General features: G+C 52.2%; 3 protein-coding genes, 1 long non-coding RNA gene and 1 pseudogene across 21 annotated transcripts; 2 read left to right on the top strand and 3 right to left on the bottom strand.

Moving 5' to 3' along the window:
- Window positions 1–71,848: 71,848 nt before the first annotated feature.
- Window positions 71,849–643,973, top strand: SORCS2 (sortilin related VPS10 domain containing receptor 2). Of its 8 annotated transcripts, none has more exons than XM_045392082.2 (27): window positions 71,849–72,405; window positions 279,036–279,103; window positions 430,840–430,939; window positions 536,404–536,568; window positions 555,270–555,343; window positions 562,946–563,010; window positions 566,807–566,925; window positions 569,704–569,793; window positions 578,314–578,493; window positions 584,787–584,933; window positions 591,496–591,598; window positions 599,362–599,438; window positions 605,369–605,460; window positions 606,260–606,367; window positions 613,715–613,835; window positions 615,211–615,344; window positions 616,155–616,283; window positions 618,988–619,159; window positions 625,013–625,199; window positions 626,428–626,561; window positions 628,052–628,175; window positions 629,590–629,702; window positions 630,829–630,954; window positions 634,611–634,710; window positions 635,539–635,641; window positions 638,326–638,429; window positions 641,526–643,973. In XM_045392082.2, exons 1-27 carry the CDS (start codon window positions 71,917–71,919, stop codon window positions 641,588–641,590), a joined length of 3,489 nt encoding a protein of 1,162 aa, XP_045248017.2. In that variant the 5' UTR covers window positions 71,849–71,916; the 3' UTR covers window positions 641,591–643,973. The 8 variants fall into 8 exon arrangements, with proteins under 8 accessions (XP_045248017.2, XP_045248014.2, XP_045248015.2 ...); XM_045392079.2 differs by having other exon boundaries at window positions 638,326–638,471; XM_045392080.2 differs by having other exon boundaries at window positions 638,323–638,429.
- On the bottom strand, window positions 314,593–317,245 carry PSAPL1 (prosaposin like 1). The gene has a single exon (XM_005554416.5). The coding sequence runs from the start codon at window positions 317,219–317,221 to the stop codon at window positions 315,656–315,658; it is 1,566 nt and encodes a 521-aa protein (XP_005554473.3). The 5' UTR covers window positions 317,222–317,245; the 3' UTR covers window positions 314,593–315,655.
- On the bottom strand, window positions 550,613–555,284 carry LOC141410276 (uncharacterized). Its single transcript, XR_012434636.1, has 2 exons — window positions 555,004–555,284; window positions 550,613–552,036 (listed from the first exon to the last, which is right to left on the bottom strand). It is a non-coding gene; the product is annotated as an uncharacterized lncRNA (long non-coding RNA).
- A 15,021-nt stretch (window positions 643,974–658,994) lies between the features above and the next one.
- AFAP1 (actin filament associated protein 1) lies at window positions 658,995–850,580 on the bottom strand. Of its 11 annotated transcripts, XM_065544722.1 has the most exons (19): window positions 850,375–850,580; window positions 835,108–835,246; window positions 779,507–779,635; window positions 775,943–776,040; window positions 761,499–761,607; window positions 748,466–748,677; window positions 743,638–743,817; window positions 726,032–726,127; window positions 722,948–723,029; window positions 715,304–715,453; window positions 705,350–705,561; window positions 700,404–700,549; window positions 692,660–692,777; window positions 687,860–688,111; window positions 685,023–685,137; window positions 680,967–681,131; window positions 676,950–677,140; window positions 673,034–673,198; window positions 658,995–663,808 (listed from the first exon to the last, which is right to left on the bottom strand). In XM_065544722.1, the coding sequence occupies exons 3-19, from the start codon at window positions 779,631–779,633 to the stop codon at window positions 663,782–663,784; spliced, it is 2,445 nt and encodes an 814-aa protein (XP_065400794.1). In that variant the 5' UTR covers window positions 779,634–779,635; window positions 835,108–835,246; window positions 850,375–850,580; the 3' UTR covers window positions 658,995–663,781. The 11 variants fall into 11 exon arrangements, 10 of the variants coding, with proteins under 10 accessions (XP_065400794.1, XP_073895458.1, XP_065400793.1 ...); XM_074039357.1 differs by lacking the exon at window positions 687,860–688,111; XM_065544721.1 differs by lacking the exon at window positions 835,108–835,246.
- LOC135970853 (uncharacterized) lies at window positions 849,758–850,769 on the top strand (annotated as a pseudogene).
- Window positions 850,770–851,681: the final 912 nt, after the last annotated feature.

Raw genomic sequence — 851,681 nt, 5'->3', positions numbered from 1 at the left:
AAAGTGCTGGGGTTACAGGTGAGAGCCCCCACACCTGGCCAAGATGAACTTTTTAAATTGATAGAAAAGAAGACTCACTTATTAATTGATTAAAAAAAGAAAAGAAAAGAGCCATAGACGGGAAGTGAACTTTCCCATGGGGAGAGTAGAGTTGGGGATTCTTGCCCCCTTCCGCTGCTCACCAAGTGCAGAGCCACATCCACCTGCCCATTCCCTGAGACATCGGCAGGGCTAGCCCTGCACTTTCAGCCTCCTCTGGCTGTTCTGCCAGGTCTGGGTGATGTTCCAGTTGCCACGGCAAATATGCATTGTCTATTATGGAGCACAATGATTAATGACCAATTATCTAATTATTAATGTCATTTCTTGGTGGAGGCCCCATGCCCTCTTGGGCCCTGAGCCCTTGGGCGAGGCAACGACATGAACAAAGGCGCCGAGGAATCCCCGCAAGGGAGGAGCTAAACGTCCAAGGGGTGACGATGATATTTGGGGGACTTAGTGCGATCAGAAAAAATGAAGTCAGAAAAATGGAAAGAATTATTAGGCCAAGGCGAGTTAGGCCAAACTCTTCACCTGAGGTCAGGAGTTTGAGACCAGCCTGGCCAACATGGTGAAACCCCATCTCTACTAAAAATACAGAAATTAGCTGGGTGTGGTGGTGCACACCTGTAGTCCCAGCTACTAGGAGGCTAAGGCAGGAGAACTGCTTGAACCTAGGAGGTGGAGGTTGCAGCGAGCTAAGATTGTGCCATTGCACTCCAGCCTGGGCAACACAGTGAGATTCTGTGTCAAAAAAAGAAAAAAAAAAAAGAATTATTAAACACGAAACGAAAAAAGGATGGAAAGAAGATGTAAGCCAGAGAGGGCAATATTGATGGCAATGTGGAGGTGCTGTGGAGTAAAGCTCAGGCGATGTGCAGGTGTTATGGAGGTGAGGGGGAGGGACGCGGAGCTGCTGTGGAGTAAAGCTCAGGCGATGTGCAGGTGTTACGGAGGTGAGGAGGAGACACGTGGAGGTGCTGTGGAGTAAAGCTCAGTCGATGTGCAGGTGTTACGGAGGTGAGGAGGAGGGATGTGGAGCTGCTGTGGAGTAAAGCTCAGGCGATGTGCAGGTGTTACGGAGGTGAGGAGGAGGGATGTGGAGCTGCTGTGGAGTAAAGCTCAGGCGACGTGGAGGTGTTACGGAGGTGAGGAGGAGGCAGGCGGAGCTGCTGTGGAGTAAAGCTCAGGCGATGTGGAGGTGTTACGGAGGTGAGGAGGAGGGATGCGGAGCTGCTGTGGAATAAAGCTCAGGCGATGTGGAGGTGTTACGGAGGTGAGGAGGAGGCAGGCGGAGCTGCTGTGGAGTAAAGCTCAGGCAATGTGGAGGTGTTACGGAGGTGAGGAGGAGGGATGCGGAGCTGCTGTGGAGGGGATGTGGAGATACCGTGGTGGTGACGTACAGGTGATGTGACGGTGTTATGGAGGTGAGGGGATGTCACTGTGACACTGTGGAGGTGACGTGGAGGTGACATGAAGGCACTGGATAGGGGATGTGGAGATGACAACGTGCAGATGCCGGGGAGGTGATATGAGGGCAGTGTGGAGGTGATGTGGAGAGGATGAGGAAGAGCCATGGGGGCATATTGTGGTCCCAGCCCTGCTTCCACCCCCTTCTGCCATGTGACTCGGGCCTATATTCCTCCTAGGAGATGGGGCTCACCAGGCTTCCTTCTGGGCTGTGGGAGAATCCACCGAGCTGGCAAGCCGAGCTCCAGGGTCATCATAGCGGCCGAATCACTTCTGAGAGGAGCAGGTGAGTGTGATGTCACCTGGGACTTCCCCATCTATCCTGCTCCTTCGCTCTGCATGGCCGGTGACCCCAGTGGCTTCTTGGCCCCTTGCTGCTGTCACAGGCTGCACCTTGGGCTCTGTTACCTGAAGACTTCTCTGGGGATGTCTGGGGCAGGGGGCACCAGTGTTGGAGTTTGATGGACCCAGGTTTTAACCCCCACTGGGCTGTGTGGCCAGGGGCAACTCACTTCCCCACACCTCTTAGCCTCCACTTCCTTACCTAAAAACAATGGGGGACACCACAGGCCCCCAGGACATTGCGTGGGTTCAGGGAGCTACAGCCCTGCACGGGGCTCATAGTGCACACTCAGTGATAGTGGGCACGGTTGCCAGTATTGCCCCTGAAAGGGCACCGTACTGGGCTGAAGATGTGGACACCTGTTCCAGGAACATACACACACTGAGAGGCTGGTGTGTAGTTTGTGCCAAGGACACATGTTGCTGGTGTCAGCCGTCCTCTTATCTGGACCCCGCAGCTTGTGGTCTAGGGGGCACTGGCCACTGATGTGGCTTCTCTGGGCTCTGTAAGATGAAGTATTAAGAACCCAAACACGTCATCTGCCAGGTGTAAGACGACAGGGTGTCATGGGGACTGTGGCCGACTGGGTGGAGCCTGCAGACCCCGTTCAAAGGTAGGACTGATACACGGCCTGCATGCACTGACATGGCCACACCAGCTGTCAAGATGATCAAATGCTTCTGCACTGGATGGTCAGAAGCTATGGCCCTTCACCCCTGATTACACTTCTGCTGCCCTGGACCCCCAGGAACCCCTCTGGACTCAGCAGCTAAAGGGCCAGCCCCTGGCCAGCAGGGCCTTCTGGAACCCGCTCCAGTACCAAGGCTCGAGTCCACTCTGATCGGTTGGTGCTGGGCTGTTGCAGTTATTAACGATTTCTGATTTCGCTCCTGACTAAAGACATTCAGATTAACGTTTTTAAAAAGATGGGGCTGACTCAGTGAAACACATCCAAGTTTTGGTTTGTCCTTGGTTGGGACCTCCAGTGGTGGGGTAAGGAGACACTGATGATGGGGGTCTTGGAGTTCCAGCCCTCACCTGGCCGTGGCTAGAAACACAAGCCCTGCTCTTTCTTCCCAGCTAGGGGTGGGCGGCCTTCATGCCTCTCCCGCATCTTTGGTGGCTGTGGCTCTAAGCTCCTCTCTCTGGTTTTCTTCACTAAGGCCCACACTGGTTGCCCCTGGTGCTTATCTCCCCAAAGTTGGGGACCACGTTTTCCCCAGATTTCAGTTCTACATCAAGATTCTCAAAGGGGAGCTTAACTCCCCATCACAGCCCTCTTCTTCAACCCTCTCTCTCCCCATCCCTGCACAGATGCCCTTCCCTGCAGCCCACATGGACCCACCTTTAGTCCCTCGAACACAACAAGCAGTTTTGCAGTGCCCTGTTTTTCCTCTTGGTGTGAAATGCCCATTTTCTTTTGCTTGGGTGCCGTATTCATCCTCTGAGATTTGGATCTGGTGCTACCCCCTCCAGGAAGCCTTCCTAGACAATCCTTGTGTGGGCTGGGTGCCTCCTGGGTCTCCTCAGACCTCAGTGCTTCTTTCTGTCACAGCCCTATTAACTTTTACCAAGGTTGTTTCTGTGCTTCTATTTTATTGGACTGACTTTCTTGAGAGTGGTGCCCAACACAGAGGAAGTAAATGCTTGTTGAGAGGATGGACAGACAAAAGTACAGAGGGATGGATGGATATTGGATGGATAGATGGATACATGGATACATTGGATGGATAGATGATGGATGAATGGATGTATGGAGGATAGATGGGTGATGGATGGGTGGGTTGGTGGGTGGGCGGATGGAAGAATGGATGGATGAGGAATGGAGAGATGGACGGGAGACAGATGGATGATGGGTGGGTGAGTTGATTGGTGGGTAGATGGAAGGATGGATGGATGAAGGAATGTTTAGATGGATGGTGGATAGATGGATGGAGGGATGGAGGGATACTGGATGGATAAATGCATGGATGATGAATGAGTGGATGGATGAGTGGATGGATGGATGATGAATGATGGATGAATGGGTTGGTGAGTGGGTGAATGGATGGATGGATGGGTGAATGGAAAGATGGATGGTGGATGAATGGATGGAGGGATGGGGGATATTGGATGGATAAATGCATGGATGATGGATGAGTGGATGGATGGATGGATGATGAATGGGTTGGTGAGTGGGTGGATGGATGGATGATGGAGGAATGGACTGAGGAATGGTGGATGGAGGGATGGAGGGATGGAAGGATGCATGGATGCACGGTTATATGGATGGATGGAAGGTTGCTTGAGTTCAGCACATTTTGTTGGCAAGTCTCTGGGGGAATGTGCTCTCTCTAGTCTCAGGTTTACACTTCATTTAGCGGAGTCATCTTACCCTTCTTTCACTTCTGCCCTTCCCTTTCTTTGAATGTCTAAGTCCTGGTCTCTTGAGGGTGTTTTGGTTGCCCCAAGTCCCCTCCACCATCTTCCACAGGAGGCCTTAGGGATTTGATGCCAGCGTGGCTCCTCTGGTCCCAGGTTCTCAGGGTGAGCATGCAGTCTTGTGCTAGACTCCTGCTGCACTTCCAGCTCCTAAATCTGGCAACTTCCTGAGCCTGGGGCAGGCAATACAGACGGCAAGGAGAAGGCTGGCTTGGTTGCTTTACTTGAAACAGGCTCTACTTAACTGTGTGGCCTTGGAGAGATTGCTTATTTTCTCTGAGCCTCAGTTTCCTCATCTGCAGAATCGTGTGGTTCTGTGGGAGAAAGAGGCCAAGAACAAAGTGCAGTCATGTGAAGTTGCCGTCCCCCTGGCAGAGGACGCGGGGTAAAGCTGGGGTCTTCTTCAGAAAGCTCACCTTCCCTCCTCCTCCCAGGGCTGCAGCTGATTAGCTCCCAGGATGCAGCGCAAGTCGGGTGTTTTGCTTCAGTAATGGAGAGGAAAATTGCAGTGGTGATGGTTTGAGTTGTGCTATCACTTAGCCTTCACACTCTGAGGGTCAGCAGTTTCTGAGGGTTTATAACCCAGGCACATTTTATAAATCAAAATATTACCAGAGCACAGTCAGGGCTGCACCCTTCAGCACCGAGAGGAAGTCAGTGAAGCAAGAAGCGCACACTGGGATCAGCCGTTTGCAGAGCCGAGGTCCTGCCCAGCCTCGCAGATGGCTCCTGGCCGCCTTGGGGAAGATGCCGAGGGACCAGGGAAGGCCTGGCGTCCAGAGCGTGTGTGGTGATCCATCAGCGGGGTGGTTGCCCCTCCTGCACCCTTGTCCCTGTTGTGAGAAAATGGCGTGCCCGCCACATTTTGGGGACTGTAGGATTGTGTGGAGTCTGCAGAAACACTGCTCCCCCTTGATGTGGTTGGGGTGGGGACCTGGTGTGCAGCCCCTGAAATCTGCCTCAGGTCTGAGGGATGAGTGGGAGCTCTGGGAACAGGAGGGAGGCTGGGTACAGGCATTGGGTAGCTGTGGGAAGTCAGAGAGGCCTGGGAGGAGGAAAAAGGGAAGAATGAAGATGTGGGACAGGAAAACAGGCTGTGTATCTAGAGCCCCCTCCTTGTGGTTCTGGCTTCTGGGTGCACGGGGGTGGGGGTGGTTATAGTCACTGGGTCTGAGCTGACCATTTGTAGGTAACGTAGAAAATGACTTTAGCTGCAAGTAACAGAAAACCTGCCTGCTAGGTTTGAACCCACAGGAATTCGTTTCTCCCGCAACAGTAAGTCTGGAGGGTTGGGCTGCTGCATCATGCCACCAGGGCTGAGGCTGCTGTGTCTCCAGACATCACATCCACGTCCCAGGCAGGAAGATGGAGGACAGGAAAAGGCCGTTTTCCTCTTGAGGTCTTTGCTTTTGCCTTCAGGAAGGAAAGCTCCTCCCAGCAGATTTCCCTTATACCTCATTGGTTACAACTGGGTCATATGCCTGCCTTTTGACCAATCATGGACGATGAGCAGTTACCAGGGCTAATGTGGACCAATCAGGATTCACCCCCTTTTACTGGGGGTGGACCTTACCTTCCTTGCGATCTGGAAATCTCTGGGGGTTTCCTGAAAGTTTGGGGTTTGGAAAGCAGGATGGATGGTGGCTACTGGGGAGGTGAAGGACAGCGCCTGCCACTCTACCCACCCTGAGCAAAGCATGTGACACACACGACCTGATTTAGGCCTCCAACCCTGTTTTCATTACCCCCATTAAACCCTCTCTGTGGGTGGGCACCCTTGCTTGCATACCTCCAGTGACGGGGAACTCTCCATCTGCCCAGGCCTGGAGGCTCGGGCCTGTCAGAAAGTTTTTCTTTGGACTGAACTGAATTCTGGCTCCATAGGGTCCACCTGTCAGTGATGGGCCCTCCCTGGCCATTCTCCTCACCGTGGTGGCTTTTCATGTGGTGGCCATTCTCCTCACCATGGTGGCCTTTCACATGGCAGAAGGCTGCTCCCACCATCCTTACGAGTCAGGTCTCCTTCAGGAAAGGCCCTGGCTGGTCCCACTGCTCCCTGTAGGCCACGGTCCCAGGCCCTGCAGATTCCTCCCGGCAGAGTGGGGAGTGAGTGGGGCGGGTGCCGAGGCTGGAATGGCCAGGCCAGGGAAGAGCTGGGGCCTGGAGCAAGGGTGCGTGGCTCCCAGCTCAGCTCTGTTCCTCACTCGCCCGCACCAGGCACGGTGGGCACCGGGAGGCCCTGCCCGCCTTGGAGGACCTCACAGTCCCTGGGGCCACTGGAAAGCAGCCACGATAGAAATCCAGTCTGGAGAGTCTTGAGTGCACTTCAGGCTCTGGTCCAGGCGCCGAGAGAAAGAGCTCAGAGGAATGAGGCCCGCCAGCCATGGCCACAGTCAGGGCTGGCTGGTCCAGCCCCTGCCCCTCATGCTGTCCAGTTGTGGACAGGGCCTCCTGCTGGGCACATGGGCGGAGCGGGAGCCTCTGCAGCCTCCCTGAGCCCCCCAGGCTTGGAGCAAGGAGTGAATAGGACCATAGAGGTCTTCAGAAGGTGTGTCTCTCTCTCCCTGCCGTCTCCTCTTTTTTTTCTCTCTCTGTCATTTCTCTCTCTCTCAAGCTATATGAGATTCTGAAAAAAAAAAAAAACAAAAACAAACCCCAAAGCCACGTTGTGAATTTCCAGGGCCTGTGCTGAGCTGCCAGGGAAACCACAGCCTCTGGAAAGCAAACCCCAAGCCAGTGGCGAGGCTCCTTCAGCCCACCCAAGGGAGTGTCCCAGCAAAGATCCAGGCCTCCACCTCCCTCCCGACCCCCCACAGACAGAGCCCCGTCCCCAGGAAGGCCTGAGGAGGGGGCGCCAAGGCCATCCTCAGCGGGGTGCCTGCATGCAGAGGGCAGCCCGCTTTCTCCTGAGACACCTGAGAAGGGGGTGCTGCTGTGCTGGAGACTCTGAGCATCACCGTTTCTCCTAGACCCTGCCGAGGTGAGGTCTGTGTCCCCAGTTCTGACGGACGGCAGGGGCAAGAAATGAAGGCAAGCGGAGGCCCGAGGACACGGAGGGGCTGGGCAGGCTTGTGTGCCCTTGGCTGGCTCATGGTGCAGCCAGAGCCCCCACCACAGGCCACGGCCTGGTCCCTGCTGTGAGGCACAAGCTGCAGGGAGCCTTTAAGGTTGGGGGAGGTCCCCTTTCTCCCTCCGTGTTCTGTCCTTCTCCCTCCCTCCCTCCTTGCTGCAGCGGACTAGGTGGTTAAGAGCTTGTGCTCAGAGTGAGACAGCTCCGAGGGTCATCCCAGCCTGCCATTTCCCGGCCTGTGGCCTCAGGCGACCCATTCTGCCTCCCTGGGCCATGATGCCCTCACCTCCGAATGAGGCTTCTAACCTCCAGCTCCACAAGTCATGCTGCTGCCACAGGTGACGCCAACCTCCAACCAGGGGCTTGAAGCAAAGGCCTATTTCTTGCTCAACTTCAGTGCCCCTCATGGGCCCGGAGAGGCCTGGCTTTTTGTCTTTGGGTTCCCAAAAGCCAACCTTGAGATAAAGCTTTGCGTGCAAGTAGGTTACTTGGGAGACGATCCCGGGAAGTGCCAGGAGGAAAGTGGAGGAATGAGAGAGGGAGAGGAAGGAAGTCAAGCAGGGACGCCTTCTCCGGGGCAGGTGACCACCGTGGGTCACCGGGGAGAGGGAGGGGAAGGAGCCAAGCAGGGGCGCCTTCTCTGGGGCAGGTGACCACCGTGGGTCACTGGACTCACTCCCACTGTATGGAACCTGCCTTGGAGCTGCACTGCCCAGGGGCAAGAAAGCTGGGAATAGCCCTGCCCATCACAGCCTGGGGGCTGGTCCCAGAGGTGGTAACTCCCCGGCATGCCCAGCCTGCCCTGCACAAAGACACAGGTGGCAGGCTCTGGGCAGAGAGAACTCTTTTTTTTCTTTTTCTTTTTCCTTTTTTAATTTTTTTTGAGGTGGGGTCTTGCGCTGTTGCCCAGGCTGGAGTGCAGTGGCATGATCTTGGCTCACTGCAACCTCTGCCTCCCTGGTTCAAGCAATTCTCCTGCCTCAGCCTCCTGAGTAGCTGGGATTACAGGCGCCCGCCATGCCTGGCTATTTTTTTGTATTTTTACTAGAGACGGTTTCACAGTGTTGGCCAGGGTGGTCTCAAACTCCTGAGCTCAGGTGATCTGCCTGCCTCGGCCTCCCAAAATGCTGGGATTACAGGTGTGAGCCACCACTCTCGGCGGAGAGAACTCTTATCTAATCTTCAACCTTGGCTGCTTTGTGGGTGTGTCGTTCACAGACAATTGTTTTACTGATACTATCCTGGATGCTTCTGGAATAGCTACAATACAAAATCACAAGAGATTCATGGAAAAGACAGTACCCCTGCTGGGACTCTCCAGCCCAGTAGTCTCCCTTTGGTCGATATGCCAACAATTGTCCCCCAGTCTCCTTTCTTTTCTTCCTTCCTCCCTCCCCGTTTCTTCCCTCTGCTCCTTCAGTATGTTTTTAAGCCCCTGGTTTTAGCGTTAGGTGCTCAGGGTTCAGAGGTGAATGGATCACCACTCTGCCTTTATGTAGTAGGTCATTCCAATTCCAAAGCAGGGCGCCAGAGGTGTGTGATGACCTGAATGTGAAAGGAGCCTGGAGGGGGAGAGGCCGCCAGGTGGGAGGAAGGGTTCCTGGCTCACATAATTAGGAGGCGCAGCTGCTGAGCTCTGGGCTCTGCTGAATCTGGACGGTGGAAGCCCCAGGTTCGTGCCAGATTTATTACTTTTTAGTTGGACAGTGAAGTAAATCTCATCCGTACTCCATCCCCATCTCCAAAATGGGCCACTATGTACCTGCCAGGTTGTTCTGAAGACGAAATAAGACAGCTGCTAAGATCTTTGTAAATAACAAAAACCTGTACTGAATGTTGCCTTGTTGACTCCTACTTCCTTGTGTAAATGGATGTTTCTATTGAAACTTTTTTTTTTTTTTTTTTTTTTAGATTGCAAAACTGAAACACATGCATTGAAAAAACTGGAACCAACACAGGGCAGGCAAGCCCCAAAGTGGAGCCTGGCCTGCAAGTGTTCCTGGCTTGGCTCAGGAAATACTTCAAGGACAGCCAGAGGTGGTAGAAAACAGCTTTACTGAAGTGGCAGTGTTACAGCTCCGTGACTGCTCCCGCAGAGCAGGGCTACCCATGGGCAGTGTTACAGCTCCGTGACTGCTCCCGCAGAGCAGGGCTACCCGTGGGCAGAGAGTAGCAGCCATATTTATACCTACTTTTTTTTTTTTTTTTCAGCCTGGTGTCACCCAGGCTGGAGTGCGGTGGCGCGATCTCGGCTCACTGCAACCTCCGCCTCCCGGGTTCAAGCGATTCTCCTGCCTCAGCCTCCCGAGTAGCTGGGATTATAGGCACCCACAACCACGCCCGGCTAATTTTTGTATTTTTAGTGGAGATGGGGGGGGGGGGGGTTTCACCATCTTGGCCAGGCTGATCTTGAACTCCTGACCTCATGATCCACCTCTCAAAGTGTTGGGACTACAGGCCTGAGCCACTGTGCCCCACCTATACCCACTTTTAATTGCTAAGATCTTTGTAAATAATAAAAACCTGTACTGAATGTTGCCTTGTTGAATCCTACCTCCTTGTGTAAATGAATATTCCTGTTGAAACTTTTTTTTTTTTTTAGATTGCAAAACTGAAACACATGCATTGAAGAAACTGGAACCAACGCAGGGCAGGCGATTAAGGGAACTGATTAAGGGGCAGTTCATGCAGAAACTTCTAGGGAAGGGGTAGTAATCGTTGGGTCACTGCTGTGAAAAGGGGTGGTAACGTCTGGGTGTTGCCATGGCAACGGTAAATCGATATAGCCTACCGGTGGGGGTGCCTGATTGAAAGCTGCTTTGGCCCAGTCTATTTCAGCCAGTCCTCAATCTAGTCTTGTGCCCAAGCCCCTCTGGAGTCGAGTCCCGTCTCCTACCTCCGAACCACGTATAAGTTGATAAAATATAACATGGAAGGGCTCACTCTGAACCTCGAAGACTGCTGCTGTTAACTCTGTAACCTCTGCAAATGCAGAAACAGCTAAAAGGCAAGGAGGCTCGGTTGGGGTGGCTGGGCCGGTCCTGGCCTGCCTCTACTCACCGGCTGTGCGTTCTTGGCAAGTCACAGGAGCGATTGAGGCCTCACCGGTGTCACCCTTATGGTAGGGAGGAGAACGGCCCCACCTCACTGCCTTCGTGAAGGTTGAGCGATCTCGTCGCCTGGCTCGGTGAGGGTGAGTACTCAGGCAGTGCCGCTGGGCCCACAGCTGTGGTTTCAAAGTGAGGGAGATACTTTGCTGAGCCGACTTCAGTCATGACTATTATTTTTGCAAAGGCCAAAGGATTCCTGTCATGATTCCAAGAGCAATTTCCACAGCAAATAAGCCGGGCGTGTTGGGCTTCACAGTTTTGTTTGCTGAAGTCGCCTGATGTTTTCCGTGCCATATATTTCAAGTTTATGCTTTCCAGGTTTTTGTTTTAAATTGTGGTAAAACACCTAACATAAAATTTACCATCTTAACCATTTGTAAGTGTATAGTTCAGTGAAATTAAATACATTCATGATGTTATGCAGTGATCAGCACCATTTTTCTCGAACTCTGTCCATCTTCCCAAACTGAAATCTGTCCCTATTGAATAACAACTCCCCAGGCCAGGTGCCGTGGCTCACGCCTGTAATCCCAGCACTTTGGGAGGCCGAGGCGGGTAGATCACCTGAGGTCAGGAGTTCGAGACCAGCCTGGCCAACATGGTGAAACCCCATCTCTACTAAAAATACAAAAATTAGCTGGGCGTGGTGGCACGTGCCTGTAATCCCAGCTACTCAGGAGGCTGAGGCAGGAGGAATCACTTGAACCTGGGAGGCAGAGGTTGCAGTGAGCCGAGATCGCGCCACTGCACTCCAGGCTGGGTGGCACAGCCAGACTCCATCTCAAAACAAACTAACACCCCGAACAACCCAACAACTCCCCATCCCCCTCCTAGCCCCTGGTACTCACTATTCCACTTTCTGCTCTGTGAGTGTGACTGCCCTAGAGGCCTCATGTCAGTGGGATCACAGAGCATGTGTCCTTTGGTGACAGCTTATTTCTCTTAGCGTAACGTCCTCAATGTCACGATGTCCACGCTGTAGCATGTGTCAGAATTTTCATTTTTTTTTTTTTTTGAGGCAGAGTCTCACTTTGTCACCCAGGCTGGAATGCACTGGCGTGATCTCAACTCACTTCCAGCTCCACCTTCTGGGTTCACGCCATTCTCCTGCCTAGCCTCCCGAGTAGCTGGGACTACAGGTGCCCGCTACCACGCCTGGTTAATTTTTTTTTGTATTTTTAGTAGAGACGGTGTTTCACTGTGTTAGCCAGGATGGTCTCGATCTCCTGACCTTGTGATCTGCCCGCCTCAGCCTCCCAAAATGCTGGGATTACAGGCATCAGCCACCGCACCCGGCTTTTTTTTTTGAGACAGAGTCTCGCTCTGTCACCAGGCTGGAGTGCAGTGGCGCAATCTCGGCTCACTGCAACCTCCGCCTCCTGGGTTCAAGCAATTCTCCTGCCTCAGCCTCCTGAGTAGCTGGGATTACAGGCACACGCCACCATGCCCGGCTAATTTTTGTATTTTTAGTAGAATCGGGGTTTCACCATGTTGGTCAGGCTGGTCTCGAACTCCTGACCTCATGATCAACCCTCCTCGGCCTCCCAAAGTGCTGGGATTACAGGCGTGAACCACCTAACCCTGCCTTGCTGCCACCTCTTGGCTATTGTGAAGAATCCTGCGATGTGCACAGGTGTGCACGTTTCTGTGAGACCACCTTTCAATCGTTTGGAGTTTACATCCATCCAGAGTTCTTTTAAAGCACTCTGAGGGCCAGGTCTTGTGTTAGGTGTTGAGGGTAAGGAGGTGAGGACGAGGTTCCTCTTCCTAAGAAGCCTTGGTCTGGAGGGAGAGACCCTGGGGTGTGGAGACACCAATGCATCCATCTGCACAGCGCTTTTGACTTCAACGTGCTCTCACCTGTTATTTAATCCGTTTTATAGTGGGGAAACTGAGTCACAAGACGATGCAATGCCCTGGCTAAGCTCCCCTGGGCAGTTAGTTATAAAACTAGTGCCAGAATTCAGGTCAATGGAGCCCAACCACGGAAGTATTCTCAAGTAAGCCCCGCAGGCAGCTGGTTTTTGGACATTTTTGGCAGAGGCTGCAAATGCAGGTCACTGACAGCAGCTCATGCCAGCTCCAGCAGAGACGGACAGACGCTCAGGTGATTGGGACATCCAGGGGTCGGGCTGGCTGTGGGCTCTGCCGGATCTGGGGCCCGGGGCTGTTTTCTTGCGTCTCTCTCCACCTCCTGGGTCTGCTATCCCCTCTGCCTTGGCTTCAGTTTGCAATTCTTCCATGCAGCGGGGGAAGCTGACTGCCAGCAAGCTGGGTCTCTGCGGCCCTTAGGACTCAGATCCCAGAGCAGAGCAAGCCCCAACACCTGCCCCACCCCTTCCCGGGCCTGTGCAGCAGATTCTAAGACACTCTTTCAGACCCAGGTTGGTGGCCAGGCTCACACGAACCAGTCAAGGAGCTGAGCAGATGTGGGTTAGTTGGGAGGCACTGGGCAGGCCCCAGGGTCAGGGTGGAGAAGCGGACTGGCAAGAAAGGCATGGCTTTCCCCGCAGGGTGAGGAGAGCTGGGGCACGGAGCCCAGACGAGAATGGAACAGGAGCAAAGAGTCTATTACGGGCAGCAGAGCCCCACACGCTTTTCATCTTCCTTGTGTGCGAACCCACTCTGCAAATTGATTGAAGTCAACACAGCTGCCTTTTCAAGTACCTCGTGAAAGTTTAGCATCCAAAGGGATTTCTGTAGGAAAACCTTTCATGTTTTTTGGTTCAATATTTTAACTTTGTCTTTTATTGTGGATGCAGTCGTCTGCCAACGTTTCAGAGCAGGCAGCTCTCCTGTTCTCTTCCTCCGTATCACCCGCTGGCCCTGCCCACAATGTGCGTCCCAGTGGATGTGCTGCTGGGGGAGGGTGCCCGGGACCTGCAGCCGGAACGCGGGGGCTGCTGGCCTGTGGTTTGTGAGTCGCCTCCACACCAGTGACGTGGGAATAGTCCCGCTCAGCTCACCGTGGTGAGGCTGAAATAAAAATAACGCCCACGAGAGCGCTTTACAACCCGAGAGACGGAGTCAATGTGGGGGGATCAATCACCCTTTTTCCTCTGGCCCACCCTTCTAGAGGGTGGCTCGGGCCCCAGCAGCCCCTCCCTCCAGGGACTTTTGCAGAGTTACTGGCTGCTGGGGGCTTTCCTTGGCTTCTGCAAAAACCTCAAGTCTTTGGGAAGCCGATGCTCTGCGGCCCGGGCCTGCAGCAAGGGAGGGAAGAGGGTAGGAAACCTGGCTTGGAGATGCCATATCAGGGTGGGCAAGGGAGGACTCGGGGGGTGCAGAGGGTTCTGCTCCAGAACCAGCGAGGGCTGTGGTGCTCCTCACTGATCTGGGTGGGGACTGTGCGGGGAGGGAACAAGGCTGTGGTGCTCCTCACTGGTCTGGGTGGGGACTGTGCGGGGAGGGAACAAGGCTGTGGTGCTCCTCACTGGTCTGGGTGGGGACTGTGCGGGGAGGGAACAAGGCTGTGGTGCTCCTCAGTGGTCTGGGTGGGGACCGTGCAGGGAGGGAGCCAGACTTCCGTTTCTGCTGTGCGTGTGCCTGTGGGAGTCGAGGGGAAGCATCAGCCTGACCTTCAGATCCACAGCACCTGTTTTGTTCATGGCACTTTCTGAGGCTGCTAGTCATGGCCCCTCTTCTGTGGGGGGGTCAGGAACCTGCTTTCCATTCCCGCCAACCCACCCCACGTGTCTCCATCTCCCAAATAGGTTTTAAGCTCTGGCGAGGTGCTGGCCCTGTTTTAGGTGCTGGGGATACAGCTGAAAACAAAACAGCCAGAAGCCCCGCCCTTATGATGTGTTGTGTGTGTGTGTGTGTGTGTGTGTGTGTGTGTGTGTGTGTCGGGGGTGGGGAGTGACAGCAAACAATAAACAAGCTCATCGCCTCCTATGCCAGGGGATATAGTGGTGCGGAGAGGAAGGGGAGGGCAGGGGAATGGGGCCCCGGTGCTGGGGCTTCAGGTAGGGACCAGCCTCCTCAGAGAGGTATGAGAGCCGAGGGAGGAGGAGAGAGCGAGGTAACCGAGGGGTTCCTGGGGGAAGGGAGTCCAAGCGGAGGGAGGGTTAGCGGGAGAGAGCCCATGCTCTTCCTGGCGGGCAGCCACGGTCACAGTTTCGGGCTTCACCTCATCCTACGGTCACCAGCCCAGTGCCTCTTGACTTTGCTAGGAAATAGGGTTGCCAGGTAAAATGCAGGATGCTCAGTTATATTTGAATTCCAGACAAACAACGAATATTTTAAATATAAGTATATCCCAAATAATGCATGAGACACACTTAGACTAAAAAAGTATTTGTTTACCTGAAATTCAGATTTAACTGGGCATCCTGTGTTTTTATTAAATCAGCAGCTCTGCCAAGGAGAGGAGGAGACCCATGGGAGAGAGTCAGCTTCGAGAACAGAAAGTGAATCTCGCACAGGGCTGGGGTTGCCGGCGCCTCTGGGCTGCCACTGTGTCTCTGATGATCTGTATCTGAGTTACTTTATTCATATCCAGCAAATTGTTTCTACAAAGCTTACCTTAGTTTCCACTTGTTTCTTTATTGATTCAACTTTATTGATTCAATTGTCTCTTTATTGAAGCACCTACTCTGTGCCTGCCACGGTGCAGGCAGGAGCCGGTTCCTTCCCAGGTTGTTGGGAGGAGACATCCACCAGGAGTGCCCTCCCCAGTGCACCGTCATGGTTCCCCCTCGCAAGGCAGCCCCATGAGACCTGGGCCCGTGGGCTTCGCCGCTGCCGCGGGGCTGCTACCTGGAGCACAGTCCTGGACATGGCAGGCTTTTGAGAAACATTTGTTACGTGCGTGGCTGAAAATGTGCACCAAGCGCTAACAGTTTCTCAGGAGACTCAGCCGGAGCTGGGCAGGGTCATGGAGTCAGAGCATCCCTTGCTTGGGTAATTTTTTAGGAGATATTTTTGGGGAGATGTGCTTATGTGAGATTGCACCTTTCAGCTATTGCCCTGACAGCCACTGGGGTTCCCTCGTTTCATCAGTGATCACTGTCTTCTGTACCCCATGGGTTCTGGGGTGGCTTCCTGCAAATGTCACTGGGGCTGCTGTAAGCTTCACACCCCGGGCTCCCCCTCCCTGCTGGAATCAGGGGTCTCAAGGTGGCTTCAGCCTTGCCCAGTGCCACTTACAATAGACTGCATGTGCCTATTATCGTTGGACCATTTGGCAAATATGAGGAGGACTGTGTTGGAAGAAGCATCTGTTTGTATCTTGTGGGCTCCATGAAGCAGGGACCAGGATCAGGGTCTGCCTGGTTTCCCACGGTGTCCGCAGCACCTGCCAGCGCCTGGAATGTGGTGGGTGCTGGTTAGTGAGTGTGGTGGGTGCTGGTTAGTGAGTAGGTCAATGAGTATTTCCCAGAGTCACCCTTGATTCGACTTAACCTGCCCAGGGTGGGACCAGAAGGCAGCTGTGAGTCCCTATGTGGTGTCTGGGCTGTGGGCAGGGGTGCAGTTGGCACCTGGCTGCCTTTGGAACTGCAGTGCCTGGACCTCTGGCATGTGGGCACAAAACCAGCCCCCACCTGGTTCATGTCCCCTTTCTCCTGTAGCCTTCAGATGCCTCCTGGGCTGGGACTGCTGCCTTCAGGGTGGTCCCTGGTTCTGCCCCCACCTCCCTGCTCTTCTGGGGCCCACTGACCTGCCTGTAGCCAAGTCCCTCAAAGACATGACCCAGGACATGGTGGGGTTGCTCTGATCCGGGGCAGGTCTCCTGGGCCCCCCTCCTGCTCGGCTATCTGGTGGCCCGGTATGGTGCTGTGAGACTCGGCAGGGCCTCTGGCTGCCCTTGGGAGGGGCCAGCAGGTCATGTGTCGCTATAATCGTCTCTCCGCGTGGCACCTCCTTCCCAGGCTCCAGTGCTTTCTTTATGGCCGACTGGGGGGCAGGCTGAACGTTTTCTGGGTTTGCTCCATTTGTCAGTCCCTCCTGACAGTGCCAATCATGGCCTCATGACTCCTGTGCTCCCAGCTTCCAAATGCGCTCCTCCCTGCTTTCCTTTATCAGCCTTTAGAGGGAGGAAGGGGACGCCGAGGGGAAGGGAGTTATTTTTATTCAAATCTGCATGAGGGCCCACACTGCACCTCCTAGGTGTTGCCTGCTTCACCTGCCAGCAGTTCTGCAGGGAGGCAGGAGCACAGCCATCCTCACTTACACAGCAGAAACAGAGAGGCTGAGGGAGCACCCAATATCACACAGCAAGGAGCAGAGCAGCTGGCATCTGAACCCAGGCAGGTGCCCGTCTATGCTCCTCAGCTTCTCATCGCTGGTCAGCAATGGCCTTATTACCAGAGAGAGTCCACATGAGGGGGCCAGAGGGACAAAGTCCTTTGTCCAGGCAGCCATCTATTCAGCAAGCAATTCTGAGACCCTGGACACTGGAAATAGAGATGGGAACAACATTTTTTTTTTTTTGTATGAATTCATTTAAACTTCCATAGTTAACACATATAAGGTGCTTTTATTAACTTCATTTTCCAAATGAGGAAACAGGCACACAGGTGTTGAGTGACTTGCTTAAGGTCACACAGCGAGTAAGTGGGGAAGGAAGACAGGATCTGGCCCCAGCTGTGTCTTGTCTTGGAGACATTCAAAGCTAGCGGGGAAGACATGAGGAGTGCGCCTGTCACCACGCAGGGCTGTAGGATCCCAGGGGAGCACTGGAAACCCAGGTAGGAGCCTACTGGGCAGCCTCCCAAGAGGTGAGGACAGGAAGCCTCCGTGTGCCGAGGCCTGAGGGTGCCCACTTTCCCTGGAGCCCCACTCACCCTGCACCTGAGTCCTGTGGCTGCTGTGCGCCAGCCTGCGTGCAGTGCTGGGGACACAGTGAGTGTGGGCGTGGCCCCTATTCTCTGGGGCTCTTCCAGGATGAGGGACTAGCAGGGCTGGCCCAGCTGCTGAGGACCGGGTGCCAAGGCTCCAGACAGCACAGGCACAGAGCCCTTCATTCTGCTGGGGGCTGCCTCGTCCCGGGTGGGGTGGGTCGGCAGCCAGGCACCCCTTCTGTCGGGAACATGAATGCTTTAGTGGTAGAGGCTGGCATTGCGGACACCCGGTGGCCAAGTCTCCAGCAGACCAGACCGTTTCCCTCCCACTCACCCCACTGCCATCCCTCGCTACTGTCCATGACCTCATCTGATAGAAAGCAGCTTTGCAATTGGAGGCCTCATTTCGTGGAAGCACTAGGGGTCCTTCTTCAGTACTCGTGTGATGTCCACACTTGAGGTCCCTCACTGTCCTCCGCACACTTCCGGGCCTCCAGCTTAAAAGGAAAGGCCGAGGCCGGGCGCAGTGGCTCAAGCCTGTAATCCCAGCACTTTGGGAGGCCGAGACGGGCAGATCACGAGGTCAGGAGATCGAGACCATCCTGGCTAACACGGTGAAACCCCGTCTCTACTAAAAAAAAAAAAATACAAAAAACTAGCCGGGCGAGGTGGCGGGCGCCTGTAATCCCAGCTACTCGAGAGGCTGAGGCAGGAGAATGGCGTGAACCCAGGAGGCGGAGCTTGCAGTGAGCTGAGATCCGGCCACTGCACTCCAGCCTGGGTGACAGAGCGAGACTCCGTCTCAAAAAAAAAAAAAAAAAAAAGGAAAGGCCGGGAAGAACAGTCCACGGTTGGGAGGAAGTGACTGCGACGGGCAGATTGAGGGGCAGTGCTGGGACTTCTGCCGCTCATGGGCTGTGTGACTCCTAACCGCTCTGTACATCAGGTCTCAGGGTCAGAGAAACCCGTGGGGTGGGGAGGGCTATGGCTCCGCTGTATAGAACGTCCAACTCCTTCATGCCTGAAAACCTTAGGTTTTTGTTTTTGTTTTTTTTTTTTTTTTTTTTTTTTTTTTGAGACAGAGTCTCGCTCTGCCGCTGGGGCTGGAAAACCTTAGTTTTAACCAGAGTCACATTAGTGGAAGGTCTCCCATCTGACCTGTGCCTATCACCACTGACCCAGCCCTGGTTCAGCCCTTTGGAGCAGGACAGAATTTTCTGTGTATCGTACACATTCCACTGGGTACACAGGATGTTTGCCACAGGTGACAGCTTCAGGGCAAACCTTTTGGGCTGATGGAAATGTTCCTTATCCTGATCATGGTGGCTCCATGGCTATATGGATTTGTTAAAACTCATACAACTATACACTAAAAAAGGTGAGCTTCACTGTGTATGTATTATACCTCCATTAAAAAATTCTTCATAAAGGTTTTACATATATTTCTTAGATTTTTTTTTCTTTTTCTCTTTTCTTTCTTTCTCTTTCTTTTTTTTGAGATGGAGTCTCGCTCTGTTGCTCAGGCTGGAGTGCAATGGCGTGATATCAATCACTCTACCTCCCAGGTTCAAGTGATTCTTCTGTCTCAACCTCCCAAGTAGCTGGGATTACAGGCGCGCACCACCACACTCAGCTATATACTTTTTTTTTTTTTGTATTTTTAGTAGAGATGAGAATTTGCCATGTTGCCCAGGCCGATCTTGAGCCCTTGACCTCAAGTGATCCACCTGCCTCAGCTTCCCAAAGTGTTAGGATTATAGGCATGAGCCACCGTGCCTGGCCCCTTATGAGAAACTATTGGTTTGCATATCTTGTTTTAAATAGTGGAATTCTTCAAACTTTTAATTTCTTTATGAGTCAGTTCAGTTATGGTTATTTTTAGAAAAATGTATATTTCATTTTACATTTAAAATGTATTAAGATGCTTATCATTATTTTATTAGTATTTTAATCTCTAGTATATCTATCTGTACTCATGTTCATGTTTTTACTCCAAATATAGTTTATTTTTGCATTCTCTAATTTTTTCTTGACTGCTCTTGCCAGAGATTAGTATACGTATTTATCAGTCTCCCCAAATAACATTGTTGTTGATTTTTCCTATGGTCTCTTTGTTTTCTGTTTCATTTATGTGTCATCTTCTTTCTACTTTCTTTGGGTTTCTGTAGTTGTTATTTCTATTTTATTGGATACTTGGCTTGTTAGTTTTCAGCCTTTCTTTTCTAATATAAAATATTAAGACGGCCGGGTGTGGTATCTCATGCCTGTAATCCCAGCACTTTGAGAGGCCGAGGTGGGCAGAGTCAGAGACCATCCTGGCCAACATGGTGAAACCCCGTCTCTACCAAAACATAAAAAATTAGCCGGGCGTGGTGGCAGGTGCCTGTAGTCCCAGCTACTCGGGAGGCTGAGGCAGGGGAATCGATTGAACCCGGGAGGCGGAGATTGCAGTGAGCCAAGATCACGCCATTGCACTCCAGCTTAGTGACAGAGCGAGACTCTGTCTCAAGCAAACAAACAAAATATTAAGGCTACCAATTTCCCCCTTAGAACAACTTCTGTTGTACTTTGCAGGTTTTGATATGTAGCGTTTCCCCCCTTACCATATGATTCAAGGAACTAGGAAACATCCATGTATTCCCTTGAACCGTGACGAACTTTGTTTTCTGGAAGAGAGAAACAGTGGGGAAGTGAAGCTTCTGGTGCGGGTGACTCACAGGTCCTGTCGGGGTTGTTAAGAGGCCTCGGAGAAGGCATTTTTTGTTTTGTTTACTTTGTTATTTAGCTTAGATTAATGCAATGTTGAGAGAAGGAGCAAATTGCGGAGTTATGATTTAAGTCATTTAAGTGCATTTTTAAAACACAACATAATTCTCTATTTTCTTTATGGACACATAAGTAGCAAAAGTAAAAACAGTGAAACACTGGCTGTGTACCAGCTTCCCGTAATCGTTGTCTGGGAAGAGGGAGGAAGGACAGTGCCCTCGGAGGAGCACGGAGCAGGTCTGTTGTAGCCATGTTTTATTCCTTATAATGAAAAGATCTCCTCCGAGAGGCTGGAGACAAAAATAAAACATAAAATACAATAAAAAATTAAAAAAAAAAAGGATCTCAAACAACTGTAAGTAGCCAGGTGTGTGCCGCGTTGCTCTGCCCGTCTGGGGCGGTTTTCAACACTGCTGCTGTGTGGGAGTTGAGTAAGGGAAAATAGAGCCAAAATAAAGCCAAGGCTGATAGTAGCCCCCAGAAGCGCGCACTGTGGAGTCCGGAGGCTGCAGAGAGGCCATCACCCAGCTTTTAGGTAGCCACTTTGAAACAAGCTTTTGGAAGGTGATTTGTCACTGTTTCTCGAGAGCTTTTCTATTTGGTTTAGAAATTCCACTTTGGGGAATTAAGGGAAGAAAGAGAATTTGGACAAAAGCAAGAGAAAAGATATTTATCAGAATCAATATTCTGATATTTATTGAAATATTTTAATCAGAATTCTTGAAACAATAGGGTATAAGTAATTATTATATATTTAAATGCTAGAAAATTTTATATCATTTTAATAAAAATGGTGATGGAAAAATTTAGTAACACAGAAAAATACTTATGGTTACTTTTTAAGTGAAAAAAGCAAAACAGAATTAGGCATACCATAGGATCCATACATGAAAAAAATATGAAGAAAAATCATCCTGGAGAAATGGACCAAAATGGTATCAGGGCGTGTCCAGCTGTTAGTAGTTACTGCCTTATGTTTCCCAAGGTGTCATATTTTTGACCTAATTTAAGAAGGCAGGTGCCTTGGGGTGGCCTTGTTAGTGTGATGGCAAGAGGTGGTTCATTTCCAGCCAGGTGAGGCCTGAGTGCTTTTCTTCCCATAATCTCATGGAAGTCACACAACATTCCTACTGGCAAGCCGTGTTATTGTCTCCATTTACTGATGAGGAAACTGAGTTCAGTGGCTCACCTGAGGTCACACAGCTAGTAAGTGGCGGAGTGGAGGTCCAACCCCCAAGTAGGAGCGGGAGCTTCGAGGCCACCTGCCGCCGGCTCAGAGCCCAGATTCTCCTGAGTTGACCAGGGCTGGCCACACCTGCCTTCGCTCCCTACTGGTGGCTGGGTCTGCCTGACCCGGGTTTCTCCACTTCCCCAGCGCCCACCCCATCTTGATGGCTTCTCACCTGTAAGTTCTCAGCCCTCCTGCTCCTGTCCTTGCTGCTCTCTGAGCACTGGCCTCCCTGGGAGACCTCGCTGTCTTCCCTGCCTGTCCCACCTCGCTCCCCTCATCCCCAATACAGTCCCTGCTCCCAGAGGGAAGGTTCAGGCCTTCCCGGCCTCCCATCATCCCCCATGACCTTGGCGATTGCCTGAGGAGGCATCTGTTCATCCCCTGTGATTCCCCAGCATGGACGCCTAGGATGGGGTCAGCCCTGAGCTTCCCAAGAGCAGGGACGTGCCTCGTTCCACTATGAAGAGGGGTTACCACTCTAAGTTCACAGGTGAGGAAGCGGAGGCCCAGCCATGCCCATGCAGATGTGCCAGGGTCTCTCAAGTCTCCAGCCTGGTGTCACTCCTCTGCTGCCCCTGGGCAGCTAAGCCTCCTCCACGAAGTCCACGGGCCTGCCCTTGTCACCAACCCTGTGATTCAGTATGTGCCTCACAAGCCTGTCTGTGAGGACAGTGCCTTCGGAGGAGCTTGGAGCAGGTCTGTTGTAGCCATGTTTTATTCCTTATAATGAAAAGATCTCTCCGAGAGGCTGGAGACAAAAATAAAACAAAATACAATAAAAAGTTAAAAAAAAAATCTCAAACAACTGTAAGTAGCCAGGTGTGTGCCACGTTGCTCTGCCCGTCTGGGGCGGTTTTCAACACTGCTGCTGTGTGGGAGTTGAGTAAGGGAAAATAGAGCCAAAATAAAGCCAAGGCTGATAGTAGCCCCCAGAAGCGCGCACTGTGGAGTCTGTGTCCCAGCACCCATGCCTGAGCCTGGCGCTGAGTGGGGGCCCAGCATGGGGGAACGATGGATGAGGGTAACACCCCTGAGATCTACTCCCTGCAAGGATGTCCCCTCAGGCTCTCACAGCCCTGGGGCTCCCTTCTAATGGACACCAATGGCTGTCAGCAGGAACATGAGCCCATGTACCCACCATGTCCACGTGGAGGGAATCCTGGTGAAGCAGGGTCATATTCGGCACTCAGAAACACAGGGCTCCCAGCTCAACCTGAATTTCAGATTTACAATTAACAATTTTTCAGTGTATGTCTCATGCAACATTTGGGATATACTGAAAAATTATTTGTTGCTTATCTGAAACTCAAGTTTAGCTGGGCATCCTGGTTGTATCTGGCAACCCTATGCTGGACTGACATCCAGTGCCCGCCCCGCCGTGCCTCCCTCCCCAGCCCTTTTTCACCTTCCTTGGGAAGCAGGAGGGACTCCCAGATAGTGAGTCTGGCGGGGAGGATGGCATGCTCAGCCCCTTCCCTGCTTTCCTACTGAAAGGCAGTCTGCAAGGTTGGGGGCGAGTGCCTGACCATCTGGGTCCAAATCCTGGCTGCGACCTTGGGCAACTTACCTCACCTCCCCACCTTGGTTTACTTATCTATGAAATGGGCATTGCACTATTGAGAGGGTTCTGAGAATTATTACTGACCGGACTTAGAACGGTGCCTGGCATAGAGTAGGTATTTGTTATTAAGGTTCTCCGGGATCTGCCTGGAGAGAGAAAGAGGGTGAGCTTTGGACTGCCCTCAGCTGCTGGGGTGAATGGAGGAGGCCCGTGGTGGTTCAGCCCTGCTGAGTGAGTTTCATTCTGGGGTAGAGCAACAAGGAGCCCCTTCTTTCATCCTGGCCTAATTGTAACAAAGCCCACACTCTGAGCTAGGAGAGTGTGAACCCTGCGTCGGGCTCTCGGCTGGACAGGAGCATGGGCCGAGAGGAGAGGGGCTGTTTATCCTCCTGCACACCTCACTGTGGGCTCCTGAGGGTGGTACTGTGTCCTCTGAACCACATCCCCCCACCAGGCGGGGCACACAGGAGCCCCTAAGGACAAATATGCCCTCGATGGTTAATGGAATGTGTCAGCTTGGCGGGGCCACGCTACCCAGACATGTAGTCAAACACCTGGATATTGCTATGGAGGTAATTTTTTTTAAGACAAGAGTAATATTTAAATCACTGGGCTCTGAGTAACGTTAAGGACCCTCCACATGTGGGTGGGCCTCATACAATCTGTTGATGACTTTAAGAGGAAAAGCCTGACCACCTCAAGGGGGAGAGAATTCTGTCCGTGGGCGGCTCAGGACTCAAGCTGTGACATCTGCTCCATCAGCTCTTCTCTGGGTCTCCAGCCTGCCCTGCAGATTTTGGACTGGCCAGGCACTACAGTCAGGTGAGCCAATTTCTTAAAAATAACCAGCCCCTCTACTCCCTGTTCTCATTCTGTTCCGTTCCTCTGGAGAGCCCTGACTACTACAGGCGCATTTGAGGGCCAGGTCACAGGACCATCAGCCCATCTGTCAGTAGCAGAGTCCTGCATCCCCTACTGTATGTGCCAGTTCTGGGCACCAAGGGCCTGGCTTCCCACACGTGGGCAGGCCCCGTGTTAATTGTCATCCTGGGCCTGGGGCTGCCTGTCTCTGCTTCTCATGGGGCATTTCTCTGCTACCTGGCAGGCAATCCCTTCTAGACTTTAAAAAGTCATTTCTTACAGACTGCTTGTTCATTTGTCACCTTTTCTTCCGGTGTCACCCGATGGATCAGCCCCGCAGTGGAATTTCTCGGAGCCAGTGTTCCCCCCCTCCATGCACCTCCGTTCTGACACAGTTTCCCCCTCTGGCTATCCAGCTTTGGTTTCTTGAATCTCCCCTCATCAATCACACCCCCGGCTATTCATCATGTTCGTGTCTCGGAGCCATCGTTCTATGTCTCCCGTGGGTAACAACGCTTATCCCCCTTTCCTGCCCCAAATAGAGATTGATTATCTTCACTTGTACACACAGATGAGAACTGTCATCCTGTGAGTTCAGACTGTGAGAGGGTCTGGAAGCTCAGTGGGTGCAGGGATCTGCCTCCCAACACACAACTCCCACGTCTCCTTGGCGCTCAGTGGCCTCGTGCATGGGCGGCCCGAGTGCTCCACAGGGCAAAAGTTGAGCCTCCAGATGGCCGTGGATGGCGAAAGATGGCGTGGACGCTTCCACGCCACCCTCGGCCTCATCCCGCCTGCTGCAACAGGTGTCGGTTCTTGTTTCTCCCTTCTAAAGAGCTCTCACCTCTGTGGCATCTCCCTTGTCCCTGCCCAGGCCTGGGGCCCCCATCACATACTTGGATCTCCAGAGCCGCCTCCTTCGTCGCTGGCCTCTGTGTGCCCTTCACACTTCCGTGGGAGTGAGTCCATCACAGGCAAGCCTGACCCTGTAGCTCGGCGGGTCCGGAAGGCCCAGGTCTGTAGCCTGGCTCTGCAGGGCTGCCTTGGCCACGCTCACCCAGGCTCCCCGGCACCCTGGCTCCAGCCCTTCGGCTCCTGCGATCTGGGTGTGTTGCTGCCCTCCTTCTCGCCTCTGTGCCTGAGCACAGGACACTGCCTTTCCTGGTTCAGGTTTCAGGTTTCAGCTTATGGCAAAACAATAGCAATAGTGACAATGATTGCCCGTGTTCATTGCTCTCTTCCACTGGGCCGGGAGAGGAACTAAGTAAGCTCTTGCCATTCATTGTCTCAATCCACAACACCACCCTGTGGGATTGCTGTGACTTTGGGCCCCAATTCACTTGTGGGAAAACAGGCTCAGAAGGTTTAAGGGAATGGCCTAGGTCTCATAGCTAGCACAAGGTGGAGCTGAGATTTGAAACCAGGCCTGTCTGAAGCCAGCATCTGCCTGTTTAACCAGGATACTCGGGGCTTCCTTCGTCCCAGGTTCCTGGTCGGTGCCCCTCCCGGGCTTCCCTATCTCCCCTGTGTCACGAGTCAGTTTGATTCTCACCCTGGGACTCAGCTGCAGAGCCTGGCATGCCGGTGCCCAGGAGACCTTCGTTTGGAGCACGGGAGAAGATTGTGTGAGTTGGTGAACGGCTGCTGCTGGCATTGCCCTGGGGTGACGAGCAATTGTCTGGCCCATGGGAATGTGAGGGACACAAGGATGTGCTGCGGTAACAAATAACCCGAGAGCTCAGGGTCTGGCACCGAGGAGCCCGGCGTGGGAGCTCCTGGCACTGGCCCTCCTGGCAACTCACTCTAAGCACTGGCCCTGGACTGAGGCGCCCTCCCTCACAGCTTCCATGGGGAGTGGAGGTGGACCGGGGAGCGGGCGTCACCCGTGGGATGTTCTGGCTGGATCCCAGAGTAGTGCACCTCACATCTCCCCACACTGCGGGAGGGGGTAGACCCAGGCCCATGGCCCTACCCAGCTGCAAGGAGGGCTGGGAGGTACTGCTCGTCTCAGCCTGGAAAGGGGAGGGGAGAAGGAAACAATGGACCTGGATGGACTCTGCCACCGGAAGAATGTTCTGAGCTTCACAGCTTCTGTCAAAGGAACCTCCCAGAAATACCTGGGGGTTCTCACTCTGCTGAGTGAACGGAGATGCTCAGTGCTGTGGACTGACTTGTGTCCCCCACAGATTCCGGTACTGAAGCCCTAACTCCCAGGACCTCAGAATGAGACTGCATTTGGAGACAGAGCCTTTAAAGAGGTCATTAAGTCCAGGACAGGCGCGGCGGCTCATGCCTGTGATCCCAGCACTTTGGGAGGCCGAGGCGGGGAGGATCACTTGAGGTCAGGAGTTCGAGACCAGCCTGGCCAACATAGTGAAACCCTGTCTCCACTATAAATACAAAAATTAGCCCGGTGTGGTGGTACGCACCTGTAATCCCAGCTACTCTGGAGGCTGAGGCAGGAGAATTGCTTGAACCTGGGAGGTGGAGGTTGTGGTGAGCCAAGATGGCACCACTGTGTTCCAGCCTGGGTAACAGAATGAGACTTTGTCTCCAAGAAAATAAAAAATAAAAAAATAGGTCATTAAGGTAGAATGAGGTTTTTAGGGTGGAGCCTGATCCAATAGGACTGGTGTCCTTATGGAAAGCGATTAGGACACATGATTAGGTTACGTTTCCTGACTTGGCACTGGAGGTGGCTTTTCTGGGTGGGTCAGAGCCTCACAGGAACACATCCGACATCTGTGGGGGAGGCCCTGGTTGGCATTGGGGGAACTTGGTGTCTGTGTCCAGGGGCCTCAAGCCACCTTCCCCTGCTGCTGTTTCACATGGGCCTGGCTCTCTGCACTCACTGGGGTCCCCAGGCTTCATGTAAACCCGTCAGGTGAAGTCTTGCTGGGGAAGGCCAGTACACATTGGGAGCGCACATTTGTTAAGGGGCGTGAGAGTGAACGCCTCTCGGCCCTGCTGCCTGCTCGTGCTCTGGTCTGCTTGGGGTTTCCAGCTGAGCTGAACTAAGCATGAAAGTTCAGCTTCACCACAGAGGCCCCGGTGTGCCCTGGGCCGGTGCCCAGCCAGGTTAGGGCTGGGATTCTTACTGGGGTGAACCTTGGGGAAGGAGGAGGCTGTCTGTTGGAAGAGCCTGTCTTTGGCAGGGACTACTGCCCTTGAGCAAATGAAGACAAAAGATGAACCCCATGAATTCATCCCTAATTGAATTCATCCCTAAATGAATCCCTAATTCATTGGGATTAGCTAAACACAGAGGACAGCGGGGCTCAGGAGCAGACCCACGGAAAGGGCACCACACTGACTGAACTGAGGACGCTTCTGCCATTTTTCCTCCTGAGGAGAAAGACCCCTGATGAACGTTTGCTTTTGCCACATGTGTGTGTCCAGAAGCAGCATCATGCAGTTCTGAGCAGCTAAAGGCCAGTGGGAAAACTGGGGTTGCCAAGATTTACGTCTTGGCACGAGGCCTGGGGAATCCGCCCTAAGCTCTGGCCACACTGATGTTTCTGAGAGCTGCCAGGAGAAGCTGCTTGGAACCTGGCAGGGTGGGGCTGACGCGCCACAGGATGGCCCCTTCAGAAACAAGTGTTGGTGGGACTCGCCCCTGGCCTGGGCCACAGGCATCTGACAGCCACTCTCCAAGGTGGCTCCAGCAGGGCGGTGACGGAGGACGTGGTCTCATCACACGCCATGTGAAGTGCGGACGTTCATGGGAGGCAGATTTGCAGGTCCCCTGGCTTCTCCCGCTTGTGCCGCAGCTTTGTCCTTAGAGACGAGTTCCACTGGGTGGGTGTCTGCCATCCACGCTCCAGTGGAGCAGCTCGGGGAAAACAAGGTGGCTGCTGAACGATGCTGGGCTTCTCCCGGGATGGGGAACCCAGGGCAGGGGAGGCCATCAGCTGTCAACCTTGCTTCCCTAGCCCTATGGTTGCCCGGGCCCCAGAGGGGAGCAGACAGCCCGTGAGGGGGAGCTTCTGTCTCCTAAGGTGGGAGAACCAAGTCACCATAAACTGGCTGCCCTCAAATGACAGTTCTCATAGTTCTGGAAACCAGGAGTCCAAAGTCTAGGTGTGGGCAGGGTTGGCCCTGCCCGGGACTGAGGGCGGGTCTGATTCACGACTCTTGCCGGCCTTCTGGTGGCTGTGGGCCATCCTCCACACTGCTTGGCTTGCGGCTGCTGCACTCCAGCCTCCGCCTCCGTCTTCGAATGGCCTCCCTCTGTGTCTCTGTCTGTCTCCCGTCTCCTCTTTCTGAGAAGAGCACCAGTCATTGTGGGTTTAGGGTCTATCTCAGCTAGAACTATCTCATCCAGAGAACCTGAGCTATATCTGCAAAGACCCTATTTCCAGAGAAGGTCACAATCACAGGTTCTGGGGATTAGGGACCCCTTCCAGAGGGGCCCGATGGAAAAGGGACTAATGAAAGACTGTGGAGGCGTGGTGAGGCTGAGGGGCCCCTCCAGGTGGGGGAGGCACTGGCCTGAGGAGGCCGAGGATGGGAGGCTGTGACCCGAGCAGTGAGGCTGTGGGCGGAAGAGGAGCACGGTGGCTGCAGATCCCAGCGCCAGCGCCGGAAGTGGGGAAAGTTGTGGGGAGCAAATCCTCTACCCCACCTTCCTGCCTCCAGTCTCCCATTTGCTGAGCCCACCTGGAAGCCAGAGGGCAGGGGAGGTGGGGGTGGGGTCCTCAAAGGTCAGAAAGGTGGGGTATCCACAGGGCAAACAGGGACCAACCAGTGGAGGCCCCAAGAGAAGGGGGAGAGAAGTGGTCGTGGCAGTCAGGCAACTCCCTGCCTTCCTCCCGTAACCATATCTGAGCTACCTGGGTGATGGGGTGATCTGTGCAGCAAACAACCATGGCACACGTTTACCTATGTAACCTGTGTATTCTGCACATGTGCCTTGAACTTAAAAGTTACAGGATAAAAAAAGAGATGAGTTGACACCTTTGCAAACCTCAGTGGCCCCCAGACCTGTGGGCGTAACTGACAAGTAACTTGCTAACGACAAGACAGATGACTAAGAGCCGGAGGGATGGTCTGGTGGTGACGGGCTCCCACCTCCAGCCCCATGGCGTCTCAGCTGAGTTCTAAAGGTGTGACAAGAAGCCATCCGGGAGGGAAGGAGCAGCAGCTGGGGCCGAGGTGTGTTCTTCACCCCAAGGGGAGCTGTGAGGGCAAAGGTTAGAGCAGGAATCTAAGAAGCCCTGTCGTCCCAGCTCAGCAGGCCACACTGAGCGCTGGATCTCGTTCAGCCTTCGCTGCACTCTCGGAGGTCACGGCCCTCCAGCGGGTGATGAAACCACAGTCTTTCTGGGGCTGGGCTGCAGGTTATGAGGGCCAATTGCAGGGGCTGAGCTGAGGAGGTGTCCGGGAGAGGGGATGGCTGCTAGAACAAGATTCTGGAGGGGAAGTTGAAAATGATCTTGTCCGGCTCCTCGAACTGCAATCTGCTAGCAAACCTGAGACCCAGGGCCCGGTTCATTCCTCCGGAACTGGGAACTGACCCTCCCGCTCCCAGCTTGCAAACTTTCTCAATGTGCAAACAGAACTGACGGTCGTGAGGGGTTTTACCCTGTTGCATCTCATGATAGGGAATTGAAATAGAGCTTTAGACTAACTCTGTCCCAACAGATGTAAACCATATGGGAGGATCTTTTATACCCAGATTTCATTAAAAAATTGCAGAAATGGTGTGTGCCTTCCGTAGAGAATGTAAACGTTAGACGGGTAAAAAAAGAACACCCCTGGCCGCCTAACTCCACTCCAGCAGTGACCACTCGTCACGGTTTGGTGGAGTCCTTGAGATGTGCTGCGAATGCATGAGGTATTAAATCATAATTCTACGTTCCAGAGACACGAGGGTGTGGGGCTTGTGGTTTAGCACGTGGCTCTCCTGCTCACTCTGTCGATGGCTTTTCCACTGTAAGTTTGCACAAAGCCGCCTCATTCTTTAGTGGCTGTGGGGTCCGTCTCCATCGGCTCGACCCTCCACTTATTTCACAAGTCCGATGTGGAGAGACGCTTTTGTGTTTTCCAGTTTTCTGGCTAGCACACACATCGCCGCCTCACCGTCAGGGGACATCACGCTTGTGTGTGCCTGCAAGTCTTCAAGTATTTTTCTAGAAGCAGAATTTCTGGGTCAACGAAGTCACATATTTAAAGCTTCCATAGGGATTGTCGAAATGACCGCAAAGGGCCGTTCCAATTAGAGTCCCATTGCACAAGGCACAAAAGTCCCCATTTTCCCACACTTTTGTGGTTCTGAATGCTGGCAACCTTTTAAATTCCCACCTATCTGACAAGGGAAGGCACTGGCTCTTTTTGTAACCCAGTCTGGCCACCATGGCCTGGGGGCTGCTTCTGCCCTCTAGTGTCCCTTTCACCTCACCCCCTTGATTCCCCTGTTCTGTCATCAGTGGCCAACTGTTGAGTCTGTCGTCCACCTTGGTTCATGGCACACACTTCCCACGGGCCTCTCGCACATCACGTCTACCTGGGCGTTCACCTTTATTTTACCCCTCTCTCCGTCCACTTCAAGTTTTGTGTGCGTTTTTGCTTATGTACGGTGTGCGTGTGTATAAATCTATATGCATGTATTTTTGGGACAGAGTCTTGTTCTGTCACCCAGCTGGAGTGCAGTAGTGCAATCTCAGTTCACTGCAGCCTCAACCTCCTGGACTCAAGTGATCCTCCCGCTGCGGCCTCCCAAAGTACTGGGATTACAGGCATGAGCCACTGTGCCCGGTTGTAAAGTGTATATTGATCGCTAATAATGTGCATATATTTTGAGTGAACTTTTAATTGAAGAATAACGTACATATAGAGAATACGTATGGAAAAGTGCACAGGTCATGTGCACAGCTGGAAGGAGTTTCACGAAATGGACTGGCCTGTGTGATCAGCACCCAGTTGGAAAAACAGAACGTCACCAGCATCTGTGAAGACCCCCCTTGCTCCTCCTTCCCCAGACTATTTGTTCTACAGAGGATGGGTACTGGTGGTTTCTGGTTTCAGGCTATCAGGCACGGTGCTGCTGTACCTGATATGTATATGTGGCTCTTGGTAAACACCTGCATAGGCATGTAAGTTATATCCACGTCAATGGCATTGTACCGTACAGCTCCCAGTTACTTGCTTTCACTGGGTTGGGGTTTTAAAGCTCCATCCCTATTAACTTCAGGGGCATCTCTGCTGCCTCCAGAGACCGCAGCATAGCCTGTGGTCTAACCTACCTTGCATGCCAGGAAAGGATCCCAGGCCATCTCCAACTCCTACCGCCCTGAATAACGCTGCAGAGTTACAGGGTCCTCACCCAGTCCCCTCCCCATCCAGTGTGTGGTTTTCTTTGGTACGTACGACCAGCGCTGAGCAGGTCTCAGGGTGGCTGCCTTGGCTGCTTCACTCTGGTTCTGGTGGCTTCAGCAGTGAGCAGCCTTCTCTGTGTCCCTACATTGGGGGATGATGATTGGGGTCCAGCCACACCATAGGTGCTGGACGGAGCTTCTCCTGTTAAGCGGAAGTCGAAGCCACATACTAGAGGGAGGTGTGGATGGCGAGGCTGGAGGTAAGGAGCCCCTGGTGCAGCAGCAGTGCTGATCCGTCCTGCATGTTCATCTCATGCCCAGGTCTGTTCACACTCGCCTTACACCCGTATCCAGCTCTATCTGGTATCTAGCTTGGCCTTCATGCTTATTTTAGCAGCGGTCACAGCAGGAGTCTGCTATGCCAATGATGGTGAGTTTTCTGTGTCCCTGTCCCTGTCACAGAAGGTGGCTGGGCTTGAGCCACCTCTCAGGTTCCCTTTCCAAGGCAGTTGGACAGCAGGCAAGGATGCCACCAGCAGTGACCCCGGGAGCTGGGGGTTGGGGGAGGGACCCACCCCTGTGTAAAATGGCACACAGTCCCCAGAGAGCCAGTGACAGCAGCAGAGACGGGAAGGACGAGAATCCCAGCTGAGGCCATGGTGGGTCTGGGGTCCCTAAAGGCTCAGGAGGGAGCAGAGCACAGAGCAGAGGGTGGGCAAAGTCAGATGTGAGGTGGGCAGAGCTGTAGGGCCTCAGGGGTGCACCTTGGCTTCCTTGACCTGGGGTTTTCCTCGGGGCTGCCCACTCCTTGCTCTGTCCCTGACTCCCCCCCAGGGATGGGGCGGTTACCTGCAAGTTGGCTGGTTCTCTTGGCTCCACGTTTCTGGATACCAAAGGTCCAGGGCGTGGGGTAGGGGGATCTTTGGATCTGCTCTCCTTTCTGCTCTACCTGGTCCAGTGTTGCAGGAAGCGGAGCCGAGTGTGCAGAAGCAAACTGTTCAGGGGCAGGCTGCTTCGGTCTAGGCTGGGTATGACGCTTAATCCCCATTCCTTCCGGCCCCAGTGTCGCCCATCTTCAAGGTGACTTTTTGTTCCCATCTGCTGGCTCCTTCGTTCTGTGTCTCAGCTGGTTCAGAATCAGGGCAGGAAAGTGGGGGCAGCTTATTGGATCCCTTCCAACACCCAGCTGCTCCCAGAGCAGGCTCTGAGTCTTGACTTGATCCTGAGAGGCAGGGAAAGGGGTCAGACAGCCCCGGCCCTACATTTTTATTTTGGAACATTGAAAATCTAGAGAAAGTTTGACAACATAGAATCATGTTCATCTGTATGCTTTTCCCTCGGTCTAGCAACTTCAGCATTTAACCGTGGTTGTTCCCACTCTCTCTAGTACATACATACATAGAAAAAAATGCAGAATATATACACACATATACATAGGATATACATGCACACATGTTCTATGTATATGTGTGTGTATATATTCTATATTCCATGGGCATATGCACATGGAATAGTATCTATAATACATGCACACACGCCCACATGTGTGCACACACACACACTCTGTTTGGTTTGCTGAGCCATTTGAAAGTGAGTTGCAGACATCATGATGTTTAATCCCCAAATGCTGCAGCCTGCACCTCAGGAGCAAGGATGTTCTCCTGTCCAGTCACAACACAATTGTGTTAGTCAGGGTTCTTAGAGAAACACAACCAGTAGGATGTGTAGATACGTAGAAACAGATTTGTTATAAGGCATTGGCTCACATGAGTATGGAGCCTGCAGGTCTGAGATCTGCAGTGCGGGCCACAGGCAGAGACCCAGGAGAGCTGATGGTGCGGGTGGAGTCTGAGGGCGTTTCCGGGAGAATTCCCTCTTGCTCAGGGAGGCCGGGGTTGTTTTGTGTGAGCCAAGTTTTCTGAAGACTCATGGGAAGAACAATTCTTCCTCTAAGGTGGCTTGAACTGACCTTGTTTCTGAGTTCCAGGACCGCTGACTTGCTTGAGCTGGAGAAAGCATTTGAAAGGGAAAGAACTGGCGGGGAGGGGGGCAGGATGTGACTTGAGGAGCCTGGGCTCCGCAGCGCATGTGCTATATGGCCCTGCTCAGTTTCTCCTGAGTTCGAGTTCTTAGGCACAGTGTCATGCAGGTGAAGGCTGCAGGGTCAGAAATGCTCCAAACCGTGGCTCTGCCGCTCACGGGCTGTGCCGCCCTGGCGGCCTACCTGTCGAGCCTGTTTCTCCATTTCAGGGTGATGATGATGGTCTTGACACCACAGGCTTAGTGTAAGAGTTAAAAGAGAGAATAACTGGGAAAGGGCCTGCCCGGACTCTGTCACCTATTTTTGTAATTAATAAATAATGGCTCTAAGTATTACCAAATGGGGTAATGATTATCAGCCCTAAAGTGGCTGTAATTATGATGAGTTGTTGATTTTTAAATTAAAACCATGGGGACTAACAGGAGTCTACTGTCAATGCTGGCACATAGAAAACCTAATGGTCAGTCCTGGGAGGCTCTCACTCGGGACCCGACTCCCGCCCGCGGCCACTTCAGCACAGAAAAAGTAAGATGCACTTCTGTTTCCTGTCGGAGTGGGATGGACCCTCCCTCCAAGGACAGCTAGAGAATGCAACAGCAATAACAACGGGGACCTCTGTGTGGGGGTGTTGGAGAAGTAACGAGACAGTGAGGAAATGGTGGGGCAGGATCCAGGGAGGAGAGAGGCTCGGGGGGTCGGGGCAGCATTTGGGGTACTGTGATTCTAGACCACGCTTTCTGAGACCCTGGCGGGGGGCTTTGACAGCATCGTATGGCTAAGGGATGGGAGTCCAGGGCTGTGGTAGGCTGGACCCTAACTATATCAGGTCCTGGTCTTTGGAAACTAGACTGTTAGCTCACAGGGCAGGAGGGACTTTGCAGCTGTGATGAGGGGTCTTGAGATGGAAGAACATCTTGATCAGCTGTGTGAGCCCCGTATGTGGTGACAGGCTCCTTGTGAGAGGGTCAGAGGGAGACTGGACCCTCCAGGGGGAAGCCACGTGACCACCGCAGTAGGATGCAGTGCTGCTGGCTTTGAAGGTGGAGGGAGGGCCACGAGCCGAGGAATGTGGCCATCTCTGGAAGCTGAGAAAGGCAAGGAGACAGATTCTCCCTGAGGCCTCCCGAGGAAGTGCAGCCCTGCCCACTCCTTGGCTTTGGCCCAGTGAAAGGGATGTTGGATTTCTAGCTTCCAGAACCATAGGAAGGTGAATATGTGTTGCTTTAAGCTGCCAAGTGTGCAGTGGTTTGTTAGAGCAGCCACGGGAAGCCAATGCAAGGACCCTTCCTGGGACACTGTCCTGGGAAACCTGCCATGAGCTGGAACCCCGAGGGGCTGGACCACACTGGTGAGAGTGAGCCAGAAGTGGCCAGATCCTTGCAGATGTTGCACTGTGGCAAATCATCTTAATAGGTGAAGTTGTAGTGAGGCCATCCTGGATAGCCAGTGCCCCAGGCCACCAGCAGACAGAGATGACATCAGAACACTTGCTCGGAGCAAAGGCCTTGGAGTCATCCTGGAATGGCATCTCCTCCCATGCCCCACGGTCAGAATGTTAGCACAGGGGGCCGTCCAAACGTACCCTCTTCTAGTCTCTCTTTTCTTGTTAATTCCACCCTGATTTAAGCCCCTGCCCTCTGATAGCTGGATTACTGAGACAGCCTCCCTGGCCTCCCTGCCTCCACCATCACTGTCCTCTAGTCTGTTTTCAAGTCAGCAACCAGAGTGATCTTTTTAAAACTGAAGTCAGACCACATCATTCCACTGCTGAAGACCTCACAATTCGGGGTATGGACAAGGACATCTGCCTAGAATCTGCCTGGAAACGGCTTCCCACTGCACTCAGACCAAAAGCCCAAGTTCATGATGGTTTCCAAGGCCCTACGTGGCTCCCTCTCCAGCCTCCTCTTGATAGCGTCTCCTATTCCCCTCTTCCTTGCTCACTTGCTCCAGCCACAGTGGCCTCCTTGCTGTTCTTAGGAACCAAGCAATGTTCCCATCTCAGGGCCTTTGTACCTGCTGCCTCCTCTGCTGCAGTGGATGAAAGTTTATGTCTTCCCCAAATTCAGGTGTTGAAATCCTAGGCCCAAGGTGATGGTTTTAGGAGCGGGGCCTTTGGGAGGGAGGAGGTCGTGAGGATAGAGCTCTCACTGATGGGATCAGTGTCCTTATAAAAGCAACCTGAGGGGATGCATTGGCCCTTTCCACTGTGAACGGAAAATATCTTGGGCCCCTCAAATCACTAAGAAAAGTCCAGCTGGAAAGTGCTTAGGGCAAACCTGCCTCCCCTCTACTCAAAGTGATTCCTCTGCTCACTGAGACAGATGCGTATCTGATTGCCTCCTTCGGAAAGGCTAATAACAAGCTCAAAAGAACCCAACCCTTTGTGTCTCGCCTACCTGTGACCTGGAAGCCCCTCCCAGCTTGGAGTCTTCCTGTCTTTACTTCATGTTGTCCCACCTTTCCTGACTGAACCAATGGACTTCTTACATATATTGATTGATGTCTCCTGTCTGCCTAAAATGTATAAAACCACGCTGTGCACCACCCCCTTGGGCGCATGTCGTCAGGACCTCCTCAAGTTGTGTCACGGGTGTGTCTCAACCTTGGCAAAATAAACTTTCTAAATTAACTGAGACCCGTCTCAGATGTTCTGGGTTTGCGCCACCATGCAGGGGACACAGTGAGAAGTCAGCAGTCCACAGCCTGGGAGAGGGGTCCTCATAAGCACGAGACCATGCCGGCACCCTGAGCTTACACTTCCCAGCCTCCAGCATTGTAAAGAATAAGTGTATCTTGTTTATAAGCTGCCCACTTTATGGTATTTTGTTGTAACAGCCTGAAGAGACTAAGACATCTGTCTAAAACACTCTTTCTCCAAATAGCCACATGGCTTCTTCTCTCTACTCTTTGAGGTCTTTGCCAAATGCCCTTTCTTCACGGGGTTGCTGCCTTCTTGGAATGTTTATAATGACTTCTTGTTGGAGCTACTCCAGAAAGCAGAGTCTGAGGCTGGGATTGGGGTGTTAATGCTTCATTTGGGAGGTGCAAGCCCCGGGTGGTGAGGATGACGAGGAGGGGACCCACATGTTCCCAGTTCTATAATGAACCGCGATGGCCGTCCCCAAAGCACTGGGCCGCTGGGTCTGCAGCAAGCAGGAATCCTGCAGGTGTTCGCAGGCAGGGATCACATTTGGGAGGCGTCCACAGGTGACAGCACACGGCAGGGGATGCCTCTGTCCAGCTCTGTCATCTCCTGTTTCTCACTGCTTAAGTTTCACCTGCAGGGAGCACATTCACCCGCAGGCCGGGGTATTTTCTCCAGCTCCTGGCTGGCCCTTCGGCAGGCAGTGGGTGTGATGTTTTATGCAAGTGTGCAAGTGCAGGGCGACACAGATGGGTGTCAACTGAGAGAGAGGGAGGAGACAGGCCAGGGAATTAGAGACCCAGCCGCCTTCACCCCACTCCCACCCTGCCCTCCACCACCTTCCTTACCCGCTTTTCAGCTTAGAACCTGGGGTCTGACATGCTTAGGGTTTTACTGATTCTCCATTGATCGTCCCTCTCCCCACACTGCTCACTTTCTGCTGTATTCACAGCCTCATTCCCTGCAGTTATGATCGTGCTTGACATGTCCGGCACTCGAGAAATACCTGCTCAGTGAAAAAATGAAAGAGGACTCTGCGACGGACGCTCCGACACTCCTTTTTTGGGATGGCAGTGTCAGTGCTGTAGGATTACGTGTTTTTCTCTATGAGTCTAATGCTGTTTCTTTTTCAATTTCAGAGACAGGGTCTTGCTCTGTCTCCCAGGCTGGAGTACAGTGGTGCAATCGTAGCTCACTGCAGCCTCGAACTACCGTGCTCGATTCATCCTCCCACCTCAGCCTTCAGAGTAGCTGGGACTACAGGTACACACTACCATGCCTGACTAATTAAGTTTTTTTCTTTTTTGGTAAAGATGAGGTCTTGCTATGTTGCCTAGGCTGGTCTTGAACTCCTGGCCTCAAGTGATCTTCCCGCCTTGGCCTCCCAAAGTTTATAGGTGTGAGCCAACACACCTGGCTGCCATTTCTGGGTTCCGTGCACTGCAGAACATTAATTTAACCATATCCTGATGAGCGCCATGTGCTGGGTTCCATGGCTTAGAATCTCCTCCTAGACAAAGTACACAAGACTTCACTGGAATTAAAAGGCAGAGTGTGAGTGTTTAACCGAGAGGTTGTAAAATAAATCAGTGTGTCCGTGTGTGTGTGGGGGGGTTAAACGTCTGGGAGGTTCAACACTCACAGGTTCACAGTGGCTGGACTGGGGAGTGGGGGCGCTTTAAGTTTTTACTTTACACGTTTCTTTATATACCTCTATATTGTCAGGGTTCTTTTCTAACAAGCATGCATTCCTTTTACATTAAGTATTTTGTTTTTAAATAGAAAAATAAAAGCCCAATTTGAAGATCTGGAAGAGTCAGTGTCAGTTCTGAGGCCAATCCAGGCCCTGGAGTCAGAGGCTGCAGAGAAGCCCAGGGCAGAGTGGCCTGACCAGGCCTGCCTTGGGGCTGCTGCATCTCAGGCGCTGGGAGTGCTGCCCCAGAGGGAGGCTGGCTGGAGCCAGAACTTGCTTTCCAGTCAGCACAGGTGGATCACTGCCAGCCTCACCACTCCATAGCTGCTCTTGCTGAAAGATGACAGTGTTACAGGCTGGCACAAGGCTGGATGTAGAGAATCCAGGATGCCTGTTCCCGGGGAACTGGCACATATCTCTAGAGTGGCTGCTGCCAGGGAGGTGATGTGCCCTTGCAGTCAGAAGTACTGGGGCTGTTAACTATGTGTATGACCCTGGACGAGTTCCTGCATGCCTTTGTTCATTCATTCATTCTTCAATCCCTGAAGGCCTACTTTGCACCGAGCCCTGTAATGGGCACCATGAGTGAGGGTTGCATAAGACGTGGCCCCTGCTCTCAGGGGACTCCCAGGCTAGTGGGGGAGACAGACTTGCAAATGGGAAGTGCCCAGAGCCATTCAGTGGGTGCCAGTCTCCCACCTGGTGGCAATGCCCAGGCCAGCTGTTCTAGAGGGCAGGGGCTCAGCGATCTCTGTCTGCACTCAGGACAGGGAATCAAGACTCAGGAATCAGGGTGGACTTCCTGGAGGAGGTGGCAGCTGAACTGAGTCTTTGTGAAGTCAGACAGTCCAATGTGGGAGGAGGGGTGTGAGCAGGGAGATGAGGAGGCAGCTCAGAGGAGGGGAAGCTGTGCCCAGGAGCGGATTTGTCACTGGTCTGGGTGGTGGAGGCGGTAAATGAGATGAGGCGTGGAAAGGCCAGCCCAGGGCGGTGCTTGGTGCATGGGTTAGCCCTGCCCCAGCAAAGCGCCTGTACTTCCAGCTACTCAGGAGGCTGAGGTAGGAGGATCGCCTGAGCCTGGGAGGTCAAGGATGCAGTGAGCCCCAGCAGTAGGGCCGTGAGCTTTGCCACCAGTCCCAGCTATAAGAAATTTTTTTTTTTTTTGTATTTTTATAGAGGTGGGGTCTCACTGTGTTATCCAGGCTGGTCTCAAACTCCTGGGCTCAAGCGATCCTCCCACCTCGGCCTTCCAAAGTGCTGGGATTACAGGCCTGAGCTACTGCACCCGGCCACCTGGGTGTTTTAAAGGGAGAGTGATGGGATGGGAGAGGGTGAGCAGAGCCAGAGAGTGACACATTACAGAAAGCAGAAGGGGTCAGTCCCTGTGAAACCCGCCTGAGTCTGCAAGCTGGTGCCTATTGAAGTCAGGCTCCTGCCCTCCCAAGGGGCTGGGGGATGGGGCTGTATCTCTGGGCATGGCAGGAGCCAGCAGCAGATTCTTCTGGCAGCTTCGAGTTTCTCAGGCAGGCACTTTCAGGGAGCTGGCGTCATCCTAGGAATGTGGCCTTGAGCTGTCAGAAACCACGTGGGAGGTTATGTTGTCGTTGGCCAAGGTTGAAGGCTGCTTGAGAAGAGGCTTTGGAGGGCCTGGCTGGAGTGTGGTTAGGGAGAGAGCCTTTTCCAGGCTTCTCTCCTGGCTGTTCGTGGTTGCTGGCAATCCCTGGCGCTCTGTGGCTTCTGTCTCCCTGACCCCTGCCTTGCTCTTCACACGGCGCTCTCCCTGTGTGTGTATCTGTGTCCAGCTATCCCCTTTTTATCGGGGCACCTGTCCTGCCGGATTAGGGGCCACCCTCCTCCAGGGTGACCTCACCTTAACTCATTACATCTGCCACGATTCTATTTCCAAATAAGGTTCCATGCTGCAGTACCAGGGCTTAGTGCTTTAGCATATGGATTTTGGGGGTACACAGTTCAACCCATAACAGGCAATTATTATTTTGAGATAGGATCTGGCTTTGTCACCCAGGCCAGAGTGCAGTGGTGTAATCTTGGTTCACTGCAACCTCTGACTCCCAGGCTCAAGCGATCCTCTTGCCTCAGCCTCCCAAGTAGCTGGGTCTACAGGCGTGTGCCGCTATGCCTGGCTAACTTTTGTATTTTTAGTAGAGACAGGGTTTCGCCACGTTTCTTGGCCACGCAGGTCGCGAACTCCTGAGCTCAAGCGATTGGCTACGTTGGCTTCCCAAAGTGCTGGGATTACAGGCATGAGCCACTGCGGCTGGCTGGCCGGTTATTATTTTTAACCTCACTGCTTCATTAGCATTTCCATCCCACCATGCCGACCGTCTGTGAAGACTGGGAAGGAAGGATATCCTTGGTGCCATGCTGAGGCCTCTCAGGGAGTGGAGGAAGACGGGTGGGCCGACGGCCCCAGCTCAGGCCTGTTTTTAGCTCCGTGCCCAGGGAAGGCTTGGCCTCCCTGACACTCCTTTTTCTCACGGGGAGCATGGAGCCCACAGCAATTCCTGCTGTCCTCTCCCCTGTGACAGCCCCGAGCATCCACACGATCGTGGATGGGCTTTGTGACTGCACAGCACTGATTCTGGGTTGACGGCCACCACAGCCTCGTAAGGGGAGGCCCCAGTTGCGAGGAAGGGGAAGTGCTTAGTTTGTGTTCGTGCTTTTACCAGGGTACTAATGGCTGGTGCTGAAAGCTCTCCCCGGGGGACACTGTTTTGGATTAAACATCAGCACAGTTTTGTCTCTGAGAACAGTTGTAAGAATGACTGCAGGAGAGATGATCAGGAAACCAGGTGGGAAAAGCCCACATTCTGCCTAAGAATAAATTCTTTGAGCTGTCTCTGGTGAGAACAGATCCTCAAAGGTTTCCAGAACAGAGAGGTGTGGTCCACTTGCTGTGTAGACCAGAAGTAACTCACACCACTGTTCCCGTGTTACTGTGCCTGCTGCAGTTGCATGACTGGGCTCCTTAGGGGCCTCATCTATAACTCATGGCACACGAAACACACTAAAGTGGTCCTGAGGGTTTCCCATACCTGAGGCAGCGTGCTGGAGTCAGAACACGGATTCCCTGCTGGGAAAACTGGATATTCACATGCAGAAACACAAAATGACACCCCGATCGCTCACCGTACACAAAAATCAACTCACAACGGATTAAAGACTTACATGTAAGACTTGAAACTACAACTAGAAGAAACTACTAGAAGAAAACAGGGGAAATGCTTCATGACATTGGTCTGGGCAAGGGTTTTTCTGGATAAGAACTAGAAAGCACAGGCTACAAAAGCAAAAATAGACAAGCAGGGTGACATCAAACTAAAAAGCTGCACAGCAGAGGAAACAATCAACAGAGTGATGGGATAACCTACAGAATGAGAGAGAATACTCGTAAACTGTACATCTGATAAAAGGTTAATATCCAAAATACATAAGGTGACGGCTGGGCGTTGTGGCTCATGCCTGTAATCCCAGCACTTTTGGAGGCCAAAGTGGGTGGATCACTTGAGGTCGGGATTTCAAGACCAGCCTGGTCAACATGGGGAAACCCTGTCTCTACTAAAAATACAAAAATAAGCTGGGCGTGGTGATGAGTGCCTATAATCCCAGCTACTCGGGAGGCTGAGGCAGGAGAATTGGTTGAACCTGGGAGACAGAGGTTTCAGTGAGCCGAGAAGGTGCACTGCACTCCAGCCTGGGCCACAGAGCGAGACTGTCTCAAAACAAAAACAAAAACAAAAACCCCAAATATATAAGGTGTCTGACAACTCAACTGCAAGAAAAACAAATAATTTGATTACAAAATGAGTGAAGGAGAATAGGTACCTCTCAAAAGAAAACATACACATGGCCAAAAGTACGTGGAAAAATGCTTGACATCATTAACCATCAGGGAAAAGCAAATAAAAAGCAGAATGAAATACCACTGAATCCCAGTTAGACCGGCTAAGATCAAAAAGACAACACATAAAGGCTGGCATGGATGTGGGTAAGAGGGAGCGCTCATACTCTGTTGGTGAGAAGGTAAATTATAGAAAGAAGTATGGAGGTTCTTTAAAAAATTAAAAGTAGAGCCGGGCGCAGTGGCTCAAGCCTGTAATCCCAGCACTTTGGGAGGCCGAGACGGGTGGATCACGAGGTCAGGAGATCGAAACCATCCTGGCTAACACGGTGAAACCCTGTCTCTACTAAAAAAAATACAAAAAAAACTAGCCGGGTGTGGTGGCGGGCGCCTATAGTGCCAGCTACTCGCGAGGCTGAGGCAGGAAAGTGGCATAAACCCGGGAGGCGGAGCTTGCAGTGAGCTGAGATCCGGCCACTGCACTACAGCCTGGGCGACAGAGCGAGACTCTGTCTCAAAAAAAAAAAAAAATTAAAAGTAGAACTATCACATGATCCAGCAATTCCACTACTGGCTGTTTCTGCCAAGACAAGGAAATCAGTATGTTGAAGACAGGTCTGCACTTCCATGCCCATGGCAGCATTCTGAACAACAGCCAAGATATGCAACTAACCCGAGTGCCCATCAACAGACGAATGGACAAAGGACTTGTGGTCTAATACACAATGGAATATTAGCCATGAAAAAGAATAAAATCTTGATACTTTTGGTAACAAATGAAGGACATTATGTGCTGGAGGACATGTGAAGTGAAATAAGTCAGGCACAGAAAGACAAGTGCTGCATGACGCCACTCATATGTGGGAGCTAAACAAGTGGAAGGCTGGGTGTGGTGGCTCACGCCTGTAATCCCAGCACTTTCAGAGGCCGAGGCGGGTGGATCACAAGGTCAGGAGTTCGAGACCAGCCTGACCAACAGGGCGAAATCCCATCTCTATTAAAAATACAAAAATTAGCCAGGTGTGGTGGCATGTGCCTGTAATCCCAGCTACTCAGGAGGCTGAGGCAGGAGAATTGCTTGAACCCAGGAGGCAGAGGTTGCAGTGAGCCAAGATCACACCACTGTACTCCAGCCTGGGCAACAGAGTGAGACTCTGTCTCGAAAAACAAAAACAGGCAAAACAAAACAAAAAACAAGCTGAAGTAGCAGAAAAGTGGTCACTAGAGGTAGGGGAGAGGGTGATGGGAAGAGATTTGTTAATGGGTACAAAATTCCAGTTAGGAGGAATACGTTCTGATGTTCCTTTTTTCTTTTTCTTTTTGTTGGGGACAGGGTCTTGCTCTGTCGCCCAGGCTGGAGTGCAGTCCACCTCAGCCTCCCGAGTAGCTTGGGACTACAAGTGCACACCACCATGCTTAGCTAATTGTTGCATTTTTGTAGAGATGGGATTTTGCCATGTTACCCAGGCTGGTCTGGAACTCCTGGGCTCAAGCCATCTGGCTGCCTCGGCCTCTCTAAGTGTTGGGATTCAGGTGTGAGCCACCACATCCGGCCAAGTTCTGGTGTTCTGCAGCACGGTAGGGTGACTGTAGCTGGCAATATTACAATCATATTTCAAAATAATGGAAAGAGGGTTGTGACTATTCTCACCACAAAGAAATGGATAAACATATGAGGTGCTGGATATGATATATCCCCTGATGTGATCATCACGTATTGTGTATGTGTAGCAAAACATCCCTCCATACCCCATACAAATGTATAACTACTATGTGCCAATTAAATACAACAGAAAAGGAACATTGATTCCCTACTGCCCAGGGGCCAAGAGTGCGAGGGCTTCTGGGTGAGGAGGAAGGAGGCAATGCTTTGCCTGCTTGGAGCATGTTTCCTTCCTGGGCTGCTGTCCAGTATTTCCTTCCTGGTTTTCTCCTGGGACAAGAGGGCTGGATTGGAAAGCTTCTCACTGCCTGTTGGCCTTCTGTGCATTTCTTTCATATTTGGATGTGGTTTGGAGTGGAACAGGTCTGAACTCCAATCTCGGACCTGCTGTGTGACTTGATGGGCAAGTCACCGAATGTCCTCACTTCGCACCTGTGAGGTGGGGACCTTGGACAACAGCTGATTAGGGCTGTGAGGAGGTGACTCCAGGTGAGGGTGACCCGAGGACTGTGAGGAGGTGACTCCAGGTGAGGGTGACCTGAGGGTTGTGAGGATGTGACTCCAGGTGAGGGTGACCTGAGGGCTGTGAGGAGGTGACTCCAGGTGAGGATGATGTGAGGACTGTGAGGAGGTGACTCCAGGTGAGGATGATGTGAGGACTGTGAGGAGGTGACTCTGGGTGAGGGTGATGTGAGGGTTGTGAGGAGGTGACTCTGGGTGAGGGTGATGTGAGGGCTGTGAGGAGGTGACTCCAGGTAAGGGTGACCTGAGGGCTGTGAGGAGGTGACTCCCGGTGAGGGTGACCTGAGGGTTGTGAGGATGTGACTCCAGGTGAGGGTGCTGTGAGGGCTGTGAGGAGGTGACTCCAGGTGAGGGTGACCCGAGGACTGTGAGGAGGTGACTCCAGGTGAGGGTGACCTGAGGACTGTGAGGAGGTGACTCCGGGTGAAGGTGACATGAGGGCTGTGAGGAGGTGACTCCGGGTGAGGGTGACCCGAGGACTGTGAGGAGGTGACTCCGGGTGAGGGTGACCTGAGGACTGTCAGGAGGTGATTCCAGGTGAGGGTGACATGAGGACTGTGAGGAGGTGACTCCAGGTGAGGATGATGTGAGGACTGTGAGGAGGTGACTCCAGGTGAGGATGATGTGAGGACTGTGAGGAGGTGACTCCAGGTGAGGATGATGTGAGGACTGTGAGGAGGTGACTCCGGGTGAGGGTGACCTGAAGGTTGTGAGGAGGTGACTCCAGGTGAGGGTGACCTGAAGGTTGTGAGGAGGTGACTCCAGGTGAGGGTGACCTGAGGGTTGTGAGGAGGTGACTCTGGGTGAGGCCGATGTGAAGGCGGTGGGGAGGTGACTCCGGGTGAGGCCGATGTGAAGGCCGTGAGGAGGTGACTCCGGCGAAGTTTGGCTAATGGGTGCCTCAGGGACGGCATCCAGAGACAGCCGGCCATCCCTCTGACACTGAAAGCATGCCCTTGAGAAGAGAGCTTTAACTTTGCTTCCTCTCTCTGAAACTTGCCTTCTGTGGCTACTGCCAGCTGGAAAACAATGTGCCCTTCTGCAGGAACGTCCCGAGTGCAACTCTTGGCCGCTGTGATCCAGCCGTCTCGCCCGATGCCCTCTGCCTTCTTGGGCAGAGACACAGGCTTGCAAGGCCGGCTCTGGAGGCCCTGGCTGCCCCGCCTGTAATGGCTCCAGCAGGAGACCCCTCACACCTGCCGCCTGTAGCACAGTCTGTGCTCATACAGGGCAAATGGATGCCAACTGAGCTGTGCAGGGTGGTGGGACCCTAGCTCCCAGGTGGGATGTTGAGTGAGAACCTCCATGGTGACAGGCCCAGCTGAGCTCTGGGCTCAGGTGCACACTGGGGTGTAAAACTACAAGGCACAGCAAGGCAGTCACAGCATCACAGCCTGGGACCGGTCCCCTCTGGGGCTGAGGAGCAGGAGGTGCATCCGGGGCTCTGGGGCGGGGGAGGCTGTTTCTGAACCTGGCTGGTGGTCCCGGCTGTGTGGGCCAATGCTTCACGGTCATTGGGAAGCTGGGCATGTCTGTCTCGTGCATTTTTGTGTGTGTATTATATCGTGTTGTGGGTTCAAATGTTGTCTCCTCACCCCCAGATTCATGTGTTAAAGTCCTGACACCCAGGACCTCAGCATGTGACCTTATCTGGAGACACAGTCTTTACAGATGATCAAGTTAAAGTCATTAGGGCAGGCTTAATCCAGTATGCCTGGCGTCCTTAGAAAAAGGCAGACTTTGCACACACAGGCACGCACGGAGAATGCCGTGTGCAGGTGAAGGCAGAGGTGGGGTGAGGCTTCCATAAGCCAAGGAACTCCAAGGGCGGCCCCCAAAGCACCTGAAGCCAGGGGAGAGGCCTGGGACAGAGTCCCCTTGCAGCCTCAGATGGAGTCAGCCCTGCCCACACCTGGATCTCGGACTTCTGGCCTCCAGAGCTGTAAGAGAATACGTTTCTGATGTTGAAGCCACCAAGGCTGTGGGACTTTGTTACAGCGGCTTCAGGATACATAAAATGTCTTGTATTCAAGTCTCAGGCCGGGTACTTTGATTTAAATCAGGGTGGACAACGGAACCCAGGCCCCAAACCCAAATGCCCTGGGTCATTCTCTCAACCACCTCTTTTGTTCTGTGAAGCTCCGAAAAGAAGCTTTGCTCCTGAGGGAAAGGCCACGAGGGAGTGTAAGGGACCCTCACTGGTGCGTCCTGGCTCAGGCTTACCCCATGCCCTGGAGTTCTGATCTGGGGAATATGAGGCTGCTGTCTCAGCAGTCCCCAGTGACACAAGGGGTGGCACAGACTGTGTCTTGCAAGGCATTAAGCAAAGTTCTTAATAAGGGCCTTTTATGGAGCAGTGGGAATGAGACTTGCCCGGTCTGGCTGGGAGTCCATCAGGCCCTCAACATAGGCTGTGCTGGTGGCAGCCACCTCATAGTGTGCACAGCGGTCTATTACCTTGTAGCGTTCAGGCATTGCTGGCTCAGCCTGGATATCCCCACACTCGTCAGCTGGGGCAGCAGCATGGCTGGTGGCCCGGCCTGGATGCAGGTCCTGAACGGAGAAGGACCTGGCTTCTGTCCCAGCTCACCCTTGCTGACTATGCTGCTCCTGAAAGTTCCTTCGTGTCAGTTTCCTGCGCTGCCACACAAAGCCCCACAGACCCGGGGTCTAGAACAACAGGAATTTATTTTCCTATAGGTTTGGAAGCCAGAAGCCTCAAGTCGTGGTGACGGCAAGGTTGGTCCCTGTGGAGGGCTGCGAGGAAGGCTTCACTCCTGGCTTGCACTTCTCCTTCTTGGCCTGCAGCTCCTGTCCGGCGGCCCCTCCTATAGCAACAGATTACCCTATTTACCACGAACAGGCCCCTCCCCTTGTTCCTTCAGGCCTGGAAGAGGTGACATCTCCTGCTGACCTGGGCAGCTTCACCTGCCTCTGAGGCTTCGTGGAAGCCAGCCCACGTGGGTCAAAAGTCCATCCCTTGAACCATCTCCATTGCCCCTCTGAGTGAGGCACACAGGCAGCCTTGCAGGTTTTTCCTCAGTGCGCGATGATTCTGGAATTACCCAGTGCCCAGCTTGGTGCTTGGCTTAGAGCCAAAGTATGCAGCCAATGTTCCCTGAATCCAATTCAAGATTTTCAAAGGGCCTGAGGTCCTTTGGATTAGAGCATTTAAAAAGTGCAAAGGTATGTGATTCACGTGGGGAGTCTTGGAGTTGCAGCTGGCATGGCCTCCCTGGCTTTCTGGAGTCTTGTTTGTTTTCTGTAATGAGAGCAAATGCCCTCTCATGGCCTGGCCTGAGCTTTCTTTACCGGCGCTTTTCTGTATGATCATCATTGCATGAGTAGGGTTGAGGCAAAATCTACCTGAGGATAAAAATGCCTGGAAACCCAAGGGAAAAGAGCGAGTCTGGGTTTGGCTTCCCAGAATGTTGCAGGGTTGGGGTGGATTGCAGGCAGCTACTCCTGGCATTGGCCTAGGAGGTGACACTTCTTGGAGAGAAGAGGAATGAGGTGGTGATGGAGGCTGCGAGGGCACAGAGTCACCCACCAATGTGCCAGGTGAGCAGCCACCAGAGACCCTTTCTGAAGGCCACTGGGGGCGAGCCTCTCCCTGCCTCAAGAACCCGCTGTGGCTCCCCACTGCCTTTAGAGTAAGGCTTGAAGCCCTCAGAACCCTCCCAGCCCATCTCGTCAGCCTCACGCCCACTGTGCCACTCCCTGCCCACTGCACAGCAAACCCCTCCCTAAATTATTTATGTTTTCCTAAATTTATTGTGCCGTTCCACCCCTGTGCCTTTGTCTGTGCTGTGGGCTCAGCTTGTGATGCTGCCTCTTGCAATTAAACTAATCTCAACATAAAGAAAAATGTCAAGGGTAAAAGAAAGAACAGCTCACTCATTTGTGAGTGAGTGACCAAGAGCTTCCACAGGGAAGACACTGGCTCTGGGACCTGAGTTCTGGAATCAGGGACGATGCCTGGCTCTCTGTGGCTGCCCAATGCCCCTACTCATCTGACTGCCTTCTTGGTGGGCCAGACCCTGGTGAGAACCCCTAGATTTGGAGTCAGGCAGGCGTGGGATCCAACCCCAGCTCTGCCACTTGAAAGCAATGGGGCCCTGAGTCAGTCCCTCTTGGAACTTCAGTCTCTTCATCTGTGAAATGGTGGTGCTGATGCCTGTCACACAAGACCCAAGGAGGTCACTGGTGTTAAGAGCTGGCTTGAAGGCCAGCACACAGGACTTGCTCAATCAATGGTTCTTGTTGTGATTTTAGGGCTGGTGTTTGGCGATAGAGTGCGACTCCTGTGTCTGTCTTGGGGCAGATTTTAGGGTGGGGACTTGCTTTGCAAAGTCATGGTAGTAAGATCCTTGAACTGGAGGTTGGGCTATGAACTAATGATAATGTGCTTAGCTGGATTTCAGTCTCCTCCAGTCCCCCTAGACTTAAGAGATGGTCTGTTCCTACCTGTTCCCAGAGCCTATGATGGGGCTGAACTTGCAGGTGGCAGCCAGAGACCCCCATGCTGAACTCAGTTCCATAAGCATCTATGAAGGCTATTCCGTGTGGTTATGAAGGGCCATCACTCCCAGGCTGTGCCCTGGAGCAGCTCATGGTCCAGTGGGAGAGACAGACGTGCAAACAGACAGTGACAACATAGAGAGATGGGACCTGCAGGAAGGCTGCAGGAAGTGGTGGTGGTGGTGGGGAGAAGGGTGAACCTGGTCAGGATGTGGGTGGTCAGGGCAGACTTCCTGGAGGAAGTGATGTTGCATGAGCATCACTTTTAAAAGGAGAGTAGGGAGGAATTAAACAGGGCAAAAGAACAGGACAATGTGAATAAAATAATTGCCCAAGAACTACTGCAGGACGTGGAGGCACTGGGAGACGGATGGTGGGAACCTCAGCACTTTGGTGTTGGACAAGTCACTTCTTTTTACCTGTACGACTTTCAGGTGAGCAGATCAGAGAACGGGTAATGTTCTCCAGTTGAGAAAGAAAGCTCCTGGCCGGGCGCGGTGGCTCACGCCTGTAATCCCAGCACTTTGGGAGGCCAAGGCGGGCGGATCACAAGGTCAGGAGATCGAGACCATCCTGGCTAACATGGTGAAACCCCGTCTCTACTAAAAATACAAAAACAAAATTAGCTGGGCGTGGTGGAGGGTGCCTGTAGTCCCAGCTACTTGGGAGGCTGAGGTGGCAGAATGGCATGAACCCGGGAGGCTGAGCTTGCAGTGAATTGAGATGGTGCCACTGCACTCCAGCCTGGGTGACAGAGTGAGAGGCCATCCCCCCCCCAAAAAAAAGGCGTCCTGAGGCCACCCATGGTTAGGTTAGGACAGGATTGAGACTGGAAGCCACCTCTCCAGTTGCCTCTATGGCAGGCTGAGCAAACAGCCCCAGATTCAAACTTTGGATTGTCTTAGTCTCCCACGGCTGCCATAAGAAAACCCACTGATGGAGTGGCTTAAACAACAGACATGTATTTATTACAGTTCTGGGGGCTGGAAGTACGAGATCAGGGCACCAGCATGGTCAGGTTCCGGTGAGGGCTCGCTTCCTGTGTTGCAGACAGCTACCTTCTTGCTGCATCTTCACATGGTAGAGAGAGAGAGAGAGAGAGAGAGAGAGAGAGAGAGAGAGAGAGAGAGAGAGAGAGACAGAAAGTGAGGGAGCATGAGCAAGCTCTCTGGAGTCTTCATATAAGGTAGCAATCCCATCAGATCAGGACCTCACCCTCACGACCTCTTCTAACCCTAATCACCTCCTAAAGGCCCCATTTCCAAACACCATCCCCTTGGGTATTTGGGTTAGGATTTCAGTATATGAACTTTAGGGGCCACAAATATTCAGTCTATAATGGAAGGGAAGACCCAGCTTCTGGCCCGTTTGCCTCTAGGTCTTTCAGAGCACCATGAAATCAGCTTTCTCGTGTATTTGAAATTTGCTGATTTTACCAAATGTGATCAGCCACAGGGACGCGCATGTCCTCGACTCTGTCCTCTCCCTCCTTCCCTGTCATGCTGGTTTCCAGCATGGATGAGGGGAATTGCACACTGCAAAAGATCTGTGCTTTGGAGAGGATAAAACACCTTCTAAATGCACATTATTGTTATTTTTATTATGGGCACCCGAGCAAAACTATCTGTTCATAAGAACTAATTTAGTTAGATCAGGAATAAGTGCTACTTGAGATGAAAACTCATTCTCCTTTGCAATATTTTCTTTTGGGTATAAATCAAGAGAAGGGCTTTTAAAATATTTTCAGTATAAATGTATTTCAATCATATGGTCACTCACCTCTTGGCACAGTTATCTAACAGATCTCCATGTGATTACTGAAATTGAACTTGCCTTGACAGCTCAGCAATCCTTTTCTCCATTCAAACCATATTTGATTTCATCGATTTGGAAAGGGAGCAGGGAAAATTACCTGTGATTCTGCATGGAAAATCAGATGTCCTGCAGGCCGATGGAGGAGTCCATTGCAGACCTGACCTCTATGTGGAATTGGAAATCAGCATTGTAGTTTCAGGTGGGGGCTCCGTAAAAGTTCTGTCTCCTCTCTCCTCCTGTCCCTCCCCAAAATAACTCTGTCTGTTATATATAGTGCTAGAAATTTACCCACCCGGCATGCAACCCCCAAGCCTTCCACTAAAGTCAAATGTCTCTGAGAGGCTGAACACCTTAAACCAGGACTGTGAATATGCCACACAGATGCTGACATTTCCAAGCCCAGGGCAGACATTGCTAATTGATCAGGCACAGTTTTCCACAAAGGCTTATTTTTGACAGGGAGCTCCAGGCAGACATTCCCAATGGATCAGAGTCACTGCATGGATGGAAACTATTAGCTATCTAGGCCTGAAACCATGGTGGAGATGGAGATGATGAAGAGGAAAGTATTCAGCTTCCAAAAGCCCTGCTTTCTCTCTTTTGTTGTTTCTTCTTCTTCTTCTTCTTTTTTTTTTTTTTTTTAGACAGAGTCTCGCTGTGCCACCCAGGCTGGAGTGCAGTGGTGAGATCACAGCTCACTGCAACCTCTGCCTCTTGGGATTGAGCTATTCTCCCACCTCAGCTGCCTGAGTAGCTGGGACTATAGGTGCACACCACTACACCCAGCTAATTTTTGTATATTTTGCAGAGACAGGTTTTGCCAAGTTGCCCAGGTTGGTCTAGAACTCCTGGGCTCAAGTGATTTGCCTGCCTCAGCCTCCCAAAGTGCTGAGATTATAGGCATGAGCCATAGTGCCAAGTTTGTTTTCTCTTTTCTTTTCTTTTCTTTTCTTTTCTTTCTTTCTTTCTTTTTTTCTTTCCTTTTTTCTTTTCTTTTCTTTCTTTCCTTTTTTTCTTTTCTTTCTTTTCTTTCTTTTTCTCTTTCTTTTCTTTCTTTTCTTTCTTTCTCTTTCTTTTCCTTTCCTTTCTTTCTTTTCTTTCTCTTTCTTTCTTTTCTTTCTTTTTCTTTCTTTTCTTTTCCTTCCTTCCTTCTTTCTTTCTTTCTTCTCTTTCTCTTTCTCTTTTTTCTTTCTTTCCCCTTCCTTCCTTCCTTCCTTCCTTCCTTCCTTCCTTCCTTCCTCCCTCCCTTCCTTCCTCCCTCCCTCCCTCCCTCCCTCCCTCCCTCCCTCCCTCCCTCCCTCTCTCCCTCCCTTCCTCCCTACCTTCATTCCTTCCTTCCTTCCCCTCTCTCTCTCTCTCTCTCTCTCTTTCTTTCTTTCTTTTGATGGGGTCTCGCTCTGTTGGCCAGGCTGGAGTGAAGTGGTGTGATTTCAGCTCACTGCAAACTGCACCTCCTGGGTTCAAGTGATTCTCCTGCCTCAGCCTCCCAAGTAGCTGGGATCACAGGTGCCTGCCACCAAGCCCTGATAATTTTTTTTGTATTTTTAGTAGAGATAGGGTTTCACCATGTTGGTCAGGCTGGTCTCAGACTCCTGATCTCAGGTGATCCACCCGCCTCAGCCTCCCAAAGTGTTGGGATTACAGGTGTGAGACACTGCACCTGGCCTCTGTTGTTTCATTTTTAACATAAAGTCCACCACACCTTTCCATGTCCCCAATATTCACCATGACATTTTGATTTCTGTTCTAAGCAGATTCACTCTAGGTGGCCTTTCTCCTGTTACCGGTTTTGCTCATGTAATAGGAGTCTCTTATTATAAAAAAGGCAAGGAGCTTGCAGTTAAGAAAGGGCAATCGGGGGCCAGCAGGTCAATGTTATAATGTCTGATTTTCTAGAAAACATAAAACCATCCACCAAACGCCTCTGGCTGACTCAGAGAGAGGGGTCTCCAGTTGATTAATTGGGGAGACAATGAGGTTTTGGCTCAAACACAAATCTGGTTTATCTGAACAGAACCAGTTTGTGCTGAACCCTTATGGGGCCAGTCCTGGGTTGGGGAACAGGCATGAACTGGGCATAGACCCTGTATCTGTTTCCTGGGGCTGCCGTAGCACAAGACCACAAACTGGGCAGCTTAAAAGAACAGAAATTCACTCTCACAGTTCAGGAGGCCGGAGGTCCAAAGTCAAGGTGTTGGCTGGATCAGCAACTTCTGAGGCTGGGAGGGGAATCTGCTCCAGGACCCTCTCCTGGCAGTTTCTGGCAATCTTGATGTTCCCTGGCTTGTAGATGTGTCACTCCAGTCTAGGTGTCTGTCTTCACACGGCCCTCCTCTCTGCATCGTATTTTCTGTCTCTTGTAAGGAAACGTGTCATTGGATTTAGGGCACCCCAATAACCAAGCCAAGGCAGAGAAGGTGTGTGCCTCTGAGCAGGGGGCAGGAAGCTCGACACAGGAGCAGGTATCAGAACTGAGTCCTGAAGACGGGCTGGGAAGTGGGGAGGCGGAGTGAGAGGAGCCGCGCTGCAGGGCACAGGCGGTGTGAGAGGGCACCATGGCTCAAGGACGGCTCTTCTGCCTCTGCTCATGGCAGGGCGAGGGCAAGCTTGTGCGGCAGGGGCATCTGGGCTGACTCTGTGGTCATGAGCTGGGTTAGGATGGGGGGTCAGAAGTGTGGACGGGGCTGCGGGATGTGGAGTTCAAAGCTCAACTCTTACATGTAGCAGCTCGTGACTTTGGACAACATCTTGACACCATGGAGCCTTACTCTTCTCACCTGTGAAATGGAATGACAGCGATCATCCCCACTTCACAGGCAGATGAGTGCTGACGAGGGTTAAGGACAGAAAACAGACACAGTGACCTTTCAGCCCTCATTAGCCACTTGCAGTGTTATTTCAGCCTTGTACCCCCAGCTGCTAGCACGGAGCTGGTGCAGCCTAGACGCTCAAGAAATGGCAGTTGAACCAACAAACAATAAAAGCCTAAAGCACGTTGCTTTTTTTTTTTTTTGAAAAAAGGCAGCTTTATTGAGGTGCAAATTATGCACCATGAAATCACTCATTTTCAGTGTATCATTCAATGGTCTCTAGTCAATTTACGGATTAGCGCACCCCTCCTGACGTCCAGTTTTGGAACACATCCATCACCCTAGTTTGTATCCTTGCTGCCACTCACAGTTCCCATGCCCAGCCCCAGGGAACCATTGACCTGCTTCCTGTTTCTGTAAATTTGCCTTTTCTGGGCATTTCAAATCAATGGAGTCACACAACATTTCAAATAAATGGAGTAGTATTCTGTGGCTGGTTTTCTTTTATGTGGCAAAATGTTTTTGAGGTTGACTTATACTGTAGCATGGATCAGTTACTCATTTCTTTTGATTGATAAATAGAATTTCATTGTATCCATCTGCCACTTTTTATTTACCCATTGCTCAGCTGATGGCATTTGGATGGTTTTCAGTTGTTGGCTGCTGCGAATCGTATTGCTATGAGCGTTCACATGCAAGTCTGTGTGGGGATGCATGTTTTATTTCTCTTGGGTAGGTTCTTAAGAGTGAAACTGCTTTCACATCCCTGCGATATGGTACTATTATCATCATGCCGTTTCACAGATGAGGAGGGTAAGGCTTGAGATGTTGAGTAGGGTGGCTCACACCTGTAATCCCAGCACTTTGGGAGGCTGAGGCGGGAGGACTGCTTGAGTAAAAGAGTTCAAGACCATCCTGGGCAACATAGTGAGACCCTGTCTCTACAGAAAATAAGAAAAATTATCTGGGTATGGTGGCACATACCTGTAGTCCCAGCTACTCGGGAGGCTGAGGTGGGAGGATTGCTTGAGTCTGGGAGGTCAAAGCTGCAGTGAGCCAGGATTGTGTGACTGCACTCCTGCCTGGGCAACAGAGCCAGACCCTGTCTCAAAAAAATAATTAAAAATAAGAGGTGTTGAATATATTGTGCAAAGTTCAAGTTAACTTTTTAAGAAACTAAGTTTATTTTTTATTTTTTAATTTTGTTTTTTAAGACAAGGTCTCATTTTGTTGCCCAGATGGGAGTGCAGTGGCATGGCCTTTGCTCACCGAAATCTCTGCCTCCCAGGCTCAAGCGATTCTCCTGCCTCAGCCTCCCAAGTAGCTGGGATTACAGGTGCACACAACTCTCGCCCAGCTAATTTTTATATTTTTAATAGAGATGGGATTTCACCATGTTGGCCAGGCTAGTCTTGAACTTCTGACCTCAAGTGATCCGCCCACCTCGGCCTCCCAAGTGCTGGGATTACAGGTATGAGCCACCGCGCCTGACCTAGAATCTAAGTTTTTTCCCAGTGTGGCTGTGCTGTTGTACATTCCCACCAGCCACATGAACTTCTAGTTTCTCTGTATCTTTTTCACGTCTGTCTTTTTCATTGTAGTCACCTTAGTGGATGTATGATAGCAACTTATTTTGGTTTTAACTTGCGTTTCCCTAATGACCAACAACGTTGAGGATCTTTTCCTGTGCTTAGTAGTCATTTACGTAGGTCTACTTCAGGAAGATATCTTCTTAAGTTCTAAGAGTTCTTTATATATTCTGGATACAGGTGTATCCTTTTCCCATTGAATTGTTTTGGCACTTTTTTCGAAAACTAATTACCCATAATGTTTGTAATTCTGTTACAATTCTGTTTTGCCGATCTATACATCTATCCTTCCATGAATGCTCCGCTGTCTTGATTATTAAGGCATAATATTAAGATTGAAATCAGGGAATATAACTCTTCCACGTCCTTTGCCTTTCCATATAAAATTTAGGATCAGCTTATCAGCTTCTACAAAAAGGTTCCATAGTATTTTGATAGGGATCACACTGAATTTATAGGTCATTTTGTGGAGAATTTGCTATCTAGATGATATTGAATATTCCAATCCATGAACATGGAATGTTCTTCCATTTATTTATGTCATCTTTAATTTCTCTCAACAATGTTTGGTAGATTTCAGTGAAGATCTTGCACTTTTGTTAAATTTATTCCTAAGCATTTTATTCTTTCTGATGCTATTGTGAATGGAATTATTGTCTTAACTTTATTTTTGGATTGTTTGTTGCTAGTATACAGAAATACAATTGGTTTTTGCATATTGATCTTGTATTGTAGAATCTTGCTAAACTTGTTTATCCTATGAGTTTTTAAATGAATCTCTTGGGATTTTGTATGTTAAGGATCATGTCATCTATGAGTTAAAATAGTTTATTTCTTCACTTTGAATCTTGATACTTTTTATTATTTTGCCAGATTGCCCTAGTTAAACCTCTAGTAGTTTGTTGAATAAAAGTGGTGAGAGTGGACATCCTCGCTTTGTCCCTGGTCATGTGGGGAAAGCTTTGTGTTTTTTTCATCATTGAGTGTGATCTTAGCCGTGGGTTTTTTGTAAATGCCCTTTTCCAGGCTGAGAAAGTTCCCTTCTATTTCTAGTTTGTTGAGAGTTTTAAAAAATCAGTAGGTACTGAATTTTAAAAAATACATTTTCTTTGAGATAATCGTGTGTTTTTTCCCCCGCTTTGTTCTATTAATATGATGTATTAGATTAATTGATATTTGGATGTTAAACTAGGCTTGCATTTCCAGGGTAAATCCCACTTGGTCCTAGTGTCTAGTGCTTTTTATATGTTGCTGGATTCAGCTTGCTAATAGTTTGTTAAGAATTTTAGCATTTGTTTAATGATGAACATTGGTCTGTGGTTTTCTTCTCATGTTTTCGTCCGGCTTTGGTTAGGACAATACTAGCTTCATACAATGAGTGAGAAGTGTTTCCTCCTCCTCTATTTTCTAAAAGAATCTGTGAGGGATTGGTATTATTTCATCTTTAAACATTTGTTAGGATTCACCAGTGAAGCTATGTGGATCTGGCTTTTCATTGTGGAGAGATTTTTAATTATTAACTCAATTCCTTTATATTGTTGCAAGTCTGTTCAGATTTTGTATTTTATCTTGAGTCAGTTTTTGTAATCTGTGCATTTCCAGGAATGTGTTCATTTATCTAAGTTGTCTCATGTGTTGGTATTGCATTGTTTACAGTATTCTTTTATAAACTATTAATTTCATATGATTGGCAATGATGTGCCTTTTTTCATGCCAGATTTTGGCCATTTGTATCTTTTTTCCTCCTTTTTTTTGGCTTATCTGCTAAAAGTTTATCGATTTTGTTATCTCTTTAAAGACCCACCTTTGGGTTTCATTGATTTTCTCTTTTGCTTTTCTGTTTTCTGTTTTGCTGATTTTATTCTAATCTTTCCTATTTCTCTTCTTCTGCTTGCTTTTTGTTTAGTTTGCTCTTCTTTTTCTAGCTCCTTTAGATAGATGCTTAAGCTATTTAAGACCTTTCTTTTTTTCTGACATAGGTGTTAAAAGGTATAAATTCCCCTCTATGTACTGCTTAGCTGTGTGCCATGCATTTTCATATATTGTTAGCATTTTTCATCCACTTCAAAATATTTTGTAATTTCTCGGGTAATTTCTTCTTTGACCCTGGAGTTATTTAGAAATGTGCTGCTCATTTTTGAAATATTTGGGCTTTCATAGACTTTTGTTAATATGTGATTTAATTTCATTGTGGCTAGGGACCATGCTTTGTATGATTTCAGTCTGTTGACATTAATGAGGCTTATTTTAAGGCCTAGCAATGTTCTCTCCTGGAGAATGGTCTATGTGTGCTTGAAAAAAAAAATGTGTATCCTGCAGTCATTAGGCTAGTTATGTTGGTTTGGTCAATAATGTGTTTAAGTCTTCTATATCTTTGCTGATTCTTAGCCTACTGGTTCCATTGGTGATTGAGAGTGGGATTTGAAATCTCCAACTATTGTCCTTTTAATATCATTAGTTTTTGTGTCACATATTTTGAAGCACTGTTATTAGGGGTGTATACATTTATAATTTTTATATCTTCCTGATGTGTTAACTCTTTTATCATTATGAAATGTTCTTCTTTGTCTCTAGCAATATTTCTTGTCTACAAGTTTCTTTTGTTTAATATTAAAATGATCACTCCCAGCTCTCTTACGGTTTATTTTTTCATGGTATATTATTGTCCAGTCCTTTTACTTTCATCCTATTTGCATTTTTGAATCTAAGATATGTCTCTTGTAGATAGTATATAGTCACATCACTTGTTTATGCAGTCTGGCAATCTCTGCTTTTGATTGGCCTGTGTAGACTATTCACATTTAATGTACACTTAATGTACTTTATATTACCTTATGCTTACATTAACCATTTTGGGTTTTCTATACATCTCTTTGTTATTGTTGTTGTTATCTTTTTCCTTTGTTCCTTCTTCATTACTTTTGTTTCTTTTAAATAAATATTTTTAGTATCCCATTTTAATTCCTGTTTTTTTTTTTTGTTTGTTTGTTTTTTTAAAAACCTTGTATTTTGAGTTATTTTCTTAATGGTTGCTTTAAGGACTACGAAATATGTTTAACTTGTCATAATCTACTTCAGATTAACACTAACTTACTTCTGACCAAATACAGGAAGTTTGCTTCAATACAGCTTCACTCTTTTCCCCTTGTACTATTACTGTCATGCATATATTACATATATATTATCTAAATATCTGTATTTATATATTTTTCTTATAAACCCAACAGTGTAGTGTTATAATTATTACTCAAGTCTTTTAAAGAATTTAAGAGAAAAATATATTTACAGAGTATTTTATATTAACTGTAATATTTACTTTTTTTTTTTTTTTTTTTTTGAGACAGGGTTTCACCCTGTCGCCCAGGCTGGAGTGCAGTGGCACAATCTTGGCTCACTGCAACATTCATCTCCCAGGTTCAAGTGATTCTCATGCCTCAGCCTCCCAAGTAGCTGGGACTATAGGCACGTGCCACCACGCCCAGCTCATTTTTGTACTTTTAGTAGAGACAGGTTTTCACCATGTTGGCCAGGGTGGTCTCAAACTCCTGGCCTCAAGTGATCTGTTCACTTTGGCCTCTCAAAGCGCTGGGATTACAGGTATGAGCCACTGCGCCTGATCTAATATTTACCATTTCTAATGCTTTTAATTTCTTCATGTGAATTTAAGTTTCCATCCATCTGCTATCATTTCCTTTCAGCCTCATGGGCTTCCTTTGGTATTTCTTGAAAGGCAAGCCTGCTAGCAATGAATTCCAATATTTATTTATCTGAGAATGTCTTTATTTCACTTTCATTTTTGGAGGATAGTTTTGCTGGATATAGAATTATTGGATGACTTTTTTTTTTTTCCATTTTGAATATGTCATTCTACTGCCTTCTGCCCTGTTTTCTTCTGTGATGAGAAGTCAGCTGCTTGTCACATTGTTTTCCCCTAATACATGATGAATTGTTTTTATCTTGTTTCTTTCACAATTTTCTTTTTGTCTTTTAGCCATGTGATTATGATGTGTCTAGGTATATATCTCTATGTATTTAACCTACTTGGAGTTGTTAGGTTTTTCAAATGTTTGGATTAAAGGTTTTCATCAGTTTTGGAAACGTTTTGGCCATTATTCCTTCAAGTATTTTTTGTGGCCCCTTTCTCTCTCTCCTCTCCTCTGGAACTCCTGTTAAATGCATATTGATGTGCTTGATGTGCTACAGGCTGTTGGGGCTCTATTCATTTTTCTTCGCTCTTTTGTTCTCTTTGTTCTTCATATTGGTTAATTTTTATTGCTCTGTTATCATGCTCACTGATTCTTCTACTATCTCAAATCTGCCACTGAGCCCTTCTGGTGAATTTTTCCCGTTCGTGTACTTTTCAACTCTGGAATTTTCATTTGGTTTAAAATATTATTTCTACCCCTTTATTCAGATTCTCTATTTATTGATTTATTATTGTCATACTTTCTGTTAGTTATTTGACTATGTTTATAATAGTTGCTTTGAAGTTTTTCTCTACCAAATCTAACTTCTGGAGACCCTCAGAGACTACTTTTCCCTCCCTCTGACCCCCTGGAGTATAGGTCATATATTCCTATTTTTTTTTTTTTTTTTTGCATTTCTCTCTCTTTTTTTTTTATTGAAAACTGGAAATTTTAGGTAACATATTGTATCAACTTTGGATTTTGATTTTCCCCAAGAAGCTTGTTACTGTTTGTTGCTTGTTCATTTGTTTAGTAACTTGCCTGTGCTAAATCTAGGAAATTCATTTTCCTTCCTGTGTATAGCTGCTGATGCTCAGATTTTAGAAAAATGTGTATTTCTGGCTAGCTGTGGTGGCTCACGCCTGTAATCCCAGCACTTTGGGAGGCCAAGGCGGGCAGATCATTTGAGGTCAGAAGTTCTAGACCATCCTGGCCAACATGGTGAAACCCTCTCTCTACTAAAAATACAAAAATTAGCCGGGCGTGGTGGCACGTACCTGTAGTCCCAGTTACTTAGGAGGCTGAGGCAGCAGAATCACTTGAACCAGGAGGTGGAGGTTGCAGTGAGCCAAGATCGTGCCATTGCACTCCAGCCTGGGTGACAAGTGAGAGTTCATCTCAAAAAATATATATATATATAAAATATGTATATATTTTAGCCATATATATATATCTTTTTTTTTTTTTTAACGCCTGGCTTTTGTTCCCCTGTGTGTCCATAGTATAGAGGTCAGCTGGTGTTTGATCAGAGGTTATTCTCAAACACCTCAAGCTAATAAGGCTTCTGTATTCTGTTAAAGACCTGTACACAGGTAGGGGAGCACATTCATAATTCTGGCCACTTCCAAGTCTGCCCGGCTTTTACTTCTTACTAGGCTGTTCATGTTTCCTGTGTGTGTGCACGTGGCCTTAGGGTCATCTAGCTAGAAATCATGGCTGGCTTGGATCCTTTCCAGTCTCCATTATGTATAGACACAACCCCGGCTATTCCACACAGCCTGTCAGATTGCCACTTTTGCTGACAATGCCATTAGGCGTGAGCATTACCCATTGTTTCAAATTGTGTGATTCCTGTCAACTGTGGCCCACCAGCTGCTGGTCCTCAGGGCCTGTCCTGCCTTAAAGAATCTCTAAGTCTATCCATCTGGGAGGGCAGTATGGGAGCAGCCCTGGGTCAGAATTTTACAAACTCCCACTGTTTCTAACTGAAATTCAGCAGTTTTCAAGAATAAGCACTTCTTGGATTGGTGAATGCTGTTGGATGATTTTCAGAGTGTGGAAATGGCTGGGTTTTTTGGTCAATTTTATGCAGCTGTATACTTGACTTTTGCGGAGAGGATTTGTTAACCTCCTCGCTTGGCCATAGCTGGGAATCCAGAAGTACATTCCTGACTGGGAAATGTGGTGGGCAAGATGAACGTCCTTGGCAGGATAGGGTAGGGGAGAAGTGGTTGGATATGAGGCTGAAAAGATTGCCTGGGGCTGGATGAAACCTCATTTAGTAGAGGAGAAAAAAGAGGTAGCACCCTTGGGGAAAGGGATTTTCCCAAGTTCTCAAACCTCAGTCAATGGAGAGATGACACTGGAACCTGGATCTCCTGACTCCCAATCAATTGCTTTCCCCCCATCCACCAAATTGCATTAGTAATTGTAGTTTAGAAGTCCACATCCAGTTTTCAGTATGACAGGCACATCCATCCATCCATCCATCCATCCATCCATCCATCCATCCGCCCACCCATCCACCCATCCATTCATCCATCTACCCACCCATTCATTCATCCATCCACCCACCCACCCACCCATTCATTCATCCATCCACCCACCCACCCATCCCCCCATTCATTCATCCATCCACCCACCCACCCACTCATTCATTCATCCATCCACCCATTCATCCATCCACCCACCCATCCATTCATCCATCCACCCTTCATCCATCCACCCTTCATCCATCCATCCATCCATCCATCCATCCATCTATCCATCCACACACCCACCCATCCATCCACCCACCCACCCATCCACCCATCCATGCATCCATCCACCCACCCATCCATGCATCCATCCACCCATCCATGCATCCATCCATGCATCCATCCAACAAATACTGACTGAGTTCCCACTGTGTGCCCAGCATTGCACGCAGCTCTGGCAATACAGAGGTAAATGAAAACACAGTCCCAGGGCTCATGACCCTTATAGTCTCAGATTGGGGACATTTCAGTTGCCAGAAAGGGCCTTGCAAGAGCTAGTTTGAAGAAATGTCTCATGCTGATTTGTCAGTGTTTATTAAGGATATAGCTCTTCCCAGGGAAAACTGAGTTTTAATTGACTCCCAAGCTGAAATGTCTCAAACCATGATTTTCAACCAAAATTTTCTCTGTGAAAAATTGCAAATGTGCAACACATTTAAATAAAAAATCAATTTCATAGTCAAGAGTTTGGTAGCAAAAATGTTGATTTCCAAAATGGATCTCAAGGGCAAGAATACCGTGGGGTCTCTTTCAAAATGTCTGTTAAACTTGAGGGCTTTGAAAATCTCTCCTTGAGAAAACCTATCATCATGAGGCCATTGGCCCTTCACGGTGAGAATGTCATGGAGTGGCCTGATACTTAAACACTTGCCAATTACTGCTAGCTTCCTATGCGATGCCAGGCAACCATATGGAAACTGAAAAATTCAGCAAAAATCTGGATGCCTTTTCTATATGACAACAAATAATCAGATATTTGGAAACAAGAATTTCTTTTTTAACTAAATTTTGAGTCATCCTCTGGAAATTTCTAAATACAACCTCAGAGGAAGTTATGGTGTTACTCATTTTATCCTGTCCTTCTCTGTTTTCTTCCTATCCTGTTTTCTTCCTGCGTGATCTCATTCAGCAATCATGCCCAAATCTATATCCCAAGCCCTTAAAATCTCCTGGTCATTTCCAAAGACCTCCCAAGCTTCCGTGATAGCAAGGTAACACTTTAGGCATATTCGTTCAGATGAATAAATTCTTCCCTCTCTCTTCCTTCTGCATTACTCAGCACATATTTCCATAATGGTCTGTGGTCGCTAGGGATCACCAAATGTCCAGTGCTCCCACATCTCCTAGCCTTGCTTGTAGGTAGAGGCCGTGAACCTGGGTCTGGCCACTGGGATGCGAGGGATGGAGCGACTTCTTGGACCCATCCTTGTAAAACATCCTGTGTGATTCTCTAGCTCTGTCTTCTCCTGTTATGTGACTTTAGAGGCCTCTTGTTCCAGATTGCAAAGCTACAGGATGGAGGAGGCCACCTGACTTTGCATTTGCATCAGACTTTGTGAATGAGTGAAATGAACCTTGCTTGGGTTACACCACTGACATTTGGGGTTAATCTGCTACTGCAGCCCAGCCTGGCCTATCCTGACTCATACCTCCAGGATGTCCCACAGACACCTCAGAGGCCACATGTTCAAAGTTGCACCAGGAACTTTCTCCTTTACGTGTTCCTGACCTAGGGAAGTGGCATCATTGTTCCTCCTACCACTTCCGGGTTGTGTTTGACTCCTCCGTTTCTCACTTTGCACAAGAAGTGGTTCTGGGGACCCACTTCTGTCTCCTCGTCTCCACATCTCCCCATGGCCTCCCAGCTTTCAGAAGCTGACAGCATTAACTTTTAAAAACACAAACCTGACCATGCCATTCCTTTTCTTAAAATCCCTAGAAGGTCCTCTTTGAACTTAGAACAAAGCACAAACCCTTTAGCACCCAAGACCTGTGGCCTTTGGGCCTGCCTCCCTCTAGTCTCAAGGTCACGGCTTGGCCCCACACAGTGGGGCCACTTGCCACTCCCTGTGTGGACCACACGCCTTTATGCCTTTGTCCCTGTGTGTGCTGCACTCTCTGTTTCACCTCACCTGGGATCCTACTCACCATCCAAGACCTGCTCCTATGTATTTTTCTCTGATGCCAACATGTCAGGTGAATAAATTCTTCCCTCTGTCTTCCTTCTACCATACTCAGCACATATTTCCAAAATGGCTTATGTTCTCTGGGGTGTAACTAGCTGTTAAGCAGAAATAAAAACCACAGGGTCAAAGAGTTGAGGGACAATGGAATTAATCAAAGTCAAACAGGTTTTTAAATTGCAGAACTTTGCAGGCCTTAATATACAAGCATCACATGACTCTGTAAAAGGTATGATGGAGGCGGGGCGCGGTGGCTCAAGCCTGTAATCCCAGCACTTTGGGAGGCCGAGACGGGCGGATCTTGAGGTTAGGAGATCGAGACCATCCTGGCTAACACAGTGAAACCCCGTCTCTACTAAAAAATCCAAAAAACTAGCCAGGCGAGGTGGCGGGCGCCTGTAGTCCCAGCTACTCGGGAGGCTGAGGCAGGAGAATGGCCTAAACCCAGGAGGTGGAGCTTGCAGTGAGCTGAGATCCCACCACTGCACCCCACCCTGGGCGACAGAGCGAGACTCCGTCTCAAAAAAAAAAAAAAAAAAAAGGTATGATGGAGCCCATGGTCCTTCCTAACACAGCGCATTTCTAGAGAGCACCTCCTAAGGCTAACGTTCCATGAAAGTCCTAATGTAACCTGCCCTCTCACTTGAGAGAAGGGGAAACTGAGGCCTGGAGTCCACAGCTGGGAGCGGCTAAGTGGAGCCAGCTGGGAGAGTGGGTTGAGGAGGTGAAGTGTGCCTGCCGGGTGGCTGCTCTTCGGGCAGGTGAGGGACTCAGTGCTCAGCTCCCAGCCTTGGGAAGCATTGGCCTTGTGAATGAATATGCACTGTACCCCAGCGAGGCATTTCAGGGGACTGGAATGAGACTTCAGAATAGACCCCATGGACTGTCATCACATAGATGAGGTGGTGTGATGCAACGGGGATTTACTGTAGGTTATCTCATCATAAGTCCATGTGAAGACCCCCTCTGCAGCACACAACGCAGTCAATGCCTTCCAGGTGTTCTGAGCATTACATAGACACTCATTTATCTGCATGGCAACCTACAACCTAGGTACCATCATCGTTCTCATTGAACAGATGAGGAAACTGAGGCACAGAGACATTCGGTGATTCATTTCCTGCAGGGCCAGGACCTGAGTTCAGTCTCTCTCGACCATCTCTGTGAGCTCATTAAAAAAAAAAAAATACTTATGACACACTGACTGTGATGGGCGCTTTCACCTACAGAACAATCACTTTGTAGGCAGGCGTCATTACTGCCCTCACTACCCCCTCTGCTATGGTTGAATGATAGTGTCCCTTCCAAAATTCATGCTGAAATGCAATCTCCAACGCAATGCAAAGTGGCCTTTGGGAGGCGATGATAATGGAATTAGCGCTCGTATTAAGGGCTCGAAGTGGGAAGGTGGACTCTCTTGCCCTTCCAACCTTTCCTTCTCTTCTGCCAAGTGAGGACACTGTGTTTGTCCCTCCAGAGGGCACCATCCTGGAAGCAGGAAGCAGCCCTCACCAGACACCAGTCCTGCTGGCACCTCGATCTGGGACTTCCCAGCCTCCAGAACCGTGAGAAATAAATTTCTGGGGTGTTTTTTGAGACAGGGTCTCTCTCGCCCAGGTTGGAGTGCAGTGCCGCAATCGTGGCTCATTGCAGTCTCAACCTCCCAGGCTCGAGGAGATCCTCCCCCTTCAGCCTCCTCAGTAGCCGCAACTACAGGCATGCACCACCACATCTAGCTAATTTTTAAAAAAATATTTTATATTGAAAAATATAAAATGGGGTCTTGCCATGTTGCCTAGGCTGGTCTTGAATTCCTAGGCTAAAGTGATCCTCCCACCTCAGCCTCCCAAAATGCTAGGATTACAAGCATGAGCCACTGCACCTGGCCTGTTCTTTATAATTACCCAGTCTGTGGTATTTTGTTGCAGCCCTTACAGCCGCCTCTAGGCAGCTGTTGTTATCTCCCCTCAGGACCACCTGGAAGGGTGCAGTCAGCACTCTCATCCTAAAGATTTGCCCCTTTCAGCCATGGGCCACTTTCCTGGACTTCCCTCAGTGCCCATCAGGAGAGGACCATGTGTGGTCCAGGCTCCAACGTGGTGAGGGTTTCCTCTAAGAAAGAGCATGCTCCCGCCCAGTGAGAATAGGAATGTCCGATTGGTGGGAGGAAAAGAAATCACTCCCTGCCTCCAACCTACACTGGCCAGAGCTGACTACTGCCCCCTGCTCTCCATTCCCATGACACTTTATATGTGTGCACAGGGGGCTGGGCAGCAGTGGGGTTCAGGGTGGGCCCATGCTATGTGCTGCAGAGCTGGTGGATCACAGTCGGAGCTCTGCCTCAGTCTCCCCAGGTGTTGGTGGTGGTAATAATCATCCTAGCCCCGTAGGGTCGGGTGAGGATTGATGCATGAGAAAGTTGAGGCAGGGGCCCTGGCATGGAGCAGGGCTCAGGCCACTCGTCACCCAGGCCCATGTCAGCCCTCAGGAGCCAGTGGGTGTACAGGGGAAGCGCACGGGTTCTTCAGCTGGATGGACGGGTTCAGGGCCCGCTGATGCCCCTTGCTGGTTTTGGGACCTTGAGCAAGTCCCCTTGCCTTTTGGTGCTGTGCCTTGGTTTTTTCTTCTATAAGAAGGAGGTGATGATGCAACCCACCCACCCAGCCCCACTCCCCCCGACATCGGGAGAGGCGGCGAGCTAGCACCGTGGCACCAGGAGCGGAGCTGGCCCCTGGCGGGCCCATGTTGGAGAGGCATCGCCATCTCTGCTGCCCCCCTGTGGCGTCATATTGACCTGCCAGTCCCCATCACCTGGTGTTAACCTCCCAGAGGATGGGGACTGGTTCTGATCACCTCCTGGCTTCCAAGTGCCAGCCACAGGGCCTGGGACCCCTGATGCCTCAGTGGATGCTGGGCAGACCTGGGGAGGGTTGGTGTTCACTACCTGCTTCCACGTGCTGAACTCTGCCGCCCTGCGGCTCTCTCTCCGGTTCCTCAAAGGCCCCTGTGCCGTCTGTCTCTGGGTGTTTGCACCGGTTGGTTTTCAACCCCCTCCACCATCTCTTCCCCAATTCCTTAAACACTGCCTGTCCTCCTAGGTTCAGCTTCCGAGGCGACTTTCTTGGGTAAGCTTCCAGTGACCGTCTAGGTTACTCATGCCTCTCTGTGGTCCTGCTGCCTGCAATCCCATCTTGGGGCACCTGTCCAGCTGGAGGCTGCTAGAGCTGCTTCTCCTTGCCTTTTGTCTGTGTCCCTACCATGGCGTGAGTCCATGAGGGCAGGGATCTGGTCGAGTTTGTTCCCTGCCATCTCCCCAGGGCCTAGAACAGTGCCAGGCACATAGTAGGTGCTCAGTAAACATTTAGTGAATGGAAGAAAGGAACCGACCGTCGACCGTTTTGTGGTGCATTAACTGCCCCTCTCACACATCAGGGGTCCGGCTGGTCCACAGAGACGATGTCCAAGGGATAAGAACCCCTTGCATCCATTAAAACGCAACAACCCCTCTAAGAAGAACTTCTGAGCCTTCCTCCCCTCCTGCCCTCTGTCTTCTGGTTGGACGCAGCCGGTAACCTCTTCTGTTTCCCTGTGGGTGCCTTTCCTTCCTCCACATGTGGATACGCTTCCCTTCGGTCTCCACATCAGACTTGTGCTCCTGGCCTGAGTTAAAGTCCTGACCGGCCAAAGCCACTGTCTGGCTCTGTTTCTCCTGACAACCTGATAACGAGATTGTCAGCTTGATCCTTCTCGCTCAAAGCTATCCCCTCTCACCCCTTGCTGTTTGCTAAAGTCATTAGGAGATTTCTCTGCAGGTCATTACTCTCCTCCTGCCCTGACAGCAGGTATAAAACTTGTGAATCTTGCTCAGGGCTGGCCCAGAGGCTTCCCCTCTGGGGAGTCCAGCAGACCACCAGCCCGTCCCTGCAGCGCTCCCACCTGCCGGGTCCACAGCATTTCTAGTGAACCTCATCACGGATCCTTGACATCTCTGAGGCAGGCCCTGCTTAGGGAGCTACACAATTGGAGCTTTGTCACATTTATAAAGATAAATTAAAATATCACTAGAGACCTTCAGTAATTTAGAAAACCTGGGATTTTAATGAGCAAGTGGTATGATTAAAAGTTGGAAAGACAAAGTATCTCTTGGATTAGGAGGCTCGCCATGCAATGGGGAGGCAAGTGCGGCTCTTGAAGCCAAGAGGCTTGGACTGGGGCTCACTTGGCCCCAGCAGGTATTGGAGTCCTACTATGTGCTGGGCGTTTGGCATTTCTTCTCATGAATCCTGATGAAAAGTCATGCCATGGGGCAGCATGCCCTGCTGGTCACACATTGGCATCACGTGGGGGTAGTTTAGAGAAGATGGAATAACGGGGCTCCACCCGCACTGAGCCTGAGGCAGAAGTGGACCCAGGAAGCAGGAGTTTTCTAAATGTCCTCAGGTGATGCTGCTGGGCAGCCTGGGCCTGGAACCACAGGGTTAGCCCAGTGCTTCTCAAACTTGTGGGTGTACCAGAAGCACAGGAGGACATGTTAAAACAGATGCCTGGGCCTTACCCCAGAGTTTCTGGTCTGGGTAGGGCCCAGGAAGCAGCATGTCAAATCAGTTCTCATTAAGGCAGATGGTGCTGGTCCCATTTCTCAGGTAGGCAATTTGAGAAACAGAGAGGCGAGGGTGAAGCTGAAGGGCCTCACAGCCAGCACATGGGAGAGGAGGCTTTGAATTCTCGAGGTAATTTACTCAATCCCTTTGTGCCTTCACCTTCTCTATCTTTAACTTGGGGAAAATAATACCTACTCTATATAGATGTTGTGAAGTTCAGCGAGTCCTTCCATACAGAACAGTGCCTAGCCCATGGTAGGCGTTCAGTAGCATTTATGATCATTGCTGTCTCTATTACCTGGCAGGATAGTTGAAGGGTGTCCTCCAGGCAGCCTTCCTCCCTCAGCCCCAGACAGCAGCTCTCCCTTCCCTTAGCTCCAGGCACCTCTCTGGGAGCACCTGTTTCCCTAATGTCACTCTCTGTTCACCTGTGTGCCTCCCCCATCATGTTGTGAAGTCCCCAAGAGCAGGCACCAGGTATGATTCAGGCTGGAGCCCAGTGCCCAGCCTGGAGCTGGGAGAAGGGAAGGAGACAAGGGAGCAAGGCGGGGCGTGCTGAGGGTCCTGGCTTTGTGAACAATTGTTAGGTTTCTTAGCCCTGGACAGCGTTTACTATTGACCTGATGCACTCGGGTGTCGGATGCTGAGCCCAGGCATCTGCACGTGGCCCCGTCAGTCTTGCAGCACCTGTGGGGGCCTCACAAACAGTGACTCCATCAGCCGCTCATGCCCCCATGCTTTCTGAGCCTTTGGCTTCCTCAGTGAGCACTGCCGACACCAACTCTGTGGCTTCGGAAGACGTCCCGTGCGCTCTTCCTCCATGAAGGCAGGCCAGGAGGGGTCAACCGGCTCTCTTTTGCTGTCTACACTCTCCCATGTCTTTCCCTGGCACTGGAGCCCCTGAGTCCCTGATGTGGGTCACGAAAGAGGGTGAGTGCAAGGCTGGTGAGAGGCGCCTAGGAGTGGCACATGGGTCCCTGCAGGTTTCCCTCCATTCTCTCCTCCTCTGTCACCTGCCAGCTCCCAGCCACCACAGCCTCTCTCTGGACCTGGGAGGAGTAGCTTCCTAAGTGGTTTCACGCACCTGTCCTCACTGTGGCCAGAATGATGGCTGTAAACATGCCGATAACCTCAGCCCACTGCTTAAAGCACCCCAGCGACTTTCCATCCGACTGTGAGTACAAATCAAGCCCAGCACCTGCTCCTCCCTGAACTTGTCAGCTCCTGCATCAGGGTCGCCATCCCAGCTCTTCCTGTGATGCCTGGGTGGGTCCTCGATCCTCAGCTCAATGTCACTTCCGAAGGGAGCAGGGCTTCCCTGACCCCTGAGCACCCCTCCCTCTTCTCGGATGGCCGCACTGTTCTCTCCTGGGCACTTAATTCTAACTGACATTAGTTTTCCCCACTAGGACAGAGGCTCCTTGTGAGTGTGGGAACCTTGTCTGTCTCCCTCATCACTGTGTCCACATGTCCAGCAGGTGGGGACTGAGTGGTCTAGGATAGTCAAAGTGGCTCTGAACTCAGACCCACAGAAGGGGAGAATCAGCCTTGCTCTTTCCAATGTCTTGCAGCCTCATTTAGGGCAGAGGCAGCGATTATTCTGGAAAGATCAGTAGCTAGGTGTGACACCAACTGCATTCCTGCTCGGGACCCTCTCCCCAATTCGCTGGGGACTTAACGTGACTGACCAAGTCACTCAGCAACTGAGCCTCCCCTTGAGCTGAAGGGTGGTGGTGGTGAGCTCATTTTACTGCCCTGTCTGGCTAGGCAGCCCAAGTCTGAGCCCCATAGATGTAAGGTGCCTGAGAGCCCGGAACACACAGATGACAAACGCACGATGGCAAATGCACAGATGACAAGCAACTGGAGGTGGTGTAAAGAGTGCCACCTCGGGGTTAGAACACCTGGGTTGGAGTCTGGCCTCTGAAACACACTGACCAGGTGACCTTGTGTAGTCAAGGAATGTCTCTGGGTCTGTTTCTTCCTTTGCGAAATGGGGACAGTGACACCTGCTCTAGCTTGGTCATGAGAATGAGATATGATGGCCTGCAACAGCAGCCCCCAGAGCAGAGACCCATCATCCTCTCAAGCCCCTGGGAAAGTGCCCAGCACCTGGCAAGTGCTTAATAACTTACACTGTCAAGTTTCCCCTCCCTCCTTCTCTCCTTTCTTTCCTTCCTTCTTTTCTTTCTTTCTTTCTTTCTTTCTTTCTTTCTTTCTTTCTTTCTTTCTTTCTTTCTTTCTTTCTTTCTTTCTTTCTTTCTTTCTTCCTTTCTTCCTTCCTTCCTTCCTTCCTTCCTTCCTTCCTTCCTTCCTTCCTTCCTTCCTTCCTTTCCTTCCTTCCGTCCTTCCTTCCTTCTTTCCTTTCTTTTTCTCTTTCTTTTTCTTTCTTTTCTCTTTCTCTCCTTCCTTCCTTCCTTTCTTTCTCCTTTCCTTCCCTCCCTCCCTCTTCCCTTCCCTTCCCCCTCCCTCCTTCCTTTCTTCTTTCCCTCCTCTCTGTCTCTTTTTCTTTCTTTCTTTCTTTCTCTTTCTTTCTTTCTTTCTTTCTTTCTTTCTTTCTTTCTTTCTTTCTTTCTTTCTTCCTTCCTTCCTTCCTTCCTTCCTTCCTTCCTTCCTTCCTTCTCTTTCTTCCTTCCTTCCTTCTTTCTCTTCTCTTCTTTCTCTCCTTCCTTCCTTCCCTTCCTCCCTCCATCTCCTTCCTTCCTTCCTTCCTTCCTTCCTTCCTTCCTTCCTTCCTTCCTTCCTTCCTTCCTTCCTTCCTTCCTTCCTTCCTTCCTTCCTTCCTTCCTTCCTTCTGTTCTTTCTCCCACACTGCAGTGCAGCGGCATGATCTTGGCTCACCGCAGCCTTGACCTCCTTTAACCTCAGCTTCCCAAGTAGTTTGGACCACACTCAGCTAATATTTTAAATGTTTTTTTATAGAGACGGGGTCTCACTGTATTGCCCAGGCTGGTCTCTGACTCCTGGCCTCAAGCATTCCTCCCAACTTAGCCCCCCACAGTGTTGGGATTACAAGTGTGAGCCACTGCACCCGGCCAAGTTTCTTAAGGGTAGTACTTGGAGGCCTTCTTTATTTAAAACAAACAAAAACAGTTAACACTGAGAGAGACCCCAGAGATTATACAGCCTCTTCCTTTACAGTTGGCAAAACGGAGGCTTGGGTGTTTGGGGAAGGCCCCGTGGTGGTTCCTGTCTAAGCTGGGGTCGAACCGAACGGTCTCTTCTCTGACTCCATGTGCAGTGCTCTCCTGCCAGCCACCGTCTGCAGCCCTCTTTCGGTCCCCTTTTCCTCATCTCCCCTCCCCTCCACCCTCCACTGACCCTGCTCTGTTCTTCTCTGCTTCCTGTATGAGACCAGATGTTCCCACAGCTGCAGAGTCCTCCCTTCCCTCTTCCCATTGGGTTTGAGCCTGACAGGTTCAGGATTTACATGGTGGGGTGAGAGAGGAGGGCACATTCGGAGTGTGGGACCTTCTTGGGCATCTGGCCAGACCTCCCCCTCCCCAACTCCCAGTGCTGGGCACAGAGTGAACGCAGGTAGCCTGTGCCCAGTGCTTTGGGATATGATTTCCTGGGGAGGGCGCTGGGTGCTCCAATTCTTTGAGAGCCAGAGGGAACCCCCAATTCTCTATCTTTCCCAAATGTTCCAGGCCTTGCCCCTCTGCCCCATAGGCTCTCTCTGGAGCCAAGAGACCCAGCTGGGAGGTGGGGTGTGACAGGGACCCCGGCCCAAGGGCTTCTATCTGGCGCAGGGCCTCTGGGGAAGGCGGGGGTCAGGGTGGCCCTGGCCTGGCAGAGGCTCTGTCCCTGGCCTTGGGAAACGCCTGCCCTGCTTGTTCCTGGAGGCCTGTCTGACACTCAGGGTGGGTGCTCTGTGAAGTCATTTTTATCTCTACTAAACTAAAGTGGCCACAGGACCTTGGGTGGGGACTTGCTGTGCTCTGAGCCTCAGTTTCCACATTCCTCACTGCACCTGCCAGGTCCCTAGGACCTCGCCCCCTGCCCCCTCCCGACACCTCCCTACACAGGGGCTTGTCCTGTTCAGGGTAGCTCCCTCGTGGCCCCTGGGTTGGAAGATGAAGCCACTGCACGTCCTGATGTCTGAGTCAGTGGCCTGGCTGTCCTTGGGGCAGTTCTGCTGAGGACACCTTAGGGGCCTCTGCACTTCCCCCCCCCCCCCCACTCCCCTCCCGCTGCCTAGCAGGTCTCCCCAGGGACCTTCATGGGCCTCAACCTCTCTCCACTGCCACCTCTTCAGAGACCCCTTGAGGAGAACCCTTTATAATCTGCGCCAGGAGCCCTGGTTCTAGCTCAGGGTTCTTTTGCCTATAAATGTGTGCTCTTGGGTTGGTCTGTCTCCCTCAGGCTGTCAGCTCCTGGACGGGGACCTGGCTGTTCCCAGCGGGAGTCCAGAGCCCCAGAACCATGGCTGGACCTGGAGAGAGGGACGAGGGAGGACGGCAAGAGGTGGGAGAGCCGGGAAGGAGGAACCACCGAGCTGGGAAGGGGATCCTGGCCTGGAGGTGTGGCCGCGCTCCAGAACCCCGGGCTTCCCAAGAGCTTCTGGGCGGCGGGCCGGCCGGCAGGTGGCGGTGCGTGCTCGGCGTCGCGGGTGGCGCTGGAGCCGCCGAGTCCCCTCCTCCCGCCGCTCCCTCCCCTCGCCGGCTCCTTTCTCTGCGCTCTTGCTCGCGCTCCCCAGCGCCCTCCCGCTCTCCCGGCCGCGGTCCCCTCGTCCGCGCCGCCCCGCCGCCGGCTCCGCCGCCGCCCCTGGCGACCATGGCGCACTGGGGGCCCTCGCGCGCCCCGAAGGGCCCCGGTCCCACAGCCCGAGCCCCGAGCCCTGGGGCTCCTCCGCCGCTGCGCTCGCCGCGCTCGCGGCCGCTCCTGCTGCTGCTGCTGCTGCTGCTGCTGGGCGCCTGCGGGGCGGCGGGGCGCTCCCCCGAGCCCGGGCGCCTGGGTCCTCACGCCCAACTGACCCGGGTGCCACGGAGCCCTCCCGCGGGACGCACGGAGCCCGGTGGCGGCGAGGACCGGCAGGCGCGCGGCACGGAGCCCGGGGCCCCGGGTCCGAGTCCCGGTCCTGCTCCGGGTCCCGGTGAGGAGGACGGCGCCACCGCCACGGGCTACCGGCGCTGGGAGCGGGCGGCGCCGCTGTCCGGAGTGGCTTCCCGGGCTCAGGTCTCGCTCATCAGCACGTCGTTCGTGCTCAAGGGGGACGCGACGCACAACCAGGCGATGGTGCACTGGACGGGCGAGAACAGCAGCGTAAGTGACCTCCACGCGCTCGCCGCGGCCCCTACCCGGGACACCACGGGACGCCCCGGCGGGACCGCCACGGCCCCCACCCAGAACCCCCTGTGGTCATCAGGGGCATTCTTGGAGACTTGGGCAGTTGGGTCACCTCGGCGGCGCCCCTACTGGCCTCTGGTCACCGGTTACTTGGGGAGAGGTCCTCAGATTCGTGCGTTTGTCTCACCGCAGGGGACATTCCCACAGATTTCGGGATCCTGGGCCACCTCCGATACTCCCCCGCTGGCCTCCAGGTCCTGGGTTACGGAGGAGGTCCCCAGAGGCTTCGGGAGCCTGCAGGTCCTCGAGGGTCACCCCAGCTCGGCGTTACCTCTCTCGAGCCCAGGCTCCCCCAGCTGAGCCTCGCGTTCCGGGATCCTTCCCTCCCTGGTCTACCCGGGACTCCGCGGTGGCGTCTCCGCAGGCTCTGGGACTTCCCCGGTCAGCTCGAATCCTATTCTAGGACTCTGGGATTTCTGGGTTACCCCTCTCCCTGGGGTTCCCTAGTGCGACCCGCGGCTGTCTTGAGCTCCTGCTGCCGGCCGCCCCGCCTGGATGCACTGGGGTCCGCGTACCCCCTTGGGTTCATCCCCACACTGTGCTGGGGACCTGTGTGAGGCTGGCACGGCAAACTCCCTGCCCTCCCCCCACGTTCCCGGCTACTCTGGCTTTGCTGCAGCTGGAAGTTTGCCACCTCTGTTGGGGACCTCCTGTTCCTCTACCCACAGCGTGGGGCTCCCACCCTTCCCAGATCCTGCCTCCTCTGGCCTTTGTTGGTGCCTGCAGGAGGCAGAGGGTCCCCTTAGATTATTCTCCTGGGGGCTGCCTCAGCCTCACTCCCCCTCATGCCCAAAAGGGCCGAGGGTCACTCTGAAGTCACCCTGGGGCAGCTCTGTGGGTCTCTAGTTTTGCAGTTTCCAGAGAAGGATGGGGGTAGGGAGGTGGCAACCATGAATCCCCAGAGGATGGTACATTTGTATGCGGAGGGGAGACGGGAGCCTCCCCTCATTCCTGTGCCTTGCTGTCTCCTGGGGTCCCCTAGGAGACCTCTTCTTGCTTCCCCAAGGGCCAGGGTTCCTATATGCACTGGCTGTGGCCTGGGTGGGGAACACTGGCCTCTGGAGCCAGGAAAGGGCATAATTTGAACAGTCACTTGTGCCAATCTCCTCTGTCCGGCTTTGCTGGGCTACTCCCAGGCAGCTGTGATTTGTGCTGGAGGAGGGACGAGGTGGGCAGATGAATACGTTGGGGTAGGGGTAGGGGCAGCATTGAATGAATGTAGTCAGCCTAGAGCCCAGCTCCCCAACCAGCCAGCGTCTATCAGGGTGCAGGTGCCAAGTGTCTGGTTTTGGGTCATTCCTGGCATCTCCAGCCTGACTAGCAGCCTTTCGAGGGCAGAGCTGGCTCCCTGGGTGCAGTGGGCCAGCAGGGGGCAGTCAGGGTGCCGGCTGGGGTGCCTTGCAGAGGTGGCAGGTGCCACCTCCCTAGAAGAGCACTGGGAGTGTTCTCTCCATCTGCACCTTGAGAGAGGGGTCAGATGCCATGTGTCCTTGTGAACAAACGGTGTCTGCTGTACCATCAGCTCTAACTCAGGTGGAAAGGTAACCCAGAAACTGAGAGCTCAAAGGACCAAATCAACACAAAAAGCAAATCCCGCAGGGCCAGAAAGCTCTAATCCCCTACCCCATCTGCCGAGGTGGTTGATCCTGAAGCTTGCTCCTGCCCCTTTGTCATTTAGCTTCCTGGGGCGGGGGTGGAGGAGCCCCATGGGAGGGGGCAGGCTAGCTGTCTTTGGGATAGGCTGACACCCAGCCTGCCTCTGACCTGACCTCACAGTCCGGGTGCAGGGCAGCTTCCTGGGAGAGAGTTGAGGAGGGAGCTTGGGCCAGCAGGGATGGGGTACTGGGGGTGGGGGGCAGTCAGAGGAGCCTGTGTGGCTTTGTTCCTTGAGGGCGGCAGCTGGGTTGGGTGACTCCTCTGTGACTGGGTGGGCTTGCGTCCTCACTGCTCGCAGGTGTGTGTGTGTCTTGGGGTGGGGGGTTGTGAGTGGGGGGCAATGTTGGCTTCTCTTTAGTGAGGACAGAAAGTCCAAGGAACCAGCGAGGAGTTTTAAGGGATGGATGTCCTCTGGCCAGCAAGAGGCGAGGGGCAGGGGTGAGGTGTGGCACACGGGGCATACCCTGACACTTAGCAAACACTCGGGAAGTAGAAGCCAGGACACCCTCATTGTGAGTAGTGGGTGTGGGTGTCCGTGGGGTCAGATGCTGGACCAGGCATTGGGCTTCAGCACCTTCCACTCCTGCCTCTCCACACACCCGTTCTCCGGACTGGGCAGTCAGGGAAGACCTTATCATCCTGCACCTCGGGGAGCAGGGGAGGCTGCGGGAGTTTCACCTTGCCTGAGAAAACTCAGAAGAGGCAAGCAGCCCGTTACCTTGAGCTAACTAAGTAAAACTGCTTTAAAAGAAGAAATCACTGCCTTAGTGCTTGTTGCGTGCGTAGTATTGTTTTTTCAGCACACGACGTGTCTTAGAAATGTACTCTGCTCCCTCTAGTCTCATCTTGCAACCACAGGACTAAAGATTGTAGCCGGGATTTGGCAGTGGGTTTCACGTCTGCTTGAAAGCACCATCTTTGAAAGCTACAGCCAGACAGAAACTCACACAGCTGGTTTGCCGAGCAGTCTTCCTAATGTTTTATTTCCTTTAACTTGCTCACCGCCCTCTGCAGATGTGGTCAACATGAACAGAGAGCGTGTTTACTTTACCATATCAGGTGTTCTTCAAAATTAAAAGGACCATTTGATGAGGGGGATGGACTTTAAAACATGGCATTTGAGAGCATCCCGCAAGAAGGAGTTCCAGGATTTAAGCCCCCGTCGCTGCAGTTGCGTTAACATTATGTGGGTTTTCCTTGCAACGGCTTGGTTCTGCCTGCTCCCATGGCGATAGAGAAGGGGACTTGCTTGCAAGTTCAAACACTGCCTCCCTGTCTGATGTTTAGCTATAGAAACAAATAGTTATGTGTGTTATGTGTGAAATTAATGTTTCATTGAAACATTGCGTTTTTATGGATCTAGAGTGGGCTGTGCACACACAGCTCCGGGTTTTGCATCTCCGGAGCTGCCCTTGGAGGCAGCGGTGCTATTTGAAGGTGGATAAATATTACAGAGTGTGGCTCTCAGCCTCTGGGGTTGTGGTTTCATGTTATCCCTATGGGGAATGTACTGTGCCCCGTCCTGTTCTTAATGTTTCTGGGAAATCGTGGGCTTATTGTGCTTATTTTAAGCACAGCTCACCTGGGCTCCTTCCCACAAGGCACTTGATCCTCAACTTTGAAGCTGAATGTATCATTTGACTTGAACGTGAGCTTCCTGCAGCCTGGTCCAGTTTGTTCACCTGTGTCATTGTTCCCCAAGAAGATCAGTACCTCCCTCCCCTCCCCTTTCTCCCCTCCCCTTTCTCCCCTCCCCTCTCTCCCCTCCCCTCTCTCCCCTCCCCTCCCTCTCTTCCCCTCTCCTCCCCCCTCCCCTCCCCTCTCTCCCCTCCCTCCCCTCTCTCCCCTCCCTCCCCTCTCTCCCCTCCCTTCCCTCTCTTCCCCTCCACTCCCCTCCCTCCCCTCTCTCCCCTCCCCTCCCTCCCCTCCCTCCCCTCTCTCCCCTCCCTCCCCTCTCTCCCCTCCCTTCCCTCTCTTCCCCTCCACTCCCCTCCCTCCCCTCTCTCCCCTCCCCTCCCTCCCCTCCTTCCCCTCTCTCCCCTCCCCTCCCTCCCCTCCCTCCCGTCTCTCCCCTCCCCTCCCTCCCCTCTCTCCCCTCCCTCCCCTCTCTCCCCTCCCCTCCCCCTCTTCCCCTCCCCTCGTGCTTCCTTCTCCCTCCCTTCCCTCTGCCCATTTCCCAAATCTGCTCTGTGCTGCGCCACATGGTTGGTGCTGTCCAAGGCAGTTGAATGCTGAGGTGATTCTGAGCAGATTACCCATACTCTCTGTTCTGCCATCTTGATGGACCTGATATTTGTGTATACTTTATACCCAGAGAGCTAGAGCAACACGTCAGAAGAGCTTCTCAAACTTGTTTCTCTGAGTTAAGAGGTCAAGAACTAGCGGTCTGTGGCAGCATCTTCTACTATAGTACCTGTGGCCTCTCCCCAAGTTTGCGTGAGATTTCCATCATGACATCTGCCGGGCGTCGAGTTCCTCGAGGGCAGGTGAATTCTCTTTCTAGGGCTGCCAGGGCAAAGTGCCACAGACTCTGTGACTGAAACAACAGAAATGTATTTTCTTGCAGTCCTGGAGGCTGGACGTCAGAGATCAAGGTATTGTTCAGGTTGGTTCCTTCTGAGGCCTCTCTCCTGGCCTTGCCATGCCGCCTTCTCCCATGTCTCCACATGGTCTTACCTCTGTGTGTGTCTGTGTCCTCATCTCCTTTTCTTGTAAGAGCACCAGTCATACTGGATCAGGGCTTGTTCTAACCACCTCATTTTAACTTAGTTACCTCTTTAAAGGCTCTGCTTCCAAATACAGTCACATTTTGAAGTGCTAGGGATTAGGACTTCAACGTATGGATTTTGGTGGGGGGACACAGTTCAGACCCTCATAGCAGGGAAGGGGTCTTAGCTTCCTTTGCATCCCCTGAGTTTAGTAGTGGATCTCGGAGTAGTCTAGTGGGAGATGAACATGAACTGCTAGGATATGAGGGGGCTAGTGTCACCCTCCCCTGATAATGCTGATGGCAAAATCAGGGAAGACTGCATGGAAGTGGTGGCATCAAGGCTGGCCTAAAGAATGAGTAGGTGGAGTATATAGGAGATGGAGAACATTCCAGAAAAACAACATTCCAACTTGAGCAAGATCTGGGGGGTAGGAATTTTGAAGGTATGTGTGTGTTATATAAAGTGAGAGTGAATGCATTATGCATGGAGACAAACCAGAGAAAAGAAGTTTGGAAAAAACAGATTCAAAAGCTCCCGACGGACCCCAGATGTGAGGCTGAAGAGTCAATGTGGCGGTGAGGCGTGGTGGACATTGCGATTGAGCTTCAGAGACAGCCTGCCCGGGTCTGTATCCTGGCCCGGCTGCTCTCTGGCTCTGGGATCCAGGCAAATGGACTAAATCCTCTGGACTTCAGTGACCATATCTTGAAAATGGGAGAAGTAAGGCTCACAGGTTTGCGGTGCAGGTGAAGTGAGATCTTCCATGTGAAATGCTCAGATCAGAGCCTGGCCCACAGCAGGAGCTCAGCAAATGACATCAAGAAAGAGCCCTGAGGCAGGGTGGGGGATGGGGCTGGTGAGGGCTGCAGGGTAAGACATCTGGACAGAGGCTCAGGGAGGAGCTGCTGCCAGGGGGAGGCGTGGACCAGGGCTGTGGAGGGGGCTGAGGGAGAGGAGGAGAGTGGATTGGAGAGAGGTGCGTGGCTGGATGCAGAGGACGTATCTGCCTTGGCTCTGCAGGCCTCTCTCCGTCCTGAGTGGTGCTGGGCTTCTAGGCTCCAGGCCAACCTCCAGAGTGTAGAGACCATGTGAGTTCTTAAATGAACGGGTTCAAATCCATGACAAAGCTGACCTGTAGTCTTGTGTCTGATGCTTGTGGTTTTGTGATGTCAACTCCAGTCCACCTTAGAGGACAGCTTGGTGGCTCCAAGCTCGGGGTTTTGCATTTAAGTCTGCTGAACTTGCCGTGCGTTACCCTGGAATTCTAGGCCCCCACAGTGTGGGCCTCCCAGCACTAGGGGTGGGGGCTGGATTGGAGCTCAAGGTGTGGCCCCTGGTGGCTGAGCTGTGGCTGGTCAGCCTGTGAGTACTGGGCCTCTGTCTAGAGGCAGTGCATCTCTGTCGTGACAGCTCATCACCGAGGGTGTCCAGCGGCCACCTGGAGAGAGACAGAAGTAGGCAGAGGTCAAGGGATGTGGTGACCAGGGCTGAGTGCCTGTCATACTTGCTGCCAGGAGCTGGCTGCTGCTGGGGCAAACCTGTCCGGGACCCTGGGCCTGGCGGCTGGATTAAGAACCGTGAGGGAGCCAGGGACTCTGTGTGGAGAGAGGCAGCAGCACATGGGGACATGCAGAGGGCGGGCTGAGTCTAGGGAAGTCTCAGCGTGCAAACCGCAGGCTCACGAGTTGACCCAGGGCTTCTGCCCTCGCCCCGGTCACTGACATTCGGAGCATGGGTTGAGAGCTCCCAGCAGGAAGGGGAGGGTGTTGTGCCCAGAACCCTCCACGTGGCCTCACATTTTGCCTCCAAATCAGCTGCTTTTAGGGTGAAGGTAAGAAGCAGCCGCAGGCCTCGTTTCCTGGGTGCTTAGCCATGGGGTCTGCTGAGTGCACTGCGCAGAAGTGCTTGTCCTTCTGGTTCTCCTGTGAGCCAGGAGGATGGGGAGCCGTGCTCTCTCTCTGCTCTCTCTCAACTTGGGCCCTCGTTTGGTCATCGTGTTTCAGGTGTCAGCCCTGGGGTGCAGAGGAAGGGCCTGGAGCCAGGGGGATGGACTCCTTCTCTTGAAGTGCTTGTGGCCCAAAGTGGGGGTGGGGTGGGGCAGAGAGCCCCAGGGATGCAATTCAGGAGGAGTGAGGTGGGGGCCGGTGTGGAGGCACAGGTACAGGGAGGGCAAGGCGGGGCGGGGAAGCTCAGTTCACCTGGGGAGCGGTCACATGGGCCACAGGTGGAGGAGGATGAGGACGGCTGACAAGGCTGGGAGGTGGGACTGAGGGGAGCAGCAGAGATCTCTGGGGTGCAGAGGGCAGGTGGGCTGGTGGAGGGGCTGCCCGTGGCCATTGCCTGTGCCATGAAGCAGGGGCTGTCTGAGCAGGGCTCCTGCCCACGGTGTTTCCTGGCTGGGGTCCGAGGGAGGCTTTTGCTGTGGTCTGGCCTGCACAGACCCACTCCATGGCCTGGGTGGTGAGGGCCGCTCAGGGATGGGGAGCTGCGCAGACCTGCTTCCCTGGCCTCAGTGGTGTAGGAGAGAGGCTCTTGCTGTGGTCTGGCCTGCACAGACCCACTCCCTGGCCTGGGTGGTACGGGCCGCTCAGGGATGGGGAGCTGCCTTTCTTTGTGTTCTCATCCAAGTTTAGCAGGTGAGACCTTGACCGTGGATCCCCCACGTTCTGTCCTCTCTTGTGTACCCCCTCAAGTGCTGGTCTGTTCCTGTCGCTTCTGAGGACCCCTGAGAAGCTCCCAAACCCACTCTCCCACTCCCTGCAATCAGTTCACCTGACCTAAGTTACCCTGCCTTGCTGGGTCCTAGCCTGAGGGGCCACCACTCCCGGGGAATGTGAGCAGGAGGGGTTATGGGATAGAAACCCAGCTTTGGGCTGGAAGCCCACCCCTCTGGTGCACAGTGGGGAAGCGCAGAGCTGGATTGTTTCAGCTGCCCCACGTGCAGGGCAGCGATGTGGATGGGCTCTCGTGCTGCTCTGGAGGCCCTGATCCCTCCTCGCTAGAAGTGCTCAAAAGGAAGCTCCATGTCCATGCTGCAGGCCAAACTGCAGGGGCTTTCGGCTTGTGGGGGAAGCGGGACCACCAGTGGCTGACTGAGGGGTCCAGAGTTGTCGTTGTGAGCCTAGATCCCAGCTGGACCCAGGGGTGCGCTCCATGCTGCTCCGTAGCCTCTGGCTCTGACCCCTGGGTCCCTCCCCTGCCCTCCAACATGCTGGTGCTGCTTTCCCTCTCCTCCCTGGGGAATCCTGGGTTATCTCCCTGCATCGCTCAGCTGGGCACTCACCCCTCCCTTCCCATCATGCTGGCCACCCCTGTACCCACTCTTCCCCAGGCGTCAGTTTCCCCATCCGTAAGATGAGCATCAGGACTAGACCATCTCCAAGGTCACTACCAACCCGGACGTTGTCTATGTTTAGTACACATTTGCTGATTTATTTGTATTTTATTTATATGAATGGAGACAGGAATGAAGTAGAAGGACTTTGGAATGCCCAGCCCAAGAACCTCACTACAGCCTCTTTCAAGTAGTCACGAAGGAGGCAGATTTCCATGAGAGTTGAACTTCAGGAACGGCTGGTCTCACCTGCTGTTCATGCTTGGATGAGGACTGAACCTCTCTGAGCCTTTTCCCTAATTTATCAAATGAGGATAATGGTTTCTGTGTGTCAGGCCAGTGCTGGGGCCACGCGCTCCGTGGATGGGGGCCTGGCCAGCAGACCCACCAATGTCCTCCTTCACCTTGTTTCCTAAGAGTGCTGACCTCGCTTGCATCTTCACTGTCTTCTGGAAACTAGCTCGAGGCCCAGCTCGTGGTAGCTGTTGACCTCAGCTCTTTACCGAGCTTCTCTGTGTGCCTAGCGCTGTTAGGTGCTGAGGATACAGCGAGCCTGCCCGGGTGACATGTTTGGTCTGGACAGGAATTCATTGCAGCGCGTTCTAGGTGCTGTGTGAGTCTGCGCTGGGGAAGTCTGGGGAGGTTTCCTGGAGGAGGTGAAGATGGAGCTGCTCCGCAGGATGAACAGAGTCCCGGGCTGAGAAGCAGGTTGGGATGCTGAGAATATTAAGGCTGAAAGAGAGGCCTGGGGGCTGGAGCAGCTTGGAGCGCCCACGGGCAGAGGAGAGACTCAGCCGTTCATCAAGAAGCCTGGCTCGAAGGCACGGAGACAGCCCTGTTAATAAAGTTCCTGAGCACATTTCACAAATCCACTTTTACTTTAATAAAGGGCGATTTAATTTGTAGTTGCGTGGAGGTTCCTGAGAGCATTCTAAAGAGGTCATAAATTAGCCTCATTCCTCGGCACGCCCCTCCGATGAGAAGGCAGCCCAGAGTTTGCGTGGGCCTCTCGGCGTAGCCGTCACTTTATTTTATGGTGATTTTTCAGAGTCAGGCTAAGACTTGGGCAGATGATTCGAAGGAGGGCAGGCTGGAGTGACGGGCAGATCAGCTGGGACGCTGCAGAGAATCCCTGTGCCTGTTCTGGTGCAGGAAGAAACGGAGGGGAAGCTTGTACATTGCCTCCTCTCTGGGGGCTGCCTTGTCTTTCTTTTTTCGTACTCTAAAGGATGAGTTGTTTACAGGTTCTTGCCAACGGCCCACTTTGTCCTCGCCCCTCCTTCGTTCCTAGTTTGGGTGGGTGCTGTATGGATTGCAGGGATGCTGATGAACTGAGAAGCCTGGCTGTGGCTGCAGCTGCTGTTCCTGACCAACGTCTTCCCCTTTTGGAAGTCCAGGGAGCAGAGATCCCTGGTTCTGGCCGCCGGGAGGGCAAGGTCTCCATCTGTAGCATTGGAAAGGTGAAGGCATGCGTTCTGCATTGCTTCACATCCTGCTTTTTCTTGGAAAGCCCCGTCCTGGATGTGAGCTTGGATTCTGGGTGTAAAAGAAGTGCAGACATGGGTCTGTCAGTCTAAGTGGATGGTGGGGGTGGGAATGCCCTGTACCAATCTCCCCGCTCCCAGCAGGTTCCCACGGACCATCCCTGACCTGCTCTGCAAGGTTGTAAAACACAGACTTAGGCAACTTGCTCGCTGCTGATTGATATACAGCCCGCTGAGGGCAGCAGCAACGTCTTTTCCATTCAGCCCACGACTCAGGACAGCTTCCCAGTAGGCATATGGTACTCGTCACCTGTATTCCAGTTAAGCTCCATTTGTCATTAACAAATGGAATAGGGATACTTGAGTGAGTGAGGACTCTCCTGGAAAGACTGGAAAAAAAATGTAAAACTCCAGTGTCCTTTTGAGGTGGAAAAGCTCCTTCTTATTTTGCATTTCTGTAGCAGTCAGTTACTGTATTTGCACAGAAAATTACAATCATTTAATTAGTTTCTTCTCACACCAGCTCGAAGATCTTAAAATAACAGCACTCTCTTTCCTTAGTAATTTTCTTGCAAAAGCAGATAATTTCCTGCAATGTTGAGCTTGCCTTCACTCATACCGAGTACATCACTTGCAAGTCACCATTTCCCAATGCTCAGATAAATGAAGTTCAAATGAGAGAAAGAAAAGAGCCAGGCAGAGTGTGGCTGCTTCCATTCAGATCAGTTTTAATTCAGAAAGAATTCTTTATGAGGCTTTTTCGCCGTGCATATTTCTGAAGCATCAGAAGTAGAGATAGCATCTCCCAAGCCTCAGCCGGGGAGATCCGGCAGTTAGGATCACCTCCCAGCTTCTGCTTCTGATGTAATTTAACTTAGAATAATAATCCCTCACTATTTACATGGAACCGCTGGTTAGTAATAATAAAGTTAAAAATCACAGCCCCGCAGGGCGCGGTGGCTCACGCCTGTAATCCCAGCACTTTGGGAGGCCGAGGCGGGCGGATCACGAGGTCAGGAGATCGAGACCATCCTGGCTAACACGGTGAAACCCCGTCTCTACTAAAAATGCAAAAAATTAGCTGGGCATGGTGGTGCGCGCCTGTAGTCCCAGCTACTCGGAGGCCTGAGGCAGGAGAATGGCATGAACCCGGGAGGCGGAGCTTGCAGTGAGCCCAGATCGCACCACTGACCTCCAGCCTGGGCGACAGAGCGAGACTCCGTCTCAAAAAAAAAAAAAAATCACAGCCCCCATCTAGGTGCCGGATGCTGTGTCAGGCATGTCACACCCACTTATTTTATTTGCTCCTATAGAGAGACCTACACAGTAGATACCATGATTATATGCATTTTACAGCTGTGGAAAATAAGGTTCGGCGTGGCGGGAGGACTTGCCCCCAGTCACACAGCTAGTGAGGACCCGAGATGTGGTTCGAATTCCTTCGCTCTTGAGCCCGAGTTCTTTTTAAAATTCTTTTTTTGGCCGGGCGCGGTGGCTCATACCTGTTATTCCAACATTTTGGGAGGCTGAGGCAGGCGGATTACCTGAGGTCAGGAGTTTGAGACCAGCCTGGCCAATGGTGAAAATTTGTAAAAATAGAAAATTAGCCGGGCCTAGTGGCGCATGCCTGTAATCTCAGCTACTCAGGAGGCTGAGGCAGGAGAATCACTTGAACCCGGGAGACGGAGATTGCAGTGAGCCGAGATCGTGCCACTGCACTCTGGCCTGGGCGACAGAGTAAGACTCTGCCTCAAAAAAAAAAAAAAAAAAAAAATTCTTTTTACTTTATTACTGTTTTAAAAATTGTGGTAAAATATATGTAACATAAATTCACTGTCTTAATACTTTTTAAGTGTATGGTTCTAGGGGCATTCAATTCATTCATATTGTCACGCACCTGTCACCACCATTCTTCTCCAGAACGTTCTCATCTCCCCAAATGGAAACTCTGCCCCTTTTAAACGCTAACCCCCATCACCCCTCCTCCAGCTCCTGCCACTCACAGTCTACTTTCTGTCTCTATGAATTTGATGCTCTAATGACCTCATATAGGTGGAACCATACACATTTGTCATTTTGTATCTGGTTTATTTCACTCAGCGTCATGTCTGGAGGGTTCGCCCAGGCTGTGGCAGGTGCCAGAATTTCCTTCCTTTTTTATGGCTGAGTAATATTCCACCATCTGGACAGAACACATTTCCTGCCTTTGTGTATCTGCGGATGGACATTTGCGTTGTTTCCACCTTTTGGCTGGTGTGAATTAGGCTGCTGTGAACATGGGTGTGCAGATATTTTTTCGAGTCCCTGCTTTCAGTCCTTTGGGGTAAATGCCCAGAAGTGGGATTGCTGGATCATATGGTAATTCTATGTCAATTTTTTTTTCTTCTTGAGACTGGGTCTTGCTCTGTTGCCCGGGCTGGAGTGCAGTGATGCGGTCACAGCTCACTGCAGCCTCAACCTCCCCCGATTAAGTGATTCTCTCACCTCACCCTCCCAAATACCTGGGACTACAGGTGCACACCACCACACGTGGCTAATTTTTGTATTTTTTAGTAGAGATGGGGGTTTTGCTGTATTGCCCGGGCTGGTCTTGAACTCCTAAGCTCAAGCAATCCACCCGCCTCAGCCTCCAAAAGTGTTGGGATTATAGGCATGAGCCACCGTGCCTGGCTTATGTTAAGTTTTTGATCAAGCCCGAGTTTTTATCTGCATCAGAAATCACCCTTGTGGCTGCCTCGTACCCACTTGCTGGTCAGTAGCATAATTGCAACCCCCAAGGAAATCCACAGGAGGAGAAAATACGTGGCGTGAGGACAATCCGGTGTCTAGAAGGGACACAGTGGCAAGGCTGCGTTGTGGGAGTCACCTTTCTCTGTTCTGTTCTCATAACCTCTGAATTCTGCTACTTGTGACCCAAGGAGGGGTATCTCTCTGAGCCCAGGAAATCCAGATCTGTCAACCTGGGGAAGTCAGAAATAGGCTGGTCCGGTGCCGGGCCAAGGGTGGAAAAGGAAACCATTCCTGGAGGTATTGCTCGGCATGGCCGCTCTTGCTAAGGGTAACCGTTTGCCTTCCAAGTTCAAGCCCATTTCTCCTCCTCCTCTGCTTTTAGGCACTTTTCCCAATTGACTACCTCATTGACCAGTTAAGTAATTCAATTTTCACTCTGTAAAAATCAAGCACTCAATAAAAACCCTATGTTTTTCTCAATTTATTCCCATCAATACCGCGTAACCCCAGCCAAGTTTGTTTTCTGATTCTTCATTTGACCGTCAGATAGGCCTTCTGGGCATCCACTTTGGGTCCTGCAGCAGCTATGATGTCAGGCGGCTGCTGTGTACCTGGCTGTGTTAGGCTCCTTGGGTGGACCAAGGACACACACCCAGCGGTTTTCTGGCTTTGAGGACCCCAAACTGGCACGGGGGCTCTTAGCTCTCTCTGTGCCCTAGACTCCTGCCCACCCCAATCCTGGAGAAGCTCATGAAACTTTCTCAGAATGAGGATTTTATAATTAGCATAAAACAAAGTATAGATCCAGAGGAAACCAATTTCATAGCAATGAAGTTATCAAAATACTAAAACTAATTTCTTCAGTAACACTTCCATAAGAACTTGCAGCAGGTGTGATGATTTCCATAGTTTGGAAGTTGTGCTGAGTGTAAGCAATACTTTGAGATCGATAAGAACTGTGATCCGGCCTTGGAGATATCTGTGATTTCTGTTGGTGACACCCAGGTACTGATGATATGTTTGTGACTTGTTGCCTGCTTCAGAATGGAAGGAAATGCCTAATTTCAGCTGGGGCTGGTTGAAAATAAAAAGGCCATTGTTTCTCCGTCCAAGTTCATGGGGTCCTTGAAGAAAGGGCAAGCAGAGAGAATCAGGAACATGTAGAAATAACGCCACGAGGCTGCACGCGGTGGCTCACGCCCGTAATCCCAGCACTTTGGGAGGCAGAGGCAGGTGGATCACCTGAGGTCAGGAAGTTCGAGACCAGCCTGGACAGCATGGTGAAGCCCCGTCTCCATTAAAAATACAAAGAAATTAGCTGGGCGTGGTGGCACATGCCTGTAATCCCAGCTATCCTGGAGGATGAGGCAGGAGAATCGCTTGAACCTGGGAGGTAGAGGTTGCAGTGAGCTGAGATCACGCCACTGTACTCCAACCTGGGTGACAGAATGAGACTCCGTCTCAAACAAACAAACAAATAAAAAAAGCCAAAAACCAAAAACACCATGCGAGGTAGGACTTGGCTGGAGGGATGCGATGGGGACAGATGGATCCCATGGGAATGATGCAGTCCTGTCCCCTCTGCCGTGCCCCAGTGTCCCCATCTTCCCCAGGCCTCCTGTCTGGTCTCCCCTGCCCACTAAGGGTATGGACTCTAGCGGCTCAGGGCTTTGGTTTGTTTCATTCCCTCTTGCTCCCCACGCCCCTGGCGCTTAGTAGATGCTCAGTAAAATCTGGGGACTTCTGAAAGGAGGAGCTAGGAGGAGGTCATGGGTCCTGAAGCTCAGAGGCCTAGTTTCCCTGCTGGGGAATCTGGGGAGAGTCGAGTCCTCGCAAAGCTGGTGAGTGAGGAGCTGGGCTCCTTGGCCCACTGCCGGCTCCACGAGTAACCTGGGAAGCTCTTTAATGCACTAATTAATCTCCCCCCCGTGGGGTGGGGATTATGGCACATATCTGCAGAGAAGAGAGCTGGCTGCCAGAGAGACATAAAGATTTGTCTCTTGCCTGAGAGGAGCCCTGGGCAGAGGGGAAGCAGTCTAGCAGCCGCTGACTCACGGTCGCGGGTATGCAGCCAGGCTCTGGTGACGCCCACGCCTCCACGGCGGGGCCACTGGGTCAGCCAGGAGCCAGGGTACTCCGTGGTGAGAAAACACCCATTCCCAAATTGAATGAGGGCATTTAAATAGCATCCTTGATGATCCCAGCCTCATCTCACCCAGCAAAACAAAACAAGACAAAACAAGAAACCCATGAGATGGGTTTGCTCAGCTTTCAACAAAGACAGAGGACTTGGGTGTAGGTTGAACTATGGGAGGGCTTCCCCAGGGGACAGCAGGTTTGGAGAGACCTGGGCTTTCTGATGGAAATGCCTTTGCAGCATCACCCACCTGCTCACTCACTCACTTATCCATCTACGCACCAGCCCCGCGCCCAGCATCACCCACTGCTCACTCGCTCATCCATCTACACGCCAGCCCTGCCCTGAGCCTTCCCTCTGGGCCAGCTTCGGAGGAATCACCAGTTTCCGAGTTCTCGGGGGGCCTTCTATGGAGGGAGCCCTGAAAATGGCCTTTGTCCACGTGTGGGGCCTCGCTTTTCATTCTGTGTCCGTGACTGTCTTTTCTTCTAATTCACATCAACACGTCCCTTTGAGGAGGGCTGGAAAGGTGCAGTGCTGAGCTGTGGCTGGGAAGGCTTGCTGCTGGCCCTGCCGAGCCCCTCCCGCCCACACAGCCTGGGCTGGGAGCCGATGTGAGTCACTGGGCTGCTCTCTGCGTTCACCCAGCGCCTGGCCAGGGCCCAGCTGCTGGGCTGGAGTGTGGTGGCCACCGTGGCCAGACGGTTCGGGCTCCTGGAGGCGGGCAGGTTCAGCGGGCTGCGCTGAGCACTGAGCTGGGGCCAGCTCCCCAGTCCCCTAGGCCTGGGTTCCCTCATCCGCCCTGGGGCTGGCAAGACCCCTCCCCGTGGAGGTAAAGGTACAGGGAGCGGGGAGGATGTCTAGCGATGCGGGAATGAGCTTCTCCAGTCCCAGGGAAGACTGCATCGTCGCCCCTAATCAGAATGTGCCTTCTTTCTCTAGGGGGATTTTATGTGGTTCCAACTTCTTCCCATTTCCTGAATAGTTTGCTAAAGTGGAACAAAGCCCAGCGTATTTCATGAACATTCAGCTCCTCCAGTTTACTTTTAAAGAAAGTATTTCTCGTTGACATCTGGTTTTTCACAAGTTTCCTGATATGAATTATTGCCTGGAATTCTCACCTCTAAGATCAAGTCGGAATTTCTTTCCATCTCACCCGTGGCCGAGCAGAGGGCTGGGCAGTGACGGGGAAATCCAAAACCTGGGAACTTCTGAGACTTGTCAGGAGTGGGAAGGGAGCTTTTGGGCGGCTTCTTCCAGGATCCCACCTCCCGCAGTGTCCTTTGGCCCCAGGTGGGAGCCAGCCTGGCCCATGAAGGCACAGCTGGGGTCCACCTTCCTGACTCAGGAAGGCAAAGAAGACCACCGAAGCGGCCCCCAGCTCCCTCCCTGGCCTGGTCTTCTCACGCCCCGGGACATGCCGAAGGGCGTTGGTGCTGGTCACCTTGGCTTCTGAACTGGGGCAGGTGGGGGTTGGAGACCATCCCAGGAGCATGTTGGGACAGGACGCACATTGCCCCCAGCCCTCCAGCCCCCACAGGGTTTCTGCCTCCTACGGCCTTTCCAAACGGCCTCCCCAAACGGCCTCCGGTGGGTACTGTGTGCTGAAGACTTAGAGGATTATTGGCAGGCAGGGGCTTGGCAGGGGCTTGGCAGGGAGGGGAGGGAGGCAGGGCTGGTCTTCTGCCCTCTGACCTTTCTTTCTCTGCAGACACATTTCCTAAGGCCCCCTGTGTGCCAGACTGTGTGCTAGGCACACTGGACAGACTAGTGAATGATTTCCTCTCTACACCCCAGCAGCCACAGGCAAGGGATGACCATGGCTGTTTCAAGGGCGAGAGGTTGCAGCTCTGTCCTCTCTCTGTCCCAATCCCAGTCCCAGTGGGATGCCGGGGCTTGGCTTGGCCCTGGTTGTGTCTCCCTCAGCCCTCTCTTGCCTAAGGTCCCCCAAGTTTTTCTTTTTTTTTTTTCTTTTTTTTTTTTTTTTTTTTTTGAGACGGAGTCTCGCTCTGTCACCCAGGCTGGAGTGCAGTGGCCAGATCTCAGCTCACTACAAGCTCCGCCTCCCGGGTTTACGCCATTCTCCTGCCTCAGCCTCCCGAGTAGCTGGGACTACAGGCGCCCGCCACCTCGCCCGGCTGGTTTTTTGTACTTTTTAGTAGAGACGGGGTTTCACTGGGTTAGCCAGGATGGTCTCGATCTCCTGACCTCGTGATCCGCCCGTCTCGGCCTCCCAAAGTGCTGGGATTACAGGCTTGAGCCACCGCGCCCGGCCAAGGTCCCCCAAGTTTTTCTAGGGGATGCACTGCCTCATCTCCTGCTCACCAGGCACCCCCTCTCTCTAGTCCTATAGGGTAACCCTGCAGAGAGCTGCCTCTGCCCTGGGCGCTGGTCTCAGTCTTCTGAGCACACAGAGGGACTCTGAGAGGCTGCGTGACCCGTTTGCGAGGCCAGCCTGGTCTGTGTGCCGCCAACCTGGCTCACCTAACTCTGGCCGGGGGTGGACAGCGTGTGAAGGGCCCCACCTTTCCAGCAGACAGCCTGGCCTGCCCCAGGGGGCCCCTGCCTGCGTCCCTCACCCCAGACCATACTTCTGCCCTCCATGGAGGCAGCCCCTCTGCTCTGCTGCCTCCTGGCTTCATGTGGCCCTGCAAGCTGCAGACCTCGTGGAACTTCATCTTTCTCTTTCCTAGGAGGGAAAGGACACTGACCTGGCCTTGTTGTAGATGGGAGCACATCACATGTGGAGGTCGTGGCCTGGTGCTGGACAGCCAGCATCTGCTCAGATGCCCCCTCCTCAGCTGGCTCTGTCACCCTGTCCTTTAGGGCCTGAGAGCATGCCCCTGCCCCCGTCTCAGAGGACTTGCTACTGTGCCCCTCACCTTGGGCCTTGCTTGCCTCTGTATCTCTCATATCTTTGTGTCCTGGGCTCTGACTCCATCCCAGTTTCGGGGTGGCCTGGCCCATCCTGGGGTCTTGAGATACTCGTGGCCTCTGGGGTGCGAGGACTTGGGAGGCCGTGTAGAGAGTCAGGCCAGGCATCCCTCTCTTTAGGAAGCTCCCAGCCTCCCCTGCTGGCAACAGCCCCTGCCAGGACCCCAGCGTGTGGCCTGCCCCCCTCCTAGACTGTTTTCGGTGGGCTTGGCCCCTTCTCGACTGCGTGTTTGGAGCAGTCAGGGACAGAGTTCCTGAAGTGCAGGCGCTGATCTTTGAATTTTGAGATCACTTCCAATCTGTTTTTTTTTCTTTTTTCTGTCTTCTCACTCACCTCCCTGCTGTGGGGTCTGGTTTTCGGCATAATCAGAGAAGGGACGAAGACCAGGCAGAACCTACTGACGAACTAATCCACGAGTTGTTGTTGACATCACGATTGCTGACATCTACCGGGGTTTGGCCCAAATTTGTGTTTGCCCCAGAGAGCGTTTTGGGAGGTGTACTTGGAGCGGCTCATGCATTTAGCCGTGAGCTATGACTCTGGGCCAGATCCCCTGCCAGGGGGAGGGGTGACGTCCGTGGCTCGGACCAAGCATGGTCCATGTCCTGGTGAGGTTACAGCCCTCTGGGGTGGGGGCAGATGGTGACCTCGGGGCCCCAGGGCAGGAGCCCATGGGGGGGGATGCTCTGAAGCATGCATGTGTGATGGGGGCCTCTGACTGGGGTGGCATCAGGGAGGGTCTCTCAGAGGAGGTGGCATTCCCCAGAAAAGGACGTCATCAGCCTTGTGTAGTGCCAGGTGGGTGGGGGCGTTTGCGGATAATGTGAAGGCTGGGTCCCCAGTCGTCTTCGGTGCCTACCCACTCACTTCCTTTGTGGGCTGAGGGCTGGGCTTTCTACCCTTGATCCTTATTATCACCATTATTTAAAATAGAGGCGGGGCTTCTCTGCCACCCAGGCTGGACTGCAATGCTGCGATCTTGGCTCCCTGCAACCTCCAACTGCTGGGCTCATGCCCTCCTCCTGCCTTGGCCTTCCGAGTAACCCAGGCTGGTATTGAATTCCTGGGCTCAAGGGATCCTTCCACCTTGGCCTGCCAAAGCGCTGGGATTACAGGTGTGAGCCACCATGCCCGGATCAAATGCTTGACCTTGATGCAGTGCCCAGGATGGCTGGCTGCAGGTGGCCAGTCAGTGACCATCCCAACTCTGCTGCTAATGGCTGCCCGCCCTAGGCCGATTGCCTATGCTCTCGGAGTCAAGTCTTTCCTGCAAAATGCAGGTGTATGGTGCCCACCTGATGAGACTGTCGTGGCTGTGATACAATGAGGGCAAAAGTGCTGGGTTCCGAGCTTGCACCAAGCAGTGTCCGCTTCTCTTGTTCCAGGGAGGAGGCCCAGACATCCATCACCTACCAACCCCCAGTGGTCATTCCTGAGCCCCCAACGAGAGAAGCTTTTTGGCAGAGGCAGGCGGAGGGTAGTTAGCCAGCTGCCAGTACCTCGGTGACCCCACAGGGCTCTTCTGGGAGTGGAGCTGTGACCTGGCCTGGGTGGAGTGGGCCCAGGCTCCACTGCTCCTCGGCACGCCTGAGGGTTTGTAAGCAGGGCTGAGTCATGGCCACAAAATCACTTGTGCAAGAAATTTTTGCATTTCTGCATTTTTTTCTTAAGTCAATAAATTCTGACTTTGAGTTCTCATTCTACTGCAAGAAGCAAAAATTTCCCTTAAACCTTGCTGTCTGGAGAAATTTGGAAAAGCTTCTCAGAGGTGGCAGGAGGAGCGGGAGGGAGGGAGGGAGGGAGGGAGGCATCGCCAGGGTGCAGACCAGAGCTGGAGCAGAGTTCAGGGACGGCAAGAAGCGCCAGGAGGGAGTGTCCAGGGGGTGGGGCAGGCGGTGGCGCTGGGATGGTCACTCCCTAACATTTGTCAAGACGCCACTGATTGATTATTTATTTATTTATTTTTTGAGATGGAGTCTTACTTTGTTGCCCAGGCTAGAGTGCAGTAGTGCGGTCTCGGCTTGCTGCAACCTCCGCCTCCTGGGTTCAAGCAATTCTCCTGACTCAGCCTCCTGGTAGCTGGGATTACTAGCGCCTACCACCACACCTAGCTAATTTTTGTATTTGTAGTAGAGATGGGGTTTCACTATATTGGCCAGACTGGTCTTGAACTCCTGACCTCAAGTGATCCCCCCACCTCAGCCTCCCAAAGTGCTGGGATTACAGGTGTGAGCCACCACGTCCAGCCTAGGACCCCTTTTAAAGACAGATCGTCCACGTGAAGTTCCATCAAGGATATACAGACCATTAGGGAAGAAGCAGGTGTGAGAAGGTGGGGGCCCCTGTGAGAGGAGGGGTGGGAGCAGGCCTCACTCTGTCGGCTAATCCCTCATCCCTTTTACTGTCTCCCCACCTGGAGGAAAATGCCATAGAAGTGTTTGTTGTAGTATTAGAAGGAGACCGTGAATGTTATCTGGTGTCTGTTTCTGCATAATTCTATCAGGAATGTTCCCAGTCATCTGTGTGGCTAAATCCCCTTTGGTGGCCTGAATTTCCGTGGCTGCCCTGGCCCAGGTGCCTGTTGATCCAGAGGATGGGGAGAGGTATTCTTCTGAAAAGAGAAGATGGGAGCGGACTGCAGGAGGGCTGCAGGGGACATCTTTCCTTGGCTCCACCTTTGGAAGTTGCCTCCTCTTACCGGGCCCTCTGGGGTTCTCCTCTCTCCCCAGACCCTGCGGAAATTGTAGCCCACACTGCACAGGTCAGCATGTGGTTGTGCACTGGCTGATTGGGCAGATCTTTCCTGTTGGTTTAAAGTTACTGGGGGGTGGAGAACACGTTCCTATTTCCTGTCTCTGCCTTTATATCTCCTGTAATGCCGTGTACAAAAGGATGTGTTGAGCAGAACTCTTGGTGACAGGTCACAGAAACCCCACTCCAACTAGCTGAAGTGAAAAATGGGAATTCCTAAGTTCATAGAATCAGTATGTCCAGGGGGCTGGCTTCAGGCATGGCTGGCTCCAGGGGTTCTAACGTAGGCACCGGGTTTGGTTCCTTATCTGTCTCCATCTCTGGGTTCTGTTTTCACTGCATGTGGGCTTCCTTCTCAGGCAGCCCTTCCAGGTCCTGGTCCATGGGAAACAGGCTAAAGAGTGCTGTTGTTTGTCCCTGCTCCTAAGGGAAGCCAGAGCTAAGGCTCCCTGGCCTGGTTGGGTCACATGCCCACCCAAACCCTTCATGTTGGCCAGGAAACTGAAACACTTTGATTGCCTGGCTAGGCCCACGCACCCAACCCTGGAGCCACGCTGACGGAGCCTGGAGGAGGAATTTGGTCTCCAGATGAAGATCAAGAGCTGTTACTGGAAGAAGAGAGTGCAGGTTCTGGGCAGGAGCCCACGGAGGGCAGGGTGAGGAGTTGGAGCAGGGCTTAGCAGCAGTCTTGAACCTCTTCTGGCCTTGTCACTGTGGAGTCATCTGCCCACCCATGGCCATTGGACAGTGCCCTCCCCACCTTGTGCTGCCTGGGTCTTTAGAGGTGTCAGCTCTGGGCGATGTGACTTCCACTGGAAAAGGTGACAGAGCCACTGCCATTCATGTGGCAGGGCCACGCTCGTCCCCTCCTTCTGCTTTTGTGGTTGCTGTCTGGTGGATCCTCAGTCCTCCGCTCTGCTTGAGTCACATCCACGGTGATCTGGCTCACGAGTAAACGCAACCCCTGGCATGAGGTTCCACCGCCATCTCGCCCGTGGGCTGCGGCATCTCCTCCGTGGGTGCTTGTGCCATTTGTAGCCACTGTGCTCTGTGGAGCCACTGCAGTGACAGGTTATGGGATGGAGGGCACTGGGAGGTGACATGCCACACCAGCAAAGGCAAGCTGTCTTGGGACAGCTGGGATCTTTGTGTCCAGGGCATGGAGGGCAGCCTGGGGAGGACTGGAGGTGGCTCCATCACATGGTGCTGTGGACTGAAGGCAGTCAGGGAAATGGTGCAGACCACTGAAGGTGGCTGTCGTAGCCGTGGACATGGAGGTGTTCTGTGGCCACACATTCAGTGTTGATCTGAGTCTTCCGGTGCCCTCAAGCTTGCTGCCCCACTCAACCCAAATAAGCCAAGAATCGCTGTGTTAAGTCAGGGATTGCTGGCATTGCAAGGACTTCAGGAGCCTGGCTGGGTTCTCATTTTACAGATGAGAAAGCTGAGGCCCAGGAGGTGAGTGCGTTGGGTAGAGTTCTCTCCCTGGGAATGGCAGAGCTGGGTCTAGAGCCAGGTCTCAGTATTCTCAGGCCAGTCCCCTTTCCAGATGGAGACCTAAAGAGTCTCCCAATGGCCCATCCCTGGAAAGGCACCTGGATGCCACGAGCCAGCCCTGGCTATCGTGGACTCAGCCACATGTCTTCAGGAGCTGGGCTGGGCTGGAAGCTGGCTTCTTGGAGCTTTCTTCCACATCCCTGCCCCAGAGCTGTGAGGTTCCTTATGAGGGAACCCATGCACAGCAGTGAGCCATGGGTACGGGTTGGTTTCCTTCTGCCAGGAAGTCAACTGGGAGTGCTTGTTTTTGTGTGTTTGCCTCCAGCCTCCAGGTTTGGGGTGTCTGTTTACAGGAATTGTGGGAGAGAAGGTGAGTCACAGTTGGGGCTCCTCTTGTCTTCCCTAAAGGAAGCCAGCCTTTGCTTGCAGCTCTCCCCACTGCGGGGACAGCTGGTGGGCGGGGATACTGCTATGGCTTGAAACCCTCCTAAACTCATGCTGAAATTTAATTGCCAGTGTAACAGGGTTGGGAGGTAGGACCTTTGAGAAGTGATTAGGTCATGAGAGCTCTGCCCTGGGGAACGGATTAATGCTGTTATTTCAGGAGTGGGTTAGTTCTCATGGGAGTGGCATCCTGATGAGGGGATGAATTTCAGCTCCCCTTTTCCTCTTTCTTGCCCTAGCCTTTCTGCCTCCTACCATGGGATGATCCTCGCCAGAGGCCAGCACCGTGCTCTTGAACTTCCCAGCCTCCAGAACCAAATAAACTTCTGTTCTTTATGAATTACTCAGTCTGTGGTATTCTGTTACAGAAAGAGGTCTAAGGCAGCGGCTGGGCAGATTCATTCAGCCCAGTGCCAAAATTCCACATGGCACTGACTGTGTGCAGGAAGGTTGCTAAGGAGTGGTCCTGGGATAGACTCACAGGAGCTCAGTTCCCAGGGTGCGCAGAGGTCACTGTGTTCCAGCTGGGATACCTTCAGTGATGGGAAGCTCACCCCTTGTAGAGACAGCACATTCCAGCATGTCTGGTTTCTGCAGAGAACTAGTGAGGTCAGCCCACAGCTGAGGCTGTGGAAAGGTGATGAGGCTGCCAGCGGGGCTGCTTTTCTGGTGGCCACGAAGGACGACTGTCTTTGCTGTTGTTTCCAGGCTGTGGGTCTGTTCTGCTCACGAACTTGAGGGACAGTGGGTTTGTGGGGGTAGTGCCAGGTGGTTCCAACTTTGCTTTATTCCAGGGTAATCTTTAGAAAGCAGCAGTGAGGGGAGATGCGCTTGCCTTGTACGTGGGAATGGTGAGCTCCACCGCCCAGCCCAGCACTGCTCCACCTGGGGTCTGCAGTGGTAGACGGAGGGGTCCATGGCCACAGGCCATTCACTCCAGGCCACATCTCCCTGTTTTAATCCTGTGGCTGCTGTAACAAACTGCACAAACTCCGTGGCTTGAAGCAACACAGCTTCATTCTCTTATGGTTCTGGAGGCCAGAAGTCCAAATTCAGCAGCACGGGCTAATGTCAAGGTGTCGGTGGGACTGGCTCCTTCAGGAGGCTCCTGGGGAGATTCCGTGTCCTTGCCTTTTTCAACATCCAGAGGTGCCCACATGCCTTGCCTCATGCTCTTTCCTTGTATCCCTCCAATCTCTGCCTTCGCGTCTCCTTCTCTGGCTCTGACCCTCCCGCCTCCCTCTTATAAGGACCCTCGTAATGACATTAGGGCCACCAGACAATACAGGCTCCTCTCCCTTCCCTAGAGCCTTAATCACACCTGCAACATTTCTACAAGGGAACCCATGCACAGGTTCTGGGATTTGGATGGGGGTGTCTTCTTGGGGGCTGAGATCAGCCTGCCCCGCCCTCCAGCAGCAAAGCCAGAGATGAGATGGTGGTTTCCGTGGTTCGCCTCCTGGGGACGCAGAAGCCTGAGTGACTCCTCCAATCCTCCGTCCACGTTGCATGGCGGTTCCTGTGGCTCTTCCGACCCTCCATCCACACTGCAGCTGCGCGTCTTTGGATGCTTGGATCTGGCCTCACTTCTTAGCTTAAAGTCTTTCAGAGCAAGTCTGGCCTTGCTCCATGGGGCTCATTTTTCTCCTTCACCTACTCCATGCTGGCTGCTTGCTGGGTCCCCTCCTTGTCAGGTCCCTTCGCCCGATCTGGAAACTTCCATCTCACCCCTGCCTTCCTGGCCCTTGCCCCATTGCCACCCCTCCATGAGGCCCGAGGACCCTGCAGCTTGCTGGTGCCCTGGCCCTCGGGCATCACAGTGCTCAGTGATGTCTGTGGGGTGGATGAGTGGATGGATGAGTGGACACTGAGCTGCAGACAAAGGAAAGTTATTTTTAAAGCACACGTAACCGACTCGCCTGGCACGTGGCATCTCGGTCCATCCTGCCTGCCGGTTCCAGGGGCCAGAGCCTGCAGCAGGAGGCTCACAGGTCATGTGCTTTTACTTAGAATGAAGGTTTTTTAAGGCACTTGGAAGCAAAATTTGGCAAAACTTCCACCACTCTCAAATCAGCAAATATTTACTGAGCATCTGCGAGTGGAAGGCAGTTCCCCAGGGTGGGGCAGAGTGGTGTGGCCACCACACCCTCCATAAAAATGCCCACGGCTGGGGCCTTCGGCTTTCCCTGACTCGTTATGTAGCTGTGTGTGGGGGTGTGTGACAACACACACACACAAAGAGGAAAAGTCTCCAACTGTTAAATACAGTGTGAGGATGAAGCCACGTGGGAAGCCTGGGGGGTGGAGCTGTGGGGACCTGAGCTGGGCTCACAGGGGCAGGGTTCTTGAAGGGATTGTGTATTTTTAGTGTGGCGAGGGTCGAGAGTCTAGGAGAGGGGACAGCTGTGCCGGCCGGGGTCACAGTGCACAGGGTCCCAGGCTGCCTCCCCCCGTACGGCTGGGTGATGTTGGACAGGCCATTGCATCTCCATGGCGGGGCTTCCCCAGTTGTGTGGGGAGGGCTCTTCAGGCATGTGCATGAATGGCCAGGGTGGGCAGAGCTGCTGGATGGGTTGGGGGTCAGGAGGAGCCCTCCTGAAGCCAGAGTTTATCTTTGGAGGTTTCTGAGTGGGCGGACTTGGCCCGAGTAGAAGGTCAGATTAAGCAATTAGAGAAATCCCCAGCGAGGAGATCCTGCATTCCTCACTGCACTTGGCCGGCTCACCTCCCATCCAGGCAGGTGTCACCTCCTATTTGTGCTGCGTAAATGGATTCTAATCACCTTCTTCTCCTCCATCACTTCAAGAATGGCCTCGGTAGCCATAAAGGAAATTAGTTTCAGGTGGAAGCCTATTTTTTTACCGTGGCGGAGACCAAACTGTTAATTACCTGGAAATCGCGTGAGGATTTTTGCCTGAAAAGTTTTTTCCTTGGGTTTAACTTTTCATAGATATTAATTATAGATATTGGCTTTAGCCCACTGAAATAATTCCTCTCTCAAGAGATTAAAGGCATTTTAAAAAATATTCCTTACGAAACCTAATGCATATTCTTTGTCTCTATTTATGCTCAGTATATGGGATGGAAACAGGAGATTGGGGATGTGAACATCATTAGACACCTTTTCTGCATTTAACAAAAGGTTGATTCCAGACTACATGTGTTTTCAGATCTCTGAAGCCAGTGGGAATTTGAGGGCAAAGGGCAAGAAGGCAACCCTTCAATATTATAACGACGAATCCCAATAGGAATGTCAGGACTTGCCTCTATGATGCCTGTACTATGCCACCCACGTTCATGTCCGGGAAACGCTGTCCTATGGCTTTCCCAGCACACTTAAGATAAAACCCAAACACTTTCTCCGGCCCTTTCTCATTTCACAAATCTTACTGCACTGCCCCCAGGCACTCTGCCCTGGAACACAGTGCTCCCGTGCGCTCTGCCATGCTGTGTTCTTGTAGCTTCCAGAACATGCTAGGCCCTTCCTATCTCAGAGCCTGTGCCTGGGTGACTCCCTCTGCCTGGCATGCATAGCTGGCTCCTACTTATTTTGGGGACCACTGTGTCTCTGTACCATCTCTGCTTCCTGCTCATTTCCTTAATTATATTCTGCACATTGGATTTAGCTGATCTTTTTGTCTATTTATGCTGCGTGTGTGTGTGTCCATGTCTATGAGAAATAACAGCTTTCTGAAGGCAGAGACAATGTCAGACTTCAGGACCATGTTGAGTTTGAGGTAACCCATGGGACAGCCTGTGTCCATGTCCCCCGAACCCAGACTCCGGGTTCTCTAACTTGGCGTTAGAATGTCTGCTGTCTGGGCCCCATGCTGGGAGCCAGGTTTAATGGGTCTGGCCTGCGGCCTGGGCATCCAGATGATTCACTGTTGAAGGCTGTGCATGAGTCTGTTCACACGCTGCTATAAGGACTTACCCAAGACTAGGTCATTTATAAAAGAAACAGGTTTAATTGACTCACAGTTCGGCATGGCTGGGGAGGCCTCAGGAAACTTACCATCATGGTGGAAGGGGAAGGGGGAGCAAGGCACCTTCTTCACAAGGTGGCAGGAAGAAGTGCAGCAGGGGAAATGCCAGATGCTTCTAAAACCATCAGATCTCGTGAGAACTCACTAATCTGAGAACAGCATGGGGGAACCACCCCCACGATCCAACCACTTCCCACTGGGTCTCTCCCATGACACAGGGGGATCATGGGAACTACAAGATGAGATTTGGGTGGGGACACAGCCAATGCATATCAGGCTGGGAATTTGGAGGGCCTGTGGATGGCCTGCAGGGTAGGCAGGACCCTGTTGTGCAGGGTACAGACCTTGTCCGCAGCAGCTGCACGGTGAGACCCTCACGCTTGCACTCCCGTCTTCTGCACCCTCATGTTCCACCGTGATGACTCCACGTCGTCGTGAAAATAAAGGAATGTTGGGTTTGCTGGATTTAAGAGGCCAGGAATTTGTGTCATGGATTTCAGAACTAGTTCCGCCAAGAGTGTATACAGTTTAGAACAACAGCTGTTCATTGACCACTCAAAGCGGAGGCCTTAGTTTTACTGGAGTTGGACTGAGACTTCAGATTCCGAGGCCTGAGCTGTCTGTGTGCCAGGCTGGTGGCAGGCAGCTCTGATGTGCCAGGTGGTCCTGCACTGAGGGAGCCAGCTGGGTGCCATGGGGCCCAGCGAGGAGCTGTCCTCCCGGCCTCCCGAGGCAAAAACCAAGGCTTGGTGGTTGGTGGGGGGATGGCCACCCTCTCCCTGGTGTGTGTCATGAATTGCTGATGGGTGAGCTCCTGCCACTGAGTGTGCAACGTGGAGTCCAGGGGCCTTGTCTGAATCTTCTCTGTACCCCACTGTTGGATTTAAGGCGTGGTGGGGTAATGGAAAGAAAAGGAATGGGTGGATGAAGGCCTGGCAGAGGGAGAAGGAAGATGCCATTCTCCTAATTCCTGATGCCAAGCAGGGCCAGTTGGAGCCAGGGGCTTGTATGATTTCCAAGCTTATTTTCTGGAAATATCTAGTAAGCATTGGTTTAGGTGGGTGAGGTTGATTCAGGCAAGAGGTTGCTGTCTAGCTCAGAGGGAGTGGGGCCAATTGATATTTCCCCAGTTTTGGAAAGTTCCATGTGTGGGGACCTGAACAAAGTGCCTGTGGCTCCTATTTCCCACCCTGTTTTGCACGCTGTGGGGTGGCCTCGCCAGGTGCATCCCATGTGTGAAACATGACACTTTCCAGCTCCTTCCCAAGGCCAAGCTCGGTCACCGAGCAGTGGGAATTGACTTGCGGATGAATTTGCGAGAAATTTCCAACACCCCCCACGTTTAATTCCTTTTATGTCTCCAAGTTGCATGATTAATTAAGCAGCACCCACACAGGTTGTTTAAAAAAGGAATGATTTTTCAAAACAAAGTAATGCCCCAATGGTTTGTCAGAGAGAGAGGGAAGAAAGCTTTAATAAGCAGAATGCTGTTTAGTAAATCATAATTATTTATGTGGGCAAATGCGTCAGCTCAGTGACGGCACCCAATTAAACATCTAATCATGTTGACTTTGCCCTTCATACTCACAGAGCCGACCATGTCCCTGTGGGTTGACCAGATGTCCCCACATTCTTGTGGGCAAATATTATCACCTTTCTTCCCCCTGAGTTTTTGAACTGATGTCCTTGAGGAGTTATTCCCAGACTTTGGTGTGTATCAGAATCTCCTGAGGACTTGTTGTAAAGGCAGAGATGGGAGCTCGCTGCAAACATCCTGGTCCCACCAGACCCCGGGCCTGTGCGTGGGCCCAGCGTCTGCAGTTTGAATGAGCTCTCTGGGTATTACATGCATATGTCCTCGGGTGAGCCTTTTTCAGGCTGCGTGACCAGCAGAACCAGAGAGCTCCGTAGTGACCTCCTGTGTGGCTGGGAATACCCTTGGCGCTCTTCTTGTTCAAGGTGTGCAAGAGCTGGAATTGAATTGGGGGCAGGTTCGGATTACCCCAAGTCACCCACCTCTCAGCAGAACTTTGCAACCACAGGGATGTCGGGTGGGACAGTGGTTTGGCAAAAGCCATCCAGCCCTTAACATGCTTTGGGCCTGCGAGGGCATAGGGGAACAGGGAAGGAAAGACAGAGGCTTTCCCTCCTGAAGCCCACAGTCCAGGGAGGGGAAGCAAAACCCAACACTCATCTTCTAGAGCTGCTGGACCGTGGAGTGGACAGCTCGTTCCGTAGGAGGCCCAGGCAGACTTCCTGGAAATGGAAGCACTTCGCTGACTCTTGGAGGAAGATATTAAGTTAAGCATATGTTTATTGAGTATCTTCTGAGTGTTTGGCCGTGTGGTAGGAGGCAGTGGTTCAATACGGACCAAACCATTCAGATTCTTACCTTCACGGAGCTTATATTTTTTAGCATGGGAGAGAGACCAAAAACCTAAAAACAGTGAAATAAGTTCAGATGGGGCTAAGTGCTATGGAGAAAATGGAGCAAGTGATGACCCACCCGGGCCAGGGTGGTCGGGATGGCTTTGGAGCCCCCCAGGCAAGGGGAAAAGGCGTTTTGGGACCTCAGATGATGGAATGAACTGGGCATGTTTGAGGGACAGAAAGTGTCTTGTGACTCAGCAATCCCCTCCTAGGTATAAACCCCAGAGAGATGAAAACCCGTGTCCCCACTATGGCAAGATTCATGGTACCCAAAGGTGAGACCACCCAAATGTCCAGCAACAGACACGGAGAAACCAAATGTGGCTCATCCACACAGTGGAATATTATTCAGCCACAGACAGGAATGGAGCCCCGACACCTGATACATGATGGGCCTTGAAAACAGGACACTCAGTCAAACAAGTCAGCCACGAATAGCCACATACTGTATGGCTGCATGTCTATGGAGTGTCTAGAATCGAGACAGCCACAGAGATGGAAAGCAGGTCAGTGGTTGCTTGGGACGGGTGGGGGTGGGCACGGGGGTGGTAGCTAACGGGCATGGTGATGGAAGTTCTCTAAAATGGACTGGTGGTGTGTGTGGGGATCTGTGAATATGCTAACAGCCACTGGCTTGGTGCACGTCTGGCACGCGAATGCGATTCCAGCTGTTTAAAAACAAGGGTAGTGCGACCAGGGCAGAGGGCTGGTGCAGGGAGGGAGGCCCCGTGCTGTGGTCGGGCTCCCCAGGCCGTGGCGGGAGAGAACGGGAGGATCTGGAAAGGGCAGGTGTGGGGAGGGCCGGGGTGTGCACACCTGTGTGGGGTGTGAGCACTAGGCACGGCAGCTGTGGTCTCCCTAGGGTGGTCATGGGGCCGGCCTGGGGAGGGGTTTCTGCAGAAGAGCTGCAGGGAGGCTGGAGACCATTCCTCTTCTCCCTCCACCCCACCTCAACTCATTCACTCAAGAACACGCAAAGGCTCCTTTGCTTTTTTCAGGCAGGCCCTGGCTGGGTTGGTGGAGGGAGGGCTCCTCTGCCTGGATCCTAACTGGACCCTAGGACGCTGAAATCCCAGACTTCCTGAGCCTTGAATTTGCCAAGATTTGTATTGTAATAAAGACAACGACCAACCAAGCAACAAAAAACCCAGACTCGTGTTCTAATGAAGGACAGGACTCATGCTCGTTTTAGACCTCGCGAGAGGAAAGGCCTAAGGAAAAAGAAACTGGACATGACCCACATTCTCATTCCTCACAGATACCGATGGCCAGCTTTTTGGTGCCTTCCCATCCCATTTTTCTTCTGTGCAAAGATAAGGACCTTAGTGTATATGTATACACACACACACACTCACACACACTCACACACACACACACACACACTCACACACAGAGTTTGGAATTTTTCTTTGTGCACCTAACATTATATTGTATGCATTTTCCTACCTTGGTGAAAATCCTTTGGAAAGGACAGGTGGCCACATGGTCATTTCTTTATTTTTCTATCACCGTGTCCTTGGAATGATGCTCATTTTTACGTTATAAATAATTATGCTGACGTGCATTAACCCAATTAATACCCTTGGACATAACTCTTTATCCATGTGTCTGGTGGTTTCCTAGGATGAATTCTCTCTGAAATGAAGTCTCAGGGCCAAAAGTCAGGAATGGGGCGTGTACTCGGTGCCCATGCGGATGTTCTCTAGACATGTCCACCAAGGTACCCCAGAATCACAGCATGACCCGTGTGTGCTTACGCCCCCAGTGCAGGCGCCTCAGGGGCCTCCTGGTGCCTTCCTGGGAAGGGCTGGGCTTGGGAAGGGCATCTCAGAAGATGCCTGGTCTGGCCTGTGGCCCACACCTGTCACCTGTGCAGTTGTCCACCCCTGGAATCTGACCCTGGCTGCCTCATTCTGAAGTCCATGCTGTCAAGTGTCACGTGAGGTGAGTTCACTCCTCTGGGCCTCAGTTTTCTCATCTGTTCAGAGGGATGACTGATACCTACCAGGCACCAGGTAGGAACTCAATGGCTGTTGCGTTTTATTAATTGTAGTAGCAAATTAAAATAGCGATGCAAAGAGGGTGGGGCTGCTGCGTGAGCTGGGGGTCCCAGGGCTGGTGGGGAAAGGCTGTGTGGCTTGACATGCTGGTTTCCAGGGCCCTGCTAGGCACTGCAGCAGGATCCATCTTCTGGGAAGTCCCCTGGAAGCTCGGCTCTGGCCAGGTGGCTTGGGAACCTTGCAGGGCTGAGCCCCAAGGGGCAGCCCGGGGAGCGTGGCTGAGCCAGGCTGGGGAAGGCAGGTCTGACAACATTTAATTTTCTCCTTGAAATCAGCCTCGTGCTTAATCCTCCTCGAGTGTGAAGACAAATGCACCATTAAGGCACCAAACAGGGAAGGTGGAATGGCTTCTTGATAATTTGTGATGAGTGTGAAGGGTGAGAGGAGGCGGGGCTGGGACTGTAGTCCCCGGGAAGCTGCAGCAGCAGGCTTCGGCCGAGTCGTGTTCTGTGGTCTCAGAAACCTCGCCTTCTGGAATTCTGGCCCTTTGCTTTGGTCAGCTGCTGCTTCTGCCCACACCTCATGACCTATGGTGGCCCATGGCTGGGGGAGTGTATTAATCCGTTCTTACATTGCTTTAAAGAAATACCGGAAGGTCGAGACGGGCGGATCACTAGGTCAGGAGATCGAGACCATCCTGGCTAACACAGTGAAACCCCATCTCTACTAAAAAATACAAAAAACTAGCCGGGCGAGGTGGCGGGCGCCTGTAGTCCCAGCTGCTCGGGAGGCTGAGGCAGGAGAATGGCATGAACCCGGGAGGCGGAGCTTGCAGTGAGCTGAGATCCGGCCACTGCACTCCAGCCTGGGCGACAGAGCGAGACTCCATCTCAAAACAACAACAACAACAACAACAACAACAAAAACCAAAAAAAAAAAATACCCGAGACTGGGTAATTTATAAAGAGAAGATGTTTGATTGGCTCGTGGTGCCACAGGCTGTGTAGGAAGCATCGTGGCATCTGCTTTAGGGGAGGCCTCAGGGAACTTTTATTCATGGTGGGAAGCCTGCAGGTGTCTTACCTGGCAAGAGCAGGAGAGAGAGAGAGAGAAAGGAGGGAGGGAGAGAGAGAAAAAAGAGAGAGAGGGAGAGAAAGAGAGAGAAAGAGGGAGAAAAAGGAGGTGCTACACACTTTTAAACAACCAGATCTTGGGAGAACTCACTTCCTGTACAGTGCAAAGGAGGGTGGTACTAAACCATTCATGAAACTCCATCCCCGTGACCTCCCCACAGGCCCCACCACGAACACTGGAGATTACAGTGAGGCTTGGGTGAGGACAGAGTCAAACCGTAACAAGGAGCAGCAGGTGTGGCACTCGGGAGGGATCAGGGGCTCCTGTGGACCTCCCACTCCCTCTGCTCCTTCCCATTCCAGGACGGTCCTGGGGCTTGGTCCTCTCTCATGAGCTCACTGGGGGCTGAATGGGCCTGGAGGACCCCAAACTTCATTAATTATGAGTTGTTTTTGCCAAGGACATTTCATCTATGACATCTTTGCTTTGGTGTAAACAGACCAGTCTTCCTTCTACCTCATGGGGAGTGATGTATGCAATGTATGTTCCATAAAATGCTTCAAAGGGAGAAAGAAAGATAATATGATCCAATTATACAAAATATGTTGGCAGACTCCTATTGATCCTTCAAAACCCTAATGCAGTATTGCCTCCTCCATGTAGACTTTCCTGATTACCCTGACAGAGTTACAGGGTTACTCACATCTTCCCCTACCCGTGCTGTGCTGCACGCACATTTCTGCTTCAGGGGAGGCCTCAGGGAGCTTTTATTTATGGCAGGAACTGTGGGCACTGTGATCGTGGCTATAGTCGTGGCTCCTGGATGCCCGCATCCAGCCCACTGGACCGTGAACTGTGAGTGGAGGGACCAGGCCTCTTCATCTTTGTGTGCTGTACCCAGCCCTGCTCTTGGCTCAGAGCAGACCCGAGTCATTCTCTGTTGAATGCAAAGGAGCACTGAGAACAGCATTTTGCCAAATCTTAAGCATGACAGAAACGTTTACTGCATCATCTCATTGAACTCTTCCTCCGGCTTCCCCTCTCTCAGTTGTTCTGAACCAGCATGGCGTGGCCAACGCTTGGTGATGGCTGCAGACCTGGGAAGGGGCTGGGACCGGGGCTCACCGCTGCTCACTCTGTGGTTCAGGCCCAGTTGGGGGTTGAGGGTGATCTCCACTTGAGCTCCCCGTGTGGTTGCTGCTAGACTGGGCTGGAGTGGTGCCTGGGGGCTGCATGGATGTCTCTATCCACATCCTGTGAGCTGGCCCACCAGGCTGCTCACAGACATCTGTCTCTCTCCTCTTGTGCTCTTGGGGCCCCTGTGGTTGTTCTCTGCTATGGACCAGTTGGGGCTTCCTTCCAGCGTGGTGCCCGTACAGCAGTGGAACTGCTGCCATGAGGCCTGGGCTGCAGCGAGGGGGTCCCTGCAGAGAAGGCAGAGGCTATGTGCCCTTTTGGGTCCCAGCCGTGGAATCCACAGAGTATCACTTCCACAGTCAACCTGTCAGAAGACCGCCTGAGTTCAAGGGGAGGGAACAAAGGCCCTGTCTCTCACTGAGAGCAAAGTCAAAGCATTTGGGGCTGTGTTTGAACTCTGCCACCATGAGAAAAACATGGCTCTGGAGGGCCTGGACCCCCAAACCAGCCTCCATAGCCTGGGGAGACTCTGATTCTCCAGTGATGGCTTTCCTTGCTGCTGGGAGGGCTGGAAGCTGCAGTGCCACCACTGAGGGAGTGTCTATGGTGGCAGGCACCAGGCATGCATTACCTTTTCTGCTCCCAGACCTGGGAGGTGGCCTCACTGAGCCCTTTTGGGACTGAGGCTTGGAGAGGTATGTGGCCAGCCTGAGGTCACAGAGCCCAAGGATCAGAGCCTGGATTAGAACCTGGGGCTGTCTGGCCCCAAGCCTGGCCTTGCTGGGCCTCCACGTGTCCTTCCAGGGCAGGAGCTGACGGAGCCCTGTTGAGCTGCAGTGCGCGCCCCATAGCTCACGGTCAGTGCCATTCTGTTTGCTCCAGGGTTAAGTCCAGACGTCTGTGACAGCCAGGCAAGTGGGGGTGGGGTGAATGTATGAGGGGACTCATCCCAAACAGGCGGAGGGCAGAGGGGCTGTTTCTTCCGGGCACACTGACACAAGCCATGCGAGACAAAGAAAAGCCCGGCCCCTTCCCCCGAGGCCACTAATCCAGACTGCCATCTGTCCCCAGCTTTCACAGGCCACCTCCTTCAGAGTCACCGCTGAGGTTAAGATGCAGCGGCCCTGCGGCGGCTCAGTGTGGAGCTGTCACTGTGCCAGAGCTCACGGGCAGGCCCTGCTCCGTCGATGGGGGATGGAGGGGGGGGGCACACCTGCTTCCCAGGCCACATCTTCAAGCACAGCCAGGAAGTACCGGGGCGTGGCCCGTTTCTGTTTTCGTTTTCTCCCTTCTGGGTCTCCTCGTCTCCAGGATCACACGCACGAATTGAATGATGCCTGGCTAGCGAGTGAGTTCCTTGATGCATCCCGTGCAGCTGAAAGGCAGTGGGGACATCCCTGACAGTGCCACCAGCAGGTCACAGCACCCCTTGCATTTCATCCACACCACCGCACCTGCTCTTGTGCACTTGTGCACTTGTGCCATGTTCATGTGCATGCTCACACACATGCGGGAGGCCCTGCGGGGCAGGACGGAACATCAGCTTGAGCAATTCTGGGATGGAACCCAGAGGCCGGCGGTGCTTCAGGCCTCTCGAGAGCTAGCCAGGATTGGCTCCAGCCTGGCTCCACACCCGCCTTGCAGCCTGAGGGCCTCCCCGAGGTCTGTGTGTCCCCCGCGTCTGTGCTCATCACCGCTGAGCCTGGGTTCCCCGTGCTCTGGCTCTGATCCTCTCTGCGTTAACCGAGGTGAGGGAGCCACTTTCTTCTCGACTTCTCCGGAAAACTGCCGAGTGTCTGCTCCGGGGCAGACGAAGCCTTCGTCTTGTCCTCCACAGCCTCCCCAGCAGCCCGCAGGTTGCGATCCTGTGTTCTTATGGGGCCTTGTGGGTGAGGTGGGCTTTCTTGAGATTTGGTAAAAGGTGGCAGGGGACACATTGCATCCCTTCCAGGCAGACACACTTGGCGCCCCTCTGCATGGTGGCCTGGGGTGAAGAGTTCCCTCCAGCCCCATTGCCAGGGAGTCGTTTCCCGGCCTCACCCACTGCTCTGCTCCCTCCCTCCTTCCTCGCCTTTCACCTCTCTGTCCTGTTTCTTCTCCCCAGGCCCCAAGAGCAGTGAAACTAAACCCTCTGGGTCCTCAGGCACAGTGGCTGAACCCTGTTTTGTGGCTGTGGTGCCTGCTGTCCCCTCTTTCAAAACATTCCTGTCAGGGTTTTCCCAGGGCCGGCTGGTGCCCCCTGGTTGGACTGCACGGGATCCCAGTCCTGCTGGCCAGGCCGGGGCTGGAAAGGCCCATTCCTGTGGCCAGGCTGCCCCATCCTGGCCCCAAGTGGACTCGCGTGAGGCCTGTGGCACCTTGCCCTGCTCCCTCCCTGGAGGCACCGTAGGCTCAGGGTGCTGGGGAGGGTGTGGACGTCTGCTTTCTCCTTCTCTGGGGCTCCTCATCCAGCTGTGACGCAGGGGGTGGCGGGAGCTGAGGATGACCGGACGGGAGGAGGCGGGAGCTCACGGGTGGCATTTCTTGGCCATAGTGTCCTTTGCCTGGGCTGCTGTGACAAAGGACCGCAGGCCAGGGGCTTCCACAGCGGAGGCTGATTCCTCAGTCCTGGAGGCTGGAAGGCTGAGACAAGGTGTCGGCAGGGTTGGTTTTCTTCCGAGGCCCCTCTCCTTGGCTCGCAGATGCTGTCTCCTCCCAGCATCCTCGTCTGTGCCTGTGTCCTAATTTCCTCTTCCTGTGAAGACACCAGTCACACTGAGTCAGGGCCGTGCTGACCCCCTTATTTTAATGTAATCACCCCATTTAAAGGTCCTGTGTCCAAATAAATACATACATTCTGGGGTGCAGGGTGTTAATTAGGCCTTCCACAGGTGGGTTTGGAGGGGACACAGTTCAACATGTGACAGTCACCTGCATGTGTCAGGTGCTGTGGGGAGGCCCGAAGCTCGGCGCCTAAAAGCAGAATCTCAGCAAGGGTGGATGTGGTGCAGATTCTCTCTCCAGTCTCTACTGGTCCTAAGACTTGGCATATTCCTTGCCTTCTCTGTCCTCTCTTGAAGATGAAGGTGATCGTCCTGCCTACACAGGCTCACGGTGAGAATTATGCAGAGGACATGGACTTGGCCTGGCCCCTGCATGGTGAGGAGTGGAGAAGGGGCCATCTCCAGGTCCAGCTGTGGGAGCTGAGGGCACTCAGGACCTGATGCACTCCTGAATCCACTCCAGGACGCTCAGCGCTGCTCTGTGGTCAGGGCTTGGGGCCTACGACTCTGTCCAGCTGCACTGGGGCCGCTGTGGCCACGGGTGTGGGGCTGGGTGGCTGGGCCCACTCCCGAGGGCCTTCAGCCCATGTGACCAGGGCTACCATCTAAGAGGGGAGTGCCCCGTAGTGTTCGTCCACAGCGTCAGCAGCCGGCTGGTGCCCCCTGGATGGGAACCCAGTGTTCCTCCACGGCGTCAGCAGCCGGCCGGTGCCCCTGGATGGACTGCATGGGAACCCAGTGTTCCTCCACGGCGTCAGCAGCCGGCAGGTGCCCCTGGATGGACTGCATGGGAACCCAGTCCTGCTGGCCAGGCTGGGCCTGGAAGGGCCCATTCCTGTGGCCAGGCTGCCCCATCCTGGCCCCAGGTGGACTCGCGTGAGGCCTGCAGCGCCTTGCTCTGCTATGCGGCCTGGTCTGTGTGGGAGGTTCCGACACACGGGGGCCCCTTTGATTTTGTTCCTCTTGCTATTCCTTGGGCCCCGTTCTGGGTCTGCCTGTGAGGGCGTCCTTTCTACTTTTGGGTATAGGGGCAGCTTGCCGTGCTCAGAACCCACAGGTGGGAGCCTCTCCTCCAAGGGCAGACCCGTCTCTGCGTACCCTGTTTCCTCCCCCAGAACATCTCCTTCCCCCATAATTCTCACACGGTGAAAGCTTTCCAACCCTGCCATCCCATGACCCATTAAAGAATGTCCCTGCCACCAGCTGATTGGAGCTCCTCTCCCTGGGAGGTTCTTGGTGCCAATTTCTTAGCCCCCAGGACTGGGAATCAAGAGGGTCTAAGGACTCCGTCCTCTTCCCTTGCTCCAAGGGCTCTAGGAGCTTTCCAGAAAGACAGCCTCTGTCTTGTAAAGTTGGCCTTCCGTCCCAGGGAGAGTCCTTGCTGGAGAGCACCCAGGCTTCCAGCACCGATCGTCTGAATTTCCTCCTTTTGTAGCTTGCCTGGACTCCCTCCCATCATGATTGGACCAAACCTTACTTGGCTCATGCCCAGGGCACAGAGGGCTGAGGTCATTCAGAGGCCGAAAAAGGGCCTAAGAGCTTCTACCACAGGGTGTTGCAAGGTCATGGGTGTTCGATCTGTGTGGTGTTCTCATGGTCATGTCTGTGATTTCTTTGGGAAGGAGCGGTGTTGTGTGCTCTTGTATGAAGGAGATGAAGACGCCCAGTGCATTGGTCAGGGTTCTCCAGAGAAACAGAGCCAGTAGGAAGTGTGTGTCTAGATCTCTTTCTGTATCTATATCCATATCCATACCTGTATCTGTCTATATCTAGAGCTTTTCATGTATATATTTTCATATCTATGACAGAGATTTGTTATAAGGAACTGGCTCACCTAAAGATGGAGGCTGGGCGGTCCAGAATCTGCAAAACCAATGTCCCAGTTTGATCTGAAGGCTGGCAGGCTGCTGTAGAGCCTGGATGAGTTGATGCTCCAGGTTGAAGGCTGTCAGCAAGAGAATTCTCTTTTAACTGGGGGGAAGGTCAGCCTTCTCTTCTATTCAGACCTTTAACTGATTAGATAAGGCCGGCCTTCATTGTGGAGGGCAATGTGCTTCACTCAGTTTCCTGATTTATACATTAATCTCATTCAAACACACTCCTGCAGAAACACCCAGAATAATGTGTGACCAAATATCTGGGAACCCCAAGGCCCAGTCAAGTTGACACATGAAATTAACCATCACACCTGGTAATACCATCCACCCATCCACCCATCCACCCATTACTCATCACTCATCCATTTGTCTGCATCTGTCCGTCCATCCATCCATCCATTCATCCATTCATTTGTTCATCCACTTAGCAAATGTTTATGGAACTCTACACTGTATTGTGCACTGGGGACCCCCAGGTGAACAGGGAGTGGGCCATCCTGCACCAGGGGCCAGGCAGCATCCAGTGGGGACATAGAGGAGAGGGTCATTCTTTTTGGGGGGAGGATTTGGGAAGACTCCATAATGGAGGTGGCCTTTGCACTTTAAGAATGAATGTGATTGCCATGGTGTGCATAGTCAGCAGAGGAGGCATTCCGAACTGAGGGCATGAGGACAAGGAGATAAGTGTGGCACGTGGGGGGATTGGGAGAGACCCAGGCTCTCGGGGTGGGGATGAGACTGGGGTGTAAATTGGGCTGGATCATGGAGGGTCACTCACAGGGTGCCCAGTGACCCATGGCATCCACAGCACTTGGGTGCTGCTGGAGATACAGATGTCCTGGCCCATCCTGGAGCTGCATTCTGACAAGGGCCCTGTGATTGCTGGGAATGCCGACATCTGAGCAGCAGAGCTGAGATGACGGAGCTGCGGGTGGCCTCTGCGGAGGGTGGTGGGAGAGTCACTGTCTTGCATAGCTTGGGGCACAGCGTGGGGCAGGATTGGGGGGATGGAGGCTGTAGGCCCTGGGAGAACCATGGGCTATGGTGAGCAGTAGCCTAGGGGAGCAGTGGGGAGGCCTGGGCTCCAGCAGGATGGATGAGGGGAAAGCTGCCTGGCGGCCAGGAGTAAGGGGGACACCCCAGTGACCCTGCAGCCTTTTCCTGGGGAGGCTGCTGTGGTCTGAGCCAGCCCAGTGCCCATTCCCCGTGGGCTCCGCTCCTGGTGCTGCCAGACTCCTAGGACCCAGGGCCCGGCACCTGTACGCCGGAGAGCGCTAGTTAGCGAGCGAGGCATGGTGTGCCAGCCTCATTATGTCACCCCCCACAGCAGCCCAGGATGGCGGATTTATTCTTTTCATCATCTGTACAGCCCCCCGGGGTTCTGGGCCCAAGCTCTTCATTTGCTTCCCTGCCAAGCCTCATGGTCCGTGACCTTTAGACTCCCGCTCAGCTCCTACATTTCAATCTGAGCCCTCGGCGCTGGGGCTTTGCATAATGTGGGGCCTCCCGACCGACCGCGCCAGCTGTGCCATTTCGGTGGAGGACGCCACACTGTGTCGATGCGTGCCCCTCCCCCACCCTGCTGGGAGCTGCCCTGGGCCCCCTTGGGAGGCAGGGATGCTGTGGGTCCCACTCTGTGGACAAGGATGCCATGGGGGTGCCCAGGGCACCCGGTTCAATTCTGCCCAACAGACTGTCATGTGTCAGCTTCTGGGGGCCGAGCATGGTCTCAAAGTCAAGATTTGGTAAGGTACTGGGGGACCCCTGCCCTTGGAGCGTGTTTGGTGCCATGGGGACACTGCTGCACTGTCAGAGACAAGGCGTCAGTGATGGGCGCAGTGTAGGACGGCCATCACCAAAGCTCCCCGCTCCTCTGCACCAGGCACTTCCCCGAGGCCTGCTGGGGCACCGGTCAGCTGAGCCCAGGAGTCAGGCTTCAGTGCCCACGCGTTCAACTACTGCCTCCCTGATGGAGGAGGCTGGGCTGGGTGCAGGCGGGGCCCCCAGGCGCCTGAGGGAGGCCAGGCACTGCCACTGCGGGCAGCAGGAATGGCACGGCAGAGAAGGGGGAGGCATCGTCCAGCCCCCAGAGCTTGGAAGTGTGGTGCGGGACCCAGACGCAAACTGTGGACTAGGCCTGCAGAAGCCACAGTGAGGCCAGGAGCACATCCAGGGTGTCATGATGACAACGTCTCCTGGCACCGCTGAGCACCTGCTCCAGGGCAGACATAGCCCTCATCACGTCCTCCACAGCCTCCACAGCAGCCTGCAGGCTGCCATCCTGTTTCCATCCAGGGGCCTGGACACTGGGCCATGGCACAGTACAGACGCTCGCTGGGATCAGGGTGATCAGGCGCTGGCAGCTGTGGCGGTGGGTGGACGGGGGGTGGCCAGAATGGGGACTCAGGAATGAGGCTGGCGGTCACTGTGCGGTGCAGTGCTTCTCAGGTGGGGAGTTCTAAAGCCCCCAGGCAATACTGGCCTGGCCCCCCGTCTGACACTGCAGGGTGGACTTCTGAGTCTCAGAGCCCGGCCATCCTGTGTCTGAGTCCTGTCCCTGGCTCTGTCCATCTGGGCCTCAGGCGAGTCTGTATTCCTGCGTGCCTCAGTTTTCCCATCTGTAAAATGGGTGCCGTGGGGCAAACATCAGAGGGTGGTGGGGAGGAGTCTGAGGTTTGCATTTGTAATACACTGTCCTGTCCACTGTCCCATCCCCTTCTCTGGTCTCAGTTTCTGCATCTGTAAAAGGAGGCCGTTGGGCTCAGGAGCAACATGGAAAGGGGTGGGGGAGGACTGTATCCCCGAGCCTCTCCCAGGAGCCCATGCATCTGTGCAGGCACAGGGGTTAATGGACCGGTCACTCCCACCGAGCCCTTGAGCCTGGAAGCCCCATCTCCCCAGGTGCTGGAGTTCCTAGGACAAGGACCTTGATCCGACGCCAGAAAGATGCCTGGGATGTGGGCTGTCATCACAGTGGCAGGTTCTTCCCTCACCCTGAAATGTATTCATTCTTTTGACACCTTGATTTCGAGACGTGCTGGGGCCGAGCTCCCTGGGGCTGAGCTGCCTGGGGCCGAGAATGGTAGCGTGGACTTTGCAGTTGTGGGGCACTGCAGTTGTGGGGCGCTGCCTTCTCCACCGCCCGCTGCCTGTTCTGCTGCTGCAGAAACAAGGGTGCTGAGTGATCTCAGAAGTTTCCAGTCGTTGCCATGCTATTGGTCTTTCATTACTTTTAGGAAGCAGGTATTATTTTGAATTGCATCCTGTGCTGTGCAAGGGTTGTTGGTCTGAGGACTTCCAGGTACACTCTGTGGCCCAGTGACCCGGCATGGTGGCCTCTCTGGGGTATCACTGGGCGGCCGATGTGGCCACATTGCCCAGGGCTGGGAGGCTGATGCTCTCGCCCTTGGGTCCCTGAGCTTGGAGGAGATCCGGCTTCAGTTCCAGTCCTAGGCTCTGCAGGTCTAGGTGGCCTCCCTGGCCATCATCCTCTAGGATCTGTCTCCTTGGCTGGCTCCCAGCAGCTCAGGTAGGGCCCTGTCTTTGCTGTCACGGTGCCTGGCATAGAGTAGCAGCTCAGCACATGCTTGGAGAACTGCTGTTCTCAGGCCCTGACAGGACTCTCCAGGTGTCTGATGACAGTCGCTCCAGGCTGTGCCCCTCAAGGCAGCCCGTCCACAGCTGCCACAGTTCAGGAGACAGACTCAGGGACGGCCAGTGCTGGGGCTGGGAGGCCGGGGAAGGCCTCGCTGAGGAGACAGGAGCTAGGCTGGGCCTGAAGTCTTGTGGAGTGTGTGGCGGGGGAACTTAGCCCTGGGGAAGGCAGAGCAGGAGAGAGTTGGGCACAGGGTGGAAACTGAGGCTGAGCATCTGGAGTTGGGCTCTGCGGTGCATCCCGTGAGGATCTGAACGCTGTGTCTATCTGGCGTTCTCAGTGATTTCCCCTCCTGGAGCCTCGGTGTCCTTGCCCGTGAATGGTACTCACAGCAGATAGGCGGGAGGAGCCGCCCGTCAGCCGGTGGCGAGTGCACAGTACTGTGCCAGCTTGCACGAGGGCGCCCTGTGCAGCCACACCAGTTATTACCCGACCCTGCTGCTCCCTGTGCCAGGCTCAGCTGGGGCAGGGAAACTGGGCGTGGCTTCGTCGCCAGGCCCCTCCTTCTCAGGCAGCCTCTACCTTCTTCCCTCCAGCAGATCTTTGGGGCAGGAACTGGTAAGACCCCATTCTCCACAGCAAGAAATGGAGGCTCAGAAAGGCATGGTCACTGGCCTGAGGTCACACAGAGGGTCCAGTCCTGGTCCCCTTGGCCTTGAGGGACTGTGTCTTGGCTCTAGGCCCCCCAGGTTTCTGTGGTTGCAGAGAACACAGAGCGGGTGGATGGGGAGTCCCCTCTGGGGGTGATTAGTGGGGAGGTGTTTGTGACCTGGTCCCTGAGGGGGTGGCTTCCTGGGGAGGTGGTGATGGGCACTGGGGTAGAGTGCCCCGTGCACTTGGGGCCCATTCTGGCTGTCTGCATGGCTGTTGAGAGGCCAGGCCTTGATTGTGAGTAGGGACGGATTGTACCACCTGAGTCGGTCTGTGCCCGCTCCGATGAGCACTTAGTGGGCAGAGAGGCTTGGAAGAGCAGGAGAGCGCTGGTTCCGTTTGCTGCAAAGGTGAGATGCCTCCTGGATTCCCGGGCAGCTTATCGTGGCAGGCGATGTTGCTAGTGCTGCAATTCCATGTAGACCGGCGTGAGCACCGTGAAGCTCTAGGTACCAGCGTAAGGGTTGCCAAGCCCTGAAAGAGGCTCCACACATGCACAGATGCTGAGGATGGAGCAGAAAATGAAGAAATTGAGAATCCCTGCCCACTGGCATTCTAGTGGGGAGGAGGCATGTGATAGCTTCCGATGGGTAAACACGTGCCTATCGGCCTTCAGACACTTCTGTGTATGGACATTCACGTGGGTACACAGACCTGCACAGGAATGCATTCATGTATGTGAGTGTGCAATGGGGAAAACAAATAGAGAAGGGGAATATGAAGGGTCTGGAAATGGAGGGGCTTGGCATTTTAGGTAGGGTGGCCAGAGGAGCACTCACCGTGACTTTTGAGAGATTCTGGGAGGGAAGTGAGGGTAGGAGCCATGTGGGTATCTGAGGCCTGAGCCCTCCAGGCAGCAGAACAGCCAGCGCAGGGGCCCTGGGGCAAGGGTGTGTCGCCAGGCTGAGGACTGGGAGTGTGTCTGTTGGCAGCAGGAGAGTGAGGGGGTCTGAGAGTCACAGGAGAAAAGACAGGAGGTGCTGGGGCAGGAGGGGTTGATGGCGTAGGTGAGGGGCATCGGAGAGAATGTTCTTTGCTGCTGTGCTGTGTTGCTGCCTAGCAGAGCCACTGTTACCGGTTTCTTACCATGGTTTGTTTGTTTATTTATTTATTTATTATTTTCTGAGGTGGAGTCTCTCTCTGTTATCCAGGCTGGAGTGCAATGGCACAATCTTGGCTCACTGCAACTTCTGCCTCCTGGGTTTAAGCGATTCTCTTGCCTCAGCCTCCTGGGTATCTGGGACTCCAGGCATGTACCACCATGCCTGGCTAATTTTTGTATTTTATTAGAGACAGGGTTTCACCATGTTGACCAGGCTGGTCTCGAACTCCTGACCTCAGGTGATCTCCCAGAGTGCTGGGATTACAGGCCTGAGCCACCGCACCTGATCAGTTTTGTTGTTTTAATGCTGTCTCATCTCACAGAAGCGAGAAGCTTCTGTTATTTTCCAGATAGAGAACCTGGCCCTGGGGGAGTCCCAGGGCTCCGTTGGGCTCACCTGGGGAAGACTGGTTGGGTGAGGCTCTGAGATAGCCATCCTGAGATGCTGGGCCTCTCTGACCAGCGCACATGGTCACTGGCAACTATTTTTAGTTCCTGGCAGTGCTATGGGAGGAGTTTGGGGCCTCAGGTCCACAATAGTAATGTGAAGTTTCTGACAAGCAGCAGATAACATGGGCAATTTTCATCTTCTGTAGTAAATTCAACTTTAACAAAATTGATTGCAATACAAATAGACAGCCTTTTCGAGATGCCCAGGAAAACCTCCTAAGCCAAAGGGATTCCTGCTCAAAACAATCTTTATCTTGTTATTTGAAGAAAGGCTTTATGCTTCTGGTGGCCTTCTGGTCTGTGTCCACTGGGCTGCTCTTTTTAGAAGGGACCCCTTTTGGCTGCCAGTCTCAGGTGGCCACAGTGACCCACAGTGGCTCCTCCCTAGGGGACCCTGTTCACATCCTTCTCAATATAGCTGCACCCTGGGAGTGAACCCTGGGCTGCAAGACTAGGGGCTGACTCTAGCATGTAATACTTTTATGTATCTATCTATTTATTTATTCAGCATCTTTTGCAAAAGACCTACTATGGATCAGGTATTGAGCTTGGTGCAATGGGTGCCTTTTTGAGGAAAGCAGACAGGATTCTGTGTCCTGGAATATTAAGTCTTATGTTTCAGCCTCTCTGGGCCTCTGTATCCCGTCTATAAAGTGGGAATAATACTACCCAGCGGGGAGGGCCATGAGCTTACGTCAGATCCTGGTTGACAAAGCTCTTTGGAACAGGCGGAACGATGGGCCCAAAGCGGGGAGCTTCGTTTTCTCCTTCTGCTTGACATGCTCTATTGTGGATGTTTTTTCGAGTGTGGTTTCTCTAGGATTTGTACCACGATCCATCTGAAATGTGTGTGCCGTTTTCCTTTTGCTTCTGAATTAGAGATCAAGCAAAAGAGCATGGTGCCAGCGTGCCCAGGGGTTCTTGGGATGCCAGCGGACTGTGGTCCAGGGGTGCTGTTGGATGGTTGTCATCTGCGACGTGAAGTGCATCTTCTTTTGGAATCAATGTTCTTTTTGAGGAGACGGCGTTCTGTTTGACTCATGGTGGGAATGAAGAGGCCACGTTTGCAGAGGCCGAATGACATGACTGTAATCCAACTCTTCCATGAACCAGATGTACTCAAAAGAATAAACAATGATTTTATTAATTTTGGATGCTGGTGCTTGAGGAACAACAGATTTAATTAGAAGAGGCTGTGGAGGTAGAGGGAGTCTGGAGGGGGTCGCTGGTACTGCATACAGCTTTGTGTTGCTAGTGATGCTCTTGCTTGCATAAAGTTGAATCCAGACTGAGGCTGTCATTCCATTGTTTTTAAGGCATAGCAGCCATGCTGCTAATAGGGCTCCCAGGTCCTTGCCCAGCTGGGAAGATGGCTGGTAGTGGCCATAAACCAGACAGTTCTCACTGGTCACTGGGTGGCACTGTGAGCCCAGAGCAGCTTGGTTGCTCTCAGGAGTGAGGGGCCTGTGCGTGCGTGCTCACGTGCATGCACGTGTGTGTGTGCCTGTGTGTGTGTGTGCAGGTGGCATCAGTGGGGAGGGTGGAAGCTGGGCCTGCACCCTCACGTGGTTGTGTTTGTGTTAAACCGTGGTGTGATTAGGAGCGTGAGCTGCTGTCCTGCCCGTGTCTGGGTTTGAATCCACCTCCTCCTGTCACAAGCTTGGTGCTTCTGTTTTTGCCTCTGCTCCCTCTCTGGAGTCTGTGGCTGACCCCTGTCCCCCAGTTCCAGGTGCACACGGTCTTCCTGGGTTGGGCTGGGCTGGTGAGCCCTCTGAGGTCTGTCCCGGCCACGTGGCTGTGGTGCTCTTTACTGCTGCCAGCCCGTCACCCCATCACCCCTGTGCCCTCACTGCAGCTTCTTCATCTGGGCCGTCCGTGGCGACCTCTGTCCCAGCGGCTCCACCACTGGGAGCACTAGGTATGGCCCACGTCCCTGTGGAGTTCAGCAGGGAGCTGGGCACAGCACTGGCCTCAGCAGGAGACTCCCCCATCCTCTTGGCCTCTATGGCTCCTTCCTTTGCTCCCCAGAGCCTCCTTTGAAGTCCCTGTCCCTCCTTCCTCCTCACTGCTCTCTGCTCCTGCCACTCTGCAGAAGGTTCCTTTGTGCCCAGGATGCTGCTGTCAGTTGAAGGGGGACCTTCTCCTCCTCACTCACGGGCTGCCCGTGGCTATGTTGCCCGCTTCTGGGCTTCTGCAGAAAGGCCGGGGCCCAGCACTGAGCGACCTGGGGCAGGGCTGTGGCCGTGAGGGCCCCTGACCTCCTTTGGGCTGCCAGGAGCAGCTCCCCTGCTGGTCCTCATGCCTGGCTGGAGCCCCCGTGGCCAGGACAGTGGCTCCCGTAACCATGCTCAGCTGCCCTCCTCTTCCTCTCTCTCTTCTTTTCCTGGACAGTTTTGGTTTTCCTATTTGAATCTTCCTGGCCCCAGGCCCTTCCCTGGGTGAAAGTTGCTGTCACCAGGCGACTGACTGTGAGCCTGGGATCTGGAGAAGGACCTTAGGGAGGGCTGGTTTGTTTGCTAAAACGCCCCCGGAGTGCTGGGGCCGGCCTTGCTGGGTCGCTGGGTGAGACTCTAGACTCGCACTTGGCCCCCAGGATAAGCCTCTTATGGGTCATTTCCTTCGTGTAAAACAAAAAGCAGGGGTTCTGGCTGAAAAGTTCTGAAAAGACCACTTTTGCCATTTCGGATTTTGCCATTAGGGAAGAGAATAAAAGAGAAAAGAACTAACTTTGATTTCTTTATCTTTGAAGATAAAAGCCCAAGACTTTGTCAAAGAGGGTGAACAGCCCAGCGCTGCCTTCATCTTTGTTGAAACTGCTTTGGGGAAGGTGGACATTGTTCCTGGAATGGTCGGAATCTTGTGCCGTCTGTTTGGCAAGCACAGCCCCGAGTGTCTCGCGGTGGCTGCTTGTCTGTGGGGAGCACGGGAAGGCTCTGCTGTCCACAGAAGGGAATCAGAGCTTCCTCGCTGTAGACCTGGGTTCTAATCTCAGCTCTCGCCCTTCATAGCTGGGGCCTGGAAGAGTCCGCCTGACGTTGCTGGGCCTCCGTGTTCTGGGCTGTGATGACCCCGGCCCCACGGGACCGTCGTGATCCCGGAAGGAGATATTGTCAGGGGAGCTTGCTGCGGGGGCAGAGAACAAAGCACCAGGTACTGGTAGGTGTCGCTTGCACGTACCACCTTGTCACCTGCTCCGGAAGGAGAGAGAGCGGAGAACACTGCTGAGCTTCGTTCTCATCAGGTTTTACTTCTGTAAATTACCTCGATGAGTCCTTCCTGGGGATTCGTAATTTGTTTGATACGTAACGCGGGGCCATCCAGGGTGTCAGCTGGAATGAAAGATACACTTTAATTTGCCGGGGAGCTTGGAGGCTGGAGTGACGGTAATTAGAAGTGATTATCTTCCTCCAACTCTGCCTGGTGGAGGTGGGAACTGCGCAACGCTGGGAAAGGTTGTGACTGCCCTGAGGCCCAGCTGCCCTGAGAGCTTGGTCCTGTCCTTGTTTTCTGGGCTGGGCCGTGTCTGCGTGTTGAAGGGCTGTCTTTGAAAATGGCCTTCACTTTCTAGCCCCAGATCCTGTTGGAATCTTGAAGCTGCGACTTGTAAACCTCCCCCTGAAGGGGCAGCGAGAGTAAGTTGCCTGGTGACAGCAACTTTCACCCAGGGAAGGGCCTGGGGCCAGGAAAACTCAAACCAGAAGACCGTGGTACTGTCCCTTTACCACGACAGGGACAGTAAGAGCATCTGCCTGCTGTGGTGTTATCTCCAAAGCACCCTGAGAGTTGGGCTGGCGGCTGACGTTGGGTGGTTTACATCCCCCTCGACCCTCTTTATCTTGCAGTTGCCAGATAAAATGTAGGAGTCTCAGCTCAATTTGAATTTCAGATAAGCAATTAAAAATGTATTATTTTTTGGAGGCAGAGTCCCATTCTTGTTGCCCAGGCTGGAGTACAGTGGCACAGTCTCGGCTCACTGCAACCTCCGCCTCCCGGGATCAAGAGAGTCTCCTGCCTCAGTCTCCTGAGTAGTTGGGATTACAGGCTTGTGCCACCACGCCCGGCTAATTTTTTTTTTTTTGTATTTTTAGTGGAGACAGGGTTTCACCATATTGGCCAGGCTGGTTTCAAACTCCTGACCTCACATGATCTGCCTGCCTTAGCCTCCCAAAGTGCTGGGATTACAGGTGTGAGCCACCTCACCTGGCCTAATTTTTGAGTATAAGTATGTCCCAAATATTGCATGGGACATACTTATACTAAAAATTATTCATTGCTTATTCAAAATTCAAATTCAAATATAATAATTCAGATATTATAATGGGACATACTTATACCAAAAAAAGGATCTGAATAATCTGTTTCCAGATTTAAGTGTGCATCCTATGTTCATATTTACTAAATCTACAGCCCTGCCCTTAGTGGCCTGGGACCTTGGCTGGTTCCATAACCCTCGGTTCTCTGTCCTTCCTCCATGTGACAGATCATGATAGTTACAGCTGCACTGACTTCCCAGGGTGGTGGAAGGCAGTGAGGGCCCAGATCCGGTGCAGGTAGGACCCCATATGCATCCCTAGTCAGGAGATTCTCAGCTCACCCTAAGGTCCCCTCTACCCCACTCTTCTCATGAGCCCCTGTCGGCCTCAGAGTTCTATCTAGAGTCTACCATTTCCTGGGGGGCTGGTGGGCCTTGGCTGGTGGGCAGAGGACACCCAGTGTTTTAAGGTCCTGGCTTGTCCAGGCTCACCGCCCTCTGTGTCCCTGGTCAGTGCTGTGGAGAAGCGGTGGGACATGGGCCCTGGTTTTGCGTGATCCAGCATGAACGTTCCCAGCAGCCCTCTAGACCACATTTCTCCTCCTTTTCTTCACCTGGATGTGGAACGAGGGTCTGGCCCGAGTCCCTCCTGTTCACTCGGGTTTTCCCTTACTGCATACTGTTCCATGTCAGGCACTGTGACGGGCCTGGTGCATGGCAGTGATGGCGTCAGATGCCGCCCCTCCGTGCCCTTCTGGGGTGCATGGTTTGGTTGGAGGAGGCAATTTGCAGTGAGAAACAAACGAATCCGCAGGAGACGCACTGAGGACTCTGACAGTCGCCAGCACACGATGCCATTCCCTCGTCTCTCCCTGGTGAAAGTGGTTTTCGTTTTATTTTCCATTCCCATTCCGGGTGCTTCCGAATGCCTCACGTCCCTTTGCTGAAAGTGCTGCGGAGCGACTGAGTGCGTGCGTGGGGAAACGCGCGAACGTCTCTCTGCGTGTGTGTGTGGCCTCGCTGGGTGCTGGGATGGTTGCTCCCCAGGCTGTTCAGCGGACGGTGTTGAGTGTCTACTCCGTGTCTGGCTGTGGGGACGCAGGAACAGGTGGAGTTCACTGCATCCCTGGCTGCAGCCAAGTGCAGCTTGACTGTTGGGGGTACCGGGCAGCGGCTGCTGTTTGACTGGTGAGGAGGCTACCTGCTTCTCAGTTATTATATCACCTAGGCAGCTTCGGGACCCCCAGACCCACCCCGGCTGCCACACTGATTCAGCAGGGCCTTCCACCTGCTGTGGCTGGTCCTTAGGGCCACCTTTCCTCTGTGGCTGGTCCTTAGGAAAGCAGCTGCATGAGGGTCACCTGGGTGTTCCCTCGGAGCCTTTGAGGCCCCCCGTTGTCTTCTTCTGACAGGGTCTCATTCTGTCGTCCAAGAGTGCAGTGGCAGAGTCACAAATCACTGCAGCCTTCAACTCCTAGGCTCAAGGGATTATCCAACTCAGCCTCCCGAGTAGCTGCAACTACAGGCATGCACCACCACACCTGGATACTTTTTTTTAAATTTTATTTTTGTAGAGATGGGATCTCACTATGTTGCCCAGGCTGGTCTCGAATTCCTCGGCTCAAGCAGTCCTTGCACCCCAGCCTCCCAAAGTGCTGGGATTATAGTGTGAGCCACTGTCCTGGTCTTCTGAATCAACCCCTGAATCTGTAGCTCACTGTGCATCCTCCCCAATCCCATCTCTTCCTCTTCCTCCCCACCTTTGCTGGCCACCTGGGCTATCACGTCCTTTGCTCTCTCTTTCTGGAGTGAATTTCTCCCCCTTCGTCCTGCTTTCCCAAGCCCGCCCACACTTCCAGGCCCAGTTCAAATGTTAGCTTTTGGGTAACGCTTTCCCCAGCCCACTCCGAAGTGCCTTTTCCCTCCCCTTCCAGACTCCACGGCCATTACTTCCCCCAGGATTTGAGCTGATGCTCGGTCAGTCTTGTACCAGAGTTAGTTGCAAACATGTCTATGAGTGCCCCAGCTTGTCACCTGCAGTGGGCAGGGATCACACCTTATCATTCCCAAGTTGTCCTCACAATCACTTGGCACAGGGCTCAGCACCGGGAAAACGCTGGTTGGATGGGAGGCACTGAGGTGCCCATGGTGGGCTAGCAGCAGCACATGGTGGTGAGTTTCCAGAGGACGGTCAGCCCTGGTCCTCCTTGAGTGTGTCATTGGCTGCAGGGCCCCTGGGGTTGAGGGTTGGCTTGGCGCCCCGGTGAGGTGCTGACCCCACCCCAGGGGCTTTCTTTCTCCATGAGGGGTGTGAGTTCCCCCTCCCCATCCACGCACAAGCTCTGAGAGATTGCAGTTAGTTGTCACGTGGGATGTTATGGTCTCGCCAGCATTGAGACGCTCTCTGAGCTATAGAAATAGCAAGGGCTGGATTTAGGAGGTAGGTCTTGGCTTTTGGGCAAAGGTGGGGCTAGGGTTGAGGGGATCTTGGCCATCCTCCTCCCTGACAGGCTAAGCTGAGAACTGAGGTTCAGAGAAAGTGGTGTGATTTGTCCACTGTGTGATGGTCTCCAAGACCACCCCTAGGAGTGGTGATTTGCTAGGGGAACTCCCAGGCCTTGGCAGTGAGAGGAAAGAGACAAGACCAAACCAGCAGAGGGAAAGGTGTGGGGAGTGAAGGCTGGAGGAGCCCGAGCTCCGGCTTCCAGAACCCTCTCCTGGCAGAGCCACATGGCACATGCCTAATTCCTCCGGCATCTCATCATGACACCTGTGAAACACCATCTACCAGGGAGGGAACTGGCCGCACAGGCACCCTCGCCTGACACACCCCAAAACTCCAGATTCTCAGAAGGTCAGTGGGTAGTCATTGGCATGAATCATGTGGTTTGCACAAACAGCGAAGGCACGCTGAGCCCTGCTTCTCAGTTGGGGGGGGATCCGCCCCCAAACCCAAGTTTACAGATGCCAGGCGAGCAGGTAGCTTCCCTGCGAGGGCAGGCCGGCCTCTGGGTCAGCACCTCACCAGGGCACGAGGCCAAACCCTGCCCTGCTCTCTGTCTTCACATGCATTCCCCTCTCCCCAGCATGCAGCAGGCCTGGCCCGATGAAGGGATTCCGGTGGAGCTGGGTGTGCACCGGGTAGGCCGGGAGGGTCATGGCCAGAAGGAAATGCTTGCCCTGTTCTTAGTGTTGAGTCATCTCCTCTTTGCTCAGCGGAGTCACCTCTGTCTCTTTGCCCCTATTTGCCGTTGACTCACCTCAGCCTTTCCTGCATGGAACAGGAAAGAGGGTCCCCACTTCTGGAGCACATGGGAAGGGGTGGCTTCCCTGGGAACAGGGGCCATGCTTCTCCCAGCCTCCAGAGCCTGCCAATCTCTGTTCTTGGAGCTGACAACTCCCAGCTTGGCTAAACCCCAGCAGCACTGCGAAGGCTCCTCCACTTGGAACCAGCTTGGGGGGTGAGTTTCTCCAGCTCATGCACTCACCCCGCGTGGTTATTTATCTCCAAAGTCATTCTGAAGATTCATGGGCAAGGGCTTTCAGCGGCCTCCTATTCCCCACAGACGCCAGCCTGCCTGGTGGAACGCGGTGCTGCTCCTGCAGGAGTTGATGCCGTTCCGTCTTCGCCACCACATCGCTGCTGCTCCATCCCTGCCCCTCGGCCGCTGCTGCATATTAAGTGCCGGGAGCCAGGCTGGCCTGCCAAGGCCTTTTCAGGGCCCATGTGTTCTCAGGGGAGATGAAAAGCGTGAAGCAGGCGTGGCGTGGGTTGGCTTTGGCACTGCACCCCTGGTTCCAAGCACTGAGGGCCCCCTAGAATCCTCCTGGGAAGACTGAGGGCCCAACAGACCCCACTCTGTGGTTGCTCCTACTCTGACACCCTTACCCACTCCTACCCTGACTCCCACCTGCCTCCCCCAATTCTTTTTTAAACAATTAGGGGAGAACTCTTTTCGGCCGTTACGAAAAGGCGGCTGCAGCTGGGACAGGCTCCTCAGCAGCTTTTGTTCTGCTCAAGAGCAGAGTTTTCTGAATCTTGGTGAGGGAGCGTGTGCTTAATATGCCAGTCAGCGAGGCCAGACCTGAGTACCCAGCCCAGCCCGCCGCCCCCTCCTTGGCCAATTGGCTGAGAAGTGGGCTGTTGGCGGTGGGGCTCGCTGGAGGAGGGTGGAGTAAGCTGCCATGGGAACCCAAGGTGGCTGCCTACCTGGGCCCAGTGAGCTCAGGGTCCAGCAGGCGTGGATGGGGACGTGGGTCCTGTCTCCTGGCAAACCAATGGGATGTGGACAGTGAGAATGGGCAGGAGGCTGGGCCGCTTCCTCCCCTTCCCCCTGGAAGCTGCAGGAGCCTGGACGCAGGTCTCTTCTGGTCCTAGTCACCTTCCTACCCTCGTCAAACAGAGTCTCTTTGGGTAGAAAACGGGCAAAGTTATGTGGTCCACCCTCCACCCCAGCTTGGCTTACCTGGACCTGGTGCGCCATGGACGTGGACAAGCGCGTCTCATCCCTGCTGCACAACGGGAGGCGGCCTGGAGCTCCTTGCTCCTCCGGACGCCGTTTTCAGGGCTGATGTGGAATTTTTGTTGTGGAACAATTAGGTTAGCACAGTCTGATGTAATTTCTTTCTGAAATAACTTGGGCTTTAGAGTCAGAAAGACCTGGATTCAACTCTGGCTCTCGCTGGTTGCGTGGCCTCGGACGATTCTCCGGCGTCTTTGGTTTCTCCATCTGTGAAGTGGGAACAATGTTAGTGCCTCCCGCTGCAAGGTCGTGGTGAGGATTTCAACTGTGCATAGACGCGTGAGTGTCAGCCATTGCTGTTGGTGGTGGTGGTGGTGTTATGGTTGCCCCCAGCTCCAGTGCCCAGAGCGGGGCCTGATGTGGGGCAAGTGCTTGGTGAGTGTGGAGCCGAAATCAGTGACGCTCTGCTGGGTGGAGAGGTGACTCCCAGCCTGGGGTTTAGGGACGAGTGCTGTCCCTGCCGTGAGGACTGAAGGGCAGGCAGGACCACCTCCACTTTACCGACGAGGAAACTGACTTTCAGAGATGGCAACTGACTTGTCCAGGGTTGCACAGCTGGGCTCGTGCTAAGAGTAAATGCAATGTTGCATGCCACGGACTGTGGCGTTTGGTACCCAGCCTTGCCATGACACTCCCAGGGTGCATTTTGCCTTGATGCCTGGTTCTGTCAGTCAGAAAGGGATTGTGCCAAATCCCTGAGTATCTGGGAATTCCCTGAGATTCCAGTTTAAGGGGGCTTCATGCAACTTAGCAGTCATTCCACACTATGCAATTTCAGTCCCGGGTGAGTACTGACGGCAGCCACAGCCGTGCAGAAAATGCACACGTGAATGCCGGATCATTCTATGGCCTGGGTCCTCTGTGTCCCAGCACACATCCCCCTGGATTCTGGGTACCTGACTACGTCCATGTAAGGAACCCCCATCCACCTGTGCCCTTTGACACTCTGACCAAACACATCTGGGCCCCTCCAGGGTGTTGTTATGGCTTAAATGAACCCACAGATCTCACCCGGGGTTTAAATGAACCCACAGATCTCACCCGGGGTTTAAATGAACCCGCAGATCTCACCCGGGGTTTAAATGAACCCGCAGATCTCACCCGGGGTTTAAATGAACCCGCAGGTCTCACCCGGGGTTTAAATGCACCCGCAGGTCTCACCCGGGGTTTAAATGAACCCGCAGGTCTCACCCTGGGTTTAAATGAACCCGCAGATCTCACCCGGGGTTTAAATGAACCCGCAGGTCTCACCCGGGGTTTAAATGAACCACAGATCTTGTCGGTGGCTCGAAGCCAAAGCATTGGTGCCAGGGAGTGGGTTCCCGTTCTCATGTTGGCTTGGGCCTTTGCTGCTCTAATCCAAGGAGCAGTGGTGGGAAGCCAGGCAGCCTCTGGAGGGAGATGGGGCTGGGCAATCTGCGCTCTGAGATCCGAGCCTTCCCTTCCCTGGTGAGAGATGCTCCTCATGAGCTGTGAGCGTGCGCTTTGGAGGTGGAGCGTGCACACGATGGCCTTGATGAGGGCCTAGAACTCTTTCGCTGTGGCTCAGCAACCGTCCACCTCCCTGCAGCCTCCTGCTGTCTCCGGAGGCACAGTCCTCCCTCCCTCCAGGCTCTACCCACTTGCCTCCTCCTCCAGGGGGCCCTTCCTTATCCCCCAGCTAGAAGTGGATTCCTTTCCCTCCTTGCCCTCCCTGCCTTTACAAGGGCTCAGGAAGTGTCTGCACAACAAGCCAAGGGGGGAGGGCCAGTGAGGTGTTTGGTGAGGGGAGCAGTGGGCCCATCTGACCTGATTAGGCCTTCACATGTCCGTAGTTGCTTTCTGAGCCCGGGGGTCACCAACGAGACCCCTGGTGTGGCAGGTAGGAGCACGGGAGTGTGGTGTGGTGTGGCTGAGTACAGAATTAGGAAGGCTTCACCCACCCGTGACGTGTTTTCATTGCAGCCCAATGTGACTAAGAATTATATACTATAAATGGATGTTTCTGTCTTTAATTTTTTTTTTTTTTTTGCATTTATTGGAGGCTTTACTGTTTCTGGGTAATGAAATCCATTATCTGGTTTTCAGTGGAATACTTAGAAGATAAAATTATTGAAATGAATAAACAATGCAATATTCGTACCTAAACATTCCTTTAAAATATGATGAAAAACATTTCATCAACGCTTGCAGTGTTTTGGTGGTTTCGCCAACCATAAACGGCGTCATAAAACAAAGCAAAGAAGCAAATTTGTTAATCTTCATGAGGACGATTCCTGTGCATTTTCCGTGGAGAATCTGGAACATAAACAGGGCGTGTTAGGATTCCTGGAGGGGCGGGAGGGGCAGTGCTTTTTGTGTGTGTGTGTGGATGTCAAAGCCAAGGCCACGAGGGTGCTGGAGGTGGGCAGCGGGGCGCGGCCTGGGGGACCCGGGGACCCTGGCGAGGGGCATGGGCAGGGCTGCTGCTTTGCTGAGCCCTAGCTCCTCATCTTTGAACTGGGGGTGTAGGTGATGTTTCGTGGGGAAGCCGCCCTGGGGGACCACTGTGTGGTCAGATAAGCTGGTCGGTGGGAAAGTGCTGAGCAGAGGCGGAAGGCCTGCACCCTGATGACAGCGCCTACTCACATCCTAGGAGGGCGCGACTCTGTCCTGTCAGCAATGGGATTCCCCCAAACTCCTTACTCCATGTATGACAGGAAGAGTCCCTCTGGGGACAGGACAGCCCTGGGAAGGGGCGTCAAGAGAGCAGGGTGTCCTCCCCACCTGAGAACCGAGCCCCATCGCGCACACAGCCCCGGGGCCACGGGCTTCGTGAAAGGCCTGGCCGGGCCTGAGCCCGGATCCCAGCTCAGCTGCTGACTGTGTGTGGCCCCCCTACCGAGGGAGGCTGCACAACCCCAGGCTGCTCTCGGGAAAGCTGGTGATTCCGTGATCACCTGGGGTCCTGGTGGGCTCCGCTGAGAGGCTGTGCATGGAGGGTGTTTTGTCAGTTGGAGAGCACTCGACACCCGCTAAGGTTCCAGGCCAACTCTTCCATCTGCAAGTGTACAGGTCGCGGTGGAAGGGCCCCGGGGTGGATTCAGCCTTCATAATCACCACACCAGGTGCGTGTCTTAGCTGTGTGACTTTGGTCAAGTTACTTAACCTCTCTGGACCTCCAAGTCCTCATCTGTAATAAAGAAGATGATGACCTTTCTGTGTTGCTGTCCTGTGAGAATTGAAGACAGCATCTGTGAAGGGCCTGGCCTGCCAGAAACCTTCCGTAACAGTAGTGATGATCACTGTCATGGCGTGTGACCCTGGGCTGTGTGCCTGTCTTGTCGCATTCTCAGTTTTCTCATCTGTGAAAGGACAGAATTTGACTTGTCGATTTTTAAAGGTCTTTGTTCTTTATTTGATTTTATTCCTCTTTCCAAGTGTACACTACTTTTTTAGTCATCATAACATTTGAAACCCAACGCTTTAATCAGACTTTGGCAAAAATAACTGATCACCTTCAGAGAGACAAATGTTCCAGAGATGGAGAATTCTGCTCGTGGCCTGAGAAAGGCTGGCATCTGTGTTAGGCCAGGGTGTGAGGATAGCTCAGGGGGTGGGAGCCCTGAGAGCTTGTGTCTGGCACTGGAGGGATGGGGACTTGATGAGCCATTGGATTAGGTCAGCAGGGTTTTGGCCATCTCTGGAAGCATCATGGGCCCCTTTGTTTGTATTGTAAGTCAGTTTGGCACTGGTATGTGGGATTATGCAGTTTGTATCAGTCAGAATAGGTAGATAGTGCTGTAGTAACAAACAGCCCCAAATCTCAGTGACTTAAAAGAATCATGTTCTATTGTCTCATGGTTATATGGGTTAACTGGATCCCCTGCATAGTTCTTGCTTGCTTGTGGTCAGATGGTGGCTGACACTGGAATCCTTTGAGGCTCAACCAGACTGGGTGCCCAAGCTGGTTTCTTCACTGACATTTTGAGTACCTGGGCTGGAATGGCTGGAAGAGCTTGGGACTGGCTGGTGTCACTCTCTCTCCTGCAGCCTCTTCATGTGGCTTGGGCTTCCTCACAGCATGGTGGTCCCAAGAGTGACTGTTCCAAGAGTGGAAGTGGAAAAAAAAAGTGGAAGCCACCCGTGTCTCAAGGCTGCAACCAGAAGCCGGCACAGTGTCCCTTCAGCTGTTTTCTACGGGCTGAGAAGCTGCAGAGCAAGCCCAGGTTCAAGGGGAGGGGGACACATTCACCTTTTGATGGGAGGAGTGTCAGATAATTTGTGGCCATCCCTACTGTGCCACTGTCATTTGTGAGGGTTTATAGGGCACCGGGTCCTTGTCTAGGGGCTTTTCTGTGTCACTTCATTCATGCCTCAATGACATCCTGGGAGATGGGACTATCACAGTCCCCATTTTACAGATGAGGAACTAAAGGTGAAGGGGGAAGTAACTTGCTGAAGCCCTCACACGAAGTATGTGGCACAGCCAGATTCAAACACAGAACTCCCTTCCCCTGCTGCAGTATTGACCTGTGCAGTATAGACTGCAACAAAAAAGATGCCAGGAGCTGCAGGTTTCCTCTCTCTGGTAAAAGCTGCATCTGTCCACTCAGATTTGCTCTCCGTAGCCCCTGAGCAGGGCCCATGGTGTGTGTGAGCATGTCCTCAGCAGGCTGAGGCAGGAGTGAGTCTTCTCTAAGAAAGAGGGGTGGGCTAGATGGGGTGGCTCGCACCTGTAATCCTAACACTTTGGGAGGCTGAGGTGGGTGGATCACTTGAGGCCAGGAGTTCAAGACCAGTCTGGCCAACATGATGAAACTCCATCTCTACTAAAAATACAATAATTAGCCAGGCATGATGGCATGCACCTGTTGTCCCAGCTACTCAGGAGGCTGAGGCAGGAGAATCACTTGAACCCGGGAGGCAGAGGTTGCTGAGATCGTGCCACTGCACTCTAGCCTGGGCAATCGAGCGAGACTGTCTAAAAAAAAAAAAGAAAGAAAGAAAGAAAGAAAGAGGGGCGAAGTCCTGCTGCTTCCACCAGCAATTCTCCCACCACCTGGGCCTCTTTGTCTTTGAAGGTTTCTTTTCTGCAGGCCGCTCTATGCATCATTTTAAAAAAACCCCACGGATCCCCTTTAACGGGAAACACACTGGCTCTTCTGGTGTGGTTTCAAGTCAGCTGGCTTATTCCAGAGACATTTCGTTGTGAGTATTAATAAAAACAACATGCATTTTTGTGTGTTTCCATAGAGACTTCCCAAGATTTATGTCCCCAAGACATATCGTTGGATCCTGTGGAATAATTATCTTCCCAGCGTCCCCTGATATTCTGCAGGTCTCCCCGGCTGAGAGGCAGATGTTGAGGCTATTTGTGTATGAAATAGAAAAAGGACAGACTTAACTGGCCTTGGGGTCTTTCATGTATTTGGGAAGCGTGAGGTGTCGGGGTACAAAGAGGCGAGGCCGAGGAACAGCTGGGCAAGCAGCACTTTCACGGCTGTGGCTGGGGCTGTTTGAAAGTGGACTGTGTCTGCCAAGAACAGTGGGTTCCCTTTCACTTTGTTACTCAATAGGAGAAACCCAGGCTTTCACTGAAGGCGAGAAGAACGGGGTCTTTTAATATGGACTCGTTGCCGGAACCGCCACGACACCAGGGCAGGCTGGCCAGTGGGCGCAGAGCCAGCCACCAGAGGCAACATGGAATTCTGGTGAGGATGCTGGAGTGGGCATTAGGAGGGCAGAATTCTTGTCCCCGTCTGCCGCCAAAGACTGGGTGACGTGGGCTAAGACAGAGCTCTGTGGATCTCAGTATCCTTGTCTGTAAAATGGGTGCACTGGGGTAAGAGCTTTTGATTTGCAGGTGACTGAAGCCCAATTCAAAGAAGCATGAGAAAAAAGGAGGGGACTATATGACTTTGCATCATGGAAAGTTTCAAGGGTAGTGGCCAGCTTCAGGAGTGGCTTGTTCCAGGGGCTCAAACAATGCCTTCGGAGCTCTGCCTCTTTTCTTGCTCTCTGTTCTCTGCGAAGAGATTTGCTCTGGAGGTAGTAAGGAGTTATCATCACATTTTATTAGGGAATTGAACAAACAAGTTTTTTTTTTTTTATTAAAACAAATATACATATGAATATTCAGAACACGGAAAGAGGGTTGGGGGGACCGGGACTGATTTTCACCTTGTCCAGTTGTTAGAGCATCTCACGTCGTAGTGTACAGGAGGGCTCACTGTAAGCTGTAACGTGCTGTTCTCAAGACTAGGAGTTATGTCAACACGATAGCAAGAAAGCATTGGATCCAGATGACCAGGATTCTGACCTTGGCTCTGACACTTTCACAGGTTCTGTGACTTTGGGCGGGAGTGTGTTCCTGCCTAAGCCTCAGTGTTCCTTTGGGTAAATGGGTATGATAGGATCTGCCACACCCCAGGCATCAGGTCGGCATTCCAGGCAGGAAGAAGGGGATGGAGAGGTGAGAAGTCCTCCAAAGACCGAGGCTTTTTAAAAAGCAGTCCCAGAACCCCTACCCTGTGACTTTGCTTATGTCTTATTGGTCACAACCGGATGACATCGCTACCTCTACAGCTCCCTTGGAGTCCAGGAAGAAGGCGTCTCAGCTGAGCACATTGCCCTCGGGACAGAATTGGGTTTGTGTGGCAAGGAGAAAGGGGAGAGCAGGAACTGGGCCGCCCACAGTCTGGGGGCAGGAGCTAATGATGACAGCGGCCAGTACTTACGACACGCATCCCTCTGGCTGAGCCTCCTCTAAACATAGGGTGCCAGTCATATCACTCGCAAGGTAGAAAGGGGTCTGGTAAGGCCTTGAGTCACCCGCCTCCCTGACCCCTGCAGTACCACCCTCAGCAGTGAGCCCCTTGCCCCTGGCCCGAGTCACATCGCAGAGCTGAGATACCACCTGGCAGCTGGGGGGCCCCAGTACTTGTGGAGGCTGGGGAACCACCAAGGGAGCCTGAGGCAGGAAAGTGGGAGGGCAGGGTCTTCCAGACAGAGGGTGAGCAGGGGCCCTGGGGGACGAAACTCCAGGAACTGAGGGGCCAGCGTGGCTGGGAGGGAGGGCATGCTGGGGCCAGATGTGGGCAGCTTGGGCCCGGGTGGGGCAGGGCGGAGCTCAGGGGCCAGGAGTGCATGGACTTAGAGCAAACCGCAAGACACTGGGGGCTGGTCAGGAGGGTGGTCCGTGCTCCTCACCTCCTCCTCTTTTTTTGGAATGTTCCTGTGATGGTTGAACTTTTTCATTGAACATGTGTTACTTTTATAATGCAAAAGAGTGATTCGACTTTTGAAAATAAAGGCTCTACATACTTCCCCAAATGTTTTTGCACCAGACAGCTCCTCTTCATTAGTCCCACCTTCACAAGCCCCGAGTGACCGCACAATTCATCACCCAAACCAGGACGCTTCTGAGAGGGCCTGGGGGTGTGGGAGGGATTGGCACTGTGCCGGTCTGACACGCATCAACCGGGACTGTTGCATGCATGGAGGGCCCTTTCTCACCTAAACCCCAAACTGATGAGGCTTCTAAAAATTATTATAGATGAAAATTTCCAACAGGCCTCGTTCCTCATGAGTGGCAATCCAAAATCATTATTGTATTTCGTTTAGAAAAAATTGAAACTGTCGAATGGAAAATCCCCCTTAGCTGGCTGGGTACGTGGCATTATCTCTGTTCCCCAGCTGGAGCCTCAGGAAGCTGCATGACTGGTCCCAGCTCAGGGCCAGCACTTGGGATGGAGACCACAGCTTGGACCCCTGACACTGCCTGGACTCAGCCCCTGAATCCCCCAGTTGGGCTCAGCACCCCATGGCTGTTTTTTCCCAATTCAAGAGGCACCTGGAGGATCAAGGGTGTCCTGGTGATCACAAAGCCTGGCTGTCCTGGCCTTTGACCTCACCCGAGCAGCTGGGCTAAGGATGCCAGCTCTTATCGCCATCCCTGTCTCAGGCTCCGTTGTCCCCAGGAGCCCTCCTGACAAGCGTTGCTGCAGGGATGACCTGAGCCTTGCAGGGGAGGAGGGACCCTGGAGCAGCTCTGGGGTCCAGGGCCCCAAGGCTCCGTCCTGAATCCATGGCCCTGTATCCCTGCCTGCCTCTGGCCCCCTGCTGATGACATATTCAGTTTATTCTGAGTAATGACATGTGCCATCCTCCTGTTGTCATTAGGGATCTGTAGCTCATTCCAGGCCCAGCGAAGGCGCTACAGAAGAGGGATGGCGCTCCCTGCAGGGGCGCACGAGGACCCCTCCGGTGCCTGCCTTTGTTCTCCAGGTGTGTGTTAAGCCCCCACTGAGCGCTGTGGTGGAGGAGGTGGCCAGGGGCCAGGTGGCCAGGGCGCCCCAGCTCCCTCCCAGATGAGGTGGTGTCATAGGAAGGATTCAGGGGCCCACAGGGACACTGGGGAGGAGGTGACACGATCCAGGCTGTGAAGGCAGTGTTCTATGGTGACAGGTGCCCACCTCCTGAGGGGCCAGGGAGGACACCCTGGCAAGGCAGCCCCTCCAAGTGGGCAGGAGGTCCCTGCCCTGCAGGAGGATACATGCCCTGAACCCACCTCCAGAAGAAGTCTCAGGGTTCCATGGATGGAATTCGCCTCTTCCCATAGCTGGGTGCTGGTTCCTGGTGACCCGGGTTCCAGGCGGCTTTGTTCTCAGGGTAAGAGTTACATGGAAAAAAGCTCAACATTGCTCTTCATCAGAGAAATGCAAATCAAAACCACAATGAGATATCATCTCACCCCAGTCAGAATGGCTGGTATTAAAAAGACAAAAAATAACAGATGTTGGCGTGGATGCAGAGAAGAGGGAATTCTTAGGCCCTGTTGGTGGGAATGTAAATTAGTTCAGCCACTGTGGAAAACAGTATGGGGATTTCTCAAAGAGCTAAAAATAGAATGATCATTAGATCCAGCAATGCTACTATTTGGTATCTACCCAAAGGAAAGGAATCAGTGCATCAAGAAGATACCTATTTGTATGTGTATTGCAGCACTGTTCATAGCAGCAAAGCTATAGATCAAACCAAGTGTCCATCCGTGATGAATGGATAAAGAAAATGTGGTCTAGGCACACTATAGAATACTATTCTGCCGTAAAAAGTATGAAAACATATCTTTTGCAGCAACATAGATGGAACTGGAAGTCATCATCTTAAGTGAAACAAGCAAGGTACAGAGAGTCAGCTGTTGCATGCTCTCACTCATAAGTGGGTATGAAGAAGTGTGTGTCCATGGGCTTATGAGTGTGGAGTGATAGACAGTGGAGACTCGGGCGGGTGGCGGGAGCATCATGACAAGTTGGTTGATGGGTATAATGTACATTATTTGGGTGATGGATATGCACACTATACCATCTATGTGTATCACAAAATTGCACATGTGCCCTCTAAATCTGTACAAATCAAAAGGAAAAAAAGAGGGGTGGGTTGATACCCAGGGCCTTGGGAATTCCATGGATGTGGATTTGGATGTCCTGAGCAGTGCTGGCTGTATGGGCTTGGGCCGGTGACTGGGCCTCCTTGGACCTCAGGTTCTGCATCAGGAGGATTCTAATAACAATGACTGTGTAGCACTGTTGAGAGCAGCATCTCTCACATCTCCATGCACACAGGCCCCCGGGGACCAGTCAGAGTGCAGATCTGACTCAGCAGGTTTGGGCTGGCTGTGTTCCCATGAGGTCCCAGGGGATCTGATATTACATCTGCAGCCGGGAAGAGCATGGGTGGGAGGTGTCTGCTGTGCACAGATGAGTATGTGAGCATGTGTGTGAGCGTGAGTGTGTGAGTGTGCATGAGAGAGTGTAACAGAGTCCGGAAGGCAGGAATTGGCTTCTCAGGCCTCCATTCACCCACCCCTTCACTCAGCAAGGCACCGAGTGGTCAGGTCAGGTTCCTGCCCTAGCGGAGGTGACAGTCCCATGCAGAAGAAGGTAAGCTGTTCTCAGTGTAACCAGTGCTTCCTGGGCAGTTCCCGTGGGCCCTGGGAGAATCTAACAGGAGGCTAAGCAGGGAGAGCTTCCTGGAGGCGGCGGCTTTCAGCTGGGACCTAAAGGGAGATCCTTGTTCATCTTCATATTGTGCTGTACTTCCTGGCAGACGCAGAAGCCTCAGTATGAATGGGTTCAGATAAATAGAACGGAAGTGAGTTGGAGCGAATTGTCAGGGAGTGTGGGAGGCAGGAATGGGAGATGGCATTGGAGACGGTGTGCTGGGGAGGCGGCCGTGATCAGGGGCCAGCCCCTCTGAGTGGATGGATTGCTTGAGCCTGAAGCCTGATGCCTTCTCCCTGTCCAAGTGGTCCAGAGACAGGCCTGAGTTCTGGGGCTCAAGAAGCTGGTTAGCCTCGTCCTCTCAGGCTTGGATCAGAGGTCAGGCGGGGACCGGCTCCTGGGGAGCTTCTGCTCACAGCCATAACTGAGAAACCATCTGTTTGTTCTAATCTTTCGTCTAACTAGTCCTGTGGTATTTATCTGTCCACCTGCCACAGACAGGCCAGGGCATGCCCTGGGCAGAGCGGCTGTGCAGTGGGGCCAGGGGAGCCCTGGGGTTGGAGCGTGGGGCCCCTGGGTTGAAGCGTGGGGACTCGGGGTTGGAACGTGGTTCCCCGGGGTTGGAGCGTGGGGTCCCTGGGGTTGGAGCGTGGGGACCTGGGGTTGAAGAGTGGGGACCTGGGGTTGGAATGTGGGGACCTGGGGTTGGAATGTGGGGTCCCCGGGGTTGGAGCGTGGGGTCCCCGGGTTGGAGCATGGGGTCCCCGGGGTTGGAGCATGGGGACCTGGGGTTGGAGCGTGGGGACCTGGGGTTGGAGCGTGGGGACCTGGGGTTGGAATGTGGGGTCCTGGGGTTGGAGCGTGGGGACCTGGGGTTGGAATGTGGGGACCTGGGGTTGGAGCGTGGGGACCTGGGGTCGGAACGTGGGGACCTGGGGTCGGAATGTGGGGACTCGGGGTTGGAGTGTGGGGACCCGGGGCTGGAGCGTGGGGCCCCGGGCCTGGCCCTACTGGGGCTGGCCTTGCTGGGCCGATCGTGCTGTCTCTGTGGGTCTCTGCCTCCTTGCTTGCCTGGGGTCTACAAACTCAGTCCTCTTCAGCTGCCAGGAGGCCATGGGTGTCAGGGGCAAGTGTCCTGAGGAACAGCCCTGGGGCAGGGAGAGGCCCTGGAGAGTGGGGAGAGCGGCCTGGTGAGCACATGCCTGCTCAGAGGTGGCCGCGCTTCTCTGCTCCAGCCAGGGCCGCCGCAAGGGACCATGGAGTGGCGTTTCCAGATCTTTTGATTCTTCTAGAGAATCTGGAAGTCTGTATTGTAGGGGGCTTTCCTGGTTTTAAATGTTGACAATCAATTAAAAATTAAAAAAAAAAAACACCATGTGTGACAAATAAAAGCCACCTGTGGCCCAGGCTTGGCCCCTCAGATGGCAGTTTGCATCCTCTGGCAGGAACTCTAAACTGTGGGGATATATTCAGTCGTTCGTTCACTCACTCATTGATTCATTGAATACCCACAAATGCGAAGGCCCTTGCTAGGCACTGGGGGGTCACAGAGCTGAACTGGAAATGGATTATGCCCTCCAGCTCGGAGCCTGGGCGGCAGGAAAACCCCAAATCTCGGATGCAAAGGTAATGTGGTTACCATGAATAGGCGGGAGAGCTGTGACGGCTGGACCTGGCAGAAATCAGCTGCGTCTTGCATGGTGGGGGGTTGGGACTGTGGGGATGTCGGGAAAGGGGGTGTCCAGGATGAGCAGACATGCTGGGGGCAGAGTGTGAGGTCTGTTGGGGGAAGAGTGGGGAGCTTGGTCTGGCAGAGCCGGGTAGGGCTGGACGGGTTTGCGATCCAAGTGAATTGAATCTCTAGGCAGAGTGTGGGCACCGGCCCTAGTCACCCGTTCCTTGCATCCTTTGGATGTAGGTGTCATCGGTAGAGACTCAGGGGTCATTGATTTATGGCTCCCGGGCATTTGCTGGTGATTCGAGAAGCTCAGGAGGTACTTCTCAGTCTTTCTAGAACACAACGAGTTTTGCTATTTTAACATTTGGGAGACCTGTGGGGCAGGAGAGGGCGAAGGGATATTATTAGAATGTGTGAATCTTGGTCGGGCTTCCTCGGGCCCTGGAGCGGGCAGGTGGCCAGAAGACAGAAGTGATGTTTCACGCAGATGGTGGCCTCCCCAGGCCTCTGCAAGCCAGCAGGACGGATCGGCGGTGAGGTCAGGCTCGTGTGCCCTGCGCCAGGAGTGCCCACCAAGAACCCTAAATGGGTGAGGGGCTGGTTTTGCTCAGCACTGACCTTGGAGAAGGCTGTGTGAGGGCAGGGAGACCCAGGCCCCCGGGGGTAGTGGGGGTGGGGAACTCCCAGAGGCTCCAAGAGAAACCAGTGTAAGTGTGGACCCCGAGAGGCGGCAGGGCAGGGAGAGCCTCTCCGCATCGCCATGGTCACAGAGTGGCTCTTCCTGGCAGGGAGCCCAGTCAAGATTTGCACATTCTAATACCCCTTCTCCCTTTCGTGCCCCACAGGTCTCCCAGATGTTAAAATAGCTTGTGCCCTGCACACTGACCGAGAGTGTATCCTTGACAAGTCCCTTCACCTTCCTGAGCTCCAGGCTTGTCACCTGTAAAAGGTGGTGACAGGAAAAGAGGTGCACATGTGGGAAGCTCCCAAAAGGTGCCACGTGCTCTACCCCATGTGTGCCCACTCTCCTCTGGCTTACCCTAGCCCCTTGTCCTTCTCTGCCTGCTCTATGCCCTGGAGGTGAGTCTGTAGCTTGCTCACCTGGCCTCCCTGGCCCTGGCCTCCCATTGGGTTCGGTCAATGGGAGGCTCTGACAGGAGATGGGAGGAAGGAGAGGATGGGGGATGGGTTCCTGCAACTTTCTCTTTGAGGCCTGGGGTTGCCGTGTTTGCTGCATTTCTCTGTCCACAGCACGCCGGGTCAGCCCTGGCCCATGGCTACAGCTCTCACTCACCCAGGTACCTCTGCTGTGTCCTCTTCCTCCTTTAGTGTTGGGGGAGTGGTGACTTCCAGTGGGGTCAGCGTGCTTCCACTGCATCCCCTGCTGACTCCTTGGCTCTGTCCACACCTCTATAATTAGCCGTTTCTTTTTTTTTTAATCTTTTTTTAAATTATACTTTAAGTTCTGGGGTACATGTGCAGAACGTGCAGGTTTGTTACATAGGTATACACATGCCATGGTGGTTTGCTGCACCCATCAACCCGTCATCTACATTAGGTATTTCTCTTAATGCTATCCCTCCCCTAGCTCCCCACCCCCGACAGGCCCCGGTGTGTGATGTTCCCTTCCCTGTGTCCGTGTGTTCTCACTGTTCAGCTCCCACTTATGAGCGAGAACATGCGGTGTTTGGTTTTCTGTTCCTGTGTTAGTTTGCTGAGGATGATGATTTCCAACTTCATCCATGTCCCTGCAACGACATGAACTCATCCTTTTTTATGGCTGCATAGTATTCCATGGTGTATGTGCCACACTTTCTTTATCCAGTCTATCATTGATGGGCATTTGGGTTGGTTCCAAGTCTTTGCTATTGTGAACAGTGCCACAGTAAACATACGTGTGCGTGTGTCTTTATAGTAGAATGGATAATCCTTTGGGTATATCCCCAGTAACGGGATTGCTGGGTCAAATGGTATTTCTAGTTCTAGATCCTTGAGAAATTGCCACACTGTCTCCCACAATGATTGAACTAATTTACACTCCCACCAACAGTGTAAAAGTGTTCCTATTTCTCCACATCCTTTCCAGCATCTGTTTCCTGACATTTTAATGATCGCCATTCTAACTGGTGTGAGATGGTATCTCATTGTGGTTTTGATTTGCATTTCTCTGGTGACCAGTGATGGTGAGCATTTTTTCATACGTTTGTTGGCTGCATAAATGTCCTCTTTTGAGAGGTGTGTGTTCATATCCTTCGCCCACTTTTTGATGGGGTTGTTTTTTTCTTATAAATTTGTTTACGTTCTTTGTAGATTCTGGATATTAGCCCTTTGTCAGATGGATAGATTGCAAACATTGTCTCCTATTCTGTAGGTTGCCTGTTCACTCTGATGATAGTTTCTTTTGCTGTGAAAAACCTCTTTAGTTTAATTAGATCCCTTTTGTCTATTTTGGCTTTTGTTGCCACCCTTTCTTTTTTTTTTTTTTTTGAGACGGAGCCTTGCTCTGTCCCCCAGGCTGGAGTGCAGTGGCTGGATCTCAGCTCACTGCAAGCTCCGCCTCCCAGGTTTACGCCATTCTCCTGCCTCAGCCTCCCGAGTAGCTGGGACTACAGGCGCCCACCACCTCGCCCAGCTAGTTTTTTGTATTTTTAGTAGAGACGGAGTTTCACCGTGTTAGCCAGGATGGTCTCGATCTCCTGACCTTGTGATCCGCCCGCCTCGGCCTCCCAAAGTGCTGGGATTACAGGCTTGAGCCACCGCGCCCGGCCTGTTGCCACCCTTTCTTTAAATTCTGTTAACTGTGTGGTTTCTTGTGCGGACCCTGGCTGACACAGATGTCTCTTATTTAATCCTTACCATATTCAATTAAAAAGTGATGCAATCATCCTCATTTTACAGACGTGGAAGCTGAGGTCCACGGAGTTCAATTCCATGACTGGGGGATTTGAACCCAGGCTGTGGGACTCAGGATCTCCTCAGAACCCACATTCTCAAGCACAGATAGAGTCATGGGGCTAACAGGGGTTGTACTCTGTACTCGTAGGCCCAGGGCATGTGGCAGGTGTTTGAGAAATGGTTGCTGTGCTGAGGGTGCTCTTCCTGGTGAGAGCGCTGTGCTTTCCCTGGAACAGGAGCTGTCCCTGACATCAGGCCCAGGGGTGGCCCTTGGTGCGGCTCCTCCCAGGAGCCCTCTTGCTCCTCATGTCCTGTCCAGGCCAGCCCATCCTTTGATGTAGCTGTACCTGCCTGCCCTCCTGCCTCCCTCCCTGCCCTGGCTCTGCCTGAGGAGGAGGTGGTTGTAGGCCCCATGCTGTCTTGCATTTCCTGTTTCTCTCCTAGTCATCATCTCATTCACACTTCACACGCCCTTGGGGTTCATAGCATCTCCCCATCTTACAGATGAGGACCCAAGACTCTGAGAAGAGGAGCCAGTTCCCTGCATTGCTGTGGATGAAGGGGAGGAGTGGAGATTTGTTCATGTGTGGGGCTGACTCCAAAGCCTGTGTGTTCACCATTGGGCCACCCAGCCTGTTGGACAGGACAGAGTTTCCTCTGGCAGCCCAGGCTGGTGCAGGCAGGGGCTGAGGGTGATTTGGGGGAATGACAGAAGCTCCTGCATCTGTGCTGCTGCCCACCATACCCCCTCACTCCCCTCTCCTGCCCTGCTGCCCACCACACCCCCTCCCTCCCCCTCCTGCCCTGCTGCCCACCATACCCCCTCCCTCCCCTCTCCTGCCCTGCTGCCCACCATACCCCCTCCCTCCCCTCTCCTGCCCTGCTGCCCACCATACCTCCTCCCTCCCCTCTCCTGCCCTGCTGCCCACCATACCCCCTCCCTCCCCTCTCCTGCCCTCCCAGGCCTGGGTTGGGGAAGGGCAGAATAGAGCCACCTTCTCCCCTTTTCCCTGTCAGGACTCGGCAACCAAGTGAGAACCCATGCGTGGGAACTTTTCTTTTCCCTGTGGGTGCAAGGGGACTGAGCAGCCAAAGAATGGGGAGGGGGCAGCCGCCCGGGATGCCCAGAACCTTCTGGCCAGTTGCCCCTTGAAGGGTTGGATTTCTTCATCTCTGTGGCCACTCGAAGTGGTCTGCTGTGTGGGTTTATCATAGGAGGGTCAGAGGAGCCACACTTACCCTCTGCCTGGGCTCCTCTATCTGCCTCCAAGCCTCCTCCCACCACCCCACTGCCAGGAATGTTGAGCAACAAATTGCTATGATTGATCCATCAGTGGATTGATTGATTGACTGGTCTAGGAGTCACTCAACACACATGTCATTTGCTTTACCTACCCTGGGCCTGTGGGCTTTTAACAGTTGTTTGTGGCACGAATGAATGAATGCATGAATGTGTGGACAGGAGTTGTGATGGTTACTACCCCAAATGATCATGGGCTGTGTTGGAGGTGACATGCCAAATATAGGAACTTAAACCAGGTAGGGAAGCTCTCTGCCTCTTAAGAGACACAGAGTTAAGGGGCAGCTTTGCGGGTGGGAAGGTCAGTGGCAACTCAGGGTGGTAAGGAGGGCAGAACCACAGAGACTCCTGGAGAAGGTAGCATTTCAGCAGGGTCTTGAAGGCCCACTAGTGCTGGAGACGCAGTGGTGAAAGCTGGGAAGACATGGTGTGACCCTCTTTCTCATGCTGCTCCTTCTGTCCTTACAACCTCCCCCGAGCAGGGTCTGTAAGCCCTTTCACGGGTCACCGAGGCTCAGAGGGGTGGAGAGTCATCCCTGAGGCACTCATAGCGCTGAACTTACTTGATCACGGATCTCTGTTTTGTTGTTGTTTTTTTACCTTAGAGCACTCGTCAACATCTGTTGGATGCTGTGTGGGAAAAGCTGTCTCAGAGAACTGAAGTTCTAACTCATGGTCACGCTGGCTTCCCTCCGTATGGTCAGACACCGTGATGGGTGCTGGAGCCAGCCTGGGAATTCTCTTGCTTTCTGTCCCCTTATGACCTTGTATAATTGGCAAATGTCAACTGCTCTGTCGTCTAACATTACATTTTGGCAGGCAGGCATTTGATCCAGCTTACGGAGGCCAGGGGGGCTGGTGATTCTCTCGAGAGAATTTGGACACCCTTCAAAGGGAAGAGATGGGTCTCCCAAGGCAGCCCAGACAGGGCTCTGCGACGGCCATAAATGTGTCATATGTAGCTCTGTGGCCAGGCAGACGGTGTTGCTTCGTTAGGAAATGTGCTGTTTGTCTGCCATGCCTACGTGGCCGAGGCATGAGATTATATTTATTGAACGCAAATCTTACCACGGACATTTATTTCTCTGCCTTGCTGTTTACTCCTTCCTTTCTCTCCAGCCCAGATTTATGAAACATATGGATCCTGTCTTTAAACAATCCCTCAAAAACTCTGGCTTGCAAATTAGTTCCTTGAATGATCAGCTGTACATATCCTGCATTTAATAAATTCAGTTATGAAGGAAGCCGCAATTGATTATTCAATTACAGTGGATCGGGAATCGGGCTTCTCGGCAAGCTGCCTGAGGCACTGGATTGAGTAATAATAAAAGGAGAGAACACCTCAGAGCCGGCCTTTCCACCAGTGTTCCCGGCTGGTGAGAGAGCTCAGAGGCTGTGCCCCGGGCTTTGCCTGGGGCAGGGGCCCTGTGGGCATGGTCCCTGATGCCTTCTGACTGTAAAGAAATTAGTGAGCCAGCTGACCGAGGATCCTTTCCATTTGATTTGTGTCGATTGGGAAATTTGCATTATGTATGAAATTTGCAATTTGCATTTCATTCTAAGGAAAACCCTGAACAATACTGATAAATACATTTTATGTATATACAAAATAGATTTGAGTAAGATATGGGGGTTCTGGGAGTGAAAGCGTATGTGATGAAATTAGCTTTGTAAACATGGCATTCATACAGGGGGAAGATAATGGAGGTACCAAAAGGTGTCAGCAGAAATGAAGGATCTGATCTGCCCATCTACCCATCCATTCACCCACCCACCCACCCACCCATCCATCCACATATCCATCCATCCGTCTACCCACCTACCCACCTATCCACTCATCCATCCACCCACCCACCCACCCACCCACCTACCCACCCACCCACCCATCCATCTACCCACCTCTCCATCCATCCACCTATCCATCCATCCACCTATCCATCCATCCATCCATCCATCCATCCATCCATCCATCCATCCATCCACCCACCCACCTATCCATCTATCCATCCACCCACCCACCCACCCACCTATCCATCTATCCATCCATCCATCCATCCATCCATCCATCCACCCACCCACCCACCCACCTATCCATCCATCCACCCACCCACCCACCTATCCATCCATCCACCCACCCACCCACCCACCTATCCATCCATCCACCTATCCATCCATCCATCCATCCACCCACCCACCTATCCATCCATCCACCTATCCATCCATCCATCCATCCATCCATCCATCCATCCATCCATCCATCCACCCACCCACCCACCCACCCACCTATCCATCCATCCACCCACCCACCCACCCACCTATCCATCCATCCACCTATCCATCCACCTATCCATCCATCCATCCATCCATCCATCCATCCATCCATCCACCCACCCACCCACCCACCCACCTATCCATCCATCCACCCACCCACCCACCCACCTATCCATCCATCCACCCACCCACCCACCCACCTATCCATCCATCCACCTATCCATCCATCCATCCATCCACCCACCCACCTATCCATCCATCCACCTATCCATCCATCCATCCATCCATCCATCCATCCATCCATCCATCCATCCACCCACCCACCCACCCACCCACCTATCCATCCATCCACCCACCCACCCACCCACCTATCCATCCATCCACCTATCCATCCATCCACCTATCCATCCATCCATCCATCCATCCATCCACCCACCCACCCACCCACCCACCTATCCATCTATCCAACCACCCACCCACCCACCCACCTATCCATCCATCCATCCATCCATCCACCCACCCACCCACCCACCTATCCATCCATCCACCCACCCACCCACCTATCCATCCATCCACCCACCCACCCACCCACCTATCCATCCATCCACCTATCCATCCATCCATCCATCCACCCACCCACCTATCCATCCATCCACCTATCCATCCATCCATCCATCCATCCATCCATCCATCCATCCATCCACCCACCCACCCACCCACCCACCTATCCATCCATCCACCCACCCACCCACCCACCTATCCATCCATCCACCTATCCATCCATCCACCCACCCACCCACCCACCTATCCATCCATCCACCTATCCATCCATCCACCTATCCATCCATCCATCCATCCATCCATCCATCCATCCATCCATCCACCCACCCACCCACCCACCCACCCACCTATCCATCTATCCAACCACCCACCCACCCACCCACCTATCCATCTATCCATCCATCCATCCATCCATCCATCCACCCACCCACCCACCCACCTATCCATCCATCCACCCACCCACCCACCTATCCATCCATCCACCCACCCACCCACCCACCTATCCATCCACCCACCTATCCATCCATCCATCCATCCATCCATCCATCCATCCATCCATCCATCCATGGACTGTTCCTGTGGCCACTTCTTAAGCAAACTGGGATAGCATGGTAACAAGACAGACATAGGCCCCTGTCCTCTCAGAGCTTCCAGTGTAGTATGGAGGACACCAGATGAGAAGCAAATCAACAAATATGATTCCCAGGTAATTGCTTGTAGTGATAGGTTCTATTAGGGAAATACACACAAGGTGATCAGCAAGAAGCTGACCAGGGGCACTTTGGTGAGGTGTTCAAGGAGGGCCTCTGAGGAGGGGGCTGGGAGTGTGCAGCCATCCTGCTGAGGGTTCCCATGGGGGACCACTGGGCACACTGACAGCGACCTCCACACAGCCCTCAGCAGGGACTCCCTGTCCGTGCATCCTAGGTCTTGTGTGCCTTTCAGCCGGGATTTAGGCACTGCTTTTTCTTTAGGCTGTGTCTGGGGAAGGTGGAGGGACTCAGGACACAGCCCAGACATTCTTGGGAAAATCACCACAGAGCTCAGATGGCCAATGTGGGACCTCGTCATTCAGGTTTGAGGAGCTCTGGGAATCCCACAACTGAGGTCTCTGCCCAGTTTGGTCTCAGGGACTTGTCCTAACAGTTTATATGCCTGCCTTCTGCTCCCGGACTACTGCAGAGGGAAGAACAGGGGCTTTGGAACCAGAGACCTGTGATTAAATCTGGAATCATGTCACCCCAGTGAGCCTTGGTGTCTTTACCTGTGACACGGGCACAATGCCACCCCCACCCCCTCATGGGCAAATGCAGGTGAGGGAAGTAACCAGATTGCTTTAAATCCTCCATGAATGACAGTTGTATTAGTAACAAGAGGACTTTGAGTCATTGTTGAAATCTGTAGAGAGGTCACATGGAGTAATGGGAGGAAAATGGACTGAGAGTTGGGAGGCCGAGGAGTCCTGTTCTCTCCCTGGTTTCCCTGAACTCACCTGTGAAAAAGCCCAGCCTGGAGGAGCAGGAAGCACCTTGTCAAAGAAAGCACCCGTCGTTCTGGTTCTGTGATGCTGGTGGCACAGGCCGGGCAGGACGCTGGCCGGGTGTTTATCATCGTCTGCCTCATTGTCCTGGGAAGGAGCCGGGCGTGTCCGACCTGATTGCGAACCTGCTGTCTGTGTGAACTTGGTGTGGAGTTCCCACGGACTCCTTCCTGGCTCCAGGTTCCCCTGCATTTGGCCAAGAAGCCTTATTCAACAGCTGGCTTCAGCTAAGTCTCTGCTGCCCGTATGTCGAGGTGGCTGGGGCACAGGGCTGTCCAGCAAGGCTAGTGACTCTCCTGGGGACTGCTGCTTGGCAGCCTCCTCCTCCCTGCTGATGTGGGTCTGGCCAGACTCCACTGTGGACACCCAACTCATGGTATCTCAAAAAAGCCAGGGCTGGGCCAGTTCCTTCATGGTCAGGTTCCACCCCGACGTGGACACGGGTTCATCCACGGAGCGTGCTGGGCACCCTGGATCTTGGTGTCTCGTTCCCACTGTGGGCCATGGTGTTGGCAAGCTGGAGAATGTCATTCACTCACTCACTCACTCACTGACCCATTCATTCACTCCCTCTCCTCACGTGTCCTGAGGATCCAGTGTGGTGCCAGGCCGAGTGCCGGGTCCTGAGGTCGCAGAGGCCCCCCTCCCTTTGGATGGGAGCAGAGAAGTAGAGAGACAGTGACCACACAGGGTCACCGTGCTGAGGTTACGGGAAGCAGTGGAGACTTCGAGACTCAGAGGTGAAATCCCTAAGTCCCCTGCCTAAGAGACGTGATGAGGGGCAGGTTTTGGCCGATGTCAGTCATCAGAGGGCAGGTGTTTTTCCAGCAGAGTGAGAAGGGAACAGACCTGGCTCTGTGCAGCCCATGTCCCGCAGCTCCCTCGGCGCCTGGGTGCCTGTCTGTGCGGTGAGGGGTTGGATGCCCTGATCTCCTAGACCCTGGCCCTCTCATCCTTGTCCAAGGGCATGGGATGAGTGACTGCAGGTGTGGGCATCCGTCCCTTAGCTGGCCTGGCCTTAGGTGTCCCTGAAAGCACCAAGCTGCCGCCACTGCTGCCTGGATCCCGTCGAGTGTCTCCCGACCACCGGCTATCCACAGCAAATCACAGGCGAGCGCTCGGCCCCGGTCTGGGAAGGCTTCTCCGTGGAGTGATGGTGAGGTGGTGTCCTTCTTGGGAAGGTGCTGTGTGGCCCGTTTAATTGAGGGTGCTATTCTTCTTCTGTGATTGAAACTAGGCCGGGCTCTTGCCGGCCCTGGGGCATTGGGTGCTGGGAGCAGGCGGGGGCTGGCCTCCCTGTGGAAAGCCCCTCACCACACGTGGGTCTGCTCTCTGCAGTCCTGACCCCCACTCCCTTCCAGCTGCAGACCCCAAGGGTGTAGGGGAGACATATCCCCTCCAGGCAGCCCTGCTGCCCGGCGATGGCCAGTCCTGCCCTCACCCTGCCGTGCCAGACCCCAGCCTGAAGCTGCTCATTCCCCTGCAGTGCCTGCCTTGTGCCATTGTTCCTGCCTGGCTGCTCCTCCAGCGTCGCTGCCCCTCAGAGTCCTTCCCAGGCCCTGACACCAGCTCCCATGCCACCCTGGCACCAGGCTTCCCCGATGCCACAGAGTCGGGGCCATGCTCCACACGGGGCTTATGTTCCCTTTGGGGGTATGTTAGTTTCCCGTGGCTGCTGTAACCAATGACCACAAACCGGGACGGCTTAAAACAACAGAACTTTATTCTCCCACAGTTCTGGAGGCTGGAAGTCAGAAAGCAAGGTGTGGGCAGGGCTGGTTCCCCATGAAGGCTCTGGAGGAGGCTCCTGCCTCTCCCAGCTTCTGGTGGCTCCAGACGTTCTCTGGTTGCAGCGGCATCGTCCCAGTCTCTGCCCTGTGGTCACACGGCCTCCTTACCTGTCTTCTTGTTTGTGTCTCCTATGAAGACATTGATCCTTGGCGTTAGGTCCACCGGGGGTAATCCATCGTGATCGCATCTGGAGATTTTTTTTTTTTGAGACGGGAGTCTCGCTCTGTCGCCCAGGCTGCAGTGCAGTGGCGTAATCTTGGCTCACTGCAAGCTCTGCCTCCCGGGTTCACGCCATTCCCCTGCCTCAGCCTCCTGAGTAGCTGGGACTACAGGCGCCCGCCATCACGCCCTGATTTTAGTACGGATAGTATTTCACCGTGTTAGCCAGGATGGTCTCGATCTCCTGACCTCGTGATCCGCCCGCCTTGGCCTCCCAAAGTGCTGGGATTACAGGCGTGAGCCACCACGCCCGGCCTCATCTGGAGATCTTTAATCACAGCTGCAAAGACCCCTTTTCCAAATGAGGCCACGTTTGCAGGGGCAGATGGCAGGATATGGACATCTCTTCCGGGGGTTGTGGTGCTGTCCACTGCTGGGCCTCATTCCCTCCCTGCAGAGGGAGGGGTCGGCTCTGCTCTCTGTTTGCCATCCCCAAGTCCAGCCCAGGACCAGGGCTCAGGCTGAAGTTGTTTGTCGAAAAACAGCCTCTGGCTCATCCTCCTCCTCTTCCTCCTCCTCCCACTCCTCTCCACTTCCCCAGCCACCTCCTCTTCCTCCGTATCATCCTCCCCCTCTCCCTGTTCTCCTCTCCCGGCCCTGCACTTCCACAAGGCTCAGACCTGACCCTGAATTTCCCCCTTTTTCTGGAGCCCAGGGTGTTTCTTGCCCGGGGCCTGGTGCCGCAGAGCTGAAGGATCCTTTTCTGTCCCTCAGAAAAGCTGGGTCCAGCTCACCCCAAATCATGAGCTCCCTGGAGCTCCCAGCCAACAGGCCTGGGCAGGCCCGTGGGTGGCCTGGTCTGGGAGGGCACAGCTTGGTGGGAGCAATTCAGGATCCCTCCGTGGAAGTTGGGGGAAGACGCTGGACTCCTCTGGTGAAGTGTCGGAGCTTCCTGCCCGAGCCCTGGCCTCAGTTTCAGGAGCGGCTGTGAAGGGAGTGGAGGGCTGAAGCACCCCTCATTTCCGCCCTGCCCTCCTCCCTTCTTTCTTTCAGGAAACCTGTTGAATACCTTCCCTGTGGCTCCTTCTGTGCTCTGAGCTTTCCCAGGATGTCTCAGATCATCTCCAGGGGTTTTCTGAAGATCACTTGGAAACAGTAGTTCCTACCCAAAGCATCTGGAACCCCTGTCTTTGCTCTCTCCACAGCCCGTTAGCTGTGATTCATCCATTCATTCATCAAGCACCTAGGTGGTTTCCCACAGTATGAGGATGAAGCAGACTCAGCCCTGCCCTCACCATTCCTGCAAGGCCAGCTCAGATGCCCCCTCCCCCAGAAGGCCCTCTCTGATTGCCCAACACCTGTGGGAACTCTCCCTTCCACTCTGCTGCCTTGGACCTTGGCTAAGACTCTGGCCACGTTCTGCCTCGGTGGGTCCAGCATTGCTGTGCTAAGCCTAAAACACCAGGGTCAGGCTGCTGGGCTTGGGTCCCAGCTAAGCCGCCTATTGCAAGGCCATGACTGCCTCCCAGCGTGTGTCCCCTGCAGACAGTGGCTCATCACAGTGCCAGCTTTTTGGGCAGTCTGGAACAATCAGTGTGGGGGCGGGTGGGCGAGGTGTAGCAGGGGAGGGCCACAGACAGGGAGGGAAGCCCTCTGAGCGCAGGCTGGTATTGGTACCAGCCTGGATCTCTGCAGCCCCCACAAAGCACGAAACATTTTCTCAATAAATATTTACTGCATGAATCAGCGAATCAAACTTTCTAATTCAGCAGAAACACTGAAACCACCAGGGATGGGACAGACGGAGTGATGATTAGAGATGAGTAGGCATTTTCCTTTCTCCTAAGCCTTTCTTACTCTTCTGGTATAACTACTTCTTCCCCGTTTTACCTAAGCGTTAAATTCGTGGATGCTGATTTTCGATTCTTAGCACAAAACACCTGCTTACTTGAGGGCAGAGCCTGGGAGGTCCCGAAGAAGCCCCTGTGGTGGTGGAGTAAGGGCTTGCCGCAGCTCTGAGGGTGGGTCGAGCAGGACGTCTATCTCCCCGCCCCTACCCAAGTAGGCTGGGGCGAGGCCTCTGCAGGTCTCCTCCTGGGTACCCCAGCCCTGGCCTGTAAGCAGAACTTGCTGGATACATGGAGGAAAGATGGAATGGATGAAAATACCAGCTCAGCTAGCTGGGCGCCATGGCTCACACCTGTAGTCCCAGCACTTTGGGAGGCTGAGGCAGGCAGATCACCTGAGGTCAGGAGTTCGAGACCAGCCTGGCCAACATAGTGAAACCCCGTCTCTACTAAAAACACAAAAATTATCCAGGTGTGGTGGTGGGCGCCTGTAATCCCAGCTACTCGGTAGGCCGAGTCAGGGAGAATTGCTTGAACCTGGGAGGCAGAGATTGTAGTGAGCCGAGATCATGCCACTGCACTCCAGCCTGGGCAACAACGCGAGACTCCGTCTCAAGAAAAGAAAATACCAGCTCGTCTGGGTCAGCGAGGGGGCTGTCAGTCAGTTCGTCAGTGAGTGATGAGAGGAGCAGCTCCTGTTGTAGGAAGCTTGTCTTGGTGACAATGGCACAGGTAGGTGACCTTTATGCTCAGGGAAGTCTGCACGCCTTGAGGAAGTTGGAGCCGGAAGATGCAGGCCCACTGGTGCCAGCTGGGTGGGGTTTGGGCTTTGAGGGTGGGGTTCGAGGGTGGGGTTCTGGTTGTCTATACAGCCTGAGGTGTGAACTGAGTGGCGGGCCCAGGCCCCTGGAGCTCCCTTCTCCCGCTGTGGGGCAGTCCATGGCCTTGGAGGACCCCTGGATTCAGAGGACCCTCCGGGCTGAATCCATTGCATCTGTGAGAGGGAGCTATGAGTGGGAGTGAAGAGATGATGGTTTCTGTCCTTCGGTAAACATCCCTGTGGATCCTGCCATATTGTCTAAAGGATGCTTCCTTGAGTTTTTCAACCCTTTACCTTAGTGGGGAGCACGTAGGGAGTTGGCAAAGGCCTTTTCCTGGAAAGTAATCGACAAGGAAGGAGCCAGGGCGCTTCCTGTCGGCCACTTGACAATCAGTCGATCCCTCTCCCATCCCTTGTCACCCGGCATGCAGCAGGGCCGTCAGACTGAAGGAAGCTGTGCTGACGGCCACCCCGGATCAGGTGCCATTGTTAATGAGGCTGCCAGGATCAGGCGCTGCTGTTATTAGTGGTAACTGCAAACGTCTAAGGACCCATGTGTGTCCTGCTGCTTATCAGGGGCGATGCAGACACTGACGCCCAGGGCAGCCTGCGGGGCTCTGCACAGATGAGTGGGTGACCACCTGTGAGTGAAGGGCGTTCCCAGGATGGAGGGAGCATAAAGGAGACACCACCCTGGCCAGGGAGTGGAGGAGGAGCAGGGAGGGCTTCCAGGAGGAGGTGATGCTGGAACTGCTTCCATCTGAAAACAGGTGCAGCAGGTAGCAGGCTTATGGACATCCCAGGGAGAGGGCCTGGAGGGGACCTCAGCCTAGGGCATGAGTGAGAGGCCACGGGTGGAGGCGGCTGATACTCAGGGCATTTTAGGATTGAGGGGGGATTCGTAAGGCAGAGGGAAGGAGGGAGGTGGCAGGACTGGAGACCCGGGCTCCAGGGAGGAGGCCTGGCCTGGGAGGGAGAATTCTAGAAGCACATGGGCTGGGGCCTGGTGGTTGGCAGAGGGGAGGTTGAGGTTGAGGGGAGTAGGTCTAGGAGCCCCACAGGCAGCTGATTCAGTATCAGCGTCGCAGGGCGTCGCCTCTGTCAGGCCCTGTGCTGGGCTGGGCTGGGCTGGGCAAGAGGGCTGAGGGCCTGGTGGAGCTTACATTCCAGTGCTGGGATGAGGGCCGGTGATGCCAGGGTGCTGGTGTTGCCAGGGTGCTGGGATGAGGGCCGGTGATGCCAGGGTGCTGGTGTTGCCAGGGTGCTGGGATGAGGCCTGGTGATGCCAGGGTGCTGGGATGAGGGCTGGTGATGCCAGGGTGCTGGTGGTGTCCCGGGAGGATGGCACTGTCATTCTCTGGAACAGCAAAGGTCCTGAGTGAGACAGGCAGGTGACCGGCAGGAAGGGAGCTGCAGTTGTGCAGGGCTGCCAGGGCCCCCGGTTGCACCATGACATGCGGCCAGCTGATGTGTGTTGGGGGTTTAGTGGTGTCCTCCGAAAAGAGATGTCCATATCCTCACCCCTCCCAGTGTCTTTGAATGTGATCTTATTTGAAATCGGATCTTTATGGATGTAATCCCAGTGAAGGATCTTGTGATAAGATCATCCTGGATTTAGGGTAGGCCCTAAATCCAATGGCTTGAGCCTTATGAGGAAAAGGAAAGGGAGCTTTGAGACATTGGTCACATGGAGGAGAAGGCTGTGTGAAGACAGGCCAGATCAGAGCGATGCGTCCCCAAGCCAAGGTGCGCCAACAATGGCTGGGAGCCACCAGAAGCCAGGGTGAGAGGTCTGAACGGCTTTGTCTCTGAGCCTCCAGAAGGAACCAGTCCTGCAGCCCCCAACACCTTAATCTCAGCCCAGTGATACTGATTTTGGACCTCTGGTGCCCAGAACTGTGATGAAAATAAATTTTTGTTGCTGTAAGCCATCCACTGTGTGGTGATTTGTAGGGCAGCCTGGAAAATGAATATGACATGGATTTTACTATTTATTTTTTATTTTTGAGACAAAGTTTCACTTTGTCACCCAGGCTGGAGTGCAGTGGCGAGATCTCGTCTCACTACAACCTCTGCCTCCTGGGATCAAACAATTTTCCTGCCTCAGCCTCCCAAGTGGCTGGGATTACAGGTGCCTGCCACCACGCCCAGCTAATTTTTGTATTTGTCAGTAGACACAAGGTTTTACTGTGTCGGCCGGGCTGGTCTTGAACCCCTGGCCTCAAGTGATCCGCCCACTTTGGCCTCCCAATGTGCTGGGATCAAAGGCATGAGTCACCATGTTCATGATGTGGCTTTTAAATCTCATCCAGAGGCATCTGTGATGCTCGGGGATGCTACCTGTGAACAGGGCCGCAGAGCAGGCGGCACCGGGAGCTGAGAGCACATGCGTGGGTGCAGCACCTGCCAGTGTGCCGCGTTCCAGAAATAAACGGCGAGTGGCAGCTCTCCACGGCTGCATTCACCCTTGCAGGGGGAGCCGTGCTGGTCCTGTCTAAACCCCGGCTCCAGGAGCCACCTGTGCTGGCCCTTCTGTTCGCACCACCTGATTATGGTTTGGATCTGGCCTGGGGTCTGGCTCCCTCCAGCGCTGGCAGGACCCTTCCTCTGAGGGAGCTTGGAGGGATTTGCCTCCGCAGCCACGGGTCCCGCCACCACATCCCCCTGAAGCTGGGTGTTTGAAAAGTCATGTCTGGGGACTAATTGTTGCTAAGAAGATTGTCGCTTAGAACACGTAACCTAAAATTAAAATGTGCCTTCCCGCTAAAAAAAGATGCCTCCTAGATCCATCCGTTGCCCTTCAAGCCGCTGTCAAGAAGGTGAAGACCGAAATACAGATTTCGTTTGCTTTTTGTGAAGCATTTACCAAATGTGAAATAAATAGAAATTTCAGGACTTAAAGAACATCAAGGAAAAAAAACCAAACACTTTATTTTCTGAGTTAGAACCACGCCTCCCACTGGGGAGTCAAGTTCCTGGTTAGAAACCCAGCTCCACTAAAATGAAACGAGGGGTTTGTTTAGGATACTTACGTTCTCTCTTGTTCGATTGTTGGTTCGTTCATTCATTCATTCATTCATTCATGCCCATGCTTGACGCTGCTGTACGCACTGGGCGGCGTATGAAAGAGTGGAGCACAGCTCTTGCTAAGGGAAGGGGACGTTTCCATGACGACCACAGGCCAGCTCCCAAGCGATGAGGCTACCGTGGGAAGTTTGATCATGGAGGTTGGTGGTACTTGGATGACCTCCTGGCTGGCCCCCTGCTCCCACCCTGCTGCTTCTGTCTCCTCTGTCCCCAGCAACAGCCAGAAGGACCCTGTCAAAACATCACCCTCTGCCCTGGGGATGTCGCTCCTCCACTCTGAGCCCTCTCGCCACTCTCCGGTGCTCTCAGAGAAGGAGTCTAATGATCCCAGTGGCCCACAAGGCCCTAACAATTCAGCCCCTGTTCCTATTCAGCCTCGTCTCCTGTTCCTCTCTTCCTCCCAGCTGTGTTGGCCTCCCTGCTGCCCCTTGAACCTGCTAGGCGTGCTCCAGCCGTGGCGCCTTTCGTGCCTGCTGTACCCCTTGCCTGGAATGCCCTTCCCCACTTCCTTCAGGTCTATACTCTAATGCCACCTTCGCAGGGAGGCCTCCCCGGCTGTTCATCTAAGATGTCAACACTCCCAGCCCTTTCTCACTTTTCTTCCCAGTGACATTTCCCTCTAGGGCACCTGTTATCTAAAACGCCATCCACTTCGTCATCCTGTCCATTTTGTGGCTCCCCTCGGCCACAGGAGGGGTGTGTCTTGTTTGCCATGGTGTCCTCAGTGCCTGGGATGGGATTCAGTGTGTGGCAGGAGCTAAGTCCACAATGATGGCATGAGTGGGCCACCCAAGGTCTTGGAGGATGAATAAGAGTTTTCTGGGTGGAGAAGAGCTGCAAGTACGGCCTGTGCAGGGGCCTGAGACAGCAGAGAGAGTGGGTGTTTGGGGGCATGAAGGATGAACCCTGGTTGGGAGCCCCAGGATGCAGAGGCAGGTCCCAGTGGGTGATGAGCCCTGGGGGTTCGCTAAGGAGTCCTATCCTTAGCCAGGGGCAGCAGGGAGCTCTGTGGGCTATTTAAGAAGAGAAACAACATGACTGGCATATGGGAAGTATGTGTGTGCACACTTATGTGCCTCCACGGGGTAATGTGGATGGGGTTGCCAATGGGAGGTGCTTTTGAGGACTCATGAGACTCATCCTGGATAACTTGATTAACTGCTGAGCACAATTTCTTACCTCTAGTGCAAATTCATCTTGAAGGACTCCATTCTCATTACGATAAGATAGTATCAAAAGGCTGCGGCAAGTTTCTCTGAGCTAGGAGAGGTAGAATGACCACAGTAAAGAGGTGCCATCTTTGCTTTGCTGTCTCTAAAAATTTCAAAGCACATATTTCATCTCATCTAAAAACTCTCTTGGATGCACTCTAAGTTGCATCATTACTTTATCCACCCCTGAAGAATGGCATTGATTATAAGCCACACTCTGATTTTAGAGATGTTAAGTTGTGGAAAATAAATGGAGGTATTAGAATCAATGAAATATGGTAATAATGGAATGTGCAGATATGTGCCATAGCACGCCAGTTTCTTTTTGTAAATGCATCCGGTCAAATTTATGTTCTGGGGACTTAAGTGAAACGGGCTAGGACCTGCTGTAAATCACTAGGCACGTGCCCATGCAGGCTTCCTCAGAGGTGAAACCTTCCAGCTCACTCTGGAGAGCTGGCCTGGGAAGCATCTTGCGGGGGAGTGGGGCACCCCACCAGCATGAGTTGGAGCTTGGGAGTTTCCAGGGGATGGACAATTTGCGAAGGAACAATACCATCTGCGGCGTTGCAGCCTTCGATAATCGCAATCAGATCTCGCGCTTCAGGGCGTAAGCTGAACTCTGGTGGAGGTGGAAAGGAATGTTTCTTCAAATAGAACCCTGCGAAAGTTTCCAGAGCGTTCCTGCTCCAACTTCCCCCACCAGCACAGGCTCTCCAAGACCCTCTTTGCTCTGTAATCATTTCTTCTCACCCCTGAGGGCTGGTGATTCCCCCGCAGTGGGCCCTGGACCCATGTGGTGGAGTTCAGGGATTTGCCACATGGAACAGAGCTACGGAGCGGGAGGCTGCAGGGTTGTTTTTGGGTTGGGGGCTGCTACCTCTCCATGTGCCTCAGTGGGTTTTAGAACACGAGCTTGCAGAGGTGGGGAAGGACTTCTAGTTTTCAACAGCATCTGGCTAGCAGCTTCCAATGAGGCCCCTCAGCATCCCTTAGGAATATTTACAAAGACACAACACAGACACAAATCAAGGAAAACGAAGAGTAGCTGACAATCTTACCCCAATCAGGGAGAGAGGACCTGTCAATGGAAGGCTGAGGAAGGTGGATGGAGAGGAGAAAGACTAGCCCTCTTTCCTGGTGTGCCCAGCAGGAAGCACCCCAATCCTTGTCTCAGTCCTCCCTCTGTCTTGGGGACCATGGCATAACCCAGCTGAAAGTCACTTGCATCCATCACCTGGCTGAAGGGCTGCTTCTGGAACATGGGTGTCTGCCAGGAGTGGGCTGAGGCTGCCTCCATGGCCAGAAAGGAGGTTGAGGCAGAGAGAGAGACTCATGTGTGCCCAGTAATATCCCTCAGCATGTGGGGGTGGATGTCTGGGGTAAGTGGACACGGAGGACCCCATCCTTCCACCTCTGCACCCCTACTGAGAGACTGAAGCTTCCGGAAAGGAATGGGGCTGGCCAGGGATTTCCAGGAGGCATGCAGTCTGCAGGAGACAGCATCCTGAAGAATGAACGCAGACTGTGGCTTCAATGTGGATTTGGAACTGGATGTCCAGGGTAAAAGCTGGCTCTGTCATTTGAAAGCTCTGTGGCGTTGAACCTCGATGTGCCCAGCTGGGAATGAAGCTTGGAGGCTGTGCCTCCCTCCCCCAGGCTGCTTGGATGCATTTAGTGCCCCAGGGATTGGTTCAGAAGTGAGCTTGTTATGTGGGTTGGGGTGTCAAGGGGATCATGCTGGGGGCTCTGACATGGAGACAATGTGGCCTCCAATATCCCTCAAAGGCAGCACAGACCCCTCCCTCTGCCTTGGACACTGCATTTTAACATCCCGGACTCTCGGTTTGCAAACACACGTGGATCTCTTTCTCCTGTCCTTGGCCTGGATTTTATGAACTTGGCAATGTTCCCTCCTGTGACGTTTCACCCTCTCTCCTCTCTTCCTGGCATCCAATCTGTTCATCCAGCCCCAAAACAGATCTGGCTGGATAGACATTAGACTGGGAACCCCTTTCCCCATAGGCAGATGCTGTGAAGTATTGAAAATACTGAAGTGGGGAACTTTGGGTGCACTGGTTTGGAATTGTTGGAAGAGGGCTCCACCTCATTTAGCCATCATGGATGAGGGAATTATATTAGTCCTTTCCCATGCTGCTGTAAGGAAATGCCTGAGACTGGGTAGTTTGTAAAGAAAAGAGGTTTAATTGGCTAAAGGTTCTGCAGGCTGTATAGGAAGCATGATGCTGGCATCTGTTTGGCTTCTGGGGAGGCCTCAGGAAACATACAGTCATGGTGGAAGGCAAACAGGGAGCCAGCACCTCACATGGCTGCAGCGGGAGGAAGAGGAAGAGTAGAGAGTGGTGCTACACACTTTTAAACAACCAGATTGTATGAGAACTCACTCACTATCACGAGAACAGCAGCAACAGGGAAATCCGTCCCCATGATCCAATCAGCTCCCACCAGGCCCCACCTCTATCGTTGGGGATTACATTTCAACGTGAGATTTCGGTGGGGACACAGATCCAAACCATATCAAGAAGGTTTGTTTGTTCATTTGTTCATTCTAAAATTGTGTGTGTGGAGCCTGCTCTGTGTGGGCCTGGTGTATCCCACATCAGTGTCTTCCAGGGGAAGGGGTGTCAGACTGACTCAAAGGGAGATGGGGAGTCTGGGGTTCAACTCCCTGCTCCCCCATCACGTGGTGCGTCCTGACTCTGAGAGCCGCGGCGCCCGTGTTTCCAATGTGGCGTGCCCACAACATGTGCTCTGCGGGGTTGTCTGTGTGTTTAACAAGATGGTGCATGTATCAGCACCTGGGCTGTCACCACCTAAGCCTGACACATTTTACTGCCAATGCGTTGCCTTTTCTTTTAATGATTTTTGATGAGAATCTCTCCAAAATGCATCATATAATTTTCCGGGAGTAAAGGGGCATCTTCGTGGTTGCCAAGTGTGTCCTAGTTGGGCATAAGTGTCTCTAGTTTGTGGGTTGCTGGAGGCATTAGAAAGACGATGTAGCTGCATCCAGCAGGCACCTGCTTGGAAAACAAATAGGATTGTTACGTTTCTCCATGACTTGGAGTCATGGTCAAGAGCATGAGGACAGAGCTGTAGGGATAAGGGCTCTGCAGATAGGTCTGATCACAGAGTAGTTTCCCATCAAATGTATCCAAATAAACCTGAGCAATCAATTTATTGATCCCTGATAGAGTACCTATCATGTGTCTGGCTCAGGGCTGGACACTGGATGGTGCCTGGAACCACCCGTGTCTGCTCTGCGACGTTGCCAGAGGAGACTGGACTGGGTAAACGGGCGACTTTGTAGAGGCCGAACGTCCCCAGGCTGAGAGGTCTTGGGACATCGTGGATGTGGTTTGCAGATCTCCTTTCCTTTAGAATTTGGAGGCCAGACTTTCAGCTGCCACTTCTGTTGCTGCTTGTGTACCTGGCTCTAGAATTTCTTCCTCTGGTGATTTTATGCTTCTGTTCTCCTGTGGTCCAGAAACCCGGATTGCTGTTCTTACTAGTGTTGCAAGCAGACTAAGGGTAAACGGTCTCTGAGTAAGGAGTGGAGGCAGTTCTCCAGCAAGGTGCATGAGCTTTGATGTGTGGTATCATGATGCTACTGTGCTTCCATGGAGGGTCTGACTCTCGCCTGTCTCATTTATTCAACCATTCATTCATCAAATGTATATTGAGTACACACTCTGTGTCAAAAACCTGGGATTCCTAGTCCCCGAAAAAAGAACGCAAGATCAAATGCATCCAGGCAAGTGCCTGGACTGAGGCTCGGAGAGTGTGAGACGGCGAGTAAAAACTTCGGGCTCAGTGGGGAATCGTTCTGCTCATAATGTGTAACGGGGGCAGTTTCTGCCAGTTACTGGAAGGTAACACAGGTCCCTCTGTGTGAGCTCAGCAGCCACTGTTCCAAGTTCCCTTCCAGCCACCAGCCCCGCTCGTAGCCTCTGTGGCTCCATAGAAGCCCTGGGAAGGGGCTTGGGGGCTGTCGCCTTCAGTCCATGTTGCAGGTCAGTGCGTGGATAATCCTCTGGCTGCTGCTGAGAGGTCTGGGCTGTGGAAGAGATTGCTTTTCCTGGGGAGGCAGCCTGCCCGCGCCCTGTGCTGAGGGAGTGCCTGGAGTGCGGGAGGCCTGGGACCCCCATCTCAAGCTGTTCCCTCCGGCAGACAAGGCAAGTCCCCAGCTCCACCTTGGGGCAGGCGTCCTTCCACTCGCTGGAACGGGCTTCATGTTCTGTCTGTTCTGTTCAGCCTGCAAAACCAAGCTGTCTCCTGGCCAGCCCCCTTGTCCTGATGTAGAGGAGGCCCCTGTATCTGAGAGGGCTGTGAGCCCCTTACTGCTGCCGCTTCCTGCCTCCCCTGCTCCAGGCCCCAGGAAATGTGCTGGAAACTCAGGTGGGCCTAATTCTTGGCCTACAGCACTTTGCACCCAGGGAGCTTCCTAAAACCACTTCCTCGCTTGGAAGCTTCCAGCCCTCCCGGACTTCCAGATGAAATCCAAGCTCCTGAACGTGGCTTAGAAGGCGGGCCAGAGCTGACCTCATCTCCGTCTACTTCCCCTCCGGAACTTTCTCTCCAGCCACACCCAGTGGAGCAGAAGAGCTTCCATTCATCACACGCCAGACCCTGTGCTCAGAGTTGATATGCGTGGGTGCAGCCGACCCTGTGGGGAAACTGAGGCACAGAGCTCCTCCCAGTGGTGGGGCCAGGATTGGAAGGGAAGCCATGTGGCTCTAAATCTCATGACCAGTGGGCTGTTCCGTCCACACTAGAGTGACCCTGTGGCTGTTTCCTGCTTCTGGGCTTTTAAACACCTTGACTGTGTTAACTGTCCAGCCCCGGGACAGGAGAAATCTCCTTCAGGGGGTTCTCCCTGCCCCCAAGGCCTGAGAGGGTCTCTCCTGGGCTCCTTTGGCTGTGTATGGAGGGTGGGTGGGTGGGGATTCTGTTTTGCTTCCAAAAGCTCAGTATACATTTTCCTGCTGTGAGGAAGGAGGCAGGGGCGGGAGGAGCGGGAGAGGAGGTGACGGCAGTGGAGAGAAGGGGGTTCATTTCCTTAAGTACCAATATTCCATGGAGGAGAAGGAGCTTTAAGCCAAAGGTTTCTGCGACCCTGGCTGCAAATGGTCCTCCCCATCCCCACCTCGCTGAGCGGGGGTCTCTGTCTGCGTGTGTCCCACACCACAGCAGGGATGAGTGGGTGTGCAGCCTCTCCCCAGTACAGACGGGCTTTCTGTGAAGAAGATGAGAAACATGGCCCCAGTAAGGTAACCAGGAGTCCTGGGGAGAGAGTAGAACTTCGAGGGTCAGCGAGGTCCTTTGGGCTTGGGAATTTCTGGGGCAAGCTGGAGTTTCATGATGTGCCGGCAGAAACTGTCGATTTGCTTGAAAGTGAGGGAGAGAGATGATTGGATTAGACTGGGGAGGATGAATTGCTGCCTGTGCTCTGAACACGACTCCCTCCGACTCTGAGCTTCTGGGAGCAAAATAGTTTGGGGGTGGCCGCCCACCCTGGCCAGTCAGCCTCTGGAGGCCCCATCCTGGGATGCTCCGAGCCAGCCTGCCCACCGTGCCCGTCCTCCTGCAGAGCGCTGGGTGCAGACAGTCATCCGCCGGAAGCTCCTCGTCTGCGCACTGGGGCTTTGGAGCTGATGGTGGCTGGGAGTGCCTAGTGGGAGATTCTGCAGCTCTGCAGAGTTCAGAGACAGCACTGCGGGAGGCTGTACCCATGGCCCTGGACGTCGCAGTGTGCAGGAGAGCGTCTGAGCACGCCTTGGCTTGGCTTGTGGGTACCTTGTCATTGGTAGTGGGCCTGATCATTATGCCTGTGACAGATGAAGAAATTGAGGCACAGAGAGGCTCAGCAATTGGCTGAAGATTGTAGAGCAGCGGCAGAGCCAGGTCCCTATCTGGTGGCTCCCTGGTGCCCTCTTCTTCATCTACAGCCCCACGCTGCACCCTGGGCCTGGCAGGATCTTGTTTATCAATCGCGTGTAAGTCCCCACCTGGTAGAGGGTGCTGCATGGACATCACAGCCTCTTACACGGGCATCCCTCTCTCCTCTGCGCAGCCTGGAGTCTAAGCGCATTGCCAGCACTGACGTCTACCTGGTTGGGATGAGTTCACTGAGCGTGACGGGGTCTTCATTCTTCTTCATCATGAACTCCTCAGGCATCACAGGGCTTTGCCTCTGTTTTGTGAGAGGGGGCGGGGGGCAGGCTATTGCAATGTCCCAAGAGTTGTTCATGAGGAAGGCAATTTCCGCACAGCACCAACAGCCCAGGGTCTGCTTAGCCCTCCCTTGCCCACAGGTCCAGCTCTGTCTGTTGGGTGATGTTGACACAGGGCAAGGTGCAGGCTCTGCGGTGTTAGCGCGCCCAGTGTACATCTGTTTCATAGACCCGGGGACATTCCTCCTGGCCTGCCTTCAGCAGGCGTCTCCGAGCGCCTCTGATGTGTGGGCCCAGCACATGTACTCATGGGACCGGCTGTCCTCGGATGGGACAGGGACATCCAGCACAGAGAGCAGACTTACTTTGTGTTCTGTGGTTGCTGCCACCAAATGCTCCCTGTTTTCAAGCAAAATGGGTCAGCTGGGATGCAGGTGCAGATAAAGGAGACCCCTCTAGCTGGCTTACCCAGAAGGGATCTGACACAGGAATGACATGCTCTCAAAACCCTTAGAAAGGCTTGAGGAGCAAGCTGAAGCCTGGATCGCCTAGATTGGGCTTCCAGAAACCCCCGCAGAGCTGGCCACAGTCAGGAGGATAGCCATTGCAAGTCCTCATCCAGGGAACGACCTTTGAAGCCACCATCTACCCCTGCAAAACGAATACCCCACCCACCACCTAATTTAAGTTTTGCTCCAGTGCTTCCTATGGGAGAACTGAAATCAGCTGTGATCCTAGCTGTTTGCAAGGGAGTTCTGGAAATATAGTTTACACATTTTTCTGTATTGATACACCCCTCCTCCCTTTTTTTGGTTGTTGTTCAAAAAGAGGAATTGAATGGCTTACAAAGATGTAAAAACCGTGTAAAAATAAAATCAGCAAGAAAAAAAGGAAAAAATCAGATGGAGCTAGGGACAGGCTCAGTACGTAAAATACTTACTGTGTTGCTAAACGTGGGACAAAATTTGTTGCTGAGCTTCCCCACAGCTGAAGTAAAGAGGAAAAGAGGAAGAGGTCAAAGTAAACCAGTTGCTCAGGAGAGCTTTCCTGAACTGGATGGTGATGTCAACGGCCATGGGGCTGATCCCATACTCTTACAATAAATGCAGTGGTCAGTTCCGTTTTGCTGTTACTTATAATGGCTCAAAATGCAGTTTGATGGCTTCATCCCCAAGCCTAGTTCACTAAGATGTCCCTCACAGAAACCAAGACAGCCGGTTCAAGGGCACTCTTCCCTGCATTATCAAGGCACGGCGCAGCCCTTAGGTTTGACTCTGTAAAGCAGGAAGTACAAGATTAGCATCCAGCTGTGGAATTACAGGGAGGTGCGTGGGAAGGAGGGTAGAGCCCATTCATAGGTCTGCTGCGTTTGCAGAAACAGACGAAGGGAACATTTTGTACCTGTTGTGGGTAACGTTTGTATTACAGCTAACAGGACCAACTATAAATTTGGGCAAAATATCTATTTCTGGATGCACCTCCCCTCCCCCACCCCCCAATTAATCCACTGTGTTACATTTTTGCAACTCTCAGACAAAGGTGTCATCATCACTAGGGAGACCCTTCCAGTTACATCCCAACTCCCACTGACCTTAAACTTCAGACCTCAAAGCTCTCTTTCCAAAAACTGGACTCAGATCAAATGGCGTCGGCTGCAGCTTCTGATAACTTGGGAGCATTCACGGTGCTATGAAGTTATCAGTCTGGAATTCAGGCCTCTCTGTCTCCTTCTTGGGTGGTGTGACTTATATTTCCTAAGGACAAAAAAGTCAAAACTCAGGCAAAGCAGCCCTTACCGGGTCACATCTTCTACTGCAACTTCATCTCGGGTACCCACAGAGAAAGAGGGGCTCAACACACAGGAAATCACACGTGATTTCTGTGCTCCGGTAGGAAGAGGAGCACTGGGTCTCTCCCGGGGCTTTTATCAGCCATTTAAAAAAATGCACCCTGGAGAGGTGAGGATGGGAGGACTGGACCAAACTTGACCTTTGGAAAATTCCAGGGTTTTGAAACTGTTGTTATGTGAAGGAGGGTGTTCCTTCTTATTTAAACCATGGCAGGGTGAGCATTTGGGGAGCCCCTGTCTTTTACTTCTTACAGAAGGATAACCCCATCATTGTTCACTCACGGGAGGAAGTACTGCATGTCATTCTGGGAGGGCCAGTGTTTGGATGGTGTGGCAAGAATATCCTTAGCTCTGCAAGGAACTGCCAGACTGTCTTCCAAAGTGGCTGTGCTGATTTCAATTCCTCCTGTCAATGAATGACAGTTCTTGTTGCTCCACGTTCTCGCCAGCATTTTGTGTTAGTAGTGCTCTGCCTCAGTTTCCCCTTTTGTAAAATACAGAGATGACTAGTACTGCATACGATGATTGTAGCAAGGGATGGATGCACTACAATGAATGAATGAATGAATGATTGATATAACCCAAGTACAGTGCTCAGCCAGCACCTGGTACCCGGTGAGGACTTACGAAGTGTCATTATCCAGCACCCAGTAGGCACGAGGCCAAGCCACACAAGGGAGTTAATGTGTGAATGAATACTCGAAGCCCTTTCTCCCATTGCCCAAAGAGCCCAGCGTGAGGACTTAATTAGTTGAGTACAGCCCTGCCGCACCACAAATGCGAGTCACGTGTCTGCGTGTGCCCTGCCCACAGTATCTCTAAATTTTTGAAGCACAGCCTTGTAAAAGGAGAGCTGTGATAAAACCCGGCAGAAGACACCCGGAGGCCTTCAGCGTTATTCATGCTGCACAGAAGTTTTTCTTGTCAGGCTCACTGATGGAAGCAGAGCCTGGGGTCACTTACCACAGCCGTGTTCTTGAGAAGGGGCTGCTGTTTCAGCGAGAAATCGTTCTCTCGGGCGGACCATTTTGCCCATCTCTGCTTGTCAGTAATGGTGGCTGACATGTGGGCAAAACTCTCTCATTTCTCCACAGCCCCATCAATCGGAGCGTCCCTCCTCCAGGCGTCTAACTCACGAGGGGCTGTGTCCTGCAGCTGTGCTCTGGAGACCTTGCCCTTTCTTGCGCCTGCTGCGTCCCCTCTGCCTCCAGCACGTGGGCCTTTCTGTCCTGCCGCTGGGCTGTGGGTGGGTCCAGTTGTCCTGCTCTTATTCTAGAGCCAAGCAAGAGTGTTCCATCCTTTGTGTGTCTCTGGTCACTGCCACGCACACGCATGTCATTGCCATCTGGTTCTTGCAAACCAGACGAACCTGAGAGCCTCCGTTGGGCCATTTGTGTGGGCAGTGAGTGGCCAAACCCCAACCTTGATGGCAGCCCAGGGGCTGCAGGCTCCCCCGTGAGAATAATTGTGCTGCAGTCCATCCTTCCTCTCACCTCATGCCCTTCCCTTCTGGTTTGATCCTGCGTGCTAATCACAGCCGGGGCCTCTGAGGTTTCAGTGCCGTCTGTGGGTGGGGACTGGGTTCCTTCTTAGTCCTTTGCATGTCGGAGATGAGTGCCGAGGGACCGCGTTTTCCAGGACTCTTGACGTAGTGGCTGGCTTGCACTCCCAGGTGCCCGGGCACATGCCAGTGTGCGGTGGAAACTCTATGCACCCACTCCTGAAATTGCTTCCCTTGCCGCTCTGCCTCATGGAGCTCCTGAGGGGAAATGGAACCTTACTTGGGCCCCCACTTCGCTCCAGACTCATTCTGACCGCAGGACCTGGTTTTTACTGTGGTCTTTCTCACGGAACTCAGCCCGGGCCACCTTCATGGCTCGGTTCTGGTTCCCGGGGAGGGAGGCTGTCATTACAGATGGGAAGATACTGTCAGTGCCGGCTGCTGCTGTTACTGTCTCCCTGGCCTCTGGGGGCTTTGCTCCGTAACGATATTTAAATATCAACATGTGATTCGAGGACTTCCTTGAGGGTTCACCAGAGTGATAGACGTGTTTTTAAGACAGGATCTTTTCCTCCACCCCTTTAAAAAGTAGATCACATTGTGATGTTTGGGAAAATCTCATGGTTTCCATGCATAAGCCTCTATAATACCTTATTCATTCTGAATGCAAAGAACTCAGGATCACAGGGTATAAATCAACTCAGTTTGGATTGTTGGACTGTTTTGTGCCATATGCTGTTCTGACTTAATGAGGATGTAGCTGTATATTATAAGGATCACCAAAGCAGCCTAGATCTGAGAATCTATTCTTAGCTCCCCACTAATCATGGGGTGAGCCTGGGTGGGAGCCGGCGGGAAAGGGTAGCACGGCCGGTCTTCGGGTGGTGCCCATCAGGCCAGTGGCTGTAGGCCCCTAGGTTGGAGGTGTTTGGTGCATAACACACAGGTGAGGAAGGAAGCTGGGGCTGAGAGTGGTGCGATAGTCTCACTGCCAGGCTCACCCAGCGGCAGGTGGTGGAGTTGGGATTCACACGCTGCGGGGTCTCATCTTATGGAACCCAGGGCTTTTGTCAGCAGACACCATCCACTAAGATGCTTGTCCGTGCCAGGATGGCTGGGAAGGGGTGGGTTTCAGCATCTGGGGAGGGAAGTCTAGGTAAGAATTTACTCATTCACTGATTCATTCACAATCATCAATTCACTCATTCACCCATTCATTCCTTCACTCCTTCACTCATTCATTCATTCATCCATCCATTCATTCATTCACTCATTCCTTCCTTCCTTCATTTATTCATTCACTCATTTCTTCACTCATTCACTCCCTCCCTCCTGAAACACTTGTGGAGTATCCACCATGTTCCAGGCACCTTTCTGGGATACCATGGCGAGCAAGACCGGGTCCCTGACTCTTTGGGCTTCGTGTCCAGTGGGGGAGACAGATATTGAGCATGCATGTGTGATATGACATAAAGCGGCTGAGAGATGGAGGAAGTTAGAGGACAGTTTCCCTGCAGGAGAGGGTCGGGGAGAGAGTGACCTGAGGAAAAGGAGACTCAAATGTAGGCAGTTCTTTCCTGGGCTGCTTTGCAGGGGAGCAAAGGCTACTTGGCTGGAAGCAAGGCTGAGGCAAAGTACCTGACACTCAGAAGTGCTTTGGTAGGTGTTTGTGGATTTAATGGAGAGTGCTTGGAACTGCTGCAGAGCCTCAGGGTGGGGGTCTGGAGTGACTTCAGGTTCCCCAGCCGCTGGATTCGGAGTCTCAGCTATTGACTCCAGGAATCGTGTCCCCCCGAGTCTCAGCCATTCACTCCAGGAATGGTGTCCCCCTCCTCTGGGATCGTTTGATTTTGGCCACTGCTTAGAGTTTTGCACAGTGGTCTCTGACCACCTACTGTGCCTGCCCTTGTGGGGTGACATTGGGTTGACGTTTCTGCAGCACAGCAGCTCAGAAAAGCACTGTGCAGTGGGCAGTTCAAAGCCAGGGTTTCCACCAAACATAGGTGGGGCCCACGCAGGAGTTGGGAGGAGTTGGGTCTGGCTATAGCATCCAGGTGAGAGGGTCCTGGGGAGAGAGGAGATGGAGGAGGGGGCAGGACCAGAACTCGGGGAGCCTTGGGCAGTTTTGGCTTCTTGTGTCGGTGCTGCGAGCCACTTAAGGACTTGGTCCATAGAAGCGAAGGATCCTTTGCGTTTTGATCTTGCCCCTTGGCCTCTAGGAATCTGAGTTTGTAGGATCCTTCACTGGTAGCCCTGATGGGATCACCAGGGATGGGGATGTACAGCGTCGCTACAGCATCTGATCTAGGGAGACCTGAAGTGCACCATTTTGAGCCATCACAAGGTCAGAGGATCAACTTGCAGGATCGCACCCAGGGAGCCTGTGAACAGCCACAGAGGGGGCAGACCATGCCCCCTTCACTCAAGCACGAAGCTCCTTCCCCGGCCATTTTCAACTGGGACAGAGCAGGAGGGCATCCTACTGAGGATGGATGTACAGTTTCCTCATCCAATTATTTCTTTCTCCAGAGTCTGGGAGGTGTGAAGGGACAGCTGAGGCTGGGGTCAGACGGTCTGTGTTCAGGTCCTGGCTTCCCTGCACACCCACAACTTGGCTTTGAGCCACTTTATCAACCTCCCTGAGCCTGTTTCCATGCCTGTGAAGTGAAGCAAGCCGTGCATGGCCTTCAGTACAGTGCCCGCACATAGTAGGTGCTCAAGAAATGGCAGCCATTCACTGTGGGAACCCAGGACTTTCTTGCTGTGAGGACCCCAGGAGAGCTCGAGGTTATGACCTGGCAGCTCCATGACCCTCAGTCCGTCCCTCAGCAGGTGCTCCACGAGGTGAGGACAGCGTTTGACACAGAGGCCTGAAGGGGTCATGTCTCCACGTCCACTTATGTTCTGAAGTCTAGAGGGTGCCATGCCTTGGAGATCATACAGGCTGTTTATGGCAGAGGTGGTTCTAGAACTCAGGTCAGCTGGCTCCTGCCCACCATAACAAATCGCTACAACCTGGGTGGCTTAAAACAGTGGAAATGTATTATCTCATGGTCCTGGGGGCCAGAAGTCTAAAATTCAGGGGTCCACATGGCTGTGCTCCCTCTGAAGGCTCTGGGGGGAGATTCTTCTGGCTTTTGGTGGCCCCGGGCATCTCTTGGCTTGTGGCTCCGTCGCTTCACTCTCTGCCTTCGTCTCCACGTGGGCTTCTTCCCTGTGTGTGTCTTATCAGGACGCCTGTCATTGCATTTAAGGCCTACCTGGCTCACCTGGGACCATCTCCTCATATTTACTTTCTTTCTTTTTTTTGTTTTGAGATGGAGTTTCACTCTTGTTGCCCAGACTGGAGTACAGTGGCAAGATCTTGGCTCACTGCAACCTCCACCTCCTGGTTTCAAGCGATTCTCCTGCCTCAGCCTCCCAAGTAGCTGGGACTACAGGCACCTGCCACCACATCTGGCTAATTTTTATATGTTTAGTAGAGATGGGGTTTCACCATGTTGGCGAGGCTGGTCTCGAACTCCTGACCTCAGGTGATCCATCCACCTCGGCCTCCCAAAGTGCTGGGTTACAGGCAGGAGCCACTACGCCTGGCCCCATCTCCTCATCTTGACATTCCTTCATTACAGCTTCAAAGATGCTTTTTCTAGATAAGGCCACAAGGCAGAGTGTAGACATTAGGATGTGGACCTGTCATGTAGGAGGCCACCATACAGTCCTCCACACTGTTCACTATCTCATGCTCCACCCACCACTGCATGGAGCGCCTGGTCGCAGTGGGTGGTTGATTTTAATTTTCTGTTGAGTACATGGTTTTCCTCCATGGCAGACATGGCTTCCACCAGCCGAGACGCGAGCCTCCCTCTCCCCATGCTTTCTGCCATTTGGCTTCCAGCCCTGCCCTCCAGACAGCTGGCAAAGGGGATGGGGAGGCACCGATGCTCCCAGGAGGATTTTCCTGGGACCTTGTCCTTCCTTCTCACTGGAGGACAAGACCGCCAGCAGAAGCTTCCGGAGCACTCTGGGCTGAGTCAGATCCCTGGTTCTTTTAGTCTGGTGTGGGCTGCTGAGTCTGAGGGTGCGTACGTGTGGGGGCCCTGGGCTGTTAATGCAGAGTGAGTTCAGATGCTCCTGCCGAGGGGGCCTTTCTCTGATGCCCGGTGCAGCCCTGATTTAGGAGCCTGGCGTGAGGCCGACAGCCTGGGGCTGCAGTGCAGCATGGAGGTCCAGTGCTGGGACCAGCGCCACCATTAATCAGCACGGCTGCCGGCACCGTGCTCCATGCCCTGCTGAGAGCCACCTGCCCCACTGGATGCTCCCTGCCTGCCCCCCATCCATCTTCCTGGTGCCTCCTCATGGTGGGTGTAACTGTCACCGTCCTTCCTGTCCCCCTCAGTCCCCTGAAGAGCTTGGTAAACAGTCTCCTAGAGTCACCAGCTGGGTCCCCAGGTCTGTGCTGGTCCTCACTGCACGACTTGGACCCTGAGTCTCCTCGTGTGGGAAGTAGGCACAGCCTCACGGTGCCTCCGTGGAAAGGGAGAGATAGAGGATGTGGGAGCCTGGCCAGCCAGAGCCGCTGCTGGGGAGAGAGGGCCTGTTGTAGGAGCAGCGGAAGAGCCTGGGGTGGCCCTGGGGCCGGGTGGGGGAGCCACCCACTTGGGCCGGGATGGAGCAGGGTGCAGGCGAAGGGAGACCTCCTGGAAGGCAGCCACAAGGCCTGATGTTGGAGATGCACCATCCTCTCAGCCCCGTTTCTCTTCTGAGGTTTCCAAGACAAAGAGTGGCAGGCTGGCTGGGCCTGGCGTTGGAGCTGGGGTCGGTCCCAGGACCAGAAGGGACACGGTCCCATTCAGTCCCAGGCCAGGCCCCGTATCTTACTGATGGAGGACACAGGCCAGGGGGGAGAGGTGCTCACGGTTGCCAGGGTGAGAGAGAGCTGGGACTCGACCCTGGGCCTCCTGCCTTCCGGCCTGGCTCTTTCCCCACAATGCCTCAGAGGTCGCACATGTTCACAGGCTTCAGTTAACCAGAGCAGATGATAATTGAGGCAGACTGGGAGGCGTCTTGCGTCTCAGACCATGGAGCCTGGGTGCTACTTTTCAGGGTACAGGAGCTATGGAAGGTCCCAAGAGGAGAGTGTCCTGACAGAGCTTCAGTAGCTGAAAGTGCATCTGAATGAGGAGACACAAGTCAGCAGAGGCAGAGAGAGGGACCAGGACCACTGGCACAAACCCTTCTTGCATGAGGTGGCTGCAGCCCAACCTGGGAGTTGCTGCCTCCTCCAGGAAGCCTTCCTTTCTCTCCTCTGGGTTTCCAGGGCTCCCTGTGCGGCCCTGGGTCACAGCCTTCCGTGTTGACTTCATCTGTGCACTCCCTGAGGGCAGGATTTGGGGTTCCCTTGGGGGTCTCCTGCCTTGCCCAGTGAGGGGTGCAAAGTGTCCTTAATGACCGACCAACTGGAAAATCCCAGATAAGAAAGATCAAGGACCCACTTGGGAAGAAGAGAAGGCTCTAGGTGCCACAGACCTTGGGTAGCAGACCACAAGACGAGGCCCTGGGAAAGGTGGGGTGTCCGAGAGGCTCTGAGGCCCCCAGGCAGCTGTACCCTGGCCCTCCTGGGCCCTCCCATCTAGGTGCACCCCAACGCGTTCTCAGTCTGGCAGTCTCTCCCAGAAAGGTTGGAGCCAGGAAGGGAAACCGTTCCTACTGGGAGGTGGGTGTGGGGGCACATCACCCTTGCCACGGCCCCCAGGCTGGATGGGTGGGGAGTTGGGAACCTTGTCTCTTTTGGCAGCAGGAGCCCCTACTTCACGGCCACTTGCGCTTAGCAGGAGGGAGCACGTTCGGACTTGGGGCAGGGGCTTTGTGCCGTCCTCAGGAGGGAAAGTCTAATTTTACAAGTTTAGAGTTCAGCCAGCGGATTGTTTGTGTCTTTTATTTTAAAAGGAGGCGACAATGCTGGCATTGACCATCTTTAATTTGACATTTGACTGAGAGAACAGCCCAGCTCCTTAGTGACTCTGGTGTACTGATCCCGTGCCGTGTGCGGGCGTGGGTCTGCGACTTCCTGTCTGGGGGAATGCAGTGCCACGGACAGACTTGATTTGTTTAAAGGTGGTTTTTACTTTGAAGGAAAGGCTGTTTCTTCCGCTACGGTAAACACTGTTTTCTGGTTTGGAGAAAAAGTGTGTAAACCCTCCACATGCGGGCCGGTTGGAGCCCACCCTCTGAGCCGCGTCTGACAGCTTCACCAGCCCCTCTGGGATGGCAGAGCCCATTGCTGGCATTGCTGACCCCTCCCTCGATGGCAGGAGGAGTCCTGAAAGCCAGCTCATGCCATGTGGCCTCCTCTGGTGATTTCAGATGGGGGTCCCCGGGATTTTGATGCAGGGTTTAAACACTCAAGAGCTCGGCTGCTTAACGAAAGAGTTAATCTGTGGGACGTGCGGTGACTCAGCCAGAACTGCCACCCACGTCCTCAGGATGAGCACCTGAAGGAGCAGGCCAGCTGGACCATGAGCACTTGAACCTCACGCCACACTGCGGTCTGAAATTCGGTGCCTTGCCGAGACATGGGGGCCCCGTGGTCCCACCTCCATGGTGAACTTCTTTCGTTTTGGAAGCTATAGAGGCCAAGAGGGGAGTGAGGGCCTCTGTATTTGTCAACTGGGGCTACTGTAAGGAAACACCACAGACCAGGCGGCTTCAACAACAGAAATGTATTTCTCGCGGTCCTGGAGGCTGGATGTCCAAGATCAGGGAGAGGCAGAACTGGCGTCTGGGGAGGACGGCTTCCTGGCTTGTAGATGGCAGCCTCTTCACCGGGGGGTGGGGGAGGAGGGGAGGAGGAGGAGAAGACAGAGGAGAGAGGGGAGAGAAGAGAGAGAGAGAGATCGCGTCCCACTTCCCCTTCTTCCAAGGCCACAGTCCTATTGGATTAAGTCCCTACTCCTGTGACTTCTTTAACCTTAATCACCTCTTTACAGTCCCTGTCTCCAGATACAGTCACATTGGCAGTGAGGGCATCAATACAGGAATTCGTGCAGGGGCGGGGGTAGGGCACAGTTCAGTCCGTCCTCAGCATGCACCCTTTTTGTTTGAGGTGGCTGCTGCCCTGACTAGGTATCACTTCCTCCAGGAAGCCTTCCTGTCTCTCCTCTGGGTTTCCATGGTGTCTGTGCCACTTCCTCCAGGAAGCCTTCCTGTCTCTCCTCTGGGTTTCCATGGTGTCTGTGCCACTTCCTCCAGGAAGCCTTCCTGTCTCTCCTCTGGGTTTCCATGGTGTCTGTGCCACTTCCTCCAGGAAGCCTTCCTGTCTCTCCTCTGGGTTTCCATGGTGTCTGTGCCACTTCCTCCAGGAAGCCTTCCTGTCTCTCCTCTGGGTTTCCATGGTGTCTGTGTCATGCTGCCCTGGGTTGCAGCCTTCTAGGTTGACTCTATTGATCAACCATCCCTCCCCCCGGGCTTGGCACTAGATTTTGGCAGAGCTAGCAATGGAAAACACCTGTTCAGTTCATCCAGGTGTAGGTGATATATGGATGTCTGTCATCCAGGGAGCCCAGATACAGTTGAGGAAGCATTATTCCAGCAGTTGAGTGCTTTCAGGGTTATGACTGAGGTTCCTTCCTTCTGGTCCTCTGCAGATGGAGGTCTCTACTTGGAAGATCCTCTTTTGCCTTTGTCTGGCTCACTTCCTCTCCCTGGGAATCAGTCTGGGGTTTCCTCCTCCAGGAAGGCTTCCTGGATTTCACAGCTTGGAGCCCACTGTGCCATCTCTGACATCACATATCCGTGTTTGGTCCCTTGCAGGCAAGGCCTGGCTTCATCCCCATTGTTTTGCAGAGCCTGCCACCCTGCCTAGCACTAAGTGGGTGCTCAATCAATATCTGCTGATGGGATACAGGCTCCTAGTGCCTGGAACAGTGCTGGATGCTGGGGGCACGTGAAAAATGTTTGATGAATTGAATTCATTGAAGTCAGCACTGTGGATTGGCAGCAGCTGCTACAGAGACCGAGCTGCAGTTAATAAAGCCCTCCCAGACCCGGGGCACAGGGAAAATATCACAATTTATGGAAAGCTTTTCATTAAAACTCTGCGGGGAGTTTCCTCCAGTATTAGCATTTTTCAGACCCTCCTATCAGCAGCGCTTCGAGGCTAGAAGCTGTGAGCTGCAGAGGCGGACGTGGGTGAACAAACACAGGCTATTTGCACATCCCAAATAGAGACGGCGGCCGGCTTGCGGCCCATCCTCCCGAGATGCTGCAGGGCCTCACCCTTGCTTATGCCTTCAAAGGACCCTAAGACATTCTGCATCGCCATTGTCACCTGCAGCACCCTGATTGCAGCCAGAGGACAAGGACAAGAGTCCCCTTCCGATGGCCTGAGAAGCCGTCCTCTGAGTTGGCCCTGGCACTGCCAGTCTGTGAGGGAGGACTCCGCACGGGAGGGCTGGGGAGACCTTTGCTGCCTCTGAGGGGCTCTGCCCCAGGGGACTCACGTGAGGGAGACTGCAAGCAGCTGAGTGACCCGGGCTGGCAGGAAGCTGATGGCTGACCCCAGGGGAGGTGGGTTCACACCACATGGCCCAGCGCCCTTATGTATTAGTCAGGACAACCCACGGCAGCCCTCGTAACAAACACATCTCGTTGTCTAACAAGAGCGCCCGTGTACCTGGCTCTCAATGGGCTGGCTGCTCTCTGAGTAGTGATCTGCCATCTGGACCCCTTCAGCTGTGGGTGCCACTGTGTGTCACCTTAACTTCAGTGTGTGGACAGGAAGGAAACACCGATGACCCCACAGGGTGCTCAGGGCTTTGACTGTCCCCCAAATCCAGGTTCTTGTGGTGTGACTCGCAGGGGAACCTCGTTGATATTTTCCCTTCTAGGATTTTTCTCCGTTCTCCCTGCTGCCGACAGAATCCTCCATTAGTTTCTCCAGGTCTTTACACCCATTGCCCAGGTGAGGAAATTGAGGCCTAGAAAGGAAAAGGATTTGCAGTGAACCATACTCAGTCGGAGCATGGAGACTTAAATCCAGGTCTGGGAGCTCCCAGGGAGTGTTCCTCCTGCCCCTCATCCATGTGTGCACACATGTGCATTACGTGTGCGTTTGCATGTGTGGATGTGTGTATGTGTGTTGGGGAATGGAGGGCAGGGCTAGCTCTCAGTTGATTTGTTGACTGTAATGACTGCAGAGGTTGCATTCATTCATTCATTCAGTGAATGTAGGTTGAGGGCCTGCTATGCTCCAGGCAGGGCTGAGGAGACAGTGAGGAATGGGACAGACGTAGTCCCTGGCTGGCTGGCTGGCTGGAGAAGCCATAGTTAAAGAATGAATTCTACTGTTCTTTATTTAATTACCCCAACCTGATCACTGCTAGAAGGGAGACAGTCCTGGGAGCATGTTTTACTCAGGGGTTGGGGAAGGCCTCTTTGAGGTGGGGACATCTTAGAGAGATGGCTAAGTGGAGCATAGGGCATGGAGCAGTGGGGACAGCATGTGCAAAGGTCCTGAGGTGGGAGGGACCCTGGGTGTCCAAGGCAGAGGCACCTGTGACATGAATAGAGGTGGGAGAAAGGGCTCGGACGAGGCAGCAGTAGGGGCAGAGCTCAGGCTACATAGCTGGTGAGAGGGACTTTAACTGAACAGCCATGGGAGGCCAGGAGAGGGTTTAAAAGCAGGACAGGGGTGTGGTCGTTTGCTTTTCACAAGAGCTCCATGACTGCAGGTGCAGCGGAGCCTGGGAGGAGCCCACGCCTGGCCCATGGGAGGCCTCTGCTGTCCACATCAGTGCTGGTGGTCGGGCCATCGAGGGGCTGGTGGTGCTGTGAGCGAGAAGGCGTTCACCATGAGGACTCCCAGGGTTCTGGCTCGGTGGTGGCTGGTGGTGCCCTTCCTGGGAGAGAGAGATCACATGGCATTTCGGGCCCTGGGCTGTGGGATCCAGGCCAGCGTTTCTTCTACAGCAGCAGAAATGCCTCAGCATGAGCATCAGTGCTCGGTCAACTGCACGGCTGGGTCAGGGCTGCCCGCCAGGGGAGCCTGGTGTGTGAAAGAGTCTCTGAGACAGGAGAAACCAAGGAAGGGGACTGAGATGCCACCAGCAAGTCCTGTGGGCCCGTCCCTGTCTTACATCTCATCTCTCCCTCCCTCCTCCCTTGTGATTCTCACCAGAGAATGCATCTTTATGGACACGGAAGCCAATATGCAAAGAGGAAGTTATCCAGGGTTTTCCAAGATCACCTAGCTCATAAATGACACAGCTTGTTGCCATTCAAGTGGGACAAGCCCCTCAACCATAAATGTCCTCACGGTAAAACTGAGGAGGCAGCCACACAGGTCTCACGGTGCCAAGGCAGGGACGGTAGGAGATGGTGTAGGGAGATGGTGCTCCTAACTGTGACTGTCGTCTGGGGGAGGGTTCCCTGGGGCTGGCCCTGGAGGGGACCATCATGGAAAACCAGACCAGCCTCACAGCAACTGAGCTCGGCCTGGATCTCAGCTCTCTCCTGCTGATCTCCAGGGCAGAAAAGCTGGGTCACCACTTCGCAGTCCGTTCACCAAGGAGGCTTCCCCTGCGACAGCTCCTGTCACTGCATTAAGTGCTGGGGAGATAAGAAGAATCCAGAGGGCTGATCCAGGCACTGGATCTCAGGCAGATGCACTGGTGTGGACCATGGTGGTGATGTGTTCACAGTTAGTGTGCTCCGGGGACCTGGGCTTGGCCTGGGCAGGGAGAATCAATGTAACTTCAGGGTGCACAGGAGAAAAAGGTTATATTTGTTTGGGGTTCTCCTTTATTTATTTACTCTTTTAACACTGACTGCTGGCTGTTAAAAGGAGAGAAGCCCTGGATCCCTGACTGGGAGCAAATCTAAAGGTTCTAGGGGCTTTGGTGACATCTGTCTCCCTGTGTCCAGCTGGGATGGCTAGAGTCAGGCAGGGCAGGGCTGGGGACCTGGGTCGGGAATCCACTGCTGTTTTGGAGAAGTTGCCGTGGTGCCCTTGATGAGCTGCCGTGAGCACGGATCGCACGCCTTGCCGTGAATTTGGACAGTGTGCTGAATTTCTTTTCCAGAAGGCACTTCTTAATTAAAAAGGAAAAACAGCCCCTGCTTATTAGAACATATGGAAAAGCAGAGAGAAGAGTGGTCCATGCAGATAGCGTCTGCTGGGTTACCTCTGCTGATTTCCTTTGTCTCTTTCTCTATTGAGGAGTCTGTGACTTTGAAAATGGTGCTTGAGATGTCCCAGCCACCGCCTTTGTCCCCTGATCGACTTCTCTCTTGCTTCTGTCATACACAATCTCACGGCCTCCTGCGGTCCTTGTAGACACGGCTTTGTAGAGCGGTCTACATCTCCCTGGAGTGGATATCCCAGAACGTCTCCGGTGATCCCTCTGCTGTTGGTTATTTTCGGCTCCCTGCGAGTGTGAATGCACCGTTTGCAGAGTTTAAGATCCTTTCCCTAGGAGAGATACCTGGCAGTGGAGTCATTTGTCGAAGGTGGTGAATGGTTTTGGGGACCTGGGTAAAGCCAACCTCTTGCTTTCTGTAGGCAGGGATGGCACAGACAGGTGGGCTGTGCTGGGGGACACAGAGGTCTCCCCAGGCTGGTGGACACCGTCAGTGCCTTGGATTCTCTACTGACGGTCCCTACATAGAGGGCGTCTCAGTGCATGGTACCCAGCGATGGGCAGCTGCCTGGGGGAGCCTAGAGGCTTCCTTTGGTCACAGTAGGGCATTAGGGCATGCCTGTATTGGCTCCTTCCAAACAAGTGTCTCTCTTTTATTAGTGCTTTTGGTGATAACTTTTCAGCCAGGACTTGGCTATTCCGAGGCCACGTCCAGCAGGGTGCATTTGGATGGTATTGCTTGCTGGGATTTCCCCTGTCCACCAAGAGCGTGTTGGTGTATCCAAATTATTGCAATTCCCTTTTCCTTTTATTTTTATCCTCGCTCCCTGAGACTCCCCATGGCTCTAGTGGTGTGTTCTGCCTTCTGGAAGGTCAGGTATGGCTGCAGCCACAGTTGCCTCAGAGGCTGGGGAAGGAGTGGCTTCCGGTTAATTATGTCTCAGCAGCCGAGAGGTTCTGGGCGTCCTACGTGCACACGCACCGCTGATGCCTGGCGGTTAGGGAAGACCCCATGATGAGGCAGTGCCGGGGCGTGGGGGAGAGGAGCGTTTCTGTGGGCAGATTTGGGGTGGGGCAATTTCTAATAGAGGGTAAAACTGGGGCCAAGGCCTATTTGGGGGACAGATATAAGAATGGGCATTCTCTGGTGTAACCAGGACAGGGCTAGGGGGTGCAGGGGTGGAAGGACGGGGAGGCCGGAGGTAGGGCAGGAAGCCGTGTCTCCCCACAGCCGACCTTCGGGGAGCTGGGGCCTGCAGACCTTCAGATCATCAGAGAGGCCTCTGACAGTGCGCAGGGCACCTGCCCCAGGGAGCGCCTCCTCTATGCCCGGGGGTGCAGGGGGTGCTCTGGGACTCTGGAGAGAGGACTGCTTTTGTCTTCTGGGCCCAGCCAGTACTTGCCATGGGCAAATCCTCCTAGTTCACCTTCCCTACCCCCCCCCCCATCCTTCTCCCTATCCCTCCTCCTCCCCCCTCATCCTCTCCCTTTGCTCTAGTTCCTTCCTTCCCCTTCTCCTTTTCCTCCTCCCCCTCCTCCTCTCTCTCCTTCGCCTCCCTTTTACTTTCTCCCCCCTCTAGCCCCAGCCCCCTCTCCTTCCCCCTGCACCTCCTCTCTCTCTCTCCTCCTTCCCCTCCAGAGGACACCATTATGGCCGCCCACACAATGAGGCGATTGTGCACAGCACCCCCTCTGAGCCCAGAAACATGGCGGAGGCCTGATTTTCATGAATAATCAGACTCCCAGCCAGGACCGCAGCGGGCAGCACCCTGAGCTCCGCCGGCCGGCCGGGTGCGTTGCTACTGGGCTTTGTCGGGCTATCAAGAGCCCCTGGCTGGGTGCCCTGTTCCTTGGCAATAGGGTGGGGACATGGGGCCGGCAGTGGAGCCTGGTCATTGGCTCGAATCCCCCAGGCCTGGGAGCAGCCGAGAGGGGCCGGAACCCTCGCCCGGGGTCTGTGGATGGGAAGCGCTGGTGGGGGCTGGACTCCAGCCTCACGTCCACGTCCTCTGGCCTTGTGCCTGGGAGCCCTGGAGGGCAGCCTTACCGTAGGCATCTGTAGGGTTACTGGTGTGAATGGGATTGTTGCCACCATGTGGGGTGGGGACATGCCCAGCATTGGATATGGTACCCACCATTTGAGGCGTGGTCTCCTGGGACGGAGCCTCGGTTTCCTCACCTGTCCGGTGGACATTCTCATCCCTCTCCCACCTGGGATGGGCTGGGCTGATGGAGCAGCATGCCCAGCACACAGTAGGTGATCAGTGTGGAGAACGCCAAGATGGCGGCCGTCCCATGGCCAGGGCTAATGGAGAAGCCCGTCCCAGGGGCTTCCCTGGGGTTGTCCCAGAGCAGAGTCCTGTGGGAGCTGTGTCATGACTGTGTGTGTGGCTGGGGTCTGTGCTGGGGGCCACAAGGAGAAATGAGATGCAGAGAATTGGAACCCAGCACCTGCCAGCCTGCCTGGCCTCTTCCTCTTGGCTGCAGTGACACCTGCTGGTTGCCCCACATTGACCTTGTTTTTGTGGCTCCTTGGGGTGCTTGCTCTGGGGTGCCCCCATCTTCCTGGACATCCATGAAAACACCCAGGAACCCCTGCCTCCTGCCCTCGCAGCCTCCAGCAGCTGGAAGTGTCTTTTTCCTGGGGCAGGCGCTGTGCACCCTGATTTTCTCTCTGGCTTCAGTGATGAGCTCGTGTTAGTGGGCAGGCTCATGCCTTAGCAGGGTTTTATGAGCCGAGGCTGGGCTTGCTGGCGGCAAGCTCTGCCTCCTCTCCAAAGAACTTGAGGTGGGACTCCTGGGGTGCTTCAGGCACAACCCAAATCATGGGCAGGGTGGCAGGGACAGAGAGCGTTTGGGCCCTCTGCGGGACCCCACCTGTCCTCTCCCCACCCCACCAAGGACATAGGGTTCAGTCCTGGTTGAGGCCTTTTCTCCTGCGAGCCACAGTTGGAGGGGGTGGCTACAAGCATGGACCTTGGGCAGCTAACCTCATCGCTCCAAGCCCCAGTTTCCCTCTCTGTCATTTGGGAATCGGAGTAGCCCCAGCCACTGAGAACTGTGGGGAGGGGTGAACAAGTTAATATTCACTAACATGGGACCAATACCAGGCCTGTTCTTTGCAGGTCAGCAGAGAAGACATCAGACTCTTTCTAGAAAGGTGACTCCCCGCCCCCTACACACATACACACTGTGTGGCTTCCCTCTATCGCTCGGTAACCCTTGGCTATTGGGGACAGAAAAGGCATGGGTGCCTCGACTCCCCAGTCCCAACTGGCTAAGGTCCGTGTGCCCGGCCTGCTGTCCGAGGTGCCCAGGCCAGCTTTGTAGTCCCCCTCCCCAGACACCAGCATCTTCCGGCCTCCGGGGATTTGCACTTGTAGCCGAACACCTGGGACACTCATGCCCCTCTGTCTTCTGTCTCTAGACTCAGTTGACCTCTCTCCTCGGAGTGCCTGGGGGATCCTCCCCGCCTCCCCTGGATGCCCATGGGTTCCCTCTCTGGGCATGTCCTCTGTGTTAGGTGGAGGGGACTGGGATTCCTCAGTATCCCCCTTCCCTTCCTGGAGGGCAGAGGCTCCGTCTGAGTCGCCCCAGCACTCCCAGCTCAGGGTTCCGCAATGTGCTCAGTGCCTAAGGGAGGAATTGGTGAATGAGCCCCCAGAGTCGGTGGGGGGGCTGGAGGGAAGAGCCACACCCACTTCTGCCTCTGCCTGTCCTCAGTCTGCAGCCCTGTCCCCTGCATGAATGCCACTTTTGTGTTTGTTCTGCAGGCCCCCACCCCTCCCCCAACCCCACCCCAGGGATCTTGCTGGGTGGGGGATCGGAAGAGCTCTGGGGGTTGGGAAACCGACTCTGCTCCTTCTGTCCAGACAGCCTGGGCCCTGGCCATGCCCTGCCCCCTGCTGGGTCTCCCTGAGTGAACTGGGGGCGGAGAGGCCTGTGCTCAGTGACCGTAAGCTCCCTGCCCCCTGCTGAGTCTCCCTGGGTGAACGTGGGGCAGGGAGGGCTGTGCTCGATGACCGTAAGGTCCCTTCCTGTTCCCAATTTCAAGGGCTCCTGTTCCTAGATCCTTGTCTGAGGCTTTTGTAAAATGAGAACCGTGCCGTGTGGTTCCCAGCCTGAGATGAAACAGCTGCTGTGTAGAAGGGTCTTAGACATGCAACTCCAGGAGTAAGGCTGACTCACACTCAGGCCAGCCTCAGGTGACATGACACTTTTGGGCCCATGGTGCCACCTGGGGGCATGGCACTGCCTGGAGGCCAGGTGTCCTGGGCTTTGTGCCGGCCCCACCCTCCAGAGGGCCCAGCCCTGTCTGTCCTCTGGCCATGACTCTCTGCAAGGGCCAGAGAGTCTGTGGAGCTGAGACAGAGCCCCCTTGGGCTGGCATCTGCCTTGTAGGCCACATCTGGATAGCCAGGACCCTGTAGTTCTGTGCCTTGCTGGCCCGAGCTTGTTTCCAGGGCCTGAGCTGCCTCTTCCCCAGGTCCATCCTCCCAGAGTGGGCTACACAGCCAGTGTGTGCACTTGGAGTCCCAGGGGTGGGCCAAGGAGGCTACGGGGCTGGGGGCAGAGGGGCACAGAGCGTGCCCTTGGAGGCCGTGTGTACCGCAGGCATGCAAGACCTCCTGCGGTCCGGGACAGGACCATGGTGAGAACAGAAAGGGGCAGTTTGGGGACATCTATTTGTACTTTCGGGACTCTGCACATATGAGGGCAAGGCACCCAGCCGGGGTGAGTGAGGAAGGGTTGGGGTATTGGAAAGGGAGTATGGGAAGTTAGAGGGGGGCCTTGTCTTTCTTGGGGTCTTTGGTTTCTGGAGTAATTTCAGAGGCCAGGGTGCCCTGACATCACAAGCGACAGTGCAGACTTTTCTGGAGAGGGTGCCGGGAGCTTCCTTTGGCCTCTGATCGGTCAGCGACCCAGGCGAGGGTAGAACTACTGATCAGGGCGCCCTGGCAGCTTCAGAGCAGGCTTCTTTGTGGACAGCATGTTTCTTGGAGCCACCGGCGGCTGTGAAGGACGCAGGTGTCTGCCGCTGCCACGGTGACGGGAGAGGCCTGCCCGTCTGATCTCCAGCCTCTGCTCGTGCTGCTGGTGTCATGGACGAGGAGGAATCAGCACTCCCGCCGTAGCGTAGGGAATGGGGCTCATGTCTGTGTTAACCAAAGACCTGGGCAAACATTTGTGAGCCTGAGGTCCCCGGGCCTGGCTGTGCCCAGGCCAGGTGCTGGGCCCCTGTCCTGCCCACATCCTTGAGATCCTCATGCTGTATCCGGTACCCCGCTGCAGAGCCTGGTGGAATCGGCCCGCAAGCCCGCCTCCATTCAAACGAGTGTTTGTCCTCTTCTGGGACAAGGCTGGTGGGAAGATAATTAAAAGTGACCCAGCATCGCAGAGTTGTGCAAATTGCAGGATTAGTGGGGCATTAGCAGGAGGCCTCACAAAGGGCTGTTCTGGCCCCGCCGCCCCCCCTTGGGTCCCCCAGCTCGGGGGTGGTGGTGAGACTGGCTAGGGGAGGAAAGTAGGAGGAATTAGCGTGAGGTGGGATGAATAGGGATGCTTTGCAACCAGGGCAGCCTGTCCGGGGCTGGGGGTGGGCCCCCTGGCAGCCGGAGCCAGGCGAGGTGGGGGCCGAGGCTGTGAGCGGGTGTGGAATGCGTCTGAGTGGATGGCAGGTTGTGCCCTAATGAGAAATCGGTGCTGCCAATCAGGCATGGCCCACTGAGCAGCAGCCCAGGGCCCTGGATCCCAATCAGCTCTCCGCCGCTTGTCTTCCCCTCAGATGGCTCTGCCTCTCAGCAGTGCTAAGTTCCTTTCTGTATGGATCGCATGGCCTCGGATAAATCTCTCGGAGACCATCTGGCCTGGAACATCAAAGAACAGCTGGAAATATCTGCTTTCCCCTTCCTTTTAAAAAACAAAGCGAAAGCACCCACACGTCTAGGAAGCGAGAGCATGTTAGATCCTGGGGCATTTTCTACTTGGTTGGTTTCTGTTGTCCTTTCTTCTTAAAGGTGTATGGGAAGGGAGCACATCTCATCCCTGAAAGGCTGTGCTCACCCTAATTGTCCTATCATCTGAAAACAAGGGAGATGGGGAAGCCATGGTCCAGGCCTGCGTCTTCCCGGCAGCCCCCCTCTCTGACTTCCCATCCCATTTTCCTGGGGCCCGCTGCCGCGGGGCGTTTCTGCTTCCTGGACTTCAAACTCCGCAACGGACCCCTGAGCTGTGTGTTCCCATCTTACCATCCAGCCAGGCATGAAAGCAGGAAAGCTGGCATTGGCCTCCACTTGTCCTTCTCCCAGAGCCCCCTGGACACTCAACCCTGTTCCAACTGCGGCTGACTTCTGAGCTGAGGCAGCCAAATTCAAGCCCCTGCTGAGCTGTGACAGGCAGGAGTCAGGGCTTGGTCAAAGCTGCTCTTTGTCCTTGGGGGTTGATAAGACAACTAAAGCCTGGCAGAATCAGGACGAAAGAGGATGGCGTGCCCTCCGCCTGCTGAGGACCGGGAGGTGGAACAGGCATCGTCCCATCCTTTGTAGCCACTGATAAGTGGGCGATGCAGGAGCCGAGCTGGGTTCTTGCACTGAGGCTGCAATGAAGGCACAGTCACTGCCAGGAGAGCTTCCTGGAGGACGCGGCCCAGGAGTGAGAGGTCCGGAGGGAGAAGTGAGGGTCTCTTCCCGGGGATGGGGTGGGAAGTACTCTGGGCAGAAAAGCGGGCAGAGGGTGGGGGGTACTTTTCTGGGAACCCAGCAGGGTCCAGGGCAGAGAGAAAAAGAAAGCGAAGGACTTCTGCGAACTCACCGTGCGGTGATGCAGAGGGTGTTCTAGCTTCTGCACCGCTCTCACCAAGCACTGCTGAGCCTCTGCTGTGACGTGAGGCACCCCTGCCTCTGCTTTCAGTGATGAAGTGGTGGTATTAGTCCCCACCACCACAGCACTATTGTAAGCACCGTGCACACATTGACACAGTAGGTTCTTACAGCGACCTTTGGAGGAGGTACTGTCATTACGCCCATTTGGCAGACGAGGACACTGGGGCAGAGAGTGGGGAAAGAACCCAGTCTGTGAATTTCCCTGGTCCAGCATCCATGCCCTTCAGCCACTGCAGGCAATGCTGCCATAGCCTGAGGCTACCCTCTCGTGACCCTCCTCCCTCTGGCCTTCCTCATCTCCAAGACTTGCTTGATTTCTCTCTGCAGCCAGCCTTGACCTGGCATAGGGATCTGAGCCAGTCCTGTGGAAGAGCCCTGTTTGAGAGCCATTTGTGTCTGGCCACTCAGCCCCTCAGGGTCCTGTTGCATGTCCCGGTTGTCTCCTGTCTGCCTCCATGCCTTCCTGCCTCTTCTGTGTGGCCCAGCTATCTGTGAGGTGCTCAGTCTAAGGTCAAGCCTCAGTCTTCCAGAGCTGGTTTAGCAGCACCGCTGTGGGCCCCGCCTTCTCCTTGTTTCCTCAGCCCAGCCCTGCCAGGACTGTTTCCTTCCGGCCCTGCTCAGGCCCTTCTGGCTGCCTCTGGATCCCACAACACAGCCCCGATCTTGGCAGTCACTGTTCCCCCACTCATTTCCTTGTTTCATTCTGCCAGGGTTTGCTTAGCACCTACTGTGTGCCAGTCACTGTGCTAGACGTTGAAGACACAGCAGCTATGGAAACAGAAACACAGCCACCCTCATGGAGCCACAGCCTGGTGGGGGAGCTGTCGAGGAAATGCTGAAGTCCACCCACCCTCAGCACAGGCCCAGGGAGGGACGAGGGCAGCCAGTGCACCTGTGTGGTTGAATGAATGGATGAAGGAGTGATCTCAGATCAATATCACACAAAGTTCTTAGCAGCTGTCTTTATGCACCAGAGAACTGAGTCCAGGGCTCAAGGGGCTAGACCGACCCCTGAGTATGGTGCCAGGAGCACGGCAGGCAGAGCACACTCGACCCTTCTTCCCACAGGGCAGAGGCCTAGGCTGGCGCCTGCTGCCAGTTGGAAGCCGGGCAGCCCGAACCCTCTGACTTCCTCAGCAACCCAGACTGAGGGTTGTGAATCTTTGTGGCCCCAGCAGAAAAAGCATTTCCTGAAACCACCAAAATGAGGTGAAGATGGGCAATTTCTCTCCTTTTCCCATTAACTGCGCTGGCCTCCCTAACGGTGGCGCCCTGCCCCGGCCTCCCTGACGGTGTCGCCCTGCCCTGGCCTCCCAGACAGTGTCGCTCTGCGCATTTCTGGATTACATTCTCCTGAACTGGAAGGATGGGGTGAACACCTGGGTTCCGTTCCCCTGCAGGGCTCTTTCTTGGATACATTCAATATACAGAGAAGCATATCAGTGCAATGGCGCCTCTGCATCCCTTCCAGCTCTTGTGCCTGCACTCCTATGTCCTCTATAAAAATCACTGTCTCCTGCAGTGGCCTCTGTGTCCCACCAGGATGCACAGGCAGCGTCCCTCCTGGTTGGGCAGTGGGTGGGCAGGCCAAAGTGTTCTTGCCTGCAGCCCAGCTTGCCCGGCTTGCCCGGCTTAGTACTTGATGACACAGCATTTTATTTTGCTCAATAGTTCTTGTCTCTGATCTCATCCGTGAGAGCTGAGCTCTTGATCTGATGGTGAGATCCTCACAGGCAGGCACCGTCTTGTATTTCCAAGATTTGTGGGGCAGGCGTTTGCAGGGATGCCAGGTGCAGACAGGAGTCAGACGCAGTGCCCACCCTCAAGTAGCTTGGATGTTGCTGGGGAAATGACAGATAAGTGACTAGCGGCTGTGCAGTGGTTCCCATCTCACTCAGAAGAAAAGCCAAGGTCACGACCAGATCCTCCGTGCTGGTCCATGGCCGTGCTCATGCTCCTGCCTCAGGGCCTTTGCGCTTGCCATTTCGCCTGCCCAGAATGCCCTCCCTGTAGCCAGATGTCTGCCTGGCTCTCTGCCCCTCCTTCGGGAGCTGCACGGTCCCCACTTTCCAGTGAGGCCTCCCCGACCGACCGCCTTATTTAAAATTGCAACCCAGGACCCTCCCTGCATGCCCTGTGCCCTGACGTAGACTTGTTTTTCTCCATGGCAATGACCACGGTTGGACCTAACCATGTATTTTCCCTATTTATTTTGTTTCTCATCTGTCTTCTCAGTAAAGCTTAGCTCATTTTGTCCATTTATTCACTGCTGCGCCCCCAGCTTTGAGAGCAGTGTCCGGCATCTAGTAGGCAGTCCACGTGTGTGTGTGTGTGTGTGTGTGTGTAGGTGTGTTCTCCTATATACTCTTTTACACACAAGGATATTGTATAGCATTTTATGGTATCAATAAACAAGAATGTCATCTAATTAGCACCTCCAAGTTCCCCTGATCACACATTAATAATTTAGGTTTGTGTGCCCCTAGCTGTGTGGGGGCCCCAGCCAAGCGGCAGTTTCACCTCCAAGCCTCCGTGGAGGGTCTCTTCGCCCCTGGGGTGCTGTGCGCACAGTGGAATGTTAATGTGACCGGCGCTCTGGGCCACTCCTCCATGCGCACAAAACAGAGCTCAGACGAGGTAATAAAAAGCAAACCTAATTTAATTTTTCAAAATTAGTGCCCCCAGAGGACCTTTTTAAAAAGAAGCCGGCATGGGGTCAGCCGGGAGACAGCCACGGCGCGGGAAGTAAACTCCCGAGGGAAGCCCAGTATCCAAACCACTGAGGCGTTCCTGCTTCATTGAATAAAGGATGGCAACTTTTTAATTGTGTCGGGAACTCAGTTTTCAGAGAGTTATTCATGGATGCTCTCTGCTGGTGACGATGACAGTGAATGTTTTGTTTTTTTAATGCATTTCCAGTCCTCCTGTTTCTAAAAAGAAACCCGTCTCATCCCTTTTTGCTGTTTCAGAATTCCTCTACGCCCCTTTTTAGTGCTTGAGATGCACTAAGTGTGAATTGACTTCATCTGAGATGCAATCAAATGCTCTCAGTCAACTCTTGTTCTTTCTTTTCGTGTTTTTATCTACGCTTGAGTGACCTAGAGCTTAAAGGAAGTGAATTTTGGCGTTTGGTGATGGTCTTGGCACCTCGCAAACGATTCTGGGAGCTGAGGTGTGTGGTGCTGAATATCAGGGTATCTGTTGAGTTGGCGAGCTGCCCACCAGCCTGCTCCCCATTTCTGGGGTCTCAGAGGCAGCACACAGTGGGTACTCAGTCATCACTTGCTGAATCGTGGGCGAAGGAAAATACCTTCTAAGGCCAAGTCAGAGCAAAGGACGCAGACCTTGGTGTGTCTCTGTCCGGCTGCCACGGAGCTTGCTGTCTAGGCAGGAGAGAGCAATGTTCGCTGTGGACCTGTCCCGAGAGTGTGGGGAGAGAAAGGATGGCGGAGGCCGGAGGGGCCAAGGGATCACCACGGCTGTGTGCCCATTTACCAGGCCCTGCACATGTGTGATTTTGTGGGATCCTCCGAAGAACTGTGAGAGGCAGGTGCCATTGTCAGCCTCAATTTACAGATGGAAACCCGATGTGGAGTTTCTTTTCCGCACCTTCATATCATTCATTTATTTAACCAATATTTGTTGATGCATATATGTGCCAGGCGTGCATGGTTCCCATGCTGGAGATAACAGCAAAGAGCAAAAGACCAAACCCTGAGTCTTCGCTCTTTCCTTCTGGCCTTATGTTCTTGCCTCGGAGTCGGGGAGACAGCTACAGACCCAGAGAAGATGAGGAATAACAAACAGCTCAACAGACGTGGGCTTGTCAGGCTCAAAACGCCCTTTCTCATTAGCGACGGGCCAGGTGATGGTTGGTGCTCCCTCTATCTGTCCCTCTGCCCTTCCCTCCCTCTTTTCTGCCTCCTTCCCTGCTCTTACGCATCATCCACATGCATCTATTTAGCATCTCTCTTGCAGGAGAATTAATGGAGAAGAGGCGGATGCGGGTGGGTCCGGCGGCCCTCCTCCCTCCCGTCCATCCCTGTCCGATGTGTTTGTTGAACAAATGTGCATTGAGCCTGGGCTCCCTGCTCTTCGCTGGGTCTGTGAGAGCCAGGTAGCATTCATGAGCCTCATCAGTGCTCAGTAAACTCATGTCCCCTCTTAGCCCTCGATTCTTCCTCTCAGAGCTGCACCTTGAGCTGGGTGGAGGGAGTGGAAGCTGTGGATGTGAACAGGCCTGGAGCTCCTGACAGGCGGCTCCACTGAACAAGAGCTTGGAGGTTGGCAGGGACCTGGTGTGTGCAGAGCTTGGTGGGGGGCCTCAGGCCTGCAGCAAAGGGCTCCAGCTGCAGAATCAAGTCCCACTCATTGCTTCCTGCTCCCTTTTCTCCTTCCTAAGAAGAAACTCACCGTGAAGTCAGAGCATTTCCAATGTTTGGGGCTGGGGTTTCCTGTGGGCAACACCATGAGGCTTCGTGCTGGAGGCACCCCAGTTCCTGCTTGCAAGGGCTTCTGGTGGAGTGACACCACCATTGCTGTCGGATCCAGAGTTGTTCCTTACTCAGGCCAACGTTCTGGCTCTTCTTGTCCCATTTCTACTTTAGTTTTTTTTTTTTCTTGGAACATTTTTTCTATGGAATACAATGTGAGAAGCAGGGGTGCCTGGCCAGTGCTAAAAATAGAGACGTGACGCGGCCCTCACCCATCCTCCCACATGGCGCTCAGCTCCCCTCTCCGTCGTCTGCTCCTTGCAGTGGCCTAGCAGGTGGTGGATGAGGTTGGGGGATGCATTTATCACGGAAAACACTCATGGCTCTAAGTCCCCCCAGCATCTCAGGGGCTTAGTGTGAGAGAAGCTTTTCCTGCTCATATGAATGGTCACAACTGGGGTTCAACTGGTAGCTTCCAAGGTGGTCCAAGACCCTGGGCTCTGCCCACCCCCAGGTCTAGGGGATCCTTCTCGATGCCATATGGTGGACGGTGGAAGAGAGGGGTATGCAGAATCATTAGAGGTGTCCCTGGGCTGGGCCCGGGCACGCCCACACTCTCCTGCCTGGAGCCCAGTCCCCTCCCTGACCATCCCCCCAGATGCTGCCTCCGGCAACTCACTACATCCTCCAGTTCACTGGACAGACACTTATGGGCGCAAACACGTATGGGCTATGCTGCTGAAACAATGAGGCAGAAGATCCCGTGCGCCCTGCGCAGGATGGCCGAGGAGGAGGGCACGGTGGCTCCCAGGGCCACCTGGTGTGCCCTTGCCTGCAGTTACTCCCTCCCTCGACACACTCCTGGGCTTGATGTGAGCTGGAGAGAGACTGGTGGCGGGATCCCGGTGCTCTGTTCCACCTTTTCCCTGTCCCACGCTCCCTGAAAATGAGTATCCCCAGACAGCTGCGTGTGGGGTTGGGAGCAGGTGCAGCAGTGGGCGCTGGGGGCACAGATACCTCAGCGCAGGCTCCCTGCAGAGCCCACAGTGGGCTGGCTGGCTCAGGGCACTGTGCTGGGGCAGTGGGCTCCGGAGTAGGCTTGTTGATGGCCCGGGGGTTGAGGGGGAAGGTGCCATCTGGAAGGAAGTCCAGAGTGCTGGCTTCCGGTGGGGGTGGATATGTAGCAGGATTGGGTCTGAAGGAGCCAGAGCAGGGGAAGGGGATTGGAGAGGATGAGGGTGGCTGTGGCCCTGCTGTGTCTGAGGGTTTGTGCTGTGGCTGCTGCATTTTGTTCTGAGGATGGCCGTTGGAGCAGAGGGAGTTCGGAACAGAGGGTCTGGGTTGGGAGGGTCTGGGTTGGGAGGGTCTGGGTTGAGGGTGTGAAACTGTCGTCCGCGCAACACTCTAAGGAATATGGCTCTCGGGCCACAGAAGGGCGGTTCCTGTGGGACTAGGCACGCCTGGGAATCTCCTTCAGTTCCCAAAGCTGGTCCTGGGAAGGAGGGTGGGAAGTGCTCTGTGCTCCCCAGTTGCTGGCTGGAGGTCGGTAGGGGACCGTTCCTGTGGATGGATCTCCATGCAGTGCACCGTGCAGAGCTGCCCAGAGGCTGGAGTGTGGCCCCATTCCTGGAGGGGTGCAGGCACAAGTGGCAAGCAGCACATGCTGCTTGTGGGGTCAGTGGGACAGCAGGCAGGCGGCACTGTGGGGGACCCCCTAAAATGGGACTGGAGGGCTGGACTGGGTGACATCTCCATGCAGAGCACCTAGAATTAGTTATTTGACAAAGAAGGGTCTCCCCTGCCGTGTGGCCCGGAGTGGTTTTGGTGGCTGGGAGAGTCTGCAAGTCCACAGTGTACAGCTCTGCAGGTTTCTCGAGACATCCAGTTCTCAAGAGGTCCTGCCGTGATTGGGAGAAACCGAGGCTGGGGAGAGACTAAGAGCCTCTGTGCCTGGACTAGAAGCCCGTGCTGGACAACCCTGAAGGGGACACCAGCCTCATCGGCCCTCACATTCTCTTCTCTCCCCTCTCCCCAGGGGACGTTCAGAGCCAGACAGAGGTACTCCTGTGCCCGGGAGGGATAGCTCACAGGTCCTGGGAGGGGATTCTGGAAGATTCCATGCATGACTCTCCTCTCCTTCACTTCTGAGCCGCCTGGAAGTTCCTTTCATAAATGATTCTTCCAGAAAAGAAGAAAAGCAGCCCCTTGGATGTGTACAGCGTCCTGTCCCTTCTTTCCTACCGTGGTCCATCCAGGCCGGGGGAGGCTGTCCCTCATTTCACAGATGGGGAAACAGAGGCTCAGAGAGGAGGAGCAAATGCCTGCCCTGTCCGCTTGGGGGTGGGGAAGGGCAGCAGAGCCGCGCTGGGGCAGGTCAGGGCTCAGCTGCCACGCCTGTCGAGCTTGGCAGCAATTCCTTCCTTTTGGGCTGAGGTCATTATTTCCGGTATTTTCCATCAGAGGGAAGTGGCTGAGGGTGGGTGCTGACAAGTGTTCTGTAAGCACTGAGGGAGAACAGAGCTTCAGTGGGGTTTGCAGGGGCAGACTGAGAAGCTCTGAGTGGTGTGTATGTTCATGAGTGTGTGTGCCCATGAGTTTGTGCATGAGTGTGTGTGTGCATGAGTGTGTGTATAAGTGTATGTGCATGGGTTTGTGTATGTGCATGAGTGTGTGTGTGCATGAGTGTGTGTGCATAGTGTGTATATGAGTGCATACACAGTCCTGCGTATGTGTGCAGTGTGTGTGCATGAGTGCGTGTATGTGCATGGGTTTGTGTATATGTCTGTGCATGAGTGTGCGTGTGCCTGAGTGTGCGTGCACGGGGTGGTATGTGTACACAGTGTGTGTGAGTGTGTGTGCCCAGGCCTGTGTGTGTGCACAGAGTGGCAGGTGGGCTCCTGCCCACTGTCTTTTTTCTAGGGGCCATCTTTGGCTCCCTACGGCCCCTCTGTTTGTGCTGCTGGTACAGTCAGGATGCCTGGAAACCTGTTCCAAGTCAGAGGTGTTGGGAGCCCCCAGCTGCTTTCATCCATGCAGCAACCTCAGGGCAGTTCCTAAAGATGCCCACAGGCCACCCGCAGCTCCTTGCCCACCCCCGCACATCTCCTCTTCACCCCCCCTTCCCACCAGCACCCTGCCCTCTCTCTCCAGCACCCTGTCCTCTCTCTCCAGCACCCCGTCCTCTCTCTCCAGCACCCCATCCTCTCCAGCACCCCGTCTTCTCTCTCCAGCACCCTGTCCTCTCTCTCCAGCACCCTGTCCTCCTCTCCAGCACCCTTCTCTCTCCAGCACCCTGTCCTCTCTCTCCAGCACCCTGTCCTCTCTCTCCAGCACCCCGTCCTCTCTCTCCAGCACCCCATCCTCTCCAGCACCCCGTCTTCTCTCTCCAGCACCCTGTCCTCTCTCTCCAGCATCCTGTCCTCCTCTCCAGCACCCTTCTCTCTCCAGCACCCTGTCCTCTCTCTTCAGCACCCTTCTCTCTCCAGCACCCTGTCCTCTCTCTCCAGCACCCTGTCCTCCTCTCCAGCACCCTTCTCTCTCCAGCACCCTGTCCTCTCTCTTCAGCACCCTGCCCTTTCTCTCCAGCCCTCCGTCCTCTCCCTCCAGCACCCTGTCTGTCCTCTTTCTGCTCTTCCTTGTGCCTCCCCAGGAGAAAGCCACAGACCCTGCCGGTGCACAGCAGCAGCAGCAGCCACACGTGTCCTGGTGTGGCACCCTCCACGCCAAGACCTCCTGCTCTCTGGCCCTCTCCTACTGAGAAGAGTTCTGGGGCCCATGGTTCCGATATTTTGGAGCTTTTCAGAGCCCGGGGCGGAATTCTCCCTCCTCTGCAACTTCCCGTCCTGCCCTGCGCACCGGACTGCGGCGTCTGGGGCTAGCACCGGGCGGGCTGGGAGCCCCTTGGTTGTCAGGGTTGTCAGCACTTGGAAGGGTCTACATCACCGGGTGCCCGCTGGCACTTCTGTGGCACCTCCTGCGCTGCAGGTGTTTCCTCTCCTGTGTGCAAGTGTGGAAGCCCCGGAGAGGTTAAGTGACTGGCCCTAGGTCGCCCAGTGAATCGGAGATGCCACTGGTGATGGAAAAGCTCAGGCTTCCCGACTTCTAGTCTCGTTTCCTAGCAACGCGGGACTCAGGGACCCAGAGCTCTTTTTATGCACCTGTAAACCACACGGGAGCTTCAGCCCGTCTGGCAGCCAAATCTATCTTTAGCAAGCGTGAGAACGCTGAGGCCTCTCTCTTGCGGCCGGTCCCGATCAAAAGCTAGTTTGGACTTGAGCAGACGGGCCTGGTTGACACCGGGCGACACAGATGATGGGCTCTTTGTCCGAAGCGTTTGAAATGGGGGAGTGAGAACCTGCCCTCCACACAGGCGTGTGGCTTTGACTTGCTGCTAAAGGTTTTTGAGGTATTTTCAGCTTTTTTAGTGCTTCTGAAATGGAGCTGCCAAGCAGTGGGAATGGAATTCGGTTAAATGAGTGGTTACCACGCACCTTCTTTCCTCAAGGCTCTGGGCTACCTGCTGGGGTCAAGGGTGGGCAGGGATGAGAGCTGGCCCAGCTGTGCTCTCGTGTAGCTGTGCCCAGGCTGGGGAGAGGGCCCGAGGCCTGCGTAGCCCGCCAGGAGAGGAGATACCCAGTGAGTGCTGTGGTCGCCAGGCCTTGGTAGGTGCCAGCTGGATATTCTGCGAGCTTGTGCCCTCTCTAGAGCAGCTCTGCAAGCCAGGGGTGTCCCCCGCAGTGGGCAGGGCTCGGAATGGGGGTTCGAGGAGGAGGTGCTGGGAAATGGGGGGATTCAAACTCAAAGGCTATGGGGTTTCCATTCTGGAAGGCTTCTTAGAGAAGGATAAGGAATGGGTGGATTTGGGGAATTTGGAACTGGGGAGAAAGGGCTCCCAGGAACAGGAGCAACAGGGAAGACCCTGGGGGATGGAGAGCCAGAAGTCATGCTTGTGCGTGGAGAGCTGACGGCTCTGGAGTGCTGCCCCGGCTGGGCCTCTGCGAAGTAGCATAACTGCGTCATTATGTTTAACCTGCTCTACAACTCATGGAGGTGGACACTATCATCACCCCCCAGTTTAGAAATGAGGAAACTCAGTCTCAGAGAAGTTAAGACAGTTGTCCAAGGTCACACAGCCCTGGATGCCGGGAGTGACACCAGCAGGGCCAGAGGTGTGTGTTCCTCAGAGCAGCCTCTCTATCCACATTGACCGACTTTAAAAATGGCATTTATTAAATACATTTGCATAATAATAAAGTACGACTTCAGTATACTTTGCGAATTGGCTTTTACGAAAGACCAACTCACGAAGTATACCGAAGTCGTACTTTATTACAACCAAAAACGGTGAACCACCGGACTAGTTGCCCCGTGAGGCCCCGTCTGACGGGGTCAAGTTCCACTTCCAGAAACGCCAAAATGTAGCCCGGAGACCTGTTCAGCCTGATGCACACACCCCAGGGCGGGGGCTCAAGGGAGATGGGAGCTGGAGCTGAGTCTGCAGAGTCTTCCACGGTTCCGACCTTGGATTTGAGTTTATCCATGAAGATTTTAGGCTGCAAAGATAGATAGAATTTTATCAGCAAATCTTGGCCAATCTGCAAAGAGAAAGATGTGAATGAAGCCGCTCCCATGACTCAGTAATGCAGCTCAGTGTATTTCAGTGCAAAGCACTCACCATCAGCTAGAGCAACATGCCAGCTTTCTGCAGGGTTTCAGAAGAACGGTTTTATTGAGGTATACTAGAGATATAATAAATCACACAGATTCAAAGTGCACGACGTGCTGAATTTTGACGTATGTTTATTTCTCTTGAAACTTTAGCCACAATAGGTAGGCGCCATGTTCATTACCCCTAAAAGTCTCCTCTTTCCCCTTGATTATCTCTGCCTTCCCTCCCTCCTCAGCCTCCTCCCAGACACCCACTGTCTCCTTCCCACCACTATAGATCAGTCGGCCTTTCCTAGAGTTTCGTCTCTGCAGCATCCCCCTCCTTGTCTGGCCTCTTCTACTCAGCATCTCTGTTTCCAGATTCAGGCACGTTGTCACATTAATCAATCAACAGTCCGTTCCCTTTTATTCCATCCTTTCTACAGACCACAATTGGCTTATCCATTTGCTTGTTGATGGCTGTCTGGGATGTTTCTAGGCTTTGGTTATTACAAATGAAACTGTTGCGAACACTCCTATATGAGCCTTCGTGGAGATGCGTGTCTTCATTTCTCTCGGGTAAATATCTAGGAATGGAATGGATGAATCCTCTTAGGGATATGTTTAGGTTTTTCAAAGACTGCCAAATTTACCCTTTTATGTTTCCACCAGCAATGAATGGGAGTTTCAATTCCTTGGTGTCCTCGTGAAGACTTTACAATCGTGTTTTTAATTTTAGTCCCCTAGCAGGTGTGGAGTGGATCTCATTATGGTTTTGGTTTCCATTTCCCTGATGATGAATGATGTTGAGCTTCTTTACAGGGGCTCATTTGCCATCCATGTATATTCTTTGGTGAAATGTCTATTAGAACCTTTTGTCATTTTAAAAATGGTTGCTTTTGTCATTGTTATAGCATTTTGATAATTCTTTATACATGCAGGATACGCATCCTTTATCATATATGTGATTTGCAAATATTTTCTCCCAGTCTGTGGCTTGTCTTTTTCATTCTCTTTTTATTTTATTTTTATTTTTATTTATTTATTTTTTAGACGGAGTCTCACTCTGTCACCAGGCTGGAGTGCAGTGGCACAATCTTGGCTTACTGCAACCTCCACCTCCCGGGTTCAAGCAATTCTCCTACCTCAGCCTCCTGAGTAGCTAGGACTACAGGTGCGTGCCACCACACCCAGCTAATTTTTTGTATTTTTAGTAGAGACGGGGTTTCACCATATTGGCCAGGATGGTCTCTATATCTTGACCCTGTGATCCGCCAGCTTGGGACTCCCAAAGTGCTGGGATTATAGGCGTGAGCCACCGCACCCGGACATCTTTTTCATTCTCTTAACTGGCTGCTGGTACTTTGTTTGGTGAAGTGTAATTTATCAATGTTTTTGTTTGATACATTACCAAATTTGATGCATTGTGCATTTGGTGTTATAGCTAAGAAATCTTCTCACACTCAAGCACTGATCAGCCCTGAGCTGGACCCTGAGAAGCTCCCACTCCGGTCTATTGATCTTGTCCTGGCTCTGCACCCAAGCTAGGATGCCCCTCATGGAGTTTCCTTGGGTCAGGGACCCTCTGATGCCTCTGCCCGTTTCTCCCTTGGCCCCCTTTCTGTTCTCTTTCTCATCCTGGCTCCCCCTTCTCAAGTACCTACCTGTCTCTGGTGTTAGCAAGGCTTGGAGCATTTTTCTGGGTCTCTCAGTTTCTAGCATGGGCCAGCATCCTCTGCCCTCCGTCCCACGTCAAGCTTGCCCTCCTTCCTGTGCTGCAAGTGTGGACATTTGTGGAGCCAGGCTATGCAGAAAGGGCTCCTGTCCATTACCTTGGGGTTGCCCTCCTGTGCGCCAGGCACGTTGCAGAGTACCCGGGGCCAAGAAGGAGTAAGTGTCACGCCCCTGCTTACAGAGGAGCTCTGGCTTTCACTGCAGTTCAGGAGGGGTCCCCAGCCCTCTGAGCTGGCTGCTCTGCAGGTCAGGGGTCTTTTCTTTGCAACACGAAGTGTGTTCTGTGTAATTGGGTGTGATGGGACTTCTAAACCAGCGGAAGGGCTCCGTGGATCTCCAGGGCTCCCTGCAGAGCTGCAGCTGACAGAGCACTGACTGTCCTGCATAGCTGGCTCCAGGGGGCCTGCTGATCTTCCGAGACCTCGGGAACAGCATGTGTAGCTGAGGTCTGCCAGGACTGGGGGTCCTCTAGGACCCCTGAGAGTCAGCCTGTGTATATGGATTCCCTGCTGTGCTCAGGGTCCAGACTGTGGGAGTACAACATGGTTAATTTCACCCAAGCAAATGAGTTACCTCGATGACGGATTCCATTTCCGATGCATTCATTGTGCACCAACGTGTAGGAAAGCAATGGGAATATAAATATGATGGATTCAGCTAAACATGCGCTGTGGGTATGATCTGGTTTGGATGCTCATGCATCATTCATTCAGTTGTTAGAAAATCACAGAGTGCCTCCTGAGTGCTGGGCTCTGGGGACACACGGCAGGGAAGGCTCAGTCCTCCCCCTAAAGCCCTCACCGTCTGGGGGAAGACAGGCCCAGAAGAGGGGAATGCAAATGTCAGGCTGCTGTCTGGGCTGCGCAAGAGAAGAATGAGAGGGTGAAGGGAGGAGGAGCGGAGATGCTGGGGTGGTCACTGGAGCGGAGGTCAGGAAGAGGGTGTTCCAGGCAGGGGGAGGAAAGAGGGGCTGAGCCCGGGGACAGACAGAAAGACCTCTTTGGGCCATGCCAGGGATTGTGGAAGGGTGGTAGATGAAACTGGCCTGGACAATGTCTCTTTTCCAGAAACTTGCCCGGCCTTGTCTATTTGTTTTGGATGGCCACACCGCCGGCTTCACTGCCTCTTGCCTTGCCTTGTCTCTGATCTGACAGTAATGCTGGCCCTGAAGGATGGGTTCAGAGATGAACTGGATGATGTCACCCCCCTCCCTGCTCAGAACCCTCCAGCAGCTCCCCTGTGCTGTGAGATCAAATCCCAGCCTCTGTGACTTGGCCCATCCTGTTTTCAGGTGCCCTATCTCTTCTGTTCCCTTAGCCTGGGAGGCCGTATCCCATTGAGGGCAGGAGTGGTGGCATCTCCATCTGCTGCAGACCCCAGAGCCCAACATGCCCCAGGTGCTCAGCGTACAGGAGTGACATTTGGGGACATGCCTGCGTGGCAGCTGGGATTTTGTCCAGGAAGCTTCCAGAAACTTTCCCAGAGGCTGGAGCCCCCAGATCCCTGTCCCGTGGTGCTTCCAGCTGCACATCCGCTTCTCTTTTTTGCCTGGAGTTGGGATCCTCCCTCCCGTGTGGTGAGGGGGTACCAGCTGCCAAGCCGGGTGGGGTCGGAGAAGAGGCTGGGCAGGGCCACGTTGCTCTCAAACTCCACTTCACAGTGGCACATGGAGAACGAGGCAGCAGGATGTGAGATGCAGGGCTCCACATTCACATGGACTCTCCCCAGAGTTCCTAAGAAAATCATGGACTTTCTTTTTTTCCTTTTTTTTTTTTTTTTTTGAGACGAAGTCTTGCTCAATTGCCCAGGCTGGAGTGCAGTGGCACGATCTCAGCTCACTGCAAGCTCCGCCTCCTGCGTTCACGCCATTCTCCTGCCTTAGCCTCCCAAGTAGCTAGGATTACAGGCACCCGCCACCATGCCTGGCTAATATTTTTTGTATTATTAGTAGAGACGGGGTTTCACCATGTTAGCCAGGATGGTCTCGATCTCCTGACCTCGTGATCCACCCACCTTGGCCTCCCAAAGTGCTGGGATTACAGGCATGAGCCACTGCACCCGGCCAATCATGGACGTTCTTAATACATCTGGATTAATTGATTAATGGTTAAGAAATGTGAAGTAGAGAGCAAGCAGGGACAAGGTCTTGTCACTTGGCTTTGCTGTGACCACACAGGGCTGGTGTGAAGACCCAGGGCATAGCTGGGATCCCAGGAGCCTGCCCACTGTTCTGTTTGTTTGCTTGTTTGTTTATTTATTTATTTATTGAGATGGAGTTTTGCTCTTGTTGCCCAGGTTGGAGTGCAGTGGTGCAATCTCAGCTCACTGCAACCTCTGCCTCCAGGGTTTAAGCGATTCTCCTGCCTCAGCCTCCTAAGCTCCCCAGTAGCTGGGATTACAGGTGCTCGCCACCACGCCCTGCTAATTTTTTGTGATTTTAGTAGAGACAGGGTTTCACTATGTTGGCCAGGCTGGTCTCGAACTCCTGACCTTTGGCGATCCACTGGCCTCGGCCTCCCAAAGTGCCGGGATTACATGCATGAGCCACCACACCTGGCCTTGCCCACTGTTCTTCTTGTACCTCTCCCCTCCACTGTGGAGGGCCCTGACCTTTGAGTGAGCCTCCCCAGGCTCCAACCCAGCCTCTGCAGCCCCTGGTTGGGTAGTGATGGCCAGGCCGGCCTCCCTGTTTGTGAAATGTCAGGTCTGACCACGATGGGTTGGTCACAAAGTTCCTGAGATCATGCGTGTCCCCCATGCTTGGTGTGCAGTAGGTGCTCAATACATGCTTATTCTCATTTCCATTCTTGCCACTCACATTCTTGGCTCTGGCCAGTGGCCAGGCAGCATGGCCTGAATCAATGCAGGCTGACTGGCTGTCTGCTCCGGGGCAGGCCAGGGCTGGTGCAGTGGAGGAGAGGAGAGGAGCACCGCTGGTTCTGCACCTAGAATAGCCCAGGGTCTGGGGAGACACAGACCAGGAACGTGAGGACTTTGCTGGGGTAGCCGCCTCTCTCCCATCCTGTGATTTGCTCATGTCCTCTTTCTTCCCAGGAGGAGCCTCCCTGCCCCTCTCATGGTGATTTTTGCAAGGACAACCCAAATGTCACCTCTTTCATGAAGCCTTCCTTTCTCCCTATGAGGACTCTCTCACCTCTGAAGGTCCTTGGCTGCTTCTGCCAGCTGCTCTGGTTACTCATGTCCATAGCTTTTCTCCCCAGTGACTAGTCACTCTACCTCTTTCTCTTCCCCAGCAGTGTGGGGGAGTTGGGGAAGAAGAGGGGAGGAGCCTGGCATACATCATCCAACTTACCATTTCTGCCTCCATCTGTCACCATCTGTTCATCCACCCATCCATCCTTTCTGCCTTCTATCTACTCATCTATTTATCTATCCATCCATCCATTCATACATACATCTATCCCATCTACCCACCCATTCATCCATCCAACCATCCAGCTAGCTTTCCTTCCTTCTGTCTGTCTGTCCATCCATCCGTCCGTCCATCCATCCATCCATCCATCCTTTTATCCTTTTTTCCTTCTATCTACCATCCATTTATTCATCCATCCATTCATACATCCATCTATCCCTCCTATCCACCCATTCATCCACCCAACCATCCAGCTAGTTTTCCATCTATCCATCCATCCATCCATCCATCCATCCATCCATCCATCCATCCATCCATCCATCCATTCATTTATGCATCCATCCGTGCATCCATCCTTCCATTCATGTATCCATCCAAACAAACAATTTTTTTTTGGACATCTCTAATATCCCAGACACTGTGCTGTGTGTCTGGGATATAGGAAAGGACATAGAAAGGATTTCATACCATGAACTTCCATTGAGCGTCTTCTATATGCCAGTTTAGCCTCAGCCCAAGCACAAAAGGTCTGGGATAAGTAATGGATACAAACGAAGGGCTCAGGATGGTACCCGGTACGTGCTCTGCAAGAGCTGGCTCTCATGTCCTATTATTACTGGCAACAGGACCCTGGACAAGTTATCGGACCTTCCTACGCCTTTACACGGATTAAATGTGATAATGAATTTAAAGTGCTTGGCTTAGAAAATGTTAACTCTTATTATTAGCTATTAAGGATGACAAGGGTGAATTATGGAAGAGCGCAGAAATGTTCTGTTCATTGTAGAAATAAATGGGGACTGGAAGGCTGAGTTCTTGTACAGTTCCCAGCCATTCCGAATGTGTTACCAAAAGCACTAGCCCACGCTCCCCTGTGGAGGAATCATAGCTGGCTAGAGGCATATTGACACCTCCTGGGGAAGAAGGGAGACCCTAGGGGCTGGTGACCACTCTCGAGCTCCTGAGTTTTTGAGTGAGGGGATTTGAGTCTCTTGTGGCTTCTGGTTTTGTTACCAGAACCATCTCCCCTGAAAGCAGACAGACTTCCACAAGTTCTGTATGCAAGCCCCTGGGGTCAGGAGGTCTCATGGAGACTCTGTTACTCTCTCCAAGCAGCCACAGAGTCAGAGACTGCTGGGGCATCAGAGCACAGCTTCAAGGTCCCCAGTGTCCAGAAGAGTCAATGTGTACAGATCAACAGCTTGCTTCGTCAACATTAATAAATGGCCATGGTGTGCCTGGTGTAGTGCTGGATGATGGGGACCCTACAGTGACAAAGCTGCCAGTGACTATAGTAATAATACAGAGTGCTGGGGGCTACGGGAGCCCAGATGAGGTACCCAGCCTGGGGGCGTGGAAGGAGCTGTTAAACCAAGACCCAAAGGATGAATAAGGAGCCGACAGGGTGTGGGCCTGTGCATAAGGCTGGATATGCCCTCAAGGGTACCTCTGTGTCAATGGAGGCATCCTCAGAGCAGATATGGGTCTTGTTCCATGCCTGGCACAGTGATTGGTGTGATGTTCCAGGCATGTCCAATCTGGGTGGGCCTGCCACCGCCCTGTGCTTTTTGCTCCTGAGCCCAGCTGGCCGCTTCTTCCTCTGCCATCACAGCCCCCACCTCCCTCCGAGCTAGCCCTTTCTCTTCTCCATGGGCCTGCAGCACCTCTGGCTCAGTCTGCCTTCCTGTCCCACCAGAGGAATCAAAGCTTCTTCACCTCTGTTTTCCAGGACTGAGGCTTAGGACTTGGGGGCCCAAGTCTTGTCTCAAACCAGCTGTGAGGCAGTGACATATGAATTTCACCCATATCACTTCCGGGTTTCCAGGAGTACCGTCTGAAGGTGAGAAGGGGCTTCAGACAGTCACAGGCCACCTCCACCGTTCAGCTGATTCTACAAATGTACAGAAACCCGAGAGCCCAGTGAGGGCCACAGGAAGGCCCATTAAATGCTGAGCAGGTGCCCCTGCCCCCGGAATTTATATGTTGAAGCCCTAACCCCTAGCACTTCAGAATGTGACAGAAACTTCCAGCAAAGGTCTGGAGGCAGGAACCACGAGCACAGAGTGTTCATATAGCTCTCCAGCCTGTTTGATGTGAAGGACATAGGGCAGACAAACAGTTTAGGATTGTGCAAGATGAAACAGCAGCAGCCATAACTGGAACCTCATTTATTGAGTACCTACTATGTGCCACACATTGGCGGTCATTTTGCCTATATACTTTGTTTGGTCCTCTTGTGATCCTGTTGGTAGGGATCTGCACTTTACAGACAGGGAACCTGAGGCTCAGGGAGATAAGTCCCTAAAGATTATCCAGCTAAGAGGTGGCAGAGCTAGGTGCTACACCCTGGTCACCTCGTTCCGAGGTGCTGGTGCTCAAATATGGTTCTAGCTGGGTGGGACTGCTGGTGTGCAGCTCCTTGCAAGGCCAAGGCACCATACTGGATGCCAGAGACTTGATGGGGAACCCCATCCTGCCCTCAGGGGCCCACAGACCTCACATTGCAAACCCTAGGGCCTGGTGTCACTTTATCCAGAGCACACACTGGGAGTCAGACACACCTGAGCGAACCTGGCTCCCCCACTTGCCTGTGAAACTCACTTTACCTCTTCAGTGCCCAGTTTTGTTGGTAAAATGTCTATGGCATCTATGCCTATGTTGGGAGAAGAATTAAATGAGCTAAGCCATTAGTTCAGTAACTGGTACATGGCTAGTACTTTCTCAATCATAGCGGTTACTCAGCTGTTACCTAACACAGCCCCTTATCCACAGCCTGACCATTCTTTTTTCCCTTCCAGGTTTATTGAGGTTGAATTGCCGTACCAGAAAATGTGCCATTTTAGGTGTACAATACTATGAATTTTGACAAACTTATATAATCACATCAATACCATCACCATCAAGATATAGGATAATTTTGCCACTCCCCAGAATCCGTTGTGTGCCTTAGTAGCCAGTCTTCTTCCATCTTTATCTCTGACAACTACTGATCTGGTTTTGGTCTGTATAGTTTTGCCTTTTCCAGGATGCCAGGTAAGTGGAATCATATAGCCTAGAGCCTTTTGGGTCTGGCGTCTTCCACTTAGCATAATGCATTTGTGATTCATACATGTTGTAGTGTGGGTCAGTAGTTTGTTCTTTTTTACTGAGGAGCAGTATTCCATTGTATGAATAAACCACAGTTTGTATTTTCATATTCAGCATTTAGGTTGTTTCCAGTTTGTGGTGATTATAAATGAGGTGTATTTTTTTTGACATGTCTTGTAATTTTTGGTTGATTGTTGGACATTGTGTATAGAAGAGCTATAAATAGTTTTATGCCTGGAAATAGGCCTGCTTCCTCTTTCATCAGGCTCTGGGTATGTCAAGTTCAGTCCTTCTAATCATGAATCGAGCTAGGTTTGGCTTTTGTTGCCTAAGGACCAAATTGGACCCTCGGACTTGTCTTATCTGATTTACATGGCATTTTCCATCATATAACAGTATGAGGCTGGGCACAGTGGCTCACATCTGTAATCCTGGCACTTTGGGAGGCCAAGGTGGGAAGATTGCTCAAGACCAGGAGTTTGAGACCAGTCTGGACAACATAGTGAGATCCCATCTCTACATTTAAAAAACAAAAAAGAAACAAAAAAAACTAGGCATAGTGGTGCATGCTTGTGGTCCTAGCTACTCTGAAGGCTGAAGCAGGAGGATCCCTTGAGCCCAGAAGATTGAGGCTGCAGTGAACCATGATTATGCCACTGTCCTCCAGCCTGGGCAACAAAGTAAGGCCCCACTTCTAAAAAAAACAAAAACACATGACATTTAACCTAAAATATGGAATGGCTCCTTTAGAAAAATAAAAGTTTTGCCATCACTGGTGGTTCTGTGTTACACATGTTAGCAGTTGGCTTTTATGGACAAGTGACTGCCCACCTTGGCCAGGGACTATACTCTGCTTTTCTGCAGACTCCACTACTCCTTAAGGCTTCCCCCTACCCTGCCTCTTTCCTTTATGTTATTTTCCTGGTTCTTACAGATAGTTGAGTTGGTGGTGTGGAGATACCGAGTGATATTCAGTGAACTCTTCTAAAAAGATAGGGAGGGACAGGTATGGTGGCCCATGCCTGTAATTGCAGCATTTTGGGAGGCCGAGGAGGGTGTATCCCTTGAGGCTAGGAGTTCAACACCAGCCTGGGCAACATAGCAAGACCTTGTCTCTACAAAAAAATGAAAATAAAATTTAAAAAAGACAGGGAAATATATGCATCACTTAAAAATATATTTCTACCTCAATGGTTAGAATTAAACTGATAATCAAAAAAAATTAAACGCTGGGGAACACTACTTTTCATAAAAGTGAGCTCAGAGAAAGGCTTGCTTTTCTAGATGGTGTGAGTAGCATAGGTGAATGTGTGCCTTCTACCATCCAGAGATGTGGTTTTAAGGACGGACAATGGATCCCCACAGAGGAGACGGCATTGTACCGATGTCTAGAAAGGATGAACATAGAAGAGGCCAGGTTTTCTTACATCCACCTGGGGAGTGATATTACCTGCTGGGAAGATTCACATTTGACATTTTACTTTGAGGACGCAGCTTTCTGAGTCTGTTGCCAGGTGGCTGGTGTGACAGCTGATGTCTGCCAGACGGCTGCAGGTGGGGGTTTAGAAACACAAACACAGCCACACGTCTGGATGGAGGCTGTTTCCCAGTGGAAGGCAGGGCCCCGTGACTCTTTGATGAGGCTGGCCAGAGTCATTCTGTACACCTTGGAGGAGGGGCCCTTCCTGTCACTCTCAGCTGTCCTTGGAAGGCTGGGGAAAGGTCAAGGGTGAGATGAAGAGTGTGACTGGAGAGCCAGGATGCTCCTACTCCTTTGTCATTCACACTCAGTTCATGCATTCAGTTAAAGAAGGTGATGGGACTCACCCTCTCTTCCTCCCCTCCCCTCCCCTCCCCTCCCCTCCCCTCCTCTCCTCTCCTTCTCTCCCCTCCTCTCCCCTTCTCTCCCCTTCCCTCCCCTCCTCTCCCCTTCCCTCCCTCCCTTCCTTCTCTTCCCTCCCCTCCCCTCCCTCCCTCCCTTCCTTCTTTCTTCTTTCTCCTTTCTCTTTCCTTATATATATAAAATAGAAATAGCTTTTGGGGTACAAGTGGTTTTTGGTTACATGGATGAATTGTATAGTGAGGAAGTCTGAGATTTTAGCAGCACCCCTCACCCGAGTAGTGGACATTGTATCCAATATGTCATTTTTTGTCCCTCAAGCCCCTCCCTCCCATCTCCCTCTTTAATGTCCATGATACTGCTCTGCATGCCTTTGCCTACTCATAGCTTAGCTCTCACTTGTAAGTGAGAACCTAGAGTATTTGGTTTTCTGTTCCTAAGTTACTTCGCTTAGAATAGTGGCCTCTGGCTCCATCCAAGTTGCTGCAAAATACACGATTTTATTCCTTTTTATGGCTGAGTAGTATTCCATGGTGTATGTATACCGTATTTTCTTTATTCACTCATTGGTTGATGGGTACTTAGGGTAGTTAGAAAACCTTAAAGACTCCACCAACAGACTCCTAGATTTGATAAATGAATTCAGTGAAGTCTCAGGTTATAAAACCAATGTCCACAAATCGGTACCACTGCTCTACACCAACAATGCCCAGGCTGAGAATCAAATCAAGAACTCAGTCCCGGGACTCTTCCTGGCACTGGGAAGACAGCGGTGGATGAAGGAAGATGCCTGCTCTCATGCAGCTGACATCTCACAGCGGGGTGGACAGGACCGAAGGAGACAGGCCAGGGAACAAGAGAATTCCCAGGAGGCACAAGACCAGGCAGGCTCCAGGCCTAAAGAGGGCCGGGCTGGTGGGGAGGGTGATGGGTATGTGTTTTTGGATGGTGTGGTTGAGCCACCTGGGGGAAGAACATTCTGGGCGGGGGACAGCTGGGGCATATCTCTGAGGTGGGAATGTGCTTTGTGGAGTCAAGTGCCCCGTGAAGGGGCATGGAATGAGCCGGGGCCTGAGGATGGTTCCGATTCCCTGGAAAGGTGTTCAATTTTACTTTACCTGCAAGGGGCGGCCATCGGGGAGGTGGCATGGCTTGGTATGCATTTAGCCCAGGTGGCTGTGTTGACCATGTTCCTTCCATAGCAGCTGGGGCTGGTTGATTTGGTCCTAGTGAGGCTCCTCCAAGAAATAGGCTTGTTCCCCCTGAGCCATGAGGCTCGTAGAGGGCCTCTGCCATCAGACAGGGGGCGTTTAGAGCAGGTTGTCCAATGGTGTGCTCATTAGACCAGATGCTGCTTGACCAGAGGGGGCCGAGATGTGGGCCAAGCCCCACCCCTGGATGGCCAGGGCCTGGAGACCCAGTGCTTGTCCTAGGGGCAGGGATGGAGTGGGTGCCCAGACCTGAGAGTGGGAGCAGAGGGGGCGGTGAGGATGAAGGAGGAGCCTTGTGGTGGCCACGCCCCCTCTGTCCTGGGCCCTGGCATGCAGCTGCTGTCTCTGGACACTGTGCTCCCGCTCTCTGCCTCCCGGCCCAGCCCAGCTGCGGTTGCTGAGCCTGCTCTCACCTTCCCGGGGCCTCATGCACTGGGGCCTAAGGTGTGCTGTGTCCCGCTGCACGGGAAGGCCAGAGTCGGCCTCATCTCAGTTCTACCACGGGCCCGGCAGGGCTGGCAAAGTAGTTCGTGCCCAGGGGGTTCACTGGGTAAATACTGTTGATTGACTCACACAGAACTGACTCACACAGAACAGAAGTTGGAAACGCAGGAGGAGGGGCGCAGACACCCTGAGAGGCCGGGATAGCCCAACCCCCTTGTCCAGCCACTCAAGAGTCTCAGCACCCAGGCCCTCCCCGGGCTGCACACCCTCCATGGACTACAAGCTTGGCAAATATATTTTCTTCTCGAGAGAGTTTGTGCTTTGGATTCAGATGGGGGAGGACCTATTTGACTTTCAAATGAGGCGCTGAGAGGAGGGGCTAAAATTCCAGTGCCCTCTGCAGAGATGGCCGGGGCTTTAAGAGCACTGACCAGCTGCAGCTCCTCAGCCCCTGCCTGCCTGGAGCCTGCCTCCCCACCCCCATCCACACTGTTTCGGTTTCTGCTGAAATCTGCTAGGGCCGTGAGGACGGCCCTGCCCTTTCTGTCTTTTTCAATATTCCAGTAGCTATAGTTCCCAGTTCTGCCCTCAATGGGTGTTATCACACACAGGAAATGTCTTTATGAACTGTGCATTATTACATAATTATCACTCAGCAATGGGGTTCAATATTATTTATGTATTAATAACTGCCAGTTTTGCAAATGGCCTTCGGTAGCTTACTTGTGTACTTATACTTCACTAAGATAACAAATAGTTGAGGGAATTAGCACAAAGGGCGCATAATGATAGGAAAAGAACAAAACTAAATGTAGGATGAGGAGCATCCTAGCAGCCAACGTGAAAAGGAGGACTGGATTGGTTATAGTAGTCCTGTGGCAGTGTAAGATGAGGAGCATCCTAGCAGCCAAAGCGAAAAGGAGAACTGGATTGATTAAGTAGTCCTGCAACCCAGAGATAAAGCAAGCTGGTTTCCCAGGAGAATCGTGACTTTCTGTGGATGCTGGGATCGAGTGAAATACAGCCCATGGACCTCCTTAGGGGCTTATGTAAAACTGCACAGTAATGTCCTGCTGGCCTAAGGAACCAAGAGGTAGACTGTGACCTTGAGGAAGCCACATTCAGACTCCCACACCCATGGCTCTGAGGGGGTTCAGAGCACCAGGAGGGCTGGGAGGATGTGGGGAGGCTCCTAGGAGGTGGCAATTGTGCCCTTGCCCACTCAGTCTGTGGGGGTTGAGGGCTGGATTCCCACTCAGAAATCCGTTCAGTCACAGGCAGGCCCACTGCCACATGGCTAGGGGTAGTGGGTGGCATTCAGAGTCAGCCCCATCTTTCCCTGTCCCTCCTGGGGTCAGGTCCTGGTTTGCTACTGTCTCTCTACCCTGGATTCTCCCCATTTCCCAGTTTCCCCCCAAGCCCTGAGAAATGACAGCAGAAACCCCCCCCCCACCGCACCAGGAATCCTGGGAGGGAGAACTTATTCCAAGCCCCAGGAGAGCTGGGCACGTCATTCCAGCTTCAGTTATTTGAAGGACTGCACTCTTGACACCGGTATACACCACACATCTCATGGGAGGGGACAGGGACTAACATTTGCGGAGACCCCACTGTGTACCACATGGGCTACCTGGGTCCTAGGATCTGAGGCCCACGTCATCCTTGTGCGACGGGTCTCCCACAGGGATCTCCTGTTTCCCAGCTGGGGTCCTGCAGGCTTGGGGAGGAGGGTGCCCAGATCCCACAACCAGCAGGTGGTGGGGCTGGGATTCAAACCCAGGCAGTCTGGCTCTAAAGCCCATTCCCTTTCCACTAAGCCAGGCTGCCTCGGCAGCCTCCGTGGCGAGATGGCTTTGGGTTTTGCTCTGCTTCTTCTCCCACCTGGGTGTCTTGCAATGGTGGCCTATCACGTAGCTGGTGGTGAGGCAGGTGGCTGCAGGGAACTGAGACAGGGCTGCAGTTGGAGGAGAGATTTGGAGTGCCAGAGCCTCTTGGGGTGAATGCACAGGACTCCTAAATGCTCCCCACCTGGAATCTAGCAGGTGCCCCGGCAGCTCTGACCGGGCAACAGGCCGGGGGAGGGACTGTCTGCCGGCATCACCACCCCCACCCAGCCCAGCTGTCATGAGAGGATGTGGGAGCCACGCGGGGTTAGTCCTTGACAGGTGGGACCGTGATTCGCCTCTGCCGCGCTCACTCTCCCGGCACACTTTAATTACAGTGAAAAGCAGGGGAGAGACTGGTCCCGTGGCCCCTGGGCTTGTCCTCTGGGCCCCTTGGCCAAGCTGGCTGGACACTGTGCCTAGGCCACCAGGCCAGGCAATGGGCCCTTTGCCAGGAGACCTCCTCCACCCTGCAAAAAACAAAACAAAAAACTCCACCTTGAGTTCCACGTGCTTTTGAAGCAGACGGAAAGCGTGGGTGTGAGGTGGGGAAGCCAGGGGTGAAAAAGACACAAAACCCATCACGTGTAAATGGAGGCACAAGAGCTGTCATTTTCCTTTCAACCGGAGGGCGGCTTTGTCAATTCCCCAGTCGATGCTGCTGGTGACAGCACAGGGTGCCGGTTGAGCCCACAGAAGCTGGCAGCAGCTCCCGGATTTGACTCTGGTTCTGCCGAGTGGCCTGGCCTGGGAGGAGGAGCCTCAACATTTCCGTGAGATGGGAGGGCAGAGGGCAGTGGGGATGTGGGTGGCACACAGGACCTCGGGCTGCAGGCGAGGCTGCCATCCTGCTGCTGAGTGCAGGCACCAAGCTCGTCTGCATCATCTCCCCAGGCCCCCTCGGGTGGGGCAGGTGTTAGTCCCATCTGCAGATGAGGAGGTACAGGGGACTGGGGAGCAGGTGGGGGGCTTTTCACCTTGGCTCCTTCCCTCTGGACAAAGGCACTTCAGTTGTGGTTCCAACACCTGCCAGCCAGGTAGCGTGCTTCACCTCCATGAGCCTCAGTGTCTGCGTCTGTTAAATGGGGCTGACTGCTGAGGTTTAAATTAAATTTTGGCAAAAACCTACCTCCTGTGGTTCCCAGCACATCACAGACCCCTAGTAAATGAATGAATGAATGAATGAATGAATGAATGAATGAATGAAAGCAGGCAAGAAGGAACAGCTGGAAAAGCTAACTGATTACCTTTATCCCTGGAAGGAGAAATTTGGGGAAAACTGTTGGTCTCACATCTGCAGGGCTTTAACTGGGTACCCTAAGGGCCTAATTGGGGCTGGGGGCAGCTCTATGGAACTCAATGGTTTTAATTCTATGGATCTAGACTGCGCTTTGCTGTGAGGTAATGAGTTCGCTATACCTTGGGGGCATGCACGGAGCTCTGGAAGGCCCCTAGGCAGGGCTTTTCCAGGCCTGGTCTTTCTCAGATGGGGGAATCAAGTAACTATGAAATGTCCCTGCAGCCTGAGCTCTAGGACCTTCCCCCGCCGACACCTCCCCAACTTGGGTCTTCTTGCTCTTCAGGCACAGAGACACCTGTTACCACCCTCTAAGCGTCTGTTGAGCACCAGACATAGGCAGTGACGACCCAATGGGATCCATGTACTGGTGGCAGGCCGGTGGGGGCGGAGGTTGGTGCGCGGTACAGGGGGAGCTGAGAGTGTGGGAACCTCAATGCCGCTGAGTGGAGGGCATGGGAGTGAGCAGGGAGGGCTTCTTATGGGAAGGGTCTGTGATGTTCCAGTGGATTTCAGGGAATGGGGCAGCAGGGAAGGGTGTCAGGATGAAGAGATCAGCGTTAACAGAGGCTCAGAGGCAGGTGATGAGGGACCGTGTTCTGGGAGCTTCTGGGGAGGGGTTTGACCACATCACAAGATAAATAGTGGGGATGGGAGGCTCCAGGAGAGTTAGGATCACCGAGGGCCTAAGACAGAGGGTTCTGTCCTGCCAGCAGGAGGGTGTGTGGGTGCTCAGCAGGGCTGTCAGGATCTGGTTCACAGAGTCCTTCAGTCCACAGGTCATAGTGTGACCCTGACATCAGGTGGCTTCTTGCTTCTGTCTCGTCTGTGAAGTGGGTACAGCAGTGCCCCCCTCTTGGTTGTGAGACTGCAATGGTGAGGCAGCACCCGGCCTGGCGCCCACAGCCCTGCCACCCCAAACCTAAGCGTGAAGCATATGGCTGCCGGCATGGGAGCCTTGCTGAGATCTGTTTTCTTAGGCACACTCGTCCCCTGAGCCGAACATCGGGGAATCTCTTTGTCCAGGTCGATTTGGAGCTGGTGCCAAGCACCCAAGGGGTGTGGAGGCTCAGCAGGGACCCCGGCCTGGTGGTGGGTGCACGCCACAGTGATGACAACCTCGCCGCCAGGGCCTGATGTCCTCGTCACCCTCTTGTCACCCTCCCAAGCCTGGGAAAGCAGAGAGGCTGGAGGCACTGTGACCCGGACCCTGGCCAGGGGCCAGCCGAGCTTCCGCGGGCCCAGTGTCCAGGGCAGGAAGCGCTGCCGGCCGGAGGTGGAAAGACAGGGCAGCTCCGGGGCCGGGGAGAGGCTGGCACGAGGCCAGCACACCCTTCCTGCTGAACAGCCCCATTGATGGCAGGCAGCGGGCAGTCAGGGTGCAGTGGCCTCTCTTGTTGTCCCCTGGTCACCCGTGGCTGAGGGCCTCCGGGCCTCCACCCCTGCGACAGCTGCTTGGCAAGTCCTCCCAGGCTGTGTCACTGTGACCTGGAGCCAGCTCTCCCCTGTCCCCATTCTGACCTGCTTCACGGGCGGCTGGCAGGCCTGCAGAGTTAGGTGCTCAATCAGCCCCCTGCAGCTGCTGCCACAACGTTCCACCAAGCTGGGGGCGTCAAACAACAGAAATGCATCCTCTCCCTGTTATGGAGGCAGAAGTCTACAGTCCAGGGAGTTGTTGGGCCACCTGGCCTCCCAGGAGTCAGGAGGCTTTAGGGGAGGATCCCCTCACCTCTGCCACCTCCGATGGCTCCAGCAAGGCTCCGTGCTCCTTGGCTTGCACTGCATCCCTCCGTCTGGCTCCCTCGTCACAGGGCCTCTCCCTGTGTGTCTCAGAGTCCAGACCTTCGCTCCTCTCTTGTCTAAAGACACAGGGATGGGATTAGGGTCCATTCTAATGTAGTATGAGCTCATCTTTATGTGGTTACATCTGCAAAGACACCATTTCCAAGTAAGGTCACGTTTTGAGGCCCTGGATGGATGGTAGGTGCCACCCTGCACTCAGCTCCTGCCCCCGCTGGTCTCCTGGCTGCGCGGCTGCTTCTGCCCCAGTGTGCGTCCCTGTCCCAGAACTGTCCTGTGCTCATGCTTTCTGGGTCCCTCCAGGCCTTTACCCCTGCAGTCCCTCGCAGGACGTCTCCTGTCTGTCTGTCTCCTGCAGGCCCATCAGACCCTTTGGTGTCCTTCAAGGCCCAGCCTCCCTGTGGTTTCCCCAAGAAGCCTCTTTTCCCTTCCCGAGTGCGTGAGGGCTCCGCTCGTGTGGCAGCTGCTCGCCCTCCCCCACCGGCAACGTCGCTTTGGCTGCTCTGGGGCTGCTGACCGCACTGTCCTGGCCAGGGCATTTGATGCCTATTCTTGTCCCCCTCTAGACCAAGGGCTCCTGAGGTTGGGGACTCTACTATGACACGTCTCAGGAACTTCCTTCTCTTCCTCATCCTCAGAGGACCTACTGTGTGCCGAGCCTTGTGCTAGGCTTTTTTTTTTTTTTTTTTTTTTTGAGACCAAGTCGCCCAGGCTGGAGTGCAGTGGTGTGATCTCAGCTCACTTCAACTTCCCTGCTCCTCACAGCTGCAAGGGGCCCTGGAGACCAGGTCCTGGTCTTGACACTCACCCTTTCTGTGACCCTGACTAGGGGCTACCCCCAGCACTTGCAGGCAGAGTCGCCTCAGCCAGCCGATCTCTACCACCCCTTCCAGCCTGAGGATGAGCATCCACGTTCAGCAGCCCTGCTCGCCGGCACCCTCGCCAGTTAGCTCAGGGGAGGGACTGGGCTCCCGAACCCCAAGCACCCTCCACAGACTGCTCTTGGCTGACAGCAGCTGGTCAGGTGAGGTACATGGCCCCCCGCGTCCAGGCCCACTCAGAGCCTTCGCACAGGAAGGCCATGCGTGAAGGCCACACGGAGGCGATTATCACTCTGAATCCCTGCCAAGCCTGTGCCCCAGCCCTGGGAAAGAATCCACAGGCGTTCTCCAAGTCCGGTGACTCAGAGCTCCCAAGCCGGGAGCACAGGGCCAGCTTCCTCCACTGGTAGGGGCTCTGAATGGCCCATAGAGCCCTGGTTTGCAGGCGGGCCCGGAGCCTGGGAGGGCGTGGTGTCAGGCTGTCCACGTGAGCCCGGCAGCATTCACACTTAGCAAGAGGACAGCCACCAGTCTCTGGGTGTGTGGAAGCCAGGAGAAGCTTCAGGCAGAGCAAACGTCATCAGAAAAGACCCTTCCCACCCACAGAGGACACCTCCCGGGCCAGCCACCCTGAGCCACGGTGGCAGTGGTGAGTGTCTGCGTTGATAGTCATGTGTGCCGCTGAGGAGTCCACTGAGATGCTGGACGTGGCCTCTACCCTGAACACACAGCAGCCGCAGGTAGCTCAGTCTAGGGGAGAGGCCTGTTTATGGCACGTTTCTTTGGTAAAGAACTTCAGCCCAGTTCTCCTGTCAAACACATTGCAGGAGAGAAACACGAAGAAGCATATGTAAGTTTCCCACCATTGCTGTAACAAACGTCCGCAAACTTACTGGCTTGAGACAGCACAAATGTACAGACAGCCCCCAACTTACGATGGCTCAACTTAACGTGTTTTGACTTCACAATAGTGTGAAAGTGACACCCGTCCCGCAGGAACTGTACTTCGAGTACCCACACAACCATTCCAGGTCAGCCAGGCTCGGCCGCGGTGTTTGGTGGTCAAGGATAGTAAATGCATTTTTCACTCAGGGTATTTTCAAGTTACATTGTGTTTATCTGGATGTGGCCCCGTCAGGCGTCGAGGAGCACCTGTTTGGTCTTAAATTTTGGGAGGTCAGAAGTCTGAGATGAGTCTTAAGGGACTAAGATCAACGTGTTGGCAGGTACGGTTCCATCTGGAGGCTCTAGGGGAGAATCTGGTCCCTTGCCTCCCCCAGCTCCTTAGGGGCCGCCGGCGTTCCAACCCCTTCCCTCACATCACTCCAGCCTACTCCTACTTGGTCATCAAATCTCACTCTTCCTCCTACTCCACAGGGACACGTGTGATTGCATTAGGGCCATCTGGATAATCCAGGATAATCTCCCCATCCCAAGAGCCTTCACGTAATCACATCTGCAAAAGCCCTTTGACCACATGAGGCGATGTTCGCAGGTTTAGGGGATTAGGACATGGACACCTTTTAGGGGCTGTGGTTCAGTGTACCACAAAGAGCTTCTTGGCAAATTTCAGGTCAGGGCAGCTGTGCCCAAAGATGCCTGCGTCCTCTCTGAAGGATGAGTCAGGTTGAGCTGCGATTCCTACCATCCACCCCCACGCACACTCCTGACATCCAAGTCCAATGCTGCCTGACTGATGGGAAAAGAGCGAGTCGGTGTCACCCCAGGGCTTGTGACTGGGGCAAGTCCTCAGCTCTCTTGGCTCCTTCTGCTTGGCATGGCGCCTCTGGAATTTAGAAATGAAATGGACATTTAGAAACAATGGCTAGAATTTAGAAGTGAAAGTCGATGCCCGCTGTGCTGTGCAGTGCAATTTACGTCCGTGCTCACCTCGCACCTGCCCTGAGAGACAGGATGTCTCCCTTTGCTCAGGTGACCGAGGAAACAGAGACTTCCAGGGAAGGAACATTCCTGAGGTCTCCCAGCAAGCCCTTGGCAAGCTAGGTTGCCCCCTAGGGCTTCCCCCAATGCCTCTCCCACCACGTGTGTCCACAGGACTCAGGGCCACCATGGACGGGACGCCGTCCTCATGGACGGGATGCTGGCACATCTGTGAACAAGGCTCGCTGCCACAGCCTACAGGCGCTCACCCTCCTGTGAGGGAGAGGAATGTGGGTGCTGAGGCTGGGGGTGAGAAGATCCAGGGCGAGGGCTCCAGGCAGAAGGAATGGCAGAAGCAGAGGCCTGAGGGAGCCTGCGCTCGGTGTGCTCCGGGGCCAGGGAGGGCCAGGGGCCGGGGGTGGGGACAGGGTGGAGGAACTGGTGAGGAGGAGGCTGTGTCACATGGTGGAGGGCTTCACGCCCAGGGAGGAGTCTCCGTTTCATTCTCCTTGGGCTGGAGACCACTGGGGGCCTTGGCATGCACCTAGTGTAACCCGGGCCTGGGCTGGGGCAGGTTCTTGGGGCTGGGGTGGTCGGGGTGTAGGTCATCACTCTTGGCAGGGTGATGGTTGGCCGAGACAGCTTGGAGTAGCCCTACAGCAAGGCAGGGGTGTGGGTGGGTGATCGGCGCTGGCTGCAGGTATGGACCCCACACCGTGTGTCTTCATGAAGCCGGGAGTGACAGTACCTGTGCGGGAAGGAGGTATGGACTGGGGCTCCAGAGAGACCCTGGCAGAGCTGATGCCTCAGTTCAGCCACAGGTGGGAGGAAAGGGCTTTGGAGCCAGAGCCAGCGAGGGATTGAAAAACCCAGCGGGGTGTGGGAGGGAAGGGCCTGTCTTGAAGATCCTCTGCAACAGCAGGTCTCCCGAATGCCTACGCCCCCAGGGTCTTGTTAAAATGTAGGTTCTGATTCGATGAGTTGGGGTGAAGCAGAAGAGTGTTTCTAACGAGCTCCCAGGTGGCTGACAAAGCTGGTCTGCAGAGCGTCTTGGGAGGCAGGGCTCAGTGGCTTCAGTCTTTATCTCCTGTGAGCCCTGGACCCCTGCCGGGAGGACGGCAGGAGCCCCAAGTGACAGGTGGGGACGCTGAGGCTGCTAGAGGGAAAGGCGCTGTCTGAGACGTCGCAGGCATTCCTACAGGGTGTGACTGGGGCCGGAGCCCGGGTCTGTATCCAGTGTCCGCCCTCTGCCAGGCCGTCCTGAGAGCAGGAGACTCCCAGCTAAGGCTCTTCCTGGGGGTGAGATTGGGGGTACGGTTTGTTAATGAAGAAACGTCCACAGGCCGGCCAGGGCTCAGAGGAGAGGGAGGGAACGCATGTTTAATGAGCACCAACTGCGTGCCTGGCACTTGCTTTGTCCCTGCTACAGGAGAGCATCCTTATCTTTGCTTTCAGTGCTGGGAGCTCAGGAAGGGCCTGCTGCCCTGATGTAGGGGGCTCTAGCCAGTCCAAGGTGACCAAGAAGTGCCAGCTGGGTGCAGGATGCTTTGCCACATGCAGGCAATCCTGGGGGCCCTGTCCGCAGGCTCCGTCCACGTCCCAGCTCCTCTGAGGCTGTTTGCTCTCTGAGAACAGGACCACGGAAGCACCCGGGCTCCTGCAGACGCTGGGTGTTCTCCAGGTAGAAATGTGGTGGCCCACAGCCAGCTCCCATGATACAACTGCCTCGGCTTCTGTCCAGGGGAGGATGGAGGAGTCACACTGAGCCTGGAGAAATTGGCTTCCCCCCACCCACAGTGACCCCCGGCCCTGTCCTGGGCAACACTCTCTGGGCTGGGTATGTTGACGGCAGACTTCACCCCACAAGGCAAAACATCTAGAAGCATATGAGGGGTGCCCACCCTGAAGGACTCAAAACTCACCCCATCCACTGGGCCACCTGTCTAGAGGCAGATGGGGAAGTCATCCTGTGTAGGGCTGGAGCCTCCAGATCCAAATAAACCCGTGTGAGTACAAGCCTCTCTTGGCTCCCAGTGCTGCCTGTGGATGACACGACCTCAGCCTCTGATGGGGACATGGGGACCTGGCCACTGGAGATGGGGCAGAGTGTGGGTGAGGCAGCAGGAGGGTGGGATGTGGACTCTGCCACACCCAGGCTTAAGTCCCAGCTCAGCCTTTTACCAGATGTGGCTTTGGACCAGTCTCAGTTTCCGCATCAGCAAAACCGGGAGAGCCGTGTTTACCCAGCGGAGTTTCGAGGAGGGTTAGAATATGTGTTCCACCTGGAAGGCACCCGGCACGGAACAGGTGCCTGGGGGCTGGTCTTTATTCACGGAGGGTATAGCCTGTTGACTGTGGTCATCACAGCAGGACAGCAAGTGGACAGGACAAGGCGGTGCGGCTGTGCAGGCAGGAAGGCAGCCTGCCCCACCTCTCCCTCTGACCCCACCCCACTAGGGCATCCCATTTCTGACTGGCTGAGTTTCAGAGGAGTAGCCGAGGCAGGACCCTGGTGCCCACACCTGCTTCTTGGGTTGGGTGTTGCTTCCTCTGCCCCAGGGCTGGAGTGACTTCCTGGCTGAGTCCCCCTCACACCTTCTGCCTAGCTGGCTGATGAGACCTGGGTGGGATGTGCTCCCTAAACTGCACAGGGCCCAGCCTGCAGGAGGCGCTGACTCGGGGGACTTTCTGGCCCAGCCTCTGAGATTCAAGATCGGGAGACTGATGCCCAGAGAGGGGCCACCGGATGCCCAGGGCCCCTGTGGTCCACCTCCCTGCCTCACCTGGGGACTGGCCAGGCCCCTGACTACGTGTGCTGTCACTTCCCCCAGACCCTGACTTAGCCCAAGCCCAGGGCCCCAGGTCTCCCCGCAGGTTCCAAGCCTGTTATTTCCAACCATCTGAAAGATATAAGGAGGCAGCTCCGGGTGAGCTACGTTTAACATGAAGTTGTATCTTGTGGTCAGTGCTTTCTGTCAAAACGTTTTGCCTCACTGAGCTGGGCTGGGGAAAGGGGCCAGGGAAGTCACACTTCTCCAGCCAGAGCTCACCGTGGGAGCTGGCTGCTGCCTAAGAAGGCAGGAAGAGGGCAGGGCTGGCCTCTGGTCCCCCTTCTCCCATCTCTGCCCCGTGGGCTTAGCCTCCATACTCAGCTGGGGGCAGCGTCCCCCGCTGCCAGAGCTGACTGGGACCCTGTCCAGCCTCAGCTTCCTGCTTTGGGCTGACAACCAAGCTCCTCCCAACCTTAGTACCCCAGCCCCTCGCCCTCCTCTCAGGAGCCCGCAAGGGCGGCACAAGTGAAACGTCCAGGGTGCAGAGTTTAAGAAGGTGCTCACACAGACATGTTGGGTACAGGGCTGGGCCTGGCAGTGAGGCTCTTCCCAAACTTTGTGCAACCCCGGTCCTGGCCCTGCTCTCAGCCCCCTCCCTGCAGCGACCACCTTGGACCTCCTCCTTCCTCAGCCTGCCTTCCTTCCCCATCACGTGGCACCTGGCGCTCCCCCACACTCCTCCCTGAGCCCTGGCCAGTCCTCTCACCCACCCCTCCTTCCCCAGATTCCATAGCCCCCCAGGTACCTAGGGGTGCTCAGTGAACATACTGGAGGGGTGATGGCTGAGCTTTTGTTTGTGGGTAATTGGCAGCAGACAGTAGGGTCACCTGGACCTCCTCAGTTCCTGAGCAACGGATTCAGAGGCGGGGAGTGTGCGCAGTGCTGAGGACACAGGGGAGGTGGACACGGTCACTGCCTTCCTGTGGTCACCAACCAGCCCAAGGCAGCCCACGATGATCAAGTGGGGAGGGTGCCACGGACAAAGTGCCTGGGCCCAGACATGGGGGACCCCTCCTCCTGGCCGCCCTGGAAAGGCTTCATGGAAGAGGTGACATGTGAGCAGGCCCTGTAGGATGATAGGAGTTGGCCTGTGGAGCTGGCGGGGTAGGAGTTCTTGGTGAGAACAGCGAGTGTCAGTATCAGGCATCTTCTGAGAGCGGAGGGAAGTTCTCTGAGGCCGGGGGTTAGGAGACGGGTTTGGAGGGAGGGAGAGAAATAAAGCTAAAGGGATGGACGGAGATGCAATGGGCTGGGCCATGGGCTTTGAACCTGATCTCAGTGGCAGTGGGGAGCCATGGAGGGTTTTACACAGAGAGCATCGGCGTCCCTTCAGCTCCCGTTCTGCAGCACCGAGCCCAGAGCTGGGAATCTGTGCCGTGGTCAGATCCAAGTTTACGTTAGCAATTCTGAGTATCCTCGTCCAGGACACACCCCTAGTTTTCCTCTCTACATTCAAGTTTTCACCTCTTCAAGTTCCAGCCACAGGGCAAGAGATGTGTTGGTTTTCATTGTCTATGTACAAGTCTCCACTTAGTCTGGGAAATCAGAAAAAAGAGAAAGTGTTTCTGTTCTGGGCCCTCCCTTGGGAGTCAAGGGAATTTTATGGGGAGGGGAGATGCTTTGATAACCCAAACATTTTGCAGAGAACCCAAACATGGGAGAGGAATTCCTCCAGGCCCGACAGACCCCACACGTGCTGAGCACTGCCTTCCCAGGATGCCTTTTCCTTCTCTCTGGGCGGGACTCACCCTGCCCTGCCTGTTGCTCTGGCCCGAGGCCTCATCTTTCGGGGCACCCAAGGACGGCCAGTTCAGGAGGTAGCTGCCGTCTTGGCTGGAGGTGGGTTGGGGTGGTTTTCCAGGGCTGTTCACTGGCGACCCCCATGCCTCCATGCACGCAGCTCCTTCTGGCTTTCTGAGCTCACCCACTGCTCTCAGGAATGGCGTCTGGCCCGTTTTACCTTCCAGGAGGTTGAAGCTCAAGGAGGTTGAAAGACTTGCTCCGGCTCCCAGCTGGGGGGTGTGGCGTGGCGATTGGAACAGGGCCAAGTGGCTTAGATCCTCTGCTGCAAGGAGGGATGCCTGGCATGGAGTGCGGGCGCAGGGGTGAGGCTTGGAGGCCTGGGCTGGCCTGGCAGGGCCTGCCGGTGACCTGAGCTGCCAGGGTTTGGGCACAGACCCAGCTCATGTCTCAGCTCTGCCCCCTCCTGGCTGGGGCTTGGCATGCACCTGAGTCTGTCCTTTGTGACTTGGGGGACGATGGTAAGGTGACTTCTCATCACCATGAGGGCTGTGTGCAGGGGCTCACTTGCTCTCCTGGAGTGTCAGGTGACAGTTGTCAGCTTCCGCGTCCCCAGGTGTGCTGTGATTCAAGGGTGTTGGAAGGAAGGAGGGCACTGATAGCTGAGGCCCCACTGCCCCTGCCCTGCGTCCTGGTCGATTGCTCCTGGTGGAGATGGCCCCTACTCTCCCTCACTGGGATTTCAGGGAGCCATCTGCTCTGCTGAAGGGAGGAGAAGCATCCACTGGGCAGCTCGGGGATGTTGCTGGCTTCTGGGTGGCAGTGTCCCCCAGTGGAGAGCTCTGAGTCTGCGACTGCCGTCCTCCTGCCCGGAGACCCCCAATTCCGCAGTGCCCGGAGGTCCTTGGCCCGGGCTGAGATCAATGTGAGCAGATGGATGAAGGACCCTTGTCCCCAAGGATGTGGTTTCCAGGGTCACAGGACCTCCTCTTCACATCTTGGTGGAAGTGCCAGGAGCACCTTGGGTGAGCCATGCCCAGACGTGATCCCTGAGCAGCGTGGGTGGCAGGCTCCAGAGGTTATTGGAGTTGGCACTTTGGGCTCAGGGCCCAGTTGGCAGAGGTTGTGTCCCCATGGAGCTGAGAATGGAAGGCCCTGGGTCTGAGTCCAGGTTCTGTGTGATCCTGGACTTGTCTCTGAGCTGCCCTGAGCCCCAAGTTCTCATCTGAGAGTGAGAATCATGACTCTCCTTTCAGCGCGGTGGGAGGATGGATTGAGCTGACTTACATCAAAGTGCTGGGCACGCGCTGGGAATCACACCCAGTCATGGCCGAGAAGAGAGAGGCTGGCCGGCTTTTTGTGCCGAGGTCCAGTTCTGTGTGTCAGAGTCCGTGTCATGCCCCACTCCCCTTTTGAGCCCCCCCAAGGGCAGATGTTTAGTCTAGAATTGCAGAAGGTGGGGCTGGAAGGGATTTTAGAGTGAATCCATTCGTTCATCCCTGCGTTCAATTACTCATGACGATTGATCAAACACCTACTGTGTGCGGGGCCTTATGGGGAGACCTGACGGGGAGGGATGCGTCCCAGCGCACCTGCAATGTGCAGTCTGCTGGCTGAGAGAAGCACTCAGCAAATAATGGCCTGGGTGGTTGTCAGGGGGCAGGAGTGGTCAGGCTTCATGCTGGGAGAAGGTGCTGGCACTGGATCAGGAGGCCTTCCTGAGCAGGCGACCTTTAGACTCATACTCAGCAGAAGTTCAGGCAAAGATCGGGGAGAGTTCCAGGTAGCAGGGAGCGCAGGTGCACCGGCCCTGAGGGCAGCGGAGACCTGGCTTGTTGGAGGAGCTGACAGGAGGTCAGGTGGCTGACAAGGCAAGGCTGGTGGTAGAAGGCCATGTGGGCCTTGCAGCCATGGCCAGAGGGTTGGATGTTGAAGACGGTGGGAAGGTGGGGAGAGCTCTACACCCGCATGCTGGGGCAGCATTGCTCCCTGGCTGCAGAATCTAATGGAAGACGAGGAATCCCAGCTGCCCTCAGCCAATGCGTACAGTGAAGTCCTCATTCCCTACCAGGGTTTGCCTGGCCACCCGCAAGCCGGCCCTGTGCCCCCGACCTTCACCTTCCCCGCTGTCACTCCTAGCTCCTCCAGAGCTTCCAGAGCAAGCCTGCCACCCACACCTGCTCCCACATGCTGCCCCCTTGCTGGAAACACCCAGCCCTGCCCTGCAAGCCCAGGGTTCCCCTGCAGACCTGCTGCCCTGTCTGTGGTCCCTGCAGATGCCCTAACCCTGCTGCTGCATCCCTATCACCTGGGCATTGCATCCCCACTGGGTTTTGAGCTCAATGGTGACAGCATCAGGTCTGGCACCTAGAAGATGTTGGCTGGCTGGCTAGATGGATGGGTGGATGGATGTTGGATGGATGGATGGATGGATGGATGGATATTGGATGGATGGATGGATGGATGGATGGATGGATGTTGGTTGGATGGATAGATGGATGGATGGATGTTGGATGGATGGATGGATGGATGTTGGTTGGATGGATGGATGTTGGTTGGATGGATAGATGGATGGATGGATGGATGTTGGATGGATGGATGGATGGATGGATGGATGGCTGGATGTTGGTTGGATGGATAGATGGATGGATGGATGTTGGTTGGATGGATAGATGGATGGATGGATGGATGTTGGATGGATGGATGGATGGATGGATGGATGGCCTGCCAGGCTGCCTACCTAAGGCTGAACAGAGCCCATAGATGAAGAGGTCATCTGTCCCTGTCTCTCTGTATTGGTGGGCAAACTGAGGCCCAGAGTCACCCAGCAGGGCCAGGGTGGGGCTGGCCAAGGGGCTCTGGGACTCTTGGTGCAGTGCTCCTTTTGTTCAGTCTCCTGCCCTCCCCAGTTTTGCCCACACTCCCGTCCCCATCCCTTAGCTAGTGCATAAAATGTTAATGCTCTCATTTATTCTTTAAAAATTAATTTAAAAGTATTTTATGTGGTGCCTCCATCACAGTTGGAAACCATTTAATTAGTCCCAAGTGGCAGGACACCAGACAGCTGCCGTAATTGTTATAATTCTTCTGGCCCAGAGGCCTGTTTCAAAGCTGTTGCTCCTGGGCCTCGAAGGCTCTGTGGACGGCAGTACCGTGGAAGGCGCATGGTCATGCTGGGGTCATGAAGCCATCCCCGCTCCAGGGAGCTGCCGGTCTCTACAGTAAACCCCGGGATACCCAGCAACCCCGACACACTTCTGGTAGGGCAGAGCCTGCCAGGGGCACTGCACCTCTTGGCCGAGACGGGCTTTTCCGTTCTGCTGGAAATTCACACAGATGTGGTATCACCTGCCATTTTGCTGTGGCCTGGATGTGAACTGTGGCCCGGATGTGAACTGTGGCCCGGATGTGAACTGTGGCCTGGATGTGAACTGTGGCCCGGATGTGAACTGTGGCCTGGATATGAACTGTGGCCCCTGAGGTTGGGGGCAGGAGGGCTGCTTTGCTAAGGAGAAAATCAGCCCATGGAGTGTGGCCCTTTTTCTCACCCCTCCGTGTGCACAGCTACTAGGAACCAAGGCTTTCTCTTTGAGAAGTGGCCATCTGTGGGACAGGAGGCACCAGTGTGAGTGACAAGCAGCTGTCACTTGATCCAAGGATGTGCGCAGGAAGGAGGACTCCTGACCGCAGTGCAGCAGCTGGTGCAGGAAAGTTGTATGAGTCAGCGACGGCTGCGTAACAAAGTACTGAGGGCAGTTCTGGAGGCGAGAAGCCTGAGATCGAGGTGCCTACAAGGTTGGCTGGGTTCATCTGCAGCTGGGTGGGGGCATCTGTTCCAGGCTGCTCTGTAACTTCTGGGGGCTGCTGGCCATCCTTGGTGTGCATGGCCTGTAGATGCCCCACCCTGGTCTCTGCCTGCATCTTCACGCGGTGTTCTCCCCAACTGCATCTCTGTGACCATTTTTGTAAAGACACCCAGTCATAGTGGGCTCACCGAATGACCTCATTTTACCCTGATCCCTTCTGTAGAGGCCCTATCTCCAAATAAAGGCACATCCATAGGTCCTGGGGGTTAGGACTTCCACATAGGAATTTGGAGGAGCACAGTTCAACCCATAAGAGGGAGAAAGCCAAGAACCAGCTCAGACACGTTCATATTTGCAAATCCTGGGTTTGGGAAGTCCTGGGAGGAGTGTCTCCTAAAAGGGAGGGTCTCCAGGAAGATGCCAAGGGAGGAGGCCCCGACCCAGGCTCCACCAAGCAGCAGCTGCCATGCATTAGGGCTGCTTTCCACGAGGCCTTGCCCCACTTTACAGATAAGGACCCTGAGGTGAGGAGAGGTTGGGGGCCCACCCAGGGCCAGAGATGGTGATAATTAGGAGGCCACGTATGAACGGCCTATGGGATGCTGGCCTGGGTGCTGGGGCTTCCAGGCCACATGTTCAGGACCCAGAAGGGCCCACAAGATGAGTGGCCTTACCTTCTTCCTACACATGAGTGGCCTTACCTTCTTCCTACACATGTGGACAGTGAGGCTGGGAGAAGCGGATTTGCAAGGCCTGAGGCCCCACAGTTAGTAAGAGGCCGAGCCAGTGCCACAACCTAGGCCTGCACAACCCCCACACTCCGCTGACCATGGCCCTGTCCCGAGCGATGGAGAGTGGCTATGCCATTCTGCATGGTGGGGAGGGCAGAAAGGCTGGGCAGGGGCTGGGACTGAGTGGGTGTCAGGATGTGAACTGTTTGCTGCTAAAACCAAGACAGTCCAGGCAGACAGAGACAGCTGGTCACTGTAGCGAGGCAGAGCCTCTGCATGTCCTGGCGTTTGTGGAGGGCAGCCTGGATCCTGGCCAGCCCTGGGAGGTGCCGGCTTCCTCCAGGAAAGGCATCCCCCGAGTGGGTTCTGTGAATCAGCTGAGGCTGCCTGCCACAGTCTGCGCCGGGCCCCTCCCTCACTGCTGGGTCTGAAACAGCCTCTTTCTGAGGAATTGGCTTTGAATACTCCTCTGCACTCTTGTGCTTGTGCACACTGGAACTTGCACACCTGTGGGTGGAAACTCCCTGAGCTCCGGCTGCCAGCCTCACTTGGAGCTAGAGGGCAAGACCGAGGAAAAGAGAAGCTGTCAGTCAAGGGGACACACGGGGCACCAGAGGACGTTGAGTGATGCCCCCTATTCCCATCCTGCGCTTGGGACCCATCAAGAAATAAGACGCACAAGCCAAACATTAGAGAACAAAGGTCGGCTTTACTATTGGCAAGGGTGGCTCTAGGTCTGCAGCCGGGAGGACTTGCTCCTCCCTCATCCCTGAGCCCCATCACTGGCCAGGCTGGACAATTGCAGCCATCCCTGCTGCATGGCCAGAGCAGCTGGAACAAACCCTGCCTGCAGGCCACAGCATGAGCAGCAAAGAAAGTGTGAGGAGTGAGCAGGAAGTGTGCCACCTCTCAGAAAGGAAGATACAGACATGCACAGTGGGGAGGATGGTCTTGTTGACTGTAGCGTCTCAGTCCCTGGCTGTAGGTCTGGCCCAAGGTCTGCGTGCAGGAAATGTTGGCGGATGGAAGCGTAACAATGGTGTGGAGTAGATGGTGGGCGTATCTGTGGGGAGCTGAAGAACCTTCTGCGCACACTGCTCTGTTCCAGCCCCTGGGCCTTTGCACACTCTGTTCTTTCTCTCTGGGGTGCCCTTCCCCCTCGGCCTGTCCAAGGCCCAGCCCCAAGCTCCTCCTCCAGAAAGTCTTCCTGGTCCTGCAAATGGAGCGATCTTCCCAGCCCTGAACCCTGCGGGGCTTTGTCCCTCTCCTCGTCTTGTGTTGGCTGTTTGTGGCCAGGTTGGCTTTCCTGGCTGGATTCTGAGCTCTCTTTGCTCATTTTTCTCTCTGCCCTTCAGCCTGTAAGAGGCCTGGCAGCAGGAGGTACCCATGCCACCTGGATGATCAAGGGACTAGGAACTGTCTTCTGAAGTGTGAGGCCAGAGGGCTCTGTGATGACCCAGCCACCATTTTCTGAGGGCCCATGAAGGGCCAGGGACCACACGTGCATGACACCATTTAATCCTCCAGGCAGCTTTTCTTCTTTATTGACATGAAATTCACATAGCATACAATCAATCATTTTGAAGTGTGGCTTCAGTGAGTGGTATTTAGCGCATTCACAGTGTGTGCAGCCACCACCTCAGCCTGGTCTAAAGCATTTTCATCTCCCCAAAAGGAAACCCCAAACCTATTAGGCACATCCCATTTGTCCTTCTTCTAGGCCCTGGCAACCACCAATCTGCTTTCTGTCTCTATGGGTTTGTCTATTCTAGATATTTTATACTGATAGAATCATGTATGATGTGGTCTTTTGCTTCTGCCTTCCTTTACAAAGCACGATATTTTCAAGGCCCAGTCACGTCACAGCATGTGTCAATATCCCATTCCTTTTTCATGGTTGAGTAATATTCCATGGTGTGAATAGACCACATCTTGTGTATTCCTTCATCTGTTGATGAACAATGTGTTGTCCATCTGGGGTATTTGGGGAAGGCCTCACCCATTCAAGGACTGAGTGCCCACTGGGTGCCAGGCTATTCTAGTGCTGGGAACAAGGGGCTGCAGCTCCTAAGGGCCAGGGACAGTGATGTGGACATAGGTCTGCCTCCTTCCCTGAGCTACTCACTGCATCCTGACCCTCTGTCAGTGGAGAGCTAGCTGCCTCTGACGTTGCTCCTGGCCCTGTGCTCAGAAGGGCCTGTGCTGGGTTTATTGCTGCTGCTGCCATCTTTCCCTTCTTAGTCATTTCTGAATGAGGGCCCACGTTTCATTTGGCATTTAGCTTTGCAGATTCCACAGCCTGCCGTGGTGAATCTGAGGGGGAAGCATGCCCTCCTACCTTTCTTCTTTCTTTATTCAGGGCAGGAGGGGCCACTTGGGGCTGTCCTGTGGGCCAAGATGTGTCCTTTCACCCTTGGAGATGCGGTGTGAAAGGGGGGTGGAGGCGAACCTTGCAGGGACCTTGGTGCCTGGCCTGCTCACACCCCCCAGCTAAACACAGGGAAGAAGCCCTGCAAAGCTTCCAGCAGCCCTCTCTTCAGGACTTCCGAGGCCAGGGTAATGGTGTGTCCCCTATAAAGTTTCGTATAAAATAATCTGCCTTAAAGAATGGCCTGAGAGGGGTAATTGGCCGCTGGCGTGGGCGGTAATTATAACAGTCGTTAACCCACAGAGCTGTGAGCAGGCAGATGGGACTGATTTGATCTCTTCTGTTGTAAATTGCAGTTGCCAAGGTGGAAGGAATCAGTCATTCCCTTGAAGGTGGTGACGCCTGCTTCCCTGGGTGCTGGCCAAGATCTCTGTCCTGGCTGTGTGGCCTTTGGGGGTGCCTGGAACTGAGGGACGTAGGGTGGCTGCAGACAGGCCTGGGAAAGGGAGGGTGGAAAAGGGGACAGAGCAATGTTGACATAGTCCCCGACCGTGTAGGCCCCGAGCAGCTCACGATCCTCTGCCTATGTTCTTCTGGTCACAGCAACAGGGGCTTTAGGAAGGCAGACGTCTGGGTCCTCCTGTCTGCAACATTGGCAAACATGCCAGTTGCCCTCAGACATGAGGTGGGCTGGTTGGCAGCATGGGCTTAGGGTGTCACAAGGGCCCATACCACATCGTCGCCGGGGCCTCCCACGTTTGGGTGTCATGCCAAAGTGAGGGCCTGGGACATTGGAACCAGCTGGGTTTGGGTTCAGCTTCCTGCCTGACCACTCGTTCAGTGAGTGACACTGGGCAAAGCTGCTTTAGCTTCTTCACATGTAAGGTCGGCATCCCTGTCCCTGGACAGGGCGGGCTTGGTGCAGGTGGCACGCACAGCCCTGGGTTCGGCACAGGAAGGGCTTTGACGAGTGGATCTCCCCATCCTGGTGCCTACTTCCTTTGCACAGAGCATTGACCTCCACAAGCGCAGGTGGGAAGCTCAGCCACTGAGCGCTCAGGCTCTGGGGCAGATGCCTGACTTCAGACCCAGTGTGGCTGCTTTCTACCTGGGTGACCCTGCCTACCTCAGGTTCCCCATCTGGAAAATAGCCCTTAGGAGGTCAAGAGGAAGCACTATGGCAGACGGGGCCACCAATAGCACCCACCTAGTGTCGAGTGGGTTGGTGCATGGCATAGAATAAGTCCTCAAGATGGGGGCGGCTCTCCACTCCCAAAGCACCTGAATTCCTTCTAGCTCTGCTCCACGAGGAAGGTGGACAGGCCCTGTTGGAGGGGACCTTGAAGTTTCCAGGCTCTGTGAGTGGCCCGAGGCCCTGCAGCTGGGAGGTGGCAGTGCCGGGGGGGCTTGCCGTGCTTCCCTGTAAGGCATGGCCATGATGCGTGGTTGGGAGGATTAGTTGGCTTCTAGGCCCTGGTACAGATCCAAGTTGCCCCAAGATGTCCTTTCTCTTTGGCCTGCAAGTGAATACTGACATGGAGGTATGGGGTGGGTGCAGTGTGGACATGGAAACTGACACCCTGCTCTGCCTACACACCTAAAGGTGCACGTGTCTGCTGTCCTTTGACTTAATGAACTATCAAGCAGTGCCATTAGCCCCCACCATGCCCCCAGTACAGGGTCTGGGATGGAAGGTCTCAGTGGGGTCCTCATCCGCTGAGTCCCATGTCATGGAGCCTTCTTTGCAGACGCTGAGCAGTTGTCCAGATGAGGAGGGTCACAGGTCCCCAGGAGCCGGGACTAGCTTATCCCATGGAGCCTTCCAGAAATGACAGGAAACCAGGCACCCTGCCCAGCACCCAGGCCTTCACTGCTGGCCGGAAGGGAGACGGATGGACGGAGCGCCGGGTCTGTGTGCTGTTTCCTTGCAGCCTCTGCTCAGCTCCTTCATCACCTGGATCCACAGAACAGCCGTAGTGAGACCCACTGGAGGGCAATGTGCGTCCCCATCAGGGGCTGGGAATTCAGGAAGTGGGTAGGGCAGTGGGGAGTTTTCTTGCGTGGGAGAGGACAGGGCAGTTTGAGCAGAGAGGGGACACTGAGGTGAGGGGCAGAAACATACCTGGGACCAGCTGAGTCCTCCCACGCTGGGGCAGGAGGCGAAGAGGAAGCACCATGCTGGATGGGAAGCTGGGTGAATGGGTTGGTTTTGGGGACGGAGGCCTAAATGGGAAAGCAAGTAAACCCCCTCCCTCACCTCACCCCTGATTCCCCTGTATACTGACTCACTGTTTATCCTCGAAAACAGCAGGCAGCACGGCCAGAAGTCTGTGTGAGGAGCACGATGGATCGGAGGGGGAGTTTGGAAGCTTTTGGCTGTGCCCTGTAGCTCTGGGGGCCACCCAGACCCCAGTCTCATTCTCCAGGCCCCTTCAGGCTGCTTTTGACTCACCAGTGAGACCTGGGGAGGCTTGGCCTGTTGTCCCTCCTGCTGCCGGCTGGAAGGGTAGGCTGTTTGCCACAAGTTTCCTCCCAGGGACTTGGATGGATTAGAGGGGGAAGGGTGGGGATTTTACCTGGTGATGAAAATGTCGCTCGTACTGTGCTGGACCCCAATTTTCAAAGAAAAACTTTGGAGTGGTAGAAGCTTGTTCCAGAGAGCAGAGACTGTTATTTATGTCTTCTCGGTATCTGCTATGAAATCTGAAAACTTCTTAATGTTGGGGCACAAGACAGACTGAGCAGTGCTGAACTCGTAAGACCAATATTGAGCACAGAAAGTGCACATTAGGTATGACTTCAGGACAGCTGAAGGACCTTAACTTGTCTCTTTGTTTAGAATCCTTCATGCCGTTGTTAGAAGGGATTGTAGGAGCTTTACAAATGGTTCCATCAGTTTGCAAATGAGGTCATGGTCCTCAGTGAGGGGCAGTAACTTGGGGGTCTCCTGGCTTCCCCCCAGTGCTCTTCCAGGCTATTTTGATGAAAATAGCTGAGTATGAGTCCAGCACTGCTGCTGGCTAGCTGCGTCACCATAGACAAGCCCTAGGACCTCTCCAAGCCTCCCTTTCCCGTCTGTGAGATGCAATGACCTTTAAAACCTTAGATCATAGTATCTCTTTTCTGCTTACAATCTTCTAGTGATGGCTTAATGCTCCTGGGGTGGAACCCAGCACGTCAGCAAAGCTCACAAGATCTTTGGCAACCCTTTTTCCTTCCCGCCGCCCTCTCTCCCCAACTCCATGCTCCAGTTTCTGGAGTGCCTCTGTGTCCCCTGTCCTCTCTTGTCTCTGAGTTTTCCCTCCGGTGGGTACCTCCCCTTAGAATACTTTCTTCCTCATCTGCCATCTTGTCTCTGGCCAACTTCTTCTCCTCCTTCATGCTCAGTCTAGCCAAGAGGTCTCCCATTTCTGTTGATTTTCTCAAAGAACCAACTCTTGGTTCCATTTATTTTTCTGTCATCTATTTCATTTATTTCTGCTCTGATCTTTATGATTTCCTTCCTTCTACTTACTCCGGGTTTATTTTTCTTTTTCTAGCTGCTTGAGGTGGAGCTTAGATAATTGATGTTAGGTTTTTCTTCCTTTTTAATACCAGCATTTAAAGCTATAAATTCCCCCCTTCGCACTGCTTTAGTTGCATTATGATACGTTGTGTTTCAGTTTTATTCAGTTTAAGATATTTTCTAATTTCCTTAGTGATTTCTTCTTTGAGCCATGGATTATTTGGAAATCTTTTGTTTATTTTTCAAATATTTGAGACTTTCCCAAATTTCTTTCTGTTATTGATTTCCAATTTGGCTCCATTATGATCAGGGACATATTTAGCATGATTCCAACCCTTTAATATTTATTGAGACTTGTTTTATAGCCTAGCATGTGATCTATCCAGGAGAACGTTTTACGTACACTTGAAAATAATGTGTACTCTGTTGTTATTGGGTGGAGTATTTTGTAAATGTCAATTAGGTTAAGTCAGTTGATAATGTTGCTCAAGACAAGAGCTGCTGATCTTCCACCTACTTGCTCTAACAATTATTGAGAGTAGGACACTGGAATCTTCAACTGCAGATGTAGAATTGTCTTTTTTTTTTGTTTTTTTTTTTGTTTTTTGAGACGGAGTCTCGCTCTGTCGCCCAGGCTGGAGTGCAGTGGCACGATCTCGGCTCACTGCAAGCTCCGCCTCCTGGGTTTACGCCATTCTCCTGCCTCAGCCTCCTGAGTAGCTGGGACTACAGGCGCCCGCCACCTCGCCCGGCTAATTTTTTGTATTTTTAGTAGAGACGGGGTTTCACCGTGGTCTCGATCTCCTGACCTTGTGATCCGCCCGCCTCGGCCTACCAAAGTGCTGGGATTACAGGCATAAGCCACCGCGCCCGGCCAGAATTGTCTTTTCTTTTTTCAATTCTGTCCATTTTCCTTCATGTTCTTTAGGGCTGTGTTGTTAGGTGCATATATATTTGTACTTGTTATATCTTCCTGAAGGATTGATCTTCCTTCTCTTTCTTCAGTCTCACTTAAAGCAGTCTTCCCAGATGTCAGACAATGCTAGTTTCTTGTACCATGAGTTCCCAGGGTGTCTTAGTGTCCATCATAACATTCATCAAACTGTATTATAATTGTTTGAAAGTTTCATGAGTTCAGGGAGCATGTCAAGCCTGTTCAACTCTTTATGGTCAGCACCTAACACAAAGACCATACATACATAGTAGTAGGTGCCCTGTAAATATTTGCTGGTTGGATGAAGAATAAGGTCATATCTATGAATTATATTAATAGTGGTTGTTTAAAAAATTTAGTGCTTGAGGATGGCTATGACCCAGCCCACCTAGGTGCCATATCAGGATTTCTGAACATAATTGCGTTAGGACAATGCCTTTACCCGAGGGAAGCTGTCAGGCAGCTCCTTCAGGCCTTCGTGTTTGGGACCACACAGGGTCACTTGTCTCAGGTGGGGCACCTGTGCCAGTCTTACCTTCTCTTTGGATTGGATCTGGCATTGGCTCATATGCTGATATTGTCCACCTGTTTCTCTGCAAGCATTCTCCTTGGCAACCCTGGATCAATTTATGATGGACTTCCCATGGGCCACGCCTCGTGCTGGATGTCAAGGACATATCAGTGACTAAGAATAAAAAGCACCTACTGTGTGCCAGGCATTCTGCTGGGCCCTCTATATGCCTGTTTCAGCCTCGTGATGACCCAGCAAGATGTAGGGACTCCCATAGCTCCTTGCAGACAAAGAAATCGAGTGAGGCCCAGGGAGGCTAAGCAGTTTGTTCAAGATCACACAGCACTTAAGTGGTAGAGCTGAAAAACTCACCTGAGTGGTTCCAAATCCCACACCTATCTCCACTCCTCCCTTCTCCCCAGAGAGGTGAGGGATACCATTCCGATTCTGTGGATTTGTGTGGACACTTTCCTCCCAGATTAAAGCACCATGTGTTTAAACCACAATATCTCAAAGGAAAGGGGAAAATTTCTGTAGTTACTACATTTTAAGGCAAATTAACCTTGATAACATCTTTAATGTCATGTATTAGACTATTTTCCCTTAGTAATGCATTAAAACTGTCAGACTTGATATGATCGCACAATTAATAAGATTGCACACAATGTAAATTTCAATTCATTATTACAGTGTCTGCACTAATAGACTTGCGATTAATACCCACAAACCATGCTAGTTCAAAAGGACACCTTTCTGTGAATCACATGAAATGAACAGGCAGAGGCAACCACAATTTTGATGAACGAAATTGAGGATGATTTCTGAGGATAATCTTGTCTAATGATTTACTAAGATTAGCAGTAAAGACAGAGTTAATTAAGAGAGTCCCTTGCGTCGGGCCAAGGAGCGGGAGGAGCCGATGTGAGACACGTCATCCTGTGAATTTCTCCCTGGGTCGCCCTTTCGGAATTCCTGGGGAAATTACTCACCATTAACTCTATGTCCTTCGGGCACTTCATTCTTCCAGCGCTGCCAGCTTTCTCGCAAGGATTATGAAATTAGAGTTCAGTCAGAGAAAGCATATCGTGCGAGGAAACTGTTCTGTGAACTTGAAGAATGATAAAAACAACTGTGATTTCTTGAGTGCTTATGTTGCGTCGGACACTGCGACATAAGCACTCAACTTAGAGGCTCTTTCTTGTGGCATGCATTCGTTCACTTGCTCCCCCACAATTGCCCAGCTACTGTCATCAGCCTCCACTTTACAGATGATGAAACTGAGGTTTGAGGATGGTAAGCGCCCTGGCTAAGACCATGTGGCTCATTAGGAACAAATTCCAATCTTGTGGGTTTTTTTTTTTGAGACGGAGTTTCACTCTTGTTGCCCAGGTTGGAGTGCAGTGGCACGATCTCGGCTTGCTGCAACCTCCGCCTCCCGGGTTCAAGCAATTCTCCTGCCTCAGCCTCACAAGTAGCTGGGATTATAGGCATGCACCACCATGTCGGGCTAATATTTGTATTTTTAATAGAGATTGGGGTTTCACCATGTTGGTCGGGCTGGTCTTGAACTCCTGACCTCAGGTGATCCACCCGCCTCGGTCTCCCAAAGTGCAGGGATTACAGGCGTGAGCCATTGCACCCGGCCGAATCTTATATTTTTAATGACTGTGTTTTCTACCTTTTTGCTGTTGGAAAGCGACCCATCATATGAGCAGCCTCACCTTGTTGGAAACACATTTGGAACATGATAGCAGCATTCTCCTTGGTTACAGACAGAAAAGATGGAGATACCCCCTCCCCCACCCCCCGTCTTCCATGCACTTATTTGACGTTGATTGACAGCTACCAAGGGGGAATTCAACTTAATTGCACACCTACCTCATATGCCAGTCACTGAGCTTAGTGCTTGCAATATGTTAGCATACTTCCTCGTTGTAGCAAGATTTGGGGTGGGCGCTGTGTCTACGAGGAAGCTGGGGGCCAGGGGCAGCATGGCTGTGGCTGGAACTCCAGTCTGTCTCATTGCAACACTCATGCCCTGCCCACTCCTGCCATGGGCAGCGGAGGGCCCCTCTGCCCCAGTGATGATTCTGGATGGCTGTGGGTCAGTCCTGCAGATGTCTCAGCATTCTCATTGTAAACATCTTGCTGAGTCAAGGTGTGGGGGCTTCCGGGGGCTGCCACTGGAGCACAGGGCCAGTGGGGTGGGTGTGGCTAGGTGTCCTGTGCCAGGCTGCAGAGTGAGACCCTAGACTTTATCCCCAGGCCCTAGGGAGCCCAGGAGGTCACAGGGTCACAGGGCGGGGGCCTGGCTGAGCTGGGGGCTGGGCAATGTGGTAGAAGGAGCAGTCAAGCAGAGCAAGGAGATGGGCCCCCCTGCCTACCCTGCTGTGGCATGTCCTTGGCCACGCAGTGAGGGCTTGGACAAAGTGAGCAGACCTCAAGCCAGAGGGACGTGAGGTTCACCCAGTGGGTGGCTTTTGGGCCACACCAGTGCCCGGGGTGCTGTGGAGACCCAGGCCTGGCCTTTTGTTGGCGTTCCTTGCTGGGTATCAGTGCATGGTCCGGAGAACCGTTGGACTGAACGCTTTGTCGTTTCTTTACGGCTCAGCCCTGACTTTCATTCTAACTGGACATAACGCCCCTCGAGCTGCATTTCCAAACAAGGGGATGAAACAACTCTCCCAAGTGTTTGGTGTTCCCAGCAGACACTGATCTGCTGTTCTCCTGTTTCTCCCACCACTGGACAATTTCAGTCCCCAGGAATCAGTTAGGATTCTGTTTTATATCTGGCCCCAGTTGTCACCAAGAAATATCTGGGACATTAAAAAAAAAGAGCCATGAACAAAAGGTAGTGTCCAATGCTAGCCGAAGTCTGGTGAAAAGAGTATTTTCATGCATTTTTCTGCCAGTGTTGTAAATGGACACAACTCTTGTTTTAAGAAGCACAACCCACCCCGTGGCTGCGGAACCCACTCTGCGAATGTCTTAAGGTAATCTATCCTTCCAACCAGGAAAGCACTCCCCATAGGCAGGTGTTTGCAGCAATGTTATTTGCAGCATCCACAATTAGGAGACAATGTCAGAGTTCCAGAGTGGGGCTACAGTTCAAGTCAATCTGGCCACCTCCCATTATGAACGATGTTAAATCATCAAATATTACAATTTTGAAAGCCAGTGTGGAACAGAACTTAGCAATACATAGATAACTGGATCTGGGGAGGGCTTCGGGTGCACTGCTTAGGAATTTTGACCTTTGATGTCCAAAATCCTGCTAGATGGGACACTCCCAAAGGGCAGCATGGCTGGTCCTGCAGTTCGCAGTTCCTGGCACCTAGCGTGATGGGGTGCGCTGGCTGCTGGGGGGATCCAGTGGATTGGCAGGCATGACCCTGAAGGCCAGGACTCCCAGCAGGTGGTGGGTCCGGACAGTCAAGATGGGAGATGTGCACCTGGGCGGTGACCAGGTCTGTGGGAGGGTGGGCTTGAGAGATTTTCACTGATACCACTTGACAGCCCTTCTCTTGGGCTTTATTAATGAACATGCTGTTGGCCACACTGCTTTTTGCATTGTCTAGGTATTCACTGCTATTGATTACTGATGCCAGCTCCAACCTCCCTGGAGAGTCTGGCTCACTTTGGAGCACACCAGGGCGGGTCCCCTTCATCTGTATCCACTCTTTGTGGCTGCTTGGGACACAGGGGCCCACACAGCTTCATCTTCTCTTCCCTGTGCTGCTGTCTAGGGTTAGGACGAGGGAAGGAATGGGCTCCCTGGGGCACACGTGGTTGGGGTCGGGGTGTCGAAAGCTGGCATTTACAAATCAGGCTGCCCATATTTTTCCGCTGTGCTCATGGCTACCGTGCTTGCCCTGCTCCACGGACCAGGCTGCAAGGGTGACCAACACAGGCTGCACGCCCCCACTTACCCCTCAGCCCCTTGCCCATTGGCTGGTGGAAGCCCCTGGCCTTCTGCTACCGAGTCACTGTCACCGCAGTGTGATTGTGAGCACAGGGACTTCACATCTGCTGTTTACTGACACATCTTCATAAAGTGGCAGAACAGAGACCTGCTCACAACGGAACCTTGTCACAGCGGGTGTTATAGCTCCCTTCGTGTTCATCCCGACCCCTGCCTTAGCCTTTCTCCCTCCTCTCCCCACCCCCATGGCTGGTGCTTGCCTGTTCTCTGCTCTCCTTCCAACTCTGCTCTGTCTGCCTGACAGGGTCTTCACACTGTCTTCCTCTGTCTCTTCTCATCACATCCTTCTCTCCTTTCTTTCTGTCCTTGGCTTATCTCTGTCCTTCTGTCTCTCTTGTTAAATAGTTTCTGGATAACGGTTCTCTGGATCAGGCCCTTGCTGGCTTGAGTGAGCTTTTATAAGGACACTGAAGAGAGGACAGTTCATGCTCCTCTGAAAGATCAGAGGCCCTTGTCCCTCCTCCTATCCCTTCCTCTCCCTCTCTTCCATCCATCCATCCATCCATCCATCCATCCATTCGTCCATCTTCTACCCATCCATCTTCCCATCTATTCCTCTCTCTCCCCAATCCATGCACTCATCCACCCACCCATTTATCATCTATCCACCTATCCATCATCATCCATTCATCCATCATCTACCCATTCACCTATCTACCCCCACTCATCAATCCATTCATCCCCCATCCATTCACCCACTTGTCTACCCAACTATCTACTCTCCATCTACCTACTCAGCCCCTCATCTATCCATTCAATCACCCATCTATTTGCCTACTCCCTCTCCTGTCCATCTATCCATCCACCACTTACCCATCCACCCCTTAATCCATTAATCCATTTATCTGTCCGACCACCCACCCAATACTTGCTCTGTGTAGGTGCTGGGATGCGGTGATGGACAAGTCAGGTGGGGTTAGTTGCTTCTTCTGGGCTCACAGAAGCCTCTGTGTATCCATCTTTCAGAATTTTCATCCCTCTAAACTGTGAAGTGTTCTCTGCAGCTCTGCCTTCCTCATGGGATTGTGAAGCTTCCAGAGCTTGGGCTGGGTCTCCTTTATCTCTCAGTACTGAGAACTGAGGTGCCTGGCATATTGTAGGTTTCCAACACATTCAAGTTTGAATGAATGAATGAATGAGGCAATGACCTAGTTCAGTCATTCAGTTGTACAATGAGGACATGAGCTCAGAGGTATGTGGGCCTTAACCAGTGCTACACAGTGGCTTTGGGCAGTGTTAGGACTCACCCCAATCTCCTGGATGCCATTTTGGAGCTTGCCCCTGCGTCTTGCTGTCTCTCAAATTGTGAGCTGGGATTGGGTGTGTGTTGCAGGAGATCTTCCTTAGGCTTAGTCCTGGTGGAGAAAGCCAGTGGGCTGACCTCTCAGCAGGTATCTGGCGGTCTCTGAAGCTGGGAGTGGAAGGCAGCGCTGGGCACATCTGCTCGGGCTCCAGGCTCTGCGTTGCGTGCTCACTTAGTGAGCTCACTTGGCACCGCATCCTCAGAGGACACCTCACAGCCTCACACCTGCTGCAGTTGGAATGGCAGGAAGGGGAATCTTTGGAGCTGTCAACAGGGAGGGAGAGGCGGCACGTTCTTATGGGCCAGGGACCGTGTTTCAGAAAGAAAACTTTGGTGAAGTCACGGCCTTTGTCATCTGGGGGTATATATGAGTCTGATCCCCACGTAGGTGGCTGAATCTTATAACCATGGTTCCTTGGAGCCTCCCAACACCCTGGGCAAGGGTGGGGAGAAATCACAATGTACCAGATTAGGAAACGGAGGCTCAGAGAGATGAGGCCTCTTGCTCAATCCGAGGTTGTGTCTGAGGTCCTGTCTCCCTGGTTCTAGAGGTCATCACCCAGCTCTGTGACACAGGGATTGTGTAATGGTTCTCACTGGGAGGGGGTAGAGGAGGATGGAGTCAGCCACCAGAGGTGGGGGCCAAAATCTAGGGGCCCAGAGAGTGACTGCCAGTGAGGGCAGGGCCATCCCTGCAGAGGTGATATGGGAGGTGCCGGTGAGCACTGACTAAGGCAAAAAAGTGGGGGTGTCTCATGGCAGATCTCCGGGATGCTGGGACCCAAGCAGGCTGGCAGGGCTTCTCTCAGGGCCCAGAGGAAATCCACTTCCAGCCATGGCTCCACATGGGACCTGTAGTCAGCTACCAGGAGCACTTGATTCCAAGCTGAGCATAGGGTTAGAAGCAGACAGGCACTCAGAGGTGGGAGGCTCAGCCTGGTGTGTGGGTCCCTGTGCGAAGGATCTGCAGGGCCTGGCAGTGGGGCTCTGCGATGACAGTCCGTGGCCCAGCACGAGGCCTGGCACTTAGTAGATGCGCAGTAAATCACTGTGGACTCTGGAGCAGAAGATGGGTGTGAGTGTGTGCCTCCAGTCTGTTCCCTGGGCCTCCTGCCCTGAGCTGTGCTCTCTTTGCTTCAGTGGCACAGGTGAAAGGATGGCCCCGGATGGCTTTGGGAAGGCAGCCCTGACTGCTTTATGGCTCTTCTGGGTCGTGTTTGTCAGGGAGCCTTAGGGGCTGGCTGGCTAGGGGTGGGACTGATGGAACTAGACAGGGGTTTGAGCAGTTGAAGTCTGACCCTTATGTTATTTTAGCAGGACTTTCGGTGATGAATTTTTCATTAGCGGGGAAGCCCAGCACTGGTGAAGGTCTCCTTGGGAAAGTGTAATGATTTCATCAGATAAATATTTAAAACTCAAGGATGCCAATCACAGCTTCCTGGCAAGAAGCCCCTCCCTGTTCCCTACTGGCAGCCCAAGAAGTGTGCACCGCCTTTACCCGCACCACCTCTCTCTCTCTCTGAAATATAAGAACAGTTCTCAGCACTGGCTTTGTGCCACGTTGCGAGCATGAGTTGAGGTCTCTTTGTTCTGTTTTGTTCTCTGCATGGGCCCCACCCTGGGGCATTGCAATGACCTTGGAAAGAGTCCCTGGTTTCTGCTTAGCCTGTCCTGGTCCAACATCCCCCAGGGAAAGGCCAGGGCAGAGAGAGGGTCCAGTAGGAGGACTGGACACACTCACCTCAATGTGAGCACTCACCTTGGAAGTATCACCCCATGGTAAGGTAAGAGGACCTGCCCAGCGCTGCCTTCTGGCTCCCAGAGAGACAGCAAGGTGCAGGGGTAAGCACCAGCATAGGATTCAGGAAATTGGGGTTAGTCCTAGCCCTGCTCAGGGCCACTGTGCAGCCCCAGCTAAGGCCCACACATCTCTGCGCTCGTGTCCTCTTTCGGGATTTCTCTTCTTGTCACCTCTGCAAAGGCACCAGAGGTCATCTGGGAGCTTCTGCAAACCAAAGTGGGGAAGGGCACTAATTAACTAAGAGAGCTCTGCTAGTGTGGGGTGGAAAAGTGAGAAGGGGAGAGGGAGAGAGAGAGAGAGGAGAGCAGCACAGGGGGTATCTCTGAAACTGGGGGCCTGGTCCCCACAGCACGAGGAGCTCTGGGGCTCTACACTGAAAATTTGAACCCCAAAGTAAGCGAAACCCAGACTTGACGTAATTTCTTGACCACCCCATGGGTGTACTCTTTTACATGATAAGGAGGTTTATCCGTGATGATATTCAGCACTTCTTACATTTCATAAAACATTAGGTGGCTTTCATCAATATTTTGTTTATCCTGATCTCATCTTTTGTTTCCAAACAATATCAAGTGATAGAAAAACACATACATACACAGAAAAAAAAAAAAACAACCCACATTTTACTGACAACACCCAATCTGTTCTGTATGTCGGTCCAGCTAATGATGTGTTGTTCATTTGTTTGCAAAATTCTGGATTTGTGGAAGGAACCCCGGGCTCGCTGGGAGGAAACTGGGCCTGAATCCCCACTCTGCCCCCGTGATCTGGAGCCCAGGCACCAGCACCAGCGAGAGGGTCCCCTTCACTCTCCCCTCTTCTTCTCCATCTGATTTTAGCCTAACCCCTCTGTGCCCTTCTGGGTTTATGGCACCCCAGCCTGCCCCACCATCACACAGATCTCTCTGGCTTGAGATAATCTTAGAACCTCTTTAGACAGGTTTTGTCTAAAGAGACTTTTGACACACAACCTGTATTTGTCAGAGGAGGCTAACTGCTGCAACAAAAATCCCCCCAAAGTTAATGGCTTATGCTATAAATATTTACTTATTTTTGTTGATGCAATCAGTCAGAGTGGAGGGTCCTGGTGGGTGGATTTCCTGCAGGTGGTGATGCAGGGCCTCAGGTGCCTTCACTGTGTGGCTCTGCCGTCCCCAGAGGCCTCAGCGTCCTTCACTTCCCATGTATGGGTGGGAGGGAGACAGCGTGGAGGGCTGAGGAGATTTGCAACAAGGAAGCCAAAGACTGAGTTGATGGCAGCTTTGGAGCCCAGGGTCTGGGCCCCCAGAGTGCGTGGAGCCTCGGGTAAATGGGGAAAACGTGAACTTGACTTCAGCGGTGCTGGGAAACGCCGTCTTGCTGTGAGCCGGAGGAACAGGAAGCGCCTCTGTGGAACGCACAGGATTTCTTTGCTTCCAAATGTGCTGCGCTGCTTTTCTGAGTGAAATCCAGAAATCAAGGGCCGTGGGGCTTCCTGGCTGACGGCAGGCCTGCTGGCAGGAGGCAAAGCTTCCTTGGCTGGAATCCTGCAGTGTTCCACCTGCCTTCTGTCCTTCCTTCCCTCCACCCTCCCCTGGGTTTCTCGGCTGCAGCCACTCTGGCCCTCTTTCTGTCCTTTGAGATGCCCATGCTTGTTGCTGCCCCAGGGCCTTTGCACCAGCTGTTTGGGGCACTGTTCCCCATCTTCACATGGCTGGATCCTCCCTGCAGGTCTCAATGATCACCCGTCAGAGAGGCTCTTTCTCCTGCCCCCAGCCCTCGGGGCCACTCACCCAGGACAGTTCCCCCTTCTCAGCTGTATTTGTCCCTGCGACTTCTCACCACCAGATGCAGTATGCATTTTGCTGCCTTATTTGGTTTGTTTTCTGTCTCGGCCCCTGTGTTAGTTTGCCTCGGCTGCTGTAACAGAATATCACAGACAGAGGGCTTCAACAACAGACATGTGTTTCGGACTGGGAAGTCCAAGGTCAAGGCTCTGGTTGGGTTTCTGGTTTCTGGTGAGGGCTCTATTTCCTGGCTCGCAGATGGCTGTCTTCTCACCGTATCCTCACATGGTGTTGGCTTAGTGTGTGCACACGGAGAGAGAGAGACAGATTGATCTCTTCCTCCACTTATGAGGGCACAAATCCACTGTGAGGCCCCCACCCTTGTGACTGCTTCTGTACCCACTCACCCCACAAAGCCCTCACGTCCAAATACCATTACGCTAGGAATTAGGACTTCAACATGTGGATTTGGGTCAGGGGACACTGACATCCAGTCCGCAGCAGCCCCTCTCTGTGTGCTGTAACATAGGCTTCATAAGGGCAGAGAGCCTGGCTGTCCTGTTCAAAGCCACGTCTCCAGAGCCTCACAGGGCACCTGGCGCCTGGTGACTGTTTGTTGAATGAATGAACACGTTGATGAATGAATGATCCCCGGATCTCTGGAGAGGGCTCCAGGCCTGACCTGCTGGCTGGGGCCAGGGTTGTCCTGGGGTGACTGGATAGCCACTTACTCTGCAGAAACACATACTGAGTGCTCAGCCAGACCTTTTATCTCCCCTTTTCTCATCCAGCCTTCCCAATGAGCAGAGCAGGGAAGGCTCACTGCAGAGCTGGGGATAGTGGGCTGCAGGGAGGGGCTGGAGCTGGCCTTGAACCCTGTCTCCTTCCCTGCTTACTGTGGCCTGGTGTCTGGCTGGAGCCCTTGCTGGGCCCAGATGGTGCAGCCACGCTTCCTCCTCTACCTGTGACCTTGGGTATACAGCTCGGGTATCTCCAGCCGTGTGTCTCTGATGCCTGTCCCGGGGACTCGGGAGGGACCAGCTCAACTCTGCCTCCAGCGCTCGACCTTTGCTCCTTTATTTGAAAAAAATCCAATAAAAAATATGAAATATGACCAGATCGACATGACCAGTGATTCCTAATCCCAGCTATGAGAATTTGGATTTTTTCTAATGAAGGGAGAGAATAGATAACAGACTCATAGGCACCAGCAGTTTGTCTGATACTGTGGGAACATTGGCCTACAGGTCCCCATGCTGGTGGAGCAGCCTGGCTGCTGGAGCTGTGGGGATGGAGGCGTCTGCTAATGGACTAAGTTTCAGGAGGCGTTGATTATGCAGTTCACGCGGTAATAATTGCTAATCTTCAACAGTGCTAATTGAGTGATAATTCTGCCCTTTCAAGGTGATTTAACCTGTCAGAGGCCCAGGCTTTTAGGAAGATTACGTGAGATAATACAAGCTCTATTGGGGGAAATGGAGAGAAGTCAAATACCTTTCTTGGTTGAAAGGAGAGGTTTCATTTTGGCGTGATGCCTGCTACACACTCACCCACTTGGGGCCTGGCCGGGGAGTGGATGCTGGGGTGGGTGGAGATTTCTCATTTCAATACCTGAGGGCCTCGGGCCTTCTCCCCATCCTGCCCTGTCTTTGGGGTGGGTGGGGGCTTCTGTGCACACTCCAATCTGAAAGCAGCAGATTCTGTCTAAATATGGTTCAAATGAAAAGGAGCAGAGGAACGTGGTTCCTCTGGTTTGAGGCCATTTGCAGGTGGGCCTCTGGGGTCTGCACCTCTGTGCATGCTTCCTCCTGAAAATATTTGTGTACCCGCCCCCATTCCAAGGAGAGGAGCGCACCGGCTCAGGTTTCCAAGAAGGGCTGGAGAGAAGATAATACACCCGGTCTCATGGATGTGGAATTTGTTTTCACAGGAAAGGGCACAGAGAATGAATGTTTCCTAACACCAGTGTGATTTCAGAGCTGCCCAGAGTGCAGGCCCATAGTGTGGGTGAAGAGGCAACTGGTTTAACCTGGTTAAGAAGAGGGGCCGCTGATGGACATTTGCAGGGCACCTGCTGCATGCCAGGCACTTGCTTGCGTGATCACTGATCCTAACAGTAGCCTCCTAGGCTGCTGTCAGTGATACCATTAACCTTATTTTATTGGTGCAGAAATTGAGGCTCAGAGAGGTTAGCGTTAGTTCCCAAAGTCACCCTCCTGAGAGGCTGGCATTCCTGTGATGATGATGATAATTTTTCCATTTCACAGTAGAGGAAATTGGGATGTGCAGGTACCAAGCTTGCCAGGCCCACATGCCCATGAGCTGCTGTAGCTGGATGCATTCCCGTCCCGGATGGTGACTCACAGTCTAACTTTCATCTCTTGAAGTGTTGCACCTTTGACCCACCATGCATGACTCGTGTCCTCTAAGTAGTGTTTCTATTTACGTCACAGATGTGGATCTCAATCTGACCATCTGCTGAGTGTGGGGATCAGCTTGAAAATAGTGAAATTAATTTTTCTCAATACAGTTTTTGGAATGTGTTGAGATTTTCTTCCTGAGCAATTCTGGGGAATGTCCCATGGGCAATAGAAAAGATGGTTTGTTTTGCTTTCAGTTATAGATTAGCACTATGTTTTTATTTTTTATGTTTATTTATTTGTTTTAGAGACCGTGTTTCACTCTGTCACCAGGCTGGAGTGCAGTGATGTCATCATAGCTCACTGTAGTCTCAAACTCCTGGGCTCAAGTGATCCTTCTACCCAAACCTCCTGAATAGCTGGGACTACAGGCGCACACCACAACACTCGGCTAATCAAAAAAATTTTTTTGGCCGGGCGCAATGGCCGTAATCCCAGCACTTTGGGAAGCCAAGGCAGGTGGATCATCTGAGGTTAGGGGTTCAAGACCAACCTGGACAACATGGTGAAACCCACCTCTACTAAAAATGCAAAAACTAGCCAAGTGTGGTGGCGGGTGCCTGTAGTCCCAGCTACTCGGGAGGCTGAGGCAGGAATTGCTTGAACCCAGGAGGGGGAGATTGCAGTGAGCCAAGATGGTGTCACTGCATTCCAGCCTGGGCGACAGAGCAAGACTGTCTCAAAAAAAAAAAAAAAAAAAGAAAGAGTCTTGCTCTGTCACCTAGGCTGGTCTCAGACTCCTGGCCTCAAGCGATCCTCCCACCTGGGCCTCCCAAAGTGCTGGGATTACAGGGATGAGCCACTGTCCTCAGCTGAGCAGGTGTGATTTTAATAATATTGTTGGCCAGGCGCGGTGGCTCACGCCTGGAATCCCAGCACTTTGGGAGGCCGAGGTGGGCGGATCACGAGGTCAGGAGATGGAGACTGTCCTGGCTAACATGGTGAAACCCCGTCTCTACTAAAAATACAAAAGATTAGCCAGGCGTGGTGGCGGGCACCTGTAGTCCCAGCTACCTGGGAGGCAGAGCTTGCAGTGAGCCGAGATCGCGCCACTGCACTCCAGCCTGGATGACGCAGCAAGACTCTGTCTCAAAAAAAAAAAAAAAAAAAAAAAAAAAAAAAAAAATTAATAATAATAAATAAAAATAAATAATATTGTTTAGGGCTTTTGGGTCTTTACCTGTTTTCTCTTTTCTTCATCTGTTAAGACTTGAGAGCAAGAAATTAAAGGATTCCACTACAAACGCCCTTCTATTTCTTCTTGCATCTATACCAGTTTCTGTTTAATGAATGCTAATACTGTGTTAATTGGTGACAGCTTATTCTTAACTATTGTATCTTTCTTGTAAGTTACACTGTTAGCACGTAAAATGCATTTACCAAGTGCCTGCCACGTGCCAGACATTGGGCTTGATGCTTATTTTATGGAAATACAGACAGTAGGTACTCACTGCAGAACATTTTGGAAATGCACAGAAGTACACAAAATAAAGCAGATGCCTTTTTCATCGTGATACCTCTGCCACAATCCTACAAGGTAGATGTCATCAGCTTTGCAGGGGTGCATATCTGAGATTCAGACAAGTTGAGTGGCGTGTTTGAGCTCCAGGACCTACAGGCTGAACCCAGACCACAGTGCTGCTTGTTAGGCTCACACAGGGCTTCAGACACGCATGTTAGGCTGCCAGGGCTGCCAAAACCAAGTCCCACAGAAAACAACAGAAACTGGCTGTTTCATAGTTCTGGAGGCTGGAAGTCCAAGATCAAGGGGTCAGCAGGGTTGGTTTCCCTTGAAGCCTCTCTCCTTGGCTTGCAGATGCCATCTCCTCACTGTGTCCTCACAGGGTCATCCCTCTGTACATGTCTGTGTCCTAAAATGCTCTTCTTATAAGAACCCCAGTCAGACCAGATCAAGGTTTGCCCTCAGCCTCATCTCTGCTTTGAAAAAGCAGTGTCTCCCACATGCAATCCCATTCTGAGTTACCAGGGCTTAGGATTCAATGTATGAGTTTGGTGGGGACACAATTCAATCTATCACATTTACCACCTTTTACAAAGTGGGATCTTTGGCTTCACAGTCTGGGCTTTAGTATTTAAAGGCCCAGCCTGGTCAGACAGCGTCTTCTGCAGCCTCCATCGGCTGGCCTAAGTCCCAGACACCTCGTCTGTGGTGTCTCCCTGTCCCTTGATGCATTACTGTTGGTGACATTTGGGACCCCAGTTGAAGACACAGGCTCTAGGGTCTGTCCCATGACCTAGCAGGTGACCTCCAGCCAGGACCTCCAGGAGGCTCCATTGCTTCGTTGATGAAGTCCACGGAATTCCCACTCATGGGATGATGATGGGGCTAACACGAGGCAATCCTTGGTGAGCACTGAACTGTGCAGGATACATGGCAAGTACTCAGTCGGCTGTCGTGATTATTAATCACAACAACACATCCGGTCCCAGGGTGAGGATGAGGAATTGGGGAGTCAAAAGCTCAGACTTGAGGTGTCCCGTTGCAGAGTCCCCTGTTGCAAGCACATGTCACAACCTCATTTTACTCAACAATTGCTGGCGCCCACAAACGCCAGGCTCTACAACTCTGGTCATGATTTTCTGTTTTTTGTTTTTTTGCTTTTATTGTTGTTGTTTGAGACAAGGTCTCACTCTGTTGGCCAGGCTGGAGTGCAGTAGCGTGATCTCAGTGCACTGCAGCCTTCACCTCCCGAGCTCAAGTGATCCTCCGACCTCAGCCTCCAGAGTAGCTTGGACTACAGGTGCACACCACCATACCCAGCTAATTTTTTTACTTATTGTAGAGACAGGGTTTCACCATGTGGCCCAGACTGGTCTCAAACTCCTGGTCTCAAACTCCTGGTCTCAAGTGATCCTCCCACCTTTGCCTCCCAAAGTGCTGAAATTACAGACATGAGCCACCGTGCCTGACCCAAGTAATTTATTTTTAGGAAAAGTCATTCAGGAAATGTGCTCAGGGGAGCTGCTGTTTGTTTAATTGACTTTGTGTAAGCAGAAGCCGTGGCGGGATCTAAAAATCCCCGGGCCGAGTGCCTTGTCTGCACCCCGCATCCAGAGGCCCCGTGGAGGTTCCAACGATTCGCTCCCGAGATCCCGGCAGCGTGCAGCCAATGCATTCTGTCTTTGACCTTTGCCTGCTGCTGTCAGAGCATCATTCTGCGAGAGTGAATTTATTTTTCTGCTGAATGTATTCCATTCTGTGGCTGTAGGCATTAATGTAGCTGGGATTAAAATCAGGTCAACAGGATTGAAAGTAAATAGCCCTTTAACCTGAAGAATACAGACGGGCCGCTAAAAGGCAGCCCTTTGGATCTCGAGAGGGTGATCTCAAACAGCTGGCACTGCAGGAAGTGGCCCAGGGACAAGTGAGGAGGGCAGCCTGGGGCAAGGGAGGGTCTCCTGTTGCTCTTCACTGGGAAAGGAACCCCATGGTAATAATCACAGCAGAGTAGTAGAGGTCACAGTTGCTGTCGTTCTGAGAGCTTGCCCGGTTGCAGTCATGCCCTAAAACAATTACATGCATTATTTTAATGAATCCTTATAGTATTTTATTGTTTTAACGAAGGCCCCTGAGGCAGATAATTATCTTCTTAATGTTGCCATCATTGATCTAATATTAAACATCATTGATCTGCCTACTCTGTGCCCCACAGAATACCAGGCAGTTTTTCTTTCTGCATTCGCTTGTACAGTCTTCGTAATCATATCATGTTATTGTTGAAGAAGGATTCTTTCCATTTTGCAGATAAAGAAACTGAGACTCAGAGTGGTGAAGTGACATACCCCAAATTTCACAGCAGGACGGTGGCAGGGAAGGGGTCCCAACCCTGCCTGACACGAAACACTGCTGTTCATCCTGGTGGTCCTTTGCCACACCCCGGCAGGTCCTACCTCCCATGACCGGAGCTTGGGCCCTGTGAGCCATTCTGTCCTGGGATGGCTCTCCCTGAGGCTGTGGCTCTTGCTGCTGCCCTTCTGAGTCCCAGTCCAGGTTCTGTGGCATCCTGCACTGTGCTACTTCCCTAAATACCCTCCCAGTCCCCTTTTTTTTTTTTCTTTGAGACAGGGTCTCTTTCTGTCTCCCAGGCTGGAGTGCAGTGGTACGATTATGGCTCACTGTTGCTTCAACCTCGCAGGCTCAAGCAATCCTTCCACCTCAGCCTCCCTAGTAGCTGGGACCACAGGCACATATCACCACACTCGGCTAATTTTTGTATTTTTTATAGAGATGGGATTTCACCATGTTGCCAAAGCTGGTCTCGAACTCCTGAGCTCAAGTGATGCTCCTGCCTCCGCCTCCTAAAGTGCTGGGATTACAGCTACTGCCCAGCCCACCCAGTCCCTTCTTCATGTATCTTTTTACTCCCCTTTGGAGGCAGGACCACAAGTCTTGGCCATGCTGGGCTCGCCTGCCTCCTCCCCTGTGGCCCTTGCATCAGGCTTCTCCATCCTCTTGCAATTTGAAGCTCCCTGGAGCTTCTGTGACAGCCATGCTGCTTTGAGGAACCTCTTCTGTTCCTTTCTCCTTAGCGTTTTTATCAAGCTCTGCACGGCAGCCTCATCCTCCACCACTTCCCTGTCTTCCCCACGTAGGCCCTGTCAGTAGCTTCATTATTTAGTTAACAAAATACATAATTTGGAGGTAACTTCATTATGCCTAATTGTGCCACATAGATGCCAAGTGGATTTTTCAATGATGATTGTGCATGACACTCCTGGTGGAAATATTGTCAAGGCAATGACTTTGAAAATGAGCCTGTGTCCCTGATGCTGCTTCCCCCATTAATGTCATCCCTTGACAAGAAGGAGAGGGGCAAGGCAGCGAGATCTGATTTGGTGTCAGCATACGCCTTGGAAAGTGAACGCCTACAGCTGTTGCCCAAATTAGCAGCTCCTCCTTGGGAGCACGACTTGGCAGCCCTGGCCTCAGTGCAGCCGCCGGGAGAGAGAGGATCTGGGCTCCTCATGCTGGGCCACTCGACATGGGCTGGACACTATAATAGCAGCTGCAGGCCCCCTGCCTCTGTTATCATAATCCCTGAGAGTCAGTGATGGTGAATAACACTCTTTTGTAAAGGGAAAAAATAGAGCCTGCTTGCCTGACTCCAACACTCCAGCAGGAGACACGCCCACAGGGAGAGAAGGGGTGTGGGGGCCCCGGGGAGGGCTGGGGGACCCCACTGCAGGCAGCTGTAAGGCTTTTATTAAACTGATCTTCACACAGTGGCTAAGGAAGGAAAGAAACAACCAACGCAGGTGGAATGCTAATGCTGGGCAAGGCTAAAGCAGCCTCCAGGCCCTCCAGGTGCTCAGAGAATCTTCTGAGTGTGGCCCTGGGCAGGCACAGAGCAGAGCACAGAGCACAGCGAGAAGTGGTGGGAGGGAGGACGCGGGGAGGGCGGTGGGTTGGGGGGTTCCTACCCCAGGTCCTACCTGCTGACTTCTCTTGGTTTTGACAATCTATTCTCATATTTGAAAGGTGGAGTAAAGTGGTGGGGACAAAGGACAGCAAACTTGGGGCTAGGAAGTGTGAATTTGTCCTTGCCTCTGGGATGGGCTCTGTGATCTTGGTCCAGGGAAAGAGCGTGGAAGGGCCTAGGGAATAGCCTGTGCAAAGGCAGGTGGCTATGAGAGAACAAGATGGCAAGATGGGATTTGAGGTGGAACAAACTCGTATCCCAAATATCCATAGCTGCCAGTCAGCCTCTGAATGCCTAAGCCGGGTGACATAAGGATCCCTGGTGTTTTCTTAGACGAGCTTCAAGGCTTGCTAAGAATCAGGCATCCCTACATAATAGAGTCCTTACACGCCACATCCTACCTCACCCTCATGCCTCTTCCAGGCAGATAATTTTACCTACCTAGTGGAGGATCTTAGGCCCTGATCTCAAGCCCTGGAAAAGTTGTCGCCAGCACTTTCTGCTGTATTTGACTTTTCAAGACGAATCCATTGCTAGGCACTCACTGAGCTGGTGTTATGTGCTCAACACCCATCTGGCCATTGGACCAGTGCCTAGGCTTCTAGACAAATGTGTTTGTGCTGGAGGCCTAGACTCCAGGAAGAGGGCCCTGCCCCTGGAAAGCTGCAGTTCCAGGGGTAACCTGACCAGGGAGGCTGACTTTGCCTATGGCAGGGTGTGGGCAGTGCTACCATGACTACCATCACCATCTCCACCATCATTACCACCAGCACTATCACCACCATCACCACCATCACCATCTCCACCATCATTACCACCAGCACTATCACCACCATCACCACCATCACCATCTCCACCATCATTACCACCAGCACTATCACCATCATCACCACCATCACCATCTCCACCATCATTACCACCAGCACTGTCACCACCATCACCACCATCACCATCTCCACCATCATTACCACCAGCACTATCACCACCATCACCATCTCCACCATCATTAACACCAGCACTACCACCATCATCACCACCATCACCACCATCACCACCATCAGCACCTCCACTGTCATTACTACCGGGACTGTTACCATCATCCCATCACCATCATTACCACCAACACCACCATCATTACTACCGTCATCACTATTACCATCATCACCACCACCATCACCACCTCTACCATCATTACTACCATCATCACTATTACCATCACCACCTCTACCATCATTACTACCATTACTACCATCATTACTACTACTATTACTATCATCATCACCATCACCATCACCACCACCAACATTACCATCATCATCATCATTACTGCAATCATCACCACCGTTACCATGACTGCCATCCTACTACTATCATCATCACCATCACCATAACCATCATTAACATCATCACTACCACCACCATCATTACTACCATCATACATCATCATCATCACCATCACCATCATAACCATCACCATAACCATAACCATCATTAACATCATCACTACCACCACCATCATTACTACCATCATACATCATCATCATCATCACCATCACCATCACCACCACCACCACCATCATCACAATCACCACCATCATTACTATGATTACCATGATCATTATCGTCATTACCACCACCACCATCATTACTATCACCACTCTCACCATCATCTTCACCATCATTGCTACCATCACCATCACTGTCACCATAACCATCATCAATACCATCACTATCATCACCATCACCACCTATATTACTACCATCATCATTATCACTACCAGCACCACCACCATCACCATCATCACCATCACTGCCATCATTACTACCATCACCATCATTACTATCACCACTATCACCGTCATCACCATCATCATTATTACCATCACCATCAACACCATCACCATCACCATCACCACCATTGTTACTATCATCATCATTGTCACTATCATCATCATCATCATTGTCGTCGTCATCATCATCGTCTATATAATTTGTGAAGCCATATGCACAGGCTGGGGATTAGAATCCAGGTCCAGCCTGGGTCTTGTTGGCAGTAAGGACCCAACCCACTCTGGATAGTCTGAAGTGAACTGAATCCACTCTCGGGCAGCTTTCTTTCCAAGTGAGAAGGTTCTGAGTTGTCTTTGGACAGGGAAATGCGCCTGTCTTTTCGGTGACATCTTGTTCTTGTTTCTCTCAATGTAATAAAAAGCAGTGTGACTGACATTTTCTCTCTGGGCTGGATCCAGAGTTCTTGCAAATATGACTTAGCAAGGCTGCTGTGGGGGTGGCAGTGGGCAGCTGTGGGCTTCAGGTGCTTCGGTGGGGTGTACTCCTACAGGAGGCCTGTTCTGGGCAGTCTCCTCCTTCCTTGGGGCAATGCACAGAGACCTAGCTCATGGGTCAGGAGGAGGTAAAGGGTCTTGGCAGTGGCACTCTCTTCCTTTGAGAGTGGTTTTTGTTTAATTCCCTCCACAAAACAGAATGCAAGTCAGGGAGCAAGCTAACATTGGCTTGAGCACTTGGCAGGTGCCAGGAGCTGTTGTGAGGACTTCATGTCACCCTGGCAGTGACTATCCAAGGCTATGGGTGTTAGCTCCATGTCACAGAAGAGAAAACTTCAGCTCCCAGAGCCCAGGAACCTTGCCTGACATCACAGAGTGCACGGATGACAGAGCCTGTGTTCAAAGAGCATTCATAATGGGGGCATTGGAGCTCCTGCATGCAGCTCAAGGAGCTAGCCTACCTGGGTTCAGGACCCGGCTCTGCTGCGTCCCAGCTGGAAGCTTCATAACCCTTTGTGTCTCCAGGATCTCATCTGTGGAGTGTAGGTAAGGCTGGTCCCTGCTTCACAGAGTTGCTTTCAGGCCCAAATGAGTGGTTTCATGTCCAGCGCGGAGCACTGTGGCCAGCCCATCACCAGGGTTCTTGGCGTTAGCTGTGATTTGTATTGTCAGAGAGCTGAGTGGGTCCAGAAGGTCGGGGCTTTGCCGCCTGTGCTAGCAGCAGTGAGAGGCTGCGGAGGTGGGCTGATGGGACTGGCATTTTGAAAACATGGCCCTGGCTGCAGCACGGAGGATGGAGGAAGGAGAGGCGGCTGGAGTGACGTCAGCAGAGCTGGAGGGCAGTGCAGGGTGTATGGGGAGTCCAGGAGGGCGCCAGGCTTGGTGGTCACTTAGGCATGCAGGTGAGTGGGGAAGGGGTGTGTGGTGAGGAGGACCCCTAGGATTTTGTTTGGAGGACCAGGAGGGTTGGGGTGCCGGCTCAGATGGGGAGCTGGGATAAGAGCCAGGTCTGGGGTGTCCACCAGCGCTATTAAGAGTTCAGTTTTGTATGTGGGGGTTGTTGCTTTCAAATGTTTTTACAACCCAGAACAGTTTTTCAAAACAGGATCATCAGACAGCACCCTGATGTGTAAAACAGAGACATGTGGGGTCCCTGCCATCAGCATGGAATAAGAGACACTGCCCGCCTGCCTGCCCAACGGCTGCTGACACTCAGGGTTGGTGCAGGCAGTGGGCGCCCTGGCGTGCAGGCTTTGTGCCTGTTGAATCTGGCACACCTGCAATTTATGGTCACGCCTTTTGCCAGGGCTGTGCTGATGATAATAAACAACACGTGTGTCATTTCGCTGAGCCTCCTTGGGTAGTGAGCTAGGCACCTTCTTTGCAAAGAGTCAGATAAACTCACAGCCACCACCATCTGTCTTACTTGGCAGGGACCAGGGATGTCATTGCCAGGACTGGGCTGCCCTTGACCCCCATGAAAACAAAACAGCACCCAGTAAAACGAGTCCGGGAAGACAGTGTGGGGTGTCCTTGACAGGTGCAACAAGTGGGAATCTCTGTCCCCTGTTTTTATGTGTCACAGTGACATCCATCAGCGCAGGCCCCTCAGTTCTGTGCCAGAGGCAAACGCAGGAGGAGTGCCAGGATGCGAGTCGGGGGTGGCAAAGGCTCCCCGCATACCCCTGCCACCTACTCCTCCTTGGCAGGCCCCGTCATCTCAAAGGTTAGGAAGGAAAGGCTGGAATCCTTCCTTCCTCCCTCTCTTCCTTCTCCTCCCTTCCCTCCTTCCCTTTCTTTCTCTCTCTCTCCGTCCTGCCCCTGTCCCTTTTTCAAACCTGCATGGACAGTAGTGGCTCCGCCTGGCCTCGCAGCGAGTGTGTGGAGGCTGTAGCTGCAGCAGAGTGGAGTCCCCTGCTCCCCAGCAGCCTGGGGGCGGATCCTGCACCCTGGGCTCAGCACAGGAGGCGTTTCCATTCCATAGGACAGTCCTCACAGTGGGTGCCCCCTTTAGCTTGCCCCTCCCGTCTCTCTCGCAACACTCCTCCAGCCTTCCCCTCCTCCCTCCCTTCCCTCCCCTCCCCTCCCCTCCCCTCCAGCCTCGCCCCCTCCTCCATCCTCATCAAACCTTGCTAGTTTCTGTCTTTGCATTGGCAGTTCCCTCTGTCTGGAACCTCCTCCTCCTCCAGCCTCTCATGCAGCGGCTTTGAGGTCTCAGCTCCTTGTCACCTCTTCTGGGAGACTTTCCATGTCCCCTGCCCCGGCACCTCCATGATGTTTGTCACCATCAGATGGCCTGTGTGCTCACCACATGTGTTTCATGTCTACCCCCCACCCCAACAGCTTCACAGGGCAGGGACCTGCCTACTTCCTCCTCAAGTGTGTCTCTGGCACAGAGCTGGGTGCATGGCAGGTTCTCAGGAAGTCGTTGTTGAGTGAAGGCATATTCCTTTGCTCCTTTATTCATTCATTTATTCTCAGGTGTACTGAGCGCCCACCCCTGAGAGGCCAGGTTGGAAGGACTTAAAGTCACCGGAGCAATCTTATCAGATGGATGTAGGCTAGTGCAGTGAGCTTCCCAAGCCAGTTGCCCCAGAAGAAGGCACCAAGCGTTTTCCCAGCGGTGGTGGATGTTAGAATAGCCTCTGGGTCTCCTCAGAGTACAAGATCCCCAAAGGGGAGCCCCATGATGTGGCCCCAGCAATGACATTATCACCTTGGCTGCATTAATAGAAGTATAGGGTCTGTGGCAAGGGAGGGGATAGTCTTGTACTCGGCAGTGACTTGGCCACACTTGGAACACTGTTCAGGTGAGGTCACACTACTTCACAAGCAGCAGCAACAAACTTGAGTGTGTCCAGAGAATGGTGACTTGGCAAATTCATGTCAGAGTGGGGAAGCACAGGCCGTTTGGACCCTCACAGCCTGGGCTTGAGTTCCTGCTCTGCCACTTGCTAGCTGTGTGACTGTAGGCAAGTCATGCAACCTCTCTGAGTCTCCAGTTCCTCCTCTGTAAAGTGGGAATGTGAGCCTGTCGGTGCTGCAGGGTGGTTGTGGGAGCGTTAAACAGAGGACCACAGTCAAGGCGGTTCACGCAGCAGCGGCACCCGGGTTGCAAGAGCTAGAGCTATGGTTGCCAGGATGCCGGCTCTTCTCGCTCAGGGCTGGGCTGTTCAGGCTGCGCTCTGCGTTGGTGGGATTTGCCCCCATGGGGAAGCCCCTGCCAGGCCCGGCACTTGCACGCTCAGGAGCCCGTGTTGGCTCCGATTCTCCCTCGGAAATTGCTTATTATGGGTCTGTGAAAGCGTGCATTGAATTCACGCAGTTTAATTTTAAATAAATTTGGGGAAGTGGGAAAACAAAAAGAGACAACTTAAAAAGAATGTTCTCTGAGTGTAAGAAAGACTTTGGCAGGGGCCCAAAACCTGACCCCAAATCCCAGCTCAGGGGCACAGGTAGAGACAGCCCCCAGCCCTCCTGCCACCCGGGCCAGGGCTGTGCATCAGCCTAGGGTTTCAGCTCCACCTCTGAGTGCATGGGCTTCCCATGCCCCTAAGCCCTCAGCGCTGGGTTTAATGGAGACTTAGGGGATTGGAGCACTGCTTAAATACCATAAGCTCCTGTTTTTACAGAGGACTTACGACCCTCACCCCACGCACCCCAGTTCACGTGTGGTGGTGAGGCGGTTGGTGGGACTTGGGGTGATGAATGTGCCGGAATCCTGTTCCAAAGCTGGGTGGCCATGAAGAGTGGACACAGATGAAGGGGATCCACCCTGGTGTGCTCCAAAGTGAGCCAGACGCTCCAGGGAGGCTGGAGCTGGTATTGGCAATCAATAGCAGTGAATTCCTGGGCAATGAAGAAAGCAATGTGGCCAACAGCACATTAACTAATAAAGCCCAAGAGAAGGGCTGCCAAGTGGTATCAGTGAAAATCTCTCAAGCCCACCCTCCCACAGACCTGGTCACCACCTAGGTGCACATCTTCCATCTTGACTGCCCGGACCTGCCGCCTGCCGTGAGTCCTGGCCTTCAGGGTCACACCTGCTAATCCACTGGGTCCTCCCAGCAGCCAGTGCACCTCATCACCATGCTAGGTGCCAGGAGCTGCAGGCCCAGCCCGCTGCCCTTTAGGGGCTGGTCCTAGTGGCAACCCCAGGTGCAACTCCTAGAGAGGCCTGCGCCATGGAGGACAACCTCCCTGGTTCATGGGAGGGGCCAGTTCATGTTCCCTGAGTGGCTCAGTCCCTGGAAGCAGTTTTAAGCTTGAAATCGGCCAAGAGTATCATGAGAACAAATGCATAAGTGATGTGGTTTGGCTGTGTCCTCACCTAAATCTCATCTTGAAGGGAACTCCCACAATTCCCAGGTGTCCTGGGAGAAACCCGGTGGGAGGTGATTGAATTATGGGGGCAGGTCTTTCCTGCATTGTTCTCGTGATAGTGAGAGTCTCACAAGATCTGATGGTTTTAAATACTGGAGTTTCCCTTGCACATGCTCTTCTCTGTGTGCATCATGTGAGCTTTCTGTTATCATGGTAAGGCCTCCCCAGCCACGTGGAACTGTGAGTCCATTAAACCTATTTCTTAGGCTGGTGTAATGGCTCACGCCTGTAATCCCAGAACTTTGGGAGGCCGAGGCGGGTGGATCACCTGAGGTCAGGAGTTCAAGACCAGCCTGGCCAACATAGGGAAACCCTGTCTCCACTAAAAAATATTTTAAAAATTAGCCGAAAGTGGTGGTGTGCACCTGTAATCCCAGCTAGTTGGGAAGCTGAGGCAGGAGAATCGCTTGAACCTGGGAGGTGGAGGTTGCAGTGATCCAAGGTCATGCTGCTGCATTCCAGCCTGGGCAACAGAGCCAGACTCTGTCTCAAAACCAAACCAAAACAAAACACCAAAACCCTCTTTCTTTTATAAATTGCCCAATCTCGGGTATGTCTTTATCAGCAGCGTGAAAATGGATGAGTACAATAAGTAAGTGTCCACTATGAGCTGGTCTCTCCTAGGTATATATCAATTCCCTGCGGCAGTCCCATTGCACGGATGAGCAAACTGAGGCACAGAGAGAACTGTATTTGTTTGCTAAGCCACACAGGCTCCAGAGGCTTGACTTGGGGGCATTTGGAGGCTTGACCCGGAGACCCTGTTTGGAATTTCTGAGATGGAGAGTTCGGTTTGGAGTGCTCGGACTGGGAAGCTGACACAGCAGGACTAGGGGAGTGGCCTGGCCCCAGCTTTGCTTAGTGCTCTCCTGGAGCATTAGCCCTGGAGGTCCTGGTCAGCCCCTTCCACACGCCTCCGGTCAGCTTTGCAGGTTCTCCCTCCCCACGGAGCAGATCCACCCATGGATTTCATCAGCCCATCTTCAGCCTCCCCACCATGGGCACGTGGCAGGGCAGCCTCCCTACCTCGATGCTCACACACATCATCTCTCACACAGTTCCGCAGCTTTTGTACACATTGTCTCCTCCAGCTCCCCCTCCCCATGTTCCTGCCCCCTTCCCTTCTGGAAGGCAGGAAATAGGAGCTGTGTGACCTTGGGTAAGTTACTTTCCCTCTCTGAGCCTCAGTTTCCTCCTTGATAAAATAGGGATAAGAAGAAGCAGCCATTTGAGTGCTGGAATCATGTAGGAATGACCTCAGTGCCCCCAGCTTAGCTGTTTGCAGCTCTGCTTCTGGAGGGAGTGTGTGCAGGGGACCCAGGTGAGGCCGTTTTTTTTGCTTAATCCCTGGGCTCTTTCTGGGGGAGACTGTGCCCAGAGAGGGCATAACCACTAGGCTGGGCAGGGTGCTTGGGCTCCCTGACCTCCAGGCCAGGCTCTGCTCATGGCACCAAAAGGGCTGAGAGCTGCTCAGGACTTTCCTTCTATTTGGTTGTCGGAGCCTGGGCAGGGGCAGGGGCAGAGGAGTGCTGGCCCCCAGGCTACCTGCTCTAAGCATGCAGCTCGGCTCTGCAGAGGAGCGAGAACAGGAGGAGGAGAGAAGTTTGTATTCAGAGGACAGCCTGGTCCATCTGGGATCATCATCATTATAGTTCTTCATAATTAGTTGCAGCAAAGCTGAGTAGAGAATTAACAACTCAACTAAGACTTTATTTAAAATTAAGGTCCTTGGCAGCTTGGCTAATATTTTGTTGAAAAAATTACACATCAACATGCTCAATGATCTTCCAAAGAGAAATAACGTCACCCATCATCCTCGTGGGGCTCTTCCCTTGTCACAGCCCCTTCCTGCTGGGTGCCGTCCTGAGCTGGTGTCCCCACGAGGCTCCATGGCCCTGACAACACCCTCCTGTGCCTTGGTCCTGTGTGACATTTCTCTGGGTGGAGGGACTGGGCCCCCTTTACTGGTCCTCTCTGGCTGGTCCCTGCCTTTGCACACAGTAGCCTGTGGCTTCCATTCTTACTGGCTTTTGCTCTGCTCTTCCATCCCCGGCTGCCTGCCTCGCACGTCCCCCCAGTCCCCTAGGCAGCTGCTGCTGATTCTTGAAGACTTGCCTATGGGGTCCTCCTGTCTAGGAACCTGCCCTGGACCCCAGTCTAATGTGGGTCCCTGCTGGGTTCCACAGCACGGCGTGTGATCTTGCCCTTCTCCCCGGCTCTCAGGGCCCCTGGATGGCAGAGCTGGGGTCTCCTCAGTGCCACATCAGGACCAGGTCCCTGTTGAGTGGAGGAAGCACTTCACCTAGAGAGTTGGGGCACAGGATGTTTGTCCAGAGGTGGAAACGTGGGTGCAGGTGTCCCCTCGACCTTCCCGCTGCATTCCTGCGAAGGTCTGTGGGACTCGTGCCCACGTGTGTACCTGTGGCAGGTCTGAGAGCATCCTGCGTGTCCCGCGGCTGCCTGTGCCCTCTGTGATGGTGGATCAGCCTCTGCTTCCAACCTGGAGCACATCTGAAGTGACTCTGCCGGGCCCTTCTCGAGAACCTTGCCCTGCTCCCCTGGTTTCCATGGCAATGTCCGTTTCCCATTCCGACTGCTCTTCAGAGGGATTATACACTCATTATTTCATACTTAGGCCTCACACTCCGCCTTGTTCTGCTTCCACATTTCGTTGTGTTGATAGGACACTCTTCATTTATTATCTGACACAGAAAAAAACGAATGAGTTAGAGTGTAGGTTCTTTCTTTTTCCCAGAGCCCAAGGATTGCCGTGTCCGAGGAGCCAGCACACTGTGACATGCCGGCGTCGTGCTCTGGAATTCCCTGTGGTACATGTGGGTTCTGGAGCTGTCGGTTTTAATTACTTGTGGATGAACTGAGCTGCCACATAGCCACCTACACACTGACCCCGGGAGCCACGTGGAGGCGGGTGTGTGTCGGGAGCTGAGCTTTGGTGTCAGCTCACTGTGGGTCTCTCGGAAGCTGCACGCCCAGGCCTCTGACGGAGGTGCTGTGTTGGACTTCACTTCGCGCCTCGGTTTCCACCAGCCGTGATGGCCACAGATGAGAGAAAGAGGACGCCCGCATGCTGGTGGCCTCTAGAAGGGCTGTGTTGGCTCTGGCAGGAAGCTCGTGGGGCCGGCGGGGGAGTGAGGGAAGATGCCCATCCTGGCAGCTGGGCAAAGTGGAGTGGTATGGGCGACTTGCGTGGACAGGGTGAACAAGGGGGTCTTGGGATATTCAGTCTAGAAACAGGCAGGACATGGGTTCCTTTCATTGCAGCCCTCGCTGGTATGGGTCAGTTGGCTTTGGATCTGGGCACCCCAGAAACCAGAAGGTATGCGGAGGACGCATGTGAATCTGGTGTTTATAAGTTGGGTGTTTGTAAGTCAGTGGTTGAATGCAATAATAATGATTAAGTTTTCTTTAAAGCTAGGTTTATTGAGGTATAAATTACATGTAGTAAAATTCACTTTTTGTTTTTGTTTTTAAGACAGTTTCACTCTTGTTGCCCAGGCTGGAGTACAGTGGGGTGATCTCAGCTCACTGCAACCTCTGCCCCCTGGGTTTAAGCCATTTTCCTGCCTCACCCTCCCGAGTACCTGGGATTACAGGCACACACCACCACGCCCAACTAACTTTTGTATTTTTAGTAGAGAGAGGGTTTCACCATGTTGGCCAGGCTGGTCTTGAACTCCTGACCTCAGGCAATCCTCTCACCTTGGCCTCCCAAAGTGCTGGAATGACAGGCGTGAGCCACCACACCTGGCCCCTTTATATATTCTGACTACAGATCCATTGCTGGATGTGTACTTTGCAAAAATTTCCTCCCAGTCTGTGGCTTTTCCATTTCTTAGTGTCCTTAGAACCTAAGTTTTAAATGTTGATGAATTCCATTTATCTATAGATTAATATTTTTTAATGATTACTGCTTTTATGCCTTATCTAAGAATTTTTGACTAATCCAAAGGCACAAAGATTTTTTTCCCCCCTTGTTTTCTTCTAGAAGTTTTACAGTTTCAGAATCTGCAGTTAGGTCTAGGATCCCTTTCAAGTTGATTTTTGTCTGTGGTACAAAGTTAGGATTGAGATTCTTTCTTTCTTTTTCCTTTTTTTTTTTTTTTTTTTTTTGAGACAGAATCTCGCTCTGTTGCCCAGGCTAGAGTGCAGTGGTGCGATCTCTACTCACTGCAAGCTCCGCCGCCTCCCGGGGTCATGCCATTCTCCTGCCTCAGCCTCCCGAGAAGCTGGGACTACAGGCACCCGGCACCACTCCCGGCTAATTTTTTTGTATTTTTAGTAGAGACGGGGTTTCACCGTGGTTGCCAGTATAGTCTCGATCTCCTGACCTCGTGATCCGCCCGCCTCGGCCTCCCAAAGCGCTGGGATTATAGGTGTGAGCCACCACGCCCAGCCTCTTTTTCTTTTTCTTTCCAAAGAGATGTTCAATTGATCAGCACCATTTGTGGGAACCACTATAATGACTAAGGTATTGGAAAAAGATGTGGGAGAATTTCTTGGGAGAGGGACTGAGTTGGCCCAGCAAGGCTTGTGGTGGGGAAATGCTCCTCCCCTACGTGAGAGAGGCAGAAGGGCAGTGCAAAGCTGAGCTCGTGCTGGCCTGGGTCTGAAAGTGGCACACTCACTTCGTGAGCAAGGTGGATTTCTCCCACCGCGATGAAAATCGGGTGCCACGCTGGCAGCAGTGGCAGGAGCACTGGGACGTTCCCCAGACATTGTGTGTTGCTTTTCCAGGTACAGTGACTTGGCCTGCCCACTTCTACTCGATTCACACCATCTGGCCAAATTCACCTTTGTCTGTGCCACAGCCAGGCCCTGCCCCCCTCCTTCCCGAAGCCAAAATTGCTTTCTCGGTAACCACCAAGAGCTGGGGTCCACGATGGCTGAACAGTCCACACATTTGCAGGAACTATTCAGAGGCGGCTTGTACAGTGTCTAGGTCACCTCCCTGACAGGCTCAGGCTTAGAGTCCCACAGTGTCATCCGGCCCCACAGCCATCTGGCGCTCCTTCCAGCCTCTCTGCCTGAGTAGACTCCGGGTAGGGGAGGCTTTTCTGCTGCAGTTGGCCCCGTGCTGGGTGTGTGGTCTGCATGGGCTTGTGGACAAGCCCGGGAGCTGGGCTGGAGCTCACCTTTACAGTGGAGACTTTGCTGTTGGGGTTGGGATTTTGTTCCAGACAAATTGACGTTTGTATCCTCAGAGAACAATGTCCGAACAAATCCATTGATCACTGGGGTCCCTGGCATAGTGATGAGGGAGTGGAATGTGCAGGGTAAATCATGGTGATTCGAGGAGAGAGGGACTTTGAGGCTACCTTGTCTAAGTCTGGCTTCCGGGACTTTCCCCTGCAACGCCCTGTCCGGGTTGTTCCCAGGTTCTGCTTGGACCGCCGCCATCCCCATGTAGTGGAGCTCCCTACTCTGATCAAAGGGAAAGTCCGCCTCTGACAGAACCTCTGTGTCCTTTCCTAGTCCCTTGAGTCAGGCATGGGGATACGGAATCATTGAACAAGGCTGTTGGACATTTATATCGGTGTCTCATTCAGACGATAAATGGGAATTCTAGAATCATCAAGGCAACTCTATGCGCCTCTGTCTCTGGGCATGGAAACGCTCATGCTACGTCCCATGTTGGGGGAGAGATCTCAGTTCCCTGGGCCTTGCAGCATTGCGGGGCCATCAGCAGGATACTGTGGTGGGATTTCTGAAGCAGGATGTGGTGTGGCTGGGGCCAGCCAGTGAGAAGCCTTTTCTCACACATGTCCAGTCATGGGATCCATGCTCATGTGCGTGGGTGAGTTGCCAAGCTGCACTTCCTCGATTGCGTGGAGGAACATCTGAGTTCAGGCTTGACTGCCCAGAACCAGCCTGAGCCAGCTTTGTGTCACTCGTAATAGCAGCTGAAAACAGTTAAGAAAGAGAAACCAAAACACAAATGCATGTGCAATACTGCAATACACATCCACTCCAAAGCCTATTAGAAGTGACTGTGGGGATTATTGGCTGCCGGCGCTGTGTGTCCACAGAGGAGTGGACAAGGACAACTGTCTCGGGTTTGTGTTGAGTGGACGTGGCTTCTTCATCCATCTCATTCAAGTCACTTTCCCTATCACAGGCGGCTTGTTATCCGCGCGCAGGTTACTTGCCTCTCTGGGCCTCAGCTGCAAATGAGGATAAAAATACCTAATCAGAGGTTGTTATGGAGATTAAATGAGGTGAATGCTTATAGCTTAGAAAGTTCTAGGTAAATGCTTGTGACGCAAACACATAAGCCAGGTGACTGTGAGAATCAAATGCAGGCAGGTCTGGAAGCAGTTCTTGGCACATGGTAGGAGGGCAGTTGGTGACAATTGAACTCTATATCTCAGTTCACGCTGAAGCCTGTCTGGGCAGGACCCTGCATCTGTGTGTAGTGGGAATAAACAGGATCTCTTTTGTAGTATAATTTTCCCCTGGTTGTAAGTATAAAGCATGCTTATTATAGAAAAGCTGGAAAATATGCAAAGAGTGAAAACAACAACAACAACAACAACAAAACTGGCTGGGCGTGGTGGCTCACACCTGTAATCCCAGCACTTTGGGAGGCCAAGGCTGGCGGATCATTTGAGGTCAGGACTTTGAGACCAGCCTGGCCAACATGGTGAAACCCTGTCTCTACTAAAAATACAACAGTTAGCCAGGTGTGGTGGTGCACACCTGTAATCCCAGCTACTTGGGAGGCTGAGGGAGGAGAATCGCTTGAACCCAGGAGGTGGGGGTTGCAGTGAGCCAAGATTGCACCACTGTACTCCAGCCTGGGTGACAGAGCAAGACTCTGTCTCAAAACAAAAACAAAAACAAAAACAAAAACAAAAACAAATGAAAACAATTCACGAATACCCAGAGGTCATTATTTTCTCACTCAGGCATATTTTTTTCTGGTTCATTTTCTGCACGTGTCTATGTGTCTATATGCATGTCTTTGTGGGTTTATACATAGGTATGCCTGAATAAACTTTTTGAGACTTACAAAGAAAGGATCATGACCAACACTCCAATCAAGTTAAACAGGTATTTGCTGCCCATCTAGTATCTAGAATTTCCCAGAACAGCAGGCACTTCTAATCTCAAGCCTCCCCAGATGTCCTCTGGAAGGGGCAGGGTCATTCCTGACCCCCGCTCCCACCCAGCCCACAGACATTCCAGCCCCAGTGCACAAACCCTGGCCTGCAGTCACGTGCAGCCTGAAGACCAGCTCTGCCCTAGGATTCGGGCTGTGAGAGTGGTTTGTGCCTGCAAAGAGTTTATATTCTCATAGAGGAAACAGGCATCTAAACAATATATTTTCTGTGTGCATGTGGAAGTACAGGGAGGACACGCTGTGTCTACAATTTCAAATATTTGTTCATGTCACTTGTACCATGGGTATTTTCTCAGATCATTGTTTGTCTTTTTCTTTCCTCCTGATTTGTATCGTTGATTGAATGAAATGGTTATGCTATGGTTTATGGAACCGTTCCCCAATAGGGGTTGTTTCTGGCTTGTTATAAACAACTGGTGCTGACGAGCACATAGATACAGCTTCAAATGTTGACAAGCAGATGTGTTCGCCCAGTCCCAGAACTGGAGCTGTGACGGGGACAGATCAGACCTTCTGCCAAGGGTGTGATTCTGGTGGAAGGGAGAACCGCATGAAGCCACATGCCACGCTCCCAGCAGGCGCTCAACAGACATGCATCATTTCAGCTTCCCCTCTGAAAGCCGAGACCACATCCTGATGCCTGTTTAAATAGTTCTGCCAAATTTGTTCCATCATTAACTTTCAATCACTGTTAATTTTAGACAGGGCTCTTAATTCAAGTTTTTTGTCTTTGTCAAGTTGATGGAGATGGCTCTGTTTTTAGCCCTGATGTGATGGCGGCAGGGCTCTCCTTCACCCGGGATGGCAGAATGCCCTCCGCCACAGCTGGTAATGAAATGCCAGGCGTGTGATTTAGCTCAATCAGCTCAGGAAGTTTACATGGGGAGCCTGATTTGACAGGTCTGTTTTATAACAAGTCGCGCCAGTGAAGGGAGCCTTCTATTTGATATACTTAAGGCAGAATTCAGCCATATGTTTGGGTCCCAGCAGAATCGTTCCCGTCCTCGTCCTTCCGTGGAAGATACATTGAGTTCACCCTGGGGAGATCTTTTAAATTAGATTTCAAAAATGAAGATCTTGTTTTTTGTGTCCAGAAACTTAACCCTTCCATGATTTTCTTCTCTCCAAATAAGTCACAATATACCCCGATTTTCATGAAGAAGGATATATGGTTTTTTTCCTCTGCTTTTAGTTATAATTAGAGTAGCTGAACTACATGGAGAAGCTAAAGCTGCATTTATTTGTTACAGGCATATTTATATCAAATACAAATGGGGTGGAGGGGCTCATGACTCTTCATTGCCATGAAAATGAAATGAATTTGGTCTCTGAAAGTAACCTTGGGTGAGACTAACATCTCTGTTGAAATGGACTTTATTGCTTCTCTTCAGGCTAATGTGTATCATTGGAGGGGTCCATTCAGATAATGTAGGGCACCTTTATGAGGTTCTGTATTAGTCCGTTCTCATGCTGCTATGAAGAAATACCCGAGACTAGGTAATTTATAAAGAAAAGAGGGATGATACAGTTCCACATGGCTGGGGAGGCCTCAGGAAACTTATAATCATGGCGGAAGGGGAAGCAAACATGTCCTTCTCCACATGGCATCAGGAGAGAGAAGTGCCAAGCGAAGGGGGAAGCCCCTTATAAAACCATCAGCTCTCGTGGGAACTCACTCACTATCACCTATCATGAGAACGGCATGGGGCAAACCACCCCCGTGATTCAATTATCTCCACCTGGTCCCGCCCTTGACATGTGGTGATTATTACAATTCAAGGTGAGATTTAGGTGGGGACACAGAGCCCAACCATAACAGGTCCTCCTCTCCACACTGCTACCAGAACACCTGTGTGCTATGCTTTACATGTGGCATCCCCGAGGCATTGCTCCTCATCTCCACCCCTGGCCACCTCCCTCAGACCACTGTGGGAGGCTGAGTGTTATCCCAGGTCTGTCCCCACCAGGTCCGGGCCCATTCTGTGACCCTGAATTAGAGGAAAGACCACATCTCCTCTTCTTATCCTATTGGCCACCATGGACACGGATTCATTCTTGGTCTTTTTAATTGACCTTGGCTGAGTGGGACGGACAGCAAAAGAGAGCCTCTCCCCAGATGCCCCTTCATTCTCGGCTTATATGCATACCCCAGCTTTTGTTTTATCCGTGTGATTTACATGCTGATCACATGCATCTAAAGCAGATGTGCTGGGTTACTGTGAGATTCTGTTGCCTCCTAGATCCTGTGCTTGGGATGTGGCTCAGGATGGCAGGTTGGAGGGAAGTACATCGGAGTATGGGCCAGCTCTCCATGTGGGCCTGCCTTTAAAAGGAGGATTCTCTCAGAAATCACACCTGTGCTGCGGTTGACTCCCCAGGGTGCAGCAGGTTCAGCAAGAGTTGGGGCATTCTGAGCCTTGGGAGGGCAGGAGGGAGGGCAGGTTCACCACTGGGCATCTGCAGAGCCGCCTTGGGGAGCAAACATAGCCTGTGAGGTCACACCAGGCAGAGCTGGGGTGGAGGTATATTCAGCTCAGCATGAGGAGGGCTTCTGGGAGGTGGGTGCCCCATCATGTGAGGTGTGCACATGGAAAGGCTGTTGGCTGAGCTGCCGCAGTTACGGTGATGTATGGCTGAGGTTTCCCCATCCACGAATGGTTTTCTTGTGTTGTCACTTCCCCCACTAAACACCATTCACAATGGGCGTGCGGATACTATGGGTGTCCATTTTGCAGACGGGATGATTGCAGAGGGACGGGTAACCTGCCCAAAGCCATGTAGCCCAAATGAGGGAGAACCTTCCATATCCTGTGGCTTTTTAGATTCATTCTCTGAGCAGAGGCAAGGGACTCACTGGGAAATATGTTGCTTTGTTTGTCGGATTTATACCAAGACCTCTATGAAAGGCCCGTATTCCTTCAGGCTGTGGCGTGTCTAGAAAATACGCTGAAGGCGGCTGTAGAAACTTGCTTTTTAGACATCACCAAATGCTATTTTTAAAAAGCTTTTCTTAAAATACTTCATCTCAGACATTCAGTGCGTGAGTGTGATGATTTTTCTCCTCCCAGTCCCTGGCTCCCCATCCCCAGTCTGCCGGTTCCCTTCTGCTTTCCCAGTGCCCAGAGCCTGGCTAAGGACAGGCTTGGAAGAGTCACAGGTCCCCAAAGGTTGCTCAGCAACGGCCATTTCCAGAAACTGGGCAAGGTAGAGAATCTCCGTCCAAGTGGCACGGGCGACGGTCTTCAAGATGGCCTGGGTTATGGCTGCTCATGCCTCAGAAAGCCCGGAGATGGGTAGACGGAGGCCATGGGGCGCTGCTGTCAAAGACGTGCTGAGCCCCAGCCTGGGATTTGGGGCTCACCCGAAGCCTCCACAGGAGCCTGGTTCTGAGATCTCTGCTGTCCGAACATAGGGATCTTGTCTGGGCGCTCCGGAGGTGTTTGGCTTTAAACAGGTAGCGTTCATAGGGGACAGGCTTTTGTGGTTTCATGGAGAAGCTGAAGGTGCTGAGTCCTGCGAACGGTCTCACAGCTGTTTCCTGCCATGTTGGAGTTGCATTGGACATGCAGTGAGCTCCCCGTCACCAGATTCCTGGGCTATTACTGGGGACTGGTGAGGAAGCTGGTGTTGGAGATTCTGAATTCAAGAGAAGCTGAGTGTTTTCCAAAGTAAGGTAGTTCTGCTGCTGAGGAGGGGCTGGGACAGAGCATCTGATGGCTTTAAAGCCCAGGGCGAGGACGTCAATGTGGTTTCCGTCGTCCTCTGCTGACCCGTGGCTAGACTGCCTGTGGCAGCTCCCTCGTTCCTCCTTAGTAAAGTCAGGGCGGGCCATAGGCCTCAAGCTTGTCTTAGGCAAGCTATTGCTATTTATTTTTACAGTTACCTTCTATGGATGACAAGTAATGTTTGTTGTCTATTTATGGCCGTGATGTGAAACTTGCTTACTTGTGTGAAAGAAGTGGGTTAATTGGGCGCGGTGGCTCACGCCTGTAATCCCAGCACTTTGGGAGGCCAAGGCGGGCGGATCACGGGGTCAAGAGATCAAAGCCAGCCTGGCCAACATGGTGAAACCCCGTCTCTACTAAAAATACAAAAATTAGCCAGGTGTGGTGGCAGGCGTCTGTAGTCCCAGCTACTCAGGAGGCTGAGGCAGGAGAATTGCTTGAACCCAGGAGGCAGAGGTTTCAGTGAGCCGAGATCGTGCCACTGCATTCCAGCCTGGGTGACAGAGTGAGACTCTGTCTAAAAAAAAAAAAAAAATCAAGTGGGTTACTTAACAATGACAGCTTCATGATGTATCCTCCTGGTGGGCGATTCTGGTGCAGATGTTTGAAGATAGTCCCTGAATGATCAGATATTGAAGATAGTCCCTGAATGATCAGATGTTGGGTTTCTTGAGCCGTTTGGTCAATGACATGACAATGACTCCTGGCTCTCTTTGGAGGGGATGGCCGCTTCGACCCGTAGGTCCAGCTGAGAGAGCATTCCAGCACAGGGCTGCCAGTTAGACACATGGAGCAGAGAGCTGGAGGGTGCGGCCCCAGAAGAAGAGCGCACTGTGCCCAAAGCCACACAGTGTTAAAGGCCAAGCCTGAAGCTGACATCAGAGGCTGCCCTGTGGGGGCTGCCCCTGAAAGGGTCCCTCCCTGCAGGAAGCCCACTTTCCCAAAGGCTCTTCCTCCTCCTCCCTGGTGAGGGCTGTCCCCAGTGAGTGTGGTGTCCCTGGCAGAGGGAGGGTGGCTGTGCAGGTGTGGATGGAGAAGAGGAGTCCCTCAGGCAGCCAACTCTCTTACTCAGAGAATGATGTAAACCTTCTCTTTGAAAGAATTTCCCAGAAGAGCAGGCACTTCTAATCCCAAGCCTCCCCAGATGTCCTCTGGAAGGGGCAGGGTCATTCCTGACCACTGCCCCCACTCAGCCCATGGACATTCCAGCCCCAGTGCACAAACCCTGTGCTGCAGCCATGTACAGCCTGAAGGCCACCGCGTGCCAGGTGCTGGGAGCCAGGGCCAGAGAGCCTTAGGCTCCAGGAGGTGCAGTGCAGAGGGGACAGGCCACAGCCTTCAACCATCAGAGCAGGCAGACAGCAGAATGACCAGGCACCAAGCCCTCTGTTCCACTAGCATCTCTGGGCCAGGCCTGTGGAGTCTCCAGAGGAAATAGGCAGGGGAACAGGACCAGGGACACAAGGAAGGAAGGGAGTCAGGTCAAAGATGGGACCTCATTTGAGAAAGTCCCAGGCATGAGGGGCTCCAAGGCCTCCAGAAGGACCTTGAAGGGCCGGTGGCGCCGCTGGTGGAGTGGGGCGGCATTTTGGATTGGGTGTGGGGTGAGCCAGCCTTCAGAGCAGGGCAAAGCTGATGGTGCCTAGAGCTGAACAGGGAGCGATGGGGGCCTTGGTCTCCAAGGGTCTTGACCGCAGGGATGGGGTTTGGACTTTAGCCTCTGGGCAGTGGGAGACCCTGATCATGTCTGAACCTGGGAGTGACGTCACCATCATCCTCGCTGGTATTTATATAACATCCCTGGTTGTAAAGTGAGTTCCCAGGTGACATCTCCGGCTGCCCCTGGGTTAATGCCCCTGTAAGGTGCAGAGATCAGACCCCTCCTGAGACAGTCCCAAGACTGGACCAGATCCCTGCATTGAGTCTGAAACGGATTGTCAGTCCTCCCTGCCAGGGAGTCGGGAAGGCCTTATTGAACCCATGGACAGATTGGGTCCCAGACTGGACTGCAAATCCTGAAGGGGGGTAGGAAATTACGCTGACATGCCTGTATGTTTAGTACTTTCCTGAAATTCTTAACAGGGTCCACACCTGGAGAAAATGACAAAACTCCTGCCCTGAGTTAGGGGAGGGGCATCATAAGAATCAGCATACGGGGGCTGGAGGAGACAGTCTGCAGGTCTAGGGGGCAGGGCTGGGGCTGTCCAGTGGCCCAGGGAGAGAAGAAGGGGCCAGAACTAGGGAAGGTGGGTGTGAACGGCTGCAGGGCCCACGCCTCCTGCTGGCACAGGGCTCCGTGCCAGGGTCCGCACAACACTGAGGGGTCCACAAACATGTTATAATTTCCTTTAAAATCAGAAGAAGAAAAATGAACTTTTAGGTCGAGAAAATGCTTTGATCTATAATATGAAGATATGCTATTTTTTAATACCAATACAGCCATAAAATATACATTCTGATTTTTTTTTTAATGGAGGAAAAGGCCACGAAGACTCCAGCGCTTCGATCCCGTGGAGTCCTCATGCCCCGCGGGGCTGCTGAGGGGCGGATTTCAAAACAGGGCCTTGTGTCACGGATGCGTCTCCCGGCAGCTTTCTTGAGTAGATAATTTGGTGCGGAGCTCAGAGGGCTCTTAATGGCTTCTTCCCAAGCTGGCATCAGAACCTCCAACCAACCTCTACCTTCCTGACGATTCTGAGGGGTGGGCCTTTAGAGGTCCACAGCCTGCTTGGGCTTCCTAAGGCCAAGGGACCTTGTTCAGGGGCCGCTGTGCCCAAATCTGGGTGTTCGCAGCTGGATGCAGGCAGTGACTTCTTCCACCCGCCCCTCCTCCCCCTGCAAGAGGCAGCGCTTGCTTTGTGCGTGGCACCTCTGTTCAGACACGACAGCGTGGTTTCTAAAGAGAAATTCTTGGAGGTAATGAACATATGGTTGTCTGGCTGGGCACCAGCAGGGAGAGGGAGAGCACTGGAGTCTGGGGAAGGATTTCTGCTTTAGAAACAGGATCAGCAGTTTCCAGCCACCTCCCGGAGACACCCCGGGCACTTTTTATGTTGAAAGACGCTCAGCAGTAACAACATCACAGCTTATCCAATTACCTTTTATTGCCATAAATAGACCTGAGAAATGCCAGCCCTTCCAGGTAGAAGCACATTTTGAACAGCAACGACAAAAAAAACCAAAAACAAACAAAAAAAAACTCACCAAAAAAGCAGCTTGTAATTTCATTAATAATTTTACTTACAGTGACTATTAAAAAGGAGTGATGGGTGGAATTAAAATTCAATCAGGTTATGAGAAATGGAGAGTAAATAATATTTTCAAAGGATAGCTGAGGTGGAAAAGTCTACCAAGACCCACCTATTAAAATACACATTATCCCTTAAACAGATTTAATGTAAAAATGCAATTTTCCACAGATCAGCAGCGCCCGTCCGTTTACTTGCTGCTGACTGATTTTGATTTATGAGGCCCTTTCTTAGCTTCATTCTCAGCTCTCTTTTTTTTCCAACACTGGGTTTCGTGCCTGTGAAGGTGTCCGATGGGTGGAGGGGCTCAGTGCCCCGTGTTCTCTACGCCAGCACAGCCCGAGGCGGGACCCCAACATTTCAGGAGGCAGAACTTGGGGAGGGAGAAAGTGGGGTCCCCAGGGAGCTGGGGTTTGGAGGAACCTCCCAGTCTGCCCTTCTGGAGCCTTTGAAAGGGTCAAGCAGGGCCCCATGGTGACCCCAGCCCTGACAGTTTCCAGCTGTGTCACCTCTGGAAAGCTGAGCCTCACCTGTACGATGGGCCAGTGCTGGCATAGGTTTGCTAAGATTGCCATAAGAAGACACCACAAAGTGAGTTGCTCAAACAGCAGCAATGTATTGTCTCACCATTCTGGAGTCCAGATGTCTGAAAACGAGGTGTCGGCAGGGTTGGATTCTGCAGGAGGCTCTGAGGGAAATTCTGTCCCAGGCCTCTCTCCTCGTCTTGATGGCTTCCGCAGTCCTTGGCTTTCCTTGGCTTGTAGAAGCATCACTCCATGTCTGCCCCCGTCTCCACCCGGCCTCCCCCTCTGCGTGTCTCTTCCAAGGACGCCATTGAATTTAGGGCAAAATCTAGGGTGATCTCATGATCCTAAACTTAATTGTAGCCCCAAAGACCCTTTTTCCAAGTACGGGCCCATTGGCAAGTTCTGGTTGCACCCATCTTTGGGGGCCACGGCTCCGCCCGCTCCATCCAGGGTCTGTGGGACTCCAGAGAAAGCGCCAGGAGGAACCGGGAGGAGTGCGGGTGTGCCGGGAGGGGCAGAGGATGCAACCTGCAGGCTAGTAGATAAAAGCAGCTAGCGGGAAAGCGCTGAAGGTGTGGAGGGTGGGTGCCTTCCAGGCGAGCTACCATCATCAGGCATGACGCATTCATTCATTCCACAGACCTCGCCCAGTGCCGGCTGCAAAGGCAAGTACAGGAGACCCTGCCCCGGAGAACCAGGGAAGGGGCCCACATGCACCCGAGGCCTATCTACCTTTCACAGGACTCTCAGTGCCCCGCAGGGGGCGGTCCAGCAGTGGTCCTTGCCTGGCCCAACCCTCCAGGCCCACATTTGTGGTGGTTTTGAGCCCTTGTAGATAAATCACGCTCCGAGTAGCTTTGGGGTTGGACGAGGGCTCTCAGGAGTGGTGAGATATGACCGCGGCGTGATCTGAAATGGGAACCGCAAAGTATCCTTATGCAGAGCCAGTGGCAGGCGGCCCTGGGACCTGGTAGGGGCTGTTCAGTTTCACAGCACAGGATCGAGGCCAGGCAAGGGGTGACATTTACCTGCAGCCTCAAGCATGGCCCTAACCGACTGGCTTACTGGGCAAAATCCTCAGAGGTCAAGAGAAGGCCAGCCATGGTGGGGTCTCCAGGGCCGACCCTGCTCATATGTGGGCTGCCGGCCAGCACTGGGGTCCCGGAGCTGGAGTGTACGTGAGCAGAGCCGGGCTGGGCCCTGTGTATAGTGCAGGGCTGGAGGCTGAGGTTCAGCACGAAGGTCTGGGGGCAGCAGGAAATGCGCCTGTGCATGCCCATAGTCCCTGCGGAGGCCCTTGGTGGAGACCCAAGGGCTGCTTGGTGGAGTCAGAGGCCCCAGCTGCCATCCAGCCCTCCTTGTGTGAGTGGCGAGACTTGGGACAGGTAATGCCTCTCTGGGCCTCAACTCCCCCCAGGTGGGGACAACATGGTTCCCAGGGACAAGGCCTGTGGGGAGTTAAATGAGATGATGTCCATAGAGCGCTCAGCATGCGGCTCAGGGCAGAGGAAGTCATTTATTTTAATGAGACAGTGACGAGAAGTGGCGGCTTTTCTGGCCCAGGCACCTTGGGTGAGGCATCCCGCCTGCCCGCAGTGCACCCCCACTGCAGGTCAGACCTTGGGGGGCTGGGGCTGGCTGTGGGAAGGAGATGGGGATTAGGGTGTGTACATGGAGCCCTGCAAATGTCTCCGCCTCAATCGCGCTGGGTAACAGGTGTCAGCGAGGTGACTTAAGGCAAACCACCTGTGTCCACACCACAGGGCTGGAGGACATCTCCCAACCCAGCTGAACGTCTGGCTCCACCCAAGGCCCTTCTTGGGAGACAGTGTATTCTGGGTTCCCACCTCCTTCCTGGCCTCTCCCAGTGAGGATGGGCCATGATCCCTAGTGGGTGGGGTCACAGGTTTAAGGCCGTGGCTCACAAGAGCTGTTCCTCTTTCTTCCTTCTCTCTTCTCTTTTATAGCCTGGCCCGGTTCTGGTCCCCAAGTGCCAGTGACACCTGGGCAAGCCTCCTGTGTGGAAAGGAGGCCCACCCTTCTGGCTGTTCCGTGGGTGTGGGGGACAGCCTTAGTCTTCGTCACGGGGCTGGCTGGGTCAGGCCTGGGCCTGGCCACAGCCTCTGGAGCCCCTCTGGGTGGGTGTGTCCCAAAGTCACAGGGAGATGGGAGGGAGGCAGTGAGATAGGAGGCTTGCATTTTCTCAAACTTTGTAAATTTTGCATCTGAGTGTCTATCAAGTCACTCTCTATTACAACTTTCTACTTTGAAAATAGTAAGTTGCAAAAATTGTACAGAAAGTCCCCTGCAGCTTTCTCCAGTGATACCAGGCCACATAGCCATAGTACACTGTCAAAACCAGGACACTGGCCTCACCCCCCTTTTGCAGAGAGCGAGTCGTCAGTCTGCCATGGCAGCTCAGATCCAGGCGGCCCTGTGTCCCGTCTGGCCCAGCACCCTTCCATGTCTTCTGCACAACATTCCTTCCGAGAGGGAGGGGCATGAGTGCCCTCAGCCCCACCCTTATCAGACCCTCTCCTCTCCTCTCTGGGGGTGCCAAAACCCTGTTCCGGGCTCGTCTAATTGTCTTGGCAGCAGCTTCTGAAATGAGGCCCTTCCCGGTGTGGGGGCATATTCACCTGCAGAGAGCAGTCCCAGCGTTCCCTGCCTGCATCTGCCCCTGCCTTCCTTAAGCATGGTGGGAGCGGAGGGGAGGGGAGGAGGCTGTGTAGGGGCTGCCAGTGAGATAGAGCCAGGTCCAGCGCAGGTGCACTGGGTGACCCTGACATCTGTTCCTGCAGCTGGTCTGCTGCTGGGCCCCTGGCTGCCAGGACAGAGTGGCCGGGTGAGGGGACAGCTTTGTGGCCTGGGGAACTCAGAGTGGGGCATGACATCTCCCAGGGAGGCCTGCACCTGCTTATCTGTTGATGGCAGCCTCGGCCATCTCTCACCCTCGCCACTGAGGGAGGAAGGGGACTCTCATCTGTGGCATCTGTGGAGCCCTCCCCTGCATGCGTGTCACATTCATTTAGCCACCCCGGGATCTGGGATCCTTACCCTCCATTGTTGCCAGTGAGTCCACGATGCTAGAGCGAGGAGAAGCCGCATAGCAGGGGCACTCACGTGGGTGGGATGGGCTCTGAGGCTGTGCAGGGCAGGGCAGGGGACCTGGGGACACTCTGTTGGTATGCTCCAGCTCATGCCTGCTGAGGGAAATGTGGGTTTGCTCAAACACCAGCAACCTGGACTGGAGACACACCAGAAGGCTTCCCAGAGGCGGTAGTATCTAGGCTGGCCCGGTAAAGAGGTTTACTACCTGAAGCCAGGCACGGTGGCTCACACTTGTAATCCTAGCACTTTGGGGGAATGAGGCAGGAGGAGCACTTTTGCCCAGGAGTTCCATGCTTGCCTGGGCAACATAGTGAGACCCCATCTCCAATAAGAAATAAGAAGAAGGAGAAGGTTTACTACCTGAGTGGGTGGAGAAGGGAAGGGTCTGTGCCAGAGAGAAAGGAGGACAGGCTTAGTTAGAGGCAGACAGCTGTGTGTGGTGGTGGGAGGTGCATGGTTCACTGACTGATTGACACATACGACAGACACTCGCTGAGAATTCTCCCGTGCACAGTAGCATAGACCAGACTGGACTGTGACCACAGTGTTTCTCACGTATGTCACTAAGCAGAACCCAAGCCTGCCAGCTAAAGCAGCCTCACAAAGACAGCACCGAATGGCGCAGCAGCATCAGCCCCACCCAAAAACCAAGCACAATCCAACGCTTACTGCAGTCCTATCTCACAGAAAGCTTAAGCCTGACCTTAAGCCTGACCCTAACTTTAACCAAAGCCTGAGACTAACCATAACTCTCATTCAGCATTCACTCTAAACCTCACCCTACACCTAACACTAGCCCTAACATCAACTCTGGCCCTGTGCTTAACCCCAAACCAAACCTAACCCCAACTTCATTCCCAACTCTAACCTCTAGTCCGCCCTACCCCCGAGCCTGGCGTCATGGCTGACCCTCACCCTGCATGGGTTGCTCCCTCTGGACACGCTGCACGGCTAACTCCCTGCATCCTTGCCTCAGCTCTGAGGGGCTCAGTGGCTTGCCCAGGAGGGCACAGGAGGCACGGGCACGTAGAAGGGCCAGGACTCAGAGGAAAGCCCTTCGCGGAGGTGCCTGAGGGCAGGGGGCCCGGGACACTGCATTTGAGGAGGAATCAGGCAGGTGGGTGCCCAGACTCGCTGGCTCAGCATCAGCAGAAGATTCTTAGAGGGAAAGGCCTGTGCTCACTGCAGCTCTGATGGTCTCACTTTGGAGGGGGAGCCTTCAGGGATGCTCTGCAGGCATTTGTGGATCTCAAGCTTGGAGAATCCAGGAGGGCTCTGTGGAGCAGGGACCAGGGTGGGTGGCACTCAGGGTGTATGGGTAGGACCAAGCCCTAGAGTCTGCAGTGTGGGCAGCGGCATTGGCAGCAGCGTTGAGCGAGGCTGCATCCCTTGGAGAGCCAGCACCTCCTGTGGCTTTCTGAGACTAATGGGATACCCACCCTTCCCCTCAGGGGTCTTTAGTAGAAAGAAATGATATTCCTCTCCCTGGTAAATAAATGCAGGATCCATTTATTTGAAATGGAATTGATTTCTTCGTAGAGGATGCATCTTGGGATGCACATTCCTGAGGATGTGCTTCCTCAGGGAGCACAGGATGGGCCGGCGCAGCCAGCACAGTTGAAGGGAAGGGGCCCACAGGAAGGACCCTCTTTCATGCGGGCTGGAGAGAGCTTCCGAGGCTTCGGTCCTAGCTCACAGGGCGCTGGTCCATTTTTTTTTTTTTTTTTTTTTTCAGGGAGCTGGTCTTGGCCTCCGGCTGATGTGGTTTGAGTCCAGCGCAGCTGGAGCTTGAAGAGTGCCACTCTGCACTCGGGAGGAAGGCCCCTGCTCCTCCATGGGGTCCGATGCCCGGCCCCACGTTAGGAAGCAAAGCTGGGCCTGGGTGAGGGTGACCATCCTGAGAGGTGGGCAGCTCGAGCCACCACCGTTCCCATGTGGTGAGGGACAGACACCAGCTCCCGGGCTCCTGCCTCAGGGCATCATCGCTGATCCAACCCTTGTTTGGTACCACCCGAAGGGCAGGGCACTGCCAAGCCAGCCTAGGCCACCCGCCTTGATTGGGACCAGATGTCTGAAGTGGCCCTTGTTAGGGGAGAAAGGAAATGCACGTGAATGGAGCACCGACTGAATGCTTCCATCAGCATCTAGTCTTCCCCTTTGCCATGCGTACCAGCCCCAATGGCATGAAAATGAGCATCTTCTTCATGTTTTGGAGGCCAGAAAGGAGGGAGGCTGTGACCAGACTGGTGGACGCCCACTTCGCCCAGTGGAGCAGCCACACCTTGGAGTGGCTCTGTTGCCTGCAGCACACACACATGCACACACATACACACACACACATGCACACACATACAGGTACACAGAGATACACATGTGCACATGCACACATACATGCACACACACATGCATACACACACGCCCACACATACACATGCACACACATACATATACACAGAGATACACACATGCACACACACATACAGGTACACACATGCACACATGCACAGACATGCACATACAGTTACAGAGATATACATGCACACACATACACATATGCACGCACATGTACACAGATACACACATATGCACACATGCACACACACAGATACACGGAGTCACACATGTACACACATGCACACACATACAGGTACATGGAGGTACACATGCACACACATACAGGCACACAGAGATGTGCACACATGCACACACACACACATACAGATACACAGATACACATGTACATACATTCACACACATACAGATACACAGATACACATGTACATACATTCACACATACAGATACACAGAGATAACACATGTACACACATGCACACACATACAGATACACAGATACACATGTACACACATGCACACATATACAGATACACAGATACACATGTACACATATGCACACATATACAGGTACACAGAGATATGCATACGTACACACACACCCACACATGCACACACATACAGACACACAGAGACACATGTACACATGCACACACATACAGGTACACAAAGATACACATGCACACACATACAGGCACACACACATGCACACAGATACACAGAGATACATGCACACACGAGCACACACACAGATACACATAGATATGCACACGTGCACACACACATGCACATGCAGTTACACAGAGATACACACACACATGCACACACAGACACATGTGCACACATATGTGCACACGGACGCACACATGCACACAGATGCCCCCACACCTGTAGCTGGGAGACAGGCAGACGGCCTGCAGAAGTCGGCTACATGTTGGCCTGGCTCCTCCTAACTAGAGCAGCTGCAGCGACTCGGAGAATAAACTAAACCCCAACGACAGACTCAGCCTGAATCCCCTCCGGCTGCTCTTGGTGGAATCTTAACCAGCAGAGAGCTGGTCCTGGGTGGTTTCGGCCAGATGAGAAAACCACCTGTGTTCCTGCCCGATGGAGGAGGGGAAATGGGGGCTTTGAAAGGAGGAGTCTTTTTTATTTTATTTGAAAAATGTTTTTGAAATAGGTAATACAGCCAAATGGTTCCAAACATCACGACTACTAAAGGGTCTCTAGTTAAAATCTCCCACTCTCCCTCCTGGTATCCCTGCCCGCTTCCCCACCCACAGGTGTCCACCTGATCACATTTCCTGTGTTTCCTTTCAGCATGCCACCGTGTATCTTCAAGCAGAGGTGAACACAGATTGTTTTTAAATTGAGATAAAATGCATGTAACACAAAACTCACCCCTTTAGCCATTTGGAAGTGGCCTTCACCTCTCCCGCTCGTGAACATAAGAGTGGGCACGGGAGATCTCCCTGCATCGGCTCTGACACATCCTTTTTCAGCCTTCCCATCCACACAGGTGCCCTGGGCTGCCTCGAGTGGTGAGCACCCCCGGCGATCCTCCCAGGCCCTGCTGGTGGGTGCGTGGGCTATTTCTGGTCTCTGGTTGTTGTGGTGTGGTAAAGGACTTTGGGCATCCCTCATTTCCCATGCATAGCACTTCACTGGAATAGCTTCCCTGAAGTGGGATCTCCAGGCCAAAGGACACACGGGCTTGTGCTTACCTTGGCGGTTCTGCCCATGCCCCACTGCGGGTGGATCATTCCTTCCCCCACGGGCAGTGCGTGTGAAGGTCTTGGAAAGCGGCTCGTTGGTGAACAAATTCTGTTCCTGCCCATCCTGCCTGCGGCTCTTCCCCTCAGTCCCTGGCAGCAGAGCTTGTGTGGTTGGAGGTCTTCGTCCACCTTACCTGGCAGGTGAGGTGGTCTCTGGACCAGTAACTCTTTAAGAACAGCTCCAGTTGGTGGGTGTGGAGTGAGTGATGTGGAGTGAATTTGGCCAAATCCTGTGTGTTCCCAGGACAGATGAGGGTCTGAGTTGGGCCTGAGTGATGTGACCTGTACCAGCGAGGCACGTCTGAGACTCAGGTGGGCCACTGCCCACGGACCCCACTGATGGGATTTCTTACAGACTCCAGAGCCCATGTCCACACCTGGGCGACTACACAGGTGGGGTGGGGATGAGGAAAGGCCTCACCAGGAGCGGGTCTTGGCTTTTCTGAGTCAGCCTGCTGCTGATGAATTCACTCAGCAATGATGATTCAGACGCTCCCTGTGTGCCAACCCTGGCGAGACTCAGGAGGTGGAGGTGTCTGAGGCTGACGCAGCTCCTCCCCTCCTGGGGGACACAGGGTAGTCAGGGAAGGCTTCTAGGAGGCGGTGGCCTTGAGAATGAGCAGGAGGGAGACAGTGCAGTAGTGAGAAGGGGAAGAGCACAGCAATCCAAATATGCAAAGGCCTGCGGGTGGTGACAGAGTCAAGGCGGGAGCTCGTGGCCGAGGGGGTGGGTTTGGAGTGGAGTCCGCGGCAGTGAGAGTGGAGGGAACAAGGCTGCTGAGTGACAGGAGGGGCCCCAGCTTCCTGATGAGGCTGACGGACAGTGAGCAGGGGTGCGGGCCTCCCACCTGGGGACACCTTGCCAGGGCAGCCCCTCAAATGTGAGCGATGAAATGAAGCTTCTGCAGGCCTGGGGTGGGGCTGCCTGGAGGTCTGCATTTCCAGGAGCTCCCGGGAAGCCAGTCCCCGCTGTGAGGAGGAGGCCCACGGCTGTGCGGCTTAGCCAGGGAGACCTCAGTGACGCTGGGGGCCTTCAGGGGCCTTGGACGCTGACCTCAATTTCTCCGTTTTTCAGTGGGGTGTTGATTTTGGAGTTTGCCATCAACACTAAGTTCTTGCAGTCTTTTACTATTAGTAGTAGTATTTGGTGCTTTATGTGTATTGATTGGCAACTGAATTGGGCCCGAGTCTGTCTTTTTTATTATTCTTGAGCCCCCCAAAGGCAACCACGTGTAAGGCTGCTCCACGATCATTTCCCACTGGCTCTTTGGAAGGCTCAGTGTCCTAAATTGGGGGTGCTCAGAACGTTTCTCGCTTCTTGTCCTAAGAGCGGCACATTTGAGGAGGCGATGGCGAGCGCTCCCGAAGAGCAAACGAAGCTTAGGGGAACCGGGCACTCATGCCGGGCCAGGGTTCAGGCTGGCTCAGAAAAGCTCGCTGTGCGTCTCTCCGAAGGGATTATTGCGCGTCTCTCCGTAAGGAGCGTGTACCTGGGGCCATTGCCGTGCTGCTGAGTCAGGCCCCGCTGCACAAGAGCAGAGGGAAGTGGCCCAGGGTCTCAGAGGAGGCCCAGTGAAGTTCCCTTGGATGGTACATGGTGAACCTGATCCCTGGATTATGGAACAGCTGACCTCGTTCCTGGTGGATGCTGGTTACGTTTGGGGAAGGATTTGGTGGAGCAGTTTATGAAAATGGCCTTTTAGAAACTCCCAGGGCTTATTATTAGGTTGTTTGGAATGGAACAGATTTCATGATGTTTGGGGGTTCTAAAGCCATCAATTGGCTCTAGTTTTTGGAAGGGAGCAACTTCTCCATTTGACAGGTGGAGAAACTGCAAACTCTGTGGACTTGGAAATGTGCCAGTGGCCACTCAGGGAGGAGGAGCTGAGCGTCGGGTGTCTATGTTCTGATTTCTGGTCTAAGTTTGTGTGGATAGATGCAAAGAGATGGGGAGACCCTCCCGCAATCTCCCAGTTAGCACCATTTCTCAGATCAGGAAACCAAGGCTCAGCGAGCTTGGCCACCCTGCATCACACCCTTTGTTTTGTTTTAGTCCATCTGAGAAGTGCTCACTCTGCCAGGGCCACCTGGTAAAGACAGCGTTGACTTCCCAGTTCATGCTGTTCACAGGTGAAGACGCTGACGACTTTGCTCCTGGCCCATCAACCCTGAAGCTGAGACTTCCTTTGTGCCAACCCCCGTTCCCCAGAGCAGCAGAAAGTCCGGTTAATGCCATTGTGGGTCCGAGGCTGGTTAGCCTCGGCTCCCTCCCACTGCCAGAGCTTTGAGAAGTAGCCCAGGCCCCTCATCTCCAGGCAAGTTGGACGGCTCAGTGCAGAGCAGAGGACCCTCCTGTGAGCCCAGCACAGGGCTCGGCATTGAGTTGTATGGTGGAGGTGGGGGCTGGCTATGGTGATCAGGGCGGGGACACCATGGCCGGCCTAGGGTCTCTCTAGGAACTGAGTGTGGACTTCAGGGCTCTTTTCCTTCTGGGGAATGGCACCCTCAGTCCCTCTCAGGGAGGGAGCAGGACCTTCCCTGGAATAAAGCCAGAGGCAGTGGACGCGGGGGCCAGGCTGTGGATGTGGACTTACCAGGACCAGGGTCTGTCCCCGCCGTGCCCTTTCTTTTCTCTGAACCTTAGTTTCTCTGTTTCTAAAGTGAAGCAGTGGTGATGGCATCCTGAGTTCCCGTGAGCTCTGTTGTTGAATCTGACACACCTCCTTCCAGCCCCTCACCCAGATCCGCCCTCACTTGCAAGGGAGGTAGGTGCACAATGAGTGAATAAAATCGGGGTGCTCTGCAGGCACACAGTCCTTAACCATTAGCGGGGCTGGAGAAGCACTGAAACTCGCAGATGCTAGCGGAGTGGCAGCTGCTGCAGGACCAGCTCCATTATTTGCAGGGCTCAGTGCAAAGTGAAAGCACAGGGCCCCCGTTCAGACATTCTCAAGAATTTCAAGACGGCAACAGCAGAGCATGAAACCAAGCTCAGGGGCTTCGTGGCTGTGCAGGTCGCAGGCCAGTCGCCTGGCCCTGGCTATCTGGAACACTCCACGCTGGGGAACTCCTCGTGTGGGCTCTCACTGGGCTGAGGAAGATGAAGACTTGTGTCTCCCAGGGTTCTGGAGCCCCTCCCCTGAGGGTTAGGATGGGCATCGCTGTGAGGGAGCCCTGGGCCTCTAGGACAGGGCATGTTCCCTACCCTTAGGTGTCAGGAGGAGCGGGTGATGGACTCTGCTGGGAGTCCCCAGACATCAGAGGCTTTGGCGTTGGCTGGGACTGGGCCTGAAGGACTGGTTCTGCCTCCTGTCTGCATCAGCTGCTGTACAGATGCTCATCCATGTCCTCATGGACTCACCCACTCATTGATTTACTCAAGGAAAGATTGATGGATTTTTCTGCTCAGTGCTAGGCCCATGGGGGTTTAGGGGTGGGGGAGTCCCCACCGTCATGGCGCTTACTGCCTAGCAACCTCAGGGGCGGGCAGGTAGGTTCGGGAATTCCAAAGAGGCTGACGTCTCTGCCAGGGCTGCTGGGCTGGACCTGGGTGGTGGTGCCTCAGAGGAACCCTGGGCATCTGCTTGGCCCGTGCTTACGAGGCAGGCATCACAGAGGCGTGAGGGCAGCAATGAAGTGGAGACCCATAAAAGCCCTGGGCCTGGGCACAAGAGCTCCTGGCTCTGCTGTGTGCGATGCCAGGCAGGTCACTCGGCGGTTCTGTGCCTCAGTTTCCTCAGCCGTAATGTGAGTACAGTAATATCAGCCCCTCCCAGTCGGGGGACGGGGGCTGCGAGAGAGTGGATGAGTCCATGCTGTCACAGGCTGAGCCGGCACAGATTGGGAGCCCAGCACCCTGGCACCCTGGCCCATTTGGTAAAATGACGTTGGGATAACAGGAACAGATTCGTGCACTGCCTTCCCCACAGCCGGGAGGACGGGAGGCGAGAGGATGAGACGCAGGGTGATGTGTGCATCCTGAGGAGATTTTGAAGTAATGAGCGGTGGCAGCGGCTGACCTCTTGCGGGCAGCAGTAGCTCTTCTTTCCTCGTCTTCTGCTTGGACATTCCTGGCCGTCTGGGAAAGATCCCTGTGGGCTGCGGGCTCAGGCAGCCTCTGGATGGGAGGAGACCTTTGGCAACGGCCGGGGCTGTGAGGCCCTGACTCACATTCCCGATTTTTCTACCACCCGGATCAAAGAGCCCCAAAGCTAACACACCCGCCACTGAAAAAACTGTCCTGGGATATTTCATTTCCAAAGCTGTTAGCCGAGGGCCCAGAAGGGCATGTCATAAGTTTTGGTTCTTCGAAACCACTTTTAGTAGAAGTTTCTTCTGAAAACACAGGCTTTCAGCGTGGCAGCAAAGAGCCCGAGCTTGACGTCGAACTGCTTGGGATCAAATTCTAACTCTGCCACTTGCTGAGTGTGTAGTTTTTGGCAAAATATGGAAGCGCTCTCTGCTTTAGTTTCTTCATCTGTAAAACAGAGATCATAACACGGGGCTCCTGGGGGCGTGGGGGGGCAGTACATCTTCGGCCTCCCTGGGGCATGGGGGGGTTGCTCTAACTGTGGGGCTCATCGCGGAAACCAGTGGTTGTTAGCTATCGTTATTCTTAACGGTGACAGGTCCTATGGCTTATGGGTCATTTCACGTTTGCTACTGAATATTTAATCATCACCATGGCATCATCATAGACTGGAAAACCGAGATGTGTTGAAGTTGAGTGTCTGCTAGTGCAGAGACAAGCATGGAACCCGGGTGGTTGGACCTCACATCAGGGTTCTTCTGCTTGACAACTGCAGAGTCAGGTCGTGGTGGGGCTGCCTTGCTGTCTGGCTCCTCCAGCACTGGGCCTTCCTGGGCGACCTCCTTGTTTCAGCCCCGGGCAAAGACAACCCCCACAGGAACCCAAAGTCCCATTTGGCTGGGCCGGTTGAAGCCAGTAGAGCGATTCTGTCCCCAGGACAGGGTGGAAGGAGTGTGGTGATGGTGGTGGCGAGTGGGGCACTGGCCTCTGCCCAACTTCACTGCATACATGATCCTTCCTTTGGGTAAAGCCACCTGTATTTCTCTCAGCGAGTGGTGTGAGTGCTTGTTATACGGCAGGTGCTGTGCCCCGCACTGGGGAGATAAACAAGGTCCCCACCCTTAACGGTTTATCACTCAGCAGTGGACGCAGACCCTGTGAGCTGTGTGGGGTTGCAGGGAGTCCAGCGGGGCTGGAGGGGGTGTATGGAGGGGGCACTGAGCCCAGTGTGGGGGGCCTTCCTCGGGGCAGTGTGGGTCAGGCTGAGATCTGAAGGTTGAGCAGGAATTCACTGAGGAAATAGGGCTGGGGGGTTTGGGAAAGAGCATCCCAGGATGAGGAACGTCTTGTGCAAAGGCCCCAAATTCTGGGGTTTAGAATGAGGGGGTGGGCTGGTGGGGACTCTCCCCTTAAGGGAGGGCGGGGAGGAAGCAGTCTTGCTGGGTGATTGGGTGACTGTCCACAGCAGCAGAGCTGGAATGTACAGGCAGGAGGGACGGGGACGTGAAGCCAGCCTCACAGCAGGGTGCGCCCCAAACCCTGCAGTCTGCAGAAGGGCAGGGTGCCCTACAGAGCTGAGCTCCACCCCTCGAGGCCAGGGCAGAGCCTGGATCTCACTGCTCCAAGATCAGATTGGGGCAGGGATTTCCTCCTGGATGAGGCCGGATCAAACAGACTTTGAGGTCCCTTCTGGCTGCCACACTCTGGCTGCACAGAATCCCCCCTGGGAACAGCGTGACTATATCAAATATGAATCAGTGGGTTCAAGTCCACACCCCGTCAGCTCCCCACGCCTCGGAGGGACCCGGCTCCGACGGCAGGCTGTGAGCTGACAAGAGAAAATCGCTTTGTTCCTGAGCATGGCGTAGCCAGCCTGGCCCTGATTGACAAGGCCTTGCTTTTTAAAATCATCACTGCCTGGAAGATGCACCCTGTCCCATCTCGGGCAACAGCCCCTCCTCGTGTCTTCCCTGCTCCAATCACCAGGGAAAGAAAGACAGGTCAGCCCAGCTGCCATCGGTGGAAACGGCACCTTAGGGCCGAGCGCAGAGAGCTCTGCTTCCATGGAGGAGCCTGACCCTTGGGGCTGACCAGGGTGGTGACCCCAAATAACCAGGCGAACAGCCTCTCCAAAACCCAAGGCTGTTCCCATCTTACCTCCTGGGGGCTTCCCTGGCCACGGGAGTGTTAGGAACAGCTAATGGAGACTGGCAGTGAGTGAAATGAAATTTGATGTATGTGAAAATGCAGTGGCCAGTGCAGTAATTGGGAAAATCTTTTTCCCGTCAGGGCTGGTGCATCCTTATTCCCCACCCCTACCCTTTTTTTGTTTACACGGTTGTTTCAAAAAACAATTTGATGCTCCTAAACACTTTTATTTTCATTTTTATAAATAGTTGCATTTTCTGCACAGGCCTGAAATGCGAACAGCGTGGTCAGGTAGGGCCCTGTATGTGATAAATGAATGAATGAATGAATGAATGTGTGATGAATGACTGAATGAATGAATGAATGTGTGATGAATGAATGAATGGTCTCAACAACAAACACAGGTGTGTACCACCAAGGACTCCTGGGCCCCCAGGCGTCTTGGCTGTGCCTCCCCAGGCACCACTCCAGGACAAGTAACGACAGACGGACCACAGGGACTTGCTCTGGTCTTGGGTTGCAGCCCTGGCAGCTGTTTCCAGCAGGCTCAGGAGATCCTCTAATGTGCTGGTGGAGACAGAGCCCCATCTCCAGAAGCCTTGCCAAACGCGCTCCGTCCTCACTCAGGGACCACTGCCCTGGCACTCCCTTTGCCACAGCTTGGGATTTTCCAGGGCTGGATTTGAATTATTTCCAACAAATGGCAGCTACTGTGTGGATTTCACTGGATTCAGATGTTCCCAAAGTCATTCTGCAGAGCACAAGCCAGTCCTCAGAGCAGAAATAAGCCCACGTCTAAGGGCTCTCATGCAGGTTGGCCCAGAGCCTCCTGGGGAGACTGACTGAGAGAGGCCCCTCGGCAGCTGATGTTTAGAGACCCCAAATTCTGGCAGGGAGTGGTGTCGCTGTACCTCTCTTTGAGAACCTTGGAACCCACTGATTTCTGCCTTTTACTTTCTGTTAACACCACAGGTGATCTTGATCCTGACGAAGTACTACCACGCAGACATGGGGAAGGTTCTGGAAAGTTCGCTGTGGCGGTAAGTCAGCCCGATGGCAGGCCTTTCTCTTATGCACCTGCGCGCCATCTTCCCAGGCTCTCCGCTGAGGATTGAGATCCAAACGCCTCGCTCTCGTAGCCCCTGTGAGTCGGTGGCCGCGCAACTTTTCTTTGGCTAGAAAATGCATAAGGGAAAAGTTGAAAGTAGCTTCACAGTTTGGGCAGTGGGTATAAATTGCACTGCGGAATAGACAGCTGTTCAGAAAGCATCTTGGCTTTCTTCTCTTTTCTTTCTGTTTTTCTCCCCGCTTCCTTTCTTTCCTCCCCGGAGGAGGAGGGTTTGCATTGTGAATTCAGGTCAGTGCACAATTTCCCTTCACTTGTGCTCAGAACTTCACACGCAGCTCCTGGAGTCCACCAAAGGCTCTGATTATGCTCATTGTTTGGACACTTTTCTTTCTTCCAGGCTTAGCCAAAGAGCTTGGTAAATAAATAAGCTGCTGGCGATGGGGGATAGCTCTTTATGTGTGAAATGTGAATCCAGCCCAGGAACATTAGGTTGCCCCTTTTGATGTTTTAAATGAGATGAGGAAGAAGGAGGTTTTGAGAATCCATTTTGGTTATCATCCTCTTCAATATTTACATCCACTAACCCAGGAAGGGTACAGATGGTTCCCAGCCTCTGGGCTGTGGTTTCAAAGCTTTTCTCCCACAAAAGATTCTCTTTCTTCCGTGCACCGATTACCACCTCCATGTTCTCTGGGTGTGAAACCATTTTGCTTTCCAACATATGTTTCTCAAGTAATAATTAATTCATTTTTCTATTTGAAATCCATAAAAAGATGCCTGTCCCTGCTGATCAGGACCTTGAGTTGGTTTATTTTCCATTTTGGCTTTGCTTTTAGCTAAGGGGTTTGGTGATTCATTCTGTGGGTTCTTAGTGAGGGATTTCTGCGATGCGCTGGGAAGTTATTGAAACAGTGTCTCGAGTTGGGTTCTTGCTTTGCTGTAGAAGGAATGACATCGCCTGGAGCCCACGAGCCTGGTCATCTGTGCTGCTAATGAGGCCAGACTCAGGGGTTAAGACTCTCACAGTCCCCTGAGTGGTCCTCACCTGCTCCCCAGCAGAAACACGTTTCCTAGAAGCTCCTCTCAGTGTGGCTTCACCTCCCAGACCCACTGGTCTCCTCTAATTCCACCGTCACCACCAGAAAGCGGGGGGCGAGTGATGGGCAGCGTCCCTGTGTAGAGGACAGATATTCCCTGCCACGGCCTCCCGTTGCTTTATGTACCGGTGAGTTGCTTTGAAAATGTCTCGTTCCTCCAGTGCTGGGCAAGGCGGCGTTCACTGCTTCCAGACAAGAGCAGAAAACCGTGTAAGCTCTGTGGGCCTGTGAAATCTCATTGCTGCTCTTTGAAAATGTAAGTTCCAAGGCCCGTTTTGGGGCCAACACTCCTGGACAGGGAAGGCCGAGAGAGGGTGCCCTCGCTGCTGGGCAGGGGGTCTCAGGGTGGGTTCCTCGGTGACAAAGCAGATGGAGATGGTCAAGTCTTCTCCTCCTTCCAGCAAAGGCCCTCCGTTACCTGATTCGTCCCAACTCCAGCACGGCTGTCAAAGCACTGGGCCGCAGCCCTCCTTGGCATGGAGGGATCTGCCTGGGGCTACCCACCTCAGAAGTTTCCAGAGCACCTGCTTCCCTCCCCTCACTGCAGCCTCTCAGTGTGGCTGGACGTGGAGGTAGTGAGACTGTCTGAAGCATCGTCTGAACAGGGAGCGATCTTTCCCGGTGCGATCTGCACTTACACGACAGAGTTGCTGGCTTCGTTCACGTTTGCTGGAGTCCTTGTGCGGTGGGGGTGGGGTGGGACTGACTGTGTCTGGCATGGGACCCAAGACCCCTCACTTACAGGCTCCAGACAGGATTCCTCAGAAGCAGGTGGCAGCGGAGAGGCCAAATCACCCACTCACAGCTGCTCCAAGGGCCGGGTAATGGGGGCTTCCTTCTCCTCCGGAGAGCCTCCGTCCATATCTGTTAAATGGGGATAAGATGCCTCCAGGGGAAGTTGTGAGAACCGAATGAGGAAATGTGTGAAATGTCCCTAGAACAGTACATGATCTGAATTCAGTTTTTCTCCGAAGCAAATGGACAGATTTTAATTTTCCGTGTTCCCTTCTCATCACCGTCTCTCATCACCAGATGTTTCTTTGCCATTATTAAAAATGCATGCGGAGACATTAGCCATCTCACCAAAGTTCATCCACATTGCTACCCATCAGAGCCGTTCCTTTCTTTGTTTATATTATCTTTTCTGATGCTAACGTATTTATATAGGTAGAGACACAGAATGCAGGCTTTTATTTTTTTTATCATTTGTAAAATATGTTTCTCATTTTTCCACGTAGTGACAGGATCTGCGTCGTCATTTCTTTTATGGCTGGTATGAGCCCCTGGAGTTGGTTCAGTCTAATACTTAGCTGTCCCCTTATTGATGCTGCCATAAAAAATTTAAGCAGGTAGTTTTCCTTTTCATTTTGTTCCCTGGGATGAATCAGTTACAGGACTGAACCAGGGAGTGTGAGTGGATTTACAGCTGCTGTGCGGTGGCATTCAATTCTTCCTCAAGACGAACGTGCATTCCCACCCAGGCAGTGCCCTGCGTCCTGCCAGCGACTTTTCTAACTTCTGCTCATTTGACAGGAGGAGCTGAGGGCAGGAAGCAGACGGCATCATTGCTTTAATTTGCATTTTTTTTGTTTGTTTGTTTCCTAGTGAGGAGGAGCAGTTTTCTGTGTTAATTACTACTCGCATTTTCTCCTTTGCACATTACCTGCTCCTGTCCTCACCCTCTGTTTAGGGACTCATGCAGGAAGTTGGTGTTGAGAGTTGAGAGCCTGCCATTGGCCTCCTCCCGCCCCCGCCCTGTGTCTGTGTTTCAGGCCCCTGTGGATGGAAGGCTGGCGGTGCCCTCGTCTGGAGAGCACATATTAAATAGGGCTATTAAAGACACAATTAATGAATGTGCACTGCGTCTCCTAAGAATCCTTCTGTGTAATTGCAATAGATACACTGTTAATGACAGGTACGGTGTTTTCATTCTGGAAGCGGCTCTCTGAAATCTAAGCTGAATGTGTTTTTAATTGTCCTTCATTTAACCGGCCCCTCGTCAGCGGCACCCCCTCCTGGCTTCCATGATGGTTCAGTGCTCTGCCCCTTTCTTCTTGCGGTGGTGATGGGGGTCTTCTGCTCAATCCCGGGCCCCCTTGAATCGGTGCAAAAGGCTGGAGGTGAGGATGGGAGCACCATTCTTCCCTGGAAAGCCCCTGGTTGGCATCAGGTTTGAAGTGTGCAGGGCATGCTCCTCCACGAGGTCTCGCTCACGCAAGCCACAGAAGCCACAGAAGGTTGAGCAAAGCCCGATGTGTAGACTGTGGGGTCTTAGCAGAGGCACAAAGAAGTCACTTAGAAAAGCCCTTAAAAAGCGCTGCAGCTTGGGCCAGCCAGGGAAGGTGTGGGTTCAGGGTAGGTCCTCCCAGAGGTTTCCCGGGGGAGGAGCATGGGAACAGCAGATCTAGTGCAGTACTTCTCAGGTTCCAGAGGCACTCAGGGCTCCTGGGATCTTCCTGCAAGGAGCACATGGTCAGACTCCACTGGTTTCCCGGGTGGCCCAAGACTTTGAATTTCTAACAAGCTCCCGAGTGCTGCCCATGCTGCTGGTCTGGGGACCATACTTCAAGTAGCTAGAGGTTGGGCTGGTTAGGACTGAGGTTTAAAATCCTTCCAGGGTACTTGAAATAACATACAAGCCATACCGCCTGCAAAGACCCCACCCCTGGCTCCTACCCCATCCCCAGTCTCAGCTCCTCCCACTCCACCTCTTACTGTTCAGTGTCCAGTGACAGTAGCCTCTTAGCTGACCCTGGACTACACCAAGCTCAGTCCTTGTAAGGGCCTGTGCATGCTATGGCTGCTGCCTGGAGTGCACGTGGCAGCAACCCCAGGTACTGGATCCTGTCCCCTATTCAGTCTCCCCATAAACCTCTTTTCTTCAAAGAGGCTTCCCTCACTACTCAGTGCAAAGAGGCCCCCAGGCATTCTTCACAACCTCTCTCATTGAAGTGTGGGAGTTCCTGTTTATGGTTTCCCCACCCCCCCCCCCACCACCCCTAGAACATAGGCTGGTTGAGGATGTGAGCATGGAGACCTGCCAGGTTTATCTTATTGATCACTAGATCCCTGGAACCAAACTCAGATCTGGCACAGGAGATACATGGTGGGCATTGGATGAATGGATTGATGGATGGGTGGATGGATGGATGGATGGATGGATGGATGGGTAGATGGATAGATGGATGGACAGATGGATGAATGGATTGATAGATAGATGGATGGACAGATGGATGGATGGATGGATGGATGGACAAATGTATGAATGGATTGATAGATGGATGAATGGATGGATGGATGGACAGATGGATGAAAGGATTGATGGATGGAAAAATGGATGGGTGGATGGATGGGCAGATGGATGGATGGACAGATGGATGAATGATGGAAGAATAGATGGATAGATTAATGGATGGATGGATGGATGGACAGATGGATGAATGGATAGATAGATGTATAGATGAATGGATGGATGGATGGACAAATGGATGAATGGATAGATGGATAGATGAATGGAAGCATGGATGGATGAATGGACAGATGGATGAATGGATTGATAAATGAATAGATGAAATGATGGACAGATGGATGGATGGATGGACAGATGGACAGATGAATGAATGGACTGATGGATGGATGAATGGATGGATACATGGGCGGATGGATGGATGGATAAATGGATGGACTGATAGATTGACGGATAGATAGAGGAACAGATGGATATATGGATGGATGGGTGGGTGGATAGATGGACAGATGGATGGGTGAATGGAAGAAAGGATGGATGGTGGTGTGGTTTTTGGGAAACACTGCTGAGACCTAGAAGACCCTTTACATTTACAAGGTCATCTTAGGGGATGCTGTGGAAGCCAGGAAATTAGAGTTGGCTCTTATTCTTTCAGGAGGAGGAAGAGGGTTCTGCAAGCATTCTGAGCTAGAGAGAAAGCTTACCTTGGGCTGCTCCCTATGCCCTGCCTCCTGCTGTGATGCAGCCTCAGGGATCACCCTTGCTTCACACCGAGAACGGCTGTTGGGCAGAGTGGATTTGAAACAGAGGGACAGTCCTATAGACCAGGGGATTCTGCTCCTGTGCCATCCCTAAACCAGGACCACACTAATGCTGGGCCAACCCTACCACTTCCTGGGTGCATTTGACTTCAAGCAGGACCTTCATCCAGGGGCAGTCTCAGGATAATTGGGAGTGGAACTGGTCCCAGGTTTTCTATAGGATAACTTGGTTGAATCCTCTCCTTTTTGTTAGGGATAGGAAGTGATTCTTTTTCTTTATCTTCACTTTAATTAATAAATCTTGAACATATCCTGAAAAGTACAGACCATAGTAGGACACATGCCCAGGTACCCACGAAAGAGAGCCAAGTGAGTGTTCACTAAATAATCCATAATTTCCTTCGTCCCAGTCTCCCTTGTGGTTAGTTTGGGGTCACATAATTAGTGCGGGCCAGTGGATGGTGAGCAGGAATATTGTGGGTGCCACTGAAATTTAGGGCCTCAGTTTTTACCACACCAGAGCCCAGTCCAGCTCAATGCCTGTAATCTAGCTGTCATCAATGTCAATTTTTTCCCTATATGTTTCGAATTGCTCTCTCTCAAAGAAATACACTAAGATAGATTCTGATGAAGTTCAACTCTCTCCTCCATCCTCTCACACCCATCCTCACCACCCACCTGGAAGTAACCTCTACCCTGAAATTGGTGTGGATCATCCCCCTTTTATATTAAAAACATAAAACACAATATACAAATCATAATTTATCTTGATTGTCGTCTGTATGTATATATGTATGTCTACCTGCAATCAATATGTTCTACTGCTTAGCTTGTTTTGCAAAGAATGACATTACTTTGCCTTTTGAAGTTTGCTTTATCTGCCCAACTTTGTGTAGGTAATTTGTCCATGTAGCACGTGTAATCTATTTGATTTATGTTTTCCCCTGATGTGGGAGTGCTAGGATTTCTATCCTGAGATTTTTGCCACTCCAATCAGGGCTGCAGCAAGCATCTGTGAACACATCTCCAGTCAGATGCTTGGATAGGGTGGAAGGTGTGTGCGTGACTTCCTTTTTCTCTACCTATTGCTAACTTATCTGTGAGGTGACTCACTGCTCCACACCTTGGAGTTATCAGACTTTCCATGTTTGCACTCAAGTGGGTGTGAGATTACAGCTTAATCTTGCTATTTTGCATCTTCCTGATACCTGGAAAGATGGAACATATTTTTCTGTTTATTGACTTTTTGATTCTCCTCCTCTGTGACTCATCTGCTCATATCTCATGCCTGTCTTTTTACACTTGGGTTGCTTAACTTTTTCTTGACCCCTACCTCTCCACTCTGAAAAGCCTATGTCATTTCCAGGCCCCTTACTTTTAAGATATGCCCTCCAAATGTGTCTTGAACTCCTGCCAGGTGCCATTCATTCTTTCCTGACACCTTCTAAGAAGGTTTCCTCCTAAGAATGTTTTACCATGCCACATTTATGTCTTAAAGTGCAATGGTTAGAATAGCAATTCTGACGGATGGTGTATTAGTCAGCTATTATAACCATAATGCTATGTAACAAACCACCGCCAAACCCAGTGGCATGCACTCAGCATTTATTCTCACAACTCTGTGTTGACTGTAGTTTGGTTGCTTTGGTTAAGGCTTGGCTGGGTGTTCAGGCTGCTGGCTGGTGGGCTTAGGTCTGCTTCATATCTGTGTGTGCTTGGACCCAAGTTGATAGGAACAGGACATAGGCCACCAGGACATGTTCTTCTCATGCCGAACACCAGAGCTCAGGAGCCAAGCTCAACCACACAAACACATTTTAAGACTTCTGCTCACATCATATTTGTTAGGGTTCCATTTGCCACAGCCATGGTCAGGTTCAACATCAGTGGGGCAGGGGGAGTACAGTTTGAGGAGGTTGGTGGGGTGGAGGGAAGGGAATGCTTCCTGAATGGTAATTTAAGGTATTTCAAGTAATAACTGTTTCCAGAAAATACATATTGTGTGGTCATATTTGATAAACATATTTTAGGGAAGAAAGTTTCAGATTTACTTACAGTAGGATTTGTTAAAGTCTCTGATACACTAATACACGTTATACTTCTCCAGGAGAAGGTTATACAACATTTCTCAGTCTCATTTAATTCTGTAATCTTTAATTTTTATTTATTTTTTTTGTTTATATAAATTTACGAGGTACAAGTACAATTTTGTTACATGTGTAGATTGCATAATGGTGAAGTCAGGGCTTTTAGAGTATTCATCACCCGAATACTGTGAACTGCACACATGAAGTAATTTTGGATATTCCACCCCTCCATACCCCTTCACAATTCCAAGTCTCCATTGTCTGTCATTCTCTCTGCTTCCATATGTATATATTTTTTAGTACCCATTTATGAATGAGGACATGTGGTATTTATCTTTCTGGGTCTGCCTTGTTTCACTTAAGATGACAACCTCCATTTCTATTTATGTTGCTGCAGAAGACATGATCTCATTCATGCTCATGGCTGAGTAGTCTTCCATTGTGTATATATGCCACATTTTCTTTATCCAGTAATCCACTGATAGACACTTGATTTGATTCCACATCTTTTCTATTGTGAATAGTGCTGTGATAAACATGAGTACAGGTATCTTTTTGATATCCTAATTTCTTTTCCCTTTTCCTCTGGGTAGATACCTAGTAGTGAGATTGCTGGATCTAATGGTAATTCTACTTTTAGGTATTTGAGCAATCTCTAAACAGTTTTCCATAGAGGCTGTACTAACTTATATTTCCATGAACAGTGTACAAGAGTTGCACTGTTCCATATCCTCACCAACATCTGTTATTTTTTGTCTTTTTATTAATACCCTTCTGACTGGTGTAAGATGATATCTTATTGTGGATCTAATTTGCATTTCTCTGATGATTGGTGATGTTGAGCATTTTTTCATCTGCCCATCGACCATGTGTATGTCTTCTTTTGAAATATGTCTATTTGTGTCCTTTGCTCACTTTTAAATATGATTATTTGGTTGTTGTTGTTGTTGTTGAGTTGTTTGAGTTCCTTATAAAGTCTAGATATTAATCCCCTGTTGGATGAATAGTTTGCAAATACTTTCTCCCATTCTGTAGGTTGTCTGTTCACACTGTTGGTTATTTCTTTTGCTGTGTGGAAGTTTTTTAGTTTAATTAAGGCCTATTTGCCTATTTTTGTTTTATTTGCCTGTGCTTTTGTGGTCTGAGTCATAAATTCTTTGCCTAGACAAATATTCAGAAGGACTTTCCCTAGGTTTTCTTCTAGCATTTTTATAGTTTTGGACATTACATTAAAATCTTTAATCCATCTTGAGTTGATTTTTGTATGTGGTGAGAGATCGGAGTCCATTTTCATTCTTCTGCGTAGGACAATTCAATTTTCCCAGCACCATTTATTGAAGAGTGTATGTTTTTCCTAATTATGTTTTTGTCAGCTTTGGCAAAGATGAGTTGGCTGTAAATATGTGGCTTTATTTCTGGGTTCTACATTCTGTTGCATTGGTTTATGTGTCTGTTTTTATAACAGTACCATGCTGTTTTGGTTACTGTAGCCTTGTAATATAATTTGAAGTCAGGTAACGTGGTGCCTCCAGCTTTGTTCTTCTTGCTTAGGATTTCTTTTGCTATGTGGGCTCTTTTGGGGTTCCATTTGAATTTAGGGTTATTTGTTCTAATTCTGTGAAAAATGATGTTGATATTTTGTTAGGAATTGCATTGAACCTGTAGATTGCTTTGGAATGTATGGTCATTTTAACAGTATTAATTCTTCTAATCCATAAGTATGAAATGTGTTTTCATTTGTGTCATCTACAATTTCTGAAGAGGTGTTTTGTAGTTTTCCTTGTGTAGAGATCTTTCACTTCCTTAGTTAAATTTATTTGTAGGTATTTTTCTGGTAGCAGTTTTAAATGGTTTTGCCTTCTTGATTTCATTCTTAGCTAGATCATTATTGGTGTAAAGAAACACTGCTGATTTTTGTTCATTGATTTTATATCCTGCAACTTTATTTTATCATTTATCAAATCTGTTTTTTCATGGAGTCTTTAGTTTTTAAAATAAAGACTAGTCTTTAGTCTTAATTTTAACTTTCATTTATCAAATCTGTTTTTTCATGGAGTCTTTAGTTTTTCCAGCTATAAGATCATGTCTTGAGTCAACAGGGATAATTTTACTTTCTGTTTTCCAATTTGGATGCCTTTCATTTCTCTCTTGGCTGATTGCTGTGGCCAAGACTTCCAGTACTATGTTGAATAGGAGTGGTGAAAGTGAGCATCTTGATCTTGCTCCAGTTCTTAGAGGAAATACTTCCAACTTTTCCCCATTCAGTATAATGTTGGCTGTGGGTTTGTTGTATATGGCTTTAATATTTTGAAGTATATTCCTTCTATGCCTAGTTTGTACGTGATGTATCACATTTATTGATTTGCATATGTTAAACCATCATTGCATGCTTAGTATAAAATCCACTTGATCGTGGTGTATTATCTTTGTGATGTGTTGTTGGATTCAGTTTGCTAGCATTATGTTGAGGATTTTTGGATCATTATTCATCAGTGATATTGGCCTGTAGTTTTTTTTGTTGTGTCCTTGTCTGGTTTTGATATCAGGGCAATGCTGGCTTCAGAGAATGAGTTTGGAAGTATTCCCTCCTCTTCAGTTATTTTTGAGCAGTTTGAGTAGGATTGGTATCAGTTCTTCTTTAAATGTTTGGTAGAATTCAGTGGTGAAACCACTGGGTCCTGGGCCTTTTTTTTTTTTTTTTTTTTTGGATAGGAGACTTTATGACAGCTTTGATCTCATTACTAATTGTTGATTTATTGAGGTTTTCTATTTTCTCATGGTTCAATCTCGGTGGGTTGTATGTGTCCAAGAATTTATCCATTTCTTCCAGGTTTTTCAATTTGTTGGCATATAGTTGTTCGTACTAGTCCTAGTAACTCTTTATACTTCTGTGGTCTCAGTTGTTATGTCTCTTTTCCATTTCTGATTTTATTTATTTTGAGTTTTCTTTTTTCTTTTCTTAGTCTAGTTTGTTGATTTTATCTTTTCAAAAGACCAACTTTTCATTTTGTTGATTTTCTGTATAGTTTTTTGGTCTCAATTTCATTTATTTCTGCTCTGATAATTATTATTTCTTTCTTTCTATTAATTTTGGATTTGATATGTTTTTTTCTAGTTCCTTGAGGCATATCATTAGGCTGTTTATTTAAATATTTTCTCTTTTTTGAAATAGATGTTTATTGCTATAAACTTTCCTCTTAGTACTTCCTTTGCTGTATCCCATAGATTTTGCTGTGTTGTGTTTCAATTTTAGTTTGTTTCAAGAAATTTTATAATTTCTTTCTCAATTTCTTTATTGACTCATTGGCCATTCAGGAGCATGTTGTTTAATTTCCATGTGTTTGTGGAGTTTCTGAGATTCTTCTTGTAATTGATTTCTAGTTTTATTTATTTGTGGTCAGAAAAGATACTTGATATGATTTCTACTTTTAAAAATTTGTTCAGACCTGTTTTGTGACCTAAGATATGGTCTATTCTGGAGAATGTTCTATGTGCTGATGAATTCTATAGCATTTGGGTGAAATGTTCCATAAATGCCAGTTAGGCCTATTAGGCCTAGTGTGTAGTTTAACTCTGATGTTCCTTTGTTGATTTTCTGTCTGGATGATCTATCCATAACTGAGAGAGGAGTGTTAAAGTCTCTTACTGTTATTGTATTTCAGTCTATCTCTTTCTTTAGATTTATTAATGTTTGCTTTATAGATGAGAGATTCGTATTGAGGGCATAGGTATTTAGAATTGTTACATCCTCATGCTGCATTGACCCCTTTATCATTATATAGTGACCTGCTTTGTCTCTTTTTACAGCCTTCGATTTGCAGTCTATTTTATTGGATATAAATAGAGCTACTCCTGCTCTTTTTTGGTTTCAAGTTGCATGGAATAACTTTTTCCAGCCCATCACTTTCAATCTATGTGCCATTATAGGTGAAGTGAGTTTCTTGTAGGCATGATATAGTTGAGATTTGTTTCTTTATCTGTTCAGCCACTCTATGCCTTTTCATTGGAAACTCGAGGTCATTTACATTCAGTACTATTATTCATAAGTAGGGACTTACTATTGCCATTTTGTCGCTTGTTTTCTGTTTATTTTGTATATCCCCTCTTCCTTTCTTACTATTTTTCTTTGTGGTTAAGTGATTTTCTCTAGGAGTATGTTCAAATTTATTGATATTTATTTTTATTAAATCTATTATAGGTTTTTGCATTGTGGTTATCAGGAGGCTTATAAAAACATCTTATAGATATAGCATGTTATTTTAAAGTGATGATAATTTAGATCACAAGGAAAAGAAAGAATAGAAACAAACAAAAATTATACCCTTTATCCTCATCTCCCCCATATTTTTACTTAGTTGTTTCAGTTTACATATTTCTATATAACCTATTTCTTAGCAAGTTGTTGTAGCTATTACTGTTCTTAATAGATTTATCTTCTGGGCTTCATAGTAGAGTTATGAGTGGATTGTGTATTACAATTACAGTATTAGAGTATTCTGGGTTTGTCCGTGTCCCTAATTTTAACAATGGATTCTAAACCTTCAGGGTGTTTTTTATTTTTTATTTATTTTTTGCATGCTAGTGTTTTGTTTTTTTTTCTTTTCAGATTGAAGAACTCCCTTTAACCTTTCTTCTAAGACAGATGTGGTTGTGGTGAATTCCCTCAGCTTTTGTTTGTCTAGAAAAGACGGTATCTGTCTTTCATATTTGAAGGATAACTTTGCTGACTAAAGTATTCTTGGATGACAGTTTTTTCTTTTAGCACTTTGAAAATGTGTTTCCACTCCCTCCTGGCCTGTATGGTTTCCTTTGAGAAGTCTGTTGCCAGATGAATTGACGCTCCTTATGGGTTATTTGTTTCTTTTCTCTTGCTGCTTTTTAAATCCTCTCTTTGTCCTTGACCTTTGAGAGTTTGATTATTATATGCCTTGGGGGCAGTCTTATTTAGGTTGAATCTGTTTGGTGTTCTCTGACCTTCCTGTACCTGGATATTTATATCTTTTTCAAGTTTTGGAAAGTTTTCTGTTATTATTTCTTTGAATACGATTCCTACCTCTTGCTCTTCCTCTACTTTCTCCTAAACACCAATAATCTTTACATTTGCTCTTTGAGGTAATTTTCTATATTTGCAGGTGATCTTTGTTCCTTTTTATTCTTTTTTTCTTTTTTCTCCTCTGACTATATTTTCAAATAGGCTGTCTTTAAGCTCACTGATTCTTTACTCTGCTTGATCCATTCTGCTATTGAGAGCCTATAGTGAAATTTTCAGTTCCACAGGTGTTTTTCTCAGTTCCAAGATTTCTCTTTGTTAAATTACTCTGATAAATTTCTGAATTGCTTTTCTGTGTTATCTTGAAGTTTTCTTAAAAATGCAGTTTTTAATTCTTGGTCAGGGAGCTCACATATCATCTCATTGGAGTCAGTTACTGTTTTCTAACTTTGTCCATGTTGGGAGATCATGGTTCCCTGTTTGCTATTGTTTCTTGTGGATGTATGTCAGTGTCTTTGCATTAAAGGATTCATTATTTATTGCAGTCTTCTCTGTCTGACTTGTTTTGGTTAAAAATTCTTTACTGCTAGGCCACTGCTTCCTTTTTGACTCTAAGTGGTACCTTAAGCCCAGGTTCTCCTTGGCTGTAGTAAAGACTGGAGTGCTGCCCTTTCCAAATGGGAGAGGTATCAAAGGGGATTTCTGGGTAGTGTGGGGATGGTAGCTAAGGGTTCATGCCCAGGGGACCTGTGGAATAAATCTCCAACATCATGGTGCTGCTGAACAGACACTCTGATTTGGAGTCTCCTTTGGCCAAATTCCAGAACAGAGTTTTCAGGGCTGGACTTAGTAGTCCTTCCTCCCTTCTTTGTCTCTAATGTCCTCAGGGATATTTCTCCCTTCAGCACTTGAAACGTTTTCTGTGGATCACGGCCGGAACAGTCTCCCGCCAGAGAACCCAAGATGATGGGGAAGCTTGTTGTCCACCTCAATCCCACTTTTTCCAGGGCAGAAACAGTGAGTTGGCAGTAAGTTTTCTGCAGGCTTGATGCCAGGCAGGATGGGGAGAGAGGCATCAAGGACATGGAAGTCCAATTTTCTTACCATCTGCTCTGAGTCTTTTCACTTCAGTGTGGCTCTGGGAACGGTCTCATCTTCATATTTGCATTCTGAAATATTGCTGGTGATCATCTCAGTGTTGTACATTTGTTTTCAGTTTTCTGCAGGTGAGAGTGAAGCCAGGTTGCTTCTATGCTACTATTTTGGAACCAAAAGTCTCCTTGTTTTTTCTGTCTTTTAATGTATAGAATTTTAACATATGTTGTGAATGCAGTCTGAGGAATTTGAGCAGTGGAGTCCAACAGCAATGCAGCATCCTCTGACACTCACTGATAGAAAGAAGCATCAAAGTCCTTCTCTGCAGAGGCCAGTGATGGCCTTGGGGGACATCCCCATGGTGTGACCATGCTGAAATTGACAAAGCCTTCTGCAGAGTGTCTTACCAGCCTGTGGGCTGTCCTGGGTACCACAACATTCCTCTCTGTGTCCCCTAATGTTGGAGCAAACAAAGAGCTGTCGTGCTGATTAGGCCGTTCTTGGTAGATAATGCTGAGAGTTCATAGCCAGTTTTCAGATGGGAAAATTTAAGAGATTATGTGCTTTGCCCTTTGGTCATTCAGAAAGAGTGGGACTTCAGAGAGAAACAGTCTTACACTGTAAGGGGAGCTGTACCCTTAAGGTGATGAGAAGCACGGAAAGTCCTCTGTGCACACAGACAGGCCTTTGTTTCAATTCTGGCTCCATATTTCCCTTCTTGGTGACCTCTCTGAGTCTCCTCTGTAAAATGAGCCTAAACATTCAGACCTCATTGTAGACCTCGTGGGCCCTTATGAAGATGACAGCAGATAATGCGTGTAAAACGCTGGGTCCTTAGTAGATGTCAGAGGTCTGTTTCCTTCCTTCTCCCGTTACCTTAAAATGTCCCGTTGGCTTTTCACCAGCTGCATTTTTGCTCCCAGGCCAGTCTCCCTCAGTGTTTGTTTTAACATCACCATGGAGATCTGAGTTTGATTTAAACAAGAATCACAGCAGATAGGGATCGAGAGAGAGGCCCTGACTATAAAGCTTTCGGGGTTACAGTCTGTTCAATAAATAATTCACTGTGAATCAATGGTTTGATGAGGTTAGGCTGAGAGGCCTTGACGTGCCTTTAAAATGTTCTGGGACAAGATCTGAGGTGACTGAGAAATAATGAGAATTTGAGGAAATTTCTCAGCATTCCTAGCCCCTGGCCCCAGCAGCCTCTTTTCTCCATCCTTTTTTTTTTTCTTTTTTGAGACAGTCTCACTCCGTCGCTAGGCCAGAGTGCAGTGGTGTGATCTCGACTCACTGCAACCTCTGCCTCCTGGGTTCAAGTGATTCTCCTGCCTCAGCCTCCCGAGTAGCTGGGACTACAGGCATGCGTCACCACGCCCAGCTAATTTTTGTATTTTTAGTAGAGACAGGGTTTCACCATGTTGGCCAGGATGGTCTCTGTCTCTTGATCTCGTGATCCACCCACCTTGGCCTCCCAAAGTGCTGGGATTGTAGGCGTGAGCCACTGTGCCCAGCCTCTTCTTTCCATCTTGACTTTAATACCTGCCCTCCCTTGGGTCCTGGCTCCAAGGACCCCTCTGTCACTGCTTCTAGCTTCTCTACCTACTGACTTTCCTTCTTTTTCTCTTTCCTCTCTTTCCTTCTGCTTTCTTCCTTCTCTTGCTTCCTCTTCCCATGTATCCATCCACCTATCTGATCAACCATCAACGCTTTCTTCCTTCCTCTCATTCCTCTATCTTCTCTCCTCATTTCTATCCACCCTTCCCACCTTTGTTCATCTCTCCCCCCTTCTCATTCTTCCATCCATCTGCTGTCCATCCCCCATCCATCATTTACCCATCCATCATCTTAACCATTCACCCATCATCCACCTCTCCATCCACCTACCTGCCTTTCCTCCCTCCATCCATTTAGGCTCCGGGGTGGAGTGAGCTATGATAACTGATATCTAAGACTCAGAGTTTAGTAGGGGGTACAGACAAGGAACCAATCCATGACAGTGGCATGTAATCTATTGTACAACAGGGCTGAAAGAACCAAGGAAGCCTCAGACACCCCTACTCCATTGGAGCAGAGGAAGTGGTAGTCAGGGAAGACTTCCTGGAAGAAGATTCGCCCTGGTCCCCAGACACTACAGCCTCCCTTCTCTTAAAGCTGCCCTCCGTATATAGTGCTTTCAACACTGCTACAGCCACAATGGCTCTTTGTGTCTGCTCCTGGCCCAGCACACCCCTACCATCCCTAGCACATATCCTGCCAAGGTCTATCAAGTCTGTGTAGCAGATGCCAGCCATCCTTCTGTAATCCTAGGCTGCATGACAGAAGTGCAGCTGCTGGCCCAGGAGGTGGTAGGGACACTCTGCCCGCTCTGTACTCTGGCTGGGCCTGAGTCCCAGCTTCTGCTGTAGGAGCTGCCCCGAGTGTGTCGCGGCCCATTGGGGTTCACCCTGGCATTGTGTGCCACCCGCGTGTCACTCTCCTTTCCTCCTCTCCATCCTGCTCACTCGGCCTTGCTCCTGCAGGCCGATGGCCACCCCCTGGTGCTAGTTCTCAGGGAAAAAGCAAACTGGGACAGAAAGGGGTCTCAGCTTCTTCTGAGTGAGGCTGGCAGCTTCTGCCCCAGCCAGAGCGTTTGTTCTGAATTTAGCTTTCTGACAGTGTGTGCATGGGGGTCTGGCTTCTCTCCCTGGCTGGGTGACAGCCCTGCCCATCCAGATGACCCCGTGCATTCTGAGCTCACAGCCGGCTTCCCAGCCCGTAGGATTGTCTCAGATGCTTTTTTTCAGAACTGGAGGACAGATGCTCAGTGGGGAGGGGGAGCCTGAAATGTAGGGTGATGATTTGATTCTGCACCTGTGCTCAGCCGAGAATCCTCTCTCAGGGTTGGTCTTCCCAGCTCTTGAGGATTCTCCCTCCAGAGTTTTCCCATCAGCCCCTCCCCACCCCCGGGGCGAGGGCCCTCCCTGCAGGTCTTGCTCCTCCTGCTGGGTCTCCCCAAGCACGCTTGCTGCTTCACCTGTCCCCCTGGGCTCAGCTGTCCTTTCTCCATGGGAGCCCTTTTGGATCCCTCCTCCCACCCGGGCTTTGTCTTGCCCCACCCCTGGGCTCTCCCAGGGCCTCTGCCACAGTCCCCATCCTGTCCCCGCCATGGCAGGCACCTCCATGTCTCTAGGGTCTGGGTTTTTGTGTTCTCTGCACCTGGCAGAAGCTCCGGAACCGCCATGAGCCCGGGGGCTTTCAGAGTGGAATCCGCATCCACGAGGCATTGTGCGTAAATTTCAGTGATAACCTCCTCCCATTTCCTCAAACCAAGGTACTGGGTAATGCTAGTAGCCTTCTTAAAGTTAAAGATTGTTAATATGGGCAGTGCCAAATTCCTCTCCAGAAAAATTCTCCTGCAAAAAGTACCACATCTTCAAATATTCTAATTATAATTTGCCATCATCATAAATACGGCATGAAAACAATTCCCTGTGTTAACCCCACTTCATGAGATTCAAACTATTCATATTTGAGATGAATAGTCTCACTAGTCTTAAGATGCAAATATATAAGTGATTTATACATTTTGAATTCCAATTGAATTATGTATTAAACATTTTCTTATGATCCTCCATATTTTCACAACTGCTTTTTTTTTTTTTTTTTCTGAGACAGAGTCTCGTTGTATTGCCCAGGCTGGAGTTCAGTGGTGTGATCTTGGCTCACTGCAACCTTCGCCTTCTAGGTTCAAGTGATTCCCCTGTCTCAGCCTCCCAAGTAGCTGGAACTATATGCGCCCACCACCATGCCTGGCTAATTTTTGTATTTTTAGTGGAGATGGGGTTTCGCCATATTGGCCAGGCTGGTCTCAAACTCCTGGCCTCAGGTAATCTGCCTGCCTCAGCCTCCCAAAGTGCTGGGATTACAGGTGTGAGCCACTGCACCTGACCCACAACTGCTGTTTTTTAATGGGTGTATAATGTACTCTCATCTGAAGGAGGTATTGTTTACTTAACCAAGTCCTCGTTTTTAGACCTCTGAGTCATTTCTGATATTCACTAACGCCGAGATGTAAAGGGAGCTGTGGTGAGTGTCCTTGTACATACACTGGCCCACGTCTCTATGTTCTTAGGGTAAGTTCTTCTGTGTGCCCTTTTCCTCCTGCATATCGGATTGCAGGGTGCTGGGATTGCAGCATGGCTTTGGGTGTGTGGAAGGCCTGTCTCTGAGGCTGTTGCTGATGTTACTGGAGGATGTAGAGACTAAAGGGCCATTTAGGGAAGAGGTAGTAAGTACATGTGAGATCGGCCTCCTTTCCTCGTGTGAATACGTCTCCAGCTAAAGGAAAGCTGGACAAGGCAAGACAAGGATATGCTTGCTGTTCTATAAATCCCATTAACGGATGCAGGCACTGCTTTGGGCATCAACAATTCAGACTGCACAGAACACTGGGGCCAGCTAACCAGGATCCTGCCAACCAGCAGGAGAACAGAGGACCCTGGGTGGTAGCCCACGGTTGCACATGGCAAGGCCTGGCTGCACTCAGGTGGCATGGAGTCCCATCCTACTCCTGGGCATGCTGGGATAGGTTCCCCTAGGAGGGATTTTGGAAGTAGCTTCTGAGGGATGAATAGAAGTTTTCCAGGCAGAGAAGGGCAAGTGGAACAGAGAAAGACAGTCTAGGCAGCGGGAGCAGTGGGGCAATGGCTTGGAGGCTGGGAACTGTCAGGGTTTTGGGGCATGCCCTGGTAAGTGCATAGGCTGGTGGCCAGGATGTCCTGTTTTCCAGTCTGCCATAAAAATGACCACAGATGTAGGACCTGAAGCAACACAGGTGTGTCGTCTTACAGCTCTGGATGCCACAAGCCCAACCAGGTCTCACTGGGCTCCAGCCAAGATGTGGACCAGGTCATTTCTCTCCCAGAGCTCTAGGAAAGAATCCATTCTCTTGCCTTTTCCAGCTTCTAGAGTTGGAATGCAGAGGCTGCCTGCTGTCCTTGGCTCAGGCCTTCCCTCCCAAGCCAGCAGCGTCACCTCCCTCTGACCCTTTTTTTTGTTGTCCCACATTGTTCTCTGACCACAGCCAGAAAAGGACCCCTGGGGTGACTCCCTTTTAAGGACCCCCTTTTAAGGACCCCTGGGCTGACACTGGGCCCACCTGGATAATCTAGGATGATTTCCCATTTCTAGGTCCTTAATCAGACCTACAAAGTCCCGTTGGCCAGGAAAGGTAATATGCTCATGCTCTGAGCATTAGGATGTGGCCCTGTTTTGGGGGAATTTCTTCTGTTGAGCGCACAGGCATGAAGGCACCTAGAATGGTGGCCAGAAGTTGTCAGTTGAAGGCCTGGCTGGGGCACCAAGATTGAACACAAGATGTGAAGAATCGTTTCTCGATAACCTAATTTTGTAAACATTCTTGAGCATCCCCTCTGTGCTAGGCACTTTGCCAGGTCTTAGGATTGACCCACCTCGACAATGAGGAAGGGATGGATAGGGGCCCAACATCCATTGTTGAGAGCCCTGCAGAAGGGGGCAATTGGGCACTTCAGAGATGATGTCTGAACGGGGCTTTGAAGGATGGATAGGAATTTTCAGGCAGACAAGGGAAACATGATGTGAAGAAACACAGAGGCATGAAGCAGCCTGGTGTGGAGGGACCCTAGGGAGTTTAGAGCGGCTAAAACGTGAGGTGGGAGGAGGGTGGCGGGAGAGTGCACTGGTGATCTAGCCAGGGTTGGATTAAGGAGGCCTCGTGTGCTGGCCAGAGGGGCCTGGACTCTATTCTGTAGGTGATGAGGAGTTAGGCCTGGGATTTCAGTAAGTTAGGCTTGTGGACCGGAGCACACATTTGGCTGCAGCATTTGGAGGGGACAGGGAGGAGGAAATTGCAGGGTTTAGGGAGACTCTTCTTCAGCCAGTGGGCAAAGGAGGCGTGGTATTCGATAGGGTACTGGGCCCACTGAGCTCCCCCTCCTCGCCCTCCAGGACACAGTTGAGTGCAAAGTCCTAGCACGTGTGTTCCTGGAGGGGCTGAGTCAGGGGCAGGACTCAGGACTTTGCGTTCCCCCACTCTCACTGGTATCCTGAGTGCACTACATACACACACTAATGCACACTCACGCAGACACACATGCTTCCTCCTCCATACTGACACGCACACGCCTAGACTTGTGCATGCACATGCACACACACACATGCAGACACACACTCACACTTGGGTGCACACACAGAGACACGCATGTGGACAGTCACACACAAGCACACACATGCATGCACACACACTCATACTTGTACACACAGACACACATGCATGCACACACACACTTGTGCACACACTCAGACACACACATGCATGCACACATACTCATACTTGCATACACACAGACACATGCACACACATGCATGCACACACACACTTGTGCAGACACACTGACACATTCAACACACGCACACATACTCTCACACACACACACCCACACACCCACACACCCATGCCTTTGCCTGTGGTCTGCAGAAGAGCAGAACTGGGTCTCCTGCTCTTTGCATTAAAGTCACACTCTGCCCTGAAGATGTGCTGCATTTTAATGAAACCCCCCACCCCTCCCCCTACCGCAGGGTGGGAAACACGAGAAAACTGTCTTTGTTTTCTGTTATGTAGTAAACCTTGCTTGAGCGAGCACTGAAGGATGGAGCCATAAACCTGTTTACAGGGCAAGCAGCATCTGGGGATGGTGCCGGTGGCCGAGTGGCATGGAGGGCGAGCTAGACTTTTCGAGGTATGATGCTCTTTTTATAAGGGTCCTTGTGGAGTGGCTAAGAGATGGCAGCGCCAGGAAGCCCAAGTCCTGCCTTTCTTGGAGCCCTGCTTTTCCTGTCCACAAAATGGGAGCTGGCAGGATTGCATGGGCCACTCTGGATGGAGTTTGCTTAGCACAGGGGCTAACACAGGCAGCAATTTTTATTATGCTACGGATGTTAGTTTGGGGGTAAAAGCGAGTGTTTGTCTGAGTTTGGGAGAAGCATGGGCACCCTAATTCTGGAAGTCCCAGCTCTGCCATTTATGAGTGACCTTGGGCAAGTCCTTTGCTGTTTCTAATCCTGTTCTCCCACCTTTAAAATGGGTCTGCTGAGATGGGGCAAAGGTGTTTTGTGAGGTCTTCAGTGACTGTGGGACCTGCTCTTCCTGGAACATGGCCCTTGGCCCCTATCACTACCCCTGACCCTGCTGGGCCTCGGCTTGCCCAGGCGTGCACTCTGTGGTCCCTGCATCAGGCCTCTCCCACCTCTCCCATCTGCAGAAGATGCAGAGAGCTGAGTCGCCCTTTTCAATTCAATGGGGAGTGAGAGGAGGAGGCCCCTGAGCCAGCCCCAGTAGGAATGGGGCAGCGAAGGCTCCCAGGGCACGTGAAGGGTGAGGGGGAGCAGCCCCACCAAGGGGAAAAAGTTTTCAGTTGATGCCACAGGAAAACATAAGAGTGAGCCAGCAGAAGGCTAGAGGGGCCCTGGGGGCAGTGGAGCTTCATGGCTGGTGTTGTCTGGCTCATCAGATGTTTATGAAGCGCTTACCAGGCACTCGGCCTGTGTCAGGTGCCATCAGCCAGAGGCTCTTACCAGTTATGCTGTCACTTCTTCCTCCTCCTCCTCCTCACCCCACCCACCTTCCCTTCCTCCTTGCCTTTTTTCTGAGTTTTTCTGAGCACTCAGCACATTCCGGGTGTACCCTAGACTCTGGAGATTCAATGTTGAAGGAGGCAGGCACAGCCTCTGTCCCCATGGGGCTCACGTCCTAGCAGGGAGGCAGACAAGTCACCGGGTGATGTCCATTCAGTGACGTGAGCTGTCCTGTAGGGAGGAAGTGCTGTGGAAGTGCACGGGACGCGGCAGCAATGCAGCCCCAGGGGTCAGGCTGGCTGGCCTGGGGGAAGCGCTCTCCCGCCGAGACTTCAGGACGAACCTAAGTCAGCCAACAGTTAGAGGGAGTATTTCGGAGCAGACCACCCACGCAAAGTCTGAGAAACTGACAGTGGATAGGACATTAAGTGCAAGGTGGAGTTGGCGGGGCGCAGGACTGTGGGGGTCACAGAGGTCATTGTCTGCACTCCACGAGGACCCTTATAAAAATAGAGTCATGTCCCAAAAAGTCTAGTTCAGAAATTAGAGGCGCCAGAAGCTGTGCCCTTTGCAGGATGAACCATTGGAGGTGCAGTGATGGTGATGTATCAGTTAGCTTTTGCTGCATAACAAATGGCCCCCCCCAGATTTGTGGTTTAAAACAACAGCCATTCATTGAGCTTATGATTCTGTGAATGGGCAATGTGGGCTGGGCTCAGCTGGCTGGATCTTCTGTTATTGACTGGGCTCCATCGTGCATCTGTAGTCAGCAGCCAGTTATCTTGGTAGCTCTGTTTCTGAGGCTTGTCTGGCCTTTGCTTGGGGCAATGGGGAAGACTGGGACACATGACTCTTATCCTTCAGCAGATTAGCCTGGGCTTATACACAGGGCACTTGGGCAGAGGTTCAAGAAAGAACGGCAGCACATAGGTCTCAAGGCATGGACTTGGAAGTCATGTAAGATCACTTCTGCAAATTTAATTGACCAAAACAAATCACAAAGATTGACCTTTATTCAAAAAGTGGGGAAATAACTCCACTTATTAAAGGAAGGACCATTGCCAGTGAGTATGGATACACAGAGGGGATGAATTGCAGCCATTTTTTTCAACAGAGGTATTTGGTCTGGGGAAGAGAAGGTATGAGGTTAGTTCCCAACTGCTGAGTGCTTTCTGGGGTTCAGGAGACAGGCAGTGCCATGGGGTCCTGAGGGCAAAGCTAGGATCCAGGACTGCATCTAGAGAAGACCTTTCTACTGGGTGGAGGTCTCTCATGGGGTCTGGCTGGCCTTGGACACTGGAGGAACCAGGAAAGGCTGTGTGAGCCTTGGTGAGAGACACATGGCCGGAACTCAGGTAATAGAGAAAGGGTGGCCTCTGAGGTTGTGGCAATGGACCCCATATTGAATGGACCACATTCTCTGGTTGACTTTGCCCAATTCATGGGTTTTGATTTAAGCCTTTGCAGTCAGTGCTCCAGGAGTCCAATCCTCCGCCTATTTGCAAAGCTTTGTAATAAAGAGCCCATAATCTCTGGAGACATGGATTTCTTCCTGTGGAAGCTCATCAGTTTCTCAATTTTCCTCTGTAAACACTGGCGTTTTGAGTCAGCCTTCTTCCAGGGTGAGCTGGTGTCATCTGAACTGGAGATTGGCAAGCCCATCTCAGACAAAGAGGCCTCCCTGCACTGGTCCAGGGACTTGGCTGAGACACGCTGGGTCTGCAGGAAAGTGTAGCCAGAAGCCAGATCTCTGGATCTAAGAGGCAGCAAGCTTTGTCAGGGTGGACTTGCTGCGATAGCAAACAGCCCCAGTGATTCAGTGGCTTCCTAGGATGAAGTTTCTCACTTGGGCAGTGTTTCAATGTGGGTATTCCTAGCCAGGTGCTTCCTGGGCAGCTCTCCTCTGAGCAGTGTGATGCAGGAGCTCAGATTCCTTCCATCCTGTAACTCTACACACTCTTCTCCCGCTAACCAGGACCTGAGAGTCCTCCAGTCTAGCAGGCAGGGGAGACGAGAGCATGGATTATACACAGAGGACTTCCAGCCGTACTCTATTGGCCAGATCTCAGCCACTGGGCTGCTCCCATCTGCAAGGGAGGTTGGGAAATGTCGTCCACTGTGTGCCTGGGGGTCAAAGGTTTGGCTTGTGAACGCCCAGCTGGCTCCAGTAGAAAATGGCCGCAGCAACACCACTTTGGAGTCAGCAGACCTGAGTGCCAAGCGGGCTCTCCCATCTCCCATCTGGGGCTCTCTGGGCCCCAGAGTCCGCATCTGTAAAATGGGCACGGTGATATTCCCCACCTTGCAGGTTCGTGGGAGCCTTGGATGAGATCAAGCAGTGGAAGCACCAAGCCATATCCTGGCTGGGCACAGGCCCTGGGAGAGCTCACTGAGACTCCGAGAGTGTCCAGGGCTCAGGTCCAGTTGGCACAGCAGGCCAGAAGACTTGTGGGGGCACTGAAGAGGTTCTGGAAGCTTCTTTCATACCCAGCTGGAGGCAGACCTCATGGGACGCAGGAAGACAGGGGGTCCGGTGTGGCCACGGAAGGGGGTTTGGTGTCACTGGAGGGGCTGCACACCTTACCTGCTTGTCCTCTTTCCTGACCCCACTGAGCCCATTGCCTCCTCTGAGCCCCGGGCCCCATCTTGCAAGCTAGGGCAGTGGCAGTCACATCCCTGGGGAGGACTCTGGGATTCAGGACCCATGTGGTCCTGAGACCGCTTCTCAGACCTTATCCACCATGCCCCACCAGCCAGCCCCCCTGCCACCATCACAAGCTGGAGCCCACACAGCATGCATGATGCCACTCAAAGATCAAGTAGGTTCTCGGCTTGATGCAGAGCCTCCTGCTTGCCTTCTTCACCCACCTGTCTCCTCTGCCTGCTGTTGCAGGGGACAGCAGGGTGCCCAGTGCCCCACTCAGCATGTGCAGATATTTGCCATCACCGTGTTTGGTTCTGTTCTCCTCCTTGGAGATGGAGCCCCAGGCCTGGTTCCCAGTTCTCTCTTAGGTGCTCAGGGACCCTAGGGCTGTTTCGCTCCATCCCTTGCCCACACAGTGTTTGCGTTTAAACTTCTGCTTGGGTCTCCAGCACAAGCTGTTGGCGAAGGCCCAGGAAAGGCACTGGGCTCTACATTGAGTCAGAGGGGACACCCCACCTGGGTCATCTGGTGCACCATGCCATGCGTTTCCCATAAGAGTCCCTGTTCCCACAGTTTCTCCCTTGTCTCCTGTCTGCTCTAGAGAGAGTGCATGAGAGATGGCTAAGAACACAGGCTTGTGAACCTGAGAGATCTGAGTTCCAGTCCTGGCTCTGCCTGTTGTTTACTGTGTGGCCTTGAAGTGACTTTTCCCCTCTGAGCCTGGTTTACTCCATCTGTGATAACAGGGTTGCCTGGGCTGCTTGGTCCTTCGGTAATGGATGTAAAACACAGAGCCCAGGCCTGGCTTCTAGCCAGCACCAGGGAATATTCGCCATCGTGGTTCATGGTCATTCTTTAGCAGCACTGTACTTCTTGACAATGGGAATGTGGAGGGTAAGGTTCTTGCGCCCGCACCCCCGTAACTCCCTTTGTGCGTCTCCAAAGCCAAAGCCTGGACTCCCTCTCCAGCAGCCCTGGGTACAGTGAGTGACTGTGCACAGGCCCGGCCCTGGGGTCTGGAGCCTCCGTTGGCTCTGTGAGACGGCCACTGCGGCCCCTCTCTGGTCTCCCTGCCTCTGCTTGGGCCTCCTCCAGTCTGGAGGGCTCCTGTCACTGAGGCCTCCTGCCTGCCACCTTGCAAATGAAATCCAGTGGGCTTGTAGGAGAGGGAGAGCAGTGGCTCGGTGGGGCTTGCAGGAGAGGCAGGGCAGTGGCTGGGGCAGGGCTGGGCATCATGCACCCTCCCCCATGGTCGACCTTGAGGCGCTTACTTCCCTTGCCGACCCCCAACTCCTCATTTGTGAACTGAAGTGGGAGGGGTTGGACCAAACCAGTGCATTCCAGCCTGGTCGGTGCCCCCTTTGCTACTTTTCCTCCATGAGCCCTGCATTTTGGAAAACCAAGTCCACCACCTTGTACGGGTTAATCATCACCCACCTAACGTGGTCAGACACACCGCCTGGGTTCAGCATGTCAGAACCTGAGTCTCTGTCACTATCCATCCTCTGACCTTCTCCTGTCACCGCCCTTTTGAGTGGGCCACCTGGGCTGCTTTGTCTCAGAGCCCAGCTCAGTCTCCTCGGGCCATGCCCTTCTCTGGGACAAGGGGCGCCCAGGCTGGGGGAGTGTGCTCCCCAGAGCCTGCAGCCTCCTCTAGGTCCTGGATGCCCTGCCTGCTTCTACAGCCTGGGCAGACCCCTCCCCCGGCCTTCCTTTTCATGGACACTGCCCATGGGCCCACGATGGCTGCCTAGGGAGGGAGGTGTGTGGACCGGGCTGGCATGTAAGGGCTGGGGTCCACACTCAAGTCTGAGGCCCCCTGCAGTGAAGGTCAGAGCTGGGGGCAGAGATGGGATGGCCCCAGGCCCCCTCAGTGCTCCTGCCCTAATCCCCTTATGTGTGAGTACTGGGCCAGGTCGCTATCCAGGCCATCTCTCAGACCCACACACTCCTTAGTGTCTCCCTCATCTTATCCATCTGCAATTCTTCCAGGATGTCCCGGAACAGGGACCTCCTCTCCCATCCTGTGGCACCGCCGTCTCTCCCCTGGATGCCACAAGCCAGGTCTCCCTGCGCCTGCCCTTGACCCTGAGAGTCCATTCCAACACCAAAGTGAACTTTCAGAGAGCACAGAGGCCTCGTCACTGCCTGCTGATAACGAACCCAGGGCTTCTCAGCACACCCGGAGGTCCATGCAGCCCCCAGGGCACCCCGCAGGGATCCGCAGACCATGGCCCCCCTCCATGGCCGGTTCTCTAATGGCCCTAGTATGTACTGGCCCCAGCACCTGCCATTCCTCCCCCACCCCCGCCCTCTCTCCACTTCCCAGCCTTCACCCAGCTCATCCCTCCCGGGGAACTGCTCCTGATCTGCTGGCTCTGATTCCTCAGATGCCAGCTGAAGGCCACCTCCTCTGAGCCACTCCCCTCACCCATCCAGTCTAGGGTGCCCTCCCCGTTGGAGGCTCTGGCTCCGTGCTGTTTTCTCTTCCTCGCACTGATCATAACCGCCCAGGACTTAAATGCATTATTGATGATGATACTATTTTAATGCAGTTTCCTGTTAGAACATGATGATTGTTATTATTTCTTTATCTGTGGCCTGTGTGTCTGCTCCAGTAGGTGACAGGCTCGGAGCAGCATCCCTGGCTGTGTGGTTCGCTGTTGGATTCCGGTGCCTAGAGCCCTCCCATGGAGCGGAAAGCAGGGGCCGGAGGTTTGTGCTTTTTAGAGACAGGGTCTCACTCTGTCGCCCAGGCTGGAGTGCGGTGATGCTTATAACTCATTGGAGGCTCAAACTCCTGGCCCCAGGCAGTGCTCCCATCCCAGCCTCTCTAAGTGCTGGTGTTACAGGTGTGCACCACCACGCCCAGCTGAGACTGGACATTTCATTTGGCCTGAGATGCTGGCCTACGATCACTTTTTGGGGGACAGGTCAGTTTCGTGCCTGGGACCAGCACTGCCCTGGCCTAGCACCTGGCGTGAGTTGGTGCTCAGGGAGACCCAGGCTGCCCCGTGGTGATCTCTGGGGTGGATGACTTTCTTTGGCTTGTTTCTTTAGAAACAGTGGTGTGCTGGTGAATGTCGAACAACCAGCACTCCGGGAAAAACAAACAATCAAACAAACAAACAAAAAAGAAAACAGCAGCACTGATTTATAAGGTTGGCCAGTTTTCGTGGTGTAAGTTCTCCCCCCACGGCGGCCAGCGTCAAGCTGCCAAAGTGACACCATCACATGTGGCGTTGGGAAGAGGCATGCTCCTCTCTCCTCAGCAAGGGCCCCGGCATGCAGTGGCTTAGGAGGATGGCAGGGCGCTCTGTGTCCTGGCATCCGTGGGTCTGTGCACGGCTGGGAGATGTTGCTTGCCAGTGGAGAGTGGGATGTTGCCAGCTTTTCCCAGGACCTTGGGCCCTGGCCTATCACCCTGGGTCTCACATTGTTCCTGGCCATGTGTGAGGAGCGGGTGGTGGGACAGAGCTGCAGGCTTGACCCAGCGTGGGGGCTCTGCCATCGTTAGCTGTGTGACTCCGGGCAAGCTCTAAGCCCCCTCTGAGCCTCTGTTTCCTCGTCTGAAGGGTAGGGTGGGGTGGTCATTGTAGATCCTTCAGGAAACCCCATGATGGCAGGCAGTGGTGGGCAGGAAGGACTGGCAAACTGTCTCCAGCCTGGGCTTTCTGGGCCTGAGCTCTGTGTGACCGTGGAAACATCCCATTGTCCCTCTGGCGTCACTGCCTCTGTCCACCCAGTGTGGACACCGTGTCCGGCCCCTTGGCTATAAAATCCGGGTCCACACAGCCCTCTGAATTGGGGGAGGAAATGGAGGCTTGGAAAGATCTAGAGGCTGTCCCAAGTCACCCAGTGTGTGGGTAGCAGAGCCCCCCTCTTTGCCGCTCCTCACCTCCTCATGGCGGCAGGACCACCCCCTTCTGCTAACGTGATGTGTGATCCCCGCCCTCCACAGGGCTCACAGCAGCTCCCCAGCCCAGAGACCCTGTGCTGGGGCTCTCAGCAGGACGGAGCAGGGAGGGTGTGCGGGCAGCGTGGTGGGCGTTCTGCATGGGAGACCTCCTTAAGCCCTCCCTGCCATGCCTTCAGCACACACGGACCCCCACATGCCCAAGGAAGGCTGCCCAGTGCGTGCATGTTGGGACCTGCCCTAAAATCGAGGCTTGAGGGACGCTGGACCCACACAGGGCCCGGCACCACCTCCCGAGGGGCAGGCACTCTGCTCCCAGGACACTGGCGTGGGTGCTGTGTCCCAGAGGGCTGCGGGGTCAGCAGAAAGGCAGAATGGATCCCCGGCCTTCTGTGACCTTGCCCCATCTGTGGGCCCAGCTCAGGAACACAAGATGTTGGTGCAGTTCCGGGAGGTGCCGGATTCCACAGGCTGCAGGGGCACCTCCTCCCTCCTGCTCTCTCCAGCCTCTCACGACCCAGAGCCTCAGATCCTCCCACACCAGAATCCGCTAGGAACAGCACACCACGCAGGGGACTCCATCTTCGGTTTTGCTGAATGCCCCAAATCCCTGACCCTTGATCGCTGTGGGGTGACCCCGGGCTCCGGAGACCCCAGGACTGGCCTGTGTGGCCTTCGGCAAGCACCTGCTGTCTGTCTCCACAGCCACAGCCTGGGCAAGAGACGTCCCCTTGAGATGAGATGACCCCAATAAACGGCCTTTGCCTGTGGAAGGCGCCTTCGCTTCTGCTGTCCTGGTTTCGGTTTCCCGCATGTCCTGGGAATGTCAGTCTGAGAAACTGGTTTGGGAGTGGAGACAGTTTCACTGGGAGTGGAGTCCCCTTCATTTTGCAGTTACTCCCACCGTCCTAAATAAATGATACCTAACCCCTCCCGGTTTAGGAACCTGACACCTGAGCGGCTCTGCTCCCTTTCTGGGTCTCACAAAGAAACGTCAGAGGCTTCTGAGCCATCAAATGGTTGTCAGGAGGCCCAGGCGCCAAATCATACTCATTTTACAGCAGGAAATTCAAGGCCTGCAGAGGGCCCAGCTGAGTCTTCCGGTGGGTTTGGTTTGGCCCAGCCCGCAGTGGACCAAGCTGTCAGCATTTAGCAATTGCGAGTTCTCACATGAGCAGCCTGGGGTCCCCACCTCGCTGGAGAAACGAGGAAGGGGCGGCAGCAGGCCAGCATTCTCGTGGGGCCTTGACGTCCCCCTGAGGCAGGGACGGCCCACCGGATGGGGCCTAGGCTCTGCCTCATCCACACTTCCGGGCCCTGGGACTCTTTGAGCCTGTGCCCCAATCTAGTCCAGCCTCTTCTGGTTACAGAAGGGAAACTGAGGCACAAAGGCATGATGATCCAGTCCTGGGGAGTTAGACCCGGAGCACGGGTCTTGGGAGGGCCAGCCCCTGGGTCTTCTCCCCTGGGGTGCAGGAGGTGTGGAAGGTATTGTGGTTTTCATTCTCCATGCTTGCTGTTCATCAGCGTATGTCCTCCAGAAACAGATGTACTCACAAGGCTGCCCTGTGGCTGTAGACCCAGAGGAGAAGGTGGGGAAGGCGGGAGTTGCGGGCCAGGGCCTGTGTTTTACCTGGGGCGGGGAAAGCCCTGGGTCTGCTGTTCCTGAGACATTTTTTCCCAACCTCAATGAGTGGTCCATCGGATCCCGGGGCTGGTAGCTGTGAGCCAGGGGAGGCCCAGGGCGGCTTTGCTGGCTTTGCAGGCCAGGGAGACCATGCAGCTCTTGAAGAGGCCTTCCCAGCACACACTGCCCTGCTGAGGGTGGCTCCTGGGGGCCCATTCCTAAGAACCATATTGCAAAGTGTCGTAGGCCAGGTGTGGCTCACACTTGTAATCCCAATACTTCGGGAGGCTGAAGCAGGAGGGTTGGTTGAAGCCAGGAATTTGAGAGCAGCCTGAGCTGGACCCTCCAGCATTCTTCCTCGCTAGGAAGCTCAGGGAGGGTTGGTGTCATCAGCTAACCCTCTATGGGAATAGCATGTGTACTGGGTGTCTTGTATGTGCCGGGCCCTGGGGTGTCCTCAGTGTGGTCACCTCATTTCCTCCCTGGACACACCCACAAGAGAGGGGACCTTTACCATCTGTGTGTCCTTATGGGATGCCTGAGGCTGTGGGTCGGTCAGTGGCTTTCCCAGGGTCATACAGGTAGCGAATGGCGAGGCGAGGCCCTCCCACCCTGGCGGTGAAGCCCGTGCTTCTCTGTGTTACTGTCTGGCCTCCCAGAATCCACATCTGCTCCGGCAATGCCCAGTTGTGCCGAGTGGGACCTGCACCCGGATAACAGTGGGGGACGTGTTTGGAGCAATGGGGCCCTGGGACAGACCTCCTGGGGGCAGCCATGGAGGCTGGGCCCCTCCCTCCAAGGAAGGGGTCAGTGGTGAAGGGCGCAGGGGAAGTGCGCTGCTTCCATCCAGCACTTGCCTGCCCTCAGCCACCGCCTGCCGGGGCGACAGCCTGGATCTGGAGAGTTTAGATGTGCTGGGGAGAATCCTGGCGCAGCTGGAGCGCCAAGGCAGCATTAATGGCAGCATATCTACTGCGGGTGCATGGAGGGTGATCTAGGGGGCCTCTCGGTAGGAGAAAAGCAAAGTCTTGTGTGGCTGGACTCGGACTCTTGGGGGGCTTTGAGTCACTGAACGTGGCTGTTTTTACCCCATCCCTTTATTTGGAGCCAGACCCTAAATGTGATCTAAGCATGGGCCTGGGGCCTCGGGCAAGAGCTCCGTCCCTCCCTGGGCTGCAGAGGTTTGGAAAGAGAGGGGGGCCTCCTGTCCCCGACTTCACTCCTGAGCTTCAGCAGTGGGAGGATGGGCCAGAGCGCCTGACGGTGACGGGACGAGACAGTGTCGGGGCCGAGGAGCTGGGGTGCGCCTGGGACTCGGAGCGTGCCTCCTCCTGCCTGTGGCGGCTGACCATCTGTGTGAGTGCGTTCTTGGGTTGCTATAAGGAAATGCCCGAGTCTGGGTTTCACTGGTTATGCAGGACACCCCAGGAGGTGGGGAGTTGGGGTCTGCCTCATGTGAGCCTCGGGAAGCTTCTAGTCATGGCGGAAGGTAATGAGGGAGCAGGAGTGTCACATGGAGAGAGGGGGCAAGAGAGTGGGAGGCAGATCTCACGTGAACTGAGGGAGGACTCATTCATCACCAGGGGATGGCATGGAGAACCGTTCCTGAAGGCCCCACCCCCACATCCCACACCCCCCACCAGGCCCCACTGCAACACTGGGAATCACGTTTCAACACGAGCTTTGGAGGGGGCAGGCACCCGAACCATATCACCACCCCTGAGGGCAGAGGGATGGAGGTTGAGATGCAGCCAGAGGGCAGGAATAGGCTCACCCACCTGGGGTCCGCTCTGTGGGCTCTTCTGGGACCATGCATCTCCCTGGGTTTCCACACCCAGGCCCCACCAGCCATCATCTGTGGGTCCTGGGGTGGGGCCCATCTGCCCGTGCCTTCGCCTGGGCCATGGAGGACAGCCTTGTTTTGCACAGCGTCCCTGGGGCGGCTGCTGGAACCGAGCAGAACGGATTCATCTTCATTTATTGAAAGACGGGTTCCGTATCATATAACTGGAAGGTATGGCCACGGCTAGGCCTTCTGAGAAACATGCGACCCCAGGGCGGCGTCAGCACAAAGGGCAGACCAGAGGGCTGCAGGTGGTGCCAGAAGAGTCAGTGCTCATTCGCTCTTGCCCTGCCCGTGGAGCCTGTTCTACGCCGGGCTCTGTCTTGGTGACAGGACTGTGGCGGAGACCACTGAGGTGAACTCCTGCCTCCTGCAGCTCGCATTCCAAGGGAAGCCAGGCCGCAGCCAGATAGCCGAGTGGAGTCAGCTCTGGGGCCGAGGGCGGTAAGGGCAGCAGAGACTAAGACAAGTGTGGAGTGGTGGGAACAGCAGGTGGGGACTGGAGGTGATGCTGGGCAGAGTTCTGCAGGGAAGGCCGGAACCACAGGAGGGACTGAGAGGCGCATGTCTAGGGCCAAGCAAAGGCCCTGGGGTGGGCCTGAGGGGTATACCAGGTCAGGGTGGTTGGAGAGGAAGGAGCAAGGGGAGGGGCTGGGCTGCGCCCGGGTGGGGTCCGCTCGGGGGTCCACACACAGTCCAACCCCACTGCGACAGTGCCACAGGGTTGGTAAGGGCCTCAGCGGACAGTGCCGCAGGGTTGGTAAGGGCCTCAGCTTGTATCTGCTTTTACTGGGAGTTGAGGAGGCTGTGAGCTGGCCTGGACTTAGATTTTGTCAAGATCACGGCTGTGATGAGACTAGACAAGAGGGGGTGGTGGGGTGTGGGAGCCCGGACCCCAGGAAGGCACCTCTTCACCAGTCTGAGTGAGCCGAGGGGCTGGCTCACAGGGTGTGTCCACTAGCAGGATTCGTTGTCACTGTAACCTGGTAACTATGCTGTTGGATAGGCACGTGGGGCTGCTGTGACCATTTCACAGATGAGGAAATTGAGGAGAAGAGAATGCAAGAGTTGGCTCAGGGGTGGCAGAGTTGGTGACTTTTGACCTGGCACAGAACCATCTACATTGAGGCACATGCGTGCATGTGTGCATGAGGTCGGGCCTGCACACCCCCTGCCTAGGGCCTTGGGGAAGGTGCCTTGTGACATCACGAGGCCCCTGCGGCATGGCTGGAGTTGAGCATGAGCTTCCTAGGTGCCGCCGTATTCCACCGCAGCTCCCCAGAGACGTGGCTGGGGGCTCACAGCAGCTGGACGTCCCTGCAGCCCTGCGCACTCTCAGGGCCTTGGCATCAGCATTTGACTAATTTACCAGGTCCCATCGCCTCTTCCACTCTAAGGGCATTTAGTGAGGGAGACGTGAAGAAAGCAGCAGCAGGGAGTGGCTACGGTACTCTGGGAAAGTGAATCTGCCTTACCAGACCTGGAAATCAGTGTCACTTAAAGATCTGCAAAAATGGCGCCGGGCGCGGTGGCTCACGCCTGTAATCCCAGCACTTTGGGAGGCCAAGGCGGGCGGATCACAAGGTCAGGAGATCGAGACCACGGTGAAACCCCGTCTTTACTAAAAATACAAAAAATTAGCCGGGCGCGGTTGTGGGCGCCTGTAGTCCCAGCTACTCGGGAGGCTGAGGCAGGAGAATGGCGTGAACCTGGGAGGCGGAGCTTGCAGTGAGCCGAGATCGCGCCACTGCACTCCAGCCTGGGCGACAGAGCGAGACTCCGTCTCAAAAAAAAAAAAAAAAAAAAAAAAGATCTGCAAAAATGTAACACTGAAAATGTATTTTAAGAGACCAGCTGGAAAAACAGAAAAGACAGAGGTGTCGTGGAAGGACGTGCCTGGCAAAACCCCTTCGTCTGTGCAGGCACCCAGCAGGCCCCTCCCACAGGGCACCCTCAGTCCTGCGGAGGAACCCGGGGAGGTGGGGTCACCCTGGTTAGGGATGAGGACTCTGAACCCAGGCCCCAGAGTGGTGGGATCAGGACTTGCACATGGATGCCTTCTGTGTCGCGGGTGTGAGGACAGAGAACACAGGCCCTGAGCCTGCTGCTCCCTCCACTTACTGGCTGTGTGGCCTTGGGCAAGTTACTTCTCCAGCTTCAGCATCCACCTCTGAGGAGTAGAATAAGAATAGTCTCTGTCTCATGGTGGCTATGGGGCGAGGGAGCTTGAGTGAAGCCAGCGCAGCTCCTGGAGCCATGCCCAGCAGGCTGGCAACCCTCGTCCGGTGCACAGGGGCCACTGTCCTGGGTCCTGTGGTGCATGGCACTCAGGTGTGCGGGGGAAGCTTTTCCAGGCCCGCTTCTCGTTGTAAGGAATAGGATTTAAAGTTCATCCCGGGAGGTGAAAGTGGGGGAGGGAGCGTGGACAGCATGGGCTGTCCCTGACGTGTCCCTCCTGGGCACAGGGCTCACCGTTCCCACATTGAAGGCGGCTGTGCCCACGGACTGCTCTTCCATGCTTTCCAGGAGAGCCCTGAGTTTGTATAAATTATTCACCAAAAAAAAAAAAAAAAAAAAAAGAGAGAGAGAGAGAACATCATTGGGTGTATTTGTATCTGGTTTGAAGTTTCTAGCAACACATCACTTCTAAGAAAAGCCCCAAGCCAAAAACAAAAAAACCCTCCAGACCACCAAACCCTTTTCCTGGCTGCCCCAGCCCCTCTGCACCCTGGTTTGGCTGAGAAAGCACGAGGGGCAGCATCTGTAGGTGTTCTGGGGCGTCCCAGGTCTCTGCCTCACGACGGCATCTGAAGAATGCCCGGCGTGTGTCTGGCTGAAGGTGCGGGTACCTGCCCAGCTCTGGCAGCCCGGCGGGAGCCCTCTCCCTCCTCCCAGGCAGAGACGCTCCTCTGCGCGGTGCAGTCACCACCTCTGGGAGATCCATGCTCAGCATCTGTCTTGATTTCCCATCCTTGTTGGGATGGGTCTTCCAAACTTCTAGGCCCAGTAGGGCTAGCTGCTCTTCTCCCGGGCTGGCATCTCCTCTCCCACAGCTGGGCAGTTACAGGGCCTTCTCCTGAAAAGCCTTTTCCAGTCTGAACGCAGTGCTATGGAGTCGTTTGGATGGACTCCTTAAGCCTCGGTCTCAGTGCTGAATGGTGGTGCTGCCGTCAGCACCAGCGGGCCCGTCCCTTTCTCCTCTTGCCTCTCTGCCTTTAGCCCCCAAGGCAGCCACCCCGCGCAGACCCTTGCAGAGCACCTCCTGTGTTCTGGGCTTGGTGCCGGGCACAAGGGATGGAGGTGACTGGGACCCTGCCACTTTGGTGGCAGATGAGTGAGTGGAGGGGTCAGAGGGCCCCTGTGGGGGTGGGGCAGGGCTGTGCTCATGACCCGGGTGTGCAGCTGGGCCTGTGGGATCATGACCAGTGAGCTCGGTTCATCATGGGCAGCCATCTAGCGGGGATGCATTTGGTCAGTGGCTCTGTGGGAGGAGCTGGTACCCAGGCCTGGGGGGTGGGTGGGGAAGTCAGCTCACCCTGACCACCCGCTGTAGGTAGCTCTGGGGTGGGGGCAGGTGCGCTGAACTGGGGCAGGTGCGCTGAGCTGGGGCAGGTGTGCTGAACTAGGGCAGGTGCGCTGAGCTGGGGCAGGTGAACTGAGCTGGGGCAGGTGTGCTGAGCTGGGCCGCCTGGCAGGTATAGCGCTTGCCCTCTCCCGGTCTCTCCCAGGTGACCTGTTGGGGGATTTCAGGTCATGTCATACACATCCTCCCAACTCACAGCCAAGCCAGAGGAGGGCCTGTGGCTCCATCCTGTCCCAGAGGGTGTGTCCGGCGGGGACACCGACCGGCAGGCAGACCAAGAGCCTCTGGGACTGCTCCTGGAGAGGGCGGGTGGTCTCAGGGGAAGAGGCAGATACGGAGGCCCACAACTTCAGGCCCTCTGTTTTGGAGTCTGGTGCACATCTGCCTTCCCATGGCCCATCCGGTGGCCAGGTATGACCGCCACCCCTTGCTGGCCTCATCTTTTGTGGGACTGCCCAGCGGGCCCAGGCCTGATCAGCCAACAGGGGCCACTTTTGAGGCATCCAGAATCCAGGCCAAGTGTGCCTGTGTTCCTGGGGCGGTGGCCCAGGCCTGGGACATTTACTTAAGAGCTCGGGTGTGGCCTCTTGGAAAACAGTACCCGCTCACATCCTGTCCATCCAGGCCTGGCGTACCTCTTGCTCAAGAGGAGAATTAATCCATGGGCCTCAGGTGAAATGCCAGCTTCCACCCCCGGGACTCATGTGTGTGGCTCCCAGATGTGTGAGCACCTGCTGCGCGTGGGTGCTGGGCCAGCTGCAAGGACACGGCAGGCTCATACCCAGGGACTCCCCTGGAGCCACACAGCAGGAGCAGAAACCACAGGAGCACTTGAACCCACCTGGAAGCCCCCAGAGGCTTTCTGCCGGAGGGGGCACTGGGGCAAGGTAGAGGCACCAGGGCAAGATGGGGGCTGTTGTAGCAGCTCTGGGACCTGCGCCTTCCCTGCGAATAAAAACGCGGCACACAGCATTTGGAGAACGCTTGTGGTTTATACAGCACGTGCACAGCCAGATTCTCCTGGGTGCCCCGCTGACCCCCTGAGATGGGTTTTCTGGTCCCAGCAGACTCATGAATGCCGGTCACAGGGGGAAGGGGCTCCAGAACATTTCTGTGAATTGTCTCAACATTCTTGTGAGGCAGGTATGATCATCCCCATTCTACAGATTAGAAAACTGAGGTTCAGACAGCTGGAGAGCCGTGATCACTGTCTTTGCCCTTGCTGCTCCACACCCTGGTGGTCACCCCAGACTCCTCCGGCTTTTCCCGGGGGCTTTTGCCTGGCATGTTTTGCTCTCCTGATTTTGAGCACACCCCAAGACTTCCCTTCTGCTCGTTACCAAGGCGGCAGAGGGTCTGGGGCACAAGGAGAGAGAGGGGCCCTGTGGTGGCCGAGACATGGGAGGGACTGCTCCGAAGCCCAGCAGCCCTTGGAGAATGTGGCCAAAGTCCCAGACCTCCCCCAAGAAAAGTCCAGGGATACGTGTCTCTCACACACACCTTTGGCAGCCATCCCCAGGGACTCCAGGTTGAGAAGCTCTGGCCTGAGCCACCCCCAGCTGTTGACAAGAGGTAACGACCCCACTGGAGACAGGCCCTCCACGCCTCCATCTGCCTCTGCCTCTGCCTCTGCCCACCCCGGCCATGACCCCAGCCTGGCTCACAGCCGGATGTCCATCCAGCAGAAGGTAAAGGGGCACCCGAGGCCATGGGCAGGCTCTCATGGAACCACCGGCAACATCATAGCCTTGGAGATGAAGGGGCAGCCTTGGCTGGGTCGGGGACAGGGCACGTGAGTTTGCTCTGGTCCAGTAAAGATGCTTTCGAGGCAGCACAGTTGTTAAAGAGAGAGGCCTTCGGGGTCAGGAATACCTGGCTTTGAACTTTGGCTCTGCTCCTTCCCAGCCTTCCTCCTCAGAGCCTCAGTTTTTCATTTGTGAGATGGGGATGGGAAAGCACCCACCTCATGGGGCTCCTGTCAGGTACAGGAACCTCCTGGGGCCTGGCTAGCAGGCTCTGGGTCTCTGGCGGCCACGGTCATGCGTGTTCCCCGGTGTGGAGGGGCGTCTCTTTCCATACGTGCTTCTGGCAGTGTTGCACAGTGTTGCACAGCTTGGCGGCCTCCTGGCTCCTGCACCAGAAGCTTGGGCCCAGGGCACACTGGTCTGTGCCCAGCAGTGGGGTCCTGGGGCCGTGACAGGCCCCCACCTTCTTGCACACAGCCACAGGGTCCACCATGTCCTTGAGACTCTCGATGAGCACAGGCTCATACTGGGTGACGAAGTGCTTGCACTGGATCATGTAGGGCAGCGGCAGGATGCTGCAGGCACCCTTGAAGGCCATCAGGATGTCTCGCTTGGTGCTCTTGCTCTCCAGGTTGTGGGAGGACACCGTGAGCAGCCTCTTGCACCCATTGCAGAAACTGCCGTGGTTCTCCGCGTCCCACTCTGGGGACGGCACGACGGCATAGGCGTCAGGGAGCGCTCGGGACCGCCTCCGGTTGCCACACAGACGGATGAACCTGCACACCTTCTCTGGGGTGATTTTGGCCACAAGCTGCACCAAGGAGGGGCTGTAGGTGTCCACCAAGATGATGCACTCCTTCCTGATAGAGGCGGGCATTACCGAGCACACGCGCTCCAGGGCGTGGGTGATCATGAGCTCAGAGCTGTTGGACATGAGCCAGTGGTCCAGCTTCTGCACCACGCTCATGCACACCTCACAGGTCACGCCGGCCTTCATCTGCATCTCGCTCTGTTTCCTTGGCAACCCCAGCTCCAGGGAGGGGACCCCGTCCATGGCCACTACTTGAGTCAAGTGGGCAGGTGCCCCTAGCTCCTCACAGAATCCCCCCTTCCCGCAGAGCTCCTGCGCGGGGAGAAGGCTCAGTGCTTGCTCAGCAGGGACGAAAAACTGACGGAGGTAGTTCTTGCAGAGGACAGCCAGGCCAGGCCCCAAGGACTCACACTGCTCCTGGATGTTCAAGTCTGCCAAGGACAAGTTGGACCGGACAGCCTCCTGGAGTCGGTAGACCTGCCGCACACAGTGTCGGCACAGAGCTCCTTCATGCACCTGGGGAGGGTGGAACCTAAGGGGTCCATTGGCCATGAATGGAGCCACAGCCTCAGAGGTGTCCCCTTTGGCAAGTGGCCCCAGGGTGGCCAGGTGCCTCTGCAGCGGCTCACAGAGGCTGAGCGCTGTGCACACCTGTGCCGGGGCGCTGTCCGGGTCCCCGTGGAGCATGCTCAGGATGGCTGAACTGTGGGCATCCACCATCCACTTGCATCCGGCTGAAGACTCCTGGCTGGGGAGCCACTCACAGGTCTTCATCACCAAAGCCAGGATGTCAGACTCCGTGGCGTCAGGGTTCAGCCGGTTGCCAGCGGCAGCTGCTATGTCCTGGCATACGTCACAGGGCAGAGACTTCACGGTGGGTTTGTTCCATACGGCCCCTTGGCAGTACCCCACAGCCCCACACCTGGCAGCTGCCTGCAGATCCTGGCACCACACCATGGAGCCCTTTGCACACTCCTGGGGGCCTGAGGTGGGGCTGGCCCTGGTGGCCCCCAGGAGGCTGGGAAGGAGGAGCAGGGCACACAGCATGCTGCCCAGGGACTCTCCGGCTCCAGAGCACGCAGCAGTGGCTGCTGCTATAAACCCGGCTCTCCTGCCTGGCCCCAGAGGCGGTGCAGAAGGGCGGCCCCACCTCCTGGCCACTCCCACAGCCTGACACACACCCTGTGCCCGGGGGTTCCTGGCCTCTTGGCCTTTGCTCTTGCAGTGCCCGGAACACTATCCCTCCCCTCTTTTCCCTTGGATAAGACAAACTCTTACCAGTTTTCTGAGCCTAGTTGATAAGTGAATGAAGCTCAGCTCCTAGGAAATCCTCCTGGCTGGGCTGCGTCCCCGCCTCCTCCTGCTGCAGTAGTTCCTGGGGTTCCCTTCTCTGTGGCTCACTGTCCTCTCCTGACTTGTTTGTGTAGCCTGGGTCCTCTCTTGGAATGTGAGGCCCCCTGAGGAGTCTCTGCCCCCATTCTGGGAGGTACAGAAAAGGATCCTCTGCTTTATATTTGCTGAAGATTGAGTGATGCCAATGACTGGCCACCCCCTGGATGCCACTGTTTTCTAATGTGGCCTCAGGGCCATGTGCCCAGCCGGGGTTCTGCCAGGTCCTGAACCCAGCCGGTGTTTTCATTCTAGAAATGTCAATCAAAGGTTGAGTGTGGGCTGGTCCGTGGTAGGTGTGGATTAAATGTTTGTTGAAGGCACACACACACAAAAGGTGTTTGTTGCATTTCTGTGTCATCTGTTATCTTATCTTTTTCTTCTTCCTTAGTTTTTAAAATAGTTCTTAGGCGAGAGAGTCAGCTGGGTGGGCACGCACAGGCGCTTTGTGTCAGATCCTGTTCATTAAATGGAGAATTCTGGAGTCAGCCTCACCTCCAGCCTAATTGCCACACAGTCAAGGAGTGGGCAGGCCAGAGGTTTGATGGCAGGGGCTCCCCTAGCCCCCCATGTGGGTGTCCTCAGCTCAGCTTCCTGGGCTTGGGTGCTCCGTAGGAACACACTTCCCAGTTATGTGGGTCAGGCAGCCCGGCCTGAAATTGCAGCAGCCACTCATGAGGAATGCGGTAGTGCAGGGTGCTTCCTGCCAACCCTCCTGCTGGGTGCAGGGGTCGGGAAGAGAAGACGGAAAATAGGATTTACTGAGTTCTTGCAGTGACTTCCAAGGACTCTGGTTGCTGGGGACTGGTGGAGGGGACGGTCTTAGGGAACAGGTGAGTCTGGGTGTGCTTAGCTGCAGGATGGCAGCTGGCCAGCACCTCCAGGTCATACCCCAGGTGGGGCTGGAGACGTACGTGGGTGTCCTTATCTAGACTTGACTCAGCCAAGCGCGTGTTGATGCATTTCTACAGGCTTATGGTGGGCCTGCCATTCATTCAGTCCATCGCCTGACATTTCCAGGGCACCCACTCACATCCCACCAGGACTTTGGGCACCAGGCTGAAGCAAACAGAAGGCCCTGCCCCTTGGCGTGAACACAGCTGCATGCCAGACTTCCTGCGAGTCCCTCCAGACCCAGCCCCCACTGCGCTGCCTTGGTCTCTTGCACTGAGGGGGTGCCATCCAGGAGGCCAGAATGTCCTCCTCATCCTGACATCCCTTGAGCCTAGCACAACACCCCGATAATGAAGGGCTTCTTGGCTCAGCCTTGTCTTTACAAGATTGCCCCATGCTGCCGTGTTTATCTGTAGAGCCGACATTCTTGTTTCTGGGTAGAATTCCACTGGGCAGGTGGAATGCCCCGCTGGGTCCTGGGTGTGTATTAATTAGGTCAGTGCACCACTATGGCGGATTTGTCTACTCTATCCTTGATTGGCCTTTGGGCCAGTTCCACTTGGGAGCTAGTAGGAGTAATGCTGCCCCGAACACTTCTGTGTATGTCTTGGATGCACACGTGTCTTCCCTTCTCTGTTGGGTATTCCCGGGGAGCGGCACGGATTGGGCATGCGTAGTGCGTGTGTGCTGAGCAGATACTGCTGGATTGATTTCCGAAGTGGTTGTGCCCGTTCCCACTCCCCTCAGCAGCATTTGAGGAATTCCGATTGCTCCATGTCTGTTTTGTTTCGGGGAGTGGGGTGTTTTCCAACACCAACGACCGATTCTTACAGACGCCAACTGGGTGCCCTGTAATTCCTTTCAGTTCTGACACCAACTACCCGGAGTTAGCACAGGCCCCACAGGTTAAGGGTTCAGCCCCCGCTTTAGAAGCTATAATCACAGGTCCAAGGTTGGCACCTGTACTTCTGATGAAGTGGCTATAAATTGGGGTCCTGCAACCCCCTCCTCGGGTTTGATAGTTCTCTAGGGTGGCTCACAGAATTCAGGAGGCCCTTTGCTTACATTTCTTATTTATCATGAAAGATATGACTCAAGAGGCCATGCACAAGGCAAGGACTAGGGGCCGGGGTGCAGGACTCCCACACCCTCTGGGTGTGCCACCCTCCTCACGCCCCCATGTGTTCACCAACCAGGAAACTCATCAAACTTCTTTGTCCAAGAGATTTTCGAGGGTTTAATCTCCAGCAGCCCCCACTCCTTCCCAGAGGCCAGGGGGTGGGGCTAGACAGTCCAGTCCTCGAGTGGCTTGGTCTTTCTGGTGACCAGCCCCATCAGAGGCCATCTAGGGACCCCACCCTAGGTCACCTCATTAGCATAAACTCAGGTGTGGTCAGAGGGGGTCGTTATGAATAACAAAATACACTTCTGTCACTCAGCAAATTCCAAGGGTTGGAGCTCTGTGCCAGAAAGTGGGGACAAAACCAAACACATTTTTTTTAATATGGGGTGGGGGGGATGATGCTGGATTACTTAAAGATGGCTGCAAGAACGGTGCAAGGCACTCCCAAGTACCTTTGCCCAGACGCACCTGCCCCACTTGCTTCGAGGTTCTCACTGCTCCTCCCTCCTTTCCTCTCACCTGTCTGTCCACCTACCTAGCCACCTACCTGTCGGTCCACACATGTATGTATTTGCACATATTTGTTTTTATAACCTTTGAGCGTAGGTGGAGACATTATATCTCTTTACCCCAGTTACTTTGGTGCCTATTTCCTAAGGACCAGGACATTCTCTCATAACCAGGGTGCATTTATGAAAATAAAGAACTGTAGTGTGGATACAATACTAGAATTTAATCCACAGCCCGGTTCAGCTTTACCAGCAGCCCTAGTGCTGCCCCATGTGGCATTGATTTCCCAGGTCTAGCCCCAGTCCAGGCACCCTGGTCATGGTGCCTCAGTGGCCTTCCATCAAGAGCTGATGGCAGCTTTGTGTTTTCTTTTGTAGCACTGGGGAACCAGCTGGTAATTTTGTAGAATGTCCCTCGCTGCAGGTCTGGCTGGGCTTTCCTCGTGACCAGACCCAGGTCATGCATTGCATAGGGAGGCTTTGTTGATTTATCAACATGCATGATCTTTGATCACCTGGAGAAGATATACCAGTTTCCTTCACTGTAAAGTTATTTCCTGCTTGTAATTAATAAGCGACATTTAGAAAGGTATCTTGAAAATATGTAACGATCTTATTCCTCATGAAATGTTTGTGCATTTATTTGAACACCTGCCCATCATTTTCTAGCCCTGTCTTCCTTCTATGTTAATTAGTTTGTATTCTTTTGTGAATAAAAAAAGCTTTATCTCCCCTTCCTCTCTCCTTCCTTCTGTTCCCTTCTCCTCCCTCCCTGCCTCTCTTTTTCCTTCCTTCCTCTTTCCTTTTTTCTTTTTTAAAAGACTCAGAATTATTTTTTACTTTCTTATTTTTTTTAAAGTTTATTTAGTAGACTATAACCCAACACACCTGTCCCACTTGCTTCGACGTTCTCACCACCTCTCCCTCCTTTCCTCTCACCTGTCCACCTACCTACCCACCTACCCAACTGTTCCTACACATGTATATATTTGCACATACTTTTTTCATATCATTCATTGCTTTTGGTGCCAAAATTATCCCAGATGTGATCTATGGGAGTCCCCTCAGGCATCATTCTTTGGCACTTCCGTACTTTCCGGCACAAGACATATTCCAGGCTCATCTTTTGCATTCTTTGAACCAGCCCTGGAATCAGCCTGTTCTCCAGGGATCATGGTGTTTAGAAACCAATATTTGGATATGAAATGTGCTCATTGCTCCTGTGCTGTCATGCCTTTTAGGCCCTCTGAGTGAAAACCTTACCTCTTCCTGACATGGGGTGAAAGAGGAAGGAGGGAGGGACGGTGTGCACAGGGAGAAATGTAGAAACATTCGCAGACATAGAAACAATATATATATACACACACATGCACACACACACGTGTATATGTAACATATTCATCCATCCATCTTCACAAGACTACGAGTTCACACTGTTACTTCCAACACTCAGGGCAGTGTAACTCCCCTGCCCAAGAGTGAGAGGCTTGGCTCCCATGATCTTTAACCTATTTACCCCTTACTGAACCCTAGAATATAACCAAGCCATTTTAGAAACACCACTGTGAAATGCAAACCCTGCTAACTAGAGCTCTTTCTTGCTACACATTTCTCTTTATTCTGTTGAGATAAATTTCACATACAGCTAAACGCACACATCTTCACACACCTGCAGAACGCACACCCCAGTCAAGGGGCAGAATGGTCCCGCGTGCTTCTTCCCAGTTACTTGTCAATGAGAGCAAACACTTTTCTTCCACAGATTAATTTTGTCTGTTCTTGAACCTCGTATTGGTGGAGTTGAACAGGAGGGAATGGATGTCCTCTGTGCCTGCCTCTTTCGCTTGATGTTATGAGATCCAGGCATGTTGTTCCCATGACTGTAGGCTGTTCCTTTACCTTGCTGGGCAGTGCTTCATTGTGTGGCTTTCCCACACTCTGTTCATCCACCCTGAGCTGGTGTGGGGTGGTTTCCAGTTTGGGGTTATTCAAACATGGCTGCTCCAAACAACTTGGTGACATCGGATGGTGTGCAGAATGTTTCTGTAGGGTGTGCACCTGTGCGGGCAGGTGGGTGTGTGCTGAGCAGGTTCCCCAGGACTTCTCCGAAGTGGCCACACCAGCTGCTGTCACCCACCCGTGTTGCTGGTGCTGGTTGCTGCATGTGGCTCTGACTTCACCCCTTCAGAAAATGCAGAGAATGGTATCACAGACATTCATCCTCCACCCACGCTTTAACAAATGCTACCATTGGCTGTATTTTTTTTTTTTTTGTAAACCCCATTTTTTCAAAAAGTTACGTGCAAGGTATTCGCGTTTTCTCCCCAAGTGAAGACGAGCCTTGCTGCAGTGGAGTTAGGGAGGGTGGGAGGAGACCGCCTGGTGGGTAAGACCCTGACCTGGAGCCTGGGGCCAGGAAGGAGGGAACAAAGAAGGGGGCTCTCTCCCCAAATAAGTGTTCTGGGGGGACAGAACCTGCTTGCGGCTTGCTTCATGGAGAGGCATCTTTCGGAGAGAATAAGGGAGGCTTTGATGCTGACCAAGGGAGAGCGTGAATGGGAACAACACGCTTACCTCCGATTTCTGAGGCTTTGGCCCTTTCACCCCCATTTCACCATTGGCCCTTGTGGTCCTGCCGTGCAGAAGGGAAGGGTTACCCTGTGTACACAGTGCCATGTGCTACTGTTCCTCTCTCTGAAGGAGGAGGTGCAGGGTAATGGAGTTGCCTCCTTCTCCTGAAGCCCAGTGGGGCTTGCCCAGTCTGCTGTGGAACTTGGGACCCAGATAGTGCCATCTTTCCTGCCCCCCATCCCCTCTGCCAGGTCACCAGCTGCTGCCACTTGCTCCTTGCCCACTCCCATGCTTCCTCTCCTCCCCTCTGCCCTTCCCAAGTTTCTTGGGTGACCCTCCTGTCCCTCTCTGGGGCCCAGCTTCATTGCCCAGCCACATGGGGCCTCGAAGGTGGGAATCATGGGTCACTCATTTCACGAACATTGTCCAAGCCCCGCTGTAAGTTGCGGGGTGGGAGCTGCTGGGTACTAGGGGCTCAATGGGGATGAAGATAGATGAGGAGTGGCTCTTTGGGGTGGGGAGACAGACCATGAACGAGTGAACATGAAGTGACCACTCAAGTGGCAGGCAGAAGGGAGTTCCGTGGGGTGAGACCGTGGGGGAAGGTGGAGATTTGGGGAGAGGTGGCGCTATCGGTCCCTGGGAAGCAGGTGTGAGCTCAGCATGGGGATGAAGTGGGTACCCAGGGGAAAGCACCCCAGGAGGGGGACTCAGCAAGGGCAAAGGCCCCAGTGTGGGCGCGAGCTGCTAATTGAGTAGCAGGGATGTGGCAGGGGGTGGGCATAGGTGGAGGGGAGGGTCGGAGGGCAGGTGAAGAGTGAGGCTGGAAGGAGTCGTTGGCTGCTTCTGGGAAGGTGGAGGTGACATTTCCCAAATACCGCCTTTGTGAAAGCTGGAAAGAGTCACACCCCAGGTGAGGGGCAGCCTGAGGCCAGGGTCGGGGCTGCTCCCAGGTGAGCACCAGTTGTGGGAAAGGCGCTGCACACAGAAGCCTGCTCCTGCCTGGCAGAGCTGGGCAGCAAGTGGGGGCAGCCTGATGAGCTGGGTGAGGGTGGCTGGAGGCTGAGTGGGAGGCCCTGACTCATACCTGAGCCGAGTGTGGGTGCCGAGGTCCAGGCAGGGTGCAGGGGAGGTGCAGGCTGGCATGAGAGGGAAGCGCCCTTGCCACAGCCCCTTCCCCGTCAGAGATTTGAGAAGCCAGGGAAGGGTAGAACCTGTGAGCTGCCCAGCCCAGATCACCCTCCACCTCCCCCAGATCACCATCCACCCCCTCCCCCAGCCCAGATCACCCTCCACCTCCTCCCCCAGCCAAGATCACCCTCCATCTCCTCCCCCAGCCCAGATCACCCTCCACCCCCTCCCCCAGCCCAGATCACCCTCCACCCCCTCCCCCAGCCCAGGTCACCATCCACCCCCTCCCCCAGCTCAGGTCACCCTCCACCCCCTCCCCCAGCCCAGATCACCCTCCACCCCCTCCCCCAGCCCAGATCACCCTCCACCTCCCCCAGATCACCCTCCATCTCCTCCCCCAGCCCAGATCACCCTCCACCCCCTCCCCCAGCCCAGGTCACCCTCCACCCCCTCCCCCAGCCCAGGTCACCCTCCACCTCCTCCCCCAGCCCAGGTCACCCTCCACCCCCTCCCCCAGCCCAGATCACCCTCTACCTCCTCCCCCAGCCCAGATCACCATCCACCCCCTCCCCCAGCCCAGATCACCCTCCACCCCCTCCCCCAGCCCAGGTCACCCTCCACCCCCTCCCCCAGCCCAGATCACCCTCCACCCCCTCCCCCAGCCAAGATCACCCTCCACCTCCTCCCCCAGCTCAGGTCACCCTCCACCCCCTCCCCCAGCCCAGATCACCCTCCACCCCCTCCCCCAGCCCAGATCACCCTCCACCTCCCCCAGATCACCCTCCATCTCCTCCCCCAGCCCAGGTCACCCTCCACCCCCTCCCCCAGCCCAGGTCACCCTCCACCTCCTCCCCCAGCCCAGGTCACCCTCCACCCCCTCCCCCAGCCCAGATCACCCTCTACCTCCTCCCCCAGCCCAGATCACCATCCACCCCCTCCCCCAGCCCAGATCACCCTCCACCCCCTCCCCCAGCCCAGGTCACCCTCCACCCCCTCCCCCAGCCCAGATCACCCTCCACCCCCTCTCCCAGCCCAGATCACCATCCACCCCCTCCCCCAGCCCAGATCACCCTCCACCCCCTCCCCCAGCCCAGGTCACCCTCCACCCCCTCCCCCAGCCAAGATCACCCTCCACCTCCTCCCCCAGCCCAGATCACCCTCCACCCCCTCCCCCAGCCCAGGTCACCATCCACCCCCTCCCCCAGCCCAGATCACCCTCCACCCCCTCCCCCAGCCCAGGTCACCCTCCACCCCCTCCCCCAGCCCAGGTCACCCTCTACCTCCTCCCCCAGCCCAGATCACCCTCTACCTCCTCCCCCAGCCCAGATCACCATCCACCCCCTCCCCCAGCCCAGGTCACCCTCCACCCCCTCCCCCAGCCCAGATCACCCTCTACTTCCTCCCCCAGCCCAGATCACCCTCTACCTCCTCCCCCAGCCCAGATCACCCTCTACCTCCTCCCCCAGCCCAGATCACCCTCTACCTCCTCCCCCAGCCCAGATCACCCTCTACCTCCTCCCCCAGCCCAGATCACCCTCTACTTCCTCCCCCAGCCCAGGTCACCCTTCACCTCCTCCCCCAGCCCAGGTCACCATCTACCTCCTCCCCCAGCCCAGATCACCCTCTATCCCCTCCCCCAGCCCAGATAACCATCCACTCCTCCCCCAAACCCAAATCATCCTCCACTTCCTCCCCCAGCCCAAATCACCCTGCACTCCCTCCCCGAGCCCAGCTTGCCATCCACCTCCTCCTTCAGGTCCCCTCCTCTCAAGCAGGGACCCAGTGACTCCTGGAGGGAGGGAAAAGTGGTGCTTGAGAGAGTCAGGGGCTGCTGGGGGTTCTGGCCCTTTCACAAGTGAGTGCTGTGGTGAGGAGGACGAGGACCCCCTCACTCCTCCTGGGGCCTCTCCTCCCTGCTGACCTGATACCCCTACCTGGGATAGCCCCACTGCAGAGGTCAACTCTGAGGCCGTGTTTTCGTCCCTGTTTCATGATATCAACAAAGCAGAGAGCAGCACGTGCAGCCCAGCCCCAGCACATGGCCTTTAGCAGGCGCCCTGGAACTCCTCTGAACAGTATGGAGGTTCCTCAGGCCGACAAAACAATGTACATAGATGGGGTGGCTGAAAACAACAGGAGCTCCTTTCGCAGTTCTGGGAGTCTGACGTCTGAAATCAGGGTGTCGGCAGGGCCGTGCTCCCTCCGAAGGCTGCGGGGTGGCTCCTTCCTGCCTCCTCCCAGGTTCTGGCGGGGTCCGGCGATCCCCGCCGGGTTTGCAGCTGCATTGCTATAGCCTCTGCCTCCGTTGTGGCTTTCTTCTCTGTGTCTCTGTCCAGATTTCCTTCTTCCTATGAGAATACCAGTCATTGGATTTAGGGGCCACCCGAATTGAATATGACCTCATCTCAACTAATTACATCTGCAAAAACCCTAGCTCCAAACTAGGTCAGATCACAGGTAGCAGGGTTAGGACTTGAATGTACCTTTTTTTGGGAGGAAGAGGGCACAATTCAACCCACAACTGATGGGTTCTGGGCACTAGTGACCTTGATGTTAAACTCGACTGTGGTTCAGATCCAGCCTTGGCCCTGAGAAGTCTGGAGCAGGGAGGCCCCCCGTGGTGCAGAGCGTCTGGGGTTAGGGCAGGCACCTGAGAGTTTGTGGAGCACCTAGGACTCACCAGTCTCTAGCTGCTGCCTCTAAAGTCCTTCTGAGCACGTGGCCACCATTGGAACCTCAACTCCCTGAGACCACGCAGGCCTGAGATGCAGGGAGTTTTGGGAGCCAGAACCCCAGTTCCGTAGTCCCTACAACCTGAAACCTTGAGAGGCACTGAAACTTCCAGCCACAGTGGCCCCAACTCCAGGCACTTAGAAGCTCCGTCATAAAGCTTAGCCTTGTCATAAGGTGCAGAGACCCAGGGTCTGTGACATAAGGACCAGAGACCACAGAAACTTAGGTGTTGAGACTCAGGACTTTGGGGCCTTGAGGTCACACCTCCAGAGCCAGAAACCTTCTTTCCAGAGTCTCAGCACCTTGGTGTTAGAGGGACAAGTACAGAATGCTGGACTGGCCAAGCATCTCCCATGCGCCAGCACCTTGGGCAGCCTGGCTTCCTCGCTTCTGAGTCTGTGGCTCAGGAAGGCCCGCAGGTGGGTTCCCACAGGGGTCCTCCCCAGTGCGGGCATGTCAGCCTCCACCTCCCTGGCCTGACTGTGGCTGCCGGCCCATCTTAACACAACAGGCCCCACACGCCCACCTGCCCCCAGAAGCTCCTTGAGCAAGCTGGGAGTGCCTCCCCCACAGGTAAAGGGGCTGTCTCATCCCCACAGGTGAAGCTGAGGGCTGGCGAAATGTGCAGAATCCCTCTTTCCCTGTTAGAAGACGGGACTAAGCAGACCCTCAAAGCAAACACTTGTACACTTGCACCATGTTTATTGGTCTTTATTTTCATACACGTATTCAGCAATTATTTACTAAGAGCCTTCTATGTGCTGAGTGCTATTCTAGGTGCTGGGAATATTTAAGTTAACAAAACAGACAGAAACCCAGCACTCTTGGAACTTCTATTCTAGCGGAGGAAGCAGAAATTAAACAACACATATCATAAGTGTTACAATACGGAGGAAAGTGGTGAGCGGGGTGGAGACATTGTATAGGTTGTAAGTGGACTGGAAACAGGAGCGTGTGTGTTCAGGGAAGGCCTCTGTGACTCAACAAAACATCTGAGTGTAAACTTGGAGGAGCTGTGAGAGAGACAGGTCAGTGTCTGTGCACCAAGCAGCGAGGCCAGCCTATGCAAAGGTCCTGTGGCAGGCGGGTGCAGAAAGAACAGGGGCCAGGAGACTTGAGCGGAGTGATGGGGGCGGGAGCAGAAGGCGCCGCGGTCACAGCGATCCTGTGAGTGGGTCTGGCTCTTCCTCCGAGGGCAGTGGGGAGCCAGAGCAGGGTTTTGAGCAGAGAGCTGACATGATCCCATGATGCTTCTAAAAGCACCATGTTGGGCTTAAGTGCAGGGGCCACGCCTCTTTCGAGCCCCTGTTCCTGGCATAGAAGGGGTGCACCGTAGCATTAGTGCCAGCTGTGCCAGGTATCCCTTAGCGGCGGCCACCAGGATCTGGGGCCAGGGTGGAAGCAGGGAGCATGCCGAGGAGGAGTCGGAGGCGACTGTGGTGATCTGGAGGAGAAGCCACGGGGCCTCGGGTGGCGACGGTAGGCGACAGGCTGCAGATTCAGCACCTGCTTGAAGTTAGAGCCAGTCAACAGGATTTGCTGATGGTTCGAATGTGGCATGTGCGAGAAAGAGAAGAGTCAGGGACACACCAAACGTTCAGACAATGAACCGGAGGAGGGGACCCAGGCAGGCAGACCTGTTGGGCTGTGGTTGCAACACCCAGGTGGCCTGATCCAGGGCGGGGAGCAGAGGGAGGGTGGGGAGGGATACAGGACTGGGCCATTGCTGTGGGCAGTGAGAGGGAGGAGTCGGGGGAGGCCCAGACTTGTGAGATGGGCTGGCTGTCTCTTCTCCTAGAGGTCAGGACTGGGTTGCGGGAGGCAGATGGGGACCTCAGTGCCAACATGGCGAGGGCGAGAGTTTGTGGGACATGCCTGCAGAGGTGCCCTTCAACAGATACTTGGGACTTGGCAGTAAGGACCAGACCCAAGGAGAAAGTACAGAAATCACAGGCTCTGGCTGGTGTTTGAGGTGCTGAGGCTGGGGACATCCAGGGGGAGAGCGGGGGGAGAGGAGCCAGGGTTGATGGGGGAGAGCCGGGTCTGGAGGGGCTGCTGGATTCACAGCCTAAGATGTGGGAGGGCATCGTTAGAAGAGCATGAGGCCTCCTGCCAGGGAGGAATTTGGGTGATTTTGAGTCACAGCTGCCCTCCATGAGTGGAAGAAGGCCTGGGGCGCAGCAGCAGGTCCTGTGGTTGGAGCGGGACCGAGGGGAAGCACCAGGGCTGGACTCATCGGCTTCTGTTCAGGAGCTGGGCACTGAAGGCAGAGCAGAGTGGGATGGAGGCCAGGATGGGGGCTGCAGGGAGGCCAGAGGAGGCGGCAAGGGCCTAAACGCTTCCCTAAGCTGCACTGCTCAGGATATTGTGGCCCTGCCAGTCACTCACCTGCCAGGCTGCCCTTTGTCACGGTTGTGGCAGACCCAACCCTCCTGGGTTGCTGGGGGCTGGATACGTCAGGAAGTGCAGGACTCCAGAGGGGCCCAGGGACGGCCAGCTGCTTTTCCTGGTTGGAGCTGTCATCCCCGGGGCCACAGGCAGCATCTCCAGTGGCCCTGAGAGTAGAGGGACGGGGGACAGGTGCCCACCTACCCAGACCCACCCCTCACATGTGCACAGTTCCTCAGGCCAGAGCCAAATGCCTTGAAGCTGCTTTCTTTCCTTTTTCTTTTCTTTCTTTTTTCCTCCCATCTCTCCTTCTTTCATTCCTTTCCTTTCATTTCTTCCCCCCTCCTTCCTTCCTCCCTGTCTTCCGTTTTCCCTTCCCTTTTGGTTGAGCTTAAAGCCAATGAGAGAGGTCAGACTGGGGGTTGGAGGGATGGTGATAAAGGAAGGAGGTGGGAAGGGGAGGGGAGGGAAGAAAAGAACTTTATTTCCCAGCAGAGCTGAGCATCAGTAAGCCTCTGATGTTGCACAGTGAGTCGGAGGGACACAAGCACTCGGCCCCATGCCCCGCCCACCCCAGGAACTGTGGGCGGCTTTCAGCACCGCCCCTGCCCCCCCAACCATGGCTCCTCACAGCGGCCTCCGAAGCATCAGGGGCCGCAGGTGGCTTCACTGGGGATTAGGGCTTCAATATATGAATTTAGGGGACACAATTCTACCCATAGGGTCATCACTATTTGTGAGTATTGGGGTACCTGCTGGGGATTGGCATCTGAGTAGGATTGTTTCAATCAGCTCAGATGCCTGGGACGCTGCTGAGGGGCCGCCCCTGCTGCTGGCCTTTCCTGAGCCCTCAGGAGGGACTGAGCCTGCTCCTCTGGCCCCAGCATGACCCTGAGCAGCCTTGTTGAGGTGATGATGGCTGGGATCCAGCCCTGGAGTTGGGGCTTGAGCACAGGGACCATGGCTCCTTCGAGCCCCTGTTCCTGGCCTATAAGGGGTGCACCCTAGCGTTAGTGCCAGCTGTGCCAGGTATCCCTGTCAGGTCATGGCAGCCTGCTGCAGGACTAAGGTTTCCCTCACCTTCAGCCGGGCTGTCTCTGAGCCTGGCTCACCTTCTCACCCCACTGAGCTGAGATACATCCGGGGCTGGCTGTCCCGGCACAGAGGAGCTTGGAGAAGCCGTGTCACCTTTACTGACAAGTACTTTTCTTATAGAAGTGGGTCCCAAAAGGACCCTGTGTGCTTAGTTCGGGGGGCTAGAAGTCCTAGATCAAGGTATGGGCAGGGTTGGTTCCTTCTGAGGCTGTGAAAGTGGTTGCATCCTCCTTGTAACTCTCTGCAAGGAGGTTACTGGGTTGCTGAGGGGAAGGGTGCTTAGGCCCGGGCGACGGAGAGTGGAGCGTGTCATCCTGGGCATCCCCTGCCTGAGTGAGCTGACTTCTGCCTCCAGGCCTTGCCTTGTGTGTAAAGAAAGGATCCTACTAGTACCTGACAAGAGTTAAAAGTTAGAACATCTGGCTAAGTCCCTTGCACCTGGTAAACCCTCAATATAGTGTCCATTTTACAGATGGGAACACTGAGGCTTAGGGAAGTTCAGAGCCAGGGTTGACCTGAATTTAGATGTCCAATGAAGCCAGTATGTGCACATGGATCATCGTAGATCCATGATTTCTATTTGGATTTTACTCCCATTCTGGAAAGGGTTCTGTTTTGCAGGGAGAGATAGATACGCAACTCACAAATGAGTCCATCCATCCACACATTGGGACTGTGGACCTCAAAACTTGGCTGCCAGAGCACGGGGGTCCTCCAGGCTCAGCAACCGCGGGGACAGGCTCGGGGCAGGACCCTGAGGAGGCTCCTGTTCTTGGAAGATGGAGCCTGGCATTTTGAAACTGGAATTATGAAACAAACTGTGACCCAGGATGGAACGGAGCCTGTGCATCCCAGGATGTCCCAGAGATGGGAGCATTCTGCACGTGCATCTCGGGTTGTTGAGAGAAGTGAAGCACTGCAGATACAGTAGACGCTTTTCTCCCCTTCCTCCGCCCCGTAGACGTGACCTCCACGCGCGGGCTGATGCTTCCCGTCCATGCCTGCTTGGTTTCGCCACATATACCACTGTGTCACCGGCCTCAAATGTGTGTGAGCCGCTCACGCTGGGGGCCGGCGGAGGCTTGCTCTTCTTCACTCTGTTATGTCCAGAAAACGCATCCCTGTAGGTAGGTGAGAGTCCACTGTGGGAAGAACCAGCAGTGTGGCTACTTTCTTTCTGAGGCACAACTGTGTTTTGTGTCCCCCACTGTCCTGCTGCTCAGGGCCCTGTGGCGTGCAAGCAAGCGGGGAGAGCGGCCCGGGTGTGGCGCCTGGAGGTGGAACTGCGGCGCAGGGCAAGGGGCATCTCCCGCGTCACTCAGTGTGGCCAAGGCGTGCTCAGAGCCCTGCGCCAGCCAGGCACAGAGAGGAATGCTGGACTCTAGGTTCCTGTAGTCCAAGGAAGGGTTTTGCCTGTCTTCCTCCCTTCCTTCCTCTTCACTCCCTCCCTCCTTCATTCCTTCTCTTCTCCCCTCCCTGCTCTCCTTCCCTCCCTCTCTCCCTTCCTTCCTCCTTCCATGTCTCCTTTCTTTTCCATCTCCTTTCCTTTCCATCTCCCTCCCTCCCTTCCTCCCTTTCTCTCCCCTCCCTCCCTTTCTCTCCCCTCCCACCCTTTCTCTCCCCTCCCACCCTTTCTCTCCCCTCCCTCCCTTTCTCTCCCCTCCCTCCCTTTCTCTCCTCTCCCTCCCTTCCTTCCTCTCCTTTCCCTCTCTTCCTCCCTCCTTTGCTTCCTTCCTCTATCCCTCCCTCCCTCCCTCTCTCCCTCTCTCCCTCTCTCCCTTCCTTCCTTTCTTCCTTCTTTCTTGCCTGCCTTCCCGACTTCCTCCATCCCTGCCTTTCTTCCTCCCTTCCTTTCTCTCCCTGCCTTCCTCTCCCCTCCCTTCGTCCTCCCTCCCTTCCTTACTTCCTCTCCCCTCTCTCCCTCCTTTCCTTTCTCTCCCCTGCGTTCTTCCTCCCTCCCTTCCTTACTTCCTCTTCCCTCCCTCCTTCCTTTCCTTTCTCTCCCCTCCCTCCCTCCCTTCCTCTCTTTTTCTTCTCTCCCTCCCTTCCTCTCTTTTCTCTCCCTCCCTCCCTTCCTCCCTTTCTTCCCTTTCTTCCTTCTCTCTTCCTTCCCTTCTTCCTTCCTTCTTCCCTCCCTTTCTTCCTTCCTTTCTCTCCCCTCCCTCCCAGCACCTTCACAATAGCCCAGGATGGAACGTACAGACTGACCAGGAAACAAACCCTTGCTTTTCTTCCTACCTATGGGTGAACTTGGGCAAGTGACCATGTGACATTGTGCCTTTGGTCTCCCTGCCTGTGAGATGGGGATGACACTTCCTGCCTGACAGGGCTTCCGTGACCCAGCACCAGGTGCAGGAGCACCTGGCACTTGGTAGATGCTGGGGCTGCCATGCATTTGTTCATGGAGTCACGTGGGGTGGGCTTGGCTCTGTGCAGAGTCCTCCGGAGCCCCCATATTCTACTCTCCACATTGGCCCTGGAGGGAAGCAGCTTCCCAGAAGACAGGGTCTGTGCTGTCTCCAGCCATCGTTGGCCTGGAAAATCGCTCCAGTGTTCCCGAAATCCAATGGCAGCCCCCCAGCCAGACATTCCTCCACACCCAGGGTCCCCAGGAGCCGCCCCTCCCTCCCAGAGAGGTTCATGAGGAAGGTGCCTGGGGCTGGTGGGAGGGGTGGGAGCTGGGGAGACATCTGGAAATTCTCCATCCTTGAAATTAGTTAAACAAATAACGTTTGCTCTCCCGCTTACCCTCCAACAATCTGAAGAATGGGGCCCCTGGGACGCGTGGGGCTGTGCATTTTCCTGTGTCTGGTCGGGGTTTCTCCAGAAAGGAGGGTCCCGGGATGGATGTGGGCAAGGCCCTTGGTGTCTTCGGGACCCGGGCTCTGCAGACTGCGTGTGGCCTCAGGCAGGCAGCCCCCAGTGCCTTGGCCTGTGTTCTCATCTGTTCCTGGGGTACTCCTGGGAGGGTATTTAAGGACCGACCCCCTGTCTGTGACTCATGAGCTCTGCCTGGTGGTGCCAGGCTCTCTGGAGTGACACGGTGTGTGACCCTCTAGGCTGCGGGAGGAATTAAAGGAGCCAGGGAAATCATCACTTGGCTGCCAGGCTGGAGGGGACAGCTGCAGCCCCCACACCTGCTCCCCAGCCCTTTCTTGGGCTCCCCAGGCCCCCCAGAAGTTGTCAGCCATCACGGTTGAGTCTCAGGCAAGGCCCCATCATCTTTATGTTTGCTCAGCAGCCTCTGGGTAACTGCGAGCCACATGCCAAGGCCCCCACTCCGGGTGAGGCTCCCAACCTCACCCCGCAGGACTCACCACGGCTGTAGGTACCCTGTGTAAGGATGCATCCGTGCCTGTCTCTCACACACATGTGTTCCCCAGCTGTCCAGGGCTCTCCTGCCCTGAGCTCCAGTACCTGGATGAGGCCTGGCACATGGGAGGTATCCATCCGCAGTAGACTGAATGAATCTGAGTGAGTGAATGAGGGAGTGCATGAATGAGTGACTGAATGAATGAATGAGTGAGAGAGTGAGTGAGTAAATGAGAGAGTGAATGAGGGAATGAATGAGTGAGGGAATGAATGAATGAAGGAATGAGGGAATGAGTGAGTGAGTGAGTGAAGGAATGAGGAATGAGTGAATGAGTGGATGGGAGAGAGTGAGTGAATGCATGAGTGACTGGGTGAATGAGTGAGGGAGTGAATGAATGAGGAAGTGAGGGAATGAGTGAGTGAATGAGTGAATAAGTGAATGGATGGGAGAGTGAGTGAATGCATGAGTGACTAAGTGAGTGAATGAGTGAGGGAGTGAATGAGTGAAGGAATGAGGGAGGGAGTGAGTGAATGAGTAAATGAGTGAGTGAGTATGAGTGAGTGAATGAGTGAATAGATGGGAGTGAGTGAACGCTTGAGTGACTGAGTAGGTGAATGAGGGAGTGAATGAATGAATGAGGAAGTGAGGGAATGAGTAAGTGAGTGAATGAGGGAATGAGTGAATGAGTGAATGGATGGGAGTGAGTGAATGCATGAGTGACTGAGTATGTGAATGAGTGAGGGAGTGAATGAATGAATGAGGAAGTGAGGGAATGAGTGAGTGAGGGAGTGAAAGAATGAGTGAATCAGTAAGCAATGAGTGAATGAATGAATGAGCAAATGAGTAAGTGAATGAATGAAGTAGCCTGGGGCCTGGGCCTGGGTCTTTAGCAGCAGCAGCAGCAGCAGTGGGGCCTGGTCTCTGGGAGGCCCTGCCACACCCCAGCTGGGAGTCCTGAGGCCAAGCCACTGCCCTCCCTGGGCCTCAGTTTCCCATCAAGGGATGGGGAAATGGTTTCCAGATTCCACCCTCTCAACAGCTGACAGCTATCCATGGGGCACACCTCTGTGTCAGCCCAGTGCTGGGTGCTGGGAATACCCAGCTCTCAGACCTGTCCCCGCTCCTGAAGAGTGCACAGTGGTGACATGGGGGACCAGCCTTCCACACACCCGACACTCCCCCACTGGGCCATGCACGTGCTGTGGGCACACAGGGCAGGGCAAGCCTGAGTGGCATGTAGTCTGCCCATGGGCACAGGTGGGGTTCAGACCCTCAACTGCCACCATAGGAAGTCTGGGCTTCGCTGCTGGGGTGCTGGGGGGACTACAGAAGTGTTCAGAGTGGGAGTGTGCCAGGCTGGTTTTGTGAGTCCCAGACCCCACTGGTGCAGGATTGCAGAGCAGTGAGGGCCAGACTGAGTCAGGGAGCTCAGAGAGCATGCTGAAGCCCCTTCAGGCTTCTCAGGGCCAAGGCTGGATCTGAACACTCCCCGACACCTGGCAGGCAGCACCTTCCTCCTTCCGGGACAGGAGCGAGATACCCTGAAGTGCTTGCGCAAATGCACGTTTGGCCAAGGCAAGAAGCATCCTTCACAGTGTGACCCAGGCCCTATTCCACGCCTTCTCTCCCCAGCTGCCCGGCTCTTCCTGCTCGGCACAGCCCTCCCCTCAGCACCATGAATTTTCCTCCTCGTGCCACACACCCGACACCACTGACCCTCGGCTCCCGCTCTGCCTTCCTTCTGGAAGGCTCTTTTCTTTTTTTCTTTTTTTCTTTTCTTTTCTTTCTTTTTTTTTTTTTTTGAGATGGAGTCTTGCTCTATCACCCAGGCTGGAGTGCAGTGGCATGATCTTGGTTCAGTGTAACCTCTGCCTCCCAGGTTCAAGCAATTCGCCTGCCTCAGCCTCCCGAGTAGCTGGGATTGCAGGCATATGCCACCACGCCTGGCTAGTTTTTGTATTTTTTAGTAGAGATGGGGTTTCACCACATTGGCCAAGCTGGTTTCTAACTCCTGACCTCAGGTGATTCGCCCGCCTCGGCTTCCCAAAGTGCTGGGATTACAGGTGTGAGCCACTGCCCCTGGCCTGGAAGGTTCTTTTGTTCCCCCTCTTCTCTGCTGGCCAACGTCTATGATGCTTTTCCACTTTCAGCCCAAACACACATCACCCTCAACTGTGTCCAGTTTTCCAGGCGCCCTGCCCCAGACTTCTGCAAGCTATGTGCTCACCTGCTGACTCATGGACCAGAGGACCTGGACCCCTGAGGACGTGGGCAATGTCCCAGCCTCTCTCTAGCCCCATGCCCAGCAACTGGCTTACCACTCTGTGCTTCAGTTTCTGCCTCTGTAAAACGTGTCGGTAGCAGGACTCAGCTCCTAGGATTGCCAGAAGGATGAGGCGAGCAGCGCCCAGCAGAGTGTAAGAACTTGGATATGTTAGTGTCAGGCGCTGTGTTGGGGTCAGGCACCACGATGGGTTCAGGCTCCATGTTGGGGTCATGTGCTGTGTTGGGTTCATGCTCCGTGTTGGGGTCAAGCACTGTGTTGGGGTCAGGCGTTGTGTTGGGGTCAGGCTCTGTGTTGGGGTCAGGCACTGTGTTGGGGTCAGGCGCTGTGTTGGGGTCAGGCGCTGTGTTGGGGTCAGGCTCTGTGTTGGGGTCAGGAGCTGTGTTGGGGTCAGGCTCTGTGTTGGGGTCAGGCGCTGTGTTGGGGCCAGGCGCTGTGTTGGGGTCAGGCGCTGTGTTGGGGTCAGGCGCTGTGTTGGGGTCAGGTGATGTGTTGGGGTCAGGCTGTGTGTTGGGGTCATGGGCCACATTAGGGTCAGGCTCTGTGTTGGGGTCAGGCGCTGTGTTGGGGTCAGGCGCTGTGTTGGGGCCAGGCTGTGTGTTGGGGTCAGGCGCTGTGTTGGGGTCAGGCGCTGTGTTGGGGTCAGGCGCTGTGTTGGGGTCAGGCGCTGTGTTGGGGCCAGGCTCTGTGTTGGGGTCAGGCGCTGTGTTGGGGCCAGGCTGTGTGTTGGGGCCAGGCTGTGTGTTGGGGTCAGGCGCTGTGTTGGGGTCAGATGCTGTGTTGGGGCCAGGCTGTGTGTTGGGGTCAGGCTGTGTGTTGGGGTCAGGCGCTGTGTTGGGGTCAGGCTGTGTGTTGGGGCCAGGCTGTGTGTTGGGGTCAGGCGCTGTGTTGGGGTCAGGCGCTGTGTTGGGGTCAGGCGCTGTGTTGGGGACAGGCTGTGTGTTGGGGTCAGGCGCTGTGTTGGGGTCAGGCGCTGTGTTGGGGTCAGGCGCTGTGTTGGGGCCAGGCTGTGTGTTGGGGCCAGGCTGTGTGTTGGGGTCAGGCGCTGTGTTGGGGTCAGGCGCTGTGTTGGGGTCAGATGCTGTGTTGGGGTCAGGCGCTGTGTTGGGGTCAGGCGCTGTGTTGGGGTCAGGCGCTGTGTTGGGGCCAGGCTGTGTGTTGGGGTCAGGCGCTGTGTTGGGGTCAGGCGCTGTGTTGGGGTCAGGCTGTGTGTTGGGGCCAGGCTGTGTGTTGGGGTCAGGCTGTGTGTTGGGGTCAGGCTCTGTGTTGGGGTCAGGCTCTGTGTTGGGGTCAGGCGCTGTGTTGGGGTCAGGCTCTGTGTTGGGGTCAGATGCTGTGTTGGGGTCAGGCGCTGTGTTGGGGTCAGGCTCTGTGTTGGGGTCAGGCTCTGTGTTGGGGTCAGGCGCTGTGTTGGGGTCAGGCGCTGTGTTGGGGTCAGATGCTGTGTTGGGGCCAGGCTGTGTGTTGGGGTCAGGCGCTGTGTTGGGGTCAGATGCTGTGTTGGGGTCAGGCGCTGTGTTGGGGTCAGATGCTGTGTTGGGGCCAGGCTGTGTGTTGGGGTCAGGCGCTGTGTTGGGGTCAGATGCTGTGTTGGGGTCAGGCGCTGTGTTGGGGTCAGATGCTGTGTTGGGGTCAGGCGCTGTGTTGGGGTCAGGCGCTGTGTTGGGGCCAGGCTGTGTGTTGGGGTCAGGCGCTGTGTTGGGGTCAGGCGCTGTGTTGGGGTCAGGCGCTGTGTTGGGGCCAGGCTGTGTGTTGGGGTCAGGCGCTGTGTTGGGGTCAGGCGCTGTGTTGGGGTCAGATGCTGTGTTGGGGCCAGGCTGTGTGTTGGGGTCAGGCTGTGTGTTGGGGTCAGGCGCTGTGTTGGGGTCAGGCTGTGTGTTGGGGCCAGGCTGTGTGTTGGGGTCAGGCTCTGTGTTGGGGTCAGGCTGTGTGTTGGGGTCAGGCTGTGTGTTGGGGTCAGGCGCTGTGTTGGGGCCAGGCTCTGTGTAGGGGCCAGGCTCTGTGTTGGGGTCAGGCGCTGTGTTGGGGCCAGGCTGTGTGTTGGGGCCAGGCTGTGTGTTGGGGTCAGGCGCTGTGTTGGGGTCAGGCGCTGTGTTGGGGTCAGGCGCTGTGTTGGGGTCAGGCGCTGTGTTGGGGCCAGGCTGTGTGTTGGGGTCAGGCGCTGTGTTGGGGTCAGGCGCTGTGTTGGGGTCAGATGCTGTGTTGGGGCCAGGCTGTGTGTTGGGGTCAGGCTGTGTGTTGGGGTCAGGCTGTGTGTTGGGGCCAGGCTGTGTGTTGGGGTCAGGCTGTGTGTTGGGGTCAGGCTCTGTGTTGGGGTCAGGCTCTGTGTTGGGGTCAGGCGCTGTGTTGGGGTCAGGCTGTGTGTTGGGGTCAGGCTGTGTGTTGGGGTCAGGCGCTGTGTTGGGGTCAGGCTGTGTGTTGGGGCCAGGCTGTGTGTTGGGGTCAGGCGCTGTGTTGGGGTCAGGCGCTGTGTTGGGGTCAGGCGCTGTGTTGGGGACAGGCTGTGTGTTGGGGTCAGGCGCTGTGTTGGGGTCAGGCGCTGTGTTGGGGCCAGGCTGTGTGTTGGGGCCAGGCTGTGTGTTGGGGTCAGGCGCTGTGTTGGGGTCAGGCGCTGTGTTGGGGTCAGGCGCTGTGTTGGGGTCAGGCGCTGTGTTGGGGTCAGGCGCTGTGTTGGGGTCAGGCGCTGTGTTGGGGTCAGGCGCTGTGTTGGGGTCAGGCTGTGTGTTGGGGCCAGGCTGTGTGTTGGGGTCAGGCTGTGTGTTGGGGTCAGGCTCTGTGTTGGGGTCAGGCTCTGTGTTGGGGTCAGGCGCTGTGTTGGGGTCAGGCTCTGTGTTGGGGTCAGATGCTGTGTTGGGGTCAGGCGCTGTGTTGGGGTCAGGCTCTGTGTTGGGGTCAGGCTCTGTGTTGGGGTCAGGCGCTGTGTTGGGGTCAGGCGCTGTGTTGGGGTCAGATGCTGTGTTGGGGCCAGGCTGTGTGTTGGGGTCAGGCGCTGTGTTGGGGTCAGATGCTGTGTTGGGGTCAGGCGCTGTGTTGGGGTCAGATGCTGTGTTGGGGCCAGGCTGTGTGTTGGGGCCAGGCGCTGTGTTGGGGTCAGGCGCTGTGTTGGGGTCAGATGCTGTGTTGGGGTCAGATGCTGTGTTGGGGTCAGATGCTGTGTTGGGGTCAGATGCTGTGTTGGGGTCAGGCGCTGTGTTGGGGTCAGGCGCTGTGTTGGGGCCAGGCTGTGTGTTGGGGTCAGGCGCTGTGTTGGGGTCAGGCGCTGTGTTGGGGTCAGGCGCTGTGTTGGGGCCAGGCTGTGTGTTGGGGTCAGGCGCTGTGTTGGGGTCAGGCGCTGTGTTGGGGTCAGATGCTGTGTTGGGGTCAGGCTGTGTGTTGGGGTCAGGCGCTGTGTTGGGGTCAGGCTGTGTGTTGGGGCCAGGCTGTGTGTTGGGGTCAGGCTCTGTGTTGGGGTCAGGCTGTGTGTTGGGGTCAGGCGCTGTGTTGGGGCCAGGCTCTGTGTTGGGGCCAGGCTCTGTGTTGGGGTCAGGCGCTGTGTTGGGGCCAGGCTGTGTGTTGGGGTCAGGCGCTGTGTTGGGGTCAGGCGCTGTGTTGGGGTCAGGCGCTGTGTTGGGGTCAGGCGCTGTGTTGGGGCCAGGCTGTGTGTTGGGGTCAGGCGCTGTGTTGGGGTCAGGCGCTGTGTTGGGGTCAGATGCTGTGTTGGGGCCAGGCTGTGTGTTGGGGTCAGGCTGTGTGTTGGGGTCAGGCTGTGTGTTGGGGCCAGGCTGTGTGTTGGGGTCAGGCTCTGTGTTGGGGTCAGGCTCTGTGTTGGGGTCAGGCGCTGTGTTGGGGTCAGGCTCTGTGTTGGGGTCAGATGCTGTGTTGGGGTCAGGCGCTGTGTTGGGGTCAGGCTCTGTGTTGGGGTCAGGCTCTGTGTTGGGGTCAGGCGCTGTGTTGGGGTCAGGCGCTGTGTTGGGGTCAGATGCTGTGTTGGGGTCAGGCGCTGTGTTGGGGTCAGATGCTGTGTTGGGGTCAGGCGCTGTGTTGGGGTCAGGCGCTGTGTTGGGGTCAGGCGCTGTGTTGGGGCCAGGCTGTGTGTTGGGGTCAGGCGCTGTGTTGGGGTCAGATGCTGTGTTGGGGTCAGGCGCTGTGTTGGGGTCAGGCGCTGTGTTGGGGTCAGGCGCTGTGTTGGGGCCAGGCTGTGTGTTGGGGCCAGGCTGTGTGTTGGGGTCAGGCGCTGTGTTGGGGTCAGGCGCTGTGTTGGGGTCAGGCGCTGTGTTGGGGTCAGGCGCTGTGTTGGGGTCAGGCGCTGTGTTGGGGCCAGGCTGTGTGTTGGGGTCAGGCGCTGTGTTGGGGTCAGGCGCTGTGTTGGGGTCAGATGCTGTGTTGGGGCCAGGCTGTGTGTTGGGGTCAGGCTGTGTGTTGGGGTCAGGCGCTGTGTTGGGGTCAGGCTGTGTGTTGGGGCCAGGCTGTGTGTTGGGGTCAGGCTGTGTGTTGGGGTCAGGCGCTGTGTTGGGGTCAGGCTCTGTGTTGGGGTCAGGCTGTGTGTTGGGGTCAGGCTGTGTGTTGGGGTCAGGCGCTGTGTTGGGGTCAGGCTCTGTGTTGGGGCCAGGCTGTGTGTTGGGGTCAGGCGCTGTGTTGGGGTCAGGCGCTGTGTTGGGGTCAGGCTCTGTGTTGGGGCCAGGCTCTGTGTTGGGGTCAGGCGCTGTGTTGGGGTCAGGCTCTGTGTTGGGGTCAGGCTCTGTGTTGGGGTCAGGCACTGTGTTGGGGTCAGGCGCTGTGTTGGGGTCAGGCGCTGTGTTGGGGTCAGATGCTGTGTTGGGGCCAGGCTGTGTGTTGGGGTCAGGCGCTGTGTTGGGGTCAGATGCTGTGTTGGGGTCAGGCGCTGTGTTGGGGTCAGATGCTGTGTTGGGGTCAGGCGCTGTGTTGGGGTCAGGCGCTGTGTTGGGGCCAGGCTGTGTGTTGGGGTCAGGCGCTGTGTTGGGGTCAGATGCTGTGTTGGGGTCAGGCGCTGTGTTGGGGTCAGGCGCTGTGTTGGGGTCAGATGCTGTGTTGGGGCCAGGCTGTGTGTTGGGGTCAGGCTGTGTGTTGGGGTCAGGCGCTGTGTTGGGGTCAGGCTGTGTGTTGGGGCCAGGCTGTGTGTTGGGGTCAGGCGCTGTGTTGGGGTCAGGCGCTGTGTTGGGGTCAGGCGCTGTGTTGGGGACAGGCTGTGTGTTGGGGACAGGCGCTGTGTTGGGGTCAGGCGCTGTGTTGGGGTCAGGCGCTGTGTTGGGGCCAGGCTGTGTGTTGGGGCCAGGCTGTGTGTTGGGGTCAGGCGCTGTGTTGGGGTCAGGCGCTGTGTTGGGGTCAGGCGCTGTGTTGGGGTCAGATGCTGTGTTGGGGTCAGGCGCTGTGTTGGGGTCAGGCGCTGTGTTGGGGTCAGGCGCTGTGTTGGGGTCAGGCGCTGTGTTGGGGCCAGGCTGTGTGTTGGGGCCAGGCTGTGTGTTGGGGTCAGGCGCTGTGTTGGGGTCAGGCGCTGTGTTGGGGTCAGGCGCTGTGTTGGGGTCAGATGCTGTGTTGGGGTCAGGCGCTGTGTTGGGGTCAGGCGCTGTGTTGGGGTCAGGCGCTGTGTTGGGGCCAGGCTGTGTGTTGGGGTCAGGCGCTGTGTTGGGGTCAGGCGCTGTGTTGGGGTCAGGCTGTGTGTTGGGGCCAGGCTGTGTGTTGGGGTCAGGCTGTGTGTTGGGGTCAGGCTCTGTGTTGGGGTCAGGCTCTGTGTTGGGGTCAGGCGCTGTGTTGGGGTCAGGCTCTGTGTTGGGGTCAGATGCTGTGTTGGGGTCAGGCGCTGTGTTGGGGTCAGGCTCTGTGTTGGGGTCAGGCTCTGTGTTGGGGTCAGGCGCTGTGTTGGGGTCAGGCGCTGTGTTGGGGTCAGATGCTGTGTTGGGGCCAGGCTGTGTGTTGGGGTCAGGCGCTGTGTTGGGGTCAGATGCTGTGTTGGGGTCAGGCGCTGTGTTGGGGTCAGATGCTGTGTTGGGGCCAGGCTGTGTGTTGGGGTCAGGCGCTGTGTTGGGGTCAGATGCTGTGTTGGGGTCAGGCGCTGTGTTGGGGTCAGATGCTGTGTTGGGGTCAGGCGCTGTGTTGGGGTCAGGCGCTGTGTTGGGGCCAGGCTGTGTGTTGGGGTCAGGCGCTGTGTTGGGGTCAGGCGCTGTGTTGGGGTCAGGCGCTGTGTTGGGGCCAGGCTGTGTGTTGGGGTCAGGCGCTGTGTTGGGGTCAGGCGCTGTGTTGGGGTCAGATGCTGTGTTGGGGCCAGGCTGTGTGTTGGGGTCAGGCTGTGTGTTGGGGTCAGGCGCTGTGTTGGGGTCAGGCTGTGTGTTGGGGCCAGGCTGTGTGTTGGGGTCAGGCTCTGTGTTGGGGTCAGGCTGTGTGTTGGGGTCAGGCGCTGTGTTGGGGCCAGGCTCTGTGTTGGGGCCAGGCTCTGTGTTGGGGTCAGGCGCTGTGTTGGGGCCAGGCTGTGTGTTGGGGCCAGGCTGTGTGTTGGGGTCAGGCGCTGTGTTGGGGTCAGGCGCTGTGTTGGGGTCAGGCGCTGTGTTGGGGTCAGGCGCTGTGTTGGGGCCAGGCTGTGTGTTGGGGTCAGGCGCTGTGTTGGGGTCAGGCGCTGTGTTGGGGTCAGATGCTGTGTTGGGGCCAGGCTGTGTGTTGGGGTCAGGCTGTGTGTTGGGGTCAGGCGCTGTGTTGGGGTCAGGCTGTGTGTTGGGGCCAGGCTGTGTGTTGGGGTCAGGCTGTGTGTTGGGGTCAGGCTCTGTGTTGGGGTCAGGCTCTGTGTTGGGGTCAGGCGCTGTGTTGGGGTCAGGCTCTGTGTTGGGGTCAGATGCTGTGTTGGGGTCAGGCGCTGTGTTGGGGTCAGGCTCTGTGTTGGGGTCAGGCTCTGTGTTGGGGTCAGGCGCTGTGTTGGGGTCAGGCGCTGTGTTGGGGTCAGGTGCTGTGTTGGGGTCAGATGCTGTGTTGGGGTCAGGCGCTGTGTTGGGGTCAGATGCTGTGTTGGGGTCAGGCGCTGTGTTGGGGTCAGGCGCTGTGTTGGGGTCAGGCGCTGTGTTGGGGCCAGGCTGTGTGTTGGGGTCAGGCGCTGTGTTGGGGTCAGATGCTGTGTTGGGGTCAGGCGCTGTGTTGGGGTCAGGCGCTGTGTTGGGGTCAGGCGCTGTGTTGGGGCCAGGCTGTGTGTTGGGGCCAGGCTGTGTGTTGGGGTCAGGCGCTGTGTTGGGGTCAGGCGCTGTGTTGGGGTCAGGCGCTGTGTTGGGGTCAGGCGCTGTGTTGGGGTCAGGCGCTGTGTTGGGGCCAGGCTGTGTGTTGGGGTCAGGCGCTGTGTTGGGGTCAGGCGCTGTGTTGGGGTCAGGCGCTGTGTTGGGGCCAGGCTGTGTGTTGGGGTCAGGCTGTGTGTTGGGGTCAGGCGCTGTGTTGGGGTCAGGCTGTGTGTTGGGGCCAGGCTGTGTGTTGGGGTCAGGCTGTGTGTTGGGGTCAGGCGCTGTGTTGGGGTCAGGCGCTGTGTTGGGGTCAGGCTGTGTGTTGGGGTCAGGCTGTGTGTTGGGGTCAGGCGCTGTGTTGGGGTCAGGCTCTGTGTTGGGGCCAGGCTGTGTGTTGGGGTCAGGCGCTGTGTTGGGGTCAGGCGCTGTGTTGGGGTCAGGCTCTGTGTTGGGGCCAGGCTCTGTGTTGGGGTCAGGCGCTGTGTTGGGGTCAGGCTCTGTGTTGGGGTCAGGCTCTGTGTTGGGGTCAGGCACTGTGTTGGGGTCAGGCGCTGTGTTGGGGTCAGGCGCTGTGTTGGGGTCAGATGCTGTGTTGGGGCCAGGCTGTGTGTTGGGGTCAGGCGCTGTGTTGGGGTCAGATGCTGTGTTGGGGTCAGGCGCTGTGTTGGGGTCAGATGCTGTGTTGGGGTCAGGCGCTGTGTTGGGGTCAGGCGCTGTGTTGGGGTCAGGCGCTGTGTTGGGGCCAGGCTGTGTGTTGGGGTCAGGCGCTGTGTTGGGGTCAGATGCTGTGTTGGGGTCAGGCGCTGTGTTGGGGTCAGGCGCTGTGTTGGGGTCAGATGCTGTGTTGGGGCCAGGCTGTGTGTTGGGGTCAGGCTGTGTGTTGGGGTCAGGCGCTGTGTTGGGGTCAGGCTGTGTGTTGGGGCCAGGCTGTGTGTTGGGGTCAGGCGCTGTGTTGGGGTCAGGCGCTGTGTTGGGGTCAGGCGCTGTGTTGGGGACAGGCTGTGTGTTGGGGTCAGGCGCTGTGTTGGGGTCAGGCGCTGTGTTGGGGTCAGGCGCTGTGTTGGGGCCAGGCTGTGTGTTGGGGCCAGGCTGTGTGTTGGGGTCAGGCGCTGTGTTGGGGTCAGGCGCTGTGTTGGGGTCAGGCGCTGTGTTGGGGTCAGATGCTGTGTTGGGGTCAGGCGCTGTGTTGGGGTCAGGCGCTGTGTTGGGGTCAGGCGCTGTGTTGGGGCCAGGCTGTGTGTTGGGGTCAGGCGCTGTGTTGGGGTCAGGCGCTGTGTTGGGGTCAGGCTGTGTGTTGGGGCCAGGCTGTGTGTTGGGGTCAGGCTGTGTGTTGGGGTCAGGCTCTGTGTTGGGGTCAGGCTCTGTGTTGGGGTCAGGCGCTGTGTTGGGGTCAGGCTCTGTGTTGGGGTCAGATGCTGTGTTGGGGTCAGGCGCTGTGTTGGGGTCAGGCGCTGTGTTGGGGTCAGGCTCTGTGTTGGGGTCAGGCGCTGTGTTGGGGTCAGGCGCTGTGTTGGGGTCAGATGCTGTGTTGGGGCCAGGCTGTGTGTTGGGGTCAGGCGCTGTGTTGGGGTCAGATGCTGTGTTGGGGTCAGGCGCTGTGTTGGGGTCAGATGCTGTGTTGGGGCCAGGCTGTGTGTTGGGGCCAGGCGCTGTGTTGGGGTCAGATGCTGTGTTGGGGTCAGATGCTGTGTTGGGGTCAGGCGCTGTGTTGGGGTCAGGCGCTGTGTTGGGGCCAGGCTGTGTGTTGGGGTCAGGCGCTGTGTTGGGGTCAGGCGCTGTGTTGGGGTCAGGCGCTGTGTTGGGGCCAGGCTGTGTGTTGGGGTCAGGCGCTGTGTTGGGGTCAGGCGCTGTGTTGGGGTCAGATGCTGTGTTGGGGCCAGGCTGTGTGTTGGGGTCAGGCGCTGTGTTGGGGTCAGGCTGTGTGTTGGGGCCAGGCTGTGTGTTGGGGTCAGGCTCTGTGTTGGGGTCAGGCTCTGTGTTGGGGTCAGGCGCTGTGTTGGGGCCAGGCTCTGTGTTGGGGCCAGGCTCTGTGTTGGGGTCAGGCGCTGTGTTGGGGCCAGGCTGTGTGTTGGGGCCAGGCTGTGTGTTGGGGTCAGGCGCTGTGTTGGGGTCAGGCGCTGTGTTGGGGTCAGGCGCTGTGTTGGGGTCAGGCGCTGTGTTGGGGCCAGGCTGTGTGTTGGGGTCAGGCGCTGTGTTGGGGTCAGGCGCTGTGTTGGGGTCAGATGCTGTGTTGGGGCCAGGCTGTGTGTTGGGGTCAGGCTGTGTGTTGGGGTCAGGCGCTGTGTTGGGGTCAGGCTGTGTGTTGGGGCCAGGCTGTGTGTTGGGGTCAGGCTGTGTGTTGGGGTCAGGCTCTGTGTTGGGGTCAGGCTCTGTGTTGGGGTCAGGCGCTGTGTTGGGGTCAGGCTCTGTGTTGGGGTCAGATGCTGTGTTGGGGTCAGGCGCTGTGTTGGGGTCAGGCTCTGTGTTGGGGTCAGGCTCTGTGTTGGGGTCAGGCGCTGTGTTGGGGTCAGGCGCTGTGTTGGGGTCAGGCGCTGTGTTGGGGTCAGGCGCTGTGTTGGGGTCAGATGCTGTGTTGGGGTCAGGCGCTGTGTTGGGGTCAGATGCTGTGTTGGGGTCAGGCGCTGTGTTGGGGTCAGGCGCTGTGTTGGGGTCAGGCGCTGTGTTGGGGCCAGGCTGTGTGTTGGGGTCAGGCGCTGTGTTGGGGTCAGATGCTGTGTTGGGGTCAGGCGCTGTGTTGGGGTCAGGCGCTGTGTTGGGGTCAGGCGCTGTGTTGGGGCCAGGCTGTGTGTTGGGGCCAGGCTGTGTGTTGGGGTCAGGCGCTGTGTTGGGGTCAGGCGCTGTGTTGGGGTCAGGCGCTGTGTTGGGGTCAGGCGCTGTGTTGGGGTCAGGCGCTGTGTTGGGGCCAGGCTGTGTGTTGGGGTCAGGCGCTGTGTTGGGGTCAGGCGCTGTGTTGGGGTCAGATGCTGTGTTGGGGCCAGGCTGTGTGTTGGGGTCAGGCTGTGTGTTGGGGTCAGGCGCTGTGTTGGGGTCAGGCTGTGTGTTGGGGCCAGGCTGTGTGTTGGGGTCAGGCGCTGTGTTGGGGTCAGGCTCTGTGTTGGGGTCAGGCTGTGTGTTGGGGTCAGGCTGTGTGTTGGGGTCAGGCGCTGTATTGGGGTCAGGCTCTGTGTTGGGGCCAGGCTGTGTGTTGGGGTCAGGCGCTGTGTTGGGGTCAGGCGCTGTGTTGGGGTCAGGCTCTGTGTTGGGGCCAGGCTCTGTGTTGGGGTCAGGCGCTGTGTTGGGGTCAGGCGCTGTGTTGGGGTCAGGCGCTGTGTTGGGGCCAGCCTGTGTGTTGGGGTCAGGCGCTGTGTTGGGGTCAGGCGCTGTGTTGGGGTCAGATGCTGTGTTGGGGTCAGATGCTGTGTTGGGGTCAGGCGCTGTGTTGGGGTCAGGCGCTGTGTTGGGGTCAGGCTGTGTGTTGGGGTCAGGCGCTGTGTTGGGGTCAGGCGCTGTGTTGGGGTCAGGCGCTGTGTTGGGGTCAGGCGCTGTGTTGGGGTCAGGCGCTGTGTTGGGGTCAGGCGCTGTGTTGGGGCCAGGCTGTGTGTTGGGGTCAGGCGCTGTGTTGGGGTCAGGCGCTGTGTTGGGGTCAGGCGCTGTGTTGGGGCCAGGCGCTGTGTTGGGGCCAGGCGCTGTGTTGGGGCCAGGCGCTGTGTTGGGGCCAGGCTGTGTGTTGGGGTCAGGCGCTGTGTTGGGGTCAGGCGCTGTGTTGGGGCCAGATGCTGTGTTGGGGCCAGGCTGTGTGTTGGGGCCAGGCTGTGTGTTGGGGTCAGGCTGTGTGTTGGGGCCAGGCTGTGTGTTGGGGCCAGGCTGTGTGTTGGGGTCAGGCGCTGTGTTGGGGCCAGGCTCTGTGTTGGGGCCAGGCTCTGTGTTGGGGTCAGGCGCTGTGTTGGGGCCAGGCTGTGTGTTGGGGCTAGGCTGTGTGTTGGGGTCAGGCGCTGTGTTGGGGTCAGGCGCTGTGTTGGGGTCAGGCGCTGTGTTGGGGTCAGGCGCTGTGTTGGGGCCAGGCTGTGTGTTGGGGTCAGGCGCTGTGTTGGGGTCAGGCGCTGTGTTGGGGTCAGATGCTGTGTTGGGGCCAGGCTGTGTGTTGGGGTCAGGCTGTGTGTTGGGGTCAGGCGCTGTGTTGGGGTCAGGCTGTGTGTTGGGGTCAGGCTGTGTGTTGGGGTCAGGCTGTGTGTTGGGGTCAGGCTCTGTGTTGGGGTCAGGCTCTGTGTTGGGGTCAGGCGCTGTGTTGGGGTCAGGCTCTGTGTTGGGGTCAGATGCTGTGTTGGGGTCAGGCGCTGTGTTGGGGTCAGGCTCTGTGTTGGGGTCAGGCGCTGTGTTGGGGTCAGGCGCTGTGTTGGGGTCAGATGCTGTGTTGGGGTCAGGCGCTGTGTTGGGGTCAGATGCTGTGTTGGGGTCAGGCGCTGTGTTGGGGTCAGGCGCTGTGTTGGGGTCAGGCGCTGTGTTGGGGCCAGGCTGTGTGTTGGGGTCAGGCGCTGTGTTGGGGTCAGATGCTGTGTTGGGGTCAGGCGCTGTGTTGGGGTCAGGCGCTGTGTTGGGGTCAGGCGCTGTGTTGGGGCCAGGCTGTGTGTTGGGGTCAGGCGCTGTGTTGGGGTCAGGCGCTGTGTTGGGGCCAGGATGTGTGTTGGGGTCAGGCGCTGTGTTGGGGTCAGGCGCTGTGTTGGGGTCAGATGCTGTGTTGGGGCCAGGCTGTGTGTTGGGGTCAGGCTGTGTGTTGGGGTCAGGCGCTGTGTTGGGGTCAGGCTGTGTGTTGGGGCCAGGCTGTGTGTTGGGGTCAGGCGCTGTGTTGGGGTCAGGCGCTGTGTTGGGGTCAGGCTGTGTGTTGGGGTCAGGCTGTGTGTTGGGGTCAGGCGCTGTGTGTTGGGGTCAGGCTCTGTGTTGGGGTCAGGCTCTGTGTTGGGGTCAGGCTGTGTGTTGGGGTCAGGCGCTGTGTTGGGGTCAGGCTCTGTGTTGGGGCCAGGCTGTGTGTTGGGGTCAGGCGCTGTGTTGGGGTCAGGCGCTGTGTTGGGGTCAGGCTCTGTGTTGGGGCCAGGCTGTGTGTTGGGGTCAGGCGCTGTGTTGGGGTCAGGCTCTGTGTTGGGGTCAGGCGCTGTGTTGGGGTCAGGCTCTGTGTTGGGGTCAGGCGCTGTGTTGGGGTCAGGCGCTGTGTTGGGGTCAGGCGCTGTGTTGGGGCCAGGCTGTGTGTTGGGGTCAGGCGCTGTTTTGGGGTCAGATGCTGTGTTGGGGTCAGGCGCTGTGTTGGGGTCAGATGCTGTGTTGGGGTCAGGCGCTGTGTTGGGGTCAGGCGCTGTGTTGGCGTCAGGCGCTGTGTTGGGGCCAGGCTGTGTGTTGGGGTCAGGCGCTGTGTTGGGGTCAGATGCTGTGTTGGGGTCAGGCGCTGTGTTGGGGTCAGGCGCTGTGTTGGGGTCAGGCGCTGTGTTGGGGTCAGGCGCTGTGTTGGGGCCAGGCTGTGTGTTGGGGTCAGGCGCTGTGTTGGGGTCAGGCGCTGTGTTGGGGTCAGGCGCTGTGTTGGGGTCAGGCGCTGTGTTGGGGCCAGGCTGTGTGTTGGGGTCAGGCGCTGTGTTGGGGTCAGGCGCTGTGTTGGGGTCAGATGCTGTGTTGGGGCCAGGCTGTGTGTTGGGGCCAGGCTGTGTGTTGGGGTCAGGCGCTGTGTTGGGGTCAGGCTGTGTGTTGGGGCCAGGCTGTGTGTTGGGGTCAGGCTCTGTGTTGGGGTCAGGCTCTGTGTTGGGGTCAGGCTGTGTGTTGGGGTCAGGCTGTGTGTTGGGGTCAGGCGCTGTGTTGGGGCCAGGCTCTGTGTTGGGGCCAGGCTCTGTGTTGGGGTCAGGCGCTGTGTTGGGGCCAGGCTGTGTGTTGGGGTCAGGCTGTGTGTTGGGGTCAGGCGCTGTGTTGGGGTCAGGCGCTGTGTTGGGGTCAGGCGCTGTGTTGGGGCCAGGCTGTGTGTTGGGGTCAGGCGCTGTGTTGGGGTCAGGCGCTGTGTTGGGGTCAGATGCTGTGTTGGGGCCAGGCTGTGTGTTGGGGTCAGGCTGTGTGTTGGGGTCAGGCTGTGTGTTGGGGCCAGGCTGTGTGTTGGGGTCAGGCTGTGTGTTGGGGTCAGGCTCTGTGTTGGGGTCAGGCGCTGTGTTGGGGTCAGGCTCTGTGTTGGGGTCAGGCGCTGTGTTGGGGTCAGGCTCTGTGTTGGGGTCAGGCTCTGTGTTGGGGTCAGGCGCTGTGTTGGGGTCAGGCGCTGTGTTGGGGTCAGATGCTGTGTTGGGGTCAGGCGCTGTGTTGGGGTCAGATGCTGTGTTGGGGTCAGGCGCTGTGTTGGGGTCAGGCGCTGTGTTGGGGTCAGGCGCTGTGTTGGGGCCAGGCGCTGTGTTGGGGCCAGGCGCTGTGTTGGGGCCAGGCTGTGTGTTGGGGTCAGGCGCTGTGTTGGGGTCAGATGCTGTGTTGGGGTCAGGCGCTGTGTTGGGGTCAGGCGCTGTGTTGGGGTCAGGCGCTGTGTTGGGGCCAGGCTGTGTGTTGGGGTCAGGCGCTGTGTTGGGGTCAGGCGCTGTGTTGGGGCCAGGCGCTGTGTTGGGGCCAGGCTGTGTGTTGGGGTCAGGCGCTGTGTTGGGGTCAGGCTCTGTGTTGGGGTCAGGCTCTGTGTTGGGGTCAGGCTGTGTGTTGGGGTCAGGCGCTGTGTTGGGGTCAGGCTGTGTGTTGGGGTCAGGCGCTGTGTTGGGGTCAGGCGCTGTGTTGGGGTCAGGCGCTGTGTTGGGGCCAGGCTGTGTGTTGGGGTCAGGCGCTGTGTTGGGGTCAGGCTGTGTTGGGGACAGGCTGTGTGTTGGGGACAGGCGCTGTGTTGGGGTCAGGCTGTGTGTTGGGGACAGGCGCTGTGTTGGGGTCAGGCTGTGTGTTGGGGACAGGCTGTGTTGGGGTCAGGCGCTGTGTTGGGGCCAGGCTGTGTGTTGGGGTCAGGCGCTTTGTTGGGGTCAGGCGCTGTGTTGGGGTCAGGCGCTGTGTTGGGGACAGGCTGTGTTGGGGTCAGATGCTGTGTTGGGGTCAGGCGCTGTGTTGGGGTCAGATGCTGTGTTGGGGTCAGGCTGTGTGTTGGGGACAGGCGCTGTGTTGGGGTCAGGCGCTGTGTTGGGGTCAGGCGCTGTGTTGGGGTCAGATGCTGTGTTGGGGCCAGGCTGTGTGTTGGGGCCAGGCTGTGTGTTGGGGTCAGGCGCTGTGTTGGGGCCAGGCTGTGTGTTGGGGTCAGGCGCTGTGTTGGGGTCAGGCGCTGTGTTGGGGTCAGGCTGTGTGTTGGGGACAGGCGCTGTGTTGGGGTCAGGCGCTGTGTTGGGGTCAGGCTGTGTGTTGGGGACAGGCGCTGTGTTGGGGACAGGCGCTGTGTTGGGGACAGGTGCCAATTTAGGGTCAGGCGCCAGGCTGGAGTGAGGTTCTTTGTTAGCGTCAGACGCTGTGTTAGTCCACTCAGGCTGCCAAAACAAAATACCTGGGACTAGGGGCTTCAACAAGAGTAATTCATTTTCTCACAGTTCTGGAGGTCAACAGCTTGAGACCAAGGTGTCGGCAGGGTTGGTTTCTCCTGAGGCCTCCCTGCCCGGCTTGCAGGCGGCCGCCATCTCCCCGTGTCCTCACGTGGTCGTTCCTCTGTGTGTGTATATCCTCATCTCCTCTTCTTATAAGGACATCAGTCCAGTTGGACTAGGGGGCCACCCAGATGTCCTCATTTAACCTTAGTTACTTTAAACGTCCTAGTTCCAATTACAGTCATATCAGGTGCTGGGCTTCAACACAGGCATTTCAGGTGGACACAATTCTGCCCAAGATAGGAGCTCACTGATGTTTGTGATGTGAATGAATGAATGAATGAATGAATGAAATTATGCAAATGAGGCATTTCCCTTCTGCTGAGGGAAATCACAGCCACCAAAGAGCTGGTCTCTCAGGACCAGCTGCCCATCCACCTTTACATGCTTTTGTTTTCCTGTTTCCCACCCATAAGCTTGAAGGGTGGGAGGGGAGGGCCTCCTTTTGAGGACAGCAACATAAAACGGCCCAGGCACTGTTGTCTCTCCCCAGCTGAGGACAACAGTGGTGTCTGGAGCTCGGGGGATGCTTGGGGAAGAGGGTGGCTTCTGTGACCAGCAGCTGTCCCCACCTGGGAGAGAGGGTAACGCAGGAAGGGGCTGTCAAGAGCAAACCCTTGGCTTTTTGCTCTGGGTGCAGAGGAGATCTGAACAGAGGCCTGCTGCTCAGTGGCTGTGAGACAGACCCTGGGTGCCTGCTGCTTGTCCTCCTGTGGCAGGGGTAGGGGGTGGAGGGTCATCTCTCGACAACCAGTATGGAGGGAAGGATCGCAGGTTTGGGGGCCTGCAGAACTCCACCCCACCCCACCCTACCCTGGCATTTAGGAGTGGTTGGCCCTGGGCAAGGCTTCACTGCTCCGGGCTCCATTTCACCCCTGGTTGGGTGCACACAGCCACCTCCAGGGTTGTGGTGAGGGGTGAGTAGAGGAGGTCAGAGTGAAGGCCGAGCCTGGCGCTGGGCGTGGTGCAGGCAGAGACCTTTCTGTCCATCCCTGCTCCTTGACATTCCAGCACTCCTCAGGACCCAGCACACAGTAGGTGTCAGAAATGCATATTGATTGACTGACAGAGTGAACAGCACACCGCAGGCCCTGGGACAGATTCCCTACCACCTGTTAGCTTTTCCTGAAGAGTATTCTGTCTTCTCAGCCCCCGTGCGCTGGGCCTGAATCCCAGCCTGTCATCTCCGCATAGATGGCCTCGGTGCTGGGTGAGGTGACTTTATTCCTGAAAGGACACGCAGCCAGGCCTGGAGGCAGAGGCTGGGGCTGCAGGTCGGGGGGGCAACAACAGTGCCCGGGCCCCCAGTTGCTTTTGGCCAGGGAGCCGCGTGCCCCAGTGAACATCGCAAGCTGACAGGTGTGAGCCGCGGCCAGAGGGCCTGGTTCACACCAGGGATGGCATCAGGGGCATTTTCCTTTTGTGTCTCTGCCTGAGCTGCTCTGCTTCATGGCCTCTGGGGAAGAGGCCAGAAAGGGAAACTGGAAGGCCCTGGGGGTTTTAGTTTTTTGAGCTGACACAGCTGCCTGTTGGGCCTCTGGAGAGGTCAGGAGGGCCGCAGAGCGGGCTGTCCACACAGCTAGCCCGAGAGGCCGCAGGGCAGGGGTATCTGGCCTACAGCTCCTGCGATGCCTTGGTTACCCCAAAACAAAACTGCCCCATTGACCTGGTTGAGTGGGTGCCCAGCTCCCCTCAGGAGTGCCATGGGTGACACAGTACTTCTGAGGAAAGTTCGAGGGAGGGAAGCGTCTTCCAGGAAGAGAGAAGATCTTGTGGGCAGCCCTGTGGCCTGGCCAGGCAGTGCTGAGACCTCCTCCTGTGGGGTGGGGGAGGCGGGGCTGGCAGGGAAGTTTGACGTCAGAGGCTGGCACAGGCTGTAGATTGGAGGCAGGGAGACGGTACCCACTGCTGTAGGTACTGGGGAGACATTGAGGGTTGTTGAGCAGGGGGAGGGCTGTGCCTCAGCGGAGCAGGGCTGGGTGCAGGTCTGGTCCTGTGTGTTAACGCTAGTAGTTTTCCCGCTGTGCTCCCCTGAGCGCTTTGGGGGCCCCTGAGCTAAGGAGGATGTGGGGAAACCATGGGGAATTCCCCCATGGTCCCCATTCCCCAAACCAAGCAGCCTGACGTGCATGCTTCACTTCTTCTACATCGTGCTTCCAGGTTAGATTTCATTTTGGACAAAACTTCCTGCTGCTCAAAACTTATTAAACACCTTTGCCTAATGAGATTGATGTGGGATGATTTCATTTTCATTTATTTGCTCATCAAACTTGACCTGAGTGTCCTTTCTCTAGGGCCTAGGCTGGACAGGAGACTCAGGTGACCGAGACAAGGTCCCGGCCAGGAGGAGCCCACTGTCCTGTGGGACAGCCTGGGGCTTAGGCTGCCCCAAGGGGATCCCGGGCACCATAGCAGGAGCAGCGGAGGTGTCCCCAGGGGCCAGGGGAGGCTTCTTGGTGGAGGCGATGCTTCATGGAGCCCTAAGGAATGAGCAGAAGTTGGCGTTTGGGACCAGGAGAAAGGGCATAACTGGCTGAGGGACCACGTGTGCAAAGGCTCCTGTGCTGGCTGCGGGGCCTGGGCTTGGGCCTGGTGGAGTGTGGGGGCCGGCAGGGGGTGCATGGAAGGGTCAGAGAGAAGACTGCCGGCCTCCTAAGGTGCATGGCAAAGGCCACACACTCCCCTGATGTTGCTCCCTGGCCTAGGCGGCACACTCTTCTGTATGCGCAAAGTTGTGGCCCTGAGAGGTACGGTGAAGACCTTGTGGCTTTGGACTCATCCAGCCACACAGAGCTCAGATCCGAGCCCTCTCCGCCCCACCGTGGGACCCTGGTGAGTCTCTCCACCCTTCTCCGAGTCTCTGTTTCCTCAACTATAGAAGGAGGGGGGATCCTATGCACCCCCAAGTGTTGCTATGAAGAAGGCATCTCTCCGAACCCCAAGCACATAGCAGGCCTCATGCTAGGGAGACATGAGGCGGGGGAAGGCACGGAAAGGCGGCGGTGTTGAGGCTGCGGGCTTGAGCCCAGCTGCTGAGTTTGAGGCCCTGCCTGGCTCCGTTTCCTCATCTGTAAAATGGGCTTTACCATTTCAGTTCCTGTCTCCCAGGTGGACGTGAGAGTTGAATAAGGTGACACCTGTGACGGCTGGGCCCCATGGTGGTTAGGGAGGCCCATGATGATGATGCCACGATGCCTGGCCCCGGGAAGTGAGGCAGCCGCCTCTCAGAGCTCTGAATTTCCCAGGCATCTGTCCTGGCGCAGCCTGGAGTGTCCAGGCCACTGGTCTCTGGTCTCAGCATGCTCAGGAACACTTCCCAGCATGGTCTCAAGCGTCCCATCTCTGGACAAGCCTCTACAGGGCCAGCCCTGCTCTCATCACCCTCTGGGACTTCGCCTGGTTGGGTTCAGGAGCCTTGGGGGTCCTGTGAAGCCAGCCCGGTCACATTGAGGGCACTAGCCAGGGCCGTCCACTTTGGGGAGAAGTGCCCGAGCAGGTGGCCTCTGCCCCCAATTGGCAGGGAGGGAGAGAGGCAAGGAGCAGCTGGGAGCATTGGCAGAGTGGGTGGCGGGGGGGACCACGTCCTTCATGTTATCCAGGGCCACCCCTGCAGAGTCCAGTGGCCCTGACCATCCGACCTGGCAGGCGAGGGGCGTTTAGGGAGGTTGAGCTGCTGCGGGGGCGCTCCTCTACCTTGTCAGGTGGCCCAGCAGCCCCCACTCCCCACACGCGCCCAGTGCTATTTGGGGGTCTGAGCCAGCCAATGGGGTGAGAGGACCCCCGCCCCCCTGTCCCCTGTGCCAGCGAGTAGAATCCTGGGCGGGCCCTAGGGAAATAAGGCAATGGTACCTTGGAGTCCTCACGCTGAGCGATGCCATGCCCTAAGCCCCAGAGGACATGGTCCCCGATGCTGCCATCTTTCTGTGTCCCAGGATCCCCTTGGGGCAGCCTAAGCCCCAGGCTGTTCCACAGGACAATGGGCTCCTCCTGGTCAGGACCTTGTTTCGGTCACCTGAGTCTCCTGTCCAGCCTAGGCCTTAGAGAAAGGACACTCAGGTCAAGTTTGATGAGCAAATAAATGAAAGCGAAATCATCCCACATTTCCCTGTTCCCAGGTGCCCACCTGGGCACTAACCAGCCAACCCCAGTCAGTGGCCAACGCAGTCTCCAGGGGCCCCTGCACACTTCCGCGCCCCAGACATTTGGGGTGCCAGACTCCCCCAGCTTCAGAACAGCCCTGTGGTCAAAAGGCAGCCTGGAGTCCCAGCCTCAGGAAATTCCAGCGTACCCCCTCGCCTTTCCCAAGCCCACCTCGCACCATTGTGTCTAGAGCCGCTCCAAGGCCCTCTGGCCGCTTAGACCCCACGGTGCGTTTTCATGGCTGGAGTGGCATCCGTGTCTGTGGGAGCAGCTGCAGGCCTGTCGGAATTGCATGCCGAGAGCTGTGTAATCGAGATTTGGCGACATTACTTTCTTGTAGGTGGGAATTTGGAGGGAAAGGGAATAGGACCTGGCTGGATATTCAGATCTGGGGAGTAACTCAACGCACTGCCTAATCCTTGGTGTCCCACGAGGTCACTTTTCAGCGGTCACCTGACAGCCCGATGTTGCATTTTCACATCTGTGGCCGTGACCCTGCCGTGAACTCGCAGTCGCCTCCTGAAGCCTGGGCCGTGCGTTGGCTACACACGGCCAAGCTCGCAGCTTGAATTTTTCATGGGACCACACTCAACACAGGTGCCCGTTTTCCATCGAGGATTTCATTTCTCCCCCGTCTTTTTCCATCATCCTCGTGCTGCTCCTCGCCACCTGCCACCTGGGGAGTGTCAGAAATGCCAGGCTGCAGGCAGACCTGAAGCTCGCTGGAAGCTTCTTCAAGATGCCCTGCCACACACGTCAGGGGACATTAGAGAGGAGGCCGTGTCAGGACTGAGGATGCAGTGATTCAATCAGTGGTGCGCTCTCTCCCCAAATTAAATTATTCATCATTTCATCATTTCCTGGTCCTTAATAAAATAATTACTGCCTTCGCTCTTTCCCTCCGCCGTAACAGGACTTGCTTCCATCTCTGAACGTGAAAGATGCCGTGCGGGCATCTGCAGCCTCTGGAGCTGCAGCCCCCGCCCTCCTTCCCCTCTGCCTTTACCTTCCTCCCCCCAGGTCCCGCCTCACCCACTGGGGGATGGCCGAGCTTCCAGCTTGACCTCTGGGCTGTCAGCCTGGCCAAGCCAAGGCCTCCTCTGCCTGGTGGCCGCACACTCCGTGTGATCAGTGGGGAAACGTGTGGCGCCCCCGCGAGCAACATGTGTTCGTGGACTCCTGCTGCACTGTGCTGGGATTTTCATGCACGTGACAAAATCACATCGCAGACAGAAAATTTCCAAGGACAAGATGAGAAACGAAGTGGCGCTTCTCACGTTTGCATGATCCGAGGAGCGTAGCAGCAGCCTTGCTGTTGGGGTGACAGAGAAAACCCAGTGAGGAGCTCTCTCCCCTGGCCCTTCCATGGTCTGCGGCCATCCTCGGGATACAGCCGAGAGGCTGGGGCAGTGCATTCTGGGTGCCTCACCTCTGACCCCTTCTTAGCTCCCCAACCCCTGCTGCCCAAAATATGGCCTGGCAATCCACACATCAAGCCCCGCCCCACATCTGCCCACCTGTCATCTGCATATTAACAAGACCCCTGGAGCTCCCAGGCACACCTGGGAGGGGCTGCCCTGCAGGCTTCAGCATCTCTGTTGTCCCGTGGCAGCTGGACACAGCTGGCATCTGAAAGGCACTGCATCAGGCTCACCTGTCTCTGTGCCCAAATTTCTAAGGAATTAATGGAAGTATCAAGAGAAGCCACAGCGCAAGTGAGTGTTGGGGAGAGGACACCCGGGGAGCCACCCAGAGTGCCTTGGAGCCTGGCCTGTGTGCTCTGCTCTTCCCTGGGCTCCGAGGTGGGGAGGCGAGCTGACGTTTGTTAAGGCTGTGCTGGGTGCCAGCTCTCCTGCCCGGTGCTTCACGTGGGGGCAGGTGGATGGGAGACTTTGGATTCAGTCTGGGACTTTAATCCCAAATCTCTCACCCGTGAGTGAGAGATGTGAGCAAATCACATATCTTCATGAGCGTCAGCTTGTTCATCTATAGAATGGGGCAGAGGGCAGCGTGAAGGATCTAAAGTCGGGTTTCGGGAGGCTGGGAGCGGGACTAAGAATTTTGGCCTTTGTTTTATGCTTCTTATGGGCCCATTGTAGGCCAGGGGTCCTTGATGTGCAGGAGCCCAAATAAAAATAGGCAGTGCTGGCCGGGCGCAGTGGCTCACGCCTGTAATCCCAGCACTTTGGGAGGCCGAGACGGGCGGATCATGTGGTCAGGAGATCGAGACCATCCTGGCTAACAAGGTGAAACCCCATCTCTACTAAAAATACAAAAAAAAAAAAAGAAAAAAAAATTAGCCAGGTATGGTGGCAGGCGCCTGTAGTCCCAGCTACTTGGGAGGCTGAGGCAGGAGAATGGCATGAACCCCGGGGGGCGCGGAGCTTGCAGTGAGCCGAGATCGTGCCACTGCACTCCAGCCTGGGCGACAGAGCAAGACTCCATCTCAAAAAAAAAAAAAAAAAAAGAAAAGAAAAGAAAAGAAAAAATAGGCAGTGCCCTCAGTGTACTCCAGAGAGGTTGTCTCTAAGGCCTGGGTTCCTCCCCTCCTAGTGCACCTGGAGGCCACACACACTCCAAGCATGCATGGCACCATCATCTGTTTCCAGAGTGCCCTCTGCTGTCAGAGTGACCTTTTCCAGGGATGGAGCCTCTTGTTCATCCTGGCGACCTCAGTCCCCAGCTCTGGGTCTGGCACCCAGGAGGAGCTAAGTGAATAAAGGAGGCCAGCTGGGCCCCAGCGCCTGTGCATGGAAGAAGCCGGTGCACGCTTTCAGAGTGAATGAATAACAATAGCGTGTTGTGAGCACTCACTATCTGCTGTCACAGTGCACTCGCCAGAGGGAGCGCTCACAACATGCTATTACCGTTTCCCAGTGAGTTCCAAAAAACAAATAAAGAAATGAGCCACTGTCGCCAATTCCCCATCCCATGTACCAGTCTCGCCAATGTGGGGGCTCAGGAGTGCCTGTTTGAGATCACCGACCACTGCACCTCCCTGGTTTCTGCCACCGTATCTCAGCTCCCAGTGTGACAACAGGCCCACCACAACCCCTCCAGTTCGGTTTTCTTGTTATCATCCTCATTGTACAGTTGAGGAAACTGAGTCACTGACTGTCTGGAGCCCAGGGATCAAGGGGCAGTGGGCCAGGGAGCCTGGTCCCGAAGGCTGGTGCTGACCACTCTGCTCAGAAGCCTCCTGAATGAATGACTGCAGGATTAAGAGGGGAGCTGCTGGATTTGGTTCATGTTACAGGATTTGCTGCATAGCCTGTTACTCAGAAAATGGGGCTGTGATATCAGACCCGGTTTTGAAACTGGATATAGTCCAGCTGCGTGAGCTTGGGGATAGGAAGGGAATGGTTATTTGGCTTCCCTGAAGCTTCGCTCACATATTCTGAAAAGCGGATTTAAAAAGGAGACTCCAGCGCATAGTAGGTACTTAGCAAATGTTTCCTTCCCAGAGTGGAGGTGTGAGTTTTAGTTGTTGAAAATCACTGGGGGTGGGGGTGCGGAAGCTCTCGACTCCAGGGCCTCCAGGAACAGACCCCTAGTCTTGGGAAAGGCCGTATCCTTCTCCACGTCTCTGTTAAAACAATCAACGCTGGAGGCTGGCAAAGCAATTTGTTGCTTAACTTTAGTGGAAAAATAGGATCAGTGATTTGTGCTTGCTGAATTTGGAAATAGTAGGGAGGAAAGTTGGGCGGGCTGGGGGAGACGGTGGTGCCACTCTCCTCCACAGTTCCAGAGTGCCACGCAGCGCACACAACGGCCCTGATTAGTGTTTCAGCAGGAGCCCTGCGCCGCCTGCATACTGATGCCTGCCGGACTGGCATGGAATTGGTTTCTCAGTTGTCACACTGGGAACCAAGGAACCATGCAAGGCAGAAGGCCTCAGTTGTCACAGCAGAGAATGGGGAGGTGTGGAGGCCAGCGATTTCAAACAGGCATCCCTGAGCCCCCACACTGGTGAGTCTGGTATGTTGGATCGAGAATTGGCAAGAGTGGCTCCTTTCCTTATTTGGTTTTTGAAACTGACTGTGAACCAACGTATTCATTAACTCATTCACCCAGGAAGCGTGTGTTGAGTTTCTACTCTGGGCTGGCAGTGAGCTGAGAGCTGGATGCCGTGGTGGACTGAACACAACTGGTCAGCCTGGAACTTTCCATCGTAGAGGAACAAAATGGGCCAGGCAGCTTCACCATCAGGCGATGTCACAGTGCTGGGATTCAACCTGCAGAACCCACCCAACCACCCATGAGTGACCCCCTAACTCTAGCTGGAGAAGCCAGAGAAGGCTCCATGGGGGTGGAACAGGTGGGATCTTTTGTGATGGGTATTGAGGGATGAATAGAAGTTCACCGGGAGAAAAAGAAGGCATTCTGGGAGAGGCTACAGTCTGAGCTCTGGATGCCCTGAGGGAGGCGCTGTGGTCTATTCAGGGAAATGGGAGCTGCAGCCTATGGAGAGCTGGTGGGAACGGGTGGTTGGCGCATGCAGGGCGTGGAATGCTACACTAACTAGGTTGGACTGAGCCCCGAGGGGAAGCGTGCTGCGGAGGGATTTGCAGCAGAGAAGGGCTATGTGGTTAGATTTGTAGTCTAGGAAGGTGTGTGTTGCATCAAGAATGAATTCTTTGAGGATGAGAGTTTGTACCCATGCAAAGGTAGGACTGGGGACCGCTGCACTTTTGGGGATTCCAAAAACCGGTGTACTGTGACCATTTCCATTGGTATCAATGACAAATAAAAAACAGAGAAAGTTCACCCCAAATTTCTTCCACAGTCCAGACTTTCTGAACTTCCGGCACTATGGAATGTACTGGTGTGTGCTGGGCATCAGGGTAGTGCCTAGCACAGAGGAGGGGCCCGAGAAAGGCAGATGGGGCGAGGTGGGCAATGCTATCTTCCTTCTAAAAGCTGGCGGCTCCAGTCATGGGTCCTGCCAGCACAGCCTGAGCTCCACCGTGGCTCCTCGATACAGCCCAAGGCCGCGTGGGGTCCTGACCTTTGCCCACAGTGCTGGGGGTTCTGCCCGGGTTATGTCACCTCTCTAGAAAATGAGGATGACAAAGCATGCTCCTTGCAGGGTTTTTGTGGTGAAGTGAGGACAGTATTAGCTTCTCGTGGGTGAATGATATCCAGGGCTGCTGGGCAAAAGAAGGCCCAGGATGCTCCGCTGGGGCCAGGCGATGCGTGCAAGGACCAGGCGGCCCGAGCAGGAGACGTCTGCTGCGCGGCAACGTTCTCCCACATTTAGCCCTCGGGAGCCGCCAGGGCATGAATATTTAATCTCAGCGGTTGTCATTTGTCTTTGCACTGTTAATACTATTTTTCCTTTTTAATTTACAGCACGGCATACATCTTGAGAGTTTCTTTACATGTAAAATTTGTGGTATTCAGGCTTCATCCCAGCTGCTGTGGGAGCTGGCCGGGAAGGCAGGGTGCGTGGGCTTTCCCCAGTGGCAGGAGGTGACAGGTTTCCCTGTGGGAGGTGCCAGGGTGGGCACAGGCATTGTGAGGAGCCAGGAGCTGGAGCCGTCTCCTTTCTGCTGGTTTTGGTGTTTATAGTAATGTGTGTCCCCCTCTGCAGGGGCTTGTGCTGGAGATATGCATGCACTTTTCTTTTAAGTTCATTTTTTCTCCTTTATAAAGATGCGTAGACATTCTAGAACATGTAGAAAAGAAAAAAATTCATACATGGCCCTACTCACCAAGGACACTAAGGCTTCCCCCCTTCTAATAGTTATGTGTGTACAAGAGGTTAATATGTAATCTCCATCAAGATGGTAAATAGAACACAAGCCCAGACAAAGGCGTGACTTGTTAGCAGCTGCCGTTGTTTAGTGCGGGGCTAAGGGTTTACAGGAGTAAACCACGATGACCCTGGGAGGTCTGTTCTCTCATTCCCGTTTTGCAGACGAGGAAACGGAGATGCAGACAAGCCAAGGAACCATGCAAGGCAGAAGGCCTGGGGCAGGGCCAGGGTGCGAACCCAGGGCTCCAACTTGATAGAAATTTTTTGTTAACTGTCCCAAATCTCACAGCTTGAAGACTATTGCTATCCACATGACAAGTATTCATTTCTCCAAATTTCTTCCACACAAAGGGATATGAATATGCAAGCATTCTCTGAATGGTTTCTGCTGGAACAAATGTCCCCAAACCAAAAAGTGTTTCCTGATCTTGTCCCAGTCTGATGAGAACCTCAGGGCAGGTGGAGGTGAGAGTACATCTAGTTCACTCCCCTGCAGTCACTCAGGGGCCCAGGTTCCTGCCTCCTTGTGGCTCTGCCCTCCTGCAGATCCGGGGGGCAAGGAGAGGCTGGCAGGATTCCACAGAGGAGAGTGTTATGGGCCAGTCCACTGTGGCACCCAGGACTCTGCCCACATTCCACTGGCCAGAGCTCAGTCATGTGGCCATGCCCCACTCAGAGGAGGCTGGGCAATGTGGTCTTGGTATAGGGGTGGGGGGTGCATGGAGAGAAGCAGTTTAGTGAACCAGTTCTGGAGACTGCATCATCTCTAACACAGGCACACACTCACCTGGCCTCATGTCCATCCATACCCCATTCTCCCTCTGGCTGCAGTGGAAACATGTGGAAAGGGGCAGCCTGAAAACACAGGGTCCTGTAGGGGGTGGGTAGCTTGGCCCAGGCAGTAGCTGAGCCCAGGGAGCAGGGAATACAGGTGGGAGGCAGAACCAGTGGGTAACCCACTGTATACAGGGTGCAGAAGAGGGCAAATCTAGGCAGACTCCCAGCTTTCTGGCTGGGCGATTCCCTAAGTGGTTCCAAAATCGGGCCGGGGTGCTGGGAGGCAGAGGCACTTGGGAGCCCAGAACCTGGTTGGATGCTGTCACTTGACCTCTATTTGCCATGTGCTTAGACAGGGCTGGGATGAGAAAGGACCTAAATGCCAGGGGAGGCACCCTGCTGCCTTTCTCTTTGGAGATGGGTGGGGCTTGTATGGAGGCAGGTGGCTCCGTGGCTCCATGGCTCCGTGGCTCCGTGGCTTGGAGCAAACAGCCCACACAGAGGTAGAGTGTTTGGAGGGAAGACACTGAAGCATTGCGTGGTTTCACCTCAGCATCTAAAGCCCCCACCACGGTCCAGCCTGGCATCCCCCCGGGCATTTGGCAGCTGCAGTTCTCCTGGCCAGAGCACATCACAAGTGGTCCCCTGGATGTCCAGGAAACAGCAAGGCCTATGTGCTGCTGTTGGAAGCTGCCAGACATGGGCGAATGACATGTCATCCACAGTTCCCACGCTGCTGCCTTTGTCCACATCCACTGTGGCCAGGACAGCAGCAGAGGGTGGAAGAGTCCTTAGGGCTCCCACACAGATTGGCCATCCTTTCTTCTTGGGCCCGGGATGAGGAGCTCACCCTGGAGCCTTCGCTTGGCCTCTGGGTTGGGTGATCAAGGAGGTGGCGACTGCCAGGTCACCTTGTCCTCACAGCTCTCATCATCACTCTGGCCTCCAAGTCAAGTGACATCTCATTCATAAGGTGACAGAAGTCAGAAGGCAGCTGGCCCGGAGCCCCCCAGCTCCTCCGGAGTGCGGGCCTGGGCAGTCTGTGCCACTCAGGGGCTGCCTGCTCCTCACAGCTCAGCAGGGCCTGCACTAAGCTTCAGAGGCCTCCTGAATCTTGAAGGAGCCAGGGCTCTGGCTCCCTCAGCCCTGGGCTCCAGTCCCAGCTCTGGCCTCTTGGGGAGATGCCACCCAGCTCTTGGTCTCAGCGGCCACTGTCAAAAATAAGGGGCTGCATCCCAAAGTACTCTTTAGTGCTGGCTCCTGGACCGGCCCCAGCACAAGGGTTCCTCTGCATTTTCCTGGCTGCTTTTCTACCTCTCAGGAAGCTGTTCTGCTGGGGGGTCCCTGGGAGGCTCAAGTCCCTTGGCCCCTTTATCACAGGAGATAGCTGCCAGGTTGGGTTTGACTGGGCTCCTGCCCAAGGGGCTGGCTGTGTCCTGGCTTCAGAAGCAAGGTCTGTGCCTTTCTGCCCCATGGAGCCACACTGAGGTATGCAGATGGCAGCGGGTTCTCCCTCAGTGCCCCCAGCTCCCACATCTGTTTCCATCTCAACTGTCCCCTGCAAAACACAGGTGTTCTCTGTCCCCACTTCACTCTGCCACCCTCTTCTGAGCAGGCTCTGGTTCTCCTTGTTCCCCCTAAGTACTGATCACAAGGCTTATGTGTGAATAGCTCCAGGTCTAAGAGGGACTCCACCATCCTCCTTCCAGGTATGGAGCTACCACTATTAAGATCACCATGGGTCACAACCTTGTTGATGGTGACTGAGTCCTGCAGCACCCAAAGCCTCATATACATGGCTGTAACTCAGTTGCTCCCATCCCCCTCATGCTATGTCTCTGTCCTTGCAGTACCCATGGGATCAGCCCAGGGCCTGGAATACGGCAGTTGCCTGGGACTATCTATTTTAGAAGAATACACTGAAAAAAGTGTGTGTAGCATCGAGAGTGGGGGTTACTTTCTGTCTGTGTGAGAGCCAAGAAGCCTCATGGTTCTGGGTGCAGTGGGGGCTCTCAGAAAGGTTCGTTGAATGCATTAATGCATAGAGTGGATGAATGAGTGCTCTTGTGCTTTCACAGTGCAGCAGCAAGGCCTTGCATTGTACTCCACCCAGCTTCATCTTGATCACTTGAAAGGCACTCTCTAGTCCCAGCTGCTTGTTTTGGATCCTAACCATCTCTTTCATCTGTTGACAGATTCTTATTGTCAGCATTGTGTCGGGAAGATTAGGTTTTTGAAGGGCGAAGGTGTTCTCTGACATTCAGGGGTTTGGGTCTGGACGTTGCATTTGATCTTCCCCTTCCTATCCAAAACACCATATCTGTTGTCAGGCAGCTCCATGTTTCACTCCCCACTCCACATCTGGTGGCTGTGTAACCTTGGACAAGTCACTTAACCTCTCTGAACTGCAGTGTGCTCATTTGTAAAATAGGAAAAATGAACAGCGCTACTCTGAAGAGTTGTCGTGATGGTAGAAATGAGGAGCACTCCTAAAGTGCTTAACACAGAGCCTGACAATGAGTTAAGACATGATGATGATTATAGTGAGGCTGGCGGTGATGGTGGTGGTGGTGATGGTGCTGATAGTGGTCATGGTGGTGCTGATGATGGTGGTGGTGATGGTCTGGGTGGCAGTGGTGATGGTGCTGTTGATGGTGGTAGTGATAGTGATGATGGTGATGGAGGTGATGGTAATGGTGGTGATGGTGTGGTCATGGTGATAGTGATGGTGATGGTGATGACGGTGATGGTGGTGGTAGTGATGGTGCTGATAGTGGTCATGGTGGTGATGATGATGGTGGTGGTGATGGTCCTGGTGATGGTGGTGATGCCAATGATGGTGGCGGTGGTGATGATGCTGTTGATGGTGGTGGTGATAGTGATGATGGTGATGGAGGTGATGGTAATGGTGATGATGGTGTGGTCATGGTGATAGTGATGGTGATGGTGATGACGATGATGGTGGTGTTAGTGATGATGATGATGGTGATGATGACAATAATGTACCTCATAGCAAGGGACTGGAAAATTGAATGCAGAGACAGTGTTCACAAAAGTTCTTTCTCCCAGAAATTCAGTCCTTTGGGAATGCATTGGTTGCTTTTGTGCAAACCCTAATTCCAATCTGTGGTTAGAATGTGCGGTTCATTTATCTTCCCTCAGGCTCCCTGGCAGGCTAAGAGCAGGAGGTGATGTGTCAGAACCTCCAAAAGGAGCCCTGTTTATCCAGGCAGAGCCTGCTCTCAAAATGTCTGCCTGAGTCTGTAGCTTCCTTCCAGCCCCGCTGAGGCTTCCAAGTCTCTCGCCAACAGATCCCCAGTCTTAGCTGCACATGAGTCTCCTGGGCAGGTCTACAGATTATGAAGCCTGGACCCCACCTCCAGAGATTCTGATTAAATTGGGTTGGAGTGGAGCCCCTGTGTCTGCTTAAAAAGCTCCCCAGGTGATTCCAATCTGCAGCCAAAGTCTGAGAACCCCTGCAAAGAATTTCATTCCTTCTCATTGCAGGGCTGTTGAAAAACAATCACTGCCTAGCATCTAGTAAGCAGATGAACACGTTTCTGAGATTAGTGGCACAGTGAGTGGTCTGCTCAGTTTGTCACCAGAGATCGGAAGACAGTTGTTATCAAACAATGGGTCTTCATGCTCAGCACTCTTAAAAAGAAAGAAGAGTGGAGGCCAAAGGCCACAAAGATGGACTGAAGTCACTGGGCCAGCAGGTCCAGTGTCCTCCAGGGAAATTCATGGCCGAGGGAAAACTCTCCTCCTTCTTGAGCATTTTCTAATAAATGAGGAAAGGTGGCCCAGATTGTTTCATTGAACTCTCCAGGGTCACACAGTGAGTTACTATATCTATCCACCCATCCATCCATCCTCCCATCTCCCCATCTATCCATCCATCCTCCCATCCATTTGCCTTCCCATTCTTCCATCCATCCATCTATCTATCCTTCCACCTTCCCATCCACCTTCCCATCCTCCCATCCCTCTATCCATCCTCTCATATATCTATCCATCCTCTCATCCTCCCATCTATCTGTCCATCCATCCACCCATCCATCCTCTCATCCTCCCTTCCATCCATCTACATATTCTCCCACCTTCCCATTCATGCACACATCCATTCACCTTCCCATTCTCTCCCATCCATCTATCTATCCTCCCACCTTCCCACACCCACCCATTCATCCTCCCATCCTCCCATCCCTCCATCCATCCTCTCATATATCTATCTGTCTTCTTATCCTCCCATCCATCCATCCACCCATCCATCCTCCCATCCCTCTATCCACCCTCTCATTTATCTATCCATCCTTTCATCCTCCTATGCATCCATCCACCCATCCATCCTCTCATCCTCCCATCCTCTCTCCCATCCATCTATATATTCTCCCAACTTCCCATCCATCAATCCTCTCACTTATCTATCCATCCATCCATCCATCCATCCATCCATCCATCCATCCACCATCCTCCCACCTTCTCGTCCATCCACACATCCATCCTCACATCCTCCCATTCCTCCATCTGTCCTCTCATATATCTATCCATCCTCTCATCCTCCCATCCATCCACCCACCCATCCTCCCATCCTCCCTTCCATCCATCTACATATTCTCCTACCTTCCCATCCACACACACATCCATCCTCCCATCCATTCACCTTCCCATTCTCCCATCCATTCATCTATCTATCCTCACACCTTCCCACCCACCCACCCATCTGTTCTCACATCCTCTCATCCCTCCATCCATCCTCTCTATAGCTATCCATCCTCTCATCCTCCCATCCATCCATCTATCCATCCATCCACCCATCCATGCTCCCATCCTCCCTTCCATCCATCTACATATTCTCCCACCTTCCCATCCACCCACACATCCATCCTCTCACTTATCTGTTTATCCATCCATCCTTCCATCCATCCTTCCAGCCAGCCAGCCATCCAACCATCCTTCCATCATTTCACTCATCCATTCATCCAGATGGGATAGGGATGGACAACTGCATGGGTTCTTCATGGAGGCTTTAACTGCCAGGCAAGAGGTTGGCTCTGCCTTGTGGCCAAGGAGAGCCATGTGAGCCACTCTAGGAAGGAGAACCTGGTAGCTGCTGTGATGGTCTGGGCGATGATTGGAGAGACACAGATGATGGTCTGGGCGATGATTGGAGAGACAGGGCTCTGAGGAACAACTTAGTGGAAGAACAGTCAGGACTGAGCTTGGGGACAGACAGAGCCCTGGCCCCAGCCCCAGCCTGCATGGAGCTCACAGGCCAGTGGGAGGCACTGTGACGCACTGTGACGCACTGACCACCCACTGTTTCACCTGCATGAGCTCATTGCTGCATCCTCACCTAAAACAGTGCTCAGGACCTGGAGAGTTCTCTGCAAACATCTCATGCTTGCAGGGAGGTGATGTCACAGTGATGAGGAGGAGGCAGGTGAGAGTGGGCCGGAGTAGTGACAAGAGGTGCCATGTCAGACGGAGTGGTCGTGGGGCCTCTACCGGGAGCAACAGTCTGAGCTGAGCCCCAGATGAGAGGGCTGCCTGTGAGAACCCAAGGGAGGAGATTTCTAGGTGGAGGGAACAGCTAGGGAAAGGTGAAGGCATCTTTTTCTCACCCCAGGACAGGGCTCCTGCAGGGACAGACGGGATGGGAACAGGTCAGCGTTGCACCCGCCGGCTATCGGAGCCAGCATCCTGCATCCTTCCCTGCCAGCCCCGCCTCCCCGCTCCGCTCAGCTCCTGCCTCACGCAACGCCATCTTCAGATTTCACGGAACACATTTCCACTCTCAAAGGGCAATGTTGTGGCCTTCTCCCCTCATGAGGAGACAGTGGTTCTGTGCTCCCCTGTGATTATCTTTTCAATTAAATCCTCAGACATGGCCAGGGCACCATTTATAAATTCATAAGAAAAGCCTGCAGACCCACGGTGGCTGTCCGGGACCTAATTTGCTCTAAATGGCAATTTTAAATGATACGACGCAGGCCGGGCAGCTGGGCCACGTCCCCTTCGTTCCAGGGAAGAGGGACAGAACGAAGATCAGCAGTGGCCCTCCAGGGACGCTTGCCACCCCTACCCTGTTCTCGGTTCCTGGACTCATCACAGAGCGAACTGGCCGGGACGCTAGGAGAGTGTGGAGCCAGGTGCGTCTCTCGCACCCAGAGCCCAGGTTCCGAGTGAAGGCCTGTTCCGGAAGTGGGTGGGTGTGGAAAAGAGGGCCCTCGGTGCTGCTGGCCCTGGCTGGCGATCAGGCCCTTGTCTCTGGGCCTGGAAGCCCCCTGCTGTAGAGGTGATGTCTGTGGAATGCAATCTTCAGGACGCCCAGGCGGAGTCTCCCATAGTGGGGCAGCCTCTGCACAGGTTTTGCTGGAGTCTCCACTGCACTGGTCTAGGTCCGAGCAGTCGCAGCACTGGCCCCAGCTGCCCTTCCAAGCCCTGCAGCCTTGTGGATTAGAACCTGGCCTCCTTTGGGAGAAAGGCCCAGGACCCGATTCAGTGGCATCATTCCCTAGTGCTTGGACCCTGACCTCTCTGAGATGGGGTCTATGCTGCAGGGATGAGTGTTCCCTGCACTGGGAGCCTGTGGCCCGGGACACTCAGGAATGCTCTGTGCTGTTAGCTTGTGTCCCTGGCACTGCCCTGGGCAGGCTGCTGCAGGCACAGAGGGGCCTCAGACCCAAAGAGCGGCGGGGACAGACAGGTCCATGGATGCATCGGGACAGAGGGAAGGACCTGGGGCTGGCTGCACAGGGCCACTTTCCCCACCTTCTGGGTTGGGGAGGATTTGGGGCAGGCTTCTAGGAGGAGGTGACAGCTGAGCAGAAGTTCACTAGGAGGGGAAGGGCAGAGGAGCGGGGGCCAGGCGAAGTGGACGGCGTGTTCCCCGCCTCAGGGGGATGAGGGGATGGTGTGGAGTGTCCAGAGAGCCCGCAGCTGGTCAGGGACAGGCATTGCAGGCCTAGTGGGTTGTAGCAAGAGGGGGACAAGATCACAAAGGACTGTGGCTTTGACGCCTAAATGCACGGCCGCTGCCCTTCCGGAGGGTCCTGGGCAGGAGTAGACGAAGACCATCTCCCTCCTGCCCCTCACCGAATGTTTCTTTCACACACGCCGCGCTTCTGGGAAGGACATGGGAGGGCAGACTGAAGCTGGAAGAAGTGGGAGGTGGCAAGGGTGTCTGGTCACATCCCGCTGGCCCCATCCCATTAAGACGAGGCTCCGCTGAGACTGGTCACCGCTGGAGGGGCCTCATTATGTTTGTAATTGACTCCCCGCTGTGAGGCTCCCACTCTAGGACCTGGTTTGATTGGGCCGAGGGCGGAATTAACAGAATAAAACTGCGTTAGCTCAGATCATGAAGAAGAATTCACAGCCTGAGTGGATGGGGCCAAAGCGTTCATCATAAAAAAAAAAAAAAAAAAAAAAAGCCCTGAAGACCGTTATTGTCAATTCTACATTTTATTTCATTGACTCCTTTAACAAAAATGGTATGGAGCCCCTGGCCTGTGGGGTTTTGTATGCTAGACACGGTAGAATTTGCTCGGGATGTCGGCCGACCTTCCTTGTGGCCATTGATTATTAATTTTTGTAATGTTAAAGCATCAAAAGAGGGAATATTCTTGGGAACACAAATACTAATGACCAAACATCAGAAACTGCTTCCAGAACAAACGTCCCATCAATAAAACATCCACAAATATGTGTTTGCCGAGTTGAATGTAAGGGCTCGGGCTGCAGCCGGGAGCCTGAGGGGTGGGGTCTGCCTGTGCCGGAGGGGCTGAGAGGAGAGGGGAGGGAGATGGCGTGTTCCCAGGGAGCCTCAACCAGGGGTGATTGGGTGCCTACAGGGACCCTGGCAACGTGGGATTGGGTACAGGGATGCCCGTCAGGAGAGCTGACCTCCTTAGAGGGAGTGGCTCCAGAAAAAGGGCTCCACCCCAGGGGTTAGGAAGGGCTGGCGGGCGTGCACCCCAGGCAGAGGCAGCAGGAGATGCAGACATTTAGAGGCAGGATGCCCACGGAACCTTCTAGCAGCTTGGCAGGTGGAAGCCTAAGAATCCTGGTGTGGGGATGAGACTGGAAACCCAAGACAGAATCGGGTCACAGAGGGCCCCGAATGCCAGGCAGAGGCGTGTCCGTCACCCCGGAGGCAGTGACGATGGCTGGGCGGTAGCAGGACTAGAAGGGCCTTTTGGGAGGAACTGCTCCTGGCTGGGAGGCTGTGGCTTGGCGGTGGGGAGGTGGGAGGGTGGGCACGGTCCTGGCATGGGTCACCAGGGACCCGGAGGCTGATGCAGTCACTGCTAAGCAGGATTGAAGAGGCCTGGCTCTGGCGGGGTCTCGGGGGAGAGGGGTTCCCCGTGCCCACTTCACCTCCCTCCAGTGCATTCTGCACACGGCAGCCAGAGGGTGTTTCGAAAGCAGCTCATTGGTGATGTCATTACCCGGCTTTAAAAACTTCATCCAGGGTTCTCTGCTGCACCCACCTGAAGCTCCCAGTGAAGCTCCGTGCCTTGGCGTGCGCTGAGATGCCCCATGTCTGCTCCCCAGTCTGCTGGTGGCCTCCCCCTTGGGGCTGGGGCCTCTGTGGTTGTCTTTGCTCACTCCTGAGTCTCCAGGGCCTCCCAGAGCCTGGCACCTGCTCAGTGCTCAGTAGATGGGTGTTGGATGAATGAATGAGTGGATGGATGAATTAATGAATGAATGTGGGAAGGGCCAGATTTGAAAATGGGTTAGAGGCAACATCTCCAGAAACAGCAGGCCAGGCAGTGAGGTCAGCGGGCAGAGCCCCCTCTGCCTGAGTGGCTCCTGTCCCCTCTCCTGCCTCTCATTATGGCTTGATAGGCTGACGGGCATCCATCCCTTCAATGTCAGGGAGCTCTTATGCAAATGACAAAACCCCACTCTTCAGGTATTGGACGCGTCTTTACCAGGTGAAGACTCCGGGCCAGCCCTGGGGGCTGGTGTGCGTAGCATGGTCCCTGGCTACAGGAGGGCACGGGCCAGCAGGAGGCTTGGAGCAAGTGCCACAGAGTCCCCAGCTCTGTACATTCTGCATGGGGTGCTGGGTGGGCCCAGGTGGGAAGCCCAGTCCACAGTGTCACCAAGAAGGTAGCCGGGAACAGAGTCAGCAGACAAGGGAGAGTGTGGACGAACACCCTGGGGAGCCTTGTGGAGCGAGACTGAGGTCTGGAAATTCCGGAAGTCTCTGTCTTTGCTTCCTGGGGCCGCTGTAACAAATGACCGCCAGCCGGGAGCTTAAAGCAACAGACACTTATCCTCTACAGCTGCGGGAGCCCGAGGCCTGGAACCCAATGGTCTGCGGGGCCAGGCTCCCTCTGTGGGCTCCTGGGGAGGACCCTTCTGGCTGCCCCACCTCCTGGTAGGCCCGACAGTCCGTGGCTTACAGACTCCTCCCCCAGTCACTGTCTCCATCTTCACATGACTGTCCCCCCTCTGTGTGTCTTTGTCCACATGACTTTCTTATAAGGACACCTGGCCTTGGACTTAGGGCCCACTTTACCCACTCTGGCCTCCTCTTAACTTGGTTCCATCTGCAAAGACCCTGTTTCCATTTGCCAATGCCAGGTGTAAGGCCTTAAACATACCTTTTCAGGGTACCCGACTCCACCCACAACCTTCCTTTGGGAAGTGGATCCTGATGGCTGGAGGTTGGGGGCAGGGGGTGCTGCAGTGACTGGGGCTGGGCAGGTGGAAAGGCCCGGGCAGGAAGGACCTGGATGACAGGCCAAGGAGTAGGGACAGTGGGGACCATGCAGAGCTAGTCATGGTGGGAAGACAAGGACAGGTCAATGTGTGGAACACCTGCCACAAGGGTGAGGGTGTGAGCAAGGAGGAAGTCCAAGTGTGAGGAGGCCCAGATGCCTCTGAGGTCCGTCCTGCATGTGGCAGGCTCAGCCGGCCCCACGAGGGCGTGAGCATTCTCCCGGTGCAGCAGCCACAGGAGCGTCCCAGCCTGGGAGCAGAGCGAGCAGGAGGCTGAGACAGAGCATGGCCAGCCCAGCTGTCTGCGCTCCTGCCACTTGTCTCCCAGGGAACCCAGGATCCTGGAGCCACTTCCCTGTGGCTGCAGACACGAAGAGCACATCTGAAGGGGAATCAGAACTCATTACTGTGTGTGTACCTACACATGTGCACACATGCATTCATGCATGCTCATGTTCACACACAACACATAAACACATGCACACATAAATGACCCCTGCTCCCCGCTCTTACTGTGGTGCTGTGGTTTGGGGCCTAGCCCAGGCCTTTGGAAGACTGCATGTCCAGTGACAGACTCAAAGTTAGAGAGCACACTCAGGCCAGGCCTCCACTGTCTGAAGATACCAGTCTGAAGGACACTGGGTTCTTGGATCTGGTGCCATTGTCATCCATGTGCTTGTCCTTTAGGCTGTGATGAGGGACTCCAGTCTCCATGGCTGGGGCTGGGGGCTTCCCTTGGCTGCCTAAGAGAGTGAGTGAGCCCTGTGGCCCCAAGCGGAAGGAAGGCAGGCAGGGGCTGAAGGCTCTCGCTGGCCAATACCCAGGCACTTCTCTCTCCTGAGTGCCACAGGCTGGTGGGCTCAGCCATGTGCCAGCCAATGTGCTCCGGGGAAACAGAACCACAGGAAGTGAATGGTTAGGAGCTAGCCAGCTAGCTAGACCACAGGCACTCAAGGAGAGGTACAGACATCGGGAGGTCGAGGTCGATACACAGATACACACATAGGCACAGATTGATACATTTAAGAACTTGGGCCGGGCGCGGTGGCTCAAGCCTGTAATCCCAGCACTTTGGGAGGCCGAGACGGGCGGATCGTGAGGTCAGGAGATCGAGACCATCCTGGCTAACACGGTGAAACCCGTCTCTACTAAAAAATACAAAAAAACTAGCCAGGCGAGGTGGCGGGCGCCTGTAGTCCCAGCTACTCGGGAGGCTGAGGCAGGAGAATGGCGTAAACCCAGGAGGCGGAGCTTGCAGTGAGCTGAGATCCGGCCACTGCACTCCAGCCTGGGCGGCAGAGTGAGACTCCGTCTCAAAAAAAAAAAAAAAAAAAAAAAAGAACTTGGCTCATGCCGTTGTTGGGGTTTATAAATCAGGAACCTGTAGGTCAGGTCTGCAGGCTGGTAACTGAGGCAGGAGTGGGTGCAGCCCACGGCTGACAGGGGCTGAGTGGGGCAGAGTTTCTTCTTTGGGATGCATCGGTGTTTGCTCTCAAGGCCTTCAATGGATTGGATAAGGCCCCCATGTTATTTTGGGTGGTCTCCTTTACCTAAAGTCAGCAGGCTGCCGAAGGGAACCACAGCGCCAAAGCCCTCCACAGCCCTCCGCGGCAGAGCCTGGATGACTGCTTGACTGGATCACTGGGGACCGTAGCCTAGACAGGTTGACACATAAAACCCGTTACCTTTCCCTGCCAATAAAGGTGACAGGGACCTTTTCCTGATGAAAAGCCGAGTAGAAAATGCCCCCAAGAAGAACAGCACTGGGCCAGCAGTGCCCAAATCAGCAGGGTGGCCATGCCTCCCGCCAGAAGTCCCGTCTCCAATCACAAGCCCTCCCCTGCCACACCTGTCTAAGCAGGGACGTGGCCCAGCACCTGCTCTGTGCTCTCCCTCTGCTTCCGTTTCCTCCCTGACTCTGGTCATGACTTGACATCCTATCCCATGGGCATTGCCTACTATCTGTGTCTCTTACCAGAAGGGGCAGGTCTTCCTTAGACAGCCAGGTCCGAATCTCCATCTCAGTGCTAAGTGGGCTAAGAAACTCACACCTGCTGAGCCCCCGCGCTGTTCAGGCAAATTCCCCAAGGTGCTCTGAACTTATCAACCTCCTTTATGTCACCCCCAGGGCCCCAGCTGCAGCCACGGCCAGGTTGTGACTCCTCCCATGCAAGGCCTTGCAGCTGTCAATGACTTCAGTGGAGGAGAAACAGCCCGCAGCGTTCTGCCTGGGCCGTGGGGAGGGGGCTCTGTGGGGCTGAGTCTGTGGCAAGGCAGTGCTGTGGACAGGTCTCTAGATGAGACGTGGCCTCTGGCATCAAGGCAGGTCCAAATCTTGGGAATAGCCTGAGTCATTCGGAGTCAACCTGCTGGCTATGGGGACAGCTTCTAGGACAGACTCATGGGTAACAGTGGGGTTTCAGTGGGCTGACCATGGCTGACGGAGGTTGACCATGGCTGACTGGGGCTGTCCAGGACTGACCACAGGTGACTGGGGCTGACCATGGCTGACCATTGCTGACCGTGGCTGACCGTGGCTGACCGGGGCTGACCGGGGCTGACCAGGGGCAAGGGCTTCCTGGCAGGAGAGCAGAGTGGCCCAGTGAGCTGGCTCCCATTCCAGATCCAATGCTCTTCCAGCCCCCACATGCTCACAGTCAGACTGGCTCAGAGCTCTGCAAAGCCGGGGTCCAGGGCTCCCCTCTGCTTATCTGACCTCCGGAGCAGAGCTTACTGTCAACAACTGGAGTCTATTTCTGAGGAGGCTCAGAAGGCGGGAGGACACGGATGGAGACAAATGGCCATGAGATGAGATTTCCTGCCCCACTGTATGGAGCCCAGTGAAGCCGAAGAGAAAATGTGTGTAGGACCATGAAGATCCGCCCCAGAATTCTGTCTCCAGATGAGTAAGACAAGCGTGGAACAGACTGGACTTAGTTCCTGGATGACCTGGGCCACTTTCCCTTCCAGAGTCCCTGAGTGGAGGGTGGTGGCCATTGCACCCATTTCACGGTGAGGTAAACTGACGCACAAAGTCATCGTGTTGGCTATCGTGCACACCTGCCCTCAGATGTGTGTCTCAGAATGGCGCCTGGGACACTTGTTCCTGCTTCTAGGCTGCTGGGGCCCCAGGGCCCATCCCCAGCCACCGGGGGCCTCTTGAGCCCTTAGAAAGTTAGACACAGGGTGTGGCAAAGGGACAGTGTGTTAAGCAGCCCCTCCAGAGGCTGGGGTCCCGCAGCAGACCACCCGTAACGGGAGCCATTTGCCCAGTGAGGCAATGTGAGAAAGGCCGGGCGTGTAGGCTGCAGTGGGTATGCAGTGATGTGGGGGCGGCAGGCAGGAAGAAGGTGAAACACTCCGCCTGCAAAGGAGGCTCACTTCCTCTCAGGGGCTATGGGCAGCCCGGGAGACCCCGCCTCATGGTCGGCGTGACTAGCTACCCCTTCTCCAGGGCTGTATTGAAATGTGCCTTCCAGGTGAGGCCTCCCACATTCCCTTATTTAAAATAGTACCCCCACCCCCACCCTCACTGTCCCCACCCATACCTCAGCCGCTTCTCTCCTGGCCCCGACCCCTGCTGAACCCTGTAATTCGGCTATTCACTGTCCATTACTCTTTCCCGTGAGGCAGGGGTGGAGTCTGTTGTGTTCTCCGCTGAGTCTCCAGAGCTAGGACAGAGCCTGGTGCCTGACAGCCCCCAGCGCTTGTTTCCGAATGATTGAGCCATCTGGGCCTCCCCCTGAGCGTCGCCTGCTCTGACCCGGCCGCCACGGCATCCCCTGAACTTTGCACACGGCTTCCTGAGTGTGAGTGCCTGATCAATATTTGGCCGATGAATAAGAGTGTCTATAACATGGAGAAAGTGGTGTGGGGGTCCCTGCTTTCTGTGATCACTGGGAAGGGGATGGACTGGGCACACGGCATGGGTGCTTGGCCCCTGAAAGGGGAGACCTCTCACACAGCTGGGCACTGAGGCCCGGGTCGGGGGGCCCTTCGGCTCTGTGTTGTCAGGGGGCCTCCGCCAAGTCGCTCAAAGCCTCCATGGCCCGGTTTCTCCTCTCCTGACAGGCTCTCCTGAGAGCTTTGTGTCACCCAATAAGAATGGCTTCCAAGGGTTCCCCACGAGCCTCCACAGAAGTCTGATAAACTGTGTTCCTCATGGCAATGCTCATTACCAGGAAAGGTGACAGGTTAGGATCAGTAAAGGGACAAAGGCACACAGGGCAGAGTCAGGAGGAGCTGAGCGCCAACGCCCAGCTGCCCTCTCTCTAGGTGGACTTCTACGGGTGCCGTTTCCTTCTCTGGGCAAGGGTATGTGACTGCACACGGGACACAGGACATGTTGCCAACCAGGGAAGCTCAGCTGAGCCTCAGTGTCTGGGCCTTTCCCTGGCTCAGCCACATCAGTGTGACTGACTGTCCACGTGGCCGCCCTGGGCCTCCAGCCCTCCAGAGGCCAAGTGGAGACCACGTGTCCTAAAGCCTCCAGATAAACAAAACTGCTCCAATTAGACAGGACATCCTAAGGCTTAGCGATCACTCCCAGAAACCAATCAAGGGCCAAACCTTTCTTTGCAATGTGCAGTTTGGACAACCCAGCCCTGTGGCATTAGCCTCTTCTGCACTCCATTGCCAGGGAGGGGCTCTGCCCTGGAGCCCCCCTACCCCAGCTGTGCATGCTTGGCCTGGCAGGGCTTGGGCCTCTGCTGGGCTGCCCTATTCCTTGTCCAGGGCCCCACCGACCCTGGCAGTGTTCGCATTGGGGGGACGTGTCCCTCTTCTCCTTCTCTCTGTGAGCTCTTGGGACAGACCCCATGACGCTGAGTCCCAACTCTGCATGGTTCTAGGACACAGATGCTCTGCGAATGAACGTGAATGTGAACGTCCAGTGGTGGGTGCAGTGAGCAGTCAGCCTCTCCCTCCCTGACTCACCATTTTAATGAGCAATTATCTGGTACCCATGTGTGCTGTGTTAGGACTGGGGATGCTGTAATGCACAATACAGAGGCAGCCGTGTCCTCCAGGCTCAGTGGCCAGCCCTGGGCACTGTTTATTCCATCATACCTCATACCTGGTGGTGAATGCTGCTGGGAGAAGCTCAGGGTCCGCTTAGGCACCTGCCAGCCGCGCCACATGGCTGAGCCTGAGCTGAGTCTGACCTGTGAGTGAATCCCTCCTTTGGGCAGGAGGCCTCCTGCCTGCTGCAGATGGCTCGGGGTGGGCCTGGAGTGGAGTGGCCGTGGCTCACAAGGGTCTGAAGTGTGGTGGAATTCTGGGCTTTGCCCTGAAGCAGGGACATGTCTGTGACCAGGTGTTGAGCCCGAGAGTTTCTGATGGCAGGTGGGCTGCAGAGTGACTGCAGCACCTGGCACTGTGTGCAAAGGATGGATGCTGGTGCTTGAGAGAGGCCTGTGGCTCCATTATTTACACTAGAGATGGACATGGAGAAGTGACATTCCCAAACTCTTCCCACTCCTTCCCCTCTGGTACCCACAGAGCCAGCACAGCAGTTCACAAAATATAGCCTAGGAGTTGGAGGAACCTGACCCACTGCAGGTGGGAGACCATGCTGTGAGGCTGGGCAGCGTGCTGGGAGTTCAGGCTGTGTCCAGAACAGGCACCCGCCAAGGGGGTGATGGGAGGGGACCCAGCTCCTGCTCCACCCTCAGGCTGTCGTTGGCCTCAACAGAGTGAGGACACAGTTCCACGTGGCACAGTGAAACTGGGATGGCAGGCACCCCGAGTAGCCCGGAACCGCGGCCAGAACCATGTATGATATTGCGGCAGTTGTGAGTCCACCTGGAGTTGTGGGGAAGGCACTGACCCTGCAGACGCGTCCCCTCCACCCGCTCCAGGCTCCCCAGCTTGCCAGGGCCGCAGGCCGGTGCCTCAGAGGCTTGGCTGGGACAGGAGTTCGGAGCAGGTGTCCCCCACAGCGTGGCCTCCCCGGGTGGGCTCACAGTCTTGATACTTCATTGACAAAATGAGTGTTCCCTTTCTGGATAAACAGGTGATATGTGGGGTTTTTAGGAAGAAAAACAGAAAAGATAGGCCTGCGGAGGTGACAGGAGAGGTGGCGACATCCTGAGGTTCTTCTCCTCCTAGATCTACTGTCCAGTCCCCTTTCTTTGAAATCAAGAGAGCCCACCTGACTCCTGCTAAGTACCCCTAAGAGGCATTCCAGTGGCCCTGCCTGGAGAGCCCTCTGAGCCAAGCCTTGGCCACACATGGCGTCCTCTTTACCCAGCATGCACCTGAGCGGGAGCCACAGACTTTCCTGAGTGACAGACGTGGCAAGGAAAGGGCTGGGACATGGTGTCTGTGGCCCTGAGAACAGGAGTATGCGCTCCGTTTACAGAATGAATAGTCCACTCATTGTGCTCACCACACAGGGGCCTTCGCTGCATGGGGATGGCACAGCCCCGGGAGGGAGCTAGGGCACAAGACTGCCAGGCAGGGCTGGGCTTGGTCAGCAGGGAAGGAAAGAGCTGGGTGGTGGGATTCTGCCTGGAGAACAGTGGCCTCTAGGTGGAGGTCAGCCGGGGGACCCAGGAGACCTGGGAGGGATCGGGGAGGTCTGGACATGCGGAGTCAGCATCTGGCAGGGAGCTTGGGCTCTGCAGAGTTTGGAGAGGTCGGGGAGCCGAAGGGGACGGTCCTGAATGTAACCTTGACCATTGGTGAGCCAGCGAGGAGCCTGCTGAGGCTCTGATGTCCATATTTGAACGTTTAACTTCGGACCAGCTTTCGGGGCTTCCCTGGAGCCGTAGGGAAGGGTCTCCTGAGCCGCAATGGTGGGGAGGGAACTACGGAGAAACTTACATCCTTGCGGGAACACAGAGCTCAGTGTCCTGGGAGAGAACCCAGGGAGATGCTGGATGCCACCAGAGCAGAGGAGAGTGTGCCCAGTAATGAGAGAGAATGCTGGCCACGGTGACCTTTATCACGGTGGATGATTCTGCCTCTCCCCCATCAACCACCTGAGGCTGTTCAGACCTCCATCCCCACTGCAGACACACCTGGCTGATGTACTGGGCTGTAGAGGCTCCCTCTGAAATTCACACCACCGGGAACCTCAGAAAGGGACCTTCTTTGGAAGTGGGGTCTTTGCAGATGGAATTAAGGGCAGGTCCTACTGGAGTAGGGTGGGCCCTAAATCCAATGACTGATGTCCTTATAAAAAAAAGGAGAGACAGTGAAGAGAAAGCCACATGGCAGATAAAGCAGGCAGAGAGTAGAGTGAGGCAGCTGCCAGCCAAAGAACGCAGGGGATCGCCCGCCATGCTGGATGCTAAAAGAAAGCATGAACAAATTCCCCTGGAGCCTCTGGGAGGCACGTGGTACTGTCGATGCCTCGATCTGGGACTTCCATCTCCTGAACTGAGAGAGAATAAATGCCCACTGTTTATACGCCACATAGTGCAGGGCGCTTTGTTATGGCAGCCTGAGGGACTGAAACAAGCACCTCCTGTACACGGGGTCCCAGGCCAGCAATGCCCACGTGTCTTCTAAGGGGCTCACAGCGTCCTGGGAGGGAGCATTCCTGTGTTTCTGTGCCCTCTTGGGAAACTGAGGCCAAAAGAATTAGAGTCCCCAGGGGGTGGGGGCCCAGGGGAGGGAGAGCATGAGGACAAATTCCTAATGCCTGCAGGGCTTAAATCCTAGATGACGGATTGATGGGTGCAGCAAACCACCATGGCACATGTATACCTGTGTAACAAACGTGCACGTTCTGCACATGTATCCCAGAACTTAAAGTAAAAAAAAAAAAAAAAAATTGGAGTCCTTCAGAAAGTAGCCGATTTGAAATTCAAATGCACATCTTCAAAGCCCAGGCTGTCCTGGATCTATAGATGTTATATTCTGACTTACTTCCTTTGAGCATTTAAGTGTTTTTACCTTGCTTTGCTCGCCTGGTGTTTCCTAGAAAACACAGTGCAATAAAAATCAACATACAATGGGAGGCAGCTTAAAGTTACCCATCCCAGCGGCCTTTGTAATCCACTCTCAGAAACCTTCCGGCAGCCCAGGTCCCTGCGTCCGCAGATCGCCGCTGCATCTGAACGTATGTTCCGAGGTGATGGGTTTACATGTGCTGAGAATGACATCTCTGTCTTCCCACAAAAGGCCACTGTATCTGTCACCCGACTTTTACATTTTCACATTTCTTCATTCGGGGAACCAAAGTGACCTGCGTGGTATCAAGTTTATCTTCCTCATATTTTATGAATTCCTTCGTCACAGGTCCCAGCCGGAGCGGCCTGCTGGGGATCAGGGTGGTGTTGCCGTGGGAAGGAACACGGTCCAGGGCAGCCAGGCTTTAGCGAGATTTGTGGAACAGAGAGGAGGCTGGGCTTATAAGGATAGAAAGGGCTTTGGCCAGAAGGTGCTGACTCCAGTGTGGAAATACCAGGAACACGAAGGCCTCTGCACTTGGGGAGCTCTGCAAGCGATTCCTCTCCTTTCTAACCTCCTCCATTCTGATCCCAGTTTAAAAGGAAAAAAACAAAATGATCCTCGCTTTAGAGAACTCTGAGCTGGGCGGGCATTTACAACTTAAATAACAGCCTGAGGCTTCACTACACACACCACCTCCTGCACCCAGCCCTCCTCCTGCACCCAGCCCCGCTCCTGTACCCAGCCCGCCTCCTCCACGCAGCCCGCCTCCTCCACGCAGCCCGCCTCCTCCATGTGGCCTGTCTGCTGTACCCAGCCCGCCTCCTCCACGCAGCCCGCCTCCTCCACACAGCCCGCCTCCTCCACACAGCCCGCCTGCTCTGTGTGGCCTGTCTCCTGTACCCAGCCCCACTCCTGTACCCAGCCCACCTCCTCCACGCAGCCCGCCTGCTCCATGTGGCCTGTCTCCTGTACCCAGCCCCACTCCTGTACCCAGCCCGCCTCCTCCACGCAGCCCGCCTCCTCCACGCAGCCCGCCTCCTCCACGCAGCCTGTCTCCTGCACCCAGCCCCACTCCTGTACCCAGCCCGCCTCCTCCACGCAGCCCGCCTCCTCCACGCAGCCCGCCTCCTCCATGCAGCCCGCCTCCTCCACGCAGCCTGTCTCCTGTACCCAGCCCGCCTCCTCCACGCAGCCTGTCTCCTGTACCCAGCCCGCCTCCTCCACGCAGCCTGTCTCCTGCACCCAGCCCCACTCCTGTACCCAGCCCACCTCCTCCATGCAGCCCGCCTCCTCCATGCGGCCTGTCTCCTGCATCCAGCCCACCTTCTGCACGCAGCCTGCTTCTTGCACGCAGCTCACCTCTTGCATCCAGCCCGCCTCCTCCACACAGCCTGCCTCCTTCGGGCCTCCTGGCTTTCCTTCTTTTTCATTTATTTGCACCCCTGTGCATTGCCTGCTGTCCCTGCTGCCCAGGCCCTCCCCGACTTGTCAGGACTTCTGGCTGATTCCTGCAGGGCAGGCTGTCTGTTCATCCTCAGGGGGCGTTTGTTGAGTGAATGAATGAGAGATGTAATTTGGTCACCTGTCCTGTGCCCACACACCCTCCTGAGGGTCTCACTCCACACAGCACACACTCCCACTTTTGTTTGCTCACCTTCCAGGGCGTCACAGCCCTCGTGAGGCCCTTTGCAGCCTTTGGTCCCCAGATGAGATCCAGGTCTAGTCTAACCCAGCATGCCCCTCCCGTCACTGTGGGCAGCTGTGTCTCAGTCACTCGGACTCCACGTTACCAGGAGCGTGCTGCGTAGGGTGGACAGTTCCCAGGCAGAGCCCCTGGGCCATCCCAGCCAAGGCCCAGGAGCTGCCCCCATAACTATCCCATCACACCAGGGCTGGCTCAGGCTCTGCTGAGGCCACTCCACCTGCACCAGGTTGGTTCTGCCACCCCGCGCCCCCCCGCCCCACAACCCAGAGCCCCAGGGCTCCCTGCCAGACCTCGTGTCTGACTTTGGAGCCCCATGGGAAGCCATCTCTAGCTCTTCTGGAATCTCCCAGCACACTCTTGTTATTTTTCCTAACAATGGAACACACAGGAAGGAAGCGGAGGTTGTGGGGTCAGGTGGCTTCAGGTTGTACCAGTCAGGCCGTGTGGACCCAGCAGGGGGTGGGAACTGAGGTTCAGGCCTGGCACCCCTGGAAGGGCAGCTTCCCTGAGGGTGGTTAGATGCAGCTGGCAGGTGCCCGCTGTGGGCCCAGGGGAGCCTGATGAGGCTCCCAGAGGCAGGAGGGAGAGACATGTGAAGGGAGGGTACCAGGGTGAAAGGAACCTGGGAAAGAAAGAAATGAGTAGGGAGGCTCAGGGCGGGGAGACAAGCTCTGGGATGCGGCACCACAGGGCTTCCTCTGCTGGCCGCAGGGAAATGCCCTAAACCCAGCGGGTCGGGGGCACCCCACGCCTGCATCCTGGCACCCTCACTGTGGTGGCCTGTTAGCTAGAGCCTGACATCAGGCCCTGCACACAGAAGCCCACAGATGTCACCCGCAGCACAGCCTGGGGACAGCAGCTCCCAGCTGAAGCATCCCTTTGTCTGTCTGGTGGTTGCTGGAGCCCCTTGTGTGCCTGACGGGGACCCGCAGCACCTGCCTCCTGAGGCCTCTCCCAAAGCTGCTTCTGCTGTTGGAAACAAGCCCTGTCTCATGGGAGGGGCTCTCCGGTGGCCCTGCCCTCCTGGCCCAGGTTACAGTCGAACCTGAGGGCCACCCCACAGTCAGCTGGGTCCTCACTGTTGCTGTTGGAGCTCCCACAGCCTGGCTGGGCCACTTTGCAGAACCAGGGTGGCCGGATGGAGGGGTCTTCCAGCCTCCACCACACACAGGGCAGGATGTGGCCTCCACGACCCCCGGCCCTAGACAGGGTCACTGGGCCCGAGTCCCACGTCTCGCGAGAAGGTCCCATTCAGGGACCCTGATACCTGTTCCTACAGGATCCGAGGCTGAACTATCCCCTTATACCCCAGCTGAGGGCGCTGATAACGTGGAGCCTGTGGTAGCTTCCCGGGGCTGCCAGAACAGATGACCCCAGACCTGACAGCTTCAAACAGCAGAGACGACTTCTCTCCCAGATGCCTGGAAGTCAGCAGTCACAGTGTCTGCAGGGCATGCTCCCCCTCGAGCCTCCAAAGGAGGATCCCCCCTGGCTCTTCCAGCTTCTAGTGGCTCCAGGTGTGCATCCCCCCAGCCTTTGCACCTGCCCTCCCGTGGCATCTTCTTCCTGGATCTGTCTCTCGTGAGGACACGTATGCTTGGATTTAGAGCCCACTTGGATAGTCCATGATATGATCTCATCATTAAGACCTTTAACTTAATTACATCTGCTAAGACCGTTTTTCCAAATAAGGTCACATTCAGAAGCTCCGACTGGGATGTGGACATGTCTTTTGGGTGGGTCACTATTGAACCCTTTACCGACCTCAGCGGGAAACGGCTGCATTTGCAGGCTGCCTGTCTACCGGGTGTTCCCAGCCCCAGTGCAGCCCTGTCTCCTACCTCTCCGAGGGCCAGCCCTGGAGAGCACAAAGCCCACCCTCCCAGGTGGTAACGACGTGACTCACCCTCCATGTGTGTGCTCAGGGGGCCCCTGCAGGACCCCTCCCTGCACCGAGAAGCCCACCCTAAGGAGACCTGCAAAGCCACTGGTATTGAACAGCTATGGAAGGCTTCTCTGGATGATAAATCGAAGTTCTGTTTTCACAAGCTGTCTGTTACATTCCCTCGGCCCACAATGGCCGGAAGATCCTGAAGTGGGCTGTGTTATCCCCGTCATACAGCAGAAGGGGTGGCTCCTGGATGAGGCTGTGACTCCCTGTTGCGGAGTGGAGCCCAGACCTCCACTTCCCCCTCCCGTTGTCTGGGCTGCCCTCAGAATTGCCTCTAGCATGGACACCTGGGTGGTGGCTTGTTGAATGCGATGTAAATTGTAAGGAAAAATATGACATGGAGCTGTTTAAATTCTCTCTCCTTTGCCTGCACCAGAGAGAGCACGCTGCATGCACCTGGCCTCTGCACTTCCACCGTCTGGAGATCACCAGCCTGCAGGGAGGCCGCGTGCTAATCTCAGCTTCCCCTAGACTCGCATAGCGGTGATAGACAGGGCCTGTTCTGAGGACCTCAGAGCCGCCTTGGTGGGACTTGCCTCCCCCACCCCCAGCCCCATGCTGTCTGGCCGGCCTCTTCTCTGCATGTCTTTCTCTCAATTAATCCCCAGCAGCTACGGTACCGAGGGCTCTGGCTGTGTTCTCTCTGTGCTTTAATTAGGGGTCACTGCGAACGGTATTATTTCCCAGGCTTGCCATGATTCTATTAAAATTTTCCTTTGTAGACATCAGGCACAGCCTGATGTCTACAAAGGAACAAAGGAAGCAGGAATCCAGGGCAGAGCTGCTCGCTCATCAGCAAGCGCTGGGCTTTCCTCCCCGTCACCGCCTCCAGCAGCGTAGCCTGGCGATGGACGGTCGGTTTTGGCATTTAAGGTAATGTACATCTCCTGGTACCTGAGCCCTGTGCTAGGAGAGATTCGGAAATTAAGGTGATCTTGGCAGCCAGGAGTGTGGTCATCAACTAGTGACCAGTCTGCCATGGTCTCAGGCGAGGGCCGGGCTCCCGCGGGCCGGCTGAGTGCCCTCCCCAGTCGAGTCCTTCAGTTCTGCTGTCCTGTTTTGCCATTGCCAAGGCATTGCTTCCAGCCCAGAAAAGCTCAATGAGGTTCAGAATAGCAGCCGCAGTTGTGCAGTCTGTGGAGAGGGTCCTGCTCCTGGCAAACAGGGAATTCTGAGCTGGGTCAGGGACTGAGATCCTGGGGATCCGCCTCAGTCTCAGGCTAAGGGATGAGGTCAAAGAAGGAGCAGTTGTCCCTGTGAGCGCTGCCTGGCTACTGCATGTGGTGCAGATGCCCCCTCTACATGGGCTGGACACACCCACTCTCGCTGGTACAGACCCTGCCTCCTGCAGATCCTCTGCCACATTTCCCAGAGCATCCTCCACAGCGACTTGCCCAGACCTTCCCTGCCTCTGTCCCCATGGCCTCCTTCCACTCACCAGGACAGGAACGGCCGTCTCATTGACCGATGTGGAAATGGGGGCTCCATGAGGGGGAGGGACCCACGAGTGTCTGAGCCAAGACAGGCACGTGTCCGTCACTGGCCATGGCAGACATGGCCGCCCTATTGTGCCACAGTCAAACACATCCTGACTGCTTCCTGTTGCTCCTGTCTTCTGAGAGCTTGGATGAGATGAGATCCTTGCATCTTAAATTAATTTATGAAGCTGTTTCATAATTGAGCCCAGTTTAGATGCTCAAACTTCTGAGGCAGCTAAGGCCCCCTGTGCCATTTGACAGGCCCGCACTTGCTTGGATTACCACAAACAGTCACTAGCTACATTTATGTATTCATGCTTTTTCATTCATTCATTCATTCATTCATTCAATGTTTACTAACCATTTAAGGAGCACCTCCTATATGGTCAGCAGCACGCTAAGGCTGGGATACCTTCATGAACCCACATTCCAGTTGGGCATATGGGCGCTAACCAAACAGCTGCACAGACAGCAAGATGGAAGCTGAAATCCATGCAACGCCGGAACCAAAAGCTAGTTCTCTGGACCCTCTCATTTGGCTCCTTAACCTTCTCTCTCTGGGTGCTGGGTGGCAGAAAGCTGGAACTGGTTGCCTAGAGTCATGCGCTCTGGGCTCTTCCTCCTTAAATTCCTTCCGCTCTCTCAGATGCTGCCATTTCCAAGCACCCTAAACTGACTTCCTAATTCGTGGCTGCATCGTCGCTGGTGCCTTCTTGAATTGATTTGCCTCTCCCTGTATTGCTTTTTGAGTTCCTCGACTGCTTGAGTTCTCGGTCATTGCTGGTGTCTAGGCAGCATTTACAATTTCAAACGATCTCTTGAAGGTGTGAATAATTTCTCAAGATGTCTTGGTGGTAAATAATCCGTGTAAATTGTCCCCGGCCCTCCTGGCCCCTGCAGATGTTACCTGGTATCTGGATACCTGTATTTTATATTGTCCCAGACAGTGTTCTAATGCAAACAAGGTGACAAGTCCGTTATTTAGAGTTTGGAAATCCTGTCTCTGCATGAAAATCAATGCATGTAATTTCTGAATCAAAATAATCGCACATAATTTAGGTAGATGCTGCATTTCTGGTGTTCACAGAGTCTGTGTTTTGGAAAACACAAATGCCTGACAGATCCCTGTCAAAAGCCCTGTTCATCAGGAAAACACTTGTGAGCTGTGGTTCCCGTCCTCTGGTGTGACTGGGGCTGGGTGAATGGTGACCGGGACACTGACAGGGCTCTGGAGCCACAAGGAGGGGCATTCCAGCAGAGCAGGGTGGCCTGTGGTTAGGCGGAGGGTGAATGCCAGGCTGGGTTCTCTATCTATAGGTGGAGGGCTGAAACAGGAGGCTGGTGTTATATTTCAGGTCTAGAAAGATCCCCTGGCAGCAGGAGGACCCTGATAAAAGGACACAAGATCACAGGCCTGGAGATCAGTGGGAGGGCCCTGGGCCGAGACCCCGGGGGCCTGGCTGGCTGGGGAAGGGTGCTGGCCTTGTTGCCTTCTACAGCAGGGCCCAGGGGCCTCTCCCAGCTTCTTGATGCTCTGAGCGTTGCCTGCCTCTGGGACAGCTTGGGGAGCTCCTTCTTCACCCTCCTCTTGTGGAAAAGACCATCTCCCTTCTGACTCGGCCTGGGAGGGGAGCCCAACACAGCTCAGGACAGTCGGGGGTCCCAGCCTGCCTCCCTCTGCCAGGCCTGGTCCAGTGTAGGGGGTGAGGCTGTCATGGGCAGCCTTCCTCGTGGGATGGGCAGAGCTGAGGGCTCCCATAGATCACGGAGCTCACCCACAGGAAAGGTCTCTGCCCCTGGAGGATTTGGTCTTTTAGAGCCTTTGTCGTAGGGACGATGCTAGCGTCCCAGAATTGCCCCTGCCAGGGAGGGGGGCTGCCTTGGAGCTTAGAGACCACCTTTCCTTGAAGGAGGGAGAGGGAGGACCAGCGGGGGTGAGGTTGGCAGACGTGCAGAGATGACAGACAGACAGATGGCTCCTCAGACAGCTGTTCCCAGTTCCACGTGCCGTCCGTCCTGGCCCCAGCAGGGGGATCCGGTGAAAGGGGGGCAGGTTGTTTGCAGGTGGACACCGGCCAGTGTGTGTAGTGGCTATGCCTGCAAGGCCCTCTCTCTGGCCAGCTGGCACCTCAGTGCCCCAGGTCATCTCCCTTGGGGTGTCCCTGCTGCACTCCTCCCAGGCCTACTTCTCCCTGGGCTCTGCCCTGCTTCCTCTGTGCCCTCTGCCCGTGCCTTAGCCCCCAGGCCACCATCTCCTCCCAGGGATGTACCTGGCACAGGGCAAAGGCTCCACAAAGGCTGGTCTTTGTTCTTATCAGCTACCCAGCAGCTGGTCTTGCCCCTCCTCTCTGTCCCCGCCCTGCCGCCCTTCCTGTGGCTTCCTGAGACATTCTGCTGTTTTCCCTTTGTCCTCCCTTGAGACATAAATCAAATCCACTCCCCGGATCTCCTGCCATCTCTCTCCTCTCCACTCCTCCAGTTCTAAGTTCCCTGTACCCTGAGCCTTCCTGATGTCCTCTGAACACAGGGCACTGATTTTCCCTTCCAGGCCTTGGCACATGCTATTCCCTTTGCCCTCTCACCTGAATAACCCATGCTCAGCCTCCAACACGGGTTACTCATAGCTGACCCATCCTCCAGGGGGCCGTTTGTGGTGCTGTGGCCCTGAGGCTGCACTGTGCTGGGGCACCCCACCCCTGCTCCTGTGGCAGTTCTACACACCTGTCATGAAGCCCTGGTCTCCAGGACCTTGCATGAGCATGCCATCTCTACAGGCAGGTACAGCAGCTGCACTTTTCACACTGGCGTCCCAAGATGCCCGGCACCAGCACATGGCATAGCACAAGCAGCTGCTCATTTCACGCTGCTGACTGAATCCATGCAGAGGGAACACCTTGGCTAGGACCTCTCTGGATTGACTTCTTCACATTGACCACCTGGCCGGCAGGTCCCTTGACCTCTCCAAGCTTCCGTGATCTCGTTTGTAACCGGAGGTGATAGCAGTCAAGGCTTGTGGTTATGAAACCTTTATTAAGTCGGCGTGACCCACGCTTCTCTGAGCCCCTCTGTGCAGCAGCCCACCCACCCCCCGTTAAGGCAGCTGTGGCTTGATCCCCATTTGTCAGGTAAGTGCAGGGAGCCCTGGGAGGATGAGGGCTGGCTCGGGGGGCCCATCAAGTCAGGAGGGGTAGAGCAGGTGCAGATGCCACAGTGGCTGTCCAGGGCTGTGCTCCCAGCTGTGGGAAGGCAGACAGCAGGGGCTGCCTGGAGCAAGCCCAGTGCAGTGCCTGAGCACCATGAGTGTTCGCAGCCACCCTTTCCATCCAGTCTTTCCCTCCTGGAGGCTGGGCAGGGCAGGGGCTGAAGAACCAGGGCCTCTCCCTCCTCCCTCCTTTTCTGGTCTATCTTCTGCCTCCAGATGCGTCCCAGGCTGAGCCCCATGGGCAAGGAATTGGGTCCCTCTCGAGAGACAGGTTCACACTGCTGCTCCTGGCAGGCCCGACAGACTGGCCCTCCTTCCAGAGCAGGGCTGCCCACCTTCCATGGCCTGTAAATACGTGATTTTTCTTGACATCTCCTGAGTCCTCCCTGCCCCGCCTAGCGCCTGGTAACTACCATTCTACTCTCTGCTTCTATGGGTTCCGCTCTTTAAGAAGTTGAATCTGGCTGGGCACGGTGGCTCAAGCCTGTAATCCCAGCACTTTGGGAGGCCGAGACGGGCGGATCACGAGGTCAGGAGATCGAGACCGTCCTGGCTAACCCGGTGAAACCCCGTCTCTACTAAAAAATACAAAAAAGTAGCCGGGCGAGGTGGCGGGCGCCTGTAGTCCCAGCTACTCGGGAGGCTGAGGCAGGAGAATGACGTAAACCCGGGAGGCGGAGCTTGCAGTGAGCAGAGATCTGGCCACTGCACTCCAGCCTGGGCGACAGAGCGACACTGTCTCAAAAAAAAAAAGAAGTTGAATCTATGAGGTCATGCGGTATTTGTCTTTCTGTGCCTGGCTTGTTTCACTTAGCACCATGTCCGCCAGGCCCATCCATGCCGCTGGGAATGACAGGGGTGGTTCCTTCTTTGTAAAGGCTGACTAGGATTCCACGGTGTGGATACACTAGGGTTCTTTATGCACTATCTGTTGGTGGTCCCCAGGAGGATTCCGGATGAACATGAGAGTGCAGGGACCTCTTCTGCATTCTGATTTTATTTCCTCTGAATATGTACCCAGCAGTGGGGTTGCTGGATTTTATAATAGTTCCATTTCTAACTTTGAGGAACGTCTGTACTATTTTCCACAGTGGCTGTCGTTCTGTAAATAATTAACCGACGAGTCCTTCCCCAGCCCCTGGGAGACCGGCTCCTGACAAGCAGACCGGAAGGGAATGGTTTTAAAAATGTAAATGAATGTTTTATTTAATACGGAAGTCAAAATGCTTTCTTCATAGTACAGCCGGGCTTCTGGGAGATGCAGCACCAGGAGGAAGGAGGTGCCATTTCCCGTGCACCTGCGGAGCCTCTGACCCCAGGGCAGGCCCGGACTCCTCATCTCCCATATTTTCTTAGGAAAGCAATACTAGCTACTGCAACATATAAGCCCCCCAAATATATAATCGCTCAAAGGTAACACAAGTTCATTTCTCACTCGCATAAAGTCTAAGTGACGCTCCTTGGCAGCAGCCTGTCCTCCAGGCAGCAACTCAGGGACCCAGGCTCCTTCCACCTGGGGCGTGGCTGTGCTCCTGCCTTCTCATGCCCATCCAGAATTAAGAAACAAATGAGTGTTTCAAAGTGCCCATCTGTACTGGTAGAGGGGAAAGAGGATGAGAATCTCAGGTGGGAGGGTTTGAGGCCCAGCCTGGAAGTAGCACATACCATTTCTGTGCACATGACCCTGGATGGGACCGACCAAGTCTCAGGACCTAAGTTTAGTGGAGTTTAGAAAAATGCAATCAGCTGTGGCAGCCTAGAGAAGAGAGGAGATGGGCTGGGGAATCCCATGCAGTCTCTTGCCAGATTTTCCTTCTGATTCTTCAGGAAACAAAAGAGGTTCATGGAGGGGCACAACGGCTTCCTGAGGCCTGGATCCTACTGGATCTGTCTGACTCTTGGTGTCTTAGCAGCTGCTTGTGACTGTGGGTGTCTCTGTGGGCACATCCGAGTCACAGTTTTGGATCTGCTGGTGGTCGTGGTTCAACTTTCTAAGTTGCTGCCTTGGGCTTCGGTTTCCCCAGCTGGAGCATAAAGTGGTTGGACCAGATAACCTCTGATTACCGGCTGGCTACCCTGCTGTACCCTCGCTGAGCTCTGCCCAGGGTGACCTGAGCTCTTGTGAGTGCGTGTGTGTGTTCCAGTAGGGCTGGGCTCCAGCCGGTCAGGGAGAGAACACGTGGGGCCGTGTCTGGAAAGTGGACACAGTGCCATATAGAAGACACCACTGCTCAGCCTGGATGGGTCTAGCTAGATGCCATTTTTAAAAACATTCCTTTTTATGATTTCAATAGTAATGCATATCCATTATGTGGACATTAAATGACATGATACACCCTCAAACCAGGAAGTAAAAGTGTGTTAACACTGGGACACAAGCCTTTTACTTTCCATCTGGTACATTATATTCAGTGCCCACTTACACACAGCAAGAGCTATACACACACACATTCACACACAGACACACACTCATACACTCACACACACATATACTCACACATTCACACACACACAGACATACACAGATACACACACATTCACACAGACACACATTCATACACTCACACGCTCACACATATACTCACACATTCACACACACAGACACACACACAGACACACACATTCACACACACTCATACACTCACACGCTCCCACATATACATTCACACACACAGACATGCACACATTCACACACATACACTCACTCACACATATACTCACATTCACACACACAGACACACACAGACACACACACATTCACACAGACACATTCATACACACAGACACACAGACACACACATTCACACACACAGACACACATTCACACACAGACACACACTCATACACTCACACGCTCACACATATACTCACACATTCACACACAGACACACACAGACACACATTCATACACTCACACACTGTCACACACACATTCACACACAGACACACTCATACATTCACATGCTCATACATATACTCACACATTCACACACACACATACATTCACACACAGACCCACACTCATACACTCACATGCTCACACATATGCTCATACATTCACACACACAGACACAGACACACATTCACACACACACACACGCTCACACATATACTCACACATTCACACACAGACACACACAGACACACATACACAGACACAGAGACACACACATTCACACACAGACACACACTCATACACTCACATGCTCACACATATACTCACACATTCTCTCACACACACACACACACAGACACACACTTACACTCATACACTCACACGCTCACACATATATTCACACACACACACACTCATACACTCACACACTCACACATTCACATACGGACAAATGTCTGGATGCACGTGAGTGTATTTCCATAGCCGAGATCTTATTCCAAATATAGTTTGTATCTTTTGTACAAATACAGTTTTGTAACCTGCCCTCCTTGGCATCATTTCCCATACGATGACAGACTTTGCATAAGCTTCCCCGTGAGTGGTCCATGCCATGAGCCTGTGGTGACTGGTCCAGCTGTTTCCTGGTGTTTATATAATCTGTGTGGTTTCCATGTTAGTCCTTTAAGCAATCTTATGGTGAATGGCTTAGTCCTTGCGAGCTGCTATAACAAAATACTGTAGACTGCAAGGCTTAAACAACAGCCATTTGTTTCTTAATTCTGGAGGTTGGAAGTCCAAGATCAAGGTCAGGTTCTGGCGAGGGCCTCTTCCTGGCTTGCAGATGTCTGCCTCCTCACTGTGTCCTCTCATGGTGTAGAGAGAGAGAGAGAAAGCTCTATGGAGTCTCCTTTTATAAGGGCACTGATCCCCTTGGACCAGGGCCCCACCCTCATGACCTCATCCAACCCTAATCACCTGCCAAAGGCCCCATCTCCAAATACCATTAAATTGGGGGTTAGGGCCTCAGTGTGTGCATTCTGGGAGGCTACATTCAGTCCATGAAACAGGGAGCAGCTTTGGACATCAGTCCCTGCCTGATTTCTGGGCCGTTTCCTTAAACCACATCCTTAGACATGCAGTGGTTGGTGTAAGGGGTGTCATCAGGTCCACAGCTTGTGACTTCTGCAGCAAGGAGCAGGGGATTGGAGCTTTGGGCTCCGGCTCATCTCTCCCGCTCTGAACTGGAAGTGGGTGATGGAGCAGGAAGGTGCTGGTGCCCACAGCCTGTTTCACTGGGCTTGGAGCTGCCTGGCTGGGGGCAGAGTGGAGCGGTTGTGAACACAGCATTTCTCCTGGGTCCTTGGCCTAGTCTGGCTTTGGTAAGGAAGAGAGAGGCAGAGCAGGGCCCTGCGACCTTGAAATGGATTGTTCTTCTCTAGCAACGGTGCCTGTCCGCAGCGCTGGTACCGCAGTCGGCTTAGAAACCGTGTGGCCATCACTGCAGCCTCAGCATCACAGCCTCGCTTGCCCCAGACCAATTGCTGGGGGAGACTGATTTGCCAGAACTCCACCTCTCCTTGGAGCTGCATCAACTCAGGCTCCAGAGCCTGTCCTGGGGACCCACGCTGGCTAAAGGAGGCTACGACAGAAAGCGAGGCCAGGCTGGGTTCTAATGGACATCTTCCTCTTTTCTGTGCAAGACTCACTTTCCTCATCTGTAAAATGGGGACTGTCGTGTTCCACTCACAGGACACTGGAGTGCCCTGGGGGAGATGCGCAGCACATCATCTGTGCTTGGAAGGTGTTACTTCTTGTCCCCTCCACTCATGAACACGCTGGCTCCGTACTTGTGTCTTCTAAAGCTAATCTTCCGCCCACCCGAGGAGATGGGGCTGACAGTTAGCTGGGGTTGGGGTAGGAGGGCTTCCAAGTGGGTGTCAGCTCCCATGATCTGCTTCCTGGCATGGCAGGTGTGGTGGGCCATGGCCTCCTCCAGCCTTCTCTGAGGCTGCCCTCTTCGGGGGGCCCTCCCTCCTGGTGCCCCCGCGCCCCACCCCCAGATGGTTACTGGGAATGTGCCCACCGACCCTAGATGGCTGAACTTGGTGTCTGGAGTTCCCTCCCCCCACCACCAACCCAAGTATAAGTCCCTCTCTAGCCCTGACCAGCTGGGGGCATGGGCAAGTCAGTGCTCCTCTTGGAACCTCAGGATCTTCATCTACAAACCAGGAGTGAAAAGGCTGGCCCGCCTGTCCCACAGGAAAGGAAACTCTCATTTACCGAGAACCTGCAACATGCCAAGCCCTCTCCCCTCAGCCTGGAGGCAATGTCTTGAGGTGCAGGGAGGGTGGGTGACTTGTCCCAGGTCACACAGCTGCCTCGCAGCAGAACTGAATTCAGGCTGAAGTCAGCCTGCCTCAAAGGCCTTTGCCTCCCAGGCCCCAGGCTGCCTGCTCAGGTCACCACGTTCATGGTGTCAGAAGATCTGCCTTCCTCCTGGACTTCTGAGCACAAACGGCTGCAAATGCAGCAGCTCAGCGTCCACAGCACACAGAAGAGAGAGGCAGCTGCCCTGCTTAGGGGAGTGGAGCGAGCTCGGAGCCCCCCTTCTCAGGTGCCGGGCCTCACAGTCAGCCCACAGGGGTTTGGGGAAAAGTTCTCGCCTTAAAAGAATCATGCGGGATCACACAGGGCACACCCAGCAAGTGTGAGCAGACAGAGGCAGGAATGGAAAGCCCCTGGGCATGGGAGCCGGAGAGGACGCAGCCGCAGAGCTGAGCCCCTGCAGAGCTGAGCCCAGGGTTGCCTTTTGAGGGTTCTGCTTAATCCATGTGTGCCAAGGAAGAACTGGGTGCAAATCTCTGCCTCCCCCGCCGGCTGGGACCTCTGGCAGCTCTTCTATGTTCTCTGGGCCTCAGTTGCCCCATCCATCAGTGAGAACAGAGTTCCTTCCGCAGAGCATTGTTGTGAGGTCAGCACAGGCTCCACTGGTGACAATTTTCTCCTCAGCACCCTCGTCAGACCCCAAGCCCGGGGCCTCGTCGTACATCATGGAAATGAGCAGTTGTCCTAGAGCTCACAGGCTCACGTCATCTCACAGCTGGCAGGGCAGTGGATGTCAGTCACTTCATTGTGCAGATGGGGAAACTGAGGTCACCAAGAAGGGAGCGGCCTCCCATCTCCATGATCCTGATGCCTGGGCCGAGGCTCTTGAACAACGCAGGCCCTCTGCACGTCTCCCTCAGCTCCCTGATTGCATCTGAGCTGCCTGGCGACCCTGCAGAGGAGCTCCAGACCGGGGGCCACAGCCCCCAACCACCCAGGGAGGAGCTGAGGCCCAGGGAGCCTGCATGCTTTACCTGGGCCACCCAGAGAAACAGGGAGGCACCTGCTGGCCTGGCCTAGCAAGACTGTCGGGAGTGTTGCCTGGGTGAGGGACAGAATGTGGGCCGAGGGTGGAAGGATGGGGAGGCTTGGCCACGGAAGGACTTGGAAGGCCAGGCTGGCTGTCAGTTCCAAAGTGGTGCAGAAGAGATTGGACGTGGGTGGGGATTTGGAGCTCTGTTGAGAGTGAACCTGTCCTGCTTCCGGAAGGTTCTTCCGGTGACTCATGAAGTGTGTCTTGGGAAGGGAGGGAGGAGACCAAAGCAACCTGACTGCCCGTCTATCACCCTCATCTCACAACACCCTCCCGGAACCTGCAAAGAACTTCTGTCCTCCCTGCTGCGTAGATAAGGAGCTAGAAGCCGGGAGAAGTGAGATCCAAGCTCCGGCTGCTCAAGCTGGAGAGGAATGAGGATTTGCACCTGGGTCTGACTCCAAGGCCCTTGCGCTTCCTACCACACCACCCAGCCCCCAGGAATTAGAACTTTCTGGAAAGCTACTGGAGCCCCCCCCCCCGCCCCACTCCCCACCCCTTCCCCATTTCCCGTCTCAGGGCAGTGAGCCAGTAGCACTCTGCATGGAGGCTGTAAAATTAGCAACTTAATTTTGGGTGTCAGGAAATCAGTTGAGGGGAAAATGTGTTTTCAAGGGATTAGTTTTCTTACAAACCAGCATGATAAAAATAAAGAGAAAGGAGAGTGGACGGGAGAAAGGACGGTTTCTAAATTTATAACAGGGATTCATTATTCATGGGCCACATCTGAAAAGGCCAAAGCTACAGAAAGGAGCGAGGCGTGGGTGGGAAAGGCCGCGGCGGAATCCGAGGCGCCTTCACCAGGCGGGAGATGACAAAACAAAGGACCTTCCCATCCAAGAAGGGGGTGAGCGACTGGGGACCGCAAGGGCTCCAGGCACAACTCAGCTTATCAAAGAAGACACAGCTGCTTCTCCAGGCAAGGCCAGGCGCCCCGTGCCAGCAACCCAGTGCCCGTGCAGAGGTTTAGGCTTCTGTGATTGCCTGGCATGTAGGAGAGCAGGATGAAGCTGGAGTGGGGGCTCTTGCACTGATACACATGGGCTAATTGACTCCAAACAACAGTGTTGTGGATGGATGTTGGCCATTCTGCAGAAGAGGAAACTGAGGGTCAAAGTGGCGAAGAGAGACAGCCAGGGTCAGGTGGGTGGTGGCAGTGGCTGAAGCCTCAGGCTGGAGGATCTGAATGGTGCTCTCTTCCCTGCCCCTGCCACACTCTGGTCTTGGTGCATTTAAGGGCTGAAAAACAAGGAATGTGTCAGGAGACCCACTGTGTGCCTCTCACCAGGCCGGGGCCTCCCCCGAGGAGGGCCTCATTCAGCCTTTCCCACAGCACAGTGCGGCAGGGTTGGTGCTGTTGCCAGAGGAGGACTGGGGCTCTGGGATGAGGGGAGCTTGCCCAGGACTATGCAGCTTCTAGATCCCGGCCTGTCCCCGGCCCACTCAGTGAAGGGTGAGGCTGTCTCGTGCCTCCTCCTCCCCGGAGCAGCCCAGCTCCTCGGCAAGAGATGGACCTGTAGAGACTCCTCACCTGGCGGGGACCAAGCCAGGGATCAGGCAAATCACACCACCACCCTCAAAAGAGCCCACAGTTAGGACTTCCCCAGGAGTTTGTAATTCTGGCCCCTGCTGTATGTTGAGCACCAGCTCTGTGCCTGGTCCTGCAGGAGGAACCACACGTTTCACTCGCTTCATCTCCACATGACCCAGGGAGGTAGGTGCTGTCATGGTCCCCACTGCATGGGTCAGGAAACGGAGGATCCATAAGGGTGAGTGAGTTGCCCAAGGTGACTCCCTTGTGGGAGAACCAGGCCTGGACCCAGATACTGTCCCTTTCTGGAAAATCCATGGCCTAAAATGCCAAAGCCAGAGGACCAGCAGGAGCTTTGTAGAAAAGGCCGACTGACAGGCATAGTGGAAGGAACGTTTTTAAGAAATGCGTTTCACTAGAAGTGGGTGATGGAGCAGGAAGGTGCTGGTGCCCACAGCCTGTTTCCCTGGGCTTGGAGATTCATCTCCTGCAGTTTGACCAGGCCCCCGTTTTGGGGCCCTCTTCCTGGATGACGTCCATGTACCCACATTTCAAATGGCTGCACTTCTGGGGGGCCAGGATGAGTCCGGAGTCCTGGAAAGGGAAGGATTAGGGTTCCTCCTAGCCCTCCCTTAGCCCATGAGGCTGAGGACATCAGTGAGATACAAACCCCTGATGACCGTGGGCCAGCCTCTCATGCCCAGGACTCAGAGGTTCTGTGGACACGGGTGACCCAGTCCCCTGCCTTGGCTCATGTTGGGGATCGCAACCCAGTGCAGGTAAAGGGGAGGCCCAGAGTGGGAGCATCTGTCCAGAGGCTGTGTTCCTTAAGTAACTTAAATTACACAGAGAACAGTTTCCAGAACGTACAGGCAAGACACCAGCGGCAAATCAGTGCTGGGTGACAACACTCTGAGTGCTGGTGCAGAGCCACTTTGCCACGAAGTTGGGACCCATGTGCCAAAATCCCAGCCCCTCCCTAGCTCTGGAAGGGGTGCTGAGAACGCGCCCTGCCAAGGTGGCCAGGCAGAGCTGGGTGAGGCCCCGCCTCCTAGGGACTCAGGACCTGGGCAGCAGGGGACCAGCACTGCTGCCGGCCTCATTGCTCTAAGCCCCTGGCCCCAAGATCATATGAGGAGGAAATGAAGCCGCATGGACCAAAGTTGATGCCTGGAGCAGAAGTGTCTACACCACAGAGCGCCTGCTGGATGTCAGGGCTGCCTGGGAGCTGGGAATGCCAGCATGAGCAACCCCTGGCCCTCCCTCCACGCATGTCCTTGGGAGTGCAGCGCCATGGAGGAGAGGGATGAGTGCCAGGGAGCCCAGAGCCCTGTCACCCCCGGCAGGGGAATATGTGAAGCTGAGCATGAAGTGGCTTCCTGGAGGGCAGCTCCTGGGCCAGTATCTTGAAGGCTGCAAGAGGGAGCTGGCTGAGGCCGGGGAAGGGGGACAGGGGCAGCACCGCGGAGACAGTGGGGAAGGACACGGCACAGGGTACGTGTGTGCGCACAATCACGTGTGCATATGTGGGAGTATGTGCGTGTGTGTGTATTTGAGTGTGTATGAGTGGGCAAATGTAGCACGAGTATGTGTGTGTGTGAGTGCATGTATGTGTATGCATGTGTGTGTACGTGTGTTTGAGTGTGTGCGTGTCACCCCCAGGAGTGGCATGTCTGCAGCGTGCACCACATGGGGCAGGTCGGTGACAGTGAGACGAAGCTGGACTCTGGATGACACAGGAGCCTGACTCAGGAGGGAGTTTGATGCTGGAGGCCATGGGGAGCTATGGAAGGTACTTGATCAGAGGAGGGCCCAGACTTGTTCTTTCCCAAGGACTCTGTGGGAGTTGCATGCAGGAGAGGTTCCAGGGATGCCGCTGCAGGGGCACCAGTGAGGAGGTGGGCCCAGAGGTGAGGGGCCTGGTCAGGGGAGACAGCGTGGGGTGGACTGAAAAGGATAGTTTTGAGAGGAGGGTAGCAGGTGGTATCCTGGAACTTGACACTGGCTGGGGCTGGGTGCAGGCACGGGAGACAGGCCATGGGGCTGGGCTCTGTTCTCCAAGATGGGGAATCACACAGGGACATTGGCCATCCACCCTCATTTTGCCCAGCTGAGCCATGCCCTGGGAGACCCTTCGTGGAACGATCCTCTGGTCTGCCTTCCTCGCTCCTCAAACACTGGCATCTGGGGAGAAAGCCCGCAAGTCACTAAATCACTGCTTGGCGAGGTTCACGCTGCGGCGATGCTGAGAGCAAACACATGGGGGCCGAGCCGGCGGGTGGACACCTCCCGGGCAGCGCGCAGTGGCGAAGGGCCGTGGGGAAGAGGGTGCTGGGTGTGCCAGGTCCCAGGGAGGCAGGCGGCTGGGGAGCCAGCTGTCCTCCTTGGAATCCTGGTTTCTCGGCCGCTTCATTCGGTCTATTCGCTGGACAGTCGTGAGTGTGCGCTGTGCACCCAGCACTGTGGGGACCCAGCTGGGGCCCCAGATGGACACAAGCGCTGACCTCATGGGCTTTCTTTCCAGCTTCTGGCACCCCCATCCTGCCTGTAACCCACTCCACCATCACCTGGAGTGTACCCCTGCCTGGTGGCACATCCAGCTCCCAACTGTCAGCTCCCTCCACTCTCGGTCCCATGCACGAGCTGCCCAGCCTGCCCGTGGAGACCCCAGGAGTGGGGGAGGTCACGCCTGGAGGAGCCCTGAGCAGGGGTGGGCAGGATGAGGTGGATCAATACCCACCTTCCTCGCTCCCAGGCATGCTCTGTGCCAGCTCTTGGAGGTCCCTGGCAGTGCTGGACCCTCTGCCTGCCTTGAGGGCGTCCTGCAGACGGGCCCTGGAATGGGGGCTTCCCCCCTCTGTCCTAATGTCCTGCTTTTCTACGGGTGCTGCCCACACTGAAGGCCTCATCTGCTTCTGGGTGGTCTGGGCCTCAGATCTGAGGAGACAGACAGTATTCAAGTTAAGAAATAACCGCCGGGCGCAGTGGCTCAAGCCTGTAATCCCAGCACTTTGGGAGGCCGAGATGGGTGGATCACGAGGTCAGGAGATCGAGATCATCCTGGTTAACACGGTGAAACCCCGTCTCTACTAAAAAATACAAAAAAACTAGCCGGGCGAGGTGGCAGGCGCCTGTAGTCCCAGCTACTCGGGAGGCTGAGGCAGGAGAATGGCGTGAACCCGGGAGGCGGAACTTGCAGTGAGCTGAGATCTGGCCACTGCACTCCGGCCTGGGCGACAGAGCGAGACTCCGTCTCAAAAAAAAAAAAAAAAAAAAAAAGAAATAACCACAGAGAGTATCAGTGTGCCAGATGGAGAAATAACCACAGACAGTGCCAGTGTGCTGGCTGGAGACTGGGTGTGATAGAGAGGAACCGGCTTTTACATCGCGCGTCCGAGAGGACCTCTCTGAGCTGAGACTGTAACTCAGGGAGGCCCTGGCTGCTGGAGGGCGGTAATGAGTGGGGGCCTCAGGGACCTCCCCACACCCCCAAGGGCTGCAAGTTGCCTCTCACCTTGACGCTGGGCGCCAGCGTGCGGGCAGCCCCAGCAGGATGAAACCGGGGACAGAGCCCCAGGCTCCATCGCCCCGACTCCGGTGATTCCACTGGGAGGCTTGGCCTTCCCGGGGAGCTCTGCCCAAGCTGGCATGGATCCAGCTCCACCCCACGTGCCCTCTGAGCCGCTGCAGCTGTGGCAACCCGCACAGGTGATTTCATCTTGGGACCCTGAGCCCTGGAAAAAGCACCTGCATTTTTCTCAGGGTGCTGACCTGTGAAGGTGTAGGTGAGAGGAATCTTGCCCCACCCCACCCAGCTGCCTCAGCACTCCCTGTTTGGACACTGTCCCCACCCCTGCAGTGTCCGCCCCACAGCCCTGCTCCCATCACCTGCTCGGTCCCACGGCCTCATGGGCCAGCAAAGCCCAACTCTCCTTACAAAGAACCTTGCTCTGCTCTTGGTTCCTTAGTTGCAATCAATCCTGATCTTTTTATTGTTCTCTTTCTTGGAGTGAAAAACGGAAGCAGTGCACATCCGTGATGACATAACCAGACATTCGTGCCGATCCGGTCCCCTTCAAATCAGTAGCGCTACTTACTGTAGAACACGGTGCCATGAGCTCCCAGGGGACAAGATTTATGTGGTTTGAGGATCCAGTTCCAAGGCGAAGGTACCAGGGCTGGCACTGGTAACTGAGAATGGGCCTCCCTCCGCCTCCTGGCTCAGCACTTCGCTTCATGCCAAATACATCAAACTGAACCCTGGCAAGGCAGAGGCTTCTGCACCCGGTCTTCCTGTGTACAAGGCAGGGTGTTCAAGACGCTGCTGTTGCTGCCCTTTGCGTTGGTCTCACTGTCCCTGTGTGTCTGGAGACTGAAGGAATCGGCAGGTATATTTTTCCTTCTCCCGCTCTCTTTAAAATGCATCTCGACCAGGGAAATACTTTCCCACTAAGACACAATTAAGTTTCCTGAATTAATTATGTACCTGACAGCAGGATTAGCGATTTTCTTAATTTCCACTGTAATTACCTTGGAAGAGCAGTCACCCCTGATTTCTCTGGAAGGAGGGCTCCCACACCGAGCACAGCGTCTGAGGCACCTGCCGTGAAGCTCCCGCTCTGCAGACTTGTGGGCGCACTCCCGGCTTCTGTGGACGCTGAGTGAGTCCTGGTCCCGCCCCTGCAATGCAGTTCTTCTCTGTTCAACCAAGGCTTCCTGAGCGCCAGTCACATGTGCCCAGGCAGGGAGGGAAGGGTGCGTCTGTCACAGGGACACCCTGGAGTGGCTGGGATGGTTGTCTCCTTTCATGGCTGGGGCCATCAGAAGGGAGGAGGTGACCTCTAGATGGCCTCTGGTGCTCAAGATCTACCTGTCCATTAAAACAAGGAATGTGCCCCATGAGAACCAGAGGGCTTCATAGGGAAGAAGTCCTTGGAAGCAGCACAAGGCTTCGCCAGGCTCAGCACCAGTGTCTGAGGGTGACACCTCCCTGGTGGGGGAAGAGGATTCTGTGGTCATGGTGGTCCCCGTGGGGCTGATTAATGATTCTTCCCCCTGGGCTGGGCAATGATCTCTGTTCTCAAGGGGATAATTTGTGTGAATGAGAAGGAAAGTCATCAAAAGGTGGAGATGGAGATGGGGACATTCAAGGGTCTGGTCAGAGCGGCTACTACTTTTTATAAAAAGGAGCCATGTGGACATGTTTGGTCTGACTGTGGGCCTCATCCCCAGCAGCCTTTGTTGCTCCTCCTCTTGATGTCCTGGCTCCCATGATCACCTTGTCCACTTCCACGCAGCACACCAGATTCATTTATTCCGCTGTGGTGACCGAGGGAGAGGAGAATATTATAAAACCATTAGGGCCGGGCGTGGTGGCTCACACCTGTAATCCCAGCACTTTGGGAGGCCAAGGCGGGTGGATCATGAGGTCAGGAGATCGAGACCATCCTGGCTAACACGGTGAAACCCCGTCTCTACTAAAAATACAAAAAATTAGCCGGGCTTGGTGGCGGGCACCTGTAGTCCCAGCTACCTGGGAGGCTGAAGCAGGAGAATGGCGTGAACCCGGGAGGCGGAGCTTGCAGTGAGCTGAGATCGCGCCACTGCACTCCAGCCTGGGCGACAGAGCAAGACTCTGTCTCAAACAAACAAACAAACAAACAAACACCATTAGGGTGTCAGTGACCCAGGGAAAGTGGGACTGATTTAAATGCCATTTCACTTCTTTTAAGAATCTGTCTATTCCTTTATCTCTTGGTGCATTTACTGGACAGGTTCCACCCGATTTCACGTTTTAAAATTAATCAGCCGAGCAGAGAGGCCCTGCCAGCGGTTGCATCCTGCTTCCGGGAGCACAGGCGCACAGGGGCTGGGGAAGATATCTGGGGAATATATATCAGGGGCCTAAAATATATCTGTCTGTATGTGTATATATGTGTCAGGAGCCCCAAACAGGGAAAATGTTCTTTCATAGAGCATTCAAAATCTAAACTCAAAAGGGAAAAAGCCGCACATATGTATGTCACCCACACTCACAGCCCTGGAGCTCCTGGCCTAGTTAAAGAAAGTGGTGAGGCTGCCGAGTTAGAAATGAGTACCAGAGTTGTCTGTAAAAAGTTTATCTCCTAGAAGTTTGAGGTTGGCAGTGACCTCGACTCACATCTGCTACACACAGTCTTCAGCTTCAACCGCATGGAGCTGAGCTAGAGACCGAGATGGAGACAGAGACATAGAGAGACAGATAGAGAGACAGAGATGGAGACATAGAGACACAGAGACATAGAGACACAGAGGTAGAGATGGAGCAGGAGCTGGAGATCCCTATGCAGATGGAGACACAGATACAATGCAGAAACAGTAGCAGCTAGAGAGGGTATACCTAGGATGCAGGGAGAGGCACAAGTGCAGGTGGAGGTGGGGGTGCACATGGAGGTGGGGGTGCAGATGGAGGTGGGGGTGCACATGGAGGTGGGGGTGCACATGGAGGTGGGGGTGCAGGTGGAGGTGGGGGTGCACATGGAGGTGGGGGTGCAGATGGAGGTGGAGGTACACATGGAGGTGGGGGTGCACATGGAGGTGGGGGTGCAGATGGAGGTGGAGGTACACATGGAGGTGGGGGTGCAGATGGAGGTGGGGTGCACATGGAGGTGGCGGTACAGATGGAGGTGGGGGTGCAGATGGAGGTGGGGGTGCAGGTGGAGGTGGGGGTGCATGTGGAAGTAGGGGTGCACGTGGAGGTGGGGGTGCACATGGAGGTGGGGGTGCAGATGGCTGGAGACACAGCTAGAAACAGACATGCAGATGCTGATGCAGACTGATGGGCCGTGTGCTCCCCAGAGGCTAATGCAGGCCCAGAATGATGTTCCTGCAACGTGTATTGAACAAAGGAGACCGCTGGCCCCTGGCTTGCTGGCTATCTCATTTCAATCTTTCTCGTTGCAAACTTCACCAAGAACCACAGGCTGGGCGCCACGCGTAAGCAGCCTCTGGGTTGGCAGCGTGCGGGTGCTGAGGTTCTGGCGCCCTGGAGGAGAAGGGCTTTCCTCTGCCAGCCCCTCTCTGTCAGACTTGGTCTGTAGGTAACCTGCTCCCCCGCCCAACTCCACCCAGAGAGTAGGCCTGGAGCTGAGACGAGGAGCTTGTGCTCTCCCACTCCTGACCTCGAACCCTTGCAGGCCTCACCCTGATCACTCACTGCAGTCCGGGTGCCAGGAGTAGGGCCGAGGCTTCTGCTGCAGCTCACGGCTGTGCTCTCAGAAGCTTCTTGCTCCGGGACCCTTGGGAATCACACACTGGGGTCCTCCCAGTTCAAGCCTTTTTCTCCTGTGTGTACAACTGAAACGGACATCTGGAGGCCATCACGGTGATTCAGACTCAAATGCCTTTGCCTGGAGAGCAGGAGTGTGGAACCCAGAGGACCCGGTGGTTTTGGCATTCAGCTCAGCACCCCAGAGCGCCTGTGACTTTGCGGAGCTCAAGAGTGGAGAGGTGTGAAGTCCCTGCTGGGTGCTGGGCACTGCACTGGGCCCTTGGAGGCAGAGGAATTCATTTCCTCTCAGTAAAAATCCTTAAATACTGTTCATTTTATAAGCTAGGAAACCAAACTCAGAGAGGTGAAGCGGTACCAATGTCACTCAGTTCACCCATGGCTGTGGTGGGATTTGAACCCACATCCATCTGGCTCTGGACCCAAGGGCTGGCTTCCCAGCCATGTGGCCTGGGCAGTCGGCCACACAGGGCCACATTCAGGAGGGCTCCATGCTTGTTAAATGCTATATGCTGTCGTTATCATGAGTAGTAAGTGCAAACCAGGAAGCTTGAAGACGGGGGCCACATTTCATTTTGTCTTGGGCCTCACCAATGGCATACCCAGTCCTGAACCATGGTATTTCCTACACAATTTAGCGCCTTCCTGCTCTGGTCTAGCTGGGACCCGACTCTCGGGGGCCACAAAAGGCCCATGGTGAGCAGAGAAGCTAGGGAGCCGTCTGATGGCCGTGGGAGCCGATGTCCCCCGCCAACCTGTCGTGCACGATGCTTCTTGAACTAGAAAAAGTCCACCTCTGAGCCGGGGGGCGAACCCTCCACCTCCCCCTGGTAAACTAAAGTCAATGGGGTGAAAAGGATGGAAACCTGGAGCGCCAGGAGGGATGGGGAGCAGGACTGTGCAGCCCATGGTGGAACGGATGAGCCAAATGTTCCAAGAAAGCCCGATATCATGGAGCTCTCCAGGGTGGGATGGGTGACGAGCCTAGCACTATGGCTTCTGAATTTTAAAATAAGCTTGGAGCATCCGTGGAAAATGCTTTTTGATGGGAAAGGGGTGTGGATGTGGTATAGGGAGATCCAGTGGGGCAGCTGGGGCTTCCACGGAGCCGGCGGGGAGCCAGGCACAGGGCTGGGAACTGTTCTCAGACGGTCTCACCGGATTGTCTCACTGACCCCAAGAACAGCTCAGGAGAGCTCTGTGCGCACAGAGACACCTCAGTCCCTGCGTCAGGGGGTGGGACCACCCCTGAGATGGGAGGATGGCTCCAGCTCACAGGCATGGAAGCTGAGCCCAGAGAAATCGGGGGGTCCCCCAGTGAGTCTGGGTGGCATTGGAGCCCTCTCTCTGTCTCTCCTTTTGCATACTAGTGATATTGATGCCCTCCTCATGGGCATTCTGGAGACAGAGAAGTCACACGTACAAAGCAGTGTGCACCCAGGGTCTGACAGGGCCTGGTACTCAGATACCCCCGAGAGCCTGGCTCTGCCAGTGGGGACACAAGAACGCAGCAGCAAGGCCCCAGAGCTGGGCAGTGCCAGTGAGAAGCCTGGCCCTTCCTCTTCCTGACCCTGCGATCTTCGAGAGTGGTGAACCCCATGAGCCTCAGTTTCCCCATGGGATGAATTGGGATAATTGTCGCGCTGCCCTCATAGAGCTGGAGTGAAGATTCAGTGGCAGTCGATGGACAACACTGAGAATCAGGCCTGGTGTGGGACGTGCCAAGCCCCTAGCCTTCTGTGCCTCCATTTCCCTGGCTGTAAAACACCCAACTCCCAGAGTCATTGCGAGGAGCCCCGGCAGGGGGCACGCACGGCTGTGCAGTAGCCTAGTGAGGGGTTCAGTCCCTCTCTCTACATGGGGCGCTCATTTGGCGCGGGGAGGCTGTGGAAGCCAGCAAGAACTATCACGGTGATCTCGGCGGTAGGGACACCCCAGGGTCTGTGTCTGCTGACAGCCACAGCGTCCTGTGTGGGAGAGTCCCAGGGAACATTGCGTGAGAAAAGGAACTTCTTTTAGTCTGAGTGGGCCTCCTCTGCCAGGGCTCAGGAGCTGCCATAGTCTGGGCTTAATGAGGCCTAAATCTGTCAACAGTGGAGGCTGCTGCTTGTGGTAAATATTTGGCGTACAGCTCCATTTGGCAAGGTTATATTTGCTCCACTGGGGGAAAAATAACTCTCTGTTTGCCATGGTGATGGATTTGTCGTTCTCCACTTAGAAGTTGCCAGCAGCTGCAGGCAGAATTGCTAAATCTGCCTGTCTGTCCATCCGTCCATCCATCCATCCATCTACGCACCCACCTACCCACCCACCCATTCATTCATTCATTTGTTCATTAGCTGACATCCTGAGATCTACTCTGTTAGGGAAGCAAGATGAACAGTGGAACCCCTAAGCCACAAACTGGCTGCATGGCCCTTGGCTTGTCATTCCCCCTCCTCTGGGCCTCAGTGCTTCTTTCCCTAAAAGGCAGGTCCTTGTCACTGAACTGGTAGGGCTGTGGGGAGGCATAGATTAAACATTTTTAAAGGACATGGGTGTGCATTGACTAGTAGCCCAATAAACATTGCTGGAGACTTGATGTAGTCAGGGAGGGCTTCCTGAAGGTAGCACACCCTGAAACAGATGTCAAGTGGATAAGTAGACACTTGTCCCCCAATACACAGACACAAAACAACAAACAAATGAAACAAAGCAGCATAGGTAAGTGCCATAAATTTAAAATGATACCAACCTATTAAGACATGTAGAGAGAGAGTAGGAAGATTGCCAAAAAGGTCAGCTGGTTTTTACTAGACCTCTTGAGCCAGTGAATGAGTCTGCAGCTGACTGTCTCGGGAACCCCCGCTATGATACTGGCAGGAGGTCGTGACTGTTCGAATTGTTTCTGAGCATTTATTGGCTTCATCCAGAATTGTGGCATTTTAGACCCAACCTTTATTTAACCTTAGGTTTAGATATTTACATGTATAAAAATGAAAGGGGATACATTCTTTTTTTCCTTTTCTTTTCTTTCTTTTTTTTTTTTTTTTGAGAAGGAGTCTTACTCTGTGGCCAGGCTGGAGTGCAATGATGCGATCTCGGCTTACTGCAACCTCCACCTCCTGGGTTCAAGTGATTCTCTTGCCTCAACCTTCCGAGTAGCTGGGATTACAGATGTGTGCCAACATGCCAGGCTAATTTTTTGTATTTTAGTAGAGATGGGGTTTCACTATGCTGGCCAGGACGGTCTTGATCTTCTGACCTCCTGGGTCCACCTCCCTCAGCCTCCCAAAGTGCTAGGATTACAGGCGTGAGCCACTGTGCCTGGCCGATAAATTCTTTTAAAGTTTGTGTAGAAGAATAAATGTCTAAGAATAGAAAAATTTTCTAAAAATAGAAAAACCAAAGAAAGCGAACTTGCCTTAGAAGCCACTAAACGTGCTCTAAACCAAGTGGCATGAAAGTAGACGGTGAATCAGTGGAGTGAGTCCGCTCAGCACCGTGACACACACACTGATGGACAGACCCTGGGAAGGAATCATGAGAAAGGTGGTTTTTCCAATCAGTGGAGAAGAATGTCAGTGGTCCATTTTGTACTTCCAATGGGGGGGAAAAAATTAAGGCATGCTGTGTCTCTCATGAGGGAGCTGGCTGGGAACACGGGGTTGGGTCTCTGGGTTCAAGCCATGCACCAAAATAGATTTTAGGCAGATCTAAGAAATAAACATTTTAAAAATCCAAATATTATTAGAAAAATGAGAATATATATAACCACTTCAGCGACAAGAAGCTCACAGCTGCCGAAAGAAAATGTGGGCACTTTTGAGATGTAAAACGTGATTGTTTGTAAGGCGAAAACACTATATACAAAAATCAGTGGATAAAATGGATTCATGACGGGTTCAGGTGCAGGTGTCCATGTTGCGTGTCTGCGAGCCTAGAGGAAGTGGTCCCGGCCGGGGTGTTTGGTTTGGTTTAGCTGCCTGGGAGTGGGTGGGAGAAGCTTTATGGGAAAAAAATAAGACTGAATTTTAATAAAGCATGTAGGAAGGGAGGGAGGGAAAGGGGTGAGGAGGGATGAAGGTCGGGAGGGAGGGAGAGGGGAGAGGGAAAAACAGAGGGTGGCCCTAGCACCCAGTCACTTCTTTCCCACTTATCTGTGACAATGGTTACCTGAGGGTGCTGAGATTTCAGGCTTTTTTTTTTTTTTTTTTTTTTTTTGAGACACAGTCTCACTCTAGCTCAGGCTGGAGTATAGTGGTGTGATCTTGGCTGACTGCAACCTCCACCTCTGGGTTCAAGTGAGTCTCCTGACTCAGTTTCCCCAGTAGCTGGGACTACTGACACCTGCTAATCTTTGTATTTTTAGTAGAGATGGGGTTTCACCATGTTGGCCAGGCTGGTCTCAAACTCCTGACCTCAGGTGATCCACCCGTCTTGGCCTCCCAAAGTGCTGGGATTACAGGCGCGAGCCACCATGCCTGGCCTCAGACTCTGTATACTTACTTTTCTTCTATGTTTATTCATTACTCAGGCTTTTACAGTGCACGCGTGCGATTATGTAATCAGAAATAAAGCCACAGAGCTATTTTCATTGCATTTTAAAACGTGGCTGTAGTATGCATCAGTGCTCAGAGGAGAGGCCCAGAGGACTGAAATTAAACTCAATATTGATAAATAGGGGCAAAGAATACTGTGAAAAGAAAATAAAATGGACCCAAAAAGGGAAGGCTGAAATCTGGAGGGAGTGAGCAGAAGTTCTGCAGGGGGCCCGGCTGCAAGCTGCTTTCCCTGGGGACGAGTGTGTCTCGGGAGATGCAGCCACACTGTGAACCGTGCGGAGACCGGGGCCACCAGGTCACGCTGCCTCGGCACAGTGACCTTTCCTGGGTAACCATTCATCTGCGTGCAGAGAGCAAATTTCGGGGCCCAAACAGGAAATCGGTACTTGCTTCTGTCCATAGAACAGAGCGTCAGTTACACGTGGCGGAGGAGACCCTGGGGCAGCCTGGGACAATGAGGCAGCCCACATTAGAGCTGGGAGCAGGGGGACAAAGGGAGATGGTGAGGTCCCTGCAGCCTGGGGACCAGGGCCACCTAACAGGAACCAGAATCATGTGGGCCACAGAGGGGATGCAGAGGGAGAGAGGGAGGGATACCCAGAGCCTCTCTTCCTCCTGCTGGAGCCTCCGATTGTGGAGTCCAGTGGGCAGTTGCAGGCCACGGCCGGGGCCAGGCAGCCATAGGGGCCGCCTCCCAGCGCTCAGCAGAGCTGGAGCACAGAATGGGCTGGGGGCAGCAGGGCGATGACAGCACAGCCAGGGCCCAGGTGTTGTCCAGGAGGCATTTCCACATCCATTCTCACCCGCACTCACCACTCACGGAGGATTCTGAGGTCGACGCCGGGGCCTCCATCATCCCCGCTTTCCAGATGGGAAGCGCACAGCCCCCGGGGGCTGGAGTGAGCCACCAGGAAGAAGGGGCCTTGTGGGGCGAGGAGGGCCACGGAGAGTAGGATGGAAGGAGCTGGTGTTAAGGGGAAGCCACGCTGCTGCCAGGCCATGCCCCATCTGGGCTCTGGAGAGAAGGCTGGGGTGGTTCAGCCTCCGCCGCCCACCGGGGCTGTGTTCTAGGGCTTGGGGACACACTGAGGACAGGCTCTGGCTCCTGTCTCAGGAGGGGCCCTGACATAGGAGGCGGGGGTGGCCCCCTTGCCCCAGCCGTCCAAACCACAAGCTCCGAAGGCAGCTGCTTCACGGACGCGAAATTACATCTCTCTGAAAATACCCCTTTCTTTCTTCTAATTGCCATGGCTCTAATAATCCCACTCTATCTTCTCTCTCACCCTTGACGGTGAATTTAATTTAATAGACTGTAACTGTGCTGCCTCTGATCTTTAAATGCCATGTTTATTTGCCTCGTTAGAACGGACTCGATGATTGAGGAAAGTGTGGCGATGTCTTGCGAAGTGGGTTTTGACCAGTGCGGGTTTCGGCATTACTGTGTCCACAGTCCCAGATTGAAACCGATGTGGATGCAAATGCCTTCCATTCCCGTGGGGTGGAGCGGCCAGCGGGACTGAGGCCCCCTCTGCTGAGTGTCCGGGTGGGTCCTGAACCGGAGAGGCCCGCGCGGACCCCGGATTCGGAGTGAGCGCCCTGCCCTCCCCAGCTGTGGGCAGCCTTGTCCGTGCGGTGTCCTCCGAGCTGGCATAGTCCGGGAAGGCGCCCTGCCCTGTCACCCGGCCGTCAGGGAAGAGCACTCCTCACGCACCAAGTTGGCCAGGACAGCCGAGGTTAATATCTGAAGTGCGCCTGGCTTCATGGTTTTGGCCAGTTTCAGGTCCCCAGAGGCCAGCGGCCATGGGCAGTGTGGCCAGGGAGGGGCGGCTCCTTGTTCTCCGTGGGGCATGCCCAGGAAATGCGGCCCCGGGGCCGGCGTTTGGTTCTGTGTGCGGCATGGCCAGGAAACAGAACCTTGGGGCTGGCGCCTTGTTCTGTGCACGGTGTGCCCAGGAAATACGACCCCGGGGCCTGGACATGTGCTGTTCGGCTTCCCAGATACCCACGTGGACGGATGCTTGCTGCATCCAGGTCTCTGCTCAACGTCAGCTCACTGAGTGGAGTGTCCGGGCCACTCTGCACCCCCATCACGCTCCGTCCTCCTCCTGTATTCACAGCACATTGGCCACCCGACTTCACACTTTCCTCCTTTCTAGCATCTGACCGTCCCGTGGTGGGCAGCTCCCAGGGAGCAGGAGCTGGCGTCTGGTTACCCACCAGGGAGGTTCGAGGCCAGAACTAGGTCCCCTGCTTTCCCCGTGGTGGGGAAGAGAAGGCTGCACACGGTCCCCAGACCTTTCTGTTGTGGGATGTCCACTCTTGATACTATCTCAGGGTGGAAGAGGATGAATGAGGGAGAGAATGGCTCACACAGAAACTCAGAGACATGTGGAAAAGGACAGATCCAGAGAGACAACGACAGACCGCATCCATGCAGAGCCCTCCAAGTCATAGTGAGACGGAGGAATGACACGCCCAGAGACATGGACATGGAGAAGTACAGGGACAGAATGACAGGCCAGACAGAGAGCCAAGTCTGTGCAGAGAGAGAGAGAGAAGGAGTGAGAGAGGGTTGGGAGGGGAGACACAAACACATACACAATTAGAGAGAGGGAGGGACACAGAGAGGGAGAGAATGAGAGGTGCACACAAAAAGCCAGAGATCCCTGCAGAGAGAGAGGAGGGGAGGGAGAGGGGTGGGGAGACACACACACACACACACACACACACACACACACACACAACTGGGGAGGAAGGATGGAGAGAGACAGAGAAACAGAGAAAGAGATGGAGTGACAGAGAGACAGAGACAGACAGAGGGCCGGGGGGTTGAGGAGAGAGTGAGCCTGGGGTCATTCTGGCTCTGGACTCTGGGTGTGTGTTTCTGTAGAGCTGGTCTGGGCGTGCCCCGGCGAAGGCCTGTGGTACCTCTGGGGGCTGGGGACAGGTGGGGACAGGGCTGGGTGAAGGCTGCTGCAGCCTGTTTCTTCCTGTGGCTGACAAAGCAGCTCCTCTGACTTCCCTGTCTAGAATTCCAGCCTGTTAGCTGTCTGCTGCCCACCCGGACGCTGAGATGCAGAAAATTCAGACAAGTTTTGGCCTGGCCTGTTTCCAGTTAAGACTCTGTCTTCAGGTGGGAAATGTCCCTAATGGAAAGGAAAACAGAACTGGCATTACCCAGGGCCCACATCCCACCCTTTCTCCCGTAGTAGGTCCTGGAGAGGCACAAGCTGCTGTGGGAGACACGGTGCCCTCCCCAGGAGGCACAGTGTGGACACCGCGGGTCTGTTCTGCGCCACACACAGACAGCACACTGGTGCCTTTAGAATAGAAAAGTTGAGTCACATTCTGGAATCAACCCAATAACAGGTCCTGGGATCTAGGAGACCACGTCATGGCAGAAGCAGGTATCAGAGGTGAGCAGCTCTCCAGGCAGTGTCATTAAGGGAGAGCATCTGAGAGGCTCACTCAGTCACTCATCAACCCATCAGCCGTGCCCAAGGCATCTCCGTGGCTGCATCTCAAAGTCCAGCCCAGGGCCAGGCACATAGTAGCTACCCAGTAAGGTGGAGTTTGAGTTTGATCAATGGTTGGAAGAAAGAAAGGAAGGAGTGGAAGGAGGGAGGGCGGGAAGGAAGGAAGGAAGGTGAGAAGAAGGGAGGGAGGGAGAGAGGAAGGAGGGAAGAAGGAAGGAAGGAAGGTGGGAAGAAGGGAGGGAGGGAGAGAGGAAGGAGGGAAGAAGGAAGGAAGGTGGGAAGAAGGGAGGGAGGGAGAGAGGAAGGAGGGAAGAAGGAAGGAAGGAAGGTGGGAAGAAGGGAGGGAGGGAGAGAGGAAGGAGGGAAGAAGGAAGGAAGGAAGGAAGGTGGGAAGAAGGGAGGGAGGGAGAGAGGAAGAAGGGAAGAAGGAAGGAAGGAGGGAAGCAAGGGAGGGAGGGAGGGGGGAGTGGTGAGGAGAGGGAGGACAGTCATTGAAGGAGGCAGGTAGGAAGTGTCCCTAGAGGGCTGGGGTGGCCAACCAGAAAGGAACCCTGAGTGCCACAGGCGCCACACACTGGTCTACAGCATAGATCCTCAGGATTAGGCCCCTCCCTCAACCTCAGGTCCCCAGACTCCATCCTTACCCCTTACTTCCCTCGGACTTTCAACAGGCAGGACAGGAGAGAAGGCCTGCCCCTCCCCACCGTAAGTACCCCTCCCGCCTGCTCAGTCCCCTCTCCTCCTCACTCCTGTCCTTGTGGGAGGAGTCAGCCACCTCCTCACTGTGGAGACCTCTGCTTGGCTCCACTCCCTCAGGTGTGACTGTCCTTGTGTGAGCCCCACCAGGGGACACATGGGCTCCTTCATCTCTGTAAGGCCAGAAACCCTGAGGAGGGCAGCTTCCTTCCAAAGCCCAGGCTGCCCTGCAGGCACTGCCGCTCCATGGCCTTGGAGCTGTATTTCTTTCTTTTTCTTGGCAGATTTTCATACCTCCCTCCAGGCTGCAGGAGAAAGGAAAGGCTGTAGGAAAAGCCCACGTCACTGTTCCTGGAACACAGGAGGTGCTCAAAGGACCATAACCACTGCCTTCTCTGAGGGCAGAAGGGGAAGGTCGCAGCCTGAAGAATCAGACAGACCCGGGTTGCCCCCGCCTCACACTACTCGCGGAGAGGTTCTGTGCAAGTCTCTTCACCTCTCTGAGCCTCAGTTTTCGAATCTCTAAAATGGGACTGTATGTGGCCACAACGTGAGACAGCACACAGAAAATACTGTGCGCTGCAAGTGTCAGTTACACATTAGACCGGGTTATTGCCGTGGATGAGGGGGAGCCATAGCCACAGCCTCCTAGCTCACTGGTCAACAGGTGGCAAAGCACCTGCCCCCAACCCTGCAGAGGTGGGGCTGCTGAAAGAAGCTCCCCAGAAGGAAAACGGGGCTTTGCCTTGGATTCAGGAATGAGGGCTCAGCAGGGCCTGGAGTTTAGGATTCACCTGCAGCCTTGGGACACTTGGCTCCTAAGCCAGGCCAGAGCCGGGATTGCTGACCCCCATGTGGAGGTCAGCCCACAGCCTGGTGCTGGGGAGTCAACAGAGACCCACTCAGCAGAAAGGGGGTGGGTCCTGCTGGTAGAATGAGGTTCCCTGGCCCTGAGGACTCCCACGTGCTTCCAGGGAGATGGATCCCTGCAATACCCCAAACCCAGCGTTCGGCCTCCCGCCTGTCCCAGATCCTGAGATCTGTGGCTGGAACAATCAATTCTGTGTGCTTGCTAAATGACAGCCTTCCCTGGGAGCGGCTTAACTCATAATTTTCAAGCGCTTAAAGGCATCTTGTCATTATTTAACTCTGAAATGGGATTCTTAAGAATTGGAGAAATACGTTCTGCCAATTTCCCCGCCTTTGGTTTGCTTGCCTGGAGAGCAGAGCGCATTAAGTTATGATGGTGCTGTGGCTGGAGGCGGGTGACGTAGCCGTGCAGAGACTGAATCAGGGCGGTGGAATGTGGGTGGCTTTCCCTGTACATTTACTGTCATTTGTTGCCTTTATGGAACCTGTTTGGGCATCGTTCATGCATTTCAGCAAACTTTCGCTGGCTGCTTGGGCTGGGAGCCAAGGACACAGGCGGGACAGGTGCACAGACCTGCAAGCCGCAAGGGGTGGCTGATGTTGGAAGCTGGAGCCAACAGCTCCATGGCGTGAAGCAGGGGCCACTCAGCAGGTCCAGACCAGGCCACAGCGATGGGCACCTGACTTGTGACCAGGGTTGCTGTGTATAGCATTGAGGGAAGGAAGACTTGACTAGGTGGTTCAGGCACCCTTGGGTGGGCCTGGCTCACAACTAATACAAAATCAAAAGGGAGCTGTCAGGAATTGGTCCTTCAGGGCGGGAAGAGGCTGCTGCTGCTTCCTGGGGTGTGGGGTGTGGGGTGACCAGACACCAGCGCTCCTGTCCCTGGGAACCTGACACTGTAGAGGGGCAGACAGACAATAGCAAAACAAAATCCATGCCTGTTGTCAGGTAGCAATATGTGCTATGAATAGAAACCAAGCAGAATCCCTGATAGAGCCATGGCAGGGCTGCTCATAGAGCCATGGCGGGGCCCCTCATAGGGCCATGGCGGGGCTCCTCATAGGGCCATGGCGGGGCTGCTCACAGGGCCATGGCGGGGCTGCTCACAGGGCCATGGCGGGGCTGCTCATAGGGCCATGGCGGGGCTGGTCACAGGGCCATGGCGGGGCTGCTCATAGGGCCATGGCGGGGCTGGTCACAGGGCCATGGCGGGGCTGCTCATAGGGCCATGGCGGGGCTGGTCATAGAGTCATGGCGGGGCTGGTGGGGCTGGTCATAGAGTCATGGCGGGGCTGGTCACAGGGCCATGGCGGGGCTGCTCACAGGGCCATGGCGGGTCTGGTCACAGGGCCATGGCGGGGCTGGTCACAGGGCCGTGGTGGGGCTGGTCACAGGGCCGTGGCGGGGCTGGTCATAGGGCCGTGGCGGGGCTGGTCATAGAGTCATGGCAGGGCAGACACTGGCATGCAGTGAGGGGCTCCCTGTGGGGGGTCTGGGGAGGAGAGGAGCACAGGCAAAGGCCCTGAGGTGGGACCCTGTGTGGAGGTCATTTCCTGGGGTGTACCACGGACAGTGCTGAACTTGAAGCAGCGATGTTGACAACACCATGAGGTGCCTGCCAACCAGGGACACCCCTGTGAGCCTTGGTGTCAGGGTTTCTAGGTCAGGTCAGTCACGCAGGCCCAGGTGGCTGATCTTGATCTCAGTCCCAGGGTGAGGCTGCATGCCACGCGGCCCAGGGCCCCCACCATCAATGGGACTGTTGGCATACACTGTCCACATGACCTGGAGCCCTGGTAAGCAAAGCCACTCTTAACTGGTAGGATGTTCCAAGGACTCAGAGGTCACATCCCGGGAATGATCAAGGGCCAGTCAGCTTTTGGAATGTGAAGGACGTGGACAACCCAGACTTGTGGCTTAGTTAACCCTTTATTGCTCAGCTGCCAGAAGCCTTTTGCTTCTGGGAGGGGTGGGCAGGGAGGGGACCCGCCACATCCCAGCCAGTCACTGTGTGGGGAGGCTCCCTTCGTCTGACCCTGGAGATAACTCTGGGTGGGAGGCATGGCTCCCTCCACTGTACAGAAGGGACACCTGAGGTCCAGTGAGTGGAGTGGCCAGCTCAAGGTCACATAGCTTGTCAGCACACCTCCTCCATGGGAGCCTGACATGGGCCATGGGCACACACGGCCGTCTTGGAGTTATGGCGTTAACCATGGAGGCGTCCAGTGGGAGACTGGGTCAAGGGAGGATGAGGCCTTCCCTAGGGCTGGCCACCTGCTGGGGTTGGACAGGGCACTGGAGCAGGTCAGCGAGCTCTGCTGGGTGGCCTTGAGCAAGCCAGTGCCTTCTCAGAGCTGTAGCCTTGGCCCTGGGCCCTCCCAGAGCCTGGTACGAGGGCTCAGTGGGCAGCTGGGCGGAGGAGGAGCAGCAGCTTCCTCTGCACATTGAGGAGGAGGCTTGGACACCGTCCATCCTGCTGACTTCCCAGGCTGTGGGGCAGATGCTGCCGCTCGGAACCCACCTGTGCCCTGCAGATGTAAAGCCTTCACTCTCGATTGCTTTTCTCTCCAGCGGCATTCACGGACCAGTTTCTGGTTTCTCTCCAGCAGCACTCACGGACCAGTTTCTGTTGAATGCAAGGTGGGAGGGGCTCAGTCTGTTTCATCTTGACCATAGGTCACAGTAGGGAACGATTTTCACATCTGCCCTGCAGCTCTCTGCCTAAGGCAGCCTGAGTAGCCCTGGCAAAGAAACGCTGACCTCAGGGCTACTCTAGACCTCAGTTAAGATCGTCTGCTGGGCTGCTTGGTTGCCGTGTGACTTCAAGCAAGTGACTCCACTTCTCTGGGCCTGTGTCCTCACTCATGGGAGGGGTCCAGTGGAGGCCCGGAGGTCTCAAGGGTGCTCTCGGCTCTTGTAGCAGGGTTTAGGGGCTGGGACCTCAAGTGGGCACTGGGACCCCACGATGGTTTCTGGGTGGGCACTGTGTTGTTCATTCATTTATTCATTCAACCCACATTTACCGGTCATTCATTCAACCCGCATTTACCGGTACGCACTCCATGCTGGGCGTTGGGCTGAGAGGTGGCTAGAGAGCTGGTCAGATGCAGTCCTGGCCCTCGTGGAGCTCACAGGCAGCTCCAAGCAGAGGAAATCCATCATTGATGAGACAGGTGTCACAGGTCACTTCGGGCAGAAAGGGAGTGAGAAGGCCCGGCGGGGCGTGGGGAGGGACGGCAGGCCTCTCACTCTTGTTTTCGCCTTCCTAAGGCTCTGCCCCTCCTCTCTGAACCTCCCTTTCCTCCCATCTGGCCTGTTGTTAGGGGCTCCGGCTTCATCCTGAAGGTGCTGGGACGCTGCGGGTTGTTCAGAGGCTGATTTGCACCATGTGGGAGGAGAGGCAACTGGAGTGGGTGGAGGAACAGAGAACGGCGGGTGTTTTGCTGTTGCGTTTGCAGATTTTATCCACTTGCAAAACAGTTCCATGTTTTGCAGGGACCTGGGGGGGCGGGGGCGGTGCTTCTTGTCCTTGGTGGAATGCCCTGGCCTTTTTACGCAGGACAGGCGTCAGGGCTGCACGGAGGCTGGGACTGTGGGGAGAGCGTGTTTTCTCGGAACACGGCCTGAAGTTCCCAGAAGGAATTGCGCCACACTCATCCCCCGCTCTCAGCTGAACTGGGAAGGGAGCCTCCCCTTCTCGGCATGGTCCTAGCTGGGGTTGAATTGTCACTGTCTGCCACGTTTGCAGGTACAGGTGTGAGAAGTCTCCTCCCTCATCATCCCCTTCAGGCAGCAGCTACTACTGACGAGTGAGGGCCGCATGTTGTGGGGACCCCATGCACAGCTCAGGATTCAGGCCATGGTGTTCAAACTCAGCCCCTCCACCTGCTACCTCCTCCTCTGGTAGGTGGGAGTGTGCTAGTCCCCCTGGCTGGGTGTTGAAGGGACTCAACGAACTAACACGTCCAGCATGCCCAGCTCTTGGAAGTCGACACAGGTGTGACTGAGGGGATTTGTCATTGCCGTGATTACTAGTACAGCTGCCCGATTTACTGCTGTCTTTAAGAGTTTTCAGGCCGGGCGCGGTGGCTCAAGCCTGTAATCCCAGCACTTTGGGAGGCCGAGACGGGCGGATCACAAGGTCAGGAGATCGAGACCATCCTGGCAAACACGGTGAAACCCTGTCTCTACTAAAAAATACAAAAAAACTAGCCAGGCGAGGTGGCGGGCGCCTGTAGTCCCAGCTGCTCGGGAGGCTGAGGCAGGAGAATGGTGTAAACCCAGGAGGTGGAGCTTGCAGTGAGCGGAGATCCGGCCACTGCACTCCAGCCTGGGCGACAGAGCGAGACTCCGTCTCAAAAAAAAAGAGTTTTCTAATCAGACACACTGAGGACACGTATGGTGGCGATGTCTGTGGGTCACTGTCAGTGTTAGCTACTCAGTGTTGCTGTTGACTTATCCCTTGTTTTCGATTCCGTAACATCTTCCCACTCAAAACTTTCAGCCGGTTTCCACAATCGCACGACTCGAAGCATCCTCTGAGCTTTCCGGAGAGCGGGAGTTGTTTGTGTTAATTGCGTCTTACTTCCTAATGAATTTTTGTATCTTGTGTGTAAATATGATCATGCACGTTTTAAAGCAGAGTTCCCTTTCAGACGGCTCTGTCCTCATCTGCTTGTGTCTTGGGCATTTTTTTCCTTCTCTTTGAAAACACTCAACACAGCATTTGGACTGCCTTCAGCAGAAACCGAACACAGTCAACAGTGCCTCGAAAAATCAATTTGGAGTGTCAGATTCTATAATCTGGGAACTGGCATGCGAAAATGTTATCATTTTGTTCCAGGACCCCCTAAGAGCACATGGAGGCTCTCGTTTTAAAAATATTGAGTTGTAAGAGTTTCTTGGATCTAAGAAGACATTTTTTAAAAAGCCGCACGGAGGCTCAGAGCATCTCACTGAGGAGCCTACCTCCTAGAGCTTCGCGCTGGGAAATTACCCAGGACACAGAGGCTGGGGAGGAGTTAAAATAATGAAAATGTTGTTCCTGAAGGGCATCGTTGCTTGTCACAGCAATCAAGAGAAAAAAGTGGATTTCCACCACACACAGCACGTGGTAGGCACTCTGTTTGCAGAACAGATTTGAAAAAGTTCATCCTGAGGAATGACCTGTCAGTAACGCCACACACTGGATGGAATATTACACAGCAGGCAGGACATGCTGCGCATTTTGTGATAAAATCAGAACACAGGTCTGTGCGTACCTTGTAACTGGAATTATGTTCACACAGGGACCAGGGCTAGACAGGAACAGAGGAGGCAGTGGACCTGGTGGATGGCTAAGGGGCAGCAGCTTCTTTTTTTCTGGTTAGCGTTGTTCTCAATTGTTTCATTATTCTTAAAGGATTCCAAGAAGAATTGAGGATGCGTTAGCATATCAGGAAGGGCTTTTATTTGATCGTATGTGGATTGCTACATTTCAGGAAATTTTCCTAAGATAGATTCCAGGTCACAGGGTAGATTAACCCACTGGACTTGATCCCAAGCCCAGTCTCTGGTCTCTGACTTGGCGGCTCACACGCACCCTCTTTGGGCTTCTTTCCAGCTCTGCTCTGTCCTTCAGCCCATCCCGCTTCACTCCTGCTGGGAATTCCTAGGCGAGTCCTCTCCACAGAAGGCAGCTGCTGGGTGCAGAAGCTTTTTCGCTGTGTGTCTCCTGGGGTCTGCGGAGTCCAGCTAATTCCATTGTGTTGTTCTTTGCCTCATTCTGTTTGGGTGTTCCTGCTTGAAGTAACACTCTGGGGTTTAGAGTGGTTTCCATCCTCCCAAATAGGTTGGTTCCTGGGGACAACGTGGGGCCAGTGTGACTCATGCCCAGCAGCAGGAGACAGAGGTAACTACCCTGGTCCATTCACAGGAGGTGCTCATGTGTCCTTCCCGACCAAATGCAAAGCAATAGGCAAAAAGAGGTAACTACCCTGGTCCATTCACAGGAGGTGCTCATGTGTCCTTCCCGACCAAATGCAAAGCGATAGGCAAGCGATGGTTTTCTCCCAGCGCCTGTGTGCCCTCCACCATGTCAAGAGGGCCAGAGACTCACCTCTACCTGGCCATAAACTCAGCCTGCCCCCTCCAGCCCCCCATCAAACGCCACTTCCCCAATTAACCCAGAAGTCACGGGCTGTGTCCGGATCATCGGATGGCTGCTTCGCATTGAGGCACAACACAGTGTCAAGTACAGCGGCAGCCTCGCACCTGCTGCCTGTGGGAGCTGCCAAGGTAACTGGCACCTCCTCCCCTCACACCGGCTGCTGCTGGCAGCCTCGGGTTTGCAGGCTCTGGCCTCCCAGCTGACTGGCATGGGGCTGGAGGGTGGCTCCGTCACCCACCGTGGCTCTTGGAAGTATGCCCGGCGGAGGGCTTGCAGAGCAGCTGTAGAGCAGGCGTATCTGCTGGAGGCTGACAAGGCCCTGCATGCCGAGGGGAGCACAGGCAGCTCTGCCTGTGCCAGGAGCATGACTGGGGCGCTTCCAGGAGTTCGGGCCTCATTCACCCTGGATGGTCATACCAAATTCTAAAGACTCCATCCTTTGGGACAAGAGCCATTGCAAACATCCTACCTTGTGCCATTTTAACACCTCCAGATGCCAGGCACGGTGACTCATGCCTGTAATCCCGGCACTTTGGGAGACCAAGGTGGGCGGATCATGAGGTCAGGAGATCGAGACCACGGTGAAACCCCGTCTGTACTAAAAATACAAAAAATTAGCCAGGCGTGGTGGCGGGCGCCTGTAGACCCGGCTACTCGGGAGGCTGAGGCAGGAGAATGGCGTGACCCCGGGAGGCAGAGCTTGCAGTGAGCCAAGACCTTGCCACTGCACTATAGCCTGGGTGACAAAGCGCGACTCTGTCTTAAAAAAAAAAAAAAAAAAAAAAAGACCTCCAGACATAAAACCAGCCAGAACCACAGTGCCACTTCCCTCCCACAGAGCTGGAAGCCTAGAGCAGATGCACAATTTGGAACTCGGGTCAAATAGAGTCTCGCTTCGTCCTTTCTGACCCTGGACGAGTGACTTCACATCATGAGTCTCAGTCTCCCTGTCTGCACAGGAAGAGCCTGGAGTGAGGATTAAGGAAGCAGCTCAGCCAGTGTCTGGAAGAGACCCAGCACGTGGCGGCCACGGTGAAGCTGTGCCCGCCATTTTCGCCTTCCAGCACTGCTCTCTGTGCCTGTGAAACTTGGCTGCTCATTGCCTTTCTAGAACTTCTGCCTTCATCCCTTCATTGCTGCTGGCATGGAGCAACCTGCTTCCTTAGCCAGCACTGGCGGATCTCAGGGGAGTTCCCTGCAGCACCCACACCTCTTGGTCTGACCCACTCTGCCCCTCCTTCTCCCTCAGCTCCTGCAGCTCCTTGGCCGGGCCTCCCACAGGGTGCACGTGGGGGCTCCTGCCGTGCGAGAGCAGCAGCTGCGTTTCAGTGGCCTCTGTGCCTGCTCTTAGCCCCACAGGATCCTGGGCTCCCCTGTTCAGCAGCAGGGCAGGGAACATCAGTCACTCATAAAGGAGCTGGGGCAGCCTGGAGTTAGGCCCCAGGGCTCCTGCTCTGCCAGGCTTACCCCCTTCAGTGCTGGTCCCTGAGGAGGTGCAGGGGGCAGCCTGGAGGAGGAGGGCCCTGGCAATGAGGGCCCTCGGGGGTGGTGGGGTGGCACTGTTGGCTGACCGGTGTGGACTCACTTCCCAGTTTGAGCCGCTCGTACAGTTGCACTGGCACCGATGGCTGCAGAAGTTCCCTGCCCAGTCATGTGCACGCCTGGTCTGGACTCAGCCTGGCACCGCGTCGGTGCTCAGGAGAGGTCTGGAAAGGAACTCTGGCACTGGAGGGGTTCAGTTACCCGGAGAGTTTATAGATAGCGAGGGATTCACTAAAAAGGACCGATACTCATACAGTCAGCGAGACACAGCTGGCCAGGAGTAAAGTGAGGAGGTGTGTGCTGGTTTTCCGTAGGTCATGTCCGAGGTCGTGCCCCCATTTCCATCCCTAAGGTGTCAGTAAAAACTGCAGGCAGGGGCACTGACAGTGGGGGAGGGGTCCTCTGGGATTAGGCCTGGCCCAGCTTCATTCTGGAACAATCTGCTAGTGAGTGTCACAGCCTCCAGCACCAGTGGGCTCAGAATACCAGCAAGCCATGGCAGGCAGCTGAACCCACATGTGGAAGGGCTGGGTCGGGAGATGCGGCTCAGGGCGTGGATGCAGAGAGGTGGGCATAGGCACCGGGGGTGGCCATGGGGGTGCTGCCCCTGTGGGTTCAGACACAGAAAATCAGCTGCCTCTGCTGGCGCCAGCCCTCTCCACCCACAGGGCACACTGCCAGTCCGGGGCTGAGGTGGAGTTAAGGAGATGCTCTAAGCCCACGGGTAGCTCACAGCTGAAATGACATGGCTCTTGCACTGGGTCGGGCTGCAGTCAGGGTCCAGCTGCTGGCATTGGAGAATGTCAGAGGTGCCCAGGACATGCAGGGCAGGTGCCACGCCACACCAACCCCTCTGGGGCACGGTGCACAGATCAGGGGACAGCCTGGGAAGCTCAGAGAAGACAAGCCTGGAGCCACCGCATGACCCAACACTGAGTTTTCTGATGTTGCTATAATCTTGGGCCAGTTACTTAATGTTCCTTGGGACTCAGTTTCCTGGTCAGTGAAATGGGAAGGTGTTTTCCTGTTCTGATGTGATTGTGAGGTCTCAGTGAGGTTCCCTTCACTCTGTCCTCTGCTGGTGTCCGGGGCATGGTGGGCACCAGTCTTGCTAACTCCTCCCCACACAGCTTTCATGCTGAAGGGCATCCTGCTCTCTCCCCGTATCTCTGTGGTTGTGGGTTCAGATCCTGCTGCCTTCGCTGCCGTGTATTTGGGTGACTTGCCTGGCAGGGTCTCCTCGCCCCCAACACTTGGCACCCCCTCCAGGACCAGGCTGCATTTCCTTTCCCTCTGTTCACCCACCTCGCTGGCGCCCGATGCCACCTTTCACACTCAGAATCTAGAGTGCCTTCTGGAAGTTTCTTGAATGACTTCACTGCCCCACAATCGCCCTATGTCACCTTAGTTCCCTCTTCCTCTCTGATCCTGGGAGGGTTTGTTAGAAAGTCTGGGTAGCGGATCAAAGCCTCCTCTTTGCGGGTTCGGTGGAGCCATCAGGTCCTGGGTGCCACAGCAGCCCGTGTGTCTTCTCGTCTCACAGCACAGACTGAGCCTGACCTGGAACGCGACCGAAGCTCAGAATGATTTCCGCTGGGAAGACACATCTGCAGCACCCATCGCCTCTGCTGAGACCGAGGTTCCAGTCTGGGGCTCCCTTTGGGCAAGTCCCTTTCCTACTGGGCCTCAGTTTCCCCATATATAAAGTGCAGGCGTGCATACACGTGCCCGCGAGGGGGGTTCTGGGGTCCACTCAAGGGCCTTTGCAGCTGCCAAATGCAAGCCTCGTGGCTGTTAGGGACACACATGTCCACAGTGGCTGCACCTTCGAAGAAGGGGTGGTCCATGCTGTAAGCAGGGGACAAGCCAGAGCACACCGGCTTCCGTTAAGTGGCACAGTGACACAGGCAGTGCCACCTGCCCACCACTCCGTTCCTACTTCGTGCATGTCCTACACACACCTCTGGAATCCTCAGGACAGGCACAGGAGGTCCGCTTCGTTAACACTTTGTTCAGATGAAAGAAACCTAAGTCTCAGAAAGGTGTAAGCCTTGCCCAAGGCCAGAGCTTGCAGGCGGGTGCTGCCTTTCACACCTGCGCGTGGCTTCCGGGTTCTCAAGTGGGAGTGGGGCGAGCAGGGGCTCCTCACCCTGAGGAGGAGGGGTGGGCACAGCATATATGTCCCCGCCAATGGAGTAATTATAGGGGAGGAAAATGGCTTCATTAAATCATTTTTTAAAAGTGAGTATGTACAAACACTCAGCAATTAAGCAGCCGATTTGCAGACAGCAGTTTTCCAACTGCGCTTGCCTTCCATGTTTCTATTTGCCCGGTTTTAGACTCTGGTTGTTATTTTTAATTGGAATAAATATAGACTGGAATGATCACCTCCTGAGTTGCTGGGTGCAGTTAAAGAACTGGGTGATGGTGCAGCTACTGAATGCTGGGGAGGTCCCCTGGGGGACGGCACCAGGCACAGAGAGGAGAGGTGCTCAGTGAGCACTGTGGTCCTCCTCCCCTCCCGCCTCTTCCCCTTCCCTGTTTCCCTCCCTCCTCCCTCCTCCTCCCACCCTTTCTCCCTCCTTCTTCCTTCCTCCCTTTCTTCCCTCTTCCCCCTCCCTTTTCTCCCATCCTTTCCCTTCTCCCTTTTTCCCTCCTTCCTTCCTTTCTTTCCTCTCCCTCCTCTTCCTCTTCCCTCCCTCCCTCCTCCTCCCTTTTCTCCCCCTTTCACTCTCCTCCCTCCCTCCTCCCACCTCTCTCCCTCCTCCTCCTCCCTTTTCCCTCCCTTTCTCCCCTCCCTTTCTCCCCTCTTCCCTCCTCCCTCTTCCTTCCTCCCTCTTCCCCCATCCTTCCCCTTCTTCCTTTTTCCCTCCTTCCTTCCTTTCTTTCCTCTCCTTCCTCCCACTCTTCCCTCTTTTTCCCTCCCTCCCTCTTCCCTCCCTCCTCCCTCCTCCCTCCTTCCTCCCTTTCTCTCCCCTTTCCTTCCTCTTCCCATTTCCCTCCTGCCTCTGCCTCCTCCCTTCCTTCCTTCCAGACAGGCTGAGCTCTCCCAGGGATTCTGACACCGTCCAGAGATTCTAGGGAGAATTCTTCCCCAGAAGGGCAGGCTCAGGAGCCACTGGGACCACTAAGGAAGATGTACAGGAATTCGATCCACAAGTGGCAGTGCTAGTGCTTAGACTCAAATACTCAAATCCAGTTCCCATATGTTCAGTGGGAAACTGTGGCCTAGGGAGGGAAACCTGTTCACCTGAGGTCACACCGCCTTTAGGTCTGGCACCCAGAGCACCTCCAAAGGAATCCAGCAAGCATTTATTGAGTGCCAGCTGTGTGCCTGGCCAGTAGAGGCTTGCATCCCCACTCTGGCCGGGAGATCTGCGTGGGCTTCAGGAGGGGGTAGTATTGGGTTTGGAGTTGATGTGAGGGTTCTGTGCTCTGGCAGTCTGCTAAGAGACAGGCCCAGCTGTCTGATGTAGGGTGCTGGCGGCACCCCTTCCCTCCCTCTGCTTCGTCCACCATGAGCCGGGGCAGCAACTGAGTGGGCCACAGCCTCCATCACGCTGTCCCTGCTGAACAGCCCTCAGTGTCCCCTGCCCACAGGCCGCTGTTATGTGGTTGGACTCTCGACCCCTAGCTGCGTCCAGCACCCAGCACTGAGCCCGGCGCCCCGCAGACACTCAGCACATCACTGGGGGTCACACGGGCCCCTCACTGCTGCACCGTGTTCCTCGAAGCCATACACTTAAATCCTACCAGGCCCTCCAGTGGTCCCAGCCAGAGGCCCCCTCCCTCCTCGGGCCCTTGGAGCTTCCCACTGGCCTCAGACTCTTCCTGGGGGTGACGTGCTGCCTGTCTTCATTCCTTCATTGAAAACCAGGAGCTCCCCAGGGGATGCAGGGAGATTTAACGAAGTAGGCAGGTGAGGTGCTAACGCAGAGTCTTCCTCATGTAGAATAGACAGTCAGTGCAACTACCCATAGAGGGATGAATGGAGTCACCCCCAAAATCTGTGTCCACCAGGAACTTCAGGGGTGACCCTATTGGACCCAGGGCCTTCGCAGATGTAATTAGCTAAGGATAGAGGTGAAATCAGCCTGGCTTTAGGGTGGGCCCTACACCTAACGTGAAATTGAGATAGAGAGTGGCGCAATGCAGCCTCAATCCAAGGGACGCCTGGAGCCCTCAGCAGCTGGAAGAGGCAGGAGGATCCTCCCCGGGAGACTCCAGAGGGAGCTCAGGGCCCTGCCAGCACCTTGACTTTGGACTTCTGACCTCCAGAACTGTGAGGGGACAAGCCACCTGGATTGTGGTATTTGCACACAGCCTGGGACCCTAGCCCATCACCTCAACTCACGCCCTGGCCCTGCCCTCCTCAGCACACCTCTAGAACTGCATTGTCTGGTTGAGTCTTGTTGCTTGCACAACATTGAAAACATACAGCAAGAGGTCAACATGCTGGTGTGGGTTTTCTTTTTTTTCATGTTCTTTAAAGGAATGATGTTTAGAGTTTAGAATAATGGCCAGACAAGCAGTGCCACCGCCTTTGTTCTTTCCCCAGGAAGTCGGGTGCGGCAGCACCTCCTAACCGCATCTCTCTTCCCACCGGCCTGGCCTTCCCAGCACCCTGAGCTGTCTGATGGAGTCGGGCGGTCCCCCTCCGCCCCTTGCCGCCACTGCTCACCAGCCAGTTTCAGGTTTTCTAACCACGATCCAAGAGTCTGAACTCTTCCGAGAGTCCAAGCTTGGCAAGTGCACTGCAGAGCGAAACGTGCTCACCGTAGAGAGACAAGGCCATCCATCATTGAGGATCCTGTCCCCCGAGCACCCCTGGTCTGCAACAGAAACCTGGCATGTTCCAGAGAGCGGGAGCTTAACTCGGGTCCTCCTTTTTTCTGACACAGCTGCGGGGAGAGGCAAAGGCCGGGCAAGCCCGCTGGGCGTTCTCCAGCTTTGTTCCTTGCAATAAATCTTCATCATTAGATATCATCGTGGCTGCACTTACTTATCTGAGAAGCAGATGCTCAGAGGAAATAATGCGGAGAGAGAGACTCTTGAGTTGCCCACCAGGAAAACGCAGTCAGGGCAAGAGGCTTCTGGGGAGAACGGATCCCTTTCGGGTCTCTCGAAAGGGGCTCTCGGAGGCTGGATAACAGGACACTTGTGGGGTACGTGCAGGTTAAGGGTGTGTGGTCGCAGCCCTTTTTGTTGATGGGGACCCCGGAGATGCCTGATTCCAATCCTCTGATGCCTCAAAGAAGAAAACTAATGCTAAAATCCATAGTGGGCTGCCCAGGGAGCAGCAGTGGGTGGACATGAGCCCAGACCCCCCAACCGTGCTTCGCCCAGGGGCCATCCTGACTCCCAGCCCAGCCCTCCACTTTCCTCCAAGCATCATGGCACCTGAACAGTGTCACCCCATCTTCCATGTCACCTGGTGTCCCCTCCTTCAGCCTGACACCTTGAGCAGCCCCAAGTCATGCCAACTCTACTTCCTGGGCCTACACCTATCCTTCCTCTCACTCCTCCACCTCCTCAGTCACCTGTCCTCACCTGCAGTCACCTGTCCCCTCAGTCATTTGTCCCTACAGTCACCTGTCCCCTCCTGCAGTCACCTGTCCCATTCTCACTCACCTGTCCCCTCGGTCACCTGCCCCCACCTCAGTCACCTGTCCCCTTCTCACCTGTCCCCTCGGTCACCTGTCCCCACCTCAGTCACCTGTCCCCACCTCAGTCACCTGTCCCCTCAGTCACCTGTCTTCACCTCAGTCACCTGTCCCCTCCTTAGTCACCTGTCCCCTCCTCAGTCACCTGTCCCCTCCTACAATTACCTGTCCCCTCCTCAGTCACCTGTCCCTCCTACAGTCACCTGTCCCCTCCTGCAGTCACCTGTCCCCTTTTGCAGTCATCTATCTCCACCTCAGTCACCTGTCCTCTCCTGCAGTCACCTGTCCCCTCAGTCACCTGTCCTCTCCTTAGTCACCTGTCCCCTGCAGTCACCTGTCCCCTCCTCAGTCACCTGTCCCCACCTGCAGCTGCAGCACTCTTCCCAAACAGCAGTAATGAGCCCTGCTTCACATGTGCCACGACCCAGGCACCATTCAGCCAGATTCCACACGGTCACTTGCTCATCTGCTGGGACCGCGTTTTCCAGGGGTCACGTGCCCGTCCACTGCAGAGCCCCACACCTTCCGAAGACGCCCACCGCCTTGGCATGTTGTCCAGACCGGCGTGTCCCTTAGGAATATAATTGGAGCCATGGGGGTCTTTCTAAATGTTCTAGTGACCACACTAAAAAGTGAAGAGAAACAGGTGACGTGGAAAAGCATGGACGGACCTTAAGTGCATATCACTAAGTGCAAGGAACCATATGAAAAGGCCGTGAACTCCGGGATTCCAAGTGGTCACCTTCTGGAAAAGGCATAACTATGGCGATGGTAAAAGGATCGGTGGTTGCCAGGAGGCAGGCGGGGGAGGGGATGAATCGGCGGAGAACAGAGGATTCTTGGGGCAGTGATGCTGTCCGTATGATACCACAGTGTAGGGGCCCTGTCATCCTACAGGTGCCCAGACCCATAGAGTGCAGGAGCCCCCAAGGCTGGCCCTGACCTGAACTCTGCACTCTGGTGGCAACCACGCGTCAGGGCGGCTCACCGATTGTACCAGCGAGTCTCCGGTTGGGGCGCTGACGGTGGGGGCAGAAGGTATACGGGAACTCTCTCATTTCTACTCTATTTGCTGTGAATCTGAAACTGCTTTAAGAAATAAAACCTGTGGGTTAAAATAAAGAACAGGTGAAATTAATGTTAATAGCAGCTTTTAATTAACTCCGTATATCCAAAAGATTATGTCAACATGTAATCAATATAAACATTATAATGAAATATCTTACATTCTTTTGAATGCTAAGTCTTTGAAATCAGTTTATATTTCACAGTCCCAGGGCATCTCCATTCAAAAGAATTCACCATATTCCTAGTGCTAGGCGGCCTGCGGGTCAGTGGTGCTGCCCGACGATGCGGGTCTGGCCCTCTCTGTGGCCGTGGGGACCGCCCACCCCACCCACCTCCAGCCGCCCTGTTGTCTGTCACAGCTGACGCGGGGACACTGCTCCCGAACCAGCTCCTACACATGCCTTGGACCCGGCTCAAATGCCCACTTGTGGTCGGCAGAGCAACGCCTCCCACAGACGTCCACATCCTAATCCCCGGAAACGGTGACTATTGCTACCTTACATGGCAAAGGGGACTTTGCAGATGGATTAAATGAAGGATCTTGGGATTATCCTGCATTATCCTCGTGGGGTCTTTGTAATCACAAGTAGGGAGCCAGAGGGACGTGAGACTGTGGTAGTCGGTGCTGTGAGGGAGGCTGTGACGGGAAGCAGAGTGGAGCGACGGGCCTCGGGGCGAGGACTGCAGGAGGTCAATAGCAGGGGGGAGAGGCAGGGCGTGGGTTCTCCCCTGGAGCTTCCAGGAGGTGCCCACACCTTGATTAGCCCTCTATAGACCCCCTGCAGACTCCTGCCCTCCGGAACTGTAGATAATGAATGTGGCTGGTTTGCAGCCACTGAGTCTGCGGGCCTTTGTTACAGCAGCCATGGGAATCTCACAGGCCCCCCAAGTGCAGTCAGCCTGTCGGTGTTTGCACCCCCTCCACTGAGCCTGGGGCCCTCATGCCAGGTGCTCCTCGTGCACAGACGGGAGAGGAAGGGGACCTGGACTAAGGTGAGCAAGGAGATGTAGGGATGGAATTTAAAAGCTTTAGGAGGAAAAGTCAGCCGGTCAGTGATGGATTAGACCTGGTAGTGGGGGCAGCCTAGGGGACTGAGGATGGCACCCAGACCCCCTCAGTTTGATGTCCCCTATAGTGTCTCCCAGGACTCTCTGGACGTGCCTGTTAACATTGCTGCTCCTGGCTGCAGGGTCTGTCTGCTTGTATTCTCTCTTTCTCTCCCTCTCCCCACAACACCAGCCAGCCTGTCACCCCCATGAGTGCAGGGGACAGTGTCCGTGCTGCCCATGGATTCCAGCCGCAGTGTAGTGATGGGACACACAGCAGGAACTCAACATGCACACATCATGTGAAAGATTTGAATGAGGGGGTGAATCTGGATTCCTAGGCCCGTAATATGGGCCTTAAAGCATAAAACGTTAAACAAATAGAGGGAATGAATGGGTGAGTGGGTGGATCGATGTTCCTCGTATCTGCAGGAGTTGGACTTGGGAGTCGTGGATATCTGAGGAATTGGGTTTGCATTGCCTGCAGGGCGAGGGGCTTCCTAGGCACTGGCAGCTGCTAGGTTTTTTCTTTTCTTTTATTTTTTTAGATGGAATCTTGCTCTGTCACCCAGGCTGAAGTGCAGTGGTGCGATCTCAGCTCACTGCAACCTGTACCTCCTGGGTTCAAGAGATTCTCGTGCCTCAGTCTCCTGAGTACCTGGGATTACAGGTACCTGCCACCTTACCCAATTTTTGTATTTTTAGTAGAGACGGGGGTTTCACCATGTTGGCCAGTCTGGTCTCGAACTCCTGACCTCATGCCTCGGCCTCCCAAAGTGCTGGGATTACAGGCATGAGGCACCACGTCCAGCAGGGACTGTTCTTTAAATGGACCCGCCTTCCCTGTCCTCAGGGCCCTTGTACCTGGAATGCAGCTGCCATCACAAAGTACCACCGTGGTGATCTTTTTCTTGGGGTCCTGGAGGTCAGAAGTCTGAGAGTGTTTTTCTCGGAGGCTCTGAGGGAGCCTCTGCTCTCTGCCTCTCCTCCCAGCATGGCTGCCCGGGTCCTTGGTACCCTCAACCCGCGGCCGCATCACCCTACTCTCTGCCTCCATCTGCGCACGGCCTTCTCTGTGTGTGTATCTGTGTCCCAATTTCCAACTTCTTATAACACCAGCCATACAGGACTCAGGGCCCACCCTCATCCAGCATGACCTCATCTTAACTAACTGCATCTGCAGAGATGCTGTTTCCAAATTAGGCCACACTCATGGGTTCCGGGTGCACAGGAACTGGGGAACACTACTCAAGCCTGTCCAAATGCCTTTCCCCGGCCAGGCACAACCTCTCTGCTTCCTTCCGGGCTCTGCGCAAACATCACCTTGTCCAAGGAGCCTTTCTACCACTCTTGTCTGCAACCCAGCAGCCCCACCGCCCCTCCCTCACCATCCGCCTGCACCCCCACACTGTTGATTCTTCTTCCCACCCTCATCGCATTTGAGGCTGTCGTATTTTTGCTTCTTTCCTTGTTGTCCATCTGCCTCCCTCCATCTCCCCTCCTAGAAGAGCCCCTTCGTAGAGAGCAGGGGCTTTGCTCATGGGCCCTTTCTGCAGGCCACACCTGGCAGGAGCTCTGGAGTTTGCAGGTGTGAGCAGGCTCTTCTGGCCCAGGGCGGGGAGCAGGACTGAGGCCGGCTGGATGCTGAGCTAAGACGAGCAGTGCCGGGAGTGAAGGGAAGAGAGGAATGAGAGGTATTTGGGAGGCAGGATCGATAGGCAGGTCTTGGAGATGGCTCAGCAGGGTGGGGAAGGAAGGGGAGGCTTCCCCTGTGTCAGGCTCGTCAACACAACCATTTGTTTCTGCAAGGGCCCTGGAATTTTCTGGGTCTCTGGATCAGATCGATCCTTTGCTAATGGACCTCTCTCTGCGTCCTTCCCAAAGAAAATCAATTCTCTGAGGTTTGAGAGTAAGTGCATCCTAATTACACCTCCACTGGGCTTCTTTGTTCGCTCCCGCCTGGTCCTCCCTGGGGAGGCCAGGGGCAGACAGAGGCCAGATGGGTCCTGAGGCCCCTTACCATCCTGGGGAGGGGCTGGCCCCTGGGAGTTAGAGGGCTGGGGGTTGGGGGTCTGCTCTTTGTCCTGGCCTAGGAGGAATCTTGTGGCCCTGAGGCCTGTGAGGGACACACATTCTGGGGACCTGTGGCCACGTGGCCAGCATGCCCAGAGATGACAAACAGTCTACTTTTCTGGAGCCTCAGGTTCACTTGAAGATGTAGGAAATGTCTCCATGTAGAAACCACCAAGGATGTGTTATAGAAGGGCACGAAACAGCTCCCAGTGGGTGGGGCCTTTATGCTAAAGCAGCTCCAGGCCTGTCCCCTCGGCCCCCAAGGGACAAACTGGGTGAGTCTGAGAAGCACTGGCCTCGCAGTCGGGCCACACACGTCAGCGCAGGTTGGGCTCGGAGCCAGGTGCTGGGGTCTGAGGCAGGCACTGAAGCGTGGTTCCAGCCCAAGGCCTCCTCGCCCAAGCTGGGGAGTTGCCCCCAGTCCCCCGAGCTCAGCTCCCCGCAGCATATCTCGGCAGTGGTCGGACACGGGGAGGCCCTGCAAGGCATGCTGCCCACGACAGGAGCGCCAGGGTCGTGCGTTCCGCCCGTGTTCCTCTCCCCACCGTGGGTCTGTGTCTGGAATCTGCATCGATGGAGCAGGGGTGAGATGGGAAACGCTTCCCCGAGCACCTCTCTGATCCTCTCCAGTAGAGTCAGGGCGTATTCTGCAATCCCAGTGTATTAAACAGGTGATGATAAGAGGTGTTGGTTCAGGGTCTCTGGGACTTAATCTTCAATGGAGAATTAATTCCATGTCCTGATGCATGGACGGCTTCCGAACAACAGATATGAAGTTGCCTTTGTGGCTTATCTCCCTCTCCTTGCTGGGGAGCCAAGGCGCTTTAAAGCTCGGTGTACTCTCAGATTCTCACTTGGCCAGGAGGGCCTTGCCCAGGGAGGTACTGAGTGGATAGCCCTGTCTCCCAGCACGAGCCCAGCAGACGCCACTCCAGGGTGGGCACAGTGCTTTGGGTCTGATTTCCAGCAGCTGCCCGAGCTCTGGTACCTGCGTGCGGTCCCCTACCATCCTGTGCTGCAGGTGGTGGTCAGGATAGAGGATGAGGCTCCCTGGAGGAGTTCAGAGTCCAGAGAGGGAAAGAGGCAAGCAGACAGGCCACAGGAATGCCTCAGCACAGCCGTCGGCCTGAAATCAGACAGGCCAGTGTCAAATCCTGAGTCAGCCACTTATTAACTAAGTGATTTCAGGCAGAGAACTATCCCTTTGGAGGCTCCTCTGTCAGCTGTGAGATGCATACGGTAACCTAGAGCTGCCCAGCACATAGGAAGCACTGGGGAGGAATGACTGGCTGGGATTTGGAGTCAGAAGGACCTGACTTTGGATCCTAGCTCTGGACCTAAGCTCCACACCTGCGTGAGTCCTCAGTGTTCCTGAGAGAGCCCGGTCTCCTCTCCTGCCTTGTCGGGATGCACTGCCCCCAGGCAGAGTGCCCAGAACTGCACTCAAGGTGTCTGAGGCGCCCTGCCCACACGGTCACAGGGCAGGGGCCGGACACCGTGTGGGCTGATGAAGGCCGCACCTGGAGGGCACGTGGCTGATAGCTGTCCCCCTATTCCCCCAGGTCGTCGGATTTCGGGACGTCCTACACCAAGCTCACCCTCCAGCCTGGCGTCACCACCGTCATCGACAACTTCTACATCTGCCCGACCAACAAGAGGAAGGTAGGTGCTGTCCGGGGGTGGCCACTGCTCCGGCTGCAGCTCTGGCTCTCGCCTTGCGCCGCTCACTCTGCAGGGCAAGGAAGCTGCTGCCCTGCCTGCTGTCTCCTACTCTGGACCAGGCCGGAGCGTGAGATGTTTCCCTCCCGGCTCTCGCTGCCACCCTTCCCAGTGCCACCTGACACCATTCTGTGCTTTAAGCCAGAGGCCAGGCTTTGGACGAAGGCGCCGCCTGCATACCTGGGGCACATTTGTCTTCCCCCCGGTTGGGGGGTAGCACACATCCATCAGGGCATAGCAGGGAGGAGCTGTGGGTCTGGAAGCAGAGAGAGAAGCAGCTCTCTTGGGTTGGGAGCCCTCGGAAGGCAGTGCTGAGCAGGCCCGTTCTCCGGAAGTTAGTTGTTGATCTGGTTTTGATTAGGCTGTGATTTCCACCTGAGCTCTCCTCGCTGTTTCCTGGGTCCGGGGGAGCTTCCTGACTTTGTTCTCTGGCTGGCTGTACAATAGGAGAGAGGGGTCTTTCCGAGGCTGCCCACCGTGGGTTCTGTGAGAAGACCCCTCCTGCGAACGTGTGTCTGTGTCCTGGCCCACCCCGAGCCCAGATCGAGGTCGGCAGAGGCACCAGGACAAAGCCGTCCTGCGAATCTGACTCCGTTCAGCAAAGCAGTTCACGGTCACAGAAAGGGACTCAGACCAGTGTTTGCATCCCGGCTCCCCTCTCTGTGCCTCAGTTTCCTCAAATGGGATGTCACCCACATCTCGTGCAGGGAATCGTGAGCTCTAGGATCAGGCACCCAGAGCTCCTGCATGGTGCTCGGCATGAAGTGGGCACTTAGGCCCCTGGGCTCAGCTCTAATGGTGACTTTGAAGGAGAGATCTGAGCAGCTTGGAGTCTGTGAGAACGTCCGTAAATCAACAGAACATCCAGAAAGGGAGTCGTGTGGGATGGTGATGATTCCAAGGGTGCTGGAGCGTTTCGATGATTGTGCTGGTGGCAGGTTCACAGGGGCTCAGAGGAGCTGGGTGCACTGGAGCTTGGCAGCTTCTGCTGAGACCACAGGCCTGGCAGCAGCAGTCCGTGGCACAGGGGGCCTGAGATGCGTGCAGCCTTGATTGGGACGTCTCAGTGGTCTCAGCCATGTTTGTTCATGGGATGTCCTCCCTCTTCCTAAAGCAGGTTGCTTTGCTGGTTTTGTTTTGTTTTGTTTGTTTTCTCTTCTTGATGTCTGCTGTAGGAGCTTCCAGTCGGACAGACTTGGAATGCAGAGGTGGGGAGGATTGCAGAGGGGAGGCGAGGGAGACCTGGCCCTGGGGACACGAGAGGCACCTGCTGGAAGGCCATGTCTCGGCATGCAGGGAAGAGGGGTGGTTTGACCTGAGCCAGCCCCCGCTTTTTCCCGGCCCCAGCCCTGGGGATTCACACACCTGATCTCTTTCCATCCCGCAGTGGCCCAAAGAGGGAGGCATCATTGTCCCCCTTTCCAGGGCAGGACATGGGACAAGAGGTGAGATTTGCTCAGTCTCACACCTGGCGGGGCAGGGGGCCGGATCTGAACCCAGCTTCCCCGAGCCCAAAGCTGAGGGTGGAGGGCATTGTCCAGGCTTGGCAGCGGTGAGGCCCGCACCTGCTGGAAAACCCAAACCGTATGGGAGCAGAGGCAGATGCTCTGCCTTCTGGCCCGGCCGTCACCCCTTCTTCCGGGGACTGCTGTCATTCAAATTTGAGGCAAAGATGAGTGGCTTGGGGCTGGCACTGACCCAGGTGAGGGCCCGCACTGACCCCAGATTCCCGCTGGCAACGGAGGAGGCCACGCCCCCCACCTCTTGGCCCAGGCTTCAGTTCCTGTCCCTCCATCCAATCCAGTCCAGTCCTGGTGGTCTTCCAGCGGCTACCCTTCTCCACTCCATGCAGGGGACACTCCGCTCCTGTCCATCTAGTCACCAGCTAGGAGAGTCCACAGGTGTCTGGGATGTGATGGTATCTCCAGGGTCAGCCCCGCAGGCCACGTCTGTGTTTGGAAATGTGAAGAGCAAGGCAACAGGGGCAGTAACGGAACCAAGACAGACTCTGAGGCCCTGAGGTCAGGGAAGGTGTCACATGGAGACTGGGCCAGACAGCACGAGGTCAGAGAGAGCATCTTCCGCACAGAGCAACCTGGGGACATGGCCATGGCCTCCGCTGAGCCTCAGTTTCCTGGCCTGTAAAGCGGGCGGGTGGGAGGACCCATGAGATGATACATAGAATGTGCATGGGGTCAGCAGAGGGGTTTCTAGGCGGCACCAGACCTTCTGTGCAGGCCAAAGGCTGGGGCTCCGATTTGGGGTACTCAGCAGAACTTCCTCTGCAGGCAGCACGGGGGAGGCGTCTGCAGTCTTGAAAGCAGACAAACCCTGAGACAGGTTATTTGAGTCCCTGGGCACAGGCTGGATTTCAGAGCCAGGACAGTTTGGACGTTTAGCCTAGAAATATCACTGCGGGTACAGGATTGGGTCTGTTGGCGGCCTGGCCACCAGCAGAGAGGCTCAGCTGACTTTAAAGGGATGGGATGAATGAATGAGTGAATGAGTGTCACAAACAGCAGTGTGTGCTGCCCAGCAGACGCTGTAGCCGCATCGGGTTTGCCTGGGTGCAGACACTGCATTTGCAGGGTGGTGTAGAGGACGGTGCCAGCACTGGGGATTCCCCGTACTCAGTTCCGCTCTGCCAGGTGCCCCCCATCAGGGAGCTGCAGATGTCTTACGTGTAAAGGGGACAGTGATCAAGGGTGGGCTTGACAGGTGAGCGCCTGGCAGAGCCTTACTCAAAATTGCCATTTGCTGTCAGCTGAAGAGAAGCCCCCAAAGATGTCCCAGTCCTGACCCCTACAACCTGTGAATGTCACCTTCTATGGCAAAAGGGACTTTGCAAATGGGATTAAGTGGAGGATGTTGTGATGGGAAGGTTCTCCTGGGTTGTCTGGATGGGCTCAGCTCAGTGTCATCACAGGGTCCTTGTGGAGGGTGGCAGGAGGGCTAGGGCTGCAGGGGGAGCTGGCAGATGGAGCAGAGGCTGGGGCAGGGCCTGGATGGGGCCACAAGCCAAGGAAAGCAGGCGCCTCTGGAAAGAAGTTGGAAAAGCCCAGGAAATGGACTTGCCACCGGAGCCTCCAGAGGAACCGGCCCTGCCAACACCTTGCCTTTAGCTTTGTGCCCTCCATGGCCAGAAGAGAATGAATTTCTGTTGTTTCAAGCCACGGAGTGTGTGGTGATTTGTTGCAGCAGCCACAGGAGGCTGATACAGCCACTGTTTTGAGGAGGAGCTGCAGGGGTGGGGCTGGGAGTGGGGAGGCCGGGGCTCCTGCTCTCCCCTCACCCACACTGTTCTGCCCACCCCACAGCCCCCCAGATGGAACTGGCCTCCCGTGGGCCCTCCTCCTCCTGCTGACACATGGATCCTGATTCCTGTTGGGCCCCAGGTGGCAGGAGCAAAGCCACAGGTGCAGACAAGGCTGGGCTTCTGGATGCCCCGGTTTGGGACTGTTCTCACCTCTCCCCACCCACCTCCTCACCTCAGGACAAAACTGACCCTCTCTTGGGAAGGCCATGATCCCCTAGGTTGGAGCCACCAGGAGCCCCACCAAGGGCCTCGGTGAATCTGAACTTGTTGCTTCCAGAGCCCCTGATGCTGCAGGAACTGCTGTCTCGGAGGCAGGCAGGGCAGTAACGGTGCGGGGCCAAGAGTGCGGTGGACACAGGGCACCGGGGAGTGGCAGGGGAATGGGATGAGAGGCTGCCCTGAGGCCAACCCCCTGGCTTTTCTGGCTGGGGCATAGGGGCCTCTGTCTGGGTCTGAGTCTGGCCCCGCAGCCTACCTGCTCTGAGACCTTGAGCAAGTGTTAACCACCCTTGTTCCGGGCTTCCTCATTGGCGAAATGGGGATAGTAGCAGCATCTACACTGTAAGGCTGATGGAAGTAATGAGGTGCTCCTTGTCAAGTGCTCCGATCAGGGCCTGGCCCAAGGGAAGGCCCCACGAGTTATTCGTTATTCCTCTAAGGATAACCCACTGTTATCCTTAGAGGGAAACACTGAGGCCCTCCTGGCCAGCCATCTGAGACTTTAGGTTAGGAACTGGCTGCAGGGTGACAAAGCCTCACACGTGTGGCCCCAGTGGGCTGTGTCTATTGGAGGGACCAGACGTAGCCATGGAGCAGAGGCATCCGGGTGGCTGTGCCAGGCATGGGGGGCATTGCCCTGGCCCTGCTTATCTGCGTCTGGGTCAGGCTGCTTGCTCTTGGCATAGTCTGCCCACACCTCTGTGTTTAGAGAACACATTAATTCTCAGTGATGGGAACCAGGGCAGCGATTTGTTATCTAACTAACAGGGAGGCATGTGTTTCCCTGTGATGCTCCTGGCTTCTGTCTTGGGAGAATGAAACATTGGCTCCTGTCTGCCGAGGTGGGACGGGCCACGTGCTGAGTGGGGCTGGGGACAGAGGTCGGCGGGGCCAGAGAGCATGTGGACTCAGAGGCCAAGGGCGGCAGAGGGCCCAAGCTCCAGGCAGCAGGCTCTGCTGCTCCTTCTCTAGTGGTACAAACTGTAGGCAAGTTCCTAATCCGCCTGCGCCTCAGTTCCTTGTCCGTAAAGTGGGGTCGTGATGGTGAATAAGGATTACTTGGGCTAATGCATATACGGTACCTAGAATCAAGCCTGGCACACAGTTTGATAGTGGTCTTGCAACAAGTGGGAACTCAGGCTGATTTGGCTTTAAACGCATTTAGAGGCAGAAAAGTCACAGTTATGATTCCACATAAAACGAATTTGACTTTACATGTCAAGTAAGGAGTGGGGCAAGCCAGAGAAGCTGGTTAAAGCAGAAAAAGAGACTCAGGGGGTACAGGGCTGGTCTTCAGACACCTGCATGGTGGTCCTGGGGAACAAAAGCAGCCCATGACTGGGGCAGAGGCCAGGCATGATTCCTCCCTACTCCTCAGCCGTGCACAGCCCCTGGCACTCAAACGGAACTCAGGAGAGAAGGATGTGATGGGCTGGGCTGGGGCGCATCTGGGAAAGATATTTCAATGTAATATGAAGCAAAAATGGCCTTTATCATTGCATGAAACTTATCCACTCGGAGTTTCTTGATCCCTCCTGCTACCCCCTCGGTGATCATTTTCGGTGTATCAGACTTTTGGCCGGAAGCAGACGTCCCCATACTCAGATGTGTGGGCGGGGGCAGGGCCCGCCTCAGGGTCACGATTTGTTCACTTCCATTACCCAAAGCAGAAAATGGAGGCTTAGGGAAGCTGGAAGAGTCATCCAAGGTCACCCAGCCCGTAGACAGAACAAAAACAATCACTGACACATGATGCTTGAACCCAGGTCTGCCAGCCCCTACAGTACCCCTCGTCATGCTCCGGGCTCCCCAGGCACCCTTGCAGCTAAGTTCTAGCGAGCTGGTGGGGCTTGCTGTGTCTGTGCGAGCACAGCCCTGCCCACTTGGCTAGAGGCTAGAAATCAGCAGCTCCTTACTGCACACCGGGCGCGGTCTGAGGGCTGCTGAACTGTGTAACTCTGGGCAGATCCCATTTCCTCTCTGGGCCTCCATTTCCCCATCCCTTAGATGAGGCAGCTGAACTGATCTAGCTCCACTATCCTAGCCTCTCCTGGTCTCCTCCCGGGGCGATCCTCTGGGAACAGTAGCAGCCATGAAAGGGGATGCCCGTGCCCTGGCCATCTCCGTGGTGAGAGGGCAGCTTGAACGGGGTCTCTAAGCCCCTCCCAGCACTCACACCCACCCATTCAACAGATATGGGGCTGAGGCCCTACTAGGTGCTGGGCTGTGTGCCTGGTGCTAGAGAGAGCCTTCCCTTTGTCCAGTCTTATAGAGAGCAGATACAGATTAGGTATCTACTATGCACTGGATCCCTTGCTGGGCACTGGGGAGCAAAGGTGAACTGGACAAACAGCTCTAACCTTCTAGAGCCTCTGAGGGTCTGGTGGGGCCCTAAGAAACTGAATCTCCCTGCTGCACGTTTATAGAAAGAATGAGAAAAGGGTGGCCAGATGCAGTGTCTCACGCCTGTGATCCCAGCACTTTGGGAGCTGAGGCTGGAGCATCGCTTGAGCCCAGGAGTTTGAGACCAGCCTGGACAACATAAAAAAATAAAAATAAAAAATAGCCAGGCCTGGCATGTATGGTCCCAGCTACTCAGGAGGCTGAGGTGGGAAGATGGATTGAGCCCAAGAGGTTGAGGCTGCCGTGATCTATGATCCCGCCACTACGCTCCAGCTTGGGTGACAAAGTGAGACACTGTCTCAAAAGGAAGAAAAGGGGGCCTTTAGCCAATAGAGGATTGACCCGGGTGACTCTGATTGGGAAAAGACCACTTTGTTTACAGGAGTATGTGCCGTGCCAGGTCCGCCTCTCTGTTATTGGATAACGGATAGGTTTTGCAGGAAGATGTGAATACTATTAGGAGTCCATTTAGCAACAATTACAGGCGGAGCAGCACTTTATAGCTTCTTGGAGACCACTTTGCAACCTGTCTTAGGAAACGAATTCCCTTTTATTTTTGTCTGACCTGCAGTAGAATCAGCACCCCCTGGCCTTGCTGCTCCTGGCCAGGCATCCTACTATTGTCATGGCCGGACCCGAGACCCTGGGGGCCCTGAAGACCCCACACATTCCCTGCAATGCTCACATCAGCTTTGGGCCAACAGCACGTTCCCTTCCGACTTGGCCCCAGGAACCCTGTGGCACGGGGAAGTGTGAAGGCACGGCCCAGAGGAGCTGGCCCAGGCATGGAATTTCTTCCAAGCATCGTGTTTTATATGAAAAATTCATGTGAATTTGCATCTTACTCCATTATATATCAGTGTTGGCTTGAATATTAAAATCACACACACACATTTTCACCCAAAAATCTTTATGTCAAGCTGGTGATCTGGGAGAAGGCCAAGTCCTGGGGCGCCCTGGCCCATGCACCATATCACCCGGGCCCTTGACCCCAGATATGAGAAGCACAGGGTTAGGACAAAATCCCCCTGAGTTCACCTCTTCCCTCATTCCGCTCACTTGCCCATGTCTTCGTGGGGGAACTGCCATGTGCCAAGCACTCAGGATTGAGCAATGAATCAAGTGAAAATTTTGTTTTTAAGAAACTCAAAGTGTTGCAGAAAGTAAAAACTTCCACTTGGCAGAGGCGCGTGGTCATGATAAAGAATGGCCCTGTGTCCTGAAGGCCTTTTATGAAAGGCCTTTTATGAAAGTTCAGCCGTGGTCTCCAATCCCTACAGCAGCCCTGCAGGGTAAGGATGCTCATGGGCCATCGCACAGGCAAAAGAAATTGAGGCCCAGAGAGGCCAAGTTGCTTCCCCCAGGCCCCATGGCGGGTGGGCTGCCGAGTCATGACGTGCCCCAGGTCTAAGGGCCCCTATCAGTGCTGCCCTGTCACCACCGCCCAAAGCCTTCAGCAGCTCTGTACAGACACCAAAAACCCGTGCTTTGGGCACAGGGCCCTGCCCCCAGGGGGAAACCTGAGGGGTGGGGCACAGGCTCTGGAGCTGTGGATCCCCCAGTACAGGTTCCCAAGTTCTCTGGACCTCAGAGTCCTCACCAGGAACACAGGGTGGTGATACTGCCTGCTCTCCAGGCCCCAGCTTCATGGGACTGCGCCATTCAGGCCGAGCCGAGTCCCAGGCTCCTCTTGAGGCTGTGCCCATGTCCGCCTCCTGTGGACTCTTTGAGTGCCTGCGAGAACACAGGAGTCCAGTACTTTGTTCTGCTCTTTGTCTGTGGGTCTGTCTCCCACCCATGTGTAGGGTGGCCGCTTGCTTCCCCACCACACTGGGCTCTAACGGCTCACCCTCCCTTCTTGTCTTCTTCCTTCTCTTTGTCTCTCACGCTGTCTGTCTCACTCTTCCCTCCACTCCGAACCCCTGCCTTCAGCCCTACAAACTTCTTCCCAGTGCAAGGCCCCGCCCCCGTTGTTGAGGCCCCACCCTCTTCCTGCTGTGGTGGCCCAGCCCCTCCCTGTTGTGGAGGCCCCGCCCCCTTTCTGCTGTGGAGGCCCCTCCCTGCTGTGGTGGCCCGCCCCTCCCTCTTGTGGAGGCCCTGCCCCTCCCGTTAAGGAAGCCCCGCCACCTTTCTGCTGTGAAGGCCCCACCCTCTCCCTGCTGTGAGGGCCCTGCCCCTCCCTGCCCCTGCCTCTCCTTCCTGCCAACTGCTGACCTCTTAGACCGGCCAGGGTTTTCTTTCCTCTCCTTCTGGACCTGAGCTGTGCATGGTGGTGCTCAGAGGCAGCCGACATTAGCCCGGGTCCCTTGGACATAGGACCCCAGCCTTCTGTGGCTCAGAACCCCTGTGAGTCATGTACTGTGTCCAGCAGGGGATGGCAGCACCCTGTGGCTGCTTTGCCACTGCCTGTGTTTTGTGGGACCCCCACTGTGTGTGCAGGAGCTTGGGAAGCCCCAGAATCTGCCCTTGCACTTCACGGCTTTGACCTTAAGGCCTTCTGAGCAGCGGGAGCCAGGCTGCATGGTCCCATGGTGCCGAGATGCTTTCGCGCAGTGCTGCGTCCTGCTGTGCAGTTCTTCCTGCAGAGAGTCTGGCCGGCATCACCCGCTCCCCGGCCACACATCTGATGAAGAGTGAGTCATGAGGGAGGGCAGGGGGACAGAGTGGGGAGAACGGGCTTTATGGAGACTCGACCCCAGGTTCCCCATTTCCTGGCCCTCCGACCTCTGCACCCCAGGTGTGAAGTGGGGATGAGCATTACCCAAATCATCCGGTCCTCTGGACTATTAAATGGGAGGAGGCCTGACTCAGCAGCACAGGCCTGGCCCTGGCAATCAAGGGAACCGGCCAGCGCCCCACCCACGAGGCTGTACTCAGGTCAGAGCCAGTGTGGGAGGCGTGAGGGTACAATGCCAGGCACACAGCTGGGGCTCAGACAGGACCAAACTATCCCTTCTGTGTCTTCTCCTGGACCCGCCATCTGCCATGACCATGAACTGACATGCCTGAAAGCCAACCCATCCTTTCGGTCTCCCCGTGATGGGAAATGAGGGTGAGACTGGCATTATGCTTCAGGAGGGGAGTCAAAGGGTGCCATGCCTGGGCCTGGGTTGCGGCAGGGCTGCCATGCATGCATCTGTGGCCTCTGGTGGCGTAGGGGTGTGGGCAACAGTGTGCACCCTCGTACAGACTCTCATCCACGGTGCTCAAGCTCAGGGTGCCTTGTGGGACCCCAGGACCTGGGCACAGGCTGGGGCAGCCACCCGCGGGGGAAGCATTGCTAACTTTCCTTTCTGCTAGTGATTTGGGCTGCCAGGGAGGATTCCCGGTGCTCTGAATGGCCATGCAAACATTTGCAAATTGTGATCATTCTCTGATGATGGTCTCCGGGCAAGACTGGCCATCAGGGGAGGGGCATCGCTAGCCTCCTCAGGAGGGGCGATCACTCGGGAGCCCTGAGCCAGGCTTGCTCATGGGCAGTGGCTCACAGCGGTGGCCAGGGTCTTGCTGGGGGTGCCCAGCCAGCCAGGCCTCTCCCTCAAGTTGTTTGCCCTTTTTCTTGAGGAGTGGACATCAGAAGCATCTGTGGACATGGCTGAAAGGCCACCTTTTAAGCATCATGTTGCAGACCAGAGACACAGCTAGGCTGGGAGGTGGGGAGAGTGTGCAGGGTCAGCACCTCCACACGGAGCCCCCCTAGTTTCGGCCTTAAATATGCCGCACACGGGGCTTGTGGACATGGCGGTGCAGCTACACCAAAGAAAAACGCAGTTAGGAACCAACAGGAAAGCTGGCGTCAACTGTTTTGATTCCAGGACTCCAGCTTGAAGGTCCAAGCGTGGCCAGCAGCAAGGCAGCTCACCAACGGGCACACTTTGGGTGCTTCTGGCTCCCCAGCCATGTGCAGGACCCCCTGCCAGCTCCCCACTTTTTGGCCCCATTCCCCTTTTGTAACAGGGGTGAAGGCAAGGCACTTGCCCAGCAGAGCTCCAAGACCAGGAGAGCTCCAGAGAAAAGGAGCTTTGCCTGCTTCGGCCAAACCAAAGGGCCCATTGGAAGCCCCTCCTCCTCACCCCTCATGGGCGGGGGTTTGGGGGGGGTCTCTGCCCTGCCTGCCCTCTCTTAAACAATTAGTGATTGTCAATTGTTGTGACAGCCCTGCTCCTGGGGCTGCACACAGTGCTTTGGGCTGAATTGTACCCCTTAAAAAGATATGTTCGTGTTCTAACTCCTCATCCTTGCCAATGTGTCCTTCTTTGGGAATAGGGTCTTTGTAGCTGTAATCGAGGTAAGATGAGGTCATTTCCAACATGACTGGCATTTTTATAAGAAAAGGAGAGGAGACTCAGAGACAGACAAGACAGAGGGCAGGTGACATGAAGACATATGGGGAAGAGGAGAGGGCCAGGATGACAGAGGCAGAGGGGAGTGAGGGAGCTGCAGGACGGGGCGCCTGGGAGCCCACAACACTGAAAGCTAAAAGGAAAGCCTGGAATGGATTCTGTCCCAGAACCGTAGGGAAGCACTGCTGATACCTTCCTTTTGAACTCACAGTCTCCTGAATTTTAAGAGGACACATTTCCGCTGTTCGAAGGCACTTTGTCTCACATGATCCTCAGAGCAATGACCAGCATGGTGGTTGCCCAGTTTTGCAGATGGGGAGAACAAGGCTCACTGGGGCTGAGTGATTTGCTCAGGGTGGGTGGGCAGGGATCCAGCTTCCCGCCTGTGAGCACAGCACTGCCTCCCACGCTCCACCCATACTTTCTCTTCCCTCTTAGGAGGGATGAAAGCAGGAGATGACAGGCCCCTTCAGACCCTCACCCGGCCCAGCGACCCACAGGGCCAGGCCATTTGCAGGAGGGAGAAGATGGCCTTCTTGATGGGGGAGTGGCCTACATGGACAAGGAGGGCCAGGCTGGCTAGCACATGTCAGTGGCCAGCACATGGCAGTGGACAGCCCAGGTTTTGGGGGGCCTTGGAAACCAGGCTGAAGGACACAGGATGGCACAGAGCTCCAGAGGCTTCCATGTCAGGGGTGATGGGATCAGATGTGCTGGTTGGTTGGTTTGCCTTTTAAGAAAGTCCACTTGCTGCAATTGGGAGACAAACGGGGTGAGGGAGAGTGAGAGGCAGGGAGGGTTACCCATCCAAAAGCATCCCTCCATTCAGCTGTTGACTCATTCATTCATCAGCCCACTAATTCATTCATTCATCTATCCACTTATCCATCCACCCATCCACCCACCCAACCCACCCATACAGCCATCCATCCCCCCACCCACCCACCCACCCACGCTCTATCCCTTCATCCATCCATCCATCCATCCACTCGTGCATTCATCATGCATCAACTTATTTATTCATTCAACTAATATCTATCCCATGGCCATCTATGCTGCTACTGACAGCTGTGAAGTGACATCTAGGTGAGAGATGATGAATTGGTAGGCAGGGACAGGGTTAGGATGTTCCTTGTTGATTAGGTGATGTGTTAGCTGTGGGTGAAGGGGATGCTGTTTCCTGAGATGGGGAGCCCTGGAGAGGTGGCAGAGCTTAGTGGGAGCATGGAGGCTCCAGGATGGGACAGGCAGAGTTCACCAGCCTGGGGCATCTGAGGCAACATCCCACAGGCTCAGAGCGGCCAAATGGGTGCTGGTGCATGGTCAAGGCCAGCAGTAAGAAGAGCTGCATGGGGCCCCTGCCATTGTAGATTCCAGGGGTGAGCTCTCAGGGGATGCTTCCTCCAGCCTGGGACAGCCTCCCTGGTCTCTTTCCTGGTTCCACCCTGAATTCTCTGGTCAGCTCAGCACAAAACAAGAGACGGAGGGAGCTGGGGTATTGACCCCTAGCTACTGGTGAGCTAGTTCAGGGCCCTTGCAGGCCCTGAGCATCCACAGCTCCCTGAGAACAAAGCCGGGCTCCTGGAAGTCCCTTGCCATCCCCACGTCTCCCCCATGCATGGCTGAACACTCAGGGTGTGGCTGGTTCCTCTGAGGGCTGTTACTGTGACGGGTGGGAGCCCCTGCCTGGTGGGAACAGAAGCCTGAGTGTGGAGCCCTGAGGAGGGCTAGGAAACAGAGCTGGGGCTGAATGGGCCATCCCTTCCAATCAGCGATGTTCTCCATTTCCCTTGATCGCCAGGCAGCATCCCCTGTGCCAGAGAAAAATGGCTCAGTTGGGCTTGTCGCTATACAGAGTTTTGTCTCAGAAATAGAGTGAACCCTGGAAACTTCAGCTCTAATGCGTGGAAAATTATTCCCTCTTAAAGTCAATAGATTATTGTAGGAGAGGAGGGAAAAGAAAAAAAAAAAACTCGAGCTTTTCAGAAAACAAGTCTCCGGGGTCTCCTGCCCCTGGAACTAATAAAACGGAGACAGGAAGGGACTCTGGAGTTCCTCCCTCTTCTGAAGAGCATGCGGAACCGAACCGAAACACTGGAGCCAAAACCTAGAAAGTGCAGAGACCCCAGGCTCAGGGGCGCACACAGCGGCCGGGGAGCTCCAGCCTCTTCCTCAAGGGCTCCGGGGACCCACCTGATGGAGACTCACCATGTGCTGGGTGCTGAGCTCAATGGCTCTTCACCTGTGTCATCCATCAGGGCCAGAGGGAGTGGCGGGGGGACCTAAGAGAGACAGGCACCTGCCCACGGGCATAAGCAGTATCCCCCAGGACAGTGACTGTGACCACCATGTTAGAGACAAGGAAACAGTCTCACGGAGGCTCGGGGACCCATCCAGGACCCCAAGTCAGCAAGGGACTGGGTGGTGAGTGAGATTCAGACCCACGGCTCTCTGAGACCCAAACCCAGACCCACCCCGCTACATCAGCAGACTCTAATCTCACCCCACAGGCCCCGGAGAGCCTGGTGTTTGTGGGCACCTGCCTGCCTTTCTGTGATTTCTAAAGTAAGCCTTCTGCTGCCTCTGTCTTCCGGGAAAACCAGAGTGTGCACCCTCTGCCTCCATCAGCTCAGATGGCTCTCACAAAACACTCCAAACTGGGTGACTTAAACAACAGACATTTATTTCTCATAGCTCTGGGGTTTGAAAGTCCAAGATCAAGGTTCCAGCAAGGTCAGGTTCTGGTGAGGGCTGTCCTCCTAGTTTACAGGTGGCCGCCTTCTCGTTATCCTCACGTGGCAGAAAGAGAGCTAGCCAGCTTTCTGGCCCCTTCTTACAAGGGCACCAATCTCATCACGAGAGCTCCACCCTCAGGACCTAATTCCTCTCGAAGGTCCCACCTCCAAATCCCATCACCTTGGGATTAGGGGTTCAGCCTATGAATTGGGGAGGAATACAACATTCAGTCCATTGCAGCCTCCTTGTCCAGACCACCTTTCTTCTCTCACGGGAGGTGGGAGGTCACGTTGCAGCAGCAGCTCAGAGGCATCCAGGGACCAAGCCTGGGTCACCCAGCAGTGCCAGGGTTCAATTCAGCAAGGCCTCCCTCCAGATTCTGCCTCTTCTCCCCTTCCCCGGCACCGGTGGCGCTTGCTTAGCGGCAAACTCAGCCTGCCCAGAGGGAGGCCTGCTGCGGGTGGCGGGGAGGGGGCTCTCTCCTCTTCTCCTCTGCGCCACCCCCCACCTCCCTGCCATCTTTGCCTCAATATCGCATGTGGGTTCCATCACAGTGAGTAATCCCCAGCTGTCTCAGCCCACAGTAAATAATACACGGTGCTGTCCTTCAAGTGGGAGATGAGGCAACAGGTTCATTATCTTGTTCCTGAGAGCAACTGAGGGACCCACATGTGCAGGGTGACCATGACACCTGGCCTCAGAGGTCATCAAAGGTCACAGGTGCAGCCAGTGATGGTGGGCCCCTGCCTCCTCGCGGGGACGCTGCCATGGGCTTCCCACAAGAGCACATGTAGCCTCGTTCCATTTTCCAACACTGTAGTCACGCAGCTTCCCTGTTAAGCAAGAAGTGGGATTTAAGGGAGCTCCCTCTGATAGGCTGTGCTTGCCATGGCCAGAATTTCATCCCTCTTCCCTGCAAAAACACATATTAGAAAATAGTGACAAATCACTTTCTTATCCCTTGTGCAGTAGGGGCTCTTAGAAAGCCCGAAAGATCATTGCCTGGTAAAAGTAGCTTAAATTCCCAAGTGATTTCTGCAGTGGGGAATCCCCAGGTCCAGGGAGGCCCTGGTTGGGACAAGGGTAGTTCCAGCAGCTGCTGCCTGTTTTTGCTAACAGCCCCTGCTTTCTGGTGCTGAGAAACACCACCCCAGCACTGCAGATCCACTCATCCCCAGGCTCATAAAACTGGGCTTCTCCAGGTGTTTATCACATGAACGGTGCCACATCTACATGGGGACATAGGGCTTCAGCACTGCCCTCTAAATCTCATCCATCCTGGACACCCAGGAGTCTTAATACTGGGCCCCTCTCCATTTCCTCACTGCCCCCAGCCCATACTACCTTCACTACTGTCTTCTCTCACCAAGCTGACTCCAGCAGCCTCCCCATGGTCACCCTGGTCCTCCCTAGCCCACTTTCCTCCACTTCCAGAGCCCAGCTCTGCCTGGGCCACTGCCATCCCTGGTCACATACTTAGAGCCTTTTGCCAGCCTTCTGATGTCAGTTACTGCAAAATCCAGGCTGCCTGAGCTGTGCCTGCTCACCTCTGCAAACTCATCTCCATACCTGCAGACCTGTGCCTGCTGACCAACCAGCCATCAGAGGTGGGTCCTTTCCAGACTGGGGCCTTGGCCCATGCTCCTGCCATGCTGGGACACATCTGGCCCCACCTTTCCTACCCCATTCTTTGTGGTCAAATCCTGCTTACCCTGCAGCTCTCGGTTCAGATCCTGCCTCCTTCCACCCACCTCCCTCCCAACCCCAGATCAGCTCAGGACCCCAGTCACGGGATCTCTCTGCCGTTCCCCGCATGCACAGACCAGTTTGCAGTGAGACCTGCATGTGTCTGTCTGGGGCCGTGCATCTGTCTTCCTTGCCCCACAGATGCACCCCAGGGCAGGAATTCTGTCTCTTGCCTTTCTGTCCACCGGCACCTGGCACCCTGCCTGGAACATCATTTTGAACAAACAAACGCATGCACGAACAAACTGATTAAAAAGCAATCATTAATGAAACCCAGTCTCTACAGGCTATGGCCCACGTGTCTGAAATGTTCACTGCAGGCCAACATCTGTGGATTCCACTTTGGGCAGTGAACTTTCTTCCTGATTTTTTTCATCATAAGCAATGTAGGATCACACTCCTTTGTGCCAAGAATAGTAATTATATTTTCTGAAAGCAAGGAGGAGAACATTCCTGCAGATACATTCCTTGGTTAGAATTGCTGGGCTGAAAGAGGAACGCCTTTGAGGGCTCCAACACGTATTACCACCTTGCTTTTCCAAAGTGACCCCTATCACCAGCAGAGAGGAATGCTCCTGTGACCACTTGTCTGAAATACACTGGGAAGCCACCTTTGATTTTACAGGTAAGGAGTCTGTGCAGGGCTAATCCTTGGCCTCATGGGCAGTGATTCCCATTCCTCAGATGCTCTGGCCGGGTCTGATGTCTGCCATCCACTTTGGTACAAGGTGGGATCCTTCCTCATCACAGAGCTGAAGTCATCATGGAGCTCTGTAATGAGAGCTGCCATGTACTAAGTGCCTGCTGGAAGCTGAAGCCAGGCACTCTGTGGAGTGCTTCCTGCCAGGGGGATTGGTGACATGCAAGCGTGATCATCCCCACCTACAGACAAAGGGAGGCCCAGCCCAGGGAAGCGTCTCCTTCGGTGACACAGACGGGAGCTGAGCTTTGAACCCTGGGCATCTTGTGCCACAGAGTGTCTCACGGTCATGTGACAATGTGCCTCACCCTGGAATGGTGGGTGTGAGGCAAGGGCCCTGTGTCCAAGCAGAGAGGGCACAGCAACAGGAACGGTCACACCCAGTGGGCTGGTCAGTGTCCACAGTGACCCAGGGAGGAGGCAATCAGGTGCCTTTCTGCTGCCATTTTTCACCAGACGAGCAAAGAGCAACCACATCTAACATGAGACACTGAGGAAGGCGATAGCCTAAAATCCTGGTCTCTGCCAGGTTGACAAGAGAGCCGGCCTTTAACACCCAGCAGGTCACTTTCTGAGCCAAGATGCCCCATTCCAAAGGCATCAGCATAGCCTGGGGAGCTGATCCTCTGATTGGCTGGGCCTGGGTCACATGTTCTCCATAGAGGCGGGGTCCATCCACCCACATGGCCATGGCGGGAGTCAAGGGAGGAGGGTTCCCCAAGCCTGGCAGTGGGCAGGAGCACACCCCCAGCAAAGGCAGGTGGGAGAATGAGAGCAGCTTGCGTCCCTGCATCCACAGAGAATTCCAGCAACCAATGATGCTCTTGGTACATTTCTTCTATCACTACTGCTTTTTTGTAAGAAAGCATTCCTTATTTTAAGACTTTTAAAAAAATCTCCAACTCCTTCCTCCTGCTTCTTTCAACTCAGCAGCAAGTCTATCGATTTGAAGCTTGAAAGGAACTCCCAGCCTGCCTTTTCAACCCGCCTGCTTTCCTGGGGAGATGTCCCAGCTTGGACAGCATTCTAGATGTTGGCCTTTCATTGATGTGGTGGGGCATTGGGTGGGGGACTGGGGCAGGGAATGGATTCCCCAAGTCAGAGGCCCCTGAGCCCAGGCCAGACTAGGTGACCACTAGTCACTGGTCACCTAAGGACTCGCCTCCTTCCCCTTCACCTGCTGGCCATGGGTCACTGGGCTTCTCCTTTGTTCTTATTAGGACATGGATGGTTTCTGCACAGAAAGGGAGAAATTTGATAATGCTTATGACGAACCCAGCACTGGTGCAAGCACATAGTAGGTGCTCAGTTAATTCTTGTTCCTTTCTGCCTGCCCACAGGCCACTGCAAATTCTCTCCTGAATGAGTTTGAACCCCTTGGGGACCAGCACCATATCTTATCCCTCTTTGCCCTCAGGACACACCAAGGGCAACCATATAACACTACCAGTGAATTCACTAGAATGAAACACATGAGCCCCCCCATCGCGCCAGAGGGCCTGCGAAAGCTCGCCCTAGGCAGTGGGATGGGTTAGGGCAGAGGGAGATGAGCTCTCATATTTGCTCCCAAAGACTGGAAGGAATTCGATGTAACTAAAATATGAATCCACTGGTGGGTGAACGGAGCAGGGCCAGGGAGGGCTGGTGGCAACTGGAAATAGCAGCTCCTCTTCAAACCTGCCGGGAGCTGGTGTGTTTTTTTTTCCGTGTGTGTGTGTGTGTGTGTGTGTGTGTATTTCTTATTTCTTTTTTTTTTTTTTTTTTTTTTTTTGAGACAGAGTCTTGCCCTCTCGCCCAGACTGGAGTGCAGTGATGCAATCTCGGCTCACTGCAAGCTCCGCCTCCCAGGTTCATGCCATTCTCCTGCCTCAGATTCCCAAGTAGCTGGGACTACAGGTGCACGCTGCCACACCCAGCTAATTTTTTGTAGTTTTAGTAGAGACGGGGTTTCAAGGTGTTAGCCAGGATGGTCTTGATCTCCTGACCTTGTGATCCGCCCGCCTCGTCCTCCCAAAGTGCTGGGAGTACAGACGTGAGCCACCACGCCTGGCCATGTGTGTGTATTTCAAGCAGCTGAGGCTGCAGATGTTTGATGGTCAACCGCAGTTGCCTTCCTGGCTGTGAACCGCCCTGAGACTGTGCTGTCAGGGAGTATGTCTCCCTGGGCAAAGATGAGGGTGCCCAGCAAGGAACTGGGGGCCTGAGTTCTGGGCCTGTCCCTGCTTGCTCCTGCTGGGGGCCATCTTCAGAGGACGACATTTCCCAGGGCCTTAGTTTCTGCTTCTGCAAAACGAAATGGAGCCTCCTGGGACTCCAAGGCGCTCTGGCACCACTGCTTTGTGGGGCGGGCAGCCAGGTGGCTTTGGTGGGGATCAGCAGACACCAACACAGACTCACAGCCGCAGAAAGGGGTTTTATTGGCAAGATGTCAGATAGAATTGAAAACAGGGAGGTGTCTGGGGAACCTGGCTGGCAGAGGGCAGGGGACCCAGAGGCTGCAGGAATCTTAGTAACCACACAGCTGCTGTTACAAAGAACCCAATGACTGCCCACCCTGTGTCTCCGGTAGATCATGGACTTGTCCATTATGAAGGCAGGAAACTTGATGGACTCTTCCAACAGGACAATCCACTGTAGGGGAGAGGTTATCCTTCATGAGGAAAATGGAGTAGTTTCACCAGACAAAGTGGGGAGTGTGTGCTCAGTGCTCATATGTTCATTACCACTTGGGGTAAAACAAAGCGTCCAAGTGTCTGAGCCCTTTGTCCATCTGTCTCACCTGCTCATCTGCTGTCTTGGCCTTTGCTTCCCTCCCAGGGCTGTGAACCAGCTGAGCTTGTCTTTCCTGCGGTTGCCTTTTCGTTAAGCCCATCTCATTTCAAAGCTGGGCTTGGTTTACTGCGCAAAGGGGTAGTGACCGCTAATGACTTGGCCTGGTCTTTCCTGCTCTGAATTTGTCTAGGGAAGGCCACTTGGTTCCTAGAAGTTCTGCCTAGCCCATTGATTGCTTGCTATTTGTCATGGCAAAATATGCTGGAGCTATAGTTTCCTATGTGATTGAAATTCTTAAGGGAAAATCGGGTTGATATTGTTGGTCAGGGTCTCTCAGCGGAGCCTCCTCCCCATCTCACTGCAAATAAAAGGATTGCTTCGTCACTGTCATCCTCAGGCCAGAGTTCCATGGGGCTGCTTCTTCCAGTTTGGTTCAGCAGACATTTCCTGAGCCCCTATTGTGGCTTGGCATCCGCTCGCTTATGCTACTGTAAAATAAGGACCAGCTAGGGATCCTACCACTGAGACATTCAGAGTCCAGTAGGGAAGACAGGCAAGAAAATGGGTGATCCTTATGCCACGTCGGCCGTGCATGCTGAGCCAGAGGGCAGTCAAGGGCTGTGACACGCACAGAGGCCTTGACTGACCCAAGCCGACGCAAAGCAGGTGATGCCCTGGGCTGAGGCTGCTGCCCCAGGAGAGCCGCAAAGAGCCCACTGAAGTGGGGACAGCTCTGAGTGTCGCTGTGATGGTTTCTTCCTGTCCCAGTGACATAAGCTGGGTCTTCTCTGCTGTCAGGGCCATGAGGTGAGGCGTGTGTCCACAACACCCTCACCCAGAACCTTCCCTGGCTCTCCATTCAGCATCAAACTCCAGGCAGCCTGCGAGCCAAGCTCTTTATCAGATGACTTTAATATTATTTAAAAACATTGATCAGCGCCTCCTGGGCTGGGTCCCAGTTTGTGAAAGGAGACTTTGACTAGGTATATGAACAAATTGTAATATACAAATAATACCACCGTGTAATTACTCTGGTATAAGAGAATAATTAAATGGGTAATTATGCATCATAATCGGCAGCATTGCCTGCTCTGCAAATCATGACGTCCTTAATGGTTGCAGCCGCATCACTGTGCTCCAGGCAGCTCATAAATAGATGCCTAAGGATGCGGCCGCAATATGAATCCTAATTGTCATGTAATTAGAGAGCAATTAAATAGTTATTTGTCCCATATCAATTAGCCATTACACATCCTCCAAAGTCCCGCTACACTTTGAACAAAATGTGGCTCTCTCCCTCCCTGACAGGAAAATGAAAACCTGTTTCCCAAGATCCAGGGCCCACGCAAAGTGGGGCAGGTGCATTGCTGAGGGTCCTTGGCTGTGGTGTCTTTGGGATCTCTGACCTCAACAATGACTATATTCCTGGTCATGGTTGGAAGAGAAAGAATCCCAGGAAGGTGTGTCTGTCCCCTGGGGTACCAGCACTTTCGGCAGGGCAAAGAGGGTGGCTGAACCCTAAAATCTGGACCAGGACGTGGAGGGCTGCCCACACAGGGCTCTACTAGAGAGTAACCCTGATTTCTCTGACAAAAAAGCATTGGCCCCAGTCCAAGCTTCCCCAGGTTCCCTCTGAACTGACAATGAAGACAGAGCATAAAATAGCCAGAAACAAAGAGCGAGACCATGCCAGCAGCTGAGGCCTCCCGCTGGGTAGGTAGAGAAGGCTCATGGAGCTGGGACACCCTGGCCCATCGCAGGGACCAGGAACAGCACTTCATCCTCCTGCCATGGCCATGGCTGCACTCAGGGGAGTGGGCATCTCCTCACTCACGCACACTGCTCCCGGGACAACTAGATGGCTTTTCCTCCCCACCTTCCCGCCTCCCCACTCCAGCACCCCTGAGCTCTGTATTTGTGCAGTCTATAAGGCAGGAATAGGGGTATGGACGGGCCTCTGGAGAGGGCTTATTCCCTGCAGTGTGCAGTCTCTGTAGAAGTACAGTGGTGAGGAGAATGGATGGAAGGTTAGAAAAATGGATGGAGTGGAGAGGCAGCTCTCAGGGAAGAAGGCAGAACTAGGAAGGGAGCGAAGATGGGGGTGGAGCAATTGTAAGAGAATAAAAGGTTCAACCACGGAACGAGAGGTCATTTTGGAAGCCTGAGAGCGCAGAATGGACACTGCAGGAAAAAGGAGTCAGTGATGCAGAGGAAGGGCTGAGAAGGGGTCTGGATGGCCAGGTGGCAGTAAGAAGATGCCAGGCTAGGAGGGCAACAGAGCCAGCCTGAGAACCTCAGGGTACTAGGGATATCCAGACCAAGTCACAGATGTGTGGGTGGTGGGGTGATCAGGGGAGAGTCCCTGAAGGGGAACAAAGCCCTGGTTAAGCCAATCCTCACCTTCTGATTTTTTTCTTTAATTATGAGAGGGGGAAAAAAAAAACCTTGTACTTTTTCCTCAAAAAAGAAAACATTCTGTATAAAATATAAAAATGGGTCATTACAAACATATTTTCAATACTGAATTTCAAAATGATAAAATGGAGTTGAATGCCTGTAGATAGGTGTAGAAGAAGACTGATTTCAGAATTTTATACCTAGCTAAGCTGTCCTCTGCAGGCTGAGATAAAGGCAACTTCAGATAGCAGAACATCATGAACTGTATGCCCAGGGACTTGTCTTCAAAGGAGGCTGCCTGGAAAACGTCTTTTGCCAGCAGAGAGATGAGTGAGGCTCCATGTGGGGAAGGTACAGGTGTACAAACCCAGGTATGGACGGAGGCCAGGTGAGTACCAAGTTCAGCCTCAACAGCTGTTGTTGTGAGAATGGATAGAAGCCAAGCATACATATCAAAAACATGTTTCTGAAAAAGGAAAGCTATTGTCTCAAACCTGGTTTATGTCAATCAAGATTGTGATGTCCAGGAAGGGGAGAGGAAGGTGAAGGTGGGCGGAGAGACAGCTGGGCCCCTTTCCTGATACAGAGGGCTATCAGAGGCACCACTTTATCACATTAGTTGATGTGAAGTTGAAGTTGAGGAATATTTTGAGAAATCCTGAACAATCTTTAGTTAAATCCAATCAGAAGGGTCACCGCCCACATGGCTGGAGAAGAACACGCGAGGAAAACAGCCATGGGCAAGAGACTCAGGGCCTACGAAACAACCAGGAAGTGTCACAGATCAGAATGTTCGTGAAATGAGGGAACAAATGCAAGGCCAAAAAAATCACTGATGACCATAAGGAGATGCTAATTCCTTGCCTCAGTCTCCTAAGGGGGCACTACGTATCCTGGGGAGGACAGGATCAGGGAGGATGGTGCTAGAGGGGAGCTGCACCCACTTTCAAATACTCCCCAGAGTCTGGCGGAATGCATTCCCAATGCTGCAGGATTGACTGTGATGAACCCAAAAGTGCTTTGCAAGCTGTAATATAGGAGAGTTGTTTATTATTCAGGAGGAGGCCACCCACAAGTGTAGACCACATCAGTGAATGACATCATGATATACTTTGAGAGACTACATGTGGGACCTTCCTCTTCCTGCTCCCATGTCCTCTCTGTGCTGACACCCATTGGCCCTTCCCCAGACCCCCTACTCTTGACCAAGAATACCTTCCCTATGAGACAGTCCTGGTGCTAGGCAGCCCACCGTTAGGATATTAAGTACCCCGATAAATTCAGCAAACACCATTGAACTGTTTGGAGGTGAAGTGTTTAGAATATGTGGAGGTAGAAAGATGAAAAAGATGACTTCCTTGTGCTCAGGGCATCTTTGATGCCTGGCAGAGATGCATAAGATTCTGCAAGATAACAGGAGTGCCAGTATTGAGATTTGTAGAGCACAGCTGGAGCCCCGAGGAGGAATGTCCCCAAAGAGAAATGCTGTGTGGGCCAAACTCTCCAGAGACAGCAACGCACAGGATAGCAGGAAGGGGTGCACGTAGGACCCCATGAGAAACATGCTGGCTCCAAATGTAAAGGGATATTGGAACACCTGCCTCCAGAGCACTAGGGCAGAGTTCTCAGGAGAGCTGAGGACATGGGGCAGGTGGAGTCCAAGACACAGAGGCTCAGGTGCAAGTGCATCAAAGTCATCACAGTTGAAATTGTGTCTGGAATCAGCTGCTCAGCCCGGCCGTTCACCTGGCAAAACTCATGAGGATGGGAGCAGCATTGACCACAAGGTGTCCTTGTTCAGGTTTCTCTCTGGAAACCGGAGTTCAGGTCTAACCTACGCAGACAACCTCCAAAGACCTCTTCAGGGTAAACACTCTATGTGAAAATGATGGTAATTGCGTGAGACGGACCATTCCAGAACCTCTGGCTGTGTAAACCAGTTGCTATTAAACTGTCTTGTTTTAATGGCCACTTTCCCAAAGAGCAGTTAGGTGCAATCGGTCTGAAATTGCCTGCAAGTAGCTAAAAGCAGGCAGCATCCTCAGGGCACTTTCTGGCAGGGGCCATTTCCAAAGACACCTCCAGCCATGGTCCCTACCCACCTGTGTGAGCCCATGTAGCCTGTGCAGGAACACAAATGCCCTCCACCAGCCCTTGCTGGCAGAGGGATGATGAGGCATCTGAGACACAGCCCAGGCCCTGGTGCCTCAGCTCATCTCTCCACCCCACACCCACAACCACAACTGGGGAGAAGCCCTCATTTCTTCATTTACCCATGCAACTATTTAGTGTCAGGGTTGGGTATCGGATGAAAACAGACATAGCCCCTGCTCTCATTCCCTGAGGGAAACTGACGTTGATTAAAAAAAACAAATGCATCAAATTGCAAACCTTGGTTGGGTGAAGGAAATGTGCGAAGTGTCAGGAAAAGGCATGGATTTAAAAGTTGCTCTAGAAAGGGGTTATGGGGGGTTTTCCCTGCAAAAGTGGCATTTGAGCCTAAACCTGAAGGTAAGAGCTACATAGGTGAAGCGAGCAGATGCAAAGGTCCTGAGGCTGGAGAGACCTGGAGAAGGTCAGTGTGACAGCAGGCAGCAGAGGCAGAGCCCCCAGGGAAGCTGTTCACAGGGACAGATGAAAAGGTGTGGAGCTGGCACAAAAAGTGCCCACTAGTCCAGCACAGGGTGCTTCTGCAGTGGGTAAGAGTCCTGGAAACAGTGCTGATATTCAACACAAAACTCACTTCGTGATGCTCATTGACTCCTGGCAGAAATGGGGAGCCAGTAAAGGATTTTAAACACAGGATGCCAACGTTAGGGTTGTGTTTGAAATGATCCTCTATGGCTGGGTAGGAGGGGACCTGCTGGAGGCTACTGCCTACATTACCAGGCCCTGCTGGGGGTCTGGACAATGGGGCTGGGTTTCAGCAATGGGGAGAGCGGGGTTCCCGTCCTTCTTCCTGAAGCCGGAGACACTGGAGGAAGAGTGGGCTTGTGGGGACCCATAATGAGTTTCCTCTGAGGATGCTGATTTTGAAGGTGCCTTGAGGCATCTGAGTGGGGAGCTGACATTCCGTATATCCACAAAGAGCTCCAGGAGGGGCTGGGCTGGAGACACTTGCGCAGCCTCTGTGGCTGTAACCTGGGCCCAGAGGAGCCCACTCAGAGGGGATATGGGGAGCAAAAAGAGAAGGAGGACTGGTCCTATCACTGGCAGGGACTGAGCTAAACACGTGGAAAGACCCAAGAGGCTAAGACCCAGTCTTGGGCTCATGGAAAATCTGCACAAAGTTCACTTTTCATGAGTATATGTATGCTTGAAACATGTAGTCATATAACTAGGATCTAGATGTTTTTCCATGTACCCATCTGTCCATCCATCCATCCACCCACCCACCCACCCATCCACCATTCATCCACCCACCCACCATCCATGTGTCCACCTATCTATCTACCACCCATTCACCCACCACCTATCCACCCACCCACCCATCCACCATCCATCCATCCATCCACCCACTCACTCACATATCCATCCATCCAACCACCCACCTGTTCATCCATTCATCTATCCACTTATGCATCCATCCGTCCACTCATCTGTCCATCCCTTTACTTTCTTCCCCTGTACCAGGCATACCATTGATACGCTCTCCTCTCAGTGGGAAGACAAGTATGTAAAACACACACCCAAGGAGGGCAGTTGTTGTCACAATGCAAATGCTTCCCATGGGGACACTGAGAAAAGGGCAGTTGAATTTACCTTTGTTCAATCAACCAAGAAAGTTCCCAAGGTCTTTTCCTCTTCGTTTCTCTTACAGTGGTCTTAGCTTCGTCACCCAGTTGGGTGGAGGGATGGTGGCGGGGACGTGGGGGCGGCACAGGCAGATGAGGGAGAGTGACAAATGGCTTCTCATATCTGAGCCTCAATTACTTCATCTGTAAATTGGGGTTGGTGACACTACACTGGCATCTGGTTATTGTGAGATCCCAATTACATAAGGATAAGAAAAGGCTTTGAAGATGATTGTATGCTTTATAGACTGTAGAGTGTCCTAGCAACACAAGGATTCGCTGTCTTTATCACACTTTCTAAGTAGATAGAGATGAATAACCAACTGTGGAGACTGACAATTGGATTAACTGCTCTGGACTAGATTCTATTATCATAGTGATCATCGCTGATTCATCCAATGAGTTTTTACCCAGTGCTTTTCCATGTCCAGTGCCTTTAAAAAGGATCATTCCTATGTATAAGTCATTTGAAGCACCTTGCTTTGCAAATGCCCCAGGAAAGGGCACACAGGCAATCCCCAGGGCCTCTGAAAGGGGCAATATTTTGAGCTGAGACTTGGCCTGCCCTGATGTGATGCCTTCCTTGGGGAGGAAATGGAAGTGGGGGCACAGTGCCCCATGCTGATGTGAAGAGCAGCCCTGCACCCACGTTCCAAACAACCTGTACCCACCAGCACATTTCATGCTCTGACACCGGCTTCGCAGATGAAGAAAAGGAGGCTCAGAGAGGCAGAGTGACCTACTCACAGACACCGAGAAGACAAGACATGGACTCAGGATCCAGCCGGATGGGGTTCACATTGAAACCTCTGAGGTTTCCTGCAACACTAGAGCAGGAGTGGGTGTTGAGTGAGGAGGGTTCCTGGAGCTCCGTCACTGCCCGCTGCGTCTCCAGAGCTGCTTTGGGGTCCTGTGATCAGTCACCTCTTCTTCAACTGGCCAAGGGGTCCAGAAACACTTGTATGGGAGAGGAACACACAACTGACTCCATTTGGGAAACAGATTCTCTTATACCAGGCTCTCTTGACTTTCGCACTGTTAACATTTGGGGCTGAGGAATTCTGTGTTGTGGGACGAGGCTATCCTATGCATTGTAGGGTGACCTTGGCCTTGGCCCGCTAGATGCCAATAGTACCCCTCTGTCAGTTGTGACAACCAAAAATGTACCCAGATATTGCCAAGTGTCCCTTGGGGGCAAAACCTACTGGGGTGGAAAACCACCACTTTGGGCTGAGGAATACCCAGATGATCCTGCTCCAGGCGATTGGGGCCCCACTCTCCTGTAACAGGGGAAGAACCTGGCTTGGGTCATAACTACAGGTGAGATGCCAGCTCCCCCTGTGCTGGTGCGGTGACCTTGAGCATCTGACCGTGCTGCCCGGGCAGTTCATTCCCACACACATGAGCTGACATGAGTGATGTGCCAAGCCTATGCCTGGCACAGGGACACCCACACCCTGCACCACTATCCTGTGCCTGCATGGTGGGTCTGCAAGTTCACTTGGTGCCTACCCCAGGTGGCTTTTGGCCTGGCCCAGGAGGCCAACTCATACACCCCCTCAGGCTCAGATTTCCCAAGAGGGGCTGTCCCTGCCCCCCGCCTCACCCTAGGGCCTCTAGTCCAGGGACCTCTGGCTTAACCCCAGAGCCAGCCCCTAGAGCCGTGGCTCACCTTCCTAGGCCCCCACATGGCTAACCTCCAATGACCTTTTTTGTCCTCCTCTGCCCTGCCTTGTCTCCTGTTGGCTTTTGCCCTGCCCGATGTCATTCCTGCCCCTACCGGGCCTCAGCATTCCTGGTCTTCTCTGTGTGTGTTTTGAGCCACTACTCGCTTCCTCTGCGTCATTTGCTCTTGTTGGGAGGTGAGTCCCTGGTGCTCTGGCCCAGCCCTCACTTTCCCAGGGAGGGGCTCCCTCTGCCTGGAATGGCCTTCTCCCATCACCCGCTGCTGCACTCTGCCCTGACCTCCGAGCAGCCACGTGCCTCACTCCATGAGGGCTGTGGCCCCTGTGCCGGCAGTGCCTCAGGCTTCCATGGCTTTTTGTGTGAGACTGTGCAGCCCCTACAAGTTCCCCACAGACACAGCCACACGTGGATTATCTCGGGCCGGGCCCAGCTCTTAAAGCTGGATTGAAGCATCCTGAGCCACTCTAGGGGACCGATGGTGACATGGGCACACAGGGGTCAGGGCGCATCTGGAGGAGGCCCAGAGCCCTCCCGGCTGAGAAATTCTGCAAGATGTCGTGGAGGCCGATCCCATTGGTGGGTGTGTGCTCCTGGACGGACAGGAGCTGATGGGGGCATCGGAGGCTCTAGGGAGTGGTGCCAGTGGGGGCCCAGGTTGGGCAGTCCTGACCTGTATCAGGAGCTCCAGCTGCTGGAGCAACAAACATGGCTGGGATTGAGGCATCAGCTGGAGAAGGCACAGGTCCAAAGGGGCCTGGGTCTGAGCCTGTGCTGCACCTGCCCACTATGCCATCTGGGGCAAGTCCTCATCCCGCTCCACACCTCAATCTCCTCACCTGGGAAATAGGATGACAGTAGTTCCCCCTCCGGGTGGTTGTACAAGATGAACAAGCTACTCTCCACAAGGGCATAGCCCAGCACAGGGGTCCACTGACCACTTGCAAATACCCATTGCCGTCACCATTGTCACCGGTTGGGAGGCATGACCTGCATTCATACTTCAGGGCTGGAGCCAGGCGCTATGGAGTTGAGACTTTATTTCTCACTATTCTGGTTGGGGAGCAGGGAGGGGACCTACCCGAACCACTGTCCTTTAGATGTGTGCTGGTGGCCACCTGCTGGATTAAAAGTGGGGAGGCTTCTGTGGAGGCCCTGGCCTGAATTCTGGGGACAGGCGATGGTCTGAACAAATGCTCCCATCCTTGCAGGTTAGGAGCACAGGAAAAATGCCAGCTGCCAAGGCCACGGAAATGGCTTGTAATTACCTTTATTGATCTGTTTGTTCTGTCTCACTCATTCCTATCCGAGGTGGCTGGGGCCGGGAAGCTTCCGGCAGACTCTCGGGGTTTGACAGTCTTTATTAACTCAGCTCCTAAAAAGAGCCTCAGAGAACACACTGTATTATGGGGTGGGATGGAGGGCGAGGGATGAATGGATTTTTACCTGGAAGGTCATTTCTGAGGCATTCCTCTACTGGAGGCAGGTGGTGGTGGAAAGAAAGAAGACAGACCCCCCCGTCAGGTAGACAGGGGCTGTGCTTTGTCTCTCAATGGCTTGGGCAGGTGACAGCGGCCACCTCTAAGGAGGAGGTGACAGTGCTGCCCCCCGGGAACCACATGGAAGAGCACAGGAGGAGTGCTCATAGGACGTCTGAGGCCGTGCCAGCACAAGGTGCGCCCCCAGCAAAACACAGGCTCTTCCACCCCGGGCCCCTGCACTGCCATCTTCAAAAGATAGTAAAGAAATAGGGACGGCTCCGGGTACATGGGCCTCAGCTGCCAGGACCACTCAGCACCTGAAACCCTCACACTGTTGTCTTCTTACCCATCCTCAAGCCTGCTGGAGAGGGGGAGAGGGAGCTTTGCCCAACATTCCATTCTTCTTTGGATATTGATTCTTGTAAGGCTGGGTAATGAGGTCTCCATTAGCATGTTGATAAACTCTGAGAGTTATACACTTATTTCCCTATCAACAGAGGTTCCTGTGGGTGCAAATGTAGTCTTGGGAGGTAGGGAAATGAGGTCTGCCAAGCGAGATGGGACAGGCGACAGCCACTCTTGTCCGTGGCTGTAGAAGCAAGATGGAGCTGGCTGCCATATTTGGGGACTGTAGTTAATGGATGGGGGTAGCAGTTGGGGCATCTTGACTTGACCCCAGGTCCTCTGATGCTGCGTCTTTCGATGTCACCTCCTCTCCATAGCTTTAGGAGATCAAGGTCAGAAGCTGAATCTCATTCATCCCTGGGTGTCTAGAGTCCTACTCAGTATAGATCTGGGCCCAAATGGGAGCTTCGTGACTCGTTATTCAAACCCTCTCAGTTTTTAGTTTGTCATTCAGGGCTACTGAGACATGGGAACAAGAGAATCACTTTTGTGTATTGGAGCCAAGGTCTAGGTGGGACTCCAGGCCAGGTAGGAACCTAGGACTAACTACAGACATGGAGGGGAGAGGCTGGAAGTCCAGGCTAGCCTGGGGAGCTCCTGAAATTAGATTTTTCATCCATACATCCATCTACCCATCCATCCATGTATCCGTTCATCCATCTACCTATTCATCTACCTACCAATCCATCCATCTATTCATTCATCCATCTACCCATCTATCTACCCATCCATCTACCCATCCATCCGTCTACCCATTCATCCATCTATCCATCTATCTACCCATCCATTTATCTACCATCCATTCATCTACCCATCCATCTATCCATTCATCCACCTACTCATTCACCCATCTATCCCTCCATCCATCTGTCCATCCCTCCGTTTGCCCATCTGTCCACCCATCTATACATCCATTCATATACCCACCCATCCATCTGTCCATCTGCCCATCCATCAATCTACTCATCCATTCATCCATCTACCTATCCATCAATCTATTCATGCATCCATCTACCTATCCATCCATCTATCCATCTACCTCTTAATCCATCTATTCATTTATCCATCTACCCATCCATGCCACAACTATTTTTAGAGGATGTACTTGATCTGTACAAAGCGTTGTGGTGTTTACTGGTGACTTAGCCACAACTTAGTGTGGGGGCAAGCAGTAGGTGAATGATCACCAGTTAATTACACTTATCTATTTGTTATAATTCATTACCACTAACTATTAATTGTACTTAATTACCCCATGATTGTGTTGGGAAAAGGGAGGTCAGCGTTCTCTGAAGTAGAGTCACAATGTGGTCAACCCAGGCTGTGGGGAGATGGGAAAGAGGTTGCCCTGAGGAAGTGGTGCATGAGCTGTGATCAGCTGTGTACACAAAGGCCCTGGGGCAAAAAAAGGTGGATGGTCAGTGAGTGAGACTGAGCGTGGCAGGAGTGGTGGCTACAAGAAGGAGGGATGGCCTGGGATGAGGCTGGGAAGACAGTAGGCTGTGAATGCTGGGATAGTGATAGGGAGTTTGGATTCTACTCAAGAACGGGTTGGCAAACGTTTTCTGTAAAGGGCTAGATGGTACATACTTTTAGCTTTAGCAGCAAACACTGTCTGTGTTGCATGTTCTACTTGGTTTTGTTTCATTTTGGTTGGTGTTTGGTTGGGACATCTCGACCTGACCCCAGACCCTCTGGTGCTGTGTCTTTTGATGTCACCTCCTCTCCATAGCTTTAGGAGATCAAGGTCAGAAGCTTGCTTTAATATACAACCTGCACCTGTGTCCCGTGGCTGCCATAATGAAGGACCACAGATTGGGTGGCTTAAAGTAACAGAAATATGTTCTCACACTGCTCTGGAGACCAGAGTCTGACATCAAGGTGTGGGCAGGCCACAAGCCTGCGGCAGGTTCCTTGCTTGCCTCTTCCAGCCTCTGATGGTTACTGGCAGTCCTTGGCGTCTTCTTAGCCCCACAGCTCCATCTCTGCATCTGCCTCTTCATATGGACTTCTCTGTGTGTGTTTGTCCAAGTTTCCTCCTTCTTATAAGAACACAGCCATTGGATTTAAGGTCTAGCCCATTCCAGGATGACCTTATCTTCACTAATTACATCTGCAAAGTCCCTATTCCAAAATAAGGTCACATTCTGAGGTTCCAGGTGAGCATAAATTTGCCTATGTGGGGTACCATTTAACCCAATATGCCATGCTTTAAAAATGTACAAAGAAGTTCCTAGTTCCCCAGTCATACCAAAATCTGTTCTGTGGATGGGAGTCTGCTGACCCCTGGTCCTCCCTCTGCATTGGCTGGGGGTGAAGGCTGAGATGGCAGAGTGGGGAGGAAAAGGAGAAGGTTCCACACCAGGCATGCCCAGATGTGCAGAGCTCTTCTCTTCCTTTGCTGAGGGACTCTTCAAACAATGACTGCATGCCACCTCCGTGGGCCAGGGCCTGCTCTTGGTCTTGGGCGTGTAGCAGTTAACATCACGAGCAAGAGGCCCTCAGGAAGACTTCATCCTTCCTTTCCATTTTCCTGGAAATAAAACTGAGGCTCAGGGGAGTAAGCGACCTGCCCAGGGCAAGTCCAGTGCAACAGCCATCTCTCTGTCTGCCAGAATTTCCCACATTCGCAAATCAAGCAGGAGTTTCATGGAGGGGATTACTTTCCCTGCCACTTGGACTCTTCCCATGCCACTAGATGGTCGTGGCTGAATGAGAGGAGTGCCATCTCAGAACTCTGGGGTTTGGAGGGAAATCTGGCCCAGCTCCCTTTCTGGGAGCATGTTCCTTGACCAGATGCCATCTACCTCTGCTTACATACCTCCACTGATGGGAGCCTCACTGACTCTAATGCACAGCTCAGCTGGGAAGCTCCGTGCTGCAGGTTCCAGATTACACAGATGGAGTTTATTCCCTCTCTGGGCATAACCAGAGAATCACACTTGTTTATCTCATGTGCACATACTGTTCTAGAATTCAAACTGGTCTAGTCATTCTTTAATTGCTGTGAATTCCGAGGGCCTTGTTGCTTTTGACTATTGCTAAGCAACATAAGTGAGAACAATTTGGCTAAAATGTAAACAACCTAATTCCAGGGAAATGGCCCTTGTTAGAAATTACTTTATGACACATAAGATGTCAGGTTAATTTATGTGAGAACACATTCCTCCTTGGCTTGTTTCACATTGGGTATTTTTGCATTTCCACAAAAGAAGCCTGCCAGGGAAATTGCACAGTTGTTAGCTTCAACCCAGGAGGATGTTTCTCGTGGGGATGGAGGGACAGGTGTCTCCCGGCTTCACTGAGAGGTTGGCTTGTGGGCCATGAGGCTGCAGGCCCAGCTTCAAGTCTCTGCTTTTCTACTGTCACATACACACTGAGGCCATTTGTCCCTCTGTGAAATGGAGATTCACATTCTCTCCACTTCTCCAGCCACGCTGCCCCTGTGGCCCCCTCTAGGGCAAGGTCCTTCCTTGCCTCTCCCAGTTCTGATGATTGACTGACTGTCCCTGCCCTTCCTCTCCTGAGAGCTCTCTGCCTTCGTTGTCACATGGTGTCAGCCCTGTGTGTGTCTCTGTGTCCAAATTTCCCCTTTCTGTAAGGACACCAGTCATGTTGGATTGAGGCCCACTCCGATGACCTCGTTTACTCAGTTACCACTATAAAGATTGCAAATAGGGTCATGTTCTGAGGGAGTGGAGGTTACAACTCAGAATGTGAGTCTGGGCACATTGCTCCCAGTGTCCTGGGTGGTGGCATGCCTGCTTCACATGGAAGGAAAGCAGCTCTGGGAGCGACGAGGAGCTGGGCTCGAGCTCACCAGCCGGGAGGTGGCCGCTGTGCTGGGATTTGAACCCAGCGTCCATCCCAGCTTTCAGGCTGTGCTTGTTTCCGCGGCAGCCACTGCACAAAAGCTCTGCAGAAGACAGACCACATGCCACAGTCACTGTTACAATGAGTATTACAAACATTTTATTCAAGAAAGAAAAGAAACAAATGGTGCCAATAATTCAGAGAAAGTGCCCCGATTTCTAGGCAGCTGTCTGGCTTTTTTTTGTCATCGCTTGCCTGAGTTACCTGTATCAACAGGCTTACTTCTTCTTACCTCACCGCAGGAGCTGAACTTCGGAAGTGGCCGCTGGCCATCCTGAATGAGATGTGGTGCACCGGCAGGCTTTGGAAATTAATTTCCTTCACCGGATGCTCCTCCTCCTGTCACTATTGAGGCTTGTGTGTTAGCTACCTCGAGCCCAAGGTGCTCAGAGGGAGGGGGAGCAAGGGCTGCCTGGCATTTCTGGATTCTGTGGAGATTCCACTCGCTCAGGCTGCATTTGTTTCCTCTGACCGAGGATCGATGAGACATGATTTTTAAAATAAATAACTAGTCCCAGAAGAAGTGCTGTTTCCAAACAGCTTCCCCGGCTGACCCTGAGACAGAAACTCCCGCCCTCCTCCTGGGCTCAGAAGTAAGAGGATTATTCTGCTCTTGGGATAAAAGCTGTGGGTTCTATTCTCACTAGAAGATGAGGAGGACAGTGCAGATGGTAATGTTGTGCTGATAGTAGTATGGTGATTAGAATTATGAAGGTGAAGATGATGATAAAGAAGATCATAGTGATTAGGATGATATGATGCTATAATAATGATGATGAAAATGATTAGGAAAATATGATTAGCATGATGATGATACAGATAATGATTATGATAAAGAAGATGATGGTGATGTGATGTTGATGAGGCCAATCATGATGATGATGGTGACGATGAAGTGATGGTGGTGATGGTGACGATAATGATATGATAATGGTGATGATGATGGTGATGATGGTGATTGTTATGGTGATGATGGTGGTGATGCTGATGACATGATGATGGTGATGTTTATGATGATGGTGGTGGTGATGGTGCTGTGATGGTGATGGTGATGATGTGAGAGTAATGGTGATGGTGGCAGTGGTGACGACGTGATGATGGAGATGATGATGGTGATGGTCGTGATAGTGATGATGGTGATGGTGATGATGGTGATGGTGATGATGTGATGATGGAAATGATGATGGTGATGATGGTGATGGTGATGATGGTGATGATAGTGATGATGGTGATAGTGATGATGGTTATGATGATGGTTTTGATGATGGTGGTGATGTGATGGTGATGGTGATGATGGTGATGATGTGGTGATGGTGGTGATAGTGATGATGTGATGATGGCAATGATAATGTTGGTGGTGATGGTGATGCTGTGATGATGGTGATGATAATGGCGGTAATGGTGATGATGGTGGTGATAATGATAGTGATGATGGTGAGGATGATGGTAGTGATGGTAGTGATACCAGAGATGATGATATGTGATAATGGTAATGGTGATGTTGATGATGGTGGTGATGGTGATGGTGGTGGTGATAGTGATGATGGTGATGGGGATGATGGCAATGATAGTGATGGTGGTGATAGTGATGGTAATGATGGTGGTGATATGATGGTGATGGTGATGATGGTGGTGATAGTGGTGATGGTGATGGGGATGATGGCAATGATAGTGATGGTGGTGATGGTGATGGTAGTGATGGTGATGCTGTGACGATGGTGATGATAATGGCGGTAATGGTGATGATGGTGGTGATAATGATAGTGATGATGGTGATGGTGATGATGATGGTAATGATGGTAGTGATGACAGAGATGATGATAATGTGATAATGGTAATGGTGATGGTGATGATGGTGGTGATGATAGAGATGATGATAATGTGTTAATGGTGATGGTGATGATGGTGGTGATAGTGATGATGGTGATGGTGATGATGGTGGTGATAGTGATGATGGTGACGGTGATGATGGTGGTGATAGTGATGGTGGTGATGGTGGTGATGGTGATGCTGGTGATAGTGATGATGGTGATGGTGATGATGGTGGTGATAGTGATGGTGATGGTGATGAAGATGGTGATGGTGATGATGATGGTGAAGATGGTAGTGATGACAGAGATGATGATAATGGTAATGGTGATGGTGATGATGGTGGTGATGATAGAGATGATGATAATGTATTAATGGTGATGGTGATGATAGTGATAATGGTGATGGTGATGTGATGATGAGGTGATCATGATGGCGGTGGTAATGGTGATGATGATGATGACTCTGCTACTGCTGCTGCTGAAGATGAAGATGATGGGTTGATAATGAAGATAGTGATGGCCATCACAGTTAATATTTACTGAGCCTCTAATGGATGCCACATAACATTCTTATTTTTACCACCACTTTACTGATGAGGAAACTGACTATCAGAGGCCACACAGCAGGTTAGAGTTGGAGTAATTCATACCAGCTGCAGTGACAAGCAAAACTCCAAATCTCAGTTGTTCAACACAACACAAGATCAATTCTCGCTCAGGGAAATCCCAGGGCTGCTGGTGGTCCCCCTTGGCTTAAAGGTGACACTCTGGTTCTAAGTTCCCCTAGGAAGTGACATGCATTGCTCTTGCTCACAGCCAACTGGCTAGAGCTAGTCACATGGCCTGGCTTACCTCAATGGAGGCTGGGAAATGCAGAGGGGGCACCTGGGTATTTGGTGAGTGCTCTCTGCCACCCAGTTAGGAAGGACCTGAGCTTAGATTTGGACATAGGTCTGCTAACTCCAACACCCATATTTATTTTTATATTTATTTTTCAAGTGCATTTTAAAATAGTTTAAAATTTTATGACATTTTTAGGTTTACAGAAAACTTGTAAACATAGTATAGAGTTCCTATATCCCTTGCCCCCAATTTCCCTTGTTATTAACATCTGACATTGGTATGTACATCTGTCATAACTAAGGAACCAATATGGATGCATTAATGTTACAAGTGCAAACTGTATTCAGATTTCCTTAGTCTTTACCTAATACCTTCATCGGTCTCAGGATCCCACCCAGGACTCCACGTTACACGTAGTCGTTATGTCTGCTTTGGCTCCGCCTGGCTGTGACAGTTTCTCAGACTTCCCTTGTTTGTGATAACTTTGACATTTTTGAAGAGTGCTGGTCAGGTGTTTTTAAAAGAATGTTCATCTGTTGGAATTTGTCTAGTGTTTTCCTCATGGTTGCACTGGGATTATTACGGGTTCCTGGGAGGAAGACCACAGAGGTGCAGTGCCATCCCCATCACATCGCACCAAGGCCACACCCTGCCAACAGGACTTACCACTGTTGACCCTGACCCTGGTCACTGGCTGACGGGTGTTTGCCAGGCTTCTCCACCATAGAGTTTCTCTTTGGCTCCCTTTGCACACTGCCCTCTTTGGAAGGAGGTCGCTATGGGCAGCCCACATTTAAGGAGCGAATCTTCCTCCCCTTGAGAGCAGAGGACTTCCATAAATTATTTGGAATTCCTCTGCGTGGGAGGTTTGTCTCTTCCCCCCATTTATTTGTTTACTCAGTCATGTATTTATTTGAGGATGAACTCATGACTATTTATTTTCTCCTTTCAGCTATAATCCAATAGTACTTTATTGTTTAAGCCATTCCAGCTTTGGTCATTGGGAGCACTTTCAGTCGGCTGCTGTGTCTCTTTGACAAATTCCGATCACTGTGATTTTGATTTTGTTTGTAAGCACGTCCTTGCTTTCTGGCCTTACAAGATGCTCCAGGCTCATCTAATATATTTCCTACCCAGTCTGAGCATCAACCATTTCTCCAAGGAGCTCTGACTGCTTTTATTGGAGAATGGTATTAGAAACCAAGGTCAGGATGCTAGGCAGCACCCCTAATTTTCCCCACTACACCAGAGGTTCCAAAACTTTCTCAGCTCACAGTTCCCTTTGTGGCTCAAAAATCTTTCACAGTACACTTAGGCCAAACAAGAGACAACAGCAACAACAAACACCTAAAAGCTTCACTTATGAAGCAATTAGTTTCAAACAACTTAATAAGTATTTATGTCCTAATAGCGTAAGTATTTATGTCCTGATACCTACTAGCATAGGTATTCTTTTAAAATGGTACACATAAATCAAGAGGAAAATAGTGTTTTTCTTTCATTCTTCACCATTGCTTATTGACAGCCTGTGCACTTGCAATGTACTACATACCCTCCCCAAACCTTGGAACCAGACCCAGTTAGATGCTTCCATCCTCATTTCATGTTCCACATTGATTTTCCTTTTTATCACAGCAACCACCGAAAACCTGACTTTGCAAAGAGTTGGTATCACTGAGAGGGATGTGGCATGATCTAAGGTGGAAACCATGAACAACCTGACTGGTAGCTGGTGCAGGATCCAAGAAATGTTGGTCACTGTGTTTCCCTCAAAAACTTAAAATATCCCACCACATTCTTGTGAGTTGAGTATGGCTAGGATGCCTCAACCCACAGTTTGGGAACTGTAGTGCTATCCAGTAGAAGTCTATTGCTATTAAAAGGTAGTGGGAAGGAATTCCCTAGAAAGCGACTGATCTAGTTCTTTTCTTCCCATAGGGGTCAGGCATGAGCATGGAACCAGATATAAACCCTTCCTAGGCTTGTTCCTCAGAATCTCAAAGGTGGTCTGGGAACAGCTCACCAAGGCTGGACTCCACCTTGGCTCAGAACTCCCACCTCACCTGTCTTGGATCTGTGTCAACTCCTGCCATCCTATGGGGGATCTATGTTTCTTGGGGATGTCTGTTTCTGTAGCTGTGTACCAAGCTGCAGGAGCTCTGGAAGCTGCTCCCATTTCCATGGTATTTTCCAGGACTGTGCCATCTCTGTTGCCCAGCTCTTGGGCTACCTCCCAGGCAGAAATGATTACAGCAGGAAGTGAGAGGTGAGAAGGCTTGTGCTTTGAAGAGCCTTGAGAAATATCCACAGAAGCTAGGCGTGGTGGCTCACGCCTGTGATCCCAGCACTTTGGGAAGCCGAGGCAGGCAGATCATGAGGTCAGGAGTTCGAGACCAGTCTGTCAAACATGGTGAAACTGCATCTCTACTAAAGATACAAAAAATTAGCTGGGTGTAGTGGCACACACCTATAATCCCAGCTACTTGGGAGGCTGGGGCAGGAGAATTGCTTGAACCTGGGAGGCAGAGGTTGTGGTGAGCTGAGATCATGCCACTTCACTCTAGCCTGAGTGACAGACAGGGCAAGACTCCGTCTCAAAAAGAAAAAAAAGGAAAAAGAAATATCTACAGAAGGAGGATAGTGCTGTGTATGTACAATATGCCCATTTTACAATAGCATATTCTATGTGCAGAGAACATGTGTGTGTGTGGAGGGCACGGGTGCAGATGCTCTGTGACTTCGCCATGGGTTTATCAGGACATGGAATCCTAAGTTCAGCCACCACAGGGCGGGGCTGTCTGCATATGGGTGCACGTGTTCTATACACACGTAATACAACATGTACATGTATGTACAACACACACGTCTGATGAATGCAGTGAGGTACAGTGTGAAATAGATGCTTCTGCAAAACTGTGAGACACTAAGTGTCCTCAGCCCAAATAAATGTCCTCCGGAGCCACTGGGTGGATGTGGCCTCTCCGGAACTTCCTCCTCCCCACCCCCATGGATGTGGCTTTTAGAGACACTTGGGCTGCTCTGGTAGTGACTGGATGAGGTGCTTTGTTCTTCAGCTCTGCTGGGCAGGGGACAAGAGCTCCCAGCGTTTCCAAAGGGAGGAGGCATAATCCACTGCAGCTGAGAGCAGGGCCCCCCGACATCGGATCCTGGCTCTAAATGCTAACTGCTTGGTCTAAGGTGTTATTGATAGAGCCGGAAAGGGGAGCGAGGAGATTCATTCTTTTGGATTTCAGTGGCTGCAGAGGGGAGGGCAGTGAGTGATAGATTAGAACGCAGCCCGTCTGCTGTGGAGTTCCGATTTGTAGGCCCATAAAGCAGTGGCCGGTGGATCCCATGCACAGACAGGCAGCTGAGACTGCGTCCCACTTTGTGCTCACAGCCTCGAGGCAACCTCCATGCACAACGGCGCCTCATGGCTAGGGCCTCCTGGGACTCAGACCCTCCCACTCCCACTGCCAGAGGCTGCTTCCGGGTGGGCCCTGTCACTAGTCAGTGAGGGTCCCCTGGGTGCTCTGCCCTGCAGGCTGGACGCGCCCCCAGCAGCTAATGGGACCTTGGTGTGTGTCCCCATCTCCGTATCACCGTTGTCAAAGGGAAGCCAATCTGCTCCCACCTGCCTCCCACACCGCCCTGCAGATCCACCACCCTGCACAGAGAGCAGTGCCCACGGAAATGGGAGGTGGGGCCCAGGGATGAAGTGAGAGCACCCAGGGAGGCATTGTGACTTGGAAAGTGGCTTCCTGGTTCTGCTTTTGTCCCCTTTCCTCCCTGCCAGACCCCATCTGCCACGTATTGTCAGCAAACCTTTTCATCTCTAGGAGCCCCCAGTTGTCATCCAGAGGGGAGGGTTTTAATCAGTGTCCGAAGCCAGGGTCCAGGGCTCAAATATTGGCAGGGGTGGGGCGTGGGAGGGAGACAGTGATACAAAACTAAATTCCTGACAGCTGTGAATTTGCGAAAATAACACCACGAGTTCATTGTCATCCAACCAGCTGGGGGAGGGGCCACATCTCCTGGCTGCTGGGTTTGCTGTTCTGCCCCTTTTCCAGGCCCCTGCAGGCCACGGAGACTTCAGAGGCGCAGCTGCTCTCCAGGGAAACCCCTGCCTGCGGCTTTAGTGAGAACCCCATTACACCGTCCCCATCTCCCCAGGCGGAGCATCCTGGATTTATTAAAATAATGAATCAGGTACAGCGGCCCCCAGCCCTGGATACCTCTCATGCTGGTGTTTGTTCAAGAAGCAAATAGAATGCAGTGAACCTGGGCAGCATTTACTCATTAGGTTTTTCCACAGATGCTCTCTGCACATTGCCTCTGGGCCAAGCCTTGTGTTAGGTGCTGCAGCCACAGAGTGGCCAGACATGGCCCAGCCTTAGCAGAGGGCTGGCCGGAAAAGCAGAACCTGTGTGCCTGGTGGAGAAGAAGGGAAAGGGCATCCTGGGCAGTGGGTATGACAAGGGCAAAGACTTAGAGGTGGGAAACCACATAGCAGGACCCCGGATGGGTTGGGGACGGGAAATTGAGTTCACTCCCCCAGTGTTTGATGAGTGTGGCTCTTGCTATGCCCTGTGTGGGTGGGGTAGACTCTGAGGGGATGGGATGAGGGACCCGCAAAAATCTACCTGGGCAGTCCTGTGGGACTACTATGAGAATGGAAAGTGGGTCATGGAAGGCTTCCTGGAGGAGGTGACAGTGGGCAGAGGTGGTCTGCCCATTCCCTGAGCAAGTGGAAGGGGGCTAGGGCAGGGACTGGGGCTGAGAGGGAGGGAGCCCCAAGAAATTGGGGGCCTGTGCTAGCAGAGCATGTCACCAGGAAAACGGGCCAAGGCCAGCAGCTTCAAGGCCTCAGCACCAAGTGACGTTGAATTATGGACGTCATTCAGTGGTAATCATGGTGATTATCATCAGCAATGGAAAAGGACAAACACATCCCAGTAACAAGTCCAGCTCGTTAGCTTTCTGGGACTTGCTGACCCCCTTGCGGTGCCAGAGCCGACAGTTAGCTGCTGACAGTGTTATCCGCTCAACTCCGCAAACGTGCCCTGCCAGTTGCCTGTCCACCAGGCACCAGGCTCTGTCCTGGGCCTGCGGGAAGAACCTGACAGTCTGTGCTTTGTCCCCACATATGTCTGGGGGCAGCTGCTTGGTTTGATCAGAGCATCCTCATCTTCTCTCTGCCAGCTCAGGCTTCACGAAATCCAAGGAGCCTCCAGCTCTTGAAGCGCATCAGTTCCCTGTGAGCCGAGTCTTCCTTGAGGCCAAACATACAAGGTGCAAGAATACAGAATAGGGCTTCCGAAGCTGAGGCTGAGGCCCCGAGCTTTTTCAGTCACCTGCCCCATTACTAAAATATACGGGGTATGCACCCCTACTGTTTCTTTATTTACATATATATGATATTAACATACTCTGCTAGTATAATCTTTGTAAACACACACAACTTACACATTTTTAAAAATGAGCTCAAGATGAAATCATTTTAATCCAAGTTTCTTTACGTGAATATTTTTGGAATTTAAACTGTAATATTAAGGCATATTAGTGAGAGCAACAAGATATGGAATACTGCCTTGTTTTTGAAAACTTTCATTCTTTGTACTACAGCAAGACTGAGCCCATGTCGGCTTGCTTCAACGCTTGATGCTCGTGGCCTTCAAAGATGAAAAGCGTTCTGCACAAAGATGTGTGAGGTTTGTGGGAGGAAGGGCTTGTTGCCATCACTTCCTAAATCATCAGCCTCATTTTTCAATTTCATTTAACAGGACTGCAAAATTTTATGTTGAAGTACGGCTGCTACAGCTCCCTCAGTTGTCAATCAATTTTCTTGCAAACTCACGGAAAGGCGTTGCATTTTTAATATTTTTAACACATTGGCTAACACATCTGAAGCCCCTTGGTTTGGAAGATTTTTTAAAAGGCTAATAAATGTTTATTTCCAGGATTTTAAGGACTGCACGTTTGAGAGATTTTATAAGCGACAGACAACATTTCATAACATTGGGAATATTTCCAAACATCCATTTCTAAAGTGCCCCGTCATAGCCTAAATCCCTTTGGAAAGGAGAGCTTTCTGTCACTTATCATCAGAGTGGCTGTTGATCTTGAAGGGACAAGCTGCGTGTGTTGCTGCTTTTTGAAAACGTAAGCTGAGCGGCAGACATGAGAACAGCCTGCCTTCAATTCCCATTCAGAACTTGCGTCTTTTGGTAAAAGAAAACTGTGTAATTCACCTTTGAGTTCAACAGCTCTTGAAAGTATATGGTTTATGAGATACTCCTCCAGCTTCAAGAAGCACACGAGATCCCTGCGGCGATGCCCATCTCATTTTAAAAGTCTCCTGTTGAAAGATGTTGTCTTCATAAAATTAGCCACCCCAGGGACATCCCTTTGCATACAAATGGCAGGTCCCAGTGGCAAGACCTCGGTTACTGTGTGGCAATACAGGTAGAGGGTGCCAGTGTCAGTCTGGTTCCTAAGTAAAAGTAAAGGCAAACGTTTCCTTATTTTTCCGATAAAATAGAGGCGTAAATAGAGTTCTATTAGCATTTTTTTTTTTTGAGACAGCATCTCGCTTTGTCGCCCAGGCTGGAGTGCAACGGTGCAACCTCCGCTTCCCAGGCTCAAGCGATTCTCCTGCCTCAGCGTCCCGAGTAGCTGGGATTACAAGCACGCACCACCGCACTCTGCTTTAAGGAATTAGGACAAAAGAAGCGGTGAAGGGGGAAAATCTTTATGCACCACACAGGACTGGGGCCAGAGGCCAGAGCCCCGCCAGGCTCCTCCCCTTTGAGCATCGTTAGGGTACACAGTGGACCCTGTGGCTTCAGACCTTAACTTTGGGGGCTCGCCCGTGCAGGATGAATTTCAAACGGCTGTCCGGCACCCACTGCCTCCCCGGCCTCCTCACTGTGCTTGGGAAGCAGCAGGCCTGTTCTTGCTGGTGCACCCGTTCACCCGGGGCACTTGGTCCCAGAAATCCTTGGCTCTTCATGTCTTTCCTGAATGTCACCTTCTCAGAAGGCGGCCCTTGTGCACTGTCTAGAACCGTACCCTCCTCCCTTGTTTCTCCCGAGTCCTTTAGCATTGCTTTATTCTCTTCACGGCTCTTGTCATTTTCAAAATTACCTTATTTGTATGTTTCCTTGTTCTCAGTTCCCCCCAGAAGCTGGAGCATCAGCTCAGAGAAGCGGGTTGGGTCCTGAGCACCTTTGCGGCCCCAGCACAGGACTGTGTTCCCCACCCTCGGAGGTGAGGTGCGGCGAGAGTATGGTCCCTTCTCCCATGGGATCACCTTGATGATTGACTTCCCCCATCACAGAGATGGACTGCAGTGAAGAGAGGTCCTCCCTGAGAACAGCTTGCATGTTTACAGCCAGGTGCATTTTTTAACATAGAAAATAGTGATTGTTTACAGCCATGTCTTAGAGAGTGATGACATGCTCTTCCAGCTCTCGCCCCTGCCTTGCTTGGCATGACATTTCCTGCCATTTGAGCTACGTGTGTGTTATGCAGAATGTCAGGGCAGGGCAGTGGGTGGGACCACTTCTCATTAAAGGAGAGAGAGAGGGGAGAGGAGGAAGAGAGGGAAAGGAGGGAGGAAGAGAGGCAGGGAGGCAAGGAGGGAGGAAAGAAGGAAGGAGAGAAGGGAGGAAGGAAGGGAGAGAGAGGAGATGGCTGAGTATTTACTGAGGAATCGGAGTGAAAATCGTAAGAAAGTCACCAGGGCAGGGCCTTTTAGGTCAACCCCCATCAGCAGGAGAAAGGGCAGCTCCTCTGACTGCATCTGTGGGGCTGCCTCATTCATCTGAAAGATGGTGTGTGGCATGCTGTCCCTAGGGGTGACTTGAGTGAAGGCACCAGTCAGCAAGGCCTCTGTGTCCGCTTGCCCGACTCCTCTTTACACCGCCCCTTCTGCAGGGGAGAGAAGTCGCCATGTCCCGACTCCTGGGCCCTCCTGCAAGAGCACACCAGATGCCTGGGAGCCCCATTGTCTGACCTCAGTGAAGGGGACAGAGGGACAGAGAGGTATCTTCAGAAGACGAGGGGGTCTCTGCTGTGAGGTCACTTGGTGAAGATCCGGGGACTGGCGGCGGGAGACCTGGGGCTCCACGTGGCCCTCTGGGCTTCATTGCTGTAGCTGGCATCCCTAGAACCTGGCTGCAGCCTGTTCAGTCCTCAAATGAGACTCTCCTCCTACTTCACCCATCCTGGCACTCTCTGGGCTCAGTTCCACAGAAATATATGAGCCATGTGTGTAATTTTAAATGTTCATTAGCCCTGTTCAAAAAGTAAGGTGAAACAGCCAAAGTTGATTTTAACAGTATATTTTATTTAACCCAGTATATCAAAAATATTATCATGTCAGCAAATAATTAACGTGAAAATTATTGAGATCTTTTATGTCCTTTTTTCCATACTAAGTTTTTGAAATCCGGTGTATAATTTAGATGCATCTATATGTAGGGATACATATAGCTCTGAATTCAACTGCTACATTTTTATTGGGAATTACTTGTTCTATATTCAGATTTCATACAATCGACAGTTGTAAAAGTAGGTTCACATACGCACATCGTTCCAAAGACACTTAAGTTTCGCAATAACAGAGTTAAGTATCAGTTTTTAAAATTAAATTTAAATTAATTTAAACTAAATCAAACTAGAATGTGAGTACCCCAGTCACACTTTGAGGGCTTGATGACCGCCTGTGGCTGGGAGCCACTGGACTGGACAGTTGCTCCCGTGTCCTTGTCTGCCCATGGCGTAGTGCTGACCAGTGTGTTTACGCATCAGGATCAGAGAGGTTAACAGATATTCTTGTTGTTTCTTCTTTTCCAAGTTGAACCCAGCAGAAGGTCTGTGTCTGGCTATGAGAGGTTGATGGTCCAATATTTGTACTTGGCGAAGGAAGGTGAATTATCTGTTGTTTCTGTTTCTGTTCAGTACTTTGACAAATGAATGATCTGAGTTCGTAATTAAGAAATTAGTTTTTTGGAAAGCTTGGTTGATTCTTGAATTGATGAAGTTGGGACTGTCAGCATTCTAGCAGAAGTCACATATCAGTGAACAAACAAGACTTCAGCGACTGGTGCGCAGCTGTGTGTGAGGACGAGGAAGAGCTCCAACAGCAGAGTGTTCTTAGAAAGCAGGATTCATTAGCATGCGAGGGAGAGAGAGGTCAACACCGCTAACATTCTCCTTCTGACCAAAGCCACGTGCTCAGCTGAATTGCTGTTTCAGCAAAGAAAAAGCCATGTTTCCTGGCCCCAGGAGTCATCAGGAGGCATGAGTTGACTGTGTAAAGTCAAAAGTCAGTAGAGATCTACTAATGAGCAATTGCATCCTAAAGATATGAGCATCCTTCCAGCAATCACTTTTAGAAGACCTTTTTTAAAAATGAGCTGATTGCATTAACTAATAGCATATCTTTGGATTTAGGAAAAGAAAGCATTAGGAAAGGACAAAGCAAGTCACAACAGCCATTGAGTGCCTGCTAGAGCTAAGCCCTGTGGTACTGAGAAGGGGTTGAATTCACCCCTGTGTGCATCTTACTACCAAAGGTGACATTTGTGTTGGGTATTGAGGAGTGAATAGGAGTTGGCTGGGAAAAGACCCAGAGAGCTGGTGCTCAGAGGCCCATTGATCTAAGACGTGACAGAGGGACACGTATGGAAGGTATGGACATGGAGAGGTGGTGAGGGAGAATGGAGTGTGGAAAATGGAGCGACTGTGGGCGAGGAGGTTCCTGGAATGCCATGGTAGGGGGTTGAGAGTCTGTCATAGACAGCAAGGGGCTGCCTGCTCAGGTGGCCACAGGGCCCAGGCAGGTGCTGTAAGAACTGGAGCCGGCCTGGCTTATGGCACATGAACCCATGTGTGCCCCACCCAACGGACCACAGCAACTCAGTTCTGTTCAATTTTACCCTCTGGAAACGGGGCCGGGTTACCGCAGTCTTCTGAGATTGCACGGGAAATTAGCAGGGTGGGTATCGCGTGAAATTTCATGGTTGTTGAATCCCCATGAGGACAGATGTGGTCTTCTGGCCACCCCTCTGCCATGTTCATTAGAATTCGGCCGGGAGAGGTTTAGGCACAGTCCTGTCAGAGTTGAGTTCCTGTTTTAGAGAGATCACAGCTACTGTGACAAGAACGCTCAAGTGGAGGGTGAGAGCTGGAGGTGGGTCCACATAAGGGAGTGTGATGTTTGTCCAGAGCAGGGAGGGGAGAGAGGATGAAACTGATGGAAGTAAGGAGAGGGTTCCCTAAAGACAAGGCACGTCTCCCAGCACCAGTTCCCTGGTGGGGAGACAGGTGAAGGCAGGTGATACAGGCATAGTCAGGTGGGTCTACAGATGAAGTCATGCAGCACACAGGCGAAGTCAGCTAGTGCCATGGCTTGGAGATGATTTGTCCCTGCCAAAACTCATGTTGACATTTGGTGACCAAAGTGGCCATGTTGGGAGGGAGGCCTAGTGGGAGATGTTTGGCTCATGAGGGCGGATCCCTTCTGAATAGATTAACGCCCCCTCAGGATTGAGTTCTCGCTCTCTCAGAACTGGATTGGTTACCACGAGAGTAGGTTGTACGTTTCATGTTTGGTCTGTTTGTGAACAATCATTTCTACTTCTGTGTCCACCGTGAGTTGAAGTAGCATGAGACCCTTACCAGATGGGCTGCCTGATTTTGGATTTTCCAGTCACCATAATCATGAGCCAAATAAATCTCTTTCCTTAATAAATTACCCAGTCTCAGATACTCTGTTTATGGCAACACAAAATGGACTGAGACAGGTGGGTAGACAGGTGAAGTCAGGTGGGCAAACAAAGGGACTCTTGACCTAAAGTCCTTTGAAAGTTTTTCTGGTAACCTGCCAGCAGCTCGTGTCTGTCCCTGTGAATTACAACCAAATTATCCATCACAGTTACTTCCAGTTAATTTGTCCCGCTAAGCCTGAGCTGGTTGATGAGTTTCCTTAATTTTGATCATATGCTCAAGGGAACATTTACTTCTTTTACGTGTGAAGTGTGTCTAACGGCAAACAGAGCCGAGAATGAGTGTTGAGTGCCTGGGCTGCAGTTCCAGTTTCATGACAGGCTTATTCCCACCCCGACTTGATGGCTTTGACAGGTCACATGACCTCTCTGGGACTCAGTTTCCCCATCTATAAAATAAAACACCTGGAGGATTTGATCTTATAGTTTCTCCCAGTTTTGGAATTCGACTCAATTTCATTTCTGCAAAATGTGAGTGATTTAAACCTTTCTGTTTGCTGGATAGAAGCCCACCTTATCCCTAAGTTTACTACTTCTCACTACTTCCGAGGTCTGGCTGTGGGTGGATGTCAGGAAGCCTCCACTTGCCTTCCCATGATGCCCCCTCCACACAAGTCTCTGCATCTCACAGGCTGGGATGAGTGCATGGGCAGATGGCTATAATCTCACTTCAGTTTTTATGGAGCCTGGTAATGCCCACATGTCCTCTTTCTAGTTACCCCCAACACAAACCCATCAATCCGCAGACTCACACATGGGGCTGCCTTGGATCCTAGGCTATATATCACATACTTGTGTGTTTCTTCAATGAGGAAGTCTCTTAATCTGTTGTTATTTTTCCCATCCATAAATAATGATGCATGGATCATTTTAATATATATTTGTATTATGATGATTATTTTAATTCTATTTCATAGTAACCATATACTGAGTAGCTGAGTACCTACAAAATCCCATGCACTGGGCTAGGCCACACCCACCTGTGTGTGTCTGTGTGCACGCACGTGTGTGCAATTTCATCATATTCTGACAATATTAGCAGGTAGGTGTTATTAAATCCATGTATAGCTGAGCAAACTGAGGCTCAGAGAACTGATTCTCCCCAAGGTTCCATGCACATTAAGTGGAGCAACCAGGACTGGAGCCCTCCCTTTGGTCCTCCAACCTCCTTTGGTTGCTCTCCTGGATTCTACTCATCTTCTAGGGCCTGATTCAAGTATCCCTGAGGCCTCAGGGCCAGTGAGACATGGAATCAAGCCTCTTGTGATGTCTTCTTTTTTTTTTTTTTTTTTTTTTTGAGACAGAGTCTCGCTCTGTCACCCAGGCTGGAGTGCAGTGGCTGGATCTCGGCTCACTGCAAGCTCCACCTCCTGGGTTCACGCCATTCTCCTGCCTCAGCCTCCTGAGTAGCTGGGACTACAGGTGCCCGCCACCTCGCCCAGCTATTTTTTTGTATTTTTAGTAATGACGGGGTTTCACCGGGTTAGCCAGGATGGTCTCGATCTCCTGACCTCGTGATCCGCCCGACTTGGCCTCCCAAAGTGCTGGGATGACAGGCTTGAGCCACCGCGCCCGGCCGTGCTGTCTTCTTTATCACTGACACTGAATGTACTTTCAGCGAGTGCTCGTTCTGCTCTGGGCCTTGTGTGAAGCATTCGATGTGCAGAGGTAGATGAGTTCTGTTCTGTGTTAAGGAGCTCGACTTCTGTCAGAGATTTAAAAAAAACAACCTATGCACATCTGGGGCTCCTAGCACATCAAGACACAAAATGCCAGGAAATTATACACATAGAAATAAATCTACCTAGAGGGATCCAGGAAGGCTTCCTGGAAGAAGAGGCAACCGTGCTCACAGTTAAGAGCTGGGCATGGTGTGTTCATGCAGGAGCAGAGTGGAATGAACCCAGGCAGAGGCAAGGATGTGAGCAGAGGCAAGGAAGTGGGGACATGCTTGGAGTCTGCAAGTAGATGTGTGTGTTTATGAGGGTATATAAATTGTAAATGGGTATTTGGCTAAAGCAATCACTATACAGGCTATGTAGGCAAAACCCAGGCTTACTGCAAAACCTTTCCAATTCCTATAGTAGCTTGTCATTTTCTACACAACTAGATGATACAATACTTTTATTAACTGATAGAAATTGCTTCCCACAAATGGGTGTGGTGGCTCATGCCTGTAATTGCAGCACTTTGGGAGGCTAAGGGGGACAGATAACTTGAGGCCAGGAGTTTGAGACCAGCCTGGCCAATGTGGTGAAATCCCATCTCTACTAAAAACTAAAAAATAGCCAGGCATGGTGGCTCAGGCCTGTAATCCCAGCTACTCAGGAGGCTGAGTCATGAGAATCGCTTGAACCTGGGAGGCAGAGGTTGCAATGAGCAGAAATCATGCCACCACACTCCAGCCTGGGTGACACAGCAAAACTCAAAAAAAGAAAAAAGAAAAAAGAAAAGAAATTGCTTTGCATAGTTATCTACTTTTCTAGAAAGTATTTCTTGGCCATTTAAAATTCCTCTCACAGAAAGTTTCAGGGATGTATTAATGGTAACACTATTCTTACAGTAACAACACTCCACAAACAGTGTTTCACGTCTACCTGTTTGGGAGCCACTATGGACAGCAACAAGCGTCCCCCGGGAACAGTGGAGCCGTCCTTGGGGGAGATGTGGGAAGAGTTGTGCAGGAACCAGGTGTGGAAAGGATATGAATCCTGAACCCTTGCGTAGAGAGAATGTCTTCCATCGTGTAACAGTTAGACTAGTCAGAATGTGCATGTAAGTTTTAGGAGGTGAAAATCAATGGAGGAGTAAGAGTCTGGCGAAAGTTTTCTGGGAGGCCTCCCCCACATTATGATTGATATGCCCAAGGGTGTTTATTCTTTGTTTTATATACATTTTCTAAAATCCTTTCAACAATCTTATAAGGAAGACATGATGTCATCATTTTTACAGATGAGGAAACTGAGGCTCAGAGAAGAAAAGCGATTTGCCCACGATTATCAAGCTAGAAATGGTGGACCTGAGAATTGAAAGCTGATATGTCTAATTCAAAAGCCTGCATATGTCCTTAATTTAAAAAAAAAAAAACCACAGTAAGTTTTTTAGTGGAAAAGGGTATTAAAACTATGTACAGAAAAATATAAATTATAATATAAATTCTAATTATCACATGAAAAGAGGCTCAGCCTCACTCTGAATGAAAAACAACTATATGTCATTTTTACTTCTTACATTGGCAAAAAATACTAAGATAACGATAATAACAGTATCCAGTTTGGTGAGGATATAAGGAAATGAGCATGCTTCTATTCATCTTATTGCATATATTGCTGTTATTTTTAAAACGAAAAGTCCATGTCCTTTCGATCACAGACCACAGTAGACCCCATCCTAGAGAAAAATGAAAGCATATGTTATGCATGTGCCTGCAATGACATCTGGGATGGAGGAGCCCCCCATTGCGAGTATGGTGGTGGGGGCAGGGGCACCTAGCTGTAGCCAGGCCTGGTCGCTTGAGGCTCGGCAAACTCCACCCAGGGCAGGAGCTCTCATGCAGATTGGGTCTTGGCTGCTGTGGGTGCTGTCCGTGGTGCTGACCTAGCTACGCCTCTCAGGTTGCTTAGCGTCCTCCATAGCTCTATTTCAGCCGTCCGGTACACGGTGTGGACTCTTGCTGCCAGAAACCCATCCAGGGTCTGGATGCTGGGCCCTAGCTCTGCCCCAGTGCTTGCTCATTACAGCCAACTAAAATATCAAAAAGCAGGTTGCTCGCCTGTAAATTTACTACCTGGAAATGCTCTTTTTAAATGTCTTAATATAGCTCCTTCTTGTCTTTTTCTATATATCTTTCTTATATAGTCGAGACATTTTTATACTCTGAATTTTTGTCATATAAGTATCTACCCACATTATCATGAATGCTTTGTAAGCATCATTTTAGTGGCTTCAAAATAGTCTATGATTTAGATAACGATGATTTGACCATTTTTGTGGTCACCTACCACTTTTGGGAGACATATGATATTCTGAGAATTTTATGCCATTTATAGCCATTAATTCCAATATGCAAAAGAACTATGAAATGAAGGCATTATTATTGCCAGTTTCACAGATGCTGAAACTGAAACTCAGCGAGGTTAAGTTGCCCAAGGCCATACAGAACAATAGGGGCAAGATGGTTTTGAATCAATGGACGTCTGATGACAAAGACCATGATCGCACCACTGCACTGTCTCCCAAAGTCCTTTGTGTGAAATGATTAAATACATCACGGTTATATCACACTTCACTGACCCTTCACCAGGTAGTTGAACATCTAGATGATTTTACATTGTCAAATACAAGGTTTTTAACAATTAAAGGATATTTAAAAAATGGAGATTGGGAGACCCCTGAGACATAATCAATGTCTTGCAACATCTTTCTCTTTGGCCACACCACATCCAGCAAGAGCATCTGCCTCTACTTGAATGCCTCCTTCCACCTGGGTCACCAGTTCCCTTAGCAGCCGCAGTAGCAGTTTTAACCTGCCGGCAGCCTGATTGGCCCAGCTGGCCATGCCCATCATGTCACTTATCACTGCCCTCCCTACTGATTGGTTTCTCTTGGGTCAGGTCCCCACCCACCATGGGCTTATTCCTTGTACACAGGGCTGTGGCTTCCCAGGACTTGGCACGTAGTAGCTGTTCAATTCACATTTGTTGAAAAGAAGAAAATTGGGTCAGCGTTCCTGAGGACTTTGGCAAATTGGCTGAAACCCAACTCTAGAAAATTGCCCAGAAAAGGCCCTGCCCAGGTCAGCCTGGGACAGCAGCCACCTCTGTGGGAGGAAGTGGGGGTTGCAAAAAAGTTCTACTGCACCTGCCTTTGTCTTTCTGACCCCATTTCAGGTGCCTTCTAGTGCTTGAAAGAATTGCCAAGCATCCAGTGTTCCTTTTCTCATGACCTTAAAGGCACCATCGGAAGGCATGCCCACTTTCGAGAGAGGGCAGACGTCACTGATGGTTTGCTCCAGAAAAGACCTTAAGAATCATGTATTCCAATCCCCCTACACTCTCTAGAAAAATACCCCGGAGCTAAAACAGGAACTCAGCTTACCCAAGTCATACTACCTCGTAATAACAAAGTAGGCCTCCCACCCAGGTTTATCCTCAGATATGGTTTGGCTGTGTCCCCACCCAAATCTCATCTTTAATTGTAGCTCCCATAATTCCCTCATGTTGTGAGAGGGACCTGGTGGGAGAGAACTGAATCATGGGGGCGGTTTCCCCATACTGTTCTCGTGGTAGTGAATAAGTCTCACAAGATCTGATGGTTTGATAAGTGGAAACCCCTTTCACTTGGCTCTTATTCTCTTGTCTCCTGCCATGTAAAATGTACTTTTCAACTTCTGCCATGATTGGGAGGCCTCCCCAGCCATGTGGAACTGTGAGTCCATTAAATCTCTTTCTTTATAAATTACCCAGTCTCTAGCATGTCTTTATCGGCAGCACGAAAACGGACTAATACATATGAGCTCTTTACACCCATGAAGCTCAAATGTGGTTCAATTTTATTCCCAGCTTCAGCATAGCACAGAGCACTTAGGTCTGGGGCCAGGAAGACCAGAGTTCTGCCTCTAATATGCTATGTCTTATATGCAGCCTTTACCCCTTGTTGTCTCAATTTCTTCATCTGTAAAATACGATGAATAAGACCTGCTCCCAGAGGCTAGACCCTTTGAAGACTGAGACGATGCATGTGGCTGTGTCTTGCGGACACTAACATAAGGTTTTTTATGAGGACAGCATCTTCGTCTTCATTCACAGTCCACATGTTGAATCCTAATATAGAATCTGTTGCATTGCAGGTGTTCTATAAATGCTGGTTTGCTAAACCATTATTATTAATAGTAACAAATAATTGTCAGGGGTAAGAGGAAAGGAGTCCAAGCACATGGGAATCCCAGTGGCCTCTGAGTTGGGGCAGGGAGGAAATATGGATTAAACAGAGAATTGGGAACCCCAGAGGTCCAGTTTCTTGACTCTACAGTTGGGTCTGTGCCCAGTACTGGCTGTGCTTTGGAAACTGAAAGAGTACATTTAAGAAAAAGTTGCTTCCATGATGGGCTGAAGGCACAGATACTTAGTAGACATTTAGGTCTAGAAAGGAACTCAGACACTCTCTAGTGAGACCCCTCCAGCTCACAGGGAAGACACCTGAGGTCTGGTGAATGCAAGGAACTTACCCAAGGTAGCACCATGACAGAAATAGGGACAAAGGTTTTTCTGAGTGACAAGTCTCTCTACTACTCTCACTCTAAGAAACCAGGCTGCCTCCACAGTAGATACACATGTGCAGAGGAGGTCTTACACCTGCATCCCCTCCCAATTCAGAGCCTAAACCATAGCAGGGCTCGGCTGGGGGAAAGTTGCATCTGAGATTGAGCAGTTTTGCAGGCACAGTTCCAAGAGCGTCATAATTCTGCAGCCCTCACCAGACTGTGTGTAAGATTTCCAAAGTGAAATAAATGCTCCCATTACCCAGTTGAACTGAGAATATCGATGTCATTAGCCTAATTATGTGGGCTGTGTTTATAGACTCCCATGCTAGGCTCTGGGGAATGTCAAAACAAAGCAAGCACATTGCAAAACACGAAGGGGGTTGCAGCGGGTGATGGGAATCTCTTGTTGTGATTCCTGGTGTGACTGCATTTCTCAACATGCACGCCCTGAGAGGGAGAGAAACAGCAGCCATCCTGTCTGACACATCAGAGGGTCTCAGAAATTGCTATGTTGGATGGACAGGAGGAAGAGGGGGAAGGAGAAAAGATCTGAGACAAGCATATAAAACTGAAGATATGCTTTCCTCTCTGGGACTTATTTTCTATAGTGGGGAATGGGCATGATGGTCGGGGAAGGCTCTTGTATCTCCCTGAAGCAGGTCCATCGGGGCCTGAGCTATCTCAGGAAGAATGAGTTGGGCTAAAACCGTCAGCTCTAGTGTGGCCTGCGTTCCTGCACCAGTATCTCAAAACCCGCCGGACTTCAAAGGGGTGGTTTGGGCCGCGGTGTGGGAGGGGAGTGTGGATCACTGAAGTACACCAAAAAAGGGAACCCTGCCTGAGGCTGCCTCTGGGGTCCTCAGGAGGCGGCCCGGCCCCCTATGTCAGGCAAGTCCCTCCTGCCACATTTCTGAAATCCACCTGTGGCCTCACCTTGCTGAAACCGCAGAACAAATCACAGGACTGTCAGGGGACTGGGATGTCTCCCGTCTACCACTTCAAGGTATTGTAGAAACAACTTACAGACTACTCACTAACTTATCACTGTTTCATCCTGTACCTTTTGTGTTCATGAACTAACTGCACCATTTTCATTGTTTTATGCGAATGGTTTCAATGCTCACAGCCTGCTCCATCCTTGAGTCAGTAATTCTGATTCACCTCTCAGCTGGCTAGGGTACATCTCCAAGGACTGTCTGGGAGGATGCATGTGGGGGACTGGCCTCGCCTGTAGGATTTTCCTTTTATTGACTCCATCCCTGTTGAAGGACAGCTTGAGTGAAGGTGAGATTTCTGAGTCATCTCTCTTCCTCACAGACATCCGAAGGGGTTGCTCTGTTTGCTTAATGCTTAGCCTTATAGAGGGACCTGTGCTAATCTGAGAGTTCATTTATCTCGCCTGGTTTTCTTCCTCCTTATAGTTAAATATTTTCATTGGGGTGGGTCTGATGTTTGCCTCTTTTTCATGTTGACCTTCAGTCTTGGACATGCTGAGCTGCCTCACTCTGAAGGCATCACTCTGTCTTTGGCGGCCACTCTGTTCCAATTGTTCTGGCTTCTCTGTTGGGAACCCCTATGATTTGGGGCTGGATATCTGTGCTCTCATCTTTAGGGTCATTTTTTCACACCTATTAATTGACTGATTTGCCTCCTTCTGCCACCTTCTGGGAGAGCTTTGCAAGTCTGTCTGTCCGGTCCCTGATTCTGTTTCTACGTTTTCATTCTGCTTTTCACTGCCCCCAATGACGATGTTTTTTCTTCAATATTTATTTTAAATTCCAAGGTACATGTGCAAGATGTACAGGTTTGTTACATGGGCAAATGTGTGCCATAGTGGTTTGCAGCGCAAATGAACCCATCACCCAGGTATTAAGTCCAGCATCCATTAGCTATTTTTCCTGATGCTCTCCCTGCCCCCATGCCCCCAACAGGCCTCAGTGTGTATTGTTTCCCCTGCACTGTGTCCATGTGTTCTCATCATTCAGCTCCTCCTTGTAAGTGAGAACATGTGGTGTTTGGTTTTCTGTTCCTGTGTTAGTTTGCTCAGGATGATGGCTTCCAGCTCCATCCATGTCCCTGCAAAGGACATTAACTCATTCCTTTTTTATGGCTGCATAGTATTCCATGGTATATATGTACCACATTTTCTTTACCCAGTCTATCATGGATGGGCATTTGGTTTGATTCTATGCCAATGACAATTTTAATGCCACTTTTACTCAGATATTTTTCTTTCAATCTTTTGTCCTTGAAACCTGTATCTTCTTACGTACTCCTCAGGAGATCAGCCAGAGTTTACATTTTCTCCAGGTGCTGCAGGCAAGTCCTTTCCAGAGACGGCATCTTTCGCTGGGTCTTTGGGATAGCGTTCTTTTCTGCTTGGATGCTCTGTGTTGGACTGTAGAACTCAGAGTAAATGCAGGGGAGTGACAGAGAAGCAGACTTCAGCTAAAACTTAAGAACAACCTCGTAGCAGCTACAGTTGATCAGAGATGGGCAGGGCTGCCCTGGGAGGTAGTGAGCTCCCTGTCGTGAGAGGTGTGCAAGCGGGAGCCGGACAACCAGCCGGAAGACCATAATTGCAGTCTGTCCTGCCTTGGATGCCCTTCAATTCTCTGATGTGGAGTTTCTAGATCTTGGTGCCAGTCTGGATTAGAAGAGGAGGAGAGTTGAGGAGTTTTAGGTAATATCTGGCCACTCAGATCCTGCGCTGAGCCACAACCTGGCTACCACTCTGCTCTGCAGCTCTGTGACGTCGGCTGAGCCTGAGTCCCCTCTTCTGGCAGTCGGGGACCGTAGTGCCTACGTGGTCAGGTTGACTTTTTCATTGGTCCTCGCACACCTGCCACCCCTGTCCTGGGAATACAGTGAGACAGGCCAGAGAAGAGCCAGGCTCCTAGGAGTTTGCATTCTGGCAGGAGACTGTCGTCAGGGTTGGAGATGAGACTGGTGATTGTGCTTGGTTCCGGGCAGAGCCTTGATTAGGCCCAAGGAGGGCCCAGGGTCTGGTAGCAGAAAGACCCATGGGGTTTCCGTACAGACCAGGCCACCTGGAGTTGCCTCTGTAGTCCTCAACTCTGGCACCCACGGCAGCGTCTTCACCTCCCAGGGGAGGTAGGGGGCACAGCTGCAGGCTTGGCCCAGGCATGTCTGCCCACCTCCCTTCACTTGAAAAATATAAACTGGCCTGTCAGGGACTGTTTGCCCCCTCCTTCCAGCCGCAGGGTCTGTCAGGATGACAGCCGCCTCCCCAGTCCTGGCCCTGCCTCTGGAGCACCCTGTTAGGCCGGCCCATCCAGGGAATTTGATTTTAGAGTCCATTTGTCATCTCTGTAGCAACAACAAAAAGATGGATTGCTTTCCTGTGACAACAGAATGCACTTTATCGGGCCTTTAAAACCAATTTCTCTAACTGTAAAAAGTGGTCCCGGAGGATTCATCAGAATGCCTGGGGGCAGAGTTTTTTGTCTGTTTGACAGCCCACAGTGTCCTTGGTCCTCCAGTCCCTGGGTCCCTGGAGAGAGGAGATCAGCGGGCATTAAAGTGAGAAACACCCGTCTGGGTCCCTCTGAATAAGCAAATGGCTTGTTAACCAGAACATCTTCTGCGGTCGGCAAATCCTTTCTTTCCTCTCGGCCGCCAAACCGCATTGAGAGCCCATTTCTCAAGTGTCACATTGGAGCCGGCTTTGGGCTGTGAAATGTCTCCCACGAAGCTGCCCTTGGTTTTCTTGAGGCTGACGGAACATGCGGCTGTTGGTTGTGTTTTGGATGAGGAGGAAAGGCTGTATTTTCACCTGGCCTCTGGGTAGGTGTCCTCTTGTAAGTGGAAATCCCTGCATTTGTCCTGGGGGGCTGGGCTTCTGCCAAGGCCACATTGGAGGAGGACCTGGGGAACTGGCCTTTGGAGCATGAAGGTCAGGGAAGCCACAGCTGGAGACCCAGTTTTGAATCTGCTGAATGCCACTAGGAGGATCAAGTTCTCTCTGAGGTTAAAGAGCCGCCTTCTGACCTCGGTTCAGGGGAATCGCGTGGGCTGACCTTACCAGCAGACGCACTGTGGCAACTGGGATCTAAGAGTCCTTGTAAAGGCATTTTGTATCCTTCCTGGAAAACGAGTTGGACATACTTTCAAGGGAAAACTAGTTGGGGTTCCTGTCCTGGAAGAGGAAGGGAGCTGGGAGAGAACACTGACATTCATTCATTCATTCATTCATTCACAATACAGTACAGTGAATGCTCATATCATGGTATGAGCAAGACATTTTTGGTATATTTTGCTTTTTTGCTTTTGTTTGGTTTGATTATTTTTCTAAGCGCAGAGCAGGTGGCTACTATTGGAACCACTTTCCAGAGGACATGGACATCAAGTTGATTTTATAGGGATTTTGGGCAATTCAGAGAAAAGTGGATAAGGGCTGCGGGCCTGGGGAACAGCACGTGCAAAGACACAGTGGACTGAGAGAGCACAGCCTACTGGGGACACAGCGAGCCGCCGGGTGGCCCTGGTGCACAGGAGGTGTGGGGGAAGGGGTTCAGCAGGCTCGGATTTGGTTCTGAGTGCTCTCAAATGCAGTGCCAAGAGTTTGGCTTTTCCTGGTAGGAGCCTGCAAAGTCTATCTGGGAGGCCAGTTAGGAGACCCTTGCAGCAACCCAGAGGTGAAAAATGGCATCAACAGTGAGAATGGAAGGAGAGGTCAGGTTTGGGAGATACTTCGGGCATAGAACATACAGTATTTGGTGGCTGGTTGTCAGCGATACCAACAGCAGCAGTAGTGAGAATAATAATGACCTTTATGGGCATGCTGTCTTGGCTGAGACACGTTTTTTGGTTGTTTTTGTTTTTGTTTTTTTTCTTTTTGTTTTTTTTGTTTTTCTTTTTGTTTTTTGGGGTTTTTTTTTTTTGGTTTTTTTTTTTTTTTTTTGCTTCTTTGTTTTTTTTTTTGAAATGGAGTCTTGCTCTGTGGCCCAGGCTAGAGTGCAGTGGCATGATCTCAACTTACTGCAACCTCTACCTCCCGGGTTCAAGCGATTCTTCTGCCTCAGCCTCCCAAGTAGCTGGGACTATAGGTGCCTTCCACCATGCCCAACTAACTTTTGTATTTTTAGTAGAGAAGGGGTTTCACCATATTGGTCAGGCTGTTATCGACCTCCTGACCTCGTGATCTGCCCACCTCAGCCTCCCAAAGTGTTGGAATTACAGGCGTAAGCCACCGCACTCTGCCAGCTAAGCCCCGTTCTAAGTGCCCTGTGTGTAGTAATACACATGAGGATGTATGCGGTAGGAACTATTTTAATCTCCATTCTACAGAGAGGAACCTGAGGCTCAGAGAGGTTAAGTAACATGTCTGAGGTCACACAGCAGGGGAAACAGCAGAGCCAAATTTGAACCTAGACACCTGGATCTGTCTGATATCTAGAGCAGCACAAATATGGAGACTCAGCAGGTCTGTGTGTGAACCAAGGTGACTGCCTGGGGCATGGAATGGCGGGGCTCTTGGAGTAGCAAGGAGACATGAAAGAGAAAGGGCTGGAGGAGGCATTTATAAAAGACAGCCGAGAAGGGGAATGGCTATTTATTGCTGTTGCAAAGGTCTGTCTCTTAAAACCCGAGTTGAATAAGAGAAGGAAGCTAGTGCATTCCGGCAGCACAGACACCCTGCCAGGGACCTGCCTTGTTTATGAAGAAGAAACAGTAAACTGAAAACATGACCTCCGGCGATTTGTCCCAACATTAAATAATGACTAGTTTGAATTTAAATATGTGGCGGAAAATGATGGCTCGGATCCCTTCCTCTGGAAAGGGTTGGGGTGTTTGATGACCGAATGAGTCATGCATATTCATAGCTGCGCTTTCATCTTGACAATCGAGTCCTCTTAGTTATTTGCTGACTTGAAGAGGGAAAGGGTTTGTGTAGACTGTGAAGGTGGCCTTGCTTCTCAGGTCCTCTCCCAGGGAGAGAAATGCCTCCAGGGCAAGAATGAGCTCTGGCTGGAGAGCCTAGCAGTGGACTTCTCCCCTCCGGAGCTGGGCTGGGACGTTGGGTGTCAGGAAGCATTCTCACGTGCTTTGTCAAATCCGAGCCTCAAAAGCTCTGTAGGTGAGGATGGAGGTAGACGTCTCCATTTTTGAGATGTGGAAACTGAGGCCCAGAGACAAAGGGGCAAGGTCACAACGGCTAATAGGGAATGGGGCTGGGTCCACCCATGGTCCCATCCCTGCTCCTGGGAGACGTCATTCCTAAGATTCATAAAGTTCAGGCGTGAGCCACCGCGTCGGCTGCTGCTGACACCTTGATTTTAGCCCAGTAAGATCCATGTGAGACTTCCGGCCTCCAGAATTGTAAGAGGACAGATGTGTCTTGTGTTAGACCACTGAGGTTGTGGTAATTTGTTACAGAAACCATAGAAGACTACGCATCACCATATCTATATAGGGTTGAGCTTTCTTCCTCAAAATGTAGAAAACACCTTCTTTGTAGGTTTGCTGGCAGCTTCCAGTCAGGAAAGGGATTTGCAGGTATGGTGGCCCTGTGGTTGTACGGCTATCATCTCCCCACAGCACACTCCGCGGGTCTCAGTGGAGGAAACTGACGCTCACAGCGCCTAGCAGATGGGATGAAGCGGGCGCCGGGCCAGCGCTTGTGTCCTTGGCCCACTCTTCCTGCTTCTTTCTGCATCCTTCTCCTTCCATTTCCTCTTCCTCCTCCCGCCTTCTCCTCCCTCTTCTCTCGTGCTCAGCCTCCTCGGGCTCTCCCCTCCACCTGCTGCCGCCTCCTCTCTCCTTCCTTTCAAGGTGTCTCACCCCTCCCATCAGTTATGGTCCCGTTTTACAGCTGGAACCTACCAACTGCCCTGCCAGAGTCCCAGGGCTGGGAGGGGTTGGATTAGGGCCAGAGCCAGGGCTGCCTCCCTCCAAGCCTGGTGCTACCCACTGCCAGCTCCATCAGGCCATCCAGGGTGGACCAAGGGGGCACTGGGAAGGGTTTCGGGGAGACAGGTGGTGCTGGCAGGCTGGTGGGGCCTGATCCAACGAATGGTAAGTGTGGGCTTCTGGCCGTGGCAGAGCCGATGCTCGTGCTGTCTCAGGTGGTCATGGGTCAGACACCCAGCACGCTGAACCCTGGGCACTCTCTCCGGCTCTTGGCAGTAGCTCTTTGGAATTCCGGCTCACGAGGATTAAAGACGACGAGGGGGGTGTTCGCTTTGAAGAAAATCCCGATCCTTCCCCATCGCCCCCGTAGAGCCTCAGAGAGCTTTCTAAACTGCCCCATGGCAGTGATGAATCCCGGCGGAGGCCTCTGACCCCGGCAGGGCTGTCGTCAGGGGTGCCCGCCGCACGGATGGACGGGTTTCCTTGAGCCCCGTTGCCTACGCTCTGCGGTGTCTGTGCTTATCTGGGATTACGCTTTTCAGTGCTTGTGTGTCAGACTCCAGGGGACATTGGGGACCTCCTCAAAGGATTATATGGGGCCATTTCAGCCGACCAACAGAAAATCCCAGCAGGTTGCAGATGAGAAAAAAAAAAATCCCCCTTTAAATTGGCAGAGCAGCTAGGAAAATGCTGAGGCTTTCATTTGGGGGCTTTTAAGCACCGCATGCAGCCCTGAGCTTCTCCCCTTTATACTTGAAAAAGATACGCTTCGAGTTTATCCCTCTCGACAAAGCCCCTTTCATTTTATTCAAGGCTCCGTTGTTTACGGCGGCCTTGCCTGGTCATTATTTTGGGGGGCTCCCCCAACTACCCACTTTCATCCACAGCTGCTGCTCTAATTTTTTCTTTTTTAACAAATCCAGGCTGGATCTGGGCACATTGTCATTTTGGAACCAAACAGGCCGGTTCTACAGTTTCCTTACTACCCCTGGTGACTGCAGTAATGAGCTTAGGCTTAGGCTCTGAGTGTGGGTGTCCTCATTCAGAAAACGGGAGAAAGGCTCAGTAGAGAGCATGACCAGTGCTCCCCAGCACCCAGCTCCCTTCTTTCTGGCTATCTGAACAACTGTCCTCCCCAGCCCCCTTACAGCCAGGCATGGCCATGTGGCTAGCTCTGGCCAGTGCCATGGGGGAGCAAGTGGTGAGAGTCACCTCAGGCTAGGACCATGAAAAGTCCACGTGCAAATCTGCGGTCTCTCTCCCCATCTCAACATCTGAGATGGAGCTTCTGTTACATGGGGTCCCCGAATGACTGTGTGGAGCAGGGCTGTACCAACCCACTAGGGACAAATAGCATGAGTGAGACAGAAGCCATTGTGGTGATGGGTTACTGAGACTTCAGGGTGGATTGGCAGCAAAACTTATCTTATGCATTCTAAAATGTAATCCCTACCTCACAACATTGAGGTTTATTAAATGAATGAATGAATGAATGAATGACATAAACCACCAACCAGAATGCCTGGCTCATAGTAGGTGTAAAGCAAATGCTAATAATTTCTCCACCTGAAGGTGCATGCCAGGGAGGTGCTGCTTGGGTTGATCTGCTGTGTGTGTGACAAACACCCCAAACCCTACTGGCTTGAAACACCAATTTGTTGTTAAAGCCTATATAACTTATGGATTGATAGGGCTCAGCCAGAAAGCTTTTGCTTGGGGTCTCACATATGGTGGCAGTCAGGAGGTTGAAGTTTCAGTGAGCCATGATTGCAACCCTGCACTCCAGCCTGGGCAACAGAGCAAGGCCCCATTTCAAAAAACAAACAAAGAAAACCAAGAGGGTCAGGTAGAAGTGCAAGGTTTCTTATGGCCGGTGGAGCCTCAGGAGTCCCAGGGTATCACTTTCTGCTGCAATCCTTTGGCCAAGGAAGTAGCTAAGACCAGCCTAGAATCTGGAATGGAAATATAGACTCTGCCATTTAACAGGGGAGCAGCCAGGTCACGCGCAGCAGAGCAGGTGAGGTGGGAGGCACTGTTGCAGTCTTCATTGGAAAGCAGGCTGTGACAGGTGCCTGCAGTCAAAGGGCAGAACTGCTTCCTGGCAGAGGGACTCTCCGTCTAGCAAGGGCCATGAGAGACCCGAGTGTCCTGCTCCTCTTCCAAGGCCCTTCCTCCTCTGTCCCCACACTCTCATGCTTCAGGTAGTGGCTCTTCCATCTTTGTACCTGGCTGAACCTCAGTAGCCGCTGTGTTCCAAGCGGTGCTGCTGCTGCTCAGAGCCCAGCCGAAAACCTGGCCAACCTGGGGGCCAGGGCGGGGGTGGCCCCAGGTAGGTAATGGGAAGCCAGAGCAGATGTTGGCAGTTACAGGCAGGGGTGCCACTTGCCAGCTAACACAGGAGCACTGTAGCTGAGCGGCTGTAACTTATTTTACAGAAATTGCCCAATTTGGAATGAATAATATTGTCATTATGGTTAGACTCATCAACTCCAGCGATACCTCTGCCCCTCTCGGGAGCCCCGGCAGAAGAAGGCACCACTCGGAGACTCATTACTCATCAACCAAAGTGCTCTTGTTATGGGAAATGAAGACCAAATGGGCATTTATTGAAATCCATCCTGACAGCCTCCACTGGGAGGCCATTTTTAGTTAGTTCATTTATTCAGCCTCTCTTGAGCACGTCTGTCTGCCAGGACCTGGGCTAGGTCTGGTGCTACCAAAGTGAAAACACCCAATTCCTGCCCTCACAATGCCCCCAGGCTCTAGAGGAATAAACAAGACAGACAAGGATGGACTAAGCTGTCAGGGCGAGAGCTGATATTCTGCCCACTGCTGCCTCTGGAAGTGCTCTGGCCTCGGAGTATCCCTGTCTATGGGATGAGGGCCATCATCTACCTCTGCGGCTGTGGCAAGGCCCATGATCATAAAAGCTTGTCACCTGCCACAGCGTGTGCCACAGTGTCTGCAAGTGGCCTGGAGTGGGAAGTAAATGGGAATACAATTTTTGGAAATTACAGAATGGATGGAGGTCTTCCCTTCTCCCTCAGCACACACACATAGCCAGCAGGCAGCTGCCGCTCAAGGAAGGGCAGGCTTCTTGCTTGGCTGGAAGCCCCAGATGGGCCTGCTCTCCTCCTTGGCGCTGTCCTGCCTGCTCCAGGGTGGGTGTGAGATCAGAGCCCCAAAGGATGGGACCCACAGCAAACAGACCTGCCCAGGGCGCACCCTGGCTCTAGGACTCTGGGCTCAGCGCCCTCCCTCCTTCTCTTCCTCCCTCCCTAATTTAGGAAACCCCTAATTTACAGTGTCGAGAGGGGCTTCCTCTTCAACTCTGGCCACACAGAGGTGTTTGCGGCAGAGTCTTCGTGTCTACAAGTGAGTGTCTGGGAGTTCAGCATCTGGGTCCACACCACGCTTCCAACGCTGTTCAATGCTCATCCACAATGGGGCGAGGGTCAGAGCCTCGGTGTGCCTCCATTTCCTCATCTGTAAACCAGCACAACAGTAGCAGCAAATCCACTGATCTGCTCTGAACTTGAAAGGAGGTGGTACATGCACTGTTTTTACTCACAGCGCTCTGATACCGAAATGTCTTTTGCAACACGTCTCCACCTCTGCAATGCCAGCTGGGTGTCCCACAGCTCAGTTCAATTCTAACGCCATCCACCTGGAGTTACCATCAGATCGAGGCTTGGTCTCCCACAACTGTTCCCACTGCAGATGCCAGTCACGAGTCCAGACTGGCACTTCTGCTGGATTGGGTGGAAACTCAAGGGGTTTCACGGCCTCGTCGTGTGCGGTAATTCGCCGCACAGAACTCAGGAGAGCAGTTTCCTTGCTATTACCAGTTTATTATGGATACAACTCAGGAACAGAGGAAGAGAGGCATGAGGCAGGGCATGAGGTGAGAGCTTCTACACCCTCTCCAGCTGTGCCACCCTCGAAGCACATCTGTGTTCACCAACCCAGAAGCTCTCCAACCCCATCACCTAAGGGGTTTGTGGGGGCTTCATTACATAGGCACGGTGGATTAAATCACTGGCCATTGGTGACTAACTCCATCTCCAGCCCCTCTTCCCTCCCCAGAGGCCAGGGGTTAGGGCTGAAAGCCCCAAAACTCGAACCCTGCCTTGGTCCTTCTGGCTACCAATCCCCATGCCAAAGCTGTCTACACCACTCCCCATCCCCGCCCCACACCAGCCATTTTATTACCATATGAAAGACATTCTTGTCACTCTGGAGATTCCAAGGGTCTTAGGAGCTGTGTGCCAGGAACCGGGACAGATACCAAATATCTATTTCTTCTTTTGCCTTAGGACAGGAATGTCCTGCGCACAGGGCCTGGCACCTACTCAGTTTTCAGTTCAGATTTGCTGCCCTGGTTCTGTGATTTCATTGACCTGGATGGGTAGGGACAGTGGTTCTGACTCTAGTGTTAATGCATTAAGAATGTTCCTCAAGCACTTTCTAGGCACCAGGCACCATCACCTGAATATTCCATGGTGGACAAGCCTGACACAGACTCTGATCTCAGCAGGGCTCATGGTCTGGGATCCACATTTCCCTGGCCCCATGGGGAACGTGAAAATGCCTGGCAGCTGCCCTTTCCCTTTCCCCATCCTGCATTCCTGCTGCAGCAACCCGCAGTTTCTCATTAAGACTGGATCCTCACAAACCGTGGTTCTAGCTGGCATGAGGCAGCACTCATCCTCACAAACCTGACTCAGCATCCTGTTGTGTCTTTTGATCCGGTGTCTGCTGCTGTCGGAAGACATAAGACAATGCCACACGGTGTGAGGCAGAAATAAGTACACGATAGAATAGATTTGTGAGTCGTGTATAGAGACATGCAATCTAGGATGTCCAAAAATAGGGAAGAGGGCTTTGAAGATTCCGGTGAGATTCACAATGGCCAGCTTGGCTGGCACGGTAGATGGTGTGGTTAGCGGCTCCCCTCTGCGAAGAGAGCTTCATTTTCTGGTTGAAGTGCAGACAGTGTGCTTTTGACTCATGTTGCTTTTTATAGGGACTTGCTAGACCTGCATGTCAGATTCTGTCTGCAGAGTGCTCTTTGGGTGCCAAGACTCCATTTTTTTGACTCTGGGAAAACGCTGTTTAATTAGCAGACTCAAAAAGATACCCAATTATGAGTGAAATTGGGCTGGAAGAAACTATTCTTTCAAATTTTCTCTCCTTTTGTGCTAGAACCCATTTCCATCCCCCTCAGACAAGCTAGTTAATTTCTTTTAATGTAATTTGCAAAGGACGTTCCAGGAGAAATCTGCATTCCTTTGGAAATCGGTCAAGAGCCAGCTTCCTTTAGCACCTCCTGGCAGGGCGAGGGTGGAAGTTTCTCCACTGGGCACCCAGGGCTCTCCATTCTCTGAGCACCCACCAGGTACCCTCAAGGTGCAAGGGGCTTTCATGTTTCAGGAAATGGAGCCTAGGAGGGGCTTGGACTGTTCAGGCCACACAGTGAACAGGTGGGGGACTTCAGTGGAGAGACCTAGAAAGCAGCCACATTCAGATCATGAAGGTCTCACAGGAAACCCTGGGGTGGGGGGCGAAAGAGTGAGGGGCTCAGCTCTTTGAATCTGGAAAAAGCTGCTGATTAGAAAACCACCAAGAGCCATGATGCGGTTGTGCACTGGTGACAGTGCCACCTCTCTGTGCCCGGGGGCTGGTTTCCTCTGTGAGATAAAAAAATCAATGCAGGCTTAGGTAAGGAAGGACTTGAAAGGACTGTTGCAATAAGGGAGGAGGCTACTGCAACAAGGGGGGAGGTTATTGTAGTAGGGGAGGGACTATTACAATGGGAGAGGGGGCTATTGCAATAGGGAAGGAGGCTATGCGATAGGGGAGGGACTATGCAATAGAGGGGGGGCAATTGCAATCGGAGAGGGGGCTCTTGCAATGGGGAAGGGACTATTGTAATAGAGAAGGGGACTATTGCAATGAGAGAGGGGGCTGTGCAATAGGAAAGGCTATACACTAGAGGAGGGGCTATTGCAACAGGAGAGGGCTATTGCAATGGGGAGGAGGTTACTGCAATAGGGAAGAGGACTATTACAATAGGAGAGGGGGCTATTACAATAGGGGAGGAGGATAGGCAATAGGAGAGGCTACACAATGGGGGGGCTATTGCAACAGAAAGAGAGGGCTAGGCCGGGCGCGGTGGCTCAAGCCTGTAATCCCAGCACTTTGGGAGGCCGAGGCGGGCGGATCACAAGGTCAGGAGATCGAGACCACAGTGAAACCCCGTCTCTACTAAAAATACAAAAAATTAGCCGGGCGCGGTGGCGGGCGCCTGTAGTCCTAGCTACTCAGGAGGCTGAGGCAGGAGAATGGTGTGAACCCAGGAGGCGGAGCTTGCAGTGAGCCGAGATCGCGCCACTGCACTCCAGCCTGGGCAACAGCGTGAGACTCCGTCTCAAAAAAAAAAAAAAAGAAAGAAAGAGAGGGCTATTGCAATAGGGGAAGGGGCTATGCCATAGAGGGAGGGGCTACACAATGGGAAGGAGGAGACTGCAAGGAGGGAGAGGCTATTGCAATGGAAGAGGGGGCTATTGCAATATGAGGAACATTCAACATTGAGATCTGTAAGCAGCTCAATGGTCAGGCAGAAAGGGGTTTTCTTTGCTCGGGAAGAGAAAGCTCCATGGAGCTGGTGAGGGAGGAGGGGTGAGAGCTGCGTTCTGCTCTGTGGTCAGCGGATTCCCAGGAAGGGCCATTGAGGAGGGGAACTGGTGTCCAGGCTGGTCAGTGGGGATGACAGTTCAGCCAATCTTTTTTTTTTTTGAGATGGAGTCTCGCCCTGTCACCCAGGCTGGAGCGCAATGGCACGATTTTGGCTCACTGCAACCTCTGCTTCCCAGGTTCAAATGATTCTCCTGCCTCAGCCTTCTGCGTAGCTGGGATTACAGGCGTAAGCCACCCTGCCCGGCTAATTTTTGTATTTTTAGAAGAGACAGGGTTTCACCATGTTGGCCAGGCTGGTCTCGAACTCCTGACCTCATGATCCGCCCACCTCGGCCTCCTGAAGTGCTGGGATTACAGGCATGAGCCGCCGTGCCAGGTCAGCTAATCTTTTATGAAATAGAGTGGGGAGGTGGAGGGCTGGGGCTGGCCTTGTCCTAGGCTGCCCGACAATGCCCCAGAGAAGTTCTGTCCTTCTGAGAGGAAGGGGCTTCTGAGGGGCTCACCTTGCTGCCAAAGCAATAAGGTCACAGTGGGGTCATGTCTTTATCTCCTCCCTGCATTGATGTAGGAGCTGATGAGCCCCTCCTCCCTCCGCTGTGGTCATGTGTCACAAACTCCACATGTGGGAAGCTCCACCTGTGGGTGGATGGATAGACGTGCATGGAAAACTCCTACCGTGGGCAGGGCACGGCGGCTATGTGGGGCAAGGCGGGAGGCACAGGGAAAGGGTGGTGCTTGTGTGCCCCTCGCTTGTGCTTTTCTGCCATAGAAACCTCCTTTTTGCCAATCTTACCTAAGCTTTCCCCATGAAAACCTCACGCAATGGCTTCTGTCTTCCAATAGACACAATATTCTTCAGCCTCCAGAAGTGGAGTGTGAAGGCCACCATAATCCACACATAGGTGACGGTGTTGGGGGTGGGGACAGGGGCTGCGTTCTCCCCCAGGCTGTGCTCATGCTGAGCTCTGTGTCCTATGGTTAAGGTGTCTCTGCCGCAGCACAAGGAGCCCCACAGCGTGTCATGGGGGCCTTGCTGGCCATAGCCTGGCTGTTGTTTCCATTGCACGGTGCCCGTGTCCTTGCAGGCAGCAGGGTTGAAGCAAGGGCTCTTGAGGAGGCAGCCAGGAGAAGTGGGGCGACGAGAGGTTCCTTGCTTGAGTGGAGCCTTGTTGAGACCCATCCTCCAAGAACACAAGGGCTGTTAAGTCAAGAGGGAACAAGGCCTTCCTTCCACAGACTTCTCACGGCCGCCTTGCAAGACGGCGGCCCCGGCTCACTCGAGGCCTACACAGCTCTTGAGTTGCTGAGTGGAGTCAGCCTGACTCCACAAGGTCCCTTCTGACTTTCAGCCTCTGCTCCCCTGCCAGCCAGTACTGGGAGCCAATTGGTGTGGTCTCCCCTGGAGCTCGCCTGAGGACTGAAGTAGCAGTGATCCATGTGCCAGGTGCTTGGCACAAGTGGTTCTGTGCAGCCTCAGAAACAGCACCGTCCCCACCCAAGCCCGCCGTGCTCCGTGCAGATGTTGATCTTGGGAGACAGGTTTAGGAGGTGGTACTGTCATGCAGACGCAGGTGGCCGCTAATGCCTTCAAAGGGGAAGTTGGATAACCCCAGGCCCCACGCCTGGATCACGAAGCCAGCTTCTGACACCACAGACCCCTTGGCTGCTGTTGACGTCTGTCCCTGCTTCCCTGCAAACTGTACATGTGTCCTACATGCCCGGTTCCATTCAGGTGTCTCTCCCTGTGATTCTGGCACAGCCTGGGGGCAGGTCTCGCCTCCCTCTGAGTGTCCCTGGAACACAGCATGGATGACGAGGGGCTGTGAGAGGTGACATCGGAGGGCAGGTGTGGGCTGGGTGTGCCTGGTGTGGGATCTTTGCCCAGAGCTTCATCCTAAGAACTGTGTGGTGGATTTTCTTTTTTTTTTTTTTTTGTTATTGAGACAGAGTCTTGCTGTGTCACCCAGGCCGGAGTGAAGTAGCATATCAGCTCACTGCAGCCTCTGCCTCCTGAGTTCAAGCAATTCTCGTGCCTCAGTCTCCCAAGTAGCTGGAGTTACAGGTCTGTGCAACCACAACCAGCTAATTTTTGTATTTAGTAGAGACGGTTTCATCATGTTGTCCAGGCTGGTCTTGAACTCCTGACCTCAAGTGATCCACCCATCTCGGCCTCCCAAAGTGCTGGGATTACAGCCATGAGCCACCGCACCCCACCCTGTGGGGTAGGTTTTCTAAAGGTTTACAAGCATGAGGGGTGTTTGTGTAACCCTCTTTCTTTAGCTTCTGATTTGATCAAAGGTTGAACCAGTTGCTGTCACAGCTTACCACAAGCTTAGGGGCTTGAAACAACACGCATTTCTCTTACCATGCTGGAGTCAATTGTCCAAAATGGGTGTCACTGGGCCAAAATCAAGGTGTCACTGCTACAGCACGTGGAGCCCCCACAGCGTGGAGGCTTCCCTCTAAAAACCCTTGGGCAGAACCTGTGGCCCCACCTTTTCCAGCTTCTCAAGTTGCAGTCCTTGGCTGGGCACCCCTTGCCCATCTTCAAAGCCAGCAGGTCCACATTCTCAACCCCTCTTTCTGCTTCCATCGTCATGTCTCTTTCTCTGACAGACAGACCCCCCTGCCTGCCTCTCCTAATGACCTCTGTGCTCTCATCAGACCTACCCAGGTAATCCAGGACCACCTACCCCTATCTGGATCCTCTGCTTCATCCCATCTACCAAGACCCTTATGCCACATGAGGTGGCAGTTGCAGGTTCTGGGGATTGGGACGTGGACAGCTTTAGGGCGCCATGATTCTAAACACCTCACAGGTAGCCAGAGGATGTGACCAGTCCAACACAAGCCCTTTGAAATCAATAGAAACTTGCTTTGTGACAGAGTGCATCCTGAATCATTCTGAACGTTCTGTGAGTGCTTAAACGAACCCTGTGTTCTCAGTCACTGGCCAGAATGCCCCAAGGAGGTCACTGAATCAAGCTTGTTGAGACTGTTGTTCAAATCTTCTACATTCTCACTGATGTTTGCATGCTTGACCATGAGTTGCTGAGAGAGGTATAAGAACATTTCTATTGAATAGCTGACACATCATATTTTTACTTGTAGTTCTATCAGCTTTTATTTTGAGGCTATCTTTTAGGAGATTAGGGTGTTATACTAATCTGAAGTGGCAATGATCCACGTGCCAGGCACTTGGCACGAGTGCTTCTGTGCAGCCTCAGAAACAGCACCGTCCCCGCCCAAGCCCGCTGTGCTCTGCGCGGATGTTGATCTTGGGAGACAGGTTGAGGAGGGGCCACACCAGTCAGCTCCCAGTCACAGCTGGCAGGGGAAGCAGAGGCCCGGGTCACAGCTGTGCTCCTCTGGGGAAGCCTGGGAGCATTGCGAACCCGGGGTCCGATAGAGGGAATTCCTAGCCTGGAGTTTTTAGATTAGGATGAGATATATAAATATATGTAACTTTTGAAATTGATTGTAATGAGGTTCTGAAATGGTAAATTCTCTGTTCTGATTTGTGGACCGATTTTCATTTATGTATATATATGTACGTATGTATATACATATACACACACAAGATTAGAATGCTATTATTATTTTTTTCTTGTAAATTGAATCTTTTATCATTATATTAGTAATCTTTATCTCCCTAGCAAAGATTTTGCCTTCAAATCTCGTATGAGACTTATGGAGATACGCTAGCTTACTTTGGTTAGTTTCTGCCTGGTATAACTTTCCCTATCTTTTTATTTTTAATGTTCCTCTGTCCTTATATTTCAGGTTGGCTCTAATTAACAGATTTTTTTTCTTTTTTTTTTAGTTTCCTTCTTGTTGCCTAGGCTGGAAGGCAATGGTGCAGTCTTGGCTCACTGCAACCTCCACTTCCCAGGTTCAAGAGATCCTCCTGCCCTAGCCTCCCGAGTAACTGGGATTACAGGTGCCCACCACCATACCTGGCTAATTTTTGTATTTTTAGCAGAGACAGGGTTTCACCATGTTGGCCAGGCTGGTCTTGAACTCCTGACCTAGTCTTTTAGTTTTATCCTAGAAGTTTTAACAGACTGCTTAATGAAGTTTGGAGTGAATACATATCTTTATCTTCCTCTTAAATAATGCAAAGACCTCCCTTAGAATATTTTAACTCCGAATAACTGGTCTTGATTTAGATGTTGTTTTGCCTAGGATTTTAGTTGTATCTTTTTTTAAACTTCCCAAATTAAACCTCATTGTTATTGATGCGTAACTCAGTGTTTGTTTAGATCACTCCATATTTCCTAACACCTTTTCTCCCTGTTCCTTCTTGTATGCAGATATCTTTCTGTTAAAGTTTCCTTTAATGTTGGAAATTGATTGTAATGAGGTTCTGAAATGGTAAATCCTCTGTTCTGATTTGTGGACCGATTTTCTCAGTCTGTTTTCTGTGCTGTGATTCTTGGTTACGTCTTCAGCCATATGATATCACTCAAGAATTCTCCCTAGTGTCCTTCGTTTTCAACCTCAATTATGATGTCCTTAATTTTTAGAAACAATATTTGACTCTTTTTCAGAGCTGTTTATTTTCAAGTCTTTGGTTCCTATTCATATTTTATTCTCATCTTTATTTCTTTAAACATGTGAACATCATTATCTTTATCTGATAATTCCAATATTTAAAGTCTTTGGGGGCCTAATTAATTCCTCTCTCTACTGTTTCCGTGCTTCTTGCTTACAGAGCCTCATTTCTCGGTATATTTTGTCATTTTTCATAGTGAGGTCATCATGCTGTTTGAAACCTGATCTGCGGGGATTCTCTGAGGCCTGGGTCACACCTGTGCTCCTCTGGGGAAGCCTGGGAGCATTGCTAACCAGGGGTCCAGTAGGCAGAATTCCTAGCCTGGTGTTTTTAGATCTCACATGCAGCTATAAGAAGGCTGCCTTGAATTTACACATCTTTGGGAGATATTTTTAGTTTTAATAAATAAAAATTTATTAAGTTTTAGTAAAATTCGTACGTGCAACTATGTTGCGTGTGACTCTGTTGTGTCTATGTTGTGTGTTGTGTGTGACTTGTACGGTGTGTGTGACCGCTGTGTGTGTGTCGTGTGTACTTTTCTTCTCCTACCACGAACAAGGCAGAGATGGGCAGGTCTCCGGCCACAGGGTGGCTTTAGGGATTGCTATGGTTTGGCTCTGGGTCCCCACCCAAATCTCATCTCAACCTGGAATCTCCATGTGTCGAGGGAGGGAAGTGATTGGATCGTGGGGGTGGGTGGTTCCCCCCCATGCTGTTCTCATGGTAGTGAGTGAGTCTCATGAGATCACTATGGTGATGGTTTTAAAAGCAACCGTTGTTCCTATGCTCGCATTCATTCTCTCTCCTGTTGCCTTGTGAAGAAGGTGCCTGCTTCCCCTCCTACCATGACTGTAAGTTTCCCGAGGCCTTCCCAGCCATGCAGAACTGTGAGTCAATTAAAACTTTTTCCTTTGTAAATTACTCAGTCAAGGGTATTTCTTTATAGCAGTGTGAGAACAGACTAATACAAGGCCAGTTCATCCTTACGACAAAGATGTCATCCTTTGGGGTCCCAGCTTCAGGCAGAGGGATTCTCCTTAGCTGGCTCCTCTCCTTGGACTTGTCTCTTGACCCCTACGCCTCATGCAGATGTCAAAACGGAGGTTCAAGATATCCCGCTGAGTTAGGATTCATTTCAGCCACGAATAATGTAAAATCCCAAACCAGAGTGACTTAATTAGGATAGAAGCGTGTTTCTCTCTCAGGATCCAGAAATCTGGAGGAGGTCAGCGTAGGACTGGTTTGATGTTCCTCCATGTGACGGATCCACATTTCTTCTTCTTCTTTTTTTTTTTTTTTTGAAACGGAGTCTCGCTCTGTCGCCCATTCTGGAGTGCAGTGGCGCAATCTCGGCTCACTGCAAGCTCCGCCTCCTGGGTTCACGCCGTTCTCCTGTCTCAGCCTCCCAAGTAGCTGGGACTACAGCGCCTTCCACCATGCCTGGCTAATTTTTTTGTATTTTTAATAGAGACGGGGTTTCGCCGTGCTAGCCAGGGTGGTCTCGATCTCCTGACCTCATGATCCGCCCGTCTCGGCCTCCCAAAGTGCTGGGATTACAGGCATGAGCCACCGCGCCCAGCCACGTTTCTTCTTTATACTTCACTCTGCCTGGCTTCCACTTCCAACAAGGTCCAGAGTAGCTGCAGCCGTCAGCCATTGTCTACATATCCTAGTTGTTGGAAGGGGGGAAAAGAGGTGAAGAAAGGCATGGTGGTGGTTTTGAGGACACTTCTCAAGTGTTTCACACAGAACTCCTGCTTGCATTCTTTGGTCACATTGAGTATATGTTCACCCCGAGCTTCAGGGGAGGTTAGATGGTGCAGTCTCCATTCCGTGTGGCTGTATTAGGAGTTCTGTTCTTCAAAGAGAGGATGGGTGTTGGGAGACAACTGCCACCTGCCACTCCAGGGGTACAGGGAGAGGACATTGGCCCAGGGCTAGCTCAGCTCTCTGGATTTCCACATCCACTTGGGGTTTTGGCCTCCAAAGAATCCTGTTTTCTTGCAAGCTTAACAGTGCACCTTGAAATATCTTAAGGTGTGTTTAATTCAGCTTTATTTTTGTTTCCCATGGGAAGGATCTGCATGGTACTTAGGCCACCATATTGCCAGAAAGAGGCCGTCTCGCTGGTGGATGTTTTGGGATCCCTTGCTGTTTCACGTCTGCCTCTGCTCTCTGTTCCATTTCATTCCCCCACACATTCGTCACACACCTGTGGCTCAGTGCTGGTCCTCGGGGGGTGGGTCTTGGGGGTGGGGAGCAGGGAGAACAGCTGGATTACAGAGACCTACCCAGTGGAGGCTGCAGCAGAGAACACCCTCCAAAGCCCACAGACAGTCCCCCAGGTGGTGGTCTCTGTGGAGGTGACCCCCCAGGACCTGCACCAGTGAAGTAACAGATGCTGAAAAGATGCACGTGCAGCCACATGGGGAAACAGAAGAGCCACCGGAGTGTGGGGACACCAAGTCAGGGATAGGTGCTCTGGCCGGTTGCATGAGTGGGGATGGGGACTCCTTGAATTCTGAGCATTGAACATTTCTGCTCCCATGAACCATCCCTTCTTGATCATAATTTACTCTTTAAGACTGAGTTTCAGTGCCTTAGATGGAAATATCTTACCTGAGAGCTCTTTGAAGGTGAGCTGCAGGAGAGTTATTGCAGTGAGGAGCTCCTGTAAATAACAATTTGCTCTTTACAACCTGCTGGAGAATAGAGCTAGGGTTGTTTTTAGTGATGGAGAATATGCACTCAAGCCCATTTGACTGTGGATTGCATTCTTAAATACTTATTAAATGATCGTGTCTGTGGCCGTCAGACTCCTGCAGCTTTGATTCCACTGTTGAAACAGTTGCACGGTCTCCTGGCTCCTCATTCCGACTCCTCATCCTTCGGTTTTTGCTGGAAATGGTCACCTCCCAGACCTGTAAGATTCACTTGTTCCTCTCAGAAGTTCCCAGAGCTCCTCTATCAGATGTCAGGCTGCTAAGAACATGTAGCTCCTGAACCTCCTCAGGAACAGGGAGGTGCGTCCTGTGGCCTCGAGGGCCGCCTCTGTGGGTTCGGGCTGGACTTGCCCTATTTGGATCTGTACCATCCTGTGCACTTGGACATATGTTCACCCTGAGCTTCAGGGGAGGCTAGACGGTGTGGTCTCTATTCTGCGTGGCTGTATTGGGAGTTCTGTTCTTCAAGGAGAGGAGGGCAGGTGGTGATGTCATCAGGAAGCGAGGGCAGAGCCCCTGTGGATGACCCCAGGGGTAGCACCCGTGGACATGCAATTATTATAATAATGCACCCATAATTACTTTTGCACCAACCTAATAGTGTCACGGGGCCCCGAGCTGTTGAGGATCCTTTGGATAAACAGGGCGGGGACAACAGCTATTTCTGAATTTGTCACCTGCCAAGTCCAACACTTTATATGAAGCTTTTTCTCTGAAGTGATTTCACTACCAGCCTTCAGCTCAGAGGCAGAAAGCCCCCATCAATTTTTCTGTCACCTGTTTGCCGACATAAAACCCTGACGATGGATATCAACTTTTAGTATTTCATTGACTTCATGGTCTGGCCACAAGACTTACGCTTATGAAGCTGCAGGTTCCCACCTTCAAAATTGATCTTTCTGTCTTTCTTGTGTTATTATTTGTCTCTCCTTGGCCTTTTAATCATGAAAGTAAAAATGTGTCCAGCATTTCAATACTTGGATCTGAGACAGATGCTCCACACAGACACTTTTGAAGACTTACTCTGTCCTGAAGGCATGTGGATCCTCCTGGGGAGGTGGAGAGGGTGCATTGGGGAATTTTTATTCTGCAGCCTGCCCCGCCGCCTTCCAGATTCAACACCTACCACTCTTCCTCCGTGAAGCTCTCATAAGCCCTCTCTGACCTCCCGCCCCACCTGTTTGTCACTGAGCACTTCCTGGGTGCCTGGTGTTACAGCAATGGCCCATCTCATCCTTACAACAGCCCTGTGTGTCAATCATTAATAACAATTTTGTCCATCTCACGGACAAGATTGGGGCTCATGGAAGGAAGCAGCTTTTTCCCCAAGGCAACTGCATCCAATCAGGGGTGGTCCTGAGAATCCTGCCAAGTCTCTCTGGCTCTCTTCCCTGGGCCACCCAGGATTTCAGAGCAGATGGACTCTCAGAGCAGCATAGCTCCCATGCTTGTTGATGAGGGGGTCAGAGTTCAAGAGGAAAGTTGCGTTCCCAGGATCACATGGCCAATGAGTAGCAGAGATGGGTGCTCCTCAGCCCCCGGCCCCAGGGCTGTCTTTACCGCATCAACCTGCACCCCAGAGTGTCTTGGTGGCGTCCTCAAAGTCACAGTCCCCGGCTGGCCGTGAGTTTGTTGGGGTTCCCCTGGGCTTTGGTTTGGGCTCTCACAGAAGCAGACCCTGAAACGAGGATGTGCGGACAAGTATCATGTTTAGGAGAAGACTCCTAGGGCATGGCATGGCAGGGGAGTGGGAAGTGGCACCGAGAAGAGAACGAGGCCTCCACAGTGGCCAATACCCAGCACTCAGTCCCTCTGGGCACCCTGGGAGCCAGTGTATGGCACACGCGGTTGTCCCACCAGAGCGAGGAGTGGGGGTGTTTACACACGAGACTCCCTTGTCACTTCCTGCCTGCCATGCTCCCTGGCAGAACTGCCACCTGGCAGATGGCACTGGGGCTGGCAGGAAATGGAAATGAAAAGGTTCAATTGTCACTCCTCAGAGAAGGCTGCCAGATTGCATACCCCAGGATCTCCGGACCATGCCACTCAGTTTCATCATCATCGAGGACTTTTGACCTCCTGAAGCTACCTTGCTCATTACCGTGCCCTGGCTTATTGACACAGAACTCAAGGTCCACACACCAGGGGCCATCTCTGTCACTTACTTGCTGAGCCCCTTGTTTCCCTGGACAACACCTGGCATGTAGCTGTCACTGAAAAATATCAGTTCAGCAGAAGCCCAGATCCTTCCTGACAAACATGAGGGAAGTGGGCATCCCATGAGGGCTCCCAGGAAGAGGTGTTCGAGACGCTTGCCAGCCAGGGACAGGGCACTCAGTGATCGGGACAGAGGCAGCCAGCACCTGGAGGTGCCCACTGGCAGCTCCAGTCCCCAGGGCCTGACACCAGGTTTCTGTGCTGTCTGTGGGCTGCCCTCTGGTCATGCCCACAGGCTCCCTGCTCCAGGAACATCATCTCAACTGGGCTTGCACACCTTCTGTTGTCTGTCGCTCAGCATTTACTGAGCACCTGATCTGTACCAGATTCTGCCTGGGGCTGGGCAGGATTTGTCACAGTCCTACCCTCAAGGAGCTTCCACTCAAAGGGAGCCGCTCATATGTGAACACACCAGGGCCGGCATCAGGCACCAGCCGAGCACTAGTCATCCTTTCCAAAGTCACTTCCCAAATCCCTCTATGCCCAGGCCTGCAGTGGACAATGGGGTGAACATGAGGTTCGGAGCAGTCCCAGGGAGTCCCAGGCAGTCCCACTAAAAGCACTAACAGGCTGCATGAGGGGCTGGTAAAGAGTTAAGGGCACAGGTGTGGGGTTAGACCCTACTCACTGGCTGTTTGGGCTTGTGCTCTGATACTTAACCTCTCTGAACTTGGTTTTTTGTTTGTTTGTTTTTCCTTTTCAAAGTGAGTAACAATCCTTGCCTTGCAGGGCTTTGAAAGGAATACATTGGTTAAAATCTTTCAGTGCCTTACACACAGTAAGTTCTAAACCAGCCAAGGTTTCTGTTAGCACTGTTTCTCTGCCTAATAGCTCCATGCTTACCTGGAGGCACCGCCCTGTGGATCAGTGTGGCAGTCAAGGAGCAGTGGGCCCCGAGTGTCTGCAGAAGGAAGGAGGGGGCCAGGCCCCGATTAAAATGAGGAGAGCAAGGAACTCATTTTGGGTGCAAAATGGAAGGGGGTGCCAAAAACCACAGTCATCGAGGTAAATATTATTTTAAGGCCCTTTGAAAAAGCAAAGTTAATGCAAAAAAGGTCAGGATGAACAAAGTATCAACATTTTAAGTAGAGCTAGGCTGCTGTTTTACGGCCCTGTCTCACAGTGTGCCAGGAGCAGTCCCGGGCCACGCACACCTCGCGTCCCAGCAGGCAGTTTACCAGGGCTGAGGATGGCTGAGAACAGGTCTGGGGGGGCAGGCTGCACAGAGGGGCATGGTTTTGATTGTGCTCTTATTAACTTTTTCACTTGGTTCAGAGCCTGGATGGATATTTTGATAAGTGTATAGCAACGTGTGTGTGTTTCCTTTGGCCTGAGGCTCCAATATGGCTCAGCAGGGAAGAGTGGGGAGGGGAGGGGAGGGGAGGGGAAGAGGGCAGGGGAGGGAAAGGGAGGGGGAGAGGGGAGGGGAACAGGGGAGGCGAGGGGAGGGGAGGGGAGCACAGGCTGCCCTTGCCAGGCTCTGTGTGCCCAGCCTGCCCCATCTCCACAGTGACTCATAGTGGGCCCTGGCCCAGCACTCAAACTTGCATGAAACAAACACATTCTGGGGGTGGTTTTGGGACCAGGCATCCCATGCTCAGCCAGAGCAGCAAATCTGGAGAAGGTTCCAGAACCACAACTATGTGGTTCTTCCTCTCTGCTACTGCAAGCGCCCTGTCCCGTACCCTCGAAGCAGTGAGCAGCTCCAGGCTGACCACAGTGGCCGAGGGCACAGGAGGGGCTCATTCTCGCCTCCCTTTAACTGCTTCTGCCATGCAACCTGGTTTTTTTCCAGCCAGCCAAGAGACAGGTGAGCGGGGCTGGCTTAGGCCTCTGTCCGGCCTTGGGTTTCTGAAGGTGGTGGCCCCTCATAAAGCATCAGGTGACACACATCCAGGTCTCCGTGTATTCAGAACTCCAGAACATAGCAGTCACTCCTGATCGTGGAGCACACTGGACTGACCCCCCTCGCTGGTGCTTTCCAAACGAGGCTGCTGGGTGGGAACCGGCGCATCTGAGGGCTGTCACTGGCCTTTCCCTAGAAAAATCCATCCTTTCCTTTGAGGGTGAGACCTTCCTCCTTTGAGATAGTTAAAGCATCCTTTCTTTATGAATTGGTGGTTGAAGATTCTGATTCTTTTCTTTTACTAATCTCCCTTGGAAAAATAAAAGGCGGTAATCTGGTGTGGATCCCACATTTATAATTTTGTCAGTGGTGATCGTTGTACCGCGAAGCCTCAAAGCCGGGGAGCAGGGTCCCTCTCCAGCCCTGCAAACCTGCCCGTGTGCCTGCGGAGGCGCGGAGGTGGCTCGCTGTGCACTGGTTACCGTCCTGTCTGAGTCCAGGTGACAGAACGCACTCACACGCAGTGGGTCACACGAGCGGGTTTGGTACTTGCAGACGGGCAGCGAGGGACAACAGAAGCTGAGGATTATTATGGGCCGAACCCCCAAGGCCCAGAAAAGCTACCCAAGTCTAACTGCATGTGTGCCATGTGCACTGTGGACAAGGGACCCCGAGAAGCAGTCCGACCCTGGTTTTATGCCCCGGGGACAATGTGATTCACTAAGCAAAAGCACTGAGAGTCGGCGTGTTTCTAGGCCAGGCCTGGGACAGTCCCGCCTCATCTCACGATGCTGCATTCCCAGCACATTCCACGGTTCTGTGTGGGAATCACAAGGGAGAAAGAGAGGAGACCGGGTTGGTCCAAGGCCTCCTGGAGAACACCCCTGCCATGCCCTGTGTCGCCCATGTGCCCGTCACCATCAGGCCCTCTGCCTCCTCCACCTTCCCTGGGAAGGTCTGCCCTTTAAGATGCAGCTCAGGCGTCACCTCCTCAGGAAGCCTTCCTGGACTCGCTGCCAACTCAGACCCTCCTCTGTGCCCTCCCCTGCCCAGCCCCTGTGGTTTCTTCTTGGTCAGTCCTCTCCTTGCCATGTGAGAAAGGTTTTCCTTCTCCTCCAGACTGAGTCTCACGGAAGGCAGGGGACACATCCTGCTCTGTGTCCTTGGCCTAGGGCCTGGCACATAAATGACAAAAATGGAAGGGTCCCAGGGCCAGGGCGACGGGGAAGGTGGATGTGAGCTCCAGAGAGCGGCTCAGGAACTATTCAAGCCACCCACCCCCACCGCCCCCATGACTTGAGAGCTCAGGATGGCCCTTGGGATGACACGGGTCTCCGCTGCACTCTCTCGTGGTGACTTGTCTCTCGTATATCACTGGTCAGCCCGTCTGCCCAGCACATGGAGTCTGCCTGACCCCAAACTCCAACGCCATCTGCCCTGCACTTTGCATTTTATTTTTAGCAAATGCAGCTGAGCACCCTGTTTTCCTTCATTCCTTGGCAGTTGTGCTCGGGGCGGACAGCGCCGGTGAATGTCTGACCGTAATCATCCACAGGCCAGTTTTCAATCATGAGGTTGATGATTAGCTCACTAACACCCACTCCCCGGACAGTCTCCTTGGGGCCCCCAGACTAATTACTGCAAGACGCGCTGAGTAAAGTTCACAGTGCCAGGGAATTGAGGGGAAATCTTACCAGCTCTGAAATTACTGAACGGTAAATGCGTTCAGAAGATGCAATTAGCCATGGTTGGGATGGGAAATTGTTGGAACGGGACTCTGCGGGAGTCACGCCCACCCCTCCCCACCACACGTGCCCTCCCCACATGAGAGATGCTGGTGCCAAGTTGCCAGTTAAATGAGGACACTCGTGGGGGACGAGGACGTGGGCTGAGCTCCAGAGGACTGGTGTTTCCTTATCTCCGTGGGAGCCTGTCCTCCACCAGGGCCCCCAGCCCACCTCTGTCTGTGCACACCTCCACCGTCACTCCAGCAGAGCTTGCACCAGGCCCCCGGGTTCATTGCATGGCACGTTGGCAGAGCCAACACCGGGCCAGGGATGCAGATGAGCAGACCTGCCTTGTCTCAAGAAACAGCTGGGCCATAGCTGAGGTCTTTCCACTGGAGGTGGGGAGTGGTGGGGGGGTCCTTAAGTGCCTTAAAAATGTAGCCAGAGTGGTGTGGAAGGGGCATATTCAGTGCTCAGTTTTTCTAGGCAGCAAATCTGTTGATTCCATCAGATTCTTAAAGGGTTTAGAACCAAAAGGGTCAAGAGCGATTGATCTAACAAAGGAGCCAACAGGTGAGTAGAGGACAGTCCGGTGCAGTCAGTGCTATGATTGACAAAGTCCCGGGAGCCAGGGCGGGCGGAAGAGCAGCCCCGATCCTGTGGACGGGGATGGGGAAGGGGAAGGCAGGGAGGATTTCCAAGCAGGGGCTCCCCGTGATGGGCAGGTCTTGGTGCCAGGGACTTTCAGATTCATTCATTTAGTTACTGGCCATTCAACATCTCCAGGCATCAGCCCACTCTCACACGTGTGCAGACACAAAGACACTGAGAAAGCAGGGTGGCACTGCCCATCTGGCACCACAGAACTAAGCGGGATGGCCTGCAGCCACCATGCAGCCCAGCACCGACACGTCTACATGGGCGCCCACTGCAGCTACTGAGGCTGTGAAAAACAAAAGCCCACGTGGAGTGAGTGACAGCTCTTTGATAAAGGCAGAAACCATGGGGCTTCCTGGCCTTGTTTTGAGTGTTGGATGAAGCGGTAGCTTGGAGGTTAGCAAAATCCAAGGAGTGTAGACCATGAAGCCAGAGAGCCCGGGCTCAAGTCCTGGCTGAGATGAGTGGGGTTGGCTGCAGTTGGAGAGTCATGGGACCTGCCTACACACAGATTCCTTCCACCCTCTCAGCCCCAAGGGAAACCGGCTGGCCAGCACCCCGAGACTGCCCAGCACGGTGCTCAGCCCAGGAGCTGTTGGGAGCAGGTCTCTGGTTTGTCATCCATTGTTCATGTCTATCTGAAACATCACCCAAGGCATCAGCCTTCAGGGCCCCCTAGAAGGTGAGCCCCAGGAAGCGGGGGCCTTCCTGGCTTTGTCCACTTTCCAGTACATCAGGGTTTGTCCCTGTGTAGCCACAGGTAAAACTGGTTGTTAGGTTTTTAAATGGTTGGGAAAAAATTCAATGGTTGAAAAAATGAGAAGAGGAATCCTTCACGGCACATGCAAACGATGTGGAACTCTGTTCCAGTGCCCACGAATGCCTCTTGCTGGCACAGCCTCGTGCACTTGCTTACACATTGCCAGGGGCTGCACCGGTGCTGTTAGGACAGAGGCCATATAGCCTGCAAAGCTGGTCCTCTCCAGACAGCCCTCAGCCTCCGTGGATCCGTGCTGAGATGCCAGTGAGGCGGGAGGAAGGGTCGGCCCCGTGCCCAGCTCTGGGCTGTGCCCTGGGTTCTGCTTTCATCTGCTGTGATAGGGAATGTGGCGTGGGACAGAAGAGGACAGCGGAAGGTGACACGCGTAGCTTTGCAGGGGCTGTGGGAGGAGTTGTGGTGTGTGGGTGGAGGTGCTGGAGGCTGACAGGCCGAGCTTCCAGAGCTCAGAAGGCTGGGGAGTGAAAACTGAGCATCACTGGCCAGGATATGGGAGTTTCATCCTGAAAACGATGAGGTCACCTAGACAGGACACAACAGGAATCCAAAATGGTTTTATGGAGGCCACAGGGGTGAAAGGAAGGCAGCTTGGGTCTGGGAGGAAGGAGAAGGGCACGGAGACAGCGTGGGACAACTCTCCCAGCAGGGCAAGGATACATGCCTCTGCCACATCCAGGCACCCTGCTGTGCCCTCTGGCTGCCTTCTTCCTCCATCCTGGCCATGATGGGAGACAGGGATCTGGTTCATCTCCATCTCCTCAAGGACAGGCCTCTGCCTGAGTCACTGGTGCCACTACATGGGGTATGGCCAGGCTTGGGCTGGAGGAACCAGTCCCCAGCCCACCAGGAGCCTCTACTTGAACCCACTAAGACCCCAGCCTGCCCTGCTCCCCTGGGCCCCATGCAGTGACTCGGCTGGGTGTGCTCAGCTCCTGCAGGAGCTCTTGCCACCTGCCTCAGCCTTCTGTCCAGGACCCAGTCTGCTGGAAGGGATCAATGTCAATAACAACTGTTCATGTTGCCGCAGAGAATTCCAATCCATGCACACTCCATTATGCTGCATAATCCCACCCCACGGGAGATTCCAGGACATGGGAGAGAACGAACGTAAGGCCTGGTACAAAGCCTGGCCCATGGCAGGCACCTGAAAAGTGACTGCTTAGCTTTGGAGGGGACGGGGAGCAGGAGGAGATGGGAGGCGAACAAGGAGAAGGATTGGGGGAGGAGACGCCATTCTTCAAGCTGGGTGAGGGACAAGGCCAACAGCAGGGACTGGCCTTTGGGCCACTGCTCGCCCTGGCTGACTGCAAGGCCCCTCTCTCCACCTCTTTCTGCGGGGAGGAGCCACAGGCTCTGCCTACCAGGAACTTGAGGTCCCAGGTCTGTAGACCTGCAGAGCTCACAGACATCTCTCCTCTGAAGGAGGTGACAGCCTTCCAGGCAAAGGGAGCGTTTGGTGAAGGGCTGAACAAGCATCAGAACATCCCAGCCTGGGTCTGCTGCCTCAAAATAGGTCTTTCTGTAAAAATACATTTATTGATACTCTACATCTGCAGAAAAGAAATGTAAGGAGGCCCAATAAACCAATGAATGAGACAAAGGATGGGAGAGTGAGGAAGAGTCGCGGGTACTGTCTGTTCAGCGGGGCTCTGCGTGGCCCAATGGTTCCCTGAGCACTGTCCCTTGCAGCCCCCTGGTAGCTCAGGTTCCAGGAAGCTGCTAGCACTGCAGGGACCCAGCTGAGAATGTCAAGTGCAGCAGGGTAGGCCTGGGCCGCCCTCCACCCAGAGGCAATAAGTCCCCACTCACTGGGGTGTAATAAGGCATGACTAGTAACTAAGGAGCACTCTGGGCCCTATGCGAGGATAACTCCAAAGTTAGCCTCGGAAAAAGTGGCCCACTAACGACCAAAGAAACACATGCACCTCACATGGCTCACCAAAAATGACCCACAGAGACACTGCTTGTGGAGATATCTCCTGCACTGGACAACCAATTCCACACTCTGTCATCGATTTCCTAGTGTAAGCTGCTACTGAATGCCCAGGTATGAGGTCCTGGATGGCTAGCCTAAGCCCTACCATCCTTACACTTGCAGTTCATCCATCCACCCATCTACCACGCATCCACCAATCCATCTTTCCATCCATTTATCCATTCACCCATCCACTCACTCATCTGCCATCTACCCATATATCCGTTCACCATCCATTCATTCACCATCCATCCATCCTCCTATCCACTCATCTAACATCCATTCATTCATTCATTATCCACCCATCTACCACCCACCCATCTAATCCATCTATCCATCCATCTATTCATCAACCATACACCCATTCACCATCATTCATCCATAATCCATTTATCCATCTACCTATCCACCAACCACCATCCATTCATCCACCCACCCATCACCATCCATTCATCCATCCTCTTATCTACTGTCCATTCATCCCATCCATCCATCTACCCATCCACCATCCACCCATCAATCCATTCATCCATCCACCTGTTCATCCACCTATCTACCCACCTATCTACCCATTCACCATCCATTTACCCATAATCCAGGGACTGGCTCTCGGGCCAGTGCTCCACGTATCTGTTCATCTGCTTCTCCATTCATCCATCCATTTACTCATCCATCTACCTATTCATCCATCTACCATCTCTCCATCTACCCATCCATCCATCCATCCATCCATTCATCCACTCATCTGTTGTCCATTCATCTGTTCATCCATCTGCCATCCATTCACTCATTTATTCATCCTTCACTCCATACTGATTTATCAGAGATTTACCTGGCATTGCTGTAGGTTCTGGAGATATAGAAGTGAGCGAGAAAGACAACGACCCTCCTATCTGGAATTTAAGCTTGAAGTAAAAGCATTGGGCAAATTGTGCATTGCACAGGAGCAATTAGCTGAGGACAAATGGGGCTATGGAGTGAGCTGCCTTGGCCTGGAGAAAGAAAAATATTTTTCCTGGTATAAAGGGGTTAACCATTATCCAGGCATGTGCCAGGGAGGGAGGGGTGCCTTTTAAAATGTAGGTAAAGTCTTCGACCAGGAGAGCAGCAGCTCTGTTGCACTCTGGGGTGATCTAAGAGGGACATAGTTATATACCTGCTCCCTCTCCAGTCCCACCACCTTCACCTCCACTCTTGCCACATCAGGTGTTCCTGTGCCTGCTCTTGCTTTTCCATCACCTGAAATAACTTCCTCCCACAGTAGCTTTCCCCAACTATTCTTCATCCTTCCGGTGACACTTCCAGGAAACTACAGATCCCTGGGGACTAGTCGGCTCCTCTGTGCTCCCGCAGACCTGAGCTTCCCTCTTCACGGTGCTCATCACTTACAGTAGAGAGCAAGGAGCCTCTGCTGGTCTCACTGCTGACCAGAGGTGACCAGCAGCCTCCAAACCCGCTTCAGTGGCTCCATTCCCTCATAGGGCTGCCAGCTTAAACAAAGAACTTTTTAACGGATGCACAGTTAAATGTGAATTTCATATATCAACCAGTTATTTTAGTGTATCACAAATATTGCATACTTACACTAAAATTATGTGATGTTTGGGGCATAATCCTTACTTTAAAAAGTTACTCATTTAATGGAAATTCAAATGTAACTGGATGTCCTATATTTTCTGGCATCCCTAGCTTCAGCTGGACTCTAGCCTCTAGGAACAGGTTTTTAATAAGGGATGGAACCTGGCAGGTGGCCCCAAAGCCAATATAGCTGGAATCTCCCTGAGCTCCCCACATCTCACACCTAGCCAAAGAATTACCTTCATCTGGAGGCTTCTTTGATCCTCTCACTCCTGGCTGAAAAAGGTGCCTCCTCTGAGTGCCCCCAGCCAACCCACTCACATATACATACACACCCATCCATCCACCCATCCATCCTTCCATCCATCCATCCATCCATCCATCCATCATCCATCCATCCACCCATCCATTCATCCATCTATCCATCATCCATTCATCTATCCATCCATCCACCCATCCATCTATCCATCTACCCATCCATCCATCCATCCATCCATCATCCATCCACCCATCCACCCATCCATCCACCCACCCACCCACCCACCCATCCATCCATCCATCCATCCGCACACCCACCCACCCACCCATCCACCAACCCATCCACCAACCCATCCATCCATCTATCCATCTGTCATTTATCCATTCACCCATCCACCATCCACCTATTCATCCACCTATCTACCCATTCACCATCTGCTCATCCATAATCCATCTACTCATCCACCCATCCACTTATCCACCATCCATCCATCCACCCATCTACCATCCATTCATTCATCCTCTAGTCCCTGGGCTTCCCTTCATCCAAGTGGGGTCGTCATGTGTCCTTGTCAGACAACCGCCTCCCTCAAGGTGATCTCCTCCCACAAGGACCCAGACAGACAGACCCTGAGGAGCCCTGATCTCTGTGGGTTGGTTGGGTCACAACAAGCTCAAAAGTGAGTGAAATAAAGTGGCCTCAGCCCCGAATGGATGTTTTTTCTGCCTAATTATAGAAATACATTGCAATAGAAATCACAAAACAGAACAACTTGATTATTACAGAGACATGCTTTATACTCATAACTTAAAGAGCTTGTTTTAAAAACTGACTATAAAACCATTTAATTACTTGGTTTTAAAGCCAGCCATGTGGAAATTATGTTCCCTCGATGGACATTTGGAGGTGATTCCTGGCAGAGAACTCTGCGATGGTGCAGATTGCTCCAGGCTCCCTGGGGCTGCCTGACATTTACACAGCCCCACAAGGCCCCTGAGCCATCTCTTGGCCCTTCTGAGCTTTGCAGGGCTCCAGCAGGTGGACAATTAGTTACCCTTCTCTCCAAATCAAAGGTGAGGATCCCAGGGCTCAGCAACATGGACCTCGTGGTGCCTGGTCCAGCAGCTAGTCCAAAGTGTGGCGAGGGCAGAATTCTGAATATTTTGACTACAAATCCTGCTGCCTTCTATCCATCCATCCAGCACCCACTATCCATCTAGCCAAGTGCCATTGATCTATATATTTATCTATCCATTGGTTATCTCATCTATCCATCCACCTACTCACCCATCCATCCATCTATCTATACATACACCCACTCACCCAATTATCCATCCACCCACCCATCCATGTGCCATTTATCTATATGGTATTCATCTATCCATTGGTTATCCATCATTATAAGCACCTACCCATCCACTCACCCACTGGTGCATGCATATACCCTTTCCGTCCATCCATCCAGAAAGGCTTTATAGAGCTCCTCATATGCCTAGTTTCTGGGCAAGCAGGGGTGTAGGGTGTGTAGACTCCACTCTCTGACATCAAGGAGTTCACAGCCAGTGAGATTGTGAAACTACTATCCTAACATAGAAAAGGTTCTAAGTGGAGGTGTGTAGAAACGGCCACAGAACCATGGTGGGGGATTGGACACAAGCATGGAGCAAGGAGTGCTTCATAGAGGAGGAGACATTTGAGTTGGCCTTTGGAGGATGTACAGGAGTTGGCCATGTGGAAGAAGGGTCAGACATTCTGAGCAACTTTTAGTTCAAGTTCAAAATCCTGAAGCTCAGAATCTGGCTTGCCTGTCATGGGCTGTGTTTATAGGGACAAGCCTTGGTGTCTTTGGAGCTCAGTTTCCTCTTCTGAGAAAGGGGGAGAAGTGGGGAGAAGTGTTCTTCCTCTGAGCCGCCTACCGGAGCCCCCCAGCTCTGCCTCACCTTCCAGCTGGGGCTTTCTCTCTGGGATTTGCAGTCAGGAGTGGGATGCTCACCCACCCCTCAGTTTTTCCCTCTTCCTCCATGATCCTACCCAGTGTCATGGCTTCAGATAGCATGTCTGCACCCCCACCACTCCCCAGCCCTGTTGCCTCAGTCAAAGTCCAAACTCAGATCTCCTGCTGCTCCATGACACCCGCCTCCGAGGGCGGACAGGCATCCCTGATTCATCACGTTGCTGTCGGAACTCTTCCACCTGCTTCACAGAAGCCTCCTCCTCAGGCTCCTCTCAGGAAGTGGTCCCATCCCCCTCACGCTGAAAGCTCAGAGGCCATCCTTTCCCCCTCTATCCCCTCACTCCACCTCAGATGCACTAGGGAGTTCTGTGCTGCAAGTGAGTTCTCCAAACCACCAGACCTTTGTCCACATTTCAGCCCAAGGCCCAAGTCACGCCCATCTTCCAGGGCTTTTTCCAGGACCCCGGCCCGTCTGTCTGCACTCCACGCCGCACCCGCAGGGGCATTCACTAGGGAAATCAGGTTATATCTCCTCTGCTCGAGGGCCCCAAGGTCCCCATCCCACGTTGCAATCAGACTCCTCGTGGGACTCCCAGGCCCGCACCCTGGCTGCCTCTCCACCCACAGCACGTTCCGCTTGCTCCCTCATCCCTCATGCCTCCAACTTCAGGACTCCTGTGGTTCCTCCAAACGCCAAGTTTGGTGCCTCAGGACCTTTGTGCGTGCTGCCACTCTCCCTAGCATGTGCCCTCCCCTGTACCTAGGAGGCTTTTCTGCCTCAGGAATGTTTTTCCTTACCCTCCTTTCCCAAGTCACAACCCTCACCCCACCCTAGGACTTGCATCTTCTTACCTTGCTTTATATTTGCAGTGACTTTTTTCTGTATTTGAGAGTATATTATTGCTTTTTCTTATTGTCTGAGCCACGCACACACACACACCACTGTCCTGGAAGCCTCGGGTGGCAGGAAGCTCACCTGTGCCATCCATGCCTGTGTGCACAGTGGGGGGGAGACTGCTGGCACCCACAGGTCCTCAGAAGCACCTGAAGTTTCTAACCGGCAAATGTGAGAGTAGATGCTTTTCTCTGAAAGGTACAGGTGACAGATGCACAATCTGTGATGTGCACCCAGGTCCTGCACCTGTGCTGTGTGTCTCTGGGCAAGTTCAGAGCTCTAGGAAGCTACCACCCCTCTCGAGGATCAGCTGTGGGGGTTCATGAGACAAGATGCGTGTGCCACTCAGCACCTGGCTAATAGAGGCTGCCCAATACTTAGTAGCTACCCTTAAGCCGGTGGCAGCTAACGACGGCCAGGCGTAAGGGATTCATCTGGCCAGTCTGGGAAAATCTAACATTGTTTCCCTCTATCAGGGCAAGGCATCTTGGAGCATTTTTATTGGGAAGTTTATCCAGTAAGTCCAGGGAGCAGAAGGCTGATACATCCTCTGTGAGGAGCATGGCCTCTCCAGACATTTCCCTTAAAGTAGCCCGGAAGCTTCTGGCCAGTAAAACCTCACTCTACCCTGCCCACTCCACGCTGGCCACCTCTTCAGTCCACACTCAGGAACATGAGGGGCAGTTTCCAGATGTGCGGGGTCTTCTGCCCTGGAATTGGCATTAGGCAGCCAGGGGTCCCAGCTTGGTCCCCAAGGAGTGTGGGCCCTGGAGAAGCGGCCTCGCCTCCTTGGGTGCTAGTGTCCTGATGGAGGTTGGACTTGATGTGCCCTCCCTCTCCCAAGTCCTCATGACAAGAGCCTTCAGTGGGTTTCCCTGCCTTCTCTCTCAAGGGGGCCTGGAGGCTCTGCCATGAGCCCAGCACACAGGTATCAGGCTGATACTCACATGGCATAGTGCCCAGGTGGGAAGGGATGGCCTTTAGGAGCACAGGCATGTGCGCATCTATGCACGTGTTCATGTGTGTGTGACATGAAATGCCAGGATGTTTCCATGAGGAATAAAGAGGGTCTCGGCAGATTCGTCAGCCCCTGCCCCTGCCCCGTCCCCAGGCACCTGGTCTCTCCCACTCTGGAAACAGCTGCATCTAGTTATGCCTCTTTTTTCTCCTCCTCCTCCTTCCTCTTCCTCCCCTTCCTCCTTCATCCGCTGGGCTGGGGACTGCTGGACGTTTCTCCTGCACACCTGCAGCACCTCTTCTGCAGACTGCGATCTTGTTGGAGCAGAACAATACGGGGTTCTTACAGGTTTCCCTAATCAGCCATCCTTCCCACAGTATCACCATGTATTGTTTTCTTTGGTCTAAAAATAGGAGACCCACAGTCGGGCTTTGTTGGGAATAAGGCATCTTGCTGTGTTACGTGGATGTGGCCCATGTGTGGCTGCAAGTCTGTGGCAATCTCTCGGCTTTTTAGGGTCCCGGCTTTCACAAGACATCCCACTCCTGCCTGCAGCCCATGCTGTGGAGTCCCACCCTGCTGTGTACCAGACCCTGGAGATACAGCCCTGGTCCTTCACCCCCACATCCATCGGGCATCTGTCCATCTGTGGACTGCCTGGGGGAAGGTTAACTTCCCAGCAAGGGGCTCCTGTCAACCGAAGCAGATTCCTGGGGAAGCGGGCAGCTGAGTTCTGGGCAACCAACAAAAACAGTAGCAGAGTGTCCAGCGGCCACAATGCCAGGCTCCAGGCACCGTCACTATGGAGGCGGTGGGGGTTGGGTACACACACTCCATGCCCCCGACAAAGCTGGGTTTGTGCAGCTCCTCGTAGGTTGGCCTGGAAGGCTGCGGGGCAGGAGCTCTTTGCCTTCTTCTTGCAGACTAGACACTGAAGCTGAAGCTGAGGCCGGGGCCAGTGGGGAAGGCGCTGAGGGTCTCATGGTGGGGGGTCTTCCCTGCACTCAGGGCATTTTCTCTGACCTGGGCAGGCGGGCATCAGTCTCCTCTGTTCTCCTGCTCCTCAGCCACGAGGTCAACCCTGTGTATTCCAGGCCCCCGAGTGTCCCCCAGGTGCCCTTCTCCTGCTGTGACCCCCATGTTAACCCACCACCAAGAGGCCCAGGGAGGCAACGGCTGGCAGGCACGGGAGGTCACTGGCCATGGGGTCCCAGCCGGCTCTGAGACCCACGACTGCTGACCACAAGGAGGGGGTTCCCAGGGCCTCTTGACCTCAGGCACCTCCCCTGCTGGGGGTAGGTCATGTCCATCCTGGGCAGTGTGACCAGGCCCGGCGGAGATGTGGCAGCCTGCCAAGCCCTGAGCCCTGCCTGGGGTGGCATGTGGGAACTAGGGGCACAGGGGTCTTTCCTGGGTTCTGAAGCCTTCCTCTCCCACTCCCTCCCGGCATCTCACGCCCTTCCCTGCATCTGCAAGTGTGTGTGTCTATGGGTATGTCTATGTGTGTGTGTCTATGTGTGTGTATATTGGGGGTGGTGCTGATCGGATGAAATCAAAGGTGGTGAAACATTTTTTTTAAAACATGAAAACACTTTTGCTGAACAAAATCCTACACAGAAACCTAGTCAATAAATCTAATCAAAGACAGGCTGCTGGGGCTACGGACTGGTGGGGTTTGGCACGCTGTCCATCGAGCTTCCCTGTCACCTGCTCGGCTCTGTCTGAACCAGGCGACCTCCGGGTGAGATATTCACCTCTCTGAAAAGCAGGGCTGGCAGCAGCCCAGCCTCTGGGGCGGTGTCTGGCCTGGCGAGAGCCTGCTGGTGCTGCTGCCCAGCTATGGGGGTTGTGACAATCACTGCCCGGCTTGGTGAGCTCTATCTGCTTGTCACGACAGCGCTGTGAGTTATTAATCAGTACTCTCAGGACTGATGTCCATCTGTGACTTTAATGACATTCTGGTCTGAGTAAGGCCCACATCCTGCTCCAGAGCACGGCCCCCGGGGGAGATGCTACAAAGCAGCCTCAGAAAAGCCAGGATCCCTGTGTTCCTCAGCAGGCCCGAGGCACCTCCTCCCCTCACCCAGCCCCTACTCCAACCTGTAGCTCGGGTGGAAGGAAGAGAGGGAGCAAGAAGGAGGAGGGTGACCCACTTCAAAAGGGGCAGGATCGAGGCTCCCAGAGACTGCAGAACTGACTCGCCGTCTCGCCACTGTGTGTGCATGGCCAAAATTCATTGCAGGTGAATTCTGAAGCCTTTTCTTCTGTGTCTTGCAGGGTTGAGCTTGTTATAAAGAAAACACTTGCACAGGCAGTGAGGTAGGGAGCCTGTTGCCACTGGAGGTATCCAAGCAGAGAGGCTGGGGCACAACTGCAGTGATTCCAGCATCAGAAGGTGTGCTGGTCCAGCCGGCCCCTCTGCTGCTGCCTCCTGCTTCCAGGTGTCACCACGTCTGGAGTCCCAGGAAGGGGCTGGACTGCAGTGCCCTGCCTTCCCTGCCCACCTTGCTCTTTGCCTGTGGGAGGGGGCCCTGCCGGCCTCTGTCGTGAGTGCTCTGGCACGGGGTCCCAGGAGGCTTCATGCAGGATGGACATCCGTTCTTCCAGATCTGGAAGCACCAGCACTGATGCTTCTCACAGGAAACCAGAGCTTTGGGTCACATTGGCCTCCACAAGATTGCAGAGAGCCCCTGGGAAATCTCCCATTCCAGAGCTCTTTCCCCAAGAACCTTAATTAAATCATCCTTCATCTGTGGTAGGAAGGAGGAGAATAACTTGACAAAAGAGACACTCATCTTTCCCGCTATGCCTTTGTTCAGTTCACCCACCGCTCGTGATGCATCTGCTCTGGGGTCAGCCCTGCCCAGACCCAAAGGCACTCCCTACCACTGAGGAGTGGAAACGCTAGGACTGACTGATGACCGATGGCATATGGTTAGAGGGCAGATGAAGGACAGAAGACGGTGCTACCTCCCACCCCATCCCTTCCTAGGGACCACTAGCCCCCCATTGGCAGCCAGTGGTGCCTGGGGACACTGATACCCCATCGCTGACAATCAGTAGTACTCAGGCACACCAATGCCCTGCCTTTTACAATCAGTGACACTCAGAGACACTGATACCCCACCTTTGACAATCAATGGTACCTTGGGGAGATACCAGTATTCCTGCCACTGGCGATTACTGGTGCCTGGGGACACCTATTTCCCACCATCGACAATCAGTGGCACTCAGAGACACCAGTACCCCGTCTTTGTCAATTAGTGGGGCTTTGAAAGCACACCATGCTTGAGCTCTTGGTGACTGTCCCATGACTTCTGCAGCACTGTGCTCTCTGGTCTTCCTCCTGCCTCTCCGGTCACTCCTTCTCAGTCTCTTCTCAGCCACAAGGAAGCTACCAGGTGTCTTTGGTTCACTGTTTTTCCCCCAATGCCCAAGATAGGAGCTGGGGCCTTCCAGACTCCCTGTTGTCCTACCCGTGGCATCCAGTCCTGCTCCTTCCACCTTTTCACATCTCCTGCAGTCATCTCCTCCTCCCCATCCCGTGGCCTCCTCGTTCCCTTCCTGCTGGATGGGTCACCTGACCCACCTTGCTGTCTCTGTGGTCTTGCCCCACTTCCCCGCTTGTTCAGTGACCGAGCCCTTGCTGGGGTGCATAGCTGCCGCTTACATGTTTTGTCAGTCTTTGCCTCTTCACTAGACTGTGTGCTCCATGGAGCCAAAGACGACGAGGTTGTTCCGCCCTCCACCCCCAGCACTGGTTCACACAGTTTCAATGGAGGCTGAAATCAAGAGTGGAGGAAGAGCAGCATGCGTCCCATATCCACCTTCGCAGCAGCGGTCAGGGCTCTACCCCATCAACCCCTAAGCCACTGGGCAGTGACTTGGTGACTGCCCTCTCTGGGACTCACTTCCTTGGGGCCATTCAACAAGGATAATAATAACAACGGCTTCATCAGAGGGTGGTTGAAAATATGAAGAAAGCATTTGGTCTAGTGCCCGGCATACAGAAGTGCTCAATAAATGCTATGCACAGCTATTTGTTACCAGTATTGCTATACACTCCATGCAATGCAAAAGTTCTTCATTCATGCCGACCATGATTCAAGCTGCTATCACCTGCAGACCCTGACTGGGGCTTCTCCAGACAGAAGTGTAGCTTCCCCACCCAACTATGAGGAGCTTACATTCACGGGCCTTTCAGCTCTGTCCTTATGGGAGTCTATGACCACGGAATACAAATTGGTCCCTAAATGGATGACCATGACCTTGGCCATTCAATGCAGCCCTTGGCTCACTTTTTGGCTTCAGACATCTGCTTCGTGGGAACGATAAGGAAACGATAAGAAAACACTAAGAATGGCTTCTAGTTGAAGCTGATGCAAGATTTTAACCAATTTGACCAGCAGCCACAATACTATCGTGGCTTCTCATCACAAATATTTGAAGAGAAAGTCTTAGGAGATTCCACAGTTATTTCTAAAAGCTGTCGTCTTCACCCAGGAGGCTGCCAGCACCGCTGTTGGAAAGACCTAACACAAAGCTACCGAGATACATTCCCTTGCCTTCCACTGTTCAATTAGGGGGCAGACAAATGAACAAATTGTTCACATGTCCAACCATAGATAGTTAATGCAACCATCCTGATAAAAGACAATCTTCCAAAACACCATCACTCCAGAGAATTAGCCATCCACCGCACTCTGCCCAAGCAAACAGGCTTTTAGCATTGTCTGCAAAATGTCCTCAGACAGGCAAACAAAACACGATTAAACCGTATTCACTCCAGAGCCTCAGTGCAAAGCCCCTTAAGAGAACTGAGACCATCAATGATCGTGGAGGAGGAGCACGGCAGGGGCTCTTGTTCTCACAAATGCTACACACAAGATGATTAATAAATCAAGGCTACAAAGTATCGATGATGAGTTTTTTTTTATGCTCTGAAATGTATTTGCCTTATTTAGTTATTATCGATCAAACCCGAGATTTTCCAAGTCAGCCTTCTGGCCAAAGAGAAAAGGTTTGCCTTGCCATTACATTTACAAATGTTCTCAAGGATGTTTCCTGGCATTTTAGCAATTGTCAGGCCAGTAATTAAAACAGAACCAGCCCTTTCCTGACAGTCAATTCTGTAATCGTGTTTGAGTGGGTGTTTTACTAAATTATGTTGGATGCCTGTCAGCTCAAGCCTCAGTGCAGAGGCTAGACGCCGGCTCCGAGTCAGACAGAGCTGGGTCTCGTGCCAGCATCGTGGCTCACAAATTGTGTGGTCTTAAGTGGGTCATCTCACCACTCCAAGCTTCTGTTTCTTTGTCTGTAAAAGAGAGACAAGAACATCTCCCACGTGTAGCCATTGTGAGAATAAAATGAGGACTGTGGGAGCTAGTGCCTAGCACAGAGCCAGGCACACAGTCAGCGTCTCTCACCCCACTAGAAGGAGTTCAAGTTCAAGCAGAGATGAGCCCGGGAGCCAGAAGCCACTGGCACCCATGACAAGGAGGTAGGTGCAGGAGCTGGGTTGCATGGAGATGGTTACAGCAGGTGGCCACAATGGCCACTAGACTCAAAGCACCCAGCACTACTCTCTTCATGCACCCTTACAGCCACTCCCCAGTGGATGGATGGATGGATGGAAGGATGGATGGAGGGGTGAGATGAAGGAAGGAGAGAAGGAAAAAAGAAAGGAGGGAAGGAGGAAACGATGGAGGGAGGGAGGAAAAGAGGAAGGGAGGAAGGAGGGGAGGAGAGTGGAAAAGAAAAGACAGTTGGATTGAAAGTATTGATAGGCTGGGCGCGGTGGCTCACATCTGTGATCCCAGCACTGTGTGAGGCCAAGGCAGGCGGATCGCTTGGGCCTAGGAGTTCAAGACCAGCCTGGGCAATATAGAGAGACCCTGTCGCTACAAAAAAATTAAACAACAATAGCCACGCATGGTGGTACACACGCGCCTGTGGTTCCCAGATACTCGGAAGTCTGAGGCGGGAGGGTGGCTTAAGTCTGGGAGGCAGAGGCTGCAGTGAGCCGAGATCACACCACTGTACTCCAGCCTGGGTGACAGGGCAAGACCCTGTCTCAAAATAAATAAATAAATAAATAAATAAATAAATAAATAAATAAATGAAAGTATCGAATACTGACCATTCACAGATGACCTAGCAGGAAACCTTAGTTCGTAACAAGTGTCTTGCTAACAGACTTTCTTAGGCTTTTGCTTATAAACACATTCCTCTTTCATAAAAGTCTGTTACTTATTGGATTTTTTCCTAATTACAAATGTAACACATTCATTTTAAAATATTGACTTACAAAAGTATATTTAATCATTCCATAGGTGTTTCACACTAGGCTATGCGGTACAAACTAGGAAGTGTAGCCAGAAACATTCTCCAAAGAAACAAAAAAGTACCATCGTCTCGTCACCCAGAAACAAATAGTGCTGTTAACCTTCTGGCCTGCTTCATGCCTCTGTCACTATAGGTTTGTTCCTACATATGTACATCTCTTTCTATAGCACATACATATATTTGTGTGTATCATATGTATGTATTTGTGTATGAATGCATGTATATAAACACATATACACATGTACATTAGTCATTGAATTACCTGATTCTATCTTGTTCATGGAACCCACTACCATCTGAAACGATCATGTTCCTGCGTTTGTTTTCCTACCTGTCTTTTGCACTCAGCTATAAGCCCATGGGAGGGTGATTTTGTCCTGTCCTGTTCTGTCCTGTCCTGCCCTGTCCTATCCACAGTCATAACCCAACAAGTAATACAGTCCTTGGTGCTCAGTGCCTAGGTGCTGGCTTAATGAATGAAAAATTCGAGTCCCACCTATGTTACTGTTCCTCGTCCTCATCCTCGATGAAAATTTTTCTCTTGACTTTTCTCCTTTGTAGGATTTTATTTATTTTTTATTTATTCATTTATCCTATTTTATTTTATTTTTTGAGACAGGGTCTGGTTCTTTCATCCAGGCTGGAGTGCAGTGGCACGATCTCAGCTCACTGAAAACTCTGCCTCCAAGGCTCAAGAGATCCTTCTGCCTCAGCCCCTCAAGTAGCTGGGACTACAGGTGCATACCACCATGCCAGGCTAATTTTTCTGTACTTGGAGAGACAGAGTTTCGCCTTGATGCCCAGGCTGGTCTCAAACTCCTGGACTCAAGCGATCCAACCACCTCGGCCTCTCAAAATGCTGGGATTACAGGTGTGTGCCTCTGCACCCAGCCTTTTCGTGGGTTTTTCAAAATTCCCTCAGCTAAACAGAGGACAGTGGGAGGCGTCCTGCCGAGTATGCCAGGCCCTACATATCCCTACTCAGGAGGGATGGGTGATACTGCCGCCCAAGCCCTGGCATCATCTGCTTGGCTCCCAACATGTTTCTCAGAATTGTGCATGAACTCCCATGCCATGGGGGGCAAATGGGGCCCTCGCCCGCCTAGTTAGAAACCATGAATGCTGACAGATCTCTCCACCTTGGCCCTGCCCCGATTCCCATTTGGCCGAGAGCTTTATTTGAGGGGCAAAGCTCTCATTAACTCATGATGTGCCTCTGTTGGCTGAGGAGCCACGAAAAATGCCCTAGCAAAATTCCTGGGTCTTGGCAGGGAAGAGGATAGGCAGTCTCAAGACCTTGGGCAGGCTGGCATGAAGGCATGCTCTCGGTCCACACAAGAGAAGGGTTCAGATCAACTCATTTTATTTGGTAAAATAGTTCTAGATCCAGTGATTCACAGGCGCTGGTTAGAAACCAGTTTCGGTATCTAGGGGAGGAAGGGGTTTGACACAAGGACTTGGAGGCTTCCTTACACAGTAGACACTGAAAATATCAGGAGGTCAGGCGCGCAGGAACCTCGAAAAACAGCTGCCAATTCTCAGCTCCTGCTGCACCCGAGCGGGTGGGCCTGGAGAGGATGCTGGAGACCCTGGCACAGCCCTGGACCTGCCTGCAGCAGCTGCTGGAGAACAAGGTGCCTCCACTCTTGTGCCTGTCAGCATTCATGTGAAGGCAGCTTGGGGGTGGAGTCTAAGGGAGGCGGGGGCATGTGGTCTCCAGGCTTCCAGGCTCCTGGGCTTCAGGTGGGGCTTGGAAGGTTTGAGACATCAGCGCACAACAAAACAGAACGGAACGGATCGGAACAGAACGGAACGGAACAGAACAGAACGCCACCTCCCTTAAATGTTAAAAGTTCACCGGAAGTGAGAGTTAAATATATCCCATCAGCATGTTCAGCGGCACTGAACACGTGTCCTGAGCACCGACTACGTGCCGGGTGGGGCTTGGGATCCGGCAGTGAACAAGACAAACCCTGTTCCCCGACCACGGGGCCTCGTGGGGGGTCGGCCAGGAAGTGAGCACAATAACACGAAGGGAGGGGGTGGGGAACTGGGCTTCCCGCCCGGGGAGCTGCAGTTTGGGGTGATGGAAAAGCTCCGGAGAAGGACGGTGGTGATGGTTCTAGGGCAGTGTGGAAGCCGAACGCCACTGAACTGTACACTCGAGAAGGGCTCACAAAGGAAATTTTATGGTATGTCTATTTTGCCACAATCAGAAATAATAATATAAAAGGATGTTTTCAGAGAGGCTTAATGATTTCTTTTTAAGACAAAGGATAACCAGGAGGCAGGGCCCATTTAGATGGTGTGCCCAGGAAGGGCCCCTGAGACGGTGGTATTGGAGCTGCCAGCTGTGGGTTAGGAGGAGCCGGTCATCTGGAGTTCGCTTCTCTCTCTGTTTCAAAATTTCACATGTCTCATCTCAGAAAGCAAGTGGGTGAGGCTACGGCTGTGTTGATTAGCTTGATTTAATCATTGCATGTTGTGTATTGTGTGTGTGTGTGTGTCACACACATGTATCAAAATAGCACATCGTACCCACAAATGTATACAATTATGATTGGTCCGTTAGAAGTGATATTAATAAAAATAAAAATAAATTTTTAAAAAGAGGGAGCCAGCCACACAGCCTCTGGGAAGGGGCTCCCCAGAGCCAGAACATAGAGTGAGCCTGAGGCTGGGGTGGCCAGAGCCACTTGAGAGGGACCATGGGTGTGGAACAAACATGGGTATGAAACAAGTCAGAGAGGCTGTGGCAGGGCATGCCCAGCTGAGAGGTGAGGGAAGGAGGAGGTGGGAGTCAGGAGGTGGGAAGGCCGAGCTCTCTCCTCCTGGCCTGCTGAAGCCCCTCACCTATCGCCACTCTCCAGCGGCCCCTCCCACCCCCCCTCGCTCCCCACCGGCTATCTCTGCGGGGTCCCTCTGATCTCCATCCCAGGCCAGTTCTTTTTCCCACTTCCTGCCATGCCTGGATGAGCTCATCCTCTCCGGGGCCCCCAGCCAGGAGTCTGTGCACGGAGCTTCCGAATGCCTACCCACCATGCAGATTTCCTCTCCCATCCCAACCCCATATATCAAACCCCACCCCTCGCTCCACTCGGGGGTACCTCAGGAACCTCCGCAGCTCAAACTGACCTCAGCTTCAGCTTCCCCCAAACCAGTTCTTCCTCCTGCATCCCCATCTCTGCAAAGCACCATCAGCCACCCTTTGACCCAAGCCTGAAACTTAGCATGCTCTTGTATTTCCCCATTTCATTTATTCCCAGCAAAGCCTCTGAACTGTACCTCGAAGATGTCCTTGACATCTGCCCTCTCCCCTCCAGTTCTCCTACCCTCTGCCCAAGGCCAGGTCACCATGTTATCTCACCTGGTTAACCACCACAGCAGCCCCTGGCATGCCCCCCTGGGCCCTACCCTGCAGGCAGCCAGAAGTTGGCCAAGGCATCCAACAAAGGGAGACCCGTTCATACGCAGACTGTGAGGGTATGATGGGCCTCTGGGACCTGGACACAGCCCAGGACTACTGGAGCGCAGGATGTGTGGGAACCACGTCCGCAGGTGAGGATGGGAGTGAGTCTTGAATCCCAGGAGCACCTGGGAGACCCTGAAGGGCCCCAGCAGGAACGAACCTGCAGACCACCTGTGAGTTCTTCACGAGTAGATCTTTCTGGTTGAAGAAAGCAACAAGTAGAATGAAGACCCTTCATATTTCTACACTTGCAAATGTTTTGCCTCATTGGGAACCTCAGCACAGAAGAGATTATCTCCAATTTGAAGGTGAGGAGACGGACTTGCCCAAGGCCACATCTCAGTTGGACTCTGCACTCTGGGACCTCTACAGCCCTCAGGGTCAGCCAAACATGACCATCACAGGAGTGACTTTCTCCTAAAACACCAAACTAGCCGCTGGAGTGTGTGCTGAACATCCAGCGAGCTGTGTGTGTTCAGCCACAGGGGAAGCACTGGGTGGGAGAATGCTTTCTGCTCGTTCTGACTCACACAGGCTTGGATGAGACACTCTGGGAAGGTTCTAATTTCAGATCCGGGGGTGGAGGCTGCAGTGTTTGTTCGCCTCCACTGTTTGCCTCTCTCAGCATCAAAGCCAAGTTGTGTGTACCCTGAGCTGGGCGCATCTGTCTGGCCAGAAGTAGACTGGGCAATTGGGTTTTAAATAGAAAGGCAAACCCAAATGACACCAATCCTTAGGGCTAAACTTGGTAAAGGGCAGATTAAAAGCATACTCCCTGGGACAGAGATTTGTGAATGGAAACCAGAGTTCTGCAGAGGCGAGTGTGAGCCAGAGCCCTAGCAGAGGTGAGAAGTAGTTTCTGGATGCTATTTGTTTTCCTTTTTTTTTTTTTTTTAACTTGGAGAGTTGAGAGTTAGGATATGATGAGCTTAGCTGCCAGGCAGACTGGGACATTGGCACCACCTTTTGGAGGAGATGGGTTGGAGCCCTGCTGGAGGAAGATAACGCAGACCAGGGAAGGGAACTTGGCAGCGTCCTGCGGGCCGGGGCAGAGTCACCGCTGGCTCCTGCAGGGCTCAGTCACAGGGGTGCTTCTGACAAGCAGGTCCAAGCAGGAGACCAGGTGGGATGCAGGTCAGGGAGGCAGGGAGGTGTGGACTCGTTATGAAGAGCCAGAGAAGGGCGTCCAGGCCTCGGCTTCAGGCGGACCCCCTGGCCAGGCAGGGAGGGGATGGGAGGGCCAGCTCAGCGTCTCCCAGTGTCTGCCCTTGGTCTCTCTGGGGCATCTTTTTGCACAGTGTCGACTCTGGCCCACCCTGTGTGAGCTGTGTCTCATCTGCAGAAACGCTCCTGATGGACAGCCTCTCCTCCACTTTGGCCCAGCCTGGGTGAGGGGCCCTCTCTGCTCGGGGCTGCCCTGATTAGTACACCTCTCAGACCTACTCGGTGATGTTTCTGTCTGCTGTGATCCCCCCGGGGGGCCAGGAATCCCATGGGGTTCAGCTCCTAGCCCAGGGTTCCGCACATATGGACTGAGTGAGTCAGTCAGTCCCCTCCAGAATGGGCCAAGGGGCCAAGAGGGAAGAAGGAATGGGAGTCCCTCCCTCCCAGCCCCCACCCACTTCCCTCTTCACAGGGTCAGAAATCCATCGCGAAAGCCCTGGACGGACCTGCCGCTGCAGACTTCTGGAAGCCACTTCCAGTCTTTGAGGGTAGGAGGGATCTCTCTAGACTCTTCCAAGCCTGTTGCATCAGGACCCCCGTGTTGGCCAGCTGCCTTCTGGGCAGGTGCAAGGATACCATTGGCCGAGGTGCTTGTAGAGGTGACACAGACATCGGGAGAAAAAGCGGTCTGTGCGATCTCCTACTGGGCACACAGGCTCTCTGGCCTCAGTTTTCCCACCTGAGAAATGGGTATAATCGCACCTACCTAGCTGGTATGCTGTGAATATTTAATAAAATAAGGGACTCGCCTGGCCCTGTGTCTGCCCCCGACCATGTGCTGGGCCCCGTAAGCTGTGCACCTATTTCTTAGAATTAGTCTTCGAATAACTGGCCGTTAGTCATATGAATCTGTCAAGCATTTCTCTTTACCATGTTTTAGAATGTCGCCTCTAATTTCAAAAAACCAGCCTCCTGGGCCCCCAGAACCCAGTGCAGGTACCATATGTCTCCCCCAGAATAGTAAGTGGTAAAAATACACCATTTAAAATAGAGGCTGGTTCCCGATTTGGAGGAACCACTGCCAGCTCCGCCTGGCACGATGCTAATTGATTTGTTTTCTTTGCTCCAATAATCCTTTCCTGTCAGCACCTTCCTCTCCCGCTTCTTTCCTGGCTCACTCTCCCAACTCCGCACCAAAAATAACCCCGGCCCAGATTGCCGGGCCCCAGGTTGGAATCACTTCCTCGGGCTTTTTCTCGGCTCGCCTCTGTGAGAGCCCTGGGCCTAATGGAGGGTGTGGACTGTGCAGAAAGGGGCTGTGATGGAGAAGCAAGCCCTGTACCCAGAGCCCCCCTGGCTGTGTGTGAATGATGCCAATGCCCACTCATTGGGATCACAGTGCTGGGGGGAGTGGCAGTGCTGAAGACATGAGCACTGCCAGGCTGGGAGGCTGGCCGCAGAAGCAGACCCACCAAGAGGACACCAGGGTCACCAGGCCTGTGTATGCACAAGATGCTGGAGGGGGCAGAGGAAGGAGTGGAAGAACTCCCTATCATAGAGGGCTTCCCGGAAGAGGCGAGCTTTGAAATGAGTCTTGCAGAACAGGGTGCTCGACAAGCAGATAACAAGGGGAAGGGCATCTTATCATCAAAACAGGCTCACGTGTGTAAACAAGAGGCATTTGGGTTGGTTGACGTTGTTCAGAATTTTGTACTCAGAAAATCTGAAAGAAGCTATTTTGATGTGATCGCACATGGATTTTGTGTCATTTTGAAAGTGAAGGTTTGGTTCTGAGTCACCAGTGGGAGGGATGGGGGTGTCTTGGTCCCACTGTGCATTCCACGCAGAGGGAACAGTACACACACAAGTGGTTGTCAGGATGTAAATGGCCTCCACTAACTGGAGACACACAAGGAGTTTGCCGTGGCTGATGCCAGGAGCCTGAATGGTGGGAGGTGAGGCTGGAGGAGAGGCAGGGCAGGGACCCCCATCTACTTGCCTTTGGGGTCGTGCTGTCCTCTCTGCCTGAAGCCCCATCCCCCAGGTCTACCAGTCAAATTTCCGTCTATTTTTCAGGGCTCATCTGGGTGTCACCACCTCCAGGAAGTCCTCCTACCTGCCTTTGTACCTGCCCAACACCTGGGTGCCATTTTCCTTCTTCTGTGCTCCCACAGAGCCCCATGTTTACCTGAATTCTTGCTTGAACCATGTGGTCTTGCAATGTGGAAGAATGAATGAATGAATGAGCCTTCATTCATGTGCAAAGCTTTGAGTGTCAAAGATGAATAAGGGGATGAGCTTTTTTCTATGAGATTTGCTCTCCAGGCTACTTAAATGTTCATAAGGGCTGTTTTCCTCCCAGAGGCGAAAAGCAAACACACAATTCCCTTAGGGGTCGCAGACTGAGACGGCATTGCTCATTCGCTCATTCCTGCATGCACTCCTTCATGTGTCCATCGGGTGGGATTAACAGCCAGCTCCGTGTCAGTTCTGTTTTGCTCGAGGTACAAAAATGGCACACAGGCCAGTGAGGATGGTGGACACATAGTTGCCTTGTAAGAACATTTGAAGAACTGTATCATGGAAAAAGCGCTTTAATGAGGGGAATTTGGGCTTCCCTGGCCAAATGGCACAGACGTGTGGGTCAACGTTGAAAGCATGATGAATGAGCCAAGAGGTCCTGAGCCAAGACTTCCTTCCTTTTTCCTGGTTATCTGGGGAATCCACGTGCAGTGTGTGCAGAACTTCGGGAGGGGCAGGCCAGGCACTGTGGCTCACGCCTTAATCCCAGCACTTTGGGAAGCCAAGGTGGGTGGATCACCTGAGGTCAGGAGTTCTTGACCAGCCTGGCCGACATGGTGAAACCCCATCTGTACTAAAAATACAAAAATTAGCCAGGTGTGGTGGCGGGCACCTGTAATTCCTGCTACTCAGGAGGCTGAGGCAAAAGAATCGCTTGAACCTGGGAGGCAGAGGTTATGGTGAGCCAAGATCGTGCCGCTGCACTCCAGCCTGGGCAACAGAGCAAGACTCTGTCTCAAAAAAAAAAAAAAAAAAAAACAAGAAGAACCTTGGGAGGGAGAAGGATGATGAGGGCCTGTCATAGAGACACAAGGCCCAGCTGAAAGGGTTCCCTGAGGCCAGAGCTGGAGCTATTTGAGCAACAAAATATCAGAACAGTCTGAAATTACAACTGAAGTATAAAATAAATATTTATAAGCTCACAGTGATATAAATAAATGATTGAATGAGTAAATAATGGAGGGGAAGAGACAAACGTCTCCCATGCTAATGAATTCCAAATCATAGATGTGGCTCTTCCATCTTCGAGGAGGAGGGTAACTCCCACCCCTCAAGCGTGGGCTGTGCGCGGTGACTTCCTTCCAAGAGGACAGTGCAGAAAGGAGAAGAGTGACTCCACCAGGGAGAGTCTGACATGCAGGACCCTGGCTGGGAAGGAAGGGCAGTGCCATCGGTGACAAGTCTGCTGACGGCCGGCGCTTGGTCTGATGTCCCTCACTCACCCCTGCAGCCCTCCTCCCAAGAACCCACAACCCCGTCTGATGCCCAGAAAATCATCAGACAGACCCACGTTCAGAGGCATCCTCCAGCATGCCTGGCCAGCTCTCCTCAGAGCTCACAAGGTCACCCAACACAAGCAAAGCGACCAAACTGTCCCAGCCTAAGATGTACTGTGGTGTCCTGGTGGGATCCTGGGACAGGAAAAGGAAATACTGGCGGAAGCTGAACAAAGCACGGCGTTTGGAGAACACTAACGTGCTGATGCTGGCATCCTCCTTGTGGTGAACGTCCCAGGCTAACGCAAGGTGTTAATAACGGGAACTGCGCATAGCGTAGACAGGAACCGTGAGGCTCAGCTAAAACGCCCCATCCTGTGTGGAAGCATCCTGCAGGGTGTGGCTAAGAACAGGGCTCTGGAGTCAAACACTCAGCTCCTGACCTCGGCTCTATCCTGACCATCTGTGTGACTTCCCTGTGCCTCACTGTCCCTGTCTAGCAAGCAGGAACTCGCTCGGCTATCTCTGCAACTTTTCCGTAAATCTGAAACTATTCTATCAAAGTAAAAAAGTAAATTCCTTCTAGCTCCACCACTTAAGACCAATCATTCTTACATCCCACCAAGCTGCCTTCCATTCTTATTTCTGGCCATTTCCCATTGATAAAAATATACCTACTTACCCACTCACTCGTCATTAACAGAATCCTAACAGACCGCGTTATCACCGTGTCAATGTGGTATGTACAGTAAGCGTACTTCCTTGTAATTTTGCATCCTGCTGTTTTTCATGAGCACATAAGCTCCCCAGTCATTACCTGTTCTTTGCCAACATTATTATGTAATCGAAGGCTACCCTGAGTTCTTCCTTGTTTTTTTTTTTTTTTCTTACGGATAAACCACACCAAGAGGCACAGCTCTGAGCACACACCTTCATCCGCATTTTGGGGACCAAAGTCATCCAAGGAATCGCTCTCCATGGAGGCCACGTCGTTCTTCGTCAGGCCCTTGGTGTGGTGGGAGAGCAGGGTTTTGTGTTAGCGGAGATTAGTGACCATAGCGGGGAAGTTCATGAAGGTTTCCCTGGAAAGAAAGGATCTATGGGATCACCATTCATTCACTTAAAGGCAGGCACCCCAGGCAGCCTATTGATTTTGGCTCCATGAGTTTAATTGTCTTCTGGAGATATTCTGGGGTCTGGCAAGGCCACCATAGTCGCCTCATGCCATTGCCCACTGCCCTCCCCAGGAAAGCTGTGCTCATCTTCAGCAGGGCTGGTCCTACCCAGCCCCACGTGAGGCCCAACTTAAACGCCCCATCCTGCATGGGCGCACCCTGCAGTGTGTGGCTAAGAACAGGGCTCTGGAGTCAAACGCTTGGCTCCAAAGGGAGACTTCCTTTGGGACTGGCTTTGGGTCCCCTGTTAGGATGAGAACCGTGTCCAACACAGCCACAACTGCTCCCGTGCCTCACCCCCATCCCTGCAGTACCCAGTGCCTGGGTAAGCCAGGACTGTACATGTTTGTTGAATGAGGGAATGAATGAATGAATGAGGGAATGAATGAATGAATGAATGAGGGAATGAATGAATGAATGAGGGAATGAGTGAATGAGGGAATGAATGAATGAATGAATGAGGGAATGAATGAAGGAAGGAAGGAAGAAAGGAAGGAAGGAACAAACGAAAGAACAAACGAACACTGTGTGCTTGTAGGATCAGAGCGAGGGGTGCACACTCAGTCTCTGGGTAACCTGATTCAAATTCCATGGCTGTGTGACCTCAGGTAAGTTTTGTCTGCCGCCTTGTCTGCTAATTGCAAAACAAAATGGCCCCGGGGCCACCTGTGAGTGTCTGGGTGTCTGTCATTCTGAATGTAGAGATGCGATGTCCCGAATCTGACCAAGCCACCAAACCCAGCTGGGATAAGGGGATCTCCTCCTAAATGACCCACTCCTGTGTGAGCCCCTTTGAAAATCTAAACCAGGCCACCCCTCCCTTCATCATGCCTCCCTAGAGACCTCCCGCCCCAAATAACAGGATCCCCGGTTGGCAGAGCTCTTATGTGTGTTTCCTGGGGTTGCCATTGCAAAGACCCACAAACCAGGGGGCTGAAAGCAGCAGCAATGTATCCTCTGACAGTACGGATACCGGGAGTCCAAGGTGTTGGCCGGGCTCGTACCTTCTAGGGGCTCAGAAGGACTCTTCATTCTGTGCCACTCCCAGCGTCCCGGGCTGCCGGCAGTTCATGGCCGTGGTGACGTCCAGGTGCGTCCCCCATCTCTATGCCTCTCCCAGCGTCCCGGGCTGCCGGCAGTTCATGGCCGTGGTGACATCCAGGTGCGTCTCCCGTCTCTGCCTGTGTGTCACCTTTTCTCTGCATCCCTACCTACCCTCTCCGTATAAGGACACCAGTCATTGAATTTAGGATTTACCCTAAATCCAGATGGCTTCATCCTGAGATGCTTAGCCACGTCTCCAAAGACTCTATTTCCAAATAAGATCACAGTCCCAGGTGCTGGGTGTAGGGATGTTGACGGATCTTTGTGGGGTCACCATACAACCCACTGTACCACTGTCCGAGGCTTTGCAGACCCAACCCCCCTGGCTGCTGCTCCAGCCCCATGTCTGCCTCCTGCTCAGTTCCCTTCATCAGCCCCTCGGGCCTGCCCCTGAGTTCCCCGGCGACCCCCAGCTCAGTAATCTCCTCTGCTGAAGGTAGTGGGCCCCACCCAGTCACTCCCTCCCCGTCCATCCCTGGTCCTGCTTTGGGGCAGTTTTCCCTGAAACAGAATTTTAGACAGGGTTTTTGAGTGCTCACCTGTCTTGGCTCTCAGGAATGGATTCGAATTCACAGCAGAGGCCGTGAACCCTGCATTTACAGTGGAGCCTCAGGGCCCAGAACAGTGGCCTGCACTCCATGAATGAATGAATGAATGAATGAATGAATGAATGAATGAATGAATGGCTATGATTAGCACTGAACCAGCTGGGTTTGGGGGAAACCTGCCACTTCTGCAGCACCCACTCCCTGGCGTGTGGGGGTGCCCCAGCCCAGGCACTCATGAATGAATGAATGAGTGAATGAATGAATGAATGCCTAAATGTATGGCTACAGTTAGGCTGAGACGGCTGAGTTGGGGGTTGGACCCGCCATTTCTGGGCACCCCTCCCTGGTGTAAGGAGAAGCTTGACCCAGGCACTCCATGAATGAATAAATGAATGAGTGAATGGCTGTGATTTGCATTGAGCTGGCTGGGTTGAGAGTGGACCCACCATTTCTGGGCACCCCTCCCTGGTGTGTGGAGAAACCCGGCCCAGGCACCCCATGAATGAATAGACGGATGAGTGAATGGCTGTGATTCATGCTGAGCCGGTCAGGTTGGGGGTGGACCCGCCATTTCTGGGCATCTCCTCCCTGGTGTGCAGGGGTGAGGGGCTGGTCCCGAGACTCCATGAATGAATGGCTGTAGTTAGGCTGAGCTGGCTGGGCTGGGGGCAGGCCCGCCATTTCTGGGCACTCCTCCCTGGCGTCAGGGGTTAGAGGGGAGAGGCACACCCAGCCCAGGCCTCACAACCCCCTTTCAGATGTTGGGGGAGAGGCGCACCTGGCCCAGGCCTCATAACCCGCTTTGTGTTTCAGGTCATCCTTGTCAGCTCCTCACTCAGTGACCGGGACCAGAGCCTATTCCTCAGTGTGGATGAAGGTGCCACCTTTCAGAAGCAGCCCATTCCCTTCTTCGTGGATACTCTGATTTTCCACCCTAAGGAGGAGGACAAGGTGCTCGCCTACACAAAGGAGAGCAAGGTAAGCTGTATGGATGCCTCTCGCCTGGCATGTGGGGCTGGGGTCTGCTTGACCCACCTGTAGGCGAGTGCCCACGTGGAGCGGACCCGGAACCCCTGGGCTGGCTGTGGAGGAGCCTCCCGGGGCTGTGGGCTGGGACGCTGGACCCCACCATTGCCCTCTTCTTGGTGCCCCCTCGGGGACCGTGCCCACTTGGCTGTGCTGTGGGAGCTGAGTGAAGTGGTCAGGTGGGCAGTGCACCGGGCTCGGAGGCTCAAGAGAGGAAGTGAGTAGCAGGCGATTAGGATCATACCACTCGCCATCCCTCTCTGCACACCAGTCACAAGGGCCTTTCTCTACTTCTGGAACATTCCCCACACTCTCATCACACCTCACTAGGCCTTCCCCTCAGTCTAGAATGCTCTTCTACCCTCGCCAAGAGCAGTGACTTGTTCTTCCCCAAATCAGCGTCTCCTCCTCTGGGAGCTGTGTCCGTGGGGCTCAGCAGGGAACTGAGGCCTTTTCCCTGGGTGAGTGGGAGAGCGGGGGTCCAGCCTGGTGGGGAGCACTGGGCTGCATCTGCAGGGAGGGGTCCACCTGGGTTCTGAGGCTTTGTTCCTTTCCTGCAGCCATGGGAACAGATGGCCACAGGCTGTGGTTTAAGCAACAGAAACTTAATTCTCTCACAATTCTGGAGGCCCACGTTCCAAAACCAGCATCGCTGGGCCAAGATCAAGGTGTCAGTGGGGCCGTGTTCCACCTGGACTCTAGGGAGGAGTCCAACCGTGCCTCTTCCAGCTGCTGGCAGCTGCCAGTGTCTCCTGGCTGTGGCCGCATCTCCATACCTTCAGGCTTCAAATCTCCACTGCCCCATCTCCACACTGCCTACTCTGTGTGTGTGTGTGTGTGTGTGTACGCATGTGTGTGAGTGCATGTGAGTGTGTGGGTGGGTGTGAGACTGTGAGTGTGAATGTATGAGTGTATGTGGATGTGAACGTGTATGTGAGTGTGTGGGTATGTGTGTGGGTGAGGTGTTTGAGTGTGAGAATGGGTGTGAAGGTGTATTTGAGTGTGTAAATTGTGGGTGTGAGTTAGCGTGTGTGATTGTATGAGTGTGTGTAGGGTGTGGGTGTGTACATGAAAGTGTATGTGAGTTTGTGGGTGTGTTTGTGAGAATGTGTGAGTGGGTGTGAATGTGAGTGTGAGTGTGGGTGTTAGCGCATGTGCATGTGAGTGTGAAAGTGTGTATGTGGGGAGGTGTGTACGTAAATGTGCATTGTGAGAGTGTATGTGAGTGTGTGGGTGTTTATGAGTGTGAAACTGTGAGCATGTCAGCGTGTGCGTGTGTGGAGGTTGTGTGTGAGAGAAGCTATGGGAACATGTGTGTTTGTGTGAGTGTAGATGAGTGTGGGGGGGTATGCGCGTGTGTGGGTGTGAGAACCTATGTGAACGTGTGTGTGTGTGAGGGTGTGTGTGGGGGTGTGTGAATGTGTGGGTGTGAGAACCTATGTGAACGTGTGTGTGTGTGAGGGTGTGAGTGTGTGTGGGTGTGTGAGAGCCTATGTGAGCGTGTGTTTGTGTGAGTGTACATGAGCACATGTGGGTGTGTGTGAGCATGAGTGTGTGAGTGTATGTGGACATGTGTGGGTGTGTGTGAATCTTCCTCTGCCCCTGCTTTCTGTAAGGACTCAGGGGCTTTCGTTTAGGGCCCACACAGATAGCCTGGGTTGATCTTCACATCTGGAGACCTCAGCAATCCCATCTGCAGGCTCCCTTCCTGCCCTGTGAGGTAATGGTCCCAGGTTCTAAGGATTAGGACGTGGATACGTTTTAGAGGCCACTCTGAACCCAGCACCTCTGCCCAACAGGAGGTGTGGGCTCCACAGTTGCAGGAAGGGTCCCAGTAGGAGGCCTGGCTCTGAGTAGAGCAACTGAACCAAACTGTGGCTGAACAGTCAGGGAACGAGAGGAATAGCACATGCCTCTCTCTCTCCAATGCACTGAGGCTTCCCACAGGCAGAATCCAATCAGAGGCTAGAGGAAAGAGGCTGTGGATCTGTCTACACAGGTCAGTCTCAGGGCCAGAGAAGGGAGGATCTGTCTACACAGGTCAGCTCCCAGGATCAGAGAAGGGAGGATCTGTCTACACAGGTCGGTCTCAGGGCCAGAGAAGGGAGGATCTGTCTACATAGGTCAGTCTCAGGGCCAGAGAAGGGAGGATCTGTCTACACAGGTCAGCTCCCAGGATCAGAGAAGGGAGGATCTGTCTACACAGGTCGGTCTCAGGGCCAGAGAAGGGAGGATCTGTCTACACAGGTCAGTCTCAGGGCCAGAGAAGGGAGGATCTGTCTACACAGGTCGGTCTCAGGGCCAGAGAAGGGAGGATCTGTCTACACAGGTCGGTCTCAGGGCCAGAGAAGGGAGGATCTGTCTACACAGGTCAGTCTCAGGGCCAGAGAAGGGAGGATCTGTCTACACAGGTCGGTCTCAGGGCCAGAGAAGGGAGGATCTGTCTACACAGGTCAGTCTCAGGGCCAGAGAAGGGAGGATCTGTCTACATAGGTCAGTCTCAGGGCCAGAGAAGGGAGGATCTGTCTACATAGGTCGGTCTCAGGGCCAGAGAAGGGAGGATCTGTCTACACAGGTCAGCTCCCAGGATCAGAGAAGGGAGGATCTGTCTACACAGGTCGGTCTCAGGGCCAGAGAAGGGAGGATCTGTCTACACAGGTCGGTCTCAGGGCCAGAGAAGGGAGGATCTGTCTACATAGGTCAGTCTCAGGGCCAGAGAAGGGAGGATCTGTCTACACAGGTCAGTCTCAGGGCCAGAGAAGGGAGGATCTGTCTACATAGGTCAGTCTCAGGGCCAGAGAAGGGAGGATCTGTCTACACAGGTCGGTCTCAGGGCCAGAGAAGGGAGGATCTGTCTACATAGGTCAGTCTCAGGGCCAGAGAAGGGAGGATCTGTCTACACAGGTCAGTCTCAGGGCCAGAGAAGGGAGGATCTGTCTACACAGGTCAGTCTCAGGGCCAGAGAAGGGAGGATCTGTCTACATAGGTCAGCTCCCAGGATCAGAGAAGGGTTGGAAAGAGACATCATGGACCTGGAAGGCAAACACAAGCTGCCCAAGTCAGCAGCCTTCCCTGTGCCACCCCAGGTCAGCTTGAGCCCCAGTATTTCACACTCTTCCATATTCCTGTGCTGCTCTTTCTCAACACTGATCACAATGGGTATCTATTAGTCCGTTTTCGCACTGCTCTAAAGAACTACCTGAAACTGATTAATTTATGAAGAAAGAGGTTTAATTGACTCAAAGTTCTGCATGGATGGGGAGGCCTCAGGAAACTTACAATCACGGTGGGAGGCGAAGGGGAAGCAGGCGTCATCTTCACAAGGCATCAGGAGAGAGAGAGCACAAGTCGGGAAATGCAAAATACTTTTAAACCATCAGATCTCATGAGAACTCACTCATTATCACACAACAACGGCATGGGGGAAACTGCCCCCGTGATCCAATCACCTCCCACCAGGTTCCTCCCTCCACATGTGGGGATTACAATTTGAGATGAGATTTGGGTGAGAACACAGAGCCAAACCATGTCAGGTAACTATATATTTGTGCAATCATTTGGTTATTGCCTACACCCAATACATACACTTGGGTAAGCTCCTTGAGGACAGGGAAGGTGTCTGGTCTTTTTCACCATTTTAATCTAAAGTGCCTGCCTGGCTGAAAATATTAGTTAGATGGACAGATCGAGGATGGGTGGGTGGATGGATGGGTGAGGAGGGATGGACACATGAATGAATGGATGAATAGATGTATAGATGATGGGTGGATGGATGGATGGATGGATAAATGGATGGATGGGGATGGATGGATGAATGGATAAATGGATGGATGGGGATGGATAGATGGATAGATGGATGGGTGGGTGGGTAGATGATGGATAGGTAAATGGATGATGGATGGATGGATGGATGGATGGATGGATGGATGGATGGATGGGTGGATGGGGATGGATGGATGGATGGATGAATGATGGATGGGTGGATAGATGAATGGGTGGATGGATGGATGGTGGGTGGATGGATGGATGTATTGATGATGGATGGTGGGTAGATGGATGGATGGATGATGGATGAATGGATGATGGAAGGATGGATGGATGGATGAGTGGATGGATGGATGGGTGGATGGGTGGATGGGGATGAATGGATGGAAAGGTGGGTGGGTGGATGGATGGGGATGGATGGATGGGTGGACAGATGGATGGGTGGACAGATAGATGAGTGGATAGACAGTTGATGGATGGATGTATGGATGGATGGTGGATGGATGGGTGGATGGTAGACAGATGGGTGATAGATAGATGGGTAGACGGATGGGTGGACAGATAGATGGGTGGATGGATAGATGATGGATGGATGGATGGATGGGTGGATGGTGGACAGATGGGTGATGGATGGATGGATGGGTAGACAGATGGGTGGACAGATAGATGGGTGGATGGATAGATGATGGATGGATGGATGGTGAATGGATGGGTGGATGGTGGACGGATGGGTGATGGATGGATGGCAGACTGTTGGTTAGATGAATGAATGATAAATTTCTACCATCAGGGACTGTCCAGGTCAGGGACCTCCAAATGGAGATTCCTGGCTCTCCTTTGCCATGGTTGTCGACAGGACCTGGCCTCTTTGCCAAGGTCTGGTCTTCCCTGACTGTTGTCCCTGCATTTCTCAGCCTCCTGGGCTGCCTCTTTGCTCCTGGCACCTTCCTTGGTAATAGCTTGTGCTTCTGGGTATTAATAGCGCTACTTAGCCTTCCATGTAATTAGACTAAAGCACAATCATGGAGACTTATTTTCCCGCAGAAATTGACTGCATTGCAATTGCTCTTTAATTTATGGTGCCCTGAAAAATTAATGGAGCTGAAATCTCAGTTATTTGCTTTGGTTCTTTTCTGTGACAATAAGGAAAGAAAAGGGGAAGAAAAAGGCTTAGTTGCAGTTGTAAAAGGAATGAGGAATTTGAGTAAATTAATAACAATGATAACAGGGCTTTAGTTTTTGAGGGGCTATGCGGTTTTTCAAAGCTCTAATTCTCAAGAAGTAGGGTGGTGTGGTGGAACAACACCAACCTTGACTCCAACAAATCTGGTGTGTTAGGCAGGTATCTGCAACAATCATACTGAGTAACACACAGCCCCAAGCCTCAATGGCTTACAGAAACAAGCATTATTTCTTCTTCCTGGGGCTCTGTGGGTTGCCCGGCGGCTCTGCTGGGCTTTGCTGGGATTGGCTATATGAGGCTCCTGGTTACTGGTGGAGTTCACGTCCCCATAGGACTCTTATGCTGAGAGCAGGCTATTCTCATGATGGGGGAGCAGAGGCTCCAGGGGTTGCAGAGCAAACCACACGAGCAACTTTAGCGTAACAGCTTTGACCTGGAAAACATCACATCTGCTCACACAGCATCGGCCAAAGCAAGTCACATGCCAAGCTCAGAGTCAATCGAGTGGACACAATTGCTCCATTCTAAGGGTTGCAGATTTGTGCAAAGCCAAAGACTTGCCTCCCTTTCCTTCCCTACCTCTTCCTTCCCAGATGCCAGCCCTGCCTCCAGAAAACACCTATCCACCTACCCTCAGAGTGCCCTGTTCCATGACTTTGTGATGCTTCCCTTATCCTCATTATAATTTGGGTCACTCTGAGGCTGCTTTACTTGGAGCCTAGACAGCCTTCCTGGGTGACAGCATGGTATGCATTTCTTCCAAGGCGCAGCCAACTGCAGTAGGTCCTTGGGATTGGTAGGACATGAGAGCCCAGCAGTCCCTTCCCATGCCAGCTTCCTGGGGGCTGCTGACATGAAACTGACCAGCCTGTTTCCTCTGTGCTTGGTCCTCAGCCCTGCTTGCTGAAGCAGAACCCTGGGCACTTACTTCTAAAAGCATAAACTCACTTTTATATTTTCTTGAATTTTATTCCCTGTCAAGCACTTCTGCTTCCTAGCACTGTGAGAAATCGATCTGAGCCCAGGATTGCCTTTCAGAAACTTAGTAAGGCAGAGAAGACTTACCTTTGGGTATGCAATCAGGGAAGACTTCCTGGAGGAGGAGTGTTCAAACAGGGTCTTAAAGAATGGATCAGAATGTATCTTTATTTTTTAATACATCTTCAGAGCAAGAAAGATGATCACCTATGACACGAAAAAGAAAAACCCTCACAGTCCCCCAGCCTTAAGTAAAGCAGTGTTTGCATTGATCCATATTAAAGAAATAGTAGAAAGTGCTGGCAGTGGGTGTGAGGAGAGCCCTAATATGGAGTGAACAGAGGTGCAGCCTTCGCATTGGCTGCTGTGAATATCAGCAGGTTCATGAGCTGCCCAGCAGAGCTACAAGCTTCGACACCACGTTGATGGCTCACTCTGACCTCAGACTTCAGAACAGGGAGGAGATTGGGCATCTCTTGAGTAACAGAACAATTCTCTCAGCAATGAGAAGCCCTCACTCAGCATGTGTTCATTTTGCTCTGAGAATTTTCATCTGCTGGGGCTCAGGGCAGGAACAATACTCCCCTCTGGATATGTAAGCAGAAAAGGGATTTAACAGGAGGGATCAGTGCTTTCTAAATTGTTGGGAGATAGGGAGGGGTTTTTAGACTGGACCCCCCTCCCCAGGATGCCTCCTGAAAGCCTGCAGTGTAGACCCACCAGGAAGCTTCTACCTCTGCCTATCAGGAACGTGGGGACCAGAACCTCCCAGACTTATCAAGCTCAAAAACATGTGATTGGTGCAGCTGATGTTGGCATTGCCACAGCCTGCACCTGGTAACTTCCACAAAGCCAGCGACTGGACACCGGAATGTGGAGTCCAGCTACTGCCTTCACCACCACCACCTCTCCACCCTCCAGAGCTGGAGGGTGGACATAGCAGCATGTCCTGTGACCTTGCTGGCAGCAGACAGGACCCAGTGGGGCAGGAAAAAGCCTCTGCCTCACATTCACCTTCCAAACCTGGCATGAGTGCACCCACCTGACCCAGAAATCTAGCTGCAAGGGAGTCCATGCAATGCTGGGCTGTAGCTTTCAGACCTCTGCAGTGCAACAAGGCACCCTGGAGTGAGGGATGAAAGCATGTTGAGTGCCACCAATCACGTCCAACTCCCACTAACAGTCCAGGGCAGACTCGAAGCACCTCCAGAAACCATGGGAGACACTGGCATGCTCTTCTGTGTGCCCTTCCTGGGCCCTCAAGCTGCTCCTTTCCCTCCCTCCTGTCCTGCTTCGCTCTGACTTTTTATCTTTTTATCTTTATATGAGAGTAGGAGGCGTGTCCTCGCTTACCACCTCCACTGCTTTCTGAGGTGTCGAGGGATGAAATTCACCCTTCCACAGGATGTACCCATGCAGGTTTCAGCTGCAGTGACTGGGCTGTCCCGGATGTGTGTTTTCTTGTTTATTTGCTGGTGTTTGTCTTTTATTAAGCAGAAATGTCCTATTTCTGCGGCAATTGATGGCAGTTAGTAAAAGCGCCTCCCAGGAGAGTGAGTTGGAAAGGCTTCATAAAGCTCCAGGGCAGGTGTCATAAACGCAAGCGCATGAGGCAATGATGACAATGATAATGCCATCCGTTAATGTGGAGGCTTTATTGCCTTGCTCACAGGAACCCATGGTGATGACTCACTTTTTATGCACATATTGACTGTGGGTATGAACAGTGCAGATGGGTAAATTGAGCCATGAGATAGAAGGGTGCCTGGCCTGAGTCACTCAGATGACACAGAGAAAGGGCTGGAGGTGACCGGCCATCCTTCTTGAAGGCAGGGGTGACTCCTCAGCCCCTGGTACAGTCCTGTGAGCTCAAGTCTGTGAGATGGGAATTGCTGACATAAGGGAGTGCTGTGTTACCTTGAGTAACTTACCTAACCTCTCTGAGCTTCATTTGTCAAAGTTCATTTGTCAAAAGGTTCATTTGTCAAAAGGGAAAATTGCCATCTTATGGGTGTGTTTGTGAATGTGTACATGCATGTGTGTGTGTACGTGTGTGTATGTGTTCGTGTGTGTGTGTGTGTGAGTGTGAAGTGAGGTCACATTCAACAAACACAACACAGTGCCTGGCTCCATGAAAGGCCACAGCTGCTTCCAGCCTCTCTCACTGAGGCCCAGACAGAAAAAGAAGTACAACCAATGGCTGCAGCTGCAGGTATTTATTGAACACATACTGCATGCAGGCACTGCTCCACAAGCTTAGTAAAGACTCCTTGCCCTCATGAAGCTTATGTTCTAGGGGATGAACACTTTCTTTAAAAAGTCCTTTCTGAATAGGAAAGGTGATGGCTTCTTACCACAGCTGTGTGCCAGTGAAGCTCCACTTACAAACCCAGGCGACAGCCCGTGGTTTGCTGACACCTGCTCCAGGGTGTATGGCACACCATCTCTGTGTACCACTGTCTCTGGCTGCCTTCCTGCTCCCAAGGCCACGGTGAGTGGTTGCTACAGAGACTACACGGCCCCCGTGGCTGAAAATATTTACTTCCTGGCCCTTTACAGAGCGCATTTACCAGCCCCTGCCCTAGAGTCAAACGTGATCATTCAGTCAGCAAATGGGCCTTGCCATGGATTCTGGGCTACCACTGGGGCCTCAGGTGAGCGAGGCAGGTGTGTGCCCACGAGCTGTGAGTGGCTTAGCAGAGGAGCAGGAGATAAACACCCAGGACGCAAGGAAGTCAGCAAACAGCTATGCAGGCATGAGCTCCCCACAGTGCACACGGGGCTGGCAGGCTGGGGACAGCGCCCCCAAGATGCAGGCAGCTGAACTGGAGCTGGAACTGGGCTGGGAGGACTTCAGAGGTGGGGGTGAAAGGTGTGCCTCCATATGGCTGGATTGTGTCCCCCAAAATTCCTGTGTTGAAGTTCTAACCCCTGGTACGAAAGAATGTGGCCATATTCGGAGATAGGGCCCTTAAGTAAACATTAGACTATTAGGGTGGGCTCCAATCCGTTTGACTGGTGTCCTTATAAGAAGAGATCAGGACACAGACAGCCGGGAGTGGTGTCGCACACACACACTCCCAGGCAGGAGGATCGATTGAGCCCAGGAGTTTCAGGGCTGCAGAGAAATACAGTTGCACCACTGCATTCCAGCCTGGGTGACGGAGCAAGACTCTTTCAAAAAATAAAAAATGACACAGAAAAAAAGACAGGCAGAGGGAAGACCACATAAAGACGGGGGAGAACGTGGCGTTTGCAAGCCAAGGAGGGAGAAACCAACCCTGCCGATACCTTGGTCTTGGACTTCTGGCCTCAGAACGGTGTGCGAATCTGTTTCTGTGGTTTAAGCCGCACCCTCTGGGGTATGTTGTTATGGAAGCCCGCGTTGCCCGTGTCGGCTAATACAGTATCCCGTGTGAAGAGAACATCCTGGACAAAAACCCAGGGCAGGAGGCACATGTGTGTTTCGGGATCAGGGTGCATCCTGTTGGGGGAGTGTGACTTATGCTACACCAGAGGGGTGGGAACAGGGCCCAGGGCAATCACTCAGGGCCTCGGCTGTCAGCCCGGGTGACCCAGACTCTTACCTGCAGAGATGTGGAGCTGGGAATGAGGCTGCCCTGAAAAACAGGAGGTAGTCAGGGGATGAGAGGGAAGTAGGGATGTTCCAGGCAGAGGGCATGGTTTACACAAAGGCCTGGAGGCGAGAGAGCGAAAAAGCAGATTTAGATCACAGTGCGTAGTTCAATAGAGCCAAAGCCCAGGGTGGGAGGAAGCTGGGGAAGGGGCCCCCAATCCAAATGGCTGGGCTTGGGCAACCGTGGGAGTCGGGTTAGCTGGGGTTTAGATGGGCTGAGCAAGACAGACTCTCAACCTCTTTCTTTAAGACAATTTAGCAATCATGGGTGCTTTCTCCAAGCGAGTGGCGGCAAAGGAGGGTGGCCTAACAAAGTGAACTCCCAGGCTTGTTGAAGAGACAGATGATTTCACTTGTGGTACCCGGAATGCAAAGTATTGCTGGACAACCACACAGACAGCCGCCTTTCTCATCGCTCACGGTCAGGGTCACGGGCGCAGCCTTCATCCCTGAAGACGCCGTGGAGGCACCTTTGCCGGGACAGTTCCGTGATGCAGGGCCCTGTCTGCTTTTCTCCAGCTGCGGGGAAGAGGGAGGGAGGGGACATTTGCTGCAACTGCACTTGCGACAATGGTGGGGTCTGTAGTTTTCAAGGTGAGCTCAGGAATTCATCCACTGTTGGTAAAGAGAATAAAGGCTGTGTGTGAGGAAGATCCAGTTCTGATGAGGACGAGGAGGGGGGTTTGCCAGCCGCCCAGGGTTTGCTACGTTTCACACCTGCAGTCTCCTGGCCATGGTTCCTTGGGCAACATCCTGGCCAGTCTTACAGTGGGCTCAGCCCTCAGCTGGTTCTTCTGATCTGCTCATCCGCGGGGATCCTGCCATGGGCAGCCCTGCATGAACGCTCCGGGTGTGTTCATCTCGGCTCTGAAGTGTGAACCGTGGCAAAGCCTTGCTGCTACAGGACTGGCTAATTGGCAGCTTGAGCATTTGAGCTTCACTGCGGTAGCTTGCATAGTGTCTCATCACCGAAGTTTCCGAGATGGGAGACTGGGGAAGGCAGGAGCAGCCGAGGTGGTGTGGGGAAGTGGGGTGGCCTGAGATGGGATGGGGTGCGGCCCCTGAGGGCTCTGCTTACAGTGGGGCAGGTGGGGTGGTGGGCACCTCTGGGATTATGGTTGGAGGACCTGGTGGATGGTGGAAAGGAGGGAGGCCATTTATTGAGACCAAAGAGGAGGAGGAGGAAGACATGGAGGCTGGGGGAGCAGGGCTGGTTGAGACAGGAGCCAGCTCCTGCTGGGCCCTGCTAAGCTGGGGGTGGTGCAGGCAGGAAGTGACGTGGAAAGGGTGTCAAGGAATCAGGGGTCATCAGGGCAGAAATGGGGCCTAAGTCACTTCCTGGCAGGAGAGGATCCTGGAAGGGGGATGTGTGGCATGAGCCTCAAAGTGGGCCTGATGCCGCCCCCAGGCAGCAGTGACCTCTGAACTGAGACCCGGCCTTCCTCTGCCTGGGAGTATTTGTAGAGGGCCTCCTAGGTTTCAGGAGCTGGGGCAACCGCTGGGAACAAAACAGACCAGCCCTTGCCCTCACGGGGCCTCCTTTCTAGATGAAGACGGGGGCGCAGAGCAGGTGATGAGGGACGGGTTAGAAACTGCTGGGTCTACTGAGGGCAGGCGGGGAGTGAGGGGGCTGCCAAGGGGCTTGGCCTCTGCATGGTGGGAGAGCCCAGAATGTGAGCTTGGACCTGCCATGGTGGAGGAAGAGAGGGCTAGAAACCAGGGACAGGCACCAGGGCAGCCCTGGGGAGCAATGGGAGTGGACTAGGAGACACAGGATGTCCTGGATCTGAGGAGCTGGAGGCCAGAGAACCAGGGTTCTGAGCATAGCACGAGGGTACACGCCCGGGGATCCCTCCCCGAGTCCCACTTGGCGCTGGCACTGGCACCAGGACATGAGGGTGCGGTAGACAAAGGCACTGCAGCCCCGTCCTCTCTGGCACCTGGGCCCTAGGCACAGACTCTGACTTCACAGACAGAGCTCTAACCCTGGCTTTGCAATAGAAGGAGCAGGGCCTCTGAGCCAGTGGCCTTAGCAATGCCTGATCCAGAGGGTGACTTTAAACTGTGTCTTGAACACCAGCCGGGGATGAGGAAGGGCATGCCAGGCAGAGGGCACAGCAGGTGCAGATGCTCAGAGGACCCTGTGCACACATCAGCGCCACAAGTGTGAGTGAGCCCCAAGCCGAATGTGCCTGGGGTGGGGGCATGCAGGGAGTGAGCAGGATGGCAGCCAGAGGGGGGTCTGAGGGCCTCGGGAGAGCTGTGTAATCACGTGAGGGCGTGGGCTTTTTTGGGGGCCACGCCTCTCCTGGAAGGTCTGTGTGGAGAGTGGCAGGACCAGGTGTACTCTGCAGCTGCAGGACCAAGGGCTGGGAGCAGGGGTCCATGGAGATGGTGTGGCCCAGCTGGGCCATGGCCCTGGGTGGAGAGGGGTGCAACGTGCAGCTGGTGCAGGGTACACAACTGCGTCTGAAGCATGGTGACTTATTAGACATGGCAGCAGGAAGGCGAGGACAGGAACCCAGAGAGGAAAAGGCCCTGGGCACTGGGCTTGGAGGCTGGGTCAGGAGCAGAGGGTGATTAGGCCCAGGGTGGGCTTCCAGGAGGAGGGGGCACACCTGCCTGTGCTGAGAGGCAGGGCTGCACAGGGTTGGGCTTGATCACCCGTTTCCCTTCTGAGATTCTGCACATCCTTCTTTGATGAACAGCAGTGGCAGCAGCGGTGTCTGCAGCAGCAGTGACATCCGTGATGTCATTTGTTCCTCATAACATAGCATCCATGACAAGGACACGTGGAAACAGAAAAGGAGCACGCGGCACTGAAGAAGTCAGTCGTGCCGGCATCTGATCCAGCAGATGTGGCCGCTATTAGTGTGAATGTTGTGCCCGTTATGCCGATGGAGAATCTGGGTGGAGTGGTTGACTTGAGCCTTCCTTCCTTCCTGGGCCAGTGATGGAAATTGCTGTGCTCACATGATTCATTCTAGACAGACCCTGATCACAGAAGGAATAAAGAGAAGTGCGTTCAAACCACAGATAATTCAAGTGCAGGTCTGACAGGGGGTGACCCTGGGCGAATCACTCAATTGCTGCGAGCCTCCATCTTCCATCTGCACGAGGTATTTTTAGAAGCATCTACTTCCTAGCGATGTTGTGGGGGCGCCTCGAGAGGCAAAGGGCCCGGCTGGTGCTCGCACGTGGAGCGGATCCTGCTATTACGGGTGTTATCAGGCAGTGATCACGACAGAACGTGCTGTGTGCGTGGCAAGTGCAACCGCTTTGCCACGTGCCTGGATGATCCCACAACATCCCTCAAAGCAGGAGGCCGATTCCCGTTTTAAGAAGTGGTGAAACTGAGGCTCGGAACAGCGTTGGAACGCACGCAAGGTCTCCTGCTGTGTACGGTGGGTGCTAGTGGAGCCAGGCCTGCTGGAGCCCAAGAACCCTAGACTCACAGACTCTCCCCTTTGAAATGCTACAGCTGGGGCATCATTTTATAGATGGGGAAACTGAGGCAAGGAACTGACTCAGCGGCCATGACACAGAGGCAGATGCCAGCTCCGCAGACCCGGGTCCCCGCTTCCCTGTCCAGCCCTCTCTCCCCTCCCAGCCCAGCCCAGCCCAGCCCAGCCCAGCCCACCTCGTCCATCAGCCACACCTGTGCGGCGGCCAGCGCCCTCTCCTGGCCCACGCCTGAATCTGCAGCAAAACACGGTGGGCTCTGAGCTTTGCTTCAATAACAAGGATTTCAGCGCAAGATGCTACTGGAGTGCAAAGGATCTCCTAAACCCCACGTGGTCCATCCTCCCCTGATAAATGCAGTGTGGGCCGTATTGCACCAATACAGCCCCTACCCCCAGAGGGGAAGCTGGCAAAAACACAACGCAAATCAAAGATGAACTGGGGACATCAGTTATAGAATCGCTGGCCCAGCCCCAATGTCTGTGTTCACTCATCATCTGGGAGTTAGGGATGAAACGTATTGAAATGCAAATGAACACTGAGCCGGAGTCGGAGGAGAGGCAAGGGAAAAGGGACTGAGTCTCCTGTTGTCCAGGACGGGGAAAGGCAAACACATGTTGTGGATGGACTGCATGTCAGACACGGGCTAGACTCTTCCAAAGCACGTGATCCAGCTGAATCATCCGACCTTCTGAGTGAGGATGAGGATTGTCAGCCAGTTTAGGCCTGCCCAGGTAGCTGGTTCCAGGTGAGGATGAGAGCCCAGGCTTCCTGGCATTGCTGTTAGGAGATTGTCCTGGCCACTCTGGAGAGAGAAGAGGTCAGACTGGCTCCAGGAGGCCCCTCTGCCATCCCGTTCATCTCCTCCGGAGTGAGCAGAGGCCTTTCCCAGTTGCTGTGCCAGGCCCCTGTTGACTCCAGCAGGGATGGCACTGTGCCCAAGAGGCCACAGAAGGGACCCAGAAACAGCGAATGAGACACAGGTTTATTGGAGGAAGTTACATGCAGGGACAGTCTGGTGGCAGTGGGCTGGACAGGAGAGCTGCTCTCGTTTGTAAGAAGCCTGCAGTTTATGTAGCTTTTTCCCTCCGCACCCTCCCCCTAGCAACCTCCACCCAACCCAGAACAGAGGAACTCGACCCCCGCAGGGCCTGCATTCCAAGGGATGGGCCGGGGCCTGTTCCTCATGGGTAAGGCTGAGTCTCGGGGTTGGCCACTCCCGGATTCCTTAGCTGGGAACTCGGAAGGCACATTCTTCTTAGGCGGTGGGATCACTCTCAGGCGTGCTTCGGTGACGGCTGTCACGTGCCTCTGCCATACACCAGGGAGGGAAGCTCTTGCCGCCTGCTTAAAACCCTTCTCTAACTCCCCAGCCCTAAGGGATGAAGCAGAGCTCTGTCCCCTCCCCCAGCATCAGCCCAGCCCGCTGGTGACACTGGCCTTGGCACCATGGGGGGCCGGCACCCTGAAGCCAGCCCTACTGTGTGCTCAGCACCTCCGGCTGCAGGGCCTGTGTTCGGTTGTTCCCTCCTCCTGGAATGGCCTCTGGCTTCCTCTGACTGCCGAAACCCCCACAACCCTCAGATGCTGGCCTGATGCCAGACAGTGAGTCAGTGGGGGAAGAAACCAGGGGCCCATCCAGAGCTTCCCCCGGGGGAACTGAACACAGGAGGCACTGGAAGGGCTGGAGCAGCACGCAAGGAAGGCAGGTCCACCGGGAGTGGCTGCACACACAGCAGCTGCCACCCCAGGCTGCAGGGCCCAAGTGCCCAGGTGGCCCGGGCACAGTCACAGCTCCTGACCCCTGGGCCCCTGCCTGTCCTGCTGGACCCGTCCCGGCTCTCCTGTGTCAGATGACACGTAGGACCCTGCCTCCTCTTGGCCTCCGGAGTGTGGCAGCTGCCTATGGCGCCCATCATGGTCATGGGCAGCTACACACCCAGCACCACCGCCTCGGAGAGCACCTCTGCTCGCTGAGCTCCAGGGGAGGGAGAAAAGGAAGCTCCTTTCCCACCCATCTCAAGGTTCATGGCTGAGGCCTCCATTGCAAAAGACAGGAGCCAGACAGAAGCACAACAAATTCATGTAATTTACGTCTCCTGTGACATGGGAGTGTTCGAAATGAAGACCCAAAGGGACAGGAAGTTCGTGCTTTATGCTTAGGTTTGATGGACAGGGGCTGGTCCTGGAGAAGTGCAATGGGAGGGAAAGGGGTGTGATCAGATGAGGGGCAGAGGGGAAGGGAGTGGGGCTTAGCAAAGCTGTGTGTCCAGCGTCTTCTCAGCGTCCTGGTGCGGCATTCCTTCCCTGGGCCTCGAGCAGGACACCTGTCACGTGAGGGTCTTCCGGGAGAGGGTGGGAGAAGGTCGGGGGATGCCCTTCCTCGGTTTAGGGGCTGTTTCAGGGAAGAAAGGGGAGGGAATGGAGAATAGGCTTCCTGCTTCTGCTGTTTTCTCAGTTTCCAAGATGCCACATTTGGGGTAGCATTTCCAGCACCCATAGCCAGTTTCTCCTATGGAGAATGGAGCTATGAAGTCCCACCCCCCTGGCATGGTGGGGCTTGGTGTGGCCAAGAGGAGCGCCCTGATAGAGACGTCCTCGCCAGCCCACACGCCGCTGTGCCGGACAGCTGGCTTCCCTCCTGCCAGAGCAGATCTCGGCTCCCTCCAGGACTGTCTCTTCCATGAAGGAGGGGGAGGCCCTTTCCCAAGGGCCATCATGGAAAGGGGAGGAGCTCTGGGCCTTGCCCGTGGCCCTGGCAACTTCACCTGGCATTTCCAAAATTCATGGCTTGATCAAGGTCCTGTCTCCACCTGAGATCCCCAGGCCAGAGCCCTGGCTGTGAACCCGAGGACCAGCTGGCCCCTTCCCTTCTCCCCAGGCCTGGGGCACTGACCCGAGAACCCCCTGACTCCATTCACTCCTCCCAGGCCTGGGACACTGACCCGAGGATGCCCCGTCCCTGCTCACTCCTCCCAGGTCTAGGAATAGGCTCCCTGAGTATCCCTGGCCCTGTCCACTCCTCCCAGGTCTAGGAATAGGCTCCCTGAGTATCCCTGGCCCTGTCCACTCCTCCCAGGTCTAGGAGTAGGCTCCCTGAGTATCCCTGGCCCTGTCCACTCCTCCCAGGTCTAGGAATAGGCTCCCTGAGTATCCCTGGCCCTGTCCACTCCTCCCAGGTCTAGGAGTAGGCTCCCTGAGTATCCCTGGCCCTGCTCACTCCTCCCAGGTCTAGGAGTAGGCTCCCTGAGTATCCCTGGCCCTGTCCACTCCTCCCAGGTCTAGGAGTAGGCTCCCTGAGTATCCCTGGCCCTGCTCACTCCTCCCAGGTCTAGGAATAGGCTCCCTGAGTATCCCTGGCCCTGTCCACTCCTCCCAGGTCTAGGAATAGGCTCCCTGAGTATCCCTGGCCCTGTCCACTCCTCCCAGGTCTAGGAATAGGCTCCCTGAGTATCCCTGGCCCTGTCCACTCCTCCCAGGTCTAGGAATAGGCTCCCTGAGTATCCCTGGCCCTGTCCACTCCTCCCAGGTCTAGGAATAGGCTCCCTGAGTATCCCTGGCCCTGTCCACTCCTCCCAGGTCTAGGAATAGGCTCCCTGAGTATCCCTGGCCCTGTCCACTCCTCCCAGGTCTAGGAATAGGCTCCCTGAGTATCCCTGGCCCTGTCCACTCCTCCCAGGTCTAGGAATAGGCTCCCTGAGTATCCCTGGCCCTGTCCACTCCTCCCAGGTCTAGGAGTAGGCTCCCTGAGTATCCCTGGCCCTGTCCACTCCTCCCAGGTCTAGGAATAGGCTCCCTGAGTATCCCTGGCCCTGTCCACTCCTCCCAGGTCTAGGAGTAGGCTCCCTGAGTATCCCTGGCCCTGCTCACTCCTCCCAGGTCTAGGAGTAGGCTCCCTGAGTATCCCTGGCCCTGTCCACTCCTCCCAGGTCTAGGAATAGGCTCCCTGAGTATCCCTGGCCCTGCTCACTCCTCCCAGGTCTAGGAATAGGCTCCCTGAGTATCCCTGGCCCTGTCCACTCCTCCCAGGTCTAGGAATAGGCTCCCTGAGTATCCCTGGCCCTGTCCACTCCTCCCAGGTCTAGGAATAGGCTCCCTGAGTATCCCTGGCCCTGTCCACTCCTCCCAGGTCTAGGAATAGGCTCCCTGAGTATCCCTGGCCCTGTCCACTCCTCCCAGGTCTAGGAATAGGCTCCCTGAGTATCCCTGGCCCTGTCCACTCCTCCCAGGTCTAGGAATAGGCTCCCTGAGTATCCCTGGCCCTGTCCACTCCTCCCAGGTCTAGGAATAGGCTCCCTGAGTATCCCTGGCCCTGTCCACTCCTCCCAGGTCTAGGGCACAGACCTGAGTACCCCCGGCCCCATTCACTCCTCCCAGGTTCCAGGGCACAGATCCAAGGACCTTCTCACCCTCTCTGCTCTGCTCACCCTCAGAGGACCTGTCAAGCTGCCTGCACAGGCCTCTCTCAAGCCCTGTCCTCCTCTCCATCCTCCCGCCGCCCCCAGCTGGGCCCAGGCCTGGCCTCCTCAGGGCGCCCTGCCTCCACCCACAGCCTCTGGTGTGGGCTCTCTGAAACACTGTCTGGCCACGGAGCCCCTGAGCGCCTCATCTTATCCAGCCTTGGCCAGTGGTTTGGGGCAGGGCCAGCTGTGTCATTTGCGGGGTGCAGTGCAACGTGAAAAATGTTGACCATCCGGTAAAGTGCTTTTCCTTTCTTCTGTGCTCTCTCTCTGGGCCTGTCACCATATTCTTTATGAGCCATTTAACATGGTGCTCCCCGGCTCACAGGGACACCCTCCCAGGCCCCCAGGGCTGGTCTCAAGACAGTGCTCAGGGCGCCCACCCCTGCCCCTTCCTGGGCCCAGGCCTGGCCCTGGCACTCACCAGGGACAAGGTCCGTGGTGGTCACTGTGTGGAGATAGGACCATGGGCACAGGCGGCTGAGAACCCATCCCGAGGGCACAGGGCTGGAGAGGAAGCCCAGGCCATCAGTGCTACACACGCTCTCTTGCCCCCTCAGCCTTCACTTCCAAAGCTCCAATTAGACACAATTATTAAGAAGTTCAAGTTGGCAGCTGCAGAGAATTAAGCCCCAGGTGTGGGGCCCTTCTGAGCAAGGTCCCTGGGCTGTGGCACTGGTCACACGCTGTGAGGCCAGCCCTGGTGTCAGGCCCCAGCCCACCTGCACCTGCACTGACCCCTGCAGCAGATGCCACACCCCTGCCCGGGGCCACTGCTGTGTCCTGTTCTGCTGTCCGTTCACTGCTCCAGCCCTGGCAACACGTGGCTCCTTCCTCCCAAACGCCCTTCCTCGCATCCTGAGGATTATAAAGCCCCTCCCAGCTTCGAGGCTCAGACGCACCTCCTCCGTGAGACCCCTCTGGATTTCATCCTGGGGAGCCTCATCTCCCGGCTCCTGCCCGCTGGACTGGGGACAGGAATGGTTCCTCCTGGAGGCAGTGGGGTTTGGTCTGCACCCCAACACGAGCACAGCGTCCCCACCTGTCCGCTGGACAAGGCTGACTTCTCCTGGGGGATGCACTGTGTCAGTGACATCTCCGTCTCTCAGAAGCAGCTGATTCCTGACGACCTGACCAAGTTTTTGTTTCTCCTTTTTCTGCCCTAAAGCTCTACGTGTCATCTGACTTGGGGAAAAAGTGGACACTTCTGCAAGAGCGAGTGACCAAAGACCACGTGTTCTGGTGAGAGCACTGCCCCACCCCGAACCCGTGGGGCCCGCGGCTCCGCTGAGAGCACTGCCCCACCCCCAACCCACGGGGCCCGCGGCTCCGCTGAGAGCACTGCCCCACCCCCAACCCACGGGGCCCGCGGCTCCGCTGAGAGCACTGCCCCACCCCCAACCCACGGGGCCCACAGCTCTGATGAGAGCACTTCCCCCAAATCCTTGGGAGCCCCACAGGGGCCCGCAGTTCCCTTTCCTCCTCTGGACCCTCCCTAGCCCAGGACTGGGTCCCCACCGTCCACTGCCTCTTTCTGCAACCCCATACCCTCCTCCTCCCAGGGGACCCCCCTAGTCGTTCTTCCTGCTCTGCAGTGGGTGGTATCAGAAATGGTAGAGTCCAGGGGTTGGTGTCCCTCAGGCCACATTTTTACTCACGAACCAGCTATGTGGCCCTGTGCCACTGCTGTTCCCTCCCCGAGCCTCACAGCCTCCCCAGGGGAGAGAGGTGCTGACGTCCACATGTCCCCGGCCCACCACTCTATGCTCCCCACCCAACCCCAGGCCCCAACTCAGCCCCTGACTAACAGACCCCGTGGGTGCTGACCCGGCCTGCCTCGGCCCTGCTCTCCTATTTATCCACGCCTGGGCTCCCCTCCCATTGCTCAACCTGTCACCCTTCCTGGCGCCTGCTGGGTGCCAATGAGCAGGATGAGTTTGGGGTCATACCCCAGACGAGCCCCCACCCCGGGAAGCCAGACCAGAGAAAGGAGACTCCCATCCCAGGCAAAGGGCCACTGGGGCCTCTGAGTTCAGACGGTGGGTACTGGCCTCTCGAGTGCATCCTCAGGGGAGCCTCTCAGTGTGCCACCTGGGCAGCACCCCAGCCTCACTGCACGAGGGGCACTCAGCTTTCCTTGAGAAATGTCTGTGGGATGTGTCCATGAGGGCTGCGGAAGAGGAGGGCTTGCCCGAGGTCGCAGGCGGCAGCACGGGGCCAGGAGCCAGTGCAGCTGCGCAGAGCTCAAGCTCGCCACTCTCCTGCTGGGGCCACGGCCCATCCTTCTGGTCACACTGCCTTTCCAGACACACACTGCTCCTTCATGTGCTGATTCCACGGCATCCCTCTTTCTTGTGCGTGTACACACACACACACACACACACACACACACACACACACACACACACAGTGCTAGCCTTTCTCTTATCCCACGTGTGGAACAGACCATTGCACAGGCTCCTGCGCAGGCCACAGCCCGGTCTGTCCAACAGAAAAACACATGGAAAGGGCTTCGTACCCGTCCCGAGGGCACAGGGCTGGAGACGGAACCCGGGCTATCAGCCCTATATATGCTCTCTTGCCCCTCAGCCTTCCCTTCCAAAGCTCCAATTAAAGACAAAATTATTAAGAAGTTCAAGTAGCTGACTGCAGAGTGGGCAAGGGCCGTCTGTAATGTCACGCAGACTGTGGCAGGAGACTGGCATCCTGGCCACCACACAGGCTGAAAGAAGGCTTTTTCCTCTGGAATGCTGACTGCTGGTGTACACGCTGTTGGCTCATGGGGAGAGGCGACGGCTGTCTGTCTGCGGGCTCCCCACAGGAGGGCCCGCTTCTTCCCTTGGAAACCAGAGCACCGCCATCCATCACTGGCCTTGTCATTGCTGTCAACCGTCAGGAGCCAGAGCTGCCCTGCGGTGGGACGCCTGGGCCTAAGCACTCACAGAGGTGGGGAGCAGAGCCAGGAGGGGGGACTTCGGAGCCGGGTTGCTCTGGGGAATGGGCAGAGCTCTGTTCACTCCCAGGCCAGGCCGGGTTCATGGACAGCTCTCCAGCCAGAGAAAGTCACTGACCCACAGCGCCCAGAGGGAAACTGGCGATAATTCAAACGTGTTATTATCTCAGGCAAATCAAATTGTTTCCTCCCCCAAGTTTCCCTGCTGTTATTCGAGGGAATCCCAGCAGACACTGGCCACTGTGGCCCCGGGATCTCTCCTGGAGCGTGGTGACAACGGTGGGGATGCCCCCCTCCCCTTGTAAGCGGTGAATAATGCTGTTTTGGACAGCATTTCGAAGGAGCTCTTTGTCCCTGAACTAACAGCGGGAACTGCCAAAGCCCCGTGTTCTGTCTGAGCTCAGCCTCATTAACGTTTTGCGAGGCTATACAGCAAGCTCATTAGAGGGGCCTGCAAGCGGGAGGGAGCAGCTCCAGGTGCCCTGATACCTGCTGCCTCCTAAGTAGGGCCTCGGGCGCCTACTCCCCCCCACCGAACCCGCCCTCAGTCTCTCCACGCCCCAGAACAGAATCATAACAGCAGCTGCCCCGCAGCCACCCTGCTTTGAATACTGAGTGTCCCCTGTTCAGCGCATGGAGGCTCTGAACGCACCGTTCCACGGCATCCCCACAGCAGCCCGTGAGGGTCCCCCTCACGTCACAGGGAAGAACTGAGGCTCGGGCATGCATCTAGGTCTCATGTCACAGCGGGGAAGTGAGGCTCGGATAGGCTCGGGCCCACATTCTAGGTCCTGCTGCCCCCAAGCTGCAGCCCTGAGCCTCGGTCCACCCCTGGCTGTGGCCTGTGGCCCTTACCCACTCTACTGGGTGGTCTGGCGGCCTGGGCTTCACCGGGTGTTCCTGCATCTGCCTCCTTGCTCAGCCCCACGCTCCCCCAGGGGAAGCCTCAGCTTCCCTCTCCGTTAGCTCCAGGGTGCAGGGCACGGGGTGGCAGGGCCTCTGTCCATAGAAGGAAGAGGTGGAGGTCTCCCCACTACAGCCGTGGTTATCACACCTTTCAGGGCTTAACAGAACTATTTGCACTGGAGCTGCCCTCAGTACAAATGGGGTGAAAGTCAGTTCCCACCTCCCCCCAAAACACTCACTCTCTGAGGACTGCCTGCCCCGGGCCATCTCACAGGCCTGCCGCTTCTAAGCAGTGGAGACCTTGACAAGCAAGAAGGCCTGTGTGTCAGGCTCGCCATTTCCTGCGGGGAGTGGGGCTCTATCTGAGATGTTATAAGTGCAGAATCTAAGAGAGTCTTCAAAACCCATGACTGAAGGGCCTGGAGCAGGGACCAGGCCTCAGGCCACCTGTACACCAGTGTCTAGCCCAGGGCCTTCGCCAGTACACTGAAAAATGGCTATGGGAAGTGCTCAGAGCAAGAGACTAAAGGAACAAACATGGTAAATGAATGAATGTATAGGGTGAGTGACTGAGAAAATGAATGAGTAAATGACTGAGTGAGTGATGAGTTAGTGAGGTCATGAATGAATGAGTGAATGAGTAACAACTGAGTGAGTAAATGAATGAGTAAATAACTGAGTGTGAGTGAGGGAATGAATGAGTGACTGAGTGAGTGATGAGTTAGTGAAGTAATAAATGAGTGAGTGAATAAATGAGTAAGTAGGTGAGAGAATGAATGAATGAGTGAATGAGTAAATAAACGAGTAAATAGCTGAGTGTGTGACTGAGAGAATGAAAGAGTGAATAAATGAGTGAGTGAGTGACTGAATGAGTGAGTGAATGAATGAGTGAGTGAATGAGTGGGTGGGTGCATGAGTGAGTCACTGAATGAGTGAGTGAGTCACTGAATGAGTGAGTGAGTGAATGAGTGACTGAGTGAGTGAGTAATTAGTGAATGAGTGACTGAGCCAGTGAGTGAGTGGCTGAGTGAGTCTGTGACTGGGTGAATGAATGAGTGACTGGGTGAGTGAGTCTGTGACTGAGTGAGTGACTGAGTGAATGAGTGAGTGACTCGGTGAGTGACTGAGTGGGTGAGTGAATGAGTGAGTGAGTGGGTGAGTGACTGAGTGAATGAGTGAGTGGGTGAGTGAGTGCGTCTGTAGTTACCCACTCACTCAGTGACTGAGTAGTTAAATGAATGAGTGAGTCTGTGACTGAGTAAGTGAATGTGACTGAGTGAATGAGTGAGTCTGTGATTGAGTGAGTGAATGAGTGAGTGGGTGAGTGAGTGAATGAGTGAGTGAGTGAGTGAGTGAGTGAGTCTGTGATTGAGTGACTGAGTGAGTGACTGAGTGAGTGAATGAGTGAGCGGGTGAGTGAGTGAGTCTATGATTGGGTGAGTGAGTGAATGACTGAATGAGTGAGTGGGTGAGTGAGTGAATGAGTGAGTGGGTGAGTGAATGAGTCTGTGACTGAGTGAGTGAATGAGTGAGTCTGTGATTGAGCAAATGAGTGACTGAGTGAGTGAATGAGTGAGTGAATGAGTGAATGAGTGAGTGAATGAGTGAGCGGGTGAGTGAGTGAGTCTGTGACTGAGTAGTTAAATGAATGAGTGAGTCTGTGACTGAGTAAGTGAATGAGTGAGTGAGTGAGTTAGTGAGTGAGTGGGTGAGTGAGTGAGTCTGTGACTGAGTGGTTAAATGAATGAGTGAGTCTGTGACTGAGTGAGTGAATGAGTGAGTCCGTGATTGAGTGAGTGAGTGAGTGAGTGAATGAGTGAGTGGGTGACTGAGCGAGTCTGTGATTGAGTGACTGAGTGAGTGAGTGAGTCTATGATTGGGTGAGTGAATGACTGAATGAGTGAGCGGGTGAGTGAGTGAGTCTGTGATTGGGTGAGTGAATGAGTGAGGGCAGAGGGAGCCTGTGCCCCAGGTGTCATTGCCCTGCTTCACAGATGATGGATGATGAGGCTAAAATTCCATATTGCTGGTGGAGGGTCTGCTGCTGAAGGGAACAATGCCTGTCTGTATTCAGGAGAGAGCAATGTCAGGCCTGAGACCTCCTTTCCAAGGAGCTTACAAACGGTCTATTCACAAAAGCCGAAATCAACACTCCACCTTGAAAGGGAGATCTCTTTACCTAGGGTCAGAATGATTGATGCTGGTGCCCCTGTGTTTGAAATCTCAAGAGACTACGGGGGAGTCCTAGCTGGCTCCCGCCACATGGCACATCTGTGGGGTCCGTACCATTCAAACCCATTTATGGATGTCCCCTGTCCACCTGGGGCCACTTGGATGGACCTGATCCCTGGAGAGGGTGAAGCAAATGGGGATCCTGGTGCCAGGCAGGTTGGGAGGAAGTTTGGGAAGCAAATGGGGCCAAGTCTGGGTGGGAAACTGTCAGTGATGGGGAGAGGCCACAGGGGGACTGGGCACTCTGCCTGAGACATCTCCATGACTTGCAAGCCGGTTATGGGGGTGCTCCTGCCCCCAGCGCTCAGTGGCCACTGACACCAGGAAGTGACTTCCTCATCTTGAGGCTCAGTTTGCTCTTGGGCAAAGGGCCCATGAGAGGGACTGGTGTGGTAAATGGGTAAGCGACTTTCACAGTCATGTTAGTTGGAATGTGTGTGATAACAAACATGACCAGCCGCCAAATCCAGGAGATCCCAGGAAGTCTTGCTTCGCAGAAGGCTAAAGCAGGTGGCAGTTTTTAGTGTGAAGAAAGTGGCAGGTAGATGACAGTTCAGTGGGCACGTGGAGATGGTGAAATCTGGGAGATGGGATGTGATGCTTGGTTTGAGAAACCCTGGACCAGATCCTCACTAAGGTTCCTTTCATTAAAAAAAAAAAAAAAAAAATCTGCACTCCCCTGGAAGCTAGGCATATGCTGGATGTGACACCAAAATTGGACCCCATCCCTGCCTTCCCTGGAGGACCAGCCTGTGGAGCTGTGACCGTGGGACATGTCTTCTGTCCCTTCTCAGGCCTCATGCCAGGTGCTTCATAGGCTTGGCCCCTCACAGAAGCCCTGTGAGCCGGGTGGTGAATGGATGGCTGGATGTCCCTCAAAGGCGAGGCTTTCAGACTTGCCAACCCGGAGCAGCAGCCTTTGCCCTGGCTCTTCAGCACTGAGAGGACAAGTACTGTATAAATTCAAGGCAGAATTGCTGCCAGAGTAATTACCGGAACAGCCAGGGGAGAGTGTCCAAGAGGGCAAGTGAGGCTCTCCACCTCCAACCAGTCCCATACAGGTGGACAGTCTGTGACAGCACAGGGGAGGGCCTTGGACAAAGGGGCCAGGGCAGGTGTAGACTCCAGCTGACACTCTGGACTGAGGGTGGGGCAACTGTGCTCCTCCTCCCCACCACTATCCCTTCACTGCATTATTTCATGCACCGTGCTGCGTAAAGCCAGGAAGCAACCTGTGTGATGAAAAGATGTTGCTTTGGGAGTGGCAGCACCTGGGTAGTGGATCTGGCTCTGCTAGCTGTATGAGCTTTGATCTGTTTTCACCTGTCTGGGCCTTGGTTTCCTCATCTGTAAAATGGGTATAACCAAACCATTTGCGATCATTCAAGGTAAGTGAGATGAGGCAACTACGGCACCTAGGACATTCCCTGTACCTGAGCACCTGCCACTAAATGGAGCTATTAAATGAGTTCGAGTGACATGCTGTGTGCAGCACAGACTCAGGACCTGACTTTTGCCTCTAAAGACAGAAGCTTCCTCCCTCCCCTCCCACCCAGTTAAAGTCTTCACCCAGCAGAGCAGTGAAATGGGGAGAGGAGTCAGGCAGGGATGGGTTGTGGGTGGATTGAGGGTGGAGTAGGAGAACCACAGCCCCAGCCTGAGTGTCCTGACCCAGGAGCTCACAGGGCAACCACAGTGTCTCCTTTATCTCTGTCCCCAGGGCCTGCAGTGGGCCTTGTACACAGTAGGTTTGTCCTACTGGGCTCTTAGAGATGTCTATGGAACTCAGCCACTTGGGAAAACTCTCGCATTTCCATCACGGCTTCTCTGAAGCTGGGACCACCCCCAAAGGAGGCAGAGTCCCATAACCGATGGGACATCTGGACTCGTGGCATTAGGAGAAGGCCTTAGTTGTGAGCAGGGCAGTGTGTGGGGTCTGAGGAGAGCATGCATTTTGGGATCAAGCAGACCTGGGCAGGAGCCTGGGACTGCCCTGGTCTGAGCCATGTTGCCTCAGGCAAGTCAGAGGCCCGTCCTGGTCCTGGTGGGGTCACCTATGAGTGCAGATGAAGGCACCTGCCTCACAACGCATGGTTCAGGCCCGTGTGTGGGGACAGCCTGGTGCAAACTGTCAAGTGACAGGGTAGGGAGTGCATTCCTCTCGCTGGAGCCTTTGCCCCCTCATGAAAGGATTCAGGCCAGTCCCTGGAGGCAGCACTAGGGGCGAGCCGATGGCTGACAGAGGAGTCTTCCCAAGGGCACACTTGACCAGGTCATGGGAAGCAGGAGACGGAGCAGCAGCTCAGGTGAGCCTGGCTTGAATCCCAGGTCAGCCCTTACCACTGGGATTCAAGCCAGGCTTCTCTGAGCCACAATTTCTATATTTATAAAATTCGGATAGGATGGGAGTCCCAGGCCTGCCTACCTCCTGCAGTCATTTTAGATGATCAAAATAAAACAAAACAAACAAAAATGAAAAAGCAATGTGAAAATCTTTTATGAAGGAGAAAGTCTTTTACAAACACTTCCATGACAGGAAGAAACCCAACCCCCTCAGCTCATGCAAGGAAGACAGAGACTCCAAGCATCCCAGGAGCAGGTGGGGTCCCGGGGAGGTGGTGCTCTCCGGACCCAAACAGCAAGTGTGGCTTCAGAGCCAGGGAGGCCACATGGCTGCATGGGGTGTGGGGAGCCGCTGGGGGATGGGCACAGTGACTCCATTCCCAACCCCAGTCTCGGCTCTTCTTTTCCAGGGCTGTGTCTGGGGTGGACGCTGACCCTGACTTTGTCCACATGGAAGCCCAGGACCTCGGTGGAGGTAAGCCGGGCAGTGCACGGGCACCAGGTATCCCTGAGTCACCTCGCGCCCGACACAGCTCGGCAGCGCCTGTGTTCAGTCACTCGTCCCCAGTGGCTGGCCCTACACAGCCGGCCTCACTGCGTCTCGATGTGGCATGATTTTAAATGTGCTTGTTTTCCAGCTGGGGATGAATGGAAGTCAAGGAGCTCCACTCCAGTGGAAAAGTCTATTAAGAGGGCGATTTATTCTGGCTCCTGAGCATTGAGTGTTTCCCACTCACTCAGCCCGCGACCCCCGGCATGCGCAAAGTGTGGAGGTCGGGGGCAGGGGTGGGGGTACGGGCCTGCCCACCTGGACCCAGCCAACTTCCTGCCCAGGGCCGTGCATGCAGTGTGACAGGAGGGTGCTCTGAGGAGGGCAGAGCAGCTGAGTCCCCCAAGAGACATCCTCTGTGCAGGATCACCTGAGCCAGGGTGTGTCACCATTAGAACAGAAATGCAGGCGTCAGCTCTCAGTCCTGCTGCTGACCAACCTCAGGGCCCGAGGCCAGTCACCCCAGTCTCCTGGTCTGTGAAATGGATAGTGATATAAAATAAGTGAATGCAGAGTTCTCAACACGGGGTCATCACTACCAAGCTTTCGGGGGCAGGGTCAGCTGCTGGGCATGGTCCCCATGGCTAAGCTTTCAAGGGCAGGGTCAGTTGCTAGGCATGGCCTTCACCCCTCCCCACCCCCACCCTGCCACACTCAGGCAGGCGGGGCCAGTACTATTACTGTTCTGTGTTGATAACCAGGACAACACAGCTCAGATGCAGTCCAGGTTTGCCTGGGGTCACAAGGTCCTGGCTGGTGCACCTCTCTCCATCCCTACTGGGAATGCTTCTTCCTTTTGGAATTTCTTACCTTTGACCTCACACACTCTGCCAGCCACCTCTGCTGGGCTCCATCATCCCAGCTCTGCACACTCTCTAGGGCCTGGAGCTCCTTGAGTACCATTTGGGGCTACTGATCACCTGTGTCCCCAGTAAGGCTGCTGAATGAATAAGCCAGATGCCAGGGTTGCCCCTGAGTAGCTCACTGGGCAAAATGTTGCAAAATAACATGTGCTACAGAGAGAAAGACTCACTGCCCGCATCACACCACATTGTCAGGGTTAGCTGTCTGCCCTTTCCAGAGCTTCCGCTGGCCCTGGATCATAAGCACCCACTGTTCACAGCTCTTTTCAACTCCATGTTCACCAATTCATCTAGGTGGCTCCTGCATGCCCATGTGGGAGTGTTTATACCACAGAAATTGGCAAGCACTATCATCAGGGCTACTATACCCAGCACACAACCCGTCAGCCTGAGAGGTGGCCCTAGTTTGTTGTGTTGGCTCTAGGCCTGGAACACTGAGAGCCTGACCATGGTGGGATGGATGAATGAGTAAGTGAGGGAATGAATGAAAGAATAGGTGAGTGAGTGAGTGAAGGGAGGAGTGAGTGAGTGAATAGGTGAGTGAGTGAGGAATGATTGAGTGAATGAGTGAGTGAGTGAATGAGTGATTGAATGAGTGGTTGAATAAGTGAGTGAGTAATTGAAAGAGTGAGTGAATGAGTGAGTGTGTGAGTGAATGAGTTAGTAAATGAGTGAAAGAGTGATTGAATGAGTGAGTGAATGAGCAAGCGAGTGAGTAAGCGAGTGAATGAGTGCGTGAGCAGGTGAATGAATGAGTGAGCAGATGAATGAGTGAGTGAGCAGGTGAATGAGTGAGCAGATGAATGAGTGAGTGAATGAGTGAGTGAGTAGGTGAATGAGCAGGTGAATGAGTGAGTGAGTGAGTAGATGAATGAGTGAGTGGGTGAATGAGTGAGCGAGTGAATGAGTGAGCAGGTGAATGAGTGAGTGAATGAGTGAGTGAGTGAATGAGTTAGTAAATGAGTGAAGGAGTGATTGAATGAGTGAGTGAATGAGTGAGTGAGTGGGTGAATGAGTGAGTGAATGAGTGAGTAGGTGAATGAGTGAGCAGGTGAATGAGTGAGCAGGTGAATGAGTGAGTGAATGAGTGAGTGAGTGAGTAGGTGGATGAGTGAGCGAGTGGGTGAATGAGTGAGCGAGTGAATGAGTGAGTGAGCGGGTGAATGAGTGACTGAGTGGGTGAATGAGTGAGTGAGCGGGTGAATGAGTGAGTGAGTGGGTGAATGAGTGAGTGAATGAGTGAGTGAGCGGGTGAATGAGTGAGTGAGCAGGTGCATGAGTGAGTGAGCAAGTGAATGAGTGAGTGAATGAATGAGTGAGTGAATGAGAGAGTGAGTGAATGAGTTAGTAAATGAGTGAAGGAGTGATTGAGTGAGTGAATGAGTGAGTGATCGAGTTAGTGAATGAGTGAGTGAGCAAGCGAGTGAGTGAGTGAGTGAGCGGGTGAATGAGTGAGTGAATGAGTGAGTGGGTGAATGAGTGAGCGAGTGAATGAGTGAGTGAGTGAGTGAGCGGGTGAATGAGTGAATGAGTGAGTGAAGGAGTAATTGAATGAGTGAGTGAATGAGTGAGTGAGCAAGCGAGCGAGTAAGCGAGTGAATGAGTGAGAGTGAGCACGTGAATGAATGAGTGAGCAGGTGAATGAGTGAGTGAGCGGGTGAATGAGTGAGTGAATGAGTGAGTGAGCAGGTGAATGAGTGAGTGAGCAGGTGAATGAGTGAGTGAGCGGATGAATGAGTGAGTGAGTGAGTGAGCAGGTGAATGAGTGAGTGGGTGAATGAGTGAGTGAATGAGTGAGTGAGTAGGTGAATGAGTGAGTGGGTAAATGAGTGAGCGAGTGAATGAGTGAGTGAGCAGGTGAATGAGTGAGTGAGTGAGTAGATTGTCAACTGAGCATGTCCCTGAGCTAGTCATTTCACTGCATCTCCAGCTGTAGGAAGTTCAGTGTTGAGCGCAGGGCACACCAGGCAGTTTCAAGGGAACATGGGCGTGGCTCAGGAGGGCTTGGCAGTGGCCTGGCACTGCTGCCCACATACCCTCTGTGTACACTGCCTTCCGCCTCCTTGGAACAGCCCAAACAGGTAGGCCTACCCCATTGTTCAGTGCAGAAACCTGAGGCTGAGCTTAGGGGTAGGCCTTTCTGGTTCCTAAACCCCTTCCCTTAACCATTCTGCATGCTGCTGATCACCCAGGGCCAGGGTCAGGAGGAGGAGGAAGAGGTAGAGGAGGAGGGGGAGGAAGACAGAGAGGAGGAGGAGGAGGAGGTGCCCTTCCCTTGGTCCCTTTGGATAAATCTTGCTCCTGGCTCACAAGCTGGAACCCAGAGCTTCCTGAGGCCTCCAGGCTCCAGCCCCTCCACATAAATTTGCCCTGGGGAAACAGAAGGACTTAAAATCAGCAGCTCCCTGGCAAAGCATGCATTCAGTATTGCTCAACCATAAACATGTGGAAAAGGGTAGAAGCATTTGCTTAAAATTTTGAGAAAAAGAACCCTTGAGCCCCACCCGCTCTCACCCCTGCTCAGGTGTGAGAGACCAGGAGGGTGTGGGGGCCGTGCATGTCTGGGCATGGTGAGGTGCCCACCGTCAGCTGTGCTGACCCCTCCTGCAGGGGACGGCAGGCTCCAGAGTAGCACGAACACCTTCCTGAGGATTGAAGGAGCTCATGTCAGAGTGCAGGTGGCCCACAGTCCAGGATGACACCCTCGGCCGCAGATGCCATCGCCGTGGCCTTTAGAATTCAACCCACGAAGCCGCACCGCAGTGGTGCTGGAGGAGGATGGAGCCCAACGCATGTCTTGGGCTGTCTCTGGTTCTGGCTGGAGTCTGACTGCCTGGGCCGGCGCCTCTCTCCTGTAGGTTTTCAGTACATCACCTGCCCGATCCACAACTGCTCCGAGAAGCTGCTGGCAGCCCCGTTCGCAGGCCCCATTGACCACGGGTCTCTGACCGTGCAGGACGATTACATCTTCTTTAAGGTAAGGTTGCTTCCGGAACTTTGGGAAATTGGCAATAGGCGACGTGGCGGATGAGCCGCCCGCAGCCAAAATGGAATCGCTCAGAAAAGAGGCAATAAAATGGGTATTTCTCTTTCGAGTGCTACTTTGCAGGTCACGGTTTCTGACCATAGCTGTGGCTACAGGCATCCACAGAAGCCCCCGCAAACCCAGCACTGGGGCTCAGGGACACGGAGGCTCCACCTCCCCTCTGGCCACCATGAACCTCCCAACCACTCGGGGTCCCCAAACCTAAGCCCATTTAACCCCATTTGGCTTTATCAGTGATTTTGGAACTGACCAGGACTGCTTCTGGTCCCGGCTCTTGGCCGCCAGGCACCGGCTGTCCACAGCCCTGTGACCAGGACCCTGCTGCCTGTGCCCTCAGGTCACAAGTGGGCCCACCCTCAGCAGCCACGTGGTCCCAGCTAATTCAGAAACTCTAGCACACAACCAATCCATCCAGCTTTTCTTCACCTTCATGGATGCGGAACTCAGCATCCCTGAAACAGCCTAGCCCTCTGCTGAGTAGCCCCAGTCACTGGCCTGTTTCTTCTGGCCCTGAGACAGAGTCTCCTTCATCGGACTCCCATCCACTGAGTCCGTTCTGCCCTCTGGGATCCTGTAAAACAAGTCCAAAGTTTCCCCAAAGAAAGCATCTTGAGGACAGCTGCTGGGTGCCCTCTCCCCAGAAGGCCCTCCACCTATGGAGGAGCAGGCTGGGTTATCACTCAGTGCAGCAAGGGGGAACACATGCCCTGGGGAACCTGAGCATCTCAGAGGGGTTAGAAGGGCCTGATTGTCAGGTGTGGGCTGCAGGAGGTGATTTGTGGCGTGCTCCCCAGCTGCCTCCTTGCCCTGTCTCAGCCACACTTGATCACCCCAGCTCCCCACTCTACGCTCTGTGCCAAGGGCCACCATGGACTTAGGTGCCAGGGCAGGCGTGGGCATCCCAGCCCCCACCGTTAAAGCAGGCGAGACAAGAGGCTTCTGCCGCCACCAGCACTGACCTGCAGCCCTGCCCAGTCTCCACGGCTCTCTACTGAGCCCAGCCCCTGGCTTTTGATCCTCAGTCTGTGCGTTTGCTCACACCGTTCCCTGTGCTGTGCCTCGCGTCTCCGCGGGCTGATTCCTGCTCCTTCTCGAAGACTCAATCATGGACTTCCTCCTCCAGGAAGTCTTCTGCCTCCACTTCAGGCTCACTGGTGCCTCCTCTGAGGACCCCCAGCCCTGTGCCCTCCTCCGTCACAGCCCAGGCCCCACTGTGTCATTCCGTACCCTTTACTCCTTTTGTCCCTACACCTAACTCAGGCAAGCCGAGGCTGGCTTCTAGGTCTGAACCCACCACCTGCTTTCCCAGCGCCTAGCATTATATTTCTGCGGATGTTCACTAAGTACTAGAGCAAAGACAGTGCCAGCTCTCTGGGCAACCATCTCCCATGTTGAGTGGTTTCTAAACATTAGATCGGCTGGCCTGATAAAGCCCTGCAGCCTAAGACCCCCGGAGCTCACCTGTGGAGGAGCAGGCTGGGTTGCCACTCAGTGCAGCAAGGGGGAACACATGCCCTGAGGAACCTGAGCGTCTCCGAGGGGTTAGAAGGGCCTGATTGCCAGGTGTAGGCTGCAGGAAGTGATTTGTGGGGGCTGCAAGGAAGCCGAGCGTGACTCTGGATTGGGGGATGTGAGGACATGAGGTCCTGCTAGGATCGGATGTCTCAATCTTCTCTAGAGGGAGGGGTGACTCAGGGGAGGCGGGAGACTCGGCGGGGCGGGAGCCTCAGGGGAGGCAGGAGCCGGGCTGTAAAGCAGCAGCCCTCGCTCATCTCAGTCAGGGTGGGTGTCTGGGCATCTTGGAGGTTTGAACAACATTCACATCTGGTCTGTGTTCGGACCCGATCGCGGGGTGGCCTCATTCTGCACAAGGTCACAGTGAGCTTGTCTGGGGTTGGTGCTCACGACATTGTTTGTGAGGGGCAGGAGAAGGGGGGCCACTGGCTCCATCTAGTTTCTACCCTGGTTTCCATCTTTCTCAACAACTGCAGAGGAAAGCTCTCCCTGCCCCAGCCCCGGCCTCCCCTGCCCTCTCCCTTCCTCCCTCCTACCACCCTGCTTCTCAGAGGATCCGGGAGCCTATGCTGGGATGCGAGAAACCTCAGCCCTTCCAGCCCCACCTCACCACCAACAAGGTGGCGCTGCTGGTGGCTCAGGAGGCTGCACCTCCGGTTCCGTGGCAGTGAGGATCCGTGGCCTCTGTGATCAGAGACCTGCCACAGTCCTGTCCTGAAGGGCCTTTCTGTCTCTGGGAACAGACGTCCATGGCCACAGTTAATGGGGTTGATTGTTATGAGATCAAATGAGCTGCCCGGGAAAAGCACTCAGGATGGTGCCGGCTTTGTTTGTCATGCCTCGAAGTTCAGTGGTCACCTTTGGTGATGAGCTCATCTTTGGCCTGTCTCCGTCTCCATCGGAACTTTTTCCACCTTGTTCCATAAGTTGGATGCACAGAAACAAGGCAAAGAGAGAGCATGGGGAAAGAAGTTAGTTCTGACTGAAGGAAGCAGAGGACGACTTCCCAGAGGAGGGGTGTTAATGTGGGGCTTTGAAGGATGAATAGGAGTCTGCTCATTTCAAGCAGAACAGGTATAAGCAAAGTAAAAGGGCATTTTCACTTGCTGAATATAATATGTAGTTTTCTATTCATGAGACTCTGGCTGGAGAGGGAATCAAGCTTCTCAAAACTCTGTTTCTTCCCCCGGTTAGGTAACATCAGCAAACCGGACAAAATACTATGTCTCTTATCGCCGCAATGAATTTGTCCTGATGAAGCTGCCGAAGTATGCATTGCCAAAGGTAAGGTGCTCCCCACTCTGCCTGGCCCTGTGCCAGGCCCTAAGCCTATCCTGACTCGTGGGGCAACAGGACTCACACACAGGTGCTTGGTGGTTCCAGGTCAGGATGGACAAGAACAGTGTGGCCACGCTTCCTCCAGCCACTCACCCCTCACACGCTCCATTCCAGCCCACCCAGCCCTTCCAGACTCAGCTGTGCCCAGCTTCATCCTAGGCCTCTGCCAGCTTCTTCCCTCTGCCTGGTTCATCTTTCCCCGGAACTCTTGCACATGTGGTATTTCAGAAGAAATATTGCTTGCTAATGGCCCCCCAGGCGAGCCCAGGTGTCTGTCTTCTGGTCCCATCCCACTCTTCTCCTTGCTGGTGCCCAGGGTGCCAGGGACGCCTCCATCCAGTGTCCATCTCCTGCTCTCCTCTGACATTGCTGGGGTGGAGATGATCTCTGCTGTACTCACCTCTGCATTCCAGCCACCTAGTATGCTGCCTGGCATACAGTAGGTGCTCGGTTAATGCTATTGCCTTTCCCTTGCTTCGGAAGGCAAAGAAGGGGGACCAGGGGAGCTGGGGACTGCCCAACTCTGCCCCTGCCCCTGCCTTGGGGCCTCTCTCCCTGCTGTTAATATATTATTCCCACCTACCAGAGGAGGTGATAGAAGTTCAGAGAGGCAGTAACCTGTCTGAGATCACACAGCTAGTTAGAAACAAAGGCAGATCTCAGACTGAGGTCCGGGTGAGCCAGCCCAGCCTCATGCCACACCTCCCTCCTGAGGACATTCGGATGACACCTTCTGAAGGTCTCTGTCCCACATGCATAGCTGAGAAGCAGATGAACCTTCCCTTCCTCCACATGTATTTACTGAGCACCAAATATAAACCAGGATGTGTGCTAGGAGGCCGTGCTGTGAATCAGAAGCCCCAGGCTCCCGCTCCCGTGGGCTCTGCAGACAGGGAACAGGCAGGAGATCCCGTAGACAGACAAATGCATAAAATAATTGCAGGTTGTGGTTTGTGCTAAGAAGGGAACAGGAGGGAGAGACAGAGAGTGATGGAGGGCGTGTGTATGAGTGTGTATGTGCGTGTGTGTGTGTATGCTCATGTGTTTGTGTGTGTGGGCGTGCTCATGTGTGTGACTGATTTAGGCCAGGCAGCGATGGAGGCCCCTCTGGGGCTGGGAGTGGGAGGGACTCTTTATCCGAAGCTCTAAGGCAGCTCTGAGGACAGCAAGGGAGAAAGTCATTCGGGAGGAGGGCAGAGCAGGAGCTAAGACCCTGGGGTAGAGAGTGAGAGTGGAGTGGGAGGGGCCAGCGGCTCTGGGCCCCCAAGCCCAGGCTGTGGCTTGTTGTAAAGTGCTTGGCCACAGGAGCTTCTGCGCTGGGCACCCTCAGACCTCTCCTGAGCCAGAAATGGGAAAAGTCTAGGAGGGCTTTTAAAAACTTCTCTTTAAAAAACAAGAAAAAAAAAAAAAAAGGAAAATAAAGAAAGGGAAAAAAGGAGTGAGTTTAATAGACTGAACGCCAGGCTTGGCTGAGTATGTAAATTAAAAGCTAATGGTTTCATTTCAGGCCAAGGCACTAGGTGTCCGTCCCTTTTCAGCATCTGAGAAGCCTTCCCTTGACTTTTGAGGGCTACAGCATTAGAAGCTCCTGTGTCCTGGGCTCTTTGTCCTGGTGTTAGGGAGAGGAAAGTGCACAGCCCAGAATTAGGCCCATACAGGGACCCTCTCTGCTCCCCTCTAGCATTGGAGGCTGGGGTGGCTGGGCCAGGAGTCAGCCTGCTGCCAAGGGTGCTCTCAGGAGCCTATGGCTGTAAGTTATGACCTCTGTGACCTTGAGCGATGGCTCCCTGGACCTCTGCTCCCTAGACCTGCAGATGTGATGTCAGTGAGATCTGCAGGAAGTACCAGGTTGTGTCTCCTGCTGTGGACCCTTAACAGTGTGCATTTTACCCTGATTTTCTTCTTCCCCAATTTCTACGGAAATTGGAGGTCATTGAAAAGAATCAAGAGGCTCTCACAGCAGTGACAGACACACACCCAGCCTCATGTCATTAAGTTTCAAGGGAAGACCAGGGACTCATCCAGGGCAGGTGGCACGTGCTGTGACTGTCAATGTCCTCCCTCAGGGGTCCATACACAGGATCCAGTGACCAGCAGTTGAAGATGATGGTCACTTCCTCATCAAGAAGTGGGCAAGCTGGGCTGCTGTCAGGAGAACGGGGCCCCCAGGGCCCTCCGGGGTCTTCAAGACCACATCTCATGTAGCTGAGACCTTTGCCCAGCCAGCCAGCCTGCTTCTTCTCCACCCAGGTCAGGACAGCAGCCCGCCCAGTGTTTCCCATCAACAATTTGTAGAAGTAGCTAATTGAATTTCGTCATCTGATGTTGTTGTTTTATGGTGAATTTGTCACTCGCCTATTTCCTCTTCCCACAGACTCAACCCCCCTCTTTTTTTTTCTTTTTATATTTTAATTGCTTAATTAACATTATGAAAATCATAGACATTGGAGCAGGGGGCTCACCTGCAAACCTCTCACCCCATCCACCCGATGTCTCCCCCACCAATTCTTGGTCTCCCCGCATTCCTCAGCCATATGCAAAAGGGCTTTTATGTAGCTGAATTACAAGCAGTCCTGGGTCTCCAGTCTGCTTTCACAGGACACTATAGACTGTGAAGGTCTCACATGAGACTGTTTCTTGAATGATGTGTGATATCTACTTTACATGACTGTGAAGCTTTCTATTGAGGAGACTGTACTTCGTTGAGCTAAGCCAGATTCTTGTTGCTTGGAGATTTGGGTTGTTTCCATTTTTTTATCATTATAAACAGTGCTGCAATGAATCTATGTGTGCCCACAGGTACTTCTTTTTAATTTTCTCAAGTTAAAGTCTAAGAAGAACTTCAGAACAAAGGATATAAATATTTGTGTAGCTTAGTTGCTTGGGCAAGCTGGACTGCTGTCACCAACAAAGTTGGAACAGATCAGCTTCAACATAGCTTTGCCATTGTTTTCTATTTTCCTTCTATGTTAAAGGGTATAAATGATACCATCCTGCTGTTTTAATTTACCTGTCTATGAAAACTGTAAAGGGTGGGCCATTTTTATATTTGTCAATATCCTTTGCTTATTTATTTGTCATCATTTTTCAGTTTCCCTAACAGAGGTAAACAATAGGCCAAAGCTATAAACAGACAAAAGAGAAGAAAAATCCAAATAACTATCAATTATATAAAGGCATTCATAACAATGGGTAAAAGCAAATTTAAAGTGAAATATTCCTGTATTTGCCATAAATGTATTTAAAGTAAAATAAAATTTCTAAACCATATGAATAAAGAAAGAAGTGACATCAGGTAAGATGGCAGAGCAGGATGCCCCAGGAATCCATCTTCCCACCTAGACGGCAGTGGCACTGGCAGAACCCATCCAGTGTAACTGCTTTGGAATTCTCAAGTGTATTTTAGAGCCTGCATTTTCCAGGGCAAGGCATGGATGGCATATCAAAGTCAATTTGGATAATGTCAGCTCTTAGCCTGGTAGAGGCTTCCCATCCCCCACTCCTCCAGCCTCATGGCAGGTAAATGTGCATGTATCCCTAGAGCAGCAGGCACAGAGCTTGAAGGAGCTGGAGGGCGCAGGGGTGCTATAAGGACCTTGTCTTCCAAATACTGAGGATCTGTGCTCTGACTACTGACTGCTTCTGATGACAGACGTGCAGATACCCAGACAGGCAGCCACTGTTGCAACCACCATGAGTTGAAACAGCTTCCAGGAGATTTAAAGGGTCACAGCCTGTTTTACTCTCTTTTATTTTTCCCCCTTTTCCCTTTTGGGAGCCAGACATTCAAAAGCAACTGTATATATGGGAGAATTTAGAAAATCACCAGGCATGCCCAGGGAAAAGCAGAGGCTCAGAAAAGGCCTAGGAAAATGTTAAGCTTACATGTATGGCTGATCCTTGGTAAAGAGATAGCCTACAACCATCAAAAATAAGAACAAAACATGGCAAGCTCTATGGAAAGGGGACAAGCTAATTTCCAGAGTTACCATATTATTGTCCAATCTAATTGGACATTAGACTCAACTGTCCAGTTTTTGACCTAAAAAAGTTACGAGGCATACAAAGAAACAGGAAAGTATGATTCATTCAAAGGAAAAAAAAATAAACAGAAACCTTCCCTGAGAAAGACCAGATGGCAGATCTACTAGACAAAGACTTTAATATGAGTGTCTTACAGAGGCTCAAAGAACTGAAGGGAAAAATAGGGAAAAACAAGAAAATGATGTATGGACAAAATGGAAATAGCAATAAAGAGATAGAAAAAAATAAAAAGGAACCAAAAGAAATTCTGGAGCTAAAAAGAATAATTGAAAAGAATACTAGAGAGATTTGAAAGCAGAATTGAAAGGCAGAAGAAGGAATCTGAGAACTTAAAGATAAGACAATTAAAATCATCAAACTGAGGAGCAGAAAGAATAAGGATTGAAAGTGAACACAGTCTATGGGAGCTTTTGGACATCAGCAAGCAGGCCAACATATGATTGTGGGAGTCCCAAAAGGAACAGAAGAGAGATAAAGGCAGAGAGACTATTTGAAGAAATAATGGCCCAAAACTCCCCCATCAATTTATATTGATGAAAAACATGAATATAAATATCTAAAAATTCAAACTCTACGAAGGATAAACACAAAGAGATCCACACCAAGACACATAACCAAATTGTCAAAAGACAGAAACTCTTTTTTTTTTTTTTTTTTTTTTTTTTTGAGACAGAATCTCCCTCTGTTGCCCAGGGTAGAGTTCAGTGGTACAATCTCAGCTCACTGCAACCTCCACCTTCTGGGTTCAAGCAATTATCCTGCCTCAGCCTCCTGAGTAATTGGGATTACAGGTGTCTGCCACCACACCCAGCTAATTTTATATTTTTAATAGAGACAGGGTTTCACCATATTGGCTATGCTGGTCTAGAACTCCTGACCACAAGTGATCTACCTGCCTTGGCCTCCCAAAGTGCTGGGATTACAGCCATGATCCACCATGCCTGGCCAGAAATCAAAACTCTTAAGAGAGAATATTGAAAGTAGCAAGAGAAAAATGACTTGTTACATATAAGCAATAATCAATATGATTATCAACAGATGTCTCATCAGGAACCCCAGAGTTCAGCAAGCAGTGAGCTGATACATTCAAAGTGCTAAAAGAATTTGATGAAGGTGTTGGTTCATTAGACTGTTTCATGAAGTTTATATAAGCATCTATGGAGAAATTTCCTGTCATGTCTATTAAAAATGCTTTTAAACTTTTCCAAAATTACTTATTTAAAATGCATTCAGTACAACTAATGGAAGAATACATTTATTTACCTTATAATACAACATAATAGACAATACTACGTACATAATTAACAATACTATGTATATGCGTAGATACCCTTTCTACCTGCTTGCCTCTCCAGTCCTCCCTTCCCTGACCATTTCCTCATTCCTCAAGGAGGTATTGTTGAAAGTCCTGGATTCCTCTCATATCCATTCTGCCCCTTCGTCTTAGTTCAACAAACCGCAGACTTTGGCTAGTACATTGCTTTCCAGCTAAAAGACTGCATTTCCCAGCTTCCTTTGCAACTACATGTGGTCAGTGCTTCTAAAATCTAGCCAGTGAGATGCTAGTAGAATTGTCCTGTGTGGCTTCTTAGAGCTCTCCAATAAAGAAAGTTTTTTCCTGTTTCTGTTACTCACAAGCAAACCTAATTCTACCTAATAACAAATATTGGCAAGGTTGGTGTTTCCTTCTGCATATTTCTCCAGGCCATACAAATATGTACAATCATATATACTAGATGTATATTTGAATGTGTCTCACATCCTTCGTTTAAAAATATCAAAATGTCTCTACTATCTTTTCTCAAAGAAGACAGTAAACGCAATAGGAAGCAAAAATTGCCTGTTATTTATAAATCTCTAATCAGCAAATATTTTTAAAAGACCGTTCTCAATATTGGCATATGTAAAACGAAATAAGTGCTCTCTACTCCTGCTGGTGGGGAAGGAACTAATGTAAACTTTCAGGATAGCAATTTAACAACAGGTAACAAGAGCTTTCGAAATGTTGCGATGGGGCAATTTCCCTTCTTAGGAGTTTATGTCAAGGAAATAACCAGAGAGCAAGAGATCTGTGTCTAGAAACGTTCAGGACCATCTCCCAGTTATGTTGAGAATGCTGATGGTTTCCCAGTAGGGAAGCAGCTCAGTGGAATATGGCCCGTCCACAAAATGGAATATCATGCAGTCATTAAAAGTGCTGTTTATAGATCATTTTAATGGCAGACACAATGCTCTGTCTGTGACGTAAAGGGGCAAACTATAAAGTACACATGAAAAAAATATGTGCATCACACTTGAGAGAAAGCCCAAACGTAAACATTTGAACACACTGGTGTCAGGTCTCTCTAGGGGGCACTGCTCATAACCTCGAGTCACTTCATGCATTTTTCTTTGTTTCCTAGATTGTGGAAAACATTTACCCAATGCATTTACCCAGGTTATGTAAACATTTACCCAGGGGCATAGGAGGCACACTGTAAGTTGCTGCAGTCACGGTAAATACTGAATCCTGACGACATGGTTGACGTCAAGTCTCCTGAGCTCAAAGCACCCATAATCGCAGTCCCCCCCACCACCCCTGCAGGAGTCTCACATGCTACCCGACAATCTGACTGCACGGTCTAATTCCCTGCTACAGCCCGGGCTGGTGGACAAGCCTTCCCCTAGTTGGGCAGTAGAATGACCAATGCCTGGATGACAGAGTGCATTTTGGCCCATGGCCCTGAGTGGGGAGGAACAGGGAGCTGAGGTGAGGAGGACAGAGCAGCCACAAGCCTGCTGCCTCCGGGCACTTCGCATGCCTCCGTGGGCTCTGCATCACCTATGGTCCCACTTCACATGTGGGGACAGCCAGGCCCTGGCACCTTGCCCTGTCATCCTTCCCTGGTTCTGTGTCTCTCGGTGCCAGTCATTTCTGTGTGTTGAATTTCGGTCCATAGACACAGGACTGCAGCTCCTGCCACTGTGGGGTCCTCTCTGCCTGTGGGCTGCATGGTAGCTGCAAAATAGCATCACTCTCCTTTTCTGCACAGTCCTTGGGGCTGCACAGCATAGGGAACAGGCCTCAGCGTTCAGGAGTCCAGCCCGGCCCTGAGCCACCTGCTAAGGCAGCTTCTTCCTCACTCTCCACTGAAAACTGAGCTCCACTAGGCAGAATCGGGATTTGATCTGTTATTATTCAGAAAAAAAATAAATAAACTCCTTCCCTAGGCCCTCCCATTAGATGAGAACATGTGAAGGGAGGCATCCCCAAGCGTCCCAGCCACAGCCACACCGTAGTTGGGAGGGGTGACTCCATAGGTGGGGCCAGCCGAGCCCCCCTCTGTCACCTGTTTTCTGCCCCTGGAACTTGGCCCTGTCTTCTCAGAGGGCAATACAGTTCCAGAGTGAGAGAAGGCAAAGGAACAGAGGTGGGAGGGAAGCTGGTTATGGCTTCAAAATGGGCCTGTCCAGATCCCTTTACTCATGCCTCCCACACGCATTTGGTGCTGGCTGGGCAAGAAAAGAAAACAAGAAACTGAGGTATTCCTGGTTTTCCTTTTTATTCTATTGGGTTTTGGCTGCTTTCTGAGTTTAAAAACCTGGGACTGAACCCAAAGACCACTGCCCTGGGCCCACTCCAGAGCTGCCCAACACACCTGCTTCCGAATGGAAACCGAGGCGAGGGACTTTGCCCTGGCTGCCCTTTCACCTTCAGAGACCACCTTATGGGGTCCTGGTGGGGCTCCTTCTCTGCCTCCCCTTCCAGACTGTGCCCCCAGGGCTCAGGGCTGGCAGGGACCGGCACAGAGGGACCAGGAGGATGTGTACAGGTGGGGATAGTGTCCCTAGACAACGAAGCTTTAGTGGATGAACCCACAGACGCCTCCCTGCAGGTCACAGAGGACAGGGCCACACCTGGCTCCCCACTGCACTCAGGGCCTTTCTAGGTATCCAGTGGCCGGAAAGTTTCTGGTATGGAGTGGGTGCTTCCCAAATGTGTGTTGAATGAAGGAGGGAGCAGAGACTCACCTGTTCTGTAGATAGCAGGAGAGGGAGGGGCCCCAGCCCTCACCCCCGGAATCAACCATCTGGGGGTGCATGGAGGAAGAACTCCACCTCCCCACTGTTGGATGGATGGATGGACAGCCTGATGTGGGACCGGGAGGAGGTGTCCCCAGGCCACCCTCCCATAACCCGGCTTAGAGCATCCCGACGCCATCCCCATATTAGAGATGGGGAAATGGAGGCCCAGGGAGGTGAGGAGACTTGTCCAAGGCCACAGAGCCCAGAGCAGCCGAGCCAGGAGGCAAATCCAGGCCAGACTGGCTCCAGGAGAGCCCGAGGCCTTCCCCACCCTCAAGGCCTGTGCAGCTGCCTTCTTCCTCCCACGCGCGGCCCCCAGCCTGGCCCTGACCCTGCGTTCCCCGCACATCCCCACAGGATCTGCAGATCATCAGCACGGACGAGAGTCAGGTGTTCGTGGCGGTGCAGGAGTGGTACCAGATGGACACCTACAACCTGTACCAGTCGGACCCGCGCGGCGTGCGCTACGCGCTGGTCCTGCAGGACGTGCGCAGTTCGCGGCAGGCGGAGGAGAGCGTGCTCATCGACATCCTGGAGGTGGGTCCCGCGTGGATGTGGGCGGGGTCTGCCGCCAACCCCCTGCCCTCTCCCCCACCTCCTCTTCCTCCCTCCCTTCCTGCCTGTCTCTAATGCTGTCTTAAGGGTCTGCACACATCTTCTGTAAACAGCCAAATATTTTAAGCTTTGCAGGCCAAGAGGCTATTATATAGGTATTTTTAGAGGAAGAGAATTTCCTTCTTGAGGAAATATGAAGTACAATGATCATCGAGTACAAGTTTTTGTCATGAGAAGAATGGAATTCTTTGAGGGAATAACATTTTACTGACTTGGGTTCAGCCTGAGTGTTCTCTGCCAACTCCCTCACAAGCCCTCATCAGAAGTCCTGGGCTGGGGTCACCCCTGAGGGCAGTGCTTCTCTCTGAGTGCCCCGTCTCTCTCTCCCTCTCTCACTCTCTCTCTCTACCCCAGCCCCTTCATCTCCTCCTTCTTTTCCCTCTCTGTGTCTGAAGTCTGCCTTCCTCTCTCTCTCTCTCTCTCCCCCCCCCCAGCCCCTTCATCTCCTCCTTCCTCTCCCTCTCTATGTCTGAAGTTGGCCTCTCTCTCTCTCTCTCTCTCCCCCCAGATCCTCCCCACCCCAGCCCCTTCATCTTCTCCTTCCTCTCCCTCTCTGTGTCTGAAGTTGGCCTTTCTTCTCTCTCTCTCTCTCTCTCGCTTGCTCTCTCTTGCTCTCGCTCTCTCTGTCTCCCTGGAATCCAGCCCTCCAGCCTCCCTCCTGTCACTTCTCTCACCACATACGAATCCCTGGTCTCCCCTGCTGGGTTGCCATCCGAGCTCGGATGGGAGCCTTCCTTGCTGCCCTCCCGGGTCCCCCCTGGGCCTCTCGCATGAGCCTCCACTGACCCCAGAGAATGCCCCGTACATCACGCCACTATTGCTCCATTTCCACCTGGATTCCTGCAGCAGCCCTGCTCCGGCCAGGCCCATTTACAGGTCAGAAAACTGAGGCTCAGAGAAGGCAAACGACCCGCCCAGGCAGACCTAGACGTAAGCAGGCAAACCAGGACCGGCCCAGGCCTGTCTGCTCTGAGCCTGGTGCCCTCCTCTTGGGACCCCTCTCAGTTGTTCACCTCCAAGCTCCTTCCTCTTGCCTGTGGGGACACCCCCAAGTGGCCCATTGACGCAGGCTGGGGGAGTGTCCTGTGGGTGGCCAGTAGACCCTGGGCAGGCAGTGGCATTGATGGGCTTGTGAGTGGGAGGCACCAGGCTCAGCATTCATCCTTCCCTTGCCAGAAGTAGCAGAACAGTGGTCCCCAGGAAAGTCACAAATGGAATCATTTGTTTGCAATGATAACCCATTTGTCAGGGTTTACCTCCACAGCAGACGATGCAGATACAGCCTCACTGCCCAAAGCCCCCTGCAGGCAGCGCCCAACCCCACCCCTAGTGTCCCAAAGGCCCTGCCCTGTGAGCCTCTAGGAGGGGACTGGGTCCAGCACAAACGTGGCTCTGGAAGGCAGTGGGTAGGTGATGATGGGATGGGAAGGGGGCCAAGAACAGGGTGGGGTGAGGCTCCACGGCCGTCCTGTCCACAGGCATCTGTGATGCCTGCACCACCACATGCCGTGTTCTGGGCCCTGCCCTTGGGACAGGGCTGGATATGACATGCACCATGCACCCCTCATGAAGCAGGAAGACGGCTCCCAGCTGTAGTTCTGACTGAGAGTGCCGGGGCCTGAAGACACAGCACAGAGGCAGTTGGCCCACCTGGGGCAGAAGTCAGGGAGTGCTTCCCGGAGGAGGCTGAGCAGGAGTTAGCCGGGTGCGGAAGGAGCTCAGAGCCACACCCAGAAACCTCAAGGCAGGAGGAAGCAAGGAGCCAGAAGAGGTTTGCAGTGGCCCGGTCCAAAGGTGACACCCACTCTCCACCACCTGGGTGCCCTCCCAAGGGATAGCCCTTCTCTGAAAACCATCAAACATGGGTCACAGCTGGTTGTTACAAGCACAACTCTGGAGCCTGACTGCCCGGGGTCAGGTCCATGAACTGGTATGTATTTGCTCTGTGGCTGTAGGTGGGTTTCTTAACCTCTCTGTGCTTCCCTATGTGCAACAGGGATGGTAGCAGCACCTTCCTCACCGGGTTGCCGTGAGTTTTAAGGCTGTCATTCCTATTGAATAGGCAGAGCATTCAATAGGATCCAAACGCCTGGCTCCAAGTGAGGACTCACTTTGTTTGCCCAGCACTTGCCCTTTCTGGGGATCAGGGATAATTAATGGGTGGGGGCTGACCCCTGAGTCTCACTGCACACGGCCAGTACTGTTGCTGTCGTGGTGGTTGTGCACCCAGCAGCACATCCAGGAAGAATGTTTGGTGCAGATGACACAGCCAGGTACTGCCTCAGAAGGCTGCGGGGATCTCTTCCCCTGCGGGGCACAACCTAGGTTCGAGGCAAGACAGCAAATCTTTCCTGGACTCCTCTTGTGCTGGAGCTTGGGTTATGAATGAGGACTTAGGGAACATAGCCCTGTCCCCTACCCACAAGGAGCCCTGGCAGCAGGCATCTCAATGGGCTGAATGGTGACCCCGAAATAGGCATGGAAATGGTGGCCCACATCCTAATACCCAGGCCCTGCAATGTGACCTTATTTGAAAAAGAGATTTTTGCAGCATCATGAAGTGAAAGACTCAAGCAGACATCATCCCAAATTATCCAAGGGGCCCTAAATGCAATCACAAGTGTCCTTATCCGAGACGGGAGAGGAGCCACAGGCTCACAGAGTGGCCCCGTGGGGACAGAGGCAGAGACTGCAGCCGCAGGCCAGGGAGGGCTGGACGTGTGGAGCTGGAAGGGGCAGGAAGGATCCTTCCCTGGGGTCTGCAGAGGGAGCACAGCCCTGCCCACGCCTTGACTTTGGACTCTGGCCTCCAAGAGAATGAATTTCTGTTGTTTGAAGCCAAACAACTTGTGGGACTTTTTTTCACAGCAGACACGGGAATGAATACAGCTGTGATATGGGCAGTTATGCAGCGACGCACTGATATTCTGAGCTAATGCTCCGCCAGTCAGACCCACCCAGGGGCCTTGGCCTATATCTGGATCCACGTTATTTATTGCTGAGCGTTTTCATGGAGACCCAGCTGGGATATAAAATGGCAATTACCCAATAACAAAAACCTTCATGGGCAAATCAGCCTTCTACCTGCCCGGAGGACAGCAGAAAAGCATTTCCACCAAGCAATGGGCAGGGCAGAAGCCCTCTGAGTGATGTCCCTGGGTCCCCGTCCTGCCTGCCTTGTCGGGGTTCTATGAGCTTGTAAGACACAAAGACTTGCGGCACGTTCCCTGGGCCTCCCTTCAGCACCAGACCACACAGCAGAGGATGTGGAGCCATTTGGTGGGCGTGTGGCTGGTCCGAAGTCTAGCACAGAGGGACCTGTCTGCAGCCGATCTATAGCCAGCACTCACACTCACACTCACACTCACACTCACACACACACACACACTCACTCACACTCACACTCACACTCACACACACACACACACACTCACACTCACACACTCCCACTCACACACAGGCTCACACACATGCACACGCTCTGCCCTCTCCCAGCCCCCGGCAGCTCATCTCCTGCAGACCAAGCCCAGAGTCTGGAGGGAACTCAAGACCCCTGTGACATGGAGTCCTGGGTTTCTGCAGGGCCTGCACTTGGTACCGCATCTCACAAAGAAGCTGGACTCTGGGCCAGGGACCCCATCTGCAGTCATCAAGTCGAGTGAACAGGAGACAGAGTGATGCCCCATGGGCAAGAAGGAGCTGGCTCATCCCAGCCTTTGAGACTGTCCGCCCAGCAGGACCATTGATGAAGCTTCCTCTGCAGAGAGGAAGGCTACCCCCTAGACCACAGCATCCTATGCAGATAATACTGGCAGCTGAATGCTCTGTGCATGGATTTGCCACATGTATGACGTTCCCTAGAAATTCTGGGAGGATGCTCACAGTGTGATCCACTTGGCTCCTAACCCTGCCTGTCTGTGTTGATAAGACCTGGTAGGTCCCAAGGAAAACAGCCTGCCCTGCCCCCCAACTCCCACATCCAGTGAAGGCAGCCCTGAGTCTCTGAGAGCCAACTCCGAGGGTAACCTAAACCAGCCACAGCCATCAGTGGGAGGCAAAAGATCTGTAGCTACCACCCTATGCCTGCCCCAACCTTGCACTTTGAAACAGACAACTCGTTTGCTAGTTTCCCAGCTCCACAGATGGATTTTACCCAGAGCTCACCCACATCTGGTTTAGATGATTTAGATGAGAAGATTTGGAGCTTTTGATCTGGTGATATTTAGGGGAGACTTTTGAATTTGAATTAATGCTGTAATGAGATGAGAACTTTGGAAACCTTGATGGGGTGAATGTATTTTGCTTGAAGACTGATGTGTGTCCTTGGGGGTCAGAGGAGGGACTGTGCTGGAGAGAATAGTGCCCCCCTCAAAGATGGCCACATCGCGAGCCCCAGAACATGCATGTATGTTACCTTATGTGGTAGAGGAGGAATGAGGTTGCAGATGGAATTAAGGCTGCTCGTCAGCAGACAGGAAGATGACCTGGGTTATCTGGAGGGGCCTAGGGTCAGCACACGGGTCCTTAACATTGGAAGAAGTAGGCAGGAGATAGAGAAGATGTGATGGTGGAAACATGGTCAGAGAGATGCAGCATTGCTGGCTTTGAACACGAAGGAAGGGGCCATTAGCCAAGGAATGCTGGTGCCTCTAGAAGCTGGAAAAGACAAGGAAAGGGATGCTCCTTTGGAGCCTCCAGAAAGGAATGTGATTCTACTGACACTTGACTGTGGCCGCATGCTAGGCTTCTGCCCTCCAGAGCTGTGGGAGAATACATGTGTGTTGTCTGAAGCCACTGGGTTTGTGACCATCTGTTATAGCAGCTGCAGGCAGCTCAGACCCCAGTCCTCTGGTTTCATCATCATGGCTGCTGTTCTTCTCCCCTTGAGGACCTGCTGGAGTTATGAGAATTCAGTGAGAGGACATGTGTTAAGCTCAGTGCCTGTAACATAGAAGCACTTAAAAACTGTATGCCATTACTATCTTAACTAGAATCTTTGGCTATGGGCCTTTGGGCAGGTGGCACCCCCTCTGAGCCTCAGTTTCCCATGGTGCAGGCTGCATATACAGGTGTAGAAACAGTTTCTGGCCTGGAACACAGGAGGCCTTGACAAGTGGTGGGCGTTCTTCTGCCTCTTCATACCACACTAGTGGATCTTGATAAATATGAGTCAAAACCCTCCATGAAATAAGGAACTTGCAGGAAAAGACCCTCTCTGGGAGCAAACCATTCAGTTGAACTATGTGAAGTTGCCGACAGTTGCACGTTTCTTATAGGTCAACTTAGTAACCACTCTTGGACGTTTGGGTCACTGCCATGGGCCTCTTAGGAAACCTTGAGAAAGGGACCAGGTTAACTCTGAGCACTGAAGGCAAGTGGAGCCCTGTCCTGCGTGTTCTAGTGGAAGCATGGACCCTCCTGTCTTCATTCCTTGGCATGTTTGTATGGGGATTGAGCTGGAGGTCCCCAGAGGCAAGCCCAGAGGCAATTCTATTGGTCCAGGATGCATGGTCCAATAGAAACAAGAGGCACTGGCCGGGCGTGGTGGCTCAAGCCTGTAATCCCAGCACTTTGGGAGGCCGAGACGGGCGGATCACGAGGTCAGGAGATCGAAACCATCCTGGCTAACACGGTGAAACCCCGTCTCTATTAAGAAATACAAAAAAAACTAGCCGGGCGAGGTGGCGGGCGCCTGTAGTCCCAGCTACTCGGGAGGCTGAGGCCGGAGAATGGCGTGAACCCGGGAGGCGGAGCTTGCAGTGAGCTGAGATCCGGCAACTGCACTCCAGCCTGGGCGACAGAGCGAGACTCCGTCTCAAAAAAAAAAAAAAAAAAGAAACAAGAGGCACTGGGGGGATCTGAGCTCTGAATCAGGACCTCTGAGGCAAGGATGGGTTGAGTTTGAGGGACAGGCAGGTCAGGGGTCCAGAACCCCACTTGCCATCTGATGGTTGGTGTCTGGACCTGGGAGAACAGCTCAGCACCATGAAGATCATTCAGGCTTCAGAGCTAGACCGAACTAGCTTCCCATTAAAGCTGGGGCTGGAGTCTTGGATCCCTGGTCCCTCTAAACCTCACTAACCTCTAGAATGTGCCTCAGCTACAGGCCATTGTGAGTGTGAAATGAGGCCACATGTGGGCTAGAGCACAGTGGATACATGGTCATCAGAGTGCTCCAGTGTAAGGTTACCGTCCTCCTTGTATTTTTGTCCCAGGTCAGAGGGGTGAAAGGAGTCTTCCTGGCAAACCAAAAAATTGATGGGAAAGTGATGACACTTATAACCTACAACAAGGGCCGCGACTGGGATTACCTGAGGCCACCCAGCATGGACATGAATGGAAAACCAACCAACTGCAAGCCTGTAAGTACCTCGGCTCACATCACATACCATCCATGGGGTGGATGCTAGATAGAGCTTCAGTAATCAAAAAGGTCAGAGGTAGTAATGTCTGAGAAGGACCATCTGAGACACATGAACCATCTATTTCTGCTGGGCGTGGTAGAGAGGGTCAAATGAAACTCCTTGTTTTACAGAAAAGTTAATTGGAGGTCAGAGAGGGAAGTGTATCAGTTTTTCACACAGAATTGCTGTGCAATAAGCCACCCGAAAACAACAACATTTATTTCCCAGATCTACAGGTGGGCTCAGGTGAGTGGCCTTGCCAACCTTGGCTGGGCAGCTCTGCTGATCTTGGCTGGGCTCAGCTGGGTGGCTCTGCTGACCTTGGCTGGACTCAGCTGGGTGGCTCTGCTGATCTTGTCTGGGCTTGCTCATATGTCAGGGAATTGACTGATTTAGGCTGGTCTCCGCTCTGCACATCTTGCATCCTTCTCCTGGAATCAGCTTAATTCTCATGGTGATACCAGAAGTACAAGAGGATAAACAGAAACAGGCAAGTACATTTCAAGCCTGCTGGTACATCTGCTAAATCTTACTGGTCAACATCAAGGATCTGGGAAGTGTACTCTGCCCAGGGGAATGAGGGCCGGAGAGCAGACACTTGCTTCTAATTTGCCATGGAAGGCAGTGTACCATCATACTGTCAGTAAGTGATGGAGGTGGGCCAGAGCTCAGACATCATGAGCCCCAAAGCTGGCCCACTATCCCAGGGACACCATTCTACATGAATAGAAGTGTCGACTGCCTGAGTCCTTGGTTGCCTAGAGTTGGGAGGGATCTCTCAAAGTAGCTGGGACTCTTGCCAGCTGTGTTGTGGCTACCAGGGATCCAGGTTGTGCACAGGCCCATGCTGGTGAGGAAGGAAAGATAGAGCTGTAAGGAGCCCTGATCCTAGCTAAGGCGAGCACTCAGCTACCAGGGTCCAGTGGACGCAAGGGAGGAAGAGGCTGAATGGGTGAAGAGAATCCGACCAGGCTTCTCACTCCCCTTCCAACACCCCCATGAGACCTGGCCTCTCCCGGGGCCTCTCTCCTTGGATACCACAAGGAGCTCACCACCACCAGCATCCCTGCCCCTTTCTGGGTGCTGGGCAACTCAGGGTGGGACAAGGGTCTAGTGTTGGAGCTGCACAGAGCTGCTGTCTTAGCCCCCTGACTATGTGATCTTGGCTACATCAACCAGTGACTCTGAGCCTCCGTGGAAAAGGGAGGAAGATGATAAACATCCCTGTGGCACTGGGGTGAGGATGAGATCAAAGAATGCAGAGACCGGCCTATGCCTGACATGGAGCAAGCTGCAAGGAAGAGCGAATCTCGTCCCTTCCAAGCTCTCCCTCTTTCTACACTGTCCCCAAGGCCTAGAATGCCCCCTCCCTTTTCCTCATCTAGCAAGCTCCTACTAACACCTGAAAACCCTGCCCACATGTTCCCTCCACTGAGGAGCCTTCCCTGGGCATACTGCTTCTCTGTTTCCCACTGTCACCCAGAAGCATCTCTTAGACACTATACACTGGGGACGCCTGAAACCACCCATCTCTCTGCCTCAGCTTCCTCATGTATAAAATAGAAAGAACAAAAGTACCTGTTTGACAGGGTTATATTCAGCAAATCTGCGTGAACACTTGCTATGTGCCAGGCACTGTTCTGCAGGCTCAGAACACACCAACCAACAAACCAGAAGACATTCCCTGTCTTCCTGGGATTCCACCTGGCACACAGCAGGGCTTAGAGAATGGTGAGCCACTGCCGCCACCGGCCCCAGTGTTGGCCCATGGAAGCCATGGTACCAAGAGGTGAGCAGTTCCTCCTCCCAGACAGCCCTCACCCCAGAGCCAGGGCGGGACTCTGGCCCCAGGGCAGCCCGTTGCTCTAAGCTGAGGCTTGAGCTCTGACTTGGGAACACTCAGCTCTCAGAAGCCTGCTGTCCGCCTCTGCTTAAGCCCCCCACTCCTGCTGATAACACCTGTCGACCTGTGTGGAGAATTAATTACCTGCCCTTTGTAAAAATGCTTCCCAGAACAGAGTTGCTGTGAAAGGGCTAATTTTTGTATCATCATCGGCAAAGTTAAGCCATATTAATCTGTCAAAGCAAGTTTTTGCTAAGAATAGATTCTTGTCTGCGATTATGCAGCTCAGTGAGGAGATAACCTCGGTGAGATTTATGTCTTGGCCTTGAAACAATGAAATAGGAGCAAACTGGTGAGCATGCAGCCCCAGGCGGGCATGTGGGAACCTGACTGGGCACGGGGGAACGTAGAACCAAGTGCACGGAGCCCACGGGGGCACAACAGACATCAAACTACAGCCTCGCGGGCTGGGCACGGTGGCTCACACCTGGAATCCCAGCATTTTGGGAGGCTGAGGCAGGCGGATCACCTGAGATTGGAAGTTTGAGACCAACCAGGCCAACATGGTGAAACCCCGTCTCTACTAAAAATACAAAAATTAGCCAGGCATGGTGTCACATGCCTGTGATCCCAGCTACTTGGAAGACTGAGGCAGGAGAATCGCTTGAACCTGGGAGGTGGAGGTTCCAGTGAGCCAAGATCGTGCCATTGTACTCCAGCCTGGGCAACAGAGTGAGATTCCGTCTCAAAAAAATAAATAAATATTATAGATATATATATATAAAAAACACCCGCATGGCTCAGAAGGCCTGGGCTATCCTGTATGTGTGGTCATGGCATCTCCAAGGGTGAAAGTGCAGAGGCAGGATGAACTGGGCCACTCACAGGACCTCCTGAGCCACTCACAGGACCTCCTGACTACGTCCCTCCTGCAGCCACACAACCTCTCAATGAATGAGCAAACTGTACCTGAGGACTTAGTGCTCATAAAAGTGATGCCTGATTATTACAGAATTCTTGGAAGATACAGAAAGTTATAAAAAGGGAAATAAGGTATAACCAGAATCACACCATCCAGAAAAATAGTAACTGGGTATTTTTGTTCTTTACAATCTTTTCACTCATACACACATTACCAAGTCGTCATTGGGATCACACATGTGCGTGATTTTTCAGCCCTCTGTTTTTCTCTTAACTCTGGGTCACGAAACTTTGCCCAGGCCACTTGACCTGTGCCCTATCTGGGGATACCTCCTTCCCTCAATGGGGAAATGCAGGGATGGCTTTAACAGAGGAGTGGCATGATCAGATCTGTTTTAGGATGATCCATCTTCATTGGAAGGTGGTTTTGTACTCCAGCTTGGGAGTACTCCAGCTGCATCTTGAATTCAGCATAAAACTTCATTCACTGCACAGTCCATGGTCACTCTTCTGAGGCATGAGGCTGCGATGAGTGCTAGGCATCCAGGTGGCTGGTGCTGCATCTCCTGGTCCTGGTCCATCTGGCAGTCTTTGATGATTTGCTAGACACTTCTTTAGGGCACCCTCTGGCCCCTATGTGCCAAACAGGCAGAGAAGGGAGAGTCCTGGGACAGCATCAGGCCCCAGCTTGGCCTGCCTCCAGCCCTGCAGGAACCCAGGCCCACTTCAGTCAACACTGCAGCATTCTGCACGGACTCCCAGGGCCACAGCCTGTCCCGGGGGTCTCCTGTCCTTGTCCTGGGTGGCCTTGGAGGAAGCCCCGTCTCTGACGACATGCACCTGAGGCTAGTTCTGGGGCTCCTGATGCACACTGGCCTGCCACCTGTGCAGGGCATCCCGGTGCCCTGTGGGCGGGCTCCTCCAGGCCTGCTGGCATTGCCCTTCCTTTCACCTGGTGGCCCAGGCTCGGGTGGCAGTGAGTGTGTCAGACACCAGCACGGTGCCTGCAGCCGCCTCAGGAGCTGGGGGAGACGTCTGTTTGGCCATCAGCAGGCCCCAAGGTGAATGCAAAGGGGTTCATAGTGCTGCCTGTGTTCACCAGTGGCATGCAGGCCATAACTGGCCACCCCACAGGGAACGCTGAGGAGGGTTCCACTTCTCTGGCCTGAGTGCCAGGCAACCAGGATAGGCCACTAGTGGTGAGGGGTGGGGAGAGGTAGCTAGGGTTTGTGAAGCAGCACCCTCTAATTCAACTCTGCCCACTGTGCATGCAGCAAGTGACCAGATGTGCACAGCTCATCAGGGGAATGGGAGAGGTTGATGGAGACCAGCCCATGAGCTCTGGCCTTCTAGAAAACCTAGAATATCAAAGCATGGCAGAGCCAGGGCGGCCTCTGCCAGGCACACTGCTGCTGGGGACTCCCGCACCACACCCCTGCTGAGCTGCTTCTCCTGATTAGAGCTGCCTTCTGCAGTGCGGAAGCCAAACGCTGCCTACCAAGATCACAGCGGCCTCCTTCCCCAGCAAGCCGCCTCTGTCTTCCTTCCTGAGCTATCTGGGGGGGTAGGAGGGTAGGACTGAAAGATGCCAGACCTGCTTTTCCGTTGTAAGAAATCGGAAGAATCTAGTGCAGCGGGCAACGTCTTAACATCTCACAGGTGTTCAGTGGGGCCTATTTGTCGCCATTCGATCCAGGTGTTTCTGGAATCCTCAGGTGGCTCTCCAAGGGTGACACAGTGCCCAGACTCCTGCCACCCAGGGCCCTGTGGTCTTCAGCTCGGACTCCCTGGGTTCCCCTGGGGATGGTCTCAGTCCCTCAGTCATCTTCAGGATGTGCCTCTGCAGTGGACATGAGGCACCTTTCAGCCGAATTTGCAACCTTTCTCTTTTTTTGTTGTTTTTTAACAGCTTTGTTGAGATCTCATATCCCACATAGTTCACCTTTCAAGTGTAGGTTCAGTGGCTTTTAGTCTATTCAGAGTTGGGCCACCATCACTACTGTCCCTTTTAGGACATTTTCACCACCCAAAAAAGAAGCCCATGATCCTTAGCTGTCACCTCCCTGTCCCCCATCAGCCTCCAGCCCCTGGCAACCACCTGTCCGTTCCTGGCTCTATAGATTCCCTGCTCCGGGCATTGCTCATGGATGAATCGTACAACATATAGTGCAACCCGTACATCTGTTAAATCCTAGAGAAGACAAATAAAGCCCATCTGCCGACTGCAGCCGCCACCTGGTCGCATCTTATCCAAGTCAATATCCCATTTCCTGAACGGTTTAACATTTAAGTTAGGGTCACCTGTGTAAAACGTAAGCAATTCATGGGCCAGAAGAAAGTGTTATTATACCACGAAATGAAGAGAGAGGTTATCTCTGACGTGGATGTTAGTAGATGATATGACACCGCAGTGATGAGGGGATTCTGGAATGAGCCCTGCGGAGCGGGTCAGCAGGCCTCGCCGTCACTGTCTCCATTTTGCAGATGAGGATACTGAGCCCCGAGGCTGCCCAGAAAATTAGTGGTGCCTCTTAAGTTACAATTTGGATCTCTGGGCACCCAGTTCTAGGATATTTCTAAGCTGGAGATTTTTAACAGAAAAAAAAATAATTGTAAGGCGGCAAATACAATGTTTACCATTCTTATAAGTAAACAATTAGGCAGTACCTTGCCCAGGGGAAGGGCTGGACCCCAGAGGTGTGCCATATTAACCCAATATCCTGTGAAGCAGAGGTTATTGTCCCATCTCACAGAGAAGAAAGAAAGGCACACAGAGGCTAAGCATTTTTCCTAAGGCCACACCTCCATTTAGAGGAGGTACGAGGAGTCCAAGCCCTGCCCTTTCTGTGACCAGCCTGAGGACTGCCCTGCCTCACTTCACCCTGTGGAGTTCCCTGACTTGGGGAAATTAGGAAGGCTGAGCCCAGAGTCATTCCCCGACAAAGCCTTTCGGCATCTGTCGGTTCAGTGGGGTCTCTGGTGGTGCACCTGTGTCACCAAGGAGGACTCGGCCAGCCAGACCTCTGAGACCCAGTATCTCAGGCTGCCAGAGGGAGATCAGGAGAAATGGGGTCTCCAGAGCCAGCTCCCTGGGGCTCTTGCACACTTAACCCACCCCTCTGTATCTCAAAGTGGGAGGGTCTTATGGGGTGACATCCTCTGATGCCAGGGATACTGTGGTCACATAAGAGGCTCCCAATAAAAGTTCTGCATAGGTGAGTGAATGAATATGAGCTTGGGCCATGCTCCAGGAATCACATCCCACAGCCCAGCACTGCACACAGGAACTGTGTTGGTGAACCCACCTGCCGGGACCCATTCCCAAGAGCCCTCAGTGGGAGAAGCCCCAGCAGCTGCATCTGTGAGCAAAGGCACCACACCCAGGGGCTGCGGGGGTCCCTAATCTAGACCAGGGAACCAACAGATCCTCCTGGGTGTCTCGCCATACCTAGATGCTGTGGGGGTCCCTAATCTAGACCAGGGAACCAACAGATCCTTCCAGGTGCCTCACTTGTGCCCGCTTCCACCTCCCAGGCTGTCAGCACAAGACCTGCTGAAGCTTCCCTTGTCCTTCCCACCCTTTCCCTACAGGTCAGCCTCACACCCACTTCCCATCCTCCATCCATTCCTCCAAGGCACTCCTGGCCCAGCCTTCTCTCCCAAAAAGCCACAGGGGCAGGTTTGTCATCAGGCCTAGTTTTCCTAAGGATGCTCCTACTCATGTGTTGACAGTTGCTTCCTTTCTCTTCCTTGCAGCCAGACTGCCACCTGCACCTGCACCTGCGCTGGGCAGACAACCCCTATGTATCAGGCACCGTGCACACCAAGGACACCGCCCCAGGCCTCATCATGGGGGCAGGTAGGTGGCTCCCATCACGGGCAGCTGACAGGTGCCGTTACAGCCCAAGATTACCTCCAATCTCAAGGGTCAAAATGGATGGTCATGGGCCTGAGGGCATAGTATGTCCCTTAGGAAGCAGTACCACTGCATCTCCAGGAAGCTGAGCTCTCATGGCAAATTCTGAGAAGTGAGTGCATGGCCCAGGGTGGGCATATGATATGTGTCGGCAGAATGGAAAGATGAACAGATGGAAGAGTTGACCAATGGATGGATGGATAGATGAAGTGATAGATGATGGGTGGGTAGATGTTGGATGAATGATGACTGGCTGGATGATGGACAGATGGTGAATGGATGGATGGAGGATGGATAGGTGAATGGATTGATGATGGATGGATGGATGATGGTAGATGAGTGGTAGATGGGTGGTAGATGGGTGGGTGGGTGGATGGATGAGTGGATGGATGGATGAGTGGGTGGGTGGATGATGGATGATGGATAGATCCTGAATTGATGGATGGATAGATGAATGGATGAATGATGCATGATGGATGGATGATGGTGGATAGGTGGTGGATAGGTGGATAAGTGGGTGGATGGGTGTGTGGATGGTTGGATGGGTGGATGGATGATGGATGATGGATAGATCCTGAATTGATGGATGGATGATGCATGATGGATGGATGATGGTGGGTGGGTGGATGGATGGGTGTGTGGGTGGATGGATGAGTGGATAGATGGATGAGTGGATGAATGGACAAGTGGGTGAATGGATGATGGATGATGGATAGATGCTGAATGGATGGATGGATAGATGAACGGATGGATGATGCATGATGAATGGATGATGGTGGATGGGTGGTGGGTAGGTGGATGGATGGGTGGATTGGTGTGTGGATGGATGGATGAGTGGGTGGATGGATGATGGATAGATGCTGAATTGATGGATGGATGATGCATGATGGATAGATGCTGAATAGATGGATGGATAGATGAATGGATGGATGATGCATGATGGATGGATGATGGTGGATGGGTGGTGGGTAGGTGGATGGATGGGTGGATTGGTGTGTGGATGGATGGATGAGTGGGTGGATGGATGATGGATAGATGCTGAATTGATGGATGGATGATGCATGATGGATAGTGCTGAATGGATGGATGGATAGATGAATGTATGGAAGATGGTGGATAGGTGGATGGATGGGTGGATGGGTGTGGGATAGATGGATGAGTGGGTGGATGGATGATGGATAGATGCTGAATTGATAGATGGATGATGCATGATGGATGGATGTTGGTGGGTGGGTGGGTGGATGATGGATGATGGATAGATGCTGAATGGATGGATGGATAGATGAATGGATGGATGATACATGATGGATGGATGATGGTGGATGGGTGGTGGATAGGTGGATGGGTGAGTGGATGGATGAGTGGATGGGTGGATGATAGATGGATGATGGGTGATGGATGATGAGTGAATGGATAGATGGATGATGAATGAATGACAAATGGATAGAAAAATGGATAGATGGGTAGGTGGATAAATGGATGGATGATTTGTATCATGGTTGATATTTATTGGCCCCTGAAAAAAGTGGGGGGAGAAAAACAAGTATACAACTAGCACTTTTTTGAAAACCCAAAATTATAATTTTTGTGTCTGTCTCTTCCCCTAAACTAGAACATCCAAGAATCCTGGTATGCTGATCAAATAATACCATAAAATGAGGTTGATTTGCTTTAGAAGAACCATTCAAAACACAAAGTAGAGTCACCTGTCTGGGGTCACTCAGCTGGTGTGTAGGAGAGCCGGGCAAGACTTTGCACATGGGGTCTGTGACAGTCAGAGAGGCAGCGTCTCCTGCAGACACTGGACAGCAGAGGCACAGGCCCAGAGCTCACACTTCCTGAACCTAGGACCCCTTCCCTCCATTTCCCCTAGCACCATCTGCCACACAGAGGGGTTGGCCATGTGGCCAACAGCTAAGGACCATATGGATGTGAACCCCAGCCTCTGAGCTGGACACATCTGACCCTTCACCATATCCCAGCACCAAACTGGGGCCTGGCCCAGGGTGGGCCCTCCAAGGCTGTGAGTGAGTGAGTGACGGGACAAGTGAATGAGTGGCCATGTTGTGATGGCAGGAATGGCCTTCTGGGTGGAAGGGGGAACATGGGGACCCCAAAGGACCAGACCAGAGTGAATGGAGTGGCTGGAGGTGAAGCCTACTGCAGGGCTGGGTCTGATGGCAGAGACCTGGCCTGTCTGGGGAGGCTGGGGCTTTGCAGCTGGGAAGAGAGGGGATTGTGAACAAAGCCCTTTAGCTTCTGGAGTTCCTCTGTGTGCTCTATATGCCTGGGGTCCTAGGCAGTGACAGCCCATCTGGACAGCCTCTGTCTGCCCCCACAATGACCAATGAAAATGCGACCCGTCAGCGTCAATGTGAAGCCGCTCACTGCCTATCAGCTTCCACGCACAGACAGGCTCACCAGCCACGTTAGATGCCCCCAGTCCTGTGGACTTGGTTTCCTGGGCTTCTCAGTGACAGGGTATTTAAAATGCACTATCTTGATTGGCTGAAACCCCAAATTCTTGACCAAAATACAAAAGGCATAATTTCCAATGTTTCCACCGCTCAAAGGCCCTGAGAGCCCAGAATGAGCATCCTGGTCCCCCAACATCTCTCAGTGCATCCCTGAATTGTGCAGGAGTCACACAGAACACTGAGAGCAGTCCCCCCCCCCGCTCTGTGGGGGTGTCAGTCACAGCCAGTCACAGCCTTCCTCCCTCCCTGCCTGCCCCCCGCCACACTGTCCCTACGAGGGCAGGAGGCAACACTTCTATTTTATTCCACTTCTGTTCAGTCTTGGGCAGGGCTTTCCTGGAAGATGGAGCCAGCTGTGCAATGTGAGTCAATTGATGTGTCCATTGTTTCCATCCTCCTCTCCAGCCCTGAGCATCTGCTGAGAGCAGGAGGAAAAGGCACGTGGGCTGGCTGCACATCTGCTGGCCTGACATGGCCGCCTGCCCTGGCACAGGTCCCGAGGCCATGTGGCTGCACTGCTGGAGGTGGCTGGGGATGATGGCTACCTGTTTCCACAGGGTCGCTCCCCTGCCCGCCCCGTCATTCATTCCTGAATTCCATCCCCGAGCCAGGCAGATAAGAGGGATAAGCCCCAGGCTCTACACCTGCCAGCTGTAGGACTCTGAGATTTCACTGCACTTCTCTGAGCCTGTTTCCTCATCTGCAAAATGAGATGACAAAACCTCCACTGTAAGAATGAGACAGGGTAAGACAGGAAACCTTCAAGGCAGTTGTGCTCTGCCAGGCTGTCCTCTCATCCAAGGGGACGCTGGACACTCCCGCCCACATGCCAGGCACTGCAGTGGGTGCTGGAAATGAGGGAGTTAAGACTCAGTCACTCAGGGGTGAGCAGAGGAGCAAAGGGATGATGACCACAGGGCCAGATGCATCCTGATGCCAAGTTCCTACAAGATGGTCCAGAGGGACGTAGGGTATGGGCACTCGATTCTGCCCTGGGGTTTGGATTGAGCCTGCTGGACAAATGGGCATCTGCCAAGCCGACCCACAGGGAGGAGGACGCTTGAGGCAGAGGGCACCGCGTGTGCAGGGTGCAGGTAGGGGAGTGCCGCACTGGGGTCTCAAGCTCGAGGAGATGCGTTCTAGTCTCTGGGGACCATCCTCAGGTCCAGCCTGCAGAGATCAGACTGCAGAGGGACCCAGAAAGTGGGGCTGTGGCTCCAACTATTAACAGAAGGGGATGGATTTGAGAAGCAAAGACAGAAACTTGACTTCTAACCCCCCCGGTAGAGAATCAGCCATGTTGAGCCCAGAAATCAACCCAGCTGTGGCTGAGGGTGCTGGTGGCGGGTTCTTCCCGACTGGGCATGTCGCAGGACTGAAGGGCTGGCTCCCTTCCGAGTGCTCCTGTGGTGGACTGAGTGGCATCTGAAGGATACGTCATCTTGATCCGTTCTTCCTCATCTTCACCCTTTCTTCCTCATCTTCATCATTTCTTCCTCATCTTCATCCTTTCTTCCTTTCAATAGACTAGGGTAGGAATCCTCACGCTGAGTTATACCCTATGAGATCAATGCTTCCTGCTCCACACCTTCGGGGCTCCCAGCGAGCCAGTGTTCCCGGACCCTGCATGGTCTGTGGCCAGCTGCTTCCTACCACCCCCATCACCGAGGCTGCTCTCCATGCCCAGGGCAGGTCCCTGGGTTCCTGCTCCAGCTCATGTGCCTCCCCCAGAAAGCCAAAGAGTGCAGAGTGGGTGCCAACCCCCACCTGCTCCTCAGATACCATGGGTGCCCCAGGTAGTTACGGAGTCCGCTCCCTGTACTGCCCTTTGCCCCATCCTGGTCACTGGTCTGTGTCCCAGCTGATCATCCAGACGTCCTCAGGACCCGACACAGAGCAGAGGCCGGTGAACACTTCTCCGTCCCTAGCCCTGGCAGAGATGATGGTAGCATTTAGCCAAGAAAACCTTGAGGGGGCTGTTTGGGAGCTGGGAGCCCCACAGCCTGCTCTGTGCTGCTGGCTTGGCTCAGGGAACTGAGTCTCAGAGCCATTTGCAGGCCCAGCCCTCCCCAGTGCAGTCCCTTTTTTGGCGACTTGGCCAGTCAAGGGCCCATCAATGTCAGGACGTGTCTAGATGTGAGGGTGAGAAGCCCTTGGCCTGGCTGAGGGGCCTGGGTGGGGTTGGGAGCTGATCTGAGCCCCACCAGCCCTGTGAACGCTCAACAGACCCTTCTGAAGGTGGGATCATCAGCAGAAACTGGAGGACCACGGGGCAGCCCACTCACTTGGGCCCCAGCTGTGTCTCGGTGATCGTCGGTGCTCCCTGTCTCTTGCACTGCCCCGCAGTCCTCCTTGGTGAAGTGTGGGTGGGGTAGATTTTGGTGTGTGGCCTTGCTGTTTTCTGGCTGCAGGGGCAGAGGAAGGATGGAGAGGAAGCATGCCTTCATTCAGTGAGCACTAACTCCTACCAGACTCTGCTGGCACCGAGGAAGGGCAGGGGTCCTGGGCCTGGGGAGAGGAGGCCCAAGGAGACACCAGAACACCCAGGCAGGGAGGCAGCAGGGAAGCTTCTCCCCTCATCACCTCCCGCCACCCTGGACCTCAGTTTCCCATCCGCAAAATCAGGGTGTCAGCCTCAGCTTTCCACAGGCCCTTCCACTCTGACAGCCTGCAATGTGTTCCGTGAATCCCTCCTTCTTTCCCCCGAGACTGTTAGGTGACTGGCAGCCTGACAGCTTTGGTAGACAGAGCAAGGAAAACAGATAGCATTTCTTAAAAGACACACGTGTGCACGGTTGAAATTACAAACTGCAAATTGGCCCGTGCGGTGTGCTGACGCAGCAACACTCCCTGCCCGGCTCTGCCTGTGATGTGTGTCCTGGAGCGGCTGCTGGTGTCTGGGATAGCAGAAAGATAAAAGGCACCCCTTCTTTCTCTCCTCCCTGCTGCTTGTTCTGTTCATTCATTCACCTCACTCACTTCATTCATTCAGCAGCCATCGCTCAGCACTTTTTGTTTGCCAGGCACCACACTGCACAGAAGGGGCAGGTCCAGCGGTACCCAGATTCCACACCTACCCCTCTGCCTCATCCATCCTATCTGTCTTGCACCTGCCCAGGTCCGTGTTTCTTCCCAGGCTGCTCCCTCTTCCTTGGACACCCGGTCCCCTTTCCCTGGGCCAACCATGTTCAGGTCTCCAGGCTCCACTAGGAGGCTCTTTCCTGCCTGAGTCTCTCCTTGAGGCTCTCCTCACGGGTCCACTGTCCTGGCTCTGTGTGCACCTGCACAGCTGCCCTCGTCTGCTAGATTCAGAGCCCTCGGGGAGCAGGGCCACAGCTCATTCAGCTCAGGCTCCCCAGAGCTCAGCACAGGACTGAGCAGAGAGTAGACACTTAGCAAACGCCATTGAATACATGCAGGAGAGAGTGAGTGGTGGAGCTGAGAGAATAGGTGGATGGAGGGATGATCAACTGGATGGATAATAGATTAATAAAAGATGGATGGGAGGATGAATAGATGGATGGATGAGTGGATGGGTGGATGGTTAGATGGATGGGTTGGTGGATGGATGGATGGGTGAGTGGGTGGGTGGATGGATGGATGGGTGGATGGGTGGGTGGGTAGATGGGTGAGTGGTTGGGTGGGTGGGTGGATAGATGGATGGGTGAGTGGATGGGTGGGTGGGTGGGTGGGTGTATAGATGCATGGATGGATGGATGGATGGATGGATGGATGGATGGATGGATGGATAGATGGATGGTTGGATGGATGGGTGGATGGATTGGTGGGTGGGTGGGTGGATGGATGGATGGGTGAGTGAATGGGTGAGCAGATGGGCGGGTTTGTGGGCGGGTGGGCGGGTGGGCAGATGGGTGGATAGATGGATGAATAGGTGGGTGGATGAGTCGGTAGATGGGTGGATTTACGAGTAGGTAGGTAAATGAATTTCAACAGAAAGACAGGCACACAAACACCCTGCCACTCTTAGAACTCACTTTTAATTCATCTATTTGAGGACAATCCATCCCCTTTGGAATTTTCCAGTGACTTCTAAACTTGACCCTGGATAAAGTACTTCTGAAAGTGCCACCTAAATAAAGCTTCAAAGGGCAAGTGATATACAAGTCACTGCTCTGTGCTGCTGGCTTGGCTCAGGGAACTGAGTCTCAGAGCCATTTGCAGGCCCAGCCCTCCCCAGTGCAGTCCCTTTTTTGGCGACTTGGCCAGTCAAGGGCCCATCAATGTCAGGACGTGTCTAGATGTGAGGGACCCCAGAACAGCTTCAATGCCATCATCATGGTCCCCATCATCCTGGAGATTTGGACCCCTCTCTCTGCCACAGCCATGGGGTGCAGTGGGAGCCCCAAATCTGTCTCATCAGAAATCCATTTGTTCGAACCATTTCAGGATGCTGTTTAGGGTGGGCCGGACGCAGCACCAGAGGCTGCTATGATTTTCCTGGTGCTCGTGCTGTTATGCATGGCCATTGTTCTTTCTATAGGAGCCTCATGTGGGTTCACCTTCCTCATCTGTAACATGAGATTGGCTTGGATGCTGGGCATGAGTTCTTCCCATTCTGACACTGCCCACAGCATTAAGTCTGAGCCCCTCTGAGTGGACATCAAGGCTGGAGATGGACCCAATCAGCCCAGTGCTGTGGCTCCAGTAAACCCAAACCACATTCTGTGCCCCCAGTTGGTTTGGTGCCCACCTCACCTTCCTCCCAAATATCCACCCAGCAGCTAGTGAGACCCTGCTGTGTGCCCACCTGCCTTCTCTCCTGCCTCTGGCTCCCCTGCACCCAGTCCCTAGGAGCTGTCTCTAAACACAAACTCGGCTATGTCCTGCCCTGCTTTCAAACCCCACAGGGGCTGCCCGTGAGCCCACACTGGCCCACCTGGCCCACGTCCTCTCCAACCCGTCCCTAACCACACTCCATGCTTCTTATTTGTGGACCACACCAGTGGATTCTCTGAGGTGCCCGAGCTCTGCCTGCCCTGGGCCCCTGCTGGAGTCCCCTCATGTGGCTGTCTTTGGGCAGGGCTGACCCTTCACTGCGGAGAACCAGACCCAGAGCCCCAGCCCAGCAGCCACAGCAGGTCTGTGTGGGAGATGGAGACCCAGGGCACAGGCCACTGTTGCTTGAGGATTTTTCCAGGCTCAGACTTGTTAAAGAGGGAAAAGCTGGACAATCCTAAGGGTGGTGCTGCCCCTTTTCTTTTGGACCAGGTAACCTGGGCTCGCAGCTGGTGGAATATAAAGAAGAAATGTACATCACGTCAGACTGCGGTCACACCTGGCGGCAGGTAAGCTGGCCGGGAGGTGCCCGGCACCCCCACCCCGTCCAGCCGGGACCCTCCGTAGACACTTCTGTTATCCCATCCATTCTAGAGGCTCCATGGGAGAAGCTCTGAGCCATGTCTCCCATCTTGCAGCCCAAGTGGCTGGAGCCAGGGCTCACTTTAGCAGATGTGCATCTGCTGCATTTGAAAAGCAAGTCCAGGCAGATGGCTCGGACCACCCAGCTGCTCTTCCCGTGGTCACTGATGGGGAGTGACAGATGCGAGAAACATCTCCACACAGTTGGACATGTCACTGCGAACATCTGAGAAATGGGGATAAATGCCAGGGAAAAGAACAGGGAGGAAGTCCTGGCCAGGAAGCCACATGGCACTTCTGAGGCTTGACTTGGGCTCTTTCGGGAGCCCAGAGAGAGGCCAGGAGGGGAGTACGGGGGACTCCAGGTTCCTGGCAGGGGCTGTGGACACAGCAGTGGAAGAGAATACGGAGGGAGGAACAGGTTGTAGGGGTCATCATGAGTCTGGGTTGGGGTGTCTGGGGGCTATCCCAGGTCCCGAGAAGAGAAAGGAAGTGAGGAGTGGAGAGGAAGTGCACACTACATAGGACGCAGCCACTCCCACCAGCACAGGACGGCCTGGGCAGGGTCCTTCTGTGCTCTGTGCAGCTCTACGCGGACCTCAGATTCGCAGACTAGAGGCGATGGTGCTGGTGGCCCTCAGAGTGTAGAGACAGCGAGGCTGAGGGAGGGATGCCAGCCGGTGCCACGTGTCCTGTGTGGTCCAGGCAGCTCTAGGATCCAAGCCTGAGCTCCCCACCCCAGGAGGGGGCCCCGCCTCATTGTACACTGGTTGTTTCTTTCTGGAAGGTGGAGCATGGTCTTTCTGGCTGAAGTTGGCCTGCCAACCTCATGGAGTGGCAGTGTCTGCTTTACATACTGGGGAAATCAATCAAACTTACATGTGACTCTCTCCTTCCAGACAAGACGTTCTGTTTGAGGTCAGTGTTTTACATGCCCGAGTACCCCAGCCACGGCCCCCCTCCCACACAGCAGTGCTCTGGGCACGCGTGGTAATCCCAAAGTGCAGACTTCACCTGCAGCCCGGGTTGAAGGCCTTGACGTTTTTTTAAAATATGCAAGAAACATGGAATTTTCAAAAGGGCAAAGGCGATTTATTGTATTTTAATATTTCTATTTCACTAAAACTAGCGAAACATGTCTGAAGCTTCTTAAAGGTCACGTCTGTCTATTTTTTAGAGAAGGTTCCCCCGTATGAGATTCAATACACAGGGTGAAATAGAAGGTTTTCTAATTTCATAGAAACGGATTGCAAGATAGTTGTAGCCGTCGCTTTTGCTGAGCAATTTGCTTAGATTTCAAACTTGGGAATATCAGAATTAAATGGGAGAGCATCTAGGAAAGTGCTGAGCTGAGGCCTGGCCAGGTCTGTGCTTGGTGCCTCCCGAAGGACGGCGGGGTGCAGGGAAGGAGAGGGATTTGCCTGGCTGGCGGTGGGGGACAGGAGCCCAAGGGGGCAGGCCTGTGCGTGCATGTGGCAGGGGAGGGAGGGATGCTCCTGTGGGTATTTTGTTTTTTTTTTTTTAGTTTATTAGGGTGGGCTGGGGAGGAAGAATGTCCAGGCAGGGGCAGAGTGGGACAGAGGCAGAGAGAGCAGGGTGGTGAGCCCAGGGCGGTCTCCATGGCTTCCTCTCGTGCCCAGGTTGTCAGGGATGCAGTGAGATGCATCTGAGAGAGAACTCAGAATACGAATGTGGAATGCCAGAGTGCATCTGGTTTAATCGACGTCACCTTTCAAAAACATGAGTTTCCTAGGATGTTTTGTTTAAAGCCAGAAAACGTTACAGAGCCCTTGGCTGAAACCCAGTGTGTGGGGGAGGCAGGGAAAGGGTGAAGTGGAGACAGGGACTCTGCTCTCCCCACCCGGCCCTGCTGCTTGGTCAGGGCGCAGGAAACCACAGCAATGGACGTCTGAAGACCCTGCAGCCTGCTGGTGGAGTTTGGAAAACCCTGGAGCCACCTTTTTCCAGAGCCCCAAGCTAATGAGAGCAGATGTCATTCCCAGGATGGCCGGGAGGCACCCTGTTCACCTCCCTGTGGGTGGATGCAGCAACACCCACCTGCCCACACTTGGAGAGGAGGGTGGCTGGGCAGGCATCCGGGTGTCCCAGTGCAGAGCCCTGGCGCGCACCAGCTCAGGGGGCCAGCTCGGTACCAAAGGGAAACTGCACTCGAGGACTGTCAGGCTCTGGGAAGCCCACTGTCCTCTCACTGCACCACGCCCTGCTATTCAGCAACCCCATCTCCCTCAGGGGACCCCCAAAGCAGCCGATTAGGCTCCCGGTGGAGCCAGGGAATGGGGCTGCAGCCACACCTTCGAAGGGTGGGGAATCATGCTCAGGCATGGCGGGTGCGCTTATCCACGAGGCCCCTCTCCTCCAGCCTCACAGGACCCAGCGTGGTCTCCGCCACCTGCCTGGCCATGCAAGGGCTCCATTGTTGTCCTGGTGAGGGAGCCTCGCTTCTCCTCGGATTTTCCTCCTTCCTGGAGGGGAGCCCGTTGCTTGGGAATTCATTTTCCTCCTAAATCATTGTGGGAGCCTCAAACTAGCCCCTGCCCCTCTGGTCTGTCTCCCCCAGCAACCAAGGAATCTTCTGGAAGGGAATGTGCTCTTGTCACTCCCCGATCAAGCCTTGGGTGTCACACCGGCCTCCAAGCTGCCCATCTGTCCTGGGGCCTGTCTGTGTGCCCCCAGGGCTCCCGTCCCAGCCACATGCTTCCTGCTCCCTGGACACAGCTGCCCTCCTGACCTCCAGGCCTTTGCCCCTCTGTTTCCTGCCTGTGATGCCCTTGTGCCTCCGAAGGTTTCCCCAAGCTCCCCTTGCCCTGTGAACCCCTCCCTGGGCTACCCACTGATTCAACTCTGGACTCTCCTTAAAACAAGATGTCATTTGTCCACAAAACATTGGCTGAGCCCCTCGTCCTGTGGCAGGGCCTGAAGGGTGAAGATGACAGGGCCCCCTCTCTAGTTGCTGGTACCCCGTGGGCAAGTCACTTGTCACTGTGTGGGGACGGTCTGCTTCCTTGGGGGTCTCTTCCTAGGCTATGAATCCCTAGAGGCCAGGCCTGCATCTATGCTGGCACCCCCAACAGAGAGGACCCAGACCAATGGATCTGTCGGATGGGTAGATCAATGGGGAGGAGAATTGTGGAAAGTTCTTCTTCCTAGTCCCCTAAAATCTGTGCCTGTGACACCCTAAAGCCTACAGGCTATCAACTCTTGTCCAGGAAAAAATTTCTATGAATGTAGCCATAGGCAATGTGCTTCTCCAAGCACTTTCCTGAGCTAGCGTCAGGACAGAGGAGCCGGGCATGGCAACTCCCCTGCCCCGCTCCGCCCTCGGGCAGACAGGGCTGTGAACCCCAGGGGGAGCACAGAGTGTCGGGGGACATCTGGGGAGCCCCCAGGTTAACTCTGAGTCCCCACTCCAGCCTGCGACCCCACCACCCACGAGAGTGTGTACCCACCTGTGTGGAAGCAAGATGCCCACAGAGGGAGTCCCCGTGGAAGAGGCAGGGGGTGGTGTCTGGCATTCACCAGCTGTGTGGCCTCAGGCAAGTCACTGTGTCTCTGAGCCTCAGTGTCTCTGGAAAGTGGGGAAATAACCTGTGAGCCTGGCTGCTCTTCAGTGAGATCCTGTGTGCAGGACGCCTCACGGGCACAAGGTGGCTGCCTGGATCCTGCAAGTCCCTGACAGGCAGCAGCACCCCCACCAGGGAGGTCCTGGAGGCTCCACCCTTCTGTGTCATTTGGCCTCACCTGACAGACCCCCACTCTAAACAGGAAGGAGAAAGGAGGAGGGGAGGGAGAGGGGAAGAAGGAGAGAAGGGGGAAGGGAGAGAGAGAAAAAAAGAGAGGAGGAAGGGAGGAAGGGAGGGGAGAGAAGAGGGAGGGAGGGAGACGGGAAGAGCAAGGGCAGGTTTTGGGACACAGCTGCTCGACCTCCATCGTTTTTCATAAGGAGCCTCTCTTCTTTATCCAAGGCAAAAGTGCTTCCTGGAGAATTCCTAGGATGGTGGGAAATGCCAGCAGATTGTGATAACCAGGAGGAAACGCCTGGGGAAGGGCTTTGCAGGGAGAGTAACGGCATGTGCCGAGGGCCTGGGTGTGTTCAGGGAAAGGAAGCAATGTGGGCAGGGGCCCCTCCTTCGGGGCCCTGAGGCCATGGTAGGATTTGGGCTTGACTCTAAGGGTCACGGAAGCATTGGAAAGTTCTGGTGGGATTGAGGAGCATGGGGGTCAGGACACCTGGTGGACACCAGGGCCAAGGGTGTGGTCTGCCGGCCCCCACCCAGGTCTACTGGGGTTCATGTTCCTGTGATGTGGGGCCTCAGTCCGTGTCCTCCCCAGGGCCCTCTGCTGGCTCCTGGAAAACCCAGCATTCAAACTCCAAGGGAGACTCCACATGGAGGGGCAGAGCAAAGATGGAGGCAGATGCTTCTCTTTCCAGCGTCCCCATGATTGCTCCCCAGCTGCCCTTGAATGTCCCCCTGGAGCCTGGGGTGTCCCCAGCTCAGCCCCCCTGGGGACAGTGCACGTGCGGTCCTGTTAGGCTCCGCACCTGCTAGGAAGGGGTCAGCCAAGCCTCCTTACTTATCCCGCCCCACATGGCACAAAGTTGCTGCATGCGTGTCCCTGGAAGCTCTGCACAGCTGCACCTTCCTGGGGGGCCCAGGAGCCTGGCTCAGGTGGACATGTCCATAGTCCCCAAGGGCTCGCCGAGACCCTGAGCACACTGAGACGGATGAGCGTGCTGGCCCTAGTGGGGGCTGCCTGGGATGGCTGTCCTCTGTCCCCTCCTGGGCTTCCCTGTGTCGTGCTGTGGGCCACAGACCTGGGAGACAGATGGGTGAGGGTGGGAGGCGAAGGAGGCCTCCTTCGAGGAGGGGCGGTATGGGACAAGAGCAATGTGGCAGAGATGGCAGTGCCCTTGCTGGGCATGTTGAGACATGTGCTGGCCGCCCACACATGCATGTTCACTGGAGATTCGTGGCAGGCCCCATGTGTCCTGGTGGGACTTTGGAGCCATCCCCCACTCTGCCACCTTCCAGCTGTGAGGGCTTGGCGTACCCTCCACCCCTCAGAGCCTCAGCGTCCTCATGTATACAATGGGACCCCACCCTGAGGCTGTCTGCCAACAAGCAAGGCCACCTCCGGTATCCCCTCCCTGGTGAGGCCTGTCCAGGCCACTCAGCCTTTTGTTCCTTGGAGATCTGGTGGTCGGTCATTCATTCACTTGTTCACTTATTCATTCCATACACACTCCCTGGGCACCAAGGTCTGAGCTGAGCTCTGTGGGGTACAGAAGGCTCACAGCGGCCCTGTCTTTGAGGAGCTTTGGCTGGAAGAGACAATGACAGATTAGCACAGTAAGTGTTAGGTCAGGGGTCTGGAGCCCAGAGGCCACTCCCCACTCAGCCTGGCATCAGGGAGGGCTTCCTGGAGGAAATGGCACTTGAGCTGAGTCTTCATATCAAATTGGGGTTTGCTTTGACTGAGGCTGTGTATTGTAAATGTTATTCTGTTTCTTTCTCATCTTCGTGTTGCTTGCACTCTTTGTGCCTGGGTTTTCACATAGAGAGGGCTGCATGCCGTGCTCATTTGCAGTTTCCTTGTTCAGGTCGATAGGGTAGAAGTTGCTGTCTGCCATTCAGTCATCCAGGGTGCGCTGAGTCCGCGTGGGCTGAGAAAGCTTGGGGATGGCCCGGGACGTGCAGGGAACCCGCAGACCGGCCCTGGCCTCTGCCAGGGTCTCCCAGCTATACATTGATGACCCGCCTCCCAGGAGCTGCTCAGCCTGGAACAACCTCCAACCTTCTCAGGGCCCTGCCCTCAGCCACACCACTCTCCCCTGCAGGTGTTCGAGGAAGAGCATCACATCCTGTACCTGGACCACGGCGGCGTGATCGTGGCCATCAAAGACACCTCCATCCCCTTGAAGATCCTCAAGTAATGGCATCTGCTAGCCCCAGGGCTGGGCGGGCAGGCTGTGGGGCGGGCAGGCTGTGGGGCGGACTGGGGCTCTTTCTTACCTGGGAACCCTCTTAGACTCTTTCCCAGAATGTCCTCCCCTCGGGGACACAGATCACAGGGCAACAGCACTAAATCCTAAAGACCAGGGCTGGGGCACACCTCAAAAACCCTTCCGGAATGGTCATCGAGATGGACTTTGTCCTGCCCTCGGGAGACAGGCACAGAGGGAGGCCCCATCCCAGCCTGGGGAGCACGGAGGGTCTTCCCCGAGGAGGTGAGGAATTAGTAAAGTGCAGGGATTGGCACCAGGTAACCCAGGCAAGGAAGCCAGCATGTGCCCAGGTGAGAGGGTTGGCAGCTGAAGGCCCTCATGGGGAAGGGAGGGCAGGCAGGAACTCGGGACCCAGAAGGCACAGCTGGAGCAGCTGCCAGGAAGCCAGTATCACTGTAGTCTGAAAAAGAGCTTACTCAACTGCCAGATGGTAGCACTACAACACCAGCCCTGCCACGGGCCTGGCAACCCCTAGGCCAGGCTCAGGCCATGGGCGGGGCCATTCAGGGGATGCAAAGTGTCTGTGTGGTCCCCAGAAAATACCCCCAGGACTTGCAGCACGATGTGGAGAAGCAGATGTGACATAAGCAGATGTGATACCACCTGTGCTGGCAAGGCGGCTGGTGCAGCACCCAGCCCTCCAGCAGGACCCGCGGGGCAGAGTCCCAGACACACGTAGCTCTCCAGCCCACCCTGGAGACGCTGACGATCTTCTCCCGGCAGGTTCAGCGTGGACGAGGGCCTCACCTGGAGCACACACAACTTCACCAGCACCTCGGTGTTTGTGGACGGACTGCTAAGCGAGCCGGGGGACGAGACGCTGGTCATGACGTGAGTGCCGGGACCGGGGAGCAGTCGCTGGGCGGCGGGGCAGAGCCCTCCCCAAGGCAGGCCATGCTGGGCCTCCCTGGGCCCGCGGTGTCCTTCACCCCCGCAGCCACCTGGGAATCAGGGACATCTGCCACCTGCCTCGGGTCCCCTGGCTGGTGAGGGCAGGACCCAGGCTCCAGGCCAGCTCCACCACGGCCACAGCACCTCTCGAGCCGGTGATGATATCATGAGTATTACTATCTACTGGCACCTTTCTCAGCCATACGGCATGAAGGTCTTAGGGCTTAGGGCCTGACACCCAGACAGGTCATCATAGGGCAGAGCTGGCTGTGACCCGCTTGTCACCCATTCGGGGGGCTGAGGCTGCAGCACTGGCCCTGCCCGGCTTCCTTCTGCTCAGCCCCAGCTTGGGCCAAACAAGGCATCATGGGGGCAAAGGGGCCTCAGGAGCCTCTGTCGTTCAGAGCCTCCCTGGCCCAGGAGCAGAGATGCGGAGGAGAGCGGGGACAGCGGGGACATGCAGGGTTTGACTGCACCGCTGCAGCCACAGTGGGGAAGAAGGCCATCCCCAGAAACCAGTGAAGTGAAGGCCCCTCTGGGCGCCTTCGAACATGGGCCCCTGTGACAGCCCAGCTAATTCACGGGTTGGGCGAGGCCTGCGTGTCTAACGGCTCCTGCGACCCGGCGCCGCGCACGGCGAGGCCCCCCCGCCCTCTTCCCGCCTCTCATGGCGATGCCTAAGATATCTGGATAGTGTGTCCCAAATTCACGTTTCCCCGGAACCATGGATGGGACCTTATTTGGAAATAGGGTCATTGTCAGTGTAATCAAGCCAAGATGAGGCCAGGGAGCAGGGCAGACCCTGATCCAGTGACTGTCCTTATAAGAGGACACAGAGACACAGGCCCGGGGGAGGAGGCCGGGGAGGGAGGAGGCCTGGGTGGGGAGGAGGCCTGTGGGGAGGAGGCTGGGGAGGGAGGACGCATGGAGTAGAGCTGTGCAGCTGCAAGCCCAGGAACACCCGGGGCCCCCAGGAGCTGGAAGGGGCAGGAAGCCTCGTCCTCTAGAGCCTGTGGAGGGAGCTCAGCCCTGCCAACCCCTGGATTTCAGTCTTCTGGCCTCCAGCGCGCTAAGAGAGCACGTGCACAATGCTTCAGTGTGGGAGAGCACGTGAGTGATGACTGAAGCCAGCAGAGTTCATGTTGATTTGCCACAGTAGCCCCACGAAGCTGCCGCGACAGGCCACAGCTCCTCCACCTCGAGGCCCAGGCACAGGGAGATTGGACACCTGGACTTTGTGCACCTTGTCCTCTGCTCTGTCCCTTCTAGAGCCGGCAGGCCCTGCCCTACCCATTTCCCACAGAAGAGCCGGGCACTGTGCCCCTCACCCTTGCCCACTTGGCTGGAGTAGGCATGTGCTCTGTGGCAGGTGTGGATCTATGGTCTGGGACTGACTCTGGCTGGCTTCAGCAGGAAGTGCTGGCCTGGCTCATTCACCAGTTCACACCCTGAGTTTTCCCTTCCAGCTGGCCATGGCCCTTCACGCCCTCGACCCTGACTGGCTCTTCCACTGGCCCCTGAATGCCCCAGAGGGGCCCACACGGATAGGTCCCCAAGAGTGCCTGACCCCAGCCTCTATCTCCCTCCGTGTGCCCCACCCTCCCCGGCAGGCACACAGCTCCCAGGAGGCCACAGGAGGACAGCTCCAGGCTGTGGGGAGCAGGCCTGGTTTCGGAAAGACATTGCCCAGCTGGGAAAATGCTGCCCACCCCGCCCAGGCTGGACTCAGCCCAGACAGGGATGAGACTGGCCTCTGCCCGGGCAGGGATGAGGCTGGGCTCTGCCTGGGCAGGGATGAGGCTGAGCTCCTCCTGGACAGGGATGAGGCTGGGCTCTGCCCGGACACGGATGAGGCTGAGCTCCTCCTGGACAGGGATGAGGCTGGGCTCCTCCTGGACACGGATGAGGCTGAGCTCCTCCTGGGCAGGGATGAGGCTGAGCTCCTCCTGGGCAGGGATGAGGCTGGGCTCCTCCTGGACACGGATGAGGCTGAGCTCCTCCTGGGCAGGGATGAGGCTGGGCTCCTCCTGGGCAGGGATGAGGCTGAGCTCCTCCTGGGCAGGGATGAGGCTGGGCTCCGCCTGGACACGGATGAGGCTGAGCTCCTCCTGGACAGGGATAAGGCTGGGCTCTGCCTGGGCAGGGATGAGGCTGAGCTCCTCCTGGACAGGGATGAGGCTGAGCTCCTCCTGGACACGGATGAGGCTGGGCTCTGCCCGAACAGGGATGAGGCTGAGCTCCTCCTGGGCAGGGATGAGGCTGAGCTCCTCCTGGACATGGATGAGGCTGAGCTCCTCCTGGACAGGGATAAGGCTGGGCTCTGCCCGGGCAGGGTTGAGGTTTGACTCTGCAGGGCCAGCATGTCCCCTCGTTTGTCAGGGAGTTTGGGCAGACGCCGCCCCTGAGCTCCCCTGGCTGCTGTGGCTGGGACTGGGAGCACAGCCTTGGAAGACACCACCACTGACCCCTGCTGCTTTCTTCATGCCCACCACCCATCATACCCACCCACCCTCACCCAACTCTGCTGCTTAACAATTAAACTGAGGCTCGGAGAGGAGAGGTACCTTGGCCCTTGCTGCAGGAGGAAACAACTGTGGCCTAGTCCAACTCAGACAGGCTCTGCTGGGCAGCTCTGTGGGCAGCAGCCTGTCCTCTCCGGGCAGAGCAGAGATGGGACCCCCTTCGAGGATGCTCCTCTGCTCTGCCTTCATCCAACATGCATTTATTGAGCACCTACTATGTGCCAAATCAGGATGCTTCTCTCCAGGCCGTTGTCCCTGGACAATGGACCGCACACGCTGCACCTCGGTTTCCACAGCCCTGAAATAGGGAAATGAGTCGGCTTGAGGAGGTGTCAGGAGGATTCAGGGAAGCAGAACGTCTGTGCCCGGAAAATGATATTTCCCTTCCAGAGGCCTTGGCTTCCTTGTCTGTAACGTGGGGACTTAAACCCCATGAGGTCGCCGCAAATGAGCCCTCAACTGATGCTCACCAGTGATGCTTGGGGCCTTCTCGCTTCCTGGGTGATGAGCAAGAAATCACCTGCTTAGACTCTGATTCTAGTATAGAGGCCCGGCTTCTGCCCGCTCCCCAGCAGACAGAGATCCCGGCTGGCCTTCCCAGGCCGTGCACTGTGGTGGGATTGAGGGGATGCTTGGACAGCTCTGCATCCCACCTGGGGTCCTGGGCGAGGGGGAGCATTATTCCCAAGAAGGCGAGGGTCCCCTTCATGGGTCTCCCTGAATATCCAGTACCCGCCGCAGGTGGGTCCCGCCGGCCGGCCGACCTTTGATCGTGCATTCGTGTGTTTTCAATGGCATGCGATGGCGCTCCTGGCTGGTCTTGTCCTTCAGCACCCTGGGAGAACAGTGAGCCCCTTCCCCTCCCACAGTCTAGGGGGCGTCCTCCCCTTCCTGGACCCTCTGCCCCAGGTCCTCCCTCCGTCTTTACCAATATGGCCTCCTGTGACAGGGGCTGCAATGCAACTTTAGCGAGCGCCCCACTGCATGCTACGGGCTGTTTTCATACATGACCTCAGGCCATTCTCATAAGAAATCTAGACACATTGATTTATTCCCCCATTTTTGGAGGTGCCAACATGTCTCAAAGAATTCATCCCTGAGGGAGTGGTGGGAGGGTGGGGACCCTGGGAGCCTGTCCTGTAAAAATTGGGTGGGGATAATGACCCTTCCTATTCTCTCAGGGCCCTGATGTTTGCAGCTTTCCCTGCACAGTTAATTCCTGCTCTGGTCGGGCCCTGGACACATAAAATCCTTCATGACTTTTGCCCACTTTCATGCCCCCGGAGGCCATGGTCTGGGACAGAACAGGGTGGTCCTGCCTTTTCCTACAGCTGCAGGACCTCCTGTGGCCTTTACGGGGAGGAGGAGCGAGGGAGGAAGGGAGTCCGGCCACCATGCATGCTGCCTGCACTCATTTGTGGTATGGACCCTTTGTGTGCATGTGGCCAGAACCCACAGAGCAGCAGGGGGGCCAGCAGTGCAGGGGTGAGGGCAGCCTTTACTCCTTACACGAAGGTTAAGCGCCTTCTCCAGGCCTCAGCTTGCGCGGCCGAGAGATAGGAGCGCTGTCCATCCGGGAGCCTTGAATGAGCCTATCTCTGCAGGGTGTCAAGCCCTTCACCCCGGCTGTCACGAGCATTGGTTAGGCCCCGGAGATGACCCAGCCTTCATCCCCCCCGCCACAGGTGGGGCATTTTATCCCAGAAGGATAATGTCAGAATTCACAGCCAGGTGCTATAACCTTTTAAGTTATTTTTAAAGCATCAGAACAGTTCCTCCAGCCCCCCTGGTTCACAGTGCTGCATCTTCAGACAGCTGCCCAATCCCAGTGGCGTACAAATAATTGAAACTGCAGGAGAGGCAGCATGCTGGCAGGTCAGAATCAAAGTCCCGCTGCAGGGGTCTGTGCGGGAGCCGCCCTGCTGGAGTGTCCCACAGCCACAGGCTCAGCTTTCGGCCACCCTGTCCTTCCCGGATAACTGTTTTGTCCAAATCTGCCCAAAGGACACCTCTAACCTAGCCAGAGGCACTTTTTGGGACACTTTCCTGGCACCAGTCACTTTCATCTACCTCCCTTTCCCCACAGTGCAGCCTCAGAGCAGGGAGGGGTCCCCAGGTCCTGGGCTTGGGCGAGAGGTGGAGTGGGGGCGCCCAGAGCCTTCCCCGGCTGCATGGCTCCACCCTCACAGCATGGCCCATTTTTTCCTCATTACCTGCAAAGTAATATCCAGGCCCCTTCGGCACATCTTTCCTAAGACCCAGAATTAACTAGATGGCAGCTATTTCTCATAGTATCGGCTGAGGGTTTAGGTTTCATAAAAGGCAGGGCTTCAGGGACATGGAGGAGGTTAATTAATCAACCAAACCAGCCTCTCTGCTCTGCCCCAGCTCAGAACAGCGGGGAGACTGAGGCCTCCCGGGGGTCTCTGCGGCCAATGGAGCCCCAGTGTCATGTTTCTGCGCCCGCCATGTTTCTGTGCAGAGCCTCACAGCTCCGGAGCCGCCAGCCCGGGTTCCAACGCTGGCCCCTCCAGGAGGTGGCCTGAAGCTGTGCTGCCCTAGGCAAGTCCCTTGCCTCAGCCTCAGTTTCCTTGTCTGTGAAAAGGGGCTTTGGCGAGGAGGAACTGGGGGAATACAAGGTCGCACCTGGGCCTGGCCTGCAGTGGGTGCTCCGTATACACCAGTGGCTGCTGCCGCCGTGCCTTTCATGATGCCACAGGTCACAGGAGAGAGTGAAGATGCTCTCAGGGATCCAGAAGTTTCCCCTAAAAAGGCATTTCTTAAGTGAGAGAAGATCCTCAGATGCTGTTGAAGAGAACAATGCACCAGGCATAGTCTGGACAGTGATGCTGAAGGAAGATCCCAGTGTGTTGAGTTGGAGCTCTCCAGTGTTGAGGCCATCCAAGTGGCATCCATCAGGAGACAGATGGCAAGTGAGACCCTCATCCCAATCACAGGTGCCCTGGAGCCAAGACCTCTCACAGCCGGGGCCACCATGCAGGCCCACAGGATTCCTCTGTTGGAAACAGCGCCTGCAGAAGCGGGCGGACGCGGCAGAGTCACAGTCATACCTGGGGACCTTCCCCTGTCCTTGGTGGGTGTTGCCACTAGCAGCTAGGAGGGGTCTCAGGCCGAGAGCTCAAGCCCCATTTCCCCACTCCTCTGAGAAAGAACGGCCTGGGGCTCCTGACCCCCATGAGCAGAGAAGAAAGCAGATGGGATTGTGAGCCCAGAACCAGGGGCCCGGCTGGAATGAAGACCTGGCAGCGACGTGGCAGGAATGCGGGATGGAACCAGCCTGGCTGCTCCCTCAATGAGCGGGCCTTATGGGAGCACAGGGAGGCAGGGTCCCTGGGGGAAGGTCCAGGCAGACAGAGGGAGGCCCCATGCTCAGCCTGCAGAGGCTTAGGGTTTCATCAAACAAAGACAATAGTGTCTGCCTCTTGGGACTGTTCCGGAGAGTGGAGGCAAACGCGAGGTCACAGATGTAATTCAAGCATGGACCGCCGCAGGCTCGCCTGGCTCAGAGGTGCCCCGTGGAGCCGAATCTTCAGATATCAGCCTCAGACACTCAGACCCAGCTGTCATGTCCTCAGAAATACCCTACAAAACCTTTCTCAACACCGCCCTAGAATGGGATTGTCCTTTCAGCTCATGATGGGCCACCCCCAAGTATCCAGCCCCAGTTGGGGGTGCTCAGACGGGGACCAGACTGGAGCAGTGTGCATCACCTCCCCCACCCAGATGCTTGGCCTCTGGTAACATGGCCAGAGCACCACAAGCTGGACTGGAGAAGGCCCAGGGAAGAGCAGGCTGGGCCCACCTTCTAGGTGGTCTTTGGAGCCTAAGTGTGTGGTACTGAGGGATGGAGTGGAAGGCACTCAGGCAGCAGCCCTCCCAGAGAGGGAGAAAGCAGGGCACCTGAGTGCCATTCTGAGTGATGGGAACACAGCAATGACTGCTGACTGCAAGGAGGGAGAAGGAACAGCACAAACAAGCTGTGTGACCTTGGGCAAGTTACTCAACCTCCCTGTGCCTCGGCTTTCTATTCTGTAAAACACAGGTGGACCTGGCCTACCAGGCTGTGCATGCATAGCTTCCAGCACACATGGGTGTGCCCTAAGTGGCCAGCCTCCCTATTCTCTCTTCCGCCACTTCCCCCACCCACCTAGGCTGTGACGGGCCAACCTTGCTCATTCTGTAGGCTCTGAGCTAGGCCTGCTGACTCGTTATTTCTCTGAGTCGTCACCTGTACTAGGGAGCAAACGCCCTGTGGCCCAGTGATGGAAAGCTGGGTTTCTGCAGCGCGGAACCCTCACACGGTCAGGCTGGGGGAAAACCAGGGAGAAGCCAGACAGCCGCAGATGCAGCCACCTGACCACAGATCATTCCGCAAAACATAATGCAAGGACCAGTGTGGGGGCCGTGGAAGGGCTCCCAACCCTGCTGTGGACCTGGGCCTCCTTCCCTGTCTGTCAACATGGGCCATGGTGGGTCAACCGCAGCGACTCAGGCAGTGCAGCTGACAAGTCATAGATCACATGTGGTAGTTGTGGGAATATTCGCGCCAAAGCCCACAGAGTACCTGTGCAGGGCCAGGCTCGGTGCCCGGGGCAGCCTCGCTCTGATCCCCAGCAAGGGCAGGAGAGGGGTCTCTGTGCTCATGGTACAGGTAGGAACAGAGTCCAGAGGGGACATGATTTGCACAGTAGATGAGGCCTAATGAAGGTGGTTTTCTCTCCCTTCCCTCCTGTTCCCACCACAGGGTCTTTGGCCACATCAGCTTCCGCTCCGACTGGGAGCTGGTCAAGGTGGACTTCCGGCCCTCATTCTCCAGGCAGTGTGGCGAGGAGGACTACAGCTCCTGGGACCTCTCCAACCTGCAGGTGGGCCGGGATGAGGCTGGGATCGGGCAGGTGGGGTGCACACTGCAAGTGCAGGCCCATTCTGCCTGCCAAAGTCCTCCCCTGCAAGGCCGCAGGGCGCCTCCCTGCCTCCAACAAGCCTTCAGGGAATCCCCAGCACCTTTAGATATCCAGGCCTCCTGTGGGCTTTTCTAGACCCGTCTCGGTCATGGGGCTACCTGGGCTGAGGGTCCTCAGCCACACTCGGGGAGTGTGGGGCCACAGGCTCTACCCCAGCCCATGGAGTTCAGTGTGCTTGGCGTTCAGGATGTTCAGATCTTAGGAAGGTAACACAGGCCTGTCCCATACACGACAGTGGGGTCTGGGTGTGGAGTGGGGTCTGGGGCGAGGCCACCCTGTAATCGAGACACACAACTGTTTCTACAGCAAATGTGTAATATGGACACTAAGCTGAGTATAAAGGCCATCAGTGCTCCTTCTGTGGTTCCAATCAGGCTGTGCTGCTGGCGGTGTGGTGGGGAAGCCTGGGATTTCAGAGTGCGGGGGCCTGGAACTGCTGGGGGGTGGGGGGCCCTGATGAAGAAATGACTTAATGGCACTTGTTAAAGCGCGGGGTGGAAGACTTTACTCAGGGCCATCACGGTGGGTACAGGGACCTTCTCAAAGGAGAGACTGGGCTCACCTTGAATTCAGCGTGGACAAATGGGAGTTCAGAGCCAAGGTCAGTGGGTGGAAACTGACTAAGAGGAAACAGCAGGCATCAGAGGATTTGACATCACCTGGGGGGCAGCAGGGGATGAGGAAGCCTGTCGGATAGGGAGGGTGATTGGATATCGAGGGTGGGTGGTGCTTGCCAAACTGCTTTAGCAGGGTGCATTGCTGAAGCTGGATTTCACAAGGAAGTGCTCAGATGGGCCTAGGAGGAGGTTTAGGAACCTGAATACAGGCCACCGGGCATCCTCACCGGCCCCGCCCCTATTACTGCCACAGCAGCTGTTGCAGGGAGATGGGGTGGGCCTGTCCCGTCCTGATTGTCCCCTGAGGACCCACTGTGTGCTGTGAGCCCTCAAGGCCGTGGCTCGGCCCAGCTCCCGCACAGCACCTGAGGGGACAAGGGGAACCTCAAAGGGGCTGTACTTCCAGCAGCTCTGCCACCCTTCGGGCCCCGCCAGGGCTGCACACGGGAGGGGCTCAGTGAATGCCCGTGGGTTGGGATGAGAGGGAGGCTTCCCCAACTTGACCGCAGACATGCCACGCCTCATTCGGGGCCTCAGTTTCCCCATCTGTAACCTGAGCCCTCAGCCATCTTCAGGCTCTGGCAGGTTCAGCGCCACAAGCCCATGGAGAGCAGTTGACCCGTCTCTGGCAGCTCCTCATCCTGATGTTCCTGCTGCAGGGCGACCGCTGCATCATGGGCCAGCAGAGAAGTTTCCGGAAGAGAAAGTCCACGTCCTGGTGCATCAAGGGGAGGAGCTTCACCTCGGCGCTCACGTCCCGCGTGTGCGAGTGCCGGGACTCGGACTTCCTGTGGTGAGCCACGGGCTCCTCCCTGCGGGGCCTCAGGTGCTGTTTGAGCATCCTCACAGCATGGCGGCCGCTTCCCCCAGCATGAGGGAGGAAGCCTCAGCGCCTTCTATAACCTGGCGTGAGAGTCGCACACCGCACGTCTGCCTCATTCTATCTGTTAGAACCGAGTCACCAACACCAGCCCACACTCCAGGAAGGAGCTTTAAGGAATTTGTGGTGCATTTTTAAACCCTCTCAGTGGCTGCTCACAGGCAGGAGGAGAAAGTGAGGAACAGGTCGGGGCGTTTTGGGGACATGCTGCACCCACCCCGGCCCTTCTCCATCCAGGGACTCTGCTGAAAGCCACCCGACCTGTCCCTGTTGTTCTCAAAAGCTGCCTGTGACTGCCCAGTGCCCACAAGACAATTTGGCTGACAGCTCACCCACCTGCCACCCACCTCACCCCTCCTCATCCTGCCCCCTGGCATTCCAGCCTCCTCCACCTGTACTGGTGCTGCTCAGGCTGGGCCCTGCCAGCAGTGCCTCTCCCTCTCTTTCCCTACCTGTCTCTGTCCATCCTTTGAGATTTGCTCACCTCCTCCAGGCAGCCCTCCAGGTTTCTCTGAGTTCCCAGCATCCCTTTGCCTCCCTTGTTACCCTGTGTTGCCCTCTGGGATGGGGCTGTGGGTGCTCCTTCATGTCCTCACAGATGGGTGCATAGCAGGCCCTTGGCATGAGGTTCCCTTCCCAGCTCCCCCAGATTCCACCCCAACCCTGGCTGACTCCCGTTCCCACCTGTGCCTGTCACCTACCACTGTTCTTCCCTCCTCCCAGCGACTACGGATTTGAGCGCTCCCCCTCCTCAGAGTCCAACACCAACAAGTGCTCTGCCAACTTCTGGTTTAATCCATTGTCTCCGCCTGACGACTGTGCCCTGGGCCAGACCTACACCAGCAGCCTTGGGTGAGTGTGGGTGTGGGCCTCTCCCTGCCTAAATCCGGGGGCAGAGCTGCGGTGCAGTCCCGAAACCATGCTGGTGCCTGCAGCTCCCAAGTGGAGTCAGGGAAAGAGAGGTCAAAGGTGAGGATGCCCCACGCTCACAGCACAGAACCTGGCTGCGGGGCTCATGTGAGTCACCAGACATCATGAGTGAATGACCTTAGCTCCCAGGCCAAAGGAGCCCATAGGGTTCTCCCATCTGAGCCCATGTGGGCCAGTGCCAGGAGAAAGCTGCCTTGAGTTGGCTCCAGACAGAGAACAATAGACAGAAAAGGTCCAAGGCACCCGTGGCTCACACCTGCTGCAGCACGTCTTCCCCTGGCCTTTCTGAGCCTCTGCAGTGCTAGGACCCTTCCCCATTTACCAGTGCCCAGTAAACCAGGCCCTCCCCATTCACCAAGGCTTGGGTGCTGGAGGTGCTCCTGCTGCCTGCAGGTCTCAGCTTAAATGGCACTTCCTCCAGGAGGCCTTCCCTGACCACCCACCCCTGACCCCGAGCTTGCCTCTGTCACAGCACAAATCCCAGTTATTGTCATCACTCACCTAATTGTCCTCCTTGCTGAACTGTAAGCTCCACAACACACAGTAGGTATTCCTTCAGTCTGTGGTATGCTGAGTACAAGCTGTGCATGAAGGGACAGCATCACCAAATGCAAGCAGTTACGATACTTTTCCTCCACCAGAGGCTGGGCATATTGCTATGAAGGATTCAGTTCATGTAAAATGTTAGGTACATAAGAGCTGTGAGCCTTCATCTTTAGGAGGTCCCAAACATGCTCCATCCAGAAGTCCCAATTTCCCCATTTCTCTTTGAGAACATTTTCAGAGAGGAAGAGAAAAGCCCATGGGCTTGTCAGAAAATCTCCATTACTTCCCCTCAGGGAACATGAGGAAACAGGAGGTAGGACCAGAAATTGCAGGCTTTGGCCTCACCAGCATATCTGCTGCCGTCCACCCACCCGTCCATGCATCACTCATTCATCCCCCATCTACCCATTTATCCACCCATCATCCAGTTAGCCATCATCTGTTCATTCATCCATTCATTCATTCATCCATCCATTCATTCATCCATCCATTCATTCATCCATCCATCTTTCCATTCATCCTGCCATTCTCCCAGGCATTCAACTACTGCCCATGCACCCCTCTATCCATCCATGTACCCATCCATCCATTCATCTATCCATCCACCATCCATCTATTCATTCACCATCCATCAATCCATCCATCCATCCATTCACCTATCCCTCTATCTACCCATCAATTCATCCCCTATTCACCCACCCATCCATCCATCATCCATTCATCCATCTACCCATCCATCTATCCATCCGCCATCTATCTATTCATTCACTCACCATCCATCAATCCATCAATCTACTTATCTATCCATCTGTCTACCCATGCACCCAGGTATCATGAAGCTGCAGTGGTTGCACATCCACCAGGGCTTGACAACAGGGACTCTTGTCTGAAGTGTCAGGGCCAGGACTTTGATCAAGGCAAAGGATTTCACCTCATACCATCTGCACACTGTAGGTGCCATGGATGGGTAGCCCTTAGAGAAGGGTATTTTCTTTCAAAGCACTAATCAAATGGGCTTGTGCATGATCAACTTCTGAATGCTTATTTAACGGCAGAGCCATCTGGGAGAATTTGGCCCTGAGGGCAAGAGGGGGATCAGCCTTGGGGAGACAGGTACCCCCAGCACCTTGTCAGCAACGCCGCTTTCACAGGTTCATAGTGTAGCCTGAGGGAGCTTCACAAGTAGCAAGCTGGATAAGGCCACCCCTTTTAGGGGTGCCCAGGGCCCCTCTCCAGCCTCATGCCACACCTGCTCCCCCTCCAGGCTCAGCACCCCCTCTAGTGCCTTTGCACATGCTGTTTCAATGGCCTGGGATGCTCTTTCTTCTCCTGCTCACCCTCCCAGTCTCAGCTGAAAGCCCCTTTGTCAGGGACTAGGTCCCCAGGGGTGCCCCAGCCAGCGCCATCACAGCTATGGTTTCACTCTGACGTGATCGGCTCAGGTCCACCTCTGCCTCTCCACTACAGGGTCTGCTCTGCACAGCATCTAGGGGCTGCATGCAAACACCCCCATTCCCAGTACCTGGCCCATAACAGATGCTCAGTAAATAGATGTCTCATGAATGCAGCGATGAGTCACGAATCGCCCAATCCAGGTCTCTCAAGGGAACAGGGAGACGGAGCCCAGGAGGAGGGGGGTGTGTGCCCATGGTTATGGCCACACTGTGAAACAGTGGCGAGTGGAGGCAAGACCCCAGCCCCTCTCGGGCACTCTGTCCTCCACCTTTCTCAGAAAAAACATGAAATTCCAGCTGACTGCTTAAACACCCCGTCTGCAGCACTAACAGGGCCGTTACTATTACTGTGAGTAATGTGATCAGACCACGGAGATGCCAGCACCTCCGAAGCACATCCTGCCACCATCAGTCCCTCCTCCGAGCCTCAGTGTTCTCATCTCTGAAACGGGGCTGTAACAGCAATTGGGTGGAGTCTGGAGGTGGCTAGGAGTCAGCAAGTAGAGCCCTACGGGTGGGAAGCCAAACGCCACCTGTGGGTGGCAAGCATGTCCCTCCCCAGATTATGGGGCCCCATCCTTCGCCACCTGTCTGAAGTGGATCCTGACCCTCTCTTGTCAATCCAGGTACCGGAAAGTGGTGTCCAACGTGTGTGAGGGTGGGGTGGACCTGCAGCAGAGTTCGGCACAGCTGCAGTGCCCCCTCACGCCGCCCCGGGGCCTGCAGGTCAGCATCCAAGGCGAGGCGGTGGCCGTGCGGCCTGGAGAGGACGTGCTGTTTGTGGTGCGGCAGGAGCAGGTGAGTGAGCACCTCCCAGCGGGCTCCCAGGACTGTCGGGCAGGGGCGGCTCCAACTGGGCACGCAGAGGGCATGGTGAAGGGTGTCTCCTCCGCCTAGAAGTGGCTCAGGGCATCGCCATCAGCCAGCCTGTCCAGACTGCAGGAGGCAGCAGGGGGTTGGACATCTACTTCCTGGGTCCAGACCAGCATTTACCAGTGAAAGAGACACGGAGGAGAATAGAGTAGGGTGTAGGGGGTATCAGGGTCTCCACAGAGCAGAAGGAGACGTCGTTTCACACATCGGGGGAGCGTGTGTGGTTACTGGCCTTGGTATAAAATGTATTCATTCCCGTGGGTGGCAATACATTTTTTAAGCCTGTAATTATATCGATTTAGTTAATTTGGGATCTTATGAAAAACAGAAAGTTAAAAACACTATTACTTATAATTACACAACCAAAAATAAATCCTGTGTGTGCGTGGACAGCTACAGATATAAATACTCACACAAACACAGATAGAAATTTCCTCCTAGCCTCCCAGGCTTGCTTTTTTTGCTTTAGAACAAGTGTTATATTTTCTTCTGGCGTTAAAAATAATGAATGTTCATTGTAGAACATTTGGAAAACACACACAAAATATCAAGAGTATAAATATCTCTCCAAAGCCCCCCAGTCCTCCATGGTAACAACTGTTAGGTTTTTGTATTTCCTTCTAGTCTTTTAAAATTAATTTGTAACATGCTTATTTTTCTGATGGTTGAATAAACTAATGCTCATTGTAGCAAATTCAAAAACAAAACCTAGAAAAATTTACAAGCATTGCAGAAAATTCAAGATGACAGAAAAGGGCAAAGGAGAGTTCGATGCCTCCGTGTTGCACCCGGAGGGTGAGTGCCTAGGACCCTGGGCGCTCTCCTGGCACGCAGCTTTCCTGGGCACTTGGTTCTTTGATGAACAGTACGGGGGATGAAGCAAGTGCAGCTTCACAATGATGTGTGTCCTGTTTAAATGTCCTTCAAAATAGGTGGGGTGGGATGTTGGTGACAAAGGTCTTTGGAGCTGGAAAGCAGGGAGCCTGGTCTAATGCAAACAGGGAAACTGAGACCCAGGAGGACGCAGAGCGGTGCTTGCCAAGTACCTCCATGGTGGGCGCTGTGCACCAGCCACTGCCTGTACTCCTGGCACCACCTCAAGTGGCATCCTCTTGCCAACCTGCTTTATAGCTAGGGAAACTGAGGCTCGGACAGCGCAGCCACTCTCCCAAGGCCACACGGGAATGAGTGGCAGGGCTGGCATTGGGGTTCCTGGCCCCGAGACCCTATGTGGACAGAGACCGATTCTGGGGGCCCCCAGACCTGAGCCGTTCCCTGGTACAAGTGCGGCTGCTGATGGAGATGGGCCCTGGGACCCACACTCCTCGGAGCCAGGGGCAGCCCTGGGGTGCCTCTGTTCCCAGCAGTATCTTGGGTAGGCAGGAGAACAGAGCTGCTGCCCCGCCTGTCCCGCCTGGACCCTCAGAGTGGACTCCGCTGCGGCTGCCCGTCCAGGGACGACATCCAGGAAAAATGGCCCTCTGCTGCCCCCTAGAGCCTGGCGTCTCCACAGTGCAGTCGCATCTGCAGTCTCTCTGTGGGAGCCAGTGTCTACCACCTGCCCAGGGGGCCCGGACCCTTGCTGGGATGCTCTGCAGGCAGGAGCTGGAGTTGGTGGAAGCGAGGAGAGTGATCAAAAGATGCTCCTGGTGGGGAGAGTCAACCCCCACCCCACCGTGCACCTACTGTCAGGAAGAGGCCACCCGCTACGCTAGGGAAACGGGTGGGAGTGTGGGATCCAGGGTGGACGTACACACTCACTGGTACACACGCTCACACATACACACAAACTCACACACAGATGCACATACGCTTACACGCTCATGTATTCACTCTCAAACTCGCAGACAGATTTGTACACACTCAAACATACACTCACACACATAGGCCAACCTACTCTTTCAAACAGCACTGGGTTTAGGGGAGTCTGAGTTTTATAAATACCTTAAGAATTAAAAAGAAGGTCTGATAGAGGCCCCAGGAATAAACCCATGTAAATATGTCCGAGGGATGTCTGATGTCAGTGCGAAAACAGCTCACTGAGGGGAGGGCTTATTCATCCAATAATAATGAACCTCAACCTCAACCTCACGTTCGACAGAAAAATGAACTCAAAATTGCCTAGATTTAAATGTGGCATGTAAAAATCATAAACCTTTTAGAAAAACCACAGGAGAGAATATCTAGGGCTGGAAGAAGAGTCCTCAGACTTCACACTCAAAGCCAGTCAAAAGGAAAGTTGATAAATTGGGCTTCCTCAGGATTAGCCACTTTTGCTCTGGGGAACGGCCATGTTAAGATGAAAGGCAAGCTACAGAGTGAGAGAAAATATTTGCAAAGCACGTATCCAACAAGGATCAGTACCTAGACTAGAGGAAGAACACTCAACAGCAAGGAAACAAAGCATCCAGTTAGAAAATGAACAGAAGAACTGAAAAGACGTTTCACCAGGAGAATGGACACATGACAGGTAAGCACACGAAAAGAGGGTCAACACCATCGGCCACCAGGGAAGCCCACAGCCAGACATCACTGCACACCTATCAGAATGACTGACATTAAAAACAGTGCCGACACGAAGTACTGGCAAGGATGCAGGGAAGGGCACTGGATCACTCATGCATGGCTGGGGAGACTGGAGAATGCCACAGGTGTTCTGGAAAACACTTCAGCGGTTTCTTAACGAACTCAACATGCAAGGAGCAGAGGACTGAGCACTTGCACTCGTGGCGGTCATACCAGAGAAATGAAGACTTCTCTTCACCCAAAAACCTGTATGTGTCTGTTCATAGCAGTGTTATTCATAAAGGTCAGAAACTCAAATCACCCAGAGGCCCTGCAATGGGCGAATGTTTGCACAGGCTGGGGTGCACCCATGCTGAGATACCACACTGCAATGAGAAGGAATCCATTATTAATACCTGCAGCAGGGTCAAGCACGGTGGCTCACGCCTGTGATCGCAGCAGTTTGGGAAGCCGAGGTGGGTGGATCAGCTGAGGTCAGGAGTTCGAGACCAGCCTGGCCAACATGGCGAAACCCTGTCTCTACTAAAAATACAAAACTTATCCAGGTGTGGTGGTGCATGCCTGTAATCCCAGCTACTTGGGAGGCTGAGGCTCGAGAATCACTTGAACCTGGGAGTTGGAAGTTGCAGTGAGCCAAGATTCTACCACTGTACTCCAGCCTGGGCAACAGAGTGAGACACTATCTTAAAAAAAAAAAAAAAAAAAAAAAAGGCCAGGCGTGGTGGCTGGTGCCTATAATCCCAACACTCTGGGTGGCCGAGGCGGGCGGATCACGAGGTCAGGAGATCCAGACCCTCCTGGCTAACATGGTGAAACCCCGTCTCTACTAAAAATATAAAAAATTAGCTGGGCGTGGTGGCGGGCACCTGTAATCCCAGCTACTCGGGAGGCTGAGGCAGGAGAATGGCGTGAACCCGGGAGATGGAGCTTGCAGTGAGCCGAGAACATACCACTGCACTCCAGCCTGGGCGACAGAGCGAGACTCCATCTCAAAAAAAAAAAAGTGCAACAACCTGGATGAGCCTCAAGTGGATTATGCCGAGTGAAAAAAGCCACTCCCACGTACGTGATCCCCTGCTGTGCAACTCGTTCACATAACACTCTTCAAATACAGAAATGGAGAAAGAGAATAGAAATTATCAAAATTATAGAAATGGAGAAAGATTAGTGGTTACCATGGAGTTGGGCTAATGCGGCGAAGTGGGTGTGTCTGCGAAGGGCACCCAGTGGGGTCCTAGTGGCGGTTGAATTGTCCTGTCTCCTTCCTGTATCAATGTCAACCTCCTAGTTGTGGTACTATCATTTGGCAAGATGTTAGCCTTGGGGAGAGCCGGGCATGGGGCACACGGGGTGGATCTGTATCATTCCGTACAACTACATAGGAACCTACCATTATCTCAGAAGAAAATGCTTAATTTTTTTAAGCACCAGTAATAATGATAGATCTAAATGAAATATACCAAGATGTGAATGGCAGGTATTATAGTGAGATTTCGTTTTTTTCTTTTTCTTTTATTTGCTATTTGTATTTTATATTATTTTCTACCTTAAGAATATACTACCTTGTATTATAGTATTTTATTATGGTATATTATTTTCTACCTTGAGAATGTGTGGTTAAGAGGAAAAAGGACAAGTTATTTTAACCAAGGAAAATGTTTAAGTAGTTAAATGTGCATCAGTACAGCACTTAAAGGCAGAAACGCAAGGCCCGGAGAGCTGGCGCTTCACCCAGAGTGAGCGGATCACGGGTCCTGACTCTGGGTCACACATGCCTTCTCCTTCCCAGGATTAGCACAGCAAAGCCGTCCCTCCGTGGAAGCAGCTCTGACTGGAGCACTTCCCCTCATTCCCCGCCCCACCCCGAGAGGCTGCCTTTAAACAGAGAGAACCACAAACAGCGAGCAGCCGCCTGGCTCCTGGACTTTGGAGAGCCTCAGTCTTCTAACCTGTCAAATGGGGAGAACGGAGCACTCTGCAGCCTCTTTCCTGGGGACCCCATAACAAATGACCTCATGCCGGGTGGCCTGAACCAATGCAAAGCTCCAAAGGACAATCCATTTGCACCTCCTCTATCTTCCGGGGCTCCCAGCACTCCTTGGCCCCTGGCAGAGTCACTCCCACCTTTGCCTCCACCTCCACGCAGGCTCCGTCTGTGCCCAAATCTCCCTCTCCTTTCTCTTACACAGATGCCTGTCGTTGGATTTAGGGCCCACCCTAATCCAGTATGACCTCATCTTAGCTAATGACACCTGTGAAGACCCTATTTCCGAATGAGGTCACATTCTGAGGTTCCTGGTAGACGTGAATTTTGGGGAGACACTGAGCAACCCAATTTACCATGTCTGGAGAAAGTTAAGTGAACAGAATTTACGTAAAAGTTTTCTATCAACTTTCAACATTTGGCTGGTATAAACTGAGAAGATAGCTAAGTGGTAGTAATCATGCTGTTTCTGTCATCACCACTAGGAAATGGTTTCCTCGTGTCCCTGGTACTGATGAGGGAGGAAGAGGGAAGGGGAGGAGAGGAGGAAGGGAGGGAGGGAGAATGTGATCATGAGCCGTAAAGTCGAAGAAGTTCCTGTTTCCTTCACTCAATCTCCCACTCGGCAAGGAAAACGCGGTCATTGGAAGGTGGAAGGAGATGGTGGAGAGGCCTCTGTGGGTGACCTGGTGCCACACAGAGATGGCAGTTGGTGGGAGCTCTTCTCTGCACCCACCCTGCCCCATCTCAGTGTCACTCCTGGTACTGCATGGTCTGAGAAAGAGAAAGTTAGGAACCACAGTCTCCCAGAAGGGAAAATCCTGCTTGGTTTCCAGGCAGGCGGCTTAGGCACTTCCAGATGTGTGCCTCTCCCCTGCCGGAACCCTCCACGCTGTGGGAGGCCCCTCACCCTCCTGGCTCCATCGCTGGCACGGGCCTCAGAGGGTCTCCCCGGGGCCCTGACTGCCCCCTTGCTGCTCTCTGATGACACCCTTGGGCCTCTCCCTCTCCCTCTCTGCCACTGGGTGATTGTTCTGAAACGCCCCTGGGCCACAGCCCCTGGTTAAACCAACTGCCTTGGCCAGCCCTACACTCCAGGCAGAATCTCTAGGGCAGAACCAGGCCCGCTCCCCTGTGGGTCCCCAGAGCCCACTCATTTCAAGGAAAGGAGGGCGGGAATGAATGAATGAGTGAGTGAGTGATTGAGCCACTCTGGCCCCTCAGCTTCTAGGCCCACTCCTAAGTGGCTACGTGGTGTTCCCCTGCAGGGCGACGTCCTGACCACCAAGTACCAGGTGGACCTTGGGGATGGCTTCAAGGCCATGTACGTGAACCTTACACTGACCGGGGAGCCCATCCGGCACCGCTATGAGAGCCCCGGCATCTACCGCGTGTCCGTCAGGGCAGAGAACACGGCGGGCCACGATGAGGCAGTGCTCTTCATCCAGGTCAACTGTAAGTTTATCGCCCCTTTGAGGCCGAGGGTCACTCCCTTTGAGACAGAGAACCTGGCTTTGGGGGAAACACAGGGACTCCCTCGGGACTGCTCTAGGTCCCTGGTGCTCAGGGTGGTGAACCCAAGGGCAGGGAGGCAGGGAGGCTGGGCTCAAACCCCCACCCCAATGACCCATACAATAGTAGGGCAGTGCTGGGAGCTGGCGGTGATGTTGATGATAGCGGTGGCAGTGGTGGTGGTGATGGTGGTAGTGGTGATACAGGTGGTGATGGTGGTGACAGTGGTGGTGATGGTGATGATGGTGATAGCAGTGCTGGTGGTGGTGGTGATGGTAGTCATGATGATTATTGTGGAGGTGGTAGTGATGATGGTGACATTGGTGGTGGTGATGGTGGTGATAATTGTGGTGAGGATAGTGATGATGGTAGTGATGGTGGTGGTGATGGTGGTGATGGCAGTGATGATGATGGTGGTGATAATGGTGGCAGTAGTGGTGGTGATGGTGGTGATGGTGGTGATAGGGTGGTGGTGATGGTGATGATGATGGTGGTGATAATTATTGTGAGGATGGTGCTGGTGGTGGTGATGGCAGTGATGATGATGATGGTGGAGGTGGTGGTGATAATGGTAGTGGTGTTGGTGATGGTGATGGTGGTGATGGTGATGATGGTGGTGATAGGGTGGTGATGACGGTAACAGTAGTGGTTGGGATAGATGGTGGTGGTGGTGATAGTAATGGCAGGATGGATGGTGGTGATGGTGGTGATGGCGATGGTGGTGGTGATGGTACTGGTGGTGGTGATGGCAGTGATTATGGTGATGGTGCTGGCAGTGATTATGGTGGTGGAGGTGGTGGTGATAATGGTGACAGTGGTGGTAGTTATGGTGATGATGGTGGTAGTGATTGTGGTGGTGATGGTAGTAGTGGTGATGGTGCTGGTGATGGTGATGGCAGTGATTATGGTGATGATGGCAGTGATTATGGTGATGGTGATGGCAGTGATTATGGTGGTGGTGATGGCAGTGATTATGGTGGTGGAGGTGGTGGTAATAATGGTGACAGTGGTGGTAGTTATGGTGATGGTGGTGGTAGTGATGCTGGTGGTGTTGGTGGTGGTGGTGATAGTGGTGGTGGTGACGGTGGTGGTAGCAATGAAGTTGCTGGTGACAGTGATCACTAAGCAGCCTCTGAAATGAAATAACTCTGGCCTTTTTGGGTCCCCACAGCCCCCCTGCAGGCCCTCTACCTGGAGGTGGTTCCTGTCATTGGCATCAACCAGGAGGTGAACCTCACAGCTGTGCTGCTTCCCTTGAACCCCAACCTCACTGTCTTCTACTGGTGGATCGGCCATAGCCTGCAGGTGCGCTGGCTTTGCCCCCACTCAGCCCTTCTTCCCGCCGGCTCCCCACAAAGGTTCACAGTAAAGCAGAGCATGGCCCCGGGTTTTTAGCAGAAGGAACCAGTGTAGGGCGCACTCCTCACCCTTGGGCCTCTCCTGGGGCAATTGAGAGGGACACAGCGCCCGTGGGTGCCTGTTCAGGGCCCATCTGCTCAATGGTGCCAGATGAGTCAGACTAGACCCTGCCTTTTCCTGGGAAAGAGCTGGGAACACGGTGGCTGACTTGAGTTGGGGGTGGTAGAAGTCACGGGGACGGGTAGGTGGGCTGCATGAGAGCTCCTGAAAAGGAGAGCATTTGCAGTGAGAGGCTCAGGGAAAGCTTTACAGAAGAAGAGGTCAAGGGGGCTCAGAAGCCTCACTCAGAGGCCTGGGTTATACTGTGTCTGCAGTGGGGAGCCACAGATAGTCCTTGAGCAGGAGAGAGTCCAAATTAGCAGAATGCCTGGACTGGGGGCAAGACCCAGTGAGGGGCATCTTCCATTCATTCAGCAAACAGCCCAGCACCACCAGGCAGGAAGCCCCCTACCAGCAACTGACCGCCCTGACACAGAGGCCCAGCAAGGGGAGGGGCTGTGGGCTATGGATTATGTTTCTCTAGAATGGGGAGGGTCTGAGAAGGAGCTCAGGGTCTGGGTTCAAGTCTCGGCTCTGCCACTTCCAGCTGAATGCTCCATACATGTCACTTCACCTGGCAGAGCCTCCGCCTCCACATCCACACCTATGGGGGTGGCCTCTCCTGTCTCTGCATCAACATGGCGCCCCCCACCCCCGCTGAGTGTGCACCATCCCCACGGCTGGGTCCTGAGCTGGGCACTGGCTTGGTGCCGTGGATGACGGAGCCATGGCTCATCCACACAGCTGTGGCCATATGTGGGGATGGGAAGATCACATGGTCAGTGAGTGAAGGCCCAGCCCGGCAGCCACATCAGGCCTCCTAAATGCCTGTGGGGGGCGGGCCTGGAGAGCTGTTGAGAAGGAAGGGGGGTGCTAGGATCTCACGTTTGTGCTGTGTTGGCTTACAACCAGGTGCCCACGAGGTCGGGGTTTCGAGACCAACCTGGCTAACATGGTGAAACCCTCTCTCTACTAAAAATACAAAAATTAATCGGGCATGGTGGTGCATATGTCTGTAGGCCCAGCTACATGGGAGGCTGAGATGGGAGAATACTTGAACCCAGGAGGCAGAGGTTGCAGTGAGCCAAGATTGTGCCACTGCCCTCCAGCCTGGGCAACAGAACAAGACTCCGTCTCAAAAAAAAAAAAAAAACAAGAACCAGCTGCCCGTCCCGTACCTCCCTGGGTGCTGCCACCACAGGACGTCCATAACAGGCCCATTTGCTGATGGGAACAAAGGGACAGCAATGCTCTCAGTGAGGCAGCGACCATAGGCCAGTCCCCTATGGCCGCTGCCTCACTTGGCCACACCCCTGAGCCCTGCTGTGTCCCTGCAGCCCCTCCTTTCCCTGGATAATTCTGTGACAACGCGGTTTTCGGACACGGGCGACGTGCGTGTGACGGTGCAGGCCGCCTGTGGGAACTCGGTGTTGCAGGACTCCAGGGTCCTCCGTGTGCTGGGTGAGTCCTTCCCCGGGGTCTGGCAGCACGGCCTCTGCATCTCTGCTGCAGTCCAGGAGGCCAGGCCACATGGGTCTCATAAGCCATGAATTTGCTGGTCACCCTGGGTGGCCCTGGGGTGGGGAGGGAGGGGCTGGATAAACACAGCCCTGCCCTGGCTGTGTGGCCTGGGCAAAGTCTCCCGGTCTCTCTGGCCTCAGTTTCCCCGTCTGTAAAATAAATACTGATAAATCCTGTGTCCCAAGACACTCATGGGACACAACACACTAGGGACAAAGTCACCCAGCAGCAAGACAGCCAGTTTTGGGAACGGGCTCTGCCTGCCTCCAGGGCCTCTGTCCTCTTGGCACCTCCGGCCGAGCCTGAGCATTGTCTCATGATTGCAGCATAAAGAGGACTTCTGTCTGTAGAAACACTGAGCCTCCTTTTCTGAATCTGCATCCTTATTTATCTGTGGGAGATATTTACAATACCAATCGGTCCTAAGACTGAAGGAGAACCCCCTTGTCAAGGAGGCAGATCTCATTGCCACCATCATCACAGCAACAAACCCTCATTTTGCTTTAAGAACAGCCTCTACTGTGGACAGCAGCCATCAGTTAAATATTTAGTTGGACAAGTGTACAGAGGGTTGGGCTGCCTACACAGGCGCCTCGTACCCTGGAGGAGGCTGCCCTTGGCTATTCTTCATTCATTGCTGGGCTGGGAGCTTTGCAAAGGCCATCACCACCCTCATTGTAAGATGTTGGGTTTGCAGTTCTCAAAGCACTTGTCCCTTTATTGCCTCAGCCCTGCACAGCCTCCACCCACTTTACATGTGAGAAAACTGAGGCCTGAGAAGTAGAGAGGTTAAAATTTAGCTCTGAGGCCCCTGATGACTTTAAAAATGGGCTTTGAGCCATGGACCATGGGAAATGTGGGAGAAGGAGAAGAAGACAGGGCCCCTGCTCTCAAGGGACTCTTAATCTGGTGGGGGGACCAGCCTGTTGAAGTCCATGGATCCCTGATGGATGAGAGGCTGACCGCATAGGGTGTGTTCATCCTTGTGAGTCAAGGAGGCAAATCTCACAGAGCAGGCTCGGCGCACACCAGGCCTCCCTCCTGGGTCAGCGCGTCTTTGTCATCGTCACTGGCATCTTTGTCACTGCTGTTATAAGATGGCAGCCAGTGACATGGGTCCTGTCTGGGACAGACCACCACTGCTGGCATCCAGGGAAGGAGTTGGCTTCCAAATACAAAATCAGGGCTGCTCTCGGCCTGCTTGAGAAGACGATGGGGCTGCTGGGCCCTGGGATCTGAATCAAGGGCCTCCTGGGACCATCCAGGGCATGTGGCTGCCCCTGATCCCCACCCTGGAGCCGTCTGAGCCAGGCTGTTCAGGACTGACCAGTCTCCCTTCTCTTCCTCTTTCCAGATCAATTTCAGGTCGTGCCTCTGCAGTTTTCCAAGGAGCTGGATGCCTACAACCCGAACACGCCTGAGTGGAGGGAAGACGTGGGCCTGGTGGTCACCCGGCTGCTCTCCAAGGTGTCCACCCAGAGCTTGGAGCCTCCCCAGCCCTGCAGCACTTCTGGCATCCAGAGAAGCCCAAGGGCGCCGGGGCACCCAGGGCAAGGAGAGGCGGGTGGCACTGCCCCTGCACATGATGCTCTGGCCTTTGAGCTAGCTGGGGGTGTTGAAAGCTGTGGGTGGGGGGCGGGCGGCACTGCCCTCGTTCAGGGGGACCTGCAGCTGGAGCGCCACCTCACAGGGGAGGGACCACAGGCACCCTCCACACACACAGTCCAGGGATCACCTGCCGTTTGCGGGAGACCCCGCTGCCGTCCTCCAGTGCTCCAGAGTCTCTTTAAAGCAATTTTCCTTCATTCACTGAACTTCTCTTCTGGGCCAGACACGAAACAGAGAGAATGACCCAGTGTGCCCACTGCCCTCAGGGAGCTCCCGGGAGGCAGACATCAGGGTGGGCTGTAGCACACCCACGGCCCTTGGTCCCCCTGTGAGAGAGGACCAGTCCTCTAGAGCTATCTGAGGCTGTCACAGGCTGAGGCCTCTCTAATTAGGCTCCCCCCCATGAAGAATGCCGGTAAAAGGGTCCTGGGCACTGAAGGATGAATAGGGGTTTGCCAGTTGGAAGTGTGTGGAACGGGACTTCCAGGAGGCAGAGGCAACTACATGAGCGGCGCCTATGGGTTGAGAGCGTTCTCTGTGGGTGTGCGGCCCTGGCTGGGCCTGGGGTGTTGGGGAGTGGGAAGGGGGAGGTGGCCGGAGTCAGTGGGGCCGGGTCACAGACCTGGAATGGTGTGGTCAAGAGCCTTGTCATGGAGGACATCAGCCAGGGAGGAAGGTGCTGGCTCACTCTAGTCATGGTCTGAAGAATGGACTGAGGGCCAGGCCTGGCCAAGGGGATGCCAGTGTGAGAGCACAGGGCCTGAAGAGCAGGGCTGAGGGCCCTGGGCAGCTGGGTGCAGGAGGTAGCTCAGGGCACCCTGGGACCCTGGAACGATCCCCATGTCATGCAGGGGTCAGGAATGGCCTGCGGGACAGGTGTCCAGGACTCAGGCCACGAAGGGAGAGAGGGTGTTCCTGGGGGCCCCAGGGTGAGGCAGGGGATGAGGAAGACAAGTGGACCAAAGTGGCTAAACTCTCCCCGCAGGAGACCAGCGTCCCTCAGGAGCTGCTGGTGACCGTGCTGAAGCCGGGGCTGCCCACTTTGGCCGACCTTTACGTGCTCCTGCCCCCTCCCAGGCCCACGAGGAAGAGGAGCCTCTCAAGTGATAAGGTATGTCCTGTGGCCATTGGACTCCCAGGTCCTCCCTGCGCAGCCCAGGGCTCGGGCCATTTACAACAAGCAGGGACGTCTCAGTGGCTCATGGCATAAAGGTGTCTTTCTTGCTGCATCAGTCTGACTCAGGGTGGCTAAACCTCGTCCACCTGTGGCTACACACCCTCTGGAAGTCGCACAGCCTCTAAGGTCACTGCAGCAGTGTAGTTGGGGGGAGGGCACAGGCTGCACCACCTCCCAGGGGTACTTGCTCACTTCCTTTCCCGTGTCATTGGCTGGAGATGGTCACATGGCCCCAACCTGACTGCCAGGGGCACTGGGAAATGAGGGTAAGCACTGTCAGGGAGACACCCGAGGATGTGAGTTTCAGGGCCGAGCAGCAGTCAGCCCCCATGCAGTTAGCAAATGTCTTTATTGCAAAGGACAGCTTCCAAATTGCCCTCATGGAGGAGATAAAAGACCTCCCATGTGACAGGTGTGGGAAGGGGACTCAAAGATGAACCAGAATCCCTTCACACCCACTAGGATGGCTAAAATTAAAAAGCAGACAATTTCAAGTATTGACAAGGAAGCAGAGAACTTGGAACCTCTCACGTTGCTGGTGGAAAAGGTTCAGTTGCTGGACAAAACAGGCTGGAAATTCCTCAATAAGTTATACCTAAGTTACCACATGACCCAGCAAGTCCACTTATGGGTATATACCCAAGAGAAGCAAAAACATACATCCACAGTACATGGATTCACAGCAGCATTACTCATCGCAGTCAAAAAGTGCCCATCAGCTGCTGAAGAAACAAATTGTGGTCCAACCTTACAATGGAATATTCTTTGACCACCAAAAGGAATGAAGCCCTTGACACCTCTGACAACATGAACGAACCTTGAAAACATGATGCTAAGTGAAAGAGGCCAGTTGCAAAAGACCACGTAGTGTGTGATTCCATTCACATTAAATGCCCAGAACAGGCAAATCCGTAGAGACAGAAATAGATGAATGGTTGCCAGGGGCTGGGGGAGAGTGCATGGGGAGTTGCTGCTAAGGCTAGGGGATTCTTTGGGAGAGGATGAAAATGTGCAGGAATTAGATAGTGGTAATGCTTGCACAACTTAGGGAATATACTAAAATGCATTAAATTGTACACTTTAAAAGAGTAAATGTTACTATCAGTTTCTAAAAATGAACCAGAAGCTCACATAGCCTGCACTGGTCATGGAGACCGACGCTCACTCAGGTGATCTGGAAGGCATGGCCAGCGCAGGGGAAGGACAGTGCACACTCCAGCATGCCACGTGGTGCCACATCCCATTTTACAGACACGGGAAGTGAGGCTTGGTGAGGGCCACTGTCAGAAAGGACCAGAGGCGATCAAACAGCAGGAGCGCTTCTACACACTAACAGCAAGCTACCTGGAAAAGAAATCAAGAAAACAGTCCCACTAACAATAGCATCAAAAATTAAAAGTAAAATAAACTACTTAGGAACAAATTGAACCAAGGACATGAAAAACTTGTGAAAAACTTAGGAACAAATTAAACCAAGGAGGTGAAAAACATGTGCACTAAAAACCATAAAACACCAGTGAAAGAATTTGAAGACACAAATCGATGGAAAGATATCCTGTGTTCGTGGATTAGAAGAATTTATATCATTAAGATGTCCATACTACATAAAGTGATGTACAGATTTAATGCAAGATCTATCAAAATTTCAATGAGATTTTTCACAGAAATAGAAAAAAAAATCCTAAAATTTGTATGAAACCACAAAAGGCCTGAAATAGCCAAAGCCATTTTGAGCAAAAAGAAAAAAGCTGGAAGCATCACAGTCCCTGGCTTCAAAATGCACTACAAAATTATAGTAATCCAAACAGCATGGTACTGGCATAAAAACAGACACGTAGACCCATGGAACAGAATAGAGAGCCCAGAAATAAATCCATACATGTACGGTCAATTGATTTTCAATAAAGCTGTCAAGAAGACACAATGGAGAAAAGAGAATATCTTCCATAAATATTGCTGGGAAACTGAATATCCACATGCAGAAGAATGCAATTAGATTCTTACACCCTCTACAAAATCCAGCTCAGAGTGGATTAAAGACAAATGTAGACCTGAATCTGGAAAAACACCAAAAGAAAACATAGTGAAAAACTATGCATCAGTTTGAGCAATGCTGTTTTGCAGATGATCCCAAAAGTACATGCAACAAAGGCAAAAACAGACAAATGGGATGATGTCAAACCAAGAGACCCTTGCACAGCCAGAGAAACTATCAGCGGAGTGAAGAGATGACCCACAGAATCGGAGAAAAGATTCATGAAGCATACCTCTGACAAGGGGTTCAGATCCAGAATACGTAAGAAACCCAACTCCATAGCCAGAAAACAAGTGACCCGATTAAAAAACGGGCAAAGGAGCCAAGTAGACATTTCTCAAAGGGAGACACACAAATGGCCAACAGGTATGTGAAAAACATGCTCACCATCTCGAATCATCAGGGAAATGCTCATTAAAGCCACAGTGAGACATGGCCTCACACCTGTTAGAATGGCACTCCAGCCTGGGCGACAGAGCGAGACTCCGTCTCAAAAAAAAAAAGAATGGCTATTGTCAAAATAGCAGAGCTGACCGGTGCTGTGAAAGGCGGCCGGGTCTCCGAGCCCACCCAGCCCTGGGTGATGACTCAGACCCAGGAAGTAGTGAGGGGGCCAGGAGGAAGTAAGAGGGGCAAGGAGGGAGCGCTCCTCTGCGCCGGGCACCTCACACATTTGTCACGTCACACAGACCCCGGAGGAGGATGCCCGTGGCCCACAAGGCTGACTGTCTTTTGGCCACTGCCCTCTCCAGCTATAGGTGCCCCTGACCCTGCATCCCTCACCCTACAACCCAGCACCGCCTCCTGGGGTATCCCTCCCTCAGACAGGGTGTCTGATTCTCCTGTCCTGCCCTGTCTCATTCTCTTCTTGGTCTTCCACCTCCAGAAGCCTTCCCCGACCACCACTGGGGGATGGAGCCTCCTGGAGCTCCCCTGCATTGCCCCAACTTGGCACACTCCGTGGCCTGTATCTCTTTTACATTCCCAACTAAAACAAGAGCTCGTGAAGGGCAGAACCATGTCTGGGTCACCTTTGTGTCCCATCCATGGTTCTTGATGAAAGTTCCCTTGTGGGTGATTATTCCCATCGTACAAAGGAGGACACCGAGGCTCAGTGAGGCCAGGTGGCTCGCCCAGCCCCATGGCTCCAGAGGGTTCAAGCAGGACTCACACCTGTCCACCCAGCTCTCCCGTCTCCCTCTGGTGGATCCCAGAGCCACCCCCCAACTCTCCCCTACCTCTGGAAGATCCCACCAGATCCCCCTCCCTCTCCCCACCCCTCTGGTGGATCCCAGCAGACCTTGCTCCCCTCCCCACTGGTGGAGGACACCCCCTCACTCTCTCCACCAGAGGAGGGCCCTTCTTCCCCTTACACCTATGGCAAACCCCTCCCCCACCCCCCATGGAGGACCCCCTCACTCTTCTCCCGGTAGAAGATCCCCCCAACACGTGGAGACCCCTCACTCCCCTCCTGGAGGAGGATCCCATACCCCTCCCCTTTTGGCGGAGGACCCCCTCATGGAGGCCCCCCTCACTGTCCCCTCTGTGCTTGCAGAGGCTCGCCGCCATCCAGCAGGTGCTGAATGCACAGAAGATCAGCTTCCTCCTGCGAGGCGGGGTCCGGGTCCTGGTGGCCCTGAGGGACACAGGCACAGGTGAGCCACTGGGAGCTCCCCTGCAGAACAGGTGGAGGAGGCATCCAGGCCCTGGAGAAGGCATGTCCCTGCAAGGCCCTCGGGCAGATGGCCCGTAGCCCCCTCCTGGTGGGTGTTCGCCTCTGATGGAACTGAGAACCCACCCAGGTCAGACCCAGGGCCCCACTCTCCTCCGCGGATGTCCCATGGAGCACTGCTCTTACCTGACACCCACGCCTCGGGTCTCAGATAATCTCTGCCCCTTTCCTGACCCACAGAGCTGTCTCCTCGGCCGTCAGTCATCCTTTCCCCTTTGGGGCAACAGCCTTTGCAGAAGCTGATGAGCTTTTCTCTGCTTTGTAAAGACACCATGCCCTTGAAACTTGGCAGGTTCACCCCACACCAGCATCAACATGGCCGGGGAGCTCTGCCCACAGCCTCCGTCCCCAGTGGGAGCCAGGTCGAGAGGCAGGGACTTCTCCAAGGCCACACAGGACGCACTCCTGGTCTTTTATGGCCTCTGGCCCCTCTCAGCCACATCAGGAGTGCTGGCCACAGGCATGGAGCAGCCTCCACACCAAAGAGGCTGGGGCAGGGACAGGCAGGGGACGGGCAGGGACAGGCAGGGGACAGGAAGGGGTTGAGCCGGGAATGGGCTGGGGAAGGGCTGGGGAGGGAATGGGAATGGGCTGAAGACAGGCAGGAAAGGGGCCAGGGACAGGCAGGGGACAAGCTGGGGATGGGCGGGGGACAGGCTGGGGAAGGGCGGGGAACAGACGGGATGGGCTGGGGATGGGACGAGGATGGGTGGTGCCCGTGGCCCTCCACTGACAACTGCTTTGCTTGCAGGTGCTGAGCAGCTGGGCGGCGGCGGTGGCTACTGGGCGGTAGTGGTGCTGTTTGTCATCGGTCTCTTCGCAGCAGGAGCGTTCATCCTCTACAAGTTCAAAAGGCAAGGCCCTTGGCTGCCCTCATCTGCTGGGCTCTGACCATGGGGCTTAGGCTGCCAGGCCCAACTCACTCAGGCAGATCTAGAAAAGGCCCCAGCAGGGCTTCAGAAGGGAGTGGTGACAGTTTGTGCCTGTGATGGGCTGCAGTGGGAGGTGCTTGCCTGGCTCTGTACCACCTGTGGGGTCTCTGGAAGAGACGGCCACCACTCGTAACCCAGAGAGCATCGCGCACCTACTCCTCCACTCTGCCTGGGACATCCCAGCCATCGTCCCGTTCAGCTCCACCCACCTCACGGGGAGGACACTGCCCATCTCACAGATGAGGAAACTGGGCTCAGAGAGGTTGAGCAGTGTGCCCAAGGTCACACAGACGGCCAGACTCAGAGCTGGGACCTGACCCAGGCCCGCCCGCATCCCAGGCTTCCTCGGCCGCCCAAGCATCCCTTCCCCCCTCTTGAGAGCGCTTGAGAGCTGCTGAGCTTCCTGCCAGGCACTCCTGTGGGGTAGGGCTCTGGCTGTCCCCATGAGGGAGCTGCTTGTGCCGAGGCTGGGGTGAGGTGGCAAGAACAGTGTGTGTTTATTGGGAGGGGCTTTGGTACCTCTCTTTCCTTCTGAGCCTGTTCCCTGGCTGTGAAGTGGGTGTGATCCCCCCACGTTGGGACATGTCATGGCCACCCTACAGGGGCTGGACAACCTGAAGTTCCCTGGACGCTAAACCTGGAATGAGCAAAGTGACACAGCGGCATCACCAGACTCCTTCCCTGCAAACACGGCTCCTAGATTTGGCCCTATTGTTTCTCCCCTGCCTGCTGGTTCAGCTCCGGGGGCCTCAGTCTCCCCATCGGGGTCACCCTTGAGGACCATCAAAGGCTACAGCTCACCCCTTCCTTTTGACTTATTTGGAGGCTTGAGCCCTTCCCCGACACCAAACCCCAGCCTTTCATGGGCCCTGGACTCCCCCAACCCCTCCTCCTGCCCTGGGTCTCACTGTTTTACGCGCTGCGGGTCTTTCGAGTAGTAGTTTCATGTGTACCCCCCACAGGCTGGCCCAGGCACTGGGACACAGCACTGACTGTCTGGGAGCGCATCCAGGAGCTCCTTACCCACCTTATTACTCAGTTCCACCCAAAGGGTTGGCCTGCAGCACTCAGAGCTGAACTGGAGAATCTGGGAGGACTTCCCTGAGGAAGTGACTTCTGGTGGGGATCCTGAAGGACGAATAGGAGTTTATGGGGCAAAGAAGTAGAACAAGGTCTGTCCTGTGGTCTTTCCCAAATTCCAAACTCAGAGAGGCACTGGCTTCCCAACAGGTGTATCCAGGGGTTCCATAGGCACTGCAAATTCAAATCAAACTCAGCATCCTCTTCCCCTAAAACTGGTGCTGAGCAAATGACACTGTCCTCTGCCAGGTGCCCAGGCCAGGATCCCACCTCCTTCCTGTGTACTCTCTCCCTAACCTGTATCCCATGGCCGCTGCAAGTGGGGTTTGTCACAGCAAGGAGGTGGCAGGGGCGGCCTTTGAGCCCAGGCTTTCAGGTCCTGAAGCCAGGCCCCTCACTGCCCTGGACACAAAAGCAGCTGAAAGTTGGTGCTGGCCAGCCCCAGGGCTGTGGCTTCAAGCTCTGGGAGCTTGAATGTATTGGGCATAGGCGGAAGTGGCCAATATACTTTGAGGCTCCATCTCACAACAGAGCAATGCCCCATTTAGCCCCAGCGGCCGGAGGCTTTAGGCTCTGGTACAGCCTGCACCCCCCGGAGCTCCTGGCTTACTCACGGGCTGGGCTGGGCAGCACTGACAACCCGGTCAAAGCCATCAGCCACCTGTCCCTGGGGCCCAGCAGGGGCTGGGCCCTCGTCTCTCGAGGCTCTAGACTGAGGGAGCAGGGCTGCTTTGAGCATTTTAATCCAGTGGGGAAGTGTTGCAGCCTGTAGGTGATACTGGCCACCTTCTGTCACCCTCAGAGCTAGTCACAGGTCCCGCCCCGCCCCATCCTGCCGTCAAAGTGTTTCCAGAGGGCTGGCGGTGTTCATCGACTGCATCGGAGAAAGTCCCCGTCTCCCGCTGGGTCTCAGTCCCCTCATCTGTGAAATGGGAGCCTGGCCCTGGGTTTCGATTGGACTAAGTGGGATGTTGTGCATGAAGGAGCCTGGCCCACGGCGGGTCCTGAGCCTGGTCCCAGTGGAGGCAGCGGGGCTGTGCCCACCCTCTCCCTTTCCTCCCTGGGAAATCGAGGACAGCACTTCCCCAGGACGCCTGGACGGGGCTCAGCAAGTGCCTCTCAGAGCTGGGCCGGCTCGTGCCTCCTGTGGGAATGTGTGCCCAGCCCAGTGGCAGGGTGGCCAGGCGTGGGGGTTGGGGGGAAAGAGGATATAAGGCCCTTTCCCTGCAACACGCCCGTGCTTCGCTTCTCAGGGGAGACGACAGATACACAGTGATCACCCAATGTGTCAGGGCAGAGGGAATCCCAGGGCCCAGGGAGCACACAGGAGGGAGGGCTTCCTGGAGGAAGTGGCTTTGAGCAGAGATGGGGTGGGAGGCAAGACTTGGGGCTGGGATAGGCACCTCTGGAGTGCTGTGGGCACCGTGCACCACACTCGATGTGGCCAGGCGGCCAGCAGAAGGCTCCAGGGACAGGCGGCCTGGGAAGCCGCCCCAATCTGAGCCGCCCTCGCCTCTGTCCAGCAGGAAACGGCCGGGCAGGACCGTGTACGCCCAGATGCACAACGAGAAGGAGCAGGAGATGACCAGCCCCGTGAGCCACAGTGAGGACGTCCAGGGCACTGCCCCGGGTGAGGAGTTTATAGATGATGATCTCGACTCGCAGACTCTAGGTAACGTCCGCCCCAAACCCACCCCACCCTCCCGCAGGCCAGCCCGCTGGGCCACTGCGGCCAGCAAAACGCACAGGACCCCGGTCCAGCAGACCTTGCTGGGTCGGTCGGGCCCACTGTGTCCCTCCATCTGATGAGGGGATGACGCGACCTCTCAGGGCTGCCCCCAGAGATGAAATCCAAGACCTGTGGACGCTGAGGGCCCCATCCCTGGCAATGACCAAACAGCCCCCGACAGCCCAGTCGAGGCAGGGAAAGGACGGGAAGCAGGGCTGGCTTTGAAAGGAAGCCTGACTCTGGCCTCAGGGTGTGGGAGGCCTTTTGCCCCGCAGCCGCTCCCTCAGCACTCTCAGTCCTCCCCTTCACTGCGGTGGTGATTTAGGGAACATCCCACACGTGGACCTGCGGCACCGCGCTTTACAGTTTACGAAGCATTTCCACGGATGTGATCATGCCCAGGGCGAAAAGACCAGTCAAGTCATCTACGGCTGCACAACAAACCACCCACCTCAGCGGCAGCATCATTTATGGCCGTTTGCTCTTCTGGTGTCTGGGAGCTGAGTGGGCTCAGCCGGGCTGCTCGCTGTCAGGGTCTCTCATGAGGCTGCAGTCAATAGCTGGTGCAGCGATCATCTCAAAGGCTGCCTCACTCAGATGGCCGGCAATTCATGCAGGCAGTCAGCTAACCCCTCACCTGGGCCATGGAGCGGGACACCTGCACATGGTCTCGCCGTGTGGCTTGGGCTTCCTCCCAGCGTGGCGGCTGACTTCCAAGAGCATGTGGAGTGAGGTGGCCAGGCAGGAGCCACACCCGCTTCGGGGCCTGGCCTTGAAGTCATACCCTGTCACTTGTGTCTTGCCCTGCCCATGTTTGAGGGGAGGGGGCACGGACTCCACCCCTCAGCTGCAGTCAGAGCGTGATGCCATCCAGCACAACAGGCACTACAGCTCCTCCTCTGGATGAGGGGGTAAACTGAGGCCCAGGAGGCTCTGAGACCTGCCAGAGGGCTGGGAGCCTATGCCAGAGCCATGGCACCAGCCCTGTGTGCCGTGTCGGGCAAGTGCAGCCAGGCAGTGTGGGCACTTTCCATGCTTGTCTCAGCTGAGCAGCCAAGGAGGCAGGCTCTTCCCTAGGGCTGAGGACATGGAAGTGCAGGGACAGGGACTGTCCTTGCCCAAGGTCACAGCTAGTGGGGAACAGAGCTGGAACTCACGCCTTGGCAGACCCCAGGGACCCGGCTTCTCCCCTATGGTTCCTATTCTCTTTTAACAATCCCCGTCTGGGCCTGATTTTGTGATGATGTCGGCACACACCTCTCACCGTTGCTGGGGGGTTCTGCGGTAGCTTCCGGTGCAGAGAATGACACACAGGAAGCCACAGAGGTCTCAGCACCCCCAGCTGCTGCCACTGCTGTTCTGATGATCCAGCGTGGAGCGTCACTCACACCCTGCATCCAGGACGTCCTCAGAACGTGAGCAGCGGAAACCACTGTCCCTACTGTGCAAATTATTGAAAGTGAGGCTCAAAAAGGAGAAGTCGCTCACCCCGGCCTCGGCCAACCGCTGGCTGACCCTGGAGCCAGATCCCGGCCAGTCAGACTCCAAAGCCTGTGACCTTCACACTCTCTTGAGAGGGGTCAGGGCAGCCGAATGGACTGGCCACAGTCCCTCTCTGCCTCCCCTGCGCTGTCTCCAGCCCCTCCCCAGGACTGTCTGCTCCAACCTCGGTGGGGGTCTCTGGTCTCCAGCATCGCCAGCCCAGGTGGGTTCCTCTTGGTGCGACGCATCCGTAGCCTTGGAAACATCACAGGAACCGTGTACTTCACTGAGCGCTCGCTCTGTGTCAGGCCCCAGCTCAGCGCCTCCCAGACACCATCTGACTTCCCTGAGGCAGACGTCGACATTGCGTCCACTGCACAGATGAGAAAGCTGAAGCTCAGAGCTGTTACTCAACCTCCCCAGGTCACTTAGTGACAGGAGGTGGAGCCGGGCTCAAGCCTGACTCCGTGGCTGTACAGCTGTGTGCCCCCAAAGGCCCCAGGCCATGGGTGAGCGGCCTATGACTCTAAAGACCCCTCCACTGGTCTTGCTTCTGCCATGGCAGGAGGTGGTCTTGGAGCTCCCCCTCCTGCAGGCGGCATCACCCCCACGCTCACCCCCGTGATGGAGGCAGCTGTGAGGTCCTGAGAGAACCCAGGCCTTCTCGAGTGGACAGAGGGCAAAGGGTCTCAGGAAGACAGGGCTCGGCTCCCCAGCCCCCGACGGCTGTTTGCTTCCAAGTCCCTAAAGAGTAATGCTAGTGGGGTAGTAAGATTCGTGCAGCCAAGCCCTTGGTCCACGCCGCCCTTGCCAGTGCAGCAGCCACACTTCCCCGTCTAACCCACGACAGTCCTTTGAGGGGTGCAATTGACCCTCACATTAGAGATGATGAAGCCAAGGCCCAGCCAGGTGAAGGATGGGCGAGGACTCAGACGAGGACTCAGGCGTGGCCGGGCTGTGCCGCGGGTGCTCCCAGCCGTGTCTCCCGGTGCCCTTGAGGTGGGACAGCTCTGGGTCCTTGGTCCTCGACCCGTCCCCTTGTCTCCTAACCAGCCCCCACCCAGGATGCCCAGACCACCCCTTGACGCTGACATCCCTATGCCCCCCTCTCTCCCACTCTCGCCTCCCCGGGCCTCGCCACTCTACGCCCTGCAGCACCCACTGCCAGGAGGGGGCGGAGCCTCAGCCCTTCTCGCACCCCCTTGCTGCCGATGCCGGGGGAGACCCCCACGCAGGTCAGTGGCTGTGGCGGGCTGGGGCCGGCCTGGGCCTCACCTCTCAGGCCCTCTGGGGCCCACTGCTTGTGATGGCACCAAGAGAGTCCATTCCTCAGGCACCCACCTAGGAACCACGGAGACCCGCCTGCACCTGCACGGGCTAAAGGAACCCAGGGAGGCCCCACTACACGTTGGCTCGAGGCGCTGGCTGAGGCCACCACCGTGGCCCCCGTGGCCCCGTCTCCAGCCCCGGCCGAGGGCTTGTGCTCACTGGACCTGCGTCTCTTCTGTTTCCTAGGCAACCACTCGGGCGTGGTCCTGAGCATCAACTCCCGAGAGATGCACAGCTACCTGGTGAGCTGATGCCGCCCCAGCATCCGTCGTTTCACCCACGGAGGGCACAGAACCACCAGTGAAGCCGGCGGCTGGACCGGCGCCCCTCAGAGACCTGCGGAAAGCCCCCTCCCCGAGTCGTCCCCACACCAGGCGACAGGCACCACCCCCTCTGATAAGTCGAAGCCCGCCCAGGCCCACGGGAGCCCACGGGACCCCCCGGACATGGCCCTGCCCCTATGGGACACCAGGCCTGACTCGGGCAGGTTCTGCCCCCAGACCCCACACACGGCTGCCCCACGTGCTGTCACTCAGGCCGAGGCCTGACTTCTCTGGGCTGAGGCCGGTCATCCTGGACCCCACCCAGTACCTTGGGCTGCAAGAGCTGTGGACCCGTTCAGACACTGTGTTGCGGGTTCCTTCCCCGCAGAGGCCGGAGCCTCCCTGACTTTGCTTCTTCACTCCCACCTGTGCGGCCGCCCAGTCCCTCTGTGGGAGTCCGGGAGCCAGGCCCTCCTAACACCACACTGCCCTCCGGCTGGAAACTGCAGCTGTGTAAATGCCTCTCTAGGTAGCTGGTGGTGGTGGTGGGGGTGTCTCACTCTCCGTCTTTATAGCCGGTGGTAGCCACGGGGGTTGCTCTGTCAGATGCCCGTACTCAGGAGCCCCTTTCCCTGAGTGCCCAGGGCGCCTCCTCTGCCCAGAGGGGCAGCAGCTCTCTCCCTGGTTCTCCCCAGGGCAGATGGGTGGGGTGGGCTCAGGGCCCAGTGCCCATGGTCCCTCACTCCTGCCAGCAAGCAGCACCATCCTGCAGGCTTCTCCCACCGTCCTGGGCTCTGGAAGGAGCCAGAAGCCCCCAGAAAGGTGGGTGGTGGAGACGGCTCTGGATGCACGAGTTTGCTGCAGTTCCTTGTAGGCGAAGGGACCCCGGTGGAAACCCAGCTGGGAGAGGCTGAGGATGGCAGGGTTGGAAGGGCCATCAGGGTGCCCCTCATTTTCAAGAAGGGGAAACTGAGGCCCAGGGAGGAGAGTGACTGAAGGTCACAGCAGGGTCACAGCAGAGGTGGCCCCGAACCCAGCCCTCTGCTCCCCAGTGCCGTGCGGTCTCCATACCCCCCACCCCGTTTCCTAGAATCAGGGATGTTAGTGTAAGTCTACACATAGGAATATGGGGGGTGGGGGGTCACCTTTTGCCTTGAAATGGGAAGTCAGTAGCCCCTTCCTCCTCCCCATCCTCCCCCTCCTCTCTGGCAGGGCTCTCAGATGACCGTGGCCTCCCCTTCAGAAGGGGAGAACGCCAGAGCCCAGGCTGGTACGCGCTGGCTGGGGGTGAATCCGAATGAAGGTGCAGACGTTCTCCCATGCACCATGTCTGAGCTCGGGGGCATTACCCCATTTTTTCTAGAAAAGAAACATGGTCCATTAGAGGAGAAAGCCCAGGGGTGAATCTTCATGCCCCAAACAGTGCCCGGTGGGGAGGAGGCGCCTGCTCCTTGTTGAGTAAACCACCTGTGGAGATTGGAGCCTCATGTCCCTGGGTTGGGGGATGTCCAAGGCCACAGGACAAGGGGAGCACCCTGGGCTACACAGGCATGGAGGTGTCCCCAACCATGCTACCTGCCCCCCAGACCCAAAGCTCTCTCCCCATCTTGCCTGCCCACCTGGGGGTCTTGCGCCCCCTCCACCACCCCCACCCCCGCCAGAGGCGGCCCTGCAAGTTGTCCTCAAGGTCCTCCTGGAGATGGGATCCGGGACATGGGCCGTGACTCTCTGGGACCTTGCCACAGCCCCCACTCCCCTGCTTGCAGTCTGCAAGGACGCCTTTGCAGGGACTTTCATCCTGCTGGCCACCCCACTCACACCTGTCCCTGGCCAGCAGGCTGCCTGCGAGCGTCAGGCACACAGGGACAGCCATGGCGAGCACAGAGCAGGCCTGGGGCCCACAGGCAACATGGAACCCTGGGAACCGCCCTCCCCCTTAGCTCACAGTGCCTGCGGTAGCCACTCTAGGTCTCTGGCCTTCCTTGACCACTCGTTTAATTCTCTCAGCTGTTTGGGTAGGGTTTTTCCCCTTAGTTATTTGTGGTTTTCTTGTATTTTATGTTAATATTTCTATTAAGAACATTTTGGGCATGTGGACCCAAGCACCTGGGAAGGAGGTGGCATCTGATACAGTCTGATATGCTCCCGTCTGTGTACCCATGGAGATCGAGGCGTGGGCCCGTGGCTGTCCCTGGTTGTAAATTCAGGGGTCTGCATATTTGACATTCAGGTAGACACGGTTACCTGGGAGCAAGGCCATCAGCTGCCATGCACATAACAAAGGGACAATGCATTCCTTCTTATTTTCCCTTTTTAAAATCGATGAATCATTTGTGATGCTTTTAACAAAGATTAAATGAATTTGATCAGCTTTTGCCTTATTGTGAAGATACTTTCCTCACTTCCCGAAATGCACGTGGGCGCACACACAGGCCCCTAGGATCATAGTCCCAGAGGTGAGGTGGCTGAGGACCTTGTGCAAGGGACAAGGACCAGGCCCTACACGTTGGGATGTTGGGGGAGGCTGCACATGGCAGTGGCCTTCAAAGTAATGATCTCCCCGGTCGGCTCTCAAGCACTTTCATACATGTGGGCTCGTTCTGTCACTCAAGGCCAGCAGCCAGCAGAAGGGGAACCAGAAGTGTCGGCCAATTTTCCAGAAGAGAAGCAGAGGCCCCCAGAGGCTGAGGGCCTGGAGGTGGTGCAGCACAGTCCCACATCTGATGGGACTCCTTTATTTCTGAAATACCGTTTGCTTTAGTCTTTGAGTTGACAGAAGGAGGCACGGACTTGTCTATCCCAATTGATGCTTCAGCCTCAAAAACTGTGCGTTCACCATAGCTAGCGACTGAGTGTCCACACCTTCTCTGAAACTTCAACTGTAATAGCTGGAAAAGAACATTCTTTCTTCTCACTCTTGTCTTACATGATTAGAGAGAGAGAGAGAGAAGATGGAGAGAGAGAGAGAGAGAGAGATGGATGATTAGAGAGAGAGAGAGAGAGAGATGGAACACATACTTTCCAGATGTGTTCACATTCGCTAAGTGGTCCCCAAGCCATTTCTGGGAAGAATGAGGTTGCAATTGCCTAGTGGCTGCTCAGGGGGAGAGAGCTGGCAAGGGGCTGACAGCAGATGCCCTGGCATCCCAGTGAGCCTCTGCTGAGAAGCCCTTTTCCCAGGAACCGTTGTCCCAAATATGGTCAACTTGCACTTGAAAGTATTTTAAGAGCGGCAATAAAACAAGGCATTCTTTTCACAGCGTGGAGTGATGGCGATTCTGTTTTTGCCTTGCACACAAGTCAGCGCAGGGTGGGGAGCAGGGAATAGCCTCCAGTTGTGACTGCTGAACCATGTCCAGTTTGCGGGGATGAAATAGACCCACTAAGGTGCGGTAGAGTGGCACCCCTCAAACACACACACACACACACACACACACACACACACACACACACACATCCACCTCCTTCTCTGGGCCATGACATGTTCTTGTGGAGTAAAAACTGTGGTTTTCAGCATCAACTTCCTGCCAGATCTGATGCCTCTTTGAACTTGTGCCAGGCCCTGGGCTCGGCTCAGGGCCTGAGGCAGCGAATGGATGCGACCAGGCCCCTGGGCCTTGAAGGAGACTCAGGCTGGGTGAGGTGGACGAGGACTGCACAGCTCAACCAGGGAGGACCTGGCCCAGCTAAAAATCCCCAGTCCAAAGCCACGATTGAGCCAGGCACAAGATGAGTGGAAGAGCTTGTGAGAAGATGGAAAGGAGCTGGATGCCCAGGGTTGGTGCAGTGCAGAGGCCAGCAAGGGGTGTGTGTGTGTACTTGTGTGTGACCAGGGACAAAGAGAAAGAGTGTGAACACAGCAGTGTATTTCGGAGCCCTTTACATGTGACCATTTTATTCCCTTGTGCTGACTGCCAGGACTCAGGGAGGAAGTGAGAATCCCTCAGCCACCCTGTTTGACAGTTTCCATTCCCACTTCAGTGCGCCAGACTCTGTGAGTGTCTTCTCCCTGGGAAAAGCTAGTGGGTGTGGTGAAGGCTTCATGCTCCCACAGCATCCATCTGAAACCTTTGCTGGAATGATCTCCCCAGCTGGTGGCAGGAGGCCACATCTAGACAATGGGAAGGACCATGATGGAGCTAACGAAGATGTCACCTGTTTGGATGATGGAGCTAATGGAGGCGTCACCTGTTTGGATGACAGAGCTAACAGGTGTCACCCTTTCAGATGATGGAGCTAAGGGAGGCATCACCTGTTCAGATGACAGAGCTAACGAAGGTGTCACCTGTTCAAGTGATGGAGCTAATGAAGATGTCACCTGTTTGGATGACGGAGCTAATGGAGGCGTCACCTGTTCGGATGACAGAGCTCACGGAGGTGTCACCTTTTCAGATGACTGTTCGGATGACAGAGCTAATGGAGGCGTCACCTTTTCAGATGATGGAGCTAAGGGAAGCATCACCTGTTCAGATGACAGAGCTAACGAAGGCGTCACCTGTTCAAGTGATGGAGCTAACGGAGGCGTCACCTGTTCAGATGACAGCAGCAAAGCATGCCCATTGGCTCTGCATTTGTAACATGCCACACGATGCTGTTTGGCCTCTTCTCAATCTGAGCTTCATGTAGACAGGGCAGGTACAAGCAGCCAGGTCACAGATGAGGAGACCAAGACATCCCAGGTGGCTGGGAAGGGGGCAACAACTTTTAACTAAAATATGGGGCATTGCTTGAAAGCTCCAGCTAAACCCCAAATTTGAGGTAGCCTTGAATTTAGTGTCCAGAGTCATTTGGGAAACAATACATCTCAAAGGAACAGAGAGAAACTTGCGATGTCATGGACATGTTGTATCATGTAACATGTATCACAACATGTTGTATCACCTCAAAGATCCGACGTGCTCATTCCTTTGGTTCAATGGGGGAACAGAAATGCCCGATGATGGAAGATTCCGACAGTCAATCACAGTGGCTGCTCCTGAGGCCTCCTTGCAGCAGGGGAGTTGGCCACCAGGGCCTTGGGGCGGCTCTCGGAGAAGGGGCTGGGGAAGGAGCATTCTGTGTGTCCAGCAGGCCCAGAGAAAGGCAGCCACCTCATTTCTCAGTCACGTGGTCCCAGAGGCCCCTTTCTGTGGCACACCCGTGACCTCTCCAGAGGACTCCCCAGCAGTTCCAGCCCCAGCACGCAGGGATGTGCCCCCAGAAGGCACTGTGAGGACGCTGCTTCTGAGGCTGCTGTCAAGACCGGCACCCATTTCCACGGAGATTTGTGCAAAATCAGGATTGGTGGCCAAGAGGAAGTGGCCGCTGGCATCCAGAGCCACTGGGCACTCCCAGCGGTGCCTGGGCTTTTCCCCGTCCCACATACACAGTGTCACCGAGCACCAACGTAAGACAAGGCCGCTCCAGGATGAAGATGAGTCAAGACAAAAGTGAGACCACCGTGCAATCAGACCACACAGGAACATCGTCCAGCCCCTCAGAAATGTGTAGACACCTCTCCCTGCTGAGATGGGCGAGGGCTGCTGTGCCACTGGCCGGGCTTCTGCCTCCCCTGAGTCACCCCTCCCTCTAGCTAGAGAAGATTGATTGAGACACCAGATCCCAGCATTACCCCGCCTCCTCACAGCCCCCAATCCAGAGCCAAGCCCGGCTTCCTTGAGTCCCCTGCCAAATCGCCTCCCACTGCCCACACCTGACAATCATCAGGCCCTTCTAACCCCGCTGAGACGCCCAGGTTCTCCTCGCTGCACTGAGTGATAACCCAGCTTGCTCTGCTACAGGTGAGCTCCGGGGGTCCCAGGCTGGGAGGCACTGACAGAGTCCTCTTTTAGTGGGGTGGGGTGGCACTGGGGAGGAACCAGTGTCTGTACGTGGGCAGCGCAGACCCACTCAGCAGGAGCAGCCGGATGGAAACCCACGCCAGCCCCAGCTCAGCTCTAACGAAAGCCGGGGAGACGCAGCTACCTCTGCACACGTGGGTTTGGGGAGGGGGGTCCCTGATTTCCCCACCCGTCCTAGCCACACCCAGAGTCCTTAGGCAGGAAAACGTGGCATGGGGGCTGCTGGAATGATTGCCAAGCACTGCCATTTCCAACGGGGCTTGGTGGCAATGGCACTTCACGGCTGTCCCCAGCCTCTGCTGGGCCTGGCATGTTCCCATCCACCGGGACGTCTGCTGCAGCCTGCACAGGCTGGGGGCTTTTTGCAGTTGAGTGAGTTCAGACTTGCCAGTTCCAGGCGCTCAGTGGCACCAGCCCAGGCATTTAATAATGTGTGCCCAGGACCCAAGGCCAATTCTCCCCTGGGGCCACAGTGCCTGGTCCAGGGCCTGAGAAACCAGGCGGTCAGAGGCCCCGTGAACTGACACGGGCAAGAACAGGAGGGAGCAGGCCTGGGTGAGAAGTTAAAACTTCTCTTTTGGAGTCGTTAAGCTGGGGGCACCTGCCTGTCGGATGCCTATGTTCTCCGGAGCCATTGGCTGCGTGAGTGTGGCCCTCGGTGGGGAGAGGTCTGAGCTGAGAAGGAGCAGCTACCCTGCAGAGAGGGCGCCCAGGGGAGAATGTGGCATCCAGGGGGCGGTGAAGCCACACTGCCGAGTGAGGGGTGCTCACAGGCTGCAGAGAAGCTGAGTGGATGATCCGGCCAGACGAGGCCTTCAGGGCGCACGAGGACAGAGACGGCTCAGGGCGGGTGGAGGGAATCGCGGAAGGTGGGGGAGAAGACAGCCAGCATACATGATAACACTATCTAGAAGTTTCTCATAACTCAGGAGCAGAGAATTGGGGCAGCGGCTGGGAGTGTGTGGCTGCGGATGGTTTTGGGAAGAGAGTGGTGCGTTGGAGGAGACTGACCCAGTAGACATGGAGAGACAGGTGGTGCAGGAGGGGGCGGGCCTATCCCAGAGCAGGTCCTGGAGGCGCCAGTGGCACAGAGCCCGCAAACAAGCAGAGGGGCTGGCCGAGGCAGAAGCAGGAGCTGCATCCCTCAGAATAGGCCCAGGAAGGCGGAAGCAGAGGCTGCATCCCTCAGAACAGGGGCCCAGGAAGCATTGAGTCAGTGGTTTCTCTTCAGACGGCTCTTGTGTTCTCAGGAAAGTGAGAAGCACCAGCGTTGCTGAAAGTGAGGCGGGAGGGGGCCGAGGAAGCAGGAGGAGGTGTGAAATTATCATTAGGAAAAGTGAGAAAATGGATAGACCAAGGGAGGTAATAAAATTGCCGCAGGGTGAAGCCCCCACTGGAGATTTGGGTCACAGGGTTTAATGCAAAGCCTAGCCTTCAGTGTGGCCCTGTTTCTCCCAGCCACAGTCCACCACTCGGGTACAGGGGCAGGTGGGTGTCCTCAGGTCCCAGAACCGCGGCAGCAGCTCCAGACTCAACACTTTCTTCTCATAAAGAGACACTGATCAGGTCACATGGCCATCCCAAAAAGAATCTCTGTGGCTCACTGTCTTACTCTAAAATCACATGCTCCCCCAACCCTCTAAGCCACAGGCAGGGCCTCACCCTGGCAGCTGAGAAACAGGAAGAGTGCTTCCATGCATAGACTAGGAAGGCAAGACAGCCAGGGCGCCAAGTGACAGACAGCCGCCACGTGGCTCTGCACTTGGGACAAGGAACAACTACAAAATGCAGCCAGAAATAAATGCTCCGGTGACCTGGGTTTAAAACCAGATGGTGGGATCAGGGATGACCCCATCTCAATCCCAGGGATCTCAGGTGGCATCAGTTAAAAACCAGACGGTGGGATCAGGGGTGACCCCGTCTCAGTCCCGGAGGTCTCGGGTGGGATGGGTTTAAAATCAGACGGTGGGATTGGGGACGACCCCGTCTCAGTCCCGGAGGTAGGTGCAGGGCGATGGCCCGCTGCATACAGAGGTTTGTCTGGGGACCTTGCACGCCAGGCTGCTTTCAAGATGAGAGCAGAAAAGAAGGGCTTGATCAGCTCTACGAATACAGCAGGCAGGAGACAGGACACAGCTTGTGAACTGGAAAACACCAGGTCTGAAGGGAGCCCTCCTCATTCGGGGATAAGTAACTCGAACGAAAAACAACCACAGTATCGAGGGGCCAGGAAAATAACCCCACAGTCTAAGGCAGCTGGAAGTCTGCCCCGTGGATTCGGAGAAAAGACACGCTGTGTGGAAACAAGTGTATTAAAGGCAGCTGGAGAGAATTTCGGAAATTATATGCATTTTGCCTTGATGTAAAATGTAAGAAAATATGCCCTCTTTGAAACAAGATAGTACAAATCTGCAGCCTGAGTAGAAAGGGAAGTCATTGAAGTAAGAGGAGCAAGAAAAGCACTAATGTAGGAGCAGAATTAAAATGTGCATGAAAGAGACGGTACAGAGGATGAGGCAAAACTGTGTCACCATCAAGTAAGACTGATGAAGTATCTCTAAGACGAGCAGAGGAGTGAGGAATAGAGAAAGTAAAAGATATGTAAAAGACTGCATGAGCTCAGCAGTAAAAACCAGGCATTCTGGGAATAAGTCAACATAAACTGAGCTGAAAAATATCTGCTTGCAGATAAAAGAGGCTTACACGGTAATAGGCAAAAGTCCATCCTATAAACATTCCAGAATTTTAAAGATAAAGATTTTAAAATCTACAGGCTTCTAAGCAGAATAAACAGAGCACTTACGAGGGAATAGCAGGTAGGGCTGAGGGTCCTCCACGGTTCTGAATTGCCCGAAGACCACGGTAGAGGGATATGGAGAGGAAAATCTGTGGCTCAGTTTCAGTCTCTGTTACTCATTTGTAAGGGAAACAGAAGGATTTGTATGCATTTAAAAATGTATGATTCATGCACCTCCCAAGAAAGGAAAAAAAACCTCAAAGATATCCTCTTATCCATCAAGGGGTGATTCAAATGCAGGCACTTCAGTAATAGGGCATTTGGAGGGTATGAAAGGATTGTAGTAGCATAAACACTGCTAAACAGTGTTCACCTAAATAAATGTGTGAGTAAAATATAGTAAAAGTTTAAAATCCCTGTGCACGGCTCTGAAAACCAAAGAGAGGTTTGATACTTGTTTTGAGACAACTGCAAGATGAGATTTAGGTAATTATATGGATTCCACATGGCTTCTGACCAGAAATCCCCAAATGATGACTGCAGGGTTGCTGGGCATTTATCTCTCACCGCGCACGCTGCTGTGTCTGTTGTCAACTCAGCATTACTTATGTGTCCTCTGAAGTTCTCTTCATGCAAAGGAGACCCTGAGAATTTTATTTCTCAGAACCGACTTCCCCGTGTTTCAGGAGTAAAATCAGCCAAATAAGAGGCGTCGGTGTTGATGCCAACAGCAGACAGGAAGGAGAGGCCACTGTTCACAGAGGCAGTTACAAATAGGCACGTGGACAGGAGCAAAGGTGGATGTAGCTCCCAGGAGAGCCCTTGTGAACCATTTACTTTGCCGTTACAAACTGAACTGGCTCCTGGAAATTTCCAAGCAGTTCCTGAGATTTGCAGCCCCTTCTGGCGAAGTTGTTGGGAGCACTCTCGTAAGTGAACAGGATTTTCATGGCAGCTCTCCAGCCTTCTCTTTACCAGTCCTTGCAATGGTTGTGTAAGCCTTGAATTCCCTTTATTAAGTCGTTCCTAGTTGGAATAACCACAGCAGCTTCTAGATTCCTGACCAAAGCTGACTGACTTAATATTTGGGATTTAGCACATTTGTCTCTTACCAAGGCTTCTAGAGAATCTGCAGTTTTCTCCTCACCAGGCCCAATTGATGTCATATCATGGAGGCAGTGGGTCAGCATCATGTTCTATGTAACAGTGAGACAGGCATCCCTGGAGACTGAGAGAGCTGGAGCGTTGACGTTGACCTGAGCAGGAGCTGTAAATGTGCGCTGCTATTCCTGACAGGTGAAAGCTACTTGCTTATGGTGTTCTTACTAACAGGTAGAGAATCATACTTCATCACCACCGAACGCCTTGAAAGGTGTTCACCAGCTGATCTGCACACCAGGCACGAGGAACTATGTTTATGTCAGTGAAACTGACCACATCTGGTCATTTTCATTGCAATCACCTGCCATTGCAATCACCACCTTCAAAGTTCACAAGCTCAGTCTTTTACCTAGGAAAAACAGAAGTGTTTATGGAGATGCAATAGAAATCACCACCTGTATTAGGCTGTGCTCACATTACTATAAAGAAATGCCTGAGACTGTGTAATTTATAAGAAAGAGGTTTAACGGGCTCATGGTTCGGCAGGCTGTACAGAGCGCATGGTGGCATCTGCTTCTGGGGAGGCCTCAGGAAGCTTCTAATCATGGCAGAAGTTAAAGGGGGAGCAGGCACATCACATGGAGGAAAAAAAAGCAAGAGAGAGGGGGTGGGGAGGTGCTGCACACTTTTAAACAACCAGATTTCACAAGAACTCACTCATGATCAGGAGGATGTACAAAATCCAGTCACCTCCCACCAGGCCCCACCTCCAACACGGGAGATTACAACTGAACATGAGATTTGGGTGGGGACACAGATCCAAACCGTATCACCACCCCTGCATCCTTCAGGCCTTGCTTGGATCATGGCACTAATCTCTGCAGTTCTCCTGATCTTGCAATATTGCTTTTGTTTACTGTTTTAGTAGGTAGAAGAATTCGCAGGGGCCTTTCACTTGGCCCTTCCTACCACATTGAGCCATTGTGTCTGGAAGTCATGTGAGGATTCTGCCTGTTGCCTTGTGTGTGTCTCACCTACACATTCAGGTGGAGGGAATGATCACAGGGTGGTTCAGTAACATGCCAGGCCCACTGGAACTCAGACAGGGGCCAAACCCCATCAATATCCTGACCACCACAAACCCTTACTCTGACTGGTGAGCCACATGGTCTGGTTGATCCCAAGGAATTTGCTCGAGGTCAGAGATAGCGTCCATTCATTCTCCCAAACTGTGAGGAGTCTTCCTTGGTGCACGTCACTCCAGTAAGTGTCTTTGGGGAAGGATAGGAGGAAATCTCTGTTATAAATGCATGGGGGGACCACGCCTAACGGGCTATCACATCCCCTGTATTGAAGGGCCTTTGGGTCTGCAGATGGAGACCCGAAGGTTCGGAGGAAATCTCTGTTATAAATGCATGGGGGGACCACACCTAACAGGCTATCACATCCCCTGTATTGAAGGGCCTTTGGGTCTGCAGATGGAGACCCGAAGGTTCGGAGGAAATCTTTGTTATAAATGCATGCGGGGACCATGCCTGAGGGGCTATAAGTCCTCTGTATTCAAGGGCTTGGTGTCTGCGACCCGGCTCAGGTCTGGGGATGGATTGATAAGGACCCTAAGTTTTGCGGTGACTCAAGCAAGGTCTCTAATTCCCAGATGCAGACAGAGCGTGTTTGTTTCTCTGTTTGCTTTGTGCAGATCAAGGGAAGACCTTAGTGGCCTGTGTGGGGACCTCCATCCCAGAGACACCTTGATCCCTTCATCACCACTGACATCTCTGTGGGTTCAACCATGATGATTATGGCTAAGCTCTTGTCTCCCATCCCAATACACACCTACTTTGTCTCTGGAAATTAGGAGCTGCCATTATCCCTATGGAATGCAAGAACCCAGTTTCAGTGGTGACAGCTCCTGCTCTCCACTCTGACTTGAAAAAGCAGTCACCACAGAGCTTTTCAAGATCCCAGAACGAGTGGACGTCTCCCAACACCTTAGCCAAGGGAGTGTCTCTGGGCCCTCCAAGTGCATGATGACAGAGAGGGTGAGGCTGCAGCACATGCCCGCCAGACCCACGTGACACACCCATCCCCTTGCGCCTGACGGTTTCCTCCCTATGTGTCCATGGGAGGCCTGCTTTGCTTCACTTTCCAATTGGCCACAGCCAGAAGCCCAAGTCCTTCTCCATATCCTCTCCATGACTTATAATTACATGTTTATTAGCAAGGCCGCTGGCTTCACATCCACCTCCATCCACAGCCAGCCTTCTCCAGCTACCCCGACCAGGCAGGGCTGACTGTTCTCTTTCCCATGGTGTCTCCAGCACCTCAGTCTTGGTAGGTGTTCAATGAATATTTCCTGGATTAATAAGTGAATGAATTAGTCACAGAAAATGGGACAGTCTCTAAAGCTGAAAAGATAACCCACAGAGAGGATGTCAGCTCGATTCAAGTCTTACAGGTGTCGTGGGATATGTCACGATCAGTACGTGCCCACTTGACGAGTGTAAAACAGACCTTGAACGCTCGGCTGGTGAGCTGACTCATGGAAAGCACCTGGAACAAAGCCTGGCACAGAGCACAGGACGCCGTGAGAGGATCCGCTGCTGCTGCTGTGGTTAAATTAGTGTTTCTGAAAAGCTTCCTGGGCCAAGCCAGTGCTAGACAGCAACAATGCAGAAACAGGCAGCCAGTGCCTGCCCCCAAAGAGCTCCCAGTCTCTGGGAATGTGACACAGGCTTAAAACCAGGGGTAATATCATAGGAAAAGTGCAAGGGAAGGGTTCTCCTGATGGATTCATCCAGAGCGATGGGACCTGAAAGCATCATGCATATTGATTGCAGAAGCGGCAGACCTGTGCAGGGAGAGAAGCATCAGTACACACACCTGTGCAGGGAGACTGGCGTTGGGACACACACCTGTGCAGGGAGACTGGCGTTGGGACACACACCTGTGCAGGGAGAGCAGCCTGGGAACACGCAGCTGTGCAGGGAAGGCGGTGATATGGTTTGGCTGTGTCCCCATCCAAATCTCAACTTGAATTATATCTCCCAGAATTCCCACGTACTGTGGGAGGGACCCAGAGGGAGGTGATTGAATCATGGGGGCTGGTCTTTCCCGTCGTTCTCGTGATAGTGAATAAGTCTCACGATATCTGGAGGGTTTATCAAGGGTTCCCACGTTTGCTTCTTCCTCATTTTCCCTTGCTGCTGCCATATAGAACGTGTGTTTCGCCTCCCGCCATGATTCTAAGGCCTCCCCAGCCATGTGGAACTGTAAGTCCAGTTAAACCTTTATTTTCTTCCCCGTCTGGGGTATGTCTTTATCAGCAGCGTGAAAACAAGCTAACACAGGAGGGATCGGGGCAGGCAGTTGCGCACCACACCTGGGAAGCAGGGCTGTCCCGGCTGATTCTCGGTCAAAGGGAAAAAGGAAGGGGACACACAGTGAATCCTGGCAATGCATCCCCCGAGGGTAATACCAACCAGGTGCATTGTCCCCGTTTCACGGGCAGTGTTCGGAGAGCTCCGAGACAGTGCAGGAGGGGAGCTGCTCTGTGCAGGGCCCTGGGCAGGAAAACTGTCAGGCCCAAGAGGAAGGTGAGGAGGTTGGGAGGGGAAGTGTCGCTCTTTCCACTGTTTCTTTAACATGGAGGACCACCTGGTCTGGTCCTCCCCAAGGTGCCTCATTAAGGTGGGATGCAAAGGCCCAGGGGTGCCATGGGAGCAGTGGGTCCGTGCAGTGCAGTGAGTCCCACCCACTGTAAAGGCCCAGACACCTCTCCGGGGAGGCACAGGGCTGGTAGCACCAGAACCGTTCCCAAGGCGTCTAGATCTGCTGACAGACATAAGGCAGGAGGAGAGGCAGGTATGGAGGGTGGAAGGAGAGAGGTAAAGCTGGGCTGGTGAATGCAGCTGCGGACGTGGCCCTCATTCCCAGGGAGTGGGGGGCACGCCAGGAACATGGTCAGATTTGTGTTTTAGAAACTGCCACGGGCTTCCCTGCGAGGCTGGGTCACCCTGGAGAGACTGGGGCAGTGAGGTGGGTAGGGGACCAGGAGCCTGAACCCGGGAATGGCGGTGGGGATGGGAGTGGACATAGGCCAGAGATGAGGAGGAGGCGGGCTGAGTGGGACGCGGCCGACTGTGCTGAGGCAGAGGACGTTGAAGGCTGACTCTCAGGTGGCCAGGGCCTGGCTGGGGGTGGCAGCGAGGCCAGCCGGGGCAGCAGGGTGGGGGCTGGAGGGGCAGGTCGATGGGGAGTTCTGTGTTGGGCAGTTGCCAGGGGAGGGGACTCCTGATGAGCTCTGCGGAGGGCACCTGCAGATGCTTGGGGTGAAGGAAGAGAGAGGTCTGGGTGGACACGAGCCAGAGCCTGGCCTCACTGGACTTCTTGGGTTGCGCCTAAGAATAGGGTTTTGAAACTTTGAGGTTATACCTGGGAGTTGGGAAAACCCACCAAAGCCAACAGCCCAGGCCCCACAGCAGCTCCCATCCCAGGCCGGCTTATGCCCGCCCTGCAGGCTTCACCCCTGCTTCCCCGGCTCCTGCTCTCTCTCTCTGTCCCCTGCCCACAGCCTTGGCTTCCTGCCTTCAGCAGCCACCCCAGTTCCCAAACGCCTTCCCTCGTGTTGGGCAGCGCCCTGATGGAAGCTCAGGCTTTCACAGCCCAGGGCTGCTTCCCAGCTCAGCCTCAGGGCTTGGAGAAGGAGCTTTGCCCTGCAGTCACCTTCCTGGGAAGGGGCAATTGGTGCGTGGTTCTGGATGGGTTCCGTCCCCTGCGTGGTTCGGCAGAAGCCACAGTGAAGTCCTGGGAATGCATGAGACCGTCCTGGCGGCGGCGGGGTGGGGGTCCAGGAGTCGGGGTCAGGAAGCCATGCTCGGGGTGTCAGAGGGTAGGGGCTGGGAGAGCGGGGGCTCTGCCTGGGGGGTGCCTGGGCCGCGCTGACTTCCTGCACCCCTGCACCTCCTCTGGGGAGCAGCCAGAGCGCTGTTTTACACATGTGACGATCACACTAGAACGTTCTCAGCACAGAGAAGGTGCTCCGTCAATGTTTGCTGAGTGAATAAATGTGCTCTCTCTCTCTAAATGGCCATTGCCTGGCTGTGAACTCGAGGGCACAGCAGGTGGAATTCATTTTTGTGTTCTGGGGCCTGACAGAGAGAAGGGGCTTGGGAATCATTTGTGTAGTGATTTTCAGAATAATGTCAGGGCCTAAAACTATAACAGCAAAATGCAGCACCTGCTGCTCCAGCTGCTCCCTCTTCTGGGGCTGGTGGGTCAGGACCTGTGGAGGGAGGGAGCCCGGTGATCCCAGGGGCCGTGGCACCCACAGCATCGGTGGCTCTGCTGCTTTCCACAGCAGGCCCCATCAGCTTTCTGCCTGCTCTTTGCTGTCGAACTTGTCTGTCGCAGCTGTCCCGGGCAGTAGGTCCCGCACGAAGCTGCCCTGGGAGGAGCGGGGCAGTGGGAGGAGCGGGGCAGTGGGAGGAGCGGGGCAGTGGGAGGAGCGGGGCAGTGGGAGGAGTGGGGCAGTGGGGAGAGGCAGCCGCGCTCATTCTTGGTCTTGCTCTGAGGTAGTCACTTTCCCTGGGGTCTCGTTTGAAAAATGACGGCAGCCGGCTATGTGCTGCCCTCCTGCTGCGACTTAGGATCTGACCCGAGGGCCAGAAGGTTAGCTTGGTCTGTGCACACTCAGGAAGGCCCTGAGCGCCGTGCCTGAGAGCAGGGTGGCGGCAGGACTGTCATCCCAGTGTCTTCGGGGACTGCGCCGAGGAGCCAGGCCACATCCCGCGTGGGGTGACTTCCATGTCCACGGGACCAGGCTCATTTTGTGTATTTCACGCAGCTCCCTGAATTCTCAGAACAGCCTATGAGTTGTCATTATCTGTCCTATGGGAAAGCAGGCAGGATGTAGGCCTGAGACAGGCTGGTGCCAAAGTCTGTACCCTTTCCACAGGACTGGGTATTCGGAAACATCTGTTCAATTAACCTTCAGGTATGGCGAGGCCCTATGGTCACTGACAAGCTAGTCTGTGAAGGTTCTCAGGAGGACTGGCCATGCCATGCCATGCCACACCACACCAGGCCATGCCAGGCCACACAGGGAAGTGCAGGCCAGCTGAGAGGCCGAGGGAGCAAGGGGGAAGTGTGGGCAAAGCTAGGAACCTTTGCCGTGGTTTCTGCGGGAAGGAACAGCTGAGGCCAGGGAAGAGGGCTTGGGGCTGAGTAGCCTGAATCACGTCTGTGGGCTCCTGGCATTGGCTGTGTCCTGTGGTCTGTTGCCTGGCCCTGGGGTGATTAGGGCTGGGGTACAGTTGGCTGCAGAGTGAGAGCCCCAAGCCCCCCTTAGTGAGGTGGGCAGGCGTGGCTCTAGACTGCCTGGGTTTTGAAAAGGTGTGTTCCAGGGTAGGGGTCACTACGTCTAGGAATTGGCCAGCCCTGGAAGGGCCGTCCCTCCAGGGTCAGCAATGTGTCCAATGTCAGAGCATCGGGAAAAACCGATGTTATGGGCAGCCCTCCACAAGACAGGGGGCAGTGGCTCAGCTGTGGGGAGCCCCTGCCCTCAGGGAGGGTTCCAGATGCACCAGACCCTCCGAGTGCAGGGCAGGGTTGGAACGTGCCCCCGTCTCCGCCTCCTGTGCAGGAGGTGGGTACACCTGACCCCTTCCTTCAACCCTGCCAGGTCTCCTGCCATACTTTCCAATCGGTGCCTTTGTAGGAAGGGAGAGCCACTTTTAACAGCCTCATAAACCAGATGAAGTTTCCATCATAAAATTTCTGAATCACAGACGTCAGGTCATGTTTTCCCTGCTTCCCATTAACGAGCCGGGCTCCTGATTTATGTTCTCGAGGCTTCGTGTCGCCTGCTCCCGAAATTATAACTCACATGGATATCCCTGAGCACTCTCCATGGTGTTAAAAAGCAAAGCCAGGAGTCCCAGTGTCCTTTCGCTAAGTTTGAAAGGAAATTAGAGGCCCTTCCTTTCCATTTGGCAGCCTACCAGGGCATGGCCTCTGTTCAAAAGCCAGCAAGGAGCGTTACTTTAAAAATGGCCTGTTAAAAGCTTTAACCAGATTCTGCCCACACGACGAACCGCCCACCACAGAAGAATTAACAGTGCAGCAGGGGACGCTCAGCCTTCTTGGACGCTGCCTGGGAGGACACGTCACTCACGGCGTCAAAGGGCAGGTCGAGGGTGCTTGGAAAATGACTTCTCTCCTTGCAGAACTCCTATTTAAACACAACAGCCTAGCTCCAATAACCCCACTCCTTTGTAAAAACCCTCCCCAACAGCCTCAAACTTAGCAGCTCTGTGATTCCAGAAATCTTCACAGTCCTCTACACAAAAGACGCACCTGGGATCTTTCTATGTCGTCCTGCCTGGAGCAAGCTCCCTGAGAGCAGGAGTTGTAGCTGACCCGTTTCTAGTTCCAGCACCTGCTACAGTCGGCCTCACCGCGGGTGCACAAAACGTCTCTTGAACTGGATGTTCAGGTCTGTGGACTCAAAACTACTTTTTAATACAAACCACGGTTCCTTCATCTGCCTACTTCTTCCCTCCACGTGTCACTCCTGACCCCTCTCCCCTCCGTAGGTGGCCCAAGGTCAGCGAGAGATCACCCCCCCCCCAACCCACCTGACAGCAAGGACTTTAGGAAACGCAGCCACTTCTCAGTGTGCAGCACACACCAAGGGCAGTCAAGACACTGGGGCTCGCGGAGAGAAGTTTATTCATACACAAAGGTGCACGCCAAGGGCGCCAGTCTAGGGTTACACCACGTGAAACAGTAGAAAAATCAACCAGGAAAGCAGGAAATTCAGTGAAGCTACTACAAAATGGGGCGAGTGGACTGAAAACTAGGATTTTCCTTGCAAGTTGCTTTTCATAAAATTTTTACTTTATGAATTAAATACATTGAGAAACAGTGAAAATATATTTACAGTCATTTAAAATGGGCACTACCAACATATTTAATTTAAAAAAATCTTTGCTGTTTCTTTGCCTGTTTCTTTCAAAGAGAATTTTAAATATGACTTTAGCTTTTAAAAAATACAATAAGGAAATAATTACATTCTTAATATGAAAACATTTTACAACCTATCGCCATGGTCAATTAATTCTGAGTATCCTTTAAAAGTTGATGTTAAAATTTAAAGTGAATATTTCCTTTCTTGTTAGAAAATCAAAAAGATTATCTCATTAAAAACACCTTTGGTCCCTAAGAATTATGATCTGAAGATCTCCTTTTGAAAGTATCTTCCATGGCTACACTAAAAAGACCGGGTAATACTTGTGCACGGTGAAGTTGAGATTTTCTGGAAGGCCAAAGCTGGAACTGTTTCATGAACTGCGGGCAAAAGGACGCGTCTGAAGCCCACCACTTCCCAGGCGCAGTTTCCTTCCCTTTATAGACGATGGAGTGGCCTGCTATGGCTTGGGGACTCACAAATAGAGGTGGCTTTGCTTTTTCCACGGTGCTGTGCCACGTGTTTATGGCAGGAATACTTTGGTTTCACTTTAGTTTATTTCACAGTATGAACCCAGCCCATCATGGTGACAAGACAGTGACAACCAGGAAAAAAATGAATTATCCTCCTTCAAACTATGTCATGAACTTGAAGTTACTGTTCCCATTAGAAAATTATTTTAGTAAGAGGAAGGCAATAATTTAACATTGAAGTATTGCCACGACCTTTATGTAAGCTGCAGGGCACCCTGCCAGCCAACCCTGACGCCTGAGACCTCCAGTGCTGTGCTCCCAGAAGAGGCTGTTTCAAGGATGGACATCCACCTGACTGCAGGGGCCACCTGTGAGCTCAGGGTGTCGGCCCTGCCCTGCGGCATGACGTGCCTTTTCTCTAGGTGCGGGTCACCGGCCACACGACAGGCTACCCATCCTTGGATGGTGTCAAATGACATGAGTTTGGTGCATGAACAGAGCACCTCACCTGGGTAGCAAAGTCTGTGGGCAAAATTTACATCCCCCCAAATAGTGGGTGAGTAGAGGTAACAGCCTCTTTAGAAAGGTAAGGGGTGGCCACAAACAAGGGAGCTTTGCCCACAACCCTACACCTAAACCTGGCTTCAACACGGCCCTTTGAATCCCGTGCACAAGCGCCAAATTGTGGCCATAATGATAACGAATCTCAAACTCCTTCCTAGGGGTGGCCTCCAGAGCCGAGGACATACTTTTTGAAACAGACTTTTCAAAAGGAGTAAATCTCCACCTTTTAGGGTAGTTTTGTCCATTTAGAAATGGCCAATAATAACTTTGGGACGAGTAAGATACAGGGGAAGGTTAGGCCTGGCCACGCCAGGGCACAGGCACAGAGGGCAAGGCGGGACTAATCCAGCTGGTAAATGGCCACCTGCCAGCCCCAACGGAAGGTCTCAAGGAAGGCCCCATGGACAGTGGCCCGTGCTCCTGGGTCAAGTCTGGTGCCTGGGGTGACTCAGCAGACCCACACTGGTTACCCTGCACCGGCCGCGGACTCTGGAAGCCGAGGGAGGGAGCTACTGGCCTTGCAGACAGATGGGCCTTGCCCTAGTTCCCCCCAGATTCTGGGAAGAGGGAGCCATGGCCTGCCTGTTGGGCCTCTGCACCCCTCATCCTGGCTTCTCCAGGGACCCTGGCCTGCCTGTCGGGCCTCTGCACCCCTTATTCTGGCTTCTCCGGGGACCCTGGCCTGCCTATTGGGCCTCTGCACCCCTCATCCTGGCTTCTCCAGAGACCCTGGCCTGCCTGTCGGGCCTCTTGCCCCCACAACCTGGCTTCATTATGAAATCAGACACACGCAGCTGCCACAGGGGCAAGGGGTGCTTGTTCCTGGGGCACGTTTTGGGAGGGTGATAAAATGAGATCACTGTCAGAATTCTGGCAGGATGGCTCGTGTGTGTCTAATATGTACAGATATAAATTAAAAACTTTATTGAACATATACAAATAAATAACTTATTCTGAAGTAAATGCTTTAAACTTTCTGATCAAATGCGAAATTTCAAGGGAGTATCTGGCATCGAGGGAATCCAATGTCAGGGCCCCCTTCCAGGGCACCCATTTTGAAAGGCTCTATGGACCACAATGGGATTCGTGAAAGTTTGCCTCCTCTTTAAAAGGCTTATGGTTGTGGCAGTGAATTACAAACCTGGGTTTTTAAAACAAAATATGCATGCTGGGAGTCGAGCACCCATCAGCTGTGCCCTTGGGCAAGTCCCTGCTAAGGCTCTGGGGCCTCCTTACCCGGTGAGGAAGCTGGCGGGTGACGGCTCAGGCCCATGTGACACACCGTGTGCCGCTTGCGCTTCACCTGCCGGCTCGCCGCTGCCCCCCTGTGCTGGGCCAGGACTGAGACTTCAGGCTGGCCATCTCCCGCTTCTCCTCCTAACCACCAAAACCTCGCACAGTTCTCTTCGGCAAAGCAGGCTGCCAATCAGAATGGCCCAAGAGCCTCAACTGGGGAAACTATCTGACCCGAAGGCAGCAAAAACCTATGGGGGAGCAAACATTTTCACCTTTATAGAAAATGCATTCTGTGTGATACGAAGTGGTCCCAGCTGCCTGCAATGGTGGGAAGTCCCCACTGGAGGGAGGGCTCCTCTATGGCAACGCAGCGGACCGGCCCTGAGACGTGTGGCGTCCCCGCCCGACCTGCCTGGATGTCCTAGTGGGAAGCTGGCATCACGGATGCTGGTGTAATGGGCCTCCACGGACTACCCAGGAGGAACGTGCGTCAGAGGAGGAACGCCGGCTGACGGCTCAGGAACCCAACACGCTCCCGGCAGATGGCTTTGCGATCAATTCAAGTTTCAGGTGGACTCCAGCAGCTTCCAGTTCTTGTAAAACTTTCTTATACACGGGAGACCACTTCTCCGCTCGAGTAATCCAGCGTGGCCCCTGCAGGCCTCAGGCGCCACGACCTTCAACATGAATCCTAACTGTACAGTCCCGTGTGCCACATGGCTGGCGCTCTGAAAGCATGTCTGGGGGGAACTCCTTGTCAGTGTTTTCCTGCTGTCTCTTCCTCTGCGTGATAAAGGACATTCTGGACACTGGACAGAAGGCTTGCACCAAGTGTGACACCTCTCTATTCTCTGCTCAGGGAAGGGGCGGTGGCTGCTGGGACTGGTCTCCGTGAATCTGCCTGCGGAGGCTTTCAGGGGCGACTTATTTTGTCATCAGTGACTGCATCTTCCCGTAATGGAGAATTCCTGACAGCGGTCTCCGGGAGACCAAGAAGTTAAATCTGACTTTTAAACCCAGGGAGTAGATACCAGCTCAAACCATGAACTCTGTTTTTTTTTTTTTCCTTTATGCCTTAGGCATCTGAATTCTCCAAGCGATATTGCACAGAAGGCAAGTAAGAAAGCTGGGAAAGGGGCCCTACCCGCACCCACCCCACTCAGGAGAGGCAGCATGGCCAGGCCCACCCATGCATTAGTGGTTTAACTTGACAAGCTGGAGGAAGGGAGAGGGAGGGGCAGGAGGCCCTGGAATTCCTGCCTCGTGCTCTAAGATGTTATAATTCCATGAGGGAACAAATTCCAGAACTTGCTTCCCTTTCAAAGGACTGCCCTGGCCCACGCAGCAGTAAACGTCCTGTACAGTGGCGAGCAGCCAGCCCCTGCCCCCAGAGGCTCCTGGTGGGAGGAGCACCTGCCGGCTCCGATGTGGATTAAGGGCTGGGGATGCCAGCCCAAGGGGGAGGAGGGCACACTGTTAGTGAAGTATTAAAACCCTCTGCTACCTGTCAAAAGTAGCACAAATAATAAAATAAGGAACCTCTGAAAAATCCTTAGATCTAAGTGTGACACACAACAAAAAAAATTCTTAAAAAACAGGTTAAGAAGAATGGCAGCTTTTCATGTCTTGGTGACAAAAGCATCTGTCCAAAAAATAATAAAAGGTAAAAAATGTTTCACAGCGTGATTTTCTCATGCCTTTACCTCTGATGATGAGGGGGACGGGCACGTGGGGAGGGTACGCCGAGACACAGAGTCCACGTCAGGGCTGTGTAAGCCCCTGGCCCTCCTGGTGGGTGTGCGAGGCGAGCCCAGTGCCCACGCGCCAGCCACACTCATGTCCGGGGCAGCCGGGGATCCAAGCTCTTCCCCGTCGAAAGGTTTCACCTGGGGGCTCACAGAACCATCCATCCTCAGTCCAGGGCTGGGCTGGAATCGGTGAAAGCAATGGCTTAACTGGTTAGAAAGATGTCACTTTGCCTGATAGCATCCTTTCAAACACCTTTCCATCACTTTTTTTGTTTTTTAACAAAAGTTGGGGACCAAAGTCTTACAAGTACATCTTTTCTAAAGGCGCCAGTATACAGTAGAAGGAATGCAAGTGGGCCTGGGTGAGAGGCGCTGGCCTCAGAGCTCGGTCGTGAAGCCTCTGGAGTCGCGCAGCTGAGGCCACTCTGGGCAGAGCTTCCTGCCGTCACACAGAGGAGGACACGGGCAAGGGGGTGTGCAGTCTCTGAGGCTGGAGCAGTCCTGCTGTCCCCTATGTCCCGTTCTTCAATTCCCATTCCTAGAGAAAAGGAAAGTCTTGTAAGTCGACAGGGCAAGAGGATCAGGCTGGGACAAGCCACGCCACCATCCACATTCGACTCAGAGCAGGTGGGTGCTCAGCTACTGCAGAAAACTAAACACAATCAATGACCAATGACCCGGCAATTCCACTGCTAGGTATTTACCTATCAGAATGGAGAGCATGGTCTCCGGCAGATACCACACCCCCCGTTCACAGCAGCATGACTCACACAGACAGGAGGCGGAGGCAACCCAATACCCACCGATGGATAGACACAAAAGACATGGCGAGTACAGACACCACCACATATTCAGCCTTAAAAAGGAAGGGCTTCTGACACATGCTGCAGCCTGGATGGACCTTGAGGACATGATCAGAAACAAGCCAGTGACAAAACGATAAATCCTGTAATGATTTCACTCACATGAGGGACCTGGAAAAGTCTAACGAGGACAGAAAGTGGGCCGCGTGCAGTGGCTCACACCTGGAGTCCCAGTACTGGGGGAGGCACAGACAGGAGGATGGCATGAGGCTAGGAGTTTTGAGACCCGCCTGGGCAACATAGCGAGACCTCACCTCTATTTCAAAAAATAACAAAAAAGGAAGTAGAATAGTAGGTATCAAGGGCTGGGGTGGGGGGACTGGGGAGTTAGTGTTTAATGGAGACAGAGCTTCAGTTTGGGAAGATGAGAAAGTTCTGGAGAAGGATGGTGGTGATGGCTGTGCAACAATGGGAATGTGCTTAATGCCACTGAACTATAGACTTTAAAATGCTTTAAATGGTCAATTTTACAATGTGTTTATTTTACCATAATAGAAAAATGTTTTTTTAAAAAATACGTGGATGCTTAAACCCAGTCAGCGGAGCAGCTGGACTTGTTCCATCCATAGGCCCTGAGTGCTGGTTGCGGATGGCTGTGGTCTACGCAGTGCCAGCAAAGCGAGAGCAGGGACAGTGGGCACCGGGCAGGCACTGTGCTATGCACTGGGCACGGCTGTGTCTGGTCTGATGACAGTTCTGCAAGGTGGACAGTACTCCCACTTCCTAAGTGAAGAGACAGGTAGCTGCGGGGCTCATGCCTGGAACCCCAGCACTTGGAGGGGCTGAGTGAGGTGGGAGGATTGTGTGAGACCAGCCTCAGCAACACAGGGAGACCCCAACTCTACAAAAAATACAAAAATTAGCTGGGTGTGGTGGCGCACACCCGTAGTCGCAGCTACTCGGTAGGCTGAGGCGAGAGGATTGCTTGAGCCCGGGAGTTTGAGGTTGCAGTGAGCCATGACCGTCACTGCACTCGAGCCTGGTCAACAGAGCAAGACCCTGCCTCAATTGATCGATAAGGAGACAGAGGCTCAGTGATTTGCCTTAGGTCCAAAGTGATAAAGCTGGGCCCCCAAACCACTGTTCCACAGCAAAGGCCTCCCATCTCCACTTTGCCCTGCTGCCTCCCAACAGGCCACACTCTGGCTTTCATATCTGCTTCTCTCTGCACACACCCATGTCCGTTCTCCACCTGACGTCACCTGGCCAGCCTCATGTATCCTGAGGACTAGGCTTCAGTGATCCCCCCCACCCTGTGCCCCTTCCTGCCCTGACTCAGGGAGGCAGTGCTCCCATCTTCTGTGCAGTTTCTGTGCTTTTCAACAAGCCATGTCACAGCAATAAATGTACCTGCCCCTCCCTACTGGATACACACCCTCCATGTTCTTCCTTGCTTCTTCCTTTCCAGCCACTCATCTTTGGGTCCTCAACACCCAGTGCAGCTGCACAGAGGCAGACGCCTGGGCTACTCCTGGTCTCTGGAGCTATGTGGATTTGAAATGGGGGGATTTAAAATGGGATTTGGTCATGGGATTGAGTTCCAGAAAGAGGAGGCGAAAGAGCAGACGCAGGTCAGAGCAGCAGCAGCACCATGCAGGACAGAGGCCCTCAGTTCCCCCGCATGGATGGCTCTGGAGGAAGACAGCAGAAGGCACAGATGCCAGGGCCAGACTTTCTGTGCCTCAGCCACTGTGGGGGGGGTGGTTGGAGAAGTTGCTTCATCTCTCTGAGCCTTGGTACAACGTGAGTCCCACCAAAGACTTCAAAGCGCAATTGGGAAGATCAAAGGAGAAAGGCTCTGTGAAAGCCCTGACCACAGCACCCGGCACACCATGAGCCTGGCCACCAAACACGGGCTTTCTTCTCTGTGCCCGGTGACCCTGCGCCGGGATGCAGATGCCTGACTCCCACTCTATTTCCAGGGGCTCATGAACTGGGCCATGAGTACACTGCACGTCTCTGCATGCTGCATACAATGAACAATTTCTCATCTTTTCTCAATCAAGAGCTCAAGTTCAACTCATGGTTAAATGCACAATGCTAGCAAATCTGGCAGAAATAAACCCCAAACCACAGCGATGATAAAACCATGGTGAGGCACTCTGACTTTTGGTGGAAGTATTCTGCAGAGGGGAGGATGGTTAGCTGGGCACGCCTCATGCCTTCTTGCCCCTTCAGCAGCCTCCCTGGGATAGCTATGTGGGCTGTTGTAAGCAGAGAAGCATGCCCAGGGGACAAGGTCACGAGGTCGGCGCTCAAGGGCAGTCCTCTGTTGTACACATCCCCCATTTCCTCCCAGGCAGTGGGGGTTTGAGAGAGGGAAGACCCCATGTTACCTCCACACGGTGCCACATAAGTTTAGCAAACAAGTCTAGGAAACAGTGACATTTCCAAGCCCAGATCACACTGGCCACAGAATAAGTGACATGATGAGAACCGGTAGACTCCGCTCAACTCAGAGCAGGGCAGGAAACAGAATCTCCAGGTGCATGTGTCAGTAGAGGCAGCGGCATGAAATCTGGAGCAGCTCAGCGCCTGCCCCTCGGGCACCTCCCAGAGCGGAGCCACAGTTTCCATGCCCGGATGTCCCTTGGCACATGGCCTGCCCAGATGAAGGGAAGGGACACCTGGCCTGGAGATGTGCCTGGTAGGTGGTTCTGAGCCAGGAAGCCCCGGGGCATGGGACTGGAAGCCGTCTGACTTTCTAGAACCCTCTCTCGTGCTCAGTGCTCCTCACCGAGAGTTGGAAGGTATTTCAGGAATACCGCAGCTGGGTAGTGCTTCCCACATCCAGAATACGTCAGACCCCTTGGTCCTCAGAAAAAGGCAGGAGGCAGATGACAAGTTTACGGTACCCAAATGCATTCATGTTCTCAGCGTCTACAGGCTCCACCACAATCCCCACCTCCAACCGGGGGTCCCTTGTCACTGTTCTCAGAAATCCTGGGAAACCCTGCTCAGTCCGTCCCCTTCTGACTTCTGCAACAAGATTCTCAGCTGGAGGGATGAGAGGGGCTTCCGCTGTTTTCTGGACCTGTCAATGGGGACCCGTCTGGACAGCTGGCTGTGCATCCGAGGTGGCCCAGGATCACTCGCTTCCCATTCACCGAGAGGGAGCAGAAGGGACGGGGCGCCTGAACCTCTGCGTGACGGAAGCACACGCAGTGACAGGAGCCCTTTCAAGGGTCGGGACCACAGAATTTTCAGTCCAATTTCTTCGATGATAAAGAAACTAAATAGATGAAGTCCATTTACAGCATCTCTCATCTGCAGGTCCTTAGCGGGATGTCGTCGGGCAGCTCAGTTCTAAACACCCCCCGGGCAAAACATATTCCTCCATCAACGAGCCCAGTGGTCACCAGCTGAGAACACTTGGCAAATACAAAGAAAAGCAATGGAGATGACAGTCAGCCATTCCTCCCTTTCCCAGACTCGCCAAAACACACGGTCTTCAGTACATGGATCTGCCATGGAGGACTGCTGTTCTGGGGGACAGCTGGGGACAACCATGTTTCTTAGGGGCCCTCCTGTGAGCACCCCAAAGAGCACAGCAGGTGGGTGGTACTCATATTCCCATCTCGCAGGAAACACCTATTCCTGCCAAGTCGGAGTGGGCTCCAAAAGCTGCAAAGAATGCCCAGCTGGGCGCAGCGGCTCACGCCTGTAATCCAGCACTTCGGGAGGTAGGAGGATCACCCGAGCCCAGGAGTTCGACACCAGCCTAGGCGATACTGCCAAACCTCATCTCTAAAAAAAAAACAATAAATTAGCTGGGCATATTGGTGTACACCTGTAGTCCCAGCTACTTGGGAGGCTGAGGTGGGAGGATCAACTGAGCCCAGGAGGTCAAGGCTATGGTGAGCTGTGATGGTACCATTGTACTCAGCCTGGGCCACAGAGTGAGGCCCTGCCTCAAAAAAAAAAAAAAAAGTTAATTCTGGTAGTGAGAGGAACCCACAGCCGGTACAGGAAGGGCTCCGGCGTTCCAGCCTCTCGGGGTGGGGCAAACCACACTCCTATGGCTCCCCAGCTCACGCCATCATAAGCCGTGCACTTTCACACACACAGCACTTTCTGCTGCTGCAGCCAGGACCCGTTTGCTTTGATCAACTACTGTGTTTTAAAAATTTCTGAGGTTTTAAAGTTTAGCATCAAAACTTGCTAGAGGCTAATCCCATGAGAAGACTGGACGCTGCCTCAGGAGGGACTAAAGAGGTTCCTCCAAGGCCCTCAGAGCCTGATTCCCGCAGCTAGCGGTGCTAGGGAGGGGGATGGAGGCAAGTTTATTCCTGGACGCTCTTCTTTTTTTTTTTTTTTAATTTTTTATTTTTTTATAATACTTTAAAAGTTCTAGCGTACATGTGCACAACGTGCAGGTTTGTTACATAGGTATACATGTGCCATGTTGGTGTGCTGCACCCATTAACTTGTCATTTACATTAGGTATATCTCCTAATGCTATACCTCCCCTCTCCCCCTTCCCACAATAGCACCTGGTGTGTGATGTTCCCCTTCCTGTGTCCAAGTGTTCTCATTGTTCAATTCCCACCTATGAGTGAGAATATGTGGTATTTGGTTTTCTGTTCTTGTGACAGTTTGCTGAGAATGATGGTTTCCAGCTACATCCATGTCCCTACAAAGCACACAAACTCATCCTTTTTTATGGCTGCATAGTATTCCATGGTATATATGTGGCACATCTTCTTTTTTTTTTTTTTCTTTTTTTTTTTGAGAGGGAGTCTCACTCTGTCGCCCAGGCTGGGATGCAGTGGCCGGATCTCAGCTCACTGCAAGCTCCGCCTCCCGGGTTTACACCATTCTCCTGTCTCAGCCTCCCGAGTAGCTGGGACTACAGGCGCCCGCCACCTCGCCCGGCTAGTTATTTTTTGTATTTTTTAGTTGAGATGGGGTTTCACCTTGTTAGCCAGGATGGTCTCGATCTCCTGACCTCGTGATCCGCCCGTCTCGGCCTCCCAAAGTGCTGGGATTACAGGCTTGAGCCACTGCGCCCGGCCATGTGCCACATTTTCTTAATCCAGTCTGTCATTGATGGACGTTTGGGTTGACTCCAAGTCTTTGCTATTGTGAATAGTGCTGCAATAAACATACGTGTGCATGTGTCTTTATAGCAGCATGACTTATAATCTTTTGGGTATATCCCCAGTAATGGGATGGCTGGGTCAAATGGTATTTCTAGTTCTAGATCCTTGAGGAATCGCCACACTATTTTCCACAATGGTTGAACTAGCTTACAGTCCCACCAACAGTGTAAGAGTGTTCCTATTTCTCCACATCCTCTCCAGCACCTGTTTCCTGATTTTTTAATGATTGCCATTCTAGCTGGTGTGAGATGGTATCTCATTGTGGTGTTGATTTGCATTTCTCTGATGGCCAGTGATGATGAACATTTTTTCATGTGTCTGTTGGCTGTATGAATGTCTTCTTTTGAGAAGTGTCTGTTCATATCCTTTGCCTACTTTTTGATAGGGTTGTTTGCTTTTTTCTTGTAAATTTGTTTGAGTTCTTTGTAGGTTCTGGATATTAGCCCTCTGTCAGATGAGTAGATTGCAAAAATTTTCTCTCATTCTGTAGGTTGCCTGTTCACTCTGATGGTAGTTTCTTTTGCTGTGCAGAAGCTCTTTAGTTTAATTAGATCCCATTTGTCAATTTTGGCTTTTGTTGCCGTTGTTTTTGGTGTTTTAGACATGAAGTCCTTGCCCATGCCTATGTCCTGAATGGTATTACCTAGGTTTTCTTCTAGGGTTTTTATGGTTTTAGGTCTAACATTTAAGTCTCTAATCCATCTCGAGTTAATTTTCGTATAAGGAGTAAGGAAAGGATCCAGTTTCAGCTTTCTACTTATAGCTAGCCAATTTTCCCAGCACCATTTATTAAATAGGGAATCCTTTCCCCATTTATTGTTTTTGTCAGGTTTGTCAAAGATCAGATGGCTGTAGATGTGTGGTATTATTTCTAAGGACTCTGTTCTGTTCCGTTGGTCTATATCTCTGTTTTGGTACCAGTACCATGCTGTTTTGGTTACTGTAGCCTTGTAGTATAGTTTGAAGTCAGGTAACGTGACGCCTCCAGCTTTGTTCTTTTGGCTTAGGATTGTCTTGGCAATGCGGGGTCTTTTTGGTTCCATATGAACTTTAAAGCAGTTTTTTCCAATTCTGTGAAGAAAGTCATTGGTAGCTTAATGGGGATGGCATTGAATCTGTAAATTACCTTGGGCAGTATGTCCATTTTCACAATATTGATTCTTCCTATCCATGAGCAAGGTATGTTCTTCTATTTGTTTGTGTCCTCTTTTACTTCACTGAGCAGTGGTTTGTAGTTCTCCTTGAAGAGGTCCTTTACATCCTTTGTAAGTTGGATTCCTAGGTATTTTATTCTCTTTGAAGCTATTGTGAATGGGAGTTCATTCATGATTTGGCTCTCTGTTTGTCTGCTACTGGTGTATAAGAATGCTTGCGATTTTTGCACATTGATTTTGTATCTTGAGACTTTGTTGAAGTTGCTTATCAGCTTAAGATTTGGGGCTGAGACAATGGAGTTTTCTAAATATACAATCATGTCATCTGCAAACAGGGACAATTTGATTTCTTCTTTTCCTAACTGAATACCCTTTATTTCTTTCTCTTGCCTGACTGCCCTAGCCAGAACTTCCAACACTATGTTGAGTAGGAGTGGTGAGAGAGGGCATCCCTGTCTTGTGCCAGTTTTCAAAGGGAATGCTTCCAGTTTTTGCCCATTCAGTATGATATTGGCTTTGTCATAAATAGCTCTTATTATTTTGAGAGATATTCCATCAATAACGAATTTATTGAGAGTTTTTAGTATGAAGGACTGTTCAACTTTGTCAAAGGCCTTTTCTGCATCTATTGAGATAATCATGTGGTTTTTGTCTTTGGTTCTGTTTATATGCTGGACTGCGTTTACTGATTTGCATATGTTGAACCAGCCTTGCATCCCAGGGATGAAGCCCACTTGATCATGGTGGATAAGCTTTTTGATGTGCTGCTGGATTCGGTTTGCCAGTATTTTATTGAGGATTTTTGCATCGATGTTCATCAGGGATATTGGTCTAAATCTCTGTCAGGCTTTGGTATCAGGATGATGTTGGCCTCATAAAATGAGTTAGGGAGGATTGCCTCTTTTTCTATTGATTGGAATAGTTTCAGAAGAAATGGTACCAACTCCTCCTTGTACCTCTGGTAGAATTCGGCTGTGAATCCATCTGGTCCTGGACTTTTTTTGGTTGGTAGGCTATTAATTATTGCCTCAATTTCAGAGCCTGCTATTGGTCTATTCAGGGACTCAACTTCTTCCTGGTTTAGTCTTGGGAGAGTGTAAGTGTCCAGGAATTTATCCATTTCTTCTAGGTTTTCTAGTTTATTTGTGTAGAGGTGTTTATAGTATTCTCTGATGGTAGTTTGTATTTCTGTGGGGTCGGTGGTGATATCCCCTTTATCATTTTTTATTGCGTCTATTTGATTCTTCTCTCTTTTCTTCTTTATTAGTCTTGCTAGCAGTCTATCAAATTTGTTGATCTTTTCAAAAAACCAACTCCTGGATTCATTGATTTTTTAGAGGGTTTTTTGTGTCTCTATCTCCTTCAGTTCTGCTCTGATCTTAGTTATTTCTTGCCTTCTGCTAGCTTTTGAATGTGTTTGCTCTTGCTTCTCTAGTTCTTTTAATTGTGATGCTAGGGTGTCAATTTTAGATCTTTCCTGCTTTCTCTTGTGGGCATTTAGTGCTATAAATTTCCCTCTACACACTGCTTTAAATGTGTCCCAGAGATTCTGGTATGTTGTATCTTTGTTCTCATTGGTTTCAAAGAACATCTTTATTTCTGCCTTCATTTTGTTATGTACCCAGTAGTCATTCAGGAGCAGGTTGTTCAGTTTCCATGTAGTTGAGCAGTTTTGATTGAGTTTCTTAGTCCTGAGTTCTAGTTTGATTGCACTGTGGTCTGAGAGAGAGTTTGTTATAATTTCTGTTCTTTTACATTTGCTGAGGAGTGCTTGACTTCCAACTATGTGGTCAATTTTGGAATAAGTGCGATGTGGTGCTGAGAAGAATGTATATTCTGTTGATTTGGGGTGGAGAGTTCTGTAGATGTCTATTAGGTCCGCTTGGTGCAGAGTTGAGTTCAATTCCTGGATATCCTTGTTGACTTTCTGTCTTGTCGATCTGTCTAATGTTGACAGTGGGGTGTTAAAGTGTCCCATTATTATTGTATGGGAGTCTAAGTCTCTTTGTGAGTCTCTAAGGACTTGCTTTATGAATCTGGGTGCTCCTGTGTTGGGTGAATATATATTTAGGATAGTTAGCTCTTCCTGATGAATTGATCCGTTTACCATTATGTAATGGCCTTCTTTGTCTCTTCTTTGATGAGATGGTTTCTTCTTTGATGTCTCTTCTTTGATGGTTTAAAGTTTGTTTTATCAGAGACTAGGATTGCAACCCTTGCTTTTTTTTTGTTTTCCATTTGCTTGGTAGATCTTTTTCTTTGTTTATCTAAAGAATCACACATCTAAGTGCTGAAGAGGACTTCAGGGGTCGCCTGGTCTAATCTCCACCCCACCAATGAGAAAACTAGTCCAGAGGAGTCCAGGGCTTGCCTGCGTCTGAGATGACCCTGGAGCCGACTGTTGGTACTGGGGCTAAATGGTCAGCACCTTTGGGTCACTGTTCACCTTTGAGAACCCACTTCCTAACAGGATCTGCGGGGTGGTGAGAGCTCGATAAGCACCCATTCCAAGATGTCTACTGAAGGCTGAGTGCCAAGTGGATGGAGTAGAAGAAGAATAGGCTCCCTATTCACACCTGAGAATGCTGGGAGGTTAAAGAACCCCGACACCCCCAGACCAGTGCCCCCAGAAATCAGGGCTCACCTTGGCCTTCCGCAGCACATGTCCTCGGCAGGGGGAGCTGCCCGGGGCCACCTGGCTCTTCTTCAGGACAGCCGCGCTGTTCACCGGCACGGGGCCCTCGGTGTCACTGGTGTCACAGCTGGAGATAGGCGAGTTCTCCAGGGTCCGGTGCCTGAACACTGGAGACTTAACAGAGAGAGAACCCCATGTGAGGAGTGGTTTCTAGGCCACTGGTATTATCCAGCAGGAAAATGATTTATTTCAAGGAAGAAGTAAGTTCTGGAAATGGGCAAAAATCGCAGCAGCAGGAAGGACTGCCAGGCAGTCAGTGCCTCACCCCCAGAGCCCCTCCCAACGTTCACAGCCAGGGGGCAGAGGCTCTGAGGGGCTGGTGGAGGCTCCATGGCTGGGCTCCGACTCCCAGCCATGCCTGGGAAGCGGTGAGGGTGGGATTCCTGCCTGAATCTTTTGCACTCAAAGTGAGGCTCTTCCACGCAGGCTAGTCAGCCCCTTTGTGCAGGGCTTTATGGTTTTCAGAGCTTTTCTGGGGTGAGTGTCCTAGAGATGTTGAAGTCGCAGAAAGCGCCGGCACTCGGGGCAGAACTGGCTCCCGGGATGCAGCCCCATGGAGTGGGGCTCGCGGGAGAAAAGCAGGCTCCATAAGCACAGAGGCCTTCCGAGTGTTTACGGCAGCTTCCATATGCCAAAGGAGGAGGTGTTCAGGGAGACTCAAAATAGAACAACATGTGTCCTGAGCTGCCAACGCCCCCATCGCTGGCTCTTCCGTATGGGATCCCAAACTGCTCTCTGGGAAAAAAATGCCACAGTCTGCTGAGCCTTCTCTCAAATGAAGTCTCCAAGGAAGAGACGCTTCCTAGGATTCCTGCCAAAATGTGTTATGTAAAAAATATTGCTCAGGGTATATGGCACGCTGTTTTAGAACAGTGTTTCAATTATCGTGAAAATGGGCAGCTCAGGGTCCCCTGTGGGCTTTACTGACCACAACCCTCAGGCAGCCAACTAGACTTACGCGGTGGCAGTCCCTGGCTGCCAGGGAGGAAGCCTGGGTAGTGGTGAGTGAACACAATGGAATGATGATGAGGACATCTCTGGCGGGCAGAGGCCAGGCCAGGCTGTGAGTAAAAGGGGCAGGTGACCCGAAGACCTGCATCTCGAGAGGAGTCCACCGAACAAGCCACTCTCCCGAGGACATGGTCTGGGCAGCAGCGGTGCAGAGTGCTTCCCCAGGGGCTGGGACAGAGGACGGCACCAACGACATCCGCCCTCAAAAGAGAGGGGAAGTCGCAAAGCACGGTGGACTGGGACGGGGGAAGCGGAGGTGGCAAGCCAGGCCCAGGCCCCCAAAGGATACTTGGGCCAAAGGAAAAGTGAGGGGGGTGGCGAGGCAGGAGCAGGAAAAGGGGCCCGAGGGAAGCTCGGGTGATGGAAGAACGTGGAGCCACCACAGAAGACAGTGGGCAGCTGTGCCGAAGGGCACCGGATCGGGGAGTGAGGACTAACATGTCTGCTGGAGGGGAATGCTGGGGGTCACCATGACGAAAGCAGGTGCAATGAGAAGCCACACTCGGAAAGTGGAGGTGTCGGGGGGCAGAGGACACTGCAAGCATGGACAACTGCTTCCAAAGCTCACCTTGGAAGGAAAGGCAAGAACACAGGGCAAGGGGACAGTCGCCAGGGGGAGCAGGAGGCCAGGCAGAACCTTCTTTTTTTAAGGATGGATTCAACTAGAGAATCCTTAAATGCTTGGAAGAAGCTGACAGAAAAGCTGAAGATACAGGAGAAGGCTCCTCCCAGGTGTCTGGAAGTCAGGAAGGGTCGGATCGAGGCACTGACCAGAGTCCAGGAAGCCCAGCCCCTCCACTCAAACAGGACCAGAGGACAGGGGTGGGACAGCTCCTCAGAGCATCCTGCACTGCCACCACCCTCCATGCAGGACACAGGACAAGCAGCACAGGGGACTGTGTGTACTCCTGCCTCAGATCACCACAGACGGAGGGGCACAGGGCTCTATGAAGCAGGCAAAGACCCCTGCCCTCTCCCAGCCAATGCCCACAGCTTCACTGCCACCCTCACTGCACCTGACCCCACTATGCTCTTGTCCTCATTTCTGCTGGATGAGGGGCTAGGGACACCCAAGGCACCTCCTGGTCCTTGGATTCCAATTCCCCCTGCACCCCTCCTCCTCAGCCCTGCTTCACTGTTGCCACAGATCTGTCCGCATCTTACACCAATGTATTTTATTGGTTTGCCTCCCTCACGAGAACATAAGCTCCATGAAACGGGGATTCTCACCTATCTTGTTCACAACTGCAGGCCTGGAGTAGTTTGTAGCACACAGAGGGAGAACAGAACATGGGCTGGGCATGGTGGCCCCCGCCGGTAACCACAGCGACTCAAGAGGTGAGGTGGGAGGAGCACTTGAGCCCAGGAGTTCAAGAAGGATCACAGCATATGCATATGTGTGTACACACACACCTTTATATATTAAATAGTATGTATCTCGCATAAATAATTGTATTTCATATATAATATATAAATAATTGTTGAATTTATATGATTTTATGTAATACATAATGTATATAATGATATCAACAAGCAATTGTTGGATGAGTGGAATGAATGAATGCAGGCATGTATACGTTTGGGAAGACGTGAACGAACACAGGTCCTTCGGTGAGCACTGTGCCAAAAGCCTCTGCACACACAGTCCTGTGCAGCGGCCATTATTATTTTCTCCATTTTACAGATGAAAAACTCAGGGCCTAGAGAAGTCCAGTGATTTTAAGCCCTGGTCTGTGTGACCCCAGAGCCGCCTCTTGAACACCCGAAAGAACAGTGCACAAGTGGCTGGGTTTGTGGTTTGAGGACAGAGCAGTGACCTCGCTGCTTGCTCAGCTCTGCAGGCAAGAGGGAGGTTGTCCTCTGGGTTGGAGGTGATGGCTGGGGTGCCACAGAAGCCTGGTGCAGGGATGGGGGGCTTGTAAGAGAAGGGGAGAGTAAGGAAGAGCAGGCCGTACGGGGGGTGCCCGGCAGGGGCCAGCAGGTGACTGAAACTCAGGGCTGTTGTCAACCCATAAACGTGTCAGTCTTCCCCACAAACCCGCCCAAGGCTCACGTGGAGCAGCGGTGGGTTCAACCAGGCTCAGCGTTTTACCAGGGGGTTGGGAACCAAGGATCTAGAAGGGAAGCATTCAGGACGCAGTGGGTGGGGACCCAGGGGCACCCGCGGTGTTTTGGCTGGGACAGGGGCTGAAGTCCAGCCGTCCCTCACCGGCTGCCTGTTCTGTCTGCCCTGCAGGTGTGTTTACTCCTCTGGGCCCAGTGCCTCCCTCACTCAGTGGAAGTGACGGCATCCAACTCACAAGACAGGAGGCTCAACAGAATGACCAAGTGGAGAAGACATCTAAGTTCTCAGCGACCTCGCCGAATCAGTGAAGAGGAACCAGGGACGGGGAAGACTCACGAGGGAAGAGGAGACCGCTTTGTTCTGTTCGATTCTAAGAGGATACAGACCGCGCCATTCACTTCAGTTTCCCCAGCACCTGGCTTAACTCTCAGACATGCTCGACGGTCTATAAGGACTGGCTACCTAATGAACCGGTGTCAAATTAGGACCTGGTTCAGAAGAGACATGAGGACTGGATCTGTTCTAAACAGATGGTGCAAAGGGGAAAGGCACAGACTCAGTGTTTCCATGCCTTTTAACATTTCAGCGAGAGGTAAGAAAGCATGTCGGGAACACACGCCCGGCTGATGAAAGTGTCTGATGCTAACACATGAACTGTCTTCTGCTGGGCACGCTAAGGGGCCACAAGCAAGCTACGCCCCAGAGCCACTCCACATTCTCTCTGGGTGCACCGGCTCTTGGTCATGCGAGGCCGCACCAGCCTCCAAGGTGAGCCAGAAGGACACACACCTGTGGATTCGATGTTCCTGACTTGGGCTCGATGGCCAGCCCCAGGGTGACTCCGCCCGCCAGTGCTTTCTTCAGGCTCTCCTTGACCTCCGTCAGCTCCAGCTCCAGGCTGACGCGTTCCGCCTCCTTCTGCCGGCACTCCTCCTCCAGCTGCTTCAGCTTCTCCTCCAGAATCGCCTGTGGCTTCCTGCCTGGAATTCCCAGAAACGCCCTTACTCCTGCGGCCGGCACAGGCTCTCCAAACAACAGAGAAGGCACCTGCTCCCCGAAAAGAACTTCCACAAAATGTCTGAGGTTGAGCTCCCCTGACTTCGGTCCTCGTTGCAAAACTTAAATTCAGCAGTTCTCTAAGGGAGCAGAGTCCTTCTCCAGCCACTTCCCTTTGCTGCAGCTGTGAGGACTCGGACCAGGCAACAGGAGACGCTGATTCTCACCAAGGCTGGGAGCTCCTGGCTCTGGGACTCAATGTACTCATTTTGAAACGTGGACCCTAAACTCCACAGTTCCTGAAGCTGCCACTGCATTGGGGTGTGAACCCCGTCCTTCCCTAACGCTCCACCGATCCCTCAGTCATCTTATTTGCCCCCGAGGCAATGAACAGTAGCACAGCTGGCATCTCTACTGGACATGGCACACGTTTCTTTAAGGAACGTTCACTTATTTTATTTGAGGTTTGCTGCAGTAACCTAAGACGCACCCACTGGACAGATGACAACATCAGTCCTAAGAGGTGAACAGACTTGTGCCCAGGGCCTGGGCCGGTGCTGGCCAGCAGGCGAGGTTCTCTTTTTCAAAGCCAAAAGCACCCCTGGCCTTCCTGCATCTTCACTATCCTGCAGGCTTGGAACACTAACCCACTCTTACTAACCCACCCTCACCCACTAATCCACTCTTAACCCACTCTCACCCACTAACCCACTCTCACCCGCTAACCCACTCTCACCCACTAACCCACTCACACACACTAACCCACTCTTACTAACCCACTCTTACCAACTAACCCACTCTCACCCACTTTTACTAACCCACTCTCACCTGCTAACCCACCCTCACCCACTAACCCACCCTTACTAACCCACTCTCACCAACTAACCCACTTTCACCCCCTAACCCACTCTTACTAACCCACTCACACCAACTGACCCACTCTCACCCACTAACCTACTCTCACCAACTCTCACCGCCTAACCCACTCATACCCACTAACCCACTTACTAACCCACTCTCACCAACTCACCCACTCCCACCCACTTACCCACTCTCACCCACTCAAACCAAGTAACCCACTCTCACCAAATAACCCACTAACCCACTCTCACCAACTAAAGCACTCACACCAACTAACCCACTCTTACTAACCCACTCTCACCCACTCACACCAACTAACCCACTCTTACTAATTAACCCACTTTCACCAACTAACCCACTCTTACAAGCCCACTCTCATCCACTAACCCACTCTCACCAAATAACCCACTCTTACTAACCCACTCTCGCCCACTCTCACCCACTAACCCACTCTTACTCTCACCAAATAACCCACTCACACCAACTAACCCACTCTTACTAACCCACTTTCACCAACTAACCCACTCTTACCCACTAACCCACTCACTCTCACCCACTAGCCCACTCTTACTAACCCACTCTTACCAAATAACCCACTAACCCACTCTCACCAATTGACCCACTCACCCACTCTTATTAACCCACTCTCACCAAATAACCCACTAACCCATTCACATCAACTAACCCACTCTCACCAACTCACCCACTGCCACCCACTCACCCACTCTCACGCAATCCCACCCACTCACACCAACTAACCCACTCTTACTAACCCACTCTCACCAAATAACCCACTTTCATCCACTAACCCACTCACACCAACTCACCCACTCACACCAACTAACCTGCTCTTACTAACCCACTCTTACCAAATAACCCACTCACCCACTCTCACCAAATAACCCACTAACCCATTCACATCAACTAACCCACTCTCACCAACTCACCCATTGCCACCCACTCTCACGCACTCCCACCCACTCACACCAACTCACCCACTCCCACCCACTCTCACTCACTAACCCACTCTCACCCACTCACACCAACTAACCCGCTCTTACTAACCCACTCTTACCAAATAACCCACTAACCCACTCTCACCCACTCACACCAAGTAACCCACTCTTACCAACTAACCCACTCACACCAAATAACCCACTAACCCACTCTCACCAACTAAAGCACTCATACCAACCCCCTCTTACTAACCCACTCTCACCCACTCACACCAAGTAACCCACTCTTACTAAGCCACTCTTACTAATTAACCCACTTTCACCAACTAACCTACTTTTACTAGCCCACTCTCACCAAATAACCCACTGACCCACTCTCACCCACTGACCCACTCTCACCCACTGACCCACTCACACCAACTAACCCACTCTTACTAAGCCACTCTTACTAATTAACCCACTTCAACTAACCCCCTCTTACTAGCCCACTCTCACCAAATAAACCACTAACCCACTCTCACCCACTAGCGCACTCCCACTCACACCAACTAACCCACTCTTACTCTCACCAAATAATCTACTCTCACTCACTAACCCACTCACAACTAACCCACTCTTACTAATTAACCCACTTTTACCAACTAACCCACTCACACCCACTCTTACTAACCCACTCTTACCCCACTCTCACCCGCTAACCCACTCTCACCCACTAACCCAACACCAACTAACCCACTCTTACTAATTAACCCACTTTCACCAACTAACCTACTCTTACTAACCCACTCTCACCCACTAACCCACTCTTATTAACCCACTCTTACTAATTAACCCACTTTCACCAACTAACCCACTCTTACTAACTCGCTGTCACCAAATAACCCATTCACACCAACTAACCCACTCTTACTAACCCACTCTCACCCACTAACCCACTCACACCAACTAATCCACTCTTACTAACCCACTCTTACCTGCTAACCCACTCTCACCCACTAACCCACTCACCAACTAACCCACTCTCACCCACTAGCCCACTCACCAACCCACTCTTGCTAACCCACTCACCAACTAACCCACTCTCACAAATAACCCACTCTAACTAACCCACTCTTACCAACTGACACCAAATCACCCACTAACCCACTCTCACCAACTAACCCACTCTCACAAATAACCCACTCTAACTAACCCACTCTTACCAACTGACACCAAATCACCCACTCTTACTCTCACCCACTAACCCACTCTCACCAACTAACCCACTTACTAACCCACTCTCTCCCACTAGCCCACTCTCACCAACTAACCCACTCTTGCTAACCCACTCACCAACTAACCCACTCTCACCCACTCTCACCAACCCACTCTCACCAAATAACCCACTCTAACCCACTCTTACCAAATAACCCACACTCACCAACTAACCCACTCTTACCAATTCACACTCATCAAATCACCCACTCTTACTCTCACCCACTAACCCACTCTCACCAACTAACCCACTTACTAACCCACTCTCTCCAACTAACCCACTCTCACCCACCAGCCCACTCTCACCAAATAACTCACTCTCACCAACTAACCCACTAACCCACGCTCACCCACTCACCAACTAACCCACTCTCACCCACTAACCCACTCTCACCCAATAACCCACTCTAACCCACTCTCACCAACTAACCCACTCTTACCAACTCACTCTCACCAAATCACCCACTCTTACTAACCCATTCTTACTAACTCACTCTCACCCACTAACCCATTCTCACCAACTAACCCACTTACCCACTAACCCACTCTTACCAACTAACCCACTCTCACCAACCCACCCATTCTTACCAAATAACTCACTCTTACCAAATAAATAACCTACTCTTACTAAATAAAATGGCAGCCTTGGTGAGCAACAGGTCCTTTGGGCAAAGCAGAATGAAATCTCCCGTCTCCAACACAAACATGCACCCTGGGCAGTCACCCGCATCCTTCATACCTGCGTTCACTTCGATGGCCGCTCGAAGGTCTTTTCTTTCCTTGCGGAGCTGGGCCAGCCTATTCCGCAGGACCTCTTTCCTCTTCAGCAGCTCCTCTTCTTTGGTCTGTAGCCGCTTGGCGTCTGCTTCTACCCGGTTCTTGCCGTACTTGTACTGGGCAGCATCTCGAGAAGGAAAAAAAGCAGCCATTAAAAATTAGGTTTACTAGCCTGGGAAACATGGAACGATCCCTTCTCTACAAAAAATAAAAAATTAGCCAGGCGTGGTGGCACATGCCTGTAGTCCCAGCTACTCAGGAGGCTGAGGTGGGAGAGTCGCTTGAGCCGGGGAGTCTGAGGCTGCAGTGAGCTGTGATTCTGCCACTGCGCTCCAGCCTGGATGACAGTGAGACCCCATGTCAAAAAACATTAGGTTTATTCAAGCAGACAATGGGGGAACTCAAAAAGCCTGTTTAATCAGCCAACTGAGTAAACAAACACAAAGCCAGTTACTGTGCTAATTCAGTAAGAAAAAGGACAGGGCTGGTTTGAACTAAGCAGAAAAGCGACTAGTTCAAATTCTCCAATATTCTTTGAATCAAATTTTTAAACACAGAATATTAGGAGATTCCTTTAACTCACTTCCCTTTGAGGCACATGGCTTATAATTAATCTCAACAAGGTGGAGTGTGAACATTTTATAACAGACACAGGAGTCGATTACTATCAAAAGTAATGTCTGAAATCTGCTTCCTTCTCTACCATCTTCAAACACCTCCATAACCCTGCAGTATCTGTTCCTTACGGTCATGTCATCTGCCTGGCTCTGAATTCATCTGAATTGCTGCTACACCCCCAGCACTGAGATCAGCACCTGGCACGGAGTGTGCCACAATAAATGCTTGTTTAGTGACTAAGTGAACAGCAGATACATGAAGAGGCAGCCAGGAGCAGTATCTGGAGCCTGACCGTCTAGGAAGGAGTCCCAGCTTGTACGTGTAGCTGCATGACCTGGAACAGGGCACGAAATCCCTCTGTGCCTCAGTTTCCCTTATCTGTGAAATGGGGATAGTAATGCACTGAGTGGTTGCAAGGATTAAATATTTATAAAGCACTTAGAACAAACACAAAAATGGGCAATACATAAATGCTTATTTCATAAAATGAATAAATGAAGAGGAAACTAGCCGAAGGGAAAATTCACAGACTTGGCAACATCACACCACCCGTGAAAACGGCTTTCAAAACCTGGCCCCACGCTCTCTTCCTCTTATTATGTGGGCCTTTTAATAACAGTAATTTAGGACAACACCTCTTTGTTAAGACACATGGAAGAAATGAAGGTTCTAACAAAACTCAGATGGAGGATAACCGATTTCAAAGCTTCCGAGATCTCTCAGTCGCTTCTAACAATCACTCACACCTGAGGGCAACTCCCAGGCCTTCCTGACCGCACACCCCACACGTCTGACTCCCTCGAAAGGCTAGAAACTACTTCAGGTAGAAGCCACGGGGGTGGCATGATGGTTAACAAAAACAATGGACTCAGGGAGGTGGCTAGAAACCCACACTCCACCCTCCCTTGCTACGTGACTCTGCAAGCAATCTCTGGAGCAGCTGAGCTTCACCCTCTCTAAAGCAGAAACGAGAAGGAATCCTGTATGTGTGCATGCATGTGCACATGTGCACGTTTTAAATGAGACGTGTGTGTGTGTGTTTTAAATCAGAAACATATATCTGAAAAAAATCTAACAAAATAACATGATGCCTGACGTAGTGGACACTGACAATTCTTACCATATCGGCGATAAGTGATTCCCAGAGCCTTGTCCTCTCAGGGACAGCAGGGAGCCATTTCGAGCACCTGTCCTAAATGCTGGATTTGCCAATTCTTGCAATGTAAGCCATCACGATTTCAATGAAATACTGCATTTATGAAGGTATAAAAAGTGATCACTCCCCAGTCAATTTTCCCCTAACCAAAAGAAACACATAGAATGACAGCAAAAGGGTCAGCAGCCTGAGGAGAGGCGAAGCACTCAACAACCTGAAACGAAAGGATCACTGTTCGCAGCTAAAATAACGACATATTTTGCAAACAGGGGCAAGTCCGAACTCTACTCACTTATTTCTAAAGTAAGCTGTTTTCCCAACAAACGCAATGCAATAACCTATAAATCTCCACATCTTTTGGTCCCCATGTAATCTCATCTAATCTATAATGCAAATGGCTGGATTCAGCAAAAACACGGAATGCCATTATTTTTCTCTTTTGTCACCATTAGATGTCACCAAAGTTAATAAAAACTCCCTACAGAAGGTCTCATAAAATAAAGGAATAAATCATCTAGAAAATAAAGTCAGCACAGGTACTGACAGAGAAACACCATGGCGAATGAGACTCCGTGGGATTCGGATTTTGCTTTTAATAAACCTTTCCGGGTGTGAGCTGCTCCTCTCCCCCATCTGCCCCTTCCCAAAGAAACAACACGAAAAGAGGTGAAAGTAAATACACCCAACACATTCAGGAAATAAGATTTGCCAGATAAGGTCAAAGGAAGTTAGTACATTAAACAAATGGGGGTAGGAGGGAGGCTTTGGCCCAACTGGCTCCAACCTATCTGGTCAACATGCATGTTGGGTGGAACAGAGGTGGAGAAAAGCTTAGGTCAGGGATGTACACCCTTCCTCGGGGCAAGACGCCGCCTGGTCCTGCGGAGCGATTCCAAGCCTCGTCCACAAACATGGCCAAGGACACTGCCAGCCTCTCCATTCCCCTATGTGGATACTCTGACTCCAAAACCAGAACCACAGGGCAAAGGGATGTCGGCACGTGCCGGTGTGAGAGCCTCTCTCTGCGGCAGCTGGCGTGGGGGTTACCAGCTGGGGCTAGCCGGACTCATCTTCATTAGCACAGAGACTGGCCTACCAGTTGCACAGATCCAGATTCGAAAATCTCGGGTACAAATCCCAAGAGGCGATGGCATGTAACCACATCAAACTCAACATCTGCACCTAACTCCCACCTTCTTCCTCTGGGAAATCTTCCTGGACATGCCCAGATGGACTCAGGAGGCCCTCACCTGTAAATCCCCACACTGCAGCCCTACCACTTGCTTGTCTGCATGTGTGGATCTGTTGGACTGAAGCTGCCAGACAGCAACTACTTTAGTGTATCTTTGAGTCCCTTGAGTGAAAAAATGCTGCCTGGCTGGCTCCCTGATTAGACATCCAACATAATGAGGACTAATGCAAACACAAACACTTAAGAGATGCCATATCACCCCAGATGGATCTAGTGGAGGCAAGGGAAGAAGGTGCTGGGTACAGGCAGGCTGAGTCTCTCATATCTTAATGCTTCTCTGCCCAATCTATTTTCGGCTGGATGTGGAGTTTGAAAGCCTGGCACCCACTCTGGCTCTGTAATGTACCAGCTGTGAGCCCTCGGGAGAGCTGCTTACTCTCTTGGTTATTCTTTTCTCATTTCTATGATGGGGTAAAGGATAATGCCTATGCTTACAAAGTGGCTGTGTTTAGTAAACCGGATTGCATAAGAATGGCTTGCTGTGGACACAGGCACCGCAGGACTAACCATTCCTCAGAACTCCTCGTACTGCTCTGGTGCTTTGAGGTCCGTGTACTACCTCAGTTATCCCAGCTGCGCCAACTGCAGGAGCCACGTGTCTATGTCTGACAGAAAAAGATGCTGAGTTTAGAGTTTGCACGGCTTGTCAACCACAGATCAGGGACCAGAGTTGAGGTCTCCTGACCTGGAGTCCAGGGCTACCTGGAGCTGCAAGCAACTTGCACTCACAACTGCCTCCTATTTTAAAATGCTGAGTCAATCCCACAGGCAGCAAACCAATTCTGGGCTTCAATTTACAAGCACAGTCAGAAAAGCTGGGTTGAATTCGCCACTGTCCTTCCACGTGGCCGATGAGGAAGGATGACGGTGCCCATCGCTCCGTCTCTCCAGCTGACCCCAAGCTGGCACTCACTGGTGGGCAGGCTCAGACAGGCCCGGCTCCACCAAGTGCGCTTGAAGCCAGAATGCAAGACATCCAATGGTATACTTACTCGAAGCTGTCCTTTTCACACCAGCCGCAGGATCCGCTTTTTTTGGCTGACTGCTCAGAGTCTTCCCTTTTCCTGTGACCCCATTAGATGCCACGGGGGGCTTTTTACCCTTGAGCTGTTGAAATAAACATACAAGAACATGAAAAATAAACACACAGTCGAACAAATCTTGGTCTTTTTTTTTTTCCTGCAGTTGTTTCTTTCAGTCTCTGACTCTAAGTACTAGAGAAACTAGTATCGATGCGGAAAAAAATGAATGTGAAAGAAAACCAAGATGGTAGGCCGGGCACGGTGGCTCAAGCCTGTAATCCCAGCACTTTGGGAGGCCAAGACGGGCAGATCACGAGGTTAGGAGATCGAGACCATCCTGGCTAACACGGTGAAACCCCGTCTCTACTAAAAAATACCAAAAAAAAACTAGCTGGGCGAGGTGGCGGGCGCCTGTAGTCCCAGCTACTCGGGAGGCTGAGGCAGGAGAATGGCGTGAACCCGGGAGGCGGAGCTTGCAGTGAGCTGAGATCCGGCCACTGCATTCCAGCCTGGGCGACAGAGCCAGACTCCGTCTCAAAAAAAAAAAAAAAAAAAAGAAAACCAACATGGTTTCCAAACACTGGGCTGCTGGGATTCTGGGGAATGGCTAAGGAGGGTGTGGCAGAGGCTGTGTAGGATGTGCTCCGCTGGAATGCTGCGGAAGTGACCCCTGTCTACTGGCAGATCGCAAATGCTAACCAAGCTGGCACAGGCAGCTGTACCCCAGAGCACTCAGCTCAGAGGAGGAGTGTGTGTTTCTGAGGATCAACAGCTTTTATTTCAGTGGGATGCCTTTTAGGACAGGAGCACGACCCTGCAGTGTGAGTTCTGCTGCTCCAAGTGCTTTGACACTGAGTGACATCCTAATGGGGTAAGTGACCGCCTTCTTACTTGCTGATGGAGTCCGTGGAAGGAAGCAAAAGAAGCATAACACAGATGCAGCAGCAATAATAGGGAAACTAAACTTCCACTAACTACAGGTTTCTGAAACAGGGAAACAGTACTCTACCCCTGAGATTGATACAGGCCAACACGTTTTGCATTTTGCTGAAGTGACCTTACGTGTAGCTTAGTTGTGTGATTAACTCAGCACGACGGCAAAGGCTCACTCCAGCATCCACGCCCATGCTTTTTTCCATGATACGTTTCCTTCTGTTGCAGGCCTCGGTTTTTGGGAGGCAGAGAGATCTAGCTCCAAATTCTGGCTCTGTCATTTAGGAGATGTTGAGCAAGTTCTTTAAACTTTCTGAGCCCCCATTTGATCATTTAAAAATGTAAAGAGATATCTCCCCACAGGGTTCCTAAAAAGATCAGATGGTGTGCCATACACGGATGAAGCATATGGCACGTAAGTGCTCAGAAAAGTGCAAGGTCTCGCCAGTAAGCAATAGGCTCCCATTAAAATGACCAAATGAGGACAGGAAACCCAGAGGTCATGGAATTTAACTTGCAAAAGTGTTTCCTATTTCAACAAAAACAAAAGGGAGCAATAATAACAAAAACTCCACATGGGAACCACACATCGAATGATTCTCAACCCATGTGGGGACAATCCAAGTGGGCAAGATGGCCAACTGTGGCAGGGTTTACGACTCTAATGCCAATAAAAAGACAGGTAGAAACGTAGACAGATACACATTCACTTAATAAATACAACACATAACCTGCCAACTTTTTGGCGTTAAGTCCTCAAAAGAGGCCAACGGCTCCCCTACCCCTGCCCCCCAACTACACTTGGCTCAGGGCCCCTCAGACTCACTGAATGGGAATTCCCAGGGATGGGATCTGAACAACCATCATGAAAAATCAAAAACCAACACCAACCTGCGCATCTGACTTTTGATGAAGCCAACCTATTGGGAGTTAGTGTTCTCAGTCACTACTATCTACAATTCTACAATTTTATCTGGTTCATTATTTTATTAAGACTTTCCAAAGAATGGAGAAAAAAACAAAGACCTAAAACATACCCATCTGCTGTATGTTCATATTCTTACATATGGGCTTAGGTCTTTAGGCAAAGCATAAAAAATCCTTAGGTTAAACATGTATAAGCCGGGCACAGTGGCATGTGCCTGTTGTCCCAGCTACTTGGGAGGCCAAGGCAGGAGGATCACTTGAGCCCACAGTTCAAGTCCTGCCTGGGCAACATAGTGAGACTTCATCTTTTTTTTTTTTTTTTTAAAAAGGCCTAACACTACAAAATTACTCTGAAATGTTACTGTTTGCCATAAATACAGGGTGTGCAATGGACAACAGTTCAACATCATGGTTATTATTCAATGGTCATCAAAAGTCCTTATTATCATTGTCTAGTTTTGGAGAGTATACCTTTAGACTTGTCATGGAGAAACACTATCGTACTCTGAATAATCTATTTCATGTTTAAAGATCAAAAGCAATGACTACACAGAGTCAACCCTTCCTCATTACGTGTAATGGAAACATGCTAAAGAAACTGGCCGTTCAAGAATCTTCTGGAAGGTTTTACTACCCGTTTCTTTTAAATTCTCTTCCTTTAGTTGACATAATTCACAAAATTTCACTGGGGAATTTTCCAAGAACAGAAAGAGAGCCAGATGTGGGCAAAGAAACGCAGTGCTCAGATAAACCATGAGCTCGTTAGAAATATCTCATCAGTTCCTTGGTAGTCAGGCTGCAAATTATATTCTAGTTGAGGGAAAAAAAAAAAAAAAAACCATTACGCTTTGCCTTTGATGAGTCCCATTTACTACAAGCTGCAAAACTCTGTTGGAGCAATGTGACTTGAAGGTGGTTCTAGAATCTTACAGAAGAAGATGCCGTACCTGCGAGTTGAGCCCGAGAGACGCCCTCCCCACAGAAGAGGTATTAGTGACAGACTGAGCGGAGGCGGGGTATTTGTAATGGTTAGAGGACAGCTTGTCAGCAGACAGCCTAGAGGCCTTTCTGTCAGCAGAAGAGTAGCGGGCAAAGATTTGCGGAGGCGGCAAGTTATCGTACAGGCCTGCGTTATCATAAAGCACCTCTTCTCCCAAGCCTCTGCTGCAGGAAGCAGGAAAGCCGTCTTCCGGTTCCCACTGCAACACACACAGCTTTGTGGTTAGTGACTTAGACACAGAAAACAGCAGCTTTTAGCACAGTGAGATGTCATTCATTAATAGTATAGCATTTAGCATAGCATGGTACCCCAACATTCTGCACACAGATTGCAGTTGTTATCAACGAGGCATGCACCCCCCAACACACACACATACACAAACCCAACATAAGCCTGCAGACTGATTCAAAAGGACTGGACTTCTGAAGCCTTATGGAAAAATTTCTTTTTTTCCTTAAACCATTCCCAGAACCCTTGGATTATGAAGTTTTTGTTTTGTCCTGTCTTTTAAAGAGAAGAAGCAATGTTGATTTGGCATTTTCTTCTTTAGAGAACCTGGGGTTCAGAAATTCCCCTAGTGCAGGACGTGGATGTGAGGGGAGGAACGAGCACGGGACTAGGGTCCTGGTGCTCTGGGTCTATACGAAGACACACGAGGGCCAAGCGGAGCACTCGATGCTTTTCACAGCACTTCCCAAGTCCTGGGTGCTGACTTCATCTCACAGTCATCCGGGGATAGAGGGGGAAATGGAAGCAGAGACAGGCCCTAGAGCCGGTGAGTGGCAGAGTGGAGGGAAGGGCGCGCTCATCCCAGCACAGTACTGCGTCTAAGCCTCGCACTCCTTCTGGGGACATGAGACCATCTGCAGGCTCCTCCAAGCCCCTGTGCAGGAGTCAGTGACCCAAGTCCTACGGGAACTGTCAACACACACCCTCTGTCCCCTACTCTGTACTGAAGAAAGTGCCACAACCAACACAACCAAAACGGTCTGTGAAAAGAGAAATCAAATCCTCATAGAAAATTAGATGCTTCCAAATCTAACTGATACAATGGTATTATTTTAGCAGAAAATCTCTAACCAAGGACTAAAATAGTGACGTGCCACTGCATGGGACAGAGGAATCTGAGAACATGGACATTAAAGTGTTAACTCAAAAACTGATAACCACAGCCACGGCCTTTTCAGGGTTAAAGGTCTTTATTAATTGCCTGGCATGACAAGAAAGGCAATATTAATTCCTCTCTTATATTCATTTTACCCGGCTGAGTCTTCCTGCACAGTCCTTTCTGCCAGACGGTAATTACAACCTTTTGTTATAAAAATAGAAAAGACTTAAAATTCTGCAGTAGGAGTGTCTGTATTCCTCCGCAATCACTTCAATGTGTCTATTTTTGTGATCTAAAAATAACGGTCCCTGCAGATAAACTCGGATATGAGAGTTTCATAATGACGACCTAGCATATATTTGTCCAGAGTTATTAAAATGGTCTAGACGAGACTATCATTTTCCTAAAATATCAAAGATTAAGTCACATGGAAGACTCAGAAAAACACTTACAACGACCTCATAGAAGTTTCTAAAGTATGAGTGTACATACTTTCATCTCAGTCTAAGCATCATGGGGTAACACTGAATGGGTAAACGTGACTAAAGCTGAAACAGCGCTATGATCCTAGATATTAGGTCATAAAAATGAACTTTTTTTTTTTGAGACGCAGTCTTGCTCTGTTGCCCAGGTTACAGTGCAGTGGTGCAATCTCAGCTCACTACAGCCTCCACCTCCAAGGCTCAAGCGATTCTCCTGCCTCAGCCTCCTGAGCAGCTGGGATTACAGGCATCCACCACCATGCCCGGCTAATTTTTGTATTTTTAGTAGAGATGGGGTTTCACCATGTTGGCCAGGATGGTCTTGAACTCCTGGGCTCAAGCGATCTGCCCACCTCTGCCTCCCAAAGTGCTGGGATTACAGGCCTGAGCCATCACGCCTGGCTATAAATATGAACTTCTAAAAACCTAGAAATGAGGCCCTCCAAAAAGAGAAGAGCTGGTAACAGAGCCGAACACACAGAAAATAGTTTCAGGAAGGGCCTGAGCAGAGGAAGGCCTAATAAGCAAGGAAGCCACAAACATGTAAAGCATATTATGTCCTAAAGGCGGCTATCTCCAGCCCAGCAATACACACACACAAACAATTCCTACGTGCAGAGCCCTTTAGGAATGGCAGACCTTTGTTTCTACAACAGATTAAGCGGCGAATAACTTAAGGAACACTCGCTCCTGGGGCTGGCCTGTAGAGTGTCCTAACAGTCTGAAGACAACGTGCTGGGTGGAGCCGGACGATCACGTGCGTGGTTCCACAGGGTGACGACAGCATCCAGCTCACCGTCACAGGTTCGTGTGTAAGGCGTGCATGGAAGAAACGTCTCTGAGGAAAAGGCGTGTGAAAGGGTCTTTGGGTGGGACGGGCCAGACGTAGGCTCAGAGAAGTGGATGGTTCTCAGGATGCAGATGAGTGCAGTAACTGGAGTCTAAACCCAGTGATAAGACTGCTGTCAAGAGACGCTGGAGTGACACAGGGCAAATGGAGGCAGAAGAGCGGGTCCCACCTCAAGAAGGACTCAGAGGCCAGAATCGAGGGCAGGGACTAGCCTGAGAGCCCTACTTCACAGGGTACTGTGGTACCATCTTAAGCAGGAAGAACTTGCCACAAGACCTGCCCAGGGGTGAAGCGCTGTGGTGACTGGACACCCAGAGACACCCCAGGGAGGATTGGCTGAGGGGGAAAGGAGGAGATTCACTGGACCTGATACCCCTCTGCCTAAGATGGGGGGCTCTACTGGATGGACTCTGAAGCTAGGATGGGATCCAAAAGTGGCTCTTTTGCCCCATGCCACCCTATCCTAACATGGGACCTGTGAGCGGGCCCTGCCCTGCCCAGAGCCCAGGAAGCTCTCCCCGCTCCTATGTCTGTTTCCCTCCCAGGTCCACTCACTCCCACGAGACTCAGAGGCCCTTTCAGGACAAAGATAATCGCTTCGCCATTTCTTCTTCAACTGGCACAGTCTGGCCCCTGGGAGACACCCAGCCAATGAGGCAAGGGAGAGAGGACTGAGGAGGGAAGGGGGCAGACGAAGTGATGAAAAGATCCCTTTTTAGAATCAGATGGGGCCTCGCACAGCAAGGGCGGCCTCCCCCACAGGAACCCCAGGGCAGGTCCAGAGTGGCAGGAAGGAGGAGGCGGCCAATGGGAAGGCAATTGAGCCCCAGGGACACACCAAGTCCATCGTGGCTCCTGAGGGATGGGCCACCCGCTTCTGACCCCGGCCACGAGAACCTGCTTTCAGTTTGTTTATGCTCCTGAGCACTGGGGGTCCTCAGCCCCTCTCTTCCCTCAAGGAGGCTGTTGTCTCCTGGTTCCTGCTGTGGGGCAGCTATGAATTTACGGTGCCAGGGCTGATTGAGGACGTTCATCGGAATATCAGGGAAAAGACTGGAGAAGCAAAACAGTAAGAAAAAAGTCTGACATACCTTCCAAGGCTGGAAAACACAACAATAAATTTACTTTATGTCTACCTTTGAAAATTATCTTAACATAGATGCCAATTTCAAACCCTTCCAGTACTGGGAGACAAATGGCATAGTGGTTTCTCACAAGCCTCCTTCATTCATCCGCTAACTGTGAAGGCCTCATCTCTGAACGCCCAGGGCCGGGCACCGTGCCTGGATCAGACAGGATGCTCAACACGTGGTTGTGAGATGAGTAACAGGCAGACACCGTAGAACCAGCACCTGTTGATGAGGCCTGCTGATGACACATATGACACAACATGCTGAGAACAGACTTCAGAACTCCTAAGGCCAGGCACACCCTGGAGGCCAGTGTAACAGAAAGCTGTGACTGAAGATTCCTGCATGGATAGATGGACATATGGATATACAGATAGCGCTGTGCCGGGAGCCAGGAGCCTGGCCGCTCCAAATCCACCCCAAGGGAAGCTGTCGAATTTGTAATGTGATCATTCCTCTATGTTATCATTTCCTTCCTGAGGGGATTTCTCAGCATTTTAATCCCATCGGGAAATAACTATTCATCGATAACTTAAACTGTGTTATGTTTTGATTTAACAAGTTATCCAAGTATTACTCTAACATGCTCTCCTTTAGTCAACATTTTAGTGGGCTGACACGTTTAATTAGTGACAGTGACATTAAGCCAGGCACAGTGGCTCATGTCTGTAATCCCAGCACTTTGAAAGTCTGAGGTGGGAGGATCACTTGAGCCCAGGAGTTCAAGACTGGCCTGGCCAATATAGGGAGATCCCGTCTCTACTAAAAACCAACAAATGAGTGGGATGTGGTGGTGTGCACCTATGGTCCCAGGTACTTGGGAGGCTGGGGTAGGAGGATCGATTGAACTCGGGAGGTTGAGCTATAGTGAGTTGTGACTGCACCACTGCACTCCAGCCTGGGCAACAGATGAGGACCCTACCTCAACACCAACAGGAAAATGACAGTGACATTAAATGACAAACTGTCTACTAGTCTCAAACTATCCACTTGTCCAAATGCAGATTCAGATGAACAGCATGTCAGAAACCAGGAGAACAGAGATGAGATGGAGTCTCCTTGCTTCAGAGCATTAAAAAGCTGACCTTATTCAGATCTGAAACCAGGGGAACTGAAGCATAGAATTTTCACAGCTGTCTAACAAAACCAACCATTACTCCAGCCAAAGGGCACTCACCGAGCCGTTGATGCAGGGGACGTCGTCGTAATGAAGCGCCGTCCCGCTGGGGTGGGCATAGCCGTTGGAGGTGCCCCCCAGATATGGGTTAGCAGATATAACACGCCTGTTCATGAAACTGAAAGAAAGGAAATGCGTTAAAATCCATAACCTGACCACCTTTTACTCCAACGAGTCAGGTCTTTAATGAGTTCTGACTTTATTCCCAAGGCTATGTCAGAGGTCACAGGGGCAGAGAATACTAGACAGAATATAGGCGGAAATGAGAAGATGCGTTGGAAGGACTGTCCTATAAAATTAGGACGGCACATAATTTGCAGAACTGCGGCACAGAACGCCAATAACCAATGCTAGGTACACACAGCAAAGCCTGCAAATAACAGGTGTTCAGAAATACCAAGCGTTTTGATTATCATCCGTCTCTCACAGTGGCCAGCTCCTCTCACAGCCTGTGTTCATAATAATGCTTTACTGGAACATACGCCTCTTTCACAAGTGTGTTACTTCCAAGAGGACAACATGGCCTGCAGAGCTGAAAGTTACTGTCTGGTTTTTCTTGGAAAAAGTTCATGGATCCCTGTTCTATAAGCTTTCTGGGACACTCATTCAACAAGTATTTATGGAGTTCTTAGTACTCAGTCAGCACCACTGCCACCCCACACATCTTCACCTCTTCCCTGAAATTTCCTCAACTTCCGAGAGCCACTGACAGCGGCCTGAGAAATCCTTTAGAAGGTGTCCTGTTGTGGCATAATAAATATATATTTTGGTCTTTGTCCCAAGTTCCTGGTCAAGGCTCCTAAAACTCTCGGAATTTCCTACATGAAGAGCAGGATGAGGGTTGGTTGCCAGAGAAATCAACCCTGTGATTAGGGCTGGAACTTTCCATAAAAACCCAAAAGAATAGGGTTCCCAGAACTTCTGGGCTGTGTGCATGCGGCGGTGCTGGGAGTGTGGTGTGCCCAGCGAGGGCACGGGAGCGCTGTGCCCCACATGCCTTGCCTGGCACACCTCTTCCCTCACTGCTTCTGAGCTGTGTCCTTTTACAGTAAACTGCTAATTCAGTAAACAAGCTCCTCCTATGTTCTGTGAGAGTTCTAGCAATCACTGAACTGGAGGGGAGGGGTCGTGGGAACCTCCAACTCACATCCCACTGGTCAGATGCACAGGTGACATCCTGGACCTGTGACTGGCATCTGAAGTGGAGTCAGCTTTGTGGACTGGGCCCTGCACTGGTAGGGCCTGACGCTGCCTCCTGGAAGACCACTGAGGGTTGAGTTCGTGTATTAGGACACCCAGCTGCTGCCCACAGAACCCTAGAGAAGTGCTTGGCGTGGGAAAGACCTGCCCATCTAGTGGCCAGGGGTGAGGCCAACAGTGTGAAGCCTGTGGTGAGGGAACGGCTCACTCCCCTTTAAGGAGGGCAGGCCGGGCCACGCCAGCCTCCGCCCAACACCCCCAGGGGCTTCTGAAGTCGCAAGGTGCTGCCCAGGGCCGCGGGGCTCCGAGGGACTGGGTTCCTGCTCCCTCACTGCGCGGTGATTTCCTGCGCTCCGTCAGTCTCCTGGGTGCCCCGGCACTCCCCTGGCTCTTTCAGCTTCCCCAGCCCCTCTGCCTGCCAAACTCCTCTCCTGACACCCCTCGCACCCGGGTCTCCGCGTGGGTGTGGGTGCTGCCCCCCAGGAGGCGGCCCGCCCCGCAGCCCCACAGCGGCCTCTCCCTCCCCTCCGGGCCCAGGACCACTGCCCTGCATCTGCGTCCTGCCTGCTCTCCCCTCTGGAGGGCTGGCCTCAGGAGCACGGGGACCACGCGGGCACACGCAGGTGCAGGTGCAAGGGCAGGGGCAGGGGCAGGGGCAGGGGCAGGGGCAGGGGCAGGTGCAGGGGCAGGGGCAGGGGCAGGGGCAGGTGCAGGTGCCTAGAGGCTCGGCCGGCTTCCGAAGCCACGGGTCAGGACTAACAATGTAAATCCCAGGGAAGGGACCACCCCAACAGCATTTCCTGCTAGTAGGGGTATTTCATAGGATCCTGGGCTTCTGTGATCACCAGATGAAGAAAACACAGGGTAGGTGAAAACTGGGGAAAGAAACACAGGGGCAAGTGAAGCCTGCCTCTTTGATAAGAAGTCCGGCAGCATAGCCTCAGGAGCGGCGGGAGGAACTGGGCTTGGGGATCTGGGCTGGGCTTCAGCAGCGCGGGCCGCGGAAATGGCTCCGCACAGAGCGCGCGTGTGCCCCCTGCTGGGGAGGGACGCCATGCGCGGCTTGCTGCCTGGACACATTCTTCAATTATAATTTAAAAACTTTCTCCTTTGCTTATAAAAAATTAATATAATTATACTAAACTTAAAATACATACAGGTATATGTCGGAAAATAAGATGAATAAGAAGGGCCGGGCGGGGTGGCTCAAGCCTGTAATCCCAGCACTTTGGGAGGCCGAGACGGGCGGATCACGAGGTCAGGAGATCGAGACCATCCTGGCTAACACAATGAAACCCCGTCTCCACTAAAAATACAAAAAAATTAGCCGGGCGTGGTGGCGGCGCCTGTAGTCCCAGCTACTCGGGAGGCTGAGGCAGGAGAATGGCGGGAACCCGGGAGGCGGAGCTTGCAGTGAGCCGAGATCGCGCCACTGCACTCCAGCCTGGGCGACAGAGCGAGACTCCGCCTCAAAAAAAAAAAAAAAAAAAAAAAAAAAAAAAAGATGAATAAGAAGAAAACATACAAGAAGGAAAGGCACAGCAAAACTTGAACATTTGTTTCGCAGTAATAGATTTTGATTTTTAAAAATACATATTTAAGGTTTTCCAATTAAATGCCTCATGGGAGGGCTTTTGGGGAGACAGTGCTATGTATGCTTTCTGTCAGTGAGAGGCAGTAAATGGAGGAATGAATAAAGCCCGGCCACGGGGACCACCCCCTCCCCTGTGCCCTGGGTCGTACTGCCTTGAGTCCTTCTCCTTCCAACAGCAGGCACGTCTCTCATGGGCTTGCATCTTCGGTTTCGAGCATGTGCCCTGCACTCGCCCTGCTGCAGCAGGGACAAAGGATGGAGTCAGAACAGAGGTTCTGGTGGCTCCACTCCTGCTTCTGTGCTGGGAAGAGTCACTGCAGGAGGCCTCTGACGGGCTCACCTGTCAGGAACTGGGAGCACGGGGATTATGGGTCATAGACACACAGAATGTCCTAGGTGGAGGAGGCCTCAGCCAGGAGCTCGTCACCCTTCACCCCATAGAGAGGGACCTGGCCCAGTGAGGACAACTCCGCCCGGCCCCCAAGAGGGCAGGGCCTGGGGACCCGACTAAACACGAGGCCTCCGTCTTCCGCTGGGTGTCTCTGCACAACAGGATTTGCAGCCAAAGATAGAAGTGGAAATGAAGTAAGAGGCCACATGCCACTTGTTACACCAAAACCAGGAGACAGTCATGGGGAGCTATTTCACAATAACCTCCAGGGACGCAGAGGAAAGGGTGGCCAAGAGGACAGCCTCCCATCCGTGCATCTCCCCACGCTCTGCTCTCCACACCAGTCCCTGCTTTCCATCCTCTTCATCCTCACCACCCCATCCGTGCATCTCCCCATGCTCCGCACCAACCCCTGCTTTCCATCCTCTTCATCCTCACCACTGCTTCCTGAGGGGCTCCCAGCTGAGTGTGACTTGAAGAGAGTTTCAGGAAAACTCTGGAGTATTTTCCTGTGTTATATAATCTATGTACCTCATTGTAAATAGGTTTTCAGGAAAATACGTTTTCATTGTTTACCATTACTAAAGTTCCTAAATATCCTATTTTTCTTGGGAGAATCTCCATTATTATCTTACACTTTCCTCTTTTCAAAATATATTACTGCCGTCTCTTCCTCAGTCACACACAATGCACAAAGAATTCTCCTAAGAACCTTGAAAAGATTCATTAACTGGCTGCCAGTTTATATAAAAGCAAAACATTTAATCTTAGAATATTCATCACACTGGCAAGCAACCATATTTTGAACACTGCTTCCTTGTCACATCTCATCTCTCTTAACTGTTACAGGAATGTTTGGCTAGAAAACTTGAAAATAAGCTTTGTTGCTAACTGACACCTCCTATAAAGACTTTAATGAGGTAGAAAAGATGCCTGCAGCCATAAATTCATTACATGCATATTTTTAATAAATATTTTTAGTATTATAATCTACATTCCTTTCTCAAAAATGTGACCTTGCCACATTTGGTTTAGATTAATACTCTCGTCATTTATAGAGTAAAGGCCAAGTTGTATTCTAGGGCAACTATTTTAATTCAGGGTTTCTCTTAAATGTGGTTATTGGTTTGCTGATTATACTTGCAATTACATGTGGCCGTAGGATAGGTTTTTATGGAAATTTAGTATCTTCCAAATAAATATAGTGAACATCCATAACCACTTTTATGTCAGTCTAGTTGGGCAGATTTTGCAAAACTAGATTTAAGGATATTATACTCTTTAAAAAACTTTAAATGTGCTTTATTTACTGCATAGTACTTAACAAATAGAATCATTATAATTTATCCACATTTTGCTGATTAGAAAGAATATAATTAAACAATAACGAGTATAAATAGAACGGTAAGTACTAGACTACGTCTATCCCGATTTCCACACAAAAGGACAGTGGTGAGACCAGTCTGCACTGTAGAAACCCTCCAGTGTTACTGGGGATTTCATGGACAATCTGTGCAAGACTAATTCCACTTGTCAGGGCTATTGACCTTAGTTGGGTGTATGTAACATGTGGTTTGAGTCCTAAAATGGGCCAAGTTATCTTCACTTTGAGAACTATTTCTTAGCCCCAGAATGTCCTAGCTAAGCATTAAATGAACGTCCATTCACCACTGAAGACACAAAGGAAGACTGCTCCAATTCCCCATAGAGAGCACTTGTGTGGAAAAACTAGATGGTGGTGTTCACATTAAACAGGCACGACACAACAGCACAGGCATCTGAGCCCATCTTCTCCACACTTGAAAGGTCGCGTCATCTCAGCACTGGCGGGTCCGCCAGCAGCTGTCTCTGTTTCTCCTCACTTGCTGATGATGGAATTCATGACCAGCTTTGTTTTCATTCGCTCCCTCACCCCAGTCCCCACTCTCTAAGGAGGAGAGAAACATATGCAGCCGTCAAGGGGTCAAAGACGCCGGAGCTGCAAGTTTCAGAGATTAAGTCGCCCACCCTCTCCATGTTCTACAGAAGACAGCAGAGGTACTAACAGGTAACGAATGGCTTGTCCAAATTGTTCTAATTAGTAAATACCAAAGCAGGACCCAAGCCAAGATGCCCTACCTACTACTTGCTGTATTTGAAATGAAAACCTGAGAAATGTGTTCATTGTTATTCACTTAAAAGTGGCACCGTGGGCCATGCCTGTAATCCTAGCACTTTAGGAGGCCAAGGTGGGAAGATCACTTGAGCCCAGGAGTCCAGAAGTTTGAGACCAGCCTGGGCAACATAACAAGACCTTGTCTCTACCAAAAAAAAAAAAAAAAAAAATTAGCCAGGTATGGTGGCACATGCCTGTAATCCCAACTGCTTGGGAGGCTGAGATGGGAGGATCCCTTGAGCCCAGGAGGTCGAGGCTGCAATGAGTCATAATTGTGCCACTGCACTCCAGCCTGGGCAACCGAGCAAGACCCTTAATCAAAAAAATCACCACCACCACCACCACCACCACCAACAACAACAAAACCCCAATAACAAGTGGCACTGTTCACACATTTGTAAACCTAGTTAGTGTCCAGCTAAACAGAAGGTAGCTGGATTCTCACACCTGCTTCTGCATTCAATCTGTCACCAAATGCGCTTTTGGTTGAAGTATGCGAAGAAAATCCAGCCTCAAACAGATGTAAGCTGGACAAGTGGGGCACGTTTTAATTGCTTTTTCTGGGTTGTAGCTGCGCTTCTTTAGTACTATACCAAAATGTGGCAAGTGGTGGCTTCTCACCGCCAACTGCAATGGAGCTGGAAAGCAGATCCATCGACTCACGTTAAAATCCAGTCGTTTATCTTGCACTAGGAATAGATCTTTTCCCAAGCATGGCTTCTGCAGATCTTCCCAACGTTGACACCCTTCATTATACGACATCAACAAAACTGCTCACTGACATGACTACAGATCTCAGCAGGAGTCTGTGGGTGCTGAGAAGCTGGCAAGCTCACCATGGCAGATGCAAATTTTCCAGAATTCTAATTTCTAAGGAAAGCTTAAATGTATCGTAAGCAACAAATACTGCCAACTGTTTGCCTAGAGATGATGATGGGTGTAGCTAGCTCATTTTCAAGGAAACATCTGCAAATGCCTATGTGCGAATAACCACAGTTTGTCTGTTGCTTTGTCAAGTAAAAATGAAACAAAACTTAACGCAGCTAGTTTTCTGAGCACCTCACTTGTCTGAGCTGTTCCTCAACAGGACCACTGTCATTGTACACGCCTGTGTGCTCTCCATGGCCTCTCACCACGCCACGCGGAACAGGAAAAGCACACGGGCTTCAGAGACTTCGTGCAAATATCTACTATCTGATCCTTTATAGAAAAAGTCATCATTTTTACTGCTTTCTCAAGGACATCTGAAGTGAAACCAGCATTTTCTTTTTTTTTTTTTTTTTTTTTTGAGACGGAGTCTCGCTCTGTCGCCCAGGCTGGAGTGCAGTGGCCGGATCTCAGCTCACTGCAAGCTCCGCCTCCCGGGTTCACGCCGTTCTCCTGCCTCAGCCTCCCGAGTAGCTGGGACTACAGGCGCTGCCACCTCGCCCGGCTAGTTTTTTGTATTTTTTAGTAGAGACGGGGTTTCACCGTGTTAGCCAGGATGGTCTATATCTCCTGACCTCGTGATCCACCCACCTCGGCCTCCCAAAGTGCTGGGATTACAGGCGTGAGCCACCGCGCCCAGCCCAGCATTTTCTTTTACTATCGCAAATGGTAAAATTCTTTGACTATTTACACTGGCAGTGACAATGATTATTAATACAGAGAAGGACGACTGTTGGTGCGAAGCTGCCAGCCAATGGTCACTAATGCAGATGTCCAAACGGTGGGAGACGGAAACAATGTCTTATGAAAATAATTTAACTCCGCAGACTGCCAGAAAGGGTCTGGAATATCCCCAGGCGGTCTCTGGACCATACCAAGAACTGCTGCTATAAATATTTCTGCCACCATTAGTTAAAGAAATATTCACCGTTCAAAAGGACGTTTTTATACATGATTGCAGCATTTTTCTTTTTTAAATCACAATTTAAATTTACAAAGTACTTGATGGATAGCTTTGAAAACTCAGTCCTCATTACGGCAATATGTAGAATCATTTGTGCTTCGTAGAACCGTTCATCTAATACAGGGGTCAGCAAACTATGGGCCAAATCCCGGCCACTGCCTGTTTTCACAAATAAAGTTTTATTAGAACACAGACACACCCATCATTTACATATGGTGTCTGGCTGGAAAGGGAGCTGAGTGGATATTAACAGGAATCGTCTGGCCCACAAAACCAAAAATATTTACTATCTAGTCCTTTATGCAAGTTTGCCACACGCTGCTTGAATAGAAAACCCAGTGGGTTGACATGACAAAAACATTGCTGCAAAATTTGGATTAAGATAATGCAAAAGGGAAAGCTTTTAGATTTTCCTTCGGAGACTATATCCTCACACAAAAACTAAGTGAAACTAAGTTAGCGAAAAGACAAGTATTGAACTGTGGTGCCATTTCATACGGCAGTGGGTCTTACCAGAAGGTTTGTTTGGCTGTCTGAATGACACTGGCAGACATCTCCACATCGATGTAGTCATAGTGCAGGGCCCCCGGGTCTGTGGACGACCCCGTCTCTGCGAGTAAAATCCCAATCCACCTGCCCATGTCCTCAGAGGAAGATGCCTGTGGAAGTGGGAAAAAAGGTAGGTTGCATTTAACTAAAGATTTTTTACATTTTCGTAAATGCGTCCAAGAAAGAGACCGCATAATAGGAAAGGCGATGGAACGTGATGTCCCTAAGAAGAAACGAGAAGGAAGACGCAGCCACTGGCTGAGCGATGGGATTAACATCACGTTCACAGCAGGTCTTAACTTAGGAAGCGGCATCCCAATTATACCAAAGGTGAATGAAACTCTGAGGTCCTAAAATGCCTTCCAATTATCATAGGGAAAGGCACTAGGTGTAAGACACGAAAATTAATAGGATTAGTTACATTCCAGCTGAAGGAACTTGCTGAGAAACCTCTGGCGACATCGCCTGACCAGGAGAAGGAGCACGTCCCAGCTGCTGCTGCCTGACTTGGAAAACGCGACCAAGCGCTAGGCCCTTACTAGTCTCAAACATTTTTATCCAGGAGTCCTGAGTGAGTCCCCCTACATGGGCCTGAAATGGTCATTCAGTTTCTTGATTAGGTGATATAAAAAAACCAATTTCCTTTGATATCAATTGTGTTTCCATGGGGGAACGATGCTCTGAAATCACTGGGCTGCTTTGGACACACCATTTTTTAAGATGTCTGCTATCTCCTCCATTTGGTCTGCTTAATTTGCAAGTCTGAAGTAGGTCTTTAAGATTATGTTCGTTCAATTTTTAAGTCATCCTTTTTTTTTTCCCCTTTGAGACATGGTCTGGCTCTGTCACCCAGGCTGGAGTGCAGTGGTGTATCATAGCTCACGGCAACCTCCAACTCCTGGGCTCAAGCAATCCTCCTGCCTAAGCCTCCCAAGCAGCTGGGACTACAGGTGCGCACCACCAAGCCCAGCCAATTTTTTTTATTTTTTATTTGTAGAGACAGGGCCTCACCATCTTGCCCAGGCTGGTCTCGAACTCCCGGGCTCAAGCAATTCTCCTGCCTCAGCCTCCCAAAGTGCTAGGATTACAGGTGTGAGCCACCATGCCCAGTTTTAAGCCATTGTTTTAAAGTGATTTAGAAAATCAGTTATATTTTTAATGGTATTTGAAATCTTAAAAAATTTTGATTAATCAAATATGTAAATAATGATTAGAGTTTAGGAGAAATTAAGCTATCAAATTTATGAGTTAACTGAATGTTGAAGAAAACAAATTCATTGCTTATAAAAATTACTAATTTAAATAAAGATCTTCTAAGTTGAGCTTAAAGAAAATTGGGTTTTATAATTATAACCTTGGCAAGTTTAACACCGATCAAACTATAAGTAATTGTAAATACTCCACGCCATGTAGAAAGGCCTCTCTAAAGGAAGGGATGTTAACAAAGAAGCAGCTATTTTTTATGTTGAGAAATTGGCTAGTGATATTTTCCGTACTACAAATCATTACTAACCATACACAATGAGGCCATGAGGACAAAGGGAAGGAATTCCCAGTAAGTACCTTACAGAGAGTAAAACCAGAATCAATGTTTGCCAAATTAAAACGAATTGATTTGAATACCTGGATTAAAAAAAAATCACAAATGTGTTCTCTTCACAGCTCTTATGTCCTTCCTAAAACAAAATCTATATTGAGAATGTATCCATGATTAGTCTATTCCTATGTCACTATAACCATTGCATCAAAGCATTTTAAAAATGTTTTCATACAATTAATATCTAAGATGTCACTGATATTATTACATTAGAGTTTACCAATTCCTTTCTTCATAGTTGATTGTATGAAATTTCCTCATAGGCTTTTAAAAAATACTGTGGTGTTGGAGGTATTAGTTCTCACAGCTTTTAATACATAGATAGGTATAGACAGACATGTGTGGGTGCGTGTATGCATATATGCATGTATATGTATACATATACTTAAGTATCTGTCGCATGTATAACATATAAACGTGTGAATGTGTGTGCATGTATCCATACCCACATCCACACATCTGTTTCTAGCGTTTGTCTACTGAAAAGACCCAGGCGCTCTGGTCCGCTGGCAGAAGTGAGCACATCTGGCCCCCAGATCCTGGCATCTCAATTCTCTGCCATTCTCCTCTAAAAGGAACAGATTGCTTTGGAGGAACGGCTGACTCCAGGTCTGGAGCAGGGAAAAGTACAGGATGAGCCTGGGGCATCTCCTTGTGCCATAAAGTAAGGAAAGTGCTCCAAGCATGATGGACTGTGATCTCTTTATTACAGGGACATGGCAAAGGACAAATAACCAGCTCTGAGGGCCTCCTGCGGACCAAATCTGTGATAGTTTGACCAAAATAAGTCACGACATTAAAGGATATAATCACTGATTAAAAATCTATAGCCTGGGCTGGGCGCGGTAGCTCACGCCTGTAATCCCAGCACATGGGAGGCTGCGGCGAGAGGACCACGAGGTCAGGAGATCGAGACCATCCTGGCTAACACGATGAAACCCCGTCTCTACTAAAAATACAAAAAAAATTAGCCGGGCGTGGGGGCGGGCACCTGTAGTCCCAGCTACTTGGGAGGCTGAGGCAGGAGAACGGCGTGAACCTGGGAGGCAGAGCTTGCAGTGAGCCAAGATCACGCCACTGCACTCCAGCCTGGGCGACAGAGCAAGACTCTTTCTTTAAAAAAAAAAAAAAAAATCCTACACAAAGACATACAGACATATAGAGAGAAAGGGGTGGCGGGGAGAGTGCACACACAGGGCTGTGCAAGAAACAGCACAGCAAGCACAGGGCACATTGGTCTTTGACGGATAAGGATGAAGGGCGCACAGGCATCCTTTGTGCTACCCTTGCAACTTTTCGGTAACTCTGAAGATATCTCAAAACAAAAGTTAAAATAAAAGGATCTTGGAAAAAGTATAGATTGCAACTCCTCTACTGACTGGCTCATGGCATTTCGCCACTGATGAGGACAGGCTTCTTGCTTACGTTGGAAGGCTGTAGATGTTTCATGTGTCACTTGTAAGTGAAATCACTTTTCAGCTGTAAAAATAGTGGTCGTACATGAAGAGATACTGGGTAAACTTCCAATTCTTGCTGTCGTGTCATTCAGGAAACTGAGTCTACTTACTTCAGCTCTCTCAAGGAATAAGCACCTTCCTGAGTGGTCCAAGCATTGGTGAAGGTATGAAATGCTACCGCTTTCTCTCCAGCACTTGGGGCACACAGCTACTGTGCCCCCAGCAATGGCGGGGCAGGTGACTTCTTCACCAAACAGCTCCTAACTTCCACCCAACCCCACCCCACCCTGAGCTTCTCTGTCTCGGCACTCAGCCCAGCGTCTCCCTCTTCATTCCTGCATCTAACCCGTGCCAATTCATGCCTCCTTTTACTGGCAACCCTTCTCAGATCTGCTGCCAGAGCTCTCATGGGAGACCCACATTGTTATATCCAGAGTACAGTTTCTTCGTTTAAGTTTTCAGCTTTTTTCCACTGCCATCCACCCTACAGTTTTCAGCCCACATCAATATTTACAAGGTACACTGACTCTAGCTCAGCATTCATGTTTTATGGTGGGTAAAGAAGCCAAGAGAGAACAAAAGCTTTGGCCGTGGTCAGGGTCTGCACAGAGCTGAGACTAGAACCCAGCTGTCTCAAGCCCATCTGAGCCCAGCCCTCTCTGTTAGATCACACTGCTGCAAAACCAGCCACGGGGGCAGCTGTGTGTGCTTCTGACCTTCCCTTACCTCCTGAGCCCTGCAGGAAAAAGATGGTGTTCATCTATTTTTCATCCCCACCAAAAAAAGCAGCCTCTGTGAAAATAGTTCCTGCAATGAGCTCCTACGTGTGAAATTCAAGATCTTCAGAAAGACTGCCTGACTGGGCCGTCAAGGTTTAGGCGGCAGCCCCTGGCACTCTCTCCTCTGCCGATGAGCGTCACTACGCAGGCATTTAGAGCAGGCTCCACACCAGGTGAGTTTCTGCCACACACCAGCCACCCACCACACCTGACGTGAACTGGTTTCTATCGATCCTGCAGCATGAGGTGCACTGACACGGGCGCGACCATCTGACGTGTGAATGCATGGATCTATCTCTCTATCTTTGCATCTTAGTCATAGTAACACTAAGTGGGGGAAAAGACTCAGAAATAAAGGGAAAAATCACAGGAAAAAAAGGTCTAAAACAGGGCAGAAAACATCAACAGAACGTTTTCTATGATGAAAAACTAAAAACTTTCAATAATGAAAGTTTTGAGTATGTAGCTATAAGTTGTAACTGTCTTTTCTGCTTTCATGTATAAGAAATTCTAGTGAAGCAGCCAAACAAATAACAAAGCGTGCACCAAGCCCCGGGCTCTGAAACAGCAAAGGTGCTCTTTTGGTTTCTGTGTCATGTGGCTCACTGGCCGCCATCTACAAGGCATTCAGATGGCCCCAAAAAGTCTTCCATCTGTAAAGAAGTCAACATTGCAAAGGAAACATTTACCACCATTTCAAAGAGCTCATATGGCGGAAAGAGCTTTCTTGGAAATTTTAAAACAAGTTATTTTCCAGGTGCTTTAGAGAAGCAATGTCCTCTGTGGGATTGTGCATGTAATTTCTCTGCAAACAGGCATAACCAGACAAGGAGGCAATCCAATCTGATGTGTGCAAATGGGGAGAAAGTGGTGCTGGGGTCCCGGCATTGTCGTATCTCCCAGAAAAAAAACTGAGGCAAGAAGCAAAGCAAAGACACCCAGACTGGAAAGTGAGAGAAAAGGGGGTGGGCCGAAAAGATGGGAGGAATTTTGACAGAGGAGTCAGCATTCAGCGTTTGGAAGGAGAATCATGGCGTGTGTCCCCCTGTGGAGTGCAGCCCCTGGGAAACATCCTACCTCCAATACTGCAACCTCCTGGCCGTTGCGCAGCAGCCGGAACGTCAGGGGATGTTTAGAATCCAAACCCGGGATCACCTCGCAGCCACGGAGGGGAATAGACACAATGTGGGTCTTCAGGTCGGTCCTGTCCTTATGGAAAATGAGCTTGTTATCCTTCACTCGGCACCAGCGCTCCCGCCAGCGGCTGTTGGAGAGCACGTTCAGATAGCCTGCGGGGAGACAAGCCACACGTCAGCCGCCTCGGACAAGACCAGGCGCGGTGAAGACGTCCAGAGTCGCACTGAGGAGGCCCAGGGATGGGGGTGTGGATAAAACAAGTCCCTCACACGATCGATCAAGCTTTAAATGCAAATTCACATAAACTAGGAGAGCCGTGGCTATAGCATTACAAGTTTTGGGGGCTTTTCATTGCACCAATAGACCGTATCTGGAAGCCCCTAATTCAACACGTGCGAAGAACCAGTTACCGGACGTCTAGTGTTGATGTGGGACTATGGAATTCACCTAGAGCACGTGAGAAGTGAACAAGCCATCGGGTTTCGGATGGCCAGGATGGGGGCACAACAGGTGCCTTCAAACTGGAAAAGGATTTCATTTATTTTGAGGAGCTGCAAATGATACAAGTAGGGTAAGAGTCACAGGCAGGCAGATTTTTGGCGTAACATGAAGAAACAAAAACTATCTGAAAATGAAAACTTTTCAAGAAATAGGAGGCCCTGGGAGGCACTAAGATCCCCAGCGCTGGAAGCAGCCTACCGATGGCAGAGGCCCCGGGGGCAGGTTCCCAGCCGGGGCTGAGGACGCACCTGCCGCCTTTCTGCTCCTGAAACTGCAAAGCGACTGGTGAAGCTGCCCGGAGGAAATCTCAACTCTAAAGTCTGAAGGTACATGAAAGTTTGTGATCTGTGTCTCTGCTATGGCACATCTTCAGTATACCACAGAGACAGGAGTGGCAGAATGACAGGAAAAATTATTATCCTCATTTAAAAAAAAAAAAAAACTTCTCAAATACAGGAAATGGACCATTTTCACTTGTTACAAACATAAAATGGATTCTTCTAGAAATAACAAGGCATGAAAAAATAGATATCAGGGTGGCTGTACCTTCCGACCACACCATATTGCTAGTAAATCACTGCCCCCTTTAAGATTTAGAAAGCGAGTTAAATAGCATATAAAATGTTGATAGTGGGAGAAAAGGAAGTACCAGACTCCCAACTGAAGTTCAGCTACTCCTTTAGTTCACACATGCACACACACACATACCCCTGCCTCAAAAACGTTAAGAAACAAAACAAGATACATCCTTTCCAATTCTGATTTTTCAGATTCCTTTTCCAGCCAATAGTAGTCCCAGCTACTTGTGAGGCCAGGGTAGGAAGATCACCTGAGATTAGGAGTTCAAGATCAGCCTGGGCAACACAGTAAGACCCTGTCGCTAAAAAAAAAAAAAAAAGAAAGAAAGAAAAAAGAAAAAAAAAATCAATTAAAATGCCTTTCCAAAAGGGTTTTGGAGGATGTTTCTTACTGCTTTTATGTTCTCAGTCTTACACACCTTATTAGCAATGGATAAATGCTATGAAGACCAAAAAAAAAAAAAAGAGAGAGGTATGTCCAGGACCCAGAATGATGCTTTACAACTTACAAATACTGGTTCAGTGGCTTACTAGGTACACACTTATAAAGTCTAAATTTTCATTGGCTGAATGTGACGTCATTTCTACCAACACACACTGAAGAGAAATGCACACTGCTTCTTCTGGAACTAAAACTTTCATCTGGGGTGTGTGGGCTGCTGTCCTTAGGGAGTGACAGAGAAAGGAGGCGCCAGGCTGAGGCTCCAAGGCCTGTGCTGTGGCCGCCCTCTTGTGTTCAGAGAGCAAACTACACTCGATCCAAGCGCCTTGTACTTCAGACACTTAGGAGGGCTGCAGGGAGGCGAAGAGGCTCTAGAATCAAAGTAGGAAAGAGTCTCAGAGGCTTTACTTATTGAAGGAGGACGTTAACTCCCAGATAATGTGAAGTATCTTGTCCAAGACCACACAGCAAAGCCAGACCTGAACCCCTGCTGGGAGTCAAAGACGGCAGATAAAGAGCTGTTAATATGCATACAACCGGAGGCCTTATAGCACTATTTTTGCTCTGTAAAATGCTATTTGTAAACGACACAGTTCCAATACATTTTTTATTTATTTATTTATTTTTTTTTTTGAGACGGAGTCTCGCTCTGTCGCCCAGGCTGGAGTGCAGTGGTGCCATCTCGGCTCACTACAAGCTCCGCCTCCCAGGTTCGCGCCCTTCTCCTGCCTCCGCCTCCTGAATAGCTGGGACTACAGGCGCCTGCCACCACGCCCGCCTAATTTTTTGTATTTTTAGTAGAGACGGGGTTTCACCGTGTTAGCCAGGATGGTCTCGATCTCCTGACTTTGTGATCCACCTGCCTCGGCCTCCCAAAGTGCTGGGATTACCGGCCAATACAGTTATTCTTTAAAAAGAAAAAAGAAACCTCTACTTAAAAAGAGGTCAACTATCATATCTGAGCACCCGAGTGCCAGCGCTGGGAACCACGTGCTCACCATGGCTCTGATACCATCTAGAGTAACCACTCATGCTGAAAGCCAACATTTTTACATTTTTAGACTTTCACACAATGACAGCCAACTGTATCAATCCTAGGTATGTTTTGAGCATGAGTTGACAAACGTAAAGGTGTATCTAAAAGGAAAAGGGAGGCAAGGACTCCCCTCAAATCACTTCACATACTGAGGTGCATTAAGATAACATGCCCCAAAACGGTTTCTGAAAAGGAGCAGTAAGCTACAGGGCAAGGAAAACAGCCCGTGCTCTGGAGCGGTCAGGGCCCAGGCACCCCTTCACGGGGCCCGTAGAAGGAGTGGAAGAAACTGAGAATTGAAATGCCAGTGACCTCAATGACAGAGACTGTACAGTGCAGCGGGGCAGCAATTCCCAACCACAAAGGACTCAGTCCGATTCCCAACCACAGAGGACCCAGTCCCCAAGAGGGCATGGACTCAGCAGTGGGGTGGCAATTCCCAACCACAGGGGGCCCGGCCCCGAACCCCAGCCCGGCCCCAATCCCTAGCCCACCCCGACCCCCAGCCACAGGGCGCCCGGCCCCGATCCCCAACCACAGGCGCCCGGCCCGATCCCCAGCCACAGGGGACCCGGTCCCGATCCTCAGTCACAGGGGACCCGGCCCCGATCCCCAGCCACAGGGGACCTGGCCCCGATCCCCAGCCACAGGGGACCCGTCCCCGATCCCCAACCACAGGGACCCAGCCCCAATCCCCAGCCACAGGGGACCCGGTCCCAATCCTCAGTCACAGGGGACCTGGCCCCGATCCCCAGCCGCAGGGCGCCCGGCCCGATCCCCAGCCGCAGGGGACCGGGTCCCGATCCCCAGTCACAGGGACCCGTCCCCAATCCCCAACCACAGGGACCCGGCCCCAATCCCCAGCCACAGGGGACATGGTCCTGATCCCCAGCCACAGGGCGCCCGGCCCGATCCTCAGCCACAGGGGACCCGGTTCCGATCCCCAGCCACAGGGCGCCCGGCCCGATCCTCAGCCACAGGGCACCTGGTCCCGAAGAGGGACATGGACTCTCATGGTGTCTCCTTCCCTGACAGAATCTGGCCCAAAGCCACCAGACACTATGAATTTCTTGACATTCCAGCCATAAAAGGAATGATTATATTGGACAGATCACATTTTATTTAGAAAATGACTTTATATGAAATTATCATAATGCCCCCAAATTTCACCCCCAAAAAAAATCCCCTGGGTAACAGACTTGTTCACAGCAGCAGGTGGCTCTACCGTCACCTGTCTGTGTTCAGTGACTGCCCCTACCCCGTCCAGCCCCGCGCCCCTACCCCGTCCAGCCCCCCGCCCCTACCCCGTCCAGCCCCCGCGCTACCCTGTCCAGCCCCCCGCCCCTACCCCGTCCAGCCCCCCGCCCCTACCCCGTCCAGCCCCCCGCCCCTACCCCGTCCAGCCCCCTGCCCCTACCCCGTCCAGCCCCCTGCCCCTACCCCGTCCAGCCCCCTGCCCCTACCCCGTCCAGCCCCCTGCCCCCATTTCTCAAAATGGGGAGGCCCAAAGTTCCTACATTCTGGGTAGGGAACATGAAGAGGCCACACAGGAAACGGCAGACAACCTCATCTAAGGAGTCTAGAGTCAGGGGGTCCTCTGGACCCCCCATTATTAGCCTGGCTGATGAAATCAGCGCTGCCTAGGACCCCGTCATCTCCAGGAATATTTACGCTGGAGTGACATCCACCACCAGGTGGTGCTAGAGTGCAGCCAGGACGGGCCCAGCTTGGCTCCTGCAGCAAGAACTGCAGGCGGGAGCTTCAAGGCTCACCCAGGGCGTCTTAAGATTTAACTACTTAACAAGGCAGGTCCAGATAGAAGCCATTTTATTTTTGGATCCCACTTACCATATTATGGTAGGATGTTACTGAATTTTAAAAATTTGTGAGTTTAATGTTTTCAGCTGATTTCTGCTCCAAATTCAAAGGAAAGGGCACAGGTTCTTGCAACGCTGTGGCAAGAGTGCATGAGGAGATTTCACTAAAAATATAAAACTAACTTTACAGCCTGAAGATTAAACAAACAATAAATACAGATGGAGGGGAACAGATATAAACCCTCCCGGTCAGCTGTTCCGGATACGGGGCGTCGCGGGTCTCAGTGCCAGGTGGCTCTCAAATTCCGGCAGCTGCAGAAGAGCCGGCAGGCGAAGGCTTTTAGAAGTGTGGCCAAGTTTCCATTGATTTATTCTCTGTAGGAAGGGAAATGATAGTGCCTGCCCACCCCAGAGGCTACTGTGCTTTGGTTACATGTGGACAAAACGTTCAACACTTTTGAGAGACGTTTTATCCCAATGTAACTGTTCGTTGTATCTTGGCAAGTATTTGTTTTTGATCAGCGAGGAGGAGATGGGCCTGCAAGAGGAGCATCAAGAAGCAGCTTTTAGAGAAACCAAATGTCAGGAAACTGCTGGCAGCTGATCACGGGCCTGCCGAAGCCAGAGCCTCCTTCCCACTCTTCGCAGTGTGTCCTCTACGAGGCCAGGGGCAGAGGAGCTGGTACACCAAGAGCCTGTCACGGTGGCTCTTGGACTAAGAATGCCTTCCTGCCCTTTTACCAGACTTCATCTGTTTTATTTTTTGGAGGTGGGGCCTTGCTATGTTGCTGAGGCTGGTCTTAAACTCCTGGCATCAAGCGATCCTCTCACCTCGGCCTCCCGAGCAGCGGGGATTCCAGCTGCGTGCTACAGTGCCTGGCTTTGTCTAGTTTTCATGGAGGTGGATTATGATGCCAACTGAGACGTATCTAACTTTCCTGAATGTCTGCTGAAAAAAACCTGCCATTGAAAGAGCTTCATAAAGTCACAGAACATTTCAGGTGAAAGGGACCCTGGGAATGGCTACGTAGCCAGGCTCCAGGAAGCCTCCGACTTGCACCCTGGGGCCTTTCCTTTCTCTCAGCCTCTCCGTTTCTCATGATTCGCTCGTCTGACGTCGCATTTACCCAGCCGTGGGTAGGTCCAGCGTGCTCAGGTGATGTTTTAAAAAAACATGTCAGATGAACACATGGATGACCACAGTGACCATGTACTGAGCAGAAACGATGGGCTGGGCACTGAGCTCAGTGTTTCATGTATTTTATCCTCACTTTTTATGAAAAACAAGGAATTGAAATATTGAGTGATTTCATAGATGGAGGAGCCTGAGATTCCCAGAGGTGAAGCAATTTGCTTAAAGGAATGCATGCATTCAACAAGTAGGTACTGAGCTGGTATTGTCTGCCAAGCTCTGCACGGTGCTGTGGACACAGGCAGTGAGCCAGTCAGCCCCTGTTCTTACGCCAGTCATGTAGAAGGTAGAAGAGTGAAGTGGGGACGGCATTGTTAGAGGCCCTGAACTGGCAACAACGGGGGCACTTTTGGTTTTTCTCAACACGGAATGTGATACGATTAGTCTAACGTTTCAAAACTTCCATCTGGTGGCCTGGTGGGGGATGCAGAGTAGAACGAGGTGAGCCAGTCAAAAGATGCCACAGTCCCAGCCACAGGCGGAAATAGGGATGGGGAAGAGAGAGAAAGATGGAAATGCATTTCCTAGTAACTGCTTAATTCATAAAATGACAATAATTCCAGGACTTGTAAGCACAGGAGGACAAATAGATAAATTTTGGGGCTGGGCGCGGTGGCTCACATCTGTAATCCCAGCACTTTGGGAGGCCGAGGCAGGTGGATCACGAGGTCAGGAGATTGAGACCACCCTGGCTAACATGGTGAAACCCCATCTCTACTAAAAATACAAAAAATTAGCCGGGCGTGGTGGTGGGTGCCTGTAGTCCCAGCTACTCGGGAGGCTGAGGCAGGAGAATGGCGTGAACCCGCGAGGTGGAGCTTGCAGTGAGCAGAGAGCACACCACTGCACTCCAGCCTGGGCGACAGAGCAAGACTCTATCTCAAAAAAAAGACAGAGATACATTTTGGTCAGGGGCCTTTGCGCGTGTCTCAGATCACATTACTTAGGTGGCTGTGTACTGAGCTGACCTGCCCAATGCTAAACGCGTCACTCAACGCCACTCAATAGGCATTGCAGGGTTAGGCGGGCGGACCTGGCCATCCAGGCTGCAATCCTTGTCATATTAATATGAAAGGCAATTGAGAGACTTTGGCCCAAAACCCCCCCAAAACCTTTCCAGCCGGCAAGCACCTGCAGAGGGCCTTCCCTCCCCTGCCTCCACAAGCAAGGCCCTCACAGCAGCTCTGTCCTGCATTTTGGGGCACGGCTGACCCAGCTGCACTGTGTGGAGGGGCTGGGATTTGAACTCCGCTTTCAGTGGCTCCCGAGAGCTCTGTCCTGTGGGCTCAGCAGCACTGCACTTCCGGCCAGTCCCGCTCAGCCCTTCATCTCCCTGGAGCAGAGAGCAGCAGCTGCAGAGACTCAGCTTGGCAGGCTCGGTCTCTCGGGCCTTTGTCCAGCTCCTTTTTTCTGCCTGAAACTTTGCAGCTGTACCAAAATAACTGAAAACGGTCACTGTTGCCCCTTTATTTTTGTAAGAGCTCCTCCCCTCTCCCCTTTCCCCTGCAAAGAACTGGATGACAGCTTTAAAATCTTGTGGACAGAGGATGTTCTGTTAATATTGAAGCAAAAGTCGTCCACTAAGCAGTTTGATAGGAATCCATGTGTCTAATGAGATGCTGTGGATCCAGTATTCCTGCTGCTCCCTGAGTGTCCAACTGGGCTTCCAAGGAAGTGCCCAAGAGGAGGGTTTACCGCAGCGTCGAATCACGAATCACGAGCACAATCGCAGCTCTTTATCAGGAGCCACGGGAGGGTTCAGATCTTTGGGGGAAGGGATAGGGGAAGGCCTGTGGGACAGGGAACCAGCAGAGTTGGGTCAGCGGCTGTCTCTGCTCCCAGCGCGCTGTGTGGCTCTGAGCAAGCCACACGAGCTCTCTGAGCTTCTGCTCTCCTTTGTAAATGGAGGGGTTTGGGCCAAAGTCTCGCAATTGCCTTTCATGTTAATGTTTAATTGTTTTTCAAGGAAGAATTTCTATTTCCTCCACTGACCTAGAGCATTAAAAAAAAAAAAGAGTAGTTCCCTTCTTGTTGGCTAATTCTCGCTTTCTATTTTTAATCCCTAACTCCTGTACTTAATCCCTAATTCCCACTTTCTGTTTTTAATCCCTAACTCCTGTACTTAATCTCTAATTCCCACTTTCTGTTTTTAATCCCTAACTCCTATACTTAATCCCTATTTCCCGCCTTCTATTTTTAATTCCTAACTCCTGTATTTAATCCCTAATTCCCACTTTCTGTTTTTAATCGCTGACTCTCAAGGGCTGATGTGAGGCAGTCCCACCTTCCAGGAGCTCCAAGAAAGGCAGAGGTCAACGGGGCCCAGCACTGGGGCACCAACACATTCCCTCTCCCCATTCCGTGCTACAGCTGTTTCCTCTGACAGCATTTCAGCAGGGTGGCTGCCCTTTCAGCTCTCGCCTTATTTAGGGAGGGAAGGGAGGGTAGTGGAAAAATATCAGTACCAACTGGCCTGCTTCTGTGACTCAAATTTGACCAAGTTCAGGGAGCTTGGAATGCATCAGGCTCCTCGGTCGCGGGTTCCCTTATGGTGATGGCCTTCCCTCCTAACTCAACCCCACAGGCAGCTGTTTCAACAGGACCCCTCCGCAAGACTCCTTCAAGCACATGAGGCCTTCACGGCTGTCTGCCCAGACAACTTCGTTGTGTCCCCCAGAAATCGGTATCATGAACTTCCTGGATCACACTGTGAAAGCTGCTGAGGAGTGGAGACTTTGCCCATCTTTCCTTCAAGACAGTGCACGCCGCAGCGCCTCTCATCTGCCCCTGCAATCCATCCCTCCTCCCGACCACCATGGCCCACCCTCTGTACTATCCTCGTGGCATGAGCTCACACCGCTGGGACGTGAGATCTGTTGAATACATTTGTGTGTATAGCCCCATTTAGGCGCTGTGGGGCAGGAACTGAACGAGGCATCTTTTGGCATCTCAAAATAAAACCCGACACGTTGGACATAACGGGTGCTTAATAAGGGGTGGGGGTGACTAGAATGACTATTCAAATAGAAGGAATGATGGGCTCACACTGCGGGGAGCTGAGTGAGCCGCAACAATACACACGCAAAATGACAGCCCATTCCTAATTCTTCAAAAACGTAGCTCATCAAGTTTACCTCCTAGGAAGAGCTGCACGGTTCTTCTGAACCTGACAGTCTAGAAAGCATTCTGGATGGAAACTCTCACCATGTCTTCATGGAGACCACCCCACAATGCTGGCTCCCCCCGGCCCACTGAGGTTCCTATGATCCTCTCATGGCCTCTTGGGCTTTCCCTCCTATCGCCGACCAGAGCCAGTTATTACATACATGTTTCTGTGATAACCGGTTTGTATTTATCTTTTGCTATCAGACTGGAAGCCATGGGGGGCCAGGGCTGTTGTGGTCACCAAAAGGCAGCTGCTCAAATCTTACTTATTGGATGAAAGACTGACCGGGGAGATGGTCAGTGTGTTAGATTGGATTTGAAACTTCGGTTTGAGAAATGTAATTGGTATAGTTCGGATATTTCTCCCCTCCAAATCTCATGTTGAAATGTGATCCCAGTGTGGGGGGCCAGCCTGGTGGGAGGTGCTTGGACCATGGCAGTGGATCCTGCATGAATGGTTTGCTGCCTGCCCTGTAGTAATGAGGGAGTTCTCAGACCAGTAGTTCCTGCGAGATCTGATGGTTTAAAGGACTCTGGCACCTGCTCCTCTCTCTCCTGCCATGTGACACACCAGCGTCGCCTCTGCCCTTGCCATAAGTAAAAGCTTCCTGAGGCCTCATCGCAAGCTGTGCAGACACTGGCACCATACTTGTACAGCCTGCAGAACCATGAGCCGGATAAACCTCTCTCTTTATAAATTACCCAGCCTCAGGCATTCCTTTGGCAGCAACAGGAAAGTGACTAACACGGTGACGGTGACGTCATAAGGAAGCTTAGTTTTATCACTTTGCCCAAGGGAAAGAACTGGCCTTAGTTCTGTAAAGATTTTCCCATAATCCTTTGTTTACCAGCAGCCCCTGCGTATGTTGTCCTTTAAAAACACTTCCAGGGGATTTGGGGGAACTTCAGAGGATCAAAGGGAAATATGTGCTTTCCTTGAAAGAACCTTAGAGATCATCTCAAACGCCTACAAAGTCTTGTATGAATAAGAGGTAAAAATGCAAACATTTAATACATTGCATACATTGAAATTTGAATGATTTCAAGTCCAATGCAAAAGAGCTCCAATTAATGAGCCTTGGAGGAACTGGGTACCGACACTGCAGGGGAAAAGGAAATCCGCTTGGGTGCACACTGCTCGTCTCTGGGAAGCACAGTCTTACCGCACGTGGGAACATCTTCCTCAGCCGAGGAGGTCTGCTCGTCTGTGGATGGCTTCTTCTTTCCCAGACTGATGATCTTGGTGATTTTTTTCCCAGTGACTTTCGACACGGTGCCCTTGGCCTCGGATTTGGAACTTTTCTTCCTCTTCACTGTCGAGAATAACAACAGCAAAAAAGCATGTTTTAATTGTAGATATTAATTGAAAAAATAAAACATAAATCACAACCCATTTCTTCTTTCCCTGGGCATTTTTTTCTTGTTTTAAAGACAGGGTCTCACTCTGTCCCTTGGCTGGAGTGCTGTGTTGTGATCACAGCTCATTGCAGCCTTGAGCTCCTGGGCACAGCTGATCCTCCCATCTTGGCCTCCGGAGTAGCTGGGACCACAGGTGAGTGCCACTACGCCTGGTTAATTTTTGTACTTTTTGTAGAAATGGGGTTTCACCATGTTGCCCAGGCTGGTCTCAAACTCCCGGGCTCAAGTGATCCACCCACCTTGGCCTCCCGAAGTGCTGGGATTATAGGTGTGAGCCACTGCGCTTAGCCTTTCCCTCGACTTGTACTTAACGAGCACTTGCCGTGTGCTGGCTGTCGGTCTAGATGCTGAGATTCCAGCAGAACACAGGGCTGCTGGTAAGAAGCTTGTAACAAAGACCACATGGAGATCTAAGATAGGGTTATGTGGAAAAGCAGCTGGGCGGGCAGAGAAAGCCTGTCCAGGGGTTGACTTAAATTAATAACTAGCCATGCACATCTCAGAGAGAAGAACCGTCCAGGAAAGAAAAACATCATTGACGCAAAAGCCAGCCCCAAGTGTCTGAGGAACAGAAGGCAGCTAGAGCAGCTCCGGCCCGGCTGGCAAGGGGAGGCCCAGGAAGGTGAGGGGATTGGCTCTTTTTCAGGAGCCCCTCGTCCATCTGTGAGACACTCACTCGGCTCGGCACCGTCCAGAGCTCTCAGACCAGGGGCCTGCCTTCCAGCCCCTCACGTATAAAACTCATACACGTTCTGCATAAAATTGATGCCTGGCTTCCTTTGAAAGATGGAAAGATCTAGCAACTCTGGACTTGCATGTGGGCAAGCAACAGCGGCAGGACCACAGAAGCAGTCTCCACGCAGATGGGCCAGCAAGGGACAACACGGGGCAGTTCTCATCACTCCCCACCGTCTCCCACCACGGAGGTCCAGGGTCAGCTGCCAGCTGGCATCCTTTGTCTGCCCCATCCCATCACTGGCACCTCTCTCCACTGCCGAGGGCTCTGTCCGTGACCTCCGACGGAATTACAGGGGCAGGGATCAGACAAGACATCAGAACGTGCATGTGAGACAGCACCAGGACCGAGTGACAAGACTCTTTGGCCAGAGAGCAACCCTCGGAGAAGGTGAGCTGTGTGCCCGTCTCATCTGAGGGCCATTATGTGCACGGCACTGGAGCTGAGGGGAGGCCAGTGAGACACTTGGGACGCAGTTGCACTGCGGGGCTCACTGGAGCTGAGGGGACAGAGAGACCCTCAGTGTCACGGGCAAAACCCCACCGCCCAGACCCTTTCCCCTTCATCTCCAACATGAGTCCCTCAACCTGCTGTCTGCAACCCTTTGGAGATCACAAACCCTTTCAGAAGGTGATGAGAGTCAAGGACTCCTTCCCACCCTCCTACCCCAGGGACAAATGAACCCACACACATCCCGCGGGAGAACTGCAGAGGAAGAGCGGCCAGGGACACAAGACGACACACCTTGGCCTAACTCCTAAACCCTTCCTCTAAAGACGCACACACTCACACAGGCAGTCCCCTCATCCTTCCCAACCTCCGTCTCTCTCTGCGGGGGAACGGGCAGTGGTCCTCCTTCAACCTCCACCCCGCTGCCCCCACCACAGCCAAACACATGAGGGCGGCAGGACATACCCCTGTGTCTCCTGCCCCGGGCCTTGCCCCCCCATGCTCCACCCTCCCGCTTAGGTCCTGGTCCTATAGCGTTAGTGTCCCTCTAAGAAGAGACTGCACGGGCACAGAAGAAAGGCTGTGTGAAGGCTGTGGGAGGGGAGCCGACTTTGAGAAGACAGCCCTCACCAGGCACCAACCCTGGCGACACCTGGGTCTTGGACTTGCAGCCTCCAGGACCATCTGAATGCATGTTGTTTCAGCCACCCAGTCTGTGGTATTCTGTGATGGCAGCCCAAACTGACTAACAACACAGTCCCACCATTTCTGTGTTATTTTAAACAAATCAGACTTAGGCCTCATGCGATATTAGAAACAAAGAACCCAGGAATGCCACCCCCACCCCTCCTTCCACTCTCCCAACATGTACACACCCTGTTTTAAAATAAAGCGTCGAGACTCGCTTTCGATCCCTGAGTCTGAGGACGCAGCACTTCCCAGCTACCATCAGACAGGGAGCGTGCGGCTGGGACAGCTGTTATCACTGCAGTGTCACTTCAACCAAACCAAGAGCCAGAAGACAATGTTTCACCACAGCCCCGTTCCCGTGAGCTTCACAAAGAATAACCTGCTGCCAGGACAGCCCGAGTGCCCGGGGCACCCTGAGCAAGGCTGGTGGAGCAAGAGGCATCCCCCTCAGACAATGCAGGCCCCCAACAATGCGCCCCCCAGACAATGCGGCCCCCCCAGACAATGCGGCCCCCCCACACAATGCGGCCCACACAGACAATGCGGCCCCCACACAATGCGGCCCCCCCACACAATGCGGCCCCCCCACACAATGCGGCCCCCACGCACAATGCGGCCCCCCCCGCACAATGCGGTCCCCCCGCACAATGCGGCCCCCCCACACAATGCGGCCCACAGACAATGCGGCCCCCACAGACAATGCAGGCCTCCCACACAATGCGGCCCCCACAGACAATGCGGCCCCCCCACACAATGCGGCCCCCACAGACAATGCAGGCCTCCCACACAATGCGGCCCCCACAGACAATGCGGCCCCCCCACACAATGCGGCCCCCCCTGCACAATGCGGCCCCCCCCCGCACAATGCGGTCCCCCCCGCACAATGCAGCCCCCACCGCACAATGCGGCCCACAGACAATGCAGGCCTCCCACACAATGCAGCCCCCACAGACAATGCGGCCCCCACAGACAATGCGGCCCCCACAGACAATGCGGCCCCCACAGACAATGCAGGCCTCCCACACAATGCAGCCCCCACAGACAATGCGGCCCCCACAGACAATGCGGCCCCCCCGCACAATGCGGCCCCCACACAATGCGGCCCCCACAGACAATGCGGCCCCCACAGACAATGCGGCCCCCACAGACAATGCGGCCCCCCCCGCACAATGCGGCCCCCCCCGCACAATGCGGCCCCCCCCGCACAATGCGGCCCCCCCCCGCACAATGCGGTCCCCCCCGCACAATGCAGCCCCCACCGCACAATGCGGCCCACAGACAATGCAGGCCTCCCACACAATGCAGCCCCCACAGACAATGCGGCCCCCACAGACAATGCGGCCCCCACAGACAATGCGGCCCCCACAGACAATGCGGCCCCCACAGACAATGCGGCCCCCACAGACAATGCGGCCCCCACAGACAATGCGGCCCACCCACACAATGCGGCCCACCCACACAATGCGGCCCCCACAGACAATGCAGCCCCCACAGACAATGCGGCCCCCACAGACAATGCGGCCCCCACAGACAATGCAGGCCTCCCACACAATGCAGCCCCCACAGACAATGCGGCCCCCACAGACAATGCGGCCCCCACAGACAATGCGGCCCCCACAGACAATGCGGCCCCCACAGACAATGCGGCCCCCACAGACAATGCGGCCCCCACAGACAATGCAGGCCTCCCACACAATGCAGCCCCCACAGACAATGCGGCCCCCACAGACAATGCGGCCCCCACAGACAATGCGGCCCCCCCGCACAATGCGGCCCCCACAGACAATGCGGCCCCCACAGACAATGCAGCCCACCGCGGCGAGCTGGGGTGTCAGATGAACGCCCAACTCGACCGACAAAGTGCTTGCTCGACTCTGACTACAAAGAAATGAGATTATAATTAAAACTGGGAATTCCTTGAATACTCCCTGATTCGTTTTTCACAAAGGCAGACGTACGGTAATCCTGGGGAGAAAAAGCCCAAGTACATGGGAACGTGAGGAGAAAACCATCAAGAACAACTTGTTGCTACGAATCAAACAAAAGGCAGAGATGAGCAGAGATCACGGAACCGGGAACAAAACCTCAGCACGCCGAGCGCCCACCCTCTGCCGCCAGAGAGTAGACAAGCTGGAGTGTCCGGCACACACTGGCCGCTGAGGTGGGCACACCGGCACAGGCCACTGGAGCAAGGCTAACGCGGGGCACTCTCTACAACCACAGCTATCATAAACCCAGAGAGTCTCCCAGTAACCTACGGAAATGGGAATTCAGGCGCTTTTTATTCTTATTATTTAGGCTACCGGGAGGAATAGGGGCATGAGAATTAATACCATCAGATTTGTATTCAATGACTTCTATCAACAGACACATTCACAAATGATCACATCTTACAGATGTGAAGTGGGGCTGAAAAGCCTCACAGCTCCCAGACAGAAGGTCCCAGGACCTCCTGAGCCCGCACTCCTCGCACCTGCTGCAGGACCAACCGTACTGTGTTGGTTTATTAGACAGGAGGGATTCCGCCCTGAGGGAAGAAACAGGCGTTCCAGAGTCACTCCCTGTGGCTTTGACCGCATGGAGCCTGGACTGTCCCTTTCTTCATCTGAGATTCTAACACTAAGAAAAACCTGTCTGAGTTCAGGATTTTCTCTATGCAGCCCGCAGAGAAATGTGCCTCAGTTACCACATGGCTGGGATAAAGGAGCTTAACTGAAATCTCTCAGTTGCAAATTGGTCAAGAGTGAGAGGCAAGGACAAAAGCTAAGAGAGAAGGTTAGAATGTACTTCAGCCTTAACTTTCTCCAGTAACTACTGAGTGTCTGTATCTGCAAAGCACCATGCCAGACAAAAAGAAAATGTGTAAACCAAGGTCACCACCATTTAATTCCAAAGTATAGAAGGTTGTTCTTGTTAAGAGGAAACAGGAGAATTTTAAATATAGATATACTCGCTCAAAAGTGCATCCAGACACACATATTATTCTGTAGAACCTAATAGGCGCATTGGGAGAAGAAATAGCAAACCAGAAAAGGAACCAACCAAACCAACGTCTGCTGCGCCTCAGCTTCTAAGCAGGAACATTGAGATTGTATGTTATTTTATTTCAGGGCAAAACTTAAAGATAGCATTCCTGGTTTTGATTACACATAATGTGTGCCCTGTGGAAGACAGAGATAATACTTTCCACTGAATAACTTCCGATGGACAGAACCAAAATTACACTCAGATAGGACAGACTCAAAAAACCACATATGGAAAAAGTGGGTATCGTGACCTCTGAGAGTGAACTTTGTAATGTCATAACCGTCCCGATTCTCTGAGCCCCGAGACTCTCAGTGGGCTGGATTGCTACTTGGTTTAAGGTGACTTCACCACAGACAGGAAACACTTGGCTCCCTCCAGGAGTGGGCAGGTGGGCTCGGGGGGTCAGATTACTCAGCTGAGCAGCCAAGGTCACAGGTTCAATGGGCACACAGGCGGTCTGGCTTTGCAGAGGGAGCTCTCCCTCCCCACGAGTCCTGCCCTTCACCTCAGTCCACACACTGCTGCGGAAATTAAAGTCCAGCCACAGATTGGGGGAATATATGTACAAAACACATCTGATAAAGGACTTGTATTCAGAAAATACAATGAACTCTCAAAACTCAATAAGCACAAATAATCCAATAAAAATATGAGCAAAAGATCCAACAAGACATTTCACCAAAGAAGATACACTGATGGCACATAAGCATATTAAAAAATGTTCAGCACTGTTAGTTATTAGGGAAATGCAAATTAAAACACAACTGCATACACTACACCCCTATTAAAATGGCTCAAATAGAAAGAACAAAACAAAAGTGACAATACCGAGGCTGGAGAGAAGGCTATGACCAAGCAATCCACTCCTAGGTATTTACCCGAGGGAAATGAAAACATATGTCCACGCAAACATATGTCCATATGTCTCCGAATGCACAGAACAGATTTTTTAAAATAATTGCCCCAAAGTGGAAACAGCTCAAATGTTCTTCAAGCGGTGAATGGGCTGACTGTGGTCCATCCACACAACACAATGCCGCCAGCAGCAGCAAAGAACCAACGACCGACACCAGCCACAAACACGGACGACTCTCCAACGCAGCTGAGTGAAAGAAACCACACTCAGAAGTCTGCAAACGAGATGCTTCCACGTTATGACATTCTGAAAAAGGACAGGAAACGGATCAGCAGCTGCCAGGGCCTGGGGCAGAGGCAGAGGCAGAGGCAGAGGCAGACGGGAGAGAAAGAGCAGAGGGAACATGGTGGGGGCTGGGGGGTTAGGGTCATGCTCTAATACCTGCAGATCTTGATTGTGGTGATGGTTATGTGCCTGTCAGCATTTGTCAAAACTCACCAACAGTATGCCAAACAGGGTGAATTTTACGGCATTTAATTTCTATCTCTAGAAAGATCGAGGCTCCGTTATTTGCACATCCACGTTCACGGCAGCATTATTCACACTAGCCAAAAGGTGGAAGCCGCCCACGTGTTCATCGACAGATAAATGGGAAAACAAAATGTGGTCCATCCATCCAATGGAATATTATGCAGCCTTAAAAAGGAAAGAAATTCTGACACAAGCCACATTACAGATGAACCTTGAGCACATGGAACTAAGTGGAATAAGCACTTACAGAAGGACATGGCCTGTAGGACTCCACTTCGATGAGGTCCCTAGAGGAGTCAGATTCATGAGACGGGAAGCAGAATGGGGGTGCCAGGGGTTGGGGGAGGAGGGAACGGGGAGTCAGTGTTTAAAGGGGACAGAGCTTCACTCTCACAAGATGAAAGGAGTTCTGGAGACTGACAGCAGTGATGACAGTACAACGTAAATGTACTTAATGCACTGAACTGTACGCTGTGACATGGTTAATATGGTGTATTTTATATTATGTATATTTTTATATTATGTACTTTTTAAAAATGTTTCAAATGAAGGCAAAATAAAGACATTTTCAGAAAATCTTTTTTAAGAATCTCAGAAATCTGCAGGTCTGGCCTCCTCATTTTAAAGATGGGGAAACTGAGGCTCATCAAGAGGGAGTACTTGCTCAAGATCATGGGGCTAAGCAAAGGCAGAGCTTGAATGAGAAAGTGGGTTTCTTGCCTCATTTTATCCAAAGTTCTTTTCATTGGACACCAGGTCCCTAAGCAACACACCAGTGGTTCACCAATGCAAATTTGTCTCAGTGATACATCAGTGAAGAAATAACCAGCGGGGCGTCATAAGTTCAAAACATATGCAGGGCAGAAAAAGACAACAGATGGCAACCTCGGCCAAGGTCTGGCAGGATGGAAAAGGAAGACCTGCAAGGTTGATGTTAACCAAAGGGTTTTCCAGGCACTCCCATCGGTGTCCTCAGCAATGGTGATGATATCTACATATCTGAATCACCCAGCACATTTTTCATACAATCAGACTTTACAGATCTGGCTGTGGGTTTTTTTTTTAAGTGTATATATCTTTGGCACTAGCGGAACTCACCTTGCTCCTTTCCATTACATGTGGTAATTCCATTTTCCACCACGCCCTCCCCATCTGAGCTGGGTCTCTCTGAAGACAGTTTCTGTAAGGAGAAAAAGGATTAAGTTATTCTTACAGTGGTCACTTGGACCAAGTGATGTGTGACGGATCAACCAAAAGTTATCTTGAAAGTGAAAGAAAACATGGGCTGAATTCATAGCAATCCAGAAGTAGTTAGAGCTTAACTATAACAAAGACTGGCTGGTTAGGTGGCTACAGCCGCTTTAAAAACATCCAGAGTGGGGAGGGAGGGTCGGGGGAAACCTCACTGAGGCTATAATTATACTAACCTATATATATATACTGTCTCATGCCTATTTCATTCAAATCACTTCTTGTAAATGATTTTGAAAAAATATTATGATTCCAAAAATATTTCCCTCACCAAGCCATATTATCCTTGCAGAAGGAAATATTCCATAGTCCATTTAATTTCTTCCTGTCATTCACCAATAATTAATTGGGTGAGTGTCTAGTAGGTGCTTGTAACAAATACACTCAGAATGTACACAGAGTGAAGGCAAAGTTACTATCAAAACCCTTGGAGGGGGATGGGGTACTGTCACTATCTCAGTCCTAACCTCTGGCTTTAATGAGCGTGATTAGGATTCCACGTTAGTATCTGAATGAGGTAGAGTGTTTACAGCTAGACCCCTTCCACTGCCACCCAAGAACCTGTGGGGTCACAGTGGAGGGAGTGGCATCCAAACACTGTCCTCATATCCTGTGCCTTCCACCAGGGCCTGGGAGACTGGGACACATTTGAGATGTGTGGGCAGTTCCCAGGCACAAAGGAACACATGTGTTCAACCTGGAATTTGAGGGGCAATCCCCTAAGAGCTGCAGTGAAGGAATGAGTGCCACTTAGTGCGAAGCTGAGTTCCAGGGATACAATGACCTAGAGCTGGTACCGCCCTGGCTCTCACACCAGGAACAGCCCGGGGAATCCAGGGCAACAGGTCCAGCCGAGTGCTCACGGTACTGCCTTAAAAACCAACATAAGTAAAGCGAAATTGCCAATTCTGGTGTGAGTGCGTGGATGAGGAACTTGGATGCAGTCTGATGGGAAATGAAATCGCATCAACCTTTTGGGAAAGCAATTTGATTTTCAATATGAATCAAAATCTTAAAAAAGAAAAAGAGGTCTATCCTTTGGTCTAGTAATTCAGCTTCCAGAAATCTATTCTCAGGTAACAGGCAGAGAATAAGCAAAAATTATGCAAAATACGTCAAGTACTATTTTATTTTAGATGGCCTACAAAAGGGCAAAACGGGACAGGTGCGGTGGCTCACGCCTGTAATCCCAGCACTTTGGGAGGCCGAGGTGGGTGGATCATGAGGTCAGGAACTCGAGACCAGCCTGACAAACACGGTGAAACCCCATCTCTACTAAAAATACAAAAATTAGCTGGGCTTGGTGGTGTTTGCCTGTAATCCCAGCTACTCAGGAGGCTGAGAGAGGAGAATCGCTTGAACCCAGGAGGTGGAGGTTGCAGTGATCCAGGATCGCACCATTGCACTCCAGCCTGGGCAACAAGAGCAAAATTCCATTTCACAAAATAAAAAAAAAAAAAAGACAAAACAAGTACTGGGGGGGCAGTTACCTAAGTGATAGTGGAGTCATACAAATTTGACATTAAAGCTAATGATAATGTGAAAATGTAAAAACGCTTGTGGCTTAAGAGTTGTTAAAAACCTGGAAATTTGCTAATAATATAAAGGTTCAGTGAAAAAAAAGCAGTATAAGAAATTTTATGCATAAGCTTATCCAAGCCTTAAGAGAAACCCTTGAACTCAGGAAAGAGTGTTTAATATATCAGTAGTGTTAAGAGGAGCTGCATCCTCTATGTGCGATCGTAATGAGTGACTTTTTTCATCCCATTTATGTTTCTATGAGCTTTCTGAACTTTCTAAAGTGAGCAGATATTGGTTTTATAGTCAGGGAAAAAAACAGCCTGTTCCATTACAGTGTGAGGATGAGGACTGTGATGTTTAATTTTATGTGTCAATGTGGGGGGCATTTGGGGATTAGATTAACGTTTAAATTAGGGAGCTCTGAGGAAGCAGCCTGCCCTCTGTAATGTGGGTGGGCCTCATCCAATCAGTTGGGGCCCTCGATGGAACAAAAACACTGTCCTCCCTGAGCCAGTGAAATCTCCCTAAATTCCTGTGGACACCTTCACACTTCACCTGCACCATCGGCTCTCCTGGGTCTCCACCTGCGGGCCACACTGCAGGTTTCAGACTTGCAGCCTCCATCATTACGTGAACCAATGCCTTCTAAGAAATATGCTTCTACGTACATACATCCCATTAATTCTGTTCCTCTGGAGAATCCTGACTCATATGAGGACAGGCAAGAAGGGATCTGTCTCTTCACTGGCAGGAGGCTAGAGAGGGAGGGCTCAGAAAGCCCCGGGAACACAAGCTGCCAGCAGAAGGTTTCATGGCAGGAAGTCAGGGTTCTCCAAGGAAACGATATCAGTTAGATTCAGACAAACAAAATGCAAGCAGAGCAGGGCCTGTGGCGTAACAGTGATGGGCTCCATACATTTCTGGCAAAAAGAGGTGTACAGATGACAGGTCATCCCCGCCCACTGTGGTGCTCCTCTGCCTTCCAACAAGCAACAAGAGTGCAAAGCAAAGGGAGATGGAGACACATCCTGGTCTGCTGGGAAGAGACCTTTGTGAGGGTACATTTATGAAGCACCTGCTGTATTCCAGAAGTAGACAGGCATGCCTTCAGACTTCAGCTCTGCCATTTACTAGCTATGTGACTTTGAACAAGGCCCTCACGCCTTTAAATCCGTTTTTTCACCTGTAGCTGCAAATAACAATACTAACTACACAGTCTGTAAAATGACTAATTCAAGCTTAGCACAAAGCAGGCAGTTAAGAAGATGGGAAGCATAATTGAATTTTTCTTTCTCTCTTTTTTTTTTAAGTGGAAGTGCTGAAATTCTCAGAGAATGTTATCAAACTCTGAAGGAGACCCCAATCCACTGTGAGGTCACTGTCCCCACCCAGCAAGAGCAACGCCCTTACCTTCTCCAGTTCCGCCTTGTGCACCGGGGAGCTCGGTGGAGGAGGACACTCTGAATCTGCGGGGCCACTGCAACCACTATAGGCTTCTTTGATCACCTATAAAAAGCAGAGACACTTTGTGAGTATGACCGAGGGCAGAGACACTTAAAAACTTGAACTGTGAGTTGTACAGACAGAGCCACAGGGCACGGTAGGGAAACTGATGGACTCAAAGCACCTGGCTCTGAGTTCCAGGATGTCAGGTATGCATTTGTTCAGTTACCCACGCATTAATTCACCCAAAGTCTATCAACGCTGGCACCAACACAGGGCGTGGAACATGCATCTACGTTTCCTGCTGGTGTGGAGTTTCATTCCATGTAATTTATTTATCACCATGAAAAATAAGGGTCACCAAAAGAATGACGGCAACATGAGGCAGCAGTGAGTGCCACCAAGAATAAAAGATGGTGGGTGGTTACTTTAGATCAAGAGACCCGGGGGCCTTATGCAATGACGTTGAAGGGTCCAGCCTGTGAACAAGCGGCGGGAAAGGGCTCTGGGCAGCAGAACAGCTGGTGAAAAAGCCCTGCGGTGGATGTGAAGAGTTTGGGAATAACCCGGAGTGCAAACTGGCTGGAGGAGAGAGAGAGAACGTGGTAGGAGATGAGGCGGGAGGCCAGTAGGAGCCTTCAGGCCCAGGAGAAGACAGGCCCTGGGAGCATTTCAAGGAAAGGAGGGACTGGCTTCAAGAGCACTGACTAGGACCTGCCGCCTGGGATTCATCCTGGCTTTAACCTTGGACAAATCAATTAACTGCTCTGTGCTTCAGCTTCCTCATCTGAAAAGTGCAGGTGCAACAGTGCCTACCTTCTGAAGGTTAAATGCACCAAGACGGGGCCTAAAGCATAACCAGCACTCAATTGTTAAAAGGCTGTAGAAAGCACTCTAGTTGCTATGAGAAGAAATAATTATACAGGAACAACAACAAAAAAGCATAGGGAAATCCGTGAGGCCGTTGCTGTAGCTGTGCAGGCGGCAGCAGGGGCTGGAGTGACCACAGTGAAGACGGAAGGAAGGAAAGGGAGTCAGGAGGTACCCGAGGGAGAATCGCCAGGCCCAGCTGGATCGGACACGGGGCTTGAAGGAAAGAGCTGACTTCAAGGTGACTTCTGGATTCTTAGCAACCGGGTGGTACTATTTACTCAGAGGAAGACTGGACAGAGAAATAGGCTGGGTGGAAAGAAGCCAGTCTGAAGTCAATAGCAAACTTCTAGTGAGAGCTAGAAAACTGGGAGCCACTGGCAAAAAGATGATGCTCACAGCCTTGGACTGGATGAGTTCACCAGGGAAGATGGCAAGCCAGAGAAGAACAGAGATCAGGGAGAAGGACCCGGAGCCCGGCGGCGTTAAGGAGTAGAGTTAAAGGAGAGAAGCTGGTAAAAGGTGCTGAGCTGGAAGGCATGGAAAAGCAGGCAGAAAACCAGGAGAGCACAGTCTCCAAGGAGAGGGAGAAGACGGCTCCATGGAGGGAGATGAGCCCAGAGAGAGAGACAGACAGACAGACAGACAGACAGAGACAGCTGTGACTCCCTAAGGGAAGCAGAGAGACTGGGAGAGACTGGGAGTGGGGAACCGGGTGGAGGAGGAGATGAGCAAAGGAAGGCGTTTCCAAAGTGTTCCTTCTCCTGCTGAAGGATGCTTCCATTTTAACAAAAGGCAGAGTGAGGATGTGGAGGGAAGAGGGAGAAGGCAGAGAGGCCAGCACAGCCTGTCTGAGAGAATCCACTTTCTCAGTAAGACTATCTGTTACCAGGCCAGGCGCACACTGGCTCACGCCTGTAATCCCAACACTTTGGGAGACTGAGGTGGGCGGATCACCTGAGGTCGGGAGTTCGAGACCAGTCTGACCAACATGGAGAAGCCCTTCTCTACTAAAAATACAAAATTAGCTGGGTGTGGTAGCACAAGTCTGTAATCCCAGCAACTCAGGAGGCTGAGGCAGGAGAATCGCTTGAACCCGAGAGGCGGAGGTTGTGGTGAGCCAAGATCGCACCATTGCACTGCAGCCTGGGCGACAAGAGCGAAACGCCATCTCCAAAAATATATATATATCTGTTATCAGTTGTGTGGCCTTGGGGAAAAGTATTTAATCTCTCGGAGCGTTTTTCCTCCCTAGCAAGGGAATGAGTGTCAAGATTACCTGTCTTGCAGGACTATGGTTCAACTGAGACAGTGAGATCTGCTATGGAAGAAGTCTAAGCCAGCATGTGGCATGTGTACGTTCAAACCATGAAAGCAACACCGTCATTACTGTGAGCGTTTTGATGACCTACGATAAGAGCTCAGAAAATGATTCTGGACTAGACTTTCGGACGCAGGGATAGTGAGCCTGCAGTTCAGAATTCCATGCACAAGGGCTTTCCCAGCTGTCCCCTGCATACAGTCACTACGTGTTTCTCCAACTCCTACTGAGCTCCTCAGCGTCCAGGCCCACTGTGGTCGGGGGGGATGTGCAGCAAATCAGACAGACAAGGCTCCAGCGCTTGCGAAACTTACATTCTTAAAACTGAAAAGTTAGCAGGCAGATTTTTCAAAATGTCTTCTATTCTTTCTAGGACTAAGCTGCAATTTCAGTTAAACCAAAGCTGCTTCTGGGCAAAGAAGAAACACCAAAGTCCCAGATATGTGTGTAGTCATTTTGCAATTGGGCCCCCACAGACAGATGCAAATTCCCTCAGCTTGTGCTGGCGCTGGGATGAAATCCAAGGCCTGACAAGAGACCAGGATAGTGTTTCCAGCCATTTTGCTCCTCAGCGGTTTTATACAACAGGGTGATGTCCACAGTTGAGACTACAAAAGAGAGAAAGAAACGAAAGAAGAAACCCAGAGAGCTCGCTGTCAGGTCTCCTCTCTGCTAATGCCGAGGTGTGAAGCACTGAGCAAGCCTGAGCCTCAGTGCGGTGATGTGTGTGTCGGATCTCTCTTGTTTCTCTCGCTTTCATGCTGATTGCTTTTTTGGGCTTTACTCCCTCATCTACCCTAAGGTGATTGATTATTAGGTCTCCAAATGACAAGGCAAATTTTTATTTGATTTGAGAACAAGACTTTTTCTTTTCCCCAGGGAAGGCAGGTTCATACAATGGAAAACTCCTAGGCTTCTGCGTCAAACCCACCTGGGTTCAAACCCCAGGGGGACCACTTGCTGTTTATGTGAAGCTGAGCAATTTATTCTCAGAGCTTTCCTTCCTTCCTCAATAACGCGCACAGAATAATACCTCAGGGGCTCACTGTGAAAACTAAACGTTAAAACAAATGTGAAGTATCCAGCCCAGCATCTCTCCCCTAACAGGCACTACGGAAACCTGAACTCTTCCCACGATTCTATTTAATAGTGTTAAATCAACGAAAATGTGCTTCAATTATACAAACGCACCTGAACTCGACATGTTCTTCATTTTACACTAAAAGGCTGTACCCTATAAAACATAACCTGCCAAAACCCATGATCTCTGGCAAATGTTTTTATTTAAAAAAAAACGGTTGTCTTCTCTTTTTTTCAGCAGGGGAAGGATCTACAAACTTCTTTGGCAGCACTACTCCAATTATTCCCTGCAGCCTCTCGGGTGGGGCGGAGAGGCTGGCTGTGTGAATGGTGTCTTCTGGAGGAGTTGTGCTTTTTTTTATACAGCTAAATAGAACTCATCTTTCAAGATTCAGCTGAGGTCTCAGGAAGCCTGCGCTGGCCCTTCTGTGTGGTCCATGAGGCACGGCTCCGGCTCCACACATGCCCACAGAGGTCTGTGTCTCCTACTAAGCTATGCTTGTGTTCATAGGAGGGGCTGGGCCTTGCTTTTGTCACTGTTCCCAATGCCTCCTTCAAAATAGCAACCAAAAGTTTGATTAAAGGGAAAACAATGAGGGAATGAAGAAAGAAATTGGAATTAAGATTTCTATGAAGAAAAAAAAAAAAAAAAAGAAGGAAAGAAAAACAGAAGGAAAGAAACTTAGGCCATTACTAAAATAAGTAGCCTCATGACCAAGCTTCCCCAGTCCTCGGCACTGGCTTCTAAAATCCTCAAGAGGAAAAAGTGTTGTGTTTTTTAAAGGCAAGTAGATAAAAGCCATCTGGCACATATACACTTCCCCACTCAGCCCTACCCTAACACACACACCCTGGCTAAGCTCCTGGCAGACTCGCCTGGTCCCTGGAGTGTCCCCATCCCTCTCCTGCTCCCATCAGCTCCCACTTTCTAGCAGACAGACGAGGCTGCCTAGCATCAAAGCAACTCACGTAATCGCCTTTCCAAGAAGCCTTTCCTGGTCCACCCAACCATACTCTGAATGCTCAGAATGGGGAAACAGACAAACGATCCACGTTTGCTCTCTGATCATTAATTTCTCTCCCAGCTAGAACTCACACTGCCCCGGGAAAATAACAGCATCTCCAGCCGCGCTTGGGAGGATCGCATTCAGCAACCCAGAGCAGGCTCAGGATTAACCCGGGCCCAGCAAGCGGGTCGCTCATGGCATCCCAGCTTCATGGGACTATCTTCCCCTAGGCATAATAACTATGTCCAAGGTACGAAAAAAGACATTGCTAAAAACATCCATCAGCATAAACCAGTCTTTATTCCCACGAATTTTTTTCAACCAGTTGGAGAGGTCAGGTTCTTTTCATGAAACTGTCTTTCTACTTTGGATCTCTGTTGATTGCCAAGTTACACCTGCAGAGTTAAGTCAGAAGTAACAAGCAAAGCACTGATCAATCCAATTCTTTGAACAGCTATAAATGAGGTTTCTATTAATACATTTCAACTTGAAGAGTCATGTCCTATGAGAGGTTCAATGTGTATTTAAGAGAACTAGATCCAAATTCAGAATCGCAAATCCTCCAAAAAAACAAATTGTTATAAATTTTGTGGTATTTTGTTTGCTTTTAACTTGAGCCCTCAACTCCAGAAACACAATCTCTGCACATTTTTTAAGGAAATCTGACCACTCCGTTTCTGGGAATATTGGCTCCTGTCTTCTGTTTGACCCCTACACAAAGGCTCATGTTGTCAGCATTTGTGTACACACACACACACACACACACACACACACACACACACACACACACACACAGTCAGTTAATTCTGTCAAGAACTGCTAGTAATGGAAATTGCAGACAGAAAGCAGAAACAAATTTGGCAGTAATTCTTGCACGAGTATGTGCAAAGTCATGCACCGGTTAAACACAGTTCTCATGTTTTTTTTAGACTTGACAAAGGGCGTGTGCAACTTCATTAAAGATTTTTAATGGTTACATTAAAATTATGTTTCACAGAAAGTCAAATCTCACATGTTCTCACTCATGTGGGTGCTGAATAATGTCTACACATGAGTGGAGAGTGGAGAATGACAGCAATGGAGGCCGGGAAGGCTGAGGGAACGGGAGGAAGGGGGATGGTGAGAAATTGGTTAATGGACACTGAGGGAAGGGGAGGAAGGATGGTGAGGAACTGGGGAATGGTTACAGTGTACATTATTTGCGTGACGGATACCCTGAAATCCCTGATTTGACCACTATGCAATCTATGAATATAAAATTTATACAGATTTTTTTCCAAAGCTGTGTTTCAAAAGACTGAAAGTCTGGTTCATTAGTTTTGAACAATATGGGATAACAGCAGTTTATATTAATAAAAGACATTTGTATGATAAAACAATTCATGTTAGAGACTTGTTAATTGTAAGGGATAATACAAATATTATCATTCATATTTTTGCTGTTTATTATAGTTTTAAGAATGCATTTATATCATGCTCTTTCTACCTCTTTGAAAATTCTGATAATTATTTCCACTTGATAGATAAATGGGAAAGGGTTTATTGCCTCAAAATATCATAACGAGTTAATGGTATTCCAGGAATGTACCCTACGCTTCCAGACTCTCTACCCACTTTTCTGTCGCTCTAGCGCGCTGCCTTCCCGCGCTGCCTTCCCGCGCTGCCTTCCCGCGCTACCTTCCCGCGCTACCTTCCCGCGCCGCCTTCCCGCGCTGCCTTCCAGCTCACCGGGGGTTGTTCCCTTTACGCTGCAGTTCTTTAGTTTTTTCAAAAAATCTACTTCAGTCATAAAGATGTGGCCTTTACAAGGTGAAATAAAGAGTTATAATAACGCTGACTTCATTCAAATTAAAAACAAACAGATAATTTTAAAATCATCAAATATTTGGAAAGTAAGCACTATATTCCCAAATAAATCATTAGTCAAAGAAGAAATCAAGACAAATTAAAAAATATTTTGAGCTGAATAATAAAAGTACAAAATATCAAAACACAGAGGGTGCCGTTGACACTGTGTAGAATAAGACATGAGGCCTTCAATGCATGTATAAGGAAAAAAGGCTAAAAACTCAATTATCTAAGTGTACATTTCAAGAAGTTGCAATAATTACAGCAAATTAAGCCCAAAAAAAGTAGAAGTAAAATAATAAAGAAGAGAACTAAATAAAGTAGAAAATAATCAATCATACTACAGGAAAAAAAATTAACATAGCCCAGAAAAATATTTTTTGAGAGAACTAATAAAAGTGATAACTTCTGGCAAGACTGTGAAGAAGAAAAGGCGGCACAGGGCATTTTCACCTCCAGTTACCACACAGAAGAGCACACAAAACCATCGCTCCCACCCTGACAAATAAAACAAGTAGATACGCTAAAAAAAAGTCCTGGTACATCTGAACCCCTCTGAGCAATGAAGATGCGAAAACCCTAAATGAAAATGAACTAAATCCTAACAGTGAAGGGTCCTTCGTAGGAAAACAGTAACCCACAGGCCCCCTTGTAACTGGTAGGTGGTGGGTGAGGCGGGAACCTACCACATATGGGACAGGGAAGAAGCCAGCCAAGTTCTCACTGTGTGGGCTGGCATAGCTGTTGACAATTCAAGGCACCCCGATGACGGAATGAGTCCGCAGTCACCTGCCAACTCTCTCCAGGGTCTTTACTGGGTGTGCAGGTACAGCACAGAAGCTGGCGCCGAGGAAACAAGAGTTCAGAGATGCCCTGCCCCGCCCCGCCGCCCCCAGAGACACAGCCCTTCTCCCAGGTGCAAGGCAGTCGCCCAACAGGGTAAGGCAGGGCAGTGGAGAGAAGCCCTGCCCAGGAGGCCCAGGCTTTCCAGAGCATCCACAGCTGGAGACAGAGCACAGCACAGCGGGATTTCGCCCAAGGCACAAAGAGCCAGAGGCAAGACTGCAGAGAAAAGAGACCACCTTAGCAAGCCAAAAAGCTGGCTGGTAGGCCAAAAGCAAAACCAAAATCAAGCTGGTTTAGAAAGCTGGCACTTGTCTGTAGCACACAAAAGAGATCTTCAGATTTTCACCACGGGTCTTGGGTCCCAAGCCATGCCATGCAGACAGGAAACTCCTGATCCGACATGTCAACGGTGTGGAAGGCAGTAGTGGAGTGAGGCAAGGTGAAGTTGCAACCAGGTGCAGCCCCTCCCCACCTGAGAGCCAGATACAGGCTGCCAGTGGGGAGCAGGGCAGGAGGGGGGCACGCCTTTCTCCAGGGAAATACCACTCTCGTCAGTCTCTGCTGTTCTTCTACACAAAATGCACAGAATGTCATAGAAACTGCTGACACAATTCAACAGAGGCAGGCCAAGAGGAGGGCCCGACATTGGAATGACCAAAGACGTTAAAATAACTAAAATAAAAATGCCGAAATAGCTCATGAAAAGGCAGGCGACATAAAGAGATGGAAACGATTTTTAAAAGAAAGAAAGAAATGCCGGAAGTGAAACATGGATCTCAGAAAAGATGACTTCATCGGGTGGGCTGAGAGCCCACAGGAGAGAGAGGACCCGTAAGCCCGAGGACAGGTAAACAGAAGTGTCCACCCAGGCTGAGCCACGGAAGGACTGAAGGAAACCACAACGGAGTATCCACAATCTACGGGAAGCATCAGAGGACCCAACACACCTACAGATACAACTTCAAAAGGAGAGGACAGGCCGGGGGCGGTGGCTCACACCTGTCATCCCAGCACTTTGGGAGGCTGAGGCGGGCGGACCACCTGAGGCCAGCAGTTTGAGACCAGCCTGACCAACATGGAGAAACCCCCTCTCTACTAAAAATACAAAATTAGCCACACGTAGTGGTGCATGCCCGTAATCCCAGCTACTCAGGAGGCTGAGGCAGGAGAATCACTTGAACCCGGAGGTGGAGGTTGAGGTGAGCCGAGATGGTGCCATTGCACTCCAGCCTCAACAACAAAAGTGAAACTCTGTCTCCAAAAAAAAAAAAAAAAAGGAAAGAAAAGAGAGCGGAGAGAAAAAGTAAGGCAGAAAAAAATGTGTGAAGAGAGAACAACCAAAAGCTTCCCAAAGTGAAGCTTTTGAGAGACATCAACCCATGAAACAAAGAAGCATAACCAACTCCAAGAAAGATCAAAAAGAACCCACACCACTGCACCGAGACACATCACATCCGCTGCTGAAAACCAGATGTGGAGAACAAATCTTAAGAGGAGGCGGGGGGGAAGGACACTCCACACCCGCAGGACCAGCGGGCACAAAGGGAGGGTGACGTCTCATCCGAGTGAGGGAGAAATGAACACCCTTCCAGACAGTCAAGGCCCCAAGAGTTGACTTCCAGAAGATTCACTGTATAAAAAAAGGTTTTCTTAAATGTTGTTTTAATAACTTCTTTGGGGTAAAAGGAAATAAAACTGACTGAATGCCCAGATCTTCAGGAGGAAAGGAAGGGCACATGGAAGGTGAATTCACCCAGGTGAATATTAAAGACGTGGCTTCAAACGTGTGTGTCCACCGGATTCAGGTTCTGCAAGGACAATGGATACAGTGAACGTATTGTGATTCTTCCTAGAGGACTCTGGCAAAGCCACCATGGTACCGGCACAGCAAAATTAAAGCCACTCTGTGCTCACCTAGGGCTGCTTGAAACCACAAGATGCTAAGAAACCCCTACAGTGTCGCTCCCACGCCCCCCGGCTGGCTACGTGAGTGTGGGATCCACCAGCACCAGGACTCTGCTACGTCCTGGTAAGAAAAGGAAAGCAGCCTCTTCAAAACTGCCTAAGATGGTTGTCTTAGGGTGTTTTGGTTTATTTTGAAATAGGAGAGAGCAGCTTATTCACCACGTTGTTTCTTCTTTCAGCGGACACAGGAAGAGTCTGTCTCTCAGCCTCCCCTAGTTTGGCCAAAGGAGTGTGGGAAGTGGTGATGTAAGTCCAGTTCTTGACCCCAGAAACATCCTGCTGTCATCAGCTGTCCAGCCTGTTCTCTGCGGGCATGTGCAGAGCCTGCTGAGATGCAGAGGTGGTGGCAGAGGAAAAGCAACAGTGGTAACAGCAGTTTATACTTATGTAAGGTTCATGACATGCTTTCTGCCATTCCGAACACTCTAGGTCTTAGTATCTCGTCCTTACAATAGCTCTAGAAAGCAGATACCATTATTATGCCCCCCTTTACAGATGAGGAAACACAGGCACTGAGAAGTCACATCGCTTGTCCAGAAAACAGAGTGCTTAAAGGCTGGGGCTCAGGTCACAGTCCGAAGAGTCTGACGCCAGTCTGTGCTCTACCTGTACTGTCTGATACAGTTTAGCTGTGTCTACCCCCAAATCTCATCTTGAATTGTAGTTCCCATAATCCCCATGTCTCGTGGTGGGGACCGAGTGGGAGGTAACTGAATCACAGGGGCGGTTACCTTCATGCTCTTCTCGTGATAGTGACTGAGTTCTCAGGAGACCTGATGGTTTTATAAGGAGCTTTCCCCTCCTTTGCTCCGCACTTCTCTCCTGCTGCCGTGTGAAGAAGGATGTGTTTGCTTCCTCTTCCGCCATGATTGTAAGTTTCCTGAGGCCTCCCTAGCCGGAACTGTGAGTCAATGTAACCTCTTTCCTTTATAAATTACCCAGTCTCGGATATTTCTTCATAGCAGCACGAGAAGACTAATACACTCTCTCTCAACACAATACTGGCTCCCAAGTCCTTTTCCTGGCTGTGTTATATTATGCTGAACTTAAGAAGCAATTATAAAAATCAAGTAAAACTTTATTCAAAGGGGTTGCAGAATGCCATTTACCCTAACTGCCTATCTGACTACAAAAAGACTTATTTTCTCTGATATCCTACCACTTCCCGGAGGCCTCCTCTTAAAGGGAAATGGAGTGCTGAGCAAGGGTAGTGATTACCAAACCTGGCTTTGTCTCAGTCATCTGGGAACTCCTTAAACAGAGAAATATCGCAAAGAATACAGACAAAAACAGCAAAGGAAATAAACACAGTTCACAGAAATACTAATACAACTGTAGGCTCTTAAACCCTATTAAAAAAATACTCATGTCATTCATAATAAGAGGACTGCACATTAAAACTAGACTGAGATGCCATCCTTCTACATCAGACTAGCAAAAATACACAAGTTGGCTAACACACTCTATTGGCAAGGCTGCAGGAAGAAAAGGCACTCGATATATTGTTGGTGGGAGGGAAAATTGGTAAACTTCCTAGGAGAGTGCCTTAGCTATACATCAAAATTATCATACGAATGCCGATAACCTTCATGGAAGTGATTACTCCTTCCGAGAATTTAGCCTACAGACCAGCAAAAGTGTGAGATGAGATAAGCATAAGGTTATCTAACACAGAATTGTCTGTCATATCAAAAGACTGAAAGCAACCCAATGTCCATAAATGGGAGACAGACTATTTTTTTGAAGTATGGTCTATTCATACAATAAAATGTCATAGCCTATAACAAAGAAAGAGGAAATGCTCTATTCTCTAAATTGCAAAAAATCTCCAAGATACTTTGTTTAGGTGGAAAAAAAAAAAAAAAAAGGTCCAAAATGCTGCACCCTTTCTATGGTGGGGGAGCGGGGGCAGATGAAATCTGCGCTGCTATTTGCTTGCCTATGTACAAGGAAACTCTGAAAGAATACATACAAAATAGTCCTCTCCTGCACTGCTGGGAGAAGGAGAATTGTACAAATAACCTTGGAAGACAATCTGGCAGAGTCTGGTGATGCTGAAGCTGTGCACATACTAACTACAGCAATTCCAATGTAACAGGTGTGTCCTAGACAAGACACAAAATGTGCGGCTGTGGGACGCGTGCTGGAAGATCTCACAGCAACTCAGCCTGCAGCAGCAACACCAGTGAGCACACAAGGAAGCAGAACAATTCTGAGTAGAAAAAAAAAAAAAAAACAGCTGCAGGGTCTGTGGAGTTTGAAGTCATTTACACAGAAATTCTAAAACGTGAATAAAGTATCATTTACCATGAATAGGTGTATATACATATAAGTGAAATTTTTATTGTTATTTATCTTTAGAGACAGGGTCTCATTCTGACACTCAGGCTGGAGTACAGTGGCCCAATCACAGCTCACTGAAACCTCAAACTCCCGAGGCTCCAGCGATCCTCCTGCCTCAGCCTCCCAAGCAGCTGAGACTACAGGCTGTGCCACCATGCTTGGCTAATTTTTTAATGTTTTATAGAGATGGCATCTTGCTATTTTTTCCCAGGCTGGTCGTGAACTGGCCTCAGGTGATCCTCCTGCCTCGCCCTCCCAAAGCACTGGGATTACAGAAGTGAAAGTATTTTTTTAAAAGCATACCAAGATAATAATAAAGACCAAATTCAGATAAAAGTTGCCTTTGGGAAGAGGGAGAGACTTAAATAGGGGAGACACGTTTCAATTCTATCTGCAGCATTTTAGACCTTAAGAGGATATAAAAATGATACAAAATAAAAAGGGAAAAAACATTCTTAAGTCCCTAATGAATGTGAATCACTGGAAATCTACGTTGTTTACATCTCCAAGTGTTTCTGATCTAATGACAGTATCTGGACGAAACGACACTAGCCCATCTCAGGTCTCTGCTGGCCTAAGATAATTCTGTAACTGCTTGAAACTAGTTTTGTCATCTGACTTTCCTTTCTAATCAAGACGTCTTAGGTTCCTGCACCATTATACGTAATGGAAGTAACAGCACAGACATGAAAAACAGAGTAACTGAACAATTTAAACTCTTTAGAAAAGATACTTTACCCTGTATTATTTACTTTCCTTTTAAGAAAAATCAGCAAATGCTAAAAAAAAAAAAAAAACTTGCAATTACTTCCGTTCATAAATAGAGTCATCATTCTATAATTAGCTAAGTGCCTCTGATCTATAAGTAGCTCCCATCTGGTGAAACGTGACAGAAGATTATTTCACTCCATCAGCATCTGACATCTTGAGAAACTTTTGTTTTTACTGGTCTGTTTGTCAGTGCACTGTCGGCTCTACGCCCTCTCCCAGTGACACTCCAGATGACTTCATGTCAGACCAGCACCAGCAAGAAGGGAGCTGCTCTTCAGTGGGCAGGAAATACTTAACTAACTGTAAGGACAGAGGAGAAAAAGAAGAAAGCTGAAGTTTCAGAGCAGCCTTTCTCGGGTTTCCACTGAGGAACAGCTAAGCACGGAATGCAGAAGGATGGGTACAGGTGACCAAAAGCTGGGATCAGGTGAAGAAAACAGAATCATACAGAAAGCTTCGCACTGAATTCCACAATTGCTGTTCCCGCCTTACGGAAGGGATGGCACTATGGTCATAGAAATGTGGAATAAAAGAGGGAATGGCAAACTGTCAGATGGCCCAACACAATGAGAATGAAATGTGAAGCCAGGAAAATCTGACTTGGACCCCCTGCTTGATCACTTATCAATCATGGTAGCACTTCGCTCACCTGAGACTCAGGCTGTCAGCTGACAAATGAAACTACACACGCCTGTTCTGAGGATTAAGGGACAATGATGGCAGAGAAGTTCCTTGTGAGTGTAAAGGGCTTTAGTGAAATTGGTAATGGTGGTGGCTGACATATAACATATTAAAGCTCTATGCTGGGAAGGCTAAGAAAACTCGACAGTAAAAACTCCCGATCGCAGGACTTCCAGAAGGATCATCCAGAGGGGAAAAAAGCTCTTCTCAATCTCCCATATGATACAGATGTGGGAAGAGCCACAGTCACTGCCAACAACATGAAAAAGAAAGCATGTGTGTGTCCTGAGCAGCTGGCAGACAGCGGTGGCAGCTACTGGTCTTATCATGGGGTCTGAACCACATGCTTTCCTGCGGATGACAGCGAAAGAGACTGAAGGTTGATGGAGGGAGACCTGCGTGGTATAAGACCCGCTGCTATGAAGTGTTTCACCACCCCACTCCTGAGCCCTTTTCTCATAACAGGTACTTGCCGGCAATGATGGACTAGGTGGGTTGGGCCAATCTTCCTGAAGAAGACAATTAGAAAAGCAAGATAACCATCATTCTTCACAGAACTAGAAAAAAAATCCTAAAATTCATAGGAGAAAAAAAAAAAAAAAGCCCGCATAGCCAAAGCAAGACTAAGCAAAAAGAACAAACAAAAGAAGGCATCACATCATCTGATTTCAAACTATAATATAAGGCCATAGTCACCAAAACAGCATGGTACTGGTATAAAAATAGGCACATAGGCCAAGGGAACAGAATAGAGAACCCAGAAATAAACCCAAATACTTACAGACAACTGACCTTCAACAAAGCAAACAAAAACATAAAGTGGGGCAAGGACACCCTGTACAACAAATGGTGCTGAGATCATTGGTTAGCCTCATGTAGGAGAACAAGATTGGATCCTCGTGTCTCACCTTGTACAAAAATCACCTCAAGATGGATGAAGGACTTAAACCCAAGACCTGAAACTATAAAAATTCTGGAAAATAACATCAGAAAAACCCTTCTAGACATCGGCTTAGGCAAGGACTTCATGACCAAGAACCCAAAAGCAAATGCGATTAGCTGGGACTTAATTAAACTAAAGAGCTTTTCCATGGCAAAACCAGTCAGCTGAGTAAACAGACAACCCACAGAGTGAGAGAAAATCTTTACCATTGATACATCCGATAAAGGACCAATATCCAGAATCTACAACAAACTCAAATTAGCAAGAAGAAACCAAACGATCCCATCAAAAGTGGGCTAAGAACATGAACAGACAATTCTCAAAAGAAGTTATACAAATGGCCAAAACAAACATACAAAAAAATGCTCAATATCACTAATGATCAGGGAAACCAAATCAAAACCACAGTGTGATACGACCTTATTCCTGCAAGAACAACCAGAATCAAAAAATAATAGATGCTGGTGTACATGTGGTGAGCAGGGAACACTTCTACACTGCTGGTGGGAATGTAAACTAGTACAACCACTATGGAAAACAGAGTGGAGATGTCTTTTTTTTTTTTTTTTTTGAGATGGAGTCTCCCCCTGTCACCCAGGCCGGAGTGCAGTGGTGTGATCTTGGCTCACTGCAACCTCCTCCTCTCGGGTTCAAGCAATTCTCCTGCCTCAGTCACCCAAGCAGCTGGGACTATAGGTGCCCGCCACCACACCTGGCTCATTTTTGTATTTTTAGTAGAGACAGGGTTTCACCATGTTAGCCAGGATGGTCTCGATCTCCTGACCTTGTGATCTGCCTGCCTCAGCCTCCCAAAGTGCTGAGATTACAGGTATGAGCCACCGCACCCGACCTGGAGGTTTCTTAAAAGAACTAAAAGTAGAAGCACCATTCGATTCAGCAATCCCACTACTGGGTATCTATCCAGAGTAAAAGAAGGCATTATATGAAAAACACACTTGCACACACATGTTTATAACAGCACAATCCACAACTGCAAAAATGTGGAACCAACCCAAATGCCTGATAGTGAGCAATGCCTGCGCCGAAATCCAGAAGAAGATGGAAATTCAGAAGGGAAGCCTGGTGGCTGGGGCTGCCTTGCCATCCCAAGGGGGCAGCTGAGGGGCAAGGGAGAACCTCCAATGGCTCAGTGGGAAAAGAGATCCAAGTTGTGGTCCAGGGCATGCCAAGGACGGGGTCCCTGGCAAAACACCCACAAGCAGGACGGAGACCCCAACGGAATGTAACTTGGAGTTAAGAGTGAACTGAAAGAAATAGAAACCTACCTTTGAATGGGCCGCGGGCTGCCTTAAAGTTACCTGGGTGGCTCTGAAAACCTCAAACCCTGAATTGAGAATAAACTGATTCTGGAGTGCTAACACCCCCACGCATGTGGGAGAGGCAAGGGAAAATGCTCCTTGGTAGTGGAAAGCAGAGTTCTAGGAATGAAGTTATTTCCATAGGAACAACTGGGGACCCACAGGAAAAAGAATGAAGTTGGACCCCTACTTCACACTGTAGGCAAAAAATTAAATTCAAGTGGATCAAAAGTCTAAATATAAGAGCTAACACTGTAAACTTCTCAGAATAAAGTATACATGTAAACCTTCAGGACCCTGGATCAAGTAATCATTTCTTACATATGACCCAAGAAGCAATAAAGAGCAAGGAAGAACTGAAATCTGCTTCCACATGGACGGACCTTGAAACCACGACGCTAAGTGAAAGAAGCCAGGCACGGAAGCCCATGCACTGTAAGAGCCACTTCTGTGAAATGCTGACAACAGGCAGCTCTACGGAGACAGGAAGCAGATAAGTGGCTGCCTAAGATGGACAGGGGTGGTGGCAAAAGGGCACTGACTGCTAATGGGTACAGCGTTCTTTGTTTTTGAGACAGGGTCTCACTCCTATCACCCAGGCTGGAGTACAGTGGTGTAGTCACAGCTCACTGCAGCCTCAACCTCCCAGGCTCAGGTGATTCTCCCACCTCAGTCCCCCGAGTAGCTGGGACTACAGGCACGTGCCACCATGCCCAGCTGATTTTCTGTATCTTTTAGTAGAGACAGGGTTTCTGCATGTTGTCTAGGCTGGTCTCAAACTCCCAGGCTCAAGAAATCAGCCCACCTTGGCTCCCAAAGGGCTGGGATTACAGGCATGAGCTGCTGCGCCCAGCCAGTACAATGTTCTTTTGGGAGCGATGAAATTCATAATCTAGATTATGGTGATGGTTGCACAACTCAGTGAATATACCGAAAAAAAAAAAAAAACATTGAATTGGACTTGAAAAGGGTGAATTTACGGTATGTGAATTATACCTCAATAACGCTGTTATAAAAAAATTATTCAATAATTTTTCCCCTAATATAATGCCTAGCGTGAACTTGCGATAACCTGGCACAAGGATGCCAAACATGACCTGAACAAGAACAGCACAACAGACAACAGAACCAGGTTCAAACTCCACCAAAACCACTGTCAAACCACCATGCTGATGAGATTCATGAAGACAAAAGTCAACGTTTCTAAAAGAAATTTAACACTGCACAAATAGTATTTCCAGCTTGAAGAAGAAACAACTGCAAATTCTAGATAAAAGCCAAAACGAACTCTAAAACAAAAACCAAAAAGATTAGAGATTCTGGGACTGCACACTACTGCCATGGACGGAATGTGTTCCCCCAAATTCATATCCTGAAATCCTAACCCTTAAGAGGATGGTGTTACGAGGCAGAACCTCTGGGAAGTGATAGGTCATGAGGGCAGAGCCCCCACGAATGGGATTGGTGCCCTTATAAAAGAGGCCCTAGAGACCTGCCTTGTCCCTTCCACCACATGAGGACACAGATGGAAGATGCCATCTGTGGACCAGGAAGCAGGCCCTCGCCAGACACCGAATGGAACAGTCCCTTGATCTTGGACTTCCCAGCCTCCAGAACTGTGAGAAATACATTTGTTGTATACAAGCCACTCAGTTTATCATATTCATCAGAGCAATCCAAGTAGACTAAGACAACTACCATCACCAAAATTAAGAACCCAGAGAACAGGAACAAATTTAATGGCAGATTAGAAGCAGCCAAAGAGAGAAATAATGGGCTGGAAAGTAACAAGAAAAATAAACCAGGCTAAAGAAGGAAAAAGAATGGTAGGGCTAGACATGATGGCTCACACTTGTAATCCCAGCACTTTGGGAGGCCAAGGTGGGCGGATCGCTTGAGCTCATGAGTTCGAGACCAGCCTGGGCCACATACAGAAATGCTGTCTCTAGAAAAGATACAAAAAGTAGCTAGGCATGGTGGCATGTAATCCAACCTAACTTGGGAGGCTGAGGTGGGACGATCGATTGAACCCGGGAGGCAGAGGTTGCAGTGAACCGAGATCATACCACCGCATTCCAGCCTGGGCAACAGAGTCAAGCCTTGTTTCAACAAAGAAAAAAGGTTGGTAAATACAAAAGAGAATAGAAGTAAATATAGTGAGAAAGTCCAACATATATTTAAATGTAGTCTCAGGGAAGAAGGAGAAATGGGGAAAAGCTGTATTTTAAGAAAATGGCTGAAAATTTTTCCCAAAACTTAGAAAGAAGCCCAGCCAATCCCAAGTAGAATCAAATTTTAAAAGAATCCATATGCAGACACAATAAAGTGACGCTGTAGAAAATAAAAGTAAAAAAGAAAGTCGTAGAAGCAGCCTACAGAGACAAGCTGCCTTTTAAATATAGGAGTGAAAGTGACATGGGTTTCTGCTTCACCTCCACATCATCCGAATATTTAGCTATTAAAGACGAAACTCTTTGGGTTAATCCATCTTGCCTATGCTTGAACAAAATTAAAATTAAAATGGATCTCAGAAAGGCACGTGGTACTGAAATGGCTGCGAAACACAGCAGACAACCTACCTTCAGCCACTGCTCGGCCTGCTCCTTGCTCTGGACGGCAAGCACCAGCGGGTCCGTGCCCTGCTGAGTTATCTTCAGCTCGTGCTTCTTCTTTTTGCTGTCTTTCGGGATGTACGTAATGTTGCAGCCTTGCAGCGGCAGTTCCATCTGAGGCTGCTGGTCCTTGGAACTTTTATAGCACTGCATTCAACACAACAAATCAACTGATATTATAAGGGAGTTCAAACAGAAACGCTAAGGAAACTCTAGCATCATGAAAACATGAGTGCAGGCACGGCATCGGAAGGTCTGAATCTGCAGATGAGCAGGTTCACACACACAGTGCTCTTCACCGACACTTCGCCTCCAAGCGTGAAGAAGCACACCCATTCACTGACTCACAAAAGCTTACTGAGCATCTAACGCTGGATTCAACAAACACCAAAAGTCCCTCCTCTGATACACTTATGATCCAGTGGCGCTTCTCCATTGAATTACAGGAATGTATTTACATAACTAAAAACATAGGCTGGGCACGATGGCTCACGCCTGTAATCCCAACACTTTGGGAGGCTGAGGCAGGTGGATCACTTGAGTCCAGGGATTCGAGATCAGCCTAGGCCACATGAAGAAACCCCATCTATACCAAAAACACAAAAAATCAGCCAGGCATGGTGGCGCGGTCCTGTACTCCCAGCTGCTTGAGAGGCTGAGGCAGGAGGATCCCTTGAGCCTGGGAGCCCGAGGCTGTAGTGAGCCATAATAGCACCACTGCACTCCAGCCTGGGTGACAGAGAGACTCTGTCTCAAACAAACAAAACAAAACAAAACAAAACACCCAACACGCACACATAAATCTATATTTAACATGTTTATTTAAATGTATATGTAAAATACATTTATATTTATGTGAATAATATATAAAATATACTATTAGATTTGTTGCAACTCCACAGCCCTAATGAGAGATAATATAATCATTCGGGTACTTTATTGAATAACTGATATTGCTTGGTATCTGCCTATCTCATCTTCTTTCTGAAAGACATAAATTATTTTAGTAAGAGGATAATATCAATACATAGTGTACAAAGCTGATCCATCTACACAACGGACATTCACTCTAAAGATTTCAATTGGTAAGATTAGAACTGAGACTTAACTCAAATGGGTCTTGCTTAATCTTTATCTGTAAAACTGAGAATCAAATCCTTGCCCAAAGCTTTCCCTACCCCCGTTTGTTTACCTGTACTACTTGGGGCCAAAGCATACCTCCTAACAGTCCAAGAGGGCAGATCTGGGTCCTAGAGTGCAGTGGCACAATCTCGGCTCACTGCAAGCTCCGCCTCCTGGGCTCACGCCATTCTCCTGCCTCAGCCTCCCGAGTAGCTGGGACTACAGGCGACGCCACCACGCCCAGATAATTTTTTGTATTTTTAGTAGAAAGGGGGTTTCACCGTGCTAGCCAGAATGGTCTCGATCTCCTGACCTCGTGATCCACCCGCCTCAGGCTCCCAAAGTGCTGGGATTACAGGCGTGAGCCACCGTGCCTGGCCCAGGGAGTTTCTTAAACTTCCTGAGTCTGTTTCCTCATTTGCAAAACGTGTTTTGCAGTTATTATTATTTTATTGAATTAAGTTATCAGCAACAATAACATCTGCTACCAAGTGCTGAGTTTCAACATCATATGAGGCATTTCAAGCACCTCAGTCGGCACGGTGGCTCATTCTGCAGATTATGAAACCGGGTGCAGCTGGTTAAGTCACATGCCTGAGAGTCAGGCAACATGAAAAGCGACAGACCAGGACTCCAGCCCCAACTGTGCACGTGCAGAGCCTGCATCTTGACTCTAAACATTCACTGATGAAGGAAGGAATGAATAGACAGCTATTTTCAGAAGGGATTTCTAGAGTCCTTTCCTGGTTTGTTTCGTGTGTGTGTGTGTGTTTTGTTTTTTTTGTTTGTTTGTTTGTTGAGACGGAGTCTCACTCTGTTGCCCAGACTGGAGTTCAGTGGCACGATCTTGGCTCACTGCAACCTCTGCCTCCCGGGTTCAAGCAATTCTCCTGCCTCAGCCTCCTGAGTAACTGGGACTACAGGCGTGCACCACCACACCTGGCTAATTTTTGTATTTTTAGTAGAGACAGGGTTTCACCAGATTGGCCAGGCTGGTCTCAAACTCCTGACCTCATGATCCGCCTGCCTCAGCATCCCAAAGTGCTGGGATTACAGGTGAGCCACAGCGCCTGGCCTTCCCTTTTGCTGTTCTAAATCCAGTACTTTGAAGTACACAGATAAGAAATATATTTCCTTTTTAAAAACTCAACTGATCTGAAAAGGGAGAAAAAAAATACCTCAACTAACCTCAGATTTTTATGAATGTTTACCATTTGAGATGTTTTACATTTTGAGTACATATAAAAAGAAAGGTGAAAGTCAACTAATCGTACAATGGAAGGAATCAGAAAGGGAATTTTATTTTTTTATTTTGAATTGTGTAAACCTTTGTAATCGACATATAATAACTGTACGTATTCATGGGGTACAGAGTGACGTTTTGATACATAAAACGTATAGCAATCAGATCAGGGTAATCAGCATGCCCACCATCTCGAACACTTATTTCAGAAAGGCAACTTTATAACATATTCTTAAGTTAAATGTCTCACAAGAGATACGCTACTAGCAATAGGAGGATGAACGCTTATTTCAGAAAGGGAACTTTATAACATATTCCCTCTTAAGTTAAATGTCGCACAAGAGATATGCTATCAGCAATAGGACAAGCTGCAATCTGGCAGTCCCAGCAGGCTGGACTTCCTGGGAAGCCGCCTCTACAGCAGACAGCAGCATGCAGGAGGTTAATGAACCGGCGTCCTGAACACAACACCAGGAGCAAGGAGAGGGAGGAGTGGGGTGGGCAAAGATGCCCAGTTTGAGTGGCCTCAGGGATGGATACCACCATGAGAGCTCTGGGGCTGGAAGGCCCCATCAGAGCTGCCCAGTGAGTCTGGGTCTGTACCTCCCACACACACAGTGAACGCAGACCCCTGGGGAGGGAGCTTGGCCTTGGGCCCTAGGCCCCTCTTCAATGCAGACAGTCCCCGAGGTGGGTTCACCAGCCCTGCCAAGGAAATGCGACCTTCAGTCCTGAAGCGGGAATCCGGGTACATCACAGTACCCACCCCAGAGCTACCTGAGCACAGAAGGAACAAGTTCCAGAAGGAGATATAAAAAAAGCTGTTAATGGCGGTAACTTGTGGGAACACAGACTGGGAACATTTAGGGGAAGAACATGGCTTTTTCTTTTCTGTGCTGTGTAAACTTGGAAAGCATTTGCTTCTATCACTGTTCATTATTTTTATGCCAGTGGGGGTCATCTGGGCCCTGAACGACAGGTCGTTTTTAAAGGAAAAAAGCTTCATCATAAAAATAACTTTGATTCTGCATTTGACCAAAGACAGTGCTTTCACCTGCTTGTCCACTATTTCCTCTTAAATATTCACAACTACTCTAAGTCGTAGGTATTATCATCCTGGTTTTGAAGGGGGAAAGCTGGTAGGAGCCCAAATGGAAGACAAAGCAGGGGAGAGGGGAAGAAGTCAGGGTATGAGGGAGAGGAGGGCAGGGGAGAGGGACCAGGGACTCAGAGCCCCAAACCGTTAATCCCTACGCACAAGCACGAAGCTTCCCTCACTGGATTTGGAAGCTTCTCTTTTAAATGAAAGTTGATTATGCATTTCTAAAACATTTATATAATATATCCACATCTTGTAGCCATTATATCAGACTGTAAATAAGGACCACATTAATCTTCTTTTTCTCATTTTTTAATATTCCCCATGGCATCATTTTTGGCACGTTCTAAATCTGGGAGAAATTCAGGCCACACTTGTGGAAAAAATATGTACTCTGTTCAAAAAACTGAACAAAAACATTAAAATATATATAATATCCTAGGAACCTAGTTTAAAAAAAAAAAGATTCCCACAATTCAAAGACGAAGCCTGGATTTACCAAAAAAAAAAAAAAGGATTATCTGTTCCACAGAGTGCTCTATAGAAACATAAATTCTCGTTTTCTAATTAATGATGTAATTTTCAGCAATGTCTCCCCCAAGGTTAATCTGAGGGAAGAACAAAAGGCAAAAACATACTCTTAAAGTTCATAATTCCAATAACCAGCCATGGTTTCTAAAAAAGGGCAGGAGGGAAAAAAGGAAGGTGGACAGGGAGTGGGGAGGAGGGAGGAGGGAGGAGGGAGGAGGGAGGGATGCCACACAGCGTCCTCCTGGGCTGCAGCCTCCCTGCTGGGGCCTCCACTGGAATAACCCCACAGCAAGGTCCAGGTTCTCCCCTTCCCTGCTTCTCTGTTCCTTACTTGTCTTCCTGTTCTGCCTCTCAGATTTAAAAAAAAAAAAATTGGCCCCAAGCTTTCCAAAAGAATTTCCTTTCCTGGCTGCTCCCCGTCCCACTTCTATGAGCTGGCTTTGAGGAATCCACTGACTCATTACAAATGAGAAAATCCATCTTGCAACTCCTGGCAAGTTAAAATCTTGTGCATTTCCACAGACGCAAACCACAGGCACTGCCCGGGAATGGGAATGATTTTGTCTGCTGGCTGCTTCTGGAGCTGGGAAACCAGCAACCTTGAACACACAACACGGGTGAGTGCCCCCTGACAGTGCGTGGGGGCCCCCGGCGTGGGACTGCGGCGAGCTCAGGGTACCTGGCTGAGGTCTGAGCGCTGCCCTTCCTGCACAGCTGATGTTAATGGTGACTGGATATAAACTCCATGGCTTTTGAGTGTAGCAATCTTACAAAAATGCAAGCGATTCCAAATGTCTTACCAGCAGCTTGGTGTCTTTGATGACGCAGAGCAACTTGGTCCACTGGCCGAACCGCTTCTTCCGCAACAAGAAGGCGCAGATTTTGGCGTCCTTGACCAGGTCCATGGAGGCCTCCTCGGAGGGCCACTGGTGCCGGGTTTTCTTCCCCTTCCCATCCTCCTCCTCTTCATCATACGATTCGTAAGAGCTGCTCATCGCATCAGAATCATAATCTGTAAAAAATAAACATACACTGGTAAAAGGACTTTTTTACCTTGAAGTTTACCCCTGGACTCAAGAGCACATCATCATGTTTTTAATCACCAAGTAACTGAATGAAAAAGGGACTTTTGCTCCTTAAAGGAAAAAACAATAATAACAAAAACACAATGCTAAGACTTGGGCAGTGGAAACTCAACGAAAAGTTGAAGTGCCTACAAATCCTGTGTTTATAAAAACTGTTTCATATGGACCGGACCCTACGCTGACCCGACACTGGCTTGACACGGACTCCTCGCCACATTCTTGCCGGACGAGCGCCATCCTCATTCTGCAGTGTGTTCCGCCACACGGAACTCTTGCCCATGGAGGTCCTTGCCCTCCTGCGTCCATACCTTTATGTCAAAGTCCTCCTGAGGCTGCAATCTGCCTCTCCCTGCTGGCATCCCCACACGCACAACATCCCTGACACTCAAGATGCCACCAACGGCCACCTCTCCCTTCTGGAGCATCCTTGGAACTTTCACAGAAATGTACGCCTGTCCTTCTAATGAAGCCCATCTCACTCTGTGACACACTGGCATGTGTACTGCTGTGACTGACAGTTTCCCAAACATATCGCCCCTCTGTCACCTCAGGGTCTCTGCATGTGCCACGCCCTCTAGCAAGCTTCCTGTCCATCCACTTGCCCTCCTGCCTTTGCCTGGTAAGTGCTCTCATCTTTCGGGGTTTAACTTCCTGGTATCTCCTCCAGCAAACCCTCCCTGAATCACCAAAGCTGGGTGCTATGGACTGACCTGTGTCCCCCCCAAAATTCAAGTGTTGCAGCTCTAACCTCAATGACTGTATGTAGAGATAGGGCTTCTAGGAGGTTACTAAAGTTAAATGAGGTCTTAAGGGTGGGGTCCTAATCCCACAGGTCTGGTGGTCTTATAAGAAGAGAGAGAGACCTCTGTCCCCACCATGTGAGGACACAGTGAGAATTTAGCCATCTGAAAGCCAGGAAGAGGCCTCACCAGAACCCAACCGTGCTGGCGGTCTAACCCGGACTCCAGGACTGACGAGCTTCTGCTGTGGAAGCCCCGAGTCTGAGTCTCCACATGGCCCACCACAGAGCGGATGGCAGCGCACCTCAACACTGACCCCCACTGCAGGCTGTAAGCCCCCTGAAGAAAAGGAGACCATCTCGTCGGAGGTGATCTCCCCAGCACCTAACAAAGTACCTGGCACAGGGCAAGTACCCAAATAACTGTAGAAGGAAGCGCTGTTAAATGTATTTAAAATACACTGGCAAAGCCCTCGGTAGGGTGAATGGCGTAGTAAAAGTGCTTCCTAAATACCGGCGACCGTCTCTCCTCTCATTACTTTCAGCTGTGCTGGGTGATAAGCTCCCTGAGACAGGATCTGATTCATCTCTGAATTCCCCTCAGCCCCCAGAATCATCTGGAACACGTTTCTTTTTCAAAACATACTTCAGGGATGAACACCTAAATGATAAATGAATGAGAGATAAGGAGAACAATGGCCAATGCAGTTGGCTGTGCAATGCAGCACAAGTGCCAAAAAGGGCAGAGTCTACACAGAAGAGAACTCATATCTTTACTTGCTGGAAACTGGAGTTTAAGTTGTACTTAGTAATCATGTTTGTTTTATAATTTCCTTGCAAAGATTCAATACGAACAGGGAGGAATGGAAAGATTTAAGGTTTAAATTGAATTTTCCACAATGAAAAGTCATCCAGGAGGCCAGGTGTGGTGGCTCACACCTGTATGTAATCCCAGCACTTTAGGAGGCCAAGGCGGGCGGATCGCTTGAGCCCAGGATTTCAAGACCAAGCCTGGGCAACATAGCGAGACTCCATCTCTATAAAGAGTAAAAAGCTAGCCGGGCATGGCAGGGCCCGCCTGTGGTCCCAGCTACTCAAGAGGCTGAGGCAGGAGGATCATCTGAGCCCAGGAGTCTGAGGCTGCAGTGAGCTGGATCCTGCCACTGCACTCCAGCCTGGGCAACGGAACAAGATTCTCTTTTTTTTTTTCTTTTTTTTAAGTCCAGGAAGGATTTTAAGCAAAAACTAAGGAGACTGAAGAGGTAACTTTGGCAACGGCACTAGGAAGGGGCTGAAGAAGGGACGAGGTAAGAGACAGGAGCAGCTCAGAGGCCATGAGGGACGCGATGAGGGCTGACTCAAAGGTTGGAGGCGAATAGAACGTCCTGGTCTGGGTCACAGGTCTCTTCCCCGATTCTCCCCCTGCTTCATATCACCCCTCTGCCCACAGATGGGTCGTTCTCACTGGCTCCACATCCCCCTCCAACTCACCCCACACACCCATCAGCACCTACACCCACCCAGCACCCCCGCTTCACACGGCAGCCACAGGTGGCTACTTACATTCCAATTTTCATTCAAGTCCCACATGTCAAGTGGATACTGGGGACCCGGGGGAAAAATACCCACCCTGCTGCCAAAGCTCTGCTGGATGGGGGTGGAGGGGCGAGAGCTTTACAGTCTAGGGCAAAATGCAAGCTGTCATGGAGCCGGGAACGAGGGGGCAGCACACGCAGGGGCACAGGGAAGACAGCAGAGAAGATGTCACTTTAGAGCCAGGCCTCGAGACAAGCTGTTGCCAACCAGAGTAAAAAGTCTGAGAAGGAGAAATGTAGTGAGTGAAGGCACTGACAAGCATCAGATGCTGCCAAGGCGCAGTGGGTCCCTCTCAGCTTCTGGACAGGACGTGAGCGAGGCCACAGAGCAAAGTCCATGGTTACCCTTGGCTGTGCTAGGAAGGGGCAGGGGGCTTCTGGGGCTGACAGGGTTCTACCCTTGACCTGCATGGTGGTTACACACATGGCTTCTTTATGATAAATCATTGACCATATACTCATATTTTATACACTTTCTGGTAAATGGATTTTACAACAACAGGGTTTTTAAAACAGTGAGCACGGCTAGAACAAGGGTATGTGGAAGGAAACAATGGAACACGAAATGAGAAGACAGGCAGAGGCCAGACCGCAGATCGCGTGCTGTGCTACGATCCAACGTAAACTGAGGGGTTCTGGAGGGGCCATGGACATCATCCTAGCTTTATTTCAGAAAGATTCTCATCGCGGCATGGAGGACCACACAGCCCTCAGGGCTCGGCCACTTGCTGGAACATCAAGTTCAGTAAATAATGAAGTAAAGATTTAATGAGTCAATTAGTTATAAATGGGAAAACTACCTTTGATTTCACTCATTCGACAAATATGTTGTGAGCTCTATTCTATGCCAGGCACTTTTTAAAAATTATCTGTATTTACATAGCAGGTGCTAGGATAAAGCCATGAAAAGTCAGGCCTGCTCCAAATTTACAAAGGTTTCTCACATCCACCATCTCACTGGACCTCCCAGCCACTTGGAGATGGGCACATAACATGTTAGTCTTACTCCGAGAAAAGGAAGAATGAGGCTCAAACACTACAAGAGTCACCCAGGATCACAGGCTTGGTGAACGACAGGACTGAAACGTGAACCCAGGCCTTCTGCTTTTAAATGGAAAAAGTAAACTATGTTCTAGCAGCCCTTTCATCCTTGGGAATGAGTTGAGGTCTACGGCTATGAAAAAGACAATTAAGTTCATTGTCTTGCCTTCTTCTAAAAGTGTAGAAACAACAGACCCATTTTTAGAAAAACCAGCCAACTTAGCAGCAAACAAGGAACAGCCAGAAGTCACCGAGCCTAAAGGATAATGAACTCTCCGGAAAGTATGCTTAGCGATGAACCAATCAAGAGAACTCTCCGGAAAGTATGCTTAGCGATGAACCAATCAAGAGAACTCTCTAGAAAGTATGCTTAGCGAGGACCCAATCAAGAGAAGAGACTCTCACTCAGGATATCGCTTGGTAGCTCCACCAGCCAGAGCTGTAGTCTAGGACTTTGAGAAGTTCACCGTCTGGGGGACTGGGGTTTTGGATTACATTAAGAGGTAATGAACGCTTTGTGAAAAATTATGAAAAACTCAGAAATGGGGAGCAGGGAAAAGAATTCCTGATTGCCTTCTAGTCTTGTAGTAAGTGGTACAGGTATTCACAGAGAGATGAACAGGAAGGTTTTATTTCAGGGGTACTCAGAGGGGACATTGATTAGACACCATCAGGTCCATCCCATTCAGATGTCTACACTTCGTGTAGAGTAAGGCAGCAGACCAAAGGGCCAACAACAGAAGCGTGTGAACTCTGTTGAAAGGCCGCTGTTGATTAGAAAATGCTCTTTGTATCAGTCAGGACTCTCCAGGGAAATAGAAGCCATAGGAGATAGATAGATAGATTAGACAGATGGATGGATAGAAAGATGCTCAGGCGGATGGATGGATGTATGAATGGATGGACAGGTGGATGGGTGAGTGGCTGGAAGAAGCGAGGGAGAGAAGGAAGGAAGGGAGGAAGGAAGGGAAGGATGGAGGGAAGGGGGGAAGGGGGGAAGGAGGGAAGGAGGGAAGGAAGGAAGGAAGGAAGGAAGGAAGGAAGGAAGGAAGGAAGGAAGGAAGGAAGGGAGGGAGGGAGGGAGGGAGGGAGGGAGGGAGGGAGGAAGGGGGTAAGGGGGAAGGGGGTAAGAGGGTAAGGGGGAAAAGGGGGAAGGAAGGGAGGGAGGGAGGGAAGGGGGGAAGGGGGAAGGAAGGAAGGAAGGGAGGAAGGGAGGGAGGGAGGGAGGAAGGGGGAAGGGGGGAAGGGGGCAGGGGGGAAGGGGAAAGGGGGGAAAGGGGGGAAGGGGGGAAGGAAGGAAGGAAGGAAGGAAGGAAGGAAGGAAGGAAGGAAGGAAGGAAGGAAGGAAGGAAGGCGGGCGGGCGGGCGATTTATTAGGGGGCGTGGCTCACGTAATTACGGAGATGGAGAAATCCCACAACAAGCTGTCTACCAGCTGGAGACCCTAGGATGCTCGTAGCATGGCTCAGTCCGAGTCCAAAAGCCTCAGCATCAGGGAGGCAGATGGTGAAACTCTCAGTCTGAGATGAAGGTCTGAGAATCCAGGAGGAGGGGAAGTCGGGGAGGGCAGCGGTGCTGGTATAAGTCCTGGGGTCCCAAGGCCGGGACGCCTGAAGTTCTGACGTCCAAGGGAGAAAGATGTCTCCCAGCTCAGGGAAAAGACAGGCCCATCGGCTTTCCTGTGTCTGTTCTCTCTGGGCCTCTAGCCTATCGGACGGTGCTGTCCACACTGAGGTTGGTCTTCCCCGTGTGGGCCACTCAGACCCACACGCCAGTGATCCCTGGAAACACCTCACAGATCCACCCAAAAATAATGCTTCACCAGTTCCCTAGGTCCTCCTAATCTAGTCAACTTCACACCTCACATGCACCACCACACTCTTCACCAGAAACTAGCTTCATGGGCAGGAATTGCTATCATAGTGTCGTGCTGATGAAATTAAGGAACACTCCAGTAAACTACTATTTTTCACTATAAAATGTTCATTCCAGAAAAAAACTGCATAAAAGCAATGGCAATCCCATACACACTGCACATCAGTGCCAGGAACGGTGCCCTGAGAAGGCGGTTAGGGTGTCACGACTTTCTAAGGGGCCATGCCTTCTCTCCACCCAAATTACATAAGAATTTATCTTTAAAAGGCACACGAACCACAGACAAAGGTTAAGTGATGAGCAGGTGTTCTCAAGGGGACTGGATGGCCACAGAGACCCTGCCTTTTCGTTTCAATGCACTGGTTTTGCTGAGGCCATAAGCAGGAGACCCATCAGGCCTCTGTCTTGGTTTCTGACCTCACTTTTCAGAGGCAGCAGAGAGAGGCTGGCAGAAAACATGGCTCCTCTGGGGCAGGAGCTGTGGCCCTCATTTCTCTTGGAGTTCTAGTTCTGGGCACAAGACTGAGCAAGCACAATATTAGATGTTTCACAATTAAAAAAAAAAAAAACTTGAATTGAAATTCAGCATAGAAAAATCAACAGAACAAAGGAAAGGAGTGGAAAAAGCACAGCCCTTCATCTATCAGTAAGTGTTTACTGAGCGCATATTACCTGCCAGATGCAAAACAGACAAAAGCCTTGGCCCTCTTTGTTCTCACACTTGGGTGAGGGGAAAGAGGACAAACGGGCTATCGGAGAGTAGGGATGTGTCCAAATAACACAACGCTGCAGTCTGGCTCCTTTCTGGAGCCGCTCCGTCAGGTCTCACTGTCGTTTCGTAAGAACGATGGCGGTGCTTTGCAGCTGTGTCTAGCGTTTTCAGACTCACAGAGGGCTTTCTCCTCGATCCTTCCGGCCGCCCCACACAACTCTGTGAAAGGCAAGGCATTTGGAGTGCAGAGAAAGTTCTCCATCCCACATCGTCACTTTGGCAATATCATTAAACACTTTTCTACTTGAGATTCTTACAGGATCAAAATACAAGAGCTATTTAAGGGCCACGAAGTTTTGAACAATGACTATCCTTCTGCATTACAGATGTTCTGCTCTTTCATGCTGCTGGGACAGTATAAAAGGGGCTGGGGTTGGCGGTGGAGGGCAGTGAGCAGGGGAGGAACAGGTGGTAGGTAAAGGGATGAGGAGAGAAGCCCTTAGAAGAACTCTGGCTTTAACTTTTGAGTGGGATGGGAAGCCATGAGAAGGCTGTGAATAGAGCAGAGATCTGACTTACGTTTGATAATGGCCAGTCTAAGTCCAAGATCTCACTCTAGAGGAATAGAGTAAGTCATTTAACTTATTTGAAACTCAGTGTCTTTAAGATAATCTTGTCTCTCTGAGAGTTATTGTGAGGATAAAATGAAGGACACAGGATACCTCCCTGTGAACCTGAAACTCCAGAAGCAGGTGTAACGTACTTGTGCACATGCCAATCCAACATCGGGGCCTGAGGAAGTGGGTGCTCATTATCAAAAACCAGCGGCATTACATAATGTATTTCATACACACACACACACACACACACACACACACACCCCATAACATCAGAAATGCCATTTCAGCCAATCCCCCTGGAGGAGGGAGAGGGAAGAGGGCAAAACAGAGGAATCAGAAAGCTGAAAATAAAACTGAAATCTACATCTGAAACCAAAACACCCAACGAGTGTTGTAGTGAGTTTATGCTATGTCAACGTAGCTAACTGGAACGCCACTTCCATTGCTCTGTATGGTCTGGGGTAGGGTTGGCCTCAAGAGAAGCTGTGAGGGACCTGGAAGGAAAGAAGGAAACAAGTAGGCCCATCTCTGAGGCCAGCACAGGGCGCCAGGCCCTGCGGAAGCTCTGGTACGCTGCACACCCTGCTGGTGTGGGGCAGCCATGGGCTCAGGTCCCCCCGCTGCTTGCTGCAAGCTCTCCTGCTTCAGTGTTTTGGACAACTCCAGAGCCAAGGGTACCTGCATCTTGTGTGGGTCACTCGTGTCACTGAGTCTGGAGGAACTCATAGATGAGTTGCAGTTTGACCTCATGGGTTTCCATTTACCCTTGACCTCCTGCGCTTCACGGCCAGCTTTCCTTCCAGAGGGTGGGTCCTACCAGGTGCTCAGGCCACAGTCACCCACAGACTTCAACAGCTTCCGCAAGTGTGCAAGGCTAATCTAGAATAAGTCTTCTATCCACATCGTAACGGTTCTGCTTTTCTGATGAACCCTAACTGCTCCGCAGGCTAGTAATGGACACTCTGGCAGGCTCACCCAGCGGAGGTGAGTGTGGACCTCTGGGAGTCTGGAGCACGGCTACACCATCCTTTACAGAGAACCACCTTAGTTCTGAGGAACTACTTTCGGCTAGCGAAGCCCTGGCAGAGACGTCAGGCTTCACCATGGGGCACCAAGAGAAGAGGAAACCTAAGCCGCCCTGCATGGCCCACAGGCTCTCTGACCCATGAAGGGGCACTCCATCCTCAAATCAAAGCGGGTGTGTGAGAGCAGGCTCCATCCACGCCAGAAGACGTGAGTGAGCAAGGAGCCCTTAGTCCTGTGCGCTGCCTCCTCCCTCAACAACCATTCACGAACGCTGCCTAATGGTTTAGTTGGATGACTGACAATGGAGAGAAACATGATTAAAAAACAGGTAACAAACAACTGGTCTGCAGAAGATGCTGTCAACAGACCTTCACAAATGGGCACATGATGTAAACAGACCTCAGCAGAAGAGGATCTTGATACTCAGGTAAATACCACCACCCACTGTATCTACATCAGTCAGCCTCATTCCCCATACTCAGGTGAATACCACCACCCACCGTATCTACATCAGTCAGCCTCATTCCCCATACTCAGGTGAATACCATCACCCACTGTATCTACATCAGTCAGCCTCATTCTCCATACTCAGGTGAATACCATCACCCACTGTATCTACATCAGTCAGCCTCATTCTCCATACTCAGGTGAATACCATCACCCACTGTATCTACATCAGTCAGCCTCATTCTCCATACTCAGGTGAATACCACCACCCACTGTATCTACATCAGTCAGCCTCATTCCCCATACTCAGGTGAATACCATCACCCACTGTATCTACATCAGTCAGCCTCATTCCCCATACTCAGGTGAATACCACCACCCACTGTATCTACATCAGTCAGCCTCATTCCCCATACTCAGGTGAATACCACCACCCACTGTATCTACATCAGTCAGCCTCATTCCCCATACTCAGGTAAATACCACCACCCACTGTATCTACATCAGTCAGCCTCATTCCCCATACTCAGGTGAATACCATCACCCACTGTATCTACATCAGTCAGCCTCATTCTCCATACTCGGGTAAATACCACCATCCACTGTATCTACATCAGTCAGCCTCATTCTCCATATTCAGGTAAATACCATCACCCACTGTATCTACATCAGTCAGCCTCATTCTCCATACTCGGGTAAATACCACCACCCACTGTATCTACATCAGTCAGCCTCATTCCCCATACTCAGGTGAATACCATCACCCACTGTATCTACATCAGTCAGCCTCATTCTCCATACTCAGGTAAATACCACCATCCACTGTATCTACATCAGTCAGCCTCATTCTCCATATTCAGGTAAATACCATCACCCACTGTATCTACATCAGTCAGCCTCATTCTCCATACTCGGGTAAATACCACCACCCACTGTTTCTATATCAGTCAGCCTCATTCCCCAGACTTCTTGTCCAAATGGGCTCATGTACATGTGGACATGATGGCAGGAATAGAGGTTATGCATGAACTCAGCAACACGGACTTCACTCCTGGAAATTAATCCGACTCCAGGTACTTCCGAGTACCCTACCTGCCAACAGCAGACGCCAACATCAACCTCCCCACCCCACCCCTACGCCCTGACACCATCCCTGGGATATCAGCTGGCACCTCATGGCAGGTTGTTATCACTGGTCCACTTCCATCATGAAGAGATCATTAAAATAAATTTGCCTTCTAGGTCCACAGGGCCTTAGGGAATGTCCTGTTCTCCACGATGGGATCCCCACACCATTGCTTCTGACCAGGGAACTCATTTACAGCAAATGAAGTACACGACAATGGCTCTGTGCTCAGGAAATTCACTGACCTTGCCGCAGTCTCCAGCACCCTGAAGTCGCTTGCCCAATAGGTCAAAATACATATATTTTTAATATCCAGTTAGAGTGCCAACCAACTGGTGACAGCTTGTGGGCTTGGGGGCAACAGACTTCAGAGTATCTTCTGGCAATATAGGTTTTGACTTGGTGGTACTGTTTCTCCCACAGCCCAGACTCACAGCCCAAGAATCGAGGGGTGACACGCGAGGAGCCTCCTCTCCCTGTCACCCCCAGTGACCCACTAACGAAATGTTTGCTTTCCTTCCCTAAAATGCTGGACTGCATGGGTCTAAGGGCAAGACAGGGCAATGGTTTCATTAAACTGGAAGCAGAAGCTGCCACCTGGCCACACTGGGCTCCTCATGTCAGTAACAGGCAAAGAAGCGGCTCCGGCAGTGGCTGAGGTGACGGACCCCAACCGTGAGGAGCCGTTACCCCACAGTGGCATTACCCCACAGTGGCATTACCCCACAGTGGCATTACCCCACAGTGGGAGTAAGGAAGAACACTCAGGGGACCTGGAAGACCCCCTGAGTGCCCCCTCTGTGTTCTCACACCCTCTGATTAAAGTTAATGAAAAGTCATGGCCATCCAATACAGAAGTGCTACTGAAGGTCCAGACCCTGCAGGAAAGGAAGTCGGATCACCCACCAAGAAAAAAACCATGACCAACCGAGAGGTTTGCTGAGGGCAGCGGGAATACGAAAGGGACAATAGAAGGAAGTGGTCGATTCTAGCCATGAACACTGACCAGGTGTGGAGACTGAACCTGTTCTAGGCCTTTCTTCCTTGTTTTGATAAGAATATAACTGTGTACACAGAAATGAATTCTTCTTCCTCCCTCTCCCAGGCCCCTACCATCTCACATAAGAAGCGCTAACAGGAGTCAACCTTGTATTAGTATCTTGGAATCTGGTTTACAGGCTCTAGAAGAGAATGGATGTCATCCAAATGTTGGACAAAGGGGCTCTGTCTCCTCTGTGGGGAGTTGGGGATTTTCTGTCACCTGGGTGATGGTGAATTATGTTAGGCTCAACCATGCGCTGCTCGTCTCTACTTGGAAACTCAGTGTGGCTAAAAGAGGTATGCATGGGTACCAAGTTGACCAAAGATAAACTGTGGTGGTTTTCTACTGTATCAACCTAGCAAGGCTGGAATCACACTTCCCAAAATTCCCTTTCTTAGATGATTCTGGGCTAGGGTGGCCCTGAGAGAAATCTGGGAATGATGTGGAGGGCAGAGGGAAGCAGTGGCCCCAGACTGCAGGTTGGCATGGGGACAGGGACTGCTGCAGCTCACGTGGGCTGTTGCCGGTCACCCGTGCCATCGGGAGAGACGCAGGCTCCCGTCTGTCTGTCCCTCCTCTTCCCCAATCCTCATCCAGCTTTCTTCCCAGCTGCCAGCCTGACCAGACACAGCAGAAACTGCCTGTGCTTCTTCCAAGGAAGAAGTTCTCACAACTGCAGACGGCCTCATTCCTTCAATAAACTCCTCCCTCCGTGACATGTGAAACGGATTGGCTTCTCCGATGAGACCACAACCCACATAGGTTCGACAAAACCATCTCAAAGTTCGTATCTAACTGAGGGCCATATGATCCTGAACTGAGCAGACAAGTCAACCACCGGCTATTGCTCTGCAAGGGAGGGGCGGCTGTGTCCTGGGGCTATCAACTGAGCGTCCCACGGCAGACTTGTGATTGGAGAAGCCACTGTGCGCCATCACTGCTGTCTCCTCATTCCCCAGGCCTGAGTTCCCCGGTCCCCTTTTCTTCCGGACTCAGCGGCTGAGGAACAGCACCCCTGAAGGGGCCGTGACCTGCCAGCTATGTGCAGCTCCTCCGAATGAAAATGACCAACAGCCCCCAAAATCAAACAATCCCGTTTCCAGCCTTGAAAGTACCCTGCAGGGGGAAGGCCGGAGACAAACGTTCCAAATGCTAGAAAATACCCTCAAGAAGAAAGCATACTTGCCTTTACTCACTGCCATTACAAAGAAAGGAACCCAGTGAAGTTCTGAGTTGTATCAAGACATTTAATTTGTTTTCCCATTAATCTACTGTCTTCTTAAAGAGTTGATAAATTATTCTCAAAACCGAAAAATCCATGACCACCTTATCAGAACTACCCCTTTTCTCATCCAGAGCACAACAACTGTGTATTGACACTCGGCCCAGTCTATGCCTCGACTGCTCTAGAAGCTGATGAGACAGGCAAGGAGGAGCAGCCGGCGCCCTCAGGGGCATGCAGTCCTGCTGGCCTGGCTTCTCCACAGCCCTTCTCCGCACTCAGAGAAGCATGCCAACAGGGGAATCTCCTGTAACAACCTCCTTCCAGTCATCAAGACAGATCCTGCTTTGGTGGAATAACTGTGCTCGTAGCCTGCCGAGGAGAGAAAGATCTGAAATGCAAAGTCTCTATGTGGCGGGTAACAGTATAACAACGTTGGGGAAAAGGAGAGTATTTCCCTTAGGAGACAGATAAGGCTGGAGACCACGCACAGAAGCCTCCTGAGTACAATCAGCAACCACTCTGTCACTTTCACTTACCTACCTTTCGTTTTTAAAACGCAAGCTGGATTCCGTAAGTTGACATACATTCAGGTATTCAACTTTCTTATGAGATGGTAGCTCCCTGCCTGACAGATGCTGAAAGGAGACATGGAGCCACCAATTCAAAAATGAATTCCGGAGATTCAACATCAGCACGTCACGCTTCATCTGAACTTGAAGCTGGGTACTAGCAAACAGGTACTTCTGAGTGCTACCAACAGGCCACTAACTGGGGCCAGGAGAACCAGGGCTTAGCAAAAATCATCTAATAGAATCTGTACCCCAAAAAAAAGAAAAAACCAAAAGTCTATGACCAAGATGCCTGTTTGTGTTGTACCCAATTATTTCCAGCCCGATAGCCAGCCTGGTGGAAAATGCTCTAATCGTGGGAGGATGGGTGCAGCCCAAGAAGGTCAAAGACTAAGGAAATGGGGGCTGTAGCACACACCAAAACATATACCACAAATTGCCATTTCTCTTCTGCAAAGATGATGCCTGTTGCCACAGCAATAAGCATTCACTACCTTTGAGTCACAAGGAAGACAGCAATTGGAATAGAGGCTTGTACGTGAGTGTCCTTCCTTAGTCTTGGTGTCCTTCTCAAAACCTTTCCTGTACTGACAACCTCTTTGGGTTCAAAAAGCACTTGGCCCGTGGTGGTTTATAATGCCCTGTTCCCCTTCCTACCCAGAAAGGGGACAGGCTCTGCAACAGTCCTGCCAATCACAAAGGCAGCGTGCTGGGCGGGGCTGGCCACTCACTTGATGTGATGTATTCCGGAGCTTTTCCGGGGCTCAGCGGCACAGCTTCCTCATAATAACCTTCTGGGAGGGAGGACGTTGGCAATGGCGGAGGCCCACTGTCAGGAGGCTGAGGAAGAAAGGAAAAGCGACACAGAAATTAGCGTGACAGTTAGAAGGAAATTCTGGATTTCCAATTAATGAATGTGGCCAGTCTTTTCCTCTTTCCTTTGTAAAGGCTTCGGAAAAGAGAACCTCATCCTACAAAGAGGTTTGGAAGGCCGGTCCTGATGTGTCTCTCTTACTTTCCTGCGTGCATTCATGCCCCAGCCCCGGCCACACGCCGTCCGGTCCACACCAAATCTCCGGGTTCAGCGTGTGCAGCAGTCTCATTGGAGTATCCACGACACGGAATTCCCCTTCCCCCATGTAGGACTGGGCCTGTTCAGATGCTGCTGCCCCAGGGGTCTGAGACAGCGTCTGCGTTCTCCTTTATCCCCACACACACCAACCCTCGCAGGCCTCAGACGCAGACTCTGGGACTCCATGGCCCTGCCACAGGCGGTGGGCTCCTGGGACACAGATGCTCAGGTGCACCCAGCACTCATTACAGAGTGAGCTGGTGAGCCACACTGGCTGAGTGCATGAGTGAGGCCTGCCCACATTCTCACTATATCCCTACTGTGTGCTAGGAAAACTTCAAAAAAAAAAAAAAATCAGCTGGGAGCCACTCTCCAAAACAAAGTAGAAGTTATTCTCCAGAGACGGAATCTACTCCTTATTAAAACCAATCATGTCACTTTTTTTTCTTTTTGTTTTTGAGTTGGAGTCTCGCTCTGTCACCCAGGCTGGAGTGCAGAGGCACGATCTCTGCTCACTGCAAGCTCCACCTCCCAGGTTCACGCCATTCTCCTGCCTCAGCTTCCCGAGTAGCTGGGACTACAGGCGCCCGCCACCACGCTCGGCTAAGTTTTGTATTTTTAGTAGAGACGGGGTTTCACAGTGTTAGCCAGGATGGTCTTGAACTCCTGACCTCGTGATCCGTCTGCCTCAGTCTCCCAAAGTACTGGGATTACAGGCGTGAGCCACCGTGCCTGGCCCATCACAATTTTTTAACAAACTCAGAGACTGAAACACTCTCTGGTTGTGAAGCCACAGCCTTAGAATATGGACAAGCTGGGGGCTCACTCCATGCCTCGGGACAACCTACATCCCACCTGGCCTTTAGGACTCTGCTCGGGTCCCCTCTTTTCTTAAATGTTCCTGATGGCTCTGAACCACCCCAGCCTCTCCCTCCTAAGACCATCTACAGGACTTGTTGGTGTGTCTCTCACTGGTTCTTCTGCCAACAGAGGCGGCTGAATGGCAGGAAAGCCAGCATTCGCCCAGCATCTGCAATCTGCCCAGCACTGTGCTAGACACTTCTGCACTGGCTACAGGAACGTCAATCTATCCATGCAGGAATCCTTCAGGCAACGCATTCTATTACACTATATTTTACAGATACAGAAGTTGAGGCTCAGAATCTAAATCTGCTCAGACACTAGTAACTGCCAGCTGGAGTTTTCAAACACCAGGTCTGTCTGTTAGAGACCTTTTTAATATTCATATTCTCTCTCTCCCCTCTTTTTCGTATGAACAGCATGCAACAATTTCCCACTACCTAGATTCTGTAAACAAGCTGGGAAGAGGTATGTCACAAGGAATGGAACAGAGCAGAGGCCCCAAATTAAAATCTACTCAGTTACAGTTCCAAGTAGAACAAGGTTCTATTGAAAGTCTGGGGCTGTTGTGTTTTTTTAACGTAAACTCTCCAGAAAGTGTAACTCCGTCGCTTTCCATGTAACTCATCTCTGAAGCCAAGAAGTCCTTTGTGAATGACTAATCACCCACTGCAGACTCAACCCACTCCTTCCTCTCACCAGATGAAGAAGAGAACTCACTCCAGACCATCTGCACAACATTTCTTCAGGGACTCACAGACAGTTACCTCCCTCCCGCCCCCAGTCCTTGTTCCCGAGGCTAAATAACTCCAATTCCTTTGCACCCCTATCAGAAGGCTGGCTTCCCAAACTGTCATCATAGTGTGGCATTAGGCTGGACCATCTCCAGGTCCTTCATATCATCCTACAGAGGCAACAGAACCTGACACATGGGGCCCAGCACCAGGCAAGGTCTGTACAGGAGTCCATATCCAAGTTAAAATCTCTGCTAGCTGCTTTTGGAAAAGAGCTGCTTGATTCACTGAGTATCTTTTATTCCTGAGACGCCGCATATTCCAACCTCCTTTTAGCATGGTCAAACAATCAAACTACTCATGTCCCAGAAAAGCACGACAAATAGCTGAATCAAACAAACGTCTGTGAACTAGTACAGGTCAGACTCCTTTCCTCAGTGCCCCAAGGAACTTACTCTCTGAATCGATGGGGTTCTGAGTAGACGCTTTCAAACCCTATTGGTGGTCATGTACTTGGCACAACCTTTTGAGTATGCCCTTAGATCCAATAATTCCACTTCTAGAAACATATGTCAGAAGGGTCAATTGGTCACATGAGAAAAAAACCACATAAGGATGTTCAATAAAAGTTTGTTGGCCAACAAATACATGAAAAAATGCTCGTCATCACTGGCCATCAGAGAAATGCAAATCAAAACTAAAATGAGATACCGTCTCACACCAGTTAGAATGGCAATCACTAAAAAGTCAGGAAACAACAGGTGCTGGAGAGGATGTGGAGAAATAGGAACACTTTTACACTGTTGGTGGGATTGTAAACTGGTTCAACCATTGTGGAAAATAGTATGGCGATTCCTCAAGGATCTAGAACTAGAAATACCATATGACCCAGCCATTCCATTACTGGGTATATACCCAAAGGATTATAAATCATGCTGCTATAAAGACACATGCACACGTATGTTTATTGCGGCACTATTCACAATAGCAAAGACTTGGAATCAACCCAAATGTCCATCAGTGACAGACTGGATTAAGAAAATGTGGCACATATACACCATGGAATACTATGCAGCCATAAAAAAGGATGAGTTCGTGTCCTTTGTAGGGACACGGATGCTGCTGGAAACCATCATTCTCAGCAAACTATCACAAGAACAGAAAACCAAACACCGCATGTTCTCACTCATAGGTAGTAACTGAACAATGAGATCACTTGGCCTCTGGAAGGAGAACATCACACACCAGGCAGGGCCTATTATGGGGAGTGGCGGGGGGAGGGATGGCATTGGGAGTTATACCCGATGTAAATGATGAGTTGATGGGTGCTGACGAGTTGATGGGTGCAGCACACCAACATGGCACAAGTATACATATGTAACAAACCGCACGTTATGCACATGTACCCTAGAACTTAAAGTATAAAAAAAAAGAAACATCACATAAAAAAAAAAGCCCTTAAAAAAAAAAAAGTTTGTTTAGTAAAATCTAAAACAATCTAAATGTTCAAGAGAAGAATGCTCAGATGTACTGCTACATCCAGATAGACATTTAAAAGGCCAGTGCATGTGTATGGCCATTGACTTTATTAACCTCTAAGAGATACTGCTGAATGAAAGAACACAGGTGTACTATGACCCCTCTACGTAAGAGGTGAGTGTCTGTGCTTACATACACACAAAGGCAGAAGGTCCTTCACCAAGAGTGCTCCTAGTGGTTCCTCTTTCTATATGCAATCTGGAACGCTTGCCTTTTCTGCCTAGAATGACATTTTAAAAATCATTTTAAAAAATAAAACCACTTTCATTTTGAAATAATACCCCCTCAGAAAATAATACTGCTAGAGAGTCGCTCCACTCTCAATACCACTTATCGTTGAAATCGACCACAGGGGTTTCAGACACTTCAGGCTTGTTAAAGTCAAACAGAAGAAGGGGCGAAAAGATGAGCAAACTGTCACTTACCGCCACTGCTTTCAGAGGATCAAGTCTTTCCAATCCTTTCCAATATATAAGAACTCACTGAAAGCACAAGTAACGGAATTCTAAAAAGTACACAGCAGGGAAGGCAGGTTTCCCACAGGGGCCACGGGGAAGCAGAAGCCAGGCAGGAAGTAAGAGAGTCGGGCGAAGGGAGGAAGACGCAGGTGCACAGCCACTCACATCCAAGGCCAGGTTGTTCCTGCACCTCTGCAACCTTGCCAAGACTCCACGTCCCCATTCCCTCACCTAGAACAAGGGCATCGTGTCAGAACAACCTCCAGGGCCCACCCCAGCTCTGAGAGTCCAATTCCAGCATTCTTATAAAGTTACAGGTCCACAGACAACAAAGCCAACTTTACCTCTTCCAAAATTCCATTGGCAGCCTACCCTGTGTCTTCCCAAAGGATAAAGAACATGCGAATCTCTGGGCAGAGCAAGTCCCTCAAATGTACAACTGAGTGGCAGCCCCACACACCACTGTGGAGTCACTCAACTCTCCCCCACTATCAGGAGAGACCCAGTCCGTGCACATGCCCCTAACACGTCTTGCATCTGGCCCCACTGTTTCTTGGGCTGCCACTCACAAAACACAAGCTATGGCAACAAGGATCCTTGGGCCGGGCGCAGTGGCTCACGCCTGTAATCCCAGCACTTTGGGAGACCTAGGCGGGCAGATCACAAGATCAAGAGTTCGAGACCAGCCTGGCCAACATGATGAAATCCTGTCTCTACTAAGAATACAAAAATTAGCTCGGCGTGGTGGCAGGGCTCCTGTAATCCCAGCTACTCAGGAGGCTGAGGCAGGAGAATTGCTTGAACCTGGGAGGTGGAGGTTGCAGTGAGCCAACATTGCTGCGCTGCACTCCAGCCTGGGTGACAGAGCAAGACTCTGTCTCAAAAAAAAAGAAAACAAGGGTCCAAATTCTAACCACCATGGCATCTTTTGACACTTAAAAAGAAGTATGAGAAACTACCTTCCTTAGAGAAGGACTGATCTTCACCCCTGCTGTGCCCTAGAAATAAGACAGAACCGGCACCCTGCCAGTGACTAGGTAACTCTCAAATTCACTCAAAGATTTCTCCCTCAAATTAATACTTAAGTAAAAGCTCCCGAACCTGTTGGTTCAGAAAATCTTATCTACCTTCAGGTATCATAAATTTCTGCTGTAAGGTCTCCATCTGGCATTAGAGAAAACTAGTATTTACACAATAGCACAGTAATATAACCTAGGCTTGCGGGCTTATAGTACTGGCCATAACTTTAATTCCCGTCTTTTAGACAGGAAAGCCCATTGATATCTGTCTTTGCTACTTTAAGGAAAAGCAAATTCTTCAAACAAAAAGAGAATTCACAGAGAATTATCTTTCCAATAATAATAATAACAGCCATGGTAGGAGGATTGCTTGAAGCTAGGAGTTCAAGACCAGCCTGGGCAACATGGCAAAAATCCCATTTTTACAAAAAAAAATACAAAAATTAGCCAGGCATGATGGTGCACACCTATAGTCCCAGCTGCTAGGGAGGCTGAGGTGGGAGGATTGCTCAAATCCAGGAGGTTGAGGCTATAGTGAGCCATGATCATGCCATTGCACTCCAGCCTGGGTGACAGAGTGAGATGCTATCTCAAATAAATAAATAATTGTTTGTAACATGATATGTTATAAATATAGTAATAATTATTATTGTTATTACTACAGGTGGAGGATCTCTTTTCCAAAACGCTTGGGACCAGAAATGTTTCTGATTTTGATTTTTTTGGGGGGGAAGGGGGGATTTTGGAATATTTGCATTATGTACTTACTGCTTAAGCATCCCAAATCCAAAAATCCAAAATCCAGAATGCTCCAAAATCCAAAACTTTTTTTTAGCACTGACATGATGCTCAAAGGACATGTTCATTGGACCATTTCAAATTTCCAGATTCACGACGCTCAACCTGTACTGACCACTCGCCTACAAGGTGTCAGCCACTGTCCTGGGATGCTCGATACATATTTTCTCTCGTTCAGAAAATAACACTCAGATGTCAGCATCTCAACTGTGATTTCACAGATGAGGACACCGAGGCTCAAGAGATTAAAGACCCTGCCCGGGGCTGGACATGCGCATCCACAGAAGTCAGTCTGCTGACCTGGAAGCTGCTGCACAACAGCGCGGTGCTCCTGCAGCCTCAGCACCTACCCCGCGGGGGCCCAGCGGACAAGACGTGAGGAAGGAACCAACGACCCGAACAACCAAGACTGCACAGGTCCAGACCTTTTGCTCCCATATCACACAGCACGAGCAGAGGCGTCATTTCTTAGGAAGACTCCCCTCCCCGCGCCCAAGGCAGACCCAGCACCTTCACGCCTTTGGCTGCCGCTTGCCTAGCTCGCCTCGCCTCACCCGCCGCGTGGCAGGCACTCCACCCTCTGTCTGCTGCTCCCCACCTTCTTCTCTACCCCTGCCCCGATCTGTTGCTTAGTCCTTTCCAGGAAAACACCAATAAATGACAAGAGCTGATCTTAGCTGAGAAATATATACACCTAGCATTTGAAATCCCTTTCTGACTTTAATTTTAAATATACAGTGACACCTCCAGATTCTGTTTTTCTGCTAAAACGGATTAAAATCTGTTAAGAGTAACAGCCAATCTGAAATAAGAAAATCAGGGCTCAAGTTCCAATTCTATCACATATTGACACAACCCTTTTCTAACCGACGTGAGTATTTTAGCAGCACCCTACGGCATTCGTGCCATAATCTAAACTTCCTGTGCAACTGCTCGTCTGCAGGAAGGAATCCATGCCACTGAGGGAAACTGAGGATAATAAAATTTTATAGTTTAAGCTGCAAAAACGGTTTCAATCCTAACACTAAGAATTCTGAGTACACACTCTTCTTGGCAAAATGCAAGTCTGTATCCAAATTACACCCCAATCCATTGTGATCACTGTTAAGTCTGCATTCCACACAGCGCTTGAGTAAACACTGGGAAGATTGTCTCACATATTTTCTTCAAGTTTCTCTCCTTTTACTTATGCATGACAAAGAATGAAAGCCCTGTGGGGCCATGTCATCTCCGCTCCCTTTTCTACCAGCAGGCAGGCATCCAGATGGAAGGCGAGGCGGCCCACCAGGGGCGGAAACAGGATAGAGTGGAATCCAGCCATAAAGTGAATTGAAAACAAAGATGCCACTGGGATTATACATGAGCCAAACTCCGAGATTCCTGAAAGACGGGTGGAAAAGGCAAACAAGATGGCTCAGATCCACCAAAGGGTCACATCTTACGCCACGGGAAAACGAATGATTTTCTTGTTTTAAATCATGGGCTTTAGCCCCAACTCTGCAACTGGTAAAAAAGCCAACTTTGTCACATAATCTCAAAGAGCCTCATAATGTCATCTGTCAAACAGAGATAACAAGGTTGCTGTGAAAGTACCTGAGAAAGGGCGAAATGCATCGATGGGAAGACGGTAACACCTGATATCAAAACTTCACTATTTCAGGTCGAGTGTGGTGGCTCACATCTGTAGTCCCCGCTACTCAGGAGGGTGAGGTGGGAGGATCACTTAAGCCCAGGAGTTCAAGACTAGCCTGGGAAACATGGCAAAACCCTGTCTCCACCAAAAAAAATACAAAAATTAGCCAGGTGTGATGGTGTGCCTCTGTAGTCCCAGCTACTAGGGAGGCTGAGGTAAGAGGATCACTTGAGCCTGGGAGTCAAGGCTGTAGTGAGCTGTGATCATGCCACTGCACTCCAGTCGGAGCAACAGAATGAGACCCTATCTCAAAAAAACAAACAAAAAACTTCACCGTTTCCTTGAGACGGTGGATGCCAGGGGCAGGAGGTAGGGGGTGAGGGGAGAATGGGAAGTTAGTGTTTAAGGAGGACAGAGTTTCCATTTGAGATAAAGTAGGGAGCTGGATGGTGGTGATGGCTCCACAATACTATGAACATACTTCATGATACTTAACTGTCATTTTAAGTGTATTGAACTGTACACTTAAAATGGTTAAAATGGTAAATGTTATGTTATGGGTATTTTACCACAATAAAAGGAAACTTCGCTATAATCTGCTGGCATAAAAAAGTATCACGTTTACATAAGCTCTGGTCCTAAAATACCAACGAATTAAGTTGCTCCCTGCTACCCCTTGAAACATGATATAACCTCAGGCTGTTTACCAAATGAAAATATATCCAGAAAATGCCTTGATCTAGAATTGTATGTACTGCATCATAGCCCCAAAAGGAGCCTAGCTTGCTCTTTTTTCTCCTGAGCCGTGAAGATCTGAGATACCCCTATGTTTAGGCGCAATATGCTATGCTGAAGAAGGGTGGGGGAGCAGCAGAAATGGCGCTTATCCAGTTAGACACCTTTAGCAAGCCGGCTGCTTGCGAGCTGGGCAGTGGGTGAAGGCAGCCAACATCTACACAGATGGGATCTGTTTCCCAGGACCTGGGGCTCACCTTTTCAAATGCTCTTTCAGCACTTGCTGCAAATGAAATGCAATCAGTCTGATAGTTGCACAGCTCTCCCTTGAAACAAAGATGAGAATCTTTTGAAAAGCACAGGCCAAGAGCGATGGCTCACGCCTCTAATCCTAACACTTTGGGAGGCCGGGGCATGTGGACTGCCTGAGCCCAGGAGTTTGAAACCAGCCTGGGCAACATGGTGAAAACCCTGTCTCTACTAAAAATACAAAAATTAGCCGGGCAGGGTGGCGCGCGCCTGTAGTCCCAGCTACTCGGGAGGCTGAGGTGGGAAAATTGCACGAACCAGGGAAGCAGAGGTTGCAGTGAGCCCGGATCGCGCCGCTGCACTCCAGCCTGGGCGACAAAGTGAGACTGTCTCAAAAAAAAAAGAAAAGAAAAGAAAAGCAAGAATAGAAAAGAAAAGCACAGCGCTTCCCACAAACAGTGTTTTTGAATAGATGCATATTTTAGCCTATCCAAGTCTCCCCTTGAAAAGCCAGGAGGATAAAGCAGAATGTGAAACATGCTACATCCCTCACTTGTGACTTCAAAGATTCAGATGTTCAAGATTTTCACGCTACACACACAATCTACTCTCCTGCAAGCACTTCCAAAGACACATTAGCCAGGTGGAAAGAAGCACCATGTCACACGGGGCACCTCAGGCTTTATTAACTATTGAATAAAGGCATGAAGCACTCCTAGGCACTAAAAAGGATAAAAAGGTAAAAGATAACCTTATTTGTTAAAGAGTTTATACCATGAAACACTATGACAAAAGGCAATATTCAGTTCATGCCACAAACGAGGTAAAAATAAAGTGCACTCGTGGTTCAATGCATGGGAAATAGAACCTAGCTGAAGCAAATCGTACACTGAAAGTGCCCTTCGACGGCTACTGTCTGTTTCACAATACATCCCCAACTTCTCATCACAACCCACAGGTCCTTTGTAATGTAGTCTCTGCAGAGAAATCTGGCCTCATGTGTGGATTTCCTGCCCAAATCCCATTATCCAGCAAGGCAGAGCTATCTGCAACGCTCCTAGTATACCTGGCTGTTTTTCTGGCTTGTGCTTTAATTTACAGCACACCCTCTGCCTGGCACAGCTGCCTACCCATTCCATCTTAACCCCACAATAAGCAAATTCTCTTGAAAGTCAATTCACCAATAGCAAAACAGCCAACTAGCCCAAAGCCAATTCACTAAAGGCAAACTTAATGTACTTAATGACTAGCTGACTTGCTGAATCCCAAATTCAGCTGGAAGAGTAGCAGTGATTAAAAAAAACTATCAGAGGGCCGGGCGCGGTGGCTCACGCCTGTAATCCCAGCACTTTGGGAGGCCGAGACGGGCGGATCACGAGGTCAGGAGATCGAGACCATCCTGGCTAACACGGTGAAACTCCGTCTCTACTAAAAATACAAAAAATTAGCCAGGCATGGTGGCAGGCACCTGTAGTCCCAGCTACTCGAGAGGCTGAGGCAGGAGAAGGGCCTGAATCTGGGAGGCGGAGCTTGCAGTAAGCTGAGATCGCACCACTGCACTCCAGCTCACACCTGTAATTCCAACATTTAAATCATTCATTTAAACTTAACATATTTAAAGCACATGTAATGTATATCTTTTTAAAATTTTCTTACCTTAACCAACATTTTTGAATGACCAGTTATGATTATAACAGAAGGGCCTCATAAATACCTTAACCCAGGCTAGTTTGCCACAACCATTTTCCTGCCAAAGGCAGGAGCAGATCACAGGCCAGGGGAGAGCAAGAGATAAGGAGAGAGGATGAGAGAGGGAGAAAGAGGATGAATGAATGAATAAGTAATAAACTATATTGGAAGAAGACAACACAGAAACGAATCGATCATTCGATGGTTGAAAATGGTAGAAAATGCTGAGCAGTCATGAGAACTCTTCATCTGAAACTGGCATCCCTCCGCTCCACCCAGCAGGCATGTCAGGGACATGCAGTTTGGTCCGCAGCAGGTGGGAGGGTACTGCAGCAGCACTAGAGAAGAGTCCACGACAGTCACAGGACCACTGCTACTCTTCCAGCTGCTTCTTTTGTTTTGGTTTTGTGGTCTTGTTTTGTGTTGTTTTGTTTTTTGAGATGGAGTCTCGGTCTTGTTATGCAGGCTGGAGTGCAGTGGCTCGATCTCGACTCACTGCAACCTCCGCCTTCGGGGTTCAAGCGATTCTCCTGCCTCAGCCTCCCAAGTAGATGGGACTACAAGCACCCAACACCACGTCCAGCTAATTTTTTGGTTTTAGTAGAGACGGGGTTTCACCATGGTGGCCATGCTGGCTGGTCTCGAACTCCTGACCTTAGGTGATCCGCCCACCTTGGCCTCCCAAAGTGCTGGGATTACAGGTGTGAGCCACCACGCCCAGCAGGTTTTTGTTTGAGACGGAGTCTCGCCTGGTCTCCCAGGCTGGAGTGCAGTGGTGCCATCTTGGCTTATGGCAACCTCCACCTCCCGGGTTCAAGTGATCCTCCCACCTCAGCCTCCCAAGTAGCTGGGACCACACACAGCTGCACACCACCACACTCGGCGAATTTTTGTATTTCTTATAGAGGTGGAGTTTTGCTGTGTTGCCCAGGCTAGTCTTGAACTCCTGAGCTCAGGCGATCCACACGCCTCGGCCTCCCAAAGTGCTGGGATGACAGGTGTGAGCCAGCCCACCCAGCCCCGGCTGCTTCTAACTGTTCTCAGTTCCCGCTCCATCTCAGAACATCTTTCCCAATATGACATGTGACGATGAAATATAAGACCCATCACAGGGGAGCCAGAGATTCCAGACAATCTCACAAAGAAAAAATGAAAATAAACCAGAAGATGAAGCCAGAAAATGGAAGAACTACTGATTTCCCATCTAGCTCTTCATCTTTTAAATTAACAATTACATATTTCTGGACTTTAATATCACATTATATCTAAAAACAGCAAATGTGGCCAGGTGGGGTGGGTCACACCTGTAATCCTAGCATTTTGGGAGGCCAAGACAGGAGGATCACTGAAGGCCTGGAGTTTAAGACAGTAACACAGTGAGACCCTTTTTCAATTAAAAAAAAAAAAATTAAACATTTGGCTGGGCATGGTGGCTCACACCTGCAATCCCAGCTACTTGGGAGGCTGAGGAGAGAGGACTGCTTGAGTCCAAGATGTTGAGGCTGCAGTGAGCTATGGATGCGCCACTGCACTCCAGCCTGGGTGACAGGGCAAGACCCTACGGAGGAAGGAGGAAAGAGGAAAGAGGGGAGGGGAGGAGGGGAGTGGGGGAGGGGAGTGGGTGAGAGGAGAGGGGAGGGGAAGGGGGAGGGGAGTAGCAAAGGGGAGAGGAGGGAAGAGAAAAGGGCAGCATCAAAGGCCCCATCCACACCTGGTGAACCAGAATCTGTACTTTAAGATGGCTGGTGGTTAGCTGAAGGCTAAAGTTTGAAAAGTGCTGCTCTGGCCGGGCGCGGTGGCTCAAGCCTGTAATCCCAGCACTTTGGGAGGCCGAGACGGGCGGATCACAAGGTCAGGAGATCGAGACCATCCTGGCTAACACGGTGAAACCCCATCTCTACTAAAAAATACAAAAAAACTAGCCGGGCGAGGTGGCGGGCGCCTGTAGTCCCAGCTACTCGGGAGGCTGAGGCAGGAGAATGGCGTGAACCCAGGAGGCGGAGCTTGCAGTGAGCCGAGATCGGGCCACTGCACTCCAGTATGGGCAAGAGTGCCAGACTCCGCCTCAAAAAAAAAAAAAAAAAAAAAAAGAAGAAAAAGAAAAGTGCTGCTCTGAGGAGAGGTTAGAGTCCAGGACTTAAATATATCCTAAGCGGCCGGGCGCGGTGGCTCACGCCTGTAATCCCAGCACTTTGGGAGGCCAAGGCAGGTGGATCACGAGGTCAGGAGATCGGGACCCTCCTGGCTAACACGCTGAAAACCCGTCTCTACTAAAAATATAAAAAATTACGCCGGGGGCGGTGGCTCAAGCCTGTAATCCCAGCACTTTGGGAGGCCGAGACGGGCGGATCACGAGGTCAGGAGATCGAGACCATCCTGGCGAACACGGTGAAACCCTGTCTCTACTAAAAAATACAAAAAACTAGCCGGGCGCGGTGGCGGGCGCCTGTTGTCCCAGCTACTCGGGAGGCTGAGGCAGGAGAATGGCATGAACCCGGGAGGCGGAGCTTGCAGTGAGCTGAGATCCGGCCACTGCACTCCAGCCTGGGCGACAGAGCAAGACTCCGTCTCAAAAAAAAATAAAATAAAATAAAATAAAAAATAAAAAATTAGCTGGGCGCGGTGGCGGGCGCCTGTAGTCCCAGCTACTTGGGAGGCTGAGGCAGGAGAATGGCATGAACCCGGGAGGTGGAGCTTGCAGTGAGCTGAGATGTGCCACTGCACTCCAGCTTGGGCAACAGAGCAAGACTCTGTCTCTAAATAAATAAATATATAAATAAACAAATAAATCCTAAGCACTTGAGATATATTTGCTCTTTCCATCTCCTGGACAATCCTGGGGCACAGAGGTTACATTAATCTCCCCAAATCATACGAGAAGTCTGAGGCAGCATGGGAGTGGGAAGCAGGCGGCCTTGCTCCTGAACTGCCCCTGCGGCCTGTGGCCTCCCTGGACTCCGCTTTGCTGGACAGGCTCAACGCTCAGAGTCTTCTCCTGTCTGAAGCACGCTTGCATCTGATTTGCGGCCACACCTCTGAACTAGTATTGCTGAGAAAAGCATGAATTTGAAACAAGTGTTGCAAACTCTGCCCTCTCTACTTATTTTATTATGTTAAGTAAACCACACACCTTCACTGAGCCTCAAGGCCGGGCGCGGTGGCTCACACCTGTAATCCTAGCACTTTGGGAGGCCGAGGCGGGCGGATCACGAGGTCAGGAGATCGAGACCATCCTGGCGAACATGGTGAAACCCCGTCTCTACTAAAAATACAAAAAATTAGCCGGGCGAGGTGGCGGGCGCCTGTAGTCCCAGCTACTCGGGAGGCTGAGGCAGAAGAATGGTGTGAACCCGGGAGGCGGAGCTTGCAGTGAGCTGAGATCCGGCCCCTGCACTCCAGCCTGGGTGACAGAGCGAGACTCCATCTCAAAAAAAAAAAAAAAAAAAAATGAGTGTACATATGGTTCCCCTGGTAAGAAGTGCTAGGGGTTCTTCGAGGCCGAATTGTGGGAGTTAATGAGTTGTAATTTACGGTGGTGTGTGGCAGGCACTCCGTAAGTGCTCGTTTCCCTCTGTACCCACTGCAGTGAGAATCCCTGAGTCCCTCCAAGACTCCTGAGCACTGCGCCAGGCCCAGGCAGAGCGGAGGTGAATGAGAAACAGCCCTGCCTTCCCACCGTTCCTATCCTGGCAGAGAGATCATCAGAAGATTCACACTGAAAGCAAACACAGGATGACAATTGCTACCGATTTTGCCCTAACTTTGAATGACACTCTGAATTCCCTGAGTAAACAAGTTAGAAAACGGCCAAATGTAGAAAAAGTTGAATGATACATAAAAGTTTGCGTTTGTGGGCGTCGCCAGACTTTTTTAAAAACACAAATTTTGAATTTGAATGCATGAAACTAAAGTATACATTCCTGAAATATGTACATATTTTTCTCTCTTGGAAAAAATATGGATAGTTAACCCCAGAAGTCTAACAACGACTATTAAAGTTTCAGAATAAGGTATTCAACTTCAGAATTAACTCAGAAGAGGGTCAAGTCCACAAGGTCTACAGATACTTTTATCTGTTAAATCCCCTCATTTTCGTTTTTCTTAATCTGACATAAGATGTCTATGGATTTGTAGCTCCTGCTATACATAATTTATGGTGGTGTGAGGCAGTGCAAAGAAATGCTAGCTTCCTAAGGGGAGGCTACACTTAGTCTACCAACTAGCTATCACTAACAGCTTCTCAGCCCTAGAAATAGACTCAAAGGAGTGCCTCGAGCAAAATAGGAGCTCCATTCTTCCACACTGGGCTTCCATCACAGGCCCCTGGAGCCCGTAAGTACCCCCAGGCCTCCAGCACAGACCGCTGAGATGGTGGGGCCTTGACTCACCAGCCAGGGCTGAGGGATCTCCGGCAGGGGCATCTGAGGAGGGGCTGGCAGGCTGCTAGCGGTCTCCTGCTTCTGAGCATGGTCTTTCACATCAAAACCTGTAAGAATTAACCAGAACCACAAAACTGGATGAGAATGGGGATGAGAATGGTATCACTAGCATCTATCAGTTCCTGAACCCTGTGTTGAACACTTTGCAAATATTTATTTTTTCTAATCCTTTACAACAGTCTTGCAGGGTTAGGTATTATTCTTCTCCATTTTACAGGTAAAGAACCGACAGCTTAAACAAAGTGAAAGAAAAGAAAACGAAAAGAAAAGAAAAGAGAGGAGAGGAGAGGAGAGGAGGGGAACAGGGGAAAGGGGGAAGGGGGGAAGGGGGAAGGGGGAAGGGGAAAGGGAAGGGGGAAGGGGGAAAGGGGGGAAGGGGGGAAGGGGGAAGGGGGAAGGGGGAAAGGGAGAAGGGGGGAAGGGGGGAAGGGGGAAGGAGGAAAGCGGAAGAGGGCAAGGGGAAAGGAAAGGGGGGAAGGGGGAAGGGGGAAAGGGGGGAAGGGGAAAGGAAAGGGGGAAGGGGGAAGGGGGGAAGGGGGGAAGGGGAAAGGAAAGGGGGAAGGGGGAAGGGGAAAGGAAAGGGGGAGGGGGAAGGGGGGAAGGGGAAAGGAAAGGGGGAAGGGGGGAAGGGGGGAAGGGGAAGGGGAAGGGGAAAGGGAAGGGGGAAGGGAAGGGGAAGGAGAAAGGGAAGGGGAAAGGGAAGGGGAAGGGGAAAGGGGAAAGGAAAGGGAAAGGGGAAAAGGGAAAGGGAAGGGGAAGGGGAAGGGGAAAGGGAAGGGGAAAGGGAAGGGGAAGGGGAAGGGGAAAGGGAAGGGGAAGGGGAAGGGAAGCTAAGAAACTAATGAAAGCACTCATAGATGGAAATGGGGGACATGCCCCTCAGCGCCGTGCTGCGTCTCAAAGGGAAAGCTGCTCCCTCTCAGCTTCTGCTCAGGGCAGGCAGGACTCACCCATGTAGTAACAGAATAGACACCTTCCTGGGAATCAATAAATTTTTATTAAGTATCTTCTTAAAGTCAGATACTGTCACAGCCATACTTTATGGAAGACATGACTGATACAAGCTCACACCTCTTGGGCACTCATATTCAAGTTGGAAAGACAAATACATACACAACGAACTACTAGGAAAGGTGATGAACACGACACCAGTGCAGGCAGGAAGAAGGGAGAAGCAAGTTTTAATCTGGGCACAGTACTCTTTATACGCCTAACACTCACTTGGAAAGGCCTGTAAAAATACTGACTTAACAACGAGCACCTATAATGGGTTTAGTACTACGCTAGAGGCCAGGAATTGAAACACGGAAAGACCCAGTGTCTGAGTCCCAGGAGCTGCAATGGAGAAAAGAACTTTGGTAGAGAACTGCAAACAAACAAGCAAACCAACAAACAAACGCAAGAAAGGAAAAGGATAAATGACACATGCATACACAAAATCAATAGATCAGTTTAAAGCAGATTAAAGAGCTGAAGAAAGAATTCATGAATTGAAAAATATCAGGAGATTCATCCAGAAGGAAGCGTGAAGAGACCAGTGCCGGAGCTCACTTGGCAGGGGAAGGGAGGACAGGAAATCAGGGGAAAGCAAACGGTCATCAATAGCTGACATACGTACTAGGCATCAGGCACTGTTTTGAAATATTTGATACCATCTCATTCAATCCGCACAATATGCCATAAGGTCAATACCATTAGCACTTTTTCTACAAGGAGGAAACTAAAGTAAAAAAAGTGTAAGTAACCTGTGAAAGGTTGCACGTTTGGTAACAGGTATGGCCAGAATCAAAAAGCCAGTTTAACTTTGGAGTTCATACTCATAACCACCTATGACAAAGGACCTTGCAGGACGGCCGAAGGAGTCTGACCGTGACCAGAGGCAAAGGCTGACAGATGAAAGAGTCTGAGCAGGGAAGTAACAAAATTACTTCAGAAGTGAACATTTCAGGCCAGGCGCAGTGGCTCATGCCTATAATCCCAGCACTTTTGGAGGCCAAGGCGGGCAGACTGCTTGAGCCCAGGAGTTCAAGACCAGCGTGGACAACATGGCAAACACTCAGCTACAAAAATAACCTAGCTGGGTGTTGTGGTGTGCACACATGTAGTCCCAGCTACTAGGGAGGCTGCGGTGGGAGGATCACCTGAGCCTGGGAGGTCAACGCTGCAGTGAGCAGTGATCACACCATTGCACTCCAGCCTGCGTGACAGTGAGACCTTGTCTCAAAGAAAAAAACAAAAAAAAAGTTAATATTTCATGTTGCCTCAGAATAGGGTCCCTATTCTGCTTTCTCATCTAAGTAACAGGCCCCATCGCCCACCCAGGTTTCCCCAAGCCACCCACGTTCAAACTGCTACCAAATCCTTCAGCCCATCTTCCAGACTGGCCAGGCGAGCTTTCCAGAATGCAAATCTAATCGTGTCATACATGGCTTCATATACTAAGAGAATTCACATAAACGTATAAATGAATTGTACACTGTAAATGGTGAAGTGCATGGCCTTTGAATCACATCTCAATAACGAGGTTGAAAAGAAAAATCCTCCATCTCATCCAGCAGATTATCTCCACAGAGTCCTCAAGATTCTCACATCACATCATCCAGGAACTGCCCCTCAGACCCTCCGACACCCCAGTCTCTCACTCACCTGGTGTGGACTCACTTCTTAGGCGCTCTCATGAGGCTCTGGGCTCTCCACAGCAGTACTTAGCGGGCTTTCTTATTGCTTGTTTTTTCGTCCTACTCACTGTGCATGAAAGAGTTAACACAGCAGGCCCAAGGCTGCTTTCTCCAGAGGGGCCTGCTTGCGAGGCTGGCCCTGGCTGGCCTCTGGGAAAGTGGATTTCAGAAGCGCTCCCACCATTCCCTGATGGACAAGGGTGGTTCACTGTGCCTGTACTGTTTATGTAAACAACACAGTTGTGCTGAAGCCCTGCCTGTCCTGGAATTCTGGTGTGTGCCAGGCAGAGGGTGCCTAGAGGACCAGACCCAAGGAAACACCCTGGCCACTGAGTCTCTGACGAGCCTGAACAAAAACGTCACTCAGAGCTTGCTGCGTTTTTATTGCTGGAGAGAGAGTGTGCTCTGTGTGACCCTCGTGGGAGGGACAGAGCACACAGAAGCTGGCCTATAGGTTCCTGCACGTTCCGCCTGTGTCTTCTCCCTCCCAATCTGCCCGTCGGGCTGTGCATCCTCACTACGGCTGCAGTACATCCTGCACATGAGAAAGAACAACCTGTCCGGTGAGTCCTTCCAGGTAATCTCCAAACGCTGGGGTTGCCCTGGGGACTCCCAACACACGATTCCATTAGCTTCTTCAAAGCTTTATCTTTCTACACCTCGCGGCCAACACAGAACTTGGCACAAGTGTAAACCCTCAATGAAAACTTGATGAATAAATAAGTTTGTAAGTTAAAGAACAAACAAATATATCTTAGAAAGATGGTAAAATTAAAGACGGTTTAGAAGCCAAGACACTGTAAGAAGAAAAAGCAGGCGTCAGAATGAGACTCACCTTTGGATGACTGTATCCTCAGCAGAATGTTGGTTATCACTGCCTTTTTCTCCCTGACAGTTGAGGTTAGATATTCATGGTCCAGGAGTTCAAGAAAGAGACGAAGTTCAACTATTAACTCTTCCATTGCTGACAACAAAAGAGAAGAAGGGTATTATTAGACCCAGTGATCTGCAAATATCTAAGTACGAATGCTGAGTCCTACTCAAAGCATTTCATGTTTGGCTTGATCACTGGATATAGTATTCTGACCTGAAAAACAAGTCTGCTGAAAGCAGGTCCACTAAAAGATTCCAGCATCTTCTTCTTAACAAATGCACTACTCCTTCCCTTCTGCTTTAAGGCAGCAAAATTTAACTGGGAGAAGCTCCAAAGCCAGGCTGCCAACAGATGGTGTCACAACCCAAAGGCCTGACATCATCATTTGGTGTCAATTCCATGATATTAAATTTCAATGTCAAGAAGGAGAAGGGAGTTTAAAATGCCAAAGAGTTTTCTAATAACCAGTAGGGCATGGCTTCAGAAAGTCAACACCCAGCTCTCTGCTTTTGTAAAGCTAGCTCCAGCCCAGGACGACTGTGAGCATGTTTATGCTGTTAGTACAAAGGACGCCAGATGCCGAGGCTAGGCCGGTGTAAATACAAGTTCAGGTGCTGACTCCCCACCATGCCCTTTCCTTCTAGGATGATGGTTGACTTGATTTTTCCTCTGATACCCGCAAGACTGGAATACTGGCTTAGGTCAGCAGTTTGTAGATGATGATCTTAGCCTCTGGGGATGTAAACTCCTCCTTTCAGGGAGCCCACAAGGCCCAAGGTGCAAGGCCCAAACTATTTTCAGAATGCTAAGACATTATTCACCTTTTCCTGCATTAATGGTGTAAATGCCAGGGTAAAACTGCTAGCATCTTAGCACGAATCAAGGCAGTGACACCAAACTAGCGGTCATGATATCCTTCACCATAAGAGTTTTGTTCTGTTAAAAAAAAAAATAAAAAAACAAACAAACAAAAAAAAAAAAACACTTGGGCTGGGTACAGTGGCTCACGTCTGTAATCCCAGCACTTTGGGAGACCCAGGCAGGCGGATCACCTGAGGTCAGGAGTTCAAGACCAGCCTGGCCAACATGGCCATCTCTACTAAAAATACAAAAATGAGCCAGGCATGGTGGCATGTGCCTATAATCCCAGCTACTCAGGAGGCTGGGGCACAAGAATCACTTGAACTCAGGTGGCAGAAGTTGCAGTGAGCTGAGATCGCGCCACTGCACTCCAGCTTGGAAGACAGAATGAGACTCCTTCCAAAAAAAAAAAAAACTCCTTTGTCTTTGACGAAGCAATAAAAAATCATCGCTTTTCTTAAATCTCAACCTTTGAAGACACACCATTTTTTTTTTTTTTTTTTGAGACGGAGTCTTGCTCTGTCGCCCAGGCTGGAGTGCAGTGGCGCAATCTTAGCTTACTGCAAGGTCTGCCTCCTGGGTTCATGCCATTCTCCTGCCTCAGCCTCCAGAGTAGCTGGGACTACAGGCGCCCGCCACCACGCCCGGCTAATATTTTGTATTTTTAGTAGAGACGGGGTGTTCCACCATGTTAGCCAGGATGGTCTGGATCTCCTGACCTCGTGATCCGCCCGCCTCGGCCTCCCAAAGTGCTGGGATTACAAGCATGAGCCACCGCGCCGGCCAAGACACACCTTTTTAACATCCCACTGAATGACATGGGAAGCACACATGAAGCCCTCCTGCACACGAAGTCCCACGGCCGTCTAGAGAAAAATCACTCTGTGAGTGTTTGAGTTCCAAGCCACCCGAAGCCACCTGTTGTACTCAGTACTATCTTTACTGCAAACTGCAATGACTGAGACTTGAGTACCTGGCAGACATGTTCTCAAGAATGAACACATGAGCTCATCACTTCAAGGTAAACAACTGACAGCACTTGTGGCCAAGAATAGAAGTTGAGTGTCCAAGTGAAAAAAGAATTTTTGAAACTTTGTATCCACCCCATAGGCGCTTACTGCCTCCTCATACTTGACACTTTTCTAATGAGATCAGCAGTGACAAGAACGAGTGTGATTTATATTGCATAATGTCATATGCTGACATTTACTTGGAAGATCTGCACAACTCAGTGAACCATGATGTTACGAAATCATATATGGGTAAAAGATCCACCTAAAGTGCAAAATAAACTAAAATATTCTAATGTAACAGAGGATGGCACAGCTTCAGATGCCACATCACAACTAACCGTTAGGAAACTGCCACTTGTCAAGTTTTGGTGTAATATCAAAGAAGAGCATCTACAATTTTCTAAAAAGGCTACTGAAAAATTTCCCAACTGTCTATCTGTGGGAGGTCAGATTTTCTTCTTTTTTCCTTTTTTTTTTTTTGAGACAGAGTCTCGCTCTGTCACCCAGGCTAGAGTGCAGTGGTATGATCTTGGCTCACTGCGAGCTCCACCTCCTGGGCTCACGCCAATCTCCTGCCTCAGCCTCCTGAGCAGCTGGAACTACAGGCGCCGCCACCACGCCCAGATAATTTTTTTTTTCTTTTTTTCTTTTTTTTTTTTGTATTTTTAGCCAGGATGGTCTCGATCTCCTCACCTCGTGATTCACCCGCCTCAGCCTCCCAAAGTGCTGGGAATACAGGCATGAGCCACCACACCCAGCCCAGATTTTCTTCATGTACTTCCACCGTAGTATCTCACACAGTCTGAGTGAAGAAGTAAATATGAGAATCGGCTATCTTCTAAGCCAGATACTAAAGATACTTGCAAAAGTCTAAAACAATGCTACTCTTAGGCCGGGCGCGGTGGCTCAAGCCTGTAATCCCAGCACTTTGGGAGGCCGAGACGGGCGGATCACAAGGTCAGGAGATCGAGACCATCCTGGCTAACACGGCGAAACCCCGTCTCTACTAAAAACACAAAAAATTAGCCGGGCGAGGTGGCGGCGCCTGTGGTCCCAGCTACTCGGGAGGCTGAGGCAGGAGAATGGCGTGAACCCGGGAGGCGGAGCTTGCAGTGAGCTGAGATCTGGCCACTGCACTCCAGCCTGGGCGACAGAGCGAGACTCCATCTCAAAAAAACAAAACAAAAAAAAAAAAAAAAAAACAATGCTACTCTTCTAATTATCATGTTTTGGTAAATGCAGTTACTTTTCATAAATACATATTATTTATGTTAATATAATAGGTTTATTGATATTTTTAATGAATAAATATCTTAAAATTTGCCAATTTTAATTCTAGTATGGTAAGTACCTACAGATATAATCATATAAATAAAAGTCTTTAAGGTCTTCAAAATATATTTTGAGACCAAAAAGTTTGAGATCTGCTGATGTAGGCAATGACTTTAAGCTCCCCATTCATGTATTCATCACTTAGCTATTGTCAGTCATACAAGTCATGCATCTCAACCGACAAAAGCATAATGAAAATGATTCATGCAAAAAACCTAAGCAAAAAAGTTTAAGAGCCGCTGGTCTGTGGGATTCTTCCAAATCCACTATTCTGTAAGTCTATAACATCCTTCAGGATTAAATAGCCATACTGAGGCTGCCGTCTACCGCCAAAACTCTCATCATTTTAGGTAAGGGGGAGAGAAATGGTAAATAAGCTTAAAGTATGTGGATGTGGCACCAGCAGTTCACTCTTCCCAGCTGGGCAATTTTCCCTTCTACGAAATGAAGAAGTTGGACTAAGTATGCCTTTCATTAAGGTCTTTTTCATTAACCAAACAGTTTCTTGATTCTAAGCAATCTCATCTATACTTTAAAAACGAACCAGGCATGTTGGCTCACGCCTGTAATCCCAGCACTTTGAGAGGCTGAGGCGGGAGGATCACTTGAGCCCAGGAGTTCAAAGCTGCAGTGAGCCATGACTGAGTCAATGCACTCCAGCCTGGGTGATAGAGACCCTGACTCTCAAAAAAAAATGGGGGCGGGGGGGATGGGACAAGGGACTGATAGCATTATTCAAAATAGTCAAAAGGTAGAAAATGAATAACATATGAATGGATAAATGAAATGTGGTATATACATACAATGAAATATGATTTATCCACTAAAAGGAATAAAATTCAGATACATGCTGCAACACGAACAAACCTTGAAAATATTATGTTAAAATAGACAAAAAGAGGCAAATATTATGAGTCTACTTACATGAAGTACTTAGAGTAGTCAAATTCATAGAGACAGAAAGTAGAATAGTGATTACCAGGGGCCAGTGGTGGGGAGAAGGTAGGGTTATTATTTAATGGGGTTCAGAGTTAACAGTTTGGGACAATGAAAATGTTCTGGAAATGGATGGTGAATATACCTAATGACACTGAATTTTAGACTCAAAAAGGATTAAAAAGGTAAAATGTATGCTATGCATATTTAATTTAAAAAGGAAAGAGATTTCGCTTGGGTTCCACCTAACAGCATGGAAATATCTCAAGAGAACCTAGGGATGCATCGATCCTAACCGCCACCTAACACCTGAGCTCCCCCTACAGTGCGACCATGAGGCCTCTGCGCAAAACCCTCCAGAGCCTGGGAGTTTAGTCATGGCCCCGGCCAAGGTACCTGCCCATCCTCTCCTCTGAGAACAGCAGCCTCAACCACAAGGGGGACTCTCAGCAACCACTGCTATACTGCAAGGCCCTGCACACCGCCTCCCACTACTACGTTATGGTTAATTGGACCGTCCAATTCCAAGCTGGTCAGTCACATCTTCCATTCCTCTATCTTTTACCTCAAGACTAAGAAATAGGATTTGGTTGGGGTGGTCTCTTGAACTGAAAATGTAGAAAGGCAGCAACCAGGGCAACTGCAAGTACACGGGTGCAAAGGACAGAAGGCAGCACCGGAGGACGAACAAATAGAGGTGACACCCTCAGAGGCTGGCACTCTCAGAGGCAGGCAGCCCCGCGAGAGAGAAAGTATCTCAGACACCAACCATGCTCCTGAGGCTTTCCCGGGCCTGTTGTTAGCTACTCGGAAAACTGGACTGCACTTGAATTCCAAGAAATATTTGTATCCTTCTAATAAATGTTCATTTCACTGTGTTGTTGTTAAGCTAATCTGTGTGGTTTTCTGTTCACCTGAAACTGTAACCAAAAGATTCTCAAAACACAGCTCTAGCGCCTCAGAAAGCAAAACGCTCCCACAGCAGAGTTGTAATGGTTAGAAAAGCTCCTCCTTTTTGGGATCTTCACAGACTAAATAAACCATATTTTCTACTTGACAGTCTTTTTCGAAATACTTAATGCTCATCCCTCTTTCTTCCAGTCTTCTCTAATTAAACACCCCAGTTGGCTGCCCCTCACTGAAGTCTTCCTTAAATTACCAAAATCCATTCCTCTTTGAGCAGCTGCACTGATTACTGGATACTTAGTGACCTTAAGGTTTATTTGGGTTTTTGTGGGTTTTTTTTTTCCCCTCAAGGCAGCTAGTCAACTGGTTAAAGGCAGGTGTCATCCTATGTTTATCTCCAAACACCTGACAGCAGCCTAGCAGTACATTGTGCACTGAAAGCATGCAAAGGTTTTCGAATGAGTGACTTCCAGAGGAGGAGAATGACCGTTTTCTGACAACGGATCCTGTGAAAGGCATTGTGCTGCCATCTACACATGATACCTCATTTGATTCTCACAAGAACACGGCGAAGATGCAATGCACCCCATCTACAGCAGAGGAATAAGAACTCCAGTGTCAGCTTTTAGTTTGCTTTTCTCTAAGCGAATCCTCACACAGCAATTACAAGTGCCAGGCACTGTTCTAAGCCCGTTACACATATGAACTCATGTGCTCTTCACAACATTGCTAGAAGGCAGGTCCTGTTATTAATCCATGTAGCAGGTGAGGAAGCAGACACAGAAAGGTTGCCCACGGTCACCAAGCCTCTTCAGTTGATAATGTGCTCACAGTCATACAGCTAGAACATCAGTAACACAGTAAGAATCTGAACTCAAACCTCAGTCCAAAAGCCCTGCTTTGACCATTTCATAATAACAATTCCACAGATTGTTTTCAGAGATAACCCTAGTCTGGTGAGCCGTTATACCCATTTTGTATTTAAAAAGAGCAATAGTGTGACCAAATAAAATTTAGCTCTCAAAAAAATTAGGAAAATGAACAAGCAATGTCAACATAGGCTACAGAGTAACCTTAGAGAGTAGCACAATTCTTCGTTGAGCTGCCTGGCTCCCCCACATCGCCAGTTCCCAGGACGCAGGTGCAGCTCCTGGTACATCTCTGTATCTGTGCCAGTGCCTGACAATGTTCAACATAAACCAAGTGCTCAGAAGACATACGTGGAAGCAGTGAGCACAAACACACATGGCTGGTGGGCATAGCGTACCAAAAGCTCACTCCGGCGCAAAGCAAGAGGGGAAGAAGTTCTTGCAACCAATTCTCCATTTTAAACTGTTAATACAAACGTGTCTTTCCCCTTAAGATCTAAGGGTAATAACCAACACACGCTCTGGAGATTTTCCTATAAATAAAGGTCTGGTGAAATATGTGTGCCTGAGCAGGGGGTGGCATCGTAGTACTCCGGTCTGTGGACACGCAGCAGGTGTGGGACACCCACGTCTCCTCTCCGCCCTCCAGAGCTATTGCTGTTGCTTACCAGCTGTGCTCTCTGGAAGATCCAGGAGTCCAGGCATTCGGATCCAGTTTCCATGGATGTACTCCGAGAGTGGCCTTCCCCTTATGCCACCCCAGACTTCTCTTCACCATCCACCTTCCACTGCCCGACACAGGCTCTAACCTTCCATCAAGAGGAGGAGCTGCTTCTCCAAGATCAAGTACAACACATGCCCTTGTTTTCCTCCAGGGCCTCCAGCCAAATCTCCCTTTACAATACAGGCTCTCCTATTTTCCCGTAGAAAGTACTGTGGCCTCTGAAGCTCCTTACCGATGTTTAATAGAAAGTTCTGGCTACCGTTAAGTACTGACCATGTACCAGGCAATAGGCTAAGTGCTTTACAGATAACTTGACTAATCTTCATAGTAACTTTTCAAGATAGACACTGTTTTCACCATTTTACAAGTGGAAAAATTGGTACTAAGAAGGTTACATTTTTGCCTAAGGTCACACAGTTAAAAATAAGAGCTAGAATGGGAATCAGCACCAGCTGTCATTACTTTTTATACCATAACACTGACTCCCTCAATTTTACTCTCAGTGGAAGAAGCTCCTAATGCCTCTTAGGTTACATTCCTCAAAGGTTACATTCAAATAACCTGTCTCCCACCACACAGGACAGGCGAGCTACACACGCTATATCCCTCAAGGTCATTACTCAAATGGTGTTGGACATGATTATTTTACTAAGAGTTCTTACATTAAAAAATGAAATCTCTGAATTGGAAGAACAGCTGTAGATAGTTCACGCAACTTCCTCAATGTACTGAGGAGAAACTGAGGCTCAGGGAACTGGAAAGACTGAAGCAAGGGCCCAGCCCACTCAACTCTCCCATCTACACAGCCCACAGACTGGCCACAGGGTTCTGCACACAGGACAATAAGCAGTCACATTCCGATATCCAAAATAACTGTCTGCATTGTATCTCAGCTGAGCCTCACAATCTTATCATCGTTGAGATATTACAGACGGTAGGAATCAAATGAAGAGAGGTGATGTGGCTGCCCCAAGGCAGCAAGCTAACAAGACCCATATCCACACTTAAACCACCTCCTCTGTTCCACACCCCAGCCCTGACACCTGCTGTCCTGTTCTGGACAGAATGGCGAGGTCACCGAACACAGACTGGCATCATGGACACAGGAATAAATCACTGAATTCCAGAAAAGAAATGTTTTTCCCCAAACACCCACACCAAACAAAAGATCTCACCATAGAATGTAGCATTCCCAAAGCAACAGCAAAATTACCTGGAGGCATTTCTGGATATATTTTATGCATTTGAAAAGCAAAACTCCCTTCTTCCTAGCAAAAGGCCTCTTCGGACTAATTAATCATCTCTGCTTGCTTGCTTTTTTTCCTTTTTATCTTTTTCTTTTTTTTTTTTTTTTTTTTTTTTTTTTTTTTGTGAGACAGGGTCCTCTCTGTTGCCCAGCCTGGAGTACAGTGATGTGATCACATATCACATTCTCCCTCCCAAACAGCTGGGACTGCAGGCACGCACCACCACGCCCAGCTAATTTTTTAAATTTTTTGTAGAGACAGGGTCTCACTATTTGCCAGACTGGTCTTGAACTCCTGGGCTACATTGATCCGCCTGCCTCGGCTTCCCAAAGTGCTGGGATTCTGGGCATGCGCCCCGCTGCCCAGCCTTTCTGCTTTCTCTCACTCAAGTAGTGTACCCCACAACCCTAAATAAGCAAGGGAAACAAGAAGTAGAACTAGACATCCCAGGAGACAAAGAATCCAACAAAGCAAACACACTTCCTGCTTAACCAATCCCTTCACGATTTACAGCAAATCTCTGGCTCAGGCTGGGCAGTGAGTTCATTTAGTTCAACAAAATCAAAGAAATGGCTTATGGTTTGTGGAAACCAAAACTACTTTAAAGGAATTTTCTTTATTTACCTTCATGACTCAGTCATGGATTTGAAAACTAGGAGGGACCCTGGAGCCCAAATGCCCTTTTTTTTGGGGGGGGGGGGGGGGACGAAGTTTCACTCTGTCTCCCAGGCTGGAGTGCAGTGTTGCAATCTTGGCTCACTGCAACCTCCGCCTCCTGGGTGCAATCGATTCTCCTGTCTCAGCCTCCTGAGTAGCTGAGATTACAGGCAACTGCCACCACACCCAGCTAATTTTTGTATTTTTAGTAGAGATGGGGTTTCTCCACGTTGGTCAGGCTGGTCTGGAACTCCTGACCTGATGATCCACCCACCTAGGCCTCCCCAAAGTACTGGGATTACAGGTGTGAGCCACCACGCCTGGCCCCAAATGCCTTTATTTCACAAGTGCGGTTACTGCGGCCCAGAGAAGAAAGGCGGCCTGAAGTCACAAAGCATTGGTAAAGGGGTAAGAGTCAGGAATGGGGTGACCAGACCGCCAGTCAAAGGGTTCCTTGCTGTTCACGGAACTGTCTTCCTCACATAGGAACTGCAAGAGTGAAGAGCCTAAAGCACCCTCTGTCTCTGCTCTCCTACAAACCCGAGAAAAATGTCTGCTGTTACTGGCTCTGAGAAAACACTTTTTTTTTTTTTTTTTTGTGAGACGGAGTCTCGCTCTGTCACCCAGGCTGGAGTGCGGTGGCCGGATCTCTGCTCACTGCAAGCTCCGCCTCCCGGGTTTACGCCATTCTCCTGGCTCAGCCTCCCGAGTAGCTGGGACTACAGGCGCCCGCCACCTCGCCCGGCTAGTTTTTTTTGTATTTTTTAGTAGAGACGGGGTTTCACCGTGTTAGCCAGGATGGTCTCGATCTCCTGACCTCGTGATCCGCCCGTCTCGGCCTCCCAAAGTGCTGGGATTACAGGCTTGAGCCACCGCGCCCGGCCGAGAAAACACTCTTAACCACCCGTCACTTCCTGCTGCATCTGAGAAACGCGGGGAAAGTGGCCACGGGTGACAGGCTCTGCAGCGGCTGCCACATCCGTATTCCCCGCAGGCTCCACACTGCGCTGATGCGCAGAACACCTACTGCTGTTTGCATCCTGAATTACACTCAAGGGCCTTGCTACAACCAAGACACCTGCTGGTGGCCTTTTTATTTCCTTTCTATTTTTATCTGTGATCCCTCCCATATGGTTCTTCCCTTCAAATTCCTAACGCACGACAGAAACTCCCAGGACCTAGACCTAGGCAACTCCCCATTATCTAATCTAAACTGGGGGGTAGGAACAGTATCTGCATTTTCCCAATTTTCCTGCGCCCTCTGTACGTCCCCACTCCCCTGTCTAGTCTACACCACTCATCCCCCAGCACTTCAACCCGCTGGCCCTCATGGGGTGACCCTCTGACAGTGCCCTCCACTTGAGTCAAGGCCACCTCTCCTGCCAGGCACCCCCACATGGCGTCACCTCCCTGACCTCCCCTCACCCCTCTGAATTCTGCCAATGCCAATGAGCCCAGCTCACATCCCATCTCTTGGTGAAGCCATCCCTGATCATTCTGTCCCTGCCAACGCCACTCATGTGGCCCTCATCCTCCACGGCTCCTTAGAAACTCGGACTCGGGGCCAGGCACGGTGGCTCGCACCTGTAATCCTGACACTTTGGGAGGCCGAGGTGGGCAGATCACCTGAGGTCAGGAGTTCGAGACCAGCCTGGCTAAGACGGCGAAACTCCATCTCTACTAAAAATACAAAAATTAGCCGGGCATGGTGGCACACACCTGTAGTCCCAGCTACTCAGGAGGCCGAGGCAGGAGAATCACTTTAATCCGGGTGGTGGACTGCAGTGAGCCAAGATCACGCCACTGCACTTCAGCCTGGGTGACAGAGTGAGACTCCATCTCAAAAAAAAAAAAAGAAAACATAAAAGAAGCCTGGACTCTGTCACCACATAAACCCGGATCCACATCCCAGCTGATTCTTCCTAGTTGTGTGACCTTGGGTAAGTAGTCCCCCCAAATTATCTTATCCTTAAAGCGAGCTGGATATTATATATCTCAGTATCATCATGAGGACTAAATGAGCTAACACGCATGCATAGCCAAGCACTTCATCAGTGGTAACTACGACCGTCATTATTAGCACATGTTCATCTTGTTAGAACTTCACTTTAAGACACGGGATCCACGAATGCAGTCAATAAACACGACCCCGTACCTCCTGTCCTCTAAAACTATGAAACTATGAAGTCCTAAAGTAAGTCCCACACCCTCCACAAGAAAAGTCAGGACAGACTCTTCTGTGCAGCTCGATGCAGATACGCTTGAAACTACGTTAAATAGATAATTAATTTCATAAGAAATTTTGTAAGAAAAAAATAATTTACCAGAATGACCCTCACAAAAAAAAAAAAAAAAAAAAAAACACCAGGACCAGGTAGTTTTACAAGGGGATTCTACCAAACCTTAAACACCAAGGCTACTGCATAAATTGTTTCAGAGGATAAAATACATAGAAAATAACCACATTCTTTCTTTTTTTTGAAGCAAATATAAATGTGATATCTAAACTGAATAGAGATAGCACAAAAAAGAAAACCAAAGACCACTTTTCTTATATCAGTGCAAATATCCTAAATAAAATATTAGCAAACAGAAGCCAACACATTAATACCATGTCCTTACCAAATGAGATTCACTCTAGAAATGCAGGCCAGGCGTGGTGGCTCACGCCTGTCATCTCACCACTTTCGGAGGCCGAGGCAGGTGGATCACGAGGTCAGGAGATCAAGACCATCCTGGCCAACATGGCAAAACCCCATCTCTACTAAAAATACAAAAATTAGCTGGGCATGGTGGCGTGTGCTTGTAATCCCAACTACTCAGGAGTCTGAGGCAGGAGAATCTCTTGAACTTGGGAGGCGGAGGCTGCAATGAGCCGAGATAGAGCCACTGCATTCCAGCCTGGTGACACAGCGAAACTCCATCTCAAAAAGAAATGCAAAGCTGATTCAATACTAGAAAATCTACTAACAGGCCAGGCGCAGTAACTCACACCTGTAATCCCAGCACTCTGGGAGACCTAGTCAGGCAGATTGCTTGAGCCAGGGAGATTGAGACCAGCCTGGACAACACAGTAAAACTCCATCTCTACAAAAAATACAAAAATTAGCCAGATGTGATGGCCCACACCTGTAGCCTCAGCTACTTAGGAGGCTGAGGTGGGAGGATCACCTGAGCCCAGGGAGGTTGAGGTACAGTGAGCCATGATCACATCACTGCACTCCAGCCTGGACAACAGAGTGAAACCCTATCTCAAAAAAAAAAAAAAGGAAGAAGAAGGAGGAAAGACAGAAAGAAAATCTACTGATATATTCACCGTATTAATACATCTAATGAGAAAATAATGCAATTGTTCCACAGGTCATGAAAAAGCCTTCAACAAAATTTAATAAGCATTCCTGATATGTTTAAGTCAATACACTTGGAATTGATAGGCACTTAACTTGATAAAATACATGTACTAAGATTAAAACACCCACACACAAAAAAAACAGCATCTTATTTAATGAGGAAACACTTCAAGAATTCCCAGTAGGGTCAGAATCAAGTCAAAGAGGCCCATTTCCTCCACTACTTTTAACACTGTAGGAGAAGTGTTAGTCAAAACAGTAAGAAAAGAGAAAACAATTAGAAACTTAAAAAAAAATTATTTCTATTGGCAGCTGATGTGAAAGTAAACTTGGCAAAGCAGGAGATATGAAAACTATAGCTTTCTGCTTATTTTATATCAAACAATAAATAGCTAGAAGACATCGTGGAAGACTAGCACCCATTTATAAAACAATAAAAAAGTAAACTACTTTAAATAATTTAGCAAGAAATGTGCAAAACTTACATAGGGAAAACTGAAAACTTGATTGAAAGATGAAGAAGTAAATGTGAACAAATGCAAAGATGTCCCCTTGCCTTTAGACAGGAAAAATTTAACATCAAAAAGATGTCAATTCTCCCCAAGTTAACGAATATATTTAGGACAAAAGCAATAATATACTGAAATCGTTGGGATGTCCCCTCCAAATCTCATGTTGAGATGTAACCCCCCGTGTTGGGGGTGGGGCCTGGTGGGAGGTACTGGGTCATGGGGGCGGATCCCTCATGGCTTGGTGCTGTCCCTGCAATCGTGAGTGGGTTCCACTCAGGAGATCTGGTTGTTTAAGTGTGGGGCACCTCCCCCACTGCCTCTCTAGCTCCGGCTCTGTCATGTGAGACGCCTGCTCCCCCTTCACCTTCCACCACGATTGGAAGCTTCCTGAGGCCTTCCCAAAAGCCGAGCAAATGTTGGCACCATACTTGCAAAGCCTGCAGAACTATGAGCCAATTAAACCTCTTTTCTTTAGAAATTACCCAAGTTCAGGTATTTCTTTATAGGAATGCAAGACAGGCCTAACCCATATGCCAACAAATTTTGTTTTGTTTTGTTTTGTTTCTGAACTAAACAAATTGATTCTAGATTTCATATGGAAAAAATAAGAATGCAGAGATGTCTAAGAACAATGAAGAGAGAATAGCCAGCGCTGACAACTATTTAAAAATGATATAAAGTCTCATCATTAAAACAATTTGATACTAACACATTTACATTCCCAGTCAGATCCCACAGAACAGAATGAAAAGTCCAGTAATAGACCCAAATACACACAGAAATATAAGAAAAATGGTCGTCTTAATAACTGGGGTTGGGACAACTGGTAACTATTTGGGAAAAAGAAAAGATGAAACTCAATACTTACCTTACATACACCAGAACAACTCTAAAGATATTTGAGAATCAAAACAGAAAAAAATGAAACAACTCAAGTTCTGGAAGAAACAGATGAATCCTTTTATAACCTGGGTGTGGAAAAAGATTTTCTAACTCTGACTCAAAATCAGATGTAAAAAGAAAAGACAGATCAATGTGCCTACATAAAGTATGAGCTCCTGGAGAATGACAAACATGGATTACGGACTCCTATCCCCCACCCTGCCTAGCACCGAACTCATACACACGGTGCATTCCCTAAACTTCTTGGCCCACCACACCTCTGTGCTTTACGCTGACTCCTTCCAGAGGAGAGGCTGGGTCAATGGTTAGACCTTTCTTTGACAAAGGCAGGACGCTGGAGAACTGTTTCACAAAAGCTCGTCTCATCGCTCTCTAGATTTCAGGCTCCAGTTAAGAAACAGTTCCCAAACCATGACCAACCTGCTTTTCAAAAAAATCACTCTGGTTTGCTACATTCTTTTCAGTGACTTCTCCGGATCCTGTATCAAAATCTTAATTAACCTAGACTCTGCTTATTTTCTAGATTGTCTCTTTCCACTCCGCTTATAAATAAGTGTCACACTTCAGCCCTTCTCAATCCCTCAGTTTCCCACAAATATCACGCCTGCTTCTGCCCCAGGTCTCACACGTGCCACTGCTCTCTGCCTGGTCTGCTTAACCCTGTGTGTCCCTGCCTTGTCCCTCACACACATCACTACCACACCTTCCTTCACCTGGCTGTCTCACGGAGGTGCTACTCTTCAAGACTCAGTGGCGTCACCCCCACCTCAGGCCAACCATCACCATATTTCTTCCGCTATGGTGTAACCATGGGCCAATCTGTCTATCTCCTCCACTAGCCAGTAGACAGCTGGAAGGCAGGGACCAATGTGTGACTTCTCTCTCTGCCCAGAATGTCAAGCACAACGCCTTATGTGGAAACAAGAACACGACACTCAGTATATGTTTGGTGAATTGATTCACTTTTATGTTTCCAGTTCTCCGTAACAGACAACATTCCTGAGATCTGCTTTCAAGAGAAAACTGAGAGAAAGATGCCATGGATTGTCCTCTCATACTTAGTAACTACATCTTTTGCGACGGTCTCAGAACATACAAAAATTAGTGGTGAAAGACTAATTCTGACGAGTTCCTTTTCTCGAGCAAGTTGATCATCACCTGTTCAGGGCCCTCTCTGTGTGAGAATACTCGGTGATCCTAAGGGAATGAGAACTTGTGTGGCACTGAAGCAAAGGAGCTGTGCTCGAGCATGGTCCTTGCATATTTTCCCTTATAGGGTTACAGCTCAGACTCTCCATGCAGACTCTTCCAATTATTTCCACAGGCCTCCACAGATCATCCAAATGGGCCGCTTGAAGGTAGATCTAAGAAATCTCAGAAAAAGCAGCGCAGCCTTAGGCGCTGTCTGGTTGGAAAGCTTCCCTCTGCTGGACTGCATCTACAATTCTTTCTGATGACCATTATTTGAACGACTGGATGACTCTAAACACAAGTCATTAAACTTCTTTGATTCCGAGTTCCTTAATGTATAATGTGGGGATAATAACAGTTATGTGCCTACCAAGGCTGCAATGAAGATCCAATGACTGCTGTAAATAAAAACCTCTGACTTTGGGGACACTCAATTTACAGTAGTTTAATTTGCATCTAAAAAGGGAAAGCAAATCAAATCTATTTATAGCTCTCCAGTGTCTGAACAGAACCTATGACAATCACTGTGCAGTTTCAGCACTGACTCTGAAAGCTGGATCTTTAAAAGATTTTTCAATATCCCGAAGGAAAGTCTGTGTTTATAAAAGGGATATGTGCATGTGTGTATATTCCGGGTCCTGAGAACGCTCCCTTCTGAATTATAAGGAGATAGCAAGGAGTCTTCAAAGGAGCTGGTGTGAACTCCACAGAACACATTACTTCGGAAAATTAGCATGACCCTTAACAGTCAGATTAATTAACGGATGGACATACAAGCCCTGATGGAAAATATCCTTCTATTGTTCCGTAGAAGGCAAAAATCAGGACCTAGATCTGGGTATGCTTTTGCTCATCATCATAATATACAGAACCCGATAATGGGTTACGGAAGCCAGACATCCTGATGCCTAGGCTGGGAGAAGGTTATTGACATAAACCAAGCTGGTTGCTAACAAAAGCTTTAAATATGATATTGAAAGCACAGTGTTTCCATTCCATTTAGACAAGGTCAATTTAGTTCAGTAACAAGTTATTAAACACTATGTTCACGACACTGAACTTAGAATTTAAAGACAAGCGAGATGCTATCCCTGACATCCAAGGACTCACAACCTACAACAGTAGACACATACCTGGACTCACAGAACCCTTATTCTAGGAAAGGAAGAATCACAAAAGGTTTCTTGAAAAAATGGCATTGATGGAGCTCTACTTTTGAAAAGATCCTTCCAGAGGCAGCTTTAAAGACACCAACTGGTGGAGTGGGAGACTGGAGTAGGAAGGGGCACACCAGTCAAGAGAGGGCAAAGAATGATAGGAACAGGAGAATGGAAAGAGGAAATGCAAATTTACATTCTATTTATTGTCAGATATTTCGAACATTCACTAAAAACAAGAACAATGAAGTCACTGCAAAATATTTGGGTATCTAAGTGTGGGGTATCCAATAATAAGCAAAGCAAACGTGATCCCAAGTTAGAGAGAAACAGTATGCAAATAAATAAAAACAGGCAGAAATGATGATGGGTGTTACAGGAAAATGCATCTAACCAACAATTTAGGTCAAATTTTCAAAATCTTTGATTTTCTACTCTTACAAATCAATTAAACTTAAATAAATCAAAGTTGGAACAAAGCCACCAAAATAATGTTAAAAAGTATTCAAATGTAAAACCAATTGAACCAAAAATAGGATAATGATGTAACCATTTGGAATGAGCATTTATGAGGCTTTAAATCATTTTTATATTACTATTTTAAGGATCAGTGCTGCCAGCACTGCAAACTTACTCAGAATATTCACGTATGCATATACTCTTACTGGGCAACACATGGTTTCAGTATTTTCTTAGACACAAAGGAGGAATCTGTCTTTTTTCTGGCTCAGTTCTACTATGCTATTATAGCTTTTTAAATTGTCATACTATTTGTTTTTATTTCATAAAGAACAATTTTTTTTTTTTTGAGATGGAGTCTCGCTCCATTGCCCAGGCTAGAGTGCAGTGGCACAATCTCAGTTCACTGTAACCTCTGTCTCACAGGGTCAAGCGATACTCCTGCCTCAGTCTCCCGAGTAGCTGGGATTACAGGGACATGCCACCATGCCACCATGACCGGCTAAGTTTCGTATTTTTGGTAGTGACAGGGTCACCATGTTGGCCAGGCTGGTCTCTCAGTCCTGGCCTCAAGTGATCTGCCCACCTCGGCCTCCCAAAGTGCTGGGATTACAGGCATGAGTCACCACGCCCAGCCCCATAAAGAACAATTATTAATTTCAGGAATGCTTTGTTTTGACACAAAAACTTGGATTTTCAAAAATGAAATTGTGACATTTTAGAAAAACAAATTATTTAATATACAGAAAGGACTGACATTATGATTCACCTAAATGCACCAAAACACAAAGTCTCTTACCTGCTATTCCTTCCCCAGCAACTCTCCTCCCTCCTTCTGTTATAAAGACGTTTCCACCTGCTCTGAATGTGTGGCTCAGAGGCTACTCACCAATAAATCCTGAACTCCTCCTCTTACAAGGATCAGTAACGAGAGAGGGGACATGGGAACACAGGTACAGACATTAATATGACCATAAGGAAATATTATGCAGAGCTTTATGCCCACAAATTCAACAACATAGATGAAATGGGCAAATTCCTTAAAAGATGCAAACTTTCAGAAACAGAAAAGAAGAAACAGACTATCTGAATAGCTCTATATTAAAGAAAACTCCAGCCCCAGACAGCTTCACTAGTGAATTCTAGCAAATATTTCAGGAGAGATAATACCAATTTTCTACAAACTCTTGCAGAAAATTAAAGCAAAGGGCCAGCAAATAACTCAGAAAAAAGACATTACAAGGAACCAAAACAGACCAACACACCTCAAGAACACAGACAGAAAAATCATTAACAGAATTTTTTTTTTTTTTTAAAGACAGTCTCACTCTGTTGCTCAGGCTAGAGTGCAGTGGCATGATCTCGGCTCACTGCAACCTCCGCCTCCCAAGTTCAAGAGATTCTCCAGACTGAGCCTCCCAAGTAGCTGGGATTACAGATGCCCACCACCACACCCATCTAATGTTTGTATTTTTTAGTAGAGACGGGGTTTCGCCATGTTCGCCAGACTGATCTCGAACTCCTGACCTCAGGTGATCTGCCCGCCTCAACCTCCCAACTCCCAACGTGCTGGGATTACAGGCATGAGCCACTGTGCCTGCCATTAACAAAATTTTTAGCAAATTAAATTAAATAATATCCAAAAAGGATAACACATTAAGACCAAGTGGAGTTTAGCCTTGGAATTCAAGGTTGGTTTAACACTGAAAAATCATTAAGTATAATTCACCATATTAAGAGATATGAAAATGAGGAATATGGGGGAATGTCTTCTAGTAAACATAATAAAAGGCAGCTGTCTGTAAAATCCCAGCACTGTGGGAGGCTGAGAGGGGCAGTTCACGAGGTCAGGAGATCGAGACCATCCTGGCTAACATGGTGAAACCCCCATCTCTACTAAAATTACAAAAAATTAGCCAGGCACGGTGGCACGTGCCTGTAGTCCCAGCTACTTGGGAGAGGAGGCTGAGGCAGTAGAATTGCTTGAACCTGGAAGGCGGAGGTTGCAGTGAGCCGAGATCACGCCACTGTAGTCTAGCCTGGGCAACAGAGTGAAACTCCATCTCAAAAACAAAAAAAAAAAAAAAAAAAAAGGCATATGTATAAAAACTAAAGTTTTTCATATTATTTCACAATTACAACTCATCAAACTGTATTCTTTAAATATGTGAAGTTTATTGTACATCAATTGTACCTTAATGAAGCATTTCTTTTTTAAAAAAAGAACAATTGAAAAATGAAAGAAAAGGAAAAAAACAACCTAGTACCACTTCCAGTAGTATTAAAATATGTGAAATATATTAGGATAAATTTAACAAAGTATCTAAAAGATCTATAAACTGACAACTATGAGACGTTGTTAAGCAAACACCAGTCTATGTCTGGTGGGAGGACCATAAATAAAAAGAAAGATACTATATTCAGGGCCAGGCGTGGTGGCTCACGCCTGTAATCCCAGCACTTTGGGAGGCCAAGGCGGGTGGATCACAAGGTCAGGAGATCGAGACCATCCTGGTTAACATGGTGAAAACCCGTCTCTACTAAAAATACAAAAAAATTAGCCGGGCATGGTGGCGGGCGCCTATAGTCCCAGCTTCCAGGGAGGCTGAGGCAGGAGAATGGCATGAACCCGGGAGGCAGCAGAGCTTGCAGTGAGGGGAGATTGCGCCACTGAACTCCAGCCTGGGCGACAGAGCGAGACTCCGTCTCAGAAAAAAAAAAAAAAGATACTATATTTGGAAAAATCCTTACTACTAAAATAATAATTCTCCCTCAAATCCATCTATAGATGCAACGCAATCTCAATCAAGATCCCAGAAGCAACTTTTGTTTAAAAAAAAAAAAAAGCCAATTCTAAAGTAGACAAAAATGAAAAGAACAAATAACTAGAACACAAAATGGCCAAACGACGTGGAGAAAAAAAGAACAAAGTTGGAACACTTCTATTACCTAGCTTCAAGGCTTACAATAAAGCTACAATTATCAATACAGTGTGGTATTGGTGTTAGGATAGATTGGTGAAACAGAACAAAGTCCAGAAATTCACCCACACATAAATGGTCAACTGACTTTTGACAAAGATGCCAGGATAATGCAACGGGGGAAAATTTTTAAAATAAAATAAAATAAAAAAACAGTCCCTGGAACAAATGATGCTGAACAACTGGATTATGGGGAAAATTAAACTCTACTCCTTATGTCGTACCAAATACAAGAATTACCTTAAATAGACCGGACCTAAACATAAAAGATAAAACTATAAGACGTCTCAATGAAAACATAGGCAAGGCCAGGCGCAGTGGCTCACGCCTGTAATCCCAGCACTTTGGGAGGCCAAGATGGGCGAATCACGAGGTCAGGAGATTGAGACCATCCTGGCTAACACGGTGAAACCCCATCTCTACTAAAAATACAAAAAATTAGCCAGGCTTGGTGGCAGGCACCTGTAGTCCCAGCTACTCGGGAGGCTGAGGCGGGAGAATGGCGTAAACCCGGGAGGCGGAGCTTGCAGTGAGCCGAGATCGTGCCACTGCACTCCAGCCTGGGCAACAGAGAGAGACTCCGTCTCAAAAAAAAAAAAAAGAAAGAAAACATAGGCAAAAATATTTATGACTCTGGAAGTAGGCTGAGATTTCTTACAGCAGAAGTACTAATATATAAGAAGAAAGTTAATAAATTGAACTTTTTAAAGAAATCTTTAAGAAAATCAGAAAAAAATATCTGCAATACACATTTCATGATATAGCACTTGTAACAATACACTGAATACCAAAAACATATGAAGACAAACAACCTAATAAAAAATGGGCAAAGTAGTTGCAGACATTTCACACAAAAAAGAAAGAATGGCCAAAAAGCACATAAAAATATGCTAATATCATGAGTCATCAGGTGAATGCAAATTAAAATCACAATAAGATGCCCTGATACATCCACCAGAATGATTAAAATTCAAATGACTCATCATCTCAAGCCTTAGCAAAACTGAAGAGCAACTAGAATCCTCCCGCTTTCCTAGTGGGAGGGCACAGTTTGGCAGCTTTTTATAAAGTTAAATGTACACGTACCATGGAACCCAGCAATGCCACTCCTGGCGATTTACCCAAGAGACGTCACCGCATGTGTCCACACAGAAATAATGGCAGCTTTCTTCCTAACAGCCCAAAACTGAGCACAGCCTAAGCAGCCATTAATAAGCATGTGGATAAACAGATTGCAGTATGTTCACACAATGGAATATTTTTCAGCAAGAAACATAAACTACCAAAAACAAACAAACAAACCACCCACACACATAACCAGATTAATCTCAAAAAAAGCCGTGCAAAAGAAGCTGACACAACCCAAAAGGCATGCTATGTGACCCCGTTTTGGTGAAACTCTAGAACCAGCGAAGGAATCTGCAGGGCCAGGAAGCAGAGGAGCTCTTGCCCGGGTCTGTGTCCCAGGGGAGGACTGACAGCAGCGGCTGTGAGTGAATTCGGGGTGGGGAATGTTCTCCGTCTTCACGGACTGGGATTCTGTGGGCTGAGGAAGCACATCAAAGGTAGAGAACCAAGGATCAGAGAGAAAACCTAACTGGTCAAGGTCAAGTAAAATTCAACAGGAAACGCTGTATATTCTAACTGATAATACTAGACCTAGGTAAATAGAATTGTAAGAGATTTTGCTACACAACAGTATTAAACTTAGGTAATAACAGCATCAGACTGGCTGAGCATATTAAGAGCTAATTCTGTTTTTCATAAGGAGGACAGCAGGATTCCTAATCACAGGCTGTAATGAATTGTGTTATCTTCATTACCATAAAGCTATGTTACATCTTGATGTTCATGAATAAGTCTTCTAATCCAAGGGAAGGAATAAAAACAAACAAAGGGGAAAGAAAAGGAAGGTTGAACTTATAATACAGTCTCATTTAAAAAAAAAAAAAAAAAAAATGGCCGGGCATGGTGGCTTACACCTATAATCCCAGCACTTTGGGATGCCAAGACGGGAGGATCACCTGAGGTTAGGAGTTCACAAGACCAGTCTGGCCAACATGGTGAAACCCCATTTATACTAAAAATACAAAATAAATTACCCAGGTGTGGTGGCGGGCACCTGTAATCCCAGCTACTCGGGAGGCTGAGGCAGAAGAATCGCTTGAACCCGGGAGGCAGAGGTTGCAGTGATACGAGAGACGGTGCCATTGCACTCTAGCCTGGGCAGCAAGAACAAAACTCCAACTCAAAAAAAAAAAAAAAAGAAAGAAAGTAGACAATGCTACTTTACGGGTGAAGTAAACGAAGTTTAGAGGTGAAGAGACCACAGGCTAGGAAGGTCAGGAGCAAACTTCTCCTGAATCACTGCACGGATAGGCAAATTTAAGAAGCAGGGGACAAAAGAGGTTCCAGCACCATCTCTAAGTAGAAAAGCATCACTTAAGAACTATGCAGGCCTCTCGACATGGAATGAAAGATGACCCGGCCAGCCGCCAGCTGCCCCGTCAGAACACCTAAGGCTCTGCAGATGTCCAGAGTGACAGATGGGCTCCTGACCACAGGGACACCAGGCTCTGCAGAGGAGCCGCGGGAGGTTCCAGACTGAGGGCAGTTCACAGACCTCTGCATTCCCCAAGGAGACACTGGGGGAGGGGGGCCCAGAGAAACGGGGAGGTGGGAATCATTGGATGTGCATGCTGCCAGCTGTGAGATGCCACATGTCCAGCAACTGAGAGAACAGATATTCCCCATTCACCTCCATCTTTTCGCACTTGAACTTGATTATATGCATCTCTCAGCCATGATTTAAATAAAAAACTGAACCTGATTAAGGCATCGGAACTATAATACAGGATCTGGTGGGTAGAGTGGAGACAGCAGCTTCCATGGTGCCAAGAACATGAACCCCCAAGACTCAGCCTTTCCCACCAAACAAATCACCATCGTCGGTAACACCCCAAACTATTCCATAGCTCATTTGAGACTGCAGCCTGACCCCAGCCAGCTGGGATGAAATTGCAGCCCAGGACTCAAAAGTGGGACGTGGTGGGGGGCAGCAGGGTGGGGGACCCCATAGGAAAAAGGCGGATGAAAATACCCTCCTTGACATGGCAGAGGGCAGATGAAGAAAAAGACCATCAAGAGAACATCAAAACACACAGCCTGAAAAAAGATACACTGGAGCATTTCAACCATAAGAATTTCAACTCTTACCTCTCAGGATATCTAATATTCTACATGAGCAAATGAAGAAGACACAAGGAGATCAAGGGATTTTCCCAGTCCCACGGCCAGGGGTGGCAGAAACCACCCCGTTTTGCCTGGTCTCTTCTAACTGCTCTACGGCTTTTTACGCTATTCCAAATCGGTGACTGGCAACATCCCCTTTCCATCAGGAAAATCATGTTGAATCATGACTCTTGTAAGATGTCTAAAAAGACATAAAACTGCCTTCACGCTCTAAAGTTACATTATACTTTTAACGTAAAAAAGCTAAGGATTAAAGGATTTTTAAAAAGTACTTTCTGTCCTCCAGCTTGGAACACCCTAAACCTAAACCAGTGCTTCTCAACCCTTCCCAGGGACACAGCTCATCACCGGGGGTTTTGTGAAAGGCAGAGTGTGACTCACTTGATCTGGGACGAGCCTGATCATCTGTGTTCTAACATGCTCCCAGGGGCGTCAACACTGCTGGCCACGGGTCGCACTTTGAGAAGCCAGGCCCTAAGCCACACTGACTTTGGTGCACCAGGGGCAGGGTGTTTCCAGTGCAGAAGGCGACCAGCAAGAATGCTCCTTCGGGAAATAATGTAAACGCTGCTGCCTCCCTCGCCTCCCACCCACAGCCTCAGCGAGCACGGGAGGCTTCAACAGAGGCTGAGTTCAAATCACCAGCAAAGCCCTCAAGAAGGGAGACAGTGCAGTAAGAATAACGCCCCCAAACGCTGCGCTTGGCCTCTGGCTGACGTTCACACTGTCAAGTTCAAGCAGATCTGAAATGACTTGGGAACAGTGGGGGTTAAAAAGGTGCACAGGTTCACCCATATCCTCAACCATCCACAGCAGGGGAGACTGCAGCCCACGCCTGGCCCAAAGCCTATTTCTGTCAATGTTTTATTGGAACACAGCCACGTCCATTCATTTATGTATCACCTACGGCTGTGTTCACGCTCCAACAGCAGGGATGAGTGTCACAGCAAGAGCCTAAAGCCTACAGTATGTACTCTCTGCTCTGTTAGAGAAAAAGCTTGCTTACCTCCGTTCTGGGTCTTTCGAGTTTAGGGGACAAAACTTGAAAAAGGAAAACCTGAAGACAAAGGATAGAATGCTAACACAGAAGAAGCATTTAAACAGAGGAGCATGAATTCTGAGGCAGAAGAGACGTACATGTCAAGGCAAGCCTGGTGACGGTGGCAACCCAGGGACTCCGTTAGCCATGAGAGGCCAGCCTGCTTTGTGAAGGGTGACCACGCTCCTTTCAGAATGCAGAATCAGGGAGACAGAGGTGGCCTGGTCCATCTGTGTCTGCCCCTCCAACCACCACAACTGTGTCGGCTCCTTCTATACACTTGCTTCATCACCCTTCTCTTCGTCCGCCCTTCGCATCATATGACCCACCCATGAAGAGGTCTGAAGAGAGGCTCTGGCGTTACCTGGCTGCCATCATCTCTGGAAAGGCGGGGCCCTAGGCTCTGCTGCCAAAGAGGAAAAGCCTCGAGGGCTCCTGACAGGAGGCCTAGGATTGAAGCTCCAACCACGAGGGGAAGGAAGGGCCGTGGGCTGATCTCCAGGGAGGGGGATGCTGAAAGGCCAGCTGCCTCTCTGCCCCTGGCTCCCCGGGCAGATGGCTCCACCACTATGCATGTGGGTACAGGCGGAGGGGCAGGTGGCACCAGGCTCTGGGTAACATATGTCAGTGTGCTAATGGAAGCAAATTAAGAGCATGGTTGGTCTCACACACCAGCTTCGCAGGGCTGGGGCTGCCACGGGGAATGGATGAGATCCAGACTCCAGGAGGATGTGATGATAGAACTGTCTGGACACCGTGAATGAACAGAGACTTCGGTGGTGAAGGGTTGGGGTTGGAACTCTGCTCCACCACTTGCCAGGCATGGCCTTGAGTACAGTGCTGTGTGCTACCTTACCTCTCTCTAAAAACGAAGATGATCAGAGGCTTGTCGGTCGGTTTTTTAAATGTCATTATGTGAAGAATTTAAATGTAGCACAGTCCTTAGCTCGTAAGAAGTCTCCAATAAATTTTGACTACTACAGTCATTATCAGTATAATTATTATCTGTTAAAATATTTTTAAAACAAGGTTTTAAAGGATAATCTCCTCCTTAAAGCGTGGTTATGAGGATTAACCAAAGACAATCTGTAACTCTGCCTACTCCCCAGCATAACACACAAAACCTGCAGCTATTCCCCCCACAAAGAAACCGAATCTAGTCTCTCTTACCTGTTCCATGCAATGCCAATCAACTTTCCAAACAGGTCACTCGAGTTTTTTTAAATAATAATGTCCCCAGAGTAGACACTATCATCTTACAGGTGAGAAAACTAATTCTCAGGACTCAAGGACACAAACCTAATGAATGACAGACCGAGGTCTTCTCAGTGAACGACAGCTGCCACCCAAAAATATCAGCAATTTTAGGAATTAGCAGCTCAATGATCTTTGCTTCAAAAAAGCAAAAACACCACATTCTCACTTTACCGCTTCTACACAAAAGCGTGTGTTCTCCAGAAAGTTGTTTTTTGTTTTTTGTTTCGTTTGTTTGTTTTTAAAGATGGGAGTTTCACTCTTGTTGCCCAGGCTGGAGTGCACTGGCGCTATCTGGGCTCACCACAACCTCTGCGCCTCCCAGGTTCAAGTGATTCTCCTGCCTCAGCCTCCCAAGTATTACAGGCATGCGCCACTACACCCTGCTAATTTTTGTATTTTTAGTAGAGACAGGGTTTCTCCACATTGGTCAGGCTGGTCTCAAACTCCCGACTTCAGGTGATCTGCCCGCCTCGGCCTCCCAAAGTGCTGGGATTACAGGCATGAGCCACCATGCCCGGCCCAGGGAGTATTTTTTATAGAACTAATCCAAAGGGTCCAATTTCTATGGAGAAAATTTTCTTTGTCATGCCTAAAACACAATGTAACCCACCATTAAAAGATGCTTTTTACATACACCTTTGGCCCAGCTACGGAATGTCAATGTGCTCCCCAGAATGAGGACTTCGAAGTTACAAGATAAACTAAACAATACTGAACGCCACCACGACGAACCTCCTAAAATAAAGCAAGCACCTCCAACGAGGGGTCTGATCACTCTTGACTTCCTTCCTCCCACCTCTGCCCACTCCCTCCCCCTCCCCATGGTCTGTAAAACAGCTCTTCTCAAGTCACTTGATGACATCCCTGTTGCCAAGTCCAGCTATCAAGGCTCAGTCCTCATTCCGCCCACACCCAGGGCTCAGTCCTCACTCCCCCCACACCCAGAGCTCAGTCCTCATTCCCCCAACTCCCAAGGTTCAGTCCTCACTCCACCCACACCCAGGGCTCAGTCCTCACTGCCCCCACACCCAAGGCTCAGTCCTCACTCCCCACCCCACATCCAGAGCTCAGTCCTCATTCCCCCAACTCCCAAGGTTCAGTCCTCACTCCACCCACACCCAGGGCTCAGTCCTCACTGCCCCCACACCCAAGGCTCAGTCCTCACTCCCCACCCCACATCCAGGGCTCAGTCCTCACTCCTCCCACACCCAGGACTCAGTCCTCACTGCCCTCACACCCAAGGCTCAGTCCTCACTCCCCCCACACCCAGGGCTCAGTCCTCACTCCCCCCACACCCAAGGCTCAGTCCTCACTCCCCCCACACCCAAGGCTCAGTCCACACTCCCCCAACACCCAAGGCTCAGTCCACACTCCCCCTACACCCAAGGCTCAGTCCTCACTCCCCCCACACCCAAGGCTCAGTCCTCACTCCCCCCACACCCAAGGCTCAGTCCTCACTCCCCCCACACCCAAGGCTCAGTCCTCACTCCCCCCACACCCAAGGCTCAGTCCTCACTCCCCCCACACCCAAGGCTCAGTCCTCACTCCCCCCACACCCAAGGCTCAGTCCTCACTCTCCCCACACCCAAGGCTCAGTCCTCAATCCCCCCACACCCAAGGCTCAGTCCTCACTCCCCCCACACCCAAGGCTCAGTCCTCACTCCCCCCACACCCAAGGCTCAGTCTTCACTCCCCCCATACCCAAGGCTCAGTCCTCACTCCCCCCATACCCAAGGCTCAGTCCTCACTCTCCCCATACCCAGGGCTCAGTCCTTACTCCCTCCACACCCAAAGCTCAGGCCCTCAGCCGCCCGGCAGCACATGACGCCTGGAAGCATGTGACACGGTGTGACACGGTGTATCTACCGCCCATTCTTCTGGAAACAGTTCCTGTGGTTTTGTCACCTATGCCGCTGGTCTCTGCTGGCTCCCCTTCTCTTCCCAACCTCTGAAGGAGTCTGGTCTAGAGACTCTTTTCCTCTCCTAATTCTATCCACTCCCAAGGTGATTTCCTCTAATCCCATGATGTTTATCTTCAGTTTGGCCCTCTACCCTCAACTCTAAACCATTTCCAACTGCCTTCTTTGGGGAGGCTGAGCTCAATCTCATCTTACAGAAGGTCAAAGAGGTGACGAAAAATAATGAAAACACAGCTCCAAGGAAGCTACTGATGAATTTTGAAAAACAGGACATCAGAGTAAATGCAGTTATGCAAACTGAGGATCTGCTGTTTACCAACAAACGGTAGGAAAACATGTAAGAACTGCAGGCTCAATTCCACATAGATGGAGCTGAACACACAACTACAGCTACAGCCTCTTGCTAGCCCTGCATGCATTCAGATGTCACTTCTCCTTGATGATAGAATCCGGAGTCCTATCTTGGGAACTGCTCATCTTCTTTGGAGTCTCTTGCATTCTGCTTTTTCTTCCCAACGCTTGTTTTGTTTGTCTGTTTGTTTTTGTGGGTTTTTTTTTAGATGGAGTCTCACTCTGTCACCCAGGCTGGAATGTAGTGGTATGATCTCGGCTCACTGCACCTCAGCCTCCCAGGTTCAAGCAATTCTCCTATCTCAGCCTCCAGAGGAGCTGGGACCACAGGCATGTGCTGCCATGTCTAATGTTTGTATTTTTAGTGGAGATGGGGTTTCACCATGTTGGCCAGGCTGGTCTCGAACTCTTGACCTCAGGTGATCTGCCTGCCTCGGCCTCCCAAAGTGCTGGAATTACAGGCGTGAGCCACCGCACCCGGCCAACACTTCTTGACATCTCTTTTTGGACCTCAAATTTAGCATGCCCAAAACACACTTTTGATTCCCCCTGCTATAACCCACTCCTCCCATAGTCTTCCCCATCCCAATAACAGCATCTTTAGTCTTCCAGTTACTCAGGCCAAAATCCTTGAAATCATCCTTAAAACTTCTTTTTCTCTCTTGTCATCCAACCCATTTAAACTCTTCTTTCAAAATACATGCCAGACCTAACCACTTCTCACTTTCCTCATCATTTCCAACCAGGTCCAGCCCTCATCATAGCGCTCTGGGTTACTGCAAAAGCCTCCCAATCGCCAGGCACAGTGGCTTACGCCTGTAATCCCAGCACTTTGGTAAGCCAAGGCGGGTGGATCATCAGAGGTAAGGAGTTCGAGACCAGCCTGGCCAACATGGTGAAACCCCTCTACTAAAAATACAAAAATTAGCCGAGCATGATGCTGGGCACCTGTAATCCCAGCTATTTGGGAGGCTGAAGCAGGAGAATCACTTGAACTCAGAAGGCAGAGGTTGCAGTGAGTCGAGATCGTGCCATTGCACTCCAGCCTGGGTGACAAGAGTGAAACTCCATCTCAGAAGGAAAAAAAAAAAGCCTCCCAACCCACCTCTCTCCTTCCGCCTTTCACCCTGCCCTGCATTCTACCTTCCACTCTCAAACATTTCAGAGAAAAAAAAAAAAATTCTATCCACAGAGAGAGAAAGAGAAAGTACAAATGGGGTGAAATGTTTGGGGAATCTGAGGGAAGAGCATACGGGAATTCTCTGTACTATTTTTGCAACTTTTCCATAAGTCTGGATTATTTGGAATTCAAGAGTTAAAGAAAAAGAAAAAAGAAAAAACACTATCTCCCTTTGTGAACCCACCTGTCTTTCCCCTGGCAACTGAAGGACGCCCTCAACTAACACATCTACTTTTTCATGAACACTAAAAGAACCCTTGCCTAGTTTTGTCTTTCGGTGCTTGGCAGTAGAAGTGTGTGTGTGTGTGTGTGTATTTCATATATATGTGTGTATGTGTATATATGTGTGTGTGGTGTGTGTATATATAGAGAGGGAGAAATATATATGTGTATATAAATATATATTGTATATTTACAATGGTATTGTATATATACAAATGTATATATACAAATATGTGTGTGTGTGTATATATATAATACATACCCCATAGCCTGTCCTTAACCAGTTCTAAACTTAGTGGGAAAAATACATACCTAAGCAGAGAATTTCAAAATAATATGATGAATATTGTGATAGAGGGATGTGTTGCTATGGAACACGCTGCTAAGACACAAAACCTCCTAGATGGGATAATGAATGAACTAAGTTGTGCACCTATAGCCACCCCCACTGATATCCTCACGAACTTTTATAGTTATATGCATTTGCTTCCCCCAGGACCCCCGTTTCATAAGGGTTAGTCCTAGAGCCTAGCAAGTTCCTACTACAGCTGGCACACGTATGCCATTCAAGAAACAGTGGCCGAGTGAATGACGAGTTAAGAACCGTTTGTCAGCCAGTGCTCAGTAACACAACATGCACTGGTATGCAAATTATATTTGTGTTGAAAGCAAGGGCAGTATCACAAATTGTCTTTCCAGAGAAGGCAAACTTCAAAAACTTCTTTACCCTACTAAAGCACATTATAAGAAGCTCCCCTTATATAAAAGAAAACCTCCTCGTTCGTTATCAATGGCATGTAAACCTAATAAGCCTTCACCTCTGATGACATCTCTTCCATCCCCAGGGCTAGATGAAGGAGGTTCCGGAAACCCTGGTAGTTGTGAAGGTGGCTCCCAGCTCTGACAGTCTTGAACCCTGCGGGCGCGGAGATCACACAGCAGAACAACAACAGAGGGAAGCATCATCAGGCTTCGAACATGTTTGAACCTGAGATGGCAAATAGGCTTCAACCAACTGAAAACACTAGAGATTCACGGTGGCCACCTGAGGGGTTGTGCTCTTAAAAAATAAAAACTAAAAAAGTAAAAAAGGAAAGGGTCAAGGATCCATCAGGTCTGACTGAGACGTGTATCAGTGACTAACACCACATATGGCAAAAGTACTCCGGTGCGCTTTGGGTCCTCACAGCTTCAGCAGTATTCAAAGGCGTGTGCTTCCCTAAGACCAAGCCACAGCGAATACCCCCAGCAACCCTGCCAGGAGAAACAGCTCCCATGGATTTGGCTAGAAATACAGTTGTCTTTAACAAATTAACACTGAATAAATCCTGACTTATTAAAGCCTGTGAGAATGACATTCTCAATGATAACAGTTATCACTACAATCTCCAAACATCTGTGATCCTGCAGGGAGGAGCTGTGACAGCGCAGGCCACATGTCCAGAATGCTTCCCAGACTGCCTGTTACAGAATCAAAGAAATGAAACCCCCTAAGAATGTCTTTGCTCACATTTAGCCAGTTGTTCCTTTGTGTGCATCTCTGTGCTAAAATGGCCATTCTTCCCCACAGCCTGAAGTCATATGCTGAAATAAATGAGACTCACATGAAGCCAGAAACGTGCAGATGCAGGAAACCGACACAAATGAAATGGGCTGGAGAGTGTGGCCAGGAGGATGGTACTTCCCAGGAAGCAATTACTTCATCTCTGCCCACAAAGCAGGCAGTTGTCACTGTCCCCCAGGCCCACGCCAGCCACTCGAAGTAGGTTCTAACCAAACTACCTCCAACAATCAACGTAAATACACCACACAATTGGCTTCTGAAAGGACACCTTGCAACCAACAAGAAACTCTAAGCACAACTTTGAAAAACTGTGCAACTAGGCCAGGCGCGGTGGCTCAAGCCTGTAATCCCAGCACTTTGGGAGGCCGAGACAGGTGGATCACAAGGTCAGGAGATCGAGACCATCCTGGCTAACACGGTGAAACCCCGTCTCTACTAAAAAAAATACAAAAAACTAGCCGGGCGAGGTGGTGGGCGCCTGTAGTCCCAGCTACTCGGGAGGCTGAGGCAGGAGAATGGCGTGAACCCGGGAGGTGGAGCTTGCAGTGAGCTGAGATCCGGCCACTGCACTCCAGCCTGGGTGACAGAGAGAGACTCCGTCTCAAAAAAAAAAAAAAAAAGAAAAAGAAAAACTGTGCAACTAAAAACCTTGGAAAGGGATAAACACTGCCACATTTTGACTCAAATACTGTTACGTGGTAGCACTGTGATAATTCACTGAAACAAAAGAATGAATGAGGAATATGTTTATATAGGAATCAGAGGAAGCATGACTAATCATTTAAAGAAATAGGTCAAGAAACTGCTAGGTTCAAATGCTAACGTGAGACACTGTCAGGGCCTTAGGCAAATTCACTTCTCTTGGTCCTGTTTCTAGGCTCATCAAAAACCAGCTTTGGACTAGGGAACCTGTTGCTTTCCAATGCCTTCCTTCTGCGATTCCAGCCCAGATTTTAGGACTGCTCTCCCACTTGGTATATGAAAGCACTTTCTGTGTATAATACCAAGAGTACATTTCGGTTTGGGACCTACTCTATGAGGAAGAATATCATCATGTAACTTTAAGCATGACGCCAAGCCACACTCTAGGTAAGGATAACACGTAAGATGTGGCCATATGCCTGTGCATGCCTGGCAGGGAGATGGGGAAGTCTCATTTAATGAAGCCAGGGGTGCCCGTTGTACCTTAACATCCTCAGTCCACGTCAAGTTCACAACGTCCTTCTGACATCAAACCACAGGTATCGCATACTTTTCCATCCTTTCTACCCAAGATTAAAATATGCAGAGCACCGTGATAAAGATGCCTCCATCCCCAGCATGTGGGCTCTCGTTCTGTAGAATTACATACTTTTGGTGCAAAATGATCCCCAGGCTGCAGCGGCAAGCAAGACTGGGCTCCGTGGGGACAGCAGGCCCTGCAGCAGCCACCACTCCTGTCACCACGGTCTGATGCAGCTGCAGAGAAGCTGTGGCTGAGGCCATTCACTTTGTGAGAGAACCGCACAGGAGGGAAAAAGTAGGAAAAGGTAGGGAAGGTAGGGAAGGTAGGGAAGAGGGCAGCTGCAGAGCCAGGGAAGGACCTGTGATGAGAACGGAAAGGCATGCGCCTCCCTGTACGCACACTCGGATTTTATGACAACGTGGGCAGGGGGCTGAACTGGATGCCTGAGAACATTCTTCCAAGTGCTTTTGCTGATTTTCTAAATATTGATGTAAAATCTGAACTCAGACAAAATGTTTTAAAATCGCTTCAATCAACATCTTTGTCTGGTGCTCAGCATCATGTCTACATGATCATCTAGAAAACCAACTTCTGTTCTAAGGCTCACATCTTCCTATAAAGTCCCAGGGATTTTACAAGGGAAAGCACCTCTCATTCGCATCAAGAACACACACAACTACCATTAAAGAAATGCTTAATTTACTTACATAATTTTTTAAACACCCAGATTTGAAATACAATAGAGAAGACAACTTTTTGATAGCTCTGCTTTCCAACTGCGAACTGCGGGTGGAGAAAATAACCTGCCATGATTTCTAACCAGTCAACCACCTGTCTTCCCTGGCTGCAGTAGGAGCAATCTTTCTGAGCTCAGGAGGAAAAAGAACCCAGCTGGTTAGAGGACAGATAATCATCAGTTCTCGGAAGGCTTCCCGGGTCCCAAATCCCCATGTGATACGTGGAAGTAAAAAGCTATCAATGACCAAGCATCTGAACGCTTATCCCACCTCGCCATCTGCTTCTCCTGCCATGCAAATTTAAAATTAATAAGCCTGCTATTAGAGAACAGAGTTGGTGCTGCATCTGTCTTCCTAAAATTACAGATAATTACCAGCCCACAATGGCTTCTAACCAGATTTGAGTGGTCCCTTAGACAGGAAGCTAAAGTGCCTCAGCCCTAAACTGAGAAGAAAACAGAAACTGGAATGCTCTAGGTTTGATTTTTTTCCCCCTTGTTCTAAAGTTGCTGTTCCCGAATCTCCTTCTACTGTCTTGTTTATAAAATGTATGAGAAACAGGGAAATTTAAAGACATGATAGAAATGGCCACTTTTTCTAGGTACCAACTTTGTGAACATGATTTTCAGCTGCTGGGCCTTTTCTCCACAAACTGTGAGCCTGGAGTACATTTTCTCCCTCGTGGTTACACATTCAGAGTCAGGGAAGGTGGCTTTAGCAGTAAAGAGGGGAGAGCAGTGAGAAGTGACTGGGCACTGAGAAGGGCAGACAGGGACTCTACCTCGGTGGCCTGCAGTGCTCCTGAGCCTCGACCTTTACTTTTCTATCTGTACAAGGGATCTAAAGGCCCGTGATTCTAGGCTACGACAGCTCTTCATACACACATACGCAAACACACGCCTATCTGAAAAGCTATGACACTGGGTCTGATTTCCTGAAGAAGTTATCTTGTATCATTTCTATTCAAGTACTCCACCTCCTTCCAGACAAGTATCTGAGGATGATGGGCTATCCCACAGCAATGTGTGTAACCTCTCCTGCTCACCATCCCCGTTCACACAGCATTTTCCAAAAGCATTTGGCGTGAAGTGACAGAAGAAAGAAGAATAAGGTTCTTTCAGCCCATTCATTCATTCATTCATTCATTCAACAAATATTGGCTGACTATCTACGTGCCAGGCACTGGTGATATAACAGGGAACATATATTTTTGTAGGTGGAGACAGACAACCAGAAAGTATGTTAAAGAGTGATCAATGCTGTAGAGGAAATACACCAGGAAACAGGAAAGAACAATACCCCTAGCCACCCTACACTGGGGTGACGCTAGCGTTACAAAATGGAAACAGCGGCCGGGCGCGGTGGCTCACACCTGTACTCTCAGCTCTTTGGGAGGCTGAGGCAGGCAGATCACCTGAGTTCAGGAGTTCAAGATCAGCCTGACCAACACGGCGAAACCCTGTCTCTACTAAAAACACAAAAATTAGCTGGGCGTGGTGGCGCACACCTGTAATCCCAGTTACTCAGGAAGCTGAGGCACAAGAATCACTTGCACCTGGGAGGCAGAGGTTGGAGTGAGCCGAGATCGCGCCACTGCACTCCAGCCTGGGCGACAGAGCAAGACTCTGTCTCAAAAAAAAAAAAAAAAAGTAAAAATAAAAATAAAATGTAAACAGAGAATAAGATACCAAAAGAAAGAACATGAAAGATTAATTGTAACAAAAGCCTTTGTAAGCTGATACTTTCCTTCCTGGATCCTTGTCCCTTACAAATGGAAAAAGGCGGGGGGAGTAGGGGTAGCATCAAAATGATGGTGCTGTTTTAAGATGGCTTCGGGTTTCAGATGTCTGACAGCCATACTCATGTACTTCAAGGAAAAAGCTCTATAAGCCATCTGGGCAATGGTTTAATGTCTTTTTTTTTTTTTTTTTTTTTTCAGAGAGTTTTTAAAATACAGGAAAACGTGTGTGTTTATTTGGCTGCTCTGTGCCCGCACACGTGCAAACTGTGCTAACAGATTTTTCCATGTTTTGCTGAATTTGCCAGCTTGCCATAAACAGGCTTCCATGTCTTTTCTTAATTGGCTATAAATAGCACAAACACCCAAAAATGCAAATCAAGACAAGCTGTCCCTTCAACTGCTGCTGCCATGATGACAGCGAGCGACAACTGGCCAAATCAATACGCGGAGACCGAAGTTGTCCGGCAGAGAGCACAGGGTCCACTGCTTTTCCCATAGCGTTTAAAGAAACAAGCGGAAACGGCTCTCCACACAGGACAGACACGTCCTTTGTTCTTTGAATAAATGCTGCCAATGCCCAAAATACTTTCTCCATCACACTATCTATATGGAATTCAAGTTCCTTCCAATACCATGAGTAACGCCAGTGATAGACTATGTTTAGCCATAATGACCCATTAGCATTCTTTTTCCTCTAAAATGTTGAAATAATAACATTGAGTGTGCACTCACGAGGTGCCAGGCTCTGAGTTTGATCTCGTTTAGTTCTCGTTGAAGTCCTGTAAGATCAGTACCATATTCTCTCATTTTTCATGGATGAGGAAACTGAGGCATAGAAAGGCTAAGTAAGTTGTCCATGGTCACAGGTTATTTAGGAACTTTTCTCCAAACTTTCAACAGTTAACGACTGCCGCTATTACAAATGGCTTTTTGTTTGTTTGGTTTTGGTTTTTTTGAGACAGGGTCTTGCTCTGACCAGGCTGGAGTGCAGTGGCGTGATGATGGTTCACTGCAGTGATTCTCGCACCTCAGCCTCTCCGGTAGCTGGGATTACAGGCATGAGCCACCACACCTGGCTAATTTTTTAATTTTTATTTTTTGTAGGGATGGGGTTTCACCATGTTGCCCAGACTGGTTCCGAACTCTGGGCTCAAGAGATCCTCCCAGGTCGGCCTCCCGAAGTGCTGGGATTACAGGTGTAAGCCACTGTGCACAGCCCTACAAATGTGACTCATACAAAGTCAGAGCAGTGACAGGAAGAGAACAGAGACTTCAGCGAGTCTCCTGGCTGTTGCAACACCATATCCCTCCTCCATACCGCAATGTGTGTACACCCACCAAGCTCCTAGACGTTGAAGGCAGGCCAGCTCAGAGACGAAACAGCAGTCAAGAAAGAGAAGACGCAGACATGCATCCTGATTTCAGCTCCAGCGTGCCTCTCTGCCCTGCAGCTGCACAGGCAGAAACCAGGGGCCTGAGTCTGAGGCAGTGCGTTTGGTTCCTGGCAGGTAATCTTTTGGGAGACCATCCCATACAATTAGTGTTACACTTCTCAAAAAGGAAGTGTGACTTTTATAGAAAAATCGATTCCATTTGGGAGAAAGGTCTAATAAAACCACAAAAGGATAATACATTCATACAACAACAAATTAAATTCATCTGTCACAAACTGAAATCCCAAAGCCCTCTGGGCACACAGCTGCTTTTCTGAGCTGAAATTCAACTCCAGTTGAGAAACAGGTCAACTTTTCTAAAAAGATTTCTTTTTCACATGCCTTAAATAAAAATTCCTTTCCCTCACTTGTCATTTTCCAGATTTAATGGCTCTGTTGGCCTTCCTCTCATTGAGGCCATGAGCACTGACTGCATGTCTGCTACGGCCGGGACTCCAAGGGAGGCACCCTAGGGAACACAGATGACCGCAGCACAGCGACACCCTCAAGGAGCACACATGGGGAAGGCAAGATGACACAATCGCAGCCTTCACACAGAAAAGAACTTGGCATCCATACCCTGTCCCATTTCTAGAACACAATGATGCTGAGTCAGTAACATTTACTGAACAGCCTGCAGTGTGGAGGCAGGCACGAGGGGGCTCCATGCGGGGAAGAGCACCTTCAGAAGGGGGCATGCAAGCAACGTGGAGGCAGGAGACGCCGCCACGCACAAGGGCCAGCCTGAGGGCCTGCAGAAATGCCCATGCATCTGGGAAGAGGGAGAGAGGACAAGATACTTAAATGCTCCAAAATGAATAGAAGCCTCCCAAGACCCTCCCCCAAAATGGGGCAGGGATTTACAAAAGACCAAACCGAGCATGCGCAGTTATCTGAGCATAGCGCCAAGAGAGCGAGCTATTCGAGGAAGAAACACGGTCCCTAGAAGCCGAGCCTCTACTCCCAGCTCTGCGACTCATTCACCCTATGACCTTGGTGAAGGCTCTTAGCTTCTGTGAGCCACAAGAGAATCACGGGAAAACAGAAGATAGGACAACTGCTCTGCCTTTTTCACAGAACTGCTGAGGGAATAAAATCAGATAATGGATTTTAAAATTCTCTGTGAATTACGAAGCAAAATACAAACGTATTACATCATTCTTACCATTAACAACAGCACTGTCAAATTAAGAGCAGAGTTAAGACCACAGCATTTTCCACCCCCCGACTCCCGAGAGAAATAGTGAGTCCAGCCGATGTATTTGGGCAACCCCAGTATCTAGGCTTTGAGAGCCTCAAACAGCTCATGAACTCTGACAGTATTGCTCCAGCCCAGTGCTCATTAAGTTCTCCAAGACAGCCAACTGACAGAAAATACTACAGCTTTTTCAGCTGGGCTTGAAGCCCTCCAAGCTCACAGCACAGCTAAACAATGAAGAAGAGGTTTTCTGCCACTAGACTCAAAAGCTGGCTTTTGTAGATTCCCATAGAAAGAACATTCAAGGCCAGACGTGGCGGCTCACGCCTGTAATCCCAGCACTTTGGGAAGCCGAGGCGGGAGGATCACCTGTGGTCAGAAGTTCAAGAACAGCCTGGCCAATATGGCGAAGCCCTGTCTCTACTAAAATACAAAAATTAGCTGGGCATGCTGGCGGGCACCTGTAATCCCAGCTACTCCGGAGGCTGAGGCAGGAGAATCGCTTGAACTCAGGAGGCTGAGGTTGCAGTGAGCTGACATCACGCCACTGCACTCCAGCCTGGGCGACAAGAGCGAAACTCCATCTCAAAAAAAAAAAAGAGCATTCTTTTTTGCTGATGTTAAATTTCCTGTGCTTAATACAGAGAAATCATACAACACTGAAATCCTAAAAAACACATCATAAAAAGCATTTAGTGACTGAAAAGACATTCAATTTAACCTGTAACAGTGAGTTCCCCTCCTCTTTCCAGCCAGCTCCACTAATGCTGTGACCCTTAACAATGCTTTCGCTAACACAGAGGAAAATTAATAGGACCGCTTACCCCTCTCAGCTGACAGCTAAAGCAGGGCTTCTCCCTGGGCTCACTAAAGATGACCTTTACCCAAAACCAGCCTGCAACGACCCCGTAAATGTTGACTAACAATTTCAAAATTCCCATGTTCTTTGTCCACTTCTAAGGAAGATGAACTGAAGCCAGGTGTCTCCAAGTCAGAACTAACAGAGGCCTTAAACATCAGATGGCCCATCCCCTTCTTTGACAACCGGGGGATCTAACGCCGAGATTATGGAAAAAAACAGCCTGTTTAGTAACAAAGCGAAAACCAAAGCCTCGTCACCTAACCTCTGGTCCAGAACTCCTGCGACAACCCAGCACCCAATGAGTCTCCCTAACCAGAAACTCCGAAATCCACAACTTTTTCAGTGCCGACGTGACGCTCAACGAAATGTTCATTGGAACAGCTCAGACTCTGGATTTTTGAATTCAGGATGCTCAACCAGCAAGTATAATACAAATACTCAAAAATCCAAAAATGTAAAAAAATCTCAGACACTTCTGGTTCCAAGCAGTTTGGATAAGGGATATTTAACCTGCATTTTTTTTTCCCTCTAATGAAGGAAATTAAAAACAAGGCCCAGCAAAGCCATTCAATCCATATTAAGCCATTCAATAGTTTAATTAGTACCCATTTAAAGTTAAGTGCTACCCACAGATATTTAAAAGGATGAATACATACATGCCTATAATCCCAGAACTTTGGAAGGCCAAGGCAGGAGGATCACCTGATGTCAGGAGTTCAAGACCAGCCCGGCCAACATGGTGAAACTCCATCTCTACTAAAAACGCAAAAATTAGCTGGGCGTGGTGGCGCACACCTGTAATCCCAGCTACTCGGGAGGCTGAGGCACGAGAATCTCTTGAACCTGGGGGGAGCACGCTGCAGAGTGAGCCGAGATCACACCACTGTACTCCAGCCTGGATGACAGAGCAAGACTCTGTCTCAAAAAAAAAAAAAAAAAATTAATTTAAATTGTGTTTTCACACAGAGCCCATGTTCCCAGGACACAAGCCCTGCTCTATGCTCCAAGGGCACACAGGGTGCCCCTTTATCTTAAAACTCACCATATTCCATGGCAGCCATTGGCACGTGTCTGTCCATCACACTAGACTTCCTGCGCACGAGGCAGGGATCATATATTATTACCTTTCTGTCCCCAATGTCTGGCCTAGAAGACACTCAGTAAATGACTACTGAACTAAGTCAGTTACTAAGACAGGTTAAACTTGTATTAACAGAATTGATATAATAAGTTTGCCAATGCAGTGTTCATACCACACAGCTTAGATCTCAACCTGCAGATTTATTTTGTGTTCTGCTAGATTATCACCTATTAACATTCAGGAGGCACCTAGTGTGTGCTGGACATTACTAATTGCTGGGGACCTAGCAGTGACAAAACAACATTCCTTGTTCAAAGAGAAGTTCTAGTATAAAGAGGAATAGAAGGAACAGGCTACACTGATGAGACAGCTAAGAAAAGGACAGGCTGCCATGGGAAGCACCTGGTCTTGCCTGGATAGTACATAGTTAACGAAGTCTGAGTGCTTCGTATAGCGTAAGATCATCTCCTCCAAAGAAGCTAATGAAGCTTTGATTCCCCAGTACCACAAGTCACCGCAAAGGTGCGCACAGCCACATGCTTAGTGTAGGAAGTGAAACCAAACAAACAAACAAAGCTCCAACTTCTAGCTGCAACGGTCCAATTATGAAATCCTCTGGCTACATTCAATTGAAACTCAAGGTATTCAAGAGGCCAATATTTAAGTGATAAATTAACACAAACACTTAAAATTAAAAGTAGTCTTTGGTTCAAGGGTATACTACCTTTTGCAAATTTATTAGCTCTTAATATTTACATTTAAATATGACGATGATGGTGTAATAATAACTTTACTGAGTAGTTACGAGGTGTTAGGCACCAAACTAAGCACTTTACACACACATTTGCACAGTCCTGTGAGATGATAATGACCGCTTGTCATTCCATTTCATAGATGAAAGTCAGGTTTATATAAGCTTAAAAACTTGCCCCAAATGACACAGCTAGTTAGCAAAACCCAGGCAGCCTGACTCCATAGGCCTTGCTTAAAAAAGTAATATTTATAAACTGTCCAGCACAGCAGTGGTACAAACAAGAGTTCAATAAATGCCTAAAGAGTACTTCATACCCAAAATCGTTTCCCGCCTATCAAACTAGACTTACTCTGGTTCTGCACAACCAACTGTCAAATTATTGTTCCATGAAGAAAAGGTGGAATGGGTAGAGATCAGAGAAGAGTGAATAACTGGTAAATATACTTCGTGGCAGGTAGTAACAGGATGTGGCACTTAGGCTATTTCCACATTTGTTTGCATAACATAGTTTTCATGGTTCTGAAGCGCAAAGGCCATTCTAAGCTGGTGAAAGCATAAGGCATGTCTGTGATCGAGAACTCCAATTCGCTGTGGATCAGTGGATCTCAACCTTTACGGTATATCAGAACCACCTGGGGATTTTTAACAGCACTACAGCTGCCCAGGCTCCATTCCTGCAGATTCTATTTCAACTGGTCTGGAGTAAGCACGCATGCTTTTTTCACAGCCCCCCAGATGCAGCTAGGTTTGCAAACCACTGTCCAAGACGCTCTCACACTTCCACTCAGTTCAACACACACTCGCTGAGATTCTAAGCACTATGAATCGGACTAAGTTAACAAGTCAGGCTCCACTCCCTAATAATATTGGCAAAGAAACCAATATCAGAGATTTATTCCAGTCCAAACCAAATAAATTGCCGGGTGAAAAAAATACCCTGGTATAGTTTGTCATACAAAACAACTTCCTGTATCTTCCCGGTCAGTAGCCTAGAGACTGACTCTGAGCCATGAGAATTCAGAATCAGGGGAAAATGCCAGTCTGAGGTATCTGCCATACTCCTAGCACACCCCCAAAAGCGCCCAGCTACATTTCACATCCACTGTCCTAACAGGGGCCGAAATAGGGAAGAGCAGTGCAATACAGAAAACAGAGCCTGCTGGACATCAAAAGGCTGGGGAATTCCAGTCCTAGCCCTGCTACCAATCGGTCTGGTCACTTCTCTCTGGTCCTGGTGTGGTCAACAGTTACACAAGAGGGTAAGGCATAAAAACACAGATGTTAGGCAAGCTCCAGCATCCAAAATATAGAGACATTAAAAAGGCATTAAGGTGATATGAAGGAACATATGCCATTAACCAGAAAAGTAACTGAAGTATTCCTTTTCCCATTCTTACGAAATCAAAAGTGGAAGCAGAAAATTGAGCAATCAGCCTACCAAGTTGACTGGGGCAACAGAATACACTCACGGATTCTGCTCACAACAGCGAGGGTGACAGACCAACAGGAGAACTGCAGAGTGTCCCTCTCTCCTCTATCCACCCATGCCACCAGCACGTGAGTGTGTCCGCACGCAGCGCCCAGTCTCCTGTTCCACTGACGCCAGCGTCCGCTCACGGAAAGCCTACTAAGTGCCACATGTGCTATGATGCTCCCTCATCTCACCACCATAGACATCCCTGCTGGAGGTGAGTATGTGACAGACGAAAATCACGGAGGCCTAGGGAGGTTGAGACCCGCGTTCCCACTGCGGTGAGGGCGTGCTTGAGAGGGACCCCACGGCTGGGCCCTCCATGCCGCTCTCCTCAGTAATCACTCCCAGACCAGAGCAGTGAGGGTGAATTTTCTTCCTCTCACTATTTTCAGCCCCTTGGCTGACCCAGCATTCCCCAGAAAGCTATCGAGTCCTGGCAGCTCTGAGGCCACAAAGCCATAAACGCACAGGACACACAGCCCATCTGTCAATAACGGGTCTTTTACTTGTCATGCTGGTCATTTCTAAAAGCAGATGGGTTAAGAAAGACTTGGCAAGTTACCACGAAATGACCCCTCCACTCCTCCCTAGGGGAAGGCTGACTAGCGAGCAGTCAGGCCGGCTTTCTTCCCCCACTCCCTGCATTCCTGTCCCTAAGGAGCCACAGACAATCCCACCAAATATAGGCAGGAGACAGCCGCCTCCTTCCTACAGCTGGAGGGGGGAAGGGTCCTCTCGGGCCTTTCAAACTGCATGAAAACCAAACTGTGAGCTGTACTGACCTGGGCCTCGCCCCTGTGGCTGGCATGTACAACACAGGCGCCCAGCAGTATCATCAGGCAGAACTACGAATGTGCTTTCCATCGTTTTCATACAATGATTCCAGAACCGCTATCCACACAGCTCCACTTCTCACACATGCGACGTGCTTCACGGATTACACAGCATTTTCACCATGCCCCTCATCCGCTCCTCCCAGCAGCCTTGTGTGATCCGTTGAGTATGCTTCCTCATCTCCATTTCTTAAGAAATGGAGTTTCTGAGGTTATGAAACCAAAACTTTCCCAAGAACATCCAGCTAGTGTTAGAACCAGGATATGAGGGCTTCTGATTCTAGAACCAGTATTTGTGCCACTGTTCCACATGGGCCCCTCAGGGGATTTCTGCCTGATCTGAAAATGCAGACAGCAAATCCGTCTCTGTACAGTCTTGGGGTTCCCCACAGACAAGAAGTCACACTTCTAACAGAAAGCTTGTACTTATCTGGAAGGCTACCTGGGATATTTCTTTTAAGTTAGTTTGTTCATGTTTTGGAAAGATTGTTCCAATGGCAATGCGGGGCATGAAGTGTAGAAAGGATTCCATGATGAGGCAGAGAAACAATTCGGTGGCTCTTACAACAGGCATGAGGCGCAACCAGAAAGGACAGAGGGAAAATGCATTGGAAAGAAATGCAAAATGAAGTCCACTCAGACCCAGGACGGAAAAAAACGGAAGTAAGCATGATGGTGGTTTCTAGTTTGAAAGACTGATGAACAAGGATGTCATTAACTACTGCAGAGTGGTATCTGGGGCCTGGGTGCACCAGTTTGTTTAACCATTCACCTGCTGAGCAGTCTCTGGGCTGTTTCCAGTTTCTAGCCTTTATAAATAATGCTGCTTTGAACAGATACATAAAGCCTTTTGTGTGAACATAAGTCTTCATTTCTCTGGGATAACTGCCCATGAATGTGAGTGCTGCGTCCTATGGCAACTGCACGTTTAGTTTTTTAAGAAACTGTCAAACTGTTTTCCAGAATGGCTGTACCATCTTCCATTCCCACCAGCCAAGTGTGAGTGATCCCGTTTCCCCGCATCCTCACCAGCATTGGTTTTGTTACTACTTTTTATTTTAGGCATTCTGATAGGTGTATAGTGACGTGGCTTTAGTGTGCCTTTTTCTGATGGCTCATGATGTTGAACATCTTTTCATGTGCTTATATGTTATCTGAAATGTCTCTTCAGGTCTTTTCAAAGTAGATGGTTTGGTTTCACTGCTGAATTTTGATAGTTCTTTATAAATTATAGATATGAGTCCTTTATCAGACATGTGGTTTGCAAATAGTTTCTCCCAGTCTCTAGCTCCTCTTTTCATCTTTATTTTGCATTTTACATTTTAGTCCTGATCCACTGTGAGTTAATTTTTGTACGAGGTATGAGGTTTAGATCAGAGTTCAGGTTTTTTTCCTATGAATAATCAGGTAGCCAGTAATTTTTTTAAGAGACAAGGTCTCACTCTGTCACCCAGGCTGGGACGCAATGACAAGATCAGAGCTCACTGCAGCCTCGACTCCTGGGCTCAAGTTATCCTCCTGCCTCAGCCTCCTGGAGTAGCTGGGACCACAGGCAGGTGCCACCATGCCCCGTTAATTTTTTTAGTTTTTGTAGAGACAGGGTCTTGTGCCATGTTACCCAGGCTGGTCTGGAACTCCTAGGCTCAAGTCATCATCCCACTTACATGGGGCCAGGCAGTGGCACATGCCTGTAATCACAGCACTTTGGGAGGATGGAGCAAGAGAATCACTTGAACCCAGGAATTCCAGACCAGCCTGAGCAACAGAGGGAGGCCCTGTCTCTGCAAAAAATTTTAAACATTAGCTGGGCATGGTGTTGTACACCTGTGGTCCCAGCTACTTGGGAGGCTGAGGTGGGAGGATCTCTTAAGCCTATGAGGCTGAGGCTGCAGTGAGCCATGATCGCACCACTACACTCCAGCCTGGGATACAGTGAGACCCTGTCTCAAAAAAAAAAAAAAAAAAAAAAAAAAGAAGAAGAAAAAAAATGCTAGCGCATCACCCATATTAAGACAGGTATTGTCTTTGTGAAACTTTAATTAGAATTATATAATGGACACGTAAAATGTCCAGTTTGAAAGTCTGAAAAATATATAACACTAAGTATTCTTACCTTAAAATTCTGATTCCTACCTAAGATATCGCATACCGTTTACATAAGTATCACAATGCCTGGACAACAACTAAAAATGTGTAAGAGGAAGAAAAATGAGCATGTATGCCTATTAATTAAGGTATATTTCCCCCTTATTACATAAAAAAGTCATCACTGCAAACCCCTGTGACTGTATCCAAAGCAAGCCTGCAGTTTTACTTCTCTGTATTATAAAATGCAAGGCTAAAATTCAAATACTACACATTTCCTGAAGTCAAGGGTAGTTTACTTAAAATAAATACCTAGGGTCTATATCAAAAATATTAAAAAGCTAGCTACTTCATAGCCATTCCAATCTAAGTTCAGCTTTTTCTTTTTTAATTGACACATAATTGTGTACTGTACATATGTATGGAGTACACACAGTGATGTTATAATACATGTAATGTATGTGATCAGCGTAATTAGCATATCCACCATCTCAAACATTTATCATTTCTTTGTGTTGGTAACGTTCAATACCCTTCCTCCAATTATCTGGAACTACATATTCTTTTTTTTTTTTTTTTTTAGGCAAAGTCTTGCTCTGTCGCCCAGACTGGAGTGCAGTGGTGCAATCTTGGCTCACTGTAACATCTGTTTCCCAGGTCAAGCTATTCCCCTGTCTCATCCTCCCTGGTAGCTGGGGTTACAGGCACCCACCACCATGCCTGCTTAATTTTTGTATTTGTAGTAGAGACGGGGTTTCACCACGTTGGCCAGGCTGGTCTCAAACTCCTGACCTCAGGTGATCCACCCACCTCAGCCTCCCAAAGTGCTAGGATTACAGGCATGAGCCACCGCGCCCAGCCTGAAACTATATATTCTTGTGAACTATAGTCATTCTATGTTATAGAACACTAGAACTTATTCCTATCCAGCTATAATTTTGTATCCTTTAACAAATTTCTCCCTATCTCCCTCTTCCCCCACCATTCTCACCCTCTAGGATCCTCTGTTCTACTTTCAACTTCCATGAGATCCACTCTTTTTTGCCTTCCACATAAGAGAACATGTGCTGTGTAACTTTCTGTCCCTGGCTTATTTCACATAATATCTTCCAGTTCCATCCACGTTGCTGAGAATAACAGGACTTCATCCTGTGTTATGGCTGAATAGTACTCCACTGTGTATAAAGACCACATTTTCTCTATCCATCATCTGCTGTTGGACACCGAGGCTGATTCCGTATCTTGGCTATGGTGAACAGTGCTGCAGGAAACACAGAGGTGCAGATGCCCCTCCGACACTGGTTTCCTTTTCTTTGGGTATCTACACTGTAGTGGGACTGCTGGATCACACCGTAATTTCATTTGCAGTTTTCTGAGGAACCTCCATACTGTTTTCCATAGTGGGTGCCCTAGCTTACTCTTACTCTTTTTCTTTTTTCTCTTTGAGAGCGTCTCACTGTTGCCCAGGCTGGAGTACAGTGGTGCAATCTCGGCTTGCTCACTGTAGCATCTGCCTCCCAGGTTCCAGTGGTTCTCATGCCTCGGCCTCCCGAGTAGCTGGGATTATGGGCGCCCACCACTGCCCCCGACAAATTTTTGTATTTTTCAGTAGAGATGGGATTTCACCACGTTGGCCAGGCTGGTCTTGAACTCCTGGCCTCAAGTGATCCGCCCACCTCAGCCACCCAAAAGTGCTGGGATTACAGGTGTGATCCACCGCTCCCAGCTAATTTTTGTGTTTTTAGTAGAGATGGGGTTTCACCATGTTGGCCAGGCTGGTTTCAAACTCCTGACATCAGGTGATCTGCCTGCCTTGGCCTCCCAAAGTGCTGGGATGTCAGCGTGCGCCCTGCGCCCAGCCAGCTGCTCCAGTTTACACCCCCCTACAGTGTGTAAGAGCTCCCTTGTCTCCATATCCTCGCCAGCACTTGTTATTTTTTGTCTTTTTGATAATACTCACCCTAACAGGTGAGATGATACCTCACTGCAGTTTTGATTTGCATTTCTCTGATTATAAGTGATAATGAGCATTTTTTTCACATATTTTTTGGCCACTTGCATGTCTTCTTTCAAGAACTGTCTGTCTAGTTGGGTGTGGTGACACAAACCTGTAAGCCCAGCACTCAGAACGCTAAGGCACGAGGACAGCTTGAGCCTAGACCAGCCTAGGCAGCATAGCAAAACCCTAGCTCAACAAAAAAAAAAAAAAAAAAAAAAAAAAAAGAAGAAGAAAAAAGAAATATCTGTGTCTGTTCAGCTTTTTGACCTCCAAAAATTAAGAGCCCATTTTGGAATCAGACGATCTGTCTGATTCAGAGACAATCTGTGTTTGGTTCTACTCTGCTACTTCCTATGTGACTTTGGGAAGGTCCCTTAACCACTTTGAGCTCAACTTCCTCAACATTAACCAGGAATAAGTACCACCTGCCTCTGCTGGTTATCGCTGCGGACTGAAAGGAGAACCTCCACAACGCCACTTGACAATGCCGCCTGGCGGAAGCCCCTCAATGCGGGACTGGTAGGATCATCCGAAGCTAAGCACAACTTTCCTTTCCACTGTCCCAGGCTCACTCTGCATGCGATTAGCAAGAAATAGCAAATAAAAGAAACCAAAATAATTGCTTAATTTTTAATAAGAAATTTTTAAAAAGTGGGGGTGGTGGAAAAATAGGAGGGAGAGGAGGGGAAGGAAAAGCAGCCGGTCACAAGTTCTAGTCCAGGGCTCATCCCCGGCCTCCTCACTCAGGCAATCACCAGTCCCCACCTCCTGGGGAGGGGTACTTTCTCCGCTGGCTTCACCCACATAGAAGGCACTGCCACAAGTGTTCAGAAACCAGGAGCACCTGGAAATGGGCAATGTGCTTTGGCAATGTGCTACAATTTCCCAAAGAAACCACGGCACAAAAGTGACCCACATAGGAGGTACCAACGGCTGTAAATACTTGGTGGCAAAAACTGATGTTATACCTTCCGTACAGGAGACACACACCCAAATAAAACTTGCCAAAATAGCAGAGAAAAAAATACAGCAAACATCCAGTGCCATTCTGTTACAGAAATATTTATATCCCAAAGCCAGGGACCTCTCTGGAACACTGTTTATTTCCATGTTTCATGGAAGATGTTTGAGTGCACTCACGTGTGTCTCAACAAACTTCCAGTCTCTGCTCTAAACCCTGTGGCTCCTCAGCAAAACCCAAAAACAAGTATCAGTTTTCCCTCCAAATGGGAAATTTCCTGACCTAGCGAAACCAGCATCAAATCCACTTACTATGAGACAGCTGATTACAGGCGAAGCCCTCTAGTCCCAGGATGACTCCCCTCCTGCAGGAGCCGGAAGGGTGGGCACAGCACTGGCCTGCCAGACCACATCTCCAGGCAGTTTGAAACCATGGCTGCTCAGGTGAGCCATGATAAAAATCAAAACCAAGTATCTCTGAAAAGTGTTCATGTCAAGAACCAGACCTTGGACCAGACTCAGCAGAAATGGATGTTGCAAGGTTTGTTCAGAGACCTCCTCTCCATGCCCCCTCTCCCCGGGACCTCCCTACTTGCACTAGGGGCCCAGGGCCAATGGACCTCTCCCTTTACCTCTAGCCCAGTGCATTTTCAGGAACAGCTCCCAGACTGTACCAGACCCTGAAATGTATTCGCTGAATGCACTATTTCTCGAAATGATCGTAAATCACCTACTATAACAACAATTGTTTTAAAAGTGTTCTCTCTCTCTCTTTCAGGAATCGTGCCATGAGTTTGAGCAAGCAGCTTTGCTTCTCTCTACTGCAATTCTATCATCTGCAAAATGTTAACAATTACTGTGTTCACCCATAGCATTGTTGTAAAAAGCCTTAAGACACGCTTCACGTAGCCTGCCTGAGGCACAGACCCTGCCACATGGTCAATGCCCACTGAAGGTGAGTTATCTGTAGCTATTATGACCTAGCACTCTAGCGAACAAAAGGAGTCGAGTCGATCAGGTCTCCTTGTATCACCATGAAAGGATGTCCATGTAGACTGTGCAGTGGGAGTGCGGGGACTCAATGTTTATCAGGTACTATTTTGTTTTTTACAAAGTGTACATATATATTTGTAGGTACACTGGAGAAGATCTGGAAGGAAATACACCCAGTGTTAATAGTGACTACCCCAAAGACACATTCATCCAAACACACAACAGAAAAACACTCTCTTTCTGTCTTCCATGTCATTTGAACTATTTTCTTTTTTTTTTTTTTGAGACGGAGTCTCACTCTGTCGCCCAGGCTGGAGTGCAGCGGCACGATCTTGGCTCACTGCAAGCTCCGCCTCCCGGGTTCTCACCATTCTCCTGCCCCAGCCTCCCCAGTAGCTGGGACTACGGGCGTCCGCCACCACACCCGGCTAACTTTTTGTATTTTTAGTAGAGACAGGGTTTCACCGTGTTAGCCAGGTTGGTCTCGATCTCCTGATCTTGTGATCCGCCGGTCTCGGCCCCCCCATTTGAACTGTTTTCAATGAGCATCTATGGCTTTAGTAAAGTTTTTGAAAGGAATTTATTGCAATTTTTCTGGAGAAACAAGCAGGAGCATGAAGAAGGTAGAAACAGAAGGTAAAATGGAATGGGCCTCAGAGTCCAGGCCAGGCTCAGCAGGCACACAAACCACGCATCTCTCACTACAACTCAACACCAGCTCTCTCTTCTCTGGGTCCAATGGCCTAAGACTTAGAGATAAAATGTTGATTGTGATCACATCAATCACAGCTAGGAGCCTGGAACCACCCTTGCAAACTCCTCTGGTTCTGTGCACCTGCCCGGGGCTGTTAGCTTTCCTCCTGTGTCTCTGACTGGACTGTAATCCCCTAGTGGGGAAATGCACCCTGACACTTAGCCATCATCCCCGCAACACTCAGCACCGCATAGAGACCAGGGTAGTGATGCCCACTCGGACTGTGATTCTACTTATAAAGCAAAGGACCGGCCGGGCGCGGTGGCTCAAGCCTGTAATCCCAGCACTTTGGGAGGCCGAGGCGGGCGGATCACAAGGTCAGGAGAGCGAGACCACAGTGAAACCCCGTCTCTACTAAAAATACAAAAAATTAGCCGGGCGCGGTGGCGGGCGCCTGTAGTCCCAGCTACTCAGGAGGCTGAGGCAGGAGAATGGCGGGAACCCGGGAGGCGGAGCTTGCAGTGAGCCGAGATCGCGCCACTGCACTCCAGCCTGGGCAACAGCGTAAGACTCCGTCTCAAAAAATAAAAAAATAAAAAAATAAAGCAAAGGACCAGGGGACAGGTGGGACTTGTCTTTGGTAACTCACCAGCTGTTGCTTGAACCAGAACAAAGCCAGGTCTCCTGATGCCCAGAGAAGAGCTAGTGCCTGTCCCACTAGAAATGTGGTGAAAATGTTTTGCTTGCTGTGAAAAGATGAACTACTGGAGAAGATGGGTGTAACTTCTCATGGAGCCACTCAGCCCAGATCACCAGGAAACAGGGCTGCCAGATGAGACACTCGGCCCAGATCACCAGGAAACCGGGCTGCCGGATGAGACACTAAGCCCGTCCCCGGGAAAGGGAATCTGGCTGGGCAGTGGAGGGAAATTCACACAGGTTACCCTGGCCCAACGGCAGCAACAACATGAACAAAACAAAAAATACCTGACTGGAAAGCCATAGCCTGGCTAGCAAATTCGAAACAGAGCCACAATCCTAGCAGCACGCATCACTGCAACACAGAGCTTCAGTCAGTGTGCGCACACTTTAAGTAGAAATGTAAAATATCCATGTTTTTGGAACAAGGGGGCTATTTGTGTGTGTGTGTGATGTGCTGCTTTATATGGCTGAATGAAACCTGTGTTTTCATTAAACAGGTCCCAAACAAACGTTTAGTAGAATCTAAGAAATGGCATTTCTGAGCTGATTGAGTTCTTATCAGAACATATGAATTTCCAGCCCTCAGTACTATAAACAAGCCATGTGCGAAAGAGCTTTGGGATTTTCTGTTTTATATCACTGAATGAAACCTGTGGATTTTTTATTCTTTTTTTTTTTAATTTTTAAGTTCTGGGGTGGATGTGCCGGTTTGTTATATAGACAAATGTGTGCCATGGTGGTGTGCCGTACCTATCAACCCATCACCTAAGTATTGAGCCCAGCGTGCATTAGCTGTTTTTCCTAATGCTCTCCCTCCCCTCACCTCACCCCCAACAGGCCCCAGAGTGTATTGTTCCCCTCCTTGTGTCCATGTGTTCTCACTGTTCAGCTCCCACTTATGAAAGTTTGGTTTTCCGTTTCTGCCTTAGTTTGCTGAGAATAATGGCTTCCAGCTCCATCCAGGTCCCTGCAAAGGACATGATCGTGTTCCTTTCGACGGCTGCATAGTATTCCATGGTGTATATGTACCACATTTTCTTTATCCAGTCTATCATTGACGGACATTTGTGTTGATTCCCTGTCTTTGCTACTGTGAATAGTGCTGCAATGAACATACACATGCATGTATCTTTGTAACGTAATGACTTATGTTCCTTTGGGTATATACCTGGTAATGGGATTGCTGAGTCAAATGGTATTTCTGGTTCTAGATCTTTGAGAAATCGCCACACTCTCTTCCACAATGGTTGAACTAACTTACATTCCCACCAACAGTATTTGAATTTGGCTATTTTGAATTGAATGGTGTTAATCCCTAGATCATTAATATATTGATATACACACACAATTCATATTCAACCCATATACTCTATTCGGAAAGTTTAACAATATCCAAATTATTATGTGCAAACTTTTTGGATAAAATTTGTAACTTGTAATGCAAAGGACCATATTTGGGGTCGTCTTCCTCTAGTGACGACTAAACCTAGTGGCCTTATGGGCAGTTTTTAATGCTATAACTATAATAAATGAAAGAAGGAAAGATAATTATCAAGGAAGAGAGCTAACTGCTAAACTACACTTGCTTCCCCAAACAATCTTCAAAGTCATACGGAAAATATCATTAACTAAACACAAAAGACATTCACAAGGTCAAAGGGTTACTAAAAAAGCTACCAACCTTTCTCTTACCAAATAAATTGCAATTCCCTAAAAGACAAATAGCCTGTACTTCTCCCTTAGAATCTCTATTTTGAAAGGTTTGAAAAGTCGAAAGATAATTTAGATATGTTTGAGATTAAAAAACAGAAATGTATATTGTTTCATAATCTACACTGTGTTTACAGGTCTGTCCTAGACTCTCAAGAAAAAAATTCTCTAAATCTGAAAAGTATCTTCTACAGAAAAGGCTTATAGTCTAGGAGAGGGACTAAATAGTGCATAATTACAGTATTAACTTATCAAAAGCTAAACATATAAAATATTATATATTTTTGTAGGTATACCTATATATCCATAAAAATATATATACACATATATATATATATATATATTTTTTTTTTTACACCACTTTGCCTCCAAAGAAAATGCATTTTGAAATTAGAAGACTAAATTCAGGTCCTGAGTGAACCATACATCCTATGAGACCAGGCGGATCACCTATCTAATCTCTCTCATCTTCAGTTTCCTACCCTATAAAATGAGAGCAAAACTTTTTTCTTTTTTTTTTTTTTTCTTTTTGAGATGGAGTCTTGCTCTGTTGCCCAGGCTAGAGTGCAGTGGTGCACTCTCGGCTCACTGCAGCCTCTGCCTCCCGGGTTCCAGCGATTCTCCTGCCTCAGTCTCCTGGGTAGCTGGGATTATAGGCGTGTGCCACCACGCCCGGCTAACTTTTGTATTTTTAGCAGAGACAGGGGTTTCACCATGTTGGCCAGGCTGATCTCAAACTCCTGACCTTAGGTGATCTGCCCGCCTCAGCCTCTCAGAGTGCTGGGATTACAGGCATGAGCCACTGCACCTGGTCACTTTTTTTAAACCTATCTATAAGATTGACAAACAAAACATCTGAGAAGAAACTGTTGGCAAGGAAATAGAAATAGGCGCCCTTACACACTGACAGTGAGACAACGGTATGGCCCTAACGGAAGGGAATCCAGCAACACCCATCAACATTTAAAATGCGCGGAACCCTGGATCCCACACTTCCATTTCTAGCAATGCATCCTATGAACATATCCGTGCAAACATGCAAGAATTACGTACAACTCAGCATTGATTAATCCAAACGGTTGGGAACAACCTAAATACTTACCAGTGGGGAACTGGTGGAGAACAGTGTTTATTTTACGCCAACATCTGTGTTTTTAAAAAGAAGACACATAGGCTGGGCGCAGTGGCTCACGCCTGTAATCCCAGCACTTTGAGAGGCTGAGGCAGGTGGATCACGAGGCCAAGATATCGAGACCATCCTGGCCAACATGGTGAAATCCCGTCTCTACCAAAAATATAAAAATTATCTGGGCGTGGTGGCATACGCCTGTAGTCCCAGCTACTCGGGAGGTTGAGGCAGGAGAATCGCTTGAACCCGGGAGGCGGAGGTTGCAGTGAGCTGAGATCACACCAGCCTGGTGACAGAGCAAGACTCCGTCTTGGGAAAAAAAAAAAAAAAATGGCAACAGTGGTCACAGGGCAGTGATGGGAGTAGGACTGCCTTTCACTCTCCAGGACCTTTTGAATGTCGCTCATATTACATATCCAAAATATATGACTACAGCAAATATTTTCAAAGTACGAAAAACTGGGGGAATAATAACATCTAACACACAGGACTGCTGTATAATTAAAGGATGAAAAACATTAAGCACTATCAGAGTTCAAAGGAAGAAAGATTAATTCTAGCTTGGATGTCAGAGCGGGGGATCATGTAAAGGAAGTGAGTATTTCCAGTCTTGAAGGATGGAGAAGATTTAAAGAGGCAGTGTGTGGAGATGATGTTCCAGATGGAGATAAGAACATAGGCGAAGACGATGAAGAGATGAGAAGGTATAAATTCTAAGTGTAGCTCTCAGGTTGGGCTTCAGAACAGGGCTTAGGCAACAAGCTGGAGTGCAAGGCTGATGGCGGGAATGGAAACACTGAAACCCAAACTTGCATATCACATCCAGATCATGAGCCTTGAATGCCAAGCCAGGGAACTCGTCTTTGATCTTAACAATGAAAAATCACTGGGCCGGGTACGGCAGTTCATGCCTGTAATCCCAGTGCTTTGAGAGGCTGAGGCGAGAGGACTGCTTGAGGCCAGGAGTTTGAAACTACTCTGGACAACACAGCAAGACCCTGTCCTTAAAAAAACTTTAAAAATTAGCTAGGCAGGGTAGCACACCGGTAGTCCCAGCTACTCAGGAGGCTGAGGCGGGAGGATCACTTGAGCTCAGGAATTTAGGGTTACAGTGAGCTGTAATAGCACACCTGCATTCCAGCCTGAGCAACAGAGCAAGGGCTTGTCTCAAAAATCAAATAAAATGAAATAAAATCGGCCGGGCGCGGTGGCTCAAGCCTGTAATCCCAGCACTTTGGGAGGCCGAGATGGGTGGATCACGAGGTCAGGAGATCGAGACCATCCTGGCTAACACGGTGAAACCCCGTCTCTACTAAGAAATATAAAAAACTAGCCGGGTGAGGTGGCGGGCGCCTGTAGTCCCAGCTACTCAGGAGGCTGAGGCCGGAGAATGGCGTGAACCCGGGAGGCGGAGCTTGCAGTGAGCTGAGATCCGGCCACTGCACTCCAGCCTGGGCTACAGAGCGAGACTCCGTCTCAAAAAAAAAAAAAAAAAAAGAAATAAAATCACTAAAGGTTTGTATAGACATGAAGTATAAAATCATACCATATATGATTTAATCCAGATATATAATATAAATTAGAGGGGGGAAAGAGAAATTAGGAAGCCATTATAAGAAGACAAGACTCAACTAAGACATGAGCAAAGGCCCTGGGCTCACAGCGCTATCTTTATATAAAGGAATGAACTACCACATTTATTTTCATGGCATCACCAACTTAGATACAGGCTATAGTATTCTGGAACCATCTCTGTATCAGTCAGCTCACATGTCCATAATACCATAGGCAAATACCATAAAAAATACCATAGGCTGTGTGGTTTAAACATTAGTTTATTTCTCACAGCTCTGGAGGCTGGAAGTCCAAGATCAAGGTGTCAGCCAACTCAGTTCTGGGACAGGGACCTCTTCCTGGCTTGCAGGCAGCCACCTTTCTTCTTGTTTCCTCACACCAGGGCAGTGGGAGCTCTCTGCTTTCTCCTCTTCTTTTATTTCTTTCCTTTTTTTTTTTTTTTTTTTTTTGAGACAGAGCCTCCCTCTGTCACCAGGCTGGAGTGCAGTGGCACAATCTCGGCTCACTGCAACCTCTGACTCCCTGGTTCAAGCAACTCTCCTGCCTCAGCCTCCCGAGTAGCTGAGATTACAGGCACGTGCTACTAGCCCAACTAATTTTTGTATTTTTAGTAGAAACAGGGTTTCAGGATGGTCTCAATCTCCTGACCTCGTGATCTGCCCACCTCGGCCTCCCAAAGTGCTGGGATTACAGGTGTGAGCCACCAAACCCAGTCTGGTTTCTCTTCTTCTAAGGGCACTAATCCTGTCAGACCAGGGCCCACGCCCATGACCTCATCTAACCCTAATTACCACCCAAAGGTCCTACCCCCTAATACCATCACACTGGCAGTTAGGGCTCCAGTACAAGAATCTGGGGGAGACATAAACATTCAGTTTATAACAATGTCTTTTCAATCCTGTTGAAAAAAACAACCAAATGAGTAGGAGAAGACGTACCTTGTATGTAAACAGGTCAGTATTTTTTACATTTCTGCTAACACATTAAGGTCAATTTAAAATGTCTGATAAGAAGAGTTAGAAGCAGAGATAAATGAAAGTTAGTTACTCTGCATTTTAGGCCCACATTGAGCTGTCTTTCAATGACCTTGTGGCAGAAAGAACACTGCTTTCTATTCCTGGTTTTGCCACCAAAGAAGCTGGAACATTTCCCTGTATTTCCGTTTATCTCTAAAATCACTGGGCTGACCCTTCCATTCACAAATTCCACAGACAACTTCCTACCAACAGAGGCTACACAAATAAACTACACTGACGAAGGGGAAAGCTGACACTAGCAAACAATGAGATGCACACAAGACAAAACGTATAGAGAACTGCATCAACCCCAAACTGGTGGGCGATGAGCCAGCAGTGGATAAAAACACATTCCCTAACGATGGACAGAGAGGCAATGGCGCCGAAGTAGTATTGTTGAAGATTTCCTATTTTACATCTTCAAGATAAATGGCCCAATTGTTTATATTCATTCTGATTAAATGTGAACGTGAAAACTTCCTCCAGGGGACACAGACATCTAAAAAGTTCCCAATGTATCCAATTTGTCGTTTGATATTTTTACTGACAAGAAAAATGAAGGACTGAATATACAAACAGACTAGGCGTGATCATATGTATAAAGACAGAACTCAGACCACAACCTGTAGCTGCCCACCCAGGAAACCAATCCCCTATCTACAGTAAACAGCCAGGAGGCCAGCCAGGCTAGCACATCAGACAGGAAGCCAGACTGCTCTCTCCCCACAACCCAGAAACTAAACCACAACTCTGTCCCACGTGGCCAGGACTTGACTCAAAACTAACAGCCACCCTAATTTTGGCACCTGTTTCCCAGTTAGGATCATTCAGAGAAAGCCAAACACGCCCCTAACCAATCACATAGGACACCCCGCTTCTGCACAGCCGCCTCCAGCCCCCACAACAGCCTCCACCGGGAGCCGTTCTTTTCCATCCTGAAGCTTCCCCGCTCCTCATCCACCACTCACTTGCACGTGAGTCTCTGCCACACGCAAGTGACGGTGCCGACTCCCTTGCCACAGCAGCTCTGAGAAAGTCGCCTCTGCCTGTCTCATGTGGGCGGCCTTCCTTTATTTCCCCCAAAGAATAAGTCTTAAATGAGGGGCTTCTCTCTATATGGCCCAGCTATACAATTCAGAAGCCCAGCATGGCAGATTCCAAGTCTGGAAAGACCATACACCCCTCAGGTCCTCTTTCCACAAAACACAGCTTCCTGGAGTTCTTCGGTCCCTCCCCACCAACCAGGGAAGGAACCACGTGTTATGGAAAGATCAAGGGCCTTGAAGTCAAACTTCTGAGTTCATCAAGTACTTCATTTTTCCACTTAAGAAATTACGTGGCCTCGGCCAGGCGTGGCGGCTCACGCCTGTAATCCCAGCACTTTGGGAGACCAAGTCGGGTGGATCACCTGAGGTCGGGAGTTCAAGACCAGCCTGACCAACATGGAAAACCCCGTCCCTACTAAAAATACAAAATTACCCGGGTGTGGTGGCGCACGCCTGTCATCCCAGCTACTCGGGAGGCTGAGGCAGGAGAATCGCTTGAGCCTGGGAAGCAGAGGTTGTGGTGAGCCGAGATCGCGCCATTGCACTCCAGCCTGGGCAACAAGAGCGAAACTCTGTCTCAAAAAAAAAAAAAAGAAAAGAAAAGAAAGAAATGACATGACCTTGAACAATTTTCTTAACTTCTCTAAACCTCTATCTTCAGCTTCAATAAAATAATTTTACCTCCAAGATTGCATTAAATGGAATCCCATATGTAAAACAGTTGACAAATATTAGGGGCCCAACAGCTGTGCGCTCCTACTGCCGCCTCACTTTACCCCAAGGGAGAAGCGCAAGATGTCCAGAAAAAGCCTGTTGATCCCTGCACCTCAGCATCCTGTGTTCACACAAGGCGCGGTGGCATCCAGACTTACCGGGGTCACCCAAATACAAGCCATGTTTTGATTTTTCAACTTAGGTACACATGGCTTCTAACGTTCACCATATATGATCCATAATTTAGAAGAGATTTTCCTGCACTACCCCGCGGTTCTATTTTAGCAGACTTAGATGTGCCATAATAGCTCACTCTCTTAAGCCCTTTTCAGTATCAAAAACAAAACTTTAATCTGTAACACAGTTATCAGCAGTGAAAGTGGAAAAGGTACCTATGAGTCAAAATGACCCTCTGCCCCGCTCCGCCCCACCCTACAAAAAGCTGTTCAGGAGGATTTGGGCTGCTTATGAGAATGCTGTCTGTATTCCCAGGGACAGACAAACGCCTACCCTGGTTAGAAGCTGCGCTGCTCAGCCTCCAGGGTAGAAAGCTCCCCACACCCTCTACCCAAGGAGAAGAGAAGCAAATGGGGTGGCCAGGCTCCAGGACGTGGACTGTGTAGTGTGGTTTCTGCAGTCCAGGTCACCGCCATGGGTGAAGCTCTTCCTTCCTTCTTTTCCACCCAAGTGGCCAAGGTCCTACGGCTGCTGTAGGGCCTCTTCCCTAGGATGAGTCAGCCCAGCCATTCCCCTTCCCTTTCCTTTTTTTTTTTTTTTTTTTTTTTGAGACGGAGTCTCGCTCTGTCACCTAGGCTGGAGTGCAGTGCTGTAATCTTAGCTCACTGCCACCTCCGCCTTCAGGGTTCAAGCAATTCTCCTGCCTCAGCCCCCCAAGTACCTGGGATTATAGGCACCCGCCACCACGCCCAGCTAATTTTTATATTTTTAATAGAGATGGAGTTTTAACTTGTTCACTAGGCTGCTCTCGAACTCTCGACCTCAGGTGATCCACCTGCCTCGGTCTCCCAAAGTGCTGGGATTACAGGCATGAGCCACCGCATCTGGCCCAGTCAGCCCAGCCATCCTGACTTTTTGTTCTGGCAAAATTACTCTCTTCCACGTCTACCTTCCAAGTAGCTAAATCAGAGATCTGGCCTTGGGGCAGGCTTGAAGAATCCCCGTTTTTGGTCCTCAAGAGGTCCTACCAGGGTCTGCGACAATTCCAAGACTTGTGCTCTTAAAGAGGAAAGAAACCTCACATACACGGCTCTCGCAGAGCTCAGGCCAGCCCGTATCGGAGGCAAGGCTTGGGAGGCGGCCCTAAGGTTTGGGTGTGCCGTCTATGATAACAGCTAAGAGATCTGAAGCCAGCTGTCTGGGTTCAAACCTCAATTCCAGCAGCACTGGCTGTGTGATGTTAGACGACGTCCCCAGCCTCTCTGTGGTTCCGTTTCCTCACGGTAAAAGGGCCACAATAATAGAGCTGCTCTCAAAATTAAGTGAATTAGCACATATAAGGTATTCAGAACAATGCTTGGCACATGGAGGAGTTCAACAGACACGTACTGAACAGAGTAACTTAGCAATTAGTAAATATACTCATGCAGGCCAGGCGCGGTGGCTCACGCCTGTAATTCCAAAACTTTGGGAGGCCAAGGCGAGAGGACCACTTGAACCCAGGAGTTTGAGACCAGCGTGGGCAACACAGCAATATTCCATCTCTAAAAACGTGTTTGTGTAACATATATGTATATATACACTCATATATTCACTGTGTATTTATAATATACAAAATAGCTGGAATACAGACTTAACTATTCACAATGGTTACTTCTAGAGAAGGGGGAATGCAAATTTCAGCTTTTTACCCCACACATATATTCTTGTATCATCTGAAATATTTAAGCAAATTGTAGGTATATATTTGCCCCAAAACACATAGCAGAACAAAGTAGTTTTGATTCAAAAATCTTCAAATCATGATGGAATTGTCCTGTGAAAGTAAAGTTATAGAGACGAAAAGTCTCCCTCCAGCCTAAATGCTCTTTCATATGACCTATATTACACACAGCAATGCAGACACCCCAATCCTTTCCCCACTGTCATAAGAATTTTTCAAGGCCGGGCGCGGTGGCTCAAGCCTGTAATCCCAGCACTTTGGGAGGCCGAGATGGGCGGATCATGAGGTCAGGAGATCGAGACCATCCTGGCTAACACGGTGAAACCCCGTCTCTACTAAAAAATACAAAAAACTAGCCGGGCGAGGTGGCGGACGTCTGTAGTCCCAGCTACTTGGGAGGCTGAGGCAGGAGAATGGCATGAACCCGGGAGGCGGAGCTTGCAGTGAGCCGAGATCGCGCCACTGCACTCCAGCCTGGGCGACAGAGCGAGACTCCGTCTCCAAAAAAAAAAAAAAAAAAAAAAAGAATTTTTCAGTGAACTGTATTCCCCCTTACAAACTAGATGACAGTTAAGAGTTACTAGGCAAGAACGTGGATCTAGTTCTGCTTTTTCAAAGCCCAGTGTTCCTCACATAGTAGCAATGCATTCTTCAACCGGTGCTTTTGGCTAAATGTAAACTGCCCCCAACACCTGAGCTCTCTGTTGTACACAACTCAGCGAGGCCTGGGAGAAAGCAGGTACAAATTTCACTTACTCAGTAACAACGCATCCCGCTTGATTCCTCTGCTGGGCTAGTTCTCAAGTCATCTTTTTCTAAGCTCTTTCATTCGGCTCTACCACACGTACCTAGGCTGAGTAAAATACTTTACCAGGCTTTTTTTGGGATGGAGTTTCACTCTGTCACCTAGGCTGGAGTGCAGTGACGCCATCTCAGCTCACTGCAACCTCCGCCTCCCAGGTTCAAGCGATTCTCCTGCTTCAGCCTCCCAAGTAGCTGGGACTACAGGCATGCACCACCACACCCAGCTAATTTTTGTACTTTTAGTAACGATAGGGTTTCACCATGTTGGCCAGGCTGGTCTCAAGTTCCTGACTTTGTGATCCGCCCGCCTCGGCCTCCCAAAGTGCTGGGATTACAGGCGTGAGTCACCTCGCCAGGCCTACTTTACCAGTTTTATTCCTGAATTAGACCTGTTATTACTATCAGTAATGTCAATCAGTGCCATTTCATTCACCGTATGCCACACACACACGTACAAAGCACTCCATACTCGCTCCACCTGTCTGCTCTTCTGCAATGGCCACAGTGTTCCCCATCTTACATGAGAGGCACACACAAAGACAATGACTTCTCCAAGGTTCTGTAATTCACAATCAGTGGCAGAACCAACATGCCCAACCAGGTCTGGCCAAGGCCTGTGTTTCAGCCACACCGCCTGGTTGCTGCCCCTAAGGCTCAATGGGCAAGTGACAGATCACTCCGATTGCAGAGGCTTCTGAAATGCCCTCCACCATGGTACAATGGACGGTTCGCTCTCAGGAGGGGAGGCAGGGGTGGGAATCAGCACACAGTTCTGCTAGGTGTCTCATGCAGGGCACAGACTATGTATTTTGTGCCTTGCTTTGCAGGTGAAACGTCTCCTGCCCCCTGTACAACAGCTTTCTTTGTCCTCTCCACATAAAAGTACAACTGAGTTCCTCAGGGGCAGGCAGTGATCACTGCCCTGTGCCACACCTGACTGATGTCCAAACAAGTGGACACACAGGCTCTTCTCTTATGGCCCAGGCTGCCCCCATCTGCTAAGCATCAAAAACTACACACAGGATTCGCAGAACACGAATGACATGGAGGTGACTGCTTTATCTCTGTTGAAAACTTACTGCATTGTCCTAAAAAAGGGAATTCAGGAAAAACTGAACATTTGAGGCTGGCTGGCTGTAATCTTCAGCTGCTGAGAAAGCCTCAGCTGCTCGGTTCCACCGTGGAAATCCAACTCCTCCCTCAAAGTCCAACTCAAGTACACCTCCTCTGCGGTGCCTGCCCCTTCCTCCCTTTCACAAGCACGTGTTCCCTCTGCAGTCCCAGAGCATTCTATCGTCACCTCTGGAGCCACACTGTCCCAGCCTACAGCCAGCTCAGTGCACAGCTGCCTCTCCCTGTGTGTACCTGCAGGCCCCACCTGGGCTGGAAGGCTGCCTTCTTCTCCTCCGCACAGAGGCCGCACTCAGGAACTACTGAATGAGGGAGGGAGTGGATGAGCAAGATCAGCCAAGGGCCACAGGGAGTGGCGGGCAGCTCCCAGCAGGAACAGCCCCTGCCCTGCCAATCCAGAAGTGCTGGCTGTGTTCTCAGCAGGGCCACTAAAAGCTCCCTTATAACAGCTCTAGGCCACAACGGTCAACTTGGTGTCAGGCCCTAGAGACACCAAAAATCCTAACAAATAAAGAGGCCGCGTATGCAGCATGCTGGTTAAAAGCACAGGCTTCAGAGTGAGAGCTTGAATTCCACTTATTATGTGACCTTGAACAAGTTACTCAATGCATCAGTCTCATTTTGTCACCGGCAAAATGAGGACATTATCTGCCACACAGTGTTGCTGAAAAAGTAAGAGAGATGACAGATGCAAAGTGCTTGGCACTTACTCTTACTGGTTTATTACAAAGAAGAGAACACGGGAACAGCCAAATACAAGAGATGCACGGGGCACACCATGGGGCAGAGAGGTCGGGGCTCCCATGCCGTCCCTGGAAGTGCCACCTCCCCAGCACCAAATGAGTTCACCAACCCAGAAGCTCTCCAAACCCAATATTTAAAGGGTCTTATGGAGTTTTCATAGCATAGACATGATTAAGTCATTGGCCACCCGTGACTAGCTCAATCTCCAGCCTGTCTTGTCTCCCCTCCCCAGAGGTAGAGGTGAGGCTGATCCGTCCAACTCTTTACTCATGACTCATCTTTCTGGCAACCAGCCCTAATCCTGAACCTGTCTAGGGGCCCGAAGCCACCTGTCATCTCATTATCACACAAAAGACACTCCTATCACCCCAGAGATTCCAAAAGTCTTAGAAGCTCTTGTGTCAGGTATTGAAACCTAAGACCAAATATTATAACCAATGATGTTCCTATCACTCAGGAAATTACAAGGGTTTTAGAAGCTGTGGGCCAAAAACCAGGAAGAATACTAAATAGACACAATATTGTACTATGTATCCCACTATCACAATAATTTTTTTCGAGACAGAGTCTACCTCTGTTGCCCAGGTTGGAGTGCAGTGGTGCGATCTCAGCTCACTGCAACCTCCACCTCGCAGGTTCAAGCAATTCTTGTGCCTCACCCTCCTGAGTAGCTGGGACTACAGGTATGCGACACTACAACTGACTAATTTTTGTATTTTTTAGTAGAGATGGGGTTTCACTGTGTTGGCCAGGATGGCCTTCAACTCCTGGCCTCAAGTGATCTGCCTGCCTCGGCCTCCAAAAATCTGGGATAAGTCACGAGCCACCAGGCCTGGCCTCACTATCACAATAATTATACTGAGAGGATGGGGGAGAAAAACGTGGGCAACCTGAATCCTTGCTTCCACAGTAGGACATCTCCCTGTCTTTCACACAATCTGAAAGAACGAGCTAAAACATAAACACAGTAACCTCCAAGAAGCAGGGATCAGGGTGGAGAAGGGTAAAGTAGGGGATTGCTGGGTTTTGTTCTAAGCCTTGTTAATTTCTGACTCTTGGAGCTGTATGCCTGTACACCTTTGCTAAAAATGAGTATTTACCTGTAATCCCAGCACTTTGGGAAGCCAAGGTGGGCGGATCACGAGATCAAGAGATCAAGAGCATCCTGGCTAACACGGTGAAACCCCATCTCTACTAAAAATACAAAATATTAGCCGGGCGTGGTGGCGGGCACCTGTAGTCCCAGCTACTCAGGAGGCTGAGGCAGAAGAATGGTGTGCACCCGGGAGGCAGAGCTTGCAGTGAGCTGAGACCATGCCACTGCACTCCAGCCTGGGCGACAGAGTGAGACTCCGTCTCAAAAAAAAAAAAAAAATGAGTATTTAATTTTTAAACAAAATCTGATACTTGACCAACAACAATAGTATATTAAGTGATATGGTTTTTTGTTTTTGTTTTTGTTTGAGAGAGGGTCTTGCTCTGTTGCCCAGGCTGGAGTGCCGTGGTATAATTCTAACTTACTACAGCCTCAAATTATTGGGATCAGGTGATCAACCTCCCAAGCAGCTAGAACCACAGGTGTGCACCACCACGCCCAGCATTTTTTTTTTTTTTTTTTTTGGTAGAGGTGGAGGTCTCGCTATGTTGCTGGTCTTAAACTCCTGACCTCAGTGGATCCTACTGCCTCAGCCTCCCTAGGTGCTGGGATTACAGGTGTGAGCCACCACACCAGGCCCAAGTGGTGTATTCTAAAATTTTTTGGAATCCAACCACTTTGAAAATGTATGGAGAGCTATAAATCATCTCCCCATAAACACACCTGGATGCATATACACAAAATTGTTGCACAGGATTTTGGGGACTTCACAAATTTCTGAAAGCCAGGTTAAAAACCTTAGGGTTATAGATTCTGGTTTCTTTTTTTTTTTTTTTTTTGAGACAGAGTCTCGCTTTGTCGTCCAGGCTGGAGTGCAGTGGCGTGATATCAGCTCACTGCAAGCTCTGCCTCCCGGGTTCATGCCATTCTCCTGCCTCAGCGTCCTGAGTAGCTGGGACTACAGGCGCCCGCCACCATGCCCAGCTAATTTTTTGTATTTTTAGTAGAGGCAGGGTTTCACCATAGCCAGGATGGTCTCGATCTCCTGACCTCGTGATCTGCCCTCCTCGGCCTCCCAAAGTCTGGGATTACAGGCGTGAGCCACCGCACCTGGCCCTAGATTCTGGTTTATTAAAGGAAATGTATTTCAAGTCAGAGCTTGTCATTTATTGCATAGGAAAATAAAAACTTTGTTAAAAAAATCAAAAACACCCACATGATAAAATGAGGTCCTGCTTGGTTTTAAACTACTTGGTGACCACCATCAGTTGTTTTCTCGACCACGGGATGCACCTAATTCCTAACTATGAATAAAAGTACAAACACTGTTTATTGGGCTTTTGGCTTCAGCCTTGAAACAATCAGATTCTCTCAAACTCAGGAATGTGAATCGTTGTTGGGTTGATGCAGCTGTTTCCATTCTAGAAATGGACCTGGAATCATGTACTTTTCACCCATGAAGAGTCCTTTGTGTAAAACTTGAAAAGGCAAGGTCCCAAATTCCCCATATGGGTGTTTCTTCCAGTAGAGGAATGACTCTAATGACTTCTTAGGCAAAACTTACATAATCAGGGCAGGCCATCAAAATACTCCAAAACACAAAGTTTAGCTCCGTTTCTGACAGACCTGTCTCCACTGCTTTCAATCTCACCAACAGCCTCACATCAAGTCAGAGGAACAGTTTTTTCACTTAAGAAGGATCTTCATGGCTGGGTGTGGTGGCTCACGCCTGTAATCCCAGCACTCTGGGAGGCCAAGGTGGGCGGATCACGAGGTCAGGAGTTTGTGACCAGCCTGGCCAACATAGTGAAACCCCGTCTCTACTAAAAATACAAAAATTAGCCAGGCTTGGTGGCACGTGCCTGTAGTCCCAGCTACTCAGGAGGCTGAGGCAGGAGAACTGCTTGAACCCGGGAGGTGGAAGTTGTGGTGAGCCGAGATCGCGCCACTGCACTCCAGCCCGGCCAACAGAATGAGACTCAGTCTCAGAAAAAAAAAAAGGGATCTTCATGTTCCTGCCAATTTGCAAAAAAAAAAAAAAAATTGGTATCTGTTAACCAGAGGCAATGAAAAGCACCTCCCAGGCTGCTGTAGTAAGTGGATCAGTAACTGTGGTAGGAGATTCCAACCCCCAAGGACCTGTGACTATGTCATGCAGCAAAAGGGCTTTGCCACAGGACTTAGGAGGAGTATCCTGGGCTATCCAGGGAGGTCCAATCTAATCCCATGAACCTCTAAAAGCATAGAACTGGCCAGGCGCGGTGGCTCACGCCTGTAATCTCCACACTTTGGGAGGCCAAGGCCAGCGGATCACAAGATCAAGAGATGGAGACCATCCTGGCTAAAATGGTGAAACCCCATCTCTACTAAAAATACAAAAATTAGTCGGGCGTCGTGGCGGGCACCTGTAGTCCCAGCTACTCAGGAGACTGAAGCAGGAGAATCACTTGAACCTGGGAGGTGGAGGCTGCAGTGAGCTGAGATCACACCACGGCACTCCAGCCTGGGCAACAGTGCGAGACTCCATCTCAAAAAAATATTTTAAAAAGGGCATAGAACTTTCTCCAAGTGGAAAAAGAGAAATGCACACAGGGGAACTGGAGAGCCTGACCAGGTCCCTGGCCGAGCTAGTCCTGAGCTGATGGGACCACGTGCAAAGACCAGATAGAGGCCTCAGGAGCTGAGGGCAGCCCCCAACAGATGGCCAGCAAGGGAACAGACACCTCAGTCCTGCAACCACAAGGAACTACATTTGGCCAAAAGCGCTTGGAAACAATTCTCCAGTGAGGAATGCAGCCCAGCCCACGTGGTGATTTTTGCCCAGTGACACCCACGTCAGACTTCTGCCCCACAGAACTGTGAGATGATACAATTTCAATTGGTTTAAGCCACTAAATTTGTGGAAATGTGGTAAAGCAGCAACAGAAATGAATACAGTGATTTACGTGGAAACCCCTAGAAGAGTGTCTGGCATGGTGTTGACACCTGACAAACGTTTCCTGATTTCCTTACATCCCAAGGCAAGGCTGGCCACACTCCATCCAGAACAATAGATGATAGACTTGTTCTGACAAAACAGATTCAGTGAATTATAAATGGCCCAGAACACCTACAAATTTCAGGTTTCAGGTAAGTGACTGCCTTTCCTTTCACTTAGAAACCTCCCAACGCTCATCTTGCTGATAAACTCTAAGCACCAGGCAGGAGACTAAACACCAGACAAACCCAGCCCCAGATGCCCCGGGAGCCCATCCCAGCACTCACTCCGCTGCACTGAAATGATGTCCAGGTCAGTTTATCCCACTAGACCAAGAACTCCAGCTCTCCACGTGTGAGTCACCAGTGCTGCCTCTGCATCTCTGCTTCTAGGATGGTGCTTCTGCACTTCACAGGAAATCTGTATCAATGTTTGTCAACACTATATATGACAGTGTCACTTAATATCTGCACAGCAAACATCAATTCTTTGAGGACCAGGGCTGGGTTTATTAGCCTTTGTACTCCCACTGCCACTGTCTGGGACATCAGAGGCACTCGGTAGAAGTTGGTGAAGATAAAGAAAAGGCGGAGGAGAGAGAGGAAAGTAGGACCAACACCGCAGACATAGATTCCGAGGTGGCTGGAGGAGAGGCAGGGCAGAGAAACTTCCTGGATACTGGAATGGGGTTCACTGTGATACCTGCTGCTGGATTTAAAATGTCAAAGGTGATGCTTTGCTGACCTTGACCTCTGACTACCCTTTAGCTTTCCCAACCTCAAGACAGGGCACTTAGAAACTGCAATGTCTGGCCGGGCGCAGTGGCTCAAGCCTGTAATCCCAGTACTTTGGGAGGCCGAAACGGGCGGATCACGAGGTCAGGAGATCAAGACCATCCTGGCTAACACGGTGAAACCCCGTCTCTACTAAAAAAAAAAATACAAAAAACTAGCCGGGCGAGGTGGCGGACGCCTGTAGTCCCAGCTACTCGGGAGGCTGAGGCAGGAGAATGGCGTGAACCCGGGAGGCAGAGCTTGCAGTGAGCTGAGATCCGGCCACTGCACTCCAGCCTGGGCAACAGAGTGAGGGTCCGTCTCAAAAGAAAAAAAAAGAAACTGCAATGTCAAGAAATTATGCTTCGTTAAAGCATGGGAATGTTATTTACATGGACGTTCATTACTTCATTTTTTTACATGGGAATGTAAATAATTGAAGAGATTGTTAAAGACGAAATCATGCACATTCAATAACTTTGTAAAATATTAATGATAACTGAAACACAAATTTTGATGTTCCCCAAAAATGCTAAAATATAAAACAATATTGGCCAATTAAAGATAGAAAACAATCCTCATGAAGCTCCCCAACAGACACATTAAAACTTCTCTGTACATTAAACATTTGGGATTTCAAAGGAAAACCCAGATTCATTCCATTCTTAATAACAGCGTCTTTAAAAAAAAAAAAAAAAAAAAAAAAACTTAGGTAATACGATATTTCATTTAAAATTTACAAAATTCCATTACATTCATGATTTCATTTGATCCTCAAAACAACCTCCTGAGTTAGGCAGAACAGGTATTACTAACAACTAACTCCATTTTACAGGTAAGGGAACTGAAGTTCAGAAAGTACTTGGACTTAACAAAAGTTTTAATAGGGCCATATATCGAAACCAAATCCTCTGCTCAAAAGAACTAGAGTAAGTTATCTTTTACATATTATTCATACTTACATCCTGTCAATATCCAAAAATGTTTTGAGGCAGCCTGCAATAATAGACACCTATCCAATAAAAACATTAAAATGAAAAACGGGGGGGGGGGGGAAACAGCAGGTGATATGGGAGACAGACAAAGGTAGATAGCAAAGACTGAGACTTATAATCTAACAAAACTTCATCTCTGACCTTCCAGTTCCAGGGAGATAACGCTAAAGGAAACAAGATGGTTTATAGACTCATAAACTGACAAAAGAGAGGTCGCATCAGTTCTTAACTCTGAAACATTCCTAGCAGCCACAGCAAATCTCTAGGACAACATACCAATGGCATCAAAGCAAGAGTATACTTCAGTGACAGAGTGAATTAAGTTCCCTGTTTGGGACCCTGGCCAGGGCTAGAGAAAAGAACTCTGAAATGTAGAGCTCAAAAATACATCCTCTGTCGGCCACAGGCAGTGGCTCACGCCTGTAATCCCAGCACTCTGGAAGGCCGAGGTGGGTAGATCACGAAGTCAGGAGATGGAGACCATCCTGGCTAGCACAGTGAAACCCTGTTTCTACCAAAAATACAAAAAATTAGGCGAGCGTGGTGGCAGGCGCCTGTAGTCCCAGCTGCTTGGGAGGCTGAGGCAGGAGACTGGTGTGAACCCAGGAGGCAGAGCTTGCAGTGAGCCGAGATCCTGCCACTGCACTCCAGCCTAGGTGACAGAGCGAGACTCCATCTCAAAAAAAAAAAAAAATATATATATATATATATATGCCCTCTGTCTTCTCCATACCCATGTGTCCCCTTCCGTGAGAGACTTCCTTTCATTTAATCAACATAAAAATCAAGCCTACTCTAAATGAAAAATACCTCGACACAGAAGCAGCACTAACTAGTTGTTTTATTAAAACATTAATAAAATCTAGAAAACCATAAAGAAAATCTGGTTGCATTTTGAAGCCCTCTCCTAAGATCAGATTCCCCAAAAGAACAAAGTGCATGGAGCATATAACAAAGATCTTTTCCTAAATTAAGATAAGAATGCAAATCAAAATAAAGGCAAAATCCTACTGAGTGAAGCAAAAATTGTAATTCAGTAGCTCACGACTTGACCAAATGGCTATTTTTAATCCCTATAATCATCCAAATAACTAGGAATAGCAGAGAAAATTGTGTCTCCTTTCTACAGAGACACGTGGCTTTAAGAAACTCAAGCACATCAAATTCCCACCTTACCAAACAGATAAATTGGAAAGGAGCTTAGTATTTTATTTTTAAATTATTTATTTACCTTTTTATTTTTTAGAGAAAGGGTTTCACTCCATCACACAGACTGGCGTGCAGTGGCATGATTATAGCTCACTGCAGCCTCTAATCTTGGGCTCAAGTGATCCTCGCACCTCAGCCTCCCAAAGTGCTGGCATTACAGGTGTAAACCACAGCACCTGGCCTTACTATTTTAAAGAATTAATTACCATATTCCTTAGAATTGTAGCTCCTTTATAGGTCATTCAACATGTGACGCAATTTTTTACAAGCGGTATTTTTTTTTTTTTTTTTTTTTTTTTTGAGATGGAGTCTCACTGTCGCCCAGGCTGGCGTGCAGTGGTGCAATCTCGGCTCACAGCAACCTCCACCTCCCGGGTTCAGGTGATTCTCTTACCTCAGCCTCCTGAGTAGCTGGGACTACAGGCATGTGCCACCACACCCGGCTAATTTTTTGTATTTTTAGTGGAGACGGGGTTTCACCATGTTAGCCAGGATGGTCTCCATCTTCTAACCTCGTGATCTGCCTGTCTTGCCCTCCCAAAGTGTTGGGATTACAGGTGTGAGCCACCACACCCGGCCACAAGTGGTAATTTTCAACTATGCTTCAAACCATTACACAAAGCCAAGTACATCTACTCAAGGCACTCTCAAATTTCCATTTACTCCCATTTTACTCAACAAAATAAAATATTAAATTGGAACATATTTCACATGACACTTCAAAGATCAACAAAATGCTCCTGAAAAGTTCTGAGCTCAACAACTCCATCAATGAGAAAAGAACAAACCAACTGGATATAGTGAAGATGCTGCACATAAAACACAATTGTGAAGAATATGCAAGATATTGCCAAAAAGCTGCTTAAGGTTTCATCATAGATACTTGTCCTTAACTCTGAGATAAAGTATATATACTCATGTAACTAAACTTGTTTAAAAGGAAAAAATAGGGGAAGAAGAAAAAGAACTTCCACTTCAGAATCCACATTTTCAAAGGCCTCCATTATTTACACCATTGCGGGAAAAAGAATTCTTCTCTGCTATATTTGCTTGAAAGAATTAAAGGTATAGGGCAAAGATTCTTGGAAATTACGTAGTTTACGGTCCTCAAAAGTGAGAAAAATGAAGCCCAGAAGAGAAGGCCTTCCAGAAAAATTCCAGAGCCGGAGGTAGACCCAGTACATTGTTTTTGTTCTGAGAACTCACTCTATGGCCCAGGCTGGAGTGCAGTGGAACCATTTCACTCACTGCAACCTCTGCCTCCTGGGTTCAAGCTATTCTCCTGCCTCAGCCTCCTGAGTAGCTGCGATTACAGGCGCCCACCACCACGCCCGACTAATTTTTGTATTTTTAGTAGAGACCGGGTTTCACCATGTTGGCCAGGTTGGTCTCGAACTCCTGACCTCAAGTGATCCGCCTGCCTAGACCTCCCAAAGTCCTGGGATTACAGGCGTGAGCCACCGCGCCCGGCGACCTGGTAAGTTTTAATCAAGTACTCTGAACTATGCAACAAACACTAGGAAGTAATAGAAAAAAAAAAATCTAAAAACCCTCTGGAGAGTCAAAGAATTGCAGATTTAAAATAGCATGAATACTTGGATTCATGGTATTGAAAAAGGACCTCGCATTTACCCGCATGTACAAACTGCCTGCCCACCTCTATCAGAGCATTTTTCAAGCTGTGCTACAGTTAACTATGTACTGCCCAAAGTCAATCTGTCCCTGCAGATCATAAGCTCTTAAAGACCAGAACTTCAGGAGAACAAGCAAAATTTCAGAGAGAAGGGAGGCACCTAAACAGAGTTCATAGCAATGCGTCCGCAGGAGCTGATGACTGGAGGTGGGCGGTAGCGTTGGGGTCTGGGACAGCGGAGGGCAGAGAAGGCAAAAGGGCCTGCATGACACGCTACAGGGCTGGAGCCACAGTTGCGGTGATTAGTTCAGTTTTGTCTTGTATGCCTGTTACTTATACACCATCTCTTGTTCAGAAAGAACTTCAGGTTGAGATTTGGACTCCTTGAGCCTTCTGCTGTTTGTCTCCGGGACGTTTAACACTCTTAAAAGGGGAAAACTGTCCAGTTCGATTTTGCTTCCTGGGACATTACAGGTTTTTCAAAAGTTTGATGAAAGCATTCACTAAGGAGTGATTCCACTTTCTTTGGTGGCTGAGAAATACAGCGTCTGAGGGGCAGCATCAGGTCTTCCCATCAAGCTGAGGTCGGAGTCTCCCCACCCACGGACCTCACCCTCGCTCTCCCCTCATAAATCTGACCTCTAACTGTAACGGCCTTGGCCTCATTCCGTGGGTGTGGATACTCCTGCTTGAAACGCATTTTCCAGCCCGCCAAATTCTTGGGAGAGTTTCTTCCACTCTCCAGGCGCTGAGAGCTACGAAGTTCAATCTGGCTTTCCAGATTTTTTTTTCTTCCCATTACTAACGGAAGAAATCAAGAGGCGCCGGGCAGAAGGGCCCTGCTCCCTCCAATCAGAGCCCAGCCCGGGGCCAGAGCAGGAAGCGCGGCGGTGGGACGCGCGGTGACAGCCCCTCGCCCCCCGGGACCCGCCGGCCAGGGCAGAGGTCGGTGCGGCCGCTGCGCGACAGCTCCGGGCCCGCGCCTCTCACTTCCTCCCGCCGGGCAAGTGAGAGGATAAATCACGGAGCGGGGGCAGTGCGCCCCCACCAACCGCGCCCGCAGCGCACGGACCCCCACTACACGCGCGTCCCAGGCGGGGTCGACCCAGACGAGCCACGGGGCGGCGCACAGCCCCACCAGCAGGGCGGCCAGGACCCACGCGCACGGGTCCACGCAGGGACCTATAGGTGACAAAACACTCAGGAAGCCGTCATGCGGGGACGGGAAAGAGCCCCCACCCAGAGTCACGGACCCCCTCGTCCAAGGGTCCGCGCAGTCCCCTCGGTGAGTCTGGCGAAGCAGTCTCGCTGCGAGGGAGGGCGGGGAGGGCGGCGGAGTCTCCCACTCGCGGTGATGCGGACCCCGCCCCACTAGTGGGTCCTCGCAGGGCCCCTCTGCCGCACACGGGGACCAGCCACGCCGCGGGGGACCAGGCAGAAGCCAGCGCCCGGGTCCATGCAGTGCCCTCCGCGGCAGACGCGGGGAGACTGGGAGCAGTAGGGACCGGCCCCCACCCGCAGGGCGACCGGTACCCCCGCGCGGGCCCACGCGGCGTCGCAGCAGGCACGAAGCCCCCGGTGCCACCCGAGGCCAAGACAAAGCCCAGGCGCAAGGACCCCGGATCCCGACCCCGGACCCTGCGGAGCCCAGCTCGGAGCCGCCACGCCCGGGGCAGAGACCCCCGCCCGGTCCGGAGACCCCGTCGCCCGTCGCGCCGTCTCACCTCAGGCCGCTGCCTCGCAGTGCTCGCTCCTCGCCGCTGCGCCTGGGCCGACTGGAGCGCAGCTGAGCAGCCGACAGAGCCGCGGCAGCCTCAACAATGGAGCCCCGGGGCGGGGCCGCCGCCGCCGCTTCAGCCCGTGTTCCCCGCTCGGGATCCGGCTCGGATCACTGAGCTGCAGCCGGCGCGGGGCTGCGGCCGGTACACACACCGCGCAGGCGCACACGGCCCCGCCCGCCGCCTGCCGCCCCGCCCCCAGCTGAGCCGGGCGCCCAGGGCCCGCCCCCCGGCCAATGGGGAGCGAGCTGCGCGGAGAGGGCGGGGCCTGGGGGAACAAAGGGAGGTTGGGCGGGGCGGCGCTGGAACTGGGCGTGCGGAGTCCCGCGGGAGGACCATAGCCATGAGCTGGCCGGATCCTGGCCTCCTAGAAGACCCAGCTCAATGTCCACTTGGAGTCTGCTCTACAGGACGCGCTCATCTCAAGCCCAGAACTCAGGCTTTTAGGGCAGAGAGCGAGAGACAGGCTTGCTTTACAGAAAGGGAAACTGAGGTCCAAGGAATAGGATTGCCTGCTGCCCGAAGTCACGTAGTCCCATTCACTCGTTCACCTTGTCATTCAGCAAACATTTGGAAGCACGTATGGTGGGCATTAGGAGTGAAATAGGGCCGGGCGCGGTGGCTCGTGCCTGTAATCCCAGCACTTTGTGGGGCCGAGGCAGGCGGATCACTTGAGGCCAGGAGTTCGAAACCAGCCTGGCCAACAAGATGAAACCCCGTCTCTACCAAAAATACAAAAGCTTAGCCGATCATGGTGGTGCGTACCTGTGGTCCCAGCTACTGGGGAGGCTGAGGCAGGAGAATCGTTTGAACCCGGGAGGTGGAGGTTGCAGTGAGCTGAGATCCTGCCACTGCATGCACTCCAGGCTGGGCAACAGAGTGAGACTCTATCTCCAAAAAAAAAAAAAAAAAATTAATAGATGTGAAGTAGAAGCGAACTTAGGCCTTCCCTGAAGGAGCTCGGCTAAGGAGTACCTGAAATGTCTCTGCATCTCTTTAAGGTCTGATAAAGGAACCAGGAGCGAGCACTAATCACTTCCCTTTCCTGCCTCAGAGCTTTCGTGTGTTTGCTGTTCCCCGCCTGAAATGCCAAGTACCAATGGTATTTATTTATTTATTTATTTATAGAAATGGGGTCTCCCTATGTTGCCCAGGCTGGTCTCAAACTCCTGGCCTCAAGCTATCCTCTCGTCTCAGCCTCCCAAAGTGTTGGGATTACAGGCATGAACCACTGTCCCCAGCCCTGATGGTCT

Source organism: Macaca fascicularis, chromosome 5, assembly GCF_037993035.2.
Source record: "Macaca fascicularis isolate 582-1 chromosome 5, T2T-MFA8v1.1".
Taxonomy (NCBI): domain Eukaryota; kingdom Metazoa; phylum Chordata; class Mammalia; order Primates; family Cercopithecidae; genus Macaca; species Macaca fascicularis.
The sequence above is the reverse complement of the archived record's forward strand: the minus strand, read 5'-3'. Positions and strand labels throughout refer to the sequence as shown.

Excerpts from the sequence above, each read along its gene's own strand:
- SORCS2 (XM_045392078.2), top strand. The coding sequence starts at position 71,917 with ATGGCGCACTGGGGGCCCTCGCGCGCCCCGAAGGGCCCCGGTCCCACA. Across the intron at positions 279,104-430,839 it reads CTGGAAAGTTCGCTGTGGCG|GTCGTCGGATTTCGGGACGT; the intron begins GTAAGTCAGCCC and ends CTATTCCCCCAG. Across the intron at positions 605,461-606,259 it reads ATCCCCTTGAAGATCCTCAA|GTTCAGCGTGGACGAGGGCC; the intron begins GTAATGGCATCT and ends TTCTCCCGGCAG.
- PSAPL1 (XM_005554416.5), bottom strand. The coding sequence starts at position 317,221 with ATGCTGTGTGCCCTGCTCCTCCTTCCCAGCCTCCTGGGGGCCACCAGG.
- AFAP1 (XM_065544722.1), bottom strand. The coding sequence starts at position 779,633 with ATGGAAGAGTTAATAGTTGAACTTCGTCTCTTTCTTGAACTCCTGGAC. Across the intron at positions 692,778-700,403 it reads ACAGCCAAACAAACCTTCTG|TTTCATGAACAGGCGTGTTA; the intron begins GTAAGACCCACT and ends CCTTTCTTTCAG. Across the intron at positions 677,141-680,966 it reads GGCCATCGAAGTGAACGCAG|GCAGGAAGCCACAGGCGATT; the intron begins GTATGAAGGATG and ends TGGGAATTCCAG.